General features: G+C 42.0%; 1 protein-coding gene and 1 pseudogene across 3 annotated transcripts; both read right to left on the bottom strand.

Moving 5' to 3' along the window:
- Nucleotides 1–194251: 194251 nt before the first annotated feature.
- On the bottom strand, nt 194252–1118212 carry SNTG1 (syntrophin gamma 1). 3 transcript variants are annotated; one of them, XM_077492670.1, is made up of 21 exons: nt 1117841–1118212; nt 938207–938246; nt 768980–769021; nt 602352–602462; nt 572433–572488; nt 472894–473028; nt 459184–459240; nt 373762–373819; nt 361775–361818; nt 361649–361690; nt 317610–317712; nt 305704–305786; nt 284220–284350; nt 247419–247548; nt 231127–231165; nt 220427–220543; nt 220219–220290; nt 211929–212081; nt 203701–203793; nt 196664–196774; nt 194252–194719 (listed from the first exon to the last, which is right to left on the bottom strand). In XM_077492670.1, exons 5-21 carry the CDS (start codon nt 572457–572459, stop codon nt 194549–194551), a joined length of 1566 nt encoding a protein of 521 aa, XP_077348796.1. In that variant the 5' UTR covers nt 572460–572488; nt 602352–602462; nt 768980–769021; nt 938207–938246; nt 1117841–1118212; the 3' UTR covers nt 194252–194548. The 3 variants fall into 3 exon arrangements, with proteins under 3 accessions (XP_077348796.1, XP_077348798.1, XP_077348797.1); XM_077492672.1 differs by lacking the exon at nt 572433–572488; XM_077492671.1 differs by lacking the exon at nt 938207–938246.
- Nucleotides 730806–731300, bottom strand: LOC143998348 (translationally-controlled tumor protein-like; annotated as a pseudogene).
- Nucleotides 1118213–1153433: the final 35221 nt, after the last annotated feature.

Here is a 1153433-nt window from a genome sequence, read left to right as displayed (position 1 = left end):
GGAGGAAGACAGCTTGTTCGAAGAAAGTGCATCCTTACTCCCTCAAACCCAAGAATAGCTCCAACTTACCTTGGATCAGAAGTTGCGAGAAGCCCAAAAAGGGATAGAACAAATATCTCTGACAGACTCTGATCCCTTCCAAAAAGACAAAATGGAGCTGGACACCCCGACAGGAAATGACGAAGAAGGACAAGACCTTAGATAGCCGGACACAATGATTCCCCTGTCAATGTCCATGAAGGCCTTGTGCCTCTTATCTTGTACAGCTTTAATTGTGTTCTTACCCACCTGGTTGATATCTAACTGTATCTATCACCCTGAAGATTTGGGACCCCTTTGCCAGCCTAAGCTTTGGCCAGGGAATACTTGCATGGTTAAAAAACACCGCCATGACTATAATAATGATACTCCTTTTTATTTTTTTCCTATATGCCTGTTATAGGTTTATAATGTGTATAATTGTTAAAGCATCACATACCAGAAATGAAACTATTAAATTACCATATATACTCGAGTATAGGCCGACCCGAATATAAGCCGAGGCCCCCAATTTACCCCCAAAAAACTGGAAAACTTATTGACTCGTGTATAAGCCGAGGGTGAGACATGGCTGTCCATCCCTGTGTGTCCGTCCATCCCTGTGTGTGTGTCCGTCCATCCATCCCTGTGTGTGTGTCCATCCATCCCTGTGTGTGTGTCCGTCCATCCATCCCTGTGTGTGTATCCATCCATCCATCCATCCCTGTGTGTGTGTGTGTGTGTGTGTGTGTGTGTATTCATCCATCCATCCATCCCTGTGTGTGTGTTTGTGTGTGTGTGTGTGTGTGTGTATCCATCCATCCATCCATCCCTGTGTGTGTGTGTGTGTGTGTGTGTATCCATCCATCCATCCATCCGTGTGTGTGTGTGTGTGTGTGTGTGTGTGTGTGTGTGTGTGTGTCCGTGCAGCCTTGTGTGTGTGTCCAGCCTACCTGTGTCCCAAGCCTCCGTCCCGAGCCGCCGTCGTCCCGAGCCTCCTCCGTCCCGTGCCGTGCCTCCTCTGTCCCGTGCCTCCTCCGTCCCGTGCCGTGCCTCCTCCGTCCCGTGCCGTGCCTCCTCCGTCCCGTGCCTCCTCCGTCCCGTGCCGTGCCTCCTCCGTCCCGTGCCTCCTCCGTCCCGTGCCGTGCCGATGGATCGCCGCTCTTCTCGGCGGCCATTCTACAATTCAAAATTCCGCCTCCGCCTGTGATAGGCGGAACACTCAATTTCCCAGCAGCCTGTGTTCCGCCTATCACGGACATCCTCTCATACTCGTCCGTAGTATGAGAATGAGCGGATGTCCGTGATAGGCGGAACACTGACTGCTGGGAAATTCAGTGTTCCGCCTATCACAGGCGGAGGCGGAGAAGGAGGCGCGGCTTTTGAATTTTAATGTCCGCCGTCTGTCTGCTCGATACGCTGATCGAGCAGTCAGACAGCGGTGACTCGAGTATAAGCCGAGGGGGCACTTTCAGCCTCAAAAAAGAGGCTGAAAATCTCGGCTTATACTCGAGTATATACGGTAGACGCATTTTCCCATGATCCTAAGGTATGGTACCAGGAAAAATGTGTGACATATGGGATAGATGATATGTGATCTTCCTGTTTTCAACAGGATGATCAAAGGGAGGATTATAAGGTAATGAGGGAACATCTTGTTAGAGACATCCATTTTTTGGTAATGGAAAATTACTGATAGCATGACATAGAAACCTATTGCTTAAGGTCATATGTGTTTTTGCTTGTACAAGGTATTTAGAATTATCACAAGGTTAGTTATCTGTTCAGAACAGATGGATGCGGTTAAGCTACTTCCCTTTCTAAGAGCAGAAGTAACTTCATGGCGTTAGACCACAGGCCTATCTTGCATCACACCTAAGAAACATTCTAAACTGTATATATATATATATTTAGCTTTTGCTGCTAGGCAGAAATATTGCTTGTGCAAAGAACCATGATGACGTAGTAAAATATACTATCTTGCATATTTTATGTGGCAGTCCCTGATTGGCTCAACCACAGGGCTGTGCTCTAGCTAAAACTGCATAAAACTACTGTGTGTGCTTCAATAAACCCACAATCATTGTTCACGTACAATTGTGTGTATGTGTGGTGATTGTCCACCGGTGACCGGGACCTCCGCTCTTCCATCCTAGCCTAGGCTACCAGGGGTATTATTAAGAAGACGAGCACCTAACAGATGCTTTTTTATTTTTAATTCCTAAAAATCTCCTTTAAAGACAGTCTGCTCATTTCTCCTTTTTTTTTTTTTTATCTACAGGAGGTTGTTTAGTGTTGGTACCCCTTGTTATTCATTTCACTTTGTATTTTTGAAATGTACCTGCCTGCTCACAAATAAACTGACCTTTTGGAAGGAAAACACATTACACAAGTATTTCATCAAACAAAAAAAACCTTTATTTTGGTCGCTATAAAATAAAAATAGGAACGCAGCACTGGAGAAATTTCTTAACTTTGGTGCAGCCTTTGGCCCCCAGGGCAGACATGAACAAATTCTAATAGAAAAATTTGGTGGCCTGAGGAGTAGATATCTCAGGGAGAGAAGTCTGGTCCAGAAGTCCTAGAGAACAGGAAATTCAGATGCCATTTCTGTCCCCAGGATGTGGATCTTCAAGAGGCTGCATCTTCTGGCAGACCAGACTCAACCCAGGCCATCACTCTCTCGTCTTCCTTCGGCACTTCCCACCAGGCATCCTTCCAGGCTGTGGCTGGGCTCCTGTAGTTGGGGCAGGAGGAGAAGGAGGGCGTTGGTCGACCTCCTGGCTGCCACTTGCCACAGCCTCCCCCCGACTGAGGTCTTCCTGTGTATGAAAAGGGGACATAGTTTTAGTTTTTTGATCATCAATCACACCATTTTGTGCTCCTGGCTTTTGCTAATTGAATGTTACCAAATAGAACAGACTATCACTCTGAGACCAGCATTTTTCTTTCCCGTCCCAATCATTTTTGGTCACTACTGTTTATTGAGATGTAAACCACTTTGAGAAATCACAACTTACTGATCAATAAGAACATCTAGTTAACATCATTAAATGTAACACAAGAAATATGTTCAATAATGCAATACCTGTCTTAAGCTGGGCCCCACCACATGTTGCTGCCTGGAAAGCCCAGGTTGGACATCGGAAGCCTCAGCTGGGGGTGAAGGATGCCTTGAAGGAAGCCTGGAGAGTGGTGGCCTGAGTGGTGGCCTGGGTACCCCTTGGTCTACCAGAAAATGCAGCCTGTCAAAGTGAACCATGCTGGGGTAATAAACAGCATCTGTATCTCCTGCTCTCAAGGACTCCAGGTGCTTCTTTCTCTCCCTGAGATATGTAAGCTTCATGGCCACAATTTTCCGATTCAGATAGGCCATGTCTGCCGTGGGGACCATGATCCACACCAAAGAAAGCAGTTTCTCCAGTGCTGCGTTCCTCTTTGTTCTGTCAGTATAAAACTTGTTGTGGAACTGCCACAGGCAGGGCATCTCCATGTACAGTTCTATGAATAGCCCCATAAAGTTTGCATTTGTGAAAGGATCCATATTGTCTGCAAGACACAACACAAGACAAACCCTCAAATACTAATAATGCCATTAAAAACCCTCCTAATCTTGTCCCAACATCGGCCTAGATCAGTGATGGCGAACCTTGGCACTCCAGGTGTTTTGGAACTACATTTCGCATGATGCTCGGCTACACTGCAGAGTGCATGAGCATCATGGGAAATGTTGTTCCAAAACATCTGGAGTGCCAAGGTTCACCATCACTGGCCTAGATAGAAGCAGTCTAGTCTAGTGAAGCACCAAGTTAAAAATGTTACCTTCGTTTCCACGTTCGTCACGTCCAGGCCTCACTCTCTTCCCAGATCGTACAGACGATACACGCGTGTTGCGTTTTATATACAGTGCGCATGCGTGAAACTCCACCCGCCCCTGACGTTCTTTCCAGACTATTCCCCGCCCCTTCGCTTCTGGCGCAGTGGGGAGAGCACATGGCGGAGAGAACGCAGGTGCGCACTAATAATAGTTCCACTAACGAGGAGAACGGTGAGGAAAGCCCGGAGCCTGAAACGTCCCGATCCAGGAAGACAATATTTAAGGCCTCAAATATGTCTTTTGGAGAGATGTTGGAGATGGTGGACATATTGAACAGGACCGACAATGATGGTAAGTATGGACCTTACCCAAACCCAAATATCAGAAAGGCCAAGATCATGAATAAAGTTGTAAAGAGTCTTCTGAAGAATTTTGGGGTACACCGATCCAAGGATCAACTGAGAAAACGCTGGTCAGACCTAAAACTGAGGGAGCACGAGCAGTACCTAAGGATCACGCGTGTTCTTAAAAAAAGTAAGTAGTTGTCGTGTGTTCATATGATTATTCTTGCTTGCATACTGCTCCATGTGCTTTGATTTCATGTTGTGCATTTTAAAATGGCCACTTTCAAGTTCATGATTTTGTTTGTTCGTATGAAACATCATTCTGCAGGGAAGTATTCCAGCTTAACAAAGTGTCCCCAATAATGTTCTCACCTTGTAACTCGGCCCAAAAACACAATTGTACAACACTTCCAAGCAATGTTTCATATTCCTATTTCTGACCTCTGTGTGCTAATTAATCTTTGTTTACATTCTCATAGGGGAGAGAAGGTTCGGCAAGTATGAGGACACCAGGGACCACACCCCTCCCAAAGAAGGGCAACTTCCAAAAGCAGAAACAGAGGAGCAGGAGCTAGAGGAGGAGGAGGAAGGAGACATCGTGGAGGTTGGACAAATTGTCACCACAACAGGTGAGTGTCGGAGAACACAGCTTCCGGTAAGCTCATCAGTGTATATCACCATATTTGGATTACATGGTGTGTTTGTTTGCTTTGTTTTGTAGGTGATGTGGAAGAAGATTCCCGTTTTACCAGTGAAAGTTCCCAGATCTTGATCGGGGAGATAATGGGGTGCAATCGGCATTTGGAAATTATCCAACAAAACATCAATGATGTTAAAAATAAAATGGAGAACATCATTGATGTTTTGGGGAGAGTGTGAAACAACAAAAACTAGATAGGGTTTTATTTTTGCTATTTTAAAAACAAAATGTTGTATTTATCGAAATTCCAAATTTGGAAGATGCACAGAGTGTGTAAACATGCGCTATCTCCCATCATGGGGATCAATGTACGTGTTTTGTGTAAAGTGGCTGAGATGAAGGGGTTGCAGCCCCAAAGCATGTACATTGATCCCCCATGATGGGAGATAGCTCATGTTGACACACCGTGTGCATCTTCCAAATTTGTTTTTTTTCAGGGGTGACACCCCATGTGATGAAGGCAATATCAGCCCAGTTTGTACATACTCATGTCTGATATTGTCTTCACTTTTCAAAGTTGAACTTTGCAAGTTCCTGTGTTCTGTATTTACGGTTTGATACATGCCTGTTTACACGAAAACAACAAGGAAACAAAATTCTGATTAAACTCTGATTTGGATACACAAAATCTCTTGGTTTGTTGTAAAAACCTTTTCAAAACGCACACGTGAATGTGCTTGTATTAAAAAGTTGAATTCTCAACAATGTGTGGCTTCCTTTTTCATTGCGCATAAAATGTATTTGTAGTCAAATTTGAGTTTGTGCTGAGAAGGAGTGTGATTTACTAAAGGTAACTCCACTTTGCACTCCAAGTGCAGTTTCAGGTGTACTTTTGCAGTGCACTTGTAGTGCATAGTGGATGTGCCTTTAGTAAAAAACACCCAGAGTGAGGTGTAAATTAGGACCCACAACATTATTGGATTATCTGAAGAAGAGACTGTCCCCTCATCTCGCTCTGAACTTGGGTTTGCACTGTTGGTGAAAAAGGCACAACTTAAAAAAAAATGGCAAAGTGGGAGGCCACAGTCTGCCATTCCTGTGGCGTTGAAGGACACTGTGTAGTGAAACAAGAACAAAAATTAGTAATTTGACAAATCAACATTGCAAGCAGATTAGACACCCACATTTTTGGTCCAAATTCTTATAACATTTTGGGAACTGAGTATTTAAAGCCTAAAGTATAAGGTCCCCTTATGAGAGTCATCACCCCCCCCCCCCCCCTTGATGGGCCCTTGCTAAAAAATGAGGGGGGATGTTTAGGACAGGTAACCCTCTCCACTTGATTGAGAGCTGAATGCCTAATTAATGTGTGATACTTTGGGAAGTCCCTCCTTAGTTACACTATTGGCAGCCCACCGGACAGGTACGAAGTGTCATAATAACAAAATGGAAGCACATTTTGACATTCTGCTATTACATAGCAAGAAAATTAATGTGTTAAAAAAATAAAAATAGCATTTGAAAGTATTGAGGCAGGCCCTTACACTACATGCTTTGGTGAATTCGTCCATAAATGTGATCATGAAAAAGGTATGTATAGTGTGTATTGGGTTTGGTCAAGTCATCAGATAGAGGATTGCTATCAGCTGAGGTAGCAGTTGGGGAGAGGGGGTTTACTAATGAGTTTGGCACAACTCCAAAAATAAAAAAAAGGTCACTGCATGAATTGAAGCACACACATCACATTTGTCGAGATTTTGTCGGGGTGTTTAGGGGAAAGCAATACCATGGAGCTGCCAAAAGACATTGTTAAGTGACTAGACTATAGTTTTATGGGCCAAGAAGAGCATGGTGGGGAAGTTAGTGAGGCAAATATGCATGAGGACAAAGGGGCAGAGTATATGAATTAGAGCATATTGCAATGATGGTAATAAGGGAATGAGGAAAGAAATGCAAGACATTAGCAATCATGAAATACATAGAATGTGATGTTTAAGGATAAAACTTAGCATAATATAGTCCTTCTGCAGGACTTGAATGATGGCAGAACAGGTCTCTGGAATAATGATCCCCAGAGCCTGGGGGGAGATGCCTGGGGGGAGATGCCTGTAGAGAACTTGAGGTCCTGCAGACTTCTCCCTGTCGTCAAGTAGCGCAACGTGGCGATGAGCCTCTGCTCCAGAGTGATGGCTTGCTACATGCAGGTATCCTGCCTACTGATATAAGGGGTCAGCAAAGCCAGCAGACGGTGAAAAACGGGGTCCGTCATCCTGAGAAAATTCCTGAAATGATCAGGATTATTCTCGCGGATCTCATGGAGAAAAGGCATGTACGAGAACTGGTGACGCTGGCGCAACCAATTCTTGGTCCACAAACGCCTCCCCTCCCTGTTCATGGACCGGGCTTGTGTCAAAATAAGAACCCCAACACGAAGCCCCTGAACAGCACAAACTGTACGACGGGTACGTAGACGAAACATGGTTTAAAAACGGTCGGCTGGTCAGAACGGACACCAGAAAGCACCGATAAACAGCAAGGCCTGAAAGAACGACCTGAATAGCAAAAGCAAGCAGACAATAAAAAATGCCTTTTAAAGAGTACTATACCAAGATATAGTCCACAATGAGAAACAAATACTTAATGACTGCACGCACTGATTATCAGATACGCAAACACAAGCACAAACTGAAGAGCAGTAGCGATCTGAATCACTAATGTGAAAAGCGCGAATCGTCTCTCCCCAAACTTCTACTAACACGAGATCAGCAGAAGGAGCCAAAAGGGTGCCGGACGTGGTACTGAAATTCCCTTTTCTAGTCCCGCCGTACACGGCTTACGTCACCGCGTTCTTGGCAACCGCAAAATCAGACAACTTGGTCCGACCTTGTGTATGCAACAGTTTCGGACACAATCCGTCGGACAAAATCCGACGGATTTGGTTGTCATAATGTCCGACCGCGTGTACAGGGGCTAAGAGTGTGGCATAGTAGTATTTTTGCATATCAGGTAAGTTCATATCACCTTTGTTTTTAGAGGATGTTAGGATAGAAAATGCTACTCTTGGTTTTCCGGCATTCCAAATTAGGTTCCTTAGTTTAGTATTTAGTTGCTTAAAAAAATTTGAGGGCATTTGATTAAGTAGGGATCTAAAAAGGTATTTTAGGTAGGGTTTGCATCTTGAATGCCGCAATTTTCCCTATCCAAGATAGTTGCGTTTTTTTAATATTTTGTAAATCTTTAGAAATCAGATTTAATAGGTTAGGAAAATTAGCATATAACTTATTTGTAGGAAATGTAAGGCTGATTCCTAGATATGTGATCAATGGTGCATCCCAGTTGTATTTAAATTTCTTTTTAAGGATGGTAGACATGTCACTGGTTATATTCATAGGTAGGGCAAAACTTTTACTGTTATTAACCTTTAGGGATGAGCTTCGTGTTCGAGTCGAACGTACGTTCGACTCGAACATTGGCTGTTCGTCCGTTCGGCGAAATCCGAACACTTGGTCCGTTCGCGTCCAAATTCGCGTGCCGCTCACGGCCCACAATGCACTGCGATGGCGCAGTGCATTGCTGGCTCATGATTGGCCAAGCATGCACTGTGACCCCGCATGCTTGGCCAATCACAACGCCAGCAGCGAGGAGAGCCATGATTGGCCACAGGCAGGATGCCTGTGGCCAATCATAGCTCAGGCTGTGTAGTGCACGCCCCACACTATATAAGGCCGCCATTAAGGCGGCCTCGTGTAGTGTGTTGGCATCTGAAGCAGTGGGTGTTCTGTGTACCTTCAACACAGTACACACCGATCGTTTTTGGCTGATTTCCTATCTTGCTGTTGTGTAGTGGTTATTGTCTGTGCCCTGACCGCAGTATACACCACTATATTCACCTCACCTATATAGCTAGTGATCTATCTTTAATAATAGAGCTTGCAGTCAGTAGTGTTAGGAGATAGTGCGTGCTGTCTGCGTGCTCTGTACCCAGTACATACCGCTATAATCCACCTACATAGCTGTTCTCTATTTGAGCTCAATTGCCATCTGCAGGAGTTATTGGAAGTTGTGTGTGCCTCCAGCACAGCACAGTATACATCTGTATATACCCCTTTATCTCTGCTGTTTTCTGGTTATTGTCTGCGTGCCCTGACCGCAGTATACACCGCGATATTCACCTCACCTATATAGCTAGTGATCTATCTTTAATAATAGAGCTTGCAGTCAGTAGTGTTAGGAGATAGTGCGTGCTGTCTGCGTGCTCTGTACCCAGTACATACCGCTATATCCACCTACATAGCTGTTCTCTATTTGAGCCCAATTGCCATCTGCAGGAGTTATTGGAAGTTGTGTGTGCCTCCAGCACAATATAAACTACCCAACTGCTGTTTTACCCAACTCCCTTCAGGCCATTACCCTGTCTGGATGGCCAGCAAGGAGAGGCAGACAGGCGCGAGCCGATAAAAGAGGGCAAGCAGGCTCTGTGTCTAGAGACAACAGTGCTGGTCGTGGACGCGGTGCATTGTCATCAGCACGTGGCCATGGGACATGCTTGTCCTTCTTTTCGGCAGCTGGACATGTTGAACCGCAACATGCCAACGACTTGGTAGAGTGGATGACCAAGCCCTCTTCATCCTCCTCATCCTCTCTCACCCAGTCTCAGGGTAGTCGTAAAGCAGCTGCCAACGCATCGTCTTCCCTCCTCTCAATGTCATCATCAGTGACTCCTTCCCTAGATCCACCACGTCCTCCTGAGGAGTCTCCTGAACTCTTTGAGCACAGTGTTGGGTACATGCTCCAGGAGGATGCCCAGGGTTTGGTGGGCTCTGATGATGACACTCAGCTAGAGGAAGGCAGTAGCGTGAGCGCAGAGAGAGGGGATGCTCAAGAAGGACAGCAATCTGGCAGTCATGTTCCACAAGCTGCAGCATACTGCCAGGTTTGCTACAGCGATGAAGAGGGAGGGGATGAAGAGGGCACTGACTCCACGTGGGTGCCTGGAAGGAGGGAGGAGGAGGAGGAGGAGGAGGAGGCACATGTCCAACGAGGCAGGATGCCCTCCGGGGGCCAGCTTAGGGGCAGCACACCGACTGAATCACACCGCAGAGCTCCGCCTGTGCAGAGCGCTGCCTCTGCGCGTTATTCTAAAAGTTCTTTGGTGTGGGCCTTTTTTGAGACGAGTGCATCAGATCGCACCGCTGCTATTCGCAACATATGTCTCAAGCGTATCTCACGTGGCCAAAACATCAGCCGCTTGGGCACCACATGCTTGACCAGACATATGTTGACCTGCCATGCAGCTCGTTGGCAAGCGTACCTCAAAGACCCACAACAAAGAACAAAGCGGACCTCTCCTTGCTCCTCATCAGCTGGCATCTCCAACCCCACTAGACCTTCAGTCCTCTCTGAAACCTGCTCTGAGAGGAATGAAGGTGTAGAATTAGATGTGTCACAGCCAAGTGCTTCCGGGAACTCTGCTAGCAGTACACCCACGTCCGATTATAGCAGGCAAATGTCCCTGCCCCAGCTGCTGGACCGGCGGAAGAAGTTTACTCCCAGCCATCCACATGCCCAGCGGTTGAATGCTAGCTTGGCTAAATTGCTAGCACTTCAACTGCTGCCTTTTCAGTTGGTAGACTCGGCCCCCTTCCGTGAGTTTGTACAATGTGCGGTTCCTCAGTGGCAGGTCCCCAAACGCCACCTTTTCTCACGGAAGGCGATTCCGGCTCTCTACCGGCATGTGGAAGGCAATGTCCTTGCCTCGCTGGACAGGGCGGTCAGCGGTAAGGTGCATATTACCGCTGACTCATGGTCCAGCAGGCATGGACAGGGACATTACCTGTCTTTCACGGCCCATTGGGTCACTCTTCTGGCTGCTGGGAAGGATGCAGGACAAGGTGCAGTAGTGTTGGAGGTTGTTCCGCCACCACGCCTCCAAAATGCTACTATTGGTTGTGACACACCTCTCTCCTCCACCCCCTCCTCTTCTTCTTCCTCCATGGCCTCTTCCAGTGCTCTGTCCTCAGAACCAGCGGTGCTCCGTAGGCGTTCCAGGGGCTACACAAGTACACAGGCAAAACGATGCCATGCCGTGCTTGCGCTGGTTTGTTTGGGGGACAGGAGCCACACTGGGGCGGATGTTTTGTCAGCTCTGCAGGGGCAGGCCGAGAGGTGGTTGACGCCACGCCAGCTTAAGCCAGGAATGGTGGTTTGCGACAATGGCACCAACCTCCTCTCCGCCCTCCGACAGGGACAACTGACCCATGTGCCCTGTGTAGCTCACGTCCTTAACCTGGTGGTGCAGCGGTTCTGCCGATCATTTAATGCCTGTGCTCGGCTGGCTGAGCTCCAAAAGGAGTTGAACCTGCCCAAGAACCGCCTTATATGTGACATGCCCACCAGATGGAACTCAACATTGGCCATGCTGCAGCGGCTGCATACGCAGCAGAGGGCCATCAATGAGTACCTGTGCGACTACGGCACCAGGACAGGGTCAGGGGAGCTTGGTTTTTTCTCACCACGCCAGTGGGGCATGATCAGGGATGCATGCACTGTCCTGTCACCGTTTGAGGAGGCCACAAGGATGGTGAGCAGTGACAGTGCATGCATCAGTGACACTGTACCTCTTGTCCACCTCTTGGAGCATACGCTGCATGGAATAATGGACAGGGCACTTGAGGCAGAACAGAGGCAGGAAGAGGAGGACTTCCTTGCCTCTCAAGGCCCCCTTTATCCAGACAGTGTTCCTGCTGTGCCACCCATCACACAGGAAGAGGATGAGGAGGAGGAAGAGGAGGAGGAGGATGATTGTGTCAGCATGGAGGTGGAGGCTGGCACTCAGCATCAGCATCAGCAGCAGCAGCAGCAGTCTTATAGGGATGATTTACAGTCCCAAGAAACACGTGGACTTGTACGTGGCTGGGAGGAGGTAGCTGCGGATCATGTTGTCCTTAGTGACCCAGAGGACTCCGGACCGAATGCCTCAGCTAACCTACGCTGCATGGCCTCCCTGATCCTGCAAAGCCTGCGGAAGGATCCTCGTATTCTTCGGATCAAGGAGAGGGACCATTACTGGCTGGCCACTCTCCTTGATCCATGGTACAAGGGTAAGGTTGCCGACCTTATCTTGCCATCGCAGAGGGAGCAGAGGATGAGACATCTCCGGGAGGCCTTGCAGAAAGGTCTGTGCAACGCGTTCCCAGAGACTGGGAGGTTACAAACTCCTGGTCCTGGACAACGTGTTGCTGAGGCATCGGTCAGAAGGAGCAGTGGAGATGGTGGCCGTCTGACTGATGCTTTCAGACAATTTTTTAGTCCGCAGCCCCAAGGTATGATTGGTTCCAGCACCCATCGCCAGCGTCTGATTTACATGGTGCAGGAATACCTAGGGGCAAGGTCAGACTTGGACACCTTTCCCACTGAAAATCCTCTGGCTTACTGGGTCTTGAGGATGGATCACTGGCCAGAGCTTGCACAGTATGCAATTGAGCTACTGGCCTGTCCTGCATCCAGCGTTCTTTCGGAACGCACCTTCAGTGCTGCTGGTGGCTTTGTTACCGATCACAGGGTGCGCCTGTCCACCGAATCAGTTGATCGACTGACCTTCATCAAGATGAATCAGTCTTGGATCACCCACAGCTACCAAGCACCTGAAGCTGATGTAACCGACTAATTTTTTTTTAAATACCACATCCCTTCAAGACTGCCTATGCTGATGCTGAGTGACTGTCCTGTTATGTTGATTGTCTATCCTCTTCCTCCTCCGCTGATATGTTGGAAGAACATTTTTGGTTCTGGGTGATGCCAGCAGCCCAATTTTTCTGCCCCTGTTTAACAGGGGCGTTTAAGTACAATTGTTGATGCAATGCTTTGCAGCAGGGCTAATTCCTACAATAAAACTAGAGTATATGGCAGAGGTTGCAGTGTGGTGGCACCAGCACCAGTGCCTAAGGCCCAATTTTTCTGCCCCTGTTTAACAGGGGCGTTTAAAGTACAATTTTTGATGCAATGCTTTGCAGCAGGGCTAATTCCTGCAATAAAACTAGAGTATATGGCAGAGGTTGCAGTGTGGTGGCACCAGCACCAGTGCCTAAGGCCCAATTTTTCTGCCCCTGTTTAACAGGGGTGTTTAAGTACAATTTTTGATGCAATGCTTTGCAGCAGGGCTAATTCCTGCAATAAAACTAGAGTATATGGCAGAGGTTGCAGTGTGGTGGCACCAGCACCAGTGCCTAAGGCCCAATTTTTCTGCCCCTGTTTAACAGGGGCGTTTAAGTACAATTTTTGATGCAATGCTTTGCAGCAGGGCTAATTCCAGCAAAAAAAATAGAGTATATGGACGAGGTTGCAGTGTGGTGGCACCAGCAGCAGTGCCTAAGGCCAAATTTTTCTGCCCCTGTTTAACAGGGACATGTAATTACAATTCTTGATATAATATTTCACAGGAGGGCCCCTTCCTGTGCCCACCCAGAGTAACGGTGAGGACTTATAGTGTTGTGGCACCAGCACCACAACCACCAAAGGTCAATTTTTCTACCACTGTTCAACAATGGCATGTAATTACAATTCTTGATATAATCGTTCACAGCAGGGCGCTCCAGCGCCCACCAAGAGTCACTTTCAGGGCTTACAATGTTGTGGCAAAACCAACACCTTGTTCCGCCATTTCTGCAGAGCATATAGGGCAGGCCCCTACTTTCAAACATCCAACTTACAAACATCTCCTACTTGCAAACGCAAGGAGACAGCAGCAAGTGAGATGAAAAAAGATGGACGACAAAACAAATTATACAGGGGTGATAACCCTTCCCTATGTTTTCCAAAAAGCTTAAAAATTGTTTTTTTGACTGGAGCTACACTTTAAAAATGTACCAGTTGAAAATTACAAACAGATTCAACTTAACACAACAAACCTACACAGTCCCTGTCTTGTTTGCACCGCCTGTATACTGCTGTTCTGAGTATATAGGGCCTGGGGGCCACACGCATTTCCTTTTTTTAATATGGGTACAGGGTTCCCCTTAATATGCGTACAAGACCCAAATAGGCTGGTAATGGGCAGGGAGGGCTACCCATGCCATTTTTCTGAATGATTTTCAACCATATTGCAGGAACCAGATATAACATTGAGGCCGCGTACACACGCGGGGACTGTTCGCTCAACTTTGTCCGTCAAACAGTTTCAGCAAACAGTCCGCTCAAAATTAGCATGGACGGACTTGCCCACACACGACGAACGAACAGTTTGCTGAAACCGTGCGCGATGACGTGAACGGCACGTACGACGGGACGGAAAATACAACGTCCTATACACTGCATTACAACTTTCGGCGTGTAAATCCTTTCTGAGCATGCGCGGAACTTAGTTTGACGAACAAGCCTACACACGAGGGGACTGTTCGCTGAAACCAAGTTTCAGCGGACAGTTTTTCGGAAATTCCGAAAAACCTTGTTCAGCAAACTGTTCGCTGAAACTGTCCGCTGAAAGCCCACACACGGGCGGACTGTCCGCCGAAACACTGTTCAGCGGACAAAGTTGGGCGAACAGTCCCCGCGTGTGTACGCGGCCTAAAACCGCAAGCAGTTTTAAATGGTGTTATTTCCGTTAAATGTCATTTTGTGCAGGGACTGTTCTAAACACGGGAAACACGTGGCACTTCACAGGCATACTACAGACACCCCACAGGCACCATATTTAAAGGAATATTTCACTTTTTTTTTTCACTTTAATCGTCATTAAAATCAGTGCTCCCGCCAAAACGGCCGTTTTTAAAACTTTTTTTTGCATTGACCCATGTCCCCTGGGGCAGGAGCCAGGTCTCTAAACCCTTTTTAGGACAGTATCCTGCATATTAGCTGTTAAAATTAGCACTTTCCATTTCAAACGTTCGAGTCCCATAGACTTCAATGGGGTTCTAACGTTCGTAACGAACGTGGGGTCCGTTCGAAAGTTCTGGTGCGAACCGAACCGGGGGGTGTTCGGCTCATCCCTATTAACCTTATAGTAAGATACTTTGCTGAAGGAGTCAAGTACATTTTGTACCATTTGTAGGGCTATATAACGTCGGCAAATAGACCTATTTTGTGTTCCTTTTTACCTATTTTTATTCCTGATATATTTTCATTTGATCTAATTGTTGCCACTAAAGGTTCAATTACTAGTGAAAAGATTATGGGTGAAAAAGGGCAGCCTTGTCTAGTACTATTCCTTAGGTTGAAATTCTTAAGACTATTCCAGAAACGCCTTATAGTGTTCACTAGTTAATCCGTCATTACCTGGGGCTTTGTGTAATGGAAAAGCTTTAATTACATTTCATTATTGAGATGGGTTGATTAAGTCTGTCAAGGGTATTAGAATCTATTTTAGGTAAGTTTATTTTATCTAGGATTTTTAAATATCTTTTAGTGTGGGTTAAATGGTGTACTTGTCCTCTTTTAAGTTGTACAATTCTTCGTAATAATCTGAGCATCCAATATTTCTTGTGGATTATTTTAATTCTCATAATGTTTTTTAATCAGTCAAAATTTCTGTGTACAATGTGGTAGTTTGGTTGGGTGGTGGTTCTTGTAGGCTGTTCATTGATGTGCCAAACTCACCCATAGTGTTTATGTTATATGGAGCCAGATTTCAAGTAAAGTTATTTGGTTTCTTCACTTTGGTTATATGGGGCTATACTGTAAGGGTTGCTCCGAGTGATGAGGTTCATTAGTATTAAAAGATATAATGGTGACCTTGTTACATTATAGACCCAAGAAATGGCAGCACAACATATATGGACTGATAAATGCACAGAATGGATGGCAATATGTTTGATACTGGGTAACAGAAATGCAAGTTTAAAAGAACTCTGGGTACATTTAAAATAAAAAGTGGCACAATTGTCCTGGTTAAACAAAGCAGCAGCTTTCAAACTGTGTTTAGAACCCTTACAAAACCCTTCCCACCTATATTTTTTTCCAAATGCAACACAATAATGCGAAACATCTTATGACAGGGCAAAAAACCCAGGATAGCTTTTGCTACCCTGACCAGACACAGGAAATGTGGAGAAATCGGTCTTTCGGAGCTACTAGCTTACTACAGAGCGACTCATGCTTCATCAGTTAAAGTACTGGCCCATGCCTTCTGATGAAAAGTTATGGGTATCTATTGAACAAGCACTTTTCTTTTCAATATGTTTATTGAGGTTTTTGCAATAAAGGTACAGAAGATAATATTACAAATGTTAGTTCAGAAATAGGGCCAACATGGTTCTATCAGAAAGGATAAAAGCATACACAATGTACCATCAACCTTAAATGTTTCCAAAGAACAGAGTATGAACTTTTATATTTGCCAAAATAGATGCATCAGGAGCCTCCTAATAAAAATAGTGAGTCCAACAAAAATAAACCCAGACAAAAAAAGAGAAATATTATCCAGAGGACTAGGGCTTAGGTCAATAAAGAGGAGGTTCTGTAGAGAGAGGAAGAGACATTCCCATACCATGGTGGCTTCAGAGAGCCTTGCAGGTCACCCCAATGGGATCACACTGGGACCTGCTGGGCTCGTACTGGGCTAGATGGGTACACCTTCTCATTTTAAATTCCAATATATTTTATTCAAAAGTTTGTTGAGATACAAATAAAATATTGTTGCATAAAGATCTTTACACTCTTAAGAGGTTATCAAATATCATCAAATCCATATGTCTTCCACTTAAAATTATAACTTTAATTATAGTTAAGTAAGGCTACCGCCCACTCGAACTTGAGTGGGGTACTTATAACTTCTTGGTAATATTGGATCAAGTTGAACCCCCTTTAGGATATCTCCAGATCAGAGTCCTTGACACCAAAGGGGGTTAGGTATTTAGATTTAGTTAACATTGCTCCTCCATCGGAGTCGAGAAGAGGGAGGCTCCAGGAATCTCCACTTGTATCCATAAATTGAATCATTAAACATAAAAAGAGAAATAAGGAGGAGAAGAAGAGAAGTAAATTAGAGCAAAATTTAAAAAAATAAAAATAAGGAAGAGGAGGGGGGAGGATGAGAAGGGGAGGAAAAGGAAAAAAGTAAAGGTCAGGAATCCAAAGTAGGAGTAATTTCTCTTGGCCTGGGCCCCCAACCGTCTAGTTCTAGACACCCTGTCAAATCTGGCCTGTCTGTCTTTAAGGATGCTGGGCAATTTTTCACCATGACCATGACCATGATCCAAGAAATTTTATTCTTTACCAGTGCAAGACTGACTACTGGAGTTTTCCATGCTTGTGCTATTGTAATTTTAGCTGCTGAAAAAATAAAGAAGATGAGAGTTCGTAAATGTCTAGGGGTCTCGTCCAGCAGGTCTGCAAACAACGCGGTGTTAGGATTTGTAGATAGATTTTGTCTTGTCACTGAACAGTCGAACAAGCACTTTTGAAGCACCAGGATCTCATAACTCTTATGACAGCATAACTTTTGTCTCCCTCCATGTGAAAATTACCCCACCCGATGGTAGCTATTAGATGCTTAGTGAATATTATTACATTCCCAATGTTTAGACATTGATCTGTAAGAGCCTAAGAATGGTTAATTCCCTTCTTCTCTGTATGTGATTGGCTGCCACTGGCTAAGACTTTATGAATGGTATCAAACATAGTTTTTTACCTCATGATGCATATAAACTTATGCAAATTCAACATTTCCACTTAACTAATGGATGTAAGGACAAAGTAGGGATCCCTAAAACTATTTGGCTTTACCTTTAGGGTAAGACCAAAAACAACATATGTGGTATCTCCTTTTTCTATACTATATTAACCAATACCTCACTACTGGCTAAGAAACCTGATATGCTAAAATGGGAACAAGAACTAGCAAAACCTTTTCCTATGGCACAATGGAGAGGCTATTCAACTAAGCTATCAAACCTCATCATGTATTGACCATTGGGATGTATTCCAGAAAATATATCACAGATGGTATATGACCCCCCTACAGATTGTCCAAAATCTTTATTAATACACCTTATGGTTGTTGGAGGCTTTGCACTCAAGCAGAAAGTCTATACCATATACTTTGGAGCTGTGCACATATCTATTCATTTTGGAAGTCTGTAGCAAAATTGATTGGTGAGGTTATTAGAGTTTATGCAACCCCCTCAATCCTGTGTTAGCTCTTTTAAACATAGAACGTGATCCCTATCCTAACCCACATAGAATAGTACTTGCACATATTCTATTTGCAGCCAGAATAGCCATCTCTAACCACTGGTAAGCACCCTCCCCACTGAGGTAGAAGATGGTATACAACGATTAAACGTACAGTGTCAGTATGAAAAATTGCTTGCTTTTAAACAGCTTAAACCCTCTATCTTTCAAAAATTCTGGTTGCATCATCTCAAAGCATCCTCTGGCCTTAAAATGGGATTCAATCCACTTCATTACTCAAAGACGGGTGCCTATAGTGTAATGGTTTGTCCTTTCTACTTGTTATGCTAATTTGTAAACCTATATGGTTAATTTCCTGTACTGGTGTTATTCTATTAATTTAAGTGTGTACTTATATGGTTAGTACTGGTGCATTCCTATTGTAAAATGGTCTGGCCCCTTCCCTGACACAATCTGTTCCCATTAGGGGTGTTGGGGTGTCATAGAGGCTGGCCCACTATTCTCTAATTGCTTTTCAACACCAAGCACTTATTGTACTTTTCTTTATTTTGATTTGTCCCTTAATGTTTGTCTTGACTAGACATTGGCCATTGTACCTTTCACATTCCAATAAAAGACATATATCATGTTTTTCCCTTTGTACCTTCCTCTGAAATCTTTAATAAATATATGGTTAATAAAAAAAAAGTGATTGATAAAATAATATAATCCAAGATGAATAACTCATTCATTGCCCAGCCAATAACAAGTGGAAATAATTTCAGCATTTCCTAGAAATACAGCAATTTCTTTCTCAAATATTGATAGAATAATCACCTACCTCAGAGACTAGTGAAACATTGTAGGATTTTGTAGTCCTCAACAAATGTTGACAAGTTTCATATGTTTGCTCTATAGATCCCGGTGTGTCTTTTGAATATCCATCGTTCTCTTTCCTTTGTTCCATATATTCCAGATAAATGCACCCATTTTTATTGTAAGCAAACAATGAAAACAAAAAACTTCAGAAAAACAAGTAGCTTGTGGAGATAACTGCTTGCCATATTATAATGTAATTCCCACTTTTCACAAATAAATAAATGCTATTTAGATTTGTGTAACGCAACCATAGGTAGAGTATTAAAAGGAGGTTGTTTGATCTATAAATATCTCATATTTTCTTTGGTGCAATTTCCCTCATCTCCCATTTCTCCCAAATGAAATCTATTACTTTCCATATACTATTATCGCCCCAGGCTTGCCTCTGGCTTGTTTATTTTCACTGGGTGGGAGCATGGAAGGAGAATGTTGATGAAGACTATAGTTTAACAATTCACAGTTATATACTTTTTTTTCTTTTTAGTTCTCTTTTAACTTCTGAAACTTTGCATCGTTTTGAAGAAAAAAAAAATGTCAGATGCTTTACGAAGGGCACTTGTGCTATACAGGAAAACATCTGCCTATCCTTTCTGCTGCTGACGCCATCTTCTCAGCTTTACCAGTGTGCCTACTGTGCATAAAAAGGGAAAGGTTTATACAATTGAAAAGGAGGCAATTAGTGTCAAGTCACATATAATTTTCCAGCATACCATATTGGGAAATTTCTGCACTCTCTAAACTTTCTAATATCTTTTTTTAACTTTAAATTCTCTTTATTTATTTATTTTTTTTCCTCATTGTACAAAATATCATAACAAACAGCTTATATACACATCAATTAAGCTTATCCACTATATGTATTCACACTTCCTTTGGTGTCGATTTATCCCACATTCTATTACCCCCCCCCCCCTCTTTTCCTCCCGTCCCGCCTCCCCTACCCCATCCTCCCCCTCACCCTCCCTCTCCCAGTGTCCCTCTTATCTAGATTTATCTTGTTATCTCTATACTTATTTTTAAGCCTGTATTTCGTGGTTTTCAAGCTACTTTGTACCTCATTTACCCTTATCCTTCTTCTTTTCCTTCCTTCCTTTTCTTCCTTCCTTCTTTTCTTTCTACCACTATTGTTGGTTAGGTGGGTACCCTATTTCATTCAGCCACGGCCTCCAAATTTTCTCAAACCCTATGAGGTTTCCTCTACGTATATATACAGTTTTCTCCTTCCAGATTAAATCATTGATAACTCGGGACCACTCACTCACAAGAGGTGCGCTCTCGGACTGCCATTTCTGTGCTATCAGTTTCCGTGCTTGATATAAGCAGCGTATAACTGCAAGCGTAGTGCTTTTCTGTTCGCCCGGTGCTTTCCTATGTCCTAGTATACAGGTTTTAGGATCGAGATCCAGATTAATCCCGAATGTTTTATTTATAGTTTCTGCTATTCCTTCCCAGTATCGAAACAGCTTTGGGCACTTCCACATCATATGTAGAAGGTCCCCGCAGCCTCGGCATCTAGGACAATTGGCGTCCGTCCTCCTTCCGAACAGAAACAATCTCTTGGGAGTATAGTAGGCCCTGTATAGCAGCATCAAGTGTGACACTTTCTGTGACGGAGAAACTGATAATAGAGGCCCCAGTTCTAATATTCTCTTCCACTGTTCCTCCGTGATCTCTCCTATGTCCTCTTCCCACTTCTTTCTTTGCTTGGCTAAGCCAGGTTCTATTTTTAGTCCCCTACCTAGTAGCCCATAGAGGGTGGATATAACTCCCCTAGATTTATCTACCTTAATTATCTCCTGGGATAGGGATATCTTATCCCACTCAGGGATCTGTGGTCCAAACTGCGCTTTCAGAGCATGCCGGAGCTGTAGATATTGAAAGAATGTTTGTTGCGGTAAATCATATTCCTTTTTTAAATCCGTAAATGTTTTCAGTATTCTACCCTCATAAATTTGACCCAACCTGACTATTCCTTTCTTCTCCCATATATTAATTCTCCCAATTAACAATATTTCCTGCAAGTTCTTATTATCCCACAGGGGCGTATGTTCTGACCAGCCTGTACATCCCAGCATCTTTTTTACTGTTCTCCATACTTTACTTAGCATATTTATTATGGGGTCCTTGCGCTGAATGGAACTTGCTTCCAGTGCATCTACCAGTTTTTCATGTGGAGCTCCAATCAGCATTGCTCTGCCATTTGGGTTACCCTCCCCCTCCTGATTACATCCCACCAGATGTTGCAATTGCGCTGCTAAGTAATAATTCCTAGGGTTGGGCACGGCTAGTCCCCCCTTATCCATTGGCTGCTGTAACGCCTGGAGTCGAATTCTCGCTTGTCCCTTTTTCCAGATTAACTCCCGAAAGAGAGTTTCAAATTTTTTAAACCACTTTTTTCCTATCCACACCGGGGCGTTGTGCAGAACATACAATAATTGTGGCAGCCATATCATTTTTATCAAGCTGCAACGACCCGCCACCGACAAGGGAAGTCGACTCCAGACGTCACAGCTTCGCTTGAATTTTCCCAATAGCGGAAGCATATTTTTATCAACGTATTGCTCTAAGTTTACTGTTAAGTATATACCTAGGTATTTCATTGAGTCTACCATTTTCAATTGCGGTATCCCAGTCGCAATCACTGCGGCTGGGGTATCCACTTGGAGCAGTTCTGACTTCCCCCAGTTTATTGTCAAACCTGTGAAGCCTCCAAAGTCCTCAACAAGTTTAATTGCCTTTGCCAGAGAATGACCAGTGTCTCCTAGAAAGAGAAGAACATCATCTGCATAAAGTGCAATCCTCTCCTCTCTGTCCTCTTCCCTTTGAAAACCAGATATCTCAGGTTTTGACCTAATAGCAATCGCCAACGGCTCCATTGCAATAGCGAAGAGCAGAGGGGAGAGAGGGCACCCCTGCCTTGTCCCCCTGCTCATCTCTATTCTTTCAGATTGTTCTTTATTTATTCTTACTTTTGCACTGGGGTCACTGTACATCATTTTAATCCATCCGATGAACGCGGGGCCGACCCCACACCCCTCCAGGACACGCCACAGGTATCCCCATTCTAGACTATCAAAAGCCTTTGTCATGTCCAGAGATAGGATGGCCCTCGAGCCCGCGTTCATCGGGGGGGTCTGAATGTTTAAAAATGCCCTTCTTATATTCATACTGGTTGATCGTCCGGCAATAAAACCTGTCTGATCTATGTGTATCAGTCTATTAATGACTTTATTTAGCCTATTTGACAATACCTTCGCCAAAATTTTAGCATCAAAACATAAAAGTGATATCGGCCTATATGAGGCTACCTCTTGAGGGTCTTTCCCTTCTTTAGGTATTACAATAATGGTCGCCTCCAACATGGATACTGGCAGCTTCCCCTCTACCTTTGCCCCTTTCAAAGTCCTAAGTAGTTCTGGAAGTAAAATTTCACTGTATTTCTTGTATAGTTCCACCGGTAGGCCATCTGGCCCAGGGGACTTTTGGTTAGCCATACCAGTCACTGCCTGCTGTATCTCGCTAAGGGTTATAGGGGCTTCCAGATCATCCCTCTCCTCTTGAGTGAGGGTTGGAAATTTCACTTTTTCCAAAAATGCGCCCATGCCTTCTTCGTTCCTCTGGCCTCGAGTTCTGTATAGTTCCTCATAGAAGACCCTGAAGGCCTCTACTATCTCCTTTTCACTTGTAAGAACTGTCCCGTTCATGGATTTAATCGCTGGGATTGTAGCTGAGGGGGAATTAGTTTTTACTAGCTGGGCTAATGTTCTCCCGACGCTCTCTCCCTCCCCAAAATAGCGTTGCTTCTGAAATATTCGCTTATTTTCTTCCCTTTTTATAATTGCCGACTTATACCCATGCTGTTTGTTTAACCATATTCTTTGTTTTTCATAGGTGGGATCCTGGACATAGTTCTCCTCTGCCTCTATTACTTCCTTCCTAATTTTTTCCTCCCAGCTCCTAGATTTTTGTTTAATTTTAGTCACCTGGTGAATCAGAATACCTCTAGTGTATGCTTTTAATGTATCCCATATTGTGTTAGTTGGGGCAGTGTCTATATTGAATACTAAAAACTCTTTTAATCTTTTTGGAATTTCTTCTACATCTTTCATTAATTCAAGCCAGAACGGACTTATTCTCCAATCCCCCGGTGTTTTTCTTTTTTCCCCTGTTCTCAGTACTATTTTCAAAAATGAGTGGTCAGATATTCCCCTAGGTAGATACTCTATATTTCTTACGTCTTGCAACGCTTCCTCATTACCCAGGGCTAGGTCTATTCTGGATAGTGTTGAGTGAGAACTTGAAAAACAAGAATATTGCCTTACATTCATATTCCTCACCCTCCACATATCCAGTAGTCCTACTTCCTTCAGGAAGTGACTTAATCTTGTTAACCCCGTTTCTCCTGATTGAAGTTTACTGGGGAGCCTGTCAGCCCCTCTATCAAGCACTTCATTGAAGTCCCCCAGAACTATTACCGGTACCTCCTCTTTATCTGCCAAAAAGTCCATTAGTCTATACACCACCTCCATCTTAAACGGGGGTGGCACATAGACACACGCCAGAACACATGGCCTGTCCTCCAGAACACAATATAAGAAAATATAACGGCCCAGTTCGTCTAAACTGGCCTGTCTGCAGATGAATCTAACCCCTGTTCCTATCATCACACACACTCCCCTCGAGTAGGATGTGTGGGTGGAGTGGTATTGATTTTGATACCTCCTATTTTTAAATTGGGGAATAGTTAATTTTGTTAAATGTGTCTCCTGCAGACAGGCCAGGCCGATCGCATGTCTATCCAGCATCGAAAACACTGCTGCTCGTTTAATCGGGCTCCCCAAGCCTCTTACATTCCAAGAGGCAACATTAAGTACCTTATCCAACATTATTCAACATATACCGGAACAAAATTAAAATAAATGAGCAAAAAGGGGGTGGAACTTCAAACTTTGTGAAAAATATCCTATAATATCTCATTCTACCCATATTCCCCCCATATCCACCTAATTTACAAAATCCATACCGGTGTATCATCTTTATAATGGTAGCTTCCAATTGAGCCACTATTTGTGTGCAAAATATACAATATACAGCTTTCAACCTTCTGTGATCTTCTGTGTTCAAAATTTTTTTTTTGATCCCTTCTACCCTTTCTCCTTTTGCAGTCCCTCCCAGCTCCCCCCCCTCCCACCCCATCCCTCCGACCCGCCCCCTCCCTCCCCATCCCCCCAACCCACCACCACCTATCTAGGTACTCCCTTAAGGGGGTATACATGGCCCTTACACACTCCTCCCTTCCCTCCTTCCCTCCCTTTGCATCCCCACACTTATTACACTCTACTTCCACCCTAGGGGAGACAGACACCACAAAAGTAAAACAGATATAAAGAAAAAAAAAAATGAAACCTTAATCCCTATCTCCCCTGCTATCATTGTTTCATACCTCATTTAAGTCTCCCGCAACTCTCTCCCTGTACTCCTAAAAAAGAATTGTTCAAAAAGAAGAGACCCCTATTCCCCTCCCCCACCCCCTTAATGCGTCTGTAATGACTCCTTGTTAGCCTCGAGCCATAAGGTTACATCTCCCGGGGCGTCAAACACCCGTGTTCCCCCCAGTGTCGCTATTCGCAAGCGTGCTGGGTATAAGAGGGCATATGTAATCTTATGGGTTCTTAAGGTACGTTTAACCTCTAAGAAATCGGCCCTTCGCCTCTGCAGTTCTGGTGAATAATCTGAATAGAAAGAAATCTTTACACCATCATACATAACACTCCCCATGTCTCTAGCCTTACGCATCAATGTCACTTTGTCATTGTAATTAAAAAATTTCAAAATCATTGGTCTAGGACGGCCTCCAGGAGGCGGGGCTTTAAAAGGGACCCGATGGGCCCTTTCTATTGAAAAGAAAGGTGAAAATTTTTCTCTGCCAAATAGTTCTATGGACCATGTCTCTAAAAATTTTATAGGGTCAGAGCCTTCACATCTCTCAGGCAATCCTAGCACCCTAATATTGTCTCTTCGAAGTCTATTTTCTACTTCATCCATTCTGGCAGTTTGGCTGGTTAATTGTTTTCTCAAACTGTTAACCTCCTGATGTAATGGGTGTAAAACATCTTCCATTTGGCTTATCCTTATTTCTAATGCTGCCGTTCTTTCTGCTGCGTTATGTATGTCCTGTCTAATCAATAGTAGCTCTTCCTTCATATTTTTAAATTGGCCGCATAGATCTCCCAGCGAGTTTTTGCATGCATTAACAGCTTGAAGGACCTCTCTTAACCACTTGCCGACCGCCTCACGCCGATGTACGTCGGCAGAATGGCACGGGCAGGCATAAGCACGTACATGTACGTGATTTGCCTCCCGCGGGTCGGGGGCCCGATCGGGCCCCCGCCCGGTGCCTGCGGCGGTCGGTTTTCGTTCGGGAGCGATCCCGGACGAGGGGACGGCCATTCATTCATGGCCACCCCCTCGCGATCGCTCCCGACGAATGGAAATCCCCGGTGACATCACTTCCTCTCCTGTAATGTAAACACAGGAGAGGAAGTGATGTATTCTCTCCTCCGTGTCGGTATTTTTCGTTCCGACACGGAGGAGAGCGGATCAGTGAGTTGCACCAACACATCCCACACACAGTAGAACATGCCAGGCACACTCACACCCCCCCTTTACCCCCCGATCACCCCCCCAATTACCCCTGCCCCCCCAGTCACAGTGACACCAATGTCATTTTTTTTTTTTTTTTTTGCATTGGTGTCATTTGTGACTGTAATAACTGTTAGGGCAGTTAGGGTTAGCCCCCTTTAGTTCTAATGTACCCCCCTAACCCCCCCAATAAAGGTTTAACCCCGTGATCACCCCCCGTCGCCAGTGTCACTAAGGCTGGGTTCACATTGCAGCGGTTTATGAGAACGAATGTGATTCGCACCGCACTGCAGTGCAAATCACATCCGATCTCTGTGCGATTCGAGTTCAGCCATTCGCCGCACCCGCCGCACCCGCCACACCCGCCGCACCCGCCGCAAATTCGCACGGGACCCTTTTTTTGGCCCGCAGCAGAATCGGATCGCATGGGTGTTCACACCATGCGATCCGAGTTTGCAGATCGCACTGCGATATGCGAACTGATCTGGGGGTGTCAGTAACATTTCACTGACACTCCCAGCAGTTCGCATAGGGCAGTGTGAACTGCCGCCGGGAGGCATGCGATGCGGGAACCCGCCGCGGATTCGCGGCGTTTCCGCATCGCTCCAGTGTGAACCCAGCCTAATAAGCGATCATTTTTCTGATCGCCGTATTAGTGTCACAGGTGACGCTAGTTAGGCAGGTAGGTATTTAGGTTCGCCGCAGCTTTTTATAGCGCTAGGGACCCCCATATACTACCGCATAAAGCCCCCTGATTGCCCCCTAGTTAACCCTTTCACCAGTGATCACCATATAACTGTTACAGGTGACGCTGGTTGGTTAGTTATTTTTTTATAGTTTCAGGGCACCCGCCATTTATTACCTAATAAAGGTTTAACCCCCTGATCACCCGGCAGGTGTCATTTGTGACTAATAACTGTTAGGGCAGTTAGGGTTAGCCCCCTTTAGTTCTAAGGTACCCCCCTAACCCCCCCAATAAAGGTTTAACCCCGTGATCACCCCCCGTCGCCAGTGTCACTAAGGCTGGGTTCACATTGCAGCGGTTTATGAGAACGGATGTGATTCGCACCGCACTGCAGTGCAAATCACATCCGATCTCTGTGCGATTCGAGTTCAGCTATACAGATAGTATGGCTGAATTCGTGTCGCACCCGCCGCACCCGCCGCAAACTCGCACGGGACCCTTTTTTTGGTCCGCAGCAGAATCGGATCGCATGGGTGTTCACACCATGCGATCCAAGTTTGCAGATCGCACTGCGATATGCGAACTGATCTGGGGGTGTCATTAACATTTCACTGACACTCCCAGCAGTTCGCATAGGGCAGTGTGAACTGCCGCCGGGAGGCATGCGATGCGGGAACCCGCCGCGCATTCGTGGCGTTCCCGCATCGCTCCAGTGTGAACCCAGCCTAATAAGCGATCGTTTTTCTGATCGCTGTATTAGTGTCACAGGTGACGCTAGTTAGGCAGGTAGGTATTTAGGTTCGCCGCAGCTTTTTATAGCGCCAGGGACCCCCATATACTACCGCATAAAGCCCCCTGATTGCCCCCTAGTTAACCCTTTCACCAGTGATCACCATATAACTGTTACAGGTGACGCTGGTTGGTTAGTTATTTTTTTATAGTTTCAGGGCACCCGCCATTTATTACCTAGTCTCACTAGTGTACCCCTAAATTTAGGGGTGTCTACTTTCTAAAATGGGGTCATTTGGGGGGGGGGGTTTGTGCCATCTTGGCATTTTATGGCCTTCAAAACTGTAACGCCCTTAGAAAGCCTGAAGGCGGTGCTTGGTTTTTGGGGCCCCGTACGCGGCTAGGCTCCCAAAAAGTCCCACATATGTGGTATCCCCGTACTCAGGAGAAGCAGCAGAATTTATTTTGGGGTGTCATTTCACATATGCCCATGGCATGCGTGAGCAATATATCATTTAGTGACAACTTTGTGAAAAAAAAAAAAAGTTTGTAATTTTCCCGCAACTTGTGGCAAAATATAAAATATTCCATGGACTCAACATGCCTCTCAGCAAATAGCTTGGGGTGTCTACTTTCTAAAATGGGGTCATTTGTGGGGGTTTTGTGCCATCTTGGCATTTTATGGCCTTCAAAACTGTAATAGGTAGTGAGAAGTGAACTCAAAAAATTACGCCCTTAGAAAGCCTGAAGGCGGTGCTTGGTTTTCGGGGCCCCGTACGCGGCTAGGCTCCCAAAAAGTCCCACATATGTGGTATCCCCGTACTCAGGAGAAGCAGCAGAATTTATTTTGGGGTGTCATTTCACATATGCCCATGGCATGCATGAGCAATATATCATTTAGTGACAACTTTGTGAAAAAAAAAAAAAAAAAAAAAAAGTTTGTAATTTTCCCGCAACTTGTGGCAAAATATAAAATATTCCATGGACTCAACATGCCTCTCAGCAAATAGCTTGGGGTGTCTACTTTCTAAAATGGGGTCATTTGTGGGGGTTTTGTGCCATCTTGGCATTTTATGGCCTTCAAAACTGTAATAGGTAGTGAGGCGTGAAATCAAAAATTTACGCCCTTAGAAAGCCTGAAGGCGGTGCTTGGTTTTCGGGGCCCTGTACGCGGCTAGGCTCCCAAAAAGTCCCACATATGTGGTATCCCCGTACTCAGGAGAAGCAGCAGAATTTATTTTGGGGTGTCATTTCACATACGCCCATAGCATGTGTGAGCAATATATCATTTAGTGACAACTTTGTGTAAAAAAAAAAAAAAAATTTTTTTTTTGTCATTATTCAATCGCTTGAGGCAAAAAAATAAAATATTCAATGGGCTCAACATGCCTCTTATCAATTTCCTTAGGGGGTCTACTTTCCAAAATGGGGTCATTTGGGGGGGTTTTGTACTGCCCTGTCATTTTAGCACCTCAAGAAATGAGATAGGCAGTCGTAAACTAAAAGCTGCGTAAATTCCAGAAAACGTACCTTAGTTTGTAGATGTGACAACTTTTGCGCAAACCAATAAATATACAATTATTGACTTTTTTTTTACCAAAGACATGTGGCTGAATACATTTTGGCCTAAATGTATGACTAAAATTGAGTTTATTGGATTTTTCTAATAACAAAAAGTAGAAAATATCATTTTTTTTCAAAATTTGCGGTCTTTTTACGTTTATATCGCAAAAAATAAAAATCGCAGAGGCAATCAAATACCATCAAAAGAAAGCTCTATTTGTGGGAAGAAAAGGACGCAAATTTTGTTTGGGTACAACATTGCATGACCGCGCAATTACCAGTTAAAGCAGCGCAGTGCCAAAGTGTAAAAAGACCTCTGGTCATTTACCAGCAAAATGGTCCGGTCTGAAAGTGGTTAATGTTGGTTCCTCTTCAATAGGGGGGTTACTTTTGGTACCTAATTCGGTCTCATTATAGGTTATCCCTTGATGTTTGCTTGCATTCTTTGAGCTGGGTGCTGCTACAATTTTTGAGCCTGAAGGACCTTGGCTTTTTCTATCCACTGATCCCCCCTGTTGAATTTTTACTTGAATAGGCTGGGCTTGTTGTTCCGTTTGCTCCCCCTTCATTGGAGACTGACCCGATGTACGGGTATATCGCTCTAGTTTTGCTGCAGCTGATCGTGCAACCTGGGCGTTTTTTTCCTTTGAGGAGCGGAGGTGTTGTGCCCCTTCGTTCTCCTCCAGTGCCTGATCCTCTCCTCTTCTCCTTGACATCTTTGATATTCAGGTATGGTGCAAAGAATCTAGGCCTGACCCCAGAAAAAAGGGAAAGAAAAAAAATAAAATAAAAAATGGGGGGTAGTAATAGTAGTAGAGCAATAGCTCAAAGCAGCTCAAAACAGCTAAAAAATATAACAAGAGGGGGGGGGGGGGGGAGGGGTGAGTCCCTGTACTGAGTCAGCCAAATGTATATAGACCAGCCAGTTTTTCCTTCAGCGAGAGCGTGCGTCAAGTATCTTGTTTATAAGACCGCACCTGCGGAGGGCTTATAACATTTGACCTTTAAGCAGCTGTCCTTTCAAGATTCTTTTTGCCCAGGTATCAAAGCGCTGATATTCACACAGTCATTATACCTCCCAGTCAGAATTACAAAGATATTAACCAGCCTGGGATATCCTTTAAGAGTCTCCTCAGATAGACAGCTTATTTCCACAAGTAAAAGCAAAAGTTTTCCTACCGGGAGGGAGAGTGAGTGCTTACTCCAGTCCTGGTCCCAGCTGCTCAGCGCTTCTGCATTCTGTCAGGCCTCCCCCACCTCCACTTCACATACCTCGGGAGCCTTCTAGTTTCCTCCGGGCTCAGCTGCTGGGGCGTCTCTCAGAACGATATTCGTCTGTGCCGCTTCTCGCTGTGTTCTCGCGGTCTTTGCGCTGCTCTCCGACAGTCCTCGGCTTCTCTCGGCGACCTTCGGCGTGCCTCGGCGATCTCCGGCTGTTTTCCGGATGCATGCAGGTACCTTCGGAAATCTCCGACCTCAGTAAATTCTCCGGAGCTCCTCAAGCGTTCGTATATACGGCCGCCTCGCCGCTCTGCCTTCCCAGCCAGGGTGCACTAGACGTCGGAGCACAGAGAGAGAACCCGTCGGCACGCCATTCACCTCACATCACCTCGCCGTCTCCACACCTCCCACACCTTCCACATCCGGCCACTCCCCCCCAAACTTTCTAATATCTGATTAAATAATATGTAGCTTTGCTTGCAATTAGGACTGGAGCCTATAAGACACTGCTATTGACACCCAAAGAACCTTGGTCTTCTAGGATCATTTCTTATGTACATAACATTTTGTTTTCTTACTGGTCCTATCCAGTCTTAGAATATTAACAATAGGTAAAAGATTTCATGAGATCAGATAAGTGCATTTCTGTTGATAACGAGGAAAATATATGGCCAAAAAAAGCCATTTATTTGCCTCTGCTTCCTCAAGGAACAGGCCTACTGTAGCTAATCCTATTAGTAAATACGTCTATTCTTGCACCTATTACCTATTTACATGGTAGTAAACATGGAAACAATATAACAACCGGGGAAACTGGCGCTACCTATTTACCATGAACCCGAACAGGTTCTCATTCCACCTAAATGAAAACTAAAAAATATAAAATATATGAAATATAATAACTAGGGTTTTTACCCGAAAAGCCCTAAAACTTTCCGGCTCCTATTGCTATTGAGCCCAGGAAGAGATACAGGAACAGCTCCACCCAGAAGCTATTAAATCACACAATTTGTATAATATGTCTCCAACGCAAATCCTGTGAGAGAAGCTAAATATCAAGAGATAATAATGCTAACTGTGATTAATCGCAAGGACGCATCAATGCTAAAGTTTGCCAACAATCTCCTCACTAGAATATAATAATGGAAGAACGACAACCTTAATTTCAAAATGTGAAGAAAACATCCAGTGAAAAACAGGGAGAATTATCATGAAAGTACCAAGTGTAACAAAACTAGTATATAACTCAATGCGATTTTACCTTAAAATCGCATATGTGCTAAATTATAATTGTGCCAGTAATTTAATATATATTTTAGTGAAAAAATATATAGCCCAATAGCTAAATGTGAAAGAAATGCAGATGCTATTATTTCTAAAAGAGCATAAACAATTCCAGGTGAAAAAATATATATATAAGTGAAAGATTAAAGATAAGAGACAACCTGATCATGTAGCACAGTCCCTAATAATAAAAGTGCAAAAATTACCCTTGAATAATAAAATTAATAACACTCGTGAAAAAAGAAAAATATATAAATGATTATAATAAAACTCAAAATCTAAAAATAATGGTCAAAAAAAAAAAATAAAAAAAAAAAATAAACAAATAAAAAATATATATATGATATTAATAAAACAAAAAAATTGTCCAAAATATATGTTCAATAGTGCAATCCCAAGAAATGTTCATAAAGTGACTTTGGTGCTTCCTGTGCAATCTTCACCGTGACTTCCGTGCTCCCCCACAAGGAACCCCACTCACCAAAAGAAAGTACCCCTACAGGGGTTGTTCGCCGTCAGACTCAATCTCCCGATGTCCGGCTCTTTACCCCGTAGTTTGGTGATTGATCGTATCCAGAAGAAAGTTCCATATATCCTCATAAGAAAAAAATTGGAGTCTCCATAGTGTAATCCGTATAAAAAATCAATTTATTTTCACAAAAATGATAAAAAACATATAAAAACAGCAATAAAAAACAAAAAAACAAAAAATATAAATTATATATATAATCACAACTCTCATATAATGAGAAAAAACTGTGGAGACGCAGTCCACCAAGAGAACTAATGTGTTAGTTCATCCGAATATTCAGGGACTGTGCTACATGATCAGGTTGTCTCTTATCTTTAATCTTTCACTTATATATATATATTTTTTCACCTGGAATTGTTTATGCTCTTTTATAAATAATAGCATCTGCATTTCTTTCACATTTAGCTATTGGACTATATATTTTTTCACTAAAATATATATTAAATTACTGGCACAATTATAATTTAGCACATATGCGATTTTAAGGTAAAATCGCATTGAGTTATATACTAGTTTTGTTACACTTGGTACTTTCATGATAATTCTCCCTGTTTTTCACTGGATGTTTTCTTCACATTTTGAAATTAAGGTTGTCGTTCTTCCATTATTATATTCTAGTGAGGAGATTGTTGGCAAACTTTAGCATTGATGCGTCCTTGCGATTAATCGCAGTTAGCATTATTATCTCTTGATATTTAGCTTCTCTCACAGGATTTGCGTTGGAGACATATTATACAAATTGTGTGATTTAATAGCTTCTGGGTGGAGCTGTTCCTGTATCTCTTCCTGGGCTCAATAGCAATAGGAGCCGGAAAGTTTTAGGGCTTTTCGGGTAAAAACCCTAGTTATTATATTTCACATATTTTATATTTTTTCGTTTTCATTTAGGTGGAATGAGAACCTGTTCGGGTTCATGGTAAATAGGTAGCGCCAGTTTCCCCGGTTGTTATATTGTTTCCATTCTTGAAAGAAACCCCTGTAAGGGGATTCTCTTTTTTGTGGGGGGGCAGCAACCTAGAATCATATGCATACAGGTATACAAGACACATATAGGATTTATATTAAGCCGTTTTAGGCTTGTGTTTACCCACTCCTGGTGTTGAATAGCGCGGTTCTTCTATCTTTATTATGGTAGTAAACATACCTTGTTGTATAAGAATCACAGATGTGATTATATTATGCTATGGGTTAAAATATATTTTTTGTTCATGTTCATGTAAATGCTATTGAAAATGCAGCACAAATATTACAGAGATAAGAACTTTTTCTTCCACGCTGCATGTTAATTCTTTTTGTATTTTCCATACCTAGGTTCAACTTTATCTTGCTTAGTGAGCTACAATTGCAATTGCTACATACTAACACTTTCACAGTGTTCTGCCTTAGATTTATACTTAACACCATTTATTTTAAAGGGTAACTTCAAAAAAATAGCAAATAAATAAAAAATAATATAGCACATATAATTGTGACGCAATGTCCTGCCATGCAGTCCACAGCACACAGCCTTGATCCTTTTTACTTCCTGTCCTGGATTCAGCATCCTGCACAGGCTCTGGCATCTTCTGAATGCTGGGAAACCAGATAGCTGGCACCCCTCGATGAGAACCTTTTTAACCACAGATATGCCTTTGATGTCTTCTTCTGTGTAAGTGTAATACTTTGTGCAATTTATTAATCATTTAATACTACACTTAGGTGCTCCTCCCTCCTTTCCTCTTTTTCATTTTTCACAGAGTATTCTGGATACGCTCTGGGGATGGCTGACACCTCAATATTCTTAAGTACATATGGACTAACCCCTACCACATTAAGGACAATATTACCCACATATATAAACATGAAATTCAATGCAGGCTTTTTTATTGTTATGCGCTGGGTAATCTTTTTTCTACCTAAGATACAAGTCAGATTTCAGGCATCCTCTGCAACAAAAATTTCATTTTTTTGAGAGATACTTTTGTAGCGCCCCCCTGAGTATACTGGGAGTAAAGAGCATACTTCCATATACAGGGAGTGGGCTTACATTCACCCCAGGAGTCAATGGCTATAATGGGAAGTTAGAACAAATATGGGCGCCAGTCACTTTAGGCAGTTTTCAATGCTTTAATGAAGAACTTTAAAGGGGGGGGGGGTTGCAGATACCTTTGCAGATCACTTAGAGACTCCTTAGGTTAAAGGACAAAAACACAGCTTCCTTTCTAGCAGATCTTGAATATCTGAATATGTCTCTCACACAGACCTAGCAATCAGTAAATGCCTGGATAAGTCTCTCTCACAAACTTAGCAGCTAGGAGTTTGTTACCTTGATTGAATTGTAGAACAGCTTCGCAGCACCAGAACCTTTAAGCTATCCGGCGGTACTGTGAGGGTAAATTAGATGTAGGTGCGTCCTTCAAGTAAGTCACCAGGCCCTTCTGAGAGACCAGCTTTCATCCTGGTTTTATCCAGCAAGGGTCCTCCCCTGGATCTCCTCAGCTTGTCTCAGCTTCTTCCAATCAGTGAAACCACTGCCATTGGACCCACTCAGTACAGAGGCACAGAGAAACACAGAAGGATTTCTTCAGAATAACAAAAGGTAGGACTCTGCCACAACGTTTGTTATAATCCTTGCAATGCACATAGATCACCCAGAGGTGAATGTTTTTTTCTCAAAAAAAGTGGAGTTATGCTTTAAGTTACCAGATTCCACAGTTATAAATGAAAATGGAAAAATGAAATCATTCTAAAGTGTATAATGTTCACTCCTCCTCTTCAGCATGTGACTGCAAATAGTGTAAGAAAAAGGCTCTACCTTTCTGTTACTGACTGCTAATGATTTCAGAGCAGGATTAGGGAGTTTGCATATTAACAAAGCTGTTAGATCGAAGATTTGTTATATTTTGAAATCTAAGCAAATTAGAAACTATGAATAAGTTGTAGTTTAAATAATAGACAATAGCAAGTATTCAAAGGCATTTAAATGTTGCTTGGTTAATTTCTCCAGCATGCAGAAAAATATATGTGTAATCTATTCAAAATTTTAGAGACCCATCTATAACCGAAACCAGATGTTGGTATCTGTTCTCCAGCGTATTCAGCAGCGTTACTCCAGCAGTGTCTTTTGGAGTTCTTTCTGCTTAATATAGTAGAGAAAACTCCATGATTGGAAGAGAACCGGTCACATTACTCCTGCCTTGCTTTTTTGTACTAAATTATTTTAATAGCACTCCATTGGCTTTTGAGTCCTAGATATCACACACTTGTGTTTTATAAATTAACCTTTTATAGCTTTGGTATTGGCTTTGTAAGGTGATACCACTGCTTTTTATATTTGCCCTACAAAGCTGGGAATAAAACATTTGTCTTCAATGAACAGGGAAGAATAGACAGCTTTTTGGTGCTTTATCACATCTTGTGAAAGAGTAATTTTATGGTTAACTTAACAATAGAATGCTACTATTACTTCTATAGGTTTGGAAATTCTTTATACATAAGGTACTCACATGCAGTTGTTTTGATATGAACAGGAATGTGACACTCTCTACCTAAACTGATTTAAAATTTAATTTATTCATAATTACTTATATATCATAATTGGGATATGTGCATTATAACTGTACATAAATGTGTATTATATGTGGAAATGTATGTTACAATGTTTATTTAATTTCTTTACTTTTATTTTTCCATCATTTATTTATTATTTAAAGTTAATGAAAACATAAAAGTTAAGAAAATTTAAAAAATGTAACATACAAAAAAAGAAAAAAGGACTGTCACCAGGGAGCCTAAGAAGTAAATACACTGGAGTGTATGATGCCTTACTTATGCAGGCCTAAGGGACCTTAATAGACCATTGATGTCTCCACTGTATGCTGGAAAAAGAGATTGGAAATTCCCAGTCCCCTTCTCCCCCAGCACTAACCCTACCTAAGTACTGCTGGCATTAGCATAACAGCAGCTGGGGTAGTGGTAGGGGATGGTGGAGCTTTGTTTTTTACTTTGTAGAAATGTATAGATGTCTGTTTCTAGTTTCAACAAAAAGTTCACAGCCAGCACATTCAATTTAAACCAAGTCATGGTTTTCATTGCAGTCATGAGCTTGTTTTAATTACTGTACACTATCTGGCAGTTACAGGGTTAAAGAGCATGCAGCAAGTAAAATACATAGATTTACATCTGTAGGGAGCGAGTATGTGGATAGCACACAAATGATTTTAGGGATGCGGTAAAAACAAATGTTTGTGATCACAACCTCTGGATTAAGGAAAATATACATCTGAAAAGAGTGGAGTAGTTTAGGTTGGGGAGGGATAAATACCCTTCAGAACAAACTCCGGGGCAGAAATGGAGAGCAATATCCAATCCTATGCCCCATAAAGCTAACCCTTCCTGCAACACTATTCTCTACAAATGTTAACGTAACACTTTGTATGCATGTTCATAATTTCTAATACAGAAAGTTATCAGTGGCAATGTCCTAGTGCTGGAACCTCCCAATGCATAATCACTTTTTCCCACTTCTTGTAACTTTCAAACATTTATACTTCTTGTTTTTCATGTCTTGTGCTGCAAAGGGCCTAATATACTCAAACAAGCGTATGGTATGCAAGTTGGAACAAATGTAGGCTGTAGCTACACACCATTTGTTCTGCTGATGGTGTTAGCATGCTGTTTATATAGATAAAGATGCAACAACAATTCTAACATATCATACAGTGATTACTAGTTCTGCCACTAGGTAACAGTGTTATTGTTTAATGTTATGTTTATTCCTAGTAATGTCATTTCCTGTTTTGGGTTCTTATTGCTTCTATTAAAACAAAAACCTATCATCCATGTGTCCACCTTCATCTTGACTATACAAGTAACATCTGTAGAAACTTTCTACTCCTGCTATCCTAAAAAAATATTTTTTGGGGATTTGTATGTGGGAAGCTGATATATAAATATTTTCTATTTAAGCAAATACCACTTGGCTTCACAAATCTTTCTATGGAAGATTTCTGGCTCATCTTACTATACTGGCTGTATCAGTATCATATGCGAGCAGTCCCTATGACTTTTTTGCAAGTACAGCTGGTTCAGTAGGCCATCCAGCACTTACACTTTCTGTATTTCCTTTACATCAAAGTAGATTATTTTTTGCAGGGCTTCTTTTTTTCATTTAGTACTACTAAATATTTGCTGTTTATTGTGATAACAGCCTGTTGACTCACTTATACATCACTGCAGAATATTGTAATGCTGTGTAATTACATTTTTATTACTCTAAAAAGAGTGGTTTATCACCTTTACATTATTATTATTATTATTATAAATTTGTAATGCTTAGAAATTTACAATATTAATAATGCATGGATGGCAAATCACTGATTTTGGGGCAATAAATATTAAGCAAATTAATCAGATTTTTTGTTTTTTTTCATTAAAGTTATCAGGAAAAAAAATGACTGGTGACAATGCAATGACCAAATATAGAGACTGATCTCTACTAGGCCAAAGATTTGTGTAATCGTAAGACTCTCTGTAATACATTCTTTGCATGTAGGCAAGAAAGAAATATCTTTGAAATGCTGAAACTGGTTGACATATTCTCGAGCCTGAAAAGTACATGTCAAGGAAAGATACTGAAAATTAACACTTTTTTTTGCTATTTTTTATAATATTTTGCAGTTTCTGGCTGGCATGGTGTCACTTTCATACCGAGAAGAAATTTGTAAACAAGAAAATTACTCAAAACAATATCCAGATATACTGCTAATCTAAATCCCTTTTCAATAATTTGCATCAACAGGTATAAACAATAGCTTACAGGCAAATTACTTTCAGTACAAAAGATCTTACAGATTTATGGCAGAGCAGCAAAAACGTTAAATTGAAAGTTCATCTCCAGGATATTGTTCACTCTTTTGACGTCCCTTTCAACTGATGGCTAAAATGGAAGAAAAAAAAAACTTTGTCCTTTTTATTTTACAGAAGCTGAGGTCACATCCTGCCTTTGATCTTTTCTGTTTACTTCTTTTGGGTCTTTTTTTTGCAGGCAGTAACACGGACACCTCCTATTAGCTGCCCATTGGCAGGGTTCTCTCAGGATCCCAAAGAGGAGTGATGTCAGTGGAGGTGTCTGGAAGTAACGGCACATCAGCAGTGGTCTCCCGGACAGTGGAAAGGCACCTAGAGGTGGGTATAGCTTTCTTCAACAGAAAAGAAAAGAAGAAAGCCTTGTAGCATTGGTTAGAAGGGGTGGGAGGTAATGGATGGAGAGGGGGTTGTATTTTTCCCCAAGTGGTCCTTATGGATATATTTTTAGTAAATCTACAAAATTACTTCTTGTAGGTCTTGCAATATTTTCCCACCATAATCAATGTCATTTTTACCTGTGTATACTCAAATTTGTCCTGTGTTGTAATGACTAATTCTAGCACTGAGAACAAGACCAGGTCACGTGACCTGGAAAGCAGTAAACATACATTATATTGAGTAAGCTATATGCAAAGCAGAGTAAGTGATCCTTTAAAATGATTTAATTTTAGAACTCATCCTTTTTCTGTTATCCTACATATTTGCTGCGTATTCCTTTTCCCCTTATCGCCGACCGTACGCACATATGCGGCCTCAGCTTGAAGGGATTATACCAGGGTAATGCCTGCAGCTGCAGGCATCACTCCAGTACTGTTCTTTAGAACGGGTGGTCGGCTCTTTAGAGATAACAACCGATGCAGCTAAAAACCACTCAACTGTTTTTCTAAGGAGCGGGAGGGGGTGTCCCGATCCATGATCTGACACTTCCGCCGGCTAAGCTGAGTCTGGAAACGGCTTTGTTCCAGTCTCCTATGTAAAAACACAGAACAATGGGAGTTATTTACTAAAGGCAAATCCACTTTGCACTGCAAGTGCACTTGAAAGTAAAGTCGCTGTAGATCCGAGGGGGACATGCAAGGAAAATAAAAAACAGCATTTTAGCTTGCACATGATTGGATGATAAAATCAGCAGAGCTTCCACTCATTTCAGATCTACCCCTTATGCCGCGTACACACGATCGGACTTTCCGGCAGACTTGGTCTGGCGGACCAGTGTCCGTTGGACAATTCGATCGCGTGTGGGCTCCGTCTGACTTTTTCTTCCCAAAAGCCAGACGGACCTAGAAATAGAATATGTTTTAAATCTTGGTGCGCCAGACCAAGTTCCTTCGGGAAGCCCGTTCCTCTGTATGCTGGTCCGACAGACCAAATACGACGCAAGGGCAGCTACAGCACCTTGCCCAGTTTCCACGCTGGTTCTCGGCTACAGGGTACTGTACACCAGGACCTTAGGTCTGGTATGGATTTTAAGGGGAACCCCCTACACCAAAAAAACGGCATGGGGTCCCCCCAAAATCCATACCAGACCCTTATCCAAGCACGCAGCCTGGCCGGTCAGGAAAGGGGTTGGGGACGAGTGAGCGCCCCCCCCCTCCTGAACCGTACCTGGCCGCATACCCCCAACATGGGGGGTGGGTGCTTTGAGGAAGGGGGGCGCCCTGCGGTCCCCCACCCCAAAGCACCTTGTCCCCATGTTGATGAGGACAAGGGCCTCTTCCCGACAACCCTGGCCATTGGTTGTCGGGGTCTGCGGGCGGGGGGCTTATCGGAATCCAGGAGCCCCCTTTAATAAGGCGGACCCCAGATCCCGGCCCCTCACCCTATGGGAATGAGTATGGGGTACATCATACCCCTACCCATTCACCTGGGGGAAAAAGTGTCAATAAAAAAACACACTACACAGGTTTTTAAAGTAGTTTATTAGGCAGCTCCGGGGGTCTGCTTCGACTTCGGGGGTCTTCTTTCGACTTCTCTGCGCTTTCCGGTTCTTCTCGCCAGGCTCGTCCACTATCTTCTGCTCTTTTGCTGCTCTTTTGCTAGCGGTGGCTCGGCTTTCTCAGGGGCTCGCAAGGTGTCAATCTCGCCGATGAAAGCGGCGAGATTGACTTTCCTTTCTAGTTCTGTCATACCTGGAGTTACGTTCAAAATGAACGGACAGGCAATTACATTCATTTTGAAAGTCCGTCAGGAAGTCCATCAGACCTAGTCTGCCGGAAAGTCAGATCGTGTGTACACACACGTGAGCTCGTTTGGAAAGTCAGTCGGACCTCTGCCGAAAGTCCGTCAGGAAGTCCGTTGGACCTAGTCCGTTGAAAAGTCTGGTCGTGTGTACGTGGCATTAGCTTTAGAGTGACTGCACTTCCAAGTGTAGTGCAAAGTTTATTTGCCTTTCATAAATAACCCACAATGTCATTTCCGGTTTACTCGATTGCCAATGGCGCCAATTAAAAAAAAAAATTACAGTATTCAGAATTACCGTTTTTGGTGATCTGAATACTTTGAAGTGCAAAGGAGGTATTCGGGGTCTTTAAGACCCCGAATCCCTCCCTAAAGCGTACCTGTCACCACCTATTACTGTCACAAGGGATGTTTACATTCCTTGTGACAGAAATAAAAGTGATCAGAATTCATTTTTAAAGTGACAATGTAAAAAATGAAATAAAATAAATACATTTTTTTTTTAAGAGCCACTGTCCCCGCTAGCTTGCGCAGCAAAGAAACCGCATGCATAAGTCACACCTGCATATGTAAACAGTGTCCAAATCACACATGCAAGATATCGCCGCAATCGTTAGAGTAAGAGCAATGATTCTAGAAACTTCCTCTGTAACTCTAAGCTGGAAAATGTTACTTTTTCACAATTTCAAAGGGAGGTTTTTACTTGCCGTAACATCATCTTTCACATTATACAAAAAAATTGGGTTAATTTTACTGTTTCGTTTTTTTTTTATTCATGAAAGTATATTTCTTCCCAAAAAATTGAGTTTGAAAGACCGTTGCACAAATACTGTGTAACATAAAATAATACAATGATCACAATTTTTTTCTCTAGGGTCTCTGCTAAAAAATATATATAATGTTTGGGGGGTCTAAGTAATTTTCTAGCAAACAATACGGATTTTAACTTGTAGGCAACAAATGTCAGAAATAGGCTTGAAAGGGTTATTATTCCTTATATGTAATTGCCTATCTCCTCTGCCCCATGTACTTTTTGCAGGTTTTTTTTTTTTGCTTGGCATTGGTTACTTGTAGTTTTATAGAACAAACATGTCACTGTAAATACAATCGGTTCTAGCACTTAGCTGAGCCTCCCCTTCAACTGAAATCATTAGGCCAAGTACCTGGGCCTACACACATGTGGCTAGCAGTGAAGGGATCTGAAGTCAACATATCTTAATATTACAGTACACAGTAGTTAATTCTTAGACCATGAGTTATATGCTGCTACCGTCAGGTGATTGAACACTGACAAATGCTTTTTTGGAAACCACCCCCAGTGTACCCACTCTGCTAGGCTCAAAATGTTTTCTAGGAACCTTTTTTCCTGGTAAAGAAGAGGGCCGGATCACTTACCCGTGATGTCCATCTTGGCAACCATAACCAGACCTTGAAACAGTTGCTTTGGGCACTGGATCCTGCATTCAGTGCTTGCCTTGGTATGTGGTGTAAATAATGAGTTAGCTGCAGGCTGCAGGGTGCTATAAAGTTCCAGGGCTGTGGTCCAACCCTTTGCCATCCAGTGTGCCCAGCGTCACAGGCAATGTCTGAAACCTGGATGGGACCAGCAAAATAAATAAGGTAAGAAAGGCTTTCTCTAAACCTTCACATATCGCTTCCTGGCCACGCATCCTGTTGGATTTTTACCTGAATGTGTAGTAGATGCTACACTATATCCCATATCTTGTAATGCCCCGTACATACGATCGGACTATCCGGCAGACTTAGTCCGGCGGACAATATGCTGGACTCTCCAGCGGAGGTCTGCCGGACTTTCCGAACGAGCGGACTTTCCCCTACATGACCACACATGAATGGACTTTTGGTGGAGGTCCGCTGGACTTTCCAAATGAATGGACTTGCCCACACATGGACTAAAGTTCATTCCTTTTGAACGCGACTTCAGGTATGACAGGACTAGAGAAGAAGTCAATGTCGCCGCCTCCATCTGTGAGATTGGGTTAAGGGTAACCCCTACGCTGAAAAAATGGCGTGGGGGTCCCCCCAAAGTCCATACCAGACCCTTATCCGAGCACACAGCCCGGCTGGTCAAGAAAGGACACACAACACAGGTTTTTAAAGTAGTTTGTTAGGCTTCTTCAAACTTTGCGGGTCTTCTCGCTGGGCTACTCTGATATCTTCTGCTCTTTTGATGCTCTTTTGCTAGCGGAGGAGCCTGGCTTCCTCCTTCGTCATTGTCACCGTCCGGGGGTCTTCTTCCGACTTTGGGGGTCTTCTTCTGACTTTGGGGGTCTTCTTTCTGACTTCTCTGCACTTTCCGGCCTCTTCTACTGCTCTCCGGTTCTTCTGCCGGGCTCCTTCGCTATCTTTTTCCAGCTCTTTTACTAGCGTTGACCCGGTCGTCGCCGCGCAACGTGTCCCCGGCATTACAGCGGGAGAGAGTGTTGTGTCAACATCGGAAGAAGAGAAGAAGGAAGAAGAAGAAGACAGCGGCAGTGACGACGGCGGCGACAAATGAGAAGACCGGACCAATGGTAGTAAAAGAGCTGGAAGAAGATAGTGGAGGAGCCAGGCAGAAGAACCGGAGAGCTGGAGAAGAGGCCGGAAAGCACGGAGAAGTCGGAAGAAGACCCCCGGAGCTGCCTAATAAACTACTTTGAAAACCTGTGTTGTGTTTTTTTTTTATTGACACTTTTGCCCCCAGGTGAATGGGTAGGGGTATGATGTACCCCATACTCATTCACATAGGCTGAGGGGCCAGACAACCAATGTCCAGGGTTATCAGGAAGGGGCCCTTATCCTCATCAACATGGGGACAAGGTGCTTTGGGGTGGGGGGGCCGCAGGGTCCCCCTTCCCCAAAGCACCCACTCCCCCATGTTGAGGGCACGCGGCCTGGTATGGTTCAGGATGGGGGCGCTCTCTCGCCCCCACCCCCTTTCCTGACTGGCCGGGCTGCATGCTCGGATAAGGGTCTGGTATGGACTTTGGGGGGACCCCCACGCCGTTTTTTCAGCGTAGGGGTTACCCTTAAAACCCATACCAGGGGACAGGGCTCACAAGGTGTCAATCTCGCCGATGGAAGCGGCGACATTGACTTCCTTCACTAGTCCCGTTGTACCTGAAGTCACACTCAAAATGAGCAGACTTTAGTCCGTGTGTGGGCTTGTCCGTTCATTTGGAAAGTCCGGCGGACTAGCACACAGACAAATGGATTGTCTGCCGAAGAGCCGAGTCCGGCGGACAATTTTAAGACAAGTTCTCTTTCAAAGTCTGGATTTTTGGGAAGAAAAAGTAAGCCAGAGCCCACACACGGCCGAATTATCAGGCGGATTCTGATCCGCCGGGTAGTCCGATTGTGTGTACGCAGCATAAGGCATACCACAGTGTCGAGCACACAAGCAGTATTGAGGACACAGGTATGGGGTTATCTACACTTTGATTATTTTTGCCCTGAGTAATATTGTCTTGCTTACTTGAACATATAGGTATTATTATTGTACCGTTATTGTAATGTTTATCTATTTAAAATTGGCACCTCACTACCAGAATTCCCAATCTTTCTAGTGACATGGTCCTCATAAGATTCAAGACTGTACACTTCCAGCTGCAGATGACACAAGCTGATCGTTAAGAGTTATAATACAACAGAAAATGGATGCGTTTCAGTGAGAACCTTAGTTGTTTTTGGTTTTATTATCACTCTTATGTAGTCAATAAAATTTGCTATACGGAATACAGGGTTGTCGGCTCCATCTTTTCATTTATCCTGTTCTGGTATGAAAGAAGTTCACAAATAAGCTTTGCTGCTGTCCTTTGTTTTTGTTTTTTGATTTTAAAATTTTCTTAATTGCTTCCTCACAAGGCTGACTGTTTTTTTTACATCTCCTTGCAGCTTTAAATCACAAGGCAGTCATCATTTACTTTCCTCTGAGGAACAATTAAAAGGACTTTTCATAATCCTTCACATGGACCCTACTCCACTCAACTATGCATGACCCATTATGCTCCCAAAAGCATCAACTCATTAGTGCAGTACACAGTATCCTGATTGATCTCCTATAGAAAATATCACTAAATGTACTAAAGCAATGTGGCTTTTGCCTTCTTCTATATCTTCTATAGAACATTATATCTCTCTTATTCTTAGATAGCAAACTTAATGTGATGGGTTTTACTCCCCATGCATTCACATGTCAGTGTCGTTTTTTCATTGTTAAACTCACCACACTTTGTAGTACTATATCACTTTTTATCAAACCCTGAGCCTTCATATCCCTATGTGCGTTGGATACCTTTTTTCTTAAAACACAGTCTCTCAACCAAAAAATAAACACTCCAACGCTCATCCACGGTGCTCCAGAAGATAATAAGGTGCACAATGCTTCTTCAGGTGCAGCTCTCCACAGATCAGGGAATCTCTATTCAAATGCAAAAAACGAACACAAGAGGACGCAACTCCTCATGCGTTACCACCACACAATTTATTGAATTCAATAACAAATGGATACTCACAAACATATAAAATCAACAGGCTTGTAACAAATATGCTTCAGACTTGGGAGGTGAGTCCCATCGCAAAAACATCATATGGAAAAGCTAATTCATTTTGGGAGTCAAGCATCCTTCCTCAGAGCCATTTTCTCAGTCAAATCTGAGAGGCCTCAATGCTGATGCTATCACTTCCTTCTGTCGTTGACACTGCAGTTTTCTTTGGTTCTTTCTTCCAAGTTTGTACCGCTTGAGTCTAGTTCTCATATGATTCTAATTACATTTAATCAGCACTATATTTTGCCTATTATTTAGACCATGTGCACAAACATGCCACTTGGGTTCTATTGGCAAACCCCTTTGGGTCAGCCAGTTCGTGGCTTCTACACTCAAGGTGACTGTACCTCTACTCCTCAGTATGTACAGAGGTTAGTTCAATTTCATGATTGCATGGACCCCTTGTTTTTACACAGGCCTCCCTGGCTTACAACCCTAAGATTCTGTACTAAGTTTTGTTATGCCTTCCCTACTTTTTGGAGGACATGGATCACTATGCTACCTGAGAAGTCCTTCTGCTCTCCCCTCCCCAGAAGGAACTGGCATTGGCACCAGCTGCATTTTTCTGTGACCTTGTACTGGAAAATATCACAGGCCCTTGTTCTCAGGCTTCCCTTATGTACTTGTTTATCCTCCACATGCGGTCTGTAGGTACCTTGGCACTTGTCTGTCCACCTCACCATACCTCTTTAATTATATGAATACTCTACAGACACTAGCCCAGAGATCTTCCAGGATTTAACATTTCCTAATATTCACAGTTAGACACATTCCAACTTCTGGGTTTAGAACCCTTCTATTCTCAGGTGCATGCAGATTGCCCTTCTCATGCTCTGCAATTATATGAGATAGTTCTTTTTCCTGTTGTGATGATAGGTAATTGCATCCTAGAACATGTTCCTGTCATTCTCCAACCTCTTTCCAAGACCTGGCAGGTCATGATTAGGCCTTGCATAGCTGCTTCCTAACACCTTGTCTTTACTCTCCTTATGCACTCCCTTTTCCAAGAAGTTGCTCTAATTTATTGCTATTTGTGATTTTCTGGATCCTTCTAGGGCCTTCTTTAAGTGTTCTTGTCCATGCAGAGATCCCCCCCCCAGGCTAAAACCGAATAAAACAGAACCTTCTTCTCTCCTTTAACCTCAAAGGCCATAGTTATGCATTGGTCTTCTTTGTTCTTCCTGTGGGCCCCATTCATTTCTTATGCTACTTAGGGATAAAAGTATCCTGTAAGCATGCCTTTCCTGCTTCCCTGGGGCTCTGTGGAAATGTCTTTCTCTCTCCCCGTGTCCTGGCTTGAAAGTGTACCACACACCTGCAATTCGCCTTATGGAGGTCAGTATTGTCATCTGTGATGGCTTGACATGTATTCTCTTGTCAAATGCCCCCTCTTCTGTTCCTCATAGGGGAATTCCTCCCTCTTTCTTCCAGGGCTTCTGCTCTTAGGTGATGAATCCCTGCTTCCCTGCTTGTACTCATCCCCCCAAGAAGTTGGGGTTCCTGCATTTCTTACTGCATCTAGCATCAGTTCTTTTCAAGGGCTGCCTGCTTTTCTGTTTACATTTGCAAAACAGTTTTTTTTTTTTGGTTACTCAATGCTTCTGCGGTCATTTGTTTGTTGCCCACCTCTCAAATTATTGCTTGGGGATGTCCCATGAACCAAGAATCAACTCCTGTGCCCTGTGCTGTGCATTTTAGATGACAGTAGTTCCTCCAATACAAAATAAATTAATTAATAATTCCCAAGATATTTTGCTCATGCAGAAATTATTTGATTAACACAATACGACCGGTTGTATGTATGGAGTTTACAAATAAATAAAATGTGTTCACAATAAGTCACTGTACAAACACGACTAATAGTTGGATTAAGAGGTTGACCCAGACACAAAATGTATTTGCACAATAAATTACTTAAAATATTCTGCTAAATCCTGGGTATATTTATTAGATTAAATTTACTTGAATTTCCCCTCATAGACAGCATAACCATTTATAACTACCTGGCAACCTATAATCTGCACTTTACAGATTCCAGCAGTTATTCTCCTGCAGCTTCTAAATATATAAAAGTGTGCACCAATACAGCCAAAATAAAATGAAAATGAAAAAAAAATGTGATCTAAACCTAGTGGCTATGATATCGGTGGAGCAATTATAAATTACTGCAAGGATTTTTTAAATGAACATAATAATTAAGCAACAACAATCACCAAGAGAATAATACTTTATAGTTATCCTCAAAGCATTGCAATAGTTGCTGACCAGACCCAAAGATGTTTGCCGATGGGTGGAATTTGTTTTCCTCAAAATGGCATCTAGCTATGCTGGAGTTTTGTGTCCTGGTTTCAATGAAGTGAGTCAGGCGATGAGGCTCTGGATCTTCAATGAGATATGTGGTGCTCTCTTGTAGATGATGGGTGTGTGTTGTATTGTCTCTTGGTGATGAGGTCTCTGCCTGATGCCCCCCCCCCCCCCCCGTCTGATAATTATACACTCTTAAGACTGCCCAGGGGGTGTGTTTGGTATTATTTACTTATTTATCATAGGTGGCTCAGGTGGCTACTGATTAAGTACAGTATATGTTTATGCAAGCATTAGCTCACTTGGCCACCAAATGGCACTCCAAGACTAGAAATGTCTATCTTGAGTTATCTGTGAATTAATAAATCTAGTCCATATATAATAAATTAATCTTTTCCTATACAGAATAAAAAGTTATTTTGTCTGGAAGGTGTTAAAAATCATCTATTGGTCAGCAGCCTTTTAATTTGTAGAATTTACTCTTTTGGGTGTACCAGCATATTTCATAATGAAATATTAATGATAAACATAAAATTATTTTTACACTATAAATTATTATTTGAGTATGGCTACAATATAACACACACAGTTCAAACAATATTGATAATGATGACAACAAACCAAAAGTATGATAAGCTTAGAGCTTCGCTTTTAGTAATTTTTAGATAAGATGATATTTTATCCTACACATATGTACATATGGACTGACAAGTGAACAATGACCACTTGAGCAAACAGACAATGTCTCTTCAACAATACACATTTGTGAGACCTGAAAGCCCTTGTAAAAATTGATCAGTTTCTCTTTGGTTCCAGGTATTGTGTGAATACTAAAAAAAATATTTTTCTGAGACTAAAGGGGTCCTTGTCTTTACCTGACTTGTCCACAGCTTGTTTGCTGACCAAATTTAGTCATTTTCTGTCTCTTAGGAAACTTAAGCTTAGTCTGTCCTTTGACCTATTTGAAATCTGGTCTGAGTGCAGGCAGAGGTCAGAGTGGCCAAGACAAGCCAGGTCAACAACTTGAATCAGGATACAGAATCACAAGGTCACAGAATACACAAAGAAGACAAAGCAGCACTGATCCTAAGTACTGGCCAAGCTTAAACAGCCTGTTTGGTGCCAACATCTGTCACAGATGCACGTGAGTGCCTGCACGCACGAGAAAGCATAAGGGCACGTATGCACGCATGCATTGGCCAGTGCCCAATTCCTGTGAGCACGGAAGGGCACGTGTATTAGACTGTGAACAGAAGTCTGCCCAGAGGAGTCATCTTTTCTATTGGCAAGCATTTCCGTACAATTGTAGTACAGTAGAGGACAAAAGTCCTGCCCCTTTTCCTCTGTGATATCCCTACTGTTAGCTAAAAACCTGGAACCTCATTAAGTGGGCAGAGTTATACAGGTATACTGGGGAGCAGTTCTCAGCAAAGCTTTTTCCAGTGTACAAACAACTGAAGGTAACAGCACATCCATGATCTGAGCATCAACTCCTGTACACTATACTCCAACATATAAAGTTTTCAGGTAGATCAAAATTCCTTATTTTTTTATGTTATCCCTTTTATTACCTTTATGTCCATTACAGCAAGGTTGTTAAAATACATGTATATTAACATTTTAATTGAAGGTCTACATTAAATAGGCAGCATAATTTGGAGGGGAAAAATAGGTGATTTCATGCTATTAACCACTTTACGATCAGCGAACGACAATGTACATCCATTTTTTGAAGAGGAATATCTCGGTAACAGCAGCAGCTGCTGCCATAACCGAGATATCCATCTCTTCAGGCTCCGGTCGTGTGTACGATAATGGTGGTCTCCACGGTGGTTTCACTGCGAGATCACCATTATCAGAGGTGGGAGAGGTGCCAACCCCCCTCCCGCCGCTCTCCCGCACCCTCCGACGCTTACCGGAACAGTCGGTAGCGGCGGAGGCGATCGGGTCCTGTCTGTGCCTTGGTATAGAGATGAGTGAGGCTAAGATGGCCCCCACTCGTCTCTATACCATAGGAGGGAGGAAGCGACGTCAAAATGTCACTTTCGCCTATACCTCTTAAAGGCACATTTTTTCAATGTCATTTTTTCAAATGACTTTTTTTTTTATTGCATTTAAGTCCAAATATGAGATCTGAGGACAAAAGGGTTTGATTTGACTAGGCTAGTGGGCAGGGACATTACCTTTCCTTCACAACGCACTGGGTAACTCTGCTGGCAGCTGGGAAGGATGCAGGACAGTGTTCAGTATTATTGGAGCTTGTTTGGCCACCATGCCTCCAAAATGCTAGTGGCGATTCTGCCACAGCTCTCTCCTCCACCCCCTCCTCTTCTTATTCCTCTATGGCATTCTGTAGATTTTTCCTCTGAACCAGTGGTGCTCCGTAAGCGTTCAATGGGCTACGCAAGCAGTCAGGAAAAAATATGCCATGCATTGCTTGAGCTGGTCTGCTTAGGGGCCAGAAGCCACACTGGGGCAGTGATTTTGTTAGCTATGCAGGGGCAGGTTCAGAGATGGTTGATGCCATGCCAGCTTAAGCCATGAATGTTGTATGCGACAATGGCACCAACCTTCTCTCTGCCCTCCAACAGGGACACTTGACCCATGTTCCACGTTTGGCACACATCCTGAATTTGGTGGTGCAGCAGTTCTTAAGCAGGTACCCAGGCTTACAGGATCTCCTTGAGGCAGACCAGAAAAGTCTGTGGACATTTCCGCTGGTCATACAATGCCAGTGGAAACAGTGAAAATACAGCACTAAACCAAATATAAATAAAGTAAAGAAGCAGCCGTTAAAAGTGAGATGCACACAAAAATAGGAAAAGACAAAATGTAGTGGCGCTGAGTGAAAGAGAGAGATGAACTCCCAATGTATACTTGTAGCACTAACCCCCGATGGAGCTGCTGGTTAGATTGGGCTTAACGTTACCTTCTTTTTCCTCACTTCACGTCTAGGGGTGTCCCGTGGTAGATGGCCCAGTAACTTGAGAGACTGACGACAGATCCACTCAAAGGGATTTTATTTGCAAAAACATAGACAATGAACAGTCTCTTAAAATGGGATCAGAGAGTTGGAAAGGAAGTTCAGGTACTCTTAGTGTCAAAGTCAACATTGAAGAACTTGCTTACTTTGACTGCATCCAGAGAATAGCCATTCACAACTGGATGTTCACTCAAGTTGGATAGTCCCTCTCTCATAAGGCCTAGCAGCCAACAAGGTGCTTACTCAGGAACAAGTCTCTGCCACAGACGTTGTTGTAGAATATACTAGGATAAGTCTCTGCCATAGACTTTGTTTTAGAACACGTAGGAAAACTAAACTCGTAGAACACTCGTGTGATACCAGGATCTCTGAGCTAGCTTGGCGATATCCACAAGACCGGATTCTCTTGGGTACAGCTCCTCCAGGCTCTTGCTAAGAAACCAACCTGTATGTGGCCTTCTTCTGAAGAGTCCTCCCCTGAATAGCGTGAAGTCACTGGGTCTCTCCCAAACCAGAGACGGCACCCAAACACCTCAGAATCCTCCTTTCGTTTTCTTGCCTCGGGCTAGCCAGCCCCGAGGCAACAAGATCGGGTGGATCCGCACCCCAGGCCATAGCCTTCCTGGGGGCTGGTCAGGAGAACCAGGACCATGAAGTCAGTACATCCTTCTGGACTGGAACCCCGAACCACGTGACGTTCGCATCTTAAATACCCTCTCACAGAAAGAGCGCCACTCCCACGAGGCGGGCTCCGAGAGAGAGTAACTTAAGCACCAAACCAGACCATAGTTCCATGCCTGCCGGAAGAGACAGTGCCCCCTATGGCCAGGTTGAACATCCCATAGTCCAGTCAGACTGATGCTGAGGTCCAAATTTAGACAAATGTACCCAAACCAAACCGCAGTTCAGGTGTAACCTTAAATTTAAAAAAAATACATAGCACATGATCTTCCCGGAGCCGGCGCTACATACTAAACAAAATAAGTGAATACAGAGAATTGTATATGATTAATACTGTATCAATCCATAAATTGAATAAATAGTGGTTAATGAATTAATGTGAAAAATCCATATAAATAGAGCTTGTCCAAATAGAAAGTGTCCAAATAAGAATCACCGTCCTAAATCCAAACACTATGTGAAAATAAGACGACAGTGAAAAGTATATCCCCAAAAAATATTCAGTGAACAATCCACCACCTGCAACAACAGGTGAAGTGCACGCTTACCAGCTAACAAGCTAGGTCATCTTGTAACTTGTAACCCGGACTGGGCCTCTATTGCAGGGGGGGACTCTAATTCTTCAATCTCAAAACTGTGTCCTAAATGGGCAACAATCTCCAGAGGGTCCATCAGGTGACTAGCAACTGATCAATCTCGTCAGGACCAGGAGGCTCCAAAGAACGTAAGTGTGACCCAAAAAACAAGGGGACATACCATAGTGTGATACCATCTGATATATATTTTAATTAGCTAAAAACAAGATACGCTTCCAAAAATTTGAAGAGAAGCAGCAAAATAGCTGGCATGCTGTACATGGATGCCCGTCCACTAAGACTTAGCATGTCAACTCTTCCCGATGCACGTTTTGTCAACCAATGGCATCGCCTGGGGAATGTCTGAGTTGGCCCACCCTTTGCAGCTATAAGAGCTTTAACTCTTCTGGGAAGGCTGTCCACAAGGTTTAGAAGTGTGTCTATGGGAATGTTTGACCATTCTTCCAGAAGCGCATTAGTGAGGTCAGGCACTAATGTTGGACATGAAGCTCTGGCTCACAGTCTCCACTCAAATTCTCAAAAAGTGTTCTATTGAGTATGGGCTCTACAGGCCAGTCAAGTTCTTCCACCCCAAACCCGCTCATCAATGTCTTTATGGACCTTGCTTTGTACACTGGTGCACAGTCATGTTGGAACAGGAAGAGGCCATCCCCAAACTGTTCCCTCAAACTTGGGAGCATCAAAATGTCTTGATATGAGTTTCCTTCACTGGACCTAAGGGGCTAAGCTCAACCCAGTTTCATAACCCCCCTTCACCAAATGAAAGACAGGTGTCCCAATACTTTTGACAATATAGTGTATCTTGTTGCGAATGCTGCACAGAACATGTAATGATTACCCTTGTAGCATTCTTTTGTGATCCCTGCATGGCTTCATGATGTACCCCTGGTAGGTTCTTGACACCCTGGGCTCAAATAGGTGGTTTGATTGACACTGGGTGTCACAGACACCCTATAACAAGGCAGATGCTAAGACAGGTCAGGCAGCAGCGCGAGCACTTGCGCAGAAACACGTGGCAGGCGCATGTGCGTTAACTCTGCTTGGCACCAATGACCCTTTAAAAGCTGCGCTAGTGCAATGCTTTCTGATCTGCAGCTGTATCTGAGTCCTGATCCTGTACCTGCCTTGATACCTATATTGACCTGGCTCTGTTTGACCACCTCTGTCTTCTCCTATCCGACCCCAGCTTGCCTTGACCCTGCTGAACCAGTACCTGCCCGACTTCCTGCTGCCAACCTCTGCCTGTTTATCGACTATTCTCTGGCTACTGTAATATATACCTGATTACCCGTGTTGACCCAGCTCGTCTCACCCAGCTCCAGCCTGCTGCTGATTCTGTATCTGCCAGTGCCTGGGGTTGCTGATACACTTCTGCAACCACCACCTCCAACTACTACTTACAGTCCAGCCATTCTGGTGAACCAGCACTACACATCGGTGCCATCTACAGCTGATCTCACGGGCACTCCTACCTCGCTGTGATCTTGTGGCTACTGTTGCAACTCCAGTGGTCCCCAAGCCAGGGCTGTAAGAGAGGTTTCCTTCTACCATCAGGCTCTGATACGAGGTACGTGACACTGGGCTTCATTCAACTAGGAAAAGAATGATGCTGGAACACAAAGCAATGAATCTGCAGTAGGCAGTGCAGGAGATAGGGCAACTATTTCAGCTAGAGCTGCTTCTTTTAACTGAAACTGTAGGTGGGCTATAACATGCTGTATTTTATTGATCTAAGTTGATGATAAATAATATACCAATGCACTGAAGGTCCCTGGCATGTCCTGTGTATATTAACTTACCTAGTAACAAAATATGTCTGGAAATTATATTATGTACAACTATGCATTCACAATTTACTTGTTCTCCAAACAGTGGGAAATGTGTACTCTACAGACTAAAATAAACTATATTCTAAATATTAATAGTATTGCACTACATTTTCATCATTTTGTTCCACTTCTTTATGTAGCTCCAAATGTTTCTAAAACTGATAAAATATTCAAGAACTTCTTGTTCCTGATGAACAATAGCATACACCCATTGCAACACATATCATAATCCTATAAAATTTGGGAAAATTTTATGAAGTTGGGTTCCTTGTTTATTTTTACAATTTAACAATAAAGTTTTCCTCCCTATAAGACATTAAAAGCAGTAAAGTGTCCGATAACACTTAGAACAGCAGCTTGTATTCATGCTAATATCCTCACAATAAAATGTAAATGATGGGAACCATTTTGCTGCAGTCTCCGAAAAGTAATAAAATGGTGTCATAAAAAGGAAATAGTCATTTGTTGTTGGTAGGATTAGTTCCTTACCAATATGCTCAGGAAATGTGTGTGAATATTTATATATATTTTTTATTTGGTGGCGAGGTCGTCGAGGACATTTCAGCTTCCTTATTAAAGGAATATTTATTAGGCCTGGGACATTGTGACTGGAGATGATTTCAACAAATTAGTCAATGTTCCCGCAGCAAATTCAATCACTTGTTGAATAATGACTTTCTATTACTCATCGTTATGAAAGGTAATAAGTGACAAGAATAGACAGTCAATTTGTTTTAAATTGTGTTTTAATCACTGATCATTGTACCTCAAATTGCATTCAGCAGATGTGCTATGGCAAAGTTTAATGGATAAAAAAATATTTTAAGATGTAATAATTCTTGCTTAGTTAAATCAAATCTTTACAAATCAAAAAATCTTTGGCAAAGATGCCCACAATGCATTGTTATTCTTTGAGGTAAAAAAATTTAAAAGGTAACTGACAACTTTTTACATGAAGCATGATCACATTAGCAATCAAAACCTTTAACACCAAACTGCAGGCAGCTATTAGAAACACCTTAATTTGACTTGTAATGTAACTTGTAATTCTCATGTAATTCCCTGCACAGCACAACTCAGAATGGGGGACGATCAGATGATCTGATTTCAAATGTGTTGGCAAGAAACATGGTGAAAGGAGGAGAGAGAATAGAAAGGACCTTATCAGGCTGTTTCTGCACCTTCCTTATCCATTAATGGTAGACATGTGCATTCGTTTTCGTCCGAATGAATTTTTGTCCGAATTTCTGGTATTTTCAATATCATTTTAACAAACGATAATGAATGTGCAGAATCCGAAAACCGTAAGATCCGACATTAACAAATGCTTTATTTTTGTTTTCGTTGCAACAGTTCGAAATAGATAGGAGATTCGACGTTATGCTGACAATAGTGATCTGTGTCCATCGAACCTGTGGTCGAATGTGCCTAACCATAGCTCTATTAGTTCAAGATTAGCTGCTCCGTTGAATCTTCTTAGAAAATTTGACAGACACCATGAGCCTTCAATGACAGATTAGACCTTAATTATTTCGGATTTTCGGACAAATGCATTTTTTAACGAAACAAAATAAATAAAAATGAATTTCAGGAGTAACTAAATAAATACATTTTTCGGACGAAAACGAAATTCCGAAACAAAATATTTCAGTGTGCACATGTCTAAATTAATGGACTGGCAGCCTAGAGGTAACCAAATTACATTGTTGAGGCCCCTTTCACACTGAGCCACCCTGGGCGTCATTTTAGTAGTGCTATTCGGCTACTAGCGGGGCAGTTTTAAACCCCGCTAGCGGCCGAAAAGGGGTTAAATCCACCCGCAAAATGCTGCTGCAGTGTTTTCAATGGGCAGGGGCGCTTTAGGAGCGGTGAGTTCTAATGCTCTGCAAGGAAGCTGCTGGCAGGACTTTTTCTGATGCCCTGCCAGCGCACCACTCCAGTGTGAAAGCCTGAGGGCTTTCACACTGGAGTGAATGGAGCTGCTGTTTCAGGGTGCTTTACAGGTGCTATTTTTAATGCTATAGCACCTGCAAAGCGCCTCAGTGTGAAAGGGGTCTTAAAGTGGTTGTTAAGCCACTGTACTACAAACATGTATTAAAAAAGGGGGGTTGGTTGGGACTTTATATGAAGCACCACTTAGAGAATTAAATATGCAATCACATGTTGATAAATTCCAGATAAATATACGTAGATTAGTAAAGATAGCGTAATAAACAAAGGTAGCACCTTAACAGTTCATTGTACATAATGACAACATAATTCACAGTGTAATGGTGATAATTACATAAACATAGTAAAATTTCTTGCAATTGATGATGAATAGGGATGAGCCGAACACCCCTCAGTTCAGTTCGCACCATAACTTGCGAACATGTAAAAAATTTGTGCAAGCACACGAACACCATTAAAGCCTATGGGACACACACATGAAAAATCAAACGTGCTCATTTTAAAGGCTTATATGCAAGCTATTGCCATAAAAAGTGTTTGGGACCTGGGTCCTGCCCCAGGGGACATGTATAAATGCAAAAAAAGTTTTAAAAACTGCAATTTTTTCGGGAGCAGTGATTTCAATAATGCTTAAAGTGAAACAATAAAAATGAAATATTCCTTTAAATATTGTGCCTGGGGGGTGTCCTTAGTATGCCTTCAAAGTAGCATATCTTTCCCATGTTTATCCCTTTCATGACTAATGCCCTGTACATGCGGTCGGACATTCCGACGGCAAAATCCATTGGATTTTTTCATATGGATTTTGGCCCAAACGTGTGTAGCACTGACCCCGAAGGAGCTGCTGGTTTTATTGAGCTTACCGTTACCTTCTTGACTGCTTCTCCGTCTAGGGTTCCCGTGGTAGATGGCCCAAAGAAATGTGGAAACTGACACTGAATCTTCTTTTGGGTTATTTATTTGAACCAGAAACAGGGTCTTTCAGTTTAGGGTAGAGGGTTAGGAGTAAGTTCAGCTACTTTAGACTGCAAAAAATGATGAAGTCTCTTATAGGAAAAATCCAGAGAATAGCAACCGTTTCACAGCTGGATTTTACAACCCCCGGATAGGCCTCCTCTCACTAGGCCTAGCAGCCGCTAAGGTGTTAAGTAAAGTCTCTGCCACAGACTTGAACGTAGAATACTTGAGAAAAGTCTCTGCCACAGACTTGAGTGTTACTGAGAGACATAGACAAATTTAAAGAGCTATCATATGGTACCAGTATCTCTCAGCCGATCCGGTGATTCCGTATGAGTGTAGATCCATGTAGTTTCCTTCAACTAAGCCTCCAGGCTCCTTCAGAGAAGCCAGCCTTGCACACGGCCTTCTCCTGAAGAGTCCTCCCCTGGGGTTTCTCCAGTTGCTGGGCCTCTCCCTTGGATGAGATGGCACCAGACCACCTTTGGATCAATTGGCCCCGAAATCCATTCAGGCCTGTCTCTGCAGTTGCATTTCCTCAGGCTAGCCAGCCCCGAGACTTGAAATGCATGGTTCCGCACCATAGGCCAGGAGGGCCATGGGGCTGGTCAGGAGGACCAGAACCAAACAGACAGAAAATATTCTCTGGAACAGAATTGAACTGAACCCTGAAGCACGTGATGTCAGTACCTTAAATACCACCTCCCAGAATGCACAGCAGGAGAACACTACCACTGGGCTGGTTCCGAAAGAACAGTGGCATTCAATACACCCAGCTAGACTGCATTCTTTTTGTATCAATAGTTTTTATTCAAGAAATTTTTATAATTAACAACAACATAGGGTTACAGAATGAGTGTTACACATTGCATAGAAAATGATAAGGAGAAGGACAACAAAAGCACAATTGACAATCTTGATGACCTACAAGGACTATGCCGATTGTAGAGTAAAAGCATATGTAGACTCAGAACTTATACTGTGTTACTTCCTGTAGATACTGATTACATGACCTTATTCGCTAACACACATAGTTCCTCTCACCCAGGGGCGCCCCAACTGGGAACTAGCTGCGCCCATGTGGTGAGAAGATCCGGTTGCTGGTTATTCGCAAGTCAGAAGATCCGAGTTGGCAGCTTCAAGATTCAGATTGACTAGTAGTTCCATAAAGAGAACCATTTAATAATACGGTAACCCAAAAACAAACAAATAAAAGTAACAGGGGTGGGAAAAGGAATAGGGGTAGGGGTTGGAGCTGTCAAAGGACTCGAGGGGAGGGGAGGTCTGTCCTACGAGAATAGCTAAGCAGAAAAAGCATGCATAGATTATTCTTTAGAACAAATTGTGAGAGTTATACCAATCTACCCAAGGTTTCCAATCTTCCAAGAAAGCTGCTCTTTTCCCTAAGTTAGTTGCTATAGCCAGCTCATATGTGTAGTGAATAGACAGGAGTCACAGAGCCTCCCGCAAATTCGGGGGGTCCGGCGACCTCCAGATTCTAAGAATAGTAAGTTTAGCTGCTAAGAACAAATGGGTTGTGAATTGTCTAAACGGTGGAGGAATATCCTCGATGCCTACGTTCAATAATACCAGGGAGGAGGGATGGATCAGTGTTATACCAGTTACCTGATGAAATATCTGAAGTGCCTCTGTCCAAAATCCAGCCAACTTACTGCAGTCCCATAGAACATGTATCAAAGTGCCAGCCTGGGAACACTGTCTCCAGCAAAGGGGTGAGGCCGAAGGGCTAAATTTAGCAATACGATGTGGGGTTAGGTACCATCTATGTATGATTTTGTGTGAAAGTTCCCATAAGGAAGTGCATTTTGCTGAGTGTGTGCATTGAATAGCTTTGCTCCATTGTGAATTGGAAATGGGGATGCCTAAGTCTCTCTCCCATGCTAGCATGGATTTGGTTTTTTGGAAAACTGTTTTATCCTGTAGGCTATTATAGAATAATGAGATACCACCCCTAGACTTTTCATCAGTAGTTAAATATTTCTTAACTTTCCAATGTATTTCATAGGGAGAGATGGTGGTATTATTGAGGAGTGACTGGATTCGTACATATGAGAAGAATTCCGTTTGTGGTAACCCGTATTCCCCCTGCATAGCTGCAAAAGATTTAATCGTATTGCTGTTGTATAGGTCATGTACCCATATTATTCCTGATGCGAGCCATCTGTCTAGGGATAAGTCTGGAATCAAAAGGGTAAGAACCCTGAGAGGAATATGCATAACCGAGGCCAACCCTTCTAGTGGTTTATGGGAAGTTAAATACGACCAGGCCTGTAAAGAGGCTACCACAGGAAGTGGTACCTCTCTCGGGGTCTTCGACATATATGGGAAAGCCATAGCGTAGGTAGAAAGATTACCCCCCGGTATGGATGACTGTTCCAGTTCCCCCCACAGCGAGGAGGGATGGACAGCCATCCACTCCTTGATCTGTGCAAGGACAGCTGATCTGTAATAATCCGCTATCACTGGTAGACTCACTCCTCCTGCTTTCCTAGATTTAATCAAGGTGCCAAATGCGCACCTTGCTCTCCTACCTTCCCAGAGGAACTTCAATAAAAGTGATTGCAGTGTCGCAAAGAAAGATTTACTAGCCGGTACTGGGACAGTGCGAAATATATATATAGCAACTGTGGTAAAATCTGCATTTTAAATGCCGCTAAGCGACCCGACTATGAGAGAAAATGCTTTTTCAAGGTCTGAAAACCCATCCGCAGCTTGTTTTCTAATGGTAGATAATTAGCTTTAAAAAGTTGGCCGGGACAAGAGGTAAGCGTAATCCCCAGATATGAAATCCCAGAGTCCTGCCAGATAAAGGGGTAAGTATTTTGTATGTAGCTTTTCTCCTGTGTGGACGTGCCTAAGTCTAGGATATAAGATTTAGTGCTATTGACCTTATAGTATGAGATTTTGCCATATTGAGTCAGAAGAGCTGTTGCATGGAGTAGGGAATTCCTTGGGTGTGTAAGCATAAGTATCACGTCGTCAGCGAACAGACTTATAACGTGCTTACGGCCTCTTACATCAAATCCCTGTATATTGGGATCTTGCCTGAGTTTCGCTGCTAAAGGTTCCATAAGCATATTAAAAATTAAAGGGGACATTGGACACCCTTGACGGGTGCCGTTCGTGATGCTAAAGGGCTTTGATAATATCCCGGAGGTATATACCCTGGCGGAAGGTGAAGTGTAGAGTGCAAGTATGGATGTGAGGATATGGCCCTCAAAGCCAAACTTTTCCAATACCCTGGCCAGGTAGACCCAGTGGACCCTGTCGAACGCCTTCTCTGCATCCAACGCTAGGAGCAGAGAAGGCGTTCGCTGTCTCTTTGCTAGACTAATGACATCAATAACTCGTCTGGTGGCGTCTGAGGTCTGTCTACCCTTTGTAAACCCTGACTGATCTGGATCTTTCAAGGTAGGTAAAATTGACACCAGTCTAAAAGCTAACACTTTGGCATACAGTTTCAAGTCGTTATTCAATAATGATATAGGCCTAAAGTTCTGTGGCACATCCGGGGTTTTACTGGGTTTAGGCAGTGTCACTATAAGAGCCTCCAGCATTTCTGAAGGGAAGAGAGATGAGGCAGCGGCATCCCGGAAGACCCCAAGCAAATGGGGCCCCAAGATAGGCATGAATGCTTTGTAGTATTCCCCAGTCAGCCCATCGGGACCGGGGGATTTGTTATTCGGTAACGATATAATAGCTTTAAATATCTCATCCACTGTAAAGGGTAGGTTTAGCTCATCTAACTGAGAGGGACTCAGCTTAGGAAGATTCACTGTCGACAAAAAGTTGTCAATATCATCTCTAGAGGGTTGCGGGGTGGACTCGTCATCAACTAGATTATATAAAGACGCGTAGTAATCGCTAAAGGCGTCAGCAATTTTCTGGGGGTCCTGCTCTTTAGCCTTAGAGATTGAGTCAACCAGATAGGGAATTTTAGATTTAAAGCGCTGGCCCCACAGTCTACGGGCCAAGGCTTTGCCAGCCCTGTTACCGGTAGAGTAAAAGGACAGCTTCAGCCTTCTTTCCTGTTGTTCAAATTTTTGCAACAAGAAAAGTCTAAGAGAATGACGTAAATTAGTAAGTTTGACATGGAGATCAGGAGAAGGCTGTGTTTTGTGTAGGCCCTCTATATGTTCAATTTTCCTCAATAGCTCCTCTAGTTGCCGCTGCCTCTGTCTCCTCGCTCTAGCCCCTAGTTGAATGAAAATACCACGAATATACGCCTTATGAGCGTTCCACACCGTAGATGGTGCGACGTCAGGAGTGGCGTTGATATTAAAAAATTCGGAGAGAGGTGGCTTTCCAATATAGATTTAGTATGAGGGTCTTGAATTATATGAGCATTCGCTCTCCACAAATAAGTGGAGGGTGAGAGGTTGTTATCTGCGATCTGGATCAGGACAGACGCATGATCTGACCATGATATCGCATTAATTTTGGATTTGGAAATTTTTTGCAGAAGCCACCTGTCCGCCAAAAACAAGTCAATTCTACTATAAGAGCGATGCCTGTGAGAGTAGAAAGAATAGTCCCTCTCGCAGGCATGTCTACAACGCCAAACATCATACAATTCATTAGATCTCAAGAAATTAGCTAAAGACAGCGCTCGTTTGGAGGAAGTAGCAGTAGAATCCACTGTCGGGTCTGGGGTAATATTAAAGTCCCCACATAGTAGCAATGCTCCATCTTTCACCTTGTGAATTTTCTTCATAAGAATATTTAAAAAATGTACCTGACGAGCATTGGGGACATATACATTAACTAATGTGTAGCGATGGTTATTAATGTCACAAATCAATATGAGAAATCGCCCATTAGGGTCTATGATTTGCTGATGTAGCTGGAAGGAGACTGAGTCTCTGATGGCAATCATGACCCCTCTTTTCTTCTCCTGCGCATTTGCAAAATAATAGTGTTGAAATCCTCTAGACGTACATTTAGGAGGTGCGTCAATGGGGAAGTGCGTCTCTTGAACACAAAGAATGTCACAGTGTGATGACTGGGCTTCAGACCATAGAGAAAACCGCTTAGCTGGATGATTAAGCCCGTGGGTGTTAATTGACAATATGGTGATTGGCATGATCTGTAGGAATGTCAAAGCTCAGAAGTAGTACTCGGGTGTACTCACGTATCCCTGCGGCCTGAGGCCTCCTTGACAATGAACAGAGTTCTGAAGCAGCCCGGTAGCGACATATCTTCTGTGATTCCCTGGCCAGGGATAGTGCACGACATAGGACAATGATATTTCTGGAAAGTAGTAAGTACATCAACAGCTCCTGGAACAAGAAAGGGAGGGAAAGGGGAAACAAAACCAATAGTGTTGAGAAAACAGTTAAAAAGAGGGTCATCATAACCCGTGTGCAGAATGGATCCGCTCAAGAAAACGGGGTAATTGGACCAGCATGAGGCTTCTAGAAGCGGGGCCTATTGGATAGGCTATGTCTTACAACGACCAGGTCACTAGATGAGCAACAGGCAGCTGGCGACAGGCGGCCATCATTCATGAGGTAAATTCTTTGACATGTCAGGCATAGGTGAGTTTAACGAGTCTTCCAGAAGGATCTTCCATGATTTGAGGAGTTGAAGTCCTTTGGAGGGAGAGGAGATTATATAGTTAGTCCCTTCCTTGTGCACAATTAGTTTAGTGGGGAACCCCCATTTATAGCTAATGCGGTGGTTTCGCAAAACTTTGGTGATATTGTTGAGGTTTTTGCGAAGTTGCAGGGTGTGCTGCGAAAGATCCGCATAGAACTGGAGGCCGGAAAATTCTGTATTGTGGTGTTCCCCCTTCCTCGTCATCTGCATAAGACGGTCTTTGGTTTGATAAAAATGCATACGGAGCAAAACATCTCTAGGTACAGGGGCTGGAATGAAGGCTGGCTTTGGGATGCGGTGTATCCGATCCATAGAAATCTCAATAGGCGTGAGATCTGGCATGAGGGTGGATAGCAATTTTGAAACATAGGCGCGCAGGTCTGCATCTGCAACTGTTTCAGGGATACCCCTCAGCTTAACATTATTTCTCCTGGCCCTGTCTTCTAAGTCTGCTAATTTTGCTTTCACCCAGCTCTGTTCTTCTTCCACTGTGTCATGTGCATCTATCAGATCATTAAACGTAGAGGCATATTCCCCCATTTTAGTCTCTATATGGTCCACTCTTTGTCCCATATCTTTTAAATCTGTGCCAAAACTTCTCATGCAGGCCATCATGTCAGTATGTAAAGAGCTGCGCAAGGAAATAAGCATGTATTTGAGAGTAGTATCGAGGACAGGTTGATTAGTAGTTGGAAAAGTCATAATGGAGTCAGGGAGTTCCCTGGTATCCTCCTGTGAATCAATAGGAGAGCTCACCTCTGTGTGTCATGGTATCTCCTCTCCTTCCCTCCTGCTCCTTGCCTTGGCGGGGCTTCCACTCAACGGAGTGGAAGCCTGAGAGTCTGAGTACCGTCGCTCAGGGTCCCGGATCAGCCCGCCGCTGCGCTCCGGGGATGTGGCGACATGGCGCGGAGTGGAGGACGCGCTGGGGCCATCTTGGGCCTGACGGCCTGGTGGCTGTAAAAAGTAAGCCGTCAGTTTCCTGGGCCTTTTGTCCGCTCTCTTCCGCCTGGACATGGTCGGTAAGTATCCTGGACCTGGTTCGCCGCTCAGGGGGAGATTAAAACCGCCTCTGAGCTCCGTGAGCCGCTCCGTTGTCCCGCTGTGTGTCGGAGCTCCCGCGCTACACGTCCATCTTGGCTGAGATCAAGCCACGCCCCCTAGACTGCATTCTTACTCTTGCCGGTGGTGACAGCGACACCTGCGGTCAAGGAGAACCAAGTGCAACCCTGCTGGACTGGTACTGAAACCATAAATTTAGAGAAATAGCCCTAAAACCAGACAGCGGTTTCTAGAAAGTTTAACTTTGAAAAAAATATAGCGCCTACTTGTCAGGAGCCAGCGTTACACTTGTCTTGCATACACACGGTCGCACAAAGTTGTCTGAAAATCTGAACGTTCAGAACGAGGTGACATAGAACACGTACGACGGGACTATAAAGAGGACAGTAGCCAATAACTTTTGTCTCGTAATTTATTCTGAGCATGCATGGCACTTTGTCCGTCGGAATTGTCTACACACGATCGGAATTTAAACGATTGGATTTTGTTGTCGGAAAATTTTAGATCCAGCTCTCAAACTTTGTGCATCGGAAAATCCGGCGGAAAAAGTCAGATGGAGCCCACACATGGTCAGATTGTCAGACAACATGATCCGATCGGACATTTTCCAGCGGAAAATCTGACCGTGTGTATCGGGCATAAGCCCATTTCTGACATTTGGTGTTTACAAGTTAAAATCCATATTTTTTGCTAGAAAATTACTTAGAACCCCCAAATATTATATATAGAAAGGCCAGTATGGTGGCCTGGAATTATGGGAGGAGCCCGGTGGAGTATATAACCAGCCCGTTCGCCTATCTTCCTCGTCGGTTCCGGTGCGCGATACCTGATACGTCAGAAATCAAGGGCCGACTATCCTCAAGACCAAACGTAGTGAGCCGTGTTCGTGAGTTCCCGCGTTGTCCGTTCGCCTTCGCATTTGCAAGTCGTCTTGTCATTTGTCAGCGTCCGTGTGTTTGCCGTCCGAGTGTCGCTATACTCAACGAAATTTTCTGTTATCGTACAACACGTCTGGGCCGGCTGTCGCAGGTAGGGCTTCGGCACCCTTTTCAGTTCACGTGTTACAATGTCACGTAAACGAGATTCCCTGAACTCACGAACCTCTCACTTTCATTTCACGAACGTTTTACTGTGGCACTCGTACTCGTTACCTCATGTCACTACCCCCTTTCTTTCGGAAGAAGTCGTTGTCACCTTTTCGGGACATGTCGATCGTGCCACATCAGGCACTTCGTTTCGTAGGCACGTCATTCTAAACCGAACGACTCCCCGATCATTTCTCTATATTCGAATCGATCGAATCGTTTCGAAATCACAGCCGACTGCTCGTTCGTTAAATCAAGCAGTCCGGACAATGGCAATTTCACGTTGTTTTCAAGCCGTAAACCGGTCGGACCGTTCCAATTCGAATAAATTCATGCCATTTCAATCATTTCATGCCGTTTGATTTATGCCTGTCATTTCATCTCATTTCAAATCATTTCAGTCTGTTATGTCAGATCGATTCATTTCTACCATTTCTAAATCATTTCATCATTTCTGTCACTTACCGCGCTCCGGTGCGAATCCTGTCGCATCTCCGATGCACCGATTCGCTTCGAAGTGCCCCAGGGTTCAGCCTCATTTCTGTACATGCTCCAGAGACTGAGTCACTCGCAGGTTCAGGCACGGTCCCTGACTCTAGTCTTTGTCATGGCATACCATTTCTGTCACTTATTACGCTCCAATTCGAATCCTGTCGCATTCTTTTATGCACCGATTCGTTCTGGTGTGCCCAGCTGTTACGCCTCATTTCAGTACATGCTCCAGAGACAGATTCTTTGTTGTAACCATCAGTCCAGTCGTTGAATCTTGTCTCTGTCATGGCATATCATTTCTGTCACTTATTACGCTCCAATTCGAATCCTGTCGCATTCTTTTATGCACTGATTCGTTCTGGTGTGCCCAGCTGCTACGCCTCATTTCAGTACATGCTCCAGAGACAGATTCTTTGTTGTAACCATCAGTCCAGTCGTTGAATCTTGTCTCTGTCATGGCATATCATTTCTGTCACTTATTACGCTCCAATTCGAATCCTGTCGCATTCCTTTATGCACTGATTCGTTCTGGTGTGCCCAGCTGCTACGCCTCATTTCAGTACATGCTCCAGAGACGGATTCTTTGTTGTAACTATCAGTCCAGTCGTTGAATCTTGTCTCTGTCATGGCATATCATTTCTGTCACTTATTACGCTCCAATTCGAATCCTGTCGCATTCTTTATGCACTGATTCGTTCTGGTGTGCCCAGCTGCTACGCCTCATTTCAGTACATGCTCCAAAGACAGGATTCATCTGTTTGGTTCATGGGCTCGTCTTCTGATTCTTGTCTTTGTCATGGGTTTTCATTTCATTTCACCTATCACGTTCCGGTACGAATAGTCACATCTGTGTACCAAATTCGTCTCGGCGTGCCCCAGGAATGGCCTCATTTCAGTACATGCTCCAGAATCCGTTTCGTGCTCGGTCGCAAGTTGTGGCATGGCGATCTGGATCTCTGTCATGGCAGGTTCTCTCATTTCACTGTCACATACCGCTGCCCGGTTTGGGTCCAGTTGATTCTTCAATGTTTGGATGCCTACCGGGGGCCTCGCTCCTCGGCCTCATTTCATTATAAATTGCCTCGAAAGGGAAAAAACACAGCTTCGTTTAGGCGTGTCTCGCTGTTTTCTCCACATACAAGCGTAGACTTCTTGCAATCGTTGCAAACACACATCCAAGCGTAGACTGCTTGCAATCATTGCGAGCACGCATCCAGACATAGACTTCTCGCAATCATTGCAAGCACACATTCGAGCATAGACCTCTTGCACTCATTGCAAGCACGCATTCGAGCATAGACCTCTTGCAATCGTTGCAAGCACGCATTCGAGCATAGACCTCTTGCAATCGTTGCAAGCACGCATTCGAGCATAGACCTCTTGCAATCATTGCAAGCACGCATTCGAGCATAGACCTCTTGCACTCATTTCAAGCACGCACTCGAGTATAGACCTCTTGCAATCATTGCAAGCACGCATTCGAGCATAGACCTCTTGCGATCATTGCAAGCACGCATTCGAGCATAGACCTCTTGCAATCATGGCAAGCACGCATTCGAGCATAGACCTCTTCCAATCGTTGCAAGCAGATGTCCAGGCCCAACTTATGGCAGTCATTGCTGGCAGGCACTTCTGGCTGCTCAATAGATTGCTTTGGGGAAAGCCTGGATACCTTCCTAAAGGTACGTTGTATTACGGGGTACTTATATTTATAAGGTATAGTTGATCCAGGGAAAAAAATCCGATTGCCTCTCGAGGGGTCAGGAAGGAATTTTTTCCCCTGCTGTAGCAAATTGGGCTATGCTCTGTTGGGGGTTTTTGCCTTCCTCTGGATCAGCTGCGGGCGTAGAATTGGGTGTGTCGGGTTGTGTGATACCTTATTTATTTTGATTTGTGGTGGGACCGGATGGACTTCTGTCTTTTCCGGCCTGGCTACCCATGTAACCTACCATAATTCCTTGCAATCGTTGCAGGCACGAGTCCTGGCATAACTCCTTGCATTAGTTGCAGGCACGCATCCTAGCATAACATCTTGCAATCATAGCAAGCATGCATCCGGGGTAACATCTTGCAATCATCGCAAGCACGCGTCCAAACATACATTCAAGCACAACTCCTGCAGTCTTCGCAGTGCACATGCGGTAACACGAATTGCTCACAGTTACTACGTACACATCTCCAGTGACAAACTCCCGGGCAATTGTCGCAAGCACACGTTAACACAACTTTTAGTCATGCCAAGGCTCGCGACTTAGCATAACTTCTTGCAATCATTCGTTGGCAAGCACGTTCTCAGTGGCACACAAACTGGCTACACGTCATTTTCAGCAGCACTTAATTGGCCACTCGTCTCCTGTGGCTTTTCTTACAAACTACTCACTGTTGTCTGCCTACCCGTCTCTTCCTTAGGACAGTTGAGGTCAACTTCCGTCCCGCACCAGGATCATGTTGACACACGCAACTGGCTTCTTCCTGTAGCACGCCCAGGCTATTTCTAGCCAGCGTTCAGCATTTCTTATCCTTACAGTGCACGGAGAGCCATCTGTCGTTACGGCCCATACAGCAAGATCCCCACTACGAGGCATCCAGAGGCATCAGCCCATAGCCAACGGCAAACGCTCGCCCATCACAACTGCCATCTTTAGGGGCATATAATATCCTCGCATATTCCCCAGTCTAGTCATCCAAAAGACACCTACAGTCCCTACACGGCATGTCGAGTTTCGCTATGCGCATCATCCCTCAGGGTCGCGCCTTTGTGTCACGCCTATTGGTCTTACTGTCCCTCTCACAGGATCCAGAGCAAGTCCTCAGCCTGGATCCCGCGGCAATAGCAGTCCTTGCTATGCGGGAGGAATTCCTAGCATCTGGGAATGGCGTCTCCCTGTTCATTCCCTCCGTGTCTTTCCTTTCTCCCCAGGTGATGACCGACGCAGCGGCCTCCACGGGCTTGCGGCTGTTTTTGGCCACCTCTGGCTCGCAGCTCCCTGGCCTCCCCAGTTACTGGCAATTCCTGGCTGCGCCAAGGCGTCCTCTCTGTTGATTATGTCCTTCCTACGTCGACTGGTCCAGCTCTTGTTGTTGTTTCAGTTCAACATCCATTGTTCCTTTATCCCCGGTAAATTCAATCAGGCAGCGGACGCCCTCTCCCGCTTTAACCTTGTCTCGTTTTTCGATCAGGTACCCGGAGCCGGACCAACATCAGCAGCTATCCCGGACTGGTCTCAACTGACCCTGGATTAGCCCCTCACCTCCTAGCGGCTACCCAACGCATCGATCACTCCCTTTCCCGCAATACCCTCAAGGCCTATCAATCAGCCTGGAGGGCCTTTAACCGCTTCATCACGTATCACAGCACAGAGACGTCCCGTGTCAAGCAAGTCATAGCCTTCATTTCCTACTGCCACTCGCAGTTGGCGTTATCCTTTAATACGATCCGGTTATACCTGACCGGTGTACAACATTTCACGTCCCTCCAGGACCCTACCGTACCCTCCTTATTTTCTTACCACGCCGTTCGGGCTGTTATGCGCGGTATCCAGAAGCGCCAGCCGATGGCCGGCACCAAACGACTGCCTATCACAGGAGACGTTTTAGAAATATGTCAGATATCCTGGCCACTTCACCTTTCGGTCTCCACATTAGTGTCATTTACAAGCAGCCATACACCTGGCCTTCTACGGCTTCTTACGGCCAAGCGAGTTTACTTGTAGTAGCCTCACAGCACGCATGCTGTGCAAGCACCACCTGGTCCGATACGAAGACCATTTCGTCTTACACTTTGCAGTCTTCAAGACGCAGCAGCTTGGCTCGGGTATGGACATACACTTCTATAAGTCCAACAACCGCTGGTACCCGGTCGCCATTCTCACCCGCTTGTTGACCCTTTTGGCTGATCAACCAGGAACTAGTCCGCTTCTGCCATTTCACACTAAACCTCTGAAACGTTGCCCGCTTTATGGAACATGTCAGGATACTCCTGGGTATCCTTCACCTCTATCCTACTCACTACTCCGGACTTTCATTCTGTATCGGAGCAGCTTCAACAGCATCCCGCCAAGGGGTCCCGGACCACATTATCAAGAAGTTGGGCAGATGGAGGTCCACCTGTTTCGCCCGCTACATACCCAATCCGCAACTGGAGATGGCCCAGGCCTTTGTCGAGCTCACCCAGTAACAAACTTGAATCAATAAAATGCAACCCCTACCTGAATGTTTTTGCCCCCTTATTTTGGTATACCGTACGTTAGACCAGGGCACACTTTCAGGTCCATTTCAAGTAAGCGAGTTTATGTTAACCTTGTTTGTCATCCTTATCCGTATCGGTCAGAGGGCTCTGGACCATAAATAGAAAGGCCAGTATGGTGGCCTGGAATTATGGGAGGAGCCCGGTGGAGTATATAACCAGCCCGTTCGCCTATCTTCCTCGTCGGTTCCGGTGCGCGATACCCACCCACCCATCCCCTTTTTCAGGGCATTTCTCAAGCATTATACTCCTCATGAGAGTACTCATTTCACTCCATTCATATTCATTTCATTTATCACCCACTTCTCTATCTAAGGTATGCCCCCTTATTTTGGTATACCGTACGTTAGACCAGGGCACACTTTCAGGTCCATTTCAAGTAAGCGAGTTTATGTTAACCTTGTTTGTCATCCTTATCCGTATCGGTCAGAGGGCTCTGGACCATAAATATATTTTTAGCAGAGAATCTAGAGAATAAAATGGCGATTGTTGCAATATTTTATGTCACACAGTATTTTTTCAGCAGTGTTTTAAACACAACTTTTTGGAAAAAGGGACATTTTCATGAATTAAAAAAAAAATGAAACAGTAAAGTTAGCCCAATTTTTTTGTATAATGTGAAAGATGATGTTACACTGAGTAAACAGATACCAAACATGTCATGCTTTATAATTGCACGCAGTCGTGGAATGGAGACAAAATGCGGTACCTAAAAATCTACACAAAAGTCACACAAAGCCACGCCCTCATACAGTTAAAAACACACCCCTAGGAGCACTTAACCCCTACACTGCCAACTAGTGGTTAACCCCTTCACTGGCAGTGACATTTTTACAGTAATCAACGCAATTTTATAGCATTGATTGCTGTATTAAAGTGGTTGTAAACCCTTACAAACCACTTTGACCTACAGGTAAGCCTAGATTAAGGCTTACCTGTAGGTCCAAGAAATATCTCCTAAACCTACACGGTTTAGGAGATATTTGCCCGAAGACAGGCACCGCTGTCTACGGCGTATGCGCCGCAGACAGCGGTGCGCAGGCGCACTGAGCGCGGCATTTCCAACAACGGAGCTGCCGCGCGTGTCGGCTCCCGTGCGCATGTGCGGTAGTGACGTCACCGCGGCTCCGCCGAATGACAGCGGCGGAGCTGCGAGACCCCACCGAAAAGATGGATGCGCCGGACTACAGGGGACAGCGGTGACTTCGCTGGCTCCTGTGTCAGGTAAGTGACACATAATGGACTGCTATGCGTTGCATAGTAGTCCATTATGCTTTACCTTTGCAGGGAATGAAAGAGGAAGTAAACTCATCAGGGTTTACTTCCTCTTTAATGCCAATGGTCCCAAAAATGTGTCTGCCATAATGTCGCAGTAACGATAAAAATTGCCGATCGCCATTACTAGTAAAAAAATAATAATTAACAAAAATGCCATAAAACTATCCCCTATTTTGTAGACGCTATAACTTTTGGTTTTTCATGTTAGTGTTCCATAGACTTTAATGGCGTTCAATAGCAATAGTGTGAACGATCTGCACTATAAGTGTTTCTCTGCCACATATTATCTTGCCATTGGGAGATGGTCTGTGAGGAAGGAGGAAGGCTGGAGAGGAGTGACGTTTGTACACGTTGGGGCAGAGTTGGGGGGATTTGTACTGGACATCAAGGTTGGGTCCTGGATGGGTGCTATATAGCACCAATATTTGGATTATGGTCTTTAAGGGAAGTGTAGGAGTATTCAGGGGGTCACCAGGATGGGTGAGGAATTCTGGGAATAGCCTTAATCAGGAGAGGACTGACTCGCAATTCTCTCTGTTAATAGAGAGGTATTTGGGACCCGGAATTTTGGAGGCCCTGAAGTGATATTCGGGTGGGAAAGGGTCTCCACCCCTGACTACAGGGATTTCAGTACACACTGTGTTAAGAGCCGCGAGTCAGCAGCTCTTAAGGACAGGAAGTAGTGAAGTGTGTTGGTGAGAAGGAGTTGGTAAATACACCTGATTTGGTAAATACACCTGATTATATATACATCTATGTTATTTAGATGAACTGGATGCGACCTGGCACAGCCAAATGGTAGACCCCCATCCCTATATTGGTTTATAAGAAAAGAAAGATAATTTGGACTTTGAAAGAGGCCCTCCATGTCAAATAATAAGAACAGAATGGATACAGAAATGTAAATACAAATACATGATGATGTATTGTTACACTCTAAAATTCATACCAAATTTTTGAAAAAGACACATAGTAACAAATACATAGGTAGTCACATGACTTACACTAAGATATGCTGCTCATAGCATTCAATACAATTGATAGACACAATAAACATAAATGATGAATTGAATCAATAAAAAAATGTACATAATGAAAACAGGTGTATCATGGCATCTAGTAGCAATGAATGCATTTCATGGCATTTCAGCCACTCGTCAGGAGTGTGATAGACCAGTATACTGAAAAAGTAATTAAATATCAGTAGTTAATAATGCCCTCTAAGGAAAAGGAAAAAAGTTGTTTTCCCAACAGATTGAGGACAGGTTGGTGACTTACAGCTCTGTCCCAGGGCTGGGCCTGGTCTCTGCATGGGAAATTGTGGGGATCTCGGGTAGAATATCTCCCCCGGGGTTGAGGCGGGAAAAACTTCCAGGGACCAAGGATAACAGCCAAAAGAAGCCCGGATGGCCACATCATGAGCCAATGTGATATGTGTGCACATGGCGTGCATGGTATCCTATAAAGAGTATATGAGAAATATAAGTGAATAAGTGAAAATATGTGAGTGTGAAGATTACATCTAAGTGTTCTCTCAAGGGGCCTACATGTTGCGGTGAATATGAGTTGGCTCACACACTTCATTCTTGAATTATACTAAGACATAGCAGAAATTACTTTTTCTTTATTGATCTAAATAACTGTTGGAGACATGGTGCTTCTTGCAATACAAGCTAAATCTGTATTTAAAAAGTTTGCTCTGTCACAAGTTAAGTTCATGCCAGCTAAAGATTGCGGATCCATTAATCATTGAGAAATATATGGTTGATTATTGAGTCATCAACCATAATAAAAATATTGACTACGGAGAAATATGTTTAAGCGAGCAGTTGAAACTTCATTTAGCATAACAACTCATTGAATTTTAATTTGTAGGATTTAAAAGGGAACGCTCTACCGACAAATTCAAGTAATTTGTTGTATTTGATTTCAAAGTTGGAAAAGTGTGCATTATAATAGCAATATTTATTTTGTTTTTAATATGTTTTTTTTCTTTGGTGGTGTTTCTGTGGACTATTTTATGCCATTGCCTGCTAAAGGGTTTGTTATATATCACTCTGAAAAACTTTAGACCCCTTAGGATAAATCTTCAAGACTTTGGGGTCACTTTACTAAAGGCAAGTATGCAGTTCACTTTGCAAAGGAAGTTTTTACTTTGCAAGGAAATTTTACCTTAGTGAATATGGTATAACTGTACTTTGTGAAGATCAGCCTATTACATGCAAGGAAATTTAAAAAAAAAACATGTTTTTTGTTTTTTGTTTGCACATGACTGGATGATGGATGTCATCAAAAATTTCCTTTAATCATTAAGCTAAGGGAAAATTTCCTTGCAACGTAAACAGCTTACGGTATTTGCCTTTGCCTTTTATCAGATTGTGGTAAACCAGAACAGCAATCAAAGCAAAGTTGGCACATAAAGGAGAAGGAGGTGGTGTGTGTTCTGTCATATCAATGTTAGTTGAGATCTTATATATCCTTCATATAGTAAGCAAGAAAGCATTCATTTGAAACGTTTCCAATACACACTTTTCTAACAACTATTTACTAATGGCTAATCATTAACAAACAATACTCTGATTAGTTTAATTAGTCTATATAATAAAACCATTGAAAAGGGATATGCTATAGCGCTGTCGGCATCCCATGGGTATGGATGGTGTGAGGGGAAAAAAACTAGAGGAAGGGGGACTGAAAAAGTACCGAAATGACAATGTTCCAGGGGGGTGAAAAGATGGGGCAGCTTTGTCTAGAATAGGTCTTGAGTTACCTATATGTGGAATATAAAAATAAATAAGGGGGGGAGGACACCCATCTAAAGGTTAAATAGTTAGCCAGGTTGAAAAAAGACACAAGTTCATCTAGTTCAACCAATTAAAAAAAATAAAAAATCATACAATCCATATACACAATCCTATACCCACAATTGATCCAGAGGAAGGCACAAAACCCCAGCAAAACATGGTTCAATTTGCTCCAGCAGGGTAAAAAAATCCTTCCTGATCCCCCGAGAAGCAATCGGACATTCCCTGGATCAACTTTACCTATAAATGTTAGTATCAAGTTATATTATGTACATTTAGGAAAAAATTCAGGCTTTTTTAAAGCAATCTAAATGTAAACAGTTTAATAAATGGATTCAATTAAAGTACTAAAATGCATTCACTGCAGTAGCAGGGTATAAGGCATGTCTGTACATGTCTGTATATGATGTGAAGTCCTTGTATCCTGGCTCCACTGTGCAGAATCTGGTTGGCAGCTGACCAGTGTGCTTAGATTGGCATGGAGCAGGTGTCCCCATCAGTGTCTCCATGGAGCAGGTATCCTCAGGAGTGTCCCCATAGAGCAGGTGTCCCCATTAGAGTGTCTCCATAGAGCAGGTGTCCCCAACAGAATGTCTCTTCCATCAGGTGTCCCTCATAGAGCAGGTGTCCCCATCAGAGTGACCCCATAGAGCAGGTTTTCCCATCAGAGAGTACCCATAGAGCAGGTATCCTATCAGAGAGCAGGCGTCCCCATCAGAGTTCCCCCATAGAGCAGGTGTCCCCATCAGGGATGAGCCGAACACCCTCCTGTTCGGTTTTCAGCAGAACATGCGAACAGGCAAAAAATTTGGCAGAACACACAAACATCATTAAAGTCTATGGGACATGAACATGAATAATAAAAAGTGCTAATTTTAAAGGCTTATATTCAAGTTATTGTCATAAAAAGTGTATGGGGACGTGGGTCTTACCCCAGGGGACATGTATCAATGCAAATTTTTAATTTTTTTTTTAAAACTGCAGTTTTTTCGAGAGCCACTTTAAAAAAAATTGGTTCGGGGTTTCCCTTAATATTGATACCAGACCAAAAGGGCCTGGTAATGAACTGGGGAGGGGGGGATCCCATGCTCTTTTTTTCAATGAGTTTTATCTATATTGCCGAGACCCGACAATTCATTACAGCCGCGATCAGTTTTAAATTACAATTTTTCTTTTAGAAATTTAATTTTGCTGTGGTACTGTTCTAAACATGGGGAAAATGTTCCACTTTACAGGCATACTATAGACACCCCCCAGGCCTGATATTTAAAGGAATATTTCATTTTTATTGTTTCACTTTAAGCATTAAAAAAATCACTGCTCCCGAAAAAACTTCAGTTTTAAAAAAAGATTTTGCATTGATACATGTCCCCTGAGGCAGGACTCATGTCCCCAAACACTTTTTATTGCAATAACTTGCATATAAGCCTTTAAAATGAGCACTTTTGATTTTTCATGCTAGGGTCCCATAGACTTAAACGGTGTTCCGGTGGCTTTCAAATTTGCCCCGAACACTGCATATTGTTCAGTGTTCGCAGAACATCCGAACAACTAAAGTTCAGCCCAAACGTATGCTCGGGCCAAACTGTTCACCCATCCCTAATCCCCATCACAGTGCCCCCATAGAGCAGGTTTCCCCATCCAAGTGCCCCCGTAGAGCAGGTGTCCCCTTTATAATGCCACATAAATCAGATGTCCCCCTCAAAGTGCCCCATTAGAGGCGGTGTCCCCATCAGAGAGACCCCATAGAGCAGGTGTCCCTATCAGAATATCACTTACATCAGGTGTCCCCATCAGAGTGCGCAATTAGAGCAGGTGTCCCCATCGGAATGCCCCCATAGATTAGGTGTCCCCATCAGAGTGCCCCCATAGAGAGATGTCCCCATCAGAGTAGCCACATAGATCAGGTGTCCCCATCAGAGTGACCCCATAGAGCAGATGTCCTCATCAGAGAGTTCCCATAGAGCAGGTGTCCCCATCAGTGTCCCTTATAGATCAGTTGTCCCCATTAGAGTGCCCCCATAGAGCTGTTATCCCTATCAGAGAGTCCCCATGTGACGGATACGATCCCACACTCCGATTGAGTGCTTCCGTCAGTATATCCCACTTCCTCCAATCTGACTATCAGAGAGATATATTATCATAGCTGCACTGTATGCAAGTCTAGCCGAAAATAGCTTTTAGAATCTTGAATGCCTGTATTGGACAGAATCCAGTGCCTTTTAGGCTGGGTTCACACTGCTGCGGGGGGTCCGGATGTGATTCGCACCGCAAATCACATCCAATCTCCGGAGCGATGCGAGTACAGCCATACAGATAGTATGGCTGAATTCGCAGCGCTCCCGCAGCAAACTCGCACGGGACCCTTTTTTTGGTCCGCAACAGAATCGGATCGCATGGTGGTTCACACCATGCGATCCGATTCCTGTGCGAGTCGGCAGATCGCACTGCGATATGCGGACGGATCTGGGGGTGTCATTAACATAACATTGACACTCCCAGCCGTCCGCATAGGGCAGTGTGAACTGCCGACGGGAGGTGTGCGATGCGGGAAAACGCCGCGGATTCGCGGCGTTCCCGCATCGCAGCGGTGTGAACCCGGCCTTATACACATTTTACACAAGGGGTAGATAACGAGGTAGGGCTGCTCATGGATACTCCCCCCTCCCCTATAGCGACAACTTAAAAGACAATTACACAATTAACATGTTAATTAAGCCAGCACTTAAGGCAGCCTAGGTGACCAAACAGTCTGTCTCCGGAGGTCAGTGTGATTAGCTCTTTTAAGGATTGTGTATTGTTCAAAATTAACATTCAAGAGAACAGTCTCGCAAAAATGTAACAAAAGAAAGATTAATATATCAATACCAAAAAAACAGGGTGAACGTGGACAGAAAAGTCCTTGCAGCCAGTGTCCGCGACACCCCATAGATCAGGTGTTCCCATCAGAGTGCCCCCATAGAACAGGTGTCACCATCAGAATGCCCCCCATAGAGCAGGTGTCCCCATCAGAATGCTCCCCATAGAGTAGGTGTTCTCATCAGAGTGGGCACATAGATCAGGTGTCACCATCAGAGTGACCCCATAGAGCAGATGTCCACATCAGAGAGTTCCCATAGAGTAGGTGTCCCCATCGGTGTCCCCATGAAGCAAGTGTCCTCATCAGAGAGCAGATGTGCCCATTACATCAGATATCCCTATCAGAGTGCCCCCATAGAGCAGGTGTCCCCATCAATGTCCTTATGAAGTAGGTGTCCCCATCAGTGTCCTCATGAAGTAGGTGTCCCCATCAATGTCCTCATGAAGTAGGTGTCCCCATCAATGTCCTCATGAAGTAGGTGTCCCCATCAGTGTCCTCATGAAGTAGGTGTCCCCATCAGTGTCATCACCGAGCAGGTGTCCCCATCAGTGTCGCTATGAAGTTGGTGTCCCCATCTCTAACTCCACCACCTTTTTTTTTTCTTTGCATTTTTCCTATGTCCCCTTCTCTGTGCCCATAACCCATGTATTCCTCAGGTGTTCATGATGTACATGCAGCAGGCTTTCTAATAAGCACAGACAGACATAATAAAGCACTCTACCTTCCACAGAAGATCCCTGCCATGCCCAATCCTCTGCCTGCTGGCTCCTCCCTCTCATATCACATGCCACCTTAGCCACCTTATGCTGGCGCCAGCCCTGTTTTCAGAGTTCGGTAGAAAAGTTGTAGTGTTGGGCGGGAAGGCTGTGTGAGTTGTCAGGCTGTGTGAAACCACCCTGCTACCTCTCTGTCCTGTGAATACATATAAACACAGAGCTTCATTGAGTGAGGACTTAAGTAATTATTTAAGGGGGTGGAGGGGCAATACAAATACTGGAACATTTTTTACCTTAATACATAGAATGCATTAAGGTTAAAAATGTTTTCCCTTAGCAATCACTTTAAGGTTTCTTTCTATTTCCTACATGAAACGGGAAGCCAAGGCACAGATCACATGATCTCTGGTTACTAGGAGAATTCTGAATCTTTCATATCATTGCATTTTGTAAAGAATCTATTGCTTTCAGTCAGACAAAAAAGCCTAGAAGTCTTGCAATTAAATAAAAAAATGATTTTTTGGAACTGGAAAGGGTGCAGATAAAATAATTTAGATTAACAAAGGACATAAACGACCTCAGCTATGTGGAAAGGTTAATTGACCTGATTTTATTCACTTTTGAGAAGAGGAGAGGGGAGACAATCTCAATGTATTGGTAAATAAAAAACTGTACATACAAACTGTTGGAAAGTTGTCCATTTAAACCTCATTATAAAAGACAAAGGGCTACTTTTTGTGATTAAAAAAAAAGTCTACCCTTTACATTGAAAGGAATACTACTAGTAGAGCTATAGAAATGTGAAAAAAATCTATCACAGGAGTAGTTCATTCCAAAAATTGGTATAATCTAAAATCACCACTGAACCATATCTATTTACCCTAGGGGTAAATCCCATCCCATATATATATTACCATTCTACAAATAATACCTACATAGTTTTTTGGGACCTTGAATTTGCTCTCAGGGAAAAATTACCCATACAGTAAAGACATAAAAGTGAAATTTTAATTCACATATTTGTTTTACGAAACAAAACATAATCCCATACATAAAACTTGTACAATCATTATTTTAAAAACAAGTACCGTACTTATATTACAATCAGCCCATTAACTACCCATAAATTACAATGCGCTTAATCATTTCTTTTAAAGCGTTTTTCAGGTATAATGCTTCTTCAGGGCTGGCCAAAGTAAAAAATTGTTTAAACTTCAAGGGATTGATCAATATAAGGCAAAATTATATCATAATAATATGCTCATATAGTAGTAAATATAACCATGCAAACAAAAGAACAAAAACACAAAACACATAGATATTTAGTGTACTATACTGAACTCTAATGCTGATCCAACAGATAGGTACTGCTGGCAATCCACATATGTCTTTATATTGTATGAATGTGAGTTAGGGACCTCAGACTGTAAGCTTCTTGAGGACAAAGGCTGATGTGAATGTACAATATACAGCAGGGATTAAATTGTTGGAGCTATATACATACAAGTAATCAATAAATAAATAAAATATTCACAATATAATCTCAGAAGATGATGGCCTTCAGAATAAAAAAACAAAAACAAACGGGACCATTAAAATAAAATGACACCAGTGCCTCTCAGGAAGACTACACCTATCCCACAGTCTTCAATAAGAATTGGTTCAAATCAACTCGGACCTGGGATTTTTACATGTTAATGCTAATTGGATACAAAAATGGAGTTTGCATTCCTCTGAATCAACCCTTTGTTGAAGGATATATTACACATTGTGAGATCAAAATGCCTTTGCAAACATACAGCAGCTATTACCTTGTAAAACTAGCAGTGACATTACCACTGTGCTGCACATAGCCAGTGTGAAGAGCAGAACTGTAGCAGGGACCCTGGTTATGACTAAGGCCTTATAGCCTGAAATACGTCAACCGTTTTCAAGTGTGTTTGTTCACTGTGGCTAGTTAATAAATCAAGATTTTTTAACCACCTCAATACAGTGCATTTACACCCCCCTTCCTGCCCAGATCAATTTTCAGCTTTCAGTGCTCTCACAGTTTGAATAACAAATAGAGCTTTATTTTAGTGGTATTTAATCACTAGTGGGTTTTTTATTTTTTTTGCTATAAATAAAAAAAGACCATAAATTTTGTGAAAGAAATGCCGTTTTCTTTGTTTCTGTCATAGAATTTTGCTAATTAGTAATTTTTTCTTCATAAATTTTGGCCAAAATTTATACTGCTACATATCTTTGGTAAAAATAACCTAAATTAGTGTATATTATTTGGTCTTTGTGAAAGTTATAGAGTCTACAAACTATGGTGCCAATCACTGAAAATTTATCTGATCAGGCCTTCAGTATATCAGGTGTATCTCATTTCTTGAGACACTAACAAGTCAGGAAAGTACAAATACCCCCAAATGACCCCTTTTTAGAAAGTAGACATTCCAAGGTATTAAGTAAGTAGCATGGTGAGTTTTTTTTAAGTTGTAATTTTTTCTCACATTTTTTTGCAAAATGAAGATTTTTTTTTTTTTTTTTTTTTTTGTGATCAATTTTCTTTTTTTTTTTTTTTTTTTCAAAATATTTTATTGTAATAATCAGGGTAGCATACATACAGGAACAAGTATATTGCCAACATTGCAGATAAACCAACGGTACACTCTAGTGTACAACGATGCAGCGGTGTCCATAATAGGAACATTTTGTGTTTAGACCTTGTAGGCTTGAACAATTACAAATACTGTAAGTAGCATTATTTAGGAAAAGCAAAGAAAAAACAAAACGAAGTAAAAGCATGTCGAGGACCAGGATCCAGTAGAAGTGGAGATCTAAGGCCAAGGAACAGGAACAGGGCCTGACCCTTGTGGTGGGTCAATTTCCTAGCAGGGTTGTAGAAAGCATAAAATCTTGCCTAGGAAAACCTACGGAGGAGAAGGGTAAGGGGTAAAAAAACAAGCCAATTTCGCCATAAGGTTACTAGAACCAACTAAAAACCTACTGGCCTAATACTATGAAGGTCTAGGCAAGCTTACGAACATCCCTTTTATGGCCTGATCCTACTGTATGTATTCAGCCCGTTGGTTATAATCACGAACCGTGGCGTGTCAGGCTGTTCTATGAAGTACCCTAATGTCTAGAACGGGTATGAGGAGAGGGGGGAGGGGGAATAGAATCAGGTAAATTGTTGGGGTGAAATAAAGAGGGGAAGGATGGGGGGGTAGGGGGCCTGGGGAAGGATGGGGGGAACAGGGAGGGGATCCAGATGTGCTCCATAAAATATCACTTGAGTAGTGTATCGGAACTCTCCTAGAACAACAATAACAGAAGTATGCTGTATGGGCAAAGAAGGGTTTAGACAAAAACAACAGGAGCGGCCCAATGTTGATCTAACAATAAGCAGGTTTGCCGCAGTTGATTTCAATAAGTTCATTCTGAATGTAGGACTGTATCAGTAGATGGCAATGTATTTCCATCACCTACCGGTTAAGGGGGGATGTCGTCAACGGTCAGTCAGGGTTTAAAAGAATGTCCTTGTAGGTCTGGGTGGACTCAAATTCTTTCCAGCAGGTCCATTTTTGAGTGAATTTGTGCGGGGTATCCTTGGAAATATTTATCAGTTCTTCCATCTCTGCTATCGCCTGGACTCTCAACGTCCATTCTTTGATGGATGGGCTATCCTGGGATTTCCAATGTCTGGGAATACAATGCTTCGCAGCATTGATTAAATGTATAAGAAGGGACTTACGATAAGATGTATTGCCTATGTTAGTGTGGTGCAACAAAAATTGTGCAGGGGTGAAAGGTAAGTTGTATGATGAGATCTCGTGTATTAATTTGTGAACCTTCTTCCAGAAGGGTTGAATGCGGGGACAGTCCCACCAGATATGAAGCAGGGTGCCCTGGGCCAGTTGACATCGCCAGCATGTATCAGGGGAGCTAGGGTTCCATTTATGTAAAAGGGCTGGGGTTCTGTACCACCGCGTAAAAAGTTTATATCCGTTCTCTTGGGTAAAGACATTAAGAGAACCCTTGTGTATGTGGAGAAGTATGTTTACCCAATCCTCCTGCGTCAAACTAACCCCCAGCTCCTTCTCCCAAGTATCACAGACTTTAAGAGTTCTGGGAGTTTGGCCATGGAAGAGAAGTGAGTGGGTTTGGGATATAAGATGGGATTGGGGAGTGGAGGACGTACACAAAGATTCAAAAGGCGTCAGCTGTCTGGAGCAGATTTGGATTTTAGCAGTGGTTTTTAAAAAGTGTGTGATTTGTTGGAAAGTCCAGCTTGAAATGGGGGGTTTTCCATGTGACATTGCTAGTTGAGTAGCTGTCAATGCTTTCTGATTGGAGTAAAAGTGGTGCAACAAGATTTGATCATCTGACCAGTGTTTCTGGAGAAAGTTTTCATGCATTCCCGGGGGGAAGTCTGGGTTCAATTTCAAAGGCGTGAGTGGTCCAGGTACAGAAGAGATTGAGTGTTTCGAGCACGTAGTGCGGAAGCATTGTAGCGTCGGTGTAATGAGCGGGTGTGAGTCAGTGCCTGTCTTCTGAATCATATCAGCCATGGGAGGGTGCGTAAAGGGGATTTGGTGAAGGAGGCCTCTAAATTTACCCAATCTTTACAGCGGGCGTGGATGTTCCAATCCACAATTCTGGTCAGGTGTGTGGCTAGGTAATAGTTAAATAGGTCAGGCAAACCAATCCCCCCTAGTTGTTTAGGGAGGATGAGTTGAGTGTATTTAACTCTGGGTCTGTGCGAATCCCACAAAAAATTTACGCATATGGACTTATACTTCTTAAAGAAAGCTGGGGGGAGACGTATCGGAATGGCTTGTAGTACATTAAAGATGCGTGGTAGGACATTCATTTTTATAATGGCAGCTCTTCCAAACCAGGAGACGGGGAGATTACTCCAACGTTTTAAATCCTCCTTGAGTTTTTTGAGGATGGTCGGGTAATTAATTTTGTAGAGATTAGATAAATCGCTTGGAATTTTGATACCTAAGTATGTAATTTCATTATCATTCCAATGGAAAGGAAAATTCGCTTAGCATTGGGCTACCGAGTCTGGATCAAGGGAGATATTGAGTGTATACGATTTGTCAAAGTTAATTTTGCAGTTAGAAAGCAGGGAGAATCGACGAAATGCTTTTAAGAGGACCGGGAGCGAGGTATGCGGGTCAGAGAGGAATAGTAAGATATCATCCGCGTATGCAGCTAATTTGCTAGTCTTAAATCCTGTATGTACACCTGTGATATCGGGATTTTGCTTAATACTGTTTAGCAGAGGTTCTAGGGTCAGTATAAATAAAATAGGGGACAGAGGGCAGCCTTGTCTGGTTCCATTCCGGATGGAGAAGGCGTTCGACAGGGTGCGGTTGACTCTAATCTTCGCCGACGGGTTCCGATATAGGGATTGAATAAAGTTGAGCAACTGAGGCCCCAAGCCAATGTGACTTAAGACTGCATGCATATAGTCCCAAGCTACCTTGTCGAACGCCTTCTCCGCGTCAAGGGACAGAAAGAAACTTTTCTGTTTGGATGTTTTAATGAGATGATGGATATTGATGGCTTTTATGGTGTTGTCCCGGGCCTCCCTGCCCGGAACAAAACCAACTTGATCCAGTGAGATAATGTTGGGGAGAATAGTTAATAACCTATTAGCCAGGATTTTAGAGAAAATTTTGATGTCCACATTAAGTAGAGAGATTGGTCTGTAATTAGCCGTTTGTGTGGGGTCTTTATCTCCTTTAGGTATTACTACAATGTGGGCTTCAAGCATTTCAGGGGAGATGTGGTCGTGAGCAGTCAGAGAGTTGAACGCTTTCATGAAAGGATCTTTCAAAATGTCCGAGAATGCCTTGTAGTATGCCATTGGGAGCCCGTCCGGTCCTGGGCATTTGCCTACTTTGATTTGCTTAAGTACTAAATCCCACTCTTGTTGAGTGATAGGACCCTCTAGACCTTCTACAAGGTCTGCATTGTGTAATTTGGGGCAATATTGTTCTAGAAACTGATGTATTAGTAGAGAGCGTTTCGCGTGGGACTTAGTCGACTCAGTGTCCCCTTTTAAATTATATAATTTAGAGTAAAAATTTTCAAATTCCGTCGCTATTTCTTTATTAGCAGTGAGTTTTGATCCTGTTGAGGAGTGTAAGCAATGTACGTTCGATCTGGATTTATGTGATTGCAAGGCCCTAGCTAGTAGACGACCACTCTTATTGCCAAATTCATAGAATTGTCTTTTGGTCAGGTGAAACCTTTTTTTCACTCTTTTGTGTAATTCTGTCTGGATGGAGGATCGAATCTCTTGTAATTCTAAAAGAGTGTGAGAGGCTAGGGTGCGTTTATGGACAGATTCCAGCTTTTTGAGTTTGGTATAAAGATTGGAAAGGAAAGCTTTCTTGTCTTTCGCAATCTTTGCGGAAATGGAGATAAGTTTGCCTCTTACAACACACTTGTGGGCAGCCCATTGCGTCATGCGTGATGTGTCAGGAGTATCGTTGTGTGTGAAATACTCAGTAAGGCATTGGTGTACTTCGGTCACATATAATGAGTTTGTTAAAATTTGGGAGTCCATTGACCAGACTTGTGTGCGTTCCTGGGTTTGTGGTAGCGTTAAAGTGATAGAAACTGGGTGATGGTCAGACAGGGTCATGGGCTCAATTTTGGTTGCAGAGAGAAGGGGGAGGTCAGCCTGAGTAAGGAAGATGTAGTCGAGCCTAGAATACCAGTTATGTGGGGCTGAGAAAAAGGTAAAGTCTTTCCCAGCGGGGTTCAGGGTACGTCATGTATCGTGCAGCATGAGGGATTGCAGAGACAATCTTATCTGTCGAAAGGGGTCTGTACGGCAGATGGGAGGTTCCTGTCGAGGTGTCAAGGAGAGGTTCTAATGGGACATTAAAGTCTCCGCCCAATAAAACCATTCCAGATTGAAACGTGTTAAGTAGGGCAGTGGTTTCTCGAAAGAAGGTAACTTGGCCTGAGGTAGGGCTGTATATATTGGCAAGCGTTATGGGTTTATTCTGCCACGTACCTTTCAGGAAAAGAAATCTCCCTTGGGTGTCACTCAGCGAGTCCGTAATGTGTATAGGGGCATTTTTGGAAATTAATATAGACACCCCTTTTGTCTTGGAGTCGGGTGAGGTCGAATGATAACTGGTCGGGTAGAAGTAATTTGAGAGTTTTGGTATGGCCTGGGACTTGAAGTGAGTTTCCTGTAGGAAAATCACATCAGCACGAAAACCCCTTTAGACTATTTAAAATACTAGATCTTTTTTCTGGGATATTCAGTCCCTTTGCGTTCAAAGAAATTAGTTTTAAGGTGGTAGGCACAAGCACGGACTTGGAGGATGCCATTTGGAGTAAATAGCTATTGTCCCAGGAGAGTTAGGCAGTTAAAAGTGTCGAAGATTTTTTCTTTTACCAAATTGTCATATTATCAGGTTATTTCTCACACACAGCATACAACAAATTATACCCCAAAAAACATTCTGCTACTCTTCCTGAGTATGGCGATACCACATGTCTGAGACATTTTTGAATGCCCTGGAGCACCAGGACAATGGAATTGCCCACAAAATCCCCCCATTTTGGAAAGCAAACAACCAAACATATAATCTATGAGGCTTAATGAGTCCTTTGAATGGTTCATTTTTTTCCAGAAGTTTTAGGAAAATGTGGAAAAATAATTTTTTTTACACAAACTTATCAATTTCTAAGATATTTCTAACACATAGCATGTATATAGTAAAAATTTCACACCAAAATACATTCTGCTACTCTTTCCGAGTATGGCAATACAACATGTGCAAGACTTTTACACAGCCTGACCACATACAGAGGCCCAACATTGAAGTAGTACCTTCAGGCATTCTAGAAGCATAAATTATTTCATTCCTTCCTATCACACTTTTGAAGGTCCTTGAGCACCAGGACAGTGAAAGTACCCCCAAAATGACCCCATTTTGGAAAGCAAACACCCCAACGTATATTCTACGAGGCATGGGCTGCAAATAGGTACTCAGGTACTCTGATGAGCTGCAGATAGGTACTCGGGTACTCTGATGGGCTGGAGACAGGTACTTTGGTAACTTGATGAGCTGTAGACAGGTACTCGGGTACTCTGATGGGCTGGTGACAGGTACTCGTCACTCTGATGGGCTGGTGACAGGTACATGGTTACTCTGGCTGGTGACAGGTACATGAGTACTCTGATGGGCTGGTGACAGGTACTCTGGTACTCTGATGGCCTGATGACAGGTACTCGGGTACTCTAATGGCCTGGTGACAGGTACTTGGGTACTCTGATGGCCTGATGACAGGCACCCAGATACTTTGATGGGTACAGATAGGTACTTGGGTACTCTGAAGGGCGGTGACAGGTACTCGGTACTCATATGGACTGTGACAGGTACTCGGGTACTCATATGGACTGTGACAGGTACTCAGGCACTCGGGTACTCATATGGACTATGACAGGTACTCAGGTACTCATATGGACTGTGACAGGGGCTCAGATACTAAGGCACTCTGATGACAGGCACCCAGGTACTTTGATGGGTACAGATAGGTACTTGGGTACTCTGAAGGGCGGTGACAGGTACTCGGTACTCATATGGACTGTGACAGGTACTCGGGTACTCATATGGACTGTGTCAGGTACTCAGGCACTCGGGTACTCATATGGACTATGACAGGTACTCAGGTACTCATATGGACTGTGACAGGGGCTCAGATACTCGGGTACTCGTATGGACTGTGACAGGTACTTGGGTACTCTGATGGACTGTGACAGGTACTCAGGTACTCGAGTACTCAGATGAACTGTGACAGGTACTCAGTATTCATATGGACTGTGACAGGTACTCAGGTACTCGGGTACTAAGAACTGAGACAGATATTCGGGTACTCTGATGGACTGTGCCAGGTATTCGGGTACTCAGATGAACTGTGACAGGTACTCATATGGACTGACAGGTCTCAGATGAACTGTGACAGGTACTTTGATGGGTGGTGACAGATCCTCTTTATTGGGGGGAATCAGTGTGATTGGTGTACACTGTAAGCGGTAACGAGATGTTACTGCAATCTCCTTCTCACACGCGATCAGTGTGTGAGGAGGAGAACCCAGTAACATCTCGTTACCATGGTTTGTTGACATTTAGTGATCACGTGGTAAACAGCCGTCGGCCTACAGCGTCGGTGATGAGCAGTGTTCCCGGCCCCACTGACGTGCACACACAGTGTGCTCGAGAACGCGAGCATGCACCGTGCAAAGTGGGGCAGTACCACCTGTGATCGGCTGTGGCTTCGTCACGGCAGATCACGTGGTAAACAGCCATGCCCAATGGCTGTTCACCCCCCTTGGTGGCGAGTGGTGTCTCTGTGACACGCCGCCGCCGAAGGAACAGGGATGCACGCACACAATTGGGTGCATTCCCTGTTTAAATGGACAGACATCATATGACGCCCGCCCAGAACGAGAGCCACACCGCCTGGCCGCCATTTGATGGCTGGCGGGCGGCAAGTGGTTAAAGAGCAACAACCAGAGTGCGGATCATTTCTACACTTCTGTGCTGCACATAGCCAGTGTGAAGAGCACAAATGTAGGAGGGACCCAGCACCTACTACATACAGCCTGCAGTGCAGAGAACCACAGGGAAAGGAAAATGTTTACACTGGGTTACTGCACAGATCTGAAGACATGCGTAAGCACACAAATGGGTCTGTGTATAAAAAATTGCAATGCATATGGCTGTAGCATATGCACAGGCACAACAAATGATCACTGCATTGTTTATAATGAAATTATCTCCAATGATCGTCAGCTCCATCTAGTGGCCACAATACAGTATTTTCTTGAAATAATCTAATAGAAAAAAAAAGAAATACAGCATAATGGATTATATTTAGACAGTATTTACTTATCCTGGAGTTCAGCTTTAAATGTTGTGAAAATGCAGTTTTTGTTTTCTTTCCCTTTTTTTTTAACCAAACTAACTATATAATTAGAGCTATTACATTATTGGTTTTATGGATTCATAGCATTTATATATTACCATATATACCCTCATTACATGTTATTATGAATAATGCACAAGTTAATTGTCTCTTTTTGTCTATTACCTTTAGAATCTTGTTCAATTAATCTATACATCGTTTTTTTTCCCGCATTTCTTATCATAATAAATTATTTATAATAATGATCCTTTGTTTTAAAGGACATATAATATCATGTACAGTGTATCAAGAAATTATTACCTACAGCTGTTAGAATGTTTATTTTATTGACCCATTCTTTATCTTTGTTATTTATTATTTCAAGTTGTAATAAATCAGAACTCAGTTTGCTATAGATTTTTCTTTTTTTTTTAGAAGGATGCTTGTTTATTATAATGTGTGATTGACCTTCACGGGATAAAAAATTGTTTGTGCTCACTCTAATTATTCCATTATGCACATAGCATGTTCTTAACACTCTATTTTACATCCTTATGTTTGATTCAGTTCTTTCATCTTCCTACTGTAAAGATGTTAATGGTCTTCTTCATCTTTGCCTGTGTTTGATCATCTGGCATTTCTAAAATTCTTTGGCTTTTATTTTTCTAATGCCAACCTGGGGAGTACTTCATGCAATATGTCTATTGGCTCAAAATGCTTTATGGATTAAAGTGAGAGGAAAAAAACATATAATGAAACTACATTTACTTTCCTTTTTTTTTTTTTGACTTAACATGGCAAACTTAAAAAAAAAAAAAAAAGTACATTCATTTGGGCAAAAAAAAATATCAAGTGGTCATGCATGGTATACTGATGATTTAATGTGACATAAGTGCTTTGTTTCCCTTTCTTTCCTGCAGAGAAATGTTGTTCTGCCTGCCCATTCCCTTCCTTGCGACTCTGTCATGCAACAATTTGTGCCATGACAGAAATAGGAAGTGGGGATTGATTTCCAACTTTTCTGAGTTGCAGCTTTGCTGGTCTGAGGTGTATTACCAGCACCAGGCACAGGACGTGGAAAGCAGCATGGTATATGGAAATGGCTACATGGACTGGCAAGGGCAAGGGCACTTGTAACACTTGCTGCTTGGCTTGTCCAACCATGATAAAAAGAAAAAAGGAAGATATTGCACTAATAGACTAGCTGCTAGCACCACAATTCACGTACATTGTGATAAACCAGATAATAAACAGGTGCTGCACTAAACTTTTGTGTAAAAAAAAATTGGATCCATTAAACAGTGATATTAATATAAAAAGCAAAAGTGCAAATAGTGTGTGAATGTGACCATAGGAAGTACGAAATAATCTTGAAGGTGAAAATCTCAACACAGGAGGCCACCATCATGCACCCCAAAGTTCATATAGATGGGTGTCTGTAAACAATCACTTTGTGAATTCCACCACAATGTAGTGATCCACCACCAAGGATAGTGGATAGGATAGGTACGCTTTCCAGAAAATATGGACCCATATACCCCTCAGCAATGAGTCAACAAGGCTGGTATGATTTCCAATCACATATGGCAAGATTCATCTGTGCATTGTTATGGAAACATCTGAGTCTTCTAAAGGAGCCAGATATTGGCAAACCCTTTCACGTCAGTCTCCCATTGCATGTATACATGTGCAAAGACATAAAGCATCTGCATATAGTGTAAAACCATAAATTAAAATGTATTAAAATATGTACAGAACACTTACATAAAATCTGAAGAAACAGAACAGTTAATAATCATCAATCCTAGATACAATCCAGAGGGTTGAATAGATTATATAAGAGATGAACCATAAAGGAAAGCATCAAACTTTCCAATATCTTTGCCGCCAACATCCCAAAACGTGTAAGTAGAAAGATCCCCTAACATGGAGATCACAGTACCCTCCAGGTACAGCGGGACTTTTAAGGCAGACCAAAATATGTGTAAGAGAGTAAGAGTAAAAAAAATATATATATAAAAAAAACTATATATATATATATATATATATATATATATATATATATATATATATATAATATATTACAAATGTATTCACAAAAATAATACACAAACTTGTTTTACAGGACAGAAGAAAAATCCATACTTATATCAATGCTTGGAATCATACATGTAAATATATAGTCTGCACAACATCAAAGGTTTCATACATGATTTTATAATGTGAACTCCAAAACGCCTGACATGTTTCAGGAAAACATTCCCTTCTTCAGAGGACTATCTAAGGAGAACAAATAGCTGTAATAATTTATTTGTAAGTGAACAAAACTACTGAGAATAAATATCATATAAAGAGTAAATAGTTGTGTGTTAGTATATATATAAATGTATATCAAAAATGTTGTCTGCCAGAATTATTGATAGATCCCCCCACGGAGATGCACAGCCAGAAAGTGCTAGAGACCCACAGGTGGCCCGCATCAAATCCACACATAGGTCTTATATTATGCTGCTGGGGGAACAAACTATCTCCATGTATGGTGTCTAGGCAGTTGAACAGCGGCAATAGATGGACATGCAGTAACCTCAACAGGATCTTGACCCAACGTGTTTCATAAAATTTGACCCCCTAGATGTGTGTCTTTCACGGGCTCTTCTGGCTCCTACTCTTCTTGGTGTGTAACCATAGGAAGCCGCTTCCTATGGTGGCACACATGTGTCTATAGACACAGGCAGTTAAGCTCGGCCCCACCCTCTGCCACTGGCTCTTTCCTGCTGTCTCTGAGCCAGTGAGGAGAGAGAGACTTTAAAGTTTTTCGCATGTTCACACACTTCTTTTGTCTCTTCGCATGTTCTGGTGTGAACCGAACCGGGGGATGTTTGGCTCATCCCTATATACACATCATGATGAGTACTTCAAAATATTATAGCTTTCTTTTAAAGGAAATCTGTACTAAGCACGTGAAACCTTTAATTTCTGACATCCTTCTGAAAATTCTATTTCTCTGGCTGTCAGGCGGATCCAGTGGTTTCAGTACTTTATCACATCAGCTTTGCTGCTCTTGGGCACAGCGCTGGATCGGGATCAGGCTCTGGTAAGTATTGAGGTTTTTTTTTTATCCTAATGCAGAGAATGTAATAAGCTAAAAAAAACTTTAGCCTTTACAACCACTTTATGAATATGTAAACAGTTTATTGTTCATTGTCTGGGGACATATGCACTTTGCTGCACTGAAACTGAAATATATGCTAGTTTGTAGAGAACAGCTACCAATATTAAGATATGCTCTTCAAATAACAGTTAACCACTTCAGCCCCGGAAGATTTTACCCCCTTCCTGACCAGAGCACTTTTTGTGATTCAGCATTGCGTCACTTTAACTGACAATTGTGCAGTTGTTTGACTTTGTACCCAAACAAAATTGACGTCCACTTTTTCCCACAAATAGAGCTTTATTTTGGTGGTATTTGACCACCTCTGTGGTTTTTATTTTTTGCGCTATAATATTTTTTACTTTTTGCTATAATAAATATCCCCCCAAAAATATATAAAAAACGAATTTCTTTCTCAGTTTAGGCTGATATGTATTCTTCTACATATTTTTGGTAAAAAAAAAATCATAATAAGTGTATATTGATTGGTTTGCGCAAAAGTTATAGCATCTACAAAATAGCGGATAGATTTATGGCATTTTTATTAATATTTTTTTTATTAGTAATGGTGATCTGTGATTTTTATTGGAACTGTGACATTGCGGCAGACAGATCTACACTTTTGACATTACTTTGGAATCATCAACATTTATACAGCAACCAAAGCTAAAAATAGCCACTGATTACTGTATAAATGTCACTGGCAGGGAAGGGGTTAAACACTAGCTGGAAGGGGTTAAACACTAGCGGGAAGGGATTAAACACTAGGGGGCGATCAAGGGGTTAAACATGTTTCCTCAATGTAATTTGGGTTAAGGTATCCCCGCGCTGTCGTCAAGGGCCTAAACTATTTAAAAGGATAGGTTGCAGCAAACTACCGACAGGGGTATGAACCCTAACCCCCAGATAATAAAAATGAAAATCAAATAGATGGTATTGCGCTACCTGAACTAGATATAAATATAAAGAGCCTAATACTGGAAGAAATACAATCTAGCTATAAATCAACTAGCCTATCTTAAATAGAAATTAAAGTGCCTTGTGCTATGGAGGAACCAGTGTATTATAAAACTTAAATTCCAGAAATCATGTGTTTATATATCAACATAAGTAACTAAGTAAAAGGAAAAGATATTCCATAAAGTGCAAATGTCTTATGTTAAAACGTGCAATTCATAGTGCATGATTACAAAAAATTGGTAAAATACAGTCTTTAGTGAAATTAAATAAAGTGCCAGTGGTAATTAGTTCCGTAATCTTCTTAATAAAAAAATAAAAATAAAAAAATTATTAAATATGTATATAAGACAGTCTATATATAAGCTGAAATGGGTGCTCAGTGACTTGTTCAGTGCTTCTCAAAAAGGAAAACAGGTGCCAGCAATCGTGTTGTAATTTCTGTGTCTCCAGTATACACGGCACACTAGGTAAAATGGCCCCTTACCTTACTGCTGTAAGGTAAACAGCAAATCAAGCAGCAAAAACAAGGGTCCAGGGATTCTATCCCAATTCCTAGCAGGTGGATATTGGTCCCCTCAGGTAGGTATTTTTCCTCTCAGATAGTTTCCATATAGATCCTTGGCTTCAGTATAACTCCCAGAGGTCTCATAGGAAAGATAGAGGTACACTCGGATGGTGAAGTACGTTCGTAAAATTTATTATAACGATATATAAAAAGGGGGTACTTACAAACATACGATAAAATACAGCTTTAAAAACGGACGAGCATTCCGCTCGTGTATGCGAACGTCACTTCCGGTATCCTCGTTCCGACGCGTATCGTCACTAGTCACGTGACTTCATCAGGGAATGGGATACTCTAGCACGGAAGTGTCTTTTATATGCACGTGTATGGCGGCCATTTTACTGAAGTCTCCCATAAGATAACATTGGCACAGCCATCTTTTTGGAGTCTTCCATAGGCTAACATGGTGCAGCCATCTTTTAGGGGTCAATCTACACCCAGCATCATTTTCCACATATCTAAGCTACACCCGCGGCCATTTTTCGTTGGTCCCGGTTAGCAGCCATTTCCCCATAGCTCGCCCAGGGGTTATATCTGCAGTGATGTTTTTATATATAATGGTGGGAGTTTCTATCGGGTTCTTTTATTCCATTAAATATCATATACAAATTTGTTCGCAGTTCCATTGGTTCACATCAAATTTCTATCGGGGGACAGCGGGGGAGAGGGAGGGGGGGGGAAGGGGGGGGGGGAGAGGTGGGAGGGGGGGGGTGGGGGGAGGGAAAAGAGATGGGAGGGGGATTAGGTGGTCATAGAAGATATACGTGAACTCGGTATTAGGTATCAACCTATACAGAGGTTATTTATCAAATGTCATAGATCACGTTAGTATTATAACCCCATATTTTACACTAAAAAATATCTAAAACCGTTCTTTAAAATTAGTATATATAAATTAAATGGTGAGGTAACATTTTATCTCATGGTTGGTATATATTAGCACTATATTCCCCCTAGATATAGTGCCCCTTAACTAGTTCGACAATCCCCAACTGATCCATTATTTGTATTTATCCTGTAATTTTAAATATTGGGGTATCCAAAATCGGATTAAGGTAGTATGGACCAGTGGTCCAGAGCTAGTTCAATATAGCCATATATATATGTTATTTATCCTGGCTTTTTGGGTATCTAAGACCAAATTAGGATTATATGGATAATATGGGAAGTAGAGAGTTTTCCCATTATTGTCGTTTTGTCAGGAACCGGAAATGGCGTTCAAGATGGACCCAAAATGGTTCATTTATACTATCACAATACAAAAAATAGTTTTACAAACATGTGAATTAGATATTATATAAAATGAGTATTGCAAGATCATTACATTAAAACAAGTATCAAATCTAAAACCAAGTTAAAAAATATAAAAATAAGTAAAAATATATATTTTTTAGAAATCGCTGATAAAACAGTTTAAGTCGAAATCAATGTTCAAACCTTGGGGGGTAAATGTGTCCAGAATAAAAATCCACTTAGATTCTGCTTGACTGAGTGTCCTAACTTTGTGGCCCCCCCTCCAGTGTTTCTTATATGGTTCTATGCCCCAAAAGGTCAAATGAGTAGGGTCTTTATTGTGGTGGGTACTGAAGTGTCTGGATACACTATGCTTGTCAAAGCCGCTAATAATGTTCTTTACATGTTCTTTTATTCTTACTCTCAACGGTCTTTTGGTTCGCCCAACATATTGTAAGCCGCAACTACACTGTAAAGCATAAACAGCTCCCTTGGTGTTGCAGCATATGAAATCCTTAATATTATACGTGTTTCCAGTACTTGTAGAGGTGAAGTTAAATTTCTTTTCGACCGGCTTTTTTACTCTTGTGCACGCATAACAGCGTCTACAGGGAAAAAATCCTTTGCCTGTAAAGAACGTTAAACCATTATAGGGGGGATCGGGGATGTTTTTTACTATCTTATCCCTTAGGGTTGGTGCTCTTTTATAAATAAATCGTGGATATTGGGGTAGGATTTCCTGCAGGTGTATATCTGACCTTAGTATGTGCCAATGCTTTTTAATCATTTTCTCGATCTTCTTATGTTGCATATTATAATTCAATATTATTGGTACTCCATCACTTTTGTTCATAGTGGGTGGTTTATCCTTTATTAGTGTTGCTCTATCCATATTCTCAATTTCTGTGATGTTTGTCTTGATATCTTCACTCTTGTAGCCTTTATGGATAAATCTATTTCCAATTTTCTCTGCTTGTGTCACAAAATCTCTTGGGTGGGAGCAGTTCCTTCGTAGCCGGATCATTTGTCCTTTCGGGATATTGCTCAACCAATTCCAATGGTGGCAACTATCAGTGGGCAAATAGCTGTTCCTGTCCACATTTTTGAAATGAGTTTTAGTATACAATGATTTCTCTTCTTGTTTTATTTCTAGGTCCAGGAACGTAATGGTCTCGTCACTTATCTCCCACATTAAATTAATGTTCCTGTCATTTTTATTTAATCCTTCTAGGAAGGAGATTAGTTTGTTTTTTTCCCCTTTCCACAGTATTAATATGTCATCTATGTACCTTTTATAGGTCACTAGTTCTTCAGGGGGGTTCTTAAAAATCGTCTCCTCCTCCCATTGTGACATGAAGAGACATGCCACACTGGGCGCAAATTTTGCGCCCATCGCTACACCCACTTTTTGATGATAATAATTTCGGTCATACCAAAAATAGCTGCTTTTTAAACAGAAATCTAAACTTTTAATTAAAAATTTTCTTTGGAAGCATGGCAAGGTCGAGAATTTTCTTAGGCCCCATTTTGTGGCTTCACATGCCTGATGATGTTGGATAATTGTGTACAAGGAAGCCACATCAGCAGTTGCCAGTATCCACGGCGTTTCTCCTTTGGGGGTCTCCTCTATTAGTTGTAGTACTTGTTTAGTGTCTCTCAAGTAGGCTCTAGTTTGTTTGACCACTGGTTGTAAGTAATTATCCAGATATTGTCCTATTCTTGAGGTCAAGGAATCGATTCCATTGACTATAGGTCTCGGTGGAGGGTTTGTGCTATCTTTATGTTTGGAGATCTTTATGTTTATGAGATAATTGGAGACCCCCACAAAGGGATAATCGGATGAATGATGGAAATGGGTATAGGGACAATTGGCGCCCCCCACAAAGAGACAATGGCACAAATGATCAGAATCCGATAGCATTGTACAACCATTATGCTCCACTAAGAGATTATTATGATGACGAAAGAGACGGAGGAATGCAAAATTATTATCAAGACCCACACCAGAGGAGGGCTTTTTTAGAGAGAGGGATGGAGAATCATCCCCCAAAATGGGCGTTGGAACCAAGAGACCCACGGAGAAGCCCAGGAAGAAGAGAGGAAAGAGAGCCAGAAAGAGATCGCAGGCCAAGAAGAAATTAAAAGGTGAAGGTATTTTTAATATAAGTGGCAAATCCCTATCCCACGAAGAAATTGGAGTACTGGATAAGGGTCTGAAATATGCACCGATAAAAAACCTAGACAAATTTGAGACCTATATACAGATCCAAAAATACATCAGAACCTTAAACATCAAAAAATACATAGCTAGTAACCCCTCTAAAAGACGACCGCCTGTAGAAAACCAAGAAATAGTCCATAGTGAATTAAGAAACAAATCTGTTTTTAATCCAGTTTTAAATAATAATAAACATATAGATGTTTTTAAAAAAGTAGTATTGCAAGACCTAAAGGAAATGAAAGTCAAAAAACTAGAAGGACCGAAATTCATAAAAAATGGCATAAGTAAACTGATAAAGAGAAAGGACATTGTCATCCGCCCGGCAGATAAAGGGGGAGGTATTGTAGTCCAATCTAAAACACAATACAAAGAGACCATGAAGAAGCTACTGGAAGATAAAGACACATACAAAGTACTGCCGAGCAATCCGGTATTTAGATGCAGAAAGGAATTAGAGCAGATTGTACATCTAGGCTTAAAGAGAAATATTCTCAACAAAAAGGAAGCTAAGTTCTTGATCCCTGAGTCGTGCAGGACTCCTGTTATTTATTCAGTACCTAAGATACATAAAGATAGCACAAACCCTCCACCGAGACCTATAGTCAATGGAATCGATTCCTTGACCTCAAGAATAGGACAATATCTGGATAATTACTTACAACCAGTGGTCAAACAAACTAGAGCCTACTTGAGAGACACTAAACAAGTACTACAACTAATAGAGGAGACCCCCAAAGGAGAAACGCCGTGGATACTGGCAACTGCTGATGTGGCTTCCTTGTACACAATTATCCAACATCATCAGGCATGTGAAGCCACAAAATGGGGCCTAAGAAAATTCTCGACCTTGCCATGCTTCCAAAGAAAATTTTTAATTAAAAGTTTAGATTTCTGTTTAAAAAGCAGCTATTTTTGGTATGACCGAAATTATTATCATCAAAAAGTGGGTGTAGCGATGGGCGCAAAATTTGCGCCCAGTGTGGCATGTCTCTTCATGTCACAATGGGAGGAGGAGACGATTTTTAAGAACCCCCCTGAAGAACTAGTGACCTATAAAAGGTACATAGATGACATATTAATACTGTGGAAAGGGGAAAAAAACAAACTAATCTCCTTCCTAGAAGGATTAAATAAAAATGACAGGAACATTAATTTAATGTGGGAGATAAGTGACGAGACCATTACGTTCCTGGACCTAGAAATAAAACAAGAAGAGAAATCATTGTATACTAAAACTCATTTCAAAAATGTGGACAGGAACAGCTATTTGCCCACTGATAGTTGCCACCATTGGAATTGGTTGAGCAATATCCCGAAAGGACAAATGATCCGGCTACGAAGGAACTGCTCCCACCCAAGAGATTTTGTGACACAAGCAGAGAAAATTGGAAATAGATTTATCCATAAAGGCTACAAGAGTGAAGATATCAAGACAAACATCACAGAAATTGAGAATATGGATAGAGCAACACTAATAAAGGATAAACCACCCACTATGAACAAAAGTGATGGAGTACCAATAATATTGAATTATAATATGCAACATAAGAAGATCGAGAAAATGATTAAAAAGCATTGGCACATACTAAGGTCAGATATACACCTGCAGGAAATCCTACCCCAATATCCACGATTTATTTATAAAAGAGCACCAACCCTAAGGGATAAGATAGTAAAAAACATCCCCGATCCCCCCTATAATGGTTTAACGTTCTTTACAGGCAAAGGATTTTTTCCCTGTAGACGCTGTTATGCGTGCACAAGAGTAAAAAAGCCGGTCGAAAAGAAATTTAACTTCACCTCTACAAGTACTGGAAACACGTATAATATTAAGGATTTCATATGCTGCAACACCAAGGGAGCTGTTTATGCTTTACAGTGTAGTTGCGGCTTACAATATGTTGGGCGAACCAAAAGACCGTTGAGAGTAAGAATAAAAGAACATGTAAAGAACATTATTAGCGGCTTTGACAAGCATAGTGTATCCAGACACTTCAGTACCCACCACAATAAAGACCCTACTCATTTGACCTTTTGGGGCATAGAACCATATAAGAAACACTGGAGGGGGGGCCACAAAGTTAGGACACTCAGTCAAGCAGAATCTAAGTGGATTTTTATTCTGGACACATTTACCCCCCAAGGTTTGAACATTGATTTCGACTTAAACTGTTTTATCAGCGATTTCTAAAAAATATATATTTTTACTTATTTTTATATTTTTTAACTTGGTTTTAGATTTGATACTTGTTTTAATGTAATGATCTTGCAATACTCATTTTATATAATATCTAATTCACATGTTTGTAAAACTATTTTTTGTATTGTGATAGTATAAATGAACCATTTTGGGTCCATCTTGAACGCCATTTCCGGTTCCTGACAAAACGACAATAATGGGAAAACTCTCTACTTCCCATATTATCCATATAATCCTAATTTGGTCTTAGATACCCAAAAAGCCAGGATAAATAACATATATATATGGCTATATTGAACTAGCTCTGGACCACTGGTCCATACTACCTTAATCCGATTTTGGATACCCCAATATTTAAAATTACAGGATAAATACAAATAATGGATCAGTTGGGGATTGTCGAACTAGTTAAGGGGCACTATATCTAGGGGGAATATAGTGCTAATATATACCAACCATGAGATAAAATGTTACCTCACCATTTAATTTATATATACTAATTTTAAAGAACGGTTTTAGATATTTTTTAGTGTAAAATATGGGGTTATAATACTAACGTGATCTATGACATTTGATAAATAACCTCTGTATAGGTTGATACCTAATACCGAGTTCACGTATATCTTCTATGACCACCTAATCCCCCTCCCATCTCTTTTCCCTCCCCCCACCCCCCCCCCTCCCACCTCTCCCCCCCCCCCCCTTCCCCCCCCCCTCCCTCTCCCCCGCTGTCCCCCGATAGAAATTTGATGTGAACCAATGGAACTGCGAACAAATTTGTATATGATATTTAATGGAATAAAAGAACCCGATAGAAACTCCCACCATTATATATAAAAACATCACTGCAGATATAACCCCTGGGCGAGCTATGGGGAAATGGCTGCTAACCGGGACCAACGAAAAATGGCCGCGGGTGTAGCTTAGATATGTGGAAAATGATGCTGGGTGTAGATTGACCCCTAAAAGATGGCTGCACCATGTTAGCCTATGGAAGACTCCAAAAAGATGGCTGTGCCAATGTTATCTTATGGGAGACTTCAGTAAAATGGCCGCCATACACGTGCATATAAAAGACACTTCCGTGCTAGAGTATCCCATTCCCTGATGAAGTCACGTGACTAGTGACGATACGCGTCGGAACGAGGATACCGGAAGTGACGTTCGCATACACGAGCGGAATGCTCGTCCGTTTTTAAAGCTGTATTTTATCGTATGTTTGTAAGTACCCCCTTTTTATATATCGTTATAATAAATTTTACGAACGTACTTCACCATCCGAGTGTACCTCTATCTTTCCTATGAGACCTCTGGGAGTTATACTGAAGCCAAGGATCTATATGGAAACTATCTGAGAGGAAAAATACCTACCTGAGGGGACCAATATCCACCTGCTAGGAATTGGGATAGAATCCCTGGACCCTTGTTTTTGCTGCTTGATTTGCTGTTTACCTTACAGCAGTAAGGTAAGGGGCCATTTTACCTAGTGTGCCGTGTATACTGGAGACACAGAAATTACAACACGATTGCTGGCACCTGTTTTCCTTTTTGAGAAGCACTGAACAAGTCACTGAGCACCCATTTCAGCTTATATATAGACTGTCTTATATACATATTTAATAATTTTTTTATTTTTATTTTTTTATTAAGAAGATTACGGAACTAATTACCACTGGCACTTTATTTAATTTCACTAAAGACTGTATTTTACCAATTTTTTGTAATCATGCACTATGAATTGCACGTTTTAACATAAGACATTTGCACTTTATGGAATATTTTTTCCTTTTACTTAGTTACTTATGTTGATATATAAACACATGATTTCTGGAATTTAAGTTTTATAATACACTGGTTCCTCCATAGCACAAGGCACTTTAATTTCTATTTAAGATAGGCTAGTTGATTTATAGCTAGATTGTATTTCTTCCAGTATTAGGCTCTTTATATTTATATCTAGTTCAGGTAGCGCAATACCATCTATTTGATTTTCATGTTTCCTCAATGTGTTCTAACTTTAGGGGGGGTGGGCTCACTAGAACATCATGGGCGGCACAGTGGTGTAGTGGTTAGCACTCTCACCTAGCAGTAAGAAGGGTTGCTGGTTCAAATCCCAACCAAGATACTACCTGCCTGGAGTTTGCATGTTCTCCCTGTGCCTGTGTGGGTTTCCTTCGGGTACTCTGGTTTCCTCCCACAATCCAAAGACATGCAGGTAGGTTAATTAGCTTCTGTCCAAAATTGGCCCTAGTATATGAATGGGGGCCTTGGATTGTGGGCTCCTTGAGGGTAGGGACTGATGTGAGTGTGCAATGTACAGGGCTGGGGACAATTGTAGACACTCAGGTTGGACTGGTGTCTTTATTCAACCTTACTAACTATGAAACTATGACAGAGGTGGAAACCCATTAGATCCCTGTCATGTCACTAGGCAGAACAGGGAACTGCCTTGTTTACATTTCCCCATTTCCTTAAAGTGATTTCTCAACAAAATAAAGCATGGAGACATGGATGGATGGGTGGGTGATTTTGACTTGAATATTAAAAAATCAAAGTGTACAGCTCAGGAAATTCACCATGACGTCAAGTCCAAATCTGTATACTTGTTCTGAGAAAGTACTGAAACCACTGGATCAACCTGACAGCCAGAGAAATCGAATTTTCAGAAGGACGTCAGGAATGGAAGCCTTCATGTGCTTAGTATAGATTTCCTTTAAACTAAAGTTATAATATTTTGAAGTACTCATCATGATGTCTATACTCCTATTGACATAACTCACCCATAGGGGGAGATTTAAACAGGATATTCAATACAGAAATAAATCCATTCATCAATAATAATTAAAGACATTAACAGTATAAAATGGTTTATTAGCAATTCAGATTGTTAATCTTTATGCATGAGGGGAATGATGATTATGAATAACTCGTTTGTGTCAACTTTGGAAGTGATTTTCACCAGTTAATGTAGTTATGTATTCAGTAAATCGACATCTTTACTTGTATTTTGGCTATAACTATTGTATGTACTGGAATCTGCCTCCAGCCTTTTGAAAACCCCTGTATGCTGAGACATAGACTAAGGGAGGGCTAGTTAAGCTTTGTGCTGACAACAGACATGCAGACAAGAACGGCGAGCAGAAAGTTAACTCATTATTTTGCTGCTGCTCTTTTATTGTCAAATCAACAGACTGAGTATGTGTTTTTAACCTTGGCCTACTACAGTACAAGTGAGCACCTGGTTGTGCTGTCTGACAGGGGTACCTGGATCACAAAGGTGGCTGATAAAAAATCTTTTGGCATGCAAAGAGTGCATTTAGCTGTTAGCTTTGAGTCTAATTTCAACCACTTAAAGGTTGATACAATTTTATTCTTTAGCCTCAATTCACACTAGATGCACACCGCCAGTGGCATACCAAGAGGGGGGGGGGGTGGGGGGTGGTCTGCCTCGGGTGCCTCACATTAGGGGGGGTGTTCGTCTGAGGATGTGCAGTGTGAGCCAAAACTGTATTTACAATCATTACACAGTATAGTGTTTGCATAATCACTTCTAACGTACTATTTTAGAAGCTTTTAAAAAAAAAATCTTCAGAGATAAGGTGGCATCATCGTGTGTGTAAAGATAAAAAAAATAAAAAAGTAGATTTTTTCCTAATAAATGTCATTGAAAATGAAAATGAAATATTAAAACTTGCAGTGCACTTGTAGTGCAAAGTGGAGTTGTCTTTAGTAAATAAACCCCAATGGATATTTCCTGTTACACATTTCTCACTATGTAATAATAAAGCTGCGTACACACGTAGCCGTCTGTCCGACGTACTTAGTCTGGCGGACGTCCGCCAAACTGTCCGTCGGAATTTTCGAACGGGCTACTTGCCCACACACAGCACTTTTTCAGCGGACTAATACGGCGGACTGTTCATTAATTGATAACTATCTACGCCCACACGTTACATCCTTATTTTTCTACATTAGGGATACTATTGATTTACTTAAGACGATTGAAGGAATCTCATTACCACCAAATTGTTGGCTTGTTACTATCGATGTGGAGTGTCTCCATGATAGGGGGGTTGAGGTTGTACAGGCATTCCTAAATGAGAGAGGTCCTCGGAGTGCTAACTATACTGCCTTTGTGATTGAATTGCTGAATTTTGTGCTTAGACATAATATCTTCCAGTTTGATCGAACCCATTACCTCCAGGTACAGGGGGTTGCGATGGGGACTAAATGTGCCCCATCGTATGCCAACCTGTACCTGGGGGGATGGGAAAAAGATCTGTTTTCACGTGATGATGTGATACCTATGATTGAAAACGTTCTTGCCTGGTACAGGTATTTGGACGATATCCTTATTTTTTGGTCTGGAACTGAAGCAGAATTAAATCAATTTTTTCAACTAATTTTGATTAATGACTACAATCTTCGTTTTACTCTGAAGTATGATAGAAGGGAGGTTGAATTTTTGGATCTTAAGATTAGTGTTAATTCTGATGGTCTGTTGACTTCCTCACTCTTTAGGAAGCCGACGGCTGGAAACACCATTTTACATGCGAATAGCTCACATCCACCGTCATTGGTACGATCTATACCATATGGTCAATATCTCAGGCTTAAACGGAATTGTAGCCAGGAATCAGATTATAAACAAGCAGCTAAAGCTCTCTATGATAGACTTAAAATACGTGGATATAGCCATAATAGCTTGAAAAAAGCATATAATTTAGTTCAGCAAAAAGATAGGAATACTCTTATTTTTTCAAAAAAACCTGTGAAAGAAACTAATACAGTAAGATTGGTCACCAGACACTCTGATCAAAACAAAAAGTTTAGGGATATTATACAAACATTTTGGCCCCTATTATTAGCTGATCCTGTGGTGAAGAAATACGTTAATGAATACCCGGAGATTACCTATAAACGCGCCCCATCTTTGAAGGATCGATTAGTGCATAGTCACTTTGTTGACCCTGTCAGTGGAACTGAAACAGGGAAATATGGTTCATATCCATGTGGACATTGTGACATGTGTCGATACATGGCTAACTGTAAAAAATTCAAATTGCCCAATGGAAATTGGCATCAACTCAAATCCCATGTGACTTGCTCCACATTGGGCGTAGTGTATTTAGCACAGTGCCGGTGTGGAGGATTTTACATAGGGAAGACAAAAAGAGCCTTCTCGATACGTATGCGAGACCATATAAAACCTATCTTAACCAAAAAAATGACCACTGCGATTAGCAGGCATATCGGTATATACCATACGTTTAATCCCGACTATATTAAATTTCAGGCATTAGATCATATTCCACTGTCTTCGAGAGGAGGCAGTGTGGATAGGAAATTATTACAGATAGAGGCAAAATGGATTTTCAATCTAAAGGCAACGAAATTTCCTGGGTTCAATGAAAATTTAAGTTATCGATCATTTCTTTAAAATTGATTGGGATTGTTGTCACTACAAATGACATCCCCCATTCTTTAGATGTGAAGTGATGATCAGGATGTAATATGATGGTTGGAGAGGAAAGAGAGGGGGGGGGGGATTTTGGATAATAGCATGTGGTAAATTCTCCCCTTTTTCTTTTTTCTTTTTTCTTTTGTGTTTTTGTATTTGGTCTTTGTTTTTGTCTTTGTTATTGTTTTTGTTTTTGTTTTTGTATTCCTTTGTTTTTTGCTTTTGTTTAGTTAAAATTACCATATATATTTTTTTTCTAAATTTTGCATTTTATTTTTAAACTGTAAAGATACTCTACTGGATGCAATTATACTATATTGTGGCACTTTATGCATTAGCATTTGAAGTTAATGATCTTTATATGTTTATAATCATATGTACTCTTTTCAGGCATGAGATGGGCTCGAATTATGTATCTCCTATTTGAACACCAATTTAACATGCGATTCCCCTTTTTTGGAGAATCGCATGTAATCCTTAGTTCAGATGCGGGGCTTCTGGTCTGCGGCCTGTGTCACTGTGGCATTGGGGAGGAGCATATGGACGCCCAAGGACATCCTAGCTCGGTTTGATTATGTTCAGCCGAGCGAGATGTCCATGTGTTAGCAGCTTTGCCCGCGTATTAGTTTGGGGAGTTTGTCATCAAAGGGCAGTGCGAACGTTCTGTTTTGAACATCGCACTAGCCGTGCTTGTGCTGTGCTTTCAGCGTGACGTTGGATGCCGGTGAATACACCGCTGCATTATGGGAAATGTAGTTTCCCGACGCCATCTTGACCCCCTCGCGCATGCGCATTGCTGCTTTAGACGTCCGCATCGAGCCGGTGACGTCAGACGCCGGCTCGATGGACAGCGGCCATATATATTGGGACATGATGTTATCCGGCTCAGTTGTGGAGGAGCCGTGCTAGGAGGAAGTTCATGCCCTAAAAACTGGTCAGTATACAATCTTTAATACTATTTGGCTTGGAATACTTCTTTCTAAGTACTAATTGACTTATCATATATCTCTCTTCTTTAGACACCCTGTAAACAGGTTGTTAAACTTGTTGGGTGCGTTATCTTTCAGGGTTTTGCTTACTTTGAAGGGGCTTCTGGACACTTTTTACTGGCTTAATAACAAACTTATGGACCGTAAAAAGGAATCTTTATTCCAGCCTTGTTTATGTAAGTTGATGAATTTAAATAAATTTGCTCCCTTAGTATACAAATAGACAACATGATTAAACAAAATGATTATTAGATATATTAGAATAATGCTGAGATTGCTGCAAGACTATTTACTCTGAAAGATAATTTAAAATGTTAGAATATTGTCCCCTATAAAATACCTTTAAATTAACAAAAAAATTTATATTTTTCTTTATTAATTTGTCCCGATTAGTCGCTGTCTGTGCCCTCCTTGCTATATCACTTGGCTGTCGGGCTTGTTGCCCTGCATCTTCTATATCATCTGGAAAATTTCTTTGGTGTCGATTGGGGTGGTGAAGTGGGGGTAAGCATACCTCTCCATTTTTTGAGCCTTACTCATGTCTGTTAATAACAATATATTTGTTGGTTATATGTATAAAATTATGTCAACAATTGTAATTTGTAAATTTAATTAATGTTTTTTTTTTCTTATTTGATTTTGTTATTTTGGTAGTTGGCTTATCCTCTGATGAAGCAATAAGCGAAACATGTCGGGATAAATCAATCACAACTACCTCAACCATACCTCTTGTTGGACCCCAAAGTTGTATACAATATTTTTAGTATGATTATATAGATTGTCTCTATGTTTTTATGAGATTTGTATAATAAAATATTTATAGTAAAAAACTTTTATCTATATAAACAAAAACTTTATTGTTTTGATTATTGCACCATTAATGTCCCATCTCCCCGGTTTGGTTTTTCCAAAAAAACTTCATTGATATTTCTAAAAGGGATGAGGTGCCATGTAATGGGGTGTTGATGGAGGTCTGAATCAGTTTCTTTTTTGATATATATATGTATATATATATATATATATATATATATATATATATATATATATATTCTGTAAATACATCAGTGCATCAGTTAAATAATGACTTCTCATGCTAGCAATTATTAATAGTGTGGCAGATCTTAATACATTTTGTTTACACAATACAATAAGGAGTGTAATAATAATATAACATGCACTGTGAGCTGAAAGCTCATGCTGGAGTTCCTAAAGAGCCTGCATTGTCATTGTGCATCAACAGATGACATAACATGTCAGGTGCCCCAAATGGATCTCAGCATGCCTTGGACACTGGTTTCCAGAAACCAGCAGTGGCTCATGGGGATGAGTAAAAGCAGCTGCTTCCGGCCTGGGTTGTGCTTTGCTTCTGGCTGTAGTGATTCCTGATGTATTTACCCATAAGCGCCACATGAGATAGCTCTATTGCCAGGCCGCATGAATACATATTGTGTTAGATGTACTGTCATGAATACAGAACAGCCTGCTGGCACTACTTATACAATTCTGTTATAGAAGAGAGAGCCCATAAACTGACACCTAGGTACAGTATCTCACAAAAGTGAGTACACCCCCACATTTTTGTAAATATTTTATTATATATGTTTATGTGACAACACTGAAAAAAATGACACTTTGCTACAATGTAAAGTAGTAAGTGTATAGCTGGTATAACAGTGTACATTTTTTGTCCCCTTAAAATAACTCAACACACAGTCATTAATGTCTAAACTGCTGGCAACAAAAGTGATTACACCCCTAAGTGAAAATGTCCCAATTAGCCATTTTCCCTCCCCGGTGTCATGTGACTCATTAGTGTTACAAGGTCTCAGGTGTGAATGGGGAGCAGGTGTGTTAAATTTGGTGTTATTGCTCTCACTCTCTTATACTGGTCACTGGAAGTTCAACATGACACCTCATGGAAAAGAACTCTCTGAGGATCTGAAAAAAAAAGAATTGTTGTTCTACATAAAGAAGGCCTAGGCTATAAGAAGATTGCCAAGACCCTGAAACTGAGCTGCAGTATGACCACTGTTCCACTCAGAATAGGCCTTGCCATGGTCGACCACAAAAGTTGAGTACACGTGCTTAGCATCATATCCAAGGGTTGTCTTTGGAAAATAGATGCATATGTCTAGTGTCATGGTCTGGGGCTGCATGAGTGCTGTCGGCACTGGATAGCTACAGTTCATTGAGGGAACCATGAATGCCAACATGTACTGTGACATACCGAAGCAGAGCATGATCCCCTTCCTTCGGAGACTGGGCCACAGGGCAGTATTCCAACATAACGACCCCAAACACACCTCCAAGACAACCACTGCCTTGCTAAAGAAGCTGAGGGTAAAGGTGATGGACTGGCCAGGCATGTCTCCAGACCTAAACCCTATTGAGCATCTGTGGGGCATCCTCAAATGGAGGGTGGAGGAGCGCAAGGTCTCTAACATCCACCAGCTCCGTGATGTCGTCATGGATGAATGGAAGATGACTCCAGTGGCAACCTGTGAAGCTCTGGTGAACTCATGCACAAGAGGGTTAAGGCAGTACTGGAAAATAATGGTGGCCACACAAAATATTGACACTTTGGGCCCAATTTGGAAAACTTTCACTTGTACAAATTACTAGTAAGACCTAATCTGGAAATTAGTTTTTGGCACCAGTTCACAAAAAGGATATGGGGGAACTGGTAAAAGTGCAGAGAAAGGCAACCAAACTGATAAGAGGCATGGCTGCGCTCAGTTAAAGTATGAGGAAAGATTAGAGAAACTGAATATATTCTTTCTTGAGAAGAGGTGATTAAAGGGGGATATGATAAATATATATAAATACATACAGTATCTCAGAAAAGTGAGTACACCCCTCACATTTTACACTGTTATACAAGCTGTACACTCACTACTTTACATTGTAGCAAAGTGTAATTTCTTCAGTGTTGTCATAATGAAAAGATATAATACAATATTTACAAAAATGTGAGGGATGTACTTACTTTTGTGAGATACTGTAAGTGGTCAATACAGTGAACTTGGTGTTGAGTTATTTACGGTCATCAATGTGGACAAGGGAGCACCAAGATAAAGGTATTTGGTTCATCTGGTGTCAAGCATGTGTGGCAGCAACCAGATGAGGAGTAAAAAGACAAGTATGTCTTGCCTACAGTCAAGCATGGTGGTGGAAGTGTCATGGTCTGGGGCTGCATGAGTGCTGCCGGCAATGAGGATCTCCAGTTCATTGAGGGAACCATGAATGCCATCATGTACTGTGACATACTGAAGTAGAGCATGAACCCCTCTCTTTGAAGACTGGGCCACAGGGAAGTATTTCAACATGATAACGACCCCAAACACACCTCCAAGACGACCACTGCCTTGCTAAATAAGCTAAGGAGGAAGGTGATGGACTGGCCAAGCATGTCTCCAGACCTAAACCCTATTGAGCATCTGTGGGGCATCCTCAAATGGAAGGTGGAGGAGAGCAAGGTCTCTAACATCCACCAGCTCCGGGATGTCATCATGGAGGCGTGGAAGAGGACTCCAGTGGCAACCTGTAAAGCTCTGGTGAACTCTATGCTTAAGAGAGTTAAGGCAGTGCTGGAAAATAGTGGTGGCCATAGAAAATATTGACACTTTTGGCCCAATTTGGACATTTCACTTAGGGGTTTACTCACGTTTGTTGCCAGCGGTTTAAACATTAATGGCTGTGTTTTGAGTTATTTTGAAGGGACACCAAATTTGCACTGTTATACAAGCTGTACACTCACTACTACATTGTAGCAAAGTGCAATTTCTTCAGTGTTGTCACATGAAAAGATATAATAAAATATTTACAGAAATTTGAGGGGTGTACCTATTTTGTGAGATACTGTAAGTGGTCCATTTAGTGAACTTGGTGTTGAGGGAGCATGCTTTACATCTGGAGGAAATGAGATTTAATCTCCAAATACAAGTATGGAAAGGTTCATTCACAGTAAGAGCTGACATAGGTTGAAATGTGGAATAGACTCCCTCAAGCAAATTCTTGTTGGCTCAGTAGATTGCTTTAAAAAAGCCTGGATTCTTTCCTAAATGTACAGAATATAACTGTATAGTAACATGTATTGATAAAGTTGATCCAGGGAATATCTGCCTCTTGGTGGTTCAGGAAGGAATTTGTTGGGGCAAAATGCATTGCTGTTTTTTTTTCCTTCCTCTGGATCAACTGAGTATAGTATTGTATATTATTATATATGAAAAAATAAATGTTAAAAAAATTATGAGAAAAATACAAAAATATCTGAGTGTCCATTTGGGTAATTTGAGGTCTGAGTCTCTACAGAAGGTCATTGAAGGAACAAAATGACATGCATGTAAAGTTAAAGAATTTTGGGGGATAATTCCACAGCTCCATGTATAGTATATGTTCATATCCTAAGGATAGACACTGCAATATCAAGGGATGGGTCCAGTAGCAACAAAAAAAGAACAGATTCCTCCATTCAAATCGATGTGGATGAGGAAATCTCTGCCAAAAAAAGTGAAACATATATATGCTAAGCATAGGAGCGATCCACCCCAGGCTCCCATGCTTGGGCATATATGTTCTTTTTTTTTATTCCTCCAGCAGTGCTGCAATTGTTAATGTATGTATTTTGTGAGCAACACCCTCTTGCTGTCAGAATAAACATATCAGTACTCTAGTTGAATGGCGTTCCTGCAAAGCAAACAACAGTAAACAATTAGGGAGGAAACAAAGAGGGCGATTAGGTTGGTATTTTGAGACTAGGCTAATGATGTAGCTGGGGGCAGAGTTTTGGATGGCTTTGTAACTTATTGTTAGTATTTTGAATTTAATTTGTTGGGCAAGTGGCAGCCAATGGAGGGATTGGCAGAGAAGGGTAGCAGACACTGCGGTTTGTAAGGTGGATGAGTCTGGCAGCAGCATTCATGATGGACTGAAGGGGGGATAGTCTATGGTAAGCCAATGAGGAGGGAATTGCAGTAGTCAAGGCGAGAGATAACCAGGGAGAGAATCAGGAGCTTTGTGGTTTCATTGGTTAGAAAGGGACATAGTTTAGAGATGTTTGCGAAGGTTGAGGCGGCAAGCTTTGGAACGTGATTGGATGTAGATCACAGCAATTCTTAGGGAAGTAAGAGAGAATAGACGTATACAGTGAGCTTCAAATGAGGAGAGGGAAAGAGAGGGAGGAGAGTGAATAACCTGGAAGGTGCTTTGGTGGGATAAGAGGAGTCCCACTCCAACTCACTTGCGTCCATTAGGCCTAGGGGAGTGAGTCCAATGAAGGCCACCATGGGAGAGGGAAGCAGGAGAAGGGGTGTCAGATTTGGGGAGCCAGGTTTCAATGAGAGCAAGTAGATGAAAAGAATTGGTGACAAAGAGGTCATAAACAGCGGTGAGTTTGTTGCAGGCAGAGTGAGCATTCCAGAGGGCGCAGGAGAGAGGGAGGCTGGCGTTGGGAAGAAGAGGAACAGAGACTAAATTTTGCAGATTGCGACTACTGCCAGAGGGTGTAGGGTGATGGGTGTGTTGGGTACAGTTAAATAAGGGAGGCCCAGGGTTAGGGGAAATATCTCCAGCGGTTAAGAGAAGCAGTAAAGTAAGGGAGGTAATATGAGAATATGATTTGTTTGAGGGGACATGCTTCAGTATCCTGGGGTATTTGTTAGCAAGTGGGCTTAGAGTTATAAAGAGGTGATGAGTGCAGTAATAGGGGGAGGGGAGAAGGGAGGGTGATATGTACATATTGTGTGGGGGAGCAGGGGGGTGAAGAATAGTGAGTTTGAGGAGAGAGGCCGCAATTGTGAAAAGGAGGAGAGGTAAAGAGTGCATGTTTCAGAGAGGAAGGTGAGATAATTTGGAAATTAGGTCACCTGCAGTCTGCTGTGGTTTGCTTTGTGCAAATCGCTGAAGTGCAGGAGCATAAGTGCCACTTATTTAAAGAACCCCACTTCTTTGGAAGAACCAAAGTACAAAAGCACTGTACAGAGCCAACCAAAATAAATATAAAGACACGTTTTTGTACTAGCATCTGGCTTTACAGGAATTCATTATTCCGCAAGCAGACTTTCTCCCTCTTTCTAAATTGGGTATTTGCAAGCCGTTGGGGGAAGCCCGGTTCGGATCGCACGGTTCCACATGAGCCAATTCCAAGATCAAAAAGGTGTCTTAAAAGTAGCACGCTTGTATAATAATTGTCTATATACAAGAGGTACCTCTTTTGGAATAGGGATGACACCAAGTCCCATGCTATCTTGCCACTGCTCCCCATGGAGTCTGGTCATCAAGGAGGCCTCACCTGATTATTTTTTGCCTCGTATATCAGAAAATTAGCTTTATAGCCTGTTGCCCTCTCACAGAGCTTATACATTTTTACCTCAAATCTGGCACGCTTGCTGTAGAGATAATGTTTGAATGCAAGATGGCCAGATAAAATTAATGAGGAACTCATCTACGCAGATGTTTTGCTGGGGAATATACACACCTGCAAATTTTTGGTTATGGTGATTTATGAGGGGCCAAATTTTATGGAGCTGATCTAAATCGGGTCTGTGGACCAATATGATCGATTGTGACTCATTCTTTTTAGGAATACCCATGTTGAGGGTTAGGCCAAAAAAGTTTTACATTCTGAAACCATGATAGGTATCCATGCAAATTGTCTGGCAAGGTTTGAATTTGGGTTGGGAGAGTTACATTTGCTGTTTTCATCTGAATTCTGTGTTGGGCAATGAATGGGGGAAGTATGGGTGCTGCAGAATTTGTGGGCTGCCAATCAGGACTTGCAAGCACATCTGGAAGGACACTACTTAGGAGACTTACCAAGTCGCCAAGTGATACTGCAGTGCTAATGTGTAAAAGACCAGGATTTACTAGGCCGCTGGTGCTCTCCAGTTCACCAAAAGGTAGTGTGGTACACCATGATCCTTGCCTGACTAATGTTATCCGTGCACATCCGAATGTCATCTTTTGCAGACCTAGGAAACTGAGGGGCTTCATTGAACCTAGCAGAGTCCGCACACAGAAAAACACAGTTGGCCATAGCTGGAGCAGCATATTTGATCAAAAGGGCAGCTTTAGGTGTAGAGCCCCAGCTGTGGAGCGTGTTATTTCATGTGGCACAAGCAGCAGGATGTTACAAGCAGTGATGGTCAGACACACACTATTCGGCAATTCGTTAATTGCGGATCACAATTCGTGGTCTACTTCCTACTATACCCCTGTGGTCTACTCCACGTGGGACAGACAATACGTACCCTATGTACACAGTTTGTGGAACACAAATGAAACATTCTAAAAGGCTTCAATAAACACTCAGTACCCCTTAATTCTTTAGAGAAGAACAACAAAAACCTTGGACATGGGATGCCGCTTTTGGAGATTATGTAGGAGAAAGACCTTTTGGATACATCGGCTAGGGACCTTGACACAGAGGGGCCTGAATGTAGGGATAGAAGTTCAGACCCTTATGTAGTGTGTGTAGTCCTATGGTCCCATCATCATTGCCATCAGGTCTGCTCCTGTGACTATCTTTGCACCATCTAGTTCCATGTGGCCAGGTCCAACAAGTGGTCATTGTGGGCTCCTTTGCTCCTGTCATTATCTTTGCATTATCTTGCACCATCTAGACCCATGCATCCAGGTTTAACAGTTAACATTTATTTTGATTGGACACAGCTGATCACATGGTAAATGGCCACTGTGTTTGGTCCTTTACCACAATCTGTGATGAGCTGACTGTATCCACAGAGCACACCAATCACAGTTTGCGCCCCAGGGAGTACACAGGAGGTGCACACATGGGATGACATCCATGGATGTCCTCTCAGAACTGGAGGCCCACGTTGTAGCTGTTTTTCAGCTATAACATGGGCAGGTACTGGTTAATGCATTTTTTTGTTCTTAAAGTCACATTAAAATGACCCTCTTCCTGCTAGTTCCTGCTAGTTTTTTTTCTGCTATGTTAAATGTACCCTGGGATAATGCCCAGTGCCCCAGTGCCCTTTACTGACAATAGCTTGCCTATTAGTTACAACAATTGTTTTTTTTTATGGGCTAAAGGTTTTACAAAAAAAAAAAAACAATAAAAGCTGATCTTTGTAAATACCCCTGTCAGTGGTTTGTCTCAAAACTCTCAAAAAAGATCTGCCAGGAATGTATCCTCTCTGCTCCCTAGAATGCAAGGTTCAACGTTACCAGCATTTGATAACATTATCTTTATAACTTATTTTGCAAAATTCATGAAAAATAATTGTGTGGCTCCATCTCCCAAAGTCACAAGCTTGTGGGTAATTTACCATGATTATATCAGCCTGTATACAGTACTTTTTAGTATCAGGCAGCTGCTTCAAGAACATTAGTTACAAACATCAGCTTTGTGCTGACAAGCAAACTAGAGAACAATATAACGCTCAGGTATAGTATGTAATGGATTACTCACAGGTGCTGGTCCCGACTCGCTACCACAGTGACATGCAAATGAGAAGAAAACTAGTTGCACACCGCAATTGAAAGCCAATAAAACGTCCTTTATTCTTCAAACATGGAAGAATAACGTAGAGTAGGTTATAGTTTTTCGCATGTAGGAATGCTTAGTCTTAGTTATGACTAAGCACTCCTGCATGTGAAACATGTCAACTGTAACCTATCCTGTGCTATTGTTCTGTGTTTGAAAAATAAAGGACGTCTTATTGGATTACAACTGTGGTGTGAGACCATTTGCATTGGTGCTGACAAGTATAGGGATCTTATACAACATGAAAATGGGGAAGCTTAGGCTCCATGCATGGAGTTTGGGAATTTTTTTTAAAAGCCCATAAACTCCACTCTATGTTAGCCTATGTGTCCATGCACACGTGGAGGTATTTCAGCTTTAATGAGCAGTGGAGTTTATGGGCTTATTTCTGTACGCCAGAAATTCACGTTCAAAGTGCCGTTTTTGACCGGGAAAAAACGTCAAGAAAGCCAAACGCCTATAAACGCTCACGAACGGCAGTTAATTAGCGTCTGACATTTTTATGATAAAAAAAATTACAGGACATCTTGTGCATACGGGAAGCAACATTTGACCTCCCATCCACACCTCTTGAGCAGATCACTTCCTCTCTTGTTGCACACACATCTTCTGAGTCGTCCTATGCATACAGGACAGGAAGCAAAATGGCAAAAGATGTTTCTCAATCGCAGCACATTGCTGCAGTGCAAATGCACCCCGCAATTTAGGACTTATCTCCCCCTCGACATGGGGACCATGTTTCCAAAAGGAACAATTGGAATGAAATTTGCTGCAGCCTAACGGAGGACTGGGATGAAATGAGCCAAAGCATGAAGGAAGATCGACGTAAGTGCATATGTGTGCTTGAATAATATTTTAGCTTTTATGTGTATATTGTATAGAGTTTCAAAAATGCACCTTTTTTTGTCAGTTGCACAGTTTGCAGTCTCGATGGAAGTCACTAGATAGAATAAGGAGGTAAGTAAAGGATAAGCTGCTTATGGAGCGAAGTGGAGCACCTTCAAATATTAGACCGCACCCCTTAGCTGAGGAGCTCTCCTTCCTAAGGCGCTCCATGGAGTCGAGAGCGTAAGTAATTTGTATTGCAGGGAGGGGCCAGTGGGGTGATGTACCATTGGTAATGAGTATATTTTTATGTTAACAATTATTTTTGTTAAATTATTTTTCATTAATTCCAAAGATTACATTTTTTATAATTTTATTAATTTTTTTAAATATTTTAAATCAAATATTTTTTCCAAAATTTTGAAAAAATCAGTTTTTTTAATTAAATTTTGGCTTTTAAAAAAAATATTAAGCAGATTTTTAAAATATTTTAACTAATATTAACCGCTTCCCAACTGGCGCACACATATATACGAATGGCACGGACAGGCATAAGGGCGTACAGGTACGTCCCTTTGAATTTGCCGCCGTGCCATCGCGTGTGCGCTGGTCAGGTCCTCCGTGAGTCCGGGCGTGGGTCCCGATCACCGCGGGGATACCCACGATCGTCTCACGGAGAGGATGAATGGGAGATGCAGAAGTAAACAGCATCTCCCCGTTCTGCCTAGCAACAAGTGACACTGATCTCTGCTCCCTGTGTTTGGAGCAGAGATCAGTGACTGTCACACACAGCCATGCCCCCCACAGTTAGCAACACGCCCCTAGGACACACTTAACCCCTACACTGCCACCCCCTGGTTAACCCCTTCACTGCCAGTGTCATTTACACAGGAATCAGTGCATTTGCATAGCACTGATTGCTGTATAAATGACAATGGTGCCAAAAATGTGTCAAAAATGTCCGCTGTGTCCGCCATAATGTCGCAGTCACAATAAAAATTGCTGATCACCGCCATTACTAGTAAAAAAAAATATTAATAAAAATGCTATAAAACTATCCCCTCTTTTGTAAACGCTATAACTTTTGCACAAACCAATCAATAATCGCTTATTGCGATTTTTTTTGGGGGGGATACTTATTATAGCAAAAAGTAAAAATTAATGCTTTTTTTTTCAAAATTGTCGCTCTTTTGTTTTTTATAGTGCAAAAAATAAGAACTGCAGGGGTGATCAAATACCACCAAAAGAAAGCTCTATTTGTGGAAAAAAAGGACACAATTGTCAGTTAAAATGATGCAGTGCCGAATCGCAAAAAGTCCTCTGGTCTTAAGCCAGCAAAATGGTCCAGTCTGAAAGTGGTTAATAATCTATTATTAATTAATTTTTTACATTTTAAAATTTCTTTTCAAAAACCATTAAAATATTATGTCAAGTATGTATTGAAATATTAAGTTTTTGAAATATTTCAATACATATTGTGAACAATTTTTTTTTAGTTAAATTTTAATTTTTTTCTATTTTTTTTGTAAATTGTAAAAAATATTATGTAATTTTTTACAAATAAATTAACATTAATATTTTTGTAATAACTAAAACTTTGTTTTTAACAGTAGTCACAACCTTTCTGTTATTTTTATTAGAACCACATCAAACTGGAATGCTACAGAGGCAGATGAGGAGGATGATCAAAGGGAAGGAAGTGTTTCACGGGTGACTGCTTCCCCAAATGTTAGCACATTGTCCACGCCATCAGAAGTTGGGAGTGCAGATCTAGCAACTGAGCAGGTATATTTATTATTATTATTATCTAATATATCTATCTATTCATCCATCTATCCCTTTTGTAAAAATCAATTCTCTACTTTTTTCTTCATAGGAAAATAGAGTTGGTAACACACGCTCTTCCCGTGGTGGTTGTGGACGTGGTAATCGTCGGCAGCGTAATCCAGACAACAGCAACAGCAACCAAATTGACCAACACATTGTACAGCTGATTGCAGACTTATATAAACAGAGAACCAAAAGCGACATGTTTATGGATCATAGTCATCCTCATATGACTATCTGTCGAAGCCTATTCATGCTGTTGTCAGATCTAGATGCTGAACGGAAGAAGCAGTGCATGGAGAACATGTACACATATGTGTTGGCCTGTAGGGTGGCGCAAATGAGTGGGATGCCAACACCACCCATTTTAGTTTCTCCTTTTGGCAACATCTCCAGCACTGCTATTCCTTATCAACCAAATAATTCAAACTGTTCAGAAATGGTGCCTGTTCCCTCTTGTATGGCTCCTCCTGGGCCAGCAGTGTACCACTCCACCTATGCGCCTGTTCCCTCTTGCATTGCTCCTCCTGGGCCAGCATTGTACCACTCCACCTATGCACCTGTTACCTCTTGCACTGCTCCTCCTGGGCCAGCAGTGTACCACTCCCCAAACGTACCAGGTCCATCTTCCATTGCTCCTCCTGGGCCAGCAGTGTACCACCCCCAAACATGCCAGGCCCATCTTCCACTGCTCCTCCTGGGCCACCAAGGTACCACTCCACCAATATGCCAAGCCTGTCTTCTAGCAGCCCTCCCACTGGTCAAGGTTCCCCTTCTGCCTACTCCTACAATGTACCAGGTCTCTCCTCCTATGTACAAAATGTGCCTCATTCAAGTATGCCACCCACACCTCAACACCAGGGACATCGATTTGACACCACTAATCCCTCCAAATCACCACGCCTGGAATCACGGAGTGATTATCCGGTTTATGAAGAATTATGATTTTATTTTGACTAAATTTGCGCTTTTTTGAACGTGTCACCCATTTTGACATTACATAAAGTTATTGGCCAGTTGATGGTCAGTAATTAGCTAACAGTTTTGACCTCTTTTTTTTTTTAAAGTTACACTATACACTGTTTGGTTGTATTATTTTTGATTATCAAAAAAGAAAAGAATAAAACAAATCTGAACTTTATTGTAATGTAATGAATTCTATTTAAATTTAGTTAACTTTATTGAAATGAAAAAAACATATGCAATTTTATTAATCTGGGAGAACATTCAAGGTAAGTAAAGGCTAGTATCAAGATAAAGTAAACTAAATATTTTGGTCTTGCCAGGCCAAACTACCAGCAGGGGAAATAAAAAAAATTGGCAAACTGATTTCGGATGTTTATAACTCTATCAGTACTGCGAAAGTCCATGAATTGCATATCATGTCCTGGGTTTGGGGGTGCAGGTTCTGTGGAGACTCTCTTGTTGACAATTAAAAAGTTATGCAACACGCAGCATGCTAGGACGACTTTTATAGTGTTCTCCGTATCAAGCTGCATGGCGGAGAGAAGTACACTTTGCTCTACATACTCCAAAGGCGTACTCCACAACACATCTGGTTCAGCTTAATCCATAGTTATAGATTCTCTGCTGGTAAGTAAGTCCTCCTCCACTATATGGGTGCATTAGATTTTCTGCTAAGCCAAAACCTTCATCGGCTATCATCACCAGTGGAAGACTGGGCTCCATAGTGCCTGGAAGTGGTCTACAAGAAGGAATCCCTAGTCGTTCTTCATGCAGACGACGACCCAGTGCAGACTCCCGGAATATTCGGGCATCCCCCTGACTCCCATAGGCCCCCACATCCACAAATATGAAGCGCAGATTTGCATCCGCCAATGCCAGAAGTACAACAGAAAAGTACTTTTTATAATTGAAATAACGCAACCCGGAGTTAGGTGGTTTTTTGACTCGGACATGCTTTCCATCCAGAGCTCCTATACAGTTTGTAAACTGTGTCTTTTCCCAAAATTCTTTAGCCACTTGTCCCCACGTTTCTTCTGTAGGCTCATGCATCATATCGGTTTTTAACTCCCCCCATGGAGCAAGGCAGGTCTCCCGGGTCACTTTTGCCACTGTGCTTACACCCATCAGAAAATAGTGGTGCAGCGAGAGAAACGATTGTCCTGTGGCCAGGAACCTACAAAAAAATTAAAAAATGTTGTCAATAAAATTTTAGTTACAAACTAACATTTTTTTATATACAATCCTTTTTATTTTATACAAAAATATTTTTTATCAAAAAATATAAAAAAATCAACAAGCCAGCAAATTTGTTGTGGATAAAACATTGTATTTATACACGTTGACCATATACCTCCTTATTCTTTATGTGCTCACAAGAGAGTAAATTCAGTTCCGCTAATTGTTCTTCATACTGTAGCTGAGCTCCTCCATATCTCTTATCAGTTTGGTTGCCCTTCTCTGCACTTTCTTGTTTACCGATATCCTTTTTGAGAACTGGTGCCCAAAACTGAACGGTATACTCCAGATGAGGTCTTACTAATGATTTTTACAGGGATAAAATGATGAAAAAATAGCATATAGGGGGCGCTAATTAACACAATAATTATTATTAATGTGATTAATTCCACTATCGTTAATAATCAATATTATTTTGCCACTCATCAGCAAATATAATTTGTACAATAACCCGTGATAGATTCTACTACTTATTCATATTTATAAGAACACACAACAAACTCACAAAAACTTGTGCAATAACACCCCAGTGACAACAATTGTTACAAAAATTATGATCATAAAGTCCTTGTAATCCAAAGTGTCCCAATGGATAAATCCTTTAAATGTGATGTGATTGCCACACACAAGACGATGACAGATCTTTGATATAGAGAAATGTAGCCACACCCTTCCATGTGATCCTTCACCACAGCCTTGGTAATCCACACCCAAATAGTGACTGTAATATAGTTCAGCTTACCAGATGTTATTCACTACTCTACTGAAAAAGATAGTCAATAATTGCCTCTGTAGGATTGTGCCTGCTCACATGTATTTGACCTGTAGATAGTTTAAACCTTCCTCCTGACAGATAAGTGAGGCATATGAAAAACAGATAGAGAGCCTCCATAGCGTAACACAATTTTATTAAAAAGTCGTAAAAAAATGTTTAGCCAAATGGCTCCTTGCTTGGGATAAAATGATATCTCTCTCTGCAGTCCATGCCTCTCTTATTTTAAGAAAGGATTTTGCTCTCTTTGGAAACCGCAGCTTGGCATTGCATGCTATGACGTCACCACGTGTTATGAGGAGGACGGGCTCTCGTTTTGGCGGCCGGCTTGTTTTTATATATGCGAAAATCTTTGGTTTTTATGTAAGTGCATTTTTATTATAATTAAAAGAGCATTGAAGTTTTTTACACTATGGCAGGCTTCTTTTCTTTTTATATTATGAACGTGCAATTTGGGTAGTGATGAGAATGAGGAGCGGCATGTGATTCTTCAATATATGGATCGTTCGTTCCTGAGTGACAAATTGTTTGGTGAAGGCGAGGAGCTGTCAGTGGCTTGGGATTATAAACGCTCCTTGTGCTTTTACTGTCTGGTAAGCGCACTTATTTGTCGGTGGCTGGGCACAATAGCGATAAGGAAGTGTGGAATCACTGTGATGCGATCGCTTTCCTTTCCTGAATAACATAAACTTTCCATGGACTTTTTCTTATAGTGTTTGGTTTATTGATTTGTTTTTTATTATTTGGCGCAGCTCCTTTTTTCTATTTTTTATCTATTTCTATGTGTGTGTATCCCACAGTGGAGCAGCAGCCTTACATCCTTTGAACATTCATTTGACATTTTTTCTCAATTATTTGTATTTATTTTTAAGATTAATTTCTTGGTTATTCATCTGAAAATATTTTTTCTTGCCTGATAAGTAGGAAAAAAAAACTTTTTTTTGGGGCCTCAGCGCGGTTTTATTTCTTTTGTTATGCTATTATTGAACTTGTGATCTACCAAAACATGCAGATCCTTCTCAACTATTGACTCCACGTTGTACTCCCATGGTATGTACGATGTATGCATATTCTTAGCCCCCGAGTGCATAACTTTACATTTATCAACATTAAACCTCATCTGCCACATAGTTGCCCAATTAGACAGAGCATTGAGATTGGCTTTTAAATTGGAGAAATCCTGTAAGGACATTATTCCACTCCATAGCTTGGTGTCATCTGCAAAGACAGAAATGTTACTTTTAATCCCAGACCCAATATCATTTATAAAGGTATTAAAAAGTAAGGGTCCCAACACTAAACCTTGGGGTACACCACTGATAACCTTAGACCATACAGACTAAGAATCATTAACCACTACTCTCTGAATTCTGTCTTATAGACAGTTTTTTATCCATTTACAAACTGATCTTTCCAAGCCTGTAGACATAACCGTACACATTAGCCATGTGTGGAGCATGTCAAATGCTTTTGCAAAGTCAAAGTATACCACATCCACCGCCACCCCTCTGTCTAAGGTTTTACTTACCTCCTCATAAAAAAGAAAGTGATTGCAAAGCTTTAGGGGTTTTTCATTAAAATAACAAACATGTTATACTTACCTGCTCTGTGCAATGGTTTTGCATAGGGCAGCCCTGATCCTCCTCTTCTAGGGTCCTACACTGGAATTCCTATCTCCTCCCTCCTGCTGAGTGCTCCCATAGGAAGATGCTTCCCATGGGGGCACTTGAACGTGCTCGATCAAGAGCATCAATGTCTGCGTCTTTTGACACAGACAGCAGGACACAGTCCCACCCCCACTCCCTGCTCTCTCCTTACAGCTTTTGACTGACAGCAGCAGGAGACAACAGCCCCCACTGCTCTCAGCCAAGCCTATAAGACAGGGAAGAGGAGAGATGAGATACTGCAGATGTGCACAGCACTGGATCAAGATCAGGTTTAGGTGAATATTTAGGGGAGGGCTAGGGGGAGCCACTAATATTTCTGTGGGCACCAGTTTTAGTAAATCTCCCCCATTATTTATTCTTCAGAAAAATACTATTTTTGGTGGTTTCTTTGTAAAATAACATTCACCTTGGTTTACCTTGACATAGTATTTGAAATGAGAAATACACTGATTTATTGGAAGCTGCTGTTTTAATCTATCAACATGGATTTTGAAGAAACCTTTAATCGCTTCTTACTTTGGATTTGAATTTAAAGTTTACAGTGTTGAGTAATAACATGATAAAATGTGTGGCTTTTTGTCATAGTATATTTAGATTTTTAGGTAAATAATGGTTGTGTGTGTGTAAGGTTGGGGTGTAAGGTATACTGAGTCAGTTGGCTATTCTATATTCTTAGACAAAGTGTACAACATATAGAAGACATACATTTTGTCGATCATGAAGATTTACTGTTTAACTAATTGGTACCAAAACCCCTTATCATGAATGGTGTTTTACGGTGGGAAATAAAGCATAAATCACCATGCAATAAACAGAAATCAATGACATATATTTCTCCTATAAATGGACTGATTCACTTATGTAAGTGGATTACATACCTCCACATATCATGTGATATGTCACTCTGTACAATGGTTAGATAAAATGTTTCCTCCAAAGACCAACTTCATGCCTACTCCCAAAACCACCAGAACTCTATTTATCCTCATACTTAAGCTTTACTATGACATGCTATTAAAACTGTGATTCCTCTCAAAAGTAAAATATTGTAAATGATAGGATCAGACTCTGTTGTATGACTTGACATCATAGCACAGGCCTTATACTAAACAATGCTATGGCTAGGAAAGAATAGTAAAGGATAACTAACATTTTCCAATTGATGCCAATTTCAATGTAACATATCCAGTTATCAAAAATCTCAAATTAGTATGGTTCCATATAAGTATAAAAACCCAATCCCAAAAAAGTTGGGATGCCGTGTAAAATCTACAGAATGCAATGATTTGCAAATTCCATAAACCCATATTTTATTCATAATAGAAAATAGAAAACATACCAAATGTTTAAACTGAGAAAATGGACCATTTTAAGAATATAAAATAAGATAATTTTGAAACTGATGGCAGCTACACATCTCATATAAGCTGAGACACGGCCATGTTTACCACGGTGTAGCATCCCCTCTTTATTTTAACAAAACTCTGTAAGGCCACATTCAACCTGCCAGCGTTTTTCAGGCGATACAACGCTAAAAATAGTGGCTGTATAGCGCCTGAAAAAAGCAGCTCCATTAACTCCAGTGTGAAAGCCCGAGGGCTTTCACACTGGAGCGGTGAGCTGGCAGGGCGTCAGAAAAAGTCCTGCCAGCCGTTGCTTTGGAGCAGTGAAGGAGTGGTGAATCAATGGGGTGGCGCTGAGATACCCTCGAAACCGCCGCTCCGGACAGATTTAACCCCTTTTCGGCCATTAGCGGGGTGGTTTTACCATCGTTTTAGCCCTAAAACGATAGTAAAGCGGCGCTAAAAATAGCGTCACTTTACCGCTGACAACCAGGGTCAGCTCACTGTGAAAGCCCTCTTAATGTCTGGGAACTGAGGATTGCAGTTGCTGGAGTTTTGGGAGAGGAATGTTTTACTAATTTTGCCTGATATAGGGTTTTAACTGCTCAACAGTCCTTGGTCTTTTTTATTGTATTTTTAGTTTAGCCACTTGAGCTCCGGAAGGTTTACCCTGCTTCATGACCAGGCCACTTTTTTGTGATATGGCACTGCCTTAATTTAACTGACAATTGCATGGTCGTGCGACACTCTACCCAAATAAAATGTATGTCCTTCTTTCCCACAAATAGAGCTTTTCTTGGTGGTATTTCATGACCTCTGCATTTTTATTTTTGTGCTATCGATATAATTGACAATTAAAAAAAAAAAAAAAATATATATATATATATATATATATATATATATATATATATTTACTTTCTGACCTAAAACATAGATTAAATAATGTAAAAAAATAATTTCAGAAATGTAGGCCAATATATAATGTATTCTGCTACATATTTGCTACATATTTTTGGTTAAAAAAATCTTTATAAGCGTATATTGATTGGATTGCACAAAAGTGCATCTACAACATATTGGTCTACAAATTATGGGCTATATTTATGGAATTTTTATTTATTTTACTAGTAATGGTGGCAATCAGCGACTTATAGGGGGACTGCGATATTGCAGTGGACAAACCTAACTGAATCTTTTTTGGGAACCAGTGACACTAATAGAATGATCAGTAAATATAAAAAGTATGTGGCGCTAACTAAAGTGTAGAAAAATTTAAGCAACTAAAGCCACTCATATAAATATTGCGGCCAGTGAAAGAAAATGTGTATCTAGTGACAATTCTTCAATATAACATAAAATCATTCATAAGGGATGTAAACAGTGGTATAAAAATGATAAATTCAATATCTCATAAAGTGCATAACGTGAAAAAACATATATATTGTGTATGATATGTAGGCTCTGTGTTCTGCATGATATGTTCACTCTGTGCTTTGTGTTATGTATGTGTCCTGCAAAGTTTGCAAGATCTACACTTCTATCACTTTATCAGTTTATCAAATACAGTGAAACACTCAATATAGGTTTCTTATATTTTAAAGACCTACAATTCAAATAATATATTCTGAGAACTGTATGGGACTGACACCTGTAATGATAGTATTTCATATTATATATTTTTTTCATATGTATTTATTGTTATTTTTTTCAATTTTACATGTTGGCCAAGCTATCCAACAAAGAAGACAATAACAGGTTTTGGGACCAACTATAAGAAAGGGAACAGGTAGAGGGTTCTTTACTGTAAGAGTGGCAAGGATATGGAATTCCCTCCCACAGGCTGTGGTCTCAGCGGGGAGCATAAATAGTTTAAAAAAAACCTATTAGATAAGTGCCTAAACGGCCGCAACATACAGGGATATACAATGTAATACTGACATATAATCACACACATAGGTTGGACTTGATGGACTTGTGTCTTTTTTCTCGTTCAAATTTTTATTGAAATTTTTCATTCAAATATACAAAGTAACAGTGTAACAATTATCCCTTCTGAGGGCCAAAATAGCCCGTCGGTAGAGACTGACAAACAGAAAATGAGATTGAAATAGTAAATGTTTACAATACACTGGTGAACCAAGGCCCCCCTGAAAGCCAAAATTATACCATAAGCCTGGGCGTGTTGAGTTATGTCAACCTTTTTGTGTGCTGTAGTATATTCGGGTGGCGTTTAGGCAGGTGGAGGAGCAGCTTTGTTTCTACTCTAGGGATCTCATACCTGCCACCCCAAAGGGATTACGCTGTGGCTTGTACAATCACCCCTTAGCCTGCCCCAGACCTCTGGTCTCGCCACCTGTCACCCTCCCCCTCCCTCTCCCCCCACAACCCCTTCCATTTGTCTGGAGTATGTTTTGTCCTCCTTGAACCTTTGCCCAGAATGTCGTTGACGATGGTTAGTAACTTTGAACCAGTAAAGTTTGTGAGTAACTCGTAGGCGTAAGAGGACAGAAAAAGGACAGAAAGATAGAGTATCGATGTTACCCCGATAGAAGGAAGGAGAGGGAAGAAGCTAGACATCCAGGCTAGTCTTCACAGGGAATCATATGACTCGGGTATAGGGGGACTTTAATGTACAGTTCCCAGGATTCCCAAGTTGCTTCAAATCTAGATACCCTGCTAGAATTTTTGCAGCAATCTGTTCTTGGGTCATGATCCAAGATATCTTGTGTTTTGTGGCCACTAATGAGACCGTGTTCTTTTTCCACGCCCCTACTACTGTAAGCTATGCTCCTAGAAGCATGAAGAATATCACATTTGGGTTTGTTGTCTATTCTATGGTTTAACAATGCGATAGTGGGGTTCTGGGGAATTCCAATTCCAGTGACCTTCCTTTCCAGTGACCAATGATACAGTGATGAATGTATACACAAATAATAAACAATGTAATAATCATTGAATAAAAAAATAATAAAAAAGTCCAGCATGGTGAAATTAATAAATATATAGAAAAGGAAATGTTAATGTTCATCCCACAAAATAAATCCAATCCTGTAAAGAAAAAGGCATAAGTCCACAACAGTGAAGTGATGATCTTCCGACATGAAGATATATCAAAAAATTATGAATCCTTACAATAGATAAGATTGAACACTCTTACCGAAAAAAATTGACCCGGGTGTCAGCGACACTGAATCATGTAAGCCTGGATTTCCAGATAAATGGATCTCCCGAATGGATACAAGGACCCACGATCTGTGGAGAGGGACTGCCTGCCTCTCTACGGACAGCCAGTCTGGTTTGGGGCCCTTGGAATACATGGAAGAGCCGCCTGGTAATACCAACATAATTTGGGAGTCCTAAACCCCCCTGCATTTTGAGTCGAATGAGTATCTCTTTCAAGAAACGGTGTCCTTGCTTCCCCAAGATAAAGCGTATAATGCGTGATTGGAATTTGGTAAAGATATTTTTCGGTATGGGGATGGGGAGTGAATGGAAGTGATATAGTATACGCAGCATCAGGGTCATCTTAACCACATTGACCCTACCCAGCCAGGATAGACCACACTTAGGCCAGGCTCCCAGATCCCCTTCTAGATTTTTGAATATCGGGGGTAGATGGTGGCGAAGAGTCTGTGTATCTTGTTGGGGAGAGTAATACCCAGGTATGGTATGGAATTCTTAGCCCAGGGGAAGGGGAAATGTAGTTTTAGTTGATCTAACTGGTGTTGAGGGACAGATACATTGAGTGCCATGGATTTGGATAAATTTACTTTGAGGCACGAGAGCTTACCAAAGTCCTTGAGTGTTCTTAGTAAATTGGGGGTGGATATTAATGGGGACGTGACAAGTGCAACATATCATCTGCAAATAGCGCACATTTATGTTCTTGGTGGCCGCATATTACCCCTTTAATGTCTGGGTTGGATCTAATGGCTATTGCTAGTATTTCGATTGAGATTGCTAATATGAGTGGTGAAAGGGGGCAACCCTGTTTAGTGCCTTTATGGATGTTGATCCAGTCAGAGTGTCCCATTAGCTAGATTTGGGCACTCGGTAGGACTAGAGAGAGTGAATAATTCCCAAGAAGTTGGGACCAAATCCCCCACCTTCTCAGGATGTCAAAGAGATAAGGCCAGGAGACCGAATCAAAGGCTTTCTGTGGGTCAATAGAGGCTAGAAAGCCTTCTTGTAGGGTCCCTCCATCCCAATTTGAGTTCAATATTGAGATAATATCTATGGCTCTTTTAACTTGGTCTGGCACTTGTCTCCCTGGGGTGAAGCCCATCTGGTCTTTATGGATATACTTCGCAATAAAGTCAGACAGTCTGATCGCCATGATTTTGGTCATAATTTTAATGTCATTATTTATTCTGCGGCCATGGTGAGAGCTAAGTTAAGCTGATCTCTAGCCGTCTCCAAGTTGAGAAAAGAGGCAGAGGTAGGATTTAATTTATGCCATTTACTCAAGTCTAGAAATTCTTTGTTTAACCTCTTGACTTCTTCTTTATGTTCTCTTTTTAGTCGAGAGCACAGCTGAATCAGTGTGCCCCTCATTACCGACTTATGTGCTGCCAAAAGTGTGGATGGGGAGGTATTATTGACATCATTATGAAAGAAGTATTCCCGTAGTGATTTCTCAAGGGTGGTACAGTGGACAGGGTTGCTCAATAGGGATTCGTTGAGATGCCACACAAAAGGTGTCTCTGAATCTCCGATGTATTGTATGGATAGAAACATAAAGTGGTCTGATAATGGCGTGTCTCTAATATTAGAAGTAACGGCTAGGGGGATGGAAGAGGCTGATACGAAAATGTGGTCTACCGTGGCATAGGTCTGGTGTGGAGCTGAAAAGTGGGTGTAGTCTTTGGCGTAGGGGTTCAGTTCCCTCCATATATCAGCTAGATTAAATTTGTTTAGCAAATGCACAATTTTTAAGCTCTGTTTATGTGGGCATTTAGCTGTAGTTGACCTCGCTCTGGATTTGTCCAAGGATAGGTCAAATGGTAGGTTTGTGTCTCCCCCTAGAATGACAGTTCCCTTCAAGTGTGGTTTTAATTTGGTCATCATAGAGTCAAAAAACATTCCTTGCCCTTTATTCGGGGCATAGTACAAGGCAAATATGTATGTCCCTGTTTATGGTCCTTTCAATCAGTAGAAACCGTCACCCTGGGTCCCTAACTATCATTGCTAGAATGAAGTTAAGTTTGCGGAAGAAGCAAATGGCTACTCCTCTCATTTTATTCTCAGCATTAGCCAAATAGAATTGTGGGAATCAATGGTGTAGGAAGGTAGGATTATATGAGGCTGGAAAGTGCGTCTCTTGAAGGAGATCGATATCCGCCTTCAGGGTATGGTATAGTTGGGATATCTTCCTGCGTTTTACTGCGGAGTTCAGCCCCTGAGTGTTGTGGGATAGAATGGACAGGGTTGGGTTACATTGAGTCGGTCATGGATCAGAGAGGTGAAAGTGTGCTAAAATGACAGGTATCTTACCCCAAAAGGAATGTTGTCTAGGAGGCATGTCAGATGCTCGTGCTCCCTTGTAGCCTGAGCTTGTGATGGGCAGGTCCTTCCACTTACTTGGGTAGGTTGATAACCGGATGCTTTTGGAGAGAAAATTTAGTAGAATAGCATAGACAGACCATGAAAAATAAGATAGGAGCCTTAGCGGGGGGTCCAATGAACCGGGGACTCCCCCTCTGTGGACATTCAATACCCCTTTGTCAATTGCAGCAGCAGATGTTTATTTCCTGCGGGTACCCAGTGGGGTAGAGCTAGGAATTTTACCCCCCTCTTTCCAACCCCATCCCAATGTCTGAGTCTCTGGCATTTCCTGAGCTTTGGGGGACCGGTGTTTCTGGAGGTGATGGAGAGGTGTACACTAGCCCTTCCGACATATATGGGAGGCTCAGAGGGGATGATTGAATAGGATTAGTCAATGTGATTAGGTGGGTCAGAGTAGAAAGATTGTTATTACAATCCTATTCGACTTGGCTGTAGGAGTTATAGATCAGTGGAAGGAGATTTCATATGGCAATGAGAAATTTCCCCTAAAGAGGGGTTGTTTGTACTCTTGGGGTGTCCTGTTTGGGAGTTCGAAGATCCGTTCCATGGGGAACTGAAGGCAGCGGAGTTTCCAGCAAGTAGGAGCTTCTCATCAGGGTGGGCAAGAGTCTTTCAACCTTTTTGGTTGCTGCTTTTGCCAAAAAAGTGTTAGTGGGCTAGGTTATGAAGGGCATTTTGTGGATTGGGTTCTCTGGTGGCAGTTGGTTTTGAGATTTCCTGGGTGATGATCCCCAGGCAAGTCAGAAGATGTTCTCCTTCCCCAAACAAAGAGAAGCCATAAGGTATAGTGTGGTAGGAGAAATTTAGGCGCAGGGGGAAGGCCCATCTGTACATGATTTCTTTTTGCATTAAAACCTGGAGTAGTGGTTTGAGAGTGTGCCTTTTTTGAACTGTGTAAGGGGAAAGATCAGCAGAGATCTGGACTTGGTAACCATGTAGTAATAGTTTGTCAGAGGCCCTAGATTCTTTCATTACCCCCTCTTTGATTGCATAAAAGTGGGGTTTTGTGATTAGGGCCTCGGGCAGACCATCTTTGTGTCGTCGTTGTAGGGCCCTGTGTGCTCTGTCCAACTCCAAACTGTGCTCTGGGATTTCGGGCATTAGGTCCCTCAGTAGGGATCGTACTGCTGTTGGAACAGTTGGAACATCTTTAACCATTTTCTGGAGCCCCTGAATTCTAACGTCTCAACCTATTTTCAAGGTTGTCTGTTTTGTATAGGGCCATCTCTAGTTGATCCTGAAAGTCCTGGATCCTGGCGGTGCTATGGTTAATCCTGCCAGCAGCCTGGTCTGATTTATTTTCAACCACCTCAATCCTGGCCCCTATATGCTGCAAATCCGCATGTATAGAGGAGGTAATCTGGGCAGCTGTTTGAGCTAAGACTTTTGTGAGCAAAGTAGAGAAGACAGACATCAAGGCAGACAAGTCTGCAGGGGAGTAAGGAGATAATTGTGGGATAATTGTGGCCCATTTGGACAGCTATCTGGGGAGGTTAGAAAGAGACTCATGGGGGTCCTGTGCAATCCTCCCAAGGTTCTGTCTATTAGCGACTCTGTTGAGGTCGGGGATAGTGAGGCCATGTGTGGGTTACTCACTGTGCCTTGTCCCTGTGTGGCATCTGGTGCTGGATCAGTGTCCTGGTCAGCGATAGATTCCTCCTGCTCCTTTGCTAGGCCTCGTGGAGGTGTGGTCGCCATTTTGGAGGGTCTGTGCTGCTGTATAGTGGCTTCTAGCTGGTCGGAGAGATTCCTAATTGCCGAGCCCACGAACATCGGGTGGTTCCTATGTCTCCCCCAGGACGGATAAGGGCAGAACTGACTTGCTTGGTGGGCTCTGTCGGCTACGGCTGCGCTCAGGAGACCAAAATGGTGTGAAGGTCTGTGGCTATGTGGCCATCTTGGTGAGACTTTTGCCTTTTTACAACCTCACCTACTATGTAACTATGTAGTAAGGTAAGAAAGCGGTGAGAGAAAAAAAAGATAATGTAAAAAGGAAAAAATATTATCAATGTAATAACTGTGTATAGCTTTTGTACCTGGCAGGCAGAAAAGATCACGAGAGTTCAGTGTTGCTGCTTTTAAAGTGTAACATAAGTGTCAGCCTATTACCAACTACAAAATCCTTGTTAGTTAGCGCAACTTTATGTATAGTGATGGACGAACGTTTCGCCCGGCGGTCGTTTCGCGGCGAATTTCCGACTTTCGCCGTCCGCGGGTTCGAACGCCTTTTTCCGTCGTTCGCCCCGGCGGACTTACGTGTTTAATGTATACAAGAACTTTAACCTTTCGTGACACGTTTATCATGTGTTACAGGACAACCAATTGAGACATGACAGCTCATGGACACTTGGACATTCCCCCTAACCTATAAATACACCCGATCCGGTGGCCATTTTACATTCTTTCTTCTGTCACTGTAGGGAAAGGATCCTGTGTGGAGTAGGGACAGAGAAAACGCTAGCTATTTGGTACACAAAAGTTCTTTTCAGGACTGGTATAGGTGTTAGGTCAGCAGCCTGAGTTTCTTTTGTCAGTTTAGATAAAGGGACAGAGCGCTGTATGCTGCTATTTTAGGGACAGCTCAGCCAGATTAGTCTTTCTTCATCATCATCATCATCATCATCATTAGCTGTTACTATCAGGTCCACAAAAGAGCTGTTCCAGCTAATCGTTCCAGCCTACTCTTTTTTGCCAATTTGTATAGGGACAGGCAGGAAGCAGTGTGTCAGGCAGTGAGGATAATTTTAAAGACTTGCTGTTACTATTAGTTCCACAAAGGTTCTTTTCAGGACTGGTATCAGTGGTACGGTAATAGGCTTGTACACGTATAATATTCTTTCTTCCAAATATAGAAAGAATATTATACTTGACTGCTGCCCTTCTGCTGCAGTCTGCTAATCATTCACAACTCACTTGTTCCACAAAGCTCTTTATCAGGACTGGTAACTTGGTCTGTCTAGGGTGCTACGGTACATAGGCTTGGGTGCGGTACAGTCTGCTGTTCTGTAAGGACCGCTATCGGTCCACAATACATAGGGTTGCCGTGCACTACTGCTGACCGCTGCCCTATACTGCAGCAGTCCTTCAGCGGTATAGGGACTGACGCACAGTCTGCTAAACACTAATACACAACCTGCTTGGTCCACAAAAGTTCTTATAAGGACTGGTAACTTGGTATAGGGTGCTACGGTACATAGGCCTGAGTGCAGTACAGTCTGCTGTTCTGTAAGGACTGCTATCGGTCCACAATACATAGGGTTGCCGTGCACTACTGCTGACCGCTGCCCTATACTGCAGCAGTCCTTCAGCGGTATAGGGACTGACGCACAGTCTGCTAAACACTAATACACAACCTGCTTGGTCCACAAAAGTTCTTATAAGGACTGGTAACTTGGTATAGGGTGCTACGGTACATAGGCCTGAGTGCAGTACAGTCTGCTGTTCTGTAAGGACCGCTATCGGTCCACAATACATAGGGTTGCCGTGCACTACTGCTGACCGCTGCCCTATACTGCAGCAGTCCTTCATTGGTATAGGGACTGACGTACAGTCTGCTAATCACTAACACACAACCTGCTTGGTCCACAAAAGTTCTTATAAGGACTGGTAACTTGGTATAGGGTGCTACGGTACATAGGCCTGAGTGCGTTACAGTCTGCTGTTCTGTAAGGACCGCTATCGGTCCACAATACATAGGGTTGCCGTGCACTACTGCTGACCGCTGCCCTATACTGCAGCAGTCCTTCAGCGGTATAGGGACTGACGCACAGTCTGCTAAACACTAATACACAACCTGCTTGGTCCACAAAAGTTCTTATAAGGACTGGTAACTTGGTATAGGGTGCTACGGTACATAGGCCTGAGTGCGTTACAGTCTGCTGTTCTGTAAGGACCGCTATCGGTCCACAATACATAGGGTTGACGTGCACTACTGCTGACCGCTGCCCTATACTGCAGCAGTCCTTCAGCGGTATAGGGACTGACGCACAGTCTGCTAAACACTAACACACAACCTGCTTGGTCCACAAAAGTTCTTATAAGGACTGGTAACTTGGTATAGGGTGCTACGGTACATAGGCCTGAGTGCAGTACAGTCTGCTGTTCTGTAAGGACCGCTATCGGTCCACAATACATAGGGTTGCCGTGCACTACTGCTGACCGCTGCCCTATACTGCAGCAGTCCTTCATTGGTATAGGGACTGACGTACAGTCTGCTAATCACTAACACACAACCTGCTTGGTCCACAAAAGTTCTTATAAGGACTGGTAACTTGGTATAGGGTGCTACGGTACATAGGCCTGAGTGCGTTACAGTCTGCTGTTCTGTAAGGACCGCTATCGGTCCACAATACATAGGGTTGCCGTGCACTACTGCTGACCGCTGCCCTATACTGCAGCAGTCCTTCAGCGGTATAGGGACTAAGAGTTTTGTCACAGGGTGATTTAAAAAATGACAGGCAGAGGAAGAGGCAGGCCCTTCCGCAGGGGTGGTAGGGGTAGGGCAGGAGCAACAGCCTTGAGCCAAAGTGGGAAGTTGCAGAAGGTGCGTTCAATTACTTTAAAGGACGCACCAGACTTGGTTGAGTGGCTCACTCAGCCTTATTCTTCTGCACCCTCCTCATCCTCTCGATCTGCACCCTCTTCTTCACTCTCTGCTATGTGCACCCCCAAAGACACTACCACCAACAACACCACCACCACCACATACCTTCCGCTTGAGTGCAAATGGGGGCCTTCATGCTCCAGTGTTTTAATAGGGACCCCCGTATAAAAAGCATGAGGGTCAAGGACCAGTACTGGGTGGCAACGTACTTAGATCCCCGGTACAAACACAAAATGGCGGAAATGTTACCGCCGTCGCAGAGGGCTGTCAGAATGCAGCACTTCCAGGCCTTGCTTCGAGAAATGCTGCATTCTGCTTTTGCGTGCGCTGGCAGAGGAGCAATTCCCACTCCCAGAGAAGGATTTGCGGGTACCAATCCAACAGCGCCTGCAAGAAGAGGCCGGTTTGAAGATGTGTTGGTGACTTCGGATATGAGGTCATTCTTTCAGCCGACCCATCGACAGGTGTCATCCGGATCCAGCATCAGGGAACGCCTAGACCGTCAGGTGTCCGACTACATTGGGTTAACGGCCGATGTGGACGCTCTGAGGAGTGATGAACCCCTAGACTACTGGGTGGGCAGGCTTGACCTCTGGCCAGAGCTTGCCCAATTTGCAATCGAACTGTTGGCTTGCCCCTCATCCAGTGTCCTGTCCGAAAGGACGTTCAGCGCAGCAGGGGGGATTGTGACCGATAAGCGTACTCGCCTAGCTCACGACAGTGTTAACTACCTCACATTTCTAAAAATGAATGAGGCATGGATCTCGGAGGAATTCAACACATGTGATCAGTAGACCATGTATATGTCTATAAACAATTTTTGGAATCAAGCACACAGACCTTCTTAATTCATTTGGCTCACTTCCCTGACCCAAAAAAGCACACCGTACTATATGCCCCTACCCTCCTCTTTGAAGAGGTTGAGCGGTGTCATATTTCTACTGGGGCTGCTTATTATGAGGGGTTCCCACCATCCCTGTGCTGTGCTGACTTCCTCCTGGGTGTTCTTATTATGAGGGGCTCCCACCATCCCTGTGCTGTGCTGACTTCCTCCTGGGGGTTCTTATTATGAGGGGATCACACCATCCCTGTGCTGTGCTGACTTCCTCCTGGGGCTGCTTACGGTGCTGCTGTCAGCGCTGTATGTCACGGAGCTGCTGTCAGCGCTGTATGTCACGGAGCTGCTGTCAGCGCTGTATGTCACGGAGCTGCTGTCAGCGCTGTATGTCACGGAGCTGCTGTCAGCGCTGTATGTCACGGAGCTGCTGTCAGCGCTGTATGTCACGGAGCTGCTGTCAGCGCTGTATGTCACGGAGCTGCTGTCAGCGCTGTATGTCACGGTGCTGCTGTCAGCGCTGTATGTCACGGAGCTGCTGTCAGCGCTGTATGTCACGGAGCTGCTGTCAGTGCTGTATGTCACGGAGCTGCTGTCAGCGCTGTATGTCACGGAGCTGCTGTCAGCGCTGTATGTCACGGAGCTGCTGTCAGCGCTGTATGTCACGGTGCTGCTGTCAGCGCTGTATGTCACGGAGCTGCTGTCAGCGCTGTATGTCACGGAGCTGCTGTCAGTGCTGTATGTCACGGAGCTGCTGTCAGCGCTGTATGTCACGGAGCTGCTGTCAGCGCTGTATGTCACGGAGCTGCTGTCAGCGCTGTATGTCACGGTGCTGCTGTCAGCGCTGTATGTCACGGAGCTGCTGTCAGCGCTGTATGTCACGGAGCTGCTGTCAGCGCTGTATGTCACGGAGCTGCTGTCAGCGCTGTATGTCACGGAGCTGCTGTCAGCGCTGTATGTCACGGAGCTGCTGTCAGCGCTGTATGTCACGGTGCTGATGTCAGTGCTCTGTATTACGGTGCTGCTGTCAGTGCTCTGTATCTCCTGCACCCTCTTGTTTGCCTACCCTGGTCCCTGACCTTCCCTCTCCTCCATTGCCTTCATTAGCTCCATAGTCCTGAATTGTCAGAACAATTTCCCAAATAAAAAAAAAATGCTTGTAGTTATCGATCCCAAATTCACCTCATACATGTATTATGCTATTGTCCAGGTGGTGGGACTACGTGCTACCCCCTAATAATTACCCCGTGGCCGCAAATTCGACCTAAAGGTTTGCGAAATTCGCCTCCCATTGAAGTCAATGGAGCCCGCGGCGAACGGTCGTTTTCGCGAACGTTTGTGTCCGTTCGCGTTTCGCGTTCGCGAAACGTCCCGTCGGAAGTTCGTCCATCACTATTTATGTATATTTTTTTGATTCTATCCATAATCTGATATTTGATGGTTTTTAGTTGCAGCTCTTAGGTTTTGCCCCAAGCGCGATATTTTTGTTTGTTTTCTAGTTATACTTAGGGAGAAGTTTGAGGCTTGAGTTTAGGAACTCGATTAACCTCTTCTTGCCCATGCTATAGCCGAAAGATGGCTACAGTGCAGGCCTAAATTGCCGGGAGGGCATCCATGTACGTCCTCCTGTACATGAGAGCCTGCGCACCTCATGTGGGGCACTCATGGCTCGCTCTGTGATCAGCGAGTTAATGAGGCCCCTTGCCACACGATCAGCTGTCAGCCAATGACAGCTGCTAACGTGATGTATACAGAGCCAGTAATCTGCTTTTTTCCCCTCACGCTAAAAGAGTGAGGAGAAAAAATATCAGATTACCATCTGGAGTAAATGGGGAATCGGTCGCGCACACTCCAGACCCACTGCTGCTAAGCATTACCCACCAGTTCCACCCACCAGTGCAAACCAGCACTGCTAATCAGTGCCCACCAGTGCCCACCAGTGCCCCCTACCAGTGCTCACCAATGCCACCTATCAATGCCCACCAGTGCCACCTATCAGTGTCCATCAGTGCTGCCCATCAGTGCCTTATCATCAATGCCACCTATCAATGCTGCCTATCAGTGCCCTTCAGTGTCACCTATCAGTGCCCATCAGTGCCACCTATCAGTGCAGCCTCATTAGTGCCCACCAGTGCCACCTCATCAGTGCCACCTTAAGAGTGCTCATCAGTGCAGCCTATCAGTGCCCATCAGTGCAGCCCATCAGTGCAGCCCCGTCAGCGCACATCAATGAAGGAGAAAAATGACCTGCTTGTAAAATTTTATAACAAACTATGAAAACCACAAATTTTCAGTCTTTTTTTATCTGTTTAGCAAAAAATAAAAACCCAGTGGTGATTAAATACCACCAAAAGAAAGCTCTATTTGTATGAAAAAAAAATATAAAAATGTCATATGGCTAAAGTGTAGCATGACTGCACAATTGTCATTCAAAAAAAAGTGACAGCGCTGAAAGCTGAAAATTGGCCTGGGCAGGAAGGGGGTTTAAGTGCCCAGTAAGTAAGGGGTTAAAGTAAACTAGTGATAACAGAGGCGCATGCGTGGCGTGTAGGATGATGGACATGCGAGAGAAGAGCTCTGGTCCCCGTCTCTCTGTCCATGGCTCCTGTTAAGCTTGCAAAGCACTAGCCCCAGGAGTGACACCGCCGACTGACAGTGGTCCCTAGGCACCGTATGGGTAAGATCGGCTTCCAAAAAGCAATCTACAGAGGCTTTATCCCACCACCACCATCACAGCCTACCCACAATATGGAGCGCTTCCTGTATAGGTCATAATACCCGGCCTTGAGTGACCCCCCAGCCCGCCAGATACCGCCGAACCCTGCCTGATGACGGGAAATGCAATTTTGGAGGATCACAGGTCCCAGAAATCCCAAACATCTGAAAATACTACAGCTGCTGTGACCATGGCTGTACTGGACCTTAAACTACAATCTTTACTCCAGGACCTGACCCACAACATTGATAAGGATGTGGGTAAAATAGCACATGAGCTGCTAGAAATAGATCAACTGGGGGAACGCACTGACATTCTGGAAAATAAATTTGATGAATTAACCCAGTATGTGCATGCTCTGGAGGAAGACAATGCCACCATGAAACATACAGTCTCCCAGCTCCAGCTACAGCAGGAAGATTTGGAGGACCGGGAAAGATGCCAGAATTTGAGAATCAGAGGGATCCCTGAAACGCTTAGTGACAAGGAGCTACGCCCTTATTTTAGGGCCTGTTTATTACCTTAGCTCATCATATCCCTGACATAGACTGACGCCTTGACAGAGCATACAGATCCTTGGCTCCAAAACACCCTAAGCCCTTGTACACACGGTCGGACATTCTGACAACCAAAAGTTGTCGGAAAATCCGATTGTACATAACGTGATGACGCTATTTTGTTACGACGGGACTACGTTCAGGCTAGTAGCCAATAGCTTTGGTCTAGGAATTTGATCTGAGCATGCGTGGCACTTTGTCCGTTGGAGTAGGCTACACATGATTGGAGTATGTCCGATCGGAGCATTTTGTCTGAAAATTTTACGGAACAAGTTGGAAAACAGTCCGATGGAGACCACACACAGTCGGATTATCCGTCAAAACAGTCCGATAGGACACATTCCGTCGGAATCTCCGACCGTGTGTACAAGGGCTCATAGTGCTAACCCCAGGGACGTTATTGTCTGTTTCCACTACTACGAGAGTAAAGAAGCCCTCACTGTTGCAACCCGCAATAAGTCACGCATTGACTTTAAACAAACCAAGATCCAGATCTTCAGTGATCTTTCTCCAATTACTTTAGCCAAAAGGCGCAGCTTTCGCCCTGTTACCACACATCTACAAAACCATCAGGTCCCTTACCGATGGGGGTTCCCATTTCATCTGTTCACTTCCAAAGATGGTGTCCAATACTCTCTGAGAGTGTGAAGCCTTTATCTGCAACCTAGGTCTCCCACCCATCCCAGAGGAAGATATTCGGCCCCAGGCTCCGAAATCTAAGCCACTCCTGACCCCAGCAAAGATCTTGACCCCAGTGCAACAAAGATCACAGAAGACCCTTTCCACCCCTCAATGAGCTAACCCTTACAGATTTCCAACCTGAAAAGACCCTTCCTCCATCAATCTTTAATTTTTCATACCATAGACGGACTTTGTTTAGTCTGGCTATACCAGTGACCCTCTTGGAGACTGGTCAACTTCTCTCACAAAGAGATACACTCCTTACTGTTTAATAGAACATATCACCCACAACTTTTCTGGAAGACGTTTCTTCCCACTCTTTTTGATTGACTAATTGCCTACCACCGATCAGTTTTTTTGCTATTCTAGAAGAGATGGGGACCCTTTGCTGGTTCCTGCAGGCTGATATGCCCCTCACCTCAACCCATGGCTTCTGCCTGGGTATCCTGAAGTTTTTTTACCTTCGGGTTTTTCAAAAAAGTTTCTATGTTTTTCTTTTTAATTTTTAAAAAATTTTCTGTTATTTTTTACTGTTTCAATTTACAGGTCTTTTTTTTTACCTTCATACGGTTGCTAATGCTAAATCTATAACACTGTTTCAACTTCAGTATCTATGTGCTATGTAAAAAATATATAAAATGCCGCTCATGTGTAAAGTTAAGAAAATCTCCAGGGCAACCCCCAGGGATGAATATTGTACTGATAATTACTTGTTAATAAAAAACAGCATTGTGCAAATATACAACAAAAATGTCAATGTGCAAAAAACAGAAAATATTTCTATGGTGTGAACCAATATGAAAAATTCTGTGAAAAACCAGACCAGTAAACAGTCCATGGTAAACAGACAATGTGAGTAAAAGTTCCTCTTTTAAGTGCTATATAGTCCTATTTAAAAGAAACATAGGAGTGATGCCTCTTCAAATGATGGTAGACAAGGATGGATGGATTTCTCCATATGCCATTCACAAATATGCATAGATAACAGGAAGATTGGGTACTCTTACCACAGAAGATGGACACACACACCATATAGCGGTGGGTCAAACGGGCATTCAAACCATCCGATCCAGCAGGTATTTAATATGAAACAGTGATGGTATGATGTTATACCTCGATGACCACATCTGGGGCGGTAAACGATGAATGATATAAACCGGAAACTCCGACAGGCAGACGTGCCTATATAGGAAGTCAATCACCAGCTGGAAAAGATATATGGTATGCCAAATGGCATCCTCTCTGTTCAGAAGAAAATGCTCTTATTTTCACCGGGCCCTTCATCTCATGGATGTTCATATACTTGTTTACAGTATATAATATGCTAGCATTATTTACACCTGTTAGATATGGCTCTTAAAGTATATTCATGCAATGTTAAGGACCTGAACTCCATAGGGAAGCGATGGCAAGCTCTGAGGGAGTTTAGGTCCTCCAATACAGAGGTGATTATGATTCAGGAGACCCACTTTAAATCCGGTGGCTCATTAAAATTTGCCTCCAAACATTTTCCTACGTCCTACATGGCCTCAGACCTATCTGGAACGGCAGGAGTAGCATTTCTCATTAAACGATTCTGTCTGATCCGTGTCGTCTCATCACATTTAAGCCCACACTCATTTCACTTTGGCTAACATATGTGCTCCAAATGTAGGACAAATCAGTTTTCTCACAACGGTCTTTGAGAAGTTACAATCCTTTTCTCAGCCTTTAATGATTTTGGGAGGCAATTTCAATGTGTGTATGTCCCCAACCAGGGATAGACAAGCTTTATTCCAAGATACTCCACAGATAGCTACCCAGAAATTATCCGCCTCTTTTCATAAATTAACTAGATCATATAATCTTTTTAACACCTGGAGAGTTAAACATCCCACTCAGAAGAATTACACATTCTACTCCCCCCCCCCCCCCCCCACAAGCTATATTCTAGATTAGATCATTTCCTAGTTCCCTCCTTCCTTACATAGTCTCCTCGGAGATAAACACTATTACCTTGTTGGACCATGCACCCATTGAACTTTTTTGACGTCTTCAAATCCCAAGATGTGCCACTGGCATCTCAACTGGTCCCTGATCAAAAATGCAGTACCCCAAACTCACTTGCAACAGAAGCTGACCAAATTATTCCAACTAAATGATGAGTCGGTTTCAGAAATTTCCACCTTGTGGGAGGCCCACAAGGACTTTTTTAGAGGCAAGTGCATATCTACAGGCTGAATCGAGACTCTGCCAAATTAAAAGTCGACCACCTTGCTCAACTACAAACTGCAGAAATGCACTTGTTGGAATCCCCCACAGTGGAAAGATTGAGAGTTGTTACCTCAATCCGAAATCAAATCAAATCTTTTGATATTAATAAAAGTTCCAAATCTATGCTGTGGGCCAGACAAAAATTCTACGAATTTGCAAGTTAACTGCATAGAATGCTAGTTAACAGGTTAAAACCACAACCCTTTCTATCAATACCTGACTACTTGATGCAGGATGACAGCACCCCTACATACTGCCCTAAAACTATGTCTAAAGTATTTGGGGATATCTATAATCGGTTGTGTAACTGTTTAAGCTCTGACTCGAATTCCCAATCCTCACAATTGAAGTCTGATAAATTCATATCCTCTCTAACATTACCCAAATTATCCACTGATCAAATTTCTACTCTTAAAGAGGGATTCCACCAAAAAAAAAAATATATATATTAAAAGCCAGAAGCTATAAATACTACAGCTGCTGACTTTTAATAAATGGACACTCACCTGTCCCGGGTTCCAGCGATGCCGGCAGCCAAGGCCGATCGATCGCTCGGCTCTCGGCTGCTGCCGTCACCAATCTAGGTGAGGGAATCAGGAAGTGAAGCGAATCGGCTTCACTTCCCGGTTCCCTACTGTGCATGCGTGAGTCGCGCAGCGCAATAGGAATTGTCCACGCTGTCACTGGGACCCGTGTGTGTCCCATCAGACAGCGCGGCAGGACAGGAAATGACATAGACTCCCACGGGAGTCTATGCCCGGAAGTGGGTGTAAATACCACCCCCCTTCCCCCTGTAAGGTGCCAATTGTGACACCGGAGGGGGGGAGGGTTCCGATCAGCGGAAGTTCCACTTTAGGGTGGAACCCCGCTTTAACTTACCGATCACTACAGAGGAAATAGTAGAAGTGATCAAAAACTACCTGCCCACAAATCCCCAGGTCTGGATTGGCCTTCCTTACATTTATTACAAAACATTTTCACAGACTCTAAACCCCTACCTACAATCTCTATATTCTTCTCTCCTTAAGGGTACCACATCACACTCACAGTTTCTACATGCTTACATAACAGTCATTCCAAAACCAGAACCGCCCCCAAAACTACCGCCCCATTGCTTTAAGATTTTTACTAAAATATTAGCCAATAGACTCTTACCCCTACTGATGACTTTGATCCTTAAAGATCATGTGGGATTTGTCCCAACAAGACATGCAGGGGACAACACAGGAAGATAGACCTGATAGACTTAATAACTAAAACTAAACAACCCACTATCGTTTTAAGCTTGGATGAAGAAAAAGCTTTTGACCGTTTAAGCTGGCCATTTATGTTTGCGGTCCTGGCTAGATTTGAATTCTCAGGTCCCTTCGTACAGGCTCTACAAGCCCTGCACTCTCACCCCACCTCGGAAGTTCATATGTCTTCCTACACGTCACAGCGGTTCACCCTTAGCAATGGCACCAGACACGGGTGTTCTTTGTCACCCCTGTTGTTTATATTGAGCCTTGAACCTCTTGCAACAGCCATTAGATCTAACCCTGATATACGGGGTCTCCCTACCTTCCTTACATGACATTTTATCCACCTTTGGAACTCTGTCAAGCTTTAAGATTAACCAGTCCAAAACAGAAGCCCTTCCTATTAACATAACCCCAGATTCACTCAGTCCTTACAAGGCAGTTTTAAATACAGATGGTGCTTGTCTTCATTGAAATATCTGGGCATTTATCTTACCCCCTCATATTTCTCTCTCTACCAAACCAACTTCCCCCCTATGTTCACAGAAATAACCAGACTTCTGCATCCCTGGTCCTCCATTACAATCTCTCTCCTTGGCAGAATTAACATTCTTAAAATGTTGATCCTGCCCAAATTATTGTACTTATTTGAAACACTGCCAATCCCGGTCCCAATGTTTCAGCTGAAAAACCTCCAGAGAAAATGCCTCAACTTTATATGGAATAATGCCTCCCATAGGATTGCTCAATCAGTAGTTTTTGCTCTCAGAACTAAAGGAGGGCTGGCTGCACCAGATTTCATTAAATATTATTATGCCTCTCATCCAGGGCATTAACTTCCTGGACTTCTAGGAAAGCTCCAAATAGATGGGCTGAAATTGAAATGGGGATCACGGTCCCAGTACATCCTTGCTACATGTTATGGCCATCCTCAAATACATTTATGCGCCAACTGAGATCCCTCTGCTTGGTCCCCGATGCTTTTCACCCTATCCATTTGGAGGAAATGTGCAGACTGGTTCTCCCTCTCCTCCCCTTGCTCTCCATTCCTGAATGTCCTTTTTAACCTGGATATTCCAGATGCAATGTCTTATACACGAACACTCCCGTGAACCCAGGTGGGCATCTTTCAGTTGCGACATCTGGTACACCTGGTTACATGTACCCTGTCATTCCCAGATCTAAAAGAGAAACACGAACTTCCTGCCTCCCTGTCGTACTCATACATACAATTTAAAAAAAATTCCTTGCCAATGCACCCTCAGAATCCTTAGAGAAACACACATGTTTTGAAATACTATGTGCAAATGGCCCTAAACTAATTTCATCCATATATAAAATGCTCCACGAGATGCCCCTTCTAACAGACTCTTTACACAACTACATGAAAAAATGGTCCAGAATATTGCACTGGACAATCTCATTGTTAGATTGGGGAAAAATATGGGAATCGTCCTCAAAAATCTCTCGATGTGTAGCACAAAAAGAAACTGCCATTAAGCTATTATTCTTTTGGTATGGAACTCCTGACTTGTTACATGCTCGTAACCCCTCCATCTCTAACCTATTCTGGAGATGTGGAGAATCTGTAGGCTCTCACTTTCACATTTTTTGGGAATGCCATGTCATTGGCCCATATTGGTCCAAAAGTTCAAAAAATATTACAAATATTACTTTTCCCAACCATCCAATTGAATCCTATATATTTCCTCTTGAACCTCCCTGTTCCAGATATCTCCAAAGCATTACAAAAACTTGGGTCCTTTATACTTCTAGCAGCGAAAATAGCCATCCCTAGGCATTGGCTCTCTACTTCTCCTCCCACTTTCCACCACTTTCTTTCTATAGTAGCAAATATACGCAGGATGGGACATCTGCCTGCAAAGATTGATGGTAACCTATCCTTATTTGATAAGATATGGAAAGCTTGGGCGGTATACCCTCTTGAATCCGATAACCACACATCTTTCTGATTCCCCCTAGAATTACCCTGTGAATATCCTCTATCTTTATATCATAGTCTAACACATACCTATCCAACCAGATTTAAAATAAGATACTGTATAGAAATCGTGCTTAGCTGATCCAAAAATGGAAGTCGCTTTTACTCGCCCATACTTATATCCCTGTACAGTTCTAGTGGCCCGTTTTCTATGTTGTTTTGCATCTTCAGAAGTTGAAATGTCTTACTGTCTGTATCTTATGATGTGATGTTTTATACCTGTCATAAATAAACAATAAAAAAAAAACTAGTGATAACTTTGTTACCTCCTTTGTTAGAGGTTCTGATAGCATACTGTGGTACCAGGAGAACAATTAAAATAGAACTTTAGGCAAAACTTTTTTTTCATTTTGGATAGAGCAAGAAAGGCTTATAACTGCTGTCACAATTTTTTTTGCCATCTGTGTCCCATTGCAGAGATTTCCCTTCACTTCCTGTCCCAAAGCCAAACAGGAAGTGAGAAGAAATCCCTGCAAATAAAGGGAATTCCTTGGGGAACCCCAGATCTCTATTAGAAGATTTCCCCTCTATTACATTTCTGGGGACATCCCAAAATTTGGAATATTATTTTATTTTCATTTTCAATGATAATGGTAAACTGGAATATAGAAAGGGTGAATCTCTTTAACGGGGACAGAAATACAAAATGACAAGCATTCTAATCCATCTGCACCCTATCCAAAACTAGAAAATAAGTTTTGCCTTTATTTATACTTTAATCCTCATCAATATTGGGAGAAGTGTAAGTGGGTGCAGACACGAGAACCTAGGAAGTTTGGTAGGTTGGAAAAGTCACTGGTGGCCCTCATGCGCTAGACTAAGACCTAACATCTGCTCACATCTTAATTTTTTTTGGCCAGGGTCTGATAATTATGAGTTGAGCCTGTAGTCAAACACATTTTGGCACTCATAGCAACATCCTTCTGCTGGAATCATCTATTTTCCTGATCATGGAGAAATACATAATTATTACAGCTTTATACATGCTATTTATTTATGGTAACATGAACATTAAAAGATCCTGAAATATGTTCACTAGTTTAAATTTCTTTTTTTCAGCCAATTTTCCAATTTTTTACAATCATATTAGCATTTACAATTGTGGGATATATAGTAGGTAACTAATACTCATATGCTGATGATATATATAAATATTTCTCAGGAATAGAGGATTAACAAAATGTATTAGCAACATTAGTATTTATGAGAACAGGTGTGTTATGTCCTACTTTTGTAAGCTCGTTTAAAAAAGTAAATTTGTAAGAGATGATCATGTTTATCATTATTCATAATAGTTGAAATTTTTAATATGAGAAGTAAATACCCACTGTATATAAGCAGTTGTAGGGGTAGTTTGTGTAAAATAAGCTTACAGTTTTTTTTCCCTTGCTGTGATGTTATGTGACCATTTTTATATAGTGAGTCAAGTCTAGCACCAGTCCTGAGTTGCTAAGAACTCATGCTTCTGAGTTAGTCTTCACTTTCCTAGTGTTTTCTTTCTACAAGTAAGATTGTTTATAAGATGTATGACATGGAAACATTGCAAAATCTCTACTGGTAGAGTTGATGTTAATTTTGTAAAGCAGAAAATGTTTGACTCCATCATCTATAAGGCTTGTAACTTTCAATTCCTTTACATTTTATGCAAGCATTCCCTGAGTTACAAACATACGACTTACATATGACTCATACTTACAAACTAAAAATTTAGAACCCTTTCTAGGTCTGCCAGAATTTTCGACATAAAAAGTCCAATGGGGCATACACACGCTCGGGAATATATGATGAAAAGCTCCCATCTGACTTTTTCTTTCGGAAATTCCGCTCGTGTGTACACGGCATAATTGCTATCATGGAAAAAAGGTGTCTCCAATGCAGCTTTATCAACAATCTTCTTTTTTTCTACGACAACTCACATTTTTCAAAATTCAATTGTCACTAGGGATGAGCTTTATGTTCGGGTCGATGTTCGACTCGAACATCAGGTGTTCACCCTGTCGTCAAAAAACTAACATTATGGGGCATTCGCTGCAAATTCGAGCAGCGCATAACGCCCCATAATGCACTGCGAGATCGCAGTGCATTTCTGTATCATGATTGGCCAAATCATGCACCATGACCTGCATGATTTGGCCAATCCCAGCACCCTCAGCTAAGAGAGCCATAACATTACTCACTAAGGGTTGTAAGTAAAAATCAATATATCTGCCCACTCGGGATGTAATGAAACCAATTCCACTTACTATTGGGCATCCCGGAGGACAGACAGGATCCTTATGTAGCTTAGGCAAGTAATACAATACAGGGGTACGTGAAGCTTTTGGGATCAAATATAAACTCTCCTTGGAACTAAGAATGCCTGCTGTATATCCTTCAGCCACTATAGTATATATGTACTTTTTCTAATATACTTCAGGCAGGCAGGTTATTCAGTTAGTTGCAGTCTATTAAATATATATATTTATACTGGCAGTCTCATATAAATGTGTATCTCTCTCTCTCTCTCTCTCTCTCTCTCTCTATATATATATATAGATATATATAGATATATATAGATAGAGAAATATGTATCTATAGGTATCTAAGGATATATCTATATATATATATATATATATATATATATATATATATATATATATATATATATATATACATACACTCACACTGCATCCAATGTAGTCTATATCTGACCGCAGGCCATTCCTGGTGTACTTTTTATAATATATTTCACTCAGGCGTTGTACACAGTACCGTGCACCCATAGTGTAGTTGCTACTACTTTTCTGGTGATGTAGACAATACACATTACAGTGCACCCATAGTTGCTATTAGACTTCTGGTGGTGTACACAATACCATGCATCCCTAGTGCAGTTGCTACTACTTTTCTGGTGGTGAACACAGTACACAATACAGTGCACCCATAGTTGTTATTACACTTCTGGTGGTGTACACAGTACCATTCACCTATAGTGTAGTTGCTATTACTTTTCTAGTGGTGTACAGAGTACACAATACAGTGCACCCATATTTGCTATTAGACTTCTGGTGATATACACAGCCCCGTGCACCCATAGTGCAGTTGCTTCTACCTTTCTGGTGGTGTACACAGTACACAAAACAGTGTAGTGTGGTTTTGCAAAACAAAATTTACAGCATGTCCAGAAGGCCACCAAGGAGAGGCAGACGCTAACAGGCCACTAAAAGAGGGCAAGCAGGCTCTGTGTCTACAGTCAACAGTGCTAAATGTGGACATGGTGCATCCTCAGAACGTGGCGGTGGGGCACGCTTGTCCTTTTTTTTTTGCAGCTGGCCATGTTATTGAGCCACAGCATGCAGAAGAGTAGGTGGAATGGATAACAAAGCCGTCCTCATCCTGCTCATCCTCTGTCACCCAGGCTCAGAGTAGTTTGCCTGCCAATGCAGCTGCCAAAGCAGCCTATTCCATCGGCTCCATGTCAACAGTCACTCCTTCCCTAGCCCCACCATCATGCATGGAGGAGTCCCCAAACTATTCAACTACAGTATCAGGTACATGCTGCAGGAGGATGCACAGCGATTTGAAGGCTCTAATGATGGCACCAGGTTGAGGAAGGGAGTAATGTGAACCTAGAGAGAGGGGGTTCCCAAAAAGGACAAGACACTGGCAGTCATGTTCCACCAGCTGCAGCATACTGCCAAGTTTGCTCCAGTGACATGGAGGGAGGGGATGATGAGGTCACTGACTCTACTTGGGTGCCTGATAGAAGAGAGGAGGAGGAGGCACATTTCCAATGAGGCAGGATGCCCTCCAGGGGGCAGCTTAAGGGCAGCCACCCTATTGCATCACACTGTAGAGATAAGTAGGTGCAGGGCACTGCTGACTCCCCACATATTTTAAAAAGTTCTTTGGTGTGGGCCTTTTTTGACTCATGTGCAGCAGATTGCACCATTGCTGTTTGCAACATATGTCTGAAGCATATCAAGCGTGGCCAAAACAGTAGCCGCTTGGGCACCACATGCTTTACCAGACATATGAAGACCTCCCATGCAGTCCGTTGGCAACAGCACTTAAAAGACCCACATCAAAGAACAAAGCGGACCTCTCCTTGCTCCTTATCAGCTGGGATCTCAAACCCCACTATACCTCCAGTCCTCTCAGAAACCTGCACTGAGAGGAATGAAGGTATAGAAATAGGTATCTCATGTACTTGCTACCAATCTGCTAGCGGTACACCAACATCCAATTTTAGCAGACAAATTTCCCTATCCCAGTTGTTAAACCGTCAAAAGAAATTCAGTCCCAGCCATCCACATGCTCAGCGTCTGAATGCTAGTTTTGCCAAATTGCTAGCACTGCAACTGCTGCCTTTTCAGCTGGTAGACTGCCCCCTTTCATGTATTTGTGGAATCTGCGGTATCCCAGTGGCAGGTTCCCAAACACCATTTCTTTTCAAGGAAGGCCATTCCGTCTCTCTACCAGCATGTGGGAGGCAATGTCTTGGTATCATTGTGGACAGAGTGGTCAGCAGTAAGGTGCATATTACTGCTGACTCATGGTCCAGCAGGCATGGACAGGGACTTTACCTTTCTTTTACGGTACACTGGTTAACTCTGCTAGCAGCTGGGAAGGATGCAGGACAGGGTTCAGTATTGTTGGAGCTTGTTCTGCCACCATGCCTTCAAAATGCTAGTGGTGATTCTGCCTGGTGAACCTAATTCTGATTGGCTCACATTCATAAAAATGAATCAGTCTTGGATCACCAGCTACCAAGCACCTGATGCTGATGTAACCTATTGATTTTTCTATGGATGTGGGATCCCTTGAAGACTGCCTATACTGAGTGACTATCCTATTATTCTGAGTGACTATCCTATTCCTTCTCAATCTTTATGATGATAGCTTCTAAGAATATCTTTGGTTCAAGGCCCAATTTTTCTGTCCCTGTTTAACAGGTGTCTGTAATTACAATTTTTGATCAAATATTTCACAAAAGGGCCTCGTTCCTGCACTCAACAGGAGTATCTGTGAGGGATTGCAGTGTTGTGTCACCACCACCACTGCCTAAGCCCCAATTTTTCTGCCCCTGTTTAACAGGGGCATGTAATTACAATTTTTGATCTAATATTTCACAGCAGGGCCCGTTTCTGCGCTCAACAAGAGTATCTGTGAGGCTTTACAGTGTTGTGCCACCACCACTGCCTAAGGCCCAATTTTTCTGGCCCTGTTTAGCAGGGGCATGTAATTACTATTTTTGCTTTAATATTTCACAGCAGGGCTTGTTCCTGCGCTCAACAAGAGAATCTGCGAGGGGTTACAGTGTTGTGGCACCACAACCACTGCCTAAGGCCCAATTTTTCTGTCTCTGTTTAAAAGGGGCGCAAAATTTAAATTTTTGATCTAATAATTCACAGCAGAGCCTGTTCCTGCACTCAACAAGAGTATTTATGAGGCTTTACAGTGTTGTGCCACCACCACCACTACCTAAGGCTCAATTCCTCTGCCCCCGTTTTACAGGGGCATGTAATTACACTTTTTGCTCTATTATTTCACATCAGGGCTCATTCCTGCGCTCAACAAGAGAATCTGTGAGGGGTTACACTGTTGTGGTATAGTATATACAGGCGGTCCCCTATTTTCAAACATTCGACTCCTACTTATAAACAGAGGGAGACAACAGGAAGTAAGAGGAAATTTACCCCTAGGAAGGGAAATTCTCTCCTGTAAGAGTTAATATGGGAAAAGGGTGTCTCCACTGATGCTTTATCACCAATCCTTGTTTCCCTAATAACACAACATTTTCAAAATCGAATTGTCATTGGGACATAAAGTGAGGTGAAATCTTCTGAACAGGGGCACAGACAGCAAAACAAATGTTACAGGAGTAAATAAAAAATCTATTTTTTGGCTGGAGCTACACTTAAAAAATGTACCTGTTCCAAATTACAGATTCAACTTAAGAACAAACCTATAGTCCCTATCTTGTTTGTAACCCAGGGACCGACTGTATACTTCTGTTAAAAGTATATAGGGCCTGGGGGCCCCACGCCTTTTTTTTTAAAATTTGGGTGCGGGGTTCCCCTTAATACCCATACCATACCAAGGGCCTGGTAATGGGCTGGGGGGGGGGGGGCTATGCCGTTTTCCTCAATGATTTTCATATATATTTTCTCCATAAGCTCACCCCCCACATTGATTACCTTTCTTTCCACTTGACCCTCCCTTCTAGATTGTAAGCGCTAACGAGCAGGGCTCTCTGATCCCTCCTATATTGATTTCTATTGTAAGTGTACTGTTTGCCCTCATGTTTTAAAGCGCTGCATAAACTGTTGGCGCTATATAAATCCTGTATAATAATAATAATACTATATTACCGGGACCCGACAACACATTACAGCCGCAAGCAGTTTTAAATGACTTTTATTAATTTAGAAATGTAATTTTGCTGCAGGGACTGTTCTAAACATGGGGAAAATGTGCCACTTTACAGGAATACAGGAATAGTCACCGCCAGGCATGATATTTAAAGAAATATTTGACTTTTATTGTTTCACTTTAAGCATTATTAAAATCACTGCTCCCAAAAAAGGGGCATTTTTAAAAGTTTTTTTTTGCTTTGATACATGTCCCCTGGGGTAGGACCCGGGTCCCCAAACACTTTTTATGACAATAACGTGCATATTACCCTTTAAAATTAGCACTTTCGATTTTTCACGTTCAGGTCCCATAGACTTCAATGGTGTTCGCATGTTCACACAAACTTTTTTTCAGTTTGCATATTCTGCCGCAAACGTAACCAGGGGGTGTTTTTGCCCATCCCTAATTGTCACAGGGGCATAAAGTGAGGTGAAAACTTATGAACAGGGGCACAGACAGTAAAACAAATGTTACATGGGTGATAACCCTTCCCTATGCAAAAAACTTAAAATTTATATTTTTGGCTGGTAAAATAAAAAAAAACATAAAAAATGTACCTATTCCAACTTACATACAAATTTAACTTAAGAATAAAACCTACATAACCTTTTTGTAACCATGGGACTACCTATACAGCCTGTTAGATCTTTATTTCTTATAAACTGTGTTTCAAAGAATATGTGCATTACCTGAGAGATAATATACTAACCTCCTTTACTTCCTTTCAACTTTCATTTTACAGCAGCTGAAATATACAGAAAAGGAGGAAATAAAGAATCATGGAAGGAATAATGGATCTTGGTGGGAACATGAGATTCCTCAGTTGTCATTTGTTATTAAGAAAATAACAAAAAATAAAAAGTATGTAAAGTCCTTTTTTATTGAACTCATCACACCCAGCTTCTTCTGCTTCAGGATATATGCACATTAAAATGTTTTATTGCCTTTGAAGGTAAAAGTCAAAATGCTTATGCCACACCGAGCCTTGCATGTGGTCTCCCGCTTGTTTTTTTTTTTTTTTTCCTTTTTTTCAAAGCCTAAATCTATCTATGTTGGTCTAGGAAAACTGGGTTCCTTGTTTATTTCATTAATTTTATCTGATGAGGCCATAGCTATCAACTCTGGTAGAGAAGCCTCCTGGGTTTTTGTAATATCAAGAGCTTTGCTTAGGGTTAGATCAGCACCTTGACTCATTAACTGTTTTGTAGTTTGGGGAACTCTGTCAAAATCAGTCATTAATGCCAGTGAATGTAGTTTCCATCTGATAGTTACAGACCTGTCACAAATTCTTCAGTTGGTTGACTTACTTTTAGTACTGTGGTACAAAAACGATATCTGGAAAAAGTGTGGTTTACAATAATAATCAAACTGCTTGTTTTCTACTGCATACCTGTCTACACATGTTGTAAATGCCCCTGCCTTTCCCTCCAAACCAAAACAGTATTAATACATCTTGGGTTTCTTTTACAGGGCCTTAACCTATAAGATCGGGTGCAGTTGAAACCTTTTCACATTCACCAAAATGTTTACACTATTTCAGTTAGTGGCATTTGACTGGAAGGATTTTTCCCATTCAGGCAGTGTGTTTACTTTTTATAGTTCCCTTTTCTATGGATCTCAAACCCCATAAAATGTTTTTTCCTAATGATTTGATGCTAAGTATTTGTTGACTTTCAGGACACAATAGACATGCTGCTACATCACTGTGTATTACTCATCTTGGAAGAACAAGATTCAAGCCATGCTCTGAAGTAACAAATGGTAATTTGGGATGAGCAAAATACCATCAATTTGGGAGGTTTCACTTTCACTGAAGATCAGAAAAATCGCATAACATTTTTTTATTTTTTTTTGGGGAATGCACTGAAATCAAAGGGGAAGGCAAAGTTAAAGATCAACTCTAAGTTAAAGATGAGGCTAAAGTTTATTTATTTTTTTTGCTAAATGCTACCCAGGTGATGTAGGCAAAAAGAAAGAAAAAGCTCTGGCTGCACAAATAAGCTTGACTGCAGGATGTCTTTTGGGTTGAATAACGCCCAGAATTAAATCAAACAAAAAAGCAAAGCACAGAACCAGTGAAGGTCACAAGAAGGTAGAAGTAGAGAGCCTGGGCTTAGGATTTTAAATGATTTGGTAGCTTTTAAAGTGGGTATTAAAAGTCTCCTAAGGATTTGTAAAGCTTCTTTTACCTATCCTGGACCTATTCTTGTGCCAAAAGTGTCACCCTATTATCTGGGAACATGACATTAGAAGTTGAGAACACTAACCCCTTGTTAATCACAGTTATGTGATTACTGTACCAAAACTGTCTTTGTTTACCAACACATTTATTGATTAACAAGGTATTAGACAGTAAAGACGTCATCTTTATTTGACGCTGATTTCAACCAAGCATTCTGCATGCGGACATTTAGGGCAGATTTTAATGAAGATAAAACTGATAATTACCCTAAAACATTATTAGTGCCACCTTGTATGACAAATTGACAAATTAGCATAACTTATCAACACATTTATTGATTACCATGGTATTCATATCAAATCTCTTTTTTATTTAATTTTATCACAAAAAATTACCGGTAAATGCAAATTTTACATTTATCCAGGGATTACTATGGTTTTTGACATTGAAACGCATGTGATTTTTATTTGATACTAATTTCAATCGAGCAATCTGAATGCTGACATTTGAGGCTAATTTTAGTGAAGACGAAACTGATCATTTTCCCTAAAACATAAATTTTGCTAAAATAGCTCTGCCTAGTGTGACAAATAGCATAATATTATACCATAACCTGTTGTGATGATACATAGGGGGTCATTTACTATAGCGTTGCAGCTCTAATTTGCGCTAATTTGGCGCAAATTAGCGCTAATTTGGCGCAAATTAGCGCTAAAACTGTATTCACTATAGCGCTGGTGAAAAAATACTTCCAAAATCAAATTTACTATAGCTCTCTGAAAACAAATATCGCACAAACCCTTACTCTGCTAAAACCTGGAGTAGTGCAAGTGGAAATAATGCTTAGAGTACAATATAATTGCCTCAATGGTACTGAAATATGCTGTATATTGCACGACTAGGGATGAGCCGAACACCCCCCGGTTCGGTTCGCACCAGAACTTTCCAATGGACCCCAAATTCGTACGAACGTTAGAACCCCATTGAAGTCTATGGGACTCGAACGTTCGAAATTAAAAGTGCTAATTTTAACGGCTAATATGCAAGATACTGTCCTAAAAAGGGTTTGGGGACCTGGCTCCTGCTTCAGGGGACATAGGTCAATGCAAAAAAAAGTTGTAAAAATGGCCGTTTTGGCGGGAGCACTGATTTTAATGACGATTAAAGTGAAAAAAAAAGTGAAATATTCCTTTAAATATCGTGCCTGGGGGGTGTCTGTGGTATGCCGTTCAGGTGTATACTGCGTTCAGAGCACGCAGACAGCACGCACAATCTCCTAACACTGACTGAAAGCTCTATTTAAAATGAGCAAGATAGTTAGCTATATAGGTGGATATAGCAGTGTATACTGCGTTCAGAGCACGCAGACAGCACGCATTATCTCCTAACACTGACTGAAAGCTCTATTTAAAACGAGCAAGATAGTTAGCTATATAGGTGGATATAGCAGTGTATACTGCGTTCAGAGCATGCAGACAGCACGCATAATCTCCTAACACTGACTGAAAGCTCTATTTAAAACGAGCAAGATAGTTAGCTATATAGGTGGATATAGCAGTGTATACTGCGTTCAGAGCACGCAGACAGCACGCATTATCTCCTAACACTGACTAAAAGCTCTATTTAAAACGAGCAAGATAGTTAGCTATATAGGTGGATATAGCGGTGTATACTGTGTTCAGAGCACGCAGACAGCACGCATAATCTCCTAACACTGACTGAAAGCTCTATTTAAATCGAGCAACATAGTTAGCTATATAGGTGGATATAACGGTGTATACTGCGTTCAGAGCACGCAGACAGCACGCATAATCTCCTAACACTGACTGAAAGCTCCATTATAAAAGACAACAACCACTACAGAAGAGCAAGAATGAAAAATCGGCCGATAACGATCGGTGTATACTGTGTTGAAGGTACACAGAACACCCACTAACTGCTACAGACGCCAACACACTACACAAGGCCACTGCGCTGGCGGCCTTATATAGTGTGGGCCGTGTAATACACAGCCTGAGCTATGATTGACCACAGGCATCCTGCCTGTGGCCAATCGTGGCTCTCTTCGCTGCCGGCGCTGTGATTGGCCAAGCATGTGGGGTCACAGTGCATGCTTGGCCAATCATGAGCCAGCAATGCACTGCGCCATCGCAGTGCATTGTGGGCCGTGAGCGCCACACGAATTTGGCGCGAACGGCCCATAACGTTTGGAATTCGCCGAACGGGCGAACAGCCGATGTTCGAGTCGAACGTATGTTCGACTCGAACACGAAGCTCATCCCTATGCACGACGTTCCCTGTGACTCCTGAGTCTGTAGACCTCAAGATTACACAGGCATTTCTTAAAGTCACATCAAAATCACAGCAAAAAGGCACTGCAAAATAGCACGACTTTCAGATCGAACAATCATGATAGGGGCCTAAGTCACTGTTCTGAGTACTATTATACCTAGAATATAATGTAGTCCTACCATCAAACACTAGTAAATGTATGTTCTCAATATAATTGTGCTCAAATGGCTGAAAATCACACAGATGGTATCACCTACTGAAAGCTTGCATTGTACTCAGCAGTATATGCTGAAAAGAGGAAAGAGGTGAACGCCTATTAGCCAATGCCACATCACCATGTGCATAAATATTATTATAATATTAATGCCTGAAATGGTAAACATTATTGTAAAGATTCAAACATAAGTAAATGTATTTTCTAGTTTGATGTTTCTTCTCCCTGAGCTGTCTTCTCCCCAAGCCGTCTCTCCTGCTGCCGTGTTCTTCCACGCAGCCGGTTACCCGCTAACAAAAAAAGCCACTCTTCTTCTGTGGCGGTCTTCCTCCACTTTGTTGTAACCCGCATTGTGCCATCTGATATCATCAGATGGCCACGGAAGACCGCCACATAAAAGAGCAGCTTTTTTTTTTATTAGCGGGTAACTGGCTGCGCAGAAGAACACAGCAGTGGGAGAAGATGGTGGCAGCAGGAGAGATGGCTTGGGAGAAGACAGCTCAGGGAGAAGAAACATCAAACACTAGTAAATATATTTTCTATGTATTTTCTATGTATAATTGTGCTAAGCCCAATAATTAGTGGTCAGTGCTTCAACCTTGAAAAACTCAGGCCTTGAAGGACGCATGGGTTCAAATCTCACAGAGGGATACTAAAATATTGCATTGGTGAAAAAAGGTGAATGACTATTAGCCAAAGCAGCATATGCTGAAAATAGACAAATGCCAATTAGCCAATGAACTTTAGTTGGCTAATTTTATTATAGTAACTCTTCAAATGCATGCACTGGTATGTAAGTATTTCATAAAATTATGGTGTGTAATTCCAAACATCACACACTAGTTAATGAGCAGTTTACATTACTTTCTTTGTCTATTTTAATTTGCTTGTGCACTGAAAAAATAAACACGGGAGTGCATGCGCGGAGTTGCCTGAGGTAGACATGTCTGCCTGAGCTCTCTGTTCCGACCGACACTCGAACGGCCGATAACCCGGGGCATGACTGAAAACCTACCTAAATTTGTAACAGGTACCTTGCAAATACCCCTGGGCATCTTTTGAGATGATGTACAGTGGAAGGAAAGCTAAACTGATGCCACAATAACCTATCTAACCATGCTGATGAACTGGAATGCCTCAGGGAAGAATATTGTTCCCTCCAAAACCGCCTTGAGGACTTTGAGAATAGGAACAGAGGATCTAACCTCCGTATTAGAGGAATCCCTGAAAATATTGAAGATCTACAATCTACAGCCACAGCACTATTTCAGGAACTGGCACCCTCTGTTCCAATAGAAAGACTTGAAATTGACAGAATACACAGGTCACTAACACCAAGAAAGGAAAATGGTCCCCCCATAAATATAGTTATTAAATTCCATTATTTCCGCACAAAGGAACAATTACTGGATGCAGCCCGCAACAAAGATTCCTTAATATTTCAGGTTCATCTAACTAAACACAGGTCTCTCTTACATGTAATAGCGCCCAGTACTTGCCAGTGCTATAGTAAATGACCCCCATAGTATTGATGACACACCACAATATATTACAACAGCCTAATTTATTTTAACAAAGGGAAGGGCAGTGATAAAACACAGGTCTCTCTTCTACTGTATGATGAAATTTCTGTGATGACTACTCTTATGCTGCGTACACACAGACTTTCCATTAGAAAAACACTGACGGTGTTTCTGACGGAGTTCTGACCAAACGGACTTGCCTACACACGATCACACCAAAGTTCACTAGTTTCGAACGCGGTGACGTACGACGGGACTAGAAAATGAAGTTAGCCAGTAGCCAATAGCTGCCCTTGCTTCGTATTTGGTCCATCAGACTAGCATACAGAATAACGGTTTTCCCAATAGGAATTGATTTCTTCGGAAAGATTTAAAAAATGTTCTATTTCTAGGTCCGTCAGAATTTTTGAAGAAAAAAGTCAGATGAAGCCAACACATGATTGGAATATCTGATTAAATGATTCCATCTAACCTTTTCTGCCAAAAAGTCCGGTCGTGTGTACGCGGCATTAGAATGCAAGTAAAGCAAAGAAGAGAGCTTTGGTGTGATGCACTTATTCTGAGGTTTCAGTGTGCCTGCATCCAATATTCTTGTCCGGTTACAAAGGTTCTCATTTTCCTTCATGACCACTTTATGAACAATAGATAAAGAGATGTTTTCATTACAGTCAATTAGTATATGTCCTTTCCAAAAAATAAAATGAAATAAAATAAAGTGCATTAACCTGCTTTTGTATCCTTGTGAATGACTTGCTTTTGTCTCCTCATAAATGAGTATTTCTTTCAGAAAGCAATACTACTCTTTGTTAATAGTCATATAAAAGTTACACTTTACAATTGAATACAAACCAAAGGTTTTAGTGATAACTCCTATCCTGTATATGCTGCTGTTAAGTAACTATTGATTAGTAATTGTTCCATACATAAATCACATAGTTAATTGAATTTGGAGAGGCAATTACATCTAAACATCAATTGTTCAAAGCAAAATATATTTAAGTCTTACAATTTAATCTCCCACTAATGAGATTATGCAGTCGTGCCTTGGTATGATATTATGCATTTTTTTCAATTTTCTTTAGATCCAATCAATAAAACACATTTGCTGTCAGTACTACAATATTAGATACTTCAGAGCAAAAAGACTACATGTGTTTTTACCACAATCCATTTTACCTACCTTTTAGATATTATCTTTAAGAGGAGATTGGAAATTGTCACTGTGTACTATTTTATGATCACTTGAGTTCAACCAATGGACTAATGTATCAAAAGAAAGTGAAATTGTTATGTGTGATGTTGGGAACTTAGTTTGTAAAAGTAGACATTAAAAGTAGATTGTATTAGAGATGGTTCTAAAGACCTCTGATGTACTGTAAACATTATAGATGTGCATATGTACTTAGTATAATGAGAACAATTATGGAACAGTCATGACTAATGTTCTGGTCTTGTTAAAGGAATTGATTTGTTTAATGTGAACATTAGTAACACTAGGACAGGCTAAACTCAGTGATATGTGAATATATAATTATAACATCCTGTGCAGTGTTGAATACTAATATAAGAATAAACTGTAAAACACGAGAAAAGGTCTTGAAAAATAGAATCATTATAGGTAAACTGTAAAAAATCAAATAATTTATGTCATGATACTTTATACATTATTCATGTTATCCCCAGTTGCTTTTTTTCTAATAAAGCCCAATTCCAGCCATATTTTTTTAAACTTTATATAAAGTGAGGGAGGGTTAGTGTGATGATAAAGGCTTGGGGATCCCAAAACTAAGTGCAAATAGGGCATCGTCCTGAAAATGTACAGCTTTGTACACCACTTTGTACACCACTATATACAATTCTTGTTCATCTTATTCACTATAGCAGGAATTCTATATTCCATTACAACTCACCCAGACAGATTAAAGAGAATACACATCCCTTTCAGCAGAGACCTTTCATTAAGCTTCAAAGGATTTTTATTACTGTGACACTAAACTTTGATTGAAATGAATAAAATCTATTCAAGTATGTAATAATAACTCAATGTACCCTATTTTGCTCTCATCCTTCTTCAAATCAATTTTTGCTATCATTCTACTTCCTACTAGAAGGTGGGCATGTCCACATATCCAAATGTGTAAGAAAATATTAGTCATGTAGTTACTGGATACCCCTATATTGTAAAGTACATGAAGATAAGTTAACCCTCCTAAGGTAGGCATACATAATAAATCATGATTTGTCTCTATCAGCATGATTAGAGTCTGTGTAACAATATTTTGGTTACCTAACCATAGACAGTGGTCATTCAGAAATATCGATCTAATATTAGAACTGACATTAAAGGATAAATTTACCTTTTGGGGAAAAATAATAAATGCACATATTTTTGCTTTTTTTTTTTCCTAAGGAGCCTGGAAAGCATTGAACCCATGATCAGTGGTGCAATGGCAGACTCCTGCTGATAAGCCCTACATATTTCAGCCTGGACCTACTGGCTGTTTACAAGCTGCAGGGCTTGTGAATGAACTACGAGGCCACTCATTAGTGACCTTACATTCAGAACTACAAGCTGCAAGCCACAAAGGTTGATGGTTCTTGTACTTTAAGTAATTCACATAAAGCTGTTGTTTTCAAACTGCAACTGCTAAATACGGGTGGAACATGTAACATGTTCCAAAAGGTAAACTTATGCTTTAAGGGGATGATCAATGACACATAATAAAATATTTTAGCACTCCTAGTTTCCTCCTTTAAGCTCTTTTGATTAGGTGGGGGAGAGCTCAGTGACGGTCTCTAGAAGTTCACTAAAAGCCCATGCAATTCCAGCTCTAAAGCTCTTCTTTTCCAATAAAACTATGCACATACCCTGAGAGTCATTCTAAGAGACAATCTCTCTGATACACTGGACCAGACTTATGATACAGTATATTGAACTTGACTCTGCCATAACTAAATACAAGAAAAACCTAAGTACTTTTCATTCTTATTCCCAGTTATTTTACTGCTGCCATTACTGCATTTTCTATACTGTGTTTTTCTGCAAATATTTGATTGTTCCATTTTTCTTGGTTTTTTATTAAAAATGATTACACCTTATTGCTAATTCCTTAAACCAGAGTTTAAAGAACCCATGTTTAACCACTTCAATACCAGGCACTTAGACACCTTCCTGCCCAAGCCAATTTTCAGCTTTCGGTGCTGTCGCAATTTGAATTACATTTGCGCAGTCATGCTACACTGTACCCAAAGACATTTTTTATAATTTTGTTCCCACAAATAGAGCTTTCTTTTGGTGGTATTTGATCACCTCTGCGATTTTTATTTTTTGCGCAACAAATAAAAAAGACCACAAATTTTGAAAAAAAGTTTTTCTTTGTTTCTGTTAATTTTTTTGTAAATTAGTATGTTTTTGTCTTAAATGATGGGCACTAATATGGCTGCACCGATGGGCTAATAAGGTGGCACTGATGGGCACCAATGAGGTAAAACCAATGAGGTGGCAGTAATGAAGTGGCACTGATGGCCACTGATGATGGACACTGATACACAGCACTGATGGGCACTGATAGGCGGCACTGATGGTCACTGATATGTGGCACTAATGGGCATTCATAGGTGGCACTGATGGGCACTCATGGGCGGTATTGATGGGTACTTATGGGTGGCATTGATAGGTGGAACATATGGGCACTGACAGACACTGGTAGGTGGGCACTGATGGGCACAGATGGACACTGATAGGTGGCACTGATGACACTGATGGGTGGCATTGCTGGGCATAACTTAATTATTATGTTACACAATGGTGCCAGTCAGTGCCCATATGTGAGCACTGATTGCACAGATTTGGCATTTATTTGGACATGTGGATGGCCATGAGGGATGTACCTGGCCATCCACATGTTATATGCCTCCCTGGTGGTCCTGGCGGCTTTCCTGGTGGTCCAGCATGGTCATCCGAGGGGGCTTCACTGATAAACAATCAGCACAGACCCACCCTGTCAGGAAAGCTGCTGATCAGCTCTCCTCTACTTGCGTCTGTCAGATGAGAGTGAGGAAAAGCCGATCAACAGCTTTTCCTGTTTACATCGTGATCAGCCGTGATTGGACACGGCTGATCACATGGTAAAGAGCCTCTGTTGAAGGCTCTTTACTGAGATTGGTGTAACGGTGTGTCAGACTGACACACCGCACCACTGATCACTGTGATGTGCGCACCCACGGGCGTGCAGCGGCTGTTATCCTGAAGGACGTCATATGATGCCCAGTCAGGATAACGGAACTACCGCCTGCCCATCATGTTACTATAGGCCAGGCAGAGAAGTGGTTAAATAAAGCCATACTATATTTTAATCCCTGTTACATTCCTGTCTTGTGTCACACTATATATTACAGAATTGTAACAGTGGGTACTGTGAACTGTGTATTTTCAATAAATCACATGGGGGAGATTTACAAAAGCTGGTGCACACAAAATCTGGTGCAGCTGTGCATAGTATTGAGTTAACTTCTATGTTTTGTTGTCAAAGCTTAATTGAACAAGCTGAAGTTGGAAGCTGATTGGTTACTGTGCACTGCTCCACAAGTTTCTGTGTGCACCAGTTATAGTAAAACTCCCTTCATAGTGTGTGTAAAGGGTTAACTGCAGAGTCAGTGAAATCACACTCATTTAGATATCACTTAGATTGTTCTCCTGCAAACTGGAAAACCTCTGTGCAGGTGAGGCTGAGAGGGCGATCATTGCATACTGGTGATGGTGGCAGATTAGTTAGACACATATTTATCCCAGAGATGAGATCTGACACCTCTGTGATCTGTTAGAACCGCTGTGACGTTTTATATAGCTGCTCTTAAATAGATTTCTTCTTACTTAGTTCCCTTTCATTGGAGCAGGAACTGATGGTAAATTTCTCAAACTATCAAATTGTAACAAAAACATATTTGTTAGGACCTGGGACCACTGGTGTGTCTGGCAGCAACTCTGCTTGCTGAGCCACCTGGAATGCTGGACAGCTCCTTGGACAATTCCTTGAATGATCTTGTCTTGAATCTTGTCTGCCTTGAACCTTGAACCCTTTGCTCCTCCCATGAACTTCCTGATACCCAAATAAGAAATTAAAAGAATGAAATGAAAAGAAAAATGGAATGGGTGGGTGGTATACAAAAGCTTATGGTCACAAGGGAGGAGGCAAAAGAAGGCAGGCTTTATGCAGCCTGACTCCTCCTACAAATACAGGCTGACCTGAGGTCAGCCTTACACTTGTATTCTGAGTCAATCTGTAGATAGTATAGGAAAAGAACAAAGAACAACAGAGAACATTGACCTGAGGTGTGCCTGGGTCACATGGTCAGTATGCCTAAAGGGGGGCAAAAATAAACACAGTAGGATGAAAGCTTAACAAGCAGATCTATTACACACTGAATTAACGTTCAATCTGCCAAATTGACAAACGCTTATGACATCTCAAAAAGCGGCTCTGGGACATACCCAGAGAAACAAGACGACATCCATCTTCCCAAATTCTAAATAATAAGGGCCGGGACCCCTTGGCGCAAAGCACGGAAGCCGTTCCTATCCTGAATGAATGCCAGAGTATGCTTTTAGGGACCAGACCCCAAATGGCCAAACGGGGAAGGCAATGAAGTATGCAATGAGCTGTGGAGAGGGGAGCACTAGGAAAAGGCAACAGAGGACCATCCCTGGGTTTATCAGATGTAGCACTGGCGAGTATTTGCATGTCCATTACCTTTACTCCAATATAACTTCCAGTCTAATTTTGTTAATTAATGACCCCTTTAAAACAAACACTTTGTACACACATAATTCTATGAACCATTGCAAATAATTTACTGCGGAATATAAGTATTGCAATTTTACATAAGACAGGCAAAATGTGTAGCTGATTTGTATATTTGTTTATAAAAACCTCAAAGAGGACAATTTAGTTGAAATTTGGTAGGTCCCTGCTTAAACAACTGAATTTTGATCCATGTATGGTCAGCTTTTTGTTCCTAGGTGCATCTGGGTTTGGCCACAAACCCTTGGTGGTATATGATCTGTTTTTGCACGATTTACTTCTATTTTTAATTTTTATCACTTGCACTGATTTCATAGCAACTTTTTTCTTTTCTTTTTTTTTTTCAGGCAGACTTATAGAAAGTCATCTTTTGTATTTGAACACCAACCAGGAGTTGACAGGAGAAGGGAAAGGTCAGAACCTCTGTCAGATTTTTATGGTTTCTGTGTTCCTATACCCCTATCACTAGGAGGAAGAGAAAACTTAAAAAAAAACTAACATAACAAAGGAGATGGCATAATCTATTTCTAAAAAGGCATAGGATAACAATGGTTACAGTAGTTATTTTTTTTTCTCTTTTTCAAATATTTTATTGAATATAATGCAATAAAAAGAGTCATAAAATAGATTTATAGTTAAGTAGAATTTATAAAAGTGTGAAATGAGGCTTCTCAGTATATTATTATTTTTTTCTCATAATGAAATGAATCACTTGCCGCCCGCCCTATAGCAGATACACGGCGGCATAGTGGTTTCAAAATCCTGACCGGACATCATATGACGTGATCAGGATTTTGAGCCGCTGCGTGCCCCTGGGGGGGCGCATCGCGGCGATCATTGTTGCAGGGTGTCAGTCTGACACCCTGCAACTACGATCTTGGTAAACAGTCTCCGACGGAGACTCCTTACCACGTGATCACAGTGTAAATAGTGTAATATCAGTGCCCATCTGTGACGCCTATCAGTGCCCATCTGTGCCACCTATCAGTGCCCATCCATGCCCATCTGTGCTGCCTATCCATGCCCATCTGTGCCGCCTATCCATGCCCATCTGTACCGCCTATCCATACCCATCCATGCTGCCCATGCCAATCTGTGCCAGCTATCAGTGTCAATTTGTGCCACCTATCAGTGCCCATCCGTGTCGCCCATCAGTGCCATCCATCAGTGCCGCCTATCAGTGCCCATCAGTGCCACATATCAGTGTCCATCAATGTCACCTCATCAGTGCCACTTCATTGGTGACACTTCATTGGTGCCACCTCATTGGTGCCCATAAGTGCCGCCTTATCAGTGCCAATCAGTGTAGCCCCATCAGTGCCCATCAGTGAAGGAGAAAACTTACTTATTTACAAAGTTTTGAAACTGAAACAAAAAAAACATTTTTTTTTCAAAATTTTCTGTATTTTTATATTTGTTTAGCAAAAAATAAAAACAGTAGAGGTGATCAAATACCACCAAAAGAAAACTCTATTTGTGGGGAAAAAAAATTATAAAAATGTCATTTGGGTACAGCGTAACTTGACCGCGTAATTGTCATTCAAAGTGCAACAGCGCTGAAAGCTCAAAATTGGTCTGGGCAGGAAGGTGTTTAAGTGCCTGGTATTGAAGTGGTTAACTAGATGCTGACCGCCGACCGTCAAATGACGGCCAGGCGGCGCACCTATTGTGGCGGGAGGCCATCATATGACGGCCTCCCGTTTAAACAGGGAATGCACGCGATCGTGCGCACGCATCCCTGTTTCTTCGGTGGCGGCATGTCACGGAGACACCGCTCGCCACCGAACGTGGTGAACAGCCATTGGTTATGGCTGTTTACCACGTGATCGGCCGTGATGAAGTCATGGCCGATCACACATGGTCACACCCCGGCTGTGCACGGCACATGCACGCGATCGCCAACGCGCTGCGCGTGCACGTTGGTGGCGGCATGTTCCCTGAGAACACTGCTCGTCACCGACGCTGGTAAACAGCCATTGGCCGGCTGTTTACCCATGTGATCGGCTGTGATCCTTTCACAGCCGATTACTAAAATGTAAACAAACCGCGGTAACGTGATGTTACCGGGTTGTTCTCCTCCTCACACACCGATCGTGTGTGAGGAGGAGATTGCGGTAACATCTCGTTACTGCCTAGTGTACACCAATCACACTGATTGCCCCCCCCCCCAATAAAGAGGACCTGTCACCACCCCTCATAGTACCTGTCAATCACAGTCCATCAGAATACCTGCCACAGTCCATCAGAGTATTTGAGTACCTATCACAGCCCATCAGAGTACCCGAGTACCTGTCCCAGCCCATCAGAGTACCCGCGTACCTGTCCCAGCCCATCAGAGTACCCGAGTACCTGTCACAGCACATCAGAGTACCCGAGTACCTGTCACAGCACATCAGAGTACCCGAGTACCTATCACGGCCCATCAGAGTACCCGAGTACCTGTCACGGCACATCAGGGTACCCGAGTACCTGTCACGGTCCATAAGAGTACCTGTCACAGTCCATCGGGATACCCGAGTACCTGTCACGGCACATCAGGGTACCTGAGTACCTGTCACGGTCCATCAGAGTACCCGAGTACCTGTCACAGTCCATCAGAGTACCCGAGTACCTGTCACAGTCCATCATGGTACCCGAGTACCTGTCACAGTCCATCAGGGTACCCGAGTACCTGTCACAGTCCATCAGAGTACCCGAGTACCTGTCACAGTCCATCATGGTACCCAAGTATCTGTCACGGTTCAACAATGTACCCGAGTACCTGTCACAGCCCATCATAGAACCCAAGTACCTGTCACAGCCCATCAAAGTACCCAAGTAGCTGTCACAGCCCATCAGAGTACCCGAGTAGCTGTCACAGCCCATCAGAGTACCCGAGTACCTGTCCCAGTCCATCTGAGTACCCAAGTACCTGTCACAGTTCATCTGAGTACCCGAGTACCTGTCACAGTTCATCTGAGTATCCGAGTACCTGTCATAGTTCATCTCAGTACCCGAGTACCTGTCACAGTTCATCTCAGTACCCGAGTACCTGTCACAGTTCATCTGAGTACCCGAGTACCTGTCACAGTTCATCTGAGTACCTGTCACAGTTCATCTCAGTACCCAAGTACCTGTCACAGTCCATATGAGTACCTGTCACTGCCCTTCAGAGTACCCAAATACCAGTCACCAAGCCAACAGAGTACCTGTCACCAGGCCATCAGAGTACCCGAGTACCTGTCACCAGGCCATCAGAGTTCCCCCGAGTACCTGTCACCAGGCCATCAGAGTACCCCGAGTACCTGTCACCAGGCCATCAGAGTACCCCGAGTACCTGTCATCAGGCCATCAGAGTACCCCGAGTACCTGTCACCAGGCCATCAGTGTACCCCAAGTACCTGTCACCAGGCCATCAGAGTACCCGAGTACCTGTCACCAGGCCATCAGAGTACCCGCGTACCTGTCACCAGGCCATCAGAGTACCCGAGTGCCTGTCACCAGGCCATCAGAGTACCCGAGTGCCTGTCACCAGGCCATCAGAGTACCCGAGTACCTGTCACCAGGCCATCAGAGTACCCGAGTACCTGTCACCAGGCCATCAGAGTACCCGAGTACCTGTCACCATGCCATCAGAGTACCCGAGTACCTGTCACCAGGCCATCAGAGTACCCGAGTACCTGTCACCAGGCCATCAGAGTACCCGAGTACCTGTCACCAGGCCATCAGGGTACCCCGAGTACCTGTCACCAGGCCATCAGAGTACCCCGAGTACCTGTCATCAGGCCATCAGAGTACCCCGAGTACCTGTCACCAGGCCATCAGAGTACCCGAGTACCTGTCACCAGGCCATCAGGGTACCCCGAGTACCTGTCACCAGGCCATCAGAGTACCCCGAGTACCTGTCATCAGGCCATCAGAGTACCCCGAGTACCTGTCACCAGGCCATCAGTGTACCCCAAGTGCCTGTCACCAGGCCATCAGAGTACCCGAGTGCCTGTCACCAGGCCATCAGAGTACCCGAGTACCTGTCACCAGGCCATCAGAGTACCCGAGTACCTGTCACCAGGCCATCAGAGTACCCGAGTACCTGTCACCAGGCCATCAGAGTACCCGAGTACCTGTCACCAGGCCATCAGAGTACCAGAGTACCTATCTCCAGCCCATCAGAGTACCCGAGTACCTATTTGCAGCCCATGTCTCATAGAATATATGTTGGGATGTTTGCTTTCCAAAATGGGGTCATTTTGTGGGTAATTTCACTGTTCTGGTGGTCCAGGACCTTCAAAAGTGTGATGGGTAGGAATGAAATGAGATGTGTCATTTATGCTCCTAGAACGCCTGAATGTACTACTTCAATGTTCGGCCTCTCTATGTGGCCAGGCTGTGTAAAATGCTACTTACTTAATACCTTGGAATGTCTACTTTGTAAAAAGGGGTCATTTGGGGGGTATTTGTACTTTCCTGACTTGTTAGTGTCTCAAGAAATGAGGTACACCTGATGTACTCAAGGCCTGATCAGATGTGATCAATTTTCAGAGATTGGCACCATAGTTTGTAGACTCTATAACTTTCACAAAGCCCAAATAATATATACTAATGTGGGTTATTTTTACCAAAGATATGTAGCAGTATACATTTTGGCCAAAATGTATGAAGAAAAATTACTAATTAGCAAAAATTTATGACAAAAACAAAGAAAAAGGCATTTTTTTCACAAAATTTACATTTTATTTTATTTATAGCACAAAAAATAAAAAACTCACTAGTGATTAAATACCACTAAAAGAAAGCTCTATTTGTGTGGAAAAAAGGACGCAAGTTTCATATGGGTACAGTGTTGCATGACTGAGTAATTGTTATTCAAACTGTGAGAGAGCTGAAAGCTGAAAATTAGTCTGGTCAGGAAGGGGGTGTAACTGCACTGTATTGAGGTGGTTAAACAAAGCTCTCATTTACTTAATCTAGAATTTTGAATATTTGGCCTTGAGCCCTTAAAAATATATTCTAAACCCTCAGTGTCTACTGGGGTGAAAATACATTTCAAAGATTTATTGGTATTCTCTACAGGAATCATAAACTTGTCTTTCATCTCATCCCAGTGAGTTATCATTTCCTTTTTACTGTTCCTTTTGCATTTTTAACTACTGGTACTTCTTTTTGACATCTGAAGTGTGTCTCTCCTGCAGCTGAAGTTAGACATAAAAGGTTTAGGTCTTGCTGGGAGAAGGAAGTCATTGAAAGGTATTATGAGCTTCTCTTTTCAAATGCTATTAAATCTTCAATAACTACTTCAGTGTAAAACTGAAAGTGAAAACTTTGGCAAATATATATATCACTGCATAGTCTTCATTTGTTAAACATCTTTGAATAGAATTTAATCAAAGCTCACTCAGCTAAACTGTGAATAAAGGAAGAGGGTCAGATAAAAACCTTCTATACTACTGCCAAACTAGTAGCACTCCAGGGTCTAGCAGATGCAGAACAAGATGACTGCTGGATGCTTTGGCGTTTGTTTCTTAACAGGTTTCATCTGTAATTCAATTTGGTGACACTTGAAATAACAATAAATTGTAAGCAATATTTCAGTCAGACCTGATGTGCTTACACAGCCTGACCTCACGCTTGTTTTAGACCTTCAGTCTCCATTCACACCTGCTCGTTTTGTAAATGCATGCAAAATCTCAAATATTTCCTTGTTCACAAAAAGTGCTAAAAGCATGCATTGCATTTTTTGGGCCATTCATTGTTAATGGCACCCCAAATGGCACCCCAAATGCAAGAAAATGCACATTTTGCCATGCGGAAAAACACACAATAAACGTGGCAAAACATGCAGTAAAAAATATGCAAGGCTTAATGTGGAAAAAGTCTACATGACCTACTTTGCTGCATTTGTCACCTGTAGGGCAGCCTAGTGAAATGAAATGAATAGGCTGCCCTATACCCTAGGTCTAACAGATTACTGGGAATTGTAATGTCGCCTTCCATTGTTGATCAGCCTTATGTTTAATATATAGAAATATTTTAACCTATAAAATAATTATAGAGCTTAATATCCACTGAAGCTTAATACCTTTCTGAGCTTATAGAACTGTCTTAATGGAGAACTCCATTAGGCCCAAGACCCTCATGCAAAAACAGAGGCTCCAATGGCTCCTGGACTGCAAAGTCCGAATGTGGGAGCAGAGGGACCAGGGTTTTGTCCAGAGAAAGGCAAACATTGGACAGGGCTTTACTTAGGATCTGGCCCAGGTATTGCAAGCAATAAAGTGATTCCACGGCAGATTTCTGGAGATTTACTTTCCATCTGATCTCTGTAGGATCTGCATGTTGTGAATGACATTGGCCGACAGAGCTTGTATCCTTTGTTTCTTGACAATGTTGTGCAAATATCACATAATAACTGAGACTAGCACCTTGACGAGGTGAAGACATGAGGAGCAGTGAACAGGAAAAAAGGAAGGACCAAAAATTGGTATTAATGTGGGCCCACAGCAAAATGCAGATAGCATCAGGATGTGTAAGTATAAATCCTTGATATAAACAGAGACAAGAAAATTTTCCGGTAGAGAGAAGCAATGACTGATCGGGTAGATTTATGACAGAATTTTTTTTAACTCATGGAGATCTGTTGAGATCCAATATGGGGCAGATACCTCTATTTGCTTTGGTGGAACTGGTGATGCGTGGGGGAACTGGAAGTATGAAAATAAATTAAAGAGCTAATTAGTTTGCAGGTGAGAAAGGAGGCAACTGTAGGTCAAATCCAGCAGCCAGTTAATTCTGAATGAACATAGAAAAGTTTCAAACTGACATTGTCAGCACAAGCCTAACGACCAACTACACAATTCTTTAAAAAGAGTTACTTTTTAAATTAAATTAACATGTTAAAGCCTGTATAAGATTTTATTTTATGGGTTCACACATACTTTAACCACTTGCCGACCAGGCCATAGCCAAAATACGGCTACAGCGTGGTCGTGTTTTTCTGGGAGGGCGTCCATGGACATCCTCCCAGAATCTTGCTCTCACGCACCCCCTGGGGCATGCTCCCGCAAACATCCATGACCGCTGGGTCCGGAAGACCCGGCGCATCACAGATCATGGTAAACAGCCACTGGTAGGGGCCATTTACCACGTGATTGCTCCGTCAAATGATGGAGCGATCACTTGTAAACAAACCGGTGTCATGTCATGTCATGATGCCGGTTCCTCCCTCCCCTCTCTGTACCTATCGGTACAGTGCGAGGGGAGAGGGGGAGAGATTGCAGCAGCGCTGTGGGCTGGATTTGTAGTACCCACAGTGCTGCTCTGTGCCAATACTCTGCAATACTCTGCCAATACTGTGCAATACTCTGCCAATACTCTGCAACACTGTGCAATACTCTGCAATATTCTGACAATACTCTGAAAATACTCTGCAACACTGAAATACTCTGCCAATACTCTTCCAATACTCACCAGTACTCTGCCAATACAGTGTTGCATGACTTAAGTAATTGTCATTCAAAGTGTGAGAGTACTGAAAGCTGAAAATTGGTCTGGTTAGGAAGAGGGTTTAAGTGTCCAGTGGTCAAGTGGTTAAAGACAGGAATTAAAATGATTTGTTATATCTTATAATAATAGGAACTTCTTATGATTTAAAGGGGAATTATTCTTTTGTTAAAAAATATATATATATATATAGCGTATAAAATTGCCACACAATCCATTTTGCAATTTAATGTTATAAAAAATTATATTTCCACTAAATTCTGAAGCTGTTGTGGTTATCTAAAACTTAAAAATATGTAATGCAATACGATAACCTAGAGGTATTCTGTACACTATTGGTGTACAGAACACTCTCAGAAATATTATTTCCTGCTTTTGTGATTGGTTCACTGATTTTCTCAGATGAGAAATGGGATCTATGCAAAATTTTAGGCGTTCTCCACAAATAGAACTTTGCTTTTGGTGAAAAACTTACTATGGGTTAATTACTTCTAAAGGGATGCAAACACTGCAACTCTCTATTAGAACACTGAAAATGAACCAGATGGCTATAATAAATAACATCTTCCCATGCAGTAATCATTCTTGCAAGGACTTGGTGAACCAAACAGCTATTTCTACCAAACAGAAAAAAGGTAGGCTACATTTGTTAAAGTCCTTGCAATGTACAGGGGATTGTTTTTTTCCTCCTCAACAAAAGTGGAGTTACGCTTTAACTGTTAGCTACGTTTTATTTTTATTAATATAGGACATTTGTGGTACTTTTCAGTACATATTTGTGAATAATAGGATGTTTGCGTTTAATTTGATTTCTAATTAAATCTTAATTTTTCCGATCCTTGAAATCTAGTATTTAGGCATCTCCAGTATACATTGCAGATTTACCAGACATCTTGTTCGTATAAACTACATTCATTAAATTAGGATTTTTGAAATATACAATCAGATCGTTTAGTTTTGTGATATTTGTTAATAAACCTATTGCGGAGCTGAAACACAACAATTTGCATTTATGAAACAAGCTACACATCAGCGAAAATATTTTATTCTCTTATACTTTTACACAGCAATTAAATACTTCATTCCCTTATTCAAATTTAGTATATAACTGTGATTCATATATAATCTAATTAGATGGAACATTCAGTGACCTGTATAATTTCTTTGTATAAAAATCAAATCACTTTACATACAATCCAATTAACTTTCTCCTCATTCCTTTACACTTGAAATATAACAGCTAAAGATACTTAAAGTTTATAGTGATAGCCACACTCAGTATTGCTTTAGTCAGCAGCATTGATTACTGCATCAAACTGAGAATTTATTTTTAGGTAAATTCATGTTTAGATGTTAAAAATATTATTTACAGTTTTTTTTCTTTGGAAATACATAACCTCGTTACACTTTAACCTTTATTATTTACAAAGCACAAACATTTTCCATTATTCTGTACAGTCTGGGAAACAAATATACAATTGTTATTTACAGAAAAAAATACAATTGGTGGACAGGACCTTGTTCCTGAGAAAGCACAATATTTTTCCAAGGAAGCAGAAGTTGCAGTGTGTATTGACTACAATTATACTGTATAATTACAGAGGCAACAATGCTGGATGAAATGAAGAAATTAAGATGTTGGGAACTGCAGAATGTATTTAATATAAAACAACAGGGAGATAATCAGGAAAGAATAAGGGTTCATTCACTTTACACTAAATTTGGTTCCTGTTTGAGACCTCTTTACCTAGTGAAATGGAAGAATGCCACTTCCAAAATCCTCCCTACCCCTTGTTTTAGATGTCCAAACCTTAATTTGTACAAAGTTCTGCACAGTATCCTTTGATATTAGCAGATTTTTTACTCCATCTTGCTAATTTAGCTAGCAGTGGAAAACAGGAAGTGTAATACCGCGTACACACGATCAAACTATCCGGCGGAAAAATGCGGCAGACCTAGTCCGCCAGAAAAGTACCATGTGTGGGCAGGTCCGCTCGTTCGGACAGTCCAGTAGACTTTACGGTGGTTTGTCCAGCGGAAGTCCGCCAGACTAAGTCCGCCGGATAGTCTGATCATGTGTACGCGGCATAAGTCAGCATCTTGTGTATTCAAGCAGATACACTTGGTTTGGTCAAAGCCAGTGAAAATTGCTATAAGCCGGATGTACCTAGTCCACAATGGTCCATATTGGGCTTTATTTTTAGGATGATATTGGCACCAATTGTATCTGATGTATGCAGAAACAAACACTTCTGTGTATGAATGTTTTTTCATATTGAAAACTGCACTGTGAGAAGAATGGGAACTGCCATTGTTGACATCCTTCAAAAAAAAAAAAGTGGCCTGGTTGTCTCTGCCTTTAATACTTACCAATTCTAAAGCCCCATACACACTATCAGATTTTCTGCAGATTTTTTTCCTTCAGATCTACCAAAACCATATAATATGAGGTCAAACCTTGGGAGTTTCAATTTGTATGCAATCAGGCAGGCCCTTGCACTACACGGTTTTGGTAAACCTGAAAACAAAAATCAGCAGAAAATCTGATAGTGTGTATGGGGCTTTAGATGGCTGCAATTTGTTTTTTAAGCTTTCTTTCTGTTATTTTTACCGGATGACCCAGCCAGTAAGCCTATTTTTTTCAACAGAACAAGATTTCTTAAAAATCTTTCAGTTATCACAGTTGAGACAAACAATTTACCACTAGCAGTGGTGTTTATAATTCACTTGTATTTATTCATGTAAAACCTTTATCCCAAAACGAAAAAAAAAAAGTTTGCTGTAATTGCTTATAAAACTGCAATAAGAGCTATAGTTTTACTTCAATTTGATAGTATATTGAAATCTGCTAGTCCAACTAACATTTCCCTCTCCCCCAGATTAACAATGCTGCTGTTTGCTATGCCTTTGTGCGTCTTCATCCAAAGTGGGGACGCGTTAATACAGGAGATGTGTTACTGGCTAGATCACCAGGAGAGTAAATGCCTACAAAAAGAAAACAAATCTAGTGATTGGTAAGCTGCAATATATTACATTTTTGGTTTTCAGTTTAATACAGATTTAACCCAGACGAAACAATCAGGCAGCTGTGTCAGAATTAATTTATCTGCTATGCATATGTGCAACAGATCTGTGACTTAGAAAGTATTAAAACCAATAGATAATTGAAACAGTTCAGTATCTAAAACTAATAATATACTGCATATAGTCTGTGTTCCTAAAAAAATAAAAATAAACCCTAACATCTGTGTAAATACTTCAGAAGAAGGTACACAGATATATATATATATATATATATATATATATATATATATATATATATATATATATATATATATATATATATATATATATTATATATGAATGCATACAATGCTAAAAACCTCAATATAAATTGCTTAAGATGTGCTAAACAAGCAATAAATGAGAGTAAAAATCTGTGGTTTCCCTACTCTATTAACCAACCTACTTAAAGCTGAACTCCAGCTTTCTGTCATTTTAAAATAGTTTGTGTGGGCCAAGCTGATCCAAACAAACTATTAACATCACTAACAGATGCGCACAGTGTAAGTGCTGTATAAACGGTACGTGGCATAAGCTACATACAGTATGTTGCTCTGTATTCTTGCAGTGGGAGGGAGAGTTCACGTCCTACTTCCGGAGCAAAATCAGCAGTAGTGATGGCCGAACGGTTCGCCCGGCGGTCGTTTCGCGGCGAATTTCCGACTTTCGCCGTCCGCGGGTTCGAACGCCTTTTTCCGTCGTTCGCCCCGGCGGACTTACGTGTTTAATGTATACAAGAACTTTAACCTTTCGTGACACGTTTATCATGTGTTACAGGACAACCAATTGAGACATGACAGCTCATGGACACTTGGACATTCCCCCTAACCTATAAATACACCCGATCCGGTGGCCATTTTACATTCTTTCTTCTGTCACTGTAGGGAAAGGATCCTGTGTGGAGTAGGGACAGAGAAAACGCTAGCTATTTGGTACACAAAAGTTCTTTTCAGGACTGGTATAGGTGTTAGGTCAGCAGCCTGAGTTTCTTTTGTCAGTTTAGATAAAGGGACAGAGCGCTGTATGCTGCTATTTTAGGGACAGCTCAGCCAGATTAGTCTTTCTTCATCATCATCATCATCATCATCATTAGCTGTTACTATCAGGTCCACAAAAGAGCTGTTCCAGCTAATCGTTCCAGCCTACTCTTTTTTGCCAATTTGTATAGGGACAGGCAGGAAGCAGTGTGTCAGGCAGTGAGGATAATTTTAAAGACTTGCTGTTACTATTAGTTCCACAAAGGTTCTTTTCAGGACTGGTATCAGTGGTACGGTAATAGGCTTGTACACGTATAATATTCTTTCTTCCAAATATAGAAAGAATATTATACTTGACTGCTGCCCTTCTGCTGCAGTCTGCTAATCATTCACAACTCACTTGTTCCACAAAGCTCTTTATCAGGACTGGTAACTTGGTCTGTCTAGGGTGCTACGGTACATAGGCTTGGGTGCGGTACAGTCTGCTGTTCTGTAAGGACCGCTATCGGTCCACAATACATAGGGTTGCCGTGCACTACTGCTGACCGCTGCCCTATACTGCAGCAGTCCTTCATTGGTATAGGGACTGACGTACAGTCTGCTAATCACTAACACACAACCTGCTTGGTCCACAAAAGTTCTTATAAGGACTGGTAACTTGGTATAGGGTGCTACGGTACATAGGCCTGAGTGCGTTACAGTCTGCTGTTCTGTAAGGACCGCTATCGGTCCACAATACATAGGGTTGCCGTGCACTACTGCTGACCGCTGCCCTATACTGCAGCAGTCCTTCAGCGGTATAGGGACTGACGCACAGTCTGCTAAACACTAACACACAACCTGCTTGGTCCACAAAAGTTTTTATAAGGACTGGTAACTTGGTATAGGGTGCTACGGTACATAGGCCTGAGTGCAGTACAGTCTGCTGTTCTGTAAGGACCGCTATCGGTCCACAATACATAGGGTTGCCGTGCACTACTGCTGACCGCTGCCCTATACTGCAGCAGTCCTTCATTGGTATAGGGACTGACGTACAGTCTGCTAATCACTAACACACAACCTGCTTGGTCCACAAAAGTTCTTATAAGGACTGGTAACTTGGTATAGGGTGCTACGGTACATAGGCCTGAGTGCGTTACAGTCTGCTGTTCTGTAAGGACCGCTATCGGTCCACAATACATAGGGTTGCCGTGCACTACTGCTGACCGCTGCCCTATACTGCAGCAGTCCTTCATTGGTATAGGGACTGACGTACAGTCTGCTAATCACTAACACACAACCTGCTTGTTCCACAAAAGTTCTTATAAGGACTGGTAACTTGGTATAGGGTGCTACGGTACATAGGCCTGAGTGCGTTACAGTCTGCTGTTCTGTAAGGACCGCTATCGGTCCACAATACATAGGGTTGCCGTGCACTACTGCTGACCGCTGCCCTATACTGCAGCAGTCCTTCATTGGTATAGGGACTGACGTACAGTCTGCTAATCACTAACACACAACCTGCTTGTTCCACAAAAGTTCTTATAAGGACTGGTAACTTGGTATAGGGTGCTACGGTACATAGGCTTGAGTGCGGTACAGTCTGCTGTTCTGTAAGGACCGCTATCGGTCCACAATAGATAGGGTTGACGTGCACCACTGCTGACCGCTGCCCTATACTGCAGCAGTCCTTCAGCGGTATAGGGACTGACGTACAGTCTGCTAAACACTAATACACAACCTGCTTGGTCCACAAAAGTTCTTATAAGGACTGGTAACTTGGTATAGGGTGCTACGGTACATAGGCTTGAGTGCGGTACAGTCTGCTGTTCTGTAAGGACCGCTATCGGTCCACAATAGATAGGGTTGACGTGCACCACTGCTGACCGCTGCCCTATACTGCAGCAGTCCTTCAGCGGTATAGGGACTGACGCACAGTCTGCTAAACACTAACACACAACCTGCTTGGTCCACAAAAGTTTTTATAAGGACTGGTAACTTGGTATAGGGTGCTACGGTACATAGGCCTGAGTGCGTTACAGTCTGCTGTTCTGTAAGGACCGCTATCGGTCCACAATACATAGGGTTGCCGTGCACTACTGCTGACCGCTGCCCTATACTGCAGCAGTCCTTCATTGGTATAGGGACTGACGTACAGTCTGCTAATCACTAACACACAACCTGCTTGGTCCACAAAAGTTCTTATAAGGACTGGTAACTTGGTATAGGGTGCTACGGTACATAGGCTTGAGTGCGGTACAGTCTGCTGTTCTGTAAGGACCGCTATCGGTCCACAATAGATAGGGTTGACGTGCACCACTGCTGACCGCTGCCCTATACTGCAGCAGTCCTTCAGCGGTATAGGGACTGACGTACAGTCTGCTAAACACTAATACACAACCTGCTTGGTCCACAAAAGTTCTTATAAGGACTGGTAACTTGGTATAGGGTGCTACGGTACATAGGCTTGAGTGCGGTACAGTCTGCTGTTCTGTAAGGACCGCTATAGGTCCACAATAGATAGGGTTGACGTGCACCACTGCTGACCGCTCACCTATACTGCAGCAGTCCTTCAGCGGTATAGGGACTAAGAGTTTTGTCACAGGGTCATTTAAAAAATGACATGCAGAGGAAGAGGCAGGCCCTTCCGCAGGGGTGGTAGGGGTAGGGCAGGAGCAACAGGCTTGAGCCAAAGTGGGAAGTTGCAGAAGGTGCGTTCAATTACTTTAAAGGATGCACCAGACTTGGTTGAGTGGCTCGCTCAGCCTTACTCTTCTGCACCCTCCTCATCCTCTCGATCTGCACCCTCTTCTTCACTCTCTGCTATGTGCACCCCCAAAGACACTACCACCAACAACACGACCACCACCACCACCACCACATACCTTCCGCTTGAGTCACTGGAATTATTTTCCGATCCATATCAAGAGGACATTTCTGATGCGCAGCCACTCTTGGTATTGGATCAGGAAGAGGAGGTAGCAACAAGCGCTACTCAGCAGTCTGACGCCAGTACCCAGATCAGCCCAAGGAGGAGGTTGGTCCCCGGTGTTGCTGCCTACTCTACTTATAGCGGTGGGGAAGGTGACGTTGATGATGACGTGTCTAGTGATGTCACGTGGGTGCCCACAAGAGAGGAAGAGGAGGGGAGTTCAGAGGGAGATATGGACCAGCAGATAGGGAGGAGAAGCAGCAATGACTTACATTGCACAGCAGGGACAAAGCAGACTGCAAATGTATCAGGAGCGAGTCATCGACCATGTACGGTCACATCTGGCGCTCCCAGGACACCGGCACATGGCTCCGCAGTGTGGGCTTTTTTTAACGTGTCCGCTGCTGACAATAGCGTTGCCATCTGCAATCTTTGCAGTCAACGCGTTAGTCGCGGTAAGCCCAATACTCACCTAGGGACGACCGCCTTAAGAAGGCACATGAGCAGCCATCACCGAGCCCAGTGGGAGCAACGGAACACACAAAGCCACACTGCAGGCTCTCACCGTCCAGCCTCGTCTTCTACTTCTCCTTCTCCTCTCTCCTCACAATTGTCCTCCACTCCACCTTCCATCACGCCAAGCTCACATTTTTCTGCAAAAAGGCAGGCTTCCGTGGGCCTAATGTTTGAGCGTAAAAAAATGATGACGCCGGATAACCCTCTTGCCCAACGGTTGGCGGCTGGCTTGTCAGAACTCATAGCCCGCCAACTACTGCCATATAAACTGGTGGACTCGGAGGCCTTTCGCAAATTTGTGGCCATTGGAACACCACAATGGAAGGTCCCAGGAAGGAAGTATTTCTCAGAGAAGGGCATCCCAGAGCTATATGGCCATGTTCAGCGGCAAGTGAATGTATCTCTGGCACACAGTGTCGGTGCCAAGATACATCTGACCACAGACACGTGGTCTAGCAAACACGGGCAGGGAAGGTATATCAGTTTTACTGCCCACTGGGTGAACCTTCTGACGGCCGTCAAGCATGTAACCCGTGGCACCCGTGTAGATTTGGTTTTACCGCCACGGATTGCATGCAGGCCTGACTCTTCTTCTCCTCCTCCTACTCCATCCTCCTCCCTCTCCTCCTCAGCTGCCTCCTCCTTTTCCGCTGCTAGCGTCTCTTCCACTGCACCGCCCAAGCTCCCCAGAACCTATTCCACATGCCAGGTGAGACGTTGCCATGCCGTGCTGCGTCTGTTGTGCCTGGAAGCAAAGAGCCACACTGGCCCGGCACTCCTTTCAGCTTTGCGTTCACAGGCAGATGAGTGGCTAACACCGCTCAATTTGACAGTTGGTAAAGTGGTGTGTGACAACGGTGCCAATCTGCTTAGCGCATTGAAACAGGGCAAAATCACGCACGTGCCGTGCATGGCACACGTCTTAAACTTGGTCGTGCAGCGATTCCTTGTCAAATACCCTGGGGTCCAGGACATCTTGCGGCAGGCAAGGAAAATCTCGGCCCATTTCAGAAGATCTTACACGGCCATGGCTCGCCTTGCTGACATTCAGCGGCGACACCATCTGCCGGTCAGACGTCTTATTTGCGATTGCCCGACGCGATGGAACTCAACCTTCTATATGCTTGATAGGCTGCTCCAGCAGAAACGTGCAGTTAACGTCTACCTGTATGAACTCTGCGAAAGAAACGGTTCTGGGGAGCTGGGTTTTTTTTCACCGCGCCAGTGGCTGCTCATGCGCGACACATGCAGACTTCTGCGGCCATTTGAGGAGATCACCAAACTGGTCAGTCGCAGCCATGGCGCCATCAGTGACATGGTACCTTATGCCTTCTTTCTGGAGCGTGCATTGCGTCGTGTCATTGATCAGGCTGTGGAGGAGCAGGAGCGGGAAGATGAGGAAGTCGCAATGCTGGATGAATTCCCAGGGGGGGCTACTCTATCTGAGACAAGTCAACAACAGGAGTCTGATGAGGAGTCAGAGGAGGATGGTGCCGGGGCGGATGAGCAGGAGCAAGAAGAGCATGCTTTAAACCTTTCTGGGATCCCTGTTGTGCGAGGATGGGGAGAGGAGAATGAAGAGGACGACATTATCCTGGATGATGAGCAGGAGCCAGGCCACCACACCGCTTCCACTTTAGTGCAAATGGGGGCCTTCATGCTCCAGTGTTTTAATAGGGACCCCCGTATAAAAAGCATGAGGGTCAAGGACCAGTACTGGGTGGCAACGTACTTAGACCCCCGGTACAAACACAAAATGGCGGAAATGTTACCGCCGTCGCAGAGGGCTGTCAGAATGCAGCACTTCCAGGCCTTGCTTCGAGAAATGCTGCATTCTGCTTTTGCGTGCGCTGGCAGAGGAGCAATTCCCACTCCCAGAGAAGGATTTGCGGGTACCAATCCAACAGCGCCTGCAAGAAGAGGCCGGTTTGAAGATGTGTTGGTGACTTCGGATATGAGGTCATTCTTTCAGCCGACCCATCGACAGGTGTCATCCGGATCCAGCATCAGGGAACGCCTAGACCGTCAGGTGTCCGACTACATTGGGTTAACGGCCGATGTGGACGCTCTGAGGAGTGATGAACCCCTAGACTACTGGGTGGGCAGGCTTGACCTCTGGCCAGAGCTTGCCCAATTTGCAATCGAACTGTTGGCTTGCCCCTCATCCAGTGTCCTGTCCGAAAGGACGTTCAGCGCAGCAGGGGGGATTGTGACCGATAAGCGTACTCGCCTAGCTCACCACAGTGTTAACTACCTCACATTTCTAAAAATGAATGAGGCATGGATCTCGGAGGAATTCAACACATGTGATCAGTAGACCATGTATATGTCTATAAACAATTTTTGGAATCAAGCACACAGACCTTCTTAATTCATTTGGCTCACTTCCCTGACCCAAAAAAGCACACCGTACTATATGCCCCTACCCTCCTCTTTGAAGAGGTTGAGCGGTGTCATATTTCTACTGGGGCTGCTTATTATGAGGGGTTCCCACCATCCCTGTGCTGTGCTGACTTCCTCCTGGGTGTTCTTATTATGAGGGGCTCCCACCATCCCTGTGCTGTGCTGACTTCCTCCTGGGGGTTCTTATTATGAGGGGATCACACCATCCCTGTGCTGTGCTGACTTCCTCCTGGGGCTGCTTACGGTGCTGCTGTCAGCGCTGTATGTCACGGAGCTGCTGTCAGCGCTGTATGTCACGGAGCTGCTGTCAGCGCTGTATGTCACGGAGCTGCTGTCAGCGCTGTATGTCACGGAGCTGCTGTCAGCGCTGTATGTCACGGAGCTGCTGTCAGCGCTGTATGTCACGGAGCTGCTGTCAGCGCTGTATGTCACGGAGCTGCTGTCAGCGCTGTATGTCACGGAGCTGCTGTCAGCGCTGTATGTCACGGAGCTGCTGTCAGCGCTGTATGTCACGGAGCTGCTGTCAGCGCTGTATGTCACGGTGCTGCTGTCAGCGCTGTATGTCACGGAGCTGCTGTCAGCGCTGTATGTCACGGAGCTGCTGTCAGTGCTGTATGTCACGGAGCTGCTGTCAGCGCTGTATGTCACGGAGCTGCTGTCAGCGCTGTATGTCACGGAGCTGCTGTCAGCGCTGTATGTCACGGTGCTGCTGTCAGCGCTGTATGTCACGGAGCTGCTGTCAGCGCTGTATGTCACGGAGCTGCTGTCAGCGCTGTATGTCACGGAGCTGCTGTCAGCGCTGTATGTCACGGAGCTGCTGTCAGCGCTGTATGTCACGGAGCTGCTGTCAGCGCTGTATGTCACGGTGCTGATGTCAGTGCTCTGTATTACGGTGCTGCTGTCAGTGCTCTGTATCTCCTGCACCCTCTTGTTTGCCTACCCTGGTCCCTGACCTTCCCTCTCCTCCATTGCCTTCATTAGCTCCATAGTCCTGAATTGTCAGAACAATTTCCCAAATAAAAAAAAAATGCTTGTAGTTATCGATCCCAAATTCACCTCATACATGTATTATGCTATTGTCCAGGTGGTGGGACTACGTGCTACCCCCTAATAATTACCCCGTGGCCGCAAATTCGACCTAAAGGTTTGCGAAATTCGCCTCCCATTGAAGTCAATGGAGCCCGCGGCGAACGGTCGTTTTCGCGAACGTTTGTGTCCGTTCGCGTTTCGCGTTCGCGAAACGTCCCGTCGGAAGTTCGTCCATCACTAATCAGCAGCAACTCAGGAGTGAAAACAAAGCTTCCTCTGATTGGCCACCTCTCCACCTTGTATTCATTTAAAAAATACAAAGCTTCCTGTGAGTGGTTGAGCAGCTCTCAGCCAATTTCAATTTTATTCCAGGAGTGAAATGGAAAGCCCTGTTCCGCTGCTGGTAAACAGCACTGTATATTGTATGTACTGTAGCTGTTACCACATACAGTTTATCCCCTTCCATACCAAGCCTATTGGCACTCCTTTCCCACATGTAAAAATCATATTTTTTTTGCTAGAAAATTACTCTTAACGCCCAAATATTATATATCTTTTTAGCAGATACCCTAGGGAATAAAATGGTGGTTGTTGCAACTTTTTATCTCGCATGGTATTTGTGCAACAATTTTTAAAACGCTTTAAAAAAAAAACAGAAAAGCTAGCCCAATTTTTTTTGTATAATGTGAAAGATAATGTTACAATGAGTAAATATATATGCAACATGTCATGCTTTAAAATTGCACACACTCATGGAATGGTGCCAAACTTCTGTACTTAAAAATCTTGATAGGTGACGCTTTAACATTTTTTACAGGTTACATATTTAGAGTTACAGAGGAGGTCTAGTACTAGAATTATTGCTCGTGCTCTAACGCATACGGCTATAACTCACCTGTGTGGTTTGAACATCATTTACATATGCGGGCGGGACTTTCTGCGTTAGCTTCGGTCATAGAGATGACTGGTGACCATTAGGTCACCGGAAATCTCTATGGTTGTCATCCGGTAGCAAACGATTCTTTCTCTGGGTCCCCGATGGCCCAGGAGAGCCCAGAGAAGTCTCAGATGATGGCGGGAGGGAGGATGTCCCCTCCCGTCGCCTGTAAGAACGATCAAGAGGTGGAACTACTGCTATGATCATTCTTATGGTGCACAGAATCACCGGCTGAAAACAAGGATATCTGAATGATGCCTGTAGCTGCAGGCATCATTCAGATATTCCCACTGAAATTCAAAGACATTATATGACATCTTTGGGCAGGAAGTGGTTATACAGCGCACACAGTGGGCAAATCTGTTGGTGAAAACAATAGTTTGTTAGGACCAGAAAGTGGCTGAAATCTGAATTTGGGCTTTAATTAGGGGGTCATATTCAGTTGGTGAGTTTGGTCCTATCTGCAGAATGCTTTTTCAAGTGGTGGAGTAGAAAATTTGTTGGAAGGTCATTATTGGGCAGTGGGTTTTGGATGGACACCTTATACACTGTTTTTCATATCTACCAGCACTCTGAGGTTGTGATTTATGAAGTGGTATTTTGCACTTACATATGCAGTGGATTTCTTTTTGTGTGCTACTTTATGGAATTACTTATTAGCACTCATTCATATGCGTTTGATATTTTCATAACAAGCAAAAGAGTTCAGCAATGCCAGCCTCACTACTTTTCCTGGTACAGGTTTCCTTTGAGTCAGATGAGGCAACACAAACTATAGATTGTAGGTATACAAAGCAAAAGAATAAAGAACCCTAAAACATTATAGGAAAAAAAAAAAAGAAAGAAAAAAATACAACAGTAAATACCACATTACATAGTAAAGAAGGATAAGAGACCCAGCAGGACTTATATTAAACATGCAAGTGGTTGGTAGCCAAAAACCACAGAAATCTAACTTGTAGGAGTTTAGGGGCTATGGAGTTCAGGATAATTCATTGTTTGAGAGTGAAAGAGGCACGTTAGAAAGTGTTGGCAACCAGCTGAAATCAAGTTGCATCACACAAAACTGTGTTTATTTCATCAGGTTAAACTTATTTTTGCATCAACCTAACTGGGTTTAAAAAAATCCTGAAAGAAGAATGGAGGCTGCCATTCTTGACTTCTCAGTTTGCAAATGCTAGCTGCCTGGCAATCATGTTGATCCTTTAGCTTCATACTAATATGATCATTCATTCTGGGTCAGCGACTTAAAGTAATGCCAGTGAGTCAGCAAAATAGCCAGGGAGCCAACATTTTTTTGAGGGAGGGCACCAATGGCATGCTCCTATTTCTCTCAAGAAAAGCTTATGTTTTAAAACTTAAATTGTATGTTTTTATTTAAGTTTTCCAACTGTGTCTTTTAATAGGAACACAGCTTGCAATCTTTTGTGACTTAAAATAGATTACCTGAATTATGTAGCTTGGCAAAAGTACAATTTTAGAAAGTAAACACTACAGAATTTAGCTAGTCACAGTATGTTATAAACATAATTCAAGTGACATGACATAAACGGTAACATAAAACATAAGCCAAGTACAGCTTAATTAAAAAATGTTCATTTAATACTTTTAAAAGAGATCCACTACATAAACATGGCCATATGAAAATATGGCAGCAAGATCTCAAGTAAAAAGTTCTGTTTTTGCATAGAACAGCTGAGCAATGTTAAATGCAGTACAGTATTGCAGCATAAATAGCCCTGTTGCTAGGATACAGGAAGCTTCCAAAAAATTTGCCTAGCCTTTTCCTTTGTTAGAACACAGTTGGCTTCTCAAGGATACCAGCTAATGTCCTTCATATCTTTTCAAGAAAGTTGTTTAGCATCCTTTCATTGCTAGAATGCATGCAACTCCTTAAAGTGGTTGTATAGTCAATTTGGGACTCTAACCTACAGGAAAGCTTATAATAAGGCTTACCTTTAGGAGATATTCCCCTCGCAATGCGCCGCTGACTGCAGCGGTGCATTCGCACAGGGGATTCTCGGCTGAAAGTCTGGCAGATGCCGGACCATGCCGGAAAGAAATCTTTTGCGCGCATGCACAGGAGTGACAATGTCGTGGCTCCGGCCACTCACAACGCTGGAGCTGCAATACCCAGAAGAAACACCAAGGGAACATGTCAGCTCCCTCGGCGTGGATTGGGCCAGATGTCGGGGCCTCGTTCTAAGGTAAGTATTTCATAATGAGCTAGTATGCGGTGCATACTAGCTCATTATGCCTTTTCCTTTGCAGGTGAGTAAAAAAAAACTTCAACGGGTATACAACCGCTTTAAGAAACTGTCTATCACTATACATTGCTAGGACACAGGCAGCTATTTCAGCCTAGCATCCTTCATTGCTGGGACACAGGCAGCTTCTGAAGGAAGCTGTTTAACATCATTCTGTTGCTAGGATGTAGATTTTTCTTGTACTCCAATAGTGCACATTTGTGCTGTATGCATACAAGATCTTTAGATGCATATAAATAAACATATATAAAATATATATTTATTTATTTATTACAGATCTGAGCGCATTTGAATACAGTAGACCAGCAAGCAGATCTATTAAAAAAAAGTTTACTTGTAAAAACCCTACATTTTTCTCGTTCAATGTTTTTATTAAGGTTTTTCATGAGAAGTACATATTAATCAGTAGGCTTATACATGGGAAACAGTCAAAAATATGAATAATAAAAATGAATATAGATGTCACTGTATGATTAACAAGACTCATATCCGAAAAAAAAGACTTATAATAAGGTATATCAACTTAAAGAGCCAGAATTGGAAGTCTTAAAGTGTTGGCATATTTAATGAAACATGCCTCCAGACCACCCATCCACCCCTAATGGGCGCAAACTGTGGATGGGTGGGGGCACAACTTTATAAACCAGGAATATTAATGCCAAAATTATATTATATATTGTAAAAAACATAAAGAGGTCTAGGTATTCAAATCATAAATTACAAATGGCAATTATATTAGATCAAAAAGATAAGAGTAAGAAAAATATCAGAGAAATAATAAAAAAAAGAAAGTGCTTGTCAATCTCAAACTAAGGAACTATATAAGTAAGTATAAAGATTCCCTTATCCATATACATAAAAATAGGAAGAAGAAGAGGGAAAGGGAAAAGAAAGAAAAAGGAGGGTCTCCCATGGCGGTAGCGTGGCCCATGCCCAGGAAATTATTGCGGCAACAACAATGAATAATCAAAGTCGTGGAGTAAATGATGTTTAAGCCAAGGCTTCCAGATTTTGTTGATTTTTACCGATATTATCATCTTCTATTGCCGTCATTTTGGCAAATAGGAGGGCCTTCAACATCCTATGTTTGGCTTCAGTCACAATTAAGGTGGGAGATTTCAATGCCTTTGCTATAGTTTGTTTGGCTGCGGTTGTAAGATTAATGAGAAGTTGAAATTGAGTACGGGTGAAATTGGTTTAAGATTTAGAAGAGCCACAGATGGGTCTGGGAGTATAGAGATTTCCAAGGCTTTAGAAGCCAAATAAACTATCTTTACCAACCCTACATTTTTCATGCTTGTGTCATAAATGTTTTGCTTTTCTGGATGTACAGTTTCTCACATTTCCAACAATTTACAGCTGTCATTAGGATTTGTTTTACAAACCTTGTGGAAATCAAAGAAGTTTCTTGTTTTCTACCAACAAGGTCTATCTTTTTTTTCTCTATTAGATGTGGAATCTATCTGCTAGTTGTTAATATGTACTTACTTTTCCAAGAAAGCTATGATAAACACACAAGGTTGGCATGAAACTGAAAGGAAGAGCATGAAGGAAAAGCACAGCAGTTGTCTGCAACTCTTTTTTAATATTTTCTTTGTATGTTACTAACATTAATAGAAGGGTTAGTGATTACTTGGGACCAGAAAAATAAAAGATCTGTCAAGAAAGATAAAATTATTATTATTATTATTATTTATCCATAATAAATACAATAAGCTGTTTTCATTAAAATATACCCTTGCACAAATGTAGGAACGATCTTTAGTGAAAGCTACTATAAATACTTCACAGAAAAAGGTAATTCTATATGTCCAGTTCTTATCAAATCTATTATTTAGGACATCATTCATTTATGACCTTGTAGCTGTCTACAGTATGTAGCCAGAAGGATTTAGCAGACAGATACAAATATACTGAGTCATTTATCCAAAGTTTTTGCTTGTTTGAAGCTTAAAAACAGCAAGTTCCTGGATGTACATATCCACAGGGAATTTAAAAATCCTCTTGTAGGCCTCCACCTACAAATCTTGAAATGATAAGTTTTTCAAATCGGGCTAAAGTACAGCCGTGGCCAAAAGTTTGGGGAATGACACAAACATGAATTTTCACAAAGTCTGCTGCTTCAGCTTTTTTAGACAATTACATTAAGTTTATGCAAAGATTCAATATTTGCAGTGTTGACCCTTTTTCTTTTTCAAGACCTCTGCAATTCGCCCTGGCATACTGTCAATCAACTTCTGGGCCACATCCTGACTGATGACAGCCCATTCATGCATGGATTCAGTGCTTGGGGTTTTTGTTCACCCAACTCTTGAGGATTGACAACAAGTTATCAATGGGGTTAAGGTCTGTGGAGTTTCATGGCCATGGACCCACAATTTTGATCTTTTGTTCCCCAAGTCAGTTAGTTATCACTTTTGCCTTATGGAAAGGTGCTCCATCATGCTGGAATAGTCATTGTTTGTCACCACACTGTTCTTGGATGGTTGGAATAAATTGCTCTTGAAGTATGTTTTTGTACCATTCTTTATTCATGGCTGTAATCTTAGGCAAAATTGTGTGTAAGCCCAGTCCCTTGGCTGACAAGCAACCCCACACATGAATGGTCTCAGGTTGTTTTACTGTTGGCATGACACAGGACTGATGGTAGCGCGCACCTTTTCTCCTCCGGACAAGGTTTTTTCTGGGTCCCCAAACAATCGGAAAGGGCATTCATCAGAGAAAATGACTTTACCCCAGGCCTCAGCAGTCCAATCTCTGTACCTTTTGCAGAATATCAGTCTGTCTCTGATGTTTTTCCTGGAGAGAAGTGACTTATTTGCTGCCCTTCTTGACACCAGACCATCCTACAAAAGTCTTCACCTCACTGTGCATGCAGACACACTCACACCTGCCCACTGCCATTCCTGAACAAGCTCTGCACTAGTGGTGCCCCCATCAAGCAGCTAAACTGTAGGGAATAGTCCTGACGCTTGCATGATTTTCTTGGGTGTCCTGAAGCCTTCTTCACAAATGCAGTGGACATTTTTTATGGGATTAAGTTCATTTTCAAGGCAAAGAGGTATTCTGCAATTATTTGCAATTCATCTGATCACACTTCATAACATTCTGGAGTATATGCAAATTGCCATCAAACAAACTGAGGCAGGAGGCTTTGTGAAAATGTATATTTGTGTCATTTTCAAAACCTTTGGCCAGGACTGTAGTGATATGTAGGGATGAGCTTTGGGGTCGGGCTGAATATGAGTTCAACTCAAACTTTCAGCGGATCCAGCCTGTTTGCAGTTTGCTGAAATGATGAACAAACTGGTTCACCTGCCCGTATCCCTCCACTCACAAATCTTGACATTATAGATAAACTCCTAGTTTTCTGAATCTAGCTAAAGTGATGATATATAGGGTTGAGCTTCAAGTTTGGGTTAAACATGAGTTTAACACAAACCCATCCTATTTGGAGTTCAACCTACCTGAACTCTTTACTCATATTTGTTAACAAACATCAGCTGATAGACTGGCATTTTGCTGTGGTAGAACTTGCACTGAAAATAACAGATTCCTACCAGCTTCAGTTTGTGAACAGACTGGCCAGGAAGGATCCTGGCAACATTATTGAACAAATATGGTCATGACCATAACTGATCAATGATATTACTCAGCATCCTGGGTCAGTTTGTTTACATACAGCAGCTTGTTAGGATCTGTCATTTGTGAGGGGAGTAGCAGTGTGGTTCTACATCGCTGGGCAACATGATTAAGGTTGAATTTACATGACGGGACACTGTTTGTTTATTTTTTCTAGTAATGGACATTTATTATTTTGGGGGACATGATGTGGGGATGACACACTTTTCCCCATCAACATAGGGACAAGCTTCGCTTCTCCCCACAAGGGCATGTGGCTTGCTATGGATGGAGAATAGGCGCATGCTTGTTGCCCTCCATCTTTTCTTACCCACCCAAGTTACATGCCTGGAAAAGGGTATTTTTTTTATTTTTAGGGGGGGGGGTCCATGACAATATTTTTTCTTAAAGGAAAGTACACATTGTTTACAAAAAAATGTCCCTTTAATGAAAAATAAAAACTTTACGGATCCCTAGGAAGATTTAAAACACCCAAATACCCAGGCATGCAGCCTGGATGGCTAAGAAAGGAGGGAAGCAGCTGGATTGTACCTTCTCTTCCTTAACCATACCATGCCACATGTCTTGATAATTGGAGAAAAAAGGGCCTCATCCCCACATTTCATGTCCCAAAATGATGTGGGACTCTGCATAGGGGGGGGGGGGGTCTAATCAGAGTCTGAAAGCACCCTTTGAATTAAATGACAAACGGATAGCAGCGCGGGATCCTCATAACCATTTATTCAACAAGAAAAATAGTACACTTACATAATAAATTCTTGATAGTCAGCATGGAAACTGAATAGGAGCACTGCAGGGCTGTCAGCATGTATCAGCAGTACAAAGGCTTGTGGAGTAAAAAGCTGTCAGGGTGGAATTGCATTGGTGTGTATATCTCTCTCTCTCTGCCTGCGCACAGAGCCTGGGTTGGGCAGCTGTTAAAAGTCCCACCAATGTTCAGCATTCTGCACTGGGATGCCTGCCCTGTGGTGGATAGTGGGGAGTTGTAATGCTAATGCTGTTTCAAAGGAACCTTCCTCCTTTTTACATCCTCCACTACTCCTGTAGCAAGTGAGGGATCCTGGCCAGCTTGTTTAGGTCAAAAAACTGAATGGGATTCTATTAGATTGTTAGGTCATCTGGAATCCCTAGCCATTTTGCTAACAAACAAAGCCAAACCAGCCAGGGGGCAGTCTCTTACAGGCTGTACCACTACTACTGTGCTAATACTAGAACTTCAGATGTATGCTAGTAAGCTGCAGTAGTATTAATTCTACAACCAGCTGGTTTTGTTTATGTTTGCAAATACAATGGGCTAGGGATCCTGGTTGATCTCATGTATTTAATATGGTCCTAATCATATTTGGTCAATGATGTCACTTAGCATTCCTTGGCCTTGACACACAGCAGCCATCCAAAATCTACAATTTGTAAAAGGAAAAGCATTTTACCATAGTCAGCAGACCATCATGATTACAGATTTACAGTGCCTTAAAATAATATTCATAGAAATAAAATTTTCCACATTTTGTCATGTTACAATCAAAAACGTAAATGTATTTTATTGGTATTTTATGTGATAGACCAAAACAAAGTAGCACATAATTGTGAAGTGAAAAGAAAATGATAAATGGTTTTCAATTTCTTCTTACAAATAAAAATGTGAAAAGTGTTTTGTATTCAGCTCCCCTGAATCAATACTTTGTAGAATCACCTTTTGCTGCAATTACAGCTGCGAGTCTTTTTGGGTATGTCTCTACCAGCTTTGCACATCTAGAGAGGATTTAGGTGTGGACTTTGACTGGGCCATTCTAACATATGAATATGCATTGGTCTAAACCATTCCATTGTAACTCTAGTTGTATGTTTAGAGTCATTGTACTGCTGGAGGGTGGACCTCCACCGCAGTCTCAAATCTTTTGCAGACTCTAATAGGTTTTCTTCTAATGACGCGTACACAAGAGCGGAATGCCCGACAGAAATAGTCCAACGGAAGCTTTTCATTGTCAATTCCAATTGTGTGTATGCCTCATCTGACTTTTTTTTTTTCCAGAAATTCTGATGGACCAAGAACTAGAACATGTTTTAAATATTTCCGACGGAACCATTTCCTATCTGGAAAACTGCTGGTCTGTATGCTGTTCCAATGGACCAAAAATGGCGCATGCTCTGAAGCAAGTACAAGACGGAAGCTATTGGCTAGTGGCTATTGAACTTCCTTTTTCTAGTCCCGTCATACGTGTTCTATGTCACCGCATTCTTGACGATTGGACTTTGGTGTAATCATGTGTATGCAAGAGAGTTTCAGCAGAACTCAGTCGGAAAAACCTTCAGAGTTTATTCCAACGGGAAAACCGGTCATGTGTACACGGCATTAGATTGCCCTGTATTTGGCTTCATCCATCTTTCCATCAACAATGACCAGCTTCCCTGTCCCTGCTAAAGAAAAGAATCCCCACACATGATGCTGCAACCACCATGTATCACAGTGGGGATGATGTGTTCAGGGTGATGTGCAGTGTTCATTTTCTACCACACATAGCATTTTGCTTTTAGGCCAAAAAGTTCAATTTTGTCTCATATGACCAGAGCATCTTTTTCCACATGCTTGCTGTACCCCCCACATGGCTTCTCGCAAACTGCAAAGAGACTTCTTATGGCTTTCTTTCAACAATGGCTTTCTTCTTGTCACTCTTCCATAAAGGCAAGATTTGTGCATGCCTAATAGTTGACCTGTGGACATATTCTTCCACCTGAACTGTGGATCTCTGCAACTCCTCCAGAGTTACCATGGGCCTCTTGGCTGCTTCTCTGATTAACCGCTTGTGGACCAGCCACTGCAGTTTTACTGCGGCAGGCTGGCTCCGCTGCGTAAAATCACGTTATATTATGTGACCTCACGAGGCTTGCATAGCAGGTGCCCACCGCAAGATCCGTGAGTCCAACCGTTGGTCCCACGTACTTGATGTCTGCGGGGATACTCGCAATCGTCTCACGGAGAGCAAGAATGGGAAATGCTAATGTAAACAAGCATTTCCCCGTTCTTCCTAGTGACAGTACATGGATTACAGCTCCCTGTAATTGGGAGCGGTTATCAGTGTTGTGTCACAGCTAGCCCATCCCCTCTACAGTTAGACTCACTCCCTAGGACACATTTAACCCCTGCATCGCCTCTCCTGGTTAACCCCTTCACTGCCAGTGCCATTTTTACAGTAATCAATGCAATTTTATAGCATGTATTAACCGCTGTATTAATGCCAATGATCCCAAAATTGTCCGATGTGTCTGCCATAATGTCGCAGTCACAATAAAAATTGCTGATCTCCGCCACTACTATTAAAAAATATATATATTTTGTAGACACTATAACTTTTGCGCAAACCAATCAATAAACGCTTATTGCGATCTTTTGTACCAAAAATATGTAGAAGAATATATATCGGCCTAAACTGAGGGAAAAAAATATATATATTTTTGGGGATATTTATTATAGCAAAAAGTAAAAAATATTGTTTTTTTTTTCAAAATTGACACTTTTTTTGTTTATAGTGCAAAAAATAAAAAACACATAGGTAATCAAATACCACCAAAAGAAAGCTCTATTTGTCGGAAAAAAGGACATACATTTTATTTGGGAGCCACATCGCACAACCGCGCAATTGTCAGTTAAAGCAAAGCAGTGCCAAATCGCAAAAAGTGCTGTGGTCTTTGGCCAGCCAAATCCTTTGGCGCTGAAGTGGTTAATGCTCTCCTTGCCCTGCCTGTCAGTTTAGATGGGTGGCCATGTCTTGGTAGGTTTGCAGTTGTGCCATACTCTTTCCATTTTTGGATGATGGATAAAACAGTACTCTGTGATATGTTCAAAGCTTGGGATATTTTTGTATAACCTAACCCTGCTTTAAATTTCTTCACAATTTTATCTCTGACCTATCTGGTGTGTTCCTTGGCCTTCATGATGATGTTTGTTTAATAAAGGTTCTCTAACAAACCTCCGATGACTTCACAGAACAGCTGTACTTATACTGATTAAATTACACACAGGTAGACTCTATTTGCTAATTAGGTGACTTCTAAAGGCAATTGGTTCCACTAGATTTTACTTAGGGGTATCAGAGTAAAGGGGGCTGAATACAAATGCACGCCATACTTTTCATATATTTATTTGTAAAAAAAATTTAAACCCATTTATCATTTTCCCTTTAACTTCACAATTATGTGCCACTTTGTGTTGGTCTATCACATACAATCTCAATAAAATACATTTTTGATTTTGGTTGTAGCATGACAAAATGTGGAAAATTTCAAGGGGTGTGAATAGTTTTTAAAGGTGCATCACTGGACAACGTGATTGATATAGAACATCGGGGACATTTTTTATTTTTATTTTTTTTTCTAATTAACTTTTTTCATGGTGTGGGTATTTTTGTTTGCTATTTAAATTTTTTTGTGAATGAGGTACAAGGGGTACTATGTACCCCATACTCAATAGTACGTCTAGGGGAGAAGATTTCTGGGGGGCCCCTTGTTCTAAAGGAATCCCTCAGATTACATTAACCTCCCTGCAGGACCACACATCTCTTTTGGGGGACAAAATATAGGGATGAGGTCCTTTTCCACATTAACATGAGGACAAGGTGCCTTGAAAAGGGGGAGAATTTGCTGCCCCACTTTGCAAAGTATTCTACCTAATTTTTATTTTTTTCAAAAGGACAGTACACATTGTTTAGAACAATGTGTACTGCTAGTTTAGTAATGACCCAAAAAAGCATGTGGCCCTCTTAAAGATTTATAAAAGACCCTTATCCAGGCATCAAGACACATTGAACAGGAAAGGGGGGCAGTAACAAGGGCCTCATCCCTGCATCCTGTACTCCAAAAAGGATGTAGAGAGGACTTATCAAAATTAAGAAGCCCCTTATTGAATCAGGGGAACACCTTTATTCGCTTTCCCTCCCAAGGTGTAGCATGGAGTACATAATACTTCTTTTCACATATTGACGCTAAAATGTAAATAGAAAATAAAAGCACCAACACTGTGAAAATGCCCTTTATTCAAAGGAAATAAAAAGTCTCCCCATGTGCTGTAAATCCAAAGTCAATCATATTGAGCAACCTAGAAATGAAGATCCACGTCAATCATAATGACCCACTTCCAGAAAAGTTTGACACACTGCTCTGCGATGTTCATCAGCCACTACTTCTATTGCAACTGATGGATCCCTGGCTGGCTTCTGTATGTAAACAAATGGGCTGGGAATGTTGGGTGATATCATTGACCAAATATTGTCATGACCAAATGGTCAATGGCATCACACATGATACCTGGTCCATTTGACTACATATGTCATTTAGCGGTGTTATTGCTTGCTTCTTAACCAACTTGCCATCCCACCCACAGTAAATTTACTGTGGGTGGATGACACAGCTAGGCACACTCATGTACATGTACATTGCCGGTTGTTGGGCACGCAACACATGCTCCCACGACCGAGGTGTCCACCGAACACAGTGGATTGTGGCTCCAGGTACCCGGCTGCTAGGATATCACATGATCGCTATGCGATCACATGATCGCAATGTAAACACAACTGCCATGAATAGGTTTCATTCATAACAGCTGTGCTTAGTATTGGGATGTTGTGATTGACCCACAACTATCACATGGTACCTGGGCCAATTACATCCCCCTGTACTATGTGGTAGTTGTGGGCTAATCACATCACATAATAGTAATCACAGCTGTTATGAATGTAACCCATCCATGGCAGTTCAAAACTCAAAGTGTAAAAAAAAAAAAACACATTTAAAAAATGTAACAAAATTGAATAAAAATTATTTACCGTAATCTTTTTTTACTTCCTGTATACCTGATCACCGCAACACCAGTCATATGATACTGTACTGCACTAGTGACAGTAATGCGACTGGACTTTCCGGCATAAAAGGTCTGACGGTCTTCCTGACAGACTTTCAACGGAGTTACCCCGGACTTCCGAATGAACGTACTTGGCAAAACACGAATGGACTAAAGTCTGTTCTAAAGTCTGTTTGTTTTGAACATGATGGCGTACGACGGGACTAGAAAAGGAAGTTCAATAGCCAGTGGCCAATAGCTGCCTTTGCGTCGTATTTGGCCCTTTGGACCAGCATACAGAGGAACGGTTTTCCGGATAGGAATTGAGTCCGTTGGACAGTTTTGAAACATGTTCTATATCTAGGTCTGTCTGAATTTTTTAAAGAAAACGATTGGACTATACCACACACAATCGGACTATCCGATGGAATGATTCTGTCGGACCTATTCTGCCGGAAAGTCCGGTCGTGTGTACGTGGCATAAGAAAAAAAATGTTCAAAAAAATGTATTTAATTTCTTAATTTTCCAAAAAATTGAGACAAAAAATTACAACTTTAAAAAACTCACTATGCCTCTTACTAAATTCAATAGATGGTCTTTTTTCCAAAATAGTAATTTGGGGGGTATTTGTACTATTCTGGCATTTTAAGGTCCTCGATAAAGTGAGATTGGCCATCAGTACAACAGGACTGATCAATTTTCAAATATACAGTATCTCACAAAAGTGAGTACACCCCTCACATTTTTGTAAATATTTTATTATATCTTTTCATGTGACAACACTGAAGAAATTACACTTTGCTACAATGTAAAGTAGTTAGTGTACAGCTTGTATAATAGTGTAAACTTGCTGTCCCCTCGAAATAACTTGACACACAGCCATTAATGTTTAAACCGCTGGCAACAAAATGTGAGGGGGTGTACTTAATTTTGTGAGATACTGTACTTACCCAAGTTTGTAGATGCTATAACTTTCACACAAACTAATTAATATACACTTATTGGGATTTTTTTACCAAAGACATGTAGCAGAATACATTTCGGCCTATATTTATGAAGAATTTTGATTTTATTGGATATGTTTTATAAAAGAAAGTATACTCTTTTTTTTTTAACGTTAGTCCTTTTTTGTTTATATAGCAAAAAAAACAAAAAACTGTGGTGACCAAATACCACCAAAAGTGAGCTTCATTAGTTGAAAAGAAATTATACCCTGTTTCCCCGAAAATAAGATGTAATAAGGGGTGTGATTGTCGGTGATGGCTGCAATATAAGCCCTACCCCCCAAATAAGCCCTACCCTGTTTCCCCAAAAATAAGCCCTACCCTGAAAATAAGACCAACAAGGACTTTAACTACAGCTTATTTGGGGGGTAGCGCTTATATTGCAGCCATCGCCGACAATCACGCTAGGTCTTATTTTCGGGAAAACAAGGTATAAATTTAATTTACATACAGTGTTACATCCCCGCGCAATTGCTAGTTAAAGTAGCACACTGCTGAATAGAAAAAATGGTCTGGTCATGAAGGGAGTAAAACCTTCTGGATGTCAAGTGGTTAATGCCACATGTCCTGCTGATGTTTGTAAACAATGTCACTTGCAGGTTTAGGACATTCCCAAAGCATGTCAAATTAAATAATTAAAAAAATGTTTGCATGGGTACATGGCAGTGCACAGTTGCCATTTTTAACAAAAGTTTGCAAATTCATCTTAACAAGGTCAGTAAAAATAATCATATTTGTCTCCTATAGACCTCTACAAGTTTGGCATTATGTTTGGGGAAAGTTTTTGGGGTTTGACAAACCTCCTGTGAATCAAAGCATTCTGGGTTCACTCATCTCTAGCTATAATACTTTGTGTTTAAAGCCAAACTTAAACTTTCTGTCACTTTAAAATAGTTTATTTGGACCAACCCACTGTCATCATTGTAGAAAACTGTTTGTAGCATAAGCCACATATAGAAATACAGTGCTGTGTTCGGGCAGTGAGACTACTCTTCTCCCCACAAAATCCAGTTGGACTAAGCACTACTCAGCCATTCACATAAAACGTTATATTTCATGAACGAGTACAAGGTTTCTTCTGAGGTCAAGATCATTACATAATCCTCCTACCTTTCCCCCTCAGCCAACTATAGGAAGCCTTGTATTTATTCTGAAAATATAAAGCTTTATGTTAGTGGCTGAGCAGCAAATCAGCCCGACTTGATTTTGTTCCATGTCTTGCTGCCACTACAGAGTGCTGTATGTTGTATGTACTTGATTCTACATTCTACATACAGTTTATACAGCACAGCAATTAGTAAAGGAAACAGATTCTTAGCATTAGCTTGGCCCAGACAAACTATTTTTAACCATTTAAGGCCAGGCCTCTTTTTGACACTTGTTGTTTACAAGTTAAAATCATTTTATTTTGCTAGAAAATTACTTAGAACTCCCAAATATTATATAGATATATTTTGTTGAGACACCCTAAAGAATAAAATGGTGGTCATTGCAATAATTTATGTCACACAGCGGTCTTACAAGCGCAATGGTTTTGGAAAAAATACACTTTTTTGAGTTAAAAAATAAAACAGTAAAGTTAGCCCGATTTTTTTTAATGTTACGCCAAGTAAATTGATACTCAACATGTCAGGCTTCAAAATTGCGTCCGCTCGTGGAATGGAGGAAAACTTTGGCACTTAAAAAATCTCCATTGGCGACGTTTAGAAATGTCTACAAGTTACCAGTTTTTAGTTGCAGAGGAGATCTAGTGATAGAATTATTTCTCTTGCTCTAAAAATCGCAGTGATGCCTCACATGTTTGGTTTAAACACCATCTTCATATGCGGGCGCGACTTATGTATGCGCTCGTTTCTGTGCTTGAAATCTGCAGAATGGGGCGCTTTCAAATTTTAATTTTTTTTTCTTATTTATTTTACATTTGATTTTTGATTTTTCACTGCCCTTTTAAAGAAAAATATGGGACACTTTTATTCCTATTGTAAACATCCCTTGTAATAAAAAAAAAGCATGACAGGAACACTTAAATGTGAGATCTGGGGTAAAAAAAAACCTCATGGCTCAAATTTACACAAAAATGCATTTTTTCTAATTAAATGTCATCTAAGAAAAAATAAATAAAAATTCCCCTTTAAGAGCACTGGGCGGAAGTGACATTTGACATTGCTTCCACCCTCAAATGCTATTGAGACGAGTGGGGACCATCTTTCCTTCACTCGGCATACAGGCAGTGAGGGGATCGGTAGCTCCAGTTAGCAGGGACGACTAGAGCGTGGCGAAAGGGGGGTCCCTCACCGATGAAAATGATCTTGCGGCAAATGTGCCGCAGAGACCACTTTCATCTTAAAGAGAAATGCACGCTTTTCCTGAAAATACCACGGTTATGGCAGATAGCTGCTGCCATAACAATGGTATTTAGTGTCAAAGTACTGATGTATGGGTACAGCAATTTTACGTGAAGTGGTTAAGTGACAGAAAGCTGGAGTTAGGCTGTAAAGAAGCCATAGACATACAGTATATAACATTCATTCAGTTATGTGTACTTTAGAACATCATTTAAATATTTATACACAGTGATATGGGTTGATATTAGCCTTCTATAATTCTTACCGTGGTTTGAACTTAAACTAGAAATCTGAGAGCTGGCACTCTAAGCATATTAAGACTTTATGTTTATAGGAGGGTTAGAGCAGGAGGATGACCTCATCAGTGTGCCTCAGGCTGGGGTGGGCCCTGGACCAACTTAACTGCAGTGTAGTCTTCTGGAGAGGTCCATAATTTGCCTGTGGCTGTTTTTCAGGGTGGCTATATCATAAGTCTGAGTGAACAGAATTAAAAATACTTTGAAAGTTTAAACAGCTCAATTATAAGTAATGTAATTCTGTGTTTAGCTATTTTTTTTGAAGTTCATTAAAAAAAAGGGGAGAAATTGTTACTGTTGTAGACCATGAACCATTATTTCCAGATAGCCAGGTGGATCACACCTTTTTACAATTAAGCAATACAAAAAGATGTCTGTCCTCTCTCTACCCCATCTATCTGAGATTATCAGTCTGCTCTCCCCTCCTATCAGTATGCTCCTTGTCAATACAGTTACAATTCAACACAGTCCTGCCCTTCTCTATCCCAATCTGGTGAGTGCTGGTGCACAATGGAATTGCAAAAGGCTAATACCAAATTCAGGAACTACACTAGTTTAACAATAAAAATAATAATAATATAATAATAACAATCATTTATAAATACAGAGATGGATTGATGTGTGCCTTTTATACCTTCCTGGAGCAAAACAATTATACATATTTAATGAAAAGTGCCTATTATTATTATTATTATTAATAATAATAGTATTATTATTATTCTTATTTAAATCCTTAAAAAATACATATTCATTTTATGTGCTGCTACAAAACTATGTGTTCAAATAAATAAACTACAAAGAGAACAATGCTAAAATGCATTCTTTGATGAAAGAAGCCAATATGGTCAACCAGTTCTCTTGTTCATTTACATAATCTACATCGATTCAGCCAAGACAGACTCTATAAGCAGTTTACAGATACTGGATCATCCTATAAAATATCAGCTAAACAATGCTGACTTTGTCAAGTATTTGCATGGCTTTCATGTCAGAAGTGAAGAAATATGCAAAGTAGGAAAATAAATGCAAGCATAAAAATGAATAAGGCTATTGTAACAGATTTAGCATTTTATGAGAATTACTTCTTACCTTAAAATGAAGGTGCAGTAAAAAAGAAATAGTACAAGACATCATCTGCTTCCTTATAAACTTCCATAGGGTAAGCTTTTTTAGTACATTTCCTAGGATATTGTTTTGGTGGTTACTACGGTTTGTCTTATAAAATTCTTTCCTCTATTTGTTACTTTAACAACATGTATTCTTTCCATAAAAATAATCAAGATCCTTCTGCTTTTTGGCACTTTCACATTGCAACCTTAGAAAATAAGTGCTATATTCATGTAGCCATTTTATTTGTTTTATTTTTCATATTTGTACACTAACATTAAAACACAGAAAATAATAAAAATATGTCCTTAATTTCCTGGGTTATTGTAGTGAACACAGACCTTTGCTTTTCCAGCTGTCATGTGCAAGTGGTATCTTCCAGGCTGAACAATACGTAATTGTCATTAATCCATAAGATGCTTTTTTTCTGCATAAAAAAAGTAGCTATTCAGGTCTCCTGATCCACCATCCTTTAAATATACGTTCACAGTTTGCGTATTCTTAGTAGGTGAGTGCCTTCCTATTTGGACAGGTTAAGTTGAATATTTCATTTTACAAACACTCGCCGTGGCACCAGAAGTTGATACAGATGAAGAGGCAGCTCCCTGGCTATCAACAAATAGAGGGTCCAAGCAAGCGACTTTAGCAGCGAAGAATGAATGAATGCAGTGAAGGACTGCAAAAAGATTGGAGAATTCCAGCTCCTGTAGAGATAAATTGCCAGTACAGAGAACATTATTTTAATAAATATACACAGAGCTAAAAGAGATTTCTTTAATTATTTTTACAGTACATTTTAAAATTGATTGTCTCTATTCAGTCTATGTCTGTTACTAGTGCAAACATAACATTTAAGCACCACTGGTACCCTGGACCAGGGATTCTTTTTTCTGATTAGGTTTATGGGTGAATGCAGCATATGTAGGGTGACAGCTTTGCCTGCCAATACGGGGATAATCTGTGACTGCACACCTATTTTGCAACAAAACTGGAAATTCTGTGTAATGAGCATTTTAAATCCCAAGTTACAACCCTCATAGGTTACTCAGTCTTCAACTGTTGCAAGGCATGCTCGAAATTAAATGCTTGCAAAGATCTTGCCATAGGCTGTAAATCCAGCACTCCAACAGTTATAATCAATGAATTGTCTCATCAACTAAAATGTTATTATTATTCAATGATTACTTAATGTTTATGTAAAGCCAAAAAAACTTTAATACACTAAGGAATAGTTAAAACTGCTGTCTGCTTTCCCAGAAGACATAACAGGAAATAAGAAAAAATCCCATTTAAAGAGGGGAAACTCCCTCCTAAAAGGATGTCACCAGAAAATTTACTGTACATCTATTGGAAGATTCCTCCCCCAATCTTTTGGCGGCAACTTTAAAAATAGCATTTTTTTTCACTTTTTAGTCCCAGAAACAATGATCATCAGGTCACTTTAAACCAGAATTCCAGGTTCCCTGGCACTTTAAATGACTTGTTTGGTCCAGCTTGGACCAAACAAAGCATTTGCATGCCAGAACAGACTTGCTGTAGCTTATGCTGTAATATACTGTAGTAGCTGGTGTTACATAGAGTAGGGGCCAATACGCTTTGGTAGCAGTATGAGACGCTTCCTTTCTACTGCAAAATATACAGAAATTATGTCTTAGCACACCTCCACTATTTAGTAGGAGCCTTGCATTTTATTCAGTGAATGATTGGCTGAGGTGGAGCTTGTGACATCAACTGCCCCCTTGCCCACAGTTAATCAGAGTTTCACTTTTCAGATAGAGAAAGATCTCCTTTTTTCTCAGCCACGTTGCACTTACAATTGAAAAAGGAAGTACTCAGTACTGAGCACTTCCATGTTCAGTTATAGATTTTGTTATGGCTGGAAAGGATCAGTGACTTGTCAGCCACTGATCACAGCAAGGAATTAAGCAGTAGAGTCTATGGGACCCTTCTACTATAAGTGTATGTTTCCTGGAGTGAGCATATGACAGAAGGTAAAGCAGCCATCATAAAGGATAAAGGTTACCATAACTGTTGCGTTGGTGGCAGTGAAGGGGTTAAAGTAATTTGATAGTTTTATGTGATAGACTGGCATTACAATACTGACCTAATCAAAATAAAATTAGAATAACCTAAAGAAGCCTGGATATACTGTATATATACACAGATAATGACTACCATCCTATTAATATATTGTGTATACTAAATATACACTAATTCTGAGTCTTTGGGGGTTATTTATTAAAGGAAAATCCACTTTGTACTGCAAGTGCACTTGAAAGTGTACTTGGAAGTAAAGTCGCTGTAGATCCGAGGGGGACATGCAAGGGAAATAAAAAACAGCATTTTAGCTTGCACATGTTTGGATGGTAAAATCGGCAGAGCTTCCCATCATTTCAGATCTACCCCTTAGATTTAGAGCAACTGCACTTCCAAGTGCACTTGCAGTGTAAAGTGGAGTTGCCTTTCGTAAATAACCCCCTATATCTACCTATTCCGCCTATTGTTCACCTGTTTAGTAATTTGTGAAAATGAAATGTAGTTTTATTTTAATAATAACACTATCACAATTTCCAGCTTATTAAAGCTTACCTAGCTTAATACAATCCAACAATTTTACTCTACAGGAACAAAAGCTGGTTTGCATTTACCTTTGCTTCAATTTGTTTTGTATCCTGATTCTGAAATAGAAACTTGATTTTACTTTTCCCATCATCTGAAGAGCCTTTCAGTTGAGAAAATTTATACCTCCATAGTATAGCCTTAGAAATAAAACATCAAAAATGGTAGAGTGAGCTTAGCAATCAGAAAAGAGGCGTACAGTAAAGTTGTGGGGTAGTTTCACGAGTGAGAAATAAATCTCAACACCTACAGCTGTATATGACTATCTTTACAAATAAATAATAATCTACAATTGTTTTAGTTTCTTAGGATGCAGAAAAAATCTTCAACTAGCGAGTTTCAGTTACACCAACAATTAAACTATCACCCTTTACATTGGTTAGCTTTTTTTACAGTTTTAACATTGAAAGTCTTCCCTTAAAACAGACATCAGGAGCAACCCAATTTACCTTTATTATCTATAAAATCTTTCTCTTTGTAAACCAACCCTTTTTTGCTCTGGCAAAGTTATATCCTAAACTATATGTACCCTATATATAAGCGCAGAGCTGCTGCAATCACTCAGTGTCACTCTAATATTAATATAAATCTATATACCGGTATGTGAAAAACAGTGTTGCATCATTCCTTTCCAATAATGCTTATACACATACACCCATAATTAATAATTAAATTAAATATTTCACTAGTATAATAAAAAGCATATATCATAAAAAAAAATTTAATTAAAAAAAGTGTCTCAGTGTGTCTTCAATAATCACTGCATTATATACTATCTTTGGTGCACAGAGTTAAAGTGCATTTATACATTTAAGTGGGAATATGTGTGAAACTGATTTTAATAAATGTTTTTAAAGCAATAAAGCCTTAGGGAGTTTGTATGTTACTCTTTACTCTGAGAACTGAGTGAGAGAATAGGCCTCTTTTGCCATTGGAGGTTCACAGATCCTTAATGGGGAAACAAGCGTGTATTGACCTGCTGCAGCATAGGTCAAAAAGAGGAGGTGAGAGAACATCTTATGTTTGAGCATAAGTGGTGGTGGAGAGCGAACAATAGAACACCTATAGGGTTTTTTGTCTACACAGTGTGGAGTAGACTAGAAAAGATGCACAGAGAGACTGTTACACACACAATATAGAGTGATTGTTGATACAGGTAGTTGAATTGAAAAGATATGGGGAAATCTCAAATTTAAAGGTCAACGTAGAGAAATCTGAGATATTAGATATCTCTGTTCTCCAAGGGGAGCTTAGGGCCCTTTGACCACTGTATCCATTTGAATGGAAACAGAAGAGCTGAAATACTTGGGTGTATACCTATCTGAGTAACTAGTGGACTTATATCAAGACAATGATTTACCTATTCTCAATAAAATTAAACATGATCTGAATGAATATCTTGCCGGCAGGTTATCCTAGCTGGGCAGGATAAATGTGATTAAAATGGTGACTCTTCCAACAGCTCTTTATATTTTCCCGGCTCTCCTGATAAATACGGGGGCTTATTTTAAAACCCTTAGATTATTGTTGAAGATATTTATTTGGAAACATAGAGGCCCCCATGTTGATTATAAAATACTTGCTAGATCCAAGTCAACTGGAGGCTTGTCTCTACCAGACCTTATGCAGTACCGCAAAGCAGCAGTTCTGGCAAGAATAATCGATTGGACGCATAGCACTCCTTATAAAAACTGGGTACAATTGGAAGAAATTTTAAGCAAATCATCTTTAGGCCAGACTATATGGCTGATGAGGTAATATAAAGGCCTATCTAAGGACTTAACCTCCATTATAGTAGAAATTTTAAGAGCTTGGGACAACCTCTATAAAAATATGAAATGGCAGTATAATAGTCGTTTGATAACTCTCTCAGGTACAAACTACTTTACTACTACTGGGGAAGGAGAATTAAGCTTTGTACACATGATCGGATTTTCCGACGGGAAATATTGGATGTCAAGCTGTTGGCGGAAAATCTGACCGCGTGTATGCTCCATTGGACAATTCTTGTGGGACTTTCCTCCAACAAATGTTGGCTAGCATGTCTTCAAATTTTCCGCCAACAAATGTGTGTTGTCGGTTTTACCGATCATGTGTACACAAGTCCGTCGGACAAAAGTTAAAAGTAGAAACACGCATGCTCGGAAGCAGAATTGGTCAGTCTTGTAAACTAGCATTCGTGAAGGAGAATTAACATTCATAAAGTGGCAAATTATGACATCTCCAAATGCAGTGCACAATTCTCTTCTTCTTTAATGGGATAATAATGAAGCTGCTTTGCTGGTGACACTGGTGGCGTTATTGCAAACTCATTTTCAAAGGCTTTTTTTTTCTAGTGACATCAAGAATAATATTAATATGTTTTTTTCTTTTTTATTTGTGCAAGTTACCACAACACCATTATCCCCTAGTTTATAAGATCAAAGATACTACTATGTTAATGCCCCTTGTCAATTTTACATTGTATTTTTTAAAATGTAACTGCCTACTCCCAAACTGTCATTTGAAGTAAAACACATAGCCAAGTATTATTCTCCACAATTTCCGTATTGTGCATTAATAAAAATAAAAAAAAAGACATGCTATCTGCCAATAGAACTTAACCAAAAAGTGCATTCTATGAATCCAAAAATATAGAAAATATAACAAATCAAATCAGTATTCAACCAAAAAAATAATGTCAAAGCAATAACTCCAAGGCCAATAATAAATAACACATTATCTCTTCCGATTCCATCTAGTTGATGAATAGCCTTTCAGAAACAAACTGAAAACATGAAATGAAAAATGCAAAAAAGAAACACTTCAACATGAAATTAGCAGAAGGAGCCAAAAGGGTGGCGTTAAAGAGCTGAAAAACCACGTAGTACATCTATTATGTCACTACGTTTGTAATTGTTGGTCAACATTTGTGTGACCGTGTGTATGCAAGACAAGTTTGAGCCAACGCCCTTCGGACAAAGTTCCATGGTTTTGTTGGTAGAAAGTCCGATCGTGTGTATGAGGCATAAGACTTATTTAAAATAGCCATCCTCAGATTGTTTGAGATTAAAGGATGTGAATGGGAATGCCCTTTGCTCACTATTAGAACTACAAGGCAGCTATGACTCTTCACCTTGGGATGTCTGGAGATTTAGGCAACTCCAACATTTTGTGGACTCCTTGCCAAAACCCCTCCACTAAAATGTAAAGTCAGATTATTATGTACACTCCACCTAAATTGTTATGAGGATAAAAGAAATGCATTATAAACTGCTAACTAAGTATTATTATGTTCTATTAAAATTACATAAGGAATCCCAGGAGTGTCATCTGCATGCTGGAGGGAGTGTGGGGGCAAGGGAACACATGCCTATATATGGTGGCACTGCCCTATGATACAGTTATTTTGGAAAAAACGTTTTAAACTTAATTAGGAAGATCAGTGACTCTGAAATTGGGAATGACCCTTGGCAATGTTTGTTTCATGATACAAATGAGTCAATAAATTTTTTTTAGAATGTCTATTTTCCCATTTTTGTTGAACACAGCAAAAACATTGATCCCAAAATATTGGAAATCAAAGAAAATAACAGTGATATTGGAATGGTTTAGAGAGGTAGATTAATGGAAGAATTAATACACTTACAAAATTATTCCTATTTACAATTCTATGGAACTTGGAGAAGTTGGTTTGAGTTCAAACAGTCTTTGGTCTACATAAGTTATATGGGCAAGGAGAATGCATTAGAGGAGAAGAGAGAGGGAGATGTGGAGTAAACCCTATAATATGTAAAAAAGATAGTGGCTGGGTGATTGGATGAGTCCTGCCTGGGCACCTGTCTCGGGCTGCCCCCTGCCCCCCTTTTCTTTTCTTTTTTCCCCAATACCATTCATTTTATGGTGCAGGATTAATTGTTGGGAGATTTTTTTTCTTGTATTCACAGTAATTTGGATTAGTGAATATGTTGTTGCCTTATGAGTTTATATGAAATCTCCATTAATAGCTGTAAAATATTGTAATTATGATTATATTTCATTTAGCTTGTATCTATGAAGGGTGTGTAACATAGCTTCACAGAAGTGTCTGTTATGCCGCGTACACATGTGTCAGACTATCCGGCGGACTTAGTCTGGCGGACAAATCGCCGGACTGTCCGCCGGACTTTCCAAACGAGCTACCTGCCCACATATGGTACTTTTGCGGCGGACTGGACTATCCGCCGTACTTTTGAAATGAACGAACTCACCCACACACATGGAGGAAAGTTCATTTTGAGCGTGGCTCCATGTAGCTGGGACCAGAGAAGGAGGCGTCGCTGGCCCCGTCACCTGGTATGGACTTAAAGGGGAATCCCTACACCAGAAAAACAGCATGGGCGTCCCCCTCTAGGTCCATATCAGACCATTATCCGAGCACGCTACCCGGCCCCTCCTGAGCCGTACCAGACCACGTGCCCTCAACATGGGGGGTGCTTTGGGGAAGGGGGGGGCACGCGGGCCCCCCACGCCAAAGCACCTTGTCCCCATGTTGATGAGGACAAGGCCCTTTTCCCGACAACCCTGGCCGTTGGTTGTCGGGGTCTGTGGGCGGGGGGCTTATCGGAATCTGGGAGCCCCCTTTAATAAGGGGGCCCCCGGATCCCGGCCCCCCACCCTATGTGAATGAGTATGGGGTACAATGTATCCTTACCCATTCACCTGTGAAAAAAATGTAAAAAAAACACAACACACAAGGGTTAAAATAGTTTATTGCACAGCTACTTTTTTCGTCTTTGGGGGTCTTCTCGCTGGACTCCCCCGCTATCTTCTGCTAGCTCCTTTACTAGCAGAGGAGCCCGGCTTTCTTCTTCGCCGCCACCCTCTTCTTCCGACTTCGGGGGTCTTGTCCCCCTCTTCGGTTCTTCTAGCTCTTTTACAAGCGGTGGCCCGGTCTTCTGTTGCCACTGTCTTCTGGCCTTCTGTTCTTCTGTTCTTCTCTTCATGAGTTGTTGCCTCGTCGCTGTCTCTAGCCACAATGACAGGCATGCGGCATGCAGCGACTTATATAGGGACATCACCGGATGATGTCCCCGCCCATTATGATGTCACGGTCCCAGCATTCCTCCACTAACACAAGAAGAGAGAAGTGGTTGGGGGTGCTGGAGAGAGGGAGATGGCGGTGGGGCATGGGTAGCATGGATTAGGAAGCCTTATAGCACCTAGACTATATATGGGAGAAAGATTGGAAAGAGTATTTGCATTTAGAAGAGGATTGCCTCCGCCTCTCACATGTCTCTTGCTTCCTTTCTTGGGGAAGAAATATGATATATATGGTTGTAAGTATAAACTCCTAGGGCAGGGATATGCAATGACCTCCAGCTGTTGCAGAACTACAAGTCCCATGATGCATAGCAAGACTCTGACAGCCACAAGTATGACACCCAGAGGCATGATGGGACTTGTAGTTTTGCAACAGTGGAGGTCCACTAATTGCATATCCCTGTCCTAGGGGATACACCATTTATTGTATGTTTGTAACTATATTTATATTTTGGTGTCTACGAAAGCCATATGGTTTTCTATTGTTTTTTCTTTTGCTTATCTATGTTGCTTGTGTTTTCGATTGTGTTGTATTGTTGTTATTACTCTTTAAATTAATGTAAAGAATTTAAACACAATATAGAGTGATTATTAATCACTTGCCAAGTGCATGTGAAACTGTGGGCACGCACGCCCGCTGCACACCATGGACTCAATGTCCACCGGCGACCCATGATTGCGGTATACAGAAACAGAAAGGGATCTGCCTATGTAAATAAGGCAGATCTCTGTTCTGTCAGATGACATTTGCTGTTCCCAGTGATCAGGAACAACGATTTCTGTCATGTCAAGGGGAGCCCATCCCCCCCAGTTAAAACACACCCAGTGAAAAAGTTAACCTCTGATCAATGTAATAATGTCGCTGGTACCCAAAAAGTGTCATTTAGGATCAGATTTGCCCACCACAATGTCACAGCCCGCTAAAAAAGTCCATAAATCTATCCCCTATTTTGTAGACGCGATAACTTTTGTGCAAACCAATCAATATACTCTTATTGCAAAAGAGCCCCTAATTTTACACTTCTTAATAAGTGATTAAACAGTACTAACTGGCATATCTGAGGCTTTGGCTATCTTTTTATATCCTTTTCCATTTTTGTAAAGTTTAATTACCTTGTTACGCAGGTCTTTTGACTGTTCTTTTCTGTGCATCCATGTGAGAGCTAAGAAACTCATTGACTTTATACACAAACACTAATTGTGATTTAAAAAGCCACAAATGTGGGAAATTAACCTTTAATTGCCATTTTGAAATGTGTGTGCCACCTTCTGACCTTCTGTGTCTGTACCAAGGCCAAACATTCCAGGGTATGTAAACTTTTTATCAAGGCCATTTCAGTGATTTTTTATGATATTAGAGGGATCCAAAAAAAATGTGATAATCAATGGCTTCATGTGATTGCTATGCTTAAATAAAAGAGAGTTTTTAGGCATGATCAGTCATATTTTCAATAGTAATGCCAAAATTTCACAATTTCTGCCAGGGTATGCAAACTTTTGAGCACAACTGTATGTAGGCAGAAAACATGCAGTTGGCGTAGGGAGACATAGTAATTTTTATTTTTTTATGATATATGCTTTTTATTATGAAATTGTTTTGCGTTAGTAAGCTCAGATGTATAAAGGTTATTGAACACAAGAGGTGCAGCACTGTTTTTCACATATATAGATCTTTCTCTATGAACCTTTATGAAATCAATTTCACTTTATGATATATGCTTTTTTCAAGGACTTTACATCCTTGACTTTAAGTTTAAGCTCTACCTACCTTCTGCTCATTGCTCGCTGAGGCATTCTCATTGGGTAGGTCACAGTTTATGTTGTTACATAAGATTTAAAATTTTAAAGTTTTACAGTTATTGATGGGTTTATTTTAAGCTGTGTTTACAATAAATGTTGTGCATAATTTATACAAAATCAAATAATAAAAAGAAATCAAGAAAATAGTTTTTAATCAGAATTGTTATTGTTGGGAATCAATAGCGACATGTTTGCAATGGTTTACCTTGGTTGCAGCATCAAAACAGATGAATCCCATACCAAAGTCAATGGTAAGGCCCATTAAATGGCTGTCAATAACGCAGGCATAAGTTTTGCACTGAAAATAAATAATATAATAATTATTAGCAATCAAAATAGATTAGGCAAAAAAATCAAAGTATTGCTAAAACAGGTTAGAATGCACGCTTCTTTTAAATATTAAAGCTGAACTCCAGGAAGATATAAGACACTGATTATTGCAGCTCTGTGTTCATAATACATCATTCTTTTTTTTTAACACTAGTTAAAGTATTAGAATTTTACTTGGTATCAGTTTCTTGCAGTCCACTGTATGGTAGAGCCCTGACAGGGAGAGAAATAAGCTGAAGATGGGGCCATTTAGCTGTGCTGTAGTGCTCATTATGCCAATGAGGACATGCTGATAGAAAGAGTGACAGATATATAAGCTCATCAGTGTGCTGCTTTTCCTAGACATGTGCAGAACAAAAAATAATTTTGTTTCGATTCATTATTTACATAAATTTGTTTAGTTAAATAGTTTCATTTGTTTAATTTGTTTTTGGAATTTGCTTTGTTTATTTGTTCTCGATTCGATTCAGATTGTTTTAATTTGAATTTGGATCAATTCTAAAAGTTTTATAATCAATTTCAAACCCTAATAGGTTTTGAATTCAAAAAGTTTTTGAATAGTTTTCGAATCTGAATTGTTTTTTTCGAATTTGAAACATTTTCAAATTTGAATCATTTTCCAATTTCCCACGAGAATAGAATAGAAAATAAAATAAAGGAATAGAATAGAGAAAACAAAATCGAAAATAATATAACAGCGTGTTAACCCCTTCCATGTCAATGACATTTTTACAGTAATCAGTGGCTATTTTTAGCTCTGACCGCTGTATAACTGTCGATGATTCCAAAAAAGTGTCAAAAGTGTCCGATCTGTCTGCTGCAATGTCACAGTCCCAATAAAAATCGCAGATCACCGCCATTACTAATAAAAAAATATATTCCCTATTTTGTAGACACAATCCTTATTGTGATTTATTTGACAATAATATGTAGAAGAATACATATTGGCCTAAACTGAGGAAGAATTTTTTTATTATAGCAAAAAGTAAAAAAAAAATGTTTTTTCAAAATTGTTGGTATTTTTTTGTTTATAACTCAAAAAATAAAAACTGCAGAGGTGATAAAATACCACCAAAAGAAAGCTCCGTTTGTGGAAAAAAAAGGACGTCAATTTTGTTTGGGTACAATGTCGCATGACCATGCAATTGTCAGTTAAAGACATGCAGTGCCGTATTGCAAAAATTGGCTTGGTCATTAAGGGGCAAATCCTTCCAGGGCTGAAGTGATTCATTTGTAATGAAATGAACCGCACATGTCTAGCTTTTTGTCTCACTGTCCAGTCACAGGCTGGGGAAGGACAAGACCTATAACTGTTACTTAAACGCAACAGAGAAAAAATAGGTCTCCTACTCTGCCAGAAAGGATCGTGCTGTAGTAGAGCTATGTTAATCTCAAGATTGGATGAACAGGACTACAAATCTTTTGTCAGGTAAAACATCTTCTGTATATGTATTTCATTTGTGTATTTAGCTGTTTGCCCATAGTCCAGTTCTAATTCCCGTGGCCCTGTTGATAACATACAAACTATGCATACCGTGAGGGATGCAATTTAAACTCTAGGCTAAAATGGCAATGAAGTGGTTAAAGCATTTGATTTGAAGCAATCTGTGGTCAGTATTCAAAGGTCAATTTTTATAAAGTGGGGAAAGATTATGCTTTTTCAAACCATATTTTCTGGACAATCAGAACACAAAGCTTTGCATATCAATAATTGCTTCTGAAGGTGATCCAGCGGCTAATTAGCTGCTTAGACTGCTTTCATGAGAAAACCAATTTCCGGCTAAAAAAAATAAATAGCGGGGGTTATGATAGCTTCAGCCATAACCCTGGTAAACCACTTGCAAGGTGCAATGTATATATACGTATTGCAATTGGCAGGTGGATATATTACAGGCATGTGGAAATGTATAAATGTGCAAAATGCTTTAAAAATGTCAGTTGTGTTAGCCCTTTACTGCATGCATTGTATATACTGATGATGTACACATGCACACACATACATATAGACACGCACACGCATATGCACGCATATATACTCCCCTAGGTAAGGAACGCATATGATGCTGACTGCTGAGCTTCCATGATTGAAAGAAATGAAATTCCATTCGTGGAAGGGGCTGATCAGGAAAAGTCAGGTTGGACTGAGCTAAATGATGCTAAATGGTCTTCAGACAGTAAATGGTAACAGATCTATTTAAAATGCTGTAGCCTCTAATACACACTGTGAAAAGCTCACAATGGGGTTAATTTACTAAAGGCAAATCCACTTTGCACTACAAGCGCACTTGGAAGTGTAGTTGCTGTAGATCTGAGGGGGACATACAAGGAAAATAAAAAACTGCATTTTTGTTTGTACATGATTGGATGATAACATCAGCAGAGCTTCCACTCACTTCAGATCTTCCCTTTAGATTTAAAGCAACAGTACATCCAAGTGCACTTGTAGTACAAAGGAGATTTGTCGTTAGTAAATCAACCCCAATGTGGAGTAAAATAAAACATTTTCAATATAGAGAGGAGCCTTTACAACCATTCACTCAACTAAAGTTGTGGCTGGAGTTATGCTTTTAGGCAACCTATTCCTTTAAATGGGATGTCATTCAAAATCAATGTCAACAATGCATGTATTCTGCAATACATAGTTGTGAAGCCAGCCTTAAACTTATTTACTGCTTGCTAAAAATATTTAATGTAAATACTTATTTCCATGTCACAGGTTTGTGATGATTAAAAAATGTCTAAAGTAAAGCAGCAAAATGGATTCCCAATGGCTCTGTAGGAAAATCTTACCCCTGCATACAGTACCGTTCATAACCAACAATGAGGATTTTGTTTGACTAAAAAGAGGTGCCACTTTATTCCTCTGGAAAAAAGTTGATTCCGATTTTCCTCTTTGATTCAGCCAACTTTTGTATGGATATTCATTGCCCACATAACTTTAGACTGTGTGCTGTTAACTGAATGGCTGGTCATAGAATTCACTAAAGAGTAGGGATGGGGGAACGGTTGGGCCAAGCACAAGTTTGGAACAGCATTTGCCTGTTCCGCTGCTTGCCGAACACTTGAATTTGCAGGGTGTTCACTGGGAGTTCATCCGAAGAATACCCTGGAATGCACTGAGCTCTGCACAGTGTATTCTGGGCCCTGATTGGGCAAAGTTTTGCCCAGTCAGAGTGCAGTGTAAGCTGGTTGTTGAAAAAAAAAAAAGTGCCGTATAAAATAAAAAAATGGCATTGGGGTCCCCTCATCCATACCAGACTCTTATTTGGGCATGCAGCATGCAGAAGGGAGAGATACCCCCATCCTGAACCATATCAGGCCATATGCCCTCAACATGGGGGGGTGAGTGCTTGGGGGAAGAGGTAAATAGGTGAGGCAATGTCACATCATGGCCCCACCCCCTTGCAACATCACAGGCCCAGCATGCACCAGTCCGTGATGTAAGAAGGGGTGGTGCCACTGGGTGACATAGCCAGGTGCCCCCCCCTTACCTATATAGGAAATGTCAAAGCACAGAGGAGACATTTGGCGAGAGGTCATCCCAAAAGACAGCACCTTTCTTTTATTATTTTTATTTTTTGGGTCAGCAGGGGGTGTGATTGACGACACTTGAAAGATGCTATTTTTTATTTTTTAATAAAGGAATTGTCAAAAACTTGTCTCTTGTTTTATTACTTTTGTACAATTTTTTGGGTGAATGGGTAGGGGTACTATGTACCTGATACTCATTCACATGGGGGGACTGAGATCTGGGGGGCCTGCCTCCATTCTGACCTGTCAGGCTGCATGTCCCAGGTAAGGCTCAGGTATGGATTTTTTAGGAGGGCCCCATGCCGTTTTTTTTTTCATTTTGGCATGGGGTTCCCCTCCAAATCCATAACATATCTGAAGGGCCTGGTATGGACAGGAGGGGGCCCCATGCTGTTTTTTTCAATAGCTGGGTTTCGGCAATTGAAAACGCGAGTCATTTTAAATGGGATTTAACTTTTTTTTTTTCTTTAGAAATTTCATTTTTATTGCAGCATGCTTTATGCATGCTACAGATGTGCCACTTTATGTGTACATTATGGGGACCCCCCAGGGACTGTTTTTTAAGGGATTTTTTCATTTTTATTGTTGCACTTTAAGCATAATTAAAATCACTGCTTCTGCAAAACAGATCATTAAAAAAAAAAATAGCATTTATACATGTTCCCCAGGGTACTATCCAGACCCCCATACTCCTTTTATGGCCAATTACTTGCATATAAACCTTCAAAATGGGATTTTTTTGTTTTTCCTGTTCAGCTCCCATAGACTTCAATGGGGTTCACCGTTCGAGTTAGAACTTTCCCCCTGTTCGGGAATCCTGCTGCTAACCAAACAGGGGGGTGTTCGGCCCATGTCTTCTAAAGAGTCAGTTCACCCAAAAAATGATATTATGGTTATTGGTAGATACTATTAAGTAGAGTTACTCATCAGCTTATAGCAGTTGGGAACACCAGTAGCAATGTCTACCTTCCAGTGAATTATATTCCTTTGTAATGGTTGAACAAGCAGGAATACGTAAGAGCTAGCCACAGCAGTTCTTAAAGGTATAAGAACTTAGTGTCAAGGGTTAACTATATTTATTCTATTCCTGGAGGGGAAAGCTGTTTTTTTGTGCATGCAAGTTGACTTCATGGTAATTCTATTTATTTTTTGGAATTATGCACAATATTAAATCATAAACCAGATGACTGAAATAGGTTATTTTCTTTTTATTTCCTTTCTTTTTTAGTTAGATGATTCTCAGCGTGAAAATAAATGTAATTTTGGAATGATTATTTTAAGCTGAATGGACACAGTTATATTTATTTTATTTGCACTCTTTGAGTGCAGTACTTTATAGAAAAAGCAGCATGTGATATAATTATCCAGACTAAAATTTTAATTTTTACTGTCGAGGCACACTGTGAGACTATATTTTCCATATGCGTGCAAGCTGTTCCTTTCATTAAAACATATCCTTTAACAGGAACTATGACACTGATAAATAGTTATTAATGTTTCCTTATTTCATCATCATTAAGTCATTGCCCTTACAATCTAATTTAAATGATTGTTGAAAATGTCTAATAATGCATAAAAAAATAAAAATAAAAAAAGAATCACAATATAAATAATTACCAGTCATGTTTCTGAACAGACATCTAATTGTAAACGTGTCCTTTTTTAAAAATAACTAAACCATTATTAATAAGAATTTTCACGACTGAACATAGAACTGATAACTATTCAGATGGAAATTTAAAAAACATTCAATTTTCTAAACTTATTGCTAACTAGAGAACAATGTATAATGTAAAAACAGTGGCATTCAAATGTTTTTAATACTTCCTTTAGGGTTCACATACCAAAAATCTGGATGTAGCTACATTCTGAAATGCTGCCCTGGTGGGTAAGGACAAGAAGGGTTGTTTATGGAAGGGATTGCAACATTAGGTGGAGTGTATATTTTTCAGGTAACAGTCCTGGCAACTTGTCATAAATTGGCTTATTGCCTTATAGTTTAAAGGGAGACTATGAATAAATGAACCTCGTGCCAAATAAGTGAAACCTCAACAAACTATAGAAGCTGCTCCCCAAATCTAGTGGGATACTAGGCAATGTGAAATGTGTGAAAAGGGGGCGCTAAGTGAACACTACTTGTGTATAATTAACAGTCAAATAGCAATTCATACACAAAATACTACTTATAAAAAACACAAGTTACATAGATGATAGGAGTGATAAACAGTGATTAAATTAAAATAAATTAAAGGTGCCCAAACGCAAGAAAGTTAATATGCTGAACAACAGCTTAGTGATTCAAAAAATAATCCAGAGATGTGCTGACAGTCCTTCAACACTTGACAGACAATCCAGATCATCCAATGTTCTCTCATATAAAGCCTGCTCACCAGATTTCCATGACCTCTTTAACTAAAAAGGTCTGGGATCGCTAGGTCAATATGCTGGAAACAGGTAGACTGCAGACAGGTCCGTTATCATCTATGTTTGGCTTTCCTCTCCAACACGGCTAACCATGGGGATAGAAGACAGATGTGGACCAATGGCGTAATATTGTTTTATTTTTATTGTATTCCTAGTGCCTCCCTGGCACTAGGAATACCCGTACTAAAAGTTTTATGGAAGCTCCACCGATCAGCTCGCGCTGGATTGTCGGCATGCGTTCCACCAATGCTGAGAGACAAACCGGAAGCTGTGACTCAGAAATGATGTGACTGGAAGGCGTCTCGGCATACGTTTTGTAATATTACATCATCAGGACAATAACTTGCTTACATTAAGTGGTGCCTATCTTACACTAGGAACACCCGTAGTAAAAGTTTTATGCAAACTCCGCCGCTCAGCTCGCTCTGGATGGTCGGCATAATGGTCGGTTGAGAGACAAACCAGAAACTGAAATCTGGAAATTATGTGAGCAGAAGGTGCCTCGACGTACGTTTCGTAATCTTACGATTGTCTAAATGTCTGGCTTGTCTTAATAAAACAATATTATGCTATTGGTCAGCATTTGTCTTCTATCCCAAGCCAAAAGCCAAACATAGGAGATAATGGACCTGTCTGCAGTCTACCTGTTTCCAGCATATTGACCTAGCGATCCCAGACCTTATTTTTAAAGAGGTCATGGAAATCTGGTGAGCAGGCTTTATATTAGAGCACATTGGGTTATCTGGTCTGTCTGTCAAGTGGTGAAGGACTGTCAGCACATGGATTATTTTTTGAATCGTCAAGCTGTTGTTCAGTATATGAACTTTCTTGTGTTTGGGCACTTTTTAATCTTTTTTTACTTAGTTCTTTTAATCACTGTTTATCACCCCTATCATGTATGTAACTTTTTTTTATAAGTAGTATTTAGTGTATGAATTGCTATTTGATTGCCAATTATTTACAAGTAGTGTTCACTTTGTGCCCCCTAGTGACACATTTCTTAAAGGGAGACTGCATGGTTTGAAGTCAATGAACAGGAATACATTTATGACTTAAAAAAATAATTTTTCAAAGAAATTTTGAATATATGGTATACCCATGACAATTGCCACATAGAATTATGGATTTTTAAAAAAGATTTTCTAATTAGAAAGCACAGCAGGATTTGTTTGCTTTTAGACTGTTGCTCTCTAACTGAATCTCTCAGCTGTGTTTGTAAATTAAGGTCTGAACTTTTAAGTTTGATAATCATGTAAAAAGGGACCTTTGTTTCCTGTCTCAAAATATAAATATAAAATTGTTTAAATGGAAACTGAAAGTGCCCTAATTTTTTCAAGAGAAAATGTAAGACTATATGGAGCTTAAGGACTTGCATATTTAAAGCCCTATCCTGGGAAAAAACATTTTTTTCCTACCCATCCCTAACCCAATTCTGACACACTTTTTGCCTCTTACCTGGTGAAGCCAGATGTGGGGCTTTTAAAAATTATATTTTATTATATTGCTTTAAAAGTTTAAAATATAAACAAGGCTAATAATGTTTAACTAGTGTTTGTCAAATCTGCTCTAAAATGCCACTTAGGGTTAGGGTTAGTGGTCCTATGTTATACCTGTCTTTACAAAATAGAGGTAAAATAATAATAAAGTGTATGCAAGTCAAAACATTTTTTCTAGGCCCAAATATATGCAATATGTTAATAGAAATAAGCCAAAGCAGTCAGATGCTTATTGTATTTAAGGCTGACCTTCCATACAAGGTTTATAAACATCATACAGCTGTCAGTAACCAAAAAAGGCATGTTACTCTTCTCATTATCTTTGGTTGGATGTTAGAAAACAAAATATACAGTATTTAATATACCATACCACTAGAAGAATATTTTACTAGAATAGAATATTTGCATGTAATTTGCATAAATGTGAAATGTGCTGTCAATTGGCACCTCAGATTCCTCATATCATTCAAACACCAATTTACATGTTTTTAGTGTACTAAGAATGGCCATACACTCCCAATTTCTGTGTTGTGGTTATCACAGTGATCATCATTCAAAGTCAAAAGGGTCCGCCCAAGTAAAACTGACAATATAACTTTGATCACCTAGATTTACCTAATCACACGTCAATTATACTACAAAGAGTGCTTGCCTGTATCCTTTCAACTTCTAGAAAAGTTGCTGTGTGGAATGCTTTCTCCCAGGTTGTAAGTTCATTCTCCAACTCCACAGAGAAATACAGGTCCTCCCCAGATTCTGACTGAACACCAAAGCAATGTTTCCGTCGGTCCAGAAGATCACTGTCCTGATTAAAACCTGAAGTTATACAATCTAGCATACATCAAGTAATATTTTTTTTACAGTTCCCTGATTTAAATATAAATAATCAAAATCGTAAGTACAAACAGCCACACTACAATTAGCGGAGCATAAAGATCATTATCAGCACTGGTTACTACTGAATTCATAGGGTGTGCATATTTTTAAAAACTTTTTATTTAACAAAATATTTTAGCATGAGATTTTTTTTATTTATTTTTTTGTAAGCTTAGAAACTTAGAACAGCCCCTTAACTATTAAAATGCAGCATTTTCAGCAAGTATTTGTCAATGTTTTTGGAAGTAGATAGGTAGAGCTGACATATGTGATTGAGGATTCAGTCACATATGTGATTGAGGATTCATATACAGTGATCCACATTTCAGTATATATTCCTTTCTAGGTCTCCCTTTTTTTGTATATCAGCAGCACCTTTAGTTGACCCCCCATTGAAGTTTATTTTATTTTCTTTATTATAAAATGTATACAATATATATGTATATATATATATATATATATATATATATATATATATATATATATATATATATATATAGTCTAAGCCATTCAATCGGGATGGATGTGAAACACATAAACACACCATAGGACTTACAACATGAAATTAACAGTTTGGTAAATGCTTGCAACATTTTTACCTGAGGATTCAGGATGTACCCGAGCAAAACAGGCAGATTTCCCCCTGCCTAATCTTTTGATGATATGGTTTGGAATACCATGCTGGGATGCGGCCAAGGCTGATCCAATTTGGAAGGAATGTCCGGAGTACCAACTGGGGTCGAGGACTAGGTTGCGCAGGAGGATCCTGACAGGCTTTATGAACTGGCAGCTACTCAAGGGGTTGGTCAGGAAAAGTAGAAGGGCACTAGAGTTTAATTGGCTGGGTAGGAGCGGCAGTAGGCAGTCAAGTATCGCTATTGGGCACCAGATGTTGTTTGTCTTGAAAAGATGGATGTAGACCCCGGAGCCAGATTGCTGGGTTTTGGATACTGTGAGGTGGAGAATGAAATGATCTTGGAAGTGAGCCAGGTGAGGCCTACACTGTACCTTGCTGGCAGGGCTATCACAGGTGAACTCGCTAGGCCACATAACCATAGTAGGCCAGGTAGATGGCTGCTTGAATTACCAAACTGGAAAGAAAACCAAACGGTGAATGAGGGAGGATGGTCGACATGTCTCTGAATATGGTACTTGTGATGGGCAAGCGTTTGGAGTTGGCTATGGGCTGTTGCTTCTGAATGCCATGCAGGATGGCTTGGATCGCATGGGTTGCGAACAAGGATGGCTTTGTGGGATCTTGTAAGGCCAGGAAGTGTTGAATGCTGGCTAAGTATAGTCTGATGGTGTTGTGTGACAAAGCCAATTGAGCGTTGCAATACGAAATTAAAGCTAGTATGTGCTTAGTGTCTGTTGACGTTGCCGGGGGGCAGGATGCCAGAAACTTGCAGAAGGCGTTCCAAGTGGGATAAGGATTGATTGATGAGCTGGGTCGTTCTGTGAAGGGACTGCTTTAAACCTATGTCAGCTGAGACCTAGGTGGGATAAGAGATTTTGTTGGGTTGGCTCTGGGTTTTTGCTGGAAAAATTAAATGAAATTAAAACGGGACAGTGCATTTGCTGTGACATTGCACTTGCCTGGAATGAATGTGCAGTGGACATTGAACTGATGCTGCAGGGACAATTGTACCAGCCTGTGTAGGAAGGACATAATAGGGAGCAACTTGGACCTGCCCTTATTAATGATAAATTATGCCGGCCGCGGATTGGCTGTTGGTGGCAAATGCATCTGTTACTACCTGCAGTGATAGAGGCGATACTGACAGTATGAACATGTATATACCAGTCCAACTAGTAAGGGACTCATCCCACATAGACAAATCCCCTACTGCTGCAGTGTCTAATCTAAGGATTTGATCCTGTGTCTGAGAGAGGAAGACCAAGAGGCGTGAAATAAAAAAATCGTCCCCGGGGAATGATCTCATTGCAAATTTGAGCACCCCTAAGAGGGATTAGGCTGCTTCTTTGTACACCCCTGAGAACGGGTAAAGTCATGAAGAACCAACATGATGCGGGTCAGTTTGTCGGGAGGAAGGCTGGCCTGCACGGAGCATGTGTCCAGGTTGATCCCGAGGAAGATTATAGAGTGTACTGGGCCTTCCACTTTGTGCTCTGCAATGGGCACATTTAGATTCCCAAATACCACTCTTAACCTATCTAGGTCTACTGGGGGCACACCAGACTGTTGGATTAGCAGCAAGTCATTCATGTAATGAATGATACTCTGGCACTGGACTTGGTGCAACAGGTTCCAGGTGAGGGACTGTGTGAAGGTGTCAAAGAGCCACAGCTACTTTTAGAGCCGAAGGTCAGTTTGGTGGCAATGGTCTGAATTACCATATTGACTGAAGCATATTTTAGGCATAAATCCTCTGAAGGAATTTAGTAATTCATACTCGGCATGTGGGAAGAATGTGTAGACAGGTTGTACAGGTGTAGACAGGTCGTACACTAAACAAATTTTATTCGAAAACTTGCCCCTGACAAGCCCAATAGGGCTAACTTTCCAGATGTTGAAAGGGGGCTGAGCAAAGGGGCCGATGATGAAGCCTCGGTCAAGTTCGGCTTGTAAAAGCTGGTCTATGGCCTGTTCATCGCTGGTCACTGATTGGAGGTTCCTGCACTCATGGGTCATGTGGGGCAGTGTGATGAGGCCGGTATGGAATCCTTCTGTAAATCCTTGGATAAGGAAGTAGGAAATAGGATGTCTACTCTGCCTAGTCAGGGCGTTTTCTGCTGCTTGATCTGGCATAGGGCTTTAGGATGTGCTCTATATGGAGCAGCCGGCATTAGCTGTAGTTGCACGGTCCAAAATTAATATTATTTCAGATGGATGCTCCCCATACTGACAGAACGGATGTTCCCCATACTGACAGAACGGGACATCCAAACTTGTCCACCTGGGCGTATGAACGGGCGTCTAACTGGTATGTTGGTGCACTAGGTAGCGGTGGGGGTGGAGGGCTGGCAGATAGCGCAGAGTGGTGAGCATAGACTGGCAAAGTGGCGGCAGAACAACTCTGGTCCACGAGGCTCCAATCTGTGCCTGCTTGGAACTGTGTGAGCCTGGTTGCCGCTTTGGCTGAGAATGAACAGTGGTAATCATAAAATGAGAACCCCCCGTATTTATAGCCCAGATCCACCACAATGTGGAAATATAGGTCCAGCTCTTCCCTCTGGCAGAGGCTTGCAGAACATAGGACATCCCTCACCATCCTGAAGGTCAATGCAAACTGTGCAATAGTTCATTTGCGGTTGAGCCTGGGGTCTTTGGCCTTGAGGCCAACTAATACGTCCCCCCAAGCATGAGATTTATTCTCTGCCAGATCATAAACCGAAATGAGGAGGTTGACACCCTTGCCAAAATGTCCTTCCTGGTGCTGGCTGGGACCAAGTGGGCTTGGAAGATAGAAGAACGTTTCCCCATCAGGAGGGGGTGTCGGGACCAGGACTGAGACAGAATCAGCGATGGCTGAGGCTGGGCGTCCCTCCAAGACTGTCACTCTGGCTTGAACGTCAGTGACTACGGTGGACAATGATGACACCATGGTGTGAAGCTGAGAAATGGCCGAGGATATGGACTGAATAGATGCCTGCTGGGTGCTGGATGCCCCTGCGCCTTAGCTCCACCTTTGACTTGGGGATGGTCCATCTCCTGGGGGACTGCATGCTGCCGCTCTCTGAAACCAGAGAGGGTAACAGAGGGGCAGATGTGAGGTCTTTGCTGCTGGCCTATGACATGGCTCTGGCTAACTTGTACACTAGTTGCGAAGTCCTGGTCTTTGAGGTTGAAAGCTCAGTCAACCGGAACCTGGGGGAATAACGTGCAACCTGGTGCAGGATGGAACTATCTGAACTTGAATGACCTAGAGAAGGGATATGCAATTAGCGGACCTCCAGTTGTTTCAAAACTACAAGTCCCATCATGCCTCTGCCTCTGGGTGTCATGCTTGTGGCTGTCAGTCCTGCTATGCCTCATGGGACTTGTAGTTCTGCAACAGCTGGAGGTCCGCTAATTGCATATCCCTGACCTAGAGGATAAATGACAGATGGACAATGGTGAGTGGCTTAATTACATGCGATTAGGAGGTGAATGAGTGGCCGGGTCCTGTGATTTTGAGATGCGTGACTGCAAGGGGAACGTTATCAGGGGTGAACGATGGTTAAACAAACACATTGAAACCATGAATGGACTTCAAAGGAAAACGGCTTTGAGAACAGTTGGTCTGGAGCTATGTAGGCCGATGTGCCTTGTTGCGGTCAAAGAGTGATCTGAGTTTAAAAGTGAACCGTTGCGTCGCTGAGGCAACCAACATCGAACAACAGTAGATCTATGACTGGATAAAAGAAATAAAAAATGCATGAATGACCCAACAGGAAGCGACTGCCGAACCTAATGAGAACATGACAGGCAACATACAAAATAATACCACTTGTGGAATATTGGATGAAACAAGGGTGAAATGAAATGAGTGAAATGTGACTGGATTCGAATCAGAGTGAAGGGTATGCAACATTTAACAAATTAAATGATTTGCCATAACAGAGGCACGAATCGGTGTGCTGCAATTTGCGACTGATAATAAACTGGATTGTGGAGCGTGAAATGTATGAGACGTTATGACTAGCATGAGTCGACACAAATTGGTGTGTCCCAGATGCGACTGGATTTGAATCGGATTGAATGGTATGTGAAATGTAACAAATTAAATGATTTACCATGACAGAAGCACAAATCAGTGTGCCGCAATTGCGTCTGACAATGAACCAGACTGTGGAGCATGGCATGAAATGAGATGGAATGACTAGAACAAGCTGACAGGAATTGGTGCATTGCAGATGCGACTGGACTTGGACCAGAGTGAAGGGTATGCGAAGTAACAATGGATGTCATAACAGAGACCTGAATCGGTATGCCGCGATTGTGACTCACAGAGAACCAGAATGTGGAGCATGGCATGAGATGACATGAAACTAGTCAGGACAAATTGGTGACTCACCAATGCGACTAGATCCAGACTGGAGGGTAATGCGAACTAAAATAACTGAAATGATAGACAGTGTTTTTAAGTGAAATGGGCCGACTATGTGGCATGTAACAAGGTACGAGAATATACGAATGAAGCTAATGAAAAACGGATCAGTATTTGTGCTCACAAACCGAGCCATGAGTTCATGGTTTTGCACGAGGCTAAATAAGGCTGCATACGGAGACTTAATGAATGATTCGTAAGTTCCATAGCGGGGTTTCAGTGATACAGGGTACCTGGCAAACAATGATGAAATTAAGAAATGATACACGAATCCTACCTGCGACAGTTGAGCAAGACTTGATCTATGAAAAACCATGAATGGAGAACCGAAAGGCTCTGGAAGTTTGGACATGCAACTCACGAACACCGAATGAGTTGGAAGAGTCGGCTTAGTGACATAATGAATCGCGGCCAAAGAACCGACAAAGACCACAGATGAGTGGGCTGCTTAAATACCCCCCGGACTCCTCCCATAAATTCAGGCTACCATACTGGCCTGAATTTTATATATGTTATTATGAAAATGTTGCCTCATCTCCCCCTTTTATATTGCCTCCTAACCAAGGTGCTTACATACTGTCCTCCACTGTACAATATGTTTGGCTATTTCCTCTGAAAAAATACACTCTAGATTTTATTTCAGGATAAAAGCTGGATTGTCTCTCACTCTTACATTGTGGCCTAACCAAGGGGCTTACATCTTGTCCAGCCACTGTAAAATATATGGCGCTGTTGTCTCTGAAATAATAAACTCTAATTTAAATTTCAGGCCAAAACCTGCATCACCTCATCCTCTTATATTGTGCTCCCCATGAAGATGCTTACATACTGGCAAGCCACTGTACAATACCTATGGACATTGGCTCTGAATTACTACATGATTCTTTATTCCTTTTTAGCTGAATTTTCTTTATTTGTAAAAAAAAAAAGTTCCATTATGATCTATAATTTTACATTATAATAGTTATTTTATTGGTTTTGAAGATGATAATAATAGTCACATCCATGGAGGAGCTAAAATATCTGATGGGGGTAATAGGCAATGAGGGTACCATAATCAAACATGTGCAGCTGTAAACTTTTGGGGCCTGACATAAAAAGCATTACTAGAGGGTTTTCTATGGGCCTAAAATCATAGTGGTCTCGGCCACTCTCTGAGTATGTAGGTTCAGACAAGAGAATGTGGGAGAAGGGGTAGGAATGGAGAAATCAAGAATATAGTGAAAACTGTTAAAAGAGGGGAACTTTAGAAACTCTCGGAGGAGTCATGTATCAAGGAAGGAGATTGTAGGACAGGAAGGGAAGGGGTCAGAGGCCTGTAGAATGGGGGGGTCATGGGGAAGGGATAGGTGGGGATAGGAGGAGCCAAACAGGTAGTCCAGGTTAGAAGTGGTCAGGTTAGAAATGTTTAAAGATGGACACGCATAGGTAGGTAATGGCTCCCATGTTTAAGAAATTTAAATTGCAAATCATTAAGGATATTAGATAGTATCTCATTAACCAGCATCATATTCATCTGGTCCTTGACTTCTTGTAAGTGGACAGTGAGGTTCTTCAAGGCTTTGGCTAACATTTGTTTGAAGCCAGAAATAAATTTGTAGATAATTTTTGTTAGTAGGAAAAAAGGGCTGAAATTGTATGATGAATGAGGACCAAACAGTGCATTCTTTGGGGATATTATATAAAACAAATTGTGAAGGATGCACAACATTCCGAAAACATGGTCAGCTTTGGGCAAAGCCAGAAAATATGTAGTACCTTCTGAAGAGTTTACTGTAATTTGGGATAGCATGAGATATTTAAGTTGGTACCTAATGGACGTATTAAAGAAGCATTTCACTATTTTAGACCAGATTTTACTCCATTCCTCAAATTCCAGAGAGTCATGAGATCATGATCCCAATTCTGGATGTATGCGATAGATGGGACACTCACACATTCAGAGCGGAGTATAGAAGGGGTAAACTATAAGTCTGGGGAATCCTGCAGAGTACAGACATACATGTTCAAAAAACTATTTTGTATATGAGAACTTTTTATTTTTTTAGCATTTTTTCTTTTCAATATTTGTTAGTTCAGTCCTTAATGTTACTTTCACTATTCAATTCAAGTCTATCACCATTGGATACAAAATAAAATCAGGGTTTGCAGCCAAAACTATCTAAAAATGCATTTTTTTCATGTTGTAATAAATTAGGTTGGGGTGTTGCTGGAATTAAGCTAAGTAATAATATAAAAGTGAGTAAGTAATTTATATATTCAAAATATGTGATGCCAGAATATGGTGAGAATCATACTGTTCTGTAACACCACATACAGACATTTCCTAAAAATATAACAATTTGAAAATGGCCAGAACTAATTTTCAGGTTTCACCCCCACTTAGACATCAATGATGTTTGGTTTTAGTGTTGCAATTTTCAAACTTTATGATGGGTTTGATGTCCACAATTCGAAACCAGAAACATTTGCTCATCCATATAAATTGATATAAAACAAAAAATATCTAGGCACAATAATATGATAGACAATATCAATAAGTATTTGTTTTTAATCAGTATGGTAATTCATAAAAATATGCCTTGGGGCTGATTATTTAAAGTGAATGTAACACCAAAACTTTTTTTCGTTTTGGAGAGATGAGAGGTTTGCACTCTTCTCAGGTATTTACATCCATCTGTTTACCCATCACAGGAGACTATTTACCCTTCCAATTTGCCCTGATGACTAACAACACGGGACTGAAACTTATGGAAAATCCCACATTTTGCATCAGAAATCTCCCCTATAAGACAGATAGCAAAAAAAACTGAGCATTCTTTTCTCTTTCCAATTGATACTCTTTGATATGACCCCTTCTTGGGTTATTCTGCTCAAATTATGCATTTCTTTTTAAATCTGACTGTAACATACATGCTCTAGCACAAAACAGACTGACAAACATATTGTATGAAAAACATTTGTAAAAACTGAGCTGTGAAAAAGTGATGTTGAATAGTTCAGCTTAGAAATTACCTTAAAAACTTTACACATTATTTCATACACAGTAAATTTTTTGTCTGATCGCATCCAGTCCCACGTAGTAACCTTAGAAAGAAAATTTTAGTATGATTACAGAACTAATATGATTATATGATAACATGACTATATACAGATTTGAAATTATTATACACAGGCGTTTTAGAAATAATCACTAATATATGTGCTTACGATATTTACTTACAGGAGGTGAATTAAATTTATAAAGTGATGAGCCTCTTAATGCCAGAAACTTTGGTGTGTATAAATGGTCTTGGAGATTATCTTGCTCCCGCTCTTCAACCCAACCCATGTATATTATCTGGAAGGAAAAATGATTAATTATAAGAACTGTGTCCAATGCTGAAAAATTATGGAGCTTTAGGAAAATGTAAGGTATTTAAAGATTAATGAAAGAAATAGATATTTACACATTTTTTAAATCATATACTTTATTACATGTTTCAAACATTTTGGTCATACCATTCTCCAGCGCAAATCTGAACAATACCAATTCTCTTCCCATTAGATCAGTGACTACATGATGGACAATAAACTGAACTCCATGTTTTTTTGTTTGTTTTTCAGTAAACACCACAAAATAAATAAATTACCTCTATTTAATTTATCCTAGGTCTGGCCAGCTTCTGGTTACTACACAAATACTATAGACTACACTATCTTTCCATTGCTGTGGGGATGATGGTTGTGACAGTGAAGGACCTCCCGATCCTCTCCATCCAGAAAAAAGCCATAGGTGTTTTGTAAATGGACAAGGAGTGATTCTGTCATTCATCTGTCCCTTTGGTCCCATTGTCAATTCACAGAATGGCTTGTATTCTGAGAATAAATAGAAAGCTTTTTATGAATGGACAAGGTAAGAGGAAAGGGGGGTGCATGTTGATGACCTTTCACTGTTACAGCTGCAGCTCTTCATTTTCACAGCACTGAAAGCATAGAGCTGTGTGTAGGATCCAACATAAGATCAGTAACAAACAACTGACCACTGCCCCACCTATAACTGGCATTCACAGCAAGGAGCACATAGAAGGACAATGCATGCAAAACAAAACCAAAGAAAAGTCCCAGCTCAACTCGACAGCCAATCTGCTACCAACTGAATTATCCTGTCTTACAGTTTGCAGTAAGAACAAAGGTTTAGTTAGCACACATTTGCAAGCATATACATAAGCTGCAGAGCCACTCCAAGGCACCCCAATAGTTCTTCAGTCCTAACTCTTGTAAATTTATGAGAGCCTCCACAATGGAAGCAAGTGCATGCTAATGGATAGATAGCTGGCTGGCAAGTTGAGCTGGGAATTTTCTTTGGTTTTGTTTTCCAACATAAGATCACCTATGATTTTTGAAGTAACTATTAGTCCATGAGACACAGGGTAATTGTAATTAGTAATAACATATTTAACTTGCAGTGCTTAAAAAAAAAAAACCTGGAGTTCAGCATTAATATTTATTGAAAAATAGCACACAGACCAAAGCACACACTACAGGAACTCAAACAACAATCACAATTCACTTAACTTAATCTTTTTTGTTCACTATTGGTTGACAGCTCAATTAACTGTCAATCAATAGAAAATTATTAATTTCATCTAAGTGAGAAAAGAGGGATGATGTAATTGTATCTGGGCAGACACACTCTGCTATCCTGAATATCTGACTTTTAATGTTAAAATGAATTTTTAAACAGAGTTTGACAGCTGTAGTAATATGCCTCCCAAGCCATCCATTCTCCAGGACTGTACTTAGATTTCAACAAAATCCCAGAATCCCATTGATTTGAGCTGTGCACCAAAACCAAGTCTCAAAACACTTCTTACAGCACTTGTCACACACAACCGGGTCATTGGTTTTCGGCTGAGAAGACAGCACTTCTCCTAGAATGGGGAATGTAGTTTACAAATCTTCTGTTCCCTAGTGTGCAAGCTTAGAAAAAACTATATTTGCAGAAAACACTTGTGCCTTATGACATGCCCTTGCACATGGGCAGTTAACTATAGATGTGTCTTATCAGACTGGAAAAGGAACACATGCAGGCTTTATGAATGATCAGCTCTAGGCATAGGCATATTCAGATTAGACTAGATTAGATTACTCAAGATATTATGAATATTTATGCTGAATGCATTCAGGCATAAATCACATGCTAAAGTGGACAGTGGAGAGACAATATCCACACACACAACAGCAGACAAAATTCAGTTATTCATCAAATTGCATTAGAAAAGCGCACCTTGTGTGCCTTTCACAATGAATAGCACAGCACAAATGTACATATAATGTATTATTGCAACACCCTTGTGTGGATGGGTCTTTGCTCACTGGCAGTGGCTTTTGGGAAGGGGGGTGGGGTGAAATTAATCCACTATCCACCAATGCCAAGAAAGAGGTGGGGGGGATTTTTCTCCCATTAGCCATCAGTGCCTCAGGGGATGGGATTCTTCCTCATCCTAATGCAGATACTTGCACTAATGTTGTTGATGGGAAATTCTATCCTCTACTTACCACAATCGTTATTTTCTTCCACCAGTTGCCAAGGCTTTTGTGTTTTTACCTCTCATTGAATGCCAAAGCCAGGATATTTTTGCCTACCACTGACTAGCAGGCAGGAGTATGTTACAAATCCTGACCTTTGCACCATGTATCTTGAGCTGTGTATTCCACTCCTGATCTCTTATTTCTAGAAGCTATGTTGTAAATTACATACTCTTGACTGGTGCATTATAGTTGGTCTTATTATGTTACTTATAATCCTGAATACTGCACTGTAAGTTATGTTGTACACTACATATATTGGACTCTATACACTATAATTTATGCAGACATAGTCATCACCGCTGCACCCTGGAAACTGCACGATATATTACATAACCCTGACCACAGTGTTTATTGTCTTAACAGTTGTTGGTTGATATGTAGTCCCCATTTATTTTAATTAAGTTCTTCTTTAACCATTTAAAGACCGCCCATCTCATATATACTGCGACAGGGTGGCTCTACTGCATGAAACAATGTGCCTTTACGTTGTTTCATGCAATAGATACTGTGAGCATGCACACCCATGGCACGGAGGGGGGTGTTGTCCACCAGCAACCTGCAATCGCTCCACAGAAAGGCAGAACAGGGATCTGCCTATGTAAACAAGGCAGATCTCCGTTCTGATAGTGAAGTACACACAGATCTTCTGTTCCTAGTAATCAGGAACAGGGATATCTGTATTCTTCCTGTCAGCCCATCCCCTACACAGTTATAAAACACAGAGAACACATTTAACCTTTTGATCACCACTGATGTTTACCCCTTCCCTGCCAGTGTCATAGATACAGTGATCAGTGCATTTTTTGATCATTGAATTGGTGTCACTGGTCCCAAAAAGTTTCACTTTGTCTACTGCAATGTCACGGTCCCACTAATAATCGCCGCCATTATGAATAAAAACAATAAAAAAAATTAAACTTCCCCAAATCTATAATAACTTTTGCGCAAACCAATCAATTTACGCTTATTGGGATTTTTTTTTTTTACCAAAAATATGTAGAAGAATACATATTGCCCTAAATTAAAGAAGACATTTTTTTTTTTTACATTTTGTTTTTGGATATGTATTATAGCAGAAAGTAAAAAAATATATATTTTTTTCAAACTTATTGGTCTTCTTTTGTTTATAGCGCAAAAAATAAAAACCATAGAGGTGATCAAATACCACCAAAAGAAAGCTCTATTTAAGCAAAAAAGGACATCAGTTTTATTCAGGTACAACGTTGCATGCCCACGCAATTGTTAGTTAAAGTGCCGTATCGCAAAAAATGGCCTGGTCATTAAGGGAGTAAATCCTTCCAGGGCTGAAGTGGCTATGGTAGAATCAAAAAACTGTGTGGAGAAAAAAGACATACTCAATGTGTAATGAAAAGTAAAAATTTTTTAAAATGATCTTTTGTACTAAGGTTTATACAGTGACTACAAGTAGTATTCAACCCCCTGCAGATTTAGCAGGTTTGATAAGATGCAAATAAGTTAGAGCCTTCAAACTTTAAACAAGAGCAGGATTTATTAACAGATGCATAAATCTTACAAACCAAAAAGTTTTGTTGCTCAGTTAAATTTTAATAAATTTTAAACATAAAAGTGTGGGTCAATTATTATTCAACCCCTAGGTTTAATATTTTGTGGAATAACCCTTGTTTGCAATTACAGCTAATAATCTTCTTTTATAAGACCTGATCAGGCCGGCACAGGTCTCTGGAGTTATCTTGGCCCACTCCTCCATGCAGATCTTCTCCAAGTTATCTAGGTTCTTTGGGTGTCTCATGTGGACTTTAATCTTGAGCTCCTTCCACAAGTTTTCAATTGGGTTAAGGTCAGGAGACTGACTAGGCCACTGCAACACCTTGATTTTTTCCCTCTTGAACCAGGCCTTGGTTTTCTTGGCTGTGTGCTTTGGGTCGTTGTCCTGTTGGAAGATGAAATGACGACCCATCTTAAGGTCCTTGATGGAGGAGCAGAGGTTCTTGGCCAAAATCTCCAGGTAGGCCGTGCTATCCATCTTCCCATGGATGCGGACCAGATGGCCAGGCCCCTTGGCTGAGAAGCAGCCCCACAGCATGATGCTGCCACCACCATGCTTGACTGTAGGGATGGTATTCTTTGGGTCGTATGCAGTGCCATCCAGTCTCCAAACGTCACGTGTGTGGTTGGCACCAAAGATCTCGATCTTGGTCTCATCAGACCAGAGAACCTTGAACCAGTCTGTCTCAGAGTCCTCCAAGTGATCATGAGCAAACTGTAGACGAGCCTTGACATGACGCTTTGAAAGTAAAGGTACCTTACGGGCTCGTCTGGAACGGAGACCATTGCGGTGGAGTACGTTACTTATGGTATTGACTGAAACCAATGTCCCCACTACCATGAGATCTTCCCGGAGCTCCTTCCTTGTTGTCCTTGGGTTAGCCTGGACTCTTCGGACAAGCCTGGCCTCGGCACGGGAGGAAACTTTCAAAGGCTGTCCAGCCCGTGGAAGGCTAACAGTAGTTCCATAAGCCTTCCACTTCCGGATGATGCTCCCAACAGTGGAGACAGGTAGGCCCAACTCCTTGGAAAGGGTTTTGTACCCCTTGCCAGCCTTGTGACCCTCCACGATCTTGTCTCTGATGGCCTTGGAATGCTCCTTTGTCTTTCCCATGTTGACCATGTATGAGTGCTGTTCACAAGTTTGGGGAGGGTCTTAAATAGTCAGAAAAGGCTGGAAAAACAGATAATTAATCCAAACATGTGAAGCTCATTGTTCTTTGTGCCTGAACTACTTCTTAATACTTTAGGGGAACCAAACAGAATTCTGTTGAATTGAGGGGTTGAATAATAATTGACCCTCTGAATAAACTTTTCACTATTTAAAAAAAAATTAAACAAAGAAATAACATTCTTTTTTGCTGCAGTGCATTTCACACTTCCAGGCTGATCTACAGTCCAAATGTCACAATGCCAAGTTAATTCCGAATGTGTAAACCTGCTAAATCTGCAGGGGGTTGAATACTACTTGTAGGCACTGTATGTATCTGTAAGACTCTCATTTGTGTCACTGTAATTAAGGAGTAATTAGTGAGTACACGAATTGTGGCATATGTGTGAGGGGCACATGTGTAAGCTTAGACTCTTATTAAACCAAGGATAATATTTAGCATAATTTACCACGCCTACTTTCTGCATGCCCAGGCCCTCATTTCTCTAAGGTGTCTGTCTTTCTCAAGTTACAAAGTTGGAAGTTATGCAGTAGCCCATAGCACCAAAAAGACTGATTGGCTGCTATAAGGACCTGCATTTTTTATGAAAAATGAAAATTGAATATAGCTGTACGTTAGCTTTTATATTGATTATAGATATGAAGATATGATAATATGGAAAATAGTACTAATATATACTGTAAGAGCACTAATGTTTCTTTAATGTTCATCACATCAATGTTTGGATTTGCTGTAGTGATCTGTCAAATAAGATGTTGTCTTACAATGAGCAATACCAGACTTTACTGCATTTTAGTAACAGAAAAGCCAGGTAAGGCACATATACTAAGAACTTTTGTCACACTAGATTACTTTGAGGATGACAAATTAGATGCCATCACTGATGAAGTGGAGTATGAAGTGCCCACCAGGTAGATTAGCTAAAGGGCCCTTTATATATGTGGAAATAATCGTTTTTCTTTCCTTTGATAAAAGCATGTTGCGCTCCTAGAGCGACATAGTGATGAAATACTCTAAAGAGATGATTATGTGATACCTTGGAGGCTTTATGGTGAGATTAAAAGTACTTGTACAATGAGTGAATGGACACTCTAACTTAACTATATGGAAAATGCAACAAATGAATTGAACTCCCTTGCTAAGCCAACATATCTTGCTCTTTGGTTTCTTTATGAGAAGGCAGCAGGTCAGTGCTGGTAGCCAGTATGCCAACTGACAGTCAATAGCCTTTGATATTTCTCCATTTAGCTTTCTGAGCTATACAGTATAAGCAGCCAGGAGGTATATCAAACGTCTGCTATTTACTTAAAGTGCAGTATGCATTATAGCATAAATAACCTTTTAAAATCTGCCTACATATGGATACCACTCCAAATAATTCAGATTTAGATTCAAAAATACTTTATTAATCCCAAATAGAAATGATTCAGAAGTTTCAAATGCCAAAATCAATTATTGCTACAGCAAACAAAAAACATTCTAGGCAATTGTGCACTTCCAACCTTGTGGCAACAGTTTGGAAAGGGGCTTTTCTGTTGTAGCATGACAGTGCCCCTCTGCACAAAGACAACTCCATAGAAAACAACATATGATAATGTTTAGTGTGAAGGAACTAAAATGCCTTGCACAAAACTGACTTCAACAATACTGAAGGCCTTTGGGTTAAATAGGAATGCTGATTATAAGCCAATCCCCTTGTCCAACAGTAACTGAACTTTGTGACTAATTAGGTGGCTGTTAAAGCTGCAGGGGTAGAGGTGAGGCAACTCCACATTAATGTCTGTGGCTTTGAAATGGAATCCCCAACAATAAATGGATACAATAACCTGTACACAGGTGGGGTATGGAATGCACCCCCAGAAATGTAATTTCCGGCTTGTGTGATTGGCATGCTGATTTTAGCAGAAGTCTGCACTGTCAGATTTTGGTCATCCCCTGCAACAATTGTCAATTGTCAATTTTGGTAAGATACTCTCAAAGGAAAATTGTGTCTAAAGGGATTCAGACCCTGCTATTTTCCTCCTTAGAACCTTAGAACTTAAATTTATCTTTCAGTGAGTCGGCCTAACTTCAACCAAGATGTGTTTTAAATGGGTCTTTAGTGGTGAAAAGTTAAAAAAATATTTTAGAATTGATTGTGGTTCTGTCTGTAACCTCATGAGTGAGGTTGTCAAGTTCTAACATGCCCCCATTCTAATGAAAATGTCATTTATTTTTGTCTGTGTCCACATAGGACAGATTTCCCATCATCTTATGTTAGGGAATCTCACCATTGTAGACAAAGATAGCAATAAAAAAAGATGATGGAGTCTCTAACCCTCTCCATCTTTGTTCAAAACTGAATAAAAAAAACTTGGCCTGGAATTGGGCTTTAATAGACATCTTACAGATGAAAAACATGCATTTATGTTTGAATGTTTTATCAATATAACCTGGTAACAAAGTTCCACCTGTATATCAATAACTAAAACTTGTTTTGGCAAGTCCTTCTATGTACATTACATTTACATTTTTTGTACATTTATCTCAGGCATGCGTACAACAGGATGTGAAGGCTGTAGAGCAGACTGAGCGACTACAGAAACCACTTTTTAATTCACACTGCATTGCTGACTAGTTGGCAATGGAAAGCAGTTCTTGAGCATTTCATTTGATTTAGCTTTATAACACTTACATGATGTCAGACTTCTCCCTGAGTCTAGACACTAGAGAAAATTATTCAACATGGTTGTGCCCATAGTGACTGCTGTACAATGTAATATTACTGCGGATGCCAAGAGACTTGGCAAATAATACTTTGTGTAATTAGTATTCCTTCATGTCCAAGCACTCTCTTGTACAAGGCAGATTGTCTTTTACCAAGGTAGAACTACACTGATGTCATTGCTTAGCAACCTGATCTTCACATTTCTTTTGCAGCATTATAAAGTAACAAAAAGCTTTAAAACATAATGCTTGATCTTTAAGAGAAGTGATAATTGCAGAGGAAGACATTCATTTTTCCAGAAAACAAGAAACATCTTTACAAAGTACAGTGTGGAATAGAACACAATGAACTACATATACTAGTATGTAAGGAGAGTCACTAAATAATTGCAGAGGAAGACATTCATTTCCCCAGCAAACAAGAAGCATCTTTACAATGTGCAGTGTGGAACAGAACACAATAAACTGCATGTACTGGTATGTAAGGAGAATGACTTTATTGAAGCTGAGCGTTTTGACAGCTAGCCCTTCACTCACCTTATCTGTACAAATACTTAAAATACCAAAAGGAAATCCTGGTTCTATAGAATGTATTCATTTGATTTGTTAGATTTTTACTTATTTCTATTCTTAATTCAGTACCATTTATCTGTAGTTTTTTAGTGGTTTCCTACCTTATTCAGTGTTCCATATTTGCTGTCTTTCATATACACATTTTATATGCTTCTAAAAAAGTGTATGTAATACCAAAACTGTTTTAGTTTATAATACTAAAAATTTAAAATTTTTTGGACTCTAGGTTCATTGGTCGGGTGCATTTTTTGGAATCAATACACATAATTGGATGTCCCTGTTTTGTGGGGCAATACACATAGTTTCCAAACTTTGGGTCCTCCTGTTTTGTGTAGCAATACACAGATTCCAAACTTTTTTTTTTGCATTTGAGGGCCTTATATTAAATAGTTTGACCTTCTTAAACCATGATCCATTGATGAGCTGAATTTAATACCTCAGTTTCAAATATTCTGGCTAAAAACAAAGCAACTTATTGCATGTTTGCCACTATTAACTTTAAAAAGTAGTAAAATGTGTAATATAAAGAATACAGCCTAAAAATCGAAATATGTAAAATGCAGAATGTGCCCAGCTTTCAGCCTACACAATTACATATAAATTGTGCCAAATGAATGCTTAGAGAAGATAAAAGTCAATTTCACATCTTATCAGGAGCTTATCAGAATTGAAAAAGTTTGAGGAAAAATTATTTTGTGTCAAAAGGACATTTAAACACATTGCCTTCATAAGTAACATGACTTAAGAACATTGGTGACATCCATACATAAGCCTCCTGGAGCCTTTAATGCCTGATAACAAGCAGAAAAAGTAATTCTGCTTTACCACAAAATTCAAGGGGATAGAGAATAACCTTACAATCAATATAAATAAAGAGACATTTATAGATTTGTGAATGGTAGTAAGCTTCTTTACTCAAAGTAATACTGTAGCCAGACAGCTAAATACACATCTGAGGCACACTGCTGTGAACTGTTTTACCTGCCAAATATTTGTGACTGGCAGACATATGCATGTTAGCTGAGCTGTAGAAATGATGTTGAAACAAAGTGCACATCTGACCAAATATAAATGTTTCATATGTATATGAGAAGACTAATAAAATATCTAAATAACTGAATTCAAGTTTAATAATAATATATTAAACCTATCATTTATTTTGGTTTGGTGTTAGCAGTATGCTTGTTTTCTAATATTTTTATGCCTTTCTGACAATAAAATAAATGTAATTAAAATTATAAAAATTAGGTTGACCTAACCTAGTGTAAAAAGTACCTAAAGTAACAAAGGTGATGAAGTATACATACCTTGAGGTGCATACAAGTATCTGTGTTAATCTCTAAATCATTTAACATGTCCTTACAGAAAAACAATATTCCTAGACTCAGGCCCCAAACTCTTTCCAAATCAAGATTAGGTCCTGTTCTTCTAGGGCTAAGTTCACCTCTTGTTATTCCGCTATCACTTTCCGGAGCTTGACATTTACAGTAATTTTATAACCACCCTACATGTATTTAAAGTTTCCTATAAAGTAGTGCAGTATTATTAATAGAACCTGGTATGCAACAAACATAAAAAATCGATCAAGATCATCAGTGGAGGGTATAATGCCCCCTCTAGCATAAACTAATGGAAATTATATATCTGTACATAAAAGAGAAACTCTTCAAAAAATTAAAAGGATGGAATCATATTATTAGTACTGGAAATGCTACTTTCCGACATATCCAATCCTTATCTTTTGAAATATATTTATAGTAAACTTACAAAACTCTAATACAGTACTATTTTAACAAGACTAGGTACTAATTGCTAGAATAATTGTACATGTTCTTACGTTAACTATGAACATTCCAAATGTATTTATTTGCTAGTTAGTTAAATTGCATGTGCTTGCCTGCAAATCACACTGTTCATTAATTTTCCCTTTTATCCTTAAACATCTATTTCCTACAATTTCTCCATCATATCATTCTATCAATAATGGGAGCCTTTATTCTCCCAATTTGCGTTTTTTCCAAATCACCCCATGTAATTATGTTTTTGCTTGTTATAAATTAAAGTTCTAAACTGTGAAGCAAAAAGTTAAATTTACATCAATAATATGAAAAAAATTTAACTAAGGCCAGCAACATATACCAACCAATCAGAATTCAGCTTACTGAATCCAAATCAGTGCGTGATAGGTACCTGATTAATTTACATTTGCACTACACTTGGTATTTAGTGTGCCCTAAACTTGGTACCTTGCGATATTTTATTAAATAAGTCAACCTATGTCAAGTATGTTGAAACCACAGTATGCTTAACATCAATAAAGTAATATTATCTGTTAATATTGTCTGTGTTTCTGTTGAATTTCTACACATACCTGTTGATTCACAGGGAAGTTTCTGTTAATTTTCTTTATCTGTGGAGACAAGATATAAACATTAGAATTATCTTAAAAAATATATAATATTATTACTCATTGTAAAGTATATTATAAGGCCAAACTGCCCTTAACCAGGGATACAACTTTATGTTTACTAAATCAGTTGTTAAGAAATGGAACAGACCTAGTTAGTATATTGGCTCCTCAATAATCTCAAATGATGGTAATTTGCTTCACTACAACCCCTAATTGGTTATACTACATGTATACAGACAGCACATAAGTGGCAGGTGGTCTCCCAAGAATGTAGAACAGCTCAGAAGTCTGATAGCTCAATTATCTGCTCCTACAGCACTGCCATAAACATTCTCAGTAATCCGCAAATAATGAAATGTACATGCAAAAAAGAAAATATAATATATGATCTTTTATTTCTGAGATGAGTTAATAGGTTACTGTAATTTGTAGCTTTAGACAATTTTCACTATTTTATACTAAATTTATTACAGGGAGCATCTAGTATTTATCTATATATCTACAGACTGTCGCCATACATCAAAGAGCTCTTGGCTTTGCCAATTTATTCATCATATCCATCTTGGTCTATAAGGTCTTGTTTACACAGGGGTTCTGAGGACACTTGTGTTTCATTCGCACTGTTTATCAAAAGCTGTGCATGTAATCCTGTGGAGTAAGTGCTGGAAGTGTATGTGTACAATTAACTGTAATTGGAAGTATTGGGATGGCATTTTCTTGTGTACAGCATTGATATCATTGTTTAAATATATACACGGATTGAACAAGTCAAAAAAATTGGTGGACTTTGTAGGCACATAATGAGAGGGAGAATCAATGAAAAAGTATAAATTTTTGTGTATATGTACTCCTCCCGGAGTTCATATCCAGCCCTCTATAACTGCATTATTGGGTAACTGTGTGTATACAGGTTGTTGTTTATATGTTTTTTAATTATGCTGTAATAAAAAGTATACCTTTTTTATTGATTCTTCCTCATTATGCGCACACAAAGTCCACCAATTTTTGACTTGTTCAATCCATATATATATATATATATATATATATATATATATATATATTTTTTTTTTTTTTTTTTTGATGTTGGCATGGTGATGGTCTTCCTTTCCAATGTTCATAGATAAATACAGTCATAAGCAGGGCCCCTACGACTACTTTTCATTTTCCATAGGGATAGGCTCAATGTTTGAGTCAAACGTAAGTTCGACTCAAACATCAGCTGTTCATTTGTTCATTTGTTGGACATGAGGCACTTGGTAGCAGAAGCAGAGCATGCGGAAACGTTAAATACCCTTTTTTTTCCTTTCAAATATATTTTATTGATGCCATTCGAGAATGAAAATTACAAACATTGTTATCTTATAGGCATTACAAATTTGTTTAATGTACTGTAATAAAATAAACTTTTTTTTTTTTTTTTGAAAGGAAGAGAGAAGGGGGGGGGGGTTGGTCTTAAAGATAACAGAGGGAAGAGGTTAAAGGTGAGGAAGAGAGGAGGAGATAGGGGACGTTTGGTACTTGTCCGCCCTGGGTGACCCCCAACAATGCCCTGAGGACTAAATGGTAAGGAAAACAGCAACTCAGAAATACAGTCTCTCAATAGTAAGAAAACTACCGTATATACTCGAGTATAAGCCGAGATTTTCAGCCTCTTTTTTGAGGCTGAAAGTGCCCCCCTCGGCTTATACTCGAGTCATCGCTGTCTGCCCGCTCGATCAGCGTGTCGAGCAGACAGACAGCGGCCATTCTATTCAAAAGCCGCGCCCCCGGCTCCGCCTTCGCCTGTGATAGGCGGAACACTGAATTTCCCAGCAGCCTGTGTTCCGCCTATCACGGACATCGTATCATCCTCGTACTACGGACGAGGATGATACGACGTCTGTGATAGGCGGAACACAGGCTGCTGGGAAATTCAGTGTTCCGCCTATCACAGGCGAAGGCGGCGGCGCAGCTTTTGAACTTTACAATGGCCGCCGACGAAGAGGGCACGGGACGGCACGGCACGGGACGGGACGGGACGGGGGCAAGGCAAGGCACGACACGGGACGGATGCAAGGAGGCAAGGCACGGCACGGGACGGAGGCAAGGAGGCAAGGCACGGGACGGAGGCTCGGGACAAAGGTAGGCTGGACACACACACACACACACACACACACACACACACACACACACACACACACACACACACACACACACACACACACACACACACACACACACATGGATGGAGACACACACAGGGATGGATGGATGGATGGATGGAGACACACACACACAGGGATGGATGGATGGATGGATGGAGACACACACACACAGGGATGGATGGATGGATGGATGGATGGAGACACACACACACAGGGATGGATGGATGGATGGACACACACACACACAGGGATGGATGGACGGACACACAGGGATGGACGGACACACAGGGATGGACGGACACACAGGGATGGACGGACACACAGGGATGGACGGACACACACACAGGGATGGACAGGCATGTCTCACCCTCGGCTTATACACGAGTCAATAAGTTTGCCAGTTTTTTTGGGGGTAAATTGGGGGCCTCGGCTTATATTCGGGTCGGCCTATACTCGAGTATATACGGTATGTGATTTACATCTTGAAATATACTGGAAGCATCTGAAGAGTAACCATAGGGTAAAAAATCTCCTCTGATGTGAAGCTTATAGAGATGTATAAATATAGTTAAGTATGAAGGTGATTTTTTCCTAGATCTTTGACCCTTTTCGATGAATGAGATGTCAGGCAATGGTCGATGAAGGATGACCATCTTATCAAATATTTTATTGGACTGTGTAGGCTGGGTCGTGGTATCCAATCTTTCTTCAAATAGCAGGGCTTTGAGATTTCTTATTGTTTCAGATAAGGTCAGAGGTGCAGTAGATATTTAGTGATTGAACATGTTACTGCAGGCTATAAGCAATGTGAGAAGTATCTACTGAAGATGTCCTTGTGGAATTAAGTTAGAGTTCACTGGGGAATCTTTTCTTTGTGGCAGGAAACTGAACAATAAAAGCATAGGGTCCTTTTCAGGTAGGAAGTTAGTCACTCTTTGTATGTACTGGGGGATTGTAGACCAGTAAGTGTCTACCTGTGGACAAAGCCAGAGGCAGTGAAGTAGAGATGGTTTGTGAAGTGAGCACCATGGGCAGGTACCTGTAGTTCCCGTGATGGAAGGATGTGTCATTGAAAATGGGTAGTAGGCCCTATGCATCAGTTTGAACTGAGTTTCCCTCCAGGATTCGCATGGGGTAATGCTTCTAGTTATCTTGTAGCCCGCTAGGATGTTGTATATGTCTGCTTGACCCGGAAGATCCATTAACCAGGATGACACAGAGGGGCTGTATAAAGGTTTTGTGAATTTCCCGTTTAGAGGGCAATATATGTCTGATATAGAGTGACGATTTTCTGCAATTAGCTTATCCATGAATGAGAGTTGGAATCTGCGTATAAATACCCTTTTAAAAGAAGCGCCAAACTGAGGGTAACTCAAGACAACCGTTTTTTGCGTCTCCCATAGGGGGTTTGCCCAGGCCAAGGCTCTCTCAGAAAGCAAAGATATCACAAAACCTACTTTGCTTCTGTCCGTGGGAAATACCTGGGGAAGCATCTCAAAGTATATCTCAACCTGGTTGAGAAACCCTCTGAACTGGACTGGATTGCTCCCAAATCGCTGGGGAAGTGGAGCGGAGCAGAACAAGACATACTTCTTATAGAGGTAATACTCGTGGCAGGTGCCTGCACAGAGACTGGAGCAGCAGCAGGGACAGCCTGCAACACAGGTTGTACTGGAGCAGCCACAGTGGGAGATTCCAGGTGAGCATCTGTAACACCATGGAAAACTGATTTATTTGGTGATCCTGCTCATCCAATCTGGAAAAAATATTATCAACAAGTGGATTGACTGCATCTTCTGAATTCATGGCCTTCGACTGCTGTCAGAAACTATGAATCAGACAGAGACAGAAGTACAGTTAAATCACACTTGTTTAATAATAATAAAAAAATGGTAAACTGAGTAAATGTAGTCAAAATATAGCCAGATTTCAGGAACCGGAAAGGATAGTCAGACAAGCCAAAATGTCAGGGAACCAGAAGGAATGTCAGCCAAGCAAGTCTTTAACAGGAACACAAGAGAGCGTCTCTAGAGATGTTACAAAGGTGAAGGCAGAGATCATCTGGGCTGGACTACTTAAATAGGCAGGACAGATGAGCAGGATCATCAAACGGTGAGTCACTGTGGAGAGATAGGAGCTGGCAATTAGCTGACAGCTGAGCGGCCAGCTCAGAGAAGAAAGGGCTTGGCCCAGCCCTGACATACGGTGGCCATATATAGGGAATGAATAGAGATTAGGCTGGTAGCGTAGTGTGCCGTCAGTCAGTGTAGTATATATAATACAGTTCAGAGTAAATAGTGCAATTAGTGTAGTATATATAATACAGTTAAGAGTATATAGTGCAGTCAGTGTAGTATATATAATACAGTTAAGAGTAAATAGTGCAGTCAGTGTAGTATATATAATACAGTTAAGAGTATATAGTGCAGTCAGTGTAGTATATATAATAGAGTTCAGAGTATATAGTACAGTCCATGTAGTATAAAAAATACAGTTCAAAATATATAGTGCAGTCAGTGTAGTATATATAATAGAGTTCAGAGTATATTGTGCAGTCCGTGTAGTATATATAATACGGTATATAGTACAGTTTTGATTTTTCATGTTTGTGTCCCATAGACTTCAATTGGTTATGCATGCTTGCTAGAACTTTTTACCTGTTCGAGGTGTTCTGGTGCAAACTAAACACCGAACGGGGGGGGGGTGGGGTTATTTGGCCCATCCCTAATAATTTTCAGTGAAGAAAGTTCAAGTAATTTCCTGGCTCTTTCTTTCATCCATTTTAGGCATGTGTACATCCTGCCCAAGTGCATGTTACATAGTTGTTAATGTTGAATGAAGACATTAGTCCACCCAGTTCAACCTTTGCAGGTCTGTGCCCATTTTAAGTGCTTTTAGAAATTATCGACATTTCCCGCTGATGCCACCTATTGTGTAAGGGAGTTCCACATCCTTACCATTCTAACAGTAAAGAACTCCCTACGCAGCTAAAGGTTAAACCACTTCTCATCCAACTTCACTGAGTGGCCATGTGCTAGAATCACCTTTTAGAGATATTTGAATATTGCAATAATATCTCCTGTTAAAGTGGTTGTAAACTCGGATTGCTAAAATTGATCTAGCCTCCATGTATTTGTTCATTACACAGTAATGAATAAATACATGAAGAAATACATGTATCTCGGTCTAAGAGAGCCAAGTGGGACGAGGTTCCCCTCAATCAGTGAATGAAGGCGAAGGGAAGGGCTGTGAGGAGAGGATAGGGGAGGGTTCGTGAGATTGTGTTCTCACTACACACTATGGAGCTGACAGGGAGAGAGGAGGGGGAAGAGGGGGTAGCTACAAAGATACACAGATGCACAGGACAGAAGCTAGATGATGGAGGCATGTATACTGACCATGATCTCATGGCTCAGCAGCTATGATAAACGTGCTCAGGCAGGATGAACCAGGATTTGTAGGAGATACAAAAGGGCAATTGACTAGGCAAATGCACTATTCTATAGCTCGTGCCTTAAAGGGACAGGAGCATGATTTTTTGGGGGGTAACAATCAGTTAAAGCATCTCTTCTCCAAAGAGAATATTGGTAAGTTTAAAGGATAAGTTCAGCTTTCATAACATGTTACATGTTACACCTGTATCCAGCCCTTTTTGTTACAGCTGTCCAAAAATCTTCTCCCACTGTCCCACTGTCACAATTTAAAAAAAAAAGTGGTTGTGTGGCTGACAGCTTGTAGTTCTCAATGAACTACCAGGGCGAAGATGAGCACTCTAGGTAGCTCATTGATGCTTGCTGTCATTCAGTAACTGCTTGCCCATGCGAGGTATGGGCAGACAGCTACCCAGTCTACAGGAGCCTGACAATGCACCTGTGTTCTGCTGATCGCTGCTGCAATGCTTTACAGGTTTCTAATAAAAAATAATAACAATAAATGCACATTTTTTTGCCTTCAAAAAATTTACATTATTATTTATTTCCCGGTATCAACTTTGTTGCCCTTTTCTGGACTCTCTGCAGTTCCAGCACATCCCTCCTGAGCACTGGAAACCAGAGCTAGATGGCATACTCAGGATGTGGTTGAACCAGAGTTTTGTACAGTAGTAGAATTATAGTCTTATCTCTTGAGTAGATACCCTTTTAATGCTTGCTAATAGTCTGCTAACATTGCTGGCTGCAGCTTACCATTACAAGTCTATGATCTACTGAGATCACATGCAGATACACCACTATATACACCTCTATCCAGATTACAGTTTACCACTAGGCTTGTGCAATTTGTTTCGTAACGAATCGAAAGTCGTCTGAATTTTGCATCTTTTGGACATTCGGATGCATCCGAAAGTCCGAATAAAAAAATAACGAATAACAACGAATACGAAAGAAATATAAAGAATGAATTCGACATGATTCGGTAATTCTTTAAAGATCTAATGAAACAAAAGATCAGCTCAAAGTAAATCTTATAGTCCAATCAGCTAATTAATTTTGTGCCGGAGGATGGATTACTGGCAAAGTGCATTCCTGAGAACTGAGTTAGAAGGCTGTTGTATTCTATTTGAGTCGAGGAGAAGAGATCTTGTCATTGTGTGTGTTAAAAGATTCAATAAACAAACGACTTTCCAAACTACGAATCATTATCAGGAATGTCTATACATACATAAATAGCGAATTTCAATGACTACGAACGAATTAATTTGTCACTCTACGAATAATAACGAATTATCAGAAAACGTATTAACGTAACATAACGAATATAACAGAACAAAATTATGTATTTTACGAATGACAATGAACGGAAAAAATAAGCGAAATTTTCTGTTGTGCACAAGTCTATTTACCACCTCATAGAATGTTTAAAGGTTGATCTGGCAAGGATGACCCTTCATAAAGCCATGCTGGTTACTACTAATTATACTAGCGTCATTAGTAAATTGGATATTGTTCCTTATCACCCCCTCCAATAGCATTGATGTTAGGCTGACTGGTCTGTAGTTTTCAGATATATATCTTGGCCCTTTTTTTAATATTGGTACCAGTCAGCTGATACCATTTCGGTCAGTAAGCTGTCCTTATAGATTAGGAATAACGGACACTCTGGTGTAAGCCAACTGGTCCTGGTGATTTATTAATATAAAGTTTTTCAAGTTTTTTTTTTAGACACTGACTTCCATTAGTACTGTGGGAACATTGCACGCTGTGTTCACAACAATACCATCTTGTCTGATATGCCCCTCCTTTTCTTTAGTAAAAACTGAATAAAAGGAATGTATTTAACACAGTTTTCTTCTCCTTGCAACTTGTAACCAAATTCCCATGACTATTCTTTATGGGGCCACTATGCTCCAGCTTTGCCTTTTTACTAGTGGTAGTAAAGTCAATTTGTTCATGTTTTACCGTACCTAAAGGTAAGCCTATAATAATGCCACATACACACAGTTGGACATTCCGACCACAAAATCTGTCAACATGTTGCAAAGTTGATGGAAAATCCGATCATTCTGAACGAGCTGACGTCAAACACGTACGTCGGGACTATAAACAGGCCAGTAGCAAATAGCTTTCGTCTCTTTGTTTATTCTGAGCATGCGTGGCACTTTGTCGATCAGAATTGTCTACACACGATCGAAATTTATGCGATCGGATTTTGTTGTCGGAAAATTTTAGATCCTGCTCTCAAACTTTGTGTGACAGAAAATCCGACTAAAAAAGTCAGATGGAGCCCACACACGGTCGGATTTTTCGACAAAACATGATCCGATCGCGCATTTTCCATGGGAAAATCTGACCGTGCGTATGGGGCATAAGGCTTACTACAATAATAATATTACATACTAATAATAATAATACATACTAAGTAGTATGCTTTTTCTTTGAGGCAAGTTATCACAGCATCATTATCCCGTAGTTTTTAAGCTCAAAACTACAACTATGTAGGTGTCCCTTGTTAATTTTCATTGTATTTTTTTAAATGTAACTGCCAACTCCCAAACTTTCATTTGAAGTAAAACACATAGCCAAGTATTATTCTACACAATTTTTTGATTGTGCATTAAAAAAAGAAAACAAATACAATTAGACATGCTATCCATGCCAATAGAACTTAACCATTTTATGCATTCAAAAATATAGAAAATATACCAAATCAAATCATTATTATCCAACCAAATGAATAATGTCAAAGCAATAACTCCAAGGCCAATAATAAATAACACGTTATCTCCTCCAATTTCACCACATGTCTGGGTGACGAAGGACTGTTCAGAAACTAACTGAAAAGTGCGAACTGAAAAGTGCGAAATGAAAAGTGTGAAATGAAAAGCGCGAATCAATACTCGCTAAACTTCTACTAACATGAAATTAGCAGAAGGAGCCCAAAGGTTGGCACTAAAGAGCTGAAAAACATTGTAGTACATCACTACGTTTGTAATTGTTGGCCAACATTTGTGTGACCCTGTGTATGCAAGACAAGTCAGATAAAATTCCACAGTTTTGTGGTCGGAAAGTCTGATCGTGTGTATGAGGCATTAGTATGCTTCTTTTGACAAATGTTGTCCAACTTTCGGCCAACAAATGTTGAATGGCAGGCTAATAAATTTTCAGTGGACAATGGTTTGACATCAGATTTTCGTATGGTCAGTACACAAATCTGTCACACAAAAGTTGAAAGTACAAACACGCATGCTCTGAATCAATGCTCACCAAACATATAATTAGCAGAAGGGGCCCAAAGGGTGGCGCTCAAGAGTTGAAATTCCTTGTAGTACATCACTACTTTCGTGTTTGTTGCAAGACCATTGTGTACCGTTAGTATGCAAGACAATATCCTTGCACACGCACTTAAAACAAAGACGTTCGGTTGGCCAAGAATCACATTGTGTGCACGAGGCTTAAGTGTGCTGCTTTCAATAAAGGTGTTTTTTGCTTGGTATAAACCTCAGCACCTTGTTTTTTGCTCTTTCCTGCTTCATGAAATTATCCTTACCAGATCTTATGGGAGCTGCAGAGATGAACCTTGTTCTATCTATCCATCCACCCTTCATTCATCCATCATCCATTCTTCATCCAGCCCTCTACCATTCATTTATTATTGCTATAATTGCTGTTATACCACAGACTCTCAGTGTATTTATCCATGGACTATTTTTTTTTACAGAGCAGCACTCAGGGCTATTGTCTGTAAATTTATGGACAGTTTTTTTTAAATTTCAGACATTTTACAAGCTATCCATAAATGTCTATTACGGACAGCGGCCACATGTAAAAAATATGGCAATGGATCAGATGGGTTTGAAGGGGGGGGGAGGGGCAGGTGCATGGTGATATCATAGCTTGGTGACTTTTACAAATGTCCTTGGCTCCTTCCCTCTCCATGATCACTGTCTTTGACCCCTTCCTACGCCCTGATTAGGAACTCTATGGAAGCTGATGTAAAGGGGAACTCCCCCTACATCATGGTCTGCAGTGTTCCTCTAGCAGTCCCCCATACATTATGGTATGCAGCATTCCTCTTTACATCAGGATCTTTAGAATTCCCCCTTGCACTGTACGGGGGAAAGCTGTGGAATCTTGTGTAAGGAAGGTGGGGGGCTATGGGGACCAGAGACCCCCTTACATCAGCGTTCCCCTTTACATCACTGATGGTCTGCAGTGTTCCCCTTATATCAGGGTCCACAGTGTTACCCTTTACATCAGGGTCCACAGAGTTCTTCCTTATACTGTCAGAGGAAACCCTGTGGACTCTGATGCAAAAGGGGAACTTTGTGGAGTTTTTGGGGAACTTTGTATCTGATGTAAGGGGGGACCCTGCAGACTCTGATGTAAAGAAGAACTCTGTAGACTTGTGCGTGTTTGTGTGTGTTTGTGTGTGTTTGTGTGTGTTTGTGGGAGGGGGGGGGGGTTCTCTGGTGACCAGATACCATCTTACATCAGAGTTTCCCTTTACATCATGCTCAACAGATTTTTCCTTTACATCATAGCCCACAGTGTTCATTTTTACATCAGAGTTCCCCCTTGCACTGTAAAGTTGAACCCTGCAGATTCTAATGTAAGGAGGGACTCTGTGTTGGGTTATATTAACCTGACCTTCATGTAAATGGAGAATATGTATTTTGTCCCTTGTTTTACCTTAAACACATTGCTAATAGCACTCGCTATGCGTTTGTAGCTTAAATATTGATATTTGTATTGTTTTGCACTGAAAACTGTAATTTTAAAAAATTGACTCAGTAAACAAGGACAAAGAAGAAACCAAATGCATTTCCAGTATTATATTTAGGGTTTTGGACACATTTGTACAAATCTTTCCCCACTGTGTACAGTTATTCCAACCCTGTGAAACAAGAGTGTCCAATATCCAAAATATGTTTGAAATTGGTTTTCTTGTTTTGAAACAGCTCTCCATTGTGTTTTTACACAGTGGTGTTATTACATATTGAATTATCTTGCCCATTATTTGCTTTCAGACTTACCTACTCATTTTGTAGATCAGTATCTGAGTCTACTATAAAACCTTTGAATTTTTATTTCTAGAACTATGAAGCAAAGATGATCTTGATAAAGTGTGTCTTAAAATATGAACAGTTGAAATAAAAGGTTATCAGGAAAACCTATGTTACTCATACATCCACACTGCTGTATGTTCAGCAAATCATTTCTGTAATATATTTATCTTTCCTTGCCTTACTGTAGCTTCTACATGTTAGAATAATTCTAGGAAACTTGCTCACTAAGGACATCATAGGGTTTTATACTACGCACTGCTGTGCTATACAAAATTGCTTTGTTTTCAATAAAATCTATGACCCACATACTTTCACCTTGGTACATTCAGCAAATCATTTCTGACATATTTTCCATTCAGTTTGACTCATGAAGCTTTTAAATTATGGAATTTAGGAAAATCTACTAGTGAAGTCACTATGTATTTATGCATTCAGAGAAAATGTGCATTTTCAGTATTAACTCACTATTTGCCCTCTTTCTTGTTGCCTGTAATTCAAAAACGAAAGCCTCGTACACACAATCGGATCGTTGCCCAACAAAGTCTCAGGCCGCGTACACACGGGCGGACTGTTCACCCAACCTTGTCCGCTGAACAGTGTTTGGGCGGACAGTCCGCTCGTGTGTGGGGCTTCAGCGGACAGTTTCAGCGGACAGTTGGACGAACAAGGTCTTACGGAAATTCCGAAAAACTGTCCGCTGAAACAAGGTTTCAGCGGACTGTTCGCTCGTGTGTAGGCTTGTTCGGCCAACTAAGTCTCGCGCATGCTCAGAAAGGATTTCCACGTCGGAAGGTTGCATTGCAGTGTATTGGACGTCGAAATTTTCGATCCGTCGTGCATGCCGAAACGTCATCGCGCACGGTTTCAGCAAACTGTTCGTCCGTCGTGTGTGGCCATGTCCGTCCATGCTAAGTTTGAGCGGACTGTTTGCCGAAACTGTTGGACGGACAAAGTTGGGCGAACAGTCCGCGCGTGTGTACGCGGCCTCAGACTTCTGTCTGAAGGGCATGTGCCGTGAACTTGTCTGACATACAAACGGTACACAATTGTCAGCCAAGAAACACGAATGTAGTGACATACTACAAGGTATTTCGTATTTCAGCTCTTGAGCGCCACCCTTTGGACACTTTCTGCTAATGTTGTGTTTGGTGAGAACTGATTCTGAGCATGCATGTTTGTACTTTCAACTTTTGTGTGAGGGACTTGTGTACAGAAAATAGGAAAATCTGACAACAGACCATTGTCCGCTGAAAATTGACTAGCTTGCCATTCAACATTTGTTGTCAGAAAGTTGGACAACAATTGTCTGATGGAGCATACTAATGGTGGGATTTTAGACCAACAGTCTGTCATCACACAATTCCCTGGGCTTTAATGAAATGTACAATGTGTTTAAAGATGAGTTCAAAACATTGTAGTATCTTTCCGATGTTCCTGCTGTTTTGGTGTTGAGTAAGAGAACGGTTACCAGCCATCACTTAAGGGCACAATTACAGTAAAGCAGGAAGTATTTGGTCCAGTACTGAACCAATGTCTCTATTGGCAGCAGGAAGCAGCTCTTCTTCCACCACAGCAGAATTTAAACAGAAAACAGCAAGGCTACAGGACATGATGTGAAACTAGGCATTGACTTAAAGTGATTCTATGCATTAAGGCAGGGGTCTCCACACTATGGCCCTCTTGTTGTTCAGAAACTATAATTCCCATCATGCCCAGTTATGTCTGTGAATGTCAGAGTTTACAATCCCTCATTGGATTTGTAGTTCCACAACAGCTGGAGGGCTATAGTTTGGAGATCCCTGCATTAATGTAAAAAAAAATCTGGGTGTGCCCCCCCCCACCCCCCAATACCTACCTGAGCCCCATCCCCATCTTGATTCAGCGATGTGCATGAGAACAGCTGCTCTCTTGGGGCTCTATCTCCTCATTGGCTCACACAGCAGCAGGAGCCACTGGTTTGGCTGGCTTCTGTTGAAGGAGTATGACTGTAAAAGGTCCGCCAACTGGCTCCTGATCAACATTCTCAATGGCTGAGACTGCTGACTGGAGAAGTCCAGCGCGGGGGGCCATCTCCCTGTCAGAAAACAATAGAACAGCAGGGGAAATAACTACACAAACATCAAATTTTTAGTACTGCGGCTCTGACCTTTTAGGCTCGATTCCCATCTATGCATGTTGCTTTTGAGCATTTTTGCAGTGCTTTTTGTGGTGCTTGCCGCGTTTTTGTACACGCATTTTTACCGCGATCATTTACACTGTATATAGCTGGTTGCTAAGGAAATAGCTGGGAAGCTGGCTGCCACATCCTTAGCAACCGATGAGTCATCAGCTGTCAGCTGACTTTCCGCCGAATGTAAAAAAAATGCTGGCTAAAAAAAAATTGTGAAAAAATGGCCTGGGGTCTAGTATAGATTCTTAGGGGACCCCCACGACAAAATAAAAAAAAATGTCATGGGGTCCCCCAAAATCCATACCAGACCCTTATCCGAGCATGCAGCCCAGCAGGTCAAGAAAGGGAGGGGATGAGTAAACTCCCTCTTCTGAACCATACCAAGCCACATGCCCTTAACATGGGGGATGGGTGCTTTGGGTCGGGGGGCTCTGCGCCCCCCACCCCAAAAGCACCTTGCCCCCATGTTGATTGGGACAAGGACCTCTTCTCGACAACCCTTGCCCGGTGGTTGTCGGGGTCTGCGGGCAGTGGACTTATCAGAATCTGGAACATGTGAATGAGTATGGGGTACATCGTACCCCTACCCATTCACCTGGAAAAAAAGTAGTGTAGTGTAGTGTTAAAAAATAGAGTAGACAGTTTTTGACAAGTCTTTTATTAAAAATCTTCTTCTCCGCTTCTTCCTCCATCTTCTCCCGCATCTTCATTCTCCAGTCTTCTCCTTCTTCTGCTCTTCTGTCTTCTTTGTCCGGTGTTTTTCTTCCACTGCCACCGCCGCCACCGATGTTCCTGCCGACAACCCTCCTCCGATGCTGCATCCCGCTGATCTGTCGGCGCAGATGTCCTGCACTCCTTAAATAACGAGGGGGCATGGCAATCGGATTACGTCACCCAGAGGCCACGCCCCCATGTGACGTCACTGCCCGGGCAGGGTGGGTATGTGACGTCACAAGGGGGAGTGGCCTCCGGATGACATTACCTGATTGCCACGCCCCCATCATTATTTAAGACATTAAGCTGCGATTCAGTTATAAAGCTTGGTTATAAATTACACTCAAGCCTACTCAATGGGAAAGTAGCAGCACGTTGATGAAGTCATGGCTTATCCCCTGATAGTAAACTCATTGTGTTAAATTAACAGCACCTTGCAATGCAACAGAGCCTGATTCAGGATGTGCAAGGTATTGCTGTGCTGCTATGTAAAACGGATTCAAAGCATTATTACAACCTATTCAAAAACACATGTATTGAGCCTTCAATTAATAAATAATGAAAATAAAGTCTAAATCCAAAGCTACCAATAGAGATGATCAAAGGCAGACTTGCTTGAAGTCTATGTCCAACCTATATAACAACCACATCACTCTCCATAGATATAGTGGAGGAGTGAGCATAGCTACCCAAGGACAGAATATGCATTACTCCCAGGAAAACCAGATTGAACTAAAGAGAAAAAAGCCTGAAAGAATTAAACTAAAGCATTCAGGGCTCAGGTAAGTAAAACAGGGGGCTCGGGGGCCGGTGATTGCCAGGTGTCCTTTCCTATGCATTAAGGTGAATAAACACGGGGAGTTTACAACCCCTTTAAGGACTGCTAAGCTGCAATATATTACATTTTTGTGTTTAGTTATACTTACATGGTGTTTTTATGCCAGGAGCTCAGCTTTAAGACATCTAAACAATGAAGTTATGGCAATGACCTAAAATGCTGCATATGTTGTGATTTAATAAAACTGTTTAATCTTTTTGTCCTAAAGTTCAATTCATTAAGCAATAGCAATCAATATAATTATAATTATTCTTAAAATAAGGTTTACTTGTGTGAAAATAATTATTCCTATTGTATGCATTATAACTTAGTGAATCGAGCCTTGTAATGAAGATCAGATCTCAGTTCAGGAGTCATTCATGTAGACATCCAGATAATTGCAGAGATCACAAACCTTTTCTTGCAAATGTATAAAGGTTTGTGACAAACACAGCAATGTAACCTTTATGCAGACTTTCAAATGACTCCTATAAAAAATGAAGTTGAAAACATTTTAGCTTGAAGAACAGCTCTGTTTTTGACATTGATCATCTATTAGTTTAATGCTGCATACATTTGTGCGCAACATTGATCCATTACAATGGAAAATGTTTTGCTAATAGCAATGATTTATTTCAATACTAATTAGTATTCTGCATTTAGAATTCTTGGTCCAGAACTAAATAACAGATCTATACAACAATGCCCCTGAATCTTGATATGATATGAGAAATGAAACCCCAGGCAGAAGCTCACTTTTCATGAATGTTTTATAAATGACTTACCGTATATACTCGAGTATAAGCCGAGATTTTCAGCCTCTTTTTTGAGGCTGAAAGTGCCCCCCTCGGCTTATACTCGAGTCATCGCTGTCTGCCCGCTCGATCAGCGTGTCGAGCAGACAGACAGCGGCCATTCTATTCAAAAGCCGCGCCTCCGGCTCCGCCTTCGCCTGTGATAGGCGGAACACTGAATTTCCCAGCAGCCTGTGTTCCGCCTATCACGGACATCGTATCATCCTCGTACTACGGACGAGGATGATACGACGTCTGTGATAGGCGGAACACAGGCTGCTGGGAAATTCAGTGTTCCGCCTATCACAGGCGAAGGCGGCGGCGCAGCTTTTGAACTTTACAATGGCCGCCGACAAAGAGGGCACGGGATGGAGGCAAGGCAAGGCACGGCACGGCACGGGACGGGACGGGACGGGACGGGGGCAAGGCACGACACGGGACGGATGCAAGGAGGCAAGGCACGGCACGGGACGGAGGCAAGGAGGCAAGGCACGGGACGGAGGCTCGGGACAAAGGTAGGCTGGACACACACACACACACACACACACACACACACACACACACACACACACACACATGGATGGAGACACACACAGGGATGGATGGATGGATGGATGGAGACACACACACACAGGGATGGATGGATGGATGGATGGAGACACACACACACAGGGATGGATGGATGGATGGATGGAGACACACACACACAGGGATGGATGGATGGATGGACACACACACACACAGGGATGGATGGACGGACACACAGGGATGGACGGACACACAGGGATGGACGGACACACAGGGATGGACGGACACACAGGGATGGACGGACACACACACAGGGATGGACAGGCATGTCTCACCCTCGGCTTATACACGAGTCAATAAGTTTGCCAGTTTTTTTGGGGGTAAATTGGGGGCCTCGGCTTATATTCGGGTCGGCCTATACTCGAGTATATACGGTAGTTATAGTATTATATTCATTGCTTACAAAGATGCCCTTAGCTTCCCTTATTTTAAGATAAGACGCAGCGGTATCTCAAAGGCATTAGAACTAAAGAATTACAGGCAAAAGGCTTTTTAAATTAGTCAAAATACATTTTTTACTTACATTGTGCTTTGTGAGATTTGAAATATTAGTTGATATAGATTGCAGCCACTCAATGCACTCATCAGCAGATAAACATTGAATTATTCCACTGCAAACACCATCTACCGCAGTGATCTGAAATGCATTCTGCCTGTAAATATAGAAATGATTTAAACACATCAACTGAGACTAGAAAACAGTTACAATAACACAAACAAATAACCAAACGATGGGAAAAAAAGATCATGGTTACAACATCATGCATATTTAGAGTAAAAAAATAAAACTAAAATGAAAAAATCATAATTCTTCTGTATTTATTCCATTTATATAGTTGTAGTGGTACCCCGTAGAGGCTGCTGAAACCCTTGGCCCACCCTGCCCAGTCCAGCAGCCACTTCCCAGTCACCTTGGAGACAATGAACAGTAGAGATATTTGTTTTGTTATTTTATTGAGGGATTTGAACTTGGATAGGGATAGGAGTTTATGGAATGCCCAGTATAATGAATGATTGATTGAATGTATTTTAATCAGTTGAGACGACGATATACACTTTACAGCTCCAATCTCCTCCAGAACAACACTTGCTTACAGATTGTTTCTCTCATACTCTCTCTCTCTCTCTCTCTGTTGCACCTTACACTTCACTTCCAGGTATAGCTAGCACATATTTAGGCCCAACACAGAAACTGTCATTTGTAGGCAGGAACCATGGATCCCTTTTTATGTAGCAAAATAGAATAGAAAGTCTTTTAGCGCTAGCTGACCTATGGTGGATTACTGCTTCCAGCAATCCCTCTTCAGGCCCTGCCAGCCCTCCTGGCTGCAGCTGCTTGACTCCACTGCCCGTGACATCACAGTCCTTACCACTGGCTCTGCACCCATCCCAGACTGCACTCTCCCACTCTTCTCCGGAATGCCTCCCCAGTCCTCCCGACTGTGCCTGTCACTCACTGACCTCCTGGCTGCACATACACCGGTGGTTCCCTCCTTAAGACTTGCCCGGCAGTACAAGCTCATGTTGCCCTCTCTGAATCCTCTCTGTGCCTCCGGTACAGATCCTTTATGTGTTCTTAAAGGGATCCTTCAGGCACCTGAGGCCCTCAAAGGCCCTCATAGCCTAGCACTCCATCCTTAGTTCTTCAACCCGACAACTCCTCCCCAGCAGGACTGACTCTTGGTATTAAAGGAGGCCTGCCCCCTGCCACTCCAAGTTGGGGATTGGCCAGGGCTCCTTAGAACACCCCAAGCAGCTCCTCCTCTCTTCCCCTCCTCTCTTCTAGAATCCTCTGGAAGCCAGAGGGAGGTAACCGAGAAGTGATGCTGTTTGTGAGTCACCAGCCTACTCTGAGCCACTCCCAGCCCACACAGATCAAAGCAGCTATGCCTGTCTAAATTTACCAGCACTCACAAAAGAACCCTAACTCTAGCACCTACCTAAGTAGAGGGTGCTAAATAGTATAAACATTTTTTCCTCCTTCACTTTAAAGAGGATACAAACATTTACATTATTGCCCTGGACACATGCATTCTGGGTTTAATTCAGGTATTTCTGAAGGATAGTGGAAACTGCAGAACCATAAGGAAACTTGAGGTAAAAACCCACTCAAAAATGTGGGAATTCATCAAAATGCATACATCACTAATTTCAGGATGGAATGACATCCTGAAATAGATCACAACAAAGCAAGCATAACAACCAGTGTGACTAAATGTCCATCTCCATCCTATTCCAGTCGCCTGGCTAGCCTTTGTAGTACACTAGCATGATCAAATGTCATAGCTACACAAGACATGCAAAGGCCATATCAACTCATCAGCAACTCATCCATCACCTTTATTAGACAAATGGAAAATAAGGCAAGCTGCCACCCTACACTGCTGGCTGTTCGGTTGAACATACAGATCAATAAAAAGAGAACTATAAGTACATGGTACACTATTCCACGAACCAAGGGCACAAGCTATTGTACTATCTTGGTATTCCTGCTGCCCTAGGCCATGGTTTGTGCTGCCTGTACAGAAATCTGGCCCACACTGTGTGAAACCCATGGTAACAGCAAGAAAGTTACCATAGTTGTTCTGACTCTGCCTTCATCTGCTAGTCCACTACCACTGTGCCTTTTGTTTTCTCAGTCTGTCTATCAGCAGCAAAGACTAATAAAGCAGTGGGTGTAAAGTGTCAGAATGAGTGTGACTGGTACTGAAAGTGGTGAGCTATTATCTTCTACTAAGAGTCCTAAACTCATTAACCTTAAAACATGCAATCATTGTTAACTTATTGTTTACTGTTTATGTTGACAGAACCATTTTGTACTTTTTTTGTATTACGTTGTAATGTTTTACTGCAATTCTGAAAACTGAATAAAAATGATTGAATAGATTCATAGCAGCAAGAACCATTGGCTCCCACTGCTGTCAATTAAATCCAGTGACACGGGAGCCAAGGGGCGGGGACGAGTCCTGCTGTCTGTGTCAATGGACGCAGCAGCAGTACTCGGGAGCGCGCCCGCTTGAGTGCCCCCATGGGAAGCGGCTCTATTTGGGGGCACTCGAGAAGAACAGGAGCCAAGAGCACTGTGGGGGGACCCCAAAAAAGGAGGATCGGGCCACTCTGTGCAAAACCCCTGCACAGAGGGGGTAAGTATAACATGTTTGTTATTTAAAAAAACAAAGCTTTGCAATCACTTTAAATTAGTCTATTTGGGAGCATCTTTCTCCTGCATAGTTCTGCTGAAGTTAAATTTACCTAATGTGTTCTTATGACACAGCAATACGTCTCCAGCTTTCATATTTCCTCCAATGCAAATAGTGCACCACTATATATACACCTATATACAAATTGCGATAAATAATTATACCTTGAGCCTTAGTTATAAAGCATAGTGGAGTGACCTTAATGTGGCTGAATCACTGCTTTCCACACCAAACATGCCCCTTAGTAAATGCAAATCGGTAAATAAGTACAGAAATATATCTGACCAGACTAGGATAAACATTTTACAAGAGTTGTTTATATTACTAGTATTTTCTCATGATAAGATGTCAATAATAAAACCATTCCACTACCTAAACCATACATTTCCCAAGGTTTACAAATCCGTGTTTTGTGCAGACCGCCTTTGCATGGACACAACATCCAATTGAAATGAATGGACTGCTGTGCCTGCGTTTCCCCCCAAAAAAAGGTGCATGCATCTTTTCAAAAATGTGGCTGCGGGGAAATCACGTTTTTTTGTTTAACTATGTGATTTCCCTGCAGTTCCTTCACCCACAGAATGAATGGCAGCCCCATGTGTCTCCTAAGAGCAGCACGATTTGGCTGTGAGTGCAGTAACAGATGTGATTCCCGCACCCACAGCCACATGCAGAGGTGTATACTGAGCCTCATTGTGTCTCTACATTTCTTTTCTTTTCTTTAAAGGTTTGGCTATACTTCTAGTGGAGCGCTGGATCAGAGAACTCGTGAGAACTGAGTGATCAGCAGTGTTTGATCGCTCAGTTTTCAGTGTAGAGTCAGTGGGGGACAGCTGCAGCTGGGTGCAGTACTGCAGCCATATAGGTGAGTATTTTTTTTTTTTTGCTATTCCCATAATTCTCTTTTACACGAATAGTAATAGTGACTTCTAAATTATCATAAAGTCTATTAAAGTGGACTCTCTTTCTTTCTTTCTTTTAAATTCTCCATCTGGTGCTTCTCTCAGAGCCACAAATTCCTCCGCTAAGTCACACGCATTCTGGGGTTAAAGCTTTACTTTTCTCACCCCATCATAAATAGAAGACTCTCCTAGTATAGCAAATTATTTTATTAAGAAAGTAAAAACAACAAAAAACTATTCACGTTACCAAGCCCTGATAGATCACTGAAAACTCTTCCTCTGAGTTGACATGCATACTGATGTAAACCGTGTTCAACATTAAGACATTTCTCCCTCACTACACACTCAACATGGTTCTCCCAATAGGACTTTCTCAAGCGCTCAGTCAATAATTGCATTCTTTTATTCTAGCATCTTGCATATTTTTACACATTAATCAACAAACTGTTGTAAAGTATGAAGTACAAATAGTCCAAAAGATAAGGCAGCACTCACGGGGCTTGAAAGGTGAGCACACTGTGATGAAGTTTTATTTTGATGTTTTCGATGAGTTACAAGCTTGTCTTTATATACTGTATGTGTGTGTGTGTGTATATGTATATATATATATATATATATATATATATATATTATGTGCCCGTTTAAAAATCTTTTTTGGTTGTCTTATTTTATTAAAGTTATAAAAACTACAAAAATTATGCCACACCTTGAGGACTGTAACACGTGAAATAATAGACCTTATTGTAAACTGCTGCCATATAGAATGAAAAGTAAATGTAAACATCCTCCTTTAACCTCCTCGCGCCCGCCCTATAGCCAAATGACGGCCGTAAAGCAGGCGCTTTCGTCCGGGAGGCCGTCCCTGGACGTCCTGTTATTTACTTCCGCAATGTGCGCCACCACGAGCGCGCATCAGGGAAGTTCTGTGTTTGCCGTGTCCCCCAGAGACAGGCAAACACAGATCGCTGTAAACGGCCAATCACAGCGGCCGTTTACAGCATGTCCAATGGGAGATGATCTCATAACATATGAGATCATCTCTCAGCGCCGCTCTCCCTCCTCACACAGACAGCATGTGAGGAGGGAGAGATGAACGGCTGCAGTGGCTGTGAGTGTAAAAAAAAAAAAAAAGTAAAAAAAAGTGCCATCCTCCCCCAGTGCCATCCACCCCAGTGCCATCCTGCCCCAGTGCCTTCCGCCCCAGTGCCATCCGCCCCAGTGCCATCCACCCCAGTGCCATCTGCCCCAGTGCCATCCACCCCAGTGCTACCTGCCCCCAGTGCCACCTGTTAGTGCTATCTGTCCCCAGTGCCACCTGTTGTCAGTGCCATTTGTCCCCAGTGCTATCTGTGATCAGTGCCACGTATAAGTGCCATCTGTCATCAGTGCCACGTGTCAGCAGTGCCACATAGTGCCATCTGTCATCAGTGCCACATATTAGTGCCATCTGTCAGTGCCACGTATCAGTGCCATTTGTCATCAGTGCCACCTGTCACGCACCATCTGTTGTCAGTGTCACGTGTCATCAATGCCACTTATCAGTGCCATCTGTCATCAGTGTCACGCGTCATCGGTGCCACGTATTAGTGCCATCTGTCATCGGTGGCACGTATTAGTGCCATCTGTCATCAGTGCCACGTATTAGTGCCACGTGTCATCAGTGCCACGCATAAGTGCCACGTGTCATCAGTGCCACGTATAAGTGCCATCTGTCATCAGTGCCACATATTAGTGCCATCTGTCATCAGTGCCACGTGTCATCAGTGCCACGTATAAGTGTCATCATTGCCACGTATCAGTGCCATCTGTCATCAGTGTCACGTGTCATTGTCCTGGTACTCCAGGGCCTTCAAAAGTGTAATAGGTAGTCAACAAGTTAGATGTGTAATTTATGCTCCTAGAACACCGGATGGCGCTCCCTGCATGTTGGGTCTCTCTATGTGGCCAGGCTGTGAAAAAGTCCCACACATGCGGTATTGTAATACTCAGGAGGAGTAGCAGAATTTTTTTGGGGGTGTCATTTGTGGTATACACATGCCATGTGAGAGAAATAACCTATTACAATGACAATTTTGTGGAAAAAAAAATGAAAAATCTTAATTTTGCAAAGAATTGTGGGAAAAAAATTACAACATCAAAAAGCTCACCATGCCTCTTACTAAATACCTTGGAATGTCTACTTTCCAAAAAGGGGTCATTTGGGGGTATTTGTACTTTCCTGACTTGTTCGGGTCACAAGAAGCGAGATAGGCCACCAGTACATCAGATGTGATCAATTTTGTGCGATTCGCATCATAGCTTGTAGACTCTCTAACTTTCACAAAGACCAAATAATATCCACAAATTTGGGTTATTTTTTACCAAAGATATGTAGCAGTATAAATTGTGGCCAAAATGTATGAAGAAAAATTAATAATTTGCATAATTCTGTCACAGAAACAAAGAAATATGCGTTTTTTTTTCAAAATTTTCGGTCTTTTTTCATTTATAGCGCAAAAAATAAAAACCCCAGAGGTGACCAAATACCACCAAAAGAAAGCTCTATTTGTGGGAAAAAAAGAACAAAAAATGTATTTGGGTACAGTGTTGCATGACTGAGTAATTGTCATTCAAAGTGTGAGAGCACCGAAAGCTGAAAATTGGTCTGGGCAGGAAGGGTGTTTAAGTGCCCAATAAGCAAGTGGTTAATTACATTTATTTGATTTGCAGAAGGAACATCTTCTGCATACATACAATTCTACACCACTCTTTTCATTCCTCTTCCCAGTTTTAATTTAATACAGGGGGGTGCTTTTCGAAAGCCTTTGGTTTATGAGCTAGTAGTGGATACAGTAATTTATTCTTCTTGATGATATACCAATAGTTTTTAACTATATTCAAATAGTCTAATAGGAATTGAAATCATTAAGGAGAAAGCACAAAAGTTCCAAAGAAATAGGTTCTTTACAACTTAACCAGCACTCAAAAAAACACATAAAGTTAAGAAAAAAAATGCATATGAGCAACCAACACTCTAAAAATATAAAAATTGTGACAGTCCAGGTGTTGGGTAATTTGTCAGAAGACAGTTCATATTATTGCAGAAATGTTCCACCATCACCACACCTTGTGATTCCACTCCCTGCTGGTGAAAAGAGTTCTGATAATCTCACCACCTCAGAAAGAAACAGATCGTTGGTGGTGGTTTCCGGGAGAGAATTCCCTAGTGCAGCAAGCCATGTGGTTTCCCCTGAGGCGGAGAGATTATGGGAACTATTTTCACCAGCAGTGTATGATTTACCTGAATGCTGTTTTAAATATATCTTTGTGTAATTGCAATAGCTTAAGGGTCGGGTATTTTTGGGTCAATAAAAGTTTGCAGTTTCACACTATGAGGATTCTTTTTCCTTCTACATGAGTGGAATAAGAAGATTGCGGGTGTGTTCAGTCTGGAATGTTTAGGATCAGGATGCCATATCCCTGTTGATTTGATAGTTACTGAAATCGCATGCTGATGTCCTTGAGTTGCTGAGATAAAGCTGGATTGATTCACTAAGGCGATTGATAATTAGGAGTCTGGTGACTGCAATTCCTATAGGGAGCGGAATCATAAGGAGTGGTGATGGTGGAACATTTCTGCAATGATATGAATTGTGTTCTGACAAATTACTCAACACCTGGACTGTCACAATTTTTATATTTTTAGAGTGCTGGTTGCTCATATGCATTTTTTTTTTAAATTTTTTTTTTTTTTTTGCGCACTGCTTTAGCTGGAAAAAAACATTTCTTTGGAACTTTTTTGCTTCCTCCTTAATGTTATATTTGATTATAGCAGCTGCTTAGTTCAATTTACTTCTTATCTTGAGCACTGGATAAGTGACCCTGTTTGCTTTCACTTCTTGAGGAATTGAAATCGGTTACAAATATACGGGTGCTCACCTGCTCACTATTATATTCTACTCTAGTCTTTTCTTGCAGCAACTTTCTATTTCTGATATTTCATGAACCTTTAAAGAATTCATATTGTATCCTTTTTTCACAATTTTTTCCCATTGCAGTGTTTTTTTTTTTAATAGTCCTTTATTGAACCACGGTTCATTTTTAGTCTGAAAAACTGACCCCTAGGTATGTTATTTATCCATTTGATGTGGAGGCAGCTGGAGACAGAGAACTATGAAATCCTATCAGTCTCTTTAAATAATGTCTTGTCAATGTTTTTATTTCCACTCTAAAGATTGTTAGATCTAAAAATCTAATCTGTTCACATGATAGAAAAACCTATTAAGCTCAATTTTATAATTTTTTTATTTTATTTAATGTGCATAAATTATTATGTATACCTCTTCCATATGACGAATATATCATCAACAAATATTCTGTATATTTTAGTTTTGGTCATCTTTTTTAGAATATATAATTTCTCTCCAATCAGTTCATACCACAATTTGCTAGGCTAGGATAAAATGTTCCCTTATTACAAAAGAATTTATGATTTAATACACATTCCAGGCATTCCATTTGAAACCTTTAGTATTTTCTAGGGATTTGGGATCTTTCTTTCAATAAAATGTTATGACCCCGGTAGTCCCTCTATGTTGTATAGAGTGATGTCACTTTTTCTATAGAGAATATGAAATCTTATACATTTTAAACAAAATTAAGTAGCTATGGATTTTGGGTGTCCATATAGAAAAATTATTAAAAATGATACAGAATCAAGACATTTTATATAAACATAAATAAAAGACACACAAGCAAAGAATACCGCAAAGCATAAAATACTGTATGTCTAATTTTGGTTCATATAGATGTAATGATCCAAGAAAATCCACATGTAAACTCAATGCATTTGGAATAATCTTCTTCAAGAGTACATGTGAATGGAATCAATACGATGGAACCCAACTCGCTTTTTCTTAAAAACACACCAACAGCTAATATCAGCTAGAGACACCATCAAGTGGAATATTTCCATCCCACAGGGGACAGATCGACATGGAAAAGCAAAGTCCACTTTTTCAACACTTGTGCAGTTTTTAAAAGGCTCAAAAAACAGTATGCAGGCACTTGTTGGGAAATCCAAGGCCCTGTGAAACACAGTTTATAGATAAATCTTTACAAAGGCAACGCTATATGTATACAAACACATCCTGTGACCCCATAATAACAAAAGAAGATTCTCCCTCGTCCACAACATTTGGATAGAAACAATAGATGGATCATAAAGTCATGTTAAATGCAATGTCGGCACGACTCTATGTCGGTCTCTCCCCCTATGCGGTGGAGATATTCCACATGATGGCAACTCTAGCTGATATTATCTGTTGATGTGTTTTTAAGAATAAGCAATTTGGAATCCATCATATTGATTCCATTCACATTAAAGTACATTCAGTTTGAAGTACAGAGGGTTTAATGAAAAATGATTTACCAAAACAAAACCATAACTCCAGGCTCTGGTATACAGATATCAGAATATTACATAAAGGGCTTTAATTTATGATCTAGCAAGTAACTGATTAATCCCTACTGATCACCATCTAAGCAAAGCGCAGGAGCATTCCCAATGGATAATTCAGGTTACATGAAACAGAATAAAAAGGTAAATTTACCATACAACCAGCACATGGTGGCAGCTTTGTAACCATTAATGTAATTGCATAGGTGCCCCCTGGTGGCCTCTCTGCTGTACTGCAGTTAATTACCCTTTTTTTTTTTTACATCATTTCTTGTAGCAAATGTATTCTTTTTTGAGCCTGCTAGGCTTTGCTACAGGAGGTAAACAGTAATGTACATCAAAAACCATTTGCGTTTAACATTTAAACAAAGTGAATGGGTTTTCCGAATGAAAACCACAATCACTATTACATTTATGTTTGTTCAACATAAATTTTACATCCTGTTCATTTAAATGTTCCCCTTACTAGGAAATTGAATGTCAGTTTGACCCCACTATCATAAGAAAATTCAATTAATTTTCTTAAAAAATGAAATGTTACCAGTGAGACCCAGACATATTATTGGATGTCTAGAGTGGTTATAGAAAAGAATCAACCCCCCTTTAAAACAATCACATTTTGTTTCTTTGCAGCCTGAAATGAAGAAAGACACAGTTTTTTTTTTTCATTTACAAATGTTTTTATTGATACATTTCAGAAAATACAAGAGGAAAAGCACAGAGAAATTATCTGTGTCATCCAAAAACTGCAGATTAAACTTGAACAAATAAAAGTTTTTCTCCGTTAAAAACATAGCACAAAAGAAAGCAGATAAACCAAAATAATATGTTAGCAAAAAGGGCTGGCTAATGGGATCAAAATTGTGCTTTTACACACAACATTCTATATAAAAGGTAGAAACATATAGGAATCCATTGATAAGCTAATAGGCAGACCAACCTTCCCATTTGCATAGTGTCCATAATTGTATGTTGTACTCTTTCCATCAGTTTTATGGATTCCATGCAATGGAGTACCTGAGACCATGGTACCTAGGGAGACCGCCAGTTATGGGCGATAGCCAAATGAATGGCATTAAATAATGTGTGCCAATTTTTGGCAAGGAGGTGGAAACTCAGGAAAATAAGCATAGAGGAGACAAATCTTGTAAGTCAAAGTTATTTGCTCGCCAGTTATCTGGCATATCTTGTTAGTAGCTTGTTGCCACAGCGACTGAAGAGCTCTACAGATCCAAAAGGTATGAAGGAGTGTACCCCTATCTGGACAGCCCCGGAAGCAAGTTTCAGGTACAAGTGGGTAAAATTTATGCAGCTTGACCAGGGTATAGTACCAACTTGTGTGGAGCTTTACCACCGTCTCCATAATAGCTAAGTGTACATTTATGCATATTCAAAACCATGTCTAACCATTCTTCCACAGTAAAATACTGGCCTGCCTCCTCTTCCCAACCCAACATAACAGGAGATTTGGATAAGGTAGAATACTCATTTAAATATTCATATAGAATAGATATAGTCCCTCTGTCGCTGGAATTTTCTCTGCATAAGCTCTCAACTGGGGAGTCTGCCTTTCCTTCTTTTAATGAGGGGATAGATGATAAAAAGTGTCTGATCTGTAAATATTTATAAAATTCGGATCCAGGGAGGGGGTAGTTCTGTTGAAGGTAAGCAAATGAACAAAATAAGGATTCCCTAGTCAGAGACTCCAAGGCCATATCAACCCATTTAGAGAACTCAGGTTCCCCAGCATATGCTGGTGGGAACGTAGGTTCCCCCAGATACGAGGCTAAGCGAGTAGACCTGGGAAGTAGATTTTACCTCTCTGTATATTGTGACTAAATATGTAAGGATTGACTCACTATTCCATTAAGCGAAGCATAAAATAAAAAAAGAGTGGACCTCCTTCATTGCTGACCAAGGAACGTATAGATGAAGGGCTCTAAAATAAAATAACAGTTTTGGAAGGGCGGACATCTTTATTGCCTGGACTCTGCCATGGAATAAGTGGACCACAAACTCACCATTTGCTTAACTTTGGAAAAGCTTGTGGGTAATTGTGAGTCAGTTTAAGGGAAGGTGCCAAACAGATTCCTAAGTATTGTAAGGTACACTTTCTCCAAGAAAAGTCAAATTTATATCATATGCTGTCCAGTTGGGGTTGTGGGATGTTAATAGGCATTTCTACGCACTTAGAGGGATTTACTCTCAGGCCTAAAATATTCTGGAAAATGTTAAGTGTGAACAAGAGGTTTGGTAGGGAGATTAGCGGGTCAGTCAAACACATAAGGACATCATCCACATATAGGCTTAGTCTAAATTCTCTATCATTCTTAGTATATCCTTTAATGTTAGGATTTAGGTTGATGGATCAGGCCAATGGCTCTATCACTAGGGCAAAAAGGAGAGGGGAGAGGGGGCATCCCTGTCTTGTTCCTCTACCCAGGGGGAAAAAAAGTTGCAACCAGGGAGTTTGATGAACAAATCACCATCTTGAATAACATTAGAGGTCAGGTTATGTTATCTGTAATTTGTCTAGTGGTTATGAATTTGGTTTGATCTGCAGAAACTAAGGATGTGATAATGGATGCCATGCGGTCTGCAAGGAGTCGGTGAAAAAATGTTAGATCATTATTTATTACCAAGATAGGGCGTTAATTCAGGGACATGTTGGCCAGGAGCATTTCCTCCGGAAAAGGATCTCCTTTTAAAACACGATGTAGTCATTTGGCTAATTTAGGAACTAGAGACCCTGAGAACTTTTTATAGTAAGAAATAGAAATTCCATCTGGGTCTGGGGCCTTAGAGGTTTTTTAAGATGGGAAGCCTGGGAAGCGGGGCAAGACTGGGTTTGGGGCATAGAAGGAAGGTTTTGGTAGTATGAGGAAAAGATTTCTAGGATGTCCTTATGGTGAGAAATAATGGTGAGAAATAATATTTTCATTAGCATTTCTAAGCTTATATGTGTGGGAAGGTTGGATGGATTGATTTAATTTTCTAGCAAACATGGCAGAGGCCGATTACTGTGTAGCAGAAAATGGGCCTTAGACCATTGCAGAGATTTTTCTGTTTGTTATGAGAGCAAAGTATCTAAAGCAACCCTCTTCCCATTTATTTCAGTCAATAGATCCATAGATGGTGTTTGAGCATGAAGATGGTACAGTTTTTCTAATTCTAGGGTAAGGGAATGTATCTCTCTAAGTTTCTGTCTTTTCCTAGTTGTGGCTATTTCTATTAGGTGACCTCTCATGACGGCCTTGTGGGCTGCCCATAAGGTCACAGGCAAAATCTCATCCACATCATTTAGAGTGAAATATTCTGTTAGAGTATTCAGAAATCTGGGTAACTAGTGATAAGTCAGTAAGTAAGGAGTCATTAAGATGCCAGGTCGCAGCTGTAGGGGAGAGACCAATATGTGAAATATGCTAGGAAACTATTTGGTGGCCAGACCAGGGGCAGACATAAAGATGAGTTTGCCAATAGGACTGTGGTTCAGTATATGTAGTCCAGCCTAGAGTAGATGTCATGAGGATGGGAATAAAAGGTATAATCACGTGCCCCTGCATTATGGACACACCAGGTATTGAATAATTGATGAGATCTAAGTAGATGTTGGAGGGACTTCGGGAAGGCATTAGCCGAAAGTTACTGTTCTGTTCATGTCTAGCCTTAAGTGAGCTACTAAGTTAAAATCACTCACTATCACAAGGTGTGGAGAATTAAATCTAACACCGTAAAGAAAGAGTTAAAGAAAGTGGTGTGGGATTCATTTGGGGCATACACAGAGGACAGAGTAATAATTTTACCCTGGAGAGAAACTTTAGCAATTATAAACCTGCTGTCAGAATCTTTATATACATGTTGTACATTTAACATAATTTTTTTTAAAATAAATATAGCTACACCTCTGGACTTGAATTCAAATGTGGTAAACTAGTATTGTGTAAATGATCTATCAAAATAAGTTGGTTGGTTATGTGAGGAGAAATGCATTTTTTGTAGTAGGAGAATATCTGCCCCTAAGAGCTTTTACGATCTAAAGGCTTTTCTCCTTTTATGTGGGGAATGAAATCCCTTGAGGTTGTGGGAGATTATATGAAGGCCCATGTGAATTTAGGGGGGGGGGGGGCAGCAAATTAAATCTAGAGAATACAAGTCCAGGAGAACATTAATGTAACACAATAACAGCCATTATCCAACCAGATAGAAATACTGCTAGGTGTAAGTGACTTGCATTGTCATTCGTTAGGTAGTCAGTTGCTAATTGTTCAGGGCCCGAAAGGTCTGTAGCCCACAAAAAAATAAAAAGAAAGAAAGTAGGAAAAAGCAAAACAAACCAATATACTAATCAAAACGGATCATACAAACAATTTTTTTATGTTTCATTATTATGAGGGGGCCAGAGGAAAAAGAACCTCTCCGACCTGAAGAAATGTGGTCCAAAATTCTAATAAATTAAAATAGTCAGTCAAAATAGTCATGAGACTGAAAAACAATAAAAGTTACTGTAAGTTTAAATGCCTGGTGAAGAATAAACAATTCAGACACAGTGTGACAGAACACTAGGTATGGGTGAATGTAGAGTGGGGGGGGGCATCCAAATGGGTGCTACAAGACTTCAGCTTACTTCTGGAGAAGAACTGGTATCAAATACGTTTGCTGGCAGTGGGCAACCCATAAAAAAACAGGAGAATGATAGGTAATCACAGTACTTGTGAAAGAGAGTTAAAATACTTCTCAGCGTTGACCATCACAGTCTCTTCTAGGAGAAGTAATTACCCAGATTGAATTTGTACGTGGAGTGGAAGGCATCCGTGGTAGTGCAGCAGCATTAAAGTGGTTGTAAACCCTTAAAAACCACTTTGACCTACAGGTAAGCCTAGATTAAGGCTTACCTGTAGGTCCAAGAAATATCTCCTAAACCTATACGGTTTAGGGGATATTTACCTGAAGACAGCCACCGCTCTCTACGGTGCATGCGCCGTAGACAGCGGCGTGCAAGCGCACTGGTAAGCCGCAGATCGCGGCGATATGCCGCGAGTGTCGGCTCCCGTGTGCATGCGTGGGAGTGACGTCATCGCTGCTCCGGCCAATCACAGCGCCGGAGCAGCGAGACTCACCAAGAAGATGAATGCTCGGAACTACAGGGGACAGCGGGGACTTCGCTGGCTCCTGTGTCAGGTAAGTGACACATAATGGACTACTATGCGATGCATAGTAGTCCATTATGCTTTACCTTTGCAGGGAATCAAATAGGAAGTAAACCCATCAGGGCCAAACTTCACCAAGAGCTCCTTACCCTCTGGTACTGTAGTGACTGTGTAAGTGGTGCCATTGTGGGGAACTTGCAGCTTGAATGGAAACCCCCAATGATAACGGATCCTAGCTGCCTGCAACACTGTAGTGACTGCCTTCATTTTCCTGTGCTTGTCCAGGGTTGTAGGAGAGATGTCCAGATATATTTGGATAGGAACCCCATCCAGTTGAATGTTTGGGGTGTTACAGGAGGCCCTCAGGATCTCCTCTTTAATCAAGAAAACTTTCAGACAGAGTACAATGTCCCTGGGTGGTTTTTCAGGTGGCGGTTTGGAACGGAGAGCTCTGTGTATCATGACGCATGTAAAGGACGCTATAGCAGGGTCAGAGGTCTTTTAGATGGGATTGAAGTTGTATAACAGTGTCTGACAGTGTCTCATGCTCTTTCATGAGGTCTGTGTATGCCAGACTAAGCTCATCATGCTTGGTTCCTAGTAAGTCAGTTCTATTACCCAGGGCTGAAATCTCTAGGGAAAGTGTTGGCAGATTTATGCAATTCAGACTGGAATTTCTGAGCTAGCTTCTCATACATTGCTGACTGGCTGTCATCAAGAGTGCTTTAGTGAGTTTCAGAGAATACTCACTATTTCCCGTAGAGTATGCAGGTGAAGTCTCTCCAGAATGGGTATAAGACTGTGCCTGTTTTAGCCAGGCACCATCTTGGGATATCTTGTTTTGTTCCCTCACCTAAAGCAAATATGTCGTCAGGGATCTTTGCGCCAGTTTTCTGCGGCGATTCTTAGGTAGCAGCATGTGCTGGATGTTTTGTCAGGGGGTGCGGTATCAAAAGAGGAGAACATTTCTGCTAAGTGGCCTTGAGGAACTGGCAGAAGTCTCCGCTGCCCAGGAAACTCAGATCACAAGCCACTGTCCAGCTACATGCCACGCATGCACCCCGAAAGACATAGTTTTTGTTATATATAGCTACTTAGTGCAACTTATAGCATCCAAGTGAAATATAGAACACTAACACGTCAGAAAGAAATGCAAAAATTCCAAAACAGTATCACTGAGTTGGAAAAAGTATAACCCTCTTTTTATACCCACTGTATTTATACAGTATATACTCTATATTTTTTTTTTTGTTTTTTGCTTAGTTTTTTTGAGGAGAAAGTAAGAATCATTAAATTTTTTTTGCTATTTTAGCCTTATTAATTCGATTTCCTCTGACTTTTTTTCCTATCCATGTGACAATGTTGCAATCTGGACAGCAATTAAGGAAAAATACTAACAGGAACCAATGCAGTAGTAGTGCAAAGCTGTTGAGGGTTTATCCTATTCTAAGAAAAAAGTATTTTTTTTTTCTGTCTGTGTACCTCTTTGATATTTCTCCTTACCTCCTGTCCTATTGATAGGACCAGGGCAGGAAATGAAGGAAAATATCCCATGTGGGGCCACAAAGAGCAATACGTGTCTACTAAGTTTCAAAATGTATCCATTATTGATAAAATAAGCTGTGTTTGGAGATACACTTTAAGGTTTTGGTATGCTTAAGTCTGTATACTTGAAATAACCTGAGCACTGAGACATGTTGCAGAATTAGGCTTAAACTATAAATGTGTTTTGTGTATTGTCTGGGTGGCCAGGCCCTTTCATTTTTTAAGAAAACCCCAGGAGAAGGTATACAAATGGTGTGTGCACACACACTAACAGAAAGTATAATTTAATGCATATTTTCTTTTTTTAATCCTCAAGGCTCTCTACCCTGCTTTTGTTCTTATATAGCAATCTTCAGCATGGTGCATTGACATTATGGGGTTGATGTACTAAAACTGGAGAGTGCAAAATCAGATGCAACTGTGCATAAAAACCAATCAGCTTTCAGTTTTTTTCGTCAAAGTCTAAATAAACAAACTGAAGTTAGTAGCTGATTGGCTTCCATGCACAACTGCACCAGATTTTGCACTCTCCAGTTTTAGTCAATCAACTCCTATGGGTCGTTCCTATTCTTCCATGTCCGCAGTGACAGGTGATCTCTCTCCCTGAGCTAGGCAGTCCTTATGCAATAAGAACCACTCAGTCCAGGAGTGCTGTGAGCCCAGATTGTGTGTTGAGTTACTACCCTGTGTGAGGCTGCCACACAATTACAACAAAATACTTTGCACACCTTTGTAACAATATCTGCCCATTTATTACCACTAATGCCGCGTACACACGTAGCCAACTATCTGGCGGTCTTAGTCTGGCGGACTTCCCGCCGGACTATCCGCCAGACTTTCCGAACGAGCTACTTGCCCACACACGGCACTTTTTCAGCGGACTAATATGGCGTACTAAGTCCGCCGGACTATCTGCCGTACTTTTGAAATGAACGGACTCGCCCACACAGGCGAAGGAAAGTCCGCTCATTTTGAGCGCTTCTCCAGGTAGCCGGGGCCAGCGAAGGAGGCGTCGCTGGCCCTGTCACCTGGTATGGACTTAAAGGGGAACCCCTACGCCAAAAAATCGGTGTGGGGGACCCCCCTAGGTCCACATCAGACCCTTATCCGAGCACGCTACCCAGCCGGCCAGGAAAGGGGGTGGGGACAGGCGAGCGCCCCCCCTCCTGAGCCGTACCAGACCGCGTGCCCTCAACATGGGGGGTGCCTTGGGGAAGGGGGGGCCACGCGGCCCCCTACCCCAAAGCACCTTGTCCCCATGTTGATGAGGACAAGGGCCTCTTCCCGACAAGCCTGGCCGTTGGTTGTCGGGGTCTGCGGGCGGGGGGCTTATCAGAATCCGGGAGCCCTCCTTAATAAGGGGGCCCCAGATACCGGCCCCCCACCCTATGTGAATGAGTATGGGGTACAATGTACCCCTACCCATTGACCTGTAAAAAAAAAGTTAAAAAAAACACAACACACAAGGGTTAAAATAGTTTATTGCAAAGCTCCGGGGGTCTTCTGTCCGTCTTCGGGGGTCTACTCGCCGGAACTCCTCCGCTATCTTCTGCTCTTTTGCTAGCTCTTTCACTAGCGGAGGAGCCCGGCTTTCTTCTTCGCCGCCGCCCTCTTCTTCCGACTTCGGGGGTCTTGTCCCCCTCTTCGGGGGTCTTGTCCCCTCTTCGGTTAATCTTGCCGGGCCACCGCGCCTTCTTCTAGCTCTTTTATAAGCGGTGGCCCGGACTTCTGTCGCTGCTGTCGCCGTCTTCTGTTCTTCTCTTCTTCTCTTCAGATGTTGTCTCGTCGCTGTCTCCGCTCACAATGACAGGGACGCGGCGCGTGGCGACTTATATAGGGACATCACCGGATGATGTCCCCGCCCATTATGATGTCACAGTCCCAGCATTCTCTGAGACTGTGACATCATCCGGGCTCCTCCGCTAGTGAAAGAGCTAGCAAAAGAGCAAAAGAGCAGAAGATAGCGGAGGAGTCCGGCGAGAAGACCCCTGAAGACGGACAGAAGACCCCCAGAGCTGTGCAATGAACTATTTTAACCCTTGTGTGTTGTGCTTTTTTAACTTTTTTTTACAGGTGAATGGGTAGGGGTACATTGTACCCCATACTCATTCACATAGGGTGGGGGGCCGGTATGCCCCCCGCCCGCAGACCCCGACAACCAACGGCCAGGGTTGTTGGGAAGAGGCCCTTGTCCTCATCAACATGGGGACAAGGTGCTTTGGGGTGGGGGGGCCGCGCGGCCTCCCTTCCCCAAGGCACCCCCCATGTTGAGGGCACGTGGCCTGGTACGGCTCAGGAGGGGGGGTGCTCGCTCGTCCCCACCCCCTTTCCTGGCCGGCCGGATAGCGTGCTCGGATAAGGGTCTGATGTGGACCTAGGGGGGACCCCCATGCCGATTTTTCGGCGTAGGGGTTTCCCTTTAAGTCCATACCAGGCGACGGGGCCAGCGACGCCTCCTTCGCTGGCCCCGTCTACCTGGAGACGCACTCAAAATGAGTGGACTTTTCTCCGCGCGGGAAAAGTCTGCTCATTTCAAAAGTACGGTGGACTAGCACACACACGGCCGTACTGTCCGCCGAAAAGTGAGTCCGGCAGATTGGAGTGCAAAAATACTTTCTTAGTCCGCCGGACTTTTGGGTAAAAAAAGTCAGCCGGAGGCTACACACGGGCAGATTGTCCGGCAAACTTGAGTTTGACGGACTTTTCCACCGGATTGTTTGATCATGTGTACGCGGCATAATAGATTTTAATCATGATTAATGGCCACCATGTGGCTTTTCTCTATATTTTTCTTTGTTTTAGAAGTTTTTCTTTGCACAATTCATTTCATTATCTGAAAAGTACATTATGGGCATCATTTTAAATTCTTTACACATGCATCTCCAATATAATTATAGTGCAATCAAAGCCAAGTCATTATACTGTGCCATAAAATGATATGAGGAAAATGCCAATGATTGCATTTGTTGTTGAATACTTGGAGCCCAATAAAAAAAAAAAAAAAACTTAGTATCCTAATCAGTGCATGTTGTACTTTTGGACTCTTATGGCGCTGTCGTGTTTGTAGAAAAGCATTGGTTTATAATCTAAACAAGCAGGGGTGCACTCACAGAATGCAATGCCTAAGGTCACTTTAAATGAGGGCACCTAATGAGCTGTTAAGGTTTAAAAAGAATATTACAGCAGTGGTACGTGCTTCTACACACTATTTAACAATCCTGGAGGGAAGATTTGAAAGATGAAACAATATAATAGGCACTTGCCCTATTCTGCTATGCATTTGATATAGCTAATGATATCCCTCATCTGCAAGGGGTTCACAAGGAGAAGAGTAACAAATAAATCATTAGAATTGTATGTCTGTCTGTCTATCTACCTACAGCTATCTATTGCCTGCTTACTGTATGTTTCAGTTGATGTCAATGTGATAGATAGATAGATAGATAGATAGATAGATAGATAGATAGATAGATAGATAGATAGATAGATAGATAGATAGATAGATAGAACCTACTCTCCCACTCTGACTTGTAAAGGTACAGTAGGTAGAGTTATGTTTATGGTTGAAGTTGAATAGTCTTTTATATGACTGCTAAAAGAATATCACTGACGTTAATCAGACAATGTTTCTGCTGAAGCCAACATAATACTCATGCTGGTTTATTGCCTAACAATATGCTAATTTGGTTTTAATGACTCCTCTATATTTATGCTAGATAGCTGTGTGGCCTGCTTGGTTATTAATGTCTGTAGTATTCTAAGTCATTTATCCAGGTGTTCCTGTTTTAAGCTTTTCACCAAGGGAGTCTATGCTAATACACAACATATGGCTATTTTGTAACCTTGCTTTATTGTCAAATGTGGTATATTCTGCTTGTCTATAAAACATAACTTATTTCAAGGTTTAGTACATACGTACTGTAAATCATTTAGGAAATTCACAGTTCTAAACAAATAATTACAAAAAGATAATAAAATTACTTAAATATATACATATTTTCCTCAACCTCACCAAGTCGCATGATTGAGTTGAAGAATGGAACTCATTTGGCACTATATACAATAAATTGGATGTAGTCATTTATCATGATGTGAATCTGCATATAGTAAATGATACTGCTTCAGTATCTTACAGCATTCAGATTGGGCCCCTTAGCACCTTTTCTGAACAAGATTAAGATGTTAGCCCTCAAGTATGAACCTTCTGAATATTGTAACTTGTGCTTTCAATATACAGCCTTTACTAATGCACAGGCACAAAGTGTCACCCAACACTTCACACTGTTCCTCTATAACAGTCAAAGGCTAATATAGCAAACCTGCATTGATTAACACTAAATCTAAAATGGGCTAACTGAATGAATATGCAATTTGCAATACTCTACAGTATATACAGCGCTTATGTGTCAAACAAATGCAAATGTTTATATACTTAAACAAATACAGGGGATTGTTTACTAAAGGAAAATCCACTTTACAATGCAAGCTCACTTGGAAGTGCAGTCACTCTAAATCTAAGGGGTAGATCTGAAATGAGGGGAAGCTCTGCTGAGTTTGTCAACCAATCACGTGCAAGTTAAAATGCTGTTTTTTTTATTTTCCTTGCATGTCCCTCTTGGATCTACAGTGACTTTACTTCCAAGTGCACTTTCAGTGAACTTTCAAGTGCACTTGCAGTGCAAAGTGGATTTTCCTTTAGTAAATAACCCCCACAGTGTCCATATATACAGTGATCAAGTGCTCTTGTTATTTCTCAATCCATTCAATAAAGTCTCTCATACAGATGTACCTGTGTGTTCTCCATTTCATAAAAACCTTTTAAAATGCTTTATTTTAAAATCACTCAACTTACCCACAATGTACAGTGCTTCTACTAGCACTACAGTATAGGCACATGGGTGTCAAGCAGTACTTGGGTACCTGCTCTTTGGATTGCATACTGAGCGGTACCTTCCTACTCCCCAGGTGTATACAACATTACTTCCTGGCCAGGAATCCCTGGCCGGGATGTGATCCATAGAGCAGGTACCCAAGTACTGCTAAACACCCATGTGCCCATACCATAGGGCTAGTATAAGCACTGTACATTGTGAGTAATTTGGGTGATTTTAAAATAAAGCAATTTAAAATGTTTTTATGCTATGACGGTATGCTATGGTCGTTTGCTCTTATTCCCTCCTCCACAATACATGACTTTTTCTGTGAAAGGAACATAAAGGAGAAGCAGAGTGGTTTATCTTAGAAGTGGATGGTGTCAACAGAACCCTGTAAAAACAAGTGCAGAGTAACTTACCTGTAGCTGCTAGTCATTTGTTTCTGGTGAGTTCGCTGTGTTGCTGGTGAAGGATTATTAAAACACAATATCACCAGTGCACTGTTTGGTGTTTGAAGAAAGAACACACAGAGACATTTGTAGGAGAGCACTGTATGGACACGTTATTGAATGGATTAAGAAAGAACAGGAAGGATCACTTAATTTCTGCATATATGGACACTGTACAGTAAAACCTTGGACTGTGAGCATAATTTGTTCCAGAAACAAATGCAAAGCCTGGCCTTTCTGAAATTATCTACAAAAAAGCCCCTACACCATATAGGGGCAGAGTCTATTCTCGGGAGCCGCATTGCCAAAATTTTTGCAGGCAATTTGTCAGGGCAATGGCTGGTGTTGGAGCTTCAATCATCACGGCACCATGGTTAATATGGTGTCAGGATGATTGAAGCACATTATTTCTATTATTCATTGTAATATAAAATTAAATAGTTCAACTCACCTTAATGCAGAATCAGTAGAAGCCCTGAGTGTGTCACTTGCTACGATGCCTGTCCCCAGATGCAGATTGTCACTTGCCAGTGACAATGTCCCTGTTGTTCCAGAGTGAGAGCGGGTAGTGAGAGATGATGTCATCTCTCTGCTGCTTGCGCCTGCACAGTAATGGCACTCTTCTTTTAGATGCAGAAATGCAGTGATTGGGGGGACAGTGGCATATATATATATATATATATATATATATATATATATAGCGCTGGTATTTTTGTCTGTTAGTGCTATGTAATGTTAATCTATGGGTAGTGTTATAAATTGGTATTTGGCACCATCTAGTGGCCTACACGTGAAATGGACTTCATTTATTTTTATTTCAAGAACATACAGAAAATGTTACAGGAAGTGACTGTTTGTTTATATTATACAAGAACCTACCTACCCACAATGCCTAGTGACCTACCCATGAACACTCAGTACTGAATTGCATGCTGGGTAGGATATCAACGACCCGGTGCAGCCATTTTCTTTCTCTTCTGAATGCGTGGCCTGCCTACAAGGATCACAGAGGAGGTGTTCCAGAGAGCGCAGCCTCTTTCAATTGCAGAGCGGAGCAACCAGCGATTATGCCTTTCACCTGTGTGCTGGAGATACAGTGTGACTGCCGCTGGTGTGAAGCAGGACTGAGACAACCGGAACAAAGATTTACTATTTTTCCGGGCCTGGTTTGGTGAGAGGGCTTCTACCCATAATTCTGAACGCACTTTTACACACTTAGACTCAAACCATAGTGTTGCTGGGACCTGTAGTACCACAGAGGAGGTTTCACATCATTAGACTGAGTTAAAGCAGGCCTCAAGCCTAAACTCCACTGAGAAATGACACTGTGTGATTTGGAGACAACTACTCCAGGGGTAGTTATAAGTGTTCTACATCACAAGAACAGTTTCAATATTCATTCTACACTATTCTTGTTTGTTCAACCCTTTGGATTACAATTTCTTCAATGCAATAGCTAGCAGAAGACAGAAGACCAAAGACTACATCTTTTATTGCAAGGCATTGCATTCAATTACTATAGGGAAGGACTGCATTATAAAGCAGGGGGAGCTCCCTAGCAGCTGTATTGCATAGTGTTGATAGCTTTGCATTTCTGTATTTATCCCAGCATGCTGGAAGTGGGAAGGTGCCCGGAGTTAAGGCATTGTCACTCTGAGCATTGGTCCCACTTGGAGACACACGTGCAGGGGTTATCTAAGAATTCTTTACATGTATATATTAAAATTGTTGTGAATACACACTGTACTGTCACATTACGTTTGTGTGAATACGTAGTTATTGTAATTATTGTTTTATACCAGTTTCAGTAAAAACACATTCTGCTTAAATTACAATTGGTGTGCAGTGTTGTTCGTTTTCCTACAGGTGGAGCAACAGATACCCAGGTAAAAGTACACTATTGTTTTATTGTACATTGTGGGGTCACCCTCTGTTAGCTTCACACCAACATTTCACCACAGCTGTGTCAAGGGGATTGAGCCAAGTTATTAGGGGTGTAATAGCAGAGTGCAGGCCCAATCAAATACTAGCAGCTCCTTTGGGGTCAGTGCTACACACACACACGCACACACACACATACATACATACATACATACACACACACACATAAATACACAGTGTCTTGAAAAGGTATTGGTGTTTTCAGCCAGGTGGAGGGGAGGCCAGGTGGGATGCAGCCAGCTAGAGGGGAGGACAGAGTGTGAGCAGCCAGGTGGAAGGGAGGACAGAGTGGGAGCAGCCAGGTGGAGGGGAGGACAGGGTGGGAGCAGCCAGGTGAAGGGGAGGACAGGGTATGAGCAGCCAGGTGGAGGTGAGGAGAGGGTGGGAGCAGCCAGGTGAAGGGGAGGACAAGGTGGATGCAGCCAGGTGGAAGAGAGGACATTGTGGGAACCGCCAGGTGGAGGGGAGGACAGGGTGGGAGCAGCCAGGTGAAGGGGAGGACAGGGTGGGAGAAGCCAGGTGGAGGTGAGGAGAGGGTCGGAACAGCCAGGTGGAGGGGAGGACAGGGTGGATGCAGCCAGGTGGAGGGGAGGACAGGGTGGATGCAGCCAGGTGGAGGGGAGGACAGGGTGGATGCAGCCAAGTGGAGATGAGGACAGGGTGGTAGCAGCCAGGTGTAGAGGAGGACAGAGTGAGAGCAGCCACTTGGAGGGAGGACTGGGTGAATGCAGCCAAATGTAAGGTAGGCCAGGGTGAGAGCAGCTAAGTGGAGGGGAGGACATGGTGGGAGCAGACATGTGGAGGGAGGACAGGGTGGGAGCAGCCAAGTGGAAGGGAACACAGGGTGGGAGCAGCCAGGTGGAGGGGAGCACAGGGTGGGAGCAGCCAGGTGGAGGGGAGGACAGGATGAATGCAGACAGGTGGAGGGGAGGACAGAGTGAGAGCTGTCAATGATAAGGTCCTGTACCTCTATGGAAGCCTGCATCCACACCCAGCCTCATCCCCCCCACCTGGAATTAAGTTCTTACCTTGGGGGATATATAGAAGAATCAGATCACTGGCACTTTCTCTCTGGCTCCATCCACCAGAGAGCTTTGTGGTCCCTCTTCATCCTAAGCCTGCTGGTATCCAGGACTACATGTTCCATAATCATCTTGGTGTTAGTTTCCCCAGCCATTGGCCCTGAATGTAGCCAATAGGAGCAGGCATTGCCATTTGAATGAGAGCTGCTCGGCTCAAGGAGGAGAAGGAGGGGTGGAAAACCCCTGCAGCTGCGGTTCTACCTGCATTCCTTCACAGAGCCTGTCAGTTTTGGTGCCCCTGCCCTGTGTCCTGATGGGGGTCGGAATCAGCACAGCCTGCTCACTATTTTGTTAGCTGCAGAGTAACATGCAGGCATAACTACATATTCTTGACCCAAATTATATTCACCACATGCTTTCGTACTCAGAAAATAAGTGTTTATCAGAGTACCCTGGCTTCCCAGAAAGTAGGATGATTAGACAAATAAAAAATCCTGTGCTTATCCTTCCACCCCTTCAGTGAAAGTGAACAAAACAATTAATGCAAAATGAATCACTAATTAGCAATTAGAAAATCTGCAACCAAAATAGTCTGAACCCAAAACTTGAAGAAACAATAATTAGAAAACAGGTGCGCTAATCTGTCCATCTGATCATATGTCAACAAATCATATACCTTGTGAACAAAGCAATATCAAACCATGATCTCAAAAAATTACATAATAAGCATTATATCGTGATAAAACTAAAAGGAACACCCAGTGAATAATGAAATAACGTCTTTCAAAAAAAGTTCATGAATAAATCTAACATGGAAAACACACTTTAAGAAGGGTTATATAACTGCACACCCAGTTGTCAGGTCACCTGAGACCAGGTTATAGATGCACTCCGTAGGAGTTGGAAGTGCACCGCTAAGATAGTGGACCCTAGGACTGACTGCTGCGGTTAGTACCCAGGGAGGTTCAAGAAGCAGGTCTACTGGATCACTAACACAGATCCCAGTGGGAGCTAGAGCATAGATTCCCCAGGGTGTGGAGTCTAAGAGCCAGCAGGTGTTCCCCAGAGCCTTTAGTGGGGAGGATGGACTGTGCTGCAGTCTGGCTCCAGGTTGCGGCCCCCAGGGTCTCACAGCTCACGCTCTCGGTAGACTACAGGAGACAGAAGAAGCAGGCTAGAATAAAAAGGATAAGGCAGAGGTCAGGGAGACTAGCAGACAGGAACAACAGAGTACACGCCAAAGGTTCAGGGTCAAGAGACAGGAATAGTCGAGAACACGTCAAGGTCAGTAACAGAGACAAACGAAGAGCACACGGCAAGCAGCAAACAGGAAGCCAAACACACAATTAATACACAATGGTTGATCAGCACCGCTGGCTTGCAGTGCACAGGTTAATATAGGGTTCCCTGATAGGGCATGGAGTGGAGCCATGCTTAGAGGAGAGGTTATAAAAACAGCCAGGGGAGAGTGGCTGGCCTCTTAGTCTGAACACATGAAGAGAGGTAAGCTGACAGAGAAAGATTACTGCATAATCATGACACCAGTTCTGTGATAAAAATAATGATAGTGTATCAATATCCTTGGGTGATCCAAATAAACAATGTTAAGATATATCCTATCACCACATACATGCGCCTCTTACCAGAGTTTGTGGATCTCAGACAATAGAGATCACATTGTCTGGGACTCAGATGGCTGGGCTTTGGAAGAGATCTGATTTACCGGCAATCAAAGAAAAGACTCCATGACCACAAATAAGCAGACATCTGGTAGCAGTTACTCTCAATAATATCAGCGTAAGAAATCAAACAAGGCAGCGGTCAGCACCAGCCTGCTTGTGCGGAATGATGTCACAAATTTGGCTCCGCCCAAAGCATTCCCCTTAACAGGCTTCAACTGAGAAAGGAGACTCATCATGTCTCCTTATGTCAACTAACAACATTTAAATACATATGGATGCGGAGCGGCACTGGAAGTCTGAAAAGTCTATGTGTCCATATCCATGTTACCATTCATTTGAGATAATGCACAGACAACCAATTCAATCAATGGATTTTTCAACATGATTTTGCTATACAAATAATCAATAATGCCCCATAATAAACTACCAAAATTACCATTAAAAATTGACCCCCCAAAGTGTTGGAGAAGTGACAAAAGATCTTTGGTATTCACCAAAGGTATTCACTAAAACCAAAATGTTTGGTAATCTAAAAGTTTTTTCCTGTGCAAGCATTGTAAAGTATGGAGGGATTCTAACACAGTTAGAACCACTTCCTTTCTATCACAGACAACTCAACGCACATATCTGATAGAGGAGTTTATCACATGCGGAAAAAGGGGTGTCATTTACCTTTTGAGATGCCCGTGTGGGTTCCAATGTGTTGGTAGAACCACACGGGCACTCAATGTGAGGATAGCTGAACATCTCACAAATATTAGAAAAGGGTGCATAGGGCACACTGTGTCCAAACATTTTTGTTAATGCCATAACAGGAATCTAGCCCTCTTGCAGGTTGTAGGCATTGAAAAATTTGCCTCCAATTGGAAGGGGAGTAACTTGAAAAAAATCGATATGCCATTGTGAAACACAGTGGATTTATTGTTTGCAAACATATAGACCATTATGACTCAATATAGAATGGGACATTAATTGTTTCATTGCTAATAATTATTTCCCTTTCATTAATCTAACGGGGGGATTTCCATTCTCCCTTTTTTTTATATAATTTCTATTATATATGTCAATATCTTTTATGGTGTTGGATAGCTTGCTTTGTGATACCTGGTATCTTGCAAGCTGATCTGAAATATTCTGTTCATGAATATCAGTTTTTATTAGATATGTGTCTCCCCACATTTTTCTTTCTTTCTCCTTTTTTTCTTTTTTGTTTCCATTGTTACTTCTTCAACACTTGGGGGGGGGGGGGGGGTAAATTATTTCAATTTTAATTTTATTTATATTTGCAGTTTTATATGCATACATGCACCTTTCATATTGGCTGTGGAATTAATCAATTGAGACTGAATATAATTGATGTGATATCTAGCAAATGTATATATAGTTCTGGGACTGGTTAGTCTTATTTATGTGTCCAGCTTACCTTAAACATACTCTCTTTTTATGTTTATAATATATTTTTAATGGTAATTTTGGTAGTTCATTATGAGGTATTATTGATTATTTGTATAGCAAAATCCTTTATGTTGAAACATCATTCTCTTCATACATATTGGGAGTAACGTCTACTGGATATCTGCTTATTGGTTACCACAGAGTCTTTCCTTTCATTTCTGTTGGTTGTGGATTTATATAACCCATCCTAAAGGGTTTTTTCAATGTTGGATTTATTCATGGACTTTTTTTGAAAGACATTATTTCATTATTCACTGGGTGTTCCTTTTAGTTTTATCACAATATACCATTTATTATGTAATTGTTTGCATGAGATTATGGTTTGATATTGCTTTGTTTACAGTGTATATGATTATTGACATATGATAACAGATTAACGCACCTGGTTTCTAAGTAGGATGATTACACTATAAAAAGAACCTGAAGAGCAAAAGCCTGCAGATACGTTCTATGTGTTGACAGTGCTATTTTAGGCATGCATGTAACACTTTATACCTACCATAAGTAATTTGGTCAATTACCATTCATATAATAATGTTAGTCCTCTCTTAAAAATGTCTCCAACTTTAATTTTGTATTTATTACACATAATGATTGTCACTTCATTATTAATGATGTGTAGGGATACATTCCCTAACAGACTTGCTGTGTTTGTGTGTGTGTTTTTGCAAAGTCTCTTGCAGAACATTGTGCCCAAGGACCATCTGTACTACATCATCAACCAGACTCTGCAAATAAATTTTCAAAGGTCTGTTGCAGAAGTGAGGCCAGAGAGCTCTACCTGCATTGGCAGCATGCAAACCCCTGGTAAGTTTGTCATTAGTGGTCTGGACCAGGCTTTAAAAAAACAGAGAGGTGCTGTTTCTGGAAGGTTCCCTTCTCTTTGGGGCAGATGTCCTCTGAGAGAGGGCCTGGGTTCTGTAGGCAGTGTGTTTACTTGGAAGGCCCCAGGACCAGAGTACACGCCTAGAAAGTAAGGCCCTCTATAAATGATATGTGTCTGGAGGCTATGTGCCTAATATAGCCCTATGCTAGAGTCAAAGAGCTGGAACAGGGTTACAGCAGAGCCTTCTATTTTGTAATTGCATTTCTCTAATAGAAACTGAGGCTCCTGCATGCTGAGACACATCCAGCATCTACTAGCCAGAGAAGTTATAAGAGACCTGGAAGAATTTAAGTATTCCACCTTGTCCTGTATTTTACCATCAACAAAGTTATAATAAAGAATTTGGAACTACATCTACAAGAATGGACCTGCATTTGTTGTTCAGTACGTGAGAAAACCTTGGGACAAAGTATTCCTAGAAGGGGATCCCACTTGTAAGCCAATGGCAATTCTATGTGGAGGCACTAAAGATAAAGAATTAATTGGGTTCCCCTGATCGCTTACTTAGTGGAGGCTCAAGACTCCCAGTTTATCCAGGTAGAGCAAATGGACGCTGCCAGGAAAGGGTCACCCCACCTCCCAACGCCCCCTCCACAAAACACTCTGAATTTAGTGATGCTGAAACTTTATATGACTGGCCAAATTTTTCATCTACACATTATCAGTATCTATCTATAATGTACTATTGTTGTAAGTAAATTATAATATTTCTTCATGCTGACTTTCTTTATCCTGTTTCCTTGGTCACCAAGATCATTTTTTCTACTTAAGACTGCTGGAACTTTAACATTCTTGGCTGACACTGGCTGTAAAAATCCTGAATCATTTGTAAGTATAGAACATATGCTTACGGTATATAATTTTTTTTGCTAAGCACACAGAAAAAAACACTTAAACAGGCACATTTTTAGCACTATGTCTAAAGAAAATTGATCAAGCAATGAATGCAAAACAACTTAAAGGCTAAATAAATGGAATTTGTCCTAATACTTTTGAAAGCATTATGTCAATCAACAGGACTGAGCAAATAAATGCAATAGATGTCTCTCTCCAGAGAATGGTACAGGAATCACAGAGACTCGTGTTTTAGCCTTGATAACATTCCGGCTATGTGCTATGTTTACCTTCAGTGCCTCTCACTTCGATCAGTAATCACCATCCCCAAATGGAAAAGCGACATGTAATAATACATTTTGAAGTAACTGACTCTAAGTCAGTTTATGTTACAAGCACTTCACTGACCAGCAGATCAGGTTACAGACAGATAATTTTGTTTTAGTGAAAATTTTTGGGCACCATTAATTTTGTAGCCTGTAAAACCTGCAAAGTACAATTTTTTTTACATAATAGTAAGGTTCCCATTAGATATGTAATAGCAGTATGTTATTTATTAGCACCCTTGTATACATTTAACCTAGGGATAAATGTTTGTTAAAGGGATTTAGTTAAGGTCATGGGTTATGTTGCTCATGCTGGGGTTAAAGGGAAGTGTTAATGGTTTAGTGTCAATTATATAAAACAGGACAGCTGTACCCTAAGAGCAGAAGTTTTGTTTATTCTCCCCCCCACACATACTTAAGAAAAAAGCAGTGCAGTGAAGCAGTACTCTGAGCCCTGACTGCATATTAATACTACCCCTGGGGCAGGTCCATGAAATCCCAGAATTAGAGGAAGTTGAATTAAGCTGCTTGAAAACTGAGAACATCTAGTGGTGACAAACAAGCACTACAGGGAACAGCTTCAGATTGAAGTTTTAACAAATCTACAACTAATCCCCATTAACCTTGCTCATCTATGCTAAGCCCTCACCCCAGCTGCTAAGAAAAAAAAGGACTTGATGAGCAGCGCTGAGATCTTAGATCCTTAATTCTCCAGTAGGCTATGTGTTCATTTTACTAGGCTGGGCTGCTCTTGCAAGAATGCTGTAGAATCATGATCTTTCCCACTTCTCTGGGCAGTTGTTTGCTAGATATGCCTTCTTAGCACAATAGAGGCAAAAGACTTGGCGAACAGAGCTGAGATCTTAGACCTGCTGTTCCTTTATTCTCCAGTAGGCTAGGTGTGCATTTGACTAGGATGTGCTGCTCTTGCCAGAATGCAGAAGAATCATTAGCTTTCCTGCTTCTCTGGGCAGTTGTTTGCAAGATATGCCTTCTTAGTACAATAGAGACATACTTTCTAAAGCTGGAGACAAAAGCTGGAGACCTTGCCAAAAGACAGCCCTAGAGGGTGCATGTGTAACTCCCAGGGGCATCAGCACTGGGCTCACCACCCCCCAGAGCACTCCATGGGTGAGGTAGGGAGGCAGAAAACTTCCTCTCCTCCACGGGAGCTGTGAACGTCTACACTAGACCACTTCCTATGTAGGCATGCATCCCCTGACTCGAGTGTGTATAGCGCGGACAAAGCTCACAGACATGCTAGTGGTCATTGAGAAGGATGAGAGTGCCAGCTCTCCCTTACAGCCTAAAACATCAGACACTTTTATAACTGTGGAAGTGCTAAATTAAAAGTTGCAGGCCTTACTACAAAAACTCACACACAATATCTCCTTAGAATCACACAGGAATAGGAGGGCACACAGATAGTGTCTAAATTCCATGATCTGGTCCAATATGTCAACGTAGAAGAAGGCATGGAATTAAAACATAGTCTCCTAACTCCAGTTACAGCAAGAGGACATAAAAAACAAAGAGAGTCGCCAAAATCTATGTATTAGAGGTTTGCCAGTCAGTAGGTGATACCAACCTTCAATCATACCTTGTGGGCTTATTCACCACCCTAGCCCCAAATATAGTCAATATACATACTGGCATTTGGACAGATCTCTGAGTCCCAAGCAACCTGTCGGAACCAGACCCAGAGTTCTCATAGAACAATTACACTACTAGGATAAGAAAGAAGCCCTCCTTATGTCGAATTGCAAAAGTTGCTGATTGACTAAGGGGATACGATTTATAATAGGCTATCTCCCTTGCTAAATGCTGTAATTTCTGTCCCATTTCTGTCCATCTCCAGAATCATTGCTTACCATACAGATAGGGTTTTCCATTTATACTCATTGCCACGAAAGATAGCAATCAACAGAGCATAATAGATCTACAGGAAGGTGAGGTCTTCTTCAGAAACTGGGGCTACCACACTGCACTGCTACAATCTATCCCCTGCAAGATAAGCAAGCCAAGTCAGAATCAAAGATTCAGAAGCCTCTTCCTATGCCTCAATGCCTGCCTGCTTTCTTCCTCCTGGCCCACTTGATCTTTCTGGTAGGACTGGGATAAGGACTGGGATGCTTGTGGACATTCCTTCTATTGGTATGCATATAGAGATCCCCTAGGGGATAACCTTGCACACCTATTGGATACAGTTTTATTTTTTTATTTTTCAGATTTTATTTTATAGTTTTTAATTGGAAAGCACATGATGACTCCTGCAATATGATGATAGACTCCATTCTACCTCATTATCACCAAGGCCATGGCACTGGTGTCCTGAGATACATTTGCATTCAAACCCTATCTATGGTACCCAAACTAGAAAAATCAAAAGTCCCCATTTTGGGGGCTTATATGCAATTTATTAGCCAAAAAAAAAGGGTATGGGGGCCCGGGTACTGCCCTGGGGGACATGTATCAATCCAAAAATCTAAGGGTCTGGTATGGATTTTGGGGGGACCTTTGGTGTGGAGTTCCCCTTAAAATACATACTAGTCCCAAAGGACCTAGTATTGATTGGGGGGGGGGGGATTTTTCAAATTTTTCTATTGCCGGCAATGTTTTTTTATCCATTCAGCTGTCAGCGGGGAAGTCCGTTGACACCTGATGACTCATCTGTTGGTAAGGACACTGCTGCCGGCTTCCCAGCCCACTCCCTAGCAACTGACAGCTATTCACTATGTGCTCGGCAGTGTGAACACCCGAACGGCGCTGTTCGGGCCCACACCAATGCTCAATCGGAACAGTTCCCCAATCTCTACTTGTTGTAGATTGCTAGTCTATGCTTTTCAGTTTTTTTGTTGTTCTTTTGATATTTGGTTGATCCTATTTTACAATGGTAAATGTCTCAATTCTATTAGGAAAAGATAGTTGGCATTGAAGGAGTTTAGATCCTTGGGAGCAGATGTGATAATAATGCAGAAAATGCATTTTTGTCCAGGAAGATCATTTAAATTTGCTCTAAAACACTTTCCCACAGCTTATGCGTTTTAATGCACATCCAGGAAAGCCAGAGTTGCCATTTTGATTAAGCATACATGCCCCTTGAGAATACAATCCTCCTTCAGTGATCCTCCTGGTCGATTTATCATTCTGGCTTGTAATTATACGAATATCCATCTCACTCTGATGAATGTATACACCACCAGCCCAGGCCAGATTAATTTCCTTACTCAAGTTTGCAAGTTGCAAGTACAAGTTGCAACAATACTCTCCTTTGTTAATAGCTATAGGAGGGGATTTCAATCTAATTATGTCCCCCAACAAAGCACAGGCAGGTGTTATTTCAACACTCCCCTTCCAAAAAAGTTAACTGGTTAGAGAATACCTTTTTGATACATGGAGGATTAAAAAACCCTTCCATAAATAATACATTTTTATTCTGTTTCACACAAGATGCATTCTAGGCTCAATCATTTTTTCATCTCAGCCCCTTTAATTGCCAACAAGGTTGCCTCTGAATAACAAAATACTGCTGCTCACAGGTGAGTCACGACAGCCATAATACCACATAGCATGATGCAGACGGTGAGATGCACGCCCTACCATTGCTAGCAGAGATAAAGATAAATCAAAAGTCAGATGACTGCACACTCATACAATGCAATTTTGACTTTATTCAATAGTACAAAATCCTTTAAAAACAACCAAGCACAGACAGGCAGGGGGGTACAAGGTTGATGCGTTTCACATGGAATCCGTGCTTTATCAAACAAGGTCAACAAGGTTGCCTCTGAAATTATCCCAATTACATTGTCATATCATGCTTCTATTGTTCTGGATCTGGTAATATCAGGTTCCACATCAAAAATGTGCCATTGGTGCTTTAATGAATATCTCATTAATTTAGAGCCCACTAAAGAGAAGCTTTCTCAGAATTTGGATGAATGTTTTCAGTTCAATAAGGGCACTGTAAAGCAGGTCCAATCTATGGGAAGCACATAAAGCATATTTCAGAGGTCAATGCATTAAGCTATATAATTGTTTAAAATTAGACAAACATCCCTCCTTTAAACAGAAAGAGGGTCCTCAGAGAGCTTCCCTACTTACATCAGAGTCCCAGAGAGCCTCCTTTTACATCAGGGTCCGCAGAGAGCCTCCCCCTTACATCAGGTTCACCAGAGAGGATAATGTAATCTGTCTGCTGCCCAAAGCTGCACAGTGAGTGCAGAACAGAAGTGATGCAGGGTGGGCGGTGAGAGATGATGTCATCTCTCTGCTCTGTTGCCTGCCCACCGGCTGGCTCTCCCATGTTGCCCATCCGCTTTTCAGCTCTCCCGTGTTGCCCGCCGACTGGCTCTCCATCTCTCCCATTCTGCCCGCCAGCTGTCTCTCCGGTTCTGCCCACCAGCTCTGTCGTACGGCCTGCCCGCTCTCCGGATCTCCCATTCTGCCCGCTGCACTCGTGGCCCAGCTGCAGAATGGCCATGGGCCGGTGGTTGGGGACCCCTGCAGTGACTCGGGCTATAGTCCCAGAAGCCACATCCTAGTGATGCCACTGCTCCACTCTCAAATCATGAATTTGTATATCACAGTTATATCAAAGGCTGGGAAAAATCCAGCCATACCTGACAACTACAGGCCTTTCTCCCTACTTAACTCTGATTTAACTTTGATTTGCAAAAATCTTAGCTAATATGCTAACCAAAGTACTTGCCTGACTTATAAATAAAGGCCATGTTGGGTTTGTCCCAGCTAGATATATGGGGGTTAACACTAGACGGACCATAGACTTGATTGAGGTGCTAAATACTTCATACTGTCCATACTTAAGGATTTTGAAAGCATCTGATCAAACTTTTAAGGGCAGAAGAGAGATCTAGGGTCTAAAAGACCCCAGATGTACCATTAAAGAGTACCTGTCACTGCCCATGCTATCACGGATGTTGTTCATCCCTTACGATAGCAAAAAAAAAGTGATTAAAAAAGATGAAAGTGTAAAATTAAAAAATTTTTTTTTTAATTCAACAAAAAAAATTTATTCAACAAGAACAATTAAATGTAAAAAAAAACAAAAAACAAATGTGTCCCTCTCCTCCTGTGCGTTTGTGCAAAGGTGAATGCACATATATGTACACTGTGTTCACACCTGTTCAAACCACACAAGTGAGGTATCACTGCAAATGTTATAGCTAGAGCAATAATTTTAGCGCCAGACCTCCGGTGTAACTCTAAACTGTTATTCTGTACAAGCTTATAAAGCGCCCCCCATGGAGATTTTTAACTGCTTGCTGATCATCCGCCGCAGTTGTACTGCGGCAACATGGCTTGGTTGCGTGAATCGCTATCATGTTACGTCACTTATTTATGTGGCCACTAGGAGCGTGCATGTTTGCTGCTCTGTCCTGGAGCCAATGCGAGTGCCTGGCAGTCTCTATAACCGATGTGCTCCCACGATCGCTTGTGACATGGCGAGAACAGGGTTCTCTGTGTGTAAACACAGAGATCTTGGTTGTCTGAGGGGAGAAGAGACAGGTCGTGCATTCATACAAAGTATGAACACCAATCTATCTCTTCCCCTAGCAAGTCCCATTTCCCCCTTTAGTTAGAACACGTAGCAGGGAACACAGTTAACTCCTTGATCGCCCCCTAGTGTTAAACACTTCAGTGCCAGTGACATTTTTACAGTAATCCATGCATTTTTATAGCATAAATGCCAATGGTCCCAAAAAATGTGTCAGAATTGTCCGATGTGTCCGCCATAATGTCGCAGTCACAATAAAAATCGCAGATCGCCGCCATTACTAGTAAAAAAAAATCTAAAAATGCTATAAATCTATCCCCTATTTTGTAGATGCTATAACTTTTGTGCAAACCAATCAATATACACTTATTGTGATATTTATTACCAAAAATATGTAGAATACATATCGGCCTAAACTGAGAAAAAAATTAGCTTTTTTTTAAAAAAAAAATTGATATTTATTAGGGCAAAAGTACAAGATATTGTGTTTTTTTCAAAATTGTTGCTCTTTTTTTGTGTATAGTGCAAAAAATTAAAAACGCAGAGATGATCAAATTCCACCAAAAGAAAGTGAGAAAATTTGTGAGAAAAAAAGGATGTCAGTTTTGTTTGGGTACAACGTCAATTAAAGTGAAGCAGTGGCGAATCGTAAAAAATGGCCCGGTCATTCATCAGCCAAATCTTCCGGGGCTGAAGTGGTTAAGTACCTTGGTTTGGCACCATTACATAAGCCTGCACAATTTTAAAGTTTGACATTAAAGCATGACATGTTTGGTATCTAATTACTCAGTGTAACATCATTATTTTATTACAAAATTGGGTATTATATTGTGCTTTTCTGCAATAGAATTCACTAAAGTGTATTTTTTTTAAATTGCTTTTGAAAAATACAGTGTGACATAAAAGAATTGCAACACCCAGGGGCGTAACTATAGGGGGTGCAGCAGTCGCGACTGCAACCGGGCCCTGTGATGCAGGGGGCCCATGCAGCCCCCTCTACATATGGCCGGCATCAGCATAGGCAGCTAGGGGTACCAGTGCACCATGCACACGGGTGGCTGGAGGTGGAGGGTGACTAGCAGAGCTCCATGCTCGACTATCGCACTGGCTGCTCTTTAGTTGTGCATTCCCCGCATGACCTGTGTCCTCGGCCGGCTCCTCAGAGTACCCCTCTCCTGCTCCATGCATTGCCGCTCAGTCCGATGTCTGTTCTCCCCAGCCAGAGTCCTGCACCCCCCCCCGAGTCCGGCCCACTCTGCACTGCATACTTCTCCCGGGTAAACAAACTTTAAGCACACAGATGCAGTGCAGCCCTATGAGAGCCGGCTCGCCGGAGGACACTGCAGGCTTGTCTGCCAGCCCTCCTCCTCCCCCGTCATACACAGATGATGAAAGGTCTTTCTGGGAGATATGCTGAAAGTCCGTCCAGCACACTGGATGGAGCCCAGGCCAACATGGATGAGTGCGCGGCCTACAGCTTGGTCATGGTGAGTGAGAGGACCCCATCCCCCACACACCATTACATACCCCCTCCATCTCCCCCTGGGGACAGGGACCCCTTCTCACGTGGGGACAGGGACCCCCACCTCCCCTGGGGACAGGGACCCCTTCTCACCTGGGGGCAGTAACTTCATCTGCCCTGGAGAAAAGGACCTCATCTCTTCTGGGGACCCCATCCTGCCTAGGGACAGTCCCCCAATGGGGCACCTAAAAATAGAAAAATAAAATAATAAAAAAAAACTACTGATACCAGTGGTGGAACTACAGGGCTCACAAAGGTCATACCTGTGATCACGCCCCAGAGTTCCACCGCCAGACTCAGAGGGAAGGGCCCTGGCTGGGGTTCAGGGGGGCCCTTCATGGTTTTTTGCATCGGGGCCCAGAAGGTTCTAGTTACGCCACTGGCAACACCCACCATTTTTTCTCGAAGATCTCTGCTTAAAAAATATATAATGTTTGGGGGTTCTAAGTAATTTCCTAGCAAAAAAATAGCTACTTTTTATGTTATGTAAGATTTAGGATAGAGTTGGGAAGCAAGTGGTTTCAACATCATTAAACAGAACACAGTGTTCATTAATTTAAATACAAACAATTTACTTGTTTTACCTGCATAAATCCGTTCCTGTCATATATTGTGATAATCTTGAATGGAGAAGAGGGATTAAGCGGAGATCACACCACCGTTTTTCCCATCTGAGGGCAGGTGATGCTGGCCATGAAGAGCACGACAATGTGTCCTGTGAGGGGAAGGCAGAATGCAATTATTTTATTGTAAAACTTAGACAAGAATTTTTTTATAAGGCACCAAACTTTTTTGCATTTGCAACAAAAATGATTAGGTAGTCAGAGTTTTAGGATCATTTTATGAAAGCTTAATTTGCTGCAGCCTCTCGCCATGTGACTTGCTACAAGGTTACACCATTGTATTCTGCACACTGGAGGAGAGGAAATAAAGGAAATATTTTCTTCTACCTGCAGCAGACTGATGGCATCCTATCCAGGCAAAGTGACTTGCCTGGAGCACAAGGATTGTTTTTAATGAAGGGAGTTCAGGCTTTTCTGGAAAATGATACAGTTTCTGGATACTGTGACATTTTAGGGATTTATCCATGCAGAATATTAGTAAAAGGTTCACTTTTCACAATATGTCAGTGCCAACAGAATAGTAATGACGCACAATGTGCAATAACCCATCTTCCTCTGATATTTATCTTTTTTTTGCTGTTTTTATGCTTGTTTGTAGGAAATTGACATGCTGCTCCTGCATTTTGATTTACATCTGTAGCAAACACCAGGCAAAATATCTAAGGTACTGGAGAAACACTGAGCAGACACATATGTCAACAAATACACCTCTAATTATAGCAATCTTTGTGTGAGCAGACAAGCAGTCCAGGCTGGTATCCAAAGGAACCACTTAAAGTGGAAGTAAATCCTCCTATCGTTTTCAGCCAAGGAAGCGGCTATCTTGGCCTCTATTTAATCTTTAACTGCCATGAAGCTGCACATGTGATCAGTTATGACACCAGCCATTGGATGGTTTGACAGTTTGGTTGAGAGCACAACCAATGTGACAGTTAACATTTCCGGCGTGCTGGGAATGTAACTGTTTTTTCAAACTGTTAGATCGATGGGTTTACTTCCACTTTAAAGCCGAAGTTTAGTAAAAACCTATATGTGTATTCCTCTGCTTCCTTAAATTATTAAATATTTTCTAGCAGTTTCGAATCACTCCAGATAAGTCACTGGAATCTCCTTTATTTTCCTCCCTTCTTGACATTTACCCACTTTTATTTCCCCCCCTTCCTCCACACCTATTTCTTTTCTACCACCTTTCCTCTTCTTTCCTTATGTTTCATTTGAAAGTGGGGGTTTCTTTCCCTTCTGACCGTCAGTATTAGACACACGCTTCTGATACCCCTTCTGATCAGGCTTTAAGATCACCAGGGGAACCAGAAACCTGCTAATATTTGGAGTCAGAAACTATGGCCCTGTTGAGAGACTACTCGTATGCTGCATACACATGACCGGACTTTCTGGCAGACTAGGTCCGAACGGATTAGTCTGTCAGACAATCAGATCATGTGTGGGCTAGTCCGATCGTTTTTCAAAAAAAAATCAGACGGACCTAGAAATAGAACATGTTTCAAATCTATCCGACAGACTCAATTCCAACAGACTAAAATCAGCAAAACCATTCGTCTGTATGCTGGTCTGATGGACCAAATACGATGCAAGGGAAGTGATTGGCTACTGGCTATTGAACTTCCTTGTTTAGTCCCGTTTATGTAATCACGTTCAAAATAAACAGACTTTCGAACGGACTTGTGTGGCCAGTCCGTTCATTTGGAAAGTCCTTCAGAACTCAGCCGAAAGTCCGTCGGGAAGACCGTCAGACCTAGTCTGCCGGAAAGTCCGGTCGTGTGTACGCGGTATTAGGTTCAACTTGTTCCCTGAGTGGGTTGATATATCTTTGGTTTGCCCTTTTTTTAGGCTATTTACACTCGTTATCAATATGCTATGGCTGTTATGTTTTTTTTGGACTCCACATGTCAGTTTGAGATGGATCCCTGTGGTCCTTGGTTTCATTTGTCTTGTACTTCTTTTATTCCTTATAAACTTCTAATAAAAACATTTGAAAGTAAAAAAAAAAAAAAAAAAAAAAAAGCACACGTGAGATTATTTAATATGTATGTGATGTGTCGTTTGTTCTGCTGGATCATGATTTAATAGAAATCTTCCTCCTCCAGTTCCCCACTACACCTGCTGCCGTAATCTTGTGCAGCAGGAGTTAATTTAGTTGAGAGAGCTGCACGGCTATGCCCACCCCTTCCTCACCCATTCATAGACACTATCAACATTAAACTAACTATGAATGGAGGCTGGGCAACTGATTGAAGGGTCCGCCTTCTCCATTCATAGATCACATTTAATTCATAGAAGCTGTAGTACAGCTTTTATGAATGGCTTAGGTGGGCAGAAAGAGTTGGCATAGTTGGGCACTCTTGATGTGTGACTGTCACAGCTTCCTTAGCTCTTTTAACCTCTGCCGCACTGGAAGATTATGGTGGCGGGGATGTGTGTAAGTGTCTGAGCAGAAAGATTTATCCTAAATTAGGAGACAGCAGCATGACTGAATCCTTGAAATAGAACATGCGTGTTGTACATTTTTTTCTGTTCATACACTTTCATACACTTTCTGATTTTGACGGTCCATAGATATGAATGCAGAAAAGTAGTGAAAGTACTACTTTTACAAATCTCACCACCCCAAACTAACCACTTCAATGCCAGGCACTCCCTCCTGCCCAGGACAATTTTCTTCTATCAGCATTATCTTGTATTGAATGACAATTGCACGGTCATGCAACACTAAATAAAAACTTTTATTTATTTTATTTTTTATAATTTTCTTCCCACAAGTTGAGATTTCTTTTGGTGGCATTTGATTACCACTGGGGTTTTTATTTTTTTTCTAACCAAACTAAAAAGACACATTTTTGAATGTTTCTTTGTTTCTGTTTTGAAATGTTGTTTTCTTCTCCACTGATGGGCACTGATGAGGAGGCACTGATGGGCACTGATGAGTTTTCACTGATAAGGAGTCACTGATATGTAGAATTGATGGGTACTGATAGGTGGCACTGATATGCAGCACTCATGGGCACTGATAGCTGGCACTGACAGGTGGAACTGATGGGCACTGACAGGTGGAACTGATCGGCACTGATAGGCGGCACTGATTGGCAACACTAATTGGCCCTGATGGACACTAGTAGATGGCACTGATGGGCAGCACTGATGATAAGTTACTAACATGTGTTACTGATGGGCACTGATTGGTGCTGTGGTGGGCACTGATTGGCATTGTTGTGGCATCTTTCATGGGGGCTGCACTGATAATCAATTTTATCAGCGCAGACCCCCCTCTGACAGGGAGAGCTGCTGATCGTCTCTCCCTGTCAGCTTATACCAAGGAAAGACATTTACCGGCACTTCCTGGTTCACGCTGTGATCAACTGTGATTGGTCATAGCTGTCAGAGGCTCCTTACCACGGTCAGAGATGCAGTGTGTCAGAGTGACACACAGTACCGCCGATCGCTTCGCTGCGTGCCCCTGCGGGTACGCGCCGGCATGTTATACTGCTGGATGTCATACGACGCCCAGTCAGGATAACTGAACCACTGCCCAGCCATCATTCTGCTATAGGCTGGGCAGGAAGTGGGTAAATATAGTGCCTGGGGGGTCCCCTTAGTCAGCCTGTAAAGTGGCACATCTTTACAATCTATAGAAACTGCTGCAGCAAAACTTAGATATAAAGAAAAAAATGACATTTAAATTGATTTTCCCAGTTGCAAGCCATTGCCGGCAATAAGAAAATGTAAAAGAAATGGAGTGGGGGTCCTCCCCCAATCCATACCAGGCCCTTTGGGTCTGGTATAGATTTTAAGGGGAACCCCACTCCAAAATAAAAATAAAAAAACACCTGGGGTCCCCCAAAATTCATACCAGATCCTTATCTATGCATAAGCCCTCTGCCGCCCCCCACCCCAAAGCACTTTGTTGGCACGTTGATGGGAAGAAGGGCCTCTGCCCTGGGCTGTGGGGGTCTGCAGGCAGAGGGATTATTGGATGCTAGAGGTCCCCTTTAACAAGAGGTCCCCCAGATCCCAGCCCCCCCCCCCCCCCCCATGTGAATGAGTATTGGGAACATAGTGCTGCTACTCATTCACCAAAAAAGTGGCAAAAAGGAATAGACACACACACACACACCGTTTTTGACAATTCCTTTTGGTTAGAAAAATAAATAAAAAATGTCCCCAGATGTAGATCAAAATTTGGGTGTTGGGCCGAAGGAATGCTTGGCCTGAACTGCTCGCCAAACACTATTCTTGAGAAGTTTGAAGCAAAGAACAGAGGACCCATCCTATCCAGCATAGGAAATAACCCAAGTTGGGGCATAGACAGCAATAAAAATTTGGACCACAAACAAGTAAAAACAAATTTACTATCTAGTATTTCTTCTGGAAGGATATCCTGTATTGCTACTAAGAACAAGTTAGTATCCTGTTTGGAAACATACTCTGTACTGCTACTAAAACAAATTAGTATCCCTGTTGGCAGCATTCCCTTTACTTCTATTGAAACACATTATCATCTCTGTTGGAGGGATATTCTATATTTATTTTCCAGGTAACCACACAGAAAGTAAGGAGACATCTTCCCAATGGGGTAATACACAAACAATAAATAACTGGAAGATATTTTAACCCTTCTCCACTTTACCCAAAGCTACAAAAATCAAATTAAATTGTATTATGTAGCGTATATGAATTAAAACTCATACATCTCTGCTTATTGCACATTTTAGATTCATAATAAATTTTAGGAAAAACACTAAGAAGGGACTATTCAGCTTTATTAATGGTTAAATAAAAAGCTTTAAAAGGTGTTCACATTATTTTCACAATGTGTAACTTAAGACACACAGCTTTTTGCAAACTGTAACTCCCATGGTTCTTGGTTAACTTTATTAGGATTTCAAGCTCTGGGTCTCTTTGCCGTGATCTAATTATGTAGGACACAACAAGTGGTGCCAGCAGGGTATAAATAATTTACGAAGACAATGCACCATACTGCAGAGTTCTTGAGTGTACAGAATAAAGAAAATAATCCCATAACATCTTCATTAGATAACATGCAAAGCAAAGCATAATTTTCATTCATCGATGCCAATGAACTCAAAAGACCTTTCACTAGTTTCTGACTCATATGTTTTCATCACTACAGTAAACTTGTGGGCTGAATAAAATTACTACAATATATAACACTGTACAGAAGGCCCTTCCAGAGGTTTTCTGATCTCTTCTGATGCCCTCGGATAATGAGCTCAGAAAACCAGGAAGCTGAAATTAATGATTGGCTCCTGAAACTCATTGCTGCCCAATCACATGGTCAGCCTAACTAACCAATAGGTATGTAAGTAGGGATGGTCCAGATATTCGAGTCAAACATTGGGTGTTTATTTATTCGTAGAAGAAGCAGGGTGCCTTTGGACAATCATGGCTCAGGGGCTTAGTCCACTCCCCACACTATATAAGGCTGCTTACACGGCAGCCGTATATAAAGAATGAATAGAGATTAGGCAGGTAGTCAGTGTAGTACATATAATACAGTTCAGAGTATATAGTGCGGTCAGTGTAGTATATAAAATACAGTTCAGAGTGTATAGTGCAGTCAATGTAGTATATACAATACCATTCAGAGTATATATGTCTTGAAATGTTTCACCTGCTGGTGGCGCTGTCAGATCTTTGGGCTGTAGTACTGGTGTCCACCAGTGGGCGTCTCCCGGCAGTCTGAAGCCGACATTATCTCCTGCAATCAACGTCACCTGCGGCTGATTGCAGGAGGTGGGTGTATATATATACAGTGGTGTGAAAAAGTGTTTGCCCCCTTCCTCATTTCCTGTTCCTTTGCATGTTTGTCACACTTAAGTGTTTCGGAACATCAAACCAATTTAAACAATAGTCAAGGACAACACAAGTAAACACAAAATGCAATTTGTAAATGAAGGTGTTTATTATTAAAGGTGAAAAAAAATCCAAACCATCATGGCCCTGTGTGAAAAAGTGATTGCCCCCCTTGTTAAAACATACTATAACTGTGGTTGTCCACACCTGAGTTCAATTTCTCTAGCCACACCCAGGCCTGATTATTGCCACACCTGTTCACAATCAAGGCATCACTTAAATAGGAGCTGCTTGACACAGTAAGGTCCACCAGAAGATCCTTAAAAGCTACACATCATGCCGAGACCCAAATAAATTCAGGAACAATTGAGAAAGAAAGTAATTGAGATCTATCAGTCTGGAAAGGGTTATAAAGCCATTTCCAAAGCTTTGGGAATCCAGCGAACCACAGTGAGAGCCATTATCCACAAATGGCGAAGACATGGAACAGTGGTGAACCTTCCCAGGAGTGGCCGGCCGCCCAAAATTACCCCAAGAGCGCAGCGACGACTCATCCAAGAGGTCACAAAAGACCCCACAACAACATCCAAGGAACTGCAGGCCTCACTTGCCTCAGTTAAGGTCAGCGTTCATGCCTCCACCATCAGGAAAAGACTGGGCAAAAATGGCCTGCATGGCAGAGTTCCAAGGAGAAAACCACTGCTGAGCAAAAAGAACATCAAAGCTCGTCTCAATTTCTCCACAACACATCTTGATGATCCCCAAGACTTTTGGGACAACATTCTGTGGACCGATGAGACAAAAGTGGAACTCTTTGGAAGGTGTGTGTCCAAGTATATCTGGCATAGAAGGAACACTGCATTTCATAAAAAGAACATTATACCAACAGTAAAATATGGTGGTGGTAGTGTGATGGTCTGGGGCTGTTTTGCTGCTTCAGGACCTGGAAGACTTGCCGTGATAAAAGGAACTATGAATTCTGCTGTCTACCAAGAGATCCTGAAGGAGAATGTCCGACCATCTGTTCCTGTACTCAATCTGAAACGAACTTGGGTTCTGCAGCAGGACAATCATCCTAAACACACCAGCAAGTCCACCACCGAATGGCTGAAGAAAAACAAAATGAAGACTTTGGAGTGGCCTAGCCAAAGTCCTGACCTGAATCCTATTGAGATGTTGTGGTATGACCTTAAAAAGGCCGTTCATGTTCGAAAACCCTCTAATGTAATTGAATTAGGACAATTCTGCAAAGATGAGTGGGCCAAAATTCCTCCAGGACGCTGTAAAAGCCTCATTGCACGTTATCGCAAACGCTTGGTTGCAGTTGTTGCTGCTAAGGGTGGCCCAACCAGTTATTAGGTTTAGGGGGCAATCACTTTTTCACACAGGGCCATGATGGTTTGGATTTTTTTTCACCTTTAATAATAAACACCTTCATTTACAAATTGCATTTTGTGTTTACTTGTGTTGTCCTTGACTATTGTTTAAATTGGTTTGATGTTCCGAAACACTTAAGTGTGACAAACATGCAAAGGAACAGGAAATGAGGAAGGGGGCAAACACTTTTTCACACCACTGTATATATATACCTGGCAGATGCCATTTTCCTTGAGCCCTGACCTGTATTCCTGAATCATGTACCTGTACCTTGTGTTCTATGTTCCTGAACCCTGCATCCATCTCTGGACCCCTGTCTTGCAGACCTATCCCTTCCTCTGTTGTCCTCTCCCTGTCCTGTCCTGCTCCCTCTTCTATCTGATTGATCTCTCGTGTATGACCCTGGCTTGATTACGTTTATGATTATTTCTTACTCCTGTATTCACGTTTGGCTTATTATTGTGTGTCACTGTGTTTTTTTGCTGGTTTTCTTTATTATTTATGACTTATCTTTTTAATAATTCTTACTACTATTACTATATATGCGTTTTGGTCTTCCCTATTGCAGTCCACACATTTCTGGTTGCACCAGTTTATGACATAATACCAAGGCCAATCCTGACCAGAAGTGGCTGCTTAGGGAAGCCATCGTTGTTCTGTTTTGGCTAACATGCATCCAGAGAAAGTTACTTATTATTTTCTGCTGGTGACAGAGAATGGGGAATACTGCAGATATTGAAAGAGTGGGCCAGTGACCAGCTCCTAGAGTGTATCTTACTGGCTCATTCCCTAGTTGATCAGGGCCATATGCTGTTTGGGGATGATTTAGGTGTGTGCAGAGCTAGCCTCGTCCAGTACTCCAAGAGGCAGTGATGATTTTTCTCCCCCTTCAGTTTTGATCAGGTTGAGTCTCTGGTGGATTTGAGCATTATTCCTCATGTTCTCAGCAGGTGTTATCAGAGTGTATTAACCAGTCCCTGGTTGGACAGGCAGTATGTAAACCTATTTTTTTTTAAACTTTACTACAGGCATGGTCAGATCTATTACACTGAGCCTCAGTCAGATTGCAACAGCCCATTCCTACTGCCAAAGACCTGCCTGCTCAGTGGTCTCTATCTCAATCATCCATGGCAACCACAGTCACAGCCAATATACCCTGCTACCAACTAAATATCAGTATCCTGTTTCTACCTGCTGCACCTATCCTGCCTTTAACCCATCTGACTCCTCTCTACTGCCTGCAGCAATTCCACAAAGGTCCCCCTTAGCAACTGCTTCCTCTTTCTTATCATGCTCAAACTTTTCTCTTCTATCAGCTACACCCCCTATTTACTGCTCCAGCCAATATGCTCCAGCCTGCTTCCACACCAGCCAAGCTGCTCCTGTCTGCTTCCACGCCAGATTATCTGCTCCAGCCTGCTTCCACACCAGGCGATCTGCTCCAGCCTGTTTCCACACCAGTCGATCTGCTCCAGCCTGCCTCCATGCCAGCCGATCTGCTCCAGCCTGCCTCCATGCCAGTCAATCTGCTCCAGCCTGCCTCCATGCCAGCCAATCTGCTCCAGTCTGCCTCCATGCCTACCGATCTCCTCCAGTCTGCCTCCATGCCAGCAGAACTTCAACCTGCCTCCATGATTGCCAATGGGGTCAGGCTAGCCTCTGATGGTCCTGAACCCGATGACCCACCTAACCCCGCCAACCTTTTGCCTGCTGTCCGATCTGGTGCTCGAGTATTTGCTGTTCAGCCTTATGTTCCAGTGCCCATGGTTCAGCCTGATGTTCCAGTGCCCATGTTCCAGCCTGTTGTTCTGGTGCCCATGTTCCAGCTTGATGTTTTCATGCCCATGTTCCAGCCTGATGTTCCAGTGCCCATGGTCCAGCCTGATATTCCATTGCCCATGGTCCAGCCGGATGTTCCAGTGCCAGTTCCAGTGCCCACGGCGCCACCTGATGTTCCGGTGCCCATGTTCCAGCCTGATGTTCTGGTGCCCATATTCCAGCCTGATGTTTCAGTGCCCAGGGTCCAGCCTGAATTTCTGGTGCCCAAAGTCCAGCCTGAAGTTCTGGTACCCACGGTCCAGCTTGAAGTTCAGTTGCCCATGGTCAATCCTGAAGTTCTGGTGCCCACAGTCCAGCCTGAAGTTTCAGTGCCCACGGTCCAGCCTGAAGTTCCGGTGCCCAAAGTCCAGCCTGAAGTTCCAGCACCCACAGTGCAGCCTGAAGTCCTGGCACCCACGGTCCAGCCTGTTTTCCAGCCTGCTGGGCCGGTGCCTGTTTCCCAGCCTGATGTGATGGTGCCTGTTTTCCAGCCTGCTGAGCCGGTGCCCATGTCCCAGCCTGATGTGATGGTGCCTGTTTCCCAGCCCGGTGTGCCAGTGCTTGTTACCCAGCCTGCTGGGCCGGTGCCTGTCACCCAGCCTGCTGAGCTAGTACCCGTTACCTCTGCCCGCTGCCCAGCATGATATGCCTTTGCCTGCTGCCCAGTGTGATATGCCCACTGTGCAGCTCGATGTGCCTCTGCCCACTGCCCAGCTTGATGCCATGGACTTTTTACAGCTGTGACTAGTTGGAGTGTCCAGAGGTTGCTCCTTCGAGGAGGGGTACTGTCAGGATAGATGAAAGGATAGTGGTGCGCTGTACAGGGAGATGTCTAGGCTACCCGGTGGGAAGCCCGCAGTAATTGATGCTAATAATTGCACTAATAGCGTGGTTGTCATATTTTAAATGAATATAAAACTAAACTTAGAGCGATTTAAAAGACCTAATATATCATCCAATAAAGTAAAATTAAATAGATTGAAAATATACCTATATCACAAAAAAAGATCAAAGTGATAAGAGGGTGACACCAAATAGTGATGCATCTAAGTGCTAAAGTGAATGTAGTGTGGCAATCATTTCATAATATAACACATAAATACAGATAAAACTTAGAAACAATAACATATATAGATAAATAAGTATATAAATAAAGATAGCAGTTTCAAATGTCCATATATAGAAAGTGCAAAGTGTAGCGATTATGTCCAGAATCGCATAAAGTGCAAGGCGTAGTGATTATATCCGAAATTGCATAAGGTGCGCTTATATCCAGAATCGCATGAAGTGCAAGTGCTTGTAAGCATAATTGGGAACAATAGTGCTGCTAGTGGTGGATAAACAAAATATAGTATAGCAGTGCTATAGTATAGTATAGCAGTGAAAAAGGTCTTCAAGGACCCTAAAGATATACCACTTATATGCTGTTACCTTACAGCAGTAAGGTAAGGAGACACCCATAAAAAAGATCGTATAGGACCACATGGGATACTTAGCATCACCAGCACTGCTATACTATATTTAGTTTATCCACCACTAGCAGCACTATTGTTCCCAATTCTGCTTTAACTCACAGTCGGTGAGTTAATTCACATAAGGGGGAGAGGAATCACATTTCACAGCGGTGTGGTGAAGGAAAGGCGGTTTGAGAGAGAAAAAAAAACACTGATCAATATTGCTTGTTAAAGTGAAATATGTTTTGGAGTCTCACGGACTTTTGCAACATTATATGAATATTGCATAGGCTCTGCAATACTCCCTGACGAGTTTTTAAATGTATAGTGTGAACTATCACTTATTCACTTTGTTATTTATTTTTATTTAATGTTTATTTACTATTAACAAGTGGCTGCTTGGTAGGTAAGGGTTCTTTTGCTGGGAGCGCAGTGGTAAATACACAGGTGAAAGGGCATTAGTGAGTGTATTATTGATTTGCAAGGTAGAGGATGGACCACATCCTGCAACCCTGGAACCTGGGTGCAATTTACATATTGGAGTGTCCTGGTTATCAAGGCTACAGTACACCTACATAATTCAGAAAGGACTCATACAAAGTTGGAGGTGACACCAATATTTTCTTAAAGTGTTTGTCCATCCAAAACCTTTTTTTTTATCATATAGGAAGTTAGAAAATATCTGCCATGACAACAAATAGAAAAAGCCAACATGAAATCTGGCCTTCTCCTAGATTCTGAAAAAAAAATATTTCAGTCTGTGTTGCAATATGACAGTAAGCAAGGGGAAATCTCCATACTGGGAGCCCTGAAAAGCAGTAAAACAAAAAGAAAAAAAAGCCTTCCCCATTCTAAGACTATAGGAAGAAAAGTTGATACACTTTAAGCTCATTTTGAGCCCTAAGGATGTATCTCAATGTTAATTCAGTAAATACTGCAGTAATACTAAAACAAAGATTATTTGAATCTGAGTTCTCTGTATTTCTATGCAAAACAACAAAACACAGCTCCCTAGAGGGTCAAGACAGTAGGAGTATATTTCCTGAATCTCGTGTTATATAACTTACTCTGCTTCCTTTCAAGGCAAATTATAAATGTGTATTAACTGTGCTATCTTTGATACCATTACAGCTATGCCATGTGGTAAATAATTTTTTTTCAGGCAGAACTAGATTAAAAATACCTAAGATTTGCAATGTTGCCAGCAGCACTTTAGAGATCTGAATACATGTTTAATTCCCTAAGAACTTATGGTAAAACTGAGGGAAAGGAAAAATTTATTTGTATTTTTTAGTAGCTCAAAGTAGTATTGCAATGAAATAATGTGCACTGATCTGCATTAAGGTATTTTTTTTTTTTTGAAAAATATGTTTATTAAGAGTTTCATAACAAACAACACTTATAACGACAGTGCTCACAGTATACAAGAGCCGTTCAATGACACAGAAATATACAGTGCAACATAATATTTCAGCATTTCACAGTAAAAAGGGTGCTCCGCTGGCAGCCCCAATGCCCTCGGCCAGTATAGACGATCCCCCAACTGGTTCCAGAAAAGAAAAGGACAGCTCCTAAGGGCACGAAGGGGGGAGGGGAGCAGAAATAGAACATAACAGAACAATTGTACCATTTCCCCCCCGCAGCCTGCATTAAGGTATTTTGATACATCAATTCTTCAAATTTTTGAATAAAAAGGTATTGTCTCTTCAAAAATGTAAGGTGGCATGGACAAGTTAGTCTGAGAGTAGTGATAAATTTACAGCATAGAAGGTCAGACCCCTCACACTCATCCATTTCTGTAACATTTACATGATCTGAACATGAAGGAATATTACAGTAATGAACTTGAACATGATAAGGTTTTTATTTCCCTATTGCAGCTTGGGCATGGGAAGCCTCATGGAGAGAAGTGAAGAAGAGGTTGAATATTGTTATCTTCATCATCTTCATGAATCATGAACAAGGAGGATTAGGAATGGGACCCTCCTTCCTACGTATGATGCAAATAGATTATGGTTGCAACACAAATAAGGAAGGCATAGTTGACTTGTTGGTGAAGATTCACACCCCAAAGATTAGACTGCTGTGTGTCACTTTGGTGTTGAATAAAGAAATTTAGAGAATTTCTAAAGACACTCGTTTTAACCAAAAGACGTTACCACCCATTCAAAAAAAAAAGAAATCTTAAAACTTGAAGCTCTGAAGAACAAGATTGGAGGGTTCTCTAAATGTTTTCTTCTGTCCACCTAAAGTTTATAAAGGGAAAACCTGGATTGCCACAATTTACTGCATACAACCAGGGGTGAAATAGATTTTTTTTAAACTTAATTTACCTCTAAGGCCGCGTACACACGCGCGGACTGTTCGCCCAACTTTGTCCGTCCAACAGTTTCGGCAAACAGTCCGCTCAAAATTAGCATGGACGGACATGGCCACACACGACGAACGAACAGTTTGCTGAAACCGTGCGCGATGACGTGAACGGCACGTACGACGGGACGAAAAATACGACGTCCTATACACTGCATTATAACTTTCGGCGTGTAAATCCTTTCTGAGCATGCGCGGAACTTAGTTTGACGAACAAGCCTACACACGGGCGGACTGTTCGCTGAAACAAGGTTTCAGCGGACAGTTTTACGGAATTTCCTAAAAACCTTGTTCGTCAAACTGTCCGCTGAAACTGTCCGCTGAAAGCCCACACACGAGCGGACTGTCCGCCCAAACACTGTTCAGCGGACAAAGTTGGCCGAACAGTCCGTGCGTGTGTACGCGGCCTTATCCCAATAATTGTCAGTAAGTAATCCCTTTATTACCAGTAACCAGTTTTCCATGTTTTTTTTCAGGTCATATCTTCTTCACTATTATTTTATGTTTGCAAATAGTAATAACTTGCAGTATATGCGCTCTGGTGTCCCGAAACAATTTCACTCAAGTTATCCCCATGCATTTCCATTGTTCAGTTGACATCCTTGTTTGAATACATTGTCAGCCACGTGAAAAGATATGCTAGCTTTGACCCTAGTAGGAAATACTAAAAAAAGCAATTTCAGTAAACCTGTAGAGAATACAGGGTTTAGGTTGCTTCACTGATCGCATGAGGAAAAAGTTCTGGACAGCCACACTCAAGTCGATGCCTTTATTTAAAAAAAAAAAAAAGGTAATAATCCAAGAAATACAAGCCACAGCACATAACGGAATACAGGAACTGGCGCTTTTCACACTTTCCTAGAGCAGCATCTCCCGCCCCTTTGCTTCACTGATCCTCAGGATTGGTCTGCTCTTCCCTTTAGAGTGCTCCCTCGCCACTCAAACCCACCACAGGTAGCCCCTGAAATATCTAAGCAACTAGCAGTTTTCAGAAAATTGCTACAGGGCCAACAAACTCTAATTTTATAATACTTTTTTATTTTTAGAACAATATTTTTTTTTGCTGAACAGTAACAGACAATGTACGGTTAAGCAGATTGAATATTATCATCTGAAAACTTGCAGAAAATAGTATGGAAATAGTAGCATAATGAAGATAGTATCATTCCATATTTGTAGCCAAAAGGCTGTACAGATGCCTGACTGGCAAATGAAAAACTAAAAAAAAAAAAATGAAAAACAATATTGCTATTCACTATTAACTCCACACCCAGGCATGACCATATTCATACACAGTATATGGAGCTATTGACTGTCAGCCAATCTACAGTAGTTTAAAACTGATAAATAAATCTGCCAGCACAGTACATTGTCAGGGCTGGGCTCAGCCCTTCCTTCTCTGAGCTGGCCACTCAGCTGTTGGTTAATTGCCAGCTCCTATCTCTCCAGAGTGACTCATCTGTTGATGATATCCTGCTGGCCAGTCTACCTACTTAAGCTGTCCAGCCCAGATGATCTTTGCCTTCGCCTTTATCAACATCACATCTCCTGCATTCCTGTTAAAGACTTGCTTGGCTGATATTCCTTCTGGCTCCAGATCCTGCTTGCTGTTCCACTACGCTGATTCCTGGCTCCCCGACTTTTTGGCTTGTCTTCCTATCGATTCCAGTTACTGAACTTTGGCTATGTTTTGACTACGTTTGTTCTATTTACTTTTATTAAACAAGTGTGATTTAACTGTACTTCTGTCGAGGTTTGATTCATGGTTTCTGACAGTAGGCAAAGACCATGAATTCAGAAGATGCAGTCAATCCACTTGTTGGTAATATTTTATCCAGATTAGATGAGCAGGATCACTGCATGGATAAGTTTGCCATGGAGTTACAGACGCTCCCGAGTCACACGGCTCACCTGGAATCTCCCACTGTGGCTGCTCCAGTACAACCTGGCCGTCCCTGCTGCTGCTCCAGTCTCTGTGCAGGCACCTGCCTCGCGTATTACCTCTATAAGAGGTATGTCTGGTCCCGCTCCGCTTCCCCATCGATTTGGGGGCAATCCAGTCCAATGCAGTTTTTCAACCAGGCTAAGATATACTGTTGCCGATTACGCCATTGAATTTCAATGCAATGCAACTAGCGGGGCCTTTTTTACTAGTGCAGAGAATGCATTAAGGTAAAAAAAAGTCTAGCCTTTAAAACCACTTTATTAATCCTGCATTCACTCCCACCCATTTACAGTATGTATTTTCAATAACCATCAAAAATGGACATCCAGGTTTACCTTAACCTGATAATTTGTACACATAAAAATAAAAATATTTTGGGGTGCTTATTTCAGAATATTGCAAATTGATCAAGCATTGCTGCCCGGCTGTGGGGAGAATTCAGAATTCCAAAAATATTGTTGTGCATCACTAAGGCTAAATTCACACTTATGCAGGTGGTTGTGGGTACCAGAATTGAGCCTGTTCCCGCACCTGCAACCACCCACAGCAAAAAAGTGTTGCTCTTTTACAAAGTTTTGGGCTGCCATCCATTCATGGCACTCACGTGCATCTATACACACAGTTTGCTGGTGCGGGAAATCTCTTGGGGCAAAAGTGCCATGTGACTTCCTGTAGACATAGTTTTAAAAAGGTGCAAGGACCTTTGACCTGTGTTTCCCACAGGTACAGAAGCCCATTTAAGTGAATGGGCTGTTGTACCCATGCAAACGTGGGCCACAGGAACACATGGATGTGAACAAGCCAGAACAAGGAAGAAGTCCTAGTTCCATTTCATAGATCTTTAGTTAGACCTCTTGTACAAAATTTGTATCAATTCAATAAAGGTAAAGATCACTTGGAATACAGAAGGTCAAAACAAAATGACACCTACAAGAGTGGGTGACACGCAAGAAAATTAGGCAATCCAACAGAGTCTCTCAAAACGCAAGTTTGGCAGAACAAAATCTATCATGTTCAGGATATTCTCAAACAGTTTTATGGTAAGGTAAGGTAAAAATCCTTCTGTATCACAGGATGCCTCTCTCACACCCTTTATACTTTGATGAGCCTGATCTCAAATCAGCGCTGTTCATGAGAGTAGTGGCTGTCTCTGCTCTCTCCTTCCTCAAAGGACAGATTGAGAGCAGCGGGAGTCAATGGCTGAAAGACCTGAGGGATAAAACAAATCAGGACAGACTGCATTAAGGGTGTAAATTAGGTTCAAGGTAAATTAAGTTCAAGGGGGCAATATTTTCAATATGAAGGCAAGATCAAAAACATGGAGACATGTCAAACTAGCAGGAAGTTCAAAATTAGCTGTAGAAGGTACTTTTTACCAAAAGAGTAGATGATACTTGGATCAGACATCCAGCAGAGATGGTGAATCAGTTAAAAGTATGTAAATATATACTGTGTATATAAAACATGTTAAGGACAAACACATACCTTTAAAAAAAAATGTTATAAAAGTTTCTATAAAATAAAAAGATTCTTTGCAAGGTAAAGCTGCTAGCTCAGACAGTAGCCTGACAGGGGTTATAGTTAAAGGAAAGAAACCTTGTGGGTGAGAGTAGAGAGGAATTTCTCTAAAGGGTTGATAAAGTGGCTTCTCAAGTGCAGAGAACCAGAATTAGATCCTACAGAGTCACAGGAAAATATACAGGGGAACCACATGGAAGCCCCTCTGCTCAAAGGTCTTAAACAAAGAGTCAGAAGCCATCAGTCTTTCAAACAGAATGTACAGAGCACAGCCTTGAGCTTTGATGGAGCTGACAACCAAATGCTGGTCCAGACCCAAATGATAGACCTTTCAGGAAGTAGACCTCCTGCCTCTGTCACTTAGAACCTGGGTTTCAATAGCCATATTATTAGGCCAGTGCCATCGTGGGATGGCCTACAATGTGTGATAGAAGCCATACCAGATCAGTGTATCATATCTGTCTGGGCCAATCCAAAGCAAATGTGGATCACCAGAATGCCCTCTATCTTGATCCTGCAGAGCAGAAAAGAAAGAAGTTTCAGTAGAGAAAAGGCATTGATCAGAGTATGCTGATCCCATGGAGTCACCGGATCATCCACTGCTTCCACCAGTGGATTTTTGTACCTGAATACAAACTTGTTCAAATTGGGGGTTCAACCTGGTGGCCAAGAGGTCCAAATCCAGTGCCCCCCCCCCCCCCACCGGTGAAGGTGCTAGAACAACTCCTGATATAGAGAACAATTTCCCAGGTTTAGACACTGCAGGCTGAGGAAATCTTCCTGCCAATTGTCTGTCCAGAATGTGCACAGCTAACAAGGCTGAAATGTACATTTCTGCTCAGGACAGGACCTTTTCTATTCACTGTGCTGCCTCAAGACTCAAGATTCTCACTAATGGTTGATCTATGCCATCCCTGTGGCATTGTCTGACTGAATCCGGGTTAACTGGTCCAACACTGAAGAGTCAGCCGTACTGCCCAAAGCAGCAAAAAGTTTATCAGGAAATTAGATTAAGTCAAAGAACAAGTTGCTTGTGTTAAGCAAGCTCAGATTCCTGAGCATTCAGTCCAGGGATATAGACTTTTCAAATTATCTAGGACTGATTAGTCCCATTAAGAGAGAACCTTGCATTGCAGAGATCTTGAGTGAACTGGACAAAAGCAACTGCCTTGAAGGAGGCTACAACCAGTACTGAGAACCGTATACAAACGTGGAGAATCAGGCGGCTTTAGGACTGATATACCAAATCATAATGCAAGAAAATCTTAAGCTTCTTCTGAAGAATAGACACTCTTGGCTAAAATGTATCCATGAACAGTCCCAGATACTCCAAATGATAAGACAGTTCAAGCAATGTTTTTAGGATCCACCCAAACTTCTGTAACGTGTCGACAATCAGAGATCTACTCCCTAAAAAAGCCCTCACCGGCTTTTTCCTCAACATAAAATCATCTAAGTATCTTAAAATGGGGATGCCACAAGAGTGCAACAGGGCCAATACTGGAGCTAGCAAGTCAGCGAACATCCAAGGTAGTAAAAATGGCAGGGCCCTACAGAAATTCTCACAAAACTTTGGTGGACCAGAAAGATTGGTACGTTTAAGGTTTTGCAATTGATTGAAGAGAACATTTTTTGAAGAAAATCACAGGTTAGTCTTTAAACAACAGAGCAGAAGAAAAGATGTCCATCCTCCTAGAACACTAGCAACGTAGGCATGCCGATAGTGGGAGGAGTTATTCACTGGGTTGGCCTACAGTTTATCAGCGTCAAATCTTCCTGTAGGTAACAAGGTTAAAGTGGTTGTAAACCCTTATAGACCACTTTAACCTATAGGTAAGCCTAGATTAAGGCTTACTTGCAGGTACTTGAAATATCACCTAGACCTACATGGCCTAAGAGATATTTGCAAATTGCCATACGGTGATTTCTTCTGTGAATATGCCAGAGTTAGAAAGGGCACGCTCTGCCATTTCTAGCTTGGGTCATGCCTCGAGTGGCGGCTCCCACGTGCATGAGCGGGAGTGACGTCACGTGTCTCCGGCCAGTCACAGAGCCGGAGTTCGCGGCCCCGGAAGGAAGAGGGGTGAAGAATGGACGCTCGCTGCTACTGAGGAATACAGGGACATGGCAGGCTTCTCCTGCAGGTAAGTGTCACATAATGGGCTACTATGCGATGCATAGGAAGTAAAACCCATAAGGGTTTACTTCCTCTTTAAAGAACTCATGTTCCTCAATGGATGAGAAAGAAAACCATATGAATAAAAGCGGACCATTGTAATTGCCCCTGGCATTGTAACATGATTTATCCCAACCCCTTTAAATGCAACTTTTGCTGGACATCTAGGTCTGGTAAAAGAAGTGGAAAAATAGAGGATATATTGACAGGATCAACAGGTAAAAAAACTTTTTTTTGTGGGGGAGGGGTCTGTTGTAAGCTGTTATTATTAACAGCCTGCAACATATTTGTATTTTGCATATATTATTTTGCACATCGTTTTTCTCTAACTGTTTTAAAAACAGTTAATTCAAAAAGAATGCACTGATAAAAATCTATTCAAGGATAGTCTTTCAAATAAACATTGATTATACTATTTTTAAAACAATCAGGTGTGAAGGGTGAACAACTACATACAAAAAGCATAAAAAAAGCACACAATGTAGAAGGAACTGTTTGTGTTTAACAAAAATATACACTATACAGAGATATAGAATTATATCTTAAGAAAAATAAATCTTCTCCATAAATGTGCCACTCTGTTTCCACAGCAACAGATAAATACTGTAGAGACATGGATGTGTCACTTGCCCATCCCAAGTATTCCTTAGTCAAGGCTTTCAATTACTCATTGACAAAACATTCACAAATAAATGTTTTTAGTGTTGACAGGTACAAAGACTGCAGTGGCAATGGATTTACTGAAAATAAAAACCAAAATGTAGACCTGAAGAAAATGTGTCATCAATATTTCAAGTGCATACACAATCCAGCAGTAAACAATACAACGAAGGAGGAGGATAGGGAATCAATCTCACCACACTAATGCTTTTAGGAATTTAAAATGGAGATGTCTAAAGCATGTGTTCAAGCCCTGGTACCTCCATGCTTGCTGCATGTTACTATGGAAGTACTGAACGGTAAGGTTAGGTGTAAGAGCAACTAGGGTTCTGGGAAAAGATAAACATTAGAGAAAAAGCTGTGAGTTGTCAACAGGTTTTATTTTCCGAATTTTGCCTCTGTAACTTGCTCTGTGTTACCTATTTAGAGCATCTCTGTAAGGGACATCTATCCATCCCAAAAGCTGCTAATACTCTTATGGTATTGTGCAGATGGTATGGCTTCCATATGGGTCTGAGGCTAAAGCAGACCTTCATCCCCTTTCTTAAAGTGATTGCAAAGCTTCAAATAATTTTTTTCAAATAACAAAAATGTCATACTTATCTCTCCTTTGCACAGAGAGACCCGAACATGACTTCTGGGGTCCTCCTTGACTCTCATGGCTCCTCCCCGCATCATATAACCCCCTAGGAGAAGCGCTCTCCCAGGGGATTACCTTGCGGCACGCTCCCAAGTCCAGAATTTGGCGTCAAAATGCATAGAATGCATTAAGGTGAAAAAACAGGAGGGTTTACAACCACTTTAAGATCCTCTCTCTCTCCCTCACAAAAAAACTGTTTATTTTAAAGAAAATACCTGTTTTTGTTTCCTCAATTCTTGCCCAGATAAGGTCTCCTTCTGTGACATTTCTGCACATCCTACAAACTGCCTCCTTGGATATCTACATCCCACATTTTTCTAGGATGCAGCATGCAGGATTTCACATGTTAGGATTATTAAGTTCTAGGGATATAAAATGTAATATTGAATAGTTTTGGTGGAGTTCCTCTTTAATGGTATGAAAGATGAGGTTAAAGTGTAAGTATAGTTATAAACTCCCTTTCAGCTATATGTGTCATCCTCATCAGAGCTAGCAATAAAATCATACCTCAAATGTAGACACACTACCCCCCTGCTCCTGTCCAGAGTGCCTGGTACCAGTGTATTTAAGAGAGGGTGCAGTGAATTGTGAGGTACCACTATAAGGAGTCCCAGGCTGGCAGTTTGGTAGGTTCTACTTACAAATTTCTTTGATTCAGCTACCATGTGATCTGGCTTAATGTACATTAAAATATATGAACCACTTTGCCCAAGTTCCCAGATAGCAAACAATTGTGCTGCAAGTTTGAAAATGACTTGATAAGCTTTTGCTAGACTTGCCAGGCTTCGCAAGTTTGTTTCACAATTGCAGAACGTTCGTATTGCATGATTCCAGATCAACTTTCTTCACAAACATGCTGCAAGTCTGCTGAAAGTTCTGGTTCAGTTATGTTGTGCAATAGTCATCCCACCACAGGGGTCACTGTGGCTGAATTTTCATGCTGTAAACTTGCAGAGCTCTTGACGTAGACTCACCCCTGCAACTTTGCTCTTGTTAGAGACTTGCTACGCAAATTTGCTACAAATTGGAAAAGCGTGAACTAAAACTTGTGCTTCAAGTGCTCTGCAAGTGTACAACTTGCCAGTGAAAATGTGCTGCAAGTTAACAGACTTACAATTCAACAAATGTGTGGCAAGTTATCTTTGCTAACTTGGTTTAAGTGACTTCAGTAAATGACGCATGTCTGACATTTTCAACTGTGTTAGGCAACCCTTTACTTGGGGCAAAATATACACATCTTACTAGTGGTTGGGCCAGAAAGACAGGGCAAAAAAGAGGAACAATTATAAATAAGTATATTTAAGTATACTGTATATGACACTTTAAACAAATAGCAGATATTGTATGTGCTTCTTTTGAATTAGGTCTCCAATTCATATAGGCCAATGCAGTTGCTGTCAGTTAGCACACACATTAGTACAACAACTCCATTCACAATCCATTTAATATCCTAGTCAGTTAATTCTTGCACTACAGAATTGTTGCTAAACATGCAAAGAATTATACAAAAGAGTTTCTTACATCCCACAATCCAAATACAGCTCATAAGCAGCCAATATGGTAGTGCCAACATTAGATTGTTGGATGGTGGAGAGTAGTATGACCTTGTTGATATGTTATCAGCATAAAAAAAAAACTTCCACATAGCAGAGACATACCGTGTTATTTGGATGATAGTTTAGATGTAATCCACTGTCACACAGGGGGGATGATGTACCACTGCTTTGGTCACTAGGCGCACCTGTTAAAAAAATATATGAATATAAATGTATTTGTTTTTTTGCCACTTTAGAGCCTGTTGCAGTGGTTATTTACAAAAGTCCAAGTTCTATCAACATTTTTTTTACTAAAGCGTTAAAATGTATGTCAAATTTTAATTCCTGACTGTTTTTGGTGAGATTTTTCTGTCTGACATGGAAGTGAGGGGAAATCTCTTCTGTTGGGACAAATACAGCTTTTAAAATAAATTTGCTTATTTTCACCTGGACTTAGAAAGTAGTTTTACACTCCAATCTTACCGCCGGACTCGCATTTCGGCAGACAATCCGGCAGTGTGTGTGCCAGTCCGCCGTACTTTTGAAATGAGCGGACTTTTCCCGCCCGGAGTAAAGTCCGCACATTTCGAGCGGGTCTCCAGGTAGGCGGGGCCCGCGAAGGATACGTCGCTGGCCCTGCCGCCTGGTATGGACTTAAAGGGGAACCCCAACGCCGAAAAAAAACGGCATGGGGGTCCCCCAGGTCCACATCAGACCCTTGTCCGAGCACGCTACCCGGCCGGCCAGGAAAGGGGGGCGAGCGAGCGCCCCCCCCCTCCTGAGCCATACCAGGCCGCGTGCCCTCAACATGGGGGGTGCCATGGGGAAGGGGGGGCCACGCGGCCCCCCCACCTCAAAGCACCTTGTCCCCATGTTGAGGAGGACAAGGGCCTCTTCCCGACAACCCTGGTCGTTGGTTGTCGGGGTCTGCGGGCAGGGGGCTTATCAGAATCCGGGAGCCCCCTTTAATAAAGGGGCCCCCGGATACCGGCCCTCCACCCTATGTGAATGAGTATGGGGTACAATGTACCCCTACCCATTCACCTGTAAAATAAAGTACAAAAAAAACACAACACACAAGGGTTAAAATAGTTTATTGCACAGCTCCGGGGGTCTTCCGTCTTCGGGGGTCTTCTCGCCGGACTCCTCCGCTATCTTCTTGTAGCTCTTTTACTAGCGGAGGCTTTCTTCCTCGCCGCTGCCCTTCTTCCGACTTCGGGGGTCTTGTCCCCCTCTTCGGTTCTTCTGCCGGGCCACCGCGCCTTCTTCTAGCTCTTTTACAGGCGGTGGCCTGGTCTTCTGCCACCGCTGCCGCCTTCCGTTCTTCTGTCCTTCTCTTCTTCTTCTTTTTCTTCTTCTTCAGATGTTGCCTCGCCGAGTCCTCCGCTCACAATGACGGGGACCGGGCACGCGGCGACTTATATAGGGACAAGGGGCGGGGTCTTCGGTTGATGTCACATGGGTTGATGTCACATGGTGACCCCGCCCCCTTACGATGCCACAGTCCCGTAGGATGCTGGGACTGTCGCCATGTGACATCAACCCACGTGACATCAACCCATGTGACACCAACCGAAGACCCCGACCCTTGTCCCTATATAAGTCGCCACGTGCCCGCTCCCCGTCATTGTGAGCAGAGGACTCGGCGAGGCAACATCTGAAGAAGAAGAAGAAGAAGAAGAGGAAGAAGAAGAAGAAGAGAAGGACAGAAGAACGGAAGGCGGCGGCAGCGGCGGCGGCAGAAGACCGGGCCACCGCCTGTAAAAGAGCTAGAAGAAGGCGCGGTGACCCGGCAGAAGAACCGAAGAGGGGGACAAGACCCCCGAAGTCGGAAGAAGGGCGGCGGCGAGGAAGAAAGCCGGGCTCCTCCGCTAGTAAAAGAGCTACAAGAAGATAGCGGAGGAGTCCGGCGAGAAGACCCCCGAAGACGGAAGACCCCCGGAGCTGTGCAATAAACTATTTTCACCCTTGTGTGTTGTGTTTTTTTTGTACTTTATTTTACAGGTGAATGGGTAGGGGTACATTGTACCCCATACTCATTCACATAGGGCGGGGGGCCGGTATCCGGGGGCCCCTTTATTAAAGGGGGCTCCCGGATTCCGATAAGCCCCCCGCCCGCAGACCCCAACAACCAACGGCCAGGGTTGTCGGGAAGAGGCCCTTGTCCTCATCAACATGGGGACAAGGTGCTTTGAGGTGGGGGGGCCGCGTGGCCCCCCTTCCCCATGGCACCCCCCATGTTGAGGGCACGCGGCCTGGTACGGCTCAGGAGGGGGGGGTGCTCGCTCGCCCCCCCTTTCCTGGCCGGCCGGGTAGCGTGCTCGGACAAGGGTCTGACGTGGACCTGGGGGGACCCCCACGCCGTTTTTTTCCGGCGTTGGGGTTCCCCTTTAAGTCCATACCAGGCGGCAGGGCCAGCGACGTATCCTTCGCGGGCCCCGCCTACCTGGAGACGTGCTCGAAATGAGCAGACTTTCCTCCGCGTGTGTGGGCGAGTCCGTTCATTTCAAAAGTAGGGCGGATAGTACGGCGGACTTAGTTCGCCGTATTAGTCTGCTGAAAAAGTGCCGTGTGTAGGCAAGTAGCCCGTTCGGAAAGTCCGACGGACAGTCTGGTGGTCCACCAGACTAAGTACGTCGGACAGACGGCTACGTGTGTACGTGGCTTTAGATAAACTTTACTAATTCCCTTGCGTGTATGTTCTCAGAACATGACCTATACTAGCATCAAATGAATAAATCAGATTTTATATTCTAATGCCGCGTACACACGGCCGGACTTTTTGACAGCAAAGATCGGACGGAACAAATCCGGCGGACAATTCGATCTTGTGTGGGCTCCATCAGATCTTTGCTGTCTGAAAATCTTACGGACTTTAGAAATAGAACATGTTTCAAATTTTTTCACTGGAACTCCACTGGACCCAGTACCTATTGAGAAATACATTTGTGTGTATGCTAGTCTGGCAGACAAAAACCGACGCTAGGGCAGCTATTGGCTACTAGCTATGAACTTCTTTATTCTAGTCTGGTCGTACGTCATCACGTTTGAATCCGTCTGACTTTGGTGTGATTATGTGTGGCCAAGTCCGTTCATTCAGAAAGTCCTTCGGAACTCTGCCAAAAGTCCATTGGAAAGACCGTCGGACCTAGTCTGTCGAAAAGTCCACTCGTGCGTACGCTTCTTCTTGACTGTATTAATTAGTCCGTTTGTTATTTAAATTGTTCTACTGCAATATGAAAAAATAGCGGGTCTCTATAAGAAGTTCCGTTCACTGATGTTAGCCAGTAAAAAGTGAATTCTGATTGGCTGCTGTGCTCTAGTGCACTTAAGAATTTAAATTTGAAGCATGTCAATATCCAAAACAATATTCTCTCATAGACGCTATAGATTGTGAGGGAAATCGCCTTATATGTAGTGGTCACTATAATATCTGCCCCATTGGAATACTGTATATCCCCTCACCTCCTATTCTAGCGATGCCAAAATTGTTGGATTTTTCCCATCATTTTCTGTTCTGGTGACAATGCCATGGGAATGCAAATAGCAATAACAACTTGACAGAAGTTCCATCCCTTCCATACTCTATATAAAACAAAATACATTTTTTTTTGGCTAGATATACGCTTTAAGGATTAGCACTCTTCATTGATTAATGTTTTATTTTTTCAATTCTTTCAGAAAAAAGTAGGGGTCCATGTTGATAGGCTTTTGTTCATATCAAACAGGTTTTGTGTTAACATACACTATTTCACCAAAAATATTGGAATGCCTGCACCTCAACCCGATAGAGCACCTTTGGGATGAATTAGAGTGGAGACTGGGAGCCATGCCTTCTCGTCTATATCAGTGCCTGACCTCACAAATCCACTTCTGGGGGAATGGTGAAACATTCCCATAGACACACTCCTAAACCTTGTGGACTGGCTTCCCAGAAGAGTTGAAGCTGTTATAGCTGCAAAAGGTAAGCCAACTCAATATTGAACCCTATGGACTAAAACTGGGATGCCATTAAAGTTCATGTGCGTGCAAAGGCACATACTTTTGGTAATATAGCGTACATGTCTATGTGAATGCAAAACCCACTTAAAGCAGGTCAATTGCAGGTCAGGAAGCCAATTGCGGGTCATATGTACATACCAATGAATTTTAAATGATCTCAGAAGTGGCTCAAACTGATGTCATAGACACAAATCCTAAATGTTACAGTTTGTTTTTGGTAACAGATACTTCATGTATTTCTTTGCTGTAGTCATGCTACATTGGAAAAAAAATATGGCATATAAAGATTACCAGACTACATCTGACCTCATGACCAAAGTTTGTGAAGACTGGCTGAGTTTTAATGTTTATGGATTGGCACCACTGTCCACCCCTCAAAGAACTTAGGAAACTATATTTCGTTAACATACATGTAAAGATCTGTAACTTAGGAGATCAGTATACCTCCACCCTGACCTTGATTCTGATCTGCAGACTTGACTCTCAGGTGAATCTAAATCTATAAAGATTGCACACATAGGGGGTTATTTACAAAAGGCAAATCCACTTTGCACTACAAGTGCACTGAAAGTGCACTACAAGTGCACTGAAAGCGCACTTGGAAGTTCAGTCACTGTAGATCTAAGGGGGACATGCAAGGAAAATAAAAAAAACATTATTTTAGCTTGCACATGAGTGGATAATAAAATCAGCAGAGCTTCACGTCATTTCAGATCTTTCCCTCAGATCTACAGCGACTGCACTTCCAAGTGCACTTGTAGTACAAAGTGGATTTGCGTTTCGTAAATAAGCCCCATAGTCACCTTGAATGGCTTAATCATGATCCTGAACCTCAGTCGTCTGTATGCCATATACATCATCTTAGACTTGTGGGTTTTTCTATAGGTTGCAAGGAAATGTATTGTTGGTTAAACCTTGAGGTGGCTAAACTAAAAAAATTCCAGACAGCTCCTTCAAACTCCTTCAGATACACTACTCTACTGCAATATGCTAGACCTCTCAGAATGTCAACCTGTACTTAAGTGCTTTAAAAGCAAAACACATATATATATATATATATATATATATATATATATATATATATATATATATTTGTACTTACCGTATAATCTGTTTTTAGCAGTTTATTAACGGACAGAGGGCTCAGGGATGATTGGGCTGTACTGCCACTTATAAGATGGATTGGACACTGTCAACAAAAAAAAACAGCGACCAGCCTGGTATAATCCCTCCCACTCCCAGCATGCCTCACTTTGTTGGAATAAGATTACAAGACACAGAGGGCTAGGATCTGCTTCCCTTAATGAACTCCAAGAAATGTATTTTACAGTAAATACAAAAATCCTATTGTATTTCTATGTCATTAAGGGACACACTATATAAAGACAGCTGGGCAGCCCAAAGTCCAACTAAGATATAAGCAGCAGTAGAGTATATCAAAAAGCCAAGCAGAAACTACAGGACGTTTTAGGTACCAATACATAACAACATTTCATAAATATAATCAAGTTTATTATGTCTATTAAAATTATACATTTAATAGTTACTATTGCAGTTATCTTGCAGTAAATATGTATATCATTACCCAAATATCCCAAATAAATGTTATATATTATAATGAATATAAACAACATAATATGCTCTGTTCTTGTAAAGAAAGTTTGAACGTGTTTCTTAAGACAGCACCCCTTTCTTTAGGAAAAGTTGGGGGAATGTATTTCTCCAATGTGTTCATACATACAATGGTATAAACTAATAGAGAAGACATCTCTGGTGATAGACAGTCCCAGACACCTCTGAACTGAATAGGGCAGGTGGGGGGGGGGGGGTGGGCAGACACATGGGGAGGGTGTAGTTGGAGACAAACAGGTTTGAATTGGCACAAACCCCACTATAGAGTACTGTATATATCAAATACAGGTATGGTCAAATGTAAATTTCATTCCTCCATTTAAAACTTATAATTTTTATATGTTGTATTACTGGGGGGCTCATTGTAAAGTTTATAAATTCACCTGATTTTCGGCCATCCATAGGTATCCATTTTAAAAGAGTCTATGAGTTGAGTCTATAATATTCCACCTTAAGGCAATTACATACCTTCTAAGTTCAATTGTATCATGTCACAGACCATTACTGTACATGATGACATCCAATAGGCAGTGTGCAATAACCAGGAGGGTTCACTCCCTGTTTATATCCCTCTCTAACTGATTGGGGCCCCTCCTATTTCCAGAATTTTGCAGCAAAAATGGCGCTGCATGACTTCTTCATCACGCGATCATGCGCAATGTTGTCATGAAGCAGTGATGAATTGTGTCATGACATCATGATGCATGCACTGTAACAAAATCAAGAAAACACTCATTACAGCACCATTAAATTGCAGCCAGCTAGGCAGGGAAGCAACAGTCAAATGGTCACCTCTAAAAGGCTCCACCAAAATACCAGGCATAATGATGTGGTTGCTGTTTAAGTGGGATCATATGACTGCTGATCAAATGGATATCCCCCATGTACACACACACACACACACACACACACACACACACACACACACACACACACACACACACATATATATATATATATATATATATATATACATACATATATACACACTGAGCGTGGCATTTCCAACAACGGAGCTACCGCGCGTGTAGGCTCCCGTGCGCATGCGCGGGAGTGACGTAATCGCGGCTCCGCCGAATGGCAGCGGTGGAGCTGCGAGACCCCACCGAAAAGATGGATGCGCCGGACTACAGGGGACAGCGGTGACATCGCTGGCTCCTGTGTCAGGTAAGTGACACATAATGGGCTACTATGCGATGCATAGTAGTCCATTATGCTTTGCCTTTGCAGGGAATGAAAGAGGAAGTAAACCCATCAGGTACGAACATGTTGCTGTGTAAATGCTATGTTGTGTGGAGTGTGTATGTGTGTTCACATGGAGAAATACAGTATATTCATGTAATGTTGGAGACTATATACCTGCTATGATTTACATTACAGATAAAAGCCCCCTTAACTTTTCCTAAAGAGAGTGCTGTCCTGAGAAATGCATTGAAATATTATACCCTAGCTTGCTTCTTCACAACAACTTAACAGCTTATGGTGTTTATGGAAAAAGTAGAGGAGGACAGAGCGGGACTATTACGGTGCTAATCACTTAATTTAAAAGAGAAACCACCTGATAGGAGGTGCAGAGACACAGATAATATATAGTTATTAAAAATAGAAAAAAAAAATTATTTGTTAATTGTAAATAATAATTTAAAATACAGAACGAATATACAAGGTTGCAAGTGAACCAATATGATGATTAAGGGTAAAATATCCACATTTAGTCAATTAATTCAATTGGAATTACACTTGGCTGTTCTGATGGAGTCCCAACATGTTTCGCCTAAACAATATCAGAACAACCAAGTGTAATTCCAATTGAATTAATTGACTAAATGTGGATATTTTACCCTTAATCATCATATTGGTTCACTTGTAACCTTGTATATTCGTTCTGTATTTTAAATGATTATGTACAATTAACAAATAATTTTTTTTTCTATTTTTAATAACTATATATTATCTGTGTCTCTGCACCTCCTATCAGGTGGTTTCTCTTTTAAATTAAGTGATTAGCACCGTAATAGTCCCGCTCTGTCCTCCTCTACTTTTTCCATTTGACCAATTTGGGATGAGGTGCCTTGACAATTTTTTGCCCTGCCTGGGTTTTTTCTTTTCCTTATGGTGTTTATATTCATGCACTTTTCTTTGGGGTATCTGGGGGTATACACTTTTAAAATGGTATACATATTTACAGCAACATGACTGTAATAGTATATTTTTAATGCAATCTTGTAATGGACATAATAAACTTTATTAATTTTAAGAAATGTGTTATACATTGTTTTCTAGAAAGTCCTGTGGCTTCTGCTAGGCTTGTTGATATACTGTACAATTTTGGTGAATAGGTACCTTGACAGACAAATGGTAAGATGGTATTACTATCCCCTCTCTTTGATTAACTTTGCTACACTAACAGGACTACATAACAAAGAAACTTGGGGCTGCCTGCAGCGAGCTCAAAGAGCTGCCTGAAGAACATTACACCAGAAACTGGCATAAAAAATGCTTCAACATCCACTTGGTAAAACTTAGAACCATGTAAATAGAAGACTAGGTAGCAAGCTTTCAAATCTGTTAAACAGTTGCCTTATACTGAAAATCCCAAGAGGCACTGAAAGATCTGGTAGGGTGACATGGAAGGGTGAAAGCCAATCCCTAAGATGAATTTAAGCAATAATCTGTCTGAGCCTCAAAGAGATGATTGCATGAGACACTGACTCCCCTTTACAGGGGCAATCAGGGATGACAGAAGAAGTTAGTCCTTATAAAGGAAGTATTAGCTGCCAGGTAAACACACACGGTATGAGCTACATCCAGAGAGTGAGAAGAGATTTCTTTCTGATGTACTAGTACTGTACATAGAGATGGAAGAACAATGTCCTGATTTAATTGAAAGGCCAGCCAAAAAAACGACCTTAGGGCTCTGAGCCTCAACATCACTTTATGTTTGTGTATGACGTGAAATGATTATTCACAAGACAAAGCTGATAGTCCCGACACACCTCACAGAGAGAAACGGTGGAATGGAGATTATCCCCAATACATTCAAAAGGTCTTTGACATGCGGACAGAATCAAATTCAAATCTCATAATGTCATGGGTAGTTGCAAGGGAGGACATACAAGAGAGACACCTTATAAAAATATCTTAACCAAAAAATGGGAGACCAGTATTCTTTTAAATAAAATTGCAAATCTGAAATGTGCACCCTGATGAAACTCATAGCCACATGTTGATCCAGGCTTTACTGTAAAATTTCCATGGAGTTTCTCCTGGGGTAAAAAAATTTATAATTTCCTTGCACCTAGAAAAGTTTGCTTTCCATGTGCAACGGTAGACCTTGCGGGAGGTTGAATTCTTACTAGTGTTTAAAATGCCATTAACAGTAGTGACTGTGAAGATCTGGTTGTTCAGGAAGAGCCCACTGGTTGTCAACTAGCAGTTTGATAAGGTTGGAGTACCACATCTGCCTGGCCAATTTAGAGCTATGAAAATCACTGAAATGTCCTGCATCTCAATCCTGAGGTGTAGACTTGGAAGGCATTTCAGAGGAGGAAAGGCATAGATCCAACAGTACACATTCCATGAAGCCACCAGAGCAGCCACTGTTTCCACCAATATATCTCTGCATCTGAAAACAAAACCTGTCCAGTTTGTTAGTGAACCTGAAGGCCAGGAGATCAACATCCAAAGTCCCCCTCTTATGGCACAGGTCTTAAAATAATAACAGGTGCAGGGACCACTCTCTTGTTCCAGGCACTGTCAGTTGAAATACTGTAGTCTGCCATGAATAGAGCTGCCATCAGGCTCAGAACTTTCATGTAGAAAACAAAATTGGAGAGAGCAAAAGTAATCGCAGCTTAGGGATTAGGTTCCTTCAGTTGGCAAAAATGTGTACTTTTAGCTCCGTGGCATCTTTTATGAGGGTACATTTTTTTCCACTGGCTTGCAAGGTAAGTTAAACATTCATTGTGTGATCACTTTTAGGGAGAGGCGATGGAAGAGAAGCACCATTTTAGATTACATTTGAAGATTCAGTTGTGTACCATATGAGAAAAGGAAAGCACTGTTTGATTTTTTTATACTATAAAGGTCCCTCATTTAAGGTGAGCCTGTATTCACTTGGGTGATTGAGAACATGCAAAGATTCAGCAGAGTATTTTCAACTTGATCAGAGTGAAGCACCGAAATTTGTTTTGCACAATATTGCATTTGTTACACAACACTTGAAAAACTTTATTTACAGTATATTTATGTTGACTTGGGACATTCTTATTGTACATAAACTCATTTACTACTGTACATTTAAATTTTTTTGTATTGGGGCATCTTATATTATCATGAATTTAACATGGATTTCTTTTTTTATTACTGTGGAGTTTTATTTTAATGTATTGGTGTGTTTTTCCACTTTTACTAATTTCATATTTTCTGAATGTTTAACCAGATATTTATAGTTTTATTAGCTTGATTTTCATTGCCATTTATGATTTTTATTTAGTGAGGTCCATTTAGTTTCTTTATATGTTTTATTTTTAAGGAAGAGACTCATTCAGGAAAAAAAAAAAAAAAAACTATATCAGAAAACCTCTTTACACAATAGTATAGGGTTGTCAGTGTGAGCTCTAAGCACCCAACAAATAGGGTTAAAAGTACAGTAGGCATGAAAGCTGGATCCTTAAACATGATTTTAGTCATGGTCATGTCAGGTTGCAATGCAGGGCCTGTCAAAGAAATCAAGAATTTTGAAAGAGCTTCCAAATGTTTTGTCAATGTGATCTTTAAACAGTGGTGCTTCTGCAACAGGAATGGTAAGTGATTTATTAAAGCGGGGCAACAGTGGGAATGGCTTCCTTATTGATAACGGCCTCTGCAAATGGATATTGCTTGGGAGGTGTGAATAGTTATCAGAAATGTACAAGTCTCTGTACAGAATGCCTTTGAGTAAGGAGTGTAGTGGAAAACTTTTTAAAATCTAGAGGCCTCTCAGAGATTCTAGACTATTAACAGAATTAGTAGAAACTGCAGGCTGGTCTTTCATTTATAAGGATGCGCACACCATGTCAAAAGGATACACTATTCTTTAAGCCTGGTAGCTATAGCTGCTGCTTGAGATACCTCAAATACTAAACCACCCAATAAGGATTTTCCGAGACTCTTCATCAGATAGAGTTTCCACAGCTGCAGGTATGTCAAACAGGAAAATTCAGAGGACTGTAGAAGTGAGCGAGCTGGGAAAAAGGCATATGGGGAAATGGTTCTGGCTGTCTGTGTCAGGTGGAGACAGGGGACATTAGAAGGGTCACTGCAGGCTCCCTCAGAGCAGTTAATGGACCATGAGCTGGAAAGATCCAATACAAAGAGACTGCTCTTTTTTGTGCTTGAAGTTCAATATGTTGCACTACTTGACAGAGATAAATAAACTGAGAAAAATATTTGGTAAAAAAAAAAAAAAAAAACTTCGGCTTTTGCAAACCATTTGTTCAGAACAGTAAGAATTAACCAAAGAGGAACCTCATGTTTCTTGCAATTAAGAGCAATTGCGAGAAGATGCCAACTCATGCTTAAGGCCAAACCAGAGAGTTAAGTTCATGTGTGTGTCACCCTAGGTAGTGGCTCAATTCTTCAGTGCTTAATCATTTCCATTGAGACCAATAGAAAAAAACAGGGTAATAATAGAGCCCCATAGTTCTAAGAAGTATAGTAGCTAACGGTACTCAGGCCACACAGCCTACTTAGAAATGTGTCACTGGGGGGCCGTGCCAAGGCTCTATACATGGAAAAGCACTCTGCTACTAACACACAGTAATCAGAGGTCTCGAAAGCACCACAAGCAGACCCCAGGGCTCAATGGTCACATTAGAGGCAGTCCCTTTTCTCATTCAGTCCAACAGGGAGAGATTATACCAGAATGGTAACTATTTATTTCCTGCCAGTGTCCAAATCCTCCTGTTTGTGGCAGTATAACGCAACTGTTTCTGAATTACGTGTCCCTTAATAATTAACAAAAAAATAAAATTATGCATCACAAATTCATAAACATTACCCCATGAATCTTTTCACTTGTTTTTTCTCTCATGTATCTCACTCTCCTTTCAGATACATATCTAAGTATATTTCCTGGCCTCTTTATAAATTCCCTCTGCTCCTTCTTCTCTTCCTTGCTGTAATTATTTTTCTCTTTCATCTCTTTCTTCTGTAATTTTATGACTCACCTCATATCATCCCCTCACTGCACATGTCAAGTGCTCAGTGTCTTTGACAAATGCATTGTATTTTTCCAATCATTTAGCATGATGTGAGCTATATTTTCACATGCAGAAAAGGTTACAAGTATTTTTATATATATATATATATTGCCCTAATTGGTGTCAGATGGCAACAGCAATAACAGCACTTACACGCACAGTCTTCATTCAGTGGTAATTTAAGGAAAGCCGGCGCCCTTTTTAAAAATGAAACAGTTAATGTAACTTCTTCTCCGGCATTTCGTAAAACTTGCACCTATGAAGACAAAATGGTTATATCTCTTTTGATATTCCTGCTCCTTATGCAGATGAAACAGTCTTTATCACATTATCTAGATCACATGGTTCACTAGTTATTACTCTTACATGTTTACCATTGACAAGGATAAGAACCATCAATAATACAGTCAAACATCAAAACAGATGAGCTCTATAAAATAGTCTGCATATCTCATTCATTAAAGAAACAGAGAAACATAAAATAGTTACAGCAGAAAAAAGACCAAGTGACTCATCAGGTCTGCCCCATATTTATATTTGTTTGTTTTTTGTTCTTTTATTTTTGTATGCATCTATGTTTATCACAAGCATGTTTGAATCCACTTATTGTTGATTGACTGGCTACCTCCTCTCTTCCAAGAATCACTTGCTCTTTCGGTAAAATAACACTTTCTAAGATTGGTTTTTAACTTCCCTCTACATCACAAAGTGAAAATGAGTGCAACCAATTCAGTACATTGCCGTGCACTAGACATGTGCGCCGTCAATAAATTTGTTTTGTTTCACTCTGTTCCGTTTCGTATTAGCCGTTAATTTGTATATCGCAATTTGGATTCATACGAAATACGAATTTTCGTTAACTTGTTGTAACAACTACAAACGCTCGTTATGATGAATTTAAAAACCAAAAAATACCTTCCTCAATATGGCAGTTGTTGACTCATTATGCTCATTATAAGGTGCTCCCACCATCCCTGTACTGACTTCCTGGGTTTGTACCCCTGCTGTGCTCAATATGAGGGGCTCCCACCATCCCTGTGCAGTGCTGACTTCCTGGGTTTGTACCCCTGCTGTACTCATTATGAGGGGCTCCCACCATCCCTGTGCTGTTCTGACTTCCTCCTGGGGCTTTACCCCTGCTGTGCTCATTATGAGGGGTTCCCACCATCCCTGTGCTGTGCTCATTATGAGGGGCTCCCACCATCCCTGTGCTGTGCTGACTTCCTCCTGGGGCTTTACCCCTGCTGTGCTCATTATGAGGGGCTCCCACCATCCCTGTGCTGTGCTCATTATGAGGGGCTCCTACCATCCCTATGCTGTGCTGAGTTCCTGTTGGTGCTGTACCTTTGCTGTGCTCATTATGAGGGGCTCCCACCATCCCTGCACTGTGCTCATTATGAGGGGCTCCTACCATCCCTCTGCTGTGCTGACTTCCTCCTGGGGATGTACCCCTGCTGTGCTCATTATGAGGGGCTCCCACCATCCCTGTGCTGTGCTGACTTCCTGAGTTTTTCGCTTCATCATAACGAATAATCGTAATTATTATGACAATAATAAAATTATATTAATGAACATTCTTATTTTGTCTGATTCTCCAATCAACTACCAGTACCAGTCTCCCACTCCTATATTAAAAAAGGTAATTTTCCCAACCCTCACTCAGCAGCAGAAGAAAACCTCTGATTGGTCAACAAAACACCAGTCACGTTTCCGTTGTAACGGAATTTGGATCTGAAATTTGTCAACGAAATTTCGTATTTGGTATACCATTCTTAAGCATAGAAATTCATATTTCGGATGAAAAAACCCGCACATGTCTACCGTGCACCATTACTACCTAGTCCACAACTGAATGGGGCCCAGACCATCTATTTCTTATCCCACCTGAAGTAAGCAGAATTGATTTTACTCAAGAAGCAGCATCGCACACCTCAGAACACTTGCTTTAAGCTGGTTGCAAGTACAGCTCGGGAGTTCAGAAATGCTACATAAACCCATAAAGACCAAGCCACAATTCTGAAACTTAGTCCTAGTATATGATTCCCCATTAGTAAGCATTTGGCCACAGGATTGTATGCTTCCAATAGTAATAGGGAATACCACAGAAAGATGAAACTGACAGAAATACTGTATGAGCGTAAAAGGAGATAAAGATAAAGAGTATTCCTCCTTATATATTTCGTTCATCTATCACCAGTTTGCACGTTTTTGTATTCTTTGGCATAACAGAGTAAGATTACATTCAAATTGTTGCTTCTAAAGAACCTTGTATTTAGGCAAACCAATCATTTGCTTTTAACCTGAACTCCAGGTATAATTGCTAAATGCATAGCTGTTTGGCCCACAGAGGAATTGTTTAACCTATCAAAAGTATTTGCATTTTCCCTAAACCATCTCCGGCTTTTTCCCTAATCCATCTCCGGCTTTTTCGTACGGGTTTTCATATGGATGTTACATGAATTCTATTAGTGGCCAGAATAACTATAACCAGAAAATGGAGGCAACACTGTGCACCAAATCCATTCAAATCTATAGATTTAATCAAAACTCACTTTCTCTAAGAGAAGATTAAAGCTTTGAGAAATGGAAAGGTATGATCTTTTGAAACTATATGGGAACCCTGGACTACCTAGACCACCACCTATAGCTGCATTCTGTACAGCTTTTCTACAGTTTTATCTCTACCATTGCTACTGCTTTTACTCCCAGTGACACTTTGTTTGCTGGTTTGTACCTAGTTCTCTTATGTACTCTCCGGGTATCAGTACATTACATACTGATATTTTTTTTGTCTACATTGCTCTTCTGCTACATGTAGCACTTCATATTTGTATCATTCTTGGTAATGAAGTAAAAATCTATTGAACAAAAAAAAAAAAAAAGTATTTGCATTTTTTTATACACACTCTTGTGATCCAGGCAACCATGTCAAACAGCACAGTCAGGTCCTGGACCTCCCTTCACTGTAGTTAAACAATACAGCCTGCTACATGAGCAACCCCAGATTTTAATTGGATAGTCAAAGACTAACATCATACTAGCCCTGATTGGTCCAGAGTGCTTGGATTACAGAATAATATTATATTTTTTTATTTTTTTGTGCAGGGAGTTGAGTTCTGACATCAATACATTTATAGGCTAGTTTGCAATACTTCCAATTGTGGTACAATGAGAATTCTAGTAGATAAATCAATGCACCAAAGTAGGGAACACACCAGGGAAAATCACTTAAACGTAATTTTTAGTTACTGTCAAAATCACTTTCACTAGAATGCTACTTTTATTCTAAACTAGATATGATAACAAAGATAAATAAGCCACTGTGCTATATTTACATTTCTCATTTACATCTGTGAACATTAACATCTTCCTTGGACACAGATGCCTTATGGTACCACATACACACATTGAAACATAGTTTATTTACATAGTTACTGTTAGACAATTTTTATTTAATGGGTGTATTCTATTCCTTGCACACATGGCTAATGTCTGTAAAGAAGAGCTGTACTTTGGTGTCCCCACATTTACAATTTTACCACTATACCAAAATAGGAAGATGTAATATTTGCCTAATATTGTGTTTTTATTACCTTTGTTCTTTTCTTTCCCTGTGTTTTGAGGTGTGTTATTAACCCTTTTTCTGCAGCAGCAAAGATATTTACACACACTCTTGGTTTCTACTGCAGTTGGAAATGTTTGAAAATGTCACAAACCAATTGTCTGATTCCATGGGCCCCCAAAATGTGCAACTTCCCCCAGGCAACCCTCTTTGGACCCTGCTTTCCCACATGCAGACCTGGGACAGAGGGAAGAAGGGAGACCAGCGAAGTCTGTTAGCTGATCTCCCCTTATCTTGTAAGAACCCAGAAACATGTTTCTGCTTTCTACTTTTCATTTCTACTTTTTGCAGGGTACAGTGGCAAGGGAAGGAACTAATGCAGCGAAATCCCCCCCACTCCATGTACATGCACAAATGTACAGAAGCACACACATCTGGGGTTCCTATGTAGGAAAACATGAAAACATCAATTGTGCCTAATCAATATAAAGCTGTCACATTAACCTGATCTTTCCCAGCCTGTCTGCAGCGAAACATAAGCAGAAGGAGCTTCTAGTCCTCTGTTGCTGGTCACATGTTCAAAATTAAAAAACAAAAACTGCCTTTGGAATACAGAGTAAAAAAATAAAAATATTAACCACTTGTCTACAGGGCACTTACACCCCCTTCCTGCCCATGCCATTTTTCAGTTTTCAGCGCTGTCGCACTCTGAATGAAAATTCCGCAGACGTATGACGTCACCCTAGAGTGAGAGCGGCACCAACATGCTGTCGTTTTATGGTGGGCAGGTGGCAACTGACTAATAAACTGTTTCAATTGGCATATAAATATATATTTGAAATCAAATATTTACTATTTTGTAATAATACAATGGTGTGAGCAGATTTCTGCCAGTCAAAGGCTGCATCACCCCCCCCCCCCCCCCTTTATTCTGTGTCTTATAAAAAGAGCAAGGTAAATTCTTCATTAATCTACATGCAATATCCTGCACCCCCCCCCCCCCCCATTGTATTTAGCTGGAGAAAGGAAGTGGGCTGTCATCTACCACTGTGTATACACCCACGTGTGTCGCTCTATAGTCACGTGGGCTGCTCACATGTGATAGGGAGGAAATGCTCAGCATAGAAACCCATTGAAAACTGAGCATGTGCAGAGTTGCCACTAAAGTTGCAAAATACCAAGCTAAATTGAGGACATGAACAGAAGGTGGAGATAAAGAGCAGCAGGATCATTCAGATTTTTGGCAGAATACAGAAAAAAATCTCATAGTGACTGAGTGAGTATGAACATTATGCAATACAGCATTTATTAATAATTTGAAGTTTGTCTCTGTTTCAATTTTGCACAAGCCTTATCTTTTATATAAAGGCACAGAGAAGTGGGTAGAGAGGCCACTATAGATGAGGACATATCTTGGTAATAGTGGGGAAAGAGATTGGTTTGGAGCACACATAGAGGTGGGTGGGGAGGTGGGAGACGGGGGGTTGGAGCACACAGTGAGGACGACATAGATGCCAGAACAGATGGAGACATATCTTGGTAATGGTGGGGGAAGAGGTGGGTCTGGAGCACACAGAGGTGAGTGGAGAGTTGGGAGACAGGTGGTTGGAGCATACAGAGAGGTAGACAGAGAGGCAAGTACAAATTGGGATATATCTTGGTAATGATGGGGAAAGAGGTGGTTCTGGAGCACACATAGAGGTGGGTGGAGAGGTAGGAGACAGGCGGTTGGAGCACAAAGAGAGGAAGACAGAGATGCCAGTACAGATGGGGACATATCTTGGTAATGGTAAGAAAAGAGGTGGGTCTGGAGAACACAGTGGTGGCTGGGAAGGTGGGAGACAGATGGTTGGAGCACATAGAGAGGAAGACAGAGGGCCAGTACAGATGGGGACATATCTTAGTAATGGTGGTGAAAGAGGTGCGTCTGGAGAACACAGAGGTGGCTGGGAAGGTGGGAGACAGGTGGTTGGAGCATACAGAGAGGAAGACAGAGAGGCCATTACACATGGGGACATATCTTGGTAATGGTGGGGGAAGAGGTGGGTCTGGAGCACACAGAAGCAGGTGGAGAGGTGGGAAACAGGTGGTTGTATCACACAGAGAGGAAGACAGAGAGGCCAGATCTCACAAGTGGGAGGGCACAGAATTTGGGGACAGGGGGACCAGAAATACGCAGAGTTGAATGGAGAGGCGAGGGGATTGAGGCTACAGAGAAGCTAGCAGAGATCGGTGGGGATCTGGTGCACACAGATGGGGTGGAAACACTATGAATCAGAGGGTAGAAACATGGGATAGGGGAACAGGAAGGTGGAGAACTGATCAATACATAGGTGAAGGAGCTGTCAGATTAGGTCTTATTGCAGGGCATTGGGCAGCTGGCAGTGATGTTGGTAAAAGGGGAGGCCACATGTTTAACCAATTGTTGTGATCAGGGGCTCTAACAACAGTGTTATAAACTGTTGTAAACTCATGGTTTCTGAAGCAGAGAGGAAATCCAAGGACGTAGGGCTTATTGAGCCAAACTAGAAAAAAAAAATTTGTCTATGAATTGCATACAAAATTCAATGATTTTTACAAGACAATATTGTCATAAGAACACCTTAACCTTAAAGAAAAAAAACGATATCTGTATTTCTTCTTCTTTCTAGTAATGACAAGATTTTTCCCATGCCAAAGGCAGATAACAGTAATGTAAGAAATTTGCTCTTGTATAAAAAGTGAGTGCAGGTACAAGAGCTTAACTTTTTTAACTAAATCCTGCTTATTTAGACACATTTTAGAGAGCCCAAACATTACAGCATCCTTTGTGGCAACTGTAATGATCAGCCTTCAGTATTTCAGCTACACGCTATAAATTCAATAACAGGGACATTAATCCCTATTCAGTACATTTACAGCTTTGTTTACCACAATCAGAAAAGTCGATTTCTTTTCAAAAACTCTTTGGGCTAAGATGTTATGCAAAGCTCAAACAAATTTGCTAATAATTCTCTGAGATTTAGACTCAGTTCAAAAGAACTGCTGTTAATTACATAGATAATAAAACAGAAGAAGAAAATGCCTCAAGTACCTGCACTACACTATGGCTGAAGATCAAAAATTAATTAAAGAAAATAATAAATACTAAAAATATAGAGGCGTCAGATGTAGTAACAAAAAGAAAATACAGCTAAAGGGACCAAACATCATTAAACCATGGCAGCAAAAGTAAAGATTTATGGCTATGTTATAAATGTAGCAAAATAGACCAAAAGTTTATCTCAGGCAATAAGCATGCAAATATAAATCTGTGTTAAATTATAAGTTCAATTCACAGAGCCACATGAGTTCATTTGCATGCATTAGTTATTTTGTGTCATGACAATTTTAACAACAAAATGTTAAATTCACAAAAAATAAACATGACATTGTTGGAACTGTTAGTTTTCTACAAAAAATAAACATTTAACTATTTAAGTTCCCTATATTGCAATCAATTTATTTCATCAGTGATTTGTTTACCTCTTTTTTTAAATGGTTACTTTTTCTACTTTCCTTCATAGAAAATCATTATTAACCCCAGCACCAAGGTAAAAATATTATAATCCTTTTACAGTCGCTAAGCATGGTGTATGAATTTAACTGTGAAATTCAATTGAAACAAGTGTAAGGCTGATGGTTAGACTCTCGGCTGGTTTGGCAGGGACAGGCCGAGAGTTGAACCATCTAGGACTAAAGCCGCGTACACACGGGCGGATTGTATGGCCTACTTAGTCCGTCATACAATCCGATGGACAGTCCGTCATACTTTTGAATGAACGGACTTGACCACACACGGATGCACAAACAGTCCGTCGAAAGCTTGCGCGATGACGTGTACAGCACGTACGACGGGACTAGAAATAGGAAGTCCAATACACAGCAATGCAACCTTTCGCCGTGTAAATCCTTTCTGAGCATGCGCCATTCTTAGTCCGTCGAACTAGCCTACTGACGAGCAGATTGTCCGCTGAAACCAAAGTATGACGGACAGTATTACGGAAATTCCGAAATACTTAGTACGCCAGACTGCACGCTGAAAAAGTCAGCTGAAGCCCACACACGAGCGGACTGTCCTCTGAAATGTGTTTCGACGGACTAAGTTGGCCATACAGTCCGCCCGTGTGTACGCGGCTTTATTGTACCCAAGTCAATCCATCGATCACATTGGGTACAACCAGCATGTTGAATATTCATGTGAGATTGCCAGTGGCTATAGCTGCTAGCAATGATTTGTTTGTTCTCCCAGCAGGAACGGTTCCCTGTGGTTGTGTTGATGGGGGAATTGAGCGATTTTCTTTTCTGCAAGCCGTGGTCGCAGGAAAGAAAATCACATCATCTACAGCCTGCCCAAAACTCAATGCTCTTAGTAATGTAACAAACCTCAAAAATCTTATCACAAATTGTGTTGATGTATAATCCAAAAAACTTCAAACACAGTATATAATTTACAAAAATACAATGCTTGAAACAGTGCAAAATATAAAATAAGTTGACAGGAATGGATAGATCCCATTGGGAAGTTGTTATTATCACAGATGGTTAAGTACCATTCCCAAAAGTCAACTAATGAGAGTGAGACGTAATTGTGTTAAGAAAGAGGATCATGAAGTACAGGCAGAATATTTTTTTTTTTATCAATACATTTTTATTGTTTTATAAAGGTGATACAAAGGTAAGTGGTACAGGACATGTTGACTTTACAGTTGTAATTAACAGTCGATGCAATGGAGGGAGGGAAGAGGGGAGAGAGAAAGAAAGGGTAGGAAAAAAAAGAAACAAAAAAGAAAAAAAAAACGAGAAAGAAATGGATAAGTAGGTGGTTACACAAACAGTAATGCAAATACTGGTTACTACACAGAATATATCTTATCAGGATTAAGATCTAGGTCACAGAATTCTTATATTTGTTGGTCCAAATTTTCCATTGCTTATCAAATAGACCGCACTTCAATGTATTTATAGCAAGAGCACGCTCTATAGTGTGGTGTTGGTTCACTCTTCTAATTAGGTCAGAGATGTTTACCGTCATGGCAGTTTTCCAATGTTGTAATACCATGGATCTAGCAGAAAGAAGGATGTTGGAAATAACAAACCGCATATCATGTGGAAATTGTTCAATACCCATATGTAAGATCCCTAGGGATGGATTGGGGCGAGTGACGATACCCGTGAGTGATGTTATTAGTTGGAACACTTGGTTCCAGTAACTAACCAAATTGGGGCACTCCCAAAACATATGCAGTAGGTGTCCTGGCTGTCCACAATTTCTCCAACATGTACTCTGGGCAGATGGAGAAAATGTTGCCAGTCTACACGGTGTGTATTGCCACCTGTTGATAATTCTAATGGTCATTGCCCAATGATTAATAGAACGTGAGGCTTTTTGGATTTCTCGAAATGTAGTTGTCCACTGATCATCCGTAAATGTTTTCCCTAAATCTGCCTCCCATTTATTAATCGATTTTGTTTTCACAAAGGATTGTTTATCGTGTAGAAGGGAGTAGAAAAGCGAAATGCCTTTCCTGTGGGGGCGTTCGCGAGTTAAGAAGTTCCAAGCATTGGATGGCATTGTTATTGTAGGGGGAGGGTTTCATTTCAGAAAATGTGCCACTTGGATGCATGTAAATTGGTACTTGTTGGGGAGATCGTATTGAGCCATAATCTGTGTGCTGGAAAGAGCTGTACCATTAGACAATAGGTCTTGGATGGTGTGGATACCGTGGTTGGGGAACTGCTTTAGGGACAGCATAGGGATTTTATGCTCGAGCAGGCTAAGCGGAAATTTGTATTCCACAGCATTTTGAGATTTATGGGTATGATGTAGGAAGAACCTCCATGCCTGTAGGGAGGCTATGAGGGTGGGAGCCATGGAATGGAGAGCCCAGGGTTTCCAGACATCACTCACGAGTAGTGCCACTAAATCTGGCATTGGGGCCATATGCCTTTCCAGCTCAACCCAAAGTGGTGAATCTATAGTTTTGAACCAGTGTTGGAGTTGGTCTTGTCTAGATGCCCACAAATAATCATAAACGTCAATTAGTCCCACTCCACCTGCTCGGTTATTCGGGATCAGGTTGCTGGGAGAGCAGCAAGCTTTTTTACCATTCCATATGAATTTCCACAGAGTAGTAGACAAGGTCTTAAGGAAATGGGTTGGGATAGGTATAGGTATGGATCTGAACATATACAATATGAGAGGGAGAACTAACATCTTACACGCTGCCAATCTACCCATCCAGGATAGTTCAGTCTTGGCTATGCATTTAAGCGTTTCATCTATCTTTAGAAGCAGTGGCTTTATGTTGATAGAGACTAGGGTTTTCGTGGAATTGGTGATTTTTATACCTAAGTAGGGTATGCTATCCTCTTTCCATACATACGGAAGGGTGGTTTGAAGTTGGAGTTTGATACGTTTGTCAATTCCTAAATCTAGAATCAATGATTTAGCGAAATTAACTTTATAGTACGAAATCTCACCAAAGTTTTTCAAAGTTTCATGGACTAAGGGGAGAGACCTGGATGGGTTTGTCAGCATCAGGACAACGTCATCGGCAAACAAATTGATAATGTGGTTATGAGATCCTAACACGTGTCCAGTAATATCGGCCTGGGATCTAATGGCCTCCGCCAGAGGTTCTATCATAAGGTTAAAAATGGTTGGGGATAGTGGACACCCCTGACGGGTGCTATTAGAAATAGGGAACGGTGTGGAGAGCATTCCAGCTGTTAAGACTTGGACGGATGGATTGGAATATAAAGCCAACATTGCGTTGGAGATGAGAACGTGAAAGCCAAATTTTTGGAGGACTTCTTTCATATAACACCATTCCACCCTATCAAACGCCTTCTCTGCGTCTATGGAGAGCAGCAGAGAAGGCGTTTTAGTTAAATTAGCATAATGAACAATATTAATAATACGTCTTGTAGCATCAGAAGTTTGTCTCCCCCTGATGAAGCCCATCTGGTCGCTCTTAATTAAGGAAGGCATAAACTCCGACAGTCTAAGGGCGATAAGTTTGGCGTAGATCTTTATATCCGTGTTTAGGAGAGAAATAGGTCTAAAATTACTAGAGGTAGTGGGATCTTTGCCAGGTTTGGGTATGGTGGTCACGTATGCTTTTAACATTTCATTTGGAAAGGATGCTGAATGTGCTGCCTGTGTGAACATCTTTTGGAGATGCGGGGAAAGAATGGTGGAAAAGGTTTTGAAATATTCATTATTTAGTCCATCAGGACCGGGGGATTTCCCATGAGGAAGTGAAGTGATGACTGATGTTATTTCATGACTTGTGAACGGTGAATTCAGCAATTCAAGCTGTGTTTCGGAGAGTTTAGGGAGATCTAAATCTTTGAGGAAATGCTGTATTTTGGGAAGAGTAGGTTGAGGAGTGTGGGGGTCGGTGCTAAGGTTATAAAGCTCACTGTAATATTGTGCAAAGTGGTTTGCGATTTTCTGAGGATTGATAATTTTATGATGGGATGTAGGGTGTATCAGGTGGGAAATCCTAGTTTTGGTGCGTATTGCTCTAATCCTATTGGCAAGATATTTGCCTGCTCTATTTGCACAGGCGTATGTACGTAACTTCAAGCGTCTAAGGTAGAAATCATAGTTTTGGGCCAAGTGATCTCTCAATTTTTCTCTAAGTGAAGTTATTTGAGTAGTCCGCTGGTGAGAGGGAGATGCTTTATTAAGGGCTTCTAAATTGTGGATGTCGGAAGTAATGGAGTCTATGGTTGCAGTATACTTCTTTTTAGCTCTAGCTCCTAGCTGGATAAGGATGCCTCTAATAAACGCTTTATGGGCGTTCCAGAGTGTGAAGGGACTCTCTACTGAATGTTCATTTTGTTGGAAATATGTTTTAAGGTTTTGAGAAATCAGTTCCCTGGTATCGTGGTCCTGTAGTAATCTAACACTGCATCGCCAGATGGGTGACGAGGGGGAGACACCCTTCTCATGAATAGAAAGTGATATGGCAGAATGGTCAGACCACGTAATATCATATATCTCAGAGGATGAAATATTTTGTAAGGTCCATTGATCTGATAAAAAGAAGTCTATTCTGGAATAAGACCCATGTACATGGGAGAAGAAGGTAAAGTCTTTCTCGTTGCCATGTGTGCATCTCCACACGTCGTACAGTTTTTCAGAATGTAGGACCTTATTTAGGCAGGTGTTGTTGTTACGTTTGACATTAGAAGTGTCAAGTTGTGGGTCGACAATGAGGTTGAAATCGCCACCAATAATGAGACTACCGTATTGGATAGATTGTATTTTACGGATTAGTCTATTCAAAAACCGAATCTGTCGGGTGTTTGGGGCGTATATGGATACAATGGTGTACAGTTTAGAGTTAATATCACCCTGGAGAATAATATAGCGACCATTGTCAGCTGTGATGGATTTCTTGAGATGGAAGGAGACCGTGTCACGGATGGCAAGAAGAACACCTCCGCTTTTTTTATTTGGATTATTTGCCAGGAATATATGTGGGTAGTTTTTGTGTGTACATTTGGGGTGGTTGTCCTGTTGAAAATGAGTTTCCTGCACACATAAAATATCCGCCTTTAGTTTATGAGCTTCGGTCCACAGCGAGTAGCGTTTCACGGGGTGGTTGAGGCCTCTGGCATTAATGGAAACAAAAGTAATGGTCATATTTCAGGTAGGAAAAAATGTGTAGGTGTACTCACAGTGTCCTTCGATAATTATTAGAGTCATCTGATCTCCATGAGGTTGACAGAAGAGATGCTGCCATGGTAGTTAGAAATGTAGTAGGACAGGAGATGAAGGGTCCATAATGTGTAGGTCCAGTGCTAATGAAACAAAGGGTGTAACCACAAAAATAAACAATAACGTATAGAATAGTAAAAATAGAATCATATAAGCGATCCATATGCAAACAAAGCTGCAGAAATGACAAATGTCAGGGGTAAGAACAAAGAGAGATGACGAAATCCTTGTGTCCAGGGAGAGAACATATTTGTCAGCGGTGTATGATCATTTACTGCCATCAGTGACATTTTTGGGGGCTCGTCTGCGCGAAACTACTTGCCACTCGTCCGGAATAGGGCGTAGTTGTGTTGCAGGTGGTTCCAGAGGGCTTTGTTTTGTGGAAGTATGCCCCATTGACGCAAGAGTGCAATACCTTCAGATAAAGTGGTAACTGTGTGCGTAGTACCATCATGTGAGATGGACAACTTTGCTGGGTAACGCCACTTGTGTGGTATATTGGGGTTGTGCAAGGCCTTAGTGATGGTCGCTAAGTTTCGGCGCAATTGCAGAGTATGCCTTGATAGGTCAGGAAGGAGGATCAATTCAGCATATTGAGAGAGGTTGTTGCCCCGAGTACGAAACGCAGTCATAATTTGTTCCTTGATATGATAGTAATGCATCTTGAGCAAAACATCCCGAGGGGTACCTTCAGGGAGAAATGCTGGCTTGGGGATTCTGTGAATCCTGTCAATGGTCAGTTCTTGAGGAGATAATGTAGGGATAATGTTGGAGAATAGCGTGTGTACATACTGCAGTAATTGGTTTGGAGGTATGGCTTCAGGAACACCTCTGATTTTAATATTGCACCTCCTAGAGCGGTCCTCGAGGTCTGCAACTTTACTCTTTAGCCATGCTATCTCTTCATCATGGGACTTGTGGGCCTCTACTAAAGTATTGAAGGAAGTAGTGCATTCCCCCATGTTGCGCTCCACTTGATCCACTCTATTACCTAGGGCCAATACTTCCCTATGGCAGTTAGTGATTTCTACAGTGAGGTCAGCTTGTATGGAGGCTTTGAGTGACATCAGCATCTCCTTAAGGACTGTATCTGAGACCGGTCGATCGGATGTGGGGTAGGCCGCAATCAGGTCGGATGCCGGTGGATGTATAGCATGGCCTACAGGAGCAGAACCGCTTACCTCCATGTCACGGTCCGCTCGGTTTGCATCTGGAGAAGATATCCATTGCCTTTGTTTGGCTGGGCTTCTAGTCGTTGGGCTATTCGTCCCCGAGGAGGAACCGCTGAGGGAAGTCGTTTGGAGGTGAGGTTGTTGCGAGGCCTGCTCCTGAATTTCAGTCACACACGATCCGGCGCCATTTTGTGTGATTCCGCGCGCTCTGAAGAGGTTCGGAAGTTTCCGCGGCGGTTGTTGATTCTTTCTATTTTTTGGCATCTTCGGTGGAAGCGAAGGTGTCTACACTGCGTTGTAGATAGGTTTATGTGGAAATATGTCACCGATGGAGCTGCGATAGGGTTGTTCTCTCCGGTGGTCGAACGGAGCTCTCAGCTCAAGCGTCCATCTTGGCGCTCGGTCGCCACGCCCCCCCACAGGCAGAATATTTTGATGGATAGGTTTCAAGAAAAGGGTTATAGGTCTAGGGATCTTGAGGAAATTACTAAAAAAAAGTAGGAGACATGAGGAGAGAGGATCTATTTAACCTAGTTAAGTGTACTGTCTGCCCTCATGTTGTAAAGTGCTGCACAAACTGTAGGCGCTATATAAATCCTGTATAATAATAATATTGCATGATTCAAGTGATTAGCACTTTGTGTAGAGCAGCACTTTTTATACAGCAGCTGCAAATTCTATTCATATTAACCACCTCGCGCCCGCCCTATAGCCGAATGACGGCCGTAGAGCAGGCGCGTTCGTCCGGGAGGCCGTCCCCGGACATCCTAATGTTTACTTCCGCAATGCGCGCTGCCGCGGGCGCGCATCGCGGAAGTTCTGTGTTCGCCGTGTCCCCCGGGGACAGGCAAACACAGATCGCTGTAAACGGCCAATCACAGTGGCCGTTTACAGCGTGATCGGCGTGTCCAATGGGAGATGATCTCATATGTAAACATATGGGATCATCTCTCAGCGCCGCTCTCCCTCCTCACACAGACAGAGTGTGAGAGGGGAGAGATGAACGGCTGCAGCGGCAGCCGTTCTGCTTTGCTGTGTTTTGAAAAAAAAAAAAAGTAAAAAAAAAAGTGCCATCCTCCCCCAGCAGTGCCATCCATCCTCCCCCAGCAGTGCCATCCATCCTCCCGCAGCAGTGCCATCCATCCTCCCCCCGCAGTGCCATCCATCCTCCCCCAGCAGTGCCATCCTGCCCCAGTGCCATCTGCCCCAGTGCCATCCACCCCAGTGCTACCTGCCCCCAGTGCCATCCACCCCAGTGCTACCTGCCCCCAGTGCCACCTGCCCCCAGTGCCACCTGTTGTCAGTGACATTTGTCCCCAGTGCCATCTGTCATCAGTGCCACGTATAAGTGACATCTGTCATCAGTGCCACGTGTCATCAGTGCCACATAGTACCATCTGTCATCAGTGCCACGTATTAGTGCCATCTGTCATCAGTGCCACGTATCAGTGCCATTTGTCATCAGTGCCACCTGTCAGTGTCACGTGCCATCTGTTGTCAGTGTCACGTGTCATCAATGCCACTTATCAGTGCCATCTGTCATCAGTGTCACGTGTCATCGGTGCCATGTATTAGTGCCATCTGTCATCGGTGGCACGTATTAGTGCCACGTATTAGTGCCATCTGTCATCAGTGCCACGTGTCTTCAGTGCCACGTATTAGTGCCACGCATCATCAGTGCCACGTATAAGTGCCACGTGTCATCAGTGCCACATATTAGTGGCATCTGTCATCAGTGCCACATATTAGTGCCATCTGTCATCAGTGCCACATATTAGTGCCATCTGTCATCAGTGCCACGTGTCATCAGTGCCACGTATAAGTGTCATCATTGCCACGTATCAGTGCCATCTGTCATCAGTGTCACGTGTCATTGTCCTGGTGCTTCAAAAGTGTAATAAATAGTCAACAAGTTAGATGTGTAATTTATGTTCCTAGAACACATGATGGCGCTACCTGCATGTTGGGCCTCTCTATGTGGCCAGGCTGTGAAAAAGTCCCACACATGTGGTATTGTAATACTCAGGAGGAGGAGCAGAATTTTTTGAGGGGTGTCATTTGTGGTATACACATGCCATGTGAGAGAAATAACCTATTACAATGACAATTTTGTGGAGAAAAAAAAATGAAAAATCTTAATTTTGCAAAGAATTGTGGGAAAAAAATGACAACATCAAAAAGCTCACTATGCCTCTTACTAAATACCTTGGAATGTCTACTTTCCAAAAAGGGGTCATTTGGGGGGTATTTGTACTTTCCTGACTTGTTCGGGTCACAAGAAGCGAGATAGTCCACCAGTACATCAGATGTGATCAATTTTGTGCGATTCACACCACAGCTTGTAGACTCTCTAACTTTCACAAAGACCAAATAATATCCACTAATTTGGGTTATTTTTACCAAAGATATGTAGCAGTATAAATTGTGGCCAAAATTTATGAAGAAGAATTAATAATTTGCATAATTCTGTCACAGAAACAAAGAAATATGCATTTTTTTCAATATTTTCGGTCTTTTTTCATTTATAGCGCAAAAAATAAAAACCCCAGAGGTGATCAAATACCACCAAAAGAAAGCTCTATTTGTGGGAAAAAAAGGACAAAAAATTCATTTGGGTACAGTGTTGCATGACTGAGTAATTGTCATTCAAAGTGTGAGAGCACCGAAAGCTGAAAATTGGTCTGGGCAGGAAGGGTGTTTAAGTGCCCAGTAAGCAAGTGGTTAACAATTATTTCTTTTCACTTTAGCGCGGGTATAGATTGTTTTCAATGTAACAAACCTGCTCAGATGGGGGGTGGGATATGGCAGGTGTCAAGAAATTTCCCATGTTGCAAACAGCCATTGAAAACTATAGTGCAATTTGTACTACTAAAAATAATATGAAAAACACCAGAGCAAAATGTAATAATGCATTAAAGTGTTTATTCACCAATGCCAGAAGTCTGCCAAGCAAAATAGGTGAGTTGGAAGCTGTGGTGCATCAGGAGAGCTATGATGTAATCGGTATTGCTGAAACTTGGCTTCAATCCTCACATGACTGGGCTATTAATATTCCTGGCTATGCACTCTTTCGGAGAGACAGGGTAAAAAGGAAAGGTGGCGGGGTCTGTCTCTATGTGAGAAGTGATCTCAAAGCAAGTGTGAAAGAGGACCTGGTGGATGGAGAGTGTGATGAGTCCGAAGCATTATGGGTGGAACTGCATTTAGATGGGGGTAGTTCAAAGTTAATCGTTGGAGTTTGTTATAGACCACCCAATGTGAATGAGGAGGTGGAGACTCAGCTCCTTGCACAGATGGAAAGGGCTGCAAGGGCTGGGACAGTGATAATAATGGGGGATTTTAACTACCCAGAAATTGACTGGAGTAATGGCACTGCTGGGACAGTTAAAGGGCAAAAAATGATAAACCTATTACAGGACAATTTTATGGTCCAGTTTATTGAGGCCCCAACTAGGAATGAAGCTCTGTTGGACCTGGTAATCTCAAACCATGCAGAGCTTATTACTAATGTCCAGATAAAGGAACACCTGGGTAGCAGTGATCATAACATGATTTCCTTTGATGTTAGCGCTAAACAAGAAATACATACGGGTAAGATAAAAACACTTAACTTCAAGAGAGCTAATTTTCCAAGGATGAGGGCTACTCTCCAGGACTTAGACTGGGAGAGAATATTCGCTTCAATGGGCACAGAACAGAAATGGGAATTCTTCAAAAAGACTGTTGGGGACCTCACTGCAAAGTATATTCCCATGGGCAATAAGTTTAAAAGGCTAAAAACAAAACCTATGTGGCTCACGGCCAAAGTTAAAAAAGCTATAAACTGTAAGAGAAGAGCTTTTAAAAAATATAAAAATGAAGGATCACTAGTGTCATTTAAATGTTACAAAGAAATTAACAGTATATGTAAAAAGGAAATCAAGGATGCAAAAATTCAAAACGAACGACAGATTGCAAAAGATAGTAGGACAAACCCCAAAAAATTCTTCAAATATATTAATAGTAAAAAGGTCAAGTCTGAGCATGTAGGCCCTTTACAAAACAATCTAGAGTTGGTGACTGGGGACAAAGAGAAGGCTAATTTATTAAACACTTTCTTCAGCTCTGTGTACACAAAAGAGCATGGGGGAGCTCATGTCCATAATGGGGGTGGTAGTGACACAGCCCCAAATGATCCACAATGGCTCAAAAGGGATATGGTCCAGAAATACTTAGACAGAATAAAGGTGGATAAAGCACCTGGACCTGATGGCATCCACCCACGGATCCTAAAAGAATTGAGCTCTGTAATTTCAGAGCCATTGTATCTAATTTTTAGGGACTCATTAATGACGGGAATAGTCCCACTGGATTGGCGCAGGGCGAACGTGGTGCCTATATTTAAAAAGGGATCAAAGTCTTTACCAAGTAACTATAGACCTGTTAGCTTAACTTCTATAGCTGGGAAGATACTGGAGCGTTTAATAAAAGACCACATCGACGAGTTCTTGCTGAACAATAACACTTTAAGCAACAGACAGCATGGATTCATGAAAGACAGAAGTTGTCAGACAAATCTGATTTCTTTTTATGAGGAGGTAAGTAAAACCTTGGACAGAGGGGTGGCGGTGGACGTGGTATACTTGGATTTTGCAAAAGCATTCGATACAGTTCCGCACACACGGCTCATGTGTAAGGTAAAGTCTACAGGTTTGGAAATATCAGTTTGTAAATGGATAGAAAATTGGCTAGAAGACAGAATTCAAAGAGTCGTGGTTAATGACTCTTACTCTGAATGGTCTAAGGTTATCAGTGGTGTACCCCAAGGTTCAGTGCTGGGACCCTTACTTTTTAACATCTTTATAAATGATATTGGGTCTGGCATCAAAAGTAATATTTCTGTCTTTGCAGATGACACCAAGATATGCAGTGTAATAACGTCTTTACAGGATGTCTCCAATTTACAAGCCGACCTCAATACACTGTCTAATTGGGCGACTATGTGGCAGATGAGGTTTAATGTTGATAAATGTAAAGTTATGCACTTGGGGCCTAAGAATATGCATGCATCATACATGCTAGGGGGAGTACAACTGGGGGAATCCATAGTGGAGAAGGATCTGGGGGTTTTGGTAGACCATAAGCTCAATAACAACATGCAATGCCAAGCTGCTGTTTGCAAAGCGAGCCAAGTCCTTTCTTGTATTAAGAGAGGTATGGACTCCAGAGAGAGAGATATAATTTTGCCCCTGTTCAAATCATTAGTAAGACCTCACCTGGAATATGCCGTTCAGTTTTGGGCACCAGTTCTCAAAAAGGATATCGGGGAACTGGAGAAAGTGCAGAGAAGGGCAACCAAACTGATAAGAGGCATGGAGGAACTCAGCTATGAGGAGAGATTAGAGGAACTAAATTTATTCACTCTTGAGAAGAGGAGATTAAGGGGGGATATGATTAACATGTTCAAATATATTAGGGGTCCATATAGTGAACTTGGTGTTGAGTTGTTCTCTGTACGGTCAACCCAGAGGACACGAGGGCACTCTTTACGTCTAGAGGAAAAGAGATTTCAGCTTCAAGTACGGAAAGGTTTCTTCACAGTTAGAGCAGTGAAAATGTGGAATAGACTCCCACCAGAGGTGGTTCTGGCCAGTTCAGTAGATTGCTTTAAGAAAGGCTTGGATACTTTCCTGATGGTACATAATATAACTAGGTACTAACATAGGTAAAGTTGATCCAGGGAAAATCCGATCGCCTATTGGGGGATCAGGAAGGAATTTTTTTCCCCTGCTGTAGTAAATTGGAGCATGCTCTGCTGGGTTTTTTTTTTTTTTTTTTTTTTTTTCGCCTTCCTCTGGATCAATTGTGGGCATAAAATTGGGTATCTGGATTGTACGATTATTTTTTATTTTATTTATTTGTTTTTAAGGTTGAACTGGATGGACTTGTGTCTTTTTTCAACCTGGCTAACTATGTAACTATGTAACTATGTAACACCCTCTCATTTTCTTTGGTGAATGATCAGCTTTCAGTGCTGTCATGCTTTGAATGACAATTGCACCTTCATGCAACACTGTACCCATATGACATTCTTTTACAATTTTTTTCACACAAATAGGGCTCTATTTTGGTGGTATTTAATTGCTGCAGGTTTTTTTTTTGCTAAATAAGGGGAAAAAAATAGGATTTTTGACTTACCGTAAAATCTTATTCTCTGAGTTCACTGACAGACAAAGCCTTCTTATTCAGAACCATAGGGTTATATCGTCCCCCTACAGGAGTAGGCCACTAGGCAGACAAAAAGACTTGGCTATGCCCATGGGTAGTCCTAGGTGATATACACCCCCTCTCTACTGCAGGCCTTCAGTTATGTAACAAGCAGCATCAGAAGTATTAAAAACTCCATAGAGGGGTGGGTGCTATGTCTGTCAATGAACTCAGAGAAACAGATTTTACGGTAAATCAAAAATCCTATTTTCTCTTTCGTTCATTGACAGACACAGCCTTTCCTATTCAAAACCATAGGGATGTCCCAAAGCAGTGCCAAACATGAGGGGTGGGGCAGCCAACAAAAACAAAAAAACCCAGGCCAACCAGACAACCTGGAGCTCAGTGAAAACAACCAGGAGCCCACCTGACCAGCAAAAAAAACCCTTCTCAAGGTAAAAACCCTCTAGACCGCAGCCGGCATAACCTTGCAGCCAAAAGAAGCATTTACAGATGCCAGCACATCCACTTTGTAAAATTTTGTGAAAGTGCGCACCGACGACCAGGTGGCCACCTTGCAAATTTGCATTACTAATGCCTGATGACAGAAGGCCCATGAGGCACTCAGCGCCCGAGTCCAGTGCACCTTCACCAGGAAGGGAGGAACCTGACCTTTGATAGAAAAGGCCTGAGTCATCGTCTGCCTGATTCATCTGGAGATGGTCGCTGAGAAAGCAGTGCCTTTTTTGGCCCATCCGTGATCACGAACAGAAAGTCTGACCTTCAAAAAGACTCACTGGCCACCAAATACACCCTGACTGCCGTACCACATCTAAGGTGTGCAAGTCCAATTCCTTTGGATGCTGTGGCTGGGGACATAGAGAAGACAACACGATGTGTTCATTTAAATGGAAATCAGAGACAACCTTTGGAAGGAAAGAAGGACAAGGACAAAGCACCACTTTGTCCTCGTGAATCACCGGGTAAGGCGTGCAACAGGATAGCCCCACTAACTCTGACACCCTGCAAGCAGAAGTAATAGCCACCAAGAAGGCCACCTTCTGTGATAGCATGAGCAGGGAAATTTCTCCAATATCCTCAAATGGAGGCTGCTGTAGAACCGAAAGTACAAGATTCAAGTCCCACGGTGGCAAGATCGCATAGGTGGAACCACATGTCACACTCCCCGAATGTAGGTATGCACCAAGGAATGTGAAGCCAGGGATCATTGAAAGAAAACCGCCAAGGCTGACACCTGGCCCTTGACAGTGCTCAAGGCCAAATTCTTTTCAACGCCCTTCTGGAGAAAAGTCAAAATCCGAGCCACCAAAAAGGAATATGGGTGAAACCCCACTGACTCACACCATGAAATATACGCTTTTCACATCCTATAATTTACCTTCCTGGAAGGAGACTTTCTAGCTCTGAGCAGCATCGGAATCACTGACGCAGATAAGTCCCTAACCTTCAAAACCTGTCTTTCAATAGCCAGGCCGTTAAAGCCAGTGATGGTAAAGCAGGGTGGAAGATCAGCCCTTTGGATAGCAGATCCTCCATGAGAGGCAGCCGCCAGGGGCATCTGCGACCAGGTGCACCAAGTCAGCGTACCAAGACTGATGAGGCCTGATGAGCCACTAGAATGACTGGAATTCATTTGCCCTCAATCCTGCGCAACAGCCGTGGCAGAAGCTTGAGAGGAGGAAAGGCATAGATCAGACCATACTGGCCCTATGGAGCGACCAGAGCATCTGAGGCATCCGCCAGAGGGTCCTGAGACCTGGCCACAAACCTCTGCATCTTCCTGTTGATTCGGGATGCCATCAAATCTACCTCTAGAAATCCCCAGCGTAGACAGATTTGTTGAAATACCTCCTGATGGAGAGACCACTCGCCTTGATCCAATACTTGATGACTGAGGTAATCCACCTGCCAGTTGTCCACCCTGAAATGTGAATGGCAGAGATGGCCGGGATGAAATGTTCTAACACACTCCTCGTTCCTCCCCGGTAGTTGACATAGGCCACCGCTGTGGCATTGTCTGACTGGATCCATATCGGGAGCCCCTGAAGCCAATCCGTCCAATGATCCAGACAGAGTCTGATTGCCCGGAGTTCCAAGATGTTGATAGGTAGCCTGTATTCCTCCAGTGTCCAGTGACCCTGAGCCGAGCTCAGGCCCAGGACTCCTCCCCACCCAGACAGATTGGCATTGGTCGGGATCACCGTCCAGTACAGCGGGAGAAAAGATTTCCCCTGCCAAAGAGCCAGGGAACGAAGCCACCCGATCAGGAACCATTTGGCTCCTTGACTCAAGTCTGACTGTCTAGAGACTCGGCAAATTAGTCCCATTTTAACAAGATTTCCCTTTGCAGGGGTCTCGTATGAAACTGAGCAAACGGGACCAACTTGAATGTAGATACCATTAGGCGCAGTACCCACATGCCTCAACAGGAATCATAGTGGTTTTGTTTAACCCGGAAATGGGGGGATATACCACAGTTGTCCATTTTTTAGCAGACTTTCCTCAAAGGGGTAACACACAGTGAAACACTTTGAGATCACAAAGGGACATTTTGGACGCTCCCAATCTTTATAGACAAACTTGTCAAAAAAGGAGGGATAAGGGAACACTTTTGCCATGTGAGGTGGCTTGTGAGTGCCAAAAGGGACCGGTACCTCCACCACAGCCGTGGCTGCATCCTCCATCTTTAAAGTTTCCCGCACAGAATCAGTGCATTCACCAGTGCCTTCTGGTGCACAGCTACTGGGGCTGAGGAATCATCCTCACTGTCCGAGAGATCTAGGAGCGCAGCCGCAGACCCCGCAGGGTGGGCCCCGTCCACAGCAGCTGAGTCAGTTTCAGGATCTGACGAGACAGATGTAGCAGGGAAGGCAGGGGACGCTTCTTGCTAGTCCGCCGCCCAAGAGCCACCTCCACCCGGGACACAAAGGACTCCAGGGCTGCCGTCAGTGCGTCAATGGATGACTGGAACCCAGGGGGACCTGCAGCTTCTGACAGGGAGTCAGGCGGGAAACATGCTCCTGAGACTCCATAAGAGAGAAAAAGGAGAGTCCCACACCAAGAGTGACCACTACAATGGGACACCCCCCACACCGGTAGTGATACCGGACCACCAAGACACCCCAAAGCCTGTAGCAGAGAGAGGAGGGATCCCCCAGACTCACCACCCCACTAGCATAGCGCTTTATTACTCAGATGTCGACCTGCACACACGTGGTATCCAAGGGAGAAGAAAGCACAAGAGTCAGTGTCGGTTTAAAAAGAGGTCTGCAAAAAAACGGCGTCCTGGGCTACACAGTAATGGCTGCCATTGCCTGAGCCAAAAATCCACCATATCAGGGCCACCGAGCTACACAAACATGGCCGCCATAGGAAGTCATCAGGCACTAGGGAAAAGGACACTGGCTAAGGCAAAATGGCTGCTGGCCATAGGAAGTCCCCAGGCACTAGGGAAGAGGATGTCGGCTACCAGAGATGCAGGAGAACCCTGTAGCCTCCTAGGATGAGAGCGAGAGAGAGAGAGAGAGTATTCAGGCACCAGACCCAGTGCCCCCCCGGTGAGCACAGCACCTAGGTGGTGCACACCCCCAGCCCTTCAGTATTCAACCCCATCCCCCAGTGTCCACCACAGACACACTACCTCATATGGAGGGGGAGGGGAAATAGAAGGGACCTGCAGGACCAACTAACCCAAGGAGGGGCCCGCGTCTGCCACAAAAAAAACCCTAAGGGGAGAGGGCGACCTTTACTTACCATACCAGGACCAAGCGGGCATCGCTCCAGACAGAACCTCCTTGCCGCTGAAGTGGGGAGGCTGTCGACCATGAGGATCGCTGCGACTCGATCCGAGACCTGGTCATATGCGACCTCGCAAGATGTTTAACTCACAGGGCCAGCCCCTGTCCAGTGGGGCTATGTCGCGGCCAACCTAGCACGTAGCTGCGGTCTGCACACGCTGGCTGGCCAGACTGGGATGACCACTGGATCGAATGTCCAGCCCGTGGCCCAGCCCAGCAGTTGATTGTAGATTCCACCTGAAAAATCCAGGGAAAATAAATAAATAAATAAAATTGCCAGGACAAGAGATCCCAACAGGGAACTAGGTCCTTGCTCCTGACTAGGCAGAAAAAAACTGAAGGCCTATAGCAGAGAGAGGGGGGGGGGGGGGTGTATATCTCCAAGGACTATCCATCGGCGTAGCCAAGTCTTTTTGTCTGCCTAGTGTCCTACTCCTGTAGGGGGCGATATAACCCTATGGTTCTGAATAAGAAGGCTGTGTCTGTCAACGAACGAAAGAGAAGCTTGTTTTTCTTAGTTTCTGTTATAACATTTTGCAAATAAATAATTGGTCTTCATAAATTTAGGCCAAATGCATACTGCTACATTTCTTTGGTGAAAATAACCCAAATCAGTGTATATCTTTTAGTGTATAGGAAAGTTATAGAGTTCACAAACTATGGTATATACTGTATATCTGAAAATTTATCAATCCTGATGTACTGATCGTACTTGAGGCCCAATAATGCCAGGACAGCATAAATATCCCCCAAATTATCCATTTTGGAAAGCAGACAGTCCAAGGTATTTAGGCATGGCAAGTTTTTTTAAGTTGTACATTTTTGTCACAATATTTTGGAAAATGAATATAAAATAATTTTTTCAACAATTGTTCAACATTTTTACATACTGTCACCAGTGCAGTGCAGCGTCATCATATAACTGGGGTGGCGGTGACCAGGGACAGTGACTGGTGACAGTATGTAAAAAATAAATACAGAAAAAAATAATTGTTTTAATGTTTTTTTTTCTTTGTACTGCCCTTTTTTCTTTTTTTCTTTTTACAATTTGTTTTTACATACATTGACCAGAGCAATACAGTGTTACCAAAGTAAGGGAGGTGATTGTAACTGTGAATTTTACAGTTATAAGCAACCATTTTTTCTGAATGAAAACAATTCAGTGTTTATTACTGTGATTAGCCATGATTGGCCACAGCTAATCACATAGTACAGATGGACTGTGATTGGACCTGTCTGTACATGTGATCATTGTGACCAAACACAGAGGTTAACACAATAGTACACAAGGAAAGGCATTAAACAAAGCCATTCATTGTGTACAATTGTCATGTTATCTGCTGATTGCCACAGCAGATCACATGGTACCGACAGTGGGCCAGTATAGTGATCTGTCATTGGCCCTGTCCGGTAGACACAGCAGGTGACAGATCACTCCAGGGTGTTGCCCGTGGCGCGATGCAAGGAGGTCATCAAATGACAATAGTAATACTAATTCTTTTTTTAGAGCTTTCATTGCCCACTTTTAATAAAATAAAGTTAAAGGATAAAGTACATTTTGGTAACAAGTTACATGTTTCACCCGTTTCTTTTTTTATCCTTAAAAAAATATGAGTTTCCATCGCAGTGACTTTTAGCAATCCATAGCAAACAAATACATAATACCAGCCTCTTGGTTTGCTCTTACACTGCAGAAGCTCTGGCCTCAAAGAAAGGCCCTTGTCTGTTCCTTCAGACTTTACTCTCAACTACTGTACACACACATACAATTCTTCCTGCTCCCTTGCAGCCACACTGACTCCTGGGCAGAATCTTGAACTACGGTCAGCATCCTCACAAAATCCTTTATACACAATCAGTGTACTGGCTGGCATTAAAACATGGCCCCAGAATTGGAAACATCATCCCTCCCATTCTCTACAAAGCCTCTAGCTACAAGACCTAAATCTCAGAGGGAAACAAAAAAAAAATCCAGTGCCCTCCATATTATATAGGCACCCCAGCACCTTTCAACCTGCCTGGGATGAGCAGGAGTTTTTATGCAAGTCATGGTGTTCAGGCATATGAATGATTTGGGTTCTAAAAACACATAGCATAACTTGATTTTAGGATCAGAAAAACAGCTAAACCAGTTATTTACTATGTGGGGTAATAGAACAAATAACTGGATGCAAACACAATTTTGTTTTCCAGGTAGACAGCGGCCACAAACCTTTCACAACTTTTAAAGCAATTTTTTATACATGAATTCAGAGTTTTTTTTGCATAGTTGCCCCTGCAAAGTTTCCAGGATCTTGTGGAACAGTCCCAGATTTTGGACACTGTCCCACAGTGTTTATGTCCTACTGGCCATCACATAAGTTCCAGGACACTGAATACCAACAAATTAGGATGACTGACTACTAGGGATGAGCTTCGTGTTCGAGTCGCACATACGTTCGACTCGAACATCGTCTGTTCGCCCATTCGGCGAATTCCGAACATTATGGGCCGTTCGCGACAAATTCGTGTGGCGCTCATGGCCCACAATGCACTGCGTCATCGCAGTGCATTGCTGGCTCATGATTGGCCAAGCATGCACTGTGACCCCGCATGCTTGGCCAATCACAGCGCCAGCAGCAAGGAGAGCCATGATTGGCCACAGGCAGGATGCCTGTGGCCAATCATAGCTCAGGCTGTGTAGTACACGCCCCACACTGTATAAGGCCGCCAGCGCGGCGGCCTTGTGTAGTGTGTTGGCGTCTGAAGCAGTTAGTGGGTGTTCTGTGTACCTTCAACACAGTACACACCGATCGTTATCGGCAGATTTTCGATCTTGCTCTTCTGTAGTGGTTGTTGTCTGCGTGCCCTGACCGCAGTATACACCGCTCTATTCACCTCCCCTATATAGCTAGTGATCTATCTTTTATCATAGAGCTTGCAGTCAGTAGTGTTAGGAGCTTGTGCGTGCTGTCTGCGTGCTCTGTACCCAGTACACACCGCTATATCCACCTACATAGCTCTTCTCTATTTGAGCCCACTTGCCATCTGCAGGAGTTATTGGAAGTTTTGTGTGCCTCCAGCACAGCACAGTATACATCTGTATATACCCCTTTATCTCTGGTGTTCTATAATAAAGGCATCTGCAGGAGTTAGTGGGTGTTGTGTGCCTCCAGCACAATATACACTACCCAACTGCTGTTTTACCCAACTCCCTTCAGGCCATTACCATGTCTGGAAGGCCAGCAAGGAGAGGCAGACAGGCGCGAGCCGATAAAAGAGGGCAAGCAGGCTCTGTGACTAGAGACAACAGTGCTGGTCGTGGACGCGGTGCATTGTCATCAGCACGTGGCCATGGGACACGCTTGTCCTTCTTTTCGGCAGCTGGACATGTTGAACCGCAACATGCCAACGACTTGGTAGAGTGGATGACCAAGCCCTCTTCATCCTCCTCATCCTCCCTCACCCAGTCTCAGGGTACTAGCAAAGCAGCTGCCAACGCATCGTCTTCCCTCCTCTCAATGTCATCATCAGTGACTCCTTCCCTAGACCCACCACGTCCTCCTGAGGAGTCTCCTGAACTCTTTGAGCACAGTGTTGGGTACATGCTCCAGGAGGATGCCCAGTGTTTTGTAGGCTCTGATGATTACACTCAGCTAGAGGAAGGCAGTAGCGTGAATGCAGAGAGAGGGGATGCTTAAGAAGGACAGCAATCTGGCAGTCATGTTCCACAAGCTGCAGCATATTGCCAGGTTTGCTACAGCGATGAAGAGGGAGGGGATGATGAGGGCACTGACTCCACATGGGTGGCTGGTAGGAGAGAGGAGGAGGAGGAGGCACATGTCCAACGAGGCAGGATGCCCTCCGGGGGCCAGCTTAGGGGCAGCACACCGACTGAATCACACCGCAGAGCTCCGCCTGTGCAGGGCGCTGCCTCTGCGCGTTATTCTAAAAGTTCTTTGGTGTGGGCCTTTTTTGAGACGAGTGCATCAGATCGCACCGCTGCTATTTGCAACATATGTCTCAAGCATATCTCGCGTGGCCAAAACATCAGCCGCTTGGGCACCACATGCTTGACCAGACATATGTTGACCTGCCATGCAGCTCGTTGGCAAGCGTACCTCAAAGACCCACACCAAAGAACAAAGCGGACCTCTCCTTGCTCCTCATCAGCTGGCATCTCCAACCCCACTAGACCTTCAGTCCTCTCTGAAACCTGCTCTGAGAGGAATGAAGGTGTAGAATTAGGTGTGTCACAGCCAAGTGCTTCCGGGCACTCTGCTAGCAGTACAGCCACGTCCGATTATAGCAGGCAAATGTCCCTGCCCCAGCTGCTGGACCGGCAAAAGAAGTTCACTCCCAGCCATCTACATGCCCAGCGGTTGAATGCTAGCTTGGCTAAATTGCTAGCACTTCAACTGCTGCCTTTTCAGTTGGTAGACTCGGCCCCCTTCCGTGAGTTTGTACAATGTGCGGTTCCTCAGTGGCAGGTCCCCAAACGCCACTTTTTCTCACGGAAGGCGATTCCGGCTCTCTACCGGCATGTGGAAGGCAATGTCCTTGCCTCGCTGGACAGGCGGTCAGCGGTAAGGTGCATATTACCGCTGACTCATGGTCCAGCAGGCATGGACAGGGACGTTACCTGTCTTTCACGCCCCATTGGGTTACTCTTCTGGCAGCTGGGAAGGATGCAGGACAAGGTGCAGTAGTGTTGGAGGTTGTTCCACCACCACGCCTCCAAAATGCTACTATTGGTTGTGACACACCTCTCTCCTCCACCCCCTCCTCTTCTTCTTCCTCCATGGCCTCTTCCAGTGCTCTGTCCTCAGAACCAGCGGTGCTCCGTAGGCGCTCCAGGGGCTACGCAAGTATGCAGGCAAAACGATGCCATGCCGGGCTTGCGCTGGTTTGTTTGGGGGACAGGAGCCACACTGGGGCGGATGTTTTGTCAGCTCTGCAGGGGCAGGCCGAGAGGTGGTTGACGCCACGCCAGCTTAAGCCAGGAATGGTGGTTTGTGACAATGGCACCAACCTCCTCTCCGCCCTCCGACAGGAACAACTGACCCATGTGCCCTGTGTAGCTCACGTCCTTAACCTGGTGGTGCAGCGGTTCTTGGGCAGGTACCCCGGCTTACAGGATGTCCTGAAGCAGGCCAGGAAAGTCTGTGTGCATTTCCGCCGATCATTTAATGCCTGTGCTCGGCTGGCTGAGCTCCAAAAGGAGTTGAACCTGCCCAAGAACCGCCTTATATGTGACATGCCCACCAGGTGGAACTCAACGTTGGCCATGCTGCAGCGGCTGCACACACAGCAGAGGGCCATCAATGAGTACCTGTGCGACTACGGCACCAGGACAGGGTCAGGGGAGCTCGGTTTTTTCTCACCACGCCAGTGGGGCATGATCAGGGATGCATGCACTGTCCTGTCACCGTTTGAGGAGGCCACAAGGATGGTGAGCAGTGACAGTGCATGCATCAGTGACACTGTACCTCTTGTCCACCTCTTGGAGCATACGCTGCGTGGAATAATGGACAGGGCACTTGAGGCAGAACAGAGGCAGGAAGAGGAGGACTTCCTTGCCTCTCAAGGCCCCCTTTATCCAGACAGTGTTCCTGCTGTGCCACCCATCACACAGGAAGAGGATGAGGAGGAGGAAGAGGAGGAGGAGGATGATTGTGTCAGCATGGAGGTGGAGGCTGGCACTCAGCAACAGCAGCAGCAGCAGTCTTGTAGGGATGTTTTACAGTCCCAAGAAACACATGGACTTGTACGTGGCTGGGAGGAGGTAGCTGCAGATCATGTTGCCCTTAGTGATCCAGAGGACTCCGGACCGAATGCCTCAGCTAACCTACGCTGCATGGCCTCCCTGATCCTGCAAAGCCTGCGGAAGGATCCTCGTATTCTTCGGATCAAGGAGAGGGACCATTACTGGCTGGCCACTCTCCTTGATCCACGGTACAAGGGTAAGGTTGCCGACCTTATCTTGCCATCGTAGAGGGAGCAGAGGATGAGACATCTCCGGGAGGCTTTGCAGAAAGGTCTGTGCAACGCGTTCCCAGAGACTGGGAGGTTACAAACTCCTGGTCCTGGACAACGTGTTGCTGAGGCATCGGTCAGAAGGAGCGGTGGAGAAGGTGGCCGTCTGACTGATGCTTTCAGACAATTTTTTAGTCCGCAGCCCCAAGGTATGATCGGTTCCAGCAACCATCGCCAGCATCTGATTTACATGGTGCAGGAATACCTAGGGGCAAGGTCAGACTTGGACACCTTTCCCACTGAAAATCCTCTGGCTTACTGGGTCTTGAGGATGGATCACTGGCCAGAGCTTGCACAGTATGCAATTGAGCTACTGGCCTGTCCTGCATCCAGCGTTCTTTCGGAACACACCTTCAGTGCTGCTGGTGGCTTTGTTACCGATCACAGGGTGCGCCTGTCCACCGAATCAGTTGATCGTCTGACCTTCATCAAGATGAATCAGTCTTGGATTACCCACAGCTACCAAGCACCTGAAGCTGATGTAACCGAATAATTTTTTTTGAAATATCACATCCCTTCAAGACTGCCTATGCTGATGCTGAGTGACTGTCCTGTTATGTTGATTGTCTATCCTCTTCCTCCTCTGCTGATATGTTGGAAGAACATTTTTGGCTCTGGGTGATGCCATCAGCCCAATTTTTCTGCCCCTGTTTAACAGGGGCGTTAAATTACAATTTTTGATGCAATGCTTTGCAGCAGGGCTAATTCATGCAATAAAACTAGAGTATATGGGAGAGGTTGCAGTGTGGTGGCACCAGCACCAGTGCCTAAGGCCCAATTTTTCTGCCCCTGTTTAACAGGGGCGTTTAAGTACAATTTTTGATGCAATGCTTTGCAGCAGGGCTAATTCCTGCAATAAAACTAGAGTATATGGGAGAGGTTGCAGTGTGGTGGCACCAGCACCAGTACCTTAGGCCCAATTTTTCTGCGCCTGTTTAACAGGGGCGTTTAATTACAATTTTTGATGCAATGCTTTGCAGCAGGGCTAATTCCTGCAATAAAACTAGAGTATATGGGAGAGGTTGCAGTGTCGTGGCACCAGCACCAGTGCCTAAGGCCCAATCTTTCTGCCCCTGTTTAACAGGGACATGTAATTACAATTCTTGATATAATATTTCACAGGAGGGCCCGTTCCTGTGCCCACCCAGAGTGACTGTGAGGACTTATAGTGTTGTGGCACCAGCACCACTACCACCAAAGGCCAATTTTTCTACCACTGTTCAACAATAGCATGTAATTACAATTCTTTATATAATCGTTCACAGCAGGGCGCTCCAGCGCCCACCAAGAATCACTTTCAGGGCTTACAATGTTGTGGCAAAACCAACACCTTGTTCCGCCAGTTCTGCAGAGCATATAGGGCAGGCCCCTACTTGCAAACGGAAGGAGACAACAGCAAGTGAGATGAAAAAAGATGGACGACAAAACAAATTATACAGGGGTGATAACCCTTCCCTATGTTTTCCAAAAAGCTTAAAAATAGTTTTTTTGACTGGAGCTACACTTTAAAAATGTACCAGTTGAAAATTACAAACAGATTCAACTTAACACAACAAACCTACACAATCCCTGTCTTGTTTGCACCGCCTGTATACTGCTGTTCTGAGTATATAGGGCCTGGGGACCACACGCATTTCCTTTTTTTAATATGGGTACAGGGTTCCCCTTAATATGCGTATAAGACCCAAAGGGGCTGGTAATGGGCAGGGAGGGCTACCCATGCCATTTTTCTCAATGATTTTCAACCATATTGCAGGAACCAGATATAACATTAAAACCGCAAGCAGTTTTCAATGATGTTATTTCAGTTTAATGTCATTTTGTGCAGGGACTGTTCTAAACACTGGAAACACGTGGCACTTCACAGGCATACTACAGACACCCCCCAGGCACCATATTTAAAGGAATATTTCACTTTTTTTTTCACTTTAATCGTCATTAAAATCAGTGCTCCCGCCAAAGCGGCCATTTTTAAAAACATTTTAGGCATTGACCCATGTCCCCTGGGGCAGGAGCCAGGTCCCCAAACCCTTTTTAGGACAGTATCTTGCATATTAGCCGTTAAAATTAGCACTTTTAATTTCGAACGTTCGAGTCCCATAGACTTCAATGGGGTTCTAAAGTTCGTACGAATTTGGGGTCCGTTCGAAATTTCTGGTGCGAACCGAACCGGGGGGGGGTGTTCGGCTCATCCCTACTGACTACCATGCTTGTGCTCCCTGAAGCAGTGTAAACAGTGAAATTGGTAACAGTTAAACAGTAAAACAACAGAGGCAGCAAAGGGGTTAGGTCATGTGAAGACATTCTTGGATTTTGTTTTGTGGCCATGCTCCTTCCCCTCCTTATGCAGATCTAGGCAGAGAGGTTAAATGCTGCATAGATTGTGCTGAGCAGCATGACTGTTGTCTGCTCTTCTAGCAAGTAAAAAGCCAGGGCTTAAGTGAGGTGACTCGGACTCATTGCTGGTTGAATGAAAATGGCCTTGATGGTTCCATAATTGTTTGGTGGCTACATAGAGGAGGAAGTCTGTGGCACTGTCTTGGAGCCACATTTCCTCCTCTCCTATGTACCCACCATATTGCCACACTCTCTCATCCACTACCTCTAACAATTGATTTTGTTGAATGGGATATTGGAAAAATTTTATTTGATTGGTGACTGAAGTGCTGATGAGTTTATTCTGACAGTAGAGAAGTCCCCGCTGTCAGAAAACAATAACACAGCAGAGAGGATTTCTCCATCTACCTTGTTCGTGTAGATAGGAGAATTTGTGGGAACCTGCAGGGTTCTCGCATTGCACTATTGGGAACAGGGCCTAAATCTAATAAAAGCATGGGATGGCCACCAGCAGTGAGATTCATATCTAAATTAAGTGACTTAATTCTCTGGACATGCGTTACCAAGTAATATGGTCCCAGATCTAAAGATTATGCACCTTTAGGTGACTGTTTACAGGTTGCTTTATCTTCTGTGTGCTTTATTATACTTATATCAGCCACAAATTCTGTGCTTAATAATTAGGTCCACCTACTTCCACACACCAAGCCTATCTATCACTTGGTGAGGCCACCCATTGCTCTGCTGTGGACTTGGGGCTCACACAAATTTTGTTTAAGAAATTAAAAAGCACAGTATGAAATTGCAATTAGAGAAAATGCAGTATATGTTCAATTACACATACTGTAAATGATTTTCAAACCAAGTACATAGAAGGAAAACAACGCCCACTTAATCTGAGATTACTCTTTGTAAGTCACATAGAAATCGCAACAGAGTCAACTGGCAGAGCCATTTTAATTAATAAAAGACAGGCAGAAACACAATAAAAAGTGATTTGTAGATTTGTCCTCTGAGCAAATCCAGACAATGGGAGCTGCCACTGGCATACATTAAACAAAGTATTTGTCAACTACAATTCATAACAGAAATGTGCAATAAAGTATTGTGAGCACAGCTTATGTTGCCATGTTGTCTAAAATTCTTCTGTCAGAATATATCAAAAAGAGCTGATGATGCATACGCAGTTCTAAAAATCATGACTAGCTTTAATATTGTCATCAATACTTATGTTACCATATCTAAAAAATGCTTACTAAAAATATGTTTTAATTAGTATTTTAGTTATATTTTAGGGAAGTGAATGCAACCTGGAGAGAGACCATTCCTGTCATGGACTGACATGTGAGACACAACTCTCCAAAAGCTTCACAAAACAACATTGTATAATTATTCAACCCAATGCACCTTTATAACCTGAATTGTAAAGAGGCTATGAGGAGTGGTTTGATGCCTGGGTACAGGCTCTAGGTTGGTGAAAATAGGAAATCTTCAGGGATGGGGATCTTTATCTTTATGTTTCAGTTGTTTTTATTTAAGAGTTACAATACAAAGAACAAAGGTCTCAACTTTACATTGTGCAAAATACAACGTATTCAGGGGGCTATGCATTGAATATTCTAATATACTTGAGGATACCTCCTCTTGTTGCATACATGGACCATTATCACCTCCTGGTGTTAGCTATCATTTATTTGCTTAGTTAAGTGTGGTATATATGCCTTTCTCACCTCAAAATCTTACACTGTATATAATACCACAGCATCTATGACCCATAGCATATTTCCAATCCTAGTCCTTAACATATGTCCCACCTGTTGGGATGAACTAGCTCCCCACCTGACTATAGGGGGAGCCTGGCTCCTCCCATTGCACAGGTATCTCCCTCCATAGCCTAAGTAGACAATAGTCTGCCAGGGGTGAATGAGAACAATAACGGAACAAATAGAACAATATTTGAGACCTAATAATTAAGAATTATTAAAAGAAGGGGGTAAAACAAAGTAGAGCAAAAGGGCCGGATAGAAGGCAGAAAATGGCAAGTTAAGGAGGAGAGGAGGAGAGGAGGAGAGGAGGGGGAGGGGGGGGGGGGGGGCTGTGGCTCCGTGCCCAGAGACCCATTTCTCAAGAGTAGGTCTAGTTTGTGAGTATCCTGAGATCACTTGTCAGATATTTAGCCCATGGATCCCATATTTTGTGAAACAACTTCATCTTATCTTGTACTATTGCTGTTAATCTTTCATTCAACATAAGCCACAACATTTTGTGTTTAAGGTGGTCGAATGGGTATCTTTATCTTTTAAGGTTGAGCTCTAAGCACCATCATCTCAATACTTTTAAAAGGGGTAAGTAGATAGTTATCTCTAGCATGTCAATTCAGTGTTCCTTTTTCCTTACAACTTAAACACTGGGCTTTTAGTTGCACGGCATAGTTCAGTTCACAAAAACAAAAAAGTGAATTAGGAAAAGTGAACAAATTTGTAAGATAAGTCTTGCAACCTTTACATCACAATTCAGGTAAAATTAAAGTATAGTTTATTTTAGACTTTGGTATCGCTGATCAATGTATGCTTTTAATAACATAGCCAAAGATGTTCATTCTGTCATACTGGAGACATTCCCTTATGTGTACATATATTTTGCAGTTAAAATGCCAATTCTATATATACAGTACCTTTATAATTTTTCCCACCACGTCCTCCTGAGGAGTCTCCTGAACTCTTTGAGCACAGTGTTGGGTACATGCTCCAGGAGGATGCCCAGTGTTTTGTAGGCTCTGATGATTACACTCAGCTAGAGGAAGGCAGTAGCGTGAATGCAGAGAGAGGGGATGCTTAAGAAGGACAGCAATCTGGCAGTCATGTTCCACAAGCTGCAGCATATTGCCAGGTTTGCTACAGCGATGAAGAGGGAGGGGATGATGAGGGCACTGACTCCACATGGGTGGCTGGTAGGAGAGAGGAGGAGGAGGAGGCACATGTCCAACGAGGCAGGATGCCCTCCGGGGGCCAGCTTAGGGGCAGCACACCGACTGAATCACACCGCAGAGCTCCGCCTGTGCAGGGCGCTGCCTCTGCGCGTTATTCTAAAAGTTCTTTGGTGTGGGCCTTTTTTGAGACGAGTGCATCAGATCGCACCGCTGCTATTTGCAACATATGTCTCAAGCATATCTCGCGTGGCCAAAACATCAGCCGCTTGGGCACCACATGCTTGACCAGACATATGTTGACCTGCCATGCAGCTCGTTGGCAAGCGTACCTCAAAGACCCACACCAAAGAACAAAGCGGACCTCTCCTTGCTCCTCATCAGCTGGCATCTCCTACCCCCCTAGACCTTCAGTCCTCTCTGAAACCTGCTCTGAGAGGAATGAAGGTGTAGAATTAGGTGTGTCACAGCCAAGTGCTTCCGGGCACTCTGCTAGCAGTACAGCCACGTCCGATTATAGCAGGCAAATGTCCCTGCCCCAGCTGCTGGACCGGCAAAAGAAGTTCACTCCCAGCCATCTACATGCCCAGCGGTTGAATGCTAGCTTGGCTAAATTGCTAGCACTTCAACTGCTGCCTTTTCAGTTGGTAGACTCGGCCCCCTTCCGTGAGTTTGTACAATGTGCGGTTCCTCAGTGGCAGGTCCCCAAACGCCACTTTTTCTCACGGAAGGCGATTCCGGCTCTCTACCGGCATGTGGAAGGCAATGTCCTTGCCTCGCTGGACAGGCGGTCAGCGGTAAGGTGCATATTACCGCTGACTCATGGTCCAGCAGGCATGGACAGGGACGTTACCTGTCTTTCACGCCCCATTGGGTTACTCTTCTGGCAGCTGGGAAGGATGCAGGACAAGGTGCAGTAGTGTTGGAGGTTGTTCCACCACCACGCCTCCAAAATGCTACTATTGGTTGTGACACACCTCTCTCCTCCACCCCCTCCTCTTCTTCTTCCTCCATGGCCTCTTCCAGTGCTCTGTCCTCAGAACCAGCGGTGCTCCGTAGGCGCTCCAGGGGCTACGCAAGTATGCAGGCAAAACGATGCCATGCCGGGCTTGCGCTGGTTTGTTTGGGGGACAGGAGCCACACTGGGGCGGATGTTTTGTCAGCTCTGCAGGGGCAGGCCGAGAGGTGGTTGACGCCACGCCAGCTTAAGCCAGGAATGGTGGTTTGTGACAATGGCACCAACCTCCTCTCCGCCCTCCGACAGGAACAACTGACCCATGTGCCCTGTGTAGCTCACGTCCTTAACCTGGTGGTGCAGCGGTTCTTGGGCAGGTACCCCGGCTTACAGGATGTCCTGAAGCAGGCCAGGAAAGTCTGTGTGCATTTCCGCCGATCATTTAATGCCTGTGCTCGGCTGGCTGAGCTCCAAAAGGAGTTGAACCTGCCCAAGAACCGCCTTATATGTGACATGCCCACCAGGTGGAACTCAACGTTGGCCATGCTGCAGCGGCTGCACACACAGCAGAGGGCCATCAATGAGTACCTGTGCGACTACGGCACCAGGACAGGGTCAGGGGAGCTCGGTTTTTTCTCACCACGCCAGTGGGGCATGATCAGGGATGCATGCACTGTCCTGTCACCGTTTGAGGAGGCCACAAGGATGGTGAGCAGTGACAGTGCATGCATCAGTGACACTGTACCTCTTGTCCACCTCTTGGAGCATACGCTGCGTGGAATAATGGACAGGGCACTTGAGGCAGAACAGAGGCAGGAAGAGGAGGACTTCCTTGCCTCTCAAGGCCCCCTTTATCCAGACAGTGTTCCTGCTGTGCCACCCATCACACAGGAAGAGGATGAGGAGGAGGAAGAGGAGGAGGAGGATGATTGTGTCAGCATGGAGGTGGAGGCTGGCACTCAGCAACAGCAGCAGCAGCAGTCTTGTAGGGATGTTTTACAGTCCCAAGAAACACATGGACTTGTACGTGGCTGGGAGGAGGTAGCTGCAGATCATGTTGCCCTTAGTGATCCAGAGGACTCCGGACCGAATGCCTCAGCTAACCTACGCTGCATGGCCTCCCTGATCCTGCAAAGCCTGCGGAAGGATCCTCGTATTCTTCGGATCAAGGAGAGGGACCATTACTGGCTGGCCACTCTCCTTGATCCACGGTACAAGGGTAAGGTTGCCGACCTTATCTTGCCATCGTAGAGGGAGCAGAGGATGAGACATCTCCGGGAGGCTTTGCAGAAAGGTCTGTGCAACGCGTTCCCAGAGACTGGGAGGTTACAAACTCCTGGTCCTGGACAACGTGTTGCTGAGGCATCGGTCAGAAGGAGCGGTGGAGAAGGTGGCCGTCTGACTGATGCTTTCAGACAATTTTTTAGTCCGCAGCCCCAAGGTATGATCGGTTCCAGCAACCATCGCCAGCATCTGATTTACATGGTGCAGGAATACCTAGGGGCAAGGTCAGACTTGGACACCTTTCCCACTGAAAATCCTCTGGCTTACTGGGTCTTGAGGATGGATCACTGGCCAGAGCTTGCACAGTATGCAATTGAGCTACTGGCCTGTCCTGCATCCAGCGTTCTTTCGGAACACACCTTCAGTGCTGCTGGTGGCTTTGTTACCGATCACAGGGTGCGCCTGTCCACCGAATCAGTTGATCGTCTGACCTTCATCAAGATGAATCAGTCTTGGATTACCCACAGCTACCAAGCACCTGAAGCTGATGTAACCGAATAATTTTTTTTGAAATATCACATCCCTTCAAGACTGCCTATGCTGATGCTGAGTGACTGTCCTGTTATGTTGATTGTCTATCCTCTTCCTCCTCTGCTGATATGTTGGAAGAACATTTTTGGCTCTGGGTGATGCCATCAGCCCAATTTTTCTGCCCCTGTTTAACAGGGGCGTTAAATTACAATTTTTGATGCAATGCTTTGCAGCAGGGCTAATTCATGCAATAAAACTAGAGTATATGGGAGAGGTTGCAGTGTGGTGGCACCAGCACCAGTGCCTAAGGCCCAATTTTTCTGCCCCTGTTTAACAGGGGCGTTTAAGTACAATTTTTGATGCAATGCTTTGCAGCAGGGCTAATTCCTGCAATAAAACTAGAGTATATGGGAGAGGTTGCAGTGTGGTGGCACCAGCACCAGTACCTTAGGCCCAATTTTTCTGCGCCTGTTTAACAGGGGCGTTTAATTACAATTTTTGATGCAATGCTTTGCAGCAGGGCTAATTCCTGCAATAAAACTAGAGTATATGGGAGAGGTTGCAGTGTCGTGGCACCAGCACCAGTGCCTAAGGCCCAATCTTTCTGCCCCTGTTTAACAGGGACATGTAATTACAATTCTTGATATAATATTTCACAGGAGGGCCCGTTCCTGTGCCCACCCAGAGTGACTGTGAGGACTTATAGTGTTGTGGCACCAGCACCACTACCACCAAAGGCCAATTTTTCTACCACTGTTCAACAATAGCATGTAATTACAATTCTTTATATAATCGTTCACAGCAGGGCGCTCCAGCGCCCACCAAGAATCACTTTCAGGGCTTACAATGTTGTGGCAAAACCAACACCTTGTTCCGCCAGTTCTGCAGAGCATATAGGGCAGGCCCCTACTTGCAAACGGAAGGAGACAACAGCAAGTGAGATGAAAAAAGATGGACGACAAAACAAATTATACAGGGGTGATAACCCTTCCCTATGTTTTCCAAAAAGCTTAAAAATAGTTTTTTTGACTGGAGCTACACTTTAAAAATGTACCAGTTGAAAATTACAAACAGATTCAACTTAACACAACAAACCTACACAATCCCTGTCTTGTTTGCACCGCCTGTATACTGCTGTTCTGAGTATATAGGGCCTGGGGACCACACGCATTTCCTTTTTTTAATATGGGTACAGGGTTCCCCTTAATATGCGTATAAGACCCAAAGGGGCTGGTAATGGGCAGGGAGGGCTACCCATGCCATTTTTCTCAATGATTTTCAACCATATTGCAGGAACCAGATATAACATTAAAACCGCAAGCAGTTTTCAATGATGTTATTTCAGTTTAATGTCATTTTGTGCAGGGACTGTTCTAAACACTGGAAACACGTGGCACTTCACAGGCATACTACAGACACCCCCCAGGCACCATATTTAAAGGAATATTTCACTTTTTTTTTCACTTTAATCGTCATTAAAATCAGTGCTCCCGCCAAAGCGGCCATTTTTAAAAACATTTTAGGCATTGACCCATGTCCCCTGGGGCAGGAGCCAGGTCCCCAAACCCTTTTTAGGACAGTATCTTGCATATTAGCCGTTAAAATTAGCACTTTTAATTTCGAACGTTCGAGTCCCATAGACTTCAATGGGGTTCTAAAGTTCGTACGAATTTGGGGTCCGTTCGAAATTTCTGGTGCGAACCGAACCGGGGGGGGGTGTTCGGCTCATCCCTACTGACTACCATGCTTGTGCTCCCTGAAGCAGTGTAAACAGTGAAATTGGTAACAGTTAAACAGTAAAACAACAGAGGCAGCAAAGGGGTTAGGTCATGTGAAGACATTCTTGGATTTTGTTTTGTGGCCATGCTCCTTCCCCTCCTTATGCAGATCTAGGCAGAGAGGTTAAATGCTGCATAGATTGTGCTGAGCAGCATGACTGTTGTCTGCTCTTCTAGCAAGTAAAAAGCCAGGGCTTAAGTGAGGTGACTCGGACTCATTGCTGGTTGAATGAAAATGGCCTTGATGGTTCCATAATTGTTTGGTGGCTACATAGAGGAGGAAGTCTGTGGCACTGTCTTGGAGCCACATTTCCTCCTCTCCTATGTACCCACCATATTGCCACACTCTCTCATCCACTACCTCTAACAATTGATTTTGTTGAATGGGATATTGGAAAAATTTTATTTGATTGGTGACTGAAGTGCTGATGAGTTTATTCTGACAGTAGAGAAGTCCCCGCTGTCAGAAAACAATAACACAGCAGAGAGGATTTCTCCATCTACCTTGTTCGTGTAGATAGGAGAATTTGTGGGAACCTGCAGGGTTCTCGCATTGCACTATTGGGAACAGGGCCTAAATCTAATAAAAGCATGGGATGGCCACCAGCAGTGAGATTCATATCTAAATTAAGTGACTTAATTCTCTGGACATGCGTTACCAAGTAATATGGTCCCAGATCTAAAGATTATGCACCTTTAGGTGACTGTTTACAGGTTGCTTTATCTTCTGTGTGCTTTATTATACTTATATCAGCCACAAATTCTGTGCTTAATAATTAGGTCCACCTACTTCCACACACCAAGCCTATCTATCACTTGGTGAGGCCACCCATTGCTCTGCTGTGGACTTGGGGCTCACACAAATTTTGTTTAAGAAATTAAAAAGCACAGTATGAAATTGCAATTAGAGAAAATGCAGTATATGTTCAATTACACATACTGTAAATGATTTTCAAACCAAGTACATAGAAGGAAAACAACGCCCACTTAATCTGAGATTACTCTTTGTAAGTCACATAGAAATCGCAACAGAGTCAACTGGCAGAGCCATTTTAATTAATAAAAGACAGGCAGAAACACAATAAAAAGTGATTTGTAGATTTGTCCTCTGAGCAAATCCAGACAATGGGAGCTGCCACTGGCATACATTAAACAAAGTATTTGTCAACTACAATTCATAACAGAAATGTGCAATAAAGTATTGTGAGCACAGCTTATGTTGCCATGTTGTCTAAAATTCTTCTGTCAGAATATATCAAAAAGAGCTGATGATGCATACGCAGTTCTAAAAATCATGACTAGCTTTAATATTGTCATCAATACTTATGTTACCATATCTAAAAAATGCTTACTAAAAATATGTTTTAATTAGTATTTTAGTTATATTTTAGGGAAGTGAATGCAACCTGGAGAGAGACCATTCCTGTCATGGACTGACATGTGAGACACAACTCTCCAAAAGCTTCACAAAACAACATTGTATAATTATTCAACCCAATGCACCTTTATAACCTGAATTGTAAAGAGGCTATGAGGAGTGGTTTGATGCCTGGGTACAGGCTCTAGGTTGGTGAAAATAGGAAATCTTCAGGGATGGGGATCTTTATCTTTATGTTTCAGTTGTTTTTATTTAAGAGTTACAATACAAAGAACAAAGGTCTCAACTTTACATTGTGCAAAATACAACGTATTCAGGGGGCTATGCATTGAATATTCTAATATACTTGAGGATACCTCCTCTTGTTGCATACATGGACCATTATCACCTCCTGGTGTTAGCTATCATTTATTTGCTTAGTTAAGTGTGGTATATATGCCTTTCTCACCTCAAAATCTTACACTGTATATAATACCACAGCATCTATGACCCATAGCATATTTCCAATCCTAGTCCTTAACATATGTCCCACCTGTTGGGATGAACTAGCTCCCCACCTGACTATAGGGGGAGCCTGGCTCCTCCCATTGCACAGGTATCTCCCTCCATAGCCTAAGTAGACAATAGTCTGCCAGGGGTGAATGAGAACAATAACGGAACAAATAGAACAATATTTGAGACCTAATAATTAAGAATTATTAAAAGAAGGGGGTAAAACAAAGTAGAGCAAAAGGGCCGGATAGAAGGCAGAAAATGGCAAGTTAAGGAGGAGAGGAGGAGAGGAGGAGAGGAGGGGGAGGGGGGGGGGGGGGGGCTGTGGCTCCGTGCCCAGAGACCCATTTCTCAAGAGTAGGTCTAGTTTGTGAGTATCCTGAGATCACTTGTCAGATATTTAGCCCATGGATCCCATATTTTGTGAAACAACTTCATCTTATCTTGTACTATTGCTGTTAATCTTTCATTCAACATAAGCCACAACATTTTGTGTTTAAGGTGGTCGAATGGGTATCTTTATCTTTTAAGGTTGAGCTCTAAGCACCATCATCTCAATACTTTTAAAAGGGGTAAGTAGATAGTTATCTCTAGCATGTCAATTCAGTGTTCCTTTTTCCTTACAACTTAAACACTGGGCTTTTAGTTGCACGGCATAGTTCAGTTCACAAAAACAAAAAAGTGAATTAGGAAAAGTGAACAAATTTGTAAGATAAGTCTTGCAACCTTTACATCACAATTCAGGTAAAATTAAAGTATAGTTTATTTTAGACTTTGGTATCGCTGATCAATGTATGCTTTTAATAACATAGCCAAAGATGTTCATTCTGTCATACTGGAGACATTCCCTTATGTGTACATATATTTTGCAGTTAAAATGCCAATTCTATATATACAGTACCTTTATAATTTTTCATTAGGCTTGGTAAGCTTAGACTGCCTATGGGCACCTCATTAATATGTTCACTTTTCCTTATTCCCTTTTTCTTTTTTTCCTATTTATATCCTGATGCACATTTCGATAATTATTCATACTTTATTATAGATGAGCCTCTACCTCCTGCATTCTCTCAGCGCTATGCACACATGGCCCACATGGACTTTGTGGGCCATAGGTGGGTTATCTGTTGCTCTTGTGACGATGACAGCCAGGAAACAGTTCTGAATTTTAATTTTGATTTGCTCTGGTTGATGCTTAATCCCTCCATCTTTAAGGTATGACACTCAGTGGATAATTATTAATATCATAAGTTGAGACATTGTGATTATGTAAAAAATCTAATATTATATATGTTTTCAATCCAGATGTCCTCATTTCCCTGAGGAAGATTCTAATTATTGCAATCAAACTGCATTGGGGCTTTTTTCCTTAAGCAAGAGTACCATTTTGGAAATTCCTATAACGTTTGTTACCTGCCATTTGTTTAATAGGACATCGTTCATTGTAGTTGGGGTTTACCAGAACTTATATTTTAAACAGTACGTGTATTTGGATTTTAACATTTGTATCAATAAAAAATGTTATCTTAATTCTTGGTGCACTTGTTTGACATCTTTTTTTCTGCAAAAAAGCCTTTGGGAGAAACTTTATTGTATTTGTAGTATAATTAATAGGGGGAGCAGTACCTTCCTACCCAGTTTTGTAGGCTCCTCCTGCATGTATTAACACAACTTCCTTTATACCTAAAAAGCCCTACAAATAGTTTGCATTGGCTGTTATAAATAAAAGTTGTTTATTTAATAAGTTACTTCAGTGACCACCACCTCTAGCTGGAATGCCCACTCACCTCCAAAAGTTGACCCCACTACACAGTCACACACCCCTGGTATTATATCTCCCTGAATACCTTGGAAAAACGAATCCTCCTCCTGGTGTTCCTGGATAACACAGAGCTCCTCCTGGGTTCTTCCAATGTCATCATCTTACAAGTGCAAATACCTGTACACTCAGCTGAGGGGGATTATTGTAGGCAACACTGGATTCTGTGTCACATTACATCATATCCTCTTCTTCCCTGCTTTGTGTCCCTCTCAGCTGAGTGTTCAAGTGTTTGTACTTGTGGAATGATTGATGATAAGGTAGTAGTTTATATATTCCTTGTATTTCTGACTATCCTTACCTACTGAAGAAGCTCATCAGAGAGTGTAACACGTACAGGTGTGAGGTGCCGCCATTCAGGAAGTTTTTCTCAGCTTACATCGAAGTTGATGATATGCATGTGTTATACATTTTTATGTGAGTATTTTAATCCCTGAGTTAAGTTTTAAATACATGTAGCAGAGAGCACTATGGTTTGCCTTTGTCACTATATGGCCACACATGACTAAATGAGATCCTGGTAGGAGGTCTGAGCTGTCCAGGGGCACTAGGAGGAGGATTCTTGTTTCCTGAGAGACATAAAACCAGGCGTGTGTGACTCTGTAGCGGGGTCAACTTTTGGAGGTGAGCAGGCATTCCAGCTCACTAAAGTCACTGGATATTAAGAACTGTCACTGAAAGTTGCACAACAGTGGAATTTTATAATATGTGGACTTGATTCATTGCTTTTTGGTTGCTCTACACTATATTTTGTTTGCAAGTATTTTAATGAGAGTCACATGTGGATACACTCTGAGAGGTGTTGGCAGCAATCATGTTAAGCCTATTAGTAGGCTAATACACCAAATATTTACCAGTATTTAATTTATTTTATTGATTCACATTATTTTTGTATTGCGCTGATTAAATCTTTTTCACTGGTTTGAAGAGTATTTTATGTTCTAAAGAATGATGATAAAATGTAAATGCCCTTTAAAGGCTTCTGTGTGTTTTATATGCTATTGGTTAGAGCTTTTTTGATGGCTTTATTGATTGGGACAATAGTCTTCCAACTATGGATATGACTTTACCAACAAAGGCCTCATAGCGGAATAGTTACAGTATTGGTAATGACACCATCGCTTTTTTTGAATATCCTCCCTGCACCAAAGTCATATTTTTCAGACACCCAGACAGAAGCACCTATACAAAAGCCATCAAGTTAAGTGACAGATACTTTTTAATATATAAAAAAGGGAAAATCTTACCACTTCTTCGTGTTTGCACTTCCTCACATTAATGCCATTAATCTGTAATAAGATACATTATTTACTGATTATGTTACATAGTAATTGAAAATTCAGGGCTTTATATGAGAAACTTGAAAATCCTACCTGAAGAATAGCATCTCCAATGAATAAAAGTCCTGAAAGCTCTGCTGCAAATTATACAAATATAAAGAGATTATAAAAAGCATTTCTAAACCTAAAAACAAAAATGTAATATATATATTACAGCTTACCGGTCCCTAGATATGGTGGCGATATTTGTTTTTTTGTTTTAGCTTTTTTTTCCTTTTAGGTTTAACATTTACATTAAATAGTTAAATAGTTGGCAAGGTTGAATAATGTTACCAGTCCATACAGTTCAACCTTTTGATCCAGGCAATAACACATTTCTGTCTTAGGTTGGTTACACTCACTTCTCTATGGATGAACAGTACAGCTACCTTTGGACAGCAGCATTGTCAGCCTATGGAGAGGGTAGTGTTAGATGGACTTTATATAAGCAGCTAAAACTCAATTTAATACTTTTTAAGTATTTACTAAAACAGTTGTTTTCTTTTTAGAACTAAAGGTTTTACATACATGAATAAAACCTGACCATTAGAAGCACTTCTGTCAGTGTCAAATGGTTTGTCTCAACCCTCTAACTGCAACTGATCTACAGGTAAGACATTGTGTTAATGCGCATGACATCTTTTTTTTCCTTTTTTACCCTTATTTCCACTTTAGACAAAATAAAATCTATGGTTGTATGTAACAGATTGCTGAAAATGTTAGCAAATCTGTTTTTTTTTCTCTACTTAAAAGAATTTACCATACTGAGAAAACCAATGAAAGATACTGAAACTCATTTTCAAGCTGTCAAAAGTAGAGCACCGAGGAAGAAAACATTAATCCTCTTAAGTCTCCTATGGGCAGTTGTAGGAGTCACAAACTTGGTAATTTTGGTATTCAGAGATTGCATTTTCTTGATTAGCGTGGAGAAGGATGCATCTATCTGCCACAGAGGTATAATTCAATTTGCCTTTAATTTTTCCCCAAGTAATAATTTATTTTTACATTATTCAGTCATCACACAGAGACTGGAAAGCTTTGCAATGACTCTTAGACTCTTTGAAAAACCATGTGTACTTTGTTCATCAAGGCAAAAAACCCACATGGAAAATTATTATAAAGATAAATTAAAAGGATGCAGGCATGTCGTTTATTTACATTTTGCAGAGTCACTGCTCTCTAGGCAGACTAAATATAGTACACTGGCATAAGAAATAATACTAGCATATTTCTCTTTATTATTTGCTACTTAAAGCATCCCCATACATGTTATTTAGAGGATTTTAGGAAAAAGGAAATAAACCATTGTGTATTCCCTCTTAAACTTACAACCAGGCCCTATGCTAAGCATAAAGCCTGAGTGGCCAGAAATAAAAGGGAAGTAAGCATGTGCCACCCCTCCACCCAGCCCCCAACCTTCCTGAACCAGCCTGGGCCAGGTGCCTTTTAACATTGGGAAATAGACAGGCATCGTAGTGCAGCAGGTGGTCACGTCTGACATTGTATGTACATACCTGGACAAGGTGACGGATGATGGATTTACTTTGGGGGACATTTATTACATTTTTTTGAGTGTAGTATGAGTAGTATGTATGAGTAGTAATGTATGCCTGTTCTCACTCCTCTGCGAGAAGGATATCTTAAGCCTCGTACACACGAGCGGACTTTTCAACATCCAAAGTCCGACGGAATGATTCCGTCAGACTTTTCGATCGTGTGTGGGCTGCAACGGACTTTTGATTCGCAAAAGTCTGACAGACTTTAGAAAATGGAACATGCTTCAAATTTTTCTGACGGAACTCCGCCGGACCCAGTTCCTACCGAAAAATTCGCTCGTGTGTATGCTATTCCGACGGACTAAAACCGACGCTAGGGCAGCTATTGGCTACTGGCTATGAACTTCCTTACTCGAGTCCAGTCGTACGTCATCACGTTCGAATCCGTCGGAGTTTGGTGTGATTGTGTGTGGCCAAGTCCGCTCATTCGAAAAGTCCGTCAGAACTCTGTCGGAACTCCGGCAGAACTCCGGCAGAACTCCTTCCGAAGTCTGTCGGACATAAGTCCGCTCGTGTGTACGGGGCTTAAGGGTTCCCTTATTACAGTTTCAGATGCATGCCCATTCCCCTCCTGCTTGCATGTTATTCTGCCTTGGTCCCTGCAAGCCACCTGCCTGCTTATTTCCTTGCCTTCCCCAGCTGAGTGATCCTTCTCCGCTCAGCTCCGCTCCCCACCCAGTAGTAGACGGGGTCCAGAGAGTGAGACTTGAGAGGCTGTAAGGCAGCTCAGGCGGGCAGCAGCAGTGTCAGGCAGAGAGAGGCAGCTGAGCTCAGCTGACAAAAAAAAATATGTCCCCGGATTTAATTGGAAAAATCTGGTCACCTTACCTTATTATTATTATTATTATTATTATTATCCCCCCACATCCCCTTGTAGACTAGATGAGTGGAGGAGGCCATTTTTGCTCAACAATAGGACAAGGTGCTTTTCAAGGGAGGAAGAAGCTTGGTCACCCCTGACCTTGTAAGGTATGTGTGTCAGCAGTGTGTGGGCCCTATGTTTGAAAGGAATTTGGCCTAGTATGGTTTAGGAAGGACACTTACAGCCCTCTTTTTTTTTTTTTACTACCATTCATAACAAACAACCCCATTTTAACCACCCTCCCCAAAAAAAAGTTGTAATATCAAACCCCCCCCCCCCCCCCCATTAAGGTGGTATGCATTAGGGTGGTTCATTCCCTTTCATAAATAGTGATAAAGTTGCCAAGGACCTAAACTTTTCCAATTTTTCCCAAATTTTGGGGTTTTGGTTACTCATTTTCTCTTGAATCATTATCATTGTCTCTGTTTGCTGTATTTCATTCATTCACCCATTCTGGCACTGTAGGAAGTTATGTTTTTTGCTAATTTTGAGCTATTATTATCTTAGCTGCTGTTATATGGTGAAGGATGTCTGTCTTAATTGTTCTTCTGGATCCTGGAATAATAGTTAATATTGAAATATTAATACTTGATTGTGTTTCAGAACGTAATATCTTCAGATAAATGTAAAAAATTTGATCCCAGAAATCCTTCACCATTAAACAGTTATACCAGATATGTGTCATAGCCCCCCTCTCCTTAAGGCATCCCCAACATGTTTCTGAATTGTCTCTATTTATTTTATGTAAATCCACTGGGGCCCTATACCATCTCATCATGATTTTATAATTCCTTTCTTGATTTCTTATCACTGTTGAGGTTTTATGTAACAAAGGAAATGCCCTATCCCGCTCTACCAGTGAGTAGGGATGGGCCAAACACCCCCTGGTTCGGTTTGCACCAGAACATTCAGGCAAAAAAAGAACACATGAACACTGTTAAAGTCTATGGGACACTAACATGAAAAATCTAAATTGTTAATTTTAAAGACTTATATGCAAGCTATTGTCATAACAAGTGTTTGGGGACCCGGGTCCTTCCCCAAGAGATATGCAAAAATGCAAAAAAAGTTTTAAAAACTGCAATTTTTCAGGCGTAGTGATTTTAATAATGCTTGAAGGGAAACAATAAAAGTGAAATATTCCTTTAAATTTCGTACCTGGGGGTGTCTATAGTATGCCTATAAGTGGTGCGTTTTTCCCATGTTTAGAACAGTCCCTGCACAAAATTACATTTCTAAAGGAAAAAAGGTAATGTAAAAGTGCTCGCAGCTATAATGAATTGTCGGTCCCGGCAATACAGATAAAATAAGTAATTGATTAAAAAAACGGCAAGGGATCCTCCCAGTCCATTACCAGGCCCTTTGGGTCTGGTATGAATATAAAGGGGAACCCCAAACCAAAATTTAAAAAAAGAATTACGTGGGTGCCCCCCAAATTCCATACCAGGCCCTTCAGGTCTGGTATGGATATTAAGGGGAACCCCGCGCCAAAATAAAAAAAATGCTGTGGGGTTCCCCCTCAAAATCCATGCGCCATCAAATTAATTAGAGGGGTAAAAGGTATAGCTTGAAATATATACAGTAATTTTGGTAATATATACATTTTTATTGTATTGATTCTCCCCATCCATGAGTGGACTATTTTATCATATTTTTGGAGTAGTTTTATAATCTTGCGTATGACTGGAGAATAATTAAATTCCTGAAGTTTAGTCATATCTAACTTGGGACACCTTTTTGTACACTCAGACTGCATGTCTGGATAAGTGCCTGTTTGGAATTTTAAGGGGAACAGCTACTAAAAAAAAAAAAAAAAAAAAAACTGCCATGGGGCTTCAGTGCTAAGCTCTGGTGTTGGCATGCATTTGTACTCTACCTTGATTCAGCTTAATCTCCCCAGATCTGTGGAAGGAGCAGCGGGACTTGTAGTTTATGGATTAGGAAACTGATAGAACCAATGAAAGTCATACACGTTTTAACCCCTTGTGTCTGTCAAACGTTTATTTACAAATCAATGCAGCTACACTAGTAACAAAGAAATATTGCTGTAAAGCAGAACTGTGTCCACTACTTTTTTTTTTTTTTTTTTTTGGGGGGGGGGGGGGGGGCGTATTGGAATGAGGTAGAATTTAAACCTCTGTCATATTGTTGAAAGTCTTTGAAACCCTAAATTGAGACATCTGCTTGCACATCTGCTTGCCATGTTCAGACTCACCTTTAGTTGAGCTTCTAGTGTCACAACATGAAGGGTTACTTAAAGAGGAAGAAAACTCCACTGGTACCTATAGGTTGGCCTATAATAAGGCTAACCTATAGGTACTGTAAATATCTCCTAAACTTGCAACGTCTAGGAGATATTTACTGTATACTCCGCTGATGATGTCATTGGCGCCTGCGCTCTGAAAGAAAGGTCCCTGTGCCATGATTGCGTAAGAGTGATGTCATCACAGCTCTGGCCACTCACAGCGCCTGAGCCCACCAAACCGGGAGACACACCGAGAAGATGTCAGCTGTGTCAGCAGTGTGCAGGCACCACTGGAGGGCTTTGTTCTAAGGTATTTCATAATGAGCTAGTATACTAACTAATTATGCCTTTGTCTTAGAGCTTTTTTTTAGGGGGGTTTACAACCTCTTTAAAATATAAGTTCACAGAATAGGAGAGTAATACACACTAATACTGTCTTGCAAACTTCTATGCATTATTCATTGAAATATTCAGAGAGCTCAATCCAGTGACAGTCAGAGTAGGACAGCAAAGTCAAGCCAGTCACAGCCTGTCCAGAGTAGAGGATCTCCCAACTGGGATTCCTTATCTATTTTGGGTGCTGTTCTACATTCCTGAGAGACATGATCCCCTTCTGAAGATGCTAGTTGTCTGGCTTATACACTGACCAAATGGGTTCAGTAAGGTTTGGGTTGTTGACCTTGAACAAGTATACATATCAGTAAAATCAGAGTTAAAGTGGTTGTAAATTTAGGATAATAAATAACTGCCATTCCCTCCGATTTATCAAGCTCTAAAGTGATTTGGTTTGTGAAACATGTTAACCTTGCCTTTCCAGTCCTGTTGTGTCCTGGCATAGTGATGTTACAGTTCCCTGAAAAAGTATTCATACCCCTTGAAATGTTCCACATTTTGTCATGTTACAACCAAAAATATAAATACATTTTATTGGAATTTTATGTGATAGACCAACACATACGTTTCACATAATTGTGAAGTGGAAGGGAAATGATAAATGGTTTTTAACATTATTTACAAATAAATATGTGAAAAGGGTGGCATGCATTTGTATTCAGCCCCCTTTACTCTGATACCCCTAACTAAAATCTAGTGGAACCAATTGCCATAAAAAGTCACCTAATTAGTAAATAGAGTCCACCTGTGTGTAATTTAATCTCAGTATAAATACAGCTGTTCTGTGAAGCCCTCAGATGTTTGTTAGAGAATCTTAGTGAGCAAGCAGCATCATGAAGGCCAATGAACACATCAGACAGGTCAGGGATAAAGTTGTGGAGAAGTAAAAAAAAAAAAAGCAGAGTTAGGTTATAAAAAAATATCCCAAGCTTTGAACATCTCACTGAGCACTGGTCAATCCATCATCCAAAATGAAAAGAGTATGGAACAACTGCAAACCTACCAAGACATGGCTGTCCACCTAAACAGACCGGGCAAAAAGAGCATTAATCAGAGAAGTCAAGAGGCCCATGGTAACTCTGGAGGAGTTGCAGAGATCCACAGCTCAGGTTGGAGAAGCTGTCCACAGGACAACTAGCAGTTGTGCACACCACAAATCTGGCCTTCATAGAAGAGCAGCAAGAAGAAAGCCATTGTTGAAACAAAAGCCATAAGAAGTTACGTTTGCAGGTTGCGAGAAGCCATGTGGGTGGGTGGGGGTGGGGGCACAGCAAACATATGGAAGAAGATGCTCTAGTAAGATGAGACCAAAATTTAACTTTTTGGCCTAAAAACAAAACTCTATGTGTGGCAAAAAACTAACACTGCACATGACCCTGAACACACCACCCCCACATGAAACATGATGGCGGCAATGTTTTTCTTCAGCAGGGACAGGGAAGCTGGTCAGAGTTGATGGGAAGATGGATGGAGCCAAATACAGGGCAATCTTAAAAGAAAACATGTTGGAGTCTGCAAAGATTCAAGACTGGGGCAGAGGTTCACCTTCCAGCAGGACAATGACCCTAAACAAACAGCCAGAGCTACAATGGAATGGTTTAGATCAAAGCATGTGTTAGAATGGTCCAGTCAAAGTCCAGACCTAAATCCAATTGAGAATCTGTGGCAGGACGTGAAAATTGCTGTTCACAGACACTCTCCATCCAATCTGACAGAGCTTGAGCTATTTTGCAAAGAAGAATGTGCAAACATTTCACTCTAGATGTGCAAAGCTGGTAGAGACATATCCAAAAAGACTTGCAGTTGTAATTGCAGTGAATGGTGGTTCTACAATGTAATGACTCGGGGGGGGGGGGGGGGGCTGAATACTAATGCACACTACACTTTTCATACTTTTTTTGTAAAAAATTCAGAAAACAATTTATCATTTTCCTTCCACTTCTCAATTATGTGCCACTTTGTGTTTGTCCATCACATAAAATTCCAATAAAATACATTTACGTTTTTGTTTGAAATGAAAAATGTGGAACATTTCAAGTGGTATGAATACTTTTTCAAGGCACTGTATGCTTGGATTTTAAAGCATTTATACTTCTGAATATTGGAGTGCGGTCACCTGTTTTGCACATACTTTTAAAGTACTGTGCTTCCTTGCATTATTCAATGTAGATATCACTGAACCTGAAAGCCCACTATTCTTCAGAATGTGTGTTTCAATAGCCAAACCATTATATTTAGCGTTTGTAAGGTAGGATGGAACAATGGTCCCTGCGAAAGCAGGTCTGGACGTAGTGGTAGGGTCTATGGGGCCCCTACCGCCATCTTTATGATCTCTGCATACCAAGATCTTCTGGGCCATTCTGGGGCCACAATAAGCACCAACTTGCTTTCCTGCTTTATCCTGCAAAGAAGCCGTGGTAGCAGCAGAATAGAGGGAATGCAGAAATCAGTGAGAATTGATCCCACAGGGTCACCAATGCATCTGTTCTGTATGCGAGTGGATCCCTTTTTCTTGATACAAAGTTGTTGCCTTTCTTGTTGAATATGGACGCAAACAAATCTACATCCTTCTTTGGCATATAGCCAGGAAGATGTCAGGGTGGAGGGACCATTCCATCGGGAACAACTGCTGGCAACTGCCAATTCTCTACCCCTGGAATGAAGATTGCCAATATGCACGGCACATGCCTTTCTGCCCAGGTTAGGATATGGTTTACCTCTCCCTGGGTTGCATGACTTCTGGGGCCCCTTGGTGATTGATATAAGCCACTGCTGTGGAATTGTCAGATTGAATTCTGACAGGACAATTCTGCAACCTGAATGTCCAGGCCTTTAGGGCTAGGTGCGCTGCCCGAATCTCTAGAATGTAGATGGGCAAGATCCTTTTGGTTCTGGACCATTTCCCTTGGACAGTTGACTCTTCCAGGAATAACATCTGTTGTTACCACCTTCCAGGTAACTGGTAAGAAGGATTTCCTCTTTTGCAGATTCTCGGATAACCTCCACCTACTGAGGCTCTGGTGGCACACTTTTGGCAACAGACGCATTGGAAAATCTAGCTCTTGGAGCTTCTTGTTCCAGGCAGACAGGATACTGTTTTTCAGCAGTCTCGAATGAAACAGAGCATAGGAAACTGCTTTGGATGAAGCCACCATCTTTTCCAACAACCACATGCAAAGGCGAATAGAAGGACTCTTCTTCTCCCTGAGCACCTTAACCAGCTCCTTTATGGCGCTGATCTTTGCACTGTATCTGTAACCAGACCCAAGTACTTTAGTCTTCTTAATGGTTTTAAAGAAGATTTCTCTAGGTTGAGGACCCAACCTAGGTATTCCAGGTAGTTGACTGTGGTGACCAAGCTTTGATCTAAGCGGGCTACCGACCGGTCTATCAAGAGCAAGTCGACTAGGTATGCATTTATTGTTATACCTTGAGTCCTTAATATGGCTAGAGGAAGGGCCAGAAGTTTTGTAAACCGAGGTCCAGTAACTAGACCAAAAGGCAAGGCTACAAACTGAAAATTACGTTTTTCTACTTCGAAGCGCAGATATTTCTGGTGAGCGGGGAAAATAGGCACATGCAGGTATGCATCCTTGATGTCGACTGATGCCAGATGTTCTCCTCCTTGTAGGATTGAGACTACTGATCGGATTGATTCCATTTGAAAAGAGCAATTATTCAGGAACCAGTTTAGGTCTTTGAGATCTAGAATGAGTCTGACATCTCCATTTGGTTTTGGCACCGTGAAAAGGTTTGAATAAAACTCCAACACCTGCTCTTCCATGGGGACCCCATGATCACCTTTTGCAACAAAAGTCGGTCTAACGCTTGAAAGAGAGACTTCTTTTTCTCTGGATTTTTGGGGACATATGACCTGAGGAAACGAGGAGATGGGAATTCTCATAACTCTAGTTTGTAACCTAGAGCTATTGGAGTCATGTCTCGAAACTCCTTCATAAGGAGGCTTTAGCATTCTCTCTTTCCTCCCTGGTTTCCTCCCCAGGACTTCTCTTGTCCCTGGGGTTGACCCTGAGGTTTACCTCTTGAACCTGACGGTGGAGGCCATCGCGACTGCCTGGAGGGTGATGTCCCTGGCAATGGAGAAAGAGCCTGTTTAAATGAAGGACATGTACTCTTTTCTTAACTGGCAAAAGGGTCCTTTTCCTACTTGATATCTTTTGGATATATTTGTCCAAATCATCTCCAAACAGCCTTTCACCACAGAAAGAAAAACCAGCCAGGAGCTTTTTTCATGGCACTTTGGCTGACCAACTTTTCAACCATAGGATTCTATGCATATGCACCAACCCAAGCGTAAGGAGAGAGGTCTGAAGAATAGAATCTCTGATTGCGTCAATTGCAAAGCTCGGCTAAATCTTGGGCCTTCTTTTCAGGGAAAACCTTGAGCACCTGTTTCAAGTGGTCTCTCAATGATTGACATACCCCAATTGCTGCCACTGCAGGTTGAGCTATTAAACCTGCCAAAGAAAAAAATGTTTTTTAACAGGAATTCCAATTTTTCTATCGGTTGGATCTCTAAGCATTTGAGCATTGTCAACCGGGACACGACAATACATTACAGCTGAGAGTAGTTTTAAATTACATTTTTTCCTTTAGAAATGTAATTTTGCTGTGGTATTGTTCTAAACACAGGAAAGATGTCTTACTTTACAGGCATACTAAGGACACTCCTCAGGCACGATATTTAACCACTTCATACAGGGCACTTAAACACGTTCCTGCCCAGAACAATTTTGAGCTTTCAGCGCTGTCGCACTTTGAATGACAATTGCGCGGTCATGCTAAACTGTACCCAAATGAAATTTTTATCATTTTTTTCCCACAAATAGAGCTTTCTTTTGGTGGTAATTGATCACCTCTATGGTTTTTATTTTTTGCTAAACAAATAAAAAAATACCGAAAATTTAGAAAAAAAACGTTTTTTTTTGTTTCAGTTTCAAAACTTTGTAAATAAGTAAGTTTTCTCCTTCACCGATGGGCACTGATGGGACTACACTGATGGGCACTGATAAGGTGGCACTGATGGGCACCGATGAGGTGGCACCAATGAAGTGGCACTGATGAGGTGGCATTGATGGACACTGATATGTGGCACTGATAGGCGGCACTGATGGGCACTGATAGGTGGCACTGATGGGCGACATGGATGTGCACTGATAGGTAGCACAAATTGGCACTGATAGCTGGCATGGATTGGCATGGATAGGCGGTACAGATGGGCATGGATAAGCGGCACAGATGGGCATGGATGGGCACTGATAGGCGGCACAGATGGTCACTGATAGGCGGCATGGATGGGCACTGATAGGCGGCATTGTATTGTTTTATACTGTACTAATGGATGCCAATCTGTGCCAAACAATAATGCATGCCAATCAGTGATGCCCATTGTGGGCACTGATTGGAATCCTTTGTGGGCACTGATTGGCATCCATTGTGGGCACTGACTGGAATCCCTGGTGGTCTAGGGTGGCATACCTTGTGCTGGGCATCCCTGGTGGTCTAGTGGCGTCCCTGGTGGTCCAGTGTGGGCATCCTCGGGGGGCTGCGCTGATAATCGATCAGCACAGACCCCCTTGGAAGAGGAGCAGCCGATTGGCTCTGAGGAAAAGCCGATCACCGGCTGATCACGTGGTAAAGAGTCTCCATCGGAGACTCTTTACTGAGATCGTAGTTGCGGGGTGTCAGACTGACAACCCGCAACAACAATCGCCGCGATGCGTGCCCCGGGGGCGCGCAGTGGCTCAAAATCCTCATCACGTCATATGACGTCCAGGCAGGATTTTGAAACCACTTTGCCGCCGTGCTTTTGTTATAGGGCGGGCGGCAAGTGGTTAAAGGAATATTTCATGTTTATTGTTTCTCTTTAAGCATTATTAAAATCACTGCTCCCGAAAAAAACAACCGTTTTTAAAACTTTTTTTGCATTGATACATGTCCTTTGGGGCAGAACCCGGGTCCCCAAACACTTTTTATGGCAATAACTTGCATATAAGCCTTTAAAATTAGCACTTTTGATTTTTAACGTTTGTGTCCCATAGACATTAATGGTGTTCAAACACATTTTTTGCCTGTTCGCATGTTCTGCTGCAAACTGAACTGGGGGGTGTTCTGCTCATCCATACTCTCCTACAAAAGCCTACATGCATGTCTAATAGGGTGCAGTTAACTAGTCTGCCACTAGGTGGCTCCATCCTGGAATAGTGTATACAGGTGCTAGATCCCTTTTAGCTAGAGCCCTCCTGTAGTGATGTCACGAGTGAGTCAGTTTTCAAATATATGCTAGGTTGGGAGGAGACTAATGGAATTGGGGAATGGGAGCCAAATGTAGTCAGTTAAGTGGAGGCCCTAGACAGGGCTGGTAGACAGAGAGAGATAATCCTGCACTCAGAAGAGCTCACCGTAGTCATCCTATCTCTTATGGTGGTGGAGGCATGAGCTGGTTGCAAAAGGCTTTTTAGCCCAAGCCAAGTGTACTAAAGCCAGAGGTGTAACTGCAGCGATATGGTCTCAAGAACTACAGGTAAGGAGTTATGAGATGGACGCAGATAGCCTAAGGCAAGCCATAGCCCTCTGAGTGAGTATCCACACAGGTAACTGAGGAGCAACAAAAGAAGTGAGCTTTCTTGTTTGTCCACCAGCTCTGTTTTTTTAGACACTACTGCTGTCTGTCCCTTAATAGCTGGTGCATGCATGCCACTCCAGCACAGCCCCTCTCCTCACACATATACACAATGCTCCCCTATTCAGAAATAGTTTTCACTAACCAATGCACCCATGAACAGTCCAGCCCTACTTATTTGCATACCTGTTTCAGGTAAGGGATGCAACGAATTGAAGTAAGAGGGTAAACATAACAGCCAGATAAGTAACATTTCTATAATATGACAAACACCTTACTAGTACATTTCCAAACACTCAGCAGCAATGATATTGTTTTATTCATATACAGGCACTAACATACCTCTTTGTTCTTTGGATATCTTTGATATAACAACTGGGATGCTATGCTCAGCTCCTCCCTAGAAAAAAAACACAAAAAATAAAAAATTAATTTTTACATGTGAGAAATTAGCATTAAAGCTATTTTTAGTAAATAACATAATACCCACCATCGTAAAGTTTTGACATTAAGCAATATTGCTTATCCTAGTATGCATACATAGTATACTCCTATCCTACCAGTCAGCTTTATGTGAACTGCTGTGACCTGCATTCCTATGCATACATCAGAGCACCATCGTGCGTTATCCATGTTTGAAATGTTCAAATCTGACATTAAGGCCCACAGAGCTTTGCTTCAGTTATTGTCAAGTGTACAGACACTCAGTGACAGGTAAGATACAAACCTTGCCAGAAAAGACAAACGCGGTAAGGAGATTACACAGCTTATAGACCACAAAGAGGAAAGAAAACCTGTAGAAAACTGTATTAAAAATGTTTATTGAAAAGTAAAAGACTTCCAACCATTAGCAGAATATTAACAAGCATCTATTGTCAAAATGTAAAAATATGTATTAATTTTTACATTGTATTTTATTTATTTCTAGCCTACTCCAATTAATCTGAACAGCCTTGTAGTTTGCAAACTTACTTTGTGAAGATCCCCAAACATGGGTGTAGCATAAGGGGTCGCAGGGGTCGTAATTGCAACCCCGCCCCTGATTCAGGGGGGCCCATGCCGTCTCCCTCTCACATTTAGGTTTAAATCACTGTGCCTATGTGGGCGGTGAAGTCACATGAGGTGTATATGATGGGCCAGACCACTCCCCATCCCTGCCCCCTCATCTCCCCATCACTCTCACTCCAGGTGAATCCCTGGTGATGTCACCTTGCTCTTCTCTTATTGCCCACCCACCTGTCCTCACTGATGGCGGGGCCCGGCTGGGAGTACCTGCTCTCGAACAGGAGCCACTCGGGTGCAGAGGATCCTACAAGCAAGTTCATCACACGGTGAGAGTGGAGCATGGGGGATGTGGAGGGACAGTCCAGGACACTGACAGGTCTGGGTGTTTCTGCACATTATGTGGACTGAGCAGAGCTGAAACTAGGGGGGACATGTACCCTGGTGCTACATGTTGGGTGCCGCCGCAATCAGCAGTAGTGACAGCCGCCCCACTACTCCTGTCAAACCAGAACCAGAAGTGAGAAGGAGAGAGCTGGGAGGAGACTTCTGTGCGTAGTCGCCAACTGTCCCACTTGTTAGCTGTGTTGAGCTCCATCCCGGGAACTGAACGAGTCTCTCCAACAGTAATCCGGATCCTGTGCATTACAGTCGCCAGCTCCTTTCACCCTCTGTGCTTGCAGTGAGAGCTCTGCATGGTCAATTCAGCTGCTGAAGGGAGGAACAGGGCAATGGGCATCCCTGCCAGAGAGAGAGACACAAGCTGCCTGCATGGAGGGATAAGCGGAGCACGTTGTGCAGAAGAATCCAGCGGTAACTGAAATCTCTACAGACTACAGGTCTGATTTTAATTAGAATTGAAAAGTTTTATTTTGATTTCTTATCAACATTTAAGTGGTTGTAAATGGTGCTGCAGTGACAAAGGTAGAGCATGATTAAAGCCATGATTATCACTGTCACTGGGACATTAGGTTGCTATTAGCCCTTGTACACACGGTCGGAGATTCCGACGGAATGTGTCCGATTGGACCGTTTTGCCGGATATTCCGACTGTGTGTGGTCTGCATCGGACCGACGGACCAACTTTTCCAACTTCTCGGTAAAATTTTCAGACAAAATGCTCCGATCATGTGTAGAGAATTCCGATCGGACAAAGTGCCACGCATGCTCAGATCAAATTCCTACACCAAAGCTATTGGCTACTAGCGTGAACGTAGTCCCGTTGTAACGAAATAACGTAATCACGTTGGATTTTCCGACAACTTTGTCCGACCGTGTGTATGCAACAGTTTCGGACAAAATCCGTCGGACAAAATTCAACGGATTTGGTTGTCAGAATCTGTACAAGGGCTTAGAGATGTAATACTGTCATTATAATATGTAGGAAGAAATGAAAAGCTGCTAAAGTGACCATTTGCACTGCAAATGTACTTGTATATTTATTTAATTGGTAATATGAAGATGTGTATATTTATTTGGGTTTGTTATTATCGTTTATACCAAACTATAATAATTAATCCAAATAAATATCCTCATGTTTATATTACCAATATACAAGTATAAAAGCACTTTCACAGTGCAAATGATCACTTTACCAGTTTTTCATGTCTTCATACACATTATGATGATATCTCCAATAGTAACCCAATGACAATAATAATAGATACATGCAGTAGAATGTCCTGAGCCCCTGGAGGTTGCCCCGGGTCCCTGCTTCTGCGTTCACTGAAATCATAGCAGCATCTCTCCTCACCACTTGCCATCTGTCTCAACAGATAAGACAGTATGTTTCAAAGCCGAGGAAAGCTTCTCTGCACAGTATGAAGGCGTGTTCATGGGGTGTGCCTGGGCACACCCTAATCTAGGGCTAATCTAGGGCTTGGTAGCCCATTGGATCCTGGAAAGGAGGGGTGATAGGGGCAGTATTTAGTGGAATTGACGGGCTGTATTTTCCTCCTGCAGCAACGCAAAGCCAAATTCTCCTGCTCTCCCTCCTGCTGGCATCCAGCTGCTGCATGAGGAAAATACAGCTCATTGTTTCCTTGAAGGGGCCCCAACACTGACATAGGGTTCTGGGTCACAGGAGTCGCAGGGGCAATCCCGTCCATCCTATTATCTCCAGGCAGGATCATGGGGCCTCCCTGCCACATTAAGTTCTACACCTGGATAGGGAGGGCAGCATATACAGGAACCGACTCCCTCTATTTTCCTCCTTCAGCTGCTGAAAGCTGGTAGGAGAGGAGGAGATGACTTTCAGCAGCTGCAGGAGGAAAATGGAGGGGGTCAGTTTCTGTATATCCCGACTCAGGTCCTCTGTGACTCCCCTAACCTCCCCCCCCCCCCCACACAGAGCTGCCAGCTTTCCTTGCTCTCCCACAGGCTGCTGCAAGGAATGTTTTAGGATGGAGAGCAGGGGAAGGGGCAGACAAATATGTAATTTATTGGCCCCCTTCATTTTCTGAAGTAACACAGTGAGTGACCAGTACCGATCACTCACTCTGTTCATTCATACCTAAAGCATTATTGAAAAAAAGAATGAAAAATAAAGTTGTAAAAATGAAAAACTACTCACTGACACTGTCCACACACCATACACTGCCCTACTGACTGACACAGTCCACTGCCCTACTGACTGACACAGTCCACTGTCCTACTGACTGACACAGTCCACTGTCCTACTGACTGACACTGTCCATTGCCTTACTAACTGACACTGTTCACTGCCTTACTGACTGACACTGTCCACTGCCCTACTGACACTGTCCACTGCCTTATTCACTGCCACTGTTCACTGCCCTACTGACTGACACTGCCCACTGCCCTACTGACTGACACTGTCCACTACCCTACTGACTGACACTGTCCACTGCCCTACTGACTGACAATTCTCACTGCCTTACTGCCAATGTCCACTGCCTTACTGACTGACACTGTGCACTGCCTTACTGACTGACAATTTCCACTGCTCTACTGACACTGTACATTGCCTTACTGACTGACACTGTCCACTGCCCTACTGACTGACACTATTCACTGCCCTACTGACTGACACTGTTCACTGCCCTACTGACACTGTCCACTGTCCTACTGACTGATACTGTCCACTGCCTTACTGACTTACACTGTCCACTGCCTTACTGACTGGCACTGCCCACTGCCCTACTGACATTGTCCACACACCATCCTCTGCCTTACTGACACTGTTCACTGTTCTACTGACACCATCCTCTGCCCTACTGACACTGTTCACTGTTCTACTGACACCATCTTCTGCCCTACTGACACCCTCCATTGCCCTACTGACACTGTCTGCTGACATTGTCCGCACACCATTCACTCTACTACTGACACTGTCCACTGCTCTACTGACTGACACCATCCACTTTTAAGGCAGGAAAAGTTATATTTTTACAGTGACATTTGTTTTATTATATTTTTCCAAGTTCTTTACTATTTAGTTAAGCCTTGCTAGGTAATTTCTTAAAAAAAATAAAGGTGGATGACCCATGGTGATCTTTGATAACTTTACTTGTTGTTCGGGTAGATAGCCATCTCTCAAAGGTTGTCTACCCCCGTTTTAGGGTATTCAAACGATTTTGGAGAAACTCTCTACATTTTGACATACTGTACCTCCCCAATTCTTTTGACTTACCTTCAATATCAAAATAAAGATAATAACGCTTTAGCCACTTTGAGTAGATTGGCACATGGTGGAAGCTGCAGGTGGTAGTGGGTCTCCAGGTCAACTTTTGTATCGGGGCCTACAAGCTTAAAGCTACACCTCTTTACTCAAGCATTTACTTCCTCTAATTCCATGATACATATTCACTATGCCCTGTGAGTAGGCACTGCTTTGCCACACATTTCACAGAGCCTGCCTTCTGATCTACAGAGGAGCTGAGAGAAGACATTTCAAAATGTGGAATCAGTAGAGGAATCACTGCTTTCAGGCAGCAAGGTACCATGGGATATGTAGTCCAATATTCTAAAAAAAATAACAGGAGAAGCTGCACAGCATGCACAGAATCCCTGAAAGTTGTGGAAAGAGCAGAAAGGCAGAACCCACAACATGAAAGGAGATTTTTCAAGTAAGCTTATAATTAAACAAAAATAACTATTGTTTGGATTGCTAATGCAAGGATTGCTATTTTTGCAGGGTACTGCTAGCACAGGGTATTATAACCCAGATAGCAAGGATAACTTGCCAAAAATTTGTGGCAGTGGTGAATTGTAAGTCTGTTAACTTGCTGCATGTTTTCACTGGCAAGTTGTACACTTGCAGAGTACTTGAAGCACAAGTTCTAGTTGACACTTTTCCAATTTGTAGCAAATTTGCATGGCAAGTCTCTAACAAGAGCAAAGTTGCAGTGGTGAGTCTGCAGCAAGAGCTCTGCAAGTCTACAGCATGAAAATTCAGCCACAGTGACCCCTGTGTTGGGATGACTATTGCACAATATAACTGAACCAGCACCTGCAGCAGGCCTACAGAATGCTTACAAAGAAAGTTGATCTGGAGTCATGCAATGCACACTTTCTGCAATTGTGCAACAAACTTGTGAAACGCGGCAAGTCTAGCAATAGCTTAGCAAGTGATTTTTAAAATTGCAGCATGATTGCTTATCTGGAAACCTTTACAGCAACACATAAAAAAAAAAAGCAATGTATCTATTGCCATACTATATGCTGCATAAATACAGGGGAACACAATAATTAGGCAAATAAACTGTGTTTAATGATGACATAAGTTACCTTCAGCTCTTTGGTAAACGAAATAAAAAAGTTGTCTAGCAGCTTTTATTGCCAAAATACTCACCTCCACTCTGGCACTGTCACCCACGAATTTCCCTGCTCAAATCTACGATGTTGGTTCTCTTTTAATTTAAGTGCTAACTCCATTTTCTGAGAGCACTGGCAGTCAAGGATATACCCTGCAAATGTGTCATTATGCCATCCTAGTATCACAGTAGTAGCCTGTACAAGGTAAAGAACTGCACTCATCATTACTTGAGTGATCACCACCAACATTGGACAAGATGTCACTAGGATAGAAAGTGACTGAAAATAAAAAATTTGACCTCATCAGAAACATAGAGATAATCTCCCAAATGAGGACATCAGTTATTGTAACAATTGTGTAAGAGGGATTTATTTTCCCTTTGGTGAAATTTTCCCTACCTTTTGTGTATCTGAAAACAACAAAAAAAAGTTTAAACCATCCTGTACTAAATCCAGAAATAAAAAAAAGGTTTGGGATTTAAATATACTTTAAAATAATTCTCCAAAGTTGGATTTCATTCAGAACTTTATTCTGAAGGAGGGCTGGGACACCTGTTGTGTTCTTTGCTGTTTGTAACTCCTTTAGACTTCCAGTGGCTCATTCTAAGGTCAGTATAGCAGAAAGGATTAGGGTAAGGTTAGGGTAAACCCTCATCAATAGAGAGAGGCACAAACAAGAATAAAATGCTTTTGCAGAGTGGCGAAGGCTTTGGCCCCTTTAACACTTGTGTGACTTGCCATAGGACTTGGGACTGCAAAGTCACATGACAAGTCATACCCCATGATTTCCAATGAGTACTGTTCATATCAGTCCCTGCACTTCAAAGTAGTCCCTGCACTACTTTGGTCCAACTTTGATGCGACTTGAGGTCAATAGACCTCAAGATTACTCCGGCTTTAAGCCAAGTAGCACAACTTTCAGGTCGCACAAGCGTAAAATGGACCTTATAATCTCTGTTGGGCATTCATTGTTGTCTCTGTCTTCAGTAATTACATTTTCCATGCCCATAGTCAGCACAGTAGAAGGCAATAGACAAAACTAAAAAATGTCAGGAGTCCAATTTTAATGTTGGCTGTACTGAGGTTTTATTGTTTTCTCTGATCCCACTGGGTGACATTTACCTCACTTCCAGTTCCAGTGACTGCACTCTCTGAGACAGGAAGTGAGGGGAGATCTTTCTAATTGCAGGACACAGCCTGCAACAATAACACACTTATTCAGTACAGTGGGGGAAGGATTATAACCTCTGTTCTTTTTTTTTTTGTATCAATAATTCTTATTGAATATCAAGAATGTATATAGGGTTACAAAAGAGTAAAGTAAAAGTAAAAGTAAAAGTAACCAAATATTATCAGAAAATATCAAGTGAGGAAGATCCACATAGAACTTAATTGGTAGGAATGGGCTGGATATTCAAGGCAAGCGTAAGTTTCACTCGAACAACAGCTGTTAATTTCTTCTATGAACAAACCAACATATAGGGTGCTCACTGCAAGTTTGCCTGCCGTGGAGCACCCCATAATGCACTTTGAGATCACAGTGCATTGAGGTTGCTAATTGGCCAAAGCATGCGTTTGAACTGCATGCTTTTGGCCAATCAAAGTGTGATGTGCTGTGAGAGCTATGATTGGCCAAAGGCAGGGTGCCTTTGGCCAATCATGGCTCAGGGACTAAGTCCACGCCCCACACTATAAAAGGCTGCATACACAGAGGCAGTATATGTGTTGGAGTGGTTATAGCGTAGGCAGGTTAGTTAGTGGATAGAGTGTGTAGTCAGTGTAGTAAATATACCACAGTGCAGTCAGTGTAGTATATATTACAGTGCAGTCAGTGTAGTATATATATTACAGGGCAGTCAGTGTGAATATATATTACAGTACAGGCAGTGTAGAATATATTTTGCAATGCAGTCAGTGTAGTATAATGTATATATTATGGTGCAGGCAGTGTAGAATATATTTTGCAGTGCAGTTTGTGTAGTGTATATAACGCAGTGCATAGTATATACTACAGTGCAGTGCAGGGTGTATATACTGCAGTGCAGAGTATATCATGTGGTGAATAGTATATACTACAGTGCAGTGCAGAGTATATAGTGCAGTTCATAGTATATACTACATTGCAGTGCAGAGTGTATATATTGCAGTGCACAGTATTTCATGCAGTGCAGGGTATATACTACAGTACAGTTTAGTGTATACATTACAGTACCATGCACAGTATATAGTGCAGTGCAGAGTATATAATACACTGTATTTTGGTGTGAATAACAGTATAGTGCAGTGTATATAATACAATACAGTGTAGTGTGAATAACACAGTGTTGTGCTGCTACTGAAGTGTCAGTGTGTCACCACTGAGCCCATTTTTCTTTTAATAACCTTTTTTTTTTGCAATATCAGGTTCTGTTGCTGCATTATTAGTACTCCCTCTTCTGTGTTGCAGGTGTTTTTCCTTCTGCGTCAGCCCAGCAGTGGTATACCTTTGATTCTTTTTTTTCAATGGCACAGCAGCACTAAGAATATTTAAGACATAATTGCTGTCCCCCCTTCTGCATCACAGGTGTTTCTCTTTCTGCTTCAGCAGTGGTTCCCTTTTTCTTTTTTGGTCATTCTTATTTTTTTACATTTATTTCAGTTTTTTTTTTGCAGCAGCAGTGAAAAAAAATCTCCACAGTTGCTGCATCATTATTTTATTTAAAAAATGTAAAAAATAAAATGGTTTATAATGCACCAAGCACAAATGTATTGTACCCAAGCACCATATTCCCTTCCCACACTCTGTAATAAAGAGTTTTAGAAATCCCCCCCCAAAAATAAAAAAAACAATAATTAAATAGTTTTAATGCACCAAGCAAAAAAAATAAACAACAAAAATCCCCACCATGTCTGGAAGGCCAACAAGGAGAGGCAGACGCTCACAGGCCCCTAAAAGAGGGCAAGCAGCCTCTGTGTCTACAAAGTGAAAAGTGGTGTCAGAGCTGGGGGCAGGGTCACCCATTTACATCACCTCCCGTTGGGGAAGAGCTGTTGCAGCTTTTTTTTTTCTTTTTTCGGTCCATCGGGTGATGTGAGATGGATCTACATCGCGGGACATTTTTATTTTTTAATAAAGGACTTGTCCCAAAGTGTCTCTTGTCTTTTTTACTATTTTTGACACTTTTTTTGTGAAATGGTAGGGGTACAATGTACCCTTTACCAATTCACATGGGGGAGAGGCTGGGATACAGGGGCCCCCCTGTTAAAGGGGGCTTCCAGATTCCGATAGGCCCCCTCCCGCAGACCCAGCAGACCCCCACAACCACTGGGCAAGGGTTGTTGGGATGAGGCCCTTGTCCCTATCAACATGGGGACAAGATGCTTTGGGGGGCTACTCCAAAGCACCCTCCCCATGTTGAGGCCATGTGACCTGGTACTTTTTCTGTAGCCTGCCAGGTTGCGTGCTCCGATAAGGGTCTGGTATGGATTTTGGGTGGACCCTAACACCATTTTATTTTTAATTTTGTTGCAGGGTTCCCCTTTAAATCCATACCAGACCTGAAGGGTCTGATATAGATTTTGGGGGGGACCCCTACATAATTTTTTTTAATTTGGCGCAGGATTCCCCTTAATATCCATACCAGACCTGAAGGGCCTGATAATGGACTGGGGGGTGAACCCATTCTGTTTTTTTTCAATGAGTTTTATCTATATTGCCGAGACCCAACAAGTCATTACAGCTGCCATCAGTTTTAAATGATTATTTTTTCCTTTAGAAATGTCATTTTGATGTGGTACTGTTCTAAACATGGGAAAACTGTGCCACTTTACAGGCATACTATAGACACCCTCCAGGTAAAATATTTAAAGGAGTATTTCATTTTTATTGTTTCACTTTAAGCATCATTAAAATCACTGCACCCGAAAAAACGGGCGTATTTAATACTTTTTTTTCATTGATGCACTTTTTATGACAATAACTTGCATATAAGCCTTTAAAATTAGCACTTTTGATTTTTCATGATCGTGTCCCTTAGACTTTAATGGTGTTCGTGTTTTCGTCCAAATTGTTTGCCTGTTCGCAAGTTCTGGTGTGAACCGAACTGGGGGGTGTTCGGCTCATCCTTAAATGCTAGTGCTCGGCTGGCTGACATTCAATGGGAATTCAACCTGTCCCCCAACTGCCTCATTTGTGACATGCTCACCAGGTAGGACTCAACATTGGCAATGCTGCAGCAGTTGAACAATCAGCAGAGGGCTATCAATGAGTACCTGTTTGACTGTGGAACAAGGACAGGCTCAGGGGAGCTTCACTTCTTTTTACCATGCCAGTGGCTACTGATAAAGGATGTATGCACTGTCATGTCGCTGTTTGAGGAGGCCACAAGGATGGTGAGCAGCGGCAATGCATGCATCAGTGACACTGCATAGTCTTCCTGCTGGAGCACATGCTTTGTGACATCATGGACAGGGCACTTGAGGAAGAACAGCGGGGGGGGAGAAAAAGACTTCTTTTCCTCTCAAGGCCCCTTTTATGCAGATATTATTCCTGCAGGGCCCCTAAACACACATGAGGAAGAGGAGGAGGAGGATCATGTCAGCATGGATGTAGAGGATAACATACAGCAGTCTTCAAGGAATGGTTTTCAGTCCCCAGAAACCCAAGGAGTTGTACATGGCTGGTAGGAGGTAGTACCTGACAATGTCATCATTAGTGACACAGAGGAATCAGAATCTCATGCCTCTTTAAAGTTACGCTGCATGGCTCTCTGATTCTGAAAAGCCTGTGAAAGGACCAGAGTATTAATGGTATCAAGGAGAGGGATCATTACTGGCTGGCAACCCTTCTTGATACACCTTACAAGGGTAAAGTTGCAGAGATCATCCTGCCTTGACAGAAGGAGCAGAGGATGAAACATCTTCAAGACGCCTTGAAGAAAAATGTGTATAATGTCTTTCCAGACCCTGGGAGGTTACTATTTCCTGCACAATGTGTTTCTGGGGCTTCTTTCGGTCAGAGGAAGAGTGGCGGAAAGGTGGCCAGCTGACCAATGCCTTTAAACAATTCTTTAGTCCTCAGCGCCCGGGGCTGTTAGGTTTAAGCAACCATCAGCAGTGTCTGAATTATATGGTGCAGGAATATGTAGGGTCACTGGGTTACTGGGTCTTAAGAATGCTCAATATGCAATCAAGCTACTGGCCTGTCCTGCATCCACCGTGCTTTCTGAACGGACATTCAGTGCTGCTGGAGGGTTTGTGATGGATTAAAGATTGCGTCTGTCCACAGACTCCATTGATAGGCTCACATTCATAAAAATGAATCAGTCTTGGATCAGCAGCTATCAAGCACCTGATGCTGATGTAACTGATTGAATTTGCTATGGATGTGGGATCCCTTGAAGACTGCCTATGCTGCTTATCTTATTCCCCATTGATTATGCTAGCTTTTAACAATATTTTTGGTTTAGGGTACCACCAACACCCAAGGCCCAATTTTTATGCACCTATTTGACAGGGGCATGTAATTTCAACTTTTATTACTAACTTTTAACAGCAGGGCCCATTTGTGCACCCAGCAAGAGTAACGGTGAGGGGTTACAGTGTTCAGGCACCACCAAAACCTAAGACCCAAATTTTCTGCACCTGTTTGGCAGGGGCATGTCATTTAATTTTTTTTACTACATTTTAACAGCAGGGCCTGTTCCTGTGCCCAACAAGAGTAACTTTGATGGGTTACAGTGTTCAGGCACCATTTGGGATAGGGGAACGGTTTGGGCCGAGCATAAGTTTGGCCTGAACATTGCCCATTCAGGCACTCTCCTAACACCCGATCTTTCTGGGCACTTAGTGGGATGTTAGCCCACCAAGCATACAGTCAATAGGTTGCTAAAGGTTCCCCGCTGAGAGATAAAGTGAAAAAAAATATTGTACAAAAAAGAATGTAAAGTTTTTAAAAATTGTCCGGCGCATTGTAACACTCCATCCCTCCTGCAGCCCATCAGAGTACCTGAGTACCTTTATGCAGCCCATGCCTCATAGAATATACATTGGAATGTTTTCTTTCCAAAATTGGGTCATTGTGGGTAATTCCACTGTTCTGGTGCTCCAGGACCTTCAAAAGTGTGATACAGTAGGTAGAAATGAAATTAGATATGTAATTTATGTTCCTAGAACGTCTGACGGTGCTTCCTGCATGTTGGGCCTCTATGTGGACAGGCTGTGAAAAAGTCTCACACATATGGTATCGCCATAGTCAGGAGGAGTAGCAGAATGTATTTTGGGGTTTAATTGGAAGTATGTATATGCTGTAAAAAAATATAGGATGCAAATAATCTCGACTCCTTCTATACACCCCTCCGTGCTTTATGAAAAATAAAAAAATCCATATAAATTAAAGCTGCCACTTAAAACAAAATCAAACTAGTATAATGGCAATAAACAAGAAACGTATAATCTCAGAGTCCACAGTAAAAAAAGTTTCTATGAAAATTGCAGCAGCACTAAAACTTTTTCCAAATCAACTGTGTTCAAACAAAGGTAATCCGATGCAGTATATGTCAGTCTCTTTGTGATACAAGTAGCTTCCACCACCATTCACCACGTGGGATAAACAAATCCCCTTTTGGGGATACACTCACCAGACCACAAAGGGTCAATGCACCTTGAATACCCAGGCTTGGACACATCAATCTCCACAAATCCACCACAGTCCACTAGATGTCAGGATTAATTTCTTTTAGGGCTCCACAAGATATATATAAAAAACATAATAACAAAATCCACATAGTGTGAACCCGTTTAAAATATTTTATTTGTATTGCCCATTATCCCCTTTAAAATATGTGTACCGAACACAATAATATTAGAGCATGTAATAAAGTAAGTATGCACTGTGCCTTGTGAAAAGATCTTCCTCCGCCGGGACCATAGACATCCACATCTGTGATAGAGCGCAGGAAGTGTCCTTAGGCGTCCGGTTAGCTGGATCAATCCGTGAGGCACAGGCGTCACTTCCGGTGGGTCACGACACTGACGCGTTTCATCATATCCGACTTCGTCTGAGGGCGTCCTCAGACGAAGTCGGATATGACAAAACGCATCAGGGTCGTGACCCACCGGAAAGGCACAGTGCAGACTTACTTTATTGCATGCTCTAATATTATTGTGTCGTATTGTGTTTGACCCTTTGTGGTCTGGTGAGTGTATCCCCAAAAGGGGATTTGTTTATCCCACATGGTGAATGGTGGTGGAAGCTACTTGTATCACAAAGAGAATGACATATACTGCATCGGATTACCTTTGTTTGACACAGTTTATTTGGAAAAAGTTTTAGCGCTGCTGCAATTTTCATAGAAACTTTTTTTTACTGTGGACCATTATACTATGTATATGCTGTGTGTGAGAAATATAATTTTTCCAAAGATATGTAGCAGTATGCATTTTGGCCCAAATTTATAAACAAAAATGACTTATTTTAAACATTTTATAATAGAAAATAAAAAAAATGTGTTTTTATATATTTTTGCTCTTTTCTTACTTATATGGCACAAAAAGGAATATAAACAGTGTTGATTAAATACCACCAACAGAAAGTACTATTTGTGTGAAAAAAATGATAAAAAATGTGTGTGGGTACAATGTTGCATGACTGAGTAATTGTCATTCAAAGGGTGAGAGCACTGAAAGATGAAAATTGGTTTGGGCAGGAAGGGGTGAATGTGCCCTATATGGAAGTGGTTAAGGGGAACCCTATGACAGAATTAAGAAAAATAACAGCATGGGGTCCCCCCAAAATCCATACCAGGAAATTTGGGTCTGGCATAGATTTTAAGGGGGAACTCCACACCAACATTTAAAAAAAAATTAAGGTGGGGCCCCCCAAAATCCATACCAGACCCTGAGCATGCAACCTGGGGGGCCAGGAAAGAGAGGGGAAGAGCAAGCACCCCCCTCCTGATCCATACCAGGCCGCTTGCCCTCAACATAGAGAAGGTGCTTTGGGATGCTCCCCAAAGCACCTTATCCCCATATTAATAGGGACAAGGGCCCTTCCCATCAACCCTGGCAGGTGGTTGTTGGGGTCTGCAGGCAGGGGGGCTTATTGGAATCTGGAAGCCCCCTTTAACAAGGGGGTCCCCAGATCCCAGCCCTCTATGTCAATGGGTGGCGGGTAAATTCACCCCTACCCATTCACCAAAAAAATTGTCAAAAAGTAAAAACCACAAGAGACAGTTTTTGACAATTGCTTTATTAAAAAAGAAAGGAAAAAGTGTCCCGCGATGTACATCCATCTTCAACCACGCTGCCCGATGGACCCGAAAAATAGAAATAATGACCATGCCCCTTCTGATGTCATGTGATGTCAGAGAGGCTGAGTCACCCTGCTACGTCAGTGGGTAGCCCAGCCCTTGCCTATATAAGAGCTGTCATAGCGAAAAGACAGCTGTCGCCCGGGAGGCCTCCCGTGGAGGCAGAGTTTTTTTTTTTTTTTTTCCATTTTTATGATCCGTCAGGAGGGGGGCTGCTCGCTCGCTACCCCTATCCGGACCTCCAGGCTGCATGCTCTGATAAAGGTTTGGTATGGAATTTGGGGGGACCCCACACCATTTTTTTCATAGATTTTTCATCTATATTGCTGGGAGCCAGCAATAAATTACAGCCACGAGCAAGTTTAGATTACATTTATTCCTTTAGAAATGTCATTATTGCTGCTGCATGTTCTATACATCGCACATATGCACCACTTTACAGACAGACCAAGGGGACCCCCCAGGCACGATATTTTAAAGGAATATTTTATTTTTGTTTCACTTTAAGCCTCATTAAAATCACTGCTCCTGAAAAAACAATTGTTTTAAAAACTTTTTTGCATTAATACGTGTCCCCTAGGGCAGTACCCGGGTCCCCATACACTTTTTTAATAGCAATAACTTGCATGTGAGCCTTTAAATGAGGACTTTTGATTTTTCAGGTTCGTGCCCTATAGACTTTAATAGGGTGTGCATATTCACTAGAACTTTTTGCCTGTTTGAGGTGTTCTGGTGTGAACCAAACTGAGGGGGTGTTAGGCCCATCCCCACCTATTGCCTTCTGGCAAGACTGATTCTTATTAAACTATACAGAGTATCATACTATATGTATTGAACAACATTCTGGGGAATACCACTATGCCTAGAGATTAGTGTTGGGCGAACGATTCGGGCAGGGAAAACGTTCTGCCCAAACATCTCCCGTTATGGTCTTCTCAATATGTTGTTAAGGGGGGGGGGGGGGGGCTGGGAACTTAACAACAGATGAGTCATCAGCTGACAGCTGAAAGAAAAAAAAATGCTGGTAAAAAGAAACCCCCCCCCCCCCAAATCCATACCAGACCCCACACTGGGAACCCCACACTGTTTTTTCTTTATTTGTTTGAAATAGCCGGGTGTCAGCAATTGCAACAGTTTGTCAATTTAAATGTAATTTGACATTTTTTTCTTTAGAAATGCATTTTTGCAGTTTTATGCATGCTACAGCTGTGCCACTTTACAGGCAGACTCTCCCTCCCAGGCACTATATTTAAAGGATTTTTATTGTTTCACTTTAATAGTTAAAAATCACTGGTTCTTTAACTGGTTCCCGACCGACGCGCGCTGATGTACGTCAACAGAATGGCACGGCTAGGCAAATGGGCGTACCTGTACGTCCCTTTAAATTTGCCACCTGGTGGCGTGGCCTGACGCATGGAGAGGTGAGACGTGCCTGCACTCAGCTCCCGGCTCCCTCGGCTCCATGGACCTCATATCGGCCTGTAAACCGGCCCAAACACAGCTCCATGGGGAAAGACAAGCCCAAGGCACCTAAGGGCAGCAATGGACACCGTCCAGGAGGGGATCTGGATGACTATTTTGTCCGTGGAAGATTGTCTTCACAGCGCCGGCCGGAATCCAAGATGGCGCCGGCCCCTCCATCCCCAGCGTGCTCTGAATCGGCCCTGCACTCTCAGGTGAGCTCACACAGACTGCTCACCCACCCTGAGGACACTGACTTCTCCCCCAGGCTTACAAGAAGCCGATCTAATGTCTCCCTGGGATCAGGGGAAGGGTGGGACATGGAAGGACAGATCAGATCCCTGCACAGCTACATGAGGTCCCTACCCACTAAAGCTGACTTTGAACACTGTGTGCACAGGATTGAGAAAACTTATAGGAAAGAGATCTCTGACCTGAGAAAAGATGTGGGGGTACGCTTTGAAGATGTGGAAAGCACAGTAGATGGCCTGCGGGACACTGTACAGTCACATGATAAGATCCTCAATACCCACACAGTCATGCTCCAGCAACTCTCATATCAGCAGGACGACCTCGAAAATCGCAGTCGTTGCAACAACATACGCATACGGGGGGTACCCGAGTCGGTTGACCCCAAGAATTTACCTGCAGCTGTGACGGCTATCTTTAACCAAATACTCCAACGCCCCAAAGACGATCCGATCGAACTAGACCGAGTGCACCGTACCCTGGGCCCCCGCACCCCTGATCCCTCCTTTGTACGTGGCGCTTTGTGCCGTGTCCATTTCTACAAAATAAAGGAGAACATTATGAGGGCCGCCAGCACACAGCAGTCGATTCACTTCCACGAAACACCCGTCATGCTCCTTCCTGATCTCTCCCGCCAAACACTGGTGATGCGGAAATCCCTGAGACCCCTCACGCAACTTCTACAATCAAGGCAGATTAAATACCAATGGTGTTTCCCGTTCCATCTTCGAGTTTACCATGCGGGTAAAACCGCCATATTTCGTAAGATGGGGGACCTGCCTGCATTCCTCAGCACACTTGAACTGCCTCAAGTCGCACTACCCGACTGGCCATTTGCACCGACCACCCCAGGTCTACCCTACACCCCGCAATGGCAGAAGCAAGGTCGCAAGCGCAACCCCTCGGTCTCCGCAGCACCAGGACCCCAATGACTGAAACACTCCAGGGGGCCACCCCGGGCCTATTTTTTCTATCCACCACTGGGGTTCTCCCCTGTGATGTGCTTAGACCCATGTGGGTCAGATAGCTCGCTCGCTGAATAACCTTCTCTCTTACAGGTTTTTTGTGTATTTTACATGCCTTCTGTTGCTGTGACCCCTCTCCCTTATCCCTACAGTTGGAGTGCTCCACTATAACTTTTTCATTCACCAATGCACAGGTTTCAGGACTTGTCCTTGCACTCCACTGCCTGCAACAGCCCCCTCTGTGTTGCCCCTGCCACAACTTTACAGTTATTGTTATATTTAGTCTGATCCCTAAATAGGGCCTGTTGCATATCCATATCCCCTAAAACGCATAGATGTTATGTTTTTTTTTATGCCGGTTTGCAAATGCATTTTTTGATGACCGCAAAGCTAATTTTAATTGTTATGTTATCTGGTTCACTCTTCAGGTCGCAACTGATTTTGCTCTACACGTGGAGCCGGGGTGCAGGGAGCTGCCCTGCTCTGTGGTCTCGCTTTGCACCCCCCCCCCCCCCCCCTTACGGGTTTTTGTTTATTTTTCACCCCCCAGTGATCCAATGGTCGCTGTGGAGTGTACTGATATGTGCCTTTATAAAAGGCCTTTTTCCTCCTTCCTAACCTATTGGGCCCATCTCCCACAATTGACACCTACAAAAACTGTGTTACTTGTATCCCTGTTTATTATAGTGGGAGAATGTGGCCGTGATTATAATTGCTGGTACTTCCTACGCAAGGTTGCTGCACTGTCTTTTCTCTCTCTTCTTACTTTTTTTCCTCTCTACGTCTTCTCTTTACCTGTGTCCTTACACCCTTCCCCCCTCCCTTATCCCCCATGACCAAAAATTATTCCCGTTCCCTATCCCACAAGGATTTACCTATAATACCACTTATCAAACTGATCCTAAGCGTCACCCTCATGACCCCCCATGGCTAGTGACGGTCCAATAACCTTCGCTTCCTTCAACTGTAGAGGTTTCAACACGCCTGAGAAGTGAAGCCAGACGCTCTATCATTTTCATAAAAAGCGTACTAAAATTCTGCTCCTCCAAGAAACGCACTTTCGCGCTGGGGCAATTCCAGCCCTTCGCAATAGGTATTACTCACAATGGTTTCACAGTGTTAATCCTCAGGCCAAATCCAAGGGGGTATCTGTTGCCTTTCATAAATCTTTTAACCCAGAGGTTCTGGACTCTCTCATAGACGACTTGGGTCGTTACGTATTTCTGAAACTGAAACTAAACGATTTTCTTTTCACAGTGGCTAACATCTATGTGCCTAAAGTGGGTCAGGCTCGGTTCCTCTCTACGGTCCTCACCAGACTATCCTCCTTTGGAGGGCCAGCTTTCGTCATTGGAGGTGATCTTAATCTTGTCCTATCCCTATCCGCAGACACATCCTCGGGTAAGTTTTCTGTTCCTTACTCCACCTTGACACGTATCAAATCACTCTTACATTCCTCCCATCTGGTGGATGCCTGGCGGTTCCAGCATCCCACAGTTAGGGATTACAGTTATTTTTCAGTAACACACAACTCCTACAGTAGATTAGACCACTTTCTCATATCGCAATCACTTCTAGATACACCTCTCCAAACATCAATCGGTAACATACTGTGGTCCGACCATGCCCCCGTCTATCTGGCTCTAGTTCGCCCCCCCGCTACCCGCCGGGGAGCAAACTGGCGACTTAATGACAATCTTCTACGGGACACTGTGTGCGTAACGGATGTCTCTAAAGCCATAAAAGACTTCATAGGTGACCACTCCGCGGACACGACTTCCCCCTTGAACCAATGGGACACACTCAAATGTGTGATACGGGGTACCCTTATACAGCACGGTTCTCGCCTTAAGAAGGCCAGGACTAATGACATACGCAAACTCCTCACTACAATAGCTGAACTCGAACCCCTCCACAAACGAGAACTAGAGCCTGCTATTTTTGTTCAGCTTTCCAATGCCCGCAGAGACCTACTCCAGCTCCTAGACGCGCACTCCTTAATCGCCAGAGACAAAGCACGAAACCACTTCTACTCATTAGCGAATAAATGTGGTAAGCACCTGGCGAGGATCATTCACCCTAGACCCCCACGGCATTCTATCCCCTTTATTGTTCAACCGGATCAAACAAAAACATTTAATACCTCTGGGATATCTGCATCCTTCAGGCAATACTACTCACAGCTATATAACCTTCTGCGCGCATCCCCTGACGATCAGTCCCCCCCCTCTAACGACCCCACACAAGATTATATTCTAGAGACTGCCCTACCTACTGTTGACAAACCGGACGCGACAGCCCTCGATGAGCCCCTGACTACCTCTGAATTCTTGCAGGCCATCAAAGCCCTTAAAGTAGGCAAATGCCCGGGTCCTGACGGCTTTACGCCCCGGTTTTACAAAACCTTTGCCCCCCAACTTGCACCCCTCCTGACAAAGGCCTTTAATTCGGTGGAAAGTTCCAACCTCCCCTCCAAAGAATCTCTATCTGCCAGCATCTCCATTATCCCTAAACCAGGCAAGGGCCCATCCCAGTGTAGCAGCTATCGGCCCATCTCCCTACTTAACATAGATATTAAGTTATTCGCAAAAGTTCTAGCTACCCGTTTGTCCCCTCTACTACCTAAAATTATCCATAATGATGAAGTGGGGTTTGTCCCTGGTAGAGAGGCAAGGGACAACACCACCAAAACGATACACCTTATATCCCTGATACAGCGTAAAGGCCTGAAAGCTTGCCTCTTATCCTTCGACGCTGAAAAGGCCTTGGACAGGGTCAGCTGGAGGTTTCTGCAGCTGTCCCTAGAACAGCTTGGCCTCGGAGTTCCCTTCATCTCTAAAGTTATGTCCCTATACTCCCGACCCTCAGCTATGGTCCTAGACAACGGTACCACATCGGCTTTTTTTGACATCACAAATGGCACCAGACAGGGCTGCCCCCTGTCCCCCCTCCTCTTTGTCATCATAATTGAACATCTAGCCTGCGCTAGACGTCAAAACCCCTCCATTCTCGGTATTCAAACTCCATCTGCACACTACAAACTTTCCCTGTATGCCGACGACCTCCTAGTGTATATCCAGAATCCACTCACCTCACTACCATCCCTGCTTAGGGAATTCCAACATTTTGGCACCCATAGTAACTTTAAGATTAATATAACTAAGACGGAAGCCCTTAACATATCCCTCACCCCCTCCACCCTGTCCCTTCTAAAATCTAATTTCTCATTCAGATGGCAAACCAAGGTGATCTCTTACTTGGGGATCATTATACCCTCAAACCTAGCTAACTTGTTCTCCCTAAACTATATTCCCCTGCTCTCCCGAATACGGAAAGACCTTTAGGAGTGGGGTGGGTCCTCACTGCCGTGGTTCGGAAGGATCAATACCCTAAAGATGGACACCTTACCCAAATTACTGTATTTATTCCAAACGGTTCCCATCCACGTCCCCAAATAATTTTTTACATCCCTGCGCTCACTAGCCATCAGATTCATGTGGAACAGGGGACTTCCCAGAGTTAAATTTAAATTGCTTACGCTTCCGAAGACAATGGGAGGAACAGGTCTCCCTGATTTTGAGACCTACCATACAGCTGCTCATCTGGCTCGCATCCTAGAATAGTTCCCCCGCCCTCTCTGCAAGGCTTCGGTGACCGTTGAACAAGACCTCTCTCCTGTAGACCTCCGGGCTCTTTTATGGGGTTACAAACACGACTACACTCGCTTGACATCCTTATCCCCACTGACTTTGGCCTCTTTGAAGCTATGGTATAGGAAAGGACTCAACATCACCCTCTCCTCTGACCCAGGCCCCCTGACATCCCTTTTTGACCATCCCGCTCTCCCACAGGGTATAGGGGCAGCCTCCCTAGGGTCCTTTAAACGCACGGAGTGGCCACAAGCTTACACGTTTGTACACTCATCGCAGGGTCCCTCCGGCAGGCCCTGGAGACTGGCTCACAGCCTTACATATGTCCACATTTACCAAACACCTACACTCCTCCTCTCAAATACATTGCAAGCATACCAGCTTTGAGGAACTATGCTTGCTTCCAGAAACTCCCAAACACCTCCTTTCCTCCTTATATAACCTACTACAGACTTTAGCACAAGATCAACTCCCGCACTACACTAGGATGTGGACTGCGGACCTGGGTGAAGACATCTCTGTGCCGGAATGGCAAACCTCTTTTTATTTCACGCATAAGTCAACCATCTCCTGCTACTCTCAAGAAAAGAACTACAAGCTCCTGTCCAGATGGTACAGGGACCCTGCAACTTTGCAAAAAATCTTCCCGTCTGCGCCAGCCACTTGCTGGCGTTGTGAAACCTCAGTCGGAACGTATATGCATGTCTGGTGGGACTGTGAGAGGTTCCGCCCCTTCTGGACGCAGGTTTTCGAATGTTATAATCTTATAGCTGATAGACCAGTTCCTATCTCTCCGAAAATTGCACTACTCTCCATACTGCCCGGGTCTATAAAGTCGCAGAGACAAAGATTGCTTCGTTTCTTTATGTCCTCTGCTAGGCAACTGATACCCGCTTATTGGAAGACAAAGAATACTCCCCCATTGTCACGGTGGGTATCAATTATGAATGACACCATGAGAATGGAGGAGATGCTGGCATTGGACAATGACACATACACCAAATTTATATCCCAATGGTCAATATGGCTCCGCTTCTCCTCCTCTGACACGTTGTTGAACAAAATCTCGGACACATAGGGACACTCTGGGCTCCCTTTTACCCTACCCCCCTGTGCATAACCCTCGCCTCCTCTCCCCCTCCCTCTACTCCCCTTCCTCCCTACTGTCCTGTTCACCCCCTACCACCTTGTTTCTTCTTTGTTTTGTTCTTCTCTTTCCTCTCTTCCCTCTTTTTCTGTCTCCTTTATGTTATTTATTACAAACTGCCTCATGTAGTAACCCATGAGCATCTCTCATTGGTATGACCTCGTGGGTCAAAGAACAGGTTCTCTTCCCAATTCTCTATGTTTACTGACGGGGACCAGCTGTGGACGATAGTCATTGGCTGGCCTCCCGTAAATGTATTTCTGTTTCTGTTCTTTGCATACATTTGTCTCATGATGTTTACTGTTTTACTGTCTTTCTTGAAAAAGCACCAATAAAAATACTTTCAACACTAAATTTGCCACCTGCCGGGACCTCCGTGAGTCGGGTCGTGGGTCCCACGGACTTGATCGCCGTGGGGATACCCGCGATGGCCTCATGGAGAGAAAGAACTGGGAGATGCTAATGTAACCCATTCAACCCGTTCTGCCTAGTGACAGTGTGTCACTGTGTCACTGATCTCTGCTCCCTGTGATCGGGAGCAGAGATCAGTGATGTGTCACACGTAGCCATGCCCCCCCCACAGTTAGAAACACTCCCCAGGACACACTTAACCCTTACACTGCCCCCTAGTGGTTAACTCCTTCACTGCCAGTGTCATTTACACAGGAATCAGTGCAGTTGTATAGCAAATGGTCCCAGAAATATGTAAAAAATGTCCGATGTGTCTGCCATAATGTCATAGTCATGATAAAAATCACTGGCATCAATTTTGTTTGGGAGCCACGTCGCACGACCGTGCAATTGTCAGTTAAAGCGACACAATGCTGAATCGCAAAAAGTGCTCTGGTCAGGAAGGGGGTAAAATATTCCGGGGCTGAAGTGGTTAAAACTAATATAATACCTAGGCCCCTATACCCTTTTACGGCCAGTTACTTTCATATAAGTCTTCAAAATGGGCACTTTTGATTTCTCATGTTCTGCTCCCATATACTTCAATGAAGTTTGTGGTTTGGGGCAAACTTTTCCCCTGTTTGGGAGTTCTACTGCAAACCGAACAGGGGGTGTTTGGCCCATCTCTACTAGGGATCACACAATAAGAAGGTAGTGGTACTAAGCTCAATGGTTGCGCCAGTCTGTTCACAGTTTCCATAACCTGTCAAATACAGTAGATGGCTTTTGCCTGTTCTGGTACAAATAATTCAAATGAACTAAGGACAGGTCTTCAGATTTGTTAGGGGCCTGAGATGCTTTCCAGTGCCTGGCTATCATTGTTATCGCAGCTATGAGTACGTGATTAATCACTGTACAGAAGGATAGATTTAAGTAATCAATTTGTAGGTTAAAAATTGCTAGGGCAGGATTGGATTTAGGAAAGATACCTGTGATGTCAGAGAGTAATTTAAATATCCCTCTCCAAAAACTGGAAAGGTTTTTGCATGACCAAAAGATATAATAAAGAGTACCCGTCTACCCACTTCCTCGCCAACAAAAGGCGGAATTATGTGTTGAGAATTTGAACAAGTGGTAAGGGGTGAGATACCATCTAGTAATTTGTTTTTGCAACAGTTCCCAATGATTAACACAATGGAATGATGTGTATATACATTTAAAGACCGAACGCCACTGGGAGTTGGGTTTATGATATGTGCTGTATCCCTATTAAGAAGATCTCACCTTAGGTGTGATTACAAGGAAATGGGCAGCAGTAAAAAGCATTCTTTTTCATTACCATGGGAAATAATTGGAATTTCTATTGGGTATTGATGTCTGGGTTAACATTTCTGAAACCTTCATAATATGGGCACAGACAAAAATTAAGAATCTGACAGTGGTTATAACCCTTCCCACTTTATTTAAAACCACAAAATTAATTCTGGCCTTATTTTGCTGGTAGCTTTTAATTCCCACAATCCAATACTCAATATTTTTGTTTAGGTGTCTAAAATACCTACAGCTGACATTGATGTAATATAGATTTCCTGCCTGTGTTTAGTTGCCAAGTTAGAAAGTTGTTGCAGGGAGTGGGACCTTATATATTTTTTCGTGTATTTATAACTTTTAATTAATGAACTGTAATACTTTGAATAAACAGTCTGAATTGTTGAAGATTCTTATCAGAAGTATAATAATACACTTAGAAAATATCAGGGGTGTGCGCATGCGCGGGACTTCCGGAACGATGCACTGGCCGGGAGCTCCGCACCGCTCCGGTCCTCCACGGCACCTCACACGCGCTATCACTAGCGGACACCTCTGGGGAGATCCCCCCCGTACAGTGGAAGACCCCGGGCACCAGCCCATATGCCGGTAAAGACCGCCAAGAAGGACGTTAACCGTCAGCTGAACTTCGGCCTGAAGGCCCAACAGCCTCCCAAGATGGCGGCCGCCATCTCTACATGCGGTGAGAACGTGACTTTGACTAGCCCAGCTACCTATGCTACGATCGCATCTATGCCTGTGATCAACCAGCAGAACCCCTTCCCTTCTCCAGCTTCCACAGAATCACTTTTGGGCAGAATGCAGACTGAGAATCCATTCTCCCCGCTGTCTGGCACACCTAACAGCGTTGCTGACTCTCTGCTAACCTCCCCCATTTAGCCTGATCACCCCCCTGACATGACCCAGCTTCTGAGCAGCTTCTCTGATATGCTAGCTGTCGGTCTAGCCCAAAACGCTGCACAGATTACCTCTGCTATTAAAGCTGACATCCAGAGTCTGGGAGCCAGAATGGATGCCATTGAACAGACAGTGGATGACGCAGCTGCCCACACGAACCAGAACACGGCCTGTATCCAGACCCTACAGGACCAGCTTGATACTGCCCTCTCTAAAATCGACGATTTGGAGAACAGGAGCAGACGATACAACTTTAGCATCAGAGGCATTCCAGAATCGCAAGCAGATACACAGGCGATTGTCCGAGCTCTGATTAAGGATCTTATTCCTGACATCCCTGACAACAGGCTTGAGTTGGACAGAGCCCACAGAGTTTTACAACCCCCTCGCCAAGATGGCCTTCCTTGGGACATAGTGGTCAAGCCGCACTTTTACAGCGTCAAAGAGGAAATAATGAAAAGATCCCGTAACAGGGAAGACATCTCCCTCAACGGCGCCAAGATTCAAATCTTTGCGGACATATCTCCTACTACAATCCAAAAACGGAGAGCCCTCAAACCCTTACTGGATATCCTTTCGCAAGGGATGATCAAATATAGATGGGCCTTCCCTTTCCGCCTGCAGTTCAACTACAAAGAGAAATCGTATAACATCACGAATTTCCAGAATGGTGAATTACTCCTTTACCTGGGGCTCATCTCTCAGGAACTTTCCCCCCAACAAATGGAGACCTGCCCGAGCTCCTCCAAGAGGCCACCGCCGACCAGCCCTCTGACCCCCCTATGGGTTAAGCAGCAACCAAAGAGACAGAGGGACACCAAGATGAACATCTTCCCTTCCCGACCCCCTGGGGTCTGACCCTAATTCTTCGCCCTCGCCAGATCTTTTTTGGGCGCAGGACTGTTCTCCTCGACCACTGAGTCCTCCCGGAACATTCCTCCATCACCCCCTTTAATTATTAATCTTTTCCCCTCTCCCCCCCTTTTTTTTTTTTTTTCAGGGCCTCCGGGTCTTTCTCATCCCCTTTTGAAATTCACTTCACTTCCATATTACTGACCCCCCATTCCACCCTGATTACAGGGGGGGGGGGTTCTTTTTTCCCCCTTTTGCTTTGTTTGTCCCTTGCCTGTTTTTTTTTTATTTTTTTTCTCTTCTTTTTTTTTTTTTTTTGTCCCCGCTAGCTGACCTCCTATCAGAGACACGCACACACAGCCTAAGAGCCGTGTTTCTTCTACATGTAACGTTCTGTTTCCCAGGGGCCTCCCCCTGTGGGCGTTTTGGTTTTTATATGTTAATTGAAGTTTTGGTTAACAAATTTCTAATGTTATCTTGTTTAGGTGTTATCTAATTGTTGCTGAGTGCCGCACGACCAGAGCAGGTCTGCTTGCCACTCCACCTGTTGTGACCCTGGGGATTCATTCCCCCATGGTAGCACCAGGAATGCAACCCCTTAACGGGTTGCTCTTCAACCGATCCCTGCAATCCAAAGGGACTCGGTGCAGGCTCCACCCTGCCACCCCATACCCTGGGGAACCCAGGTATCTTTTCCTCCTGGGCCCTCCCCCCTTCTCTCCTCTCTTTTCTCTCCTTTTCTGGTCTTCCCTTCTCTCTACTCACGTGTCTTCTCCCCTTCAGGTGTCTCCAAGGAGAGTGGGTCGTCATAAGCCATTCCGGTTCCTGGGAACACAACGCGTCCTCAACCTCGAAGACCAGGGTCCGCTCGGGACAGGTAATCAAAGCCAGCACATGCTCGCACCCCACACCTCATGTCTATGGCTGACGACACATCCCATTTACAATCTCTCAAAGTAGCATCCCATAACACCCAAGGCCATAACTCCCCCATCAAAAGGCGTAAGGCCCTACATAGCTACCACTCTAAGAATTTTGACATTGTTCTTCTACAGGAAACACACTTCCCGAAAAGCTTTAATCCCTCCTTCCTTCACCGTAACTACCCTACCTTTTACCTTGCCAGTGCCGATGATAAGAAAAGAGGGGTCGCTGTCCTCATCTCCAAACGCACATCTTTTACCCTGTCTCATACTATTAGGGATGGGGAAGGACGTTACATACTTGTCAAGGGACATATAAATGGGTCACTCTTCTCCCTCATCTCATATTACACCCCCAACAAAGGCCAGACTCGGTTCTTTTCTTCCATGCTAACCTCCCTTTCCCCTCATTTGGAGGGTAAGGTGATCATAGGCGGCGACTCTAATGTCGCCTTTGATCACGTGTTAGACAAGTCTTCTCCAAAAAAGTCTCTCCTGAAAAGACCTCCCAAGCAGAGTCTTCGCATTGCACGGCTCTTTCACGCCTTGGGGATGATAGACTCCTGGAGGGAACTTAATCCCTCAGCCCAGGACTATACACACTTCTCTTCACCCCACAGGACCTACGCCCGCATAGACCACATTTTCATTCATTCCACTGACATTCCCCTAGCCTCCCACGCCGCCATAGTCGAAGTCCCTTGGTCTGACCACGCACTAGTCTCCCTGAAAATTTCCGGCTGCCTAAACCGAACAACTCCACCACAATGGCGGCTGAAAGAGTCTTTACTTTCCCACCCGGCACATCGCACTAGCCTTGAAAATGACCTTAAGGAATATTTCCATATTAATGACACTGAGGACATTTCTCCTCGTGTACTGTGGGGGGCTCATAAGGCAGTTATGAGGGGCAAGCTCATCCAGCTCTCCTCCCGCCTTAAACGGGAAAAACAAGCAGACATCATCAACTTGGAGAAACATTTCCAGATCTTATGCAAAGCGCACAAAAAGCACCCCTCTGCTTCCTCTCTTGCTCGCCTTGATGCAGCCAAGATCGCCCTTAACACCGCCCTCACCTCCAGTGCCGAAAAATATACCCAATGGGTGAGTGGTAGATTTTATCTTAACTCGGATAAATTCGGACTCCTAGCACCAAAACTTTCTCCCAAATTCAGAGCCCATGCCCTTCCAAAAATCAAATCACCTTCTGGTGCCCTTACACAAAACCCCAAACACATCCTGAATGCCTTCCACGAATTCTATGCTAAGCTTTACTCTAGCCCGAACCCTACCAGCTCTCAGTCTACCGAAACCTACCTCGACAGCGTTCCCCTCCCTAAGATATCGGATTCTCATCGTTCAATCATGGATGCCCCCATTTCAGAAGCAGAAGTTAGAGCAGTTATTAAGGACCTCAGGAAAGGGTCTGCTCCGGGCCCAGATGGGTTTTCGACACACTACTATAAGACCTTTTCTGACATTCTGTCTCCTTGTCCCAAGCCTCACCCCTAGACCATGCAGCCAATTTGGCATATATCTCGGTCATTCCTAAACCGGGGAAAGATCAGAGTCTAGTTAGCAACTACAGGCCTATCTCATTAATCAACAATGACCTGAAAATAATGACCAAAATTCTCTCTAACCGATTGGGATCTTTCATTAGTAATTATATCCACAAGGACCAAGTGGGCTTTATCCCTGGAAGACAGGGACCGGACCAGATAAGGAGAGCGGTGGATATTATTTCCCTTCTTAACTCGGGGTGGGACAGAGGGCCTCCTCAGGAGGGCTTCCTCCTCTCTATAGATTTGCAGAAAGCATTTGGCACTATCACTTGGCCCTATTTATTTGGCGTCCTAGGAAGGTGGGGCTTTGGTCCCCACTTCATCCACCTCCTTGAAGCCCTTTACTCCCACCCAGAGCACAGGTTAGACTCCAGGGCCCCCTCTCAGACCCCTTCTTAATTAGTAAAGGAACCAGACAGGGCTGCCCACTCTCCCCCCTTCTCTTTGCCATTGGAATCGAAACATTAGCTATTTCTATCAGGAATCACCCAGACATTCAGGGAGTGAAATGTGGCAACACGACACATAAATGCGCTCTGTTCGCGGACGACGTCCTTCTCTTTATCACTTCCCCCCTCATCTCGACCCCTCATGTCCTTCAACTCCTCCAAAAATTTGGACAAGTCTCGGGACTCCACGTTAATATGGCCAAGTCAACAGCCCTCAACGTTTCCCTATCCCCCGACCTAGTAAATAGGCTAAAAGAGCACTTCCCTTTCTCCTGGAGCTCCTCCTCCATCCCCTATTTAGGGGTCCACCTTACACCCAATTTTGGTCAATTGTTCCATCACAATTACCTACCCATGTTTAAAAAACTTAAAAATGATCTCAAACAATGGTCCCTCCACAAGATGTCCTGGATAGGGAAAATTAATGCTGTTAAAATGACCCTTCTCCCTAGGTTACTGTATCTCTTCCGCTCTCTACCTATTCCGGTCCCTAAGTCTCTCGTACAGAACCTTCAGTCGGCAATTATTAAATTTACCTGGGGCAAATCCAACCATAGACTCCCCAAGAAAACACTATTCAGACCAAGACGGAAAGGCGGTCTAGGACTGCCCAATCTCTGGTGGTACTATCAGGCAGCACAACTCTGCCAGATATCTAATGTTTATTCGAGAGGACCTAAACCCGAATGGATAGAGATGGAAAGACAGGCTATCCATAAACACACCATCGATTTTCTTCTATGGCGCCCTCCAAAATCTAGACCCCCGGTCATGTCCCCTACCCTTTCTCACTCCCTCGCCCTTTGTGATAAGATATACAAGTCCAACACTCTTAATTCCAAGTGGCAACCTCTCGCACATATTTTCAACAACCCTTCATTTCAGCCGGGGCAGAATATCAGAGCATTCCAATGGTGGATAGACAAAGGCCTTTACAGAATAGGAAATTTTCTCAACCCAGCAGGGCCACTTAAGCTGAGTCAATGCATCTCTAAGCTGGAGATGCCTCCCACAGAAAGGTTCCGGTTCCATCAAATATCCCATTTTTTGCACAAGCTAACTTCCCAACACCCCCTCCCCCTCACAGTTTCGTCTTATGAACTCTGGTGTTCTTCAGCCATAGACATGAGGGGAGGGATTTCTCTGATCTATTCGGCGCTTGCCGAGCCAATGGATAAAGCGCAATACATGCTGAGCTGGGAACACGACCTAGGACTTGAGTGGGACCTGGACTCCTGGCACACCCATTTCAATACTGGCTTCAAGGGGATCCTTAACACATCCTTAGTGGAGGCGGACGTCAAAGTATTTACCCGCTGGTACCTGGTCCCCACCCGCCTTGCTAAATTTTACCCTCAGTCCTCTCCCTTATGTTTTATAGGGTGTGGGCACCTAGGATCGCTCATTCACATTTTATGGGAATGTCCCAGAATCAGAAACTTCTGAAATAAGACTTTTGCTCTGATCCGCAAGGTCACTGGCCATGCAGCCCCTCAATGCCCAGCATTTGCCCTCCTGAATGATAGAATCCCCCACATCTCCAAACACACTCAATTTTTGATTCACTTTATCCTACTGGGTGCTAAGTTGACTATAGCCAGGTCCTGGAAATCCCCTAGGGTTTCCTTCCCGAACCTGAAACAAAAAATCACCTGGATTATGTTTCAAGAAAAAACTTCCTATGCCATTCTTGACAAAATGGACAAATTTAAAAGGGTGTGGGAACCCTGGGCTAGTTACATCGGGACCCTCCTTTAGCCTTTAGTCTCAGTAACCGGGTTCATCGTTTGCTCCACCCCGAGAGCTGAACTCCCCCCCGACTACCTCCCACTCTCCTTGGCCCAGGCACCTCCCACTCCGTAATGACCACCCCCCCTCTTCTTCCACCCTTTCTTTTCTCCTTCTCACTTTCCCTCTCTTGTCTCTCCCCTTCCTCCCCCCGGCACAGCCGGGCTGAGGGAGGGCGGCTGACGTTTTTCTGAACAGGCTTTGGCTTAATAGGTGCTTCTAGGCCTGAACTATTCGCAATATCTATTGTTTGCTACACCTTCCCAGGGGCTAGTCCCCACGTCTAGCTGTGAGTCAAGCCTTTGATTAGGACCCCCTGGGGTCTCTGCCAGGTTTTACCTTTTAGTTTTCTAGATAGTTTCGTTCTTAGAATGCGCTAAGCAGGGTATTATGTGATTTGAAATCAGCTGGACCTCGGATCCGGGTGGACCACGGGGCTCCGACACAGTGAGTTCCCTGTTGGGGTGTTGGGGCTTCAGGCCGCCAGGAGAGAGGGTTCATTTATGCTTATTATTTTATACTCTGTCTCTCCTTTATGGTTCCCCTAGTACTCCTTTCTCTTTTTCTCTACTCTGATTTTCTTCAGGAGTTAAATATTCACCCTAGATGTTTATGTCAAACCATACTCCTGATCCTCTCAGGTTCTAGGATCTCCTTGCTGTTATTTCAAAAAATTTTTATCAGATGCTTTGGTACGGAACATCTTTTTTCTTTTGTACAGCCTGTTATGTTTTCATTTTTAAGATCTCCCCTGCGTGGGAGTTTCATCTCTGTTATGACCTCAATATTTCAATAAAACTCTTTTAAACTTCAAAAAAAATAAATAAAATAAAGAAAATATCAGAACTGACATAATAGTATTTCAATCAAACAGTGGTTGTTCACTAATAATTAATGATACCACTTAGTGTACGGGGCTTCTCCCAAAGGCAATGAAGGCATCTAGCAAAAATTTAAATCAGTAGGCTGGAATATGAAAATTGTGTCTGCTTAATAATTGGCTATTCGGCAATTGAGGGCAGTATATAAATAAGATCTAGTGGGGGGCCTCACCCCCTGATGACATCATAACTGACAAAACATGTTGGGAGGAGCCCCATGTAATTACTGGAATATCACTTCTGGTGACATCATTTTGTTCGACGCAAAGGGAGCTGCCATCTTGTTGGTTGGAATTCTGTCAACTATGAAAAAAGACTGGCGTTTTCATTCTTATTGGTTGGAAGTAAAAGTTTTACACTGGATTACACTATTGTGAGCCCTTTGCTTTATGGTGGTGGTGCCTGAGAGAACCAAACAGAAAGAAGGAAGAACATCCAGCATCTAAAAGTGCAGATTGACCTTCTTATTAAATAAGGGGTCGCAACAAATCTGGTGAGTGGCGCACACAAAGAGTAGAATGTGGAGGTTATCACAGGCTGTGGTACATATGAAAAGAGAGAGTAACAGCAAAGCAAGCATTTTAGATTCACTAGATGTACTTTATGTGTGGAGCACTGTGATGAACTGTGATTGCAATTTTGACAAGGCAATTTGAGAAGTGGTATCATTAATAGTAGTTGTATATTTGATCCGTTATCTGAACACTGGACATGGTAATATTCATTGCTTAATGGATGTACAGCCGATATAGATTTCAAGTGTTTTATTTATTTATTTAGAGAGAAATCCATGTATTCATATATCTATTTATTCCTATACAGTTTGCAAATATAAATATTTATTTATGATTTGCACTGGAAATTAAGGTTAAAGTGTACCTGACACTGTTTATACTTTTGTAAATGTATAACGCAGCATCAGGTTTATAATAGCTCTTGTAAAAAGGCAACAAAAACAACAGCGGGGAAACTGCTTAGCATTCTATACATGAATAAACGTTAAGGCTAGACTCCAGACAAGTTGTTTACTACAAAGTAAAATTACATACAGTATATGTGGTCTTTTTTCCCTGAAAAATGATTTGTAACACTGTACAGCAGGCTTTGTGATCTAGATACCCCTGCCAGACTGTGTACAAAGGTCTTCAACCCCCACTAAAGCAGCATAACTCAAGGTGAATACACTGATCAAAACACCTCAATCCCAAGATCCTTAGCTGACAATGGTAGCGCAGGTATGATATCACTCACTGTCTCTGCCTGTGCATGTAGCAGAGCCTGATTGGCTCACTAGTACTGTCACTCTCTCTACCAGTTTAAGGGCTCTTAAGTAGGAAATTACAATAAGCTGATATCAAGAGAAATGTAGGTACTTAAATTAGTGGCATGCAAACATACATTTAGTGATATGTGCCCTAAATGCAACTTTTAAAGAAATGATGTGACTAATAAGAATAGACAACTTTAAAAAAGACCAGAGCTTGGGGTCTTCCCCATTGCCCTTCCCCCCTTCCTCTCTTTTCTCCCCTTTCTTTTCCCCTATTTTTTTCTCATTTGTTGAATAAGATGCTCGATGGGTACAATCTATGTACTAATAAACAGTACACATTGTCCTTTTATCGACAAACAAGCATTTTGTACTGTGCAAATTATATAATGTCTGAATAGCTTGCTATTGTTTTTGTTATACCTATTTCAGACAACAAATGTTGGATGACAAGCTAGTCAATTTTTGGCGAACAACGGCTCCACATCTGATTTTTGGATAATCAGTACACAAATCCATCACACAAAAGTCGAAAGTACAAACACGCATGATCGGAACCAAGGAACGAGCTGGAAGCGGTCTGTCTTGTAAACTAGCATTCATAATGGAGAATTAACATTTCTGACGCGGCAAATTATGAAATGTCGAAATGCAGCGCACAATTTCTTATTCTTTAATGGGATAATAATGAAGCTGCTTTGCTGGGGATACAGATGTAGTTATCCTAAACATATTATAAAAGGCATTTTATTTGTACGATCTGAAAATCACGAATCAATGGTCACCAAAATTCTACTAACTTCTCCTAACACGAAACTAGCATAAGGGGCCCAAAGGGTGACGCTTGGGAAATGAACTTCCTCTTTATACTCTCACAGTACGTCACTATGTTCGTGTTTGTCAAACGACAATTTGCGGATAGTTAGTATGTTAGACAAAATCCTGCATACGCATTTTTGACAAAAATCAGACTCTCAGTTGTCCAGCAGTCAGACCGTGTATACGAGGCTTTAGGCTCCCTGGAACTATTGCAGAGTCGGGGTGTTACTGAGTACGTGAGGGTCACTCCGAGTAGCTTAGTCAGGCTATATACACTGGCACAAAAGTTGCATGTAATAAGGTTTGTTATATTGGTGAAGGTTGTTGTTTTGTCTACATGCAACAACATTTTTCAGTGGCTTGTAACTCTGGTTTTAAATAAAAAGTGGTTCTAAATAATATAACACTAGATGGAGCATAATATGTCTTTTCATATGTTATTTAGAAATTATAATGTGGTTGTGAGCTGGAAGTGGAGTAGAACCATTTAGGGATCAATATTCCCAAAAATGTACTGAAATACTAGTAGGGTCACAACTGTGGCGAGTTTCTGATCAATCTCAGGTGGACACGTCATACATTTTTTGAACATGTTTACATTCCGCCAAGAGAGAAGATAACAAGAATGTTTATATTATATGTATACATACCGTGTTGCTTCTCAGTTTTTATTTGTGTACCTCTTTAGTTGTTTTATGTTAGTATGGGCTCCATCGCTGTCATTGTACAGCACCATTGTGTACCCTACTTTGTCCCCTTTCTTTTGGGGATAATTCTCCCTTGTCTTTTTCCTTTGTATGCTTATTTTTTTAATCTTTTTATTAAAACGTTTGAACAGGAAAAATATTTATAAATATATCTCAGTGGGGTTGATTTACTAAAACTGGAGAGTGGAAAATCTGGTGCAGCTCTGCATAGAAATCAATCAGCTTCCAGGTTTTTTGTCCAAACCTAATTGAACAAGCTGAAGTTAGAAGCTGATTGGCTACCATGCACAGCTACACCAGATTTTGCAGCTCTCCAGTTTTCGCAAATCAACCCCACTGAGATATATTTATAAATATTTTTCTTGTTCTAACGTTTTAATAAAAAGATAAAAAAAATAAGCATAGATAGGAAAAAAATAAGGGAGAATTATCCCCGAAAGAAAAGGGACAAAGTAGGATACACAATGACAGGGATGAAGCCCGTACTAACATAAAACAACTAAAGAGGTACACAAAATTGAGAAGTAACACAGTATATGTATATATACACTGTATACAGTGTATATAAGGAATATCATAGGTGTGCAGGAAGGTTATATGACTGAAAATCAGCTTAGTATGGCAACCAGTAAGAAATACGAAATTATATAGAACTCCAGGGGAAACAGTCTTAAAATAAAGCAGAAAATGGGGCACTAGATAACCTGGGAATAAAAGAAAGGGTTAGAAGGGGAGTGACTACCATGTGCAATTGAATCTTGAGTCTTGGGAGTCATACAGTATGTGGCTGTTGTCCTGTCAAATCATATCATACAGATGGGTCAAGGGTTAAGGGGGAGGGAGAGATCAATGAGCCCTTACATCGGAACTCTCATAGACTATATTGGAGAGATTCAGGGAGATAGTAATGTGTTATCGAAATCAGCAGGGAGGTAGTGAACCACCCACGGTTTCATATTTATAAATATTTTATTAGATCACTTTTCACTTATGGTGTTTATTAATGGTTTTGGAAGTTATAATATTGTATAAGTTTGGGATATTTATATAAATTTGTTGTTAGATATGTCAAATATATTGACATTTTTAACCTTAATGCAGGCTTGCATTAAGATAAAAAAAATAGTTTGTCTTTAGAACCAATTTAAATTTAAAGTTTTTATTTGAACAAATAGATCCATTAATAAAAAGACGGTGTCCAATATACCTACTGTAGTCAATTTACTTCATCGCTGATCAATTTAATTTAAAATCACTGCAGCCACTACTGAAAGTCATGTAACGCATAAAAGATTGTGATGAGTCACTTACATAGATAAATGGATATAGTCCTGGCTTTATTAAAACACCAACATTATCTTTTCATTTCTAGAAGAAACATTTTGTAAAACATATGTTTCAATTAAAAAATATAGCGTTGTGAATTACGGTTAGCAAAATGTAAGTTATTTTTATTATTTATATTAACACATTTTTCAGCAATTTCCAGATAACATTAAACTATATCAGTCTTTTCCCTCAAATGAGATTGCAAGCTGGCATCCCTACCACAGCCATATACATGTCCACCCAAAATTGGGCCAACTTGGTGGCAGAGAATTATCCCAGTTCTATGTTCTTAGATTCTTGGAGTAAACTAGAGCAACCAGAATACATTAATGTAAAGGAAAGAACCCATGCAATAGGGTTGATTTACTAAAAGTGGGGAGTGCAACATCTGGTGCAGCTGTGCAGGGTAGCCAATCAGCTTCTAATTTCAGCTTGTTCAATTAAGATTTGACAAAAAGGCGTGACCGGAAGTTGAGACGGACGGATGTGCCTTGGCTGAGCTCCGCAGAGACCTCTCAGCATCTACACCCATCCGTGCCCGCCGGGCGTTTTTTCGCCCCTCCAGACAATCCATCCATCCGGGGAACATCCGAGCTCCAGACGGAGCCGCTATTTTCGCCCGTTCCATCGCCGAAATGGACCCCGGGGCTGCGAGCGGCGAGACAGGCTGGTCTCCGCCGCCATCTTGCGGGCTACTCCGTGCCTCGAGACCTCCGGACGGCGGTTCTCGGGGCGCATCCCGAGTCTGATCCCACGGCGCAACTCCCTACTGGACCCACAGGACCCCCTCGCCTGAGAGAGGAAGCGGATGAGCGCCCGCCGGGGGCCCGGTGAGGATCCAGCGCTACACCCTGAGAGGTGAGACCCGGCGGCCATCTTGGTACACCCGAGGCCTAAAGCAGTCCTCCTGCAAACCCCTTCTGGCAGCTGCTTCACAGATTCTTACAGGGAGAACATTGTCCCCACTCTCAGTTCAGCCTGTCCCCCACTGGATGGCTGCCCACTCGGTTCTAATGCCTCTCTGAGCCCTGCACACACACCCTAGGCCCCACCAGCGGCCATCTTGGTGCACCCAGTTCCTCCACCCACCCTCCTGAGGCCTACATCTCTCTCAGCTGCACCCTGGTTTATGCCTGGACTCTCCTTGTACTCCAGTGATATAGTGTTACCTAGGCTCCATCCCCCCCACTACCCTCTAATCTGCAACGTCCTATTCTGGGGTCACACCCCGGGTCCCTCTACTTGACAGACATGTGATCACTCCCTACGAGCCCTAGCCGCCTTTCAATGTTCCCCTACCGCTCACAGTCGCTACTTTCACATGGGGAGCTCCACGTGTAACTGAATGTATGCCTAGTCCCAACGCCTCATGGTGAAATACGGTCCGAAACACCTCCCTCAATCTCTGTCTCCTGAACTGCGGCCCTCACAGACTTTAGATCGCTTCCTAAGCAGGCCGGCCTCCCCTGTTCCAACTCCGGGTTCTTCCACATACGCACAAGTGGCCTCCCAACTGTCCGTACAAGATAATCCGAGCCTTTTGTCAAAGGGCCACTTTGACACAATGTCCGCCCCTGTTACAGTTGAAGTACTTGACAATAAACTGCGAGTTCTCCTGCAAGACTTGACCAGTAATGTTGCGAAGGAAATGGGCAAACTCGCCCATGAACTGCGGGGGGAGCTGGCCCAGATTGGGGAACGGACTGACGTCCTGGAAACCAAATTTGACGATCTATTGCAATATGTACACGTCTTGGAAGAGGACAATGCCGGTTTGAAGCAATCTGTCTCACAGCTCCAGTCCCAACAGGAGGACTTGGAGAACAGGGAACGCCGTCAAAACCTACGCATCAGAGGAGTCCCCGAGACCGTTAGTGAGGGGGAGATTAAACCATACCTACTCCGCCTCTTCAATGTTGTCGCCCCTAAAATCCCGGACATAGATTGGAGATTGGATAGGGCCCACAGGTCTTTAGCCCTAAAGCCCCCAGCCGGGGCCAACCCTAGAGACATCATTGTACGCTTCCACTACTACGACAGCAAAGAAACTCTGACTGTGGCCACCCGTAACAAGTCTCGTCTGGAATTTAAAGGGGCCAAGATACAAATTTTCAGTGACCTATCCCCCATTACCTTGGCTAAACGTCGCAGCTTCCGCCCTGTGACTGCCCACCTGCAGAATCACCAGTTCCCGTATCGCTGGTGTTTCCCCTTTCGCCTTTCGGCCACTAAAGATGGGATTCAATACTCCATGAGGGACCTTCAGGAAAGTGAAGCTTTCATACGCAGTCTGTGTTTGCCACCGCTGCCTGACGAAGACCCTGTCCCGCTTCCAACGACACCCAGACCCACGTCCATCCCAACACGGATTTGGACCCCAGCTCGTCAGAGATCGCAGAAATCCTTCTCTACTCCCCAGCGTAACTTGCATTCCAGACTACCTCCTTGAAGAGAACATTTAAGTGCTGTTTGGTTGATCTTGGCTTCGGCCCCTGTTTCACCATGTTTTTTTTTTTTTTTTCACCATGTTCGCACCCCTAGTTACGGGTTGTGACTTTTCTTTTTGTTTTTGTTTTTGTTGATTGGGACTATGGTATATTGTTCACACTGCCTATAGCTTTTTGCTGAAAGGTGGCAGGGTCCCTCTAGATGAGCAGGTACCCCTGATGTGCCTCCTTTTGTTCCGCGGCTGCGGACTCCTGGGTGTTTTTTTACCCCCCGGGCCTTTTTTCTATTACTTATAGTTAACTTTTTTACTTTTTAGGCCTTTTTTTGGCCTTTTTTTCATTTCTTGCCCATTTTGGCTGTTCTCTTTTTCATTCTCTAGATGCATTGTTGTTATTATATGTTTTCACCCGCTTTTCATTCCTAGGATACACCACGGCTCCCAGTATTTCCTTGGTTTACTCAGGTATATTTGTTTATTGTATGTTAGTTATGGGTACTTTAAGCTTCAACTACTTGGTGCACAATGGCTTTAAGGGTACTTACATACAATGTTAAAGGCTTGAACTCTATTCATAAGCGATGGTTGGCTCTGAAGGAGTTCAAGTCCTCCAACGCAGACGTGGTCCTAGTCCAGGAGACTCACTTCCGCCCAGGGGGCTCTCTTAAATTTGCTGCTAAACATTTTCCGGTTTCTTTTATGGCTTCCGATCCCTCTGGTAAAGCAGGGGTCGCGATACTGATTAAAAAAACCTGTCCGTTACGGATGAAGTCCTCATTCCTTGACCCACAGGGTAGATACATTCTCCTGGACTGCGACTACTTATCCCGGTCACTTACTATAGTTAATATTTACGCCCCAAATTCGGGCCAGGTTCAGTTCCTCTCTGGGGTCTTGGATGCTCTGGGCTCATATGCCCAGCCATTCATGATCATCGGCGGGGACTTTAATATGACCATGTCCACTAAGAGGGACAGACAAACCCTTTTCCCAGGTAACCCCTCTTCTAAAACTGAACGTCAATCCACTGCGTTTCGCAAACTTATTAGATCCCATCACCTACTAGATATTTGGAGGATTAAACACCCCATACACCGCTAATTTTCTTTTTATTCCCCCCCACATAAAATGTACTCTAGATTGGATTATATTTTTGTAACGGCACCTCTACTGACGTCGGCAGTAGCCTCAGAGTTGAATCCCATGACGTGGTCGGATCATGCCTCGGTCCAGCTCGACCTTACCCTCTCCTCCTCTACACCCAGGACCTGTCATTGGAGACTTAGTGACTTCCTTCTCTGGGATCCGGTCACTAAGGCTCATTTGTCTCAAAGTTTAACTGACTTTTTCCAATTTAACGTGGGATCTGTGCGGGACGTATCCACCCTTTGGGAGGCGCACAAGGCCTTCTTCAGAGGAGAATGTATCTCAGCCGGCTCCCGCCTTAAGCGGGACTCGGCTGCGCAGAGACTAGATATTCTTTCTCAGTTGCAAAAAGCTGAAGCTCTGCTCTTGTCCTCCCCTTCGGTGTCTCGTCTCCGCACAGTGACCTCCCTAAGCGAACGTTTAAAATCATTAGATTTGCATAAATGCTCCAAAGCCCTACTCTGGGCAAAACAGAAATTTTATGAGTTCGCTAACAAGCCTCATAGGATATTGGTGAATAAGCTCAAACCCCGCCCATTCCACTCCTATCCTGATCTTCTTATTCAGTCAGATGGCACACCAACCTACTGCCCCTTAACAATGTCTAAAGTTTTTGGTGCTTTTTATAAGAAACTATATAACTGCCTAACCTCCGATCCCAACCACGCTTTCTCCCAAGATAGCTTTAATGACTTCTGCACCTCTTTGAAACTGCCAGTGTTGTCCTCTTCCCAGGTGGATACCCTGAACGCTGCCATCACGCCAGAGGAATTGGCTGCGGTAGTGAAAGCACTCCCATCCCATAAATCCCCGGGCCCAGACGGACTTCCTTATATCTATTATAAATCTTTCCTTCCGACTCTGAGCCCTCATTTGCTAAATCTTTTTTCCTCTTTACAGAAAGGTATAGTGCCTCATTCCCAGTTCCTACATGCGCACATAACGGTTATCCCGAAGCCGGGTAAATCCCCTACCCTACCGGACAATTACAGACCCATAGCTTTACTTAACTCCTATTATAAGATCTTCACCAAAATTTTAGCTAATAGACTTTCCTCGATGATTCCCGCCCTGGTCCATAATGACCAGGTAGGATTTGTCCCGGGTAGACAAGCCGGTGATAACACTAGACGCACCATCGATCTCATAGACCTGCTAGACAAAACATCCCGCCCTGCCATTATTTTGAGTTTAGACGCACAAAAAGCCTTTGATAGGCTGGGATGGCCATACATGTTTGCCACGCTCCAGCGTTTTGGTTTTTCAGGTTCTTTCCTGTCAGCCCTGCAGGCCTTGTACTCACTTCCCACGTCCCAGGTCCAACTGGCATCTTATAGATCCCCACTCTTTACGCATAGTAACGGCACTAGACAGGGATGTCCCCTATCCCCCCTGTTGTTTATATTATGTCTTGAGCCCATGGCCGCAGCTATAAGGGAAGACTCAGATATAAGCGGGATTTCTCTCAGACTGAAGGAATATAAGTTGTCCCTTTTTGCAGATGACATCCTCCTCACCTTGACGAAACCTCAAATTTCCCTCCCCAAACTTCATACACTCCTGGATACATTCAGTAAACTCTCGGGGTATAGGGTTAACACGACTAAAACTGAAGCGCTCCCCATTCATATTCCTCCTCCACTTCTGGCTTCTTTAAAGAATGACTTCCACCTACCATTGGTGCCCGGTCTACCTTAAATACCTGGGCATTAACTTGACCGCTACATATAATTCCTTATACGAAGCTAACTTTGTCTCCCTGATAGCGGAAACACATAGCCTGCTCAGAAGCTGGTCAACTTGCCCTCTGTCCCTCCTGGGTAGGATTAATGTATTAAAAATGGCCATACTCCCTAAATTTTTGTATCTCTTTGAAACGTTACCAATTGCTATTTCCATGCCTCAGCTTCGGAATATTCAACGGGCCTTCACTAAATTTATATGGGGAAATAAAATGCACAGAATCGCCCAGACCGTGGTCTTTGCTCCGCGGTCTCATGGGGGGGTTAGGAGCTCCTGATATAGTGAAGTACTTTTATGCGACTCACCTTCTGCCAGCTATCTCCTGGTCGTCCTATTTCGCTACCAGTAGATGGTCGGAACTTGAAATTAGTGTCATTGGTCCTGTTCACCCTTGCTCCATGCTGTGGTCAGATCTGCCCTCCTCTATGGCTCAGCTTAGACACATACTCCTTGGGCCGATGTTATTTACTCTATCCATATGGAAAAAATGTCATAGGAGGTACTCTCTCTCTTCTCCATGCTCACCCTTGTTAAATGTCGTTTTCAACCCAGACTTACCTGATAGTCTCTCCTTGAAGAATATGTACCCTTGGTTCAGTTCGGGTATCTTCCAACTTCGCCACCTAGTACACCCGATATCTCGTAAATTCCTATCCTTTTTAGAGCTTCAGAATAAGTATGATATCCCGAACCAACTCCTCTTTTCTTACCTCCAATTTAAACACTATTTTCATTCCAGATCCCCTGACCTGGCTCTGGTCAATCCTACCACCTTTGAAACTTTATGCTCCCAGGGTCCTTGCCAGAAGGGCCTCATATCCGCCATATACAGCATACTTCATAATTCTACTGTCCCCACCGCAGAGGCTCACCTCTATATGAGGAGATGGGCCACTATTTTACAGACTCCCTTAACCCTCTCTCAATGGCAAGACGTCTGGTTGTCTACCTCCAAGGTTTCTAGGTATGTGGAGCAGAGAGAGACAGCCTACAAAATGTTACACAAATATGACCCCTCTATATCTAAGATGTGCTGGAGGTGCTTACGACATGAGGGCACTCATTATCACATTTTTTGGAGTTGCCCTTTGATTGTACCTTTTTGGTCTATGGTCCAATCCCTGCTCCATACCGTGTTGGGGATCGCCATCCCTTTAGACCCGAGGCATTACTTACTGGGCCTGCCTGTTGCGACGCTATCAAAATGCGCTAAGAAGCTGACAGCATATGTCCTCCCAGCTGCCAAGAGAGTGATTCCTGCTCTTTGGTTGTCCTCCTCCCCCCCAACCCACTCTCAGTTGATTTCCGCTATTGCAAACATACGTAGGATGGAACATATGACTGCTTTGGTACAGGACTCTCTACCTAAATTTTTTAAAATATGGGACAGATGGGACAACTCTATATCTAATCCTGAGGCAACACCCTGATGTGTAGACATGAACTTCCAGGAAATTTTTCCCATGGCTCTCTCCCGAGATCCTACCCCTACGTTACCTATATAAAATACGGCACTTGGTTTAACTATGCATCTTTATATGCGAATCCGTGGTGTATCCTGTTCCTTCCCCCTTAATGTGATATATTAAGATACCGACATTTGATATCCCGCCTGCGGCGGTATTTGCTGTTACAGTTGCAATGTTAATTTTGATTGTATGTATCGGAAGCATATATACTTTGTTCTGTGAAAGAAATCTTTTTCTCAATAAATATACATTTATATAAAGATTTGACAAAAAAAAAATCTGGAACACTGATTGGTTTCTATGCTGAGTTGCGCCAGATTTTGCACTCTCCAGTTTTAGTAAATAAACACCAATGCATTGTTAAGGAACTGGCATTCCTATAATAAGGACCTACGCCTTTCAAAATGTTGCATTGATCAAACACTTTGGTGAAATGTATGACAATAGGCTTGACTTGACTTTCAGCTAAATATGTGTTTTAGCACTACCATCTTACAACTTTCATTGAATCGTTGTGTAGTGATGTCACGAGGGAAAGAACAGAGTCTCGGAGTTGGAAGGAAGGGGGGTAATTATATTAAATATCATAACAGGTATGAGGGAGATTAATGAAGAGATACTAATATTTGGATTTCATGTTAGCACACAGGCACTCTCATCACACACACTTATTTCTATTAGTCACATTATTTGAATTTACTTGCTTGGTTAGATTTTTATTTTGGTTTATTTCCTTGATTCTACAGGTGTGGGTACTTTCTTTGTGGGATTTACATCCTTCGCCCAGGTTCTGGTTTCTTGTGGCTTTTCCCTGGTTTCTCCCTGCCCTCACACAGCTCCCAGGGGAAGCTAGGGGGCATAGTTGGCATTTTATGCATTTATCTATCTCCTTTTATGGACATTTTGTTTTGAAGTTTCTTTTATAAATCTCGGGTGGTGTACCCACCCGTATATATCAATCTTTTGACTACTTTACAAAGAGTCATCTATACTACGCCAGTAGGCCAGGAGCTTCTAATCAATTGTAAGTGGAATATACTGAATCTGTAAATGCTTGGCACCTTTGCGAGACTCCTCTCACAAAATGCGTCAAGACCTAGCACAGCTATACCAATATGTTAATGTCTAATATATTTTCTTTTTTCTGTATTACATGTTGTTTTTAAATGTGTGTTAATAAACCATTAAACACGATCCCAGCACTTGTGTTTTTCTGGTATAGCACTGCACTCAGGCAGATGAAAATGTAGTAGATAATTATCGTCCTATTGTACCTTTTCATTTAGAAGCAAACCCCATGAAGCAAAATCCTACTAGCCTCTTCCTTAGGCCACGTACACACGCGGGGACTGTTCGGCCAACTTTGTCCGCTGAACAGTGTTTCGGCGGACAGTCCGCCCGTGTGTGGGCTTTCAGCGGACAGTTTCAGCGAACAGTCCGCTGAACAAGGTTTTTCGGAAATTCCGAAAAACTGTCCGCTGAAAGTTTGTTTCAGCGAACAGTCCCCTCGTGTGTAGGCTTGTTCGTCAAACTAAGTTCCGCGCATGCTCAGAAAGGATTTACACGCCGAAAGTTATAATGCAGTGTATAGGACGTCGTATTTTTCGTCCCGTCGTACGTACCGTTCACGTCATCGCGCACGGTTTCAGCAAACTGTTCGTTCGTCGTGTGTGGCCATGTCCGTCCATGCTAATTTTGAGCGGACTGTTTGCTGAAACTGTTTGACGGACAAAGTTGGGCGAACAGTCCCCGCGTGTGTACGCGGCCTAAGGCATCTTCTGTCTTGCTTCTTATCTGATGAGACACGTCCTGCTTTTCTAAGTATATCCCGCTCAAACACTCCACTCCGATTAATCATTCGAACAACCCCAAAATTTTACTCACCCCCTTGATTAAAAACTGAATTCAGACCCAGCGAACATGTCCATGTCACCTCATGCTTGAAGCTGTTCTCCTGACTTTATTCTTCTCGGTTAGTACCTTCCCCAACTCTCCAAGAAGCCGCACATCCCTTACATCTCATCGAAAACAACCACCAATACAGAGCCCACATATTTTTTTGACAGACCTCCAGAGTAGCCGAGAGTTCGACCACTCTGAGACCCGTAACTACCACACCCACATGCAGCAAACTCAGGTAGTCCCTGCTGACCTTTTCCGGACCCCCTCCCTCTCAAGGGTAAGTCAGCCGGTCTGAACACTTACCCCCGGATACCAGATCTTATCCCCCATATCTAACTCCCCAAACCCACCCTCACACCCCACTTGATCCTTTGTCCCCCCGCCCCATATCTCCTACTCCAACCCACTCTAGATCGCCGCTCACACTTCCACTCCGCTACTACCTATCACCCCCCCCGCAACCAGACCGCTCATCTCTCTCTTCCTCCTAATTGAGCTCCCCCCAGTTCGGGGAAGCCCAATTTCCCTCCATACACCACATGGCTCCCACCATGTCCCTCCCGCATCTCTCATCTTCACCCCGGTCGCTCAATCTTGTCTCTCTAAACATAAAGGGACTCAACAAACTAGAAAAAAGGTTGCAAGTCCACACCATGATGCATAGCATGAAGGCGGACATCGTTTTCCTACAGGAAACCCACTTCAAGACAGGGTCTATCCCCAAACTCGAAAACTATCGCTACCCGCTAGCCTTCCACGCGACAGACCCAAATTCAAAAATAAAAGGGACTTCTATCCTCTTAGCCAAAGACCTCCCCTTTCAAATAACAGACACCCTTAAAGATGAACAAGGGCGATACATCTTCCTAAAAGGCACAATATGGAATACACCCATTACATTAGTCAATATATACAGCCCGAACACTTCACAGGTCCCCTTCTTTAGAATGGTCACCCGACTACTGACTACGTTTCAGACGGGACTCTTAATCCTAGGGGGGGATTTCAACATTCCATTGAACCCCCTCCTCGACTCCTCCACAGGTACCTCCCAGCTCCCATTTCGAGCACTAAGACAAATCAGGCTATCTTTACAAGAACTCGCTCTCCACGACACATGGAGAACAATGCACCCTAACACCAAAGACTACACTTTCTTCTCTGCCCCTCACAACAAATACTCTCGCCTACATTACCTCTTCATTAGTCAACAAGATATACCTCTCCTTTCCGCTTCTTCGATGAAACCTATGACCATCTCGGATCACAATCCAATCACTCTACGAATAACGTTTCCCCTCACCACCCACAGCACTAAAATATGGAGACTCGACCCCAACTTACTGACAGATAAGGACAGGGTAAATAAGGTGGCAGCAACTATCTCCAACTATTTTGTAGACAATGACACCCCTGACACTGCACCGTTAACCCAATGGGAAGCACACAAGTGCGTGATACGGGGACATCTCATCTCCATTGCCTCGTCTATAAAGCGTGGCCGACAGAAACAAATGAACGAGCTACTCACGAAAATACAGACACTGGAAAGAAAACACAAACGAGACTTAGCCCAACGCACCCTAGAGGAACTCTCTGAAACCTGGAGAAACCTCCTAGAGCTGTTAGATCAAAAAATCAAAAGGAAACATACACTATCTCAGAAGCTCTTCAACGAGCATAGCAACAAAAGCGGACACCTACTGGCACAGGCACTATGCACTAAAAGAGCTAAAACAGTGGTTCACTAGCTTAAAACATCAAACGGAAACACAGTACAGAGCAGCCCAGATATTGCACATGCCTTCGAGCAATTTTACCCACATTTATACGATATAAAAGCCTCAGAACCCACTCAGATAGGATTACCAGCTAAGAAAGATCTCATTGACAGTTTCTTACAAGCTCACTGCCCCAAAGCACTGCCACCAGAAACCTCCACCCAACTAGACCTACCCATATCAAAACTTGAATGGGACACAGCCCTGAAAAACCTAAAACCTGGGAAAAGTCCAGGTCCGGACGGCCTCTTGGCAGTTTATTATAAATCATTTGCAGAAGTCCTCCACACTCCATACCTTAAGGCATTTAACTCGCTTTCCCCAGAACTCCCGCTTCCACCCTCTATGCTGGAAGCCCACATTACTGTAATACCAAAGGAAGGAAAAGACCCCACACTAACTGCAAATTATAGACCGATCTCCCTTTTAAACTTGGATATAAAAATTTTCCCCAAAATCATAGCAAATCACCTGCTCCCCTCCTTCCAAGCCCACGTACACACAGTCGGAGATTTTGCCAACCAAATCCGTCGGATTTTGCCAGTCGGATTTAGTCCGACGGATTGTGTCCGAAACTGTTGCATACACACGGTCGGGCCAAGTTGGCGAAAAATCCGATCTTTCAGAACGTGATGACGTAATTTCGTTACGATGGGACTACATTCAGGCTAGTAGCCAATAGCTTTGATGTAGCAATTTGATCTGAGCATGCGTGGCACTTGGTCCGATGAAAATGCTCTACACATGATCGGATTAGGTCCGTCCGGCCCAGTTGGTCGGGAAATATTTCCAACATGTTGGAAAATTGAGTCGGACGGAGATTCGGACGGAATCAGTCCGATGCATACCACACACAGTCGGATTATCTGACGAAACGGTCCGATAAGACTCATTCCGACAGATTCTCCGACCATGTGTACAAGGGCCAAGTGTTATTGATCAGGACCAGGTAGGCTTTATCCCTGGCAGAGAAGCCAGGGACAACACTTTAAAAGCTATTAATCTCCACCACTTCCTCACCTCTACCAGTACAGTGGGTTTCTTTCTATCATTGGACGCGGAGAAGGCGTTTGACAGGGTTGACTGGGACTATATGGAAGCAGTTCTGCAAACTATGGGCGCAGGACACCGCTTATTGAGCTACATAATGGCACTGTACTCCAACCCAATAGCACGAGTCTGAGTCAATGGCACCCTGTCAGACGCCTTCTCCATCTGTAATGGTACGAGGCAGGGCTGCCTCCTTTCCCCAGTCCTCTTCGTCCTCACCCTTGAACCCTTTATAAGAAGCCTAAGCTCTAATCCAGACATTAGAGGTGTACAAACCACCATCAAAGAATACAAACTGGCGGCCTATGCCGATCATATTCTCCTTTTCCTCACTGACCCGCATATCTCTCTACCCAACCTTCTAAAAGAATTCCATCAATTTCAACTAATTTCAAATCTTAAGATCAACTTCTCCAAATCCCATGCCCTAAATGTATTGCTCCCCAGTAGTATAGTAGCCCAATGCAAAAGCAACTTCCCCTTCCAGTGGAAGGAGGACCATATAACATACCTAGGAATCCAGCTCACACAATGTCTAAAGGACCTATACAGTAAAAAACATCTCCATATACTACAAAACCTCACTAACGATTTTAAACGGTGGAACAAACCCATCTTTTCATGGTTTGGTAGAGCAGCCATATTAAAAATGAACGCCTTATCCTGCCTATTATACATCTTACAAGCGGCACCTATCCACATAATCACCACCTTCTTCAAGAGTTACAAGAGTCTCTGTACGCGCTTCCTTTGGGGGGAATGAAAAACCCAGACTCAGCTATCAACACCTATCATTACCCAAGCTTAAAGGGGGGATAGGTCTCCCCGACATAAGAAACTACTATAGGGCCTGTCAGCTCACTAGGATAGTAGATTGGAATATCCACAATGGCATTAAGGACTGGATCCACCTGGAAGCCTCCTTTACCCCACTACCACTACATACCTTACCATGGATTCCTCATAAACACATCGCAAGCAATACCCTCTAAAACCCCCTGATTGGTCCAACATTGAGAAGCTTCCGAGAGTCCTGCAAAGTGACTTCCCTCTCATCGACATCTGGCCCTCTTACTCCAGTTCACCTAAACCCAGACTTCCCACCTGGACTACACAGAAACTTCCTGAACGAGTCCTGGCCACACAAAAATGCCTTAATATGCCACTTCTTTGCTCAAGCCAAAATTATACCCTACGATAAACTACAATCCGACAGCGAAAACCCCCCCATCTCCCCCTGGAACTACTTACTACTGACCCACTACCTCAATGAGATGGACAGGAAATTCAAGGTCTCTAGACCCACATCTCCATTTGAATCCCTATGCCTAGCCGATACCCCACAACGTCACCTTCTCTCGGGTAACGCACTCCATGCTATTCTCAAGTATCATGTCAAATACTGGCAAGGCATATTCAACGTGGGAGAGAGACCTTGACTTGTCACTCGCCCCAGAAGACTGGGAACAGATATACCAGACCATACACAAAGGTTCCGTTAACATCACAACACAAGAAAACGGATATAAAATCCAGACGCGTTGGTACCGTACCCCTGTACTGGTTCACAAATATAACCTAGACCACCCAGATACATGCTGGAGGTGTCAGACGGAGAAAGGAACCATGTGACACATCTTCTGGGGATGCCCCATAGTATGACCGTTCTGGCCTGAAGTCCACCGTATCACTACCAAGGTCACCACACTCACCCTGGAATTTTCACCGGCCCAGTTCCTCCTGCACTACCCAATTTGCGCTCTTACAACACACTACCTAAAGTCACTTGCCATGCACATGGTGAATGCCGCAAAACAATGCATCCCTACTCATTGGGGATCGCCGCACCCGCCGACTATCAAAGAATGGCTCACTAGGATTGCCAGAATAGCAGAAATGGAGCGACTTAGCTCCATAGCGAATGACACTCCCACAAAATTCTCTGCAAAATGGGCCTGCTGGACCCACTTCCTAACAACAACAGAATATCACGACTTGACCACCCCTAGTACAAGGCAAGTAAGCCCCCGGAAGATACCGAACCCTAAATTGGAGGACCCATTTCTACACCGAACAACCCCTTTAACACATGCACAAAGTGTAGAATCTTCTAACCACGGAAGAGTCGCAGAACTGATTCCCCCTCCCTCACACCTACCCCTACGGGGGGAGAGAGAGATGAGATGAGACCCTTTCCACACCCCCCAATCACCCCCCTTTATTAACCCCCCCCCCCCCCCTTGTGATCTTCCTGAAGACCACTAAGCCCAATTAGAAGCTAAACACCTTATCCAGATTCATATAGGCCAGGTAAAGGTTTTACTCCTTAAGACGATTGAGGCGAGAATGATAATTAATCTTTTTCACCACGGGAACACCCCCACAAAGGGAATGAGTCGAGGAACCTACCCCAAATGAGGCGTAGCTTGTGTAGTACCGACGCGTTCCCAAAGGCTTTATACTGCTAGCTAATCATCTTGAAATATATCCCTACGGGTCTCTTGCCTCAAACCACAGAGTGATCAATGGATGACTTGATGTTTTGTTCTGGATAAATGTTATGCTCACCTTCTTTTCTTTTTGTGTACGAACAAACGCTTCTATATCACTGTCAAGTAAGCTGTATTCTCGGTACTTTCAATAAAAATTTTCATGGAAGAAAATAAAAAAAATAAACCATTTATACATTTTACCTGGTACATTCTGAGGTCTTCTCTTTAAAAGTTCTATAGGCAATTTTATTTTTTGTTGTGTGGAGATTAAGAAAGAACATAAGTATGAATGGGGAGCTGGTTCGGTTCGCAGCAGAACATGTGAACAGGCAAAAAATGTGTGCGAACACTGTTAAAATCTATGGGACACAAACTATAAAAAGTGTGCTGGACATCTCAACCTCCTGGACATCCACAGAGGCTTTACCGCTACTATAGCGGCTTACCATCCACATCACTGTGACCCAGTCAGCAATGGACTGCACCTCGGACCGCTAGATGACCCTGCATCTTGCACCTTGGACCCCCTACTTGTGTGCTTGATACCATTTTCCCTATTGTGAGTAGCCATTTGGCCTTTTCTGTTTATTAAATGATTACAAAAATACTACACTGAGTCTGGCACACCTTGTCCTTTCCTTATCTTTGTTTTCCAGAGTTGTGCTTCTACTCTCAAGGTTGCAGCCGCAAGAGTACCTTGGAACTTATACTAGAACTGACTTTATACCAGAACTGTTTTTGTACTGAACTTTCTTCATAATTATCTTCCAATGACTCTTCCCTTTCCCCTATAATTTATTGTATTTCATCTGGGATTTTATTTTATTATAACCACTGCGCAGTTGGTTCTGGTGCCATCTCCTTTTCCACAGGAAATGGTAACCTCCCAGGGTCTGGAAATTTGTTACACAAACTTTTCTTCAAGGCCTCTTGAAGATGTTTCATCCTCTGCAAAGGCAGCATGCGATTTGCAACTTTACCCTTGTAACATGGATCAAGAATGGTTTCCAGCCAGTAATGATCCCTCTCCTTGATACCATGAATGCTAGGTTCCTTTCGCAGGCTTTGCAGAATCAGGGAGGCCATGCAGCATAAGTTTGCAGAGGCATTGGTTTCTGAGTCCTCTGGGTCACTAAGGATCACATTATCCGTAACTACATCCTCCCAGCCATGTACAATTTGGAAAACTTGGGTTTCTGGGGACTGAAAACAATCCATTGAAGACTGCTGCGTGTTATCCTCTACATCCATGTTGAGACAATCCTCCTTCTCCTCTTCTACCTGTGTGTTTATGGGGCCTGCAGGAATGCTATCTGGTTAAAGGGGGCCTTGAGAGAAAAGGAAGTCCTCTTCTTCCTCCCGCTGTTCTGCCTCAAGTGCCCTGTCCATGATTCCACAAAGCGTGTGCTCCAGCAGGAAGACTAGAGGGACAGTGTTACTGATGCATGCATTGTCGCTACTCACCATCCTTGTGGCCTCCTCAAATGGTGACAGGAAAGTACATGCATCCTTGGTCAGTAGCCACTGGCATGGCGAAAAAAATCCAAGCTCCCATGACCCTGTCCTGGTGCCATACTCGCACAGGTACTCATTGATGGCCTTCTGCTGTGTGTGCAGCCACTGCAGTATTGCCAACTTTGAGTTCCACCTGGTGGGCATGTCACAAGTGAGGCGGTTGGTGGGGAGGCTGCATTCCCTTTGAATGTCAGCGAGGGGAGCACCGGCATTGTATGACCGGCAGAAATTACCACAGACTTTTCTGGTCTGCCTCAGGAGATCTTGTAAGCCTGGGTACCTGGTCAAGAAATGCTGCTTCACCAAATTCAGGATGTATGCCAAACATGGAACATGGGTCAAGTTTAGGACTGTTCACAGGTTCTGGTGCGAACCGAACTGTGGGTGCTTGGCTCATCCTTACTGCTCAATAACACGGCCAGCAGCAGAAAAAAGGACAAGCGTACCAGACAGCCACTTGCAGAGGATGCCAACTGTCCACGACCACCACTGTTGACTGTAGACACAAAGGCTGCTTGCCCCCTTTTAGTGGCCTGTGAGCATCTGCCTCTCCTTGGTGGCCTTGATGATGTTCTTGATGATTTTTTTTGTAACACAGCACTACACTGTGTTATATACTGCGTACATCACCTGAAGTGTATTAGAAACAGTACATTACTGAATACACTGTATATATAGGCTACGCTGATTGCAGAGTATTTATACTGTATCTCACAAAAGGGAGTAAACCCTTCACATATTTGTAAATATTTTATTATATCTTTTCATGTGACAACAGAGAAGAAATGACACTTGTTACAATGTAAAGTAGTGAGTGTACAGCTTGTATAACAGTGTAAATTTGCTGTCCTCTAAAAATAACGCAACACACAACCATTAAATATCTAAACCACTGGCAACAAAAGTGAGTACACCCCTAAGTGAAAATGTCAAAATTGTGCCCAAAGTGTCAATCTTTTGTGTGGCTACCATTATTTTCCAACACCGCCTTAACCCTTTTAGGCATGGAGTTCACCAGAGCTTCACAGTTTGCCACTGGAGTCCTCTTTCACTCTTCCATGATGACATCACAGAGCTGGGGGATGTTAGAGACCTTGCACTCCTTCACCTTCTGTTTGAGGATGCCCCACAGATGCTCAATAGGGTTAAGGTCTGGAGACATGCTTGGCCAGTCCATCACCTTTACCCTCAGCTTCTTTAGAAAGCCGGTGGTCATCTCTGAGGTGTGTTTGGGGTCAGTATGTTGGAATACTGCCCTGCGGCCCAGTCTCCGAAGGGAGGGGATCATGCTCTGCTTCAGTAACTCACAGTACTTTAATTGCTGTGTGTTATTATTTTGCTGCAAATTTACACTGTTATACAAGCTGTACACTCAGTACTTTACATTGTAAGCAAAGTGTAATTTCTTCAGTGTTGTCACATGAAAAGATATAATAAAATATTTACAAAAATGTGAGGGGTGTACTCACTTTTGTGAACTGTACAATGGCTGCACTGTATTATATACTGTGTACACCATCTGAAGTGTATTAGAAACTGTGCACCCTGTATTATATACTGTGTAAACTGCCTGAAGTGTATTAGAAACTATACACCACCAAATGCACTGTATATATAGGCTACACTGAATGAAGTGTATATATATACAGTGGTGTGAAAAAGTGTTTGCCCCCTTCCTCATTTCCTGTTCCTTTGCATGTTTGCCACACTTAAGTGTTTCGAACATCAAACCAATTTAAACAATAGTCAAGGACAACACAAGTAAACACAAAATGCAATTTGTAAATGAAGGTGTTTATTATTAAAGGTGAAAAAAAATCCAAACCATCATGGCCCTGTGTGAAAAAGTGATTGCCCCCCTTGTTAAAACATACTATAACTGTGGTTGTCCACACCTGAGTTCAATTTCTCTAGCCACACCCAGGCCTGATTATTGCCACACCTGTTCACAATCAAGGCATCACTTAAATAGGAGCTGCTTGACACAGTAAGGTCCAACAGAAGATCCTTAAAAGCTACACATCATGCCGAGACCCAAAGAAATTCAGGAACAATTGAGAAAGAAAGTAATTGAGATCTATCAGTCTGGAAAGGGTTATAAAGCCATTTCCAAAGCTTTGGGAATCCAGCGAACCACAGTGAGAGCCATTATCCACAAATGGCGAAGACATGGAACAGTGGTGAACCTTCCCAGGAGTGGCCGGCCGCCCAAAATTACCCCAAGAGCGCAGCGACGACTCATCCAAGAGGTCACAAAAGACCCCACAACAACGTCCAAGGAACTGCAGGCCTCACTTGCCTCAGTTAAGGTCAGCGTTCATGCCTCCACCATCAGGAAAAGAATGGGCAAAAATGGCCTGCATGGCAGAGTTCCAAGGAGAAAACCACTGCTGAGCAAAAAGAACATCAAAGCTCGTCTCAATTTCTCCACAACACATCTTGATGATCCCCAAGACTTTTGGGACAACATTCTGTGGACCGATGAGACAAAAGTGGAACTCTTTGGAAGGTGTGTGTCCAAGTATATCTGGCGTAGAAGCAACACTGCATTTCATAAAAAGAACATTATATCAACAGTAAAATATGGTGGTGGTAGTGTGATGGTCTGGGGCTGTTTTGCTGCTTCAGGACCTGGAAGACTTGCCGCGATAAAAGGAACTATGAATTCTGCTGTCTACCAAGAGATCCTGAAGGAGAATGTCCGACCATCTGTTCGTGTACTCAAGCTGAAACGAACTTGGGTTCTGCAGCAGGACAATGATCCTAAACACACCAGCAAGTCCACCACCGAATGGCTGAAGAAAAACAAAATGAAGACTTTGGAGTGGCCTAGCCAAAGTCCTGACCTGAATCCTATTGAGATGTTGTGGTATGACCTTAAAAAGGCCGTTCATGCTCGAAAACCCTCTAATGTAACTGAATTAGGACAATTCTGCAAAGATGAGTGGGCCAAAATTCCTCCAGGACGCTGTAAAAGCCTAATTGCACGTTATCGCAAACGCTTGGTTGCAGTTGTTGCTGCTAAGGGTGGCCCAACCAGTTATTAGGTTTAGGGGGCAATCACTTTTTCACACAGGGCCATGATGGTTTGGATTTTTTTTCACCTTTAATAATAAACACCTTCATTTACAAATTGCATTTTGTGTTTACTTGTGTTGTCCTTGACTATTGTTTAAATTGGTTTGATGTTCCGAAACACTTAAGTGTGACAAACATGCAAAGGAACAGGAAATGAGGAAGGGGGCAAACACTTTTTCACACCACTGTACATATATATATATATATATATATATATATATATATATATATATATATATATATATATATATATATATATATATATATATATACAAACATACTAGACTGTATATGTATATTGATACACTGCCTGAAGTCTATTATATATGCTGTACACCGCCAAATGCACTGTATTTATATGCTACACTGAATGCAGAGTATGTATATACTGTATTTTCTGGCGTATAAGACTTACCTTTTACACTTTAAAAAAATGGCCAAAAATTGGGGGTCGTCTTACACGCCGGGTATACAATGCTGCCCGATGGATGTCAGCCCCCAAATGTTTGCTAATACTGTATGTGGCTTCAGCTACAAACCGTATACGCCATTGAGCCAATCCCGGCGAGCGATGTATTCTATTAATGAATACAGAGCCTGCTTGGATTGGAGTAACATCCTCTGTCAATCCGAGCAGGCTACATAGAGTAGCCTGCTCGGATTGGCTTTGAGAGAGAGAGAGGCAAGGGCTGATGATGCTACAGCCTCTGCCAATCCAAGCAGGCGTTGCATTCATTAAAATAATAAACCGCTCACCATACTTCCCTGGGTAAATCCATTCACTGATCTCCTACTACTATACATCCTGCTGTTTGCCTTTGAGGTCCCAGGCACCCAAGAGGGACAGGTAAATCTGGGACATATGACAGGGGGTTTATTAAATGCATTTCAGAGTTGTGGCATTCAATAGATCTCTGTTTGTGTTATTATTGTTTGATTTACTTTATGACATATCACAGCATGGTGGATGAGTAGTTGGCATTCTTGCTTTGTGTTTTTTAATGGTTCTAATGTTTTTTTTAAATGGTGTTGCCTCAGAAGGGGGGTAGTCTTATACCGCGAGTATTGCCCAAAACCTATGTTTTCACTTGAAAAATAGGGGGTCGTCTTATACGCCCAGTCGCCTTATACCCCGGCAAATACGGTGTATATATATATATATATATATTAGGCTGATTGTATATATATATGTATACAATATATGCCACGCCAACAACACTACACGAGACCGCTACGTAAGCCGCCTTATATAGTGTGGGGCATGGACTTAGTCCCCCTGAGTCATGATTGGCCAAAGACTCCCAGACTTTGGCCAATTATGGCTCTCTCAGCGGAGCACACTTTGATTGGCCAAAACATGCAGGTCAGGTGCATGCTTTGGACAATCATCATACAGCAATGCACTGCAATTGAATTTTTTTGTTTATCTAAAGCTACCTGATGAAAAGGTAGGCAACATGGCCTACAAGAAATGATATGCATACTACACGTATGTTGTGTGTAGCATATTGTCTTTTTTAATGAGAACAATAAAAACATTTTTTTTTTGTCCTACAAAGCTATTTGGGATGCCGTTTAGATAAGGTCTACAAGAAATCATGTAACTAATTGTGCTGTCCATACACTCTTTATTCAGTTTTAATCAAAAAAATACAGACTTTAATTTGTCTGTTTTCTTTTTGTTTTTTTTTACCTCCAAAGCTAAATGGGGATGGGGTTTAAGTGATGGAATCAACAAGAAATTGTAGAAACCGTAAGTATGCCATATGTAGCATACTAACTCTGTTTAAACTAAAAATATTAAACTTTATTTTTTCTTGACCCCCAAAATCTAAAGTGGCATTAAACTCAAACCCCAAAAATGTGATATATTGCAGCTCACCAATCATTAGATGTAATGGCTGCATTTTGTTTTTTTACCATTTTTCTTCTGTTTTCACGTGGTGATCTGGACAGTAACACACTTCCTGTAATAGAGTGCTTAAAATCTGGTTGAAGGAGCAACAGAGACACCTTTGGTCAGAAGCACTGTCAGTCTGGGGAGGGGGATGTGTTAGATGCATTGGCATATTTAAATACAATACCAATTCTAATGCCGCGTACACACGACCAGACTTATGTCTGACAGACTTTCGAAGGAGTTCTGCCGGAGTTCTGACAGAGTTCTGACGGACTTTCCGAATGAGCGGACTTGGCCACACACAATCACACCAAACTCCGACGGATTCGAACGTGATGACGTACGACTGGACTCGAATAAGGAAGTTCATAGCCAGTAGCCAATAGCTGCCCTAGCGTCGGTTTTAGTCCGTCGGAATAGCATACACACGAGCGAATTTTTCGGTAGGAACTGGGTCCGGCAGAGTTCTGGCGGAAAAATTTGAAGCATGTTCCATTTCTAAAGTCTGTCAGACTTTTGCGAATCAAAAGTCAGTTGCAGCCCACACACGATCGAATAGTCTGCCGGAATCATTCCGTCAGACTTTGGATGTTGAAAAGTCCGCTCGTGTGTACGGGGCTTAAGCCAAACTCCAGTTAACACATTATAAGCAGTTACATCAACAGTTGTGTTCCTTTTGGGACATATGTTTTCAATAAAAGGTTTTAAATAAATAAAAACTGATTATTGTAAGCATCATTGTCAATTGTAAATGATTTGTCTAAACCCTCTAACTGCCACATTTTCAGGGCAGCTTGTTCTGTTGAAAACAACTGACTCACTGGCAGAATCAGCAGATGAAAAGGAAAAAGGTCTAAAAATGAAAATGAATGTAGCCACCACATCTAGAAATTGGCAAACTGCAAAATAATAAATAATTGTTTTTGGGTTTAATGCAACGTTGATAGGGATGCAGTTTAACCAATAAGGCCTAACAGAAATGATACATTACCTATGCAGTGTACACAATATGCATATACAAAAAATAAAATCAGGTTGAAAAGATAAGTGAGGATTCTTAGAATTGTTTGTGGATATGTACCAACTGTATGTAAGCCAACAGACTGATTACCCTATTTATAATTAGTATATTTTATTTATTTTTAGCAAAGGGGCTCTGTGTTTAAATCCTGCTAAAGGCTATAGCTGCACAGAGTTTGTAAAACCCCATATAGGAACAGGGAGCAGAATCTTTTTTTGTAAATATATATTGTATAGGCTTATTCGACAAGGCAATAAGCTATAATTCACTGAAACCAATAAGAACACAGTTTTACTGAAATTATTATAGTAATATTGAATCGAACTGATTGTGCATTACTGCATGTTGGTCATCACTGTTGCTCTAATTAAAGACTATTGCAATTGCATAGAGAGAATGAAAACACATCACGCAATGCTATTTTTAAGGATTTCATTATAGGGGTTACTAGTCATTTTCATATTAAGGTCTTTTGTAGCATTCTGCTATTGAGTAGTAGGCTTTTGTGTATTATTTAAAAATGTTTCATTGATGTTTCTAGTTCATATTTCACACCTGTATTGCATTACGGTTTGTAAAAGAAAACTAAATTCATCTTTGGATAGTGTAAGTACAGCCTTGGGACCACTATTGTGCCAGTTCCTTCAGCATATATCCTGATAATAACCCTAGCTTCTATTTTCAAGCAGCTTCTCTGCTGAAAAGATTGTCTAAAGCTGCATTCTATAGATTCTAAGGCATGCAAGACATGTTTTTGTTTTTATTATTATTGATCCAACCCTTACCCAGACTAAGGCAAAACTTTGTATAATAATGCGTGTAGTTTCAGAGGTGACAATGCAATATTTTATAACGGTATTAAAGGAATTGTTGTGGGGACAACACAGACACTAATTTGTGCTGTGCAATAACTTACTTTATATACAGGGCCAGATTTTAACTTTGTGTGCATTAAAGTGACTTTACTGTGCTGCCCTCTGTGCTCAGATATTGGAATGTTATGGTGTATTTAACATGTGGTACATTGTTGTTTTATTATGGATACTTAAAAAGGAAGCCAGGAAAAAATAAAACATAAAAATAAACCCTGCAAGGAAAAGGCATAATGAGCTAGTATGCATAGCATACTAGCTCATTATGAATAACTTACCTGAGATCGAAGCCCCGGAAACGGTCCTCGTTCTTCATCTCCGCCGCTGCCACGTATCCCAGAGTGACTTCCGGGTCTCGTGGCTCTGCTGCTGTGATTGGCCGGAGCCGCAATGATGTCACTCTGGAGCATTCGTGCGGGAGCCGTTAGAGACGGCACATTTGCCTTCACTTGCGGTGTCCCAGTGCGCCTGCACCATTGTCTACAGCGTGCATGCGCCATAGACAGCAGTTCCCTTTTTTTGTAAAATATCTCCTTAACCGTGTAGGTTAAGGAGATGTTTCTTAGACCTACAGGTCAGCCTTAATCAAGGCTGACCTGTAGGTCAAAGTGGTCTGTACAGGTTTACAACCACTTTAAAGCGGAGTCCCGCCAATTTTTTTTTTTGACAAAAAGTGTAGCTGCTGACTTTTAATAAATTGGACACTCACCTGTCCCAGGGTCCAGCAATGCAGGTGTACGAAGCCCCCGACCCTTCTCCACAGAGCCTGCATTCTTACTGTGGGTGCCCAGCTGTGGCTTCACAGCCAGCACGCACTGTGCACGTGCGAACCATGCTATATGCTGTGAATGACCGGGCAATCTTCTGGGACCTGTGACATGTCCCAGAAGATTGCAGGGAGGGAGGGGGGAAAGGTGAACTTCCTTCCAGTGCCATGGAGCACCGGGAGGAAGTGGGGGCTGGATGCCTCTAAAAAGAGAGTATCCACTCCCCCTCAAAAAAAAATGACATGTCATATGTGGCATGTCAGGGGGGTCACCATCACTTAAAGTGGAAGTTCCATTTTTGGGTGGAACTCTGCTTTAAGACTTATATAGTAAAGACATGAATGAATAATGGGGCCAGTGGCAGAACAATGTTAATGAGCAAGGACCGGCCCAAATTTACTACAGACAAAGAGCAGTGGTTGGGGGTCTTACTACAAGAATGGGGATCATGGGGAAGGTGGGCAGGTTTGAATACAAATGTAAGAACACTTCCTCCTCTGGCACAATGGCTATGACCTCTGGGGGAGGAACTGCTCTAGAGCACTGTGAAGATCCACTAACCTTTACGGGGATGTTGGTAAATATAGTTACATGAAGCAGAGTAGAGGCAGAGACCACATGTCCTCCACAGGGACTGAGGATTAAGAGGGGTAGTAGGTGTGATGTGGTTCTGCTACTAGAGCACTTGATAAATTCAATACTTGATACATACAGTATTTCTTTTAATTTATTTTATTTGCTAATAGGGCACTATATATTCCCTTATAGTAGCAGAACAGTGCCATACCTACTATCCAAATCAATCCTCACTCTATACTCTACTTAGGTAGTTGTATTAGTAGGGGCAGCAGTTCTAATCATAATAGACAACACATAGTCATTTGCACAGGACCACCCCAAATTATTTGTTTCAACAGAGATGAGTAAGCTCTTGTTGAGATAGGAAATGGCGGATTCTACAACCAGTACAGCCTACTTCTTAAAAAAATCCCTCCTCAATAGGATATAGCTGGGCAAGATGCATGAGAGGGGAAAAGATATTTCCAGGGTGACACCAATCACTGTACAAAACAGATTGTAAAAATGATGTACATGTAGAGCTTTAGCAGACCAGGACTTTTTCAGAAAGCTCAGGCTAGTCACTATTGGCAAGGCTGATGCAGGTTTCTCTAAATCAAGGCACATGCACACTGCATCAGTAAAGGCCAAAATGGTATCCTTAAAGAGTAACTCATCTTTTGTTGGGAAAAAAAACAATCCCCTCCTTTTTTTTCACTAGAAAGGGGCCATGAACACCTGCTTTTTGTGTGGCAATTAAAGTGGTTGTAAACCCTTACAAACCACTTTGACCTACAGGTAAGCCTAGATTAAGGCTTACCTGTAGGTCCAAGAAATATCTCCCAAACCTATACGGTTTAGGAGATATTTGCCTGAAGACGGGCACCGCTGTCTACGGCGCATGTGCCGTAGACAGCGGCGCGCAGGCGCACTGAGCGTGGCATCCTCAATGACGAAGATGCCGCACAATGCCGCGCGTCTCGGCTCCCGTGCGCATGCGCGGGAGTGACGTCATCGCGGCTTCGACGAATGGCAGCGGCGGAGCTGCGAGACCCCACCGAGAAGATGGATGCGCCGAACTACAGGGGACAGCTGTGACTTCGCTGGCTCTTGTGTCAGGTAAGTGACAAATAATGGGCTACTATGCGATGCATAGTAGTCCATTATGCTTTGCCTTTGCAGGGAATGAAAGAGGAAGTAAACTCATCAGGGTTTACTTCCTCTTTAAGGATGAGCTCAGGTGTGTTTGCAAGTCCATGTGGTCAAGCCTGCCAGGGAGCTGACACACTGCATCGCTAATCACAGGCAGTGAAACATTTCCCAATCTGTGCATTCGCGGATCCGGAAATGTCTCACTGCCTGTGATTAGCGCTGCGGAGTGACAACTTCCTGGCAGGCATGGGTACGAGAACTCGAGCAACTATTCCATGAAGGGGATTACAGTGCCTCCACCAGTCAATATAAACAATCATAAGTTTTCATCCATCTTGTACAATTTATCATTGGATTTCCTTTTGAAAATAAATTACAGAAGCTGTTGAAGGTCAAAGGAAATAGAGATAAACATCCACCAGTATAATACAAATATTTGAAATTTTTTTTAATCGTTGGACAGTCTTTTGAAATCAGAATTATCTGGCCTTTCTAAGGTGAAATGCTCCCATTTTTCAATCTAGATTTAATTATTGGAAGTTCTGTAGTAGGTTCAGATTCACTGAATATAGCTTGCTCATAGTTAAAATGTTAATTATTATTAGCAGTAAACAGTTTTTTATGCACCCACATCCTAATGCATCAAACACACATTACCAAACTTGAAACGCTATTGTATAAAATACAGAATAACTATAGTTTTACTAGCATCCCAAACCAATAGATTATTATGAAGTTGATAGACTAGCTGCATTACCTCCTGATTCCTTACCATTAGTTGCTATTATCTATACAGTCATCTTATGGTTTCCTAGCAAAGGTAGGTCAAAATTTAAGATTTCTGATGGCCATGTTTCCTTCAAGCTTTCAGGCTAAGATTCTTTACCCATATTTAAAATTGCCATTGTCTTGCTTTGAAATGCATTAAACAAACAAACATCGCAGTCCTAGAATGAAGTTCCGTTAACAGTGTTGTTTATATTCAGTCTGGAAAACACTGAGCTGTTTTATGCAGAACTTTGATTTGTATAAACTCCAGAACTACAGCAAAACATTTAAAATACACAGTTCAAATACTTTCAGACAGGGCCATAGATGCAGAACAAATAGGCATTATAGTGCGCCCCTCCCCTGATCTTTTGTGCATGTAATCTGATTGCAACACAAGGTATTCACAGCAAAACAATAGAGTCATACATACAGTATCTCACAGAAGTGAGTACACCCCTCGAATTTTTGTAAATATTTTCTTCTATATTTTCATGTGACAACATTGAAGAAATTACACTTTGCTACAATGTAAAGTAGTGAGCTTGTATAATAGTGTGAATTTGCTGCCCCCTTAAAGTAACTCAACACAGCCATTAAGGTCTAAACCGCTGGCAACAAAAGGGAGTAAACCCCTAAGTGAAAATGTCCAAATTGGACCCAAAGTGTCAATATTTTTTGTGGCCACCATTATTTTCCAGCACTGCCTTAACCCTCTTGGGCATGGAGTTTACCAGAGCTTCACAGGTTGCCACTGAAGTCCTCTTCCAATCCTCCATGATGACATCAGCATGACAAGCTGGTGGATGTTAGAGATCTTGCACTCCTCCACCTTCCATTTGAGGATGCCCCACAGATGCTCAATAGGGTTTAGGTCTGGAGACATGCTTGGTTAGTCCATCACCTTTACCCTCAACTTCTTTAGCAAGGCAGCGGTCATCTTGAAGGTGTGTTTGATGATGTTATAATGTTGGAATACTGCCCTGCTGCCCAGTCTCTGAAAGGAGGGGATCATGCTCTGGTTCAGTATGTCACAGTACATGTTGGCATTCATGGTTCCCGCAATGAACTGTAGCTCTCCAGTGCCGGCAGCACTCATGCAGCCCCAGACCATGACACTACCCCCACAATGCTTGAATGTAGGTAAGACACACTTGTCTTTTTACTCCTCACCTGGTTGCCGTCACACGCACTTGTGTGTTGCGTGACACAATCTGAGCCAAAAAAGTTTATCTTTGTCTCATCAAATCACAGGACATGGTTCTAGTAATCCATGTCCTTAGTCTGCTTGTCTTGAGCAAACTGTTTGCGGGCTTTCTTGTGCATCATCTTTATAAGAGGCTTCCTTCTGGGACAACAGCCATGGAGACCAATTTGATGCAGTGTGCAGCATATGGTCTGAGCACTGACAGTCTGATCCCCCACCCCTTCAACCTCTTCAGCAATGCTGGCAGCACTCATATGTCTATTTCCCAAAGACAACCTCTGGATATGACGCTGAGTACGGGCACTCAGCTTCTTTGGTGGACCATGACAAAGTCTGTTCTGAGTGGAACCTGTCCTGTTAAACCACTGTATGGTCTTGGCCACTGTGCTGCAACTCAGTTTCAGGGTCTTGGCAAACTTCTTATAGGCTAGGCCATCTCTATGTAGAGCAACTATTCTTTTTCTCAGATCCTCAGAGAGTTCTTTGCCATGAGGTGCCATGTTGAACTTCCAGGGACCAGTATGAGAGAGTGAGAGAGATAACACCAAATTTAACACACCTGCTCCTCATTCACACCTGAGACCTTGTAACACTAACAAGTCACATGACACTGGGGAGGGAAAATGGCTAATTGGGCCCAATTAGGAGATTTTCAATTAGGGGTGTACTCACTTTTGTTGCCAGTGGTTTAGACATTAATGGCTGTGTTAGAAAAAATGAAAATAAAAGCGAGAACAAGTGGGACTTTATATGAGCCGTGACCATCCAGTACATATGACTCCATCCCCGATATTTGATAAAAAGAAGGGAAGGGGACAAAAAATGGGCAACGGGACTTTATATGAAACAAATTACTTAGGCTAAATTAATTCAATCAATATAATATATTAAATTACTAATTTATTGGAAACACATCAAGAGGTAGTACAGTGGGTATATTAATAATAATCAGATATATGATATACAGAATTAAATAATATAATAAGTATAATTGTCGCATAGTCCAATAAAATTAATGATACGATGATAATAAGATAGTACATTCCAAAGTGTGTATATATTAATAACCAATAAACTGAATTGATGATTGAAATAGATCAAACCCATTATAGAATCATGGCTGCTGGGGCATGGCATCCATTGGTGAAGAGCTCGATGCGTTTTGTGGATTGTCTCCACTCATCAGGAGCAGCTGTATATTGGAACACCTGTGATAAATCATATGTTATAATAATAATCAATGGTAATTGATTATATACATAGGCAAAGAGGGGGAGCATAACAATGGTCCTAGCCACTCTTACCTATGGATGACGGATAAGATATATAGTGAATGGTAGTAGTAGTGTACATAAAAAGCGCTGGGAGGGGTATAATAGCCTCCCCGGGAGCTGGGGTGACATCCTGGATTGGCAAACGGGCCATAGAGATAAGTTGAAGGGCCCTTGTGGATGGGATTCATTCGGCCAAATAGCACTCATGGGAATGAACCCAAAAGAACTGGTGAAAGGCAACAAATAGAGCTATTGTTAGTAAAAGTGTGAAATAAGGGAAGCTGAATAGACAGGTAATAAAAGGGGAGGAAGTGAGTGGGGGGATTCTGGATTAAACCGGAGTAGTCACCACAAGGGAAGCAAGAAAGATGTGCAAATTGTGCAATGAAGTAAAACCAGAAAAGTGACACACCACCATAAATCACCCAAAAAGCCTAACCCCAAAGTTAATTTTACCTGGGATTACACAGAACAGTGTCTATTAGAGGAGTAAAAATAGGTGTAAGGGCAGATTAAGCCAGAATTTACACTGTGAAAACGAAATAGTGTAGAGAGAAGGGTCCGCAGCACCATCAAGGATGTACACCGACGTCACACTAAACTGTGTCCAGATCCGCGGGGTAGAAGCATCCACGTCTGAGCGACTAGCGCTCATATAGGGGAGCCCAGCGTCCCACGTGTTTGGACATGGTTGGAAAAACAAACAACGTGCACCGTGGCTATCCTCCACCCCCCTGGTTAGGTTGCTATAGGGATGGTGGCCTGCCATCGCTGCACGTCGACACCACGCCCACGCGCCGTACGTCCGGCGTCATGGTGTGACGCCGCACGGCGGTCGTTGTTTGTTTTTCCAACCATGTCCAAACACGTGGGACGCTGGTCTCCCCTATATGAGCACTAGTCGCTCAGACGTGGATGCTTCTACCCCGCGGATCTGGACACAGTTTAGCTTGACGTCGGTGTACATCCTTGATGGTGCTGCGGACCCTTCTCTCTACACTATTTCGTTTTCACAGTGTAAATTCTGGCTTAATCTGCCCTTACACCTATTTTTACTCCTCTAATAGACACTGTTCTGTGTAATCCCAGGTAAAATTAACTTTGGGGTCAGGCTTTTTGGGTGATTTATGGTGGTGTGTCACTTTTCTGGTTTTACTTCATTGCACAATTTGCACATCTTTCTTGCTTCCCTTGTGGTGACTACTCCGGTTTAATCCGGAATCCCCCCACTCACTTCCTCCCCTTTTATTACCTGTCTATTCAGCTTCCCTTATTTCACACTTTTACTAACAATAGCTCTATTTGTTGCCTTTCACCAGTTCTTTTGGGTTCATTCCCATGAGTGCTATTTGGCCGAATGAATCCCATCCACAAGGGCCCTTCAACCTATCTATGTGGCCCGTTTGCCAATCCAGGATGTAACCCCAGCTCCCCGGGAGGCTATTATACCCCTCCCAGCACTTTTTATGTACACTACTACTACTACCATTCACTATATATCTTATCCGTCATCCATAGGTAAGAGTGGCTAGGACCATTGTTATGCTCCCCCTCTTTGCCTATGTATATAATCAATTACCATTGATTATTATTATAACATATGATTTATCACAGGTGTTCCAATATACAGCTGCTCCTGATGAGTGGAGACAATCCACGAAACGCGTCGAGATCTTCACCAATGGATGCCATGCCCCAGCGGCCATGATTCTATTATGGGTTTGATCTATTTCAATCATCAATTCAGTTTATTGGTTATTACTATATACACACTTTGGAATGTACTGTCGGTTTACTGTTTACTATGTCATGTTCATTATTATCATCGTATCATTAATTTTATTGGATTATGCGACAATTATACTTATTATATTATTTAATTCTGTATATCATATATCTGATTATTATTAATATACTCACTGTAGTACCTCTTGATGTGTTTCCAATAAATTAGTAATTTAATATATTATATTGATTGAATTAATTTACCCTAAGTAATTTGTTTCATATAAAGTCCCGTTGCCCATTTTTTGTCCCCTTCCCTTCTTTTTATTAATGGCTGTGTGTTGAGTTATTTTGAGAGACAGCATATGTACACTGTTATACAAGCTGTACACTCGCTATTTTACATTGTAGCAAAGTGTCTTTTCCTCAGCGTTGTCACATGAAAAGATATAATAAAATATTTACAAAAATGTGAGGGGTGTACTCACTTTTGTGAGATGCTGTATATATTACTTTATTACTGATGTTTTCTTATGCAGAACAAAGTAAAAAAATTCACTTAAAACGGGTACATGCTCAATTTCCTTGATCTTCTTTACACCTGCCGAGAGATAAGGAAAAAGAAGGCTCTATGCAATCTCTAAACTAGTTTGTCAGAGATCACACAGGGCTAATATCCCATGCACACGGTCGGAAATTCTGACAGAAAAAGTTTGAGAGTTGGATCTAAAATTTTCCGACAACAAAATCCGATCAGACTTTTTACGATCGTGTGTAGAGAATTCCGACCCACAAAGTGGCATGCATTCTCAGAAAAAAATTGGAGACGAAGGCTATTGACTACTGGCCTCTACGTAGTCCCGTTGTACATTTTGTACGTCACCTCGTTCCGAACGGTCGGATTTCCGACAACTTTGTGCAACCGTGTGTATGCAAGACAAGTTGCGGGCAAAATCTGTCGGAAAAAATCTGATGGATTTTGTGGTCGGAATGTCCTTGGAGTACTTTTGTCTACCAACATATATCACAGACTCATTCTTATATATTCCAAGTTAATACAACCAGGAACCCCTTGTAGGCTCGCTGCAGGTACAGAACCCTGCAGAGCTCCTCGGGTTTGTTTTATTTATCTTACTTTATTTCATTCCACCCACCTAGCCATATGTTTTCATTTTTGCAGTAGATTTACATTACTTCTTTTTCCCTATTTCAGCCACCCGGGCCACGTGGGGGCTTCGACGTGGGCGCCCTCTGCTGAGGAATTTCCGCGGTAGGCTGTCAGTTGGGCTTCGCCTCAACCCCGGGCCAGACGCCGGAATACCGAGCAGTGATTCTCCTTTCTACCTTTCTACCGAGTATTTTTCCCTCTTACCTCTTTTTTATTTTTTAAAGAAACAATTTGTTGGATGCATTATTATGTTTGCATGACACACCACAGGGTCAGTATATATGTTTGAAATTTTATGTGATTTGTTATCATATTCATAGTCAATATTTATGGCCACTTTTGCAAATGTATTGCTATACCTTTCTTATGTTGTTCTTTTTTCATAGGTATATTCATATATGTTGATCCAAAAGAGGAATAAATTCCATGTATGAATGTCTGACCGTGTGTATGGGGTGTAAGAGCTCATTCCCCAGCTATAGGAGAAGCAAGTCCCATGCTCACGCATACAAGGTAGTTCCTGATATTCCACTTAACTCCTGCTGGTCAACTGGAATGATGTGGAAGCAAGGAAAAGTGATTATATGTTGCACATAAAAAAAAAGAAAGTAAAAAAAAAAAAAATACTATACATTCCCTTTAAGCGAAAATATTCACATTGGACCAAAAATAGAGGAAGTTATAGTATAGTCTTAGGAAGTTGTGTCTATTTTATTTTTCTATCAGTATAGTTGTACAGTAATACAATTGGTGTCAAATGTCACTTATTCTGTGTTGGCCCAACCTTGGATCATAAAGAGAAATATGACAAAACTGGAAAAAGTGAACTTCTGAACTGACATAAAGCTAGAGATCGGTCTGAATGAGAACAAAAAAGGACAGACTACGCTCATGGTCGCAGCACAGAGGGACATCCAAGCTTAGGTGAAGAATACGGTGACAATGAAAACTGTTTTAAAAGAGGAGCTAGAGAAAGTAGTATCAAAATTCATCTTAAAGGGCAAGGCCAAGCAATACAAAAAAATGGAAAATGCAATCCCATGCTGTATTGTAACATTGGTTATCTTCCAAAGATCTGTAAAGTTATTTTAGTCTTGTAATTATCCAACCCTACTGTGCTATAGGGATACATAATATACAGAGGGTGACCACATATAGTATGTACATTAATTGTCATGCAATTACATGTATTATTACAGCTGAACTTTAGGCAAAGAGAAAACAAACAAAAAAAATTAAAAAATTGGTTATGTAACCATTAAACATATGTAAACCTCAACTCCAGGCCAACAGCTGAATTGCATAATTAGGGTTGAAATATATATATTTTTTCTGCTGCAATTATGTAACACTTACAGGCCTTATACCTTCTCAAGACTGTAACTAAGTAGTAAAGAAGTAGCAGGCGGATTAGTTTATCTGTCCTGCTGTTCTCTTCTCCTATCACCATGCTCCTTATTAGCACATGAACACTGCCTTATTAGCACATGAACATAACCAAGTTAAATGCGGGTACTTATACTGCTTGCATTAAAAAAAAACAGAATTAGTGTAATTTATATCAGCCTACCTGGGACTTACAACTCTGGATTTTTGACAGACCTATGCGCCACCTGCATCCCTGAAGTCCTTGGGATTACTGCACCCTGCATTGTAGAAAGGGTACACTGAGAAGGAGCCCCCTCTAAACATTGGTGCTCTCCTTGCCCTATCATTGTTGCGATATCTGAACTATTCAGATAGCGTGGCCAAATTGAAATCATTCCGTAATGTCAACTCCTTCTAACTGGATGGCCCAAGCTGTTAATCTTCACAGACTACTCACAAGAAGTGTCCTGCAGGAGAAAAGCCTTTCAACACATATGCTCGGCTTTACATCTCAAAGGGATCAAGTTTACTTTGGCATACCTTGCTGTCCTTCATCTCACCGATCATTCGGGGGGGGGGGGGGGCAAGTCATTTTCCCATCCTGAAGAAGCGGCCACATATCCTAAAAAATATCTCCACATCTCTCAAGAGCTAACCCCAATGGAGATCAACTGATACCATGAGGGCCCCAGGGAGCAGCGTAGCCCTCGCAAAGATTGGCCAAATATGTTCCGCCTAAGCACTGCTGACAGGAGTCTTATCAGAGCATAAGAGCTTGGTCGCATTCAATATCCTGATCATCAGGATTTTAATGACTCTAGGCTCTTTTGTTTACTCCCAGACTACTGTTCAAGCCTACTTTTATGTTGTTTATTGATGTTATCTACTGTTTCTATTACAGAAAGTGGAGACGTGCGTTCTATCTCAATATGCACTAGTCTGATCTTCCAGAGGACCCACTTAGTCCTTGACACATCCCAATGCCACAACTACCTGGTGTATGTGATCCGGCATACTGGTCAAAGTCCCTCTCACTGGTATCACTGTCCATTTGATGGTGAGCTTTGTGTGGAAGAAGGTAAAGTCCAGGCTCCCCTTTAATTGTGTGTATTTTGGCTCTTTTTTACATGCCATCCCACTGATTCTGCCCTCATAGCCCTCCCCTGTTCTTTACCCTACAGGTGAGCATACCCACCCACGCCTCTTTCCTCCTTCTCTCTCCCAACCCCTTACCAATGTCCCTATGCGTAATCCCAGCTCCAATTTATAGACAGACTAAACCGAATATTTTGTAAATCCCCAAGCTTCATTCTCATCATTCTCTCATCTCATTCCCAACATAAGAATGGTGGTACTTCGACATTTAAAAAGATTAAAAACAGACATAGCCCTCCTCCAGGAGACGCAGCTTCCTGAGGAAGATGTCTGGCGTATGCACAAACTTTGGGTAGGCCAAGTACATGATTTTGCATCAGTAAAAGCAAAGCAGGTGTCCTGATCCTCATCCACAAAAAATACCCTTGTGACATAGTGTCTACTGTAAATTATGCAGAAGGCCATCTTCTGACCCTGCCTCGCCTCGTACAAGAGAGATGTGCTAATTAGTATTGAGAAGCCAGTGACCCCCTACACCAGGGGTAGGGAACCTCGACTCTCCAGCTGTTTTGAAACTACAAATTCCATCATGCCTCTGCCTCTAGGAGTCATGCCTGTGACTTTTAGGGTCTTGCAATGTCTCATGGCACTTGTAGTTTCAAAACAGCTGGAGAGACGACGTTCCCTACCCCTGCCCTACACCATACCCAAGCACTATTATCGCAAAACAATTCCCTGAAGCACCGTAAGGAATATGAAAAAGGATCCAATTCACTTACTACAGGGAGGGTTCAAAATCACCTGAAAAGTACAGTATCTTACAAAAGTGAGTACACCCCTCATGTTTTTGTAAATATTTTATTATATCTTTTCATGTGACAACACTGAAGAAATTACACTTTGCTACAATGTAAAGTAGTGTGTGTACAGCTTGTATAACTGTTTCAATTTGCCGTCCCCCTCAAAATATCTCAACACACAGCCAATAATGTCTAAACCGCTGGCACCAAAAGTGAGTATACACCAAGTGAAAATGTCCAAATTGAGCCCAATGTGTCAATATTTTGTGTGGCCACCATTATTATCCAGCACTGCTTTAACGCTCTTGGGCATGGAGTTCACCAGAGCTTCACAGGTTGCCACTGGAGTCCGCTTCCACTCCTCCATGATGACATCACAGAGCTGGTTGATGTTAGAGACCTTGCGCCCCTCAGATGTCCCACAGATGCTCAATCGGGTTTAGGTCTGGAGACATGCTTGGCCAGTCCATCACCTTTACCCTCAGCTTCTTTAGCAAGGCAGAGGTGTGTCTGGGGTTGTTATGATGGAATAATGCCCTGCGGCCCAGTCTCCAAAGGTAGGGGATCATGCTCTGCTTCTGTATGTCACAGTACATGTTGGCATTCATGGTTCCTTCAATGAACTGAACTGGTCTCCAGTGCCAGCAGGACTCATGCAGCTCCAAACCATGACACTCCCACCCCAATGCTTGACTTTTTCTAAACATTTGTTTTATTAAAGGATGAACAAGAAAAAGATACAGTGCACAGTAAGCAAGTCGCAGATACAATAACATCGATATAAAAGATTTATATGATTAGATGATATGTTAGATTTGTAAACATATATTATTATTCAATTAATAAGGCTGAAACCAAGCAGGGTTTATTAACTCTTCTATTGGTGATTCTCGGAATAATGGATTCGCCTCAGGCATTGGTCAATAAACACAAAAAAGAGAGTGGTATCAGCATATGTACAATTTTTACCGTAGACCAATGTGGATCCTTGTCATATACTACAATTGGTACTTTTGAGAGAGAGACAGGGACAAAGAGGTAAGTGGTATTTAGGGTGGGGGGTGGGTGAGTTGGGGTGATGCTTGCTAATATATCAGCAAAGGGTTATAAAGGAGGAATTTGCAAACTTCTATAAAGGCTTTTGCAAGTAGACCTTCATGAGTAGCGTATGGATTTGGCGTCTTCATGGTCCCGAGAGTAACGAAATGCAAACCAGGGTTGCCAAGTTTTTTGGAATCTTTCTGTTCTACCGTTATCTTGGGCCAAAGTGTCCTCCAGCTCACATATATCTCTGACTTTATGCAGTCAATTCGAGATGGAGGGCACCCGTGTAGATCTCCAGTGCAGTGGGATCAATATTTTAACCGCAGTAAGGAGGTGCTTTGACAAAGAGTTTTTGTATTTTTTGAGAGAAAAATGAGTTATATGTAACAGGCAGCAAGCCGCATCCAATCTCAATGTGGTTTCTGTTATTTTTTGGATACATTTTTTTACATTGTTCCAGTATGGGATAATTAGGGGGCATTGCCACCAAATATGAAGTAGTGTGCCTCTGCTTGCCTGACATCTCCAGCATAATGCTAATTTTTGGGGATCCCATTTGTGGAGTTTGTCAGGCGTGTTATACCAGTGTGTTAGCAGCTTGTAGCCTGTTTCCTGTACTTTTGAACTTATAGTGCTAGAATACAAGCGTACCTTCATTGTTTGTCTGTGATCTCCTCCTGTAGTTCCTCTGACCATCTCCTCCTGTGCCCATCCGTCTTCGTGTTTCTGGTGGCCTGCAGCCACGAGTATGCTATCGAGGTGGATTTAGTCATTGGAGAGCCTCCATGGCACACTGACTCCAAGTCAGTTAGAAATCTATAGAAGTCTTGTGCATGTTTTTGTTTAGTCAGGTAGCTTCTTAATTGTAGGTATGACCACCATCTCAATTGTAGCAAGCTGCTGTCAGTCTTTAAAACCAACAATTCTTTGTGGTTGCTTCAATTGTAGCAGTCGCACGTCAGTAGTGGGTTGTCGTGTTGGGTGGGTTGAAATATTCTGTTGTTCACACCTGGGGAGAATTGTCCCTCAACGGTGTTTGGGGACTGAGCGGGGTGGTAATAATTTTTTGGTTGGCTATGTGCCTTAGGATCTCAAGAGTGTTGCCTGTGATGGGGTGAATACGTTTACTACTAAGTTTGTGGGGTCTAGGGGTCCAAGGGGAGAATTTAAGTGAAGCTGCGTATAGGCATTCCTCCAGAGCTATCCAATCCTTTGCCTGACCATGGCAGTGCCAGTCTATCACTCTTGACATATGTGAGGCATAGTAGTAATGCTTGAAATGCGATAATTCTATCCCACCCGTTTCCTTAGTGTTGGTCAATCTATCTAGTTTTATTCTGGGTTTCTGCTGGTTCCAAAGGAATTTTGGTAGGACTGAGTTGAGTGTTCTAAAGAAATGCAATGGTATTTTAATGGGTAAGGTTCTCATCAGGTATAGAAATTTGGGTAAGATTACCATTTTAACTATGGCTGCCCTCCCAAACCATGAGAAGTATCCTCTCTGCTATTTTGTGATATTTTCTGTGCAACTTTTTTAGTAGCTGAGGAAAATTGTGTTCATACTGTAAAAGGTCTGGATTTGTGGTGTTAGCCAAGTACCCAGATATTTAATCGCTCTGGTGTCCCATCTAAAATTTGAGTTGGATTTAGTCAGTGTTAATAATCTGTCTGGGAGGGAGATGTTCAGTGCTTCAGACTTTGTGTAGTTTACTTTTAAATTTGATATGTAGCCATAGTGAGCGAATTCTTTTAGTAGGTTAGAGATGCTAATTGTTGGGTTCGTCAAGAAAAACAAAAGGTCATCCGCGTATGATGCCAGCTTGAACTCCCTATACCGTACCGCGAAACCTGTGATCGCAGCATTAAGCTTTATCAATCTGATGAAAGGCTCTAAGGTCAGAATAAATAGCAAGGGGGACAGGGGGCAGCATGGCCGGGTGCAATTTTTTTATGTGGACCGTCTCAGATAAGGAGCCATTAATTTTCAGTTTTGCTGTGGGATTATAATAAAGGGCAGAGATCCAGGATAGCATGTGAGGGCCCAGACCCACATGACTGCACAAAGCCATCATGAAATCCCAGGCCACCCTATCGAAGGCCTTCTCTGCGTCCATAGAGAAGAGAAGGCCCTCAATGTTTCTATCCTGCGTCACTTGAATGAGAAGCAGGGCTTTGGTGTCATTGTCTTTTGCCTCCCTGCCCGGAACAAAACCCACCTGTTCCAAACCAATGAGATCTAGAAGAAAGAGACCCAGGTGAAGTGCCAATATTTTAAAGAAGAGTTTGGCATCTAAATTTAGTAAAGAAATGGGTCGATAGCTGGCGCAGTCCGTTGGGTCCTTACCCGCCTTAGGAATCACCGCAATATGAGCGGAGAGGAAATCAGATGTTATCTCCCTGGGAATAGACATGGAGTTCAAGTCAGCAGCAAACGGTTCAGTGAGAATGTTTAGAAAGGTTTTGTAATAAGTAGCGGAGAAGCCGTCTGAGCCCGGGCTTTTTCCGGATTTCAATAATTTAATCACCTGTCTAATTTCTAATTGTGTCACCGGGTTTTCTAATAAAGAGGAGTCCAGGTCTTGAAGTTTCGGTACTTCGCTTTTGGTGAAGTAATCCTGCATAATACGGCTCCTGTCTCCCATTAAACCCTGTGGTTTGTGTTGGGGTGGGAGATTATATAGCTTAGTGTAGAACTCATGGAAGTGTGCCGCAATCACTTCTGTAGTCACGTCTAGGGCCCCGTTTTTTTCTTTATGTCCGCTATATTGTTGGGGGATGTGTGATACTTCAACGCCCTGGCTAGAAATTTGCCCTGCTTATTGCCCAACTCATAATAAACTTTCTTCCTAAAGAACAGCAGCCTGAGAGTCAAGGATGTGTTGGAATTCCTTTCTAGCTTCAAGTAATTTTTAGCCCGACTGCAACAAAAGCGATTGCTTGTGTTGTGTTGCCAAGGTGTTTATTTGTGTTGCTAGCTGGTGGATGTTGGTTTCCCTCTCCTTTTTACCTTTAGAGCCCCATCTAATCAGTTCTCCTCTAATTGTACACTTACGGGCCTCCCATACCATGAGCGGGTCAGCTTCAGGTATTAAGTTGTGTTCAAAAAATTCTTTCATAGCTTTGGTAATTGAGGGCAGTATAGTTGGGTCTGTCAGCAGAGACGTAATGAGTCTCCATGTTGGCTGTCTGGGTGGGGGGAGTCAGGAGATCAATCTTCAGTGAAATTGGAGAGTGATCTGAGATTGATTGGATTCCTATGTGAGCCTCTGTCACCAAGGTTAGATCCCTTTGTGTGATGAATAGGTAGTCTAAACGAGCATATTTGGTGTGAGGGGTGGAATAGCGTGTAAAGTCCAGGCCTTTTGGGTTAAGGAAGCGCCATGTGTCTGTGAGATGTAGAGATTGTAGCATGAGTTTTATTTTTTTAAGTATTTTATAGGTGATGCATGATTTACCATTTGAGGTGTCTGTCAGTGGATTGAGCGGGACATTAAAGTTTCCACCTAGTATTAAGCAGCCTGTGGCAAACCCCTGGAGTTCTTTAGTAATTTGTTGGCAGAACGTGACACGAGCCCTGTTTGGGAAGTACACATTCGCTAGGGTCACTGGGATGTTCCCATATGTTCCCTTTAGGAATAAATATCTGCCTTCTGGGTCCGTCTTTTGCTCAAGCAGTTTAATCGGGGCCTCCTTACTTATTAAAATTGAGACCCCCTTTGACTTGGAGTCCCTGTTGGTGGCGTGGAATGCTCTTGTAAAATATTGATTTGTAAGTTTGGGTATATGGTCTGTTTTGAAATGTGTCTCTTGAAGGTATACAAAATGGGACCTACCTTTTTTGAGCTCATGTAGTCAGGTGGAGCGACATTCTAGGATGTTTAAGCCTCCAATGTTGTGTGATATCACCAAAAGGCTACACCCCAGTGATGAGTAGGCCATTTGGACTGCACAGGAGGAGATGCTCCAAGGGTTCCACTGCAAATAAACAAAACTGACAGAAGCAAATTAATACTTGTGTTAGAGCTAAATTGAAGCGAGCAATGTTGGTTCCAACTAACATAGAGTGAGATTAGAAAAGATGGGGTAGGTGAAAGGGAGGGGAGGGATGGGTAGGAAAAAAGAGAAGGATCAAGAGTATAGATGAGGTATGTACTTGTGATCAGTGGTGCTCCTCCTCGGCGGAAGCCCACCCAGGAGGAGGCCCCACTAGATGTCTTAGTGTCCCCTGTGTCCTTAATCAGGAGAACTAGGTCACTCTTTGGGGTATAAGGGAGGCAGCTAACGACCCGGCGGCAGTCCACCTGTAACGTATCCTAGGGATAGGTTAAACTTAAAGACCTAGGGAAGTGATTACCTCCTCCCACACAGCCATCACCGTGAGAGCTATGGTTTAAAGTTTGAAACTTATCCAAAAGTACACATAAAGTGCGCGTAAACAATTAACTTTAAACATATATAAGCTTGTGAACCTGTGCGTTTGTAACTTTGTAAACCCGACCTAAAAAGGGGAAAAATAAATATTAAAGCAGGGAGTCATCATGAGCCTGAGTGCTGCTGGCACAAGTCCTTCAAGTCAGAGGGGCTCTGCTTAAGTTCTGCAGTCCATCCAGCAGACTAAGACCCCATCAGTGCTCTTTGTTTGCTTGATGTAAGACAAGTGTTAACCTGGAGTTTCGAATGTCAGCGGTTTTTAACAAAGGTCCATGGTTATGTGGGTTGGCTGTTAGTTCGAGGGGTAGTAGGCAGGACGGGTTGTCCCCGACGTTATGCCTATTGAAGTACATGAAAAAAAGGGCAATTCGTCTATGCGTGCTTTGGGCCCTTTTCAAATGCTGTCTGTTTCGGCTCCCTCTGGCTGAATCAGCTTGTGATCTCAGGGTCCCTGTCCTGGAACCCCCTCCGTGGCACTGTTTCTGCTTCTTGGCTTGTCTCTTATCTGGTGTGACGAATGGGGACCTAGGAGGGCTTCTTTCCAGAGGTGCCTGAAGGAAGTCTGAGTACCAATCAGGTAGCTCCGTGTGGTCTATGTTCAAGGCAGTGCAAAAGTCTGATAGATCAGCAGGTGTACGCAAGACATGCTGTTGTCCATTGTGCAAGACTGTAAGGGCAAATGGGAAACACCATGTGTACCTCAGGTCTCTATCCCTTGATTTATCCAACAAGGGGTGCAGGGCTCGCCTGTTATTCAGGGTGATTTGGGAGAGATCCTGGAATAGCATTATAGTTTCACCGTTAAATACTATGTGGTTGTTTCTCCTTGCTTTGCGCATGATGACTTCCTTCAAAGTAAAGCTTTGGAGACAGCAGATTATGTCTTGCGGTGGTGCAGTCTCAAGGCCCTTTGGCTCTATGAGCTCTCACAAAGTCTATCTCCATGTCCTCTTGTCTTTCTAACAGGCTGTTAAAGACCCACTGGAGCGCTGGTATAATCTGATCATGATCCACTGGCTCTGGGATATATTACATCTCCTGCCTCTGTTGTCCAAATCCTCAATGTGTCTATTCATTTCTATGAAATGCTGGGCCTGTGCAGAGGAGGTCCTCTCTAGCCTAGTAATGGCCTTGCCTCTGTGTTTCCCTGCAGCCTCCACAGATGTCAATTTTTCATTAAGCACTAGCAGGTTTGTCTTAAAATCAGTGATCACTGCTGAAAAAGTGGATTTGATGTCCGCCATGATCACAGACATGTCAGAGTAAGTTAGGGGGAGATCTGATTTTGTCTTACCCCTTCCAGAGTCCTCCAGAGCAGACTGTGAGTTGTCACTATACTCCTCCTTGTGTTGTGTCAGCGCCATCTTGGATCCTAGGACACCGCTGTGAATCGCAGACTTGCTTTTAAAAAGCTCTGAGATGTTTCTGCCAGGGTATGCAGCCGCCATTCGGGTGTAGGGCTGTGTACAACTGTGTGGGTCAGCGGAGCTCCCTCAGTGTGCTGCCATCCACATCGCGTGCCAAGCCGTGCCCTCCAGTGCTTGACTTTAGGCAAGACACACTTGTCTTTGTACTACCTGGTTGCTACCACACACACTTGACACCATCTGAACCAAATAAGTTTACCTTGGTTTCATCAGACCAAAGGATTTGGTTCCAGTAATCCATGTTCTTAGTCTACTTGTCTTCAGCAAACTGTCTGCGTGCTTTCTTGTGCATCATCTTTAGAAGAGGCTTCAACCTCTGCAGCAATGCCCTCAGCACTCATACATCCATTTCTCAAATACAACCTCTGGATATGATGCTGAGCATGTGCACTCAACTTCTTTGGTCAACCATGGCGAGGCCTGTTCTAAGTGGAACCTGTCCCATTAAACCACTGTATGGTCTTCGCCACCACGCGGCAGCTCAGTTTCAGGGTTCTGACAATCTTCTTATAGCCTAGGCCATCTTTATGTAGAGCAGTAATTCTTTTTTTCAGATCCTCAGAGAGTTCTTTGCCATATGGTGCCATGTTGAACTTCTAGTGACCAGTATGAAAAAGTGAGAGCGATAACACCAAATTTAACACACCTGCTCCCCATTCACACCTGAGACCTTTTCTAACACTAATGAGTCACATGACATCTGGGAGGGAAAATGGGTAATTAGGCCCAATTTGGACATTTTCACTTAGGGGTGTACTCACTTTTGTTGCCAATGGTTAGGGGTGTACTCACTTTTGTTGCCAGAGGTTTAGTCATTAATGGCTGAGTTATTTTGAGGGGACAGCAAATTTACACTGTTATACAAGCTGTAGACTCACTACTTTACATTGCAGCAAAGTATTATTTCTTCAGGTTTGTCACATAAAACAATATAATTTTTTTTTTACAAAAATGTGAGGGGTGTACTCACTTTTGTGAGATACTGTATATGCTTTCATTGGACATGTTCTTAAGCTACCATGTCAGTTACCTAACAAAACTGAAATGACAGTTACTTGAGATATAAGGGAATTTGTGATCTCATAGACTTAAAAACATGTCAGCTGTCTGTACAAAGCATTCCACACTTTCAGGGATGTCAAATGCATTAAATGCCTGTGTCCCTCAATACATGCAATGGTTCCACCCTCCAGTCTATATGCTACTACAGGACACATAGGGGTTGGAGGATGGAAACAGCATAGGATGGGAGAGGCATGTATCCGACACACCCAGAAATGTTGAATGCTAAAAAGTTTCATGGAGGTTGAAGCAAAGGAAAGGATTAACCAAGGGAGACATGGAACACCAGACAGGTTTAATTGAAGAGAACAGGCATCTCAATTTTGTCAGGTAACTTACAGGGTTGTGATGAGTAGAAATTAACACAATCACAAACATTTAATATAAACTTTAACTTTTTAAAGTAATTTTAAAACGAATTTTCAATATATATATATATATATATATATATACCATATTTGCCGGCATATAAGGCGACTGGGCGTATAAGACGACCCCCTATTTTTCCAGTGAAAACATAGGTTTTGGGCAATACTCGCGGTATAAGACTACCCCACTTCTGAGGCAACACCATTTAAAAAAAACATTAGAACCATTAAAAAACACAAAGGAAGAATGCCAACTACTCATCCGCCATGCTGTCATATGTCATAAAGTAAATCAAATAATAATAACACAAACAGAGATCTATTGAATGCCACAACTCTGGAAAGTAGAATTTTTCACTAACCAAACTTATACCACTGTTGGGTTACATTCTATGGGAATTGTCCACCAAAATGCATTTAATAACCCCCTTGTCATATGTCCCAGATTTACCTGTCCCTCTTGGGTGCCAGGGACCTCAAAGGCAAACAGCAAGATGTATAGTAGTAGGAGATCAGTGAATGGATTTACCCAGGGAAGTATGGTGAGCGGTGTATTATTTTAATGAATACAATGCCTGCTTGGATTGGCAGAGGCTGTAGCATCATCAGCCCTTGCCCCTCTCTCTCTCTCTCTCTCTCTCTCTCTCTCTCTCTCTCTCTCTCAATCAAAGCCAATCCGAGCAGGCTACTCTATGTAGCCTGCTCGGATTGACAGAGGTTGTTACTCCAATCCAAGCAGGCTCTGTATTCATTAATAGAATACATCGCTCGCCGGATTGGCTCAACGGCGTATACTATTTGTAGCTGAAGCCACATACAGTATTAGCAGACATTTGGGGGCTGACATCCATCGGGCAGAATTGTATACCCGGCGTATAAGACGGCCCCCGATTTTTGGGCATTTTTTTTAAATGTAAAAGGTAGTCTTATACGCCAGAAAATACAGTATATATATATATATATATATATATATATATATATATATATATATATATATATATATATATATATATGTGTGTCTTTAGCTTTCTACCCGGATTAGAAAGTGAACATCATGTTAGAAATGTTTCTTCCTGATCCACCACTGGGTATGGAATCTTGGCATACACTGTCTGAATGCTGACTGGAGGAAAGGCACACACGACCTCTCCACATAGGCAGAGGAATGTAGAATCATGCAGAAATATGCTGTGAATAGCCAAGCTCCCTGCTAAACTATGCACCCAACCCGACACAAATTTTCAGCTGCTTTCATCTCCTGTTTTGGAATGCTTGTCAGAAGTTATCATGCTGATAACAGAGGAACGGAGCAGCAGAAAGACATGGGACTCAGAGCTTTGGAGAGAGATAAGTACACACTACAGATATATGTGCCTAAGTTAGAGCTCATGAATGAGGTTTACATCCACTTTTAATGAAGACCCATGTTCAGGAAATTCCTATAATAGAGTTATAATGCTCTGTTTCTGTCTCCTGCATTGTCTAAATGTTACATTCGCTTACCCAGCCATACTAGCACATTGCAGCAATCTGTACCTGGGGCTCCGTTTCCTTGACACCATAGCATTTTCAACGAAGTAATTTACTGTATTTTTTAATGCCAACTGTTTTTCCATTATATACAGAACACTTATGCCCTGATCTCTGGCTCTGGTCAATTACTTCTATTATTATCGTCCAATCAAATATGCACTCTTCAGACTCATTGTCTCTTTACATTAATGTGAGTCACACTGTGTTCTGTTATGTTCTGGGTTTTTTTTCTCATGTCTAATAAGCCTCAATAAAGAATATATTCATTTCAATGTAAAAATGTTAGTCGCTTTCGGTGAATACTGTAAATGGCAATACTGATGCTTGCTGAGCAGATGTGTTCCACCATTGTCATTATCAAGGAACTAACCCAGGGTGAGCTATGCCATGCAGCTGTTGCTGAAGCCCCTGCATATTAAACCAGACTGGAGTAGCGATGGATGGCAAGCAATCAGCTTCTAGCTTCAGCTTTTTTAGTTAAACCTGTTTTATCTGCTTATATTTTGCCTTCCATGGTTCACCCCCCCCCCCCCCTTCCCCCATCAACATGCTAATGCAACTTTTAGATAAAATCTTTCTAATTTTATTACATACCTTATTTTAGATCCAGGAGTTTATCCAAGAGTATAATCACTGGGTTTTTGTTCTTCTATATGCAATGTAGACAGATCGTGGCCAGTGAGAGGGGTGCAATGGTGCTGTGCATAAATTCCTGGAAACATCACAGCACCCTGACTCAGCACTTCTCTCAAGAACCCTCAGCACTGATGGAATCAGAGTGGGCAATTTCAGTACAGGACAGGAAGCTGTACAACCATGCAAGACTGAAGATAGGGCTGGAGTTCAGTTTGAGCTTTGAAAATGAAAGATAAAAGCTGATTTGTTGTCATGCACAACAGCTCCAGATTCTGATTGTTCGCCCTTGTACACACGGTCAGAGATTCCGACGGAATGTGTCCTATCGCACCGTTTTGTCAGATATTCCGACTGTGTGTGATCTGCATCGGACTGTTTCCGTCGGAATATCCAACGGACCAACTTTTCCAACTTGCCGGTAACATTTTCCGACAAAATGCTCCGATCAGACATACTTCGATCATGTGTAGCCTACTCCGACGGACAAAATGCCACGCATGCTCAGATCAAATTCCTAGACCAAAGCTATTGGTTACTAGCCTGAATGTAGCCCCGTCGTAACGAAATAACATCATCACGTTATGTACAATCGGATTTTCCGACAACTTAGTCCGACCGTGTGTATGCAACATCACTTCCGGACCTCTTCCGGAATTAATTCGTCGGAATTATTCAGGCGCATTTGGTTGTCGGAATCTCCGACCGTGTGTACAAGGGCTTCCAGTTTTGATAAACTACCTTCACTGTGCTTTAGTAAAATAGGTCATTCAGTTAGGGTTTACATCTGCTTAAACACACTTGGGTGTTAATAGAGGTTGCAATCTAATTCTGTATAAATAAATAAATATAATTTTAATAAGAACTAGAATCTGTCTTAATATCATCTTCCTGCAATCCCACTCAGTCTGGTAAAGGAAATGGCAGTCTCTACTGCACAGGACTGTTCATCTAACACTGGGGGTTATTTACTAAAGGAAAATCCACTTTGCACTGTAAGTGCACTTGAAAGTGCACTGAAAATGCTTTTGGAAGTAAAGTTGCTGTAGATCCGAGGGGGACATGTGAGGAAAATAAAAAAAAAGCATTTTAGCTTGTACATGATTGGATGATAAAATCAGCAGCGCTTCTACTCATTTCAGATCTACCCCTTAGATTTAGAGCGACTGCACTTCCAAGTGCACTTTTAGTGCAAAGTGGATTTTCCTTAAGTAAATAATCCCCACGGTGTGCTTGCCCTCATTGTCCAACCACAGACTTGGAAGAAGCTTATGCCATGTACACACAGTGGGACTTTCCGGCAGAAAAAGTCAGATCGTGTGTGGGCTTCATGGGACTTTTTTTGTAAATTCCTAATGACCTAGAAATAGAACATGTTTTAAATCTTTCCGAATTAATCATTTCCTATCAGGAAACCCGCTCGTCTCGTTCTGACAGCCCAAAAACAACGCAAGGGCAGCTATTGGCTACTGGCTATTGAACATCCTTTTTATAGTCCCGTCGTAAGTGTTGTATGTCACTGCATTGTAAACGATCGGACTTTGGTGTGATCTTGTGTAGGCAAGTCCGTTTCAGCGTAACTCCATCGGAAAAACCGCCAGAGTTTACTCTGACAGAAAAAAAGGTCGTATGTACGTGGCATTAGACCACATATTTTGTTCAACTGCAGTGTAGCCTATACACAAATATCAGGGACTTGGCTGTTTCAGTTTGGTAACAGAATTATACATCTTTTAGAAATTAAATAATTTCTTAATAATGTATGTCAACTGTTTTGTTTGTCATTTAGCTTTTAATTAACTGGCAGTGGCAAAAAAATGTTCTAGTATCATAAATATCCATTGTTTCTATATATTGGCAAATATATAATAATGTATTGATCAAGGACCAACATCACATAAGAACAATAAAAAAGTTCAATTCTATTTGAATACTACATAACACCCACCCTCATTCAACAACTGCTTGGCTAGCTAATACAATTTTATATCTATAATAGGACATCAAGTCAGAAAACGTGTTTCCAACCATTGAAAAAGATTCATGCACTAGGTTGAGAATGGTTTTATTCAGTCCCTGGTGGGAGGGTATCCCTAGGCTTACTGGGGATCTTGGAGCACTGGAGCTTTTCAAATGTGTTTGTTGAATAATGCCGCATACACACGACCGGACTTTTTGACAGCAAAGGTCCGATGGAATGAATCCGGCGGACAATTCGATCGGACCTTTGCTGTCCAAAAACCTGACGGACTTTAGAAATAGAACATGTTTAAAACATTTTCGCCGGAACTCCGCCGGACCCAGTTCCTATCGAGAAATCCGCTCATGTCTACGCTAGTCTGACAGACAAAAAACAACGCTAGGGCAGCTATTGGCTACTGGCTATGAACTTCCTTATTCTAGTCCGGTCGTACATCATAATGTTCAAATCCGTTGGACTTTGGTGTGCTTGTGTGTGGCCAAGTTCGTTCATTCGGAAAGTCAGTCGGAAAGACCGTCGGACCTAGTCCGTCGAAAAGTCTGTTCATGTGTATGCGGCATTACATGCTAAATATACAGGAGTCTGATATACTTTCTCTTTGCTGCAATATCATGGTGATTACCTGAGTTGACAGATCTATCTAAAAAAAAGCAGATAGTATTTCAGGTATGTTGGACCAACTAATGGTTAATGAAGTTCCAAAAACCCCTATAATGCTCTGTAGTCTTTTGTCTGGTAGCTTTGTTGTGTGATTTACAGCATGACTGAATAAATAGTAACATACATACATACACCTCCATACATATATTGATGAAGCAGATCCTCTAATCTAGGAAAATCATTGAGTTAAGCCATCCTCATCCTACAATACAATATTTATCTTGAGATCTCATTATAGATATGACAATATATTAACTATCCAAGCAATAGTTAATTGAGGGTGGATATGGAGGTATTATGCAACTTGTGTCAAATATATGTCATGCAAATGAAAATTGATTTTTTTGTTATAGTCTCAAAATAATACATTTTTATAATAGCCTTTTTCTGCAACCTAATAATCCCATTAATTGGTCTATAATTTGAATGTTCCAACAAATAATTTGGTGTCTTGATTGCCCACCAGTCCAACATATTATAAATTATTGGGAGAGATTGCCTTTTTTGTTTAGCTTGCTGGAATTGGCATGGGGACAAATTTGACACCTTCAGCTGCCATTGTGCTTTGTTTGGCTTTTGATGCGTTCTTGTGCCTTTAAGAAGACATGGCTTGCCTCCAGGCATACCTTCCCTCGATGTATAATTTGCTATATGTGCTTCAATATGCAGGGTCTCAAAGAATAAAATTAAGGACCACAGTACATAAAGGGGCCTTTACGGGGCAGTGTGGCTTCCACGTACAGTATGTTTGCAAATGTGCAACTAACACCTTTCTTTAATCATATTCTTAAGCAGTGTAATTTGTTTTCTTTTGCTGGCTATATTGTAAGTGTGCTGTGAAATTTTTGTATTGTATTCTTTTGTTCAAACCCCTCAAGGTGCACCTTACTTTAAAAAAAATAAAAAAATACTTATGAATTCATTTGAGTGGTTGCAATTTTTGTTCACCAAAGTAGAAACTTTATATTTTAGCAATAGTAAATGTATTTGTTAGCAAAGAGGCCTAATGATCTGAAGTAATATGTGAACAAAGTAACAAAGCACAGTTAATAGTCAAGTACTGTTTCACTCTACCCCTTGCACAGTAAATTAAATCAAGTCATATTCTAGCTGCAAAATGTTCCTTAATTTCAAATACTATAAATAAGACAGATAGATTATGAAAAAAGAACACAACCTACGATGGAGTTCCTTCTTATACAAAAAAATAAATAAAACATTGTTGATAAAAGTCAGGAATAATTCAGATTGTTAAAGAAAGCAGTAAAGCAGCACTATTTCTATAGTAACAAGGTTAATTGCACAGGTCAATCATTTTCCAGCTACAGAATGAACTACATAGACAAAGTCACGAAACAAGCTAAAACCACCCATAGGAAAATGCAGAAAGTTTATTGGCCTGATTTTACAAACTGCTGCAAATCCACATATTGATATAAAAAGGAGATAAGGGGAGATCAGTTTGAAACATATTTAAGTGTTGTAATTCATCTTTGATAGGATGTACTACTATTTGATGATTGAATCTATTTTAATACAGCCTGTGTTATATTGCGAACTTAAAGAAAAATATCACACAAAACATTTTATTTTGTTTTAGATTGAATGATACACCAAGCTTGCTGTTATGGCTGCTTGAGAGATTCCCTTCCAATACTGGACCTGAAGTGATATATACACAAAACATGATGTTATGACATCACATGAGTGATGTCACTGAGGACGCAGCCCCGCACGTCTACACATGCTCAGGGAAGCGACTGAAGGAATCGGGTTCCATTTTGGTGAAGGCACTGTGAGCTTTATTACACAAATGAATGACCCGGACAGTGGACAACACATCAAGCCACCTAACCTGTGAGCTGGCAAGCCAGAGAGCACCGGAGTCTGCCCCAGCTATCCAGGAGCTAGGACGGCTTGGACACTACATAGGGGTAAATGGTTCTACAGATCCTATATGGATGACTAACGGAGGTGCCTACTTGTGAAGCGCACTGACTGGGAGCTCTTTAATGCTTATTCAGCTGCTGGACATTAGTTACTCCCTCAACACAATATGTGTGGAACTAACTGCATCAATACATTGTCAATGCTTACTGGGGTTTATCAGCCACACTGACTTGACTGCATTTACCTATCATCCTATACAGAGGTGCTTTAGTTATTGATTGAGGTCTTTACATCCTAATGCAGCCCTGCAGGAGTAGGATCATTATCCAATACAAGTTTAATGAGCAACTAGATTGATTTACTGAGACCCACACTAGGACCCGGTGTTGTCTGCCTAAGTTGGAAACATATATGTGCTGTGCATATTATATACTATGATAGGTGGCACAACACTTGCATTTGGATTTCCCTCTTTGGCAGCGCTTGTGGGCTGGCGTGAGTCTCTTGTAGCCAGTGGTATATCCAGTCACGATTGCATGTGTTGGTTGCGAGCACAGCTGCAACATTTTAGACAACGTTGTCTTTTTAATTACAATTGTGGTGGAGTTTTTTTTTTTTTTTTATTGCCATATGCATACCAATAGTAAATTTCACCAATGCAAGATCCATATAGTTTCATACAAATATTTCACGCAAAGGAGAAATATTCCATGTATACATTGTATGTATATATATATATATGTATACATTCTAAGTATTCCATGTATACATGTATACGTTAGTCTATCTACATACAGCATATGTCTTTTGTTGTTATCACAAAAAGCAGAGGCAGACCTATGTCTAACCTCCTAAAGCCCAAAGACAAAACAAACAGAACTAAAATAAAAGAAAAAGAAAAAAATAAGGAAGAGGGAAGCTACCCCCCCTCCTATCAAACCTTAAGGGTGCACTACTAACCCATGCCTCACATCATATGCTGTATAATCTTATCAACTGTGCCATAATGTTACATCTCTGTATGAAGAATAAAACCATAGACTAGTACATATAGAGGAAAACCTGTGTCGGTTTAACCCTATATGTCTTTTTAAGGGCAATCAGCCACTGTATCAATAGAGTCTACCCATCTTGGCCAAATTTTTGTGAGTTTTTTTAGGACGGTGGTGGAGTTTTTTTAAATTCAGTGTTTTGTACTTCATATTTTTTAATAACGATCCCATGACTTTAAGCTGCTTGGTCCTTTGTGTAACCTTTGTCTAACCTTGGTCCTTTTGTTGTGATTTCATTCCCAATCTTTCTATGTGACCTGAAGTCATATCCAGAGTTTGGTTCTTAGCTGATCTTCCATGTTGCTTTAGAATGAAGGTTTCAGAGATTCCTATAGAGAACCCACCAGAGTCCCAGTGACACTATAATGCTGGCATCACAGTCCTCTCATATTATTTGGAAAATGCATTTTGTAGAAGGCAAGAAGAAAGTGCAGTTTAAACCCAACCCCTGGATGCCACATCGTGACCAGCAGTTGAAGGAGATCTCGCTGCCAAAGTAAAACAAGAATGGGTTCTATAAAGAAATCAGGATGTAACATTTACATCATTACCCACAATTATGCTTAATGAATGCATGAAAAAGAGTTACAATACATTTTCCATATTACACGTACGGTAGCTGCATACTTTAAAGTCAAATAAATAAATGTACCTTTATGCTGAGTCCAAATCCTCCTACAGTTTGTCTTCTGATTGCTACTGTTCTTTCCTAGAAGCACAAAGTAAACAAGGCATGCTTAAATGTGCTGTATAACTTATTGACAAAAAATATATTTATTATCAGAAACAGCAAGTGCAAAATCTTTCTAATTTCTATAGTGTTGTCACTAAGCACTTTGAAAAGTACACATAAATAGTAATTTCTTTTCACTCTGCATACCTACAATGTATAATAATGCAATACCACACTTATGCAGAATGATAAAAAAAAATGTAAACACAGGGGTGGGAATTATATAAAAAAAAATATTAGTGACTTCCCATTCTGCCGATATTCAGACTTTTCAAGTCTGGTATAGATTTTAAAGGGTATCCCAAACAAAAAGGATGAGTGGCCCCATCCTAATATTCATATTAGTCCCTTCATGTCTAGTATGGATATTAATCCTGTAAGGCCCTCTGTTGTAACATTACAACATCAATTTTAACTCTACAAAAATGAACCAGCATTTTTTAAAGACTACATTTACATAATTAGTAGCTCCTATTGTTTAGCTTAGGACTGATATTAGATAGTAAAATGTGTAAATAGGCCTGTTTACCTAGACATGAAGTTATTCAACCTGTGAACTTGCCTTGAAGCACACAACTGGACTTGATAAAGGTAGATTAAAGTGGTGGACAGATTAAAGTAAGTAAACTGCCTGAAATATTTTTTCTGTGATTAATAACATGTCTAGATCATACATATCAAGGTGCTGTTGATGATATTATATTTTGAGCTTGTTATATGTATCTGCGTTGCAATTTTAAAATGTTGGGTTAAAGGAGTAGCAGAATTTGCCTGTGTACCTTGCAGTTTTCACCTGTTCAATGTGGTAAAAATAAGCCATAAAAATACTGTTTTTGATCATTCACAATACCAGTTTGAGATTAGATCAAAGTGTAATGGTTATTACTTGAAAATTTTAAGTATAAATAAAGGAATACATTATTTATTATTTATCTTTTAATGTATGTCCTTCAAACGGCACCCCTGCCAAAAGGTCAACTGTACATCCATCAAAAGGCATTTGCAAGGACGTTACTGAGGTTGTGCCATATTTTTTTATTTTTTTATTTAAAACCTACTAGTGCTATGCTACAGAATAATAAGTAAACAAATAATATAATTATAGACTGTGCCTTAAATTGAATAAAGGCAAAAAACAAAAAAAATATATATTTTAGCTAAAACATAAAAAGTCCATATATTAGTCCCATGAATCCCTGTGGCCTGTCATGTAAAGTGAATCACTCCTCACAAAAATTAAAATCTCCAGTGCTAACAGTGCTTGTGGTCCTTCTGCTGTTAATCCACTATTCAGTGCCAAAATCACTACCTGTGCCCTTCACAAGATGTGCTCTCACTTGGGATAAATGACCATACAACCAAGTATGGTCTATGCACACATGTGTCCCACCACAGAGGACTCAAAATGCTCTTTTATTTTGATTTTCTTTTGGATTTTCTTTTCATGCATTTACGGCTGAGTGGAGGCATATCAAGGAAGTAACATTTTTGAAGGTAGCCAGGAGTGTACCTGTATCCAAGGATCCAGAAAGACTATTTTGAGTCCTCAGTGGTGGGAAACAAGTATGCATAGACCATACTTAGTTGTGTGGTCATATATCCCAGATGGGGGCACATCTGGTGACGGGTGCACTTATCACATGTAGTGATTTTGGCACTGAGTGATGGATCAACAGTAGAAGGACCAAAAGCACTGTCAACACTGGAGACTGTCATTCCGGTCTTAGTCTATAGGTTTCATTATTAAGTTGGCCCACTCTTTGCAGCTATAACAGCTACAACTCTTCTGGAAAGGCAGTCCACATGGTTTAGGTGTGTATCTATGGGAATGTTTGACCATTCTTCCAGAAGCGCATTTGTAAGGTCAGGCGAGGTGGACAGGAAAGCCTGGCTCGCAGTCTCTGCTTGAATTCATCCCAAAGTTGATCTGTCGGGTTGAGGCCAGGACTCTGTGCAGGCCAGTCAAGTTCCTCCACTCCAAACTCACTCATCCATGTGTTCGTGGACCTTGCTTTGTACACTGGTCCAAATCATTTTGTGGAGGGGGGATTATGGTATGGGATTGTATTTCAGGGGTTGGGCTTGGTCCCTTAGTTCCAGTGAAGAGAACTCTTGAGGCATCAGCATAGCAAGACATTTTGGAAAATGTCATGCTCCCAAGACTGGGATGCCATTAAGGTGTCCGTTTATGAAGCAGTGATCAGTGGAGATCCAGAGGATCGCCGCTGATCACAGCCCATAAACAGTATATAAACCAGAGATAATCAGGGGAGAAGTGTTTGAACTTGTTCTCCCGCCGATTATCTCTGCACACTGAGAATCCTCATAGACTGACACAGTAATGGTCACTTTATGAAGCTGCGATCTCAGCGCTTCACTGGCGATCTGTGTCAGAATTCACACTCCCCGATTCCCCAGCTCAGAGGTGGAGAACCGGGGAGTGAAGAGAGAATGTGGGGGGATCTGAGGAGGAAAGAGGAAGATAATTAACTTCCTTATGCCTCCTTCAGACCCCCCAACACTGTAACCATGTCCCCCTGTCATATTTATGTGTATACATATATATATACATATATATATATATATAATGTGTATATGTATATATATATAATGTGTGTGTATATACATGTATGTATATGGTCTGTGTGTGTATACATGTATATATTATGTAGGGGGACTCTTTATTTCACTAACATTGATCACACCGTGTGTCAGTGTATTGAGCTGTGATAAATTTATCACTGCTTAATAAATTGACATCTCTGTGTATTGGTGAATTTCTAATACTGTAATCTCGTAAAGTCTCATGAGATTCCAGTATTAGGGGCCGTTCTCCAGAGTTAAAAGCGTTTGTAGATCGCTTCACTCCTCCAAGGGTGAAGCAATCTACTCCGCTTCATAAAGTGGCATACAGAGGAGAAAGATCTCCTATGTGAATGCCGGAGAATGAAGCAGTGAATAGATTTCACTGCTTCATAAAAGGACACCTTTAGAAGAGTTCATGTGCGTGAATTTTTATTATTGTGTAGTGCGGCACTAGTAGGTTTCTAATATGTCATAACACATTGATATGAGAGTGTGGTGGCTGTGGACGATAAACAATTGTATACTCAGTATTCATATAGCAGCTCACAGGGTTATATTTATATTTTTTTATTTGCATTGTCTTAAAACAGTTGTGCATGCATAAATAGGTCCTGGGACACACCTCTAATAGTTCTTCTGCTTGAGACTACCCTCACATAGGGAACTCCCACCCTCTACTTTGCATGGGATATCTAGTGGATATTATTATTATATATTGATTTTTATTTTCTATTAGCGTTTGTTATCCAGTGATTTATTTTATTCTTCTGTATGTGTTCTTAGTCTCTCTTTTGTTTCACTCCCTATTCTCCATTTATGGTACTCAAGGGGTATCCGGTGCTTTTTCCTTATTTCTACATCCCCCTATTTTTTCTTTTATAAAATAGTCTTATCCCCTTTTCCCCCTGAATAAAAGGCATTTTTGTTCCCCTTTCTGCCTACCCACCTTCCTCCACCTAACATACAGCGTACAGAGTGTACAGACCAAAGGTGCTTATTGTTTAAATGAACTGCTGAGAGGCTCTGTAGGAATTTCTTTGCATTATAATAGCATTTTCAGCATTGTAGTGGACATATTTGTCAGCTGAGTCTCCCCAGATGACAACAGCCAGCAAACAGTTTCTTTTATATTGAGGTCTATGTCTGAATTGTAGCTATGATTAGAGCCCTTTGAGGCAGAAACGCATTTGAAGATTGCATTTAATGCTGTTATAAAAAAAAATTTGATTAAGAGGATTATGCTGTGCCGGATACTTATTTGGAAATGGCCAATATCTGTTTCTCGATGGGACTATAGGAGACAAACAGGTTTATCTAGCAAACAGTTACACACTTGACCGCAATAAAACGCATCTTTGAAGCCTGCTTTAATAACATAGTATATTTTGTTGAAGACACAGTCCTTGTTGGAGGCAACTTTGATATTGCCCTAGACCCACAACTAGATGTTGTGAAAAATGCCTTGCATTTATCATACCAATTGAGAAAAAACCCTATCCACTAAGACCTTGATAGATATGTGGCGCACCAAGCACATAGATAACTGAGATTTTACATTCTACTCCACTACACATAAATCTTACTCTAGAACAGACTACATCTTCATAAAACAAGTAAACCTACAGTAAGTTCAGGCATCCCACATAGACATTGTCTTTATTTCAGACCATGCCTCTATCATACTGGAGATACATCTCCATAAGGCAGAAGCCAGGTCCTATCAATGGAAGCTGAAAAAAAATCTGTATTACAAGACTAGCAAATTAAAGATTACGTAATACAATACATAATACATTTCCTGCACAAAAAAAAACCTCCACACCCATCCCATTTTTTTCAACATAGAAATCTTACAAATGGTATATCAGAAGGGGGTATAATTTTCCAAGCTGCCAAACATAACAAAGAGCAGATGAGAAAAAAAAGTGAAAAACTGATAGAGCAAATTCACATCTTGGAGTCTCAATGCCAAAAAAAACATTGTCTCAAGCTGTAGCTACAGACTTACAGTTGAAGAGCACAAGTTGAAAGAGAACATATTTAGAGTTCAGAAACATGCCAAGCAGATCTTTAGCAAAAGCACAAGGACACAATTTTTCCCCCTTTGCAGTTTATAGTGGAAACTTGCTTTCCAAGTCCCAGTACATGATAGGTTGTTTTAAGCAATTCTACTTAACACTTTATAATCTCTTCATCACTCTCTCCCTCCATCACCTATGTCTCCTCTTCCTATATCTCTCTCCATTTTTTCCACTGTTCCATGTTCATAGTTTATAAGGAAATCCATTCTTTACATTTTCCCTCCGAATACACTCCCAAGTTCTGGACTACACAGATGTTAGTCAGGTGGAAAAAGGAGCTAGTCAATTTAGTTAAACCAATGATTTAATAACATAAAAAAACACAAACACAAATAGAAAACCTCCAAATACATTACAGGCATACCCCACGTTTAAGTACACAATGGGGTTTATTTACTAAAGCTGGAAAGTGAAAAATCAGGCTCACTTCTGCATAGAAACCAATGAGCTTCCAGGTTTTATTACCAAAGCTTAATTGAACAATCTGGGGGTTAGAAGCTCATTGGTTTCTATGTAGAAGTGAGCCTGATTTTGCACTTTCCAGTTTTAGTAGATAAACCCCATTGTGTACTTAAAAGTGGGGTATGCCTGTATCCTATACCCACAGTTGATCCAGAGAAAGGCAAAAAATCCAATAAAGCAGGATCCAATTTGCTCCAGTGGGGGGAAAAAATTCTTCCTTATCCCCCATAAAGCAATCGGATATTCCCTGTATCAACGGGTGGCACAGTGGTGTAGTGGTTAGCACTCTCACCTAGCAGTAAAATTGGTCACTGGTTCAAATCCCAACCACGACACTACCTGCCTGGAGTTTGCATGTTCTCCCTGTGCCTGCGTGGGTTTCCTCTGGGTACTCCAGTTTCCTCCCACACTCCAAAGACATGCAGGTAGGTTAATTGGCTTCTGTTCAAAAAATTGGCCCTAGTATATTAATGGGGACCTTGGATTGTGGGCTCCTTGAGGGTAGAGACTGATGTGAGTGTGCAATGTACAGGGATAGGGACAATTGTAGACACTCACTCAAGTTGAACTGGATGGACTGGTGTCTTTATTCAACCTTACTAACTATGTAACTATGTAACTACTATTACATTCTCAACTATCTTCCCAACTATAGAGGTTAAACTAACCAGTCTGTAGTTACTTAGTAAAAACGTTGATTACTTTTTAATTATAGGCACCACATCTTATACAGTGGCACCATGCCAGTCATTAAAGAGCCTCTAAACATTTAGGAACAATGGTTTAGATATACCAGAGCTCAGCTCTTTGAGGACAAATGGGTATAAGCCATCTGGTCCATATATCCCCAATGTATTTACCCAGCAGAAGGATGTGATTGCCCAGCCAGAGCTGAGCTCCAATGTCACCCAACTTCTATGGTCTTTTGCATTACATAAAGGGTTATTATTATTACTGTTTTTTTATGTACACTGATGGTTCTCTTGCTGTATTTTATAAAATTTAACCAAATAATAATAATAAAAAAGAATAATTTATTACACAAACTACAACAATTGCAACAAATACAAAAATGTGTCACCACTACTAATTTGAAACAAAGACAATCATGTGTAGAAACATGTACTGGCCATTTTCAATTTGGTAATCAAGAGAGCTATTGATTCTAAAGTATACATATAGAGCAGGTAAGAAAAGAAATGTACAGTATCAGCATGTGTTTAACACTACTTATTGGCATCTAAACATTTGGTACTAATGCATTGGGTTTCATTTTCTAAAGTATTAGAGCGTGTTCACTTTGCAAATTGAATTGAAGGAAATTTGCACTTAGAAATTGAGGTGAAGCTGTACTGACTTCTGTCATCCAGTCATGTGCAAGCAAACCTACAGGTTTTTTTCCTTGCATAAGACTGGCCATTCTTTGCAAAGTGAATTTTTCCCACATTCACTAAGTTAAGTGAAAGTTCACTTGAAAAGTGAAAATTCATTTTGTAAAGTGAACATGGGCTAATCATTTAATAAATCAACTCCACTGCATCCATATTCCACTAGCATATATACATCCACAGAGTGTTACATGAGTAAGCATTATACAACTGAAGGTGCCTCTGCTAAATGCTGAAGCAGTCAATCAACTAACAATAATTACTTAATCTGCTGCTTTAGTATTTGGTAGAAATGATTTAATAGGATGCCTCAAATCTGTTACTGTAAAAATTATTTAAGAGCAGATTTCCCCTTACTTTGAGCAAATTTATCAAAAGTTATAGCGTCTATAAAATAGGGGATATATTTTATGGAGTTTAGGGACACTTTTTGGGGACCAGTGACACCAATAACAAAAATGCATGAATCAATGTATAAATGACACTGGCAGGGAAGGGGTTAACACTAGGGGTCGATCAAAGGGTTAACAGTGTTCCCTGGATGTGTTCTAACCATATGGGGGATGGACTCACTGTGACAACACAGAGATCTCTGTTCCTGATTACTTGGAACAGCAAATCTTTCTGTTGTCCCCTGTTGTCCCCTGTCAGAATAGGAATCTGTCCTGTTTACATAGGCAGATCCCCATTCTGCCTCTCTGTGGAGCGATCTCGGGTTTCTGGCAGACATCAAGTCCACGGAACCTGATGTGCACCGCGTGCACGCCCACAGTATCTCATGCACGAAATTACGTCATTTCACACAGCTGGGCCGCCCTGCTGCAGTATATGTGTGATGGGCATTCCGGAAGAGGTTAAAGTGCATGTGCATGTAAAGCAGACATCCCAATACATTTGAAAATAGAGTGTATTTTATAACCAAGGATAGACCTCAGATGCAGCACAGGTCTGCTTTATATTGGCATTCAAACCTATGGAGCTTATACCTATGCACTGCAACATAGGTAAAAGGAGAAAACTGCTGCCTGGTGCAGCAGAGAGATGGACAGTGTAAAGCAGTGGTTCTCAACCTCAGACCTCAAGTACCCCCAACGGGCCATGTTTTGGGAACTTCCTTTAGATAAAATAGCTCTTATCAATACCATGTCATTGATATTGATTTGCAGTTTTTCAAAGTAAAGGAAAACCTGAACACATGGCCCATTGGGGATACTTGAGAACCACTGGTGTAAAGCATGCTGCTTAGTAAAGGGATAGGGAAAACACAAACAGGGTTTTTAATGTAAAGGTACATCTATACCTTAATATTACTGCTTTCTCTATGACATAACTTAATTCTATTACACATGCAGTTCAAAAATTCTTTATGTGAGCTGGGATTAGGAATTTTTAGAGTTAGAGTTAGAGTTAACGAAGGGGCTCCTGTTACTTGGTAACTGAGTAGTGCACCCATCCTTCCTCATCAGCATTTTAATACTGGCATGACTTCCCTGTTCCTTTGCAATAAGATGCAGCCCCTGGAAAGCAACCTAGGAGGTTCTTGTTACCAGAGATGATGCGGGTGGTCAGGTCAGTAATGTTTAGGCTAAATAATGTGTCACTTTGTATGTATTTTCTTACAATAAATGGTGGTGTATCTTTCACAGCTTACTTTAAAATGATATTTGATGATCTTGGTACACCCTCATGTCTCCTTTATCCAAACAGATGCATTTTAGCTAGTACTCTATCATGGAATACTAAAACTGTTTCAATGACAAGTAAAGCTATCAATCATCAATCTATCTTCTGTCTATCAGCTTGGGAAAAAACTTGCAGCAGATGCTAAATTCTTTATTAAATTCTATATTACCTTTTGTTATAACTGTTAGCAGCACAAATTATTTATCGATGAGATAATTGCAGTGGCACTCAGAAATGCTGAATGTGCAGAGTTCTCACACCTTATTTGTGGCTTAACATTTAGAGTGGATTTATGCTTTATTATGTGAATATACAGTATTCTTTTATAATTTGATCTCTTGTAACTATTGCGAACTAAGCCTCAGGCTACGCAATCCGTACTTCTTACTGACTAACAATAAAAGTAAATACTAAAATAGATGCAAACTGCAAAGCTTCTAAGATTTATCTGTTGCGCAAAAAGGTATGCAGCAAATATATCATTATTTATTTTTTACTGCCATGTACAAATGCAGCCTTGATTCAGAAGAAACAGTAGGCAATAAATGGCATTCCCTTCTAGTGTTCTGCTGCAGATTTTAAATAGCTGATGTACCAAAATACAGTAGATATTAACAAAATGTATACAGTAAAGACTTACAATATACAGTAAAGGTAACAATTTCTGAAATATTAAAAACTAGGGGTTTGAATCAACTCCCTCGGGTCCCAAAAGCAAAAAGGAGACCGAGGCACATAATAGTTATTTAGAAATTCCATGCAGACTAATGCCCCTGTAAAAATAAAAGGATTTTTGTACTCACTATACCCAGGAAAATCTTTAAACTTTGGTTATACTGCTACCTACAGAAAGATTGGACACTGGTAAATGAAAAAAAATTGTAGGCCAGCCCAGGATAACTCCTGCCCAAAGCAGTACCAAGAGCATATTAATAAACACAGGGGTCGTGGAACTCAGGTACCTGAATGGACTCCAGGAAGTAATTAATCAGTGAATACAAAAATTCTATTTATTTTTTTGTTATCCATAGGGAAACATAGGATTTTTTTAACCTTTGGAACATCAAAAAGCAGTCAAGCTGAGGGGTGGGCAACACAGGAAAAAAAATTCTAACAAGCCCACAAACACAAAAGGGAGCTAGGGATTTCCTGCAGTTCAAATAGTCACCTTAAAGACCCAAAGCTGGCATGCGATGAGGCTGCAAGGACCACCTGGTAAAACATGATAACAGAAAACTAGGTGATGGCCTTGAAAATCTGTGAAATAGTTGCATGAGGCAGGACAACACAAGATGCAAACACAGATCTAGTAGAGTGCACCTTGACAGGAAAGGATGGAACACAATCCTTAATGTGTATGTAAACTAAATATGATCTCACACTATCCCGACTATGCTGGAGATGCCTACAGGATGTGGGCACGCATTACCATATCTTTTGGGATTGCCCATTGATCACTCCTTTCTGGTCTATGGTTCAATCCCTGCTCCAATCAGTATTAGAGAGAGATATCCCGCTGAATCCAACACACTACTTACTGTGCCTTCCGGTCCCGGGTATCCCTAAATATGCTAAAAAGCTGATGGCCTTTATACGTCTAGCTGCCAAAAGAGTAATACCTGCTCATTGGCTATCTCCTATACCTCCAACACAAGCTCAAGTAGTCTCAACCTTTGCACAGATGCGTAGGATGGAACATATGACGGCAGTAGTTCAAGATTCTCTGCCTCAGTTTTCTAAGATATGGGATCCCTGGGATAACTCCCTATTCAATCCAGAATCCACTGTTGGCCCCACTGCCAATCCCCCCTAGGGCGACTTACTGGGGTACACATCAGTGCCTTCCCCTCTTACCCACATAACATGTTTTTTCTTTTTCATTATGCAATCATTGTGTACGGATACATGGTGTACCTCCCTCCTTTTCCCGTATGGTACTTGTATGTTTTTCTTTTTCTTTTTTGTAACTTGAAAGATGATTCTAACGCTATGTTTTGTTAATATCAACGACTACTGTAACATATTTGTAGTTCTTTTGTTTTGCTCAAAACTTTTTCAATAAACATACATTTAAAAAAAAAAAAAAAAGTTTATGTAAACCTGATTCATGAAATTTGAACTGGGCACATATATCTGCAGTGGTTTCTTATCTCTCTCCAAAGCATTATGCTGCTCCATAGTTCTGTTATCAGCCTAATAACTTCTCACACATTCTCCAAGGCAGGAGCCTGAAGTGTGTGTTGGGGGAGGTTGCTATAAATAGATTAGCAGTCAACTAGCCTTCTAAGAGCAGACCTCTGCACATTTCTTTCTTCCTTTGTCTATGAGGAGAGGGGGTGTGTGCCTCTCCTCCAATCAGCTGTCTTGGCTGTATGCCAATAATCCACTATTAGTGCTAACCAGGAAAAGAAAAACTTTAACAAAAAGAGCACTTTCTAAGGGATATATATATATAAAGATGAAGACTTGCATGTAAAACTTATCTAGGGAGATCTGTTTCATCTCTGTGTATCATCTGAGGCTGTTCACTTCACTGGGTATATGTGAGGGTTGATATCCACTTTAAGACCAAAAGCTTGGCTAATTATCCAACAGAGCCACATAGATATGATGGAATGAGAAACTGGCACATCCTTCTGGGGTTAGTCCAGGATTACAGAAAGAAACAAGTCTTCCTGACAGAAGCAGTGACTAATGTCACGTAAACACAACCAGACTTTCCGGCAGAAAAGGTCCAACGGTCTTCCAGACGGACTCCTGTCCAAACGGACTTGCCTACACACGAACAGACCAAAGTCTGTTAGTTTTCAACGTGATGACGTATGACAGGACTAGAAAAGGAAGTTCAATAGCCAGTAGCCAATAGCTGCCCTTGCATCGGACCAGCATACAGACAAACGGTTTTCCAGATAGAAATTGATTCCATTGGACAGATTTGAAACATGTTCTATTTGTAGGTCCATCTGAATTTTTGAAGAAAAAAATCAGATGAAGCCCACACACGATCGTAATATCCGACGGAATGATTCCGTCTGACCTTTTCTGCCAGAAATTCTGGTCGTGTGTACGTGGCATAAGAAAGAGACTCACAGCCTGAACAACATTAAGACAATGGAGAGACATGTCCTTTTAGTGAACTGGAACCAGACAGAGGGATAAAAGAATATGTCCTTATTGAGGTGAAAGGCAGAAATGACCAAAGTATTGGGCCTCAATACCACCCTATGCAGAACCGTGAAGCGTACCTTGCAGGAACCTTTAGAGAAAATACTTAGCACAAAGCATTTGCTTGAAGTCTTTGTTGCCAAACGAGGTTCGACCAGCTATTAACTCTAAGCCCTTGTACACACGGTCGGACATTCCGACCACAAAATCCGGATTTTGTCCGAAACCGGTGTTGCATACGTACGGTCGGACAAAGTTGTCAGAAAATAGAATCGTTCAGAACGTGATGACGTTCATTTGTTACGACGGGACTACATTCAGGCTAGTAGCCAATAGCTTTGGTCTCGTAATTTGATCTGAGCATGCGTGGCACTTTGTCTGATCAGAATTCTCTACAAACGATCGGACAAACTCCGATCAGATCATGTTGTCGAAAAATTTTATATCCAGCTCTCAAACTTTGTTGGTCGGACATTTGGATGGAAAAAGTCAGATGGAGCCCACAAACGGTCGGATTATCCGACAACACGGTCCGATCAGACATTTTCCGTCGGAATTTCCGACCGTGTGTACAAGAGCTTAGGGTTCACATGCTTTTTTTCTCCACCATTGTGAATGTGCAATGGGTGTATCTGATAAAGACAAGAGAAATTAGAAATGTTTGTGTGATATCAACTTAAGCACATTGTGTTTTCTATTGTTGTGACTTAGATGAGAATTCAATCACATCTTTTGGCAGAAAACCAGTTACTTTCAAGGAGTTTACACATTGTTTTCTTGCCACTAAAAAGTATTTGTGGCCTTGGGATTTTCTGAATGACCCAAAACTGGAAATAGCACTGGTAGAAGCAACAAACTGGTCCTCTAGTTTCAGAGTGGTGTGCACTACATCAGTAAGAGCTGAAACTATTTAACTTGAAAGTAAATGTAGTAGATTCTGATTCCTTAGGTTCATTAGCCAAAGACTGAGGCAAGACAGCAAGCTCATTAGTCAAAAACTCAGAATTAGACAGAATTTCTGCAGCCATTGGCTTGGAAACTGCTGAGGCCATGGGTAAAACAAATATAACATCTGCAGGAGAGGGTACAGGAGTCAAAGTCTTGCACAACCATGAAAAAGCCAGGAAGGGAAAGAACCTATCAACACATGATAGGACTCCAAGAATGGAACAAATTCTAAGAGCAGAAGGTAAAATGATCCCAGGCAGCAGATGTTAGTAGGTGTGTTTCAAGCAGCCACAGAACCATTATAATGTGATCAGGTACTGGTACAGTGCCTCCCCCTACATCCTCCCATGTCTATGAATGTCCATCCCCCAGTCTAGGATCAGACATGTTGAGGCCAGGTGGTAGTGGGGCTATATATAGACTCAGGGTAAAAGGCATACCCTGTCCTCGGGTATTCACTAAACTTGGACAGCTGGTAGCAGGTGAGGGTCAGATGGGTAGAGATGACCAAGGTCAAGGTAGGTGAACATCACAAATGCACACAGGAGAAACAACACAGGAAGCGTGCTTCCTAAATTGAGAGATGCATGGAGAAAAAAAGAGCACAACATGCATGTACAACACTTCACCCAACAGATAATGTCAGCACTGATTCATACAATATTAACAACTTGTGTGGCAAAACCACCAGCATCAGAAAATAAAAGCACCCAGCTACTTCAGTTATTGAGGTAGCTCCCAGTTCTGATTGGTCTACTTACTAAGGAAGTCTTCAGGGACAGGGCAATCACTGTAGCTACTGTATTCCAGTGACACTGGCCATCAAAAGTACTCTGTTTTCAACTTCTACCAGAGTGAAGTCAACAAAACACCCCACGCTGACCCCAGTGTCCAAAAGTCAAGTCCAGGCTATCCCTGTAACATCTAGTCCAGGGGGGGATGGGAAGTGCTGCTGCAAAAAAAAGGTTAAGATCATGCAAGAAAGCTGCAATCAAAGAGATAAAACTTCAGAAGAAGAATGCAGTGGGGTATTGATTGATAAAAGCAGAAAAAATTGGTGCTAGCAAAAAATAAGTCCTCCTAAGAAAACTAGCAAAAAAGTATGCTGGTAGCAGGAGGGGTTATCCTGGGTTTGCCTACAGTTCTTTTTATTTGCCAGTGTCGAATGCCTTATAGACAGCAGTATAACCCAAAGGTTAAACATTTTCTGTGTTCCTCAGGGGACAAGAAAGAAATAAAACGTGTAAGAAAGTGTCTTTTAACAGATATCTGGGTAACTAGTGCTTTATTTAACTGGTCTTAAAACAATTACTTACACCAGAGTAGAATGGTTCACCAGACACACAGATAACGTCCTGCTCTTGAATCATCAGTATGTCTTTGGCTAAGTGGAGTCGAACTTTGAAAGGCTCTTGATTACCATCTTGCAGCAAACAAATTCCTGTCTTTGCCTTAAAACAGAAAGAAAATATGTTTTATGATAAACAGCATTATTGGTGTACATGCAATAAAGGTTTTTGTGGTATATGCAGCATAATTAGGGTATCTATAGACAACACTTTTTGTTAAATTTTTTAACCTTTGGATAGATTAGTTGCTTAGATTCTCTATCAGGTTTTTTGGTGAGAATGTCACCAGTAGGACAGTTTCATCTCCATTTGTCCTAATGACCATTTTCACTGCAACAAAAAGAGATGGGAAATGCAAAAGTGTATGATGTCACTGAACAGAAGGTGTGGGGAAACTTTCAAATGAGGACATCTGTTTGAAGCATAAATTGGATAGCAACACACTGATAAGGAAATGCCAAGACACCATTTGAAAGTAATCTAGCACATCACAGCACCTGAACCCAGGGAGATTGTTGATGCATTTTACACATTCATTTGGTCAGAATTATAAGAAAATGAATTTACCCCCATTTTGAGAGATTTATCCTTAATTTATTAGTTACGTTTCTGGGACAGAAACAAAAAAAAGTGGCGTGGGGGTCCCCCCCCAAAATCCATACCAGACCCCTATCTGAGCATGCAACCTGGCAGGCCGCAGGAAAAAGGGGGCAAGGACAAGAACCTCATCCCCACAGCCCTTGCACTAGTGGTTGTGGGGGTCTTCGGGTGGGGGACTTATCCGAATCTGGAAGCCCCCTTTAACAAGGAGGCCCCCAGATCCCGCTCCCCTATGTGAATGGGTATCGGGTACATTGTACCACTACTCATTCCCCCAAAAAAGTGTAAAAAAAGTAAAAATGACAGGAGACAGTTTTTGACAATTCCTTCAATATAAAAAAAAACAAACAAAAAAAATGGGTCCAGCAATGTAAATCCATCTTCAAAAACAATCCCGATGGACTGAAAAAAAAAATAAAAAATGATCTGGGGGCCCCCATGTTGAAAGGTGCTTCCAGATTCTGATAAGCCCCCTGCCCGCAGACCCCACAACCACCAGGCATGGATCCCAAAGCACTGTCCCCATGTTGAGGGCATGTGGCCTGGTACGGTTCAGGGGAGGGAGCTCTCTCACCCCCCCCCCTTTTCCTGCAGACTGCCAGGTTTCGTGCTTAGATAAGGGTCTGGTATGCATTTTTTAAAATGTTTTGGCACTGGGTTCCCCTAATATCCATACCAGACCTGAAGGGCGTGATAATGTACGGGGGGGGGGGCATGCCATTTCTTTCAATAATTTTTATGTGTATTGCTGGGATCCAACAATACATTACAACTGCAAGCAGTTTTAAATTACATTTTTTTCTTTAGAAATGTAACTTTGCTGCTTTAATTTTATTGCACTTATTGCAGCCTTACATAGTGTGGGGCGTGCCCCCTAAGTCATGATTGGCCAAAGGCACCCTACCTTTGGGCAATCCTGGCAGAGCGTGCCGTGATTGGCAGCCATCAAGAGATCGCAGTGCATTATGGAGCATGCTGTGGGTGCTCGAATTTCCCATGAACGCCCCATAACGATTGGAATTCGGCGAAGGAGCAAACACCCGATGTTCGAGTCAAACTTAAGTTTGACTCGAACTATGGGCTCATCCCTAATGGTTAGTACTAAATCTTTTACTATACTGAAATTCAACAAAAAATCAAAACTCATCTTAACCTCTTTATCTGACCAGCTAAAGCTAAAATTGAGGCTAAAATTACACTAATGGGACGTTTACTGCAAGAATGCAGTGGCACGGTAGCAGAAGCAAAATTTGTGGAAGTATACCAGTCACAGATCAGAAGTACCAATTAACAATATGAGTTACACTAGTTCATCAGGTGTAGAAAACCTACATTTCTGGGGGTTTATTTTACTGTATGTTTTTCAGCATGCCCCAGAGTATACAGTTTTCTTGCTTTTTAAATATGTTCTGTACATTTCTTACATAGAGATCCTGACAGTAAGAGCACTTCCTGTTGAAGGCACACAGTTCTAAGCCACTGCCTTGCAATAAGCAGCAGCATTGTCAGCCTGCTGTGCAAGCTCTTTCAGTTGACCATTAGGCTGATCTGATAGGCAGCCCAATGTTAAACTGAAGGATGGCACATAACAGTGTTGCTACTGCTAAATATGAGGCAGTGGCTTAGCGCTGTCAGCCTGCAACAGGGTATTCTGTACCTGATAGTATCTCCAGGTAAGAAATTTATCAGCATATTTACAAAAAAAACATATTTTACAGTATACTGTACAATAAGCAATATAACAGGTAACATGACAAATTGGTAATACTGTTTGCTTACCACAAAACGCAGATTGCATTGATTAGGAGTAAATATGGGAATGTGTATGTAAGAATATTGGATGTCTACTGAAGCCCAAAAATCTCCCAGAAGAAGGGAAGCATTGACTGACCTGGCTGATTTCTTGCAGAGCCACAGGAAAAAGTTGAGTTTTTTTTGAATGAGAAAAAACTTCTCCTTTTGGCTTGGGAACTGTGGAAAGGTTTGAGTTGACATTCTGAAAGTTTTCCTGGGACTGGGACTAGAGCAATGACCTCTTGAAAAAGGAGTTGCTGAACAGAATAAGATCTGCCCATCAGAGGAGACAGAAGCTTATATTGTGATGAATATACCTATCAATAGAAGGGAATTCATATTTATCCTATCCATGCTTGATGGTCATTTGCTGGCCAAATTTATCTGGTGAGCGCATTTGAATATCTCACTTTGGGTGGAGCACTACTTCTTTGAATAATGAAGCACTTTATTTCACTGAATCATGGTGTTGGAGTTTATATATTGAACTGTCATTATTCATATTTTTTTTGAATTTTTGAATTTTTCATTTGGGATTTTTTATATATAATCTTTTTGGTCTTTCACATTTTTGGACATTTATTTTGAATATACACTGATGTTTTGGAATTTTTATGAAATGATTCATTTATCACTGGATTGATCAGTTAGCGTCCTTTTTTCATTTATTCTATTTCGAATACAGGAATTTTGATAACCAGCATTTTAGTCAAAGAAGCCTGGATGGACAGAAGGCTCATTCCAGATATCTTGTGAAGCATATCTACCAAACTATTCAGGCAGTAGTGCAAGGCCACAGGTAATGGCTGTGGTTGTTAGTGAATGGAAGGATCTATTCAAATAGATCTAGAATACCAGGCCATACTCTTAGTGCAGACAGCAAGGGTCTGTAAAACAGCCATAGTAACAGCTGCAGAATGCACAGTGACAGCTGCAGAATGCATGGTAAGGCCTGCCAAGGAAAAAAAGGCTTTTAAGAGGGTCTCTAACTTTTATCCACTGGGTCATTCATGAGCACAGTAGTATACTCTACAGGAATTGGAAGCAACTTGTTAAGACAAGCGATGGCAAGTTCCTCTACAGGGACCATCTATTTTTGCATTACGCTCCCCTGAGCAAAATGTTTGGAAGAAGAAAATAGTTATTTTGGGTGATGCCAGTGATCAAATAGGGTGGGCTGTATGAGTGGGTGGACTGGAAAGGTCTTATCAGGCTTGGGTAATTCTCCTGACCCCATGTGGGAGCCTCAGGGTAAAAAGAATCAGGCTACTCTATTTCCAAACAAGAGTATACATCATCAATAGGGGTAGCAATTATATCTTTAGGCAACTCATCCTGATCCGATTCCTCAGAAGGAGAGGGTGGTTCTCTTTCATTTACCTACTCCTTAGGCATTGTACCTGTAGCCAAGGCACAGTCAGAAATTGACTGCAATGGGGAAAGAAGAGACTCACTTGTGACTTCTGTTATGTATTGCTTCTAAAAGGACTGAAATTCAAACAATGAAGTCAGACATTGTGGTAGAAAATTCCTCCCTAGATAAGTAGAAAGAGGTTGGAGTGTCTGAAAGGTCAGCAGAGTGCATAGAGGAGGTCAGAAAATTATCCTTGGAACAACCATGTAACCAGAGGGTACTAGGGTCCTATCATTCGCTCTCTCCTGGATTCATGTACAGAAGCCATTTGAACCTTTACCCCTGCCTTTCTGTTCTGCCATTTGCAGTGCAAAACGTATCCCCAAGGGGTTACTCATAACTTCCAAAGTTGTGAAGAGGGAAGGATTAAGCCTTAGCAGTGGTACCAGATGAGACCGACTTGTTCCAGACTGAGACCTAAAAATTGTACCCATTTAAACAGCGTTCCCATCCATATCTACAACACACACTGTTCAAACTATTGCAGCTAATGCTCTTCAGGGACCAAGGTGTAGGTGGGCCAGGAGACCTGCACTTACCATGACAAATGTCTCGTGACAAGATACAAGATAATCTCTTGAAAAATCTTCCAGGGGTCACAGACTGAAATTAATACTTGATAAAAATATTTATCCTCCTAAGTCTACCCAAAGCTTTCCAAACAAAGTTTGCCTGGTTTCTTTGCTAACTTTAGTAATTGTATGTCCATTATTAAAAAAAAAAAAATAGCTCAATAGTCACATCATACTTGTAGCTGCTATTACTAAACAAGCAAACTGTGAATAGATATAATATCTTAGTCTTGTAGTATAGCTTTGAAATAAAGAAGACCAAATATGACAATGTAATCATATTTATTGTAAATATTTCACTATGTCTATATGTTACATAGAGCTGTGTCCACGCACATATGTCCTTACTATATCCACCCACATACGTCACTTTAGAAAATTATGAGCATTTGTGCCTGAGGTAATTGAAAATAAAGTAACTTATCTTAGGCCACAGGGAATTGACATGGACACGTAACCGGAATTTACAGTTTGTACTGTCACATTTGGCAGATTTTGACCTGAAGCTATATGTGTCTATATTATTTTGACTGAAAAGTGCACAAGGATTAGAGTGTAGAGAAAAACTGTTCCATTTGTTTGGAAATTATACCTACTGTATTGAAAGAAGTATTGTTATCTACTATTAATAATGTTCTATAGAAAATATGGCAGTTTTAGTGCCTTCTGCTGACCTTCTTCTGCAAATACTACTTGTTTGGCTGTCATACTGAGTCTGTTGCTTCAAAACCATCTCAGCCTCTCTTGTTATTTGGCAGTGACTCAAAATATTTGAATTCTCTTTTATCCAGCTTAATTCCAAGCAATTGAAAAAAAAAAAAAAAGAGTCCACATTTCTTGCTCAACCACTTGACAAAATACCTTAAGGAGGTTACATAATGTAATTGGCACTCTTCCACACAGAATAAAGGAACAACTGCTATTGAAAAATGCCCCTGCCACTGAATACCAAAATACACTCCATCAATTTTGAGGCTTTTCTTAGACTGGTAATGAAAAATACCCATAGGTCAGATAACATTGTCTTATATATTTTTGGATGTATTTGTGCAATTAATCAATTGCAAATAAAAATGAAAACATTTAAATATAGCAGCATTGAAAAAACTACATTTTTTGTATTGTACAATATCTATGCACCGAATAAATAATAGGTGGTGCATAAAGTGAAATCATCGCCGGAAGGATGCATTTGGGAACTCCTGGATTTAAATAAAGCAGTTCTTTATTTTGAGAACAAATATTAAACTCTGAACGTGAAGAATAGGGATGAGCTGAATGTTCATTCTGATGCCGCCTACACACGACTGGACTTCCTGGAAGACTAGGTCCGACAGTCTTCCCGACGTACCTTCGGCGGAGTTCCAATGGACTTCCGAATGAATGGACTTGGCCACACACATGGTCCGTTCAAAAGTCGGTTCGTTTTGAATGTGATGACGTAAGACGGGACTAAAAAAGGAAGTTCAATAGCCAGTAGCCAATAGCTTCCCTTGCGTTGTATTTGGTCCGTCGGACCAGCATACAGACAAACGGTTTTCCCGATAGGAATTGAGTCCATGAGACAGATTTGAAACATGTTCTATTTTTAGGTCCGTCAGATTTTTTTAATGAAAAACGATCAGATTAGCCCACACACAATCGGAATGTCCGACGGACTTATTCTGTCGGACCTAGTCTGCTGGAAAGTCCGGTCGTGTGTACGCGTTAATAATGTAAGTTTGGACCAAACCAAAAAAGGGATTGTAAAGGTTATTTTTTTTTTATTAAAATAGCAAACATGTAATATTTACCTGCTCTTTGCAATGGTTTTGCACAGAGCAACACTGATCCTCCTCTTCTCAGTTCCCCTCCCAGTGCACTGGGCTCCTCCCCCCACAAAATTCCTCACAGCAAGACACTTGCTATGTGGAAACTTGTGTGTGCTCACTCCCGAGCCCTGCTCTGTGTGTCCAAAAGACACATGGAGCAGGGTTTGGCCCTGCCCCGCTCCCTTGTTACTGGCTCTGACTGACAGCAGTGGAAGCCAATGTATCTGAGCCAATTAGGAGTGACAGAGCCAAGAGTGCCGAGACTCTTGTGCACATTGCTGGATCAAAATCAGGCTCAGGTATGTATTTATGGCAGGCTGTGGAGGGAACTAATACAAAAATACTGCGCATGTGAAAAGATAATTCAGTGTTTAAAAAAAGCAGCACCACAAATGTGAGACATTACCACAAAAAACAAGAAACAAAATAAAGGTGTGTTGTGTTACAGTGATTGATATTAAAAATACTGAAAAAAATTATAAATAAACTCTCCAGAAAAATCTCTCAAATGGACCATTCACTTTTAATCCCCGCTAGCGTCTGAAGAAGGGATTAAAAATGCCTGCGTTGTGGCGCTTCTGAAGCACTTTTCAGGTGCTCATTCATTGCAATGGGCAGGGGTTTTTGGGGAGCGCTGTATACAGTGCTCCAAAACCGCCCCAAAGCAGCTGCTTGCAGGACTTTTTCTAACGTCCCGCAAGCACACCGCCGTGGTGTGAAAGCACCCGTGCTATCACATTTGGGTGGCATGGGAGGCAGTTTTGAAGTTATTTAGAGGTTTTTAGCTATTTCTAGTGCTAAAAGCCTGAAAACTGCCTCAGTGTTGAAGGAGTCTAAGGGAGGGTCATAACCCCTGCCCGTTTATTTTTTGCTGTGTCTCATTGTGGAGATTTCCCTTCACTTCCTGTCCCACAGACAAAAGAGAAAGTGGGATGAAAACCCTGCAAATTGAGGGAATCCCTTGGGGCCCTCCAGGTGACCAGAACTAGTGTCCCCATTGTAAGATTTCCCCTCTGTTATTTTTCTGGGTACAACCCAAAATTCTGGATTTTCTTCTACTTTCACTTTCAATGATAATGGTAAACAGGACAAATAGAGAGGATGAATCTTCCTAACAGAGCACAGACAGCAATAGAAACTGACGGGTGTTTTAAATCTTCTCCATTCTATCCAAAAAATTGCCTTTAGTTGTTCTTTAACCACTTCCCGACCAGCGCACGACGATGTACGTCGACATATATTTTTGGGGGATATTTATTATAACAAAAAGTAAAAAATAATGCGTTTTTTTCAAAGTTGTCACTCTATTTTTGTTTATAGCGCAAAAAATAAAAACCGCAGGGGTGATCAAATACCACCAAAAGAAAGCTCTATTTGTGGGAAAAAAAGGACGTAAATTTTTTTGGGGAGCCATGTCGCACAACCGCGCAATTGTCAGTTAAAGCGACGCGTTGCCGAATCGTAAAAAGTGGTCTGGTCTTTGACCAGCAAAATGGTCCGGTCTGCAAGTGGTTAAGGTTGGGTTCACACTTATATGAATCGGATGCAAAGTTTCACCGCATCCAATTTGCATAAGCTTTCTATGGAGCCGGTTCACATATCTCAGCAGCAGCCCAAAATGCGGACTGAAATCAGACCTGAAATGGTGAATGGAGACGCACCGGACTCCTGCTGCGAGCCGCTGTGTGTTCTAGTGTGAACCCAGCCTAAGGGTCTGTTACATATTTTAGGAGGTTCCATGATGCTTTTACAAAAAAAAAAGAAAAAGGCTAGCAGGGAGCTGTCATTTACCTGCACTTAAACATATTTTTTTTTCTATGTAAATGCCAGTATTTTTGTGGTAGGTTGTATACATCATACAGATGTGCTACCTCACATATAGGTTTAGGACACCCTCCATGCAGGTTATTTTAAATTGCTATTCCTGGCAGAATTTAAATAATTTTTTTGCTTTAATATATGTCCCTTGGTCAGTGCCTTTTTGACAATTCATAGCCTACAAGCTGAGAAAATGGCTATAATTTATTCAGTTCCCCCCAATTTCAATGGGGTTCGGGTTTGGTATCTAAATTTTTCTAATGTTTTTGCTGAGCCATGATCTAACCATGCCCAGGTATTTTCAGCTCATTAGTAGTGAAGAACACTTAAAGTGGTTGTAAACCCTCACATATACCCAGTGAAGAGAATAGCTTCAGATGATATATAGAGATAAAAAAAAAGAAGTCTTCCCCTCTCCCTCCCCCTATTAAAAGTGCAGATCGTGTTTAAAAACTGTCTTTATCTGTTAATAGCAGAAAATAGGGCACAGAGGCTGCAGGTACACTGTGTGAGAACTGATTGGAGGAAAGAGACACACCCCTCCCTCCATATAGAAGCTGTATTCTGAATAGACAAGCTGTGTGCTTATCTCCCTCCCTGACACAAATGTTATCTCATGCGTCAGGAAAAATTCTCAGAAGTGACTCGTGCTGATAACAGAAGAATGAAGCACCAGAGAGAAACAACAGAGCTTTGGAGAGATATAAGTAAACACTACAGATACAGAGGGTAAAATAAGTATTTAACAAAACATAATTTTTCCATGTAAATATATTTGTAAAGGTGCGATTGACATTTTCACCACATGTTGGTAACAAGTCATGCAATCCATACATACAAATAAAACAAAAAAATTATTTCAGAAAAGTTATGTGTAATAATATGGAATGACACAGGGAAAAAGTATTGAACACATGAAGAAAGGGAGGTGCAAAAGGGCATGGAAAGCCAAGTACCAACTGAAATCTATCAGTAATAAGAAAGCAATCCTGCCCCTTGTCAGTGCAAATTATTCAGCTGGTTCTGTCTCAACTGATGGCCTATAAAAAGGTGTCTTAATTCCAGGGTATCACACAAGAAACATCTCATAATGGGTAAAAGCAAAGAGCTCTCTCAAAGACCTTCGCAATTATTGTTGCAAATCATACTGATGCCATTGGTTACAGAAGGATTTGCAAACTTCTGAAATGTTCCAGTGAGCACTGTTGGGGCCATAATCCGGAAGTGGAAAGAACATCATTTCACCATTAACTGGCCACAACTGAAAGAGGAGTAAAATAATTATCAGAAGAGTTTTTCAAGAACCAAGGACCACTTGTGTAGAGCTTCCGAAAGACATGGAATTAGCAGGTACAATTGTTTCAAAGAAAATAATACATAATGCGCTCAATCACACTGACCTGTATGCACACTCACCACACAAGACTCCATTGCTGAAGAAAAACCATGGTGAAGCTTGATTAAAGTTTGCTGCTCAAAATTTAGACAAGCCTGGAAATACTGGGAGAATAAAGTCTGGTCAGATGAGACCAAAATGGAACTATTTGGCTGCCATAATACACACCATGTTTGGAGGTCAAATGGCACTGCACATCGCCCCAAAAATACCATAACTGAAGTTTGGAGGTGGGAACATCATAGTGTGGAGCTGTTTTTTAGCATACGGTACTGGCAAACTTCATTTGATTTAAGGGAGGATGAATGGAAAAATGGACCAAATCATTCTTGATAAAAATATGCTGCACTCAACCAGGGTGGACATTTCAGAAAGACAATGATCTTAAACACGAAGCCAAGGAAATGTTCAATTAGTTTCAAAGAAAGAAAATAAAGCTGCTAGAATGGCCCAGCCAATCACCTCACTTAAATCCAATAGAAAATCAGTGGAAAGAATGAAATAGCAATGTTCATAGAAGAGGCCCACTGAACATTTGGGGTTTGAAGACTGTTTGGGGGTCATTTACTATAGCACCGGGAAGTACTGGCCGCTATTACATGTAATAGCGGGCATTTTAGGCAATTAAAATTTCAACAGGCGAACGAAATAGAGCACTATTAGCGTCATACTAACATAACATTAGTAAATTCGGAAATCAGCACTAATTAGCGATTCCGCGGATGTACAAATGCCAATTTCTACTAAGTTATAAATAGCATTTCACTGCAACCATGATCCATGTATGTGAAAGAAACATTTTTATGTGAGATGTGCTCTACCTCGTGTGCATCTATTGATGTATATTGCAATTAGTATTCCTATTTTTTTTTCCTTCTTTCCTTCTTTTGCTAATGAATGCAGTTATAAATGAGTATTACAGAGTCATGTTTTTTGTTCTGTAAAGTTACATGTATTGAACATTTAGGTTACCTGTTTGTTGTATGTTGTTTTTTTCATGTTTTTTAAATGTTTTTTTTATTTAGGTGACTATAAAGTAGTAATTATTTATGTTCATTATTTAATCATGCTACACTATTATGCAGGGATCAGTGTACTTGGCACAATGGCTTGGTGGTCTGCTCAGATGTCTCCACAGCACTCAAGGTATGAGTTCAAATCCCAGTCAACCTACCATCCACCAGCTGTGTTTATTTTTTTTAGTGCACAATCGAATTAAAATAAACAAAGAAATGTAAACTTCTCGTTAACTAGTGTGTGATGTTTGGAATTCCACACCATAATATTATTGAATACTTACATAATATTGCATGCATTTATAAAGTTAATATAATAGAATCAGCCATACTAAAGTCCATTGGCTAATTGGCATTTGCCCATTTTCAGTACATGCTGCTTTGGCTAAATGGCTAATAGTCATTCACCTTTTTTCACCAGTGCAATCTTTTAGTGTCCTTCTATGGGATTTGAATCCATGATTCCTTCAAGGCCCGAGTATTTCAAGGTAGAAGCACTGACCACTAGCCTATTGGGCTTAGTACAATCATACATAGAAAATACATTTACTAGTGTGTGATGTTTCTTCTCCCCAAGCCACCTCTCCTGCCGCCGCCATCTTCTCCGGGCAGCCAGTTACCCGCTAATAAAAAAAAGCTGCTCTTCTTCTGTGGCGGTCTTCTGTGGCCATCCAATGACATCACCCGGAGAGCCTGCCCCATGGCTATGTAAGAGATGCCACACATCGGATGACAACACAGTGGAGGAAGACCGCTACAAAAGAATAGCGGCTTTTTAAAAAATTAGTGGGTAACCGGCAGTGAGGAAGAACACAGCAGATGGAGAAGATGAAGTGGCAGGAGAGACAGCTCAGGGAGAAGATAGCTCGGGAGAAGATGGCGGTGGGAGAGACAGCAGCAGAAGAAGACGGCTCAGGGAAGAAGATGGCTTTTTGACCAGTCTTTTTACAATATTGTTTTCACATTTCACTGCTTTTTTTGGTGAATGGGTGCCCCCACATTCACGTGGTGGGGGCAGGATCTTGGGACCCCTTATTAAAGGGGGCTTTCAGATTCTTGCCTGAAGCACCAAAGAGGGAAATAATATTGGATAGGGCGCAAAGACTCCCCAAACCTCCCTTTCTGCCTGAAAATGTGCTGCGTGATGTTATCGGCCATATACATTTCAATCATGTAAAGGAGGCACTTCTGCAAGCGAGGAAAGAACCGAAATGTCCGGACCCTTACATTAACATCACACTATATGCGGATTTCTCTAAGCATACAATGCAAGCACACAGCAAGCTAGTCTCTCTTACTAAATTGTACCGCAACCATAATGTTATGTACCACTGGGGTATTCCCGCTAAACTTCTGGTCACCTGGAAAAGAAAGACCTATACGGTGCTCACAGTGGAAGCAGGAGCAGATCTGGTGGAACAATGGGGCCTATTACCTTCCGAGGGCTGCAGCCCAGCAGAAGGTACCCCACCGACAAAAATTGACTCCCTATGGAACACAGCGCCAGGCTGAGTGGGCTTTTAAACTCTTAAGAGGCATTACAGGAAACCTTTTGGCTCCGTAGAACCGATACCCCCACCCTAGTGAGCAGTAGTAACTACTTCAGGTGACATGTTACCTTTTTATGTTTTATCTTTTTTGTTCTCATTTTTCCTATCTGTACTTTTCTGTTGACACCATTGACACCAAACTCAACTTCAAGACTGAACCAGATTTACACCTATCCTGCTCAACCTGTCCACCTCGTCGGGCATATTGTTTAATAAAATATATTTTTGTACTATATCATTGTCCATCTTGCCTGTAAAGTTTGAATTGGGGCCCTGCGGTACTTTACCCTTTCTCTCTTCCAATCAAGTGTTTATGGATGTGGCTTTAGGAGTGTTATTTAAATTTACACACCATAATGCTATTGAATAATTACATACCATTGCATGCAGTTGAAGAGTTAAAATTATGAAATAAACCAAACTTATGTGCATTGGCTAATTATGTTGCTGAGTACAATGCACGTTTTCAGGAGGTGATACCATTGGTGATCAAACTCATGGCTTGAACCTTTGAAGGCAGCAGGGCATATCACTATCAACATGGGGACAAAGTGCTGAGCACAAAACTACATAAAAAATAAATGTAATAATGTTTGATTCTATACAATAATGTTTTGCATTTCAGGCATTAATATTATAGTAAAAACCATGCTCATGTTGATGTGGCATTGACTAAGGCGTTCACCTTCTTATAGCATATGCTGCTGAGTACAATGCTTTCAGTAGGTGATAACATCTGTGTGATTTTCAGCCATTTGAGCACAATTATATTGAGAACATATGTTTACTAGTGTTTGATGATGGGACTACTTTATAATCTAGGTATAATAGTACTCAGCACAGTGACTTAGGCCTCTTTCACAGTTGTGCGACCTGAACGTCGTGCGATTTAGCAGTGCTTTTTTGCACTTGGGCAGTGCCGATGCTTGTGAATGGCAGTCGCGATAACCGATGGCCATGAACAATCATTGGCACGAGAGGCAGAACAGGGACTTGTGTGTGTAAACACACAAATCATTCTTCTGCTCTGAGAGGAGAGGCAGTTTGTGAGTTCCTAATAGCTAAGAACCACAATCTGTCATCTGCCATAGTCAGCCCCCTACAGTTATAAAACAGTCAGGGAACACAGTTATCCCCTTAAACGCCCCTAGTGTTAACCCCTTCCCTGCCAGTGATATTTATACAGTAATCAGTGCATTTTTATAGCACCAATCACTGTATAATTGTCAATCATCCCAAAAATGTGTCAAAAGTGTCCGATGTGTTCACCATAATGTCGCAGTCATGATAAAAATCACAGATCACCACCATTACTAGTAAAAAAAAATAATAATAAAAATGCCATAAATCTATCCCCTATTTTGTAGACACTATACCTTTTTCGCAAATCAACATAAGCGTATTGCAATTTTTATTACCAAAAATATGTAGAAGAATACCTATTGGCCTAAACTGAGAAAAAATTATAATTTTTTTAAAAAATTGGGGATATTTATTATAACAAAAAGTACAAAATATTGTGTTTTTTTTTCAAAATTGTTACTCTTTTTTTGTTTATAGCGCAAAAAATAAAAAATGCAGAGATGATCAAATACCACCAAAAGAAAGCTCTATTTGTGGGAAAAAGGACATTCAGTGTCGATGCAGTGCCCTATCGCAAAAAAGTGCTCTGGTCATTGAGCCTCCAGTTTTGGGGCTGAAGTGGTTAATAAAAGGAGCTCTCATTTTTATTTGCATAGTCCTTGCTGATTTACATCACCAGAACAAATCCAGGAAGTGTTGTGTGCATATGGTCCAGAAGCAAATGTGTGGTGATGACAAACAAACAAATCAATGAACCCCACCCACGCCAAATCTAACTAACACATCCACCCCCACACTAAGTACATATCCCACACTTACACGGCAAATGAGCAGTACCTCCTCTTTGCTAAAGAGGGACTTTACCATGTCCACCTAGATGGAGATCCTGACTAGCACAGGAATTTCAGGGTGACTGCAATGAAACGTCACTTCCACCCATAGCGCTTAAAGGGACTTTTTTTTATTGCATTTTAGTGTAAATATGAAATCAAAGGTCTTTTTGACCCCAGATCTCATATTTAAGAGGTCCTGTCATGCATTTTTTCTATTACAAGGGATGTTTAGCACCAGACATCCTCTGTAACTCAAAACATGCAACCTGTAGAAATTTGTAAACATCGCCTATGGGGATTTTTAAGGGTAAAAGTTTGTCGCCATTCCACAAGCATTCCACATGTTGGGTATTAATTTACACTGTGTAACATCGAGTAAATTAATCAACTAATCAGCTAACTTTACTGTTGTCTTATTTTTTAATTCAAAAAAGTGTATTGTTTTAAAAAAAGTGTGCTTGTAAGCTTGCACAAATATGGTGCGACAGAAAGTATTGCAACAACCGCAATTTCATTCTCTAGGGTGTTAGAAAAAAAAACAATATATAATGTTTGGGGGTTCTAAGTAATTTTCTAGCTTTTTACTTGTAAACACCAATCTCAGAAAGAGGCTTGGTCCTTAAGTGGTTAAGGGAGTTTGATAAGAAATGGTGTCCCTGGGATTGTAGCAGGTGAATTACAAAGACAAAGGCCCAGTTTGAGCCATGGTTCACACTGACAGTGGGAGGAAATCGTGCGAGTTCAACTAAACTCACACAATTTCATTCCCGCATGTCAGTCACGACTGCAGGGGGAATTTTAGGGACATCTGTGCAGGTTTCTGCACAGATGGCAATGGATTTCACACCCTGAAGTCACCAAAAGTAGTACAGAAACTGCTTTTGGAAATTGCAGCGCCACATGGATTAGATGTTAACCAGGGCTGACACCAACAATCCACCAGCTGAATTAATTATCTTTTTTTCCATACATTTTTTATTGAAGTCAAAAACAGGTAAGTGTTTACAATTCGAACATCATGTTTAGCATGCATATATATTACTAATGCCCTTCCAGCCATACTGTGTACCAGAAAAAGATAGAAAAATGTCCAGGGAACCTTGTAAGCACATTCTTCTTTTAGCAGCTTGGTTGAGGGTCTTACAGTGTTTTTATGCATAAGGTCATTAATTCTGTTTTTGCCTGATACATTGGAATTGTCAGTAAATCCGGTTCAGGGAAAAAGAGGGGAGGGGGTATAAGTAAAGAAATGAAAGGGAAAGAAAGGAAAGGGGGAGGAATGGGGGAGGAGAAATGGGGGGGAAGAAAAAAAGGGGGGGAACCCAGCACGGGTGAAAGGTAGCAGGAGGACAAAAGAGGGTGGAGTCGAAGGCACAGCACAGTATACATCTGTATATACCCCTTTATCTCTGGTGTTCTATAATAAAGGCATCTGCAGGAGTTAGTGGGTGTTCTGTGTACCTTCAACACAGTACACACTGATCGTTTTCGGACGATTTTCGATCTTGCTGTTGTGTAGTGGTTGTTGTCTGCGTGCCCTGACCGCAGTATACACCGCTATATTCACCTCACCTATATAGCTAGTGATCTATCTTTTATAATAGAGCTTGCAGTCAGTAGTGTTAGGAGCTAGTGTGTGCTGTCTGCGTGCTCTGTACCCAGTACATACCACTATATCCACCTACATAGCTCTTCTCTATTTGAGCCCACTTGCCATCTGCAGGAGTTATTGGAAGTTGTGTGTGCCTCCAGCACAGCACAGTATACATCTGTATATACCCCTTTATCTCTGGTGTTCTATAATAAAGGCATCTGCAGGAGTTAGTGGTGTTGTGTGCCTCTAGCACAATATACACTACCCAACTGCTTTTTTACCCAACTCCCTTCAGGCCATTACCATGTCTGGAAGGCCAGCAAGGAGAGGCAGACAAGCGCGAGCCGATAAAAGAGGGCAAGCAGGCTCTGTGTCTAGAGACAACAGTGCTGGTCATGGACGCGGTGCATTGTCATCAGCACGTGGCCATGGGACACGCTTGTCCTTTTCGGCAGCTGGACAGGTTGAGCCGCAACATGCCAACGACTTGGTAGAGTGGATGACCAAGCCCTCTTCATCCTCCTCATCCTCTCTCACCCAGTCTCAGGGTACTAGCAAAGCAGCTGCCAACGCATCGTCTTCCCTCCTCTCATAATCAGTGACTCCTTCCCTAGACCCACCACGTCCTCCTGAGGAGTCTCCTGAACTCTTTGAGCACAGTGTTGGGTACATGCTCCAGGAGGATGCCCAGTGTTTTGTAGCCTCTGATGATGACACTCAGCTAGAGGAAGGCAGTAGCGTGAATGCAGAGAGAGGGGATGCTCAAGAAGGACAGCAATCTGGCAGTCATGTTCCACAAGCTGCAGCATACTGCCAGGTTTGCTACAGCGATGAAGAGGGAGGGGATGATGAGGGCACTGACTCCACGTGGGTGCCTGGTAGGAGAGAGGAGGAGGAGGAGGCACATGTCCAACGAGGCAGGATGCCCTCCGGGGGCCAGCTTAGGGGCAGCACACTGACTGAATCACACCGCAGAGCTCCGCCTGTGCAGGGCGCTGCCTCTGCACGTTATGCTAAAAGTTCTTTGGTGTGGGCCTTTTTTGAGGCGAGTGCATCAGATCGCACCGCTGCTATTTGCAACATATGTCTCAAGCGTATCTCACGTGGCCAAAGCATCAGCCGCTTGGGCACCACATGCTTGACCAGACATATGTTGACCTGCCATGCAGCTCGTTGGCAAGCGTACCTCAAAGACCCACAGCAAAGAACAAAGCGGCCCTCTCCTTGCTCCTCATCAGCTGGCATCTCCAACCCCACTAGACCTTCAGTCCTCTCTGAAACCTGCTCTGAGAGGAATGAAGGTGTAGAATTAGGTGTGTCACAGCCAAGTGCTTCCGGGCACTCTGCTAGCAGTACACCCACGTCCGATTATAGCAGGCAAATGTCCCTGCCCCAGCTGTTGGACCGGCGAAAGAAGTTCACTCCCAGCCATCCACATGCCCAGCGGTTGAATGCTAGCTTGGCTAAATTGCTAGCACTTCAACTGCTGCCTTTTCAGTTGGTAGACTCGGCCCCCTTCCGTGAGTTTGTACAATGTGCGGTTCCTCAGTGGCAGGTCCCCAAACGCCACTTTTTCTCACGGAAGGCGATTCCGGCTCTCTACCGGCATGTGGAAGGCAATGTCCTTGCCTCGCTGTACAGGGCGGTCAGCGGTAAGGTGCATATTACCGCTGACTCATGGTCCAGCAGGCATGGACAGGGACGTTACCTGTCTTTCACGGCCCATTGGGTCACTCTTCTGGCAGCTGGGAAGGATGCAGGACAAGGTGCAGTAGTGTTGGAGGTTGTTCCGCCACCACGCCTCCAAAATGCTATTATTGGTTGTGACACACCTCTCTTCTCCACCGCCTCCTCTTCTTCTTCCTCCATGGCCTCTTCCAGTGCTCTGTCCTCAGAACCAGCGGTGCTTCGTAGGCGTTCCAGGGGCTATGCAAGTATGCAGGCAAAATGATGCCATGCCGTGCTTGCGCTGGTTTGTTTGAGGGACAGGAGCCACACTGGGACGGATGTTTTGTCAGCTCTGCAGGGGCAGGCTGAGAGGTGGTTGACACCACGCCAGCTTAAGCCAGGAATGGTGGTTTGCGACAATGGCACCAACCTCCTCTCCGCCCTCCGACAGGGACAACTGACCCATGTGCCCTATGTAGCTCATGTCCTTAACCTGGTGGTGCAGCGGTTCTTGGGCAGGTACCCCGGCTTACAGGATGTCCTGAAGCAGGCCAGGAAAGTCTGCGTGCATTTCCGCCGATCATTTAATGCCTGTGCTCGGCTGGCTGAGCTCCAAAAGGAGTTGAACCTGCCCCTCTTCTTCTTCCTCCATGGCCTCTTCCAGTGCTCTGTCCTCAGAACCAGCGGTTCTCCGTAGGCGTTCCAGGGGCTACGCAAGTACGCAGGCAAAACAATGCCATGCCGTGCTTGAGCTGGTTTGTTTGGGGGACAGGAGCCACACTGGGACGGATGTTTTGTCAGCTCTGCAGGGGCAGGCTGAGAGGTGGTTGACGCCACGCCAGCTTAAGCCAGGAATGGTGGTTTGCGACAATGGCACCAACCTCCTCTCCGCCCTCCGACAGGGACAACTGACCCATGTGCCCTGTGTAGCTCACGCCCTTAACCTGGTGGTGCAGCGGTTCTTGGGCAGGTACCCCAGGTTACAGGATGTCCTGAAGCAGGCCAGGAAAGTCTGTGTGCATTTCCGCCGATCATTTAATGCCTGTGCTCGGCTGGCTGAGCTCCAAAAGGAGTTGAACCTGCCCAAGAACCGCCTTATATGTGACATGCCCACCAGGTGGAACTCAACGTTGGCCATGCTGCAGCGGCTGCACACGCAGCAGAGGGCCATCAATGAGTACCTGTGCGACTACGGCACCAGGACAGGGTCAGGGGAGCTCGGATTTTTCTCACCACGCCAGTGGGGCATGATCAGGGATGCCTGCACTGTCCTGTCACCGTTTGAGGAGGCCACAAGGATGGTGAGCAGTGACAGTGCATGCATCAGTGACACTGTACCTCTTGTCCACCTCTTGGAGCATACGCTGCGTGGAATAATGGACAGGGCACTTGAGGCAGAACAGAGGCAGGAAGAGGAGGACTTCCTTGCCTCTCAAGGCCCCCTTAATCCAGACAGTGTTCCTGCTGTGCCACCCATCACACAGGAAGAGGATGAGGAGGAGGAAGAGGAGGAGGAGGATGATTGTGTCAGCATCGAGGTGGAGGCTGGCACTCAGCATCAGCAGCAGCAGCAGCAGTATTGTAGGGATGATTTACAGTCCCAAGAAACACGTGGACTTGTACGTGGCTGGGAGGAGGTAGCTGCGGATCATGTTGTCCTCAGTGACCCAGAGGACTCCGGACTGAATGCCTCAGCTAACCTACGCTGCATGGCCTCCCTGATCTTGCAAAGCCTGCGGAAGGATCCTCGTATTCTTCGGATCAAGGAGAGGGACCATTACTGGCTGGCCACACTCCTTGATCCACGGTACAAGGGTAAGGTTGCTGACCTTATCTTGCCATCGCAGAGGGAGCAGATGATGAGACATCTCCGGGAGGCCTTGCAGAAAGGTCTGTGCAACGCGTTCCCAGAGACTGGGAGGTTACAAACTCCTGGTCCTGGACAACGTGTTGCTGAGGCATTGGTCAGAAGGAGCGGTGGAGAAGGTGGCCGTATGACTGATGCTTTCAGACAATTTTTTAGTCCGCAGCCCCAAGGTATGATCGGTTCCAGCAACTATCGCCAGCGTCTGATTTACATGGTGCAGGAATACCTAGGGGCAAGGTCAGACTTGGACACCTTTCCCACCGAAAATCCTCTGGCTGACTGGGTCTTGAGGATGGATCACTGGCCAGAGCTTGCACAGTATGCAATTGAGCTACTGGCCTGTCCTGCATCCAGCGTTCTTTCGGAATGCACCTTCAGTGCTGCTGGTGGCTTTGTTACCGATCACAGGGTGCGGCTGTCTACCGAATCAGTTGATCGACTGACCTTCATCAAGATGAATCAGTCTTGGATCACCCACAGCTACCAAGCACCTGAAGCTGATGTAACCGAATAATTTTTTTTGAAATATCACATCCCTTCAAGACTGCCTATGCTGATGCTGAGTGACTGTCCTGTTATGTTGATTGTCTATCCTCTTCCTCCTCCGATGATATGTTGGAAGAACATTTCTGTTTCTGGGTGATGCCATCAGCCCAATTTTTCTGCCCCTGTTTAACAGGGGCGTTTAAGTACAATTTTTGATGCAATGCTTTGCAGCAGGGCTAATTCCTGCAATAAAACTAGAGTATATGGGAGAGGTTGCAGTGTCGTGGCACCAGCACCAGTGCCTAAGGCCCAATTTTTCTGCCCCTGTTTAACAGGGGCGTTTAATTACAATTTTTGATGCAATGCTTTGCAGCAGGGCTAATTCCTGCAATAAAACTAGAGTATATGGGAGAGGTTGCAGTGTCATGGCACCAGCACCTAAGGCCCAATTTTTCTGCCCCTGTTTAACAGGGACATGTAATTACAATTCTTGATATAATATTTCACAGGAGGGCCCGTTCCTGTGCCCACCCAGAGTAACTGTGAGCACTTATAGTTTTGTGGCACCAGCACCACAACCACCAAAGGTCAATTTTTCTACCACTGTTCAACAATGGCATGTAATTACAATTCTTGATATAATCGTTCACAGCAGGGCGCTCCAGCACCCACCAAGAGTCACTTTGAGGGCTTACAATGTTGTGGCAAAACCAACACCGCCATTTCTGCAGAGCATATAGGGCAGGCCCCTACTTTCAAACATCCAACTTACAAACATCTCCTACTTGCAAATGGAAGGAGACAACAGCAAGTGAGATGAAAAAAGATGGACGACAAAACAAATTATACAGGGATGATAACCCTTCCCTATGTTTTCCAAAAAGCTTAAAAATGTTTTTCTTGACTGGAGCTACACTTTAAAAATGTACCAGTTGAAAATTACAAACAGATTCAACTTAACACAACAAACCTACACAGTCCCTGTCTTGTTTGCACCGCCTGTATACTGCTGTTCTGAGTATATAGGGCCTGGGGGCCACACGCATTTCCTTTTTTTAATATGGGCACGGGGTTCCCCTTAATATGCGTACAAGACCCAAAGGGGCTGGTAATGGGCAGGGAGGGCTACCCATGCCATTTTTCTCAATGATTTTCAACCATATTGCAGGAACCAGATATAACATTAAAACCGCAAGCAGCTTTAAATGACGTTATTTCCGTTAAATGTCATTTTGTGCAGAGACTGTTCTAAACACGGGAAACACGTGGCACTTCACAGGCATACTACAGACACCCCCCAGGCATCATATTTAAAGGAATATTTCACTTTTTTTTCCCACTTTAATCGTCATTAAAATCAGTGCTCCCGCCAAAACGGGCGTTTTTAAAACTTTTTTTTGCATTGACCCATGTCCCCTGGGGCAGGAGCCAGGTCCCCAAACCCTTTTTAGGACAGTATCTTGCATATTAGCTGTTAAAATTAGCACTTTTAATTTCGAACGTTCGAGTCCCATAGACTTCAATGGGGTTCTAACGTTCGTACGAATTTGGGGTCCGTTCGAAAGTTCTGGTGTGAACCGAACCGGGGGGATGTTCTGCTCATCCCTAATGTTGAGTAATGGAACCAGCAACCCCAGTACTGCTAGACAGATTGCTACCCACCTAGCAAGAGGGCAGCCTCCTACATGTAGCTGCATCTCTGTGGTGTGAACCAGCCCTAAGTCCATATCCATGCTCAGTGTCACAAGCAATATACAATATGATGTCCTAAGTATTGGGACACCTGCCTTTATACACACATGAACTGTTGTGGCATCCCAGTCTTAGTCCGTAGGGTTCAAAATTAATTTGGCCCACACTTTGCAGCTATAACAGCTTCAGCTCTTCAGGGAAGGCTGTCAACAAGGTTTAGGAGTGTGTCTATGGGAATGTTTGACCATTCTTCCAGAAGTGCATTTGTGAGGTCAGGCTGCCATTAAGGTTCATGTGTGTGTAAAGGGAGGTGTCCCAATACTTTTGGCTAAATATTGTATCTGGCAAGATTTACAATGGTGGTGGAATGCTCCTACACATAAATACTACATTTAGACATAGTTTTAGGACCTGAGACAGGAGTTATGTTTAACAACATAGGGAGATGAGACAACTTCTCTACATGGAAAAAAGGGTATAAGTACCACAGTGCTGACAGCCTGAATAAATACAATAAAAAGCGAACTGCAGTGCATACAAAATTAATCAAAAAAAACCTCAAAAAATATATCAAGCATGTAGCCAGTGAAAGCTTAAAAAAACACGTGCAAATATATATAAACTTCTAGTTGGAAGGTTCCTTTCACAGGTGCCTTCCACAGGTGTGGCTGTGCTAGAAATAGTGCAAATCAATATTAAGCATGCGACCAGTAAAAGTCCAAAAAAGACATGCACATAAGCATATAGCAGTGCTCAGTTGATAAGTTCCTTTCCCCAGTTCCCTTTAAAAGTGCTGTTGTGTTAAAAAAAATATGATGCTGTAAACAGGGATCCACCCCCTATGGTTGAACTCACCAGATCCAGTAGACCCCCAAGCAGAATTGCGTTGCGGGTCAGGTAGGCTTAGTATGGTGAGCGTGGTGATGAAAACTCCAACTCCTGGGTGCAATCCTTCCTGGGGTGTTTTCAGGCACAAACATATGGAGAAGGCATATTTTACTATACGGTCTCTTTCTCCAGATGTTTGTGCCTGAAAACACCCTGCTCACCATAGTAAGCCTACCTGACCGGCAATGCAGTCCTGCTTGGGGGTCCATTAGATCTGGTGAGTTCAACCATAGGGGGAGCGTGGATCCATGTGGAAACCTCCTACACATAAATACACATATGCTTTTAATTACATTACAATTACATTATAATTGCATTACTCAAGAGTTATTCTTCTTGATTTATTCTGTGATATTTGGTGGTTCTTGGTGGGTGAGTGTAGAATAGTGATGTTATCCTCTGATTTTTGGAAATTACATTTTTATTTCTGATGTTGGTACACGTATCACATTTTTTTGGCCTCAAATTATGATTATTTGGAAATAATAAAAAACACAAAAAAAGTGACTCATTTTAAATTTGCATCAGCAATGGTATTGTTTGTTGTTTGTAAAGACACCTGTGTGAGTTTGGGTAAAGATTTTTGTGGGAGAGTAACAAGTGAAAGTGACAGAGAAAAATATATTTTACCAAAACATTCCACATTCTAGTATTCTTAAAAAAAAAGTTGAAGTAGAAGCAACATTGTTGCAAAGGAAAATTTATTTCAGAGAAAGATATATTTAATCTCAACATTAAACGTATTTATTTGGGGAAGTTACAATTGTACCATTAGAATCAATGGCTAAAACTTGCACTGGACTATATAAAACGCAGATTTTCACTCACAAAAATGCTCTTTAACACAGCACTCATTTTGGTATTTAATATAGCGCCCTGTAAAAAAGACATTGGAGCTAAAATGAGAGCTATTTGCCTATATGAGCATGCTTAGTTGTGCTGGCACCTAGTTGTACAAAAACAGGGAATTTATTTCTTCCCAGACTTTTAAAGATATTTCAGGGTAGAAATCATTTTTTCACGCAGTTTGTCAGTACCATTTAGACAATTATATCATGTTCTAAACATTATTTCCATGTGTACTACTCCAGGTTTTAGCAGAGTAAGGTTTTGGGTGCTATTTGTTTTCACGGAGCTATAGGTTTTGGGAATATTTTTTCACCAGCGCTATACTGAATACCGTTTTGCCCTAATTGGCGCTAATTTGTGTCAATTAGCGCTAATTAGCGCCACGGCGCTATAGTAAATGAACCCCTTTATGTGGAAGAATGAGCCAAAATCACACCCGAGCAATGCATGTGACTAGTTTCTCCATACAGGAGGCTTCTTTAAGCTGTCATTACCAACAAAGAATTTTGTACAAAGTATTAAATACATTTCAGTTAGTGTGTTCAATACTTTTTTCCTGTGTTATTCCATTTTATTCTACATAACTTACTTTTTGAACTTTTTTGTTTTGGTTTCTTTGTATGTATGAATTGCATAGGTTGCTACCAAGATGTGGTGAACATGTCAATAGCACCTTTAGAAATATATTTACTTAGAAAATTGGTGACAATGTTCAATACTTATTTTACCCGCTGTATATGTGCTTAGTTCAATCACTTTAAATGTTTGATTTTAAATGAATGATAACTAAGAAAACAATATGTTTAGAGGTGAGGTTTATAAATATGATTATTACAATCATTTTGTATTTTAAGAGAAACTGAAGAAATCTGTTTTTGTCCCTCAGTTTTTCTATAAACAATAACCATAAAGTAAAATTTTAACTTTTAAATTGTGCTATCATAGCTGTCTCTTCAAATGCTACTTTTTATGAAATCTACTGGATCAAGAAACGGTTAAATAAGAGTCTTTATACAATAACCTTTTTTATATTTAGCCTCATCTATTAAACTATGGAGCCTTCTGACCCAGATGTTCGCTGCAGACACAAAGACATAATATAGTGATGGTTAGAAAAGAAAAAAATATTCTGCCACATTTTTAAAGTACTGTGATGTGATTTTCATTTGTGTTTGGAACTTTGAAGCAAATGAAGCCCACTTAATTTCAGTAAATAAGAAAAAAAGGGCAGAAGGAGGAGGAAACCACTCGTGTGACTAGGTGCTTCTGTAAGCATGGTAAGTCCTTTGTAGCATTACTGAAACACTCCAAAAGATGCCACAGGTTTCATGCTGCACTGTATTTTATGAATGACGCATGAAATGCAAACGCAGGGTGGAGTAAACATGGTGGGGTCTGGCTGAGAACAGATAATAGTGTTTTCTCTCAGTATTTACCTAGCAGCCCAGTCACCTGAAATTTCATAAATGTTGAGTGTTATGACCTTTTTGCTTTACCTCTTGCTATAACCCTCTTTTCTTTTTACTTTAGTGTGTCATGGTTGGAATATGGATGATGGCTCCAGGTAAAGTTCAATTGTCATGATCAATATGTGGCGGTCATTGCTGGGTACAGTTTTGCTGCTGCTCATGATATGAGAAACAGGGACGAAGAACCAATGTATAGCAATTCCACAACACAATAGGCATGACACTCCTGCAGTGAGATATTACACTTCTTGGCTGCCAGCTGCCCAGCTATCTACCTACCACCAATCAAACACACCTCTCAGATCATCTAACTAGGACAGACAGTTGTAGTAATTGGTTCACAGCGGTTGTTAAATTGATAAGACATACTAATATAATATTTCGTTATTACACAGTATATAATTTATAGAAATGTGCATGAAACCATATATCAGTATCAAAAACTGAGTCATCTTACTTGATACCCCCTTTGTTGAGCTGTAGCAATTGCCTAAGATGATTTGCTATCAATCCATCTTTTCTCCTTGGCTTCACAGATGGCAAATTTTCAAACCTTATTGCCAGCATCATGTACCAGCAGTGAGTGAATTATGCATTGCCTGGAAAAGCCGCATAGAATGTAATGGTGGAGTTGCTTACTAGTGTCTTATGCATTTTTGAAAACGTAAAGAATCTGCAGGCCTCAAATTATCAAATTACCACTACTACAGGCTAGTGAATTGGTTTGAAAACTACTAACATTTATATTCTTTGGCTGTTGATTTGTGCAGTCTGCAGAGAATCATACAAGTAATGAATTTTGATTGGTTAGAATTGTTTCGGCACTAATATTTAGGAGATTTGGAAAGTGATTAATCAGTAATTCTATTGATTAGCCCATCTATAGCTAAGACTCTCGGCAGGCAATTTGAAGAGTGAGCTCTTCAGCATTGCTTGGCAAGAAGCAGGGGTGCTGGGAATTTCAATGCTCCTTGTTTTATCTTCTAATGCAGAATGAATTTATATAGAAATCTCCTATTGTTAAGTAAAAAAAAAACACTCATTATTAAATACAATCCTTTTTTATGTCTGCCCTTTGTAATTGCAGACAATGACATTTTAGAAGAGCACTCAGCCTATAAATCATCACACAAACTCTATGTCTGCCTTTTTGATAATTCAATTGCAGAAGCCCAAACTAATAAGGTAATTAAATCTTTATAAGGATGTTCTTTTCAAAGATAGAAAAGATCTGTGGTTGGGCTGGAATAGAGGCAATGCATTTTTTAAAAGACACGTTTTGGAATTTTAAACATAAAAACAGTCACATTGGTTATGTAATGAAGCAATAAATTGTAAAATTACTGTCACGTTCTGCAATGTAAATACCAACAAACTCCATAAAAGACAGAAATAGAGCAACCTCTCCAATATATCATTTATATGCTATTTTATCTGCAATAATAGGAATTTATCACATAAATGTCAGCCACAGCAGAGCAACTTTAAACAGCTATTTCAGCCAAGCAGTACACCAGGTGATTAGGACTGGAACACAATGGGTTTTCCTTTCTTGTTTGTGCAATAAATAGTACATTGTACATTCCTTATTTAAAGCAGTATTAAACCCCAAAACAAAAATTAAATACAGTATATTTCAGCTTACCAGTTCCCAGATGTGGTAACTGCATTAGCTTCCTTTTTTATGCTTTTTTTCCTTTTATTTATACCTGTTGATCTGTATGGATGAGCCGAACACCCCCCAGTTTGGTTCGCAGCAGAACATGCAAACAGGAAAAAAAACTTTAAAGTCTATGGGACACGAACATGAAAAATCATAAGTGCTTATTGTAAAGGCTTATATGCAAGTTATTGTCATAAAACGTGTTTGGGGACCTGGGTCCTGCCCCAGGGGACATGTATCAATGCAAAAAAAGTTTTAAAAACAGCAGTTTTTTCGGAAGCAGTGATTTTAATAATGCATAAAGTGAAACAATAAAAGTGAAATATTCCTTTCAATTTCATACCTGGAGGGGTGTCTATAGTATGCCTGTAAAGTGGCACATGTTTCCCATGTTTAGAATAGTCTGAGAGCAAAATTACATTTCTAAAGGAAAAAAAGTAATTTAAAAGTATTCGCGGCTATAATGAATTTTCGGGCCCGGCAATACACATAAGTCATTGACATAAATGGCATGGGATTCCCCCACCTTAGGGTCTGGTATAAATATTAAGGGGAACCCTGAACCAAAATGTAAAAAAAATATGTGGGGGTCCACCCAAATTCAATACCAGGCCCTTCAGGTATGGTATGAATAATAAGGGGAACCCCACGCCATTTTTTTTTTAAATGGCAGGAGCGTCCCCCTAAAAATCCATACCAGACCCTTCAGGGGACAAGGGCCTCATCCCTACAACCCTTGCCTGGTGGTTGTGGAGGTCTGTGGGTGCAGGGCTTATCGGAATCTGGAAGCCCCCTTTAACAAGGGGACCCCCAGATTCCGACCTCCCCCTCTGTGAAATGGTAATGGGGTACAAATGTACCCCTACCATTTCACAAAAAAGTGTGAAAATGGTAAAAAAAAACACAAGACACGGCTTGGGACTAGTCATTTATTGAAAAAATTAAAAAATAAAAGTGTCCCACGAAGTCCATTCATCTTCTTCTCTCACTCCGACAGACCAAAAAAGAAAAAAAAAGCTGCACGCTACCACCGATCTGCCTCCATGGGAGGCACCCGCCATAATGACTGGCCTCTCAGGTGACAGTTCTTTTATAACTGAGGGCAGGGCCACACAATGACATCGCCAGGTGACCCCGCCGCTCTCTGACCAATAGAGACATCCCTATGGCTTTCCCATAGCGTCAGAGGGGGCAGGACCACCCGTTTATGTAACCGCATGGCCCCGCCCCCTCTGACGCTACTGGAAAGCCATACTTTGGGCTGTTTTTAGAGGGAGGCTTATGTCCCGTACACACGATCAAACTTTCTGACAACAAGACAAGTATTTGGCGCAAATCAAAGATATTAGGTTCCCACTTGAAAAAAAGGGAGTCTATAAGGTTACATATGGTGAGTGCAGGGAATGCACTACTTTATCCAGACCAAAAAAAGGAGGGAATAAATGTTCTTTAGTTCATGGAGAGGGGGAGGGGAAAAGGGATGGGGAGGGGGGGATGGATCCGCATGCAGGGCTGCCACCTTAAAAGAGCTGAAACTTGAGCTCCTGGATTGCTGTAGATAAAGGAGAAAAAGGAGAGAAAGGGGCGCCTCTGGGTGCAGATTTTTTTAAAAGGTTTTATTTTCAGTGTAAAAAACATAAAATTTTGCACTCACATTTAGTAGGCAAAAAGTAAGCATTAAACACCAGGGGTCATCTGGTATATCTGATTTTTGGGACGTCAGCCAGTGGTCCGGTCCACATCTGTCATCTCATCGCGTTGTTCCTGTTCCTCTCACATGCTGTCCACTGCAGGTGTTTTGTATGAAGCAGCCGGCTTGTGGTGGACACGAGATGTGCGGTCTTCAAAACGAGGCTTGGGAGGCAGAGACGACCAGGGCGCGGGGCTGTGACGTCAGCGGGTATGCGACGCGTTTCTTGAGCGTGCGGGTCGAGATTGTCGGACGACCGCGCTCTTTCATCAGGCAGAATCAGACAGTCTGATTCTGCCTGATGAAAGAGCACGGTCGTCCGACAATCTCGACCCGCATGCTCAAGAAACGCGTCGCATACCCGCTGACGTCACAGCCCCGCGCCCTGGTCGTCTCTGCCTCCCAAGCCTCGTTTTGAAGACCGCACATCTCGTGTCCACCACAAGCCGGCTGCTTCATACAAAACACCTGCAGTGGACAGCATGTGAGAGGAACAGGAACAACGCGATGAGATGACAGATGTGGACCGGACCACTGGCTGACGTCCCAAAAATCAGATATACCAGATGACCCCTGGTGTTTAATGCTTACTTTTTGCCTACTAAATGTGAGTGCAAAATGTTATGTTTTTTACACTGAAAATAAAACCTTTTAAAAAAATCTGCACCCAGAGGCGCCCCTTTCTCTCCTTTTTCTCCTTTATCTTTCTGACAACAAACCCATGGATTTTTGTTCAAAGGATGTTAGCCGTAATTTGTCTTGCATACACACAGTCACACAAATGTTGGCCAACAATTATGAACGTAGTGACGTACAAGATGTATGTGATATCTCCATTACGAGCGCTAGTTTTACAACACCAATCACTTCCGATTCGTACTTGATTCCAAGCATGTGTAGACTTTTGTCCAATGGACTTGTGTACACACAATCGGAAAGTCTGACAACAAACATTTGTTGGTGGAAAATTCAAGAGCCTGCTTGCCAACATTTGTTGGAGGAAAGTCTGACAACAAATGTTGAGGCATTAGTGTGTATAGATGTATGTGTGTATATATTGTAGAGAGGCGAGCCTGGGCCACTGTTTATTTTAGCAGTTTACACCTGATTTTTGAGAGGCAGCACGCTGATTGCTTAGTCCATGGCAGAGCAACAAGAAGCTGATTGTGAGTAAGCTATGAGCTTACCTTGAAGGAAACCTTGAGGCCTGAAGCAACCGTGTTGCAAGAAAGTAAGCCAGGAGGCTGAAAGAAACCTCCTGTCATGCAGCAGCCCGCCCGAGCAGCCCTTTTGCTTACCTTGCTTACCTAATTCCCATGACGAGAACGAGCACACCAGCTCCGGCCAATGTTTCGTGTCTTGATTGAATAGATTGAGAGTAGCGCGGCCAATAACACGGGTGCTAGGGAGTGGGGTCAAGTCCTGCTGTCTGTGTCAACAAATGCCGCAGCAGGTCTCAGGAGTGCACCTGCACGAGTGTCCCCAAGTAGAGCGTTTCTCCGACAGGGCAATCAAGACAGGGCGCCACTGAGGGACCCTGTAAGAGGAGGGTCCGGGCCACTCTGTGCAAAACCAACTGCACAGAGGGGGTAAGTATGATATGTTTATTATTTTAAAAAAACGTAACCCTTGAAGTATTCTGATGTGCAAGTTACAGTAATGGTGGAACTTCTGCATAGGAACTTGCTGTCTCCTGTTAATTTTTCCATTCCTTTAAATGAAAGTGGGTTGCCATGCCCTTAAAAATGCAGTTTTGGACTGAACTGAACTTATAAAAATATATATATTTATACACACAGTATGAATACATGTGTGTACACATGGTGCAGCATTACTACTCTTGGACTAGGAATTATCACTCCGCCATTTACTGGGGTGCTTGATGTTAGATTATACCCATATAACCTCCATCACTAATTTTTACTATGGGATGTATCTGCCAGTGCAGTGTATGCTTGCAAGTAGCCAGCATATCTATCATATAGTCCAACCTGTACTTTTTTTTAAGTTTGTGAATAAACAGTTAGCACTTGTGTAATTAATGCAGGTGACCCTTGATTGAAAAGCAGTAGGGGGTCAGGTTAAGATGTTTGACGATGTTGCTTAGCAACCAAAACAGGACCAAGCAATACATGCCCTTGTTCCCCTTTAGGACTGTTTTTTTTTTTTAAATAAATGTATACTGTCCCTTTAAGAAAAAAGAAAACACATGGGGTTCCCTTTTAAGTTCCACATGGACCTTTATCCAGGCATGCAACCTCAGCTGAAAGGAAAGAAGAACACAGAGCCACATGCCTTTCAATATCAGGAGTGCCTTACAAGTGTGTGTGTGTGTGTGTGGGGGGGGGGGGGGTGGCAAAGCCTTCCCCTGCAAAGCACCATGTCCCAGTGTTTAGGGACAGGGACTTATTGCCTACATCCAAAGCCCTAAGATGTATGTGTGTGGGGGGTAATATGGGGGGACTAATAGTGGGAAAGCCCCTTTTATAATAAGGAGGGTACCCACATTTCTGCCCTCTCCCAGGGGAATGAGTGCAGGGGTATATAAGTCCAATACCCCAAAGAGTTAAAAGTAAAAATAAAAACATTAATTTAAGTAAAATGCACAAAAAAATTACATTTATTTATGTCCTATGTAAATCCAAATGCGAGTCATGTGATTCAACCATGTAAATTCATTGACAATCATGATGATCTAACAACCGCCAATGTGTACGCATCACATCACAATGCAAAATGAGAGATTTTTGGCACTGCAAGAATGTAAACACATGGTCAGGGAACAAGAGTGACACCGTTCACCAAATATTGTGCTGACCTTAAATGACATCACCTGAGATCCCTGATGCTGTGTATTATATGATGAATGACCGCAAAAGTTTGGTATATCTGTGAACAATGAACAGGCAAGTTTCATGCCTCAAACCTGACCTAAACCTGAATCCTATCCCTAGTTATAAAGATCATGATATAAAACATGCAACAAGTATACAGAATCTTGCAAGTAGTAAATGTTGCATGCTATATTGGTCAATGTGCAGAAACGCTAAGATGGTGCCGTCCGCTGTGTAGACATATAACCCTATGCAGTCTATGCTTGCAGGATAATTGTCTTTTATTCAGTCATCAAGATATTGCTGAAATTTTAGAAAATGTTTTTTTCTTTATCAAAAAAAAAAAAAAGAATATTCTGCGAAAGTAGGGATCTGGTGGATATTTCTATATGGCTACAAATAATCAAAAAGTCCCAGAACATCATATTCAATTTGTACAGGATTTATATAGCGGCAACAGTTTGCACAGTGCTTAACAAAACAAGGGCAGACATTACAGCTACATTACAATTTGGTACAAGAGGAATCAGAGGGCCCTGCTCATTAGAGCTTACAATTTAAAAGGGAGGGTCAATTGATACAAAGGGTAATAGCTGTGGGGGATGACCTGATGGAGGAAGTAAAACAATGTATTAGTTAGAAGCAGGATAGGCTTCTTTAAAAGGAAGGGTTTCATGGATCGTATAAAGATGGATAGATTAGGGGACAGTCGGACAGATTGGGGTAGGGAGTTCCAAAGGATGGGAGAAGCTCTGGAGAAATCCTGGAGGCGAGCATGGGAGGAGGTGACAACGGGAGCTAAAGAGCAGGAGGGCTTGGGATGACCGAAGAGAACGGCTTGGTTGATATTTTGGGACTAGGTTAGTGATGTAGCTGGGGGCAGAGTTATGGATGGCTTTGTAAATCATATCATTAATTACCCATGGCCAAATTCATAAAATTCACAGAAAGTAGTTTTGTACAAACAACTCATAGTGCAATCATCAGTGTAAGAAACAGCTTTTATAAAATACAGCACATATGTTAGTTCCAATAGAAAACAGACAAGAATATTGCTAATCACAGATTGTGACAATTTCATGACTAATTTCTTGTTGGAGAATCACTATTGGGAAAAATATTGTTTTCTTCTAACTGAACTATAGTAATACTTGTCTGAAGAATTCACTATATTCCAGTTTGTTTTTCATGTGATTTTTTCGTTTTTCTTCATCTTACAGACAAAGATATTAAGTAAACATACAGTGACAGGGCTTGAGATAAACTATCACACTCCCCGGTTAGCTTACAATGGTTAAGTTGTATTTCCATGGTTTACATTTAAAAAAAAAAAATTTAAAAACCTGCAGCTGCAACTGTTTAAACACTACAATTAGTGTCATAGTTTGTCCCCAGAACTGTCACTACGACTGACACTTTGGCTGGACATCTTGGTCTGCAAGAACATGTGGATAAAACTATACTTAAAGACCAGTAAAATAGAAAAATAAATAATAATAACAATTAAAGCAGAACTCCAGCCATTTGTTCTACTTTTGTATTTATACGCCCCTCTCTCCCCTTGTCCATTTACAGAATTTTATGAATGTTCTATGAATGTGAAAGGGGAAAGTGGGATGTACAGATGGCAGTATGGCAAAGTACAGCAAAACCTGTACTATACAGTGTAAATAAAAATAAAGATATCAAAATAAAGAGTGGCAATCTAGCAATAGGATATACCACAGGAAAGGTAACTTTGTTTGCAAACACAAAATTTAAAATGATGCCCAGAGTCCTGCTTTATTGTATAAAACACTATCAATATGTGCATTAACCACATATAGTCATCAGAATAAAATACTTTTCACGATAGTGCTATTTTCAGCTAATATGGGAATGTCAATGAGTTTTCCAGCTACCTTCACTATTACATGAAATTTTGTGCATGTTGGCCACAGTTCTAGCCGTTGAACACTCATCAAAACACAAGTTGTTAAAAAGCAAGTAAACCCCCGGAAAATATTTTTTTTCTAATAATTAAATGTTTTTTTTTCCTTGCCAAGCAACAGATATCGAAATTAGTTCAAAACTAGCATTATAAGTACCTTTTTATGAGTTTGATTTTTCTGTATTTTCTGGGTATCGTTTGCGCCATTCTTTCTGCTGTTTGCTGAAGCCGATGTGGATGTCGTTTCTGCCCTTAGTTCGTATCCCTGGCAAAATCTCGCGCATGCGCCATATGTCGCAACCAAGCCTCAATCTCGATTGCCGTTACTACGGCAACAGAGCCATCTCAATGAGGGAAGGAGGGGGTCATGCTGCAGCATCACGAGGCTTTGCTTTGTGCCGTTCTGAGTGTCAGATAATGACACGGCAGGCAGAGGAAGCTGAAAAGCCACACATTGTGTTCCATTAAAGAAGAAACCTAGTGCGCAAGCGCGGGCGACGTCACAGGACCGATAAACACAATTTGCATTGCAAAGACAAATGTGAGTGCACTTTCACAGCCAGCGATCAGCTGCTTGTGCTATGTAGATTTGATTGATGTAAAGTTGTAGAGGAGGGTTTAATTTAAGCTTGAAATTCAGAGTGATTTTTACTACCTATATGTTTGTGCAGTACAGGTAAACATTAATGGTCACACTGAATTAATATCATCATCTACGCATCATCCCATATACACAGAATCACTTTCTATGTTTGAAGTTTCTTATCTATGAACATATAATATATTGTAAAAAAAGATCTAGAAAAAAGCACCTTTAACACTAACACTCTCTATCAAGAGTAGATGTTAGTTAATTTTCCATATAAGCAATATGCATTAAATGATCAAAAGAGAACAAAATTATGTAAAAACATACATATATACACACTGAAACATACACTCTATGCAACTTGGTGCTCTCATAAAAAAATCGTTAAGCTCTGCTATCTCCAAACAATCCAAAGGATTGCAATTTGGCTGCATACCTGCATTTACCAAATGTTTACTCCTTTGCAATCAGTTGTGATGGCTAGAGGTTTTTAATTGTTAACATGCTGCGAGACTACAGCAGTGTGCCAAAATGTGATGTGAGATGCAGTGTCGTTATGGGAATGTCTCCAAGTATGCTAATCTAGCACTGATCTTATAGTTTTTTTCTCAAATGTATTGGCTTTTTTTTAGTAAAAGCAGCATATTTCTTTTCCTCCCCAGGAGGTATCAGCCCGGCACTCCAGATATGTAGGCTAGTAAACCGATGACTGAAAGACATGAGTGTGCAGGTCAGTTGTCTAGGCTCTGATTAATGCAAACGGAATTTTGCAATGGTGGCTACTAAAAAAAATTTGGTAATTTACTAGATAGGCCCTAGACACTGGGAATATATTGTAATCCGGCATTGCCAGACAGATAAAAAAATTGTAACAGTGGCTCAGCAATCACATTGACATAGCATAATTCCCCCAAAATTTATATCTCTTGGGTCTTTTTTTTTTTTTAGGAAGCAGTGGGACAGCATGAGATGCCAGCTAAAGAAAGAGCCTGTATTTATTACTTTTAATGCTTTTAAAAAGTAATCACCTGGAAGACTAAGAAAATGCTTTTCCCACCTGCAAAAGACTTATGACATTATTCTCCCATTGTGTATATCTCTACCTAGGCATCGTCACTTGCCTGGTGACCAAAGACAGTTTTTTTTAATAAGAAAATAATTATACTGTGACATATAGTGTGACATCACTAAATGTATTTGTGCGATTAGTGAACCTCACAAATACATATTTGACATAATTATTTTATATACTTGATTCACTTAGACCAGCTTCACTCTGCTGTGCTGTAGTGTGGGTGTCTCCTTGGTTTTCACAGCTTTCACCAATTCAATAGTATTCATTGGTTTTAGCTGCAGCCCCATTGACTTTCTAGTCACACATTTTCTGTGCATTTTCTGAAAGTGCATCAGAGATGCAGTATGCAAGACTTTGGTAAGTTTTCAGGAAATGCGCTAAAACACGAGAGCCTTATAGCAGGTTTATGAGACCGCTGCTACAAATGCGGATAAAATTAACACTGCAGATACACATACACTGTGACCAGACTCACCTCTGTTGTGGGCATTCCTTTCTGCCCTTGCAGCAGATGCCAGGGGGACCGCATGGCTGTAGCCATTTCAATTTTTTTGTTGGCTATATTGGGCTGGCTCATTTATAGAGGATACACCAGGTGGCAATGTAATGCATTTGATGGACACTCCTCTCTCTCTCTTATTGAGAGGAATCTTTCAGTATGAAAGTGTCTCCTGAAAGTCAATACACACCCTGTTGGATTGCTGGCCATGCAGATATTTGTGAGTAATAATAGATACAAGTTTGGAAGTCTTTAGTTTAGAGGATGGTTTTTAACAGGGAGAAATCCACAGAGGCACTTTTTGGGGAAAATACTTTCTCTCTCCTCTTTGCTTCATAACTAGAGATCTGATTCAAGTATAGAAGTATAAACGTTTTAAAAACTGATGTTTTTTCAGGAGCAGTGATTTTAATAATGCTTAAAGTGAAACAATAAAAATGAAATATTCCTTTATATATCATTCCTGGGGGTCTCCTTAGTCTGCCTGTAAAGTAGCACATCTTTCCCATGCTTATAACTAGAGATGAGCCAAACACCGCCAGGTTCGGTACGCAGCAGAACATGTGAACAGGCAAACAATTTGTCTGAATACGCGAACACCGTTAAAGTCTATGGGACATGAACATGAATAATCAAAAGTGCTAATTTGAAAGGCTTATATGCAAGTTATTGTCATAGAAAGGATTTGGGGACCTGGGTCCTGCCCCAGCAGACATGTATCAATGCAAAAAAAGTTTTCAAAATGGCCGTTTTTTTCGGGAGCAGGGATTTTAATAAAGCTTAAAGTGAAACAATAAAAGTAAAATATTCCTTTACATTTCATACCTGAGGAGTGTCTATAGAAGGCCTCTAAAGTGATGCATGTTTCCCGTGTTTACAACAGTCCCTGCACAAAATGACATTTCTAAAGGAAATAAAGTCATTTAAAAGTACTCGCGGCTATAATGAATTGTCGGTCTCGGCAATTTGCATAAAAGTCATTGAAAAAAAAGGCATGGGATTCCCCCACAGTCCATTACCAGGCCCTTTGGGTCTGGTATGAATATTAAGGGAAACCCCGAACCAAAATGTAAAACAAATTGCGTGGGGGTCCCCCAAAAATTCCATACCAGGCCCTTCAGATTCCAATTCTTATCGGAATCTGGAAGCCCCCTTTAACAAGGGGACCCCTTGGGGGAAATGGTAATGGGGTATAACTGTACTCCTACCATTTCACAAAAAAAGTGTGAAAATTTTAAAAATTACATGACACAGCTTGAGACAAGTCCTTTATTAAAAAATAAAAATGTCCCACAAAGTCTTCTTCTTCTCTTGCTCTGCCAACGGAACGAAAAATAAAAAAAACTCTGCACACCACCACCGATCTGCCTCCATGGGAGGCCCCTGCTGTAATGACCATCCTCCCAAGTGACAGTTCTTTTATTACTGAGGACGGGGCCACATGGTGACATCGCCAGGTGACCCCGACCCCCTCTGAAACATCCCTATGGCTTCCCCGTAGTGTCAGAGGGAGTGGGGCCACCAAGAATACCAAAAAAAGGCGTGAATGTTCCGCCAAAAATCCATACCAAGCCCTTCAGGTCTGTAAGGGGAACCCCACACCAAAATGTAAAAAGAATGGCATGGGGTTCCCCAGGCACTATATACTCTGAACAGCAGTATATTTACTATACAGACTGCACTATATACTCTGCAGAATTGGGCCTTAGGTGTTGGTGGTGCCAGAACACTGTAACCCTTCATAGTTATTCTTGTTGGGCGCAGGAATGGGCCCTGCTGTGAAATTTTATATCAAAAATTGTAATAACATAACCCTATTAAACAGAGTGCAAAGAAATTGGGCCTTGGGTGGTGGTGGTGATGCCCTAAACCAAAAATATTATTGGAAGCTAGCATCATCAAGAGGAGAAATAGGATAGGCAGCATAGGTAGTCTTAAAGGGATCCCATATCCATACCAAATTCAATCAGTTACATCAGCATCAAGAGCTTGATAGCTGATGATCCAGGACTGATTCGTTTTCAAAAATGTGAGCCTATCAACGGAGTCTGTGGACAGGCGTACTCTTTGATCCATTACAAATCCTCCAGCAGCACTAAATGTGCGTTCAGAAAGCACGCTGGAAGGGGGCGTGGCATGAACAGACACTCTGACTGAGCATGTTGCTCAGTGATCCCCGTGCTCCAGGAAGATAGGCTGTGGTGTTCAGCAGGCTCCAGAATGGCTAAAGCACACCAACGTACAGCTGCACTTCCTCATGTTGGTGGTGGATAATGGGTTTAGAGCTGACCTCTTGGCACAGAATGTGGATCCTGAGAGCGCAATTAAAAGAACCCCGGTCCAGGAGGGAAGGAAGTTTGACTCCCTTGATATGGGGGGGGGGAGCGGCGAGGGTTGGATGCAATCCCTCTGTACAGGGTCAAGGAGTGACAGGCTTTAGAAGGGGCGTTGCAGCACATGGCAATGGCCAAATACCTCTAAGCCCAAAGCAGAGCTGTACAACCCTGGAAAGGGATCTCCCAGGAGTAGGGAGAGACATCTCAGTGTATGCTGATGGAATGGAGGGTCCAGAGGAAGAGTGTATTGGAGGGGACCCAAGTCTTCAGGAGGGGGAAGGAATCCCAGGAGGGACGGTTGAAGCCCTGGAAGTTGAAAGTCGTGGTACTACAACACCCAGTAGTGAATCAGCAAAAATCAGCAAAGGACTTGTGATGAATACAGAGACAGCCTCTAAAGGGCAGGTGCAGTATGTTTACCTTTGTATGATAATCTTAATAATGAACTAAGTGCATCTCAATCAGAGTTAATAGTGGATTGGGACTTAAGAGAACATTTGAGAGCACTGCCTACAAAGAAAGACATTCAATTACTTATAAGTGCTGTTGAATCATCTTGCAAACAGGCTGTGGAGGGGTTAAGGGAGGAAATAGGGGCACTGGGACACAGAGTAGAGGAAATGGAGATGGGCCAGGAAGATATTAGACAAGGAGTGGCTGATATCCAAGATATGACAAAACATCATGAGGAAGTGTTGAATTCTCTGTTAGAAACAACATTTTGAATTGCTTCCAAAGCTGTTCCAGTTAATTCTGGGGCCATCTGCAATAGACAGAGTTCATCGTGCCCTCGCCCCTACCCCCTATAATACAGAAAAAACAAGATATGTAATTTGTAAACTACATAGATATCCAGTGAAAGAAGCCATCATGAAAGCAGCCGGTAATAAATCCACAGTTGATTTTAAAGCTGCACAAATAGCCTTATTTCCAGATTTATCTTATAGAACTCTTATGCAACACAGAATGATTAAACCCTTGTTGGAATTTCTACAAGCAGCTGGTGTTAAATATCGCTGGGCATATCCCTTTAAGGTTGTAGCAACCGGGAATGGGAAGACAGCAACAATTAAAACAAAATATGACTTGAAACACTTCATAGAGATGCTGGCGCTCCCCCTGGTGGACTTTCCAGATTGGAGCTTAAATAACTATGAACTATCACTACACCAACCAGAACAACGGAACAAGTGCTAGTTAAAGGTCGACAGAAAATTGATGTGGATGTGGATAAGACAGGACTATAATCCGGTCATAGAAAGATATGCCTGAGTAGTGGTGTAAAGTGAAAAAGGCTAAGAGGAAAGAAGCAGATTGCCTAGAGTTGATTGGGGGAAGTTTTGGGTGGGGGGAGAGGTTGTTTTTTCCCTCTGTTCTCTCTTAATCCCCCTCCACCCTCCCCCTTTTTAGGTTTTATTTTTTATCCCCTTTATTACCCTCCATTTTTTTTGAGGGGGGATGTTGTTTTTCCCTCTGTCCTCTTAGTCCCCCACCAACCCTCCCTCTTCTTTTTTTATTATTTTTATTTTATCTGTCCTTTTTTTAATCCATTTTATTACCCCCCATTTTTTGGGGGGAGGGGAGTGGAGGAGATGTTGTTTTTCCCTCTGTTCTCTCTTAGTCCCCCACCAACCCCCCCCCCCTTTTTTTCCTTCCTCCCCCCTAGATTTTTTTTTGTTTTCTCCCCTTTGGTGGGAATTTTTTAGGCAATACGTTGAAATGCCGCAAAAAAAAAATACCTTGTTCATGTTTTTATTCTTCTTTTCCCTAATAGGTCAGTCCCGAGACAAGGGACTTTGTTTTCTGCCAAAAGGCAGTGGCATAGTAGGTTATGGTTTTTAGATGGTTTTGTGTGTGTGTTTTTATTGTCCTCCTCCTTATTCTCATCAGATGCATCCAAGGCAAGAGAGCTCAGAAGGCCGAGTGCAGACACCGATCAGGCACAGCAGTATAATAAGAGACTCATGGGAGTAATGAGAGAATGGCAGGTAGAATGAAGATTGTATCATATAATGTGAGAGGGCTTTGTTCGATAGGTAAGAGGGGCTGCCTCTGGCATGAACTGCGTCACATGAAGGCAGAGATAGTTTTTTTTTTAAAGAGACGCACTTCGTGGCAGGGTCGACCCCTTGTATGCCTCTTTTTTCCATATAATCAATGGTTTCATGCACCATCAACCATTCCAAAGGCTAGAGGAGTAACAATAGCTATACACAAACAATGTCCCCTAGTACCTACAGAAATACTAGTAGAGCTGTTTTCTTTTTGTTAAAGGAAAGATCCAGGGCCAGTGTTATACCCTAGCTACTAAATATGCCCTCAATAGCCATACCATTAAATTTTAAATCTAAAACTATAATTCTGGGGAAGTTTCAGGAAGGTCTATTGGTTATGGGAGGGGATTTCAACATTACCTTGGACCCTAGTCTATACACCTCTTTGGGGAAAACATTTGTGTCTCATAAGACGTTAAGATATGTTAAACAGTGCCTTCGCTCTCTGCATTTGGTGGACAGATGGAGGGTACAGAATGAGCGAGACAGGGATTTCATTTATTACTCCAAAATACCCAATGTATATTAAATGCATCAATATTATCTGAATTATGTAAATTCATCACCTATTGAGTTAATCATCATGTCAGACCATGCTCCAATAAGTTTAATGATATGTCGGGCATTGATTGGGCGCCTGAAAAGAACATAGCGATTGAATGAATCTATTTTTGATGATAAACAGAATGTGGAATCCTTGTCCCGCAGATTAGCATTACCGTATATACTCGAGTATAGGCCGACCCGAGTATAAGCCGAGGCCCCCAATTTACCCCCAAAAAACTGGGAAACCTATTGACTCGTGTATAAGCCGAGGGTGAGATATGCCTGTCCATCCCTGTGTGTGTGTCCATCCATCCATCCATCCCTGTGTGTGTGTGTGTCCATCCATCCCTGTGTGTGTGTGTGTGTCCATCCATCCATCCATCCCTGTGTGTGTCCATCCATCCATCCATCCATCCCTGTGTGTGTGTGTGTCCATCCATCCATCCATCCATCCCTGTGTGTGTGTGTGTCCATCCGTGTGTGTGTGTGTGTGTGTGTGTGTGTGTGTGTGTGGCCTTGTGTGTCCAGCCTACCTGTGTCCCAAGCCTCCGTCCGGTCCCGAGCCTCCGTCCGGTCCCGTCCCGTCCCGAGCCTCCGTCCGGTCCCGTCCCGTCCCAAGCCTCCGTCCGGTCCCGTCCCGTCCCGAGCCTCCGTCCGGTCCCGTCCCGTCCCGTCCCGAGACTCCGTCCGGTCCCGTCCCGTCCCGAGCCGAGCCTCCGTCCGGTCCCGTCCCAGGATCACCGCTCTTCGTCGGCGCCCATTCCCCTGTTCAAATGCCGCGCCTCCCTGTCTGTGATAGGCGGAACACAATTTCCCAGCAGCCTGTGTTCCGCCTATCACGGACATCGTCTCATCCTCGTCCGTAGTACGAGGATGAGACGATGTCCGTGATAGGCGGAACACAGGCTGCTGGGAAATTCAGTGTTCCGCCTATCACAGGCGAAGGCGGAGCCGGAGGCGCTGCTTTTGAATTATAGAATGGCCGCTGTCTGTCTGCTCGACACGCTGATTGAGCAGGCAGACAGCGATGACTCGAGTATAAGCCGAGGGGGGCACTTTCAGCCTCAAAAAAGAGGCTGAAAATCTCGGCTTATACTCGAGTATATACGGTATATTTTGAGACCAATTTATCAGAGGAGGTGTCTGACCAAGTGGTATGGGAAGCCCACAAAGTGGTCATCAGAGTGGAGTTAATTTCAATGGAGTCACATATTAAAAAAAGAAGAGACAGAAGGAAATGGTCAGGCTCTTAGAGGAACTACATAAACTTGAAATTAAACATAAGGCCCATTTAAAACCTGGAGATGCGCAGAGACTGGAGAAAATGCGGGCAGACTTAAAACAACTTTTTGTTGATTCTATGAACAGGGGAATAAGGGTAGGAGACTATTGGCTAGACAACTAAAGAAACAACAAGATTCACGTTATGTTCACACTATAAAGACAGGCAATATGCAGATAGTGGACTCCCAAGCAATAGCAGCTGAGTTTCATTGCTTTTATGAATCTCTATATAACATAGACATAGTACTGTGGGGGCGATGGAGGGTGGACATTTGGATAAAATTCAGGAATATCTTGATGCCTCAGGGTTAAAGGCCATTCCATCTGTGGCCTTGGAGGAAATGGAAAAAGCATTCGCCATTGTAGAACTGGGCGGAGCGATTGCAGATTTACCATTAGGTAAAAGCCTGGCACCTGATGGTTTCACAAATATGTATTATAAAATGTTTTCCTCAATCCAGTTGGTTCCTCTTTGCAGATAACTTAACTCTATCTCGGTCTCTAACCCATTGCCTCCAGAGGCACTGTTGGCTTATGTGACGGTTCTCCCAAAGGTAGGCAAAGACTCTCATGCCATGCCAGCTACAGACCAATCTCCCTCCTCAACTCTGACACTAAGCTCCTGGCTAAAATTCTGGCCCTAAGGTTACAAGAACATATAGTTAAATTAATTCACCCAGATCAAACAGGGTTTATGAAGGGCCAAGAGGCCTGAGATAATACTATTCAGGCCCTGCATGTATTACACTGGATTCATAATGGACCTAACCAGACCCCTAGTGTAGGAATTTCAATGGATTTGGAAAAAAGTTTTGAGGGAGATCGGTCTGAGAGGCACTGTATGCAGATCCTAGAGCAAGCATTAAAGTTAATGGTAGACTATCAGATTATTTTGAGATACAGAATGGGACTAGGCAGGGATTCCCACTGTCCCCATTGTTATTTGCTATGGTGCTGGAGCCCTTTCTGCACACGATTAGGGGAAATAGGGGATTTTTATTGGATCAATGGAACATAAGATCTCAGCATACGCAGATGATCTATTGTTGTACCTCTTCTCTCCTCAAGAGCCTTTGATGGAACTGATGCTTGAAATACACAGGTTTGGCCTTATATCTAATTCTAAAATAAATATTGAGAAATCAGTGTTGATGCCGAGCCATGTGCCTTGGAGGATGAAGACCACCTTGCACCAATCTTTTCCTTTTGTTTGGAGCCTTGATTCCATATTCTATTTAGGGATCTATATCTCTTCAGATATAAAGCGCCTATATGATCTAAACTATGGATCCTCGATGGTATCCATAATAAAAGAGGAGAAAGAAGTCATACTCTGACATGGTTTGGCAGGGTAAACGCGCTTAAAATTAGTGTAATTCCCTGGCTTGTTTACATTTTACATACCGTACCCATAACGCTCCCACAGACATTCTTTAAACAAATAAGAAGGGGTTTTATGACCTTTGTGTGGGGAGATAAACATCCTAGGTTGGCACACAAGATTTTGCGGAGACCAAAACTGAAGGGTGGGGTGGAACTCACAAATATATAGCATTTTATTACAGAGCCATGGCCCTGGTTCGTACAATGAACTGGTGCTATGACTCTGTTAGTAAAATTTGTATGCCCTTGGAGAAAGCATTAGCAGGTAGGAACTTGGTCAGAGCCCCCCTGGAATCTGGTTTCTTATAGGGGGTTGTCGGAATATGCATCACCACTGAGGAAGACAACACTATCCATTTGGGATAGAATGAACAGTACAGGAAAGTTTGCCCCCCCATATCACCTTTAACACCATTGGAAGGATTTCCCTGGTTTCCCCCCTTGTGAGAGAAAGGGAGTTTAGATCGCTGGGGAATGGATGGGAAGGGTATTTGCGCTGGCGTGGCCCCACAGAGTAAATTGCTTCCATCGGTGGATTTGGTTTGAATACTGGAGAAAGTACCAATGACTGTATGGAAATACTGTCAACTGACAGACTTGTTCAATAAGTGGAAGCACCAGATTAGGCCAGCTTACATACGCTTACTGCTTTTGAGGAAGGGTGTGTTAACTTATCAGAGCCGGGTCATATGTTGTCTTGATTGTATAGGCTGGTTCTGAGCGCTCAAAATATGACAACTCCCTATTTCATTCTAGAATAGGAAAGAGAACTGGTCTATAATTTTACATCAGAGCAGATTAAAAGGCTGATGGGAGTGAAACACCATACTTCAATAAGTTCCCATACACAGGAGATGTCTTATAAGTTCCTGACAAGATGGTATTGTACAGCGGTTCGATTGGCTCAGCTATATCCATCAGCAGATGCTAACTGCCTGAGGGGATGTAATCAAAGGGGTTAATTTCTGCATTTATGGTGGCATTGCCCAAAGATGAAAGTTTTCTGGGAGGAGATGGCCCTTGAATTAAGAAAATGATAATTAGACCTATAGAATTCTCTCCATTACATTTTCTTTTTCATGGGTTGCCATCTCCTGCTAGGTTTTATAAGAGAAGCGTTACTCCCCATTTGCTAAATGCAGCCAAAATATTGATACCTAGATTTTGTAAACAGTCTGAATGTCCCATTATAATGGATTGTAAAGGGGAGGTAGAAAAAATAATGAAATCAGAGAGATGGATACATATGGTTAAAGACCAACAGAATATATTTAAAGATACATGGGCATGATGGCTGTCTTGCTCCTCAGAAATAGGGGTGGATTAAAGCCTTTTGGGGGCAATGCAGGCGTTATGGATCAGATAGTCTATGAGATGCATCTGGTGGGGGGAAATTGGGAGGAGTTGGGTTTTTTTCTTCTTTTTTTGTTTTTTTTTGTGTTGTTTCTTTTTTACTCCTCTGGGAGACACAGTGGAGAGAGGATTGATGTCATTAAAGGAAGAGGATATGTTACCGTATATTAGTAAATTAGGCACAAGATGGGCAACACATAATGGAATCACATAAAGAAGGGTAGATTAAAATGAAAGGTGGAGAGGTATAAAAAAATGAAATAGTACAGTGAGATTATATTGAAGTAAAACACTAAAAATAATAGGACATGAAAATAATAATTCGAAATGATATACTTTTTTTAAATGTATTTATATATCTATATCTATACTGTATCTATATATATATATATATATAGATAGATAGATAGATAGATAGATAGATAGATAGATAGATAGATAGATAGATCTATATCTATCTATCTATCTATATTTTTTTATTATTACTTTTTTTTTATTGTTGGTTGTTTGATACATATAATAGGGTGCTTTAAAGCCCCATTCTTAATTATACTTTGAATACTGTTTTGCACAAATTAAGTTTTGGTTATGGGTAGGTAAGTGGGTTGGCGTTTTCCTTTTTTTTTTCTCTCTCTCTTTTGAAGAGGACATGATCAAGGATCCAATGTGTTTACTCGGGGTGGGGGGGGTTAGTGTGGTGAAAAAAAAAAAAAGCATGCTGGATGCAGGACAGGCCAGTTACTCGATTGCATATTGAGCAAGTTGTGTCCAGTGGTCCACCCTCAAGACCCAGTAACCCAGTGGATGCTCTGTTGGAAGGTCTCCAAGTCTGATCTTGCCCCTAGATATTCCTGCACCATATAATGCAGACTCCGGCTACTTTCTCCACCTCATACTATGCCTAATGGTAAAATCAGATCCTGGCTATAGATATGATACTGAATTATTTATGATGAATCCCCACTCCAGAACCTCCATCTATACATACAGTACCACTATTATTTTTAGCTGCTACAAATAGTATTAATTTGCAGCTGCACCTGCCAGAACAAGCTCAAATGACTGCACTGGAAATTCATCCCCATTCGTACTTTTTTTCTAGGAGTGTAGAAAGTCAATAAAAATTAAGTGAAGAGGTTCATTAAACAAATAAATGCTCCCCCCCCACACCAACCTGTCAGGGTTGTTTTTTTTAATGCCCCGTACACACGAGTGGACTTTTCGACATCAAAGGTCCGACGGAACGATTCCGGCGGACTAGTCGGTCGTGTGTGGGCTGCAGCAGACTTTTGATTTGCAAAATTCTGACAGACTTTAGAAATGGAACATGTTTCAAATTTTTCCGCCGGAACTCCGCCGGATCCAGTTCCTATCGAAAAATCCGCTCGTCTGTATGCTAGTCCGATGGACAAAAAGCGACGCTAGGGCAGCTATTGGCTACTGGCTATGAACTTCCTTATTCTAGCCCGGTCGTACGTCATCATGTTCGAATCAGTCGGACTTTGGTGTGATTGTGTGTGGCCAAGTCCGTTCATTTGGAAAGTCTGTCAGAACTCTGTCAGAACTCCGTCAGAACTCCGTCAGAACTCCGTCAGAACTCCGTCGAAAGTCTGTCAGACCTAGTCCCTCGAAAAGTCTGATCGTGTGTACACGGCAGAAGACGTTTACTTCTAATTTAAAGTAAAACTTACGCTGGATGTTTGATTTCAGTTTTGGATACTCATCTGTCAGGGTTTTATGGATGTTTACGATGACAGAAGGCAAAAGGAAATTCCAAAGTTAATGGTTAAAAAAAATGAAAAATGTAAACTAAATTCCTGACTATGAGAATTAAGTTAATATGGAATCCAGGGAATGATGACTTGACAATTTTGTTGACTGTACCCACCCTCTTCACATACTAAAGACCAGAATATGATTCCTACTGAAATTTGTGAAAAAGTGTTTTTCCTGATTCAGGTCAGGATTTGTCAGGAACATGAAACACAGCCAAAACACCTGATGATGGCTCAGTATTTTATAGGTGTAGCACTGACCCCCGAAGGAGCTGCTGGTTTTATTGGGCTTACAGTTACCTTCTTGACCTCGTGTGTGTCTGGGGGTTTCCCGAGGTAAATGGCCCAAAGAATTGTAGAAACTGACACTGGATACTCTTTTTGGGATATTTATTTGAAAAGACAAGTAACACAGCTTCTCAATGAAAGGTAGAGGGTTAGGAAGGGAGTTCAGGTACTTTTGGAACTGCAAAAGATAGGAAGTCTCTAACTATAGAAATCCAGAGAATCCAGAGCTGCTTGAATGTAGAACACTTGAGCAAAGTCTCTGCCACAGACTTGAATGTAGAACACTTGACCAAAGTCTCTGCCACAGACTTGGATGTAGAACACTTGTGAAAAGTCTCTGCCACAGACTTAGATGTAACTGAGGGACGTAGGTAAATTTAGAGAGCTATCATATGGCACCAGTATCTTGCAGCCAGTCCGGTGATACCGTAAGAGTGTAGATCCACTTAGTTTCCTTCAACTGAGCCTCCAGGCTCTTTCTGAGAAGCCAGCCTTATGCATGACCTTCTCCCGAAGAGTCCTCCCCCTGGGTGCTTCTCCAGTTGCTGGGCCTTTCCTCAGATGAGATGGCACCAGACCACCTTTGAATCCTCCTCTCAGTTACTTTGCCTTGGGCTATCCAGCCCCAAGACTCGGAATTGGATGGATCCACACCCCAGGCCATGAGGGCCATGGGGGCTGGTCAGGAGGACCAGGACCAAACAGACAGAAAGTTCTTTTGGACTGGAACCCAGAAGCACGTGATCTCAGTACCTTAAATACCCTTTCCCAGAATGCACAGCAGGATGACACACCCACTGGGCTGGTTCCGAGAAAGAATGGCACTCAATACGCCTAGCTAAACTGCTTTCTCACACTTGCCAGGGGTGACAGCGACACCTGTGGCCCAGGAGAACCCAGTGCAATCCAGCCAGACTGGCACCGAAAACCACAATTTGGCATAATTAACCCTAAAACCCAACTGTGGTTTTAGAAACATTAAATTGAAAAAAAAAACAGATAGTGCGTGCTCGTCAGGAGTCGGCGCTACATAGGCACGAATGATGAAGTCCACAAATACACTGAAAGAGCACTTTCTCCTCCATCCAGTTAGTTGGAGTCAGGGCACCAGTTAGCAAACTAATATAAAAACCATAGAGGAAAAAGCCAATACACAGATATTGATCCTTAAATAAAGTTTCTTAGTTTATTGTTAGGAAATTAAAATCCACATATTACATATTTCTATTGATGATATCTCACAAAATGTGTAAGCTTCTTTATCATACCTGGATTCAAATTTTGTGTAAATAAACTTTCTTAAGGATAAATACATATGTGCTGGGTTTTTCCTCTAAAGAACGGTGCAGTCCCAGACTCCACCAGTGGCTGTCTTCTAGTGGCAAACTGAGATTAAATTACCACCATCTGAGGCTGGCTGCTAGGAGACACCCGCTAGTGGACACCAAAACTCCTACCTAAGAACTAAAGTGCCACCAGCAGTGTTCTGTCTATGCTGCATATTCCATATTGTAGAGGAGAATGCTGTATACAGGTGTTCTTCTTAATTTTTCCAGATGGGCCTTACTGAAACAGACACAGAGATAAAATAAGACTTTTTTTTTTCTTAACATTATCTTCTGTAGACATTTTGGATGCCAACAGTGCTTATTTTAAATTTCCTTTAAGCAGTACTGTTATTCTAGAAAAAGGACCCAGATGATGAACAATGGAAGAGAGGGACCCTGTCAGTTTTGACCACAGATCTCACATGTGCTTCCTATGGCATTCTTTCAATTGACCCTGTTGTTTTTGGCTCCTCTGCAGAAGAACTGGTTACCCAAACAATCTGCCTAGTTCAATTACTATCACAAACACATGTTAATTCTAAAGTGGAATAACCCAAAGCAGCCATTCAGAACTTGCGTAACTAAAGCCAGTAAAAACTTTTGCTGACAGACTTCATGGCAGCCTACATGTGGGTTAACCTCGCCTCCTCTCCAATGCTATAGGACCCCATATCCATAAATTTAAACTCACTGCTAGGGATTGCATTCCTTTTTTGTCCTCCTCTATGGACCTACATTTCATTTGTTCCAGTTTGGCACCCAGTCAGGATAACTCCGGATTCTGACATAGCATCTTGTGGTGCAAGCTCAGGGCCCAGCCATGGGCAGACAAGTAGCTGTTCAGGCACATGTTATCCCAAGTGGAGGGAAAGTTGCCTTGTTATGCTCAGGATGGATGTCTAAGAAGAGACATGACTGGCAAGGTCTGCTGATTTTTCTATGTTCTTTGCGTCTCCACTCCATGGCAGCTGTTTATATTTTCGTTGTGTTGTTTTTTCCCCCTTCCCCTGCTAGCCTTCCTAAAAAGTATTATTATGGCGTCTGGAATGCTTCTGCAGTCCAGGACACCGCAGAACTTCCGGGTTGCAGCCGCCTCTTTCTTCTATGCTGTCAGCCCCTGCCAACTCGGGAATCCCTGCAGGCAGTGAGCAGCAGCCTCCCTGAGCCTGGAATCACGTGGGACAAGGTAAGCTCTTGTGGGGGTGCTGCAGCTCTTAAAGGGGAAGTTTTCCTAAAATTAAAAAAAAGCCAGAGGAGATGCTCCCATTCCTCCTCCAACCAGAGGAGATGTTCCCATTCCTTCTCCGGTCACCGCACTCACCACCTTGACAGCCGCTCTGATTGCAGAACCTGCTGTAGATGTGGAACACGAGTTCCGGAGGGCAAGTCACTGTGTGACCCATGTTGTGCCCAGGCAGTTGGAGAAAAAGAGACAGAAAAGCAACAAATGGAGTCTCTTGTTAAGAGTGTGTTGCAGAAGTCCCTAAAAGAGTAAGGGTACAACCCGCACATAGAGCTAGTTCACCACACTATCTGGCTCCCTGGCTGACAAGGCACAGGAGGATCCGGGCCCATCCCATCCCTACGATGCTTCTCTCGGGTCTTCGGACAGGGAATTAGAAGAAGATGATTTTGTCAGGGGTTTCAATTGGCTCTTGTTTCCCTGCTAGTCAAAAAGTTCAAAGAAGCCCTGAAGTTGGAAGACCCTTCTACTTTGCCGGCTAAACAAAATAAGTTCTTTAAACACTTGGCAAAAGAACATTCTAATTTTCCACTTCTTTCGGAGTTGAAGAATATCATTGATGAGGGGTGGAGAAAAATAGAAAAGAAAGCCTCTATGGCTCAAAACCTCCAGACTATATCCCTTCAAGGCAGAGGAAGTGAAACATCTGGAAAATGCTCCCCTTGTGGACACAGCGCCAATGCATCTGGCAAAATGTCACTCTTCCCTTGGAAGATAAGGTATCCTTCAAGGACAGTCTTGAGAGAAGAATAGATCAGGACCTCAAGAGAATCTACGGGCTAGCTGGTATGGTTTGCAAACCCGTCCTGGCCCTAGTGGCTATGTCCAAGGCCATGGAAACCTGGACAGAGAATGTGGACTACAGTTTCAGAAGAGTTAGCCAGAGGTTTGGCAGTCCAGGAAGAATAAAAAACACAGAAATGATCAAATGGTGCGTGGCTTGGCGCCGGACGTGAATGGCTGCCTAACGAGCAAGCTCCCGCTCACCAAGGAACAAACCGAGCTCCACAGAGGATTTTCTGCAGCCGAAAATGGGTAAGGGAGACCGGAATTCATCAGCGCCAAGGTCCCGGTCCCCGCGGGGTGGAGAGAGCCAGCTGAGCGGCGGCATTCCCGCGATCTTCAGGTCGCAACAGCGGGACACGCCGCCACCTACACAGGCCCCATCACAGACAGCACGCTCGATTAACAACAGCCCAGAGCGCTCTTCTATCAGCCAGCACAACCCAGCTCACCACACAGCCAGCGCAGCTCAGCCCCTGTTTCTACATGACATGCAGTCAATTGCCACTGACATTAAAAGCACACTGGCTGCAGCAATAGGGGAACTCAGGCTGGACATACAGGCAATGGCCACACGTTTAGACAGGGTGGAACAGGTCACAAACAGACAGGAAGCCGCCATTACTCAAGCCCAGCGAACCACAGATCATCACGCCATACAGATCAGAGAGATGAGCAGGCACTTAGAGGATCTTGAGAATAGGGGCAGAGACATAATATAAGGATCAGAGATCTCCCTGAAAATGTCGATCCCAGCAATCTCCAACAATGCGTGCAAGCGATCTTTAACCACTTGACCACTGGGCACTTAAACACCCTTAATAACCAGACCAATTTTCAGCTTTCGGTGCTCTCACATTTTGAATGACAATTACTCAGTCATGCAACACTGCACCTATATGAAATTTTTGTCCTTTTTTTCACACAAATGGAGCTTTCTTTTGGTGGTATTTAATCACCGCTGGGTTTTTTATTTTTTGTGCTATAAAAGAAAAAATACAGAAAATTCTGTAAAAAATTTAATTTTTCTTTGATTCTGTTATAAAATTTAGCAGATTGGTAATTTTTTCTTCATAAATTTTGGCCAAAATTTATACTACTACATATCTTTGGTAAAAATAAGTACAAATTGGTGGATATTATTTGGTCTTTGTGAAAGTTATAGAGTCCACAAGCTATGGCGCCAATATCTGAAAATTGATCACACCTGAAGTACTGACGGCCTATTTGAATTCTTGAGACCCTAACATGCCAGAAAAGTACAAATACCCCCCAAATTACCCCTTTTTGGAAAGAAGACATTCCAAGGTATTTAGTAAGAGGCATGATGAGTTTTTTTAAAGTTGTCATTTTTTCCCACAATTCTTTGCAAAATCAAGATTTTGTTTACTTTTTTTTTTTTTCACAAAATTGTCATATTATCAGTTTATTTCTCACACAGCATATGCATACCACAAATTACACCCCCAAACACATTCTGCTATTACTCCCGAGTACAGCGATACCACATGTGTGAGACTTTTACACAGTGTGGCCACATACAGAGGACCAACATGCATGGAGCACCCTCAGGCGTTCTGAAGCACCCATGACAATTCTGACATTTCTCTCCTACATGTAAAAATCATCATTTATTTGCTAGAAAATTACATCGAATCCCAAAACATTATATATGTTGTTTTAGCAAACACCCTGGAGAATAAAATGGTGGTCGTTGCAACTTTTTATCTCGCACGGTATTTGCGCAGCAATTTTTCGAATGCTTTTTTTTGGAAAAAAAACTGTTTTGTGCTTAAAAAAAAAAACACAATAAAGTTAGCCCAATTTTTGCATAATGTGAAAGATGAAGTTACACTGAGTAAATCGATACCTAACATGTCACTCTTCAAAATTGCACAGGCTCGTGGAATGGCGCCAAACGTCGCTATTTAAAAATCCCCATAGGCGACGATTTAATTTTTTTTTACTGGTTATATGTTTTGAGTTACAGAGGAGGTCTAGGGCTAGAATTATTGCTCTCGCTCTAACGTTCGCAGCGATACCTCACATGTGTGGTTTGAGCACCGTTTTCATATGTGGGCGGGACTTACGTATGCGTTCGCTTCTGCATGCGAGCACATGGGGACAGGGGCGCTTTAAAAAAAAATATATATATATTGTTCATTTTACTTTATTTATTTTAGTTTGACATTTTTTTCCCCAAAAATAAATTTTTTGATCACTTTTATTCCTATTACAAGGAATGTAAACATCCCTTGTAATAGGAATATGGCATGACAGGTCCTCTTTACAGGGAGATATGGGGTCAATAAGACCCCACATCTCACCTCTAAGCTGGGAAGCCTGAAAAAAAAAAAAAAAAAAAGATTCTGGATTTGATCGTATTGGCGAGTCGGTAGAAGCACCGGAGGGCAGCGGGGGGGGGGGGGGGGGGTTTCTATGGCTGGGTATTGCAGGGTATCACCGACTATGGCTGGGTATGGCTGGGTATCTCAGAGTATGGCGTTGCAGAGTATTGCGTTGCAGAGCATTGCAGGATATTGGAGGGTGTTGCAGAGCATTGCAGTGTTGCACGGTATTGGCAGGTGCTGCAGAGCATTGCAGAGTGTTGCAGGGTATTGGTGGGTGTTGCAGAGCATTGCAGAGTGTTGCAGAGTGTTTCAGGGTATTGGTGGGTGTTGCAGAGCATTGCAGGGTATTGGTGGGTGTTGCAGAGCATTGCAGAGTGTTGGCGGGTGTTGCAGAGTGTTGCAGGGTATTGCAGAATGTTGCAGGGTATTGCAGAGTAATGCAGAGTATTGCAGGGTATTTCAGAGTATTGCAGGGTATTGCAGGGTAATGCAGGGTAATGCAGAGTAATGCAGAGCATTGCAGTGTAATGCAGAGTAATGCAGTGTAATGCAGAGTATTGCAGAGTAATGCAGAGTGTTGCATGGTATTGCAGAGTAATGGCAGGGTATTGCAGAGTAATGCAGAGTAATGGCAGGGAATTGAGGGGTTAATTTTCGGTGAGCAGCGATGTGGGCACTGCAGATGCAGCCCACATCGCTGCTGACACCGATCTCTTCCCCCTCCGCTGTTCCGATCGGTACAGAGAGGGGGAGGGAGGAACCGGCGTCATTTGACGGAGCGATCACGTGGTAAACGGCCGCTATGAGCGGCCGTTTACCGTGATCCGTGATGCGCCGGGTCCACAGGGGGCGCACGAGAGCGGAATTCTGGGAGGACGTCATATGACGGCCTCCCAGAGATAAGAAACCGCCCTGTAGCCGTCATTTGTCTATAGGGCGGTTGTTAAGTGGTTAATGGCTTACTAGACAGACCTCATGACTCGCCAATCGAATTTGAACGCATGCATAGGGCACTACGTCCCAGAGGTAGAGAAACAGATCCGCCACGCAACGTCATTTGTTGCCTAGTAAACTTCCCCCTGAAAGAGGAAATCCTCAAACGCGCCAGTGAGAGAAGACAGGTCCTCCACGAAGGAACAGAAATTAAGCTCTTTCAAGATCTGTCGCCGATCACCCTTCAACATCGGAAAGATCTCCATCCCTTATTGGACGTCTTACGAGCGAGAAACATCGCCTACAGGTGGAAATTCCCCTTTTGCCTCTCCGCCTCAGCATTGGGACGCACCGCTCTCCTTCGGGTCCCGGAGGACCTGCGACAATTTTGCAGCACCCTAAATGTGCCCATACCCCATCTACCTGATTGGCACAATGAGCACCGCAGTTCACTCCCACGGATTGCAGAACAGGGAGAAGACCCCATGGAATGGAACGCGCAAAGACCACGTCGCCAGAGATCACCTCCAACCTCACCACCACCACCACAGGCAAGACACCACCGTGCCAACGGAAGCCCCTCGGCCTCCCCAGTTCACAGAAGATTGCGTCAGGAGGCCTGATGTAGGCACACTCCTGCTCATGACAGCCATGGACCCACAGGCCCACTTCGTCCCACTCTACCTCTCTACGAACTGTAAGTCTTAAGACACATGGTTAAGAAGTTATTAGTTATGGCTGTTCAATGTGTATCTTATGACAGTCCCTCGTCACCTAGGTATCCTCGCATAATCCTACTCTCTGAGACTTAATCCCCCTAATGTTTGCACCTAACTGAGCATCTGTTGAATCTGACTCTCGTGACCTCTACCACAGATCCTTCGTGCCAGTAGGGAGAGCTACTGGCTTCTGGGAGTTACTCCCGAAGCTATGACTCAGGTCTCCAAGACCCTAAGAGATTCCTCCGCCCCCCCCTAGCAGACCCAAGAGAGGACGGTCTATTATGGCACCTCAACATCCTTCCTCCAAAGCATAACCCGTACACGGAATGGGTACAATACTCCATCACAGGTCATCTTGACAAACGAGTAATCCCTCACACATGTACTTTTGCTAGGGCCACCTCATAGGTGTTCTAAATATGAGGTCATCAAAACATAACAGGAAACCCCGGACACTTAAGAGATTCGCCCCCCCCCCCCCCAACAGAAAGATACAGTATGCTAAGAACACGGCATAACATCGGATCTCAACGCTCACCGCAGACATGGAACAGCAAGACCTATACCGATCTGCCAGCGCTCCGGGAAGACACCGACCTCACCTTAGCTGGGATGGGGTATGAAAATGAAACTGACATTATAGTATTTGAATGGATCAGCACCATGCTATACTTATAGCCATGTATATTTATACAAGTATATGTATGTTTGTATTCCTTTTGGTATATCACCGAATACACAGGACAAGGGGGAGATCCCTGCCCACATCCCATGCTTCCCCTCGTAAACCGAAGAGTTATAGTGGAGACACCTCCGGTAACCACCGGGCTCTCCTGGACTCAGATCCGGGGGGAAGGTATCGCAACCTGCATTCATACCCACGCCCCACGCAAGATTCTAACCTTGCCTCCATACCAAACATCGAAGCTAGTCATTGCCACAAAACTCCCTCTTGTCCTAGGAATCTCTATATGAGTCATTGTGTGAACATGCGGACCTATGAGATGTTTTGTACACACATCTTCATCTCCTTCCTGGCAAATACTACGTCACAACACAGAGAGCCATAGCTCCAGCACTACACTAGGCTCGCACCCTGGCCACCTACCAACAGCTATAAGGACATAACAACTATGCTCACCTTAACCATCTCAATACCCGAGTCACCCCCAAGGATATGCACCTCAGTAAGATCCCCCAGGTGTATGCCCCCGCATCACCAATTATGGTGACACATGTGGGTACGTCCCTCTCCTTTGCAGGTCCATGGTTTACCTTAAGTTATCTTTTCTCACTTGGTCCTTTCATATTCTGTTAAGGTTTAAGTTAATTGTTGCGGTTACTTTTAAGACCAGAAGCTCCTGGCCACCTTTATTTAATTTTATTGTACTTGATTTGATTTCGTATATGCTAGTTGATATCCACAGAAGAGTGGCCCCCCCTCTTGACATCGTTACTGCCATACCTTAATACATGCTCAATACACCCCTCTGACAAACTGAAGGACTCTCTCTCCACTCACCCTACACCACGTTTAGACTACCCTCTGACATACGAACATAAGTCCTCTGAGACGGGACGAGGCTAGTCACGACCGATCCTTGCAACCCCTGCACAGCAAACTCTGTACATCTGCTGAACACATCCGGTAATCTCCAATTGATTCAGGAAGAGTAGCGGGCCTACATCTTCCACCGGCTTAACCACCCCTTCCTCCCCCCCTTTTTTTTCTCCCTTTTATCCCTCCTATTCCCTCCCCTCATACCCTCCCACACGCGCGCTCCTCCTCTTACTTTTGGGCATAGCACTCACTCGATTAATGCCCAGTCGCACTACACACCAGTAACCCTCCATCTACTTCCTATCACACCCGATATTATGCATCCAAATATCTCACCGCACTCTCTCAAACTCAAAATAATCTCCCTCAACGCAAAGGGGTTAAACACGCCCGAAAAACTATCGCAGGTCCTCACAATGATGAAAAGCCACAAGGCGGACGTCATTTTCTTACAAGAAACACACTTCAGATCAAACAATTTACCAAAACTAGAAAACTACCATTACTCTAAAGCATTCCACGCAACAAACCCCTCAGCCAAATTGAAAGGAGCAAAAAACTGCCCCTTGGAAATTGCAGACTCACTGACAGACCCGGAAGGCCGGTACCTTATGGTCAAAGGTCACTTACACAACAGACCGATCACTCTGGCCAATGTATATGCTCCTAATGTCAAACATGTCCCCTTCTTTCGCAAAATAGCCTCCCTTCTATCCTCATTCCAATCGGGACTAGTTATATTGGGCGGAGATTTTAATGCACCCCTCAATCCCATCCTCGACTCCTCAACGGGGACTTCATCTATCCCATACAGAGCTTTACGCCAAATACAATCCCAACTACACAATCTACTTCTACACGACTCTTGGCGTACCCTAAACCCTACTGGAAAAGACTACTCATTTTTCTCTACCCCCCATAACAGGTATTCCAGAATCGACTATCTGTTTATTTCCCAACAGGATCTACATCTCTTAACCAAAGCTAACATCGAACCAATGTATATCTCGGACCACCACCCCATATCCATCTCGCTCACATTACCGGAATCCCTTGACAGATCTAAAATATGGCGCCTAGACCCCTCTTTACTGACAGACCAGGCCAATCTAGACCACATACAATCGTGTCTAGACTCGTTCTTCCATATAAATAACACACCAGACACGCACTCCATCACGCAATGGGAAGCTCATAAATGTTCGATTAGAGGGGAATTCCTAGCTCTTTCAAACGTTTGAAACAAGCACGCATCCGAGAACTGCTAACCCAAATTAAATCGCTGGAAGCAGCACATAAAAAATCACAAGCTACATTAACCCTACAAGATCTCACACACGCATGATCACTCCTGCTCGGTGAGCTATCCCAGAAACTGAGAAAAAAATGTACCCTATCCCGTAAATTATTTTGCGAACACGGCAATAAAAGCGGAACACTCCTAGCCAGAGCGTTGCAGGCGAAAAGAGCAAGACAGACTATCCGGCAAATTAAGAATCCTGATAGATCTCTCGCCACGAATAATAGAGATATAGCCTCATGTTTTGAACGATACTACCGCACCCTTTACAACATAGCCCAACCGAATCCGCAACAAATTGCACAAGAACACAGGACTTCCACCATCAGGGACTTCCTGACACTACACACTCCCAAACCAATATCCCAAGAAACAGCCATATCCCTGGAAAAATCAATCTCCGGGGAGGAACTCACCCAAGAAATTAGGCAGATGAAAAACAGTAAGGGCCCAGGCCCGGACGGCTTCACCACTGTATACTACAAAACATTCTTGAACATTCTCAGCACCCATCTCTTAACCGCACTAAATTCCATTACATCAGGAAATACCCCCTCACAAAGCCTTTTAGAAGCTCACATAACTGTACTGCCAAAAGAAGGGAAGGACCACACCTTAGTCTCTAATTATCGCCCAATATCTCTCCTCAACGTGGACACAAAAATTCTGGCCAAAATCCTATCTAACCGCCTTCTCCCGCTGATCCCGCAATTTATATCCACTGACCAGGTGAGCTTCATTCCTGCCCGGGAAGCCAGAGATAATACCATCAAAGCCATCAACATTCATTCGTACTTAAAGGCTTCCAATCAGAAAGGCTTCTTCCTCTCATTGGATGCAGAAAAGGCATTCGACAGAGTTGCCTGGGATTACATGTCTGAGACTCTTAGATCGATAGGTCTAGGTGACAGGATGCTGAAATTAATTCTCGCACTCTACGCACATCCCGCTGCACAAGTGAAAGTCAACGGCCACCTGTCGAATGCCTTCCCGGTCAGGAATGGGACACGCCAAGGATGCCCCCTCTCGCCTCTCATATATGTACTCACATTGGAACCATTTCTTAATCGTCTCCGAAGCAACCCCAACATTAAAGGTATTATAACCCCGAAATGCGAGTTCAAAGTTTCAGCTTTTGCTGACGACATATTACTTTCCCTTTCAGAACCCCATATCTCCCTTCCAAATCTTCTGAAGGACTTTAGAGACTTTCAGGCTATTTCCAATCTTAAAATAAACTTCGATAAATCCTATGCCCTAAATGTTTCCTTACCAGCAGAGACAGTAGCGTTATGCCAAGCCAACTTTCCCTTCTCCTGGAATACCAAGGCTATATCATACCTTGGGATCCAACTCCCAACCCAACTTGCAGACCTGTACTCTTTAAATTTCTAGCCAATACTACATACGATCAAAAGAGACCTACATAAATGGGATAATCCCTCATTCTCCTGGTTCGGAAGAGCCGCAATTCTTAAAATGAATATCCTACCCAGACTTCTTTATGTCATGCAGGCCATACCTATCCACCTACCACCAGCATTCTTTACTACACTTAAACCCTTATGCTCCAAATTCCTTTGGCACAATAAACGCCCCCACATAAAATTTGAACTCCTTGCAGCACCCACCTCTAGAGGGGGCATAGGCCTACCCGACCTGCCGAACTACTACAGGGCCTGTTTGCTTACTAGAGTAGTTGACTGGAACCTCCATGCATCCACTAAACAATGGGTAGAATTAGAAGAACAGTTAGCAGAAACACCCCTAGCAACAGCACCATGGCTACCCTCCAATCACATCCCGAACACAGCTTCCAAACATATCCTTATAGGCCCCGCTCTGCGTTGCTTCCACAAAGCATGCTCCAATTCGCAACTAGCAACAATACCGGGCCCCATGACCCCAATCCGAGCCAACCCAGATTTTCCTCCCGGAATGTCCCCAAACTTTCTAGCTTCTGTGTGGCCACACAAACACATAAGAGTAAAGCACTTCTTCCAGGCAAACTCCTTCACATCACGTGAAAGGCTAGCATCACAAATGAAGGATCAGAAATTCCCTCTATGGACATATTTGCAAATACAGCATTTTCTCTCAGACCCCAAACACAGACCACATTGGTCCAAATCCCTTACTCCATTTGAAGCACTATGCTCGGAGTCTGTACCACAAAGACACTTGATTTCCTACATATATCAGCTCCTTTTTAGTAAGCATCCAAGGAAACACAAAAACTGCCATTATTGGGAGAAAGCTCTCGCGATCTCCATCACAGAAGACCAATGGGAACAAATATTTGAATATACTCTCAAGGACTCAATAAAAGTATCCACCCAAGAAAATGGATACAAAATTCTCAACCGCTGGCACAGAGTCCCAACCCTCATCAACAAATATTCACCAACCACCTCAAACTTGTGCTGGCGATGCAAATCCGAACCTGGCTCCCACGTCCACATATGGTGGTCATGTCCCATACTTCAAACATTCTGGCAGGAGGTTCACAACTTAACATCAAAGATAACTACATACCCTTTGGAATTCACCCCCGCACAACTATTATTACATCACACCACACTATCTAGACAAACTTATTTTAGGTCCTTAACAATGCACCTGTTGAATGCAGCGAAAATGTGCATCCCTGTTCTTTGGGGCACCACTAGGCCTCCATCAATCAAATAATGGTTCATGAGGATCAATAGAACTGCTGAAATGGAAGAACTCATTGCCATTTCACAGGAGAACATTACTAAACACAATTCTCGTTGGGCCTGCTGGTCCCACTTCAAATCTACCCCAGACTACACATGCACCATGCAATTAAACACTAACTGAACAGGCGTGACCCCTCACCCCCCTTGACTTTATGCATAAAAAACCCATGGGGGGGATGGGGGAAGCCGGTCAAAGTCCGGGGCTAGATTAGCGGCTATTGCCCCCTCCTGACCCGTCCGGTTTCTCCCTCTCCTCCTCCCCATCTGCTCCCACCTTCTAATCTTACGAACACCCCCTCTACAAATCCAATTCTTAAGTGCGAAAGATTTCCTCCTTACGCCACCCCCCCTTCACCCAGTTCCTCCCCCCCTTACTCATCCAACAGGTATAATCAAATAAACCAGCTGGACTGGTTACCTAAATGCTTCCACAAAACATGAGACATGTGAGACCCACAAAATTCTGGACCGATCCCCAGACGGATGTCTATCCATCCTACCTTACGACAAACACTCTACAGACTTCCGTGACGCATTTCTCTGAATCAGAATCTGAATCGAGACTCCGACAGCCTATAAACACTAACTTACAATCACAGATTGCGAAAGATTCTACCACACTGTTCACGCAACTATCGCCTCTGGTCGTACAGGATAAATCTCTCATGTAAACTCTTTCACATGTCATATGCTCCTTACAGCTGATATTGTTATTTTGGAACTTGTATAACATGTTTACGTTCTTGATACAATGTCATTTTGTTTATACTGTTGTACCTCAACAACATGTAAAACTACTTCTACTTACATTCAATAAAAAATTTAATGGGAAAAAAAAAGAAATGATCAAATATCACCAAAAGAAAGCTTTATTTGTGGGAAAAAGGGACATCAATTTTGTTTGGGTCCAACGTGACACAACTGCGCAATTGTCGGTTTAAAGGAGCGCAGTGCCGAATCGCAAAAAGTGCTCTGGTCAGAAAGGGGGGTTAAATCTTACGGGGCTGAAGCGGTTAATACCTTTACGTCCCATTAATGCATAGAGCCTGCTTCTCTATCTTCTGTGAAAATGTATTATCAACTACTTACCATAATTTTCCTTTCCTGATGGACCCCATGGCAGATGGAGTTCCCACCCATTTTGGTCAAAGAGTTGGCTAGTTACGGAACGCAGTTCCCTAGCGGTGAGTTCAAATTTATGGTTATGGGGTCCTATAGCATTGGAGAGGAGGCGGTGTTAACCCACACATAGGCTGCCATGGAGTCCATCAGGAAAGGAAAATGATGGTAAGTATTTGATAATACATTTTCCGTTTTTATTATTACTTAGTTTTGAGACTTAAATCTGAACTGAAGTTTTTCCTGAAGAAGAGATTCCATGGTGTTCATTTCCTGGAGGCAAAAAGGGAGAAAACTTTGCAAGGGAATTATTTTCACTTTGCAAGTGACTTTCCCCTTAGCTTAGTGAATGTGGTGAAAGTCTGATGACTTCCACCATCCAATCATAGGCAAACAAAAATAAAGTTTTTGTTTTTTACTGACTTGCATACATGCATATGATTGGATATTCTCTGCAAAGTGACTAGTCCATTTGCCTTTAATAAATCAACCCCTGTAAGTCTCTACTGTCATAAATGTTCTTCCCTGCCTGTAAGCATTTTATTTTTATTTTCATAGTGTTCACTGAGATGCACATATGCTCGGTGCACAGTCTTGGTATAAATGTGTGTTGGAAGTTTAGTAATCCCAGCCATTTAAGATAACAACTCAGAACCCAGAAGATTATACAAAGATGGAAGCATAGGCGATGGAGCAACAACGGAGATTGGGCTGCTGCACTAGGCATATATATGCAGGGCATGGTAAAAGCTCATGGGGACCCAAAATTTAGTTAGCCGGGTTTGTTATCTTTGAAGGTTTGACACTACTGTATTTTATTGCATATTGCATCTTGAGTAGATCTTTATGTTTTATAGACAAGAGTTAATTTCCTGGTTTATCTAGTTTGAATAAATAAAATCTTAACACCTAACTTAACAATCTTTAAAAAAATCTTCACACCGGACTATACAAAACAGTGTACATTTTATTTGTTTTTTTCTATCACCTAACTTTTTTTATTTATTTTTTTATAACCTCACTGATTAGTATGTCTAACCAAAATGATTCTATAAATAAACAAAAGACCATCAAAATAGAAAGACCTGCAAAAAGCTTCTTGTCAAGAGAAATATGCTTGAAAATATTTTACTTCTGTGGTCATTATGCATCCAAATATTTTTTATTTTTTTTGTACTATATGTCTCTAGGTTTGTCACCAGGCAGCTTAGTTGTAGACTTGAATAAGAATTGCAGTCTACTTCCTAATATGACCTGTTTACAGGAACACTATATTATTTTCACTAAGAGGTTTATTAAATGGAAAGTATAACATACAAATTAATGCAAAGTAGAAATCAGTTGAAAGGTCATCTGAATTTCTATTTTCAGCAAATTCCTCCTTGTGTGACACATTTTGATTACATCTAAATACATCTAAAATGCAAAAGCTGTGCTTTAATCAGATGTGCACAAATTTATTTTGAATCCCATCATCAAATTATCCAAATCCATAATAACATTGATATAGAGCTGTTCATATCTATGCATTTTCCACCTGAAAAAAAAAGCATCACACATATCTCTCAAGTGTCTCTTATTTGGAGAGTCTTCCCCCTTTTGCAATTAAATCCTTGCTCAGTTGTCATTCCTTGAGCACAAATCTCTATTTAAAAATGTTATATAGCTACCATAAGCCAACAATGTTGTGTATTGATTCTTTGTTATCCACGTATTTGGGATGGGGTAAGTCGAAAAGGTATGTACTGTATGTTACCTACATACTTTATGCTAAAAGGTATCCTTCTTTCTCATAAAGTTATAAAGTTGGGTGGCATGCTTTACATATAGAAATGCCATTTCTTTCTAGAGGCTCTAACTACTTCATAGCACTGCTTTGAACCAGCTTAAAAGAAAACTAATACATGCCATATTTTTTTATGCAGTAAAGCTTGTTTAGGTGCTTTGTTCATGACTTTGCCTTCCCTAATTTCCAAATTTCTAAAGAAAAGTGTATTTGTGTGCTTAAGAATTAGTGCAAGTGCAGGTACAGAACAGGTGCAGTCAAGTACATTTGTAATCTGCAACAAAAAAACATGCATAGCGTATTCAATGTACAGTATTCCAATGGCTCTAGTTCACACTAGTACAGTCAGCTCCAGCAAAAGTAGAACCTGCTGCATTTTTTCCATATGGAACACATCTGAAAGGCATCAAAACACATGTAAATGCACTGGAATTAATGTAAACCAAAAATGCACCAAAAATGCACCAGAATGCATATTGTCCTGAATTAGATAAAGATTTTTCAAGCGTCAGAATAAAAAAGGTGGGGAAAAACACACTCTAACGCACTGAAAATGCATCAGAAATGCATGTAAGCACCTATGCAAAAATGCATCTGGAACACTTAAATTGAGGTGTGCCCAAGCCCTACATGTGCATCAGTTAATGATAAAATACAAGCAGTAATGTGCATTATCATATGTCTGAAATATGACTTTTATCCTGAATTCACACCAGAGCACAGTGTAAGCAGTTCTCCCAATGCTTTTAAAGCATTTTGTCAGGTGTATTGCAGGTCTTTTGCATGCATTTTTTCACGTGTATCATGCTCCGGGAGTTTGTTTCCTGGGCTCGGAAAGAGGAGGAAAGCAAATTCTTTAGGTGTAAAAAAGTTGTTAATTTTGACGTCAAATTTCAATTTAGTTTTAGTCATAGTCTTTTGACTAAAATGCCATCTTACTATTAGGCCGCGTACACACGCGCGGACTGTTCGCCCAACTTTGTCCGTCCAACAGTTTCGGCAAACAGTCCGCTCAAACTTAGCATGGACGGACATGGCCACACACGACGGACGAACAGTTTGCTGAAACCGTGCGCGATGACGTGAACGGCACGTACGACGGGACGAAAAATACGACGTCCTATACACTGCATTATAACTTTCGGCATGAAAATCCTTTCTGAGCATGCGCGCAACTTTGTTTGACGAACAAGCCTACACACGAGCGGACTGTTCGCTGAAACAAGGTTTCAGCGGACAGTTTTACGGAATTTCCGAAAAACCTTGTCCGTCAAACTGTCCGCTGAAACTGTCCGCTGAAAGCCCACACACGAGCGGACTGTCCGCCCAAACACTGTTCAGCGGACAAAGTTGGGCGAACAGTCCGCCCGTGTGTACGCGGCCTTAGTCACATTTTAGTCGTTTGAATTGTTTTAGTTTTAGTTGTATTTTAGTTAATTAAAATCTCCAGTGCATTTTAGTCAGCTAAAATCTCCAGTAGCCACCTGAACTTTTGCTTTCCTCGGAGCTCCACCTGTCTGTTAAATCCCCAGCCCCCTGTCACTAGTGATGGACGAACTTCCGACGGGACGTTTCGCGAACGCGAAATGCGAACGGACCCAAACGTTCGCGAAACCGAACGTTCGCCGCGGGCCCCATTGACTTCAATGGGAGGCGAACTTTGCAAACCTTCATGTCGAATTTGCGGCCACGTGGTAATTATTAGGGGGTAAAACGTAGTCCCACCATCTGGACAATGACATAATACATGTATGAGGTGAATTTGGGATCGATAACTACAAGCATTTTTATTTTATTTGGGAAATTGTTCTAACAATTCAGGACTATGGAGCTAATGAAGGCAATGGAGGAGAGGGAAGGTCAGGGACCAGGGTAGGCAAAGAAGAGGGTGCAGGAGATGATCACCAGCAGCGTGACATACCGGAATGACACATGCACCGTGATAGAGGCATCTGACAGCAGCACCGTAATACAGAGCACTGACAGCAGCACCGTGACATACAGCGCTGACAGCAGCACCGTGACATACAGCGCTGACAGCAGCACCGTGACATACAGCGCTGACAGCAGCACCGTGACATACAGCGCTGACAGCAGCACCGTGACATACAGCGCTGACAGCAGCACCGTGACATACAGCGCTGACAGCAGCACCGTGACATACAGCGCTGACAGCAGCACCGTGACATACAGCGCTGACAGCAGCACCGTGACATACAGCGCTGACAGCAGCACCGTGACATACAGCGCTGACAGCAGCACCGTGACATACAGCGCTGACAGCAGCACCGTGACATACAGCACTGACAGCAGCACCGTAAGCAGCCCCAGGAGGAAGTCAGCACAGCACAGGGATGGTGTGATCCCCTCATAATAAGAACCCCCAGGAGGAAGTCAGCACAGCACAGGGATAGTGTGATCCCTTCATAATAAGAACCCCCAGGAGGAAGTCAGCACAGCACAGGGATATCATAAGCAGCCCCAGTAGAAATATGACACCGCTCAACCTCTTCAAAGAGGAGGGTAGGGGCATATAGTACGGTGTGCTTTTTTGGGTCAAGGAAGTGAGCCAAATGAATTAAGAAGGTCTGTGTGCTTGATTAAAAAAATAGTTTATAGACATATACATGGTCTACTGGTCACATGTGTTGAATTCCTCCGAGATCCATGCCTCATTCATTTTTAGAAATGTGAGGTAGTTAACACTGTGGTGAGCTAGGCGAGTACGCTTATCGGTCACAATCCCCCCTGCTGCGCTGAACGTCCTTTCGGACAGGACACTGGATGAGGGGCAAGCCAACAGTTCGATTGCAAATTGGGCAAGCTCTGGCCAGAGGTCAAGCCTGCCCACCCAGTAGTCTAGGGGTTCATCACTCCTCAGAGCGTCCACATCGGCCGTTAACCCAATGTAGTCGGACACCTGACGGTCTAGGCGTTCCCTGATGCTGGATCCGGATGACACCTGTCGATGGGTCGGCTGAAAGAATGACCTCATATCCGAAGTCACCAACACATCTTCAAACCGGCCTCTTCTTGCAGGCGCTGTTGGATTGGTACCCGCAAATCCTTCTCTGGGAGTGGGAATTGCTCCTCTGCCAGCGCACGCAAAAGCAGAATGCAGCATTTCTCGAAGCAAGGCCTGGAAGTGCTGCATTCTGACAGCCCTCTGCGACGGCGGTAACATTTCCGCCATTTTGTGTTTGTACCGGGGGGTCTAAGTACGTTGCCACCCAGTACTGGTCCTTGACCCTCATGCTTTTTATACGGGGGTCCCTATTAAAACACTGGAGCATGAAGGCCCCCATTTGCACTAAAGTGGAAGCGGTGTGGTGGCCTGGCTCCTGCTCATCATCCAGGATAATGTCGTCCTCTTCATTCTCCTCTCCCCATCCTCGCACAACAGGGATCCCAGAAAGGTTTAAAGCATGCTCTTCTTGCTCCTGCTCATCCGCCCCGGCACCATCCTCCTCTGACTCCTCATCAGACTCCTGTTGTTGACTTGTCTCAGATAGAGTAGCCCCCCCTGGGAATTCATCCAGCATTGCGACTTCCTCATCTTCCCGCTCCTGCTCCTCCACAGCCTGATCAATGACACGACGCAATGCACGCTCCAGAAAGAAGGCATAAGGTACCATGTCACTGATGGCGCCATGGCTGCGACTGACCAGTTTGGTGATCTCCTCAAATGGCCGCAGAAGTCTGCATGTGTCGCGCATGAGCAGCCACTGGCGCGGTGAAAAAAAACCCAGCTCCCCAGAACCGTTTCTTTCGCAGAGTTCATACAGGTAGACGTTAACTGCACGTTTCTGCTGGAGCAGCCTATCAAGCATATAGAAGGTTGAGTTCCATCGCGTCGGGCAATCGCAAATAAGACGTCTGACCGGCAGATGGTGTCGCCGCTGAATGTCAGCAAGGCGAGCCATGGCCGTGTAAGATCTTCTGAAATGGGCCGAGATTTTCCTTGCCTGCCGCAAGATGTCCTGGACCCCAGGGTATTTGACAAGGAATCGCTGCACGACCAAGTTTAAGACGTGTGCCATGCACGGCACGTGCGTGATTTTGCCCTGTTTCAATGCGCTAAGCAGATTGGCACCGTTGTCACACACCACTTTACCAACTGTCAAATTGAGCGGTGTTAGCCACTCATCTGCCTGTGAACGCAAAGCTGAAAGGAGTGCCGGGCCAGTGTGGCTCTTTGCTTCCAGGCACAACAGACGCAGCACGGCATGGCAACGTCTCACCTGGCATGTGGAATAGGTTCTGGGGAGCTTGGGCGGTGCAGTGGAAGAGACGCTAGCAGCGGAAAAGGAGGAGGCAGCTGAGGAGGAGAGGGAGGAGGATGGAGTAGGAGGAGGAGAAGAAGAGTCAGGCCTGCATGCAATCCGTGGCGGTAAAACCAAATCTACACGGGTGCCACGGGTTACATGCTTGACGGCCGTCAGAAGGTTCACCCAGTGGGCAGTAAAACTGATATACCTTCCCTGCCCGTGTTTGCTAGACCACGTGTCTGTGGTCAGATGTATCTTGGCACCGACACTGTGTGCCAGAGATACATTCACTTGCCGCTGAACATGGCCATATAGCTCTGGGATGCCCTTCTCTGAGAAATACTTCCTTCCTGGGACCTTCCATTGTGGTGTTCCAATGGCCACAAATTTGCGAAAGGCCTCCGAGTCCACCAGTTTATATGGCAGTAGTTGGCGGGCTATGAGTTCTGACAAGCCAGCCGCCAACCGTTGGGCAAGAGGGTTATCCGGCGTCATCATTTTTTTACGCTCAAACATTAGGCCCACGGAAGCCTGCCTTTTTGCAGAAAAATGTGAGCTTGGCGTGATGGAAGGTGGAGTGGAGGACAATTGTGAGGAGAGAGGAGAAGGAGAAGTAGAAGACGAGGCTGGACGGTGAGAGCCTGCAGTGTGGCTTTGTGTGTTCCGTTGCTCCCACTGGGCTCGGTGATGGCTGCTCATGTGCCTTCTTAAGGCGGTCGTCCCTAGGTGAGTATTGGGCTTACCGCGACTAACGCGTTGACTGCAAAGATTGCAGATGGCAACGCTATTGTCAGCAGCGGACACGTTAAAAAAAGCCCACACTGCGGAGCCATGTGCCGGTGTCCTGGGAGCGCCAGATGTGACCGTACATGGTCGATGACTCGCTCCTGATACATTTGCAGTCTGCTTTGTCCCTGCTGTGCAATGTAAGTCATTGCTGCTTCTCCTCCCTATCTGCTGGTCCATATCTCCCTCTGAACTCCCCTCCTCTTCCTCTCTTGTGGGCACCCACGTGACATCACTAGACACGTCATCATCAACGTCACCTTCCCCACCGCTATAAGTAGAGATCTCGGAGTAGGCAGCAACACCGGGGACCAACCTCCTCCTTGGGCTGATCTGGGTACTGGCGTCAGACTGCTGAGTAGCGCTTGTTGCTACCTCCTCTTCCTGATCCAATACCAAGAGTGGCTGCGCATCAGAAATGTCCTCTTGATATGGATCGGAAAATAATTCCAGTGACTCAAGCGGAAGGTATGTGGTGGTGGTGGTGGTGGTCGTGTTGTTGGTGGTAGTGTCTTTGGGGGTGCACATAGCAGAGAGTGAAGAAGAGGGTGCAGATCGAGAGGATGAGGAGGGTGCAGAAGAGTAAGGCTGAGCGAGCCACTCAACCAAGTCTGGTGCATCCTTTAAAGTAATTGAACGCACCTTCTGCAACTTCCCACTTTGGCTCAAGCCTGTTGCTCCTGCCCTACCCCTACCACCCCTGCGGAAGGGCCTGCCTCTTCCTCTGCCTGTCATTTTTTAAATGACCCTGTGACAAAACTCTTAGTCCCTATACCGATGAAGGACTGCTGCAGTATAGGGCAGCGGTCAGCAGTGGTGCACGTCAACCCTATCTATTGTGGACCGATAGCGGTCCTTACAGAACAGCAGACTGTACCGCACTCAAGCCTATGTACCGTAGCACCCTATACCAAGTTACCAGTCCTTATAAGAACTTTTGTGGACCAAGCAGGTTGTGTATTAGTGTTTAGCAGACTGTACGTCAGTCCCTATACCGCTGAAGGACTGCTGCAGTATAGGGCAGCGGTCAGCAGTGGTGCACGTCAACCCTATCTATTGTGGACCGATAGCGGTCCTTACAGAACAGCAGACTGTACCGCACTCAAGCCTATGTACCGTAGCACCCTATACCAAGTTACCAGTCCTTATAAGAACTTTTGTGGAACAAGCAGGTTGTGTGTTAGTGATTAGCAGACTGTACGTCAGTCCCTATACCGCTGAAGGACTGCTGCAGTATAGGTGAGCGGTCAGCAGTGGTGCACGTCAACCCTATCTATTGTGGACCTATAGCGGTCCTTACAGAACAGCAGACTGTACCGCACTCAAGCCTATGTACCGTAGCACCCTATACCAAGTTACCAGTCCTTATAAGAACTTTTGTGGAACAAGCAGGTTGTGTGTTAGTGATTAGCAGACTGTACGTCAGTCCCTATACCGCTGAAGGACTGCTGCAGTATAGGTGAGCGGTCAGCAGTGGTGCACGTCAACCCTATCTATTGTGGACCTATAGCGGTCCTTACAGAACAGCAGACTGTACCGCACTCAAGCCTATGTACCGTAGCACCCTATACCAAGTTACCAGTCCTTATAAGAACTTTTGTGGACCAAGCAGGTTGTGTATTAGTGTTTAGCAGACTGTACGTCAGTCCCTATACCGCTGAAGGACTGCTGCAGTATAGGGCAGCGGTCAGCAGTGGTGCACGTCAACCCTATCTATTGTGGACCGATAGCGGTCCTTACAGAACAGCAGACTGTACCGCACTCAAGCCTATGTACCGTAGCACCCTATACCAAGTTACCAGTCCTTATAAGAACTTTTGTGGAACAAGCAGGTTGTGTGTTAGTGATTAGCAGACTGTACGTCAGTCCCTATACCGCTGAAGGACTGCTGCAGTATAGGTGAGCGGTCAGCAGTGGTGCACGTCAACCCTATCTATTGTGGACCGATAGCGGTCCTTACAGAACAGCAGACTGTACCGCACTCAAGCCTATGTACCGTAGCACCCTATACCAAGTTACCAGTCCTTATAAGAACTTTTGTGGACCAAGCAGGTTGTGTATTAGTGTTTAGCAGACTGTACGTCAGTCCCTATACCGCTGAAGGACTGCTGCAGTATAGGGCAGCGGTCAGCAGTGGTGCACGTCAACCCTATCTATTGTGGACCGATAGCGGTCCTTACAGAACAGCAGACTGTACCGCACTCAAGCCTATGTACCGTAGCACCCTATACCAAGTTACCAGTCCTTATAAGAACTTTTGTGGAACAAGCAGGTTGTGTGTTAGTGATTAGCAGACTGTACGTCAGTCCCTATACCGCTGAAGGACTGCTGCAGTATAGGTGAGCGGTCAGCAGTGGTGCACGTCAACCCTATCTATTGTGGACCGATAGCGGTCCTTACAGAACAGCAGACTGTACCGCACTCAAGCCTATGTACCGTAGCACCCTATACCAAGTTACCAGTCCTTATAAGAACTTTTGTGGACCAAGCAGGTTGTGTATTAGTGTTTAGCAGACTGTACGTCAGTCCCTATACCGCTGAAGGACTGCTGCAGTATAGGGCAGCGGTCAGCAGTGGTGCACGTCAACCCTATCTATTGTGGACCGATAGCGGTCCTTACAGAACAGCAGACTGTACCGCACTCAAGCCTATGTACCGTAGCACCCTATACCAAGTTACCAGTCCTTATAAGAACTTTTGTGGAACAAGCAGGTTGTGTGTTAGTGATTAGCAGACTGTACGTCAGTCCCTATACCGCTGAAGGACTGCTGCAGTATAGGTGAGCGGTCAGCAGTGGTGCACGTCAACCCTATCTATTGTGGACCGATAGCGGTCCTTACAGAACAGCAGACTGTACCGCACTCAAGCCTATGTACCGTAGCACCCTATACCAAGTTACCAGTCCTTATAAGAACTTTTGTGGACCAAGCAGGTTGTGTATTAGTGTTTAGCAGACTGTACGTCAGTCCCTATACCGCTGAAGGACTGCTGCAGTATAGGGCAGCGGTCAGCAGTGGTGCACGTCAACCCTATCTATTGTGGACCGATAGCGGTCCTTACAGAACAGCAGACTGTACCGCACTCAAGCCTATGTACCGTAGCACCCTATACCAAGTTACCAGTCCTTATAAGAACTTTTGTGGAACAAGCAGGTTGTGTGTTAGTGATTAGCAGACTGTACGTCAGTCCCTATACCGCTGAAGGACTGCTGCAGTATAGGTGAGCGGTCAGCAGTGGTGCACGTCAACCCTATCTATTGTGGACCGATAGCGGTCCTTACAGAACAGCAGACTGTACCGCACTCAAGCCTATGTACCGTAGCACCCTATACCAAGTTACCAGTCCTTATAAGAACTTTTGTGGACCAAGCAGGTTGTGTATTAGTGTTTAGCAGACTGTACGTCAGTCCCTATACCGCTGAAGGACTGCTGCAGTATAGGGCAGCGGTCAGCAGTGGTGCACGTCAACCCTATCTATTGTGGACCGATAGCGGTCCTTACAGAACAGCAGACTGTACCGCACTCAAGCCTATGTACCGTAGCACCCTATACCAAGTTACCAGTCCTTATAAGAACTTTTGTGGAACAAGCAGGTTGTGTGTTAGTGATTAGCAGACTGTACGTCAGTCCCTATACCGCTGAAGGACTGCTGCAGTATAGGGCAGCGGTCAGCAGTGGTGCACGTCAACCCTATCTATTGTGGACCGATAATGGTCCTTACAGAACAGCAGACTGTACCGCACTCAAGCCTATGTACCGTAGCACCCTATACCAAGTTACCAGTCCTTATAAGAACTTTTGTGGAACAAGTGAGTTGTGAATGTTTAGCAGACTGCAGCAGAAGGGCAGCAGTCAAGTATAATATCCTTTCTATATTTGGAAGAAAGAATATTATACATGTACAAGCCTATTACTGTACCACTGATACCAGTCCTGAAAAGAACCTTTGTGGAACTAATAATAACAGCAAGTCTTTAAAATTACCCTCACTGCCTGACAACACTGCTTCCTTCCTGTCCCTATACAAATTGGCAAAAAAAGAGAACGATTAGTGGTTACTGGAACAGCTCTTTTGTGGACCTTGATAGTAACAGCTAATGATGATGATGATGATGATGATGATGAAAGACTAATCTGGCTGTCCCTGTAGCATACACCGTCCTTTCCCTTTCTCTAAACTAACAAAAGACACTCAGGCTGCTGCAAGAATCAGCAGCACAGCAAACCTATCAACACCTAACACCTATACCAGTCCTGAAAAGAACTTTTGTGTACCAAATAGCTAGTGGTTTATCTCTCCCTACTCCACACAGGAACCTGTCCCTATCGTAACAGAAGAAAGAATGTAAAATGGCCACCGGATCGGGTGTATTTATAGGTTAGGGGGAATGTACAAGTGTCCATGTGCTGTCATGTCTCAATTGGCTGTCCTGTATCACATGATAAACGTGTCACCAAAGGTTAAAGTTCTTGTATACATTAAACACGTAAGTCCGCCGCGGCGAACGACGGAAAAAGGCGTTCGAACGTGCGGACCGCGAATGTCGGAAATTCGCCGCGAAACGACCGCCGGGCGAACCGTTCGGCCATCACTACCTGTCACTAGTATTGAGCTGTATTGGTAGAGAGATGCAGGTTTCCTCTGTCTGCATGCCACCAGGGAGTTATGTGACAATACTCTGCAAACCTGCTAAACTAGAAGAGGAACTCCTCCATCAGATTCATGGCTGTCTGGATGTGACGTGGTGGGTGTTTCCTCTCCAAGCAAGGTAGCAGTGCTTAGCTGTGTAAAATAACAGCCTCCCCAGACAGTCCAGTTCTCTACCCTGTGCACTCCCTCACACCCATTTACTTCCATATACCCATTGCAGGTCACCTTACCATCCCCAAAGTATAATGCCTTTTTTTAATATATATATATATTAAAGCTGCACTTCTGTTTGTCAAAAAAAAACAATAGTTTTGTTTGTTTATGAAATGTGGTTTTATTTATAAAGACGTAATATATCACAATGGCTGAGGCTGGGTCCACACCTATGAGAATTGGATGCAGGTTTCCGGCTGAGGCTTGGTTCACACCTATGTGAATTGGATGTGGGTTTCCTATCCTCAAAAGTAGTAATATTTTTTCAGTACTGCAGTAAATACAGCAGTATTTGTAGTAAGTTCATGTAGGTATCAAATACATAAGGACTGTATTGATTTTGTATGGTTACACTAGAATTTAAAAGCTGTCAAGAGTAATAAAACATAATAAAACATAGCCACGCCTATCATATTCTTGCCTTGCAGGAAGGGGTCTGCCTTTGTAGCGTTTGCTCCTGCGTGTTTTCTTGTTTTGTTTTACATGTATATTTTTACTAATAGATTTTTGCTAATAGATTCACTTTAAGCAATTATTGGTGAATCAATATTTACAATGATGACCCATAAATTTGACCAACTTTATATTTTTTTCTGAAATACTACCAAGACTCTGACCAAGGATATATGATTATGAGAATTTGTGTTCCGAGTAAAAGTTTACTGAATTGAAATACTGATCTAAAACCATATGTGGAAATCATAGCCTCCAGGATTTTCAAATATATATTTCTATGGCGAATGCATATCAGGTTGGCTTTATCTCTGGCTACCAGACACCAGATGCTATGGGACACATTGTGAACCTGATGTACAGTATGTACCAGAGTCTGCCAGAGTGACTTCTCCGTTTCTGGCCTTAGTTAACCACTTAACAACCGCCCATTGCCGATTAACGGCATCAGGGCGGTTGTTTAACTCTAAGAGGCCGTTAATTAACGGCCTCCTAGAATTCTGCTCTCGCGCGCCCCCTGGGGCGCGCACACGAGAGCATCCGTGACCGCTGGGTCCAGTGGACCCGGCGCATCACGAATCACGGTAAACGGCCGCTCATCGCGGCCGTTTACCACGTGATCGCTCCGTCAAATGACGAAATGATCACTTGTAAACAAGCCGGCGTCATGTTATGACGCCGGTTCCTCCCTCCCCCTCTCTGTACCGATCGGTACAGCGGAGGGGGAAGAGATCGGTGTCAGCAGCGATGTGGGCTGCATCTGCAGTGCCCACATCGCTGCTCACCGAAAATTAACCCCTCAAATCCCTGCAAATACTCTGCATTACTCTGCAATTCCCTGCAAATACTCTGCATTACTCTGCAATTCCCTGCAAATACTCTGCATTACTCTGCAATTCCCTGCAAATACTCTGCATTACTCTGCAATTCCCTGCAATTCCCTGCAAATACTCTGCATTACTCTGCAATTCCCTGCAAATACTCTGCATTACTCTGCAATTCCCTGCAAATACTCTGCATTACTCTGCAATTCCCTGCAAATACTCTGCATTGCCCTGCAACACTCCGCAATGCCCTGCAACACTCCGCAATGCCCTGCAACACTCCGCAATGCCCTGCAACACTCCGCAATGCCCTGCAACACTCCGCAATGCCCTGCAACACTCCGCAATGCCCTGCAACACTCTGCAATGCCCTGCAACACTCCGCAATGCCCTGCAACACTCCGCAACGCTCTGCAATACCCTGCAACACTCTGCAACACCCGCCAATACCCTGCAACACTCTGCAATGCTCTGCAACCCCCGCCGATACCCTGCAACACTCTGCAATGCTCTGCAACCCCCGCCGATACCCTGCAACACTCTGCAATGCTCTGCAACCCCCGCCGATACCCTGCAACACTCTGCAATGCTCTGCAACACCCGCCAATACCCTGCAACACTCTGCAATGCTCTGCAACACCCGCCAATACCCTGCAATGCTCTGCAACGCAGTACTCTGCAACACCATGCTCTGAGATACCCAGCCATAGTCGGTGATACCCTGCAATACCCAGCCATAGACATCTCCCGCCGCCCTCCGCCCTCCGGTGCTTCTACCGAATCGCTAATACGATCAAAGCCAGAATCTTTTTTTTTTTCAGGCTTCCCAGCTTAGAGGTGAGATGTGGGTCTTATTGACCCCACATCTCACTGTAAAGAGGACCTGTCATGCCATATTCCTATTACAAGGGATGTTTACATTCCTTGTAATAGGAATAAAAGTGATCAAAAAAATTATTTTTGGGGAAAAAAATGTCAAACTAAAATAAATAAAGTAAAATGAACAATAAAAAAAAAATGTTTTTTTTAAAGCGCCCCTGTCCCCATGTGCTCGCATGCAGAAGCGAACGCATGCGTAAGTCCCGCCCACATATGAAAACGGTGTTCAAACCACACATGTGAGGTATCGCTGCGAACGTTAGAGCGAGAGAAATAATTCTAGCCCTAGACCTCCTCTGTAACTCAAAACATATAACCAGTAAAAAAAATGTAAATCGTCGCCTATGGGGATTTTTAAGTAGCGACGTTTGCCGCCATTCCACGAGCGTGTGCAATTTTGAAGAGTGACATATTAGGTATCTATTTACTCAGCGTAACTTCATCTTTCACATTATGCAAAAATTGGGCTAACTTTACTGTGTTTTTTTTTTTTTTAAGCACAAAACAGTTTTTTTTCCAAAAAAAAGCATTCGAAAAATTACTGCGCAAATACCGTGCGAGATAAAAAGTTGCAAAGACCACCATTGTATTCTCCAGGGTGTTTGCTAAAAAAACATATATAATGTTTTGGAGTTCTATGTAATTTTCTAGCAAATAAATGATGATTTTTACATGTAGGAGAGAAATGTCAGAATTGTCCTGGGTGCTCCAGAACGCCTGATGGCGCTCCCTGCATGTTGGGCCTCTGTATGTGGCCACGCTGTGTAAAAGTCTCACACATGTGGTATCACCATACTCGGGAGTAATAGCAGAATGTGTTTTGGGGTGTAATTTGTGGTATGCATATGCTGTGTGTGAGAAATAACCTGATAATATGACAATTTTGTGAAAAAAAAAAAAAAAAAGTAAAAAGAATCTTGATTTTGCAAAGAATTGTGGGAAAAAATGACAACTTCAAAAAACTCATCATGCCTCTTACTAAATACCTTGGAATGTCTTCTTTCCAAAAAGGGGTCATTTGGGGGGTATTTGTACTTTTCTGGCATGTTAGGGTCTCAAGAATTGAAATAGGCCGTCAGTCCTTCAGGTGTGATCAATTTTCAGATATTGGCACCATAGCTTGTGGACTCTATAACTTTCACAAAGACCAAATAATATCCACCAATTTGTACTTATTTTTACCAAAGATATGTAGTAGTATAAATTTTGGCCAAAATTTATGAAGAAAAAATTTCTAATCTGCTAAATTTTCTAACAGAAACAAAGAAAAATTTGTTTTTTTACAGAATTTTCGGTATTTTTTCTTTTATAGCACAAAAAAAAAAAACCCAGCGGTGATTAAATACCACCAAAAGAAAGCTCTATTTGTGTGAAAAAAAGGACAAAAATTTCATATAGGTCCAGTGTTGCATGACTGAGTAATTGTCATTCAAAATGCGAGAGCACCGAAAGCTGAAAATTGGTCTGGTTATTAAGGGTGTTTAAGTGCCCAGTGGTCAAGTGGTTAATGGAAATGTCTTTGACAGGATATTTTGAGGATATTTGCCTAAAGTCCTAGTTAAATTTGAGTTCCATGGAAATATTCTAGCAGCCATTTTGGTTTTATATTCCATTCTGACGACACAAGTATTTACTTAAGGGAGGTCGTCACAGAGCTTTTCCATAACAAATGGTACCCGCCAAGGGAGTCCACTGCCACCCCTTATTGTTGCCCTTTTAATGGAACCCCTAGCACAGAAAATGTAATCTTATAGGGGAATTGCTGTCGAAAGAAAGAGAAAAAAAAAACTTTATTTGCAGACAATATCACTCTCAATATCACTCTCTCTGAACCGCCACCTTCTCTGCATAAAGTATATACACTTTTGTGATTGTTCAGTGCCAGTTCTTATAAAATTAACAAAATCAAATCAATCATACTTAGGATTGGTATAAATAGGGATACATCATATCAACTTCAAAAACAATTCCCACTGTCCTGGTTATGTCCTTCAATTACCTATTTAGGAATACAGCTATCTGTCCCTATATCTAACCTCTATCTCTATCTTTACTAAACTCCATCCAAACAGAGCTGAGAAAATTTTACTTGTCCTGATCTGACAGACTAGCAGCACTTAAAATGCCTTACTTGAAACTTTTCTTTATTTTAAAATAGTATAGCAACAAACAAAGGCTAGAAAAGGGAAGATGAAAAAAGAAAACATGTAGGACTAGTAAATTGATTACATATCATATTTGAAATATGGTAAAATAAACTGTAAGGGATCTTCCCGGGGTAGGGTGTGTTTGGACACAGTTCACAGCAGACTTGGAATTTATAAAGCAGATCTTGGCGTTTATTCGTGGTACAAACAGTCCAGCAAACAAAATATACAGCAACACCGTGCTTTCTAAGTACAACAAAAATAAAAGTCCTAGCCCGGCTGGGCGCTTACTAACAGGGTCTGCTCACCTATCTGACACTTACAAACACAGCGTCTTTCGCCTGGATATCGCAGGGTGAGTTTTAGCTCCAGCAGTGGCTGTGCTTGCAGCTTCCTTCAACACATAGATTGTTTGTTCCCTGGCTGAGAGCAATCACCTGCAGACCCTGCAGTGCCTTTAGCTTCCCAGGCTAATTAGGATCAAAGCTCACCTGATCCCAAACCCAGAACTGGATCGGGGGATGTGGAATGACAGGTCCCTCTACCAAACCTACCTGCCATTCCATATAAACCCAGGCCCGGCAAAATTAAATAACAACTCAGCAGCATATTGCTGCTGAGAAACTGATCCATCCTGGATTTACCATCTCACACTGTGTAGCAGCCTAGGTGAGATGTACACCCCCTCGATCACTTCTCCAGTGACATGTCTACATATCCCCCCCCCTCTTTTTCAGACCGGAGGGCTGAGCCTTTTGTCCCCACAGACAACTCACCCTTGACAATGCGTCAGCATTTGCCTGTAATTTCCCTGGCCTGTGTTCCACAGTGAAATTAAAGTTTTGTAGGGAGAGAAACCATCTAGTCACTCTTGCATTTCTCTCCTTGTTTAACTTCATCCATGTTAGGGGGGCATGGTCTGTCACCAACTTGAATTTCCTGCCTAGCAAGTAATACTTTAACGATTCTAGGGCCCACTTTACTGCCAAACATTCTCGCTCCACAATGGCATAATTTTTCTCGGCCGGGGTTAGTTTTCTACTCAAGTACGTCACTGGATGCTCCTCACCATTCACTACTTGTGAGAGTACTGCACCTAAGCCTGTGTTAGAGGCATCTGTCTGGACCAGAAATTCTCGCCTGAAATCGGGGGTAACTAACACAGGTGGTTGGCACAAGGCAGACTTAAGGCTTTGGAAAGCCTTCTCGGCCTCTGGGGTCCACGTGACCATTGCTGTCTTTCCGCCCTTTGTCAAGTCAGTTAGTGGAGCAGCAACTGAGGCAAAGTTCGGCACAAATCTACGGTAATACCCCGTAATACCCAGGAAAGCTCTAACCTGTTTCCTTGTCAGGGGTCTAGGCCAATTCTGTATTGCCTCAATTTTATTTAGCTGTGGCTTAATCAACCCTCTCCCAATAATGTAGCCCAGATATTTGGCCTCTTCTAGGGCTAGAGCACACTTCTCGGCATTTATGGTCAACCCCGCATCACTTATGGCATCCAACACGGCCTGTACCTTACAGAGGTGACTTTCCCAATCAGGGCTAAAAATGACCACATCATCGAGGTAGGCAGCTGAGTAATCACGATGTGGTCGCAGAATCAAGTCCATCAACCTCTGGAAAGTTGCAGGCGCTCCATGTAACCCGAATGGCATCACTACATACTGGAATAGCCCATCAGGGGTGGAGAATGCAGTTTTCTCTTTAGCCTCACCAGAAAGTGGAATCTGCCAGTAGCCCTTTGTGAGATCGAGGGTGGTTATGTACCTGGCGTTACCCAACTTCTCAATCAACTCATCTACCCTGGGCATAGGATACGCATCGAACTTGGAGATCTCATTCAACTTTCTGAAATCGTTACAGAACCTCCAAGTTCCATTGGGCTTTGGGATTAGCACAATTGGGCTGGACCATTCACTCTGTGACACCTCAATTACTCCCAGAGCAAGCATACGTTTTAACCTCGGCAGATACGGCTTCCCTACGTGCCTCCGGTATCCTATAGGGCTTAAGGTTTACTCTGCTTCTAGGCTCAGTTTCAATGTGATGATGGATGAGGTGTGTACGCCCTGGGAGGTCAGAGAACTTGTTTTTGTTTTTCTGTAAAAATTCCTGAGCCTCCTGTTTCTGTGACACTGATAGAGTATCACCTACCTTGACTGGAGGGATTGGTTGTGACAAATCATTAACAGTATTTGTCGCCACCAAGGATTCCCTGTCTTTCCAGGGCTTGATCAAGTTTATGTGATAAACTTGGAAAGGCTTCCTTCTACCTGGTTGGTGCACCTTGTAGTTCACCTCACTGATCTTTTCAACAATTTCATAAGGACCTTGCCACTTCGCCAAGAATTTACTCTCAACAGTGGGGACTAGTATAAGGACCCTATCGCCTGGGTTGAATGTCCTGATTCTTGCGGACCGGTTGTAAATTCTACTTTGGGCCTCTTGAGCCCTCTGGAGGTGTTCCCTTACCAGGGGCATTACAGTGGCTATACGGTCCTGCATTTGTGCTACATGCTCAATAACACTCTTGTATGGGGTGGACTCATTCTCCCATGTCTCTTTTGCAATGTCCAGTAGACCCCTAGGGTGATGACCATAGACCAACTCGAATGGTGAGAACCCTGTGGACGCTTGGGGCACCTCCCTAATAGCAAACATGAGGTAGGGTAATAAATGATCCCAGTCACGACCATCTTTTGCCACCACTTTCTTCAACATATGTTTCAAAGTTTTATTAAATCTCTCCACCAATCCGTCCGTCTGGGGGTGGTACACAGAGGTACGGATGTGTGAGATTTTAAATAGTTTGCATAATTCCTTCATTACTTTCGACATAAATGGCGTACCTTGGTCAGTTAGGATTTCTTTGGGGATCCCAGTCCTAGAGAACATATAAAACAACTCACGTGCAATTGTTTTAGATGCAGTGTTTCTTAAGGGTACAGCCTCAGGATAGCGGGTCGCATAATCCAGGACTACCAAAATATACTGGTGTCCTCTAGCTGACTTTACAATGGGACCCACTAAATCCATGGCAATACGCTCAAAAGGCACCTCTATAATAGGGAGTGAAACCAAAGGACTGCGAAAATGTGACACTGGGGCACTAACCTGACATGTGGGGCACGACTCACAGTATTTTTTTAATGTCATCATATATGGCCGGCCAAAAAAACCTCTGGAGAACCCTCTCTCGCGTTTTGTCAGTCCCCAAGTGTCCCCCAAGAACATGGTTATGTGCCATGTCAAGCACCTGACGCCGGTACGGCTTAGGTACCAGAAGCTGTTCCACAATCTCATCTTTAACCTTATTGACTCTATAGAAAAGATCATTAGTCACCGAAAAATGTGGAAATCTTTTTTCAGCATCTGGTTCCTGAGGTACCCCGTTCATAACAGCAACCTGCTCTCTCGCATTTTTGAGAGTGGGGTCCTGTAATTGTGCAGTCCCAAAATTATCGCTAGACACCTCTAAGTCTAGTATATTTTGCTCAGTGGGAGGAGCCTCCTCCTCCCCAGCCAGGACCTGCAAAGGAAAACAATCATTTTCATCCTGCACATTTTTATCATTCACAGTGGACAAGGCAACCCCCTTAGAGGTATCCTCACTCCTTTTGGGGATTTTTCTTTTTTCCCAAAGAGCCCAGAATAATGGAAAATCGCGCCCCAATATTACATTATGCATGAGGTTTTTAACCACACCCACTTCATATTGTACGGTGCCTTGTTCAGTCCCGACTTTAGCCAGCACTATAGGGTACACTTTTGTATCACCATGTATGCACACAACACTCATATGCTTTTTAGACTCTAAGTCCCCAGTCACCAGGCTAGCATGCACCAAGGTTACAAGGCTTCCTGAGTCCATTAACGCTTTAACAGGAAAGTCATTGATTGTGATGTTGCAGATTTGCGGTTCAGTCTCTAGTCCAGGAACTGCAGCACAAGATGGTTCCGCAAATAGCGACTGACGCTGGCTAGCGTCACATTCCATGGGTTCAGAGGTAAGAGGGCAATGGGCAGACACGTGTCCCGCCTCATGGCATCTCCAACACTGGATAGGGCCTGGTCTCTTTGGCAAGGAGTCCTTTTCAGAGCCCCTTAGCCACCCGGGACCATCACCAGTCTTTTGTCCCTGAGACACCACTTGAGCCCTTTTCCCCCCATCAGCACCCCTCCACACTCCCCCAATAGATGGAAGTCTCTTACTAGCTGACGGCACAGATATGGCGCTCCGGGGAGGTGAAGATGCTGCAGGAACATCACGGAGGTAGTCCTCAGTCGCCTGGAACCTCTCCACAAGGTTGACAAGTTCGTTTGCGTTCCTAGGATCACCTTGTCCCACCCAGCGTTGCAGGTCAGTAGGAAGCGCTCGGAGGTAGCGATCCATCACGACCTTCTCTAGGATTTGTGCAGGAGTAGAAGTGTCTGGCTCCAACCACTTTCTTGCCAAATGGATTAGGTCATACATCTGGGACCTCGCTGATTTGTCCAGACTGTAGCTCCAGTTGCGTACCCTCCGGGCACGGACTGCAGTAGTAACTCCTAGTCGGGCAAGTATCTCCTCTTTTAGCCGAGTATAGTCCTTAACCTCTTGCTCACTGAGGTCATAGTAGGCCTTTTGAGGTTCACCTGTTAAATAGGGCGCAATTACCTCTGCCCACTCAGCGGCTGGTAACTTCTCTCGCTCAGCCACGCGCTCAAATACTGTTAGATAGGCCTCAACATCGTCCTCAGCAGTCATCTTTTGCAGCGCTTTCTGCACAGTCCTTCTCCCAAAAAAAATCTCTGGAGCGGCTCCCTCCATTGTGGGTGGATTAGCAACCACAGGCGCCTCTCGATTTACTATCAGGTGCTCGATAAGTTGTTGTTGGCTTTGGCGCAAAGCTTGCAACTCTTCCTTATGCATCCGCTGTTGTGCAGCCATCATCTGCTGTTGTGCAGCCATGGACTGTTCATGTCGTCTATTGGCCTCTGTCTGAGCCTGCTGTTGTTGCAAACTCACTTGCATAAACTGCTTCAGCATCTCCTCCATGTTGCTGGACTGTTTTTGGAGTGTAGTTGCAGCTTTCACCCAGGACATCAGCAGCTGTAGCCAAGTCTGTCCACACCGTTGCCCCTAGCAACCGCGTTGCCCGCTACCTCCACCAATTGTAAGGGATCTTCCCGGGGTAGGGTGTGTTTGGACACAGTTCACAGCAGACTTGGAATTTATAAAGCAGATCTTGGCGTTTATTCGTGGTACAAACAGTCCAGCAAACAAAATATACAGCAACACCGTGCTTTCTAAGTACAACAAAAATAAAAGTCCTAGCCCGGCTGGGCGCTTACTAACAGGGTCTGCTCACCTATCTGACACTTACAAACACAGCGTCTTTCGCCTGGATATCGCAGGGTGAGTTTTAGCTCCAGCAGTGGCTGTGCTTGCAGCTTCCTTCAACACATAGATTGTTTGTTCCCTGGCTGAGAGCAATCACCTGCAGACCCTGCAGTGCCTTTAGCTTCCCAGGCTAATTAGGATCAAAGCTCACCTGATCCCAAACCCAGAACTGGATCGGGGGATGTGGAATGACAGGTCCCTCTACCAAACCTACCTGCCATTCCATATAAACCCAGGCCCGGCAAAATTAAATAACAACTCAGCAGCATATTGCTGCTGAGAAACTGATCCATCCTGGATTTACCATCTCACACTGTGTAGCAGCCTAGGTGAGATGTACACCCCCTCGATCACTTCTCCAGTGACATGTCTACAAAACACAATTACTGTAAGTGAAAAGCCGGGAAAGCAATTACCATTACATATGGGGAGAATTGGTGATAAACAGATCAAAGTAATAAGATCACAAAGGTAGCTTATCCCTTTACAGTATAAATAGTTGCAGAGGGAAAAGCAATCACGAGTTCCTTGAGGCACGCAGGATAATACACAGAATATACAAAGATATAAAATATTATGATGAGAGTAAAAGGTATGGCTCAGGAAATTTACAACAAAGGGCATGAGACAAGTAATGGAGCATGTCCATGTCAAAAGGGCACTTCTGTTATCAAATTCCATAAGGTAGCGTTGGCCATACATTATACAATTTACCGAAACCATATAATATTAAGTCAAACCTAAACACTTTCAAATTGTATGTAATCAGGCAGGCCCTTGCACTACATAGTTGAAGGATGTTCTAAAAGAAATTGAATAAGAACATTGTATAATGTATGGCCAGCATAAGAGTTTGTATAGCGTCAGGAAGAGTATGAGAGAGTGCACTCTTCCATTGTCTTGCAAGGGTAAGTCTTGAAGCAATGGGAATATACATTAGGAGCACACAATGCCAACTCCTAGTAGAGCTAGTCGAGAGAAGAGAACTAAAGGGGTTTAAGTGATTGTTGAAATGAGAAAGCTAACATACATCCAAAACTTGAGACGGCTCGGTCAGGACCATTATATATAAAGTAAGGATCTGTTTTTACCACAGTTCCAGAAGCAGTCAGGTGATTGATTGTGGTATATGAAAGCAAGTCTGGTAGGGGTGTAATACCATCTATAAAAAAATGTTGGGACTGATTCCCAGTGGACTGGGAGATAGCAATATCAGATAGCAATAATCCACACTGATAATTGGAACAGGTTTTGCAAGTATAACTTTGAATGGGGATTTATTCTATGGAGTCAGCTGAAGAGTTTGTTTGTAGAAGCACTAGATACCCCTATGGGTCAGAGTAGGTTGGATGTAGAAGTTCAGTAAGTCTCTGAGTAGAGTATTGTCTTTTCTTTCTTTTTCAAAGAATTTTATTAAGTGTAAAAACAATACAGCAAGAAAAAACATATGATTAACAGCTGTTACAAAAGGTAAGGCATATAGAGCTTGTTGTACATATAATAGCTCGCATAACAGTGAAAATCAAGTATGAACTTTAAGATCCTAATATAATTGTTGAACCACCCGGACAGTGGAATTTGCGCAAATAGACTTCTTTATGGGGGTCCGTTAGCTATATAACATTTTCGTTTCAGTAAGCAGTGAATGATAATTATCTTACTATAAGCCAAGGAGAAGAAGGGGGGGGGGGGGGTGGGGGGTAGGGCGGAGGAAAAAGTAGGGGAAGGGGGGGGGGTGGGTGAGAGGGGGGGGATAGTGGGTTCGACTCCGCTGCTCTTAGTCAGAAGTAGGGGGTGAAGAGAACAAGGCGATGGGCGGGAGGGTTGTGTGATGGTGCAACCCTATGCTAGTTTATAGGGGTAAAAGGGTCGGGGATAAGGGATGTCTGATATATTTCCTGGGGGGGGGGATGCAGTAAAGGGAAGTTAGTCAGATTGGTGTGAAAGAAGGCCAAAGAAAATAGGGCACAGGTTGGGATGTAGGGTGCGGGTCCAGTTCTGTCAGTTAAACTAGTTGCTACGCGTTATAATGCGGTCGAAATCTGGTGTAGTTAAGAAGTGTTTCCAACATGCCCATTTTGACCCATGTGTACTTGGTGTATCTTTGGCTATGTGAATTAGTTCTTCCATGTCCGCTATCCTTTGCATTTTCAGAAACCAAGTGTGGACGGTAGGGACAGAGCGGGATTTCCAATAGATCGGAATACATTGCTTAGCAGCATTGATCATATGTATTATAATGGATTTGCGATATGTAGATTGCGACAGAGTAGTGTGGTGTAGAAGGAATTGAGCAGGGCAGTAAGGTACTTCATAGGTCGTTATGGTTTTTATCAATTGATGTATGGTTGTCCAGAAGGGTTGGAGAGAGGGGCAGGTCCACCAGACGTGGAGCAGGGTGCCTTGGTTTTGTTGGCATCTCCAGCATGTTTCTGAAATGGAGGAGTCCCATTTGTGTAGCCTCTCTGGTGTTTTATACCAACGGGAGAGAATTTTGTATCCCGTTTCTTGAACGGATACATTTGTGGAACCCTTATGGATGTTACGAAATATGTTGTCCCAGTCATCTTCTGTAAGTGTAAGGTTCAGGTCTTGTTCCCAAGCTGTACAGGTTCGAAGGTCGTTAGATTTGCAATCTCCAAATAAGAGAGAATGTGTTTGGGAGATAAGGTGTGTGTGGGGTGAATCTGCGGCGCAGAGTTGTTCAAAGGGCGTTAATTGTCTCGAAGGGTCTGTCACATTCCCCAGTTTTTTGAGGAAATGGGATAGTTGTTGGAAGGTCCAGAAGGGAATAGGGGTCGTTTGCATCTCACTAGCTAATTGGGAAGATGATTTAGGGCATCCATTGTTATAAAAATGTTGTAAAAGGACTTGTGGTCGTGACCAGTGGCCTTGGAGGAAGTTGGGGTACATCCCAGGCGGGAAGTCAGGGTTTAGTTTAAGTGGAGTTAGAGGGCTCGTGATGGAAGAGATGGAGGACTGTGTGCATAGTTTTCGGAAACATCGCAAAGTCGGAGCTATGAGTGGGTGTATCTTGATTTCCTTTTGGGAAAGCGAAGACTGAATCCACGGGAGGGATCTGAGTGGCATTATAGTGCATGAGGATTCTAGGGATATCCAGTCTTTGTTAGGCGACTGGGTATTCCAATCTACAATTCTAGTGAGCTGAACTGCATGATAGTAGTTCGAAAGGTCTGGAAGGCCTATGCTACCGAAATGTTTGGGTCGAGTCAGGGAGGTGTATTTGATCCTCGGTCTGCGGGAGCCCCAGAGAAATCTGGAACATATGCTTCTGTAGGATTGGAAGAACGATTGTGGAAGATGTATGGGGATCGTCTGAAGTATGTATAATAGTCTCGGTAGAACATTCATTTTTAATATGGCGGCTCTGCCGAACCACGAAAATATTGGCTTATCCCATCGTTTCAGGTCGGAGATAATTTTTTGTAACATGGTGTGGAAGTTTCTTATGTATAGGTCTTTTAGGTGGGTCGTCAGTTGTATGCCCAGGTAGGTAATGGAGTGGTCATTCCAGTGAAATGGGAAGTTCGCTTTACAGTGGAGTACGTCTTCAGGGGGGAGGGAGACATTGAGGGCATATGATTTAGAGAAATTAATTTTCAGGTTGGATAGTATGTTGAAATTTTTAAATTCACTCAGTAAAATCGGAATTGATGTGTGCGGACGTGTAAGGAAAAGTAGGATATCGTCTGCAAAGGCAGCAAGTTTGTATTCTTTGGTTGTGGTCTTGATTCCTGATATATCGGGGTTTTGTCTAAGGCTGTTAAGAAGGGGTTCAAGGGTAAGAATAAAGAGGATAGGAGACAGGGGGCATCCCTGTCTGGTTCCATTGGATATGGAGAAGGCATCCGACAGGGCATTATTGACACGGACTTTGACCGTTGGGTTGTGGTATAGAGAGTTAACAAGGGTGGAAAATTGTGGACCAAAGCCAAAGGATTGTAAGACAGCTTGCATGTAATCCCATGCTACCCTGTCGAATGCCTTCTCCGCATCAAGGGATAAGAAAAATCCCTTACTTTTGGAAGTTGTGATAATGTGGTGTAAGTTTATAGCTTTGACAGTGTTATCCCTAGCTTCACGTTTGGGGACAAATCCCACTTGGTCCTTAGCAATGAGGGAGGGCAGAATGGGGAGTATCCTATTGGCCAAGATTTTGGCGAAGATTTTGATGTCCGCATTAAGTAGGGATATTGGTCTGTAGCTAGCTGGTTGTGTGGGGTCTTTGTCTTCTTTGGGTATAACCACTATGTGAGCTTCAAGCATCTCTTTATGCATATGAGTCGTGTCAGAAAGAGAGTTGAAAGCTGATAAAAATGGCTTATGTAAAATATCTGAGAAAGTTTTGTAATAGACTGCAGGCAGTCCGTCCGGGCCTGGGCTTTTGCCTGATTTTGTTTGTTTAAGAGCTTTGTCCCATTCAGCTTGGGTAATGGGACCTTCCAGGTCAGCTAGGAGGTCCTGTGTTAAGAGTTTTGGGCAATATTTGTTTAAAAATTCCGTCATTTGTCGTAGTCTAGCTTGGGAAGGGGGCGGGTGGTTATCAGATCCTTTTAAATTGTACAGTTTAGCGTAGAATTGCTCAAATTCCCGTGCAATCTCATTATTTTTGGTGTGTTTAATTCCCGTTGGGGAGTTTAAACAATGAACGGTAGATCCAGTCTTTTTAGAATGGAGTGCCCTTGCTAACATTTTACTGCTTTTGTTCCCGAATTCGTAAAAGTATCTTTGGGATAGCATGTATCGTTTCCTAATGTGTTTACCTAGTTCCTCCTGTATTTGAGTCCTGGTAGCTTGGAGGTCTTGGAATGTTTGAGAGGCTAGGGTACGTTTGTGGGTCGACTCTAGTGTTTTGAGTTTGTCAAATAATTGTTGATACTTCTGTTTGTCTCTTTTAGCTTTGGCTGAGATAGAGATCATTTTTCCTCTTATAACGCACTTATGGGCAGCCCATTGGGTCATTAAAGGAGTGTCTGGTGTGTCATTCTCTTTAAAATAGTCATTCAAGCAAGTTCTGAGTTCCGCTATGTTCCCTACGTCTGAAAGGATAGCGGAGTCTAGTCTCCAAATTTGGGTACGAGTCAGTCTATCAGGAAGTGTCAGCGTAGCCGTTATAGGGTGGTGGTCTGAGTGAGTCATCGGTTCTATTGTCGCATTTGTCAGATAGGCAAGATCAGGTTGAGTCAGGAATAAATAGTCAATTCGTGAGTATCTGTTGTGAGGGGATGAGTAGAAGGTAAAGTCTTTCATTGTAGGATGTGTTGTGCGCCATGTGTCATGGAGAGAGAGTTTTTGGAGGCAAAGCTTAATCTGACGTAGTGCTCTATAAGGTAGAGAGGAAGAGCCCGTGGACGTGTCCACCAGTGGGTCCAGAGGGACATTGAAGTCACCACCCAAGAGCAAAATACCTGATTGGAATTCCTGTAATTTGGTGGAGACGGCACGAAAAAAGGATACTTGGGTTTTATTTGGGCTATATAAATTGGCCAATGTTATAGGTTTGTTGTGCCAAGTGCCTTTGAGAAAGATGTATCTACCCTGCTCATCCTGTAGTGTTTCGGAAATCTGTATAGGGGCATGTTTAGAGAACAGGATAGTGTGAGGGGTTAGCTCGGTAGCGGGTGTGTGTGACCCCCTGGATGGGTTCACAACACGAAGTCAGGCACAGCAGACAGCGGTGTAGGTTCAAAAAACAAAAGATCCGGTTTATTTTTGCTACATGCAGTGATACAAATAACAGCCAAACAAAATAAAACAAGAAAATAAATCCTGGTCAGCTTGACCTCTAACTACACACGTAGACTCCCTGTCTAACAACTGGGTGCAGCCTTGTGCTGCCCCAGTCCCTGTCTCTATTGTAGGGGTTTGCCACACAGGCGTTAACTCACCGCACATAACAGATCTCAGACTCCCCAGTCTATACACACAAAACTGGTTCCAGGATGGAGCATCTCCCTATGCATGCTGGGGTTTTTTGTAGAGGTCTTAATGAGCCCACTTACTACAGCTGGGCTCATTAACTCTTCCCCTCTAATTGTAAAAGTCTGCATACAGCCTGAATCTAGGACACACATATTTCCCATCCTGAATACAACCAGGTGATTTTACCTGCGTGCTGCCACAATAGATACACCCTTGGTTTTAGAGGTTGGGGATGTAGCATGGTAGTGGGTAGGGTAAAAATCCGAAGATAATTTGGGAATTTTCGGGGAATGAAAGTGTGTTTCCTGTAGGAAGACTACATCTGCTTTCAATCGTTGCATGTTTAATAGGATCGATTTTCGTTTTTCTGGGATATTTAGACCTTTTACGTTAAGAGAAGCTATTTTGAGCGAGGGGAGGGTGGTTTTGGAGTTTACGGTGTTCATCATGGGTAGTTTCTTAGACATGAGTGGAGTATCAGAGTGAGGCGGTGCACCTCCGGGGCGAAGAGGGCAGCGGAGAGGAACCCAATCGTCTGTAGGCCTGTGAAAGAGAGGGGAGTGGGTAGGGGTAAGAGTAGGTAAAAGGGGAGGCGGTAAGGGGGGAATAGGATGGGAGTACTAGAGAAGTTAGAGCTTGTGTAGCTGCATGTATGGGGGAACACACAGCAAAGTTGGATACGTATATACTGGGGTCAGGTGTAGTTTTAAGTCACACCCGACTGAGGTAAGTCCAGTAAAAGTCAGATCACTCTCAAAGGAGATCTCTGTGGGTGAGGGTGGAAGGTGTCGAAGTGAGATGTAATAAGGTCTCGAAGTCCCGGAAGGTCTCGGAGCCCATAATTAAAACTTACATCAAAATAAACCGTTGCGGAGGGGGGACGCTGGGTAGCGCATGAAATTTCCGCTAGTTACCTAAAATAAAGGGTGAAAGGGCCAATCAAGGTATGAGGTTATCAACAGAGGAGTTGTGTGATCACCAAATGCAAGCATAGAGTATTGTCAGTTCATCAGATTCTGGTAATGAAATGCCACAAGCAAAAGGTATTTGAAAAAAATCTGTAAAACTGGTAGGAAATTTGATCCTTAGTTGAAAAAAGCTGAGGTGAGAACTGCAAAATAAGTCCTGCAGATGTGTGATGCCAGCAGATGTGACGGAATGCAGGGAGAGATCAGGGGGAAAAAGCTCCATCAATTCAAATGATAGCAGTTTCAAAAGGGAGTGCAATATACCTTTGCTAATTTGAAGCATACCAATAAATAAGTGTAGAATCCATGCTAGGCTATACAGAAATGAAAGCAGCTTGCTATAAATCGTGATACCAATCTGTTGGGTATATAAGTAAAAAAGCAGTGCTACAAAAACATCAGTATATATATATGATATTCAATTTCTTATATTTTAATGGCACAAAAGCATGTATAATTAAAATATAACGAAAAAATTTGAATTGCGCTAAACCAGTCAGATGTGAAATGTGAATATACGAATAACCTCACCTATATGTCAGAACCACACTGACCATGGAGTTACCCAAAAACAGCATGAATCAAAGACAAAGAGGGGAGGCTATATTCCGATTCACTGTGCTATGTTATAAAACTTAGATTGTAGATTGTATCATCACTTCAGGCTTTCTATGATCCTCTGTAATGGGGGATCATGGGTAGGGATGAGCCGAACACCCCCCTGTTCGGTTCGCACCAGAACCTGCGAACAGACCTAAACTTCGTGTGAACTTTAGAACCCTATTAAAGTCTATGGGACTCGAACGTTCACAATCTAAAGTGCTCATTTTAAAGGGTAATATGCAAGTTACTGTCCTAAAAAGTGTTTGGGGACCTGGGTCCTGCCCCAGGGGACATGGATCAATGCAAAAAAAAGTTTTAAAAACGGCAGTTTTTTCAGGAGCAGTGATTTTAATAATGATTAAAGTGAAACAATAAAAGTGTAATATTCCTTTAAATTTCGTAGCTGGGGGGTATCTATAGTATGCCTGTGAAGGGGCACATGTTTCTGGTGCTTAGAACTGTCCCTGCACAAAGTGTCATTTGTGCAGGAAAAAAAGTCTTTTAAAATCACTTGCGGCAGTATATTGTCGGGTCCCGTAATACAGAGAACACTCAATGAGTGTTCTCTGTATTAGCCGACAATTCATTCATTCATTGATAAAAAAAAAGCATGGGGGTTCCCCTAAATTCAATTACCAGGCCCTTAAGGTCTGACATGGATATTAAGGGGAACCCTGTGTCAAATTTTAAAAAAAAATTGACGTGGGGGTCCCCCTAAAAATCCATACCAGACCCTTTATCCGAGCACGCAACCTGGCAGGACGCAGGAAAATAGGGGGGGACGAGAGAGTGGCCCCCCTCCCTCCTGAACCATACCAGGCCACATACCCTCAACATTGGGAGGATGCTTTGGGGGTCTGTGACCCCTCAAAGCACCTTGTCCCCATGTTGATGAGGACAAGGGCCTCATCCTCACAACCCTGGCCAGTGGTTGTGATGGTCTGCGGGCGGGGGGCTTATCAGAATCTGGAAGCCCCCTTTAACAAGGGGACCCCCAGATCCCGCCCCCCCTGTTTGAAATGGTAAGGGGGGAACAAAAGTACCCCTACCATTTCACAAGGAAAGTGTAAAAATGGTTAAATAAGACAAACACACTTTTGAAAAATTCCTTTATTAAAAATAAAAAAATTAAAAAAAGATTCCAGCGGTGCTAATCCACTCTTGCTATCCAGCGACGAATCTCCGGGGTCCAGCGATGGATGATCATATCCAGCGACGGGGGATCTCTCAGTCCAGCGCTGTCCATACATCCGTGTTCTGTCTCCACTGCAGAGACACTGTGGAGATCCCAGGGCTGACGTTTCTTATATTAGGAGGGCGGGGCCACCCGTCTCATGACCCCGCCCCTCTGACGCTGGAGAGGGAAGCCAGGGGTTCCCCAGTGACATGTGGGTGACCCCGCCCCCTCTGATGTAACGCATGTTTCCGTTACATCAGAGGGGGCGGGGTCACCCATACGTCACTGGGGAACCCCTGGCTCCCTTCACCAGCATCAGAGGGGGCGGGGTCAGGTGACGGGTGGCCCTGCCCTCCTAATATAAGAAACGTCAGCGCTGGGATCTCCGCAGTGTCTCCACAATGGAGACAGAAGACGGATATATGGACAGCGCTGGACTGAGAGATGCCCCTCGCTGGATATGATCATCCATCGCTGGACCCCGGAGATTCATCGCTGGATAGCAAGAGTGGATTAGCATCGCTGGAATCTTTTTTTTATTTTTTTATTTTTAATAAAGGAATTTTTCAAAAGTGTGTTTGTCTTATTTAACCATTTTTACACTTTTTTTGTGAAATGGTAGGGGTACTTTCAAACAGGGGGGGGCGGGATCTGGGGGTCCCCTTGTTAAAGGGGGCTTCCAGATTCTGATAAACCCCCCGCCCGCAGACCCTCACAACCACCGGCCAGGGTTGTGAGGATGAGGCCCTTGTCCTCATCAACATGGGAACAAGGTGCTTTGAGGGGTCACAGACCCCCAAGCATCCTCCCAATGTTGAGGGTATGTGGCCTGGTACGGTTCAGGAGGGAGGGGGGGGCGCTCTCTCGTCCCCCCCTCTTTTCCTGCGGCCTGCCAGGTTGCGTGCTCGGATAAAGGGTCTGACATGGATTTTTAGGGGGACCCCCACGTCAATTTTTTTTAAAATTTGATGCGGGGTTCCCCTTAATATCCATATCAGACCTGAAGGGTCTGGTATGGATATTTAGGGGGACCCCCACGTCAATTTTTTTTTTTAATTTGACACGGGGTTCCCCTTAATATCCATGTCAGACCTGAAGGACCTGGTAATTGAATTTAGGGGAACCCCCACGCTTTTTTTTTTTATTTTTTTTTATCAATGAATGAATGAATTGTCGGCTAATACAGAGAACACTCATTGAGTGTTCTCTGTATTACGGGACCCGACAATATAGCCGCAAGTGATTTTAAAAGACTTTTTTTCCTGCACAAATGACACTTTGTGCAGGGACAGTTTTAAGCACAAGAAACATGCGCCCCTTCACAGGCATACTATAGATACCCCCTAGCTACGAAATTTAAAGGAATATTACACTTTTATTGTTTCACTTTAATCATTATTAAAATCACTGCTCCTGAAAAAACTGCCATTTTTAAAACTTTTTTTGCATTGATCCATGTCCCCTGGGGCAGGACCCGGGTCCCCAAACACTTTTTAGGACAGTAACCTGCATATTACCCTTTAAAATTAGCACTTTAGATTTCTCCCATAGACTTGTATAGGGTGTTCCGGCTTTTCGAATTTGCTGCGAACAGCCCAAATTGTTCACTGTTCGCTGAACAGGCGAACAGGCAATGTTCGAGTCGAACATGAGTTCGACTCAAACTCGAAGCTCATCCGTAATCACGGGCTTATGGTAAGAAGTAACTCTTTGTGTAGAGGTGGTGGATTCAACAAACTCAACTTCAAAAATTTGAAGATTCACTTCAGTTATGGATGGACTTCACTTTTTAGTACATAAGCAACACATCCAATCACTGTCCAAATCCTGCCGCCTCAACCTCCGCAACATCTCCAAAATACGCCCCTTTCTAACCAATGACACAACAAAGCTCTTAATTCACTCATTGGTCAAAGAGACCCCTTTTAATTGTAGGTGCACTTTATCGAGTGCATCACCTATACCGTAGTGCAGTTTATTTTCCAGTTTTTCAATTCAAATATAAAGTTTATTACAAAATCAAATTTTTCTAAAACCCAAAACAGACATTTACATTTAAAGGGGTTGTAAAGGTTTGTTTTTTATTTTCTAAATAGGTTCCTTTAAGCTAGTGCATTGTTGGTTCACTTACCTTTTCCTTCGAGTTCCCTTTTTCTTTGTTTTCTTTGTCTGAATTTCTCACTTCCTGTTCCTCCTCAGTAAGCTGTTCAGTAAAGCTGTTATGGCTGACTAACCACCAGCTCGGATGATGGTGAGAAGTTTACTGAGGAGAAACAGGAAGTGAGATATTCAGACAAAGAAAAAAAACATTTTTAAGGGAAATCGAAGGAAAAGGTAAGTGAACCAACAATGCACTAGCTTAGAGGAACCTATGTAGAAAATAAAAAACGAAGCTTTACAACCCCTTTAAAAATCATGTTCATGATACATAAACCTTTTGTACAGTCAACCCTGTAGAAGCATAAAGACCTATATCCGGTGATATGTCTGAGCAATTTGTTGCTTATATCGTATTTCTCCTCAAAACTCAATGTGTTTCTTGGACTTAGGCACACTTCATCAGGAGATTATTAGCAGAATCTCTATGAGCTTCACTATATATATAAAAAAGATATGCATAAGATGTTACAATGGCATATTAAAATTCCAACAAAGCTGTATACTTCTACAGACTTCCTATGTTACCTGGGTAGGACCGAGTGTTGCGAGGGCCAAAAGAGACCCCAGAGGGAAAAAGGACAAATGAACACCAGGATATAGAAGTTGGGGGGCCAACTATGGTGTCCTCATGCACCGCTGCCACTGTTGTTGGCATTTTGTTTACACAAACTATCAGCCTGCCACTCATATCCTGCTCTATTGCAGTGTCTTTAGGAATGCTTGATATCTGGAACTCCAATATCTATTAATAAAAGACATCTTGTGAAATGGGATCACAATGGAGATGTTTGTTTTCTGTTTTCCTGTATTATACCATCACTGACTGCTAAGCAAGGATCGTTCCCTTTAGTGGAGGCAAAGTTTGAGATTTATATTTATGCATTCCCAGCTATTATAATTTATGCCCCAACTGTTATGGTAAGAAGCGCATGGTAACTACTACTTCTTGGTGGTGGCTTTCTCTTTCTATATACCAATGCTACTCCCTGGAGGATCACACACTGTGGAGGCTTCTCGTTGGGACTTTTCTTTTTTATTATTGGACTACAATTGTTTTTGAGTTATGAAAACATGAATTTCGGCACATGAATTTAAATATGCACTTGAATTTGTATTTTTGCACCTTTGTGGATATATATATATATATATATATATATATATATATATATATATATATATATTGCACTTTACAACCTGAAAAATAGTTTTTTTGCATTTCTATCTTATTCAATGTTTCATATTGCACACTTTTGTCAGGAATCCGTCCGTTCTGTGCGATCGGGTCTCCGTACGCGCACGCGCGTTCATGCCGCGGGTCTTCGTGGGCACGAGCGTCTTCAGACACGCGCGGGTGCACGTCGTTCATATGTGCGCGCGGTACACGCACGCACGTGTGCGCGTTAGTACGATTGGCGCCAGTGGGCCTTTTTAAAGGCACAGCTGCGGAGGTTCTGTGCTGTTCGTCTGCAGCTAGTACCTGAAGTGATCTGTTATTCTGCCTGAACCCTATCTGATACCTGACCCGGCTCCGTTTGACTCCGCTGATCTCTCCTGCTCCGACCCCGGCTTGTTTGACCCTTCTTGGACTGATACCTGTTGCCGAACCTCTGCTTGTTACCTGATTCTTCTGCTGGCTCCTGCTTGCTACTGCGTCTGCTACCTCCTCATCCAGAGATCCACCCATCCTGGTTCAACGGCCCGTGGCCTTTCTCCACCAGCTGCCTTCTTGCTACAGGGAGCTCCTGCACCTGAAGATCTCTATCTACCTAGCATCTGCCGCTGCACCTGGCTGGACCCTCCTACCCCGCTGCGCTCCTGTCTCCCTGTTCCCATTCTAGAGAGACTAGAACCAGAGCCGTAAGAGAGGTCTCCTTCCACCAAGTCAGACTCACTATCTTTTTTACTTTATAATTGTCATTTTTGATAATTCATATATACTGATGTTTTTGTAACGCTGCTTTTTTACTTATAACTTGAAGCATAGTTTGCCAGACCTTCAAAGTTGCTGTGACTGTACCTAGAATAGATTGAAGAGGGTACTTCCCAAGGAGCAGAGAACCCACTTGCAATAATTGAAGGGCTTCTGTTTTAATCTGAATCTAGGAAAGAGAGTGTAGGACACCCACCAATGCTTTGATTTCTCCAGTAAGAGCACATTATAGTAAGAGTTGAGGTAAGGGGCTCCCATCCCGGCTTGAGGTGTAGGAGAGCAGATCGAAGAGTTGCAGATTCGTAGATGCTGTTTTTCCCAAATGAAGAAGTTGAAAAATCCCCAGACAGGAAAGGTATGGGAAGAGTTTGAAAGAAATGTAATGTGTAGTGAGAGGAAAATTTTAGTTAGGGCTATGTGGCCAGCCCATAAAGATATTGTTGCACATAGATTGCGACATATATTTCTAAACTTTTCCAATAGGAAGTTGAAGTTTATAAGGAAAAGGTTGTAGGATGGCGTTACAGTATTAATTGATTTCCTAGATAATATAAGGAAGCAGCCAGGGCCCAAGAAAAGAGGGAAGATGTGGTGATACTGTGTTTATTTTGAGAATCTATGCATATGTCAAGCATTGGCATTTGTCAAGCAATTGGTCCTGTTGAGTGAGACATCACTATAATTTTCAAGTGTGTTTTGCAGTACGGGAGAGAGTCAAGAGAATTGGATGAAAGGTATAATGATATCATCTGCATAGAGACCTGTTCCCATGTCCCAGTTGTTACACCTGAGATATGGGGGTTAAAATGTATATATTTAAATAATGGTACCATTACTTAGACAAAAATGAGAAAGATGAGGGGGCATCCCTGCTTAGCACTATTAGAGATACAAAAAGGGTTCCAAGGGGAGTCCTAAGGTCCATTCTCTGGCACTGGGAAGCAAATATAGACCTAATACGGCCAAAAGGATGTTTTCTGATAGACCAACGTTAAGAAGTACTTCCTTCAGATATAGCCAGTGTACCCCATTGAATGCCTTCTCTTCATCCAAGGACAGGAGCAAAGAACGCATTCGATGATGTATCTTGTGCCACCCGATGCCCGCCATGGACCAACCTAATCAGTCCATATTGACCAGTTGTGAAATATATTTTACTAGGTGAGACACAATTTTTTTAACATACATTATAATATCAGTGTCAAAGTGTTTTCTCTAAATGTCAATATTTGAGAGGGATATGGGCCTATAATTGGTAGGATTATCAGAAGGTTTTCCAGGTTTGAGGACTGTGACTTTAAGGGCTTCCAATGATTCCTTGAGTATCTAGACAGTGCTTGCATAGTGATTAAAGATATTTCAAAGATGAGGCGGCAGTAGGGGTGAAAAGGATTTATATTATTCATTACTGTATCCACCTGGGCCTGGGTCCTTATGTAAGGGCAGGGTTGCAATAATCTTTGCAATTTCAGCATCAGTGAATTCTGAGGCAAGGCTTTTGAGTTAACGTAGTGTCAAGGTTGGGAGACATACCATTTAACAGTTTCCCTCGACTGTATCTACAGTACGGGAGGGTTCAAATGTGGAACTATTAAGATTATAAAGTGAGGAGTAAAACTCACCATATTGATTAGCAAGGTTCATTTATTTAATTTCATTTGCCATTTGTATTGGTTGGCTAAGAAGGCACCAGGATTGATGCCTTTTAGTCTACCAAGTGGTATGGAATCTTCTGAAATATAAATCATAAGACTTTTGAAAGCATATGCTCAGCTGAGACCTGAATGCATTAGGTCAGAGTTTATTACTCAGTTCTAGTGTGAGAATTTGGTTGAGAATATAAGAGCACTGCATCTTCACTTCTCTTGGGCAGAAAGTTTACTCAGTAGGGCCTAGACATGTGCACACTGAAATAAATTGTTTCGGAAATTTCGTTTCGGTGGTATTTAGGCTTGTCTAGCAGGAACTGGTGAGGAGGCGGTGACAAGGTCCCTCTTATGGAGCTCTTTGATTCTTGCTTTAGATGCCAGAATGGGAACCATCTCGGTTTGCTAGATTGCCAAAATGTTAATAGGGTAACCCCACCTGTAAGGAATATTGTGTTGCCAGAGAACTGTGGTAACAGGAGAAAACTGTGGCTGTTTGTTGTGGCAGCTGATATGTCAGCAAAGAGGGGGACTTGAGTTTAAGGATCAAGGAAGAGTTTAAGAAAAAGTTGCTAGAGATATAGGATTATCTTGTTAGAGTTTACTATTTCCAAAATGCCTCTGAATTTTCTTCCAAATAGGCAATTTTGTTTTTAAGAGCAGGTAACTCCTCTGTTTGTGTGCATCTACCATCTCATTGTATGCAGTGGAGAAGTCCCCTGTCTAAATGAAAAAGTCAATCTGTGCAACCATAAATGAAATACAAGAATAAAAAACTATACAGGAAAAAAAATAGTTTGAGTTGCTGCTGTCACTGAATACAATACACTCCCGTCAAATTATACTGTACCTTAAATAGTGCAGTGCCACCAGAAATAAACCCCAAACATAGGAAAAATTATTATAATTTAAAACAATTATAAAGTCCAGCGTCCCAATTTTTAGCACCCATTTCTGTGACAGAAAGTGCACAGTAATATTCTGTTATCTTCAACGACACCTACTTAATACACCCATGTTCTCTTCACCACATGGAAAATCCAACCTACACACCTCCTTTTAATGACCCCTAAATATTATAAGTTCACAACCAGCATGATAAACTTGATGCTAATTTCAGGTGCATGACACCTTTAAATCCGCCTCCATACAGAGACTTGAAAAAGTATTCATACCCCTTGAAATGCTGGTGCTTTTTCTGTTTTTCTTTCTACATTGAACCTCAGAGTTGACTTCACTCCAGAGAAGAGCTTTGCCCTTAGTGCTGGTCTTTCAATTAGAAATCTCCCTCATCATCATCATTAGGGATGAGCTTTATGTTCGAGTTGAACATGAGTTCGACTTGAACATTGGCTGTTCGGCAGTTCGCCAAACAGCGAACATTTTGGGTGTTCGCGGCGAATTCCAAAGCCAAGAGCTAATTGTAAAGGCGTATATGCATGGTATTGTCCTAAAAAGTGTTTGGGGACCCGGGTCCTGCCCCAGGGGACATGTATCAATGCAAAAAAAGTTTTAAAAACGTACGTTTTTCTGGGAGCAGGGATTTTAATAATGTTTAAAGTGAAACAATAAAAGTGTAATATTCCTTTAAATTTCGTACCTGGGGGGTATCTATAGTATGCCTGTAAATGGGCGCATGTTTCCCATATTTAGAACAGTCTGACAGCAAAATTACATTTCTAAATGAAAAAAAGTAATTTAAAACAACTTGTGGCTATAATAAATTGTTGGGACCGACAATACACATAACAGCTCATTGATAAAAACAGCATGGAATTTCTCCACAGGTGAACCCCTGAACAAAAATTTTAAAAAAATGCGTGCGGGTTCCCCTAAATTCCATACCAGGCCCTTCAGGTCTGGTATGGATATAAAGGGGAACCCCGCGACAAAATAAAAAAGAATAGCGTGGGGTCTGCCCAAAAATCCATACCAGACCCTTATCCGAGCACGCAACCTGGCAGGCCGCAGGAAAAGAGGGGGGACGAGAGAGCGCCCCCCTCCTGAGCCATACCAGGCCATATGCCCTCAACATTGGGAGGGTGCTTTGGGGTAGCTGCCCCCCAAAGCACCCTGTCCCCATTTTGATGGGGAGAAGGGCCTCATCCCCACAACGCTTGCCCCGTGGTTGTGGGGGTCTGTGGGTGGAGGGCTTATTTGAATGCCATAAAGAAGTCCCGTGCATCAGAGGGGGGCAGGTTCACCCAGGTACGTCATTGTGTGGCCCCGCCCTCAGTTATATAAGAACTGTCACCTGTGAGGGCGTGTCAGATGGTGGGTGCCTCCCATAGAGGCGGATCGGTGGCAGGTTATTTTTTGGGTCCGTCAGCGGAGCCATAGAAGAATATGAATGGAGTTTGTGGGACATTTTTATTTTTTTATTTTTTAATAAAGGACTTGTCCTAAGTTGTGTCAGTTTTTTTTTAAACATTTTGACACTTTTTTGTGTGAAATGGTAACGGGTACAATGTGATCAAATACCACCAAAAGAAAGCTCTATTTTTGGGGAAAAAAATATAAAAATAAAATTTGAGTACAGTGTTCCATGACCGCGGAATTGTCATTCAAAATGTTACAGCGCTGGAAACTGAAAATTGGCCTTGGCAGGAAGGGGGTGCTTGCTTCTCTTTTGGAACTGAAGTTCTAAAATCAAAACCAACAAAGCTGTACACTAACATTCATAATCATGTTGATTTGCATAAAAGTGGCTTATATACGATAATAGATGTTATGCGTAACTAAATGATGTTTGTCTGCTGTGTATCACAAACAATCATTTTTATTCAATAAAATACTTGTTTCTCCCTTTTTTGTTACCTTGTTGTCTTGCTTTGATGCAGCTCAGCAATACCAAAACTCCTTTAGCCTCTTTACAGCCATTTCCACACACATAATGTGAGTTAAAACAGTAACTTGTAGTTCCCCTTGGAAGCCCATGTGACAGAGTGACAATAAAGGAGCACAATTGGAAGACAAGGACAGAGTGCTGTCATTGTAAATGACTTTGAAATTACGTTAAAGTGGAAAAAAACAGAAGTTCTGCTACTCCCCCACACCATATTTGGATTTTTTTTGTTTCAGGGAGTTGGTACCTAGTTTTGACAGGTCCCACTTCTGCTCCGACCAAGTTATCGGAGCACGTCAAACCTTTATGTGATTGGGTTTGCATATGCTTCAACTGAACTGTCCTTGTGAGCATTCATCATCATTTTACTCTAGTCTTTAGACCCTTCTAGACCAAGTATTTCTAATATGCAAGTGCCATTTTGTTGCCATGCTGGAAAGTCCCCAGCAAAGATACAAACACATTTAGCCAAATGAATATAGTCCTTCTATTGCAAAGAGAAAGGGGTATAACAGTTACCTAGAATAACTAATTTTCTTATGACATGTAAAAAGAGTTGTTTTTTGTCAGTTTCACGCCGAATTCCCTAAGATGACACACTGTTTAATAAAGTTCTGGTAAGTTCATAACTACAGGCACATCATCAGTATCATTGTTTCCTCATTTGGGAATCAGCTGTAGAAGTTAAAACCAGAACAACGACAACTGTAACAACAAAACAGGCACAACCTGTTATTTTATCTCTCTTCTGGGGGCCACTAGAGAAAAATCTTTGGGATGTGAAATTAAATTTGCAGATTACAAATAATGTGGTGTTACTTATATGACAATGTTTACAAGACACACAATATGAACTTTTACGTAGAACTAAAAAATCCAAATCCCTATTGGAATATAAAAGTACATAAAATGCATCAAAAATCTCTATTATAACTGAAAATGTAAACACAGGTCCCTGAAATTTTACCCTAGCTACAAAGATAAAGCAAGACAAAAAATAGGGATCGGAACTATCAAAATGAATTAGGGATCTGAAGTACTGTATATGCCATTTCAAAAAGTGTAATCATTTTAAGTGCTCACCTCATCACATGTCGTCCTGAAATCCATATGCCGTAGCACCGTTTGGGATATTCTGTCTAAAATAAAAATAAAAAAATACAATAATATACCTAGGCTTCCTATTGTTTAATGTTTTAATGAGTTATCAGCCAGCTAAAACAGTATAATGTGAGACACACACACACACTTTGTCGAGCTTTGGGTGTGAATAACCATTTGTTCTCAGGGCAACATCTTACTGGATAGCCAGACATTCTTATTAGGCTCAGCTGTGCATAGGTCTTTATATACACCAATAAGCCAAAAGATTATGACCACCCACCATAACCTGTTTAGGCATGGATTCCACTAAACATATGAAGGTATGCTGTGGTATCTGGTATCAAGCCATCAGTAGAAGATCCTTTAAGTCCTGTAAGTTCTGAGGTGGGACCTCCATGGATCGGACTTGTTTTTCTAACACATCCAACAGATGCTACATTGAATTAAGATCTGGACCAACACCTTGACCTTGTTGTTGTGTTCCTTAAACCATTTTTGAATTCATCAGACCAGGCCACCTTCTTCCATTGCTCTGTGGTAAACTTCTGATGCTCACGTGTCCATTGTAGACACTTTTGGCTGTGGACACAAATCAGCATAGGCACCCTGACTGGTCTGCGAACATGCAGCCCCATACACAAAAAGTGCAATGCACTATGTGTTCTGACACCTTTCTATCAGAACCAGCATTAGCTTTTTCAGTGATGTGAGCTACAGTCGCTCTTATTGTAGATCGGACCACACAGGATAGTCTTTACTTCCTACGTGCATAAATAAGCATTGGATACCTATGACCCTTATGCTGGTTTGCTGGTTTTCCTTCCTTAGACCACTTTTGGTAGGTCCTGACCACTGCAGACTGGGAACGTCCCACAAGAGCTGCAGTTTTGGAGTTGCTCTGACCTAGTTGTCTAGCCATTACAATTCGGCCCTTGTCAAATTCACAAAAATCCTTACACTTAATTTTTTTCTGCTTTCAACACATTAGCTTCCGGGGCAACGTGTATACTTACTGCTTAATATATCCCACCCACTTTTAGATCTCAGTAGTCATAATGTTATGGCTGATTGGTGTATGTTTGCTGCCAGTCTTTATATATGGGAGCTGACTGATGTTTAGGGGTATCTCAACCTCTCTCTCGCTCTCTTATGAGAGTCTGCTGTTTTAAGTTTTGAATTTTATGTAGAACACAGGGCAGGGCCCAAGCATGGGGAAAGCTGATGAATTGCCAGCATCTGCTATCAAGGGATCAGCAATGAAACACATGACATATGAATAACTAAAATATGAAACATCAAATTTAGTGAAAAAAAAACAAATCGAAAAGTCCACTAACCCAACTGGTCATTGAATTGTAAATGGTGTAGATTCTCTTACGGACATGTTAGAAGAATATGTTGAATTTTTTAGTACAATCCAATGTACTAATCCACTGTTATATGTGAGAGACACCAAAAATGTATTAAATCTACTTAAAGACATCACTGTAGACCCACATGGTTACCTTATCACAGCTGTTGTGAGTTCATTATATACTATTATAAATCATCTAGAAGCTTTGACAGCAGTAAAATGGCCTCTGGGCACATCCAATGAACTGAATTCTAAACAAAAACAATTCATTTTGAAGTCGTTGAAATTTGCACTGAGGATGAGGACTTCTTCAGACAATCAGATATTTTTAAAAGACGATTCATCCAAAAAAGGATAGAAAAAGTACATAATATGAACAGAGATGAGATTTTACAGAGTAGAAATGACATTAAAAACTCCAGTAGGGGGATATCTAGCCATAGTTCTAGATTTTAACACACAAGATAGGCAGGTGGAGAGGATATTGATCAAACATTGGGAGATCCCTAAAAAGGATAAGCATTTAGGAGCTTTATTACCAGACACACCTCCCATCATATATCATAAAGTGCCTTCACTAAGTAATACACTCGCAAGAAGTGCAATAGACAGTAGCACGGAAGTTGAAAACAAACTTTCTGGATTGGATAGGTTACTATGCTTGTGGGCAATGCTACACTTCTAAATTAGTTAAAGTGGAAGTAAAGTTTCACAAATACTTTTACCTTTTGGTAAGCTTATAATAAGGCTTACCTATAGATAGTGTAAATATCTCCTAAATGGGCACCGTTTAGTAGATATTAACATTACATGCAGCCATGCTCTTACATTACTGGCACATGCTCTCTGAAGGAACAGCCAGCCGTGCCATTCCTTCTGAGCCCTGTGCCATAATTGGCAGCTTTTGCACACACGTACAGGCACGACTTCATCGTGACTCGGACCAGTCACAGAGCCGTGGTCCACAAACCCGAAAGCAAGATGGGTGAAGATGTTGGCATGGGAGGGGATTTGTTTTAAGGCAAGTTTAACATAATGTGCTAGTATGAGATGCATACTAACACATTATGCCTTTACCTTGCAGGGTGTAAAAATAAAAAGTCCAGTAGTTTACAATTGCTTTAATCCAAATGAGAAAAGAAAAAAAGGATATCACCATTCACAGTAGTAATAGGAAGGTCACTATCAGAAAGTTATATTGTGTGACTCAGAAGGAGTTGTGCACATCCTCCAATGTCCATTAGGCCTCCAATACATTGGAAAGACCACTAGAAAAAAATCTACCTGCATAAGGGAGCATATTTATAACATAAAAACAGGATTTAATGACCATAATGTATCAAAACAGTTTCGTATCCACGACAAAAAAGGACCCAAGGGGTCTGAGATTCTGGAGGGTGGAGAAACCATCCAGACATTGGAGGGGGGCAACTTTAAAAGAGCCCTGTCCAAACAGGAAACTTGGTGGATATTTGAAGCTACAATGTATTATGCTGGTCTGAATGTGGACATACTGTAGACTTGAATTGCTCTATATATATATATATATATATATATATATATATATATATATATATATATATATATATATATATATATATATATATATATATATATGTGTGTGTGTGTGTGTGTGTTCTGTGATATTATTTTTAGCAATAAATATATTATATGGTTTATAATTAACCTTTATTCGTGTTATGGTTATTGTGTTGTATTTTAATTTTATTTAATGTATTTGTGATTTTCTTATTTTGATTATCAATAAGATATGCAGTATATTTTCATTAGGTTTTGTTATTATAGTGTATATTTCATATCTCCTGTATATCTTAGACACAGAGGGTTTTTAAGCAAAGTGGCATTGAATATACCTATTTCGTTTTTTTTTTTCTTATGTTCAGTCTTTGCTTTCATGTATGGTGTTACTATGAACCTGTATTTGGCTGTGTAAGTTTTTTTATATGGTGGCTGTGGGTTAATTTATTCCTTTGGCAGGTTGGGCAGCTGCAGTAGACAGATCTTCTCCGTGCCCCTCATGACGTCAGCAACAATGAAACTTATTGGTGGAGCTTAACGATTCAAGAATAATTTTTTATGTGGTGGCTGTGGGCTGAAGGAATCTGTTAGCTGCTTGGCATTATTCAGGCTTTTCTAAACAGTGTCACTCCACTGCATGGGAGCATTTTCCTTTGCTACAGTACATTTACATATGTGAGTACAATTTTAACTGTTTAGAAATAAAATGATTGCGGTGAGTGCTGTTCCCTTTCTATTTCTTTTGAACTTGGTTAACTGGTGTAGTATCCCAGAGGGGCTATGTCTATTGATCTGGCTGATTTGCTGAAGTTGGTGATTCCATGGAGTTGTGTTGATTTCCATAGCCTGAATCGCATCTGATGTTTACCATTACTGAGCCCACCAATGAGTACCTGTCTGATCCTTGGTTTAAAGAAACATGTGCACTTGACCTTTGTAGTGAAAGTCAAAATTCCAAGTTGAGAATTACACCCTTAAGAGGTTGGTGGAGGTTTCTCATCAGCAAGGACTCTACATGTCACTACTGTTTCACAAGAATTTATCCTGCTTTGGACTTCTCACAGTTTCTTTGTCACTAAATTTGTTGTTTCATATTTTGTTTTTCACACTTCATGTGCTTATGTGCTTGATTTCTGATCACAGCTGTTGCACTATTGTTTTTTACTTATATAACTATTATATTATAACTATTAAATATTTACTTATATAACTGCTGTCAAACTGTTATTCCATAAGGAGAGTTCAATACTGGTTCAAATATAGAGCCCATCCAAGTCTTATTCTACGTTAGCCATGGGGAGTGGTGATGCCACTGAAACATGTTAGCTTTTTTTATGAACATTCAAATGTATCTTTTACTCTTTCAGACAGTTTTGGTCTGGCACCCCTTTCTGTGTTTTTATGTATTAAATGTATTAAGCCCTCATTTAAACCTTTGTAATGTGTTTTCCTATGCCTATGACCATGCTCAGTATGCAGAATCCTATTGTTTGCAATTGTGCTTGTTCACATTTCAATGCTGCATTGCTGGTAAACTCTATGACATGCACTCAAAGTAAGACTTGAGCTATTTTATGAGCTATGTCATTACCAGATATTGTGTCTCCATCTCCATAGACTTCAATGGGAGTGCAGGTGAATGCATTTTTGCATCAGTTTTTGGCATCTAAAGAACTTATTTCCTCCTCTAGAATTCCCCCCCCCTCCAGCGCATGATGCCTGAAGCTTGATACATGTGCAAATATGCTTTCACAAAGCTTGTAAAATACTCTAAATATGCTCCACCCCTCCAAAGCAAATGCTAGAAAATTGCCCAAAATATGCCCTGCTCAAGCATGCTAAGAGTTGCTCACACTTCTACACCTCCATGCATCAGAAAGTGTACCAAGCTATTGGTTAATAGCCCCTCAGACACCAAGCACTATACTGTTGGTGAGTAGAGGGTTAGGCAGAGTGTCATGTGTTCCCCAATGGCAAAGAAACAAATGAAAGGTAAAATAATGATCTTAAAACTGAACTCCAGTTAAAGTGGTTGTAAAGGAATGTTTAAATAACAAACATCTCTGTACTTACCAGCTCTGAGCAATGGAATTGCACAGAGTGAGGGCTCACATAAGAGAAAGGGAGGATGAGGGGCAAAAATTGATGTCAAACATTTTTTTTCCATAATAATTTTATTACAATTTTTATGAAGTTATACAATCCTCGTATAAACATTTTACATGCGAGTTGAAAAGAACTCATACAAATAGTTTTTGAACTAGATAAAATTAACAGAAAAGGACATAAGCATTTATAAATTGGACCTAGTCCTCTTGCCTTGGCTTTTATAAAATAGTTAAGTGCAAAAAATTCCCAGACCAGCTAGAAGATATTGTCACCAGACGCAGTGCATGTATGAGAAGTCCAGTGTGGGAAACTTAAACTTATAGTTGTTCAGGGTAGCGGGGGTCCCGTCAGAGGGTGCTTCCGTCATCACGTCCAGTCTAGTCAATGTGTGTAGTGTTAAGATAGTCAAGACATTATGAACTGTTGGGTAGTCCTACTTATGGTTTATGGAGAGGAGAGGTGGTGCGATATTGACTCAGTGCTGGGTTATGGGGGGATAGGAGGGACAGAGGAGGACAGAAAAAAGGGGAGAAGTAGTTACGGAGAAAGAGAAAGGGGAAGGGGGAGGTCGGGCAGGGGGATTAGAGAGTCATGGGGAGAAATCTCCCCCCTGGGCTCCGCCGCACGTTCGGGGTAAGCATTAAGAACCACAGTAAATAGCAGGTCCTCGTCACACCTGAATGTGTAATAAAGTTTCTCAGCGAGATGATTCACCAATCTGATCATAGTTGTGAAGCATTGTGTTGCCAACCTATATAGATTTGCAATTTAAGCTGCGGGGCTCATGACCAGAGCGTATCGTTCTGAGGAGCAGAAGTCGTTCCATTTTGCCCATGTTCGAGCAAACTTGCGGGGGGAGTCTCTAGAGATATGGATTAACTCTTCCATTTCCGCTATTTTTTTAATGCGGTTTAGCCATTCTGGTATTGATGGTGCTTTTGGAGTACCCCAATGTGCTGGTATACATAGTTTGGCTGCGTTGAGCAGATGCAAGCAAAGGGATTTCTTGTACAGGTGAACCGGAGTGGGAGAATGGTGCAAGATGAGTCTAGCCGGCGTGAAGTCTATCTGACTATCAGTGATGTGGGATGTAATGTCGTGGACTTGGGTCCAAAAGGTCAGTAATCTGGGGCAAGACCACCAGATGTGTAGGAATGTACCTAGCTCGGAGTGACATCTCCAGCATTTGTCTGATGTATCCTTATTGTATTTGTTTGTTATCACGGGTGTGTGGTACCAGCGAGATAATGTTTTGTAGTTGTTTTCCTGTGTTGCTACATTGAGAGAACCCTTATGCGCTATTGTGAATATCCTCTCCCAACTTTCTTCCGAAAGCTCCATCTGTAAGTCTCTCTCCCAGGCCCTACATGCTTTCCCTTCTGAAGGTAATAAGGATGAAAAGAGCAAAGAATAGGTGTATGAAATTAAGTGTCGTTGTGGAGAGGTCTGGGAGCAGAGGCTCTCAAATGGGGATAGGTCTCGGGATAGCGATGAGTCCGAGTTTGTGATTTGTAGGAAGTGTCTTATCTGAAAATATACCCAGTAAGGGAACGGTTTACCCCCAGGGATCATAGGCACCTCACTCCGGTCCAACATTTTGCCGTTATGAAAGAAGTGGCAGACTTGCATTTCTTTAAGTGGCCACGCTGTCTTTAAGAATTTGTTTGCCATGCCAGATTGGAAAGCAGGGGTAAGTCGGACAGGAGTGAGGTGTCTGGGGTTCGATGAGAGGCTTACTATTTTGTTTGTTTCCCTGAAGCTACGGAGAGTGGCGCCTATAAGCGGGTGATCTCGTAGTGTTTTAGGGATATGGTGTGGAAGTATCCACGGGGAGGCTTTGATCGGGAGGTCGGAGAAGGAGTTCTCTAGTTTCACCCAGTCTTTTGTGTCCTCATGAATTGCCCAGTCTACCACCCTCCCCAAGTGACACGCATAGGAGTACTTCCACAGGTCTGGCAGACCAATGCCTCCCATTGTTTTCGGTTTGGATAGTTGGGTATAGCATATCCTAGGGCACTTGTGTTTCCAAAGGAACTGTAAAAAAAGTTTCTTTAGGTTTTGAAAGAAAGATAGGGGAATTCTAATGGGGATAGTTTGAAGAAGGTAAAGGACGCGGGGAAGAATGTTCATTTTTAGTATGGCCGCACGGCCAAACCAAGAAAACTGTGGTTTGCCCCATCTGCGTAAGTCCGCCGAGATGGATTGGACGAGTGATGTATCATTTTTCGGGAACAGGTCGGGAAGGTGTGACAGCAGCTTGATCCCTAAATACAGTATCAAGTCCTGTTTCCATATAAATGGAAAATTGTTTTGGCATAGAACTGTAACGTCATGTGGAAGGGAGATATTGAGGGCATGGGACTTGGATAAGTTGATTTTTAAGTTTGAAATACGTTGAAAGAGGTCAAATTCTCTAAGTAAGTTAGGGATAGAGGTTAATGGGTCAGTCAGGAACAATAAGATGTCATCTGCAAAGGCCGCTAGCTTGTACGTGCGGTCTGCTATTGAAATTCCCTTAATGTTATTATTGGAGCGTAAACTTCAGAGGAATGGTTTGAGTGTTAGAATGAAAAGGACAGGGCAAAGGGGACAACCCTGTCGTGTTCTGTTGCAGATGGAGAAGGCGTTTGACAGGTGGCCGTTCACCCTCACTTTTGCGGTTGGGGAAGAGTATAGAGACAAGATGAAATTGAGCATTCTGATGGGGAGTCCCAAGTGGCGCAAGGTCGCCTCGAGGTAATCCCAGGCTAGTCTGTCAAACGCCTTCTCCGCGTCTAGTGACAGGAAAAATCCTTTCTGCTTGTTGGAGGTCAGCCAGTGATGGATGTTGACTTCTTTGATGGTAGCCAACTTGGTCAAGTCCTATCAGGGAGGGTAGGAGGGGCAATAGCCGATTTGCCAAAATTTTAGCGAACAGTTTTAGATCTACGTTTAGCAACGAGATCGGTCTATAGTTGGTTACCATTGTTGCATCTTTTCCATCTTTGTGTATGACCGCGATGTGTGCTTCTAGTGAACCGTGAGGAAACGAGGGATTGGTGGAGAGGGTGTTAAAGGCTTTGAGGAAAGGGGTTACGAGAGTATCGGAGAACATTTTATAGTAGGGAGCCTACAGGCCTTCTGGTCCAGGACTTTTGCCTGGTTTCAGTTGCTTAATAGCAGTTTTCAATTCCTCTTCAGTAAGGGGTCTATTCAAGTCTAGGGCCGTCTCAGTCGAAATTGGGTCAGGGCTAAATTTCTGTAGGAAATTTTTGATAAGAGTGTCATTAGCACTGCGGTTGGAGGGTGGGTCAGAGTGAATAGGTAGGTTGTATAATGTCCTGTAGTATTTCTTGAATTGGGATGCTATGGTGACCGACGAGGTGTGTGGGGTGCCGGAGGGATCCTTAATGGTGTGTACGTTGGTGCTTGCTTTGGTAGATTGAATGGCTCTGGCCAGTAGCTTCCCACTTTTATTCCCTTGTTCGAAAAAGAGTTTCTGATTTAAAATGAATTTGCGACGGGTTCTAGAATTAAGGATTTCAAGGACTTGTTTTCTGGTATTCGTGAGTTCTTGAAGGGTGTTTTGGGCGTTTGACTGTTTATGCGCTAACTCCAGTCTCCGAATTTTGCTCGTTAAATCTGTTATGATCGCCTGATGTGCTTTTTTTTTAATGGCTTTAAGTGCCAAAAATTCCCCTCTGATCACACATTTGTGTGCTTCCCAGACCGTTAGGGGGGTTGTGTCGGGAGTGAAATTTTCTCGAAAGTAGTTTTGTAGGCAGGAACGTATATGGGAAACGTTGCATTCGGATGACAAGAGTGAAGGGTCAAGTCTCCAGATTTTCGTGGTGAATTTCTCCTCTGGAAAGGAGAGGGTGATAGTAATCGGGTTGTGGTCTGACAATATTAAGGGCTCAATGGTTGCAGTCTGCACTAGAGGGAGGTCTTTTTGGGAAATGAAGAGGTAGTGTAACCTTGAGTACTTGGAATGTGGTGTAGAGAAAAAGGTATAATCTTTCACATTTGGGTGCAGGGTTCGCCAAGAGTCGTGTAAGCATAGTTCCTGAAGCTGAGACCTGATTTGTCTCAGAGCTTTATATGGCATCGTTGAGGATCCAGAGGAAGAATCTAGCAGCGGTTGGAGGGCTACATTAAAATCTCCTCCAGTAATGGTGATCCCTGTTTGAAATCCCGCTAGGTTGTCGGCTAAGGATCTGAAGAAGCTTACTTGGGTCGTGTTTGGGCTGTATATGTTGGCAAATGTAACCTGGTGATTGTTTATAGACCCCTTTAGAAAGAGATAGCGACCCTCTGGGTCTATTAGGGAGTCCTGCAGCTGCCACTGGGTATTTTTAGATAGGAGTATTGAAACTCCCTTTGATTTGGCAAGGGGGTTCGTGGCATGGAAGGCAGTTGTGTATCTTTGGTTAGTTAGTTTAGGAATCTTGTCCGAGCGAAAGTGGGTCTCTTGGAGAAATACCACATCCGCCCCCAGCTTTGACATCATGGTTAAGATTTGGCTTCTCTTTTCTGGAAGATTAATTCCTTTTACATTTTGGGAAACAATCTTTAGGGAGAAGGCCTGTGGTGCGGAGGCAGAGGCGGGTATAAGTCTCTGGTGTACCCTATTGGGCTTGTACATAGGCAGTTTGTCCGCTATATCTACGGCAACAAATATCCGAGGAACAAAGCTGTAATACGTACGGATGTTCTAGGTGTGGGTCGGCGACCCCTGCGATCGCTTTTAGGAAGAACTAGGTACGGGAGAGAGGAAAGGAGGGAAGAAAGAGGATCAGGAGGGGGGGTAGGAAAGGGTGTCTGGAGTAGTCTGTACCAGGGGAGTGTAGCTATGCTACCTTACCCGAGAGTGTCTTGACGTACGGTATGGTTCAGCCGGTAGAATCCTCTACCGCTGTGTGGAGGAGTGGAAGGTCAACTGTTGTGGAACTTTGCGGTGACCAGTCCGTACAGAGACCAGAGTGTATACTTGCGTGAAATAGAGCTTGAGCCTACTATAGAAAGGAGAAAACACATGCAGCATGTATTACTAAGAGGGATCCCAAGCATTATGTCCGGGCAACAAAGCAAAGTAATAACTATATAAACATTTTTCATAACTCAAACCAAACGCAGTAAATGGTAACTGCTAGGTAAAAGAACTGATACCTGTTAGGGGGTGTTATAGTACTCTGTGGGATTCTCTTACTGTGTAGCATTTAAGCAGGTGAAGAGAAAGCCTTCGCCCAACCGTTAGAACACTGAAGTGGGTATCAGAAGACCTCTCGGTCTCTAGATGGGGAATCAGGGTCAATTGAGGCCTGGAGGAGAGGGAAGCCACCCTTACATCGGAACCTACCAGCTAGGCTGCGAGGTTGTTGTCAAAGGTAGGGGTTCTACTGAAGAGATTATACGGTCTGTGAGTTCTATGAGGGGGCTCCCCTGGGTCTAACCCCAATGTTTCTGGATAGTCCTACAAGGAAAATTTTGAGTGTGGTATAACTGGTTAATCCGGTCCCTTAGGGACGCTAATGGTGGCAAGTCTCCTCCAGCCCCCATCCGCCCCCCCATAGCTTCTAAGATATCATCTGTATAGAGTCCCTCAGGCTTGGCCTACTTGAGTCTATAAGGTACGGGCGTTTACCCCTCCAAAAGAAGTCATGGGGTTATGTCCGTTGAGGGGGTGTTAGTCAGACATCATAACAAGTTCAGGGGGGGTTATGCATCAGAAAGGCAGGGAGTCCAACCATAGTGTGTCATCTAGTAATGCCGGTTGGCAAAGGTGGCCTGTCCCGTTTTGTTAGTTAAGACCGGAGCACTGAGAGAGAGGGGAGGGGGGAGGGGTGAATGGAGGTGGGGCAGGGGGAATCAGGAGGACGGTGTGAGGAGTGGTCTCTCAGAGCAGAGGATTTTGAGACAGCAGCATAATGAGGCCTGAACTGTGTATCTACTGTATAGGCCACAGAAGACAGGCTAAAGCTCACACATGCAAAGTTACAGTCATGCTGACAAAGCGCATTCAGAAAACATTAAACTAGCCTGTGGCCTTGCAAGGGGGAAAGGGGGTTCGGCTCCTCTCTGGAGGGGCCTCACCACCTTCATATACGTGAATGCATAGAATCAGCTTTTCTGGTTCTTTCTGGTGGGTTACAGGAGTCTCAGATGTGGTGGCCTTTCTTGGGATTGAGGTGAGGGTGGGCACACTTAAGAGACAGGGTTTGTATGGCAACACATATAGTCTTCCTTTTCTGGGGGTCCGTAAGGATAGGCCGAAGAGCGTGAGGTGGATGGTAAGGCCTGGGGGAGAAAGAAGGGCCGAGGGGAGTGTCAGGACAACTTGTTGGCAGGTATGGGGGGAACTGGGTGGGCATCGACAAAGGGTGTCAGTATGACAATAGGTTCAGTTCTTGCTGTACTTGATTGCTCTATGAACTGTAGGGTTTTGGACGCCTGTGAGCAGGGGAAGCTGTTGGGCTTGTATGTTGTTGGTTACGCTGGGTTCCTTGAGATAGTGGTCTTGGAGAGGAGGACCTGCGTCTACGGATGTGAAAATCATCTCTGACTGGTATAGCTTCCATCGAGTTAGATCTCTGGAGATGTGGGGTGCGGAATGCTTTGTACTAATCGGGTAGCTCGATTAGTGGTATTTGGAGTGCCGAGCAAAACCCACGGAGATCTTCCGGGACTTTAAGGTGTGCTGTCCGTCCTGCAGCTGTCGCGGAGAGGCAAAATGGGTGTCTCCATCGGTACTGTATGTTTTTACGACGCAGGACCTCTAGTAAGGGGCAAAGGTCTCTCCTATTCTGCAGGGTAATTGGAGACAAGTCCTGAAAAAGTTTTATTTCCGTCCCCTGGAATAGTAGGTTTCGGCGGTCTCGGGCCCTTTTCAGGATCTCCTCCTTTAGATTAAAATTTACAATGCAGCAAATCACATCTCTCGGGGGATCTGTGTCTCTGCTGCGAGGTCTGAGGGCTCTGTGCAGTCTCTCAAATTCGATCGGGGACTCAGGTGGTCTGCCCAGGAGGTCATTGAAGATTTGTATAGTGGCCTGCGTTAGGTGGGGTTGCTCTATCGCTTCTGGAATACCCCTCACCCTGATATTATGGTGACGTCCCCGGTTGTCCAAGTCTTCCATATGTCTATGGAGATCTCTAATATGGGTGCTGTGTGCATGAGAGGCCTGCTGCAGTTGCTGGATGGAGGTGTCATGGCGGGTCTCAGCTTCTTCTAGGTCTGTCATGCGGATGTGTAACGTCTGCATATCTCTTCTCAGGTCAGAGATGGCTGATGTTAGGGAGTCTTTAATGTCTGAAGCCACTGACCTGAGATCTTCCATTGTGATGGGCCTGGTGTTCCGCGGGCTGTCCGCACGTTGTGCGCCTCTCCCCTCTGAAGGGCTTCTGCTGGGCGAGCGCTGATTCATGTAGGCTGCGGGAGAAGCCTTGGCCTCGAGTGAGCGGGCCCGGAACATGTCCGGTATATTGCGTCCGGAATTGTTCTCCGCTCCCCTCGGGGATTGGGAGCGGGGCGGGGATCATTTCCCTTTTGATTTCCCCATGTGAGCCTCTCTGGATCGCTCTGCAAAGCAGTTTGCTGGGTCTCTGTGGCCGGAGCTGAGACACTAAGTGGCCATTCCGCAACGGCGCCAAGCCATGCCCCCAACATGTTTTACCTTAATGCAAGGAATGTCTGTGAACAACAAAACAGCCGTCTTCCAAAAAACGAAATACCCAATATATATTGTCTCCTTGTTTCTTAACCCTTTCAATATCAGACACTTCCTATCTTTCTGCCAAGGCATATTTTCAGATTTCAGTGTTCTCACACCGAATGGCAACATTCTTCCACCACATTCATTTCAAATTTGACAACGTTGTCAAGTCACAAAAAGCTACCACATTCATTCAGACTTCACACTCTAGTTCAAAACAGCTCAGGTGAAATGGACTTCAATGCTGGGGTGAATATCTGCTGTGTTGCAGGAGCGATCGCTCAGTAGAAAAAAACACAGCACAGCATGTTATACAAAAATAACAAACAGTCCCACTTTAGTCTTTAGTGTAGGATAAAGAGATTTGATCCAGTAAGAGACATTTCATCATACTAAGGCTAGGTAATCGTCAGAATGGAACCCTATGCTGAGGTGACAGGGAATTCTCATATTGTATATGGAGCGCTGAAATAGTTTACAGCCAGTGCAGCTTTCTATTCCCATTAAAGAACAGAGTCCCCGGCATGTACCGCCGCAGAGGATAATTTGTGGCAATATAGGTCTTGTCAGTAATATGGTGATGCATAAATCAAGTCCCAACAAGTGGCAGGAACCTATAAAGGGGCTCGCCTGCTGAAGTATCACACTGTGATCATGGCTCTCATCAACTTCTGCACCTCGGTTAGCATCAAGAGATTTCAGATAGGGGATTGTCCGTGGCAGACAGTCTGTGTCCCCACTGCGCAGGGTGTGGTGGCATCATGCTGATGCATTTCATCAGCTCCTGGATTTCTTCAGAGCATGGAAAGGATGGGCAATGAGCAACCTTAAAGCGGAGTTCCAGTCCCCCAAACATTTTTTTTTAAAGACTCTGTAATTGTCAAAACTTGTAAATGAACATTTCCAAATGTCATATTTATTGTGCTTTTACTTTCTTGAAAAATAGTTTGTTACTCACAGATCTTGGAAGCAGGCAGGTTCCATTTTTGCTGTGGGCATCTGAAGCCCTCCTGTGTTCATTTCCTGGACTTCTGTGCATGCGCAGTAATGCCTCAGCGAGACCTTTTTACTGCCCGGTTGCTATAGCAATGTCGGTGTCGGCCTGTTGTAGCAGGTACTGTGAAACTCCCTCTGCCCCCCATCAGTTAAGTGGTGACAGGGCCAGCGTGCTGCAGCTCAGCACAACTCAGGCAGCGGCGGTGTGATGGGGGAAGGCGAGCTGCGGGCTGTCAGAATGTTTCCCCCATGCTCCCCCCTCCTCCCTTTCTCCTGTCATCAGAGAAGAGAGAGCGTCATCTGCAAATAACACGAGATTTCAGCAGTAAGCAATTTGCAAGGACTCTTTGCAAATCGCCTAGTGACATAAATGCCTAGGCGAGGAGGGGTGGAAGTCAAGAAGAAATAAAAGAATAAAGGTATTTCTAAGCAGAAAAAATGCAATAAAATGCCAATGTGAAAAGAATGAGCTAAGGAGATGGAATATCAAGAATGTTCAGAAAATGGGTGGAACTCCACTTTAAATATCCCTAGTCAATCAAGTTAATTCCCATCCTCGGGGATGGCCAAGAACTCATCTTCTTCCAATTAGTAAACCAGTAGCACACAAATTCACATGGGGACATCCCATCCCCAGGTGCAGCAGTTTGTGTTAAACATAAATCTAAACATAAATGTACCAATGTTTGCGTATACTAGATTGACACAGAGATCCCCCATTGGGGGAAGAAATTACATCCTTATTTGTGTTTTGATATGCAATATGCAAAAATTGCAATATAAAAAGTCATAGTCAGAATAGGACCGCAATCATAGGAGATCCACCACAGTATAGGTTGAACCAGTAAAGAAAACAAAACAGAGAAGAAGGACAGGTATTTAGTCAAAAAGTAGATTTGATGTCATAAGACACATTATATGGAAATACATTATTTTACTCAAACAGTATCAAGAAATAGTAAAAAAACACTATAAAATTACTTAATAGGAAATGGGATATCTCCTCTCTTAAATCACATATCAAACATAAATTTATTCCTAGAGGTCTTAGGGAGAGAGTTATTCCAGCCGGCCATCTCCAGACAGCCAGGTTTTTGGACTTTCTCCTGAATCAACACCATGTTTTCTGACTTAGAAAGGGACTTTCATTCGCTCCCAAATTGACTATGAATGAATTTGAAGTTTATAAGGATGTCAACCTTCTTGCGCAAAGTAAACTTCAGATATTGGCATTCCAGCTGCACTAACAATACTGTGGCAAGTCCAGACAATAAAGAAGAGGCTGAAGTACTCAATGTATTGGTATCCTTGCTTCAAGAAAATGCTGACTCAGACTCCGACATAGAAGCATCTGCTTACACACCTAAATGCCCCAGAGCCTCAGATATCATTATTAGATAAGTTAAAATGCCTACCCTTTCTAAACATAAGTTGTTCAGTCTGTTCTTGGACCAGGTTCAGAAAGATCTGGCTAAAGTCAATTGGAACTGGAGGAGAATTGACAATTTAATGAAGGAAGAATGAGTGGCCTTAAAAGAACCTGAGAAAGCAACAAATCTAATTATTAAAGGGAATGATAAGGGTGGGAATATTGTTCTTTTACCTGAAAATTAGTATGAACAGGCGGTGGTGATTCAACTATGAGATGCAACTACATACTGGAGACTGACTTACAGTCCTTTCCCAGGATTTGTGGGTGCATTGAATTTCAAGCTCAATTTAGCACATGAGGCTGGATTGGTTACCAAAAAAGAACTAAACTACCTAAGAGTTGATGAATTCAATGCATCCACTTTCTATACTATCCCTAAGCTCCATAAGTCCCTGGTCAACCCCCTTGAATGATTGGGTAAATTCTGTGATGCCCCTCTTAAGGAGCTGATGCAAGATCTACCTTCCTTTGTCCAGGACACTTGGGATGTCCTACATAGATTGGATACTATTGTGTTCCCAAAAGGAGCCTTTATCGTTGAGATTGACATGGAATCAATGTACAGGTCAATCCCTCACGAATGGGGACTATTGGCAATCCAACATTTTCTGGACAGGAAATTTCCTCTCCTAGGAGCTCAAAATTAGTTTATAATTGAGATTTTGCAATATATGTTAGAGCATAACTTCTTTAAATTTCTGGGAACCAACTACCAGCAAATCAGGGGGATCTCATGGGAAGCCCCTTAGGCCCCATCTTACGCATGCTTACACTGGGAGGAGGATCAGGTCTATTCGTCTCAACTGTACCTCAGCCACAGTAAGATGTTGCTGAGGTACATTGATGAAGCGCTTATGATTTGGGGGGACACTGCTGAACAACTGTCGGATTTCATTCAGGAGCTCAATACCAACAATAGGAGTATTTGTTCCTTCCATCATGAAACTTTGTCCTTTCTGGATCTTAACATGGGAGCCTGTGGTGACCATATTGTTACCAAAACCTATCGCAAGGAGACAGTGGCTAATGCGATCCTTGAGGCCACTAGTGACCACCCATGTTCTCTTATCCAGGGAATTCCAGTGGGACAGTTCCTGAGGATTAAAAGGAATTGCTCACTGGATAAGGACTTTCTTACTAAGGCAACTGATATGTATAATTGGTTTAGAGAAAGGGTATACTCGCCCAAATGTATTAGGCGAGCCCACAATGCTGATAGACATAAATTTATAGATACAAATCCAGGCCCCAAACATGATGATCTATACAATTCTCCAATTAAGATCATCACTAGATTTGAGTCCCAGTGGGACCAGGTTAAGAACATCTTTAACAACCACTGGCATATTCTTTCAGGATTGTCGATTCTGGGAGAGATAGTGGGAGATCATCCTCTCCTGACTGCATGTAGATCCACAAATCTTGAGGACAGTCTAACTCAATCTGGGTACCAGAGGTCACCTGCCACCAACTGGCTAACTGACCTCCCTCCTATTAAGGGTATGCACCCCTGTGGGAGATGTACGATCTGCAAATATGTAGCTAGGACAGCTGTGTTCACCAGTTCTGATGGGAAGAAGAGATTTATGATACAAAATTTCATCAACTCCTCAAACACATGGGTAATATACATGTTGACTTGTCCCTGTTGCAAGAACTATGTGGGTAAAACCAAGAGGCAGCTCAAAATCAGAATAGGTGAGCACATCCAAAGTATCCAAAAGAAACATGATGACCGCCCACTAGCACAACATTTCATCAATTTTCATGGGGGTGACTCTAGGGGACTTATGGTTAAGGGTAACTACAGACTTAACCTTCCCCAGAGAAGAAGGGATTTTGACAAAATATTACTGCAAAAAGAAAATATGTGGATCTTTAATTTAGGGAGTCTTCAACCCCTGGAGTTGAATATGGAATGTAACCAATCAGTATTTCTGGAACAGTAAAGATTAATCGATACCTGTGACCAGGTTAGGTCAGGACCTTTCTGTTTGATAGTGTGGGATTAAGCAATCTCTAATGTTGGCAATCCACTTTGAAGCAATAATCCCCTTCCCCACATAATATAAACGCTAAGCACTGCATTTGTATTTTTAACCACTTCAGCCCCAGAAGGATTTACCCCCTTCCTGACCAAGCCCTTTTTTGCGATATGGCACTGCGTCACTTTAACTGACAATTGTGCGGTTGTACCCAAACAAAATTGACATCCTTTTTTTCCAACAAATAGAGATTTCTGTTGGTGGTATTTGATCACCTCTGCGGTTTTACTTTTTTGCACTATAAATAAAAAAGTGACAATTTTGAAAAAAAGCTATATTTTTTACTTTTTGCTATAATAAACATCCCCGAAAAATATATAAAAAAATACATTTCTTCCACAGTTTAGGCGAATATGTATTCTTCTGCATATTTGTTGGTAAAAAAACCCCGCAATATGTGTATATTAATTGGTTTGCGCAAAAGTTAATGCGTCTACAAAATAGGGGATAGATTTATGGCATTTTTATTAATATTTTTTTAAACTTTTTTTATTAGTAATGGTGGCAATCTGCAATTTTTATAATGACTGCGGCATTGACAGATCGGACACTTTTGATACTATTTTGGGACCACTGACATTTATACAGCAAACCGTGCTATAAAAATGCACTGATTACTGTGTAAATGTCACTGGCAGGGAAGGGGTTAAACACTAGGGGTGATCAAGGGGTTAATAGTGTTCCCTCAGTATGTTCTAACTGTAGGGGGATGGGCTCACTTGAACATGACAGAGATCACTGCTCCCGATCACTTTGTTGCTAGGCAGAACATGGAAATGCCTTGTTTACAGAGGCATCTGCCCATACTGCCTCTCTGTGCCACGATCGTGAGCCGCCAGTGGACATCGAGTCAAGCCGCAGATGATGCAGCAACGCATGAGTACATTGTTTTGCGCACCCAGGCCACTTTGCTGACGTATATCGGCTTGAGCCGGTCGGCAAGTGGTTACATTTATTTTCATTTACTCTTTCTTGATACTGTGTGATTAAAGGAATGCATTTCCATATAAGGGAATTTTGACAGAATACTACTACAAAAAGAAAAGATGTGGATCTTTAATTTAGGGAGTCTTCAACCCCTGGGGTGGAATACAGAATGTAATCTGTCTGTATTTCTGGAATAGTAAAGATTCATCGATACCTGTGACCAGGTTAGGCAGTGATGGCGAACCTCGGCACCCCAGATGTTTTGGAACTACATTTCCCATGATGCTCAACTACACTTCAGAGTGTATGAGCCTCATGGGAAACGTAGTTCCAAAACATCTGGGGTGCCAAGGTTCGCCATCACTGAGGTTAGGTCAGGACCTTTATGTTTGATAGTGTAGGATTAAGCAATCCCTAATGATGGCATTACACTTTGGAACAAAAATCCTCTTTCCCACAAGGGGAAAAAAACACTAAGCACTGCATTTATATTTTTCAATTTATTTTCCTTTACTCTTTCTTGATACTGTGTGTGTAAAGGAATGTATTTTCATATAAGGTGTCTTATGACATCAAATCTACTTTTTGACTAAATACCTGCCCTTCTGCTCTGTTTTTTTTTTACTGATTCGACCTATACTGTGGTAGATCTCTTATAATTGCGGTCCTATTCTGACTAGGACTTTTTATATTGCCATTTTTTGCATATTCCATATAAAAACATATATAAGAATGTAATTGTTTCATCCCAATGGGGGATCTCTGTGTCAATCTAGTGAAGGCAAACATTGGTATATTTATGTTTAGATTTATGTTTAACACAAGCTGCTGCAGGATGGGATGTCCCCATGTGAATATGGGTGTTACTGGCTTACTAATTGGAAGAAGATGAGTGCTTGGCCATCCCTGAGGGTGCAAATTAACTTGATTGACTAGGGATATTTAAGGATGCTCATTGCCAACGCGTTTCTGCAGAAACCTGAGTTACATCAGAGGGGGCGGAGTCACCCATACGTCACTGGGGAACCCCGTGGCTTCCCTCTCCAGCGTCAGAGGGGGCGGGGTCAGGCGACGGGTGGCCCCGCCCTCCTAATATAAGAAACGTCAGTGCTGGGATCCCCGCAGTGTCTCCGCAGTGGAGACAGAAGACGGATGCATGTATGGACAGCGCTGGACTGAGAGATCCCCCATCGCTGGATCAGATCAGCCATCGCTGGACCCAGGAGAGATGATCATCCGCCGCTGAATAGCAAGAGTGGATTAGCACCGCTGGAATCTTTTTTTATTTTTTTTATTTTTAATAAAGGAAATTTTCAAAAGTGTGTTTGTCTTATTTAACCATTTTTACACTTTCTTTGTGAAATGGTAGGGGTACTTTTGTACCCCCTTACCATTTCAAACGGGGGGGATGGGATATGGGGGTCCCCTTGTTAAAGGGGGCTTCCAGATTCTGATAAGCCCCCCGCCCGCAGACCCCCACAACCACTGGCCAGGGTTGTGGGGATGAGGCCCTTGTCCCCATCAACATGAGGACATGGTGCTTTGAGGGGTCACGGACCCCCAAAGCATCCTCCCAATGTTGAGGGCATGTGGCCTGGTACGGTTCAGGAGGGGGGCGCTCTCTTGTCCCGCCCTCTTTTTCTGCGGCCTGCCAGGTTGCTTGCTCGGATAAAGGGTCTGGTATGGATTTTTAGGGGGACCCCACGTCAATTTTTTTTTATTTGATGCGGGGTTCCCCTTGATATCCATACCAGACCTGAAGGGCCTGGTAATTGAATTTAGGGGAACCCCCACGCTTTTTTTTACATTTTTTATCAATAAATGAATTGTCGGCTAATACAGAGAACACTCATTGAGTGTTCTCTGTATTATGGGAGCCGACAATGGAAAGTGATTTTAAAAGACTTTTTTTTCCTTGCGAAAAGACACTTTGTGCAGGGACAGTTCTAAGCACGGGAAACATGCGCCCCTTCACAGGCATACTATAGATACCCCCCAGGTACGAAATTTTAAGGAATATTACACTTTTATTGTTTCACTTTAATCATTATTAAAATCACTGCTCCTGAAAAAACTGTCTTTTTTTAACTTTTGTTTGCATTGATCCATGTCCCCTGGGGCAGGACCCTGGTCCCCAAATACTTTTTAGGACAGTAACTTGCATATTAGCCTTTAAAATTAGCACTTTAGATTTCTCCCATAGACTTGTACAGGGTGTTTTCCGGCTTTTCGAATTTGCCATGAACAGCCCAAATTGTTCACTGTTCGCTGAAAAGGCGAACAGGCAATGTTCGAGATGAACATGAGTTTGACTCGAACTCGAAGCTCATCCCTAGGGGTGATACATCAGCACAGCAAGCCTGTGAGTGAGATGGCTTTCCTCCTCCCCCTTCCATGTCATTTAGTGAGGATATCCTTTCCATCCCGGAATGGTACCTTGGAAGTCTGCAGAATGGTGAGCTCCTTTCTAGGTTCCTGACAATTATTGGGACTTGATTGATTTATCACCATACTACTGACCAGACCTATATTGCCACAAATTATTCATTGTGGTGGTACATGCTGAGGACTCTTTGTTCTTTATTGGGAATAGAAAGCCGCACTGACTGTAAACTCAGGGTTCCATTCTGAGGATTACCTAGCCTTAGGCTGATGAAATTTCTCATACTGGATCACATCTCTTTATCTTACACTGAAGACTAAAGTGGGACTGTTTGTTATTTTTGTATAACACGCTGTGCTGTGCTTTTTCTATTGCGCGATCGCTCCTGCAACACAGAAGATATTCACCCCAGCATATAAGTCCATTTCACCTCAGCTGTTTAGGATTAGCCCTTGTACACACGGTCGGGCATTCCGACGGAAAATGTTATCGGATAATCCGACCATGTGTGGGCTCCATCAGACTGTTTCCGTCGGAATATCCGACCAACAAAGTTTTAGAGCTGGGCTATAAAATTTTCTGACAACATGGTCCGATGGGACTTTAACCTATCGTTTGTAGAGAATTCCGATCGGACAAAGTGCCACGCATGCTCAGATCAAATTCCTAGACCAAAGCTATTGGCTACTAGCCTGAACGTAGCCCCGTCGTAATGAAATAACGTCACCAAGTTCTGAGCGATCGGATTTTCCGAAAACTTTGTCCGACCATGTGTATGCAACACGAGTTTCGGACAAAATCCGTCAAACAAAATCCTATGGATTTTTTTGTCGGAATGTCCGACCGTGTGTACAAGGGCTAAGAGTGTGAAGTATGAATGAATGTGGTAGCTACCTGTGCCTTGACAACATTGTCAAATTTTAAATGAATGTGGTGGAGGTGCATTTTTTACTTGTTGAATTTGAATTTGTGTTTTCCTTCAATAAAATAAATGTTTCCATTCACAGGCTGTCTCTCCATGAAGATTCACTTTGGACTCTTTCCTTGTTCTATACAATTACTCAGTCATGCAACACTGTACCCAAATTAAATATTTATCATTTTTTTTTTAGGTTTTTTTTGGTTGTATTTAATCACTATTAGGTTTTATCATTTTAAATATAAATGAAAATATACAAGACATTTTGAAAAAAAACAACAAATTTTTCTTAGTTTCTAAAGTTTTGTAAATAAATAATCTTTCTTTATACATTTAGGCCAAAATGTAATCTGCTACATGTCTTTGGTAAAAACCAAAATCAATGTATATTATTTAGTCTGTGTGAAAGTTATAGTGGTTGATTTACTAAAACTGAAGAATGCAAAGTCTGGTGCAGCTCTGCATAGAAATCAATCAGCTTCCATGTTTTGTTGTCAAAACTTAATTGAATAAGCTGGAGTTAGAAGCTGATTGGCTACCATGCACAGCTGCACCAGGTTTTGCACTCTCCAGTTTTAGTAAATCAACCCCATTGAGTCTACAAGCTATGGTAATATATATAAATATATATTTAATCAATCCCAATGTGCTGGGTAACAAATCACACAAATTACTCCTTTTTGAGAAGTAAGTTCAATGTACTTAGTGAGGGGCATTGTGAGTTTTTGAGGTTGCTTGTCACAATTGTTTTGCAAAATGAAGAAATTAAACAAAACATTTTCCTCAATGTTTTTTGGTTTACAAGCTGTTACCAGATTAGTGCAGTGTCACCATATGACTGGTGTGATGGTGATCAAGAACACTGACTGGTGAATGCAAAAACATTTTTTTTTTAATTTTTAAACCTTTTTTAATTTTTTTACTGATGCAGACCTGCATAGTGGACACATGTTTATTAGTTTATACCATTTAACTGTTAAAATCATGGAAACTGGAAATTAGAGGAATTAGTGGCTATCAAAATGGGTTTTGTTAACTTGCATGACCTAACCTGTATATCATTTTTTCAACCCATATTTATATTACCTCAAAGCTTACCCTGACACGGCATATCAGTATATTTTGTTGTATTACTCAAAGTCAAATTGAACTTTTAGTTTAAAGTAGCTAAATCCATTCTAGATGCATTTTCTAAAGAAAAATGTCACAGTTTGTTTTCCCTAAAAATCAACCACAGCCTGAGTAGAAAAGCCTGTCCCCTATCAGCAGGCTACAAAGTGGGACTCTGTGGGGAACAGCGCGGTCAGACGTGTGCAAAAAAGATGACTGCTTCCCCACAGGGCCGGCACTCCCACTAGGCGAACTAGGCAGTCATCTAGGGTGCACTGCCACCTAGCCTAGCAATAAGGGTGCAGGCAGGATGGAGAAATCAACATGTCAGTTCGCTGGGACCGGCCACAGCTCTGCCGGAATCTGTTGTTGTGTCCTGAGTGTAACTTACTGTGTGCTTTACTGCTGAGCCTGTGTGGTGTGTAGGCCTAATGGACACAGTCTGCCTGTGCACATAGGATTGGTGGTGGTGATGCCGCTGCCCGCCAGACCCTACCAATCCCTGCAGTCTGGCTGGCACTGTGTGCCCAGGACAGGTGCTGTGACAGCCAATGAGGTGCTGAGCCCCCCACCTCAACATGACGTCATCTTCTCTGCCAGTCCAGTCCCACCCACAGCAGGGCAGAGGAGCCCGTGCAGTCCCAGACGAGAAGAGAATTAGAAGAGAAGGTACAGACAGTGTGTATCAGCTGCAGATTATGTATAATACTGTTTGTCTACAGCTTGAGCCAGGCAGCAATTATTACAGCTGCAGAAATCATATTTGGAATTCCTTGTGTACAGTATTATAGCCTGTAATTTGTACATGGTGATTATGATTGCTGTAATAATTGCAGCTGCAGAAATCATATTCAGAATTCCCTGTGTATATTATGGCATCATGTACATATTTATTATAGTATGGCCATGGACAAATATTGGATACTGGATTGATGATCTAGATAAGAGAAGAGATGGGTTTGGACGGTGGACCAGTGTGCGATATCAGAAGTAAATTATTATATTAGCAGCAGACCTGTGTGCCATTCCCCAATATTATATCAGCTTCTGGACCACCCCACGCACATATACTGTGTCATGGTAGCTCTTCAGCACAAAATCACGTACTTGTATGTCTTTTTTTTATCGGGACACAGCAGGAGCCAATCAGAACATCCAGTGCACCCGATGTCCGCCAAGACCCGCCCATCGTTTCCAAGGCAGACAGAACAGCAGTCTGCCTATGTAAACAAGGCATATTTCCATTCTATGAGAGGGGAAGACAGAGATCTTTGTGCTTCTGCTCAACATGAACACAGATCTTTAAATTTCTCCAGTCAAAGCAGCCCCCTCCCCCCACAGTTAGAAAGCACCCCCAGGGTACACATTTAACCGTTTGAGCAGTCCGGATGATAACCCCTTCGCCAGTGTCATTTGTACAGTGACAGTGTGTATTTTTTTTAGCACTAGTCACTGTATTGATGTCACTGGTCCCCAAAAATTGTCACCTAGTGTCAGATTTGTCCACTGTAATGTCACAGGGGAGGGGGGCGCAGGCAGCTGGTCTTGCCTAGGGTGCAAAATAGTCTATCACTTGCCATGTTTCCTTCCACAGATAGAGCAAGGGTTTAGTTCTGCGGCTGTCAGCAAGGAACAGGCTTTTCTACTCAGACTGTGGATGTTTTAGAAAGAAAATGAATTGTATGCCATTGAGTACCTTATGTTTTGTTACGCCTGGAATATATTCAGATAATTTAAACTGCAAAATATATTTAACTTTAACTATTAACCACTTGCTTACTGGGCACTTAACCACTTGCAGACCGGACCATTTTGCTGGTCAAAGACCAGACCACTTTTTGCGATTTGGCACTGCGTCGCTTTAACTGACAATTGCGCGGTCGTGCGACGTGGCTCCAAAACAAAATTGACGTCCTTTTTTTTCCCACAAATAGAGCTTTCTTTTGGTGGTATTTGATCACCCCTGCGGTTTTTATTTTTTGCGCTATAAACAAAAATAGAGCGACAATTTTGAAAAAAACGCATTATTTTTTACTTTTTGTTATAATAAATATCCCCCAAAAATATATAAAAAAACATTTTTTTCCTCAGTTTAGGCCGATACGTATTCTTCTACATATTTTTGGTAAAAAAAATCGCAATAAGCGATTATTGATTGGTTTGCGCAAAAGTTATAGCGTTTACAAAATAGGGATAGTTTTATAGCATTTTTATTAATAATTTTTTATTATTTTTTTTACTAGTAATGGCGGCGATCAGCGATTTTTATTGTGACTGCGACATTGTGGGGGACCCATCGGACATTTTTGACACATTTTTGGGACCATTGTCATTTATACAGTAATCACTGCTATATAAATGCAGTGATTCTTGTGTAAATGACACTGGCAGTGAAAGGGTTAACCAGTGGGTGGCAGTGTAGGGGTTAAGTGTTCCTAGGGGTGTGTTACTAACTGTGGGGGGGTTGGGCTTTCATTTAGTGAACACTGATCTCTGCTCCAATTACATGGAGCAGAGATCAGCATCACTAGTTGATAGGCAGAATGGAGAAATGTTGTTTACACAGCATTTCCTCCATTCGGCCGCTCCGTGAGACGATCGCGGGGATGCCCGCGGCGATCGAGTCTGCGGGTCCCGCGACCGGACTCACGGGGGTCCCGACCAGCGCGGGAGCACGCTGCTGGTGGCGCGCTCCCGATGGCAGGGCGGCATTGAATATTGGACGTACTTGTACGCCAATATGCCTGCCCGTGCCATTCTGTCGACGTACATCGTCGTGCGCTGGTCGGGAAGTGGTTAAACCCCCCTCCTGCCTTTTTTCCCACAAATAGAGCTTTCTTTTGGTGGTATTTAATTACAGCTGGGAGTTTTGTTTTTTGCTGAACAAACAAAAAAAGATGCAAAAAAAAAAATCATGTTTAATAGTTTGTTATAAAATTTTGCAAACGGGTCATTTTTCTCCTTCATTGAAGTGTGCTGATGAGGCAGCACTGATAGGCTTCGTTGGTGGGCACTGCTAGGCTGCATTGGTGGGCACTGATAGGCTGCATTGGTGGGCACTGAAAGGCTGCACTGGTGGGCACTGATAGGCATAGTTAAGGCGGCACTAATAGGCACAGATAAGGCGGCACCGATGGGCACAGATAAGGCGGCACTGATGGGCAAAGATGGGCACAGATAAGATGGCACGGATGGGTGGCACAGATGGGTGGCACAGATGGGTGGCACCAAGGGGCACTGATAGTTACCACTGATAGATGGGACTGATGGGCACTGATAGGTGGCTCTGATAGGTGGCACTGCTGGGCACTGATGGGCGGCACTGCTGGGCACTGATGGGCACTGGTAGATGACACTGATGGGCACGGAAATGTGGCACTGGGGTGCAGCACCTTTGTTGAGGCAGATTGTGGGCACTGCTGGGTGGAACCGTGGGCACTGCTGGGTGGCATTGCTGGGTGGCACTGTGGGCACTGCTGGGTGGCACTGTGGGCACTGCTGGGTGGCACTATGGGCACTGCTGGGTGGCACTGACGGGGGACACTTATTTTTTAATGAGGTGGCATTGGCAGGTGGGCACTGGCAGGGGGCAGGTGGGCACTGGCAGGGCTGGCCGTGATCGGGACTGATGTCCCGATCACAGCCGCCGGTGATCGGCTCTTTTTTTTTGCTCCTCGCGCTGTTAGCGTGAGGAGGAATAATAGCCGATTACCGGCTTCCTTGTATCACATGATCAGCTGTCATTGGCTGACAGCTGATCACGTGATAAGGGGTCGGGATCGACCCCTTGCTCAGATCAGTGATCAGGCGAGTCTCATAGACTCGCCGATCACAGGGCGCGCAGGCCGCTCGTGCACGGGACGACGTCAATAGACGTAGTCCCGGCAAAGGAGGTCCGCGCTGTAGCCGTCATTCGGCTATAGCGCGGGTCTCAAGTGGTTAAACAGTGATGAGTGCAGTATGCGCATAAAGTTTTATTTAACTCTCTAAAAGGTCTTTCAAGTATGGCAGTTGGCAAGTGCCCCAGCTGCTAGGCTTCAACATTTATCATGCAACAAATCATCTTTTATAGCAAGCACTAAATGAAAATGAAAATTAGAACTTTTAAAATCATTAAGCAGAAACCAAATGTGCACACTGACATAAGGTGAAGGCAAAGATTCTGTAGTTTCACAGCAGGTTAATGCTATGGGTAATGGACACACATGTCATCCTGGTGACAGGTATCTTCTGAGAGTACAGCAAAACAAAAATCTGACAAATATGTTTACTCAATAAAATGACACAAAATCACAAGGTGACATGCCATCCAAGCAGATGTTCTATAAACTGAATGTCATTGATGTCATCCTCAATGTTCCTGCTGACAATAAGATGTGCATAAAAATGGTTTCAGTTTGATTTGGGAAAATCCGTTTAATTCTCAGATGTTAAAAGCTCAGCGGGAAAAAAATATAAGTCTAGTATATTCACAAGAAGAAGAACAAAATCTGTGATGTAACCAAACGGCAATCTAGTCCTCAGCTGTTCCTTAACTAGATCTCCCATAATGCTCAGCCAAGGCCATCTTATAATTATAAGGCCTCATGCCCACGGGTGTTTAAAAAACAAGCTGTAAAGATAGTACTGACACCAGGAAAAAAACTAAAAACGCCATTTTATCCACGTTTTGCATTGGCGTCATTGTGCGTTTAGCCATGCTATCTTTCAGCTGTGCTAGCTTTCAGTCGCTTTTCTCTGTCTTTATTTCAAAATCAATGGTTCCCTATGGGAGCCCATTGATTTGAATAGAAATTGAACCAGAAGTCGGATCAAGATAACCCTTTGGTCTGGTATGGATCTTAAGGGGAACCCCTATGCCCAAAAATGGCATGGAGGTCTCCCAAGATCCATATCAGACCCTTATCCGAGCACACAACCCGGAAGGTCAGGAAAGGGGGGGACGAGCAAGTGCCCTCCCTCCTGGACCATACCAGGCCACATGCCCTCAGCATGGGGGGTGGGTGCTTCGGGGGAGGGGGCCCTGCGCCCCCCCACCCCAAAGCACCTTGTCCCATGTTGATGAGGACAAGGGCCTCTTCCCGACAACCCTGGCCGTTGGTTGTCAGGGTCTGCGAGCGGGGGCTTATTGGAATTAGGAAGCCTCCTTTAACAAAAGGGCCCCCAGATCCCAACCCCCACTCTAGGTGAGCAAGTATGGGGTACATCATACCTCTACCCAATCACCTAAAAAAAATTCAAAAATAAGCACACTACACAGGTTTTTAAAGTATTTTATTAAGGCAGCTTTGGCTCTTCTGGCGACGTTTTCTCCCTCTGCTGGTCCTTCTCCCACTCTGGTTCTTCTCTGTGCTGTCTTCTCACTATTTTGCCGGGTCTTCTCAGCTGGTATGTCTGCTGGTCGGTTGGACACTTCAGTTTTTTGCGGTTTTCATTGGCACTAGTTTTTAAAGATCAAAAGCAATCAAAACACTGATCTTGGTGTTTTGAATGCTTTTAAGTGCAGAGGAGGGATTTGGGGTCTTTTAGACTCCAGATCTCTCCATTAAGAGTACCTGTCACATGTCTATTGCTGTTCCAAGGATGTTTGCATTCCTTGTGACAACAATAAAAGTGCTAAAAAAATGAAAGCAACAATGTAAAAAAATTAATTAATTAATTAATAGTTAAAAAAGCCCCAGACCTCCTCTGTAAATCTGAAGTGGTAACATGTAAAGGCTTTTAAAGCATCACCTATGGATAGTAAAATGTATGTTGTTTGTTACCGCTGCGTGGACATGCATAATTTTAAAGTGGCTGGGATGAGACAAATTTACCTCTGGACATCAGTGGGAGCCACATTCTCCTGCTGCTGTCAGTCAAACTCCTGTGAGGAGTGAGAGGGGACAGGGCTTACCGACAATTTGTATTATCTATGGATGCACACAACCTGGATTGGGACTGTGTCTTGACTTGACTACTATCCTTTTAATAGAAGTAAAACTAATTTTACAAACGTTTCGCTATTCAACATGGGTTTTGAGGATGAGCTGAACACCCCCAGTTCAGTTTGCACCAGAACATTTGAACAACGAACATGAAAAATCAGAAGTGCTAATTTTAAAGTTTGGGAACCTGGGTCCTGCCCTAGGGGACATGTATCAAAAGTCTTAAAAACTGCTGTTTTTTTGGGCGCAAAAGCACCCTCCCCATGTTGAGGGCATGTGGCCTGGTATGGTTCAGGAGGGGGGGGCACTCTCTCGTTCTCCCCTCTTTTTTGCGGCCTGCCAGGTCGCGTGCTCGGATAAGGGTCTGGTATGGATTTTGGAGGACCCTTACGCCATTTAAAAAAGAAAATCCTGATGCACAATTTTTGTTTTTACATTTTTGGTTAAGGGTTCCCCTTAATAGTCATACCAGTCCCAAACGGCCTGGTAATGTACTGGGGGGCCCCAATGCCATTTTTTTCAATGTGTTTTATCTACAATGCCGAGACCCAACAATTCATTACAGCCACGATCAGTTTTATTAAATTACAATTTTGTCTTTAGAAATGTAATTTTGTTGTGGTACTGTTCTAAACACAGGAAAGATGAACAACTTTACAGGCATACTATAGACCCCCCCCCCCCCCCCAGGCATGATATTTAAAGGAATGTTTCACTTTAAGCATTAAAAAAAATCACTGCTCCCGAAAAAACATCAGTTTTTTTTTTTAAATTGCATTGATACATGTCCCCTGGGGCAGGACCCAGGTCCCCAAACACTTTTTATGACAATTACTTGCATATAAGCCTTTAAAATTAGCATTTTTGATTTTTCATGTTAGTGTCCCTTAGACATTAATGGTGTTCCAGCGGCTTTCAAATTTGCCCCGAACACAGCATATTGTTCGGTGTTCGCCCAAACTTCCGAACAACCAACGTTTGGCCTGAACTTATGCTCGGGCTGAACTGTTCACCCATCCCTAATGGGTTTCCCAATAATATATAATTATTATATTATAATACTATAATTACATACACTTTTCTTTCTACATATGACCAAACTATAGCTTCCTAAATCCTCCCTCACTATTCACAGACCACAGTATTGCTGGATAATGGATAAATGCTTCTACGATGCTATTTGCATGTTACTGACTACCAAAACTACCAGTCAAAACACAATGCTCACTATTTTTATCTGTGGAGCTAACAAGAGTAATGTGGGAGTATAAGCATCCATTCTTGCCATTCTGCTTCTTCGCGGAAGACCAGTCTATTAAAAACAACAAATCTATTTTACCAGAGTTAATTGTGTATTTTTTCTCTTATTCCAAAAATGGAAATTGGTTAGAGAAAATACAAGAGGAAGAGTCTAAATTAGAGACTATTAATTACCTAAAAATAACAATGGCATAGATTTGACTTACTACTTGCTCATGAAGCACAGCTGAGTTGAAGCGGCAATCAAAAATTCATCCAAACATGAATCCAGATTTTGATTTTCCTTAATATTAGGTTGCGAAGATAACAGCAGACATCTGTTGATGAGATAAAAAACAGCAATCAACACAGAATTTACATGGCAAGTGTGCTCAAACAGGAAAGGGACTGGAAACAATGATGCAAGTAATATGTTTGGGAGATACGATGTGAGCACAGCTCACCCTAAAAGACAATGGAACAATTTAAGAATGTCGGGAAAAGAAGCAGTAAACTGTGTCTGTGTGTGTAATTATTGAGAAAGGAATGGCATGCTGAATAGCTACTCAACATGCAAAGTGTTTTGTGAAATCTCAAAAAGAGGTAATCAGTAACAATAATTAAACTTGACGTTATGCATTCATTTGATGATTTTATCATCTGTCGTGCAGTATGCCCCCCAAAGATTTAAGAAAAGTTCACACTCTACTTGTCTGTTTCAAATGTTCTAAAACTTTAATGAGCCACTGCATATAAACTTTTGAACGTTTTTATCTTGGCAAACTGCCCAGATAGTGCTCACAACCTGTATCTTTATCCTTAGTCATTTTAGAATATAAAATAAACATTCATCTTATTATGTTAACAGTATCAGGAAATCACTTGTAATTAAATGACCAAAAACATTTTACCGTTTGCATGAAAAAAACTTGGCTTCCTGTTTAAAACTATTGTCTTCATAGGTTCTAAAATGAGAAGAAACTGAAGCCTTCTCTGACAAATCAAATAAAGTACCATATTTATGTAAAACAATGAAAGCTTTGACCCTTAATTTTGAGCTATGACTGGGGATAATGCTTATGACCCTTCATAGTCATTAAATGCACTACAATGGCTTTAATTAAAGATTTAGTAATTTTCTTCCAAAGCAATTGAGGACACAGCTTACAAAGTAGAGGGTTCCAAACAGTGAAATAAACAATAGCCTTAAATTAGTCATGTTTGTTCTTAAATAGCCATCTGTGCTTCATTGATAATCACTGCAAACTCATTTCAGCCCAATTTGATAGAAGCAGTTTTACATCCATTGTTCGGCATATAAATTGAGGCTGTTCCTCCCACAAATGCAGTGTTTAGTAAAAGGAAATCTGTAAAGATAGGCATAGGAGAGATTTTATTGGTATATTGTGTGTGACCTCTGCAATGCTGACAGTGGCTTTGCCACCTAGTGAGCCTGGAGCAAGCATGCCTAATATCAAAAAACAAATAATGGACCCCACATTTGTACCTGAAAATCAAGTTAAGTAAAAAATTGACTTTTGTATCTCTGTCCTTAGGTTCACATTATTCTACCCATGTGAGTGTTTTAATTGTTAGACACCTGCTGTTTTTGGTGACAGTTTGCAATGGTTGTGATGATTCCTTGATTTATCTTAAGGGATTTGGCTCAATGCACCTTTAGGCAGTCATTAGGCAGCGCTCCACAGGCACAAGGATAGTGTGCATAGTCTGGTATAGGGTATACCCTGCATGTGGTATGTTATTTTGCAGAACTTCTTAAATCACTAATTGAGACAGGATTCTATTTTCCTTCTGATGTATAGTTAGATCTTGCCCTTAGTAACTATAAAACACTATATGGAACATGGCTTTGAAAAAAATGACACAAAAAATATGTGAGGACTTTCAAACTCATTTTCAGATAAATGCTTTATTATCCTTATTATCCACTTCTGGATCGCCCACCGCACATATACTGTAGCAGGGTGGCCCAGGTGCCCAAAACAATGTACCTGTATGTTGTTCCATGCACGAGATACTGGGGGAGCGCGCACGTGGGTTCACCAGACTCAATAACCGTCGCTCCACAGAGGCAGATCCCCATTCTGACAGCGGACAACACTGAGTTCAGCTGTTCCTCGTAATCAGAAACAGCAATCTCTGTTTTGTCTCAGCAAGCCCATCCCCTACACAGTTAGAGTCAGATTTTTCCGCCGCAATGTCGCAGTCCCACTAAAAAGCGCAAATCACCGCCATTACCAGTAAACACAATAAAGAAAATTAAAAGTCCCTAAATCTATTCCCTATTTTGTAGACGCTATAACTTTTACGTAAACCATTTAATATACGCTTATTGCGATTTTTTTACCCAAAATTTGTAGAAGAATACATATTACCCTAAACTGATGAATAAATTTTTTTATGGATATGTATTATAGCAGAAAATAATTTTTTTTTTTTTTTTTTTTTACAAAATTGTCGTTTTTTTTGTTTATAGCACAAAAAATAAAAAATGCAGTTGATCAAATACCATCAAAAGAAAGCTCTGTTAATGGGAAAAAAAGGGAGAACAATTTTGTTTGGGTACAATGTTGCATTACCGTGCAATTGCCAGTTGAAGCAATGCAGTGCCGTATTGCAAAAAATGGCATGGTCATTAACTAGATGCCGACCGCCGGCCGTCAAATGATGGCCAGGCGGCGCACCTATTATGGCGGGAGGCCGTCATATGACGGGCTCCCGTTTAAACAGGGAATGCGCCCGATCGTACGCGCACATCCCTGTTTCTTCAGTGGCGGCGTGTCACGGAGACACCGCTCGCCACCAAAGGGGGTGAACAGCCATTCGTTATGGCTGTTTACCACGTGATCGGCCCTGATGAAGTCACAGCCGATCACAGATGGTCACACCCCGACTGTGCACGGCGCATGCGCGCGATCGAGAGCACGCTGTGCTTGCACGTCGGTGGCGGCGTGTTCCCCGGGAACACTGCTCGTCACCGACGCTGGTAAACAGCCATTGGCCGGCTGCTTACCCACGTCATCGGCTGTGATCCTTTCACAGCCGATCACTAAAATGTAAACAAACCGATCGTGTGACAGGAGGAGATTGCGGTAATATCTCGTTACCACCTAGTGTACACCAATCACACTGATTGCCTGCCTGCCCCCCCCCCCCCCCAATAAAGAGGTCCTGTCACCACCCCTCATAGTACCTGTCAATCACAGTCCATCAGAGTACCTGTCACAGTCCATCAGAGTATTTGAGTACCTGTCACAGTCCATCAGAGTACCCGAGTACCTGTCCCAGCCCATCAGAGTACCCGAGTACCTGTCCCAGCCCATCAGAGTACCCGAGTACCTGTCACAGCCCATCAGAGTACCCGAGTACCTGTCACAGCCCATCAGAGTACCCGAGTACCTGTCCCAGCCCATCAGAGTACCCGAGTACCTGTCACGGCACACCAGAGTACCCGAGTACCTGTCACGGCACACCCGAGTACCTGTCACGGCACACCCGAGTACCTGTCACGGCCCATCAGGGTACCCGAGTACCTGTCACGGCCCATCAGGGTACCCGAGTACCTGTCACGGCCCATCAGGGTACCCGAGTACCTGTCACGGCCCATCAGGGTACCCGAGTACCTGTCACGGTCCGTAAGGGTACCCGAGTACCTGTCACGGTCCATCAGGGTACCCGAGTACCTGTCACGGTCCATCAGGGTACCCGAGTACCTGTCACAGTCCATTAGAGTACCGAGTACCTGTCACAGTCCATTAGAGTACCGAGTACCTGTCACAGTCTATCAGGGTACCCGAGTATCTGTCACAGCCCATCTGAGTACCCGAGTACCTGTCACAGTTCATCAGGGTACCCGAGTACCTGTCACAGTCCATTAGAGTACCGAGGACCTGTCACAGTCCATTAGAGTACCGAGTACCTGTCACAGTCCATCAGGCTACCCGAGTACCTGTCACAGCCCATCTGAGTACCCGAGTACCTGTCACAGTCCATCAGGGTACCCGAGTACCTGTCACTGTCCATTAGAGTCCCGAGTACCTGTCACAGTCCATTAGAGTACCGAGTACCTGTCACAGTCCATTAGGGTACCCGAGAACCTGTCACAGTCCATTAAAGTACCAAGTACCTGTCACAGTCCATTAGAGTACCGAGTACCTGTCACAGTCCATTAGAGTACCGAGTACCTGTCACATTCCATTAGAGTACCGAGTACCTGTCACAGTCCATCAGGGTACCCGAGTACCTGTCACAGTCCATCAGGGTACCTGAGTACCTGTCACAGTCCATCAGGGTACCTGAGTACCTGTCACAGCCCATCTGAGTACCCGAGTACCTGTCATAGCCCATCTGAGTACCCGAGTACCTGTCACAGTCCATCTGAGTACCCGAGTACCTGTCACAGTTCATCTGAGTACCCGAGTACCTGTCACAGTTCATCTGAGTACCCGTGTACCTGTCACAGTTCATTTGAGTACCCGAGTACCTGTCACAGTCCATATGAGTACCTGTCACCGCCCTTCAGAGTACCCAAATACCGGTCACCAAACCATCAGAGTACCTGTCACCAGGCCATCAGAGTACCCGAGTACTTGTCACCAGGCCATCAGAGTACCCGAGTACTTGTCACCAGGCCATCAGAGTACCCGAGTACCTGTCACCAGGCCATCAGAGTACCCGAGTACCTGTCACCAGGCCATCAGAGTATCCGAGTACCTGTCACCAGGCCATCAGAGTACCCGAGTACCTGTCACCAGGCCATCAGAGTATCCGAGTACCTGTCACCAGGCCATCAGAGTACCCGAGTACCTGTCACCAGGCCATCAGAGTACCCGAGTACCTATCTCCAGCCCATAAGAGTACCCGAGTACCTATTTGCAGCCCATGTCTCATAGAATATACGTTGGGGTGTTTGCTTTCCAAAATTGGGTCATTTTGTCGGTAATTTCACTGTCCTGGTGGTCCAGGACCTTCAAAAGTGTGATGGGTAGGAATGAAATGAGATGTGTAATTTATGCTCCTAAAACGCCTGAACGTACTACTTCAATGTTCGGCCTCTCTATGTGGCCAGGCTGTGTAAAAGTCCTACACATTTAGTATCGCCATACTCGGGAGGAGTAGCAGAATGTATTTTGGGGTGTAATTTTTGCTATATACATGCTATGTGTTAGAAATATCTTATAAATTGACAATTTTGTGTAAAAAAAAATATAAAAACTTCTGGAAAAAAATTAACCATTCAAAAGACTCATTATGCCTCACAGATTATACGTTGGGGTGTTTGCTTTCCAAAATGGGGTCATTTTATGGGAAATTCCATTGTCCTGGTACTCCAGGGCCTTCAAAAGTGTAATAGGTGGTTGAGAAATGAGATGCGTAATTTTTGCTCGTAGAACGTCTGAAGGTACTACTTCAATGTTAGTGCTCTGTATGTGGCCAGGCTGTATAAAAGTCTCACACATGTGGTATCGTCGTACTCGGGAAGAGTAGCAGAATGTATTTTGGGGTGTAATTTGTTGTATGCATATGTTGTGTGTGAGAAATAACCTGATAATATGACAATTTAGTAAAAAAAAATAAAAAAAATAAAAAAATCTTAATTTTGCAAAGAATTGTGGGAAAAAATGACAACTTAAAAAAACTCACCATGCTACTTACTTAATACCTTGGGATGTCTACTTTGTAAAAAGGGGTCATTTGGGGGGTATTTGTACTTTCCTGACTTGTTAGTGTCTCAAGAAATGAGGTACACCTGATGTACTGAAGGCCTGATCAGAAGTGATCAATTTTCAGTGATTGGCACCATAGTTTGTAGACTCTATAACTTTCACAAAGACCAACTAATATATACTAATGTGGGTTATTTTTACCAAAGATATGTAGCAGTATAAATTTTGGCCAAAATTTATGAAGAAAAATGACTAATTAGCAAAAATTTATGACAGAAACAAAGAAAAAGGCATTTTTTTCACAAAATTTACGTTTTATTTTATTTATAGCACAAAAAATATAAAACCCACTAGTGATTAAATACCACTAAAAGAAAGCTCTATTTGTGTGGAAAAAAGGACGCAAGTTTCATATGCATACAGTGTTGGATGACTGAGTAATTGTCATTCAAACTGTGAGAGCTCTGAAAGCTGAAAATTGGTCTGGTCAGGAAGGGGGTGTAACTGCACTGTATTGAGGTGGTTAAGAGGGTAAATCGATCCAAGGCTGAAGTGGTAATGTGACCAAAAAGAAAATTGTGCCAGATTCATAGAATAGGGTTTGTGAAAAGCAGCTAGCATTTAACGCATACTCATCTTGAGCCAAAATAGGGGGAGGGGGGCATTGCTGGCTTCTTTTTGAAAATGCTGCCTGCCTATCTGACCTAAAGTCTAAGTTCACTGGAGCCTGCAGAGCATTGCACCTGCGATCAGTAGATTGTGGGATCAGTGCCAGGCTCCTGCACACACTGCCTAGAGCTCTCTGCCTGTACCTCTGTAGACAGTGTGAATTAACGATGAGTATGCTGATCAGCAACCTTAAAGTTCATTGACATTACAAGTCTGTCTGCCATGGTGGAAGATGGGACTTGTAAATTTCTCATTCACAGATTCCTGTGAATGAATGATGGGGCTGTGTGGGTGTAACCCCGCACAGCCATGCGGTGTTTAAATTGTGAATGGTTTGCAGGGAGAAGAACCCTGGAGCTCTGGTAGTGAGAGGCAGGTGCATAGGAGCATGTTACATGTTATACTCTAAATATGGGTGTAATGCCTTGTACACACGGACATTCCGACAACAAAATGCATCTGATTTTTTCCGACGGATTTTGTGCCAAACTTGTCTTGCATACACACGGTCAGACAAAGTTGTTGGAAAATCCGATTGTTCTTAATATAAACGGGCCAGTAGCCAATAGCTGTAGTCTCTTAATTTATTCCGAGCATGCGTGGAACTTTGTCCGTCTGAATTATCTACACACGATTGAAATTTAAACAATCAGATTTTGTTGTCTGAAAATTTTAGATCCTGCTCTCAAACTTTGTGTGTCGGAAATTCCGACGGAAAAAGTCCGATGGATCCCACGCACAATCGAATTTTCCGACAACAAGATTCGATCGCACATTTTCTGTCGGAAAGTCTGACCATGTGTAACTTATCCTTTAAATATTTCTAATTCACTGACACAGAAAAAGCATAAAAAATTAGGCAGAGGGATTGAGATTCTATATAACTATATTTGTTCTATGTCAATGACTTGAATAGCGTTTGCAATTCAAGAAGTCTGTAATGGCACCCTATAATATATATATAGTACATCTCTCATAATCTTTGATCACTTACTGAAAGCTTCTCAAAAATAAATACTAAAATAAAGTGAAGGGAAGAGATTCTAACCATCCTGTTGATCTTCCTGGAACTTACTGATCATCTCATTCATCCATTTATACATGAGCATACATATTTGATGCCAATTTGATTAGAAGTATAAACCATTTTAAAACTCAATATTCCCTACATTTCAAGGAAAACCCTGCCTTATTTTTCCACCTTCACTGATCCTGCCCACAGATACAGACTTGCTGGGAGCAGATAATAGTGGTTCTGATGTGTTTGGGTCTGATGTACAGGTAATGCTGGGTTCCCATCATCCATATATTTGAGATTGAACACAACACCTTTAGTTTAGGTTGCCATAGTTTCTCAACTGAATATACTTTGCCATTTTATATTATGCACTTATTCATATAGTCTGTGATTTAGCCTCTCATTTTTGTAGCATCCACTGTGTTGTACAGCTCTAGATCTCACTCAAGCTCCCCAGTCTGGGATTTGACAGGTGCCAGCCCATCATTGCTCTATTGCACAACTAAATTCATATACAGACAGCCACATACTGATTGTGTCACTCTTTCAAAAAATGCTTTATTCCAAGTCTATTATCTGACAGTCCCCACCTGTAGCCACACCCCTCTGATGTTCTTAACCCTCTTTATTTAATATAGTATAATATTATACTATAATTATAATTATATTATAATTTTAGTTTATATAATAAATACTTCAATAATTACAAGTAATTCACAATGATTTCATTTCAAGCAATTTTAGTGAAGCATTTGATGTTAAAGCCACTTATTGGTGATTTTGCTACAAATCCTATGTGTTTTTCTATTCTTATATATACTGTATGTTGAAAAACTATAGAATATGTTTATAGTATAATATATATATATATATATATATATATATATATATATATATATATATGTAGGAAGGCCAGTATGGTGGCCTGAATTTATGGGAGGAGCCCGGAGGGTATTTAACCAGCCCGCTCGCCTGTGGTCTTTGTCGGTTTCCAGTGCGCGGCACTACGTCACTAGGCCGACGGCTCGTGTTTCGTTTCCATGCGGACAAAACGTCTCTCTCTAGGTTTTCTTTCCCGTTCGTTTTGTACAACATCGCCGGCTCTGTACAACGTCGCCAGCTCGACTGCCGCAGGTAAGGGTCTCGATTGACCTTCCTGTACTATTTTTAGTGTCGTTAAAACCTGAAATATCGAATCGTTCGTTATGATACCGGTTGTTATCACTCAATACGCTCCAAGTTCGCAGCGCCCTTCATTTCACGGGCGTCATTTCGGTAGATATTGCTGGTAGGAAAAAACTGCACTGTTTTAGTACTTGTTATATAGTCTCGTTACCGTGTTCCACAGTCAAAATCGTTGCCAGTCGTGTCCCACGGTACAGCGACTCGTACCTCTGCCATAGCTGGCTCACGTAGGTCATTTCATCATTTCACTCATTTCTGTCACGCACGGCGCTCCGATTCGAAACCAGTCGCATCCGCTAAATGCGCCGTTTCGTTCTGGTGTGCCCCTACTTGCTCGGCCTCATTTCGGTACATGCTCCAGAGCCCGCTCGTTGTTAAAACGACCCGGGTCTCTGTCATGGGAGTCATTTCACCTCACCTATTACGTTCGAATCGAAACCAGTCGCTTTTCTCAAAACGCGCAGGTTCGATCGACGTGTCCCAGTTGCGTTGGCCTCATTTCGGTACATGCTCTAGAGCCCGTTCGTTGACGGTCGCAGGTTGCGTCCTCTCCGATTCGTAGCTCTATCATGGGAAACATTTCATTGTCACATAGTACGTTCAGTTCGAATCCGGTCGCATCCCCGTGCATCGATTCGTCCGGACGGCCCCAGGTTTTTTTTTTTTTTCTCGGCCTCATTTCAGTACATGCTCCAGAGTCCCGTTCGTTGTCAGTCGCAATCGCGGCACGACCGGTTCGGGCCTCTGTCATGGCAAACTTTTGTCACTCATTTCACTGTCACCTACTGCGCTCCGATTCGAATCTAGTCGCATCTATGATGCACCGATTCGTTCCGATGTGCCCCAGTTGTTACGGCCTCATTTCAGTACATGCTCCAGAGTCATAATTCATTGTTGGTTGCAGGTTTCGGTTCTCTGATTCATGTCTCTGTCATGGGAAATCGGTTCACTGTCACGTATCACGCTTCCGATACGAATCCAGTCGCATCGTGCGCTAATTCGTCTCGGCACGTCCCAGGTATTTCAGCCACATTTCAGTACATGCTCCAGAGCGTACACGGTTAACGGTCAGTCGCAATAGCGGCATGATCGATTCGTGCCTCTGTCATGGCAATCAAAATAATTTCGCCGCCACGTACCGCACTCTGTTTCGAATCCGGTTGCATACGTTATGCACCGATTCGTTACGGTGTGCCCCAGTGCTTTAACCTAATTTCAGTGCATACTCCAGGGTCCGGTTCCTCATCAGTCGCAGTCGCGGCACGATCGACTTATGCCTCTGTCATAACACATATTTCATTAATTTGACCGTCATACCGTGCCCCGATTCGAGTCAGTCGCATCCGTGAGGCACCGATTTGTTCCGGTGTGCTCCAATTGTTTTGTTCCGAATTGGCTCGGTCGCATTTCGTTACATGCTCCACAGTTCATCTCATCACTTTTCGTCTGAAACGTCGGTTATCGCAATCAGCCTATGTCACAGCAAACATTTCACTCATTCACTGCGCACTCTTGTCACTTGAGTCTAATCCACTCATACCAACAATACATTGGTTCGCACCCGTCATGTCAGCATTATAGGTATCGTTCGCATGTTGCCTGTCATTCCTCCAAGTCCGACACTCACTATAGATCGATCCTTCGTGCTTCGAATTTCAGCCAAGGGTCTCGATTCGTTCGTTAAAACCTTCACCTCACTACTACTCCCCCTGATAGTCGCACAATCCTATGCATCTTGGTTTCCTTTCATACATCTTACGATCGGTTCCTATCAGGATTGTTACATATAGATACAAAGATTCGTGTCAGTTTCATTTTCATACACGCTACAACCCGTTTCAATTCCAGTCGCCCCAGCGGCAAATTGATTCGCACCGGGTTCATCCCGTACTCTCCACAGTCTCTTATATATTAGATTAAATTCATACACTCTAAAACGGATTTTGTCAGATTAATTTCATGCGATCGGCTCATATAAGATTCGGTTTGTTCGACCGATTCATATCGGATTCATTCCATACACATCCAAGAAACAACTTCTTGCAAATCACTGCTAGCATGCACCCAAGCATACGCTCCCTGCAATCATTGCAAACATGTTCCAGGTGCAGATTTCTTGTAGTCGTTGCAAGCGCGCGTTCAAGCATGGACGTCTTGCAATCGTTGCAAACACGCATCCAAGCATAGACTTCGTGCAATCGTTGCAAGTACGCATCCAAGCATAGACTTCTTGCAATCGTTGCAAGCACGCATCCAAGCATAGACTTCTTGCAATCGTTGCAAGCACGCATCCAAGCATAGACTTCTTGCAATCGTTGCAAGCACGCATCCAAACATAGACTTCTTGCAATCGTTGCAAGCACGCATCCAAGCATAGACTTCTTGCAATCGTTGCAAGCACGCATCCAAGCATAGACTTCTTGCAATCGTTGCAAGCATGCATCCAAGTATAGACTTCTTGCAATCATTGCAAGCACGCATCCTAGCATAGACTTCTTGCAATCGTTGCAAGCACGCATACAAGCATAGACTTCTTGCAATCGTTGCAAACACGCATTCGAGCATAGACTTCTTGCAATCGTTGCAAGCACGCATTCGAGCATAGACCTCTTGCAATCATGGCAAACACGCATTCAAGCATGGACCTCTTGCAATCATTGCAAACACTCATTCAAGCATAGAACTCTTGCAATCATTGCAAGCAGATGTCCAGGCACAAGCTTATTGCAATAATTGCTAGCAGGCAGTTCTGACTAGCTCAATAGATTGCTTTAGGAAAGCCTGGATACTTTCCTAAATGTACATTATATAACGGGGTACTTATGTTTATAGGTAAAGTTGATCCAGGGAAAAATCCGATTGCCTCTCGAGGGATCAGGAAGGAATTTTTTCCCCTGCTGTAGCAAATTGGACTATGCTCTGCTGGGGTTTTTTGCCTTCCTCTGGATCAGCTGTGGGTGTAGAATTGGGTATGTTGGGTTGTGCGATACTTTGTTTATTTGATTTGTGGTTGGACTGGATGGACTTCTGTCTTTTTCAACCTGGCTACCCATGTATCCTACCATAACTCCTTGCTATCGTTGCAGGCACGCATCCTGGCATAACTCCTTACAATCGTTGCAGGCTCACATCCTGGCATAACTCTTTGCAATCGCTGCAAGCACCTATCCTGGCATGACTCCTTACAACTATGGCAAGCACGCATCCTGGGGAACTCCTTGCAGTCGTTGCAGGCACGCATCCTAGCATAACATCTTGCAATCGTTGCAAGCACGCATCTTGGCATTACATCTTGCAATCGTTGCAAGCACGCATCCAAACACACGTTCAAGCACAACTCCTGCAGTCTTCGCAAAGCACATGCGGTAACACGAATTTCTCAGAGTCACTACGAACACATCTCCAGTGACAAACTCCCGTGCCATTGTCGCAAGCACATGTTTAAACACAACTTTTGCAATCGTGCCAAGGCTCGCGACTTAGCATAACTTCTTGCAATCATTCTTTTGCTAGCACATTCTCAGTGGCCCACAAACTGGCTACACGTTGTTTTCAGCAGCACTTAATTGGCCACTTGTCTTCTGTGGCTTTTCTTACAAGCCATTCACCGTTCCCTGTCTGTCATCTCTCCCTTAGGACAGTTGAGTTCAACTTCCGTCCTGCACCGGGATCGTGTTGACACACGCAACTGGCTTCTTCTTGTTACACAGTCAGGCTATACCTAGCCAGCGTTCAGCATTTCTTATCATTACAGGACTCGGAGAGCCATCTGTCTTTACGGCCCATACAGTAAGATCCCCACTACGAGGCATCTAGAGGCATCAGCCCATAGCCAACGGCATACACTCGCCCATCACATCTGCCATCTTTAGGGACACATAAAATCCTCGCACATTCCCCAGTCTGGTCGTCCAAGCGGCCATCTACCGGGCCCTTTGTGGTTTTCACGGCCTACCCAGTTTATCGTTAGTAGCACTGACAGCCAAGTTCTACACAGACACCACCTGACGAATGGTCAAAATCTACAATACGGACCATCCCCCAGGGTCAATCTTTATGTCACGCCTCCTGGTCTCCCTCTCACGGACGCAGGACCCCGCTTAGATCCTTAATTTAGATGCCGTAGCATTAGCAGTCCTATCTATGTCGGAAGGTTCCTTACTGCATGGATTGGTATAGCGATGTGTATACCATCTACGATGCCCTGTCACCCCTGGTAGTGACGGATGCCGCAGCCTCCACAGGCTTCGCTGCAATTTTTGGCCACCACTGGCTTACAGAACCATGGCATCAGGGATACTCCTAAACCCCGGGTTTACCTGAACTTCCTCCCTCTTCAAGCTATACCCGGTCATGACAGCCTCTCGACTCTGGGGTCATGTCAAGACAGGACAGGCCATGGCGTTCACCACCGACAACTGGGCCGAGGTTGATCTTGTTGATGAAGCTAGGTCAGGACCGCTCTCGGTTAGGTCCTTCTACGCAGCCTACACCTCGACCCCGGTCCATAACGTGGTCACTCTTTAGTATTTGAGCACCCTTGGCAGCATGTTGGCCTGGGTCCCAAATCACGTCATTGAGAGACTAAGCAGTTGTAACCCTGCCTACCTCGCCCAGTACATCCCCAATCCTCGTGCGGAAGTGGCACAAGCATTCACCAAACTCGCTCATCTAATTTAGCTAAAACGAATAAAACTACACCCCTACCTGAATGTTTTTGCCCCCTTATTTTGGTATACCGACCATCAGACCAGGGCACACTTCAGGTCCATTTCATGTTGTTAATCCTATGGTAAAGTATATTGGTTCATATCCGTATCGGCCATAGGGCTTCGACCATAAATATATATATATATATATATAGATATATTTATATTTCAATTTGACTTGATTGGTTTATAATGATACAGGTGTTGAAATAAATGTATACATCATAATATTATTCAAAAACATAGTTAGCACATAGAAAACTTGTGAAGGTAGACTACAATGCCCTAATCAATTCCAAGAGCATGCTATGTAGAAACTCGGACAAATTAATAAAGATTAAAACACAACAGAATGAAGAGTCATACAAAGTACAGGTTACCAAAATTAATTTCTAGTAAATGTACCAGTCTAGGATATGCAACAAGTTTAATGCAAGGTAGTAAGTCACATGCAATCTACAGTGCAACAGGAATGATTAAGTCACAGGTTCCATGAAAGATAAAATTTGTGCAGAGACCATTCTTTACAGTGAACACTTGTTTATAGGCACATGGTGAGTCAGGTCATAATAATGTCTGTGAGTGCCAAAATCACCAACAAACTTCAATTGTGCATTATATTAAGCTTAGTAGACAATAGTACATGCCATACAATAGTTCTAGAGGGTATGGGGATATCATTCATCTTAACATGGGGTATTGCAAACTCAGTTGAGGGATGCAATAATGAGGGCATGAAAGAAATCTGATTCCGGTTAAAGTGGTAGTAAACGCTGTTATACCACTTGTACCTACAGGTAAGCCTATAAAAAGGCTTACCTGTAGGTACTGTGAATATCTCCTACACTTGCACAGTTTAGGAGATATTCAGAGTGCATGCAGCTGATAACATCACTGGTGTATGTGCTCTAAAGGTCTGGCTTACAGTGCTGGACCTTCAGAGCCTGTGCTGGAAACAGCAGCTCGTGCATGCATGCACGGGAGTGACATCATCATGCCCCACCCCGGCAATTCATGTAGCTGGAGGCTGCAAACCTGGAAGGAAGATTGGGGAACATGTCAGCCATCTCAGTGGCTTCATTCTAAGGTAAGTCTATCATAATATGCTAGTATGCATATGAGCACATTAAGACATTGCCTTGCAGGGATTTTTTTTTAATACCTGTGGTTCACTACCGCTTTAAGATATGAATGAGGGATCCTATGAAACCACAGTTCTTCTAGCACTGAGAGGAAATTCTTGCATTGAATTTTCAGTACCTATGAGTCAGGTACCACCTATGAACTATTTTATAGATTAATGCTCAGTGATCAGTGCACAAAAGTGTAATTATATGTGGCCTTAATAGATTGTTTCCATGTACTAGCGGGGAAGCTTTGACAGATGTGTTGTTCCCATTTCAATATAGTTGAGGGTTTCCTAAAGGATCATTTGTTGTGTAATTTAGTATAAAAGAAGATTTCCTTCAATTGTGCTGATATGGATTAATAAAAAAAGACACAGCATCAAGTCTATAAGGTATGTCCTAAGGTTGTAGTCTGGTTTTGCGACAAATGTGCAATTTGTCGGTGCCTGTATTGTTCCTAAATGTACACCTTGGTCAAAAAAAAGGAAAAGGAGTGAGCAGATCCCTAGGTGGTTAATTTTAGATGGGGAATAAATAGCTCAGAGTAATCTAGAGATAGCAAGAAGAATAAGAAGTTATGGGTAGCATTCATCAGCAAAGATAATTTACCTTGCTCATCCAAGTTAGCTTGTATTGAGGGGTACTGTGTGTAAGGCACTTTGGTGTTGCCTAGAGTCACAAATAACATGAAGCATGTTAAGTACTGTAGAAGGGCAGTAGTTATTCCTATATGTAAGATCAAAGTTTAGAGGGGTTAGGGGTTCACCAAAACAGTGTTTTGTCTCGGAGGGTAGCTAGATAATGATAAAGATTGGGAGGGAACAAGCCACCTGGTCTTTGCCCACCACCCTCAAATGTAGCTATTGACTATAGAATGAATCTTGTTGAGTAAAGAGGTATAGGTATAGTTCTAAAGAGGTAAAGGATTTTAGGTAGTATTAGTATTTTAAATACAGCTATTCTGTCCTTAACAGAGAGTTCAAAGTTGGTTAAATCTTGTAACGCTCAGGGCAATGAAGTTAGAAGCATCTTAAAGTTAATGCCATAAAGTTTAGCAGTCTTGGGTGGAATTTATATTCCCAAATATTTGAGGAGGAGAGGACATGTCATAGAGGTCAAGGCTGTTGGATGTGAAGGAAATAATTTAGTGAGATTGATTTTTTCCTGTTTTATCTATTTTGGGGTCATCTCAAATAGAGTTAAGGTTCCCTCCCAAAAATACTTGTTCTTATTCACAGGAATTTACTTTTCTAATGAGATTGGGGTGTAACCATTTACCAAAGTACATATTATATTAAAAATAACACATATCAATATTAAATATCGACCTCGTTCATCCTTGATAGCAGATATAAGTTGGAAGGTGAGGGATGACCTGATGGCAATAAGAACAACCACTTTTTTTCCTGGGAGAACAGGCCGTATAAACTTGAGGAAAGGTCTTAAGAACTAAAGTGAGGGCCTTTAAGGGACTCTTAAGGCCTCTCTCATTAAGATAACTTATTTGAATGACCCTAATGAGAGTATAAATAGCTGTTGAGTGGCTGGGTAGGAATACATAGTGAGAAGAGATAATACCTTGTTATGTCTGTCATGTGGAGCATTGGGGGGTCTCACAGAGCTATGTTGGTGAAAGCTGTTCTGTGGGAGTCCGTCCCACAGTTCATATAGGAAGTGGAAGAATGAACACTGGTACATAGTACATCCTGTAGCAAAGGAAAAGTTATAGTAAACAAGGTGACTTATAAAAAAGAACAACCTGGAAAAAAACTGATATTATATGCAGCATCCTAGCTGCTGTGGGGTGGGGGCGAGAAACAGTCAGCTGTTAGAAAGATTGAACTGTAGGTAATCAAGGAAGTCAGGCTCCATACATGGGGATAATGGAAACTGCTATTAGGGGCTGGCTCAGAGTTTCATAAACAGGGTCTTGGCCAGGTCCATTCCATGTGTAGTTTTGCAGGGTTGGTTTTATTAGAAACCAAAACATCAGGAGCTAAAATCTGCCATCTTTTAAGAAGCTTCAGGCCCACTTCCAGCAAATGGGAAGTTTAGGATTTATCTTGCCTGGATGCAATCAATTTTGTGGGGTAACCCTACTTATAGAGAATCTTGTGGTTCATGAGGGCCTTGGTCAGGTAAGGAACTTTCTTCTATTTTGGATTGTTGCTGTTGAGAAATCTGTGAATAAAGAGATGCCTGTGAATTTAGCTTAAAGTGGTAGATTATTTCTAGCAACTTTCATTGTTATTTCTTTTATATGAAAAAAAGTGGATCTTAGCGAGAACATCTCCGGGTGTTTTTGCAGAAAGATGGGCCAGTTTTGGGATATAATGAGGCCTATAAATAATAATCTTGTAATCACATTTCATATGCGACTTTGAATTTTATATTGTTGTGTCGTGACTGGTCTTCCAAGTCGGCTAGTTTAGCACTGATCTGGTGGATCTCAGAGCCAAGGTCTGTGTGTGAGTCAATCAAATAGTTATGGGCAATACAATTTTCACTTTTCACTTTCACTATTTTCAATAGGTGAGACTCTAACACTGAGATCTTTACCTGTAGCAATAACAACTGTGATCATATTAGACATGTCAGTATGGAGTGCGTCCGGTAAAAGATATAAGCATGTACTTTAGATCATTGATAGATACAGACTGTGAGGAGGCTGGGCTTCTAGTAGTAGGGCTGTCTGGAGGGGAGGATTCACTGCATGCTGACTGTGAGCAGTGAGCTACTACTATGCAGCATGAGGAGTCAAAGCCTGTGTCATCAAAGGTGGAAAGTGAGTACATGGGCACATAGGAAGAGGTGCCACCGATGCTGCAGATCCCACTCTGCCATGGTTGGGAAGAAATCTGTACATTTTAGGGGACCTGAGTGGGGGTTTGAGCTGAGGGCTGCAGTTTGCGGGTGAAAAGGTCACCCCCGTGGCTGCTGTGGAGCTTCTGTATTGAGCGGGAGGTACAGAGCTCTCTCAAAGCACTGCCATCTCAGAACCAGTTTATTAAACTTGACATAAAATATGCACTATATATATGAAATACTAATGGAATTATAAGTAAATAAAATGTAAAAAATGGAACAAGCTGTAGTCATAGATATGTATAAACTGTTGTTTGTACATGGCAATGTAATTATGTGACTCTGAAAATAAATAGTAGTTTTTTACCAGCCAGTAACAGCCCTGTACTTTGATTCCAAGATCACATAACATTAATTGAAGACCTAACATTGTAAAGAAGTGGTTACATCTCTTCATATTACTTAACAATGAACAGGTTCTGTTGGGGGGCTGGAATAAAATGAATGCCTGCACTTGTAGTCTAAACTATAATTTGAAAAAACATCCTATTTTGTATTTGCAGACGAAGGGGATCAATAATTAAGCAAAAGGGTCTATACCTAAGAATTATCAGTGGGGTTTTTCCACAAAATGCTATTTTTTCAGTACACTGTATAGCTTGCTTATGTACATTGGATTACTGTACCTAAGAACAGAAGCAGTCTTCCAGTACATTCTAAATGCACAATAATTACCTGCTTTCAGCCTCCTAATTGTTCTGTCAACACACAATACCGTTTGCCATAAAAGCTCCCTAAGTGGAGAATAGAGTGCACTTGTATAAATTATGCTACATCCATTTGGCCAAGAGTACATGGGTCATTAAAGAATATACTTTTACTAAATATTTCAATGAAAAAGCATAGTCAATTTTAAGGAATGATGGGGATAGAAAAAAATACATTGCCTTGCAGTTTGCATAAACATTCACAACTTTTCTGAATTTTACTGATACAACTTGAAAATAATGATTTAAATTTTTTGTAATATGTTCTATAAAAAATAGGTAAAACATGCAGTCAGTTGTCTTTAAAATCCCACAATTTGTTGCATGCCAACTCCTGTATAACTGAAGCGTCCTATGATCTTAAATAGTTTTATGAAATCAGTATCATAAATACCAAAGGGCTATAAAATCATGTCTGAGCTAAGATTTTGGAAAGCACTAGTTAAGGAATGGTATTAAAAAATAAATCCAACTATCCAAATATATCCTAATAGCATGTCTAAATACATTAATACCACATTAAACGAATATGGCATAACTTTTAGTGATGGACGAACTTCCGACGGGACGTTTCGCGAACGCGAAACGCGAACGGACACAAACGTTCGCGAAAACGACCGTTCGCCGCGGGCTCCATTGACTTCAATGGGAGGCGAATTTCGCAAACCTTTAGGTCGAATTTGCGGCCACGGGGTAATTATTAGGGGGTAGCACGTAGTCCCACCACCTGGACAATAGCATAATACATGTATGAGGTGAATTTGGGATCGATAACTACAAGCATTTTTTTTTTATTTGGGAAATTGTTCTGACAATTCAGGACTATGGAGCTAATGAAGGCAATGGAGGAGAGGGAAGGTCAGGGACCAGGGTAGGCAAACAAGAGGGTGCAGGAGATACAGAGCACTGACAGCAGCACCGTAATACAGAGCACTGACATCAGCACCGTGACATACAGCGCTGACAGCAGCTCCGTGACATACAGCGCTGACAGCAGCTCCGTGACATACAGCGCTGACAGCAGCTCCGTGACATACAGCGCTGACAGCAGCTCCGTGACATACAGCGCTGACAGCAGCTCCGTGACATACAGCGCTGACAGCAGCACCGTGACATACAGCGCTGACAGCAGCTCCGTGACATACAGCGCTGACAGCAGCTCCGTGACATACAGCGCTGACAGCAGCTCCGTGACATACAGCACTGACAGCAGCTCCGTGACATACAGCGCTGACAGCAGCTCCGTGACATACAGCGCTGACAGCAGCACCGTGACATACAGCGCTGACAGCAGCTCCGTGACATACAGCGCTGACAGCAGCTCCGTGACATACAGCGCTGACAGCAGCTCCGTGACATACAGCGCTGACAGCAGCTCCGTGACATACAGCGCTGACAGCAGCTCCGTGACATACAGCGCTGACAGCAGCTCCGTGACATACAGCGCTGACAGCAGCTCCGTGACATACAGCGCTGACAGCAGCTCCGTGACATACAGCGCTGACAGCAGCTCCGTGACATACAGCGCTGACAGCAGCTCCGTGACATACAGCGCTGACAGCAGCTCCGTGACATACAGCGCTGACAGCAGCTCCGTGACATACAGCGCTGACAGCAGCACCGTGACATACAGCGCTGACAGCAGCTCCGTGACATACAGCGCTGACAGCAGCTCCGTGACATACAGCGCTGACAGCAGCTCCGTGACATACAGCACTGACAGCAGCTCCGTGACATACAGCGCTGACAGCAGCTCCGTGACATACAGCGCTGACAGCAGCACCGTGACATACAGCGCTGACAGCAGCTCCGTGACATACAGCGCTGACAGCAGCTCCGTGACATACAGCGCTGACAGCAGCTCCGTGACATACAGCGCTGACAGCAGCTCCGTGACATACAGCGCTGACAGCAGCTCCGTGACATACAGCGCTGACAGCAGCTCCGTGACATACAGCGCTGACAGCAGCTCCGTGACATACAGCGCTGACAGCAGCTCCGTGACATACAGCGCTGACAGCAGCTCCGTGACATACAGCGCTGACAGCAGCTCCGTGACATACAGCGCTGACAGCAGCACCGTAAGCAGCCCCAGGAGGAAGTCAGCACAGCACAGGGATGGTGTGATCCCCTCATAATAAGAACCCCCAGGAGGAAGTCAGCACAGCACAGGGATGGTGGGAGCCCCTCATAATAAGAACACCCAGGAGGAAGTCAGCACAGCACAGGGATGGTGGGAACCCCTCATAATAAGCAGCCCCAGTAGAAATATGACACCGCTCAACCTCTTCAAAGAGGAGGGTAGGGGCATATAGTACGGTGTGCTTTTTTGGGTCAGGGAAGTGAGCCAAATGAATTAAGAAGGTCTGTGTGCTTGATTCCAAAAATTGTTTATAGACATATACATGGTCTACTGATCACATGTGTTGAATTCCTCCGAGATCCATGCCTCATTCATTTTTAGAAATGTGAGGTAGTTAACACTGTGGTGAGCTAGGCGAGTACGCTTATCGGTCACAATCCCCCCTGCTGCGCTGAACGTCCTTTCGGACAGGACACTGGATGAGGGGCAAGCCAACAGTTCGATTGCAAATTGGGCAAGCTCTGGCCAGAGGTCAAGCCTGCCCACCCAGTAGTCTAGGGGTTCATCACTCCTCAGAGCGTCCACATCGGCCGTTAACCCAATGTAGTCGGACACCTGACGGTCTAGGCGTTCCCTGATGCTGGATCCGGATGACACCTGTCGATGGGTCGGCTGAAAGAATGACCTCATATCCGAAGTCACCAACACATCTTCAAACCGGCCTCTTCTTGCAGGCGCTGTTGGATTGGTACCCGCAAATCCTTCTCTGGGAGTGGGAATTGCTCCTCTGCCAGCGCACGCAAAAGCAGAATGCAGCATTTCTCGAAGCAAGGCCTGGAAGTGCTGCATTCTGACAGCCCTCTGCGACGGCGGTAACATTTCCGCCATTTTGTGTTTGTACCGGGGGTCTAAGTACGTTGCCACCCAGTACTGGTCCTTGACCCTCATGCTTTTTATACGGGGGTCCCTATTAAAACACTGGAGCATGAAGGCCCCCATTTGCACTAAAGTGGAAGCGGTGTGGTGGCCTGGCTCCTGCTCATCATCCAGGATAATGTCGTCCTCTTCATTCTCCTCTCCCCATCCTCGCACAACAGGGATCCCAGAAAGGTTTAAAGCATGCTCTTCTTGCTCCTGCTCATCCGCCCCGGCACCATCCTCCTCTGACTCCTCATCAGACTCCTGTTGTTGACTTGTCTCAGATAGAGTAGCCCCCCCTGGGAATTCATCCAGCATTGCGACTTCCTCATCTTCCCGCTCCTGCTCCTCCACAGCCTGATCAATGACACGACGCAATGCACGCTCCAGAAAGAAGGCATAAGGTACCATGTCACTGATGGCGCCATGGCTGCGACTGACCAGTTTGGTGATCTCCTCAAATGGCCGCAGAAGTCTGCATGTGTCGCGCATGAGCAGCCACTGGCGCGGTGAAAAAAAACCCAGCTCCCCAGAACCGTTTCTTTCGCAGAGTTCATACAGGTAGACGTTAACTGCACGTTTCTGCTGGAGCAGCCTATCAAGCATATAGAAGGTTGAGTTCCATCGCGTCGGGCAATCGCAAATAAGACGTCTGACCGGCAGATGGTGTCGCCGCTGAATGTCAGCAAGGCGAGCCATGGCCGTGTAAGATCTTCTGAAATGGGCCGAGATTTTCCTTGCCTGCCGCAAGATGTCCTGGACCCCAGGGTATTTGACAAGGAATCGCTGCACGACCAAGTTTAAGACGTGTGCCATGCACGGCACGTGCGTGATTTTGCCCTGTTTCAATGCGCTAAGCAGATTGGCACCGTTGTCACACACCACTTTACCAACTGTCAAATTGAGCGGTGTTAGCCACTCATCTGCCTGTGAACGCAAAGCTGAAAGGAGTGCCGGGCCAGTGTGGCTCTTTGCTTCCAGGCACAACAGACGCAGCACGGCATGGCAACGTCTCACCTGGCATGTGGAATAGGTTCTGGGGAGCTTGGGCGGTGCAGTGGAAGAGACGCTAGCAGCGGAAAAGGAGGAGGCAGCTGAGGAGGAGAGGGAGGAGGATGGAGTAGGAGGAGGAGAAGAAGAGTCAGGCCTGCATGCAATCCGTGGCGGTAAAACCAAATCTACACGGGTGCCACGGGTTACATGCTTGACGGCCGTCAGAAGGTTCACCCAGTGGGCAGTAAAACTGATATACCTTCCCTGCCCGTGTTTGCTAGACCACGTGTCTGTGGTCAGATGTATCTTGGCACCGACACTGTGTGCCAGAGATACATTCACTTGCCGCTGAACATGGCCATATAGCTCTGGGATGCCCTTCTCTGAGAAATACTTCCTTCCTGGGACCTTCCATTGTGGTGTTCCAATGGCCACAAATTTGCGAAAGGCCTCCGAGTCCACCAGTTTATATGGCAGTAGTTGGCGGGCTATGAGTTCTGACAAGCCAGCCGCCAACCGTTGGGCAAGAGGGTTATCCGGCGTCATCATTTTTTTACGCTCAAACATTAGGCCCACGGAAGCCTGCCTTTTTGCAGAAAAATGTGAGCTTGGCGTGATGGAAGGTGGAGTGGAGGACAATTGTGAGGAGAGAGGAGAAGGAGAAGTAGAAGACGAGGCTGGACGGTGAGAGCCTGCAGTGTGGCTTTGTGTGTTCCGTTGCTCCCACTGGGCTCGGTGATGGCTGCTCATGTGCCTTCTTAAGGCGGTCGTCCCTAGGTGAGTATTGGGCTTACCGCGACTAACGCGTTGACTGCAAAGATTGCAGATGGCAACGCTATTGTCAGCAGCGGACACGTTAAAAAAAGCCCACACTGCGGAGCCATGTGCCGGTGTCCTGGGAGCGCCAGATGTGACCGTACATGGTCGATGACTCGCTCCTGATACATTTGCAGTCTGCTTTGTCCCTGCTGTGCAATGTAAGTCATTGCTGCTTCTCCTCCCTATCTGCTGGTCCATATCTCCCTCTGAACTCCCCTCCTCTTCCTCTCTTGTGGGCACCCACGTGACATCACTAGACACGTCATCATCAACGTCACCTTCCCCACCGCTATAAGTAGAGTAGGCAGCAACACCGGGGACCAACCTCCTCCTTGGGCTGATCTGGGTACTGGCGTCAGACTGCTGAGTAGCGCTTGTTGCTACCTCCTCTTCCTGATCCAATACCAAGAGTGGCTGCGCATCAGAAATGTCCTCTTGATATGGATCGGAAAATAATTCCAGTGACTCAAGCGGAAGGTATGTGGTGGTGGTGGTGGTGGTCGTGTTGTTGGTGGTAGTGTCTTTGGGGGTGCACATAGCAGAGAGTGAAGAAGAGGGTGCAGATCGAGAGGATGAGGAGGGTGCAGAAGAGTAAGGCTGAGCGAGCCACTCAACCAAGTCTGGTGCATCCTTTAAAGTAATTGAACGCACCTTCTGCAACTTCCCACTTTGGCTCAAGCCTGTTGCTCCTGCCCTACCCCTACCACCCCTGCGGAAGGGCCTGCCTCTTCCTCTGCATGTCATTTTTTAAATGACCCTGTGACAAAACTCTTAGTCCCTATACCGCTGAAGGACTGCTGCAGTATAGGTGAGCGGTCAGCAGTGGTGCACGTCAACCCTATCTATTGTGGACCTATAGCGGTCCTTACAGAACAGCAGACTGTACCGCACTCAAGCCTATGTACCGTAGCACCCTATACCAAGTTACCAGTCCTTATAAGAACTTTTGTGGACCAAGCAGGTTGTGTATTAGTGTTTAGCAGACTGTACGTCAGTCCCTATACCGCTGAAGGACTGCTGCAGTATAGGGCAGCGGTCAGCAGTGGTGCACGTCAACCCTATCTATTGTGGACCGATAGCGGTCCTTACAGAACAGCAGACTGTACCGCACTCAAGCCTATGTACCGTAGCACCCTATACCAAGTTACCAGTCCTTATAAGAACTTTTGTGGACCAAGCAGGTTGTGTGTTAGTGTTTAGCAGACTGTGCGTCAGTCCCTATACCGCTGAAGGACTGCTGCAGTATAGGGCAGCGGTCAGCAGTAGTGCACGGCAACCCTATGTATTGTGGACCGATAGCGGTCCTTACAGAACAGCAGACTGTAACGCACTCAGGCCTATGTACCGTAGCACCCTATACCAAGTTACCAGTCCTTATAAGAACTTTTGTGGACCAAGCAGGTTGTGTGTTAGTGATTAGCAGACTGTACGTCAGTCCCTATACCAATGAAGGACTGCTGCAGTATAGGGCAGCGGTCAGCAGTAGTGCACGGCAACCCTATGTATTGTGGACCGATAGCGGTCCTTACAGAACAGCAGACTGTAACGCACTCAGGCCTATGTACCGTAGCACCCTATACCAAGTTACCAGTCCTTATAAAAACTTTTGTGGACCAAGCAGGTTGTGTGTTAGTGTTTAGCAGACTGTGCGTCAGTCCCTATACCGCTGAAGGACTGCTGCAGTATAGGGCAGCGGTCAGCAGTGGTGCACGTCAACCCTATCTATTGTGGACCGATAGCGGTCCTTACAGAACAGCAGACTGTACCGCACTCAAGCCTATGTACCGTAGCACCCTATACCAAGTTACCAGTCCTTATAAGAACTTTTGTGGACCAAGCAGGTTGTGTATTAGTGTTTAGCAGACTGTACGTCAGTCCCTATACCGCTGAAGGACTGCTGCAGTATAGGGCAGCGGTCAGCAGTGGTGCACGTCAACCCTATCTATTGTGGACCGATAGCGGTCCTTACAGAACAGCAGACTGTACCGCACTCAAGCCTATGTACCGTAGCACCCTATACCAAGTTACCAGTCCTTATAAGAACTTTTGTGGAACAAGCAGGTTGTGTGTTAGTGATTAGCAGACTGTACGTCAGTCCCTATACCAATGAAGGACTGCTGCAGTATAGGGCAGCGGTCAGCAGTAGTGCACGGCAACCCTATGTATTGTGGACCGATAGCGGTCCTTACAGAACAGCAGACTGTACTGCACTCAGGCCTATGTACCGTAGCACCCTATACCAAGTTACCAGTCCTTATAAGAACTTTTGTGGACCAAGCAGGTTGTGTGTTAGTGTTTAGCAGACTGTGCGTCAGTCCCTATACCGCTGAAGGACTGCTGCAGTATAGGGCAGCGGTCAGCAGTAGTGCACGGCAACCCTATGTATTGTGGACCGATAGCGGTCCTTACAGAACAGCAGACTGTAACGCACTCAGGCCTATGTACCGTAGCACCCTATACCAAGTTACCAGTCCTTATAAGAACTTTTGTGGACCAAGCAGGTTGTGTGTTAGTGATTAGCAGACTGTACGTCAGTCCCTATACCAATGAAGGACTGCTGCAGTATAGGGCAGCGGTCAGCAGTAGTGCACGGCAACCCTATGTATTGTGGACCGATAGCGGTCCTTACAGAACAGCAGACTGTAACGCACTCAGGCCTATGTACCGTAGCACCCTATACCAAGTTACCAGTCCTTATAAAAACTTTTGTGGACCAAGCAGGTTGTGTGTTAGTGTTTAGCAGACTGTGCGTCAGTCCCTATACCGCTGAAGGACTGCTGCAGTATAGGGCAGCGGTCAGCAGTGGTGCACGTCAACCCTATCTATTGTGGACCGATAGCGGTCCTTACAGAACAGCAGACTGTACCGCACTCAAGCCTATGTACCGTAGCACCCTATACCAAGTTACCAGTCCTTATAAGAACTTTTGTGGACCAAGCAGGTTGTGTATTAGTGTTTAGCAGACTGTACGTCAGTCCCTATACCGCTGAAGGACTGCTGCAGTATAGGGCAGCGGTCAGCAGTGGTGCACGTCAACCCTATCTATTGTGGACCGATAGCGGTCCTTACAGAACAGCAGACTGTACCGCACTCAAGCCTATGTACCGTAGCACCCTATACCAAGTTACCAGTCCTTATAAGAACTTTTGTGGAACAAGCAGGTTGTGTGTTAGTGATTAGCAGACTGTACGTCAGTCCCTATACCAATGAAGGACTGCTGCAGTATAGGGCAGCGGTCAGCAGTAGTGCACGGCAACCCTATGTATTGTGGACCGATAGCGGTCCTTACAGAACAGCAGACTGTAACGCACTCAGGCCTATGTACCGTAGCACCCTATACCAAGTTACCAGTCCTTATAAGAACTTTTGTGGACCAAGCAGGTTGTGTGTTAGTGATTAGCAGACTGTACGTCAGTCCCTATACCAATGAAGGACTGCTGCAGTATAGGGCAGCGGTCAGCAGTAGTGCACGGCAACCCTATGTATTGTGGACCGATAGCGGTCCTTACAGAACAGCAGACTGTACTGCACTCAGGCCTATGTACCGTAGCACCCTATACCAAGTTACCAGTCCTTATAAAAACTTTTGTGGACCAAGCAGGTTGTGTGTTAGTGTTTAGCAGACTGTGCGTCAGTCCCTATACCGCTGAAGGACTGCTGCAGTATAGGGCAGCGGTCAGCAGTAGTGCACGGCAACCCTATGTATTGTGGACCGATAGCGGTCCTTACAGAACAGCAGACTGTAACGCACTCAGGCCTATGTACCGTAGCACCCTATACCAAGTTACCAGTCCTTATAAGAACTTTTGTGGACCAAGCAGGTTGTGTGTTAGTGATTAGCAGACTGTACGTCAGTCCCTATACCAATGAAGGACTGCTGCAGTATAGGGCAGCGGTCAGCAGTAGTGCACGGCAACCCTATGTATTGTGGACCGATAGCGGTCCTTACAGAACAGCAGACTGTACCGCACCCAAGCCTATGTACCGTAGCACCCTAGACAGACCAAGTTACCAGTCCTGATAAAGAGCTTTGTGGAACAAGTGAGTTGTGAATGATTAGCAGACTGCAGCAGAAGGGCAGCAGTCAAGTATAATATTCTTTCTATATTTGGAAGAAAGAATATTATACGTGTACAAGCCTATTACCGTACCACTGATACCAGTCCTGAAAAGAACCTTTGTGGAACTAATAGTAACAGCAAGTCTTTAAAATTATCCTCACTGCCTGACACACTGCTTCCTGCCTGTCCCTATACAAATTGGCAAAAAAGAGTAGGCTGGAACGATTAGCTGGAACAGCTCTTTTGTGGACCTGATAGTAACAGCTAATGATGATGATGATGATGATGATGAAGAAAGACTAATCTGGCTGAGCTGTCCCTAAAATAGCAGCATACAGCGCTCTGTCCCTTTATCTAAACTGACAAAAGAAACTCAGGCTGCTGACCTAACACCTATACCAGTCCTGAAAAGAACTTTTGTGTACCAAATAGCTAGCGTTTTCTCTGTCCCTACTCCACACAGGATCCTTTCCCTACAGTGACAGAAGAAAGAATGTAAAATGGCCACCGGATCGGGTGTATTTATAGGTTAGGGGGAATGTCCAAGTGTCCATGAGCTGTCATGTCTCAATTGGTTGTCCTGTAACACATGATAAACGTGTCACGAAAGGTTAAAGTTCTTGTATACATTAAACACGTAAGTCCGCCGGGGCGAACGACGGAAAAAGGCGTTCGAACCCGCGGACGGCGAAAGTCGGAAATTCGCCGCGAAACGACCGCCGGGCGAACCGTTCGGCCATCACTAATAACTTTGCCAAAAGAAGGCCATTCATTAAAGATCAGTCCTCTGAAAAAAAGAATATTAGCATATTAGTGACAAGAAGCAGCCAAGAGTCAGTAGTGTCTGAGCAGGAGCTACTGAGGTGCATAGCTAAAAATGGAGAAACCATTGAAGAGTAACTTTAACCCACACACTCATCAAAGCTGGGATTTATGGAAGAGTGCAAAAAAACTGGATTTTTGACTCACTTTAAAATCCTTTTTTGGAGTTTATTAAGGGACAAACTAGTCATGACGCACTGGTTATGATGCTATCCTTAGGAGATTAAACAGTGACAAACAAACCTGTAGAGCTGCCTAGTATAACTCCTCTTATGAGTACAATACAGTTTTAGGCAAAAGTAACAGTAGGAGTTGATCATAGATCAGAAGGGTTGAACCTGTGTCCTCAATGACCTTGAAGCAAAAGAATATGTTTTCCTAATCATTTATTAGTCACATAGGTTGAAGAAATTCAGAGACACTGGGATGTCCGGAAGCAGTACAATGGAGGAGTGGGAAACACAGCAAAAGAAAACAGACCCACAAGTGATTACATGTTAGATGGATGGGGTTTAACAGAGCTTAAAGAGCTACTGGGAAAACATTATGACTGAAGCTGGCTTTAGAGAAGGAGTAGGCCTGAACATGACCTTTCTGAAATTAATATATGAACAAAAGACAAGGTGGCAGCCTTGCAAATCTGAGAAACAGATGCCTGATGTTGAAAAAATTCTGAAACACTAACGGATCTAGTAGAGTGCACTTTGTCCTTAAGCTCTTAGACTTAACTGGTGAACTGCCAAATGCACCTAGAGATAGTGGAATGGGAGGGAGACTGCCCCCCATGGATACCTTCAGAAATAACTCTGTCTAATGTAAGTCATAACCCAGAGATAGACTAAACAGTCCTACATGCAGACAGTTGAGAGAATTGTCCTTAGGATGTCTAGGAGACAGAGAGACTGGAGAACAATGTTCTGTTTAAGGTGAAATGAAGGATACCTTTGAAAGAAAAGAGGACTTACATCTTAAGACAACATCATGTCTGTGTAACCAGACAGAGTTCTTTACAAGTCAAAGTGTTCATAAATTTAGGCACTCACTGAAAACTCATCTCTTCAGGGAGGCCTATCCTGCCTTCAGCTAACAATCAAATCTTTTACTTCCCTCATCAGTTTGTCCCTCACAGTTACTACTTTTTGTGTCACCAGTCCCTCCTTATTAGATGGTAAGCTCGTAGGAGCAGGGCCCTCCTAACCCTCTTGTATTAAATTGTATTGTGGCTGTATTGTCTCCCTTTATATTGTAAAGCGCTGCGCAAACTGTTGGCACTATATAAATCCTGTATACTAATAATAATAAATGCATTCCTTACCTATATGTGCTGTTAATTTTTATTATAATTCTTTCCTGTAATAAAGGTAACCTTGTTACCTTTGTAATCTTGGCATTAATAGGGCTTCCTCCTTCCTGGTGGTGATGATCTGTAGGCTCAGAGAATTTGCAGATTGTTGCTACCACTAGTGAGTAAGCCCTGCATTACTATACACAGCCTACATACTAGGTCACGTGATTGCTCCTACAATCCCCGAAGCATGGCCCAGGTTGGAGGTGGAGCTAAAACAAGCACTTTACGTGTCATGTGATGCTTTATCTATTACACATCCTCCCTGGACATTCAAGCAGTGCAGCGCAGCAAATGGAGGCTTATGGAGAGTCAACTGGGGAGGCCAAAATAACATAACTAGAATGTGAACAGTGTAGAAGGCTGGGATATGAAGTTCTGCCCAGGCCAGAATCAAGGTTTAGCCTGGTTTTGGAGGTAGGGTGAATGCGATATTCCAGCGAACAAGCCTGCTTGTTCCACGCAGGTAGAATATTGAGTTGCAGTAGTCTAAAGTAGAATTGGACACATGGAACTACCATAAACAAGACCATAATTAAGTGCTGACCCCCCACCCCATGCAAAAACTGAGAATTAATTGGCTTCTGAACTGTAGAGTTCAAACATCGGAGAGGACAGTTTTCCTTGTGGAAGGAATATCCTGAGCAGAGCAGTATCCAGGATAGGTCCTAGATACTAAAGGCAGATACCCTGCAGGCCTAGACCAGTAAAGTGCTCTACAGCTACCTCACACATTAACTCATCACACGCTAAATGTTTAGGAGCATGCCTTAGCAGAGCTCTGTGCCTGCAGCTCACATTGCAGACTGGCCTGGCTTCTTCCTCTCAGCAGGGACTGGGCATAGCTCCATAGCTTTGCTGAGGATTAGCCAATATGAAAACTTAAAAAATTAGCCCTTATGGCTTTGCAACAACTCTCAACTAGAATCTTGATTAAAAAATAAAATCTTGATAAAAGTATTAAAATTCAAAGAATTTGTTTTTCTCTCTCAGGAAGGAGTGCATCCATTCTTTAGGAACAGTTATACTAAACTGTCTTCCATTTTTTTGTTAGTGTCTAATCTCCTGACATCAGCATTATAATCCAGAATCTCAAAATTACTTTATCCTGTGTCCCTTAATGAATGTGTAGGGATCTGCTGCTCTCTACTGTTAGCTGCTAATATTGTACTGTATGTATAATTATGTATAAGTGCTTCCTGTCTCTGAAAGGCTGGAAGAGAATCCCCAGAAGGTGGAAGTGAAAAGAGAGGGAGGAGCTGACACTACATGTCGACCGGAGCTGTATTACTGCAATACCGTATTGTATCCAGACTAGAAGAAGAGATGGTTAGGTAATTGTTTCTGTGTTCTGGTTGTTTAACTGTAGCAGTCCATAACTATTCTTGATCCGAATCCTAGCGTGAGACAAGTCACTGTTCTATTGTCATTATCTCACATGCACAGTGCCAGATAACTAGGTCGGTGCTACTGAATGTATGCAGTGGTCACCTTCCAGTATATTGGTAGGTGAACCTGTTTTTGCAATATAATTTATATGCAACTCCTGTTATTTTAGTTTTATGCAGTTCCTGTCCCTTCTGGCCTGGGACTCTATAGCTAGCTTTAGCTTAGGACTTAATTGCCAGCATAAGTTAGAGCCAGGTTAGGCCACTTCTGGTAGTTGGAGGTCCAGGTCCATGTCAGATTAGAAACTACTAGGGAGAGACCAAAGTGCTGAGTAGGCAGGCTGTCTCTGAGTTTTAGTACCACACCACTGCTTATGTGTGTGAAAAGCTGCGTTCCAGGCTTGCTGGACAAAATTTGGAGGGTCTCATCATCATCACTGATCTTGTCTTCAGATCTCCAACCCAAATACGGATGCTGCATCAAGATCATCCTCAGGGGACTCTGCAACATTCATCTGGCGGTATCTCTATTAAAAACTATAAACTGTATACCCAGGTATAAGTTAACCTGGATATAAGACTTCTAAACTCAAGAACGAAAATTTAATATATAGCATCTTATTTATATGCAGTATAATTGGACTCTAAAAGGGAGTGTATTGTTTTCAGTGACAGCAGCAACTCAAAAGTTTTTTTTCTTGTATAGTTTATTTGTTTTTTATTCTTGTATTACATTTGTGGTTGCACAGATTGGCTTTTGTACTTAGATGGGGGGCTTCACCACTGCATACCATGAGATGCACTGTAAAATCTGTACCCAAAAAGCAAGCAGAAGACAAAGAACTAGTCACCAGTGTTGCCTGTGGCCTCCCAGGAACTAATAATTTCCCTATTACTGACTGACTATGTTTTGTTCCATATTATGGGGTTGACTTACTAAAGGAATGGAACATGTTCAATTTGCAAGACAAATTTTCACATAGCAAATTGAATGATGTTGAACTAAGTAAAATGAATTTAGAAAAAAAAATCTAAACGTACAACAACATAAAAATAAACAGAATTTTTTGCTTGCACATGATTGGATGATTGAAGTCAATGCAGGTTTAGCACATTTGTTAAGCCAAGTAAAAATCACTTTGGAGTTAAAACTTGTTTTGCAAAGTCAACTTGCCCTGTTGATTTGTCTCATTGTTGAGACAGTCATATTGGTAGAGGAGCATGGCTTTATGTCCTCATGTCAGAGCAGTCTCCTGCTGACTGGTGATCTGAAAATTGGTGGAGGAATAATCAAGAAGGAGAAAACACAGATCCACAATATACAGTAAATGAAGGAGAAGAAAGATGTTCAGTACTCAGCAGGTTTTCAAGTACAACTTCCACTACAGTGAGCAGAACAGTAGTAACCAAATTTTGTGGGACTAACAGTTAGAGGAAGCTGCAGATACTCAGTTATTAGCAAAATGAGTGCCTAGAAACAATTACCTGCCTGGAAGTAAATTGCTATTTTTTTAGGGGCAATTCAAGGCAAAGGGTAGATTTTTAAAGTCTAACTGTAGTCAAAATGAATGAATTCACTGCATGCTGTCCCCCTTTGCAGGAATAGTTATATAAACATTAAAATAAGTGCCGATACTGTTTAAAATCCTGTAATACAGTGTCTCAACCTGCTCTGCACATGCTCAGTTGCTCTCTATTTTTCAGTACTGTGCCAAAATTCAGAGCCACTAGCTGACGATTTTCTGACAACCTAAAGATTTACTGCTGCTCAGGGGCTCTGGGTTTCAGTAAAATTGCAGCCTCCAGCAAGAATAAACAGGAACAATGCTGGAGGCAGAACACACTAATTTTGATAGTTATTAATATGGAATGTATGTTCCTAGCTAAAGAATATATATTTTTTTTTATCAAGTTGTTATGAGTAAAGTTCTGCTTTAAGGGTCCTGCTTCTGTAACATTACAATTACCCATAAGATAGCAAACCTACTCATTTTTAGCATAAGCTTACTGTCCCCTCTAAACATGTACAGAATGTGCACAGGTTCTGATCTCTAAAGGTTAAGAATGGGCAATTAAACCTAAGTGAAATGCTGGGGAGCTCTTCATTACAACCACAACTGCAAGCTGTCTACCTCTTCTTTTTCCTCAGAATTTCAATGTGTTAATTGCTCAGCTGGAAGACACTGTTATTTCTAGGTAATTTTGGACTGCAGAAATTATGATTTCAAGACTATCAGCATGCATTCAACAAGTATGAGAAGTACATTATCTATACCACGAATGTGCATTTATCTTTGAGAAAGAAACTAAATGGTATTAATTGTTGAAGTTGAATTAGAACTAAAGGCATTTTTTTAATTTTGGATAGAGTGTTATAATTTGATAGGGAGGGAGGGTTATAATTTGTGTTAGTTTTATTTTTTTGCCCTCTGTGTCCCATTAGGGATATTTCTCTTCACTTCCTGTCCCATAGCCAAAACAGGGGGCATGAGAGAAAATCCCTTCAAAGTGCAGGAATCCCTGGTTGTCACCAGACTCACCAAAACTCTTTACCTCTAATTTTGTTCTGGGGACAACCAAAAATTTGTGACATTCTTTTATTTCCCCTTTCAATGGCAATGGTAAACAGGACAAATAGAGAAGCAGAATCTCAATATTAGGGACACAGACAACAACAAAAAATTGAATAGCTGTTTTAATCCCTCTCCACTCTATCCAAAACTAGAAAACAAGATTTTGCCTTTAGTTATACTTTAATCATGTTATCTTGCATGTCTTGTGCTTTTAAAATGTATTAAGATGGAAAGCAGTGAGGCTAACGCCATAGTGCTCAATTTAGTAAATATAAGGGGTCTTAAAGTGTTACTAAACCCACAACAGTAAAATCAATCTGTATATGCAGTAAAGCATGCTTGTTATACCCACTGTGGAACACAAGGGGTTAATCTCCACACTCTGTAAAAAGGTTGTTTGACCTGTCTTCTCTGATCCTCTCCTTCTTTTGGTTTCAAATTTTTTATTAGTAATAAAAGATCACAGAGTATAACAAGAAGTAGTCAGGTTTGGTGATACATTAATTATCTCACCCTACAAGTATCATAACACTTTTACATCAATAAAAGTGCAACATTTTGTGTGCTATTTAGTGCACGCTACTACGAAACAGAGAGGAGTAGTTGTACAATTGCAACAGGAACATCAAGTGTCAAATGGGAGTGTTCCTGGAACACATACCGCTAACCAAACTTTGTCAGGTCAGGGGGATGTTAGTCATGGGAGATAATTAGTCTAAGGGTTTTATTCTTGCTATAGGAAGTATGCACTTTTTAGTCAGAGAGTAAAGAGAGAGAAAGGTGGAGTAGGAAAAAGAAGGGAGAAGAGAAGTATCAAAAGAGAGAAGAATAGAGTAGGATAGTATATCTGTGTCGGCGGGACCGCACGGGAGCCCAGGAGATTACTGGAGTACTCAGCAGCATTCATATTGTAATTCATGGTATAAGCAGGTTGGTATCAAAATCTGCAGGTAGGAAGTTATCTACCCAAGGTGTCCAAATTTTAGAATGCTGGGGGATACAATCTAAGATTGTAGCCTCAATCTTGCTGTGAATTATGGCTTGGGTTACTCTATTTTTCATTTCTGCTATGTGAAGTTTTGGGGTTTTCCAGGCTCTGACTATAGTCTGCTTAGCAGCCGTAGTTAACTGGAGAAGGAAGCGGGTTTGGACTCTAGTATAATCACCTTGTATATAATTTAGGAGTGCCAGGGCAGGGTCAGGGGTTAAAGTATCATGGAGTAAAGTGAAGGCTATTTGGAATACTGCCATCCAAAATTGTTGCGCGATCTGACATGACCACCAGATATGGGCATGGGTACCCCTCTCCCCACAGCCTCGGAAACATGCTGGTGAATAGGCTGGTAGGAATTTTGAAATCCTTGCGGGGACAATGTACCACCGCATGAGCACCTTGTAGTTAGCTTCCAGTGCCACTACATTTTGGGTGGAGGATTTAGTAGTGGCCCAAATACTAGACCAATCCTCTACATCGAGTGTTAGTTGCAGGTCTTTGGACCACTGTGCAGCATAAAGGGGAAGGTCAGCTGGTGGAGAAATTAAATGGTTATATAAACATGATATAATATCTGGGGCGTGAGGATCTGAAGTACAGATATGTTCATAGAAGGATAGACTGTTCAGGGAAGAACAGGAACCAATCTTAACCAAGTGGGCTATTTGGAGATAGCAGAAGGATTCAGTAGAGGGTAATTGTGCTTGGGTTTGGAGGTCTGGGAATGTTTTGAGGGCGGTGTCAATGACAAGGTCGCATATTCTGAGCAGTCCAGCCTGAGACCAAAGGCGAAAGGAGCAGGGTTCCGTGAAGGCAGGGTAGAAATATGGGTGGCCTAGAAAAGAAAGTAATGGATTGTGGAGAGACCAGTTTAAAGGGGCCATGTAGTCTGTCCCATAATTTCAGTGAGTGACATGTGACCGGGTTGAATATGGGACCTCGGGCTGATTGAGGTAACCATAGTACGTTGGATACCATTAATGGATAAAGATCTATCGCTTCCAGGCTGACCCACGTTGGAATTTCAGAAGATGCATGAAACACAGTAATCTGGGCCAGCTGGGCGGCGTGATAATATCTGGCAAAATTGGGTATACCAAGACCACCATTATGTTTATTACGGAGAAGAATGGATCTCGCTACTCTAGGCTTGGTTGGTGCCCATATATAGTTGAACATCCGAGATTGAATAATTTGGTTAAAATATGAGGGGACAGCAATTGGAAGGACTATAAATATGTATAAATATAAAAAGTTTAGGGAGTAGGGACATTTTGACAGCTGCTACCCGACCTAACCAAGAGACACAGAGAGGTCTCCAGGTGTCCAGAAGAGAGGTCAGATGGGAAAGTAGTTGGCTTGGCAGAGAGAAGCTGGGTTTCCAATTAGTTTTATACCTAGGTATGGGAGAGAGATGGTAGACCAACTAAAGGGAAAACAGCTTTGCAAATGAACAAACTCATGATGTGGGAGAGACACATTGAGAGCTGTAGATTTCAACTGATTAACTTCTAGGCCTGAAATACCTGCGAATTTGTCTAAAATATGGATAAGGTTAGGAAGGGTTGTGCGAGGAGATGTTACAAAGAGGAGTGCATCATCTGAAAATAGACAAATTTTATGGGTGGTGGATGCAATCTCTAGTCCTTTTATATCCGGATTTGTCCTAATCAAGGTAGCCAGGGGCTCGATAGCCAGAGCAAAAATTAGGGGAGAAAGAGGGCATCCCTGTCTGGTTCCTCTTTCTATAAGGAAACTGTCCGAGCGGAATCCTGAATACTTAATATAGGCTTGTGGGTAGTTATACAGGGAGCTTACCCATTGCAAAAAATGTGAGCCAAAGCCCCAGCATTTGAGAATGTAATTTAGATAAGGCCAGGACACTGTGTCAAACGCCTCCCTAATGTCAAGAGACAATAGGTGCATTGGGATGCTATGACTCCTGGCTATATGCTGGAGTAATACAACCCATCTTATATTGTCACTGGCTTGCAGTCGGGGCATGAAGCCCACCTGGTCTTTATTTACTAATCTACCAATAAGGGGATTAAGGCGTAGTGCCATGATTTTAGCTAGGAGTTTGATGTCCAGATTGAGTAGGGAAATGGGCCTGAAGTTGGACCATAGAGAATTGTCAGTATTGGGTTTGGGTATCATAGCTATTATAGCTGTCAAGGTGTCTCGGCCAAAGGCATGATTTTGTAGTAAAGCATTAAAGGAATTGCATAGGAGGGGGGCTAGAATAGTAGCACATTTTTTAAAGTAGGTACCGGAGAGAGCCCATCAGGGCCTGGCCTCTTGTGAGATTTAAGAGTTTTGATCGCTGCGATAACCTCTTCGGATGAAACAATCCTCTCCGTCTTTTACTGTCTTCAATCCATCTTCTAATAGTACAAAGACTTGGAGGCACGCTGCACATGCTCAGTTTGGTGTGTATTGCTAGAGAGTTTTTTTTTTTGGGAGGGTGCATGTGATCAGCACAGGGCCAATCTGCACTGTTCATACAGAGGGTCAGGGGTTATGCCGCTTCATAGGACATTCATAGGAGAATGAAAATTCCTCTCACATGCTTTAACCTCCCTGGTGGTATGATTATGTCAGATTTTTGATTCTGAAAGCGGTACAATTGTTTTGCATGGATATTTGGCATTTTATATTGTCTGTCTATATTGGCCTGTATTTCTTAGGAATAACTCACTTAAATCTGTCCAAACAAGAGTCTAGTATGATAAAGTTCAAAAAATCATACATTATAATATAATAAATAACTATCAATAATAACAAATACTAATATAATAATAATACATTTTATTCTTTTTTTTTTCATTTTTAGTCAATAATATAATCAAATCAAAAACACTGATCCGGGTATTACTAGGAGAAAATGTAATGCATTTTTTTTAGGATCATATGAAGAGAGACCCATTCCAGCCTCCCCATGCACCTCTGAAGCAAAAGATCACTTATAACAGTGATCTAGTACCAGCAAGAATATAGATAACTTCTGTATTGATTGTTTGCTTCAGAAGGAGGCAGGGCAGCGCTGGATCATATTTTTGGTCTAAAAACATAAGTTGGAGGATCTTCCAATGATGTTTTATCTGAGGTCATGATACTGGATACACCATGATACACACCATGATACATAATTTTAAAGACAATGCTGAAGCATTGTGTTGCCCTAAGCTGCTATGGAGAACTGTAACTGGGTACTATGCAGCAGGATCACAAGCTGATCAGTTCAAAATTCTAAAACATGGGTAGGTTTCCTGTGACAACTACCATAGGCCAGGCCCCCCCATAGATGGATGAGGCAGCCACATTGAGCAGGGTGCACTACATCCCAGGGGACCTTAGCAATAAGTCAGCTTTTGTCAGAAACAGGAAAGTTATCACCCAGGTTAGTCAACACTTGGTCTTATACCATCACACTTCATTTGTGTCCTTTATAGTGTTGAACGTGATCCCCAGAGATACTAGAGAGAGGAACTGGGACAAAAAACTGCAGAGAGAAACTCGGTGGATAGAAAGATTAAATGCGAGATATCCACCATGACTTAATGAAGTCATTTTGTACAAATCATTCCTATATGAGCCACAGGATATTACACAATTATTTCATGAACCTCCAGTAAGATCTGGTTTTTCTAATGTTTAAGCTTGTAGAATATATAGTCTTACTTCTATAACCTACTGGGCTGAGAGACTCGATACCTGTACCAGCCATTAAACATAAATTTCTTATGATGCTAATTACTAGGATTCTTAATGTGTTTTTTTGTCTTATATATTTTTGTATAATAAAATACGTAATTTTTACCATTTTTGTGTAATTAGTACCTATAAATTCCATATTTTCCTTGCAATTTGATGATTATCCCAAATTAATTTTATGTGTGATTCTAGGGATGGAAGGAGTATTTTACTTTAAAATAGCTCTGACAATGTTTTGTACAGCTTGATTTCCCTGAGTAAACATGTCTATGTCAAAAAATGTCTATGTCATAACTGGCTCTTGAAAGCTCTGTACTAACGTACGCTTCGAAATCTGTATTTTTTGTATGATTTTCTGATTCTATGTATGGGCCATTAGTCTCAGTCCACTAAGGAGAATTTTAGGAATTCCCTATCACTTTCCTTATCAATGAAGAACCAAAATCAGATTCTTCCAACACTGCAGATATGTCAGGATATACAGGAGATTTACCAGCATCCTAGCAATGTGTTGCATGATATGTTCTGTTCATTCAAGCAGAGGAAACTCCTCAAGTCCCAGCTTCCAGCCTAACTCTCGCATTCTCTAGATTAGACTTTTTTTTGGGGGGGGGAGTGGATACCCTCTTTTTAGAGGATCCCAGCTCCCACTTCCTCCCGGGACAATGTAGCACTGGAAGGGAGATCACCTCTCCCCCCAAAGCAGGGGCTTTGTTCCCCTGCATCGCTGGACCCTGGGACAGGAAAGTGTCCGATTATTTAAAGTCAGCAGCTGCAGTATTCTTAAGCAGATCTCGGCTTTAAATTATGCACAACAGGTCCCCACTGTCACCTCTCAGACATCTGCCTGAACATGTACTTTAACCACTTAAGGACCAGCCGCCGCAGTTATATGCTGCAGGTTGGGTCCCCTGCTTGAATCGGCATCATGGTACGTTGGCCATTTAAGAGCTCTACGGAGCATGCGATGTCCACTGTGCACCCACGATTGCTCCTAAGAGAGACAGAGCGGATATCTGTCAATGTAAACAGACAGATCTCTGTTCTGTCATGAGAGAGTAGACAGATCTGTTGTTCCTACTGATTAGGAACAGCGATCAGTCTCCTCCTCCAGGCAGTCCCATACTCAAGTTAGAAACACTCCCTAGGACACACATGTAACCCCTTGTTTGCCCCCTAGTGTTAACCCCTCTCCCGACAATGTAATTTATACAGTAATCAGCGACTATTTATAGCACTGATTGCTGTATAAACACCAATGGTCCCAAAAAAGGGTCAAAAGTGTCTGATCTGTCCGCTGCAATGTCGCAGTCTCACAAAAAATTGCTGATCATCACCATTACTAGTAAAAGAAAATAACAAAAATGCAATTAATCTATTGTCTGTATTGTAGACACTATAACTTTTCCGCTAACCAATCAATATACGCGTATTGTAATTTTTTTTTACCAAAAATATGTAGAATAATACATATCCCCCTAAACTGAGGAAAATGTTTTTAATATTTATTATAGTTAAAAAAAATATATTGTTGTCTGTGTTTTTTTGTTTATAGCGCAAAAAATAAAAAACACAAAGGTGATCAAATACCACCAAAAAAAAGCCCTATTTGTGGGGGAAAAAAGTCATACATTTTGTTTTTGTACAACGTTGCACGACCATGCAATTGTCAGTTAAACGCGATGCAGTGCCGTATTGCAAATAATGTCCTGGTCATTAAGGGGGGCAAATCCTTCCGGTTCTTAAATGGTTAAAATACAGCCTCAGCAGCAAAAGCCTACACAGAAGCCTGAGGACTTAAAGGGGATATTTACTAAAACTAGTGCATGCAGAATATTGGTGTAGCTGTGCATAATAACCAATCAGATTCCAGATTTTATTGTCAAAGCTTAATTGAACATGCTGAAGTTAGAAGCTGATTGGTTACTATGCACAGCTGCACCAGAATCTGTGTGCACCAGTTTTAGTTAATCTTCCCCAAATTCAGCTCAGGCTGTTTTAACCCCAAGAAGAGTGTAGTTCTCTCCTTGAATAGGTCCCTCAGGGCTAGCAGCTACTGCTTATACCTCAGATGGTAGAAATTGTATGCAGCTGTTATATCCCTGCTTACAGTCTTGGGACTCTTGTGTCTATAGTTTAGGAACACATAAAGTGTATCTGAATCAGGGCAGCAGGTATACCTTATACCAGTCTATGCCCTTGACCAACAAGGGTAGTCTGTCACACTGCCCCTGCACATATCGCCAGGTGAAAATGCCCACCCTCATTCTTTTAAACTATTTCTCCTGTTTGTATGTGCTTATTCCTTACAATGGGTATCATAAAAAATATTCCATTATTCAGCTAGCACTGTACACAAATTATACCCTATCACCATCAATTTTGGTCAACCAACATTGTCTTTTATTTACAATTAAATTTACCAAAAAATTTACAGTCAACATGCCTATGGTTCTCTTCTTTGTTCATTATGGTCAATATTACATTTCTTTAGCCACCTAATTATGAAATATTGCATGGCACTCTAGTCTCTTCTCCACATATTCAGGAATTTCAACTTTCAGCTATGCGCCAAGAAACCGGATGTTTACAGACATCAATGAGTCAATATGATCCTTTATCACAGGGTGCTGTGTGATATTTTAATCAGATAACGGGAGCTACAAAGCAAGCTGCTCTGTTGTGCTGTGCCTTTAGCTAAACCGTAGCGCCCTTGTAATCAGCTATCTTGTATTGAAAGATTTTTTTTTGTAAAAACAAAAAAAATACACATCATAAAAAAAATTGAAGTAAAAACAATTTTAAAAACATATAACTTTTAAACAAGTAACATGAAATGGAAACCAAACCATCACAGTTTCCTTTTAATGCAGCCTTGGTTGGGGAAAACATTGTAATGTTGATACAATGGATCGCAAGCAATTTTTTTCCACTCTCCTATATTTTCACTTATAAATACACAAACGATAAGCTCTGCTTTTTCTAAATATCTACTATAGAGCGCCTGAGAATATAATTATTCTGCATCTGAATTCAATAAGTCATGAATTCTTCTCCAAAAACAACATAAAACACCTTATCATTGGCAGTGCCTAAAATAATTTAAGTCTACATATTGTTATTGAAACAAGAGGTGATGGTTATTTTTCAGACATGACTGATTGTATCTTGTGCACACAATAATTGTTGTTTTTTCCTTTTCGTGATTTAATATATTTCTGAGGTAGATTAAACAGCACAAAGCTTATCTCCAAACACTGAATATAGCAGTTCAATTCATAATTAATGTTTGTAATATTAAGGTTGTGCATGTGAAAGAGCTAGGATGTAGTAAAAATCCTGATTTTACACAGGGGAAGAAGACCCAGTATAACATATATAGAAGATAGAAAGCAGAAGAAGCATATCAGACATCCATGTTCACTCATGCAGCTTCATTTGTGAAAATTACAGATAAATAAAAGTAATAACTGTGTGTTGCTGAAACGTGCATGTGCTGTTGTGTGCTGGCCGACATGGATGTTACCCTTTACTACCGAAAACCCATAATGGAGAATGGGTCAACGATCATAAAAAATACACATACTAATTAAATAATATAATTAATTAATTTAAAAAATCACAGGTGATTTCCTTGTAAATGCTGCAGATACCTGGCTGCCAAGCTGTCCCTCTGACTTCTATGTCTTCTGAGCCACTGGTCTGCAAAATTCAAGTAGATCACAAATTCAGATTCTCTTTGACCTCACTGACTGTATTTATCTTCTAGGTAATGGATTCAAATTATTGAAGCCAAGGAAAAGGAATTTTCACAAGGAAAGCAATGGCAGCCAAGTATTTCTTTGAGGCTGGGTTCACACTTAATTCAGATGTGGCTGACAGAGGGGGTCAGGTGCGTCCCTATTCTCCATTTCAGGGATGAATCAGGCCTGAATTTTTGCCTAAATTCAGACTTGAAATGGAGCCAAAGACGCACAGGACCACTGCGCAATCTGCTCCGCAGCTGTCCCGGAGATGTGTGAACCAGCTCCATTGAGAGCCAGGCACACTCTTCTGTCATGCAAATTGGATGCAGGGAAACCTGCATCCAATCTGCATAAGTGTGAACCCAGCCTCAATATTGCTTTGTGTTAGGATAGCTGTACACAGCCTAGATTTCATAAATGCTACAACTAATTGAAGCTTTGCTTATGATAATCAGGCAGTGTACAAGTTAAAGCATATGTAAACCCTCACCTTGTAAAAGAACACATTACGTTTAAAATAGAAATGACACAAAAAACATTTGTGTATAAATGAAAAGTGGGAAGTTTCCCAGACCAGTAGGAATGTTGACCAAACACCCAAACATCTGAATGTGCCCTCCTATACCATAAAAATGGAGCTTTACCTACTGTCAGCTCCCTTCAGATTATTTTTTTTTCCTCTACAGTTAACCTGTAAACAGACACATCAGGTGTAACAACATGAAAAGCAACTACAGGCAACAAGGGAAATAGATGAATTGCTAATGTCATCCCGGGAAAAAATGCAACTAGGTTAACATAATAATTTCCATACTACATTTCATCTAATTTACAGCGGCCAGATTCTGTAAGCTTCCCACGTTCTTTTTTTTTTTTTTTTTTTAACATATTTTTCTTCACCTCTTATCTTGTCCACTGGGTTGCCCTGAAAAAAATATATTGTCACAAGCCCAGCAAATCCAGCATTGTCTGGTGTAATTCTCAGCTCCACTGCACACCAGGTCCTGTGCAGCCATTTACTCTTCTTATATCATCAGGGCTGCCTCTGCCTGGTTCTTGAAGCCAATTCCCTGATGAGCACAGTGTGGTGTGTGTTGCCTGGCACATCTGGTGGGAATTGCCCCAAAGCCTCTTAGGATGAATTATGTGAGTATTTCTGGAAGATGTGGGAAACTGGTACTACCCTGTTTCCCCTAAAATAAGACCTAGTGTGATTGTCGGTGATAGCTGCAATAAAAGCCCTACCCCCCAAATAAGCCCTAGTTAAAGTCCTTGTAGGTCTTCTTTTCAGGGTAGGGCTTATTTTTGAGGAAACAGAGTAGGGCTTATTTGGGTGGTAGGGCTTATATTGCAGCCAACACCGACAATCACGCTAGGTCTTATTTTAGGGGAAACAGGGTATGTTATTCTTGCCTAGGCAAGAATGTTTTTTTTTGTTTTAGTGTTTTTGTTTTTTTTGCTTGTTTGTTTTGCTTGTTTTTTAAGGTACAGTATTTGTAAAAACCAGTAAAAAAAATAGAAAATATGATTGTGTTACAGTAGGGGAAAATAAACATTTATTTATAAGGAAGAAAACAGGAGAGACGGCCCACTTTAACCACTTTGTTACTGAGACTATTTCTGAGATTTGATGTTTAAAAGTTAAAAACTTTTTTTTGCTAGAAAATTACTTAGAACCCCCAAACACATAAAAAAATTAATATATATATATATATATATATATATATATATATATATATATATATATTTTTTTTTTTCTAACACCCTAGAGATTAAAATGGTGGGGTCATTGCAATACTTTCTGTCACACCGTATTTGCGCAACGGTCTTACAAGCGCACTTTTTTTGGAAAAAATATACTTTTTTAATTAAAAAATAAGACAACAGAAAAGTTAGCCCAATTTTTTTATATATTGCAAAAGATAATGGTATGCTGAGTAAATTGATACCCAACATGTCACGCTTCAAAATTGAGCCCGTTCGTGGAATGGCAACAAACCTTAACCATTTAAAATATACATAGGCAAAGTTAAAAAAAATTTACAGGTTGCATGTTTTGAGTTACAGAGGAGGCCTGGAGCTAGAATTATTGCTCTCGCTCTACCGATCGCAGCGATACCTCACATGTGTGGTTTGAACACCGCTTTCATAGGTGGGCGCTAATCACGTATGCGTTCGCTTCTGTGCGCAAGCTCGGCAGGATGGAGTGTGTTTACATTTTTTTATCTTATTTATTTTACCTTTTATTTTTAATTTTTTCATTGTTCTTTAAAAACAAAAAGAAATGTAAACATCCCTTGTAATAGAAAACAAGCATGACAGGACCTCTTAAATATGAGATCTGGGGTCAAAAAGACCTCAGATCTCATATTTACACTAAAATGCAATAAAAGAAAAATTGTCATTTGAAAAAATGACAAAAAATGACAAAAAAAAGTCAATTTAAGAGGTATGGATGGAAGTGACATTTTGACGTTGCTTCCACCCTGCAGTGTCATGGAGATGGATGGGGGCTATCTTCCCCTCACTTGTCTCCATGCACAGCTAGAGAATGGACCGGATCGCCTCCGCCACTGCCGATGCCTCCGGCAAACGACAGAGGGCATCGGAGCGTGGCGGGAGGGGGGGCCCCTCCCCGCTGCTGATAAAAGTGATCTTACGCTGAATCCGCCACAGAGACCACTTTTATCTGAAAGAGAATCGCTGGCTCTTTAAGAGGATGCCAGGGTTATGGTAGCTAGCTGCTACCATAACAACGGTATTCCTCTTCAAAGACAGGACATTCAGGAAGGTCCTACAGGAAGGAAGTGGTTAAGGTGATTGTAAAGCACAGAGCTGCCTGGATCCTCCTCTTCTCAGGTCCCTCCCTCCTGTTTAGTGCCCCCACAGCAAGCAGCTTGCTATGTGATCACATCCGAACCAAGTCACAGCTTCCTGTGTTCAATCAGACATGGAGGCTGACCTAGCCCCGCCCACTCTCTTCCCTGATTGGCTAGCTGGCTTTGATTGACAGCAGTGGCAGTCAATGTCTTAGCCAATCAGAAGGGAGAATCTCGGATGGCTGAGACACTCGTGGACATCGCTGGACAGAGAGTGACCCTGGGTAAGGGGGGCTGAGGGGGCTGCTACACACAGAATGTTTTTTCTTAATGCATAGGGGGTTAAGATAAAAAAAAAAACATTATGCCTTTAAATGAACCTGTGCTTTCTCCATGCAGAGCAAAGCGCTGCTTTCCTACTAATGCTGGCACTCACAGATCACAGATGCTTATACTTACCTTTTACTGTGGTGTGGAGATTTGGGGCCTTTTTTCTAAAGACTCTCTCCCCAATCATATGTGCCCATGCTAGATGTCTGATCAACCAGTCCCTTAGCACCAGCACTGACACGTATGGGGAATGTATAAGGGCAGATAAGTAGTCTAGTATCACAGGAATCTGTGATAAGCAACCTCCCTCTGTCACTTTTACCAGCTTGCTGTAGTTTATTCAATGTTCAACAAGGTAATGAATTTAGTAGGGAGTCCAAGGTAATACAGCCATAAACAACAGATGTTTTGTAAAGTTAATCTGAACTTCCCTAATAAGCATTTCAGTGCTTTAATTTTCAAGTATGACTACAACGTACATTTATCTGTACAAAAATAGCTGCTTCTGATCTTAAGGAACAAGTTTTAATAAAGAAAATGCAGGCAGTGGGGTTTTACAGAAGTGAAAGTTATTATTAATGGTGGAGGCAGCAGCTCATTGGGGGTAACATCTGGACATGCAAACAGCCTGTAGTTACACTACATTACTTATGCACTTTATATTCTGTACTACATGATGTGTAATGCCTATAGAGCACGTTACAGAACACTTACTGTGTTTTGTCTCCGAGGATTAGACAAGATTAAATCTTTGCTTACGTTGGTAAACAAAACACAAACCAGATCTGACACAAAATAAACAGTATACAAGAAGGAATTCCTATTAGGCAATGAACCAAAGCTTTTGTCTCAGGTGTAAACTTAAGAGCCACTCAAATAAATTAGCTAGTAGCTAAGCCCATACCTCTTGAACGTCTTAATGAAATTGATAGATTAATAAAAAAAAGTGTTACCTTTATAATGAACATTCAAGTATTGTGTAGCTCTAAGTGAAAACTGAACTCATTAGGCTAATTTCTTCATGCATTAAATACCATTACCTTCACACTGATGAAATTCTGAAAAGGAGAGAAAATGATAATATAACTCAATTTCTACAGTATATGTTGGTATTATTGTTATAATGCAAAATAGACATTAATATTTCTTATGTCAACTGATATAATTATTTAAATTCTGCTCGCACAAAAACCTAGACCAGTGACTTGTGTACTAGACTTTAGTAGGTAAATTTATTATACTAGGCAGGGAGCCACAGAGGAGAATAACGTTACATTCACACAGGTGCGTGAGAGCAGCCACTGGCAAGAATCAGTAGATAGTATCTGCTGCCTGAACACAGGGGTTGATCTGAAACTAGAGAGCGCAAAATCTGGTGCAACAGATTTTGCTTGTTCAATTAAGCTTTGACCAAAAAAAAAGAAGCTGCACCAGATTTTGCACTCTCCAATTTTAGTAAATTAACCCTTATGTGTGCGATCAGCAGCCGCTGTTAATGGTAATTTAATAGGGAGTGTTTGCATGTTTACATGACTGTTACATGCAAATATTGCTTCCAACTGACCCTGGATGAAGACGGTATACATCCAGGGTCAACTTTTCCATGGAGTTCCGACACCCTGCAAACTGACTGCGGCTTTGAAATTCGTATGCCTGTAGGTAGTGGTTAATTTACTACTCCTTTTATTTAGGAGTTTTTCATATGTCCTCCTAGAAAGTAAGGGGAGGTCACATCCTTTCTGGTAGGATCATATATAAACACTGGTTGGAGCTTAGCCAGTGGCTAGAGGCTGATGGGACTAGAGGAGCCTGGTTGGAGAATGGACTAAGAACCTAAATCTATACTGCTAACCCTAGGATGGGCCTCCCTATACCAGATTCTCAAAGGTACACTGCCATGTAAAGAGGATCTGTTATGTAACCATTTATTATTGACTATTAATAATGCTATTATTAACCTCAAGTACAATAAAATTAAGCTGTACCAAGCCTCTGGCTGTTTTGAAGTGAGTAAAGTGAATGCCACAGTGCTAGACCGATGTACCTTATGAAGAAACACACAGTGGGATAGAGGGTCCCAGAAATAAAACTCTAGAGCAAACCTGGTTTGGTCAGGACAGATGATAGGCAGTGGAAGAGGTCTAGCTCTTGTCAGGGAGGAGCTTAACCTCTTCATGTAGCATGCAGCAAGTGACTTGGGCCCCCATGTCACATGGGCCTCACGTGTTTGTCAGACTGTCTGAGCCCTATCCTGCAAACTGTCAGAAACCATGAACCAGACCGAGAGAGAAGTACAGTAAAATCATACTTGTTTATTAATAAAAATAAAAAGGTAAATAGAGTAAGTGTAGTCAAAGCATAGCCAGAGTCCAGTAACCAGATCGGATAATCAGCCAAGTCAGAGTTCAGTAACCAGATCAGGTAATCAGCCAGGCAAGAAGTCAGGGATCCAAGTAGAGTAACAGCAAGCAGGATAATGAGCCAGAAGGGATGTCAGCAAAGCCAATCTTTAAACGGGAATGCATGAGATGGTTTCTTGTGATATAAACAAGGCGAGGCAGAGATCAAGTAAGCTGGATGGCTTTAAGTAGGCAGGACTGAAGAGCAGAATCAACAACAGCTGGGTAACTATGGAGAGAGATGGGAGTTGGCAATTAGCCGATAGCTGAGCGGCAAGCTCAGAGAAGGAAGGGCTGAGCCCAGCCCTGACACAACCATAGAGGAGATGCAAAAAAAGTGTCCCCAGTCATTGGAGGGTTGTTGCTATAGTGGCCAGGACTATGGTGAGCGGTGAGTTTAGGACCCACCATACATGCACACTATATGCAGAAACTGAGTTTTGCAAGGCCCGTGGACAGTATCTGGCTGGTGTACTAGGTCTTAGTCAGCCTTGTTCTGAAGCAGGCCCTGCTTTCATTCATGCATTCTTAGCACAGAATGCTGTAGCATTCAAAGATATTGCTTAGCCATGTGGCTGTGACAATATATCCTCACATGTCAGATTAGTTATAGTCAAAAGTTAGGTGAATTCTATTTAGTGTGTTTCATATGTGTGACGTTGGAGGTATTTTCACATGGGCATGTGTGCTGCTGTTGAGCAGTGAGGTTCCTAATGAGGTTAGGATGGCAATGGATATAAGGTCAAAAAAACTTTCTACACAAAGCATGGAAGGCTTTCTATTTAGCAAATTGTAATACATGTAGATTAACCACTTAAGCCCCAGACCCTTTTGCTGGCCAAAGACCAAAGCACTTTTTGCGATTCGGCACTGCGTCGCTTTAACTGACAATTGCACGGTCACGCATCGTGGTTCCCAAACAAAATTGATGTCCTTTTTTCCCCTGTGGGGGGGTGGGCTAGTAGTGACATGACATTGATCGCTGCTCCCAATGACATGGAGCAGACGATCAGTGTCCTGTCACTAGGCAGAACGGGGAGATGCTGTGTTTACATCCCCATGCATGCAGTCCCATTTATGTCAATTGGGATGCAATGGCTGCACAGGCATAGCTGCTGTTCCCAATCTGACATCTGTGTGGGTACATGACCCTGAACGCAGACAGTGTGAGCTCAGGGACTTGCATGCGCACCTACATGGATGTAAAATTGGGAGCAATGGCTCTGTTTGTGCAGGTGCTACATCCCAAATGACATTAATTGGACTGTCTGCACAAAGATGCATGGAACACCCGTGCATCCCTGTAAAGGTACGCTGTGTATACCCTGTGTGAACAAGACCTTAGGCCCCTTTCACATTGACATGCCTGTAAATTTTTTAGGAGGGCCCAATCAGACCATCCATTGTTCTCTATGGAGAGACTGATGTAAATGGACATGTGTCCGTTTACACATAATCCAGTCCGCTAAAAAACAGATGGATGGGGATTCCATTCCCCATCCATCTAGCAAATCGGATCAGATGGCATCTGATGGAAATGAAAAGGCAGTCCATTTACATCCAACCGTCCCATAGAGAATAGTGAGCTGTGTCCATGTCCGCTCTGCATCAGCTGAGCAGACACGGACCTGAGCAGGCGTATCTAATTTTTCAGAGTTTGCTCCATGTGAAAGGGGTCTTACCAGGAGCCGCTGGTCCATAAGGGTCACTGGGGCACCGCTCCCCTGCAAGGCGTCGGACTCATATGTTTGTAAGAGTTGTTTTTTTTTTCAAGCCATAAGATTAGAGTCTGAGGCTATAATTGGCTTGAAAAAGGTTGGGTCCGGGCTCATACCAATGCACCCTGAACCCACCCACTTGGGAGTTGTGAAAATAGTGAATTAATATTCGCTATCACCTTCCGGCTTCTCTTCCTGGCAAATCAGGACAGATTGGGTTGGCCGGGAGGAGAAGCTGAGGTATCCATGGAGGGGGTGAGTGTGGGGGGGGAGGTGACCGTCACCATGGAGGGGTGAGTGCGGGGGACCTGGGGGAGACTATGTTTAGGTTTTTTTTGTTTTTTGTTTTACTTTTTACAATTTTTTTTTTTTTTACAGTCATTTCATTTTTATTTATTTTGAGGGGCTTTGGTGAGAGATCAGAGGTCTAAACAGACCAACGTATGGATCAGGGGCATGAGGGCAGTTGGGGGGTGATCTAACTGGCGGGGGGACACATCTGGACCTCCCAAGTCCCATGCAGCACCTAAAGCCGACGGGAGTGGAAGAAGAGTCATGCTGGCTAATGATGTGGCTGAGGGGAGTGGGTTTGCATGGGGTGGATCAGGTGGAGAGGGAGTAATCAATGCTGGGGGTGAAGAAGGAGGGTGAAAGGGATAGGAGAGGAGAGTGGGGGGCAGTTTTAGATGGAAGGGTGCGGTGGGGTTGGAGAGGCAGGGGACAGAGAGGCAGTGGTGTGGGTGGGGGGGTGTTCACATTAAGGCTTAATAACTCTTATCAGCGGGTTTTAATCAGAGTCATTAAAGTGACCATAAGCTTATAGGAGAGGGAGAAATAAGGTCCGTACGCCGTAGTGACCTGGCCACCTGCAGGTGCTTCTGTACGTCATATGGAATTGACAGTGAAAGGGTTAAAGCAGCACAGTGCCAAATTGCAAAAAGTGCTCTGGTCAATAAGGCTTGATTCACACCTATGCATTTTTCAGATTTGCACTACAGCCCATTTAACATGGTTTCCTATGGAATATGTTCTGTAGAGCAAATCTGCAAAATGTAAAAAGCACTAAAAATCCATAGTTGTGAAGCACGCCTTAGGGGTTAAAACTTTCAAGAGCTGAAGTGGTTTAACACTGCTAAAAAAAAAAGAAAAAATGCCTTTTGTTTAGTTTTGCATGTATTCTGTTGTTATGTTAAGTAATGACAAAATTATCGCAGAATAAATAGGCTCATAGCATAAATTTGGTTCATTAGGGGTAAACAGGTGTGAGAGTTGGAATATGGAAATGGATATGCATCTACTGCAGCGATGCATTTACATGTGAGGGTTCGACTTAAGTATGCGTTTGGTTCTGGAGGGATGGGGCCATACCTTGACCTCACTCAGCTTCCTGCCCAGGCATCCAATGGATTGGATCGGCTCCGGGCTTACCAACAGGCCTGGTAAGCTTGGAGATGACCGGGAAGCAACGGGAGGGGGTCACCTCTCCTGCTGCATATAAAAATGCAAATATGCAGCTGAGACCACTTTTATATGAATGCCATTCTCCTGCTGTAAATAAGGATACCGATAAAGCTGCCATAACCCTGGTATTTAGTGTCAAACTAATGACCTGCATTTACAGTTAGGTGGTCGGCAAGGATAAATTAAATTAAGGATTAAATTAAGGATTAATTAACATTAATTTGGTGTCAACCCTGGTTCACACCAGTGCGACTTGATATGTGACTTGACAGTTCAGGGTTCATACTAATTAATTTCACTATTAAAAATAGTAATAATAGATGCCAAAATACTTTCTAAAATGATAGCATAAAGTTTTTCTTGAGAAAGATCTTGATCTTGAGCAAGGTTGACTGAAAGTCCATAAATGCATTACAAATAAATGCATTACAAAAAAAAGGGGAGAGAAACACAATTTGAGCTGATCCATAAAGCATTTATCCCATTCCTCCCTCTTAATCCAACTTCCCAATCTCCAGCATGTCACTAATGTGGGTACCTCAAACTCCTGCTATCTCATAGATTTTGGCAATGTCCTGTTATCTCTGCTTTTGGGGACCAAATAATCAATTTTGTGTAGGGTGACCAGAATATGCACTTCCAAAACACTCCTTTTATTGCTATTCAGTTACAGTGTGTCCAGGGAGACTCAGCTTCAATATTACACAATGGATTCAGCTTTGTCTTATGGTGGCCAGGAAAAACATTCTAAAAATGTTGACTACCTTCTCCCCCCCCCCCATCTAGGCAGTCAAATAAGATCCAACGACCCTTCTACACAAAGGGAAATTGGACACAGAGACTCAGCATTGTACTCACACCAAAAAGATCTTTGGCACTCCTTTATTGAATATACCTTTAGTCCAACAGAAAGAGTGTCGCTAATGACATATCTAAGCTTGTTTATTCACATCAAAGGCATCATCTGTCCCTCTGTTAGATCTGTGTTTTTCATGGGGGGCGTCTCCCCCCCCCCCCCGCTATCCCTGGATGTTCAAGCACATAAGACTTATTTGTTAGAATTTACTGATAACTGTAAGTCTATGTCTTATTATGAACTAGCTAAGAGTCATACAAACTTTAGGTTGGTTTTCTACCCTTGTTCTATACGAGACAGCTAACCAATATGCTGATATTACCCTTGCTTCTGTTTTAATACAAGTAGCCATGACTAATTTTGACTTACGGAAATTAAGAATGTTCTTTCATTCTTATTGATAGTTACACTATAAGACTGCCACATGAGAAAGCTTTCTGCAGTTCAATCCCTTACCCAGCATGCACCACTGGCACAGGAAACTCCTAGTGATTGAGTTGAAAGATATAAATATTCATAATGCAGACTTGCAGTAAATCCTCCTACTAGTGCAGAGGTGCCAGTAACACCTAGTGGCAGAAGGGAGAACTGACAGCAAGACTGCACTTAGAAGTAAGGACTCATACACACTGGATGTTTTTTCTGCTGCTCCTAGAGGAATTTGGTGTTTTTTTCCCTGCCTCTAAACACCCCTATGTGTTAGCCTATGCTCATGTGCACACAGACATTTGGAGGAGTTTAGAGGCAGGGGAATTTAGAGCCAGACAAAAAGAAAGAAAAAAACACTCATAGGGCTCTTTCACACATAATGTCCATTTTTGACAGACTCCATTTGCTCAATCAGGATTGTTCCATTGATCGCCGCTGAGCCAGCAGATGAAAGGTCCATCTCTGCTTACTGTGGATAGACGAACCTGTCAGATCTCAGCTCTCCGCTACGAGGGATTGGATGAAAATGGATCTTCCTGTCTGTTTTCATCCGATCCGCCAGATGGATGGAAAATAGGGTTTACATCCGTCTGAAGCTGCAACGTTTTGCTAGAATAAACTCCTAAACTCTCTTAATGTGCCTAAAAGTGTGTAAACGCATCTAAGCCCGCTTAGCGCTTGAGTGTAAATTAATTTCAATGGCCAGAATATAGTATTAATCTGGCCAATGAAATGAAATTACACCACAGTGTTTGACATGCCTAAGCAAGCATAAACACGTTACACAAGTTTACAAGTCTCAAGCATTTTTTTCTGCCAAAACTCTGCTGCCAGGAAGAAAGGAGTCTAAGAGAGTTAGCAAAATATCCAGTGTGCATGGGGCCTAACTAAGCAACAAAAACTACAAATTAGCACTGGTTGGGGACAGCCAGGCAGACTAGATTTAGTGGGTCACTACTGCATATGGCAACGTGGCTACAGTAATATATTGCCATTTACCAGTCATTATATGTGGTGGATGCATTAGTTGTCTTTTTTTTAAGGCTAAGAGCACTTTCAACGTGCACAAAAAATAACTGTTGGTCTTGCAAGAAATGCATTATCCTTGTCCCTTTCTATGAGCTAAAATGAAAGCAGTATTATCTTCCCTTTGTGAACTGCTTATCCTATCAGTGCCAATGTAACTAAGATGAGCAAAGGCTGTTAGAAGTCTATCCTGGGTGGCAATCATGGTTCCCTCCATGGATGCATTGGAGTAATTAAATCCACCCGTGGGAAGGAACTGTGTTCACAGAATTATCAGGTAAAAATAAAGGGAAAAAAGCCTGAAAATAGAACACTTAGGCCGCGTACACACGGGCGGACTGTTCGCCAAACTTAGTTTGTCAAACAATCCGACAAACAGTCCGCTCAAAATTTGCATGAGCGGACTTGACCACACACGATGAACGAACAGTCCGCTGAAAGCGTGCGCGATGACGTGAACGGCACGTACGACGGGACTCAAAAAACGACGTTCTATACACTGCAATGCAACCTTCGCCGTGTAAATTCTTTCTGAGCATGCGCGAGACTTAGTTTGTCGAACAAGCCTACACACGAGCGGACTGTCCGCTCAAACCAAGTTTCAGCGGACTGTCTTACGGGAATTACGAAAAACTTTGTTCGTCAGACTGTCCGCTGAAACTGTCCGCTGAAGCCCACACACGAGCGGACTGTCCGCTGAAACACTGTTCAGCGGACAAAGTTGGGCGAACAGTCCGCCCGTGTGTACGTGGCCTTATGCAACCGCTTCATCTCAGAAATGGTAAGCTCTAATATTCTCCAATTTTCTTTTTGGATTTAGATTTGCTTTAAAATTCACATTGTGTTTGAGCATTATTGACCTAAAATTCCCACTTTCAGGAGTGCATTTTGAGACAGTAAGCTATATTAAGAAAGTTCTCCTAGCACACCGAACACATACATCACTATTAATGTTTTTACTATTTTTAGCATTCAATCACAATATGAATAAGGAAAAGCTCTCTAGTGCCTTGTGTTATTTTTCATCCTGATTGTCGTCATACCCATTATCTTCAGTACTTTACTCATATTATACATCTTATATAATCACTGCAGTTGAAGACATCGTTTTAACTAACAAGCATAAACAGATATGCCAAAACCCATGAAGATATTCTGCCTGTAACTGCAGCTATCCTAATGCCTAGTAATAATAATTGTACATTAGGGAAATCAACTGATTAACTGAAAGCTAAGATCCATCTTAATAATGAATCAAACTTGATGAAAGAATGAATGATGGGATCCCTGTCTTTGAATATCTCTTGAGATGAAATTCCCTTCACCAATCTATTCATATGATGCATATAATTTTTTATGCAAATTTTGTGTCTTACAAGTTATTGAACTGCAAATATCAGCATAAAGTTTGTTTTTCTTTACAGTCATTACTGAAATATTATGGTTCCCACATGTTCAATAGACTAGAGACAACAAAACCCTGTCCCAATCTACAAATATCTGGGTCCTTTGGTAGGCTAAACATGTTCCTCTAAATAGTAAATAGCAGAGAATATACATTTAAGACACATATTTTTAACAAGCAAATAACTAGAAAAATTAAAATGTAAAATACTTTTCGTACAGAACACATAGCAGCATACCCTTGTTCTTACATATATTTTCAGGAAACATTTGGTGATGCTTCAAAGCAATCTTTCCTTACTTCACTGCACACCTCAGTGTTGCAATTAACAGCACAAACACACAAAAAAATCTGCATCACATCCTTCACTGCTCTTATATAGCTGTAGAAAACCACAGGTAATTGCTCAACCTACAGTTTTCCACGATGTTAAAAATACTAGGATAAAGGTAAGGTTTGTCTATAATGCTTACATTTACTAAATGACCAAACATCTGTAGATTCCTGAGCTTGTTGGACATCAAATTGTAAAACCATGTGCATTATTATGGAGTTTCCACCCCCCTTGCATCTATGGCAGCTTTCATTTTTCTATGATTAAAACACCACACCACTGCTAAGAGGTCCAGATACAACTTTATTTCAAAGGTCAGGGGTACAATCCAAAAATTAGCCAATGTGTTTGGGGGTCCAAGAATGCCCTCCCCCTTTGCTAGAAAGAACATAAGAAGATGTCTAAATCAATCTGATATCAATTCAATATCCCCTCCATGGGATCACAATTAAAACCAAATAGTCAATAGTAATGGGAGTGTCAAAATTAATATACAAAAATTTCAGACAAAAATATAAGAACATGGGTACTAAGCTCTATCGTTTAAAAAAAATAGTAAATAAAATGAACAGTAAAAATGGTCACTATTATTAAAATGATACATTCTGGGTGATATAAAGGCAAAAAAGGCTAACCTAGGGCAGAAAAATAAACAAACACAAATTTCAGTTGTGACCCAATACATGGGCGAACATCAGACAATCAAAAAGATCTTGAAAAACACTGGCATGTGCTTAAAACCAACCCACTTTTAAAGAAAGATCTACCAACACATGCCTAGATAACCTACCACACAGTTTATCCCAGTTTAAAATCTATGTGCTCAGATGCCCATGCAGATTGCAGTATGTTGGCAGAACAATCCAAACCTTCTACCAAAGGCTAAACAAGAGATATGAGATGAGACTGGGGTTGAGAGTACAAAATCTGCATAGAAACCAATCAGCTTCCAGGTTTTTTGTCAAAACTTAATTGAATATGTTGACGTTTAAGCTGATTGGCTACCTTGCACAGTGAAACAAGGATTTGCACTGTCCAGTTTTAGTAAATCAACCCCAGTGTGTCAAGGCATGTTTTGATAAATCACAACAAAGATCCACAGTAATTTTTGGCAACGATTGTGAAATAAGTACGTAATTCCAATAAGTACAACAGATTTACGAGACTCTGTAAACAAACTTTCTGAATACATAGACCCGAACACACTTATCCTACTACTATATAATACTCATTATGTAATTTTTCATCTAGCAGATACTTGAAATACTGCATCTCCTATTTACATTTAATTTGTGCAAGGTTGTATGTGTTTACTCACATGATAATAAGACTATGATGTGTTTTGACACTTTAGAATACACAAAGACACTCAACTTTTCTTTATATCAATAGATAACCTGAACACACATCATTTTCTATTTTTTTATACAATAATTATTTCATGGCACTTGAGTTTAGGCTAGTCACATCCATGGGCGTCCGCAGAACTTTTTCCAAGGGGGGGGGCATTATTTCAAGGCCACTCATGCTCCGCCCCTTTTCGACAATCTCATGAAAATCTTTCCACTGGTAATACATATGTGTTATATAACAGATAATTCATCTTCACTTTGTATTGGAAGTTACTCTGGCGGCTCTGTTCCATGCCCATATAGCCTAGAGAATGTACATCTTTTTACATTGCAATACATCTGTTGTTGCCATATTTTGATCTCATACTGTCACTATATAGGCTGTTTTCATCAAGATAAAAATATGGCAACAACAGATGTATTGCAATGTAAAAAGATGTACATTCTCTAGGCTATATGGGCATGGTACGCAGCCACCTGAGTAACCTTGCGGATGCCCATGCTTTCAAAAACCAGCCCTGGAATTTTTTTTATACCAGCCTCACAGCATTATTATACCAGCCCAACAGCATAACGTCATTATTTTGTTGTTCATGAAAGGGAAAAACCATACATTTTAAAGCACATTTGATGAAGAGAGTATTAGATATAGATATGAAATCACATAGGGCTTTTTATATATATATATATATTCAAATTCCAGTTAATAGTGGTAAGTGATCAATCATCAAGGGGGACCTCAGAAACTCAGAACGTGGGGGGGGGACCACCTTCTGCAGAAAGAATACTCTAAGGTAAGGGGGGTGGGTTACTAATATAAGGAGGAAACCCTTTATATCGGTGCCACTTACATTATCGTATTCACTCCCCCCTTACATCAGTGACCCCCGACTGGCCTGGCGGTGCTTTCACTGACCTCCTCTCAGGTGCACTGTGCAGGGCTCAGTCAGTCGGCTCCAGCTTGGAGGTTTTATCCTATAGTCTCCTGTCCACAGTCCACACAAGTCTGACTTCTCCCATGACCCCCATCCCGGCGGTGCTCCCACTCTTGACTCCTCTCCAGACTCCCTCAGAGACTGCAGACTTGAAACAAGAGCTCAATGCAGCCTCACCAGTGCCCATCAAATTCAGCCTCACTGTGCCCACCAATGCAGCCTCACTGTGCCCACCAAAAGCAGCTTCACTGTGCCCACCAAATGCTGCCTCACTGTGCCCTTCAAATGCAGCCTCATTGCGCCCTTCAAATGCAGCCTCACTGTGCCCTTCAAATGCAGCCTCACTGTGTCCATCAAATGCAGCCTCACTGTGTCCATCAAATGCAGCTTTACTGTGCCGTGATTGCAGTCTCACTGCGCCCATCATTGGAGCCCCTCCTGTGCCTCATGTCCCAGTCTGCAGTCCCTGTCTGTGGGAAGGTGTGTTGTTGATGCTCGGTACAGTACCTTGCATGCCAGCAGGATATCCATGATGGCCAGCAGCAGGCAGGGTCTGGTCTCGTTTTGGATGGGGACGGTGCTCCTTCCAGAGGATCTGTCTGCTGTGAGATGGAGTGGTCCCTGGCCACCTGCACCTTCAGCCGTCCTCATTTTCTGGCCCCAGTCAGCCTGCCCTCTGGTCCTGGGGAAGTGGAGAGCACTGAGTGGGAGCTGGAGAGAAGGGGGAGCAAAGAGTACTGGTGGGGTTGGAGAACACATAGGTGGGGGCAAAGAGCGAGGGGGAGTGGAGATCACAGGGGTGGGGAGCGGAGAGCGCTTGGGGGGAACTTGAGAGCACTGGGGGGGTCAACAAGAACAGGGGTACAGAGCACGGTAGGCTGAGAGCACTGGGGGGCTAAGAGTGTGGGGTGGTGAAGAGCACTGGGGGGGCAGAAAAACAGGGGTGGAGAGCACGGGGGATGGAGAGTACTGGGGGGGTACAAAGAGCAGGGGGGAGTGGAGAGCAATGGGGGGAGCTTGAGTGCACCAGTGGGGGCCAGAAAGAACAGGGGTGGAAAGCACGGGGGACTGGAGAGCACTATGGGGGGTGGAGAGCACATGGGTGGGTGCAAAATGCAGGGGGAGTGGAGAGTACAGGGGTGGGGAGTGGAGAGTGCTGGGGGGGAGCCAAAAAGAACAGGGGTGGAGAGCACGGAGGGTAGAGAGCACTGGGGGGGCTGGAGAGCACCAGGGGGGCAGAAAGAACAGGGGTGGGGAGTAAGGGGGGGCTGGAGAGCACTGGGTGGGGGCTGGAGAGGTGATGGGGAGAGCTGAAGAGCACTGGGGGGGGGAAAGAACAGGGGGGGACATTGGGGGGAGTGGAGAGCACTGAGGGGAGAGCACTGAGGGGAAAGAACAGGGGGAGAGAGGAGAGCACTGGGGGGAGAAAGCACTGGGGGAGAGCACTGGGGGGAGTGGAGGGCACGGGGGGAGAGCACTGGGGAACAGTGGCGGAGAGCACTGGGGGGGAACGGGGGAGAGCACTGGGTAGGGGAACAGGGGGGAGAGCACTGGGGGTGGAAAGCAATGGGATGGTGGCTAGAGAAGGATGGGGAGAGCTGGAGAGCAGCAAGAACAGGGGAGGAGAAAACTGGGGGGGCAGGACAATGTGGTGGCGGAGGGGAGCACTGTGGGGGGGGGGGGGGGCAGGAGAGTGTGGTGGTGGAGGAGAGCACTGGAGGGGGTGGCAGGAGAGTGTGGTGGTGATGGAGACCACTGGGGGGCAGGAGAGTGGGCGGTGGGAGGGAGAGCACTGGGGGGGCAGGAGAGTGTGGTGGTGGGGAAGCATGGGGGGGCAGAAGTGCGGTGGGTGAGAGCACTGGGGGGCAGTAGAGTGCGGTGGTGGAGAGCACTGGGGGGCAGGAGAGTGCGGTGGTGGAGGAGAGCACGGTGGGGAAGAGAGCATGGGGGGGCAGGAGAGTGCGGTTGTGGAGAGCACTGGGGGGGGGCAGGAGAGTGCGGTGGTGGAGGAGAGACCACTGGGGGGCAGAGATGGTGTGGTGATGGAGGAGAGCACTGTGGGGGGGGGGGCAGGAGAGTGTGGTGTTGGAGGAGAGCACTGGAGGGGGTGGCAGGAGAGTGTGGTGGTGATGGAGAGCACGGGGGGCAGGAGAGTGCGGTGGTGGAAGAGAAGAGCACTGGGGGGGGCAGGAGAGTGCGGTGGTGGAAGAGAGCACTGGGGAGGGGCAGGAGGGGTGCGTGGTGGAAGAGAAGAGCACTGGGGGGGCAGGAGAGTGCGGTGGTGGAAGAGAGCACTGGGGGGCAGGAGAGTGCGGTGGTGGACTGAGAGCACTGGTGGGGGGCAGGAGAGTGCGGTGGTGGAAGAGAGCCCTGGGGGTGCAGGAGAGTGCGGTTGGTGGAGGAGAGCACTGCAGCCCCCCTCGATCCTCCTATCCAGGCACTGTAGCACGGATGGACAACTACTCCTCTGGATCACAGCGCTGATGGCTGTGTTCGGCGGCCGATCTGTAACAAGTCCCGCCCCCCCAGACCACCTCATGTGATAGCGGAACATGGTTCTCTCTACTATCACACGAGCTGTCTTGGGGGGCGGGACTGTGTTACAGAGCGGCCCCCCGAACACAGCCATCCAGCGCTGTAATCCAGAGGAGAGAGCGGACTCAGAAAAAAAATGCAGCATGGAGGCGGCCGGCGGGCAACACCTTGGGAACTCCGGGGGGGGGGGCACTTGACCCCCTTGCCCCCTGCTGCGGACGCCCATGGTCACATCCCTTACATACAGGTCTAATTTACCTATCTAAAAGGTAATTTCCACCTTCAAAGGCTATTCTGCCATATAAAGCAGGCCATTCATCACTAATAGAATTGGTTTGTTTGGAAGTACCACCGTAAATTTCTATACATTATTTCACACTAGGTCCATTTTTATGAATTATTATATTTTATAAGTATTCTTAATGTTAATATTGTTTTTTTTGTATATCCCTTTTTTTTTTTTTTACTGTTTTACGGTTGCAGTCAGATTGCATATGTATGGTTTTAAGTTAAACACATATCATTTTATTTATTTTTCTATACATTTATTCTTTTTAGGCCAATTTATTACTGAGAATTGGGGATGAGCTGAACACCCCCCAGTTCGGTTCGCAGCAGAACATGCGAATAGGCAAAAAAATGTATTCGTACACGCGAACACCATTAAAGTCTATGGGACACGAACATGAAAAATCAAAAGTGCTAATTTTAAAGGCTTATATGCAAGTTATTGTCTTAAAAAGGGTTTGGGGACCTGGGTCCTGCCCCAGTAGACATGTATCAATGCAAAAAAAGTTTTAAAAATGGCCGTTTTTTCAGGAGCAGTGATTTTAATAATGCACCAGAGGGGGCAGGGCCACCCGGTTACGTAACCGAGTGACCCCACCCCCTCTGACACTATGGGAAAGCTATAGGGATGTACCAGTGCATCAAAGGGGCGGGGTCATCATCATCGTGTGGCCCCGCCCTTAGTTATAAAAGAGCTGTCACCTGAAAGGTCGGTCATTATGGTGGGTGCCTCGCATGGAGGCAGATCGCAGGTGGCTTGCAGCTTTTTTTTTTCTTTTTCAGTCTGTCAGAGCAAGAGAAGAAGAAGACTTTGTTGAACACTTTTATTTTTAAAAATTTTTAAGTAAAGGACTTGTCCCAAGCCGTGCCTTGTGTTTTGTTTTTACCATTTTCACACATTTTTGGTGAAATGGTAGGGTACATTTGTACCTGTTGCCATTTCACATGGGGGGCGGGATCTGGGGGTCTCCTTGTTAGGTCCTGTGAGGGAATCCCATGCCGTTTTTATCAATGAACTATCTCCTGTCTCAGCTACGGGAATTAGTGCTTTGGAGAGAGATAAGAAAACACTACATATATGTCCCCGGCTCAAATTTCATGAATCGGGTTTACATTCACTGAAATTGACTCTTTACCATGTGACCAGCTGTGTCCAATCACAGTCCGTTACATGTGCTGTGCTCGCGAACGTGCATGCTTCCAGGGACGAGCAGCATGATGATCAGGGATGAGGCATGTCCCTCAGACACAGCCAATCCCCAATCAAGGTAAAGGGCCAATCACAGCCAGTAGCAGAATGTATTTAGGGTGTAATTGGAAGTATACTTATGCTGCGTGTGAGAAATAACTTGTTATTATGACAATTTTGTGTAAAAAAATATAAATAAATAAAGATGTATTTCTTCATTTTCCCAAGAATTGTGGTAAAAAATCACAACTTCAAAAAACTCACCATGCCATGTCATTTTTGGGAGGTATTTGTACTGTCCTGACATTTCAGGGCCTCAAGAAATGTCAGTACACCAGGTGTGATACATTTTTAATGATTTGCTCCATAGCTTGTAAACTCTATACCTTTCACACCAACCAATTAGTATACACTATATAGAAGTTTTGGCCCATATTTATAAACAAAATGTACTTATTTGCAAAATTTTATAATAGAAACTAATAATTATAATTCAAAAATGTCGCTTTTTTTTTAACTTATATCACAAAAAATAAAAAACCCAGTGGGGAATAAATACCATCAAAAGAAAGTTCTAAAGTATGTTAGGAAAGAAAGCTTTGGTCTGGGCAGGAAGGAGGTATAAGTGCCCTGTATTGAAGTGGTTAACATATAATCCAGAATGTATCATTTTAATCATAGTGATAGTAATTATTATTATTGTACATTTCTTCTTCTTTTTTAAACAATATAGTTTAGTACTCAGGTTCTTGCATAATAATTTTGACATTTCTTACTATTGACCATTTGATTTTAATCATGGCCCCATGGAATGGATATTCTTATGTTCTTTCTAGCCCTGATGAAACGGGGACGCTTGGATCCCTGAAAATGCATTGGCTACTTTTTGGATTGCACCCATGAATGGAATAAAGTTGTATTGGAACCTCTTAGCCCCTGTTCACATCAGTGGGACTTGCCATGTTATTTGACAGGTCCAAATCCCATTACAAGGTCGCACCCTATTGTCAGCAATGCAACTACTCAAACAGTGCAAAACCAACTTTGCGGTGCCACATCCATTTGAAAAAGAAGTTTCTGCACTATTTTTGCCAATTTCAGGTGCAACTTGAATAGACATCTGTGCATGAAGTCGCACAGATATGAGCCAAGTCACACCTTAAGTTGCACTGATATGTGGCTTTGAAATCATGGGATTTCAAGTGGAGTTGCTTGATTTCAAAGTCGGATTCATGTGAACCAGGGCTTAGCAATGGTTTGGTGCTTCAGTTTAAATTTTTGTTACATTACACTTCAAGCCATGGAGACCGTGGAGATCATTTGTGGTGTAGAAGCTGCCTGCTTGTGAATCAGAACTTTTACACCAACATCAAAACCTTAAGGTAACAATACCAGCAAGGTATAACAATATATAATATCAATACCAGCAAGATAACCCGATTGTGTTTTTCTCAACTGATCATTTTTCTGGGAAGACAAAATTTCAGAGTGTGTCCATCAGAATTTTCACCCATTAAGCCAAATTATCAATTGTGAGGTCAGGTACTGATCTTGGACAAGAAGACCTAGCTTGTAACTTGCATTTCCATTCTCGAAGGTGTGCAGTGGATTGAGGTCAGGGCAGGCCACTTGAGTTCCCCCAAAAAATATAGAGTCATGCTGGAACATAAAATGCTAAAATATTACTATTATATCTCTGTATTCTGTAACAGTAACAGTACCCTTCACCGGAAATCCCTGAAATCAATAATTTGGGGGGGGGGGGGGGGGGGGGTCACATAATTTTGACCATATATTTAAGGGATGTGGGATAATCAGGTATAATCAAGTATCCAGAAACTATTGCCCTATAGTGAATTGCTATAGTGATGTTTCCCCAGAAAAGCAAAGGCCATATAAAGGAGACACATAGTGGGTTGGTCAAAATCCAGTTAAATAAATGGGAACACCTAATGTGTAATAGATCTGAGTAACAATGAACACACACAATGGGACTGTACAATTACAAAGTAGAATTGCAGCCTCAACCTAACTAGTCGTATCCACTTAAATACAGGACACTTTTACCCCCTTCCTGCCCAGGCCAATTTTAAGCTTTTAGTGCTGTAGATATTTGAATGACAATGACACAGTCATGCAACACTGCACCCAAACTAAATTGTTATAATTTTTTACCCAAAACTAGAGCTTGCTTTTGGTGGTATTTTATTTTTATTTTTTTTTCCACGTCAGAAATCCTATGCTAGAGACTCAATCACCTTGCAGCTCATTTATATCTCAGAATGGTTCCTCATCATCGTGGTTTATAATTCTTATTTTCACTATTCTTTATTAATTTTTCCATCAAAAATTACAAACCTTCCTAAAATACAGCTACACGTCGACAGCCTACTTATATTATTTATCCTTTACCCACCTTACCCCTGCCCTCCCTACCCCCCACCCCCCACCCCCCCCCCCCACCGCCTCCCCCCCACACGCCCAGATACACAGAGACAGCAATATGCTACCACTATAACTCCTATATCTCTCTCTACACATTCCTTCTAATCTATAGGGTGTCCCATCTCAGTTATCCATGGGCTCCATATTCCTTTCCACTCTCTAAGATTTCCTCTCCTTACATATAATGTCTTCTCTTTCCATACTAGTTCGTTAATGCTTTGGGTCCATTCTCCTACCGTAGGGGCCCTCTCAGCTTGCCATCTTTGCGCAATCAGTCTACGCGCTTGATATAAGCATCGTATCACTGCCACCGTGATATTCTTTCCTTCTCTCTGCTCTTGCCTACATCCATTGGCCCTTACCCTGGCGCTAGGGGCATTATACATCTTTTTAATCCAGCCAATAAAGGCGGGGCCCATTCCTACTTTCTCCAACACCCACCAAAGATATTTCCACTCTAGGCTGTCAAAAGCCTTTGTTACATCCAAAGACATTATAGCCCTCGCCCCCGTGTTCTCTGCTGGGATCTGCATATTTAAAAAAGTCCTTCTGATATTCATACTAGTGGACCTTCCCAGGATAAATCCCGTTTGATCTGGGTGTACTAACTTTGTTATGAGTTGATTCAACCTATTTGAAAGTACTTTAGCTAAGATTTTTTCATCCGAATTCAATAGTAGTGATGGACGAACTTCCGACGGGACGTTTCGCGAACGCGAAATGCGAACGGACCCAAACGTTCGCGAAACCGACCGTTCGCCGCGGGCCCCATTGACTTCAATGGGAGGCGAACTTTGCAAACCTTCATGTCGAATTTGCGGCCACGTGGTAATTATTAGGGGGTAAAACGTAGTCCCACCATCTGGACAATGACATAATACATGTATGAGGTGAATTTGGGATCGATAACTACAAGCATTTTTATTTTATTTGGGAAATTGTTCTAACAATTCAGGACTATGGAGCTAATGAAGGCAATGGAGGAGAGGGAAGGTCAGGGACCAGGGTAGGCAAAGAAGAGGGTGCAGGAGATGATCACCAGCAGCGTGACATACCGGAATGACACATGCACCGTGATAGAGGCATCTGACAGCAGCACCGTAATACAGAGCACTGACAGCAGCACCGTGACATACAGCGCTGACAGCAGCACCGTGACATACAGCGCTGACAGCAGCACCGTGACATACAGCGCTGACAGCAGCACCGTGACATACAGCGCTGACAGCAGCACCGTGACATACAGCGCTGACAGCAGCACCGTGACATACAGCGCTGACAGCAGCACCGTGACATACAGCGCTGACAGCAGCACCGTGACATACAGCGCTGACAGCAGCACCGTGACATACAGCGCTGACAGCAGCACCGTGACATACAGCGCTGACAGCAGCACCGTGACATACAGCACTGACAGCAGCACCGTAAGCAGCCCCAGGAGGAAGTCAGCACAGCACAGGGATGGTGTGATCCCCTCATAATAAGAACCCCCAGGAGGAAGTCAGCACAGCACAGGGATAGTGTGATCCCTTCATAATAAGAACCCCCAGGAGGAAGTCAGCACAGCACAGGGATATCATAAGCAGCCCCAGTAGAAATATGACACCGCTCAACCTCTTCAAAGAGGAGGGTAGGGGCATATAGTACGGTGTGCTTTTTTGGGTCAAGGAAGTGAGCCAAATGAATTAAGAAGGTCTGTGTGCTTGATTAAAAAAATAGTTTATAGACATATACATGGTCTACTGGTCACATGTGTTGAATTCCTCCGAGATCCATGCCTCATTCATTTTTAGAAATGTGAGGTAGTTAACACTGTGGTGAGCTAGGCGAGTACGCTTATCGGTCACAATCCCCCCTGCTGCGCTGAACGTCCTTTCGGACAGGACACTGGATGAGGGGCAAGCCAACAGTTCGATTGCAAATTGGGCAAGCTCTGGCCAGAGGTCAAGCCTGCCCACCCAGTAGTCTAGGGGTTCATCACTCCTCAGAGCGTCCACATCGGCCGTTAACCCAATGTAGTCGGACACCTGACGGTCTAGGCGTTCCCTGATGCTGGATCCGGATGACACCTGTCGATGGGTCGGCTGAAAGAATGACCTCATATCCGAAGTCACCAACACATCTTCAAACCGGCCTCTTCTTGCAGGCGCTGTTGGATTGGTACCCGCAAATCCTTCTCTGGGAGTGGGAATTGCTCCTCTGCCAGCGCACGCAAAAGCAGAATGCAGCATTTCTCGAAGCAAGGCCTGGAAGTGCTGCATTCTGACAGCCCTCTGCGACGGCGGTAACATTTCCGCCATTTTGTGTTTGTACCGGGGGTCTAAGTACGTTGCCACCCAGTACTGGTCCTTGACCCTCATGCTTTTTATACGGGGGTCCCTATTAAAACACTGGAGCATGAAGGCCCCCATTTGCACTAAAGTGGAAGCGGTGTGGTGGCCTGGCTCCTGCTCATCATCCAGGATAATGTCGTCCTCTTCATTCTCCTCTCCCCATCCTCGCACAACAGGGATCCCAGAAAGGTTTAAAGCATGCTCTTCTTGCTCCTGCTCATCCGCCCCGGCACCATCCTCCTCTGACTCCTCATCAGACTCCTGTTGTTGACTTGTCTCAGATAGAGTAGCCCCCCCTGGGAATTCATCCAGCATTGCGACTTCCTCATCTTCCCGCTCCTGCTCCTCCACAGCCTGATCAATGACACGACGCAATGCACGCTCCAGAAAGAAGGCATAAGGTACCATGTCACTGATGGCGCCATGGCTGCGACTGACCAGTTTGGTGATCTCCTCAAATGGCCGCAGAAGTCTGCATGTGTCGCGCATGAGCAGCCACTGGCGCGGTGAAAAAAAACCCAGCTCCCCAGAACCGTTTCTTTCGCAGAGTTCATACAGGTAGACGTTAACTGCACGTTTCTGCTGGAGCAGCCTATCAAGCATATAGAAGGTTGAGTTCCATCGCGTCGGGCAATCGCAAATAAGACGTCTGACCGGCAGATGGTGTCGCCGCTGAATGTCAGCAAGGCGAGCCATGGCCGTGTAAGATCTTCTGAAATGGGCCGAGATTTTCCTTGCCTGCCGCAAGATGTCCTGGACCCCAGGGTATTTGACAAGGAATCGCTGCACGACCAAGTTTAAGACGTGTGCCATGCACGGCACGTGCGTGATTTTGCCCTGTTTCAATGCGCTAAGCAGATTGGCACCGTTGTCACACACCACTTTACCAACTGTCAAATTGAGCGGTGTTAGCCACTCATCTGCCTGTGAACGCAAAGCTGAAAGGAGTGCCGGGCCAGTGTGGCTCTTTGCTTCCAGGCACAACAGACGCAGCACGGCATGGCAACGTCTCACCTGGCATGTGGAATAGGTTCTGGGGAGCTTGGGCGGTGCAGTGGAAGAGACGCTAGCAGCGGAAAAGGAGGAGGCAGCTGAGGAGGAGAGGGAGGAGGATGGAGTAGGAGGAGGAGAAGAAGAGTCAGGCCTGCATGCAATCCGTGGCGGTAAAACCAAATCTACACGGGTGCCACGGGTTACATGCTTGACGGCCGTCAGAAGGTTCACCCAGTGGGCAGTAAAACTGATATACCTTCCCTGCCCGTGTTTGCTAGACCACGTGTCTGTGGTCAGATGTATCTTGGCACCGACACTGTGTGCCAGAGATACATTCACTTGCCGCTGAACATGGCCATATAGCTCTGGGATGCCCTTCTCTGAGAAATACTTCCTTCCTGGGACCTTCCATTGTGGTGTTCCAATGGCCACAAATTTGCGAAAGGCCTCCGAGTCCACCAGTTTATATGGCAGTAGTTGGCGGGCTATGAGTTCTGACAAGCCAGCCGCCAACCGTTGGGCAAGAGGGTTATCCGGCATCATCATTTTTTTACGCTCAAACATTAGGCCCACGGAAGCCTGCCTTTTTGCAGAAAAATGTGAGCTTGGCGTGATGGAAGGTGGAGTGGAGGACAATTGTGAGGAGAGAGGAGAAGGAGAAGTAGAAGACGAGGCTGGACGGTGAGAGCCTGCAGTGTGGCTTTGTGTGTTCCGTTGCTCCCACTGGGCTCGGTGATGGCTGCTCATGTGCCTTCTTAAGGCGGTCGTCCCTAGGTGAGTATTGGGCTTACCGCGACTAACGCGTTGACTGCAAAGATTGCAGATGGCAACGCTATTGTCAGCAGCGGACACGTTAAAAAAAGCCCACACTGCGGAGCCATGTGCCGGTGTCCTGGGAGCGCCAGATGTGACCGTACATGGTCGATGACTCGCTCCTGATACATTTGCAGTCTGCTTTGTCCCTGCTGTGCAATGTAAGTCATTGCTGCTTCTCCTCCCTATCTGCTGGTCCATATCTCCCTCTGAACTCCCCTCCTCTTCCTCTCTTGTGGGCACCCATGTGACATCACTAGACACGTCATCATCAACGTCACCTTCCCCACCGCTATAAGTAGAGATCTCGGAGTAGGCAGCAACACCGGGGACCAACCTCCTCCTTGGGCTGATCTGGGTACTGGCGTCAGACTGCTGAGTAGCGCTTGTTGCTACCTCCTCTTCCTGATCCAATACCAAGAGTGGCTGCGCATCAGAAATGTCCTCTTGATATGGATCGGAAAATAATTCCAGTGACTCAAGCGGAAGGTATGTGGTGGTGGTGGTGGTGGTCGTGTTGTTGGTGGTAGTGTCTTTGGGGGTGCACATAGCAGAGAGTGAAGAAGAGGGTGCAGATCGAGAGGATGAGGAGGGTGCAGAAGAGTAAGGCTGAGCGAGCCACTCAACCAAGTCTGGTGCATCCTTTAAAGTAATTGAACGCACCTTCTGCAACTTCCCACTTTGGCTCAAGCCTGTTGCTCCTGCCCTACCCCTACCACCCCTGCGGAAGGGCCTGCCTCTTCCTCTGCATGTCATTTTTTAAATGACCCTGTGACAAAACTCTTAGTCCCTATACCGCTGAAGGACTGCTGCAGTATAGGTGAGCGGTCAGCAGTGGTGCACGTCAACCCTATCTATTGTGGACCTATAGCGGTCCTTACAGAACAGCAGACTGTACCGCACTCAAGCCTATGTACCGTAGCACCCTATACCAAGTTACCAGTCCTTATAAGAACTTTTGTGGACCAAGCAGGTTGTGTATTAGTGTTTAGCAGACTGTACGTCAGTCCCTATACCGCTGAAGGACTGCTGCAGTATAGGGCAGCGGTCAGCAGTGGTGCACGTCAACCCTATCTATTGTGGACCGATAGCGGTCCTTACAGAACAGCAGACTGTATCGCACTCAAGCCTATGTACCGTAGCACCCTATACCAAGTTACCAGTCCTTATAAGAACTTTTGTGGACCAAGCAGGTTGTGTATTAGTGTTTAGCAGACTGTACGTCAGTCCCTATACCGCTGAAGGACTGCTGCAGTATAGGGCAGCGGTCAGCAGTGGTGCACGTCAACCCTATCTATTGTGGACCGATAGCGGTCCTTACAGAACAGCAGACTGTACCGCACTCAAGCCTATGTACCGTAGCACCCTATACCAAGTTACCAGTCCTTATAAGAACTTTTGTGGAACAAGCAGGTTGTGTGTTAGTGATTAGCAGACTGTACGTCAGTCCCTATACCGCTGAAGGACTGCTGCAGTATAGGTGAGCGGTCAGCAGTGGTGCACGTCAACCCTATCTATTGTGGACCGATAGCGGTCCTTACAGAACAGCAGACTGTACCGCACTCAAGCCTATGTACCGTAGCACCCTATACCAAGTTACCAGTCCTTATAAGAACTTTTGTGGAACAAGCAGGTTGTGTGTTAGTGATTAGCAGACTGTACGTCAGTCCCTATACCGCTGAAGGACTGCTGCAGTATAGGTGAGCGGTCAGCAGTGGTGCACGTCAACCCTATCTATTGTGGACCGATAGCGGTCCTTACAGAACAGCAGACTGTACCGCACTCAAGCCTATGTACCGTAGCACCCTATACCAAGTTACCAGTCCTTATAAGAACTTTTGTGGACCAAGCAGGTTGTGTATTAGTGTTTAGCAGACTGTACGTCAGTCCCTATACCGCTGAAGGACTGCTGCAGTATAGGGCAGCGGTCAGCAGTGGTGCACGTCAACCCTATCTATTGTGGACCGATAGCGGTCCTTACAGAACAGCAGACTGTACCGCACTCAAGCCTATGTACCGTAGCACCCTATACCAAGTTACCAGTCCTTATAAGAACTTTTGTGGAACAAGCAGGTTGTGTGTTAGTGATTAGCAGACTGTACGTCAGTCCCTATACCGCTGAAGGACTGCTGCAGTATAGGTGAGCGGTCAGCAGTGGTGCACGTCAACCCTATCTATTGTGGACCGATAGCGGTCCTTACAGAACAGCAGACTGTACCGCACTCAAGCCTATGTACCGTAGCACCCTATACCAAGTTACCAGTCCTTATAAGAACTTTTGTGGACCAAGCAGGTTGTGTATTAGTGTTTAGCAGACTGTACGTCAGTCCCTATACCGCTGAAGGACTGCTGCAGTATAGGGCAGCGGTCAGCAGTGGTGCACGTCAACCCTATCTATTGTGGACCGATAGCGGTCCTTACAGAACAGCAGACTGTACCGCACTCAAGCCTATGTACCGTAGCACCCTATACCAAGTTACCAGTCCTTATAAGAACTTTTGTGGAACAAGCAGGTTGTGTGTTAGTGATTAGCAGACTGTACGTCAGTCCCTATACCGCTGAAGGACTGCTGCAGTATAGGGCAGCGGTCAGCAGTGGTGCACGTCAACCCTATCTATTGTGGACCGATAGCGGTCCTTACAGAACAGCAGACTGTACCGCACTCAAGCCTATGTACCGTAGCACCCTATACCAAGTTACCAGTCCTTATAAGAACTTTTGTGGAACAAGCAGGTTGTGTGTTAGTGATTAGCAGACTGTACGTCAGTCCCTATACCGCTGAAGGACTGCTGCAGTATAGGTGAGCGGTCAGCAGTGGTGCACGTCAACCCTATCTATTGTGGACCGATAGCGGTCCTTACAGAACAGCAGACTGTACCGCACTCAAGCCTATGTACCGTAGCACCCTATACCAAGTTACCAGTCCTTATAAGAACTTTTGTGGACCAAGCAGGTTGTGTATTAGTGTTTAGCAGACTGTACGTCAGTCCCTATACCGCTGAAGGACTGCTGCAGTATAGGGCAGCGGTCAGCAGTGGTGCACGTCAACCCTATCTATTGTGGACCGATAGCGGTCCTTACAGAACAGCAGACTGTACCGCACTCAAGCCTATGTACCGTAGCACCCTATACCAAGTTACCAGTCCTTATAAGAACTTTTGTGGAACAAGCAGGTTGTGTGTTAGTGATTAGCAGACTGTACGTCAGTCCCTATACCGCTGAAGGACTGCTGCAGTATAGGTGAGCGGTCAGCAGTGGTGCACGTCAACCCTATCTATTGTGGACCGATAGCGGTCCTTACAGAACAGCAGACTGTACCGCACTCAAGCCTATGTACCGTAGCACCCTATACCAAGTTACCAGTCCTTATAAGAACTTTTGTGGACCAAGCAGGTTGTGTATTAGTGTTTAGCAGACTGTACGTCAGTCCCTATACCGCTGAAGGACTGCTGCAGTATAGGGCAGCGGTCAGCAGTGGTGCACGTCAACCCTATCTATTGTGGACCGATAGCGGTCCTTACAGAACAGCAGACTGTACCGCACTCAAGCCTATGTACCGTAGCACCCTATACCAAGTTACCAGTCCTTATAAGAACTTTTGTGGAACAAGCAGGTTGTGTGTTAGTGATTAGCAGACTGTACGTCAGTCCCTATACCGCTGAAGGACTGCTGCAGTATAGGTGAGCGGTCAGCAGTGGTGCACGTCAACCCTATCTATTGTGGACCGATAGCGGTCCTTACAGAACAGCAGACTGTACCGCACTCAAGCCTATGTACCGTAGCACCCTATACCAAGTTACCAGTCCTTATAAGAACTTTTGTGGACCAAGCAGGTTGTGTATTAGTGTTTAGCAGACTGTACGTCAGTCCCTATACCGCTGAAGGACTGCTGCAGTATAGGGCAGCGGTCAGCAGTGGTGCACGTCAACCCTATCTATTGTGGACCGATAGCGGTCCTTACAGAACAGCAGACTGTACCGCACTCAAGCCTATGTACCGTAGCACCCTATACCAAGTTACCAGTCCTTATAAGAACTTTTGTGGAACAAGCAGGTTGTGTGTTAGTGATTAGCAGACTGTACGTCAGTCCCTATACCGCTGAAGGACTGCTGCAGTATAGGGCAGCGGTCAGCAGTGGTGCACGTCAACCCTATCTATTGTGGACCGATAGCGGTCCTTACAGAACAGCAGACTGTACCGCACTCAAGCCTATGTACCGTAGCACCCTATACCAAGTTACCAGTCCTTATAAGAACTTTTGTGGAACAAGCAGGTTGTGTGTTAGTGATTAGCAGACTGTACGTCAGTCCCTATACCGCTGAAGGACTGCTGCAGTATAGGTGAGCGGTCAGCAGTGGTGCACGTCAACCCTATCTATTGTGGACCGATAGCGGTCCTTACAGAACAGCAGACTGTACCGCACTCAAGCCTATGTACCGTAGCACCCTATACCAAGTTACCAGTCCTTATAAGAACTTTTGTGGACCAAGCAGGTTGTGTATTAGTGTTTAGCAGACTGTACGTCAGTCCCTATACCGCTGAAGGACTGCTGCAGTATAGGGCAGCGGTCAGCAGTGGTGCACGTCAACCCTATCTATTGTGGACCGATAGCGGTCCTTACAGAACAGCAGACTGTACCGCACTCAAGCCTATGTACCGTAGCACCCTATACCAAGTTACCAGTCCTTATAAGAACTTTTGTGGACCAAGCAGGTTGTGTATTAGTGTTTAGCAGACTGTACGTCAGTCCCTATACCGCTGAAGGACTGCTGCAGTATAGGGCAGCGGTCAGCAGTGGTGCACGTCAACCCTATCTATTGTGGACCGATAGCGGTCCTTACAGAACAGCAGACTGTACCGCACTCAAGCCTATGTACCGTAGCACCCTATACCAAGTTACCAGTCCTTATAAGAACTTTTGTGGAACAAGCAGGTTGTGTGTTAGTGATTAGCAGACTGTACGTCAGTCCCTATACCGCTGAAGGACTGCTGCAGTATAGGGCAGCGGTCAGCAGTGGTGCACGTCAACCCTATCTATTGTGGACCGATAGCGGTCCTTACAGAACAGCAGACTGTACCGCACTCAAGCCTATGTACCGTAGCACCCTATACCAAGTTACCAGTCCTTATAAGAACTTTTGTGGAACAAGTGAGTTGTGAATGTTTAGCAGACTGCAGCAGAAGGGCAGCAGTCAAGTATAATATCCTTTCTATATTTGGAAGAAAGAATATTATACATGTACAAGCCTATTACTGTACCACTGATACCAGTCCTGAAAAGAACCTTTGTGGAACTAATAATAACAGCAAGTCTTTAAAATTACCCTCACTGCCTGACAACACTGCTTCCTTCCTGTCCCTATACAAATTGGCAAAAAAAGAGAACGATTAGTGGTTACTGGAACAGCTCTTTTGTGGACCTTGATAGTAACAGCTAATGATGATGATGATGATGATGATGATGAAAGACTAATCTGGCTGTCCCTGTAGCATACACCGTCCTTTCCCTTTCTCTAAACTAACAAAAGACACTCAGGCTGCTGCAAGAATCAGCAGCACAGCAAACCTATCAACACCTAACACCTATACCAGTCCTGAAAAGAACTTTTGTGTACCAAATAGCTAGTGGTTTATCTCTCCCTACTCCACACAGGAACCTGTCCCTATCGTAACAGAAGAAAGAATGTAAAATGGCCACCGGATCGGGTGTATTTATAGGTTAGGGGGAATGTACAAGTGTCCATGTGCTGTCATGTCTCAATTGGCTGTCCTGTATCACATGATAAACGTGTCACCAAAGGTTAAAGTTCTTGTATACATTAAACACGTAAGTCCGCCGCGGCGAACGACGGAAAAAGGCGTTCGAACGTGCGGACCGCGAATGTCGGAAATTCGCCGCGAAACGACCGCCGGGCGAACCGTTCGGCCATCACTATTCAATAGCGATATTGGCCTGTACGAGGCTACTTCCAGCGGGTCCTTATCCGCTTTGGGGATCACTATAATAGTTGCCTCTGTCATTGATGCAGGTAGTTGTCCCCCCTCCGCTGTGTCTATTAATGTCTTATACAACTCAGGGAGCAGTAGTTCTCCATAATATTTATATATTTCTACCGGGAGCCCATCCGGGCCTGGGGCCTTCTGATTAGGCATCCCAGCCGCTGCCTGTTGTAACTCATTAATGGTTATCGGGGCGTCTAAGGCTTCCCGTTCCTCCCGAGTAAGAGTCACCATTTCCAAACTTTCCAGGAAACTATCCATTACACCTTCCTCCCCTATTCCTTGTGACCGGTACAGATCCCTATAGTAATTTCCAAATGTTTCTACTATCTCCTCTCCCTTACAGGATGGTACCCCATTTGAGGTTCTAATACTTGAAATGACTGAGGGGGGAGAATTTGTTTTAACCAGCTGTGCGAGCAATCTACCCACCCCCTCCCCTTCTCCAAAATAACGCTGTTTCAAAAATATTCGACTACTCTCTTCTTTTTTTATAATCGCTATTTTATAACCTTGTTGTTTATTTAACCAAATTTTTTGATTTACTGGGGTTGGGTCCTTTACATAGACATTCTCTGCCTCTAACAGTTCCTTCCTAATACTCTCCTCCCATAACCTAGATTTTCTCTTCATTCTTGCTACCTGCTGAATCAATATACCCCTAAGAAATGCCTTTAGGGTATCCCAGATTACACTCATTGGCGCCGTGCCCGCATTAAAGCTTATAAACTCTCTTAATCTTAGTTTAACCTCCACTTCGTCCTTCATAAGTTCCAGCCAAAATGGACTGATCTTCCAGCACACTTGAGTTTTTTTCACCCCCGTATTAAACACTACCCTTACCAGGGAATGGTCTGAGATCCCTCTAGGCATATATTCTATGTCCCTTATATTTTGCGCCATTTCTGCGTTTCCTATAACCATATCTATCCTAGAAAGGGTACCATAAGATCCTGACAAGCAAGAGTATTGTTTAACTCTCGGATGCATCTCTCTCCACAGGTCCTTTAATCCTATTTCCTTCAAGAAACAGCTCAGCCTGGTTTCTCCTACGTCCCGGGGCCGCACCTTGGGGGGAAACCTATCAAGGTTTGCATCCAGGACTTCATTGAAGTCTCCCATCGCTATAATCGGAATGCCTTCTTTATCCCCAATAAATTCCATAAGTTTGTACATGACTTCCATTTTAAACGGTGGGGGTATATATATATTTGCCAGGATGCAATAGCTACCCTCTAGTTTACCATACAGAAAAACATATAGGCCCAGCTCGTCTATGCTGACCTGACTGCAGGAGAAACTCACCCCCTCTTTTATTATCACACTTACCCCCCTTGAATAAGAGGAGTATACTGAGTGGTATTGCTGTTGATATTTCCTGTTATTTAGCTGTAGTTTAGACATATTTGTTAGGTGAGTCTCCTGCAGACAGGCCAGTTCAACGTCAAATCTCTCCAACATAGCAAAAACTATCGCTTTTTTTACCGGGGTGCCCAGGCCCCTCACATTCCAAGACCCAATATTAATGGTTTTAGCCTGTATCATCTGTACCATCGATCAGAAAAGAAGACAAACTAACAAGCGGAAAGCGCCACGCAGCTAAACAATGTACATATACGTAATACTTATAATATATAGAGCCTACCGGAATACCAATATTCAATAAGTGCTCCCACCCCCGTTTCATCATCCTTTGATTTTTCCAAACTTTATACATTTGTAACTTACAATTAGATTTAACCCTAATATGAGGTATCTTATAATAGTGCTTAGTGTTACTTTTCTTACTCTCTTGTGCATTTATCGTGCTATTTTCAAATTTTCCCTTCACGTGTTTACTTTTTTCAAACAGTTTTACCCTCCCAGCCACCCCAGCCCCACCAAACCCACCTCTTCCCCCCAACCGTCCTACCCTCCCTTTTAGTACCACCCCCTCCCTGCCTTCCCTCCACCTAACAAGGTGCTCCCTACGGGCGTTTAACGTGACCGAAACATCCATAACCCACCTGATACCCTAACTTACAGACACCACCCCGTTGACCCCCCCCCCATCCTACCAATTCTTAACTTCCATGTCCAACTAAGAATTTATCAAGCCGCTTATAACCACCCCCCTCCCCCACTATCTACCCTCCCTTTTCCCCCGGCTACTCCGTAGGGACTCCTTATTAGCCTCCAGCCATTGCGATGCCCCATCTGCAGAATCAAAAATCTGTACCCCGTCCGGGGTCATCACTCGCAGTCTTGCTGGGTATAAAAGTGCATATGTTACTTTATATGACTGTAAAGTGGCTTTAATTGTCCGAAATTCCGCTCTGCGTCTCTGCAAATCGGGAGAGTAGTCTGGGTAAAGTGAAATCCTTGAGCCATTAAAGGAGATGTCCCCCATCTCCCTCGCCTTACGCATTAATGTCACCTTATCCTTGTAATTAAAAAACTTCAGCAGCACGGGTCTGGGATGCCCTCCGGGCGGCGGTACTCTAAAGGGAAACCGTTGGGCTCGTTCTATCGAAAAGAAGGGTGAAAAACCTTTCTTTCCGAACTTGTCTAGCAACCAAGACTCCAAAAATTGTATAGCATCAGGGCCTTCGCTTTTCTCAGGTAACCCTAACAACCTGATGTTATCCCTGCGGGATCTATTTTCTAATTCATCCATTTTAGTAGCGTAACTGTCCAAGTGCTTTTGCATATTCTTAACCACCAGCTGGGTTGGATATAAATCATCTTCCAGCTGACTTATTCTCAATTCCAGCGCCGCTGTTCTTTCAACTACTTTTTGGATGTCTTGTCGAACTAGCAATATATCCTCCTTCATTCCTGTTAACTGGGCTGCCAGGTCTCCCAGGGACTGTTTACATGCGTTTACCGCTTGTAGTACATCCTTCAATGTTGGGGCCTCCTCCTCCTGTGGCCTGTCAGTCCCATCAGACTCCAGATCTCCTTGGGTACCCCCCAAGCTCTTTATACTCTTACCCTCAGGTACTAGCATGGTCAGAGAGGCCGATTGACCTTGGCTTTTTCTGTCGACAGGACCCCCATGGTGGGATTTGGTTTGTGCCATCTGTCCTCCTTTTGTTGGTGTTTGGGCTGGGGTATGCACAAACCGTTCTAATTTTGCAGCAGCTGACATTGCTGCCTGATTGCTTTTTTCCTTTTCTTTGGAGGAGCGGAGATGTTGTGTCCCCGTACCCTCCTGCTGCGACTGTTCCTCCCCTCGTCGCCTTAACATTTTGACTTATAAAGGCCGTTACCCCAAATAAAGCAGAGAAAGAAAGACTTGATGTTAAGACCTTTCAGACATACCCATAATTCCGTGCTGCATAGAGGAAAAAAAACAAGGAAGGAAAAAAAAAAAAGAAAACAAAAATGATCTTACAGGCTGCTGCCTGCTAAAGCTTACCCCCAGGGAATAACCTGGTCTCTTTTCTTTTCTTTTCTCCTTTTCCTTCCCTGTCCCCCCCTCTTTTTCCCTTACCATTCCGCTCCTTTCCCCCTCTTTTTTATTTAAGACGTTTCTAGCTGTATCGTCCGTTGCTGCGTCTGCAAGTCATTTAAATGAGTGTGAGTATGCAATTATACACTTATACTTAGGGAGGAAAAACTTTTTTTAAAAAAAGTGTCACTGGAGTGTCATTCAGAGAGTTTGCAAGAAAAATCTTGTCATCCTATGAGGTACCAAATCTAGTAGCAGTTCAATAGATAGCAGTATAGGCATGTATACTCTTTCAGTTCCATCAGCAGGAGGTGCATAGCAAAGCATAAAGAGTGTAAGTTACATCCTGCTGCCTTAACTCCTATGTGCCAGATGAAAAACAAGTGAAACAGCTACTACAGTCTTTTAACCAAGCATGTCCAGTGCACTGGTCTTTATTCCTCACCTCAAGGGGGGCTGTTCCTAAACTATTTTCCCCCACTGGGGGTACTCACGGGTACCGTTGCTGGCAGCTGGGAAGTACCGGCGTCCACGCTTATGCACTGCCTGGGCTATCCTCGACCGACTTCGGCTTGTATTGTATGTCTTCGGCCGCTTACGGCCGGCGCGTGCGTCGGCGCCTTCACTCCTGCAGTGCCTGGGAAGTCCTCGGCCGGCCTCGGCTTACGTCGGGAAATCTTCGGCCGCTTTCGGCCAGCTTCGGCATATGCCGGCACTTGCGCTCTCCTGGAGCCCTCAGGCCAAGCTCCTCCCTTGGCTGTTCATCGAATCCTCCGCAGCCTGCCGCTCACAGACAGGACGAGGGAGAGACAGCGTGGTGGCGTCTCACTCACCTCAACCCAGCCACATCCTCACACCTCACACCACGCCCCACACACATCCGGTCACTCCCCCCTTTTGGTGGTATTTAATCACCACTGGGTTTTTATATAAAGAAAAAAAGACTGAAAATTTTGTTTATTTCTTTATTTCTTACATAGTTACACAGTTACATAGTTAGTCAGGTTGAAAAAAAGATATAAGTCCATCCGGTTCAACCTTAAAAAAATAAAATAAATAAAAAATATCGTACAATCCAATATACCCAATTTTATGCCCACAGTTGATCCAGAGGAAGGCAAAAAAAAAAAAACCCCAGCGGAGCATGCTCCAATTTGCTACAGCTGGGGAAAAAAATCCTTCCTGATCCCCCAAGAGGCAATCGGATTCTCCCTGAATCAACTTTACCTATAAATGTTAGTACCCAGTTATATTCTGTACATTCAGGAAAGTATCCAGGCCTTTCTTAAAGCAATCTACTGAGCAGGCCATAACCATCTCTGGCGGGAGTCTATTCCACATTTTCACAGCTCTTACTGTGAAGAAACCTTTCTGTATTTGAAGATGAAATCTCTTTTCCTCTAGATGTAAAGAGTGCCCCCGTGTCCTCTGGGTTGACCATACAGTGAATAACTCAACACCAAGTTCACTATATGGACCCCTTGTATATTTGAACATGTTGATCATATCCCCCTTATTCTCCTCTTCTCAAGAGTGAATAAATTCAGTTCCTGTAATCTTTCCTCATAGCTGAGCTCCTCCATGCCTCTTATCAGTTTGGTTGCCCTTCTCTGCACTTTCTCCAGTTCCCCGATATCCTTTTTGAGAACTGGTGCCCAAAACTGAACTGCATATTTCAGGTTCCCTTTCTGTCATAAAATCTTGCAAATAAGTAATTGTTCTTCATAAATTTTGACCAAAATGCATTCTGCTACATTTCTTTAGTGAAGATAACCCAAATAAGTGTGTATTATTTAGTCTGTTGGAAATGTATACAGTCCGCAATCTATGGTATACTGTATATCTGAAAATTGATCAATTCTGATGTACTGACGGCCTCTCATTTCTCAAGGCCCAAAAATGTCAGGACTGTACAGATATCCTCCCAATGACCCCTTTTTGGAATGTAGACAGTCCAATGTATTTAGTAAAAGGTATTAAAAGTTTTTTGAAGTTGTGATTTTTTGGAAAATTAAGAAATGAAAAAAAATTACATACTGTCACCAGTGCAGTACAGCGTCATCCTATAACTGGTGTGGCAGTGATCAGGTACACTGACTGGTGACAGTGCAAACAAAAAAAAGAAACAATTTACATTTTTTTATAATTTTTTTACAATTTTTGTACGATTTTTTTTAACACACTTTGACCAGAGCAATATAATGTTACCATAGTAACATTGTACTACTCTGAAGAAGTAATCAGTATTTTTTTTTTACACAATATGTTTGCTTATAGCAATGAATTTTATTGCTACAAGCAAGCATTTTACTGAATTTAATCAATATATTCTGTTTTGTTGTTACATAGTTACATAGTTACATAGTTAGTCAGGTTGAAAAAAGACACAAGTCCATCCAGTTCAACCTTAACAGCTGATCACATGGCACAGATGGGCTGTGATTGGTCCAGTCTGTACCATGTGACAAATCACCAGAGAGGGCTGGGGGCAAAAATCCTGTGGCATTTATTGAGAACTGGATGACTAACACATTTGGCAAAGATTATATTTGGAGCGCACCCACAGAGTCCCACCTAGGCCATCTAAACCTGGTTCCTGTTCAAAATGCTGTTCTTTAAAGACTGTGATGCCATTCTGTATCAGGCCAGAACCAGAGGTGCGCTTATGAGAATAGATAATGCTCACATATCTTTCTACGCAGATTTCTCCACTGATCTGCATCATCACAGAGCCAAGTTCACTGAAGTTAAGAATCGTCTCCTTTTTCTTGAACCTTCCTGACAGGAGGTGAGGAAGACGAATGTTACTTATGCTACTTTTTACTGATGACTTGGATTAGCAAGTCCGTTTGAATCAGAGTGGAACTGAGACGCTGCCCTATCCCAAACCCCCCCCCATACTCGTCCTCCATGGACATGTTTTTTTCTACCAAGCTTCACACTGTGTGTTGTTTTTTTGTTCACACTGACCTCTGCTTTTGGCAGGGTGAATAGTTTGTTATTTTTTTCTGATCTTCTAACCAGAGATGTATCTATATGGCAGATACCATCACTCACTCACCTGAACTCTAACTGGAGCACCAAGTTTTTTAAAGCTGCCAGGTGGAGATGTGGAGTGCACCTGTTGACCCTATGCCCCTGACATGGCTTCCTTTCAGTGATTATCCATATGCATTAATATGTCTAATGTTTGTACTATAGTCTCATGGAATGTGAGGGGGCTGGGAGATGGAGTAAAATGGGTGGCATTCTTCTCCATGGTGAAGGCTCACAAACCCTTGGTGATATGCCTGCAGAAAACTCACCTGGAGGCCAACTCCATATCTACACTAAAAAGCCGTGGTCACCCCACCCAGTTCCACTCCCTCCACACAGCTTACTTGAGAAGTGTCAGCATACTTATTTTGCGTGCTATCGCCTTTCAGCTATTGCACTCCCTGATTCACAATAAAGGACAGCATATCTTTTTACTTTGCAAACTGACAGGGCTGACATGTATAGCTGCAAATATTTATGTCCCTCCACCCTTCTCTTTTGACAGTCTGAAACACTTGGCCCAATTCATAGCCTCATACCCCAACGTCCCTGTCTGGGTGTTGGGAGATTACAATAATGTAATGGATAAAAAAATTGATAAATTCCCATCCAGACTCGGCAGTGCTCCCCAGCCGGGTGGCCCCATCCCCTTTGCTAGATTTCTAGCTGAAATTGGCCTGCGGGATGTGTGGAGGGACCAGAACCCTACTGTTCAGGGTTACTTGTGTTTCTAAGCATCCTACAAATTCCTATCCCGCATAGATCTATGTCTAGCTATTGACTTGGCACATGCACTGACTAACTCTGTGAAATATGCTCCACGTAACATATCGGATCACTCCCTTGTAAGTGCTAATATAATAATCTCTCCAAACCCACAACGCAGGCTCTGGAAGGTAAACCCCTTCTGGTTCACAATCTTCCAGAAACTCTGATCCCATTCCCAGGGCTCTGGTAGAGTTTGTACGCTTTAACCCGGACACGGCCAGGCCTGCAGTGGTCTGGGATGCTATGAAAGCTCATGTACGGGGCCTGCTCCTCAAGCAGATAAACAACATTAAAACTAAGACCAAAGAGTGGGAGAATCTGGTGATAGGCGAGGCTGCCAGGGTGGAGGAGAGGTACATTGCTACCCCCTCTTCAGAGTTGGAGCGTAGATGGAAGGAAGCACAGGCCCTGTATCAACAGGTTTCCACCACTGCAGCAGAGAACAATAGGTTCTTCTTGCAGCAAAAAAATTTAAATGAAGGGGAAAACATAGATCACTTACTAGCAATGATAGCTAAAGCCCAGCAGAGCACGACTCATATAGAGGCTATTCAAAATGCAGACAGAGTGACAGTTACTGACCAGACCCACATACCTGATGTGTTTTCACACTTCTTTAAGGACCTTTCCGCATCTAAGGTACATGCCACACATGAGGAACTGGCCCACTTTCTTGACCATTGCTCCCTCCCCACGGGTGTTTTTTTCATTTGCGGTAGCACAGATGTCTAACAACAAATCTCCAGGAGTTGATGGCCTACCCACAGAAATGTATGGGAGATACGGGGACACTGTTTTACCTAATCTATTAAAAACTCTAAACAATACCCCTTCAGGAAGGTAGTTTACCCGCCTCCATGAACAAGGCTATTATAGTGATTTCAAAACCAAGCAAGGACCCATTACAACCGGACACCTATAGACCTATCTCTCTGCTCAATGCAGACGTCAAATTATTGGCATGAGTATTGGCCATTAGACTTTCGGGAGTTGTGGCAGGGCTGGTCCACCATGACCAGTCCAGCATCATTCCTGCTAGATCTATGGCATTGAACATTCGAAGACTATTCCTTAACACTCAAATCCGGTAGATAACCCTGGCAACAGAGCTATCTTTTCTCTCAATGCTGCCAAAGCTTTCGACAGTGTGGAGTGGAAATATTTGTGGTAGGTTTTGCAGGGCTTTGGTCTGGGCGATAAATTTATCTCCTGGGTGCAGCTTTTCTACGCTGCCCCTATGGCCAGGGTGAGAATAAATGACTCCCTATCAGAGCTCTTCCCTTTGTTTCATGGTACACGGCAGGGGCGCCCGTTGTCACCCCTGCTGTTTGCCCTTGCACTGGAGCCTCTGGCAGGTACGGGCCTCCCCTAACATCATGGGCTTCCAGAGAACAAGGAGACACCCTGTTGTACTTGGGGAATACCAGACACTCCTTGAGAGCAGTAATGCAACTAATAGATACGTTTGGATAGTTATTATGCTTTGCCATTGACTGGCATAAGTGGGCTCTATTGCCACTGGATCCATTACCAGCACCTTTGCCGGAGGATGTATCTCACATACAAGTGGTTTCCTCATTTAAGTACTTGGGAATAGTGGTGACCAGGGACACACAGGACTACATATCTGTGAACCTGAAACCCATACTACAAAAGTTCCAACAGAAGCAGGCCAGTTGGAGTAGACTACTGCTGACGGTGACTGGTTGCATAAACCTCATAAAAATGATCTGGGCACCGCAGCTGTTGTACATTATACACAATGCCCCAATCTGGATACCAAAGTACTGGTTCTGGTGCATGGACTGCAGTTCAGAGCTCTCATATGGAGAGCTGGAGTGGCAAGAATCAAACTGGCCACTCTACAACTCCCCAAGGACCAAGGAGGTATGGCGGTTCCGCACCGTCTAATGTACTACCTGGCTGCACAGATGCAACATTTCATGGGTTGGGATCTCGGGACAGTGTCAGACCCCTCCAGAGATCTCCTCCTGGGCCCTGGAACAGACTATACTGCCCTAATATGGAGATGGGCCTCCTAAAGTTCCCTCCACTTGCCCCACAGTTACTGATGAAAATCTGGAAGAGGGTTAAGACCACATTGGGATTGACGGGCTATCTCCCTCAGACCCATATGTGGCATAACACAGACATAACGCTTTTATACAGATTTGACCAGGGTGCCCAACCGGTTGATCTGGGAAAAAAAGGCGGGGGTTAGATTCCTCACCCAAATACTCGGCGGATCTGTCTTAAAGCCTTTACCCAATTACTGAGCGAATACTGAGCAAATTCCCTGCACTGAAAGACCACTGCTTTCAATATATACAACTGCAACATGCCATTAGATATCAGAGTAGACAATCTAATTTGCAACTAGAGGAATACACGTTCCTTGAGTCCATATATTCTGACCCTGAGAAGAAGGGAATCATTTCTAGACTCTATATCCATCTATTATCAAACATACATGCCCTTGACTTGTCACCATGTAGGGAGGGGTGGGAGCGAGATCTTGACCCCATCAATTGTGAGCAGCAAAGTCAAATCCTGGTAGTGGGCCCCTTGGTATCAGTATCTGCGGCACAGAGACTATCCCACCTGTTCATACTGCCCAGAGTATACCACACTCCTATGCAGTTACATAAGTGGGGTAGGCGTGATTCCCCCATATGCCCCAAATGCCAGGCCCACCCGGGTGATCTCATTCATATGCTCTGGCAATGTCCCAAGCTAGTGAGGTACTGGAATTGCATTGTTACCAGAATAAACTGTGTATACCAAGTTTAGTTTACAATGGAACCACTAATGTGTTTGCTAGGTAGCCTTGATGAAGACTTATAACTCCCCTCGGTATACATTGCCCTCACGAGGCTCCTATACTTAGCCAAGAAGCTGATTGCCCATTTGTGGCTATCAGCAGGCACCCCAATGGATACAAATGGTCAATGTTACTCTTACTCGGGAAAAAAAAAACATATCATAGAAAATCGCCCAAAAAATTTACCAACATCTAGAAGAGTTGGTTGAACTCCTCAGGGGTGGTGCCACCACAATTGACTCTGAGTGGGTTACTGATGGGATAACTGGGCCTATGGTGCTGTTTTTGGAGCCTTATACTGTAAGAAAGAAGAGTGACATGCTAGGAGTGCTTTGCACGATTGACAGATTTAAACCCCTAGTGGTATATCAATGGTTGGTCTAACACTTTATTTTTAATTTAATTTAATTTATGCATAACAACAATAACATTTTCCTTAATTTCTTTAGTCTTTTTAACAGTGATGACCTACCCATATTTGAAATTTTCCCCATATCTTCTTTTATGGGACTGCAGGCATCAGGCAAAGACAAGCAAACATGAATAGAACAAGAATAAAAAAAACATACCATAAATTGAAATAAAATTGGCCACGGCCTGGTTTGTTGGTTTAAATAAATGAATTATAACATCAAAATTTTTATTTTCATCAAATATTTTTTTCCACCAAAAAATACTCAGCAATCAACCATACTTCAGCCCAACCACTAAGACTTGAGCTGACTCAGCCTTTTATCATTAAACATTTTCTTAAATCTCCCCATTGATTTTCTTACCAAAGGGAGCCACCACATAAACCGGCCGTGGTGAGGGGGGGAATAGGGCTGGGAGCTCCTTGTGCTGTATCTTCTCTAGCGATTGGCAAAAATCCCAGTTGAAAAAGTTCTTTAAATAGGCCCAAAATTACCTTCTAGAATGTTCTCGGAGGTCACCTGACATTAACTGACCTATCCCAGCCTAACCCACTGACCTTCCAAACCCTTCTGTAACACCTGACCTTAACTAGCCAAACTCTGCCTGACCCATTGACCTTACAGAACCCTCTATATCACCTGTCCTAAACTAGCCAATCAGATTAAAAATTACCTAAAAACCCTTTTAGTGTCCCTCAAACCATTGATGCCACAGTCTAATGAGGCAAAGGGGGGCCTAAAAAAAGGCTTACCCCCATTTCTTTAAAGAAAACTTAGTAGATTGTATGAACATACATACAAAATTACTTACCACTCTCTCTCTTTCTGACCTGCTCAAGCGCCTCACCTTTCCCACTTCAAAAGCTAACAATGGGCGTGTATACTTTTTCACACATTGTTCCCAGAACACTTGAAGCCAGCCTAGGAATGACATCATAGAAACCCCAAGCTGCTACAACAAAAATATGCAGGTAATTAACCAATTCAGCCCCGGAAGATTTTACCCCTTCCTGACCAGAGCACTTTTTGCGATTCGGCACTGCATCAATTTAACTGACAATTGCGCGGTCGTGTGACATTGCAACCAAACAAAATTGTTTTTTTTCCCTAAAAATAGAGCTTTCTCCGCGTGACCCGATCGATCGCGGGAGCTGGCGGTGATCGTGACCGCCGGGCACTCACATCGGCTCTGTGGGTGATCAGGGGGCTTGCGCGCATGCTCCTAGTGGCCAAATAAGGAAGTGATGTAAGATAGCAGCGATTCGCACAAGCAACTACAACTGTGGCGGCTGGACGCAAGTGGTAAAGCGATACCAATCAGCAATCACAAGTTATACTACCAGTGGCATAATACTAATTTGCACACACTTCAAGTATTTCCAAAACACCTTACCTGAGGCATTTTTCCTATAAGGGTGGGCCACCCAGGTGAAAGTTTGGAATTAAGCAACTCTGTCAGTGAAGCAGCCTGCACCCTCCCCAACAAATAAAAACTCAAGAAAATAACAATCCTCCTCTTTTATCTAAGTCCCTGTCAAATATAATCTATTTAATAAAAAATATCTAATTACCTGTGTATTTAAAATTCTGACATCACTGAAAGGTGCGTTTTCACCTTTAATCACTAGTCCTGACTATTATCTAATTATCGAATTATAATTACCTTCCATCGGCCAATTCCATTGATTTCACACCCAAATACAAGGCAGGTTGCTCTACAATACACTGTTCTGATTTATTATGCCCGACGGGGGGTCAAGTAAGAATGAAAGATAGGCGTTGCCGACCAAATTTCACCAATAATGGTACATGTTCAAATTACATCAACCAATCACAATGTCACAATATCATTATGTCACCTAGACAGATATAGATACAGACCATCTTATGACATACGTCACTTCCTATGTCTAGTTTTGTTTTCAAAACAAGACCCATCTTACGCAACAATATATTTACTTAATCAGCAAGATAACTTTTAAAGGTGCAGTTCGTATATTACAAAAAAAAACACAATGGGGGCTTTTTACATGACCCTTTCACTTTCCATCCTGACAGATCCCCTGTAGCAGCCAGCGGGAGGTGGGAGGGGGAAACCCATCAGAGTTGCAAGGGGGGCAAGAGAGAGCCTGGGAAACACACAGGGGCCCAGGGCAGCGTGGAAGAACCAATTCCCCCCATATCCCTCCTGCAGCCGCTGGATGTCTGCGGAATGGAGAGGAAGAGAAGAAGACATTCAGCAGTATTGTGTGGAGGGATCAGTTCCTCTACATACCGCCTCCCCACCACACTCCTATCCAGCTTTATCCATGTACATAGGACCTTAATTCAAAGTTAAACTATGGTGTGTATATATATATATATATATATATATATATATATATATATATATATATATATATATATATATATACATATGTTCTGACTGCCCCTCATTTATTTTTAGGAGACCCCAAAATTGCTAAAAACATCACTAAAGTGACCAGTTTTTGCAAAGTAAACACTCCAAGGTACTTAATAAGAAGCATGGCATGTTTCTTGAAGTTGTCATTTTATCCAAAATTTTTGGGAAATTAAATTCAAATTTATTTCTCAAAGTTGTCATTTTACCAAGTTTTTTCTCATTTCTTCTACACCTCTCGAGTATGGAGATTGCACATGTGTGAGATTTTTTTTGCTGTCTAGGTACATTAATGGGCCTAAAATCCAAGGAGCACCTTCAGGCTTTCAAGAGACATAAATGATTGACACTGTACTGGGGTGATTAGTGATCAGAGACACTGGCTGCTCTGGCAACACTGTATAAAAAAAAAAAAAAAATGCAATATCTAATATATACAATATATGGTTAATATATACTGTATATTAATTATTGCTTAGAATCTCGTACCTAAGTGTAACATATATTTACTAATTGTTCTCTTAGTGAGATGTAGCTGTTTCATGTTATAAATACAATTCTTTTTAGCCCATATTTCCATGATGGGGAAAAGAGGTGGCTGGGTAAGGTGTACCTTAAATGTTGTAGGTTATGTGATAGGAATTGGCCTCTGTGTACTATGAAACAGATCTAGCTGGGCATTCCTGAATTTCACTATTTGTGTGGGCATAAAAACAGTGAGTTCAGGAAATATTGGTAGCACTACCCCCCAGGAACTGCTGATAAAGAAAGGTCCTCTGTTCTTTGCCTTAACTTTTTCAAAGACCTCAGCCCATTTGACACACCAGGTTGAATGAAAAACAGCAAGCAAACACACTGAAACCCGGAAAGTAATTTCTAAAACCCAATAGTAGTTTTATACCAAACAGCAGGCACCAAACCAATTAGCATAGGTAATCTTAATGTATTGTCACTCAGAAAGGGTGATTACCGAAATACACATAAATTGGAAATTGTGGTAACACAGCTCAGCATTCAAGATGGCTAACAAAACGTGCTAAGCATTATATGATATGTAGCATCCAGGTCAGCATAAACAGTAGCAACTCCACCCAAAATGCAACTGTGAGCAGTGAAAAGATTTGATCTACCAATATATCAACATGGAAGTACACTGCCAGTGTGCACTAATGGTGGTTATGCAAGGCTTAAACATACTGGGTAGGCATGAACAAAAAAAGGGTAAAGTAGATTAAATGGATTTGCGGGATGCATAAAGGAGGGGCAGTCCTTAAGGTTGAACTTCTGCCGGCTATTGTTGGAGCCCTTTAACAAGCACTTAATAATATTCTTTTAAACCTGCATGCAGTGAGATGTGAAGAGGAACAATACAGTTTTAGCACAGTATGATGTGGATTTGGACCAGAGGAGGAAACAGTTCAGTGTAACCGCAGCTCAGAATTGGTAATGGTGTGATGTACTGTAGATGTGATAGAAGTGCGGTACAGATTTTTCAATAGGAATGGTGTGGAATCGGTGTACTATACATACCGCTGTCAGTGTCTCGGTTTTTGCTAACAGTGTGAAGGCTGGTCCACGGAACGCTCACCAACTTCCAGAAGGTGGCAGTAGACTCTAGCTGTGGAAGGGGCCCTCTCGGTCCCTCTGGCGATTCTGCAGTTCAAGCAGCTGAAGTGGAAAGCTAGATAAACACCACTAACTTCCTGTGGTAACCAAACAAAGGCAACGGGGCTAACTTGCTGTCTTTAGTTAATGGACTGAGAAATTCAAATCACGTGTGTTTGAAATGCATACTGAAGTCAGCAATTTCTGCCCTTATTTTCATTTAAAGCGAATAAATATTGCATATTTAATTTTTTTTATTGTTTCCATGCCAGTTTACACTTTCAAATGCATCTGGATCTATCTGTTGCCAGAGCAAGTTATTACATCAATACAGCAGTGCTGACTTTGCTGTTCAACCTCTGGTGACTCCTGGCTCGTCCTGCTGCCCAAGGTCTATTGGATTGTGTAGTTTAGAAAGGCAGTTTCTCTATTACATGTCTACCATCCCGAACTACAACTTCCAGGGTTCCAGGCACTTAGCAATAAAGTCTATGGGCTTGCTTATCTTTGGCTCTCCCCTAGCTGGCCAGAGGAGACTGGTGCAGCACAATATTAATATCACAGTAGAGAGAGGGAGGCAAATAGAGGACAATGTATCCTCCACCATGCTATTGTAACCTAACACTTAGCTACATATTAGTACTATGGCTGTTACTTTAAAGCTTCCTAAAAATAAAAGATCTTTATCACACCATTTCATGTTATTCTGTTGTAAACTTAGATGTATGCTTAGTGTGCCTACTCTTCAAGAAGGATTCCTTCTGATTCTATTTGCATCTGCAACAATTCAATTATTAAAAGAGCAGAGATTATGGGATATATCTGATCCATTAAACTTTATTGCCCTTACCTTAGACACATTGCTTGTTGCTAAACTGCAGTTTAAAAAAAGGAAAGCCTTGATATAATTAAATGTATAATTCTCAGCATGTACTGGAAATAAACACACCATGAAGTATATAGTACAATAAACCTAATGTATAAAGTGAACGCAATAGCAATTTATTTTTGAAGTGTTCCTCCAGACAGGCAGTATAACATATGGTCAAAAGAAATTATAAACACATTCAATAATATAGAAGGAAGTTTTTTTTTTTTTTATCTTTTGAGAGAATTATTTGAGATCTGTTTTACAATAGGAAAATACACCCATTTGTTATTGTTTATCCGCAAACGCACATTACTTATACATAGCATACATACAGTATGACATACTATATTAAGGCTCTCATTTTGACTAATGAGGAAAATAAGTATGAATATATTTTAATTTACTTAGAAATACATTTTCATTATTTGCATACGTTTTTCACTTTCAAGATATTGTGAAGCATTTTGACACCTCATTTGTTTCTAAAAGCTAGTCTTCAAGGAACAACTCTATACTTAATCTATTTTTTAAAGTATAAGAATCTACTTAACAGCCTCAAGTACTTACCTGAAATTTTGATTCAGGTGGCAAGTTTTCTGGTGTGCAGTGGGAAGGTAAAATTTGCAGTGCCTATATTGCTTCCTGGTGATATGGATGCTACCAACTGGCTTCCTGGAGAGGGACCTTACATTTTGTCATGATGCAAAATGCGGTAGACACAAGATTGGTTGGCTGAGCAGTGTAGACAGCAGCTTCCTGTTTTTTTCCTAGTGTTTTTTTCCTAGTGTTTTGCATTGAAGAAAACCTACTAAGATAATATATAGTCTGCCATTGCTGCCTTTTCCTCCTAGAAATGCTATCTGGTGGGCTGTTACATTGATCCAATGGCTTGAAACAAATATGCCCTGGCTCAAAATAAGTGTGCATATTAGAAGTACTGACTCTATGATTTTCTAATCAGCATGCTTGCTTCAAGTTGGTGACTTCTGGGCTCACATATGCATTGTATTAAAATAATTAAAAATACAGAGTGGGGACAAGTTCTCTGTACATGATAAAATGCTTGTATGGCAGCTGCTGATATCTGAACTTAATTACTATTTAGTAGCGGTACTATCAGTACCCACTCGGATCACCTAGTGCTGTGCCATCATCTATTTGATTAGGAACAAAGTCACAGCGGTCAATCCTTGTTATATTCTGGGGGGGGGGGGGGTTGCTGGCTACAGAAACCATAGGGGCAATGCAAGTCTGTTTTTGGGATTTCTAAAACTGAGCAATACTGCTGTTTGGACAGTTTCATGCACAGTTTGAACAAATGTTCTGTATAAAAAGAGTCAAACCTTTTCTATTTATTTCAAATTATAGGTCTTTAGTTAGTGGGCTGAGAACTCCAACTCAAACTGAAGTCAGCAATTTCTGCCTCTATATTTTCCTTTAATGCAATAATGTATATTTATTTATTTATTTTTTATTTCCACGTCAGTACATACTTTTATTTTTTTAAATTATCCTTCTTTATTGAAAGTATTTTTGTAGTCAGTACATACTTTTAGATGCATCTGGATCTACCTGTTGCCAGAGCAAGTCATTACATCAAAACATCAACAAACCATCTATAGTACAAGTAAATAAGCTGCTAATGCATTTGACAAGTGCACTTAGTGGTTAGTGGTTGGCACTTTTGCCTAGCAACACTAGGGTCCTTGGTTTGAATCTCAGCCAGGACACAACCTGCATGGATTTTGCATGCTCTCCCTGTGTTTGTGTGGTTTTCGTCTTCTTCCTCATGTTTTCCCACACTATAAATGCAGGGTAGGGACCTTGGACTGTAAGCTCCTTGAGGGCAGGGATCGATGTCAATGTACAATATATATAAAAAGTGTCATATACAATTGTCAGCACTATATAAATGTCTGTAATACATAAATACTGATTACAGACACAAGTGAATATAGCTATGCCCAGATAGACTACTCTTAGGAATACTCTTCCAGTGGGGAGCAGTCAATAGTCAGAGGGGGCTTGAGTGTGACAGGGAATTACCTGCCCAAATACACTCGTCAACCACCCACATGTATACTGAGCTCCTCAGTTTAGAACAACATTCCATCCTGTCATTTGGGCGGCACACTAATCAAGTGGTTCCAATTTTAACTGCAATATGAATGTAGTCTAAGCCATAAAGGAAACATAAAAAGCATAAATGCCTTGGGAAATATATACAATAAATGCTTTTTACATTTTTTTTTTTAATGTCCCCTTTATCAAAATTGAAAGCATCTAAAAATGGTTTAACAGTGACAATTTTTTTCTATATTGTTATCTAGAAAAAAAAAACTTCCATCACTACTTTTTTACTCTCCTGGAGATAGATAGTAAAATAAAACGTTATGGTACTTTTACTAAACTACCTACTTCAAGTATATGTAAACCTTTTTTTAAATATCTTCAAAGATTTAATGTGTTAATACCTGGTAATCCTGCATGTCATGAGGAGATTAAATCTGATGGGTAATTGTTATATCCCTTTCTCTCTGCGAGAATAGGTCTTTCTACCATTTTAATATGGCAGAAGGACAGAAGGACAGCAGTCATTTTTCCCAGCAGCATTTTAAATTGCACTGGGAATCAGTAGTTCTCTGGAAGTACAGGCTAGAACCATTGGTTGACAGTGCCAGGCTCCAGCACAAATCCTAGGAGCTATAACAAGCAGCTCCTCAGCTTTAAATGTTGGTAAGGAGAGCTCCATAGGAGAGAGTATAGGAAATTAATGTAAACACTATAAATCCACATTGTATTTACACTGGAAAGGACGCATGGGAGATCTGGATCATAAATTGATGATTTAATAAATTTTTTATATATATATATATATATATATATATATATATATATATATATATATATTTATATATATCGCTTTTGTTTTAGGCAAACAATCTCTCGAGTGAGGGGCTGAGGGGCTCCAGAGTGTTGATCTTACAACTTGCTCTGAATCTTGGTATTTTTGGATTTTGGTTCTTGAGTTTTGAGTCTTGATTATTGGGAGGGACAAAATCTTAAACCCAGTGTCCAGGTCTTACTGGATACTAACAAGCTGTTTTTGTGCAAGTATGCACAATTTTTATTTTCGAAGACCTGGCTGAGAATCCCTCCTGTAGCGCTATTGTGTTCCGCCGGGGGGGGGGGGGGCATGGAACTTTCCCCAACGGCCAAATACAATGATCATAGCTAGTGGCTATAGCTGCTGGCAGTGATTGGATGAAAAAAAAAAATCAAAGGCTGGTTGTACTGAAGTCGATCGATGATTGACTTCAGTACAACCAGCCTGCTCATGCACGGATTGAACTATGACCTGTATGTCCAGATTTAAGCTTGAGGCCTGGGCAGCGACCCTGCAAAAGCAAGCCAAGAGACTGATTATCATTAATTTTCATATTTTGAAGTTATGGTGGTAACTCCTACAAGGGCAACGTTTTATTTTGTGAACTTTTTACTTTTGTGTTAAAGAAAAGTTGGCTATCAAGCCCAAAATGTAATTACTGGCAGAACTCACTGAAAAAGGGCTACTACACTTGAACAATACTGCCAGAATATTACAGCATACACTGTGTATACACTTTATATATATATATATATATATATACATATATATATATATATATATATATATATATATATATATATATATATATATATATATATATATATATATATATATATATATATTTATTTATTTTTTAATTAAACATTAAAAATATTCCCTATCCCCAAGTCACAACAATGACTTTGGATGATGTGGATGAGATTTGCATGGCCCTTGGCCACTTGATCTTATCTTAATGTTACCCTAGCAATTTACATAAACCATTTTTTTCTCCTGCGTGCAATGCAATGTGGCATGAAAAAAGAATAAGACTTTCCTAAAGTAAAACACAAATGTTCACTTTGAGCTTTACCATTCTGCTGCCTAACATAAAAGTTCCACTAATATGATATAATTTGAATTAACAGAATAATTTGATGACATTTTGTTGTAAATATATAGCGTTGTGCAAATTAAGCATTATTTTTTTTTTTATATCTTATTATTCCCCCCCAAAAAACAAAAAACAAAAGCAAAGAAATAAAATTATATTTGTCCAAATTTGCTACCAAATTAAAGCCTTATCTGTTCAAAAAGAGATGTATTTAGGGTAGGCTAAAATAGCAAAAGATGTAGTATGTGGCACTAACATATCAGAAATACACCAATACCCAACCTAGGCAGTGCTAAAACAATGGAATACATATAGCGTTAATACAGTGTAATCAGAAATAGGTGTTTCAAATGCAGGTGATTAGTCCGACAGTTAAATATAATGTAAATGGGTAGAGTCCAGACTAATCACCTGCGTTTGAAACACCTATTGCTGATTACACTGTATCAATGCTATATGTATTCCATTGTTTTAGCGCTGCCTAGGTTGGGTATTGGTGCATTTTATATATACCTATCAGCTGATAGGTGAACGGTAGCAGCATTCACCATAGACTGGCACTTGTTTCTTAATAGCGATAAGGAGGGGTATTGTAGATCTCCTTTCTCGTACTCATTATATGTGAATTCATTTTCATTTATTTCTTATCTTCTTCCATTAAGCACTTGGTTTTAGGAAGGGCCAGAGGTTGGGTTTATTATATCAGAAATACAGTATTTGGTCCTAAAATAAGAGTCTAAAGATTTAAGAAAAGCATTGGTTAAAGTATATGTAAATCCAATCACATATAAACTTGATATCATAATGTAATTTCAAGTAATTTACAATCTTTTCTAATCTGTAGATTTTGTTAAGATAGTGATCTTGCAAAGAAGGTCCTTGTACATGCACTTGTTCAAAACAGTCTGGGGCAGATTTACTAAAACTGGTGCACACAGAATTTGGTGCAGGTGTGTATAGTAACCAAACAGCTATTTCTGTATGTATCAGTTTTAATAAATTCCCCTCTCTGCCTCTGAATTAAGCTCATGTGCTTAAGCTCCTCCAGTCACATGGACTTTAAACAGAGACTATGGGGGAGATTAACTAAAACTTGTGAACACAGAATCTGGTGCATTGGTGCACAATAACCAATCAGCTTCTAACTTTAGCTTGTTCAATTAAGTTTTGAAAATAAAACCAAGAAGCTGATTGGTTACAATGTACAGCTGCACCAGATTCTGGGTACACCAGTTTTAGTAAATCTCCCTCAATAAGTGTCTGTTTTCAACACATTAAGCAGACATTGTTCACTGTTGTCAGGGAGAAAATCTATCCTAAATAATGTTATCATGGGTGTCTGCATGGGGGGCAGCCCCCTCCCACCCGGAGCAAGGTGTCCACACATGCAGCCCTCAACATTCCTACTCACCTGCTCGCATTCGGCCAGTGGAAATTAGCGGCGGGTGAGTGTGAACCAGGAGTGGACTGGACTGACAGTTTCTTGGCTTATCGTATCTGGCAGAAGAAGTGCAGTCATCAGAGTGGCCCAGAGGGGGGGCTCCCTGCTCCGGGCCACTCTGATGTCCTGTACAAAGGGTCACACTACTTCTGCCAGAAACAACCAGCCAGGAAACTGTCAGAAGGATCGGGCAGCCGGATGAGATAGATCGGGGATCTCCCGCTGAGAGGTGGCTTGTATATGATTCACCAGTCACTATCAACCAAAGTCCCACCTCCTCGACTGGGATTGGACCAGTGTGCTGTCTATTAGAGTAGCTGGTCTAGGAGGCGGGACTTCATTTGCTCTACTGATGGGCAATTATATGCTGCACTGATGGGCAATGGTAGGCTGCACTGATGGGCACTGATAGGCTGCACTGATGGGCAATGATAGGCTGCACTGATAGGCTGCACTGATGAGCACTGATATGCTTTATGTTAATATTGTTGTTAATATTTATTTTTGGAATTTAATTCTGCATAAATAATTTAACCGCTTAAGGACCAGACCTCTTTTTTAGATGAGTTGTTTACAAGTTAAAAACAGTTTTTGTTTTCTAGAAAATTACTTAGAACCCCCAAACATTATACATTTTTTTCTAACACCCTAGAGAATAAAATGCAATACTTTCTGTCACACCATGTTTGCACCATATTTGCGCAGTGATCTTACACTTTTTTTGCAAAAAATATACTTTTTTGATTTAAAAAATAAGACAACAGTAAAGTTAGCCCAATTTTTTTATATTGTGAAAGATAATGTTACGCCGAGTAAATTAATACCCAACATATGATGCTTCAAAATTGAGCCCTCTTGTGGAATGGCGACAAACTTTTACCCTTAAAAATCTCCATAGGCGACGTTTAAAAAATTCCACAGATTGTATGTTTTGAGTTACAGAGGAGGTCTGAGGCCGCGTACACACGGGCGGACTGTTCGCCCAACTTTGTCCGCTGAACAGTGTTTGGGCGGACAGTCCGCTCGTGTGTGGGCTTTCAGCGGACAGTTTCAGCGGACAGTTGGACGGACAAGGTTTTTCGGAATTTCCGAAAAACTGTCCGCTGAAACCTTGTTTCAGCGAACAGCCCGCTCGTGTGTAGGCTTGTTCGTCAAACAAAGTTGCGCGCATGCTCAGAAAGGATTTTCACGCCGAAAGCTATAATGCAGTGTATAGGACGTCGTATTTTTCGTCCCGTCGTACGTGCTGTTCACGTCATCGCGCACGGTTTCAGCAAACTGTTCGTTCGTCGTGTGTGGGCATGTCCGTCCATGCTAATTTTGAGCGGACTGTTTGCTGAAACTGTTGGACGGACAAAGTTGGGCGAACAGTCCGCGCGTGTGTACGCGGCCTAATGCTAGAATTATTGCTCTCACTCTACTGATCGCAGCAATACCTCACATGTGTGGTTTAAACACCATTTTCATATGTGGGCGCTACTCACATATGCATTTGCTTCTGCATGCGAGGTTGGCGGGATAGAGCACGTTTAAAAAAAAAATAGTTAACTTATTTATTTTACCTTTTATTTTTTATTTTTACATTGTTTAAAAAAAAATGTGTCACTTTTATTACTATTACAAGGAATGTAAACATCCCTTGTAATAGAAAAAAGCATGACAGGACCTCTTAAATATGAGATTGCTGTATTAGTGTTACAGGTGACGCTAATTAGCTAGGTAGGTATTTAGGTTCATCGTCAGCTTTGAATAGCGTCAGGTACCCCCATATACTACCTAATAAATGTTTTTAACTCTCTGATTGCCCCCTAGTTAACCCTTTCACCAGTGATCACCGTATAAGGCCGCGTACACACGCGGGGACTGTTCGCCCAACTTTGTCCGTCAAACAGTTTCGGCAAACAGTCCGCTCAAAATTAGCATGGACGGACATGGCCACACACGACGTACGAACAGTTTGCTGAAACCGTGCGCGATGACGTGAACGGCACGTACGACGGGACGAAAAATACGACGTCCTATACACTGCATTAGAACTTTCGGCGTGTAAAGCCTTTCTGAGCATGCGCGGAACTTAGTTTGACGAACAAGCCTACACACGAGGGGACTGTTCGCTGAAAAAGTTTCAGCGGACAGTTTTTCGGAATTTCCGAAAAACCTTGTTCAGCGGACTGTTCGCTGAAACTGTCCGCTGAAAGCCCACACACGAGCGGACTGTTTGCCGAAACACTGTTCAGCGGACAAAGTTGGGCGAACAGTCCCCGCGTGTGTACGCGGCCTAAGTGTTACGGGTGATGCTGGTTAGTTAGTTTGTTTTTTATACCCACTGTTTATTACTCAATAAAGGTTTAACCCCCAGTTAGGTTTTAGGGTCAGTTAGGGTTTGCATAACCCCAGGCAGCATCAGATTAGTGCCAGTACCGTTAACACCCACGCATGCACGCAGCATACACATCCCTTAGTGGTATAGTATCTGAATGGATCAGTATTTGATCTTATCAGATCTATACTAGCATCCCCAGCAGTTTAGGGTTCCCAAAAATGTAGTGTTAGCTGGATCAACCTAGATGCCTGCTAGCACCTGCGTTTTGCCCCTCTGCCCAGCCCAGCCCACCCAAGTGCAGTATCAATCGATCACTGTAACTTACAAAACACAACACACATAACTGACACATTCGCAGAGTCAGGCCTGATCCCTGCGATCGCTAACAGTTTTTTTCGTAACTTTTTTATACAGTTGCTGACAGTAGACACCCCAAGCTATTTGCTGAGAGGTATGATGAGTATTTTGTAGATCTCGCTTTTTATCACAAAGTTTTAAAATGTAAAAAAAGAAAAGAAATAAATTTTTCTTTTCTTTCTTCATTTTCAAAAACAAATGAGAGCTGCAAAATACTTGCGATGCCTTTCAGCAAATAGCTTGGGGTGTCTACTTTTCAAAATGGGTTCATTTGGCTGGGTTTACCATTTGGTATTTTATGTCTTTCAAAACTGTGATAGGTAGTGAGGAGTAAAATAAAAGATTTACGTCCTTAGAAATCCTGAAGGCGCTTGTTTTTCGGGGCCACGTATACGGCTAAGCTTTCAAAAAGTCCCACACATGTGGTATCCCCATACTCAGGAGCAGCAGTAAAAATTATTTTGGTGTTAAATTCTACATATAACCATGGCATGTGGGAGCAATATATCATTTAGTGATCAAAAAATGTTTTTCGTCATTATTCAATCACTTAGGACAAAAAAATTAAATATTCAATGGCTCAACATGCCTATTTACTTAGGGTGTCTACTTTCCAAAATGGGGTCATTTTGGGGGGCTAGGGGTTTACTGCTCTGTCATTTTAACATCTCAAGAAATGAGATAGGCAATCATAAACTAAAAGCTGTGTAAATTCCAGAAAATGTACCCTAGTTTGTAGACGCTATAACTATTGCACAAACCAATAAATATACCTTTATTGACATTTTTTTTTTACCAAAGACATGTGGCCGAATACATTTTGGCCTAAATGTATGACTAAAATTGAGATTACTGGATTTTTTCTTATAACAAAAATTAGAAAGTATAATAAAAAAAAAAATCTGTCTTTTTCTGTTTATATCACAAAAAAAAAATTGCATAGGCAATCAAATACCATCAAAAGAAAGCTCTATCTGTGTGAACAAAATATGCAAATTTCGTTTGGGTACAACATTGCATGGCCACACAATTACCAGTTAAAGCAGCACAGTGCCAAATAGTAAAAAGTCCTCCGGTCATTGTGCTGCCTGACTGAAGTGGTTAAGAGCTATGGGCAGAAGTGATGTTTTGACATCGTTTCCACCCTGAAGTGTCATGGAGATGGGTCTCATCTCCATGCACAGCCACTGAAAGGACCGGATTGCCTCCACCGCTGCCGACGGGCCCAGTAAGCGGCAGAGGGCAGTGGAGCGCGGCGGGAGGGGGGCTCCTCTCCCATGCATATAAAAGTGATCTTGTGGGGAATCTGCTGGAGAAACCACTTTTATCTTGTAGCTGACAATCGGCTGAATACGGGAATACCAGGGTTATGGCAGCTAGCTGCTGCCATAACAATCATATCCGTCCTCAAAGTGAGGACATATATCAGGGTTCGGCAAGTGGCTAACAGTATAATTTCATGAAATAATTTATGAGGGCGTGTTTAGGGGTGGACTTAGGGGTGGGGCAAGGTAGGGGTTTAAAACTGGTTAGAAATAGCTAATCAGACAATGGCAGCTTGATTCTTCTATTAAGCTTTTGCATCAGGATTCTCAAACCTTTGCATGCCTGCATTTTGTATGATGACTGAGCCCCTTCATGACATTATTGAAAAGGGGAGGAGCATGGGTGACCTTAAAATGATGCCCCCCTGAAAAAGGTTCTGCAGACACCCATGAATGTTATGTAATTTTTGTTTACAAATGGCAGTTCTTTATGATACACAGCAAGCAAATTTAGTTTTACATCCACTTCAAGTAGAAGGGTTTGCCTTTACTGATACCCCATTTTCAGTCTCTGGGGATTAATTTAGTGTTAATGTTGCAAGAAAAAATTCCCCAGAATTGAATTTCATTATTCGATCATGTACAAGCAAAAAATGCATTTTTTTACATTTTTCTTGCATGTGTTTGGGTATTCTGCTCAAAAGTGAAATTTCACTACATTCACTAAGCTCTGAGGCAAAGTCCCTTGAAAATTAACAGCCTATTTGCTTTTAGTAAATTAACCTCTCTGTGTTCAACCTTTTTATACTCTTACTAAAGTCTATATAAAGGCTGTGTCATGATCTGAAAACTGGAACACCTTTGACTAAAATATTCCGGGTCTAGCAGAACAGTTGGAATGACTAAACAGGTGTGATATGGTACTGGTCCTAGCAGGTGCAGGAGCAGTGTGACTGCATGCAAATAGAGGTGTTATAGTCACAGGATCTAAGGAGCCACTTGGTCTTCACCAGAGCCACTGAAGGTGTGGATGTTGCGCTGCGGGGTAGCCCCCAGGTTGCTACTCTCTAACACACCTACGCAGGCACAGTGCTAACAAATAGCACATTCGAAAGACTTGGTGTACACAGAGGATACAAGATACCAAGGAAAACTACTGCCGGCAGCAAGCCAAGAAGAGACACTAAGGGGAGGAACCAGGGAACAAGCCTGAAGCACGGGGGGGAGGGGGAGCTGGGTAATAGCTCAGAGAGAGATGGACACAGCAAGCAGGGATGAGGGGCAGGAGGGAAAATAGCAAGAAACAATGCTGTGGAGAGCTCCCACAGCAACAGAAAACAAATGGATGCACAGACAGAAACCTAAATGGAATAAAAGAGCGTAACAGGGAAGTCCAGCTACAGTGTGGAGAGACATTGCTCGAACACTAACCCACAGGTGCAAAAGCTTAATAATACCTATGTTCAGGGTGCATTGGCAGGAATCTGAACAGTTTGGACAGGAGGCAAAACTAGGCCCTGGATCAATGTACACAAAATGGTGACTACTACTTTACTATTCCAAGGGTTTGCAGTTTTGAAAGGGGAAATTGGGCTCTTCAATTGCACTGCTTTTGTCAAAAACATTCCAAAAGGCCTCCCTTCTAACACCTCTGGATCATATACCTCTTGCTTTGAAGTAATTGGCACAATAGCATTGAAAAAAATATATATATTTCTAATTGGTAAGAAATAGGGATAAGACAGTTGAAAGTAAGTTTGACTCGAAAATTGCATGTTTGTTTGCTCACAAACAAACCAAACATATGTGGCATTCGCTGGAAATGTCCCATAATGCACTGCGACATTGCAGTGAATTGACGTCTGATGAATGGCCAAAGCATGCACCTGACCTGCATGCTTTGACCAATCACAATGCGCTCTGCTGCGAGAGCCATAATTGGCCAAGGCAGGGTGCCTTTGGCCAATCATGGCTCAGGGGGATTAAGTCCAGGCTCAATACTATATAAGGCTGCTTAGCAGTCATGTATAGTGTATGGACAGAGATAGATTGAGCTAGATTAGGCAGGCAGGTTAGTTAGTGTCATAGTGGCATGAAGGCAGTGTATTTAATATATATATATATATATATATATATATACAGTATATATACATATACAGTATTTCACAAAAGTGAGTACACCCTTCCCATTTTTGTAAATATTGTATTATATCTTTCATAGTTTCATAGTTAGTTAGGTTGAATAAAGACACCAGTCCATCCAGTTCAACCTGAGTGAGTGTCTACAATTGTCCCCATCCCTGTACATTGCACACTCATGTTGGTCCCTACCCTCAAGGAGCACACAATCCAAGGTCCCCATTCATATCCTAGGGCCAATTTTGAACAGAAGCCAATTTACCTACCTGCATGTCTTTGGATTGTGGGAGGAAACCAGAGTACCCGGAGGAAACCCACGCAGGCACAGGGAGAACATGCAAACTCCAGGCAGGTAGTGTCGTGGTCGGGATTTGAACCAGCGACCCTTCTTACTGCTAGGTGAGAGTGCTAACCACTACACCACTGTGCCGCCTTTCATGTGACAACACTGAAGAAATTACATTTTGCTACAATGTAAAGTATTGATGGCATAGCTTGTATAACAATGTAAATTTGTTTCTCCTCAAAATAACTCAACACACAGCCCCCATTGTCTAAACTGCTGGCAACAAAAGTGAGTACACCCCTAAGTTAATGTGTCCAAATTGGACCAATTAGCCATTTTCTCTCCCTGGTGTCATGTGACTCATTAGTGTTACAAGGTCTCAGGTGTGAATGGGGAGCGGGTGTGTTAAATTGGGTGTTATTGCTCTCACTCTCTCATACTGGCCACTGGAAGTTCAACATGGCATCTCATGGCAAATAACTCTCTGAGGATCTGAAAAAATAATTGTTGCTTTACATAAAGATGGCCTATGCTATAAGAAGATTGTCAAGACCCTGCAACTGAGCTGCAGCATGGTGGCCAAGACCATACAGCAGTTTAACAGGACAGGTTCTACTCAGATTAACCTCACCATGGTTGACCAAAGAAGTTGAGTGCACGTTCTCAGATTCATATCCAGAGGTTGTCTTTGGGAAATACAGTGCTGCCAGCATTGCTGCAGAAGTTGAAGGGGTGGGGGGGTCAGCTTGGCAATGCTCAGACCATACGCTGCACTCTGCATCAAATTGGTCTGCATATCTGTCATCCCAGAAGGAAGCCTCTTCTAAAGATGATGCACAAGAATGCCCGCAAACAGTTTGCTGAAGACAAGCAGACTAAGGACATGGATTACTGGAACCATGTCCTGTGGCCTGATGAGACCAAGATAAACTTATTTGATTCATATTGTGTCAAGCTTATGTGGCGGCAACCATGTGAGGAGTACAAAGACAAGTGTTTCTTGCCTACAGTCAAGCATGGTGGTGGGAGTGTCATTTTCTTTGGCTGCATGAGTGCTGCCAGCACGGGGGAGCTACAGTTCATTGAATGAACCATGAATGCCAGCATGTACTGTTACATACTGAAGCAGAGCATGATCCCCTCTCTTCAGAGACTGGGTCGCAGGGCAGTATTCCAATATGATAACCACCCCAAACACACTTCCAAGACGACCACTGTCTTGCTAAAGAAGCTGAGGTTAAAGGTAATGGACTGGCCAAGCATATCTCCAGACCAAAACCCTATTAAGAATCTGTGAGGCATCCCCAAATGAAAGGTGAAGGAGCGCAGGGTCTCTAACATCCACCAGCTCTGTGATGTCATCATTGAAGAGTGGAAGAGAACTCCAGTGGCAAACTGTGACGCTCTGGTGAACTCCATGCCCAAGAGGGTTAAGGCAGTGCTTGGGAAATAATGGTGGCCACACAAAATATTGCCACTTTGGGCCCAATTTGGACATTTTGACTCGCGGGGTGTACTCGCTTTTGTTGTCAGAGGTTTAGACATTAATGGCTGTGTGTTTAGTTATTTTGAGGGGACAGCAAATTTACATTGTTATACAAGCTGTACACTTACTTCTTTCTTTACATTGTAGCAAAGTGTAAGTTCACATGAAAAGATATAATAGAATATTTACAAAAATGTGAAGGGTGTACTCACTTTTGTGAGATACTGTATATATATATATATATATATATATATATATATATATATATATATATATATATATACTCTGAATTTAGTGTAGACTAGATATTCAATGTAGACTATATTCAGTCAGTAGTAGTATATATAACACAGTGTATTTTTAAAAAAATGGCGTGGGGGTCCCCCCAAAATCCATATCAGGCCCTTCAGGTTTGGTACGGATGTTAAGGGGAACCCTGTGCCATTTTTTTTTTAAATGGCATGGGGGTTCCCCCCCAAAATCCATACCAGACCCTTATCCGAGAATCAACCTGGCAGGTCAGGATAGGGTTGAGATAAGTGAGCTCCTCCTTTCTGAACCATACCTTGCCCTCAACATGGAAAGGGTGCTTTGGTGTCCCCCAAAGCACCTTGTCACCATGTTGATGGGGACAAGGGCCTCATCCCTCAACCCTTGCCCAGTGGTTGTGGGGGTCTGCGGGCGTGGGGCTTATTAGACTCTGGAAGCCCCCTTTAACAAGGGAACCCTCAGATTCTGCTCCCCCATGTGAATGGGTAGGGGTACATTGTACCCCTATCCATTCACCAAAAAAGTATCAAAAAGTAAGCAACACAAAAGACAGTTCTTGACAATTTCTTTATTAAAAAAGGAAAAAAAAGTGTCCCGCGATATCCATCCTTCTTCAATCACGGGGTCGGCGGACCCAAAAAATAGAAAAAAAAGGCTCCACCTTGATGGGAGATGTCCCGCTGACTGCTGTATTTTCACGGTGACAGCTGTTATATAACCTGGGCGGGGCCAACCGGTGATGTAGAAAAAAGAAAAAAGAAAGAACTGCGCTAACCACGAATACCCAAATGTGAGTAGGGTATGTATATGTGCCAGACCCACGATGAGGGTCTTAGTATCTTAATGTCTCCAAGACCACCTCCAAAGTATAATGCAAACCATATACAAATAAGTGCAATTTAAATGCAAAAACAAACCATAAATACGTGTCAAGAGTGTGAGTTCCCCAAACACAATATGAGTAAATCAAACTCAGTGCATATACCTCTAAAGAATAAAAAAATAGAATAGAATATGAAAAAAATATTTGCAATTTTTTACATAAATGAAATATCAAGAAAAAAGATTATATTTAGAGACACCCTATATAATGTCCATATAGTCATATGTCAAAAAATAATAAAATGTCCATATAGTAAACAAACACCAGTGAAGTAAAGCTTCAAGTGGAGTGCAGCAGTGAAGGACAAACTTCAAACAGCTGAATCATAAGTACACAAAATAAAATCTTCTCCAAAGATGTACTGTGCTTTTCCCAACACCGAATGAGTGAATTGGCTTCTTACCAGATCCAAGCGACCCCCCGTTACAGAGGGTCACCACAGGCGACAATAGTCAAAGGATATCCGGATAGCGATTCCTCCTCAAGCGATCCTGAATCTTTCACGCGATAGGGTTATGGCTGTTATTCCACATATCACTCCCAACTGTCTGCATGTGTTCATTTCTACCGGTGATGTAACTGAGTGATCCCACCCCTTCTGACGTTATGTACCAATACCCATTCACACAGGGGGGAGGCAGGATCTGGGGGCCCCCTTGTTAAAGAGGACTTCTAGATTCCCACCAGATCTCCACCCTCAGACCCCCACAACCACTGGGCAAGGGTTGTGGGGATGAGGCCCTTGATCCCAAAGCACCCTCCCCATGTTGAGGGCCTGTGGTCTGGTATGGTTCAGCCTGTCCTCCAGGCTGTGTCCTTGGAATAAGGGTCTCGTATGGATATTGGGGGGAACCCCATCCCCACGCCAATTTTTGTAATTTTGGAGTGGAGTTCCCCTTAAAATCCATACCAGACCCGAAGGGCCTGGTATTGATTTTAGAGGGGACCCCACTCTGTTTTTTTTCATTGATTTGTATTTATATTCCCGGGAGTCGGCAATAAATTACAGCTACTAGCAAGTTTAAATTCAATTTTATCCTTTAGAAATGTCATTTTGCTGCGGGACTGTAAAACCCCTCAGACAGATGTGCTACTTTACAGGCAAACTAAGGGGACCCCAGGCACAATATTTAAAGGAATATTTAATTTTTATTGTTTCCCTTTAAGCATTCTTAAAATCACTGCTCCTGAAAAAAAAACAGTAGTATTTAAAACTTTTTTTTGCATTGATACATGTCCCTTGGGGCAGTAGCCGAGTCCCCAAACACTTTTTATTGCCATATAAGCCTTTAAAATTAGCACTTTTGATTTTTGATGTTTGTGTCCCATAGACTTTAACGGTGTTCGCATGTTCACACAAATTTTTTGCCTGTTCGCATGAATGGGGGGGGGGGGGGACCCCTAGTAAGAAATTAAATAGAATAAAATTGACATCTATATGACTAGGAAAAGTTCAGTTGTATAGATAGGCATACAATTCATTACTCTTACCAATGGCACAATGTACTAGTCCCATAGTGGTGATCAAGGCAGAATAATTTGCCTATAACACACAGCTTTATAATGTCAGGTTCAGTGTATGGTCTACAAATTATAGGAAAAAACAACAACTGCCAAGGTATTTTATTTTATTTATATTTTTATATTATATTATTATAACCTGAGTCATTCTGGAAGAAGACACAGAAAAATGTTGTAGTACACAAATATTTAACATGCCAGAACACTCGGATCCCCAAACACTTTCAGCAGAAAAAGTAATGAAAAAGGTCTCTTTGGATTATCAGAGTCGGTTCCAGAACACTGGGATTTAGCTGTAATTACAGAGTACATTAAAAAAATCCTTATGCCCAAGAGGCCAAGATGCCATTTAAGGTTCAATAATCTGCACTTCATTTAATTTTCTCTTTTGACAGGGACTCCAGCGATTGTCACACAAAATCTGTCAAACAAGCAAACATTGGCTTTTTACATTTGAGAAAGTTGCTTCAACTACTGCGAAAATACATAAAAGCAATATTACACAAATTGTGACAACAATATATAAACACAATGAACATGCAACAGAAGATTTTCTCTGTTGTAACAACCATCTGTGCAACACTAATGGTAATCAGGAAGAGTACACGTTTACTGATTTCACACTCATAGAAAACATACTAGTTATTGTTCATTTTTAGACCTTACAGCATGCAAGAACATATCTGTCACACACAATTTCAATTTTCTAAGCCCCTGTACACACAGTCGGAGATTTCCACAACCAAATCCGTTGGATTTTGCCCGTCGGATTTTGTCTGTCGGATCTTGTCTGAAACTGTTGCATACACACGGTCGGACAAAGTTGGCGAAAAAATCCGATCTTTCAGAACGTGATGACGTAATTTCGTTACGATGGGACTACATTCAGGCTAGTAGCCAATAGCTTTGATGTAGGAATTTGATCTGAGCATGCGTGGCACTTGGTCCGATCAAAATTCTCTACACATGATCGGAGTATGTCCGATCAGCCCAGTTGGTCGGGAAATATTTCCAACATGTTGGAAAATTGGGTCCGACGGATATTCAGACGGAATCAGTCCGATGCATACCACACAGTCGGATTATCCGACGACACGGTCCGATAGGACACATTCCGACGGATTCTCCGACCGTGTGTACAAGGGCTAATAATAAAAAAAATGAAAAATCTTTTGGAAATAAAAAACAAACAATCCTTAAAGTGCATCCAAAATTAGCAGATGGTGTCAGCAGCATAGAAAATGTATAAGGATGTCATGGGTCTGTCTGGTTTTGAACTTGCGGCTTTCTGATACTGTACTGCAGTTCTTATGCCTCATACACACAATCAGATTTTCCGATGGGAAATGTTCGATGTCAGGCTGTTGGCGGTAAATCCGATCGTGCGTACAAGGCTTAAGTCTCTGCAGCACATACTTTTTTTGCCCCCTTCCTGACTAGACTATTTTTTGTAATACGGCACTGCGTCGCTTTAAATGGCAATTGACAATTGCGTGGTCATGTGCTCTTATACCAAAACAAAACATATGTCCTTTTTTTTCCCACAAATAGAGCTTTCTTTTAATGGTATTCGATCAACTCTGCAGTTTTTATTTTTCACGCTATATACAAAAAAAGAGCGACAATTTTGAAAAAAAACAATATTTTGTAGTTTTTGCTATAATAAATATCCCCAAATTAAAAAACAAAAAACGAATTATATTTAATCTTCTACATATTTTTGGTAAAAAATCGCAATACGTGTATACTTCTTTTGTGCAAAAGTTATTGCATCTATAAAATAGGGGATAGGCCACATACACACGGGCGGATTGTCTGCCCAACTAAGTTCGTCAGACAATCCGACAGACAGTCCGTTCAACTTTTGAATGAACGGACTTGACCACACACGATGAACAGACAGTCCACTGAAAGCTTGCACGATGACGTATACAGCACGTACGACGGGACTAGAAATACGACGTCCAATACACTGCAATGCAACCTTCGGCCGTGTAAATCCTTTCTGAGCATGCGCCATACTTAGTCCGTCCAACTTGCCTACACACGAGCGTACACACGGGCGGATTGTCTGCCCAACTTAGTCCGCTGAACTGTGTTTCAGCGGACAATCCGCTCGTGTGTGGGCTTCAGCGGACTTTTTCAGCGGACAGTCTGACGGACTTAGTCTTTCGGAATTTCCGTAATTTTGTCCGTCCAAACTTGGTTTTGTCCGTCCAAACTTGGTTTCAGCGGACAGTCCGCTCGTGTGTAGGCAAGTTGGACGGACTAAGTATGGCGCATGCTCAGAAAGGATTTACACGGCCGAAGGTTGCATTGCAGTGTATTGGACGTCGTTTTTCTAGTCCCGTCGTACGTGCTGTACACGTCATCGCGCAAGTTTTCAGCGGACTGTCTGTTCATCGTGTGTGGTCAAGTCCGTTCATTCAAAAGTTGAACGGACTGTCTGTCGGATTGTCTGACGAACTTAGTTGAGCAGACAATCCGCCCGTGTGTACGCGGCCTTAGATTTATGTATTTTTATTATGATTATTTTTTTTACTAGCAATGGCAGCAATCTACGATTTTTATTAGGACTGTGACATTGCGGTAGACAGATCGAACACTTTTGACACTATTTTGGAACCATTGACATTTATACAGAGCTAATAGCCATTGATTACTGTATAAATGTCACTGACAGGGAAGGGGTTGATGCTAGGGGGTGATCAAGGTTTTAACTGTGTTCCTTAGGTATGTTCTAACTGTAGGGGGGCTGGGACTGACTAGGGGAGGAGAGAGATCGGTGTTCATACTTAGTATGAACACACTATCTGTCTCCTCTGAGAGAACTGGGATTTGTGTTTTGTGTTGTTTTCATCCCAATTCTCGCTCTGTCACGAGTGATCGCAGGAGCCCGCCAGGCCCCCTTTGGCTCCAGGGACACGCGGTGGATGCGAGCACACCTGCTGTGATGTCATAAAGAAGCAATGAACAGCTACGGCAATTTGCGCAGCCGCGCCAACCTGCCGCAGTATAACTGGGCAGCTGGTCAGCTAGCAGTTAAAGCAATTGTAAAGTCGAATTTTTTAATACAAATAACAAATATATTATACTTACCTGCTTTTTGCAGTGGTTTTTCACAGAGCAGCCTGGATCCTCCTCTTCCCGGATCCCTCTTTGGTGCTCCTGGCTCCTCCCTCTTGCCGAGTGCCCCATAGCAAGCAGCTTGCTATGGGGGCACCCAAGCCAAGCTGCTGCTCCTTGTGTCATTCAGACACGGAGCTGTGGTTTGGCCCCACCCCTCTGTCTCCTGATTGGCTAACTGACTTTGATTGACAGCAGCAGGATCCAATGATGTTGATTCTGTGTCTCAGCCAATCAGGAGGGAATGTCCTGGATGGCCTAGACACTCGTAGACACCGATGGACAGAGATGGGGCTCAGGTAAGTATTGGGGGGCTAAGGGGGCTGCTGCACACATAAAGCGTTTTATCTTAATGCATAGAATGCATTAAAATAATAAACCTTCTGACTTTACAATCCCTTTAACTCCACCTGTCTTCCAGCTGCAGTCGATCTGTAATCAGCTCAGCTTGTAAATAGCGGGACTTCCTGTGCTCTGGGCTCATTTGTGTGGATTTGTTCCCTGAGTGTATTCTCTCCTGCTGAACTGCTGGATTTTTAGACTGTGTCTGATTCCTGGACTACTCTTTTGACTGCCAATTCTGCATTCCTCTGCCAGTCTGTGTATGACCCCTGCCTGTCTTCAACAACACTTTTGGATTGAGATTTTGTACGTTGCTGCCAAAGACTTATTGCTGACCTATCCTGAGTATGCTTATGCTTCAACCCTTTGCTCCACTTTGGACTATACCTTACCACAGGTACCTTGCAGAGGATAACATGGGAGATACATACAAGTATCTTTGCCATTACAAATCTTTTCACAATTGTTTAGCAGTTTATTGTACACTGTACAGCACATATATAGTGCTGTGAACACTGCTGGCTTATTTCCAGTAACTGTAAGAAGCAAAGAATAGGGCTGGATGTCAAAGATTATGTAACTGCATGGCCAGGAGTTACATCTGTGCAATGGATTTGGACAGAGCGGCCACAAACTTCCTCTTTTCGGGTCCCCAGCCGACGCTCCTTGCCCCTCCCCTCTGTCCAATAACCCAATACGAAAGCCACTTCCCATGGGGGCACTTGTTTGTTCTTGCACCCAAGCCCTGCTGCTGCGTTCATTGACACAGACAGTGGGACTTAACCCCATCCCCCACTCCCTCATCACTGGCTTTGATTGACAGCATTGGGAGCCAATGGCTTCCAATGCTCCAGTAAAGCAAGCAAGACACGAAAGTGAGGGGAGTGAAGAGCTGCATCCGTGCACATCGCTGGATTGAATAAGGGCTCAGGTAAGTAAAAGAGGGGGTGAGTGGGGATGCTGACATCTAAACATTTTTTTACCCTAATGCAAAGAATGCATTAAGGTAAAAAAATGCTTTACAACCACTTTAAGCAACACTTGCTCTTGCTCCAAACTGTGACAGTCCCCTGCTCAGTAAACAGCTAAAGATTTACAATCAGAAGGGATCATGAACCTGGTGACCCTGAAGGTTTCAGAACTTCCTGTTGCAGGCTGACAATGTGAACCAGCTTTATCAGCATGTTGTGTGTGCTTCTTTTCAGTTGGACATTGGACTGCCTATTAAGTATAACAGAAAACAAGCCCACCAGCCAACTGAAAGAGTTTGCATGGCAGGGGGCAGCACTGTTGCTAACTGTAAGGCAGTGATTTAACCTGTAAAAGGACATGCTATTATTTCCAGGATCTTCATGTAACTTTGCAAAAGTTCCTCAAAAAAGCAGTGTGCCTAAAGAAATTGTATATATACAGTGGGCATAATGCCAAAGATATAGAGCAAGGGTTTACAGTACATATACTTTAAAAAGAATGCATATAATTTTGTATGCATTTCCTTTATTATATCCAACATTAAAATAAAGTTGAACCCTCTGAACCCCTTAAAACAATTAGAATCATAAGGTAACATTAGGGGAAGGTGGAGTGGATTGTGCATGTGCAGCCTATTTAGCATTCACAAAATAGCAGAAATGTGCAGGCAGGTTTTGAGTTTTATCTTCAGCAAGGGTGATACCACCAGGGAACATTGCTACTAGTTCTCCATAAGATTAGCTTTACTTACATTTTTTTTGTGAAACAATAAAGGTTGCTTCTTCTTTAGATGTGTTTCCTTATGCTTTTAATATTTATGCATTTGGGAGATATGTAGCAGTTTAGAAAATGTAGTGCTGAAAAGGTCAGTAGTAATTTTCAGTGTATCATTTCCTCCTGCGGAACACTGGTCAATAAAGACTTGAGCATACATAGATTTCTCCCCCTGGAGAGAGAGAAAAAAAATCTAGGCTGTTTTTAATGCATATCAGTATACATTAATCTAAAGAATATGACAAGGAATAAAAGTATAAACTTGATTTCTAAATTCTTACTCTAATTGCTGATGACATTAAACCAGCATATACTCAAGATGAAGTTCTCTTGACCTTCAAAATTAAAAATCTTATATAAAACATTCATGTTAATACTTGATGTCATATACTATATATATATTTATATTCTATAGCAGTTGTAAATTAGTTAAACACCATAGCTACCTTTATTATTCATAAACAGATACTCTATTTGCATAAACTCTTACGGACTTTCCAACGGAAAATGTGCGATTGGATTATGTTGTCGGAAAATCCAATCATGTGTGGGCCTCATCTGACTTTTTCCATTGGAATTTCCGACACACAAAGTTTGAGAGCTGGATCTAAAATTTTCTGACAACAAAATCTAATCGTTTAAATTCCGATCGTGTGTAGACAATTCTGACAGACAAAGTGTCACACATGCTCAGAATAAATTACAAAACGAAAGCTATTGGCTACTGGCCTCTTTATAGTCCCGTCGTACGTGTTTTACGTCACCTCATTCTGAACAATCAGATTTTCCGACAACTTTGTGTGACCGTGTGTATGCAAGACAAGTTTGGACCAAAATCCTTCGGAAAAAATCAGACGGATTTCCAACCGGGGATACAGGGTATTAGAGGAAATGCACCACTACAAACTACCTCTCTTCATCACTGAACTTGAAAACTGAAAATTGTAAACATCCTACTTTTACTTTGTATTATTGTTAAAATTTGCTAGAAATTCTGAATTACTTGTCAAAATGCCTCAAATAATGTAAATAGAAATAAAAAAACGACTTTGCTTTTACAAAACAAAACATTTTACTAATTTAAAGATCAATTTAATATGTATGTTGGATCAAAATTTTGATGCTAGTCTCCATATCGAAAACGAATAGGTTACTAAAGTACGAAAATTCTATTATATAGAATAAAAATTTGCAAGTGATGTAATGTATTTGTATTGTATTTTGAGGTGAAAACTTTACAGATCAAACAAAAAGCTTTCGATCTGGTCTCATAGGAGAAACATTTTTGTGTTTGTGCCTTCTGAAAATTTGGAACGAAAGCTGTGTTTTTTGTACGATATTTTGATTATGTGTACGGGCATTAGAGTAAACTGGTTGCAATTCAATGCAAGCATATGATGAAAAGGGCATAATCCCAAATTACCTTTCTTGAAAACTGCATATAAAAAGGATCATAAGATCCCAAAACACATGCTGCTTTATTATTGTCTCAATTCTTTGCAATGGTTTGTACAATGTACAATTTCTCAGTGAAAAGAACCGACAGTAAAGTTTGGTAAAATGTATTCATTTAACTTCTGATCTACTGATAATTTCAAATGTAAATGTACTTTCCGGTTTCATAGTTTCTCTTTATATAATTACTGTAAAGCAAATTAACTATACTACAAACTAGTTCGATTTTTCTTAGATTTGATCTGTTAGATTATCAGGATTTGATAATCATACAGTGTGAGGGCTCACCTAAACAATCAATTTTTACATAAAAAGCAACCAACCTCACATACAACATAGTTATTAGCAAATTCTGTGTGATCTATGAGATCACATTGAAGGAAAATCTAATGAATGTGTGGTTCACTAATAACAGTATAGTATATTAAGCCAATATAAGCATTCACAGTCAGAACATGAGTCGTTTGTAGACCTCTCTCACAACCTTGGCTGATGTTCCTTGGGCCAAACCTGCTTATGGTCAAAGATGATCATATTTCTGTTGAAAAGTTTTATTAGAAACATTGTTCTGGAAAATGTAATTCCCTCTTAAACCTCTATAGCTTCGTTTCACTGCAACTAAGGCTTCTATAAAATAACAATTTTATTAAAATAATACCTATATACTGGCCCTTTGACCTCTGGAAGAAAACCAGAGAGACAATAATACAGCGCCGGAAATAAGTTCACCTTTCCTCCCTCCCTCTCGGCAATCACCTGGGACACGTCACGTCCCAGATGATTGCTCTGCCAGTCTCAGCACGCCACTCAGCTTGCACATGCACAGTGCCTACCCAGCTGTGAAGCCACAACCTGGCGCCCACAGTGACAATGCCGCAGAGAGGAGGGGGAGACAAGCGGGGCTTCATTCCCCCCGCAATGCTGGACCCTGGGACAGGTAAATGTCTGTTTATTAATAGTCAGCAGCTGCAGTATTTGTAGCTGTTGACTTTATTTATTTATTTATTTATTTTTTAAGTGGAACTCTGCTTTAACTATGTCAAGATCATAGCCCCTCACTCTTTGAAGAACTGGACTTTTTTTTCTTCCATTCTGGAGATGTATTGCTTTTGCACCTAATAACTTTTAGCCTCCATTGAACTCAGCATATTCTGTGGTGACTTGATTAGGGATGAGATTTGCATACAAATAATTTGTTTTGCATGCTTTTTATTAAAAATATGAAGGGAAAAACAGAATTTTTAACCAATGCTACTGTAACATAATTGATGAAACCACAGTTATTCATCCCAAAAAATAAATGTTAAAAGTAGCAGGTTACAATTAAATTGCAAATTGAATACAGTGTAGTTGAATAGCAAAACTGTAAGCCCAAGTTCAGTTTCCAATTAAGCTTTTTTCCCTCTCATTGTCAGATTACAAAACAAAGTAAAAATAATTTGTTGCAAAAATCTTTATAACAATGGATTTTCTGGCAGTGTGGCATGTTTTTTACAGCTATACAATCACAAAAATACTGAGCTAGGCTGGGTTTTATTCTTATGCAAATTGCATGCGGGTTTCCCCACATCCAATTTGCATGACAGGAGACTGTGACTGGCTCTCAACGTAGACGGTTCACTCAGGTCCAGGGAGGATGCGATCGCACTGGAAAAGGGTTCAGGCAAAAAATTTAGACCTGATGCGCACCTGAAAAGGAGAGCAGGGATGCACAAGACCCCCTGCTGCGAGCCGCTCCTGCAGCTAGTGTGAACCTGCCCTTACATGATACTTTCTTCAGCATTGATGCTCATAAAATATCACAAATGCCATCTAAAAAATTCAAAGTGTTCTTTGGAGCCCAGGGCTTTAATGGGGAGCGGACAGGGCAGTGCTTAGTCTTGGCAATTTGACGCACAGGCATTAAGCACTTAAAGCTGGATATACACTATACAACTTTTGTTGTTCAATTTACGTTAGATTTACCTTCAACTATGTAGCATGAGGGCCTGCTTGGTTACATACAAATTTAAAGTGTTTAGGTTTGACCTCATATTATATGGTTTTCATAAATCTAAAGGAAATCTAAAGAAAAAAAAATCTAAAGAAAATTGTATAGTTTGTACCCAGCTTAAAGCTAAACTTCACTCATCAAATTTGATATTTGCATAACTCCCCACAGGTGCTCCAGAGAGAAGTACTAAAAAGGGCGCTGTGATGTTTTCAAGAAGCTAATTACAGCACTCTGCCTGTCCTTCACACAAGGAATAATCTGCCTGCATTGTTTAGAGGAGCACAGAAAGCCAGTGATGATGTCACTGGGTCCAAAATAAGGTATATACTGAAAAATGTAAAGATTTTGTTTGACAATTTATTTAGCATGTTGATAGTGTGGGGGAAGGGATGGGTTGAAGGAACCAGGAAAAGCAAAATATAAGCTGATTTAACTTCCACCTTAATGTGTCACACAGAGGGGAGGACCACATGTTCCCACCATACCTGGAAGTACTGGCTTTATTGGTGGCCTGAAGCAGGAAATCAGAGTGGTGAGGGACGGCAGACTAGCCCTGATGTGATATTTTATATTTTAGACTATTATAGACTGAGACTATACTACAGTACACAGTACTAGAGCATAAAATATGTCTTTAAAACAGACAAACAAGTCTGCTTTCCTAAGTAAATACAGTACAATATATATGTAAAACGCATAAATTGTTGGTGCTATATAAGTACTTGTAATAATAACTAATTAAAATCTATTTCAAAAACTGTAACAACACCTGTTTAACAATAGATCTAACAAAATATTTTGCAATGATACAAGAAAAAAGTGATAGTTGAGATACAATAACCAGAGCAGAGGAGGCAGTGTTAAGGTCTATCATGACACAAAGGAGAAACACTTGAAAAAAATGAAAGGATATCAAAGTTAGGCTTGAACAACTACCATTACAAAACTACTGTTCTCCATGACAAACAGTGACTAACCTGAGCCAAAAAACTCCCACAAAATTCCCACACAAATCTAAATATATACAAAAAAGCTGGCAAAATTCAAAGTCACAAAATATATAATTGTATTTCTTTGTTAAAATATTAAAGTTACCTTTAACCACTGATATAGGAATGATTTTCTGAACTGAATTAGTAGAAAAGGATTGCCAGTAGTTAAAACAAATTGGAAACTATTGTGATCTAGCTGTTTCCCCTGTGGTGTCATTATTACAGTACATTTGTGAATTAAACATGTTCAACTTGAAGTAAATGGTGTGCAATAAATGCATATGTTACTCAAAGACATTCAATTAGTCCGCTCATCCTGTTTTCAGATAAATAATTAAATCTCATGCTTATCTTTCTTACTGTTAAACAAAATTTGCAGAAACTGATTATAGAATTCCAAAGATAAAAATGTTGGCAATAACTTTCCTTTCTTTAAAAAATGAAGGGCAGAAATTCAACAATCCCAATTATTGTTCTTAAACACACATTCTGAGTAACTGGCACTGTATCCATTGCTTCCATCGAATTAATAGCTAAAAAAATTATTCTAAGTGTATAATTGTTTGTAGGTTTTATCATTTTTTCTAAAGCCCCATGCACCCTTTCAGATTTTGTGCTGATTTTTTCCTTCAGATTTACCAAAACCATATAATATGAGGTTAAACCTTAGGAGTTTCAATTTGTAAGCAATCAGGCAGGCCCTTGCACTACATGGTTTTGGTAAATCTGAAGGAAAAAATCTGCTTTAGCCATTCCAAGAGCACAGAAACATGCTATAAACCTATATAAAGTTAGATACAGTTCCAAACACTGTAAAAGTCATCTAGCCTATTATTAACATTCCATGAGATTTGTGTTACCATGGGATTCAAAGATAGAGCAAAAGAAGAAGATATGTAAATAATACACCTGGCAACTCTCATTACATGATTCAGCATACACTATATTGTCAAAAGTATTGGAATGCCTTCCTGCCCCGAAAGTAATGAGTGGGCGAGTTTGGGGTGGAGGAACTTGACTGGCCTGCACAGATTCCTGGCCTCAACCCAATAGAACACATTTGGGATGAATTTGATGAAGACTGTGAGCCAGGCTTTCTCGTTCAACATTGTAACCTCACAAATGTGCTTCTGGAAGAATGGTCAAACATTCCCATAGACACACTTCTAAACCTTTCCAGAAGAGTTGAAGCTATTATAGCTGCAAAGGGTGGGCCAACGCAATACTGATGTCTATGGACAAAGACTGGGATGCCATTAAAGGTCATGTTCGTGTAAAGGCAGGTGTCCCAATACTTTTGACAATATAATGTCTGTTGGAAGAATAACCTTTAAGGGCAGGTGTGAACACTGCATTGGTGAAGGCTATGCAGATGCACAAGGGCCTCCTGGAATTTAGGGGTCCATGTACATTGGAAGCTGCTGAGACACCCTTCTAACACTTTAACCTGGACACTGCTTAAAGTGGTTGTGAAGGGAGAAGGTTTTTTAAATGCAAGGGAAAGGGCTGCTACCCACCTGCATGTATACAATCCACAATGAAGACATGCTGGTACTTGGGAACTAAATGAAGTGATTTCTTACACAGGGGCAGGTTGCTGACTCTTTCTGTCACTGTTTAGAGGTAAATAAAGATAGTTTTCAATGTACATGAATGTATTAAGGGGGGTATGGATATACATCCCTAAAGCTCTTAATAAGGGGCCTAAAAATGTGGCACATTATGCCACAACACCTCCAGCAAAAATAAGAGGCACTACACAGTACCATTAAGAGGTGTTAGAGTAAAGCCTCATACACACGATCGGACTTTGTACAAATTTTCCCGTGGAATTTTGTACAAAGGGCATGGCCTTGAACTTGTTAAGCATACACACAATGGTACTTTTTCAGCCAACTTTAACAAAATCACTTGGTTTTTCTGCTCTTTACTACCACCTTTAGCCAACTTCTGTATTGTTGTCTGATCTTTTGCTTTGGTTCTGAGCATGCGTGTTTGTAAAGTCTGATGGTTTTCTGTACACGTGATCGGACTTTGCTCCATCAGACTTATGATGTCGAAAAGTTTGTCCGATGGAGCGTACACACGGTCGGATGTTGCCCCCAAACAGCTAATTTGCATGTTTGTTGTCAAAAAGTCCAAACGTGTGTAGGGGCCTTAAGAGTGTAAATAAGAACTAAATATATTTTCTACTGTGCATATAGTGGTATTTGCGTAATCTTACCAAGTAAGGGACAAGGTTACTGGCGCTTGTGTACAGTGGAGTTCCATTTTCTATATAACCATATACAGTAATCATATTTGTAATCGGTTGTTATCAAAATATAAACTAAAAGAGTATATTTTAACAATGAGCCCTTCATTAATATGGGCTTCTTGGCAACATTCCTTTAGTGATGCTGAGCAGGTAAATGTTAGTGAACAGTTATGCTTCATTGTACAGCTCTGCAGTTGTAAGTATGCCCACCAGGTGGAATGCAGAGTAATATATTTCTCCTTGAAAGTCCTATAATCAGTAAACATCCAGGATTGCAGATTTATAATGTCAAAGAAGAAGATAAGCTTCTTGTTCAGTTGGAAATTTTAAATGTTTGAGCTAGACCAGGGGGTAGGAAAGAGCTTACTAGCTGAACACAGAGAAGGTAAATTAAATTTTGCATTGCTTTCAAAAGAATCACTTATATTTTATTGTTGTGTTTGTGTTTTTTCTCACTAGATGTTTTTGGCTGGTGTCCCTGAGGAAAGCACTCAAGTGGAATTATTATTATTATTATTATTATTATTATTATTCATTTATATAGTGCCAAGTGTGTGTAGTGTTTTAGTGTTTTAGAAAATAATGCTGATACAAGATTATTCTAATAAACAGAAATTTTTGACTAATGGGGTTTAGAGGTGAATCAGATGGTTTGACCCTAATGGCTTGCAATCTATGCGATACGTGATATTCCTTTTAAAAGTAATCAGTGACCTGACTATGTATACTCATTTATTTATATCTGTATAACAAGAACTACATTACTCTTAAGACAAGACCACAGTCACTGTGCAGTAATTAGGATAAAACTTCACAGTCAAGACAACTTGCCCTGCTAACCCTGCTTGCTCACCTTCCTCCTGCCTGTGATTCTGCAGACTTCTTGCTTCTAATCGTGCTCTTCTGAGACGTGTTTACATTACACAGGCTGTCATTAAGACTGTTCAGGATTAAAAGTAAAAAGACTGCAACCTAGCATTTAAAAAACTGGCTAAAACCGGGGGGAATGGAGCGCTAGTAGGAGCTACTAGTGAAAAATTCTGGGGCCATGATGAAGCTGGAGAAATGGGGAACACAGAGATTTCTTTGTGAAAATTAGAGACAGTTTTGTCAGTTCAAATCTGTAAGTTCTGTTATATGTTGCAAGCAGCCAGCTCCTCAGAGCAGAAGGGACTCTGTAGTACTGGAGAAAGAGAGAGATAGAGCAGCGCCACTCTAAGCCCTTGTACACACGATCAGAGATTCCGACAACCAAATCCGTCGGATTTTGTCCGTCGGATTTTGTCCGAAACTGTTGTATACACACGGTCATATGAAGTTGTCGGAAAATCCGATCGTTCAGAACGTGATGACGTTATTTCGTTACGATGGGACTATGTTCAGGCTAGTAGCCAATAGCTTTGATGTAGGAATTTGATCTGAGCATGCGTGGCACTTAGCCCGATCGGAATTCTCTACACATGATCGGAGTATGTCCGATCGGAGCATTTTGTCGGAAAATATTTCCGTCAAGTTGGAAAATTTGGTCCGACGGATATTCCGACGGAAACAGTCCGATGCATACCACACACAGTCGGAATATCCAACAAAATGCTCCGATCGGACACATTCTGTCTGAATCTCCGATCGTGTGTACAAGGGCTAAGGGTAGTAAATCATTTAAAAGTTTGGCTTTAATCATAAAAAAAGGTTTGCACTCACATTTTGGGTAAATAAAAACAGGCAAGGAATGGTTCTCTTTAAGATGTCCTCGGCTGGCTTCCTGTTTCCTGCTGGGCTGCAGAGAGGGGTCAGACCCTGGTAGTTTCTGGCGTAGTGAGTAGCTCCGGAGTGTGTTTTTTTCCGCAATGGACAACGTCAGCAGGCATGTCAGCAGGAGGCGTCAGAGGCTTGAGAACGGGTGCATGGCTATAGTGCTCGCGTTAGGAGCATGCGTGCTCCTTCATCAGGCATGCCTGATGAAGAAGCACGCATGCTCCAAACAAAAAGTATTTTCCAGTGCTAAACTTTTCATTCAATTTCTAAATTGCTGCATTTGAAAGTTTCAAAAGCTAATATAAAGGAATAGTAGTGGTAAATAAAAAAGCATTTTTGGGCGGCACAGTGGTGTAGTGGTTAGCACTCTCGCCTAGCAGTAAAAAAGGTCACTGGTTCAAATCCCAACCATGCCTGGAGTTTGCATGTTCTACCTGTGCCAAAGACATGCAGGTAGGTTAATTGGCTTCTGTCTAAAATTGGCCCTAGTATACGACTGGGGATCTTGGATTATGGCTCCTTCAGGGTAGGAACCAATGTGAGTGTGCAATGTAAAGGGATAGGGACAATTGTAGACACTCACTCAGGTTGAACTGGATGGACTAGTGTCTTTATTCAACCTTACTAACTATGTAACTATTTGTGAATTTAACCGCTTGCCAACCAGCGTGCACCAATTTACGTCGGCAAAAGGACATACAGGTACGTCCCCTTTAAGAAGTGGTGTCGTGTGTTTGCGCCATCCCGTGGACTCGATGTCTGCTGGGTACCCATGATCGTGTCACGGAGAGGAAGAACTGGGAGATGCTTTTGTAAACAATTCTGCCTAGTGACAGGACAATGATCACAGCTCTCTGTCATTGAGAGCCGTGATTACTGTCCTGTGTGTTGAAGCCCAGCCCCCTCACAGTTATAATCACTCCCTAGGACACAATTAACCCCATTCACCGCCCCCTAGTGGTTAACCCCTTCACTGCCAGGGACATTAACACAGTAATCAATGCATTTTTATAGCACTAATCACTGTATAAATGACAATGGCCCCAAAATAGTGTGAACAATGTCCGATCTGTCTGCCATAATGTCACAGTCCCCAAAAAAATTGCAGATCACCACCATTACTAATAAAAAAAAAAAACAATGCCACAAAACTATCCCCTATTTTGTAGGCGCTATAAATTTTGCGCAAACCAATCAATATACGCTTATTGCGATGTAGAAGAATACGTATCAGCCTAAGCTAAGGAAAAAAATATTTTTTTTATATAGTTTTGGGGGATATTTATTATAGCAAAAAGTAAAAAACATTGTGTTCTTTTCAAAATTGTCACTCTTTTTTTACTTATAGCGCAAAAAATAAAAACAGCAGAGGCGATAAAATACCACCAAAAGAAAGCTCTATATGTGGGAAAACAGATGTCAGTTTTGTTTTGGGTACAGCGTCGCACGATGCGCAATTGTCAGTTAAAGTGACGCAGTGCCAAATCGTAAAAAATTGCTCTGGTTAGGAAGGGGGTAAAATCCTCCGGGGCTGAAGTGGTTAACTAATCTTCTTTTTTTTTTATAATTCTCCTTTCAGGGGGCATGGCCTATAAACTTTTGCTAATAGATGCTCACTGTGAATTTACTTTGAATATTTGCTAGGACTTGTATTTCCTCTCAAGCCCTTTACACTTTACATGTTGCATTTTTGCCTAAGGAGCATGTGTGCTAGACATACAAATAATGATAATAGAACAACAAATTCATCCCGAAAAAGCTATTTGGTGGAAAAGGGCAAAGAGCAGTACATTCACATAGTATGAAAGGACGTCAGGTTACATATATTTTTCATGATCTACAGTACCTGCCTGCAGAGGAGAAAAAGTTGACAGCTATATGAATTTAATGTTTAAAGTTTAAAAAGCAGTTTAACAGGTAAACATGTTTGCTTATTATTCTCCTTAGTGGAGACTCGCAGACATCGGGAAGCAAAGCTCTTCCTCCACCATAATAATCGCCTTCACTTAGAGACACAGTGCTGAACAAGACATGGTAAGGTAGCAATGGAGAAAATATCAGCTGCCGAGAGGCCACAAGTGATTGATATGGCCTACATCAGCTGCTGGTGGCTTGCTCAGATAGCAAAGATGACTTGCCACAAATCTGTGGCAGTGTTGAATTGTAAGTCTGGTAACTTTCTGCACATTTTCACTGGCAAGTTGTACACTCGCAGAGCACTTGAAGCACAAGTTCTAGCTGACACTTTTCCAATTTTTAGTAAATTTGCTTGACAAGTCTCTAGCAAGAATAAAGTTGCAGTGGTGAGTCTACAGCAAGAACTCTGCAAGTCTACATCATGAAAATTCAGCCATAGTGGGATGACTATTGCACAACCAGAACTTGCAGCAGACTTGCAGAATGTTTGCAAAGAAAGTTGATCTGGAGTCATACAACTTGCTGCAATTGTGCAACAAACTTGTGAAGACTGGCAAGTCTAGCAATAGCTTAGCAAGTCATTTTCAAACTTGCAGCACAATTGCTTGCTATCTGGGACTGTGGTTACCAGAGCTGAAGGGTACAGCTCCAGTGGCCACCAGTGGGGTAGGTAACCGGGTAGGCCTCTGTGTTTTTCTTGTTAGCCATATACCTGCTAACTGATTATCCTGATCCCTGCCTTACCATGTACAATGCATCCAGTACCCTGTATTATGCTACCCTGTCTCTGATCCCCTTTTTCCCAGTCCAAGTCCTGATTATGCCCTGTTTATGTAAGCTTCCCTCCATTTTAGTTATAGTGTATTATAGTAAAGTTGTTGGTTTGGTTTTGTGTCACTGTCTTTGTTTATGGCCTATTGGTGTTGCATAGGTGTTGTGTGCTTTGATAAACTTTTTTTTTTAATCATACGGATTCTGACTCCAGTTTCCTAAGTACAGCTATACCTGCTGTCTCTGGATACCTGTGGTCAGTATTCCTTACATAACACTGAAATCCACTAATGACCAGATCAGCTGTACTTGGAAACTGTGAGTTATCTGCTCTTAATATTTGCTGTCCTTTTATGTTAAGATGAATCTAGGGGAGGCTATTCTGTATTTCATGTGGCATTAGAGAATAGAGAACTTTGCTACTAGATTTTGCAGGATTTCACTAGTGAGAAGTTGCTTGACTATAATTGGGTAGCACACACCTTAATCAATCAGGGCATGTTCCTATTTAGTAAAGTGAATTTTGAAATGTGTTCTGAGCTACTTCTTTCTGGTATTCATCAAGACCATAATCATTTCTCTTCTCCTTAGTATGTCTCATATTGGGTCTCTAGTGTTAGCACTACTCAGCTTATTCACAAAGGGCTCTCTTAGATTGTTTTACTGCTGTGCAAGCTCTAGTCACACAAAGAAAATGCAGACTGAACTTTGTTCAGCATCTACTTCATGCCTGGCCAGAAATACCATCCCCAGTCTCAGTTGGTTCATACGAATAAAGCCCTGCCTCTAGACATCAATAATCTCTTACTTTGTTACCCTTAGTAACCACAGCTTTTACCAAAGACTTCATAATTCCTGTATATCAGTAACCTGCTCCCAATAGCTGTACTTCCCCTGCATTTAACCCACTGAAGGTTCCCTCTACCACTCCATTGCCCTTGACAACCCCTCAGAAATCTTCCTCTGCTACCGATACCATTTCTTCTCCACTTCTCGGTGCTGTCACTACATCCCCACCAGCAGCACAATCTGCTCATACACTGTAATCACTTGCAGGATTCCAGTACCTGCTCCTCCAGTCCAGTTTGATCCGATGCCTGCTGTTCCAGCCCAGCCTGATCCAATTCCAGCCATTCCAGCCCAGCATGATCCAATGCCTGCTTTTTCAGCCCAGCCTGCCACTGATAGTCCTCCTGGGGCTGCTTCCCGACTGCTTCTGCTAATCCAGTACACAGCAAGCCTTTGGTTAAGCTCTTGCTAGGTGCTGGGTCTGATATCTGTAAGCCTCCATGTTTGCTGCACATCTGGCATGAGTTGCCTGAGTTCTTTTTTCAGCCATTTTCTTCTGTTGTGCCAAAGCCTGATGGTCCAGACATCCACTCTGAATTCAATAACTGCACCCACTATGAAAGTATATAAGTAATACTGTTCTGTCAAAAAGCAGCTGCTAGCACCACAAGTGACAGTTGCAAATGGTGTGTCTAAAAAGATAATGGTGCAGCGCTAAGTATCATTTAAGGTCAGCCAAATGATAATATAAAGGTATTTCAAACTAAGATAAAACCCATAGTGAGGATATGTAATGAATCACAGGGATGATATTACATAAGTATAAAAGTGCAGAAATTCCAAAATTCCAAATATGAAGCAATGGAAATACAATGAAAATATAATGGTGCAACACTATTATCATTTAAAATCATTCAAATGATAATATACAGGTATATTAAACTGAGATAAAAGCCATAATAATGGTAAATAATAAATCGCAGTGATAATATTACATGAATATATATGTGCAGAGATTCAAAAATTTTTAATAATGAAGCTATGGAAATATAATAATCGAAAAATACAAGTGCAGTGAAACAACTTATAATAAACTGTACACAATCCAGAAAAACAATACTGTTATAAGTTAGAATAAATCACGAACTCCAACTCCGCTTGGTGAAAGTGCATGAACAGAGCACCACCACCGATAATACTGGGGCTTACCCGAAAGTATGGATTCAATAGGACCTACGCCCCATGAATCATTCAGGCTTGTCGGTTATTACACACCAAGGAGTGAAGCACCTCTGTAGATATGGACAAACAATTGGATAAATAACGATCTCGCTCTCCACACTATGGCCACAATCCACAAAGGAAGAGAGGCTCCAAGGATATATATTGTGGTGTGTACTCATGCATAAATGGCAAAAAAAGAATAAAAAGCACACATAGCATGAATCCACATAAAAAAAAAAAGTTTATTTATAAAAAAATTAATAGTTACACTCACATTTTCTGAAGTAAAATAAGCGCGTATCAATCCAATAAGGTGATGCAATAGGTTTGATCTGACGTGCTTCATCTGCTAAGATATCGTCTGGGGTTTACTGCACCCACTATAACAGCTATAATAGTAGAGGTCTTCTAGGGAAAAGTTCCATTTGAACTTTTTCCTAACCTAGGTGTAATCTCCGCAATGGGTAACCAGTGCATTGGAAAGACCTGGGTGGCTGTTGAAATGCAAAGCAGTTTCTAGCAACCAGATTACCAACTCAGATGTGGAATGTTCAATGGCAAAGGGATGCCCTGGCATCAGGGTACAGATATGGGTTAAAGACTCCAGTGTTAAGCATTAAGATGACCCATTGAATCCCAGGGTTGGGATATGTGCAGCTGCTTGAAACTGCACATTACAAGCGCTTCCTAAAGGATCAGACCTTGCAGGGTAACCACACAGCTCTCAGACCCCAGAGGCAGGGCACCAAGCTAGTTTCTAGACCCTGGCGGTGGGACACCTATGAAGTTGTCTGACCCTCGTGGTAGGGTATCCTGCAGGTTAAAAGACTATGGCCTAAGGAAATCTGGAAAGTCTTCAGACATGGCTGATGGGAGATCTTCTTTTTGGGCTTTTCCAGCATAAGAGACAAATACTATTATCTATTATTAAATAGGCTTAGTGGAGTATCTGGAGGCAGCTCCTTTAGGGAGGGAACTGTCAGAACCTGGATTACCTGCTGGTGACACTGTGGTTCCCAGAGCTGAAGGGTGCAGTTCTGGTGGTCCATCAGATTCCACTAATTAGGCTCTACCTGAAACTAGCTGATGGATAGGCTGCATTCGGTAGCCCTTACAGCAATACTGGTGACTAGTCTTTTGTCATCTGCCTGACATTTTTGAGTACAGCTTCCAAAGTTCAGCTCCTCTTTATTAAAGAAAAAAAAAATACTTTTATCTTCCCCTATTGGGTTCAACCTCTTTTGGCTTCAATTGTTATGACTTTTCCCCCTATATCAGCTATAAGGACCAATGGAAACCCTTCCATCATTCTGTCAAAGCGGTAGAAGCAGCAAGGAAAGAAGATTGATTGGGGAATGTCATATAGACAAAAAAAGCATGCTTTGGAGGCCTAATCAATCAACATCCAGAGTAATTTACCTAGTAATTAAATGTAATTAAGTGGCAACTTTTCCCTATTTATTATCATTAATATATTTCACCTCTTCCCCAATTATCATAAAATGTAATTCATACATATTATATTCTATTTAAAGCTGAATGTTAATTGTGATTCTTAATTGCATTTCATAATGCTTTGTGTCAATAGATATTTACCCAAAAATTATACAGATATTAAAGAAAAAAAATGAAAAAAATATTTAGAATAGTATTTGATATCTTAACTGGCATTTTCACAACATGTAGCAAGCATCACAATCATCTTATGTAATTTAACTGTGCAATTTATTATAAGACACCATTAGTGTTTAATTAAAAGTGGTGGGGTGTAGTTTGCGATGATAGATTTGCGTTTCTGCTTCATTAGAAATCTAAACTTCCAGCATTGGTCTACAGACTGTAAAGACTATTATTTGAATCAAGATAAAGCAAATGTGCTAACTTACATTCTGAGCATAGATGATTCATATATATGCAGGCTGTGTAGGATGCAGTCATCCCAAGCTAGCTTTGCTCTACTCCACTCACTGAAAGCCAGTATTTTATTACAGCGAGACACACAACCTCTATATGAAGAAAAAATAAAATGGAAATGTTGTACTCCTTTTAGTCATCTATATTACACAACACAGTTTAGCTGTTCTTATATCACAAAGGGAAAAACTGAATATTTGAATTAATAATTTTCTGTTCATGCGTGCCAGTACCATGTCTTAAAGTAAAACTGGGTTTCTCCCAAGCAGAGCAAAGCAACAAGTTTAATTTGTTACTCCTACCAAGTATGATCTACTTTCTGTTGCTACCCTGCCACTCCAAACCTTTTCATAAGCAAAGTAAACAAAAAAAAAAAAACAGGTACTTTTGGGTATGTTGGATCATGCTACTCACTTAACTTCTTTCAGTGGTGCTTGACAATTGGCCACCCAGGCACCAGTGTTGCCACATGGGGGTGAGTAGAGAACTCTTAGCTCTAATCAGAGGAGCAGTACATTTTTTCTCCCTGCTCCTTGGCAGGAAAAAGGATAGTGAGGAAGCAAATGGAAAGTCATTATAAGAAATCCCGTAATCATTTCTAAATTATCTTTTTTGTGTGTGTGTGTGAAAATGTTGACTAACATTGTCACGTGTAAACAAATTGCTTTCATTTATTCCTTTGGTTCACACTGCCGCCACTTGTCTGTTGAAGAAGTCGTATGCAAACCATGATGAAGTCGCAGAGGGATTTCAAATTCAAAGTTGTGCGAAAGTCACATGTCTTTGAAGTCATGGCAGTGAACAAGGCCAAAAGGTAAAAGTAGTACTAAAATCTCCAAGTGACATAGCACTATAGCAGAAAACCATGCAACTTCTACAATAATTCTAGTGAGTTCACTTAACACAGTAAAGATACCTAAAAGTTAATACTAATATTTGTGTGTGTGTGTGTATGTATAATGAGTTGATACACCCATGTGAAACTGTAAAAAATCGAATAATACATAGTATGCGATGCATATTAGTTATGAAATACTTGCCTTAAAGCGGGAGTCCACCGGACCTCCGCGTTTTTTTTTTTTTTTTTAAAAGCCAGCAGCTACAAATACTGCAGCTGCTGACTTTTAAAATAGTGACACTTACCTGTCCAGCGCGCCCACGATGTCGGCACCCGAAGCCGATCTGTAGATCGTCACTCGGGTGCTGCCGCCGCCATCTTGGGTATGGGAATCAGGAAATGGAGCCTTTCGGCTTCATTTCCCGGTTCCCTACTGCGTATGCGCGAGTTGCGCTGCGCAATAAGGACGGTCCCCGCTGCCTCTGGGATCTGTGTGTTTCCCAGCAGGCAGCGGGGCACTTGCGGAAGGGGGCGGGCACTTGCGGAAAGGGGCGTAATCTACGCCCCTTTCCGCAGAGAGCTATCCCGGAAGTGGGTGCAGTTACCTGGATTATCCAGGTAACTGCACCCCCCTCCCCCCTGAAAGGTGCCAATTGTGGCGCCGGAGGGGGGGAGGATTCCGATGAGCGGAAGGTCCATTTTAGGGTGGACCTCCGCTTTAATATGAAGCCCTCCAGTGGTGCATTGTCACCCATGATAGGGCTTCCATCTTCCCCTGGTCTTCCTTTCGGGTTTCAGGACTCCGGCTGTGTGAGTGGCTGAAATTGTGATGATGTGACTGCCGCGCATGTGCGTGCACGGTATGCCAGACCTTCAGAATGCAAGCGCCAGTGATGTCACTGGCTCCATGCAGGGTGAGGATCTCCTAATTGGTGCACATTTAGAAGATATTCATGTCACCTACAGGTAAGCCTTATTGTAGGCTTACCTGTAGTTAAAAATCACGGCGTGACGTCATAATTCCGCGACTCGCATGTCACAGCAAACCAAGCCTCGCTTTGGAATAACATCCTCTGCGTCCACCGAGCCGGCTTCTCTTGAACAACTAACCAGTGGTAACGCCAGGAGAGGATAACAGGACACTTGCGGACCGGAATAGGATTGACGGACTGAATCAGATAACCCCTCTTATTCTACATGCTTGCTTTTATTATGGAAAATGTGAGTGCAAAATCTCTCTGCTTTTAGAATGATTTGCGAAAAAAACTGCTTTTTAAAAAAATCTACACCCAGAGGCGCCCCCTTCTTCTTTTTTTGTATCTCTGTAATAATCTAGGAGCCTGGTTTCAGCTCCCTGCGGTGGCAGCCCTGCGTGTTGAATTCCTACTCCTAAGGAACGAAAGGCATTTTCCTGGGACTTGATCATTGAAATATCTCATATGTACTATCGTTTCATATAAATTTATACAGACAGCCTCTTCTTTGAGCATACTATTATGTGATGTTTGCACCTTAACTTGTTGTGGACTATATCTCCCACGTGTAATAACAAGTTGGCAAGGTGTCATCCACAACAAACAGAAATACTGGAGATGAGAATGAATAACTCCCATAATGAAATGTAGATCATAGGAGTGTTCTTTATATTCCAGAGCTACAGTTTATATTCAGTCTGAGACTAAAAAAGGCCAGTTATAACGGGTATGTAGAACATGTTTCTAGGCTCTGTTAGTGTACATAGGGACCCCCAGCAAGCCATAAGCATTAGAAAGAGACTGAACATGTAAATAATGTAAAATCAAATTGTCAATCAAATACTTTTAAAGGATGATTTATTTTAGCATGCACCACAATGTTAATAAAAGAAAAGAAAACAGCAACAGATGGAAGTAATAAGAAACTAAGTCCAACTCCTGCACTAAACCAACATTTCTAAATTGGATCAATCACCCTTTCCCCCTGAGACTGATTCACTTAGTATATAAAAAGAAAGGGGAAGGGGAAAAATGACATTAGGACATTGTGTGAGGCAATGAATGTGTAAATTCATATGCCTCCACCCCCATTAGTGTTCAAAAGAGGGGGGGTAGGTTGGAACTTTATATGAAGCACAATCCTAAACATTGGGTATGTGAAGACATATTTATTGATTCCTGCATAATATAACTACATGATAAAAATAGAATAAATAACAATACATAACATCTTGATAATTCATATACTGCATATACACACATATTCCAAAATAATTGTTGTTGTAAAGCAATAGGAGTACTATAATGCAACCCATAAATCTGATTGGTGGTAAACATGGGTAATCTTGAAGGTAATAGTTATACTCAATATATAGTAGTGAATAATCTCAAACACATGAGTGCAAGGGTATAGCATATGACAGTAGCTCTACACATTTCATGGGTATTCCCATTCATCAGGAGCAAGTGTAAATTGGATATATCTATAATAAAAAATACAAATGAATACAAAATAATCTAGTAGTTGGCACAGAGAGGAATATATGGAAGAGGGGGGACCAATCAATATTCCCAAACACTCTTACCTACGGGCAAATTCAATATACAAGGGGTAGTGTTGGCAGCTGAAGGCACCATGGGAAGCAACATCCCTGGGGGCTGAGGCAGCAATATTCATACCAAAAGAAAGGAAAATCAGTAAACAGTAGAAGATAGTTCCTTGGACTAGAAAAAGAAGGAATGGTAACTGAGGTGCATATGGTCTCAAGATTCACTTAGGTCAACTATAATATTTTGACGCATGGACAACTCATTTTTTGACTGATATGTCTGTACCCCAAGCAGTCCATGTTTTACTAGAACAGGGATGCCCAGATGACACATGCATCCCTTGTGCTGGCAATCATGTAGATATCTATAAAGATGCAGCAGCTGTATGGACCTCATGTTACTTCCCTGTGGGTGAACAGTCCCTGAACACACCCAGAGTGAGTTTGGGGACACTCACCTGCATGCTTTCGTACCCACACCCACATGGATGTCATATTGGGGTACAGTGGCTGTGTCTGCGCAACCACTGTGTCCCAGTAGCTATGAATGGGAGATTGCAGTGGCCAGTTAAAGTGACACTAAACTTTGATTTAAAAAAAAAATCTATGCAAGTCTATATTCTTCTTTGTTTTTTGTTTTCTTTTAGAGTTGGTTGCATCAAACAATCCAAATGGTTAACATTTTTCAAGTTCCAAGCCATCTAAGAAGAAAATCATGAAGGGAGTTATATCATCCTATTGGTAGTTAAAAAAAAAAAAAAAAAATCCTCTGGGTCCATTGACTCTCCTGTAAAAAAAAATAATTATTTTGAAGTTTCCAAGAATTTCTTTGAATTTTTTTTTATACTGGTCCAGTCCTGAAAGTACTCTTCCAGGATTATTATTTAATGGCTTTCATATAGTCTTTAATATATCATTTGAATGCATCCTTTGTGAAGCCACTTTCCTGACGTTTATGGTTCATTCCAAAGTCAATTCCTAATACTGTTACACCATCACCTCCCTCATTCTGGCACATCGATGTCACCTTCTCTTCAGGTGATGGTCTTTCCTTCAGCTTCAATAAACAGCCCATTGCAGACTTCTTTTGTTGGGTAGATGTCTGAGAACATTTCATCATTGCTGATGACGCATTTGTAGAAGATCATAGTGACAGTGAATTGGGATTCAGCTCTGGATAAGGGTGCGCAGTAAAAAGGCGCAAGTCTATATTCTAACTCATTAAAAGTACTCACTGCTCTGATCTCAACCTCCTTCAAATCTTTTTTTTTTGTTTTGATTTTTTTTGCTACTGAGATCTGACTTCACATCAGAGGGTGGCTACATTTATTCTCAATGATTATTATTATTATTCAGCATTTATATTGTGCCAACAGGTTGCGCAGTGTTTTACAACATGAGGGCAGACAGTGCATTAACAATACAATTCAATACAGGAGGAATCACAGGGACCTGCTCATTAATGCTTACAATCTAGGAGGGAAGGGAAAGTGATACCAAAGGTGATAACTGTTGGGGATGAGCTGCTGGAGAAAATTAAAGTACAGTTGTTAGGCCGAGGTAGGATAGGCTTTTCTGAAGTGAAACGTTTTCAGGGATTGCCTAAAAGTGGATAGAGTAGGATATAGTCAGACAGATTGGGGTAGGGAGTTTTTAAAGTAGTTTTAAACCCTTACAAACCACTTTGACCAACAGGCAAGCCTAGATTAAGGCTTACCTGTAGGTCCATGAAATAACTCCTAAACCTACACGGTTTAGGAGATATTTACAAAAAGACAGGCATGCGTCGTAGACAGCGGCGCGCAGGCGCACTGGGCATGCCGCTGCTAACGGTGATATGCCGTTAGTGGCGGCTCCTGTGCGAGTAACATCATCGCTGCTCCGGCACTGTGAGTGGCTGGAGCAGCGATACCTGGAATAAGATGGACACTCCGTGCTACAGGGGACAGCAGTGACATCGCTAGCTCCTGTGTCAGGTAAGTGACACATAATGGGCTACTATGCGATGCATAGTAGACCATTATGCTTTACCTTTGCAGGGAGACAAAAAGGAAGTAAACCCATCAGGCTTTACTTCCTCTTTAAATATGGGAGAATGTTCAGGATAGGGAGGAGGTGACTCACTGTATGTAGGAACTATACAAACTATACGATTTATAATATGCATAGATCAGTGCACATGGCCGTAACTAATGGCCACTGCTTATTCCAAACAAATAGAGATGAGATGGAAAAGGAGAAGTTACCAAGCTCACAGAGAGTGTTCTAAGGAGGCAGAAAAACATAGTAAGACATTATTTTCATAAAAAAGAAATCTCAGGGACACTATGTATTGTTGTGTATGGATTTTTTTTTTTTATAAGAGCAAAAAGGCAATCTGAGAGAGCACCATGGCAAGCTTAAATGTGCTCTTCAGAGTTCGTTCTTGATGTAAACACATTTGCCAGAAAGCTATGCAAATGAAGAAAGTTTAGGATTTGTTTATTTACATTAAATTGGTCATTCAATGTTATTTCTCTGTGGGAATTTAAACATTGATCTTCTATGCATTCATAAAAAACTTGTTATGGGAGAAGACTGCAAATACAACTAAAATGCTATGTTTCTACCAAATTAACATAAGGTAGAAGGGGAAAAAAACAACATCAATATGTTCAAGACCAAGTATAACTAGAGGACGATCAATTGAGGATATTTGCATATTCCCATTTAATATGCATAACATTATTCTCATGACCTTTCTTTTTTAATTTCATTTGATTTTCTATAGAGAAAAGGAAATCTATTATTAAAGTAAACCTATCATGAGAGAAATATGGGGCTCAATATGATAAAAATCGAATTTTAAAACTCTAGGGAGAAATTCCTTGGAGAGTGCAAAGTAAACATTCTACCTGCCTAGTAAATAAACCCCAATGACACATTTTAGGTGTGTGTAAAAGGGATAAAAACATTTCTCCAACTTCTCCAAAATCTGATGTAGGGTTTGAATATATATATATATATATATATATATATATATATATATATAAATTTATAAAGCTGTGCTCAAAAGTTTTCATACCCTGGCAGAAATTGTGCAATATTGCCATTAATTCTTTTATTTAAGGATAGCAATCACATGAAGCCATTTATTATCATATAGTTTTTATGGATCCTTTTATAAATCATAACAATAACAGAAATAACCCAAATGGCCCAGATAAAAAGTTTACATACCAAGGCATGTTTGGCCTTAGTATAGACACAGAAGGTAGCACACAGGTTAAAATGGCAATTAAAGGTTAATTTCCCACATGTGTGGCTTTTTAAATCACAATTAGTGTCCGTGTATAAATAGTTAATGAGTTTGTTAGCTCTCACATGGATGCACTAAGCAGGCTAGACACTGAGCCATGAGGAGGTAGAAAAGAACAGTCAAAAGACCTGCGTAACAAGGTAATGAAACTTTACAAAGGTGGAAAAGGATATAAAAAGATATCCAAAGCCTTGAATATTCCAGTCAGTACTGTTAAATCACTTAATAAGAAGTGGCAAATTTGGAGATCTCTTAATACCAAGCCAAGGTCATGTAGATCAAGAACAATTTAAGCCAAAAAACCCATAGGTAACCTCAGGAAAATTACAGCCTGTTCTGGTGTGGTTGCTTTTAAGGAACACAATACCATGATACTTGAACAAAAAACAGCTGCATTGTCATGTTGCCAGAAAGAAGCATTTACTGTACAAGTGTCACAAAAAAAAAGCCTGGTTACAATATGCCCAACAACACTTTGACATGCCTCATTGGCTTTTTTGTGGCATTAGTGCAGTAAAGGCTTCCTTCTGGCAGCTCAACTATACAGCTCTCTTCTGTTCAAGTATCGTTAAATTGTGCTCCTTAAAAACAACCACACCATCTTTTTGGAAAGCAGCCTTTATTTCTCCTGTGGTTACCTGTTGGTTTTTCTTTGTATCCTGAGCAATGCTTCCGCCAATTGTGGCTGCAATATTTCTTGGTCTGCCTGACCTTGGATTGGTATAAAAAGAGCCCATAATTTTCCACTTCTTAATAAGTGATTAAACAGTACTGACTGGCATATGCAGTGCTTTGGATATCTTTTTATATCCTTTTCCATCTTTGTAAAGTTTCATTACCTTGTTACGCAGGTCTTTTTTTTTTATCAATAATTTTTATTAAGATTTTTTGAAAGAGAATTACAAGGTATAATAACCTCTATGTAGAGGGTATCGTCTAACAAACCAATAATCTATGGGCATTGATATAACAGTGCAAATGGAATATTTACATTGACATCCCATCCTATTGACTGAGAATAAAGAGAGATTTGTGCCTTTAATAGATTTCACTAAGGAGATACATTCAAATGATACCTTCTGTATATAAAGCCCCTGTCAGGGGAATAAAGTAAGGATATAGCTGGAGTGGAGATTCAGCCAAAGATGGAGAGGTTATTAGAATAGAAGAAGAGAAAAAAGGGAAATTAAGAGTGCAAGGGCAAACTGAAGCTAGAGATAGTCAGGTTATACACACTTTGGTACAGCATTTCCTGATATAGAATCTTTTACATCAGAATTGCAATTCAAGAATTCGTAACAGAGCACATGAACATCACTTTTGAGCACATGATCATCAAGCTTTCCACTGCCCCTCAAATTTTCCCCTGGAGCCAAGTCTGTTAGCCAGCAGGAATTCATATGTTTAGTTGGTTTGTACAATAGGGATCACCTCTGAGACATTGGGTACCACATTCATCCTCTAGTTTGGCCACCAGAAGAACATGCATAACAACTGTCCTAAGGGATTTAGGGAAGGTTTCTACTCTAAGGTTCAGTATTGCCAGTTCAGGAGCAAGGGATACCAGAACACCTGTGATAGAAGCCAGTAGGCAAACAATGCTATTCCAGAAACTAGTTAAGTGTTTGCAGGACCAGAAGATATGCTTAATGTTGCCCACCTCTCCGCAGCCTCTCCAACAGAGGTTGGAACTGGTAGTATAATTTCTTTGTAGTCTGTAAGGGGTGAGATACCACCGCAGTGCTATCTTCTGGGATAGCTCCCAGAGGTTCACACATCTGGAGTCTCTATAGATTGTGTTAAAGGCCGTTTTCCACTGTTGTTGGGTAAAATACTGTTTCAGGTCTTCTTCCCATTTCAGGAAGGGAGTTGTTTTAGTGAAGATCAGTTTATTTTGAAGAACATTATAAAACAGTGAAATACCCTTTGTTCGGTTGGACAAGCTCCCATAGAACTTCCAAACAGAATCTGGCAGGTGCAAGCGCCAGGAGTCCACCGAATTTAACAAGTGCACAATTTGGAGATATTTATATTCGCCATTAAGTGGGAGGGAGTATTGCTCCTTTAATTGTTGGAAAGACTTGAGTTCCCCATCTTGAAATAGGTCCACTACATGGGCAATACCTTTTACCTGCCATTCCTTAACCGTGATGTCAGGTATGGCCTTAGCTAATATGTGGATAAGGAGAGGTATTTCGACTAGGGTGTTGGGAGGTGGCTTACGGTTGCAAAGATCCCTCCAGGCCATCAAGGAGGCTTTAATGGTCAAGGGGAGTTGCTTCAATAAGAACGGCTTCCACTTATTTAATAGAAGTAAAGAGATAAGAACTCTAGTAGGGCTGAGTGATTTCTCTATAGTACACCATGGTGTGGTTGAGGTGTTTGTAAACCATGTTTTTAATTGGGTAAATCTGGCAGCTCTAGCATAGTCCTGTAAATCCAAAAAAACCATGCCTCCCACCCTCCTATGTTTAATTAGGTTAGTCCTTGAACACCTAGGCTTCTTAGTGCCATAAACATATCTACTAAGGAGAAGGGTTAAGGCCCTAAGGTGCGTGTTTTTAAAAGGAACTGGAAGAGTTCTGAATACGTATAGTATTTGGGGAAGCAGGAGCATCTTGAAGGAGGCCAGTCGACCTGACCAAGTTAGTTCGAACTTAGATAGGCATTTAGTCTCCACCTGCATCCTGTTCAGTAATGGTAGGTAATTGGCATCAGCCAATTTGGCTGGATCAGGAGTCAGGTGGAGGCCTAGGTAGGGTACCCCCTCTGCACTCCACGTGTATGGGAACAGAGCATGTAGTCTATCATGGAGCTTCGGAGGAACCCCCAGGGGTAGAATAAGTGACTTGGTGTAATTTACCTTGTAATAGGAGATCTTACTGAAATTCTCTAGGATATGGTGGCCATGGGTCAAAGATTGAAGTGGGGAATTAATTAATAAAATTATATCATCTGCAAAAAGATTATTTTATGAATCCGGCCGTGTAAAGACCTACGATTTTAGTGTGGGATCAAATTTTTTCAGCTAGGGGCTCTATGAGGAGGTTAAATATTGAAGGAGACAGGGGACACCCCTGCCTCATTCCATTTGAGATAGAGAATGGTCGGGACAGCATATTTGATGTATATACCTGGGCCAAAGGGGACGAATATAGAGCTAGAATGGCAGACAGGATTGGACCCCCAAATCCAAACTTCTTGAGGACAAGATCCATGTAGCCCCAATGTATCCTGTCGAACACCTTCTCCGCTTCCAAAGAGAGGAGGAGAGAAGGCGTCCGACAGGCTCTAGCATAATGGATAAGATTTATGACTCTACGGGTGGCATCCGACGCCTGTCTACCAGCCGTAAAGCCAGATTGGTCTGGGTTTATTAGTGAAGTAAAATATCCATACCATCCCTATTCCTGAGCCTTTAAATGGTCTCTCAGTCTCAGTCACAATCATGGGAAAGACTGCTGACCTGACAGTTGTGCAGAAAACCATCACTGACTCCCTCCATAAGCAGGGAAAGCCTCAAAAGGTAATTGCAAAATGTTGTTCCCAACGAGCTGTATCAAAGCACATTAATAGAAAGTTATGTGGAAGGGAAAAGTGTGGAAGAAAAAGGTGCACAAGCAGCAGGGATGACTGCAGCCTGTTGAGGATTGTCAGGAAAAGGCCATTCAAAAGTGTTGGGGACTTTCACAAGGAGTGGACTGAGGCTGGAGTCAGTGCATCAAGAGCCACCACACACAGACGGATTCTGGACATGAGCTTCAAATGTCGTATTCCTCTTGTCAAGCCATTCCCGAACAAAAAACAACTTCAGAAGCATCTTACCTGGGCTAAAAAAAAACAGACCTGGTCTGTTGCTCAGTGGTCCAAAGTCCTCTTTTCTGATGAGTGCAAATTTTGCATCTCATTTGGAAACCAAGGACCTAGAGTATGGATCAAGAATGGAGAGGCACACACTGCAAGATGCTTGAAGTCCAGTGTGAAGTTTCCACAGTCTGTGCTTATTTTGGGAGTCATGTCATGTGCTGGTGTTGGTCCACTATGCTTCATTAAGTCCAGGGTCAACGCAGCCATCTGCCAGGAGATTTTGGAGCACTTCATGCTTCCTTCCACAGACGAGCTCTATGGGGATGCTGACTTCATTTTCAAGCAGGACTTGGCACATGCACACACTGCCAAAAGCACCAAAACCTGGTTCAATGACCGTGGGATTACTGTGCTTGATTGGCCAGCAAACTCGTCTGACCTGAACCCATAGAGAATCTATGGGGTATTGCCAAGAGAAAGATGAGAGACATGAGACCGAACAATTCAGAAGAGCTGACGGCTGCTATTGAAGCATCCTGGTCTTCCATAACACCTCAGTAGTGGCACGGGCTGATAGCTTCCATGCCACGCCTCATTGAGGCAGTAACTGCTGCAAAATGGGCGCAAACGAAGTACTGAGTACATATGCATGCTTATACTTTTCAAAGGTCCGATATTGTTCTATGTACAATCCTTGTTTTATTGATTGTGGATTTGGGGTTTTCATGAGCTATAAGCCATAATCATCACAGTTATGACAAATCACGACTTGAACTATCTTGCTTTGCATGTAATGAGTCTCATATATTAGTTTCACCTTTTAAGTTGCATTTGTGAAATAAATTAACTTTAGCACGATATTCAAATTTTTCAAGTATCACCTGTATATAAATATATACTGCATATATATATATATATATATATATACTGTATATATAATCCTTGCAACAATGTTAAAATATTTAATTACTAAAAGAAAAGCAGAGTTGTCGGATTCTTTGAAGTCTAATAAAAAAAGGTTGCAATTTCTATTAGTTCTAACAAATATATATTTTTTTCTCCTAAGCATAAGCAATCACATATACATGTCTCCCAGAGCTAGTTTCTTACAAACGCTAAATCAATTGCCTTTACAATCCAGCAACATGCTCCAAAACTAAAATGACTTTGACCTTTCAGACATGTTCCTAAGTAGATTTGCTTTGTATAAATCCACAGGAGGCTGACCGATCTACGGGCTTATCGTTAACAAAAGTAAAGATTGTAGTCTAAGTACTAGCAAAGGATAAGCAGCATAGTCCACCAATGTATCTACAACATATGCTATAAACTCATCTATCTGCTTATGCTTTATTTTCACTTAAAGCTTAGACCGCTTTCCTAAGAAACACTAATTTGAAATGTACGTATCTAAAGATTAGCTGAGCTAAGCAACAAACAAAATAGTTACATGGTTCTAATAGTATTTATGTGCCTCACTTGAAGAGATGGCTGGGCACTGCAGGCAGTAAATTAGAAATGTGCAGTACAGGTTTACCTGATGAGAAGATAAATGGTAATGCAAGTCAAAATGACTTCAAAGTGAAACCTATGGGCACAATATAAGTAGAAAGTGTCTCTTATATTGCATAACAGGAAATGATAAGGGATTATAAAAATTAGAAAGGGAAATTATAGTTTTAAAGTAACCCAGAAAAATGAGGGAAGGGGCTGGTTGACAATTGTTGTCAGTATTTATAGAACAGTGCTCAACAGAGCATTTGGTCATTAAATCAAATGTCGTTGCTACAAATTATATGCTAGAATATTTTCTTTGAATTCACATACAATTCTTTAACTACGACCCCTGAAAGGTTTTACCCCCTTCATAACTAGGCTATTCTTTGCTATTCAGCACTGTGCTACTTTAACTAGCAATTGGGTGGTCATGCAACACTGTGCAAAAATGAAATTTATATAACTTTTTCACACAAATATAGCTTTCTTTTAGTGGTATTTAATGACCACTGTTTTTTTTTTCATTTTATGCTAAATTTGAGAGGAACAAAAACAATAATCACAATATTTTCTATTCTGTTAGAAAATATATCCAATAAAATCAAATTTTGCCACAAATTTAGGCCAAAATGTATTCTGCTACATGTCTAAAAAAAATACCAATAAGTGTATTTTTATTTGGTTTGTGTGAAAAATGAGAGTGCCTACATTTATACGCATCTCATTTCTTTCAGGCCATAAAATGCCAGGACAGTACAAATACCTCCCAAATTATCCCTTTTTGGAAAGTATACAGTCTAAGCTATTTATAAACATGATGAGTTTTTTGAAGTTATAATTTTTTGTCACAATTTTTGGGAAAATGAAAAAAAATGATAACATTTGTGATCAGGGATTTTTTTTTGTTACACTCATATTGCTTATACACTAATGATCACAGTATAAGCAATTGTATTAGCTGTCATTATTAGGTTAAAATTCATGAACAGCTTGCTTATGGTTGTGATCTGTGATTGGCTACCAGCTACAGGTAGCCAGGTACCATGGGATTGCTGTGGGCCCATCACAGATCACAACTGTTAGCAAGCTGTTCATGAATGGAAATCCATTCATGACAGTTTTTTTTTACATTGTTATCATGTGATCGTTATGACCAATCATAGTGATCACATGAGACCCAGTATTCAGTAACGGGCATGACGCTTGCTCCTAACCTGGAACAGGAGGGATGATGTACAGATACGTCATTCAGGCTGCCCATGACGACCACCCGCAAAGCCTGCCTGTGACGTCCACCCACAGTAAATGTACTGCGGTGGTCCAAAAGCAGTTAAAGTGGACCTGAACTTACAAAGAATATTTTTCTACATTATAGGAAGTATTAAGGAATGTTAATTGTGCCTAAGCAGTACACAAAATATGTTACCTTTTGTATTGAAGACCAGGCCTATTCTAACACTTTTTTCCTACATGTAAAGATCAGTACTTTTTTGCTAGAAAATTACTTAGAACTGTAACTGTAAATGTTACATATTCTTTTAAAGCAGAGACCATAGGAAAAAAATGATGGGCGTTGCAATTTTTTATGTCACACGGTATGACAGGTAATAATGAATTTTATTGCACAAAAGACAATATAATACCCAATTGTTTGGTAAAATATAAAAGACGACGTAACACTGAGTAAATAGATACCAACCATATCACACTTTAAAATAGATATGTGCACACTGAAATATTTTGTTTCAGAATATCGTTTTAGTCCGAAAAATACATTTATTTAGTTACTCCCGAAATTTATTTTTATTTATTAACTTTTTCGTTAAAAATTGTATTCGTCTGAAAATCCAAATTAATTAAGGTCGAATCTCTCATTGAAGGCTTATGGTGTCTGTCGAATGTTGAAGGAAGATTCTACGGAGCAGCTAAACTGTATGACTCCGTATAGTTTAGCTGCTCCGTCGAATCTTCTTAGAACTTTTAACAGACACCATAAGCCAAAGATTCAACGTTTGTATGTTTTTCTCTGCTTTGTCGAATCTTTGTCATTCATGTTGAATGTATATAGTGCAAACAGAAAATGGACTGGTGATAGTTATCACTGATCAGACAGGTAACAAGATATGATAGGGTATATAGAATCTCAATCTATAATATAGAATCTATAATAATAAATCATATCACCCCCTCCCCACCCACAACACGGGCAGCCTCTGAGGCTATCACAACACTAGCAACCCTAGTATCACTATCAAGTTCACAACGCTAACACAATAGCAGCAGATTATTATGAAAAACTTAAGTTGAACTGTAGCTTGCTTCACTATTGTTCTGCTGCTGTGCTTATGCTTAATTGCTAAATAATTTAGATTCTCTGACAAATGGACTAGTTAAGATTGACTGTCTTCTGAAATGATTCAGTGTGTGTCTCTCTCTCTGTTAGCAATTGCAAGTAAGTTGGTTGTACGTGTGTACTTAGTTCTATTTTACTGCTCCTTCTCTTTGGTTACAATCAGCCAATAACATTCATCATCATCATTATTTTTATTTTACTTCCCCCACCCAAATCCAGCAACGATCTTTTCTCTTTCTGTGGAATCTTTTCTCTCTCTGTTGAATCTTTTCTCTCTGTCAAATCTTTTCTCTCTATGTCAAATCTTTTCTCTCTGTCAAATCTTTTCTCTTTATGCAGAATAATCCTGGACTAATAGAGTTAAGGTTAGGTACATTCGACCACAGGTTAGATAGACACAGATTCTTATTGTCAGTGTCATGCCGTATCTCCTATCTATATCAAACTGTTGTCACAATGAAAACTAAAATAAAGCATTAATTTATGTCAGATCTTTCGTTTTTCAGATTCTGCACTTTATACCTGAAATTCAGACAAAAATGCATTAGTATGAAAATGCACATGTCTACTTTAAAATTGGGTATGCCCGTGGAATGGTGAAAAACAACATAAATTATATTATCCATAGGCTATGCTTTAAAAGCCTATACAAGTTACTATTTTAGATTTACACAGTAGGTATGCTGCTAGAATTATTGCTCTCGATCTGACATGTCTGTTGTGATTGCTGTTTACATACTGACCCCTGGCCAACACATGTGTTCGCCTTTACCTACCTGCACAAGAAACGGGGTACTTTAAAAAAAAATGAAGTAATTTATTTATTTTTCATTTTTACACTGTACCTTTTTTTATCAATTTTATTGTGATCACAAGAAATGTAAACATCCCTTAAAATAGCAATAGAATCTGCCCTTAAAAGCTTTGGCTCATACCAAGATATGATGTTTTTACAAGCCACTAATGGTTTGTTTTCAACCGGCAAAACCGGAAGTGACTAAAGAGAAAGGCAGCAGTAGGGGGGCCATGAGGTTCTGTGGTTAAAGTCCTCTCTTAAATACCAGTGCACTTGCTAATATGTAAGTGTGCCTATGCACTTTTGTTCTGTAGTCTCACAGCTGTATATCTGCAGTTTGAAATCTAAGGTGCTATTGCTTCGGACATCTCACAAGATTTGAAGTTAGATTTGGTGATGTTGTTGATATGCTGCCTTCCTCTTGCTGGAGGGTCTTCCTTGAGGAAGCAGAACTTTTTCCTCCACCAAAATGGCTGCACCCACACAGATACAGAAAAGAGCAAAGCATAGTAAGGCATTTGTAGAGGAAGATCAGATGTAGGGTGACATCAAGGAGATACAAGTGACTAGTCCTTTGATCTCTGCTTGCCCTTTTTGGGAGTAGCTTTTACAGTTCAGTTCCTGTTTTAAATCCTGCTGATGAAGGCCATTTTAATAGTAGGCATTTACTTATAGGGAAACCTGTATATATGAAGCCAATCAATGTCAAGCAGCAACTCTAGTATAATTAGGAATGCAGTTACCCTCTGAACAATTTTTTTTAAGATAAAATTGATTGTGGCTGGAGAAATCCCATACAAGATCTTCCAATTTGTTTGGCCCCATGGCTACCACATGAGCAGATACAGCATATTTATGTTTGTAAGAACTTAAACTTTTATATTTTTGTTATCCCGTGCTCCTTAAAATGTCTCAATCCTATATAATAAGGGCTGCACATGAAATAATTGTGTTCCCAATAAACGAAAAATGTGTAAATTGGCTGTGCCTACTTATCAATACTAATTTTCAAATTAATAAACATCCAGTGACATAATCAATACAACAATCAATCCAAATCTGTGTTTCCAACAGATGCATATATATCCCAAAATTCCCATGTAAAGTTATTTAAACATATAATCCTTATATTGTGTTTTTTTGTTCATCCTTGTGGATCCTGGGTAAATTATGTGAACCCCACCACCATTCTCCTCTGTGCTCACCTTCATTTTAGATCTGTCTCCAGGTGTAAATACACTTTCCCCTGCTGGGGTTCAAATCCTGGTATATCATCTCCTTATGTTCCTTCTGTCCTTGTTTCCCCTCTCTGGGTCATATTATGCTGGTGTGGCTCTTTAAATACTTCTATAGATCCTCCTTCCTCCTCCATTCCTCAATCAAAAAATTACCAGTCAAACGCTTCCCCATAAACCATAAACATTCAATGGAGTTGCTGCTCCAGTCCCTCGCTCTCCTTTTGACCTCCACAGTGCTACATCACCCGACTCCATCCAATGCGTATCGTCATGAACAGGTCTAAAATTAAGTTGACCGCAGTGGTGAACGGTGGTGAGATTCACATAATTTACCCAGGATCCACAAGGGTGAAGAAAAAGCACAATATAAGGATTATATGTTTAAAGAACTTTACACTGAATTTTTGGGATATATATATATAGACTTTGCATCTGTTGGAAACACAGATTTGGATTGATTGTTGTATTGATTATGTCACTGGATGTTTGTTAATTTGCAAATTGGTATTGATAAGTAGGCGCAGACAATTTACACATTTTTCATTTACGAACTGAAACTTACTTGAGCAACACAACAGCTCTTTTAGTTTCCAGATAGAAACAATTAACTACTGAACTTGTCAGTGTTTCCTCTACTGCAGATACTGTTGCTATAAGCTGGTGGGATTCTGTAAAATTTCAAGAAAAGCAATGCCAGAAGAGTGAGTTACTAAGTAGACAAGAGGTTATAAATGGAATTCAAGTATTGATGAATCAAGACATTAATTAATTCTTGGGATGCCAGAGCTTGTTTTCAAAGTTAATGCTGTTATCTTTATGTCATTTTGACTGTGTGCCCTATAATCTAAATAGCATATTTTGCTTTTTTTAAAGCACATCAGTTCCTACCACAGAGTTCAATAGGTTTGTGAAATTAAATTAAAAGGATATAGTGTAATGATATATTTGTTCAGCAGCTCATATAATTGATGTGGTCTGGGTTACTATTGTGTTCTTTACTGAAATTAAATACTGAATCAGCAATGTTCTAAAAATGCAACTTTTGCAACTTTAGTTATTTTTAAAGAATAAAAGTTTCTTGTTAGACAGAAAATGAATAAATAATAATTGTATGTTTGGTATATCAACAAGAAAGCATCATAATGTGGAATAAGCTATCGAGCTATAGAGGTCCTATATAATCACACCATGTCTTGGCTCTAGGTACTGGAACACTCAGAATCAATATTAGAACTCGGATCAGCACAGTACCAGTAGAGAAGACTGAGAAAATCTATCTCTGTCTTCTGTTTCTGGTCATGTGATGAAAATCACATGAAAAAAAGCCACAAGGGAGGTCTGGAAAATGATTCCTTCAATGTGCTCTCAAGGAGTTGTGGAGGGGGTGGGTGGATGCTGATCTGAGGTTTGAAATTAAAATTGAAATGTGCTGGTCTAAAGAATAGTTTAAAGGGGACATTAGGGGAGGCTGGTCTGAAGAGTAGTTTAAAGGGGATTTTCATCTAAAGTCTAAAGAAAAGTTTAAAGGCGCGGGGGGGGGGGAGGGGGGGCACTAACCTGAGGTCTGAAGAAATGTTAATATGGAGATGATCTGGTAGCTGGCAATGGAGGTTGAGAGGGGATGATCTTAGGTCTAAAGGGGAGTTTAAATGGGTTAATCTGTGGTCTAAAGTGGGGCTGATCTGAGGTCTGGTGTTATGGGGGACTGATTTTTCCCCCTATCACTGGTGCCTGGAGCTTCAGCTTGTAAACCTCAAACTGAGACCTCTAGTGAGGAAACCCTTGTCACATTCAGTTTGTTATATCACAAAGGGGAGTCGGGTCACATTGGAGAGACTGGTAAAGGAAGCGGGTGGTGGCAAGAGAGGGGCCCCCTTTCACATCCAGTAGAAGTGGTTGGGGGCTGTACAGTTTCTCAGATCACTTCTATCTTAAAACCCATTGCCGGCTGTAAATTTTGGTACCAGGATCATGGCTGCAGCCATGAAACCTGGGACTGCCACTTCAACCTAAGGATGTAATGGTACTTCCTAAGAGGTTGAAGGGGTTAATAATGCTTTGAGCGCAACAGTAGAAACGCTAAATTAATTTACATAACATGCCTGGGGGATGCTCTTTACCTGCCTGTTAAGTGATGCATCTGTACAATGTATACAACCTACTTCAGCAAAACTGATATTAACAAAAATAAATACCATTTAAATTTCTGCCAAATTACAGCTTTGGCCAGTTTACTTTTCTGTTGTAAAATAACGGCCGGGGATTCTCTTTATCTATAAAGATCCTTATCCTAGATGAAGGTCTGATATAGATTCTAATAGGACACACACACATGCTCAAAGGTGTGAAGTTCTTATTAAAAATACATATGAGACCCATAGGTGTGCTCACTAGGTATGCCAGGTGTGCCTGGGCACACCCTAATCACCTGCCACACAAGCATACCTCCCAACCTGGATTTGTTGACTCCACTAATGCATCAGCCAGGGGTGTGTTAGTGATGCACTTGCATCTCTTGGTTGACCTGGGCACTTCCCTACATATGTTGTCATTCTGGGGGAATGCAGATTCCCACAGTAACAGACATAATTGGGCAGAACTGCAGATGTGTCTGCCCGATGAACTTGGGCTAGGCTGAGTCCCAGTGAAGTGGTTGGGCGGGAATGTCAGTGCTGGGAGTGGGTGGAGTCCAGGGCTGGTTGTAAGTATGTGAAATCAGGTGCAGGAGAGGAGATTCCAGAACTGACTGATGTCACTTTGGAGATCGGTAAATCCCAACCTTAATCCTCCTTCAGGGGAAATAACATCTCCATTGGATGGAGATCCTCCCTTTCTATAACACACTAGTGATGTCTGAACCTACTCATCTGACAAATTCCACTCCAACCCCTATAGGTAACCCCTCCTCCAGCAGTCAGCAAGGTCTCTTGGCTCTTTCCTTTTATCCCCAGAGGGCAACCTCTGGACTGCCCCTTGCTGTGTCTTTATGTGTCTGTGAAATTGTGCCTGTGGCACAGTAATCAAAGTAAATTTTATAGGTACAAGGAAGCTCACAATTGCTGGGGCGATGGGGGGTAAAAGAGTTGTTAGGTGCTTAGCATGGGAAGATGGAGTTAGTGGTATGTGGTTATGTTGTGTGTGCTAGGTAGTTAGAATGTTAGGTTACAGGAACATGAATATTTTGGAGGGTGGGAATACATGGTGGGTCAGCAAGGTGTATATATTTAGCAATGGGGTGTATGCTTGATGATTTTGATGCAGGGTAGGGTAGACAGGCTGGGAGAGGTAGGGTTAAATAGTTAGGATGGGGGGTATGTTTAGCTAGTTAGGATACCTCCCAACCATCCTCCATTCAGTAGGACCATCCCAAGATTTTAACTAAATCCTGACATCCACCAATTTGGGCTAAATCCTTGGGGTGGAGGAGGATTTTAACTCAAAATGGGAATGGATGGGGGGGGGGGATTGCTCTGGGAAGGAAAGAGAGGATTTCTGTGGCAAAGATTCATTTTGGGAAGGGTGAGCATGCTGATTCGTGTTGGACTTTTTTTGGAGGGGAGAGATTTTTGCATGAAAGGGTAAATTGGGGAAAAGTATTGCCTGCAGGTGGAATTTTGCACTTTCCTGACCCATACACTGTGTGTTACACACCCCTGACCCTGATTCCTTCACTCTTTTTGTTTTGTACACCTAACTCCTACTACTCTATAAATATTCCTGACCATTGCATTACACATTCCTGACATTACACATATCATGTACACTACAGCACTCTGTGTGTTACATTCTTGAACACATTGCATTACACACCCAGGACCCCTGCATGCTGTGTTATGTTTTTAAACTCAACACGGACTGCAGCACTCTGTTACATACTCCTGACCCTTGCACTTTGTGTCACAAAAAGAGTCACAAAAAGAGTGAAGGAATCAGGGTCAGGGGTGTGTAACACACAGTGTATGGGTCAGGAAAGTGCAAAATTCCACCTGCAGGCAATACTTTTCCCCAATTTACCCTTTCGGCAAAAATCTCTCCCCTCCAAAAAAAGTCCAACACTAATCAGCATTCTCACCCTTCCCAAAATGAATCTTTGCCACAGAAATCCTCTCTTTCCCTCCCAGAGCAATCCCCCCCCCCCCCATCCATTCCCATTCTGAGTTAAAATGCACAAGGGGTTTGGGTCCCTGGAGAAATGGGCCAAATTCTCAGTTGGTTACCGACTCTATATAGAATGGATAGACTGCACCTAAATGAGGTGGGTGCAGATCAGCTGGGAGTGAAGATGGATGACATCACTAAGGCAGTAAGGGAGGAGATGGAATCCTTATGGGTAGAGCTACAAAGAGAGGAAACTAAGGGCAAAGTAATACTAGATAGATAATAGATAGACCCCCTAATCAGAGCAAGGATGCAGAGGCGGACCTCCTATCACAATTTAGATTAGCGGCAAGGATGGGAAGTCTCATTAAAATGGGGGATTTTAATTATCCAGACATAGATTGGGTGGAAGGAACTGCACATTCATCTAAGGCTCACCATTTCCAAAATGTCTTGCAGGACAATTTGGGTCAGATGGTAAATGCACCAACTAGAAATTAAGCGTTACTAGACCAACAATACAGACCTGATCATGGATGTGTAAATGCTAGGCTATTTAGAAAATAGCGTTCACAGGTCAGTTTGTTTCAGTATAAATCACACAATAGGAAACATAAGGGGAATACAAAGACACTGAATTTCAAAAGAGCCAACTCTCCTAAACTATGATCCTTGCTAGAAGATACTAAATGGGATAAAATCTTAGGAACAAAGAACACGGAGAAAAAATGGGTATGTTTTAGGAGCATATTAAATATGGGTATTATCCAGTGCATCCCAATGTGAAATAAATTTAAAAGAGCTAATAAAATTCCTGGGTGGCTTAACGCCAACGTAAGAATGCATATAAAAGCAAAGGAGAAGGCCTTAAAAAATACAAGGCTGAGGGATCATCATCAGCATTCCAACTTCACAAAGAATGCAACAAAAAATGTAAGGATGCAATCAGGGCAGCTAAGATAGAATGTGAAAGGCACATAGCGGAGGAGAGTAAAAAAAATCCCAAGAAATGTTTTAGGTAAATATTAAGAAAGGGAGGTCAGATAATATTGGTCCCATAAAGAATGATGAAGGGAATCTGGTTATTAAGGATGCAAAGATGGCAAAGATATTGAATTTATTCTTCTCCTCAGTCTTCACAAGAGAATTGGGTGGCTTTAGTAACCAAAACTGAAATGTTTATCCTCATGACATGTCACAGGAAGCACCCTCATGGCTGACAGAGGAAAGAATTAGAACTAGATTTGAAAAACTTTAAAAACATTAATACTTACCAGGACTTGATGGCTTGCACCCGAGTGCCCAGACCATTGTTCCTAATTTTTACGAATAGTCTACTGACTGGAATGATACCAGCTGATTGGATAATAGCCAATGTAGCACCAATATTTAAAAAAGGGCCAAGATACATCCCTGGAAATTACAGACCAGTTAGCCTAACATCAGTTGTATGCAAGCTCTTGGAAGGGATGATAAGGGACTATATACAAGAGTTAAGTAATAACAATGGTATCATTGGCAGTAATCAGCATGAATTCATGAAGAATCGTTCTACCCAAACCAATCTAACCTTATATGAGGAGGTGAGCTGCTATCTAGATAAAGGAAGGCCCGTAGATGTGGCGTATCTGGATTTTGCAAAAGCATTTGATACAGTTCCCCATAAACATGTACTGTACAAAGTAAGGTACATCGGCATGGACCATAGGGCTACAGGGGTGAGTTCAAATGATAGTGATAAATGGGGAGTGCTTGGAATGGTCCGGGTGGAAAGTGGGGTCCCTCAAGGTTCTGCCCTGGGATCAATCCTATTTAATTTATTCATAAACGACCTAGAGGATGGGATAAACAGCTCAATCTCTGTATTTGTGGACAATACTAAGCTAAACAGGGCAATAACTTCTCCGCAGGTTGTGGAAACCTTGCAAGAAGAGCTTAACAAGTTAATGGGATAGGCAACTACATGGCAAATGAGGTTTAATGTAGAGACATTTTTCTTCATGTTTGGGGCATAGGCAGCAACCAGGTTTGCCAATTGTGAGATTATAGTCCCGGCTGCCACCCCCAGCCACTGCGGCACTTGCTAGCAGAGTGATATGCTCTCAGTAGATCGGCTGTAATCCCATCAGGTGTTGGCATGCAGCAGACATAATTAGAAAATTGTGCACAGTTTTTTCTCTGGTAAGATAAAAACATATCTGATGTTATGTCTATAGTAAGGTAAACTGTTGCTATACTGTTACTACTCCTGTCAAACTCTGCAGTACCTGTGAATACACAGGTGCTATGGCTGCAGACAGTGTTTGCACTGTATGCCACAATCAGACATAACATTATGACCGTCTGACAGGTAAAGTGAATATATAGAGGTAAGGGTGCTTTCAGACTAATGTGGTGTGGTTTTCCCACACCATGAGTGCAGCACAGTGTTCCTGTGTTTTTTTATGATGAGCTAGCTACACTTTACCATACCTCTATGATGTCTCATGGTTTTGATGCGCTTTCAGAAAGTGCACCAAAACCATGGGAGATAAATGAAGTCTATGGCAAAGTGCAACTAACCCTAATGAAAACCATGGGTACACTGCGCTGCACCCATAGTTCACTGCATTAGTATACAATTGACCTATTGGGAGAGCGAAGGATATTTTATGGGTACAGGAAGGCTATCAGGGAAGGCATGTCCATGGTGCTGATGATTTCTCTTGGTGCACACATATGTGCATGCACAGACTGGAAAATGCCTCGGCAGATGTGCATAGTTGTGGGCAAAGGCACACACATCCGCACTCATGCATCTATACGAGCATCTGTCACTAATTCTGGCACCAAATGGGCTATTTAAACAGGCTTCTGTATGGGCTTGTTGCTGTTTGGTTTGCAGCTTCTGTGTGTTCCTGATTCCTTGTGATCTCTGATCTTGATCCAGTTTACCTCTGACCTGCGTTTGTCTGCTACCTGCCCCCACCCCTGCTTGTCTTTGGATTCTGCTCCTGCCTCTTTTTCCGCTTGATTGTGCTTCCTTGTGCTGACTTGGCTTGTTACCTGACCCTCCTGCTGTCTGCCGTCTATACCTGATCTGCTCCACTGTTACCGTTCTGGCTTGTCTGACCATGCACCTTGCTCTTCCAGCCTGCTACAGCTTCCAGCCCAGCAAGCTTCCATCTGGTTCCTGCTTCCAGCTGCTTACTACAGTCTGCCTCCAGCCAAGCATCGTGCCAGCTCATCTGCTATCAGCCTGCTCCTTTGCCACTTCTACCCACCGACTGCTGCCATGCAGACTACTGGACTGATTACAGGCAATAATACCTCACCATGCTCCTGTTCCCGCCGGAGCTGTAGGAGAGACCTTCCTCTACAGGTCAGGTTCACTGACCAGGTACGTGACAAAGGATTTTGTTTTATTTACCCATGCCCCTTTAAGTACCTCCCACGGTAAACACAATTTAGCCACACCCACCATTGGCTGCTTTGTGCTGCACACCCTAATGCAATAGGCTATGCACACCTATGATGAGGCCCTTATCCTTAATGTGGATCTGGTTTGGATGCCAAAAGAAAACAAAAAAGGTGTGGAGACTCCAAAAAATCAATACCAGACTTATAGTTGAGCATGCAGCCTGGCAGGCCATAAAAGGGGGAGGGGTGAGGCATGAAACACTGTTTTGAACAGTTAGGCCTTAAGTACTCAACAAGGGAGAAGGCCACTTTAATAATAATGGGGTCCACTGATGCCAAACCCCTCATCTGAATGAGTAGAAGGCAAATACTAAATCTACCCATTCACACAAAAAAAGAGTGAAAACAGATACCAACCCCTATCTGATTGAGAAAGGGGCACATATTAACTTTACTCATTCACACAAAAAAAAAAAACACAATTACACAGTTTTTGACAAGTCCTTTATTGAAAAAAAAAATGCCACAATGCAAATCAATTATCAATTACATCCAGGAATACAGATCCACTTTAATTATGATGACTCATGCCTGACACTTGCCAAAATTTAAAAAAATCCCATTGACCAAATGAACACGTATGATCTGCTCACTGGCTGACACCAAATAACATGTCCCAGACACCGTCACTAAAAGTACACAAAGGAGAGGGGTCTCCCGGGTGATATAATTGTCAAAATGTGGCCAGGTGACCATATTTGGTCAGTAATGTCATGCTAACTTCACACCTTTATTTACATGGCCTAGGATACTTGGACAGTAAATTAATGGGGCCTGGTGACATCACTGGTTTGCTAGTGACGTAGTGGGTGCTGGCACCTGCCACTCCCTTAACCATTGACAGCCAGGAAGATGTCCTGTACTGTTACAATATTTTTACCTCTACTATGCATGACATGCAGCTCCTGTAAAAAAGTATGCTGTGCTGTATGTTACATTCTACCAACCAAAGCATTTTTCTTTGATGGTTGCTGGATAGCAAATAGCCCTAAAGTGTTTTAATGAAGTTCTTCTTTAAGGCAGACTTAGACAGAAAGCCTATGTAATGGAAGATTTTTTTTTTTAAATATATCGTGTCCTGAGGTTTATATGTGTCTGTTTGACTCTCACTTGTGTCACAATATTAGAGTATTTGTTAGGTACAAGGATTGTAGCAAATGTGTGCAGTGTATACTATGAGTAGACTCATACTCTTTTTAACCATGCCTCTTTAAACAACAACCAATATTCCTCGCCATGTAGCCAGGCATTTACTGCATCATCACTCAACAAGGCTGTTCCACTTTTGGAAAGTCTTAGGTTGGGTGGTGCACTTTTGTAAGCACATGTACTGTAAGTCTATTGGCAGGCGAATCTGACTACCTTCAAGAACGTCCAGGTCATAAAAAAATACAAGATCTGTGTCCTTTTTGGTTTTTCCAGCTCTAAACATGATGGACCAGATGTCGTCTGATGTAAAAGATGTTGTCTGATGTAAATGGAAAATGGAAGTCCATTTTCACCCAGCCACATACTGTATAGATTCAACATGGGTCTGGAAAACTCTGGCATATAAATGAAGAAGAAAAACTGAATGGGTACAGATGCCACAAAGTGTTCATGGATCCCGTGCTGAGCTAACTGGATGGTGCATAGTGATTATAATTGGATTACATTGCAATATACTTTGGACAACTTGTTGGACCTGCATCTATACACAGTTTTTATGCTGTTATTTAGAAATCTTCTTACTATGTAAGTATCTATTTATGTTAACAGTATGTAATACTTGATTTGCTATAAACACACTTTCTAGTTTATCTCTATATTAGATTCTCCTTCTGATTATATACATGGATGTGTCCCCATGGGAGGGTTTTGTTTCCTGCCCCCTAGTGATCAATGGACTTGGGCTTTTACTTCGCTGGACTTTACCAAAATGATTATCTCATTGTTTATATTGTATGTATTGAATATTATGATATACTTATTCAATGTTCTTTTACATATCTGTTAGATCTGCAAGCTCTTGAAGAAGCGCAAATGTGCGCATAACATGTAGAGCGAATTCTTTATGACCTCATACTGTGACTCAACTACTCCACGCACCTTATTTCCATTGGATGCTGCTACTGGTTATCTTTAATATTGCACCTATTCGAATAATATACAATTTGGAGGTGTTATCTGAGTCTTTTTGGGTCATATGACATTACAATGTTTTCTTTTTTAATATATGTCTGTAAATCATGTTTTTAACTTTATTCAATTAAAAACTTTTTTACAAATTCTATGCGTGTTCCTATAAAATCAAATTTTTAATATCATCTGTGGATCCACAGCATCACCCTGTAAGGACACATGTTAAAGCCAAATTTTCTGTCACATACTGTATAGATTCAACATGGGTCTGGAAAACTCCGGCAAATAAATGCAGAAAAAAACTGAATGGGTACAGATGTCACAAAGTGTTCATGGATCCACTGCTGAGCGAACCGGATGGTGCATAGTGATTATAATTGGATTACATTGCAATATAACATAAGTGAGAACATAATATACATCATGCATCATTTTTTTCTGATCCAGTTGTTGATGTGTGATTTTTTTATTTTATTTATAAAATAACTATCCTTGACAATTAAAGGAGCTGTAAAGGCATTCTATGCAATAAGATAAAAATACTTCTGTGTGCAGCAGCCCCCCTAATACTTACCTGAGGCCCATCTCTGTCCAGTGATGCCTGCCCTACGAGACTCACCCTCCTGATTGGCTGAGACACAATATCAGCACCATTGGCTCCCACTGCTGTCAATCAAAGTCAGTCAGCCAATAAGAAGAGAAAGCGGTTGGGGCAGGGCCAGCCTGTAGCTCAATATCTGAATGGACACGGAGCCGTGACTCGGCTTTGGTGCCCCCATAGCAAGCTGCTTGCTGTGGGGGCATGCAACAGGAGGGAGGGGCCAGGAGCACAGAAGAGGGACCCGAGAAGAGGAGAGTCTGGGCTGCTCTGTGCAAATCCACTACAAAGAGCAGGTAAGTATGTAAGTACATGTTTGTTATTTTTATTGAAAAAAAAATGAGACTTTACAATCACTTTAAATATAAAGACTTGCATGGAAAGATCAATACGGAAATAAACATATAACCTTTATATATTCACTGTATTAGGTAGATTAGTCTTAAACAAAAATGTAGTTGCTGAGGGAAGTTGTACTTTGCAAGATCATTTTCCCCAAAGCTTAGTGAATGAGGGGAAGCTATGCAAACAAAAATGCAGTTTTTATCATTTTCCTTGCACATGATTGTGTATTCATTGTAGAGTAAAATGTCACCACATTCACTAAGCTCTGGAGAAAACAAAACTCCCTTGCATTGTGCAACTGTACAATGTTCAAAGAAAACAGCCTATTTGCCCTTAGCAAATAAACCCCACTATGTTCCACCTTGATCACCTAATATGTGGCCTTATTTAAAAAAAAAACATCAAATTTATAAAACAAATGTATAGTTTTGGCTTCCTGCTTTTCGGTGCTGCAAATGTGTGCTTTACTGCTCCTTCTCAGAATGCATGTACTAATGGGTGATTTACTAAAAGAAGTTGGGCATCTTCCCTGACACAATTGTGCAATCTATCTATGGAATCCCTGGGGAATAATGAACACTTCTGTTTGTAAGTTGCCCTTGATGTCTCTCAGATTGTCCAACCTACTGGAAAGTGTCTGCACATGAGTTATCTGAAAAAAGGGCTTGAAGTATTTATTGTGTGCTCCACATTCACTCATCTGTCACATCAGGAAGAAAAATGCATTGGGACCCAAAGGTACTGAAACAAAGAAGGATAGGCAGTCTGGACCACCTGCCTCTTTTAGCAATAATGCGGTGCATCTATTACCTAAAGCAAAGTCAGTAAACAGCACAGAAAGCACCTACCTGTCATTTAATATTTTAAAGTAGTTGTGAACATACAATATTATACACTTTCTAATACAGTTATAACTATGCAGGCACCATAACTGTTTTTGCTTCGTTTCAGAAATGATCTTTCTTTTTTACAAAGTAATAAAGTTTTATTATATGACCTTGCACCTCTTCTCCCTGATAGTAGGGGTGGGGTTACAGAATACAAATGGAGTCACTAGGGTTGGTGTCACCTGGCGCAGTAAAACATGATGTCACCCCCCATCATGGCTCGCTCAACCCCCCTAGCCTTCCAGAGTGCTCTGTTCTGCCGCTACGGAGTGACAGCAGGAGCAGGGCAGAGCAATAAACACTGGGCAGGCTAGTGCATTGGGCTCTCTTCTGTCTAGCCTCCTACAGTGCCCTACATGGGGTCATCATTGTGGTCAGATATCACTACCTACTTGATGGTATTACCCCTCTGGTGGATATCACCTGGGTGTGGTCTTCACCCCCCTAGTGACACCACTGCAGGACACTCTGCAGAACCATTGTGTGCCTGTATTCCACTGTCTTTTCAGTCTGAGTCAAGATGCCGCCTGTGCTTGAGCAGGGGGTGTTTTCAAGAGGCAGGCTTTGAATGGAAGAGGCTGTGTGACAGAAGCAGTCAGTGGTTGTTCAGGGGGTGTGGTGGCTGAAAAAACTATCCTATACATGCATGCTGTGTATCTTCACAGTGTCCGGTACCTCTGAATTACCAGCCAAATGATGACACCTGGCCACACAAGCACAGATCATCTTTTATTCTTTGTGTGGTCAGTTTAAATATAAAAATGAATAGGACATTCACATATCTGCTAACTATAGCCAAATTCCTGAGATGTGTGGAAATACATGGTTTCTCCCTCTCTACAATGGGGCTTTAAAGGCATAAGAGAGTATTAAAGATTGGTATTAAAATTCAAAGTAAATTTGCAAAGGTAGAAAAAAAAACATATAAATTACCACATCCTATATTCACATAACAATTGTTCAATACTTTGAAACAGTTGCATCAACATATCCAATGGGTTTCGGAGCACTTTGACTGCTTCTTCAGGGATATTATTTTGCTAGTAGTATACGTTTAGTCTACAAAATGAGGGTCGTGTATAGTTTAATAAATGCTTTTAACGTGACTCTCATTTTGTAGATTACACCAAACTTTGAATTTTAATACTAACCTTTGTCTTTGCCTTTACAATCCCATTGTAGAGCGAGGGGAACCATGTCTTTCCATGATTTAAAAAATACACATATACACAAATACACATATGTGAACCCACACATGGGATAAAATACATATTTAGGGCAACATACAACTTAAAGTTAAAGTATCCACAAAATCCTTTGATTTCTCTTCATGTTCCTCAAATAATTATTTTTTTCTCTACTACTTATGTCCAAATGCATTGGTGTAATGACCCGTAAAATTAATGTAACATATGGAAAGAGTAGGATCTCCTTGAACATAAAGTATGGTTGAAAGGACAATAAGGCAATTTTAGGGTACACAGTGCTTATGTTTGCTTGATTATGGCTCTTATTCCAAAGAATAGGCAGAGGAAAGTAACATTTTAATTGATGCCTAAGGCAGCAGATTGTTGACATCAATCCTACCTTGCACTGTTTCCCTTGTTAATGAAATATGATTATTATACATCATAACAGCCATATATTTCATTTTACTGCAGACCATAACCAATACAGCATTTGTCTAACACCCTAGCTTAAAGTTCTGTTGTGATTTGCAACAATAACCCCATATTAACACTAGTCCAATTAATTTTCCATTTCTTGCATCAACCCAGTCAATTTTAATATCAGAAATGACATCCAGTATGAAATATTCCTCTTATAATGTGCTCAGTAATTGATGCAATGTCCAGAGGTGTCACAGAGAGAGAACCCTGCAAAGAGAGATCGCTTTTCTATAAGAAAACAGAAGATCCTTAGGAGGAAACACTTTTAAAAGATAGCTATTTCTTTCCAAGTTTAGCACATGCACAGTATGTGCTAAACGTGGAAAGAAATAGCTTTTAAAAGTATCTTAAAAAAAAAAATCTTTAAACGTTTAGCCTTTCTTTAAAAACAAAAAGAAAGTTAAAAAACTTTATTAAGGTACATAAAAGGTTAGCAGTTAGAGCAGTGATTTTTAATGTTTGAGAATTAAAAAAAAATCTTCCAGTTAACATTGGTATTGATTGCTTCTGCAGGAGGTTTTTGGGAATATTTGAGAAAGAAAGGTACATATTTTTAAAGCACTGAAAGTAACATTCAAGTTTTGAAGGCAGCTGGATCCTGGAAAAAGCTTCACTGCAGGATAGACTGTCCTCTTCCTGCCTCTACACTCTTGGTGCTGTAATAGTTAACAGCTTCAGGTCCTCAGACAGAGTAATAGTACATATGGTCCTATGAGGATACGCCCCCTCCTTCCTCCTCCTCTATTGAGAAAATGTATTTCATTGATTATACTGCTTGTAACAAGATACAAGTAAACGTATAGGAAAAGTGGATCTCCTATTTGAATGTTCCTTATAGTAGCCTGTGTTACATTCTGTCAGAGGTGGTCTCTTGTAGGGGTTGCTCAAGTGACTTGCCCTCTGTATAATGAAAACAGAGGTCACGCAGCACAAAAAAAAACATTCCTGGAGGTCAACTCCAATCTGTACCATGGCAAATTTATGATTTTCTCCTGAGACATATCAGTGTACTTCCTAAAACGTGACTGTACCAAGGGATTGCTGTTTCTGTGTATGTGCAGGGTGAGATCATCAAAGACAAAACCCGCACACACCTGTCTCTGATCACTAATATTCTCACAAGATTTGTAGTAGCAGCTGGTAATTTTACTCCTGTGCTATGTATTGCTCTTCTGAGGACTTGCTGGAAAGAAAGCTGTACCTGAGCAACAGTGCTGCATGGATCTTTACAATCATTTTGTAAATCTGTACTTTCCCCACATCTCCTGCTAATTCGTGTGCCCCCACTTATCATCAGTTCACGGGTCCTCCGGGAGATGGGTCTGACAAGAGTAAGCATAACCCTGCTCATCAAGATGACTACATCCATGTGTGGTAAATCAGTTTTGAGGAAAATATGTGCTGCAGGAGCCTTTTTATAGGAATATATAGAAAATCTCTTTAAAAAAATGAATAAATGGACAGAGCAGATTCATTTCTAAAACTTCTTGATAACCAAACGCAGCATTATGCAATCATGGGAGATACATAATTCAGTGATATCATTTTCTTGATGGTAGATATAGAAATGGGGTAGGAATTTCCAACTTTAACCTCTGCTACACTGCTATTGCAAACAGTGCAATGTTTCTTTTAAAAAACTATAGAATATGGCTGCAAATAATATAGTTGGAATGTGGTGGAACCTACTACCTCCAGCTTTGGCCCTGTGCTTACTACAATCATTTGTAAACACAAAAGCTGGCTTTTGAATTTACAATTGACAGTGCTCTTTTCCTGGCAGCTCGCACAGAACCATCCCAACCCTGCATATCTCTATAAAAGCAGAAGAGAGGAGGGGGGGGAGTACACAGTCCTGATTTTCTGGCAGCAGCACTTCCTCCCAAAGTCTATGCCCACAGCCTGCACTCTCCTGCTTTAAGTAAACCCTCTCACTGGTATGCTGTAGGTGTGTGGGGGGGGGGGGATTTGGAGGTATAAGGAGAGCTCTAAGCAGGGAAGGGGGTTTCAGGGGGAGCTCTGCACTAGGGGGAGTTCGGGGCATTTGAAAGAAAGACATTTTTGGTTGTAAGCTGGCCTCTGAAGCCTGCACTCTGTATGTAATGCACTCCTGAACTCTGCACTCTGTATGTAATGTGCTCCTGAACTCTGCACTCTGTACATAGCACACTCCTGAACTGTGCTCCCTGTACATAGCCCACAGCTAAACCCTACACTCTGTAGATAACGCACAACTGAACTATTGAATAATGCCCCTTTAAACCCTCCTAATGTTAGACCCTCCACACCCACCATTTGTCATGCTCGTCCCCAGGGTGTTAAGTGGGGCATGATTGAGTTCCTGTGCCTATTCTCTGAGAGAAAAAAGTCCAGTGTGTGTATATACTGTATATACAGTCACAGTGAAAAATATTGGCACCCCTGCATTTCTGTCAGATGATGCACCACTTCGCCCAGAAAATTATTGCAATTACAAATGTTTAGTCATCCTCATGTTTATTTATTTTGTTTGTATTGGTATGACACACAAAAATGGAAAAACAAAAAGCCAAATCTGACATATTCCACGCAAAACTCCTAAAATGGACTGGAAAAGGTTTTTTGGCACCTTCTAAAAATTGTAAGAAATAATTGCATTCCTGTATTGTGATTTGTAAATAAACAGGTGCTGACAATATATAAATCACACCAGCAACCAGTAAAATTGGTGAAAAATGTACTCAACCTTTCTGTTGTGCGTCTTTGTGTTCCACACTGAGCATGGAGAAGAGAAAGAGCACCAACAATTTGTCTGAGGATTTGAGGAAAAATAGTGGAAAAGCATGGACAATCTCAAGGTTACAAGTCCATCTCCAGAGATCTTAATGTTCCTGTGTCCACTGTGCGCAATAGTGTTAAGAAGTTTATAGCCTATGGCACTGTAATCTCCCTGGACATGGATGAAAGAGAAAAATATATCAAAAGGTTTGCAAAAATGTACCTGAGGAAGCCAAAATCTTTATTGGGAGAATATACCGTGGATAGATGAAACAAAATTACAGCTTTTTAGTAAAACCCATCATTCTTCTGTTTTCAGAAAAATAAATTAGGCCTTTAAAGAAAAGAATACAGTCCCTTCAGTCAAACATGGTGGAGGTTCACTGATGTTTTGGGGGTTGCTTTTCTGCTTAAGGCACTGGATGCCTTGACTGTGTGTGGCATTATGAAATCTGAAGACTACCAAAGAATTCTAGGGTGCAATGTAGAGCCCATGTCATAAAGTTGGGTCTCCATCAGAGGTCATGGGTCTTACAGCAGGGTAATGACCCAAAGCACATGTCAAAAAGCACCCAGAAATGGTTTAAACCAGCCACTAATGAGTTCAAATCTAAATCCCATAAAGCCCCCATGGAGAGATCTCAAAACAGCAGTTGGGAAAAGTAACCCTTCCAATCTGAGAGAACTGGAGCAGTTGGTGCAAGAGTGGTCCACAATTCCAATAGAGGAGTGTAAGCCCTTGTACACACGGTCTGACATTCCGAACACAAAATCCGTCTGATTTTTTCAGACGGATTTTGTCCAAAACTGGTGTTGCATACACACTGTCGGACAAAGTTGTCAGAAAATCTGATCGTTCATAACGCGATAACGTTCGTTCGTTACGACGGGACTACGTTCAGGCTAGTAGCCAATAGCTTTGGTCTCGTAATTTGATCTGAGCATGCGTGGCACTTTGTCCGATCGGAATTCTCTACAAACGATCGGACAAAGTCCGATCGGATCATGTTGTCGGAAAATTTTATATCCAGCTCTCAAACTTTGTTGGTCGGACATTCCAACGTAAAAAGTCCGATGGAGCCCACACATGGTCGGATTATCCGACAACACGGTCCGATCGGACATTTTCCATGGGAATTTACGACCGTGTGTACAAGGACTAAGAATCTCATTGATGGTTGCTAGGGGTATGCTACCAAACATTAAATTGAGGGTGTCAATAATTTTTTCCAGTCCATTTTTGGAGTTTTGCGTGGAATGTGTCACATTTAGCTTTTTGTTCTCAACTTTTTTGTGTCATACAATACAAACAAAATAAACACGAGAATGCCTAAACATTTGTAATTGCAACAATTTTTCTGGGTAAAGTGATGCATTATATGACAGAAATGCAGGGGTGTCAATATTTTTAGCCATGTCTGTACAGTGTGTGTGTATATATATATATACCGGTATATATATATATATATATATATATATATATATATATATATATATATATATATATATATATATATATACTGTATATTATTATCACATATATTTTTTTCTTTACTGTATATAACCAAATACACTAATGTCAGTGCTATAGGCCAATAGAGTGTCTGCCTATATATCATACAAAATCCATCATCTTGATCTACCCACTAAATTACAGTGCAGTTTTATGGAATCATTAGGTAATATCCCATTAAATTGTGCCTGTATATTATTTCAATTGATTTTATACATCAGACTCAGTTGCTTTTCCTTCTCATCATTATTATTGCACTCTTGTATCTCCGTTGGAAAATGCTAATGGTATTACAGGGGCTAGTAGTGCTATTCAGCCTTTAGAGCCTGCTTTAATTCATCATAATTAACTTTGTGCTGTTGAACTTGATTACGGCAATTGTACAAATCATTTACAATTCAAAAATAGATGTTACAGTTAAAGGGTAAAAATGAATACAATACAGTAAACCTTGTTTTACCACAGCCAACTGATAAGATCAATAACTAAAGAGTACCGATTCTTATATATATGAAATAAATTCCAATTTAAAGAGATTTCATTTGGGTAGAACTGTACAGGTTTAGATTTCCCAATACATTTTCATCACCGTTCAAAACAGAGTTCTCTATGCATCCCTGGAATGATCATCATAAGTTGAACTAGGCCTGTCAGATGAGCCAAACTGTTTCTGTTTGCGTTTTTTGCTAGGTAGAAACCATTAGACTGCAATTCTGTTCTGTGCTATTGCATGCACAGAAACGTATGCAAAACAAATAGGTGCTCAATGTCCAAAATAGGTGGGAGTGGGGGAAATCTCAGTGTTTACATCCCAGACAGCGTTGAAGATGTAGTGAAAGGGATCATATATGGCCCTGCATTATCCAAAATACAGCTTTGCGCTTCAAGATGTATGTGACGTTACATACCCATTCTTTCTTTTTATGTTACCAACCATTTCAAAAAGTGAAAAGGAAGGGCTAATAAGTAAGAGAAAAGTAGCAAAAGTAGGACAGGGCAACAGAAATTGAGCTGATCCTGCTTGAGCAAAACAACATAGTAAATATTATAATACAGCCAAGCATCTTTTTTTTACAATTGTTTGGATAAATACAACATGGAATTTTTGTTATATCGCTTAATTTTCCTGATCCAAGATGTAGACCTGATGCAGCTGCTTTCACTGGGAGTGGAGCCTAATGCCAAATATACACAAGCGGAATTTCTGTCAGAAAAATCTTGGATGGTTTTTCTGTTGGAATTCTGCTCAAGTTTGGCTTGCATACACACGGTCCCACAAAAGTTCTCTGAACTTTCGCCCGCCAAGAACGCGGTGACGTACAACACTATGACGAGCTGAGAAAATGAAGCTCAATGCTTCAGAGCATGCATCAAATTGTTTCAGAGCATGCATAGGAATTTTGCGCGTCGGAATTGGTACCGACGATCAGAACTTTTTCTGACCGAAAAATTGAGAACATGTTCTCAATCTTTTGCTGGCAGGAATTCCACCAGCAAAAGATTGATAACCTGTTCTCAATCTTTTGCTGGAGGGAATTCCACCAGCAAAAGACCGATGGAGCATACACATGGTCAGATTGTCCGACCTAAAGCTCACATCGGACTTTTGCTAGTGGAATTTCCGATCATGTGTATGGGGCATAAGAGGTATCTGGCATGAGGGACCTCCTCATGGGAATTTGGGTTTAGCTGCAAGCTATCCTCAAGTCACTCAACAGGTATTTAATGATAAGAAAGAGGTTGGTCCTGGGTAATTACGAACTGGAACATGTGCTCATCATGCAGCTGGAAGCAGGGATGATTTTGGAGGAGCTAGTCCTGAGATAGCATAGCCAAGTTTCAAATTATAATTGCTGTAGAGAGTTATTTTTCTGGGGTGAAGCAGCAGATACCAAAACTGGGGATGAAGCAGAGACTGAAGGTGTAGTTGAGGTGCAGAAGGACTGTGTGTGCAGAGAAGATGCAACTGAGTCTGTGTTAGTTGCAGAGGCACAGTAGGGCTGCAAGTGCAGAAGAGATGCATTGGAGATGCATTGGAGAATGCAGGTTCAGCAAAGAAGCTGTGGTAGCAGAAGAGGTGCAACAGGGCTGCAGGTGCAGTAGAAAGGAAACAGAGATTGCAGGTGATGCTGAGGTGTAGCTGAGCTGCAAGAGCAGCAGAGTCTATGATAGCTGCCAAAGGCAGCAGAGGTGCTGTCCCGGGGGCAGCAAAGGTGGCTGTGTTTACAATGTAATGTGAAGTTCAAGGTAAAGTGGGTAGCTATAGCTACAGTCACAGTGTGTCTAGCTCCAATTTAAATAGAAGTTACCATCCCATGATTTGACGTGACGCATCTGTGACATTCCAAGAAGTGATTGTGTCTGTAGGAAATAGTGGGGTAGTAATTGTGACCTTAAGGAGCATATTTCTAAAAAGTAACTAGACAGTCACAGTAATTTAAAACCCATACATCAGGAAGGTATACCTACAGTAAATGTTTTGGTGTCACATTCACTGGTTTGTAGAATATACCGCAAAGAATAAATAGACATGGCATATATCATTTGAAAATTAGTAAAATATTTAAGCATTTGCAATTCAATGAACAATGTAAAATAAATCACAGTTTTCATATTGTAGACAGTAATATTTACATATATAATATAATGCAACTGTAGAACAGATTTAGCATGTTATATTTATCCATTGCCAAGAAAATAGTGAGCAATAAAGTAAAGAATTCTTCAAGTAGGAAAGAATAAATATGAGACTGAACACTGTAAATAACAGTCAGAGCAAATTCATTAACATTAGCAAGTAATATTTATCATGTTTATATTGTGTTGTTTCCAGAAAGATGTTTTTTCTTAAGTCTCAAGCCATGTTTAACAATAACCCCCATTACCATACATTTTAGTGCTTCCCACTGAAGGGAACAGGGGTATAATCATGTTGGAGAAAGTTGGCTATAGTGTGTCACATCTAAGTCAAGCACTCAGACGCCAAGTCAATTCCTGCATAAATAAGTCAGGTAAGGAGAGGGAAAAGGACACTGAGGTGTGATCAGAACAGTATATGTTGCTCATACTGCTCTGTGGATGAAAGATCAGGGCACAGTGATTCACAGGAAAATAGTTGATCTGTGAGTAGGAATTATGGGCTGTGGAGTAAAATGAGTAATCTCTATCCATCGGATGAGAAAGCCACTACACCTCATGTCATAATAGAAACTTCTTTAATCTATTAAATTGTGAGTAAGAAATAGAGCTTCGACCCACAGATGTATCCATGAGGGGTTTAGAATACAATTAAAACCTCCAGCCAAGAAATCACTCCTTTGCAAATTCCATTATTTTATGGAGGCATTGGAGGATATGAGCAACTTGAGCCTGGTTAGGGATCTACATATTTGCAAGCATTTATAGTTTGCCATTGATAGACAGTTTCACCAATAAGTACCTACTCTCCGGCTCTGCACAGACCTCTGACAGTGTATAGGAAAGAGATTTGTGGAATGTTATAGCCACCCCACATGATTTGGAATATGAAGAGATACTATGAAATCAGCTTGGGTAGTACTTATTTCTAAGTATATGGACATGGTTAGTAGGGAAATGGGTTTCCTGGAAAAAGGCGATACTGACCTTGGACTTCAAAATGTGAAAAGTATAGATAATCTGTGATTGTTTGGACAGTTTGTTCAAACTACAAGCATTGCATGAGAAAATTTTGATGGGGAGGCAGGACATTTTTATAGGTAGAGTACTCAAAAATGTTGTCACTGTCACTTATTGTGCAAATGTGACAATAACAATAAACAGTGGCATGTGACTTTAAATTTATAGTAAAGGCTGACATGGAAGTAACCAGGAAGTAACAGAAGGAAAACAGAGCCAGCGTAAAAGACGAGGAAACGCTGAAAACTGGGGCTGCAGATCTGGATGGGGGGTGATACCTTGTCCCAGCACTTGTGGATATCTATATCAAGGCTTGTTTTTTTATTTGAAAAATGTGAGTGGATTCCCTCCTCTCCCCCCTCCCTTCTAATCCCTTTTCTCAAGTTCACTATTGGTAGTATGATAAATCGGTACAACAAATTACTCTTACCATTATCAGGATTACCACACAGTATTTCTCCCTTTAGCCTAAGCCACTGCTGCTCTAAACCTCTCTGTACCTCCAACGCCAAGGATGTTTTATTGGAATTCCTTATTCACTGTTAACGATGTATTGGTGATTGAAAACAATGAATACCCTTTGTCATGCTTTTTGATATGTTACCAATAAAATATTTTAACAGAACAACGTGAGTGGAACTTATTTTATATTTTATATAAATAAATTATTTTTTAAATGGTAAAGCACTATTGTAAGCTTTGTACCTTACATGTGGGCGATGAGAGTGGAGGCCAATGGTTAACAATAAGCAATCAGTACACCTTGTGATGTGAGACCGGATGAGCTATATGAAGGGGGAAAATCTAAGGAGGCGAAAAAAAGGAGTGATTGTGATCTAGAGCGTTATTAATGGTGGTGACACGAGGATAGTTGTAGATGCACAGAGGTGGATAAATGTGAAGATTTTGACTCCATGTATAGTGATATCACAAATCAACAAAAGGACTGTTTTTTTTTTGCACTATTGGAATTTATAAGGACACTGAGTGGAGTATGGAGCACATTGCACTGTATTGTTTCAAAAGTTCTTTTGATTATTACATTTTATAGAGGATTTCACTTTACATTATGCATATTTTTACACACTTTTTGATATTTCTAATAGCGCTGCACTTATTTTAAATATTAAGCAGCAATAATGGCTAATTAGGTGCAATGAGTGCAGTACCCACAAGACAGGGAAATATAATATCTAATGTGATAGCCTGATTTAGGGTAGGGAGTACAAGGATTCCACTTCCATTTTCAATTCATATATGATTCTGTTTGTTTTTCTAAAACAGCACCAATCGGCCTTGTTTTATTTGCCTGTTATTCCATGGGAATGGTATTCACATTAAGTTTTCATTCTCCGGCAATTTCTTCCATGTTAAAAAACTGCAAATGAAACCTGCTGGTTTCCATTTGTTTAGCTTGTAGCCAGTGGGGAGCAGATTAAAAATGCAATGTCCACTTTCATTCTGTTTTCATTCTTTTTTCAATTTATCATTATTAGTTTCATGCAATGGCTACGGAAAAAGCATCCCGGTAAAAAAGGATTGAAAATAGAACACTGAATAAAAAATCAAGTATTGTTTAAAAGGATTAAAATCTAGTTAAAAACTGACTGGAGAATGATTTAAAGCTTCATGTTCTATCAGTCTTTATCTCTGAATCAGACTGTCTACACATACACACATCCCTAGCACAGCACAAAATGGTACATGCTATCAAACATCCTAAAAGGAATCTCACCACTATTAATAATACTTTTTATTCATAGGAATTTCACCGTCCCTCCAAAAAAGTGTTTAAGGGCACAGCCACTGATTTACAGCTATTAAGCAAGCATCTAACAGAATGTGATGGCATTGGCGAATCTCATGTAAATTAAACTTGTGCATACTGACACCCACATTTACCTGCTTTCAAAATTAGTCTCTCATTTTACTGCATGTCAGCAACACAAAACAGCAATGCTTTTGAAAGTGATCAGAAAGTGTTGTACACATAACAACACTGCACCAAGCCCTGCTGGCTTCTCCCCCCACATTCCCCAAATGCCCTTTGCCTGCATGCTTTGTGCTCTAATGTGTCCCTATTTCCCATCTCACCAAGTCCGGTGGGGAAAGCTTTGGGACCCAGTGGCCACCCAGAGGACCAGGGACATAACGTGAGCCGTGAATGCACTTTGTGGTCTTTTTGTCCACATCTGGCCATGCTGGTTGCTGGCTGGATGGGGGGTACCTATGACCACTTTTTACGGACATTATATCTGCATGAAAAACAGGGACATGCTCACACACTGCAGGACTTCAGGTACTAGCCCTTCTTTTTTAGAAAGATTCTTTCTATACTGCACGCTAAGGTTATAGTACTTCTTTATTATTACCCCCTGCTGTTCGGGGACACATTTGTTTCAGTATGAAGCATCTGCTTTGAATGTTTGGATGCTGGTTTATCTTACCAGCATATACAAATTAAGTATTTTTTCTATCTGACTGTCTAGTTCCACATATGATTGTCCTGCTCTGAAAAATCTGTGCCCCTGGATGTTTCGAGCTTTTGCAAACTGTATTTTGTAAATCCTCTTTTCTGGAGAAGTCTGCTTATACATTTTTTTCTTAGTTAATATTTTGGTTTCAAAACCTTTTCTACTATTCATTTAGTTGCACCTTAAATGCCTCCTATGGGCACCTGCAGTCCTTGGCTTGCTGTGGCATGTGTAGAATCCCTAAATCACCACTAATTGCATTTTGATGTATCTATTTTCAGTGAGTAGGGATATCCCTGAGTTGAATATGCACATGCATATTTTATTATTTGCATATTTATTGATTTTGTTGTTGTTCTATTGTTCTACCAAGATGCTATATATTGATACCAGTATATATATTTGTTTTTATTAGAAAACGTTTGCTTCTAAGTGCTCAGCATCTCCTGAGGAAGCCCGGGTTAAGCGTGAAACATGTTGGGAACAACATCAACCTTGCTGTATCCATGTACCACATGTATTTGTTGTAAAACAGTTTTTTAACTTTTTTAACCAATGTTAAAATAAAATGTTTTTCTTTTAAATGTATCTCTTTAATTCTATCTACTAGAATATGCACCTTAAAAATCCCATAATATCTCAATACGTTTCATAGGGCAACATTGATTAGTTCAAAATGAAACACATTAACTATACTATTGCAACTCAACTATCTCCAAGAACTAATTGGTTTGTTGTACTTGTGCAGCTAAACAATGCATATGTCCACACTGCTGATTATACTGGAGCTTCACTGGATGATTACATTGATCCTAGTCATTTATTCATAGATTTTTTTTTGTAATTACATTTTCAGATAAAGGACTTTTGTCATATTTATTTTATCATATTAATATTATAAAGTCTTAATTATTTGCGTTATAATTCTAATCATCTTGCACAAAATCAAGAAATATTTAATTAACCTTCCTAATTATATTTCAGCATGATTTACAGTAGCAATATGCCTTTGTGCTCAATGTCAAACTGACCTTTTATATAACATCATCATGCCTGGTATGAAGGAAATGTGAACCAACAGGGCTTCAAGATTTTATACGCAGTATTTAATGATTGCAACTGTCCCGGCTCACTTATGAAAGATATATATAAAGCCGTAGCTGCAGAAGGAATTTAGCAAAAAGTACCACCGTAATTAGGCTAGTTACATTATGGTTTCCGGTTTTCTAACCAAAAACTCACAATTCTAGTTCTAGAGTTCTAAAGCGGTGTGCTATAGGCTGGAGAATTAGAACATGATATCCTTGACAGGTGGCAACAAAAACAAAATTATGTTTTGTATAAATCTATGAACAAAATTAACATTGTTTTTTAAGCTCTGTGTGAATGAGGTCTTAAGGGAAAAATCAGCTTAGGTTTGTCCCCATCCTACTCTTTTTTTCCCCTACTGATGAGTGAGATGCCCACCACTCAGGAATAATAGGAAAGTTCAATAAAATGAAAAAGCATGAATGCATATCAATATATATATTGGAAAAGTCCAGATTTGCTCTCAACTTCAGCTGCCTATATCTCTGGATCTATTGAATATTTTGAGCAGATGTGACTGCCACTGTCCAAAATCTTAAGCATTTTTTTAATGTTATGCTTAGTTTGAAATTTTCAGGAGAAAGTTTTAATAAGCACAACAAAGTTGTTCATGGTCCATTTCCACTCTTCCAGTCAGTGTATGAGATGCTTTTTTAAAATGACTAGACATTAAGCTATTTCCTGTGATTCTGCTTTAAAGATCCTTTCCAACTTTGCATACTGTATGAGCAAAAAAGTACATTTCTGTGAATAAATAAAATGAATATCAGAGTAAATATAAAAATGCATATGTGTGTAATGTTTAACCACATGTCAAAATACATGCAATACCACATATTATAAACATATATAAGTGTGAGAGTGTCTTGGATGTAATATTACCCATGACACTACTTGTTATGTTATACCATGTTTAATTTTTAAAAGCAGAGTCATTTTTCAAAATTCAAGCCACCTACAGTGCTTGCCATATCACCCATTAGGAAATGTATATACATAGTATTTTTGCAATCAATTGATAATACAAACTGCTACATAGAAGAGTTACATTTTTACAGTCACAAAATTAAACAAATCAACCAGACTGTCCATTTGTTTATCTTCTCATACAGTCAAAAAGGTAAGATACAGTTAATGTAATTTGCAGAGAAAAATGAGAGCATATCATACCTTCTGTGTTGAGTGCAACATTAATTCTTCTGTCTGGTTCATCTACAAAGGGAAGGGAAAGAAAATATAAAGGTAAGAAGAAATATAGAAAAAAATGTTACCCCCATGATCACAGTAATAAGAAAGTATAATTAGAGATAAGTGGGAAAAAAATCCTAGTAATTTAGGTTGTGATCCCTTAAGAATCACAACTATATTATTACTTAATTCTTTAGAAAATCAAACTTTTCTTATGATTCTTTATTCAGTTGTAGTAGTTCAACTCTGCCATTTTGCTTTGTTTTGATGTATTTATATTTCAGATTCACTCAAATAAAGCAGCACATATTCACTCCTGTCATTTTCAAAGGCAAGAAAATACAGAGAGAAGCTTAAAAAGATGCATACAGAAGTCTATTATTTTGAAGGGCATGGATTAGGAATAATAAATGTGAAATTTGCTTTGAACAATGACACACCAGATCTACAAAAAAAGTTAGTTATACCGATATCTTCAATATATTTTGTTTCTGCATGCAAGCTGGTAAGCGTTCCAGAACAAAAATTGTTCACTTTAGCAATTATCACTGCATAAATGTCAGATATTCATGGCAAAAGGGTAAAAGTAATCTTTTACTAAATGGAAAATTCCCTCACGGGGTTTTTTAGCAGACAAGAAAAATATTCAAAATTGTTGATTCAAATTCTTTTATTTTATCAAAAAGCAATTAACAATTTCAGGGGCCAGGATGGACGTTAGGCAGGGGATCTGCCAGGAAGGAAGCCCATACCAGCCCGATACTGATCCGTTATTCTCAAATGTTTTTGCTTGATGTAGAGTGGCACAATGACATGCCTGTCTATGTGAGTACCCCATATGGGGGTTTTATTGTGATTAATAAACTGTTGAAACTATATCACACTATCAAGTCATTTTTTTCCACTAATAAACTGAGGTATTGCGCTGACAGGTCCAGGATTCTGATAATACTGCAGAGCCCAGAAGTGGTTTCCAAGCGTCACTAAGCTTAAATGCAAAAGTCACACTCTCTGAGGTGAGCATTTATTACCTAGGGGGATACCTGAATGTGAACACTGCATCACCCACACAGCAGTTCCCGAATCACATGGACTTCAAGCACTTTTTGAACTGACACAACTAGATGTCACACACACTCACATAAGTACTTTTTAATTAATTAGGGGATCAACCTTGTATCCTATCATAACTGGTATAACTATTAACCACATGGATGCACGTTAGCACTTTATCCACTTACCGACCAGCACACAACGATGTACATCCTATTTTTGAAGAGGGATATCTCGGTAATGGCAGCAGCTGCTGCCACAACTGAGATATCCATCTCTTCAGGCGCTGGTCAGCTGTACGATAACGGTGGTCTCCGCGGCGGATTTGCCGCAAGATCACCGCTATCGGCGGCGGGAGAGGTGCCACCCCCCCTCCCGCCGCCCTCCCACACCTTCCGCCGCTTACCGGTGCCGTCGGTAGCGGCGGAGGCGATCGGGTCCTTTCGCTAGCTGGGTATGGAGACGAGTGAGGCTAAGATGGCCCCCATTCGTCTCTATACCATAGGAGGGCGGAAGCAGTGTCAAAACGTCACTTCCGCCCATACCTCTTAAAGGTATATTTTTTTTAATGTCATTTTTTCTTTTTGTTGCATTTTAGTCCAAATATGAGATCTGAGGACTTTTTGACTCCAGATCTCATATTTAAGAGGACCTGTCATGCTTTTTTCTATTACAAGGGATGTTTACATTCCTTGTAATAGGAATAAAAGTGATCAATTTTTTTTTAAACAGTGTAAAATAAAATCAATTAAAATAAATAAGAAAAAAAAAAGGTTTTTAAAAACACCCCGTCACGGCGAGCTTGCGCACAGAAGCGAGCGCATGCGTGAGTAGCGCCCGCATATGAAAACGGTGGTCAAACCTCACATGTGAGGTATCACCGCGATCGGTAGAGTGAGAGCAATAATTCTAGCCCTAGACCTCCTCTATAACGCAAAAAATGCAACCTGTAGAATTTTTTAAATGTCGTTTATGGAGATTTTTGAGGCTAAAAGTTTGACGCCATTCCACGAGCGGGCACAATTTTGAAGCATGACATGTTGGGTATCAATTTACTCAGCGTACTATTATCTTTCACAATATAAAAAAGTGGGCTAATTTTACTGTTGTCTTATTTTTTTATTCAAAAAAGTGAATTTTTTCCAAAAAAAGTGCGCTTGTAAGACCGCTGCGCAAATACGGTGTGAAAAAAAGTATTTCAATGACCGCCATTTTATTCTCTAGGGTGTTAGAAAAAAAACAATATAAAATGTTTGGGGGTTCTAAGTAATTTTCTAGCAAAAAAAACAGTTTTAAACATGTAAACACCAAATCTGAAAAAGAGGCCTGGTTCTTAAGTGGTTAAATAAATATATCTGTTTATTCTTGTTTTTTATATGTTTGTTTATTTATCATAAGGAATTTTTCATATATATATATATATATATATATATATATATATATATATATATATATATATATATATATATATATATTTATATATTTATTTATTTATGCACATTGGTTATTACATACACACAGTGTATAGTCCATTTGGAAGTGCAGTATATATATTTATTTTGCTTATCTCTGCATGATTTTATGAGCTGTGTTTAACACTTGCAGCGTAATTCAGCCACTTTATAGTAAGTGGAGGCTCACGGGACGTTTTGTAAATTAGTAACAATTTCATGAAAGTTGTAAAAAATTAGCTCTGGCATGTACATGAAAAATAGTATACCCATCAATCATAATGAAACTACACATTGTATGAAATCTGTCATTAGCATTTTACTGCAACGTGGTCTTCCATATGATACCCCTATGCGTTTTGACCCTTCTAATTATGGTCTTCTTCAAGGGGTATTTTATATTCTATGCAGGGAAAGAAACATTTTTTTATGTTTCAGTCATCATTTTGTATTTAAACATTACATCTAACCTCACGCAATAGTGTATATTTACCATTTATGATGATGGAGAAGAGAAAGACATGTCCTGTAGCCAGAGATTTCTTTAAAATCTAGATTTGGTAATCCTGTATCATCTCTACTCTCCTTGGGGCAGACCCCATCTCCAAAGAACTTACAAGAGACCACTTTTTTTGGACTCCCAAGGGGACAGGGAGAAGAGTAAGCAAGATCCTATGATATATTATGGCAGCCTTAGTATTTTTACAAAAATATTTTTTTAAGAGTTTTTTTGGCTGTTAAAAGGTTGCCAAAATGGGCAACCACTAACCAAATAGACTTGTTTTACAACCTTCACTGTGTGTCATGACTAACTTTCATATAACCTAAGGTAATTACTGGGGATTTTTTACTGTTATATAAGTAATTGGTGGTCTTTTGCACCAATTTATTGGTGGTCTTTTGCACCAATTTATTATTACCTATTTATGCACTTCATCACACTTTTACATTTAATCCATCACAGTCCAACTATCATATTGTTTGAGCATTCCCTTCCTGTCGAATTTTAAGATGTTTCAATTATTTTCATGTTATTTATTCATTTAATTTACAATCAAGCACATCAAATTGTATTATTCAATTCATTTTACTCTTTTATATACCCATGCCATATTTTTTTTTACCACAATCACAATCTAATTCTAATCAACTCACACCAATTCCATCTTTACTTTTTCACTGATTTTATCACAATCACTCATTTTATTACATTCACATTCATTAATACTTTCACAATATTTCAACTGATTGCTATGTTTACATTATATATATATATATATATATATATATATATATATATATATATATATATATATATATATATATATATATATATATATATATAATGTACACATAGCAATCAGTTGAAATATTGTGAAAGTATTAATGAATGTGAATGTAATAAAATGAGTGATTGTGATAAAATCAGTGTAAAAGTAAAGATGGAATTGGTGTGAGTTGATTAGAATTACATTGTGATTGTGGTAAAAAAAAATATGGCATGGGTATATAAAAGAGTAAAATATATAATAATATATATATATATATATCTATATATATATATAGATATATATATACATAGACACAATGATCTCTATGGTTTCTTTGCTATTCGAGTAATACAAAAATATAATAACTTATTAACACATCAACCCGCAGGGGTTAATAATAAATAAAATAATTATATTATAGTTAAAAATAAAAAAAAATAATGATGCAATTATTTGGTTAGTGGTTGCCCATTATGGCAACCCTTTAACAGCCAAAAAACTCTTTAAAATATATTTTTGAATTAATTTGTAAGAATACTAAGGCTGACATAATATATCACAGGTGCTTGCTTGCTCTTCTCCTTGTCCCCTTGGGAGTCCAAAAAAGTGGTCTCTTGTAAGTTCTTTGGAGGTGGGATCTGTCCCAAGGAGAACAGAGATGACACATGAACAGTTCCAGGATCACCAAAACTATATTTTAAAGAAATCTCTGGCTACAGGACATGTCATTCTCTTCATCATCATCATAATTGTACACATAAATATACACTATTGTGTGAGGTTAGATGTCATGTTTAAATACAAAATGATGACTGGACATAAACAAAATCTTTCTTCCCCTGCATAGAATAAAAAATCGAATTGAATAAGACCATAATTATAAGGGTTGAAACGCGTAGGGGTATCATGTGGAAGACCACATTGTAGTAAATGCTAAAACATTCATACCTTTCATATGTGTAGTTTCATTATGATTGATTGGCATGCTATTTTCATGTAAATGCCAGAGCAAATTTTTTAAACTTTCATGAAATTGCTAATTGCTTTTTGATAAAATAAAATAATCTTAATCAACAATTTTGAATATTTTTCTTGGCTGCTAAAAAAAACTCAGTGAGGGAATTTTCCATTTTGTATAACATTCTGGTGTGTGCAACATTAGCAGCTCAGATACATGTGTTATTCCATTCTAAAGTAATCTTTTACTAGTCCATCAAAAATAAACACAGAGTCAATGGATTTGTCAAATCAACCTTAAAATGGTTCTAAATGCTGACGTTTTTTACCTTAATGCATTAAGGTAAAAAAAAAACCTTCTGCACGCAGCCCCCCCATCCCCCTAATAACTTACCTGAGCCTGAACTTGATCCAGCAATGTTCACAAGACCAGTGACTATCTCAGCTCGCTCTCTCCTCATTGGACAGAGAAGCAGCAGTGAGAGCCATTGGCTTCTGCTTCTGTCAATCACAGCCAGTGAGAAGAGAGCAAAGGTCAGCGTGCACAAGTGCACACGAAGAGCTTGCATGGGAACAAGCACGCACAAGTTCATCACTTGCTATGGGGGCACTCAGCAGGGAGGACAGGCCAGGAACACCAGCAGGGGTTCCTAAAAAAGGGGATTGGGGCTTCTCTGTGCAAAATGATTGCACAGAGCAGATAAGCAAGATTGTTATTTTTTTAATATGAAATACTCACCTTAGAACGAGGTCCACGTATCACATGTGTGCGGGAGTATTCTTTCCGATGCTGACATCATCAGCTGCATGCAAATTTAATATCTCCTAAGCCATACAGGTTTAGGAGATATTCATTTTACAGGTAAGCCTTATTATAGGCTTACCTGTAGGTAAAAATAAAAAAAAGGGTATACAACCGCTTTAATGAACCCAATGATGTACAGGGATATGGAAAATGATAGTGAAATAAACACATGCAGATAACAAAATTGCAGATCTATATTTATGTTTGCATTATATAATTTTGTTTCTGATAAACACATAATAGTTTATAATAATACAAACTGTAGGTTACCTTAACCGGTTCCCGACCAGCGAACGCTGATGTACGTCGGCAGAATAGCATGGGCAGGCATATTGGCGTACAGGTACGTCCAATCTTTAATTTCCGCCCTGCCATCGCGAGCGCGCCACCAGCGGCGCGCTTGCATGCTGGTCGGGACCCCCGTGAGTCCGGTCATACCCACAACCGTCTCACGGGGCGGCTGAACAAGGAAATGCTGATGTAAACAGCATTTCCCCATTCTGCCTAGCAACTAGTGATGCTGATCTCTGCTCCATGTGATTGGAGCAGAGATCAGTGTTCACTAAATTAAAGCCCAGCCCCCAACAGTTAGTAACACACCCCTAGGATCACTTAACCCCTACACTGCCACCCACTGGTTAACCCCTTCACTGCCAGTGTCATTTACACAGGAATCACTGCATTTATATAGCAGTGATTGCTGTATGAATGACAATGGTCCCAAAAATGTGTCAAAAATGTCCGATGTGTCCGCCATAATGTCGCAGTCACAATAAAAATCGCTGATCGCTGCCATTACTAGTAAAAAAAAAAATATTAATAAAAATGCCATAAAACTATCCCCTATTTTGTAAACGCTATAACTTTTGCGCAAACCAATCAATAATCGCTTATTGCGTTTTTTGTTAACCAAAAATATGTAGAAGAATATGTATTGGCCTAAACTGTGGGAAAAAAAATGTTTTTATATATTTTTGGGGGATATTTATTATAACAAAAAGTAAAAAATAATGCGTTTTTTCAAAATTGTCACTCTATTTTTGTTTATAGCGCAAAAAATAAAAATCGCAGAGGTGATCAAATACCACCAAAAGAAAGCTCTATTTGTGGGAAAAAAAGGACGCCAATTTTGTTTGGGAGACACGTTTCACGACCGCACAATTGTTAGTTAAAGCAGTGCCTAATTGAAAAAAGTGGTCTGGTCTTTGACCAGCAAAATGGTCTGGGGCTGAAGTGGTTAAAAGTGTTCATTACTATATAAAGTATTGGCAAGTAAAAGTTTTCTTCAATGTTACTGCTTCAAATTTAATGGCGCAAGGAGAAGAGCAACCATATAATTCCAGAAAGCAGGTGGCATTTTTTTTAGTTCACTTCACTTGATCTGGCTTAAAATAAGAAGGGCCTTTTGGTTATAATGTATTCTAAGCCCCTGTACACACGGTCGGAGATTCTGCCAACCAAATCCGTCGGATTTTGTCCGTCAGATTTAGTCTGACGGATTGTGTCCGAAACTGTTGCAAACACACGGTCGGACTAAGTTGTCGAAAAATCCGATCTTTCAGAACGTGATGACGTAATTTAGTTACGATGGGACTACGTTCAGGCTAGTAGCCAATAGCTTTGATGTAGGAATTTGATCTGAGCATGCGTGGCACTTGGTCCGATCAAAATTCTCTACACATGATCGGATTAGGTCCGACCGGCCCAGTTGGTCGGGAAATATTTCCAACATGTTGGAAAATTGGGTCCGACGGAGATTCGGACGGAATCAGTCCGATGCATACCACACACAGTCGGATTATCTGACGACACGGTCCGATAAGACGCATTCCGACGGATTCTCTGACCGTGTGTACGCAGCATAACAGTAATCGAAAATGAAGTATTTTATAATGCTTGGCTTCAAGCAGCCTTTAATGCTGAAAATCAAACTGTATATAGAGGTCCTTTTTACGTGTATGAAGACTTCTGATGATAACCCATTTGTATATGAGGCTTAATTATCAAATTAGTTTTTAATTTTTTTGACTTAATTATTAAGCGACTAGGTGATTGTGTTGTCCCTGCATGCCATCATCATGAATATATGGTCATAACACAACTGCTACTTTACATGCATGATCAAGAAGATATGTTCTGTTACCCAACAATATTCCAGTCACAAAAAGCTATCCTTATGTATGATCAAGTCTTAAAAACTGCTCACATGCCAGAATCCAATTGGATGTACTGTCTGTGATATTTAAGCAGTTCCTGAGAAGGTATTACTCGTTATCTCCAAACACAAGATGATCCTCTAAACTTAATGGCTTCTAGAAAAGCACTGCCTGATGTCAACACTTCAAAATCTGTTCTGTAACTTTCATGATCCTTATATCTTAGAAAAAAGCACACATTGAGTGCTATATATAACTAATTTACCTTAGACAATGATCTGGTTCTCTTACTTAGTGCTTGATCCTTTAGCAAACAGTGGTGGTGGTACAGGCACTATTGATGTATCAAGTGACAGGCCTTCAATGTCAGTGTTTGTCAAAGATAAAAGTGCTCTGTGTGCACGTGAATTTCAGCAGGAGTGAAGATATTCGACATTTTATGTAAGGTTATTATTTTCCTATCCCTAGGCTCTGACAAGCTAAATGTAACGTCCTTCAGTGGCAGCACAATAACAGAAGGAAACAAGTACAGAAATTCTTTAATACAAACATGCCAAAGAATATAGGTGAATAAAGTTGTTGCTAGGGGATGCAACACAAGCTTTTGTATGTTAGTACAAAAAGAGGAAATAAAAACATACACATAAAATATATAATTTTAGCATAAAGAGTCGCACTACTAAATCGTAAGCACAATAATATACAATATATACAATATACATTATATACAAAATAATACAAAAAACATAAATTCCTCCAGTAACGAGTTAAATTTAAATGCAAAGGAGTCCACTTGGAAAAAAGGAGATGTTCTCTTAATAAGTGTTCATATGCACATATACAGTATCTCACAAAAGTGAGTACACCCCTCACATTTTTGAAAATATTTTATTATATTTTTTCATGTGACAACACTGAAGAAATTACACTTTGCTACAATGCAAAATAGTAAATGTACAACTTGTAACTTGTATAACAGTATAAATTTGCTTTCCCCTCAAAATAACTCAACACACAGCCATTAATGTCTAAACCACTGGCAACTAAAGTGAGTACACCCTTAAGTGAAAATGTCAAAATTGGGCCTAATTAGCCATTAGCTTTTTTTGTATTGATACATGTCCCCCAGGGCAGGACCCAGACCCCTTTAACCATTGTATGCCCAATTACTTGCATATATGCCTTCAAAAGGCATATATCAGCGCACACGCCGATATACATGACCGATGACCGCAGATCCCGTGCACTCGATGTCCGCCAGGTGCTCGTGATCATGTCATGGAGAGGTAGAACGGGGAGATGCTTTTGTAAACAAAGCATTTCCCTTTTCTGCCTAGTGACAGGACAGAGATCACTGCTCTCTGTCATCAAGAGCAGTGATCGCTGTCATGTGTGTTGTAGCCCCTCCCCCCACAGTTAGAATCACTCCCTAGGATACATTTAACCCCTCCATCGCACCCCTAGTGGTTAGCTCCTTCATTGCCAGTGTCATTTGCACAGTAATAAATGCATTTTTATAGCACTGATAGCTGTATAAATGACAATGGTCCCAAAATAGTATCAAAAATGTCCGATGTGTCCGCCATAATATCATAGTCCAGATGCAAATCGCAGATTGCCGCCATTACTAATAAAAAAAATAAAATAAAAATGCCATAAAACTATCCCCGATTTTGTAGACGCTATAACTTTTGCGCAAACCAATCAATATTCACTTATTAATTTTTCTTTACCAAAAATATGTAGAAGAATGCATATCGGCCTAAACTGAGAAAATAAATAGTTTTTATATATTTTTATGGGATATTTATTATAGCAAAAATTTATCAAAATTGTCGCTCTTTATTTGTTTATAGCTCAAAAAATAAAAACCAAAAGAAAGCTCTATTTGTGGGAAAAAAAAGACGTCAATTTTGTTTGGGTACAACATCGCACGACTGCGCAATTGTCAGTTAGAGCGACGCAGTGCCAAATCGCAAAAAGTGCTCTGGTCAGGACTACTACATGTACACATAGATAAGGAGCACATTAGGCTGCATTAGTATGTTTTTTTTTTTTTTTGAATAAATTTTTATTGAAAAATGTTAGAACAGTACATAAAGTCATCATCAGCAGATACAAGTGTTTTCTTTTTTATGTAAAGTACAGTGTACAAAGTAGACTATAACACAAGACGAGACTCTCGTCATCTTTAAGGCGTGTACAAGAAAAGAAAGGAAGAACAAAAGACTTAAAAACTTAAACGAGAGCGGACACTAATCCACTCCCTAATAGGATTAGACAGACATGAGGAGACTATAACTGGATGGATCTAATAGCCCGGAGACTCTAAAATTAACCTCAAGGAACTAACCAAATATGGCAAAAACAGAAGAGAGGATGGGAGAGGGGGGGGGAGGAAAAAGAAGAGGGGGGGGGGAAGTGGGCTTAGGTCCAATACTCCATTGAAGGGAGACATCCAGTAGTGGAATAGTTCAAGTTTGACGAGGATCTTTGTACACAAATGAGTGGTCATCAAGGAGCGTACGGTCGTGTGGAGAGAGCTGCATCAAAATAAAAAGGTCCCATCTGTCGTGAAAGCGTTTGGAGGCTTTCTGGTGGTCCAGGTTGGCATTAATTTTGTCCCGAAAAAGGAGTTGTAAGAGATCCCTTTCGACCTGTGAAATGGAGGGCGTGGATGCGGAGGTCCAGTTGGCCAGTATGGCCCTTCTGGCTAATAGGAGGCAGATCAATGACCAGTCCTTTCCCGGTGGGCTGGGGGCGGTTGACCAGGGGAGTAGTGTGTAGTCCCAATGCCCAAAGATGAGGAGGAGCGGGTTCTTGGGGAGTTTCAACAGCGTAATCCTGAAGATATAAGCCAGAACTTGATCCCAAAAAGTAGCAATATAGTTACAAGTCCAGAACCGGTGTACGAGAGAAGGTTTGGGTTGCTGGCACATTGGGCACAGTGAAGGGGAGGAAGAGGCTGAAGAATGGTTGGGAGTGAGAAGAAAAGGAATATGGGCGCGGTGGGTGATTTTCAGCTGGGTTTCCATCCATAATTCATTGGGGATCAGATTGTACACAGAATTGAGGCCTTGCAGGATTTTGTCTACTATGTCCTCTTCTGGAAAGTCCTTCGCCCAATTCAGCACTGATGACGAGGCTAAGGAGGGAGTAATTTTCAAAAGTAGTGGTTTGTATATGTCAGATATTTTGCAGGTGTCATTCTGAATGAGAGTTTCCATGAACGATGTAGTGAATCTGACGGAATCGTTCCTGCAGGTTTTTTGAAGAAAGCTGACACATTGGCGATAATGGAAGTTCGAGGCATCCGGAAGAGAAAATTTTGCGGCTAGAGATCTAAATGACATCACCCTGCCAGAGTCCGGATCACACATGGAGAAAAACGTAGCAAGACCCTTTTGGCGCCATTCATCGTAAGGCTGTCGTTCCAAACCCGGAGTAAAATTTGGGTTCCCTTGTATTGGAAGAAATTTAGAGATGAAAGGAGAGAGACGGAGACTTTTCCTTACCTCCCTCCAGGCAATGGCAGTGTCCCTCAGCAGGAGGTTGTGTTGATGCGGAGATGATAGAGATTTCCACTTGCAGTGGAGAAGGGCAGTAAGGGAATAGGGATGGACCATTGCCGTTTCCAAATGGAAGTTTGAACATTGGGACTTTTGGGTAATCCAGTCTAGACTCACCCTCAAGAGACATGCTAAATTATACAGTCTAACGTTCGGAAGACTAATACCGCCTTCGGTCCTGGGAAGATGAAGTTTCGAGAAAGCAATGCGTGGTCTTTTGTTTCGCCAAAGAAATTTTGATATTGCAGAGTTTAAAATTTGAATGTCCTTATGTCTGATGAGTAAAGGTATCGTTTGAAGAGGGTATAGCAGGCATGCGAAACTGACCATTTTTATCAGGTGACATCTTCCCAGGAGCGAGAGGGGCAGATCCATCCAGTTTTCAAGTTCCTGAGTTAGCTTGGTAAAGAGGGGGGGGGGTAATTCAGATGGTAGAGTGAGGAAGGGAGTTTCCCTATTTTGATACCCAGGTAAGTGATGTGTGATTTAGCTATCGAGAAGATGGAATTGTGAGACCAGGCCGGAGGTGGGAGGGGACCGAGGGGCAATATCTCGCTTTTGGAATAATTTATGCGTAAACCGGAACATTTTCGGAATAGATCAAATGTGTTCTTTATCGTGGGCATATCTGCGGAAGGATTTGCGGAGAATATGAGGACGTCATCTGCAAAGAGAGACGTCTTCAGTTGTAGCTCCCCTATCGGAATGCCATGGATTGGGGCTACTGTGGACAAAAACCTAGATAGTGGTTCCAGGGCCAAATTAAAGAGGAGAGGGGATAAGGGGCAGCCTTGTCTCGTACCCTTATGGAGGCGAAATTCATTTGAGAGCAGGCCAGCTGCAACCAACCTGGCGGCCGGAGAGGTATACATAGATTTCACTAGATGTAAGAAAGGGCCAGTGAATCCCATTTTGTTCAAAACCAGAGACAGCCATTCAATACTAACATTGTCGAAAGCTTTTTCGGCATCAAGAGTAATGATGGCAAAATCCCCGTTCGGGTTACATCTAGCGTGCTCTAGTGCCATCATCACCTTTCTGATGTTGATCGTCGCCGTTCTGCCTTTCACAAAGCCTGACTGGGCAGGATGGATCAGAAAAGGGATGATGTCAGCTAGCCTTGTGGCTATGATTTTGGATAAAATCTTGACATCAAGATTTAGAAGCGAAATGGGCCTATAAGAGCCTGGTTCTGTAGGTTCCTTCCCCTTTTTTTCTAGAAGTTTTATTATCGCCTGGTTGCCCGTGGGTAGATAGGGGCCTCCTGACCATATGTGTTGGTATACCCTTTCAAGTGTGGGTGCTAGGAGTGAGTTTAGGGATTTATAAAATTCGCCCGTTAGTCCATCTGGACCAGGGGCTTTGGAAGAGGCTAGAGTCCGAATCGTGTTGGTTATTTCCGCGAGAGATATGGGGGCATTTAGGGAGTCTAGTTGCGAGGAGGATATTTGAGTCAGAGTCACTTTGTCTATAAATTTGTGTGCCGTTTGCTCGTCGATAGGGTCGGCCGCATACAAAGCCGTATAATAGCGCAGCATGGCTGAGTTTATGCCCTTTTGCGACGTCGTTATAGAGCCGTCAGGCTCCCGGATAGCAGGGATGATAGTTGGGCGGTAGGGTCCCTTACATAGTCTGGCTAGCAGTTTACCGGCTTTGTTCCCAAATTTGTGAAGAGTGGCATCAAAGTGAGCTCTCTTAATCGATTCCAGTGTGTCGGCCCAAGTTTCAAAGGATTGTTTGGCTATTCGCCAAGCTTCCCGGTTCTCAGGTGTGTCATGGGTATAGAGTGTACGCTGAGCCTGATGGAGTCTGGAACTGGCCGTAGTGTAGTTAAGATGTGCATTCTTTTTGAAGGAGGATGCATAAGAGATAATGCGTCCTCGGAGGAAAGCTTTCCCTGCGTCCCATAGCAGATTAGGGTTGTCCGCATGGTCCGCATTAGTTTGTACGTATAAACGCCATTCTTTGGTGATGTAGGTGTGGAAGTCCGCGTTGTGCTGGAGGAAGGCGGGGAATCGCCAAAGTTTGGGATTCGGATGGATATCAGGAGTCTCTAGAGATATAGATATAGGAGCATGGTCAGAGATAGCAATATCATGTATCTCCGCGTCCGGGATGAAGGGGAGTAGGTCATGCGAGCTAAATATGTAGTCAATTCTAGTGAATATGTTGTGTGGATGGGAGTAAAAGGAGAATTCCCTATCAGTCGGGTGGTGTAGGCGCCATAAGTCAAGGAGACGAAGGGATTCCATTGTGTCCGCTAACAATGTAGAGTTGGTCGGTGTCGAGGACGAGTCAAGTCGTCGTTTCGAAGATTTATCAGCTAGTGGGTGTATTACAGAATTAAAGTCTCCCCCAACGACTTGAGGTAAGGAGGGGTAGCGCAGGAGCCAAGTGGTCAGTGTGGTGAAGAACTGTTTTGTAGGACTGTTTGGTGCGTATATGTTGGATATCACTATTTCTTTTGTCCCAATGCGGACACGAATAGAGAGCAATCTGCCCTGAGTATCCGTATCCGTTGACAGTATGGTACAAGGGAGGTTTTTATGGATAAGGATAAGGACTCCCGCTTTACGGCCGAGAGCTTCTGAGCCCACCGCCGCCCCCACCCAGAGTTTCTTCATCCGAACAAAATCGGGTGAAGAAAGATGTGTCTCCTGAAGCAGAGCTATATCTGCTTTGAGCCGTTTGAGATGGCGAAGAACCTTCATTCTCTTAGCAGGGGAACGAAGGCCCTTCACATTCCACGAAATTATTCGCAGCATGATGGGATTAGGATGGGGGTATGATGAACTAGTAATGAAATCTTTAGGATGTGTGTGGTTGAGTATAGTGAGCAGTAGTTATCTATACTGGAGCATGAGATCAAAGCCCTAAGAAGGGGGACGACGAGGATGCGTGCACTAATAGTGAAATTATCGGGAAGAGGAAAAGGAGAGGAGGGGGAAGGATAAGACTGTAGCAGTAGCCAAAGATAGGATAAGCAGAAATAAACATAATAGCTAACCAACTTCACTTTTTTCCGCATGGGGATCACTGCGAAGACCAGTTCCCATAACCAGCCCTGTATCATGTCAGGGGCTTCCGCCCCGTGGAGATGGAGTATAAGGCAACAGCAGGGCATGCGGGAGAGCAGTATGTGGAAGCAGGTCTGCACAAAGGAACCCAGGGGGAAGAGGGTACGAATGTATACAAAAATGAAAATATAGACATCACAAGTCAGTGTACATAAGTTGCCATGTTAAGCAAAATACCTCTATAACCATGAACCACTGAGGAAGGGTAAAAATACAACTAAAATAGAACATAGCGAAAAAAGTTCGTCAGTGAAGAGTCAATTCAAGATGTATGCAGACAGAACAACAAGTCTGATCAAGTAGTAACAGATATTACCTGTGAGGTGTGGACTGTCCAGGAGGGAGAGTCCAAAATTCAGAGCACCTTAACCAGGTACAGAGGAAGGCCAAACAGAGCCATGAAGAAGGAAACACTTGCGTGTGGAAGCAGCGGGGCCAGTACGTGCCCCTCAGCGTGTAGTGAGGCCATGGTGAGTTGGACCCGAGGCCCTGAAGCGCTTGGGAGAGTCTTTGCGCGGGCTCCTCTGATCCAGGGCCCGGTTGAGTGGTGGGGCCTTAGGTGTGGGGCTGAGGAGGGATCCTGAGCGCGACGGTTTCAAGTAGGCAGATGCTTCCTCCGGGTCTTGAAAGGACAGTTGTTCACCGGAAGGTGTTTTGATCCGTAGGGTAGCCGGGAATGCCAATGTGAATTTGAATTGCCGCTGGTGAAGTTCTGCACAAACATGCTGGAAAGCTTTGCGTCGTTTAGAAACGTCTACCGAATAGTCGGCGAAGATCAGAATGCGGACTCCTTCTATCTGCAGGGATCTTGCTTGCCGGTATTGTTGCAGTATGGCGGCTTTGTCTGAGTAGTTGAGATATTTGGCTATGATCGGGCGCGGTAACTTGCGTTCCGAGTTGAAAGCCCCCATGCGATGAGCGCGCTCCACGGTACACGGGCCTCCCAGGCCCAGAGCTTCAGGGATGCGACGAGCGCATAATTCCATTAGGGCAGATTGATGGAGCGATTCAGGGAAACCTACAAAACGCAGGTTGTTCCTCCTGGACCTGTTCTCGAGGTCATCGAGTTTTTCCAGAATAAATTTGTTCGTTCTGTCCTGTGCATGTTCCAGGGATTGCGTCTGGTAAAGTTCGTCCTCAATGGTGGATATGCGATGCTCTGCTTCATTCAGTCTGGATGCATGTTCCCCCAGCTGGGCTTGGACTTTCTGCATACCTGAGCTGACAGCTTTCTCCACTGATGCAGCTATCATAGGGGAGAGGAGAGCAGCCACAGCCTGTGCCAGGAGTTCTGTGTGATGGTCTTGTGGCAGTGGAGGTAAGTGTGGCTGCTGCATGAAGGGAGACGTTTCAGGGCTAGATGGAGGAGGGGGGGGCCTGGATCTGTGGTAGTAAAGTGTCACTCGTGCTGGATGGATGAGCAGGCCGGTCTCCTACCTCCATAGCAGGCGTCGTCTCCTCAGGCTGGGCCGCACAGGCCGGATCCATGTAGGCCGAAGCCGGGGCCTCGATTTGCGGCTGGGCCGGCCGCGCGGCGGCGGCCGCGTACGATCGCGGCCCGGTTTTTTCGAGGAACCGGTCCATCTCGTGGCCGGGGACGTGGAGAAGGCTGGTGAAACTTTTGGGGGCGGAAAATGCCGATTTTCAGGCCGATGTGGAGGGCGGTTAGCGGGAGCTGTGTGAGGAACAGCTACTCCATGCGGCGCCGAAACCAGAAGTCCAGGCTGCATTAGTATGTTGATTCCTATCACTTGAGTTTACCATCTTATGTTCCCTCTACGTTTTCATTCTGCCCTCTGAGACATGTGTATCTTTATACATATTATATACATTTACTTATATATTTTCTAGATACGTGCCTGGTATATTAGAGACCGGTGACCGAGTGTTGTATGCAGTCCGTGCTGGACATCCGGGTTTTTTCCTGCTGCGGTTCATTTGCTGCATCCCCTCAGCCCCCGACTTGGACATTCTTATTGCCGCCGTCCTGTCATCAGTGTTTGGAGACCTAGCCCAGCGAATTAATAATAATGCATCTGCCCCTGAAGAGCAAGCAACAGACTTGCAAAATGCGTAGGGAACCATCGATGCTTTCTGTAATGTCTACATTGCTGGGCACTCTTGCAGTGTGTCACTATTGCTTACATAGTGCTTCATCTATGCATGTATAACTTCTACCTCCTATGATGTATATATATCAATTGTTTTACCAATTTAAATTACATTTATTATTGTCCAATGGATGTGTATTTAATGTAATGATTTGATATTTATCTTTGCTTGTGTTCTTAACCTGGCCACTATGCCGGGTAACTCACATTTACTGCTGTTCCCATTTGGTTATGTAACATTATGTAATTAATAAATAGATTTTATTGCATTTTTTTGTGAACGTGTGCCAAATCTCTCCCACCTCACTCAAAGTCCCAAGGCTTTTGTTCTCTCCTCTCTTTTGCGCATTTTAGGGATGGAGGTGGTAGAGTGGTTTTTTCAGACCTGAATTTTCTCTTTTTTGGTCAGGAAGGGGGTAAATCCTTCCGGGGCTGAAGTGGTTAATGGGTTCATTATTCAGGTCCAAACTTTCGTGGTGTTTGGAAGTTCTGGTGCGAACCGAACAGGGGTCTTTTAGGCCCATCCCTAAGAATTCTGTCAGCTGCATAGCTGATAACCTCCGAGTCAATGGTGCTAACAGTGGGCAGAGGATGTCGAGGACGCTGTGCTACTACTTTTCCATCAGGTCCACTCTCTCTGATTGACAGTAGGCAAAGTCTATAGCCAATACCAGGCTGTCTGTTGGCTATGGATCTGCCCCCTGACTGCTGTCAATAAAAGGGGGAGCAGACCTGATGGGAAATTTGTGTCTCTGAATCCCCCACAGGTTTTTCCCATCCAGCTTTAAAGGAGAAGTATAGCCAAAGCTATTTTGGCTAAACGTTTCCTATGGTTCACAGGAGTGCCATTAGTTCTGCACTCCTGTGATCTGTTTTCAGCCAACAGTGGGTTAAAACTCGCTGTGGGCTGGCTTGAACTCCACCAGGACAGAGGTTTAATCCCGGAGCTCCAGCATTCGGCGGATATATACAGTGGTTCACAGCAGCACAGGGCATCGGATCATAGGCATTCAGCAGCAGATTGACTCCCCTACATCCCTGCACCATGCCCAGAAGATGCCAAGCAGAACATCGCCCTAAAAAGCTGACAGCGTACTTCACACAGTCGCCATATCCTCGTGGGCAAGATGCCGCAGGCTCCTCATCTACTCCGTAAACAGCTCCCAGATTTACACAGAGCCATGCTGATTCTGCATACAGGAACGCTCACAACTCTGGGGAGACCTCACAAACATCCTCACCTCTCAACAGGAGCCCTGTAAAAGCATGTTTCAGGTTGGAAGATCCAGGGCTGCAGCAGTGTGAGGTAAGGTCTAATGCTGACTCACAAGAGAATACCAGGGAGCTCCCTGACTCCATAGTATCATTCCCCATACTGAATCAACCAGTCCTGGAGATAACATTAAAAGATATGCTTATCTCACTGAGAAGCACTATCCACACTGATATGATGACATGTATGAGGAAATTCAGCTCTGAACTTACTGCAGTAGGGAACAGAGTTGATCACATTGACTTTAAAATAGTGGAAGTCCAGAAGCAACAATGTTAAGCTAAGGGGCATACCAGAATCAGTGCAACCATCTGAACTATGTTCCTATGCCACTGCAATGCTTTCAGCCTTAATGTCAGACCATCCTTCTATCGAGCTGTCCATAGACAGGATACATCACCTCCCAAAACTCTCATTCATACCAGAACATGCCGCTATAAATGTTCTATTCCATATGCATTTTTACCAAACTAAGAATGTCTGATGCAAATTACATGTAAATTACGGATTTATCGCAATTTACACTACAACTCCGTAAAAACTTAAACAACCAATTACAAAAACCCTGAGGAACCACAATATTGGCAACAGATGGGGATACCAAACAAAATTGATAGTTACCAAAGATGGATCAACTCATGTGATCACATTCCCCACCAATGGTTTCTGGGTTCTTCAAAAATGGAAGATTATACTGAGCGAACCTCCCACATCTCCAAATGCAAGTAGCCCCAGCAGAATCCCTCCAGAGTGGCAGCAAGCTTCTGTCTCCTAAAGCCATAGGAAACACAACTTAATGCCCTGATGCCTGCAAAATATGCCCTAATGCAGGGCCTCGCCATTTGGAGCTCTACCTCACAATACAAGCTCCCATACACCTGAGTAGAAATATTCTGCACCTGGGTTTTAAGTACCCTCCGTTAAAGTTTATGTTATTTACCTGTTTTTTTACTCGTTACCTTTTCAGAAACTGTTCTTGTTACCATGCTCGGGACTCTTTTTTTCTTGAATCATCAGGTACGCATATGATACAGGTTGTCTCCTGGGACATCGCCTTCAAACTATGGATACTCACCCCCCTCCTCAACCACCAACTGGCCCAATTGTAAGTACATTCAACATTTGACACTTATCATACCCTCCAATATGAGTCATGCCGGTTAAGATACTTTGCATGAATGCACACAGGCTAAACCATCCGGCCAAAAGAGCGTCCTCTGGAAAGAAGCTGATTCTTCCCACTGTGACATTATATGCGTCCAAGAGATACACTTCCACCACCTAGATGCACACATAGATGCTTCCAACATGACAGCAAAAAAAGAGAGGTTATGATTGCAATCATGGACTCAGTTTCCTTCCATCTACACTCAGAAACAGCTGACCCATCTGGTGGCTATCTCATCATAGTGTGTGATTTCAACACTACCCGTTATACATTAGTGAACATTTATGCTTCTAACAAACATCAAATTAGGTTCCTCAATAGATTGATGAAAAGTAAAATGGATACAACAAGGATCCTTCTTGTGGTCACATGATTTGTATGACGCCTGGCATTGTACATACGCAAGCGAAAGGGACTTCTCATTTTATTCTCACATTGTACTCTCACTGTACATATTCGAGGATCTGATGATCTGTTTCTGATGGACAAGTGGCTACTACAAAAGGTGACTCAAACAAAAATTAACAATATAACATAAATGGACCATGCTTCTGTCCTCCTCACATTATGGGTGCATATCCAAACAACAGTGCCTATGTGTGGTACTCTAACTCCCAAGTAATACAAAATCCAATAACTAAAAAAATCCTAGAGGGTCACTTGACCGATTACTTTCAGATCAATTCCTCTTCTACTGACAATCCAGTTGTACTGTGGAACGCCCACAAGACATATAGCAGGGGTATGTTTATTCAACTAGGCACTAGAATCAAAAAGCATCAAAAGCAGAGGCACCAGCAACTCAATACCTTACTCTCATAAACTGACACCCTAGAAGCTCAAAACAAAAAAAAACCTACCCCCAGCGCAAAAATTACTACCTTGAGACATGACCTTAGACTAGCTTTACTTCAATCCTTTTAACAAACTGAAAAAAGAGTGAAAATGTCCTTCTATTCTACAAATTAAAAGGACAATGCTTTAAAATGAAAATAGTGCATCTTATTAACCCTAAATCTAAACAAAAGGTGTTTGACCCTCAAAGCATAGAGGACACCTTTAGAGATTGTTATGGGTCTCTCTATAATTTAAACCAAGACATCCTCATTGCACAACCTTCTCAATCAGGCGTAGAAAATTTTCTGACAGACATCAAACTACCTCAACTTTCCCCTTTACAATATTGAAGGTTATAGACACACTCCCAAGTAACAAATCCCTGGTGCTGGATGGTCTTACAGGGGAATATTACAAGAATTTTAAACTAAACCTAGAACCCTACCTCCTCAGGATGTATGAGGCCAGAGCTGCCTCTGCTTCTTTTCCACCTAAGATGTGAGAAGCGCTGATAGTAACATTGCCTAAACCAGGTAAGACACTGGATGTACCCCAAAACTTTAGGCCTATATCCCTATTAAACAATTACCTAAAGATGTATGCCAAAATGATAGCATTAAGATTATTAGACATCTTACCCACCCTAATTGACTCAGATCAATCTGGATTAACCAAGGGCAGGCAAACGTCGGATGCCACCAGACGATTAATAGATATGATACATCTAGCCAAGAAAGGGTGGACACCTTCTCTGCTTCTAGCTCTGGATACAGAGAAGGCATTTGACAGAGTGCATTGGTTGTACCTGACAAATGCGCAGGAGAAATTTGGCTTTACAGGACATTTGCTTTCTGCAATTCTTGCCTTATATACTTCTCCATCAGCTCAAGTGTGTAGGTCGGGTATGTTGTCCAAACCCTTTGGGATTACAAACAGCACTCGACAGGGATGCCTGCTATCTCCCCTTATTTTTTATCTACTAATGGAACCATTAGCCGCCACCATTAGATAAAGCCCTGAAATATATGGCTTTATGATCAATAACCGTAAACACGTCATAAGCCGTTTCACAGATTATGTGATTTTAATGCTCACTAATCCATTGTCTTCCCTGGTGCATGTATCTCATCTACTTCAAAGGTATGGTATGGATTGGTACCTGGATCAGCATTTCAGCAAGCCTCAAAGGGCCTGATCCAGCCACTCCCACCACAGCCCAGCGCTCCAGTGAGTGTTGGAGAGGAGAGGAGAGCAGAGAGCCACTTACTGACAATCACCACTCTCTGCTCAGAGCAGATGGGGAGAACTGAGCAGTGGGGGACATATGCTCCATCAAACCAATGCTGCTTCCACCTAGATGAGTATACATATTTTTTTTTGTTTTTTTTGTTTGTTTTTTTTTGTTTACAAATCCCATACTTCTCTTTTAAAACTCCCCTGCTGCTTCACTGTCTGTGCAACAGCTGCAGGAGGAAGCTCAGCTGCACTGTGGATGATGTGTCCATATGGTCTCATTGCACCTCAACACATGAGGCAAGCCCCAGATTTATGTACAATGTGTGGAGGTGCATTGGAATTCTAAAGCATGTCTTAGATACTCTTTGAAAAGGGATGAGATAAAGGTTTGGTTAAAACACATGTTCGGACTGAACTTTAGCTGATCGACATTCATTCAAAAGCCTGAACATTTAACAGTTTGATGGGAGCAAAATGTCATGTACTACTGTATAAAGCAAATTACATCTCATTGCTGGTTTCTTAAAAAATGGAACACAACCACAACCTTTAAAAAATTACTGCTCCTGGCTGAATGCAATTTTTATTTGAAAATGTGGTTCTCATTTCCCGTGGCTTTTCCAACCCCTCCCCTTTTTTTTTTGTACACCCCCTTGCATATTAGCCCAGAGAAGTGGTATTTTGGATTTGACAGATTTAGCTCCCATTGTTTTCAATGGTCTGAAGTCCACCAAGCCCTATTTAAAATGAACCCCGGGGCAGTTGAGCTCTTTACTATTTTTGAATTTACCTGAGTGTCTACTTATTTACAAAGCTATACGAACATACATTTTACAAGGTAAACGCAGTCACCTGGTTAAGTGAACAGCCTCCACTCATAGTGAATTCACACGTGTTCTTAATAAAAACAGATTGTTATTTTTATGTTTCTTTTTAAGAAGCCTAATGCTTTAGCCAGCTAAACACAGTTGTATTTAGTCATACTACAAGTCTAGCTGAATGTTAAAATCACTAAGATCCATTTGGAATGTGACTAACTACTAGTTAGTCCAGTTAATAACTACTGCTAGTTATACCATGACCTGAATAAATGAGAACCCTCACCGATATAATGAACAGAATAAAAAATAAAATGTAAGCTTTTTATGGAACCATTTTGTAACATTACTACAATATGACATTTTTAAAATGAGAGGCAGCCTAAAGTACATTGCTCTGTGCCAAAGTTTGCTCTTCAAACATCCAGAAACTTTGAGCAAAAGTGAAAGAAACTATTACAGCTTTTATCATTGTTATGTTGGGTATAACACAAAAGTACAGGGAAATAGGTTTTCACCAAGGTCATAGCAAACACAGGGAAAGGTTTTCTGGCAAGGAAGAGAAACTAGAAAACCTGCATGCATGAAAATACAAACTCACAAGCAGAGAAAAATATTCACTAGTTTTATCCTAAGCTGATCATTACAAAAACGTGCCTCAAAAACTGTTCACGCATACAGTATTTCAATAGAATTTAATGCACTGAACTCTCCTTATGCAGAAGGACTCTGCAGATGTACCAGGGAAAGGTTAAGGAACAACCTCATTCATAAACTGTATGTTAAAAGGAAAACAATCCGGAAAGAAAAGCGGTTGGTATTTGAAATCTCAGCACCATTGGACCCTACAAGCATCAACCAAATTAAGAATGAAATAGAAAACCTTACAAAGACAACTGCAAGAACTTGCCATGAAAAGGAAGCAAAAAAAAACTCCAAAAGCTACACCAAGAGCAGACCTTTTGGATACAACCTAAACAACACAAAACAAACACAACTTCTATAACTCCTGCTATCAGCAACTTGGAACCCAATCCAGAATCCCAAGGTATCCCTTGTGTAAATGCTGACTTGACAGAAAATGTGAATATAACAGAGGAACTAGGAATCATAAATTTGTCAAATCATAAACTTTCTACAACAGAACCAACAGTCCTCTCCAATGGCCTCACATTCTGCCCAACCACCAAATTGGATAATTTACAGGTATGGTCCAATATGGAGGAATTCTTTAGGAGACTAAGGCTCAAAGAATATTTTCACAGTAATGAAAGGAATCCTAGCACAATAGGAGGTGACAAAAAGAAAAAGAACAGCAACTTCACACCTCCACAAGGATGCAATCCCAAACTGGATACCTATATTGACAGCTTCAGGCTGCGAGTCACATCCCTAATATCCACCCAGCAAAAGAAAATATTATACAACCTTTCACAACTGGAGCAAAGAGCCGTACATGATCTGCACAATGATCAGGCCATAACCATCAAACCAGCTGATAAAGGGGGAGCAGTCGTTGTGATGGATACAGACAAATATATACAAGAGGGCCAGAGGCAGCTGGCAAATACTACCTACTACAAAAAACTGGATTATGATCCAACCCAGGATTTTACTAAGCAATTAAAAGGTCTCATTGCGACAATACCAAGCCACCTACATTCAGAACTCATCAATGCGATTCCGGATAATCCAGAAATTGGAGACTTCTACATGCTGCAAAAGATTCACAAGCCAGGAAATCCAGGCAGACCCATTATAACAGGTATGAATACACACATTTCTCAGGCCTTGTAGAAAACATGTTAAAACCTTTAGTCATGAACACTGCGAGTTTCCTGCAAGACACCACTGATTTTCTGAACAAGCTTAACAATATACAACAATTACCACCTAATACACTTCTAGTCACTATGGATGTAGAATCTCTGTACAGTAATATCCCTCAAAAGGATGGGTTGGCAGCATGTCACAGATTATTATCATCCTCACCAAACCACAAATACACTGCTGAGGATGTGACAAAGCTCATCAAATTCATTCTTACACACAACTACTTCACTTTCAATAATGGCATCTATCTCCAGTGTATGGGTACTGCTATGGGAAGCAAAATGGCCCCCCAATATGCAAACTTATTTATGGCTGACCTGGAGGACAAATTCCTGAACAGCATACAACAAAAGCCATACAGATATTATCGCTATATTGATGATATCTTCATGGTATGGACTGAAGGTGAAGAAAATCTAAACCAATTCTTCTCATTGATCAACACTTTTTACCTATCTATCAAACACATGTCAACTAGCTAGACACTACAGTATACATCAGGGATGACAAGCTTCACACGTCAATATACAGAAAACTGACTGACCGATGCAGCTATCTTCACAGTTCCAGTTTTCACCCCCAACACACTAAACGGGCCATCATTCAGAGCCAGGCCATCAGGTACCACCAAATGTGTTCAGACCCAGAAGACAGAGATAAACATCTCAGAACACTGGCAGACTCCTTCCATAAGAAAGGTTACAAAAACGAAACCATCAACAACAGCATAAACACAGCCTTGAAACCCAAAGAGAAAATCTCCTCCAATACACAGAAAAAAAAACAAATAACCGAGTACCTCTAGTCACCACATACAACCCAGCACTTGAAGGGATCAAAAACATAATCAAAGATTTACAACCCATTATAACAGAGGATGAAACTCTGTAAGGAATATTCCAACAACCCCCATTATTATCTTTTAGACAACCATCCAACCTCAGACACAAACTAATCAGCCGGAAACTTCATTTTGATTATGAAGTCACAAATAATGGAAGCAAACCCTGCAATAAAAAACGCTGCAAACTATGCAACCAGATCAACCTATCCAAAAGTGTCACACACACAAATGGGACCTTCAATATCATGGGATCTTACAACTGTACCTCCAGTAATGTTGTACACACCTGTGGGACATCACTTCTCACAACCGGACCACAATATAGAAGACCTCAATGTTTTAGTTCTTAAAGGGAATTTTAGAACTATCCAGGAAAGGAAAACGTTTGAACTAAGAATGATAATTCTTTTTGACACAAAAAATAATGTACTGGATTTAGATATTGGTTTCCTTACCCATTATACTAAAGTTTTACGATCCCCTCTAGCATCCCCCCTCCATTCTATAGATCTCCCACTGTCTTATCTCACTAACTCTGCTGCTATCTTTATTACCATTGATTTGTATCTGTTTGTTTTTCTCTCTTTTTTTCTCTCCTTTCCCTCAGAGATGTGTTGTTTTTTTTCCTCAACATTCTGCTTAAAAATTTTTGAATCAGTACTGCTTGGGCCTTGAAGAAGGGGACATATCCTGAAAGCTTTTCCAGAAAAATTGTATGTTAGTGCAAATAAAAAAAGTATCACGGACAGTACTCAATTTTCTCTGTCATAATTGCACTAATACGGCTACAATCAAATAGAATTTATAAAAAACATTAAAGAATATTGAACCCCACGAACAAAAATGTAGTATATTGCAGCTACCAGTCCTGCTATTTGTATCAGCTTTTTTTTACAGGCTGTTCATTGTGCCAGAAATGCAGTGTCCTTGTAGCTTTCTGTGCACTGAGCTAAAATATCAAACAATATTATCAACCTTACCAGCTATTGTGTGTGAACTACAGAAGTACCTTCTCTCTATGTAATGGTGATGAGGAGAGTGGAAGGTGTTTGTAGACCAATTCAGAAGTGTAGCCTTGGGTGACAATGCTGACTGGGGTACCCACAAGGATACTGAGAGTAGAGAAAAAGGACAAAGAAAGAGGCCATGTGAGAGTTCCATATATATATATATATATATATATATATATATATATATATATATATATATATATATATATATATACATACACTCACACAGAAACTTGAAAAAATATTTATACCCCTTGAAATTTTCCACATTTTGTCATGTTACAACCAAAATGGAAATGTATTTTAATGGCACATAATTGTGAAGTGAAAGGAAAATGATAAATGGTTTTCAATTTTTTTTACAAATTAAATATCTGAAAAGTGTGGCGTTCATTTGTATTCAGCCCCATTTACTTTGAAACCCCTAACTAAAATCTAGAGAAACCAATTGTCTTCAGAAGTCACCTAATTAGTAAATAGAGTCCACTTGTGTGTAATTTTATCTCAGTATGAATACAGCTGTTCTGTGAAGCCCTCATATGTCTGTTAGAGAATCTCAATGAACAAACAGCATCATGAAAGCTAACACACCAAACAGGTCAGGAATAAAGTCATGGAGAAGTTTAAAGCAGGGTTAGTTTATAAGAAATATCCCAAGCTCATCTCATCTCATGGAGCATTGTTCAATCCATCATCCAAAAATGGAAAGAGTATGGCACAATTGCAAACCTAACAAAACATGGCCGTGCACCTGAACTGAAAGGTCGGGCATGGAGAGCATTCATCAGAGAAGTAGCCAAGAGGCCCATGTTAACTCTGGAGCTGCAGTGATCCACAGCTCAGGAGGGAGAATCTGTCCACAGGACAACTGTACTCCACAAATCTGGTCTTTATGGAAAAGTGGCAAGAACAAAGCCATTATTGAAAGAAATCCGTACGAAGTCCTGTTTGCAGTTTGCGAGAAGCTATGTGGGGGACACAGCAAACATGTGGAAGAAGGTGCTGTGGTCAGATGAGACCAAAATTTTACTTTTTGGCCTAAAAGCAAAATGCTATGTGTGGCAGGGAACACTGCACTCCACCGTGAACACAACATCCCCCCTGTGAAACATGGGATAGGGAAGCTGGTCAGAGTTGATGGAAAGATGGATGGAGCCTAATATAGGGCAATCTTAGAAGAAACCATGCAAAGTCTGCAGATGAAAGGTTTGAGACTGGGGTGGAGGTTCACCTTCCAGCAGGACAATGACCCTAAACATACAACCAGAGTTGCAATGGAATGGTTTGATCAAACCCTATTTATGTGTTAGAATAGCCCAGTCAAAGTCCAGACCTAAATCCAATTGAGAATCTGTGGCAAGACTTAAAAATTGCTGTTCACAGATGCTCTCCATCCAATGTGACAGAGATTGAGCTATTTTGAAAAGAAGAATAGACAAAAAATGTCCCTCTTTAGATGTGCAAAGCTGGAAGAGACATAACCAGAAAGACTTGCAGCTGTAATTGCAGCAAAAGGTGGTTCTACAAAGTATTGGCTCAGGGAGGCTGAATACAAATGGATACCACACTTTTCAGATATTTATTTGTAAAAAAAATGTGAAAACCATTTATCATTTTCCTTCCACTTCACAATTATGTGCTACTTTGTGTTGGTCTATCACAAAAAAAATCACAATAAAATACATTTGTTTTTGGTTGCAACATGACAAAATGTGGAAAATTTCAAGGGTTATGAATACTTTTTCAAGGAACTGTATATACATACATTGCTGTGCATAAAGAGTACACCCAACAGATTTGCCAGAAAACCTTTACTTTCCTTTCAGAATCAACATTTTCTATGGGACACTATACTAAAAAATACTCCCACAAATGCGGGCCATTGCTTGCAACCAAGATTTATTAATTTGAACAAACAAAAAAGTAAGTAAAAGTTTTCTAACAAATTCATTCAAAACCATGTTGCAAAAATGAATACACCCAAATGAAAGTGTTAGGAGCAAAGCTACATTTTAGATAAGAATTCAACTACAGGTGAGTCTAATTATTCATTAAACAGGTGTCCAGCAGACAGTTGATTATAAAAGGGCGTTACTTAACAAATGGGAAAACCCCTTCCCCATTTAATGCTGTCAGCAATAGCACCACATGGAAGAGAAATGCCACAAGGCCTGAGAAAGGAAATCATTTCTTTACACAAGAAAGTTGAAGGCTACAAGAAGATCAGCAAAGCTTTACTTATCAGTCAGAATACTGCAGCAAAAGGGATACACAATGTAACAAAGATGGAGCTGCAATCCTCTCACAGAGAGGTTCATGCCAATCAAGTTAACACCTCAACAGGAGCGTCTTCTGATGAGAAGGGTTGAAGAAAATTGCCATGAATGTTCACTGCAGTTAGCTAAAGAAGTAGAAAGCCAAACTGGCGTGAATGTTTCCCATGACACAATACGGAGTACACTGCAGAGGAATGGCATGCATGGGTGTCGCCCTAAAAGGAAGGCTCTCCTAAAGCCCATGCACAAAAAAAAATCCAGGGCCTATGCTGAAAAAGAAGAAGACTATTGAGATTTTGTAATCTGGAGTGATGAGACCAAGATAAATGTTTTTGGAACTGATGGCTTCAAAACTGTCTGGTGTTGAAAAGGCGAGGAGTACAAAGAAAAATTCATGGTGCCTACAGGGAAACATGGTGGTGGCAACGTCCTTCTGGGGGCTGCATGAGTGCTGCTGGTGACAGGGAAATGCGTTTCATTGATGGTATTATGAATTCACAGATATACTGATCTATATTGAAAGAGAAGATGCTACCATTACTCCATGCTCTTGGTCGCCGTGCACTTTTACAAGATGACAATGATCCAGAACACACATCTAAGGCCACTGCTGCATTTCTAAAGAAGAATGGGGTGAACGTGATTCAGTGGCCAGGTATGTCTCCTGAACAGAACACAATCGAACACCTATGGAGAATTCTGAAGAGACAAGTTGAGCATGACTCAGATGGGTTGTTCTTGAAGAATGGAAAAAGATAGATGTTGCAATAAGTTGCCAATGTGTTCGTTCCATGCCTAGAAGACATAGTTCTGTCCTTACAAATCATGAATGTCATAAAAAATACTGTAGAAGTTTTTGTTGTGGGGTGTATTCATTTTTTTTAAATAATTTGAGTAAAACTGAAGGGTTTGTAATCTAAGTTACATTATTAACCTTACTTTCATGTAAAGATGTAAATAAATGTTCTAAAAAAACTCAGTTTTGTCAAAATTTTGGAAATTGTCATTGTGCTCATTGCTATCTTAATTAAAATCTTAAAAAGGGTGTACTCATTTACTTAGCACTGTGTGTGTGTATATATATATATATATATATATATATATATATATATATATATATATATATAATTTTAAACCCTGCTGACAATCTTGGGCAGGTTAAAGTACATCTAACACCAAACTTTTTTAGCTTTAGATAGTGAGCGGAAAGGTTAGAATTTCTGTAAGAATTTGTTTAATGAAGTTGGTGTTTTTGCTTTCATTCACATTCACTCTATTTGTCCTAATGACCTTTGTCATTAGGGAAATGATGGGTAATCTAAAATGTTATACCTGTCAGCTGAACAGTAGGTGAAGGAAAATCTTCCAATAACCTCCTTTGGTGAAAACTGTTTCATTTCTCTTTACTTTGGAAAAAATTGTCTCCCTTCCTGTTGTGTCTTCAGGACAAGAATTAAAGAGAAATTGCAACAGGAGATAACCTCTATCCAATTGTAGGCTCCTGAACCATGACATAGTGAACACAAGCTCAGCCTACTTCAAGTCAGTAAAGGCAAAACTTTTTCTGTATTTTAATTTTGGACAGAGTGGAGAGAGATCAGTACCCATGTTGGGTTTTTATTGTTGAGTTTGCCTCTGTTAGGGAGATTCGTCCTCTCTATTTGTCCTTTTTACAATTATAATCAAAAGTGAAAGTAAAAGAAAATCCCAAATTTTGGGTTGACATTAGAACAACAATAGAAGGGAAATCTTCCAGTAGGGATGCTAGTACTGGTGACTCTGCTGACACCCCAGAATTCCATCACTTAGGAGGGATTTACTTTCACTTCCTGTTTTAGGTAAGCAATAAAAAATAAAGGGACATTTTCCCAATGGGACACAGATGGCAAATAAAACCTGCCAGGGGTTATAATAGCTCACTCTACTCTATCCTAAATGGAAAAAAAAAGTTTTGACTTTAGTGGCACTTTCATTCCTCAGAATCCAGCTGGAAAAAAAGGAAATGTGGTCACTGGTCATGGTGAGCACTGTCATTAAAAAGATACTTTGAGGGGCTGACTCCCTGGAGTACATCTTATATCCCAAAACAAAAGTGCTTACATCCCAAAATTTTAAATAACAAAAAAATTATAATTTAGGACAACGTTAGTGTAGTGAAGTAGTGTAGTGATTTTAAAACTGCAAATGAAAAATGTTCTACCTCAATAAATGAAATATTTTTGATGAATCAAGTGACTTTTCCACTTTTGATAGTATCACCTGATATAATGATGCTTTTAGCATACGACATCACATATACACTGCTTGATGAATCAGGCTCTATACGTGTCATTCTTTGCTAGAGTATTGCAGCAATCTAAATTTGCAGAATGCTCAAGCTGTGGAGATGGCAGAATGAGATATTATTGGAGATAAACGTAACTGTTAGGTTTTAATAATGCTTTAAATTTTCCTACTTTATGGGTCTCATTATTGGCTAAGAAATTATGAGTCACTATCAATTTTTATTTTAAAATACATATTCAAAATTTTTACCTATAATAAACCATTTCAAACTGCTTTCTGTAAATTTTTGAACTAGATAAAAATGAGAGAATCGATTATATAAACTGAACATAATTATAGGGCCAGTGCTGTGAATGTTTCATTGTTCGCTTGTTGTTTGTGAAGCAACAGGGAGAATGTCTAAATGTGCAAAGTTCACAAATCAATAACAATGTGGAAATGCCTTTTGTAGAAGGAAATAAATATGAATGTAGCAACTAAGTAAATAGAGGTATGACAAGAACAAGAGAACAAGGTGACTGTCAATAGTGAAAGACTGAAAAAAAGAACGTTTAGATGTATGTATTACAATATGTCCCCTTTTTTATAAAGTGTCCTGCTTTTGAAAGTACCATCATCTTAACCTGCTGGAATGACATGGTTAAAATTCATTAGCATGTAACCTGAAACTTTTAATGTCAGAGGAGCTGACTGATGGTAAAACACAGGTGAACTAGATACATTATATTAGACTGAGGGTTGGCAACCCATCATTCCTGTTCGACCTATCGACTGCAGATGGGTGTCAGGTCAATCAAGAACACTTTTCTGCTTTGCCTACCCCCTCTACTTCAGCATCAGTCCTTCCCCCAGCCTCGTCTCTCATTCTTCCTCACAGGAGAGCAAGAGACTACACAGCTCTGGACGGACGACAAATGGAGGGCGAGAGCTGGCCAAGTTAACTTTTGAAGTTAACTGGCACATGATTGGTTGCTAGGACATGAGGTGGACCGTAGCAACCAATCAACAGTTTGATCGTAGGTAGGAGAAGCAAGCATTTTTTCAATCCTGTATGCATGTGTGTGTGGGAGGGGGGGTGAGATAAAGGGGCCAGGGGACAATGCTGTGGGAGCAGAGAGCACTATTGTGAGGGGTGGAAGGGATTTATAAGAAGCAGAGGACATTGCTATGGGGATGAGGGCAGAGGGCCCTATTGTGGGTGGGGGGATGTCAAAGAGCAGAGCACATTACTATGGGAATGACACTATTTTTGGGGGGGGATGTCAAAAGAGCAGAGGACATTGCTATGGGGATGGGGCAGAGGGCCCTATTGTGGGTGGGGGGGATGTCAAAGAGCAGAGCACATTACTATGGGAATGACACTATTTTTTTGGGGGGGGAGGGATGTCAAAAGAGCAGAGGACATTGCTATGGGGATGGGGCAGAGGGCACTATTGTGGGTGTGGGGGGTGCCAAAGAGCAGAGCACATTGCTATGGGGACTGGGGACAGAGGGCACAATTGTGGGGGGGGAATGTCATAGGAGCAGCGAACATTGCTATGCAGATGGGGCAGAGGGCACTATTGTGGGTGGAGGGGTGTTGAAGGAGCAGAGAACTTTGCTATGGGGATGGGGGGCAAAGAGTACTACTGTGGGGGGTGTCAAAGGAGCAAGGGACAATGCTATGGGGCAGAGGGTACTATTGTAGGGGTGAGGGGAAAGGGGCAGAGGGCCAGAGGGCACTACTGTGGGGAGATGGTTTATGTGAAGGGAACAGAGGACACTGCTATGGGGGGGAGCAGAATACACTACTGGGGGTAATGTGAAGGGTGGAGGACAGTGCTATGTGGGGGGGGGCAGAGGTCCAGAAGGTGCTACTGTGGGAAGGGGTGATGTGAAGGGGGGCAGATGACTGGGTGTGAGGGGAGAGGTCATTGCTGTGTGTGTGTGTGGGGGGGGCAGTGGATACTACTGTGGACGGGGACAGGGCTAACACCAACATAAGGTTGCATAGGCAGCAGCTTTAAAGCGCCAAGATAGGGGTGGTGGTGGTACAATCCGAATCCCTAGACACTTGTAGCTAAGGCTGCAGATAAAGGCACTCTGAATCTGTCTTCAGTCCCTTTCTCTGTCTCAAAATTATGATAACAGGGTTCTGTTTAGACCCCTGTTATTTCACCAAAGCCCCCAACAGGGATCCTATAAAACAGTTTTTTTTTAAATAAATACATAAATACATTTTATTGAAAAAAGTTGTAAAAAATAATAAAAATAAAAACTACTGTCACCATCCACTGCCCTACTGACACCAACCACATCCCTATTGACTGACACCAACCTCTGCACTACCGATTGACACTAACCACTGTCCTACTGACATCATCCACTGCCCTATTGACACCATCCATTGCTCTACTGACACTGTCCACTTTTAAAATAGGATAAATTTGTATTTTTATAGTAACATTTGTTTTATCATATGCTTTCATTACTATTTACTTAGGCCTTGCTAGTCAAAAACTATTTGGAACAACGAGACTGCTGGACAAATGTGATCAATATGCATCTGAAGTGCTACATGTTACATGATACAGGTGACATGCATACAAGAGATGAAACCCCTAATTACCAACCTGAGGGGGCATTGAGAACATGAAACTGAAGTATCTTACTTAATATATGATGCTTAGATATTCTCACCAGCGGTTAATGACAAATTAACAAATACATCAAATGCTTCTATCCCCTCGACAAGCTGACCCAGCATGCCCCCAGATACTCCGAGGACATCACGCCATATTGAGTTGCATAATCAGAACACTTGTCAGCTGTAACCTCAATACAGAGGATACACTATAAGAGAGAGACCGGCTACAGAGATCTGTCAACAACAAAATATATAAGTGCTCATGACCTACTCCCAACTGGGAAAACTCATAGATATGCTTAGGTTACCTTGCCATGGCTATCTATCCATTGAACATTCCTTCTCAGAATGACCAAACTTACTTACCACCATTTTCCCAATATTTTTTCTATATAATAACCTCATACCAGCTTGCTAGAAGCCAGAAACACATCATACAAATTTTTACTTGGCTGTATTCTGATAATGCAAAACATATATGCTATAGGCATCATCAGGGTATCTTTTATCTTTTATCCATTTTACCTTGTTTATCATTTATATTTTATTTCTTATCTCTTATCTTACCGGTTGAAACTTAACTATTAGTTATCACATGTGTCTGTTCACTTGGTTATAGGTTCAAGATGTTTATTTTACAGACAAAGTTATAGGACAGACACAGGGTGTTTAACCTGGTGCAGATGGTTCTACCGATTGCTGTCCAATGCAATATCCTCTCTGGAAGCCACCCTCTCACAGTGCTCCCACAATTCTCATATTACTTTATTCCAAATCCGCGAAATCGCCTACACATACCCTTTAACACAACCTCTTCATCCGTTTGCAAACAAGCCCAATATGGCAATTTGTCTGAAGGGGTAATTGGATTACTCCTTCTCCCTTGACAGGCCACCTCCCACACAGTGGTAGCCCCTCGGGCTACGAACTCTAAGCCCTTGTACACACAGTCAGACATTCTGACAACAAAATCCGTTGGATTTTGTCCGACGGATTTTGTCCGACAGATTTTGTCCGAAACTGTTGCATACATGCGGTCGGACAAAGTTGAAGTAAAATCCAATTGTACATAACGTGGTGACGTTATTTCGTTACGACGGGACTACGTTCAGGCTAGTAGCCAATAGCTTTGGTCTAGGAATTTGATCTGAACATGCGTGGCACTTTGTCCATCGGAGTAGGCTACACATGATCGGAGTATGTCCGATCGGAGCATTTTGTCGGAAAATTTTACCAGCAAGTTGGAAAAGTTGGTCCGTCAGATATTCCGATGGAAACAATCCGATGGAGACCACACACAGTCGGAAAATACCGACAAAACGGTCCGATAGGACACATTCCGTCGGAATCTCCAACCATGTGTACAAGGGCTAAGAGTTGCGGTAAGAGAGGGAGGTAGGTAGAACTCTGGACCCCCCTTCCCTTTCCTCAATATAACACTAAAGGACACTTAAATAATCCTTTTCCACCTTTTCTGATACATCCCACACCACCCCTTTTTGATCCCCATTCATACTTTACAACCCCCACGTTTCTGATCTGCATATCATAACCTAGTTACATGTTCGTTTATAAAAATGACTATACATAGTACAACCTGACAGTCTCTGAAAGAACAGAGAGAATAGAGACTTAGCAGTTAATGAGCTCAGTAGCCTCCAGGATGAGATACACATAGTTTTCACTAGACACTAGGAAAACAAGAGTAAGAACCTAAGTGACCATTTGCTTATTCTCATGTTATTTAAGTTATGTTATATGTAATCCACTTTAACCACTTTCAGACCGGACCATTTTGCTGGTAAATGACCAGAGGTCTTTTTACACTTTGGCACTGCGCTGCTTTAACTGGTAATTGCGCGGTCATGCAATGTTGTACCCAAACAAAATTTGCGTCCTTTTCTTCCCACAAATAGAGCTTTCTTTTGATGGTATTTGATTGCCTCTGCGATTTTTATTTTTTGCGATATAAACGTAAAAAGACCGCAAATTTTGAAAAAAAATGATATTTTCTACTTTTTGTTATTAGAAAAATCCAATAAACTCAATTTTAGTCATACATTTAGGCCAAAATGTATTCAGCCACATGTCTTTGGTAAAAAAAAAGTCAATAATTGTATATTTATTGGTTTGCGCAAAAGTTGTCACATCTACAAACTAAGGTACGTTTTCTGGAATTTACGCAGCTTTTAGTTTACGACTGCCTATCTCATTTCTTGAGGTGCTAAAATGACAGGGCAGTACAAAACCCCCCCAAATGACCCCATTTTGGAAAGTAGACCCCCTAAGGAAATTGATAAGAGGCATGTTGAGCCCATTGAATATTTTATTTTTTTGCCTCAAGCGATTGAATAATGACAAAAAAAAAATTTTTTTTTTTTTTTTACACAAAGTTGTCACTAAATGATATATTGCTCACACATGCTATGGGCGTATGTGAAATGACACCCCAAAATAAATTCTGCTGCTTCTCCTGAGTACGGGGATACCACATATGTGGGACTTTTTGGGAGCCTAGCCGCGTACAGGGCCCCGAAAACCAAGCACCGCCTTCAGGCTTTCTAAGGGCGTAAATTTTTGATTTCACGCCTCACTACCTATTACAGTTTTGAAGGCCATAAAATGCCAAGATGGCACAAAACCCCCACAAATGACCCCATTTTAGAAAGTAGACACCCCAAGCTATTTGCTGAGAGGCATGTTGAGTCCATGGAATATTTTATATTTTGCCACAAGTTGCGGGAAAATTACAAACTTTTTTTTTTTTTTTTTTTTTTTCACAAAGTTGTCACTAAATGATATATTGCTCATGCATGCCATGGGCATATGTGAAATGACACCCCAAAATAAATTCTGCTGCTTCTCCTGAGTACGGGGATACCACATATGTGGGACTTTTTGGGAGCCTAGCCGCGTACGGGGCCCCGAAAACCAAGCACCGCCTTCAGGCTTTCTAAGGGCGTAATTTTTTGAGTTCACTTCTCACTACCTATTACAGTTTTGAAGGCCATAAAATGCCAAGATGGCACAAAACCCCCACAAATGACCCCATTTTAGAAAGTAGACACCCCAAGCTATTTGCTGAGAGGCATGTTGAGTCCATGGAATATTTTATATTTTGCCACAAGTTGCGGGAAAATTACAAACTTTTTTTTTTTTTCACAAAGTTGTCACTAAATGATATATTGCTCACGCATGCCATGGGCATATGTGAAATGACACCCCAAAATAAATTCTGCTGCTTCTCCTGAGTACGGGGATACCACATATGTGGGACTTTTTGGGAGCCTAGCCGCGTACGGGGCCCCAAAAACCAAGCACCGCCTTCAGGCTTTCTAAGGGCGTTACAGTTTTGAAGGCCATAAAATGCCAAGATGGCACAAACCCCCCCCCCCAAATGACCCCATTTTAGAAAGTAGACACCCCTAAATTTAGGGGTACACTAGTGAGACTAGGTAATAAATGGCGGGTGCCCTGAAACTATAAAAAAATAACTAACCAACCAGCGTCACCTGTAACAGTTATATGGTGATCACTGGTGAAAGGGTTAACTAGGGGGCAATCAGGGGGCTTTATGCGGTAGTATATGGGGGTCCCTGGTGCTATAAAAAGCTGCGGCGAACCTAAATACCTACCTGCCTAACTAGCGTCACCTGTGACACTAATACAGCGATCAGAAAAACGATCGCTTATTAGGCTGGGTTCACACTGGAGCGATGCGGGAACGCCACGAATGCGCGGCGGGTTCCCGCATCGCATGCCTCCCGGCGGCAGTTCACACTGCCCTATGCGAACTGCTGGGAGTGTCAGTGAAATGTTAATGACACCCCCAGATCAGTTCGCATATCGCAGTGCGATCTGCAAACTTGGATCGCATGGTGTGAACACCCATGCGATCCGATTCTGCTGCGGACCAAAAAAAGGGTCCCGTGCGAGTTTGCGGCGGGTGCGGCGGGTGCGACACGAATTCAGCCATACTATCTGTATAGCTGAACTCGAATCGCACAGAGATCGGATGTGATTTGCACTGCAGTGCGGTGCGAATCACATCCGTTCTCATAAACCGCTGCAATGTGAACCCAGCCTTAGTGACACTGGCGACGGGGGGTGATCACGGGGTTAAACCTTTATTGGGGGGGTTAGGGGGGTACCTTAGAACTAAAGGGGGCTAACCCTAACTGCCCTAACAGTTATTAGTCACAAATGACACCTGCCGGGTGATCAGGGGGTTAAACCTTTATTAGGTAATAAATGGCGGGTGCCCTGAAACTATAAAAAAATAACTAACCAACCAGCGTCACCTGTAACAGTTATATGGTGATCACTGGTGAAAGGGTTAACTAGGGGGCAATCAGGGGGCTTTATGCGGTAGTATATGGGGGTCCCTAGCGCTATAAAAAGCTGCGGCGAACCTAAATACCTACCTGCCTAACTAGCGTCACCTGTGACACTAATACGGCGATCAGAAAAATGATCGCTTATTAGGCTGGGTTCACACTGGAGCGATGCGGAAACGCCGCGAATCCGCGGCGGGTTCCCGCATCGCATGCCTCCCGGCGGCAGTTCACACTGCCCTATGCGAACTGCTGGGAGTGTCAGTGAAATGTTACTGACACCCCCAGATCAGTTCGCATATCGCAGTGCGATCTGCAAACTCGGATCGCATGGTGTGAACACCCATGCGATCCGATTCTGCTGCGGGCCAAAAAAAGGGTCCCGTGCGAATTTGCGGCGGGTGCGGCGGGTGTGGCGGGTGCGGCGGGTGCGGCGAATGGCTGAACTCGAATCGCACAGAGATCGGATGTGATTTGCACTGCAGTGCGGTGCGAATCACATTCGTTCTCATAAACCGCTGCAATGTGAACCCAGCCTTAGTGACACTGGCGACGGGGGGTGATCACGGGGTTAAACCTTTATTGGGGGGGTTAGGGGGGTACATTAGAACTAAAGGGGGCTAACCCTAACTGCCCTAACAGTTATTACAGTCACAAATGACACCAATGCAAAAAAAAAAAAAAAAAAAAAAAAAATGACATTGGTGTCACTGTGACTGGGGGGGCAGGGGTAATTGGGGGGGTGATCGGGGGGTAAAGGGGGGGTGTGAGTGTGCCTGGCATGTTCTACTGTGTGTGGGATGTGTTGGTGCAACTCACTGATCCGCTCTCCTCCGTGTCGGAACGAAAAATACCGACACGGAGGAGAGAATACATCACTTCCTCTCCTGTGTTTACATTACAGGAGAGGAAGTGATGTCACCGGGGATTTCCATTCGTCGGGAGCGATCGCGAGGGGGTGGCCATGAATGAATGGCCGTCCCCTCGTCCGGGATCGCTCCCGAACGAAAACCGACCGCCGCAGGCACCGGGCGGGGGCCCGATCGGGCCCCCGACCCGCGGGAGGCAAATCACGTACATGTACGTGCTTATGCCTGCCCGTGCCATTCTGCCGACGTACATCGGCGTGCGGCGGTCGGCAAGTGGTTAATCTGACACATTTCTCTGTCTGTATGTTTATTACAGTGGCTGCATCCGCATTTATGCTTTCAAACTTTATGTCTTTTATATCCAAAATAAAAACTTCTTGAAAAAAAAAATGTGCGCGCCGAACCCCAGTGATCTTTGATCTCCTTCATGTTGTTCAGGTAGATCTCCACCTCTGAAAGGTTGCCTACCCCTGCTCTAGACTACAGACTTATGGTTGGATTTATTTATTAGACTTAATTAACCGCTTCACGACTGCCTCACTCTGATATACGTCGGCAGAAGGTCATGTACAGGCAGAATCACATACCTGTATGTTGCCCTTTAAGAGGTGGGGGGCGTGCTCACATGCCTGCGGTCTTGGGTATACCTGCGATCACCTCACAGAGAAGAAGAACGGGGAGATGCTAAAGTAAACAAGTATCTCCCTGTTCTGCCTAGCAACAGTGACACTGATCTCTGCTCCCTGTGATTGGAGCAGAGATCAGTGATGTGTAAAACCCAGCCACGCCCCCCACAGTTAGCAACACGCCCCTAGGACACACTTAACCCCTAACTGCCACCTAGTGGTTAACCCCTTTACTGCCAGTGTCATTTACACAGGAATCAGTGCATTTGTATAGCATTGATTGCTGTATAAATGACAATGGTCCCAAAAATGTGTCAAAAATGTCAGATGTGTCTGCTATAAAGTCACGATAAAAATCGCTGATCACCGCCATTTTCAAAAAAATATTAATAAAAATGCCATAAAAGTATCCCCTATCTTGTCAGCGCTATAACTTTTGTGAAAACCAATCAATAATCACTTATTGCGATTTTTTATCAAAAATATGTAGAAGAATACTTATCGGCCTAAAGTGATTTAAAACATTTTTTTTATATATTTTTGGGGAATATTTATTATAGCAAAAAGTAAAAAATAATGTGTTTTTTTTTCAAAATTGACGCTCTTTTTTGTTTATAGCGAAAAAAAAAAACTGCAGGGGTGATAAAATACCACCAAAAGAAAGCTCTATTTGTGGGGAAAAAAAGGACGTCAATTTTGTTTGGGAGCCACGTCGCACAACAGCACAATTGGCAGGTGAAACGACGCAGTGCCGAATCGCAAAACGTGCTCTGGTCAGGAAGGGGGTAAATTCTTCCGGAGATGAAGTAGTTAAAACACTAAGTACACTTCAAGTTAACACGTGATGCAAACTTATAAAAGGGAGCTAGCAAAGCCTAAATGCGAGTACTTCAGCTTAGAGCTGAAATTGCTATTCTGTACTAGCCCACCCCACTCCTTTTTAATGGAAATTAATAATCCTGGAAAATCACCTACTTGATATACTGAAATACAGACATTGCTGACACTCATATACAGAAATCTAGATGTAAAATAAAAGTCCAAACAAAGAGGTATCTTCCCATCTCAGATCAGATTTAAACCTCCTTTGAAGTTTGAATACAATTGGTGAAGCAAAATGCAGAGACAGGGAAAGCTACACTGAACAAGCTTCAGAAATCTACTGCTCTTGTAAAACCATGCTAGTTGGTCTGTAAAAATTTTGCTGCAGTGCGCTGCAGAGAACTCAGACAAGGCTAAAGTGTGTGTATTTTCTAATGTTTAGTTTGTATGATTGGTAGTTCACTTGTTGCTTTTTTAACTGTTGTGGTGGCAGCTTATTTATGCTTAAAGATTGAGGTGTCCATTTATCAAGTAATGGAGAATAACCACTGCTAAGTTCTCCGGCATTCTCAGAGGAGAGCACTCTCCTCTGAGTGCCTGTTTATGAAGCAGTGTAGATCGCTTCACCTTTTGAGGCGTGAAGTGATCTACAAATCCTTCGAACTGTGGAGAAGGCCTCCTGTTACTGTAATCTCACGAGACATAGTGAAATTACATTACCAGAAAATCAGAGAAACACAGAGGTGTCCTTTTATTAACCTGTTCCCGACCGGTTCATGCGGTTATACTGTGGCCGAATGGCTCTCCTGGGGGCGAAATCCCATATGGGTACATCCTTCTCCTCTTCGGCCACCATCTGCGGTAAATCACAGATCACCGCCATTACTAGTAAAAAACAAAAAAAATTATAAAAATGCCATAAAAATGCAATAAATCTTCCCATAGATTGTAGACGCTATAACTTTTGCGCAAACCAATCAATATATGCTTATTGTGATTTTTTTACCAAAAATCAGGACAGGCCTCATCATGGTCAACCAAAGAAGTTGACTGTATATGCTAAGCGTCATATCCAGAGGTTATCTTTGGAAAATAGACGTATGAGTGCTGTCAGAATTGCTGCACAGGTTGAAGGGAATGGGAGGGCCATATGCCGCACACTGCATCAAAATGGTCTGCATGGCTGTCATCCCAGAAGGAAGCCTCTTCTAAAGATGATGCACAAGAAAGCTCGCAGACAGTTTGCTGAAGACAAGCAGACTAAGGACATGGATTACTGGAACTATGTCCCATAGTCTGATGAGACCAAGATGAACTTATTTGGTTCAAATGATGTCAAGCGTGTGAGTACAAAGACAAGTGTGCCTTGCCTACAGTCAAGCATGGTTGTGGGAGTGTCATGGTCTGATGCTGCATGAGTGCTTCCGGAACTGGGGAGCTACAGTTAATTGAGGAAACCAAGAATGCCAACATGTACTGTGACATACTGAAGCAGAGCATGATCCCCTCCCTTTGGAGACTGGACCACAGGCAGTATTCCAACATGATAACAACCCCAAACAGACCTCCAAGATGACCACTGCCTTGCTAAAGAAGCTGAGGGTAAAGGTGATGGACTGGCTAAGCATGTCTCCAGGCATAAACCCTATTGAGCATATATGGGGCATCCTCAAATGGAAGGTGGAGGAGCGCAAGGTCTCTAAGATCCACCAGCTCTGCGATGTCATCATGGAGGAGTGGAAGAGGACTCCAGTGGCAACCTGTGATGCTCTGGTGAACTCCATGCCCAAGAGGGTTAAGGCAGTGCTGGAAAATAATATTGACACTTTGGGCCCAATTTGAACATTTCCACTTAGAGGTGTATTCACTTTTGTTGCCAGCAGTTTGGACATTAATGGCTGTGTGTTGAGTTATTTTGAAAGGACAGCAAATTTACACTGTTATACAAGCTGTTCACTACTTTACATTGTAGCAAAGTGTCACTTCATCATCGTTGTCACATGAACAGATATAATACAATATTTACAAAAATGTGAGCGGTGTACTCTTTTGTGAGATAGAAATGATATATTATATTTTATATATATATATATATATATATATATATATATATATATATATATAGTTCTTCTCTCTGCTCTTCCCTTTTCTCCACCCCTGGGCTGGAGAATCTGGGAGGGAGAATTCTGAAAGATTGCCAGTGAGGTGTCACAATTGCATCTTCATAAACTGGCCGTTTCTGTTTCTGTCAAAGACAGATTCTTTATGTGCTGAGATGGTCAACGAAGAACATTTTCTCTGCTAAAAATCTCAGTTTTATAAACCACTAATATTCGGGATCACAGCTCATCTCGTTTTCATAAACAGACACCTTAGTCCTACAAAAAAATAAATACGATATGCTGTAGAAGGAGTCTGGCAGGCATAGACCTGCTGCATTCTTTTCTTGGGAACTCTAGTATTGAGATTTTCTTCCCAGAGTTCCCAGCTCTTCCCTTAGGCCTGATTCACGCCTATGCAGGTTGCAATTTGTACATTCCATGTGCATTTTGCATTTTTAAATACACAGCTTTAATTTAAACCAGAAAAATTCTCTGGCCCATTCCAAAAAAAATGCACAGATGTGAAATACTTCCTTAGGAAACCATGTTAATTGGACTGTAGTGTGTTTCTGCAAATCTGAAAACGCACTAAAAAAATTCATAGGTGTGAACCAGGCCTAACAGTTGTAAGTACTTTAGCAAACATTGGAGTGAATGCACTTCCAAACCAAAAGACAAATAGTCCAAGAGGTAGTGTTAGGCTCGGTTCACATCTATGCATGTTGCTTTTGAGCGTTTCTGCAGTGCTTTTTGCGGTGCTTGCCGTGTTTTTAGACATGCGTTTGTACCGCTTTTTTAACCCGCGATTGTACCGCGATTTGTGTTTTGCTTTTTTTTTACACTGTATATAGCTGGTTGCTAAGGAGGGGGCCGGGAATCCCTTAACAACCGATGAGTCATCAGTTGTCAGCGGGCTTCCTGCTGAATGTAAAAAAATAAAAAATTGCTGGCTAAAAAAATAGAGCAAAAAAACAGCGTGGGGCCCCCCCCCCAGGCCCCTACCAGGCCCTTTGGTCTAGTATGGATTCACAGGGGACCCCACACTTCAAAATATTTTAAAAAATGGCGTGGGTGTCCCCCCAAAATCCATACCAGATCCTTATCTGAGCATGCAGCCTGGCAGGTCAGGAAAGGGAGGGAACGAGCAAGTGCCCCCCTCCTGAACCATACCAGGCCTCATGCCCTCAACATAGGGGGAGGGGTGATTTGGAGAAGATGGAGGAAGACTGGAGGAAGAAGCGGAGAAGAAGACTTTTAATAAAAGATTTGTCAAAAACTGTCTACAGTATTTTTTAACACTACACTACTTTTTTTTTAGTGAATGGGTAGGGGTACAATGTACCTCATACTGTACTCGTTCACATCGGACCTGCATACAGACGAGCGGTTTTCTCAATAGGAAAGATTTGAAACATGTTCTATTTCTAAAGTCCGTCAGATTTTTCGACAGAAAAGGTCAGATGAAGCACGCACACAATCGCATTGTCCGGCGGACTCATTATGTCAGAACTTTGCTGTCAAAAAGTCTGGTCATGTGTACACGGCATTACACCTGAAGTTGCCACATGACTAATGTCTGCCACCATCAGTCAAAAGGAACCTATCTTACATGTGCAAGTCCCTTCTAATCATGCATTTTTAGTCCATGTTGCATTTTTGGGATATGCACACCTAGTGATCATCAGCACTTACCATTTTCAGTGGTGTTATAGGAGGAAACAGGACCCTGAGCAATGAACACTTGAACATCTTGATAACAGCCTAATTCCTCCATAAATCAGCCATCAGTAGACCACAAACCAAAGGTTTCACGCATACTCGCATACACATTACCAGTGGCAGTGCATCCATAGAGGGCGCAGGAGCGCTGCGCCCTCTTTCCTGCACCCATCAATCTCCAATGGATAGATTCATGCATTGCATGAATCTCTCTATTGTCACTGTTTCTGCCCCCTATTCAGGTGTCCAGCCCCTTGTTGGGCACCGGTCTTCTGAATTACAGTGGCGGGGGTGTTTTTGGAAGTGCCTGATTAGAGCCGTCAGCTCTAATAGGTGTCCTGATTAGAGCCATGGGCTCTAATAGGCTTACAAATTGGTAAACAGCAGGCACACTGCTGTGCGTTTGATGTTTACACAGTGCTGTGCTAGGGAATCAAATAAATTGCTTCCCTAACACCGACCCGCCTCTCAGCCAATCAGGTGCACCAGGTCTGGTTACCTGCCTCCTGATTGGCTGAAGAGACAGGTGCTGTGATTGGACACCAGGCGTCCAATCATATCAGAAGAGAACGGGAGAAGACCTTGAGGACTCGGAGGGAGCATGGAGGACAGTGCTGACCCGAGACAGGTAAGTGCCAGGCGGCGGGCACACTGGCAGCATTTGATGGGACAAACTGGTGTCAATTTATGGGGCAAACTGGTAGCAATTGATGGGGCACACTGGGGGCAATTGATGGGGCAAACTGGTGGCAATTGATGGTTACAGTAGCTGTGTTTGATGGCACAATGGTGGCAATTTATGAGTACAGTGGCTGCATTTGATGGGCACAGTGGCTGTGCTTAATGGGCACAGTGGCAGTGTTTAATGGGCACAATGGTGGCAATTTATGGGTACAGTGGCTGGGTTTGATGGGCACAGCGGCTGTGTTTGATGGCACAGTGGCTGCATTTGATGGGCACAGTGAGGCTGCGGTTGATTTCAGTTTGTTTGCGCCCCCTCTAATATTTTGAGCACCAGCCACCACTGCACATTACACATTTTCCAAAATGGTAACTTTGATGGATCAAGATATATCCTGGGGAGTGCTGAGAATAAGCTCTGAAGATCAGCAGAATGTTTTTCCATCACCTACTTTGTGTACACAAAAGTTTGTTTTTGTAAACTTAACCACCTCAATACAGTGCAGTTACACCCCCTTCCTGACCAGACCAATTTTCAGCTTTCAGCGCTCTCACAGTTTGAATGACAATTACTCAGTCATCCAACACTGTACACATATGAAACTTGCGTCCTTTTTTCCACACAAATAGAGCTTTCTTTTAGTGGTATTTAATCACTAGTGGGGTTTTTATTTTTTGTGCTATAAATAAAATAAAACTTAAATTTTGTGAAAAAAATGCCTTTTTCTTTGTTTCTGTCATAAATTTTTGCTAATTAGTAATTTTTCTTCATAAATTTTGGCCAAAATGTATACTGCTACATATCTTTGGTAAAAATAACCCACATTAGTATATATTATTTGGTCTTTGTGAAAGTTATAGAGTCTACAAACTATGGTGCCAATCACTGAAAATTGATCACTTATGACCAGGCCTTCAGTACATCAGGTGTACCTCATTTCTTGAGACACTAACAAGTCAGGAAAGTACAAATACCCCCCAAATGACCCCTTTTTACAAAGTAGACATTCCAAGGTATTAAGTAAGCAGCATTGTGAGTTTTTTTAAGTTGTAATTTTTTCCCACAATTCTTTGCAAAATGAAGATTTATTTTTTTTTTTTTTTTTTTTACTAAATTGTCATATTATCAGATTTTTTCTCACACACAGCATATGCATACACCAAATTACACCCCAAAATACATTCTGCTACTCTTCCCGAGTACGGCGATACCACATGTGTGAGACTTTTACACAGCCTGGCCACATACAGAGCACTAACATTAATGTAGTACCTTCAGACGTTCTACGAGCAAAAATGACGCATCTCATTTCTCAACCACCTATTACACTTTTGAAGGCCCTGGAGTACCAGGACAATGGAATTTCCCATAAAATGACCCCATTTTGGAAAGAAAACACCCCAACGTATAATCTGTGAGGCATAATGAGTCTTTTGAATGGTTAATTTTTTTCCAGAAGTTTTTGGAATATGGAAGCTTTTGGAAAAAAATTAAAATGCATTTTTTTTTTTACACAAAATTGTCAATTTATAAGATATTTCTAACACATAGCATGTATATAGCAAAAATTACACCCCAAAATACATTCTGCTACTCCTCCCGAGTATGGCGATACTACATGTGTAGGACTTTTACACAGCCTGGCCACATAGAGTGGCCGAACATTGAAGTAGTACAGTCAGGCGTTCTAGGAGCATAAATGACACATCTCATTTCATTCCTACCCATCACACTTTTGAAGGTCCCGGACCACCTGGACAGTGAAATTACCCACAAAATGACCCCATTTTGGAAAGCAAACACCCCAACGTATATTCTATGAGACATGTGCTGCAAAAAGGGAATCGGGTACTCTGATGGGCTGGAGATAGGTACTCTGGTACTCTGATGGCCTGGTAAAAGGTACTCGGGTACTCTGATGGCCTGGTGACAGGTACTCGGGTACTCTGATGGCCTGGTGACAGGTACTCGGGTACTCTGATGGCCTGGTGACAGGTACTCGGGTACTCTGATGGCCTGGTGACAGGTACTCGGGTACTCTGATGGCCTGGTGACAGGTACTCTGATGGTTTGGTGACTGGTATTTGGGTACTCTGAAGGGCGGTGACAGGTACTCATATGGACTGTGACAGGTACTCGGGTACTCAGATGAACTGTGACAGGTACTCTGGTACACAGATGGACTGTGACAGGTACTCGGGTACTCAGACGGACTGGAACAGGTACTCGGGTACTCAGATGGGCTGTGACAGGTACTCGGGTAACCTGATGGACTGTGACAGGTACTCAGTACTCTAATGGACTGTGACAGGTACTCGGGTACCCTGATGGACTGTGACAGGTACTCGGGTACTCAGATGGGCTGTGACAGATACTCGGGTACCCTGATGGACTGTGACAGGTACTCGGTACTCTAATGGACTGTGACAGGTACTCGGGTACCCTGATGGACTGTGACAGGTACTCGGGTAACCTGATAGACTGTGACAGGTACTCGGGTACCCTGATGGGCCGTGACAGGTACTCGGGTACCCTGATGGGCCGTGACAGGTACTCGGGTACCCTGATGGGCCGTGACAGGTACTCGGGTACTCTGATGTGCCGTGACAGGTACTCGGGTACTCTGATGGGCCGTGACAGGTACCCGGGTACTCTGATGGGCTAGGACAGGTACTTGGGTACTCTGATGGGCTGGGACAGGTACTCGGGTACTCTGATGGGCTGTGACAGGTACTCGGGTACTCAGATGAACTGTGACAGGTACTCGGGTACTCTGATGGGCTGTGACAGGTACTAGGGTACTCTGATGGGCTGGGACAGGTACTCGGGTACTCTGATGGGCTGTGACAGGTACTCAAATACTCTGATGGACTGTGACAGGTACTCAAATACTCTGATGGACTGTGACAGGTACTCTGATGGACTGTGATTGACAGGTACTATGAGGGGTGGTGACAGGTCCTCTTTATTGGGGGGGGGGGGCAGGCAGGCAATCAGTGTGATTGGTGTACACTAGGCGGTAATGAGATGTTACCGCAATCTCCTCCTCACACACGATCGATGTGTGAGGAGGAGAACAACTCGGTAACATCTCATTAACGCGGTTTGTTTACATTTTAGTGATCGGCTGTGAAAGGATCACAGCCGATCACGTGGGTAAACAGCCGGCCAATGGCTGTTTACCAGCGTCGCTGACGAGCAGTGTTCCCGGGGAACACGGCGCCACCAACGTGCACGCACAGCGCGCTCACGATCGCGCGCATGCGCCGTGCACAGTCGGGGTGTGACCATCTGTGATCAGCCGTGACTTCATCACGGCCGATCACGTGGTAAACAGCCATAACCAATGGCTGTTCACCCCCTTCGGTGGCGAGCGGTGTCTCTGTGACACGCCGCCACCAAAGAAACAGGGATCGCACGCATTCCCTGTTTAAGCGGGAGGCCGTCATATTACGGCCTCCCGCCACAATAGGTGCGCCGCCTGGCCGTCATTTGACGGCTGGCGGTCAGCATCTAGTTAATATTACAGTATATTTTTTACTGTTTTAAAATGACTACAGGATTTTTACCTATTATATTTTCAAGTACTATTAACACATTTTAACACCCTTCCTAGTTTAACTAGTTAAGGACTGGAAGGATTTTCCCCCTTAATGACCAGGCCATTTTTTGCGATACGGCTTTAACTGACAATTGCACGATCATGCAACGCTGTACCCCAACAAAATTTGTGTCATTTTTTTCCCCACAAATAGAGCCTTCTTTTGGTGGTATTTGATCACCTCTGCATTTTTTGTTTTTTGCTCTATAACTAAAAAAATACAGACAATTAAAAAAAAAATTATATATTTTTTACTTTTTGCTATAATATATATCCATAAGAAAAAAAGTAAAAAAACTAATTTCTTCAACAGTTTAGGCCAATATGTATTCTTCTACATATTCTTGCATAAAATGCAACAATCACATCGATTGGTTTGTGCAAAAGTTATAGTGTCTACAAAATAGGGGATATATTTATGGCATTTTTATTATTAATAATTTTTTACTAGTAATGGCGGTAATCAGCGATTTTTATTGGGACTGTGACATTGTGGCAGGCAGATCGGACACTTTTGACACTTTTTTGGGACCAGTGACATTTATACAATAATCAGTGCTAAGAATAGCCACGGATTACTGTATAAATATCACTGGTAGGGAAGGGGTGATAAAGGTGTTAGGTGTTACAATGACGGCGAATCGCCCAGGAGAGCCAACCTGCCGCAGTACAAATGCCGTGGCTGGTCTTAAAGTGGTTAAACAATGTGAAAAAAACTGTTTTTTTTATTTCTTTAGCAATAAATATTTATGTGGACTTTCAACTGTTTCAGTACATGCTGAGCAGTTTGCAATGTGGTTACTGCCATAATTATGAAGAAATCTATTTCAAATAGGTGATTGAAAGGTAAGTGTACAGAGGAGATAGTGTGCCTATATTACAGAAAAAGAATGATAAGACTGTAACACAGGGAAGCTGGGATATAAATTCAAGGAAATACAAAGGTCAGATAACACAAGTGAACTAGAACACTGAAGCCACACAAGGTACAGACAGATCATAAAAAGCAGTCAGGGCACTGATACTAAGGCAATCAACCTGAGGATTATCTTGGATCTGGAAATGAACTGAGAGATTCAACAGTGACTGTAATCAGCAGAACACATGAAGCAGGGGATATGAAGGAAATCAGCTACTACCAGGCAATGCTCTTTAAAGCAGTAAACCCTTTTGGCTTACTGATAACGGACACAAGAGAGCGATCACTTAAATTCCAATAGACAAGGCTAGATTAGGAATGAAAGGCTCAAGCAACATATGGTAGCTCATGACTACGAAAAGACGAACAACCAATTTGCTTCAGATAGCATAGATGTAATTTTTTCCATTTATTGTTCAAAGCAGATTACATAGATTTTCTATTCCTTTTTTTTTTAAGAGTAGTTACATGTAAAACTGTGCTTCAAATCAACACATTTCCATGAGTTTAATCTTTTCAATGGCTGTAAATATTAAAATGTATTAAAAAAATATGTGTTTTGAAAAACTGAAGGGACTTGGTATATTGCAGTTATCCAAAACCATTGCTACATTATGGCAGAAGGGTGGGCAACTGGTGAGGACCTTTGCCCTGTAGCACTCCAATCCTTGACTTGGTTGCCAATGGCTGGGTAACTATCTGCATGCAAATTGTAAAGTCTCCTCTTGTTTCATAAGTTCACATTACTCTGGGTTCCTCCCTACAAACCAAGTGACAGGCTAGCTGGCTCTTTAGTACAAAATCCTGCATCATTAGTGAAACTAAACTGTAATATCCTATAGGACTGGGACCGCAATAAATGTGTCTATGTATCTGCAGTAATTATCAGTATTTTGTAAATAAATGATGGTACCTCTTTGCTGCTGCTGCCACCGGTCTCAGAAAATAATACTGTAAGGTAAGCCATGGAAGCGAAATAACCAATAATGTAAAAAATATTTAAAATAATGTTCTACTGCATATTAAAGCTCTATGAAAATTCATATAACCCTATGAAAAAAAATCCAATTTTTGATTGTTTATATGAGAGAACAATCTCCAGTTGTTCCCAGCTACATCTCAAATATGTTGGATCAGCTTATGTAACTATTGGAAATGAATTACCATACAAAAATTACAGTACATGAACATGGCCCTAGATATGTGTGATACTATCCTTATCCTAATATTACCCTTCAGAAAGCTTAAGATAAATCAATTGTGAAAGATATGGCACATATCGAAGCATTTAACAGCTGTTCTTTTTCCTAGACCCGTATTATCATTCATTGCATATTTCCTGTTCCTAGACCCAGTCCTCTGATGGCATAATCAATGTATTTCAAAAATGATTAGGAGGAATGGGATGTGCATGGCAAACTGCTCAAAGCCTATTGTAAGGATAGAAGAACATTATGTGCCTAGACATGGTCATATGTGCAGAAGTGCTTTGCTGCTTTTATGTAAGAATGAGAAGCTAAGGATACATTTCATTGCTGATTACTTTGTTACATTAAACAGTGTTAATTATTCCCTGCTAGACAGAAAAAGTAAAGTTTAAAGCTTGCTTTTGAAACAGTAACTCCAGAAAAGGAGTAAATATTAATTTGGAACCTACTACTTATCTTGGAAGCAACATAACCATTTTAAAGAGTAAATGCTACTTACCATCCCATTATTGTTACTGTAATCCCAGTGCTGCTTTTGACAGCAGCTTCAGGGAAGGTTTGCAGTATCTGTCTTTCAAGGTAAGCATTCCTGCATTCCTGACTTTTAGGGAGAATAGAGAATGCATGGAAATGAGGAATAGTGTCTGGAACAGTGTGGATAGTCCAAAATCTGACAAAGGGTGATTATATAGGTGAAAGAGTGGAAGGCGTTGGGAAGACTCTTTGGAGAAAAGCCCCAAAAGGGCTAAGAGGCTAAGGGAAAAGAGCCCAGAGGGGCATCAAAGTGAACAGCTGCAAGTTTTTAGAACTTTCTATTTTATACTTTTATGTTGACTACAAAAATATTTTTGGATCAGCCAGGGCATCACAACATACACAATACTCTTCCTCAGCCCTATCATTTCCAAGGCACAGATGCTCTCAGGACCCAGGAAGGCCCCATAATGTAATCAGCTAAAAACATGCAAAATCGAGGCCTAGGGTGAGTGTGGCACATTTGTACATAAACAAGGTGAAAGATGAGATTACATCTCTAGATGACACCAAGAACCCCAAAGACTCCATTGTCAAATACATTTGGACAGAATATATATGACACTACTTTCAAAGATATACTAATTTTGTTTAGAGGCTCTCTACACAATTATTTGTTTTACGTCATGCACCAGATACTGGCAAGGGGTAAATAGGGTTTCTATTCTAAGTGTAAAGAAAAACAAAGACAGTTCTTGACAAGTCCTTTATGTACATATACATCAATCTTGATGATCAATGTTTGCTGAAGAAATAACCTGAGGGCCCTAACTAAAAGACTCCATTTGCCAAATGACAGATCACTGGGCTTTCAGTGGGGTTGGGAATAGTGGTGGCATTAATGCCAAAATATTCCCAAATATGGCCATATTTTGTCAATGTTATTGCCCTAATATGACCAAGTTTCACCTCCCCCCAAACACACACACATTATTAATATAGGTTAATGATTGACAGAGTGTACTGCATTACAAAATCAGATTTCCTACCTGAGAAATCCCATATGATGTCCTTGCAAGAATACATTTTCCCCATATATAGGATAAAGCATTAATGGCAGCCAGGAGAAATGCATTCCCTTCAGTAAAAGTTGCAGGTACTCTATTAACCTGATCACTGATATATCACCAGAGATGATACAAAACAGTAAGAGGTTCCTGACACTGGCCAAAGTCCTTAGAAACCACAAAATACTCTACAAATGGGGACATCTAACAAATTTACTAGTCTCTAGACATGGCAAATCCATCGCCATACAGTTACTTGAAGCAGGTGTCAAGCTACTAGAATAATGACACACCTTGTCATTTGATGTTCCCTCACATGACAAAGTAAGCCCATCTAAATTCCAACCAGATTTAACCTGACTAGATCTTTCTGATCTCATCAATAGCAATATTGAAAAAGGAACACCTAACATAGTAAATCTTCCACTAACACCACACATTTTAATGGTTCCACTGTTCAACCAGTTTTCTGCCACGCATTTTCATTGTATGTGTTTTTGTCCCTGTCTGGAATCCCAAGGCTCCCTCAACTTACAAATGCCAAAACCAGGAAAATGAGGTACTAATACTGAATATTCTCTCTTTTTTTCTTTCTTTCTTATATTTATGCTATCCCAAGCATCCTTGTTAAATGTTAATCAAACTGCTCTCTTTGATCGTTAGAGAACTCAATAGCCCATTTTAAATGCACAGTGCTATTAAACGAATACACTTCTCTGAAATGAGACATTATTTTCATACATGAAACACAATATGCCTGAAACAAGTCCCTAAAACTGCACTTTGACCATGTGCCGACCAGCTCACGCCGATATACATCAGCAGAATGGCACAGCTACTCAAAACAATGTATGGGTACGTTGTTCCCTTTAAGAGCCACCCAAGGTGGGGGACCCAATGTGCATGGCTGGCGGGCGAAATCGTCGCAGGCCACCCATGATCATGGGCACGAGAGCCAGCACGAGGATTTATGTGTGTAAACATGTTTATGTGTGTAAACGCATTTGTTCCTAGTTAGTAGGAACAGCAATATGTCTTCTCCCCCAGTCAGTCCTATCTCCATACAGTTAGGGATAGGGAACACATTTAACCCCTTGGTCACCCCCTAGTGTTAACTCCTTCCCTACCAGTGACATTTACACAGTAATCAGTGCATTTTTATAGCACTGATAGCTGTATAAATGTCAATGGTCCCAAAAATGTGGCAAACGTGTTCGATCTGTATGCCACAATTTCGCAGTACTGCTAAAAATTACAGATCAATGCCATTACTAGTAAAAAATAAATAATAAAAATGCCATGAAAATGCCATGAAAATCTTTACCATAGTTTGTAGATGCTATAACTCTTGTGCCAACCAATCAATATATGCTTATTGTGATTTGTTTTACCAAAATTATGTTGAAGAATATATATTTTATCCTAAACTGTTGAACATATTTTTTAAATAAAAACATTCTTGGGGATGTTTATTATAGCAAAAAGTAAAAAAAATATTGTTTTTTTTTTTTCAAAATTGTCGCTCTTTCTTTGTTTTTTGTTTATAGCACAAAAAATAAAAACTGGGGGGGGGGCGTGGCTTGCGCGCAATCCGGATGGTCGCTTGTGCCTGAAGCTCCCGCTAGCCGACCGGACAATCACCGCTGAACGGGCAAATCTTCACCCATCGACGTCATACCGAGCTCCGGTAGCCTGGCGGACCCTGCCGACATGTCGTCCCGCAAGCGAAAGGACGAAAGGAACGTCCAAAAGCTGACGGCCCTCTCCTTCCAGCGCGGAGGCCTCAGACAAGATGGCGCCGCCGGAACAACAACGCGGAGCTCGACGGCCTACACAGATCTTCCTGACGGAGATCCAGAAGCCACATCCAGAGAAAGCTCATCTTCGCCCCGGGCAGCATCTCCTCCGCTCACTCCGAACTCCCAGAGCCCAGCCAAAGCGCGGATGCGCCTGGATACAACTTACCAGGCCAGAACCACTGTGAGTACAGACTTCCATAATGCTAATGCCATAGCCTCACTGCAATCGTCAATAGCGGCCTTTCCTACATCAGGGCAACCAGTCCTAGACTCAACTATGAAAGATATGTTACTATCCCTCCAGTCTTCCCTAATGTCCAACTTATCCTCATTAATACACAACTTCTCAGCAGACATGAGACGCATGGGGGACAGGATGCAGTACATGGAGGACAAAATGGAGGAATGTACAGAGACTGTCAATGACTTAGTAGATACCTGCATGGCCCAGAAGGAGGACACAGATTGGATCAAACATAAATTGGCGGACCTCGAGGACCGTTCACGCCGCAATAATGTGAAAATACGCGGAATACCGGAAACGGTTCCCCCCGCAGATCTCCACAACTTTGCTAGCACCATGTTTTCTGTTATGCTCCCTGAACTGTCGCCCATAGAGCTGACAATCGATCGCATACACAGGATCCCTAAGCCAAAGCACCTAGCGGAATCAGTCCCTCGTGATGTGCTCCTAAGAATCCACTTCTTTCAGGCGAAAGAACAGATCTTGTCTAAAGCCAGGGCAATGGTTACGCTCCCAGCACCCTATGCAGACATCCAGCTGTTCGCTGATTTATCGCAATTCACGCTCCAATCAAGGAGGCAACTGAAACCAATCACGAAAGCCTTAACCAACCACAAAATAGTCTACAAATGGCGCCATCCGGCTACCATTATGGTGGCATTCAATGGCATCCCGCACACGATCTCTACCTTGGAAGGAGGTCTGAAGCTGCTTAATGCCTGGGGCGTACACCAGGATTCCCCTCAGAACCACCAGCCAGGCCCTAACAAACAGACCTCTCCACCTATAAGTCGTCAGAGGGACCGTCCTCACCCCAAATCAAAATGAAAGCTCTTGCCCGTTCCCATTACGAGCTACTGTACATAATCCGGGCCGGCTAGAGGCTTGCCTCATCTGAGTCTGAACTTTACCCCACAGTCTATTCAGCTCCCGCTCAGGCGGGCGTTAGCTGATCTGTTTTGTTGTGACACTCAGCTTCTGTTAGCTGCATCCTGCATTGTTAACTTTTCACCTTCATTTTTTTTTTCTTCTTTTCTGTTTCCTTTTTCGAGTGTTTTTGTTCCCAGCCTACACCAGCGCTCCTGATTTTAAAGAACACCAGTCTCAGAAGCGACGTGACTTCTGGTGATCCCTCATACCTCCAAGTGCACCCATCGGATTCCTACTCTTCTCATCGTAAACTTCGCTACTGCTACACCACCGCGAATTCCCTCGCACCTAAGGTACGACAGTGCCCAGTGGTCGTAAGTTTGGTTTCCATCAGCTGTAAGTGCATCTTATTCCTCATTCACGAAAATTAGCCGACATGTCATTTACAGTCCTCTCCCTTAATGCAAAGGGGTTAAACCACCCGGCTAAACGTTCATCCCTTTGGAAAACAGCCTTGTTGCTTAATAGCGATGTGCTCTGTGTACAAGAAACACATTTTAATACAGACTCTCCTCCCACTTGCCAGCATAAGCTTTTCCCTCATATCTTTAAAGCATCCTTCACGAAGAAGCAAAGAGGAGTCCTTATTGCGATACGTGACACTGTTGACTTTCAACTTCAAAAATGTGTAACGGACACTGAGGGACGCTACCTTATCCTGATATGCAAAATTAACAACAATGTGTATACCCTGGTGTCCCTCTATGCCCCCAATCATCGCCAAATGTCGTTTATTAAATCTCTATGGGGGAAGGTTGAGTCCCTTCGGCAGGGGCATGTCCTCTGGTGCGGGGACTTCAATCTTGTTCCTAACTACAACCTAGATTCTACAGCAGGTTGTAAGAGACTTGCTTCACCACTAGATGGGTTTTTACGATCAAATGACCTGTTTGATGTGTGGAGGTGCTATCATGCGGACGAACGTGACTACACATTTCGTTCGCCGCGTCATAACACCTACTCACGTATAGATCTATTTCTTTCTGATAAGTCCTTGCTTTCTAGAATTTCTGCCTCGGTGATTCACACTACCACCTGGTCGGACCACGCTCCTATTAGTATCACAATTGACTCGAAATCACAACTCCCTAACTCCAAACTATGGAGACTAAACAGCTATCTTCTTAACAATCCGTCCACAGCCACTCATATCCAACACCAATTGGAAGAATTTTTCTCCATCAACGCCAAATCTGTGTCTGACCCGGAGGTAGTGTGGAACGCCCACAAGGCAGTTATTAAGGGTGTTCTCATACAGGCAGGAGCCAGAGCGAAAAAAAGAGAGCTCAACGTCTAGACACTTTGACAACTGCCATAGCGGCTGCTGAAACTCTTAATAAACATAGCCCCTCCCCCACTACACAATCGCAGATATTTAAACTCTGCCATGAACTAAGGTCTCTAATGTTAGAGTCCTTTGAAAAGGCGTTCACTAAGTTAAGGGCGACAAACTACTCCACGGGTAACAAGGCAGGCAAACTTATGGCCCTAAGATTGAGAGGTCATAGGACCAAGTCTAAGATTCCTTATATCTTTCATCCTCACACTAAAGCTAAGGTTCTCAAACCCACTGAAATTGCGGATGCATTTGGCACGTACTATAGCGACCTGTACAATCTCCGAAAGGATGAGAGTACCATACAACCCACACACTCGGACATTCTAGACTTTCTAGCCCAAGTTGATCTTCCTGCACTATCCTCCACCCAACTAACGACTCTTAACGAGCCCTTCACGGTCCCTGAGGTAGAACTTACGATCAAAAAACTCCCTATCGCTAAAGCCCCTGGCCCAGATGGATTCAGCGGGGAATATTACAAAAGATTCCACAAAATACTAGCTCCTGTGCTTTGCGAAGTCTACAACTCGGCAGTTCAATCCTCGACATTCTCGAAAGACATGCTTAGCGCCACTGTAATAACTCTTCCAAAGCCAGGCAAAGAGCCTAATGTACCTCAGAATTTCCGCCCCATTTCCCTACTGAACGTTGATATTAAAATCTACGCAAAAATGATTGCCAATAGACTATTGGACATTATTCCAATCCTGATACATCCAGACCAATCGGGGTTCACGAAGGGTCGTCAGGCTTCAGATGCCACCAGACGAATGGTGGATATCATTCACCAGGTGCCGCACACGGGTGCCCCCTCTGTACTCCTGTCCTTGGACGCAGAAAAAGCGTTCGATAGAGTGCACTGGGGATACCTGTCTGCGGTACTGGGAAAATTTGGCTTTACGGGTCCCATTTACAGCGCTATAATGGCTCTTTATTCCTTCCCCTCTGCCCGGGTGTATTCAGCAGACGCACTATCATCCCCGTTTGACATCTCCAATGGCACTAGGCAGGGGTGCCCCCTGTCCCCCCTTATCTTCAATCTAGTAATAGAACCCCTCGCGCAATCCATCCGAATGACTGATAGCATACAGGGTATAACCATTGGCAAAAATGTCCATAAAATAAGTTTATTTGCGGACGACGTGATTCTCATGCTCTCTGAACCCACCACCTCCCTTCCGGCAGCTCAAAGTATCCTTGCACAATTCAGCAAAGTATCATTTTATAAAGTAAACGAAGCCAAATCGCAAATCTTAAATTTGGGCCTTGATGCCTCCACCAGTTCCAAGCTACGAAACCTGTTTCCATATTCATGGGCGGAAGGGAGCATCACTTATCTAGGGGTTCAATTAACCAATAACACGGCAGACCTCTTCTCCCACAACTTCATCCCCTTCCGCACTCAACTACAGAACGATCTTCGCAAACTGGCATCCTTTGAGCTGTCGTGGATGGGCCGCCTCGCAGCCTTCAAAATGCTTCATCTACCCCAAGTATTGTACCTATTCCGGACATTACCGATCACCATTCCCCACTCCTTTATTAAATCATTACAAGCTATGCTGTCAGCCTTTCTATGGCAAGGCAAAAAGGCAAGAAGTGCACACAAACTCCTTGTTAAACATCGCGCGGCGGGAGGGGCAGGCTGCATTGACTTCCACGATTATTACATGGCCACTATCTTGACACAAATGCGAGAATGGATAGCCCCCTCTCAAACTACTCTTTGGGGACAGTTAGAAGCATCACTAACCCCGGGGAAAAACCTACACGTATGGTTGCTCTCCTCCAAGTGCCATCTCACCAAAAATCCACATTTCCCCCCCACTATGTTAGCCACCCTCAGGACATGGAACAGATTTCTACACCTCACCAACAATCATACTATCAGGGCCACGTTAAAAACTCCGCTACCCGTACTCCAAGAGAAAATAGACTTAGTGTCCTATGCATCTTGGCGAACCAAAGGGATATCACATATTGATGATCTTTTCGCATCGGGGCGACTAAAAGCATTCCCTGACCTGCAGAAAGAATACTTTCTTCCAAACTCAGACCTCTACCTGTACCTCAGAACCAAGCATTACCTCCACACATCTCCAGACTGGCCATGCCAAATTCCCCACCCTGCGTGGCTTTTTCTTACGAACCCGGCTTGCAAACACAAAGGCATATCTCTATTCTACACTATACTACAAAAAAAACACACACTTGATAAATCAGCTCTTATGCTTAAATGGGAAAGAGATCTCAGCCTAACGTACACACCCGAACAATGGGCCAAAGCAATCAAATCCACTTACCAATACACCAGATGTGCCACATTATGGGAACTAATGATTAAAATCACTCAAAGATGGTACTTAACCCCAGACAAGATATCAAAGTTCTCTGATAAACACTCTACGGAGTGCTGGAGGCAATGTGGGAATAAAGGGGATATACTCCATATTTTTTGGAGTTGCCCCAAACTGGCTTCCTTCTGGGAGGCGACCTTTAAGTTAATATCTGACATATCCCAAATTGCAATTTCCCCTAGCCCTGACCTGGCTTTGCTCTCCCTGAGTCTTGACTTACTCCCAACAAAGATGAGACACTCTATCTCCCATATCTTGCTGGCAGCTAGACTGGGGATAACCAGACGGTGGAAAAACCCTTCTCCACCGACTTTAGCGGAAGTAATAAACACCACACATCTACATTACACATACGAAACGACGCTTGCACGCAGTAATCCCAAAAGGGATCAGGTGTTCCAAAACTGGACCCCCTGGTCGACGTGGATTGCACACACCAACATTCTACCGCTGGAAAACTGATCTCACCCACCCTGAGGTCCTACTACACTGGGTTTAACAGACGTTGTTCTAGAGAATCTCTATTCCACATACGTTATGCTATTGTAACCAGTTATGTTATGTTATTACCGTATTATGGTTTGTAAAGAATTTGATCTCGCTACGAATGGGACCCTGAGCCGCTCCCTGGGGGCACTGCTCTCCTCCCGGACACAGAATTGATCCCGTAAGGGGTGTCTAGGTGGAGAGGGGTTCCCCGCCAAATCGTGGGTCCCGCTCCATAGCTCTTCATTTGAGAGGTGTTCGCACCAAAGGTCATCATCTGGCTGTTTACATAGTCTTATGTATAATGAGCATTCTGTTGTTAGTTACTCTGTTTGTTATATCTACAGTTGACATCTAAGACACTAGTCGTTCTACGATTTGTGTAATATGTGAAAACCTAATAAAAATCTACTTTAAAAAAATAAATAAAAAAAAAACTGCAGAGGTGATCAAATTTCACCAAAGCTCTATTTGTGGAGGGAAAAAAGGACGCAAATTTTGTTTAGGTACTGAATTGCATGACCACACAATTAACAGTTAAATCGATCCAGTGGCAAATTGTAAAAAGTGCTCTGGTCAGGAAGGGGTTAAAATCATTTTGGGGCTGAAGTGGTTAAGGAATTTCCCCATATTTTTAAAGTGAACACTGCTAAGTAGAAATCTGGTGTTGTAAGAGCTATACAATCTACTTTTGCTTTCTAGCACATTACTAGTATAGAAGACGCTCATGGATGATATTAAATTTGATCTGTAAAATCAATATGTATTACAATGTCAGTTAGTAAATGAATTTTCTCCCAATGTCCTTCCTACTTCAGTGCAGCTGGAGACTCACTATTAGACCTCACAGGAACCAACAGGAAAAAATACAAATTTACTAAATAGTCTTTTTCATAACCCTGATCTGTGTAACATCTGCAGATGCCAGTATGGCACATTTTCTTTTGGTTACCTACCATACCTATTCTAGAATCAACATAATACTCTCTGAAGAATAGTCTCTCCAGCAATATAACTCCTTTACCAAACCAATTTCCTGATTAGACCATGCACCTGTAATGATCATTGTCACAGAACTCAATAATTATGCTCTGACTCCTTTATGGAGACAGTATTTACCTTATAGCATTTCCATATTATGCATGACAGATCGTAGAGGCGCAATACACATTTTTGACTTCATTCTGAAGATACTGACCACTACATGCTGTGGAATGCCCAAAAAGTTTTCATGAAAATTTGTGACCAAGCTAAGAAAACACATATCCAACAATTTTGTTTGATTAACTACTTCACCTCCGGTAGGTTTACTACCCTCCCTGAGCAGGACATTTTTTGCAATACAGCACTGCTTTACTTTAACTGACAATTGGGAGATTGTGCAACACTGTACCCAAATACAATTTATGTCCTTTTTTATCACAAATATAGCTGTCTTTTGGTGGTATTTGATCACCTCTGCATTTTTTATTTTTTGCGCTAAAAACAGAGAAAAACCAGACAAAAAAAAATTATTTTTTACTTTCTGCTCTAAATTTTTCATTAATTTAGGCCAAAATGTATTCTGCTACATATTCCCATCACCATGCCCTGCTCACCATTCTCTGAGGAAAAGATGGTCCTTATTTGCAAAGAATGCCATCTGCAAGCTTTATATAACATAGGCCTCTGTCACAGGAACGATCTTAAAAAACTGAAAGGCGGACCTGAATGGATGCTTCATAGACCTCTATGATGACATGTCCGCTGACATCCGACCCGCTCCGATCCAAAAAAGTGTGACGGACGAAAAACCTACTTTTCCATCCATCTGCAGAATCGGATCGGGTGACAACAGACTCTGCAGTCCATCGTCATCCGATCTCCCATAGGGGCGAGCGGCGCTCTGACAGGTCCGTCCCTGCACAGTGTGCAGAGACAGACCTGTCGTCTTCCTGCTCAGCGGGGATCGATGGAGCGATCCTCGATGAGCAAGCGGATGTCCACGGAGTGGATCATCATGGATCCCATGTGAAAGAGGCTTTAGGTTTGTGTGCTAATGAGGCAATTGAAAACACATGCACAGTCCATGAAACACACAAAATGCAAGTTCACCCAATGTAGAGACAGATCTTCAAAGTGGGTACACTTGTTAAGGATGTCCTTAAATTACTAACCCAAAAAACACACTCTCTGAGCATGCCCAGAAAAATCCAAGTGCTTTTCACACACAAAAAGCACAAAAAACAAAGTCCCTGAATATGTCCAGAACAACCCAAATACATTTCACACACCAAAAGCCACAGCAAAAAAACAAAGTCCCTGAGCATGCCCAGAACAACCCAAATGCAGCTAGCACAAAATAAGCCACTCCCTGTACACAATTAAGCACATCATTCAGCATGCTACAAAATTAAAGATGGGACAAACACACTCCGGTGCAGGGGAACAAACGAAGAGACTATTATGGGGAAAAGTTTAACAACAAATACCATTGCTGTCTATTGGAACTGACTTGTTAATTTTGCTAGTCCCCACTTGGCTGGCTTATATTCTAGTTATTGGTCTTAAAATGGGTATGGGGCCCAGGTCCCACCCTGAGGGACATATACTAATATCACTAATTTGGACAACCCCAAAAACGAAAAAAAGGAGAAGTGACTTTAAAAATGTGAAATTGCTTAAAAGCTAGTAACTTGAAGGGGGGGGGGGGGGGGTTACCTGTAAAGTGGTGCATCTGTAGCATATATCCAAAATGCTGCTTCAAAGATGTACGGCTTTAGATAAAACTTACAAATCTATATTGCAGCTGCAAGATTTTAATCCAAAACAAAAAAATAGCCTGCCCCCAATACATACAAGGCCTAAAATTAGAGCCCCACATGAAAAATACCACCTCAAACCAAAAAAATATTGTGCCCCTTCCAAACATTAACAAACCCCTAGCCAAACACACAGCAAGCCATCCCATCCCCCATCCCCCATCCCATGGGGGTGGATGCTTGGGGGCAGGAGGGGCTCGGGCACCCCAAACATCAACCACCTTGTTCCCATATTCAGGGGGGCAAAGGCCTCTTCCACACAACCCTAGGCTGGGGTTGTGGGGGCTGCAGACAGGGGGCTTTACGGAATGTTAAAAACCCCTTTAAACTAGTGGGTACAAGGTGCTTTGTGGTTGGTATTGGGCTGAGCCCAACATGTCCCAAAGGCAGCCAGCTATGTTGAGTGCATGTGGTCTTGTAGGGTTGGGTGATCACTTTTCTTGCCCCTTTCCTAGTTGGCCCTGTTGTATGCTCTGAAAAAAGATGTGGTTTGGATTGGTGAAGGCAGCTCACAGCCTTTTGAGAATAGAATGGAGTGTGGAGTTCCCCTTAAAAATCAAACGTTAGCCCATGGAAATCCAAGGGGTTTGAGGGGGGAGACAAGAGCATTGGAGATTGGAGTGTGGGGTTCCCCTTTAAAAGGCAAAAGCTAGCCCAAGGAAATCATATGCATTAGAAGGGGAAGGTTATATGACCTTTTAGGAGGAGCTAGAGGAGCGAGAGTCTTTTTACATAAATTTAACAAGGTGCATGTCACGTGTTGGCAACATATAAAATGTATTATCAATCAACTGTGTTTACTCTTTTTAAATACTAATGACAACACAACCTACCAAAATGACCCTGATCAAAAGTTTACATGCCCTAGTTCTTAATACAGTGTATTGCCACCTTTATCATCAATGACAGCTTGAAGTATTTTGTAGTATTTGTGGATGAGGCTCTTTATCTCTTCTCAGATGGTAAAGCTGCCCATTCCTCTTGGCAAAAAGCCTCCAGTCCCTGTAAATTCTTGGGCTGTCTTGCATGAACTGCATGTTTGATATCTCCCCAGAGTGACTCAATGATATTGAGGTCAGGAGACTGAGATGGTCACTCCAGAACCTTCACTTTATTCTGCTGTAGCCAATGACAAGTGGATTTACCCTTGTGTTTTGGATCATTGTCATGTTGGAATATGCAAGTATGTCCCTCACACAGCTTCCTGGGTGATGCATGCAAATGTTCCTTCAGTATTTTTTGATAACATACTGCATTCATCTTGCCATCAATTTTGACCAAATTTCCTGTGCCTTTGTAGCTCACACATCTCCAAAACATCAGTGATCCACCTCCGTGTTTTACAGTAGGATTGGTGTACCTTTCATTATAGGCCTTGTTGACTCCCCTACAATAGTAGTGTTTATGCCTGTGGCCAAAAAGCTAAATTTTTGTCTTATCACTCCAAATGACTTTATGCCAGAAGGGTTGAGGCTTGTCTCTGTGCTATTTGGTGTATTGTAAGCAGGATACTTTATGGCATTTGCAAAATAATGGCTTTCTTCTGGCAACTCAATCATGCAGTTCATCTTTCTTTAAATGCCTCCTTATTGTGCACCTTGAAACAGCCAAACCACATGTTTTCAGAGAGTCCTGTATTTCACCTGAAGCTACTTGTGGGTTTTTCTTTGCATCCCAAACAATTTTCCTGGATGTTATAGCTGAAATTTTAGTTGGTCTACTTGATCGTGGTTTGGTTTCATCAGAACCCCTCATTTCTCACCACTTCTTGATTAGAGTTTGAACACTGCTGATTGGCATTCTCAATTCCTTGGATATATTTTTATATCTCTTTCCTGTTTTATACAGTTCAACTACCTTTTCCCGCAGATCCTTTGACAATTCTTCTGCTTCCCCCATGATTCAGAATCCAGAAACATCAGTTCAGCACTGGATGAAAGATGCAAGTGTAACGACATCCCAAGTATGAAAGAGGTTAAAGTCATTTAGGACATTCCATATCCAAACACAAAGGCAGCTACCGAACACTTCAATCAGCCAAACAAGGAACCCATACAAATAATTCTCCCCCAAGTACGAGATGAGGCTCTGTCTTGGGGTTCAAGCAGGAATGAATCTTTAGTTTGAGCTCTCACACAAATATATACAGCAGGATGAACATACAACCTCTCACCAGAAACTTAATTAACATGAGCTAATTATCTAATCCTTTAGACAGCCTAGGTGACTCAGAGACACGACCTTTAGGACAGACTCCACGACTATACAATACACATTTACATACATATCATTCATACAATTGCAGGGTTAATTAGCACACTGGATGAAAATACTCTTTTGAAGCTGGGACTAGTCATACTAGACTAATTTATATTATAGCAGACACAGAGAGAGACAGGTGGCTGGAATTGACATCAGCATCTTCTAACAGTATTTGTCCCAATAGTATGAATTAGTCACTATTTGTAATATGGCAAATACAGGGTTCCCAGGGTCTGTGTCTCTTGGTGGGATATGGACTTGAATCCAAAGTAACACCACCTCAAGGGTCCCCAGGCATACAGCTCACAAAGAACACTGTTCCCCCAAATGCCAGGGCCCATGATCGGGGGCTAGCATTCAGTCCCCTCCAAAAGCCTCAGTCTCGGCTAGGTCTGTCAGAGCAAGAGTCTATCAGCAGTCCACAAACGTATTGACCTTTTATAAATACACACTAATTACAAGCAAACAGATCACAGGTGAGGATGTTACCTTTAACCACTTAAGCCCCGGACCAATTTGCAGCCAAAGGACTAAGCCCCCATTTTTGCGATTCGGCACTGCGTCGCTTTAAATGACAATTGCGCGGTCGTGCGATGTGGCTCCCAAACAAAATTGGCGTCATTTTTTCCCACAAATAGAGCTTTCTTTTGATGGTATTTGATCACCTCTGCGGTTTTTATTTTTTGCGCTATAAACAAAAATAGAGCGAAAATTTTGAAAAAAAATCAATATTTTTTACTTTTTGCTATAATAAATATCCCCAAAAAATATATAACAAAAACTTTTTTCCTCAGTTTAGGCCGATACGTATTCTACATTTTTTTGGTTAAAAAATCGCAATTAGCGATAATTGATTGGTTTGCGCAAAAGTTATAGCGTTTACAAAATAGGGGATAGTTTTATAGCATTTTTGTTAATTTCTTTTTTTACTAGTAATGGCGGCGATCAGCAATTTTTATTGTGACTGCGACATTATGGCGGACACATCGGACATTTTTGACACATTTTTGGGACCATTATCATTTATACAGTAATCAATGCTATTTAAATGCATTGATTCCTGTGTAAATGACACTGGCAGTGAAGGAGTTAACCACAAGGGGGCAGTGTAGTGTTATGTATGACGTTATATGTTTTTTTTATTGTAGGGGGGCGTGGCCTGACATGTGACATCACTGATTGTCCTTCCCTTTAAAAGGGCAGAGACGATTGTGACAGCCACACAGGGAAGCACGGGGAGAGGTTTGTTTACACAGACCTCTCCTCGTTCTTCAGCTCTGTGACCCGATCTCTGGACACCAGCGGCGATCGGGCCCGCTGGTCCCGTGGTCACGGTCGCGGAGCACAGGACCGGGTCAGGAGCGCGCCGCTGGCGGCGCACTCCCGACCCACAGCTGGGCACTTAAAGAATCACGTACAGCTACGTGATTGTGCCCAGCTGTGGCATTCTGTCAACGTACATCGGCGTGAGGCGGTCCTTAAGTGGTTAATAGCCATTCAAACCCCTTTGTGTCAACTTGTGTGCATGTTATCAGGCCAAAATCACCAGGGTATGTAAACGTTTGATCAGGGTCATTTGGGTAATTTGTGTTATCATTATTAAAAAGAGTAAACACAGTTGATTGTTTGATAAGAAATGGCTTCAGCCAAACACTAACCATAAGTGAAAGAAAAGTTTTTGTGTTATTCATATTCTATGAAAAATGGCAAGAAATCATAAATTCTGCCAGGGCATGTAAACGTATGAGCACAACTGTACCTGTCTCCCTTAAGGCATCCATCCAATTAAGATTATGTATGGGCATCTCCTTTTATCAAATCCAATTCCCCAAAAAAACTGTAAGTTGTTTGACCTAAATTATAAAAAAAAAAGTCCCTCTAAATTTGAATTATCAATCACGGGTTTAATAGCTTCCTTAATTATGGTACTCCTCAAAATATTATATCTATTTAGAACAGTACCCATGGTCATTCCACCCTCATACTTCACTAAGTTCTGCCCTTTAATTATCGACTCTATATGGTCAGGGAAAAGAAAGACACAGATGTTTTAATATATTCTAACATAAATAAAAGGTAGGACTCGCACTGTCCAATCTCTTCTGCTATTACTTAGCCACACTTCTAGACCAAGCACAACTTTGGTGTAGAGATATCCTGGATAAAATCTGGTTTTAAATAGAAAGCCATGTATTGTCAACTAGAAACCTATGAGGTTCACCATTGGCTCATTTATTTGGTAATACACAGATCACTAGACAATATCCCTAGACCCAAGCCACCCTGCTGTTACCTGCCATATAATCTAATTCTAAAACACTTCAAACTATGCCAATAGAGTATCTAGATTTTATCTATAGATTATTTAGAGTTACATAACCCCCACCTTAAATTCAACTCTGGGTCCCAGCTAGGCTTCACCACAGTACAAGTATTATCCTCTCAGTTAAAGCCTTTAAATAACCTGTGTGCAGAATACTGTGTAAACTTCTCCAACAAGAACAACAAAGACACAGGCAGATTTTCCATTTCTTTTGGTATTATCTGCTGACACTGACATACCAGATAGGTCAGCACACCTCCTAATAGACATGTGCAGAGTAAAATATTTCGTTTCGGAATTTCGTTTTCGTCCGAAAGCTTAATTTATTTAGTTACTCCCGAAATTCGTTTTTATTTATTTCGTTTTTCGTTCAAAAATTGCATTCGTCCGAAAATCCACATGAATTACGGTCGAATCTGTCTTGGAAGGCTTATGGTGTCTGTCGAATGTATAAAGAAGATTTGACGGAGCTAACTATATAGCATACTTTAGAACCCTATTAAAGTCTATGGGACTCCAACGTTCAAAATCTAAAGTGCTAATTTTAAAGGCTAATTTGCAAGTTACTGTCCTAAAAAGTGTTTGGGGACCCGGGTCCTGCCCCAGGGGACATGTATCAATGCAAAAAAAAGTTTTAAAAACGGCCGTTTTTTCGGGAGCAGTGATTTTAATAATGATTAAAGTGAAACAATAAAAGTGTAATATTTCTTTAAATTTCGTAGGGGGGGGTTGTCTATAGTATGCCTGTGAAGGGGCGCATGTTTCCTGTGCTTAGAATTGTCCCTGCACAAAGTGTCATTTATGCAGGAAAAAAAGTCCTTTAAAATCACTCGCAGCTATTATGAATTGTCGGCTCCGTAATACAGAGAACACTCATTGAAAGTCATTGATAAAAAAATAAATAAATAAATTAAAAAAAAAGCGTGGGGGTCCCCCAAATTCAATTACCAGGCCCTTCAGGTCTGGTATGGATATTAAGGGGAACCCTGCCTCAAATTTAAGAAAAAATTTGACGTGGGGTTCCCCCTAAATATCCATAACCAGACCCTTCAGGTCTGGTATGGATATTAAGGGGAACCCCGCGTCAAATTTAAAAAAAAATTGACGTGGGGTTCCCCCTAAAAATCCATACCAGACCCTTTATCCGAGCACGCAACCTGGCAGGCCGCAGGAAAAGAGGGGGGGACGAGAGAGCAGCCCCCCCTCCCTCCTGAACCGTACCAGGCCACATGCCCTCAACATTGGGAGGATGCTTTGGGGGTCCGTGACCCCTCAAAGCACCTTGTCCCCATGTTGATGAGGACAAGGGCCTCATCCCCACAACCCTGGCCGGTGGTTGTGGAGGTCTGCGGGCGGGGGGCTTATCAGAATCTGGAAGCCCCCTTTAACAAGGGGACCCCCAGATCCCGCCCCCCCCCTGTTTGAAATGGTAAGGGGGTACAAAAGTACCCCTACCATTTCACAAAGAAAGTGTAAAAAATGGTTAAATAAAACAAACACACTTTTGAAAAATTCCTTTATTAAAAATAAAAAAATAAAAAAAAGATTCCAGCGGCGGTAATCCACTCTTGCTATCCAGCGACGGACGATCATCTCTCCAGCGATGTCTCATGTCATCCAGCGCAGCGATCCATCCTTCTGTCTCCTCCACGGAGACACTGCAAGGATTCCGGCGGCTGACGTTTCTTAAATACGGAGGGCGGGGCCACCCGTCACCTGACCCCGCCCCCCTCTGACGCAAGGGGAAACCCGGGGTTCCCCGTGACGTATGGGTGACCCCGCCCCCCTCTGATGTAACGGAAACCTGCCTGTGTTACATCAGAGGGGTGCGGGTCACCCCTACGTCACAGGGAACCCCGGGTTTCCCCTTGCGTCCGAGGGGGGCGGGGTCAGGTGACGGGTGGCCCCGCCCTCTGTATTTAAGAAACGTCAGCCGCCGGAATGCCTGCAGTGTCTCCTCCACGGAGACAGAAGAAGGACGGAGGATTCGCTGCGCTGGATGACATGAGACATCGCTGGAGAGATGACCGTCCGTCGCTGGATAGCAAGAGTGGATTACCGCTGCTGGAATCTTTTTTTTATTTTTTTATTTTTAATAAAGGAATTTTTCAAAAGTGTGTTTGTTTTATTTAACCATTTTTTACACTTTCTTTGTGAAATGGTAGGGGTACTTTTGTACCCCCTTACCATTTCAAACAGGGGGGGGGCGGGATCTGGGGGTCCCCTTGTTAAAGGGGGCTTCCAGATTCTGATAAGCCCCCCGCCCGCAGACCTCCACAACCACCGGCCAGGGTTGTGGAGATGAGGCCCTTGTCCTCATCAACATGGGGACAAGGTGCTTTGAGGGGTCACGGACCCCCAAAGCATCCTCCCAATGTTGAGGGCATGTGGCCTGGTACGGTTCAGGAGGGAGGGGGGCCGCTCTCTCGTCCCCCCCTCTTTTCCTGCGGCCTGCCAGGTTGCGTGCTCGGATAAAGGGTCTGGTATGGATTTTTAGGGGGAACCCCACGTCAATTTTTTTTAAATTTGATGCGGGGTTCCCCTTAATATCCATACCAGACCTGAAGGGTCTGGTTATGGATATTTAGGGGGAACCCCACGTCAAATTTTTTCTTAAATTTGAGGCAGGGTTCCCCTTAATATCCATACCAGACCTGAAGGGCCTGGTAATTGAATTTGGGGGACCCCCACGCTTTTTTTTTTATTATTTATTTATTTTTTTATCAATGACTTTCAATGAGTGTTCTCTGTATTACGGAGCCGACAATTCATAATAGCTGCGAGTGATTTTAAAGGACTTTTTTTCCTGCATAAATGACACTTTGTGCAGGGACAATTCTAAGCACGGGAAACATGCGCCCCTTCACAGGCATACTATAGACAACCCCCCCCCTTACGAAATTTAAAGGAATATTACACTTTTATTGTTTCACTTTAATCATTATTAAAATCACTGCTCCCGAAAAAACGGCCGTTTTTAAAACTTTTTTTTGCATTGATACATGTCCCCTGGGGCAGGACCCGGGTCCCCAAACACTTTTTAGGACAGTAACTTGCAGAATCTTTTCTCTCTGTCAAATCTTTTTTCTCTGTCGAATATTTTCTCTATATAATCTTGGACTAATAGAGGTAAGGTTAGGCACATTGGACCACAGGTTCTATAGACAGATTGTTGTCAGAGTCATGTCGAATCTCCTATTCTATATCGAACTGTTGTAACAATGAAAACGAAAATAAAGCATTTATTTATGTCGGATCTTTCGTTTTTCGGATTTTGTGCTTTCGTTATCGTTTGTCAAAACGAAAACGAAAATAGCTGAAATTCGGACGGAAATGCATTCAGGCGAAAACGAATGCACATGTCTACCTCCTAATTCTACAACTTCTTTACCCCCAAAATGCTGGGAATTCTCTTTTTCTACAACAAACTGATAGTCAAACTCTGGTTCCTTAAAAATTTGCCAACACTCAAGTGGGAACAAGACATTGGTAAAACATTTCCTGAAAACAAGTGCTGAGCAGCCATTATCATACAAACATCTATAGAAGATTTTTACAAAAATCAATATCTTAATACATTTAAGCTTTCCAAATTTTCTCTTACTAGTTCTCCTCAATGCTGTGGTTCCATTGGATTACTAATTCCCATACTCTAACACTGCAAATCTTTGAGTTCCTACTTACAAAAGAGTTCCATTCCTGGAGCTCATTCATAAGTCCAACTTGTTCATAAGTCCAAAATAGATCAGTGCTGGCAGAAAAAGGCTGCGAGCGCTGATCGGTGTGTTCCTGCAGGGGGAGTCCCCCAGTTAGAACACAAAAGCACAGCTGGGGAGATCTCTACACCAACATTGCTTCAGTCCACTGGGTTGTATGAAAAAAATCTGTGCAATAAATGTAAAAAAAAACTGTGCAAACACATGTTCGCATTTTTGAAGGTTCGCAACTCCAAGGTTTGGATGGAGGGCATTTACCGCGTATGGATTTTACAGCTTAGGTGCCCACACCTTCTATCAAACTAGCTATCCTCCATGTCAATGTATCCAAAATATGTTGATCTTAGCACACTCATAATACATATATATGCAGCCAAAATGAATATCTTTTGCAGATGTGACTCTTCCAGTCCACGAGTATATGGAGATATCATTAAGGTTGGGTTCATGACAATATGAATTCTAGGCGGAAACTCCACATCCATTTCGCAATGGCAGGAGATTTTGATCAGCTCTATATGGAGCCGGTTCACACATCTCCTCAGCAGGTCTGGTCTGTCTTTTGGTCCATTTCAGGTCTGAATTCAGCCCAAAATTTGGGCTGAAATTGGACTTGAACCGCTGAACCAGGATGCACCGGAACCCTGCTGTGAGACGGATTTGATGATGGTGTGAATCCGGGCTATAGGTGTGAATCTAGAGTGCTCACACAACCAAATATTTGTGTTAAAAAATAGTTATGCCAAGTTCCAATATAACAAGAGCAAATGGCTCACACACTCTCACTGAATGTGAATCTGAATGTGAATGTGAATGTGAATCTGAATGTGGACTCCTGACTTAATTGTACTCTACTTATCTCATTATTTATTTTATAATTTTATTTAATTTTAGGTACTTAAAGAGCACTGTCAATTTACGCAGTGCTTTGCTTTTACATGGTACAGTCACATCAGTCCCTGCCCTCAAGGAGCTTACAACTTAAGGTCCCTAACTCACATTCATACATACTAGGGCTAATTTAGACAGGATCCGATTAACCATGTGATCCTTCTAAAACTGGCAATATAATTATTTTGAATTGAAACTGAATCTGATTCCTGTTACTGTTCCCTTCCATCTAACAAAATTGTTATTGTACATCTTAACAATATGAAACAAATTATTCCACTTCTTGTCAGACATAACCTGATTGTCCTTAATATCATGGAGGTGAAAATACAACACATTTCTGTTGGTGTTTGTACTACTATGTCTACATATAAAACTTAGGAAAGGCATAATGGAAAAATAAAATATGCCACTGTGTTTAGAAACAGAAAGTAGGAGTTTGTTCCCGTCAAGCGTATCTAAACCCCAAAACAGATATGTAATGAATTCCATTAATTAATTATGCGTCTTTAGATGTGATGGCTGCGTTGGGTTTATTTTGCGTGCTTTTTCACTTGATAATCCTGCAAATAGCTCACTTCCTGTTCTATGGTGTCTACACCTACTTAATTCACTTTATCTATGGAAGTAACCTGGTTGTCACCCTTAAGCCTTGTACACAAAATAGGATTGTTGGTCACACAATTGTTGGCCAACAATTACGAACGTAGTGACGTACTAGACATACTACATGGTTTTTCAGCTCTTTAACCACCCTTTGGGCTCCTTCTGATAATTTTGTGTTAGTAGAAGTTCAGTGAGTGTTGATTCGCACTTTTTATTTCTCACTTTTAATTTTGCAATTTTTAGTTCACACTTTTCAGTTCGTTTCTGAACAGTCGTTCATCAACCAGACATGTTGCAGAATCGGAGGAGATAATGTGTTATTTATTATTGGCCTTGGAGTTATTGCTTGACATTATATTTTTGGTTGAATAATGATTTGATTTGGTATATTTTCTATATTTTTGGATGCATAGAATGCACTTTTTGGCTAAGTTCTATTGGCAGATAGCATGTCTAATTTTATTTTATTTTTTTAACGCACAATAAAAAAAATTGTGGAGAATAATGCTTGGCTATGTGTTTTACTTAAAATCACAGTTTGGGAGTAGGCAGTTTTAAAAAATACAATGTAAAATTGACAAGGGACACCAACATACAGTGGTGTGAAAAAGTGTTTGCCCCCTCCCTCATTTCCTATTCCTTTGCATGTTTGTCACACTTAAGTGTTTCGGAACATCAAACCAATTTAAACAATAGTCAAGGACAACACAAGTAAACACAAAATGCAATTTGTAAATGAAGGTGTTTATTATTAAAGGTGAAAAAAAATCCAAACCATCATGGCCCTGTGTGAAAAAGTGATTGCCCCCCTTGTTAAAACATACTATAACTGTGGTTGTCCACACCTGAGTTCAATTTCTCTAGCCACACCCAGGCCTGATTATTGCCACACCTGTTCACAATCAAGGCATCACTTAAATAGGAGCTGCTTGACACAGTAAGGTCCACCAGAAGATCCTTAAAAGCTACACATCATGCCGAGACCCAAAGAAATTCAGGAACAATTGAGAAAGAAAGTAATTGAGATCTATCAGTCTGGAAAGGGTTATAAAGCCATTTCCAAAGCTTTGGGAATCCAGCGAACCACAGTGAGAGCCATTATCCACAAATGGCGAAGACATGGAACAGTGGTGAACCTTCCCAGGAGTGGCCGGCCGCCCAAAATTAGCCCAAGAGCGCAGCGACGACTCATCCAAGAGGTCACAAAAGACCCCACAACAACGTCCAAGGAACTGCAGGCCTCACTTGCCTCAGTTAAGGTCAGCGTTCATGCCTCCACCATCAGGAAAAGACTGGGCAAAAATGGCCTGCATGGCAGAGTTCCAAGGAGAAAACCACTGCTGAGCAAAAAGAACATCAAAGCTCGTCTCAATTTCTCCACAACACATCTTGATGATCCCCAAGACTTTTGGGACAACATTCTGTGGACCGATGAGACAAAAGTGGAACTCTTTGGAAGGTGTGTGTCCAAGTATATCTGGCGTAGAAGGAACACTGCATTTCATAAAAAGAACATTATACCAACAGTAAAATATGGTGGTGGTAGTGTGATGGTCTGGGGCTGTTTTGCTGCTTCAGGACCTGGAAGACTTGCCGTGATAAAAGGAACTATGAATTCTGCTGTCTACCAAGAGATCCTGAAGGAGAATTTCCGACCATCTGTTCGTGTACTCAAGCTGAAACGAACTTGGGTTCTGCAGCAGGACAATGATCCTAAACACACCAGCAAGTCCACCACCGAATGGCTGAAGAAAAACAAAATGAAGACTTTGGAGTGGCCTAGCCAAAGTCCTGACCTGAATCCTATTGAGATGTTGTGGTATGACCTTAAAAAGGCTGTTCATGCTCGAAAACCCTCTAATGTAACTGAATTAGGACAATTCTGCAAAGATGAGTGGGCCAAAATTCCTCCAGGACACTGTAAAAGCCTCATTGCGCGTTATCGCAAACGCTTGGTTGCAGTTGTTGCTGCTAAGGGTGGCCCAACCAGTTATTAGGTTTAGGGGGCAATCACTTTTTCACACAGGGCCATGATGGTTTGGATTTTTTTTCACCTTTAATAATAAACACCTTCATTTACAAATTGCATTTTGTGTTTACTTGTGTTGTCCTTGACTATTGTTTAAATTGGTTTGATGTTCCGAAACACTTAAGTGTGACAAACATGCAAAGGAACAGGAAATGAGGAAGGGGGCAAACACTTTTTGACACCACTGTAGTTGTATTTTCGATCTTAAAAACTACGGGATAATGGTGTTGTGGTAAAAAGAAAAAAAAAGCATAATAATGTTATTCTTAATATCACTAGAAGAAAAAAGCCTTTGGAAATTAATTTGCAATAACTTCATCAGTATCACCAGCAAAGCAGCTACATTATTATCCCATTAAAGAAGAAAGAATTGTGTGCTGCATTTGGAGATTTTATAATTTTCCATGTCACAAATGTTAATTCTCCATTACGATCGCTAGTTTACAAGACTGACTTCTTCTGACTCGTCCTTGCTTCTGAGCATGCGTGTTTGTACTTTGGACTTTTGTCCAACGGACTTGTGTGCACACGCTCGGAAAATCTGACAACACACATTTGTCCGTGGAAAATGTGAAAACCTACTAGCCAACATTTGTTGGTGGAAAGTCCGAAAACAATTGTGCAATGGAGCATACACACAGTCGGATTTACCGGCAACAGCCTGTGATCGAACATTTCCCATTGGAAAGTCTGATTGTGTGTACGGGCCTTTAGACAGTAATACAAACAGGTCTCTGTGTTTGCAATGCTATTACATAATGTGCAGGCGAAATCATAGTTTACAGAACATAGCTTAAAGAAAGAGAACATTGTTTGACATATCAGGGCAATCCATAGAAAGTAGAACTGCACGATTGTTCATTAAAGAATCAAGATCACGATTCAACCCTCCTCATCATCTTAAAACAGTATTTCCTTGATTCAGTGCAGAGCCATTCTCTGATCACTGCTGACAACAGTCAAAAAAACAAGCAGCCTGCCAAGTTTATCACATCGCTTAGGTGGAGGGTACAGAGACACATTGTAACATTTCATTCTTTCAGATCAAAGATTGATTTTCTGTCTGTAGACAAGGCCAGTTTTACCACTTAAAGAATTAACCTATTTCTGACAAGTTAAAAACAGTATTTTTTACTTAGAACCCTCAACCCTTAGTATAAAGTACTTAAAACCCCCAAAAATTATATATTTTTTTAGCAGAGACCCTAGAAAATAAAATAGCGGCTGTTAATAATGATAATTGATAATATTTTATGTCACACTGTGTTTGTGCAGCAGTCTTTAAAATGCATTTTTTAGACTCAGTGTTTACAATTTAAAATTAGTATCTAGTAAAAAAAATTTGCTAGAAAATTACTTAGAACCCCCAAACATTATATATATATTTTTTTCAGACACCCTAGAGAATAAAACAGTGGTCATTGCAATACTGTCACACCATATTTGCGCAGCGGTCTTACAAGCACAATTTTCTTTGGAAAAAATATACTTTTTTGACTTAAAAATAAGACAACAGGAAAGTTAGTCCAATATTTTTTATGTTGTGAAAGATATCGTTACGGCGAATAAAATGATACCCAACATGTCATGCTTCAAAATTGCACCCGCTTGTAGAATGGCGACAAACTTTTACCTTAAAAATCTCCATAGGTGACGTTTACAAATTTCTACAAGTTACCAGTTTTGAGTTACAGAGGAGGTCTAGTGCTAGAATTATTGAGGCGTTTCCTCACATGTGAGGTTTGAACACTGTTTTCATATGTGGGCACGACTTACCTATGCGTTTTTTAAACTGTCCTTTTAAAAATAACTTTTGCGCAAACCAATCAATACGCTTATTGCAAATTTTTTTTACCAAAAAATTTTGAAGAATACATATTGGCCTAAATTGATGAAGACTTTTTTGGGGGATATTTTTTATAGCAAAAAGTAAAAAATATTGGTTTTTTTTTCAAAATTGGCACTCTTTTTTTGTTTATAGCGCAAAAAATAAAAACTGCAGAGGTGATCAAATACCACCAAAAGAAAGCTCTATTTGTGGGAAAAAAAGGATATTCATTTTGTTTGGGTACAGTGTTGCACGACCACGCAATTGTCAGTAAAAACAACGCAGTGCCGTATCACAAAAAATGGGCTGGTTTGGAAGGGGGCAAATCCTTCTGGAGCTGAAGTAGTTAAGTGTCGACTGGAGTTGTAATTTCATGTTGCAGAGTGTTGCAATGGACTGATAAAGATGTAATTAAACTTCAAATCAGGTACACACCTATAGTGTGAACATACTGTTCTTACTGTATCTAATGTAGTTACAACACTGTAAAACAGCATAACTTTTAACTCTCTTAGAAGAGGTTCAGAACATGATGGAAAAGCCTACTATAAGGATCTATATCTTCTCTTTTAGCAGAGCTCTGTATTTTAATTACTAAACGGAAATGTCACAGCAAATATGAAGGTTACTTATGCTGTAAATCATATGATCCTCCTGAGAGTTGTTGAATATATTATCGTTTTTTCTTTCTCTTTAAGATTAGTAATCTTTTGACAACCCCAACTACTTTAACTAAGTGATGTCCAATATATTGCAACTAGAATGCCTTTAGTTTGAATTAATAAGTTACAGGGTCATTAAACTCTTTAGCTAATGCTTTGCCCTGGATAAGGTGTTGCAGGCAATCCTCTGACACGTATGCACATAATACCTAAATTAATTTTTTTAAAAGGTCAATGCTAACAAAATTGTGACTGTGAGCCAAAACAGTATAGTGTGTTCACTGAGTGAGATTTAGTTAGATAACAGCAAAGGTATCCACATGGACTTGTCCCATAACACTATTTTAAGAAACAATTTATGGAAGGCTATCTTGGTGAATAAAAATAGTCTTTATATACATATGTAAAAAAAAAATTACATTGTAACTCTGTATCAGTGTAATTTCATTATAGACAAGGCAATTCCTTCAACACAGTGTACAATTTAGTCAATTAATCTGGGACCAGTACTTTATCTGATCTGCTAGGACCTGATTTATAACCTTCATTACAGATTCTTCAGCTTTTCTAAAAATTCCGCTCTTTTATTTTCACCTTGTTTGTCAGCCTATAGACCACTGGTATATGGTATATTAGTGAATTTATCCAGATAATATGAAAAACATGAGGTTTTGCAATCTGATTCAGTTTGCTGTTTATATCATAATTAAGCCCCCAATTTATTATTATTATAATTTTTTTATTTCACAAAAAAGGGTTGCTAATTTATGTTTTTATAAAATTGAACTAGGGTTAGAAATTCAGTTTAGATGCACAAATGCCCAGCACCATTGAACTTTAAATAACAATGTTATTTGTGAAAAAGATTTATTCAGCAATGCAAAGAAATAAAATAACACATTTTATTTATGTATTACCTAATTTTCTGGTTTACAGATTTTATTACACAGTCATTTATTGTGCCCTGCTAGAAATCATGACATTTTGTTTGGGAGCTTCCCAATGTTTACAGTTAATGTAAATATGCAACAAGTAGTTTCAATATTCTCAACAAAAACACCAAGATTCTTCTACACAAGCATAATGGAACAAAATTAATAATTTAATACAATTTAACCATTTTTTTTAGAACTATATATTTTATTCCTGAATTTGAATATCAACTTAGTAAGAAAAATATATAGTGGGAAAACAATTTATTAGTGAAGACACATCTGTGAAGCAAAATAATAATAAAAATAAATAAAAAAACGTAACTTTGCCATTGGTTATATTGAGACAGACATTAACAATCACACACCACAGATTGAACTTTTGAACATATTTTTTCCCGGTGAAATTATACTTGGTTGTCAAAACTGTACACATAATTTAAAAGTTGTAACTAAAATAAATTCTATTTATGATAAATATTATAGCTGTTTAAAGTACACATTTTTTTAAGAACCTCACAGAATCACTGTTTTGTTGAATTGGAGCAATCCTTCTGTCCAGTGATTTTACAACACAGCGGGAGTCTTTCCTACTGAAGGTTTTAACAAATTTATGGCTTTGTGCCAGTGCTTTGTACATCCTCCCTTGCCCTGAAGACAGGTATTCATTAATTAAGGCATAGACTGCTAATTTTACATTTGAACTAATTTATAAAAGTAGTTAATGAGCCTTACTACATATAGTTCACATTTTATGGTGATTGACAATTAATTTAACTTATTAAAAAATCCATTTTATTTACATTTACATATATTACAAGTTTAGGATTTACTAAAACATTTATGGTTATAATCAGTTTAATGACTGGCAACATTTAGTTTGAAATGAACACAAACTGCATTGTGCAATTACCCTAAAGATAAATCTGATAAAAGTAGAGCTATGTTAAATGTATGGGTGAGCAATTTGAATTTTAGGCTGTTTTCAGACCATTGTGGTAGGTTGTGATGCATTAAAGCATGTCATGTTGCAAGTTGATGTATGGTTGCCCTAAGACAGCCCTTTCATTATACAGTAAATGCGCTACGAAGGCATGGCAATTAGCCAAAATCATACATGACCCTTTTTAACCACTTTGATATTGAATACTTCACCCTCCTTCCAGCCCAAGCCAATTTTCAGCTTTCAGCACTGTCACATTTTTAACGAAAAATACTCAAAAATAATAAAAATAATAGTTATTGAATTTTTTTTTTAACATTGTTTTCTTTTATATACTTTTTTTGGAATTTTGTTTACATGCCATGACCAAACCAAGACAGTGTTACCATAGTAACACTGTACTACTCTGGGGATGTGATCAGCATTTTTTTTCTTTTTAGAAACTATGATTGCTTATAACAGTGATATCCGTGGACCCACAGTGGGCACAGCAGGTGACAGATTGTACTGCAGTGTGGCGAGTGGAGCGCACATGAGGCACGATCCTGCTAGGAAGTCATATGACATCCACACAGAATGAGAACCCTCGAGCCCGGCCGTCAATCTGATATAGGCCAGGAAAAAAGGGTTAAACACAGAGTACCACAATGCATGTCATGTGCATTGTGATGCCTTGTTACACAGGCACATTGCCTGCTATTCTAATTGTGCATTGTAAGCCATTTTGAGTCGGAAATTAATGGCATTGCACAAAGTGCCATACATTACCATTTCTTTCATTAATGAACAGTAAAACATGTGTTTTACTGTGTATTACCACAACTCACAAGTCTTAATGGGCTCTAATTAAATACTTCAGATCCGCGCTATAGCCGAATGATGACTACAGAGCAAATCTGCTTTGCCGGGAGGGTATAAATAGAAGTCCTCCCCACTGCAAGCTGGCCACGCCCCCCTGCAGGGCACGCACGACATGTGCTGTGATCACCCGAGTTAAATTGAGACTCGGGTGATCACAGATCAGAGTAAGGGGCTGATCCCAACCCCTTACCACGTGATCACCCGTCAGCCAATGACAGATGATTACGTGATGTAAACGGAGGATCAGTAATTGTTTTTTTTTCTTCAAATGCTGACAGTGTGAGGAGAAAAAAAAGTCGATCACTGGCTTCTGTTCGAGGGACATCGGTGCCACCTATCAATGCCCACCAGTAGTGCCAATCAGTGCCACTTAGCAGTGCTGCCTATCAGCGTCACCTAGTAATGCCAATCAGTGCCCATCACTGCCACCCATCAGTGCCAGCTATAAGTGACAGCTATCAGTGCCACCTATCAGTGCCCTTCAGTGCCACCTACCAATGCCCTTCATTTCCGCCCAGCAGTGCCACACATCAGTGCCACCCATCAGTGCCACATCTCAGTGCCCACCAGTGCCACCTCATCAGTACCCACCACTGCCACCTATTAGTGCCCATCAGTGCCCATCAGTGTCACCTTATCCGTGCCTATCAATGCAGCCTATCGGGCCCATCAGTGCAGCTTATCTGTGCCCATCAGTGCGGCCTATTAGTGCCCATCAGTGTAGCCTCATCAGCATAGCCTCATCAGCATACATCAATGAAGGAGAAAAATTACCCATTTACAAAATGTATTAACAAAATATAAAACGGTTTTGTATTGTTTTTTAAATTTGGTATTTTTTTTATTTTATTAACAAAAAATAAAAAATGCAGAGGTGATTAAATACCACAAAAAGAAATCTCTATTTGTGGGGAAAAAATAATCAAAATTTCATTTGGGTACAGTGTTTTACAACCGCGCAATTGTCATTCAAAAAGTGACAGCGCTAAAAGCTGAAAATTGGTGTGGGCAGGAGGGGGGGGGGTTGGGTGCCCCGTAAGCAAGTGGTTAAAGAGTAAACCAAACCAGCTTAATGATAAAAAAAAAGACGTTTACATAAGACATACATTTGCTTTGCAAAAAAAATAATCTACATTTTTTTCAGTGAGAATTTTTCTTACTAATGAAAATTTTAATGATTTTAATGTTATTATTGACTTTCACTGCCAAAGCCTGCCTACAGACAGCGGTCCTCTGAAAGTCACACATTAGATGGGCTTGGTCCCAAAGAATGTTGGATAAACACATATTTATTTCAAACGGTCTTAAGGCTAAATTCACCTTTAAAGCAGAACTCAATCTTTCGCTCATTGGACAGCCAAGGAAGTTGCTATCTTGGCCTCTATTGATCTGCAGTTACCATGATGCTGCACATGTGATCAATTATGACACCAGCTGTTTGATGGTTTGACAGTCCGGCTGAGAGTACAAGCAAATGTGACAGTTATCAAGGCATTTTTTGAGTTTAGTTCATCTTTAAAATATATATATATATTTATATATATATATATATATATATATATACTTATATATATACTGTTTGTTCTTGCAGGTAAAAAGTGGTTCACATTTGCAATGTAAGACTCCTGCAGACACTGTCCACAGGTTTCAGCCCAACCTTTGTGCCACAGTTTTTAAATTGTGACAGCATAAGAAGAACACCCACGCGCTGTCACTGGGGAAGGTTGAGGGAAGTGAGGGCATTGGTGCAAAATAGCATGTTACAAGTTACACCCTAAATGCCGGTGTAAAATGTAATATGTTAGTAAAGGTGAATTTCGCCTCTATAGCCTGCCCCTCTCGAGCAGGCCATGACACTAAAAAGCGGGTCATAATACTTACATCTAAAGTTTGTAATATTATTTTACGTCTAATCAACCAGCTATATATATATATATATATATATATATATATATATATATATATATATATATATATTGTTTAATTCTATTTTGTAAGTATTTAGTATATTAAATAAACAAATAAAGTGACATAAAATAAAAAACAGTGTTGTTGAATTACTAAAGCTGAAGAGTGAAAAATTTGGCACACCTGTACCTAGAAACCGATCACCTTTTTTTAGTTTGTGTTTTTGGTCAAATCTTAAAGTGGTTGTAACCCTGCTTTGCCATTTTCATGCATTCCCCTGACTTTCGATAATGCTGTGTGCCCAGTGTATTTGCCTTATTAAAAAAATGCTTCTGTATATCTTATTTCCTAGCGGCACTCAACGGTCATGTGACCAGCCGCCTTTCTCCTCTCCTAGGCTGACAGCTACAGTGGGAGGGGCAGAGAATCCCCTGCTGACATCAGGAGAAGAGGAGAGGGGGAGAGAGGAGGCCAGTCACGTGAGCGCCAACCAGCGTTTGGAAATGGCGTAAAGAATGACATTTTTTTTAAAGCAGATAGGGGGCACACAGCATTATGGAAGACAAGGTATTGCATGAAAATTACAGTTATTTCAGCAGCAGGAGGGGAAAGGAGAAGCGGGACAGACACTGGTATCAGCTGACATGCAGGGAGGGGGAGAGGATGGGGAGAGAACAGAGGAGAGTTGCGGATGATGGAGGCACGTAAACTGACCATGGTGTCAGGGCTCAGCAGCCTTGATAAACCCGTGGTCAGTTTACAGGGGGGGCACAACCAGGCAGGATCAGCCAGGTATTTCAGATGAAAGAAGAGACCAAGTGACACAGCACCAGCACTGTGCTGTATAACATGGTTTAACCATTCTTTAACCAGTTCCGGACCGCCCACTCCACATATACTGCAGCAGAGCTGCACGAACCAACATACCTGTCCTAATAACTAATTAGACGCTAGGTTGCTTTTACAAGCAGTGGGAGGGAACGAGAATTTCATCACTTTGGTTTGCCGGATATAAACAGTGCCATTGGGAAAGCATTTTACCACACCGATCTTGGTGTGGTCAGATGCTTTAAGGGTAGAGGAGAGATCTAGAGTCTAATAGACCCACAATTTTTTTCTAAAAGAAGAGTACCTGTCACTACCTTTTGCTGTCATAGGGGATATTTACATTCTCTGTGATGACAAAAAAAATGCACAAAATAATTCAAATACATTAATAAATTAAAGGCGAACACAAGCATCAGGTCTTGTGTCTTATGGAAACAGTAATTGCACCATGAATGTGAGGTATCACCATGAATGTCAGATCAAGGGCAGTAATTCTAGCAGTAGACCTCCTCTGTAAATCTAAAGTGGTAACCTGTAAATACATTTAAAGTTTTTTGGTTTTTTGTTTTATGTGTGTAGTTTGTTGCCACTGCATGGGTGTGCGTAATTTTGTAAACAAAAAGTGTCATAAAGGACTTGGTGGTTCAAGTGGTTAGAAGAGTGGGTAATGTGTGGCATAAGCTTCTAATGTTGGGAATAAAATACCAAAACCCCCATCAAATTACACACCACAAGCTATATGCTGAGAGGCATGTTAAATCCATGGAATATTTTATATGTTGCCACAAGTTTTGGGAAAATTACAAAACAATTATTTTGTTTACACAAAGTTGTCACTAAATGATATATTACTCACACATGCCATGGGTATATGTGGAATTACACCCCAAAATACATTCTGCTGCTTCTCCTGAGTACGGGGATACCACATGTGTGAGACTTGTTGGGTTCCTAGCTGCCTTTCAGACTTACTAAGCTTGTACGTTTTTGATTTCACTTCTCACTACCTATCACAGTTTTTTTTTTACACAAAGTTGTCACTAAATTATATATTTCTCTGTCATTTTAGCATCTCAAAAAATGAGATGTTATTACTCCTTTAAATATATTGTTGCTCTTAAGTTAGAAGTAAGAGAGATGTTTCTATAGAGAAGATGTAAGTCTTGGTTTAGTTTTGTCCTAACCATAAATCTAACTGGATCAAAGTGATGGGATAGCCTGTTTATTGTTATAAAAGTTGTTATAAAACTGTCTGATCACTGACAGGCGAGAAATGCTATAAATGAATATATGTACATGGGGGAAGTGTTTGGCATGGCTTGGATTGGTGATATCCCACTAGTGGGTTGTATCTTGAATGTATATTATAAATATGCTGCACCAGGACCAATTCTTATATACATTGTTCCCTGTACAGAATCTGGGTGTGGCGAACAGAGAAGTGTCAGCAATAATAATAATGTAAGAGTAATAATAATAAGGTGAAAGATAGGATGCTTCTGGATCCTATAAACTGTAATCCTATCAGGCAGTCATAAACTAAAATCTGCTTGAATTCCAAAACATGTACCATAGTTTGTAGACGCTATAACTTTTGCGCAAACCAATAAATATAGGCTTATTGCGATTTTTTTTACCCAAGACATGTGGCCTAAATGTATGACTAAAATAGATTTGGATGGATTTTTTTTATATTAACAAAAAGTAGAAAATAGAATGTCTTCCAAATTTTTGTAATTTTTTCATTTATATCGCAAAAATTAAAAATTCCAGAGGTGATCAAATACCACCAAAAGAAAGCACTACTTGTGAGGAACAAAGGACACACATTTTGTTTGTGTACGGCATTGTATGACTGTACAATTACCAGTTAAAGCAGTGCTAAATTGCAAAAAGTGCTCTGGTCATGAAGGGGGTAAAACCTTCCGGGGCTGAAGTGGTTAAAGGAACTGGATCCATTTTTTTTTCCTTTAGGGTAACAAACGCTTTAATTGAACAAGCTGAAATTAGAAACTGATTGGTTTCTATGCAGAGCTGCACCAGATTGTGCTATTCTTGTGTGACAATGGACGTTTCATTTCTAATTTGTGTCCCTTCAAGTTTATATTGTTTATTGATCTTACTTTGGAATATATTTTCACATATTTTTGTTTTCATTATGTTTCTAGTACTTTTTTTTCCAAATGAGAACACTTAAAATGGAGTCTAGTAACTATCCAATTTATAGACGGTATGACTGAAAAATCAACAGGCTGTGTTGACTTTGCTCCTCTTTCATTTCTTTTATACCTGCTTCCATATTTATTAGAATAACAATGTGTACCTAATTATGTGTTCTAGCTCATATCATCATCTCAAGTAGATTTTTAGCACTTTGGCATTCTATTATGTGTAAAGTATATAGCAGCAGTAACAGTAACAATCCAAATTAAAAAGTATTTTTTAGAACACAGTGAAAAAAGACACACTTCTTGGTTTCAAATATAAAAGATGCACACACACAACAACTTCTATATCAAATCTTAAATATCTACAGTATTTGTGTGAATTGCATCATAAGGCAACATGTGATTTTATGCTTTATTAAGGAAAGACTGCAGCATTTGGGCAGATTTTAAACAAGATGATTTAATGTAAATTGCTCCTCATGAACCCCGGAGTTAAAGCTGAACTCCAGGTGGATATAAAGGAGGCAAATTAAAGAAGCTCAAAGAATGAGAGATAAAAATAACTGATGTTCAGTATCCATCCCTCAGCGCACACAGAAAAATATTGATAAAACAATAGTCAGCAGATTCTATACTAAAACGAGATGCATCAAATATATGTCAAAGAAAAATTTCTTAAACATTAGCAACTCTAGTGCAAAAATAGCAAATGTTTAAAAATATCAATGAAATTGCTTAATGCCAGCCATATATGGTTCGAATTTTGAAAGAATTTTCTTTCAAAAATCATATCTAAGAATTTTCATATGAATTTTGCACCATTCATGGGCTGCAGCAACAGCAGATTTTCATGTGGAAATCAAATTTGAGGAATCAGACATGTTGGAAATTTTTTGAAAAACAAACGATTTTCTAATCAATGATGGGAGAATCATGCGCGAAATGTAATAAGAAAAGAAAATTTATGGAGATAAAAGAAGATTCCCGGCCACAAAAAATATTTTCTGTAACAACACGAGGTGAAATTGAAGGCTTGGTCGGCCGAATTTCGAAAATCGATGGTGGCATCATCGGATCACAAAAAAAAACAAATTTTCTGATTTTTAAAAGAAAATTTGTTTGAAATTTGACCATGTATGGCCTGCATAAGAGTCCACTTAAACAAAGTATCAATTGGAGGTTCCTCTGACGGAGTGTGTATTTATAGTTCAGAGCTGCGATGTGTAGCTACGCCCTGTGACAAAAGTGAAGACAGAACTATCTACAGAGTCGGCTTATCCTTATCTGTTCTTCCTGGGAACACCGCGGGAGTGGTGAGAGGTTAGGGGGGAATGCACGCCTGACATAGTATTGATGTTACAGGCTCTTATATTATGCAAACATTGTGAGTGTTTTTTGTGAGATAATTTTAAATTAATAAATAATTGTTGTACTGGATTACGCTATGTGGGATTTTTTTATTTATTGCTTGCAATGAGCAAAATACACTTGAAAAGTGTCCAGTGAACAGCGATTATCCCTTTGATTGATAAGTATATTAATCAGCAGGGTCTGGTAAGTGGATTACCTAAAGGACTGTGGCACAAGTGGTGTGATGATGGAGGTCATGGGATCGCTGCTAATATTTTCTTCCACGATCGTCTAGTTTATACTCACCTGCCTTTTCTTAATGGACTTTCACTGAGTGGATCACCATTTGATATTTTGTTTAAGTGGACAAAGAAATAAGGAATTTCATTGATATGTTTAAATATTTGCTATTTTTGCACTAGCACTGCTAATGTTTTAGAATTTTTTCTTTGACATATATTTGATGCAAATTAACCACTTCAATACCGGGCACTTAAACACCTTCCTGCCCAGACCAATTTTAAGCTTTCAGCGCTGTCGCACTTTGAATGACAATTGTGCGGTCATGCTATACTGTACCCAAATGAAATTTTTATCATTTTTTTCCCACAAATAGAGCTTTCTTTTGGTGGTATTTGATCACCTCTGCGGTTTATATTTTTTGCTAAACAAATAAAAAAATACCGAAAATTTTGAAAAAAAAATGTTTTTTTTTGTTTCAGTTTCAAAACTTTGTAAATAAGTACATTTTCTCCTTCACTGATGGGCACTGATGGGGATACACTGATGGGCAATGATAAGGCAGCACTGATGGGCACTGATGAGCTGGCACCAATGAAGTGGCACTGATGAGGTGGAATTGATGGACACTGATATGTGGCACTGATAGGCGGCACTGATGGGCACTGATAGGCGGCACTGATGGGTGGCACTGATGGGCGACATGGATGGGCACTGATAGGTGGCACAAATTGGCACTGATAGCTGGCATGGATGGGCATGGATGGGCGGCATGGATGGGCATGGATAGGCGGCACAGGTGGGCATGGGTAGTCGGCACAGGTGGGCATGGGTAAGCGGCACAGGTGGGCATGGGCAGGCGGCACAGGTGGGCATGGGCAGGTGGCACAGGTGGGCATGGGTAGGCACTGATAGGTGGCATGGATGGGCACTGATAGGCGGCATTGTAATATACTGTACTAATGGATGCCAATCAGTGCCAAACAATAATGCATGCCAATCAGTGATGACCATTGTGGGCACTGATTGGCATCCATTATGGGCACTGATTGGCCTCCATTGTGGCACTGACTGGAATCCCTGTCTAGGGTGGCATACCTTATCCTGGGCATCCCTGGTGGTCTGGTGGCGTCCCTGGTGGTCCAGTGTGGGCATCCTCGGGGGGGCTGTGCTGATAATCGATCAGCACAGGCCCCCCCTGTCAGAGGAGCAGCCGATCGGCTCTCCTCTACTCGCGTCTGACAGACGCGAGTGAGGAAAAGCCGATCACCGGCTCTTCCTATTTACACTGTGATCAGCCGTGATTGGACACGGCTGATCACGTGGTAAAAAGTCTCCGTCGGACACTCTTTACAGAGATCGTAATTGCAGGGTGTCAGACTGTGACCCCACAACAACGATCGCCGCGATGCGCGCCCCCGGGGGCGCGCAGAGGCTCATAATCCTGAGGACGTCATATGACGGCCGATCAGGATTATGAAACCACTTTGCCGCCGTCAATTTGTAATAGGGCGGGCGGCAAGTGGTTAATGAAGCTGTGTATTCATTAACCACTTAACCTCTGAAGGTTTTCCCCCCTTCATATCCAGACCATTTCTGCGATACAGCACTGGGTTGCTTTAACTGACAATTGCGCTGTCATGCAACACTGTACCTAAACAAAATGCATGTCCCTTTTTTCCTACAAGTAGAGATTTACTTTGGTGGTATTTGATCACCTGTTTTTTTTTTTTGCACTATAACCAAAAAAAGACAGACAATTTTGAAAAAAGAACAATATTTTTAACTTTCTGCTATAAAACATATCCAATAATCAGTAAGCATATACAGTAAAAAAAAAAATGAATCAATTTAGGCCAATATGAATTCTGCTACATATTTTTGTTAAGAAAAATCCCAATAAGCATATATTGATTAATTTGTGCAAAAGTTATAGCATCTATAAACTATGGGATATATTTATTCATTTTTTACTAGTAAAGACAGCTATCAGAAACTTATAGAGGGATTGCAATATTGTGGCAGACAGTTGAGACACTAACTGATACTTTTGACACTTTTTGGAAACCAGTGACACTAATACAGTGATCAGTGCTAAAAATATGCACTGTCACTATACTAATGACACTGTCTGGGATCAGGGGTGATCAAAGGGTTAAATGTGTGTCCGACCAGTGCTTTACCAATGTGGCGGAGGTGCTTGTACTGAGGGAATGCATGGAGCGGTACCCCTGCTTAGCAGAGATACAGGATCCATGCTATCCATGTACCGACAGAATGGCAATCTGCCTTGTTTACATAGGCAGACCACTGTTCTGCCTGTGTATTAAAGCATGTAGGGTATAGGTGCCTGCAGACATTGAGTACACCGTACCCACCGGTCAGCTCTCACTGTGTCTAATCACAGTGGGAGTGGGCCACCGGCGGCACAGGTGCATGCTCCAGACCCGGAAGTGCAGGACCACATACTAGATATGTGATCCTGAGCAGCGGAGCTGCCTTGCCACCGTATATATATACAGTATATGGTTGGCAAGCAGTTAATGGATGACTAATTGGGGTTGATTTGCTAGTGCTAGTTGCTACAGATCTTAGTAAAGGAAGCAAAGCTTCACTTTGCAGAGAGTACCCAATCACGTGCAAGGGAATAAAACAAACATAATTGTTGTTTGCAAATGATGGGATGATGGAAGTCAGCAGAGCTTCTGCTTATTTACTAAGCTCTGGAGCAACTGCACTTTCAGAGTGCAACTGCACTTTGCAAAAGGCATAATCTATTTGTCTTTAGTAAATCAACCCTATTCAGCATCAAAAGTGGAAGTACCTGGGTTTCACTTGATTTCAGCATCCAGTAATCCCCTGTAAAGAAGCACTCCGATAAGGAGAGAAAGGGGAAGCACTTTTATCATTAAAAGCAACCGTGTAGCTTCAGCAAAGGGATTGTGTCTAGATACAATCTCTTAAATTCTACCTGCGAGGAACATATTCAGTAGAATGATGTCAACTTAAGTTTGCTGCAGGCAGGAAGAAATGTTCCTTTAGACTTTTTTCACTCAATGATCTTTCCAATAACTATTAGGTAGTAGTAAGGGGGCTAAGTGGCATGAGACTGTAATTGATTTGGCAGGTCATAAGAAGGACTAAGCTGTATAAATGTAATGGAATACATTTATAATCTTGGTAGGTCACAGGGTCATAGCAGCAAGACAGCTGAGCTGTGCGAGACAACTTCTATACACATAATATACTCATAAAGATTATTGCATGGATACTAGACTTTAGAGAAGTACATTGTCCCTGGGTCAACGTCTCAGCCCACAGGGAGTAGATGCTGGCCCAATTAAAGTGCAACTGGCCTTCCAGGGAGAAAAAGATGACATTATTACCAGAATGATTTCTGTAAACTCTGCAAGATTATCACTTAACATGCATGTTATTAAAATGGAAAAAATATAAAACTGATTAAAGGTCTATATCAAAATAAACCCGTCACAAAGATGAACATTTTAAACTGAGCACAAACTGAGCAAAGGTTACCTTGTAAACACCACTTGCAAAATGATCAGACATACAGACTGCTCAGGTTATAGGCAAATCCTTCCTTGCCTACAAAAGTTTAGTATGGTATTGACTTTTCCCCTTTTTAGAACAGTGTCTTGACCCTTTAAATAGATGTACAGCCTCCCTGCCTAATAGAAAGGATAAGGAGGTTGAGATGAGCAACTGCTTATGTATCTGTACTTTGTCTCTTGACCTGCTGAACATTTTTATTTGAATTATTTTACTAAAGGTTACCTGTACTTGTGCAATTTTTCATTATATGGTAAGCTGAAGTTGCTAGTTTTGTGACTGGTTTTAACTCAGTTCAAGTTCATTAATCCATTGACAACAGGAAACAAATAAATCAAGTACGGCGCTGTCACATCCTATCCAGTTCCTTCAGAATACCTCTGCACAATATATATTGCTTGTTACATCCACTCTGGGTGTTGCTGCTCTTATTAAAGTCCACTGGGTGGCAGACAAACCTAAAAAGCACAGAGAAACAGAGCGCACACCAGCCCTAGTGCATTAAAGTTTATTTAACTCAGTAAAAGGTTAAAAAAGCCAGGTATGTCACTCACAAACATCCGTTGAGTAGTAGCATTGGTATTTACAGCCTCCACTGTTGCCTCCTTCCCCGATTTTAGGCTCCCTGCAGTAGCTAGCAATACGGATGGTTAAGTACTCGGTTCGCTTGCTGGCTGCAGGTACACTCTCTCTCCACGCCTCACACGCACGGACCTGCCGGCTCTGGATGACGTCACTCGCAACGGGGGGGCGGATCTCTCCGGCGAACCGAGTACTTAACCATCCGTATTGCTAGCTACTGCAGGGAGCCTAAAATCGGGGAAGGAGGCAACAGTGGAGGCAACAGTGGAGGCTGTAAATACCAATGCTACTACTCAACGGATGTTTGTGAGTGACATACCTGGCTTTTTTAACCTTTTACTGAGTTAAATAAACTTTAATGCACTAGGGCTGGTGTGCGCTCTGTTTCTCTGTGCCTATTAATCCATTGACAGAGTTACAGTGAGAGAAAAAAGTGTTTGAACACCTGCTGATTTTGTACGTACAAAGAATTGATCAGTCTATAATCTATTTTTTTTTAATCAATAGTTTTTATTAAAGTTTAAATTTTTATCAAGACAAATGACAGAAATTATGACTAAATAACAGATCAGTTACAGTATTTAGATACATAGATAATAGTATCCAAAAATAATAAAAAATATAATATAAAGAAAACCATATTAATTATCTCAATTATAATCGGGATAATAAAGATAACGATCGGGAGGTTATTAATACATCCATTGTGGAGACAATACACAAAAGTAATATAAATGTTATCTTCATATATTTCTATTATCTTCAAGTCTATAATCTATTTTAATGGTCAGTTTATTATAACAGTGAGAGACAGAATAACAACAAAAAAAGTTATACATTGATTTGCATTTTAATGAGTAAAATAAGTATTTGATCCCTTTGCAAAACATGACTTAGTATTTGGTGGCAAAACTCATGTTGGCAATCACAGAGGTCAGACGTTTCTTGTAGTTGGCCACCAAGTTTGCACACATCTCAGAAGGGATTTTGCCCCACTCCTCTTTGCAGATCTTTTCCATGTCATTAAGGTTTTGAGGTTGATGTTTGGTAACTCAAACCTTCAGCTCCCTCCACATATTTTCTATGGGATTATGGTCTGGAGACTGGCTAGGCCACTTCAGGACCTTAATGTGCTTCTTCCTGAGCCACTCCTGTGTTGCCTTGGCCATGTGCTGAAATACTCATCTACAACCCATCTTCAGTGTTCTGGCTGAGGAAAGGAGGTTCTCATCCAAGGTTTGACAGTACATGACACCGTCCATTATCCCTTTGATGCAGTGAAGTTGTCCTGTCTCCTTAGCAGAAAAACACCCCCAAAGCATAATGTTTCCACCTCCATGTTTGACGTAGGGATGGTGTTCTTAGGGTCATCAGCAGCATTCCTCCTCCTCCAAGCACAGCTAGTTGAGTTGATGCTAAAGAGTTTGGTTTTGGTCACATCTGACCACAAAACTTTCACTCAGTTCTCCTCTGAATTATTCAGACGTTCATTAGCAAACTTCAGATGGGCCTGTACATGTGCTTTCTTTGAGCAGGGGGACCTTGCAAGCACTGCAGGATTTCAGTCTTTTACAGCGTAGTGTGTTTCCAATTGTTTTCTTGGTGACTATGGTCCCAGCTGCCTTCAGATCATTGAAAAGATTCTCCTGTGTAGTTCTGAGCTGATTCCACACTGTTCTCATGATCATTGAAACTCCACGAGGTGAGATCTTGCATGGAGACCCAGACCGGGGGTGACTGATAGTTATTTTGTGTTTTTTTTTACATTTCCAAACAATACACAAAAATGTTTTGCTTTTCATCTCTAGTTAAAACTGCATGGGTTGTTTTACAAGGTGATCTTAACAATCACTTTACCTCCTGTCGTCGTCATTTTACTATACGTCATAAGACGTCACCCCGGTGTCACGTGACCTGTGGGGGTGCACAGCGCGGCGATCGCGGTCGTAAGAAAACATTACTGTCAGCCCTTTCTCCTACACCTCTCTTCCTGTGTCACTCTCAATGTAAATCAAAGCCTCTAAATATCTCAATTAACGCCGCTCTTTCTGGCTGCTCTCTTCTTCTGGCTCCACCTCCTCTTCGAGTGTAGCTTTTGATTGGGGAATTAGAGCAGTCATGTGACTGTCAATGAAACACCAGAGGAGAGCAGTCACATGACCGGGTCCATGAAAGGGCGGCATTAATTGAGCTATTTAGAAGCTTTGATTTACATTGAGAGTGACACAGAAGGAGCAGTGTAGGAGAAGGGGCTAACAGTGATATTTTCTCAACTGTAGAGTATGTTGGCAGTGCTGTCCCAGGAGACTAGGGGTCTCCTGTGAGTGCAGAGGAGCTTTATAATGAAAGGGGTCTGTATACTATGCAGGGAAAGGGGTCGTTGTACTATGCAGGGAGCTGTGTACTAGGCAGGGGGTCTGTGTACTGAGCAGAGGGTCTGTGTACTGGGCAGAGGGTCTGTGTACTGTGCAGGAGGTCTGTGTACTAGGCAGGGGGGTCTGTGTACTGTACAGGGGCTCTGCGTACTGTGCAAGGGGCTGTGGAAAGTTTTTTTTCCCTGAAACTTCTATCTTATAGTTAGGATGCGTGTTGTACACCTGTGTGTGTTATACGCTGATTAATGCGGTAATTAATAAACATCTAGGTTAAAAGACACATCAGGTCTGCTATATTCATAGCATGGATTTTAGCAAACTTTGCTAATAAAACACTCTTTTTATGGACTTTTCACCTTTGTCAAAATGAAAGACTTGCTGAAGGTGAATTATTTTAAAATTAAAATAATAGGCATGTTGAACATATCTGCTTTGTGCAATAAAATTGCATAGAGTGGTCCAAAACCTTATCTTCTGGGGTCCCCAATGGCGCTGTCCACTCATTCTCCTCTGTGTCTGCCCCCATAGCAAGTGCTTGCTATAAGAGAAGATGTATGGGCTTGCTCTTAAGCTAGGTCGTGTGTGTCTCTATTTCTAGATTGTAAGCTCTAACGAGCAGGGCCCTCTGATCCCTCCTGTATTGATTTGTATTGTAAGTGTACTGTCTGCCCTCATATTGTAAAGCGCTGCGCAAACTGTTGGTGCTATATAAATCCTGAATAATAATAATAATAATAATAATAATAATAATAATAGATATAGTGCTATACAAATATAGCAGGGCCCAGCCCCACCCCCCATTTTCTCCCCACTGGATTTGATTTACTGCCTCTGAACCTTAGCCTTTATAACTACTTTAAAGGCTCTTGTGTTTTTCAGGTCATGTACTAATACAACCACATGCGTGTTTCCTTTACTAATAATTTTAGGTAAAGATACATGCCAAACTTCCAGGATCTTCATTAAGTTTTGTTAAGAGAAAAGTAGTGAAACGCACTTTTATATATACTATCCAACTTATGAGAATAATGGATATTAGCAATATTATGATGATTTATTTAGCCTTCATTTGCAATTCTCAAAAAAAAAAATTCATCCACAACTGGAGTTACACTATTTACTGTATTCCTATGTTAAAATAATTCTTAATTAAATGTAGATACACATTTTGCCAATGGTACCGCAGCCAAAAAATATTTGTGGTCATAAGTTTGGTTCTATAGGTTGTTTGTAAATGCACAATAGACATCTGGTCTCCCGACATATACTGCGTCCTTGCTGAGGGATAGCAAATATCTGTCCTTGAGAGCTCTATCCAAGCCAGGCAATAAATGTTTTTACTTAATTCCAAACACCAACACACAACTTTAATTCATTAGAGTCTTTCAGTAACAGAAATTCTAATGAAGTGCAAAAATTAGGTCTCTTCAGAACTGGACAACACTGATCTATAATCCTTTCCAGCTATATCCTTTCCAGCAATAATCCTTTAATTGCTAAAAATCGAAGCCAATGTTACATCTCAGCATAACAACATGAAGTCAGTACTTCTAATCTGAATACTTGATATAATTCATTGGCTATAAAAACACTAAAGCCATGGCATGGCATGATAACCAGAAAACTAGTAGTGTCAGCCATGGCAGCCCACATACTTTTTAATTCTTTAAAATTTCTTCAAGCTGTTATCACCGGAAAGAACCAATAAATAAATCAGATTTTCTGATAGACATTAGAACAATTACAATTTTGGAACATCCAGGCAAGTTATTTTGAATAATCTTCGAATTTGAATTACTTTGAAATTTTTTATTTATTTTTTTGCCTTGAAGAATACATACAAAAAGTCAAACAAGAATGAGAAGTATACATAAGAAATTTAAAAAAAATCGTAACAATAAAATAAATAATTCACAGCAACAACTGAACAGAACAAGTTAGAAACACTCCCTGACAAATGCCCAGACTGTATAAAGTTCTCTTTGATGCCAATGCTTAGTGCTTACAAATAATGCTCCAAATCAGAAGCACCACTTATTAAGCCAATCCAACCAGCCAATGAAGGATGACTATTGACAAAACTGTATTACACTAGCACAAGCTGGCTATAGACGGTCATTTTATTTAAAATTCAGCCAGCAGGCTGAATAGAAATGATGTGGATGGAGGAATTCCCCTGACAGGACTATGCATTTTTGACAGTGAGACCTGCCACTGTCAGAATACATGGATCAGAAGCTGCAGCCAAGCAGCAAATATTTTCAAACATGTTTCTTCAACAGAAGTTGATCAAATGATCATCAGACACACACTGGGATGAGGACACATATACATCACAATTTGAATGGTCCCTGCTGAACCAGCTGTATTTCTAGCAGTGTATGGTCACCTTAGCTCTTCTATGTAGGTTACTATTTCATGTATACTGCTCTCTATTCTGGGGCACAGTATACATGTACTTCTAACAGTACTGCTTCCAGAGTTTCCTCTGAAACTATTTGAAAGTGTTGGCAATAATTCACATGTTGATTGTACTGAGTACGTTGAACTAAAGATTACAAATGTAAATGAACAGCTGTGCATAACAGAGATACAAAGAGCTACAAATGAACAGACATCTATTAGATTACTCTCTTAAATTCTTTATCACAGCTAATGTATTTCCACAGTATACTGCAGGAAATCTTTTCAGACTTTGCTTTGCAATCAATGCTACAAATATATAAACCTTCTCCAAAAAGGCCTTTTTCGTGCACTGCGCATCAGGATCAATCTGGCACAACCATGATTGCTTAAGAAGCACCATTGGCATGTTCTCCAAGTACAATTAATAAGCATATGTGATGTATATGTGTCCTCATCCCAGTGTGTGTCTGATGATCATTTGATCAGTTATCAAGCATGAAATGGCCAAAATATCTACAAAACATGTAACCCATCTAAAATAAAATGCCACTTCCTATTTTTTCTATATATGAATGTGTCCTTGCCATGATCCCATGATGGGGGTATTTTTATTTATAAAGAAAACATAAATGTTCCATCAGAGATATTTAAATAAGCGTATATATTTGCCAACACTTTACCCAGTCAGTTCTCATGACACTATTTTAAGAGTTCTGATGGGCCAACCCACTATCTTAATTTTTATAATTAGGGGTGGATATAACTATTGATCATACAGAATCTCCCTCCCCCAAAAGAGGCAACATATAAAAATATTAGTAGTCCCAATTTCTAAGTTAAAAAGTTAACAGTATTTCAGAGATTCAGTGAAACTTTGTTGAAGAAAAGAGACACTAGGGCCTGGGAAACAGAGGGAAGTCAATTTCTGTGTTCAGGGTGTGGACTAGAAGGACTCCATCAGAACCACAGACTGGCTGAAATGGTCCTAGAAAAATATTTTCATAGTCTTTACAGAATCTGCAATAAAGAGTTTGAAGCAAGCCCTGTGCTTCTTTTCAGTTGATGAGATACATGGTCATCAGGAGTTGTTAGCAAGTGGCCAAAAATAGGAATTGTCCACAGTGGTAGCTTGAGTCATGTGAGTTTGACATATCCCATGCTGGTAGTGCTTTGGGTGAACTATGAGAGCTGATCTATACCAAGAATAGTTCCTTTATTGTGTTCTCATTAGAACAAGTACAATGGGCAACATCAATCCCCAAAAGTCTCATGGTCACAGCAGTTCTCCCAAGGTCTCAACTGACCTTGATCGTATGCTTGTTCCTTGCTTGTTTTAATATGGATACAGAAATATGTATGTAAAACAGTTCTCTGCCATAATTGGGATCAGAACTAGGTGTATGCTTCAGGAAGAATCATGCTTTTCAATACTCTTTGGGCACATAGAGAGAACAGTATTAGGGCATTGTGTAGGTAACTTAGTGTTCATGATCTGAAAAAAAGCCTGGAAAAAGTTTTTAAATGCATTTTATTCAATAAATGTATTAAATGAATTTTATTTGAAAAAATAAATAGAATAAAACAGATCCCTTCCCCCTCCCATTTTCACATTTATTAAAATATATTTATATCAAAAAAATAATTCTAAGGGGTCTTGTCCTAAGTCAGGTTAGCTTTTTATTAACCCTATCCGAGGTAATATATCCCCCAACCATAATTATCAGAATGGAGGAAGCTAGTTAAGGTTCTTTATAGTACTGTGGCATAAAACTAAGAATTTGTCAAGCTCCAATTCTGAAATTTTGATTGGTTAATCTGTTGATTGAAAGGAAAACTCTCACAAGCCATGTTAAAATGGATCATACATTTTTGATCATTAGTAACCATGCCATGTAGGTGTAATTATTGTGCCAACTGCAGATTGTCTAGGACAGGATACTGGGGAAAAGAACTATTTATTTCATGAAAAATATTTTGGTGAATTTCTTTTTTACAAGTCTTAAGCCACAAACTGTTGCACTTTTCTGTTTGTAAACACTAAGGTCAATATCAGACAGGGCTACTGAATACCAATCTAAACTAGTTTAATGTGTGAATTTTTCCTCACCATTATCCAAGAGCTGAAAAAAAGCTCATGTAGAACTGATAAATAGTTGGAGATAATAGTTAGAGAGGTAAAACTGACGGTAGATTTTAGAAGTAGATCATGGACATTAAATGATGCATTATTTTACCTACAATTGTTAACAGTTTCATTCTTGTCAGGTAATGGCAAACTAGGCATAAAAAGTCAACTTAGTCAGTACAGTTTAGGTATTTTAATTAATAATACCTCATTTTGTTTCTATTCTTGCTTAATAAATAAAAGGGTAATTTTTAGTAGTGGTAGTAACGTGGACTCATCTATGTACAAATTACACAGAAAACAGTCAGTAATCAAATAGAACAATCAAAAACATTCCAGAATTAGCAGCAACAGTTGCACTAATGTGTGTGCACAAAGTGTCATTAGAAGGAAGCAACCAGAGAGAGAATTAATATAGGACATAAAAACGTTATCTTGTATGTGGGTCCATGAAGGTCACTAGATGCAATTACCCAGGCATACTATTTTAGGTGATGAGAAATAATAATAATAATAATAATAATAAATAAAAAAATACACTAAAAATGTTTCTTTACAAATAATTTTAGAAACTTTATAAATTAGGATTTATTTTATGTTACTATGTTAGGCTGGGTCCACCCCATGTGAAAGGGGCCTTAGGGCTTCCCTGCGCCATATTGCCCCCCCTTGTCCTGGCCCTGAGTAAACTAGTCCAAAGTAGGAAAGATGAGCACTCTAGTCTCCCTCTACCTCAAATTTGAAAGTAAAAGAGCAGACGTGCTAGAACCACTCGGCACACATACACATTCTCCTCTGCTCTCGTGTTCCTCTGCTGACCTTATTTTAGGGGATCATTCCAAAGGAAAACTTGTTAGGAATAGAGAGCTCCGTGACCTGAAAAGGTCATAGTAATCAGGAGTAAAAAGTCAGGCTTACTGTGACCATCTGAAGAGCAAAGGCATTCAGGACTCCAGCATACAGCTTCAGGTGCTCTACTCTCATGCTTCACCAGGGATGGGAGGGATGGGGTGACAAATAAATGCTGCTTCATTCTAATCTATCTTTCATCCACTCAGCGAGGCCGGTATGTTCTATACAAGCAGTGTGGGGACTCAGAGTGGATCCCTCTCAGCTTGCACTGCAGTTTGGGCTGCATGTGGGGACAGGAAAATGTCAGGTTCCTGAGATGGATCTGGAATCCTCTGCACTTCTTCAACCTTAATTGCATGTTCCATAAAATCATCACAGGCAGTGTAGGGTACAGCTAAAAGTTAACCCGTTTCACGATACAACTAGCGCTTACTCATAATCTGCGGAGGTTATGGTTAAGCACTAGTTGTAGCATGAAACATGTTAACTTTCAGCTGTACCCCCCACTGTCTGTGATGATTTTATGGAACATGCAATAAAGGTTGAAGAAGTGCATTCCAGATCCTTTTCCTTTCTGTAGCTTTGCAGATGAGCTGTGCTAGCACCTTCACCACAAGTGGCTAGTAGACAGTCAGCTAATCACTCACCTGGAGCAGTTTTGCTTGTGTGTTTTCTCCAGAGCTGTCATTATTACTGACAGATGTCCCATGTTCACAGACTTTTATAGAGTTCCGGGAACTGCCCAGGGAGACCATGCATTAAGACAGTCCTGTAAGAAGCCCCTGCGAAGTATAAGTATGAATCTGATAGTATGCCTCTATTTCTGACTACATTTACAGAGCAGCTGGTGGTCTAGTGGTGTTACTTAAAGTGGTTGTAAACCCTTACAAACCACTTTGACATACAGGTAAGCCTAGATTAAGGCTTACCTGTAGGTCCAAGAAATATCTCCTAAACCTATACGGTTTAGGAGATATTTGCCCGAAGACAGGCACCGTAGACAGCGGCGCACGGGCGCACTGAGTGTGCCATCGTCAATGACGAAGATGCGCATGCGCGGGAGTGACGTCAACGCGGCTTCGCCGAATGACAGCGGCGGAGCTGTGAGACCCCCACCGAGAAGATGGATGCACCAGACTACAGGGGACAGCGGAGACTTTGCTGGCTCCTGTGTCAGGTAAGTGGCACATAATGGACTACTATACGATGCATAGTAGTCCATTATGCTTTACCTTTGCAGGGAATGAAAGAGGAAGTAAACCCATCAGGGTTTACTTCCTCTTTAATGGTCAGAATAGCCTTGTAATAGCCCTATAATAGCCCACTCTGCAGCCAGACCACCAGTCCAAGCAGAACACATTGCATTCAGACTACCTGACCTGAGCCAAGTCTTTAACAGAAATGTAAGCCAGTCAGCTGTAACATGGAAATAATTAAAAAATAAATAACAAACAGTTTAGCTATATTATATTGCATTTTCTAGATGACTACAGATCAGCAATAAATCTCATCAATTTTACTTCTGTTGTTTTGTTTCTCATTCATTACAAAAAATTCAGCCTGCTTAAAGTTTTTTAGGTGAACATGTAAAAGAGATCAGCTTGATTATACGTTTTTGTTTTTTTAAGTGTGTCAACGTTTTAAAACCTTGGTATACACAGAGGTACCCATATTTGTTAATTACATAACATTTAATTTGTTAATTGCAGGCTCTACTTACTTTGCAGAGATAAACAATGGGTGTACTTTGCTGCTCCTACTTACAATTCAAGTCTAAAGCCTCCTACACACGATCAGATTTTCTGCAGACAAAGCACCAGACTTTTGGCTGAAGGACGTGCCGTGAACTTGTCTTGCATACAAACGGTACACAATTGTCAGCCAACAAACACAAACGTAGTGACAATGACGTGGAATTTCAGCTCTTGAGTACCACCCTTTGGGCACCTTCTGCTAATGTCGTGTGGTAAGCATTGATTCCGAGCGTGTGTTTGTACTTTGGACTTTTGTGTGACGGACTTGTGTACACACGATAGGAAAATCTGATCATCACCTGCTGAATATTTACTAGCCTGCCATCCAACATTTCTTGAAGGAAAGTTGGCCAACAATTTTCTGATGGAGCATACTAAAGGTCGGATTTTAGACAAACAGTCTGTCATCACACAATTCCCTGCTGAAAATCCAATCGGGTGTACGAGGCTTTAGAGTTGAGCTCCTTTTGTGATATCTTCCCTAAACCATTGTTAAGCAGGGATACTAAGTTATTGCACTGTAATTCAGAGACACCTTCTGAATTAATACTCATCAACAGGAAAAAATAAAAATCACAATTAATTTGGTTCAATGAAAGTGGTTTGCTATAAATCATATTTTTATTCATGTGGAAGAACTTGTCAAAGTTAGCCCTTGTACATGCGATCTGAGATTCCGATGGAATGTGTCCGATCGGAGCGTTTTGTCGGATATTCTGACTGTGTGTGGTCTGCATCGGACTGTTTCCGTCTGAATATCCGTCGGACAAAACATTCCAACTTGCTGGAAATATTTTCCGACAAAATGCTCCGATCGGACATACTCCGATCATGTGTAGAGAATTCCGATCGGACAAAGTGCCACGCATGCTCAGATCAAATTCCTACATCAAAGCTATTGGCTACTAGCCTGAACGTAGTCCCATCGTAATGAAGTTACGTCATCACATTATGTACAATCGGATTTTCCGACAACTTTGTCCGACCGTGTGTATGCAACAGTTTCGGACAAGATCCGTCAGACAAAATCCGAAGGATTTGGTTGTCGGAATCTCCGACCGTGTGTACAAGGGCAAGGAGAGGAAGATTAGGCTAACTAGAAGTATTCTGAGCCAGTTCTAGACCAGCCACCGCAGTCATACTGCAGCAGGTTGGCTCAGCGAAGCATTGTAGCTGTACGGCGGGCACATGGCTGCTATCTGGACATTTCATGGTCTCCGCAACTGTGATAGGTAGTGAGGAGTAAAAATTACAATTTTAAGCTTTTAGAAAGCCTTAAGGTGATACTTGGTTTTCGGGCCCTGTAAGCGGATAGGATCCCAAAAAGTCCCACACATGTGGTATCCTCATACTCAGGAGAAGCAGCAAAATGTATTTTGGGGTGTAATTTCAAATATAACCAAGCCATGTTTGAACAATATATCATTTAGTGACAACTTTGTGTAAAAAAATAAATAAATTGTAATTCCCCCCCCCCGAAACTTGTGGCAAAATATAAAATATTCCATGGACTCTCCGCAAAAATAGCTTAAAGTGTCTACATTTCAAAATGGGTTCATTTGCGTGGGGATGGGGGGGGGGGGGGTTACGCTATCTTGACATTTCATGGCCTCTGAAGCTGTGATAGGTAGTGAGAAAGTGAAATCACCATTTTATGCCCTTAGAAAGCCTGAAGGCGGTGATTTGATTCCTGTACACGGTTAGGCTCACAAAAAGTGTCACACATGTGGTGTCCCCATACTCAGGAGAAGCAGTAGAATGTATTTTGGGGTGTAATTCCACATATGCCCAATGGCATGTTTAAGCAATATATCATTTAGTGACAACTTTGTGCAAAAAAATTTTTTTTCATTTTCCAGAAACTTGTGGCAAAATATAAAATATTCCATGGACTCAACATGCTTATCAATAAATATCTTGGGGTGTCTACTTTCCAAAAAGGGGTCATTTGGAGGGAGGTTGAACTGTCCTGGCATTTTATGCACAACATTTAGAAGCTTATGTCACACATAACCCACTCTTCTAACCACTTGAAGACAAAGCCCTTTCTGACACTTTTTGTCAAAAACGTTTTTTGCTATAAAATTACTTTGAACCCCAAAACATATAAATATATATATATATATATATATATTTTTTTTTTTTATGTAATTTTCTAGCAAAAAAATTATGAATTTTACATGTAGGAGAGAAATTAGTTGAAATTCGTTATTTTTTTATTCAGACTTTCGGATGCATCCGAATGTCCAAAAGATGCAAAATTTGGCTGAATTTCAATTCGTTACAAAACTAATTGCACATGTCTAGAGATCCTGCATGTCGGGTACTGGGCGCGAGTATGTGCTTCCGGAGGCTCACTCCCACTGTGATTCTACACAACAGAAGCTGATCAGCGGGTCCCAGGGACCCAATGTCCACCAGCACCCTCTAATCATTCAGGACACAGGCGGAACTGGTGCAAAAGCAGCCCAAGCCCCAAAAATAGAAGTCAGAACTACAAAAGATGAGAGAGCTTGTCTAAAGTGGGATACAGTATTTTTAAAATCGCACAATACAGCAAGTACAGCGGGTTTGTTTTTGTTATGGCAACCTGACAATTTTTTGTTACACACTATGCAATTCCTCTTTAATTTGTGTTTTTATTAGCATCTCATTTACTTTTAATGCTGCAGGGAGGCCTCACTGGGCAAGATCACATATATATATATATATATATATATATATATATATATATATATACACGTGATCCTACATTTACAGGTATCGGGTGCGAGTGCGCGCCTCCGAAGGCTCCCTCTCGCTGTGATTCTACACAACAGGGGCTGGTCCGCAGGTCCCGCAGACCCAAGGTCCACTGGCACCCTCTGATCATTCAGAACACAGGCAGAACTAGTGCAAAAGCAACCCGAGCACCAAAAATAGAAGTCAGAACTACAAAAGGGGGGAGAGCTAAAGTGGGGTACAGTATTTTTAAAATTGCACATTACAGCAAGTACAGTGGGTCTGTTTTTGTTATGGTCACCTTGTACTTTTCTGTTACACACTATGCAATTTCTTTTTCATTTTTGTTTTTATTAGGATCTCATTTTATAAAAAAAAAAAAAAAAAAGCAAGACTCTATTACTACATCATTGCAGATTTCACTCTATTACCACATTACAGTAAGAGGAATGCACAAAATGACTCAAATAAATGTTTATTTTTAGTTGTTTTCTTTTTATCTGGCTTAACATTATTTGTTACAAAAATGAACAAATAGTCTGTGGTGTATATTATATGCTTGCCGCTAATGTAATTTCTGCAAGCCAAATAACATTGCCAGACCAATCACACAGACTAAACTGAACACATTTCACATTCTTCCAGCTGACTTCTTGACGTCCCCTTGAATGGAAGGATTTCAAAAGCCAGAAGCAATTTAATTTTTGACAAGTTAAGATGCATAGTGTATACTGTACACATCCTAACACACAAGTGTGAGAAATGAAAGTCTGATGGCTGCTTTACATGACTGAAGGAGACAGAATCTGACACCTCTCATAATACATATGTCAGGAAGACTTCAGCAATTTGCAGAAGACTTAGTAGAAAATTTTCTACAGAGATGCAGAAGTCCTGGATTTTCAGAAAAAATGCTTAAAACATAAATATGCATTATCCAGCAGTGATTGATAAAGGCTAATCATAGTCTGTTGGAGACTTTTTACAATCAAACAGTCTGTGGATGACCTCTAATTTGACTGTTTTTGGAAAGAGGAGTGTTCGTTTCTGATCCCCATTATGTAGCTTTCACTTCATAAAAGCTCACAAATAACTGATATGGAAATTGCCACCAGGCCATGTCCTTGAGCCACCCCTCCATGCCATTTCTGCCTCAGTACTGGCCCATCACTTTATTAGTAGGCTTCACTAACCAATAGATTCAATGGATACCATGGGGTTAAATTACTAAAGAAGTAGAGGTAAAGCAAATGTTTACTTTGGGAAGTGTATGTCTGTTTTACAAAATGAATGCTGGTGGTTAAGGCAGTGGGTGTGTTCACTTTGTATATCCAATCACATGCTAGCAAAAAACCTTGTTCATTAAATTTAACCAAGACATGACTGGGTATGCAAAGTGAACACTTGACCTTATACACTTGAGGAAAGTGGAAAATTAGAGCCGAAAAAAAGTGTTTTTATTTTTATCCAACTGATGTATTCAGATAGTATGGTTTAATATTCATGTTCTCACATGTGTCTGAGGTTTATGTGTTTATCTATTAAATGCTACTTGAAATGCATTTTGATACTTCTGGCTGTTGGGTATTTGGATTTAAAAATGGAGGAGGGGGAGGAAATATTTGAATTATATTGTTCTTTTGTGTTTTTCGATCCCTGGTGAAGAAGGCACTCTTGAAGCCCTAAAATGCACTGGCCGCTTTTTGTACTTTCTCACTGATTTTTATTGAAATTTTATTGAAATCTGAACCTCTTAATAGAAATGTGCAATTTAATTTGTATTAAACCACCGTATTTACAAACACCTCATTTGTGCACATTCATATGAAATTATTCTGGATTACTGTGACATATTGTTTTGTTTAGTTCCAGGATTGTACAATTATTTATCTGTTGCAGCATTTGGCTGCTCTGCTAGTTAAGTGTGATGCTGCTGTAGTGCACCCTACCTTTGAGAAAGCCAAGAAAGATGTAACGCTTCAGGGGAGGAGCCTATGACACCATTACATTAGTCGCAGTGTCTGGCTTACAGTCTGGTAAATGGGAGGGATACCTTGATATGCTGTTTTTATTCTTTAGTAATGTGAGTGTATAATGACGCGTACACGCGATTGGAATTCCGGCCAGAAAAAGACTGATGAGAGCTTTTCATCGGAAAATGCGACCGTGTGTATGCTCCATCGGAATTTAGCTGTCCGAATTTCCGCCAGCCAAAAATTGATAGCATGTTCTCAATTTTCCCGACGGAAAAACTCGATCGTGTGTAGCAATTCCGACACACCAAAAATCATGCATGCTCAGATTCAACTACAAGACAGAAGCTATTGGCTACTGGGTATTGAACTTCCTTTTTCTAGTCACGTCATACGCGTTGTACGTCACCTCATTATAAACGATCGGAATTTGATGTGACAGTGTGTAGGCAAGACAGCTTGAGCCGAATTCCGTCGGAATTCCGTCGGAATTCCGTCGGGAAAACCATCAGAGCTTTTTCTGATGAGAATTCCGATCTTGTGTACACAGCATTAGAGTTTTTTTAAATTAAAATATACAACCAGTAAACACTATATAGTTTTTTTTTTATCTTTTATAAGTATATGGGATTTGTGAATACTCCTTACACGCGGACCCTGACTGTGGAAAGGACCAGATAAGAAGATACCAAGAAAGATGTAACGCTTCAGGGGAGGAGTCTATGACACCATTGCATTAGTTACAGTGTCTGGCTTACAGTCTGGTAAATGGGAGGGATCCCTTGATATGCTGTTTTTATTCTTTGCTAATGTGAGTGTATAAGAGTTGTTTTTAAATTAAAATATACAACCAGTAAACACTATATAGTTTTTTTTATCTTTTATAAGTGTATGGGATTTGTGAATACTCCTTACATGGGGACCCTGACTGTGGAAAGGACCAGAGAAGGTTATCGTATAATGGTGTTTATGATGTTTTCTAGCAAATGGGTTCCATCAAAAAGATGAAGGCACATCTGATAAGGGCACCTGTGTGGATTCACCAGCGCATGAGAGATTGATTAAGTTTCAGCACTGAAGAATTTGAAATTTATTCAGCCTAGGTTCACATTGGAGTAATTTGTGATGTGATTTGAGAAATCAAATTGCATGACAAGTCGCAGCCTTTTGGAGGCAATGGCACTGTTCCAATCAGTGTGCCACATCAATTTGCAAAAGTAGTTTCTGTACTACTTTTGCAGATTTCAGGTGCGACTTCAATAGACATATGTGCATGATGCCACACATATGTCTATTAAGTAGCACCTGAAATTGCACTGACCTTGCTACTTTGAAATCGCGCTACTTCAAGTGAAGTAGCACAATTTCAAAGTAGCATCAATGTGAACTAGGGCTCACTGTTCGATTCAATTTTTTTTATTTCTGAGCACATTGGTATTGAGTGGACTGATATTTTATGTGTATTTGTTATTTGCACAAGAATAGTTGATGCATATGCACTTATGACAGTATTATTATGAAGTAATATATTTACTGGATTATTTATTTATTCATATTTGGTATATATGAGGAGTGCTGCACATGTATATTTTGTTCAGTTGTCTTTAGCACAATTTTCTTTACCATTGCTTCAACTAAATGCCAACATGCAATTTACTTCCATCTTAAACACTTCAGCTCCAGAAGATTTATCCCCTACTGACCAGGCCATATTGTGCTATACAGCACTGTGCTACTTTAACTGACAATTGCGCGGTCGTGTGACACTGTACCCAAATTAAATGTATGTCCTTTTTTCCCCACAAATAGAGATTTCTTTTGGGGGTATTTTATCACCTCTGTGGTTTTTATTTTGTAGCGCTATAACAAAAATCCACCAACACTTTTGAAAGAAAAAAAATTATAAAAAAATCATATTACTTCATAAATTTAGGCTAATATGTAGTCTTCTACATATTTTTGATTAAAAAATCCCAATAATTGTATATTGTATGGTTTGCGCAAAAGTTCTAGTGTCTACAAATTATGGGATATATTTACGTCATTTTTTTTTTACTAGTAATGGTGGTGACTTATAGCGGGACTGTGATATTACAGCGGGCAAATTGGACACTAACTGACACTTTTGACTTTTTTTTGCGAACCAGTGACACTAATACAGTGATCAGTGGTAAAAATATTCACTGTGACGGTACTTATGACTGGGAAGGGGTTAACATCAGGGGCAATTAAAGGCTTAACTGTGTGCCTAGCTGGTGTTTTACTGTAGTGGGGGAGGTGCTTGTACCAGTAGAAGGCACAGATCTGTGTCCCTGTTTTGCAAGAACACAGGAACCATGCCTTCCTTACTGATAGAACGGCGATCTGCCTTATTTACATAGGCCATTCTGCCTGTGTCCTGAATGATCAGCGGGTGTTGGTGGACATTGGATCTGTGGGAATCACTGTGTAGAATCACAGTGGAAGCGAGCCTCACCCCGATACCTGGAAATGCAGGATTATACATTAATATATATATATATATATATATATATATATATATATATATATATATGATCCTGCGCAGTGAGGCAACCCTGTAGCAGTAAGTGCTATAGGGCGGTCAGCAACTGATTAAAATTAAAATGTCCAACGGCTATTACATCCTTTAAGAGGAGTGAACATTTTGATGACATGCATTGCAGATATTCTGAAACACAACCTCATAGTTAGTCATGACTGGCACCTAATACACAACTTCTGTCTTGAAATCTAGTTTCTCCACACAGAATCAGTATAAAGTGGCCTGACCTGGAACTGTATATTGAAAAAAGGAAAAGGAAAAACAACGATGACAGCTAATTCTAAAAATACAGCTGAAAAGCTCATACTTACAGGAGAAAGTAGCATCAGCAAGAGAAACACACTAGGACTTTATACCCAGCTGTGGCTCTGTGACCCTACTTGAGGACAAACCCTGAAACATTCAGAAAATTAAGTTTGCTTGTTTTACATCTATGCACTGCAAAAGCTAAATGACCTTCCCTGACTCCGGAGGATACAGCATAACAGCCATCTCATTTACTTACTTCACATTTTCTTTTTTATACAAATCGACAGTATTAAAAGTAATGAACTGATCTCAAAGGAAAACATGTAAATATATATTTAAAGTCTTGTTTATTTAGAGCAAGAAGTTCAGTCATTTTAACTGAATTACAGCAATTGCTCTTTGAAAATCATGTTTATCAACTGCAAACATTAAAGAGCCTAAGGTATGCATTACCCATTTGCATCAATCTTTCATAATAATAAGTTGTTTGAGAGGCTTACCAAATGTTTGGATGTGGTTTTTCTAACAAAATGAGTTAAAATGAAAAAAAAAATAAAAACATAATTTTTGACAGTTTTGACTTATAGATGCTTATGTATAGTATAAGATTGCCTAAAAGTAAAAGAAAATCTTAACTAAAAAAATGGGACAACTGCATTCCACCAGTGAATTATGAGGGAAGAAAAGGAAAAATCAAATTATTTGTTTCCGAATACAAAATACAGTCCAAGACTGCTCTTCCCCCAGATACATTAATAAAACAGACCCATTCATGTTTCTCATTCTTATTATGCCCCATTTATCTCATAAGTCATCACATATACCCAAATCACTCTCCCATGCTGAATCATTGTAGTGTTTAACAACACCTACAGACATTTAGATCTAGATATCATTAAGTTAAAAATGTATATTTGTCTAAATTTCTACCCAAAACTTACCATACATTAGTGAGTTCTAAAGGTAGACTATGGGGGTTATTTACAAAAGGCAACTCCACTTTGCACTGCAAGTGCACTTGAAAATGAAATAGCTGTAGATCTGAGGGGGACATGTAAGGAAAATAAAAAACAGCATTTTAGCTTGCACATGATTGGATGATAAAATCAGTAGAGCTTGCACTCATTTCAGATCTACCCCTTAGATTTAGAGCGCCTGCACTTCCAAGTTCGCTTTCAGTGCACTTACAGTGCAAAGTGGATTTGCCTTTCGTAAATAACCCCCATATGTCATCTATAGACCACAATGTTCTGAAAAAGTGAAATTACTCATTCAGCTAAAAGAGATGTATGGGTTTCCTTTTTTTTGCTTAAAGGGATTGTAAAGTGAATTATTTTATTTTTTTTAAATAACAAACATGTTATACTGACCTCCACTGTGCAGCTCGTTTTGCACAGAGTGGCCCCGAACCTGCTCTTCTGGGGTCCCTTGGTGGCTGTCTCAGCTTCCTCTCGCAGGTGCTTCTCACGTTCATGCAAGCTCCCTCGCATGGTGAGAAGCATCTTCGGGCGCGCTCCCATGATACAGCCGGCGGCTATAGCCGCTCACTGTATCACACAGACCCGCCCCCCGGCGCCCGGCGTCAGTGGATGTGATTGACAGCAGCGCGAGCCAATGCCTGCGCTGCTTTCCATTCATCCACTCCAGCCAATCAGCGGCCAGGCTGAACGGTGGAAAGGACGTCGGGGGACGAGCGCGGGACTTTCGAGGGATGAGGTAAGTAAAACGGGAGGGCTGGGGGGCGCCGGCACTGTCAGATGTTTTTTCACCTTAATGCATAGAATGCATTAAGGTGAAAAAACATTTACCTTTACAACCCCTTTAATCCTAATCCTTATGATCTGACAGTATCTACAAATCTTTCCTGCCCTCTGAGAAGTGCCTTGTTTCTGTTAAAATAGAGTTAATTACCTGTGGGAGGGGCTACAGATTTTCATGCACTGTCATACAATGGTCTGGTTCTGGAGTCTGGATCCACCCTCTTTCCTGTCATCTTGCTTGATTGATGTCAGCTCTCTGCTCGTTCCCGAGACTTCACACAACACACAGAAAAGCTCCCCTCCTCCCCCTCCCCTCTCCCTCCTCCCTGTTGCAGACAGAATGATCTCAGCACAGATTCAGGAAAGCAGCAGGCATTAGTGAGTGTAGAAGTCAGTGATAGTTTTCTGTACAGTGTATTATATTCTACTTCCCGCTAAAATTATAATGCAAATAATACATTTTTAAAGGGGATGTCAATGATAGGATTGTATAGGAGTACAGGGCATGGGAATGATGGCACTGTATAGGAGTACAGGGGATGGGAATGATGACACTGTATAGGAGTACAGGGGATGGGGGTGAGGGGACTGTATAGGAGTACAGGGGATCAGGATGACAAGACTGTATAGGATCACAGGGGATGAGGATGATGGGACTGTATAGAAGTACAGGGGATGATGGGATAGGAGTACAGGGGATGGGAATGAAGGGACTGTATAAGAGTACAGGGGATGGAGATGATGGGACTGTATAGGAGTATAGGGGGTTGGGGATGATGGGACTGTATAGGAGTACAGGGGATGGGGATGATGGGATTGTATAGGAGTATAGGGAATGGGGATGATGGGATTGTATAGGAGTACAGGGGATGGGGATGATGGGATTGTATAGGGGTGTAGGGAATGGGGATGATGGGATTGTATAGGAGTACAGAGGATGGGGATGAGGGGACTGTATAGGAGTACAGAGGATGTGGGATAGGGATGACATCAGTAGCAGAGAGATGGTGGAATGATGGGATCAGTGGCAGGAGCATGGTGGTCGGGGGTGGGATCAGTGATGGGAACGATGATTTTTTATGTACAATAAAGGAGAGTCCGGGGAGATAATGGGGGTCACTTTAGATGTGGGGGAGTTGTCAGTCTCCCTCTCCTATGTACTGTACATAGGTATGCTCTCTACACATAGTACTGTGTACATTTCAGAGAACAGGCACAGGGCACTGGTCATTATGCTCCTTACCATGTCTCCTCTTCTTATAAAGCACAGTGCTATGTGTACAGAACTTACCATGATCATTTCTGGACATGGGAAGTGTTCAGTGCTTCTCTCTCCTCCCCCCCATCGGCTGGAGGAGAAGCTGACATGAACTTTGAATGAGTGAGGGGAGATGGGTAGGGAATTCGGAGGACACAGGGAAGAACATGAAAGCCCAGGGGAGAGGTGTTGGAGTCATGCAGGGGAGAGCTTGCAGATAACAGCCAGGGAAAGATGAGGAGACTTCACTTGTATCACACGGTCTCTCTGCTTCCGGGTTTTAGCTGGGGACATGCTGCCATGGAAACAGAGTCACATAAAAAACATGCTTGTTCTAGATAGCAGTCTGGGTGTGCACCTCTTCACTAGGCACACCCACATGTCCTCCAGAGGGGGGGACTTACGGACTGGCTGGATTGTGGAGCTGTGCCCACCCCCTGGAAACTTTTGAACGGAAAAAGAACCATTAGAGGCTGATTTTGGAATCTTCAAAAGATTATTCTACAAAAACTAAAGGACTCGGTAAAGAAAGAAATGCAATGCAGGTATGAGGGTAACATGTACTACCTATTTTTGCATTCCCATACTTTGCCTTTAAAGCAATAGTTACTAATAGTAAGTAGGCACATTTTTTTATTGCACAAGATACATGGTATATCTCCTCTGCAATAAAACCTTATTACCTACTTTCTCACAAAAGCAAGAAAATTGTAGAATGGATGGAGCGGGCTTAAGTATTTGAGCCCAAACAGCATGGACATGTGGCCACCCCCTTTCCGGCTGCTTAATTTAAATTAATAAAAAAAAGGGGGCGTATGGTCACTTTAAGAAAATAGATTTGAATGTGAGACAGGAAAAACGGGGTCATGTGACATTGTGGAATAGTCTGGGATGTCACATGATGGCCAGGGAAATTCCCAGAAGGTCACATGACCAGCTGGAACATTCTGGAAGGGGGGCTCATCGATATAAGGCGCACCCCCCCCCCCCCCCCCACGGGAGTACACCCTTCACAGTTTTGTAACTATTTTATTCTGTTTTTTCATGTGACAACACTGAAAAAATGACACTCTGCTACAATGTAAAGTAGTGAGTGTACAGCTTGTATAACAGTGTAAATTTGCTGCCCCCTCAAAATAACTCAACACACAGCCATAAATGTCTAAACCACTGGCAACAAAAGTGAGTACACCCCTAAATAAAAATGTCCAAATTGGGCCCAAATTGTCAATATTTTGTGTGGCCACCATTATTTTCCAGCACGGCCTTAACCCTCTTGGGCATGGAGTTCACCAGAGCTTCATAGGTTGCCACGGGTTTCCTCTTCCACTCTTCCATGATGACATAACGGAGCTGGTGGATGTTAGAGACCGTGCGCTCCTCCACCTTCCATTTGAGGATGCCCCACAGATGCTCAATAGGGTTTAGGTCTGGAGATATGCTTGCCAGTCCATCACCTTAACCCTCAGCTTCTTTAGCAAGGCAGTGGTCATCTTGGAGGAGTGTTTGGGGTCCTTATCATGTTGTAATACTGCCCTGCAGCCCAGTCTCCAAAGGAAGGTTCACTCAATGAACTGTTGTAGCTCCCCAGTGCCGGCAGCACTCATGCAGCCCCAGACCATGACACTCCCACCACCATGCTTGACTGTAGACAAGACACACTTGTCTCTGTACTCCTCTCCTGGTTGCTGCCACACATGCTTGACACCATCTGAACTAAATGAGTTTATCTTGGTCTAATCAGACCACAGGACATGGTTCCAGCAATCCATATCCTTAGTCTACTTGTCTTCAGCAAATTGTTTGCGGGCTTTCTTGTGCATCATCTTTAGAAGAGGTTTCCTTCTGGGATGACAGCCATGCAGACCAATTTGATGCAGTGTGTGGCATATGAGCAATGACAGGCTGAACTCCCATCCCTTCAACCTCTGCAGCAATTCTGGCAGCACTCATACATCTATTTCCCAAAGACAACCTCTGGATATGATGCTGAGCACATGCACTCAAATTCTTTGGTCAACCATGGCGAGGCATGTTCTGAGTGGAAACTGTCCTGTTAAACCGCTGTATGGTCTTGGCCACCCTGCTGCAGCTCAGTTTCAGGGTCTTGGCAATCCTCTTATAGCCTAGGCCATCTTTATGTAGAGCAACAATTCTTTTTTTCAGATCCTCAGAGAGTTCTTTGCCATGAGGTGCCATTTTGAACTTCCAGTGACCAGTATGAGAGAGTGAGAGCGATAAAACCAAATGTAACACACCTGCTCCCCATTCACATGTGAGACCTTGTAACATTGTCAAGTCACATGACACCAGGGAGGTAAAATGGTTAATTCGGCCCAAGTTGGACATTTTCACTTAGAGATGTTACTCATTTTGTTGCCAGCGATTTAGACATTATTGGTTGTGTGTTGAGTTATTTTGAGGGGACAGCAAATTTACACTGTTATACAAGCTGTACATTCACTACTTTACATTGGTGCAAAGTGTAATTTCTTCAGTGTTGTCACATGAAAAGATATAATAAAATATTTATAAAAATGTGAGGGGTGTACACACTTTTGTGAGATACTGTGTGTGTGTATATATATATATATATATATATATATATATATATATATATATATATATATATAGCTAATATTTTAGAAATGTAAACAAAAACTATTCAATGCTGTTATCACACTTTTTGTGAAATGTTTCTTCCAAGATCATCAGTAGAACTACAATGCACTCCCAAATTAGGTGTGGATGTGGAATAATGATATTATTCATCAGTTAACATGTATATATATGGGTTCCTACATGGCAATAGATATGTTTGTGCAGCTGCAGCTTTCTATGAATCCTTACTGTATGTAATAAAACCTTTGAAGGTGGTGTTCACTGAGGTATGAAATCACCCTTGATATAAATATCTTTGAAAGTATTATGTTATTTTCAGGTAAAAAATATGATCCAGTCACCTAATACAATCTGCCTGAACCCTTATCTAAAAGAATGTTTCAAATTCCTTTTGGTGAGCACTTGGCAGCCTTCAGATTAAATTACATAAATCACCTATATTGGTGGGAGGTTTAAAAGCTTTAGTCATCTTAAAGCTAAATGTCATATCCTTGATATATGAAACTTCAGATGACTACATCTGAAAAATCTGAAACACCAATACAAAGTAGCCTAATAATGTTGTTTTTTGAAATACCCTCACTGAAATGCTTTTACTAAACAAAAAACATTCAGGTTTTAGCAGTTAAGCTGTAAAATGCTTTACCTTTTAATGGCATACTAGCAAAAACATGTATCGAAATGTAAAGCTGGGCTCCAGGCAAACAGCTAAATACACCTATGTAATACATATAGGGGAGATAGATTACCTGCCCAAGGAATTGTACTTTTGTTCATATTGTTTTGAGATTAAAGCCCCATACACATGATTGGAGTTTCTGATGGGAAATGTTGGATGCCAGGCTGTTGGCAGAAAATCCGACCGTATGTATGCTCCATCGGACAATTGTTATTAGCCTTTCTGCCAACAAATGTTGGCTAGCATGTCTTCAAATTTTCCGCCGAACAAATGTGTGTTGTCGTTTTTTCCGATCGTGTGTACACAAGTCCATCGGACAAAAGTCCAAAGTACAAACACGCATGCTCGGAAGCAGAATTGGTCGGTCTTGTAAACTAGCATTTGTAATGGAGAATTAACATTTGTGACGTGGCAAATTATGAAATCTCCAAATAAAGCGCACATTCTCTTCTTCTTTAATAGGATAATAATGAAGCTGCTTTGCTGGTGATACTGATGGAGTTATTGCAAACAAATTTTCAAAGGAAATTTTCAAAGGCTTTTTTTTCTAGTGACCTCAAGAATAATATTATTATGCTTTTTATTTTTTATTGGGCAAGTTGCCACAACACCATTATCCCGTATTTCCAAAACCGAGGTGGCGCCACCAAATCAAACTATACCACATCCCAAATAAATATACAAATATAGAACAGGGGAAGAGGTAACCAACCTCACAGGACTTTTAAGGGTATTGATTATACATAATATAGGGAAAACCCCTGGGAATCAAATACAATAAACCAAAGATAAAAAGTCTCAAAGTTTATTACAAAGAAAAAAGGATAACAATTTATGCTAAAAACACAATATGTAAGATCCATCCAATCTACGATGATTTTGAAGAATGGAGACACCAATAAGCCGACATATGGGCCTTTTTCATGCGTTCAATGAGACTCTTATGCATTTTTTTGCATTGGAGTTGATTCCTCCTGGCGAGAGAGACGGGAACTATGATCGCATACTTTTACAGAGAGAGGCACGTTGGATCTATACTTTGAAAGCCAAATGCGCTCCAGGGTTAAATGATGCAATGAGCTACAAACCGTTTCTTTGATTAATGTATTTAAGATTTCTATTTAGTTTAGTCTGGTACCTCCCCCCCTTTTTTTTTCTTCTTGTTCTTCTTTTTGGGCGTTAAGCCAACACATATGCACTATTTCATTTGTGACGTATTTTGTATATACTGTGTCTAGCTAATTGATCAATAAGCTTGGGAAAATTGCACTATATCTTAAATTTGCTTTACTTGTTTGATATTCATTTGACTTTATTAATTCAAACCCAGTTAGGAAGCCTCTATAAATAATAATTTTTCCTATTATCCATTGTTATTATTGGGTATCTCTTTTTGTTAATGGATGCCCTGCGATAAGCTAGATTGAGGTAGGCATTTGGGCTCTTTGCTGAATGGCTCGGGAATATCTTTTTGAAAAATTATCTTTATTATATATATTATATATTATATATTATATATGCATTTTCATAGTCAACACTGTTTTTTTTTGTGTGTTTTTCTCTATCTTTGTTCCAGATCAGGCAGAAATAGCTGCCTATCCTGCAGTTGATTATTCTCTTGTTCTGAGCAGCAGGGGGGTGTGTTCCCCTGTTTGGCCATAGATTGGCCCGGGTTGGCCCTTCTTTTTGACATCATTGATTCTATCATGTAATTATGAATAAAAGTATAATAAGTATTTTTGGAAACCGCAATATTTGCGAATTTCCTGCAGCATTAACAAATTACCGTATATACTCGAGTATAGGCCGACCCGAATATAAGCCGAGGCCCCCAATTTACCCCCAAAAAACTGGAAAACTTATTGACTCGTGTATAAGCCGAGGGTGAGACATGGCTGTCCATCCCTGTGTGTCCGTCCATCCCTGTGTGTGTGTCCGTCCATCCATCCCTGTGTGTGTGTCCATCCATCCATCCATCCATCCATCCCTGTGTGTCCGTCCATCCATCCCTGTGTGTGTATCCATCCATCCCTGTGTGTGTGTGTGTGTGTGTGTGTGTGTGTGTGTGTGTGTGTGTATTCATCCATCCATCCATCCCTGTGTGTGTGTGTGTGTGTATCCATCCATCCATCCATCCATCCCTGTGTGTGTGTGTGTGTGTGTGTGTGTGTGTGTGTGTGTGTGTGTGTGTGTGTGTGTGTGTGTGTGTCCGTGCAGCCTTGTGTGTGTGTCCAGCCTACCTGTGTCCCAAGCCTCCGTCCCGAGCCGCCGTCGTCCCGAGCCTCCTCTGTCCCGTGCCTCCTCTGTCCCGTGCCTTCCGGTGTCCCGTGCCTCCTCTGTCCCGTGCCTCCTCCGTCCCGTGTCGTGCCGATGGATCGCCGCTCTTCTCGGCGGCCATTCTACGATTCAAAAGCTGCGCCTCCGTCCTCCGCCTGTGATAGGCGGAACACTCAATTTCCCAGCAGCCTGTGTTCCGCCTATCACGGACATCCTCTCATACTCGTCCGTAGTATGAGAATGAACGGATGTCCGTGATAGGCGGAACACTGACTGCTGGGAAATTCAGTGTTCCGCCTATCACAGGCGGAGGCGGAGAAGGAGGCGCGGCTTTTGAATTTTAATGTCCGCTGTCTGTCTGCTCGATACGCTGATCGAGCAGTCAGACAGCGGTGACTCGAGTATAAGCCGAGGGGGCACTTTCAGCCTCAAAAAAGAGGCTGAAAATCTCGGCTTATACTCGAGTATATACGGTATAATTTATTTAATTTTTATATTATATGTATTACCTAATTCAGACTGATACTCAGGAGGGTCTCTCTGCAAGCTACTAAGGTCCAGACGTTTCTATTTATTCATTGCGAGGCCCCTCTGGGCGTTTTCTTATTCGTTTATCGGTGATTAATTGGCTCTTTGTGAACCTATTACTGGTGAGAGCGATATTTCCCAGGCTTTTGATCTTTGGCTATTCAGATGCCCTATTTCTGTATATGATGAGATTATTTATCTTTCTGCCTTGTATTTAATATATATCTATATCTGGTAATTTGTGGAACATTTTTTGTATTGTTTCATTTATGTTTCTGTATCTAATTTATTATCTGTCTATCCATACAGCATCACAACGTTATATTTATTCATAAAAAGCTCCTGATGAAACTCGTTTTGAGTGAAACATGTTGAGCGCGGTATAAACTATATTGATTGAATTCAAAATAAATTCTTCAAAATCATTGTGTATTGTATGGATCTTTACATATTGTGTTTTTAGCATAAATTGTTTATTCTTTTTTCTTTGTAATAAACTTTGAGACTTTTTATCTTTGGTTTATTGTATTTGATTCCCAGGTGTTTTCCCTATATTATGTATAATCGATACCCTTAAAAGTCCCGTGAGGTTGGTTACCTCTTCCCCTGTTCTATATTTGTACCATTATCCCGTAGTTTTTAAGATCAAAATACAGCTATGTTGGTGTCCCTTGTCAATTTTACATTGAATTTTTAAAAATGTAACTGCCTACCCCCAAACTGTCATTTGAGATAAAACGCACAGCCAAGTATTATTCTCCACAATTTTTTTTTATTGTGCATTAAAAAAAGAAAACAAATAAAATTAGACATGCTATCTGCCAATAGAACTTAACCAAAAAGTCCATTCTATGCATCCAAAAATATAGAAAATATAATAAATCAAATCATTATTCAACCAAACAAATAATGTCAGAGCAATAACTCCAAGGCTAATAATAAATAACATGTTATCTTCTCTGATTCCACAACATGTCTGGTTGGCGAACAACCAATGAGAAATGAACTGAAAAGCATGAAATGAAAAGCGCAAACTGAAAAGCACTAAATGAAAACACGAAAAGAAAAGCACAAATCAACGCTGACCAAAGTTCTACTGACATGAAATTAGCAGAAGGAGCCCAAAGGGCGGTGCTAAAGAGCTGAAATACCATGTATTACATCTAGTACATCACCACGTTCGTAATTGTTGTCCAACATTTGTGTGACCGTGTGTATGCAAAATTCCACGATTTTGTTGTTGTAAAGTCCGATCATGTGTATGAGGCATTACACAGCTTTTCCACATTACACATCTGTGTCTGGCAGGGACAGACTGCATTATTCCCTGCCCCAGCTTAGTAACACTTAGTTCTCCTCACCACCTTGTGATTGGACAGTGAAAGCAGAAGCAGCAGACTGATGAGCTGCTACCACTGTCACTCCGCTTTTATCAGTATGTACCTTGCACTAACGCACAATGATTTGCTTCTTGTGCTGCTTCCCTTTCCCCGAGTCTTCACTCTGCTGTACAAGGGCTACAATCACAACTGATTTGACCATGCGGTATTTATACTGGTTGTGTTTAAAAAATACATTTAAGAAAGTATGAATGAACTGTATTAATTTGTGCATTTTGTATCTGCCTGGATTTCAGATTAAAAAAAAAATCCTCTTATGACGAAATATTGGCAAGAAGTGTTCAGGAGGTTTTATTTTGCCTTGATCAAAACTGAAGGAGTAAGAGGAAGAATAGATTTGTCTTTTTTAACCTTTTAACTTTGTGAATATATCCACTAGAGGCTGAATAGTATGGAGCACAGACATAAAATCTTTAACACAAAATGGAAAGAGGTATTACAGACTCATATATTATTATGACTCATATTACACGTTTAATTATTTTTTTTTTTTTTTCAGATGTGTTTAACAATTTGAAAAACTTGAAAAGTCTTAATTTCAGTTAGCTTTAAAAAGCAATTTTTAACAGCCACTTTTTTCTGTGCCATTTGGGAGTATAATAAATTAGAATTTTTCAGTAACTCAATTAATCTCTATTATATTTATACTTCCCAAAATAATGTAAACCAACCCTGTGTTGTTTGATGGACAGCATGGTACAATACCCTACTACTGCTTTTAAAAATAGGGCATCGGGGCAGAGGTCTCCAAGATGGAAGCTAAAACCAGGAGCTCCATACCATCCAGGCTGCTTGGTACACCTCACAGCTGACTGCAAGCCATGGGTCGAACACCCACTACAGCCTCATCTAGGGGAACCTTCCAGGAAGTACATGTGAAGCGGGGGGCTCTGCCAGAAGGGATCTACGATGGCCATGATTCAGCTCAGGGGGGGGGGGAATACTTGCTCCTATACAGACAACTCTGGGCCAGAATGTGAGTAACCATCAAACCGCGGCACCCTCCCATTCATCCATGGAATCATTAATAGGGCACACACTGGAGGACTACATGTTTTCCGCTATAGGAACTAATGTGGCCTACCCTGTATCCCCAACTCAGCCTGGGAACCACAGTTCAGATATGCCTATAAACTCAGAATCTGTTAAAAAAATTATCAGAGCTGTCTAGACAGGGGACTGGCCACCACCACATCTAAAATTACTGGAAACATCAAGGTGTTACAGAACCAGCTGGACATAACCCTTTTTAAAATTGATGACCTTGAGAGCAGGTTTAAGGAGGTATAATTTTAGATTTAGGGGTCTCCCGGAGTCCATCACAGATATCTCAGCAGCAGTCCAGGGGTTCATCAAAGATCTTCTTCTGGATATCCCACAACATAGGCTGGAACTGGACTGCACTCATAGAGTATTGGGCTCCCCACGCCGAGATGGAACCCTCAAAAGATATGGTGGTTAAGCTGCACTTTTATGCTGTGAAGGAGGAGATCATGAAAAAGTCACACTCACAAGCGTAACCCTGTGCCAAAACCACCTGTACAGATCTTTTCGGACATCTCTTCTCCAACTATCCAAAGGACAAAGTCCCTGAAACCTCTTCTGAACATCCTCTCCCAAACAGACATCAAACATTGGTGGGCCTTCCCTTTTGCCCTCAAGTTTACCTTCAAAACCAAAACCTACTCCTTCTCCAGCCTCCAGGAAGATGAAAAGCTATTGCTGGGCCTGAGATTCATCATGCAAAATACACCTCCTACCCCCTCAAACTCCCAATTGGGGGCCACTAAACACCCACCACCATCCAGCACCATCACTCCTATGTGGAACAAGTCCAAGAACAAGTGGCCCAAAGATGGCAGACCCCCTTGATTATCCAGAAGGCAGAATATTGATACCTTCTATACTTGATCTGACCTAGATTTGAGACAAGGCCCGATCGGGCATGAACCTAACCAAGTTCCTTATAAGAATGTTTTCTGTCCTTTACAGTTTGTTAACTAGAACATTTAAGTTACATTGCCCTTTAACCTCAGTCCAAGTTGCAGGGCTACCTCTAAAGCCTTATTGATCTAGAATAACTGCCAGTCCTCTTGACCAGGACTACAGTAGATCCAACTAGAGTCCACTTTCCTTAGCCATATTGTGGCATCCCAAGGAAAAGTCTCCAGATGTCTCTTTCAAGATTTCCTCCATCCAGTCTTGCCCCATCACCCTCCTGCCCATAGGTACCCTTCTCCCCTCCTATAACTCTCCCCCTCCTCCTCCATCTCCACCCACCTTCCTCCGCTTTTTTCCTTCCTCACATGAATGGGACATTTAATATTATTCTGATGATCATAGCGAGGTGCAGTTATATCATTTTGGTTATTCGAATTGTGGGTACATATCGGTGTGTTGCAGCCGGGATTGCCATCTTGTGCCTCCCCTACCCAGTGGTTAAGGATTTTATACGTTCACTTGGTAGGACTTCATCCTCTTATGTTAAAGATAAGACATTTGTTGGTTTTGTGGGCAGAGAGAAGCTGGTCTTCTTCTGCCTCCCTGAGCTCTTTTTGGGCTCTATTTTAACCTTTTCTTTTCTTCTCTCCATTGCTAGTACTTTTTTCTTTTTTAGCCAGCCTTCAGGAACCCTAAACTTCACTCACCTCCCACTGGGATCCCGCACTCTTCTGAAACAGCCCCCACCATGCAGTCTATGCACAACACAGTGGTAAGTGACTGGGTGAGAGCCCGACCCCTCTACTCGATGGTTGAGGATAATGTTTCCTCTCCCTGTTTGTGTCTTGCTTCACACAATGTGCAGGGCTAAACCCCCCTGTGAAATGCTGGAAAATTTTACAATCTTTCCACTCTCAAAAAATGTACATTGCACTCCTCAAGGAGATGCATTTTCCAAAGTGTCTTCCTACATGCCAAATACCCCTTGTTTTTCCTTGCTAGTGCTGATAAAACCAAGGGGGTAGCAATTCTATTCTCTAACAGTTGCAACTTTTCACCACAGTTGGAACACAGGGACCATGAGGACAGATTTATCCTAATTAAGGGAACTTTGGATGACTAATTATGTCCCTTTATTTTTTATTATGCACACAATCAGAGCCAAGCAGAATTTTTCCAGGCAATGGTTAGAATATTGGATCCCTTGGTGGGAGGAACAGTAATATATGGAGGAGACTCAAATACCGTCCTTTATCAGGGGATAGATAAGTCCAGCCCTCCTGGCTCCCAACTTACTCGCCCACCTAAAAGAAGCCTTAAGATTGCCAAATTGATCTTCTGGTATGGTTTAGCCAATGCTTGGAGAGAGATGAATCCTTCTAAACAGGATTACACCCATTTCTCTACGCTAGGATCCACCATATTTTCCTATCCACATCTCCAATTCTAGCCATAATAAAGTCTTTTATTAGAGACATGGTCTGGTCAGACAAATCAGTACTGCTTATTCTTTGCAGAAGCTTCAAACGCCCAAATCTCCCCTATTGGAGAATTAATCAATCAATTCTTAGTTATCCGTTGGGGTTACGGAAATTGAGAATGCTATTAAGGAATATTTTCTCCTTAATAATGCAGAGGAGGTGTCAGCAGAAACTCTCTAGGCAGCTAAAAAGGCAACGATCTGAGGCAAATGAATTCAGATTTTCACACAGATTAAACGGGAGAGACTGGTTGACATTGAAAGACTTGAGGGAATTCCTAAATATGCAACGTAAAAATAAACGAGACCCCAAAAATGTCCCCACAGATGAACTAGATGCAGCTTGTCTCTCCCTAAACCTGACACTTACAGCCAAGGCAGAAAAGAACATTCGATGAAGGGGGCTAAATGAGATAAAATAGGCCCTTTGTTAGCCGCTAAACTATCCACCCAGCAGCGAAAACGCACTCTGCTTAAGATACAAGTTTCAGGAGGGGGTCACTTCTCTAAATCCACAGCGCATCATGGGATCTTTTCATAAATTATTTGAGAAATTATACAGCACGAATAATGATGGAAACGTGTCCCATATGACTTTGTTCTTAGACTCTCTTCCAATTTTTGAAACTGGAAAATCGACATTGGGATAAAATGGAGACCCACTATATCAGTTGAAGAGTTGCTGCTTGTCATTAAAAACCTAAAGGAAGGTTCTGCCACTGGCCCAGACAGTTTCTCTATACCTCATTATAAAATGTTCGCTCAGATCTTACTTAACTGTTATATTTATAACAGTTAAGTAAGATCTGAGCGAACATTTTATAATGAGGTATAGAGAAACTGTCTGGGCCAGTGGCAGAACCTTCCTTTAGGTTTTTAATGACAAGCAGCAACTCTTCAACTGATATAGTGGGTCTCCATTTTATCCCAATGTCGATTTTCCAGTTTCAAAAATTGGAAGAGAGTCTAAGAACAAAGTCATAAAACAGTGTCTCGCTTCGAAAAATAATATCAATCTGACAGCATGGAAGATGAAGAAATCATAAAAAACAAAAAACAAAAGTCCCTTTTAGGTGACAAAGGATGATTTTCTATATAAAAGAGCAATTGGTCTTGCAGATAATACCCTTCACACATGGATCTCAATCATGGTGGCACACAGTCAGTAACAGCTGATAAACGGCACCTTTACGGCACCTTTACATGTGACCAGCTCATGCACTCTGTAGTGTAGTGTAGCATCATGGGAAATGTAGTTCCAAAACATCTGGGGTTCCAAGGTTCGCCATCACTGCTATGGAATATGGCATGCTGGTGGGAGAATAGTGAGGTATATACAGTAATATTTCTATCATTAGTGAGTCAGCTCATGTAAAAGTTTCTACAAGTTTCTTCCATTCAGAACACTCCACACCCAAACCACAAATTTAATTGTTCAGTCAATGAAAGGAGTGACTTCACTTTGTAAACTGCTGAAGCAATTCCAATACAGAAGAATACTTTTTACTAAATGTAACAACAGGTAGTGCAAGCATGTTTTCTTACTTGTCTTTTTTGCTTTTTGACTATTTTATTGATGTCCCTGCCAACTACTCAAAGGCAATCTAGTGATAGATTGTAGTTGACAGGTTTCTAGCCACTGTTCTAAAAGTATACAGCAAAGATATAGGAAAAGTTCATTTCAATTCAATACTGTCATATGGCAAGTTATTAAGCTGCTCATTTTTTTGTCATTCAGAGTGGTCCGTAATTGTCAAATTAACTATTTTCATTTTACAGATAACCATAGGATTAGGCACATAATTTATAATAGCTTTTAATAATTAATTAATTCATCTTTATAAATGCAGTTACCACTCTATGTACAATGTATTTGGTGTTGGCCCCACCATTTAAAGGTATGCCCCAAAGATTGTCAGCTGTAGTTTTATATCTAGATACATTTCTCCTTGTTACTTTCACAGACACCAATCGAACGGGGTTTTGTTGGATTATTCTAAGCCCTTGTACACACGGTCGGAAATTCCGATGGAAAATGTCCGATCGGACCATGTTGTTGGATAATCCGACCGTGTGTGGGCTCCATCGAACTTTTTTCTTCGGAATGTTTGTAGAGAATTCCGATCGGACAATGTGCCATGCATGCTTAGATCAAATTACGAGACCAAAGCTATTGGCTACTAGCCTCAACATAGTCCCGTTGTAAGGAACCAAGGTCATTACGTTCCGAACGATTTTTTTTATCTATTTTTGGGGGATATTTATTATAACAAAAAGTAAAAAATAATATGTTTTTTTCAAAATTGTCGCTCTATTTTTGTTTATAGCGCAAAAAATAAAAACCGCAGAGGTGATAAAATACCACCAAAAGAAAGCTATATTTGTGGGAAAAAAAGGACATCAATTTTGTTTGGGAACCACGTCGCATGACCCCATAATTGTCAGTTAAAGCGATGCATTGCCGAATCGCAAAAAGTGGTCTGGTCTTAAGCCAGCAAAATGGTCTGGTCTGTAAGTGGTTAAATTAGGTACAGCCAAGAGATCTATATACTAATATAACAATGTGAATTTTCAGCCTTTTTTTTACTGTATAAATTATGTTTTGTTAGTAATATTATTATTTTGCATTTCATTCTGGGTAATATGCCATTATTATGGGCAAAAAAATTGCGTGTCGTTTTTTGATTAATTGCTTTTTGCTAAACCATGCCTGCTTAGTAATTAATTTTGTTGTGGAAAGCTAGTCACAGAAAACAAAATATGGAATTGAGTTTTATGCAACACAAAAGGAATTCACTTTACTGAATTGGATATCTATGTTATAATTGTACTAATTATTTCATGGGAAAAGTTAGGGAAAACAAATTTACCAATAGAACATTGAGCTCCTGTCTCTGCCACATGTTGTACACATTATTATAAAACAAATCCAAATCATTTATTTCAGGCAGAGTGCTTTACTTTTCAAATATATGCTACTGCAAATGTGGGCAGACAGGCTCTATAAATACTTTTCCCTCCCAGCTAAAGTCATAGGAACTCATATTAGCTTTAGTTTTATTAATCCTAATCATTTTCATGTCTGGCTAAAAATATTCCTAGGGATCTTAACAGCCATATCATGGGTACCCCAGATATACAGTAACAGAGCCATGCAAGATGATTTACTGGTATTAATAACGACAGGATGGAAGTGTCTGGCTACGGTAATTTTTATTTACATTTCCTACACATGTTCTTATGTCATATCTTTCTTAATCACTGGTGCTTTCATTTACCAAGAAATGTCTGATTGGCAATTGTAATTCAAGATATGACAATGAAATATATCTGAGATTAATTATTTATAAATCAATCTAGCAAGCTAGAAATTAGCGGGATCTCAATGAAAAAAAAAGTATATCATTTGTTAAACATGTAGTGGCAATTATCAGGATGTGGTCTATTGTGCTGCAAGTTGGCACAAAAATATTAATAACAAGGGAAAGTTGCAATGTTTGATCTAAGGGGAGACTTTGGAACCAATATAAAACCTTACTGTACAATCCTATAAATGTCTATATTTTTGTGATGATGATCTACTAACTAATTGTATGCTAGCTGCTGTGCTTTTCTGCAGAATATTAATATATGTATGTATGTCTACTATAACCCCCTTGAGTTAATATTTGATGTTTACTGAATCTATAAAATAGTCAAACAGCAAGATGGCCACACAGTGCTGCTTCTATGTACAGAGATTATGCACTTTTGAGTGCATCAGGCACAGTACAGATGGAATCCCTGTAATGCACTCACTGCCAGCTTTTATCTATAAAAGTGAGTGACCTAGGATATAATTATTTATCTACCCTTATGACAACCCTACTTTTCAGGTGGCACCATATACAGTAGGTCCTAACATTCATCAGACTGATCTTAAAAAAATGTTACTGATTTTATTGAAGCAGAGCTAGACCCATTAATTTGCCTGTTTCCCAAAACAGTTACCTTCAGGACATGCCTTGAATGAAATAACTGTCACAGTTGCATGTGATCTCGACAAGACTGTCTAGCCATCAAATGCCCGGTGTCCTAAATGAGGGTAAGATGGCAGCTTCCTTGGCTGTAAAGCATAGGAGGGTTACACTAAAAATTTCTAAAATATGCATATCAAAGCAGTGGGATATGTGAAGTTTTCTAGTACACTGATGCAATGTCTTTAGCTTCTTCACAGATCTCCCAGTTTTACAGTACAAACAGAGTGATAAAGGATTTAAAGCTCACATTAAAAAAATGCATATATTTTGCAGGTAAAAAATGTGCATTTGCTATTTTTTTATTTTTTTTAGGAGCTTGTAAATAATTGGCCCCATGATCAGCAGATTGTGGGTACAATGTCAGGCTCCTGCAAACTGTTAGTGTAGCCATCTGCTTGTACCTCCTATATGGCCAAACAGTTACTTCAGTCCAGGAATATTCAATGAACTATGAGGATGCTCACCAGTCAGTACTTGTAGTGTATTAATTCACAGAACTCTGTGAATGAATGATGTGGCCACCTTACATGTTTTTAAAGGTGAACTCCACATCACTGATTCTCTATGGAGTCGGATCACGCATTTTTTCAGCGGCCCGATGCGAATTGCACAGGAGCACTGTGCATCTTTTGGTCTGTTTCAGGTCCACATTCAGCCCAAAATTTCGGCTGAAATCGAACCTGAAATGGTGAATGGAGATGCACCAGACTCCTGCTAATAGCCACTGAAATCTTTAGTGTGAAACCAGCCTAAGGCATTAAATACTTTTTGCCATATTTTCTGCATATCACATTTGATGACGGAGAGATCCATCTATACAGTACCCAGTTGATTTGTTAAAGCAGCCTGGCACTGTTGTATAGCCTCCATTACTTGCTTAGTGTGGTGAAACATGAGCAAAGCATAGCATACCCCTCTATAGTGTGTACTTTCTTAATGGAGAGCATTAGTAAATGAAAAGAAGCTCTGCTGACTTCCATCATCCATGTGCAACCAAAATGCTATTTTTTTTATTTTGCTTGCACATGAATGGGTATTCTTTGCAAATTACACTTTAAATGATTTTCTAAGCTCTGGAACAACTGGACTTTGCAAAGTGCACAGTCTATCTGCCTTTAGTAAATAAACCCTGATGCATCATTTCTGTCTGCTGCTTCGCTCCTTTGCTATCAGCATGAATCACTTATGACAAGTTTTCCTGACACCAGAAGGAAAAATGTGACAGGAAAGGAGTGTAAATTCAGCTCTTCACCCTATTTCTGACAGCTCAAACAGGCTTTATAAATTCTGGACTTTTAATAGCTGTAGAGGAGAGAAACACTGCAATTAAAAAGGTACAGCATAGGTAGGATGATTTGTTTCATCTCTGTCTATCGTCTTAGGCCAGTCACTTCACTGAGTATATGTAAGGGTTTACAACCACTTTAAGTGTAGGCTTCTTCTTGTCCCATATGTTATCATCCTACCTTTCCCTTCCTATAGTGTTATCAAAGATAGTTTGAGTAGCTGGTGGGGGAGCTGCATGGTGAATGGAGATAACACCTAAGTTGTGTTTCCAGACAAAAATTTCTGAGTTTTTCTTCTGCCAATTTAGGGACACTAGCGTGTCAGATTTACCTCACTTTGGGGAGTGTTTTTTATTTCCTTTCATGTTGATAGGACAGGAAGCTTAAGGAAAATCTCTTGAAAGGAACAAAGCAAGAAAAAAAAAAAACTCCCCTTTACTCTACTCAAAATGGGAAAAAACTGTTTTGGCTTTAGATATACTTTACATCACAAGAACTTGGATAATTATTATTGGGCCTTTTGATATTTTTACCATGATTTTTTTTTACCATGTAAGGCAAAGCAATGGAGTTACTTTAATGCTTTCCTTTCAGCAGCACATACCCTTTCTTCTATCCCCTGCCATTTCCTTTAAGAGAAGTCACCATGAGCGAAGAAAATACCTGTTTTTTTGAGGTATGGAGGAATGTGTGAACACACCTCTTCCTGTCTTGTATCAGTGACTTAGTGACTAGTATATAACTGCCACATGGAGGAAGGGAGTCCTAATCTCTATGTAAGTTCTGAGACTCAAAAAGCGTTTTAAAGTAAATAGAAAGAAACCCAGAATCAGATTAGACAAAAGTTTCAATATGCTCCTGTTCTCTCTTTGTTCCAAGTGTTGTAAGTGCAAACCCTAACTTCTCATTATGATGACAATATTTATCTTATACAATCATTTTCAATCATGCTTTAAATTTTGACAGGTACTAATGAGGACGTTTATCTCACAAAATACAAACTCTCCATTAGGCAATAATATACCGTTTATTGGAAGTTTAGTGTCACGATGTGAGTTTTTTTTTATAGTTTTTCTCATAGTTCATGACATAAATGCATATCACCTCATATAATCTCTACGTAGACATGTTTTTCTTTACCAAGAATTGTACTGTATACAATTTGAGTGTTTCTCTTAGCCCTTGTACACATGGTCGGAGATCCCGACTACCAAATCCGTCTGAGTAATTCCGACGGATTAATTCCGGGAAGAGGTCCAGAAGTGATGTTGCATACACACGGTCTGACTAAGTTGTCGGAAAATCCGATTGTACATAACGTGATGACGTTATTTCGTTAGACGGTACTATGTTCAGGCTAGTAGCCAATAGCTTTGGTCTAGGAATTTGATCTGAGCATGCGTGGCACTTTGTCCGTCGGAGTAGGCTACGCATGATCGGAGTATGTCCGATAGGAGCATTTTGTCATAAAATGTTACCGGCAAGTTGGAAAACTTGGTCCGTCTGATATTCAGACGGAAACAGTCCGATGCAGACCACACACAGTCGGAATATCCGACAAAACGGTCCGATAGGAAACATTCCATCGGAATCTGCAGCGGTGTATACAAGGGCTTACTCTACAATCCTAAACCCATGAGCATGCAATTCAATGTATGCCAATTAATGCAGGCTCCCTAGGCAAGTATGGTGAAAAATTTGGTTGGTTGATGAGCTTGGAAATTTCTTTGGTTTTGTTTGACTGAAATCGGGCTTTAAAATTGTATGCTGTGTTAAAATAACGTTTCTGAAAAAAAATGAAAGAAAAAAAAATGAAAAGTACCCTGTGAACAAAGAGGTATAATGTATATTTGACTCTTCTCTGAGCTTCAATCTCTCACAGAGCTGCATTGAAAAAGAATTTTCAGAACCTATCGCTTTCAGGAGTGTCAGATGCCTTTGTTCCTATTGCGCTCTGTGGTTTCTCTGTGTTATTCCTGTGTCACTGAAGAGCTGTAGTGACATTTGGCAGGTGGGTGAAACCATACGGTGCAGTGGGACACTAGTCACTTAATACTCACAAAAGTGTTAAAGACACTGAAGATACAACAACTAGTGTAACTCTGCAAGAAAGAACATTGGAGGCACAGACTGTGGGACAGGTGTGTAGTTTACCACTTAATTTACAGGATGTTTTTTTCTTTTTTTTTTTTTCTGCAACAAATTCACTTGAAGTACCAATTTCACGTAATACTCTGCAATACTTCCATATTTTCGTTTGGTGACTTTTTAAGCTTGAGTGCTAATTAGCATGAGATGTTGAGTGTCTCTTACCATACAAGTGTCTGAACATTAAAGGAGACCTGTCAATCACTTTCTAGTCTGCATTAATAAATACTTGACATTTCACAGAATACAGCAACTGTATGATATAAAAATAAATCTCTACATTTTATAATTAAAACAGCTTTTAAGCTCCAATTCAGTGATTGTTCTTAGGCACAATCTTCCAGATTCTATCAGTATGTTGCAGGTCTTTCCAGTTTTTCCACCAGCAGTGGCAGCTTTGTTCAGTGTAGACCCCTGGCAGCTTACAAGGTAACAGTCAGGGGCTAATATGTGTAATTCTATAAATCCAAATATGAATCTATTTGCATGTTTGTTGAACCAATTGAATTTAACATATTTTGGTCACATGTTACCACTATTTTAATCCCTTCAGCCTGATTGCATGGCACCAACTCATTTTGATTGGTTTTGATTCATTTAGATTCAATTCTGGTCATATTATCACAATGACAGCCAATGATCTCTTATTGACTTTTGTCACTAAAATATTCAAACTAACACAGACTAACTCGCTATTGGTATTACATTCAACAATTATGTCAATATCTAATTAATTAAGTGATCAAGAGTTGACCAGATGAAAGATCAATACTTGTAATAAATATTTTTTAAACTGTAATAAAATAAAAAATGCTAAGTTTAAATTAATGACTTTGAATAAATCAAACTTAACAGTCAACTACGCTTAAAAAAATGACCTGAATAATGAATGAAGATATAGATTCATTATATTTTGTGAACAGATGGATGCATCCAAATGCTGACCATGTCGCACGGAACGACCCTAGGCACTGCACACCAGATGGGTAGCTAAATAAATGATACAAGTTCTGTTGGAGTGTAGCTGTGCCAGTTCTTCATGCCGAAAATCAACAATTCGCAATGGTTTAGTAAAGACAATGATTTAACAATGAAAAAAGAACTGACACAGTGAATGATAAACATTTGAATAAAGTAAACTAAAATTTAAATAAAGCATACACACATTTATTGCTAAGTCACAGTTCTTATAAGCCAATAAGGCTTCATTCTAAAGTTTAAAAAAATGTATAAATTGTATATATAATTTTTTAGATTTATTTGCTTGCATAGTATATAACACATGATTGCTCCTATTTTATTTAGCTTATTCTTTCTATACTGTAGCTCTAATTAAAAAAAAACACACACATGAAGGAGAACTGCATTAAAATCTTCTACTGCGCTATGTAAAAGATGGTATATTAAATCTAAGCTAATAATCTTGACCATCATTAACTGGCCACTGTACTTTGATTATTCTATTTTAAAATACCATATTCTCCAGAAGAATTCCGTCATAACATTTTAGCAGCAGAAGTGTAGTTCACTTACACCAATGCAATTATTTAATAAACAAATTAAGTGTATTCTTTCCAAAACACTGCTATGTGTTTACTTTCATCATGATGGAAAAAGGTTATAATAATCTTATACAAATGATAGCGTGACACTATTTTTACAAAATGGCAATAAAACATCTAGCTGGGATAAGCAGGATCTTTGCAATTAATAATTTCAAATTGCTTTTGTTAATTTTCTCAATGCCAGATTACTCCAATAACTAAAATAATAATTTGTCTAGTGTATGTTTAATTTGAGCAGTAAGATAGCACAACAATTATATGTCAACTTTAACAGGATACTAATCTTTGAAATGTCCAACAAGCAGAATTCATTAGAATGCATTTAGTCATTGTCATTGTCCTTTTTTCACAAATTATTATACATTACATTTGCGAAACAGTGACATTAATTGTATCTTGAAAACTATGCTGAACTGATTTTGCCATTGTAATTCTGTATTGCAACCTGGCCAGTAAAGGAAGTTGTATGATGCACACTAGACCACTAAAAATAATTTTTTTACTGCACACTAGTGTAACAATTTTTCAGGAAAAAAAAAACATTTTAAAAGCGAAGTAGGGGGTTTATTTTTTTTTCAAATTCATACTTACCTAGCTGGATGCAGCATTGGTCGGAATCTGCAACTGTCCCCTGTTGGCTCTAACACTGAGAACTGAGTGCTCAAACAGTGCCGATGGCTCGGTTCATGGAGCAATACAGACTATATTAATGTGAAACATCATTTACAGAATGGAATGCTATAAAATACTGTATATAACATAAGCACAGTATACAGAATGTAGAAGTATTAAAGCTCACTGAGTGGAATAGCATACAGTATCTTAATGCAAAGCACAGTGTATAAAATGGCATAGTGTAGAGTATAAAAATGTAAAGCACAGTGTACATAGTGGAAGTATGTAACATAGTATAGTGTAGAGAAATAAGGTCATGACTACAGTTACACAGTAGACCTTAGACTCATAGGGTATACCACGTTAGGTGGTAAAGCAAAATTTAGTATACTACTTTGACAGTTTTTTATACATCATTCCCAATCACACACTATTATTGCTTTCATATTCATTTTCAGTGACATACTGTACATTGTCAGTCTTTTTTAAAAGGACAAGCCAAGGAGGAGGAGTTGATGAAATACCAGCATAGCCACAGTTCATTGCATTCCAATTTGCAAGTAAATGGTTTATCAGGAGAAACCCATTCAAGACAACTTGGTAAGTGAAAAACAAGTGCATTCTGCACTAAAGGGTTTACAGTACATTGTTTAATGAATCAAACAGAGAGGAAGAAATAACCAAGAGGATTGATCTGAGAAAGGGGTGAAAGGCATAGCCCTCCTGGAAGTTAGTTTCCCAAGGACAAGAATTTAACAAATTTCAGGAAAATGGTAGTGATTCATCATTTAGTTCCTCTTCAAAATAACATCAACACTGGCCATGAACGGAGTTGCTTGACTCTAAAGAACATGGTTGTGGCCAAAGAGATTTAAGGATAGAAAATGTTTACTTGTCCCATCCTACATTTTGGTGAGGACAAGATTAGTGGCTACTGTATTTGTGAAGGTCATGCTTCTAAAATGTATTATTATCATCAGCAGTATTTTATGTGTTTAACCACTTAAGCCCCAAAACATTTTGCAGCTAAAGGACCAAGCCTCTTTTTGCCATTCGGAACTGTGACGCTTTATCTGACAATTGTGCGGTCATGTGATGTGGCTCCCAAACCAAATTGGCGGTTCTTATTTTTTGCGCTATAAACAAAAATAAAGCGAACATTTTGAAAAAAAATGCAATATTTTTTACTCTTTGCTATAATAAATATCCTCCAAAAATATATAAGAAACATTTTTTTTTCCTCAGTTTAGGCCAATGCATATTCTTCTACATATTTTTGGTAAAAAAACGCAATAAGCGTTAATTGATTGGCTTGCGCAAAAGTTATAGCGTTTACAAAATAGGGGATAGTTTTATGGCATTTTTGTTAATATATTTTTTTACTAGTAATGGCGGCGATCAGCGATTTTTACTGTGACTGCAACATTATGCCGAACACGTCGGCCAATTTTGACACATTTTTGGGACCTTTGGCATTAATACAGCAATCAGTGAGATTAAACATGCACTGATTACTGTAAAAATGTCACTGGCAGTGAAGAGGTTAACCGCTAGGGGCCAGTGTAGGGGTTAAGTGTGTGTGTGCTTTTTTACTGTATGAGGGCGTGGCTTGGCGTGTGATGTCACTGATTGTCTTTACCTATAACAGGGAACAGACGATCAGTGACAGCCTCACTAGGGAGCATGAGGTTTGTTTACACTTACCTTTCCTCGTTTTTCAGCTCTGTGACCCGATCACGGGACACCGGCAGCGATCGGGTGTGCGGGGCCCGCAGCCATGCGCTCGACCCATGGCTGGGTACTTAAAGGGCAACGCACCTGTATGTGCTCATGCCAAGCCGTGCCTTTCTGCCAACGTATATTGGCATGAGGCGGTCCTTAAGTGGTTAATATCATACTACATATGATTTCCCCTTGGATCAAAAATTGTAATTACATGCCCCTGTTAAACAGGGGCAGACAAATTGGGCCTTGGGTGGTGGTGGTGCCTTAAACAAAAAATATTGTTGGAAGCTAACATCCTCAAGATTGAGGAGGAATTGCATAGTCAACATAGTCTTCAAAGGATCCCACATCCATAGCAAATGCAATCAGTTACATCAGCATCAGGTGCTTGATAGCTGCTGATCCAAGACTGATTCATTTTTATGAATGTGGGCCTATCAACGGAGTGTGTGGACAGGCACACTCTTTAATTCATTACAAACCCTTTAGCAGCACTGAATGTGTGTTCAGAAAGCACTCTGGATGCAGGACAGGCCAGTACCTCAATTGCATATTGAGCAAGTTCTGGCCAGTGGTCCATCCTCAAGACCCAGTAACCCAGTAGATGCTCTGTTGGAAAGGTCTCTAAGTCAGTTCTTGTCCCCAGATATTCCTGCATCATGTAATGCAGGTGCTGGTGATGGTTGCTTGAACCGATCAGACCTTGGTGCTGAGGACTGAAAAATTATTTAAGGGCATCGGTCAGCCGGCCACCTTCTCCGCCGCTCTTCCTCTGACTAAACAAAGCCTCAGAAACACATTGTCCAGCACCAGGAAATTTTAACCTCCTAGGGTCTGGAAATGTGTTGCACAAACCTTTCTTCAAGGCTGTCTGAAGATGTTTCATCCTCTACTTCCTCTGTGAAGGCAAGGTGAGTTCTGCAACCTTACCCTTTCAATGTGGATCAAGAAGGGTTGCCAGCTAGTAATGATCCCTCTCCTTGATTTCACAAATTTTGCAGAATCAGGGTGGCCATGCAGCGTAAGTTTGCAGAGGCATTCGATTCTGAGTCCTCTGGGTCACTAAGGATCACTAATCCATAACTACCTCCTCCCAGCCACATACAACTCCTTGGGATTCTGGGAACTGAAAACCATCCCTTGAAGACTGCTGGTGAGTGTTATCCTCTACATCAATGCTGACACAATCCTCCTCCTCCTCTTCCTCCTGTGTGTTTGGTGGAATGCTATCTGCCTTGACAGGAAAGGAAGTCCTCCTCTTCCTCCTGCTGTTCTGCCTCAAGTGCCCTGTCCATGATTCCATGAAGCGTGTGGTCCAGCAGCAAGATAAGAGGGACAGTGTTACTGATGCATGCATTGGCACTGCTCACCATCCTTGTGGCCTCCTCAAATGATGACAGGACAGTGCATGCATCCTTGATCAGTAGCCACTGGCGTGGTGAAAAGAAGCCACGCTCCCTTGACCCTGTCCTGGTGCCATGCTCACACATGTACTCATTGAAGGCCCCCTGCTGTGTGTGTGTGTCCATTTCTGTAACCATTGTTGCTGTACAAGGCATTCCACGTCACCCCCCTTAATTCCTTTCCTCTCCCCTTTTTCCCTTTCTCCCTTCCTCCCTTGCCTTCCCCTTATCTTTCCCTTTTTCCTCCCTTTGTACTCTCTTCGCCGACCGGTACATATAGGGTCCTATGTCTATATTCCCTGGTGGCAGACATGTACCCTCCCTGGCTTGGATGGCAATTCCCGTCCATTTGTGGGGGGTTAAGCCTGGATCAGCTGATTGTGTGGCTTGGTTCTCCTGCGTACTTGTGCAGTAGCAATTAGGTTTGCACCTGAGCAGACCCCGTGATGTCAGACACCGCCGTTCCAGCGGCGTACGTCTGACGCCAACAGGGTTGGGTAGCCCATTTAGTGGTCGGACAGACCGCTGGAGGGGCGGTGTTGCTGGACTCTGCTGCAGGCTGCATTCTTTGCTGACACACATCACAGGTGAGCCGATGCTGACTTCATCCTGTTGAGATATGCTGGGTCTCTGCTTGCTTTTTTATATCGTAGGTCTCTGCTGGTGTTTTGACATAGCTATTTATTTTATCTTTTTATAGAGCCAACATCCTTTTGCAGAGCAATGGTTACTACTCGAGTCTTTTGTACCAGCATTTGGCGTCTAGATCCCTGCCTGTTTTGTGTTGCCTCTGTTTATTTAGTTTTCAGCCTTGCAGCTTACCGAATTAACTGTTAACCCTGGTAAGTGTAATTTATCCTTATGTACCCCGGTGAAAAGGGTGGCCTTAGTGGTAAGTCTTTGCTTATTTTTTCCTCAATGCTTTTTCAACATTTCTTGCACACTGTCTCTTAATTTATTCTTCCTGTCCCCTCCCCCCCTTTCCCCCTTTTTTCCCAATTTTTCTTTATTATTCTTTTCCCCTTCACTCTTCCTCTCCTCCTTGTCCCGTTCCCTTTCCCCTCCCCCTCCCTCTTTTGGTTTTTCTCCCTCTTGTCCTTTCCCCTCTCCTTACTCCCCCTTCTTGAACCCTCCCCTCTTTCTCTCCCCCCCTTTTCCCCACCTTTTCGCCTTCCCCCCCTCCTCTGTTTTCCTTTCCCCTTCCCCCCTTTCCCTTCCTTTTCCCCTTCTGATCTCCTTGGCTTTTCTCTCCCTTCCCATTTCCCTCTTCCCTTCTCTAACCCCTCCCTGATCACACATCATTGGTTATTTTCTGGCCACCCGACCACACCAATTTGTGGTTACAGATTGGCTGGTACCCCTAATAGTAATATATACATATATATATATATATATATATATATATATATATATATATATATATATATATATATATATTTATTTATTTATTTTTCTTAATCTTATAACCTTTTTAGAGTCCACCCAATATAATCCCCCGTGTCCGCCGCCCAGGGGAGTTGATGGGCTCTCTGGTCTGCAAGTTTTTACCCACGTGGGGGTGAGCTGATCTCCTTATATTATTTTCATTGTTTGTAATTCCTTTGGATGATTATATTTATGAATACAACTTTTTCTCTATATTGTTATTAAATGGTTGCTTGTCTTATAGATCATCCTCCTGATGAAGCGGTTACCCGCAAAACTAGTCCAGGGATTTATGTATACTCCTCTTCGTTCAAAACTCCTCAGGGCAACCCGCTAGTAGTTTTGGTAACTGTGGTGTATACTATGTATTATTTTATAGCTTTGTTATTTGTATAAAAAACCTTTTCCTTTGTTTCTATTAAACTTTATAAATTTTTAATTATCCTTCATTTTTTTTGAGTACTATGTACCGGTATAGTCCAACCAAAACAATATTTCTTAAGCCGCGTACACACGGGCGGACTGTATGGCCAACTTAGTCCGTCGAAACACATTTCAGCGGACAGTCCGCTCGTGTGTGGGCTTCAGCGGACTTTTTCAGCGTGCAGTCTGGCGTACTAAGTATTTCGGAATTTCCGTAATACTGTCCGTCATACTTTGGTTTCAGCGGACAATCCGCTCGTCAGTAGGCTAGTTCGACGGACTAAGAATGGCGCATGCTCAGAAAGGATTTACACGGCGAAAGGTTGCATTGCTGTGTATTGGACTTCCTATTTCTAGTCCCGTCGTACGTGCTGTACACGTCATCGCGCAAGCTTTCGACGGACTGTTTGTGCATCCGTATGTGGTCAAGTCCGTTCATTCGAAAGTATGACGGACTGTCCGTCGGATTGTATGACGGACTAAGTAGGCCATACAATCCGTCCGTGTGTACGCGGCTTTGGATGTGGTTGCACAGTGTCAGCATGAGCAATTGCTCTGGCATCCACATACCAATCAATTTCTCTGCAATAGGAACTCTGGATGATGGTATGGTTATAGTTTATAAACTCTTATGTAATTGAGGCGATACTCTGAGAGTTTTCTAAGCATCTTCTCAGATAAAAAAAACATTTTTGTGTGATGCTCCTAAAGGGTTAATTAATTCTAAAGGGATGCTGACACTGCAGCTTTCCTCATTAGAGGTCTGCAAATAATGAAAACATCACTCCCAGTCAGAATCAGTATCCAAAAGACATGGAAGAACAAACAGTTTTTTTTCTTCAGAGCAGAAACAGATAGGAATCTGCAATGGAGTTTGGTAAAGTCCTTGCAATGTACATTTTTTTCCACAACAAAAGTAGAGTTACTCTTTAAAATTTGTATTTAAAATATAATCATACACATATACTGTACTGTACATCACCATTTTTTAATAGTAATCTGCACAGTAATAAACTTACAGAAAAGTTCCCCTTTAGATTGAGACTTGTTTAATATTATACATACCTGAAAACATATTTTCAGTTTCAATTTATAAAAAGTTAAAGTTTGCAACAGCAAGGTTTTCTCAGGCACATTTTTTAAGTAATGACAGGATGCTCTTTGCCAGGATACAAATTCTAGGATGTGTAGAGGGAGCGAGAGATGCCTATTATGTAAAATGTGTCCAAATCTACTGCATGTCTGAAAAGTCCATCTGACAGTTTCTGAACAGCCCTGGCTGCTCTGTGTATATTTGATGGAAGTATCCCAATTCCACAAAACACACAGCACATCCTCAAGTCTTCAAACACTTTAAGAGATCCTCTGCTAAAAAGATTAACTGGATTAGCATGCATATTTGAGCCTATGAGCTAGTTTATGCCAGCTGAAAATACAGCTGCCAGCATTTTAATATGATTTATAAAAAAAAAAAAACACTTCTAGTTGGTGAATAAAATATGGTGCGTTTTAGGTCATCCAAACTGACCTGACACATTAGGGTTGATTTACTAACGGCAAATAGGGTGTTCACTTTGCAATTAAATTTTCACTTTGCAATTGAAATTTACCCAAGCTTAATGAATGAGGTGAAGCTCTACTAACTTTCAACTGCCAACTGTACAAGCAAAATTTTTTTTTTTTTTTACTTTTCTTGCCTTTTATTTGGTATTTTTTCAAATTGAATTTTCACCTCGTTCACTTAGCTAAGAAAACATTTCCTTGTAAAGTAAGCAGCCCGATTACCTTTAGTAAATTCACCCTCTGGTCTGTCTGATAGAAATATCAAAAAAGCACCATAATTCTTTTCAGCTGTCTTTTAATAATGAAGCTGAATTATAGCCTTACCTTCAGTCTATCAACATAGTATATGCTTATCCCATGAACTGAAATTGCCATCTTTGATTTTACAGCACAGTGTGAGCTTCTCAAAATTCTTAAATGCTGCAGCAAGTCAGATAGATAATTTCCTGGCTGGAGGATGTTCAGGCTCATCTAGCTATTTCTTTCCCAGCCTGTCCCTGACCCTCTCTTTCATTGCTTGGATTCCATTTGTTTCAATCCTGGAGTCTCAGCATCACATACCCTATGGGCATTACTTAGGGTGGTTTGAATGCAAATGCAGCCGGCATAGGAATGCTCACTCTTTCACACTGATGTCTACCCATAAAGACATTTTGATATTTGCAAAACTGCTCCCAGGAGCTAGCCCATTGCTTGCATCAGGGCTGAGGATTCTTAAAAGATGTATTAGGGCTGTAATATTTTCAGTAAACTATGCACAACACCCTTCTGACTCCTCATATCGGCCATGATCAGCCTGTATTGTATTGAGAATAACTGAAACTCAGTGATTCTGCCACTGGGCTCCAAAATGTATGTAATAAAAAGAACATGCTTTATTTAAAGTAGTTGTAAACTCTTCCATATACCCAGTGAAGTTACTGACTTCAGGCGATCCACAGAGATGAAACAAATGCTTCTACATAAGTTGTGCCCGTTTATCATGCAGCCCTCTCTTTTCTACATCTGTTCAAAGTGTTGCATTTATAGCTTGTCTGTGAGTTATAAAAGGGTCGGAGACCTCAAATTACACACTGCATAGATCAGTGAGGAGAACTCCGAGAGCTGATTGGAGAGAAGGGACACACCCCCTTCACACAGCATGCAGGAACAGAGCTGAGGATATCACTCTGCTGGAGTTCCCTCTCCTGTCACAATTTTTCTCTTGGTGTCATGAAAACTCATTAGAAGTGATTGCAGATAGCAGAGAAAGGAGGCAGCAGACATAAACAATACTTAGTGCTCTTAATTGAAATGCGTACACACTATAGAGTGATGTTGTTCATATTTCACGTGAGGTTTATAGCCACTTTAAAAATTAAATGTGCATGTTGATGGAGGCAGAAGCACGGAAGGCAACATATAAAAAGATTAAGCTTAAGCTTAACTGAAATATTGAAGGAGCTGGCTTTCAGAATACAATATTCTCAGGGGGAAATCTGTCCCTCCTATACTGTATAACATGATTAGAGGAAACTATGAGCTGAACAAAAAAATCTATCTGTTTATGGCCAGCTTTAAGGACCTGCTATCTTAAATAGTCTAAAGGTGGCTATACACTCTGGCATTTTTTTTATTCAACCTGCAAGCTGAATGAAAAAACTTCCCAGATCCCTGCATCTTCACTGCAGACACTCATCCTCTTCTACCTCCTGCTGCAGAGCTGTCAACTTCTCCTCTGCTCACTCCCTCCAGCTGTGCTACAGGGGATCAGTTCTAACATCTGCAACCCTATCCCCCAGCTATCTGGTCTCTTTGCGCCCCTTTTACCCTCAGCGTTTCTGGCTTTCCTCCTCTCCTGCAGGAAGCTGCTTTGAGCACACAAAGGAATGTTTCAGGATAAAGAGTGGGAGAGGGGGGCTGGTAAATATGTCATATAATAATGATTTTAGTGTATTTTTAGGGAAAATATAATTTGATCATTTCTGGGGCATGGGAGGGGGGATTGGGGCCCTGTCAGGTAGGCAGTATGGGGCCTCATGATTTCTAACAGCAGTTCTGATCATACTACACAAAGGGCTCCCCCCTGGAGGGGCCGATGAGAATACGCGGCTCTCCCTTGCTAGTACAGAGCCTATCTGCCATAGACACAGTTTCAAGCACACAAACAACACTAGCCCAGTCTAAGGGATGTCTTTTTGGAGTTTTAATTTGCAGAGACTTGAACAGGAGGGGATGTAAGGGTTCAGGATGCTCAAAAATGATAGTAGAAGTCAACAAGAGGACAAGCTTCTTACAAAATCCTCTTGAAACAGCTTTGACTAAAGGTAATAGGGAATGACCAGTAATTCTAGGTCTCTTTAAGAGCAGACCCACTCCATTCAATAACCTCTGACGTTCAATTCTTTCAGCACATGCACACCTGAAAGGTCAAAACCAGGTCTTACTCTCAATCTCCTAGGACAGCTGCTATCACCCAGCTTCCATGCAGTCCTCCCAAGCATTTATCACCTCTCCCGCCATCTTCTTGGCACCCCCTTCTCCGAGATTGTCTGGGGTCTGATAAATATTCATGAATCAGTGGTTGATCCTCCTATTATATTTTCTGGAAGCTTCCTCCAGAAGCAAACAGGAGCAATCAACCACTGACCTTAGGGAAACCCTTACCAGACCAAACAAAAACACAAAACAGATCATTTCTACACTGCGTACGGCGGAGCCAAAAACAAAATTTAGCCTTACTGTTGACAGGGTGCTACATGTAGAAGGAAATTATGTACCACTTCTGTTTGGCTTCAACATTTGTCATAATATACTAATATAATTAGAGGTTGATTTACTAAAGGTAAAAATGCTGTTCACTTTTGCAAGGGAAGTTGCACATCGCAAGGGAACACTTAGTGAATGTGATGAAATTTCATTTTGTAAAGAATGCCAAATCACGTGCAAGGAAAATACCTTTGATAAATCAACAACGTCATCATAATGAAACGCAAGGGGGTTGATTTGCTAAAGACAATTAGTCTTTGCACTGCATGTGCACTTGCTCTAAATCTGAGGGGAATGTGCAAAGAAAATAAAAAAAACAGCATTTTTGCTTGGACATGATTGAATGATAGAAATCAGCAGAGCTTTCCCTCATTTTAGAGCTTTGCCTCAGATCTAGCACAACTGCATATGCCATACACTTACAGTGTATTTGCAGACCCTATTTATGGAATACTATTTATATAAAAAATATCAAATTATTTGTTGACACAGGAGAACTGTGACCAATTGGAATTCCATTTTAAAAAAGGTTTAAAGGTTAGCACTTGCAGTGCACAGACTATTTGCCTTTAGCAAATCAACCCCAGAGCCTAACCCTTAAACCTATTTAAAATTAAATTCCAACTGATCACATATCTCCTGTGACAGCAAATAATTTGATATTTTATATATCAATAGTATTTCATAAATAGGGTCTGCAAGTGCACTGTAAGTTTAAAGCCATCTTCCACTGGAAGAGGCCACTTTATCCCACATGACCATCACTCCATGTATCATGCAATCTGCTGTCCCTCCTACTGATGGCTATGGCAGGAGTCAATGAGTAGAGCACAGGAAATCAGCGAACCTACATTAGTACTCGCTCCAATAAATTAACTAGGAAACAATGAGCATTTTGTAACTTCCAAGTTCAGAGCCGTCATTCCCAGTGCTATGGTCCTGATGTCTCCTTAACCACTCAAAGTGGAATTCCACCTAAAAGTGGAACTTCCGCTCAGCTGTCTCCTCCCCCCTCCGGTGCCACATCTGGCACCTGTCGAGGGGAGCGGGTACCTGTCTTTTACAGGTACCCTGTCCCCTCTTTCGCGGAACCTTGCAGCGGAGTGGTACGTCAGAAGTCCAGCTCCCTCCTCCTCCCTCCTCCTTCCCTCGACGCCAAGTCAGTAAGAGAGTGCAGCGTGCTTTCCACATGTGTAGTAGGGACTGGCTGTGAAGCCGCAATACTTCACTGAAATACTTCCCTGCAAGGTTCCCTTACCGGGAATAGCGGTGGCAGCACACGGCAGCTGATGGAAAAATCAGATCACAGATTAGTGTCCTGATATTAATAGTCATCAGCTACAATATGTGTAGCTGCTGGCTTTTCATTTTTTGAGGGGTGGGCAGAACTCTGCTTTAAAGACCGCCTACTGCAGATATACTGCAGCAGGGCAGATCTATTGCAAAAAAACATGTACCTGTATGTAATTTCGTGCAATAGACAGTGGGGATGTGCGCATGCATGCTGATTGGACAGAGGGTGAGCCAATCAGCGGGTCCGGTGTACTCAATGTCCTCTGGCCACCCACGATCACTCCCCCGTGGAGATGAGCCGAACACCCCCTGTTTGGTTCGCACCAGAACCTGCTAACAGACCAAAAATTCGTAAGAACTTTAGAACCCCATTAACCACTTCAGCCCCGGACCATTTTGCTGGCCAAAGACCAGACCACTTTTTGAGATATGGCACTGCGTCGCTTTAACTGACAATTACGCAGTCATGCGATGTGGCTCCCAAACAAAATTGACGTCCTTTTTTTCCCACAAATAGAGCTTTCTTTTGGTGGTATTTGATCGACAATTTTAGAACCACAATTTTGAAAAAAAAGACATTATTTTTTACTTTTTGTTATAATAAATATCCCCCAAAAATATATAAAAAAACATTTTTTGCCCTCAGTTTAGGCTGATGCGTATTCTTCTACATATTTTTGGTAAAAAAAATCTCAATAAGCGTTTATTGATTGGTTGCGCAAAAGTTATAGCGTTTACAAAATTTGGGGATAGTTTTATGGCATTTTTATTAATAGTTTTTTTTTTTTTCCATAAAAGGTTTTATTGAAAGATACATAGCGTACACACAAGTGAAACAGGTTTTACATCAAATATAGAACATGCTGCCACGACCTTTTCAAATCGCAAACAAGGTAACACATATTTAATGCTGAGATGGTCGTGGCGAAAGGAACTGCGCTAAACACATATCGTCATAATATGTCGACCAACATATTCAATGTTTGATTGGGTAGGCAGGAGGGGGTAAAGGAAAGAGGGTCAGGGGGTGGAAGGATGGGGGGGGGGTTTCGGGGGGGGAAAGAGAGATGGGGTGGGCCCTCCCCTCCCAGCCTCCCCTCCCAGCCTCCCCTCTCCCCGCCGACCTCTCATCTCTTAGCATTGTAAGTTAGTTGAAGTGTCCCTACGTAGTGGGGGAAAGAATGTCTTATATTTGTCTGTGGTTTGGAAGTGTTTCCAGCAGGCCCAGATCGTCGAGAATTTCTGTAAACGTTCATGTGAGGTATATATCAGCTCCTCCATCTCCTCTATCTTAGCAACTCTGGACAGCCATTCCCAAATGGAGGGAACATCAGTAGATCGCCAGTGTGTAGGGATACACATCCTGGCAGCGTTAACCATATGCATGGCTAGGATTTAAGATAGGTCTGTTTAGGGAGAGTCGTAAGGTGGAGGAGATATTGTGCGGGGTTGTAGTTTAAGGTGTAGGTGGTGACCTGTGAAATGATGGTGTGAACTTCCTGCCAAAAGGGTTGGATTAGGGGGCATTCCCACCAGATATGTAGCATGGAGCCTGACGCTGTCTTGCATCTCCAGCAAATGTTGGGAATTGCAGGGGAGAATTTATGTAGCCTAGCAGGGGTCCTATACCATTTAGTTGCGATCTTATACCCGTTTTCTTGAATTGCTACATTCATTGAGCCTTTGTGAGCGTACATAAATATGTCTTCCCTCTGATCATTTGTAAGGCTAATCTGTAAATCTGTTTCCCAGGAGCTCAGTGTGTGAGCCATCTGGTTAGGCCCATCTTGAAGCAATTCATATATGCTTGATATCAGATGTCTCAGCGGGGTTCTGCTTGTACATAGGCGCTCAAATGGGAGAAGTTGTCTACACCAAATGGTGGCTGGGTCTTCTGAGGCTAGAAAATGCCTCAATTGTCTATAGGACCATAAAGGTAAACTACGGGTCGGGGAGAGTGCAGCTAGGTTTTCGTATGGGCGTGGTCTACCTTTGTGGAAGAATTGGTGCGCTAACACCTCCTCGTGTGGCCACTCTCTTTTTAAGAAAGAAGAACATTCTCCCGGGGGAAAATCTGGGTTGTTGCGTATGGGGGTCAGGGGTCCCGGTCGCAAGGATATTTTGAAGAGACGCAAGGCTTGATTGAAGGCCAATAGAGAGGGGAAAATGAGTGGATGTGATTTGGTGGCTTGGTTCCAATGATTCGGGGTAAGCCAGGGAAGGGAGTGTAGCAGGCCATCTGTAAAATTATTCTCCAAAGGAATCCAAGCCTTTCTGGATTGGTGTATCCGCCAGTCCACCACTCTGGTTAAGTGGCAAGCTAGGTGGTATTTGGGGAGGTCTGGAAGTCCAATCCCCCCTTTTGTTTTCGCCCGATTTAGGCGGGAGTATTTAATACGGGGGGCAGAGTTCTTCCAGATAAAGGTGGTACATGTTTTTTTATACGTTGCAAAGAATGAGGGAGGGAGGTGAATCGGGATTGTTGGCATCAGCTACAGGAGTCGGGGGAGTACGATCATCTTTATTAAAGCCGCCCTGCCGAACCAGGAGACATTTAGGTTGGCCCAGTCATTTAGTTCCGTTTGGATTTTGGTGAGAGCGGGCACAAAGTTTTGCTTATATAACTCTGACAGTTGACTAGTAATTTGTATACCTAGATACGTGATGCTATCTTTTTGCCACCTAAAAGGAAAGGAGTCCTGACAGTGGGCAGTTTCTTGTGGCGGCAGCGAGACGTTAAGGGCGTATGATTTAGAGTAGTTGATTTTTAAGTTTGACAACTCCCCGAAGTGTTTCAAATCGCTGAGAAGATTAGGTAGGGAAATACGCGGGGCCTGTAGTGACAACAGGATATCGTCAGCAAAGGCTGCCAACCTAAATTCTCTATCCCCTACACGGCATCCTTTTATGTCAGGGTTGGCTCTTAGTCTGTTTAGCAGGGGCTCAAGTGTCAGCACAAAGATTAAGGGCGACAAGGGGCATCCCTGCCGAGTCCCGTTGCTGATGGAGAAGGCGTCCGACAGGAGGCCATTGACCTTTACTTTAGCTGAAGGGTTTGCAAACAGGGCGTCAATGTGGGAGCACAGGCAAGGAGGGAGTCCCACTCCTTGCAGTACAGCCCTCATGTAGTCCCAGGCCACCCTGTCGAATGCCTTCTCAGCGTCAAGGGACAGAAAGAACCCCTGGGACCGTGTTGAGTTAAGCCAGTGCTGTATATTCAGCGTACGGATAGTGTTATCCCTGGCTTCCCTACCGGGGATGAAGCCCACTTGATCCAATGCTATGAGGTCAAGGATAAGCGGAAGCAGTCTGTTGGCAAGCATCTTTGCGTAGAGTTTGATGTCCACGTTAAGTAGAGATATGGGTCTATAGTTTGACACTTGCGTTGGGTCCTTACCGATTTTGAGGATAACTGTTATGTGTGCTTCCAACATGCGGCCTGGAGAGGCATTGGGGTTAGCTAGCGCATTGAAAGATTGTAATAGGGGAGGCGACAGTTCATCTGCAAAGGTCTTGTAGTACATAAGAGGAAGGCCATCTGGCCCTGGGCTCCTACCTACCTTCATTTGCTTGATTGCCAGGAGGAGTTCCTCCGGAGAGAGAGGGCTCTCCAGGGCTTGCGCTTGATGGGGTGAGATTGGTTTGGGGCAGTATTGGGATAGGAAGTCCTTTATTTTATCGATACGGTCACCGGCCCTAAGTGTCCCCGACTTGTCCCCTGGTAAATTGTAGAGTTTAAAATAAAACGTTTCAAAGTGCTTGGCAATGTCCTTGATTTTAGAGAGTATGTTGCCTTTGCTATCTCGTATCTGGTGGATTGTAGTTTGGGACTTGGCCGCCTGTATCGTGCGGGCTAGAAGTCTCCCACTTTTATTACCATGCTCATAAAATATTTTTTGGCCCAGGATGTATCGCCTCCTGGTGCGTTTCCCTAGCTCGTCTAGGAGCGTGGCGCGCGCTTGTGTAAGATCCTGAAGCGTTGATAGTGAAGTGGCCTGTTTGTGTGTCCTTTCGAGTTTGTGTATCAGTTCAATAAGGGTCTTGATCTGTTCTTGGCTTTTCTTTTTAGAGGCGGTTGCTAGGGAGATTAGTTTCCCTCTAATGACACATTTATGGGCCTCCCAAATGGTAAGGGGCGACATGTCGGGGGTTAGATTTTCTTTGAAATACAGTTGGAGTCGCGTGTGTATCTGTTGCAGAGTTGTCGGATCTTTTAGAAGGGATGGATTCAACCTCCAGATTTTGGATCTGTGGGTTGATTCCAGGAAAGTGAGAGTCATTGAGATAGGATGGTGGTCCGATAGAAACATCGGCTCTATGGACGCTTGGGAGAGGTAGTCCAGGTCGCGTTGGGATAGGAAGAAATAGTCTAATCTAGAGTACTTTTGGTGTGATGAGGAAAAGAAAGTATAGTCTTTGACAGTCGGGTATAGGGTCCGCCAAGTGTCGTGTAAGGTCAGATTTTGAAATAGTTTTTTAATTTGGCGTAGCGCGCGGTATGGGAGTGAGGACGTTCCCGTGGAGGTATCTAGGAGAGGATTCATTGGAACATTGAAGTCTCCCCCCAGTATCACTATGCCTTCTTGGAAGGAGGCTAGTAAGTCGCAAACCATTCTGAGGAAGGATATCTGATGTTCATTGGGACAGTAAAGGTTGGCCAGTGTGACTGGTTTAGACGCAAATGTGCCCTTGATAAAGAGATATCTCCCCTCTGGATCTATTTTGGTCTCTTTAAGCTGAAAGTCAGCGTGTTTTGCAATAAGGATAGAAACCCCTTTAGTTTTAGCTTCAGGATTAGTGGAATGCAACGCCTTATTGTAAATGTGGTTTGCTAGCTTGGGTATAGCGTCGGTACGGAAGTGTGTTTCTTGCAAGAGCAGAAAGTGGGCTCTGTGTTTCGTCAAGGCTGTTAGTACCTGCGATCTTTTCTCTGGAAGGTTTGAACCTTTGACATTTAGCGATACGCATTTCAGGGTTAGTTGTTGCTGCATGATCAAAGAGGGTTGTGTTCAACACTACGGCTGAGGGATCTAATTCCACTCGTTGTCTGGGTATCAGTTACTACTATTTCTATTTCAAGTCCCTCTACTTCGGCAGAGAATTCGTAGGGATCACTGGAGGTCAGCGGGTAGGCCGGGAGGCTGGCCGGGGGAGGGGGCGGCTCCCACCTCTATAAGGGGAAACGAGTAAGAATGGGTAGAGTAAGAAGAAGAAGGGGGAGGAGGGGAAGGAACGAAGGAGAGGGGCGAGCTGTGAAAAAAGGTGTTAGGGTGGGGGTGGGGGGTGGGGGGGGGTGGATGTGGATGTGGAGGGAGGGATGGGTGGAAGGTCAGGTCGGAGTGGATTGTGTGCGTCTAATCTTACAGGGTACACACAGATACTGTGTGCCTATCTACCAGAGGTGGAACTGGAGGCTCCAATCCACCTGAATAGGAGGTCAGGGCTGGGGTGTCAGCTAAGGCCCGTAGGGGCAGCTGTGGGGTGGCTGTAAACCCAAGGGTGGACTAGTGCTCCGACATTGGAGAGGGCAGGCTTTCAATAGCAGAACAATGGAGGGGGGTCGAAAGGTAAGGATTGCTTTATAGGGAAGGGCAAGGGGTACATAGAAGGGATTAGCCCTTGAACATTAGGAACAGCAACCTCAGGTAAAAACCTGGGGCAGCATTGAGGTCATAAACAAAGATACAGCTGGAAAGCAAGACCAACAATAAAAACGATAAAAAGAAAAGAACCCCCCCCCCTTTGAAAGAACTAAACAAGAACTAAACCGGATCAAAGTGAAACCATGTAAAACAAAACAAAATGCTACTCTGCGTCACACAAACCTCACACAGGTTATCCTGAGTATTCCAGAGATCATACAGAGTAGTTGAACAGTACCTAGATTGTTCAGAGAGCGCAATATAAAGAGATTCAAAGACTCAGAGAGTCAAAGGGGCCTGGCGTGTACAATGGACCCTATTAGCTAGGGAGGTTGAGACCTAACGTTTACTGGGGGCAGTTGTGTGATCAGTTTTTTAGAAAGGGAGACCAGCCCCGATTTAGTACACTATCGGTCCCGCGCATGGGGGGTCACCGTAGCAGCTACCTAGGGCTAGGACTACTCCCCTGCTAAATGTCTTCTCCTCCAGAGAGAAGTGGTAGTGTGGATAATGTACGAGGTATGGAAGGCAATATGGGGCTCCCCTGGATTTACCGTGTAGGACTCCCTCAGCCTTCTGATGGCCGGCTTTCATGCACTTCTGTTAAAGTTGTATCTTACGGAGAGAGAGGGATGCCAATAAATGATGGATATGAACAAGGTGGTCAGTGGCTAGCAAATGGGAGATATATGCGTTTCAACTGCCACTGGCTGGCTGGCCCGGAACCTAGTCCACTGTTGGCACCTGTGGGACGGGAAAGTGTTCTTCTACTAGAGGAATAGTAGGTGTACCAGTGTGCGAAGCGTAAAAACTGCTATAATCAAAACTCTAGACAGTGCGCCAGGTGGAGGAGGCTGAAGCCCACACCGGGGGGGGGGGACCACCACATTTGTCGTTTGTCGCTATTAAGTGGCATACGGATTGTATCAGGATAGGGGTCATCCCCTGTCGGCTAGAGCTCCGTCCTCCCCCCACCTGCTGATCTACTATGAAGGATATACACCTACATAGCAACACACATAATGGGGGGGGGGAATACATATAAGGAGGACACATATGGGGGAGAAAGAGAGAGAAAAAAAGGGGGGGGATCTGAAAACCCTATGGTCCCTAAGGGTGTGCCAGATCAAGCATCAGTAGACGCCGAGGGGAAGAAAAGGAGACACGTCCACTGGTCTTGGCGTAAGTGTACTGGGGGGTAAGAGAGTACCTGATATCTCGCTGGAGACGAACTCATAGATCCTGGAGAAGTGTCCAAAGGTGGTCCGGGTCCCTGTGTGGTGATGGCATCAGGAACAACCGGAATCCGGGAGAACAAACAAAAAAAAAAAAAAGAAAAGTGGAGGGGGGTTAAACCAAGAAAAGCATACAAAAAAAAAAGTTAGGATAGTCTGTGTGAGCACAGCGCGGTCCGTGGCTTTGCTGTCTTAAGCCATTGGGTCATTTCCACGTGGTGTAACTGCCGGACCTGAGCTGCGGAGTGAGGAGTCTCTGCGCAAAGATCTGCCTCCGTTGGGTCAAGCCTGTGACGTCTGGATCGGTGTCTTTGCGCTTTAGGTGAGGCGTTGTGGGCTACCGGCTTCCATGGCTCCGTGGGGAAGTAGAAGGAACACCAATCAGGCAGGTCCACCAGAGGCAGGTCCAGCTGCTCACAGAAGGAGGGCAGGTCCTCTGGGGTCCAAAGAAGTGCCGTGCGGCCCCTATTCGTGGCAGAGAGGCAGAAAGGGAATTTCCAGCGATATTGGATATTGCGAGCGCGGAGAACGTCCAACAGGGGGCGTAGGCTGCGTCTGTTCTGTAGTGTGATCTGAGACAGGTCTTGAAAAAGTTTTATCTCAGTGCCGTTGAATAGTACCCGACCCCTGTCCCTAGCCTTTCTGAGGATTTCTTCCTTAAGGGGGAAGTTCACTATGCAGCAGACAATGTCCCTGGGAGGTTCCGAGTCCCGGGGAGGGGGTCTTAGTGCTCGATGTAACCGTTCCATCTCAATGGGGGAGTCTGCGGGGCGGTCAAGTAGATCATTAAAGATGGAGCAGACAGCTTGTGGCAGTGCGGCCTGATCTATGTTCTCCGGGACTCCCCTTACTCGCACGTTATGCCTACGTCCCCTATTGTCCAGGTCCTCCACTTGTCTGTGCAGCTCAAACATGTGTGGTAAGTGTGAGTCATAGGTTTTTTGGACTTGCCTGATCGCTGTGGCCTGTATCCGGGAGTTCTCCTCTACATCAGTGAGTCGATTGTTCATTTCATGGATATCAGCTTTTAGGTCAGCTATAGCTTCTGTCAAGGTGTGTTTGATGTCCAAGGCAACCTTTTGGAGGTCTCTTTGGATGTCCAGAAGGCTGGGGTGAGGGGTACGCATTCCACTGTCATCCTCGTCCATAATCGACTCGGCGGAGCAGCTATGCATGGCCGGAGATAAGGCGCGTGCCGCTTGGGACATCTGCGATGCCTCGTGGTGCGTTGCCTGGCGGGTTCTGAATAGCTCCAGGATATTTCCAGATAGTTGGGCACCTGGGTCCTTTTTGGGAGCGGGGTGTTGATGCGCTTTTATTGGATTTTCCCATGCTGCTGAGGTGTCATTTAGGCCCCCTGAAATGCTGATGGATGCCCTCTGTATGTGGGAGCTGGCCCTTTACATGGCCATGTCGGGTCCCCTCCGGGTCATGTCCTCCAAGTGGGGTATTAGTATGGTTTAGAGGGGGTTAGGCTCTGGCTCTGGTCTGGGGATGAGGGGCTTGCTGGAGAGGTTTGGGTGCACCAAGATGGCCGCCACCTACCTCTATCCACGGAGTGCTCCCTTCTGCTATGTGTGGTCGGCTGTATCCAGGTGCCCTCTGAGCACTGGCCCCAGGCAGAGTGGATCGTCTCCGGTGAGCACTGGATGGGTGGCCGCTTTCTTCCGTTCGCGGAAATAGAGTGCGGTGGCTCCGGAGGTTTTGTAGGCCGCAAGATGGCGGCTGGTGTTCGGTGGCTGGCGGCGGCTCCGGGCCTGGTCGCGGGCCGATCGGGCGCCCGCGGGTCCCCAAATCTGCGGACAGGCCGAGCGGATCGTCTCCGGTTCACGCCTGAAGGATGGACGCCCCCCTCCGCAATCGAGCACAGGGGCTCCGGAGCTCCCGTAGGCTGCAAGATGGCGGCTAATGTCTGGTGGCTGGCGGTGGCTCCGGGCCTGATCACGGGCCTATCGGGTGTCCGCGGGTCTCCAAATCTGCGGGGAAGAGGAAGAGACTGTCAGATCCTCGGATGGCCGGCCGAGGTGTTTGTGGCTTAAAAACCGGGCCGCAGCTCCGGATTTTAGAGCCGGCCTGCGGAGCTCAGAGAAACCCGACCTTCCGCCTAATAGTTTTTTTACTAGTAATGGCGATGATCAGCGATTTTTATTGTGACTGCGACATTTTGGCGGACACATCGGACATTTTTCACACATTTTTGGGACCATTGTCATTTATACAGCAATCACTGCTATATAAATGCAGTGATTCCTGTGTAAATGACACTAGCAGTGAAGGAGTTAACCGGTGGGTGGCAGTGTAGGGGTTAAGTGTTCCTAGGGGTGTATTACTAACTGTTGGGGGCTGGGCTTTCATTTAGTGAACACTGATCTCTGCTCCAATCACATGGAGTAGAGATCAGCGTCACTAGTTGCTAGGCAGAATGGGGAGATGCTGTTTACAATGGCATCTCTTCATTCTGCTGCCCCATGAGACGATTTTGGGTATGCCCGCAGCGATCGAGTCCGTGGGATCCACTACCAGACTCACGGGGTCCCGACCAGCACGCGAGAGCACCGCCGGCGGCACGCTCGCGAAGGCAGGGCGGCATTAAAGATTGGACGTACCTGTACATCAATATGCCAGCACGTACATCGGCGTGCGCTGGTCGGGAACTGGTTAAAGTCTATGGGACTCGAATGTTTGAAATCAAAAGTGCTAATTTTAATAGCTAATATGCAAGTTATTGTCCTAAAAAGGGTTTGGGGACCCGGCTCCTGCCCCAGGGGACATGTATCAATGCAAAAAAAAGTTTTTTCGGGAGTACTGATTTTAATGACACTTAAAGTGAAAAAAAAAGTGTACTATTCCTTTAAATATTGTGCCTGGGGGGGTGTCTATAGTATGCCTGTGAAGTGTCACATGTTTCCCGTGTTTAGAATAGTCCCTGCAAAAAATGGCATTTCTAACGGAAAAAAAGTCATTTAAAACTGCTTGCAGTTTTAATGTAATGTCTGGTTCCAGCAAAACGGATGAAAATAATTGAGAAAAATGGCATGGGTAGCCCCCCTGCCCATTACCAGCCCCTTTGGGTCTTGTACAGATATTAAGAGGAACCCCGTACCCAAATAAAAAAAAAAAGGTGTGGGGCCCCCAGGCCCTATATACTCAGAACAGCAGTATACAGGCGGTGCAAACAAGACAGGGACTGTGTAGGTTTGTTGTGTTAAGTAGAATCTGTTTGTAATTTTGAACTGGTACATTTTTAAAGTGTAGCTCCAGTCAAAAAATCTATTTTTAAGCTTTTTGGAAAACAAAAGGGAATACAGGGAAGGGTTATCATCCCTGTATAATTTTTTTTGCCATCTGTCTTTTTTCATCCAACTTCCTGTTGTCTCCTTCCATTTGCAAGTAGGAGAATTTTGTAAGTTGGATGTTTGAAAGTAGGGGCCTGCCTTATATGCTCTGCAGAAATTTGGGCCTAAGGTGTTGGTGTTACCACAACACTGTAAGCCCTCAAAGTGACCTTTGGTGGGTGCTGAAACGCCCTGCTGTGAACTATTATATCAAAAATTGTAATTACATGCCATTGTTGAACAGTGGTAGAAAATATTGGGCCTTTGGTGGTGATGGTGCTGGTGCCACAACACTGTAAGTCCTCACAGTTACTCTCGGTGGGCGCTGGAATGGGCCCTGCTGTGAAATATTATATCAAGAATTGTAATTACATGCACCTGTTAAACAGGGGCTGAAAAACTGGGCCTTAGGCACTGGTGCTGGTGCCATGACACTGCAACCACTCACAAATATTGTAGTTGAGCACAGCATCGAACCCTCCTGCAAAATATTGCATCAAAAATTGTAATTACACGCCCCTGTTAAACAGGGGCTGAAAAACTGGGCCTTAGGCACTGGTGCTGGTGCCATGACACTGCAACCACTCACAAATATTGTAGTTGGAGCGCAGCATCGAACCCTCCTGCAAAATATTGCATCAAAAATTGTAATTACACGCCCCTGTTAAACAGGGGCTGAAAAATTGAGCCTTAGGCACTGGTGCCACAACACTGCAACACCTCACAGAAACTCTAGTTGGAGAGCAGGAATGAGCCCTGCTGCAATGAACTGCATCAAAAATTGTAAATACAAGCCCCTGTTAAATAGGGGCTGAAAAACTGGGCCTTAGGCACTGGTGCTGGTACCATGACACTGCAACCATTCACAAATATTGTAGTTGAGCGCAGCATCGAACCCTCCTGCAAAATATTGCATCAAAAATTGTAATTACATGCCCCTGTTAAACAGGGGCTTAAAAATTGGGCCTTAGCCACTGGTGGCGGTGCCCAAAAGCAAAAATGTTCTTCCAAGCTATCAACAGGATCATTGAGGAAGAAGAGGATAGTCAGTCAACGTAACAGGATAGTCACTCAGCATCAGCATAGGCAGTCTTGAAGGGATGTGACATTTCAAAAATTATTCGGTTACATCAGCTTCCGGTACTATATAGCTGGTGGTGATCCAAGACTGATTCATCTTTATGAAGGTCAGTTGATCAACCGAGTCGGTGGACAGGCACACCCTGTGATCAGCTACAAAGCCTCCAGCAGCACTGAATGTGCGTTTCGAAATAACGCTGGATGCAGGACAGGCCAGTAGCTCAATTGCATACTGTGCAAGCTCTGGCCAGTGATCCATCCTAAAGACCCAGTGACCCAGAGGATTTTCAGTGGGAAAGGTGTTCAAGTCTGACCTTGCTCCTAGGTATTCCTGCACCATGTAAATCAGATGCTGGCGATGGTTGCTGGAACCGATCATACCTTGGGGCTGCGGACTAAAAAATTGTCTGAACACATTGGTCAGGCGGCCACATTCTCCACCGTTCCTTCTGTGACTGATCGAAGCCTCAAAAACACGTTGTCCAGGACCATGAACTTGTAACCTCCCAGTCTCTGGGAACGCATTGCACAGACCTTTCTGCAAGGCCTCCCGGAGAGGTCTCATCCTCTGCTCCCTCTGTGATGGCAAGATAAGGTCCTCAACCTTAGCCTTTTACCATTGATCTGCTGAATATGAGGATCCTTCCGCATGCTTTGCAGGAACAGGCAGGCCATGCATCGTAGGTTAGCTGAGGCATTCGGTCCGGAGTCCTCTGGGTCACTAAGGACAACATGATCTGCAGCCACCTCCTCCCAGCCACGTACAAGTCCATGGGTTTCTTGGGACTGTAAATCATCCCTAAAAGAGTGCTGCTGCTGAGTGCCAAGCCCCACCTCCATGCTGACACAATCCTCCTCCTCCTCTTCCTGTGTGATCAGAGGGACAGCAGGAACACTGTCTGTATAAAGAGGGCCTTGAGAGCCAAGGAAGTCCTCTTCTTCCTGCCTCTGTTCTGCCTCAAGTGCCCTGTCAATTATTCCCTGCAGCATGTGCTCTAACAAGTGGACAAGAGGTACAGTGTCACTGATGCACTGCTCACCATCCTCGTGGCCTCCTCAAATGGTGACAGGACAGTGCATGTATCTCTGATCATGGCCCACTAGCGTGGGGAAAAAAAACGAGCTCCCCAGACCCTGTCCTGGTGCCATGGTCACACAGGTACTCATTTATGGCCCTCTGCTGCATTTGCAGCCGCTGCAGCATGGCCAACGTTGAGTTCCATCTGGTGAGCATGTCACAGATAAGGCGGTTCTTGGGCAGGTTCAATTCCTTTTGGAGCTCAGCCAGCCGAGCACTGGCATTATATGGCCGGAGCAAATGAACACAGACTTTCCTGGCCTGCCTTAGGACATCCTGTAAGCCCGGGTACCTGTCCAAAACCGCTGCACCACCAAGTTAAGCATGTGAGCCACACAGGGCACATGGGTCAGTTGTCCCTGTCGGAGGGTGGAGAGGAGGTTGGTGCCATTGTCGCAAACCACCATTCCTGGCTTAAGCTGGCATGACGTCAACCGCCTCTTAGCCTGCCCCTGCAGAGCTGACAGAATATCTGCCCCAGTGTGGCTCCTGTCCACGAAGCACACCAGCGCAAGCATGGCATGGTTTATTTTTGCCTGTGTACTTGCGTAGCCCCTTGAACTCCTATGGAGCACTGCTGGTTCCGAGGACAATGCACGGGAAGAGGCCATGGAGGAAGAAGAAGAGGATGGGGTGGAGGAGAGAGGTGTCACAACCAGTAGTAGCATTTTGGAGGTGTGGTGGCGGAACAACCTTCAACACTACTGCACCTTGTCCTGCATCCTTCCCAGCTGCCAGAAGAGTGACCCAATGCTCCGTGAAAGATAGGTAACATCCCTGTCCATGCCTGCTAGACCATGAGTCAGCAGTAATATGCACCTTACCACTGACTGCCCTGTCCACCGAGGCATGGACATTGCCTAACACATTCCGGTAGAGAGCCGGAATCACCTTCCGTGAGAAAAAGGGGCGTTTGGGAACCTGCCACTGAGGAACCGCACATTGCACAAACTCACAGAAGGGGGCCGAGTCTACTAACTGAAAAGGCAGCAGTTGAAGTGCTAGTAATTTAGCCAAGCTAGCATTCAACCTCTGGGCATGTGGATGGCTGGGAGTGAACTTTCTATGGTCCAGCAGATGGGGCAGGGAAATTTGCCTGGTACAATCAGACATCGGTGTACTGCTAGCAGAGTGCCCGCAAGTACTTGGCTGTGGCACACCTAATTCCTCTCAGTGCAGGTTTCAGAGAGGACTGAAGGTATAGTGGGGTTGGAGATCCCAGCTGATGAGGAGCAAGGAGAGGTCCGCTTTGTACTTTGGTTTGGGTCTTTAAGGTACGCTTACCAACGAACTGCATGGCAGGTCAATATATGTCTGGTAAAGCATGTGGTGCCCAAGCGGCTGATGTTTTGGCCACGCGAGATACGCTTGAGATATGTGTTGCAAATAGCAGTGGTCAGCACCCTGCACAGGTGGAGCTCTGCGGTGTGATTCAGTCGGTGTGCTGCCCTTAAGCTGCCTTGTTGGAGATGTGCCTCCTCCTCCTCCTCTCTCCTATCAGGCACCCACGTGGAGTGAGTGACCTCATCATCCCCTCCCTCTTCATCACTGGACAAAACCAGGCAGTATGCTACAGCTGGTGGAACATGACTGCCAGATTGCTGTCCTTCTTGGGCATCCCCTCTCTCTGGGCTCACGCTACTGCCTTCCTCTAGCTGGGTATCATCATCAGAGCCTTAAAAATGCTGAGCATCCTCCTGGAGCATATACCCAACACTGTGCTCAAACAGTTTGGGGGAAGGAGTGACTGATGCCATTGAGACGAAGGAAGAGGCCGCGTTGGCAGCTGCTTTGCCAGTACCCTGAGCCTGGGTGAGAGAGGATGAGGAGGATGAGGAGGGCTTAGTCATCCACTCTACCAAGTCTTCAGCATTTTGCGGCTCAACACATCCAGCTGCCGAAAATAAGGACAAACGTGTACCATGGCCATGTGCTGATGACAATGCACCGTGTCCACGACCAGCACTGTTGCCTCTAGACAGAGATCCTGCTTGCCCTCTTTTATTGGCTCGTGACTGTCTGCCCCTCCTTGTTGGCTTTCCAGATATACTAATGACCTGCAAGGAGATGAGAACACCAGCAATTGGGGTAGCTTTAGGTGCACACTGAGCAGATGACTCAGTACACCGACTGTAATTACTGCAGCTGCCTGCCTGTGGTATAAGATCTGAAGAACACAAGCAATTGGGGTAGCTTCGGGTGTACACTGTTGCAGTGGCACAATACACCAACTGTAACTGCTGCAGCTGCCTGTGGTATAAGACTAGAACAACACGAGCAATTGGGGGTAGCTTCAGGTGTACACTGTGCAGATGGCACAATACACAGACTGTAACTGCTGCAACTGCCTGTGGTATAGGACCAGAACAACAACAGCAATTGGGGTAGCTTCTGGTGTACACTGTGCAGGGGGCACAATACACAGACTGTAATTGCGCTAGGTTCACAAGAAATGAAGACACTGTCCCTGCCTATCTGTCTCTCTATGAATGCCGCAACACACTATATAAGGCAGCCTTATATAGTGTGGGGTGTGTACTAAACCCCCTGAGCTATAATTGGCCACAGGCATTCTGCCTGTGGCCAATTATGGCTCTCTGCGCTGCTGGCGCTGTGATTGGCCAAGCATGTGGGTCACAGTGCATGCTTGGCCAATCATCAGCCAGTAATGCACTGCGATGCCGCAGTGCATTGTGAGCCGTGAGCGCCACACAAATATGGTGCGAATGGCCCACAAAGTTTTGGCTTTGCCGAACGGAGAGGCAGAATGGCGGTGTACCTATGTAAACAAGTCAGATTGCCGTTCTGACAGGGGAGAAGATGGAGATCTTGTGTTTCTGCTAAGCAAGAACATCAATCTCTGTCTTCATCCAGTTAGACCATCCCCCACACAGTTAGCAAGCACCTCCTAGGAACATACTTAACCCTTTGATCGCCCCTGATGATTATTACAGTGATCAGTGCTAAAAATATGCACTGTTACTATACTTCCCTGCCAGTGTCATTAGTACAGTAACAGTGCATATTTTTAGCATATTTTTAGCACTGACCACTGCAATAATATCACTGGTTACCAAAAAAGTGTCAAAAGTGTTTGATTTGTTTGCTGCAATGTCGTGTCGCAGTTCTGATAAAAATTGCTGATCGCCTTCAATATATCCTGGTGTATATATTTGGGTGAGTTTGTTCAAATAAACATTCCATGTTCAAGCTGTATAACTGAGCTAGTCTTGCCTGGTTCTTACAATATCTGATATCTGAAGCTCCAGACTCCAGACTCCAGGCTTTATAATAAAAAAACTTCAGCTGCCTGTGGTATAAGACTAGAACAACACGAACAATTGGGAGTAGCTTCAGGTGTACACTGTGAAGCAAAGTTCCCAAATATTTCCTTACATGTTTTCTTAGGATATCAATCAGCATTACAATAAAAAGAAAAAATCAATTTACAGTATTACATTTTGTTACTGCTATGATGGGGCTTAAAGGCTAAGTTCACCTTTTCTAGAAAATAGTCAATACAGCTAAAGGGCCTTGATAGGTATGAAAAAAACTGTAAAGCTTTCTAAGATGTTTATTAACCACTTCAGCCCCAGAAGGTTTACCCCCTTCATGACCAGGCCATTTTTTACAATATGGCACTGCGTTACTTTAACTGACAATTACACGCGTGATGCTGTACCCAAATAAAGACTGGAGGAAGCAGTGTGCTGACAGAAGCACTCCAGTGGAGTGTGGGACCTTCAGTTACACGTCCCAGACCCAGTGCAGACAATCATGCACAGCTGCTTTATATCTGCATGGGGCAGTCCATAACAGGTATACTATATTATTATGTCTGTTGGTTTTCACTCCTGTGATGCTCGGAGGGACGTTTTATGGTTTTCACATTCTAAGAACAAGTCAGGATGTAGGAGATTACCAACTGGGAGTTTATCAGCCAGACTTCTGGGGGCCTAAATGGCCTACAGGTATGACATTAAAATTACTGAACAATTTACAAAACTGTTCATTTTTTAATACTTACTGTGACCCTTTGACTGCATAGGCTATTTTCTGGAAAAAGTGAACTTAACCTGTCAGTCCCATCATAGCAATAAAAAACTTCAGATTGATTCTTTTTTAATCAAATGCTGAGCTATAGCCTAAAAAACATGTAACGAGAGATGTGAAAGCAGTACAGAAACAGATTCAGTGCAAATGAGCTATATCTTACAATATATACAATTGAAGTAAAATATCCACAAGTGTTCACAAAAGCTGAGTATGAACATAGTTGAGAGCTTTATGACCTTGATCTCTACATTATTAAGTAGAAGTAATTACACAATAAAAGTCACTCAAAGTTCAAACAAACAGGCTTTTAGCTGCATTTAAAGTTTCGGTTACAGTGCATTTGACCTAATTTATTATTTACCACTACAGAGAAAAATGTGGTATATGGCTTTTTGTACATCTATCTGCTTTTCACACTTAGTACGTAAAACCTAAGCTGCATTAAAATAATAAAGTGATTTTTCATTCTTTACTATAAATTAGCTAAGGGTGAATGACCAATTGGTTTTAGTTTGTATGTTTATATCCTTAGAAAAATAATATAATAACTTGCAATATAGGAGTTCACTTTTCGTTTTTAATTTGGGTTCTTATCAGGGAACAGAAGATGTTAGACAGGTCATTGGAAATGGTCAGGATTTTACTATCCACACATGCAGCCCACTGCTTCCCAAAGTGTTGCTCTTTATAATTAAGCTTTAGTAGAAAAAAAATATATATAAAAAAAGAACAGTCAAGCCTGCCATCTGCTTTAATCACCTACGTGTTTAGCAGTTGTTTAGTGGCAGTAATGATAAGATAGTAGGAATAGTGATGCCACATGCTAAATTACAGGCTGTCAACTCATCTCTATTCACAATCTGCTTAACAAAGAACAGAAAATCTTCAAGATATAATGAAGTTTGTAGGTTGTCAGAAAACACATAATTTAGGAGCTAAAATTACTTATGTTTTCAATACACCCCAGACACTGTCATTCATCTGGCTGGGGCAGTGAGACACCATTGCCTTAGATGGTGGGTGGACAGTTAGAAAAGGTTTCCCCCTTATTTGTTAAAGCATGTGCAATGCAAAAACTTTTTTTTCTGTAGTATTGGATGGAGTTGGGAAGAGTTGGAACTCCAGGCAGTTTTTTTCATTTCCTTTTCATATGGTGTGTTGGCTTTCTTTGCAGTGTTTTTTTATTTCTGCAGAGATTCACCCTAACTAATATTTCTGGTGACCATTGTCTCCTGTACAGAAAGTGATAGGAAATCCAACATTTTTGAGTTGTCATAAAGCTGGAGTTGAGGGGTTTTCTTTCCATAAGTACATTTGCTAGGGTGACAAATGACTAGGAGTTTGCTTCACTTTATTTATTCTCTCTTCCTGTTGCATCACTAAAGCAGGAAGTGATAAGAAATCTCTCCAAAAGGATAAACCACAGACAAAAATAACCTAACACAGGTTTTGATGCTGTATCCAAAACTAAAACAGTAAAAAGTTTTTTTACATACACTTTAATAATGATGTATATATAACTATATGAGACTCATAGTCCTGTATTTAACTCTAGTCTGAGAGGTAAGTAGTCTATCATTAAACAATTTCCAAAAAAAGTTATATGTTCTGTTCATCAAATGGGCACCCAAACCTGCTGAAATCCTTGCATGGTTGACATCTAAAGAGTGTGAATTGTAATATGACGCTGAAAAAACAATGGTAAATAACATAGAAGAACAACGCATTATCATCGAATTTACATGTTCTAAATTTACCTTAATCTTAGTATCATAGAATGCTTTTGTGATCTGTTGCAATTAGACTGAGAAAAGATGGTTGCAGGGTGTTACAGGGAAAATCATGTTACCTTCCTGCTTCTACAAGACTGAAGCTTAGGTAGCCACTTAAGGACCAGGCCTCTTTTTCAGACTTGGTGTTTACATGTTTAAAACAGTTTTTTTGCTAGAAAATTACTTAGAACCCCCAAACATTATATATTTTTTTTCTAACACCTTAGAGAATAAAATGGCGTTCATTGCAATAATTTTTTTCACGTATTTGCGCAACGGTCTTACAAGGGCACTTTAAAAAAAAAAAAAATCACTTTTTTGAATAAAAAAATAAGACATCAGTACAATTAGCCCAATTTTTTTTATATTGTGAAAGATAATGTTACGCCAAGTAAATTGATATCCAACATGTCACACTTCAAAATTGTGCCCACTTGTGGAATGGCGTCAAACTTTTATCCTCAAAAATCTTCATAAGTGACATTTAAAAAATTCTACAGGTTGCATGTTTTGCGTTACAGAGGAGGTCTAGGGTTAGAATTATTGATCTCACTCTACCGATCATGGCGATACCTCACATGTGTGGTTTGACTACCGTTTTCATATGCGTGCGATACTCATGCATGCATTTGCTTCTGTGTGCAAGCTCGTCAGGTCGGGGTGAAAAAAAATCGTATTTATTTTAATTGATTTTATTTATTTTTACACTGTTTTTAAAAAAAAGGATCACTTTTATTCCTATTACAAGGAATGTAAACATCCTTTGTAATAGGAAAAAGCATGACAGGTCCTCTTAAATATGAGCTCTGGGGTCAAAAAGTCCTCATATTTGGACTTAAATGCAATAAAAAAAAGTCATTTGAAAAAATTACATTGACATTTTTTTCCTTTAAGAGGTATGGGCGGAAGTGACGTTTTGACATTGCTTCCGCCCTCCTATGGTATAGAGATGAGTGGGGGCCATCTTAGCCTCACCCGTCTCTATACCCAGGCACAGACAGGACCCGATTGCCTCCGCCGCTACCGACGGCTCCGGTAAGCAGCGGAGGGCGCGGGAGAGCAGTACGAAGGGGTGGCACCTCTCCCGCCTCCGATAACGGTGATCTTGTGGTGAACCTGCCGCAGAGACCACCATTATCAGACACACGACCGGTGCCTGAAGAGATGGATATCTCGTTTGTGGCAGCAGCTGCTGCCGTTACCGAGATATCCCTCTTCAAACAATGGATGTACATCGTCGTGCGCCGCTTGTGAAGTGGGTAGAAAACAGGCAGAAAAATGTTAATTCTACAATTGTAGTATGACTTTGATAAGTTTGTTTGAGACCCCAATGGCAGTAATGCTTGGAAAGGAACATGAATTCTTAACAAAAATTACCATAGGAATTTAAAGAATGAGTGACCATATGTACACAAGTAATATGAGGATGAATATCAAGGGCTGTAAGGGGGTAGGGTATGCTCCTAGTACATATTTCCTTCTTCTTCTCTTTTTATTATTTTTTATTTTTTATATCTGACTGAAGTGTACCTTTAAACAATAAATGAATGAATAGCTTGCCTCTGAAAATAACATTATCTTATTAGCAAACATGCTAATTCCAACATTTCAGCTTAAATTAGTCATTTTTGTTTAGTACAGATATTAGCATATGCATTTAATTTAATCATTCATCCAATTTTAATTTCTAGTAATAGAAAGAAAAGTGCCACTATGCAGCATATTTTGTATTAGTAGTGTTTACAAATTGCAAGCCACATTCTCTCTATGAAACATTCAACCAGTGCTTAATTTCAACACAAGCTATCTTATATATTACTCAGATAATCTCTATAATTATTTTCCCTCGGATCTAAGAAATGCATTAAGATAACAAAGATAATAAAGCTTTATAGGCATTGGTTTCACACTAAGGCTATCAGAGCTAAGTCCAATTTTCCTATTGTAACACATTAGAGAAGCTATTCAGCGAGCTGGTACTAAGGCAATCTTCTTTAGAATACAAGACACCACAAGTTAATCCCTTTAAAATATGTTGTGTTCAAAATGCAATAGAAGGTCTATGTAAAACATAACATGAACCGAGAACAGTTAGTCTGTTTTGAGAGCTCTCTTTATACTCTAACACTTGCATGTGCTTTTCAATTCTCAAATATTAGCATAATGATATAGTTAGTAGTCTTGCTGATATGTATAAATAATGAGTAACAGAGGATGTGTAGATATTAGGTTTTCCTATTGAAAATGCTGAATAAGGTTCAGTGCTGGCCGTATATGAAGGCCTAGGGATCTGGCCACATGATCTGCTGAAGAGGAGCTCAGCCAATACAAACTCTGGTCTTCCTCTCCAGTAGTTTTCATATGACCTAGCGCCTAGGCTGTCACACTTGTTTAGCCTGGAGCATCTGATTACAGCTTGGGGGCCATATATTAACCTCTTTGCCCCTGCGCTATAGCTGAAATACAGCTACAGTGTAGGCCTAAATTGTCAGGAGGGCGTCCATGTACATCCTCAGGAGCATGTGCTGCCTGCGTGCCCCCTTGTGAGGCACAGGAAAGCGCGCTCTGTGATCCAATGAAAATATAAATGTGCATTGACATTTTTGAAGACCCCTTATGCACTTTTTAACAAGTAGCAATTTATTTAATCTCTTAAAAATCCAAATATGATTATGCAACAGAGTTAAGCAACTGCTATCTGAAAACATGGGAGGATGCTTTAAGGAAAACATAATATCACAAAATATGTATGTGGGAAACAGAGTGAAGGAATCAGTAGCCTTTAGGGTCCAATAGAGTTCTAAAATGGATGTTTATAAGGAATCTATAGAGGTTTTACACAATGTTATTTTTATTTATAGTCAAGACTAAAAAACTAAAAAACTTAAAAAATATTATATTAAGTCAGATAAGTATGAAACACTGCATATTAATATTTCATTTTATAGTTTTGAACTGATAGGTTCAGCTTGAGGCACCTCTTTCTCATATTTGCTTCTGTCTCTTTGGCTCTCAGTTGATAACCCCTATACAGAACTCAAAAGCTTAAGCTGAAATGTACACACATACTGTAAATGGATGAGAGCTTCTAATTGCATTAAATTAATTTATATTACACTAATGTGTTTAAGGTTTCAATCAGCGAAAGCATGCTTCAAAGCAGGCAGAGCCTATGGAACTGTCTCTTTACTAAACCAAGTGAGCAAAGGCACCCCCTGACTTCCCTCAGTATAAGGTTAATTTAAAGTAAACCTTTGTCATGGTCTACTTATTCCTTAAAGCCCTACCTGACCATTTTAATATGTTGCTTTACACATTAAAAACCCAACACACATAATCAGAAAAATAAAAAAAAATAACATTTACTTTAAACCCAGGCCTTCCAGTAAGATACTAGGAAAGCAGGGCATGGCGGACATCACCATCTAATGTAATATTAAAATATATTATAATAAAGAATACAGTGGGGTAAAATGCTCACACATATACTGAGCCTGATAGTGGTCTCTCAAACCTTGATTTGTCATTCCAAACACTTCCAGACACTTCTTATCTAGGCTAACCAATAGTCCAGCTAAACAGACAATATAAATAGCCATTTCTAAAACACAAATGGAAAGTGGAAGCGTGTGAACCCCGGTCTTGAGGTGCTGGGGGTCCCTAGTGATACCGGCATGCCACATGGAAAGCACGCCTTTTGTGTTTTTTTGTTCAAAGGGTTTATGTGTCATTCAAAATAACCAATTACTCTTATATATATACTGATTCAGCTCAACCACTGTACCAGGATAAAAACCAATACAATAAAAAAATGAGACATTTTTATTTCTCAAGAGTTTTTACAGTTACTTATATTAGTTACAAAGACACTCTGCCAGCAACACTTTTGAGACAGTTCATTGCTTTTGTGACAAGCTTACCACCAATCACATCTTGTCCTCATTTTCTACAAAATAAAGTGTTGATAAGCGTGGGTGTAAAACCCTTTTAATTAGATGTAATAATGGAATCAAATAAGAATGATTAATAAATTGCATAAGAAGTTTATAAAAGAGTTGTAAAAGTTTAATTAGGTTACAAAAATGATCAGAACTAAAACAGCTAATAAATTGTGTTATAGGAGACAAGAGCATAATGTACCTTTTGCAGTGTTAGAAGAGAAGGTTGTGGCCACATTGATGTAATTATCTAACAGATTTTATATAATTACCTGCTAACCCTTAATAATATTTCTTTGGTTGAAGACAGGACACTGTTCCATGAAATCAAATTTACCTTATAAATAAGAAAATAACAATGAAGAGTTAAATGTTTGACCTGTGCTAAATTTTGCCCTGAAGGTCTTTTATTTTTATAGCTAAAACTAATCATTTTAAAAGCAGATTTTTTCTGGATTTGGAATGTGATGCTGTGTATTCAACTCAAATGGGTAGTTAGGTGCTCAAAAGATTTCTTGTAGAGCAGACAACAGAACAGACAAAACATGAGGAGATTTGTATCTATTGCAGAGATATTCCTTATATTTATGGAGAAAGAGAAATCCTTTATTACAGGCTCAAGTCATTTATAATGGGGGCTTTATTATAAGCCAGTGGGTGCTTTCTAATTATTTATTAGTTTTCCATATGACAGTACTCTTTTTAAAGCAATGATAATGTGCAGTGTAACAACCCCTAACTTTTTGGGTGAAATATAATAAATGTCTTCTGGCCATCTGCGATGCATTCATACGTTCCATGCTTTTTACTATGTTGTCCCAGAATAACCTTGTCCCGAGCAGCGTCCCACAATCTGGGCTGCGGGGACAGCAGCAGTCTGCCAATGGGCTAAATCTACAATCAGAATGATATCTCCCCCCCCAGTTTCCACTAATCTTCCAATGCTTTGAAAGGGTTAAGGAAGAAACCCTGAGGCAAGGCCTCTTACTACGGCTGCTACTTTTGTGAGCAGGAAGTATACTGCTCCGATCCCTGACGACCCACCTATATTATTCATGCCATGTCAGAGGAGCAGGACACATCCAGCCAACACAAGCAGCAGCAGTAAAAAGATGTTTTGCCTTGGGGTTTTTCTCCTTAACCCCTTTAATACACCAGAAGACATCATTCTAATTGTAGATTTAGCCCAGTGACAGGTGCTGGAACAGGTAAGTTCTGTGACACCAGCTTCCCTGTGCTGCTTGAGGAGATGATAACTGTATTATACATTACCACCCCCTCTACTGTACACTCCTGGCCCCCATATTGTGCTCTCCTGCCCTCCTGTACTGCACTCTCCTGCCCTCTGCCCTCCTTCCCCCCTGTATTGGGCACTCATGCCCCCCTGTACCATGTCCTTCTCCCCCCAGCACTGTGTTCCCTTGTCCCCTGTACTGTGCACTTCTTCCCCCATACTGTGCCCTCCTGCCCCCTATATTGGGCTCTCCTTCCCTCCTGTACTGTGCTCTCCTGCCCTCCTGTACTGTGCCCTCCTGTTTCCAGGGCTATGCCTCCTGCTCCCCTTGTGCCCTCCCTCCCCCCTGTACTGTGCCCTCCTGCCCCCCATACTATGCCTTCCTACTTTCTCTGTACTAGGCCCTCCTGCCCCCTGTACTGTGCCTTTATGCCCCCTGTACTGTGTCCTCCCCACCCCCTGTACTGTGCTCTCCTGGCCCCAGTATTGTGGCCTGCTGCCTTCTTGTACTGTTCCCTCTTGCTCCCAGTATTGTACCCTTTTCACCTCCCCCTGTACTGTGCCCTCCTGGCCCCCTCAACTGTGCCCTCCCCTCCTATTTTACCCTTCTGTCCTCCATACTCTGTCCCACCGATTCTCTCTCCTCCTGCACCATTGATTCTTCTCCAATGCCCTGCTTTGCCTGGTCCTCTGCCCTGCTGACCCTTAGTTCTCTGCCCTGGTTAACCCCAGTACACTGCCCTGCTGACTCCCTGTCCTTTGTCCTACTAACTCCTGTCCTTGGCCCTACTGACCCCTGTCCTATGCCCTGCTGATCACTGCACACAGCCATACATTCTACTGACCTCTCTACACTGTCTTGCATACTACTGATTTCTGTACACTGTCCTACCTACTACTGACCACTATACACTGCTACTGACCTTTGTACACTGCCCTACATCTCACAGACCCCTGTACACTGTCCTACCTCCTACTGACACTGCCCTACATCTTACTGACCTCTGTAAACTGCACTATATACAGTACTACTGATCTCTGTACACTGCCCTACATACTACTATGTAGACTGCAGGAGTTCCATTACTTAGCAGAATGGTCAGTGTCAAATTATGCTTTCTGAGTACTGGATGCAAAATGTGTATGCAGTGTAATTGGTGTTCATCCCTATATTCTCTGTAAGATATGTTGGACTGCTGAACTTTAAAGTGACTGTACCTCGGTAGCCAAACAAATACATCAATTATTTTAGTACTGAACAACAATTAGTGTCTGTGTTTCAGTTCTTGATATGAGAAATCTTGAAATTGTATATATAAAGATTTCCAATTAATAGGCTAACAATTTGATTCAAGTAGAATCACATCTATTTTAAATTGATGTCCCACCTGTAATTAAAGTGCCTGCCTCTCCTACAAGGATATGCTGGATACACAGCAAGCAAACGTGTCCCTGTAAACTTTTTTGAAATGTTGTGCATTATTTGAAACAGTGTGGGCTTGATTTACTGAAGGCAAATGCACTCTGCAAGTGCTAGTTGTTCCAGACCTTAATAAATGAGGTAAAGCTTCACTTTGCAAAAAATACCCAATCGCGTGCAAGGAAAATGCAAAGGGCCATTTGGCTAGTTTCTGTTGCCATTATGATTTAAAAAGTGTAAACAGTTGATTGATAATAAATGGCTTCAGCCAAACACTAACCATGAGTGAAAGATAAGGGTCTGGTATAGATTTTTTTGGGGGGGGGACCCGAAGGACCTGGTATGGACTGGGGGGGATCCACACCAATTATTTCATAGATTTTTCATCTATATTGACGGGAGCCAGCAATACATTCCAGCTGTGAGCAAGTTTCAAGTAAATTTTTTCCTTTAGAAATTTCATTTTGCTGTGGCACTGTTCTACACATCACACCGATGGGCCACTTTCCAGGCAGAATAAGGGGACACCCCAGGCATGATATTTAAAGAAATATTACATTTTTATTGTTTCACTTTAAGCATTATTAAAATCACTGCTCCTGAATAAACGTTTTTATTTTTTTTGCATTGATACATGTCCCTTAGGGCAGCACCCAGGTCCCCATACACTTTTTATGGAAATAACTTGCATATAAGCCTTTAAAATGATCACTTTTGATTCTTCAATTTTTCATGTTCATGCCCCATAGAGACTTTAATAGGGTTCGCATGTTTGCTCAAACTTTTTGCCTGTACGCATGTTCTGGTGCAAACTGAACCGGGGGGGTTTCGGCCCATTCCTAATATATATACATACATATAAATTGGAATAACATTTCAAAGGAACGTTACATATTTACATATTCATTAATATTCTGTTGACGTGCATTAGGGCACAATAAAAAACAAACAGACAAATTCAAGTCATAAGGCCCAACAGCTTTGTCTTGTTAGCTTAAGTAGTTGGTCATAAAAGAAGGAACAAATGCGCAGTAAAACAGTAGAAGTCCCACAGCGGAAATTCTGTTTTGCCTTATTAAAATGTTTTTGCCTGGGCAGCTACACAAATTAGTTTGTCCAGATGTAGATGTAAAATGTATTTATAGCATCACCCAGATTGAAAAACAACAAATTTTTCCTTGAAGGAAACTGTTAAAGATCTTACTTTTAAATGCTTCAAAATTGCTTGCATACTCTATTTGCACATTCAACATAACAAAAAATAGCTATATGTATTAGTGGGAGAGCTGTATGCAGTAATAATGGTATTTATTTGAAAACAATTGCCGTTTACTGTGAGGTGGATAAAAGCTAATCTGGAAGAAAAAAAGTCAATGGAAGTTGTGCGACTGTTGCTGAAAATACATCAGGAAGCACTTCACTGCTATGTGATCTCAACAACTGCTTGTGTAATTGAGAAGGTGGAGTATTATTTAACATACAAAATCCCTCCCAACACAAAAGATGTCACTACAAGAAGAATTATTTTTTCAACAAGCTTTACAAACAAAATCACATTTGCTGGATGTATGATTAAATTGATAGCTAACCCATCTTTGACACTTATTGCCAGTATTGTTGATATGCAAACATTATATTTGCCTAGATAGAACCATTACATTAATCACTCTTGATCACAAGCTTCATTGACAGCCTCCCACCTAGGATTAATACTGAGCTTTACTGCTCTATACTAACAAAAAATGTATATAATAAAGACAAATTTCCTTAAACATTGCATCATAATCAGAATATATGATGTTTTATCCAAATGCAAAGTAAGAAAAATATTCAGCAAACAGAGGAAATGATAATAGTAACTGCTGCTGGCAACTGGGAAGTTATTAGTAATGCACACCCTAGACTGCTTATAATGAATGCATTGTCCAAGGATTTCTAGACTATATAAATCACGCTCACAGTGTGCTGCAATGAGGCAAAAATAGAAGTCATTATCTAAGCTTGCAATCTCATATATCACACTGATAGATATGTAACTGCTTACAAAGGACACATATATGATGTACTATGGTATATATTGAATATATACTATATGGCAATATTTATACAGATTGTATTTTTATATACAGTACTGTGCAAAAGGTGTGAATAAATGTTGTAAAGTAAGAATGCTATCAAAGATATATACAGTATTTCAGCATTTATTTTTATCAAGTTTCAAAATGCAAAGTGAGCAAACAGAAAAAATATCCAAATTAAATCAATATTTGGTGTGACTACCCTTTTCCTTCAATTCTTACACTTGCACAGTTTGTACACTTGCACAAAGTCAGGGTTTTTGTATGATTAGAGACATATGTATGATTAACCAATTATACCAAGCAGGTGCTTATGATCACCAGTTTTATATGTAGGTTGAAGAGGGCGAACAGCCAGACCATGCTACTAAGGTAAGGTTGTGGAAGACATGTCACAGGTCATACACCATGGCAAGACTGAGCACAGTAACATGGCACAGTGGGGGCTATTTACTTAGACCCATTTCACACTGGGTTGTTTTGCAGGTGCTATTGCCCTAAAAACAGCGCCTGCAAACCGATCTGAAACAGCCTCTGCTGTCTCTCCAATGGTAAAAAGCCCTGAGGGCTTTCACACTGGTGCGGTGCGCTATTAGGATGGTAAAAAAAGTCCTGCTAGCAGCATCTTTGGAGCGGTGAAGGAGCGCTGTGTACACCATTCATTCAACGCTCCTGCTCATTGAAATCAATGGGGCAGCGCAGCTATACCGGCAGCAAAGTGCTGCTGCAGTAGTGCATTGCGCGGTTTTAACCCTTTCACTGTCGTTAGCAGGGGGTAAAACCGAATACCGCCGCTAAACCGCCAGTAAAGCGGAACTAAAAATAGCACAGTTTACCATCGATGCCACTCCCGCCCCAGTGTGAAAGGGGCCTAAAGACAAATCCACTTTGCACTACAAGTGCAAACTACAAGTGCAAAGTGCACTTGAAATTGCACTTGGAAGTGCAGTTGCTGTAGATCAGAGGTGGGACTTGCAAGGGAAATAAAAAAAACAGCATTTTAGTTGCACATGATTGGATAATAAAATCAGCAAAGCTTCTCATTTTAGATCTGCCCCTCAAATTTAGAGCAACTTCACTTCCAAGTGCACTTACAGTGCAATTTCAAGTGCACTTGTAGTTTGCACTTGTAGTGCAAAATGGATTTGCCTTTCGTAAATAACCCCCAAGGTAGTTTCACTGCATCAGCAAGGTCTCTCCCAGGCAAAGATTTCAAAACAGACTGGAGCTTCGAGATGTGCTGCTCAAGCTCTTTTGAAGAAGCACAAAAAAAACAGGCAATGGTGAGTGCCATAGAAGCAGTGGTTGGCTAAGGCAACTTAACGCAGCAGATGAAAGACACATCATTCATACTTCCCTTCATCATCAGATGTCCAGCAGTGCCACCAGCATAGAACTGGTTAAAACCAATGGGACCCAGGTACACCCATCTACTGTCTGTATAAGTCTGACCATAAGTAGTCTTCATGGAAGAATTGCAAGCAAAAATGCCATACATCTGACGTGGAAATGAGGCTAGACAACTTAACTATGGATGAAAACATAGGAGCTGGGGTGCAGAAAAATGGCAGCAGGTGCTCTGGACTGATGAGTCAAAATTGTAAATATATATATTCTACAGCAGGGGAATGTCCTCAAGCATACAGAAAATGTAATTAAGAACTATCTTCAGTGTAAAAAATAACAAGAAGTCCTGGAAGTGATGGTTTGGCCCCCACAGAGCGCTAATTTCAACATCATTGAGTCTGTCAGGTATTATATGAAGAGATAGAAGGATGTAGATTAGTGGTTAGATCTCCAAGATGTTTGAAACAACCTACCTGCCGAGTTCCATCAAAAACTGTGTGCAAGTGTATTGATTTGATTTGGATTTCTCTTCTGTTAATTTACTTTCCATTTTGTTAATTGCTAAAAATAAATGCTTAAAACTTCTATTTCTGAAAGCATTCCTAATTTACTGCATTTTTTTCATACTGCCTAAAACGTTTGCACAATATACATTGTACTATTATATATATATATATATATATATATATATATATATATATATATATATATATATATATATATATATATATATATATATATATATATATATTCATATATATATATATATATATATATTTTTTTTTTTTTTCCAGTAGTTGCCACTGCTTACACTGTGTACAGATATGTGTTCTTTCAATAACTTGCTACTTGATAAAAATGTTTATTATTAGGAGGTAAATGTAAGGCTGACACATTTTGGGGTCTGTACATCCTTTCCAGGGCCATATACAAAAACACATCCTATCCTGACCATGGATATGAAACATATTACAACATTTTAAATTTACAAATATATTGACTAATGCTACATTGCAAGATAATCAAGACATTTACAATATATTAAAACAACAAAGTAACAAAATATTATGGTGTATTACATACCACCACCTTCAAGCTGTATCAAACATATCCATAATTCAGCCTACAAAAGGAGAGAGAAATGAATTAAAATTTACAAGCTACATTTTTCATTTATTCCTTTGGTACTGCAAAAACCTGACCCCCTGCAGTGCACCTTTTGGATTGGTTATACACAATCAGAAGAACACAAAGCTTCCCAGCTGAAATTAGTTGTTTAAAATTGTGTTCCCCGGGGAAAATAGATAATGAAACAATTTGCTACCTTAGAAAGAGGCATATTGAATGAATATCTTAGGGTCTGTGATTCCAAGTAGGCTGAATTACAATCAGATTTTTTTTTTTTTTTATTATTTTAACCAACTTTTGGATTAAAGCCGTTATATTACCTATTAGATGCAAAGGGGTTATTTACTAAAGGCAAATCCACTTTGCACTACAAGTTCAATTAAAGTGCACTTGGAAGTGCAGTCGCTGTAGATCTGAGAGGGACATGCAAGGGAAACAAAAAAAATGCATTTTATCTTGCACATGATTGATTGATAAAATCAGCAGGCCTCCATTCATTTCAGATCTACCCCTTATGCCGCGTACACACGGTCGAACTGTTTGACGTACTTAGTCCGTCATACAATCCGACGGACAATCCGGCGTACTTTCCACTGAACGGACTTGACCACACACGGATACACAAACAGTCTGACGAAAGCTTGCGCGATGACGTAAAGCACGTACGACGGGACTAGAAATAGGAAGTCCAAGACACAGCAAAGCCCTGTAAATCCTTTCTGGGCATGCGCCATTCTTAGTCCGTCGGACTAGCATACTGACGACCGTATTGTCCGCTGAAACCAAAGTACGACGGACAGATTTTTGGAAAAACCGAAATTCTTAGTACTCCGGACTGCACGCTGAAAAAGTCTGCTGAAGCCCACACACCAGCGGATTGTCCGCTGAAATGTGTTTCAACGGACTAAGTACGTCAAACAGTTCGACCGTGTGTACGCGGCATTAGATTTACAGTGACTGCACTTCAAAGTGCACTAGCAGTGCAAAGTGGATTTGCCTTTTATAAATAACCCCCATAGCTTTGGAATGTTCTCCAAGTGGAACACCTGACAAAGCACATGATTTGAATCACACTGCATACTACAACTTAATAAACAAGCAAAATGTTGTGTCCCCTTCTTTTAATACTGGACATATTGGAATTGTGAAATGGAGTACCAAAAAGATTTGACACCAACAATCAGGACCTTTAGGCCCTGATGTGAAAGGGCTCACTTCCACATTGAGACTGATTTACTAATATATTTGAGGATGTTCACACAATGAAATGTGAGAAGATTGACTTCAATTGAATTTATTGAGTGGACATTCTCAGCTTCTGTATTGTTCTCACTATATTTGGAAAACATTTTTCACTGCCCTTTATTTCCCATTTTTCAGTTGTTGTTTATGGAACGATGCAGATACAGAAGCTTTAATGACAAAGTGTTTGCTGTTAAAGTTATCAATATGCAACACATATTAACATCTCAATAAAGCTGGCAACTTCAGAATATCTTTCTTCCCTGAACTTCCATGCAATAAAATAAGGTTCAAAGGACTGGTGACAGACTGTGCCCTTCTCTGAGTGTAAACATAGACATTAGGTAACATTCAACCAATCCCGTGGCATTGGGCAACAATCTCATATTTGTGGAAAGTTTCTAGGCCTGCTGGCAATTGCTTCTGTATTGTTCTAGTAATTCGACTTGTTGGAAAACTGTCTTGTGCACTACAGGCATACCCCACTTTTAAGTACACAATGGGGTTTATTTACTAAAGCTGGAAAGTGCAAAATCAGGCTCACTTCTGCAAAGAACCCAATGAGCTTCTAACCTCAGCTTGTTCAATTAAGCTTTGGTAATAAAACCTGGAAGCTCACTGGTTTCTATGCAGAAGGGAGCCTGATTTTGCACTTTCCAGCTTCAGTAAATAAACTCCATTGTGTACTTAAAAGTGGGGTATGCCTGTAATGTTTCTATCTGGTAAGTTGATGCCAAGCTCTTACTTCACTATGTGCACTCTCTATTGAAACTACATGTAAGCTTAGCCTAGTGTTTATGCTAATATAGAACTCTGCAGTGCTTTGACAAAGTTTGCCCTGCCGGTGGTCAATCATGCAGTAAGGCTGCAGGGCAAACTTTGTGTGACACTAAACAATATCCTGAAGCACATTCTCTAATGGCAGTCCTCCTGGATCCAGATTTCTCCAGCTCCGGCCCTTGTTGATCCCACCTCCTTGCAATGGCAAACTTGTTTTGCACCAGCAGGCAAATCCTAAGCCCACCCCACACTGCAGCATTCTCCAAGCATTGGCTATTGCATGCACCTTCTCCCTAAGTGCCACTTGCAGTCCATACACCACATACAAAGTCTCATTTTATCTTATGCTGCAACTCAACTTTGGCTTCACCACTCAGATCCCCCTCTAGCCTGATTGTACCACAGACCACTTCTCATGCTCCATTAGGTACCTATTTGAAGAACCCCAGGCAACATGACAGTAAAATAAAGGTACAAAGAGATAGCATATTAAGTTGTGGTTTCTAAGTACAATGGAATACCCCACTAAATAATATATTTACATTTGATAAATATTGAAAACGGAAGGTGATCAATACATAACATTGTTCTCTCACATCCATAACACACACACCATAACATTATACATGTTAATATGATCTAGTATTATAACTTTTCATAGAGAACAATCATATTTTAAGGCTCTACATCCAGAAAAGGTATAACTTAATCATGACTAAAAAAATAATTCTCATTTCTAAATGTCATTATTTATGGAGAACACCGTTTTTGCCTAACTGCTGACAGAGGGTGTAAACAACAGTATATCAAAATCTAACTTGTTCCTGCATAATCCCTTCCATAAAAGCTGCCAGTTTTATATAAAGCAGGAAAAGTACATGTGGGTGAGACTATGTAGGCACAATGTTACTTAGTTCCTATGCACATTACAAGAAATACATATTGAAAACTCCATTCTTCAGATAAAAAGATTGATAGGCTAGGAATATGTGTTTCCATTTGTAATTGCAGCTCTGCATGATGTCAACATGTCAATGACACCTCAATCTAACTTGAATCTATGAACATGTAAAGCACTTAACTCATCAATCCATCTTTCTATGCTTCTGACAGCTCACAGCAGTCTCCATAAATTGTTTTGCCTGTAGTACATTTAAACAGCAAAATCAATTGTTCAGATTATAAAATGCATAATCCAAAAATTATATTTGATGTTTGCTCTTGTGACTTGAAGATGATAAAAAAAAAATGCAATTACTGGTGATTACACATGTTATTTGTGAAAGTTTGTGTCAATAACCCTAGCTCTATAAGCCCACCCTTTAAGTGTACCACCTGCAATTGTATACAGAATCAATAATGCTTGAAAACCAATTAGTCCTGAACAATTTAATTGTCACGGATGTACTGCAACACTTGCTAATTTCATAGGAAACATTCCTTTACAGAGAATTGGAAGCTAATAGTGTTGTGTTTTTCTACAGCTAGGCATTATATCTAGTTATAAAAAATGCAGCTTGACTGACTACCTTACTTTATATATTGCTGTCAGAGGAACAGCGTGTTCCTACATTACTATTATTTCAACTCATCTAGCAGACTGGTTTTAGAAGATAAGGACAAATGAAAGAGTAAATAATGTAATTGGCTGTCACCAATCGCGTGGAATAGTCACAAATAACAGACAGAACTCTGGAAAGCAAAAAAACAAAACAAAGAAACACAAACCACAGCTTTTGGGTATGGGGCATATAACATACCCCTTATGTGAGAGTTTGGAACCTAAGCAATAAACCTCTGCTTTTGAGCCTCAAACATACAGTATATGGAGAAAAAAAAATGTCAATCACACCATAGTCAAAAATAAATTGTAACAAAAGCAAGTGTTTAAATACAGAGTATTAGGCAATTTAATTGTCAGTCAACCTAAAATAGTTTTTCAATATTTTGTAGATTATTCTGTTTGAAATTGAACTTTATGTGTTATCATATCTCCCTAGACTGAGTCTGTCTGGACAGTATTGAACATAAAATATTCTAAATATATAAACTTGCGCTAATGGTGTGGCAAATGTGACAAATAGAAAAAGATAAAAATAAAACTAGAAATGCAGCTGCTGTGCACAAAGTGCTATTCACTAGACAAACAGGATAAAATATAAACTAAAGCACTAGCAAACACAACATCAATAAATATAGTGAAAAACAATAAAAAGTGAATGTCCATATAAAGGGACTGATGTGCTCCAATCAAAAAAAGGGCAAAGTGCTCCAGAGTTTACAGATGCGCAAAACACCCCATCTTGTGTCCCCACTCACCAGATGGAATGGACCTCTAACTTTTCATTCTACGGGTCACTTTGGGCTTATAATAGTGACCAGGCATGGCAGCTTGACATCAAATCATTAGGCAGATCTCACTTGTTAGCCCTTGTACACACGGAAAATGTCCGATCGGACGGTGTTGTCGGATAATCTGACTGTGTGTGGGCTCCATCGGACTGTTTCTGTCTGAATATCCGACCGAGAAAGTTTTAGAGCTGGGCTATAAAACTTTCCGGCAACATGATCAGATCGGACTTTGTCGGATTGTGTGTAGAGGATTCCGATCTGACAAAGTGCCACGCATGCTCAAATCAAATTCCCAGACCAAAGCTATTGGCCACTAGCCTGAATGTAGTCCCGTCGTAACGAAATAACGTCATCACGTTACGTACGATCGGACTTTGTCGGACTGTGTGTATGCAACACAAGTTTCGGACAAAATCCGTCGGACAAAATCCGATGGATTTTGTTGTCGGAATGTCCGACCGTGTGTACAAGGGCTTACAGATACTTAGCTAAGATAATTAGTAAAAAAAAAAAAACGTTCCACCGATAACCAGAAGTGATATCAGTCTTGGAACCGGAAAAAAATGTCCATTGACGTAATGACGTTGTGTTTGCTAGTGCTGTTGTTTAGATTTTATCCTGTCTGGACAGTATGGTCATCTTCTGACTTGACACCATCCACAGGCAGCTTTGCACTTCAGTAAGACACAGAAGTTGAATCCAAAGCAATTTTACTTTAGCTAAATGAATGTCTTTTCAAGAGTTATTTACGAAAGGCAAATCCACTTTGCACTGCAAGTGCACTTGGAAGTGCAGTCACTCTAAATCTAAGGGGTAGATCTAAAATGCGTGGAAGCTCTGCTGATTTTATCATCCAATCGTGTGCAAACTAAAATGCTGTTTTTATTTTCCTTGCATGTCCCCCTCAGAGCTACAGTGGCTTTACTTTTTTTTTTTTTACTCTATTTCACATTTTTTCCAGTTTTACAAAAGGGGAAGAGAAAAAGGAAAGCAGGGAAAAATATCAAAGATGCAGGGATAGGCCATTCGGCCCCTTCCCTACTACATACAATAAAAAACAATTGACATACATTTTATACTTTGTCCATCCCCCCCCACCCCCTCATGTCTCCTTCCTCCCCCCTTTGTCCCTCCCTCTTCTAAGAAGGCAAAAAGAGAACCCCCTCCCCTATAGACCCAGTACCTCACTATATTTCTTTGTACGCTTGAATATTTTCCATCTTTCCCACCACCCTTGGGGCTCCCTGTTTCCACAATGACTGTTTTACAGTGACTTTACTTCTAAGTGCACTTTCAAGTGTCCTTGCAGTGCAAAGTGGATTTTACTTTAGTAAATAACCCCCAGTGGTTTGGATTTACAAAAGACATATAGACTGTCCACTTTTACAACTGCAGTTGCTCCAGAGCTTAGTAAATGAACTGGCTCTTCAATTTTTATATATTGGTTATACTGGTTCCCACAAAGTGTCAAAAGTTTCAGTTAGTGTCAAAATGTCTGCCGCAATATTGCATTATTTTAAACCAACAATATGTAGCAGAATACATGTTGGCCTAAATTTATGAAGATTTTTTTTAAAATCTTCATAAATTTAGGCCAACATGTATTCTGCTACATATTGTTGGTTTAAAATAATGCAATATTGCGGCAGACATTTTGACACTAACTGAAACTTTTGACACTTTGTGGGAACCAGTATAACCAATATAGTGATCAGTGCTAATAATATGCACTATCACTGTACTAAAGACACTGGTTGGGAAGGAGTTAAGCATCTAGGGGGATCAAAGGGTTAAATGTGTGCCTAGCCAGTGTTTGTGTTTACTATGTGTGCTGCTTTTACTAACGGCAATTTTATTTCCTGCTTAGCAGGGACACAAAATCCATCCCTTTCCCCCTGTCAAATAGCCAGAGCTCCATTCTTTGTCTAGCCTTACTGATCATCAGGTGCTGGTGAACATCTATTGGCCGGTGTCTTGTCATATAACATCCTCCATCCGATAGTGTCCGCTGCGTACTGCGCATGCGCAGTACACAGCAACACAGATTCCGAAAATTGCCGAGGATGAACGGCTCCTGCGCCGTGAGTCCAGGTTCTAGCCCCACCATCCAAGTGGACACAGAGTAGGAATAAAAAAGAGCCGAGCGCAGCGAGGCCGAGCCTGAAGCGTGACGAGTGAAGCTCGCCCGCGAGGGGCCCTCTAATATTCACAACCCTATGTCCACTTGGATGGTGGGGCCACCACCTCCACTCACGGCGCAGGCGCTGTTCAGCCTCGGAGATGTTCCGAAGCTTCGTCTGCTCCGTACTGCGCATGCGCAGTACGGGGCGGACACTATTTGATGGCCGGACACTATACGGCAGAACACCGGCACTACCTGATCAGATTGTGCTTTGTAAAATCACAGCACCGCCACCGCGGAGTGTGCGTGGAGTGTGCGCTCCCTACCTGGGTACGTGATCTGCTGCCATATAACTATGACTTGTATTGAACTGTTTGGGACAGTTTTGAACCACTGCAACTTGTTTACTAATATAATTTTGGTATTTTGTCATGTCTTCCCCTTCTATTTATCACTAATTAGTTTAGATCTAGTTAGACCTTACCCATTTCTTTTATGTTTAGTTAGTGTTAGTTATTCACAAAGACAGGACTAGTCAGTGTTAGTTATTCACAAAGACTGGGCTCAGGAAAGTCAATGGGGTTGATTTACAAAAGGCAAATAGACTAAAATAGACTGTACACTTTACAAGTGCAGTTGCACTCTGCAAGTACAGTTGTTCCAGAGCTTAGTAAATGAGGGGAAGCTCTACTGACTTTCATCATCCAATCATGTACAAGCAAAAAAAATTTTTTTTTTTTTTTGTTTTTTTTCCCTTGCATGTTTTTTCCTTGCATTGGATTTTCTTTGCAAATTGAAGAGCCAGTTCATTTACTAAGCTCTGGAGCAACTGCAGTTGTAAAAGTGGACAGTCTATATGTCTTTTGTGAATCCAAACCACTGGGGGTTATTTACTAAAGGAAAATCCACTTTGCACTGCAAGGACACTTGAAAGTGGGATATGTTTTATAGCAGAAAGTAAAAAAATATATATATTTTTTTCAAAATTGTTGTTTATTTTTTTTTTATAGCACAAAAAATAAAAATAAAAACTCAGTGGTAATCAAAAACCACTAAAAGAAAGCTATTTGTGGGAAAAAAATGCCATACATTTAATTTGGGTACAGAGTTGCATGACCACACAATTATCAGCTAAAATAATGCAGTGCCGTATCATAAAAAATGTCCTGGTCATGAAGGAGGGTAAATCTTTTGGAGGTCAAGTGGTTAAAGGAAACCTTTAAGCATCGAAATATCGGCGCTGTGAAAGCAGAACTGCTTTTAAATGTGCAGGCTGTAGGGATGTCTACTGCAGTATAACTGTATAAATAATATAAGATCACATAACCAAAGTGCTTCTGTGATCGTACAACATCCACTACTAAGAAAACATATTACACTACTGTGACACTCTACAAATTAGGACTAGTGGAAGGATTTTATTGACTTTGACATTAACAAAAATGAAATTATGAGGCTTTACAGTTTCAGTATTTAGGCTATAAACATGTTTTTAGTATTTTGTCAAGCTCCTCTTTAACAAAATTGCATTATTAATGGCTTAGTTGATATTCACAGTAGATTAACTGCAGTGGTCACATTCTTATCAATATATCAGAATTGCTGTCTGCAAGCAGAAACCCTTTTTACAAATATTAGCATGAAATCGAATCAACTCAAGTGCACATTAAGAATATAAAACCAATGCTAACCAAACTTATATCCACAAGCTAAGCTATCAAAACAAAACATAATTTTAATAAAACAACCTCTAATACGGTGAAAGTATTCATAGTGAATAAAGTGTCTATTTACATAGGAAAAAAACAGGCTGTAAACTACCTTCAGTTAACTAAGAAGACACCCAATGGACTTTATATAAAAATAAGTAGTTTGCTTATTTTACAAAATATTGAGAAACTTTAGACAATCCACTTGGAAATATTTGCAAAGATGCATGTTAATAAGAAAATGAACTCAGAAATCTGTGTCCATAAAAAGGCAGGCAGAGGCTAAAGGATGATTCACCAGTATTGCCACAGTCTTACTGCAGCTGATCTTTCCTTATTACTTACCCATACTTTGTTCTCCATTGTGCCTCAGTGTACTGTAGTGGTGACCATCTTGATATAGTTCTTTTCTTCCTTATGTCCGAGCCTCGGGTAGGGAGAATGGTACACAGCACAGCACTGACTTTACCAAATCTCACTCTAAATCTGATTGTACTATTAGTCAACTGCAACAGAAACTTATGCCGTGTACACACAACCGGACTGACAGCAAAGGTCCGACGGAATGAATCCACCGGACAATTCGATCGTGTATGGGCTTCATCTGACCTTTGCTGTCTAAAAATCAGACGGACTTTTGATTTAAAACATGTTTCAAATCTTTCCGATGGTTTCGAGTCCGGTCGAAAAATCTGTTTGTCCGTATGCTAGTCCGACAGATGAAAACTGGTGCTAGGGCAGCTATTGGCTACTGGATATGAACTTCCTTATTCTAGTCCAGTTGTACTTCATCACGTTCAAATCCATCGGATTTTGGTGTGATTGTGTGTGGCCAAGTCCGTTCGTTCGTAAAGTCAGTCGGAACTCCGCTGAAAAGTCTGTCGGGAAGACCGTCGGACCTAGTCTTCCGGAAAGTCGTGTATATGCGTCATTAGATGCACACTGAAAAGAGGAGGGTGGTCTGAATACTATCTCTTAATATGATACAGCTCCATCCCTAAATTACATATAATACAAAACGAGTTTGCCCATGGGACTTTAAATGAGTTGTTCATAGAGGTCAAAACGATGAGTATAATGAATTAATAAAGGTTTTATTAGAGTTTCACAGACATAGTCATGAATCAATATATATAAAAAACCATCATAAACCATAACTTGACCATAAACATGTTTGCCATAATACTAAAAGTACATAGTATACATATACAGCTTATATACTCGACACGTTTCGGAAGCCCATGCTCGCTTCCACAGGAGTAGATTTATAAAAAGACAATAAGTATCGGTAAGATGTGGCATGGTCTGTTGATCCAATGGTTTATGGTCAAGTTATGGTTCATGATGGTTTTTAATATATATATTGATTCACGACTATGTCTGTGAAACTCTAATGAAACCTTTATTAATTCATTATACTCATTGTTTTGACCTCTATGGACAACTCATTTAAAGTCCCATGGGCTAGCTCGTTTTGTATTAGATGCACACTGAAGGTATACAGCTATGAGGTTTGCGTGAATAGGAGTGCCTAGGCACACTCACGTACCAGGAAGTACCAGGAAGTACCAGGAAGTACACAGCTATTTATTTGGAGAAACATAATTTTTGAGTTCAGGCACACTTTAGGAACAAAGTATTCTAAACAAATATTAATACACGTGAACCAAAGTCCCTTCCATAGCATTTTCGCATGCTTACCAAAACCATCTGCCCTACACCACTGACCATTGCAGACTGAAAATAGTGCTTTCTACATATAGTTCTGAGTAGGGTAGCATAGATTGAAGTTAGATCAAGCCGAAGCTGTTCTGAGAGTCAGAACTTCAGGAAAATCAATGACCACCAGCAGAGTGGAATTTCTGTGGCAAACCAAACAAGTATTGCAGCAAGAGCAGCATTGTTTATTTTTAAATCAGCAGGGAAAGTGATTTAAAAAAAAGGACTCAAGATCTGCCTATCAATTTAAGAACATTTCATGTCTTTAGTTTCAGAAACGACTTTATAAGAAGCTAGTTAAAAAAATAGGAGAATCTTTTCACAATGCATACATATTCCCAGACATCCTTGCCAGCCTTAGAACAAATGGGCAGCTTATATATGTCTTGCCAACAGGCAGCTATATTTTGTTTTACATTAACCACCATCAAGTATGCTGCTGGTAGCAGTGATAATGTCAGCCATGAAACAGTACAACTGAAAATCATTTTACCGCTATGAACCCCCCCCCCCCCCCCCCCGACTACATTTAACGTTCTTCCTTAGCTTGATGCTAATGTACACCGACTAAGCAGTGCTGTCTAGTAATCATTGCAGCCCCATCAGAAAATGTTTTCATATATTTAGAAAGACCAGGGGTGTCTCATGGTTGTCTCCTGGTCTTTATTTCATTTGCAATCATATATTGTCCCATTTCCAATTTTGTGCAATCTGCCATCCTATAAATATAGTGATCAACAATCTACAAAGAGGATATGTCAACACATTAGGGACTTTAGCACAAACTACTGAAGATTCTTACTTGCTTCAATTCTGTGTAAATAGATCTTGAAGGCAGTCTTCTATAAATTGACTGCCAAGTGGTATGGTGTTGTCTTTGTTATAATCACACAATCACTCAGCATACAGGCAGCCAGGTCAGAAAACTAGGACTTACTACGTAACAGATAGCCAAAATTTAAGCCAACCATGCATGGTTCAAATTTTCACAGATTCAGCAGGGACCAGCTGCATTTCAATCCATGTATGGGAAGACTGATTGTATGCAAGTTGATCCAGATTTTTCTACAAGCAATTACTGCCAGAGGGTATAGCCACTAGGAATAATCATTGTATTCTGCAGAACACAATAGCACTACAGGAGGCATTCCTCCAAATGACACCCCTGGAGAAAGGACATTTTTTTATTCATCTATGGCAGTGATGGGCAACCTTTTTGAGCCTGAGTGCCCAAACAGTGACACAAAACCAACTTATTTATTTCACAGTTCATGGAATTAAACCTGTCAGTGGTTCTGTACAAAGGATGGGACTGATCATCCCTCTGAATGAGCCCTAAGGGACCAAAAACATACGACTTGGCCCAGAAAAAATCTTTTGGGCTTTTTCAAAGGAGTGCGTTACGTTCAGAATACAGGGTTCAGGAATGAGTTGTGCTCATATTACAGGGTTCAGGAATGTGTTATGCTCAGAATACAGGGTTCAGGAATGTGTTGTGCTCAGAATGCAGGGTTCAGGAATGTGTAGAACGACTAAGAACTTAGAATACAGGGTTCAGGAATGCGTTGTGCTAGAATACAGGGATGAGAAATGTGTTGTACTCAGAATACTGGCATCAGGAATGCGTTGTGCTCGGAATACAGAGTTCAGGGGAGGGTGATGTGAAAGCCAGTAGAGGACACTGCTATGGGGTGGCCCTTTCCAAAGCAGTGTCCTCTGCCCCTTCACATCCCCCCCCCCCCCACACACACAGTATTGTCCTCTGCCCCCTCCTTTCCCCTATAGTAGTCACATTTGGCTTCCCTCCCATAGCAGTGTCCAACCTGTCCACAGTCTTCCACATAGTCATGCCTCAGTGGCCCAGCCCCTGCACAGGCAGCCGCTCTCCTATTGGCTCTCAAAGTCCAGGAAGGGAGGAGTCACTCTTCTTCTCTTCCTCAGTTTCCAGAGGCATCACGGCGCTGCTTACAGCAGCAGACACTCTGTATAAGTCCTTCCCACTGGGCTGAAGGGAGGTATTTACACACATTGGCGGCCCTGCTGCCTGATTGCACTGATGCAAGGAAGGGAGCTGGCTCCTCTGTACCTACACTGCAAGTGCAAGTGACTACCTGGCTGGGGGAATTTTCCCTTTTGTCCCTAGTGGTCTGCCCGGTGCCCTGCGTGTAGTTTTATATTATAAATACTGTTCTTTCTGCCTGGAAACTGGAGATTGTCCATAGCAACCAAAACTGTCCCTTTACATCAAAAGTGGTTTTAGACCAGCTAGAAAACAGCGATAATAAATTAGAATCACTTTCAGAATTGAGAGATAGTAATCTGTGGGGAGATCAGTCATCAATCACTGAAAGTAATGACAGTGATAATTCTGCAACTGAACAAATGTCAGTGTTTTTGATTTGATTACATTATTGAATAATTTTTATTATTATTATATTATTGTTTGGTATAATTATTTATAGTTTTTTATTATATTATAATTTATGATTTCATTTTTCAAACTTTATCATACCCGGGATGTCTGCTAGACTCTGGTTTGGACAGATTTAAGTTATTCCTAAGAATTACAGGCCTACAATATAAATATTAATAAATATTAATATAGAGCAAATGTGCAGATCAGAAGTTCTAGATTTACAATGATTTCACTTGCTGTGTGCTTATTCCATTTGCAAGCCCTTTGTCACTGCAGAACACAGTAGTGATGTCGAGGCCAGAAGAAACCACAGCACACTGTACGGAACTCATGCAGAAGATACTCCAGCCACTATAGTTTTCAAAGAGAAAATTTAAGACTAGACACTTGCTTGAAAGGTCAGTCTTAGGAGTGTTCTTTCACAGGGGGTGTTTTTACTTAATATTTTACAGCCGATAACATTTCTTTGAGGCATATAAGACTTACACCTAAATTATTCTTGTCAATAACTTTATAGAATTTTTTTTTTAATCACATGTACACACACTATCAGTTATCCATGAATTATAATATGACTGATAAAAGCAATTATGAACAATTTAGGATAGCCATTCTATCGCTCAAGTTATTTTGTTTAGCAAAGAAATAATGCAATGTTGTCAAAAGAGCACTAATTTGCCAAAAGGACAATACAAAATATGTATAATCAACATGGACAGTCTGGTGTTATCTTGAAGTGTCCATGAAAAGTTTTAGCTATGCATAAAAAACGTCCCATAGCGAGGAAAAAACTTTCTATAATAGAGGAATATAGGAGGTCTCCCCAGTAAAAGCCTTCCTAAATCACCATTAAATAAAAATATATCTATAGAAGCTTTAAAAAAAATCTTTGAAACAATTTAAACTTCCTCCAAAATAGTTTACAAGAATTAAAGTCAGTTTCTTCCTACGCAGCTACTTTAAAAGCAATTGAAGCAACACTTTATGTAAAGATACATGAAGAAATAACACATCAGTATTTTCAACTCTTCTGTCCTTATTCATCTCTCTAATTCACTCCCAAATACATTGTTTTTTTTTTTCCTTTATCACATTAAAGAATAAACTTCTTCAGTACATATTTTTACTTTCTTTATTTTTCAAACTTTTCACACACACTTGCATCTTCATTTTTCATCTGTCACTGCAGTATAAACATTCAGCTACACATTATGCAATTATGATTGTGTAGTCATAATTGCCCTGGCAGCAGGAAACAAATAGAAATCTTTAACTTTCATTATACTGTATTATAATGAAAGTTTAAGTACCACACTAATGCCCGTGCGTGTATGTAAATATATATACACTATATTGCTAAAAGTATTGGGACACCTGCCTTTACACGCACATGAACTTTTTAATGGCATCCCAGTCTTAGCCCTTGTACACACGGTCGGACATTCCGATGGACAATGTCCGATAGGACCGTGTTGTCGGATAATCCGACTGTGTGTGGGCTCCATCAGACTGTTTCCATTGGAGTATCCGACGGACAAAGTTTTCCAGCTGGGCTATAAAATTTTCCGACAACATGATCCGATCGGACTTTGTCCGATCATGTGTAGAGAATTCTGATTGGACAAAGTGCGTCGCATGCTCAGATCAAATTCCTAGACCAAAGCTATTGGCTACTAGCCTGACTGTAGTCCCGTCCTAACGAAATAACGTCATCACGTTAGGTACGATAGGATTTTCTGACAACTTTGTCCGACTGTGTGTATGCAACAGTTTCGGACAAAATCCGTCTGACAAAATCTGATGGATTTGGTTGTCGGAATGTCCGACCGTATGTACAAGGGCTTAGTCTGTAGGGTTCAATATTTAGTTGGCCCACCCTTTGCAGCTAAAACAGCTTCAACTCTTCTGGGAAGGCTGTTCACAAAGTTTAGGAGTGTGTCTATGGGAATGTTTAACCATTCTTCCAGAAACGCATTTGTGAGGTCAGGCACTGATGTGGACGAGAAGGCCTGACTCAAGGTCTCTGCTCTAATTCATCCGAAAGGTGTTCCAATGGGTTTAGGTCAGAACTCTGTGCAAGCCAGTTAAGGTTCCTCCACTCCAAACTCACTCATCCATATCTTTATGGACCTTGCTTTGTGCACTGGTCCAAATCAATTGGTGGAGGGAGGATTATGGTGTGGGGCTGCTTTTCAGGGGTTGGAATTTGCTCCTTAGTTTCAGTGATGGGAACTTTTAAGGCATCAGCATACAAAGACATTTTGGAGAATTCCATGTTCCCAATTTTGTGGGAACAGTTTGGGTATAGCTCCTTCCTTTTCCAACATGACTGTGCACCAGTGCACAAAGAAAGGTCCATAAAGACAAGGGTGAGTGAGTTTGGGGTGGAGGAACTTGACTGGCCTACAGAGTCCTGACTTCAACCCAATAGAACACCTTTGGGGTGAATTCAACATCAGTGCCTGACCACACAAATGCACTTCTGGAAGAATGGTCAAACATTCCCATAGACACACTCCTAAACCTTGTGGTCAGTCTTCCCAGAAGAGTTGAAGCTTTTATAGCTGCAAAGGGTGGACCATCTCAATATTGAAACCTGCGGACTAAGCCTTGGATGCCATTAAAGTTCATGTGTGTGTGTAAAGTCAGGTGTCCCAATACTTTTAACAGTGTATGCTTTGTAAACAAGCTGGAGGGCAGAAATTATTTTCGAATTCAAAAGTATCTTAACACATTTACACAGTATGTTCAACAATAAAGAGCTTTGAGAACTAGGCTAGGTTTTTCCTACTGTTTTCAAAACAAAGTTTAAAGAAGGTGAATTGGAAGATGGATCCATATATAGACAGTAGTATGGAACAGACAGTTTGTTGGGGAATAGAATATTATTACCCATTTAATCTAAAACTGACAAGCCTTCCTTAATTGCAAGAACATTTTTAAAACAGCACCTTTTTGTTGCAAGGTCAGGAAAATGAATATATTTAGCAGCTGCTGGCAAATATAAATCTCACCTAAATCCAGTAAACAGCAGGAGATAAAATATAGTAGAGTAAACAATAACCATAGAACTTGAGCCAAAATGCTCAGAGAAAACATCATTACTACGCCAGACAGGGAATAAAGCTAAAAGTGCATTTAGAGGGAAGGCACTAAAATCCTTGTCCATATTTAGATTAGAAATCACATTATCAATGTACCGACTTTGGCAAATCAAAGATGTTTTCATGGCTCCTCGGCTTGTTTTACGCTGCCGCCGATTCTCTTTTAAAGCAAATTCCAAAAACAACAGCTGAAATTCAGAATTTTCGTGACATCCTATAAATCTGTGTAAGTTTTAATCTGCAGACTGGCAACTTTTTTACTCCCACACTACTTGTCATTTTCCTGCTTATACCACTGGCATCTCATAAATGCTCTTTATGAAAGACTGCTATATTGATTTACATTTCAATTACTCCTCGAATTGAGCAATTGCTAAATTCTACTATGGAAAGCCCCCAGTGGCAAGAAATAGGATTGTGCTTATACAGACAGTTCTAGATTTTCATGTAAAAATACAAGTATTTACTAATCATATAGACAGATACTGTACTCTTGAGCTGCATAGGTCCTCAGGGAATAACATTTGTTTTGCACCATGGAAAACACCAAAGACAGACAGTATACTAGAATCTAGAAATCTAGTTTTATTTAATAATAGTATAGAAATTATTACCTACTAAACCATGGCAACAAGAAACTAGCTAACTTACAAATGACAGTTTCTGGCCTGAAACTATTCTCATAGCACCCGGACTCAATTTATTATTGCTGTTGCAAATTTCCCAGGGCTGTGCTACTTTGTGGTCATCTAAATGGACATGCTGCTGCATTTCTAAAGCTCTATATCGCCGTTTCCAATACCATATAGCAGCTCAGCTTAGGAACACCAGTCATGATGGCAGGTCTGGGTGTGCCTGCAGCTTCCAAAAATTCACCAGCTATGTAGTAGCGGTCCACTTTTAGAACCTGAGTTTGTATTCAGGCTGTTTGTTTCTAAAGAATAAAATTGATATGTATATAATTAGCAAGGTAGTATACATCTGATAAGTAAAAATGACAGTACTTTCCAGCCTGGAAACATGACCGACAGCGAATGTGCCTAAAGCCTCGTACACACGATCAAATTTTCTGATGGGAAATGTGTGATAACAGGCCGTTGGCAGAAAATCCGACCATTTTTATGCTCTATCGGACAATTGTTGTCGGATTTTCAGCGGACAAATGTTGGATGACAGGCTTTAAAATTTTGCACGGACAAATGTCTGTTGTCGGATTTTCTGAGCCTGTGTACACAAGTCCATCACACAAAAGTACAAACACACATGCTCGGAAGCAAGGACAAATGGAGAATTAACATTTGTGACGTGGCAAATTATGAAATCTCGAAATACAGTGCACAATTCTCTTCTTCTTTAATGGAATAATAATGAAGCTGCTTTGCTGGTGATACTGATGGAGTTCTGCCAAATGCATTTTCAAAGACTTTTATTTTCTAGTGATATCAAGAATAATATTATTATATTATATTATCAAAGATACAACTATGTTGGTGTCCCTTGTCAATTTTACATTGTATTTTTTTAAATGTAACTGCCTACTCCCAAACTGTCATTTGAAGTAAAACACATAGCAAGTATTATTCTCCACAATTGTTTTATTAGGCATTAAAAAAAGAAAACAAATACAATTATCTGCCAATAGAGCTTAACCAAAAAGTATATTTTATGCATCCAAAAATATAGACAATATACCAAATCAAATCATTATTCAAGCAAAAAATAAAATAAAAGACTCTTGCATGTGTCCCACTTCTTTACTTTGCTGGTGATACTGATGGAGTTATTGCAAACTAATTTTCAATTTCAAAGGATTTTTTTTCTAGTGATAGCATGTGTCCTGCTTCTTAATATAGGGGGTCACCGATGCCAAGAGTTGGTGAAAGCAGGGGTCCGTCATCCGGAGATTATTCTCCTGGAGCTCCTGCAGCAAAGGCATATGACATGATTGGTCACCATAAATAAAGCAACCAATTTTTCTCCTTCTTCTCCTTTCCTGGACTGGACTTGGGTCAAAGCAATAACTCCTCAGATTCTGCAACATGTCTGGTTGACGAACGGCAGTTCAGAAATAAACTGAAAAGCACGAAATGAAAAGTGCAAAATCTGTTAAACAAAAGATCCATTCAACTATTAAATAAGGGCACTATTTGACGCCAGAGCAGCTGATAAGACAGTACAGATGGCCCCCTGTACCGGGCCTGGGGCCCATCAGTTCAAAAGGGGGGAAAAGGCACCTGCTGAGCAGGAGGGCTGGCTGTACTGCCTTATTGCTGACTCTTGTGGATCCCCCTGCAAGCTTCTATGCCTCATTCTACCTCTGGCTATGCTGCAGGGGGATTAGTTCTAGGATCTGAGCCCCTTTCACCTGCTATCAGGCCTCTTGTGTGCTCTTCCTGTCTTGAATGCCAAATGCCAAATAAAGTTATTAAAAAAAAGAACAAAAAATATTAAAAATTTGTTTAAAGATGCTTTACTCTCTGAAGAGCAGTCATCATTTGGATCACTCTTCAGAGATCAGTGAGGAGACATATTGGCTTTTTACCTCCACCATTAACCCCAGGCTAACGTACCACAACTGCATGCTTTGCACACAGTTGTGGGAACTTGTAGAGCAGCACTATTGAATTTAATCTTGATCGATGTGGGTACAATTTCTGCAATGATGGCAAAGCATAGCAGCACAGCCATGGCATTTTGTTATAATTTTATATTTTCTGAAAGGAGGGTCGGTCAGTTAGGCTGTATGGAGCCCCCTGATTTCTCACAGCAGCCCTGTTAGAAGCTTCAATGCCTTGATCAGCAAACAGCACAGCACATATTCTCCTCCAATTACATAGTCAAATAGTTAGTAAGGTTGAATAAAGACACCAGTCCATCCAGTTCTACCTAAGTGAGTGTCTACAATTGTCCCTATCCCTGTATATTTCTCACTCACATCGGCCTCTACCCTCAAGGAGCCCACAATCCAAGGTCCCCATTCATATACTAGGGCCAATTTTGGACAGAAGCCAATTAACTTACCAATTAGACACATCAAGCCGCGTACACACGGGCGGACTGTCTGGCCTACTTAGTCCGCCAAAACACATTTCAGCGGAAAGTCCGCTCGTGTGTGGGCTTCAGCGGACTTTTTCAGCGTGCAGTCTGGCGGACTAAGTATTTCGGAATTTCCGTAATACAGTCCGTCGGACTCGCATTTCGGCGGACAATCCACCCGTGTGTGTGCCAGTCCGCCGTACTTTTGAAATGAGCGGACTTTTCCCGCCCGGAGAAAAGTCCGCTCATTTCGAGCGGGTATCCAGGTAGGCGGGGCCCGCGACGGAGACGTCGCTGGCCCCGCCGCCTGGTATGGACTTAAAGGGGAACCCCAACGCCGAAAAAAATCGGCGTGGGGGTCCCCCCCAAGTCCACAACAGACCCTTGTCCGAGCATGCTACCCGGCCGGCCAGGAAAGGGGGGCGAGCGAGCGCCCCCCCTCCTGAGCCGTACCAGGCCGTGTGCCCTCAACATGGGGGGGTGCCTTGGGGAAGGGGGGGCCGTGCGCCCCCCCACCCCAAAGCACCTTGTCCCCATGTTGATGAGGACAAGGGCCTCTTCCCGACAACCCTGGCCGTTGGTTGTCGGGGTCTGCGGGCGGGGGGCTTATCGGAATCCGGGAGCCCCCTTTAATAAGGGGGCCCCCGGATACCGGCCCCCCACCCTATGTGAATGAGTATGGGGTACAATGTACCCCTACCCATTCACCTGTGAAAAAAAAGTACAAAAAAAACACAACACAGGGTTAAAATATTTTATTGCACAGCTCCGGGGGTCTTCCGTCTTCGGGGGTCTTCTCGCCGGACTCCTCCACTATCTTCTTGTAGCTCTTTTGCTAGTGGAGGAGTCCGGCTTTCTTCCTCACCGCCGGCCTCTTCTCCCGACTTCGGGGGTCTTGTCCCCCTCTTCGGTTCTTCTGCCGGGCCACCGCGCCTTCTTATAGCTCTTTTACAGGCGGTGGCCCGGTCTTCTGTCGCCGCCGTCGCCGCCGCCTTCCGTTCTTCTTCTTCTTTTTCTTCTTCTTCTTCTTCTTCTTCTTCTCCAGGAGATGTTGCCTCGACGATCCCTCGACATGGGTTGATGTCACATGGGGACTATGACATCGTAAGGGGGCGGGGTCACCATGTGACCAACCCATGTGACATAAAGCCATGTGACACCGCCCCATTGTCCCTATATAAGTGGCCGCGCAGTGCGTCCCTGGCATTCCGGCTGGAGAGATCGTCGAGGCAACATCTCCTGGAGAAGAAGAAGAAGAAGAAGAACGGAAGGCGGCGGCGACGGCGGCGACGGCGGCGACAGAAGACCGGGCCACCGCCTGTAAAAGAGCTATAAGAAGGGGCGGTGGCCCGGCAGAAGAACTGAAGAGGGGGACAAGACCCCCGAAGTCGGGAGAAGAGGCCGGCGGCGAGGAAGAAAGCCGGACTCCTCCGCTAGCAAAAGAGCTACAAGAAGATAGCGGAGGAGTCCGGCGAGAAGACCCCCGAAGACGGAAGACCCCCGGAGCTGTGCAATAAAATATTTTAACCCTGTGTTTTGTTTTTTTTGTACTTTTTTTCACAGGTGAATGGGTAGGGGTACATTGTACCCCATACTCATTCACATAGGGTGGGAGGCCGGTATCCGGGGGCCCCCTTATTAAAGGGGGCTCCCGGATTCCGATAAGCCCCCCGCCCGCAGACCCCGACAACCAACGGCCAGGGTTGTCGGGAAGAGGCCCTTGTCCTCATCAACATGGGGACAAGGTGCTTTGGGGCACCCCCCCATGTTGAGGGCACGCGGCCTGGTACGGCTCAGGAGGGGGGGCACTCACTCGCCCCCCCTTTCCTGGCCGGCCGGGTAGCGTGCTCGGACAAGGGTCTGTTTTGGACTTGGGGGGGACCCCCACGCCGATTTTTTTTGGCGTTGGGGTTCCCCTTTAAGTCCATACCAGGCGGCGGGGTCAGCGACGTCTCCTTCGCGGGCCCTGCCTACCTGGAGACGCGCTCGAAATGAGCGGACTTTCCTCCGCGTGTGTGGGCGAGTCCGTTCATTTCAAAAGTAGAGAGAATTGTATGGCGGACTTAGTCCGCCGTATTAGTCCGCTCAAAAAGTGCCGTGTGTGGGCAAGTCCGTTCATTCGAAAGTATGACGGACTGTCCATCGGATTGTCTGACGGACTAAGTTGGCCAGACAGTCCGCCACGTGTGTACGCGGCTTCAGGGTTGATTTTCAAAAGGCAAAAAGGTTTTTCAGTTTGCAAGGTATTTGTCTTTTAGTGGATGGGGTAAAACTCTGCTGACAGTTTTTTTCCCTGGAAAATATTTGGGTAATCGGGTATTCTTTGCAACATGAATTTGCACCACATTTACTATAAGCTAACAAAAGAAAAAAACCCTTGCAATTTTAATAGCATATTTGCCTTTAAATTTACTTTATTTTCTTATTTAGATAGTTGCTTATAATCATCTGATTTCACTAGATGCTTTTTTAATCCACATTAGCAGCATTGTGCTTCCACTTTCTTGTTTCTTACCTGCAGTAAGTGAAAATAACTTGTACTATGGCCTCTAGCTGCCTCCTGGGAAACCTTTTAAGTAGCGCTAAATATCATTACTAAGTGATTTAAAAAATATAAAAAAATTAGATCACTTAGTAATGATATTTATCGCTACTTAAATTATTTCCTATTATTTGCAGTACACTGTTAGGTATAGTTCATTTTGTTTTGATATTGTTTCAGGAAAGTAGCAGCTGTTTTTCACTGACATTTTGTTGTATGTTATTAGCTTGTTTTGGCGCGGTGGTGGTTGTGATAAATTTTGGGGAGGTTATTTGTCAGCATCAGCAGACTAGATACTAGGAAACCTACCTCACATTTCACAGGAGGTAGCTGTCTCCTGTAAAATCCCACAATATGTCATTCATGTGGCATAAAAAGAATGGCTTAGCACCAGATCTCTAACTGCACACCTAATGCCGCGTACACACGAGCGGATTGTATGGCGTACTTAGTCCGTCATACAATCCGACGGACAATCCGTCGTAGTTTCCACTGAACGGACTTGACCACACACGGATACACAAACAGTCTGTCGAAAACTTGCACGGTGACGTGTACAGCACGTACGACGGGACTAGAAATAGGAAGTCCAAGACACAGCAAAGCACCCTTCCGCTGTGTAAATCCTTTCTGGGCATGCGCCATTCTTAGTCCGTCGAACTAGCATACTGACGACCGTATTGTCTGATGAAACCAAAGTACGACGGAAAGATTTTTGGAAAAACCGAAATTCTTAGTACTCCGGACTGCACGCTGAAAAAGTCCGCTGAAGCCCACACACAAGCGGATTGTCCGCTGAAATGTGTTTCAACGTACTAAGTACGTCAAACAGTTCGACCGTGTGTACGCGGCATAAGGTGTGGTGTCCCAACACCGGGGGAACCAGCTGCAAGAACCAGGAAAAGACTGTTGGCTCAGAGAAGATTTACTGTGTTTATAACAATGTTTATATTGCATAAAAAGCTAATAAATAAGGTACACATGGGAATCATTTTAATGGGGAGATGCAAGGCCCACTTTAAACTTTGGAGCCAAAAAAAAAATCCTTTCTAGTATTGACAGTTTTTTAGACATCAGACTATTTATTCTAGAAGATGACAATTATTTACTGTTAATGAGTATTATAAAACATCATAAGCCTTATTTTTCCATTTTCTGCAATTTCTAAAGATAAATCAGATGATGAAACATTTGATATGAATGGATAATTTGTATAGTTAAAATGGTTAATATAGACTTCTCTAAAGAAATCAGACAGTTTTATAGTAATGGTGACACACAATGGTGTATGACACACTTGACATTGAGAAAAAACGAGTAGTGCTACGATGCATTCTAAATGTGGCAGTAGTTCATTCTTACTGCTCAGCTGACAAAATTAGGGAGTTTGGCCTCTGGAACCAGTTGAACTCTGGTTACAGGTTAATTGCATGCCAAGTTAGAGTCAGCAGCGTGCCATGGTATATCATGCGTGCTAAGAGAGTCAATTTCTGTTGGCAGGTTACTGCTGTCTAAAATTTCTATGATTTTGGTGAGCTATTATGGGTGAAATACATTATAGGCTACATAACACGGAAATCAGTGCAGGAAAAAGCAGTGGAACAGAATATCCTAAAGTACGCTTACCTATACTTAGGTGCCTGCATTTACCCAAAGTAAATCTCCAGTTTTTCTGGTACACAAATGCTCTCCAAGTCAACTTCTCAGTTGCAAGAGTTTATTTTAATCAAATGTTATTGCAGGTTCTTAAGCACTTCTTTCTGCAGATGTTGGTGCATTTAATGGAAGTGACAGCTCTGCCTTCCCATAACTGTCCCAATGCAGCAACAAAACAGAAAAAAAAGTAAATGAAAATATGAGCACTTTGCTACCATATCAGATATGCCTGATGAGTATCTAAGCAAAAAATAAAAATGCTCATTATAATAAAATGTATATTATTGTGTAGGTATGTAAAAACCTGGATGTACTCTCATCCTTTTTTGCATGGTACACAGTTACCATATATGGTCTCTTTTAAGGTGTGACGTTTGTGGATCTGGAGAGAAGTGCCTTAAAGGGACCTCCACTTATATGCGATTATCTCCTTACCATAAGGTAAGGGGCCATTGCCCACCCGAGTGTACGGTCACAGTGGAGAGAACACTGGGAAGTGGTCATCTGATTGGAATGTCACAAAAAAGCACGGGCACCTTAAAAGAGACTATATATTTTTTTTTTTTTTGAAGAATTTATTTATATATATATACCCACTGTTTGAAATACTCCAATTAAGGGTGGACACCTTATTAGACACAGTTTTGGAGTGTTTTTTTGGCTTAACGCACGTTTGAAATAGGCTCTGTAGTGCGTTTACTAATTTAACATCATATTTTGAAATTAACTTTTTGATGATATTTATATTTTGGATTATTTATCTATTTTATATAGGTTTAGCTTAGTCACTTCTATTTCTACAGTTTTTCTTGTCTTATCATAATTTAATCTAACTTTTTAATTTTTTTATTATTTATTTGCACTCATCAAAGAAGCACATAGCACTTTCTGTCTCAATGACCTATTTATGGTTGAGGGATTTTTTTGATTTGAATATCTATATATGCAGATGGATAGATAATTTACAGAATTTGAAGAAATCTATTTAACGCATGTCACAGTTGTCTCTGTAGTGCGTTTATTTTTTTGTTTTATATCACATTCATTTATTATGTTTAAGTTGTATATCTAGTGTATAGACTTTTTGAAAAGTATCACTATTATTTATTCCTGATTTTATATATACAACGTTTTAGGTGGATTCACCTCTGTGTTTACCAATTTTTATGTGACACTTTGCACTTTGATATTTATATTTATTTTTCGGCACTTTGCACTTTTTTTATTTAAACTTATGATCGTTTGAGAATCACATTTGAATATATCTGCGCTTTAATCAGTGGCTCCTAGAATATGTCTGTACGTTTTCCAGTATTAACTTATGGGTATCAATAGATGATTGTCTTTTTAACGTTTAGTCCTTTTATTATCTGAGACCTTTCCCTTGAGCCAGGCAGATAAGGAAAATATTTCTTTGAATAATAATTTTAAATGAGAACAGCGCGACACCAACATACCCCTTATCTTTGCAACAAGTGGATACGGTTTGATCCATCTCGGTGGACGCAGCAGTTCCTTGATCTAGTGTATACCAGTGGTAGCGCAGGAATAACTGTTTTATCATTTACCATATATGAGTTTTTCCATCCATGTCTGCAATGTTATATTCTGAATGTCTAGACTTGTGAAGCCTAATTATAAAAAAATACCCTGTCATCCAATGGGTTCATTGGTGTTTGAATCTCCAAGTCTACATTCTGCTTTATGGCTCTGCGTTTCCACATAGGTCACAGCTTAGGTTATGCAAAATTGTAATATTCATTCTCAAAGAAAAAAAATACAAAAGATTGTAAACCCCAAAGAAGAAAGTCCTTATAAACAAAACAGTGGACTCCTTCTGAAATACTAATCAGTAATAGCAACTCTTTGAATGTAGATGCTGTCTCACTTAAGAGAGCAGCTGACACACATTATGCAATTGCAAACAATTGTGTTCCTGGGTGAACTTTCTCCTGTAGTGTTAGATGGTGTCGTCTCCTCAGGATTAATGTGATGTGACCATGAAAAGTAAAATACTCTTATAGTGCCGTAATTAGTAAGACATTGGGGGTTATTTACGAAAGGCAAATCCATTTTGCACTACAAGTGCAAAGTGCCCTTGAAATTGCACCGAAAGTGCACTTGGAAGTGCATTCGCTGTAAAACTGAGGGGTAGATCTGAAATGAGGGGAAGCTCTGCTGATTTTATCATCCAATCATGTGGAAGCTAAAATGCTGTTTTTTATTTCCCTTGCATGTCCCCCCTCGGATCTACAGTGACTGCACTTCCAAGTACACTTTCAGTGCAATTTCAAGTGCACTTTGCACTTGTAGTTTGCACTTGTAATGCAAAGGGGATATGCCTTTAGTAAATAACCCCCAATGCTGAAACAAAGTGATAGAAGTTAGCACCCGTGTCAGGGACAATATTGAAAAATCGTGCTTCTCTTTAACTCCCCACATGGAGTGCAAACTCACCAAACAATATGTGCTGCCATAAACTGTCCAGAAACAATCGCTCAAACAATAAAAAATTGTGCTCCACTCTTTCTCCCGCATGCAGTGCAGACTCACCACAAGGTATGTGCTGCCATAAACTATGCAGAAAACACGCTCAGCAGGAATAGTTAGATGAATCCTTTTCTCATAGGATACAGCCTCTGTGAGAATCTCCAATCCTGATTTCTTTTTAGGGGACAAAACAGACGCTTCCGCCACCCTCCTCTGCTGCCACTTCCAGCAATGTCTCCTCTGTAATTCCTATCACATGGAACTTCCTCAACCACCTACACTGCAAGGGTTGACTGATCATATAGGTCTAGGGCAGGGATCTGATATTAGCAGACCTCCAGCTGTTGCAGAACTACATGAGGCATAGCAAGACTATAGCAGCCAAAATAATGACACCCAGAGGCAGAGGCATGATGGGACTTGTAGTTTTGCAACAGCTGGAGGCCCACTAATTGCATATTCCTGGTTTAGGGAGTATGCAAATGCAGATTTACTTGCCCACTATTTCCTTCTGCTACACTGATCCCTACAGTGTCTTTATGTTCCAGCAGTTGAAGGTCCTGATGTCATCAAGACCAATGCAGGATCTGTAGACCCACATTGGAAATTATGATGCGGAGGGACAGTCCATTGCCTGAGCACCGCCTGCTAGGAGAGGGCAGGGCTGGGTAAGTAAAAGTGCTTTTACTCTTCCCTACAATAAATAAGCAGTTTTTCCCAGGGATGAGATTTAATTATTTTAATTGTGAAAACATATGTGGGCCATCTATGGGTCAAATTACGAACACATTTTCTTTCGAAAATCTGAAATTTAGTGAGTTTTGTGATCCAGTGATGCCACCATTGATTTTGAAATTCAACCAACCAAGCCTTCAATTTCAGTTCATGTTGCTGCAGAAAATATTTTTAGTGGGTGGGAATCTTCTTTTCTTGACGGGAATTTTCTTCTAATTTCTGGAAATTTTCTTCTACTTTCTGGGAATTTTCTTTTCTTGCACTCATGTGTATTTCCTTTTTAAATATATTTCTCACACAATTCTCCCATCATTGATTAGAAAATTGTTTGTTTTTCAAAAGATTTCTAACATGCCCTATCGCTCAAATTCGATGGCTGCATGAAAGTCAGCCTTTGCTGCGACCCACTAATGGTGTTAAATTCAAACAAAAATTCTTAGAAAATTCTGACCAATGTATGGCTGGCCTTACTTATAAAAGTTAATTGTCCTGATGTCTGAAGCCATGTACAAATGAATGGATTTTCCAACAGGAATTTTGTGATGACAGGCTGACATTTGTATGCTCCATCAGACAATTGTAAATGAAAAGGGTGAAATGAAAAGCATGAATCAACACTCACCTTCTACTAACACGAAATTAGCAGAAGGAACCCAAAGGGTGGCGCTAAAAAGCTGAAAAATCACAAAGTACGTCACTACGTTCGTGTTTGTTGGCCAACAGTTCCTTGCCATTTGTATGCAAAACAAAATCCAGGCACACGCCTTCGGACAAAAGTCGAAGGTTTTATCTTCGGAAAATACGATCGCGTGTACGAGGCTTAATAGTTACTTTTTCGTCAACTATTTTACATCAACGAGTAGGACAGTCTCCCAGCTCATACATGTGCATAGCACAATCAAATACCAGTGTAGTGTAACTTGCTTAGGATAGATAGAATAGAGAAGGGTTAGAACTTTTGTCAGGTTTTATTGCTGCCTGTACTTCCAGAGTGTTACAAGGACAGGAAGCTTCTAACTTCCTGTCCCTGTAACAGTTGCCACCAATGTAGAAAGTGAAAACGTCTGAAGTACCATCACAGTTGGGACTTCCCCTCACTTTGGAGATATTTCCACGTACATCCTGTCATGTTATAAGGATGGTAAGTGAAAGGAAATGTCTCCAAAAACATGACATGTTGTAAACATTTCGCACTCTATCCAAAAAAAAAAAAAAAAGGTTCTGTATGAAATATAAAAGCTATAAACAACAAAAAATGCATTAAATTATATTCATTAACCAATTATTTTGTTAATTCCATACAGGTCATACACAAAAATCTCAGATGTTGCTTAATAGAATTGGAATCAGCCCCCGACTATCAATAATAGATCACAGAATATTTACAGCATGACACCTTTCTTCATTTTTCACATTTTTCAAATGACAAGCAAAATGGGAACATTCTCCATTAGCACATTAGACACATCAAGAACTTATATGAATGCAATGGAGCAAAGCAGGTAATGAATACTATTTATAAACTGATCATTTTTTTGCCCTTGCTTAGAACAAGAGTACATAACGGTGGCATTAACCTTTAATTCACTGCCTTTTCCTGGTTCAAAGCTATACATCAAACATTCCATTATTTCTAGGTGTATTTTATTGATTGGATACATACTTATAATTCATGTTTGAGATAAATATGCTTCTTCTATCATCGTCATAGGTAACTGTTGCTACAATGCAGAAAAATACTTAGTTACTATGAAGAATTGATGATTCTGGATTCTTAGGTCTCGTGTTGTGTGGTATTTAAGTCTAGAGTGCACATTAAAACAAAAATGTAGACAGTTAAAAAAGGCCCATATTTAATTCAGTTGTGTTAATTAAAATGTCATTAAAAGGCATTATAATCCTTCCTACCCCCTCTGTATGTTTTCCATCTGCATAAGATGTGCATTGATCATATAGATTCATTTGTTAATCTGTACACATGGCAGCCCATGGTAGAGAAAATCTTCACATTCTGGTGTCAGAGGTTTCGGTTTTTGTTCAAACATAAGGCATGTGGCATGGCACTGCACAGGTTAATTGACTAGTGTTCTGCAGTTGAGAGCTACGCAGTAATTAGATCTGTCACAGAAAATACAGAAAACTCACCATGCAGTTGGAAGGTTTTTCTTCTTATATTGGCACTCCCATATTTGTGATGCAATACAAAGAAAATGGTAAGGTGTGTATTGGATGCTGTGTGACCAGAAATAAGAAGTTGACTGTCCCTAGGGACATGCTAGGTTATTTAATATATGAATAGAGGGGTATAGATCGGACGTGATACCATGAACTGCAGACACAACATGTGAGCTCACCATTACAAGGTAAGGTTAATAAGCGACACAGTGAATAGAATTAAACTAATTCTGGGCACCAATCCTCTGGATGGAGGTACAAGAACTGGAGAGCGTGCCAGAAAAGGGCAACACAGTTAATAAAGGGACTGGAGGACTTTAGTTACAAGGAATGACTACAAGTACTAAATCTATTCTCCCTGGAGAAGAGACACTTGAGAGGAGATATGATAGCAATATACAAATACCTCAATGGCGATTCTCGCATAGGGAATAAGCTATTCAGTTTCAGGGGTGTAAGAAAACACATGGCCACTCAATGAAAGTGGAGAAGTGGTTTAACCTTAAACAGTGTAGGGGGTTTTTCACTGTCAGGCAAGTCAGGGTGTGGAATTCTCTTCTACAATCGGTTGCGTCAGCTGAAAGTATTGAAAGTTTTAAAAAACTCTTGGATGTGTATCTTAGCGAGAACAGTTTACAGGAATAGGGGAAATGATTATGAACACACACGCCTACACAGGTTCAACTGGATGGACTGGTGTCTTTCTTCAACCTTACCATTTAACTATGTAATACCTAGTTAAAACAACAAAAAGATTTACAACTGTATGGTGCCGTTAAATTTATTTTTAAATAGTATATTACCCTATAATTTTATTAGCCTGTTGTTATCCCCAGAACATCATGATTTAGCTTGGAAAGGTATCTATGTACAGCCTTTAATTTCACAACTGTGGTGCAAGCCAAGCAGCCATATAAGTTTATTAAAGTCACTCAGATTCATCAATAGAATGTCTTCTTGAAGCTCCTACAGTATGGTGTGTGTATCTGCTTTGGATTCTGGGACTTTCCCCATTATATTGGAGGCTACTAGCCACTGGTTCAATACCCTCATTGAGGGAGTTAGGGTGGCAACACTTACATATAATCCTGTACTTACACATTTATATTGAAGAATCAGAACAGCCTTCTGAGAACACTGTTGAGTGGGATTGCCTGTCTTCTTCTACCAGGCATTCCACAATTATGAACTCTGTCGGTTATGTAAACCATTAAGAATGATTGTATATGTGGTTGTGTATATATTTTAAAATAATGTATTATTTTATGAAAACCAAAGTTTTTAAACAAAAATTATGATTTTATACAAATATGATCAATGGGTACACTCCATATGATTTTCCAATTTCTTTTCTCCAACAGTACATAGGTAACTGGCTGTTAGGAGAACACAGGTATGTTGCTTTTCTATCACTGTCAATTCACAATCTAGGGTGGTATTTAACTATGCTATTGCTTGAAAAAAGTTAGCTTTCTGGACAGATAAGACAGTTTACACTTATTTTTTTTCAACTGTGCATTGCTTTGATTTCCTGTCACTTCCACTATAGGCATACACATTTTTCCCAAATCCTACATCAGGGGAACAGCAGGAACATCAACTGACAATCAGCAAATTTAAGACGCATTACTTGCATAGCAGATGTAGTACATCATTTTACATGTAATCATTTTGCTGTCATGGTGAGTCATCTTTTCATGAACGATCACTTTCCATTAAACATATAAACTCATGACTGCCCAGTCACCTATGTGTGACGAATGACAAAAACTAACAATCATCTTTTGCAGTGAACTGATTTGTTGTAGTTTTATGCTGGCTTTGCCATTCTTTTGTGATGATAATGCAAAATCAAATGACATTTATGATAATCTGCTAGCCTAATAAAACTTTAATTAACAAGCACTCTGGTAGCTTTAGAAATGTTCCATCATACAAGAAAATTTTCTTCTCCGAACAAAATTTTCTTCATGGAAACATGTTTAAAGTACTTTAAATGCAAATGCAACCACTAAAATATTGTATAAGTTTTAACATGGGAATATAGGTTTAAAAGTAATTTTCATCTTTTTAAATCGACATCTTTTCCTAAAATAACGCCTAGTGATCTTTGCATGAAAGTGCTAGAACTTCTTGCTTTAGGATCATAACACTCTGTTTCTGTTTTCCAAATGTTGTCCCGTATTGTCATCATTTTCACCAACCAGTAACAGATTTTATTTTCCTAGGCTCCAAGAGCACGGCAGACAGTGACTGTAAGCCATGAAATTAGGAGATGCTTGCATCTTGGGAGGAAAGCAATGGCAAACCTAGAGAACATTATAAAAAGCAGAGACATCACCCTACCATCAAAGTGCCATATAGTCAAAGCTTTGGTATTCCCTGTAGTAACCCATGGCTGTGAAAGTTGGACCATAAGAAAGGCTGAATGCCAAAGAATTGATGCTTTGAACCATGGTGTTGGAGAAGGCTCTTGAAAGTCCCTTGGATGGCAAGAAGTTCAAACCAGTCAATCCTGAAGGAAATCAATCCTGAATATTCACTGGAAGGACAGATCCTGAAGTTGAAACTTGAATACTTTGGCCATGCAATGGCAAGAAAGGACTCATTTGAAAAGACCATGATGCTGGGAAGCATGGAAAGAAAACAGGAGAAGAGGACGACAGAAAACAAGATGGATGGATAGTATCACCGAAACAATGAACATGAAGTTAAGCAAGCTCCGGGAGGCAGTGGAGGGCAGAGAAGCCTGGTGCGCTGTGGTCCATGAGCTCACAAAGAAATGGACACGACTGAACAACAACAACATTGTCACTATTTCGCAGGAGCTTCTGGTGGTGACTATACCCACAGGCATGTTCCACCATTCTCACTATCAGGAAGCCCATATTAAGCTATGACAAGCATCTGGAAGAAATGTCTACAAAAGGGCTGCATGAGATCAGAAAAAAAGTATTTACTAAAGGAAAAAAAACAACAATATTCATTGATACAACATGCTTTAGAAAATGAAATGTCATACAGTTAAAGTGGCTTAAGTTTTTTTTCCTCTGCATTAATGCATTATTGTATAAAAACTTCTGTGCCACAGGATTGCCCCAGCCCCCCTTACACTTACCTGAGTGAGATCTCGATTCAGTGCTGTACCAGAGAGCAGTGGCTCTCTCTGCTCTATTCCTCCACACAGGGTAGATTGATAGTGGTTGCCATTGGCTCCTACTGCTATCAATCAAATCCTGTGATGAGGGAGCAGAGGGCAGTCTGAGCTGCACTGTCTGTGTCTATGTGTGCCCCAATAAAAAGATGCTTCCTATGGGGGCACTTGCCCAAGAGGAGGAGCATGGCGTGCCAGAGGAAGACCCCAGAAGAGGTAAGTCTGACATATTTAATATTATTATCATTATTCATTTTAAAGAATGTTTACGATCAGTTTACAGTATTTATTTACTTTAAAGATTTGGAAAAAATTAGCATTTGGCCAAGAAAAAGAATATCATCTGAAGTGCCAGCACAAACTCTAGTTACATATCTGGAAAGTTTTCTCTGTCAGTGATGAGTCTTATGTATGTTTCTGGTCCTGCTTTAACCAGACAGTGCTGGTGCATTTGTTCAAAAGGTCTTACTAATTTTAGTGCAAGTTCTATGCACATTTTTTAATAAATTGAATATTGTGTAAAAACAATATAAGCATTATTTGGAACACTTTTTCTCTCATATATATTGAGTCAAAATGGAAGCACATTAACGGAGCAACGAGGAGAAAAGCATGAACTGTCTGGGGTGACTAAAAAGCTTTATTTGACCAAACTCTGTGAGGTGATCGCATTTCTTATGGGGGAGCACTGAGGTGAATAGATATAAAGCACAGATTTTTGAGAATTTCTGAAAACTCAAGAAGTTACAACTTTTTTCTGACATTTTCATTAACTAAATATTTGAGTGCACTCAAGCATGGGATTTATATTATTACAAGAAGAAATACACATGAATGTATCATATTCACATGTTATTATGTTGGTACTCATATTTGCACAGGAGAATTGATACACTAAGTGGTTGAATTTATTATCATTTGCACAGCATCATTTGTTTTTAGTTTATTTGCACATTTATATTGGGAGTGTGTTGCTTGCATATATTACTCAGATTGCATTTTAGTTGCTCACAAGACTACCTATTATCTTTTTATTTATTGCTTTTTTATGGTGCCGACAATTTACAAAGTGCTTTACATATTGCACATTCCCATCAGTCCCTGTCCTCAAGCAGCTTGCAATCAAATGTCTCTATTTCACAAGCATGCATACACATACTAGAACCAATTAAGACAGGTGTCAACCTTTCAGATTATTGTGACAGCAGCAAACAGATTACAACATAAATATTATTTACATGTGAGCATTTGTAGAAGAGCCTATAGCCAATGACAACAACTGGCGCCTCAGATAACGTCCTATGATGAAACGCGTAAGTCAGGGCTCTTGGTACACGTCCAAGGTCACTTCCGATCATTTTTGCTTCTCTGGTTTTGATCTGTGAAGTGCACGCTGCTCAATACCTAGGAAACATGCACACTTTCTAGGCTATTACCTAGCCCTTTTGACCTTATTGCTGTTGTAAAGCAGTTTTTTTATTTTTCATTGTGCCATATAAAATGGTTTTTCGGATTTACACTATGGATGCCCATTGTTAATTTCCATGTGGATAACGCATTACATGCACCTTGTCCTGAAGGGAAAAGATTGATCCCAGGGTTACCAGGATTGGAGATCGTAGACCGTATATACTACATGCTCTTTACCCCTGCAGGGGTGAGGGCTTCTGGTAAATGCATATACCTAAGGGGGAGCACAAGAAGTCACTTTCTTTTGTTGCATAGAAGCTGAGATAAAGACGCATTACTTGAACATTTGCACAAGTCACTTTATTGTGTTTTGCACAGAAGTTGGAAAAATCGCATCACTTGAAATTAATCACAACACTGGGTACATGAACATTTATTGTTAAGAGACTTTTTCATGGGGCTTGGCCTAACGTGAAGGCGGAAGGTCGGGTTTTCTCGGAGCTCCGCAGGCCGGCTTTAAAATCCGGAGCCATCCTGCTCCTGCGGCCCAGTTTTTAAGCCACAAACACCTCGGCCGGCCATCCGAGGATCTGACAGGCTCTTCCCCACAGTTTTGGAGACCCACGGACACCCGATAGGCCCGTGATCTGGCCCGGAGCCACCGCCAGCCACCAGACATTAGCCGCCATCTTGCGGCATATGGGAGCTCCGGAGCCGCCGCGCTCGATTGCGGAGGGGGGCCGCCATCCTTCAGGCACAAACCGGAGATGATCCGCTCGGCCTGTCCGCGGATTTGGGGACCCGCGGGCGTCCGATTGGCCCGCGACTGGGCCCGGAGCCGCTGCCAGCCACCGGACACCAGCCGCCATCTTGCGGCCTACTTTACCTCCGGAGCCACCGCACTCTATTTCCGCGAACGGAAGAAAGCGGCCACCCATCCAGTGCTCACCGGAGACGATCCACTCTGCCTGGGGGCAGTGCTCAGAGGACACCTGGACACAGCCGACCACACATAGCTGAAGAGAGCACTCCGTGGATAGAGGTAGGTGGCGGCCATCTTGGTGCACCCAAACCTCTCCAGCAAGCCCCTCATCCCCAGACCAAAGCCAGAGCCTAACCCCCTCTAAACCATACTAATACCCCACTTGGAGGACATGACCCGGAGGGGACCCGACATGGCCATGTAAAGGGCCAGCTCCCACATACGGAGGGCATCCATCAGCATTTCAGGGGGCCTAAGTGACACCTCAGCAGCATGGGAAAATCCAATAAAAGCGCATCAACACCCCGCTCCTAAAAGGACCCAGGTGCCCAACTATCTGGAAATATTCCGGAGCTATTCAGAACCCGCCAGGCAACGCACCACGAGGCATCGCAGGCGTCCCAAGCGGCACGAGCCTTATCTCCGGCCATGCATAGCTGCTCCGCCGAGTCGATTATGGACGAGGATGACAATGGACTGCGTACCCCTCACCCCAGCCTTCTGGACATCCAAAGAGACCTCCAAAAGGTTGCCTTGGACATCAAACACACCTTGACAGAAGCTATAGCTGACCTAAAAGCTGATATCCATGAAATGAACAATCGACTCACTGATGTAGAGGAGAACTCCCGGATACAGGCCACAGCGATCAGGCAAGTCCAAAAAACCTATGACTCACACTTACCTCACATATTTGAGCTGCACAGACAAGTGGAGGACCTGGACAATAGGGGACGTAGGCATAAGGTGCGAGTAAGGGGAGTCCCGGAGAGCATAGATCAGGCCGCACTGCCACAAGCCGTCTGCTCCATTTTTAACGATCTACTTGACCGCCCCGCAGACTCCCCCATTAAGATGGAATGGTTACATCGAGCACTAAGACCCCCTCCCCGGGACTCAGAACCTCCCAGGGACATTGTTTGCTGCATAGTGAACTTCCCCCTTAAGGAAGAAATCCTCAGAAAGGCTAGGGACAGGGGTCGGGTACTATTCAACGGTGCTGAGATAAAACTTTTTCAAGACCTGTCTCAGATCACACTACAGAACAGACGCAGCCTGCGCCCCCTGTTGGACGTTCTCGCACTATCCAATATCGCTGGAAATTCCCTTTCTGCCTCTCTGCCACGAATAGGGGCCGCACGGCACTTCTCCGGACCCCAGAGGACCTGCCCTCCTTCTGTGAGCAGCTGGACCTACCTCTGGTGGACCTGCCTGATTGGTGTTCCTTCTACTTCCCCACGGAGCCATGGAAGCCAGTAGCCCACAACGCCTCACCTAAAGCGCAAAGACACCGATCCAGACGTCGCCGGCTTGACCCCACGTCGCCAGGAGACAGATCTTTGCGCCGAGACTCCTCACTCCGCAGCCCAGGTCCGGCAGTTACACCACGTAGAAGTCACCCAATGGCTTAAGACAGCAAAGCCACGGACCGCGTTGCGCTCACACAGACTATCCTAGCCTTCTTTTTTTTTGTATTCTTTTTTTTGGTATGTTTTTTGTCTTTTGTTCTCCCGGATTCCGGTTGTTCCTGCTGCCATCACCACACAGGGACCCGGACCACCTTTGGACACTTCTCCAGAATCCAGCGAGATATCAGGTACTCTCTTACCCCCCAGTACACTTACGCCAAGACCAGTGGACGTGTCTTCTTTTCTTCCCCTCGGCGTCTACGGATGCTTGATCTGGCACACCCTAAGGGACCATAGGGGAAGGGGGGTTTTCAGATCCCCCCCCTTTTTTTTTTCTCTCTCTCTCTCTTTCTCCCCCATATGTGTCCTCCTTATATGTATTCCCCCCCCCCCATTATGTGTGTTGCTATGTAAGTGTATATCCTTCACAGTAGATCGGCAGGTGGGGGAGGACGGAGCTCTAGCCGACAGGGGATGACCCCTATCCTGATACGATCCGTACGCCACTTAATAGCGACAAACGACAAATGTGGTGGTTCCCCCCCCCCGGTGTGGGCTTCAGCCTCCTCCACCTGGCGCAATGTCTAGAGTTTTGATTATAGCAGTTGTTTATGCTTCGCTCACTGGTACGCCTACTATTCCTCTAGTAGAAGAACACTTTCCCGTCCCACAGGTGCCAACAGTGGACTAGGCCCCGGGCCAGCCAGCCAGTGGCAGTTGAAACGCATATATCTCCCATTTGCTAGCCACTGACCACCTTGTTGATATCCATCATTTATTGGCATCCCTTTCTCTCCGTAAGATACAACTTTAACGGAAGTGCATGAAAGCTGGCCATCAGCAGGGTGAGGGAGTCCTACACGGTAAATCCGGGGGAGCCCCATATTGCCTTCCATACCGCGTACATTAGCCACACTACCACTTCTCTCTGGAGGAGAAGACATTTAGCGGGGGAGTAGTCCTAGCCCTAGATAGCTGCTACGGTGACCCCCCATGTGCGGGACCGATAGTGTACTAAATCGGGGTTGGTCTCCCTTTCTAAAAAACTGATCACACGACTGCCCCCAGTAAACGTTAGGTCTCAACCTCCCTAGCTGATAGGGTCCATTGTACACGCCAGGCCCCTTTGACTCTCCGAGTCTTTGAATCTCTTTATATTGCACTCTCTGAACAATCTAGGTATTGTTCAACTACTCTGTATGCTCTCTGGAATACTCAGGATAACCTGTGTGAGGTTTCTGTGACGCAGAGTAGCGTTTTGTTTTGTTTTACATGGTTTCACTTTGATCCGGTTTAGTTCTTGTTTAGTTCTTTCAAAGTGGGGGTGTTTTTTTTTTTTTATCGTTTTTATTGTTGGTCTTGCTTTCCAGCTGTATCTTTGTTTATGACCTCAATGCTGCCCCAGGTTTTTTACCTGAGGTTGCTGTTCCTAATGTTCAAGGGCTAATCCCTTCTATGTACCCCTTGCCCTTCCCTATAAGGAAATCCTTACCTTTCGACCCCCCTCCATTGTTCTGCTATTGAAAGCCTGCCCTCTCCAATGTCGGAGCACTAGTCCACCCTCGGGTTTACAGTCACCCCACAGCTTCCCCTACGGGCCTTAGCTGACACCCCAGCCCTGACCTCCTATTCAGGTGGATTGGAGCCTCCAGTTCCACCTCTGGTAGATAGGCACACAGTATCTGTGTGTACCCTGTAAGATTAGACGCACACAATCCACTCCGACCTGATCTTCCACCCATCCCTCCCTCCACATCCACCCCCCCCCACCCCCACCCTAACACCTTTTTTCACAGCTCGCCCCTCTTCTTCGTTCCTTCCCCTCCTCCCCCTTCTTCTTCTTACTCTACACATTCTTACTCGTTTCCCCTTATAGAGGTGGGAGCCGCCCCCTCCCCCGGCCAGCCTACCGACCTACCCGCCGACCTCCAGTGATCCCTACGAATCCTCTTCCGAAGTAGAGGGACTTGAAATAGAAATAGTAGTAACTGATTCCCAGACAACGAGTGGCATTAGATCCCTCAGCCGTAGTGTTGAACACAACCCTCCTTGATCATGCAGCAACAACTAACCCTGAAATGCGTATCGCTAAATGTCAAAGGTTTAAACCTTCCAGAGAAAAGATCGCAGGTACTAACAGCCTTGACGAAACACAGAGAACACTTTCTGCTCTTGCAAGAAACACACTTCCGTACTGACGCTATACCCAAGCTAGCAAACCACATTTACAATAAGGCGTTGCATTCCACTAATCCTGAACCTAAAACTAAAGGGGTTTCTATCCTTATTGCAAAGCACGCTGACTTTCAGCTTAAAGAGACCAAAATAGACCCAGAGGGGAGATATATCTTTATCAAGGGCACATTTGCGTCTAAACCAGTCACACTGGCCAACCTTTACTGTCCCAATGAACATCAGATATCCTTCCTCAGAATGGTTTGCGACTTACTAGCCTCCTTCCAAGAAGGCATAGTGATACTGGGGGAGACTTCAACGTTCCAATGAATCCTCTCCTAGATACCTCCATGGGAACGTCCGCACTCCCATACCGCGCGCTACACCAAATTAAAAAACAATTTCAAAATCTGACCTTACACGACACTTGGCGGACCCTATACCCGACTGTCAAAGACTATACTTTCTTTTCCTCACCACACCAAAAGTACTCTAGATTAGACTATTTCTTCCTATCCCAACGCGACCTGGACTACCTCTCCCAAGCGTCCATAGAGCCGATGTTTCTGTCGGACCACCATCCTATCTCAATGACTCTCACTTTCCTGGAATCAACCCCCAGATCCAAAATCTGGAGGTTGAATCCATCCCTTCTAAAAGATCCGACAACTCTGCAACAGATACGCACGCGACTCCAACTGTATTTCAAAGAAAATCAAACCCCCGACATGTCGCCCCTTACCATTTGGGAGGCCCATAAATGTGTCATCAGAGGGAAACTAATCTCCCTAGCAACTGCCTCTAAAAAGAAAAGCCAAGAACAGATCAAGACCCTTATTGAACTGATACACAAACTCGAAAGGACACACAAACAGGCCACTTCACTATCAACGCTCCAGGATCTTACGAGCTAGGGAAACGCACCAGGGGGCGAAACATCCTGGGCCAAAAAATATTTTACGAGCATGGTAATAAAAGCGGGAGACTTCTAGCCCGCACGATACAGGCAGCCAAGTCCCAAACTACAATCCACCAGATGCGTGATAGCAAGGGAAACATACTCTCTAAAATCAAGGACATTGCCAAGCACTTTGAAATGTTTTATTCTAAACTCTACAATTTGCCAGGGGACAAGTCGGGGACACTTAGGCCCGGCGACCGTATCGACAAAATAAAGGACTTCCTATCCCAATACTGCCCCAAACCAATCTCACCCCATCAAGCGCAAGCCCTGGAGAGCCCTCTCTCTCCGGAGGAACTCCTCGTGGCAATCAAGCAAATGAAGGTAGGTAGGAGCCCAGGGCCAGATGGCCTTCCTCTTATGTACTACAAGATCTTTGCAGATGAACTGTCGCCTCCCCTATTACAATCTTTCAATGCGCTAGCTAACCCCAACGCCTCTCCAGGCCGCATGCTGGAAGCACACATAACAGTTATCCCCAAAATCGGTAAAGACCCAACGCAAGTGTCAAACTATAGACCCATATCTCTACTTAACGTGGACATCAAACTCTACGCAAAGATGCTTGCCAACAGACTGCTTCCGCTTATCCCTGACCTCATAGCATTGGATCAAGTGGGCTTCATCCCTGGTAGGGAAGCCAGGGATAACACTATCCGTACGCTGAATATACAGCACTGGCTTAACTCAACACGGTCCCAGGGGTTCTTTCTGTCCCTTGACGCTGAGAAGGCGTTCGACAGGGTGGCCTGGGACTACATGAGGGCTGTACTGCAAGGAGTGGGACTCCCTCCACGCCTGTGCTCCCACATTGACGCCCTGTATGCAAACCCTTCAGCTAAAGTAAAGGTCAATGGCCTCCTGTCGGACGCCTTCTCCATCAGCAACGGAACTCGGCAGGGATGCCCCTTGTCGCCCTTAATCTTTGTGCTGACACTTGAGCCCCTGCTAAACAGACTTAGAGCCAACCCTGACATAAAAGGATGCAATTGTAGGGGATAGGGAATTTAAGGTGGCAGCCTTTGCTGACGATATCCTGTTGTCACTACAGGCCCCGCGTATTTCCCTACCTAATCTTCTCAGCGATTTGAAACACTTCGGGGAGTTGTCAAACTTAAAAATCAACTACTCTAAATCATATGCCCTTAACGTCTCGCTGCCGCCACAAGAAACTGCCCACTGTCAGGACTCCTTTCCTTTTAGGTGGCAAAAAGATAGCATCACGTATCTAGGTATACAAATTACTAGTCAACTGTCCGAGTTATATAAGCAAAACTTTGTGCCCGCTCTCACCAAAATCCAGACGGAACTAAATGACTGGGCCAACCTAAATGTTTCCTGGTTCGGCAGGGCGGCTTTAATAAAGATGATCGTACTCCCCCAACTCCTGTACCTGATGCAAACAATCCCGATTCACCTCCCTCCCTCATTCTTTGCAACGTATAAAAAAACATGTACCACCTTTATCTGGAAGAACTCTGCCCCCTGTATTAAATACTCCCGCCTAAATCGGGCGAAAACAAAAGGGGGGATTGGACTTCCAGACCTCCCCAAATACCACCTAGCTTGCCACTTAACCAGAGTAGTGGACTGGTGGATACACCAATCCAGAAAGGCTTGGATTCCTCTGGAGAATCATTTTACAGATGGCCTGCTACACTCCCTTCCCTGGCTTACCCCGAATCATTGGAACCAAGCCACCAAATCACATCCACTAATTTTTCCCTCTCTATTGGCCTTCAATCAAGCCTTGCGTCTCTTCAAAATATCCTCGCGACCGGGACCCCTGACCCCCATACGCAACAACACAGATTTTCCCCCGGGAGAATGTTCTTCGTTCTTAAAAAGAGAGTGGCCACACGAGGAGGTGTTAGCGCACCAATTCTTCCACAAAGGTAGACCACGCCCATACGAAAACCTAGCTGCACTCTCTCCGACCCATGGTTTCCCTTTATGGTCCTATAGACAATTGAGGCATTTCCTCGCCTCAGAAGACCCAGCCACCATTTGGTGTAGACAACTTCTCCCATTCGAGTGCCTATGTACAAGCAGAACCCCGCTGAGACATCTGATATCAAGCATATATGAATTGCTTCAAGATGGGCCTAACCAGACGGCTCACACACTGAGCTCCTGGGAAACAGATTTACAGATTAGCCTTACAAATGATCAGAGGGAAGACATATTTACGTACGCTCACAAAGGCTCAATGAATGTAGCATTTCAAGAAAACGGGTATAAGATCGCAACTAAATGGTATAGGACCCCTGCTAGGCTACATAAATTCTCCCCTGCAATTCCCAACATTTGCTGGAGATGCAAGACAGCGACAGGCTCCATGCTACATATCTGGTGGGAATGCCCCCTAATCCAACCCTTTTGGCAGGAAGTTCACGCCATTATTTCACAGGTCACCACCTACACCTTGAACTACAACCCCGCACAATATCTCCTCCACCTTACGACTCTCCCTAAACAGACCTATCTTAAATCCCTAGCCATGCATATGGTTAACGCTGCCAGGATGTGTATCCCTACACACTGGCGATCTACTGATGTTCCATCCATACTGGAATGGCTGTCCAGAGTTGCTAAGATAGAGGAGATGGAGGAACTGATATATACCTCACATGAACGTTTACAGAAATTCTCGACGATCTAGGCCTGCTGGAAACACTTCCAAACCACAGACAAATATAAGACGTTCTTTCCCCCACTTCAACTAACTTACAATGCTAAGAGATGAGAGGTCGGCGGGGAGAGGGGAGGCCGGGAGGGGTGCCTACCCCATCTCTCTTTTCCCCCCCGAACCCCCCCTCCCATTCTTCCACCCCCTGACCCTCTTTCCTTTACCCCCTCCTGCCTACCCAATCAAACATTGAATATGTTGGTCGACATATTATGACGATATTTGTTTAGCGCAGTTCCTTTAGCCACGACCATCTCAGCATTGAATATTTGTTACCTTGTTTGCGATTTGAAAAGGTCGTGGCAGCATGTTCTATATTTGATGTAAAACCTGTTTCACTTGTGTGTATGCTATGCATCTTTCAATAAAACCTTTTATGGAAAAAAAAAGAGACTTTTTCATATAATTTTTTTAATGTACTAATCATACATTCATCTTTCTTACATACACTGCATGTTTTTGACTGTGGTGACAGAAAGTTTATCAATTACTTTTTTCCACAATGTCCTTTGTCATTTGTGTATCAGATACCCATCTTATACGTTTCACATATAGTTTATCTGGTTCATTTGAAGAGTTAATTATTTTATGGTGTTTATATATACAAAAACTTCAGCCTTTTTTGTTTATAACATATTGTATTAGCACATAGAGATTTTCCTAGCATATTATTGCTTCCTATTGCTGATCAATACTTGCCCTGATTAGGTGACATTTACACAATTATTAACAGCCCCATTTCCCTTTTTGATTTAATAACACAACTCTGTAACACGTTTTTGGGGGCATCCTCATAGAGAATAAGCAACTTTGAACAAATGGTAAGCTGCATTTATTAATGACTTCTGGAACATAAAGTTTAAATGAGAATTATTTTCATTATAAAATGATTGCTTTTCTTGCATAATAAAGGAAGAGTCCAAGAAGAATGCTGGCTGGATTAGTTGGTAAATGTAATTTTATTTTAATGCAATTTTAATAATTAAACCAACCTCAACAATCCCCTTATTAGTTTAAGTAGGGATCCTAAAAGAGAAAAGCAAATGGTAAATAAAAAAGATTCTGCCTTACTACCCAGAAGAGCATAAATGTGCCATTACCATATGAATGAGGCCAGCTGTTGCAGCTGCAGCGTGCTCACTAAATTTGTGCTGTGCATAGATTTTTTGCCTCTTGTGTAACTTTCCCCACAGTTTTTCCAGATGACCTTGTGCCATAAACAAAATGTTTTTTCCTGTTCCAGCTCTGTACACGTATGCATATGACAACCTTATCCCCTCCAGAAACAAACATGTAGCCTAATAGTGCATCAAAATGTAAAAACAAAATGTAATTATGTGTAATCCTTTCCTGTACTAGCAAACGGTCCTTTGAATTTTGGAGGATTTAAAATTGTAATCATTAAATTAATCCCATTAAGTGAGGATGCTGGCAGCATTCTCTAGGCTTCTGGCATTGTGTGTTGTGTTTCAGGTATGCAGAGAGTATTGTCTGTCAATGCTTTCAATAAAGACATTTACTGTATATGTAAGTTAACTGCTCTCATCAGGGCCATCTTAACAGCATCATGGGCCCTGGGCAAAGTAATTCACTGGGGCCCCTACAAGCCTTCCCCAATTTACACACTTAAGCCGCGTACACACGGGCGGACTGTCTGGCCAACTTAGTCCGTCGAAACACATTTCAGCGGACAGTCCGCTCGTGTGTGGGCTTCAGCTGACTTTTTCAGCGTGCAGTCTGGCAGACTAAGTATTTCGGAATTTCCGTAATACTGTCCGTCATACTTTGGTTTCAGCGGACAATCCGCTCGTGAGTAGGCTAGTTTGACGGGCTAAGTATGGCGCATGCTCAGAAAGGATTTACACGGTGAAAGGTTGCATTGCTGTGTATTGGACTTCCTATTTCTAGTCCCGTCGTACGTGCTGTACACGTCATCGCACAAGCTTTCGACGGACTGTTTGTGCATCCGTGTGTGGTCAAGTCCGTTCATTCGAAAGTAGGATGGACTGTCCGTCGGATTGTCTGACGGACTAAGTTGGCCATACAGTCCGCCCGTGTGTACGCGGCTTTAGTCTCAAGAATGAAAGTATAAATAGTTGATAGATTTGAATTTACCGTATACACTTGCGTATAAGCCAACTTTTTCCACACATTGTTTATGCTGAAAAAGCCAGCAAATTTTGATTTAGTTTTAGTCTTACTCTTAGGACTAAAATGACATTTTAGTTTTAGAACTATTTTAGTCATCTGCAAGTGTTTTAGTTTTAGACATATTTAGTCGACTAAATCTCCAGTTAATTTTAGTTGACTTTTAGTCGACTAAAACTCATACTCAGGAAACTACCTAGACCTTAATCCCTTTAACAACTTTAGGTGGACTGGTGGTTATGGTCAATCCAACCTCAAGAGGCTGGTGAGGGTGAGGGAACCAAAAAAAAAACACAAATTCTGACAAGCTGCATGTATTGATTATGCAAGAATGGGCAGTGCCACTGGCAGGGCTAAACTGGTGCCGGGTCAGTCAGGAATCAGGATGTGGCACTGGCAGGGGCACAGAAGTTGACTGACAATGACAACATACCAGTGATGCCACAAATGTCAGGCCCAGGGCAAACTTCTGCAGAGGTCTTGAAAAAGAAGGGTCAACTCAACTCAACACTGTAAATTTTGACTTAATGTAATTGTCAATAAAAGCATTTGACACTTATGCAATGCTTTACCGGATACAATGATTTGACACAAATGTCAAATCATGTATACTAGATACATCTGACATAAAAAGATCTTAAAAACACAAGCAGCACTGGCAGACATTGTCAACATTAATATTGGTTTCATTTTGGCCATATCGGTACATGTACATGGCCAAGTACAGCACACACGCACAGGCACTGTTACTGCCTGTCTCGCACAGCCACAGCATAATAAACCAATACTTGAGGGTAATGCTTATTTCTACAATAAGAATAAGTTCACTGTCATTTTATTATTTCAACAGTTCTAATTCTCAGATACATTCAAAGAAAAAGTGCACAGTCTACAATAATGCCATTAGTGTGTGGATTTACTGAATTATAACAGTCACCACTTTTTATCAACTCCTCTCTCTCTCTCTCTCTCAGCATTCACAATGACATTAATATAAGGTACATATCAAAATAAAAGACTACTGGGGCCAGACCCTGGCACAAGATAAGGCTCAAAGGCTGCCCTACTTGACTGTCCATTAACGTTACTGATCTATTTTTCTTTTTCATTAGTGTGATATTTACCTATATTGTCAAAATTTGTCAATGCTAAGAGAGAGAGAGAGACAGTCAACAAGTTGATAAAAAGTGGTGATTAACTTGTTATTTTTCCAGAATCTACATACTAATGGCATTTTTAGCCTGAACCTCAGCCTGTGCATCTTTCCTATTAAATTAACTGACACTTAAAACTGTTGAACTATTGATTCTTCCTATCGCAATAAGCACAACCCAGAAGTATTAGGTATGCTTCTTATGTTAGAAATAGAAATACTTGAAGAGAATAATAAAACACTCCTATTTGTTTAAATTCATTTTAAGGAAAGCACTTTGTGCCAACATGACCCTTGCTCTATTCTGCCGACCTCTAGAGAGGTCATCTGTAACACTGAATGCCCTCTCTGCAAAGGCATAAAAAGCTGGCATAGCCAGCAGGTCTAATGCAATCGGTTTTAGCTGGTGATGAACAGTGTCACTTTTTGACAGCCAAAATTCTGTTGCGGTGTACTCCGAAACTAAGTTCTCACTGATGGCAAGTGCAACTTGGTGCAAAAGCTCTTTCTTATATTTTTGGATCTGCTGCTCTATGCTGTTTGGGGAGATCCTCTGCCTGGGTCTTTTGCGGCATTTAGAAAGAAACTAACAGACTGGCTGTGGCTGCTTAGATGTGGATGCCGGAGGTGCCGGTGCTTCTTCCACTTCCTGCGATAGTTATGTCACATCATCTTCTTCAGACAATTCCTCAAGTTGTGTGTGTGGCAATGTGGATTTTCTTGCAGCATACTCCTCTGCATTTTTAAGCAGTTCCTGAATATTCTCCACCACATCAACAAGGGTTTCACAGACAATAGGGTTGAAAAAACAAGCAACAAGTAATGAAGCAAAATGCTGGTTCACATTCCCTTTCATGTTCTGTGCAATTGTGGCAAGGTCTTGGTAGGTAATGTTCTGTTTAAAGTCCTCAAGATGGCTGAGCAGATCAAAGAGGGCAGGAAAAACCAGGGACATGGACATGGAGGGTTTTAGTATGTTCTGCAAAAGGCAGCAGTAGGTCATGCAATGATGTGATCTTTTGCCATGCACTAGGGAGCAAGCTGTCCCATCCCATGTTGTTTGCGATTTGGCAGACTGACTCTTTCAGTTTGAGGAGTCTTTCGATCATGTTGAATGTACTTGATCAGAATGTGAGGCAGTCATTTAAAAGAATATGGCCACAATGCTCCAATAGCTTATGTGTTGCAATTGAAGACTTGCGGAAGAGGTTCACTATTGATCTTGCTTTATCCAGTATTCTTTTCACACTTGCCTCCTTATGCACCATGTGGACCACAAGTTGCAATGTATGCACCACACATGGTGTCCGGTCCATGTCGATCTGTTGGTAGCTAACAAGTGGAACACACACAGCCAAATAAGCATAAAGTATATAGAAAAGGTTTCTGTTCCATTCTATTATTTTAACACTTAACATCTTGTAAAACTTTTACAGTACACAAGACTACAAATAAAGTGGACAAATAATAAAGGTGCACCCCATAGAGTAGAGCTGAGCAGACAGTGCGCCCATATCAATCATCTCATAGCCATTGTGATAATTGTCTGGTGTCACTGTGTCAACTGTCAACCATATCATCATGTAAAAGAATAATAAAAATGGCTCACTCACTGCAGATCATCAATTTCAGTCTTAGCCCCAGAATCACTTTCCATCATGGGGGAGTCTTCCTCACTAGAGCTGGGTGGTTCTTCTGCTGCTGCTGTGGTTTGTTTAAATGCTGCCACCATATTGCTCCCGTTGTCTGTTATCACTGAAAGGATCTTCCTCTTTGGTATGTCCCACTCTTGCAAGCATTTGTCCATACATGATTTGATTGACTGTGCAGTGTGTGGGTGGGCTACTTGTTCAAGGGCCAACAATATGTGTTCTGGTTTATGTTGTTTAACACAAAAGTAGTATCCACTTATGGCAAGGAATGAAGCTGAAAGTCCTTTTTTGGTCTACAAATCAGTGCAAATAGATACTCTCCGAACAGCAGCCAGTCTCTTTTTGAATTTTAGTTTTTCATCTTCATACTGTTTGCCAATCAGATTGCTTATTTTCATTTTCTTTGGAACAGTCGGCTTCCTATCTACTGACAACCAAGTCCTCATCTTCAATCGCTCTGACTGGTAATGCGGTGCGCCCAATCCATATTGCTATGGCCTCCTCCCTGGCATGTTGTTCCTTAGAGTCAATTTTATATTCTGAAGCACCTAAAAGAGCAGTGCAAATAGATTGCTGTGGTTGTGCACTACCCCTGGCTTGACCTGGTCCATCATTTGAGGTTTTCTGTATCTGTCGGGTTGAATTAGGGGGAAAATTAAAGCTATTCTGATTTTATGTTCTGTCAGCTCCAAGTATTCTCTTTATAACATACTATATGTATAGGCCAGGGCCGGTCTTAGGGCTTTAGGTGCCTCTGCTGTGCCAAAATTGACAGTGCCCAGCCCTTTTCAGTGACACTGCCCACATCCTTCTACATATATTTTGGTGAGATACTGGGAGAGCAGCAGCTGATAGATATTATGAAATCAAATTACTTGCTCCCATTAACTGCTTGCTGACCACCGCACAGCGATATACATCAGCAGAAGGGATTGTACGAGGGAAACGAATGTACCTGTTCAATGCCTTGGCCTGTGGGCGCGCACTGCAAGCTCCACGAGTTGGGTCTTGGGTCCCGCGGACTCGATCTCCACGGGGATACCCGCGATCATCTCACAGAGAGGAAGAATGGGGAGATGCTAATGTAATCAAGTATCTCCCCGTTCTGCCTAGTGACAGTGTCACTGATCTCTGCTTCCTGTGATCGGGAGCAGAGATCAGTGATGTGTCACATGTAGCCACTTTCATGAATAAAAAAAAAAACGAAACAGTAAACTTAGCCCAGTTTTTTGGTATAATGTGAAAGATGATGTTACGCTGAGTAAATAGATACCCAACCAACATGTCACTTGTGGAATGGCAACAAAGTATTGTACAGTACCTAAAAATCTCCATAGGCGACGCAAAAAAAAAAGGAATTTTCTTATTCATTTTATTTATTTTTACATTGTCACGTGTTGCTGTGCTTGCCTTTTTATGAATTTCAGAATGAGTTGTCCGCAAATGACGCTTAAAGTTTGTTGTATTTTTGGGAGCGAGTGTAACTCTACATGATGTGCAAAGAGTCTTGCTGTCCTTAACCACTTCAGCTCCGGACCAATAAACACCTTAAGGACCAGAGGTCTTTTTGCAATTTCGCACTGCGCTGCTTTAACTGGTAATTGCGCGGTCATGCAATATTGCACCCAAACGAAATTTGCGTCCTTTTCTTCCCACAAATAGAGATTTCTTTTGATGGTATTTGATTGCCTCTGCGATTTTTTTTTTTTGCGATATAAATGGAAAAAGAGCGAAAATTTTGAAAAAAAAAGATATTTTCTTCTTTTTGTTATAAGAAAAATCGAATAAACTAAATTTTAGTCATACATTGAGGGCAAAATTTATTCAGCCACATGTCTTTAGTAAAAAAAATGTCAATAAGCGTATATTTTTTGGTTTGCGCAAAAGTTATAGCGTCTACAAACTAGAGTACATTTTCTGGAATTTACACAGCTTTTAATTTATGACTGCCGATCTCATTTCTTGAGGTGCTAAAATGGCAGGGCAGTACAAATCCCCCCCAAATGACCCCATTTTGGAAAGTAGACACCCCAAGGAAATTGCTGATGGGTATGTTGAGCCCATTGAATATTTATTTTTTTTGTCCTAAGGGATTGAATAATGACAAAAAAAAAAAAAAAAAAATTTTTTACAAAAAGTTGTCACTAAATGATATATTGCTCACACATGCCATGGTTATATGTGGAATTGCACCCCAAAATATATTCCGCTACTTCTCCCGAGTATGGCGATACCACGTGTGTGGGACTTTTTGGGAGTCTAGTCGCGCACGGCACCCCGAAAACCAATCACCACCTTCAGGATTTCTAAGGGTGCAAATTTTTGATTTAACTCCTCACTACCTATCACAGTTTCGAAGGCCATAAAATGCCAAAATAGCACAAAACCCCCCAAAATGACCCCATTTTGGAAAGTAGACACCCCAAGCTATTTACTGAGAGGCATGTTGAGTCCATGGAATATTTTATATTTTGACACAAGTTGCGGGAATATTACAAACTTTTTTTTTTTTGCACCAAGTTGTCACTAAATGATATATTGCTCACACATGCTATGGGCATATGTGAAATGACACCCCAAAATACATTCTGCTGCTTCTCCCGAGTACGGGGATACCACATGTGTGGGACTTTTTGGGAGTCTAGTCGCGCACGGCACCCCGAAAACCAATCACCACCTTCAGGATTTCTAAGGGTGCAAATTTTTGATTTAACTCCTCACTACCTATCACAGTTTCGAAGGCCATAAAATGCCAAAATAGCACAAAACCCCCCAAATGACCCCATTTTGGAAAGTAGACACCCCAAGCTATTTACTGAGAGGCATGTTGAGTCCATGGAATATTTTATATTTTGCCAAAAGTTGCGGGAATATTACAAACTTTTTTTTTTTTTGCACAAAGTTGTCACTAAATGATATATTGCTCACACATGCTATGGGCAGAAGTCAAATTACACCCCAAAATAAATTCTGCTGCTTCTCCCGAGTACGGGGATACCACATGTGGGGGACTTTTTGGGAGCCTAGCCACGTACGGGACCCCGAAAACCAAGCACTGCCTTCCGGATTTGAATATAAAATGCTATAAAAAACAAACTAACCAGAGTCACCCGTAACACTTATACGGTGATCAGTGGTGAAAGGGTTAACTAGGGGCAATCAGGGGGTTCAAATTTTTATTAGGTAGTATATGGGGGTCCCTGGCGCTATATAAAAACCTGACGGGGAACCTAAATAACTAACTGGCTAACCAGCGTCACCAGTGACACTTATACTGTGATCGCTGGTGAAAGGGGGTGAAAGGGTTAACTAGCAGCAATCAGGGGGTTAAAACCATTATTGGGTAGTATATCGGGGTACCTAGCGCTATAAAAACCTGGCGGTGAACCTAAAAAAATAACTAGCTACCTAGCGACACTAGCGACACTGATGCAGCGTTCAGAAAAATTATCGCTTAGTGACACTGGCAAAAGGGGGTGAAAGGGTTAACTAGCGGAAATCAGGGGGTTAAAACCATTATTGGGTAGTATATCGGGGTACCTAGCGCTATAAAAACCTGGCGGTGAACCTAAAAAAATAACTAGCTACCTAGCGACTGTAGCGACACTAATGCAGCGATCAGAAAAACGATCGCTTAGTGACACTGGCAAAAGGGGGTGAAAGGGTTAACTAGCGGCAATCAGGGGGTTAAAACCATTATTGGGTAGTATATCGGGGTACCTAGCAAAATAAAAACCTGGCGGTGAACCTAAAAAAATAACTAGCTACCTAGCGACACATGCAGCGATCAGAAAAATGATCGCTTAGTGACACTGGCAAAAGGGGGTGAAAGGGTTAACTAGCGGCAATCAGGGGGTTAAAAACATTATTGGGTAGTATATCGGGGTACCTAGCGCTATAAAAACCTGGCGGTGAACCTAAAAAAATAATGTGTGCCTGTGTGTACCTACATGTCAGTGTAGTGTTGGTGCACACTTACTTTTACTCTTCTCCTCGTAGTCCGGTCAAAAAGACCGCCCCGAGGAGAATGACATCACTTCCTCCTTCCTGTGTAAACAATACACAGGGGAGGAAGCTTCTCATTGGCCAGGAGCGATCCAGAGGGGGTGGCCGAAAACCAACGGCCATCCCCTCATCACGGAGCGCTCCTGGACCGAATTGAACCGCCGTAAACAGCGGGAGGGGGTCCGATCGGACCCCCCACCCGCTGGAAGGCAATCACGTAGATGTACGTGATTGTGCCTGCCTGTGCCATTGTGCTGACGTACAATGGCAATACGGCGGTCCTCAAGTGGTTAAAGAGAGAGTAAAGGCAATAAAAAAAAACACACCCTATAAGGCAAAGGCAAAATGAGCTAGCATGCATAGCATACTAGCTCATTATGAATAACTTACCTGAGAACGAAGCCCCTGAAGCGCTCCTCCGTCTTCCTCTTCGCCACTGCCATGTATCCCGGGGTGACTTCCGGGTCTCGCTGCTCCGGCGCTGTGATTCGCCGGAGCCGCGATGACGTCACTCCTGCACAAATGCGCACGGGAGCTGACACGGGCGACATATTACAGTGATCTGCAGCCTGCTCAGTGTGCCTGCACGCTGCTGTCTACGGCGCATGCGCCGTAGACAGCGGTGCCTGTCTTTTGGTAAATATATACGGTTTAGGAGATATTTCTTGGACCTACAGGTAAGCCTTAATCTAGGCTTACCTGTAGATCAAAGTGGTTTGTAAGGGTTTACAACCACTTTAACATCAAATGTAAAATACAGCCATAGATCTTCTCTTCTGTTTCTACCATTGACAATTACAGAAGCCGACATTTATGGTATAGTTTGGACTTTGGGGTCTTGGTGGGGAGAAACTGGAAGCCTGTATGCTGCAGTGCTCTCGTGGGTGGTCTGAGTAGAGAAAGCCTGTGAAATTAGGAAATAAATGGCATGCATTGAGTACAGAACACAAGGTGCTGGGGCATGGATAGTGGTCTGAGGGGATGGCCTGTAATAATCGACAGTGCATTTGCAAAAAGGCCTGGCCCTAAATGCCAGTGCCACTGTGCCATTGCCTGTCAGAGGAGGCCTGCACACTCACAGTTGCACTTGCACTGTTCCACAGTGTTCTCTGGAAGAGTCACGGATGGTGGTCATCTAAGGGCAGTGAGGGGAGGGCTGGCCTCAGGCCTGTTGTACATACCACAATTATTGTACTGCAGTGCAAAGTACTGCACTAGTCTGCTAATGTCTCCTCAGTCTGTTCTCAGCCTCTCAGTGTGCTCTTCTGCCTCTGGGCGGTGGGTGCGACACCAGGAGGAGTCAGACTCGGGTCTTGGGAGTGGGACTGCTCTCGACGGTGGTCTGAGTAGAGTAGGCCTGAGAAATTAGGAAATAAATGGCATGCAGGGAGTACAGTACACAAGATGCTGGAGCCTGGATGGTGGTCTGAGGGGATGTCCTACAATAATCAACAGTGCATTTGCAAAAAGGCCTGGCCCTGGATGCCAGACCAGTGCCACTGTGCCACTGCCTGTCAGAGAAGGCCTGAGCTGCACACACAGTTCCACTTGCACTGTTACACAGTGTGCTCTGGATGGATAGTGGTCATCTAAGGGCAGTGAGGGGAGGGGGGAGGCCTGGCCTCAGGTCTGTTGTACGTACCACAATTATTGTACTGCAGTGCAAAGTACTGCACTAGTCTGCTGATGTCTGCTCAGTCTGCTCTCAGCCTCTCATTGTGCTCTTCTGCCTCTGGGTGGCGGGCACGGTGCCGGCATCACAAGGAGTCGGACTCGGGAGTGGGACTGCTATCAACGGTGGTCTGTGTAGAGTAGGCCTGTGAAATTAGGAAATAAATGGTATGCAGTGAGTACAGTACACAAGGTGCTGGTCTGGAGCCTGGATGGTGGTCTGAGGGGATGGCCTATAATAATCGACAGTGCATAAAAAAGACCTGCCCTGCACACACAGTTGACCTGTTGCACAGGTGGTAGGAGGGAGGAGGCCTCAGGCCTGGCTGTTGATTATGTATCACAATTATGTACTGCGGTCACAGTGCAAAGTACTGCACTAAGAAGACTTTTGATTTCTGCTCTCAGTCTCAGCTGAAGTCCTCTCTCTGCCTCTGGGCTGTGGGCGTGGCCGGGTCGTCAGGAAGAGTCGGACTCGTCAGGACACGAGACGGGTGTGCTCTCTCTCACAGACTGTCCTCCTCTCCTCTCACCTCACTCACAATGGCATCAGACTCGTCACTGGCTCTTAGCGTGGATTGCGTAAGTAGGCAGAGCTCCATAAAAAACATAACTTGGTAAACGTCCCTCCTTGTCATTTTTGTCTCGTTAATGGAAACGGATCCATTTTTTCTCATAGTTTTCATCAGTGGACAAAAATGTGCTGTGCTGATTCCCAAGGAGGACAAAGATCCGGGCCTTTGTGGGAGCTATAGGCCGATCTCCCTCTTGAACTTGGATTTGAAATTATTTTCCAAAATTCTTGCCACACGTTTGGCGCAACATCTACAATCCCTCATTCATATTGACTAGGTAGGCTTTATCCCTACTAGGGAAGCCCGGGATAATATCATCAAAGTACTTAATTTGGTGTATAAAGCTAAATCATCCGGGACTCCCTGTCTTTTTGTGAGTACAAATGCTGAAAAGGCCTTCGATCAGGTCAATTGAACATTTATATCCATCACATAGGCCTAGGGGGACCTATGATGTCGTGGATAAGTAAAATATATTCATGCTCTCTGGCTCAGGTAAAAGCGAATGGGGTGCTCTCGGCCCCTCTAGACATAAGGAACGGAAATAGACAGGGGTGCCCTCTGTCACCCCTTTTATTCGCACTGTCCCTAGAACCGTTCCTCTCTACCATCCGACAAAATCCAGACATAATGGGACTTCAAATGGGCAGTATTGAATGTAAGATCTCTGCATATGCGGACGATATGCTGTTCTCGATAACAAACCCTAGAACCTCTCTGCCAAACCTACTCAGAGAATTTGAAATTTATGGGGGGCTTTCCCATCTAAAAATTAATTTTTCAAAGTCAGAGGCCATGGGGGTGGCTGTCCCTCCACAAATCTTATTAGATTTGCAGTCGAATTTTCGATTTAAGTGGACGTATACGGCCCTAAAGTACTTAGGTACATACATCCAGCCGGATATAACGAGTGTGTTTGCGCTGAATTTTCCCCCTCTTGTTACTAGGACACGTGGTCTCCTTCAAAAATGGCGCTCTGGTCTTCATTCATGGTTCGGGAGATGCAATCTTATCAAAATGAATATTCTTCCTAAATTTATATATCTTTTTCAGGCTCTCCCGATCCAGATTCCAGTCTCATTTTTCAAACAGGCCCAGTCCATGTTTATCCAATTCATATGGGCCCACAAAAAACCTTGACTTAAGCGATCACAACTGACATTAGCCAAACAACAGGGAGGGTTAGCTCTTCCTGATTTGCGACGCTATCACCAGGCCTCTCACATGGGGCGGGTGTTAGACTGGAACCGCAATCAATCCACTAAGCTATGGGTGCAATTAGAACAGTCTCACTCTCGTATCCCACTGAAAAGCGCCCTGTGGTGCTACAAAGATCTGCCTAAGGATTTGAAATCACATCCTATCATAGGGGCCTCTCTGAAAATCTGCTATCGGATGGCTAGCCAAAATGTACTTACGACCCTGGCCTCCCCTCTATTTCCTATCCTCGGACATCCAAACTTTGTCCCGGGGATTTATTCCCGAGAGTATGATTCGATCAGATGTGCTAAATTGGACCATGCATCTAAATATGTTATTGTGGAAAATGGCCACCTATCTCAATCTTGATCGATCCATTAGGAAAATTTCAGTTGAGTTTTTGGAGTGCAGTGCGATTATATAATTTCCTCCATTCTCTTCCCAATCCCCAAGAATTCGATCGCCGTCAGATGGATTTTGAGACGCTATGTACGAGTGAGGATTCTTTGGCCCATATCCTGTCTCAGACATATGCGCTCCTGAATACACCTTTGGAGCACTCCGATTTACCGTGTCTGACCAGTTGGGAAAGGGACCTTAATCGTACATTTTCCCCGGAGCAAAGACATCGTATTATTACTCTTGTTTTTAAGTCCTCGATGTGCACCAAGATGCAGGAGACAAATTTTAAAGTTCTAACCAGGTGGTACTTGACACCAACTAAACTGCATAAATATTGCCCCTCCGCCTCTGACAGATGTTGGCGTTGTGGGGTAGAAGAGGATACGTTGCTTCACATATTCTGGTCTTGCCCTAGTTTGACCGTCTTCTGGAGAGAGGTAAAACGCATAACACAGAAAGTTACGGAAATTTCAATTCCGGAACAGGCGGCATTTTTTCTACACCTCTCACAGATCCCTATTAAAAAATATAGAAAATCCATTCTAAGACATTTAATAAATGCTGCGAAGTCCTGTATTCCATTTTATTGGAAACAAAGCTCACCTCCCTCCATTGTTCAATAGGTCAGGAAAGTAGAAGAAATTAAAAAGATGGAAGATTTGATCTTCCCCCCAAAGATCAAACCCCAAAATCACAAAAAGTAGTACATATACTACATTTTGAAATCGATACAGTGCCACAATTGCCATTGCCGCTGTTTTGCCATGTCAAATCGCATGTCTAATCACACCAATGTGAACCAGAGCTTGCATGAATGTGCATGCCATTCGTCCAATAAATGTTTTATAAATAGACCCCTTTGTGTTACCTCCTGTTCTGGTGAGAGAATTTTATTTTATTAAGTGGTGTAAGAAAAAGTCACATTATTATTGGATTCCTTTTCTTTCTCTACCCCTGTGCATGGAGAAAGCTGGATGATTTGTAAGGCCTATACTCCAACAAATTCTGGTGGGTAATGACAAGATCCATACCAGACCCTTATCCAAGCATGCAGCAGCCTGCCCCCCACCCCCCCCAAAAGCACCTTGCCCCTATGTTGATGGGGACAAGAGCCTCTTCCCCACAACCCTGGGCTGTGGGGGTCTGAGGTCTGGGGGCTTATTGGAATCTGGAAGCCCCCTTTTACAAGGGGGTCCCCAGATCCTACCCCCCTTGTGAATAAGTATGGGGTAATACCCCTACCTATTCACCAAAAAAGTGTAAAAGTGAATAAGGACAGTACAAGCAAGAGTTTTTCAATTCCTTTATTAAAGGATTATTAAATGAGTCATCCGTTGTTAAGGAATTGGCAGCCAGATAACACTCAAAAAAATGCAGATTTACCACAAGCGCTATTTTACTGCATTTTATTGGCCATGAATTGACCCCTTTATGATTTACAACTATTCTGGTTGGGTGAGTGTCAGAGTTTTTTCTTTTAATTATACTGTTAGTGATGCCACAAAATGTTATTCACAAAATGCAATTTTTTTTTGTACTGGACCTTACTTAGACAGAGCAGCTTGTGCTGGATCCAGATAATGATATTTGACTATATTTGAGTTCACTTTCTTATTTTTGTATATCAACATAATTAATAGTAAAGTCTGTTGCAGATTGGGCTGGCTGCAGCCAAGCAGGAAAAGCGTCTCCTCAATCTGTGCATGTATGGCCAGTTTTATGCTGGCTCACCACTAGACACATATTGGAAATTACAAGCAACATTCATTCGTGCTAAGCAAAATGTGTTTGAGTACTTGAAGCAAATTCACTAAAGGGGACTTTTAATATGCCGGATGGCACAAACACAGCAAACCTATGTCTTACATGCTTTTTTACAGCATATAAAACAAAAGTGTGATATGTTTGTGATTGCTTTTTGTAAGGAATACCAACAACATACCTAAATGTTTCAGCTCACCTATCTATTTCTTCATTACAAAGTGTCCCTAACACTCAAGAACTTCCTAAAACTATATCCTCCTCCTGCCAAATCCTTTTCAAAAACCCCTAAAATAATGCTCAACACCTAACTCCTAACATTATGTTTAACAACAAGCTTAAAGGATTAGTGCACCCAAAATTGACATTCCAGTTATAGATGAAATCTGGGGCATTAAATAATTACTCCCAAATTCTTATACCTCTTGGTGAGATTTTTCCCAAACACAGCTGGCACTATTCCCACCAACCTGAAAGCTGTGTGTGTTCTTGTATATCTTTAAGTGTCCCTTCAACGCCTGTTGCATTCTCCGTATTAGAACATAAATTAAAAATGGGGCCCTATCATGTTGGTGACAGCAGTTTTAAAAACCAGGAAACTCTAGTACAGAGATTTTACCACTGCAATGCCCAAAATATACAAGGAACTGTTAAGGGGTTTATATTTTCAGCAAAAGTTTTAGGTAGAATGATTGGTTAAAGGGGATTTAAACCCTCGCGGTTTTTTTACCTTAATGCATCCTATGCATTAAGGTGAAAAAACTTTTGACTCTGACTGGCCACTGAGCCCCCCATTTTACTCACCTGAGCCCTTCGTTCCCTCGGCAGAGACACACTGTACCTCTCTGCCAGGGGTTCTTGGCTCTTGATTGGATAGATTGATAGCAGCGCAGCCATTGGCTCCCGCTGCTGTCAATCAAATCCCATGACGCGGGCACCGGGACTATGGACACAAATACTGGACTTGGGAGCGCACCTGCAAGGGAACCCCCTGGGAGAGCGCTTCTCCTAGGGGGTTTACAGATGCGAGGAGGACCCCAGAAGATGAGGTTTGGGCCCACACTGTGCAAAACGAATTGCACATTGGAGGTAAGTATGATAAGTTTGTTATTTAAAAAATAGAAGGTTTACAATCACTTTAAGTACATTACAAGCACAACCTAGATATTTATCAATTCACCAAAAAAGCATTGTCCTGGCTTTAGAAAAATTACCAGTTGATTGTAAAAGTACATTCAATTTTACATTTCTTTAAAGTCCAATCAGTTAAAATGCCTTACATTTAAGTAATTGCTAATACCACTTTAATTGAATTTGTCTTTTCATATAATTACATTTTAGGTTTGATTATCTTGGTGGTACTTTAAATGCTAGAGCTAACATACTGCAATAAAATATTATTAATCATCCATCCAGTCACACATCATAACTGCAATCCCTTCATTGTTTCCTTCACATACAGTTTTTTATGTTGTATTTAGGCTCCATGCACACTGGGCTTATTAAAAAAAAAAATGTCAGTGATCTTGGCAGAAAAAAAAGGCAAATTTTGAGTGTTTTCACTAACATTTAGGAGCTTTTAGGAATGTTTAGGAGCTTTTAGCATTTCTTCTGCCAGAAACACGCTCTCAAAAACACAAAACAGAAGGTTTTTTTTTTCCACCACTAAACATTGAGCTTAAAATGCCTCTAGACTACCTAATGTACATGGACATGTAGGATAACACTAGCTGCTTCTACAGACAAAATGCTGATCTCCTTTAGGAGGAGCATTTTTTAAGCTAGTGTGCATGGAGCCATAAATGTTTCTTTTTGGATTAGTCTGGGGCTGCCTAAAAGGTTCTTGGAGAAGTAGTTCAATCTAAAAAATACATTTATTGATAGAGTTACATAACCACTTGTCGTCCCCCCACAGTACATATACTGTACATGTAAACCATGTGCCTGCTTCAGGCTTAGGAAAGCCACTAGGTGTGTATGACTATGTGAGCATTATATAGATGATGTCCTATCACCTCTCAAGCATCTAGTTTAGTGCTTGTAGTCATTCCTCATAACTGAGGTCCTCCAGTCCTCTTGTTAACTTTGTTGCCCTTCTTTGGATTCTCTCCAGTTCCCGCACCTCCCTCCTGAGGATTGGTGACCAGAATTGGATGGAATACTCTGGATGTGCCTGAAGCAGAGTTTTATAAAGTGAGCAGGATTATCGTTTTATCTCTGGAGTAAGTTCCCTTTTTTATGCATTCTGGTAGCTTTGCTTGCTGCAGCTTGGCATTGCATGCCATTGCTTAGTCTGTCACCTACTATGACCCCCAGATCTTTCTCCATCCTGGATTCCTCCAGAGGTTCTCCCCCTAGCGAGTAATTAGCGTTTATATTTTTAGGTCCCAAGTGAATTACTTAAAAATTTTCAACATTAAACCTCATTTGCAATGTAGTTGCCCACCCCAATATTTTATTGAGGACCTTTTGTAACGTTTCTATATCCTGCTGTGAAGTTATTTCCTTACTTATCTTTGTGTTGTCAGCAAACAGTGAGATTGAGCTATTTATACCAACCTCTATATCATTTATGAAGATTTTTAACAGATTTGGTCCCAGGACAGAGCATTGGGGTACCCCGCTTACCACACCAGATCAATCTGAGTATTTGCTATTTATCACCACCATTTGGACATTCCCCTATAACCAGTTTTCTAGCCATGTACAAATCCTATGATCCATGCCTACAGACCTCAGTTTGTGAATTAAACATCTATGGGAGACTTTATCAAATGCTTTTGCAAAATCCAGATACACCACATCTTCCGGCCTTCCCTTATCTAGACCACAGCTCACTTCCTCATAGAATGTTAACAGATTGGTTTGGCAAGAACAACCTTTTATAAACTAATGCTGATGATTACAACTAATGACACTCTTTTCATCAGCAATTTTTTTGATATTGTTAACACATTGGCCTTTAGCCAATCAGCTGGTATCATTCCTGTCAATATGCTGTCTATAAAAATTAGGAATATCAGTCTGGCTATAACCTGGCTGAGTTATTTGAGGGCTCTTGGGTGTAAGCCATCCAGTCCTGTTGATTTATTTGTGTTAAGCTTTTCTAGTCTTTTCTGGACCCCAGCTTCTGTTAGCCACAAGGTTACATCCTGTGACGTGTTACTAACAACACAATCATGGTTGCTCTACCCCTCCTTTTCCTTTGTAAGAACTGAGGAGAAGAAAGCATTTAGTACAGTCGCATTCTCATTCATCATCATTCTTTATGGGGCCAACATTCTCTGACCTCACTTTTTTACTGTTGATATATATATATAAAATGTTTTGGGATTTGTTTTACTCTCCTCCACCACAGTATGTGCCTTTCATGGTCTATTTTAGCTGTCCCAGTTGCATTCTTACATTTCTTATTGCATTCCTTGTAGTGTTGGAATGCTGACAATGACATCTCAGCCTTTTATTTTTGAAGGCCATGTTTTCTCTTAATATGCTGTTTTACATTAAAGTTTAGCCACCCAGGTTTAACCTTTGCTCTTTTATATTTATTACCATTAAAATACACTGGATGATATCTTTATTTTTATTTTTAAATCGGAAGGTTTTTATTTCAAGGTTATATGCATAACAGTTATACCACAATACATTTTCGTTTGTCACATTGTCATCAATCATGTGTCAAAATGACAAGGCATATAGAGATAACAAGAAATACATACCGTATTTATCGGCGTATAACACACACTTTTTTCCCCCTAAAATCAGGGGGAAATCGGGGGTGCATGTTATACGCTGATCCCCTGCTGTTGCTAGGGCTTTCTGCCGCTATCTGCGGCTTCCGTGTGTTTTCGGCCGCACTCGGCCGTTCACGGCTATCTTCGGCTGCACTCGGCCATTCTCGGCGGCTTACGGAAAGCCAAAAGCCGTCAAGAACGACCAAGTGTGGTGAAAATAGCCGAGAACAGCCGAGTGCAGCCGAAAATAGCCGAGAACAGCCAAGTGCGGCTGAAAATACCTGAAAGCCGCCAAGAATGGCCGAGAACTACTGGAGCCATTTTTAAACGGCAAATGACTGACAAGGCTGCATATGACTGACAAGGCTGCAAACGACTGACAAGGCTGCAAATGCAAGGCTGCATACGACTTACAAGGCTGCAGATGACTGACAAGGCTGCAAATGGCTGACAAGGCTGCAATGCAAGGCTGGAAATGACACTGACAAGGCTGCATTGATGGGCATTTAAATGTAAGTTTTTTTTCCTTAAACTTCCCTCCTAAAAGTTTTTTTCTTTTAAATTCCCTTCTAAACTTGGGGTGCGTGTTATACGCCAGCACATGTTATACGCAGATAAATATGGTAATTAAGAAAGGTCATTAAGATCACATATTAAACCATTAATTGTGTACCAGTACTGGTACAAGAAATCCCATATAAATGTACTAGCATTTAGACCCTTCCTTTGCTTCATGTTCCAATAATGTAATACTCCTAAGTACTCTCAATTTATAGACATTGCATAAGCCTCATTTGGACAAGCTCTTTGAGACTGAGCCCTAGCGTATCAAGCCAAGAGGCCCATAACCAGTCATGTTTGGCAGGTCTCCGCCTATGTTGATATATGTACCATTCGAGAAGAAGGGTGTTACCCATATGTTGTATCCATGATTTAATAGTCGAAGGGGTGTCGGACTTCCAACCCATGAGAATGGCTTTCCCAGCTTTTAATAGGGCTCGAGAGATCACCCCCCCCCCCCCACCAAGACATTTAGTAAGCAGCATATCGGGTTGAGGGGGTTATTCATTTGAAAGATCTTGTGTCGAGTTTGGCAAGAACCCCCCTCCAGTATCTATGGAGCTTGGGGCACTGCCAGAGGAGATGCACCATGTCACCGGGCACCAGCTTACATTTACAACATAACAGGTCAGATAGTCTGCCCATTCTATGAAGTTTAACAGGAGTGTAATGTACTCTTAGCCGTATATATAATAGAGATACTTTTTGCACAACATTCAAAGAGCAGGTATTAACATACTGGAGGGCTTCTTTCCATTGATCGCCGGACACAGGGCTCAGGTCACCCTCCCACAGAGTTATTGCTTTTATGGGATGTTCCCCCCAAACATCTCCCAGAAGCATGAGATAGCTTTGTGAGATAAAACCCTTTGCCTCAGTAGCTGTTTTAAGCAAATTCTACATTTGGGTAGGGGATTGTACCCAGTCTACTGCCTCACCCTGTGCCCTATTTGCATGTTGTAGTTGCAGGTAGTAAAATAGCATACTAGAAGGCAATGCAAACCTATTTTACAGGTCTGAGAAAGAGAGTAATCTTCCATCATGAAAAATATATGAGAGGTGGGTGATACCTTGAGAACACCACCTAGGCCCCTGTTGAAGTTTGGCCAGTTCATCATATGCTCTATTTCCCAAAATCGGGCTATAAATTGTGAACCCCTTAACATTTTGTAATTGTTTAGACTTATTCCAAACCTTTTGTAGGAGCCTATAGGTGAGCATATGTCTTAGGACACTGGAACAGCTGAGCCTGCAGTCGCTCTCTGATCGATTCTGTCCTAACACCTTTAACAAGAGCCAAGCTGATGGGCCATTGGGATCAAAGGACATAGCTCCAATTAAATGTTGCAGTTGTGCTGCCAGAAAGTATAGCCAAGGATTCGGGAGTTCCAACCCATGCCTATCTCTAGGATACTGCAGCTGCTCCAGCTTAATCCTAGGGAGACGTGAATTCTATAGTAGCAAGTTCACTACCCGTAATATCTTAAAGAGGTATTATTACAGTGTGTTGTGAAGTACATACAGGAACTGGGGCTTTATGAGGTTGGTTCCCCCCCCCCCACCAGAGACATTTTAAGTCTGTTCCATATACAGTATTTATCTTATCTCTGAACCAGGATAATAACGAGTAAACATTTAACCCATTGTAGTCAGTAAGCTTAGGGGATATTTGGATGCCCAAGTATTTAAATGAAGTAAATCCATCCAGGAGCACCAGAGCGGATTTTGTCCAATTAATAGTAAGGTCTGAAAAGTGACCAATGTCTGAGATAATGGACAGCACCCTAGTTAAAGAATCATGTCATCAGTATAGGGCATGCAGTTTACCATATACAAATCCAATTACTTGTGGACAATCACACACCTGAGCAGCAAGGAGCTCAATGGCCAGAGCAAAGAGCAGAAGGGACAGCCCTGCCTAATTCCCCTGCCCAGTGCAATGCATTTCCAGACCCTGGGAGATTACCATTTCCAGGTGCTGGACAATGTGTTTCTGAGGCTTTGTTCGGTCAGAGGAAGAGATCGGTTGAGAAGGTGGCTGGCTGACCGATGCCTTTAAACAATTTTTCAGTCCTCAGTGCCACGGTCTGATAGATTCCAGCAATGCAATGTCTGAATTATATGGTGCAGGAATATCTAGGGACAAGAGCAGACTTAGGGACCTTTCCAACAGAGCATCCACTGGGTTACTGGATCTTGAGGTTGGACCACTGGCCAGAACTTGCTCAATTTGCAATTGAGCTACTTGCCTGTTCTGCATGCAGAGTGCTGTCTGAACACACATTCAGTGCTGCTGGAGGGTTTGTAACAGATCAAAGAGTGTGCTTGTCCACAGACTCCATTGATAGGCTCACATTTACAAAAATGAATCAGTCATGGATCATCAGCTATCAAGAACCTGATCCTGTTGTAACTGATTGAATTTTCTATGGATCTGGGATCCTATTCCTCCTCAATCATGATGATGCTAGCTTCCAACAATATTTTTGGTTTAGGGCACCACCATCGCCCAAGGCCCAATTTTTCTGCCCCTTTTTAACAAGGACATGTGATCACATTTTTTTTAAATAATATTTAATAGCAGAGATCATTCCTGTGCCCAACAAGAGTAACTGTGAGGGGTTACAGTGTTGTGGAACCATCAAAACCAAAGGCCAAAATTTTCTGCCCCTGTTTAACAGGAGCATGTATTTACAATTGTTGGTATAATATTTAACAGCAGGGCCCATCCCTGCACCCAACAAGAGTGACTGTGAGCGTTTACCGCGTTCTTCCACCACCAACACCTAAGGCAAAATTTTTCAGCAAAGTATATAGTGCAGCGGGTATAGTATATATACTGCAGTTCAGAGTATATCATGCAGTCAGTGTAGTATATATAATACAGTACAGGGTATATAGTGCAGTGTACAATATATAATATAGTGTATTGAAGTGGTTAAGGGGAGCACTATGACAGAATTAATAAAAAAATGGCATGGGTTCTCCTGTCCATACGAGGCCATTTGGGTCTGGTATGTATTTTGGGGCTGACCCCCACACCATTGTTTTTAAAAATGTTGGCCTGGAGTTCCCTTTACTATCTATCCATACCAGACCCGAAGGGCCTGGTAGGGACTGGGGGGTGAAACCCACGCTGTTTTTTGCAATGATTGTTTATGTATATTGTCAGGATCTGGCAATACATTACAGCCGTGAGCAATTTTAAATTACATTTTCTCCTTTAGAAATTTCATTTTACTGTGGTACTGTTCTAAACATGGGAAAAATGTGCTACTTTACAGGCAGACTAATGGGGACACCCACCCCCGGAACGATATTTAAAGGAATATAACATTTTTATTGTTTCACTTTAAGCATTCTTAAAATCACTGCTCCTGAAAAAAATGTCAATTTTAAAAACTTTTTTGCATTGGTACATGTCCCCTGGAGCAGCACCCGGGTCTCCAAACACATTTTTATGGCAATAACTTGCATATAAGCCTTTAAAATTAGCACTTTTAATTTTTCATGTGCATGTTCATGTCCCATAGACTTTAACAGTGTCTCCATGTTCTAAAAACCACATTTTTTTGTCTGTTTGCAAGTTCTGATGTGAACCGAACTGGGGGAGGGGGGGAGTGTTCGGCTCATCCCTACTGGACTCTATAATAGAGGAGGGGAGACTGGGGACTTACAGGAGGCATTGTAGAGATAACCTATTTAAACCATTAGGGGATTTTTGTAGTAAGATTTTGTCCCTGTCACCCATTCTCTCAGGCAAGTCCAAACGATAAATGGCTAAACATTCAAAGCCATCCATCGATGCCCCATGAACATCTCCGAAATTTGTGGCAAGTAGTGACTTGTCATCCTGCTAGTGAAATGTTCACCTATCTTCTTCCTAAGCTCCCTTCTGGTCTTATCAACATATATATTCCCACAGCGGCATAGGATCTGGTAGACAACCCATTTGGAGGAACAATTAAGAAAGGAGCGATCTGATATATCCACTTTCCATCCGCATCATGAAAATCTTTCACCTTGACTACATACTTACATATACTACAATGCCCACCTGGGAACATTACTAAAGTAGGTGTACTCAAAGTCAAGGGTGACTGAGCAGTAAGTGAGGGGATATACTCAATATGTACTAGTGCATCCCCTATACTTGAGGCCCTCCTGGCAATCAAACTAGGATGTGGGCCCACAATGCATTTCATTTTAGGATCCAATAGGAGGATATGCCAATGTTTATCCAAAACAGACTGACGTTGGTTCCAATGGGTACCTTAAGTCATAACCATTCCTACCATATTTGTTTTACTTTCTAAATAATAAATTACAATATGGCTTTTGTAGCAATTGTATAAGCTAATTTGCTATATTTTTTCAACATCATCTGAACTTGCCCAGTCTCGTCTGATCTCAGAGGCTAAGCAGGGTCGGGCCTGGTTAGTACTATGCAAAAGTAGCTTCATGTAGAACTAGCTCAAGTGCCAATCTATCTCTATATCAGCCTTTTGTAATCTCATATACAGCAATAATGAAGGAAGGTTAGTCAATTAGACATCTCTGGGTCTGTGCAATGCAGTGCAGTTGTATTCTAACACCATAAACATGCTTACAAGATGGAAGAACAGAGTGATGGCCTCATCAGTGTGCTTCTGCTTTTTTATAATTCAGAGACTATACAACTAACATAATGACTATTGGACATTATATTACATATGTAAATTCCTATTAAACATATTTGTACACATCCCTATCTGTGTATTAAATTCAATGAACTAGCCATATACACCTAAAAACTGTGCATATAGCACCCTAATCCCATCAAAGCAAAAATATTAAATTTATTTAACCACACAGATCATTTTGTAAATCCTTGCAAATCTGTTCTAACTAAATTCACCTGCTAGGAAGTAAAGCTTTGCTCTGTATAAATATCTTAAGCTCTATTAAGATAAAATTGTGTTCTAAAAGCCTACCTGCCATGAACAAATCCATCTCTAAAAACACAGTTGGCTAGAGGTCTCCAACAAATTGTGAGAGACTTATTACCATCTTTGCTGTAGCTTAGTACTGGCAGGAAATAAATGATTAACATGACGTATTCTAGAAGGAATAACACTGTACAGCACATTTCATCTAGCTAATAAAACATCAGCAAGTGTTGATTCAAATGCAACACATCAGATTCTGTTCTGAATTTTGTGATATGTTTAAAGTGGTATTAAATTCAAAACCAAAAACGGAATATATATTGCAGCTTACCAATCCTTAGATGTGGCGGCTGCTGTTTTTTTTTGGTCTTTTTTTCACCTCCTGTATTTGTGTGCCCCCACTCTGAATGAAGGAACACTGAGGCACCTTTGGACAGAAGCATTGTCAGTCTAGGTGGAGGAGAGTGTTTGGTGTATTAGCAGATTTAGCTACACTAATACATTCAATCCAAAATCGACCTCACACTGCAGTTACACAAGCAGTTACAGCAATCATTTATTTATTTTTTCTTTTGGGATAACAGGTTTTGCATTAATAAAAAAAAAAATCACACTTCAACTGTAACTCCAACTTTTTTTCCAGTTTTTGCTGCTATCCAATGCCCTGTTGGGGAAATAACATTCCGCTTCAAGTACCCGTGAGAATGCTGTCTGACAAAAGCTCTAACTTCCTCAATATACATTTTTTATGTTATATACTGTATATTTAAAATACTATTAAATATCTGAGAAAAGCTAAGGGCAGTGTGAGAATTGGACCCAACTCTGTTATCAGTTGAGCTGAGATTAATTATTTAATAATGGAAGCCCTTGCCTTTTTCCCTTAAGTACAAGGAATATACATGACAGCACCCCTAACAAGTCCATTTAATGTTGGCATGAGAACCATATCAAGACATCAGAAGGCGCTGGATGCTGTAATTAGGATAGAGGCTGTACATAAACAGCCCTTTCTAAATTAAACAGCTCTCCATTTCTCAAAAATCCTATTGGACCGCCTTCCTAGCCTCTTCAGTACACTCAGCTGTGCTTCAACCTACAGTGCCATCCCTTCACAGTTTACATTTGTTCTTCAAGATCTGGATGGCACCCCTAGTTGGAGCATTCACAAGTCAGCAATGACAATCTAATATATTTATCTTCAAATGTGTATGTGTCAAAGCAACTAAGAATAAAGATCAATCATTAGCCAGACAGGTGAGATTTCAATAAAGCATGTACTGAGCAGACAAAATATTTTGGGTCCATGCTGTATCAAGGCCATTGTGATGTGTGTGAGTTGTCTCTTGGCTGGCTTATATGACAGGCTTTTGATTAGGGATGAGCCAAACATCACAGCGCACCAGAACATGCAAAGGAAATTAGAGCTGAAAAAAGTTTTCGCAAACATTCAAACCCTATTAAAGTTTATGGGACACGGACATGAAAAATCAAAAGTGCTAATTTTAAAGGCTTATATGCAAGTTATTGCCATAAAAAGTGTATGGGGACCCGGGTACTGCCCCAGGGGAAATGTATAAAAAAAGGGTTTTTAAAACAACTTTTTTGTAGGAGCAGGGATTTAAAAATTCTTAAAGTGAAACAATAAAAAGAAAATATTTATTTAAATATCATGTCTGGAGGTCCCCTTAGTCTGCCTGTAAAGTGGCGCATATGTGTGATGTGTAGAACAGTGCCACAGCAAAATTTAATTTCTAAAGGAAAAAATGTCATTTAAACATTACACGGCAGCAATATAGATGAAAAATCAATGAAACAAAAATTTGGTGAGGGTTCCCCCCCTTTGAGTCTGGTATGGATTTAAAGGGGAACTCCACGCCAAAATAAAAAAAAAGACAGCATGGGGTCCCCCCCAAAATCCATACCGGGCCCTTTGGGTCTGGCATAGATTTTACGGGAAACGCCACACCAAAATGTAAAAAAAATGGCCTGGGGTCCCCCCGAAATTCATAACAGACCCTTATCCGAGCAAGCAGCCTGGCAGGCCAGGAAAGGGGGGGAGGACAAGCGAGTGCCCCCCCCGAACCATACCAGGATGCTTGCCCTCAACATGAGGTGGGGGACAAGGGAGTCTTCCCCACAACTGTTGCCGATGGCTGTGGGGGTCTGCAGGCAGTGGGCTTATCAGAATATGGAAGCCCCCTTTAATACGGGAGCCCCAAGATCACGCCCCTTCTATGTGAATGAGTATCGGGTACATGGTATTCACAAAAAAAAGTGTACAAAAAATAAAATACAGGAGACAAGTTTTTGACAAATCCTTTATTAAAAAATATTGCATACCCCAAAAAAATGCTTTGACCTTCTGGGACGCATACCGCCAAATGCCTCCTCTGCGCTTTGACAGTTCTTATAAAGGTAAGGGTGGGGGCCACATGACAATGTCACCTGGTGGCCCCACCCATTTGTGACATCATCAGCCCAGCATGTAACGTCTGTTATGTTACAAGGGGGCAGGGCCACAAGGTGACTTTGCCAGGTGGCCCTGTCCTCCCTATATGAAAACTGTCAAAGCAGAGGAGACATTTGGCAGGCAGCCATCCTTGAAGGATTGCTTTTTTTTTTCAGGAAGGCAGGCGGTGTGATTGATGATGGATTTACATTGAGGGACAGGGTTTCTATTTTTTTGTACACTTTGTTAGTGAATGGGTAGGGGTACTATGTACCCAATACTCATTCACATAGGGGGGTGGGACCTGGGGGCCTCCTTGTAAAAAATTAAAAAAAATAAGCCTCCCACTCACAGACCCCCACAGCCATCAGCCACGATTGTGGGGATGAGTCCCTTGCTGCCATCAACATAGGGACAGGGTGTTTTGGGGTGGAGGCAGAGGCCCCCGCCTCAAAGCACCCACACAACATGTTAAGGGCATGTGGATATCACTCGTCCCCCCCTTTTCCTGACCTGCCAGGCTGCATGCCCAAATAAAGGGTCTGGTATAGACTAAGGGGGACCCCCACGCCATTTTTTTCCAATAGCCGGGTGTCAGCAATTATAAACGTGAACCATTTTAAGTGGGATTCGACTATTTTTTTCTTGTTCTGTACATGATACAGATGGGCCATTTTACAGGCATGTTAAAGGGATCCCCCCTCCCCCAAACACTATATTTAAAGGAATTTTTCATTTTTATGGTTACGCTTTAAGCATAATTATAATCACTGCTCCTGAAAAAATTATAATTAAAAAAAAATGTGTTTACAGTGATACATGTCCCCCAGGGCAGTACCCTGACCCCCATACCCCTTTTATGGACAATTGCACATAAGCCTTCAAAATGGACACGTTTCATTTTTCCTGTTTGACCCCCATGGACTTCAATGGGGTTCCCCATTTGGGTTAGAACTTTTCCCCTGTTCGGGAGTTCTGCTGGGAACCAAACAGGGGGGTGTTCGGCCCATGTCTAGTGACAGGCATATGATATCACCAAAAGCACTGACAATTTTGGTGTTGCATCTGACAGAGTTTTAAAGGGTGTGTAGTACACCTTTTATGAACTTTACCCACTCTGTTCTACATTGACTCTCATTTTGTGTTGTCCACTATCACCAAAGCAGAGTAGATTTGGTGAACTTGGGTATTAAGCCTCGTACACACAAGCGGATTTTCCAAAGGAAATTGTGTGATGACAGGCTGTTGGTGGAAAATCCGACCGTTTGTATGCTCCATCGGACAATTGTTGTCTGATTTTCTGCGGACAAATGTTGGATGGCAGGCTTTAAAATTTTCCACAGACAAATGTCTGTTGTCGGATTTTCCAAGCGTGTGTACACAAGTTCGTTATACAAAAGTCCAAAATACACGCATGCTCGGAAGCAAGGACGAGCCAGAAGTGGTTGGTCTTGTAAACTAGCATTCGTAATGGAGAATTAACTTTCGTGACACAGCAAATTATGAATTCTCGAAATGCAGCGCACATTTTCTTCTTATTTAATGGGGTAATAATGAAGTTGCTTTGCTGGTGATACTGATGGAGTTATTGCAAACTCATTTTCAAAGACTTTTTTTTTTCTAGCAATACCAATAATAATAATATTCTGCTTGTTATTATTTTTATTTTTTTTGGTGCAAGTCACAACACCATTATCCTGTAGTTTTTAAGATCAAAGATACAATTATGTTGTCAATTTTACATTGTATTTTTTTAAATGTAACTGGCTACTCCCAAACTGTCATCCCTGAGACGATGGGGAACCCTGACTTACGTGCCTACCTGCTAGGTCTTTTCAACACCCTTGCTCCCATGGTAGTGGATATAGACTGGTGCCTTGAAAGGGCCCATCGATCACTGGGTGCCAAACCTCCTGCTGGAGCTAGGCCCAGAGATGTTATTTTGCGGTTCCATTTCTTTGAAAGCAAAGAGGCACTCGTCTTGTCCACACGCAATAAATCCCTAATTGTATACAAAGGGGCAAAGTTGCAGATTTTTTGTGATCTTTCTCCCATCACCCTGGCTAAGCACAGGAACCTACGTCCAATCACCTCCTACTTACAACATCATAAGGTTCCATACTACTGGGGGGTTTACTTTTTGTCTTGTAGTATCTAAAAATGGAGCCCAGTACACTCTACGCGATCTTCCAGAGAGTGAATCATTTCTAAAAAACCTTGGACTGCCTCCACTTCCTGAAGATGACATGCACCCTGCTGATGTCCAGACTCATCCATTTCCTAACACCCCAAGCCGCATCTGGACACCCGTGAGGAGCAAACCTAGGAAGCACCTCTCCACACCCCAAAGTCCACGGTTCTCCAAGCAACCTCCCTGAACCCTTAAACAGCTCCCACGTGACCCAGTCCTTAATGCTGCTTGCATTCCTGTTTCTTTAAAAATTAAAAGAAACTATCCTGTTGCCCTGGCTATGTTGTGTTTGATTTCTACCTTGTTTGCTCAGGGTAGAATTCTACTTCCCCATCCCATGGGGCTCCTCTCCTACCAATGACTATATGTTGTTAATGCATTTTGAAGTTCATAAGGTGAGCAGATGGACCTTCCCATGTTTCCTTACGGATTCCTCTGGTGACCACCCGGTCACGACCCTCCTGACCTAGGCTTACACCCTGGGTTCCCTGAGGTATATGTACCCCTCAGGCTTTCACAATGTTCAGTTTGTTTTTGTTTCTATTTTTTTCCTGCTGTTTTTGTTTTTGTCCAGTGTTATTTTTCTCATTACGTCCACTCTTATAGATCAGTCCTACATTCTGATAATGCAATGTTTATGTTGGTGTAGCCTTTGTTACGGGGTATACCCAGCTTCTTTCAATTCTTTAGATTACAAATAGTGACTAACACTAATGATTCTTATTACCAGTCAGACACCTGGCTCCTTGTTATTTATGTCTTGCTTATTTACAATTTTGTAACTCTTACTCAAGCTTCCCTACCTAACCCGCCCATATGGCTTTAAAGCTCTTGTCATACAATGTAAAGGGCTTAGGCTCCATTCATAAATGCTGGCTGGCCCTGAAGGAATTCAGAACCTCAGTAGCGGATGTGATTATGTTACAGGAAACCCATTTTAAGGCGGATGGTTCTCTAAGCATTTCCCCACCTCCTTCTTAGCCTCTGACTCTACGGGCAGGGCAGGAGTGGCGATCCTGATCAAAAAGTCATGCACCATTAAGGTTAAAAACTCCCATGCTGACCCCCATGGGAGATATCTCATCCTAGACTGCCAGTACTTAAAAATTTCCCTGACCCTTGTCAACCTATATGCTCCTAATGCTGGTCAGATTGACTTCCTTAATGGCCCGTTTGATTCCCCACATTATCCAGCACAGCCTTTTATGATAGTTGGTGGGGACTTTAGTCTGGTCATGTCTCCCACCAGAGATAGGCAAACTCTGTTTTCTACCACACCCTCTAAGAAGCTTGCGTCTCAAGCTAACTCCTTCTGTCAGATCACTGGCTTTTAGACTCTTGGAGGATTAAACATCCCACCGCTAAGCAATTCATGTTCTACTCCCCAGCTCATAAAATGTACTCATGGCTTGACCACTTTTTTATTTCTGCCCCGCTCATCCCATATGTGGTTGAGTCTGAAGTGATGCCTATTACTTGGTCAGACCATGCCCCCATCACACTGGATCTCATGCTCACTCAGGCCTACCCTAGATCCTGCCATTGGTGACTTAATAACCATCTCTTACAATCTGAAATTTCTCGCTCTATTCTGGCCAAGGGTCTGACGGAATTCTTTCAACTAAATAGAGGGACGGTCTCAGATTTTTCTACTCTGTGGGAGGCGCACACGGCTGTTTTTCTAGGTACCTGTATTGCTGAGAGCTCTAGATTGAAAAGGAATAGAAATGAACTTATCCGGTCTTTAACTTCCGCTCTCATCTCAGCAGAGTGGAGGCTTTTTGCGTGCCCCCACGGTGATGAAACTGCGGAGAGTCACCTCACTCAGAGAACAGATTAAAATGACACAACTTGACCAGGCAGCTAAATCACTGCTTTGGACAAAGCAAAAATGTTATGAATTTTCCAATAAACCCCACAAAATGTTAGTTAACAAATTACGCCCGTGCACATTTAATTCTTTCCCTGAGTTCCTTTAATGGCCCGACAGAACCAAGACACACTGCCCTTGTGAAATTTCAAACATCTTTGGAAAATTCTACCACAAACTACATAACTGTCTAACCCCGGAGAATAATTTTCATTTCACACAAGATAAATTTGAGACCTTTTTCTCCAACCTGAAACTCCCCAAACTCTCGCCAACTGACTTAGAGGTCTTAAATAAAAATGTAACAGCAGAAGAGCTTTCAGCTATAATACGGAACCTTCCTTCGCATAAATCGCCTGGCCCTGATGGCCTCCCCTATTTTTATTACAAAACGTATTCTGATATATTAAGTCCACACATGCTGACCCTATTCAATTCTCTACTCAAGGGCACATCCCCCCACCCGCAATTCTCACACATTTCAGTAATTCCCAAGCCAGGTAAAGACCCCTCCATCCCTAACAATTACAGACCTATAGCCCTTTTAAATTCAGATTACAAGATATTCACTAAAATCCTTGCCTCTAGGTTGTCCGGTCTTATCCCTAAACTAATTCATAGAGACCAGGTGGGGTTTGTCCCTGGCAGACATGCTGGAGATAACACCTGACGCACAATCAATCTGATAGATCTCCTGGATAGAACCAAACAGTCAGCACTGATTCTGAGTTTAGATGCACAGAAGGCCTTCGATAGGCTAAGTTGGCCCTATATGTTTGCTACACTAAAAGTATATGGCTTTACTGGCCCTTTTTTAAATGTGTTGGAGGCCCTGTACTCGACAGTCACTGCCCAGGTACAGATGTCCTTCATGTCACCTCGCTTCCCCATGATGAATGGAACTCAGCAGGGGAGTCCCGTATCCCCGCTACTATTTATTTTATGCCTTGAACCTCTAGCCGAGTCTATTCGATCTCATCAAGACATACGCGGGGTGGTGATGCGACAGGGGGAATATAAACTGTCACTCTTTGCAGATGATATCTTGCTCACTATTACCAATCCATTGGTTTCCCTCCCCTTGCTACAGTAGGTGCCACCGATATTGTGTTTCCAGCGCGATCCTGTCGCGCTGGTTCCTGGCGACAGGCTTCTCTGGTTCTCACGCTGGCTGAAATAGGAAAATGTGGTTTTCCTATAGTAGCGAGCGAGAGCGGTGATAATGTTGCCTCGCTAATGAAACCTGCATGCCTTCGGGGGCATACCAGGCCCTTAGGTCTGGTAGGGATTTTAAGGAGAATCCCCTACACCTAAAAAAAACGGTGTGGGGGTCCCCCAAAATCCATACCAGACCCCTATCTGAGCACGCAGCCTGGCTGGTCAGGAAAGGGGGTGGGGACAAGCGAGCGGCCCCCCTCCTGAGCCGTACCAGGTCATGTGCCCTCAAAATGGGGGTGGGTGCTTTGGGGGAAGGGGGCGCCCTGAGGCCCCCCACCCCAAAGCACCTTGTCCCCATGTTGATAAGGACAAGGGCCTCTTCCCGACAACCCTGGCTGTTGATTGTTGGGGTCTGCGGTCGTGGGGCTTATCGGAATCTGGGGGCCCCTTCTTAAAGATACCGGCTCCCCACCCTATGTGAATGAGTATTGGGGTAACATGTACCCCTACCCATTCACCTGGTGAAAAAAGTAAATAAAACACAACACACAAGGGTTAAAAATAGTTCATTGCACAGCTCCGATGGTCTTTCATCTTGGGGGGTCTTCTCGCCGCCGCCCGGGGGTCTTCCGACTTTGGGGGCCTTGTCCCCTTCTTCGGTTCTTCTTGCAGGGCCTCCGCTTTCTTCCTTTAGCTCTTTTACTAGTGGAGGCCCGGTCTTCCATCACCGCCGCCACCCCTTCTTCCGACTTCGGGGGTCTTGGCCCCCTCTTCGGTTCTTCTTGCCGGGCCATCGCTTCTTCTTCCAGCTATTTTACTAGCCGTGGCCCGGTCTTCTGCCGCCACCGCCACTGCCGCCGCCTTCTGTTCTTCTTCTGCTTCTTCCTTCTTAAGATGTTGACTCAACGCTCTCTCCGGCCGCAATGCCAGAGACGTGGTGTGCGGCGACTTATATAGGGACAAGGGGCAGGGTCACCGGTTGATGTCACATGGTGACCACGCCCCCTTATGATGTCACAGTCCCAGCATCCTACAGGACTGTGACATCATTAGGGGGGCAGGGTCATCATGTGACATCAACCAGTGACCCTGGCATTGCGAAAAAGTTATAGCGTCTACAAAATAGAGGATAGTTTTATGGCCTTTTTTTCATTTTGGCGAGATTTTGGGACCATTCACATTTATACAGCGATCAGTGCAATTAAAAATGCACCGATTACTGTGCAAATGTGACTGGCAGTGCAGGGTTAACCACTAGGTGGCACTTTAGAGGTTAAGTATGCCCTAGGGGGTGATTCTAACAGTGGGGGGAGGGGCTGTGTGTGACACAGCACTTATCACCACTCCCGATTACCCGAGAGGTGATCATTGTCAGTAGACAGAATGGGGAAATGCTTGTTTACATTAGCATTTCCCCATTCTTCCTCTCCGTGAGGTGTTCGCGGGTATCCCCGCGGACATCGAGTCCACGGAACCCGCGATCACACTCACAGATTTGCAGTGGGCGTGCGCATACATCTGCAAGCTGCTTCTTAAAGGGAAACGTATAGGTACATGATTCTGCCTGTACGTTCCCTTCTGCCGCAGTATATGTGAGTGAAGCAGTTGGGAAGCAGTTAATACATGTATCCCTATCATTATAAAATAATATACATCTGTATATTGAATAAGGGAAATGGGCATAATACTGATGATGTCTTGTCTACAAATTTAGACAAGCTTAAAGGAGAAATATGGGTTTGGTTTTTTTTCCCTATTCATATTTATCTAGGTGGATGCAGAATCTGTCCCCCGCCACCTCTGCACTGATGGCTCGGTTCTCTTGGCTCCCCGAAAGGAGATCTGCTGACTGTCAATCAGCACCTTTCCAGCTCTGCTCCTCCATGCTAACTGGATTGCTGAGCTGTGGAGGGGAGAGGAGTGGCTGTCTCAACCTCACTAAGGCTCGCTGAGAGGCACCTGGCAGATCCAGCCTTTTGAAGTCAGGATGACACAGTGCCTGGACTGAACTTGGTGATGTCAGCAGAGAGCGGACTTTAGTCCACTCTCTGCTGAAAATGGGTCACAAGAGTGCAACACAAATTGCACTCCTGTGACCCATAGGAGAAGCCAAGCCAAACGAGCCCAGGCTGGACTTCTCCTTTAACATAGTTACATAGTTACATAGTAGGTGAGGTAAGATACCATCAAGTCCAAGCTTATGTCAGTATTACATTGTATGTTATGGTTGTTCAGGTGCTTATCTAATAGTCTCTTGAAACTATCAATACCCCCCTCTGAGACCACCACCTGTGGAAGGGAATTCCACATGCTTGCTGCTCTTACAGTAAAGAACCACCTATGTAGTTTAAGGTTAAACCTCTTTTCTTCTAATTTTAATGAGTGGCCATGAGTCTTGTTAAACTTCCTTCCATGAAAAAGTTTTATCATTTATGTGGGGTCATCAGTATGGTATTTATATATTGAAATCATATCCCCTCATAACTAATATCCTACAGACCCTTTATTAGCTTTGTTGCCCTTCTTTGTACTCGCTCCATTTCCAGTACATACTTCCCGAGGACTGGTGCCCAGAACTGGACAACATACTCCAAGTGCGGCCAGACCAGAGTCTTGTAGAGCGGAAGAATTATAATTTTATCTCTGGAGTTGATCCCCTTTTTAGTGCATGCTAATATTCTGTTTGCTTTTTTAGCAGCAGCTTGGCATTGCATGCCATTACTGAGCCTATCATCTACTAGGATCCCAGGTCCTTTTCCATCATAGATTCCACCAGAGGTTCCATCCATTATTTTACATTTTTCTACATTGAACCTCATTTTCCATGTAGTTGCCCACTGCATTAATTTGTTCAGATATTTTTGCACATCCTGCGGAGACGTTATTGCCCTGCTTAGCTTAGTATCTTTTATAAAAAGATATTTAGATATAGACATCACCCTACCAACAAAGTGTCATATAATCAAAGCTATAGTATTCCCAGTAGTAAACTATGGCTATGAAAGTTTGACCATAAGGAAGGCTGAATGCCGAAGAATTTATGATTTTTAACTATGGTGTTGGAGAAGCCTCTTGAAAGTCCCTTAGACGGCAGATCCTGAAGCTGAAACTGAAGCTAAAACTGGAATACTTTGGCCACCTGATGCAAAGAGAGTACTCATTGGAAAAGACCTTGATGCTGGGAAACATGGAAGGAAAAAGGAGAAGGGGATGACATAAAACAAGATGGATAGATAGTATCATCGAAACAATGAACATGAAGTTAAGCAAGTTTTCGGAGGTAGTGAAAGGCAAAAAGTCTAGCGCGCTATGGTCATGAAGAGTCGGACACGACTAAATGACTTAACAACAGCAACAGCTAGAGTTAGGTACTGCTGCCACTCCATATCACACCACATTCAGGAGTATTGGGCAGGAGGTGTAAGAGGAGCCTCTTCATTTACTTGGTTTCTACCAGGTACATGATATTCTTTCAATGTAACTTAAAGGGCAACATTATTAAATACACCAATCCTTTAACTAAAATGCTTTTGGGATGCCTTAAACCTGCTTCTACCAAGCCTCCCTACACATACTCCTTGGCTGCGTGGGTTGCTTCCCGCTGTAGTCAGTTATCAACTGAATGTAAGCATTATTCTAAAGGTTGTCCACAATGCTTGCCCCAAAATGTGTTGCACCCAATTTTCCCATGTTGTCTGTGTTTGGAAAGACCCTCTGGGGCTTAACAATGTGTATTTTTGCCCTCTTCTGCAGCAAATACATTCAAGCTACAGGACTTCTGGACTGGCAGCGACTGGAAGTCAGTTGCTGATATTCAATCCATGCTTGATCCCCATTTACTATTTTGGCAGGCCCGCCTGAGCTGACATTTTATTCGCTCCATACCTCTGTGTCAAGCAAAACTCCATGTTCCTACTGCTTTTGAATACATTTTTTTACCTTTTCAATTTTTTTGTGAATGAGTATGACTTAGTGAGTTTAAGAATGATTATGTACCCCATGCTCATTCACAGATAGCAGATATCAGAGGCCTCCTTGTTTTGAAGGTGTCTTTCTAATTCTGTCAACTTTCCCCCACAGACCCCTCACCACTTTTAGGAGGCCCAGAAGAGACCATTGCCTTCTCAACAAAGTACCCTACATAGGGAAGGTTCTGCAGCACCTTGCTTGCTGCCGCCTTTCCTGGACAGCCAGGCTGCATTCCTAGACAAGGGTTTTATGATTTTTTTAGGGAGGCTCCATGCCCATGCTCTCTGAAAGGGCCAGCACACCAAACAAAAGAGAGAATTTAATCAATGATATCACCCAATATCCCTACCAGAATGTTTACATAAAGAATCTGTCCAGGGATCCGCCGTGTGCTGAAGGTAGTAGCAGAGGTTCAGGTGGGTGAACTGGCCAGTCGGTTTGTCCATTCACTGAACAGATTGGGTTTGTGTTGATGTGCTCACAACATAAACAGCACTATTCCCTTATAAAACTCAAAAAATCTATATTAAACAAAGAGTGTCAACAGAAAATAATTATGCCCTTGCAAGAAACTCCGTTAAAGTAATGATATGTCTAAAAAAATAAAAATAAACATTCAAAACTCATGATCCCCTCTTCATAAAGCTTGCTTCAGAAAACTTTAATGTGCAAAACTTGTGAACACAAAATCCATCACTACTTAGTAAGCACAACCCACCAGATATTAAAGACTATTTATTACAGAGTGTCAATGTGGTAATGATGTTAAAGTCCAGACCACCAAAATCCTCTACATAAGATTTCAAAACACCAGCAGGGTCAATGTAGCACAGTTGGTCAAGCAAGCACAGAAAGAAAGGAAAAGCTAATAGTGTATTACCTTTTAATAAAGAACAGGTAAAATGCTTAAAAACACACTTATGCACTTGCAACACAGTAAAAAATAATTTCAGAAATCACATATGCACGCACAGCGAGTGTTGTACTCACTGACAACTATGATGTTGTATAAAAATGCCCAGCAGGCTCTGGGAACTTGCATAGCATAGAGGAGCTTGGCTGTAGCAACATGTCATGTAAAATAGTGTTGAGTATTTTGACCCCCAAGATAAACCATGCCACGTCACTAATTGGAAGCATTTAACAAAATGGGACTTTTAAGGCTCAAATACGCAGATGATAAAAATCATACAAATTTTAGTCAATAAATCTCAATAAAATCACATAAAAACAAGGGAACAGGTATAAAAGTGATCATGATGCAATTGGGGTGGAAGTTTCTCACATCTCAACACATTCGAAGATACTTTCTTCTTCAGGGAAATGAAAAAAAAAATACATGCAAACAAAAGAGATCACATATCATGTAACATGTATCAAGTATCACACAATAGGACAGATTCATCTCAACCTAACAGAATCTGTGAACACACATCTTGTCGGCTCATTCATACATACTGTGTGACTAATGCTGTGTTTTTTACTGTTATGCCGTGTACACACGACCAGACTTTCCGGCAGACTTGGTCCAGTGGATCGGAATCCATCAGACAATTCGATCATGTGTGGGCTCCAGTGGACTTTTTTTCCCAAAAGTCTGACAGACCTAGAAATACATTTTTAATCTGACGGACTAAAAATTGGGAAAACCGTTTGTCTGTGTGCTAGTCCGACAGACCAAATACGACGCAAGGGCAGCTATTGGCTACTGGCTATAGGTCCTTGTTTAGTCCCATTCACGTCATCATGTTCAAAATGAACGGACTTTCAAATGGACTTAGTCCAGTCATGTGTGGCCAAGTCCGTTTCATTCAGAAAGTCCGTTGGACCTCCGTCGAAAGTCTGTCGAAAAGACCATCGGACCTAGTCCGTTGAAAAGTCTGGTCGTGTGTACGTGGCATAATAGATACTTTTTGTTTTTGGATCAAATCCATGTTGGCCCCTTCACCCCAAAGCTTATCTCTAGTTAACACCAAATAGAATGGAGTAGATAAGAAATATCCATAAAATATATGTTCTGGTGATCGCTAGGATTTTCACCTCACTTTGGAGAGATTTCCTTCTGCATCCTAAAATTTCTGTATAGAATGTACTAACAATTCTGTATGAAATACTGTACACTCCACTGCAGTTACATAGAAGTCCTCCAGTGAATCCACACTACTACCTACAAAAGTTGGAGACTATGCAGAAGCTTTTAGAAGCTTCGATCATGTGTTCTTTCCTTTAAATGACAGTGATATCCTTGTTCTTCAAAAATAATTTAGACACATCTTCTACTTAATAGGTCTGTAATCTATTTTTCATAAAATGATTTCTTACTATGTTTTTCTGCCACCTTGTAATGACCTCTGTGAGCTCCTAAACTTCTCCTTTTTCACCCTCATTTCTGTTTGGAGAAAGCAGCACAAGCATGTTAGTTGTGGTCATGTACACTGATTTAAGCACACTACAAATCCCATAGTCCATAGTCTTTAGTCCATTTCAGGAGCAAGCAGGAGAGGATGGCTATGTTTCTACATAACGTAGGACCATGGAGAACATGGAACAAACAGAGCCATCCTCTAACAGGAAGTTGGATAATAGCCACAATAAAAATGGCATCTGGAAATTTGGAGGAGAAGAGAGAAATAGAAAGTTTTTTTGAGTTAATAATATAGATTTTTCTTTCTTAAACCAGAGTTTAATGTTATTTTAAAGGGCAAGTTTACCTTTTCATGAAAAATTAAAAGATAACTCCAAATTTTGTGAACCTTGCCCTTGTATCCCTCTGCACATATCAACTGTGGTACTCTGTGTAGCTGTCTGAACACTGAACACCACAATATTCAGCCCTGGATTGAGTATCCATCATAATGCTTACACTCATTGGTCAGTATGGCCATGTGAAAATGCTGAGCAATGAGAAGTACATCTGAGGCTTCTTCTTCCAGTAAAGAGTCCCAGCAAAAAGAAAACACTTGTCTTCAGTCAGCATGTCCAGTTAATGCTTGCCTGTGAGAGATTATGATGCATAATCAATCTGGGGCTGTGCCTTGCATTGTACAGTGTACAGTTTACTACACTGGCAGCATGGGGCACCAGGCCATTATGAGCAGCATGGTCTGGAGGAGTGGCAGAATATTTGGAGTCATTTCAATTTTTTTTTCCTTTTTTGTGAAAAGGTAAACGTGCCTTTCAAATGCTAGATATCTCCTTTCAGTGGAATGCCTCTAAATTTATCAATGGTAGCTCCCCTACTATTTCATGTAATTATTCCAGTACTCACAACTTTCTAAACTATGGGTGTAAATATAATTGTATTGCCGATGGACCTGCTTTAAATAATTTTGTGAGTATTTTTTTTTTTACTTGAACTTGAAAGGATTTGTGCTGAACTGCAAGCTATTCTGTTATCTGTAATCTTCATATTTAGTCTCCTCTTGCTTCAATTGCTGAATGTTGATAAATTATACATTAGGTCATACATTAGGTCACTGTTAAACCATACAAAGCAGTTACATACCAGTCCATCTATTATTTTCAAATACCAGTGTTTAATGCACATGGTTATTTTATCATCTAATTTTCATTAATTCCTTTGTTTATAAAACAACAGAAAGAGAAGATTGGTTCTTTAAATGGTGATACCATACAATGCACTGACCACAACAGAATATATATTGAATATGATGTGACATAATTTTATGTAGGTACAGTATGATAAGTTATTGTTATATGTGAATATTTATATGACTCATAAGAACTTTACATTCTAAACCACAAAAGATTTTTTCCATTGTAGCACCAGGAAAGAAAAATTGTACTTGCGTTGCAAGGAATTGAGATAGAGACACAATTATAATTCCATGATAGGGAAATATAAATATCAGATGTGTATATAAATGGCAAGCAATATGCCCTTTGCATTTTTCGCAAACCATAAGGGATCTGCTCTAGCATGGTAATGAGGCAGCCTCCACACACATCCATGTTTATGAAATTCAAAATAGATGGCAGAAGTTAAAGCAGGAACTTTTCGGAAAACACCACTGCTATCCATGAATTGTGCAATAAGAATCCTGTTTTAAATTACCATTTCTGCAGCATTCTTTGCCTTTTAGCAGCTCGTGTTTTGTGCAGTAATTCCATGTTTTGCAGCATCAACATTTTCTGAGTCTTATAGGGAATCATATGCTCCGGTATGTAATGTTTCTTGTGGTTTGTTAGATTTTCTCCAAATGCATCACTTTGAACTTTGTCCAGTAGACTGTTTTATATAAGGTTATACCTGTACCTCTTGAGAAGGTGGTCTTTTGAACCTTCATTACAATCTCTATTGAATTGTGCACATTTTCAACTCCTCTATTGCTTCTTTCCTAAGTGTCTTCTTTAGAATCTTAAGGGATGACCTTCTCTAGGCAGCCTTTGGGTTGTTTGATTAAGATTCCATTTCCTAATAACTTAAGCAACAATGCCCAATATAGTTACATAGTTAGTAAGGTTGAATAAATACACCAGTCCATCCAGCTCAACCTGAGTGAGTGTCTTCAATTGCCCTATCCCTGTACATTGTGTCTCATTAAGATGCTCACCTATTATATCATTATTTATTTAAGGTACCCATATAGCGCTGTCAATTTACACAACGTTCCACACATACATCACACACTCACATTGGCCCCTACCCTCAAGGAGACCACAATCCAAGGTCGTCAACTCACATTACTATACTAAGGCCAATTTTGGACAGAAGCCAATTAACCTACCAGAATGTCTTTTGGATTGTAATTGTATTTACCATACTCCTGTTCCCAACTTCTTGAATGTACTAAGTTGTTTTAAACATTAACAACCTAATGATCATCTTACACATCTATCTTCAATCCTATGACATACTATTTGCTTTAAAGTTTTACTACCTCTATGCTCGACTAATGGTTAATAACAGTTTCTTATGGCTCAGCCCTGCTCACTTACACAAATTACTTTTGTATAAAGAGAACAATATTAAAGGGCATAGGCACAGTAACATCATATACTAATAAAGAAACACAAATGAAAACATAAGGAATAACTAAGACAAATCATAACATATATTCCAAACAATTGTACTCTTGAAGTAAGTGGAAAGAAAGCAGCAGTAATAAAACACAAAGGGTGCCAAATGGTAATGAAGCAAAAACTAAAAGACAATCCCAGAGCCATATAAAAAATGTATGAAATAACATAGATACGTGTGATCTGCCAAACTATCCAAAAATAATAATAAAAAAATCTATGCTGTGAGTATAGGTCCATATTAGTAATGCCATAAAAAATAACAAATAACATGTTGGACAGAACCAAGTCAGTAAATGTATCTTTCTTTTTAAGTGGGTAATGTGCTGCCATAGCTACAGTTTCTGACATTATAGAAAGGTCTTGTGAATATCCATGTTCCCCTCTGTATTAAAAAATGAACTAGGTGGTGAAAGAGTTAGGGCATCTGTCAATGGGCATTTATTTGCTTCAAATGAGTGTTGCATAGTCATAAAAGTGAATAGAAATGCAAAAGGCAGTTAAATGCAGGTCAGAAATAGGCCAATGGCAGGTCAAATGTACAGGATTCTGAATGATTTCATAAGAGTCTCAAACTGATGCCATTGACACAAGCCCATTGCCTGCCAACACAGGCCCTTAAGCTGCAGGATAGGGTATATCTGAACAGCTGTCATATCCAGACAAGCATAATGGAGGTATTCCCCCCCGGCTGCAGGAATGTGTACACTGTTAGCCTGAAGAGAGTGCCATTGTTAGAAAATAGTTACATGTTAAGTATTGTATCTTGGGTGACAAAAATGTTGTAACTGTTCAAGTCAAGGAAATAATGTCTGTTATAAACCGCGCGAGAGGTTGATGGGTGCTGAAAATACATTTAGACTATAAAAGTAAGGTCAGAGTGACAGCTGTCTAGAGAAGCAGACGATCATCAGTAAAGTATATAAAGCAGAGCATGCGTTTCTAAAATAGGGAAATGGTTTGTTTTTCACAAACAACAAAATAATTCCCAGCACACTTACCAGCTAACCTGAAAAGAAACCCCAAAAAAATTAACCCTGTCTGTACCCGTACACATTTGCAAATATATGTGAACGCTACAGTGCCTTATCAAGGAGGCTCCTCTGTGTACTGTGGTACTAATGCCATTGTTTTGAAAGTCACCAAGTTGGAGCATATATAGCAGGGGATAAATTAATTTTATAGGTACGTTTAGAGTATGCTACTATATTGATTATATTTATACAGCATTGCAGAGTCATCAGTTAGCAGAGTATAGGTATGTGTTTCTGCCAACAGTATTAAACATTCACTTGCTTGGTTTCTAACCCCTTCTAGTAGTAGAGTTAGTAGTAGTAATGGAGTGCCTTAGAGGCAGGCAGAGCACACCTTCCAGGTATTCAGGAGGTGATCCTGCTACCTCCTGAATGCATGTTTTTTATTTATTTTTTTTACTTTTTTTTTACAGCTGAATGTAAACTTTATATTGAAACATTGTGCTGATGCAAATGCAAGCCAGAGGCAGTGCAGCCATATTGACTTTGATGAATGAGTTTGACAGGCAGTGCCATCTGTCCATCTTGATATGTTAAGTTAACATGCCAAAGGACACAAAGAATCACAGATGTGGCATGTGCACAATCCTAACAAGTTGCCATGTTCACTTAAAGGTGGGCAATTGGGGGCAGTAAAATGCCTCATGATTGCCCTTGTGAAAAAGTTATAATACCTAAAGTCCAGAATGACAATGATACCCACGTTTTTGCTGAGCAGTAAGTTGTGTGACAGGAGATTTAACACCTACGCATTTGATCTAGAAAAAATAGTGCTCCTTTTCTGGCAAGGCTCAGAGGGTCAGATTTTGGGAGATTATCCTCAGTTATGTTTAAAATAGGGAGATGACGTGGATCTTTTCCATATTACTTATTTTGTTGTTTTTCTTTTTAACCGCTTCCCGACCAGCCACCATCATTATACTCTGGCAAAGGGGATAGATTGCAAATCACCGTAGCTGTACGTCTGTGCGGCAATTCACTTTTGTTGAGCCAATCAACGGGTCCGGCTGACTTGATGTCAACCAGCCACTCGTGATCATTCCCTGCAGTGACTGAACGGGGATCTGCCTGTGTAAACAAGGCAGATCCTGTCTTTCTGATATGCAGGAAGACAGATCTGTGTGCAGGGAACACATTTAACACCTTGATCACCCCTGATATAAACCCCTTCCCGCTGCCAGTGTTATTAGTACAATAACAGTGCATATTTTTAGCACTGATTACTGTAATAATGTCACTGGTGATCAAATACCACAAAAATAAATCTATTTGTGGGAAAAAAGGACATACATTTTGTTAAGTTTGGATACAGCGTCGCACAAGCAAGCAGTTGTCAGTTTATGGCAACACAGTGCCATATCGCAAAAAATGACCTGGTCAGGAAGTGGGTAAATTCTTCCGGGGCTGAAGTGGTTAATGATGTTTTAAATAAAAAGAAATAACCAGCAAATTGCATCACATTTTGCTAAGTAATGGTATTTATTTTCTGAATTTAGGATGCGTAAAAAGGTATTGTAGTTTTTGGTGCTGAAGCTTAGAATATGATTATAAAAAGGAAAGAAGGGGGATAGTTTATATCAGAAAACATAACATATGAATACACACATAAAACCATTCAAATAATTTAATTGAAATAGAATATCACTAATAAACCATACAATAATCACATAATATGGTCTGTCTAATATCATCTTGTCTATTGCAATTACAGCATAAATATGTCTCTTGCCATTTGTATAAAAAGGGACATAACAGCCAATTAAACTCAATGTGGAATATTCCACTACACTGTATAATCATTTTGATTAATCCTTGATGAGCCTGTCAAGAAAATAAACATAGCATTTGTGTGCATAAAGTATTAATTTTATCAGAATAGAATTGTGAAACAGTTATGGCTTTAGAGGGAAGCATCTTGGATAATACATTCCAAAATCAAAATTAAATTGCAACAAAGCCAAAAGAGGTGTGTGTGTTCTATATTACAGAGGACACACTGTTCCAATTGAGGCAAAAGCATACATAGAAATGTTTAGAATACATTAGGGTACATTCAGAGAAAAAAAAATATGCTTATATTTAAAAACAGAAAAAGTCAAAAAAAGTAGGGTTTGGTTTGCATGTAGACAATGACTTAAGCAGAAAATAAACTGCTTTTAAAGTGTGTCTTTAGACACAACTTTTATTTATTTTTTTGGTTTTGTTGGATATAGCAGGGGGTGGGCTAGATCCTCTGTCAAATTTTTTTTTCTTCATTGGGAAAATCCCCCCCTCTATCTATACTGTGTCACCAAGAAAAAAAAATAGTGTAAATCCAAAATGTTGTTCCCAGAATGTGAGTTGAGGGAAATCTTCCACCGGGGACAACTTTATAAGGGAGGAGTTCCATATACTTTGGAAAATTTTCCTTAACTTCTTGTCAGGGTAGGGAAATATCCTCAACAGTACACAGACTGGTAAAAAAAAAAAGTTGAACATACCTCTATATTCTCGTTTTTTTGTCAGCGATGCTCTCAAATATAAAAGTGATTCAAGCAGCTAAACAGCTGCTAAATCACAGCTAAATAATATGGGAATAGCATATGACATGTTACTTAAGGTGATCTTATCCTTTAATCAAACTGCACATGGTAGAAAAAAATGCTAGCACTTAACGCCAAATCATATACATGTACATCATTTGACCTTAAGTAGGTATACCAAGATAATGCCTGCCACTAGAGGCATCATCCGGATATTGTTTTTTACAGCCAGTGGCTAGCTTTTATGTAAATTGCACCCTAATGGCTAATTGGCTGCTGGATGACTTTTACAGTCAGCAGGAGGGCCTGTGCCTCCCCAGGCTCTACCATCCCACTGGCAAGCCCAGAATAAAAGCCATTGGTTCAGCTGGCTTACCACAGGGCTTGTCAATGACCAGAAGAGCTCCCATAAGCTCTATGGTATAGGGTAGACAAGATATTACCACAGAGCTTGTCAAAGACCGGAAGATCTCCCATAGCTCTATGGTATAGGCGGAGAGAAGACATTACAACAGAGCTCATCAAGGGACTTAAGGTCTCCGCTTAGTTCCATGTTATAGGGAAGAGAACACATTTCGGGTCTAATAGGCTGCATATATCTCCATAAAGAGAACCTGTTACTGCCTGTTGCTGTCACAAGGAATTTTTACATTCTTTGTGACAGCAATAAAAGTGATTTAAAAAAAAATAAAGAAACAATGTAAAACATAAAATACATTTAAAAAAATGTAAGAAATTAAATCGCCCCTGTTACCCTGAGCTTGTACGCAAAGACGAACGTACGTGTTGTATACGTAAACGACGATTGCACCACATGTATGAAATATTGCCGCACATGTCAGAGCCATAGCAATATATCTAGCACTAGACCTCCTCTGTAACCCTAAACTGGTAACCTGTAAAGACTTTTAAAGTTATGACTATGGTGACATAGTTTGTCGCTATTCTACGAGTGTGCACATTTTAAAGCATGATATTATATGTATCTATTTACTCAGTGTAATACCATCTTTTATAGTTTACCAGACAGAATTGTGTATCATAATTTGTTTGTGTGCATTAAAATTCATTAAAGTATGTTTGTTTTTAAAAAAAAATTGCGCTGAAAAAAACACTGTGCAAATACTGTGTGACATAAAAAATTGCAAAACCCACCATTTTATTCTATATGGCCTCTGCTAAAAATATATACAATGTTTGGGCAAAAAAACCTGATTTTTACTTAACAAAAAGTGTCAGAAAAAAGCCTGGTCTTCAAGTCGTTAATAAACATTATATTACCCTATTTATTCTTACTTATTTTGGCAAATATACAACAAACTTAGTCTACAATAATTCTTAGTCTACAATAATTCTCTTTTAAAATAAAATATATTCAAAACAAAAAATGTCTACATACAGTACGCAGCATATCTTGAAAGAGCTTACTGTATGCATAAATGACAAATTAGACATATTATCACCTAACATAAGTATTACAAAATTATAGAGTGGTGATAAACTCAAATGCATGTTACTCAGTAAACATAATAAAATATATTTAATGCATCTGTTTGATTTAGGATTCAAAAGAACATTTTTAAAATAAAATAATAAATAAAAATGTGAACAGATATAGGAAGCTGAATTGCAGACACTGACCTCCAAGAGTTTTTCTAAGCAAGAACAGCAGCAGATAAAGCCGATGAAACACTAATAGAATTTATTTTAAAATTTGTCTTGAACAAATTTGAGTGTGTAGTTTTCGTTCTGGAAAGTCCATTCATTGCAAAACTGAATGTTAAAAAGTAAACAAAATGGGGGCGTGGCTAACCGCCGAACGAGATGGGCGCTTAGATCAGCAGCTCCGTTCCACGGCGGGGAGAAGAGCTACACAGAGCGACCACCTACCCTAATAAGGCACGCTGCCTGACTTGGGGACATCTCAGGACTCCGGGGCATGTCGAAGAAATGGCAGAGGCCCCCTCCACTGCGCCGCCTGACACATTATTACCCGGCCGCCGCCATGCAGTCAGCCCAAGATGGTGCCGGCTCAGGGATCTCTTGTCGGTCATCCCCCAGCCCTCCTCGCTCCACCAGGCCGCCGCACCCCCAGCACTCAGCGGAGGGAAGGTCTGCTGCTCAGGGGAATGAGATGGACACCCTGCCACAGCTACCAGCACCTCTGGGGACACCTCACTCAGATAGAGGTAAGAGACTGACCTCATCCCCTGCTCAATCCCCATGTAAAGAGACACAGGCCAAGAAGCAGCTATGGTCTGCAGTAGTAGCTGGAGGACAGAACGCAGACCAGACCCCCTCATTAGCAGCAGTCCCAGTATCAGACAACCCAGTGTCTGAGGCTATGCTAAAAGCCATGTTATTAACGCTCCAGAAAGACCTCAACAGAGAACTTCAATTCTCAATGTCCCAGATCCATGACAGAGTGGATTGTCTGGAAGAGAGAACAGACGCTATAGAAGAAACATTGCAAGATTATTCCAAAGCCCACAATGAGCTGCTAGATGCACACGACCATCATTCCACAGAAATTCATCTCCTAAAGTTAAAAATGGCGGACTTGGAAGATCGCGCCAGGCGCAACAATATTAAATTCAGAGGGATCCCGGAATACGTTAAGTCACCGGACATTATCCCATACCTGCAACAGCTATTCACAACACTGGTGCCACAGCTGAGCAACACCGACATTTTAATAGACAGAGCCCACAGGATTTCCAAACCCACTCACCTGCCTGATGACGTCCCCAGGGACATTCTGGCCCGAATCCATTTCTTCCACATCAAGGAACAAATCCTGGCTACAACCAGACTGTAAAAGTCCCTGCCTCCCCCCTATGCTAACGTCAAGCTATTTACAGACCTCTCTCCAGCAACGATGGAGCTACGTAGAGCCTTCTCTCCAGTCACTTCCATTTTGCAACAGAAGAAGATCACCTACAGATGGGGTTTCCCCACAAAACTTTTGGTGAACTACCAAAAACAAGTGATCCCCATCCTCAATCCCAAAGATGGCTACAAGAAATTAACCAACTGGGGTTTCCTCCCGCTACCCCCAAGAGATGCTGACCTCACTAATGAGCATATCTCATCATGCCCTGCTGGAAAGGAGACCTCCTCCCGACAAGACCGTGATGCCTAGATCCACAGTGGACCCGGTCCGCACAATGATCTCCCCGCCTTGGTCGGACTGACCCTTGCAAGTATACGAGCCTACTAATATTTGCCATAGTTTACTTGAACTTGAATAACGATATTGTTTATGCACCTTTCTTTTTTACACCCCCCAGGTTAGAGTGTGCTAAGCACACAAAGAGATACCCGTACTGTTACGGTTTTACCCCCCCATCACTCCTACTCGGTTGTTATTGTTCACCCCTTACTGTGTATTAGATTTGCACACCAATTTTCAAAAAACTTATTTGACAATTACTGTTTTATTTTTCTTGTTTGTGCTTCCTGCAGTAGTCTCTTTCTGAGCATTCCCCCCCCCCCCCCCCATTGTCTTCCCTACCGGCATGTCCCTCACAATCTCCACTATAAACGCAAAAGGCCTAAACTCCCCTTTTAAACGTAGCCTTCTTTGGAAAGAAGCGTTCAACCTCCGCACTGACATTCTCTGCGTCCAGGAGACTCATTTCTCCAAGTCCAACCCCCCTCCTGTTCCAACAAACGCTACCATCACACCTTCTTTGCAAATGCCATACGCAAAGAGAGAGGAGTGATGATAGCTATCAGTGCATCGGTTGACTTTGAGCTACACCAATCTGAGATAGATGTAGAGGGGAGGTACATAATTTTATCGGCTACAGTGAATGCCCGCCCCCTAACTATTGTCAACATATATGCTCCTCATGTGGCACAAAATAAATTCTTTACCTCATAGCCAAACTAACCCCTTACAGATCCTCAGCACTGGTCATGTGTGGAGACTTTAACTGACTTTCTGATCCCGCACTGGACTCAACCTCCCACACTAAACACAGACCCTCCGCCTTGGTTGCCATGCTTGCCCGCGAAGACCTCTATGACTCGTGGAGATGTACACATGGCTCAGAAAGAGACTACACCTTTTTTTCCTCCCCCCATGAGTCCTACTCAAGAATAGACTTAATCATCACGGATAAACATTTATTACAGTCAATAACTGACGCACGTATAGGAACTATTTCGTGGTCAGACCACGCCCCTGTCACCATCAAGCTAGCCCCTCTATCACAGACACCCAGACATACTCTCTGGAGATTGAACTCCTCCCTACTTAATGACCCTAAACTTGCCTCGCACATACACTCAGAAATCCTCTCCTATTTCCAAACTAATGAAAACTCCATTAACAATCACGCCATTATCTGGAATGCCCACAAAGCTTGCCTACGAGGCCTATTTATAAAACTAGGGGCACGGCTGAAAAAGGCCCGTGCAGCCACTACGGTATCCATGCTCCAACAAATACGCGCCTTGGAAAACATTAATAAAACATCCCCCTCAGACAAGATTTCCGCTGAATTAAAAAGTCTCAGGTCTAAACTCAGCGAGCACCTCCACATGAAATTCGACTACTATATAAAGCGCCTCAAATTACAATCGTACTCCTCAGCCAACAAACCGACTGCCTATATGGCCAAACAACTAAAATGCCAGCTGACCAACAAAAGAATCTCCTTCCTGACAACCTCTCAAAAAACACGCATTTCTAATCCCCTTGATATTGCAAACGAATTTAGCAACTTCTATCACGCTCTCTACAACCTCACCGACACCGACTCTCCCCCCCCCACCCAAGCAGATATAACCGGATTCTTAGCGTCCATATCGCTCCCTACGATAACCCCTGAACAACTCGACTTCTTGTCGCCCCCCCTTCCTCCCTGAGGAAATACATAAACGTATTAGGAAGCTTCCCCTACCTAAGGCCCCGGGCCCAGATGGTTAACTAATGAATATTATAAACGCTATGCTGATATCATCGTTCCCTATCTCTGCAAAACTTATAACCAATTCACAGCCACCGGACATATTCCCAAGGAATCTTTAGAAGCACTTGTAGTTACTATCCCCAAACCGGGGAAGTCTCCTGATAACCCAGCTAACTACCGCCCCATATCACTTCTCAACACCGACACCAAACTATATGCCAAACTTCTTGCCCAACGACTCGCCATGGCCCTCCCTGACCTAATCCATCGCGACCAAGTGGGCCCAGGACGGCAGACGGCAGATGGCACTAGACGTTTTATTGACCTTATTCAATGGGTCGAATGTAAACGAACGCCTTCTCTTCTCCTTTCCCTGGACGCAGAGAAGGCGTTCGACAGGGTCTCCTGGCCATATATGGAGACGGTCCTCCGAAAGGTCGGGATCTCAGGCACCTTCCTGTCAGCCATCCTGGGACTATACACACACCCTAGTGCGCGCGTATGGACCTCGGGCATTATCTCGAACCCTTTCCAAATCACCAACGGAACACGGCAAGGATGCCCCTTGTCCCCGTTGATCTTTGCCCTAGTAATGGAGCCCTTAGCACAGACTATCAGGATAAACCCCCAAATCAAAGGCATTAAGGTGGCAGACACGGAACACAAAATTGGCCTTTACGCCAATGATGTCATTATTGCACTCACAGACCCGTTAAACTCAATCCCCGAGGTCCAACGTACGTTGGTCTTCTTCAATGCTGTTTCCATGTATAAGATCAATCATTCCAAATCTCTCATGCTAAACCTTGGCCTGGACCCCCAAACTGTGTCCAAGATCTCGGCGAGAACCTCTTTCACGTGGGCCACCAACTCTTTCCTCCCTTATTTAGGCGTGCAGCTAACGTACCCCAGCTCAATACTAGCACAAACCAATCTTGAAACCCTTGTAGGCAAGCTTACCCACCTTTCCAAAGACCTATTAACCACGCCATCCTCCTGGGCAGGTAGAATTACCCAAACTAAAATGTACCTACTCCCCCACATCCTATACCTCTTCCGCTCAATCCCCTTGCCGCTCCTTCAAGCCCATCTTAAAAAACTCCAAGGGATACTTAATGCTTTTATTTGGCAACACAAACACCCTAGGATTAGAAACAACATCCTCCTGACCCCCACTCGGTCTGGTGGTCTAGGAGCCCCAGATGTCAAAGCATATTACCGAGCCGTTTTACTGGATCAACTTAAAACATGGTGGTCCTCGGAACTACAACCTACTTGGAAACAGATAGAACTCACTGTCTTAGCAATGGATCCGATTAAAACTCTGACAGCAATATGGGTTTACTTTAAACCTCCACGTTACCCACTGGACTCAATTAATGCCTCTCTTAGAGTATGGCAGACATACTTTCACAACACTAACGAGATCTCACTGGCAGTCCTTTCGCTGGTCCCCCTCGATTCCCTCCAAATCTTCTCCCGTAAGTGCTTTATTTTCCTCCACAACTCTCTTACCCTTCTCCCAACTACAACACAAATTTCTTATCCCCACCACAACGTTCTTCCTCTATCTCCGGATAAGATCCATCCTAGCAAACCTACCCCTCTCCACCACAAACACTCTGATGGACCCCTTAATAAAGTTCTTTAGTAACAAAACTCAAAAGTCAGAAGGCATTTCACTCATTTACAGGATACTCACCTCGCCAGACCCTGAAGTGAGTCCCACACCCACCGACTACTGGTCATCCAGAATGCAACAACCTGTCCCACCAGAAACATGGCATAAAGCCCTAAATGCCCCCACACGTTTCTCCCACTGCATCTCACATTGGGAATCACTCATGAAACTTACCACGGCTGGTACTACACCCCGACCAGACTCGCTAAAATCTTCCCCTCTTCCTCACCTAACTGCTCTAGAGGCTGCGGGGACAGAGGCACCCTGTTCCATATTTGGTGGAGTTGCCCTCAGATACAACCATTCTGGAAAAAAATAAAATCCCTAATACTACAAATCTGTCGAATTTCCATTCCACTTTCACCCACAGATTTACTACTAGGAATCTCTGTGTTCTCTTGGCCGTACCACCTGCACACCCTACTGACCCACTTCCTTATCGCTGCCCGACTAGCTATTGCAAAAAAATGGAAATCTATACATCCATCCCTGAAAGAAGTTCTGACATTGCTGAACACCCATTTTCAATTAGAATACGCCTTTGCTAAAGCAAACCTCACAACAGATAAGTTCCAATGCCGCCTGGAAACATTGGGTGGCAGATCCTAGGAGTAGTCCGCTTAACTGACCAACCCTGAATACCTCGTATGTTCTCTCTCTGTGCTCAGAAGACACTAGTGCCTAAACTATGAGGGGCTCTACGTTACCTATAGACAATTAACACACAGACTTGTTTACCATTATTTTTCCCCTATTCAGTTATTGCCTACTGCAAGCTCTCAATACAATTCCCTGTTATACCTACTGTTTTTGTTTTTTTCTTGCTCTTGTGTTCTTACTTTCCTTTACTTTCCTTCAGTGCAAACCTCCCCTTCCTTTGAGGTTATACGTTTTGATGAGAATTTGACAATTTTCCATGTTGTGTACTCATACCTGCATACCTGTACTTATATGTAATCTATCTCAATGCCATTTTTACTGCCAGGGTATGCCCATTTGGCAATGTACTATTTCTACCTCACTTTTCTTTTGATCATAATAAAAATTTGAAGTTCAAAAAAAAAAGTAAACAAAATTTTGAAGTACTCTCAACTGTCAAATCATTAAAATGTACAGAGAATTTTAGTACAACTGTTGGTATTTTTAAGAAAAAACATAGCCCAGCAATAAAAAAGTGGAAAAAAACAGCGTGGGGGTTACCCCAGTCCATAGCAGGCCCTTCATATCTGGTATGAATTTTAAGGGGAACCCCACACCAAAAAAAAGCATGTGTAATCCCCAAAAATCCAAAGCAGACCCTTATCCGCAGGCCAGGAAAGGGGGGGACGTGCTAGCACCCCACCATGAACCATACCAGGCCACATGCCCTCAACATGGGGTGGTGGGTGCTTTGGTGCCCATCTCATCCCCACAATCCTAGCCCATGGTTGTTGGGGTCTGCAGGCAGGGGGGCTTATTGAATCTGGAACCCCCCTTTAACAAGATCCCGTCTCCCCATGTAAATGGGTATTGGGTAGTGTCCCTCGATGTATATCCATCATCAATCATGATGGCCACCGGACCCAATTTTTTAATGAAGGACTTGTCAAAAGCTGGTTATTACTTTTTGACACTTTTTTGGTGAATTGGTAGGATGTACCCAATACCCATTCACATGGGGGGGGGATCTGGGGGCCCCCTTGTTAAAGGAGGCTTCTGGATTCCTATAAGCCCCCTACCTGCAGGCACCATCAACCAAAAAAAGATTTGAAAATTGGATTACATCGCTGGAGTAGGAGCATGGAATTATTGGATTACATTGCTGGAATCCCTTTTTTATTTTTTTTATTTTTAATAAAGGACTTCTCCTACAGTGTTTTTATTTTTTTTACCATTTTGACACTTTCTTTTTGTGAAATGATAGGGGTACAATGTACCTGTTACCATTTCAAACAGGCGGGGGTGGGATCTGGGGATCCCTTTGTTAAAGGGGGCTTCCAGATTACTTTTTTGATTTTTTTATTTTTGTTTGAAAATGTATCCAATGATGTTGGTGATGGAGCTCAAAACAAATAATTTCTTTTTTTTTTTTAATTGGTTTTTATTAAGAGATTTTTACAAAGATGTAATTACAACGAGTACAAAGATTATAAAGAGTACACAGTAAGCGTCCAAAAAGTTGTGTTATACATTGAGTATTATGACAGTCATGCAGGCATAAGTGTCAGTGTTACCAATTCAGAGTGAAAAAGAGATTTGCCTACAATAGGCAGCTCTATATAATCAGTGAAAATAAAAATAAAAAATAAAAGAAGAAAGAAAACATTGGAAAAGAAGAAAGGGGAGGGGAGAAAATCGGACTACAGGATGGACAAAGAGGAGACAGACGAAAACCATTGCCTTGAGATTCGTCAATAAACTGATGTTGGTATGCTACAAACGTAATTAACAACATTAAAATACATCTATTCAATCACTGATTCATTTCAGACCAATCAACCCATACTTTCCATTGGCTGTCAAAGTTCACTCGGGTCCCATTTCTGCCAGCTAGTAGTGATTCTAAGATGTAATTTTGTCTGGTAATATCAAGTACCTCAGAGATGTTGGGGACTCTATCGGATTTCCAATTTCTGGTGATCAATAATCTAGCCGCTAATAGGATATGTGTGACTACTTTTCGGCAGCAAGGAGGGAAGTTCTCAATACCCAGATTTAAGACCACTAACTCGGCTTTCAATGGTGTCAAAATCCCTGAGATGCGTGAGATACACCGAAACACACTACCCCAGAAACTGGAGAGATGTTTACAAAACCAGAACATGTGCGAGATGTTACCCACCTCGGCACAGCCTCTCCAGCACAAGGGGGAGTTGGAGGTTGAGATTTTTGCCATGAGGTACGGTGTCAGGTACCATCTCAAGGCTATTTTTTGTGAAAGCTCCCAATGGTTCACGCATCTGGAAGCTCTGTATATAGTTTGAAGTGCTTTTTGCAACTCAGATGGAGCAAAATTCTTATTAAAGTCTGATGCCCATTTAATATAAGGACGGGAGTTAGTGAAAGTAAGTTTGTTCTGAAAAAGTGAGTAGAAAAGGGATATCCCTTTAGGAGGGGGAGGAGATTCTGTGTAAAATTGCCACAGTTTGTCAAGAATATATATGTGAGGGGACCGTAGTGATTTTAGGAAATGCGTTGCTTGTAAATATCTGTAATAGTCCGTAGGGAGTAGGGCAAATTCTTCTCTAAGTGACTCAAATGGTTTAAGTGAATTATCCTGGTATAAGTTGGCAATGTGGGAGATACCTCTAGCCTTCCACCTTGAGTATTCTGTATTTGGGATTATATGGTGCAAAATATCTATAGGTACAGGGACCTCTCTGATATCAAAGGATGTATCCAATAGGCTATGCAAGTCTCTCCAAGCTAGTAAAGGGGCCTGAAGTGTATGTGGAAGTTTGCGTAAGGAGAAGGGCCTCCATTTGTCCAACAATAAAAGTATGAGCAAATCATTTGTTGGGCTAAGGGCCTGTTCTATGCTGCACCAAAGAATATCAGGTGAAGAGGAGAGCCAATATTTAAGCGAGGTAAGTATAGCCACCCTGTAATAATCCCTCAAGTCAATCAAGCCCATTCCGCCCGCTGATCTGTGTTTAATTAGAAGGGGTCTAGAGCATCTAGGTCGTTTATGTCCCCAAATGTATTGCTTAAGAATGATGTTAAGGGCTTTTAAGTGGCTATGCTTAAGAGGGATGGGTAATGTACGAAACACGTACAATATTTGAGGAAGTAGGAGCATTTTAAAAGACGCTAATCTGCCAGACCAGGTTAGATCTGTTTTAGCTAGCCTATTCGCTTCTCTCTCTATTTTGGCAATTAAAGGAATGTAGTTGGCATCTGCTAGTTTAAAGGGGCCAGCTGTAATTTGCAATCCTAGATAAGGTATACTCGACTCTGTCCATGTATAGGGAAAGCTATTTTGTAAACTAATTTGGAGTTGAGAAGGAAGGTTCAGGCCTAGGATGAGGGATTTTGTGAAGTTTACCTTGTAATAAGATATTCGGCTGAAATCACTGAGAATAGAGTGGGCATGCGGCAGGGAAGAATGTGGGGAAGATAGGAAAAGGATGATGTCATCTGCAAAGAGGCTTATATTGTGGGATTTATCTAAGAACGTAAAGCCTGGTATATCAGGATGGGTTCTAATTTTTTCAGCAAGGGGCTCTATGAGGAGGTTGAAAATGGAGGGGGATAGGGGGCAGCCCTGTCTAGTCCCATTGGATATAGGGAAAGGAGAGGAAAGCATATTGGAGGTGTAAACCTGGGCATAGGGGGAGGAGTATAAAGCCAAGACCGCAGACAGAACAGGACCCGAGAACCCAAATCTACCAAGAGTCTGGGACATGTATCCCCAGTGTATCCTGTCAAATGCCTTCTCCGCATCCAAAGACAGCAGGAGAGAAGGCACCCGACAGGATCTAGCATAATGTAGAATATTTACAACCCTCCTTGTGGCGTCTGATGCCTGTCTTCCTTTTGTGAAACCAGTTTGTTCCGGTTTGATCAAGGTTGGTAGGATAGGAAGGAGCCTATGGGACAGGATCTTGGCAAAAAGTTTCACATCAGTATTTAATAGAGAAATAGGTCTGAAGTTAGCTGGAGTAGTGGGGTCCTTTCCAGGTTTTGGGATGGTAACTAAAAATGCCTTAATCATTTCGGAGGGGAACGAGGCAGAGGACACAGCTTCAGAGTAGACTGCTTCTAGAGACGGCGAAAGGATCTGAGAGAAAGTCTTATAGTAATAATTTGGGAGTCCATCAGGACCTGGGGACTTCCCATTTGGGAGAGTTTTGGTAACCTGTCGGATCTCATGCTCCGTAATAGGAGAGTTGAGGGTCTCCAGTTGTTCCTGTGTCAAAGTGGGGAGTGTGAGATTAACAAAGAATTTTTGAATATCATCCTCAGTAGGTTGTGGGGTAGAGGGATCATTTTTTAGGTTATATAGAGAAGAGTAGTAGTCTGCAAAGGAGTTTGCAATATCCATGGGGTTATATAGTTTACTGTTATCTGATTTACGAATTAAGAAAGGGATGTTAGTTTTAGCTTTACGATCTTTCAGTCTCTGGGCTAATAATTTACTGGCTCGATTGCCAGATGAATAGTGGGACAGTTTCAGGGATTGGACATGTTTATCGTATTGCTCTAGCAATAGGAGCCTGAGATCCGAACGCAACTTGTTCAATTAATGCATCACAGTATAATCCGTGTCAGTTTTGTTTTGGGCCTCCGGTTGTCTGATATCAGAAAGAAGGGAATCTAGCTTTTGTGTCCTCTGCCTTTTTGCCCGTGAGCTCATTTGAATAAGAATGCCTCTTATAAAAGCCTTATGGGCACACCACATAGTAAATGAACTAGACACAGAAGCAGTATTGAGAGAAAAATATTCCTTCAGTTGTTTAGTAAGGAAGGCAACTTGCTGCGGATGTTGAAGAAGGCGAGAATTAGCACGCCAAACACATGCGGGGGTCAGAGGACGCTCCCCATCCACCGTGATGGACACGGGAGCGTGGTCCGACCAGGTGATATCATGGATGGACGAAGATGAGACTCTTTGTAGTAGTAGTTTGTCAGTCAAGATTAAGTCTATACGGGAATAGGAGTTGTGTCTGGAGGAGTGAAAAGAGTAGTCTCGTTCGTTAGAGTGTTGGCAGCACCAGATATCGTACAGTTTTTGGCGATTAGTACTCCTTTTTTTTTGTAGAGGCAGAGGCCCTGAAAACATGTGGGAATCTGTTGTGCTTAAAAGTGGGTTCACTGGAGGATGACCAGTGTGTTTCCTGAACACACAGGACATCAGATCTTAGCTTGAGAGCCTCTCTCCATAGCGAAGCACGTTTGGCGAGGTGGTTCAGACCACAAACATTAAAAAAAGTTACCGTAATTGACATATGTCAAGTAGGGAGGAATGCCATATAGAGTATCTCAGGGAATCTAGGACTGCTCCATAAAAGCCAAGATCGGCAGGTTGATGATGTAGATATTGAATAGATCGTCTCCCAGGGTAAACCATCTTTATCCATTTCCGAGGGGTGGTAATAAAAAGCAAAAAGGGTAGGGGAGAGAAAAGTAAAAGTCAAAAAGGAACAAAGAATAAACTGGTAAAGAGATAAAAACTTAGATTCTGTCCGGAATCTGGTGGCAGGTGAAATGCACATAGTTGAAGACGGGGAGACTCACGGGCTGAGAGCTCCAAGGCGAAAAGGGATCTTGTTGATCAACTAGTTGGGTTAGTTTAACCGAGGCAGTTAGGTGTCATTTTTCTTGGTATGTCTTTTGCAAGAAACAACTTGCCAATCGTCGCTGGTATTCAACGTTGAGACAATCAGGGTGTTGTCAGAGATTTGGGCTGGTAGGATATCCCACGCACAAAGAAAATCTAAGCCTTCGGCTAAGTTGGAGATTACGGAGACCTTGCCCTCTCGTGTGACAATAAGCTTAGTTGGGTACCCCCATCTGTACAGAATATTATGGTTCCTAAGTGCCTTAGTCACCGTCAAGAGGGACTTACGTTTTTGCATAGTGTATTGTGAAAGATCCGCGAACAGTTGGATGGTGGAGTATTGCTCCGGGGGGTTGGAATTCTTACGATAGGCCATCATGAGATGCTCTTTTACGTGATAAAAATGCACCCTCATCAGCACATCTCTGGGAGTGTTATCTGGGAGGTGTGACGGTTTGGGCAGGCGGTGGATCCGATCGATGACCAGTTCAGTAGCCGGTACTGAAGGTAGGAATGCCAACATAAGGTCCCTGGCATAATGATGTAGATGGGCAGGTAAAACCGTTTCAGGCACGCCATGCAGCTTAACATTATTTCTGCGAGACCTGTCCTCGAGGTCGGCAAGTTTAGCTTTGAGCCAGGCCACTTCTTCTGCCTGATCATTATGGGAGTCTACCAAGGTATTGTAAGAGGACGCGTATTCTCCCATCTTTTTCTCCACATGGTCAATTCTGCCCCCTAGTTCATTTACTTCAGACTTGAAATTTCTCACGCATTCCATCAGGTCTGAGTGTAATGAACCATGTAGGGAAATGAACATATCTTTTAAGGTAGTGTCAGATATAGGCTGGTTCGTGGTGGGGAAGGAGTTAATGGTGTCAGCTAGTTCTCTCGTGTCATCTAGAGAGCCCTGATGTGCACTGACCTTATCTCAAGGTGGATCGCTCGTCAAGCGGGGCTTCGATTTTACTGGGTTGCATGAGAGAGGGGTTGTGGCTGCAGGAGTGTGCCGCTGGGAGTCCCTGTCCGATCCCGGGCTTGGCATCGCAGATGGGGACCCACCTCTAGGGGACGGAGATCCGCGGCCGGCGCCATCTTGGGCATCGCGGCCTTTGGTAGTGAAGAAATCCCGGAGTTTCTTCGGGTGTGTTGTTAGCCCGCTTGCGGGTCATCTTCGGAGGAGGAGCGATGGTTTAGCTCTGTGTCGGTGTAGGCAAAGTTGAAGTTCGCCGCCTCGGAGTGTGCCGTATCCCTTCTCTGGAGCGGAGCTCTCAGGTTAAGCGTCCATTCCGCTGCGCGCTGGCCACACCCCCCAAAACAAATAATTTCTGATCTGGATGTAAAGGAATGACTGTTTTGAAGTGTTTCATATATATTCCCACAATCTAAATTTATTACAATTTTTGTTTTTACTAAAACACAGTAAATGCATCACAAATGATTCCCAGGGTACAATTCAATATCCAAAGATATATCAAAGAAACAGCAATCTTTTTGAGGCTATGCCATGACAAAGGATTCCATGAGCATATTGGGTAGGGATGAGCTTCGAGTCGAACTCATGTTCGACTCGAACATTGCCTGTTCGCCTGTTCAGCGAACAGTGAACAATTTGGGCTGTTCGCAGCAAATTCGAAAAGCCGGAACACCCTATACAAGTCTATGGGAGAAATCTAAAGTGCTCATTTTAAAGGGTAATATGCAGGTTACTGTCCTAAAAAGTGTTTGGGGACCCGGGTCCTGCCCCAGGGGACATGGATCAATGCAAAAAAAAAGTTTTAAAAACGGCCGTTTTTTTCAGGAGCAGTGATTTTAATAATGATTAAAGTGAAACAATAAAAGTGTAATATTCCTTTAAATTTCGTAGCTGGGGGGTATCTATAGTATGCCTGTGAAGGGGCGCATGTTTCTGGTGCTTATAACTGTCCCTGCACAAAGTGTCATTTGTGCAGGAAAAAAAGTCTTTTAAAATCACTTGCGGCTAAATTGTCGGCTCCCCGTAATACAGAGAACACTCAATGAGTGTTCTCTGTATTAGCCGACAATTCATTCATTCATTGATTAAAAAAAAAAAAAAAAAAGCATGGGGGTTCCCCTAAATTCAATTGCCAGGCCCTTCAGGTCTGACATGGATATTAAGGGAAACCCCGTGTCAAATTTAAAAAAAAAATTGACGTGGGGGTCCCCCTAAATATCAATACCAGACCCTTCAGGTCTAATATGGATATTAAGGGGAACCCCGCATCAAATTTAAAAAAAAATTGACGTGGGGTCCCCCTAAAAATCCATACCAGACCCTTTATCCGAGCACGCAACCTGGCAGGCCGCAGGAAAAGAGGGGGGGGGTGAGAGAGCGCCCCCCCCTCCCTCCTGAACCGTACCAGGTCACATACCCTCAACATTGGGAGGATGCTTTGGGGGTCTGTGACCCCTCAAAGCACCTTGTCCCCATGTTGATGAGGACAAGGGCCTCATCCTCACAACCCTGGCCGGTGGTTGTGAGGGTCTGCAGGCGGGGGGCTTATCAGAATCTGGAAGCCCCCTTTAACAAGGGGACCCCCAGATCCCGCCCCCCCCGTTTGAAATGGTAAGGGGGTACAAAAGTACCCCTACCATTTCACAAAGAAGGTGTCAAAATGGTTAAATAAGACAAACACACTTTTGAAAAATTCCTTTATTAAAAATAAAAAAAATAAAAAAAAAAGATTCCAGCAGTGCTAATCCACTCTTGCTATCCAGCGACGAATCTCCCGGGTCCAGCGATGGATGATCATATCCAGCGACTGGGGATCTCTCAGTCCAGCGCTGTCCATACATCCTTCTTCTGTCTCCACTGCGGAGACTGCGGAGATCCCAGCACTGACGTTTCTTATATTAGGAGGGCGGGGCCACCCGTCACTTGACCCCGCCCCTCTGACGCTGGAGAGGGAAGCCAGGGGTTCTCCAGTGACGTGTGGGTGACCCCGCCCCCTCTGATGTAACGCAGGTTTCCGTTACAACAGAGGGGGCGGGGTCACCCACGCGTCACTGGGGAACCCCTGGCTCCCTTCACCAGCGTCAGAGGGGGCGGGGTCAGGTGACGAGTGGCCCCGCCCTCCTAATATAAGAAACGTCAGCGCTGGGATCTCCGCAGTGTCTCCGCAATGGAGACAGAAGACGGATGTATGGACAGCGCTGGACTGAGAGATCCCCCGTCGCTGGATATGATCATCCATCGCTGGACCCCGGAAATTCGTCGCTGGATAGCAAGAGTGGATTAGCACCGCTGGAATCTTTTTTTTATTTTTTTATTTTTAATAAAGGAATTTTTCAAAAGTGTTTTTGTCTTATTTAACCATTTTGACACTTTCTTTGTGAAATGGTAGGGGTACTTTTGTACCCCCTTACCATTTCAAACAGGGGGGGCCGGGATCTGGGGGTCCCCTTGTTAAAGGGGGCTTCCAGATTCTGATAAGCCCCCCGCCCGCAGACCCTCACAACCACCGGCCAGGGTTGTGAGGATGAAGCCCTTGTCCTCATCAACATGGGGACAAGGTGCTTTGAGGGGTCACAGACCCCCAAAGCATCCTCCCAATGTTGAGGGTATGTGGCCTGGTACAGTTCAGGAGGGAGGGGGCCGCTCTCTCGTCCCCCCCTCTTTTCCTGCGGCCTGCCAGGTTGCGTGCTCGGATAAAGGGTCTGGTATGGATCTTTAGGGGGACCCCCATGTCAATTTTTTTTTAATTTGATGCGGGGTTCCCCTTAATATCCATATCAGACCTGAAGGATCTGGTATGGATATTTAGGGGGACCCCACGTCATTTTTTTTTTAATTTGACACGGGGTTCCCCTTAATATCCATGTCAGACCTGAAGGGCCTGATAATTGAATTTAGGGGAACCCCCACGCTTTTTTTTTTTTTTTTTTATCAATGAATGAATGAATTGTCGGCTAATACAGAGAACACTCATTGAGTGTTCTCTGTATTACAGGAGCCGACAATTTAGCCGCAAGTGATTTTAAAAGACTTTTTTTCCTGCACAAATGACACTTTGTGCAGGGACAGTTCTAAGCACCAGAAACATGCGCCCCTTCACAGGCATACTATAGATACCCCCCAGCTACGAAATTTAAAGGAATATTACACTTTTATTGTTTCACTTTAATCATTATTAAAATCACTGCTCCTGAAAAAATGGCAATTTTTAAAACTTTTTTTGCATTGATCCATGTCCCCTGGGGCAGGACCCAGGTCCCCAAACACTTTTTAGGACAGTAACTTGCATATTACCCTTTAAAATGAGCACTTTTGATTGTGAACGTTCGAGTCCCATAGACTTTAATAGGGTTCTAAAGTTCACACGAAGTTTAGGTCTGTTCGGAGGTTCTGGTGCGAACCGAACAGGGGGGTGTTCGGCTCATCCCTAATATTGGGTAGTGTAAGAAAACAGTGCAGCAGAAAAAGCTTTTGGGTTTAAGGCCCGTACACACAATCCAAAAATTGCATGGAAAAATTTGTATGACAAGCGTTATGCCAATTTTTGGGTTGTTTGGACGGTGCTTTCGACAGCCGACGTTGCTTTTTCCTCAGACAAAAGCTGGATGTGAAGACTATACAATTTGTGTCAGATGTGAACGCAACACCTGATTTTCATTTCATCAGTACAGTTTTCGTACAAAAAAAATCTCAAGAGCAAGACTACGCATGCTCAGAAATGAAAGAATACATACAAAACTATTTAGCACATACGTCACTTCTGACGTTGTATGCTGCCATATGGAAATTTTCGTATTGTGAGTAGGGATGAGCTTCGTGTTCGAGTCGAACGCATGTTCGACTCGAACATCGGTCGTTCGTGCGTTCGCCGAATTCCGAACGTTTGGGCCGTTCGCGGCAAAATTCGTGTGGCCCACAATGCATTGCGATGGCGCAATGCATTGCTGTCTCACGATTGGCCAAGCATGCACTGTGACCCCGCATGCTTGGCCAATCGCAGCGCCAGTAGCGAGGAGAGCAATGGTTGGCCACAGGCATCCTGCCTGTGGCCAATCATAGCTCAGGCTGTGTAGTGCACGCCCCACACTATATAAAGCTGCCTTTCAGGCGGCCTCGTGTAGTGTTTGTTAGCATCTGAAGCAGTGGGTGTTCTGTGTACCTTCAACACAGTTACACACCAATCGTTTTTGGCTGATTTACTATTTTGCTCTTGTGTAGTGGTTACTGTCTGTGCCCTGACCGCAGTATACACCACTATATTCACCTCACCTATATAGCTAGTGATCTAGCTTTAATAATAGAGCTTGCAGTCAGTAGTGTTAGTGCGTGCTGTCTGCGTGCTCTGTACCCAGTACATACCACTATATACACCTACATAGCTGTTCTCTATTTGAGCCCGATTGTCATTTGTTGGAGTTATTGGAAGTTGTGTGTGCCTCCAGCACAGCACAGTATACATCTGTATATACCCCTTTAACTCTGCTGTTTTCTGGTTATTGTCTGCGTGCCCTGACCGCAGTATACACCGTGATATTCACCTCACCTATATAGCTAGTGGTCCATCTTTAACAATAGAGCTTGCAGTCAGTAGTGTCACTCAGGAGATAGTGCGTGCTGTGTGCCTGCTCTGTACCCAGTACATACCGCTATTATCCACCTACATAGCTGTTCTCTATTTGGGCCCGATTGGCATCTGCGGGAGTTATTGGAAGTTGTGTGTGCCTCCAGCACAGCACAGTATACATCTGTATATACCCCTTTAACTCTGCTGTTTTCTTGTTATTGTCTGCGTGCCCTGACCGCAGTATACACCGTGATATTCACCTCACCTATATAGCTAGTGGTCCATCTTTAACAATAGAGCTTGCAGTCAGTAGTGTCACTCAGGAGATAGTGCGTGCTGTGTGCCTGCTCTGTACCCAGTACATACCGCTATTATCCACCTACATAGCTGTTCTCTATTTGGGCCCGATTGGCATCTGCGGGAGTTATTGGAAGTTGTGTGTGCTTCCAGCACAGCACAGTATACATCTGTATATACCCTTTAACTCTGCTGTTCTATAAAAAAGGCATCTGCAGGAGTTAGTGGGTGTTGTGTGCCTCCAGCACAATATAAACTACCCAACTACTGTTTTACCCAACTCCCTTCAGGCCATTACCATGTCTGGAAGGCCAGCAAGGAGAGGCAGACAGGCGCGAGCCGATAAAAGAGGGCAAGCAGGCTCTGTGTCTAGAGACAACAGTGCTGGTCGTGGACGCGGTGCATTGTCATCAGCACGTGGCCATGGGACATGCTTGTCCTTTCTTTTCTGCAGCTGGACATGTTGAACCGCAACATGCCAACGACTTGGTAGAGTGGATGACCAAGCCCTCTTCATCCTCCTCATCCTCTCTCACCCAGTCTCAGGGTAGTAGAAAAGCAGCTGCCAACACATCGTCGTCCCTCCTCTCAATGTCATCATCAGTGACTCCTTCCCTAGACCCACCACGTCCTCCTGAGGAGTCTCCTGAACTCTTTGAGCACAGTGTTGGGTACATGCTCCAGGAGGATGCCCAGTGTTTGGTGGGCTCTGATGATGACACTCAGCTAGAGGAAGGCAGTAGCGTGAGCACAGAGAGAGGGGATGCTCAAGAAGGACAGCAATCTGGCAGTCATGTTCCACAAGCTGCAGCATACTGCCAGGTTTGCTACAGCGATGAAGAGGGAGGGGATGGTGAGGGCACTGACTCCACGTGGGTGCCTGGAAGGAGGGAGGAGCAGGAGGAGGAGGAGGAGGCACATGTCCAACGAGGCAGGATGCCCTCCGGGGGCCAGCTTAGGGGCAGCACACCGACTGAATCACACCGCAGAGCTCCGCCTGCGCAGAGCGCTTCCTCTGCGCAGAGCGCTTCCTCTGCGCAGAGCGCTTCCTCTGCGCGTTATTCTAAAAGTTCTTTGGTGTGGGCCTTTTTTGAGACGAGTGCATCAGATCGCACCGCTGCTATTTGCAACATATGTCTCAAGCGTATCTCACGTGGCCAAAACATCAGCCGCTTGGGCACCACATGCTTGACCAGACATATGTTGACCTGCCATGCAGCTCATTGGCAAGCATACCTCAAAGACCCACACCAAAGAACAAAGCGGACCTCTCCTTGCTCCTCATCAGCTGGCATCTCCAACCCCACTAGACCTTCAGTCCTCTCTGAAACCTGCTCTGAGAGGAATGAAGGTGTAGAATTAGGTGTGTCACAGCCAAGTGCTTCCGGGAACTCTGCTAGTGGTACATCCACGTCCGATTATAGCAGACAAATGTCCCTGCCCCAGCTGCTGGACCGGCGGAAGAAATTTACTCCCAGCCATCCACATGCCCAGCGGTTGAATGCTAGCTTGGCTAAATTGCTAGCACTTCAACTGCTGCCTTTTCAGTTGGTAGACTCGGCCCCCTTCCGTGAGTTTGTACAATGTGCGGTTCCTCAGTGGCAGGTCCCCAAACGCCACTTTTTCTCACGGAAGGCGATTCCGGCTCTCTACCGGCATGTGGAAGGCAATGTCCTTGCCTCGCTGGACAGGGCGGTCAGCGGTAAGGTGCATATTACCGCTGACTCATGGTCCAGCAGGCATGGACAGGGACGTTACCTGTCTTTCACGGCCCATTGGGTCACTCTCCTGGCTGCTGGGAAGGATGCAGGACAAGGTGCAGTAGTGTTGGAGGTTGTTCCGCCACCACGCCTCCAAAATGCTACTATTGGTTGTGACACACCTCTCTCCTCCACCCCCTCCTCTTCTTCTTCCTCCATGGCCTCTTCCAGTGCTCTGTCCTCAGAACCAGTGGTGCTCCGTAGGCGTTGCAGGTGCTACGCAAGTACGCAGGCAAAACGATGCCATGCCGTGCTTGCGCTGGTTTGTTTGGGGGACAGGAGCCACACTGGGGCGGATGTTTTGTCAGCTCTGCAGGGGCAGGCCGAGAGGTGGTTGACGCCACGCCAGCTTAAGCCAGGAATGGTGGTTTGCGACAATGGCACCAACCTCCTCTCCGCCCTCCGACAGGGACAACTGACCCATGTGCCCTGTGTAGCTCACGTCCTTAACCTGGTGGTGCAGCGGTTCTTGGGCAGGTACCCCGGCTTACAGGATGTCCTGAAACAGGCCAGGAGAGTCTGTGTGCATTTCCGCCGATCATTTAATGCCTGTGCTCGGCTGGCTGAGCTCCAAAAGGAGTTGAACCTGCCCAAGAACCGCCTTATATGTGACATGCCCACCAGATGGAACTCAACATTGGCCATGCTGCAGCGGCTGCACACGCAGCAGAGGGCCATCAATGAGTACCTGTGCGACTACGGCACCAGGACAGGGTCAGGGGAGCTTGGTTTTTTCTCACCACGCCAGTGGGGCATGATCAGGGATGCATGCACTGTCCTGTCACCGTTTGAGGAGGCCACAAGGATGGTGAGCAGTGACAGTGCATGCATCAGTGACACTATACCTCTTGTCCACCTCTTGGAGCATACGCTGCGTGGAATAATGGACAGGGCACTTGAGGCAGAACAGAGGCAGGAAGAGGAGGACTTCCTTGCCTCTCAAGGCCCCCTTTATCCAGACAGTGTTCCTGCTGTGCCACCCATCACACAGGAAGAGGGTGAGGAGGAGGAAGAGGAGGAGGAGGATGATTGTGTCAGCATGGAGGTGGAGGCTGGCACTCAGCATCAGCAGCAGCAGTCTTATATGGATGATTTACAGTCCCAAGAAACACGTGGACTTGTACGTGGCTGGGAGGAGGTAGCTGCGGATCATGTTGTCCTTAGTGACCCAGAGGACTCCGGACCGAATGCCTCAGCTAACCTACGCTGCATGGCCTCCCTGATCCTGCAAAGCCTGCGGAAGGATCCTCGTATTCTTCGGATCAAGGAGAGGGACCATTACTGGCTGGCCACTCTCCTTGATCCACGGTACAAGGGTAAGGTTGCCGACCTTATCTTGCCATCGCAGAGGGAGAAGAGGATGAGACATCTCCGGGAGGCCTTGCAGAAAGCTCGGTGCAACGCGTTCCCAGAGACTGGGAGGTCACAAACTCCTGGTCCTGGACAACGTGTTGCTGAGGCATCAGTCAGAAGGAGCGGTGGAGAAGGTGGCCGTCTGACTGATGCTTTCAGACAATTTTTTAGTCCGCAGCCCCAAGGTATGATTGGTTCCAGCACCCATCGCCAGCGTCTAATTTACATGGTGCAGGAATACCTAGGGGCAAGGTCAGACTTGGACACCTTTCCCACTGAAAATCCTCTGGCTTACTGGGTCTTGAGGATGGATCACTGGCCAGAGCTTGCACAGTATGCAATTGAGCTACTGGCCTGTCCTGCATCCAGCGTTCTTTCGGAACGCACCTTCAGTGCTGCTGGTGGCTTCGTTACCGATCACAGGGTGCGCCTGTCCACCGAATCAGTTGATCGACTGACCTTCATCAAGATGAATCAGTCTTGGATCACCCACAGCTACCAAGCACCTGAAGCTGATGTAACCGAATAATTTTTTTTGAAATACCACATCCCTTCAAGACTGCCTATGCTGATGCTGAGTGACTGTCCTGTTATGTTGATTGTCTATCCTCTTCCTCCTCCGCTGATATGTTGGAAGAACATTTTTGGTTCTGGGTGATGCCAGCAGCCCAATTTTTCTGCCCCTGTTTAACAGGGGCGTTTAAGTACAATTTTTGATGCAATGCTTTGCAGCAGGGCTAATTCCTGCAATAAAACTAGAGTATATGGCAGAGGTTGCAGTGTGATGGCACCAGTGCCTAAGGCCCAATTTTTCTGCCCCTGTTTAACAGGGGCGTTTAAGTACAATTTTTGATGCAATGCTTTGCAGCAGGGCTAATTCCTGCAATAAAACTAGAGTGTATGGCAGAGGTTGCAGTGTGATGGCACCAGTGCCTAAGGCCCAATTTTTCTGCCCCTGTTTAACAGGGGCGTTTAAGTACAATTTTTGATGCAATGCTTTGCAGCAGGGCTAATTCCTGCAATAAAACTAGAGTATATGGCAGAGGTTGCAGTGTGATGGCACCAGTGCCTAAGGCCCAATTTTTCTGCCCCTGTTTAACAGGGGCGTTTAAGTACAATTTTTGATGCAATGCTTTGCAGCAGGGCTAATTCCTGCAATAAAACTAGAGTATATGGCAGAGGTTGCAGTGTGATGGCACCAGTGCCTAAGGCCCAATTTTTCTGCCCCTGTTTAACAGGGACATGTAATTACAATTCTTGATATAATATTTCACAGGAGGGCCCCTTCCTGTGCCCACCCAGAGTAACTGTGAGGACTTATAGTGTTGTGGCACCAGCACCACAACCACCAAAGGTCAATTTTTCTACCACTGTTCAACAATGGCATGTAATTACAATTCTTGATATAATCGTTCACAGCAGGGCGCTCCAGCGCCCACCAAGAGTCACTTTGAGGGCTTACAATGTTGTTGCAAAACCAACACCTTGTTCCGCCATTTCTGCAGAGCATATAGGGCAGGCCCCTACTTTCAAACATCCAATTTACAAACATCTCCTACTTGCAAACGGAAGGAGACAACAGCAAGTGAGATGAAAAAAGATGGACGACAAAACAAATTATACAGGGGTGATAACCCTTCCCTATGTTTTCCAAAAAGCTTAAAAATATTTTTTTTGACTGGAGCTACACTTTAAAAATGTACCAGTTGAAAATTACAAACAGATTCAACTTAACACAACAAACCTACACAGTCCCTGTCTTGTTTGCACCGCCTGTATACTTCTGTTCTGAGTATATAGGGCCTGGGGGCCACACGCATTTCCTTTTTTTAATATGGGTACAGGGTTCCCCTTAATATGCGTACAAGACCCAAATAGGCTGGTAATGGGCAGGGAGGGCTACCCATGCCATTTTTCTGAATGATTTTCAACCATATTGCAGGAACCAGATATAACATTAAAACCGCAAGCAGTTTTAAATGGTGTTATTTCCGCTTAATGTCATTTTGTGCAGGGACTGTTCTAAACACAGGAAACACGTGGCACTTCACAGGCATACTACAGACACCCACCAGGCACCATATTTAAAGGAATATTTCACTTTTTTTTTTCACTTTAATCGTCATTAAAATCAGTGCTCCCACCAAAACGGTAGTTTTTAAAACTTTTTTTTGCAGTGACCCATGTCCCCTGAGGCAGGAGGCAGGTCGCCAAACCCTTTTTAGGACACTATCTTGCATATTAGCCGTTAAAATTAGCACTTTCCAATTCGAACGTTCGAGTCCCATAGACTTCAATGGGGTTCTAACGTTCGTACCGAACGCGGGGGTCGTTCGCAAGTTCTGGTGCGAACCGAACCGGGGGGTGTTCGGCTCATCCCTAATTGTGAGTAACCTCTTCACTTTCAACATGAGACTAGCATGCCGCAAAATCTAAGCTCATGTACGAGGCTTAAAATAGTATTGGAATTAGAGGACGTCTGTTAGCTACGTATAGTGTATAAGTAATGGTAACTGAAAACAGGAAATTATACCAGTTGTCCTAGTGAGAGAATAGTTTTGGGATATAGATAGCGAACTATGAGAAGCAAATTGGGCAGTTCTGACTTCAGTCGTGGAGCATTGTGTTAGTATTGTTACAGTTCATTAATAATATCAACTGGTTTGGTGGCACCAAAGGTAGAAGACACTCCCATATCTACAGCAACATTAAAAATAGTAAAGTATGTTCCCTTAAACGTCACTCACTTATTTACAAGTGGGGGGGGGGGGGGCAGTTGCTATGTATTACTGTAAATATTGGCTTAGCATAATTGTGACCAGAGGCAAAAGTAGTGAATGTGATATTCACTGGACATTCACTGCATGTGTATCTTCCTGGTGCATGTGTTTTACATTTCAGTAATTGACTCACCTGCAGTGAATGTTTGCTGAATGTCATATTCACCGCTTTATAAATATGCCTTTTAAAGTCAGCATAGATTTAAAAAAAATACAGTTTTGCTATTTTCTATGCCATTCTCTGAAATACAAGTAAAAACCAGACAGATTTACGCTCTTAATGTTTTATGACAAGAGAGAGAGAACTGCTAGCACTTTACGCTCAAACTTCCATAAATTATTCTGTGCTGTTTACACAAAACCTGCAAGAGTCTTCTCCTTTTCCTTTTATCACAGGGGTTTACCAAGGCTTTGAAATACACATTTGAAAGATTTTTTTTCTAAACTTGGGCATAATCATGTTTATATAGATCACATATGTTAATGACATCTGCCTTACATCTTTCTATTAGCAAGAATTCTGTTTCTGATAATTTTGTTGTTGTTCTGAAAAAATATGATGCCCTTTTTTTAAAGAACCCAAACAGGTGAAGCTAATTGCAAAAGCTTGGTGATGTGAAGCTTTTATAAATGTTTTCAAAATAATCATATCAATAATTGCCTCTCCCACTGAACCAATACCCGCAGTGGGGTAAGATAGGGGTGGAAGTTACATGTCATGTGTTACCCGTTTACTCTATTAGAGATTTACATGAAGGAATACAGAGTATATTCCTTAAAACATTAATATACATGTTTAGTTACAAGTAAAATGCAGACCTAATTACCCTTTTCCCCAAGGTTCCATAAAGTGCTTCTTTCCCTCCCATCTAGTCTGTATATATCATTACAGTCTGATGCCTCATTGGTTGGCATAGCGTGGCTCTGATTGGTGAGTTTTCCTATTCCTGGTTAAGGACTGGCTACATCTCCAATCCCTATACTTTGCATAAGTCAGCCCCCTTTAATGCAAATCCTTGTGTCTATTCTGGCCAGGAGATTAACTTGAATTTTCCCGGGAAGTTAAGTATTGATTACGGGTTGGCCTCCCTTCATTGCATATCCCAGCATGGGATTCTTTGAAGTGAGTATGTGTAAAACAATGAGGTTTGGATCCCATTGTTTGTATACACAAGCCTAGGCACTGACTTGTCTGGTCTACCAGAGATTTCTATGAAGATAATGCTATGGCCTACAAGCTAAATGAAATATATTCATAATTACAAAATTTTACAGCTATTAATGGAGATTTCACATAAACTCATACGGCCCTTTTTTCTTTGTCATAAGGCAACATGTTTTAGCTGTTTATAAATTAGATTAAAACTGTTAGGAAATGTATTCCTTGTTAATGAAGTATCAACAAGCAGTGAAATGCTGAGACATTGCCAGTTTTGGAACTAAGCTGGAACAAAAAATTCTAATGTCCATCTTCCAGCAAGGTCTTTTTTTTAACATATAGGTTTCTTTGGCTGGCCAAGCACTTTATACTACTCTAGAGGATTTTGAACCCCTGCGTGTCAAATTAGATGTGTGTGTTTCTTGGGATATCAATTTTCTTTTCTTCCACCACAAGGAAAGAAAATCGCTTGATTCTCCCGCTAACATGTTCAGTGTTTTAGGAGGTGAATGCTCTCCACATCACTATTGTGTTCTGCTGGTGGGAGATTCGGGTAACCTTCCCAGCTGGCAGAATACAATTCTTACTGCTAGTGGCTATAGCTGCTGGCAGTAATTGCACGTGGAAATATCTGATAGGATGGTTTTACCCAATTAAGTCAATAAATTGACTTAGGTACAATCAACCTGCCTATACATGGATTGAAATTTGAAAGGTCCCTGCTGAACCAGCTGAATTTCAAATCCATGTATAGCCGGATTAAAGTGTTTGTTAACCCAGAATTTTAAATCACTGACAGCCCCTCTATTATAGCCAGGTTTAGCACACTGTATAAGTCTTTTATTAAAATGAGGCATGTAAATACCTTTTTAGAGTTACCTTCAGGCTGGCCACGTGACTTGTGGCCGTTTTACATTTCCGATACATGGCTACTGCAGGAGGGGCCGCGATCTCCCTCTGATGTCAGCCAGGGAGGTGACATGGCAATTCAGCCCCTCCCGCAGTAGCCCTGTATCGGCTGCAAGTCACATGACTGGCCTGAAGATGACTCTACAATGGTATTTACATGCCTCATTTAAATATAACACATATACAGTGTGCTATGCCTAGCTATTATAGCAGGGCTGGAGAATGACAATTTCTAATATTTTATTTGTACTAATAACGGCGGGGGGGCAAAGACACAGACATGGAGCTGAAAGGCAGGGAGGAGGGGGTGAAGGGGAGAGAGGAGAGCTGTGGATGACGGAGTGACGTACGCTGACCATGGTTGTCAGGGCTTAGCAGCCCTGATTATTGTGATCTGTACAGAGAGGGGGACACAGGGAGTGGCAGGATCAGCCAGGTTTTTCACAGTTTAGAGAGGGGCAGATTACACAGCACAAGCACTGTGCTGTTTGATCTGCTTTAAGGGAACAGGATCTCTATTTTTTTAGGTTAACAAACACTTTAAGCCTTCCTGCTTTATTGTAATAAAAAAAGTGTTGGTGCTGATGCATCATATATAAGTTAGGTCAAAGGACTACTAAACATCTTGTACTACTCTAGTCAGTAGATATTGACAGGTAAGTAGTTACGTATATAAATAATAACAATGGTAATATTTAAATTTATAAGTTTAACCATTCCCTACTGAAATAATTTTAAATCTACAAGTTATAAAGAACTTTGTGGGAAAAATTTCAATCAAGACATTTATCAATCAATAATATCGATCACCATCTTCCACCCTAAATGTTGGTTTTAATCCAGTTTGATAACTGCTTGAAAAGACAATAGGGGGAATTCAATAAAGAAATAAAGACAGTTTTTTTTTTGGAGCTAGGGCCCGATAAAATGGTCTGGACCAAATAAAAAATCTCTACCACCAGTTTTGGTAACTTGACAGACACATTAGGCAGATTCAAGTAGTTCTTAATACCTTCACTTTTATGAAGTGGTGCTAGTAATGCATCAAATTCCAAAATAATTACCTCCAGCTCATAGCCAACAAAGTTGGATGTAATTAAGACTTATTTATAATGGGCGAAAGACAGAGTGCCTGTCCCTGTCCACAGTGTAGCAGAGCGGCATATTGGGTGCCACTACTCTATCCCTGTCACTGGTTGTTAAGGCCACTGTCAGGTTCACAGCTGACAACCTCCTACTGACCAATGATGCTGCAGTGAATGGAACCTGATGGGGAAGCTGAGACACTAGTTCCCCATCAGATCTGCACTCATCTTATAATTGACAACAGGCAGTGGTCAGATTCTTTAGCCAATAGTAAGCTGTGTATTGGCTAAAGATCTGCCCACTATCTGTTGTCAATCACAAGGGGAGTGGAGGTGATGGGGAATTAGTGTCTGTAAATTTCCATCAGGCTCCACCTGACCAAGTAAAGAATTTTCCCAATACTGTACTTGAATAGCAGGGAGGGTATATATGGTGGTATGGACCTTATGCTCTCAGTGCACCTCCACACTTGGTGTGTGTTCCCCAGACTAATGGAGCTGTCACCCACACCAACATTTGTCATGTGGTGTGCATTGGAATTTTAAAGAGTTTTTTAGACACTTTATGAATTCCAAGGTATTTTTCTAATTAAAAAATGAAGTTTGACAAGGTTTAAATGTCATATCACATAATTAATGTATGCATGTAAACAATATACACTGAAAATAGAGACCTATATTTTCCAAAGTGTAATTAAACCTATGAAACATCAATTATAATTTGTTACTACATTTATATGTTTTGCTTGCTGCTGCACGATTAGCTCCACAGAAGAATATGGCAGAAGTACACATTGTTTATGAGATGCCTCCAATGCCTTGTAGGGTCTCTCTTGAGCCACCCCCTACTCACATGCTGCAAAGGAAAATGTTCTGCGTGAAGGCAGATGGCTCAGTAACAAGACGGTTCCCCCTTCCATCAGTTCTGGACTGAAATTTTTACTAATCTCTACTCCTGCATGTTTACCCTACATCAGGAGGTCAGGTTGTCCTTCCCTGACTAAACTGTGTGTGCCCATGGATTGAAGTTTTGGGAACTGCAGGGAGAAAGAGATAGTGACAGCTAAGTTTAAAAAAGGTAAGTCAAATTTCTGTTAGCAGTACTTGCAAAAAAAAATAAAAAAAATAGCACAGCTAGTAATGTATGTCTAAAGAGAAATGTTAATTTAGTGATTTAATACTACTTTCACAATATGCTTCGACAAACAAAGCAAAATTGCAATAATTTGGATAAATGCAATTGTTTTCATTTCATAGACAATTTCATTTTTTATTTCTTAGTCATAGCCATAATAAAAAGAATATATGCAAACACTTTATATTCCCTTTGAAGTAAACCCATATACATAGTTATCACCCTGTGGAACCACTTAAACAACCTAAAAGTATAGGGCTGGTATAGGGCTGATGTACTCGCTTTCCCTTCCATGAACAACAGTGCTTAGTTCCCAAACAAAGATCATCTTGGCATTGTCACCTGGGGGCATGCTTAGCCCTAGGAAAATACAAAATTTGCATTAGATCTTCCAGGAACCCCACACGCATGTTGGGGCAGCAGACACTTAAGCATGAAAATATCAAAGGGCATCTACAACTGCAGGCTTAGAAAATATAGCAAACATGGTTATTTATTTAAATATCTATACTGTATATACAACCTGCCCTTATTACCATATGTGTTCATCCCTTTGATTCAAGCTCAGTTTTTTTCCAATTCAGTTTACTGCTATCTAAATACAATGTTTAAAAATTCATGTTTCAAACTAAGCATTCAGAGCAACCAAAAGAAAACAGCTGTATCCCTTTCCAAAGTCCCCACTCATTAAAGAAAACAAGTTCTTTCATTGTAAGATTCATTATATGATGACTACTTCTTCACAACGTTCACTTACTGAAAGTAAAAAAATAATTCTATGTAGAAATGCAGCTGTTTATAAACAACTTAAAGTGCTAACTGAATGACCAACCTGGTTTGTGAAAAGGCTTTGCAGAGAAGGCCAGACCTTACTTCTCTATCCATTGTGTGCATATGTCCCAGCTGACACCTTAGTCCATGTAAACAGGTTTCCACTTGCTTTTCTGTCTAATCCAGGCAGCAGGTCCCTGTTATCCAAGCTATGCCTACTGCATGAGTAGAGTTGTGCATGGGACAGCTAGTTTGGACCTCCCTGTCCCACCCAATCTAAGCTTCAGTGGGGGGGGGGATCTTGTAATCTAATTTGTAAATTCAATGAGGCCAAGATATTGAAGACAAGTCACAGTATCAGGAGTGGGTAGGCTGCACTGCAGGACTAAATAGCTCTGTTCTTTATTAGCATAGAGAGAGACATTTTCCTGCCCAAAGTGAAACTATTTTTGACTGATGCTTTGTACCTCTAATACTGGTTATCCTAGGTTTGGATGTCTGCTGTGAAAAGTGAAATCTAAATTTTATTCATACTAGACATTACTGCCAGCCATAGGTGTGTGCAGCCTATTCCATTAGGGTGTGCACCCCAAAGCTCTAACACATATCAATTTGTGTGTTTACATATAACCAGGGCCAGGACAAGGGGTGGGCAGAAGGGTGGCTGCCCTAGGGGCAGCATGTAATGTAGGGATGGGGGCACCGCAAGTTCCTTCTACTATAAGGCTGACAGGACTAGTGACAGCGGCATCACTACTTCTGTCAGCCCAGCGGCTACAAGGAGAGGAGGAGAGAGCCAGGAGGAGGTGCAGGCTGTGCTCTCTCTCACTCTTTCTGATAAGCTCATACATAATGAAGGGGAGGGGGGTGTAATTTGGCATCTTTGCCCTGGGCACTGGATCATCTTGTCCCGACACTGCATATAGCACATTTTATTATGCTTTGGTTATGTATGAACACAGTGGGTGATCAGTACCGATCACTCACTGTGTTAACGAAGAAAAAAAAGGCTGGTAAATGACATACGGGCCCAGGCAACAGGGGAATATGCCCCTACATGGGGTGTTTAGGGTGTGTCCAACTAAATCCGGCACACCCCATTCACACGCCTATGCTGCCAGCTTTGATTTTCTAGTGCTATTGGATAGTGGATGAGAGTTGCTGGTTTTGTACATGGAAACAGTGCTTTTGGTTACTCTCCACTTCCGCTCCCCTCCTCCTTCACAAAACACATTATATGTTGTACATAGAATACATGGCATTTTGTGAAAGGAAAAGGGGAGAAGAAGTGGTGGTTAAACCACTTGGGTGATCCTTTCACTGTATAAAACCCACAGTTCTCAGCCACACCACTGGGAGATCATCATTGCAGACAGTGGTATTTGGTATTATTAAAACTAGGAGTTTTACCTTGCACCACAGCACAAAAATATATGTACTAAATTCTGGCATAATTAGGGTAGAAAATGTTCACTTCTAATGATATTGCAGCAATATAACCTCTAGCAGCCTTGCTAGTTCAGAGAGAACTCTGATCAGTGGTATATTTTGGTTTTGTGCTGCCTCAGGCAAGACTAATATCGGGAACCCCATCTAAATTTGTCCCATCCCTGCCGTGATATACAATTCTTGTCTCACGGTCTGATGAGGAAGCTTCCAGTGAACAGCTTCCACTTCCTCATCAGACCCTGAGACATGATTCATCCAAGTGCCACATATGATGCCCTCTCAGAACTGGATGACCATGCGGTAGCTGTCATTCGGCTATAGCGCAGTCGGCAGGTTGTTAAAAAGTCATCTCTGCTCTTCCCCCTCAAAAATGCTGCCCAAGGCAAATGCCCTTGACTCTGATATATATATATATATATATATATATATATATATATATATATATATATATATATATATATATAAATTGGGCTTACATTGTTGAGAAATGTTATATCTACTTTTGTGCATGAACTCTTGGATTAGAGTTTCAATGCATGCAGTAAAGTGTTATGCCATGTTGACTATAGATAATAGTAATACAGTAAAATTGCAGTTACCATTCATGTGGCTAACTGAAAGTATCTTGAAGTGCAAGCTTTTAGAAACACTTAGGGCATTTTTTTCTGCAGTTAATGTAACACTTACCAAATATTCATGTCATTTATCACATTAATTTAAAACATGTGCAAGGGCAATTCACCTGAGGTGAAAATTTGGTGAATGCTGCACTCACTGATTTATAAATAATACATATTCATTTTCTTCCTAATGCACAGCTGAAGAAAGAAGCTTAGTGTTTCTGAAAGCTTGCACCTCAGAATACATTCAGTTTCAATGCATAAAATGTCTATATCCAGTCAATGAAATCATTTAAATTATTTGGATAATTAAATTTAGGATGAAAAAACAAACAAGCATAATAATTTATTAAATCTTAGTTTATAATTTAAAAAAAAATCAAAAATTATATTTAAAAAAAAACAATAGTGTCAATAAAGTACAGTGTCAATACTGCTGAATATATATATATATATATATATATATATATATATATATATATATATATATATATATATATATATATAAACCTCATAATTATGTCTTTATAAAAGAAATAAAATTAAAGTCCATAATTTAAGTGCTCTGTATCTTTAAAGCCATTGATGAAGTGAAGAAAGAAAAAAGTGCCACCAGATAAAGGAAAGTGTTACCTCTTCCCCACCAGTTCACACCGTACTCTCCAGAGGGATTTCACCCACTTATTTCAAAGTAAAGGTCAAAAATCACTTGACTTATAGATCTCTCAGTATATAGCAGTTATGATCTTTCCTTCCCCACTGGTTTCCTAGAAGGTTTAGCTTCTGTGTGAATACTTGTGCTTCTGCTCCTTTAACCTCTCTGTATGGGACTCCTTCACCAGGATTCCTATAGGAATCACTCACAGAGAAGTAAGTTGTAAACAATGTTTATTTAAAACGTTAAAATGCACTTACATTCAAGTAGTAAAAAGCCATCATCTCTCAGTGTACAAAATTAAAACTAAAACTAGAATTGCCACTATGCACTCCAACTGTGCTCCAGATGTTGGAAGTGACGTATCAACAGAAGTCCCCTCAACACATTTCGTCGGTGTGCATCTGATGTCATCAGGGGCCACATGTACATGTCCGACGCACACTGACAAAACATGTTTGGGGGAGCTTACATGAACACATTACTTCCGACATCTGGTGTGCAGTTGGGGCGCATAGCGGTGATTCTAGTTTCAGCTTCCTTTTTGTACACTAAGAGTGTACTAAAATTCAAATAAAAAAAGTGGGTCAAATCCCTTTGGTGAGTGTGGTGTGAACTGGAGGGGAAGAAGCAACAATTTCCTTTATCTGGTGGCACTTTTTTCTTTCTCCACTTCATGGATGGATTTAAAGACATAGATCACTTACTTTATGGACACAATTGTATTGTGCTTATAAAGACATAATTTTGAGGTTTATTTTTCAGCAGCATTGACACGATTTTATTGGCACTATTGTTTTTTACTTTCTTAAAATCTAAAAACATAATCATTTGCCAAAATATATCATTTTTAGGCATCATGCACACAGGATGTTTGCAAACTTTCCTAGAAGCCTTTCTACCAGGCAGAGGCATTTTGGCAGAAAAAAACACTCTTGTAACAGGTGTCAAGCTCTTGGGCATGAATTCACTTCATTGATAAGAGTAATAATTTATTCTGGCCATTGAAATGAAGTAACGTTCAAGAGCTAAACGCGCCTAGTGTGAACAAGCGTTTAGACGTGAAAGGATCAAGCACCTGGACGCACTGGCAGTGTTTTTTTTTTCTGCCTCTAAAAGCCTCCACCACCGAATGCTGCTAAAAGCTTATGTGCGTATAAAACACTTTTTTCCCCTTAAATCCGGGGAAAATCATGGATGTGTGTTATACGCCAAACCGCTGCCTCAGAGGGGAGGGAGGCAACGAGCACCACCAAAATAGACAGAGCCGAGTGTATTGTGTACTTGGCTAGACTTGACTCGACTCGCAGTCACGCCCAGTCCTGCCTCCTAGCATTTGCTTCCTGCCAATGGACTGGTGTTGTGTCAAACATAGGAGCCGGGCCAAGGGGCGGGACTGTGAGATGAGCCGATGAGCCGAGAGGAGCCGAGTAAACAAGACATCCGGCTCTGTCTATCTCAATTTAAAAACCGATCGTGCTGCAATCCTGCAAGGCTGCAGATGGACACTGTTGGGCAAGGCTGCAGATGGACACTGATCATTCTGCAATGATGGGCAAGGCTGCAGATGGACACTGATAAGGCTGCATTGATGGGCATTTAAAATATACTTTTTTCCCCTTAAACTTCCTTCCTAAAAGTTTTCTCCTTAAACTTCCCTCCTAAACTTAGGGTGCGTGTTATACGCCAGCACATGTTATAGGCCAATAAATACGGTAAGTCAAACTTTGCTAAGAATATATAGAGTTAGGGGGTCTTCACGCAGCAGCACCGTGCTGTTAGTGCTAAAGCGCCTGCTCATTTTTGCTGTGCTTTTTGGCCATTAGTGTGACGGTTTTTACCTTAAAAAAGGTAAAAATTCCCGGTTTGTGGTATTTTAAAATCACTTTTAAGGCACTTTGAAAGCACTGCCCATTCAGTGCAATGGACAGGGGCGTTTTGGGAGTACTAAATACAGTACTCCCAAGCCACCCCAAAGATGCTGCTTGCAGTACTTTTTCTAACATCTCGCAAGCGCACCACCCCAGTGTGAAAGCACACACTGCACAGAATGGGAGGCAGTTTTCATGCACTTTTTAGAGGCTCTTTGCAGAGCTAAAATGCCTGAAAACTGCATCAGTGGGAAAGGGGTCTAACAGACACATTACACAGCAAGCTCCAGGGCTTCAATGTAATTATGGAAGTATCAACTTTATTTTAATTAGTCTGAGTAAAGTGGAGCCGGTCCAGGAGGCAGGACTTTAACAGCTGCCGGAGTTTCAGATCCAAGCTGTGTCACAGAAGGAGCTCCCCTCTCTGTGATCCGGCTGGCTCTCCTCTTCTTCTCCTCTTCATTCCACACAATTTCCCAGCCGATAGCTGAGAGGAGAATAGGTTCCCATCCAACACCGCCTGTCAGCAGCACTCACCCCCCCCCCCCCACCTCTGATAAGGCTCCACATCTGCCCTCAGCTTATTTCCACTCCACCGAGTGGATATTTTGAGGGCTGCACTAGAATAAACTGTTGTATTGACTTCAATAAATCTAAATAATTTATAATTCTCCCAGAGATTTTTTTTTTTACATTAGTATAGCAATAATAATAACAAAAAAATTAAACAAATTACATTTTAAATGTAATAGAAATAAGAAATAAACTAGGATTCAATGTGCTGCTCTAATGAAAAGGTTTGAATCTAATGTAAACCTACAAATATTTATTTTTATAACAATAATTGGAAGAGTAAATTTATTTCCATGACTTTATTATATGTGTGCTGGTACAATGAAAACATATAATTAATGTATATATGTATATATATATATATATATATATATATATATATATATATATATATATATATATCTATATATGACTTGGTGTAAATAAAGAATGCAAATTAATTCAATTTCTGTCTTTAAATACACCCCTAAGCCTTCTTCTGGAAGGATCAAAAGTTATATGGGCACAATTTTATTTTCTCCACTAGTGAACACTTAGTTGTTCAAAAGGATTAACAGTAATGATATAATTAACCTGTCCACTAGTAATGAGCTTTTTTTCCTGAACATGTTAGATAAAGATTTTTACCATCTGTTAGCTCAAGAGCTGAAGCAATTTGTTGTCCATGCGTGTAAATTCCAGACACAAATTTGAGTCTCTTATAATAAGAGACATAAGAAGATTCCTATTCTTTTTTTGCATATATTTGCTGGTTGTAAACTCAAATGAAGCTAACTATATTAACAAATGGGAAGAAGAGCTTAACCCGACTTTTTCACCAGCTTCAAAAAGATCATTAATGTCTAGACAATTTAGACTTTCTAGAAATGTCTAGCAAGGCCTACAGCTTGCCATTACTATAACCTTATATTTGTTCCAACAAAACTGAGTAAGCAGAGCCTTTCTTTCCAATAGTGGCACCAGAATAAGTATAGCATATGATCACTATGTTTTTCTTCACAATATATTTATGTGTTAGAGGTAAGTATATATATTTAATTATTTAAGCCCTGGTACACACTAAGCTGTGGGAATGAAGCTGTGCAAATTCAGCTGATGTCATGTCAGTTCTGATTTCGGTGAAGATTTCTAGACATGTGCATTCGTGTTCGTCCAAATGCATTTTCGTCCGAATTTCGGGTATTCGGGTATTTTTATTATTGTTTTAACAAACAAATGAATGTGCAGAATCTGAAAACCAAAAGATCTGACATAAACAAATGCTTTATTTTCATTTTCGTTGTGACAACAGATCGATATACATAGGAGATTCGACATGACGCTGACAAAAGCAATCTGTGTCCATGGAATATAATTTTTACTAGTGTCATACAACATTAGAATTCTACTATAGCTTGTAGACAGAAAATTCAACCAGAAATATACGATTGCAGCATTGTACAGTTTAGCTGTCCTGTCGAATCTTCTTAGAACATTTGACAGACACCATAAGCCTTCAATGACAGATTCGACCTTAATTATTTTAGATTTTCGGACGAATGCATTTTTTAACTAAATTAAATAAATAAAAACGAATTTCGGGAGCAACTAAATAAATGTATTTTTCGGACGAAAACAAAATTCTGAAACAAAATATTTCAGTGTGCACATGTCTAGTGATTTCACAAACATCTGTGTGGGTTTCTGCACAGATGTCAATGGAAATCTCACCCCGAAAGCGCAAAAAGTAGTACAGAAACATTGCCGGAAATTGCTGCCAGTTTGACATGCAATTTGACATGCCAAATCACATGCACCAATGTGAAACGGGGCTAAAAATCATACCTAGAACTTATGTTTCCACAAATTTAGTAAGCTGGACAAATTTTTACAAATCTTTCTCATCAGTAAGGCAACACAAATCCTCCCTAGGTGCTGCAGATCTAAAAATCAATAATTAAGTAATGGTTTTAATAAAAATAGTTTAACAATACAGATATCAATTAAGGCAATCTGAATCATACTATTTAATTGTGTAACTTTTAAAATAATGTTCTTAAAGAATGAATTGCTTTATGATTAGCGTGGTTAATATTAATGCCTGAGTGGTATGCAACATGTTTAAATATAAGTAGAATGAACAATGTAAAAGTAAGACCTCTACCCCTGCCATATCCCATCTCTAATAGAAAAAAAAAAGGGTTGCAGGGACTAACCCTGCTCGTAATGGACTGTATTGGCATTTGCACAAGATACAAACTAATTCCATTAAAAAATTGATTTTATTTACAACATAATAAAAATCTGAAAACACGTGGTGCACAATAGTATTTAAAACAACATGTAAATGTCTGAATATGATATGGGTGATCACATAACACTGCCCACAAGTATATATATTGTTCAAAGCAGTAGGCTGCAGGTGTATACATTGTTTGATCATCCAAAGTTAAATGCGTTTCGCTAACTGTATAGCTTCCTCAAGACCCATTCATTGGGTATCATATTCTGCTAGATATAACATAGATGCATATCAGTATCTATTAGCATGCATACAGTGCTTTGAAAAAGTATTCATACTCCTTGAAATTTCCGACACTTTGTCATGTTACAACTAAAAACGTAAATGTATTTAATTGGGATTTTATGTGCTAGACCAACACAAAGTGTCACATGATTGTTAAGTGGAAGGTAAATGAAAAATGGTTTTAATTTTTTTTACAAATTAATATGTGAAAAGTGTGGCGTGCATTTGTATTTGTACAGCCTCCCTGAGTCAATACTTTGTAGAACCACCTTTTGCTGCAATTACAGCTGCAAGTCTTTTTTGGAATTTCTCTACTAGCTTTGCATATCTAGAGAATTACATTTTTGTCCATTCTTCTTTGCAAAATAGCTCAAGCTCTGTCAGATTGTCTGTGAATCATAATTTTCAAGTCTTGCCACAGATTCTCAATTCCATTTAGGTTTGGACTTTGACTGGGCAATTCTAACACATAATTATGGTTTGATCTAAACCATTCCATTTTAGCTCTGTCTGTATGTTTTGGGTTGTTGTGCTGCTGGAAGGTGAACCTCTGGCCCAGTCTCAAGTCCTTTGCAGACTCTAACAGGTTTTCTTCTAAGATTGCCCTGTATTTAGCTCCAGCCATCTTCCCATCAACTCTGACCAGATTCCCTGTCCCTGCTATAGAAAAGTGGGGATGGTGTGTTCAAGGTGATGTGCAGTGTTAGTTTTCCACCAACCATAGCATTTTTCTTTTCGGTCAAACAGTTCAATTTTGGTCTCATTTGACCAGAGCCCCTTCTTCCACATGTTTGCTGTTCCCCAAATGGCTTCTTGCAAACTGAAAATGGGACTTCTTATGGCTTTCTATTCAAAAATGACTTTCCTCTTGCCACTCTTCCATAAAGGCCAGATTTGTGGAGTACACAACTAATAGTTGTCCTGTGGACAAATGCTCCCACCTGAGCTGCGGATCTCTGCAGCACCTCCAGGGTTATCACGGGCCTCTTGGCTGCTTCTCTGATTAATGCTCTCCTTGCTCAGTCTGTCAGTTTAGGTGGATGGCCATGTCTTGGTAGGTTTGCAGTTGTGTTATACTCTTTCCATTTTCCAATTTCCTGATGCTCCCTGAGATATTTTTTTACAACCTAACCTTGCTTTAAACTTCTTCGGAACTTTATCCCTGACCTGTCGGGTGTGTTCCTTGGCCGTCATGATGCTGTTTATTCACTAAGGTTCTGTAACAAATCTCCAAGAGCTTCACAGAACAGCTGTGTTTATACTGAGATTAAATTACACACAGGTAGATTCTATTTACTAATTAGGTGACTTCTAAAAGTAATTGGTTCCATTTGATTTTAGTTAGGGGTATCAGAGTAAAGGGGGCTGAATACCAATGCACGCTACACTTTTCACATATTTATTTGTACAAAATGTGGAAAACAATTTATCATTTTCCTTCCACGTCACAATTATGTGCCACTTTGTGTTGGCTTATCACATAAAACCCCAATAAACCCCATTTACATTTTTCTTTTTTTCTTTTGGAAATAAAATATTATAGTTTATTTCTCTGAGACAAAAGGTAAAATTGTGCACATGTATATACTATTTGGGATGCAATTTTTTTTTTAATATAGATTTTTATTAGATTTTAACAATTATTACAGATAAACGTTGTGGTACATTGGTAGTGGAATATAAAAACATTTGTATGACTGTCGGCGGTGGACCAAATCCATGTATATGTTGAGGTAAGTAACCATACAAAACATGCAGTATGCAAACCATAAACAGCAGTATAAATGTTACCTTGTCACCCAAAACAGTTGAAGGGATATTGGAGCTCCCCTCCCAGACACCCCTCACGGAATCAAGACTGTGTCTAGGAGACAAGCTTGCCCCTCTAATAGTGAACATAGTACTATTTGGTTGTTTGAATAAGGTTAACTGAAAGATCATAATACGAAGGTATGATAACATAACTTTAGTTCAAAGGATAGAGGGAGGATGTTAGAGGGAATAAGTTGTTGTTGTTGACCCATGTAGACCATGGGAGCCATACCTGTGAGGTGTATTGCCGGTTACTATGACTAAGGGCTACCGTCTGCTCGTAGATAAAATGCAGGTGAGTCCCATTTACGTTTTTGATTGTATTCTGACAAAATGTGGAAAATTGCAGGGGGTATGAATACTTTTTCAAGGCACTGTATACTTTAAAAATCAAAAGGGATGCAGCGCTAAAAATATATGAGTGAACCCCAGAGAAATGTCCAGCGATAAAAAGCATGCTGTAAGGTGCTATATAAAGTGCTAAATACATATACAATCAAAGAGAAACTGAAAGTAAAACAATTAAAAATATTATGACACTGTGCTATGTGCCGTCTTAAATGCATATACATGCAAGAGGTTATCCAGGTAATAAAATAAACAATTCTAAATAGTGTGATACCCAAACAAGATATGCTGACCTGTAACAGCCAGAAAAGTTTTGCATATGAGGACCTATGTGCAAAAAAAGCATTGTGAAAAAATGAACAAAGACAACACAAAAGTCACTTGAATATAATAAAGTTCAAAATGTTGTGTTAAATCCTCTAAACATGATCGGAGGGTATTGCAAATTTGTGGGTGTGATGAACGCGGGTGTCAGATTCCTGCCCTCCTCGCTAACTGGCGACAAAGGACCGGCCAACCTCACACCCCGCTGTCACTTACGTAACAATGCCACACTCAGCTGCACCCAGCACAAAGATTTTCCAGCTTGCGGGACCACAATCTAGGTGCAGGCAGCCTGAGAGCGATTGTCACTGGGCTAATTACACAATTAACCCTTTAACTGCCACCACCCCCGTTTAAAAGACAGAGCCGGGGGGACTCGTAATTTTAGCAATACCAATTATAAGTTTAGAATAAGCGCCTGCAACACACACTGCCACCACAGACAGGTCTGCTCAGTGCCTTACTCTACCACAGTAGCGCCCTTTTAAGAGACAGGTTCGTTTATAGTTTGCATCAAGAGCTTTAAAGACAAGGTTAACACTTTTCAACATAAGGATTTATTATGAAAAGGTCAAGGTTGGTGCAAATAAAACATTTACAGAAAAAGGATGTTTCAAAAAATAAAGACAATATACAGCCACAAAGAAATAAGGTAGAATTGGGAAGGAAGAATACTTGCAATTAATGTCCGAGAGTTGATCAGAGTTCGATCGATGAGCAAAGGTAATCGGTCCTCAAACTTGGCAGATGTTCTTGCTTGGATGGTAAAAGGAGAACTGACCATTGCCTTGGCCTCTCCTCTTTTCTGTCAAATCAAAGGGGGTGTTGACAGCGACCAGTGACCAATCGTCCGGTCATCTTGTTTAGGGGTTGGTTGCTGGGAGGTGTCTACACTCATTACCCTGTCCCAGGTACACTTTGTGATACATATTCATATCTCTGCCTCTCTACTGTTTATAGACTGCAGATATCCATTTTAGTGATCAGCATGATATTTGCTCCAAAACAAGTCCACACATGACAGGTTTCCCATTTCAGGGTTACCTAGGAGGAGTAAGGGGTCCCAGTGGCTTCCCATATGACCTGACATAGGGGTGTCTAGACTTGAATTGTTAGAAATTATCTGAGGAAACCAAATATATCCATATTATGGCTGTGCTATGATGGCTTTGAAAGTTATAAAAAATGTTGAAGTTTCAAAACTTTACTAATCTGTCTGCAGTCTATGTAGTATGAGGAATTTACGACGGGTATCTGTTGGTTCTCTGAATGGAGAGGGTGACAGTTTTACGACAGGCCGGAATATCTTGCCAGGCAACATGAGCCTTGTTTATTGACCTAGCCTGATTCTGCTTCCTTTGCTGAGATAACCTCTCTTTCCTTTTGAAGATTTTAAAAGCTTCGGAATTCCTAAGACAGGGGAGGGGGGGAGTTCAGATTCTTCTGTAAGTTTACAAGGTAGCCAAGCTGTCATGGCTGCGTTCCACACAATATGGCAGCTAGTTACATCTCCTGTCCTGGACGTGATATCGTTACAGTGGGAAGTAATAATAATGCAGGATCAAGCAGGGTGATATTCGCAGATGACACCCGGGAATGTGCCTCCAACACCAGGGGAAAGGGATGGGTACTCTTACCCTAAGCTGCGGACACACACAACAGCGGCAGTGTGTCAAAAAGGCATTGACGGTAGTCAGGAACTCAATCTCCAACACGGAATCCTTTGAATGGACTGGCATGCTCATGCACCTGCGTCCATCAAGCCAAAGGTGACATGAAAACCCAGACTTCAATAGCGATGTTCCTGGTATATGTGGTACTCCTTACATCAGGGAAGCAGCATGGATTGTGAAACTTTAGGGGTTAATCCTCTGCATTGTGTAAAAAGGCTGCTTTATCCTATATGCATAGATCCTCCCCTCCTGCAATGTCTACAATGGAAAGAACAGGCAAGGCAATTAACCTTGGAGGGTTTCCCTACAGTACTATTAGGAGATAAAAGCTTTCAATAGCAATTGAATCCCTCACTTGGTATACCTGGGTGCTGATAACAAGACTTTGCGCTAGCATTATTAAAACAATGGAAATAATAAAAAGATAGATCAATATATTGACCCTAAGCCCTTGTACACACGGTCGGAGTTTCCGACAACCAAATCCGTCGGATTCTGTCCGAAACCGTTGTATGCACACGGTCGGACAAAGTTGACGGAAAATCTGACGTGATGACGTTATTTCGTTACGACGGGACTATGTTCATGCTAGTAGCCAATAGCTTTGGTGTAGGAATTTGATCTGAGCATGCGTGACACTTTGTCCGATCGGAATCCTCTACACATGATCGGAGTATGTCCGATCGGAGCACTTTGTCAGAAAATATTTGCGGCAAGTTGGAAAAGTTGGTCCGACGGATATTCCAGTGGAAACAGTCCGATGCAGACCACACACAGTCGGAATATCCGACAAAACGCTCCGATCGGACACATTCCGACGGAATCTCCGACCGTGTGTACAAGGGCTAAGAAAGGGAAACTATTTTAAATATAAAAGAACAAAAAGGCAAAGGGATGTCAGTCAATTTTCTATTGGGATCTGCAGTTTAGCATATCATACAATATTGATTATATTTCTTTACTAAGCAAAATTAAGCTAAGAATATTTTTGAGCTTACAATTTTGTTGAACAGTAAATCTAGTGTGGCAGTTAAGACAGAATGTTACAAATATCAGACCTGTTCCCCTGTACTGTAAGCCTATAAAAGCTGCAGCACATTAAACTTCTTTAATGTAACACTGTAAGATCTTCAAACAAACAGCAAATTACTCATCAAAAATGAATAGACTGCAGCTGCACAGAAAGCTGTTCCTCATTATCAGACAGCTTCCTTTTATATAAACTCTCAAGTTTTACATTGCATTATGATGCAAAATTCTGTTAACTGGTTTTATCAACAAAAACCTGTCTATGGAAATTTTTTTTAATTAAAAAAATAAATAAAAATTACATGGAGACATTTTAAAAGGTATTGGCATGCCTGCTTTACAACAAATATAAGCCTATCAAGAGTGCAAGCCCTGCAATGTCTAAAAAGTCTGGCATAATTCACTTTAGAATGTTAAGAACTTTGTATATACAGTGCCTTGAAAAACTATTCATACCCCTTGAAATTTTCCACATTTTGTCAGAATACAACCAAAAACGTAAATTTATTTTATTGGGGTTTTATGTGATAGACCAACACAAAGTATTTGTGAAGTGGAAGGAAAATTATACATTTTTTTCCACATTTTGTACAAATAAATATGTGAAAAGTGTGGCATGCATTTGTATTCAGCCCCCTTTACTCTGAAACCCCTAACTAAAATCTAGTGGAACCAATTAACTTTAGAAGTCACATAATTCGTAAATAAGGTCCACCTGTGTGTAATTTAATCTCAGTATAAACAAAGCTGTTCTGTGAAGCCTTTGGAGATTTGTTAGAGAACCTTAGTGAACAAACAGCATGAAGGACAACACACCAGAGAGGCCAGGGATAAAGTTGTGGAGAAGTTTAAAGCAGACATAGTTTATAAAAAAAAAATCCCAAGTTCAATCTCAGGGAGCACTGTTCAATCCATCATCGGAAAATGGAAAGAGTATGGCACGACTGCAAACCTACCAAGACATGGCCATCCACATAAACTGACAGGCTGAGCAAGGAGAAAATTCATCAGAGAATCAGTCAAGAGGCCCATGATAACTCTGGATTTACTGCAGAGATCCACAGCTCAGGTGGGAGAATTTGTCCACAGGACAACTATTAGTTGTGTACTCCACAAATCTGGCCTTTATGGAAGAGTGGCAAAAAGAAAGTCATCGTTGACAGAAAGCCATAGGAAGTCCCATTTTCAGGTTGCGAGAAGCCATGTGGGGGACACAGCAAACATGTGGAAGAAGAGGCTCTGGTCAGATGAGACCAAAATGTAACTGTTTGATTGAAAAGCAAAATGCTATGGTTGGTAGAAAACTAACACTGCACATCACCTTGAACACGCCATCGTGAAACATGCTGGTACAGGCATTATGTTGTGGGGATGCATTTCTTCAGCAGGGACAGGGAAGCTGGTCAGAGTTGATGGGAAGATGGATGGAGCCAAATACAGGGCAATCTTAGAAGAAAACCTGTTATACTGCGTACACACGGATCGGAGTTCCGGCCAGAAAAAGACAGATGAGAGCTTTTCATCGGAAAATGCAATCGTGTGTATGCTCCATCGGAATTTAGCTGTCTGAATTTCCGCCAGCCAAAAATTGATAGCATGTTCTCAATTTTCCCGACGGAAAAACGTTCTATCGGTAATTCCAATCGTGTATATGCAATTCCGACACGCCAAAAATCACGCATGCTCAGATTCAACTACGAGACAGAAGCTATTGGCTACTAGCTATTGAACTTCCTTTTTCTAGTCACGTCATACGTGTTGTACGTCACCGCGTTATAAATGTGTGTGTGTGTGTAGGCAAGACAGCTTGAGCTTAATTCCATCGGAATTCCATTGGGAAAACCATCAGAGCTTTTTCCGACGAGAATTCCAATTGTGTGTACGTGGTATAAGAGTCTGCAAAAGACTTGAGACTGAGCCGGAGGTTCACCTTCCAGCAGGACAACAACCCAAAACATACAGCCAGAGCTAGAATGGAATGGTTTAGATCAAAGCATATTCATGTGTTAGAATGGCCCAGTCAAAGTCCAGGCCTTAAATCGAATTGAGAATCACAGACAATCTGACAGAGCTTGAGCTATTTTGCAAAGACAAATGGGCAAAAATGTAATTCTCTAGATATGCAAAGCTAGTAGAGACATTCCCAAAAAAACTTGCTGTAATTGCAGCAAAAGGTGGTTCTACAAAATATTGATTCAGGGAGGCTGACTACAAATGCACACCACACTTTTCTCATATTCATTTGTAAAAAAAAAAAATTAAAACCATTTATCATTTTCCTTCCACTTAACAATCATGTGACACTTTGTGTTGGTCTAGCACATAAAATCCCAATAAAATATTTTTATGTTTTTAGTTGTAACACGACAAAGTATGGAAATTTCAAGGAGTGTGAATACTTTTTCAAGGCACTGTAAGTAGAACTATGGTCAAACTATGAAACCACATATCTGATAAAGGCTGTCAATACCAGTAAGACCAGGCTCTGTGTTTTCTGAGTATCCCCAAGAACATTTTGTAAATACTTGTTGATCCCCGTAGAACTATTGGATAAGCAATTCTTCTGTCTAGCTCAGTCTACAGGATTTCAGATTGATCACATTGCTCTATCCTCAGGAGTTTAGGGAAATATTATATTTCCTTTAATCTGTCATCATTATCATCTAGAACATTGTATCTGTGCTCTGGAAAAAGTCTCTCTAAACAAAAAAAAAATACATAATAAATAAATAAATATTCATATGATACGTGTCATAATCTAAAGCAAATATGTAACAGGCACGTTTTTTTTGCATTCACAATATGAACTAGCTAAACAAATAAATAAAAATGAAAAAGTGTTAAAAAAAGAAAAACTATAAATAAAGGACTAAAAGATATAATAAACTATGAATCATATTTAAAGAGAAAAAAATTATTTTCCCATTTAGTGGAGCTGTGCCTGCACTACATGAGTTAACTGCTCTTTTTGCCTAGGGAATTACAGAGTAAAGATATATTTACCGAATCCGCCAATCCTCTGAGTGCAAGACTGGTCCTGCCACTTCTGCCCCCCACATGTTAGCAGTCTTGTAAATGGACTGTCCCTGACATCATCATGCCGATAGACCGGATCTGAATGTGAGTACAGCAGGAACAGTCTGACACTGGACATGGGTGAACGTGTTTTTCTGTAGGCTCAAAGGATCAGGTAAGTATGGCATTTTAGTGCTCCCCTAGACACAACAAGCAGTTAACCAATGCAGTGTGGGTACAGCCCCACCGCATGGAAGAAAAAAAATGTATTGAGTTACATTTTAAAATATTTTTGTTTACAATGCAATGATTGTATACACACAATCATTCTATAATTTCCAGTACCTGCTGTAAAATAAATAAATGTTATCATATGTCTAATATTACTTTTGCTGTGCCCTCACCATTTCCTTTCAAAAAAAATTATATTGTTAAAAACTTGGCTGTTCATGAATTATTTTATGTACTTTTCAATAGAGTTGCCTGATTTGTAATCATTAAAAGATGCCAAACACAGATTTCAGATGCTGTGCCCTCAGTTTGACTGACACCTGGAATTTATGATTAAGTGGTGTTTGGCAGCCAAAAGTACAAATACTGCAAGTTGAAGCAGAGAGGCCTTTTATATCATTGTGTTTATGTCAGATGAATTTTAGCTGCTCCTTATAAAGTATATAAAATGTAAGGACATCATTCATGGGCCAATTATCAGGTGAGAAAATATAAAAAGTCGATGTCCAGGTAGACAGATGAGTGATAGAAAACATGCCACAAGATTTTTTCCATAGTACAGCTCTTTCAACACAGCTTTAAGCCCCATCTCTTTGTGTTTTAGCAAGCTACCAAAGTAGATTTTACACATGCACATGACATTTTCATGAAAATATAAAAAAAATTAATATTAGTGTGAAATTAAAGCTGAACTCCGGGTAAACAGCAAAATGTGCAGACAACATACGCGGCTGTTTTACCTGCCAAAGGATTTATATTAATCCCCACTTGATCCAGAGACTTACCAATTTGTGCCCACTAGGGGAACAAATGCCTAAAGAAAACCTCCAAATTAATATGTACTTCCACAGGGTGACACTGTGGGTACACGGGTAGCAGTGTGCCAATGTCCCTATAATGGGTATGTGAAAACTAAAGACTAAAAAATTGACTTTTGAGGCTCACAAGTAGATTATCTAAAAAGATACCATTGGTTTATTAAATACAAAATTCATATGGTAAGAATAATAGATCCAAATAAGTACATATAAAATCCCATAAGATTAGTCTTTTATACCTGCCACATTGGCCTTGCTGTAAAATATTGCAATAATATGCACCTGTTTGACAGGTGCAGAAAAATTGATCTTTGGGTGTTGGTGGCGCCTTCCCACCGTAACCCTATAGAAGTAATCTTGATGAAAGAAAGAATTAGCCTTGCTGTAAAAAATTGCAATGATACGCACCTGTCAAACAGGTGCAGCAAAATTACTCTTTGGGTGTCAGGGGCACTTTCCCACCGTAACCCTATAGAGGTACTCTTGGTGAAAGCAAGAATTGGACTTGCTGTAAAAAAAATGTAATGATATGCACCTGTCAAACAGGTGCTGAAAAATTACTCTTTGGGTGTTGGGGCGCCTTCCCACCGTAACCCTATAGAGGTGCTTGTGATGAAAGCAAGAATTGGCCTTGCTGTAAAGAATTGCAATTATATGCACCTGTCATACAGGTGCTGAGAAATTGTTCTTTGAGTGTTAATTGTGCCCATGAAACCTATACCAAAAACATTCTAGCCTCTGCAGCATCTCTAGAATATGCCCCTTTTTAACCAATGACACCACAAGCTTCTAATTCACTGCCTGGTCATCTCTTGCCTCAACTACTGCAACTCACTCCTCATTGGACTACCTTTATATAAAATACAAATTACAAATTCGTCTACAACTCTTCCCCGGCTACATCACTAAGCTAGTCCCAAAATACCAACCAAGCCACTGTCTTCGGTTCTCCCAAGACCTCATGCTTTCTAGCTCCCTTGTCACCTGCTTCCATGCTTACCTACAGGATTTCTCTAGAGCTTCTCCCATCCTTTGGAACTCCCTATCCCAACCTGTCCGACTGTCCGCTAATCTTTCTATCTTTATACGATCCCTGAAAACCCTTCCCTTTAAAGAAGCTTATCCTGCTTCTAACTAATACACTGTTTTACTTTCCTCATCAGCTCATCTCCCACAGCTAATACATTTTGTATCAATTGACCCTTCCTCCTAGATTGTAAGTTCTAATGAGCAGGGCCTTCTGATTCCTCTTGTGCCAAATTGTAATGTAACTGTAATGTCTGCCCTCATTTTGTTAAGCACTGTGCAAACTGTTGGCACTATATAAATCCTGTATACTAATAATAATTCTTCTAGGTGAAATGATTGAACACCCTCAAAGCTAGGCAGCCTCAAAGTCCTGCAGAGATTCCACATTCCAAAAAGACTTAATCAGTCACATCAGCATCAGGGGCTTCATATCTGGTAATCCAGGACTGATTCTTGTTTTATAAAAGTCAAACGGTCCACAGAGTCTGTGGACAGATGAGTTGTATGATCAGTAACAAAATCTTCTGCAGCACTGAATGCCTTTTCTGAAAGCACACTGGATGCACGGCAGCCCAACAACTCAATAGCATACTGGGCAAGTTTTGGACAGTGGCCTATTCTCATGACCCAATAAGTCAGTGGATCATCAGCTGGAAAGCTCTCCATCTCTGTTTTAGCCCCAGGGTAATCATCCACCATGTGATACAGGCGCTACCCATGGGATGTGGAAGCTGACAGCCCTGGGCAGCGAGGACTAAAAAAATTCTGAAATGCCTCACTTAGGCGGATGCCTTCTCTAACGCTCCTCTCTTGACATACAGAAGACTCAAAACTACATTTTCCACTACACTGTAACATAAAGGAGTCAGGAAAAACATTCAATAAAATCCTCTTTATTGTGTCTTCAATAAAAATTTTCTTCTGCGCTCTCTGTGGGGACAGGATGAGTTATGAGACCTGTCCCTTATAAAGGTGGTCAAGGAGGGTTACCACGTATTCTTGGGTCCTTTTGCAGGCTTGAAGCATGAGGTTGCCCATGCACCTCAAATTTGATGAGGCTTGAGAAACAGACTCCTCAGGGTCACTCAGAATGACAGCATCTGGAACTTCCTCCTCCCAGCCAAGTACTACTCCCAAGGGTCCTGGGGTTGGAAAGCCATCTCTTACAGATTTACGCATGTCTTCCTATTTTTCAAGACCTATGAAAGTGCCAGAACCCTCCTCCTCATCCTCCTCCCCTCTCTCCTCATGTGTGTTCTGTGACATATGAATGATGGTGTCTGGATAAAGTGGGCCTTGAGAGGAAAAGAAGTCCTCCTCTTTCTCCTGCTGCTCTGCCTCCAGTGCCCTGTCCATAATGCTATGCAAAGTCTGCTCCAGCAGGAACTCAACAAGGATTGTGTCACTGTTGCATGCATTGTCTTGGCTCATCATCATTGTAGCCTCCTTAAATGGTGACAATACAGTGAAGGCATCCATAATGATCATCCATTGGTGTGGGGAAAAAAGCCAAGGCAGCCTGAGCCTGTCATTATGCCGTACTGGCACAGGTACTCATTGACGGCTATACATGCAGCATTCCCAAAGTTGAGTTGGTTTGCATGTCACAAATCAGGCAGTTTACAGGCAGGTGGAATTCCCGCTGAATTTCAACCGAGCACTGGCTGTTTATGACTGCCTGAAATGGCTACAGACTCTTCAGCCTGCTTTAGTACATCTTGCAACCCCGGGTATGTACTTAGAAAATGCTGCACCACCAAATTGAGGACATGTGCCAGGCATGGCACATGTGTCAACTTTCCCTGTCTAAGGGCGGACAGGAGGTTTGAGCCATTATCCAACACCATCATTCCTGGCTCTAGCTGACATGGTGTGAACCACCTTTGTGCCTGTCCCTGTGGATTTGCAAGGATCTCTTCTCCGGTGTGGTTCCTGTCCCCTAAACACACCAGCTTAAGCACTGCATGGCACCATTTAGCCTGACTCTGGGAATAGCCCTGTGAACACTTAGGGGGTACCTGATGTTCATAGGACAATTCTGCAGAGGAGGGCGTGGACGTGGCGGAGGGGGAAGAGCTCACAGGTCTGGCATCATCGCCACCAGCCATATGAAGACATGGGGGCACAACAAGCTGCAGCACCGAGCCCTGTCCTGCATCCTTTTGAGTTGAAAGCAGCGTTACCCAGTGTGCTGTGAATAAAATATGTCGTCCCTGCCCATGCTTGCTGGACCACAAGTTAGCATTAAGGTGGATTTTACTGCTGACTGCCTTGCCCAACGATGCTAGAACATTCCCTACCATATGATGATAGACAGATGGAATGGCCTTACATGAAAAATAGTAGCAACTGGGAACCTGCCATAGTGGTACAGCACATTGTGCAAATTCAGGGAAGGGGCAGAATCCACCAGGCTGAAAGGTAGAAGTTTGAGAGCCAACAGCTTTGACAAGATTGCATTCAGATGCTGGGCATGTGGGTGGCAGGGACTGTATTTATTTTTCAGCTGCAGCTGATGGGGCAGGGAAATTTGCCAGGCTACAGTCTATAGCTGGTGGCAGATGTGCTGCTAGGACCTGGGACACCCTGTGCTATACCATCATCCCTGTCAGTGGAGGCTGCTGAGAGGTAATGACTCAGTATCGCAGGGGCATACTGGAGTGAGTAAAGAGGAGGAGGAGGGGCAGATTTGTGCCCCTTTTTTGTGGCTTTTAGGTGCTCTTGCCAACAGGCTGATTGGTTGGACTTTAAATGCCTTGTTAGGCATGTGGTACCCAAATGGTTTGTGTTTTTGCCATATTTTATGTGCCTGAGACACAGTTTGAACTGCTGCAGATGTGCTGAAAAAGGCCCAGACAGCTGAGCTTTGGGGTGTGGGCTCGGAGATAACAGCTGCAGAATGTGATGGAATAGGGTGGCTGCTTTCTACTTTTTCTTGATGTTGGCCTCCTTGGGGTTGTGCCAGCTCACCCTCAGTTTCCTCCTCTGCTCTATCTGGCACCCAAAGTGCATCAGTGACCTCATCATCATATTCATCATTATCACTGGAGACAACTTGGCAATACGCTGTGGCTTGGGGAACATGAATGCCAATTTGTTTACCAGTGTACCCCCATCTATCTAGGTTCATGTTCCTGTTATCCTCAACCTCAAAACCAACATCTGTATCCAGTAATGGCTGGGTATCATCAAGGAGCAAGTGTCTGATGCTGTGGTCAAATAACTCAGCTGACTCCTCAATGGCTGATGTTGGGGCTATGGCATGAATAGATATGGACAAGGAGACAGGTTTATCCACTCTGGCAACTGCAGGGGACTGCACACTTGTCTCTGCTTTCATGACAGGTGATGAGGAGGAAGAGGAAGGTTTAGTAAGCCAGTCCCCCACCTCCTCTGCATGCTGTGGTTGGATAGCACACAAACTCATTAAACAGATGAAATTATGCCCTGCCTGAGGATTAACCACCACGCCCACCTTTGCCTGTGGACACATGTGTTGCTGGCCCCCTTACACTGCCAAGAGAACGTTTGCTTCTCCTTGTTGTCCTCCCAGACATTATTGGGAGGGAGGGGGCGTTGCTTATAAGCAAATGTAAAATAGAAGTTGAAATCTATATGTAGATGCACTTTAATCAATGTAAAGAGGTGTTTGGTGCACTTTAATATGAGTACTCATGCTACACAGACACACTCCACGCATACACTATAATATACTGCAATATAATGCACCAAATGTACAGTGATTCACAGAACTATATGGCATTAAACTGGCAGTAATACACGCACAACTATATGGTGTTAAACTGGCAGTAACGCACACAGAAGTAAATGGCGTTAAACTGTCAGTAACACAAACAGAACGATATGGCATTAAACTGGCAGTAATGCACGCAAAACGATATGAAGTTAAACTGGCAGTAATGCACACAGAACTATATGGTGTTAAACTGGCAGTAATGCACCCAAAATGATACGGCGTTAAACTGGCAGTAGTGCACACAGAACTATATGGCGTTAAACCGGCAGTAACACACACAAAATTATATGGTGTTAAACTGGCAGTAATGCACATAAAACTATATGGCGTTAAACTGGCAGTAACGCACAGAGAACGATATGGCATTAAACTGGCAGTAACACGCACAAAATGATATGGCGTTAAACTGGCAGTAGTGCACACAAAATTATATGGCGTTAAACTGGCAGTAATGCACACAAAACGATATGGCTTTAAACTGACAGTAACGCACACAGAACTATATGGTGTTAAACTGGCAGTAACATATACAGAAGTAAATGGCGTTAAACTGGCAGTAACGCACACAAAACGATATGGCGTTAAACTGGCAGTAACACACACAGAACTATATGGTGTTAAACTGTCAGTTACACACACAAAACGATATGGCATTAAACTGGCAGTATCGAGCACAAAACTATATGGGGTTAAACTGGCAGTAACGTACACAGAACTATATGGCGTTAAACTGTCAGTAACGCACACAATACGATATGGTGTTAAACTGGCAGTAACACACAGAAAACTATATGGAGTTAAACTGGCAGTAACGCACACAGAACTATATGGAGTTAAACTGGCAGTAAGGCCGCGTACACACGCGCGGACTGTTCGCCCAACCTTGTTCGTCAAACAGTTTGGGCAAACAGTCCGCTCAAAATTTGCATGAGCGGACTTGCCCACACACGAGCGGACTGTTTGACGAACAAGGTTGGGCAAACAGTTCGCTCAACTTTTGAAATGAACGGACTCGCCCACGTAAGGAGGAGGCAAATCCGCCCATTTCGAGCGCGTGTACAGGTAGGCGGGGCCCGCGAAGGATACGTCGCGGGCTCCGCCGCCTGGAATGGGCTTAAAGGGGAACCCCAACGCCGAAAAAAATCGGCGTGGGGGTTCCCCCCAAGTCCACACCAGACCCTTGTCCGAGCACGCTACCCGGCCGGCCAGGAAAGGGGGGCGAGCGAGCGCGCCCCCCCTCCTGAGCCGTACCAGGCCGCGTGCCCTCAACATGGGGGGTGCCTTGGGGAAGGGGGGGCCGCGCGGCCCCCCCACCCCAAAGCACCTTGTCCCCATGTTGATGAGGACAAGGGCCTCTTCCCGACAACCCTGGCCGTTGGTTGTCGGGGTCTGCGGGCGGAGGGCTTATCGGAATCCGGGAGCCCCCTTTAAGAAGGGGGCCCCCGGATACCGGCCCCCCACCCTATGTGAATGAGTATGGGGTACAATGTACCCCTACCCATTCACCTGTGAAATAAAGTACAATAAAAAACACAACACAGAGAAAAAATATTTTATTGCACAGCTCCGGGGGGTCTTCCGTCTTCGGGGGTCTTCTCGCCGGACTCCTCCGCTATGTGTGTGTAGCTCTTTTGCTAGCGGAGGAGTCCGGCTTTCTTCCTCCCCGCCGCCGGCCTCTTCTCCCGACTTCGGGGGTCTTGTCCCCCTCTTCGGTTCTTCTGCCGGGCCACCGCGCCTGGTCCGGTGGCCCGGTCTTCTGTCGCCGTCTTCCGTTCTTCTGTCGCCGCCTTCGGTTCTTCTGCCGGGCCACCGCGCCTTCTTGTAGCTCTTTTACAGGCGGTGGCCCGGTCTTCTGTCGCCGATGTCGTCGCCGCCGCCGCCTTCCGTTCTTGTTCTTCTTCTTCTTCTCCTGGAGATGTTGACTCGACGAGCTCTCCGGCCGGAATGCCAGGGACGCGCTCTGCTGCCACTTATATAGTGACAATGGGGCGGTGTCACATGGTATATGTCACATGGGTTGGTCACATGGGTTGATGTCACATGGGGACTATGACATCGTAAGGGGGCGGGGTCACCATGTGACCAACCCATGTGACATATACCATGTGACCCCGCCCCATTGTCACTATATAAGTGACCGCACAGCGCGTCCCCGGCATTCCGGCCGGAGAGCTCGTCGAGTCAACATCTCCAGGAGAAGAAGAAGAAGAACAAGAAGAAGAACAAGAACGGAAGGCGGCGGCGGCGGCGGCGGCGACGACATCGGCGACAGAAGACCGGGCTACCGCCTGTAAAAGAGCTACAAGAAGGCGCGGTGGCCCGGCAGAAGAACCGAAGGCGGCGACAGAAGAACGGAAGACGGCGACAGAAGACCGGGCCACCGGACCAGGCGCGGTGGCCCGGCAGAAGAACCGAAGAGGGGGACAAGACCCCCGAAGTCGGGAGAAGAGGCCGGCGGCGGGGAGGAAGAAAGCCGGACTCCTCCGCTAGCAAAAGAGCTACACACACATAGCGGAGGAGTCCGGCGAGAAGACCCCCGGAGCTGTGCAATAAAATATTTTTTCTCTGTGTTGTGTTTTTTATTGTACTTTATTTCACAGGTGAATGGGTAGGGGTACATTGTACCCCATACTCATTCACATAGGGTGGGGGGCCGGTATCCGGGGGCCCCCTTCTTAAAGGGGGCTCCCGGATTCCGATAAGCCCCCCGCCCGCAGACCCCGACAACCAACGGCCAGGGTTGTCGGGAAGAGGCCCTTGTCCTCATCAACATGGGGACAAGGTGCTTTGGGGTGGGGGGGGCCGCGCGGCCCCCCCTTCCCCAAGGCACCCCCCATGTTGAGGGCACGCGGCCTGGTACGGCTCAGGAGGGGGGGCGCGCTCGCTCGCCCCCCTTTCCTGGCCGGCCGGGTAGCGTGCTCGGACAAGGGTCTGGTGTGGACTTGGGGGGAACCCCACGCCGATTTTTTTCGGCGTTGGGGTTCCCCTTTAAGCCCATTCCAGGCGGCGGAGCCCGCGACGTATCCTTCGCGGGCCCCGCCTACCTGTACACGCGCTCGAAATGGGCGGACTTTCCGAGCGGGAACAGTCCGCTCATTTCGAAAGTACAGCGGACAGGCCCACACACGGGCGGACTGTTCGCTCAAACACAGTTTCAGCGGACAGTTTTTCGGAATTTCCGAAAGACTTTGTCCGTCCAACTGTCCGCTGAAACTGTCCGCTGAAAGCCCACACACGAGCGGACTGTCCGCCCAAACACTGTTCAGCGGACAGGGTTGGGCGAACAGTCCGCCCGTGTGTACGCGGCCTAACACACACAGAAGTAAAGGGCATTAAACTGGCAGTAATGAACACAGAACTATATGGTGTTAAACTTACAGTAACGTACACAAAACGATATGGCGTTAAACTAGCAGTAGCGCACACAGAACTATATGGCGTTAAACTGGCAGTTATACACAAAAAAACGATATGGCGTTAAACTGGCAGTAACACATACAAAAGTAAATGGCGTTAAACTGGCAGTAATGCAATCAAATAGATGGCGTTCAACCGTCACTACACTGACGCTATCTGAACTGTCCCTACTCTAGCTATACACTAATGTAAAGATTGCTGACACGGTCTCACTACACTACACTGAAACTATCTGAGCTGTCCCTACTCTACATTAAGAAAAAAAAATCAAAGATCCATAGAATCGTATGTTCTAGGTCACCACATGCCAAAATGAGTAGAAAGAACAAAACTCCCATAGGTGGGTGGGACTTTAAAAGTGTCCAAGAAAAATGGGTTTCATCAAAAATATCAAATTTATTGGAAAACACATATATTGAGTAAAATACTTAAGTCAAAGAATTTCAAAAAGTACATCAATATTAATTACATATAAAAAATCCAGCACCGCTAATTAAATCGATTCCCTAATCCCAATTCCTGAGAGTCTGCCAGAATTGTTTAGATGAAATTAGATTTTGTGAAGAGGCAAATAAACTGCGAGACAGATTGTTACTAAGAGGTTATTCATCCACACGTCTTAAAAAGGCCTTCAAGAGGGCTAACGCTAGACCAAGACATAATTTGTTATTTACTAAACAAATTCCAGAGAATTCTAATACGAGAAAATCTAATGATGTTAGAATGATCACACGATACACTAGACAATATAGGCAAAGTAAGGCCATTATGTCAAATTATTGGCACGATGTATTGACCCCCTATTAAGTCATTTTGTTCCAATCAGTCCCTCAATCACTTACCACAGAACTAAGTCCTTAAAGGAGATATTTTTACAATAGCAAATTTATGGGAGAATTCCGCAATGATCCATGCAGACGTTTGGGTACATTTTCAATGTGGTGGCTGTAACCACTGTAAATATATGTACATTGAAAATAACATCAAACTGCCCAATGGTAAGACTTTTAAACCAGCACATTTGGCCAGTTGTAAAACATCTGGAGTTGTCTATATGCTGGTTTGCCAATGTGCATCTTTCTATTTTGGCAAAACCAAACAAGAATGCCACAAAAGAGAATACAGACCCATTCTAAGTATGAAAAAATCAAACTCTGATCTTCCACTGGGCAAACAGGTTGCCAGCAAAATTCCTCCAATAAAATTGTAAATTTTGGATAGAATACGCCCCAGTGCCAGAGGAGGCGACTGAAATAGAACTTTGTTGCAACATGAAATCTGCTAGATAATCTAAATGCCACTCTACCCCCAGGCCTGAATTATATGGCCAGCTACTTCCTATTTTTGGAAGATTTTTCCTCTGGTGGATGGAAGGAAAAGGGATGCACTTTCTTTGATATTTGCTGGGTTTTCAGAATTATCTCTCTTTTTCCTGTTTACAATCAATCTTTTACCCCCTTCTTCTCTTCTTTTTAATATTAGAAGAAAGTGCTATGTGGTTTTGCCTGTTTCCAAATATATGATTGCAAATTTATATACCCGTGTCCTACTAATACATATTGGTTTACTCTCCTGGTGTGTTTATTTCTGCCCATCGCTTTCCCTGTTTTAGGTAAAGTATCCGTCTGCATGTGCATTTTTTTCTCTCTCCTTTTTGTTTTTTCATTTGATTTCCCACCCGGTGCACTTGGGGGATATTCTGTGCCTGTTAGCACTGAGATACCTCCATTTTATTCCAAATACTCAGACACGATCGAGGTCTGCACTGAGATATGGCTGCTGACCTTGTTTTTGGTTATGCGCTGGTGTCCCTCAGGTACAAGGCCCATCACATCTTCTTGGGGCGGTGTCCTGCGATTGAGAGACAGTTGGTCTGTACACTACAGGTAACACACGTGCACTGTGGCCTCTATGTGCCGCAGAGTGTGCATCATGACGTCACCATATTGTTGCACGTGCGCACATGCCATAGGGGTATTTATCAGAGCCATTCGCAGCATGCAAACACAGCTGTGATGGCTCTGATCACCAGCACATCACACAGCGCTACATATAGTGAACGTAAACATGTACCATTCTGATATTTATGGGCCTACATTGTTTGGTCCTCTGGTCGGCTTAGCAAATGTTTTTACCTTTATATTTATATGCACCGCTACAGGTTTTCTGCCTTGGCTGGAAACATACTATACACTCCTTCAGTTGGTTCATATATACTGGATGTGCCTTCTTTGTGCGGCGATACCCCTGACACTCTCCAAGGGTATGTATTATACTATGGAGTCTCATATATTCATGAGTTATAGCCACAGTAATAAAACAATATGATAACCAGGGTAATTGGCGCTACCTACAGGTAAAACTCCTTATATGTATGTATATCAATATATAATTCTGAATATATCATGTATTCATCTAGAAGAATATATATATAATAGAAGGAGGCATAACCCCAAAAAACTATCAATCTGCAATTTGAAATTCACAAGCTACTCAGAATTCCCAAAAAACAACAAAGTTCCTACTAAAGATAAGTTCCTGGGATTAACAAATAATTCCAATAAGCAACAGAAAAGGAAAAAACGAAAACCAGACATCAAACTAGAAACCAAAAAGAATTTTTTGTATCTGTATCGCTAAGAGACAGTATTCCCTAAAATCGCATAAATGCCAAAGTGTGGTTTGAGTAGGCAAATTCCCAGTAAGAGGCGTATGTAAATGTGCTAGTGAGCTTATAATCCCAAACACGCAAACTGTAAGTGTAAAACGCTAATATAAATACATATGCAAGAATTTTTTGCCTAAAGTCGCATTATCGCCAAAATGTGCAAAAAACCAAATAGAAGGTGTATATAAATGTGCTTAGTAAAATTAAAAGTCACAATACAAAATTCAGATTATACAACCTATGCATACAATATGCTAGTATAAGCATCTATATATGAAAAAACAAAAAATATATTAGTAGTATATAGAAATTATATCAAAAATATATATCAAAAAAGTGCAGCTGAAAAAACAAAAAGACAAAAAAATATGTGTACAAAAATGAAGAAAGAAAATATATATAAAAAATCAAAATAAAATATGTGTATACAAAAAAGCAAAGGGTCTCTTAAAAAACAATAAATAACAAAAAATACAAAAAATATAATGTCCAAATTCCCAAAAAAATCTCTTCAACAGTGCAATTACAAAGAGTTCAAAAGATGTGACTAAAGTGCTCCTCGTGCAATCTCCAACGTGACTTCTGTGTTCCCCCACAAGGTCCCCCACTCACCAGAAGAATAAACCCCTGCAGGGGTAATTCGCCTTGGAATCAAAGTCTACCGATAATCAGCTCTTCATTCGCATCCAGAGAGAGTTTTTTCAGTCCCTGCTGATGTCCGGCTCCTCAATCGCAACCAAGGGGGAGATTTCCTCATAGGAAAAAAATTGTAGTCTCCATAGTGTGATTTGTATAAAAAATCAATTTATTGCCACAAAAAATATAAACAAATAAAAACATAAAAAATGGTAAAACGGAAAAAAAACAATTCTCATATGTTGAGACAGAATGTGGAACCACAGTCCATTAAAAAACCTTTCCAGCCTCCATATATGAATGATAACGTTCCAGGAAAAAAATATAAATAAAAAATCCTAGAACAGGGCTGAGAGAAAGGTGAAAACCATACGCTAATGGCACTTTATCCCTGATAATACAAAGGACTAGACACCAAAAAATATATATAATGGTAATGTCCCAGGATATAACCTGTTATCTAGAGTCACTCCAGTATTTGTAAGTCCCCCAGGGATAGAGCCCTTTTAGCGCGAAAAAAATATAATATTAATCCGAACGTGGAAGCCGCCCGGTGGACACGCAACTACGGCTTGCACTCCAACTGCGCTCCAACGAACGGAACTGACGTAATAGGCGTAACTCCGTCGAACGCGTTTCGTCATTGACGTCTTCAGCGGCGGTGTCACGCTAAAACGTCTTTCAACTTAAATAGGAAAAAATAAACCCGATCGAGCAGAGTCTGATTGGCCAACGTTCGTAATTGACACCCAAACAGCCACCAATGGGCTATGCCCTGTGTCTGAAGGAGTGACAACCACCGTATCCAATCCGCATGTAGTTATCACCCAGTTCCCAGCCAAAAGGCGAGGGAAGGATATCCAAAAAAAGAGAATTACAAAACTCAATTTATAGTAAAAAATCAGTAAATTTAAGACCCGTCTATTGTCCGCCTATTGGGTACACGGCACATAAGGGTGATCTATCCCAAAGGGAACTCAAAAAGACTGTATACATGATGACAATAATTATATGTTAAAAACAATAATAACATCGATGATCCTTATAACAAGTTATCATAAACAGAAGTATGAAAATAAGTATTTATACAAATAAAAAATTAGGGAAAACCAAAAATAGGTCACTACTGACTGAGATGGCTGAATACAATAGATTTCTTTACTAGAAGAAAAAGAAAAGGGGTCATCCTCTTTACTTCATTGCAATCCAGCTATTACCTGGTAAAAGTGCTCATATTAATCTAATCTATCAAAAAAGTTTTCATCTCTCCACAGTGTTATATAGTGGGCTGTAAGGGAAGCGACCAGGACTAGAAATGGTATAACATATCCAAAAAAATTTTTTAGTAATCAAAATAAATATATAAAAAATTAAATTAATTAACCCCTTTCTAATGGATCCGCATTTAAATGTTTCAAAAGGGGGAAGAACCAAATCGTGTCCATATGTCTCAGAATTGTCACATGTGATCAACAATCAGCAACATTTAGGATAATCCCAAGTGGATCTAAAGTCCTCAGGCTAAGTCGATATATACAAGAAGGAACGTTGTCTTATAGTATTACATAATAAGGAAGAGAAAGAAATAGAGAAAAAATGCAATAGTGCCAAACACCATTCTACTAACTTAATATCGATGAATATATAGATTCCAATCTACAACAAACTGGTAAGTAACATGCATCTCCTAAAGGACAACGATCAAAAGACCATCAAAGAAGAGAGATTTATGGATCAGCTATGAAACAGTTTAGGTCTATATCCAGGTTGAGGCCCCGTGGCGCAAGAGATCCCAACCTGTATATCCATGCAGTTTCATTCTGCGAGATGAGGGTGGTCTTATTCCCTCCCCTCCAGTTATCTTTAATGCAGTCAATCCCATAGAAGATTAATCCAGAAGGATCTCTTCTGTGGAATTCGTCAACATGGCGGGAAAGGTTATGGTTTGGGAACCCTTTTTTTATATTATTAATATGTTCCCTAATCCTAACAAATAAAGGACGTGTGGTCCTGCCCACATATTGTAAATTGCACGGGCACTCTATAACGTATGTTACATGCGTACTCCGGCAGGTAATTAATTCCTTTATTTTATATTCTTTATGGTCTGTTTTTGCCCTAAACGTTTCTTTCTTTCTTGGCTGTTTCTTGCTAACTTTACATGGGAGGCATTTCTGGCACCTATAAAATCCCTTCATGTCATTAAAGATTTTGATTTGTTTTGGTGGATCGATGGCGTTGTGTACTAGAAGGGAGCGTAAGGTGGGGGCCTTTCTGTACACAAAACAGGGCTTTTTAGGGAGGACCTTAGATAGCACTTTATCTTCTTGGAGTATAGGCCAATACTTTTTGATAATTTTTTCAAAGTCCCTATATTGAGAGTTGAAACCAGTGATAAAAGCCAGTTCCATCTTTCTATCTTTTTTATCCTGTTTCTCCAATAACGACTTCCTCTCCAAATTCCCAATACTCTTTTTTAATTGGAGTAGTGGTTCTGGCCTGTATCCTTTTTCTTGGAATCTCTCTAAAATCATATCTGCTTGGAGATGATAGTCTTCTGCTGAGTGGCAGTTTCTCCTCAGTCTTAACAGCTGACCCTTCGGAATGTTACTTTTCCACTTAGGGTGGTGACAGCTCGTGGTCGGGATGTAGCTGTTTCTGTCAGTTGTTTTGAAGAATGTCTTGGTACTCAAAACTCCATCTATTTTTGAGATTTGGAGATCCAGGTAGTCAATACTATGTTCGCTGTATTTACCAGTGAAGGTTAGACCATAGATGTTGTTGTTAAGATTGTTCAAAAATATTTCAAGGTCTGTTGGGGTACCGTCCCATAATAAAATGAGGTCATCTATATATCTACGGTAGAACCTCACCTGGGGTATATTACTACCATAGACATATTCCTCCTCCCACATGTTCATCATGAGATTGGCCACACTGGGGGCATAGCGAGCCCCCATGGCTACTCCCTTGGTCTGAACATAGTATTTCTGATCATACCAGAAATAATTACAACTCATTGCCAGCTCTAATCCCTCAATGATATATTCTATTTGTTCTTGTCGCATATCTGTGTTCTCATATAGTGCCTTTTCAACTCCAATTAGGCCGTCACGCTGCACTATACTTGTGTACAGTGAATTCACGTCGATGGTTACCATCAGGAGTCCCTCAACGTTTACTATATCTTGAAGTTCTTTTAAAAGTTGTGTACTGTCCCTTAAATAGGATCTCCCTTTTTGTACCAGGGATTTCAAGAATTTATCAAGATATTCCCCTAGACGCGAGAAAATGGAATTTATTCCACTAATTATAGGCCTACCTGGGGGCTTATCAAGCCTCTTGTGAATTTTTGGCAAATAATACATCACTGGGGTTTTTGTCGAGTTTGAGACTAGATATTCTGCTTCATTTTCATTTAAAATTCCCATTTCTTTCCCTTTTTTCACAAAAGTTGCTAGTTTCTTCCCATATTCACGTTTAGGGTTTCCCTTCAACTTTTTATAGGTGTCTTCAACGCTTAACAATCTTTCCATCTCCTCTATGTAGTCAGACTTGTTCAGAATTACCAGGCCCCATGGAGACACCATGGGCGAACAATACAGAAAGAGATGGAACCATCAGGTGGAGACACAGGGAAGGAGAAAATGGACAAGGGGAAGCAGAGGAGGAAAGAAGAAACAAAAGAAGAAGAACCTAATTGGTAAAGGAATCTATAATTTGAGCAATATAAAGTTTGAGGATGATGAATTGAGGATTTTGGACTTAGGTTTAAAATTTGCGCCTGATAAAACATTAGATAAGTTTGAGACTTTTATTGATCTGAAGAAATTCATGAGGAAGTTGAATATTAAAAAACATTTTGCTATGAATGCAGGCGGAGAGAGGAAAAAAGAATCTTTATATGTACAAACTGATCTGAAAAATAAATCTACGTTCAACCCTAACACACCAGGAAATCAATGTTTAGGGGCATTTAGCAAGATGGTGGAAGGAGATTTAGGAAAAATGGAGAGAATGAATTATAAGAAAACTACGAACATTTGGAAAACTATCAAGGCACTAGGAGAGAAGAAAAATGTAATTATCAGACCTGCTGACAAAGGGGGGGGCCTGGTAATTCTGAACAAGTCTGACTACATAGAGGAGATGGAAAGATTGTTAAGCGTTGAAGACACCTATAAAAAGTTGAAGGGAAACCCTAAACGTGAATATGGGAAGAAACTAGCAACTTTTGTGAAAAAAGGGAAAGAAATGGGAATTTTAAATGAAAATGAAGCAGAATATCTAGTCTCAAACTCGACAAAAACCCCAGTGATGTATTATTTGCCAAAAATTCACAAGAGGCTTGATAAGCCCCCAGGTAGGCCTATAATTAGTGGAATAAATTCCATTTTCTCGCGTCTAGGGGAATATCTTGATAAATTCTTGAAGCCCCTGGTACAAAAAGGGAGATCCTATTTAAGGGACAGTACACAACTTTTAAAAGAACTTCAAGATATAGTAAACGTTGAGGGACTCCTGATGGTAACCATCGATGTGAATTCACTGTACACAAGTATAGTGCAGCGTGACGGCCTAATTGGAGTTGAAAAGGCACTATATGAAAACACAGATATGCGACAAGAACAAATAGAATATATCATTGAGGGATTAGAGCTGGCAATGAGTTGTAATTATTTCTGGTATGATCAGAAATACTATGTTCAGACCAAGGGAGTAGCCATGGGGGCTCGCTATGCCCCCAGTGTGGCCAATCTCATGATGAACATGTGGGAGGAGGAATATGTCTATGGTAGTAATATACCCCAGGTGAGGTTCTATCGTAGATATATAGATGACCTCATTTTATTATGGGACGGTACCCCAACAGACCTTGAAATATTTTTGAACAATCTTAACAACAACATCTATGGTCTAACCTTCACTGGTAAATACAGCGAACATAGTATTGACTACCTGGATCTCCAAATCTCAAAAATAGATGGAGTTTTGAGTACCAAGACATTCTTCAAAACAACTGACAGAAACAGCTACATCCCGACCACGAGCTGTCACCACCCTAAGTGGAAAAGTAACATTCCGAAGGGTCAGCTGTTAAGACTGAGGAGAAACTGCCACTCAGCAGAAGACTATCATCTCCAAGCAGATATGATTTTAGAGAGATTCCAAGAAAAAGGATACAGGCCAGAACCACTACTCCAATTAAAAAAGAGTATTGGGAATTTGGAGAGGAAGTCGTTATTGGAGAAACAGGATAAAAAAGATAGAAAGATGGAACTGGCTTTTATCACTGGTTTCAACTCTCAATATAGGGACTTTGAAAAAATTATCAAAAAGTATTGGCCTATACTCCAAGAAGATAAAGTGCTATCTAAGGTCCTCCCTAAAAAGCCCTGTTTTGTGTACAGAAAGGCCCCCACCTTACGCTCCCTTCTAGTACACAACGCCATCGATCCACCAAAACAAATCAAAATCTTTAATGACATGAAGGGATTTTATAGGTGCCAGAAATGCCTCCCATGTAAAGTTAGCAAGAAACAGCCAAGAAAGAAAGAAACGTTTAGGGCAAAAACAGACCATAAAGAATATAAAATAAAGGAATTAATTACCTGCCGGAGTACACATGTAACATACGTTATAGAGTGCCCGTGCAATTTACAATATGTGGGCAGGACCACACGTCCTTTATTTGTTAGGATTAGGGAACATATTAATAATATAAAAAAAGGGTTCCCAAACCATAACCTTTCCCGCCATTTTGACGAATTCCACAGAAGAGATCCTTCTGGATTAATCTTCTATGGGATTGACTGCATTAAAGATAACTGGAGGGGAGGGAATAAGACCACCCTCATCTCGCAGAATGAAACTGCATGGATATACAGGTTGGGATCTCTTGCGCCACGGGGCCTCAACCTGGATATAGACCTAAACTGTTTCATAGCTGATCCATAAATCTCTCTTCTTTGATGGTCTTTTGATCGTTGTCCTTTAGGAGATGCATGTTACTTACCAGTTTGTTGTAGATTGGAATCTATATATTCATCGATATTAAGTTAGTAGAATGGTGTTTGGCACTATTGCATTTTTTCTCTATTTCTTTCTCTTCCTTATTATGTAATACTATAAGACAACGTTCCTTCTTGTATATATCGACTTAGCCTGAGGACTTTAGATCCACTTGGGATTATCCTAAATGTTGCTGATTGTTGATCACATGTGACAATTCTGAGACATATGGACACGATTTGGTTCTTCCCCCTTTTGAAACATTTAAATGCGGATCCATTAGAAAGGGGTTAATTAATTTAATTTTTTATATATTTATTTTGATTACTAAAAAAATTTTTTGGATATGTTATACCATTTCTAGTCCTGGTCGCTTCCCTTACAGCCCACTATATAACACTGTGGAGAGATGAAAACTTTTTTGATAGATTAGATTAATATGAGCACTTTTACCAGGTAATAGCTGGATTGCAATGAAGTAAAGAGGATGACCCCTTTTCTTTTTCTTCTAGTAAAGAAATCTATTGTATTCAGCCATCTCAGTCAGTAGTGACCTATTTTTGGTTTTCCCTAATTTTTTATTTGTATAAATACTTATTTTCATACTTCTGTTTATGATAACTTGTTATAAGGATCATCGATGTTATTATTGTTTTTAACATATAATTATTGTCATCATGTATACAGTCTTTTTGAGTTCCCTTTGGGATAGATCACCCTTATGTGCCGTGTACCCAATAGGCGGACAATAGACGGGTCTAAAATTTACTGATTTTTTACTATAAATTGAGTTTTGTAATTCTCTTTTTTTGGATATCCTTCCCTCGCCTTTTGGCTGGGAACTGGGTGATAACTACATGCGGATTGGATACGGTGGTTGTCACTCCTTCAGACACAGGGCATAGCCCATTGGTGGCTGTTTGGGTGTCAATTACGAACGTTGGCCAATCAGACTCTGCTCGATCGGGTTTATTTTTTCCTATTTAAGTTGAAAGACGTTTTAGCGTGTCACCGCCGCTGAAGACGTCAATGACGAAACGCGTTCGACGGAGTTACGCCTATTACGTCAGTTCCGTTCGTTGGAGCGCAGTTGGAGTGCAAGCCGTAGCTGCGTGTCCACCGGGCGGCTTCCACGTTCGGATTAATATTATATTTTTTTCGCGCTAAAAGGGCTCTATCCCTGGGGGACTTACAAATACTGGAGTGACTCTAGATAACAGGTTATATCCTGGGACATTACCATTATATATATTTTTTGGTGTCTAGTCCTTTGTATTATCAGGGATAAAGTGCCATTAGCGTATGGTTTTCACCTTTCTCTCAGCCCTGTTCTAGGATTTTTTATTTATATTTTTTTCCTGGAACGTTATCATTCATATATGGAGGCTGGAAAGGTTTTTTAATGGACTGTGGTTCCACATTCTGTCTCAACATATGAGAATTGTTTTTTTTCCGTTTTACCATTTTTTATGTTTTTATTTGTTTATATTTTTTGTGGCAATAAATTGATTTTTTATACAAATCACACTATGGAGACTACAATTTTTTTCCTATGAGGAAATCTCCCCCTTGGTTGCGATTGAGGAGCCGGACATCAGCAGGGACTGAAAAAACTCTCTCTGGATGCGAATGAAGAGCTGATTATCGGTAGACTTTGATTCCAAGGCGAATTACCCCTGCAGGGGTTTATTCTTCTGGTGAGTGGGGGACCTTGTGGGGGAACACAGAAGTCACGTTGGAGATTGCACGAGGAGCACTTTAGTCACATCTTTTAAACTCTTTGTAATTGCACTGTTGAAGAGATTTTTTTGGGAATTTGGACATTATATTTTTTGTATTTTTTGTTATTTATTGTTTTTTAAGAGACCCTTTGCTTTTTTGTATACACATATTTTATTTTGATTTTTTATATATATTTTCTTTCTTCATTTTTGTACACATATTTTTTTGTCTTTTTGTTTTTTCAGCTGCACTTTTTTGATATATATTTTTGATATAATTTCTATATACTACTAATATATTTTTTGTTTTTTCATATATAGATGCTTATACTAGCATATTGTATGCATAGGTTGTATAATCTGAATTTTGTATTGTGACTTTTAATTTTACTAAGCACATTTATATACACCTTCTATTTGGTTTTTTGCACATTTTGGCGATAATGCGACTTTAGGCAAAAAATTCTTGCATATGTATTTATATTAGCGTTTTACACTTACAGTTTGCGTGTTTGGGATTATAAGCTCACTAGCACATTTACATACGCCTCTTACTGGGAATTTGCCTACTCAAACCACACTTTGGCATTTATGCGATTTTAGGGAATACTGTCTCTTAGCGATACAGATACAAAAAATTCTTTTTGGTTTCTAGTTTGATGTCTGGTTTTCGTTTTTTCCTTTTCTGTTGCTTATTGGAATTATTTGTTAATCCCAGGAACTTATCTTTAGTAGGAACTTTGTTGTTTTTTGGGAATTCTGAGTAGCTTGTGAATTTCAAATTGCAGATTGATAGTTTTTTGGGGTTATGCCTCCTTCTATTATATATATATTCTTCTAGATGAATACATGATATATTCAGAATTATATATTGATATACATACATATAAGGAGTTTTACCTGTAGGTAGCGCCAATTACCCTGGTTATCATATTGTTTTATTATTTTTTGGAGGAAACACCTTTTGGAGTTTCTTTCTTCTGTGGGTGGCAGCAACCTAATGATATAACTAGTATTTATCCGTAGTTACGGTTATTATTATCCTCTCTTACTTCCCACCGTTGTCGAGCGCGGTTCTTTCCTTTATTTTTATAGCCACAGTATATCAGTGCATATTTTGTTATACTATTATGTATTCTGTTTCATAGATTTACATTTTTGGCCTTGCCTGCATAAATTATTTACTAAAACGTCATGTATGTATATATAGTTTTTCAACAGACACCTGGGCTCTGGATCTTAAAAAATCCCTGAAGAAGGGAATCAAGCTGGGAATGTTGGGTTCATTCAACTAGCCTATCTGTGTCTGCACGTGCAATATTTTTTTTTATAAGTAATAATATTGATGTACTTTTTGTTGTTCTTTGACTTAAGTCTTTTACTTAATGTATGTGTTTTACAATAAATTTGATATGTTTGATAAATCCCATTGTTCTTGCCTACTCTACACTAATGTATGTATGAATGACATGGTCTCACTACACTACAGTGAAACTATCTGAGCTGTCCCTGCTGTAGCTGCACACTATGCAAAGCTGAATGATGGTCCTCCTTACTACCACTCCTTACTACACTCACACTATCCCTAGACTGACACTAAACTAATATTCTACACTGACAATTGAAGCAAAATAGCACAGTATAGCACACTAACTAACTAATAGCACTGAACAGAGCCCTGTTCTATTTCTCTCCACGACAAAATTACTATGAAAATGGCTGCCATTGAAAGAATACTTTTATACTGTGGGGGGGGGGGGGGGGGGGGAATGAGCCATGATTGGACAAAGTCATGAGGACAGTGTCCAATCATGACTCTGACAGTGCTCTGTGCTCTGATTGGCTGAAGTGTTCTCCAAACAATCGAACAACGAAAGTTAAGCCCAAACTTATGCTCAGACCGAACCGTTCGCCCATCCATACTAATTAGTTGAGGATATTTCTGTGGGTACTAAGTTCCATACATCGGATGTCTAGGACTCCTTCCCTGCTCTTCACGATGACATCCATTGTTGGAATCTTCTACAGTGGAACAAAAGATTTCCCCAACCCCAGAGTTGGATTCCTGAATGACCTAGCCAAAGATAACCTAGTATTCTGTGTCAGGCAAGTTGCCTTTTGTCCAGAAACTGAACCCATTTACCCCACGATGAAGGTCCTCTAACAAATTAGCTTAGCTTAACCTCCTAGATATTATCATGCAGTCCATTCCAGCCTCCCAGCTGGGCTCCTATCAGCCCCAATTACTTGATACTCTTAAAGTCAATGATAGAGTCCATACATAATCTGAAGAGTTTATTTATTCAAATCAAGAGGCTCAGTATACAGTAGAAGACTAACACTTTTCAGCTTACAATGCAGTGAGTAAGCCTTTGTAAACTGAGAAGCATTAGCTTTCTGATATATATATTTTTGTTTTGATGTGACCCACGTTGTTTCAATTAAAGATGGGATTTCAAGTCTTTTTCCAGTGTGCGGCTATCCAGAGTTTTGTCCTGCTTGTTTGCTCTTTCTGATATATACTTGACCACTTGATGTTTAATAAAAAAACTCTGTTGATTATGCATGGACTCTAGTGTTGACTTTTTTGAGCATGACAGAAAGTTGTGCTCCAAGGGTCTTGAGCTGAACTGACAAAAAGGAAAGCCTCAAGGGATATTGCCCGCAGAGTGAGAGTAATAGACTGTCCTGGTATCCCAAACTGACAAAATCATTGGAGCGTAGTAAGGCTAGTATGGGTGCCAAGGCCTTGGTAAACACTTATGGTGCAGAACACAGGCCAAATGATAGTGCTACACGTTGGTAGTGCTGTGCAAAATGGAGGTCGAGTTGATGTAGTGGAAAAATAGACACATATAGTCATGGGCAAAAATATTGGCAACCCTGTATTTCTGTCAAATAATGCAACACTTTGCGCAGAAAATTGTCACAATTCCAAATTTTTCGACATTTTCATGTTTATTTATTTTGTTTATATTGGTATGACAAAAAAAGTGGAGAAACAAAAATCCAAATCTAACACAGTCCATGCAAAGCTACAAAAAGACTGGCCAAAATTACTGGCACCTTTTAAAAATTGTAAGAAATAATATCATCCCAAGTTTGTGATGCTCCTGTAATCTGTAAGTAAACCCACCTGTATCAATTAACAGGTGCTGACAATATAGAAATCACACCAGCAGCCAGTTAAAAAAATGTACTCAACCTTTCTATGGTGTGTATCTGTGTGCCACATGGAGCAAGAAGCTTATGCAACTTTATGCCATGGAGCAAGAAGCTTATGCCAAGAACTTTATGTCACTTTAAGCTTATGTTAGACACAGATTCTGGAGGGGAAGGTGTAGAAGTATGTTTAGAGCATCTGCTTTCTGATTCAGCAAGAATAGTTGCAACTTTCATATATTCAAGCATAACTGTGGAGAACTCCTCCCTGGATAAAGTAGAGGATGGGGCTGCACCTGACTGAGCTTATAAAGAATCAGAACAGAGTATGGACTCAATCAAGGGATAATGATCCAGGCTGTCATTGTCAGGTCCCTTATTGTCAGGAGAAGGAAACTGCAGGCCGCTCCGAAAAAGTTAGTGGATTGTAAGCTGGAAAGGCCCTGAACAGTGAGATTGTTTTTCTTGCACTTGTAATTTGACATGTTGCATTGCTTATCAGACACAGTTTAATTGAGAACACCAGGTAAAAACAATGAATGCTCACAAACCAGCTGCTGAAAGCAGGAGAGGTTCAAATGGCCAGAGGGGACCAGGTCACTTTAGATGGCAGCAAAGAATAACCAAGGTGAAGCCATGTGTCTTTTTCAAGTAGGAGCAATGATGGGGAGATGCTACTTCATCCTGAAAAGGTGGTAACAGACCACAGAGTGCACATGTAGCTAGTGACGCATCACTTAATTTCCCAGTGTGTCAACTCTTTCTTTCTTTTCTATATTAAGTCTGCCAGAATTCTGCTTTGATTAAAAAAAAAAAAAAAAAAAAATGCCCATTTTATAACAATTACAAGCTATTGTCTACAGAAGCCTTGTCATAACAATAACATCTTATATCAGAAGGTATCAGATCACTATTACTGGTTCATCTTAAATTGTATAGTATAGTATAGTATTGTGGAATCCTCCCTGCCTTGTCATCAGGGCTGCTAATGGTGGGGCCAGCAGAGGAAATCGGTGTGGTCGGACAGAGGGGCAACTATAAAAAGATACCCTGTGCTGCAGCAGCTGAAAGCCCCATCCCCCCTGCAACGCTGACTGCTTCCCTGTCCTGTAACAAACTGTATAAAAATATTTTTTTTAAATTGTAAAATAAAATAATAAAAAAAATTAAATTTTTTTTAAAAAAAATTATAAAAAAAGTTTAAAGAATGTAAAAAACTATTTTAAAAAGGGCGAATTCACACAGGTTCTCTGTTATGTTTGTGTCTGCTAACAATGATTTTAGTGTATTTTTTTGTGAAAATATTGTTTTGATATATTCAGGGGGGGGGGGGGCCTGCCAGGTAGCCTGTATGGGGCCCTGTGATTTCGAACAGCAGCCCTGCTTGTCATTAGTGAATTCTGTAGTATCCCACTTAGTTAGATTACAGCCATAGTGCATTTAATCATCCTTAAACTGTTAAGGCTGATCATTATGAAGGAACACAGTTGATGTTGATGGATAAATATTTCATGTTGCAGGCTCTCCTAATACAGAAAGTCTAGCTTGCAGACAAAACTGACAGGCATACTAAATCAACATCCAAATGTTACCTAGCAAGTGGATTATATTTTAATTACTGTAGATAAACATTTATGGTTTGTATAATCTTTACAACAATTCAATAAAGGAAAAACAAGATGGACCATTCTTCCTTGTGATCTCCCATTATAAGACATGTGATAAGGGACTGGCTCTTAAGCCTAGCACACATTGTTATTTTTTTTTTCATTCAACCCAGCGGGTAGAACACAAAAAAAAACCAAATGGCATACTAACTATCCAATGTTAGTACTGTGATCTTTTAGCTGAACTATTGTGTTCTGACAGGGGGACTGCCCACCTGCCATAACAAACCAGTCAGTGCTCTCAACCATTGTCTGAGAGTGCTGATCGGATGTCGATTGTCAGACCTTTTTAAGTCATGCCCCCCTGGAAGCTCCCTTTACCAAGGGGGCCCAAAGATCCCAGCCCCCCCCCCCCCCCATGTGAATGAGTATGAGGTACATAGTACCCCTACCCATTCACCAAAAAAGTCTAAAAATGAATAAAAACAGCAGGCAGTTTTTGACAAGTCTTTTATTAAAAATAAAAGAAAACCTGTGTAAATCCATTGTCAATCATGACGTCACTGCCACCGTCAACCTGAAAAAAGGAATAAAAAACATCCCACGGCCAACGATTCACCAAATGCTTGGCTTGCTGTTTGAAAATTTTTATATAGGTATGGGGCGGAGCCACCTGGTGATGTCCCCTGGTGGGACTGTCTCCCTTGTGATGTCACCAAATTATAGGAAATTATAGGAAAGGGCAGCTGTCCTTAAATTGGTCAAATGGGTCTGCAGTGTTCAGATGAGTTAAAGTAAAAGGATGAAAGCATCACACAGGTTCCAGATAAGTCCAGTAGGTCTTTTTTAATATTAACAGTATTCACAAATATATACAATAAAATATATAAAGAAAGACTTGATATGAAGGGGTGGAATGACTTTTCTATCCAAGAATATTTAGTGATCCAGTACACAAAGGATTTATGAATTAAAACTAGACACCTTGCAGGGCCATTTAGTTGGATCATTTTCTCTGGAATTCTATATTCTTTAATTATAAAAATATGAAGCAGAAGATTTGTAAGGTCAAAAACAAAGCCCATTCTGTGTGAGCTCAAATAGTAATATATTTGAGGGTAGGTAGGTAGTGCTCTTGCATCAGGATTGTGTAGGGTTTGCTTACCTGCCTCCGTCTCCCCTAGACAAAGAATATGGGTAGATGGCAGCTAAGGGAACTCTGCACAGCCCCTATCTGACAGTCTTTGGGGTCCACAAGACGCAATCTCATACCCCTGCAGCAACTAAAATCTCTCTCCATGGGCTGTCTGGCAAAGGTGTTAATAATCAGGTTGCCCTAGGCTTCTCCACAACTCTAACATGTCATAATGAGGAGGAGCCTAGGAGAAATGACATCACACTACCATCTGCCATGCTGTATCTGAGGTCTGTGTGTTTGAAGGAGGGGAGAATTGCACTGGGGACATGGGGGGTAGAATAAGAAACATTTGTGGGGATAATAGTGGGCAAGTAGGGGGGAGGAAGGGGAAAGTCATTAATGCTTGCTGGGAGATTGAAGGGGGGAATATGTGCTGGGAGGATCGGATTGAGGTGGGTGAAGATTTGTGCAGGGGTGATTGGGAAGGGGGGAGCTGGTAAGGGTGATTGGGGGGGGGGGATTTGTACTGGGAGTGGGGATTTGGGCTGGGAGGAGGGATTGTAAAGGAATTTACTTTGGGAGACAATTTGTGTTAGGAAGTATGATTTGGGATGTGGATTTGTGCTAGTATGGATAATTGGGAGGGGTTTTGGTAGGAGGAAAAAAGGGGGGTAAATCTGTGCTAAGAGGGGAAATTTGGAGGTGGAATCTGTGCTGGGGGGATTTGTGGTAGAAGGATGGTATTTAGAAGGGATTTGCGTTGAGAAAGGGGATTTGGGAGAATGGGAAGGGATTTGTGTTCAGAAGGGATTTGTTTTTGCTTGGGAATGGGGGGTATTTGTGTTAGTAAGGGGATTTATGGGTGAAGAATTATGTCAGTAGGGATGATTAGGGTGATTTGTGCTAGATGGGGTGAATTTAGGGAGCGAGGAATTTATACTAGGAGAGATTTAGAAAGGGAGAGAATTTAAGCTGGAAGGGGGATGGGGGTAAAAAATGTGTTCTAGGATGGAGGATTTCAGCATGGGGTATTTGTACTGTGAGGAGGGGGGGGGGGGTTTGTTTGGGGAAAATTTTGGTTTACAAAGGGAATATATGCTTAGGGAGTTACTGTGCAAATTAGTGTTGTTAGTTGACCTTGTACAGGCAATGCTCAACAGTAGTCACAAGCAAGCCAACAACAGTTACCCTTTATCAGGCCTTGTTCGTATGCAACAACTACATTGAAGGAGTTTTTGTATGTAAGAAAAAGAATAATCAAATGGCTCCATCTTCCCTTCATATTCCACAGTTAAATTAAAACTGCTCCTTTATGCTAAAACACTTTGTAGTAATTATGCTTCTTTTAGGAGAAATAAGTTTGACAATACAGGCAGTTTTAATATAATAATTAATAAGAGCATCCAAAGTTTAGACATATGCACATTAATCTGACATGGCTGGCAAATATTTTAGCAAGTTAAGTAATTAATCCTGAACTTGAATGAATTATTAAATGTCTAAATATGCTGGCAGAATACCCTCTATCATCAATCTGTAAGATCTGAAAATATGATTATCACAAAAGGGATTTTCAGATCTGGCCTCTAGTGTTCATATCACCCTCCGTGCATTGTCATTTAATCAAAACACTATTCATTACAAATTACTGATGTATAAATTATGAAAAATTGGACACATTTGTTGCTAAAATCCAAGATCTCAACATTATTTGACATTGTGGGTGTGCAGTCTGATGCTACTAGGAGAATATGTAATACAATAAACTCATAACGCTGAAGGCCACAAAATGGGCTACGTGTTCAAATTGATCAGGTGACTTGTGTTAGATGGGCATAAACATGACACATACTGTAAACTGTGACATTTAGAAGACATTGGTAAAGCAACAAAGAAACAGTAAGCAAGGGACCAAAGTCTGAAACTTAAAGGCTACATTCACATAAGCCTCCTGCACATGTTATTAAACGCAGGAGAACTGATCTGGGAAATATAAGGAAAATGTTGAACTTCCCAGATCACTTTCATCTGCATTTAAACATAACTGTGTATACATGTATAAGTAGGTACTTACATGCATTGAAATGTATTCAGAGTATCAAATCTGTCCCAAAAGCACAGACTTCTGTTCTCTTTAAAACACAAATAACCTAAATGCACATAAATGAAGGTAATAACACTGTGTAAATTGTACCATTTTAAAATCGTTACATGCATTTATACAGTATGTGTTTAAAATTGTCCTATAAAGAGATATAAATGTATGCATGTTAAGTAATGGAGGAGGAGGAGAGGAAAATGAGAATATACTATGTATATATATATATATATATATATATCCACACACACACACATATTGTGTACACATACACTATATATATATATATATATATATATATATATATATATACACAGTATATGTATGTGTGTGTGGTGACTCTGTGGCAGTAAGGCACCATACCATGTAATCATTTTAAGGAATAACTGCCACACATCTGTCCAAACAAACAACCAGAATCAGGGGCGCACCACACTTTACTGCCTTCTCATTACTGGAGAAGCCCCAGTAACATAATACAAAAAATAAAGAGAAAGCCCACCCTAGTGCAATATCCCATGAAATATTTACTAACCAGTTGCCATCTGGCCACAGTACTGTGGCAAGGTGGGACGGGCAGCCTGCATCATGTACATGTACGTCCATCATTCGGTTGAGAGGTGCACAGCTTCCCTGGCTGCTCTATCCACTAGCCACAGTGGATTGTGGCCCAGATCCCCGCCACTTTGAGAGACTGGGTAAACATGTGATCGCTATGTGTTCACATGATTACAATGACCACAAAGCTGCTATGAATGAATTTCATTCATAAAAGTTGTAATTCCTATAGTGATGCTGTGATTGGCCCACAGCTATCACAAGGTACCTGGGTCAATTGCAGAGTGTAAAATAAAAAAAGAATTATAAAAAAGTGTTTTTTTTTAACATAGTGTCACCAATCAATATCACTGACCACCTCTACACCAGGCATATGATGATGCTGTACTAGTAACAGTATGTAAAGACCATCTACTTTCCAAAAAGGGGTCATGGGGGAGGGGGGTATTTGTATTGTCTTGGCATTTTAAGGGCCTCAAGAAATGAGATAGGCCCTCAGTACATCAGAATTGATCAATTTTCAAAAATATATATCATAATTTGTAGATGCTATAACTTTCACACAAACTAAATAATATACACGTCTTGGAATTTTTTTTTACCAAAGACCTCTAGCAGAATACATTTTGGCTTAAAAGATATTTGATTTTATTTGATATGTTTTATAACAAAAGTAGAAAATATTGTTTTTTGTTTTTTTTATTTTATTTTTGTTTATATAGCAAAAAAAAAAAAAAAATAACCCAGTGATGATCAAATGCCACCAAAAGAAAGCTCTATTTGTGTGAAAAAAAAAAAAAAAATATGTACAGCGTTCCATGACCACACAATTACCTGTTAAAGTTACAGTGCTGAATAGCAAAAAGTGGCCTAGTGATGAAGGGGTTAAAACACAAATGAGTCTTCTGACAAACAGTATGCTAAGCAAAACCTATCAAGGTAAGCATCAGCATTGAAGTTGATTGATCCATTAAGCACGTCCATAGGCTTCGAAGGACACCACCTGGATTCTAGTGGATTTAGAAGGTAGAACCCTCTTCCTCAGAGCCAAAACATTTGGACCTTTAAAGCTAACCATGTTATATGTAACTGATAATTACATGAGAATGCTTTTCACCTCCCCCATTTGGGTGGGCTTTGTCTCCCAAGGGTCAAATGACTTCAATTGTTGCCAAACAATATCAAACAGCATATCTCACAATGAACTCCAAAATTAAATCCAAACTAAATGCATATATAAAAATAGATCCACATTAAATCACATGCTTGTGAATGTTTTAACACACATGCCTCAATGCAAAATTCTGTAGGGGCTCTAAGGAGCTTTATTTTAGTATAATGCTAAATATGTGCAAATATGTTACCACATGCGTTATGATGAGATGCAGTCACAAACGCTAGCTGACTGGTGATCAACATAAAGGTGTCAGTAGATTGGAGGGCCTCTTTATAGATGCTGTCACTTTTCTCTGAATGGGCGAGGTGACAATTTCCTTTTAACATGTATTGTCTTACAGTAGCCCATTAATTTTGAATGGGATTCCAGTAATAAACAACTCACATAAACTTGACATGAACTTTTTTATTTTCTATGCAACACACCACAATGCATAGGTGGTTCCCATGTGTTTAAATGTGCTGGTAATGTTTGATGATGGGGCCATTCAAAATGGATGACACTACAGAAAAACACACTGTGGTTCAAGCATTACCACAATACAAAATGGTGTGAAACCAGCCTCCAGATTTTTGCGTAAGATGCTTATTTACAGTTTTGTGCACCTTTGACTTTCACCATTTCACAAAAAAAGGCAAACATGAATGCCCTGTACACATGGTCGGACTTTCCGATGGAAAATGTGCGTTCGGATTGTGTTGTCGGAAAATCCGATGGCGTGGACTCCATCTGACTTTTTCCTTCGGAATTTCCAACAAAGTTTGAGAGCAGGATCTAAAATTTTCCAACAACAAAATCCGATCTTTTAAATTCCAATCGTGTGTAGACAATACTGACGGACAAACTGCCACGCAGCTCAGAATAAATTACGAGACAAAGGCTATTGGCTACTGCCCTTTTTATAGTCCCGTCGTATGTGGTTATGTCACCTCTGTCTGAACGATTGGATTTTCTGACAATTGTCCGACTGTGTGTATGCAAGAGAAGTTTGGGCCAAAATCCGTTGAAAAAAAATCAGGCGGAATTTGTTTCTGGAATGTCCGACTGTGTTTATGAGGCATAAAAGTTACAAATATTTGTTATTTATTAACTCAATACCATTTTCTATTTTAGATATATTTGTAGTAGAAATTGTATAAGTTATGCTGTGTTTGTGTAAGTTTGTTGCGTGCATTCATAATAAGGATTTTATTTTTAGAAAATATTGTTTTGATAAACACTTGTGCAACTATGATGGGATGTAGAAAATCAGCAGCATTTTCTTTTTTGGGGGAGGGCAGGTTCTATGTTTTCAGAAAGTATATGCTTTAATGGGTGTTTTACAAACTTTCAAAGCTGTAAGTAAAAAAAAAAAAAAGCAAACAACAATTAAAAAAAAAAAAATAGCAAAAAGGGTTTAGCCCCCTGAGGTTAAAAATAGAAAGCAGGGCCTGACATTGAAAGGGTTAAAGCATGCAATCCACAATAACCCCTAATACAGTATCTCACGAAAGTGAGTGCACCCCTCACATTTTTATAAATGTTTTATTATATTTTTTCATGTGACAACACTATAGAAATTACACTTTGCCACAATGTAAAGTAGTAAGTGTACAGAGTGTACAACAGTGTAAATTTGCTGTACCCTCAAAATAACTCAACACACAGCCATTAATGTCTAAACCGCTGGCAACAGAAGTGAGTACACCCCTATGTGAAAATGTCCAAATTTGGCCCAATTTGCCCTTTTCCTCCCCGGTGTCATGTGACTCATTAGTGTTACAAGGTCTCAGATGTGAATGGGGAGCAGGTGTGTTACATTTGGTGTTATCGCTCTCACTTTCTCATACTGGTCACTGGAAGTTCAAGATGGCACCTCATGCCCAAGAACTCTGAGGATCTGAAAAAAAAATTGTTGCTCTACATAAAGATGGCCTAGGCTATAAAAAGATTTCCAAGAACCTAAAACTGAGCTGCAGCACAGTGGCCAAGATCATACAGCGGTTTATCAGGACAGGTTCCACTCAGTACAGGCTCTACCATGGTCAGCCAAAGAAGTTGAGTGCACGTGCTCAGCTTCATATACAGAGACTGTTGGGAAATAGACATATGGGTGCTGCCAGCATTGCTGCAGAGGTTGAAGGGCTGGGGGGGTCAGCCTGTCAGCCTGTCAGTGCTCAGACCATACTGCATCAAATTGGTCTGCATAGCTGTCACCCCAGAAGGAAGCATCTTCTAAAGATGATACACAAGAAAGCCTGAAAGCAGTTTCCTGAAGACAAGCAAGTAAGGACATGGATTATTGGAACCATGTGCTGTGGACTGATGAGACCAAGATAAACGTATTTGGTTCAGATGGTGTCAAGCGTGTGTGGTGGCAACCAGGTGAGGAGTACAAAGACAAGTTTGTCTTGCCTACAGTCAAACATGGTGGTGGGAGTGTCATGGTCTGGGGCTGCATGAGTGCTGCCAGCACTGGGAGCTACAATTTATTGAGGGAACCATGAATGCCAACACCGTGAAACACTGAAGCAGAGCATGATCCCCTCCCTTCGTAGACTGGGTCGCAGGGCAGTATTTCAACATGATAAAAACCCCAAACACACCTCCAAGGCAAACCACTGCCTTCCAAAAGAAGCTGAGGGTAAAGGTGATGGACTGGTCAAGTATGTCGCCAGACCTAAACCCTATTGAGCATCTGTTGGGCATCCTCAAACAGAAAGTGGTGGTGCACAAGGTCTCTAACATCCCCCAGCCCCATGATGTTGTCATAGGGCGCTGGAAGAGGACACGAGTGGCAACCTTTGAAGCATTGGTGAACTCCATGCCCAAGAGGGTTAAGGCAGTGCTGGAAAATAATGGTGGCTTCACAAAATTTTGAAACTTTGGGCCCAATTTGGACATTTTGACTCACTTTTGTTGCCAATGGTTTAGACATGAATGGCTGTGTGTTGAGTTATTTTGAGGGGACAACAAATGGACACTGTTATACAGGCTGTACACTCACTATTTTACATTGTAGCAAAGTGTAATTTCTTCAGTGTTGTCACATGAAAAGGTTTAATAAAATATTTACAAAAATGTGAGGGGTGTACTGACATTTGTGAGATACTGTATGTTAGAACTTTTCTTTTTTTCCCCTCTAGATCATGGGATAGGGCATTGTTTTATATATTAGCTGTAAGTTGCACTATATATATATATATATATATAGATAGATAGATAGATAGATAGATAGATAGATAGATAGATAGATAGATAGATAGATAGATAGATAGATAGATAGATAGATAGATTCACTGTAACCCAAAGCCTCGATTAAGCGATGGATACCACAAAACATGTAGACAAGCTCCACGTTATGTCTGAGGGATTATCTCTGTACGGATTTCATATGGTTGGGTTCTATGTTGCCCTAATATTTACATTTTATCTTATATGCCTTTTGTACTAATAAATAATATGTCATTTTCTATTTGATATCTTTGTGTGCTTTTATATATATCCAGAGGCCACCGTCAAATGCCCAACATATCTATATCTTTGTCCTGGAACTAAACCCTCCTATCTTTTTCAACCAAGGAAGCTGCCATCTTAGCCTCTGTTTTATCTGCAACTTCCATGATGCTATACATGTGATCAATTAGGACTCTAGCCATTTTATGGTTTTACAGTTTACTTAAGAGCACAAGCAAATGTGAGTTAGCAATCCTGGCATGCCTAGGAATGTTACTGTTTTTGTTGTGTTTAGTTCTGCTTTGACCTTCCTGTGTTAGGGCAATGCCCATTGTACTGAATAGCCATGCTTCCATTAGTCAGGGCTCCCTTTTCAAGGGGCTTTCATTTTGCTAAGGGAACTATTTATCTTCCTTTAATAAATAAATGTCCCTGAATCTGTCAGAGTCCCAAATAAGATCAGAATATAATGTAAAATATATAATGTAATGGCAAATACATGTACATAAAATTTCTCTTCAGACAGGTACATATAAAAAATGCAATATGTACAGTATGTTATAAAAGTATCTCTTTGCAGCAAGCAGGAGACATGTGGATATATCTGACTTCAAGTCTTCTGCAGCTATTTGTAGTATCATTATGATATGGTAAATTTAATTTTCTGCTATTTAGAGCTATTCACAATACATAAACGCAAATAAGTGAGTAAGAAAAGGGACATGTCGCTATAGTGCTTGGTGCTTAGACATAATGTAGTTATCAGATCTTGAAGATATCTCCAATTAAGTTAATTTGTAATGACCCCAAGGAAACTGATTATATGTGTACTTTAAGCCTTTCAACATAATACCAGTGAAATAACACCCACACAGCAAAAAAATTATGAAAAAATAACATTTACTTAAATGATAACAAATAACAGGTTAGACGGATAATAGTCTCTCATTCATTGCCATCTCTTGAGGGGCATGATGGCATTTCTTTCATCGAAGAGCCCCCTTCCAGCACATTTTAAGTGCTAGTCTTATAATTTTAATAGCACTACCTACTCCATGTGCTGAATATAATGCAAAGCTAACTTCTAGTTTTATTTCTCTGTAGTAGGCAACACTACTTTGTGAATTCTAACACTAGCAGCAATTACAGTCAATAACTCGATATGAAGAGTATATATTAATTAGGAATGAGCTGGACTTACCTGAGACTGGTTTTCGAGGCAGGTTTGCAGAACATGACTAAAGTTTGAGTGCCAAATCTGACCCAATTGAATTCAACGGTATCTGATTCTTACAAAACAGTAATAGCTAATTAGTAAAATTGGGGTTAAAAGTCCCAAGCTGAATAGACTACATTTTACTTGGACCGATAGAACAGAAATACATTTATACAGTATTCACAACAGAACTCTTAAGGTGTCAAAGAATAGTAGTATACCAGCAATTCAAAAATAAAAATCATAAATACTCTTATTTAATAGTATTTGTGTGCAAAAATGGAGAAAAAGATTTTTTCACAATAAAACAATGCAGGCTTCTTAGAAAATACAAAAACAAATACACATTTTAAATACAGATATGCTAATATACTACTTATTCAGCTACCCTTTCCCACCCTCTGCTACAATATGTATTTCTGATCCATTTTTGTAGACTAACTGGCAAGGGATTGTCAAACAAATGACATGGGGGGATGGGTACTTCCCTGTGGGATTTCCACCAAAGCAAAAAATAATAATGATAATAATAATAATTCAGTTTAGCAGGGAGAAGTATTTTTCTTTAATAATGCTTTGAGGGCAGCAGTAAAAGGCAAAATTCCTTTAACCACTTTCCGATTGGTGCACGCCGATGTACATATGCAGAATGGCACGGGCAGGCATACTGGCGTACAGGTACGTCCAGTTTTAAATGCCGCCCTGCCATAGCGAGCGAGCCGGCGGCGGTGCGCTTGCGTGCCGGTCGGGACCCCCGTGAGTCCGGTCGTGGGTCCTGCGGACTTGGAGCAGAGATCAGTGTTCACTAAAAAACAAAGCCCAGCCCCCCACAGTTAGTAACACACCCCTAGGAACACTTAACCCCTACACTGCCACCCACTGGTTAACCTCTTCACTGCCAGTGTCATTTACACAGGAATCACTGCATTTGTATAGCAGTGATTGCTGTATAAATGACAATGGTCCCAAAAATGTGTCAAAAATGTCTGATGTGTCCGCCATAATGTCGCAGTCACAATAAAAATCGCTAATCGCCGCCATTACTAGTAAAAAAAAAAGGTTAATAAAAATGCCATAAAACTATCCCCTATTTTGTAAACGCTATAACTTTTGCACAAACCAATCAATAATCACTTATTGAGTTTTTTTTACCAAAAATATGTAGAAGAATACGTATCGGCCTAAATTGAGGGAAAAAATAATGTTTTTTTATATATTTTTGGGGGATACTTATTATAACAAAAAGTAAAAAATAATGCTTTTTTTTCAAAAATTGTCGCTCTATTTTTGTTTATAGCGCAAAAAATAAAAACTGCAGGGGTGATCAAATACCACCAAAACAAAGCTCTATTTGTGGGGAAAAAAGGACATCAATTTTGTTTGGGAGCCACGTCGCAAGACCGCGCAATTGACAATTAAAGTGAGGCAGTGCTGAATCGCAAAAAGTGGTCTGGTCTTAAGCCAGCAAAATGGTCCGGGGCTTAAGTGGTTAAATATATTCCTTGGGATGCCCTTAACATGCCATGTATACAACCTTCTACAATGTCCGATGACTGCCAAAAGAAAACAACCCTGCTGACTAATGCACACACCTGATCTCAACACTAACAAGCTCCAAATTACATCTCCCAGGTCACCTCTACAAAAGGTAAATAAAAGAGGAGTGGTCTACTGGGTTATGTCATTGAGCAAATATGGGCATAGCCAGATTTGGTTAAGTCCATTGCCCAAATATGGCCATGTGACCATATTTGGTCAGTGATGTCACTCTATATCAACCCCATTGTTACATGGCTGGTGATTCCCAGACAGTAAAAGATTGGGATTTAATCGCATCTCAGGTTGCTAATGATGGGGCCGGTGCTGACACCCTATGCATCGGCATATAATGGGGTGGGAGCAGATTTAAGTATAGTTAGTATTGAATGTCTAAACATTTGTCAAAATGAAAAGATCAAGTATCACTATAATTTCCATCTAAACAAAAAGACAGCATAAACTGCTGATTGCTTTTAAAAACAAGAAGGAATGTAAAAATTAAAAATGATTCTATCTCATTTTACAATTGGTATGAGAATGTTCTAAAAACATTTGCAAAGTAGAATCTTATTATATAATGTGAAAGCAAACATCCAGGCAAACAGCTTAATATAAAGTCCAAATAAATATAAAATATATATTACTGATATACCTGCCAAATTATATCTAACTCTGTAATTTCCACACATTTTCGCTCTGCACAGTGATACAGGTGACACACTAAGCACTGATTAAGCAATTACTCTTTCTGGTTCAGTTATTCAGCTTCCCTTGCCACCTCTTCACCTCCATACAATGACAGCAGACTCTGAATCAGCATCATCAACTTAGTCAATAAGCAGTAAATCTGACTCAAGTAGTAGCAGAGTGACATTCATGACTGTCTAAGGTGTGCATCATAAGAATGGTTGCCCAAAAAGGCAAACCAGCAAACATATATGTATTTCAACTGTATACTTAGCTATTTACTTGAAATTTCACTTTATTTCATTTACATTGTTACAGATTTTAGTTACAGTTATAGCATTTATAGCTTATAGTTTGAACTATAGGCAAAATCCAAATATATACGATGCAGTCTGTCACTAGCATTAACACAGCAGGTTTTGTTTTTCTGAGTCTCCCTTATAACAGATAGCTTTATAACGTGTTGATCTAGCGAGCAGATCTATTATATTTACTTTCTTTAACAGGATGACAATGCTGTTCATTCTTTACATAAATGACTGCAATGTTTTTGACAGGATAATCCTAAATGGACATATAGTTCTAGATGAACTTGAATGCTAGCCTTATACCTGTAGAATTTTGTTTGGACAAGAAAGTATAAAAATCGCTCATCTAAACATTTGATGGTCCCTTCATGGACTCAACTAAATTTTGAATGAATTTTGATTCGAGAACCAGGTAAATGTTTTGATTTTCATAGAACAAACAGTCTACATCCAGATTACCCTTTGACATTTACATTAGCATAAGACTAGTTACAGGGAAACAAGTCAACTATTAGGAAATAGTTTGTTGCCAACTTTAGCTAAAGCCTGGAAGACTAACTTCCTTAACACAACCAAGACCAAGACCAGGATTACTAGAGCTATGATTGATGCTAAAATTGACTTGGTCCTACAGGATAGAGTTAATTACTACATGAAACTGTGGCAACCCAGGGTTCAAACATTTCTTATCCTCTCATATTGATTATTCCTTACTGCAACCCTAATGTTCCACCATAGCCCTTCTTCCTATCTGTCTCACAGCCTGCACCCTCTCTGAATTCCCAGGACTTCCTCTACCCTCCCCCACTCCTTCCCTCCCCTTATCTTCTCTACCCTTCCCATTTTAAGATGTGGTTGCTTGGACACTCACCGCCTAGTAGGCACTGCTGTTTGACATATACTATCAATCAATAACTCTGTGCAGCTGTCTAACTTTGGATCTCGGTTTTGTATGTAAGCTAGCATGTCTTACTTTGTTATCTGACTAATGTTATTGACAAGGTCTCAATATGTGACTGTCCTTTACTCTGTGGCATTATGTCCACACCTTTTGTACTCTGTGAACCATGTCTTACACCAAATTAATTAAATATTGATTCAACAAAAATTGTCCAACCTTGTCCCTTGATTTTTTTTTGCCTGCTTTGGTAGAAACCGAGTGTCAAAGTATACCCTTTAATCTTAGATAATCAAACTGTTGGAAAATTAAGTTTCTAATGAAATTCTGCTGGTATAGGGTCAGCCTAAATAAGAGACATTCAAATTGAAACTGCTGTTCTCTCCAACTCTACAATAAATATATTTTCAAATTAATTCAGAGCTTCCAAAATATAAGATATCCTATACAGAGAGGATCAAAAAAGATATGGCAACCCTGGATATGCATGTCTATAGTTTCTTTTTGCTGAGCATTGCAAACATCTCTGCCAGTGTTACAGTATATGATTTGCTCAAACTTCTGCATAAAAAATATAAATAAGCACGTGAAATAAAAAAGGAATTCCTATACTAAATAATATGACATTTCATACAGTTACTGAAATGCAATATTTTTCCCTATAGAGGGACTTTAACTAAATAAACTGGATGTTTACCTTTGGATGTCTTATTATTGGATACAAATATTGATGTCAAGTCAGTTATCAACTTTTCATTTTTATTATCACCAACCTTAAAACATGGTTACTGAAAGGATATACATAGTAAGAGAGTCTTAGTGATAGCTGAGCAACCTGCAATCGATTTCAGAAAACAATTTATGCAGGAGCTCATACCAACTTGCCAAGATCAGAGTAAATAGGTTCTCCCATTTTCATGTACACTAAAAGATTTTCTCTGTCTTGCAGCTTACATGACAACCTACACACTGCTCTTTGACCTCTGGCCACAGGGCACAACATTGGCCTGAGATAACTTGGACAAAATAATGTACAAGCTTCAACAATGAGTTGTGCTCAGTGCTGACAAGAACAAGTAGATTGACTTAGCAAATGACAAATAGCTCTCACCTGACCCCATAGAATTCTTGCCCTCTGAATTTAAATTCTTGTTTGTAGCCTTCACACACATAGAAAGAAAACGAAAAATTCAATATCTTCTTTTGAAGACAACAACAGAGTGTGCATATAGAATGAACATTACATGTCTGTTAGAATTTCGGTAAAAGACAAGAGATTTGCTGGGAGAATATTTTGGTGGTTTATAAATGTAAAGTTTGAATGTATGACAAAGTTAATAGAAAGTCAATCCCTTTCAACACAACCAAAACTTCTTTCATATTATTATGTATCTACAAAATGGGTAATTTTATTATTAATGTATATAAGTGAAAGCTATTAAAATGGGGAATACACAGGACATCAATTTAATCACAATCTAATCACATTGCAAAATATTGGGTCATCCATGCTTGGTTCTTCTTAGTTCACTGTGACACCTATAATTCCCCCCCCCCCCCCCCCTAATAACAGACCACTTAATGGCTAGTGGTTATATGAGAACTAGATGTATAATCCTTACTAATATGAATCAGTATATGCACCCCTTCAATTTTCACCCTTTCCACATTGGTGGTCAGTGGCAATACCTCTTTTGTATTGGTGATCGATGGATATGTCTTCTTTACAACATTAGCTAGCTTGGTCAGCTGACAGCCCTACTTCTCCATGCCCAGTGCTCAGCGGACAGGCCCACTTTGCACAGGTGCCCAGTGGACAGGCCTGCATTGCATAGGATCCCAGTGGACAGGCACTCATTGCTAAGTTGTTTATTGAACAGGCCCCCATTGCACAGGTGCTCAGTGGACAAGAATCCTAAGCAATGTTGCCCAGTGGGCAGGCCCCCTTTGCAATTCTACTTGGCAGATAGGTTACTTTTGCAATGGTGCTCTGCAGATAGACCCCCCTTTTGCAATGATGTTCAGAGGATTAAAATAGCGCTCATCAGACAAGCCATCCTTTACAATGGTGCTTAGTGGACAGGCCACTCATTGAAATAGTGCTCAGTGGACAAGCACCCTCTTTGCAGAAATGTCCAGTGGATAGGCAATGGGGCTTGGCAAAGAGGCCCCATTTGCAATGGAGTTCAACCAAGAAGCCCCCATTTGGAATGATAATCAGCAGAAAGCCCCCCATTTGCTCAGTGGACATGCAATAGTTCTCAGTAATTAAGCCTCCATTTGCAATTGTTTTTAGCAGAAAGCCCCCCCCCCCCCCCTGCAATAGTGCTTAGTGGATAGCACCCCCCTCCCCATGCATTACCGTTACTAACTTAAAGCTGTAATTTAATCTGCTTATATTTTATATTTACCTCCCCTGGTTTCCCCCTCCCACTCATCAACATGCTAATAACATTTTAAATAAAACCTTTTCATTTTTATTAAATACTTTTTTAGACCCATTAATGTCACCATGGCCTCTGTGCATCTCTATACAATACATGCAGATCATGGCTGATGGGAGGGGACATCAGGGTGGTGTACATATTTTCCTGAAAACATCACAACACCCTGCCTCTCTGCAGAGACCTAAGCCTTTCTGTAAGCAGTGGGCTTGATGAATGGATACTAGTCTGAAGGAGTAGGCATTCCTAGACAGACTGCATTTGTGTGTAGCACTGTAGATAATATCAACATGTGACGCTGAACCTCCATAACTGAAAGAACTAAAATCCAATAAAAGAAAGGGGCAAGCCAGGATCAAAGGGGCAAGTTTGATGTTGGATGTCTTCCAATTAGGAAATGAGGAAGGCAATATCTTACTTACTGCAGCTTGTAATGCACACTATGAAAGCTCATAATGCACAGTGAAATCAGAGCAAGCAACAGGAGCCTGTACAACCAAGTCCTCTCCTTCTAACATGACTACTTTTGCTACAGCCGTAGATACACAGGCAGATTTATGAACTGACGTATGCACTTTTTTGGGACTGCCAGCCCCTTAATTTGTAATCATAGTAAAAAAACACTATTCTACATTTATAGTGATATAAAGAAGAGGGGGGTACATAGTAAGGGTGGAGCATTTTGGTGTTACCACATATATAAAACTTCACCTGACTTATCAGATGTTCCAAATAAGACAGCGTCAATTCATTTGACTCTGGTGCCATGTAGAAACTTGGAAGAAATGTCGAATGGCTTATCATATATGTTGGTAGCATCAATGCTAGCCAAGTAATAAAAGGCTGAGTAGCAGGAACCAGCACTTTGAAAATGATGAAATAAAAACTATAAGTGTTGTCAATAGCCATATGGTGGCTTTCATTTTGTAAACTGCACTAAAAATTTGCAGCTGGAAAGTACTTGGGTGTTGCTGTCAGCTTTTCCATTTTTCTTTCCTTTTCACATCAGCCACATTTTTGTTCTTCTATGACCAATTAAAGATCCATTTTTATGAGACAGCTTTGCCTAAATTCTGGATTTTACTGAAAGTGGAATTGAACCCAAAAGCAAACATTAAAAGGATAAGTTCACCTTTTTAAAAATAATTTTTTTGCAAGTATGAACATTTACATTTTTTTCTAGGGAGCCTACAGAGCATTGCACCCACGATCAGCAGATCATGGGTTCAATGTAGGCCTCCTGCAGACTCTCAAGATAGTTTTCAGGCCATACTTCATAGGGACAGGTGGTTACTTGGGAGCAGGAAGAATCAATGAACTATGAAGGCGCTCAACAACAGCCTTGCAGTTCATTGGGAAATACGCGCCGCCAGCCAAATTGGATGCCGGTAATTGTAGTTCCTTCATTCACAGGAAATTGTAAATGAATGATGCAGCTGTGTGGAGGGAGAAGATCCCCCGCCCACTGTCACAGATCAGGGAGATCGGCGGAATTAGCAGCAGGAGCTGGAACATGTTATATGTCCGGTCCTAAATATCAGTGAAACATGTGACATGTTCCAAAAGGTGAACTTATCCTTTAATATTATGCAGCTTATAATTTCTTAGATGTGATGACTGCATTTATTTTCTTTTTTAGGCTTTCTTTCTTCTATTTTCATCTTGTGATCCAGTCAGTAAGTCTGTTGTTTTTCAAAAGCTCTCCAGCAGAATGTATCAGTTACAGAGATGAGAAAACCCATTTAACAAAGGCAGGGGTGGATACAATGATTAACTTTTGTTTATCAACAGGTTTGATGAAAACTGATGTACTGTATTTATTGGCGTATAACACTCACTTTTTCACCATGAAAATCGGGTGCAAATAGTGTGTGCGTGTTATACGCCAATACTTCAATTTTAGCTGCCTTATTTAAAATTTCAGTTTTTTCCTGAAACTTCCCTCTTAAAATGAATGTGCGTGTTATACGTCGATAAATACGGTAACTGCTTATAAAGTATTACCTGGATTTTGGCTTTAATTTGTTAGTGTATTCAAATTTTCTAGTCCATCTTCCCCTCCCCTACCCTCAGACTGACAAAGGTGCTCCGATGCTCATTCATCCAGGGTGTAGGCACTCTAATACAGGAGGTACAGTATATTACTGGCCAGATCAATGGGTGAAAACAGAAGGGAAAAAGCTTAAGAAAACAAATGTATTCACCATATCGAATGATAAGTAAGCTGCAATATATTACATTTTTGGCTTTGGGTTTAACATTGCTGTTAAAGTGAAACGTCAGCCAACATCTTTTTGTTTTCGGTAGATTACTCTCATACCAAAGAGGGATAAAATCCCAACTAATATTGTAACCCTTACCCACTCTGCATATAAAGAGTTTAACTTTATTGGCATCATTTACCAACACATTGTTCATGAATGTACTAGAATGAAAAAAAAAAAATAATGCAACTCAACACACAGAATGCAAATAATAAAATTATAAAATAGCTACAAATTCATTGACAGATATACAGTATCTGCATTATCAAAAGCACTGATGCAAATGGACCGTAGCGAGGACACTAGATTATGGAAACTGGCACCTGCCCAGTAAATGTAACAGCATTCTGAAACCTAAAATATAAGTTATTTTATGGAAAGGAGGAACATTATATGGCCATTTCTACCAAACCTTGGCAGACGTTAATGCAGGTATAGGAACCTCATTAACATACATATGAAAGGTTACCCACAGATTCTTTTAACGGTCACTGCAAGAGACGTGGGTACAGCCATGTAATGGAATTTCAGGAACACTGCAGAGGGAAAAAAGTCACTTTCATTTGTAATATATTAGATTTTAGGCACAATGCAAATAATTTCAGTTATGAAATAAGTATAATGCATTGGGAAAATGTCACAGAATTTGTTTTAAGTATTTTAAATTGCATATTTCCTTCAATATCTGCAATTTCCATCATAGAATTATACCTGTCGAAAGGTATAACTCTTATATATTGTTAATTTTGATAAGCTATTTAACAGAGAACTGTATACTGTATATATTATATATTTAATGATATATTATATTATATTATACACACAGCAGAGGAGGGGTGAATCCCATGGGTTTAATTAATGACCTGAATCAGTGTACACACAAGTTGATGACCTCAAACACATTAGACATCTAAGAAATGTAGGTAACACACCAATGTTATTTTTCATGTGATAAATTTGTTGCAAAAAAAAAAAAAAAAACTATTACCATAAAAAACAGTTTTTCTCTCACATTGCCCTTCTTTAGGCTCACAATAAGTCAGCTATTGGGGGGAATGAAAGACTTAGGTGCCCTCCAAATACTTCCTATGTTCAGTACAAATAAACACTTTTGAGTGAAAGTAAAGCATCAAATATACCTATTTTTATTTCCTCAAACCTATTCCTTCAGTATAATTTACATCAAAATTTACTGGGATTAGCCAGACCCACACACAAAATAGCAGTTTTGGAATCCTAAAAAATAAATAAATAAAAACAATAAAAATAATAAAGAAAGAAGCCACAATAAGTCAACTAATCAAAGGGGGGGAATCAAAGACTCCGGTGCCCTCCAAATACTTCCTATGTTCATTACAAAGAAACACTTTTTTGAGTAAAGTAGTCAAACCTATGCCTTCAGCATAATTTACATAAAAAATATACTTGGATTAGGCAGACACACACACACAAAATAGCAGTTTTGTAAATCCTAAAAAAAAAAAAAAAAAAAAAGGAAAGAAAAACAATAAAAATAATAAAGAAATCAGCCATTTTCCTATTAAGTTGCACTAAGGTAATATGTAAAATGTCATTGCTGACCTTCTTTTTTAACTGCTGCTTGGCTGCATGATACACTGATGTCCTAGCTTCAGTCATTTTTGAGTCATGGACCACTAACAAACATGCAGCAAGGTATGTTGGAACTTCTGATCTGCATCCCTACCCCGAGTTAGTTTTATTGGTTTACCAACATTTTTATTAAAGTATACAAACATATACATGAAAAAAGGACATAGAAATATTACATATTGTCTGAAAGCCAGAGTACGCTTGGTCAGAATCCAACTCTCTGCCCAAAAAAAATAAAATAATGTATGGCTAGCAAACATTAGAATCTTAACATCATAAAATTACATAGCCTAAGAAAAAATCTGCATAAATTAATTACTGGAACCTATATAATCATGGTAGAACTGTACTATTATAACAATCCAAAAATAGCAGAGAACCCTTAAATAGACATTTGATGATGAATATGCTGACCAATATTCCCATTTACGGTCAAAGATATGCATGGTATGCATAACAGTATGGTATATCCTCTTCATCAGTTTTATAGCTTCCATACAGTGAAGCCCCTGAGACCAGGGCACCGAGGTGGATTGCCAGTCAAGGGCAATAGCGCATTGGATGGCACTAAATAGTTTGTTTACCAATTTTTAGCGAGGGGGTGGAACCTCTGAAAGTTCAGCATAAAGTAAACACATCTGATATGTTAAAGTTATTTATGTGTCAGTAATCTAGAACACTTTAATAGTTCCCTGCTGACATAATGACCTGAGAGCTCTATGGCTCCAAGAGAACTAGCATTTTTTTTTAGCAGTGAAAGCCCATGTCTTTCTCATCGCTCTGGCTTTTCTTTCACATATAAGGGTATCTAGCTTGTGTTGGAGACCACGCTGAACTGACTGAAGTGAGCTAGTCCTGAGTCAGTATTCACATGGGCAAGAAAGAAGGAATGCATTCATGTGGATAGTGCCCAATGACAGATGTTGGAGATGGACCCTCTAGGGGTTTGGGCTGCTGCCTTTTCTGTGCAACCTTAAGGTCATTTCAGCTTGTAGGCTTAGATGAAAAAAGAAAGGCATAACCAGTGTCCAAATGGGACTTCTTAAATATGGTTTGCTAAAATTTTTAAAGATGTACATCAAGCCACCGCGTTTCAGGAGAATAGACTCCCCCTTCTTCAGGGTTGTTGCTGCGTGCTATTTGATGGGAACACTTCCCATGAGTGGTTATGTTGGATCAAGTTGTACAGGCATTAATCTATTCCCCTGAAATGCATTGGCTTGATGTACATGTTGCTAATTTTTTAATAAACATCCATGAACCATATTTTAGAAGTCATATTTCTCTGGTCACTCTGTGCTCCTTTCTTTTTTTTTACCTAAATTTCATATAGAAGAGCTTTGTTCAGCAATGCTAAATGGAATATGTAAATGCACCATGCAAAAGGTGTTGTTTGTTATGGAAAAATAAGTCAATAATCATGGATTCTTTAGAGTTTTTGGTATTTCCATGCCCTGCAAAACATCCAAAATTTCCCAAGAAGAGATAAAAAAAAGAAGCTCACTTTGCAGAGATCATGTCTGACCATTTTATGTAGGCAGCTAATTGAAAAAGTACTGTCTAGTATGCACAGTATCAGCATGTCCAGATACATACAATATGGGTAGGTAAAGCTTTACAAAGTAACAATGCAGTCTGGACAGTTTCTATTGGTTAACACCCTTCCAAAGGTTGAAGCTTTAATAAGCCCAAGAGGGTCATCATCAATGATAAAGAGTTAAACATGGAGATACATGTTTGAATAGTTTGCCACATTTGAGAAAATCCCTCTCTTATGTTGAGACGTTTTGAAAGTATTTAGTACTAAATAATAGCAAATCCACATTCACCAATAAAGCTAGATCAAGAAAATTCAGTTCTTTGCAGAGAGGTTTTATAGTCAACCTGACATTCAATGAGAGTTCTTGAGGTGCATGCAGACATCATATATTGTATAACATATTACAGGAACCACTTCTATTGATTATAAAACCCACTCATTATTGACAAGCCCTTTCTTATTCCACCATTCTTAACCTACTCAGAAATGCATTTCTACATCTAACACTTTCTACATCTAACATATGTTTGACTCCTGATTGCACAGCAACCAGATGCTCTATATTGAAAACATCCTTATCTTGTTGGTATTGGTTAAGGCAATCATGTTTAATCACTGCTTCACTAATGTCAACTGGCCAGGAGAGAATCATGCCAGGGCTTACTTGAATTTTGGAGATACAAGCTCTACTCAGCGAGCCACTGACCTGAACTCAACATATACCGTGTTCCATACCTGTTACATAGGGGTTTGTTCCTGGACAGTTATCTTGAAATGTAAGGGAATTCAGACAGGGGCATGATTTGGAAGTGAAACAGTTTTTAAATGTGGCATGTGGGCACATATGTGTACGTTAGCTGACAGCTATCAAAACTAAAGTAGAGAAAGCAAAAACAATATATATTGAAAACCCATATGAGAACACTTTAAGACCAAGTATTGCAAGAGTGCCTGACTTTAAGATCATAACTAAATAAATTCTTTCTTGTGAATTTTAATATATTTCTGCTTCTCTCTTGAATTTTATATATTGGAGTGTCTAATACAATGTCATACTTTTTGTTCTGCTTCCCAAACTGATTATGAGCCTTCTAAGCCAAAATCGAGTGGTTCTGCTTTGCAGTTTTGCTGCTTTTTTAATCTCTCCATTATTATTTTTTCCCATTTCCATTGAAGCCACTCATGGTTACCAATCTATTTTCTTTCTTGAGGGAATGTGATGTAATTTCAATCTGACTTTGACATGCAAGAATGTTTTACAATATCATTTGTAGCATACAAAGAATGCAAGCTCTCTGGAGGGGTGACTGATGTAGGAGACAGTCGGTATTCCCGTGCACACTAATTAACAACGGTATTATAGAAAGATTCCTGGGACACTTGTCGAAAGGAGACTGGAAGTCTTTTTTTTTTATTAGCCTGAGCATATTCAAAAATAAACAATAAAAACAATACCATTTAATTTTCTCTTTAAAAAAAACAGGATTCTTCTATATGTCATAAACGTGATATGATGTTTACTCAATCTATGCAGCACCTCATTAGCACCAGCAGCAGCAAAAGGAAAGAGTAAAAAATTAAATATAACTCATTTGAATGATTGATGCTATAGCTACCATCAGTATTTTTTTTTTTAATTGTAAATTTCTATTGTATCTATTGAACTATAGCAGCATATTGGTTGCAAAACTACAAAAAAGACAAGTAGCTACTCAATAAAAGAGATGTTAGTGTGTCCATTGAACATATGCAATGTATAATAACCAAGTCTTCCTTTTAAAGTAGTGATAATGTCAGTGATTCTTTACATGAAACAGGCCATTTGGTATGGCAATTCTCTGAGGGTTACTGCAAAAAAAAATGTTTAAAAAGAACCTGGATTATTAGGAGAACAATACGTGTCAGAATTAGATATATTACAGCCACGCTTTAATATTTAACCATATTAAATATTTCACTAGACAGAGCATAATGTAGTGACAACCTCAGATTATCATTTATTAAATCAGCCGCCTGTGATATCCTGCTTTCATGCCAAGCTCTAGACCTCCATTTCCATTTGTAATGCATTTACTTCCTCTTGCTTCACCCGCTGACCCACAGCACAAAAAAGAGAGCAAGTTCCACAGAGCAAACATTTTCATGAGGGTCTATGCGCCTGAAGGAAAGGCTCAGCTAACAGGCAAACCATTCACATCTTCGCTCGATTTGTTTGCAAGCCTGATCTCATGTCAGCAGCTCGAGAAAAATCCTCAACTCATAATCACAATGATGTATTAATCTTATTTCTAGAAAATCACTGTTCCGTTCCAAAAGTAAAAGAGAGAAAATAGCTGAAACATACGTGGTTACCTCTTTGACATGCGAAGCAATTAAAAAGCCTTATTTCTGTACCTTTCGCCCACTTTTCCAAATAGCACACTGCTATGCAGCCCAATCATTCAAATTCAGCACACATTACTTCTGGTCCCATGGACTGCATTGTGTGTTGCACTACAATTCAGTGTCAAACACTGAAAGAGAAATCATTTTCCAAGTTTTATAAAGCCCATAGGAACCAGCAAGCCTTCTAAAACCTCCTACACAGAAATGATTGGAATTGATCAAGCTCTTAGTATAATGTCACTGGTGCACTATAAATCTGGATAACTGCTTTACTTGCTTTCAACTGAATATTTATCAAGGACGATGCCTTCGTGTACACAGTATTTTGGGATCGCTGTAGAAGGACTTACACCTACTGCATGCACCTGTGCTGTAAATTACCATGTTCTAAAGCAAGGGTTAACAATTCCATTCGTAACGTGAAAACTTTATTTCTAGGGCATGCTCAGGGTTAGATCCACGTATGCAATAAATAGAAGTGCCAGACTGACTAATGCATTTCAGGTTATGCAAATACATGCAGATTTATGCTAAATATATGAAATGCAAATCTGCTGAACGCTGGATGCTCCAAAGTCTTGCAGGTACTCTGTAAAAAAGAGAGCTGGAACTATTTTTTTTTAGGTAGCATGCAGCACTTCTAGCATGTGAACATGGATTGCATGCTTGAAGACGATAGAAAGTGTGAAAGTCTGCTATTTTTAGGATTTAGGAGAAACATGAATCTTGTGTGCTTGCCTTGTTATTGCATGTGGGGAAGAAAGCACACACATATAATGAAGAGCCAGCAACACAGCTGAAAAAGACTATAATCATTTGCACTCACCAGCCAGTTGCATGCGGTGATAATTGAGCAATCCTTGAAAACAAGTGAAAGCATCCACTCCTTTAGCCGGGGTAATCTAATTCCAAAAGGTGCTCAGGCTCATCCTGATTATTCGGTGCTCTTGTCTGTGTCTTTTCTGCCCCGGACATCCATTGTCAGGCAGGCTGACTCTCTCCTTTTGATGATTTGGAAGTTGCTATTCAGCAGAGATCAGACAAGGGGGAGAGAAAGCCCCAGCAGCTAGGACTGGAAGAATGGAACTGCAGCACTTCTATTGCCATCTCATTGCACACAGTGCTTGGGAAGAGCAGCAGCAGCAGCTCAGCACAACACAGCTGCAATTCTGCTCTCTGCCTGAGCTCTCCATCTCTAGGCAGGCACGCCTCTAGTGACAGTTCACAAAACGTGACATGGACTGTTTTACAGCACAGTGCCATAAATCCTGCATCACAAGGTTTACAGCACACACAGCGAGAGGGGAAGAGCGCTGATTTCATACAACCATGACATTTTTACAATCCTGCTCTGGGGTATTGGCTCTTTTTATTTATGCAGCCCAGGCTGGAATGATCATGGCTAGATCCTAATTTTTTTTTTTGTGCTTTTGATTTTATTTTTATTTATTTATGTTTATTTTCCAAACTTTTCTACCATCAGGCTACATTTATAATAGCCCCCTGCATTTAGGTTGTTTTAAACAAAGGGGAAATTATCTCGTAAGAATAAATAGACATAATGTTTTCCATTTTAATTTCTCCTGCATTTAGATGTATTTCACCTTATGTACATTCACAGTCATTTCCATGCGTTTATAAATATTCAAATAGGGAGGTGCTGCGCTGTTAAACGCTACTGTGCTACAACTAAAAGATCTATTGCATAAATAAAATATTTTGAGGTCTGTGTACAAAAAAGCATAAATCAAAAACAATGATTAACCACAAATACAACTGAGCAGCTAAAATGGCTCCAATTCTTGCAGTGAGTGAATATACATTAATAATCCTCTAATTAATGAAAAATTATAAATTTCCCATGAAACTTCAAACAAAAATGAATGTGTTTAGACAAATTTAGAGTACCTAATCTCGCTCTGGAAACACAGAATTCTAATTTTGCAAGTAAACTGAATGCACCTAAGTTCAGGGAAATGCACAGTTTTAATTTTACTAGTAAAAATCATTATATTCCCTCACCCACCTAACAACTGTCCCCGAGCCACCCCCATCAAATCATTCTCTGCAGCAATTATCTTTTGTACCATCACCACCCCCCCCCCCCCCCCTTTAGAATGTAAGCTCTACGAGCAGGGCCCTCCTGTACCTTTTTAATTGTACTGTAATTGTGTTGTGCCCCCCCCCCCCCTTTACATTGTAAAGCGCTGCATAAACTGTTGGTGCTATATAAATCGTGTATAATAATAATCTGCATATATATGCATTTGGAAAAGTCCTATAAACACATATTATCACAGGCTTGTCAGTGCAAGTCTTAAAGTGATACTAAGTTCTCATTTCTTTTTTTTTTTGCTTAAAAATAACAAACATGTTGTACTTACCTGCTCGGTGCAGTGGTTTTGCACAGATTAGCCCAGATCCTCCTCTTCTCAGGTCCCTCTTCGGTTCTCCTGGCCCCTTCCTCCTGACGAGTGCCCCCACAGCAAGCAGCATTCTATGGGGCCCCCGAGGCAAGCTGCAGCTCCGTGTGTGTCCATTCAGACATGGAGCCCCAACTAGGTTCCACCCCCTCTCTCCTTATTGGATCATTGACTTTTATTTAGAGCAGCAGGAGCCAATGGCACTCTGCTGCTGTCTCAGCCAATAAGAAGGAGAGTCACGGGTGGCCGAGTCTCTTGTGCAACATCGCTGGATATAGATGGGCTCAGGTAAGTTTTTGGGGGGCTGAGGGGGGCTGCTGAACACAAAAGTTTTTTTATCTTAATGCATAGAGTGCATTAGGATAAAAAACCTTCTGACTTTACAACCACTTTAAAGTCTCATTCACATGGAAAAAATGTGAGGTGCTGCAAGAATCCAGAAGATTCCTGCGAGTGGCTGAGGAGAGTTGCTGCCATTCTGCTTGTATGAAGCAATAACGGGCTGACTGATGATGATCAGATGCAATCGCATATGGAGTGATTACCTGTGGATAGAGACCTAATCGCAGCTAATTGCTTTATGTGCAATTACATCTGACCATCCTCAGACAGCTGCGACCCTTGTCTGCCTGTCATTGCTTTGTACTAGAGTTGCCACCTCATCCCTTTAAAACCGAACACATATTAATTTCACAGGTTCTGTGACGAATTAGGGTGGTGATTAAACTCACTTTGTGCTTTATCTGCATTAAACTAGCCTCAGAATCTCTGTAATTCATATGTGTTCGGGTTTAAAGTGATGAGGTGGCAACCCTACTTTGTACATGTGAAGTGGCACAACTCTCCGCATCCACCTGTACATCCAGCCGCAAGAATCTGCACATTTTTGCAGTGTGAATAAGGCCTAGGGTTCAATGCACACTTGCAATTAAGGCCATAAGCAGATTTCTGTAGCTAGAGTCTCAGGCATATGTGAACAGCTCTGTTCGTTCAGCCTGTACAAAGTAATGACAAGCTGATTGGAGCCATGGTAGCATGCGACTGTTTACATGTTTCCACACATCCAGTGGTTACCTGGAGTTAGGAACTGATGATTGAGCCTGGATGTAATCTACAGATACTTGCTGCTGGAAAACAATAATGGCTCTAATTAGAACAATGAATGTTGTCTAATGCCTGGTATGCCCAGGCTGAATATTAATACAGAAACCAACCAACATTTGACCCGTGTGTACAGCAGCTTATCCGACAGAAGCCAGCTGAAGTCTAATTCCTGTAGAACGGACATGCTAGAAAAACATCAGCCAAACGGCATCCGCTGAGCGGTGTGTTCTGGTGGGGGGATAGTCCCCCTGTAAGAATACAATAGCTAAAATGCATAGTTAGTACGATGACCTTCTCCCAAGCTCCTCATTTTTTTTTTCTCATAGTGTCTACCAGGAACTCAAGGGGTCTGAGAACAGCATTGTGGTCTGACTGAGTGCAGAGTAAAATAGCCAAAGAGAGAAGGGCTGGGGCCGCCACGAGAGGCGGAGAGAGGAGACAGCAGAGGGTGGTGGTCGCCACGTGGATATTTGATGACCGCCCCTTTCCCTTCTAACCTCACTATGCAGCTCCTAAGACTCCATTGATGTCATATTGTGTGAAGCATTGGTGACAGTTTTGGACCAGCCGTATTCCTGTGGATATTAATTACAAGCCTATCATGACTTGAGAGGTATAAGCCTCTTCAGGTCTGTAAGTTCCGGTAAGCTTTATTCCTAAGGGTGGTAGTGGTACCAAAACTTTGAATTTTCAGCACTTTTGGATACACTGGAACTTTTATTTATTTCTGTATGGACTGTCTTCTTTTTGGAGCTTTAATGTTCTAAATAGATATAGCCCACACAAGACTCATACTTTGGATATTTTTACAACACACATTTTTTATCAGTATTGTTCACTGTGTTATTTGTGATTATTTCTTTATTGTTCATTTCACCTGATTTTTTGTTATGATGACTTTTTTCAAGTGATTTGTTGATATAGATTTCACTTATTTGCATATAGGTTTATCACAACATCTTTTACATCTATTTACTTACTGTTTGTCTTTAGGCGTTGTCCGCAGCTTTATTTATATGATTTTATTCACAGCGCAGTATATACCCACTTTTCGTCTCTTGCAGGCAGACCACACAGGTCTTGGCCAAAGCAAATGACCGAAAAGCTTTAACTCGTTTATGGGGGGTCATGATGGGAAATAGTAGGCTTGGGCCCAATTCCCTCCCCGGTGTCATATAACAAGATCTTAGGTGTGAATTGGGAGCAGGTGTGTTAAATTTGATGTTCTTGCTCTCACTCTCTCATGTTGGTCACTGGAAGTTCAACATGGCTCCTCATGACAAAGAACTCAGAGGAGCTGAAAAAAAGTTGTTGCTCTACATAAAGATGACCTAAGCTATAAGAAGATAGTAATGAAAAAGGAACATACTACCTAGAAAGGTTGGAGAGTGCTCCCCCACCCCCACTGTCTGTAATTCCGTACAGTGTTCGTGTGAAATTTTTGTCTGTACATGTACACCCATTCTTTATTAATGTTGTTCTTTATTTTTCGTTAATTGTCCAGTGGAGTTCATTTTTTAACCAATGTGCCATATGTTTTTATGTATCAATAAACATTCAAATTTCTTTTACTCAACATTCTTTTATAATTATTACTTTTTTGCTGCCTAAAAACCCCACTGCAGGGGAATTTGCTCCTTGTTCTTTTTAGGCTATAAGAATATTGCCAAGACTCTGAAACTGGGCTGCAGCACGGAGACCAAGACCATACAATGGTTTAACAGGACAGGTTCCTCTCAGAACAGGCCTCGCCATGGTCAACCAAAGAAATTGAGTGCATGTGCTCAGCATCATATCCAGAGGTTGTCTTTGGGAAATAGACATATGAGTGCTGCCAGCATTGCTGCAGAGGTTGAAGGGGTGGGGGGTCAGCTTGTCAGTGCTCAGACCATAAGCTGCACGCTGCATCAAATTGGTCTGCATGGCTTTCGTTACAGAAGGAAGCCTCTTCTAAAGATGATGCACCGGAAAGCCCACAAACAGATTGCTGAAGACAAGCAGACTAAGGACATGGATTACAGGAACCATGTCCTTAGTCTAATGAGACCAAGATAAACTTATTTGGTTCAGATGGTGTCAAGCATGTGTGGTGGCAACCAGGTGAGGAGTTCAAAGACAAGTGTGTCTTGCCTACAGTCAAGCATGGTGGTGGGAGTGTCATGGTCTGGGGCTGCATGAGTGCTGCCGCCACTGGGGAGCTACAGTTCCTTGAGGAAACCATGAATGCCAACATGTACTGTGACATACTGAAGCAGAGCATGATCCCCTCCCATTGGAGACTGGGCCGCAGGGCAGGATTCCAACATGATAACGATCCAAAACATACCTCCAAGACAACCACTACCTGGGGGCTTGGTTTCCGCATGGCACTGGTTGGACGTGTCTGAGCAGAGCTTTGTCCCAGCAAAGGCATGTACACCTTTGGTAATGCCTGCCAAAACCACCAGATCCCACACCAACCCTCGGAGAAGTGCGGGAGACCACCCGCGATCGCACTGACCTTCTCGGGCACCATAAAAAGGTTCCTGGCCGCAGGGCACCATAGCCCCTGCACGAGGTCCTCACGGGCCAGAGCCTGAAGGTCTGGTGGATCCCGCTCCGACCACACAGCGTTGCTTAGAGAGAGCTCGCCTGCTTCCTCACTCAGATCAGAACTCATTGACCCCGGCTCTCCCACTGGCTCATGATGTTCTGTAGCCTGGAAAAATCGATCAAAAAATAAATTTCAGTCATTAGGGCTGACATGTCACACATATTAGAGAGAGTGGAGGAAACTGAAAAAAGGCAGGACTCCCAAGAAGCAGCCACTAAGGAACTGCAAGGTGCTGTAAAGAGACTTGCTCTGGCTCACCGTTCCACTTTATACAAATTAGAAGATTTGGAAAACAGGTATCGCAGGAACAACCTGCATATTCGTGAATTGCTAGAAGCAACTAGAGACACCGACCTGGAACCCACGATCCGCGGCATACTAAACAATATTTTAGAGAAACTGGTCACTGATCCCCTACGCTTTGATCGGGTCCATCGGGCCCTCCGACCTCGCAATTTGGCTACAGACTTGCCCAGAGATGTGGTGTGTCGCCTGCACTATTACGAGGACAAGAATGCCATAATTCTAAAACTGCGGGGCACTCCACATATTGATTTTGATGGAGCCATTCTCAAGATATTCCTGGATCTTGCCAAGGAGACAATGAACGACGCAGGGCACTCGAGCCCCTTCTGGACCAACTGAGGGGGGACAGGGCAAAGTACAGATGGGGATTCCCGCCTCCCTTATTGCAACAAAAAACAGACGCTCCTCCACCCTGAGATTCCTGGAGGATCTCCCTGCATTCACTCGGGAGCTTGGAATTCCACCAATAGACTTCCTGGGATGAAAAGGACCTTGGAAAAGCACCCCTCTTAAAAATAGGCGTACCAACACCCCAGGCTCATCACAGAAAAATGGGTGAGATGATGTTCCATTTACACCCTCCTAGCCCATGGGTTTGGCTTGTCGTACTGGCAACCAGCTGTAAGCATTCCTAATTTTCACAGCGAGGTTGACACTGAGCTGTTTACCTTAATAGACAGTTGACTGCCAGCCCCCGGAGTTCCACTAAGCCGTTTCTATGTTTTAGCATGATATAGACTTGTACCTTTAATGAGTTATGTTCTATCATTTTATTGTTTGTAAAGGCACTGAGCTGCCTGTTACCAGAGGTTCATACAGAGTTTAAGCTGGCTATAAGTTTGGCCTGACCTGGACGGGACCTCAGGTCCCCTGATAACCATGTGTTATATTTGCGTGTTTAGCACACCTTGCACCCCCCACCCCCCCCCCCCCTGTGGGGCTGGTGGGAGTGAGTGGCTCTCATGCTCTTGCTATTGAGCCCCTAGTTGGGTTCGCACAGACCACTTGTTCCTCTCAGCCCCTACGGGAACACTGCAATATTTTGCGTGTCTTAACACTGCGTCCCAACAGATTGCTTAGAATGCAAATGATGCTCACTCAACATGTTAACTCTTCTCTATTCTTTTATTTTTCTTTCTACCCCCTCTTCCTTCTGTCCCCTGCTCATCCCTGCTGGTATAGATGGTACATGAAGATAGAGGCTCTGATCCTGTGACCTCAATGGTTACGCTAAAAATTTCCTCATACAATGTCAGAGGCCTAAACCATGTAACTAAACGCCACCAAGTATTAAGAGAGCTGCAACGGGCTTCCTGTTACATTGCTTTCATCCAGGAAACTCACCTTACACTCTCAACATCGGTTAGGCTAAATTCACCTCACTTTCCGAAATGGTTCTATAGCCTTTCGGATACAAACAAAGCCAAAGGAGTGGCCATTGGATTTAGCAGGAACGTTGCCTTTCAACTTGAGGAGATGCAATCTGATGCATGTGGTAAATACCTATTCTTGAGGGGCACTAGAGGCAACACCCAGTGTATGTTAGCTACCATATACTGCCCGAATTATAATCAACTGGCCTTCTTGTCTCAGGTCTTGACAAAACTATATGCTTTCAAAAAAGGGATTAAAATACTCGGGGGGATATTAACTTACCTCTTCACCCCATCTTAGACACTTCACAGGGATGATCTAACATGCCCTACAAATGGCTTTCTTTCATTAAGTAGAGATTACACAATCTCCAATTAATAGACACTTGGAGAACTGTGCACCCTAAAGAGAAGGATTATTCTTTATATTCATCACTCTTACTCAAGAATAGATGTCATCTTCCTTGATCATTTTCACCTCCCTCTCTTAAAGTCAGCATCGATTGGTACTGCCTCGCTATTGGATCATGCCCCGGTTATGATTAGTCTCGTCATACCCTCTCTACCAACACGTACCTCTAATTGGAAGCTTAATGATTCCCTCCTACCCAACCCAATAGTTGCTGATCTAATCACCTCAGCCTTAAAACAATATTTCTTGGAGAACGGGCCAAGTGTGACTGATCCCACCATACTTTTATGAGGCCCCTAGCTGGGGGCTAGAAGGAAAAAAGAACAGAGACAGCAACTCTACGACATACTCCTGCAAATAGCGGAGTTAGAAAGACAGCACAAACTGTCCTTACATAAAGCACATTTAGCCTTGCTTTTTCAGAAGAGAGAGGAACTGAAGGCTCTACTAGACTCACAAACAAAATGCCATTTCCATATGTTCTCCCAAAGATTATATGAATGGGATGAAAAACCGGGGAAAACAGTTGGCCCGTTCAATTAGGGCAAAGAAATATTCCTCTTTCAAATTTTCCTCGGGAACGATGACCTACTCCTCCCCCCAAATTGCTAAAGCATTCAAACAATTATACAATGTCAAAGGCACCTTAGATGCACCCCCCCCCCCCCCGCAAGAAAAGTGCTCACGTATCCTCTCTTTTCTGACACAAGCGCATTGACCTAGACTCCCCAGTGACTCATTCAAACAGCTGGAAGCTGACTTTACAACAGAAGAATTCCAAGTAGCATTAAAAAACACTCCGCCGGGTAAAGCACCTGGCCCAGACGGCTATACAGCACAATATTTCAAGACTTTTAGTGATATCCTCCTTCCCGGCTTAGTAGCATACGCCAACTCCATCTTGAACACAAACGGACACAGACCAGAATCACTAACAGCCCATATCACAATGACCCCCAAACCTGGTAATGACCCCACCCTTTGTGGCAGTTATCGCCCAGTATTGCTTTTAAATCTTTACACCAAACAGATAGCCAAGGTAATGGCCACTAGACTACTCCCACTCCCCAAATGGATCTCAGCAGATCAAACTGGATTTATTCCAACATAATAAAAAATTATTTTCATGCCCTCTCACTAATTCATTATGTGCGTAGGTGCTCCCAGTCCACCCCTCTGCTCTCTACTGACACTGAAAAGGCTTTTGACATGGTGGACTGGGAATACCTTAAGATGACCCTTAAATACTTTGGCCTCGTCCCCAAGATGTTTTACCGTATTGCCACGCTATACGCCTCCCCAATGGCTCAGATCAGAATAAACGGAATATTGAGTGTCCCTATATCGCTACATAATGGAACAGGGATGCCCCCGCTCTCCTTTTTTATTTGCCATCTCTCTTGAACCTTTCCTTAGACACATTAGACTTAATAGCAACATTCATGGTATCAACATACAGTAGGCCCCAAAGTACATAAATACGCAGCGTACGCTGATGATATTCTATTTTTCATCCAACAACCACAAATTTCCCTGCCAAATCTCATGTCTGCCTTTCAGACTTTCCAAAAAATATTCAATTTTAAAATAAACTTATCCAAATCAGAAATCCTTAATATTAACATTCCCAACTCTACTGTCACAAGTCTAAAATTCTATTTCCCTTTCCAATGGAAATCTGACGCCTTGAAATATTTGGGCATTTATCTTACCCCCCCAACTACATTCCCTCTTCAGATGTAATTACATTCTGCTATTAAACAGCCTCAGGTCAGATTGGAGACAATGGTCTACCCTCTGACACTCTTGGCTGGGGAAAATAAACATTATTAAAATGAACATTCTTCCAAGTGTCCTGTTTACCTTTCAGATGTTGCCACTAGGGGTGCCTGTAGGGCTCTTCTCAATTTAGCAATCTTTGATTTTTCATTTTGTCTGGAGGGACAGACACCCTAGGATAGCCAGAGTGATCTTATTTCACTCCAAATCCAAGGGGGTCTGCCCCTCCCAAACTTCAAAGCATACTACCAAGCCACAATTTTGGCCAGGATCTCTGACGGCAAGTACGCTAGTAACACTAAGCTATGGGTCAATTTGGAACAGGAAATTAGTGGTGTTGACTTATCTGTGATTCCCTGGATCCTGCACTCATATAGAGTATTCCGGCCAATCGTCTCACCCCTAATTACTTCCACACTCGCAGTCTGGGACTCCCTACATAGGAAGTTTTCATGGAACTATAACTCTCCTCTACTACCCATGCAGAACCATAACTTTTTCCGCCCAGGCAACATGGATGCCGGTTTTAAATCTTGGTCAATTGTAGGTCCTCTTCTTCTGCATCACCTCCTCCGGGGTAACAATCTCAAACCTCTATTGGACATCTTGGGCCCAAGACAGGCCTCTTTTATGGACAATTAGAGATACAAACAGGTGCAGCAATTCGTGGATTCCCTCCCTCATCCACTACGAAGTACCCAGGAGTTGAACAGGTATTCTTCCACAAAGAACCCCTTTACCACTGTATATCACAATTTTATAAAGCCCACCTCGAGCTGCAGGACTCCTCATTCCTGGAATTCCTTAACAAATGGGAAGCTGATCTGAATTCTCAAATTTCCGATGACCAGAGGGATAATATCCTTCAAGCTCAAACCTATTCTATTTCATTCAGGACTACCAAAATTAACTATAAGCTGTTGACTAGATGGCACTATACGCCAGCCAAAATGCATACCATGTTCTATTTTATATGTATTGCACAATGCCCTCACTGTGCACACGGCACTAATAATGTTTTCAGTACATGTTTTGCATTCTTTCGAGTCCTGGTTAGAATTAGCCTGCCTATGTAACGCCCCTTGTTACCATAAACGTACAATTGTAATATTAATGTGATACCTACGTAATCATGTATATAAAAACCTTCAAATGCGTCATAATAAAGGAGAACGGTTATTTGGAAAGATGCTGAGCGTATCTTTTGTGTCTGTTCCCTACTGCAGTAGTTATTATTAAATTGGAACCACCAATCAATATGAGGATAGGAGTTGCCTATCTATAAAATATCCATTTCAACACCAAACATAGCATAGAGATATATAGATCTTAGCTTAAGAATAACCTAACGTTCCTTAAATGGTACCTGAGTCTGCATAAAGTAAGCTGGAGAAGTACATTGAATACCAGCCCCCCACCCTTCCCCTTCACTTTACTTCCATCCCCCCTTTTCACCATTCTAGGTCTTCTAGGTTCTTCTCTATTTTCCTTCCCATTTCTTCTATTCTTATCCCCCCTTCCTCTTTGTCCCCCGTCTTCTTCTCTTTCTTTTCTGTTTCAGCCAGTAAAATAAATGATTGCAAATTTACCTAAGACAATGTGAACGCATATGCTGAGGTATAACTAGACTGAGCCAGGCTCCAACACAGAATCGTTTGTACAATTATAGGAAGGAGCCTATCTGCCCCTGTGTGTCCTCAGTCAACATTCTTTGTATGTTTGTATGCATATGTGCTTATCATTTGGTTGTTTATTGTATTGTTGTATTGTTATTTTGTGTTAATAAACAAATATTAACCCTTTCATGACTAAGCCTATTTTTGGAATTTGGTGTTTACAAGTTAAAATCCATATTTTTTGCTAGAAAATTACTTGGAACCCCCAAACATTATATATATTTTTTTAGCAGAGGCTCTAGAGAATAAAACGGCGATTGTTGCAATATTTTATGTCACACGGTATTTGCGCAGTGGTGTTTTAAACGCAACTTTTTGGGAAAAGGGACACTTTCATGAATAAAAAAAAAAAAACAGTAAAATTAGCCCAATTTTTTTGCGTAATGTGAAAGATAATGTTACGCCGAGTAAATAGATACCAAACATGTCACACTTTATAATTGCGCGCACTTGTAGATTGACGACAAAGTACGGTACCTAAAAATCTCAATAGGCGACGCTTTGAAAATTTTTTACGGTTACCAGGTTAGGGTTACAGAGGAGGTCTACTGCTAGAATTATTGCTCTCGCTCTGACGATCGCGGCGATACCTCACATGTGTGATTTGAACACCGTTTACATACGCGGGCACGACTTCCGTATGCGTTTTCTTTGCTTCGCGAGCTCGCGGGGACGGCGGGCGCTTTGAAATTTTTTTTTTTTTTTTTTTATTTATTTTATTTATTTTAAAACGACTAAATTGTTTTAAAAAAAAAAAAAAAATTTGATCACTTTTATTGCTGTCACAAGGAATGTAAACATCCCTTGTGACAGTAATAGGTGGTGACAGGTCCTCTTTATGGAGGGATCGGGGGTCTAAAAGACCCCCCACCCCTCCTTTACACTTCAATGTATTCAGATCGCCGAAAACGGCGATTCTGAATACCGGATATTTTTTTTAAACCGGCGCCATTGGCAGCCGAGTAAACGGGAAGTGACGTCATGACGTCGCTTCCGTGTTTACGATGAGGAGACTGGAACGAAGCCGATTACGGCTTCGTTCCAGTTCCTCCGCAGCAGCCGGAGGCGTCGGACCACTGATCGGTGCTCCCGATCGAGCGGGAGCACCGGTAACAGCGGCGAGAGGCGGCGGGAGGGGGGGACGTCCCCTCCCGCTCCTCCGGCATAACAGCCGAGCGGCTTTTAGCCGCATCGGTTGTTATGGCTGGAAAGCCAATCGCCCGCTGTAAAAAACGGTACCGGGATGATGCCTGCAGGTGCGGGCATCATCCCGGTATACCCCCCGGAAGCCGAGTACGCAGATCTGCGTACGCTCGGCGGGAAGGGGTTAAACAAAAAAAAAAAGGTGATGGACTGACCAAGCATGTCTCCAGAGCTAAACCCTATTGAGTATCTGTGGGGCATTCTCAAACAGAAGGTAGAGGAGCGCAAGGTCCACCAGCTCTGTGATGTCATCATGGAGGAGTGGAAGAGGACTCCAGTGGCAACCTGTGAAGCTCTGGTGAACACCATGCCCAAGAGGGTTAAGGCAGTGCTGGAAAATAATGGTGGCCACACAAAATATTGACACTTTTGGGCCAATTTGGACATTTTGGCTTAGGCGCATACTCACTTTTGTTGCCAGCGGTTTAGACATTATTGGCTGTGTTGAGTTATTTTGAGGGGAAAAGCAAAGTTACACTGTTTTACAACCTGTACACTCATTACTTACATTGTAGCAAAGTATCATTTCTTCAGTGTTGTCACATGAAAAGATAGGATAAAATATTTACAAAAACGTGAGGGGTGCACTTACTTTTGTGAGATACTGTATAAATAAATTCCTAAATTTGAAATCTCGTCCAAGACTTTTCACACATCTGTGTCCCCATCTGAGCCTTTCCGTGTGTCTGTGTCCCCGTCTGCGCCTTTCCGCACATCTGTGTCCCCATCGGAGCCTTTCCGCATGTCTGTGTCCTTGTCAGTCTCCCCCACGTCTGTGCCCCAGTCAGTCTCCCCCACATCTGTGTCTCACACCCCCCCATACCTCTCCCCTAACACACCCCTCCACCATCACACACACCTTTGGATTATCCAGTCCTGCGGCTTCTCCTCCAGATATCAGTGGAGGAATTTGCAGCACACCCACCCTGACCTCCTCCTCTGAAGGCACCCCCCAGCTTGACTCAAGCATGCACATCCAGCCCGCACATCCATGCTTCCTGACAATGGGGCCCCAGCCTCCTCCCTGCATGCATGAGAATTCACCCACCATTCCGCCTTCCCTGCCACCGCTCTGACTGCGGCACACACACATCACCCCACCTGCCTTTTGCTCTGTGCCACTGCCTAAAACGTATAGGGGAAGGTTGAAGCAGGCAGTCTCAGCAGTCTCTGAACTGAGGGCCAGATAGAGCATCCAAGTGGGCCGGATGTGGCCTGTGGGCCGGGATTTGGAGACTCTTGTCTGATACCATTCTCAGTATTTACATAGTTTTTGTTTTCTCTCTATGCAATAACCTGCATAATTTTTACTGGTTTACAACTGGATTACAACACTTATAGTTATAAGAACACTGACTTGCATCCATAAGCATCCATTTTTTCCTTTGATATATATCACTACAGGATCCAACTGATTGCTTACTAGACACCAAGTATACTGTATATACTGTTATATTATACTGATGTAACAGTTCTTACTGACAATTGTTAAGTTAGACCCCTTTCACACTTGGGCAGCGGGTCTGTTAGCGGTAAAGAGCTCTAGTTTTAGGCCCATTCATTTCAATAGACAGGGGCGGTTGGAGAAGTGGTGTATACAACGCTCCCCCACCACCCCAACGATGGCGCTTGCAGGACTTTTTTCCTGTCCTGCAAGCACACCGCCCTAGTGTGAAACCAATTGGACTTTCACACTGCAGTAGCTTGAGAGGTTGGTTGTTGCTTGTTAACTTATTTTTTTTTTATAAATTGTATATTTATTAAGTTTTTCATAAAAGAAAATACAGGAATATAGAAAGACAAGTGAGAGTATGTAGCAAATACAATCATATAAAAAGCATATAACATATGTTGAAACTGTATAGGTAGGGTTACAATGCTACCAACAGACATTATCACAGCGTTACAGTCATATAGGTTAAGAGGGGGAACAGGGGAGCGAGGACCCAGGGAGTGGGGGCGTCACAAACACTGAACTTATAATTCACATAATAAGAAATGTTGCTCACTGGATCTGGTGTCAGCGAGGTCCCCAGGGTGCCTAAACTGAGGAACAAGGCACCCCGTAGGAGTCCCATCTGAGGAGGAAGGGGGGGTGGGGATGAAAGGGGCACCATGGCATCTTCAAGAGAACCAGCTGACGGAGCTAAGACAGAATATTAGCATATATGGTCAAGGGGGTGTTGTACCTCTAGGAGGGTAGGGAAATGGCATTTGGGTTAAGTTCTGAGTGATCTCATAGTTCCCAAAGTTTTGAAAATTGAGGAAGTGAGTCATTTACTACCACAGTAAGGTGTTCCATTCTGCGCATCTACTCCAATATTTGGAGCACCTGTGGGAAAGTGGGTGGGGGAGAAGACAACCATCTTGAGTGTATAGCCCTTTTTGCTGCTAGAAGGATAAAGGCAGCTAATTTTTGGGTGTGTCTGGGGATGACAGAGGGCCAAAATGGTTGAATCAGGGGGCACTCCCAAAAAATGTGGAAATGAGAGCAAATGTCACTCCGGCATCTCCAACACACCCAGTGGGGGGGGGGGGGCTGGGGTCATACCTATGTATGATTTCCGCGGTTCTATACCAAAAGAGCAATCTTTTATAAGCTGTCTCTCTCTGCTCCACGCATTGGGATGATTTGGAAACAGCCTCCCATAGCTTCTGCCATTGAGGGAGAGGACTGGGTCGTTTAACAGTCAGACCATTTCAGCATGTGTGGGTGATATGTGTCTGTAAGTGAGTTAGCGTCATGTAGAAACTTATTGATGTCTGAGATAAGATGGGTCTGATAAGGTCCTTGAGAGTTTAAATGAGGTAGGCTTATCCAAGAGTTCAAATGAGGTAGGCTTATCCAAGGTTAAGGTGGGGGAGTTAGAGGCAAAATAGTGTTTAAACTGGAGGTAATAGTAAAATAATTGCTTAGGGATCTGATGTTTCCTTTGTAATTCATCAAAGGGCAAGAGTGTATAGGTGAGTGGGTGTACTAGGTTTTGAAGCTGATTCCGGCCTGTGTCCATGGGAGCATTCGGGTATAGGAAGGGCTGTCTGGGATATCAGGGTTAAACAACACATTTAGTAGGGGTTGGCATTGAGATGAGAGAGAGAACTGATGGGAGCACTTTTTCCACATTGAGAGGGTGAACAACATCGGGTGTAGACATAGACTCCTAAGTTGGCTCATGGATGACTCTAGGTTTGCCCAATCATAGAGCTGGGATGGATCTGTCTAGTGACACTCATTTCAATCTCTGACCAAATGCTGCATGCCATTCTAGAGGAACAGGTAATAAGAACAGGTTTAAGATGGGTGACAAAATAGTATTTAATGAGATCGGGGGCTCCATCCCACCCCTGACTCTAGGTGCTAACATTATCAAGTTAGCTATCCGGTGAGCTTTATAATGCCAAATGAAGTTGAGAAATGTTCTCTGAGTGGCTTTGAGTTGGGGCATAGGGATAGGAATTGGTAGAGTTTCAAATACACAGAAGTACAGAAGTCTTGGTAAAATGGACATTTCAGGACATTGATATGACCCGAGAGATGTTTAACTACATAAGCTAATTCCTTGGGGGTGACAGCAGCATTCAGAGATGAGAGGTGTTCAGAGGAGAGTTTGGGTAGTTGTAGAGAACCAAAAAATTAGTCAAATCTCTCTTGTGTAAAGTTGTAGTTAGGGTCTGTGTCAGGGACATAGCTGTCACGGTGTCAGGGAATTAGTAGACCAGACTGTGTGGACTGCACAGAGGAAACCAGAAACACATGTAAGTGAATAATAATGGTGTTTATTTACATAGGTGACAAGTGCCAACCAAACCCACAAACAACAATGGTATATACAAATAATGGGAAATACCAGAATCGTAACAAAAGTCAGGCTGAGGTCATACACAAGGGGTCAGCAGATGGGTAAGGATGGGAACAAACAGGACAGGGCGAGGACGGATGGATGGGCTGCAGAGCAGGGATCCAAGGCAAACAGGAGGGGCAGGTCCAGGATGGGATCGGAATAGATCAGGTTGGGTCGGGTCAGATGCAGGCTCAAGGTCAGGAGAACAGGCTCAAGCTCAGGACCTTAGGGAGAGAGATACCAAGGCAAGCATGTGTGGGCTTGCTGGGTATTTATAAGACTGCAGTAATTGTCCTCAAGTAACACCTGAGCGCAGGAAGTGTTGCCTGCTCCATACTGCCAGGATCCATCCACTGGTGGACCTCAGAACTGCATGCCAAATAATGGATCTTACCAGCGGATGGACCCTTTCCTGACAGTAGCCCCCCCTCAAAGGAGCGGCCTCCGGACGCTCCAACTGACTGAAATTATCCATAGTCTATGGCGTCAAGCAGAACACTGGATGGGGGTGTATCAGATGGTGTTGGCAATGGTGCCCAGAACACTCATTGATGTCCATGATGTGCATGAGCATGCGCCATGCATTAGCACACATTGGCAAATGCCGGTGCGCATCAGCGCACATTGGCGCATGCCAGTTCGCATCAGCGTGCATTGGCGCATACCGGTACACATAAGCCCTAGTTAAGCCGGCCTGTAACCACAGGACATTGCTGGATTATCTCCTCAGTTCCCTTGTGTACTTTGACCTTGTTTCCTGATCTGAGATACCCGTTGTGACCTGGCTTGCCTTGACCTTGCTTCCTGATCTCCTTGCCTGACCTTTGGCTTGTACCTAGACCCTACCTGTCTTTGACCTTGGCTCGCTCTTGTGTATTCTCTGGACTGATTTATCTGTGTATGACCCCTGGCCTGGCTCCTGGTTTCTCCATTCATTTGAACACAGCAAGTTCTGCTCTGCCTGCTCTGGCCATCGCGCAGGGGCCTTGCTCATCAAACTGCAAGCAAGCACCCGGCTAACCATGATTCTTTGGGCACTGTGTTTCTTAATCTCCATACATGCACCTGACAGTCTGTTTGCAGACAATTGTATAATTGGCGGTAAAATTCCTTTAAAAAGACCTTGGACATAGTGAGGGGGCAATAGGTAGGGGTCTCATCTGCTTGCCTGAGAAAATCTGGGGAGGAATGGAAGGGGCAAGGGTTCAACTTATTCACCAGTATTCTGTGGGTTTTGTTTGAGTATTCATAAAAAATTTATTTGGACCATAAAAGGGATTTATTGATCTTCTTAATTTTTAGTGATCTAAGTTGATTTCACAAAGAAACAATGGCTCGGAGGGGAAGACAGCAAGAATTTCTCAGCCTTGCTGAATTTAGACAGTATAGATGAGTGTTGAAACACTGAATCCTTCTTTAAACGTGAACCTGTAGAAATGCAATGTCCCCGGAAGACAGCCTTGTGTGCTTCCCCCAGGGTGGAGGGCCCCAAGACCGTGTTTGTTTTAAGTTGAAAGTACTCAGTTAGGCCATTAGATAGATGGGTTTTAGTTTTTGAGATACGAAGAAAGGTTTCATTGAGTCGCCAGTGACAGGTTCTGGGGGAGGCAGAGGAGAGGGCAATGTCAAAAGATACAGAGGAGTGGTCTGACCAGGTTATGGTGTTGATTTCAGAGAAGATCGTGGATGTCAGGAGGGGTTAAGAGATAAAGAAGTGATCCAATCTGGAATAAAGCTTGTGGGAGTGTGAATAAAATGTGTATTGTTTGTGTGTAGGATTTTTTATTCTCCAGATATCTAAAAGATTCCTAGCTCTGATAAGTTTACGGAAGGATTTGGAAAGTTGTCTGGTTTGGTTGCTGTTGTGGAGGGGAGCAATACGTGTCTATCTTTGCTGGGAGAAATAGTCACATTAAAATCCCCACCAATGACCATAAAGGGTTGAGAGAACTTGTCTAGGGTGTCAAACATGGTAGAAAGCAAGCGGACCTGACCAGAATTAGAGGCATAAACATTAACAATAGTAAGAGATTGGGTGAGGAGTGAGCAATACAAGACAATAAATCTAGCCTGGGGTACAGGTAAGAAGATTTGCCACGTAAGGGACAAGTTAAGGGATCCCCCAGGGCGGAAGTGCATCTCCTGGTCTAAAATCACATCTGCTCTGGAAGCTTTAAATGCTTTAAAAGCCAGCCATCTCTTTTTAATAGAATTTAAACCTCTAAAATTACATGTAAGGAATTTTAGTGCCATGACAACTTAACCTGTTGAAAAAGCATTTGATATATTGCATAGTAAACATTAGGTGAGAGATTACATGGTGTAAAGGTCACATAGTGGTTTAAGGCAACATAGCAACATTTAGAACAGTAGCAGCATTGTAACATAAACATATTAAGTCTATGAGGTGTAGCAGCCTCAGGTCAAAAAAGGGGGCCTGAGAAAAAAAAATGAAAAAACATAAAAAAGAAAACGGAGAAAAAAAGTCTGAACATCATCCAGATAGAAACCTGGAAGGCCAAATGCCTCCAGGAAACCCAAGCCTAAGTATTGAGCTAGGAAGGGGAGCATGAGGACCTCCAAAATAGGGACGTGATCCCCCACCGACCTCCGGAGGATAAGGTACCTTAAGAGAAAACAAACCAATAAACCAGGGTAACTTGAAAAAACATCAGGCGGTGTACCCCACGGGCAAAGGGGGTGAGTGAACCCTCTAAGGGGTTGTTGGCCATCCATAAACAAAACAGTAGGGGGGGCAAGTAATTAAAAACCAAGGCCGTAGCCATGCTGAAGGTTGCTCAGGTTAGAAATCTAGAAGTGGGGCACCTTTGTGGTGTGAAGTTGGACTTGAATGTTTTATGTCACACTGGAGTCCAGATGAAACTCGGGGATGTCGGCGGTGTAGGAGTAGCAGGAAGATGCACAGGATCTTCATCTGGGAGAGGTGTTAGACCCAAGTTACGCAAAAAGGTATCACTCTCCAGAAGGTCAATTGGGAATATTGTATAGCATCCCGGGATGCAGAAAGGTGAAAGGGGATAGAACTTTGTGGGTTTGGAGATGTAGCGTTTACGGGCGAAGATTTCTTCTTTTTGCCAGGGTACTAAATCCTTCTGTTGGGCTTGGAGCTGGGAGACTGTTTGCATTATGGCAGCATTATCCTACTCAAGCACTTGCACATATTGCACTAGTTAATCTAACTTGGATTCCAGGGTGTCTGTGTGCTCCCCCAGTTGGCCTATTTACCCCTCTCAGTTCCTTGGCAAGCTTCCCCTCTTCTTGTGAAATATTGTGGGTGAGAGCCTGGAGCAGGGATTGTAGTTTGGGATCCAGAACTTCTGCCGTCAAGGGGGCGGCGATCTCTGTACAGGAGTGGGGGTAATATCAAAAAGGGTACCTGTCTCTGGCTCAAATTGCTCCAGTGTGCCCTGTGCACCGTCCTGGCTACTCGAGGCTGTGGATGTGGGCCTATGTAGATAGAGGTCCATCATGGTGTAGGCCCGAGGCTTAAAAACGGTGGCGTAATTCTATCTTTGATCCCCAATCTTGCCCATGGGGTGCACACCCACCACAGGGGGCTGAGGAGGTGACTCCCTTGGAGAATGGAGCTTCGGATCCGTCAGCGGGAGTCTTGGAGAGGCGGCGGGGACAGAGCTCTGGTCTCACACGTCTGCCATGTTCAGATGCCACGCATGCACCACTCATTCTTCTTATCTGTTCAAAACCAATAAACAAATTTGACAAGGAGATTATACGGAAAGATGTAGTATGACCCACTTTTTTTTTTTTGTAAATATTTTTATTGAGTGTTTCTCAAAAACAAAAACTAAACATAGCAATACAGAAAATTGCAAGAAAAAGTAATATCAGAAGAACGGATGCAACCGTTGCATGAAATACAGAGATGAGCAACAGCACACTTATAGTGACTAATTACCTGTAAAGTAAAATAGGAACCACAGGGGTAAACAATTCACATAAAAATGTCTCTGTTTCCACCAGTTGTCAGGAAAGTAATGATAGATGCACAAATAATGGGCAACTTAAATGTCGGAATGAAATGTTATGGGTGCATGGCTCGTAAGGCCATAATGAGAGTGTTGATTCAGCAGATTATACATAAATAGGAATGAAGGTCCTCCAGTAGGAGGGGTAGTATCCAACCACGGCCGTTGGGTTGTAAGAAATGTGAGGTATGACTTGTATAAGTATAATAGAATATTGAATAATACAAAAAAAAAAAGGGGGGGGGGTTAGATACAGGGGGAAGAATGGTATCCCGTTTAGTTGACTCAAGGGATCACTGACCGATATTCAGTAGAGTTGCGGAAGTGTAACCAACATGACCAAGTGTTAGTGTATTTAAAGGGGGTATCTTTTGATTGGTGGATCAGTTCCTCCATGTCTGCTGTTTTATTAATCCTGCGGAACCAGTCTCGTAGCGTCGGTGGATCCGAAGATTTCCATTTAGCAGGAATTCATAAGTTAGCTGCCATCAGTAAATGCATGGTTAAAGATCCTAAGTAGGATCGTTTGGATCGCGATGAGACATGTAACAATAGTTGTGCAGGGGCAAAGTATAGTGGGAAGGTGGTAATCACTTGAGTAATGCGATGTACCTCCATCCAAAAAGGTTGAAGAAAGGGGCAAGACCACCAGATATGGTCAAGAGTACCTAGGTCTGTTTTGCACCTCCAGCATAAAGGAGAGATAGACGGGAATGTGCGGTGTAATATAGATGGTGTTTTGCACCATCTTGATAGTAACTTGTACATGTTTTCTTGGGCATTTACATTCAATGAACCCTTATGAGCTATAGTATAGACTTTTTCCCAATCCTCGTGATTTATGTCGATGTGTAGGTCTTTTTGCCACTTCTTATTGGTCCAATGGACAAAGTTAGGTTGGCGAGGGAAGAGCAAATTTCTAGATCCTTTTGATTTGTGGGCCATGGTCATGAGGAAATGTCTGATTTGGTTGTATGTCCACAAGGAAAACTTGACAGTTTTGAGATGTTTTGTAAGATCCGGTACGACAGGAGTTGGTGATTTTCATAAAAGTGTTTGGTTAGGACTGAGGAGTAGGGCCAGAATCTGGTTAAAAATGAAGAGTTCATCCCAGGGGGAATTCAGGATTAAATTTAACTGGCATCATAGGTCCTAAATGCGTAGAGATATGGTATTGATTGCACGCATGGTGAAACGTCGCAAGTGTTGGAGCAATTATCGGATGGGAGGAGTAGGCAGGAGGGACAGATTTAGGGTGCAGCCATGGAGTTTGGGCAAGAGGGGTCATATCTAGGGATGCCTCCAGTTGGACCCAGTCTTTCATTTGGTGGTGAACATTCCAGTCAATAATTCTAGTTAAATGGCTGGCTATGTAATATTTGTGTACATCGGGTAAGCCTATTCCTCCATGTATTTTTGGGGCCGTAAGGCGCTCAAGACTTAACCTGAGTTGTGGTGAGTTCCAAATAAAACTTGTGAATAGGCTACGGATGGAGGTGAAGAAAGCCTTTGGGAGTTTAATTGGAAGTGTCTGTAGTAAATATAAAATTCTAGGCAGTACGTTCATTTTTATGATGGCTGCTCTACCAAACCAGGAGAAGATTCCTTTAGACCATTTGGTTATATCAGTTGTTAAGGTTTGCAGGATTGGTAGATAGTTGAGAGTGTATAGGTCAGTCTGTGATTTTGGTAGTTGTATCCCTAGATACGTCAAGCTCTTAGAACTCCATCGAAAAGGGAAATTAGATTTGCACTGGGTGTGTTGCTCTTCGGGCAGTGAAATATTTAGTGCCATCGATTTCCTAAAATTAATTTGGAGGTTAGATATAGATTTAAAATATTCTAGAGTTTTCAACAGGTTAGGAATAGATGTCAGAGGTTCCGTTAGGAACAGAAGGATATCATCTGCAAAGGCAGCAATCTTGAAGGTACAGCCTCTGACATCTATCCCTTTTATGTCTGGGTTGGCTCATTTTTGCCTTAGAAGTGGCTCAAGTGAGAGTACAAAGATTAATGGGGAAAGTGGGCATCCCTGGCGCGTGCCGTTTGTGATGGAGAAGGCATCCGATTGGTGGCCATTGACACACACTCTAGCTGTGATGACCCACTTTTTATAAGGGGCTGTTAAACTCTGGAAAGTCTCCTTTCCACTTGAGGGATAAGGATGGTGAAAGGACTATTTTTGTAGGAGAACAGAACCCATATTGTGGTGATATAGGGAAATAGGGGACATTTTCTTTTGGATTCAAATCAGTATTTTATGGGACTTGATTATTATTCTATTTCACTTAATTATAGTAGATCCTGTGTATTTCATGACAAGAAACGTGTAAGGTTTTTATATTTTGGCACTGGTTTTTGGATGTTTATGAATTGAAACACCAGAGGGTGTTATTTTAACATCAGCTTTGGGAAGTAGAGCTGAGCACAGGTAACGTGGGTTATTTAAGAAAATGTTATTATTTAGGAGTTGAACATACTGGTGTTATTACATATGGCTTTTTTTTTCTTTTTCTTTTTGCCACATCAGTATTTTTATATCAGAGACTAGATTCAGCTTGCCGCTCACTCGTGTCTCGTTTATAATTCCACATCATCGTGGCTTATTTAGTTTCATATATTTTCTCTAAGATTCCTTGTGATCGCATAGTCATCACATAATATTAAAAAAATACAAACAAGCAAAAATAAATAAACAATCTGGTGGAAAACCTCCCCATCCCTGGTGATCTCAAAATATGTACCATAGCTATACGTATTACCCTGTAATCCTATACTTAGATTTGATTTTCCTCCCCCAGGACCCCCCTGGATTCCCCCCTCCCCCCCCCCCCCTCAATCCCCACAGGATCACATCGTACACTCATTTTGGATCTAGCCTCCTCCCTCCTCCCTCCTCTCTCCAGTTCTATAACAATATCATTCTCTAGTTGACAAACAGAGTCATGAAGAGGCCAACAGGGAAGTCCTAAAAAGAAGAGAAACAAGAGGAAGGGCCCACCCTTCATGTAAGGAGAAAGACACTCATATAGGAATAAAAAGGAATAACAATGCAAAGATAATAAAAAGGTCCCATCCAAAGGGAAAGAGACACCAAACACTCGTGGGGAAAGTCAGTTCTCCGTGCAAAAGCTGCAGTCCATCTACCTATGGTAGGATACCCAACTTCCCCAGACTAGACCCCCATAAACTCATAAACTTCTTATTATTGCCCTGTTGGGTGAAAAAGACCCTTTCATTGCCAATTGTCGTTTTTATGTTTGCCAACCAAGTTTCAACTAACGGGCCCGAATGTTCATGCCATTGTTGAGCAATTAACTTCCTTGCTTGGAAGAGACATCTAATCACTGGTATTTTAGTAATGTTGGGGATTGTAAAACCCTCAGGTATAGTCAGGAGACAAGTCCTGGCCGTTGCTTTCAATGTTAAATTAAAGATTCTATTAATCTGATCTATAACCTGCGTCCAATACCTAAATAACTTCGGACACCTCCAAAACATGTGGATGAAGTCGCCCGTCGAGCCACATCTAGGACAGTGGTCGTTATTTCTCCAACCTAATTTGAACATTTTCTTAGGGGTATAATATACCTCATAAAAAAAGAAAAAGGTGGGAAGCTTTCTGGGAAGGGGAGATCGAGACTCTGGTTCCGTAATCAATTATCCGATCCCAGTCGGAATTGGACAGGGGACCCACGTCATTCTCCCATCTTTTCCTACTTTTGAACAAGGCTCCATGATCCAACATTGTATATCCTAATCTAGCGTACATATAGGAAATCAGTCCCTTAAGCGTGTCCTGGGACATAATTTGTGATAACACAGGCATCTGGATCCACTGAACCTTTTCAGGTCCAAATTGTGACTGGACTGCATGTCTAACCTGGAGATATTTATAAAATGCATGGTTCGGCAGCGAGAACTCCAAATTTAAACTATTAAATTATTTAATTTCCGAACCCTGAAATATTTGGATAAGTTGGTTTATACCTTGATTCACCCAATCTCTACATCTTTCAACTTTAGCTAATTCGGCCAGGTTTCTATTATTCCATAAAGGGGCCAATACAGATACCCCTGGTATCCTAGTATAGCCTTTGCTGTTTTCCAAAGTTTAACAATCTGGTTGATTGTAGGGCTACTTATACCAAACGAGTTTGCCTCGAGGGCCTCAATAAGTGTATTGTGGGGGCATCCTAACATTAACAGGCTATGGCGAGGCATACCCTCGCTTGATATTCCTGCTCCTGCTAAATTCTGCATCTGAGCCGCCAAATAGTAAAGCCTAGGATGTGGAACCGCCATCCCCCCCTCCTCCAACGGTAGCTGCAATGTCCGTAGATTGATCCTAGGCGACCTCTTTCTCCATATAAAGTCTCTAATCAGAGATTCTATTTTCTTAAACCACCTCGAACCAATCCATATCGGCGAGTTGTGGAGAAAATATAGAATTTGGGGAAGCCAGACCATCTTGACCAAGTTACAATGTCCCGCCATCGATAAGGGGAGGCGGCTCCAAATATCCGTCTTATCTTTGAGCTTCACCAGGTAAGGGGCTAAGTTAGCTTCCAGATATCCGTTTACATCCCTTGCCATCCAAACCCCCAGATACTTAACTTTCTCCACCACCTTCAAATTAAAAGTATCTCGTGTTGCATCAGTGGCCCCCATATCTATCGGAAGTATTGCAGATTTATCCCAATTGATAGTCAATCCAGACACTTGGCCGAATTCCCTAATCATTTTCATAGCCTCTTTTAGCAAAGTTTGAACTTCTCCTAAAAAGAGCAAAATATCATCGGCAAATAATGCGATCTTTTCGTCTTTCTGGCCTCGTTCCTCATTCCAATTGAAGCCCATCAGAGTACTCATTATTCATTTTTATTTTTGCACTTGGATTAGTATAAAGCATCATTATCCATTTGATAAAAGTTGCCCCAAACCCAAATCTATCAAGTGCCTCAAACAAATATTCCCACTCGAGACAATCGAAAGCCTTGGCTGCATCCAGGGCTAATATGGCCCTGGCGCCTCCATCGTCTGGCGGGATATGGATATTCAAATGGGCTCTACGTATGTTAATACTGGTAGACCTGTTCAGGATAAATCCCGACTGGTCAGGATGGATGAGCTTATGAATAAACTTTTTTAAGCGTGTGGCCAGTATTTTCGCTAAGATCTTTACATCAGTACATAACAACGAAAACGGATGATATGAAGCAGGATCCATCGGGTCTTTCCCCTCCTTGGGGACAACCACTATGGTAGCTTCCAACATTGAGGAAGGTAGCGTTCCCACCGCCAGAGCCTGAGTCAATGCCTCCAGCAATTCTGGCAACAGAACCTCGCCATATTTCTTATAAACCTCAATAGGTATCCCATCAGGTCCTGGTGATTTTAGATTGGGCATCTCCGCCACTGCTTTACGAAGTTCATCAATAGTTATTGGAGCCTCCATTATCATAGAGTCTTCTACTGATAATGTTGATATGCTTATATTTTCCATAAAAGCAACCATCGTTCCCCCCTCTTCCCCCCTCTGAGATTTATATAAAGAGCAATAGTAATGGTGGAATATATTTTTAATAATAGTAGGTTCAGAGGTGATCTCTCCCTGTGGAGTCCTAACCGCTAATACCCTTGAAGGGGCAGTGTTTGTTTTAACCAGTAGTGACAATAAACGGCCCACTTTTTCTCCCTCCCCAAAATTCGCCTGTCTCTGAAGTATACGTCTATTGTCTATCTTTTTCCTAATAGTCATCTTATACTCTTGCTGCTTTTCTAACCATACCTTCTGAGTAAATGGGGTTGGGTTGACAATATACTGCTGTTCTGCCTTTAACACAGTCTTCCTAGCCTCCTCCTCCCGGTTCCTCATCTCAGCTTTGTTTCCAGCAATTTGCAGGATAAAGAGTCCCCTTAAAAAGGCTTTTAGTGAATCCCAGATTGCTCCCGCCGATGCAGTACCCACATTAATATGAATAAAATATTTCAGTTCGGATATTAATCGCTCTGACTCGTCTAATATCTCTAACCACGAAGGATCAATTTTCCATTGCCCAAGGTACTGCTTTTTCCCCACAATAAGCGTCAATGTTAAAGGGGAATGGTCTGATATCCCCCTTGGGCCATATTGTACTGCTTCCACCAAGGCCAAAGCTTGGCTATTCACCAGGGCCATATCGACTCTAGATAGAGTAAAAAAAGACATTGAAAAACATGAATATTGTCGCTCCAACGGGTACCGAGTACGCCACGAGTCGCATAGTCCCACTTCATGTAGAAAACAAGATAGTCTCGTCTCGTTCCCCGCAGTTGTTGAGATTACCGTTGGAAATCTATCTAAGGACTTGTCCAGGACTTCATTAAAATCCCTCACTGCTATTACAGGGATATCAGGTTTATCTATTGTAAATAATATTAACTCGTGTAGAATCTCCAGCTTAAATGCAGGTGGGATATATATATATTTGCTATAAAATATGGGTTATTTTCAATACGACAATATAAAAAAATGTAATGACCCTTTGTGTCTATGCGACTATTATAACAAGAAAACAACACCTCCCTGTCGATCTGGATGCTCACCCCTCTTGCATATGAGGAGAACAGCGAATAAAATTGAGTTTGGAATTTCCGGCCACGTAGGAGCGGAACCGTCTCAGCAGTCAAATGTGTCTCCTGTAAACAGAGCAATCCGGGCCCTAGGCCCTCTAGTGCTGATAATACCACAGCTCTCTTGGTCGGATCTCCCAAACCTCGGACATTCCATGACATTACCCTAATTCTTTTTGCCTGCATCTCATCCTATCAGCCTATGTAATGGGCAAGTTGAAACAAAGAAAAAGAAAAAAGAAAAAGAAAGAGAAAAATAATACCACAGCTCTCTTGGTCGGATCTCCCAAATCTCGGACATTCCATGACATTACCCTAATTCTTTTTGCCTGCATCTCATCCTATCAGCCTATGTAATGGGCAAGTTAAATCACAGAAAAAGAAAAAAGAAAAAGAAAGAAAAAAAACTATCTTATACTTAATCATACTACCCTTGACTGGAATAAATTTGGCTCTTAGTTTCTGGAGATCCGGCGAGAAATCAGGATATAAAGAGACCCTAGCTCCTTCAAATCTAATTTCTCCCTTCTCCCTGGCTTCTCGCAGTAAAGACACTTTGTCATGATAATTAAGGACTTTGATCAATATAGGCCTAGATGATCCCCCCTATTAGGAGCATTGACAGGGGCTCGGTGTGCACGTTCTATTGCAAATAAGGGACTAAGAGCAGCAGCCCCGAACAAATCCCGAAACCACCCTTCCAGAAAACCTATCAAATTAGTGCCCTTGCAGCGCTTGGGGAGGCCTATCACCCTAATGTTGTTTCTTCGACTTCTATTCTCCATCTCATCCAACTTAACTGCTTGATTATTGATCATTTTTTTAAGGGATTCAACTTCGTGCTTCACAGGGCTCAACTCGTCCTCGATCACGCTTACGCGTTCCTCAAGATCGGAGGTCCTTAATATAGTCCTATTTAATTCTTGTCGCATAGATAGTAATTCCTCTTTAATCGATCTCAGCTGACTATCAAAGCTGGATATTGAGACTTTGCATTCTTTAATCGCATTCAGTATGTCTCTTAGTGTAGGCTCTCCCTCCATTGTAGCGGGTATAGATGTATAGATATTAGCTGGCATATCAGTCACTTCCATATCTGTTGTGGCCATTACAGTTTTTCCTCCCCCTGATCCCTTAGTACCACCAGATTTAGAAATTGATGGAGTAAGAGGATTAGTCACAGCATGTCCTTGGCTCTTTCTATCGCTTGGGAAGTTCTTAGAGTCTTTATTCTGTAGAGTATTTTGTTGGCTACTTGTCTTTGAAGGGGAAACCGGGCCCGAATGTGCATATCGCTCTAGTTTTGCGGCTGCAGTCAAAGCCGTGTGATTGGCTTTATCCTTAGCCGAATGAGTGATTTGGGACCCCTCCACGGGAAGTTGCTCTTCAGGAGGTCTTTTCCTGGACATAATTGACTTTAAATAGGAACTAAAGTTTGTTTTTGTTTTTTCCCTCTAAAGGATCAATGAACCACCGTGTCACTCCCACCCAAGGTATCCGGGAGCGACCAGAACCAATCAGAAGCCCCCTTTAGGAAAAGGGGGTAGAAAACAGAATCTGGATCACAGCTCCAACGATATACATACAGGGAAGGACAGCAACGAGCTGGTATTGTATAAGCAATACAGTCAAATCCAACAGTGTAGTCCGGAGAGAGGGGGAGAGAGAAACAAAAAAAAAAATTTGTAGGAAAGCACTGAAGTTTATGCCTTCAAACAATTTGATTCCCCTCTCCTACATGTATACATATATATATATATATATATATATATATATATATATATATTGATTGGTCAATAGTCAATTAAAGCATGGCAAAAAAGAAAAAAAACGTCATCAGTGTATAGTATGAAAAGCAAAACGATACCACACCACACGTCCAAAAGAAGTTCTTATCTGGTCCCTCTGGTTTGTCCTTGGCAAGCCTGTCCAGCAGGTCTCCTAAAATTTTTTTTACCTCTGCAGCGGGAGCAGCAGCTTGAGGGAACCTCCTATCTTGTCAGCCACAGCGAACGATGTTACAGGACGCCGCTGCCGTCCTGGATCTCGCGATATCCTCGTGAGATTCACAGCCCCTTCTTCTCCAAACACCGGTGGGATCACACTCCAGCCCAGCGGGACCCGGAACCCCAGGAGCAGCGAATCCCGCACAGGCAAGCGGGGACCACAAAGGCACGCCGGCCACTCAAAGAACAGCGGGGGGAACCCCGATCAAGCAGCCCAGGTGAGAGAGGCTCCGAGCGGCAGGCTCAGACTAGGCAGGCAGGCAGGGTGGAGAGGGGGAGAGCTACACTATGCTCTCACTCCTCAATCATGCTCACTACCATTCGCATCCGGTCACGCCAGCAAGTTTCATCAGAGAGGTAGATAAGGATATGCCTGAACGTACCAGGGTTAGGTTCGAGGAAGGTTCGCTGGACATGACTAAAGTTTCCATCTGAACCTCAATAAAGACAATAGAAGCGTAATGTTAAAAAACAGTGCACGTTTTCTGGGGTAATAGGTAAGGAGTTGTCAAACAAAGGGCACCAGGAGCTATCCTGGGTTACATGTTAAAAAAAAGTTAAAAAAATTTAATTTGGCAGGAAGCAGTGATTTTACTATTGCTTTATGGGCAATATTAAAAATGCAACATTTCTTTAAATAGCATGCCTGGGGAAGCCCTTAACCTTCTTGTGAAGTGGTGCAATGTATACAACCTACTACAGGAGAATTGACATTTGCAAAGAAAAAAATGCTGGCAAATTACTCTTTACTTCTGTTCCTAAACAGGATCTATTACAGATGTTAATAAATTAATGTTAATAAAAGTGTGGGATTCCTCCTAAAAATACATACCAGATCCTTATCCTTGATGAGGGTCTGATATAGATGTCAAGGGGGACCTCACGCAAAAAAAAAAAACATTTAATATACAGTGTGGTGTCCCACCATATTTCATTTTATTAACCATAGATTTTTATTGAATTCCACAATATACATGTAAAATAGAAGCAGGTCTTACATCATAAGAAATATACATAGTGGGTACCAAAAATTTAACTTACTGTAGAAATTTGTTCGGGCTTCATACAAAGATGATCTCAACTCAATCCAACTGGGTACGCACTGTGAGCAGGTTCTCTATTAGTTTTTTTTAGGAAGTAGCCCACCCTGGACCTTATTGACCAATAAACAAACAGTAAACTTCTCTTCTGACATGCTGATTAAGCTGTGGTCATTTACTCACAATGTTAATTATGGGTTACAGGAAATGACCACAGCCACTATTAGGTGTTACCACTAGATGGTTGGTAGTTCTTGTGTAAGTATCATGATTCAGTAATCACAGGAGAAACTAGCCATACATCATGAATTATAAATGTGAGAAGGCATTCTGGGATGTCCTCCATATTTCCCAGTGTTTATGGAAAGTTGGGGTGCTTCTTTCTTTATAAACGAGCATTTTTTCCATGGTATATTGAGCATTCACACTAGATATTACCTCTTCTATTTTTGGAGGTGCTTTGAAGTGACATTCTTTTTCTTTTGCTATGGTAATGCGTGCTGCAAATAGGATGTGGATAACTACCATCCTTGTCGGGGGGGGGGGGGGGGGTTCAATACCAAGGCTTAGGAGATTGAATGCGGGAGTTGAGGTATATTTGACTACTGTAGTGTCTTGGATAAGGGACGAGACATCCTTCCAGAAAGAACGTATTACATTACAGCTCCACAGTATGTGTGGTAGGATACCAGTATTCTGGCAATCTTGCCAGCAAAGTGATGAGATATTTGGGTTCATTTTATTTAGGTGTGAGGTACTGTCTGCTAATGCCAACGCTGGGAGGTTATTTCCTGGGGTATCTTTGCGTTCTATGTCAGACCACCGGTTATCTGCTTGGCAAGAGAACCAGTATTTGGTCTAGTACCGCGGCTTTATAATATATATGTGCATTGGGGAGGCCCAACCCACCAAGTTGTTTGGGTTTATACAGATGTGCTTAGGATATTTTACTTTCTTTCCCCGCCCAGATGTATTTTTTTCAAACTAACAGTTAGTTGTGAAAATTATTTCTGGGGTAAAGAAATGGGTAATGTTCTGAAATAGTATAGCAATTTAGGCAGCACTTGCATTTGGTATGCAGCTATTCATGCAGCTATCCATGTTAGGTGTAGTTTACTTATCTGGTTTAATTCTACTTATTTAGTAGTGGAGGGTAGTTGCATGGATATATTTTGGAGGAAGAGGAGGTTAGTTGTACACCAAGGTATGTAATTGAGGGAGAGTCCCAATTACAGGGAATTGTTTTTTGATCCTAGCTCTTTCCTCCCTAGGTACATTAATTGTCAAGGCAAAACAGCCAACTTATTCTCTGAAGAAGACCCTAATCGCATGGATCAAAACGCATCAGCTTTGCTATACATCAGATATTCTGCTATGTAATGTTGTGCATAATTTTGTGTTTGCACTTCTTGTACTTGGATTATGCATGCCCCCACCAGAGCTCATATTTTAACTATCATGGAAATATTGTACACTCATTTTCTAATAAATTTTCTAATAAAGAACGCATTTTACTAAATCCATTTACTCTTTACAATTTATTCACTCTGCTTCCAAAAAACCCCTTTGGGGGAACTTTCCCACAAGGTTATCTACCCCTTCTGTTTTGGTGATTATTGATGTGTCTGTCCTGGAGGGGGTCAGGATCTACAGAGTCGCCGTTAACAGGGAGGAGGCACCACTTTTGGAGGAGCTCCATACCTTTCTTCAGTGAGTGATTGAGTGCGATTCATTGTGCATTTCAACCAACAATTTGGCTGGAAAGACCCACTTGTAGAGGATTTTGTGGCTGTGCAGCATTTTGGTCATAGGAACCAAATTGTGCCTTGTCGTCAATGTAGCTTGCGACAAATCAGCATAGAGTGTGATTTCAGCAAAGGGATCAAGGAGTGCAAGATTCTGTCTGGCATATTGCTTCAGCTGGTCTTTTACATGATAAAATTGGATCCTTGCTATGACATCTCTGGCGACCTGGTCAGGCAGGAATGATGATTTTTACAGTATGTGGGCTTTGTCTATTATTATGTCTACAGGCCCCAGTAATGGGAGTGCTATTGTCATGAGCTTTTGAAGGTATGCAGTAAGGTCTGCTGGTTTAACTGATTCAGGGTTCCCTCAAAATTTGATATTATTCATGCGAGCCCTGTCTTCAATATCCACCATTTTAAGATGCATGACTTTGAGCTCATCCTCAACATCAAAATGGGCATCTACTAGTTCATTGTGTGCCATAGTAAATTCCTCCATCTTCTGTTCAACATATTCTACTCTGCTGACATCTTTCATTTCTCTTTTTGTGGTTTGCATGAAAGCTGCCATATCTTGCTGGAGGGCTCCTGGCAGTGTTTGCAGCCTGCCCTGTGTTAGGGAAGGTATCTTGGTGCTGTCCATATGAGGAGGATTCCTCCATATGGTCCCGACACCCCCCCCCCCCCCCCCACAATCACACACACACAAATCTTTACCAGACACTGATCTGAGCGTGCAGTTTTGATGGGCTTTTCTCCACTACCATGGTTCAGTGGTTGTTTGGGATGTGAATGGGGGACTTGTGAAATGTGAAAGCCCCTTTAAACAAGAAGGGGGCCCCCAGATACCTCCCCAGATGAATATGTATGGGATACTTAGTACTCCTATTCATTCACATAAAAAGTATAAAATAAACACGCACACATATCCTTTAATAAAACAAAAGTGCCCCATGCAGTAAATCCACTATCAATAATGTTGTCCAGTGATGTAGACCACTCGGCAACTCGTAAAAAGTAAAACTGTCTGACACATCCAATTCCGTCTCTTCACTCACGCAGAATGACATCTCATAGCACCTGCTGCTAAAGCAAATAAAAAGGCATGGTCTCCCAGGTGAGGTCATTGTTGAAGTATGGACATATCTATATTTTGCAAATGATGTCATGGAGATCCCCGTCAGGTCAGGAGGTCACCTTGGAGACCCTGCCCCTTCATTTTTTTTTTTTTGGTTTATTGAGGGGAAGATGTCATATTTAGTAGTGGTACTAATGCCTGCTTCTGCTGGAGGTTTAACTTGACCGAACACCAATTTAGTTTAGCTGTTTGCCAAACCTCTAAATGGGCAAAAAAAGACAACTCAGTCCTAGATGTGAGGCTCCAACCTGGGACAAATGAAATTACCCTAAAAAATATAGCAAGAGCAATACTTATACATATATCGGAGGTAATTTATTAAATCTACACTGTTTAAATTAGGCAACTTCAAATTATGTAAAACTGTTATTTAAAGCAGAGTTCCACCCAAAAAATAGAACTTCTGCTTTAAGTGCAGGTGATCCCTTTGGCATGTAATTTTTTTGAGGGAGGAGCGGGTACCCTGTTTTTAGGGGCACCCTACTCCCACTTTCTTCCCTGGCTCCGCGGTGCTAGAAGGAAGTTCACCTCTCCCTCTCCCTCCCTGCAATCTTCTGGGACATGTCACAGGTCCCAGAAGATTACCCAGCCATTCACAGCATGCAGCGCGGCTCGCGCAAGCACAATGCGCACTCGGATGTGAAGCCACAGCCAGGCGCCCACAGTTAGAATGCTGGCACCTCGGAGAGGAGGGGGAGAGGAGTGAGGCTTCCTGTACCCGCATTGCTGGACCGTGGGACAGGTGCATGTCTGATTATTAAAAGTCAGCAGCTACACTTTTTGGAGCTGCTGACTTTTAAATGGGTGGAACTCTGCTTTAGGGTGCAAAATACCCTTCTGCTTCTTTACTTATAGGGATGGGCTGCTGGACCCCATGTTTGCTTTGCACCAGAACTTTCAAACACCGCAAAAGTTCAAACCCGAATAACAAACCCCATTAAAGTCAAAAATCAAAAGTGCCCATTTTGAAGGCTTATATGCCTATATTAATTGAGCATACAATGGTTATAGGGGTCCGGGCCCTGCAATGGGGCACATGTATCAATAAGAAAAAAACTTTGTGAAAAACTTCATTTTTAAATGAGCAGTGATTTCTTGATTTTTAAAGAGAAAGCCTAAAAATAAAAAAAATCATTCCAATATAGTGCCTGGGGGTCCTCTTAATCTACCTGTAAAGTGGCAGATCTGTACCATGTCTAGAATCTGCTGCAGAAATAATTGCATTTATAGAGCCAGAAAAAATACAATTTTCCCTGCAAGCTGCTTTTATTTTGCTCAGCAACAACATGATGAGGACACAATGTAGTGCACTGGGAACAAGAGTATACATCTTTTGGATACATTCTGGTGTCACTTTGACTTTGTATAGAAAAAAATGATCTTTAGGTGTCAATGGCGCCTTCCCACCGTAACCCTATAGAGGTATTCTTAATGAAAGCAAAAATTGGCCTTGCTGTAAAAAAATTGTAAAGATATGCTCCTGTCAAACACGTGCAGAAAAATTACTTTTTGGGTGTCGGGGGCGCCTTCCCATTGTAACCCTATAGAGGTGCTCTCGATGAAGGCAAAAAATTGCAATGATATATACAGTAGGTGACCGCGATATTGTGTCAATCTCGCCGCTTCTAGCGGCGAGATTGACACCCTACGAGCCCCGTCGCGGGAGCCAGCGCAGAGCTGGCTCGCATCGGGAAAGGAAAAATGTTTATTTTCCTTTCCAGCGACAAGCATCGCTGGCCGGGTTGACACTGGCGCGGGGATCCGAATTGGATTCCCGCCAATACCAGGCACTGTTTTTGGTATGAATCCTAAGGGAGAACTCCACGCCAAATGTAAAAACAAAACAGCATGGGTTCCCCCTTTGGGGGCATACCAGGCCCTTAGGTCCGGCAGGGATTTTAAGGGGAATCCCCTTCGCCGAAAAAAACGGTGTGGGGTCCCCCCGAAAATCCGTACCAGACCCCTATCCGAGCACGCAGCCCGGCTGGTCAGGAAAGGGGGTGGGGATGAGCGAGCAGCATCCTCTGGGACTGTGACATCATAAGGGGGCGGGGTCACCATGTGACATCAACCCATGTGACATCAACCGGCGACCCCGCCCCTTGTCCCTATATAAGTCGCCATGCAGCGCGTCCCTGGCATTGCGGCCGGAGAGCGTTGAGTCAACATCTCCAGAAGAAGAATGAGAAGAAGAAGAAGAAGAACGAAAGGCGGCGGCGGCGACAGAAGACCGGGCCACCGCTAGTAAAAGATCTGGAAGAAGAAGCGGTGGCCCGGCAAGAAGAACCGAAGAGGGGGACAAGACCCCCGAAGTCGGAAGAAGAGGGCGGCGGCGGCGAAGAAGAATGCCGGGCTCCTCCGCTAGCAAAAGAGCTAGCAGAAGATAGCGGAGGAGTCTGGCGAGAAGACCCCCAAAGACGGAAGACCCCCGGAGCTGTGCAATAAACTATTTTAACCCTTGTGTGTGTGTTTTTTTGTAAATTTTTTTCACAGGTGAATGGGTAGGGGTACATTGTACCCCATACTCATTCACATAGGGTAGAGGGCCGGGATCCGGGGGCCCCCTTATTAAAGGGGGCTTCCGGATTCCGATAAGCCCCCCACCCGCAGACCCCGACAACCAACGGCCAGGGTTGTCGGGAAGAGGCCCTTGTCCTCATCAACATGGGGACAAGGTGCTTTGGGGTGGGGGGGGCCGACAGGAGCATATCTTTACAATTTTTTTACAGCAAGGCACCCCCCATGTGGAGGGCACGTGGCCTGGTACGGCTCAGGAGGGGGGCCGCTGGCTCGTCCCCATCCCCTTTCCTGACCGGCCGGGCTGCGTGCTCGGATAGGGGTTTGGTATGGATTTTGGGGGGGACCCCACGCCGTTTTTTTCGGCGAAGGGGTTCCCCTTAAAATCCCTGCTGGACCTAAGGGCCTGGTATGCCCCCGAGAAGGCATGCAGGCTTCATGAGTGAGGCAACATTGTCGCCTCGCTCTGGCTGCTATAGGAAAAATGACATTTTCCTATTGCAGCCAGCGCGACAGGATCGCGCTGGTTAGAGAAGCCTGTCACTGGGAACCAGCACGATACTGTCACGCTGGAAACACAATGTCAGCGGCACCTACTGTATATGGTTGATGTTTTTGCAATGTTTGATTTGCCTGA

This window comes from Lithobates pipiens, unplaced genomic scaffold (genome assembly GCF_037356315.1).
Source record: "Lithobates pipiens isolate NorthernLeopardFrog02 unplaced genomic scaffold, aLitPip1_a1.2 Scaffold_19, whole genome shotgun sequence".
NCBI classification, from domain to species: Eukaryota; Metazoa; Chordata; class Amphibia; order Anura; family Ranidae; genus Lithobates; species Lithobates pipiens.
The sequence above is the reverse complement of the archived record's forward strand: the minus strand, read 5'-3'. Positions and strand labels throughout refer to the sequence as shown.

Excerpts from the sequence above, each read along its gene's own strand:
- SNTG1 (XM_077492670.1), bottom strand. The coding sequence starts at position 572,459 with ATGGATTTCAGGACGACATGTGATGAG. Across the intron at positions 459,241-472,893 it reads GTGAACCATTCTACTCTGGT|GAAAGAACAGTAGCAATCAG; the intron begins GTAAGTAATTGT and ends TTGTGCTTCTAG. Across the intron at positions 212,082-220,218 it reads TAATGTGTAAAGTTTTTAAG|GACAGTGATCTTCTGGACCG; the intron begins GTAATTTCTAAG and ends GGTTTTAATCAG.